The sequence below is a fragment of the Ascaphus truei genome, unplaced genomic scaffold (assembly GCF_040206685.1).
Source record: "Ascaphus truei isolate aAscTru1 unplaced genomic scaffold, aAscTru1.hap1 HAP1_SCAFFOLD_103, whole genome shotgun sequence".
NCBI classification, from domain to species: Eukaryota; Metazoa; Chordata; class Amphibia; order Anura; family Ascaphidae; genus Ascaphus; species Ascaphus truei.
In genome coordinates this window covers 75252-1195433 of record NW_027453894.1, presented here as the reverse complement: position 1 = coordinate 1195433, position 1120182 = coordinate 75252, and positions in this window count along the sequence as shown.

The following is a 1120182-nucleotide window of genomic DNA, read 5'->3' as shown; positions in this document are numbered from 1 at the left end:
CCATTTTAATAAAAAAATATCACAAAATTCTTCTAAGTCCCTCGCGAAGAGTGAAAGACGCGCACATTCATTTTCAGAGCTCCTAGACCTTCCTATAAGAAGTTAGCCAAAAAGTAGCTTCGAAAAACGCTTAGGTTAAGTTTCAGAGTTGCTTCTAATGTACCAAAGCTGGACTTAGACATAATTTCACTCTCACAACATTATGGCTGGTTGGAGACAGTCCGAACCACAAGTACCGGGTCCATGGTTCTGGCCGTATACTGGGGGGACGGGGATGACTCCCATTAACCCCTGACTATACCGGGGATACGCTTATCACAATGCCTTTCTGGTCTGTGCTGAAGCAGGGCATTCTGGCAGCCAAGTGGCTTGACCTTTATTAGTGAGCCTGGTTACCCCCTCTCGGAACCACAGACTTAGAAATCGCCAGCTCATATACAGTGCATAAAATATATTTATATATATACCCTTATACACCATTTTAATAAAAAATATCACAAAATTCTTCTAAGTCCCTCGGGAAGAGTAAAAGACGCGCACGTTCATTTTCAGAGCTCCTAGACCTTCCTATAAGAAGTTAGCTAAAAAGTAGCTTCGAAAAACGCTTAGGTTAAGTTTCAGAGTTGCTTCTTATGTACCAAAGCTGGACTTAGACATAATTTCACTCTCACAACATTATGGCTGGTTGGAGACAGTCCGAACCACAAGTACCGGGTCCATGGTTCTGGCCGTATACTGGGGGGACGGGGACGACTCCCATTAACCCCTGACTATACCGGGGATACGCTTATCACAATGACTTTCTGGTCTGTGCTGAAGCATAGCATTCTGGCAGGCAAGTGGCTTGACCTTTATTAGTGAGCCTGGTTACCCCCTCTCGGAACCACAGACTTAGAAATCGCCAGCTCATATACAGTGCATAAAATATATTTATATATATACCCTTATACACCATTTTAATAAAAAATATCACAAAATTCTTCTAAGTCCCTCGGGAAGAGTGAAAGACGCGCACGTTCATTTTCAGAGCTCCTAGACCTTCCTATAAGAAGTTAGCTAAAAAGTAGCTTCGAAAAACGCTTAGGTTAAGTTTCAGAGTTGCTTCTAATGTACCAAAGCTGGACTTAGACATAATTTCACTCTCACAACATTATGGCTGGTTGGAGACAGTCCGAACCACAAGTACCGGGTCCATGGTTCTGGCCGTATACTGGGGGGACGGGGATGACTCCCATTAACCCCTGACTATACCGGGGATACGCTTATCACAATGCCTTTCTGGTCTGTGCTGAAGCAGGGCATTCTGGCAGCCAAGTGGCTTGACCTTTATTAGTGAGCCTGGTTACCCCCTCTCGGAACCACAGACTTAGAAATCGCCAGCTCATATACAGTGCATAAAATATATTTATATATATACCCTTATACACCATTTTAATAAAAAATATCACAAAATTCTTCTAAGTCCCTCGGGAAGAGTAAAAGACGCGCACGTTCATTTTCAGAGCTCCTAGACCTTCCTATAAGAAGTTAGCTAAAAAGTAGCTTCGAAAAACGCTTAGGTTAAGTTTCAGAGTTGCTTCTTATGTACCAAAGCTGGACTTAGACATAATTTCACTCTCACAACATTATGGCTGGTTGGAGACAGTCCGAACCACAAGTACCGGGTCCATGGTTCTGGCCGTATACTGGGGGGACGGGGACGACTCCCATTAACCCCTGACTATACCGGGGATACGCTTATCACAATGACTTTCTGGTCTGTGCTGAAGCATAGCATTCTGGCAGGCAAGTGGCTTGACCTTTATTAGTGAGCCTGGTTACCCCCTCTCGGAACCACAGACTTAGAAATCGCCAGCTCATATACAGTGCATAAAATATATTTATATATATACCCTTATACACCATTTTAATAAAAAATATCACAAAATTCTTCTAAGTCCCTCGGGAAGAGTGAAAGACGCGCACGTTCATTTTCAGAGCTCCTAGACCTTCCTATAAGAAGTTAGCCAAAAAGTAGCTTCGAAAAACGCTTAGGTTAAGTTTCAGAGTTGCTTCTAATGTACCAAAGCTGGACTTAGACATAATTTCACTCTCACAACATTATGGCTGGTTGGAGACAGTCCGAACCACAAGTTCCGGGTCCATGATTCTGGCCGTATACTGGGGGGACGGGGATGACTCCCATGAACCCCTGACTATACCGGGGATACGCTTATCACAATGCCTTTCTGGTCTGTGCTGAAGCAGGGCATTCTGGCAGCCAAGTGGCTTGACCTTTATTAGTGAGCCTGGTTACCCCCTCTCGGAACCACAGACTTAGAAATCGCCAGCTCATATACAGTGCATAAAATATATTTATATATATACCCTTATACACCATTTTAATAAAAAATATCACAAAATTCTTCTAAGTCCCTCGCGAAGAGTGAAAGACGCGCACATTCATTTTCAGAGCTCCTAGACCTTCCTATAAGAAGTTAGCCAAAAAGTAGCTTCGAAAAACGCTTAGGTTAAGTTTCAGAGTTGCTTCTAATGTACCAAAGCTGGACTTAGACATAATTTCACTCTCACAACATTATGGCTGGTTGGAGACAGTCCGAACCACAAGTACCGGGTCCATGGTTCTGGCCGTATACTGGGGGGACGGGGATGACTCCCATTAACCCCTGACTATACCGGGGATACGCTTATCACAATGCCTTTCTGGTCTGTGCTGAAGCAGGGCATTCTGGCAGCCAAGTGGCTTGACCTTTATTAGTGAGCCTGGTTACCCCCTCTCGGAACCACAGACTTAGAAATCGCCAGCTCATATACAGTGCATAAAATATATTTATATATATACCCTTATACACCATTTTAATAAAAAATATCACAAAATTCTTCTAAGTCCCTCGCGAAGAGTGAAAGACGCGCACATTCATTTTCAGAGCTCCTAGACCTTCCTATAAGAAGTTAGCCAAAAAGTAGCTTCGAAAAACGCTTAGGTTAAGTTTCAGAGTTGCTTCTAATGTACCAAAGCTGGACTTAGACATAATTTCACTCTCACAACATTATGGCTGGTTGGAGACAGTCCGAACCACAAGTACCGGGTCCATGGTTCTGGCCGTATACTGGGGGGACGGGGATGACTCCCATTAACCCCTGACTATACCGGGGATACGCTTATCACAATGCCTTTCTGGTCTGTGCTGAAGCAGGGCATTCTGGCAGCCAAGTGGCTTGACCTTTATTAGTGAGCCTGGTTACCCCCTCTCGGAACCACAGACTTAGAAATCGCCAGCTCATATACAGTGCATAAAATATATTTATATATATACCCTTATACACCATTTTAATAAAAAATATCACAAAATTCTTCTAAGTCCCTCGGGAAGAGTAAAAGACGCGCACGTTCATTTTCAGAGCTCCTAGACCTTCCTATAAGAAGTTAGCTAAAAAGTAGCTTCGAAAAACGCTTAGGTTAAGTTTCAGAGTTGCTTCTTATGTACCAAAGCTGGACTTAGACATAATTTCACTCTCACAACATTATGGCTGGTTGGAGACAGTCCGAACCACAAGTACCGGGTCCATGGTTCTGGCCGTATACTGGGGGGACGGGGACGACTCCCATTAACCCCTGACTATACCGGGGATACGCTTATCACAATGCCTTTCTGGTCTGTGCTGAAGCAGGGCATTCTGGCAGCCAAGTGGCTTGACCTTTATTAGTGAGCCTGGTTACCCCCTCTCGGAACCACAGACTTAGAAATCGCCAGCTCATATACAGTGCATAAAATATATTTATATATATACCCTTATACACCATTTTAATAAAAAATATCACAAAATTCTTCTAAGTCCCTCGGGAAGAGTGAAAGACGCGCACGTTCATTTTCAGAGCTCCTAGACCTTCCTATAAGAAGTTAGCCAAAAAGTAGCTTCGAAAAACGCTTAGGTTAAGTTTCAGAGTTGCTTCTAATGTACCAAAGCTGGACTTAGACATAATTTCACTCTCACAACATTATGGCTGGTTGGAGACAGTCCGAACCACAAGTTCCGGGTCCATGATTCTGGCCGTATACTGGGGGGACGGGGATGACTCCCATGAACCCCTGACTATACCGGGGATACGCTTATCACAATGCCTTTCTGGTCTGTGCTGAAGCAGGGCATTCTGGCAGGCAAGTGGCTTGACCTTTATTAGTGAGCCTGGTTACCCCCTCTCGGAACCACAGACTTAGAAATCGCCAGCTCATATACAGTGCATAAAATATATTTATATATATACCCTTATACACCATTTTAATAAAAAATATCACAAAATTCTTCTAAGTCCCTCGCGAAGAGTGAAAGACGCGCACATTCATTTTCAGAGCTCCTAGACCTTCCTATAAGAAGTTAGCCAAAAAGTAGCTTCGAAAAACGCTTAGGTTAAGTTTCAGAGTTGCTTCTAATGTACCAAAGCTGGACTTAGACATAATTTCACTCTCACAACATTATGGCTGGTTGGAGACAGTCCGAACCACAAGTACCGGGTCCATGGTTCTGGCCGTATACTGGGGGGACGGGGATGACTCCCATTAACCCCTGACTATACCGGGGATACGCTTATCACAATGCCTTTCTGGTCTGTGCTGAAGCAGGGCATTCTGGCAGCCAAGTGGCTTGACCTTTATTAGTGAGCCTGGTTACCCCCTCTCGGAACCACAGACTTAGAAATCGCCAGCTCATATACAGTGCATAAAATATATTTATATATATACCCTTATACACCATTTTAATAAAAAATATCACAAAATTCTTCTAAGTCCCTCGGGAAGAGTAAAAGACGCGCACGTTCATTTTCAGAGCTCCTAAACCTTCCTATAAGAAGTTAGCTAAAAAGTAGCTTCGAAAAACGCTTAGGTTAAGTTTCAGAGTTGCTTCTAATGTACCAAAGCTGGACTTAGACATAATTTCACTCTCACAACATTATGGCTGGTTGGAGACAGTCCGAACCACAAGTACCGGGTCCATGGTTCTGGCCGTATACTGGGGGGACGGGGACGACTCCCATTAACCCCTGACTATACCGGGGATACGCTTATCACAATGACTTTCTGGTCTGTGCTGAAGCATAGCATTCTGGCAGGCAAGTGGCTTGACCTTTATTAGTGAGCCTGGTTACCCCCTCTCGGAACCACAGACTTAGAAATCGCCAGCTCATATACAGTGCATAAAATATATTTATATATATACCCTTATACACCATTTTAATAAAAAATATCACAAAATTCTTCTAAGTCCCTCGGGAAGAGTGAAAGACGCGCACGTTCATTTTCAGAGCTCCTAGACCTTCCTATAAGAAGTTAGCTAAAAAGTAGCTTCGAAAAACGCTTAGGTTAAGTTTCAGAGTTGCTTCTAATGTACCAAAGCTGGACTTAGACATAATTTCACTCTCACAACATTATGGCTGGTTGGAGACAGTCCGAACCACAAGTACCGGGTCCATGGTTCTGGCCGTATACTGGGGGGACGGGGACGACTCCCATTAACCCCTGACTATACCGGGGATACGCTTATCACAATGCCTTTCTGGTCTGTGCTGAAGCAGGGCATTCTGGCAGCCAAGTGGCTTGACCTTTATTAGTGAGCCTGGTTACCCCCTCTCGGAACCACAGACTTAGAAATCGCCAGCTCATATACAGTGCATAAAATATATTTATATATATACCCTTATACACCATTTTAATAAAAAATATCACAAAATTCTTCTAAGTCCCTCGGGAAGAGTGAAAGACGCGCACGTTCATTTTCAGAGCTCCTAGACCTTCCTATAAGAAGTTAGCCAAAAAGTAGCTTCGAAAAACGCTTAGGTTAAGTTTCAGAGTTGCTTCTAATGTACCAAAGCTGGACTTAGACATAATTTCACTCTCACAACATTATGGCTGGTTGGAGACAGTCCGAACCACAAGTTCCGGGTCCATGATTCTGGCCGTATACTGGGGGGACGGGGATGACTCCCATGAACCCCTGACTATACCGGGGATACGCTTATCACAATGCCTTTCTGGTCTGTGCTGAAGCAGGGCATTCTGGCAGCCAAGTGGCTTGACCTTTATTAGTGAGCCTGGTTACCCCCTCTCGGAACCACAGACTTAGAAATCGCCAGCTCATATACAGTGCATAAAATATATTTATATATATACCCTTATACACCATTTTAATAAAAAATATCACAAAATTCTTCTAAGTCCCTCGCGAAGAGTGAAAGACGCGCACATTCATTTTCAGAGCTCCTAGACCTTCCTATAAGAAGTTAGCCAAAAAGTAGCTTCGAAAAACGCTTAGGTTAAGTTTCAGAGTTGCTTCTAATGTACCAAAGCTGGACTTAGACATAATTTCACTCTCACAACATTATGGCTGGTTGGAGACAGTCCGAACCACAAGTACCGGGTCCATGGTTCTGGCCGTATACTGGGGGGACGGGGATGACTCCCATTAACCCCTGACTATACCGGGGATACGCTTATCACAATGCCTTTCTGGTCTGTGCTGAAGCAGGGCATTCTGGCAGCCAAGTGGCTTGACCTTTATTAGTGAGCCTGGTTACCCCCTCTCGGAACCACAGACTTAGAAATCGCCAGCTCATATACAGTGCATAAAATATATTTATATATATACCCTTATACACCATTTTAATAAAAAATATCACAAAATTCTTCTAAGTCCCTCGGGAAGAGTAAAAGACGCGCACGTTCATTTTCAGAGCTCCTAAACCTTCCTATAAGAAGTTAGCTAAAAAGTAGCTTCGAAAAACGCTTAGGTTAAGTTTCAGAGTTGCTTCTAATGTACCAAAGCTGGACTTAGACATAATTTCACTCTCACAACATTATGGCTGGTTGGAGACAGTCCGAACCACAAGTACCGGGTCCATGGTTCTGGCCGTATACTGGGGGGACGGGGACGACTCCCATTAACCCCTGACTATACCGGGGATACGCTTATCACAATGACTTTCTGGTCTGTGCTGAAGCATAGCATTCTGGCAGGCAAGTGGCTTGACCTTTATTAGTGAGCCTGGTTACCCCCTCTCGGAACCACAGACTTAGAAATCGCCAGCTCATATACAGTGCATAAAATATATTTATATATATACCCTTATACACCATTTTAATAAAAAATATCACAAAATTCTTCTAAGTCCCTCGGGAAGAGTGAAAGACGCGCACGTTCATTTTCAGAGCTCCTAGACCTTCCTATAAGAAGTTAGCCAAAAAGTAGCTTCGAAAAACGCTTAGGTTAAGTTTCAGAGTTGCTTCTAATGTACCAAAGCTGGACTTAGACATAATTTCACTCTCACAACATTATGGCTGGTTGGAGACAGTCCGAACCACAAGTTCCGGGTCCATGATTCTGGCCGTATACTGGGGGGACGGGGATGACTCCCATGAACCCCTGACTATACCGGGGATACGCTTATCACAATGCCTTTCTGGTCTGTGCTGAAGCAGGGCATTCTGGCAGGCAAGTGGCTTGACCTTTATTAGTGAGCCTGGTTACCCCCTCTCGGAACCACAGACTTAGAAATCGCCAGCTCATATACAGTGCATAAAATATATTTATATATATACCCTTATACACCATTTTAATAAAAAATATCACAAAATTCTTCTAAGTCCCTCGCGAAGAGTGAAAGACGCGCACATTCATTTTCAGAGCTCCTAGACCTTCCTATAAGAAGTTAGCCAAAAAGTAGCTTCGAAAAACGCTTAGGTTAAGTTTCAGAGTTGCTTCTAATGTACCAAAGCTGGACTTAGACATAATTTCACTCTCACAACATTATGGCTGGTTGGAGACAGTCCGAACCACAAGTACCGGGTCCATGGTTCTGGCCGTATACTGGGGGGACGGGGATGACTCCCATTAACCCCTGACTATACCGGGGATACGCTTATCACAATGCCTTTCTGGTCTGTGCTGAAGCAGGGCATTCTGGCAGCCAAGTGGCTTGACCTTTATTAGTGAGCCTGGTTACCCCCTCTCGGAACCACAGACTTAGAAATCGCCAGCTCATATACAGTGCATAAAATATATTTATATATATACCCTTATACACCATTTTAATAAAAAATATCACAAAATTCTTCTAAGTCCCTCGGGAAGAGTAAAAGACGCGCACGTTCATTTTCAGAGCTCCTAAACCTTCCTATAAGAAGTTAGCTAAAAAGTAGCTTCGAAAAACGCTTAGGTTAAGTTTCAGAGTTGCTTCTAATGTACCAAAGCTGGACTTAGACATAATTTCACTCTCACAACATTATGGCTGGTTGGAGACAGTCCGAACCACAAGTACCGGGTCCATGGTTCTGGCCGTATACTGGGGGGACGGGGACGACTCCCATTAACCCCTGACTATACCGGGGATACGCTTATCACAATGACTTTCTGGTCTGTGCTGAAGCATAGCATTCTGGCAGGCAAGTGGCTTGACCTTTATTAGTGAGCCTGGTTACCCCCTCTCGGAACCACAGACTTAGAAATCGCCAGCTCATATACAGTGCATAAAATATATTTATATATATACCCTTATACACCATTTTAATAAAAAATATCACAAAATTCTTCTAAGTCCCTCGGGAAGAGTGAAAGACGCGCACGTTCATTTTCAGAGCTCCTAGACCTTCCTATAAGAAGTTAGCTAAAAAGTAGCTTCGAAAAACGCTTAGGTTAAGTTTCAGAGTTGCTTCTAATGTACCAAAGCTGGACTTAGACATAATTTCACTCTCACAACATTATGGCTGGTTGGAGACAGTCCGAACCACAAGTACCGGGTCCATGGTTCTGGCCGTATACTGGGGGGACGGGGACGACTCCCATTAACCCCTGACTATACCGGGGATACGCTTATCACAATGCCTTTCTGGTCTGTGCTGAAGCAGGGCATTCTGGCAGCCAAGTGGCTTGACCTTTATTAGTGAGCCTGGTTACCCCCTCTCGGAAACACAGACTTAGAAATCGCCAGCTCATATACAGTGCATAAAATATATTTATATATATACCCTTATACACCATTTTAATAAAAAATATCACAAAATTCTTCTAAGTCCCTCGGGAAGAGTAAAAGACGCGCACGTTCATTTTCAGAGCTCCTAAACCTTCCTATAAGAAGTTAGCTAAAAAGTAGCTTCGAAAAACGCTTAGGTTAAGTTTCAGAGTTGCTTCTAATGTACCAAAGCTGGACTTAGACATAATTTCACTCTCACAACATTATGGCTGGTTGGAGACAGTCCGAACCACAAGTACCGGGTCCATGGTTCTGGCCGTATACTGGGGGGACGGGGACGACTCCCATTAACCCCTGACTATACCGGGGATACGCTTATCACAATGACTTTCTGGTCTGTGCTGAAGCATAGCATTCTGGCAGGCAAGTGGCTTGACCTTTATTAGTGAGCCTGGTTACCCCCTCTCGGAACCACAGACTTAGAAATCGCCAGCTCATATACAGTGCATAAAATATATTTATATATATACCCTTATACACCATTTTAATAAAAAATATCACAAAATTCTTCTAAGTCCCTCGGGAAGAGTGAAAGACGCGCACGTTCATTTTCAGAGCTCCTAGACCTTCCTATAAGAAGTTAGCTAAAAAGTAGCTTCGAAAAACGCTTAGGTTAAGTTTCAGAGTTGCTTCTAATGTACCAAAGCTGGACTTAGACATAATTTCACTCTCACAACATTATGGCTGGTTGGAGACAGTCCGAACCACAAGTACCGGGTCCATGGTTCTGGCCGTATACTGGGGGGACGGGGACGACTCCCATTAACCCCTGACTATACCGGGGATACGCTTATCACAATGCCTTTCTGGTCTGTGCTGAAGCAGGGCATTCTGGCAGCCAAGTGGCTTGACCTTTATTAGTGAGCCTGGTTACCCCCTCTCGGAACCACAGACTTAGAAATCGCCAGCTCATATACAGTGCATAAAATATATTTATATATATACCCTTATACACCATTTTAATAAAAAATATCACAAAATTCTTCTAAGTCCCTCGGGAAGAGTGAAAGACGCGCACGTTCATTTTCAGAGCTCCTAGACCTTCCTATAAGAAGTTAGCTAAAAAGTAGCTTCGAAAAACGCTTAGGTTAAGTTTCAGAGTTGCTTCTAATGTACCAAAGCTGGACTTAGACATAATTTCACTCTCACAACATTATGGCTGGTTGGAGACAGTCCGAACCACAAGTACCGGGTCCATGGTTCTGGCCGTATACTGGGGGGACGGGGACGACTCCCATTAACCCCTGACTATACCGGGGATACGCTTATCACAATGCCTTTCTGGTCTGTGCTGAAGCAGGGCATTCTGGCAGCCAAGTGGCTTGACCTTTATTAGTGAGCCTGGTTACCCCCTCTCGGAACCACAGACTTAGAAATCGCCAGCTCATATACAGTGCATAAAATATATTTATATATATACCCTTATACACCATTTTAATAAAAAATATCACAAAATTCTTCTAAGTCCCTCGGGAAGAGTGAAAGACGCGCACGTTCATTTTCAGAGCTCCTAGACCTTCCTATAAGAAGTTAGCTAAAAAGTAGCTTCGAAAAACGCTTAGGTTAAGTTTCAGAGTTGCTTCTAATGTACCAAAGCTGGACTTAGACATAATTTCACTCTCACAACATTATGGCTGGTTGGAGACAGTCCGAACCACAAGTACCGGGTCCATGGTTCTGGCCGTATACTGGGGGGACGGGGACGACTCCCATTAACCCCTGACTATACCGGGGATACGCTTATCACAATGCCTTTCTGGTCTGTGCTGAAGCAGGGCATTCTGGCAGCCAAGTGGCTTGACCTTTATTAGTGAGCCTGGTTACCCCCTCTCGGAACCACAGACTTAGAAATCGCCAGCTCATATACAGTGCATAAAATATATTTATATATATACCCTTATACACCATTTTAATAAAAAATATCACAAAATTCTTCTAAGTCCCTCGGGAAGAGTGAAAGACGCGCACGTTCATTTTCAGAGCTCCTAGACCTTCCTATAAGAAGTTAGCTAAAAAGTAGCTTCGAAAAACGCTTAGGTTAAGTTTCAGAGTTGCTTCTAATGTACCAAAGCTGGACTTAAACATAATTTCACAGTGCACACTTTGTCTAATCCTCCCCGCTTCAGCCCAGAAATATTGAGCTTCAGATGTGTTGTTAACGTTGAGTAAAAAAGTTGCTCGCAGCTGTTCTAGGAACACATTCTGAAATCGCGTATATCTTTGCTTCTACCCATAGCAATGTATTGTGCTTTGCTTTACACACTATTCTACCGTCAAGAGGAGAGAATTCATCAAGTTTAATAAGCACAAACACTGTATAAGTTGAATTTCAGCATTTTTGTGTGACCGGGAAAACCACAGTCACAAGCCGAGCTGCAGTTCCATAGAAATTTCAGTTTTACCGCTGAACTAAAAATGGGTAGAAAGTACTATTTCTCCCTTCCTGTTAATGCCACAGACTTCCCCTTTACAGTGCACACTTTGTCTAATCCTCCCCGCTTCAGCCCAGAAATATTGAGCTTCAGATGTGTTGTTAACGTTGAGTAAAAAAGTTGCTCGCAGCTGTTCTAGGAACACATTCTGAAATCGCGTATATCTTTGCTTCTACACATAGCAATGTATTGTGCTTTGCTTTACACACTATTCTACCGTCAAGAGGAGAGAATTCATCAAGTTTAATAAGCACAAACACTGTATAAGTCGAATTTCAGCATTTTTGTGTGACCGGGAAAACCACAGTCACAAGCCGAGCTGCAGTTCCATAGAAATTTCAGTTTTACCGCTGAACTAGAAATGGGTAGAAAGTACTTTTTCTCCCTTCCTGTTAATGCCACAGACTTCCCCTTTACAGTGCACACTTTGTCTAATCCTCCCCGCTTCAGCCCAGAAATATTGAGCTTCAGATGTGTTGTTAACGTTGAGTAAAAAAGTTGCTCGCAGCTGTTCTAGGAACACATTCTGAAATCGCGTATATCTTTGCATCTACACATAGCAATGTATTGTGCTTTGCTTTACACACTATTCTACCGTCAAGAGGAGAGAATTCATCAAGTTTAATAAGCACAAACACTGTATAAGTCGAATTTCAGCATTTTTGTGTGACCGGGAAAACCACAGTCACAAGCCGAGCTGCAGTTCCATAGAAATTTCAGTTTTACCGCTGAACTAAAAATGGGTAGAAAGTACTTTTTCTCCCTTCCTGTTAATGCCACAGACTTCCCCTTTACAGTGCACACTTTGTCTAATCCTCCCCGCTTCAGCCCAGAAATATTGAGCTTCAGATGTGTTGTTAACGTTGAGTAAAAAAGTTGCTCGCAGCTGTTCTAGGATCACATTATGAAATCGCGTATATCTTTGCTTCTACACATAGCAATGTATTGTGCTTTGCTTTACACACTATTCTACCGTCAAGAGGAGAGAATTCATCAAGTTTAATAAGCACAAACACTGTATAAGTCGAATTTCAGCATTTTTGTGTGACCGGGAAAACCACAGTCACAAGCCGAGCTGCAGTTCCATAGAAATTTCAGTTTTACCGCTGAACTAAAAATGGGTAGAAAGTACTATTTCTCCCTTCCTGTTAATGCCACAGACTTCCCCTTTACAGTGCACACTTTGTCTAATCCTCCCCGCTTCAGCCCAGAAATATTGAGCTTCAAATGTGTTGTTAACGTTGAGTAAAAAAGTTGCTCGCAGCTGTTCTAGGAACACATTCTGAAATCGCGTATATCTTTGCTTCTACACATAGCAATGTATTGTGCTTTGCTTTACACACTATTCTACCGTCAAGAGGAGAGAATTCATCAAGTTTAATAAGCACAAACACTGTATAAGTCGAATTTCAGCATTTTTGTGTGACCGGGAAAACCACAGTCACAAGCCGAGCTGCAGTTCCATAGAAATTTCAGTTTTACCGCTGAACTAGAAATGGGTAGAAAGTACTTTTTCTCCCTTCCTGTTAATGCCACAGACTTCCCCTTTACAGTGCACACTTTGTCTAATCCTCCCCGCTTCAGCCCAGAAATATTAAGCTTCAGATGTGTTGTTAACGTTGAGTAAAAAAGTTGCTCGCAGCTGTTCTAGGAACACATTCTGAAATCGCGTATATCTTTGCTTCTACACATAGCAATGTATTGTGCTTTGCTTTACACACTATTCTACCGTCAAGAGGAGAGAATTCATCAAGTTTAATAAACACAAACACTGTATAAGTCGAATTTCAGCATTTTTGTGTGACCGGGAAAACCACAGTCACAAGCCGAGCTGCAGTTCCATAGAAATTTCAGTTTTACCGCTGAACTAGAAATGGGTAGAAAGTACTTTTTCTCCCTTCCTGTTAATGCCACAGACTTCCCATTTACAGTGCACACTTTGTCTAATCCTCCCCGCTTCAGCCCAGAAATATTGAGCTTCAGATATGTTGTTAACGTTAAGTAAAATGTTGCTCGCAGCTGTTCTAGGAACACATTCTGAAATCGCGTATATCTTTGCTTCTACACATAGCAATGTATTGTGCTTTGCTTTACATACTATTCTACCGTCAAGAGGAGAGAATTCATCAAGTTTAATAAGCACAAACACTGTATAAGTCGAATTTCAGCATTTTTGTGTGACCGGGAAAACCACAGTCACAAGCCGAGCTGCAGTTCCATAGAAATTTCAGTTTTACCGCTGAACTAGAAATGGGTAGAAAGTACTTTTTCTCCCTTCCTGTTAATGCCACAGACTTCCCCTTTACAGTGCACACTTTGTCTAATCCTCCCCGCTTCAGCCCAGAAATATTGAGCTTCAGATGTGTTGTTAACGTTGAGTAAAAAAGTTGCTCGCAGCTGTTCTAGGAACACATTCTGAAATCGCGTATATCTTTGCATCTACACATAGCAATGTATTGTGCTTTGCTTTACACACTATTCTACCGTCAAGAGGAGAGAATTCATCAAGTTTAATAAGCACAAACACTGTATAAGTCGAATTTCAGCATTTTTGTGTGACCGGGAAAACCACAGTCACAAGCCGAGCTGCAGTTCCATAGAAATTTCAGTTTTACCGCTGAACTAGAAATGGGTAGAAAGTACTTTTTCTCCCTTCCTGTTAATGCCACAGACTTCCCCTTTACAGTGCACACTTTGTCTAATCCTCCCCGCTTCAGCCCAGAAATATTGAGCTTCAGATGTGTTGTTAACGTTGAGTAAAAAAGTTGCTCGCAGCTGTTCTAGGAACACATTCTGAAATCGCGTATATCTTTGCATCTACACATAGCAATGTATTGTGCTTTGCTTTACACACTATTCTACCGTCAAGAGGAGAGAATTCATCAAGTTTAATAAGCACAAACACTGTATAAGTCGAATTTCAGCATTTTTGTGTGACCGGGAAAACCACAGTCACAAGCCGAGCTGCAGTTCCATAGAAATTTCAGTTTTACCGCTGAACTAAAAATGGGTAGAAAGTACTTTTTCTCCCTTCCTGTTAATGCCACAGACTTCCCCTTTACAGTGCACACTTTGTCTAATCCTCCCCGCTTCAGCCCAGAAATATTGAGCTTCAGATGTGTTGTTAACGTTGAGTAAAAAAGTTGCTCGCAGCTGTTCTAGGAACACATTCTGAAATCGCGTATATCTTTGCTTCTACACATAGCAATGTATTGTGCTTTGCTTTACACACTATTCTACCGTCAAGAGGAGAGAATTCATCAAGTTTAATAAGCACAAACACTGTATAAGTCGAATTTCAGCATTTTTGTGTGACCGGGAAAACCACAGTCACAAGCCGAGCTGCAGTTCCATAGAAATTTCAGTTTTACCGCTGAACTAGAAATGGGTAGAAAGTACTTTTTCTCCCTTCCTGTTAATGCCACAGACTTCCCCTTTACAGTGCACACTTTGTCTAATCCTCCCCGCTTCAGCCCAGAAATATTGAGCTTCAGATGTGTTGTTAACGTTAAGTAAAATGTTGCTCGCAGCTGTTCTAGGAACACATTCTGAAATCGCGTATATCTTTGCTTCTACACATAGCAATGTATTGTGCTTTGCTTTACACACTATTCTACCGTCAAGAGGAGAGAATTCATCAAGTTTAATAAGCACAAACACTGTATAAGTCGAATTTCAGCATTTTTGTGTGACCGGGAAAACCACAGTCACAAGCCGAGCTGCAGTTCCATAGAAATTTCAGTTTTACCGCTGAACTAAAAATGGGTGCTGAACTAAAAATGGGTAGAAAGTACTTTTTCTCCCTTCCTGTTAATGCCACAGACTTCCCCTTTACAGTGCACACTTTGTCTAATCCTCCCCGCTTCAGCCCAGAAATATTGAGCTTCAGATGTGTTGTTAACGTTGAGTAAAAAAGTTGCTCGCAGCTGTTCTAGGATCACATTATGAAATCGCGTATATCTTTGCTTCTACACATAGCAATGTATTGTGCTTTGCTTTACACACTATTCTACCGTCAAGAGGAGAGAATTCATCAAGTTTAATAAGCACAAACACTGTATAAGTCGAATTTCAGCATTTTTGTTTGACCGGGAAAACCACAGTCACAAGCCGAGCTGCAGTTCCATAGAAATTTCAGTTTTACCGCTGAACTAAATATGGGTAGAAAGTACTATTTCTCCCTTCCTGTTAATGCCACAGACTTCCCCTTTACAGTGCACACTTTGTCTAATCCTCCCCGCTTCAGCCCAGAAATATTAAGCTTCAGATGTGTTGTTAACGTTGAGTAAAAAAGTTGCTCGCAGCTGTTCTAGGAACACATTCTGAAATCGTGTATATCTTTGCTTCTACACATAGCAATGTATTGTGCTTTGCTTTACACACTATTCTACCGTCAAGAGGAGAGAATTCATCAAGTTTAATAAGCACAAACACTGTATAAGTCGAATTTCAGCATTTTTGTGTGACCAGGAAAACCACAGTCACAAGCCGAGCTGCAGTTCCATAGAAATTTCAGTTTTACCGCTGAACTAGAAAAAGGTAGAAAGTACTTTTTCTCCCTTCCTGTTAATGCCACAGACTTCCCCTTTACAGTGCACACTTTGTCTTATCCTCCCCGCTTCAGCCCAGAAATATTGAGCTTCAGATGTGTTGTTAACGTTGAGTAAAAAAGTTGCTCGCAGCTGTTCTAGGAACACATTCTGAAATCGCGTATATCTTTGCTTCTACACATAGCAATGTATTGTGCTTTGCTTTACACACTATTCTACCGTCAAGAGGAGAGAATTCATCAAGTTTAATAAGCACAAACACTGTATAAGTCGAATTTCAGCATTTTTGTGTGACCGGGAAAACCACAGTCACAAGCCGAGCTGCAGTTCCATAGAAATTTCAGTTTTACCGCTGAACTAAAAATGGGTAGAAAGTACTTTTTCTCCCTTCCTGTTAATGCCACAGACTTCCCCTTTACAGTGCACACTTTGTCTAATCCTCCCCGCTTCAGCCCAGAAATATTGAGCTTCAGATGTGTTGTTAACGTTGAGTAAAAAAGTTGCTCGCAGCTGTTCTAGGAACACATTCTGAAATCGCGTATATCTTTGCTTCTACACATAGCAATGTATTGTGCTTTGCTTTACACACTATTCTACCGTCAAGAGGAGAGAATTCATCAAGTTTAATAAGCACAAACACTGTATAAGTCGAATTTCAGCATTTTTGTGTGACCGGGAAAACCACAGTCACAAGCCGAGCTGCAGTTCCATAGAAATTTCAGTTTTACCGCTGAACTAAAAATGGGTAGAAAGTACTATTTCTCCCTTCCTGTTAATGCCACAGACTTCCCCTTTACAGTGCACACTTTGTCTAATCCTCCCCGCTTCAGCCCAGAAATATTGAGCTTCAGATGTGTTGTTAACGTTGAGTAAAAAAGTTGCTCGCAGCTGTTCTAGGAACACATTCTGAAATCGCGTATATCTTTGCTTCTACACATAGCAATGTATTGTGCTTTGCTTTACACACTATTCTACCGTCAAGAGGAGAGAATTCATCAAGTTTAATAAGCACAAACACTGTATAAGTCGAATTTCAGCATTTTTGTGTGACCGGGAAAACCACAGTCACAAGCCGAGCTGCAGTTCCATAGAAATTTCAGTTTTACCGCTGAACTAGAAATGGGTGCTGAACTAAAAATGGGTAGAAAGTACTTTTTCTCCCTTCCTGTTAATGCCACAGACTTCCCCTTTACAGTGCACACTTTGTCTAATCCTCCCCGCTTCAGCCCAGAAATATTGAGCTTCAGATGTGTTGTTAACGTTGAGTAAAAAAGTTGCTCGCAGCTGTTCTAGGATCACATTATGAAATCGCGTATATCTTTGCTTCTACACATAGCAATGTATTGTGCTTTGCTTTACACACTATTCTACCGTCAAGAGGAGAGAATTCATCAAGTTTAATAAGCACAAACACTGTATAAGTCGAATTTCAGCATTTTTGTGTGACCGGGAAAACCACAGTCACAAGCCGAGCTGCAGTTCCATAGAAATTTCAGTTTTACCGCTGAACTAAAAATGGGTAGAAAGTACTATTTCTCCCTTCCTGTTAATGCCACAGACTTCCCCTTTACAGTGCACACTTTGTCTAATCCTCCCCGCTTCAGCCCAGAAATATTAAGCTTCAGATGTGTTGTTAACGTTGAGTAAAAAAGTTGCTCGCAGCTGTTCTAGGAACACATTCTGAAATCGTGTATATCTTTGCTTCTACACATAGCAATGTATTGTGCTTTGCTTTACACACTATTCTACCGTCAAGAGGAGAGAATTCATCAAGTTTAATAAGCACAAACACTGTATAAGTCGAATTTCAGCATTTTTGTGTGACCGGGAAAACCACAGTCACAAGCCGAGCTGCAGTTCCATAGAAATTTCAGTTTTACCGCTGAACTAGAAATGGGTAGAAAGTACTTTTTCTCCCTTCCTGTTAATGCCACAGACTTCCCCTTTACAGTGCACACTTTGTCTAATCCTCCCCGCTTCAGCCCAGAAATATTGAGCTTCAGATGTGTTGTTAACGTTGAGTAAAAAAGTTGCTCGCAGCTGTTCTAGGAACACATTCTGAAATCGCGTATATCTTTGCATCTACACATAGCAATGTATTGTGCTTTGCTTTACACACTATTCTACCGTCAAGAGGAGAGAATTCATCAAGTTTAATAAGCACAAACACTGTATAAGTCGAATTTCAGCATTTTTGTGTGACCGGGAAAACCACAGTCACAAGCCGAGCTGCAGTTCCATAGAAATTTCAGTTTTACCGCTGAACTAAAAATGGGTAGAAAGTACTTTTTCTCCCTTCCTGTTAATGCCACAGACTTCCCCTTTACAGTGCACACTTTGTCTAATCCTCCCCGCTTCAGCCCAGAAATATTGAGCTTCAGATGTGTTGTTAACGTTGAGTAAAAAAGTTGCTCGCAGCTGTTCTAGGAACACATTCTGAAATCGCGTATATCTTTGCTTCTACACATAGCAATGTATTGTGCTTTGCTTTACACACTATTCTACCGTCAAGAGGAGAGAATTCATCAAGTTTAATAAGCACAAACACTGTATAAGTCGAATTTCAGCATTTTTGTGTGACCGGGAAAACCACAGTCACAAGCCGAGCTGCAGTTCCATAGAAATTTCAGTTTTACCGCTGAACTAAAAATGGGTAGAAAGTACTATTTCTCCCTTCCTGTTAATGCCACAGACTTCCCCTTTACAGTGCACACTTTGTCTAATCCTCCCCGCTTCAGCCCAGAAATATTGAGCTTCAGATGTGTTGTTAACGTTGAGTAAAAAAGTTGCTCGCAGCTGTTCTAGGAACACATTCTGAAATCGCGTATATCTTTGCTTCTACACATAGCAATGTATTGTGCTTTGCTTTACACACTATTCTACCGTCAAGAGGAGAGAATTCATCAAGTTTAATAAGCACAAACACTGTATAAGTCGAATTTCAGCATTTTTGTGTGACCGGGAAAACCACAGTCACAAGCCGAGCTGCAGTTCCATAGAAATTTCAGTTTTACCGCTGAACTAGAAATGGGTAGAAAGTACTTTTTCTCCCTTCCTGTTAATGCCACAGACTTCCCCTTTACAGTGCACACTTTGTCTAATCCTCCCCGCTTCAGCCCAGAAATATTGAGCTTCAGATGTGTTGTTAACGTTGAGTAAAAAAGTTGCTCGCAGCTGTTCTAGGAACACATTCTGAAATCGCGTATATCTTTGCTTCTACACATAGCAATGTATTGTGCTTTGCTTTACACACTATTCTACCGTCAAGAGGAGAGAATTCATCAAGTTTAATAAGCACAAACACTGTATAAGTCGAATTTCAGCATTTTTGTGTGACCGGGAAAACCACAGTCACAAGCCGAGCTGCAGTTCCATAGAAATTTCAGTTTTACCGCTGAACTAAAAATGGGTGCTGAACTAAAAATGGGTAGAAAGTACTTTTTCTCCCTTCCTGTTAATGCCACAGACTTCCCCTTTACAGTGCACACTTTGTCTAATCCTCCCCGCTTCAGCCCAGAAATATTGAGCTTCAGATGTGTTGTTAACGTTGAGTAAAAAAGTTGCTCGCAGCTGTTCTAGGATCACATTATGAAATCGCGTATATCTTTGCTTCTACACATAGCAATGTATTGTGCTTTGCTTTACACACTATTCTACCGTCAAGAGGAGAGAATTCATCAAGTTTAATAAGCACAAACACTGTATAAGTCGAATTTCAGCATTTTTGTGTGACCGGGAAAACCACAGTCACAAGCCGAGCTGCAGTTCCATAGAAATTTCAGTTTTACCGCTGAACTAAAAATGGGTAGAAAGTACTATTTCTCCCTTCCTGTTAATGCCACAGACTTCCCCTTTACAGTGCACACTTTGTCTAATCCTCCCCGCTTCAGCCCAGAAATATTAAGCTTCAGATGTGTTGTTAACGTTGAGTAAAAAAGTTGCTCGCAGCTGTTCTAGGAACACATTCTGAAATCGTGTATATCTTTGCTTCTACACATAGCAATGTATTGTGCTTTGCTTTACACACTATTCTACCGTCAAGAGGAGAGAATTCATCAAGTTTAATAAGCACAAACACTGTATAAGTCGAATTTCAGCATTTTTGTGTGACCAGGAAAACCACAGTCACAAGACGAGCTGCAGTTCCATAGAAATTTCAGTTTTACCGCTGAACTAGAAAAAGGTAGAAAGTACTTTTTCTCCCTTCCTGTTAATGCCACAGACTTCCCCTTTACAGTGCACACTTTGTCTAATCCTCCCCGCTTCAGCCCAGAAATATTGAGCTTCAGATGTGTTGTTAACGTTGAGTAAAAAAGTTGCTCGCAGCTGTTCTAGGAACACATTCTGAAATCGCGTATATCTTTGCTTCTACACATAGCAATGTATTGTGCTTTGCTTTACACACTATTCTACCGTCAAGAGGAGAGAATTCATCAAGTTTAATAAGCACAAACACTGTATAAGTCGAATTTCAGCATTTTTGTGTGACCGGGAAAACCACAGTCACAAGCCGAGCTGCAGTTCCATAGAAATTTCAGTTTTACCGCTGAACTAAAAATGGGTAGAAAGTACTTTTTCTCCCTTCCTGTTAATGCCACAGACTTCCCCTTTACAGTGCACACTTTGTCTAATCCTCCCCGCTTCAGCCCAGAAATATTGAGCTTCGATGTGTTGTTAACGTTGAGTAAAAAAGTTGCTCGCAGCTGTTCTAGGAACACATTCTGAAATCGCGTATATCTTTGCTTCTACACATAGCAATGTATTGTGCTTTGCTTTACACACTATTCTACCGTCAAGAGGAGAGAATTCATCAAGTTTAATAAGCACAAACACTGTATAAGTCGAATTTCAGCATTTTTGTGTGACCGGGAAAACCACAGTCACAAGCCGAGCTGCAGTTCCATAGAAATTTCAGTTTTACCGCTGAACTAAAAATGGGTAGAAAGTACTTTTTCTCCCTTCCTGTTAATGCCACAGACTTCCCCTTTACAGTGCACACTTTGTCTAATCCTCCCCGCTTCAGCCCAGAAATATTGAGCCTCAGATGTGTTCTTAACGTTGAGTAAAAAAGTTGCTCGCAGCTGTTCTAGGAACACATTCTGAAATCGCGTATATCTTTGCTTCTACACATAGCAATGTATTGTGCTTTGTTTTACACACTATTCTACCGTCAAGAGGAGAGAATTCATCAAGTTTAATAAGCACAAACACTGTATAAGTCGAATTTCAGCATTTTTGTGTGACCGGGAAAACCACAGTCACAAGCCGAGCTGCAGTTCCATAGAAATTTCAGTTTTACTGCTGAACTAAAAATGGGTAGAAAGTACTTTTTCTCCCTTCCTGTTAATGCCACAGACTTCCCCTTTACAGTGCACACTTTGTCTAATCCTCCCCGCTTCAGCCCAGAAATATTGAGCTTCAGATGTGTTGTTAACGTTGAGTAAAAAAGTTGCTCGCAGCTGTTCTAGGAACACATTCTGAAATCGTGTATATCTTTGCTTCTACACATAGCAATGTATTGTGCTTTGCTTTACACACTATTCTACCGTCAAGAGGAGAGAATTCATCAAGTTTAATAAGCACAAACACTGTATAAGTCGAATTTCAGCATTTTTGTGTGACCAGGAAAACCACAGTCACAAGCCGAGCTGCAGTTCCATAGAAATTTCAGTTTTACCGCTGAACTAGAAAAAGGTAGAAAGTACTTTTTCTCCCTTCCTGTTAATGCCACAGACTTCCCCTTTACAGTGCACACTTTGTCTAATCCTCCCCGCTTCAGCCCAGAAATATTGAGCTTCAGATGTGTTGTTAACGTTGAGTAAAAAAGTTGCTCGCAGCTGTTCTAGGAACACATTCTGAAATCGCGTATATCTTTGCTTCTACACATAGCAATGTATTGTGCTTTGCTTTACACACTATTCTACCGTCAAGAGGAGAGAATTCATCAAGTTTAATAAGCACAAACACTGTATAAGTCGAATTTCAGCATTTTTGTGTGACCGGGAAAACCACAGTCACAAGCCGAGCTGCAGTTCCATAGAAATTTCAGTTTTACCGCTGAACTAAAAATGGGTAGAAAGTACTTTTTCTCCCTTCCTGTTAATGCCACAGACTTCCCCTTTACAGTGCACACTTTGTCTAATCCTCCCCGCTTCAGCCCAGAAATATTGAGCTTCGATGTGTTGTTAACGTTGAGTAAAAAAGTTGCTCGCAGCTGTTCTAGGAACACATTCTGAAATCGCGTATATCTTTGCTTCTACACATAGCAATGTATTGTGCTTTGCTTTACACACTATTCTACCGTCAAGAGGAGAGAATTCATCAAGTTTAATAAGCACAAACACTGTATAAGTCGAATTTCAGCATTTTTGTGTGACCGGGAAAACCACAGTCACAAGCCGAGCTGCAGTTCCATAGAAATTTCAGTTTTACCGCTGAACTAGAAATGGGTAGAAAGTACTTTTTCTCCCTTCCTGTTAATGCCACAGACTTTCCCTTTACAGTGCACACTTTGTCTAATCCTCCCCGCTTCAGCCCAGAAATATTGAGCTTCAGATGTGTTGTTAACGTTGAGTAAAAAAGTTGCTCGCAGCTGTTCTAGGAACACATTCTGAAATCGCGTATATCTTTGCTTCTACACATAGCAATGTATTGTGCTTTGCTTTACACACTATTCTACCGTCAAGAGGAGAGAATTCATCAAGTTTAATAAGCACAAACACTGTATAAGTCGAATTTCAGCATTTTTGTGTGACCGGGAAAACCACAGTCACAAGCCGAGCTGCAGTTCCATAGAAATTTCAGTTTTACCGCTGAACTAAAAATGGGTAGAAAGTACTTTTTCTCCCTTCCTGTTAATGCCACAGACTTCCCCTTTACAGTGCACACTTTGTCTAATCCTCCCCGCTTCAGCCCAGAAATATTGAGCTTCAGATGTGTTGTTAACGTTGAGTAAAAAAGTTGCTCGCAGCTGTTCTAGGAACACATTCTGAAATCGCGTATATCTTTGCTTCTACACATAGCAATGTATTGTGCTTTGCTTTACACACTATTCTACCGTCAAGAGGAGAGAATTCATCAAGTTTAATAAGCACAAACACTGTATAAGTCGAATTTCAGCATTTTTGTGTGACCGGGAAAACCACAGTCACAAGCCGAGCTGCAGTTCCATAGAAATTTCAGTTTTACCGCTGAACTAAAAATGGGTAGAAAGTACTTTTTCTCCCTTCCTGTTAATGCCACAGACTTCCCCTTTACAGTGCACACTTTGTCTAATCCTCCCCGCTTCAGCCCAGAAATATTGAGCTTCAGATGTGTTGTTAACGTTGAGTAAAAAAGTTGCTCGCAGCTGTTCTAGGAACACATTCTGAAATCGCGTATATCTTTGCTTCTACACATAGCAATGTATTGTGCTTTGCTTTACACACTATTCTACCGTCAAGAGGAGAGAATTCATCAAGTTTAATAAGCACAAACACTGTATAAGTCGAATTTCAGCATTTTTGTGTGACCGGGAAAACCACAGTCACAAGCCGAGCTGCAGTTCCATAGAAATTTCAGTTTTACCGCTGAACTAAAAATGGGTAGAAAGTACTATTTCTCCCTTCCTGTTAATGCCACAGACTTCCCCTTTACAGTGCACACTTTGTCTAATCCTCCCCGCTTCAGCCCAGAAACATTGAGCTTCAGATGTGTTGTTAACGTTGAGTAAAAAAGTTGCTCGCAGCTGTTCTAGGAACACATTCTGAAATCGCGTATATCTTTGCTTCTACACATAGCAATGTATTGTGCTTTGCTTTACACACTATTCTACCATCAAGAGGAGAGAATTCATCAAGTTTAATAAGCACAAACACTGTATAAGTCGAATTTCAGCATTTTTGTGTGACCGGGAAAACCACAGTCACAAGCCGAGCTGCAGTTCCATAGAAATTTCAGTTTTACCGCTGAACTAGAAATGGGTAGAAAGTACTTTTTCTCCCTTCCTGTTAATGCCACAGACTTCCCCTTTACAGTGCACACTTTGTCTAATCCTCCCCGCTTCAGCCCAGAAATATTGAGCTTCAGATGTGTTGTTAACGTTGAGTAAAAAAGTTGCTCGCAGCTGTTCTAGGAACACATTCTGAAATCGCGTATATCTTTGCTTCTACACATAGCAATGTATTGTGCTTTGCTTTACACACTATTCTACCGTCAAGAGGAGAGAATTCATCAAGTTTAATAAACACAAACACTGTATAAGTCGAATTTCAGCATTTTTGTGTGACCGGGAAAACCACAGTCACAAGCCGAGCTGCAGTTCCATAGAAATTTCAGTTTTACCGCTGAACTAGAAATGGGTAGAAAGTACTTTTTCTCCCTTCCTGTTAATGCCACAGACTTCCCCTTTACAGTGCACACTTTGTCTAATCCTCCCCGCTTCAGCCCAGAAATATTGAGCTTCAGATGTGTTGTTAACGTTAAGTAAAATGTTGCTCGCAGCTGTTCTAGGAACACATTCTGAAATCGCGTATATCTTTGCTTCTACACATAGCAATGTATTGTGCTTTGCTTTACACACTATTCTACCGTCAAGAGGAAAGAATTCATCAAGTTTAATAAGCACAAACACTGTATAAGTCGAATTTCAGCATTTTTGTGTGACCGGGAAAACCACAGTCACAAGCCGAGCTGCAGTTCCATAGAAATTTCAGTTTTACCGCTGAACTAGAAATGGGTAGAAAGTACTTTTTCTCCCTTCCTGTTAATGCCACAGACTTCCCCTTTACAGTGCACACTTTGTCTAATCCTCCCCGCTTCAGCCCAGAAATATTGAGCTTCAGATGTGTTGTTAACGTTGAGTAAAAAAGTTGCTCGCAGCTGTTCTAGGATCACATTATGAAATCGCGTATATCTTTGCTTCTACACATAGCAATGTATTGTGCTTTGTTTTACACACTATTCTACCGTCAAGAGGAGAGAATTCATCAAGTTTAATAAGCACAAACACTGTATAAGTCGAATTTCAGCATTTTTGTGTGACCGGGAAAACCACAGTCACAAGCCGAGCTGCAGTTCCATAGAAATTTCAGTTTTACCGCTGAACTAAAAATGGGTAGAAAGTACTATTTCTCCCTTCCTGTTAATGCCACAGACTTCCCCTTTACAGTGCACACTTTGTCTAATCCTCCCCGCTTCAGCCCAGAAATATTAAGCTTCAGATGTGTTGTTAACGTTGAGTAAAAAAGTTGCTCGCAGCTGTTCTAGGAACACATTCTGAAATCGCGTATATCTTTGCTTCTACACATAGCAATGTATTGTGCTTTGCTTTACACACTATTCTACCGTCAAGAGGAGAGAATTCATCAAGTTTAATAAACACAAACACTGTATAAGTCGAATTTCAGCATTTTTGTGTGACCGGGAAAACCACAGTCACAAGCCGAGCTGCAGTTCCATAGAAATTTCAGTTTTACCGCTGAACTAGAAATGGGTAGAAAGTACTTTTTCTCCCTTCCTGTTAATGCCACAGACTTCCCCTTTACAGTGCACACTTTGTCTAATCCTCCCCGCTGCAGCCCAGAAATATTGAGCTTCAGATGTGTTGTTAACGTTGAGTAAAAAAGTTGCTCGCAGCTGTTCTAGGATCACATTATGAAATCGCGTATATCTTTGCTTCTACACATAGCAATGTATTGTGCTTTGTTTTACACACTATTCTACCGTCAAGAGGAGAGAATTCATCAAGTTTAATAAGCACAAACACTGTATAAGTCGAATTTCAGCATTTTTGTGTGACCGGGAAAACCACAGTCACAAGCCGAGCTGCAGTTCCATAGAAATTTCAGTTTTACCGCTGAACTAAAAATGGGTAGAAAGTACTATTTCTCCCTTCCTGTTAATGCCACAGACTTCCCCTTTACAGTGCACACTTTGTCTAATCCTCCCCGCTTCAGCCCAGAAATATTAAGCTTCAGATGTGTTGTTAACGTTGAGTAAAAAAGTTGCTCGCAGCTGTTCTAGGAACACATTCTGAAATCGTGTATATCTTTGCTTCTACACATAGCAATGTATTGTGCTTTGCTTTACACACTATTCTACCGTCAAGAGGAGAGAATTCATCAAGTTTAATAAGCACAAACACTGTATAAGTCGAATTTCAGCATTTTTGTGTGACCGGGAAAACCACAGTCACAAGCCGAGCTGCAGTTCCATAGAAATTTCAGTTTTACCGCTGAACTTAAAATGGTTAGAAAGTACTTTTTCTCCCTTCCTGTTAATGCCACAGACTTCCCCTTTACAGTGCACACTTTGTCTAATCCTCCCCGCTTCAGCCCAGAAATATTGAGCTTCAGATGTGTTGTTAACGTTGAGTAAAAAAGTTGCTCGCAGCTGTTCTAGGAACACATTCTGAAATCGCGTATATCTTTGCTTCTACACATAGCAATGTATTGTGCTTTGCTTTACACACTATTCTACCGTCAAGAGGAGAGAATTCATCAAGTTTAATAAGCACAAACACTGTATAAGTCGAATTTCAGCATTTTTGTGTGACCGGGAAAACCACAGTCACAAGCCGAGCTGCAGTTCCATAGAAATTTCAGTTTTACCGCTGAACTAGAAATGGGTAGAAAGTACTTTTTCTCCCTTCCTGTTAAAGCCACAGACTTCCCCTTTACAGTGCACACTTTGTCTAATCCTCCCCGCTTCAGCCCAGAAATATTGAGCTTCAGATGTGTTGTTAACGTTGAGTAAAAAAGTTGCTCGCAGCTGTTCTAGGAACACATTCTGAAATCGCGTATATCTTTGCTTCTACACATAGCAATGTATTGTGCTTTGCTTTACACACTATTCTACCGTCAAGAGGAGAGAATTCATCAAGTTTAATAAGCACAAACACTGTATAAGTCGAATTTCAGCATTTTTGTGTGACCGGGAAAACCACAGTCACAAGCCGAGCTGCAGTTCCATAGAAATTTCAGTTTTACCGCTGAACTAAAAATGGGTAGAAAGTACTTTTTCTCCCTTCCTGTTACTGCCACAGACTTCCCCTTTACAGTGCACACTTTGTCTAATCCTCCCCGCTTCAGCCCAGAAATATTGAGCTTCAGATGTGTTGTTAACGTTGAGTAAAAAAGTTGCTCGCAGCTGTTCTAGGAACACATTCTGAAATCGCGTATATCTTTGCTTCTACACATAGCAATGTCTTGTGCTTTGCTTTACACACTATTCTACCGTCAAGAGGAGAGAATTCATCAAGTTTAATAAGCACAAACACTGTATAAGTCGAATTTCAGCATTTTTGTGTGACCGGGAAAACCACAGTCACAAGCCGAGCTGCAGTTCCATAGAAATTTCAGTTTTACCGCTGAACTAAAAATGGGTAGAAAGTACTTTTTCTCCCTTCCTGTTAATGCCACAGACTTCCCCTTTACAGTGCACACTTTGTCTAATCCTCCCCGCTTCAGCCCAGAAATATTGAGCCTCAGATGTGTTCTTAACGTTGAGTAAAAAAGTTGCTCGCAGCTGTTCTAGGAACACATTCTGAAATCGCGTATATCTTTGCTTCTACACATAGCAATGTATTGTGCTTTGCTTTACACACTATTCTACCGTCAAGAGGAGAGAATTCATTAGTTTAATAAGCACAAACACTGTATAAGCCGAATTTCAGCATTTTTGTGTGACCGGGAAAACCACAGTCACAAGCCGAGCTGCAGTTCCATAGAAATTTCAGTTTTACTGCTGAACTAAAAATGGGTAGAAAGTACTTTTTCTCCCTTCCTGTTAATGCCACAGACTTCCCCTTTACAGTGCACACTTTGTCTAATCCTCCCCGCTTCAGCCCAGAAATATTGAGCTTCAGATGTGTTGTTAACGTTGAGTAAAAAAGTTGCTCGCAGCTGTTCTAGGAACACATTCTGAAATCGCGTATATCTTTGCTTCTACACATAGCAATGTATTGTGCTTTGCTTTACACACTATTCTACCGTCAAGAGGAGAGAATTCATCAAGTTTAATAAGCACAAACACTGTATAAGTCGAATTTCAGCATTTTTGTGTGACCGGGAAAACCACAGTCACAAGCCGAGCTGCAGTTCCATAGAAATTTCAGTTTTACCGCTGAACTAAAAATGGGTAGAAAGTACTTTTTCTCCCTTCCTGTTAATGCCACAGACTTCCCCTTTACAGTGCACACTTTGTCTAATCCTCCCCGCTTCAGCCCAGAAATATTGAGCTTCAGATGTGTTGTTAACGTTGAGTAAAAAAGTTGCTCGCAGCTGTTCTAGGAACACATTCTGAAATCGCGTATATCTTTGCTTCTACACATAGCAATGTATTGTGCTTTGCTTTACACACTATTCTACCGTCAAGAGGAGAGAATTCATTAGTTTAATAAGCACAAACACTGTATAAGCCGAATTTCAGCATTTTTGTGTGACCGGGAAAACCACAGTCACAAGCCGAGCTGCAGTTCCATAGAAATTTCAGTTTTACTGCTGAACTAAAAATGGGTAGAAAGTACTTTTTCTCCCTTCCTGTTAATGCCACAGACTTCCCCTTTACAGTGCACACTTTGTCTAATCCTCCCCGCTTCAGCCCAGAAATATTGAGCTTCAGATGTGTTGTTAACGTTGAGTAAAAAAGTTGCTCGCAGCTGTTCTAGGAACACATTCTGAAATCGCGTATATCTTTGCTTCTACACATAGCAATGTATTGTGCTTTGCTTTACACACTATTCTACCGTCAAGAGGAGAGAATTCATCAAGTTTAATAAGCACAAACACTGTATAAGTCGAATTTCAGCATTTTTGTGTGACCGGGAAAACCACAGTCACAAGCCGAGCTGCAGTTCCATAGAAATTTCAGTTTTACCGCTGAACTAAAAATGGGTAGAAAGTACTTTTTCTCCCTTCCTGTTAATGCCACAGACTTCCCCTTTACAGTGCACACTTTGTCTAATCCTCCCCGCTTCAGCCCAGAAATATTGAGCTTCAGATGTGTTGTTAACGTTGAGTAAAAAAGTTGCTCGCAGCTGTTCTAGGAACACATTCTGAAATCGCGTATATCTTTGCTTCTACACATAGCAATGTATTGTGCTTTGCTTTACACACTATTCTACCGTCAAGAGGAGAGAATTCATCAAGTTTAATAAGCACAAACACTGTATAAGCCGAATTTCAGCATTTTTGTGTGACCGGGAAAACCACAGTCACAAGCCGAGCAGAAGTTCCATAGAAATTTCAGTTTTACTGCTGAACTAAAAATGGGTAGAAAGTACTTTTTCTCCCTTCCTGTTAATGCCACAGACTTCCCCTTTACAGTGCACACTTTGTCTAATCCTCCCCGCTTCAGCCCAGAAATATTGAGCTTCAGATGTGTTGTTAACGTTGAGTAAAAAAGTTGCTCGCAGCTGTTCTAGGATCACATTATGAAATCGCGTATATCTTTGCTTCTACACATAGCAATGTATTGTGCTTTGCTTTACACACTATTCTACCGTCAAGAGGAGAGAATTCATCAAGTTTAATAAGCACAAACACTGTATAAGTCGAATTTCAGCATTTTTGTGTGACCGGGAAAACCACAGTCACAAGCCGAGCTGCAGTTCCATAGAAATTTCAGTTTTACCGCTGAACTAAAAATGGGTAGAAAGTACTTTTTCTCCCTTCCTGTTAATGCCACAGACTTCCCCTTTACAGTGCACACTTTGTCTAATACTCCCCGCTTCAGCCCAGAAATATTGAGCTTCAGATGTGTTGTTAACGTTGAGTAAAAAAGTTGCTCGCAGCTGTTTTGGGAACACATTGTGAAATCGCGTATATCTTTGCTTCTACACATAGGAATGTATTGTGCTTTGCTTTACACACTATTCTACAGTCAAGAGGAGAGAATTCATCAAGTTTAATAAGCACAAACACTGTATAAGTCGAATTTCAGCATTTTTGTGTGACCGGGAAAACCACAGTCACAAGACGAGATGCAGTTCCATAGAAACTTGCCATTTTACCTCTGAACCTAAAAATGGGTAGAAAGTACTTTTTCTCCCTTCCTGTTAATGCCACAGACTTCGCCTTTACAGGGCACACGTTTTCTATCTTCCCCGCTTCAGCCCATGAAATATTGAGCTTCAAATGTGTTGTTAACATTGTGTAAAAAAGTTGCTCACAGCTGTTTTGGGAACACATTGTGAAATCGCGTATATCTTTGCTTCTACACATAGGAATGTATTGTGCTTTGCTTTACACACTATTCTACAGTCAAGAGGAGAGAATTCATCAAGTTTAATAAGCACAAACACTGTATAAGTCGAATTTCAGCATTTTTGTGTGACCGGGAAAACCACAGTCACAAGACGAGATGCAGTTCCATAGAAACTTGCCATTTTACCTCTGAACCTAAAAATGGGTAGAAAGTACTTTTTCTCCCTTCCTGTTAATGCCACAGACTTCGCCTTTACAGGGCACACGTTTTCTATCTTCCCCGCTTCAGCCCATGAAATATTGAGCTTCAAATGTGTTGTTAACATTGTGTAAAAAAGTTGCTCACAGCTGTTCTAGGAACACATTGTGAAATCGCGTATATCTTTTCTTCTACACATAGGAATGTATTGTGCTTTGCTTAACACACTATTCTACAGTCAAGAGGAGAGAATTCATCAAGTTTAATAAGCACAAACACTGTATAAGTCGAATTTCAGCATTTTTGTGTGACCGGGAAAACCACAGTCACAAGCCGAGCTGCAGTTCCATAGAAATTTCAGTTTTACCGCTGAACTAAAAATGGGTAGAAAGTACTTTTTCTCCCTTCCTGTTAATGCCACAGACTTCCCCTTTACAGTGCACACTTTGTCTAATCCTCCCCGCTTCAGCCCAGAAATATTGAGCTTCAGATGTGTTGTTAACGTTGAGTAAAAAAGTTGCTCGCAGCTGTTCTAGGAACACATTCTGAAATCGCGTATATCTTTGCTTCTACACATAGCAATGTATTGTGCTTTGCTTTACACACTATTCTACCGTCAAGAGGAGAGAATTCATCAAGTTTAATAAGCACAAACACTGTATAAGTCGAATTTCAGCATTTTTGTGTGACCGGGAAAACCACAGTCACAAGCCGAGCTGCAGTTCCATAGAAATTTCAGTTTTACCGCTGAACTAAAAATGGGTAGAAAGTACTATTTCTCCCTTCCTGTTAATGCCACAGACTTCCCCTTTACAGTGCACACTTTGTCTAATCCTCCCCGCTTCAGCCCAGAATTATTGAGCTTCAGATGTGTTGTTAACGTTGAGTAAAAAAGTTGCTCGCAGCTGTTCTAGGAACACATTCTGAAATCGCGTATATCTTTGCTTCTACACATAGCAATGTATTGTGCTTTGCTTTACACACTATTCTACCGTCAAGAGGAGAGAATTCATCAAGTTTAATAAGCACAAACACTGTATAAGTCGAATTTCAGCATTTTTGTGTGACCGGGAAAACCACAGTCACAAGCCGAGCTGCAGTTCCATAGAAATTTCAGTTTTACCGCTGAACTTAAAATGGTTAGAAAGTACTTTTTCTCCCTTCCTGTTAATGCCACAGACTTCCCCTTTACAGTGCACACTTTGTCTAATCCTCCCCGCTTCAGCCCAGAAATATTGAGCTTCAGATGTGTTGTTAACGTTGAGTAAAAAAGTTGCTCGCAGCTGTTCTAGGAACACATTCTGAAATCGCGTATATCTTTGCTTCTACACATAGCAATGTATTGTGCTTTGCTTTACACACTATTCTACCGTCAAGAGGAGAGAATTCATCAAGTTTAATAAGCACAAACACTGTATAAGTCGAATTTCAGCATTTTTGTGTGACCGGGAAAACCACAGTCACAAGCCGAGCTGCAGTTCCATAGAAATTTCAGTTTTACCGCTGAACTAGAAATGGGTAGAAAGTACTTTTTCTCCCTTCCTGTTAAAGCCACAGACTTCCCCTTTACAGTGCACACTTTGTCTAATCCTCCCCGCTTCAGCCCAGAAATATTGAGCTTCAGATGTGTTGTTAACGTTGAGTAAAAAAGTTGCTCGCAGCTGTTCTAGGAACACATTCTGAAATCGCGTATATCTTTGCTTCTACACATAGCAATGTATTGTGCTTTGCTTTACACACTATTCTACCGTCAAGAGGAGAGAATTCATCAAGTTTAATAAGCACAAACACTGTATAAGTCGAATTTCAGCATTTTTGTGTGACCGGGAAAACCACAGTCACAAGCCGAGCTGCAGTTCCATAGAAATTTCAGTTTTACCGCTGAACTAAAAATGGGTAGAAAGTACTTTTTCTCCCTTCCTGTTACTGCCACAGACTTCCCCTTTACAGTGCACACTTTGTCTAATCCTCCCCGCTTCAGCCCAGAAATATTGAGCTTCAGATGTGTTGTTAACGTTGAGTAAATAGTTGCTCGCAGCTGTTCTAGGAACACATTCTGAAATCGCGTATATCTTTGCTTCTACACATAGCAATGTCTTGTGCTTTGCTTTACACACTATTCTACCGTCAAGAGGAGAGAATTCATCAAGTTTAATAAGCACAAACACTGTATAAGTCGAATTTCAGCATTTTTGTGTGACCGGGAAAACCACAGTCACAAGCCGAGCTGCAGTTCCATAGAAATTTCAGTTTTACCGCTGAACTAAAAATGGGTAGAAAGTACTTTTTCTCCCTTCCTGTTAATGCCACAGACTTCCCCTTTACAGTGCACACTTTGTCTAATCCTCCCCGCTTCAGCCCAGAAATATTGAGCCTCAGATGTGTTCTTAACGTTGAGTAAAAAAGTTGCTCGCAGCTGTTCTAGGAACACATTCTGAAATCGCGTATATCTTTGCTTCTACACATAGCAATGTATTGTGCTTTGCTTTACACACTATTCTACCGTCAAGAGGAGAGAATTCATTAGTTTAATAAGCACAAACACTGTATAAGCCGAATTTCAGCATTTTTGTGTGACCGGGAAAACCACAGTCACAAGACGAGATGCAGTTCCATAGAAACTTGCCATTTTACCTCTGAACCTAAAAATGGGTAGAAAGTACTTTTTCTCCCTTCCTGTTAATGCCACAGACTTCCCCTTTACAGTGCACACTTTGTCTAATCCTCCCCGCTTCAGCCCAGAAATATTGAGCTTCAGATGTGTTGTTAACGTTGAGTAAAAAAGTTGCTCGCAGCTGTTCTAGGAACACATTCTGAAATCGCGTATATCTTTGCTTCTACACATAGCAATGTATTGTGCTTTGCTTTACACACTATTCTACCGTCAAGAGGAGAGAATTCATCAAGTTTAATAAGCACAAACACTGTATAAGTCGAATTTCAGCATTTTTGTGTGACCGGGAAAACCACAGTCACAAGACGAGATGCAGTTCCATAGAAACTTGCCATTTTACCTCTGAACCTAAAAATGGGTAGAAAGTACTTTTTCTCCCTTCCTGTTAATGCCACAGACTTCGCCTTTACAGGGCACACGTTTTCTATCTTCCCCGCTTCAGCCCATGAAATATTGAGCTTCAAATGTGTTGTTAACATTGTGTAAAAAAGTTGCTCACAGCTGTTTTGGGAACACATTGTGAAATCGCGTATATCTTTGCTTCTACACATAGGAATGTATTGTGCTTTGCTTTACACACTATTCTACAGTCAAGAGGAGAGAATTCATCAAGTTTAATAAGCACAAACACTGTATAAGTCGAATTTCAGCATTTTTGTGTGACCGGGAAAACCACAGTCACAAGACGAGATGCAGTTCCATAGAAACTTGCCATTTTACCTCTGAACCTAAAAATGGGTAGAAAGTACTTTTTCTCCCTTCCTGTTAATGCCACAGACTTCGCCTTTACAGGGCACACGTTTTCTATCTTCCCCGCTTCAGCCCATGAAATATTGAGCTTCAAATGTGTTGTTAACATTGTGTAAAAAAGTTGCTCACAGCTGTTCTAGGAACACATTGTGAAATCGCGTATATCTTTTCTTCTACACATAGGAATGTATTGTGCTTTGCTTAACACACTATTCTACAGTCAAGAGGAGAGAATTCATCAAGTTTAATAAGCACAAACACTGTATAAGTCGAATTTCAGCATTTTTGTGTGACCGGGAAAACCACAGTCACAAGCCGAGCTGCAGTTCCATAGAAATTTCAGTTTTACCGCTGAACTAAAAATGGGTAGAAAGTACTTTTTCTCCCTTCCTGTTAATGCCACAGACTTCCCCTTTACAGTGCACACTTTGTCTAATCCTCCCCGCTTCAGCCCAGAAATATTGAGCTTCAGATGTGTTGTTAACGTTGAGTAAAAAAGTTGCTCGCAGCTGTTCTAGGAACACATTCTGAAATCGCGTATATCTTTGCTTCTACACATAGCAATGTATTGTGCTTTGCTTTACACACTATTCTACCGTCAAGAGGAGAGAATTCATCAAGTTTAATAAGCACAAACACTGTATAAGTCGAATTTCAGCATTTTTGTGTGACCGGGAAAACCACAGTCACAAGCCGAGCTGCAGTTCCATAGAAATTTCAGTTTTACCGCTGAACTAAAAATGGGTAGAAAGTACTATTTCTCCCTTCCTGTTAATGCCACAGACTTCCCCTTTACAGTGCACACTTTGTCTAATCCTCCCCGCTTCAGCCCAGAATTATTGAGCTTCAGATGTGTTGTTAACGTTGAGTAAAAAAGTTGCTCGCAGCTGTTCTAGGAACACATTCTGAAATCGCGTATATCTTTGCTTCTACACATAGCAATGTATTGTGCTTTGCTTTACACACTATTCTACCGTCAAGAGGAGAGAATTCATCAAGTTTAATAAGCACAAACACTGTATAAGTCGAATTTCAGCATTTTTGTGTGACCGGGAAAACCACAGTCACAAGCCGAGCTGCAGTTCCATAGAAATTTCAGTTTTACCGCTGAACTTAAAATGGTTAGAAAGTACTTTTTCTCCCTTCCTGTTAATGCCACAGACTTCCCCTTTACAGTGCACACTTTGTCTAATCCTCCCCGCTTCAGCCCAGAAATATTGAGCTTCAGATGTGTTGTTAACGTTGAGTAAAAAAGTTGCTCGCAGCTGTTCTAGGAACACATTCTGAAATCGCGTATATCTTTGCTTCTACACATAGCAATGTATTGTGCTTTGCTTTACACACTATTCTACCGTCAAGAGGAGAGAATTCATCAAGTTTAATAAGCACAAACACTGTATAAGTCGAATTTCAGCATTTTTGTGTGACCGGGAAAACCACAGTCACAAGCCGAGCTGCAGTTCCATAGAAATTTCAGTTTTACCGCTGAACTAGAAATGGGTAGAAAGTACTTTTTCTCCCTTCCTGTTAAAGCCACAGACTTCCCCTTTACAGTGCACACTTTGTCTAATCCTCCCCGCTTCAGCCCAGAAATATTGAGCTTCAGATGTGTTGTTAACGTTGAGTAAAAAAGTTGCTCGCAGCTGTTCTAGGAACACATTCTGAAATCGCGTATATCTTTGCTTCTACACATAGCAATGTATTGTGCTTTGCTTTACACACTATTCTACCGTCAAGAGGAGAGAATTCATCAAGTTTAATAAGCACAAACACTGTATAAGTCGAATTTCAGCATTTTTGTGTGACCGGGAAAACCACAGTCACAAGCCGAGCTGCAGTTCCATAGAAATTTCAGTTTTACCGCTGAACTAAAAATGGGTAGAAAGTACTTTTTCTCCCTTCCTGTTACTGCCACAGACTTCCCCTTTACAGTGCACACTTTGTCTAATCCTCCCCGCTTCAGCCCAGAAATATTGAGCTTCAGATGTGTTGTTAACGTTGAGTAAATAGTTGCTCGCAGCTGTTCTAGGAACACATTCTGAAATCGCGTATATCTTTGCTTCTACACATAGCAATGTCTTGTGCTTTGCTTTACACACTATTCTACCGTCAAGAGGAGAGAATTCATCAAGTTTAATAAGCACAAACACTGTATAAGTCGAATTTCAGCATTTTTGTGTGACCGGGAAAACCACAGTCACAAGCCGAGCTGCAGTTCCATAGAAATTTCAGTTTTACCGCTGAACTAAAAATGGGTAGAAAGTACTTTTTCTCCCTTCCTGTTAATGCCACAGACTTCCCCTTTACAGTGCACACTTTGTCTAATCCTCCCCGCTTCAGCCCAGAAATATTGAGCCTCAGATGTGTTCTTAACGTTGAGTAAAAAAGTTGCTCGCAGCTGTTCTAGGAACACATTCTGAAATCGCGTATATCTTTGCTTCTACACATAGCAATGTATTGTGCTTTGCTTTACACACTATTCTACCGTCAAGAGGAGAGAATTCATTAGTTTAATAAGCACAAACACTGTATAAGCCGAATTTCAGCATTTTTGTGTGACCGGGAAAACCACAGTCACAAGACGAGATGCAGTTCCATAGAAACTTGCCATTTTACCTCTGAACCTAAAAATGGGTAGAAAGTACTTTTTCTCCCTTCCTGTTAATGCCACAGACTTCCCCTTTACAGTGCACACTTTGTCTAATCCTCCCCGCTTCAGCCCAGAAATATTGAGCTTCAGATGTGTTGTTAACGTTGAGTAAAAAAGTTGCTCGCAGCTGTTCTAGGAACACATTCTGAAATCGCGTATATCTTTGCTTCTACACATAGCAATGTATTGTGCTTTGCTTTACACACTATTCTACCGTCAAGAGGAGAGAATTCATCAAGTTTAATAAGCACAAACACTGTATAAGTCGAATTTCAGCATTTTTGTGTGACCGGGAAAACCACAGTCACAAGCCGAGCTGCAGTTCCATAGAAATTTCAGTTTTACCGCTGAACTAAAAATGGGTAGAAAGTACTTTTTCTCCCTTCCTGTTAATGCCACAGACTTCCCCTTTACAGTGCACACTTTGTCTAATCCTCCCCGCTTCAGCCCAGAAATATTGAGCTTCAGATGTGTTGTTAACGTTGAGTAAAAAAGTTGCTCGCAGCTGTTCTAGGAACACATTCTGAAATCGCGTATATCTTTGCTTCTACACATAGCAATGTATTGTGCTTTGCTTTACACACTATTCTACCGTCAAGAGGAGAGAATTCATCAAGTTTAATAAGCACAAACACTGTATAAGCCGAATTTCAGCATTTTTGTGTGACCGGGAAAACCACAGTCACAAGCCGAGCAGAAGTTCCATAGAAATTTCAGTTTTACTGCTGAACTAAAAATGGGTAGAAAGTACTTTTTCTCCCTTCCTGTTAATGCCACAGACTTCCCCTTTACAGTGCACACTTTGTCTAATCCTCCCCGCTTCAGCCCAGAAATATTGAGCTTCAGATGTGTTGTTAACGTTGAGTAAAAAAGTTGCTCGCAGCTGTTCTAGGATCACATTATGAAATCGCGTATATCTTTGCTTCTACACATAGCAATGTATTGTGCTTTGCTTTACACACTATTCTACCGTCAAGAGGAGAGAATTCATCAAGTTTAATAAGCACAAACACTGTATAAGTCGAATTTCAGCATTTTTGTGTGACCGGGAAAACCACAGTCACAAGCCGAGCTGCAGTTCCATAGAAATTTCAGTTTTACCGCTGAACTAAAAATGGGTAGAAAGTACTTTTTCTCCCTTCCTGTTAATGCCACAGACTTCCCCTTTACAGTGCACACTTTGTCTAATACTCCCCGCTTCAGCCCAGAAATATTGAGCTTCAGATGTGTTGTTAACGTTGAGTAAAAAAGTTGCTCGCAGCTGTTTTGGGAACACATTGTGAAATCGCGTATATCTTTGCTTCTACACATAGGAATGTATTGTGCTTTGCTTTACACACTATTCTACAGTCAAGAGGAGAGAATTCATCAAGTTTAATAAGCACAAACACTGTATAAGTCGAATTTCAGCATTTTTGTGTGACCGGGAAAACCACAGTCACAAGACGAGATGCAGTTCCATAGAAACTTGCCATTTTACCTCTGAACCTAAAAATGGGTAGAAAGTACTTTTTCTCCCTTCCTGTTAATGCCACAGACTTCGCCTTTACAGGGCACACGTTTTCTATCTTCCCCGCTTCAGCCCATGAAATATTGAGCTTCAAATGTGTTGTTAACATTGTGTAAAAAAGTTGCTCACAGCTGTTTTGGGAACACATTGTGAAATCGCGTATATCTTTGCTTCTACACATAGGAATGTATTGTGCTTTGCTTTACACACTATTCTACAGTCAAGAGGAGAGAATTCATCAAGTTTAATAAGCACAAACACTGTATAAGTCGAATTTCAGCATTTTTGTGTGACCGGGAAAACCACAGTCACAAGACGAGATGCAGTTCCATAGAAACTTGCCATTTTACCTCTGAACCTAAAAATGGGTAGAAAGTACTTTTTCTCCCTTCCTGTTAATGCCACAGACTTCGCCTTTACAGGGCACACGTTTTCTATCTTCCCCGCTTCAGCCCATGAAATATTGAGCTTCAAATGTGTTGTTAACATTGTGTAAAAAAGTTGCTCACAGCTGTTCTAGGAACACATTGTGAAATCGCGTATATCTTTTCTTCTACACATAGGAATGTATTGTGCTTTGCTTAACACACTATTCTACAGTCAAGAGGAGAGAATTCATCAAGTTTAATAAGCACAAACACTGTATAAGTCGAATTTCAGCATTTTTGTGTGACCGGGAAAACCACAGTCACAAGCCGAGCTGCAGTTCCATAGAAATTTCAGTTTTACCGCTGAACTAAAAATGGGTAGAAAGTACTTTTTCTCCCTTCCTGTTAATGCCACAGACTTCCCCTTTACAGTGCACACTTTGTCTAATCCTCCCCGCTTCAGCCCAGAAATATTGAGCTTCAGATGTGTTGTTAACGTTGAGTAAAAAAGTTGCTCGCAGCTGTTCTAGGAACACATTCTGAAATCGCGTATATCTTTGCTTCTACACATAGCAATGTATTGTGCTTTGCTTTACACACTATTCTACCGTCAAGAGGAGAGAATTCATCAAGTTTAATAAGCACAAACACTGTATAAGTCGAATTTCAGCATTTTTGTGTGACCGGGAAAACCACAGTCACAAGCCGAGCTGCAGTTCCATAGAAATTTCAGTTTTACCGCTGAACTAAAAATGGGTAGAAAGTACTATTTCTCCCTTCCTGTTAATGCCACAGACTTCCCCTTTACAGTGCACACTTTGTCTAATCCTCCCCGCTTCAGCCCAGAATTATTGAGCTTCAGATGTGTTGTTAACGTTGAGTAAAAAAGTTGCTCGCAGCTGTTCTAGGAACACATTCTGAAATCGCGTATATCTTTGCTTCTACACATAGCAATGTATTGTGCTTTGCTTTACACACTATTCTACCGTCAAGAGGAGAGAATTCATCAAGTTTAATAAGCACAAACACTGTATAAGTCGAATTTCAGCATTTTTGTGTGACCGGGAAAACCACAGTCACAAGCCGAGCTGCAGTTCCATAGAAATTTCAGTTTTACCGCTGAACTTAAAATGGTTAGAAAGTACTTTTTCTCCCTTCCTGTTAATGCCACAGACTTCCCCTTTACAGTGCACACTTTGTCTAATCCTCCCCGCTTCAGCCCAGAAATATTGAGCTTCAGATGTGTTGTTAACGTTGAGTAAAAAAGTTGCTCGCAGCTGTTCTAGGAACACATTCTGAAATCGCGTATATCTTTGCTTCTACACATAGCAATGTATTGTGCTTTGCTTTACACACTATTCTACCGTCAAGAGGAGAGAATTCATCAAGTTTAATAAGCACAAACACTGTATAAGTCGAATTTCAGCATTTTTGTGTGACCGGGAAAACCACAGTCACAAGCCGAGCTGCAGTTCCATAGAAATTTCAGTTTTACCGCTGAACTAGAAATGGGTAGAAAGTACTTTTTCTCCCTTCCTGTTAAAGCCACAGACTTCCCCTTTACAGTGCACACTTTGTCTAATCCTCCCCGCTTCAGCCCAGAAATATTGAGCTTCAGATGTGTTGTTAACGTTGAGTAAAAAAGTTGCTCGCAGCTGTTCTAGGAACACATTCTGAAATCGCGTATATCTTTGCTTCTACACATAGCAATGTATTGTGCTTTGCTTTACACACTATTCTACCGTCAAGAGGAGAGAATTCATCAAGTTTAATAAGCACAAACACTGTATAAGTCGAATTTCAGCATTTTTGTGTGACCGGGAAAACCACAGTCACAAGCCGAGCTGCAGTTCCATAGAAATTTCAGTTTTACCGCTGAACTAAAAATGGGTAGAAAGTACTTTTTCTCCCTTCCTGTTACTGCCACAGACTTCCCCTTTACAGTGCACACTTTGTCTAATCCTCCCCGCTTCAGCCCAGAAATATTGAGCTTCAGATGTGTTGTTAACGTTGAGTAAATAGTTGCTCGCAGCTGTTCTAGGAACACATTCTGAAATCGCGTATATCTTTGCTTCTACACATAGCAATGTCTTGTGCTTTGCTTTACACACTATTCTACCGTCAAGAGGAGAGAATTCATCAAGTTTAATAAGCACAAACACTGTATAAGTCGAATTTCAGCATTTTTGTGTGACCGGGAAAACCACAGTCACAAGCCGAGCTGCAGTTCCATAGAAATTTCAGTTTTACCGCTGAACTAAAAATGGTAGAAAGTACTTTTTCTCCCTTCCTGTTAATGCCACAGACTTCCCCTTTACAGTGCACACTTTGTCTAATCCTCCCCGCTTCAGCCCAGAAATATTGAGCCTCAGATGTGTTCTTAACGTTGAGTAAAAAAGTTGCTCGCAGCTGTTCTAGGAACACATTCTGAAATCGCGTATATCTTTGCTTCTACACATAGCAATGTATTGTGCTTTGCTTTACACACTATTCTACCGTCAAGAGGAGAGAATTCATTAGTTTAATAAGCACAAACACTGTATAAGCCGAATTTCAGCATTTTTGTGTGACCGGGAAAACCACAGTCACAAGACGAGATGCAGTTCCATAGAAACTTGCCATTTTACCTCTGAACCTAAAAATGGGTAGAAAGTACTTTTTCTCCCTTCCTGTTAATGCCACAGACTTCCCCTTTACAGTGCACACTTTGTCTAATCCTCCCCGCTTCAGCCCAGAAATATTGAGCTTCAGATGTGTTGTTAACGTTGAGTAAAAAAGTTGCTCGCAGCTGTTCTAGGAACACATTCTGAAATCGCGTATATCTTTGCTTCTACACATAGCAATGTATTGTGCTTTGCTTTACACACTATTCTACCGTCAAGAGGAGAGAATTCATCAAGTTTAATAAGCACAAACACTGTATAAGTCGAATTTCAGCATTTTTGTGTGACCGGGAAAACCACAGTCACAAGCCGAGCTGCAGTTCCATAGAAATTTCAGTTTTACCGCTGAACTAAAAATGGGTAGAAAGTACTTTTTCTCCCTTCCTGTTAATGCCACAGACTTCCCCTTTACAGTGCACACTTTGTCTAATCCTCCCCGCTTCAGCCCAGAAATATTGAGCTTCAGATGTGTTGTTAACGTTGAGTAAAAATGTTGCTCGCAGCTGTTCTAGGAACACATTCTGAAATCGCGTATATCTTTGCTTCTACACATAGCAATGTATTGTGCTTTGCTTTACACACTATTCTACCGTCAAGAGGAGAGAATTCATCAAGTTTAATAAGCACAAACACTGTATAAGCCGAATTTCAGCATTTTTGTGTGACCGGGAAAACCACAGTCACAAGCCGAGCAGAAGTTCCATAGAAATTTCAGTTTTACTGCTGAACTAAAAATGGGTAGAAAGTACTTTTTCTCCCTTCCTGTTAATGCCACAGACTTCCCCTTTACAGTGCACACTTTGTCTAATCCTCCCCGCTTCAGCCCAGAAATATTGAGCTTCAGATGTGTTGTTAACGTTGAGAAAAAAAGTTGCTCGCAGCTGTTCTAGGATCACATTATGAAATCGCGTATATCTTTGCTTCTACACATAGCAATGTATTGTGCTTTGCTTTACACACTATTCTACCGTCAAGAGGAGAGAATTCATCAAGTTTAATAAGCACAAACACTGTATAAGTCGAATTTCAGCATTTTTGTGTGACCGGGAAAACCACAGTCACAAGCCGAGCTGCAGTTCCATAGAAATTTCAGTTTTACCGCTGAACTAAAAATGGGTAGAAAGTACTTTTTCTCCCTTCCTGTTAATGCCACAGACTTCCCCTTTACAGTGCACACTTTGTCTAATACTCCCCGCTTCAGCCCAGAAATATTGAGCTTCAGATGTGTTGTTAACGTTGAGTAAAAAAGTTGCTCGCAGCTGTTCTAGGATCACATTATGAAATCGCGTATATCTTTGCTTCTACACATAGCAATGTATTGTGCTTTGCTTTACACACTATTCTACCGTCAAGAGGAGAGAATTCATCAAGTTTAATAAGCACAAACACTGTATAAGTCGAATTTCAGCATTTTTGTTTGACCGGGAAAACCACAGTCACAAGCCGAGCTGCAGTTCCATAGAAATTTCAGTTTTACCGCTGAACTAAATATGGGTAGAAAGTACTATTTCTCCCTTCCTGTTAATGCCACAGACTTCCCCTTTACAGTGCACACTTTGTCTAATCCTCCCCGCTTCAGCCCAGAAATATTAAGCTTCAGATGTGTTGTTAACGTTGAGTAAAAAAGTTGCTCGCAGCTGTTCTAGGAACACATTCTGAAATCGTGTATATCTTTGCTTCTACACATAGCAATGTATTGTGCTTTGCTTTACACACTATTCTACCGTCAAGAGGAGAGAATTCATCAAGTTTAATAAGCACAAACACTGTATAAGTCGAATTTCAGCATTTTTGTGTGACCAGGAAAACCACAGTCACAAGCCGAGCTGCAGTTCCATAGAAATTTCAGTTTTACCGCTGAACTAGAAAAAGGTAGAAAGTACTTTTTCTCCCTTCCTGTTAATGCCACAGACTTCCCCTTTACAGTGCACACTTTGTCTTATCCTCCCCGCTTCAGCCCAGAAATATTGAGCTTCAGATGTGTTGTTAACGTTGAGTAAAAAAGTTGCTCGCAGCTGTTCTAGGAACACATTCTGAAATCGCGTATATCTTTGCTTCTACACATAGCAATGTATTGTGCTTTGCTTTACACACTATTCTACCGTCAAGAGGAGAGAATTCATCAAGTTTAATAAGCACAAACACTGTATAAGTCGAATTTCAGCATTTTTGTGTGACCGGGAAAACCACAGTCACAAGCCGAGCTGCAGTTCCATAGAAATTTCAGTTTTACCGCTGAACTAAAAATGGGTAGAAAGTACTTTTTCTCCCTTCCTGTTAATGCCACAGACTTCCCCTTTACAGTGCACACTTTGTCTAATCCTCCCCGCTTCAGCCCAGAAATATTGAGCTTCAGATGTGTTGTTAACGTTGAGTAAAAAAGTTGCTCGCAGCTGTTCTAGGAACACATTCTGAAATCGCGTATATCTTTGCTTCTACACATAGCAATGTATTGTGCTTTGCTTTACACACTATTCTACCGTCAAGAGGAGAGAATTCATCAAGTTTAATAAGCACAAACACTGTATAAGTCGAATTTCAGCATTTTTGTGTGACCGGGAAAACCACAGTCACAAGCCGAGCTGCAGTTCCATAGAAATTTCAGTTTTACCGCTGAACTAAAAATGGGTAGAAAGTACTATTTCTCCCTTCCTGTTAATGCCACAGACTTCCCCTTTACAGTGCACACTTTGTCTAATCCTCCCCGCTTCAGCCCAGAAATATTGAGCTTCAGATGTGTTGTTAACGTTGAGTAAAAAAGTTGCTCGCAGCTGTTCTAGGAACACATTCTGAAATCGCGTATATCTTTGCTTCTACACATAGCAATGTATTGTGCTTTGCTTTACACACTATTCTACCGTCAAGAGGAGAGAATTCATCAAGTTTAATAAGCACAAACACTGTATAAGTCGAATTTCAGCATTTTTGTGTGACCGGGAAAACCACAGTCACAAGCCGAGCTGCAGTTCCATAGAAATTTCAGTTTTACCGCTGAACTAGAAATGGGTAGAAAGTACTTTTTCTCCCTTCCTGTTAATGCCACAGACTTCCCCTTTACAGTGCACACTTTGTCTAATCCTCCCCGCTTCAGCCCAGAAATATTGAGCTTCAGATGTGTTGTTAACGTTGAGTAAAAAAGTTGCTCGCAGCTGTTCTAGGAACACATTCTGAAATCGCGTATATCTTTGCTTCTACACATAGCAATGTATTGTGCTTTGCTTTACACACTATTCTACCGTCAAGAGGAGAGAATTCATCAAGTTTAATAAGCACAAACACTGTATAAGTCGAATTTCAGCATTTTTGTGTGACCGGGAAAACCACAGTCACAAGCCGAGCTGCAGTTCCATAGAAATTTCAGTTTTACCGCTGAACTAAAAATGGGTGCTGAACTAAAAATGGGTAGAAAGTACTTTTTCTCCCTTCCTGTTAATGCCACAGACTTCCCCTTTACAGTGCACACTTTGTCTAATCCTCCCCGCTTCAGCCCAGAAATATTGAGCTTCAGATGTGTTGTTAACGTTGAGTAAAAAAGTTGCTCGCAGCTGTTCTAGGATCACATTATGAAATCGCGTATATCTTTGCTTCTACACATAGCAATGTATTGTGCTTTGCTTTACACACTATTCTACCGTCAAGAGGAGAGAATTCATCAAGTTTAATAAGCACAAACACTGTATAAGTCGAATTTCAGCATTTTTGTGTGACCGGGAAAACCACAGTCACAAGCCGAGCTGCAGTTCCATAGAAATTTCAGTTTTACCGCTGAACTAAAAATGGGTAGAAAGTACTATTTCTCCCTTCCTGTTAATGCCACAGACTTCCCCTTTACAGTGCACACTTTGTCTAATCCTCCCCGCTTCAGCCCAGAAATATTAAGCTTCAGATGTGTTGTTAACGTTGAGTAAAAAAGTTGCTCGCAGCTGTTCTAGGAACACATTCTGAAATCGTGTATATCTTTGCTTCTACACATAGCAATGTATTGTGCTTTGCTTTACACACTATTCTACCGTCAAGAGGAGAGAATTCATCAAGTTTAATAAGCACAAACACTGTATAAGTCGAATTTCAGCATTTTTGTGTGACCGGGAAAACCACAGTCACAAGCCGAGCTGCAGTTCCATAGAAATTTCAGTTTTACCGCTGAACTAAAAATGGGTAGAAAGTACTTTTTCTCCCTTCCTGTTAATGCCACAGACTTCCCCTTTACAGTGCACACTTTGTCTAATCCTCCCCGCTTCAGCCCAGAAATATTGAGCTTCAGATGTGTTGTTAACGTTGAGTAAAAAAGTTGCTCGCAGCTGTTCTAGGAACACATTCTGAAATCGCGTATATCTTTGCTTCTACACATAGCAATGTATTGTGCTTTGCTTTACACACTATTCTACCGTCAAGAGGAGAGAATTCATCAAGTTTAATAAGCACAAACACTGTATAAGTCGAATTTCAGCATTTTTGTGTGACCGGGAAAACCACAGTCACAAGCCGAGCTGCAGTTCCATAGAAATTTCAGTTTTACCGCTGAACTAAAAATGGGTAGAAAGTACTATTTCTCCCTTCCTGTTAATGCCACAGACTTCCCCTTTACAGTGCACACTTTGTCTAATCCTCCCCGCTTCAGCCCAGAAATATTGAGCTTCAGATGTGTTGTTAACGTTGAGTAAAAAAGTTGCTCGCAGCTGTTCTAGGAACACATTCTGAAATCGCGTATATCTTTGCTTCTACACATAGCAATGTATTGTGCTTTGCTTTACACACTATTCTACCGTCAAGAGGAGAGAATTCATCAAGTTTAATAAGCACAAACACTGTATAAGTCGAATTTCAGCATTTTTGTGTGACCGGGAAAACCACAGTCACAAGCCGAGCTGCAGTTCCATAGAAATTTCAGTTTTACCGCTGAACTAGAAATGGGTAGAAAGTACTTTTTCTCCCTTCCTGTTAATGCCACAGACTTCCCCTTTACAGTGCACACTTTGTCTAATCCTCCCCGCTTCAGCCCAGAAATATTGAGCTTCAGATGTGTTGTTAACGTTGAGTAAAAAAGTTGCTCGCAGCTGTTCTAGGAACACATTCTGAAATCGCGTATATCTTTGCTTCAACACATAGCAATGTATTGTGCTTTGCTTTACACACTATTCTACCGTCAAGAGGAGAGAATTCATCAAGTTTAATAAGCACAAACACTGTATAAGTCGAATTTCAGCATTTTTGTGTGACCGGGAAAACCACAGTCACAAGCCGAGCTGCAGTTCCATAGAAATTTCAGTTTTACCGCTGAACTAAAAATGGGTGCTGAACTAAAAATGGGTAGAAAGTACTTTTTCTCCCTTCCTGTTAATGCCACAGACTTCCCCTTTACAGTGCACACTTTGTCTAATCCTCCCCGCTTCAGCCCAGAAATATTGAGCTTCAGATGTGTTGTTAACGTTGAGTAAAAAAGTTGCTCGCAGCTGTTCTAGGATCACATTATGAAATCGCGTATATCTTTGCTTCTACACATAGCAATGTATTGTGCTTTGCTTTACACACTATTCTACCGTCAAGAGGAGAGAATTCATCAAGTTTAATAAGCACAAACACTGTATAAGTCGAATTTCAGCATTTTTGTGTGACCGGGAAAACCACAGTCACAAGCCGAGCTGCAGTTCCATAGAAATTTCAGTTTTACCGCTGAACTAAAAATGGGTAGAAAGTACTATTTCTCCCTTCCTGTTAATGCCACAGACTTCCCCTTTACAGTGCACACTTTGTCTAATCCTCCCCGCTTCAGCCCAGAAATATTAAGCTTCAGATGTGTTGTTAACGTTGAGTAAAAAAGTTGCTCGCAGCTGTTCTAGGAACACATTCTGAAATCGTGTATATCTTTGCTTCTACACATAGCAATGTATTGTGCTTTGCTTTACACACTATTCTACCGTCAAGAGGAGAGAATTCATCAAGTTTAATAAGCACAAACACTGTATAAGTCGAATTTCAGCATTTTTGTGTGACCAGGAAAACCACAGTCACAAGACGAGCTGCAGTTCCATAGAAATTTCAGTTTTACCGCTGAACTAGAAAAAGGTAGAAAGTACTTTTTCTCCCTTCCTGTTAATGCCACAGACTTCCCCTTTACAGTGCACACTTTGTCTAATCCTCCCCGCTTCAGCCCAGAAATATTGAGCTTCAGATGTGTTGTTAACGTTGAGTAAAAAAGTTGCTCGCAGCTGTTCTAGGAACACATTCTGAAATCGCGTATATCTTTGCTTCTACACATAGCAATGTATTGTGCTTTGCTTTACACACTATTCTACCGTCAAGAGGAGAGAATTCATCAAGTTTAATAAGCACAAACACTGTATAAGTCGAATTTCAGCATTTTTGTGTGACCGGGAAAACCACAGTCACAAGCCGAGCTGCAGTTCCATAGAAATTTCAGTTTTACCGCTGAACTAAAAATGGGTAGAAAGTACTTTTTCTCCCTTCCTGTTAATGCCACAGACTTCCCCTTTACAGTGCACACTTTGTCTAATCCTCCCCGCTTCAGCCCAGAAATATTGAGCTTCGATGTGTTGTTAACGTTGAGTAAAAAAGTTGCTCGCAGCTGTTCTAGGAACACATTCTGAAATCGCGTATATCTTTGCTTCTACACATAGCAATGTATTGTGCTTTGCTTTACACACTATTCTACCGTCAAGAGGAGAGAATTCATCAAGTTTAATAAGCACAAACACTGTATAAGTCGAATTTCAGCATTTTTGTGTGACCGGGAAAACCACAGTCACAAGCCGAGCTGCAGTTCCATAGAAATTTCAGTTTTACCGCTGAACTAAAAATGGGTAGAAAGTACTTTTTCTCCCTTCCTGTTAATGCCACAGACTTCCCCTTTACAGTGCACACTTTGTCTAATCCTCCCCGCTTCAGCCCAGAAATATTGAGCCTCAGATGTGTTCTTAACGTTGAGTAAAAAAGTTGCTCGCAGCTGTTCTAGGAACACATTCTGAAATCGCGTATATCTTTGCTTCTACACATAGCAATGTATTGTGCTTTGTTTTACACACTATTCTACCGTCAAGAGGAGAGAATTCATCAAGTTTAATAAGCACAAACACTGTATAAGTCGAATTTCAGCATTTTTGTGTGACCGGGAAAACCACAGTCACAAGCCGAGCTGCAGTTCCATAGAAATTTCAGTTTTACTGCTGAACTAAAAATGGGTAGAAAGTACTTTTTCTCCCTTCCTGTTAATGCCACAGACTTCCCCTTTACAGTGCACACTTTGTCTAATCCTCCCCGCTTCAGCCCAGAAATATTGAGCTTCAGATGTGTTGTTAACGTTGAGTAAAAAAGTTGCTCGCAGCTGTTCTAGGAACACATTCTGAAATCGTGTATATCTTTGCTTCTACACATAGCAATGTATTGTGCTTTGCTTTACACACTATTCTACCGTCAAGAGGAGAGAATTCATCAAGTTTAATAAGCACAAACACTGTATAAGTCGAATTTCAGCATTTTTGTGTGACCAGGAAAACCACAGTCACAAGCCGAGCTGCAGTTCCATAGAAATTTCAGTTTTACCGCTGAACTAGAAAAAGGTAGAAAGTACTTTTTCTCCCTTCCTGTTAATGCCACAGACTTCCCCTTTACAGTGCACACTTTGTCTAATCCTCCCCGCTTCAGCCCAGAAATATTGAGCTTCAGATGTGTTGTTAACGTTGAGTAAAAAAGTTGCTCGCAGCTGTTCTAGGAACACATTCTGAAATCGCGTATATCTTTGCTTCTACACATAGCAATGTATTGTGCTTTGCTTTACACACTATTCTACCGTCAAGAGGAGAGAATTCATCAAGTTTAATAAGCACAAACACTGTATAAGTCGAATTTCAGCATTTTTGTGTGACCGGGAAAACCACAGTCACAAGCCGAGCTGCAGTTCCATAGAAATTTCAGTTTTACCGCTGAACTAAAAATGGGTAGAAAGTACTTTTTCTCCCTTCCTGTTAATGCCACAGACTTCCCCTTTACAGTGCACACTTTGTCTAATCCTCCCCGCTTCAGCCCAGAAATATTGAGCTTCGATGTGTTGTTAACGTTGAGTAAAAAAGTTGCTCGCAGCTGTTCTAGGAACACATTCTGAAATCGCGTATATCTTTGCTTCTACACATAGCAATGTATTGTGCTTTGCTTTACACACTATTCTACCGTCAAGAGGAGAGAATTCATCAAGTTTAATAAGCACAAACACTGTATAAGTCGAATTTCAGCATTTTTGTGTGACCGGGAAAACCACAGTCACAAGCCGAGCTGCAGTTCCATAGAAATTTCAGTTTTACCGCTGAACTAGAAATGGGTAGAAAGTACTTTTTCTCCCTTCCTGTTAATGCCACAGACTTTCCCTTTACAGTGCACACTTTGTCTAATCCTCCCCGCTTCAGCCCAGAAATATTGAGCTTCAGATGTGTTGTTAACGTTGAGTAAAAAAGTTGCTCGCAGCTGTTCTAGGAACACATTCTGAAATCGCGTATATCTTTGCTTCTACACATAGCAATGTATTGTGCTTTGCTTTACACACTATTCTACCGTCAAGAGGAGAGAATTCATCAAGTTTAATAAGCACAAACACTGTATAAGTCGAATTTCAGCATTTTTGTGTGACCGGGAAAACCACAGTCACAAGCCGAGCTGCAGTTCCATAGAAATTTCAGTTTTACCGCTGAACTAAAAATGGGTAGAAAGTACTTTTTCTCCCTTCCTGTTAATGCCACAGACTTCCCCTTTACAGTGCACACTTTGTCTAATCCTCCCCGCTTCAGCCCAGAAATATTGAGCTTCAGATGTGTTGTTAACGTTGAGTAAAAAAGTTGCTCGCAGCTGTTCTAGGAACACATTCTGAAATCGCGTATATCTTTGCTTCTACACATAGCAATGTATTGTGCTTTGCTTTACACACTATTCTACCGTCAAGAGGAGAGAATTCATCAAGTTTAATAAGCACAAACACTGTATAAGTCGAATTTCAGCATTTTTGTGTGACCGGGAAAACCACAGTCACAAGCCGAGCTGCAGTTCCATAGAAATTTCAGTTTTACCGCTGAACTAAAAATGGGTAGAAAGTACTTTTTCTCCCTTCCTGTTAATGCCACAGACTTCCCCTTTACAGTGCACACTTTGTCTTGTCCTCCCCGCTTCAGCCCAGAAATATTGAGCTTCAGATGTGTTGTTAACGTTGAGTAAAAAAGTTGCTCGCAGCTGTTCTAGGAACACATTCTGAAATCGCGTATATCTTTGCTTCTACACATAGCAATGTATTGTGCTTTGCTTTACACACTATTCTACCGTCAAGAGGAGAGAATTCATCAAGTTTAATAAGCACAAACACTGTATAAGTCGAATTTCAGCATTTTTGTGTGACCGGGAAAACCACAGTCACAAGCCGAGCTGCAGTTCCATAGAAATTTCAGTTTTACCGCTGAACTAAAAATGGGTAGAAAGTACTATTTCTCCCTTCCTGTTAATGCCACAGACTTCCCCTTTACAGTGCACACTTTGTCTAATCCTCCCCGCTTCAGCCCAGAAATATTGAGCTTCAGATGTGTTGTTAACGTTGAGTAAAAAAGTTGCTCGCAGCTGTTCTAGGAACACATTCTGAAATCGCGTATATCTTTGCTTCTACACATAGCAATGTATTGTGCTTTGCTTTACACACTATTCTACCGTCAAGAGGAGAGAATTCATCAAGTTTAATAAGCACAAACACTGTATAAGTCGAATTTCAGCATTTTTGTGTGACCGGGAAAACCACAGTCACAAGCCGAGCTGCAGTTCCATAGAAATTTCAGTTTTACCGCTGAACTAGAAATGGGTAGAAAGTACTTTTTCTCCCTTCCTGTTAATGCCACAGACTTCCCCTTTACAGTGCACACTTTGTCTAATCCTCCCCGCTTCAGCCCAGAAATATTGAGCTTCAGATGTGTTGTTAACGTTGAGTAAAAAAGTTGCTCGCAGCTGTTCTAGGAACACATTCTGAAATCGCGTATATCTTTGCTTCTACACATAGCAATGTATTGTGCTTTGCTTTACACACTATTCTACCGTCAAGAGGAGAGAATTCATCAAGTTTAATAAACACAAACACTGTATAAGTCGAATTTCAGCATTTTTGTGTGACCGGGAAAACCACAGTCACAAGCCGAGCTGCAGTTCCATAGAAATTTCAGTTTTACCGCTGAACTAGAAATGGGTAGAAAGTACTTTTTCTCCCTTCCTGTTAATGCCACAGACTTCCCCTTTACAGTGCACACTTTGTCTAATCCTCCCCGCTTCAGCCCAGAAATATTGAGCTTCAGATGTGTTGTTAACGTTAAGTAAAATGTTGCTCGCAGCTGTTCTTGGAACACATTCTGAAATCGCGTATATCTTTGCTTCTACACATAGCAATGTATTGTGCTTTGCTTTACACACTATTCTACCGTCAAGAGGAGAGAATTCATCAAGTTTAATAAGCACAAACACTGTATAAGTCGAATTTCAGCATTTTTGTGTGACCGGGAAAACCACAGTCACAAGCCGAGCTGCAGTTCCATAGAAATTTCAGTTTTACCGCTGAACTAGAAATGGGTAGAAAGTACTTTTTCTCCCTTCCTGTTAATGCCACAGACTTCCCCTTTACAGTGCACACTTTGTCTAATCCTCCCCGCTTCAGCCCAGAAATATTGAGCTTCAGATGTGTTGTTAACGTTGAGTAAAAAAGTTGCTCGCAGCTGTTCTAGGATCACATTATGAAATCGCGTATATCTTTGCTTCTACACATAGCAATGTATTGTGCTTTGCTTTACACACTATTCTACCGTCAAGAGGAGAGAATTCATCAAGTTTAATAAGCACAAACACTGTATAAGTCGAATTTCAGCATTTTTGTGTGACCGGGAAAACCACAGTCACAAGCCGAGCTGCAGTTCCATAGAAATTTCAGTTTTACCGCTGAACTTAAAATGGTTAGAAAGTACTTTTTCTCCCTTCCTGTTAATGCCACAGACTTCCCCTTTACAGTGCACACTTTGTCTAATCCTCCCCGCTTCAGCCCAGAAATATTGAGCTTCAGATGTGTTGTTAACGTTGAGTAAAAAAGTTGCTCGCAGCTGTTCTAGGAACACATTCTGAAATCGCGTATATCTTTGCTTCTACACATAGCAATGTATTGTGCTTTGCTTTACACACTATTCTACCGTCAAGAGGAGAGAATTCATCAAGTTTAATAAGCACAAACACTGTATAAGTCGAATTTCAGCATTTTTGTGTGACCGGGAAAACCACAGTCACAAGCCGAGCTGCAGTTCCATAGAAATTTCAGTTTTACCGCTGAACTAGAAATGGGTAGAAAGTACTTTTTCTCCCTTCCTGTTAAAGCCACAGACTTCCCCTTTACAGTGCACACTTTGTCTAATCCTCCCCGCTTCAGCCCAGAAATATTGAGCTTCAGATGTGTTGTTAACGTTGAGTAAAAAAGTTGCTCGCAGCTGTTCTAGGAACACATTCTGAAATCGCGTATATCTTTGCTTCTACACATAGCAATGTCTTGTGCTTTGCTTTACACACTATTCTACCGTCAAGAGGAGAGAATTCATCAAGTTTAATAAGCACAAACACTGTATAAGTCGAATTTCAGCATTTTTGTGTGACCGGGAAAACCACAGTCACAAGCCGAGCTGCAGTTCCATAGAAATTTCAGTTTTACCGCTGAACTAAAAATGGGTAGAAAGTACTTTTTCTCCCTTCCTGTTAATGCCACAGACTTCCCCTTTACAGTGCACACTTTGTCTAATCCTCCCCGCTTCAGCCCAGAAATATTGAGCTTCAGATGTGTTGTTAACGTTGAGTAAAAAAGTTGCTCGCAGCTGTTCTAGGAACACATTCTGAAATCGCGTATATCTTTGCTTCTACACATAGCAATGTATTGTGCTTTGCTTTACACACTATTCTACCGTCAAGAGGAGAGAATTCATCAAGTTTAATAAGCACAAACACTGTATAAGTCGAATTTCAGCATTTTTGTGTGACCGGGAAAACCACAGTCACAAGCCGAGCTGCAGTTCCATAGAAATTTCAGTTTTACCGCTGAACTAAAAATGGGTAGAAAGTACTTTTTCTCCCTTCCTGTTAATGCCACAGACTTCCCCTTTACAGTGCACACTTTGTCTAATCCTCCCCGCTTCAGCCCAGAAATATTGAGCTTCAGATGTGTTGTTAACGTTGAGTAAAAAAGTTGCTCGCAGCTGTTCTAGGAACACATTCTGAAATCGCGTATATCTTTGCTTCTACACATAGCAATGTATTGTGCTTTGCTTTACACACTATTCTACCGTCAAGAGGAGAGAATTCATCAAGTTTAATAAGCACAAACACTGTATAAGCCGAATTTCAGCATTTTTGTGTGACCGGGAAAACCACAGTCACAAGCCGAGCAGAAGTTCCATAGAAATTTCAGTTTTACTGCTGAACTAAAAATGGGTAGAAAGTACTTTTTCTCCCTTCCTGTTAATGCCACAGACTTCCCCTTTACAGTGCACACTTTGTCTAATCCTCCCCGCTTCAGCCCAGAAATATTGAGCTTCAGATGTGTTGTTAACGTTGAGTAAAAAAGTTGCTCGCAGCTGTTCTAGGATCACATTATGAAATCGCGTATATCTTTGCTTCTACACATAGCAATGTATTGTGCTTTGCTTTACACACTATTCTACCGTCAAGAGGAGAGAATTCATCAAGTTTAATAAGCACAAACACTGTATAAGTCGAATTTCAGCATTTTTGTGTGACCGGGAAAACCACAGTCACAAGCCGAGCTGCAGTTCCATAGAAATTTCAGTTTTACCGCTGAACTAAAAATGGGTAGAAAGTACTTTTTCTCCCTTCCTGTTAATGCCACAGACTTCCCCTTTACAGTGCACACTTTGTCTAATACTCCCCGCTTCAGCCCAGAAATATTGAGCTTCAGATGTGTTGTTAACGTTGAGTAAAAAAGTTGCTCGTAGCTGTTTTGGGAACACATTGTGAAATCGCGTATATCTTTGCTTCTACACATAGGAATGTATTGTGCTTTGCTTTACACACTATTCTACAGTCAAGAGGAGAGAATTCATCAAGTTTAATAAGCACAAACACTGTATAAGTCGAATTTCAGCATTTTTGTGTGACCGGGAAAACCACAGTCACAAGACGAGATGCAGTTCCATAGAAACTTGCCATTTTACCTCTGAACCTAAAAATGGGTAGAAAGTACTTTTTCTCCCTTCCTGTTAATGCCACAGACTTCGCCTTTACAGGGCACACGTTTTCTATCTTCCCCGCTTCAGCCCATGAAATATTGAGCTTCAAATGTGTTGTTAACATTGTGTAAAAAAGTTGCTCACAGCTGTTTTGGGAACACATTGTGAAATCGCGTATATCTTTGCTTCTACACATAGGAATGTATTGTGCTTTGCTTTACACACTATTCTACAGTCAAGAGGAGAGAATTCATCAAGTTTAATAAGCACAAACACTGTATAAGTCGAATTTCAGCATTTTTGTGTGACCGGGAAAACCACAGTCACAAGACGAGATGCAGTTCCATAGAAACTTGCCATTTTACCTCTGAACCTAAAAATGGGTAGAAAGTACTTTTTCTCCCTTCCTGTTAATGCCACAGACTTCGCCTTTACAGGGCACACGTTTTCTATCTTCCCCGCTTCAGCCCATGAAATATTGAGCTTCAAATGTGTTGTTAACATTGTGTAAAAAAGTTGCTCACAGCTGTTCTAGGAACACATTGTGAAATCGCGTATATCTTTTCTTCTACACATAGGAATGTATTGTGCTTTGCTTAACACACTATTCTACAGTCAAGAGGAGAGAATTCATCAAGTTTAATAAGCACAAACACTGTATAAGTCGAATTTCAGCATTTTTGTGTGACCGGGAAAACCACAGTCACAAGCCGAGCTGCAGTTCCATAGAAATTTCAGTTTTACCGCTGAACTAAAAATGGGTAGAAAGTACTTTTTCTCCCTTCCTGTTAATGCCACAGACTTCCCCTTTACAGTGCACACTTTGTCTAATACTCCCCGCTTCAGCCCAGAAATATTGAGCTTCAGATGTGTTGTTAACGTTGAGTAAAAAAGTTGCTCGTAGCTGTTTTGGGAACACATTGTGAAATCGCGTATATCTTTGCTTCTACACATAGGAATGTATTGTGCTTTGCTTTACACACTATTCTACAGTCAAGAGGAGAGAATTCATCAAGTTTAATAAGCACAAACACTGTATAAGTCGAATTTCAGCATTTTTGTGTGACCGGGAAAACCACAGTCACAAGACGAGATGCAGTTCCATAGAAACTTGCCATTTTACCTCTGAACCTAAAAATGGGTAGAAAGTACTTTTTCTCCCTTCCTGTTAATGCCACAGACTTCGCCTTTACAGGGCACACGTTTTCTATCTTCCCCGCTTCAGCCCATGAAATATTGAGCTTCAAATGTGTTGTTAACATTGTGTAAAAAAGTTGCTCACAGCTGTTTTGGGAACACATTGTGAAATCGCGTATATCTTTGCTTCTACACATAGGAATGTATTGTGCTTTGCTTTACACACTATTCTACAGTCAAGAGGAGAGAATTCATCAAGTTTAATAAGCACAAACACTGTATAAGTCGAATTTCAGCATTTTTGTGTGACCGGGAAAACCACAGTCACAAGACGAGATGCAGTTCCATAGAAACTTGCCATTTTACCTCTGAACCTAAAAATGGGTAGAAAGTACTTTTTCTCCCTTCCTGTTAATGCCACAGACTTCGCCTTTACAGGGCACACGTTTTCTATCTTCCCCGCTTCAGCCCATGAAATATTGAGCTTCAAATGTGTTGTTAACATTGTGTAAAAAAGTTGCTCACAGCTGTTCTAGGAACACATTGTGAAATCGCGTATATCTTTTCTTCTACACATAGGAATGTATTGTGCTTTGCTTAACACACTATTCTACAGTCAAGAGGAGAGAATTCATCAAGTTTAATAAGCACAAACACTGTATAAGTCGAATTTCAGCATTTTTGTGTGACCGGGAAAACCACAGTCACAAGCCGAGCTGCAGTTCCATAGAAATTTCAGTTTTACCGCTGAACTAAAAATGGGTAGAAAGTACTTTTTCTCCCTTCCTGTTAATGCCACAGACTTCCCCTTTACAGTGCACACTTTGTCTAATCCTCCCCGCTTCAGCCCAGAAATATTGAGCTTCAGATGTGTTGTTAACGTTGAGTAAAAAAGTTGCTCGCAGCTGTTCTAGGAACACATTCTGAAATCGCGTATATCTTTGCTTCTACACATAGCAATGTATTGTGCTTTGCTTTACACACTATTCTACCGTCAAGAGGAGAGAATTCATCAAGTTTAATAAGCACAAACACTGTATAAGTCGAATTTCAGCATTTTTGTGTGACCGGGAAAACCACAGTCACAAGCCGAGCTGCAGTTCCATAGAAATTTCAGTTTTACCGCTGAACTAAAAATGGGTAGAAAGTACTATTTCTCCCTTCCTGTTAATGCCACAGACTTCCCCTTTACAGTGCACACTTTGTCTAATCCTCCCCGCTTCAGCCCAGAATTATTGAGCTTCAGATGTGTTGTTAACGTTGAGTAAAAAAGTTGCTCGCAGCTGTTCTAGGAACACATTCTGAAATCGCGTATATCTTTGCTTCTACACATAGCAATGTATTGTGCTTTGCTTTACACACTATTCTACCGTCAAGAGGAGAGAATTCATCAAGTTTAATAAGCACAAACACTGTATAAGTCGAATTTCAGCATTTTTGTGTGACCGGGAAAACCACAGTCACAAGCCGAGCTGCAGTTCCATAGAAATTTCAGTTTTACCGCTGAACTTAAAATGGTTAGAAAGTACTTTTTCTCCCTTCCTGTTAATGCCACAGACTTCCCCTTTACAGTGCACACTTTGTCTAATCCTCCCCGCTTCAGCCCAGAAATATTGAGCTTCAGATGTGTTGTTAACGTTGAGTAAAAAAGTTGCTCGCAGCTGTTCTAGGAACACATTCTGAAATCGCGTATATCTTTGCTTCTACACATAGCAATGTATTGTGCTTTGCTTTACACACTATTCTACCGTCAAGAGGAGAGAATTCATCAAGTTTAATAAGCACAAACACTGTATAAGTCGAATTTCAGCATTTTTGTGTGACCGGGAAAACCACAGTCACAAGCCGAGCTGCAGTTCCATAGAAATTTCAGTTTTACCGCTGAACTAGAAATGGGTAGAAAGTACTTTTTCTCCCTTCCTGTTAAAGCCACAGACTTCCCCTTTACAGTGCACACTTTGTCTAATCCTCCCCGCTTCAGCCCAGAAATATTGAGCTTCAGATGTGTTGTTAACGTTGAGTAAAAAAGTTGCTCGCAGCTGTTCTAGGAACACATTCTGAAATCGCGTATATCTTTGCTTCTACACATAGCAATGTATTGTGCTTTGCTTTACACACTATTCTACCGTCAAGAGGAGAGAATTCATCAAGTTTAATAAGCACAAACACTGTATAAGTCGAATTTCAGCATTTTTGTGTGACCGGGAAAACCACAGTCACAAGCCGAGCTGCAGTTCCATAGAAATTTCAGTTTTACCGCTGAACTAAAAATGGGTAGAAAGTACTTTTTCTCCCTTCCTGTTACTGCCACAGACTTCCCCTTTACAGTGCACACTTTGTCTAATCCTCCCCGCTTCAGCCCAGAAATATTGAGCTTCAGATGTGTTGTTAACGTTGAGTAAAAAAGTTGCTCGCAGCTGTTCTAGGAACACATTCTGAAATCGCGTATATCTTTGCTTCTACACATAGCAATGTCTTGTGCTTTGCTTTACACACTATTCTACCGTCAAGAGGAGAGAATTCATCAAGTTTAATAAGCACAAACACTGTATAAGTCGAATTTCAGCATTTTTGTGTGACCGGGAAAACCACAGTCACAAGCCGAGCTGCAGTTCCATAGAAATTTCAGTTTTACCGCTGAACTAAAAATGGGTAGAAAGTACTTTTTCTCCCTTCCTGTTAATGCCACATACTTCCCCTTTACAGTGCACACTTTGTCTAATCCTCCCCGCTTCAGCCCAGAAATATTGAGCCTCAGATGTGTTCTTAACGTTGAGTAAAAAAGTTGCTCGCAGCTGTTCTAGGAACACATTCTGAAATCGCGTATATCTTTGCTTCTACACATAGCAATGTATTGTGCTTTGCTTTACACACTATTCTACCGTCAAGAGGAGAGAATTCATTAGTTTAATAAGCACAAACACTGTATAAGCCGAATTTCAGCATTTTTGTGTGACCGGGAAAACCACAGTCACAAGACGAGATGCAGTTCCATAGAAACTTGCCATTTTACCTCTGAACCTAAAAATGGGTAGAAAGTACTTTTTCTCCCTTCCTGTTAATGCCACAGACTTCCCCTTTACAGTGCACACTTTGTCTAATCCTCCCCGCTTCAGCCCAGAAATATTGAGCTTCAGATGTGTTGTTAACGTTGAGTAAAAAAGTTGCTCGCAGCTGTTCTAGGAACACATTCTGAAATCGCGTATATCTTTGCTTCTACACATAGCAATGTATTGTGCTTTGCTTTACACATTATTCTACCGTCAAGAGGAGAGAATTCATCAAGTTTAATAAGCACAAACACTGTATAAGTCGAATTTCAGCATTTTTGTGTGACCGGGAAAACCACAGTCACAAGCCGAGCTGCAGTTCCATAGAAATTTCAGTTTTACCGCTGAACTAAAAATGGGTAGAAAGTACTTTTTCTCCCTTCCTGTTAATGCCACAGACTTCCCCTTTACAGTGCACACTTTGTCTAATCCTCCCCGCTTCAGCCCAGAAATATTGAGCTTCAGATGTGTTGTTAACGTTGAGTAAAAAAGTTGCTCGCAGCTGTTCTAGGAACACATTCTGAAATCGCGTATATCTTTGCTTCTACACATAGCAATGTATTGTGCTTTGCTTTACACACTATTCTACCGTCAAGAGGAGAGAATTCATCAAGTTTAATAAGCACAAACACTGTATAAGCCGAATTTCAGCATTTTTGTGTGACCGGGAAAACCACAGTCACAAGCCGAGCAGAAGTTCCATAGAAATTTCAGTTTTACTGCTGAACTAAAAATGGGTAGAAAGTACTTTTTCTCCCTTCCTGTTAATGCCACAGACTTCCCCTTTACAGTGCACACTTTGTCTAATCCTCCCCGCTTCAGCCCAGAAATATTGAGCTTCAGATGTGTTGTTAACGTTGAGTAAAAATGTTGCTCGCAGCTGTTCTAGGATCACATTATGAAATCGCGTATATCTTTGCTTCTACACATAGCAATGTATTGTGCTTTGCTTTACACACTATTCTACCGTCAAGAGGAGAGAATTCATCAAGTTTAATAAGCACAAACACTGTATAAGTCGAATTTCAGCATTTTTGTGTGACCGGGAAAACCACAGTCACAAGCCGAGCTGCAGTTCCATAGAAATTTCAGTTTTACCGCTGAACTAAAAATGGGTAGAAAGTACTTTTTCTCCCTTCCTGTTAATGCCACAGACTTCCCCTTTACAGTGCACACTTTGTCTAATACTCCCCGCTTCAGCCCAGAAATATTGAGCTTCAGATGTGTTGTTAACGTTGAGTAAAAAAGTTGCTCGCAGCTGTTTTGGGAACACATTGTGAAATCGCGTATATCTTTGCTTCTACACATAGGAATGTATTGTGCTTTGCTTTACACACTATTCTACAGTCAAGAGGAGAGAATTCATCAAGTTTAATAAGCACAAACACTGTATAAGTCGAATTTCAGCATTTTTGTGTGACCGGGAAAACCACAGTCACAAGACGAGATGCAGTTCCATAGAAACTTGCCATTTTACCTCTGAACCTAAAAATGGGTAGAAAGTACTTTTTCTCCCTTCCTGTTAATGCCACAGACTTCCCCTTTACAGTGCACACTTTGTCTAATACTCCCCGCTTCAGCCCAGAAATATTGAGCTTCAGATGTGTTGTTAACGTTGAGTAAAAAAGTTGCTCGCAGCTGTTTTGGGAACACATTGTGAAATCGCGTATATCTTTGCTTCTACACATAGGAATGTATTGTGCTTTGCTTTACACACTATTCTACAGTCAAGAGGAGAGAATTCATCAAGTTTAATAAGCACAAACACTGTATAAGTCGAATTTCAGCATTTTTGTGTGACCGGGAAAACCACAGTCACAAGACGAGATGCAGTTCCATAGAAACTTGCCATTTTACCTCTGAACCTAAAAATGGGTAGAAAGTACTTTTTCTCCCTTCCTGTTAATGCCACAGACTTCGCCTTTACAGGGCACACGTTTTCTATCTTCCCCGCTTCAGCCCATGAAATATTGAGCTTCAAATGTGTTGTTAACATTGTGTAAAAAAGTTGCTCACAGCTGTTTTGGGAACACATTGTGAAATCGCGTATATCTTTGCTTCTACACATAGGAATGTATTGTGCTTTGCTTTACACACTATTCTACAGTCAAGAGGAGAGAATTCATCAAGTTTAATAAGCACAAACACTGTATAAGTCGAATTTCAGCATTTTTGTGTGACCGGGAAAACCACAGTCACAAGACGAGATGCAGTTCCATAGAAACTTGCCATTTTACCTCTGAACCTAAAAATGGGTAGAAAGTACTTTTTCTCCCTTCCTGTTAATGCCACAGACTTCGCCTTTACAGGGCACACGTTTTCTATCTTCCCCGCTTCAGCCCATGAAATATTGAGCTTCAAATGTGTTGTTAACATTGTGTAAAAAAGTTGCTCACAGCTGTTCTAGGAACACATTGTGAAATCGCGTATATCTTTTCTTCTACACATAGGAATGTATTGTGCTTTGCTTAACACACTATTCTACAGTCAAGAGGAGAGAATTCATCAAGTTTAATAAGCACAAACACTGTATAAGTCGAATTTCAGCATTTTTGTGTGACCGGGAAAACCACAGTCACAAGCCGAGCTGCAGTTCCATAGAAATTTCAGTTTTACCGCTGAACTAAAAATGGGTAGAAAGTACTTTTTCTCCCTTCCTGTTAATGCCACAGACTTCCCCTTTACAGTGCACACTTTGTCTAATCCTCCCCGCTTCAGCCCAGAAATATTGAGCTTCAGATGTGTTGTTAACGTTGAGTAAAAAAGTTGCTCGCAGCTGTTCTAGGAACACATTCTGAAATCGCGTATATCTTTGCTTCTACACATAGCAATGTATTGTGCTTTGCTTTACACACTATTCTACCGTCAAGAGGAGAGAATTCATCAAGTTTAATAAGCACAAACACTGTATAAGTCGAATTTCAGCATTTTTGTGTGACCGGGAAAACCACAGTCACAAGCCGAGCTGCAGTTCCATAGAAATTTCAGTTTTACCGCTGAACTAAAAATGGGTAGAAAGTACTATTTCTCCCTTCCTGTTAATGCCACAGACTTCCCCTTTACAGTGCACACTTTGTCTAATCCTCCCCGCTTCAGCCCAGAATTATTGAGCTTCAGATGTGTTGTTAACGTTGAGTAAAAAAGTTGCTCGCAGCTGTTCTAGGAACACATTCTGAAATCGCGTATATCTTTGCTTCTACACATAGCAATGTATTGTGCTTTGCTTTACACACTATTCTACCGTCAAGAGGAGAGAATTCATCACGTTTAATAAGCACAAACACTGTATAAGTCGAATTTCAGCATTTTTGTGTGACCGGGAAAACCACAGTCACAAGCCGAGCTGCAGTTCCATAGAAATTTCAGTTTTACCGCTGAACTAGAAATGGGTAGAAAGTACTTTTTCTCCCTTCCTGTTAATGCCACAGACTTCCCCTTTACAGTGCACACTTTGTCTAATCCTCCCCGCTTCAGCCCAGAAATATTGAGCTTCAGATGTGTTGTTAACGTTGAGTAAAAAAGTTGCTCGCAGCTGTTCTAGGAACACATTCTGAAATCGCGTATATCTTTGCTTCTACACATAGCAATGTATTGTGCTTTGCTTTACACACTATTCTACCGTCAAGAGGAGAGAATTCATCAAGTTTAATAAACACAAACACTGTATAAGTCGAATTTCAGCATTTTTGTGTGACCGGGAAAACCACAGTCACAAGCCGAGCTGCAGTTCCATAGAAATTTCAGTTTTACCGCTGAACTAGAAATGGGTAGAAAGTACTTTTTCTCCCTTCCTGTTAATGCCACAGACTTCCCCTTTACAGTGCACACTTTGTCTAATCCTCCCCGCTTCAGCCCAGAAATATTGAGCTTCAGATGTGTTGTTAACGTTAAGTAAAATGTTGCTCGCAGCTGTTCTAGGAACACATTCTGAAATCGCGTATATCTTTGCTTCTACACATAGCAATGTATTGTGCTTTGCTTTACACACTATTCTACCGTCAAGAGGAGAGAATTCATCAAGTTTAATAAGCACAAACACTGTATAAGTCGAATTTCAGCATTTTTGTGTGACCGGGAAAACCACAGTCACAAGCCGAGCTGCAGTTCCATAGAAATTTCAGTTTTACCGCTGAACTAAAAATGGGTAGAAAGTACTATTTCTCCCTTCCTGTTAATGCCACAGACTTCCCCTTTACAGTGCACACTTTGTCTAATCCTCCCCGCTTCAGCCCAGAAATATTGAGCTTCAGATGTGTTGTTAACGTTGAGTAAAAAAGTTGCTCGCAGCTGTTCTAGGAACACATTCTGAAATCGCGTATATCTTTGCTTCTACACATAGCAATGTATTGTGCTTTGCTTTACACACTATTCTACCGTCAAGAGGAGAGAATTCATCAAGTTTAATAAGCACAAACACTGTATAAGTCGAATTTCAGCATTTTTGTGTGACCGGGAAAACCACAGTCACAAGCCGAGCTGCAGTTCCATAGAAATTTCAGTTTTACCGCTGAACTAGAAATGGGTAGAAATTACTTTTTCTCCCTTCCTGTTAATGCCACAGACTTCCCCTTTACAGTGCACACTTTGTCTAATCCTCCCCGCTTCAGCCCAGAAATATTGAGCTTCAGATGTGTTGTTAACGTTGAGTAAAAAAGTTGCTCGCAGCTGTTCTAGGATCACATTATGAAATCGCGTATATCTTTGCTTCTACACATAGCAATGTATTGTGCTTTGTTTTACACACTATTCTACCGTCAAGAGGAGAGAATTCATCAAGTTTAATAAGCACAAACACTGTATAAGTCGAATTTCAGCATTTTTGTGTGACCGGGAAAACCACAGTCACAAGCCGAGCTGCAGTTCCATAGAAATTTCAGTTTTACCGCTGAACTAAAAATGGGTAGAAAGTACTATTTCTCCCTTCCTGTTAATGCCACAGACTTCCCCTTTACAGTGCACACTTTGTCTAATCCTCCCCGCTTCAGCCCAGAAATATTAAGCTTCAGATGTGTTGTTAACGTTGAGTAAAAAAGTTGCTCGCAGCTGTTCTAGGAACACATTCTGAAATCGTGTATATCTTTGCTTCTACACATAGCAATGTATTGTGCTTTGCTTTACACACTATTCTACCGTCAAGAGGAGAGAATTCATCAAGTTTAATAAGCACAAACAATGTATAAGTCGAATTTCAGCATTTTTGTGTGACCAGGAAAACCACAGTCACAAGCCGAGCTGCAGTTCCATAGAAATTTCAGTTTTACCGCTGAACTAGAAAAAGGTAGAAAGTACTTTTTCTCCCTTCCTGTTAATGCCACAGACTTCCCCTTTACAGTGCACACTTTGTCTAATCCTCCCCGCTTCAGCCCAGAAATATTGAGCTTCAGATGTGTTGTTAACGTTGAGTAAAAAAGTTGCTCGCAGCTGTTCTAGGAACACATTCTGAAATCGCGTATATCTTTGCTTCTACACATAGCAATGTATTGTGCTTTGCTTTACACACTATTCTACCGTCAAGAGGAGAGAATTCATCAAGTTTAATAAGCACAAACACTGTATAAGTCGAATTTCAGCATTTTTGTGTGACCGGGAAAACCACAGTCACAAGCCGAGCTGCAGTTCCATAGAAATTTCAGTTTTACCGCTGAACTTAAAATGGTTAGAAAGTACTTTTTCTCCCTTCCTGTTAATGCCACAGACTTCCCCTTTACAGTGCACACTTTGTCTAATCCTCCCCGCTTCAGCCCAGAAATATTGAGCTTCAGATGTGTTGTTAACGTTGAGTAAAAAAGTTGCTCGCAGCTGTTCTAGGAACACATTCTGAAATCGCGTATATCTTTGCTTCTACACATAGCAATGTATTGTGCTTTGCTTTACACACTATTCTACCGTCAAGAGGAGAGAATTCATCAAGTTTAATAAGCACAAACACTGTATAAGTCGAATTTCAGCATTTTTGTGTGACCGGGAAAACCACAGTCACAAGCCGAGCTGCAGTTCCATAGAAATTTCAGTTTTACCGCTGAACTAGAAATGGGTAGAAAGTACTTTTTCTCCCTTCCTGTTAAAGCCACAGACTTCCCCTTTACAGTGCACACTTTGTCTAATCCTCCCCGCTTCAGCCCAGAAATATTGAGCTTCAGATGTGTTGTTAACGTTGAGTAAAAAAGTTGCTCGCAGCTGTTCTAGGAACACATTCTGAAATCGCGTATATCTTTGCTTCTACACATAGCAATGTATTGTGCTTTGCTTTACACACTATTCTACCGTCAAGAGGAGAGAATTCATCAAGTTTAATAAGCACAAACACTGTATAAGTCGAATTTCAGCATTTTTGTGTGACCGGGAAAACCACAGTCACAAGCCGAGCTGCAGTTCCATAGAAATTTCAGTTTTACCGCTGAACTAAAAATGGGTAGAAAGTACTTTTTCTCCCTTCCTGTTACTGCCACAGACTTCCCCTTTACAGTGCACACTTTGTCTAATCCTCCCCGCTTCAGCCCAGAAATATTGAGCTTCAGATGTGTTGTTAACGTTGAGTAAAAAAGTTGCTCGCAGCTGTTCTAGGAACACATTCTGAAATCGCGTATATCTTTGCTTCTACACATAGCAATGTCTTGTGCTTTGCTTTACACACTATTCTACCGTCAAGAGGAGAGAATTCATCAAGTTTAATAAGCACAAACACTGTATAAGTCGAATTTCAGCATTTTTGTGTGACCGGGAAAACCACAGTCACAAGCCGAGCTGCAGTTCCATAGAAATTTCAGTTTTACCGCTGAACTAAAAATGGGTAGAAAGTACTTTTTCTCCCTTCCTGTTAATGCCACAGACTTCCCCTTTACAGTGCACACTTTGTCTAATCCTCCCCGCTTCAGCCCAGAAATATTGAGCCTCAGATGTGTTCTTAACGTTGAGTAAAAAAGTTGCTCGCAGCTGTTCTAGGAACACATTCTGAAATCGCGTATATCTTTGCTTCTACACATAGCAATGTATTGTGCTTTGCTTTACACACTATTCTACCGTCAAGAGGAGAGAATTCATTAGTTTAATAAGCACAAACACTGTATAAGCCGAATTTCAGCATTTTTGTGTGACCGGGAAAACCACAGTCACAAGCCGAGCTGCAGTTCCATAGAAATTTCAGTTTTACTGCTGAACTAAAAATGGGTAGAAAGTACTTTTTCTCCCTTCCTGTTAATGCCACAGACTTCCCCTTTACAGTGCACACTTTGTCTAATCCTCCCCGCTTCAGCCCAGAAATATTGAGCTTCAGATGTGTTGTTAACGTTGAGTAAAAAAGTTGCTCGCAGCTGTTCTAGGAACACATTCTGAAATCGCGTATATCTTTGCTTCTACACATAGCAATGTATTGTGCTTTGCTTTACACACTATTCTACCGTCAAGAGGAGAGAATTCATCAAGTTTAATAAGCACAAACACTGTATAAGTCGAATTTCAGCATTTTTGTGTGACCGGGAAAACCACAGTCACAAGCCGAGCTGCAGTTCCATAGAAATTTCAGTTTTACCGCTGAACTAAAAATGGGTAGAAAGTACTTTTTCTCCCTTCCTGTTAATGCCACAGACTTCCCCTTTACAGTGCACACTTTGTCTAATCCTCCCCGCTTCAGCCCAGAAATATTGAGCTTCAGATGTGTTGTTAACGTTGAGTAAAAAAGTTGCTCGCAGCTGTTCTAGGAACACATTCTGAAATCGCGTATATCTTTGCTTCTACACATAGCAATGTATTGTGCTTTGCTTTACACACTATTCTACCGTCAAGAGGAGAGAATTCATCAAGTTTAATAAGCACAAACACTGTATAAGCCGAATTTCAGCATTTTTGTGTGACCGGGAAAACCACAGTCACAAGCCGAGCAGAAGTTCCATAGAAATTTCAGTTTTACTGCTGAACTAAAAATGGGTAGAAAGTACTTTTTCTCCCTTCCTGTTAATGCCACAGACTTCCCCTTTACAGTGCACACTTTGTCTAATCCTCCCCGCTTCAGCCCAGAAATATTGAGCTTCAGATGTGTTGTTAACGTTGAGTAAAAAAGTTGCTCGCAGCTGTTCTAGGAACACATTCTGAAATCGCGTATATCTTTGCTTCTACACATAGCAATGTATTGTGCTTTGCTTTACACACTATTCTACCGTCAAGAGGAGAGAATTCATCAAGTTTAATAAGCACAAACACTGTATAAGTCGAATTTCAGCATTTTTGTGTGACCGGGAAAACCACAGTCACAAGCCGAGCTGCAGTTCCATAGAAATTTCAGTTTTACCGCTGAACTAAAAATGGTTAGAAAGTACTTTTTCTCCCTTCCTGTTAATGCCACAGACTTCCCCTTTACAGTGCACACTTTGTCTAATCCTCCCCGCTTCAGCCCAGAAATATTGAGCTTCAGATGTGTTGTTAACGTTGAGTAAAAAAGTTGCTCGCAGCTGTTCTAGGAACACATTCTGAAATCGCGTATATCTTTGCTTCTACACATAGCAATGTATTGTGCTTTGCTTTACACACTATTCTACCGTCAAGAGGAGAGAATTCATCAAGTTTAATAAGCACAAACACTGTATAAGTCGAATTTCAGCATTTTTGTGTGACCGGGAAAACCACAGTCACAAGCCGAGCTGCAGTTCCATAGAAATTTCAGTTTTACCGCTGAACTAAAAATGGGTAGAAAGTACTTTTTCTCCCTTCCTGTTAATGCCACAGACTTCCCCTTTACAGTGCACACTTTGTCTAATCCTCCCCGCTTCAGCCCAGAAATATTGAGCTTCAGATGTGTTGTTAACGTTGAGTAAAAAAGTTGCTCGCAGCTGTTCTAGGATCACATTATGAAATCGCGTATATCTTTGCTTCTACACATAGCAATGTATTGTGCTTTGCTTTACACACTATTCTACCGTCAAGAGGAGAGAATTCATCAAGTTTAATAAGCACAAACACTGTATAAGTCGAATTTCAGCATTTTTGTGTGACCGGGAAAACCACAGTCACAAGCCGAGCTGCAGTTCCATAGAAATTTCAGTTTTACCGCTGAACTAAAAATGGGTAGAAAGTACTTTTTCTCCCTTCCTGTTAATGCCACAGACTTCCCCTTTACAGTGCACACTTTGTCTAATACTCCCCGCTTCAGCCCAGAAATATTGAGCTTCAGATGTGTTGTTAACGTTGAGTAAAAAAGTTGCTCGCAGCTGTTTTGGGAACACATTGTGAAATCGCGTATATCTTTGCTTCTACACATAGGAATGTATTGTGCTTTGCTTTACACACTATTCTACAGTCAAGAGGAGAGAATTCATCAAGTTTAATAAGCACAAACACTGTATAAGTCGAATTTCAGCATTTTTGTGTGACCGGGAAAACCACAGTCACAAGACGAGATGCAGTTCCATAGAAACTTGCCATTTTACCTCTGAACCTAAAAATGGGTAGAAAGTACTTTTTCTCCCTTCCTGTTAATGCCACAGACTTCGCCTTTACAGGGCACACGTTTTCTATCTTCCCCGCTTCAGCCCATGAAATATTGAGCTTCAAATGTGTTGTTAACATTGTGTAAAAAAGTTGCTCACAGCTGTTTTGGGAACACATTGTGAAATCGCGTATATCTTTGCTTCTACACATAGGAATGTATTGTGCTTTGCTTTACACACTATTCTACAGTCAAGAGGAGAGAATTCATCAAGTTTAATAAGCACAAACACTGTATAAGTCGAATTTCAGCATTTTTGTGTGACCGGGAAAACCACAGTCACAAGACGAGATGCAGTTCCATAGAAACTTGCCATTTTACCGCTGAACCTAAAAATGGGTAGAAAGTACTTTTTCTCCCTTCCTGTTAATGCCACAGACTTCGCCTTTACAGGGCACACGTTTTCTATCTTCCCCGCTTCAGCCCATGAAATATTGAGCTTCAAATGTGTTGTTAACGTTGTATAAAAAAGTTGCTCACAGCTGTTCTAGGAACACATTGTGAAATCGCGTATATCTTTTCTTCTACACATAGGAATGTATTGTGCTTTGCTTTACACACTATTCTACAGTCAAGAGGAGAGAATTTATCAAGTTTAATAAGCAAAAACTCTGTATACTGTAAGTCGAATTTCAGCATTTTTGTGTGACCGGGAAAACCACAGTCACAAGCCGAGATTCAGTTCCATAGGAACTTGCCATTTTACCGCTGAACCTAAAAATGGGTAGAAAGTACTTTTTCTCCCTTCCTGTTAATGCCACAGACTTCGCCTTTACAGGGCACACGTTTTCTATCTTCCCCGCTTCAGCCCATGAAATATTGAGCTTCAAATGTGTTGTTAACTTTGTGTAAAAAAGTTGCTCACAGCTGTTCTAGGAACACATTGTGAAATCGCGTATATCTTTTCTTCTACACATAGGAATGTATTGTGCTTTGCTTTACACACTATTCTACAGTCAAGAGGAGAGAATTCATCAAGTTTAATAAGCAAAAACACTGTATAAGTCGAATTTCAGCATTTTTGTGTGACCGGGAAAACCACAGTCACAAGCCGAGATGCAGTTCCATAGAAACTTGCCATTTTACCGCTGAACCTAAAAATGGGTAGAAAGTACTTTTTCTCCCTTCCTGTTAATGCCACAGACTTCGCCTTTACAGGGCACACGTTTTCTATCTTCTCCGCTTCAGCCCATGAAATATTGAGCTTCAAATGTGTTGTTAACGTTGTATAAAAAAGTTGCTCACAGCTGTTCTAGGAACACATTGTGAAATCGCGTATATCTTTTCTTCTACACATAGGAATGTATTGTGCTTTGCTTTACACACTATTCTACAGTCAAGAGGAGAGAATTCATCAAGTTTAATAAGCAAAAACTCTGTATAAGTCGAATTTCAGCATTTTTGTGTGACCGGGAAAACCACAGTCACAAGCCGAGATGCAGTTCCATAGGAACTTGCCATTTTACCGCTGAACCTAAAAATGGGTAGAAAGTACTTTTTCTCCCTTCCTGTTAATGCCACAGACTTCGCCTTTACAGGGCACACGTTTTCTATCTTCCCCGCTTCAGCCCATGAAATATTGAGCTTCAAATGTGTTGTTAACATTGTGTAAAAAAGTTGCTCACAGCTGTTCTTGGAACACATTGTGAAATCGCGTATATCTTTGCTTCTACACATAGAAATGTATTGTGCTTTGCTTAACACACTATTCTACAGTCAAGAGGAGAGAATTCATCAAGTTTAATAAGCAAAAACACTGTATAATCGAATTTCAGCATTTTTGTGTGACCGGGAAAACCACAGTCACAAGCCGAGATGCAGTTCCATAGAAACTTGCCGTTTTACCGCTGAACCTAAAAATGGGTAGAAAGTACTTTTTCTCCCTTCTTGTTAATGCCACAGACTTCGCCTTTACAGGGCACACGTTTTCTATCTTCCCCGCTTCAGCCCATGAAATATTGAGCTTCAAATGTGTTGTTAACGTGGTGTAAAAAAGTTGCTCACAGCTGTTCTAGGAACACATTGTGAAATCGCGTATATCTTTGCTTCTACACATAGCAATGTATTGTGCTTTGCTTTACACACTATTCTACAGTCAAGAGGAGAGAATTCATCAAGTTTAATAAGCACAAACACTGTATAAGTCGAATTTCAGCATTTTTGTGTGACCGGGAAAACCACAGTCACAAGCCGAGATGCAGTTCCATAGAAACTTGCCATTTTACCGCTGAACCTAAAAATGGGTAGAAAGTACTTTTTCTCCCTTCCTGTTAATGCCACAGACTTCGCCTTTACAGGGCACACGTTTTCTATCTTCCCCGCTTCAGCCCATGAAATATTGAGCTTCAAATGTGTTGTTAACATTGTGTAAAAAAGTTGCTCACAGCTGTTCTTGGAACACATTGTGAAATCGAGTATATCTTTGCTTCTACACATAGAAATGTATTGTGCTTTGCTTAACACACTATTCTACAGTCAAGAGGAGAGAATTCATCAAGTTTAATAAGCAAAAACACTGTATAAGTCGAATTTCAGCATTTTTGTGTGACCGGGAAAACCACAGTCACAAGACGAGATGCAGTTCCATAGAAACTTGCCGTTTTACCGCTGAACCTAAAAATGGGTAGAAAGTACTTTTTCTCCCTTCCTGTTAATGCCACAGACTTCGCCTTTACAGGGCACACGTTTTCTATCTTCCCCGCTTCAGCCCATGAAATATTGAGCTTCAAATGTGTTGTTAACTTTGTGTAAAAAAGTTGCTCACAGCTGTTCTAGGAACACATTGTGAAATCGCGTATATCTTTTCTTCTACACATAGGAATGTATTGTGCTTTGCTTTACACACTATTCTACAGTCAAGAGGAGAGAATTCATCAAGTTTAATAAGCACAAACACTGTATAAGTCGAATTTCAGCATTTTTGTGTGACCGGGAAAACCACAGTCACAAGACGAGATGCAGTTCCATAGAAACTTGCCATTTTACCGCTGAACCTAAAAATGGGTAGAAAGTACTTTTTCTCCCTTCCTGTTAATGCCACAGACTTCGCCTTTACAGGGCGCACGTTTTCTATCTTCCCCGCTTCAGCCCATGAAATATTGAGCTTCAAATGTGTTGTTAACATTGTGTAAAAAAGTTGCTCACAGCTGTTTTGGGAACACATTGTGAAATCGCGTATATCTTTGCTTCTACACATAGGAATGTATTGTGCTTTGCTTTACACACTATTCTACAGTCAAGAGGAGAGAATTCATCAAGTTTAATAAGCACAAACACTGTATAAGTCGAATTTCAGCATTTTTGTGTGACCGGGAAAACCACAGTCACAAGCCGAGATGCAGTTCCATAGAAACTTGCCATTTTACCGCTGAACCTAAAAATGGGTAGAAAGTACTTTTTCTCCCTTCCTGTTAATGCCACAGACTTCGCCTTTACAGGGCACACGTTTTCTATCTTCCCCGCTTCAGCCCATGAAATATTGAGCTTCAAATGTGTTGTTAACTTTGTGTAAAAAAGTTGCTCACAGCTGTTCTAGGAACACATTGTGAAATCGCGTATATCTTTTCTTCTACACATAGGAATGTATTGTGCTTTGCTTTACACACTATTCTACAGTCAAGAGGAGAGAATTCATCAAGTTTAATAAGCAAAAACACTGTATAAGTCGAATTTCAGCATTTTTGTGTGACTGGGAAAACCACAGTCACAAGCCGAGATGCAGTTCCATAGAAACTTGCCATTTTACCGCTGAACCTAAAAATGGGTAGAAAGTACTTTTTCTCCCTTCCTGTTAATGCCACAGACTTCGCCTTTACAGGGCACACGTTTTCTATCTTCCCCGCTTCAGCCCATGAAATATTGAGCTTCAAATGTGTTGTTAACGTTGTGTAAAAAAGTTGCTCACAGCTGTTCTAGGAACACATTGTGAAATCGCGTATATCTTTTCTTCTACACATAGGAATGTATTGTGCTTTGCTTTACACACTATTCTACAGTCAAGAGGAGAGAATTCATCAAGTTTAATAAGCAAAAACTCTGTATAAGTCGAATTTCAGCATTTTTGTGTGACCGGGAAAACCACAGTCACAAGCCGAGATTCAGTTCCATAGGAACTTGCCATTTTACCGCTGAACCTAAAAATGGGTAGAAAGTACTTTTTCTCCCTTCCTGTTAATGCCACAGACTTCGCCTTTACAGGGCACACGTTTTCTATCTTCCCCGCTTCAGCCCATGAAATATTGAGCTTCAAATGTGTTGTTAACATTGTGTAAAAAAGTTGCTCACAGCTGTTTTGGGAACACATTGTGAAATCGCGTATATCTTTGCTTCTACACATAGGAATGTATTGTGCTTTGCTTTACACACTATTCTACAGTCAAGAGGAGAGAATTCATCAAGTTTAATAAGCACAAACACTGTATAAGTCGAATTTCAGCATTTTTGTGTGACCGGGAAAACCACAGTCACAAGACGAGATGCAGTTCCATAGAAACTTGCCATTTTACCGCTGAACCTAAAAATGGGTAGAAAGTACTTTTTCTCCCTTCCTGTTAATGCCACAGACTTCGCCTTTACAGGGCACACGTTTTCTATCTTCCCCGCTTCAGCCCATGAAATATTGAGCTTCAAATGTGTTGTTAACATTGTGTAAAAAAGTTGCTCACAGCTGTTCTAGGAACACATTGTGAAATCGCGTATATCTTTTCTTCTACACATAGGAATGTATTGTGCTTTGCTTAACACACTATTCTACAGTCAAGAGGAGAGAATTCATCAAGTTTAATAAGCAAAAACACTGTATAAGTCGAATTTCAGCATTTTTGTGTGACCGGGAAAACCACAGTCACAAGACGAGATGCAGTTCCATAGAAACTTGCCATTTTACCGCTGAACCTAAAAATGGGTAGAAAGTACTTTTTCTCCCTTCCTGTTAATGCCACAGACTTCGCCTTTACAGGGCACACGTTTTCTATCTTCCCCGCTTCAGCCCATGAAATATTGAGCTTCAAATGTGTTGTTAACTTTGTGTAAAAAAGTTGCTCACAGCTGTTCTAGGAACACATTGTGAAATCGCGTATATCTTTTCTTCTACACATAGGAATGTATTGTGCTTTGCTTTACACACTATTCTACAGTCAAGAGGAGAGAATTCATCAAGTTTAATAAGCAAAAACACTGTATAAGTCGAATTTCAGCATTTTTGTGTGACCGGGAAAACCACAGTCTCAAGCCGAGATGCAGTTCCATAGAAACTTGCCATTTTACCGCTGAACCTAAAAATGGGTAGAAAGTACTTTTTCTCCCTTCCTGTTAATGCCACAGACTTCGCCTTTACAGGGCACACGTTTTCTATCTTCCCCGCTTCAGCCCATGAAATATTGAGCTTCAAATGTGTTGTTAACGTTGTATAAAAAAGTTGCTCACAGCTGTTCTAGGAACACATTGTGAAATCGCGTATATCTTTTCTTCTACACATAGGAATGTATTGTGCTTTGCTTTACACACTATTCTACAGTCAAGAGGAGAGAATTCATGAAGTTTAATAAGCAAAAACACTGTATAAGTCGAATTTCAGCATTTTTGTGTGACCGGGAAAACCACAGTCACAAGCCGAGATGCAGTTCCATAGAAACTTGCCATTTTACCGCTGAACCTAAAAATGGGTAGAAAGTACTTTTTCTCCCTTCCTGTTAATGCCACAGACTTCGCCTTTACAGGGCACACGTTTTCTATCTTCCCCGCTTCAGCCCATGAAATATTGAGCTTCAAATGTGTTGTTAACGTTGTATAAAAAAGTTGCTCACAGCTGTTCTAGGAACACATTGTGAAATCGCGTATATCTTTTCTTCTACACATAGGAATGTATTGTGCTTTGCTTTACACACTATTCTACAGTCAAGAGGAGAGAATTCATCAAGTTTAATAAGCACAAACACTGTATAAGAAGAATTTCAGCATTTTTGTGTGACCGGGAAAACCACAGTCACAAGACGAGATGCAGTTCCATAGAAACTTGCCATTTTACCGCTGAACCTAAAAATGGGTAGAAAGTACTTTTTCTCCCTTCCTGTTAATGCCACAGACTTCGCCTTTACAGGGCGCACGTTTTCTATCTTCCCCGCTTCAGCCCATGAAATATTGAGCTTCAAATGTGTTGTTAACATTGTGTAAAAAAGTTGCTCACAGCTGTTTTGGGAACACATTGTGAAATCGCGTATATCTTTGCTTCTACACATAGGAATGTATTGTGCTTTGCTTTACACACTATTCTACAGTCAAGAGGAGAGAATTCATCAAGTTTAATAAGCACAAACACTGTATAAGTCGAATTTCAGCATTTTTGTGTGACCGGGAAAACCACAGTCACAAGCCGAGATGCAGTTCCATAGAAACTTGCCATTTTACCGCTGAACCTAAAAATGGGTAGAAAGTACTTTTTCTCCCTTCCTGTTAATGCCACAGACTTCGCCTTTACAGGGCACACGTTTTCTATCTTCCCAGCTTCAGCCCATGAAATATTGAGCTTCAAATGTGTTGTTAACTTTGTGTAAAAAAGTTGCTCACAGCTGTTCTAGGAACACATTGTGAAATCGCGTATATCTTTTCTTCTACACATAGGAATGTATTGTGCTTTGCTTTACACACTATTCTACAGTCAAGAGGAGAGAATTCATCAAGTTTAATAAGCAAAAACACTGTATAAGTCGAATTTCAGCATTTTTGTGTGACTGGGAAAACCACAGTCACAAGCCGAGATGCAGTTCCATAGAAACTTGCCATTTTACCGCTGAACCTAAAAATGGGTAGAAAGTACTTTTTCTCCCTTCCTGTTAATGCCACAGACTTCGCCTTTACAGGGCACACGTTTTCTATCTTCCCCGCTTCAGCCCATGAAATATTGAGCTTCAAATGTGTTGTTAACGTTGTGTAAAAAAGTTGCTCACAGCTGTTCTAGGAACACATTGTGAAATCGCGTATATCTTTTCTTCTACACATAGGAATGTATTGTGCTTTGCTTTACACACTATTCTACAGTCAAGAGGAGAGAATTCATCAAGTTTAATAAGCAAAAACTCTGTATAAGTCGAATTTCAGCATTTTTGTGTGACCGGGAAAACCACAGTCACAAGCCGAGATGCAGTTCCATAGAAACTTGCCATTTTACCGCTGAACCTAAAAATGGGTAGAAAGTACTTTTTCTCCCTTCCTGTTAATGCCACAGACTTCGCCTTTACAGGGCACACGTTTTCTATCTTCCCCGCTTCAGCCCATGAAATATTGAGCTTCAAATGTGTTGTTAACATTGTGTAAAAAAGTTGCTCACAGCTGTTTTGGGAACACATTGTGAAATCGCGTATATCTTTGCTTCTACACATAGGAATGTATTGTGCTTTGCTTTACACACTATTCTACAGTCAAGAGGAGAGAATTCATCAAGTTTAATAAGCACAAACACTGTATAAGTCGAATTTCAGCATTTTTGTGTGACCGGGAAAACCACAGTCACAAGACGAGATGCAGTTCCATAGAAACTTGCCATTTTACCGCTGAACCTAAAAATGGGTAGAAAGTACTTTTTCTCCCTTCCTGTTAATGCCACAGACTTCGCCTTTACAGGGCACACGTTTTCTATCTTCCCCGCTTCAGCCCATGAAATATTGAGCTTCAAATGTGTTGTTAACATTGTGTAAAAAAGTTGCTCACAGCTGTTCTAGGAACACATTGTGAAATCGCGTATATCTTTTCTTCTACACATAGGAATGTATTGTGCTTTGCTTAACACACTATTCTACAGTCAAGAGGAGAGAATTCATCAAGTTTAATAAGCAAAAACACTGTATAAGTCGAATTTCAGCATTTTTGTGTGACCGGGAAAACCACAGTCACAAGACGAGATGCAGTTCCATAGAAACTTGCCATTTTACCGCTGAACCTAAAAATGGGTAGAAAGTACTTTTTCTCCCTTCCTGTTAATGCCACAGACTTCGCCTTTACAGGGCACACGTTTTCTATCTTCCCCGCTTCAGCCCATGAAATATTGAGCTTCAAATGTGTTGTTAACTTTGTGTAAAAAAGTTGCTCACAGCTGTTCTAGGAACACATTGTGAAATCGCGTATATCTTTTCTTCTACACATAGGAATGTATTGTGCTTTGCTTTACACACTATTCTACAGTCAAGAGGAGAGAATTCATCAAGTTTAATAAGCAAAAACTCTGTATAAGTCGAATTTCAGCATTTTTGTGTGACCGGGAAAACCACAGTCACAAGCCGAGATTCAGTTCCATAGGAACTTGCCATTTTACCGCTGAACCTAAAAATGGGTAGAAAGTACTTTTTCTCCCTTCCTGTTAATGCCACAGACTTCGCCTTTACAGGGCACACGTTTTCTATCTTCCCCGCTTCAGCCCATGAAATATTGAGCTTCAAATGTGTTGTTAACATTGTGTAAAAAAGTTGCTCACAGCTGTTCTAGGAACACATTGTGAAATCGCGTATATCTTTGCTTCTACACATAGGAATGTATTGTGCTTTGCTTTACACACTATTCTACAGTCAAGAGGAGAGAATTCATCAAGTTTAATAAGCAAAAACACTGTATAAGTCGAATTTCAGCATTTTTGTGTGACCGGGAAAACCACAGTCACAAGCCGAGATGCAGTTCCATAGAAACTTGCCATTTTACCGCTGAACCTAAAAATGGGTAGAAAGTACTTTTTCTCCCTTCCTGTTAATGCCACAGACTTCGCCTTTACAGGGCACACGTTTTCTATCTTCCCCGCTTCAGCCCATGAAATATTGAGCTTCAAATGTGTTGTTAACGTTGTGTAAAAAAGTTGCTCACAGCTGTTCTAGGAACACATTGTGAAATCGCGTAAATCTTTGCTTCTACACATAGTATTGTGCTTTGCTTTACACACTATTCTACAGTCAAGAGGAGAGAATTCATCAAGTTTAATAAGCAAAAACACTGTATAAGTCGAATTTCAGCATTTTTGTGTGACCGGGAAAACCACAGTCACAAGCCGAGATGCAGTTCCATAGAAACTTGCCATTTTACCGCTGAACCTAAAAATGGGTAGAAAGTACTTTTTCTCCCTTCCTGTTAATGCCACAGACTTCGCCTTTACAGGGCACACGTTTTCTATCTTCCCCGCTTCAGCCCATGAAATATTGAGCTTCAAATGTGTTGTTAACATTGTGTAAAAAAGTTGCTCACAGCTGTTTTGGGAACACATTGTGAAATCGCGTATATCTTTGCTTCTACACATAGGAATGTATTGTGCTTTGCTTTACACACTATTCTACAGTCAAGAGGAGAGAATTCATCAAGTTTAATAAGCACAAACACTGTATAAGTCGAATTTCAGCATTTTTGTGTGACCGGGAAAACCACAGTCACAAGACGAGATGCAGTTCCATAGAAACTTGCCATTTTACCGCTGAACCTAAAAATGGGTAGAAAGTACTTTTTCTCCCTTCCTGTTAATGCCACAGACTTCGCCTTTACAGGGCACACGTTTTCTATCTTCCCCGCTTCAGCCCATGAAATATTGAGCTTCAAATGTGTTGTTAACATTGTGTAAAAAAGTTGCTCACAGCTGTTCTAGGAACACATTGTGAAATCGCGTATATCTTTTCTTCTACACATAGGAATGTATTGTGCTTTGCTTAACACACTATTCTACAGTCAAGAGGAGAGAATTCATCAAGTTTAATAAGCAAAAACACTGTATAAGTCGAATTTCAGCATTTTTGTGTGACCGGGAAAACCACAGTCTCAAGCCGAGATGCAGTTCCATAGAAACTTGCCATTTTACCGCTGAACCTAAAAATGGGTAGAAAGTACTTTTTCTCCCTTCCTGTTAATGCCACAGACTTCGCCTTTACAGGGCACACGTTTTCTATCTTCCCCGCTTCAGCCCATGAAATATTGAGCTTCAAATGTGTTGTTAACGTTGTATAAAAAAGTTGCTCACAGCTGTTCTAGGAACACATTGTGAAATCGCGTATATCTTTTCTTCTACACATAGGAATGTATTGTGCTTTGCTTTACACACTATTCTACAGTCAAGAGGAGAGAATTCATCAAGTTTAATAAGCAAAAACACTGTATAAGTCGAATTTCAGCATTTTTGTGTGACCGGGAAAACCACAGTCACAAGCCGAGATGCAGTTCCATAGAAACTTGCCATTTTACCGCTGAACCTAAAAATGGGTAGAAAGTACTTTTTCTCCCTTCCTGTTAATGCCACAGACTTCGCCTTTACAGGGCACACGTTTTCTATCTTCCCCGCTTCAGCCCATGAAATATTGAGCTTCAAATGTGTTGTTAACGTTGTATAAAAAAGTTGCTCACAGCTGTTCTAGGAACACATTGTGAAATCGCGTATATCTTTTCTTCTACACATAGGAATGTATTGTGCTTTGCTTTACACACTATTCTACAGTCAAGAGGAGAGAATTCATCAAGTTTAATAAGCAAAAACTCTGTATAAGTCGAATTTCAGCATTTTTGTGTGACCGGGAAAACCACAGTCTCAAGCCGAGATGCAGTTCCATAGAAACTTGCCATTTTACCGCTGAACCTAAAAATGGGTAGAAAGTACTTTTTCTCCCTTCCTGTTAATGCCACAGACTTCGCCTTTACAGGGCACACGTTTTCTATCTTCCCCGCTTCAGCCCATGAAATATTGAGCTTCAAATGTGTTGTTAACATTGTGTAAAAAAGTTGCTCACAGCTGTTCTAGGAACACATTGTGAAATCGCGTATATCTTTTCTTCTACACATAGGAATGTATTGTGCTTTGCTTAACACACTATTCTACAGTCAAGAGGAGAGAATTCATCAAGTTTAATAAGCAAAAACACTGTATAAGTCGAATTTCAGCATTTTTGTGTGACCGGGAAAACCACAGTCACAAGACGAGATGCAGTTCCATAGAAACTTGCCATTTTACCGCTGAACCTAAAAATGGGTAGAAAGTACTTTTTCTCCCTTCCTGTTAATGCCACAGACTTCGCCTTTACAGGGCACACGTTTTCTATCTTCCCCGCTTCAGCCCATGAAATATTGAGCTTCAAATGTGTTGTTAACTTTGTGTAAAAAAGTTGCTCACAGCTGTTCTAGGAACACATTGTGAAATCGCGTATATCTTTTCTTCTACACATAGGAATGTATTGTGCTTTGCTTTACACACTATTCTACAGTCAAGAGGAGAGAATTCATCAAGTTTAATAAGCAAAAACACTGTATAAGTCGAATTTCAGCATTTTTGTGTGACCGGGAAAACCACAGTCTCAAGCCGAGATGCAGTTCCATAGAAACTTGCCATTTTACCGCTGAACCTAAAAATGGGTAGAAAGTACTTTTTCTCCCTTCCTGTTAATGCCACAGACTTCGCCTTTACAGGGCACACGTTTTCTATCTTCCCCGCTTCAGCCCATGAAATATTGAGCTTCAAATGTGTTGTTAACGTTGTATAAAAAAGTTGCTCACAGCTGTTCTAGGAACACATTGTGAAATCGCGTATATCTTTTCTTCTACACATAGGAATGTATTGTGCTTTGCTTTACACACTATTCTACAGTCAAGAGGAGAGAATTCATGAAGTTTAATAAGCAAAAACACTGTATAAGTCGAATTTCAGCATTTTTGTGTGACCGGGAAAACCACAGTCACAAGCCGAGATGCAGTTCCATAGAAACTTGCCATTTTACCGCTGAACCTAAAAATGGGTAGAAAGTACTTTTTCTCCCTTCCTGTTAATGCCACAGACTTCGCCTTTACAGGGCACACGTTTTCTATCTTCCCCGCTTCAGCCCATGAAATATTGAGCTTCAAATGTGTTGTTAACGTTGTATAAAAAAGTTGCTCACAGCTGTTCTAGGAACACATTGTGAAATCGCGTATATCTTTTCTTCTACACATAGGAATGTATTGTGCTTTGCTTTACACACTATTCTACAGTCAAGAGGAGAGAATTCATCAAGTTTAATAAGCAAAAACTCTGTATAAGTCGAATTTCAGCATTTTTGTGTGACCGGGAAAACCACAGTCTCAAGCCGAGATGCAGTTCCATAGAAACTTGCCATTTTACCGCTGAACCTAAAAATGGGTAGAAAGTACTTTTTCTCCCTTCCTGTTAATGCCACAGACTTCGCCTTTACAGGGCACACGTTTTCTATCTTCCCCGCTTCAGCCCATGAAATATTGAGCTTCAAATGTGTTGTTAACTTTGTGTAAAAAAGTTGCTCACAGCTGTTCTAGGAACACATTGTGAAATCGCGTATATCTTTTCTTCTACACATAGGAATGTATTGTGCTTTGCTTTACACACTATTCTACAGTCAAGAGGAGAGAATTCATCAAGTTTAATAAGCAAAAACACTGTATAAGTCGAATTTCAGCATTTTTGTGTGACCGGGAAAACCACAGTCACAAGCCGAGATGCAGTTCCATAGAAACTTGCCATTTTACCGCTGAACCTAAAAATGGGTAGAAAGTACTTTTTCTCCCTTCCTGTTAATGCCACAGACTTCGCCTTTACAGGGCACACGTTTTCTATCTTCCCCGCTTCAGCCCATGAAATATTGAGCTTCAAATGTGTTGTTAACGTTGTATAAAAAAGTTGCTCACAGCTGTTCTAGGAACACATTGTGAAATCGCGTATATCTTTTCTTCTACACATAGGAATGTATTGTGCTTTGCTTTACACACTATTCTACAGTCAAGAGGAGAGAATTCATCAAGTTTAATAAGCAAAAACTCTGTATAAGTCGAATTTCAGCATTTTTGTGTGACCGGGAAAACCACAGTCACATGCCGAGATTCAGTTCCATAGGAACTTGCCATTTTACCGCTGAACCTAAAAATGGGTAGAAAGTACTTTTTCTCCCTTCCTGTTAATGCCACAGACTTCGCCTTTACAGGGCACACGTTTTCTATCTTCCCCGCTTCAGCCCATGAAATATTGAGCTTCAAATGTGTTGTTAACATTGTGTAAAAAAGTTGCTCACAGCTGTTCTTGGAACACATTGTGAAATCGCGTATATCTTTGCTTCTACACATAGAAATGTATTGTGCTTTGCTTTACACACTATTCTACAGTCAAGAGGATAGAATTCATCAAGTTTAATAAGCAAAAACACTGTATAAGTCGAATTTCAGCATTTTTGTGTGACCGGGAAAACCACAGTCACAAGCCGAGATGCAGTTCCATAGAAACTTGCCGTTTTACCGCTGAACCTAAAAATGGGTAGAAAGTACTTTTTCTCCCTTCCTGTTAATGCCACAGACTTCGCCTTTACAGGGCACACGTTTTCTATCTTCCCCGCTTCAGCCCATGAAATATTGAGCTTCAAATCTGTTGTTAACGTGGTGTAAAAAAGTTGCTCACAGCTGTTCTTGGAACACATTGTGAAATCGCGTATATCTTTGCTTCTACACATAGAAATGTATTGTGCTTTGCTTAACACACTATTCTACAGTCAAGAGGAGAGAATTCATCAAGTTTAATAAGCAAAAACACTGTATAAGTCGAATTTCAGCATTTTTGTGTGACCGGGAAAACCACAGTCACAAGACGAGATGCAGTTCCATAGAAACTTGCCGTTTTACCGCTGAACCGAAAAATGGGTAGAAAGTACTTTTTCTCCCTTCCTGTTAATGCCACAGACTTCGCCTTTACAGGGCACACGTTTTCTATCTTCCCCGCTTCAGCCCATGAAATATTGAGCTTCAAATGTGTTGTTAACTTTGTGTAAAAAAGTTGCTCACAGCTGTTCTAGGAACACATTGTGAAATCGCGTAAATCTTTGCTTCTACACATAGTATTGTGCTTTGCTTTACACACTATTCTACAGTCAAGAGGAGAGAATTCATCAAGTTTAATAAGCAAAAACACTGTATAAGTCGAATTTCAGCATTTTTGTGTGACCGGGAAAACCACAGTCACAAGCCGAGATGCAGTTCCATAGAAACTTGCCATTTTACCGCTGAACCTAAAAATGGGTAGAAAGTACTTTTTCTCCCTTCCTGTTAATGCCACAGACTTCGCCTTTACAGGGCACACGTTTTCTATCTTCCCCGCTTCAGCCCATGAAATATTGAGCTTCAAATGTGTTGTTAACGTTGTATAAAAAAGTTGCTCACAGCTGTTCTAGGAACACATTGTGAAATCGCGTATATCTTTTCTTCTACACATAGGAATGTATTGTGCTTTGCTTTACACACTATTCTACAGTCAAGAGGAGAGAATTCATCAAGTTTAATAAGCAAAAACTCTGTATAAGTCGAATTTCAGCATTTTTGTGTGACCGGGAAAACCACAGTCACATGCCGAGATTCAGTTCCATAGGAACTTGCCATTTTACCGCTGAACCTAAAAATGGGTAGAAAGTACTTTTTCTCCCTTCCTGTTAATGCCACAGACTTCGCCTTTACAGGGCACACGTTTTCTATCTTCCCCGCTTCAGCCCATGAAATATTGAGCTTCAAATGTGTTGTTAACATTGTGTAAAAAAGTTGCTCACAGCTGTTCTTGGAACACATTGTGAAATCGCGTATATCTTTGCTTCTACACATAGAAATGTATTGTGCTTTGCTTTACACACTATTCTACAGTCAAGAGGATAGAATTCATCAAGTTTAATAAGCAAAAACACTGTATAAGTCGAATTTCAGCATTTTTGTGTGACCGGGAAAACCACAGTCACAAGCCGAGATGCAGTTCCATAGAAACTTGCCGTTTTACCGCTGAACCTAAAAATGGGTAGAAAGTACTTTTTCTCCCTTCCTGTTAATGCCACAGACTTCGCCTTTACAGGGCACACGTTTTCTATCTTCCCCGCTTCAGCCCATGAAATATTGAGCTTCAAATCTGTTGTTAACGTGGTGTAAAAAAGTTGCTCACAGCTGTTCTTGGAACACATTGTGAAATCGCGTATATCTTTGCTTCTACACATAGAAATGTATTGTGCTTTGCTTAACACACTATTCTACAGTCAAGAGGAGAGAATTCATCAAGTTTAATAAGCAAAAACACTGTATAAGTCGAATTTCAGCATTTTTGTGTGACCGGGAAAACCACAGTCACAAGACGAGATGCAGTTCCATAGAAACTTGCCGTTTTACCGCTGAACCGAAAAATGGGTAGAAAGTACTTTTTCTCCCTTCCTGTTAATGCCACAGACTTCGCCTTTACAGGGCACACGTTTTCTATCTTCCCCGCTTCAGCCCATGAAATATTGAGCTTCAAATGTGTTGTTAACTTTGTGTAAAAAAGTTGCTCACAGCTGTTCTAGGAACACATTGTGAAATCGCGTAAATCTTTGCTTCTACACATAGTATTGTGCTTTGCTTTACACACTATTCTACAGTCAAGAGGAGAGAATTCATCAAGTTTAATAAGCAAAAACACTGTATAAGTCGAATTTCAGCATTTTTGTGTGACCGGGAAAACCACAGTCACAAGCCGAGATGCAGTTCCATAGAAACTTGCCATTTTACCGCTGAACCTAAAAATGGGTAGAAAGTACTTTTTCTCCCTTCCTGTTAATGCCACAGACTTCGCCTTTACAGGGCGCACGTTTTCTATCTTCCCCGCTTCAGCCCATGAAATATTGAGCTTCAAATGTGTTGTTAACATTGTGTAAAAAAGTTGCTCACAGCTGTTTTGGGAACACATTGTGAAATCGCGTATATCTTTGCTTCTACACATAGGAATGTATTGTGCTTTGCTTTACACACTATTCTACAGTCAAGAGGAGAGAATTCATCAAGTTTAATAAGCACAAACACTGTATAAGTCGAATTTCAGCATTTTTGTGTGACCGGGAAAACCACAGTCACAAGACGAGATGCAGTTCCATAGAAACTTGCCATTTTACCGCTGAACCTAAAAATGGGTAGAAAGTACTTTTTCTCCCTTCCTGTTAATGCCACAGACTTTGCCTTTACAGGGCACACGTTTTCTATCTTCCCCGCTTCAGCCCATGAAATATTGAGCTTCAAATGTGTTGTTAATATTGTGTAAAAAAGTTGCTCACAGCTGTTCTAGGAACACATTGTGAAATCGCGTATATCTTTTCTTCTACACATAGGAATGTATTGTGCTTTGCTTTACACACTATTCTACAGTCAAGAGGAGAGAATTCATCAAGTTTAATAAGCAAAAACACTGTATAAGTCGAATTTCAGCATTTTTGTGTGACCGGGATAACCACAGTCACAAGACGAGATGCAGTTCCATAGAAACTTGCCATTTTACCGCTGAACCTAAAAATGGGTAGAAAGTACTTTTTCTCCCTTCCTGTTAATGCCACAGACTTCGCCTTTACAGGGCACACGTTTTCTATCTTCCCCGCTTCAGCCCATGAAATATTGAGCTTCAAATGTGTTGTTAACTTTGTGTAAAAAAGTTGCTCACAGCTGTTCTAGGAACACATTGTGAAATCGCGTATATCTTTTCTTCTACACATAGGAATGTATTGTGCTTTGCTTAACACACTATTCTACAGTCAAGAGGAGAGAATTCATCAAGTTTAATAAGCAAAAACACTGTATAAGTCGAATTTCAGCATTTTTGTGTGACCGAAAAAACCACAGTCACAAGCCGAGATGCAGTTCCATAGAAACTTGCCGTTTTACCGCTGAACCTAAAAATGGGTAGAAAGTACTTTTTCTCCCTTCCTGTTAATGCCACAGACTTCGCCTTTACAGGGCACACGTTTTCTATCTTCCCCGCTTCAGCCAATGAAAAATTGAGCTTCAAATGTGTTGTTAACATTGTGTAAAAAAGTTGCTCACAGCTGTTCTAGGAACACATTGTGAAATCGCGTATATCTTTGCTTCTACACATAGGAATGTATTGTGCTTTGCTTTACACACTATTCTACAGTCAAGAGGAGAGAATTCATCAAGTTTAATAAGCAAAAACACTGTATAAGTCGAATTTCAGCATTTTTGTGTGACCGGGAAAACCACAGTCACAAGCCGAGATGCAGTTCCATAGAAACTTGCCATTTTACCGCTGAACCTAAAAATGGGTAGAAAGTACTTTTTCTCCCTTCCTGTTAATGCCACAGACTTGGCCTTTACAGGGCACACGTTTTCTATCTTCCCCGCTTCAGCCCATGAAATATTGAGCTTCAAATGTGTTGTTAACGTTGTGTAAAAAAGTTGCTCACAGCTGTTCTAGGAACACATTGTGAAATCGCGTATATCTTTTCTTCTACACATAGGAATGTATTGTGCTTTGCTTTACACACTATTCTACAGTCAAGAGGAGAGAATTCATCAAGTTTAATAAGCAAAAACTCTGTATAAGTCGAATTTCAGCATTTTTGTGTGACCGAAAAAACCACAGTCACAAGCCGAGATGCAGTTCCATAGAAACTTGCCGTTTTACCGCTGAACCTAAAAATGGGTAGAAAGTACTTTTTCTCCCTTCCTGTTAATGCCACAGACTTGGCCTTTACAGGGCACACGTTTTCTATCTTCCCCGCTTCAGCCCATGAAATATTGAGCTTCAAATGTGTTGTTAACATTGTGTAAAAAAGTTGCTCACAGCTGTTCTAGGAACACATTGTGAAATCGCGTATATCTTTTCTTCTACACATAGGAATGTATTGTGCTTTGCTTAACACACTATTCTACAGTCAAGAGGAGAGAATTCATCAAGTTTAATAAGCAAAAACACTGTATAAGTCGAATTTCAGCATTTTTGTGTGACCGGGAAAACCACAGTCACAAGACGAGATGCAGTTCCATAGAAACTTGCCATTTTACCGCTGAACCTAAAAATGGGTAGAAAGTACTTTTTCTCCCTTCCTGTTAATGCCACAGACTTCGCCTTTACAGGGCACACGTTTTCTATCTTCCCCGCTTCAGCCCATGAAATATTGAGCTTCAAATGTGTTGTTAACTTTGTGTAAAAAAGTTGCTCACAGCTGTTCTAGGAACACATTGTGAAATCGCGTATATCTTTTCTTCTACACATAGGAATGTATTGTGCTTTGCTTTACACACTATTCTACAGTCAAGAGGAGAGAATTCATCAAGTTTAATAAGCAAATACACTGTATAAGTCGAATTTCAGCATTTATGTGTGACCAGGAAAACCACAGTCACAAGCCGAGATGCAGTTCCATAGAAACTTGCCATTTTACCGCTGAACCTAAAAATGGGTAGAAAGTACTTTTTCTCCCTTCCTGTTAATGCCACAGACTACACCTTTACAGGGCACACGTTTTCTATCTTCCCCGCTTCAGCCCATGAAATATTGAGCTTCAAATGTGTTGTTAACGTGGTGTAAAAAAGTTGCTCACAGCTGTTCTAGGAACACATTGTGAAATCGCGTATATCTTTGCTTCTACACATAGCAATGTATTGTGCTTTGCTTTACACACTATTCTACAATCAAGAGGAGAGAATTCATCAAGTTTAATAAGCAAAAACACTGTATAAGTCGATTTTCAGCATTATTGTGTGACCGGGAAAACCACAGTCACAAGACGAGATGCAGTTCCATAGAAACTTGCCATTTTACCGCTGAACCTAAAAATGGGTAGAAAGTACTTTTTCTCCCTTCCTGTTAATGCCACAGACTTCGCCTTTACAGGGCACACGTTTTCTATCTTCCCCGCTTCAGCCCATGAAATATTGAGCTTCAAATGTGTTGTTAACGTGGTGTAAAAAAGTTGCTCACAGCTGTTCTAGGAACACATTGTGAAATCGCGTATATCTTTGCTTCTACACATAGCAATGTATTGTGCTTTGCTTTACACACTATTCTACAATCAAGAGGAGAGAATTCATCAAGTTTAATAAGCAAAAACACTGTATAAGTCGATTTTCAGCATAATTGTGTGACCGGGAAAACCACAGTCACAAGCCGAGATGCAGTTCCATAGAAACTTGCCGTTTTACCGCTGAACCTAAAAATGGGTAGAAAGTACTTTTTCTCCCTTCCTGTTAATGCCACAGACTTGGCCTTTACAGGGCACACGTTTTCTATCTTCCCCGCTTCAGCCCATGAAATATTGAGCTTCAAATGTGTTGTTAACATTGTGTAAAAAAGTTGCTCACAGCTGTTCTAGGAACACATTGTGAAATCGCGTATATCTTTTCTTCTACACATAGGAATGTATTGTGCTTTGCTTAACACACTATTCTACAGTCAAGAGGAGAGAATTCATCAAGTTTAATAAGCAAAAACACTGTATAAGTCGAATTTCAGCATTTTTGTGTGACCGGGAAAACCACAGTCACAAGACGAGATGCAGTTCCATAGAAACTTGCCATTTTACCGCTGAACCTAAAAATGGGTAGAAAGTACTTTTTCTCCCTTCCTGTTAATGCCACAGACTTCGCCTTTACAGGGCACACGTTTTCTATCTTCCCCGCTTCAGCCCATGAAATATTGAGCTTCAAATGTGTTGTTAACATTGTGTAAAAAAGTTGCTCACAGCTGTTCTAGGAACACATTGTGAAATCGCGTATATCTTTTCTTCTACACATAGGAATGTATTGTGCTTTGCTTAACACACTATTCTACAGTCAAGAGGAGAGAATTCATCAAGTTTAATAAGCAAAAACACTGTATAAGTCGAATTTCAGCATTTTTGTGTGACCGGGAAAACCACAGTCACAAGACGAGATGCAGTTCCATAGAAACTTGCCATTTTACCGCTGAACCTAAAAATGGGTAGAAAGTACTTTTTCTCCCTTCCTGTTAATGCCACAGACTTCGCCTTTACAGGGCACACGTTTTCTATCTTCCCCGCTTCAGCCCATGAAATATTGAGCTTCAAATGTGTTGTTAACTTTGTGTAAAAAAGTTGCTCACAGCTGTTCTAGGAACACAGCGTGAAATCGCGTATATCTTTTCTTCTACACATAGGAATGTATTGTGCTTTGCTTTACACACTATTCTACAGTCAAGAGGAGAGAATTCATCAAGTTTAATAAGCAAATACACTGTATAAGTCGAATTTCAGCATTTTTGTGTGACCGGGAAAACCACAGTCACAAGACGAGATGCAGTTCCATAGAAACTTGCCATTTTACCGCTGAACCTAAAAATGGGTAGAAAGTACTTTTTCTCCCTTCCTGTTAATGCCACAGACTTCGCCTTTACAGGGCACACGTTTTCTATCTTCCCCGCTTCAGCCCATGAAATATTGAGCTTCAAATGTGTTGTTAACTTTGTGTAAAAAAGTTGCTCACAGCTGTTCTAGGAACACAGCGTGAAATCGCGTATATCTTTTCTTCTACACATAGGAATGTATTGTGCTTTGCTTTACACACTATTCTACAGTCAAGAGGAGAGAATTCATCAAGTTTAATAAGCAAATACACTGTATAAGTCGAATTACAGCATTTTGGTGTGACTGGGAAAACCACAGTCACAAGCCGAGATGCAGTTCCATAGAAACTTGCCATTTTACCGCTGAACCTAAAAATGGGTAGAAAGTACTTTTTCTCCCTTCCTGTTAATGCCACAGACTTCGCCTTTACAGGGCACACGTTTTCTATCTTCCCCGCTTCAGCCCATGAAATATTGAGCTTCAAATGTGTTGTTAACGTTGTGTAAAAAAGTTGCTCACAGCTGTTCTAGGAACACATTGTGAAATCGCGTAAATCTTTGCTTCTACACATAGTATTGTGCTTTGCTTTACACACTATTCTACAGTCAAGAGGAGAGAATTCATCAAGTTTAATAAGCAAAAACACTGTATAAGTCGAATTTCAGCATTTTTGTGTGACTGGGAAAACCACAGTCACAAGCCGAGATGCAGTTCCATAGAAACTTGCCATTTTACCGCTGAACCTAAAAATGGGTAGAAAGTACTTTTTCTCCCTTCCTGTTAATGCCACAGACTTCGCCTTTACAGGGCACACGTTTTCTATCTTCCCCGCTTCAGCCCATGAAATATTGAGCTTCAAATGTGTTGTTAACTTTGTGTAAAAAAGTTGCTCACAGCTGTTCTAGGAACACATTGTGAAATCGCGTATATCTTTTCTTCTACACATAGGAATGTATTGTGCTTTGCTTAACACACTATTCTACAGTCAAGAGGAGAGAATTCATCAAGTTTAATAAGCAAAAACACTGTATAAGTCGAATTTCAGCATTTTTGTGTGACCGAAAAAACCACAGTCACAAGCCGAGATGCAGTTCCATAGAAACTTGCCGTTTTACCGCTGAACCTAAAAATGGGTAGAAAGTACTTTTTCTCCCTTCCTGTTAATGCCACAGACTTCGCCTTTACAGGGCACACGTTTTCTATCTTCCCCGCTTCAGCCCATGAAAAATTGAGCTTCAAATGTGTTGTTAACATTGTGTAAAAAAGTTGCTCACAGCTGTTCTAGGAACACATTGTGAAATCGCGTATATCTTTGCTTCTACACATAGGAATGTATTGTGCTTTGCTTTACACACTATTCTACAGTCAAGAGGAGAGAATTCATCAAGTTTAATAAGCAAAAACACTGTATAAGTCGAATTTCAGCATTTTTGTGTGACCGGGAAAACCACAGTCACAAGCCGAGATGCAGTTCCATAGAAACTTGCCATTTTACCGCTGAACCTAAAAATGGGTAGAAAGTACTTTTTCTCCCTTCCTGTTAATGCCACAGACTTGGCCTTTACAGGGCACACGTTTTCTATCTTCCCCGCTTCAGCCCATGAAATATTGAGCTTCAAATGTGTTGTTAACGTTGTGTAAAAAAGTTGCTCACAGCTGTTCTAGGAACACATTGTGAAATCGCGTATATCTTTTCTTCTACACATAGGAATGTATTGTGCTTTGCTTTACACACTATTCTACAGTCAAGAGGAGAGAATTCATCAAGTTTAATAAGCAAAAACTCTGTATAAGTCGAATTTCAGCATTTTTGTGTGACCGAAAAAACCACAGTCACAAGCCGAGATGCAGTTCCATAGAAACTTGCCGTTTTACCGCTGAACCTAAAAATGGGTAGAAAGTACTTTTTCTCCCTTCCTGTTAATGCCACAGACTTGGCCTTTACAGGGCACACGTTTTCTATCTTCCCCGCTTCAGCCCATGAAATATTGAGCTTCAAATGTGTTGTTAACATTGTGTAAAAAAGTTGCTCACAGCTGTTCTAGGAACACATTGTGAAATCGCGTATATCTTTTCTTCTACACATAGGAATGTATTGTGCTTTGCTTAACACACTATTCTACAGTCAAGAGGAGAGAATTCATCAAGTTTAATAAGCAAAAACACTGTATAAGTCGAATTTCAGCATTTTTGTGTGACCGGGAAAACCACAGTCACAAGACGAGATGCAGTTCCATAGAAACTTGCCATTTTACCGCTGAACCTAAAAATGGGTAGAAAGTACTTTTTCTCCCTTCCTGTTAATGCCACAGACTTCGCCTTTACAGGGCACACGTTTTCTATCTTCCCCGCTTCAGCCCATGAAATATTGAGCTTCAAATGTGTTGTTAACTTTGTGTAAAAAAGTTGCTCACAGCTGTTCTAGGAACACATTGTGAAATCGCGTATATCTTTTCTTCTACACATACTGTAGGAATGTATTGTGCTTTGCTTTACACACTATTCTACAGTCAAGAGGAGAGAATTCATCAAGTTTAATAAGCAAATACACTGTATAAGTCGAATTTCAGCATTTATGTGTGACCAGGAAAACCACAGTCACAAGCCGAGATGCAGTTCCATAGAAACTTGCCATTTTACCGCTGAACCTAAAAATGGGTAGAAAGTACTTTTTCTCCCTTCCTGTTAATGCCACAGACTTCACCTTTACAGGGCACACGTTTTCTATCTTCCCCGCTTCAGCCCATGAAATATTGAGCTTCAAATGTGTTGTTAACGTGGTGTAAAAAAGTTGCTCACAGCTGTTCTAGGAACACATTGTGAAATCGCGTATATCTTTGCTTCTACACATAGCAATGTATTGTGCTTTGCTTTACACACTATTCTACAATCAAGAGGAGAGAATTCATCAAGTTTAATAAGCAAAAACACTGTATAAGTCGATTTTCAGCATTATTGTGTGACCGGGAAAACCACAGTCACAAGACGAGATGCAGTTCCATAGAAACTTGCCATTTTACCGCTGAACCTAAAAATGGGTAGAAAGTACTTTTTCTCCCTTCCTGTTAATGCCACAGACTTCGCCTTTACAGGGCACACGTTTTCTATCTTCCCCGCTTCAGCCCATGAAATATTGAGCTTCAAATGTGTTGTTAACGTGGTGTAAAAAAGTTGCTCACAGCTGTTCTAGGAACACATTGTGAAATCGCGTATATCTTTGCTTCTACACATAGCAATGTATTGTGCTTTGCTTTACACACTATTCTACAATCAAGAGGAGAGAATTCATCAAGTTTAATAAGCAAAAACACTGTATAAGTCGATTTTCAGCATAATTGTGTGACCGGGAAAACCACAGTCACAAGCCGAGATGCAGTTCCATAGAAACTTGCCATTTTACCGCTGAACCTAAAAATGGGTAGAAAGTACTTTTTCTCCCTTCCTGTTAATGCCACAGACTTGGCCTTTACAGGACACACGTTTTCTATCTTCCCCGCTTCAGCCCATGAAATATTGAGCTTCAAATGTGTTGTTAACATTGTGTAAAAAAGTTGCTCACAGCTGTTCTAGGAACACATTGTGAAATCGCGTATATCTTTTCTTCTACACATAGGAATGTATTGTGCTTTGCTTAACACACTATTCTACAGTCAAGAGGAGAGAATTCATCAAGTTTAATAAGCAAAAACACTGTATAAGTCGAATTTCAGCATTTTTGTGTGACCGGGAAAACCACAGTCACAAGACGAGATGCAGTTCCATAGAAACTTGCCATTTTACCGCTGAACCTAAAAATGGGTAGAAAGTACTTTTTCTCCCTTCCTGTTAATGCCACAGACTTCGCCTTTACAGGGCACACGTTTTCTATCTTCCCCGCTTCAGCCCATGAAATATTGAGCTTCAAATGTGTTGTTAACTTTGTGTAAAAAAGTTGCTCACAGCTGTTCTAGGAACACAGCGTGAAATCGCGTATATCTTTTCTTCTACACATAGGAATGTATTGTGCTTTGCTTTACACACTATTCTACAGTCAAGAGGAGAGAATTCATCAAGTTTAATAAGCAAATACACTGTATAAGTCGAATTTCAGCATTTTTGTGTGACCGGGAAAACCACAGTCACAAGACGAGATGCAGTTCCATAGAAACTTGCCATTTTACCGCTGAACCTAAAAATGGGTAGAAAGTACTTTTTCTCCCTTCCTGTTAATGCCACAGACTTCGCCTTTACAGGGCACACGTTTTCTATCTTCCCCGCTTCAGCCCATGAAATATTGAGCTTCAAATGTGTTGTTAACTTTGTGTAAAAAAGTTGCTCACAGCTGTTCTAGGAACACAGCGTGAAATCGCGTATATCTTTTCTTCTACACATAGGAATGTATTGTGCTTTGCTTTACACACTATTCTACAGTCAAGAGGAGAGAATTCATCAAGTTTAATAAGCAAATACACTGTATAAGTCGAATTACAGCATTTTGGTGTGACTGGGAAAACCACAGTCACAAGCCGAGATGCAGTTCCATAGAAACTTGCCATTTTACCGCTGAACCTTAAAATGGGTGGAAAGTACTTTTTCTCCCTTCCTGTTAATGCCACAGACTTCGCCTTTACAGGGCACACGTTTTCTATCTTCCCCGCTTCAGCCCATGAAATATTGAGCTTCAAATGTGTTGTTAACATTGTGTAAAAAAGTTGCTCACAGCTGTTCTAGGAACACATTGTGAAATCGCATATATCTTTTCTTCTACACATAGCAATGTATTGTGCTTTGCTTTACACACTATTCTTCAGTCAAGAGGAGAGAATTCATCAAGTTTAATAAGCAAAAACACTGTATAAGTCGATTTTCAGCATTATTGTGTGACCGGGAAAACCACAGTCACAAGCCGAGATGCAGTTTCATAGAAACTTGCCATTTTACCGCTGAACCTAAAAATGGGTAGAAAGTACTTTTTCTCCCTTCCTGTTAATGCCACAGACTTCGCCTTTACAGGGCACACGTTTTCTATCTTCCCCGCTTCAGCCCATGAAATATTGAGCTTCAAATGTGTTGTTAACGTGGTGTAAAAAAGTTGCTCACAGCTGTTCTAGGAACACATTGTGAAATCGCGTATATCTTTGCTTCTACACATAGCAATGTATTGTGCTTTGCTTTACACACTATTCTACAATCAAGAGGAGAGAATTCATCAAGTTTAATAAGCAAAAACACTGTATAAGTCGATTTTCAGCATTATTGTGTGACCGGGAAAACCACAGTCACAAGCCGAGATGCAGTTCCATAGAAACTTGCCATTTTACCGCTGAAACTAAAAATGGGTAGAAAGTACTTTTTCTCCCTTCCTGTTAATGCCACAGACTTGGCCTTTACAGGACACACGTTTTCTATCTTCCCCGCTTCAGCCCATGAAATATTGAGCTTCAAATGTGTTGTTAACATTGTGTAAAAAAGTTGCTCACAGCTGTTCTAGGAACACAGCGTGAAATCGCGTATATCTTTTCTTCTACACATAGGAATGTATTGTGCTTTGCTTTACACACTATTCTACAGTCAAGAGGAGAGAATTCATCAAGTTTAATAAGCAAAAACACTGTATATGTCGAATTTCAGCATTTTTGTGTGCCTGGGATAACCACAGTCACAAGACGAGATGCAGTTCCATAGAAACTTGCCATTTTACCGCTGAACCTAAAAATGGGTAGAAAGTACTTTTTCTCCCTTCCTGTTAATGCCACAGACTTGGCCTTTACAGGACACACGTTTTCTATCTTCCCCGCTTCAGCCCATGAAATATTGAGCTTCAAATGTGTTGTTAACATTGTGTAAAAAAGTTGCTCACAGCTGTTCTAGGAACACAGCGTGAAATCGCGTATATCTTTTCTTCTACACATAGGAATGTATTGTGCTTTGCTTTACACACTATTCTACAGTCAAGAGGAGAGAATTCATCAAGTTTAATAAGCAAATACACTGTATAAGTCGAATTTCAGCATTTTTGTGTGACCGGGAAAACCACAGTCACAAGACGAGATGCAGTTCCATAGAAACTTGCCATTTTACCGCTGAACCTAAAAATGGGTAGAAAGTACTTTTTCTCCCTTCCTGTTAATGCCACAGACTTCGCCTTTACAGGGCACACGTTTTCTATCTTCCCCGCTTCAGCCCATGAAATATTGAGCTTCAAATGTGTTGTTAACTTTGTGTAAAAAAGTTGCTCACAGCTGTTCTAGGAACACAGCGTGAAATCGCGTATATCTTTTCTTCTACACATAGGAATGTATTGTGCTTTGCTTTACACACTATTCTACAGTCAAGAGGAGAGAATTCATCAAGTTTAATAAGCAAATACACTGTATAAGTCGAATTACAGCATTTTGGTGTGACTTGGAAAACCACAGTCACAAGCCGAAATGCAGTTCCATAGAAACTTGCCATTTTACCGCTGAACCTAAAAATGGGTAGAAAGTACTTTTTCTCCCTTCCTGTTAATGCCACAGACTTGGCCTTTACAGGGCACACGTTTTCTATCTTCCCCGCTTCAGCCCATGAAATATTGAGCTTCAAATGTGTTGTTAACGTGGTGTAAAAAAGTTGCTCACAGCTGTTCTAGGAACACATTGTGAAATCGCGTATATCTTTGCTTCTACACATAGCAATGTATTGTGCTTTGCTTTACACACTATTCTACAATCAAGAGGAGAGAATTCATCAAGTTTAATAAGCAAAAACACTGTATAAGTCGATTTTCAGCATTATTGTGTGACCGGGAAAACCACAGTCACAAGCCGAGATGCAGTTCCATAGAAACTTGCCATTTTACCGCTGAAACTAAAAATGGGTAGAAAGTACTTTTTCTCCCTTCCTGTTAATGCCACAGACTTGGCCTTTACAGGACACACGTTTTCTATCTTCCCCGCTTCAGCCCATGAAATATTGAGCTTCAAATGTGTTGTTAACATTGTGTAAAAAAGTTGCTCACAGCTGTTCTAGGAACACATTGTGAAATCGCGTATATCTTTTCTTCTACACATAGGAATGTATTGTGCTTTGCTTTACACACTATTCTACAGTCAAGAGGAGAGAATTCATCAAGTTTAATAAGCAAAAACACTGTATATGTCGAATTTCAGCATTTTTGTGTGCCTGGGATAACCACAGTCACAAGACGAGATGCAGTTCCATAGAAACTTGCCATTTTACCGCTGAACCTAAAAATGGGTAGAAAGTACTTTTTCTCCCTTCCTGTTAATGCCACAGACTTGGCCTTTACAGGACACACGTTTTCTATCTTCCCCGCTTCAGCCCATGAAATATTGAGCTTCAAATGTGTTGTTAACATTGTGTAAAAAAGTTGCTCACAGCTGTTCTAGGAACACATTGTGAAATCGCGTATATCTTTTCTTCTACACATAGGAATGCATTGTGCTTTGCTTTACACACTATTCTACAGTCAAGAGGAGAGAATTCATCAAGTTTAATAAGCAAAAACACTGTATAAGTCGAATTTCAGCATTTTTGTGTGACCGGGATAACCACAGTCACAAGACGAGATGCAGTTCCATAGAAACTTGCCATTTTACCGCTGAACCTAAAAATGGGTAGAAAGTACTTTTTCTCCCTTCCTGTTAATGCCACAGACTTCGCCTTTACAGGGCACACGTTTTCTATCTTCCCCGCTTCAGCCCATGAAATATTGAGCTTCAAATGTGTTGTTAACTTTGTGTAAAAAAGTTGCTCACAGCTGTTCTAGGAACACATTGTGAAATCGCGTATATCTTTTCTTCTACACATAGGAATGTATTGTGCTTTGCTTAACACACTATTCTACAGTCAAGAGGAGAGAATTCATCAAGTTTAATAAGCAAAAACACTGTATAAGTCGAATTTCAGCATTTTTGTGTGACCGAAAAAACCACAGTCACAAGCCGAGATGCAGTTCCATAGAAACTTGCCGTTTTACCGCTGAACCTAAAAATGGGTAGAAAGTACTTTTTCTCCCTTCCTGTTAATGCCACAGACTTCGCCTTTACAGGGCACACGTTTTCTATCTTCCCCGCTTCAGCCCATGAAAAATTGAGCTTCAAATGTGTTGTTAACATTGTGTAAAAAAGTTGCTCACAGCTGTTCTAGGAACACATTGTGAAATCGCGTATATCTTTGCTTCTACACATAGGAATGTATTGTGCTTTGCTTTACACACTATTCTACAGTCAAGAGGAGAGAATTCATCAAGTTTAATAAGCAAAAACACTGTATAAGTCGAATTTCAGCATTTTTGTGTGACCGGGAAAACCACAGTCACAAGCCGAGATGCAGTTCCATAGAAACTTGCCATTTTACCGCTGAACCTAAAAATGGGTAGAAAGTACTTTTTCTCCCTTCCTGTTAATGCCACAGACTTGGCCTTTACAGGGCACACGTTTTCTATCTTCCCCGCTTCAGCCCATGAAATATTGAGCTTCAAATGTGTTGTTAACGTTGTGTAAAAAAGTTGCTCACAGCTGTTCTAGGAACACATTGTGAAATCGCGTATATCTTTTCTTCTACACATAGGAATGTATTGTGCTTTGCTTTACACACTATTCTACAGTCAAGAGGAGAGAATTCATCAAGTTTAATAAGCAAAAACTCTGTATAAGTCGAATTTCAGCATTTTTGTGTGACCGAAAAAACCACAGTCACAAGCCGAGATGCAGTTCCATAGAAACTTGCCGTTTTACCGCTGAACCTAAAAATGGGTAGAAAGTACTTTTTCTCCCTTCCTGTTAATGCCACAGACTTGGCCTTTACAGGGCACACGTTTTCTATCTTCCCCGCTTCAGCCCATGAAATATTGAGCTTCAAATGTGTTGTTAACATTGTGTAAAAAAGTTGCTCACAGCTGTTCTAGGAACACATTGTGAAATCGCGTATATCTTTTCTTCTACACATAGGAATGTATTGTGCTTTGCTTAACACACTATTCTACAGTCAAGAGGAGAGAATTCATCAAGTTTAATAAGCAAAAACACTGTATAAGTCGAATTTCAGCATTTTTGTGTGACCGGGAAAACCACAGTCACAAGACGAGATGCAGTTCCATAGAAACTTGCCATTTTACCGCTGAACCTAAAAATGGGTAGAAAGTACTTTTTCTCCCTTCCTGTTAATGCCACAGACTTCGCCTTTACAGGGCACACGTTTTCTATCTTCCCCGCTTCAGCCCATGAAATATTGAGCTTCAAATGTGTTGTTAACTTTGTGTAAAAAAGTTGCTCACAGCTGTTCTAGGAACACATTGTGAAATCGCGTATATCTTTTCTTCTACACATACTGTAGGAATGTATTGTGCTTTGCTTTACACACTATTCTACAGTCAAGAGGAGAGAATTCATCAAGTTTAATAAGCAAATACACTGTATAAGTCGAATTTCAGCATTTATGTGTGACCAGGAAAACCACAGTCACAAGCCGAGATGCAGTTCCATAGAAACTTGCCATTTTACCGCTGAACCTAAAAATGGGTAGAAAGTACTTTTTCTCCCTTCCTGTTAATGCCACAGACTTCACCTTTACAGGGCACACGTTTTCTATCTTCCCCGCTTCAGCCCATGAAATATTGAGCTTCAAATGTGTTGTTAACGTGGTGTAAAAAAGTTGCTCACAGCTGTTCTAGGAACACATTGTGAAATCGCGTATATCTTTGCTTCTACACATAGCAATGTATTGTGCTTTGCTTTACACACTATTCTACAATCAAGAGGAGAGAATTCATCAAGTTTAATAAGCAAAAACACTGTATAAGTCGATTTTCAGCATTATTGTGTGACCGGGAAAACCACAGTCACAAGACGAGATGCAGTTCCATAGAAACTTGCCATTTTACCGCTGAACCTAAAAATGGGTAGAAAGTACTTTTTCTCCCTTCCTGTTAATGCCACAGACTTCGCCTTTACAGGGCACACGTTTTCTATCTTCCCCGCTTCAGCCCATGAAATATTGAGCTTCAAATGTGTTGTTAACGTGGTGTAAAAAAGTTGCTCACAGCTGTTCTAGGAACACATTGTGAAATCGCGTATATCTTTGCTTCTACACATAGCAATGTATTGTGCTTTGCTTTACACACTATTCTACAATCAAGAGGAGAGAATTCATCAAGTTTAATAAGCAAAAACACTGTATAAGTCGATTTTCAGCATAATTGTGTGACCGGGAAAACCACAGTCACAAGCCGAGATGCAGTTCCATAGAAACTTGCCATTTTACCGCTGAACCTAAAAATGGGTAGAAAGTACTTTTTCTCCCTTCCTGTTAATTCCACAGACTTGGCCTTTACAGGACACACGTTTTCTATCTTCCCCGCTTCAGCCCATGAAATATTGAGCTTCAAATGTGTTGTTAACATTGTGTAAAAAAGTTGCTCACAGCTGTTCTAGGAACACATTGTGAAATCGCGTATATCTTTTCTTCTACACATAGGAATGTATTGTGCTTTGCTTAACACACTATTCTACAGTCAAGAGGAGAGAATTCATCAAGTTTAATAAGCAAAAACACTGTATAAGTCGAATTTCAGCATTTTTGTGTGACCGGGAAAACCACAGTCACAAGACGAGATGCAGTTCCATAGAAACTTGCCATTTTACCGCTGAACCTAAAAATGGGTAGAAAGTACTTTTTCTCCCTTCCTGTTAATGCCACAGACTTCGCCTTTACAGGGCACACGTTTTCTATCTTCCCCGCTTCAGCCCATGAAATATTGAGCTTCAAATGTGTTGTTAACTTTGTGTAAAAAAGTTGCTCACAGCTGTTCTAGGAACACAGCGTGAAATCGCGTATATCTTTTCTTCTACACATAGGAATGTATTGTGCTTTGCTTTACACACTATTCTACAGTCAAGAGGAGAGAATTCATCAAGTTTAATAAGCAAATACACTGTATAAGTCGAATTTCAGCATTTTTGTGTGACCGGGAAAACCACAGTCACAAGACGAGATGCAGTTCCATAGAAACTTGCCATTTTACCGCTGAACCTAAAAATGGGTAGAAAGTACTTTTTCTCCCTTCCTGTTAATGCCACAGACTTCGCCTTTACAGGGCACACGTTTTCTATCTTCCCCGCTTCAGCCCATGAAATATTGAGCTTCAAATGTGTTGTTAACTTTGTGTAAAAAAGTTGCTCACAGCTGTTCTAGGAACACAGCGTGAAATCGCGTATATCTTTTCTTCTACACATAGGAATGTATTGTGCTTTGCTTTACACACTATTCTACAGTCAAGAGGAGAGAATTCATCAAGTTTAATAAGCAAATACACTGTATAAGTCGAATTACAGCATTTTGGTGTGACTGGGAAAACCACAGTCACAAGCCGAGATGCAGTTCCATAGAAACTTGCCATTTTACCGCTGAACCTTAAAATGGGTGGAAAGTACTTTTTCTCCCTTCCTGTTAATGCCACAGACTTCGCCTTTACAGGGCACACGTTTTCTATCTTCCCCGCTTCAGCCCATGAAATATTGAGCTTCAAATGTGTTGTTAACATTGTGTAAAAAAGTTGCTCACAGCTGTTCTAGGAACACATTGTGAAATCGCATATATCTTTTCTTCTACACATAGCAATGTATTGTGCTTTGCTTTACACACTATTCTTCAGTCAAGAGGAGAGAATTCATCAAGTTTAATAAGCAAAAACACTGTATAAGTCGATTTTCAGCATTATTGTGTGACCGGGAAAACCACAGTCACAAGCCGAGATGCAGTTTCATAGAAACTTGCCATTTTACCGCTGAACCTAAAAATGGGTAGAAAGTACTTTTTCTCCCTTCCTGTTAATGCCACAGACTTCGCCTTTACAGGGCACACGTTTTCTATCTTCCCCGCTTCAGCCCATGAAATATTGAGCTTCAAATGTGTTGTTAACGTGGTGTAAAAAAGTTGCTCACAGCTGTTCTAGGAACACATTGTGAAATCGCGTATATCTTTGCTTCTACACATAGCAATGTATTGTGCTTTGCTTTACACACTATTCTACAATCAAGAGGAGAGAATTCATCAAGTTTAATAAGCAAAAACACTGTATAAGTCGATTTTCAGCATTATTGTGTGACCGGGAAAACCACAGTCACAAGCCGAGATGCAGTTCCATAGAAACTTGCCATTTTACCGCTGAAACTAAAAATGGGTAGAAAGTACTTTTTCTCCCTTCCTGTTAATGCCACAGACTTGGCCTTTACAGGACACACGTTTTCTATCTTCCCCGCTTCAGCCCATGAAATATTGAGCTTCAAATGTGTTGTTAACATTGTGTAAAAAAGTTGCTCACAGCTGTTCTAGGAACACAGCGTGAAATCGCGTATATCTTTTCTTCTACACATAGGAATGTATTGTGCTTTGCTTTACACACTATTCTACAGTCAAGAGGAGAGAATTCATCAAGTTTAATAAGCAAAAACACTGTATATGTCGAATTTCAGCATTTTTGTGTGCCTGGGATAACCACAGTCACAAGACGAGATGCAGTTCCATAGAAACTTGCCATTTTACCGCTGAACCTAAAAATGGGTAGAAAGTACTTTTTCTCCCTTCCTGTTAATGCCACAGACTTGGCCTTTACAGGACACACGTTTTCTATCTTCCCCGCTTCAGCCCATGAAATATTGAGCTTCAAATGTGTTGTTAACATTGTGTAAAAAAGTTGCTCACAGCTGTTCTAGGAACACAGCGTGAAATCGCGTATATCTTTTCTTCTACACATAGGAATGTATTGTGCTTTGCTTTACACACTATTCTACAGTCAAGAGGAGAGAATTCATCAAGTTTAATAAGCAAATACACTGTATAAGTCGAATTTCAGCATTTTTGTGTGACCGGGAAAACCACAGTCACAAGACGAGATGCAGTTCCATATAAACTTGCCATTTTACCGCTGAACCTAAAAATGGGTAGAAAGTACTTTTTCTCCCTTCCTGTTAATGCCACAGACTTCGCCTTTACAGGGCACACGTTTTCTATCTTCCCCGCTTCAGCCCATGAAATATTGAGCTTCAAATGTGTTGTTAACTTTGTGTAAAAAAGTTGCTCACAGCTGTTCTAGGAACACAGCGTGAAATCGCGTATATCTTTTCTTCTACACATAGGAATGTATTGTGCTTTGCTTTACACACTATTCTACAGTCAAGAGGAGAGAATTCATCAAGTTTAATAAGCAAATACACTGTATAAGTCGAATTACAGCATTTTGGTGTGACTTGGAAAACCACAGTCACAAGCCGAAATGCAGTTCCATAGAAACTTGCCATTTTACCGCTGAACCTAAAAATGGGTAGAAAGTACTTTTTCTCCCTTCCTGTTAATGCCACAGACTTCGCCTTTACAGGGCACACGTTTTCTATCTTCCCCGCTTCAGCCCATGAAATATTGAGCTTCAAATGTGTTGTTAACGTGGTGTAAAAAAGTTGCTCACAGCTGTTCTAGGAACACATTGTGAAATCGCGTATATCTTTGCTTCTACACATAGCAATGTATTGTGCTTTGCTTTACACACTATTCTACAATCAAGAGGAGAGAATTCATCAAGTTTAATAAGCAAAAACACTGTATAAGTCGATTTTCAGCATTATTGTGTGACCGGGAAAACCACAGTCACAAGCCGAGATGCAGTTCCATAGAAACTTGCCATTTTACCGCTGAAACTAAAAATGGGTAGAAAGTACTTTTTCTCCCTTCCTGTTAATGCCACAGACTTGGCCTTTACAGGACACACGTTTTCTATCTTCCCCGCTTCAGCCCATGAAATATTGAGCTTCAAATGTGTTGTTAACATTGTGTAAAAAAGTTGCTCACAGCTGTTCTAGGAACACATTGTGAAATCGCGTATATCTTTTCTTCTACACATAGGAATGTATTGTGCTTTGCTTTACACACTATTCTACAGTCAAGAGGAGAGAATTCATCAAGTTTAATAAGCAAAAACACTGTATATGTCGAATTTCAGCATTTTTGTGTGCCTGGGATAACCACAGTCACAAGACGAGATGCAGTTCCATAGAAACTTGCCATTTTACCGCTGAACCTAAAAATGGGTAGAAAGTACTTTTTCTCCCTTCCTGTTAATGCCACAGACTTGGCCTTTACAGGACACACGTTTTCTATCTTCCCCGCTTCAGCCCATGAAATATTGAGCTTCAAATGTGTTGTTAACATTGTGTAAAAAAGTTGCTCACAGCTGTTCTAGGAACACATTGTGAAATCGCGTATATCTTTTCTTCTACACATAGGAATGCATTGTGCTTTGCTTTACACACTATTCTACAGTCAAGAGGAGAGAATTCATCAAGTTTAATAAGCAAAAACACTGTATAAGTCGAATTTCAGCATTTTTGTGTGACCGGGATAACCACAGTCACAAGACGAGATGCAGTTCCATAGAAACTTGCCATTTTACCGCTGAACCTAAAAATGGGTAGAAAGTACTTTTTCTCCCTTCCTGTTAATGCCACAGACTTCGCCTTTACAGGGCACACGTTTTCTATCTTCCCCGCTTCAGCCTATGAAATATTGAGCTTCAAATGTGTTGTTAACTTTGTGTAAAAAAGTTGCTCACAGCTGTTCTAGGAACACATTGTGAAATCGCGTATATCTTTTCTTCTACACATAGGAATGTATTGTGCTTTGCTTTACACACTATTCTACAGTCAAGAGGAGAGAATTCATCAAGTTTAATAAGCAAATACACTGTATAAGTCGAATTTCAGCATTTTTGTGTGACCGGGAAAACCACAGTCACAAGACGAGATGCAGTTCCATAGAAACTTGCCATTTTACCGCTGAACCTAAAAATGGGTAGAAAGTACTTTTTCTCCCTTCCTGTTAATGCCACAGACTTCGCCTTTACAGGGCACACGTTTTCTATCTTCCCCGCTTCAGCCCATGAAATATTGAGCTTCAAATGTGTTGTTAACATTGTGTAAAAAAGTTGCTCACAGCTGTTCTAGGAACACATTGTGAAATCGCGTATATCTTTTCTTCTACACATAGCAATGTATTGTGCTTTGCTTAACACACTATTCTACAGTCAAGAGGAGAGAATTCATCAAGTTTAATAAGCAAAAACACTGTATAAGTCGAATTTCAGCATTTTTGTGTGACCGGGAAAACCACAGTCACAAGACGAGATTCAGTTCCATAGGAACTTGCCATTTTACCGCGGAACCTAAAAATGGGTAGAAAGTACTTTTTCTCCCTCCCTGTTAATGCCACAGACTTCGCCTTTACAGGGCACACGTTTTCGATCTTCCCCGCTTCAGCCCATGAAATATTGAGCTTCAAATGTGTTGTTAACATTGTGTAAAAAAGTTGCTCACAGCTGTTCTAGGAACACATTGTGAAATCGCGTATATCTTTGCTTCTACACATAGGAATGTAATGTGCTTTGCTTTACACACTATTCTACAGTCAAGAGGAGAGAATTCATCAAGTTTAATAAGCAAAAACACTGTATAAGTCGAATTTCAGCATTTTTGTGTGACCGGGAAAACCACAGTCACAAGCCGAGATGCAGTTCCATAGAAACTTGCCATTTTACCGCTGAACCTAAAAATGGGTAGAAAGTACTTTTTCTCCCTTCCTGTTAATGCCACAGACTTGGCCTTTACAGGGCACACGTTTTCTATCTTCCCCGCTTCAGCCCATGAAATATTGAGCTTCAAATGTGTTGTTAACGTGGTGTAAAAAAGTTGCTCACAGCTGTTCTAGGAACACATTGTGAAATCGCGTATATCTTTGCTTCTACACATAGGAATGTATTGTGCTTTGCTTTACACACTATTCTACAGTCAAGAGGAGAGAATTCATCAAGTTTAATAAGCAAAAACACTGTATAAGTCGAATTTCAGCATTTTTGTGTGACCGGGAAAACCACAGTCACAAGCCGAGATGCAGTTCCATAGAAACTTGCCATTTTACCTCTGAACCTAAAAATGGGTAGAAAGTACTTTTTCTCCCTTCCTGTTAATGCCACAGACTTCGCCTTTACAGGGCACACGTTTTCTATCTTCCCCGCTTCAGCCCATGAAATATTGAGCTTCAAATCTGTTGTTAACGTGGTGTAAAAAAGTTGCTCACAGCTGTTCTAGGAACACATTGTGAAATCGCGTATATCTTTGCTTCTACACATAGCAATGTATTGTGCTTTGCTTTACACACTATTCTACAGTCAAGAGGAGAGAATTCATCAAGTTTAATAAGCAAAAACACTGTATAAGTCGATTTTCAGCATTATTGTGTGACCGGGAAAACCACAGTCACAAGCCGAGATGCAGTTCCATAGAAACTTGCCATTTTACCGCTGAACCTAAAAATGGGTAGAAAGTACTTTTTCTCCCTTCCTGTTAATGCCACAGACTTCGCCTTTACAGGGCACACGTTTTCTATCTTCCCCGCTTCAGCCCATGAAATATTGAGCTTCAAATGTGTTGTTAACATTGTGTAAAAAAGTTGCTCACAGCTGTTCTAGGAACACATTGTGAAATCGCGTATATCTTTTCTTCTACACATAGGAATGTATTGTGCTTTGCTTTACACACTATTCTACAGTCAAGAGGAGAGAATTCATCAAGTTTAATAAGCAAAAACACTGTATAAGTCGAATTTCAGCATTTTTGTGTGACCGGGAAAACCACAGTCACAAGACGAGATGCAGTTCCATAGAAACTTGCCATTTTATCGCTGAACCTAAAAATGGGTAGAAAGTACTTTTTCTCCCTTCCTGTTAATGCCACAGACTTCGCCTTTACAGGGCACACGTTTTCTATCTTCCCCGTTTCAGCCCATGAAATATTGAGCTTCAAATGTGTTGTTAACATTGTGTAAAAAAGTTGCTCACAGCTGTTCTAGGAACACATTGTGAAATCGCGTATATCTTTTCTTCTACACATAGGAATGTATTGTGCTTTGCTTAACACACTATTCTACAGTCAAGAGGAGAGAATTCATCAAGTTTAATAAGCAAAAACACTGTATAAGTCGAATTTCAGCATTTTTGTGTGACCGGGAAAACCACAGTCACAAGCCGAGATTCAGTTCCATAGGAACTTGCCATTTTACCGCGGAACCTAAAAATGGGTAGAAAGTACTTTTTCTCCCTTCCTGTTAATGCCACAGACTTCGCCTTTACAGGGCACACGTTTTCTATCTTCCCCGCTTCAGCCCATGAAATATTGAGCTTCAAATGTGTTGTTAACATTGTGTAAAAAAGTTGCTCACAGCTGTTCTAGGAACACATTGTGAAATCGCGTATATCTTTTCTTCTACACATAGGAATGTATTGTGCTTTGCTTTACACACTATTCTACAGTCAAGAGGAGAGAATTCATCAAGTTTAATAAGCAAAAACACTGTATAAGTCGAATTTCAGCATTTTTGTGTGACCGGGAAAACCACAGTCACAAGCCGAGATGCAGTTCCATAGAAACTTGCCATTTTACCGCTGTACCTAAAAATGGGTTGAAAGTACTTTTTCTCCCTTCCTGTTAATGCCACAGACTTCGCCTTTACAGGGCACACGTTTTCTATCTTCCCCGCTTCAGCCCATGAAATATTGAGCTTCAAATGTGTTGTTAACGTGGTGTAAAAAAGTTGCTCACAGCTGTTCTAGGAACACATTGTGAAATCGCGTATATCTTTTCTTCTACACATAGGAATGTATTGTGCTTTGCTTTACACACTATTCTACAGTCAAGAGGAGAGAATTCATCAAGTTTAATAAGCAAATACACTGTATAAGTCGAATTTCAGCATTTTTGTGTGACCGGGAAAACCACAGTCACAAGACGAGATGCAGTTCCATAGAAACTTGCCATTTTACCGCTGAACCTAAAAATGGGTAGAAAGTACTTTTTCTCCCTTCCTGTTAATGCCACAGACTTCGCCTTTACAGGGCACACGTTTTCTATCTTCCCCGCTTCAGCCCATGAAATATTGAGCTTCAAATGTGTTGTTAACATTGTGTAAAAAAGTTGCTCACAGCTGTTCTAGGAACACATTGTGAAATCGCGTATATCTTTTCTTCTACACATAGCAATGTATTGTGCTTTGCTTTACACACTATTCTTCAGTCAAGAGGAGAGAATTCATCAAGTTTAATAAGCAAAAACACTGTAGAAGTCGATTTTCAGCATTATTGTGTGACCGGGAAAACCACAGTCACAAGCCGAGATGCAGTTTCATAGAAACTTGCCATTTTACCGCTGAACCTAAAAATGGGTAGAAAGTACTTTTTCTCCCTTCCTGTTAATGCCACAGACTTCGCCTTTACAGGGCACACGTTTTCTATCTTCCCCGCTTCAGCCCATGAAATATTGAGCTTCAAATCTGTTGTTAACGTGGTGTAAAAAAGTTGCTCACAGCTGTTCTAGGAACACATTGTGAAATCGCGTATATCTTTGCTTCTACACATAGCAATGTATTGTGCTTTGCTTTACACACTATTCTACAATCAAGAGGAGAGAATTCATCAAGTTTAATAAGCAAAAACACTGTATAAGTCGATTTTCAGCATTATTGTGTGACCGGGAAAACCACAGTCACAAGCCGAGATGCAGTTCCATAGAAACTTGCCATTTTACCGCTGAACCTAAAAATGGGTAGAAAGTACTTTTTCTCCCTTCCTGTTAATGCCACAGACTTGGCCTTTACAGGACACACGTTTTCTATCTTCCCCGCTTCAGCCCATGAAATATTGAGCTTTAAATGTGTTGTTAACATTGTGTAAAAAAGTTGCTCACAGCTGTTCTAGGAACACATTGTGAAATCGCGTATATCTTTTCTTCTACACATAGGAATGTATTGTGCTTTGCTTTACACACTATTCTACAGTCAAGAGGAGAGAATTCATCAAGTTTAATAAGCAAAAACACTGTATAAGTCGAATTTCAGCATTTTTGTGTGACCGGGAAAACCACAGTCACAAGACGAGATGCAGTTCCATAGAAACTTGCCATTTTACCGCTGAACCTAAAAATGGGTAGAAAGTACTTTTTCTCCCTTCCTGTTAATGCCACAGACTTCGCCTTTACAGGGCACACGTTTTCTATCTTCCCCGCTTCAGCCCATGAAATATTGAGCTTCAAATGTGTTGTTAACTTTGTGTAAAAAAGTTGCTCACAGCTGTTCTAGGAACACATTGTGAAATCGCGTATATCTTTTCTTCTACACATAGGAATGTATTGTGCTTTGCTTTACACACTATTCTACAGTCAAGAGGAGAGAATTCATCAAGTTTAATAAGCAAAAACACTGTATAAGTCGAATTTCAGCATTTTTGTGTGACCGGGAAAACCACAGTCACAAGCCGAGATGCAGTTCCATAGAAACTTGCCATTTTACCTCTGAACCTAAAAATGGGTAGAAAGTACTTTTTCTCCCTTCCTGTTAATGCCACAGACTTCGCCTTTACAGGGCACACGTTTTCTATCTTCCCCGCTTCAGCCCATGAAATATTGAGCTTCAAATCTGTTGTTAACGTGGTGTAAAAAAGTTGCTCACAGCTGTTCTAGGAACACATTGTGAAATCGCGTATATCTTTGCTTCTACACATAGCAATGTATTGTGCTTTGCTTTACACACTATTCTACAGTGAAGAGGAGAGAATTCATCAAGTTTAATAAGCAAAAACACTGTATAAGTCGAATTTCAGCATTTTTGTGTGACCGGGAAAACCACAGTCACAAGCCGAGATGCAGTTCCATAGAAACTTGCCATTTTAACGCTGAACCTAAAAATGGGTAGAAAGTACTTTTTCTCCCTTCCTGTTAATGCCACAGACTTCGCCTTTACAGGGCACACGTTTTCTATCTTTCCCGCTTCAGCCCATGAAATATTGAGCTTCAAATGTGTTGTTAACATTGTGTAAAAAAGTTGCTCACAGCTGTTCAAGGAACACATTGTGAAATCGCGTATATCTTTGCTTCTACACATAGCAATGTATTGTGCTTTGCTTTACACACTATTCTACAGTCAAGAGGAGAGAATTCATCAAGTTTAATAAGCAAAAACACTGTATAAGTCGATTTTCAGCATTATTGTGTGACCGGGAAAACCACAGTCACAAGCCGAGATGCAGTTCCATAGAAACTTGCCATTTTACCGCTGAACCTAAAAATGGGTAGAAAGTACTTTTTCTCCCTTCCTGTTAATGCCACAGACTTCGCCTTTACAGGGCACACGTTTTCTATCTTCCCCGCTTCAGCCCATGAAATATTGAGCTTCAAATGTGTTGTTAACATTGTGTAAAAAAGTTGCTCACAGCTGTTCTAGGAACACATTGTGAAATCGCGTATATCTTTTCTTCTACACATAGGAATGTATTGTGCTTTGCTTAACACACTATTCTACAGTCAAGAGGAGAGAATTCATCAAGTTTAATAAGCAAAAACACTGTATAAGTCGAATTTCAGCATTTTTGTGTGACCGGGAAAACCACAGTCACAAGCCGAGATTCAGTTCCATAGGAACTTGCCATTTTACCGCGGAACCTAAAAATGGGTAGAAAGTACTTTTTCTCCCTTCCTGTTAATGCCACAGACTTCGCCTTTACAGGGCACACGTTTTCTATCTTCCCCGCTTCAGCCCATGAAATATTGAGCTTCAAATCTGTTGTTAACGTGGTGTAAAAAAGTTGCTCACAGCTGTTCTAGGAACACATTGTGAAATCGCGTATATCTTTGCTTCTACACATAGCAATGTATTGTGCTTTGCTTTACACACTATTCTACAGTGAAGAGGAGAGAATTCATCAAGTTTAATAAGCAAAAACACTGTATAAGTCGAATTTCAGCATTTTTGTGTGACCGGGAAAACCACAGTCACAAGCCGAGATGCAGTTCCATAGAAACTTGCCATTTTACCGCTGAACCTAAAAATGGGTAGAAAGTACTTTTTCTCCCTTCCTGTTAATGCCACAGACTTCGCCTTTACAGGGCACACGTTTTCTATCTTTCCCGCTTCAGCCCATGAAATATTGAGCTTCAAATGTGTTGTTAACATTGTGTAAAAAAGTTGCTCACAGCTGTTCAAGGAACACATTGTGAAATCGCGTATATCTTTGCTTCTACACATAGCAATGTATTGTGCTTTGCTTTACACACTATTCTACAGTCAAGAGGAGAGAATTCATCAAGTTTAATAAGCAAAAACACTGTATAAGTCGATTTTCAGCATTATTGTGTGACCGGGAAAACCACAGTCACAAGCCGAGATGCAGTTCCATAGAAACTTGCCATTTTACCGCTGAACCTAAAAATGGGTAGAAAGTACTTTTTCTCCCTTCCTGTTAATGCCACAGACTTCGCCTTTACAGGGCACACGTTTTCTATCTTCCCCGCTTCAGCCCATGAAATATTGAGCTTCAAATGTGTTGTTAACATTGTGTAAAAAAGTTGCTCACAGCTGTTCTAGGAACACATTGTGAAATCGCGTATATCTTTGCTTCTACACATAGGAATGTATTGTGCTTTGCTTTACACACTATTCTACAGTCAAGAGGAGAGAATTCATCAAGTTTAATAAGCAAAAACACTGTATAAGTCGAATTTCAGCATTTTTGTGTGACCGGGAAAACCACAGTCACAAGACGAGATGCAGTTCCATAGAAACTTGCCATTTTATCGCTGAACCTAAAAATGGGTAGAAAGTACTTTTTCTCCCTTCCTGTTAATGCCACAGACTTCGCCTTTACAGGGCACACGTTTTCTATCTTCCCCGTTTCAGCCCATGAAATATTGAGCTTCAAATGTGTTGTTAACATTGTGTAAAAAAGTTGCTCACAGCTGTTCTAGGAACACATTGTGAAATCGCGTATATCTTTTCTTCTACACATAGGAATGTATTGTGCTTTGCTTAACACACTATTCTACAGTCAAGAGGAGAGAATTCATCAAGTTTAATAAGCAAAAACACTGTATAAGTCGAATTTCAGCATTTTTGTGTGACCGGGAAAACCACAGTCACAAGCCGAGATTCAGTTCCATAGGAACTTGCCATTTTACCGCGGAACCTAAAAATGGGTAGAAAGTACTTTTTCTCCCTTCCTGTTAATGCCACAGACTTCGCCTTTACAGGGCACACGTTTTCTATCTTCCCCGCTTCAGCCCATGAAATATTGAGCTTCAAATGTGTTGTTAACATTGTGTAAAAAAGTTGCTCACAGCTGTTCTAGGAACACATTGTGAAATCGCGTATATCTTTTCTTCTACACATAGGAATGTATTGTGCTTTGCTTTACACACTATTCTACAGTCAAGAGGAGAGAATTCATCAAGTTTAATAAGCAAAAACACTGTATAAGTCGAATTTCAGCATTTTTGTGTGACCGGGAAAACCACAGTCACAAGACGAGATGCAGTTCCATAGAAACTTGCCATTTTACCGCTGAACCTAAAAATGGGTAGAAAGTACTTTTTCTCCCTTCCTGTTAATGCCACAGACTTCGCCTTTACAGGGCACACGTTTTCTATCTTCCCCGCTTCAGCCCATGAAATATTGAGCTTCAAATGTGTTGTTAACATTGTGTAAAAAAGTTGCTCACAGCTGTTCTAGGAACACATTGTGAAATCGCGTATATCTTTTCTTCTACACATAGCAATGTATTGTGCTTTGCTTTACACACTATTCTTCAGTCAAGAGGAGAGAATTCATCAAGTTTAATAAGCAAAAACACTGTAGAAGTCGATTTTCAGCATTATTGTGTGACCGGGAAAACCACAGTCACAAGCCGAGATGCAGTTTCATAGAAACTTGCCATTTTACCGCTGAACCTAAAAATGGGTAGAAAGTACTTTTTCTCCCTTCCTGTTAATGCCACAGACTTCGCCTTTACAGGGCACACGTTTTCTATCTTCCCCGCTTCAGCCCATGAAATATTGAGCTTCAAATCTGTTGTTAACGTGGTGTAAAAAAGTTGCTCACAGCTGTTCTAGGAACACATTGTGAAATCGCGTATATCTTTGCTTCTACACATAGCAATGTATTGTGCTTTGCTTTACACACTATTCTACAATCAAGAGGAGAGAATTCATCAAGTTTAATAAGCAAAAACACTGTATAAGTCGATTTTCAGCATTATTGTGTGACCGGGAAAACCACAGTCACAAGCCGAGATGCAGTTCCATAGAAACTTGCCATTTTACCGCTGAACCTAAAAATGGGTAGAAAGTACTTTTTCTCCCTTCCTGTTAATGCCACAGACTTCGCCTTTACAGGGCACACGTTTTCTATCTTCCCCGCTTCAGCCCATGAAATATTGAGCTTCAAATGTGTTGTTAACGTGGTGTAAAAAAGTTGCTCACAGCTGTTCTAGGAACACATTGTGAAATCGCGTATATCTTTTCTTCTACACATAGGAATGTATTGTGCTTTGCTTTACACACTATTCTACAGTCAAGAGGAGAGAATTCATCAAGTTTAATAAGCAAATACACTGTATAAGTCGAATTTCAGCATTTTTGTGTGACCGGGAAAACCACAGTCACAAGACGAGATGCAGTTCCATAGAAACTTGCCATTTTACCGCTGAACCTAAAAATGGGTAGAAAGTACTTTTTCTCCCTTCCTGTTAATGCCACAGACTTCGCCTTTACAGGGCACACGTTTTCTATCTTCCCCGCTTCAGCCCATGAAATATTGAGCTTCAAATCTGTTGTTAACGTGGTGTAAAAAAGTTGCTCACAGCTGTTCTAGGAACACATTGTGAAATCGCGTATATCTTTGCTTCTACACATAGCAATGTATTGTGCTTTGCTTTACACACTATTCTACAATCAAGAGGAGAGAATTCATCAAGTTTAATAAGCAAAAACACTGTATAAGTCGATTTTCAGCATTATTGTGTGACCGGGAAAACCACAGTCACAAGCCGAGATGCAGTTCCATAGAAACTTGCCATTTTACCGCTGAACCTAAAAATGGGTAGAAAGTACTTTTTCTCCCTTCCTGTTAATGCCACAGACTTCGCCTTTACAGGGCACACGTTTTCTATCTTCCCCGCTTCAGCCCATGAAATATTGAGCTTCAAATCTGTTGTTAACGTGGTGTAAAAAAGTTGCTCACAGCTGTTCTAGGAACACATTGTGAAATCGCGTATATCTTTGCTTCTACACATAGCAATGTATTGTGCTTTGCTTTACACACTATTCTACAATCAAGAGGAGAGAATTCATCAAGTTTAATAAGCAAAAACACTGTATAAGTCGATTTTCAGCATTATTGTGTGACCGGGAAAACCACAGTCACAAGCCGAGATGCAGTTCCATAGAAACTTGCCATTTTACCGCTGAACCTAAAAATGGGTAGAAAGTACTTTTTCTCCCTTCCTGTTAATGCCACAGACTTCACCTTTACAGGGCACACGTTTTCTATCTTCCCCGCTTCAGCCCATGAAATATTGAGCTTCAAATGTGTTGTTAACATTGTGTAAAAAAGTTGCTCACAGCTGTACTAGGAACACATTGTGAAATCGCGTATATCTTTTCTTCTACACATAGGAATGTATTGTGTTTTGCTTTACACACTATTCTACAGTCAAGAGGAGAGAATTCATCAAGTTTAATAAGCAAAAACACTGTATAAGTCGAATTTCAGCATTTTTGTGTGACCGGGAAAACCACAGTCACAAGACGAGATGCAGTTCCATAGAAACTTGCCATTTTATCGCTGAACCTAAAAATGGGTAGAAAGTACTTTTTCTCCCTTCCTGTTAATGCCACAGACTTCGCCTTTACAGGGCACACGTTTTCTATCTTCCCTGTTTCAGCCCATGAAATATTGAGCTTCAAATGTGTTGTTAACATTGTGTAAAAAAGTTGCTCACAGCTGTTCTAGGAACACATTGTGAAATCGCGTATATCTTTTCTTCTACACATAGGAATGTATTGTGCTTTGCTTAACACACTATTCTACAGTCAAGAGGAGAGAATTCATCAAGTTTAATAAGCAAAAACACTGTATAAGTCGAATTTCAGCATTTTTGTGTGACCGGGAAAACCACAGTCACAAGCCGAGATTCAGTTCCATAGGAACTTGCCATTTTACCGCGGAACCTATAAATGGGTAGAAAGTACTTTTTCTCCCTTCCTGTTAATGCCACAGACTTCGCCTTTACAGGGCACACGTTTTCTATCTTCCCCGCTTCAGCCCATGAAATATTGAGCTTCAAATGTGTTGTTAACATTGTGTAAAAAAGTTGCTCACAGCTGTTCTAGGAACACATTGTGAAATCGCGTATATCTTTTCTTCTACACATAGGAATGTATTGTGCTTTGCTTTACACACTATTCTACAGTCAAGAGGAGAGAATTCATCAAGTTTAATAAGCAAAAACACTGTATAAGTCGAATTTCAGCATTTTTGTGTGACCGGGAAAACCACAGTCACAAGCCGAGATGCAGTTCCATAGAAACTTGCCATTTTACCGCTGAACCTAAAAATGGGTAGAAAGTACTTTTTCTCCCTTCCTGTTAATGCCACAGACTTCGCCTTTACAGGGCACACGTTTTCTATCTTCCCCGCTTCAGCCCATGAAATATTGAGCTTCAAATGTGTTGTTAACGTGGTGTAAAAAAGTTGCTCACAGCTGTTCTAGGAACACATTGTGAAATCGCGTATATCTTTTCTTCTACACATAGGAATGTATTGTGCTTTGCTTTACACACTATTCTTCAGTCAAGAGGAGAGAATTCATCAAGTTTAATAAGCAAATACACTGTATAAGTCGAATTTCAGCATTTTTGTGTGACCGGGAAAACCACAGTCACAAGACGAGATGCAGTTCCATAGAAACTTGCCATTTTACCGCTGAACCTAAAAATGGGTAGAAAGTACTTTTTCTCCCTTCCTGTTAATGCCACAGACTTCGCCTTTACAGGGCACACGTTTTCTATCTTCCCCGCTTCAGCCCATGAAATATTGAGCTTCAAATGTGTTGTTAACATTGTGTAAAAAAGTTGCTCACAGCTGTTCTAGGAACACATTGTGAAATCGCGTATATCTTTTCTTCTACACATAGCAATGTATTGTGCTTTGCTTTACACACTATTCTTCAGTCAAGAGGAGAGAATTCATCAAGTTTAATAAGCAAAAACACTGTATAAGTCGATTTTCAGCATTATTGTGTGACCGGGAAAACCACAGTCACAAGCCGAGATGCAGTTTCATAGAAACTTGCCATTTTACCGCTGAACCTAAAAATGGGTAGAAAGTACTTTTTCTCCCTTCCTGTTAATGCCACAGACTTCGCCTTTACAGGGCACACGTTTCTATCTTCCCCGCTTCAGCCCATGAAATATTGAGCTTCAAATCTGTTGTTAACGTGGTGTAAAAAAGTTGCTCACAGCTGTTCTAGGAACACATTGTGAAATCGCGTATATCTTTGCTTCTACACATAGCAATGTATTGTGCTTTGCTTTACACACTATTCTACAATCAAGAGGAGAGAATTCATCAAGTTTAATAAGCAAAAACACTGTATAAGTCGATTTTCAGCATTATTGTGTGACCGGGAAAACCACAGTCACAAGCCGAGATGCAGTTCCATAGAAACTTGCCATTTTACCGCTGAACCTAAAAATGGGTAGAAAGTACTTTTTCTCCCTTCCTGTTAATGCCACAGACTTCGCCTTTACAGGGCACACGTTTTCTATCTTCCCCGCTTCAGCCCATGAAATATTGAGCTTCAAATGTGTTGTTAACGTGGTGTAAAAAAGTTGCTCACAGCTGTTCTAGGAACACATTGTGAAATCGCGTATATCTTTGCTTCTACACATAGGAATGTATTGTGCTTTGCTTTACACACTATTCTACAGTCAAGAGGAGAGAATTCATCAAGTTTAATAAGCAAAAACACTGTATAAGTCGAATTTCAGCATTTTTGTGTGACCGGGAAAACCACAGTCACAAGACGAGATGCAGTTCCATAGAAACTTGCCATTTTATCGCTGAACCTAAAAATGGGTAGAAAGTACTTTTTCTCCCTTCCTGTTAATGCCACAGACTTCGCCTTTACAGGGCACACGTTTTCTATCTTCCCTGTTTCAGCCCATGAAATATTGAGCTTCAAATGTGTTGTTAACATTGTGTAAAAAAGTTGCTCACAGCTGTTCTAGGAACACATTGTGAAATCGCGTATATCTTTTCTTCTACACATAGGAATGTATTGTGCTTTGCTTAACACACTATTCTACAGTCAAGAGGAGAGAATTCATCAAGTTTAATAAGCAAAAACACTGTATAAGTCGAATTTCAGCATTTTTGTGTGACCGGGAAAACCACAGTCACAAGCCGAGATTCAGTTCCATAGGAACTTGCCATTTTACCGCGGAACCTATAAATGGGTAGAAAGTACTTTTTCTCCCTTCCTGTTAATGCCACAGACTTCGCCTTTACAGGGCACACGTTTTCTATCTTCCCCGCTTCAGCCCATGAAATATTGAGCTTCAAATGTGTTGTTAACATTGTGTAAAAAAGTTGCTCACAGCTGTTCTAGGAACACATTGTGAAATCGCGTATATCTTTTCTTCTACACATAGGAATGTATTGTGCTTTGCTTTACACACTATTCTACAGTCAAGAGGAGAGAATTCATCAAGTTTAATAAGCAAAAACACTGTATAAGTCGAATTTCAGCATTTTTGTGTGACCGGGAAAACCACAGTCACAAGCCGAGATGCAGTTCCATAGAAACTTGCCATTTTACCGCTAAACCTAAAAATGGGTAGAAAGTACTTTTTCTCCCTTCCTGTTAATGCCACAGACTTCGCCTTTACAGGGCACACGTTTTCTATCTTCCCCGCTTCAGCCCATGAAATATTGAGCTTCAAATGTGTTGTTAACGTGGTGTAAAAAAGTTGCTCACAGCTGTTCTAGGAACACATTGTGAAATCGCGTATATCTTTTCTTCTACACATAGGAATGTATTGTGCTTTGCTTTACACACTATTCTTCAGTCAAGAGGAGAGAATTCATCAAGTTTAATAAGCAAATACACTGTATAAGTCGAATTTCAGCATTTTTGTGTGACCGGGAAAACCACAGTCACAAGACGAGATGCAGTTCCATAGAAACTTGCCATTTTACCGCTGAACCTAAAAATGGGTATAAAGTACTTTTTCTCCCTTCCTGTTAATGCCACAGACTTCGCCTTTACAGGGCACACGTTTTCTATCTTCCCCGCTTCAGCCCATGAAATATTGAGCTTCAAATGTGTTGTTAACATTGTGTAAAAAAGTTGCTCACAGCTGTTCTAGGAACACATTGTGAAATCGCGTATATCTTTTCTTCTACACATAGCAATGTATTGTGCTTTGCTTTACACACTATTCTTCAGTCAAGAGGAGAGAATTCATCAAGTTTAATAAGCAAAAACACTGTATAAGTCGATTTTCAGCATTATTGTGTGACCGGGAAAACCACAGTCACAAGCCGAGATGCAGTTTCATAGAAACTTGCCATTTTACCGCTGAACCTAAAAATGGGTAGAAAGTACTTTTTCTCCCTTCCTGTTAATGCCACAGACTTCGCCTTTACAGGGCACACTTTTCTATCTTCCCCGCTTCAGCCCATGAAATATTGAGCTTCAAATCTGTTGTTAACGTGGTGTAAAAAAGTTGCTCACAGCTGTTCTAGGAACACATTGTGAAATCGCGTATATCTTTGCTTCTACACATAGCAATGTATTGTGCTTTGCTTTACACACTATTCTACAATCAAGAGGAGAGAATTCATCAAGTTTAATAAGCAAAAACACTGTATAAGTCGATTTTCAGCATTATTGTGTGACCGGGAAAACCACAGTCACAAGCCGAGATGCAGTTCCATAGAAACTTGCCATTTTACCGCTGAACCTAAAAATGGGTAGAAAGTACTTTTTCTCCCTTCCTGTTAATGCCACAGACTTCGCCTTTACAGGGCACACGTTTTCTATCTTCCCCGCTTAAGCCCATGAAATATTGAGCTTCAAATGTGTTGTTAACGTGGTGTAAAAAAGTTGCTCACAGCTGTTCTAGGAACACATTGTGAAATCGCGTATATCTTTGCTTCTACACATAGGAATGTATTGTGCTTTGCTTTACACACTATTCTACAGTCAAGAGGAGAGAATTCATCAAGTTTAATAAGCAAAAACACTGTATAAGTCGAATTTCAGCATTTTTGTGTGACCGGGAAAACCACAGTCACAAGCCGAGATGCAGTTCCATAGAAACTTGCCATTTTACCGCTGAACCTAAAAATGGGTAGAAAGTACTTTTTCTCCCTTCCTGTTAATGCCACAGACTTCGCCTTTACAGGGCACACGTTTTCTATCTTCCCCGCTTCAGCCCATGAAATATTGAGCTTCAAATGTGTTGTTAACGTGGTGTAAAAAAGTTGCTCACAGCTGTTCTAGGAACACATTGTGAAATCGCGTATATCTTTGCTTTTACACATACTGTAGGAATGTATTGTGCTTTGCTTTACACACTATTCTACAGTCAAGAGGAGAGAATTCATCAAGTTTAATTAGCAAAAACACTGTATAAGTCGAATTTCAGCATTTTTGTGTGACCGGGAAAACCACAGTCACAAGCCGAGATGCAGTTCCATAGAAACTTGCCATTTTACCGCTGAACCTAAAAATGGGTAGAAAGTACTTTTTCTCCCTTCCTGTTAATGCCACAGACTTGGCCTTTACAGGGCACACGTTTTCTATCTTCCCCGCTTCAGCCCATGAAATATTGAGCTTCAAATGTGTTGTTAACATTGTGTAAAAAAGTTGCTCACAGCTGTTCTAGGAACACATTGTGAAATCGCGTATATCTTTGCTTCTACACATAGGAATGTATTGTGCTTTGCTTTACACACTATTCTACAGTCAAGAGGAGAGAATTCATCAAGTTTAATAAGCAAAAACACTGTATAAGTCGAATTTCAGCATTTTTGTGTGACCGGGAAAACCACAGTCACAAGACGAGATGCAGTTCCATAGAAACTTGCCATTTTACCGCTGAACCTAAAAATGGGTAGAAAGTACTTTTTCTCCCTTCCTGTTAATGCCACAGACTTGGCCTTTACAGGGCACACGTTTTCTATCGTCCCCGCTTCAGCCCATGAAATATTGAGCTTCAAATGTGTTGTTAACATTGTGTAAAAAAGTTGCTCACTGCTGTTCTAGGAACACATTGTGAAATCGCGTATATCTTTTCTTCTACACATAGGAATGTATTGTGCTTTGCTTAACACACTATTCTACAGTCAAGAGGAGAGAATTCATCAAGTTTAATAAGCAAAAACACTGTATAAGTCGAATTTCAGCATTTTTGTGTGACCGGGAAAACCACAGTCACAAGCCGAGATGCAGTTCCATAGAAACTTGCCATTTTACCGCTGAACCTAAAAAAGGGAAAAAGTACTTTTTCTCCCTTCCTGTTAATGCCACAGACTTCGCCTTTACAGGGCACACGTTTTCTATCTTCCCCGCTTCAGCCCATGAAATATTGAGCTTCAAATGTGTTGTTAACTTTGTTTTAAAAAGTTGCTGAAAATGAACGTGCGCGTCTTTCACTCTTCCCGAGGGACTTAGAAGAATTTTGTGATATTTTTTATTAAAATGGTGTATAAGGGTATATATATAAATATATTTTATGCACTGTATATGAGCTGGCGATTTCTAAGTCTGTGGTTCCGAGAGGGGGTAACCAGGCTCACTAATAAAGGTCAAGCCACTTGCCTGCCAGAATGCCCTGCTTCAGCACAGACCAGAAAGGCATTGTGATAAGCGTATCCCCGGTATAGTCAGGGGTTAATGGGAGTCGTCCCCGTCCCCCCAGTATACGGCCAGAACCATGGACCCGTTACTTGTGGTTCGGACTGTCTCCAACCAGCCATAATGTTGTGAGTGAAATTATGTCTAGGTCCAGCTTTGGTACATTAGAAGCAACTCTGAAACTTAACCTAAGCGTTTTTCGAAGCTACTTTTTGGCTAACTTCTTATAGGAAGGTCTAGGAGCTCTGAAAATGAACGTACGCGTCTTTCACTCTTCCCGAGGGACTTAGAAGAATTTTGTGATATTTTTTATTAAAATGGTGTATAAGGGTATATATATAAATATATTTTATGCACTGTATATGAGCTGGCGATTTCTAAGTCTGTGGTTCCGAGAGGGGGTAACCAGGCTCACTAATAAAGGTCAAACCACTTGGCTGCCAGAATGCCCTGCTTCAGCACAGACCAGAAAGGCATTGTGATAAGCGTATCCCCGGTATAGTCAGGGGTTAATGGGAGTCGTCCCCGTCCCCCCAGTATACGGCCAGAACCATGGACCCGGTACTTGTGGTTCGGACCCTCTCCAACCAGCCATACTGTTGTGAGAGTGAAATTATGTCTAAGTCCAGCTTTGGTACATTAGAAGCAACTCTGAAACTTAACCTAAGCGTTTTTCGAAGCTACTTTTTGGCTAACTTCTTATAGGAAGGTCTAGGAGCTCTGAAAATGAACGTAAGCGTCTTTCACTCTTCCCGAGGGACTTAGAAGAATTTTGTGATATTTTTTATTAAAATGGTGTATAAGGGTATATATATAAATATATTTTATGCACTGTATATGAGCTGGCGATTTCTAAGTCTGTGGTTCCGAGAGGGGGTAACCAGGCTCACTAATAAAGGTCAAGCCACTTGGCTGCCAGAATGCCCTGCTTCAGCACAGACCAGAAAGGCATTGGATAAACGTTTCCCCGGTATAGTCAGGGGTTAATGGGAGTCGTCCCCGTCCCCCCAGTATACGGCCAGAACCATGGACCCGGTACTTGTGGTTCGGACTGTCTCCAACCAGCCATAATGTTGTGAGAGTGAAATTATGTCTAAGTCCAGCTTTGGTACATTAGAAGCAACTCTGAAACTTAACCTAAGCGTTTTTCGAAGCTACTTTTTGGCTAACTTCTTATAGGAAGGTCTAGGAGCTCTGAAAATGAACGTGCGCGTCTTTCACTCTTTCCGAGGGACTTAGAAGAATTTTGTGATATTTTTTATTAAAATGGTGTATAAGGGTATATATATAAATATATTTTATGCACTGTATATGAGCTGGCGATTTCTAAGTCTGTGGTTCCGAGAGGGGGTAACCAGGCTCACTAATAAAGGTCAAGCCACTTGGCTGCCAGAATGCCCTGCTTCAGCACAGACCAGAAAGGCATTGTGATAAGCGTATCCCCGGTATAGTCAGGGGTTAATGGGAGTCGTCCCCGTCCCCCCAGTATACGGCCAGAACCATGGACCCGGTACTTGTGGTTCGGACCCTCTCCAACCAGCCATACTGTTGTGAGAGTGAAATTATGTCTAAGTCCAGCTTTGGTACATTAGAAGCAACTCTGAAACTTAACCTAAGCGTTTTTCGAAGCTACTTTTTGGCTAACTTCTTATAGGAAGGTCTAGGAGCTCTGAAAATGAACGTAAGCGTCTTTCACTCTTCCCGAGGGACTTAGAAGAATTTTGTGATATTTTTTATTAAAATGGTGTATAAGGGTATATATATAAATATATTTTATGCACTGTATATGAGCTGGCGATTTCTAAGTCTGTGGTTCCGAGAGGGGGTAACCAGGCTCACTAATAAAGGTCAAGCCACTTGCCTGCCAGAATGCCCTGCTTCAGCACAGACCAGAAAGGCATTGTGATAAGCGTATCCCCGGTATAGTCAGGGGTTAATGGGAGTCGTCCCCGTCCCCCCAGTATACGGCCAGAACCATGGACCCGTTACTTGTGGTTCGGACTGTCTCCAACCAGCCATAATGTTGTGAGTGAAATTATGTCTAGGTCCAGCTTTGGTACATTAGAAGCAACTCTGAAACTTAACCTAAGCGTTTTTCGAAGCTACTTTTTGGCTAACTTCTTATAGGAAGGTCTAGGAGCTCTGAAAATGAACGTACGCGTCTTTCACTCTTCCCGAGGGACTTAGAAGAATTTTGTGATATTTTTTATTAAAATGGTGTATAAGGGTATATATATAAATATATTTTATGCACTGTATATGAGCTGGCGATTTCTAAGTCTGTGGTTCCGAGAGGGGGTAACCAGGCTCACTAATAAAGGTCAAACCACTTGGCTGCCAGAATGCCCTGCTTCAGCACAGACCAGAAAGGCATTGTGATAAGCGTATCCCCGGTATAGTCAGGGGTTAATGGGAGTCGTCCCCGTCCCCCCAGTATACGGCCAGAACCATGGACCCGGTACTTGTGGTTCGGACCCTCTCCAACCAGCCATACTGTTGTGAGAGTGAAATTATGTCTAAGTCCAGCTTTGGTACATTAGAAGCAACTCTGAAACTTAACCTAAGCGTTTTTCGAAGCTACTTTTTGGCTAACTTCTTATAGGAAGGTCTAGGAGCTCTGAAAATGAACGTAAGCGTCTTTCACTCTTCCCGAGGGACTTAGAAGAATTTTGTGATATTTTTTATTAAAATGGTGTATAAGGGTATATATATAAATATATTTTATGCACTGTATATGAGCTGGCGATTTCTAAGTCTGTGGTTCCGAGAGGGGGTAACCAGGCTCACTAATAAAGGTCAAGCCACTTGGCTGCCAGAATGCCCTGCTTCAGCACAGACCAGAAAGGCATTGGATAAACGTTTCCCCGGTATAGTCAGGGGTTAATGGGAGTCGTCCCCGTCCCCCCAGTATACGGCCAGAACCATGGACCCGGTACTTGTGGTTCGGACTGTCTCCAACCAGCCATAATGTTGTGAGAGTGAAATTATGTCTAAGTCCAGCTTTGGTACATTAGAAGCAACTCTGAAACTTAACCTAAGCGTTTTTCGAAGCTACTTTTTGGCTAACTTCTTATAGGAAGGTCTAGGAGCTCTGAAAATGAACGTGCGCGTCTTTCACTCTTTCCGAGGGACTTAGAAGAATTTTGTGATATTTTTTATTAAAATGGTGTATAAGGGTATATATATAAATATATTTTATGCACTGTATATGAGCTGGCGATTTCTAAGTCTGTGGTTCCGAGAGGGGGTAACCAGGCTCACTAATAAAGGTCAAGCCACTTGGCTGCCAGAATGCCCTGCTTCAGCACAGACCAGAAAGGCATTGTGATAAGCGTATCCCCGGTATAGTCAGGGGTTAATGGGAGTCGTCCCCGTCCCCCCAGTATACGGCCAGAACCATGGACCCGGTACTTGTGGTTCGGACCCTCTCCAACCAGCCATACTGTTGTGAGAGTGAAATTATGTCTAAGTCCAGCTTTGGTACATTAGAAGCAACTCTGAAACTTAACCTAAGCGTTTTTCGAAGCTACTTTTTGGCTAACTTCTTATAGGAAGGTCTAGGAGCTCTGAAAATGAACGTAAGCGTCTTTCACTCTTCCCGAGGGACTTAGAAGAATTTTGTGATATTTTTTATTAAAATGGTGTATAAGGGTATATATATAAATATATTTTATGCACTGTATATGAGCTGGCGATTTCTAAGTCTGTGGTTCCGAGAGGGGGTAACCAGGCTCACTAATAAAGGTCAAGCCACTTGCCTGCCAGAATGCCCTGCTTCAGCACAGACCAGAAAGGCATTGTGATAAGCGTATCCCCGGTATAGTCAGGGGTTAATGGGAGTCGTCCCCGTCCCCCCAGTATACGGCCAGAACCATGGACCCGTTACTTGTGGTTCGGACTGTCTCCAACCAGCCATAATGTTGTGAGTGAAATTATGTCTAGGTCCAGCTTTGGTACATTAGATGCAACTCTGAAACTTAACCTAAGCGTTTTTCGAAGCTACTTTTTGGCTAACTTCTTATAGGAAGGTCTAGGAGCTCTGAAAATGAACGTACGCGTCTTTCACTCTTCCCGAGGGACTTAGAAGAATTTTGTGATATTTTTTATTAAAATGGTGTATAAGGGTATATATATAAATATATTTTATGCACTGTATATGAGCTGGCGATTTCTAAGTCTGTGGTTCCGAGAGGGGGTAACCAGGCTCACTAATAAAGGTCAAGCCACTTGGCTGCCAGAATGCCCTGCTTCAGCACAGACCAGAAAGGCATTGTGATAAGCGTATCCCCGGTATAGTCAGGGGTTAATGGGAGTCGTCCCCGTCCCCCCAGTATACGGCCAGAACCATGGACCCGGTACTTGTGGTTCGGACCCTCTCCAACCAGCCATACTGTTGTGAGAGTGAAATTATGTCTAAGTCCAGCTTTGGTACATTAGAAGCAACTCTGAAACTTAACCTAAGCGTTTTTCGAAGCTACTTTTTGGCTAACTTCTTATAGGAAGGTCTAGGAGCTCTGAAAATGAACGTAAGCGTCTTTCACTCTTCCCGAGGGACTTAGAAGAATTTTGTGATATTTTTTATTAAAATGGTGTATAAGGGTATATATATAAATATATTTTATGCACTGTATATGAGCTGGCGATTTCTAAGTCTGTGGTTCCGAGAGGGGGTAACCAGGCTCACTAATAAAGGTCAAGCCACTTGGCTGCCAGAATGCCCTGCTTCAGCACAGACCAGAAAGGCATTGGATAAACGTTTCCCCGGTATAGTCAGGGGTTAATGGGAGTCGTCCCCGTCCCCCCAGTATACGGCCAGAACCATGGACCCGGTACTTGTGGTTCGGACTGTCTCCAACCAGCCATAATGTTGTGAGAGTGAAATTATGTCTAAGTCCAGCTTTGGTACATTAGAAGCAACTCTGAAACTTAACCTAAGCGTTTTTCGAAGCTACTTTTTGGCTAACTTCTTATAGGAAGGTCTAGGAGCTCTGAAAATGAACGTGCGCGTCTTTCACTCTTTCCGAGGGACTTAGAAGAATTTTGTGATATTTTTTATTAAAATGGTGTATAAGGGTATATATATAAATATATTTTATGCACTGTATATGAGCTGGCGATTTCTAAGTCTGTGGTTCCGAGAGGGGGTAACCAGGCTCACTAATAAAGGTCAAGCCACTTGGCTGCCAGAATGCCCTGCTTCAGCACAGACCAGAAAGGCATTGTGATAAGCGTATCCCCGGTATAGTCAGGGGTTAATGGGAGTCGTCCCCGTCCCCCCAGTATACGGCCAGAACCATGGACCCGGTACTTGTGGTTCGGACCCTCTCCAACCAGCCATAATGTTGTGAGAGTGAAATTATGTCTAAGTCCAGCTTTGGTACATTAGAAGCAACTCTGAAACTTAACCTAAGCGTTTTTCGAAGCTACTTTTTGGCTAACTTCTTATAGGAAGGTCTAGGAGCTCTGAAAATGAACGTACGCGTCTTTCACTCTTCCCGAGGGACTTAGAAGAATTTTGTGATATTTTTTATTAAAATGGTGTATAAGGGTATATATATAAATATATTTTATGCACTGTATATGAGCTGGCGATTTCTAAGTCTGTGGTTCCGAGAGGGGGTAACCAGGCTCACTAATAAAGGTCAAGCCACTTGGCTGCCAGAATGCCCTGCTTCAGCACAGACCAGAAAGGCATTGTGATAAACGTATCCCCGGTATAGTCAGGGGTTAATGGGAGTCGTCCCCGTCCCCCCAGTATACGGCCAGAACCATGGACCCGGTACTTGTGGTTCGGACTGTCTCCAACCAGCCATAATGTTGTGAGAGTGAAATTATGTCTAAGTCCAGCTTTGGTACATTAGAAGCAACTCTGAAACTTAACCTAAGCGTTTTTCGAAGCAACTTTTTGGCTAACTTCTTATAGGAAGGTCTAGGAGCTCTGAAAATGAACGTGCGCGTCTTTCACTCTTCCCGAGGGACTTAGAAGAATTTTGTGATATTTTTTATTAAAATGGTGTATAAGGGTATATATATAAATATATTTTATGCACTGTATATGAGCTGGCGATTTCTAAGTCTGTGGTTCCGAGAGGGGGTAACCAGGCTCACTAATAAAGGTCAAGCCACTTGCCTGCCAGAATGCCCTGCTTCAGCACAGACCAGAAAGGCATTGTGATAAGCGTATCCCCGGTATAGTCAGGGGTTAATGGGAGTCGTCCCCGTCCCCCCAGTATACGGCCAGAACCATGGACCCGTTACTTGTGGTTCGGACTGTCTCCAACCAGCCATAATGTTGTGAGTGAAATTATGTCTAGGTCCAGCTTTGGTACATTAGATGCAACTCTGAAACTTAACCTAAGCGTTTTTCGAAGCTACTTTTTGGCTAACTTCTTATAGGAAGGTCTAGGAGCTCTGAAAATGAACGTACGCGTCTTTCACTCTTCCCGAGGGACTTAGAAGAATTTTGTGATATTTTTTATTAAAATGGTGTATAAGGGTATATATATAAATATATTTTATGCACTGTATATGAGCTGGCGATTTCTAAGTCTGTGGTTCCGAGAGGGGGTAACCAGGCTCACTAATAAAGGTCAAGCCACTTGGCTGCCAGAATGCCCTGCTTCAGCACAGACCAGAAAGGCATTGTGATAAGCGTATCCCCGGTATAGTCAGGGGTTAATGGGAGTCGTCCCCGTCCCCCCAGTATACGGCCAGAACCATGGACCCGGTACTTGTGGTTCGGACCCTCTCCAACCAGCCATACTGTTGTGAGAGTGAAATTATGTCTAAGTCCAGCTTTGGTACATTAGAAGCAACTCTGAAACTTAACCTAAGCGTTTTTCGAAGCTACTTTTTGGCTAACTTCTTATAGGAAGGTCTAGGAGCTCTGAAAATGAACGTAAGCGTCTTTCACTCTTCCCGAGGGACTTAGAAGAATTTTGTGATATTTTTTATTAAAATGGTGTATAAGGGTATATATATAAATATATTTTATGCACTGTATATGAGCTGGCGATTTCTAAGTCTGTGGTTCCGAGAGGGGGTAACCAGGCTCACTAATAAAGGTCAAGCCACTTGGCTGCCAGAATGCCCTGCTTCAGCACAGACCAGAAAGGCATTGGATAAACGTTTCCCCGGTATAGTCAGGGGTTAATGGGAGTCGTCCCCGTCCCCCCAGTATACGGCCAGAACCATGGACCCGGTACTTGTGGTTCGGACTGTCTCCAACCAGCCATAATGTTGTGAGAGTGAAATTATGTCTAAGTCCAGCTTTAGTACATTAGAAGCAACTCTGAAACTTAACCTAAGCGTTTTTCGAAGCTACTTTTTGGCTAACTTCTTATAGGAAGGTCTAGGAGCTCTGAAAATGAACGTGCGCGTCTTTCACTCTTTCCGAGGGACTTAGAAGAATTTTGTGATATTTTTTATTAAAATGGTGTATAAGGGTATATATATAAATATATTTTATGCACTGTATATGAGCTGGCGATTTCTAAGTCTGTGGTTCCGAGAGGGGGTAACCAGGCTCACTAATAAAGGTCAAGCCACTTGGCTGCCAGAATGCCCTGCTTCAGCACAGACCAGAAAGGCATTGTGATAAGCGTATCCCCGGTATAGTCAGGGGTTAATGGGAGTCGTCCCCGTCCCCCCAGTATACGGCCAGAACCATGGACCCGGTACTTGTGGTTCGGACCCTCTCCAACCAGCCATAATGTTGTGAGAGTGAAATTATGTCTAAGTCCAGCTTTGGTACATTAGAAGCAACTCTGAAACTTAACCTAAGCGTTTTTCGAAGCTACTTTTTGGCTAACTTCTTATAGGAAGGTCTAGGAGCTCTGAAAATGAACGTACGCGTCTTTCACTCTTCCCGAGGGACTTAGAAGAATTTTGTGATATTTTTTATTAAAATGGTGTATAAGGGTATATATATAAATATATTTTATGCACTGTATATGAGCTGGCGATTTCTAAGTCTGTGGTTCCGAGAGGGGGTAACCAGGCTCACTAATAAAGGTCAAGCCACTTGGCTGCCAGAATGCCCTGCTTCAGCACAGACCAGAAAGGCATTGTGATAAACGTATCCCCGGTATAGTCAGGGGTTAATGGGAGTCGTCCCCGTCCCCCCAGTATACGGCCAGAACCATGGACCCGGTACTTGTGGTTCGGACTGTCTCCAACCAGCCATAATGTTGTGAGAGTGAAATTATGTCTAAGTCCAGCTTTGGTACATTAGAAGCAACTCTGAAACTTAACCTAAGCGTTTTTCGAAGCAACTTTTTGGCTAACTTCTTATAGGAAGGTCTAGGAGCTCTGAAAATGAACGTGCGCGTCTTTCACTCTTCCCGAGGGACTTAGAAGAATTTTGTGATATTTTTTATTAAAATGGTGTATAAGGGTATATATATAAATATATTTTATGCACTATATATGAGCTGGCGATTTCTAAGTCTGTGGTTCCGAGAGGGGGTAACCAGGCTCACTAATAAAGGTCAAGCCACTTGGCTGCCAGAATGCCCTGCTTCAGCACAGACCAGAAAGGCATTGTGATAAGCGTATCCCCGGTATAGTCAGGGGTTAATGGGAGTCGTCCCCGTCCCCCCAGTATACGGCCAGAACCATGGACCCGGTACTTTTGGTTCGGACTGTCTCCAACCAGCCATAATGTTGTGAGAGTGAAATTATGTCTAAGTCCAGCTTTGGTACATTAGAAGCAACTCTGAAACTTAACCTAAGCGTATTTCGAAGCTACTTTTTAGCTAACTTCTTATAGGAAGGTCTAGGAGCTCTGAAAATGAACGTGCGCGTCTTTCACTCTTCCCGAGGGACTTAGAAGAATTTTGTGATATTTTTTATTAAAATGGTGTATAAGGGTATATATATAAATATATTTTATGCACTGTATATGAGCTGGCGATTTCTAAGTCTGTGGTTCCGAGAGGGGGTAACCAGGCTCACTAATAAAGGTCAAGCCACTTGGCTGCCAGAATGCCCTGCTTCAGCACAGACCAGAAAGGCATTGTGATAAGCGTATCCCCGGTATAGTCAGGGGTTAATGGGAGTCGTCCCCGTCCCCCCAGTATACGGCCAGAACCATGGACCCGTTACTTGTGGTTCGGACTGTCTCCAACCAGCCATAATGTTGTGAGTGAAATTATGTCTAGGTCCAGCTTTGGTACATTAGAAGCAACTCTGAAACTTAACCTAAGCGTTTTTCGAAGCTACTTTTTGGCTAACTTCTTATAGGAAGGTCTAGGAGCTCTGAAAATGAACGTACGCGTCTTTCACTCTTCCCGAGGGACTTAGAAGAATTTTGTGATATTTTTTATTAAAATGGTGTATAAGGGTATATATATAAATATATTTTATGCACTGTATATGAGCTGGCGATTTCTAAGTCTGTGGTTCCGAGAGGGGGTAACCAGGCTCACTAATAAAGGTCAAGCCACTTGGCTGCCAGAATGCCCTGCTTCAGCACAGACCAGAAAGGCATTGTGATAAGCGTATCCCCGGTATAGTCAGGGGTTAATGGGAGTCGTCCCCGTCCCCCCAGTATACGGCCAGAACCATGGACCCGTTACTTGTGGTTCGGACTGTCTCCAACCAGCCATAATGTTGTGAGTGAAATTATGTCTAGGTCCAGCTTTGGTACATTAGAAGCAACTCTGAAACTTAACCTAAGCGTTTTTCGAAGCTACTTTTTGGCTAACTTCTTATAGGAAGGTCTAGGAGCTCTGAAAATGAACGTACGCGTCTTTCACTCTTCCCGAGGGACTTAGAAGAATTTTGTGATATTTTTTATTAAAATGGTGTATAAGGGTATATATATAAATATATTTTATGCACTGTATATGAGCTGGCGATTTCTAAGTCTGTGGTTCCGAGAGGGGGTAACCAGGCTCACTAATAAAGGTCAAGCCACTTGGCTGCCAGAATGCCCTGCTTCAGCACAGACCAGAAAGGCATTGGATAAACGTTTCCCCGGTATAGTCAGGGGTTAATGGGAGTCGTCCCCGTCCCCCCAGTATACGGCCAGAACCATGGACCCGGTACTTGTGGTTCGGACTGTCTCCAACCAGCCATAATGTTGTGAGTGAAATTATGTCTAGGTCCAGCTTTGGTACATTAGAAGCAACTCTGAAACTTAACCTAAGCGTTTTTCGAAGCTACTTTTTGGCTAACTTCTTATAGGAAGGTCTAGGAGCTCTGAAAATGAACGTACGCGTCTTTCACTCTTCCCGAGGGACTTAGAAGAATTTTGTGATATTTTTTATTAAAATGGTGTATAAGGGTATATATATAAATATATTTTATGCACTGTATATGAGCTGGCGATTTCTAAGTCTGTGGTTCCGAGAGGGGGTAACCAGGCTCACTAATAAAGGTCAAGCCACTTGGCTGCCAGAATGCCCTGCTTCAGCACAGACCAGAAAGGCATTGGATAAACGTTTCCCCGGTATAGTCAGGGGTTAATGGGAGTCGTCCCCGTCCCCCCAGTATACGGCCAGAACCATGGACCCGGTACTTGTGGTTCGGACTGTCTCCAACCAGCCATAATGTTGTGAGAGTGAAATTATGTCTAAGTCCAGCTTTGGTACATTAGAAGCAACTCTGAAACTTAACCTAAGCGTTTTTCGAAGCTACTTTTTGGCTAACTTCTTATAGGAAGGTCTAGGAGCTCTGAAAATGAACGTAAGCGTCTTTCACTCTTCCCGAGGGACTTAGAAGAATTTTGTGATATTTTTTATTAAAATGGTGTATAAGGGTATATATATAAATATATTTTATGCACTGTATATGAGCTGGCGATTTCTAAGTCTGTGGTTCCGAGAGGGGGTAACCAGGCTCACTAATAAAGGTCAAGCCACTTGGCTGCCAGAATGCCCTGCTTCAGCACAGACCAGAAAGGCATTGTGATAAGCGTATCCCCGGTATAGTCAGGGGTTAATGGGAGTCGTCCCCGTCCCCCCAGTATACGGCCAGAACCATGGACCCGTTACTTGTGGTTCGGACTGTCTCCAACCAGCCATAATGTTGTGAGTGAAATTATGTCTAGGTCCAGCTTTGGTACATTAGAAGCAACTCTGAAACTTAACCTAAGCGTTTTTCGAAGCTACTTTTTGGCTAACTTCTTATAGGAAGGTCTAGGAGCTCTGAAAATGAACGTACGCGTCTTTCACTCTTCCCGAGGGACTTAGAAGAATTTTGTGATATTTTTTATTAAAATGGTGTATAAGGGTATATATATAAATATATTTTATGCACTGTATATGAGCTGGCGATTTCTAAGTCTGTGGTTCCGAGAGGGGGTAACCCGGCTCACTAATAAAGGTCAAGCCACTTGGCTGCCAGAATGCCCTGCTTCAGCACAGACCAGAAAGGCATTGTGATAAGCGTATCCCCGGTATAGTCAGGGGTTAATGGGAGTCGTCCCCGTCCCCCCAGTATACGGCCAGAACCATGGACCCGTTACTTGTGGTTCGGACTGTCTCCAACCAGCCATAATGTTGTGAGTGAAATTATGTCTAGGTCCAGCTTTGGTACATTAGAAGCAACTCTGAAACTTAACCTAAGCGTTTTTCGAAGCTACTTTTTGGCTAACTTCTTATAGGAAGGTCTAGGAGCTCTGAAAATGAACGTACGCGTCTTTCACTCTTCCCGAGGGACTTAGAAGAATTTTGTGATATTTTTTATTAAAATGGTGTATAAGGGTATATATATAAATATATTTTATGCACTGTATATGAGCTGGCGATTTCTAAGTCTGTGGTTCCGAGAGGGGGTAACCAGGCTCACTAATAAAGGTCAAGCCACTTGGCTGCCAGAATGCCCTGCTTCAGCACAGACCAGAAAGGCATTGGATAAACGTTTCCCCGGTATAGTCAGGGGTTAATGGGAGTCGTCCCCGTCCCCCCAGTATACGGCCAGAACCATGGACCCGGTACTTGTGGTTCGGACTGTCTCCAACCAGCCATAATGTTGTGAGTGAAATTATGTCTAGGTCCAGCTTTGGTACATTAGAAGCAACTCTGAAACTTAACCTAAGCGTTTTTCGAAGCTACTTTTTGGCTAACTTCTTATAGGAAGGTCTAGGAGCTCTGAAAATGAACGTACGCGTCTTTCACTCTTCCCGAGGGACTTAGAAGAATTTTGTGATATTTTTTATTAAAATGGTGTATAAGGGTATATATATAAATATATTTTATGCACTGTATATGAGCTGGCGATTTCTAAGTCTGTGGTTCCGAGAGGGGGTAACCAGGCTCACTAATAAAGGTCAAGCCACTTGGCTGCCAGAATGCCCTGCTTCAGCACAGACCAGAAAGGCATTGTGATAAACGTATCCCCGGTATAGTCAGGGGTTAATGGGAGTCGTCCCCGTCCCCCCAGTATACGGCCAGAACCATGGACCCGGTACTTGTGGTTCGGACTGTCTCCAACCAGCCATAATGTTGTGAGAGTGAAATTATGTCTAAGTCCAGCTTTGGTACATTAGAAGCAACTCTGAAACTTAACCTAAGCGTTTTTCGAAGCTACTTTTTGGCTAACTTCTTATAGGAAGGTCTAGGAGCTCTGAAAATGAACGTAAGCGTCTTTCACTCTTCCCGAGGGACTTAGAAGAATTTTGTGATATTTTTTATTAAAATGGTGTATAAGGGTATATATATAAATATATTTTATGCACTGTATATGAGCTGGCGATTTCTAAGTCTGTGGTTCCGAGAGGGGGTAACCAGGCTCACTAATAAAGGTCAAGCCACTTGGCTGCCAGAATGCCCTGCTTCAGCACAGACCAGAAAGGCATTGGATAAACGTTTCCCCGGTATAGTCAGGGGTTAATGGGAGTCGTCCCCGTCCCCCCAGTATACGGCCAGAACCATGGACCCGGTACTTGTGGTTCGGACTGTCTCCAACCAGCCATAATGTTGTGAGAGTGAAATTATGTCTAAGTCCAGCTTTGGTACATTAGAAGCAACTCTGAAACTTAACCTAAGCGTTTTTCGAAGCTACTTTTTGGCTAACTTCTTATAGGAAGGTCTAGGAGCTCTGAAAATGAACGTGCGCGTCTTTCATTCTTTCCGAGGGACTTAGAAGAATTTTGTGATATTTTTTATTAAAATGGTGTATAAGGGTATATATATAAATATATTTTATGCACTGTATATGAGCTGGCGATTTCTAAGTCTGTGGTTCCGAGAGGGGGTAACCAGGCTCACTAATAAAGGTCAAGCCACTTGGCTGCCAGAATGCCCTGCTTCAGCACAGACCAGAAAGGCATTGTGATAAGCGTATCCCCGGTATAGTCAGGGGTTAATGGGAGTCGTCCCCGTCCCCCCAGTATACGGCCAGAACCATGGACCCGGTACTTGTGGTTCGGACCCTCTCCAACCAGCCATAATGTTGTGAGAGTGAAATTATGTCTAAGTCCAGCTTTGGTACATTAGAAGCAACTCTGAAACTTAACCTAAGCGTTTTTCGAAGCTACTTTTTGGCTAACTTCTTATAGGAAGGTCTAGGAGCTCTGAAAATGAACGTACGCGTCTTTCACTCTTCCCGAGGGACTTAGAAGAATTTTGTGATATTTTTTATTAAAATGGTGTATAAGGGTATATATATAAATATATTTTATGCACTGTATATGAGCTGGCGATTTCTAAGTCTGTGGTTCCGAGAGGGGGTAACCAGGCTCACTAATAAAGGTCAAGCCACTTGGCTGCCAGAATGCCCTGCTTCAGCACAGACCAGAAAGGCATTGTGATAAACGTATCCCCGGTATAGTCAGGGGTTAATGGGAGTCGTCCCCGTCCCCCCAGTATACGGCCAGAACCATGGACCCGGTACTTGTGGTTCGGACTGTCTCCAACCAGCCATAATGTTGTGAGAGTGAAATTATGTCTAAGTCCAGCTTTGGTACATTAGAAGCAACTCTGAAACTTAACCTAAGCGTTTTTCGAAGCAACTTTTTGGCTAACTTCTTATAGGAAGGTCTAGGAGCTCTGAAAATGAACGTGCGCGTCTTTCACTCTTCCCGAGGGACTTAGAAGAATTTTGTGATATTTTTTATTAAAATGGTGTATAAGGGTATATATATAAATATATTTTATGCACTATATATGAGCTGGCGATTTCTAAGTCTGTGGTTCCGAGAGGGGGTAACCAGGCTCACTAATAAAGGTCAAGCCACTTGGCTGCCAGAATGCCCTGCTTCAGCACAGACCAGAAAGGCATTGTGATAAGCGTATCCCCGGTATAGTCAGGGGTTAATGGGAGTCGTCCCCGTCCCCCCAGTATACGGCCAGAACCATGGACCCGGTACTTGTGGTTCGGACCCTCTCCAACCAGCCATAATGTTGTGAGAGTGAAATTATGTCTAAGTCCAGCTTTGGTACATTAGAAGCAACTCTGAAACTTAACCTAAGCGTTTTTCGAAGCTACTTTTTGGCTAACTTCTTATAGGAAGGTCTAGGAGCTCTGAAAATGAATGTGCGCGTCTTTCACTCTTCCCGAGGGACTTAGAAGAATTTTGTGATATTTTTTATTAAAATGGTGTATAAGGGTATATATATAAATATATTTTATGCACTGTATATGAGCTGGCGATTTCTAAGTCTGTGGTTCCGAGAGGGGGTAACCAGGCTCACTAATAAAGGTCAAGCCACTTGCCTGCCAGAATGCCCTGCTTCAGCACAGACCAGAAAGGCATTGTGATAAGCGTATCCCCGGTATAGTCAGGGGTTAATGGGAGTCGTCCCCGTCCCCCCAGTATACGGCCAGAACCATGGACCCGTTACTTGTGGTTCGGACTGTCTCCAACCAGCCATAATGTTGTGAGTGAAATTATGTCTAGGTCCAGCTTTGGTACATTAGATGCAACTCTGAAACTTAACCTAAGCGTTTTTCGAAGCTACTTTTTGGCTAACTTCTTATAGGAAGGTCTAGGAGCTCTGAAAATGAACGTACGCGTCTTTCACTCTTCCCGAGGGACTTAGAAGAATTTTGTGATATTTTTTATTAAAATGGTGTATAAGGGTATATATATAAATATATTTTATGCACTGTATATGAGCTGGCGATTTCTAAGTCTGTGGTTCCGAGAGGGGGTAACCAGGATCACTAATAAAGGTCAAGCCACTTGGCTGCCAGAATGCCCTGCTTCAGCACAGACCAGAAAGGCATTGTGATAAGCGTATCCCCGGTATAGTCAGGGGTTAATGGGAGTCGTCCCCGTCCCCCCAGTATACGGCCAGAACCATGGACCCGGTACTTGTGGTTCGGACCCTCTCCAACCAGCCATACTGTTGTGAGAGTGAAATTATGTCTAAGTCCAGCTTTGGTACATTAGAAGCAACTCTGAAACTTAACCTAAGCGTTTTTCGAAGCTACTTTTTGGCTAACTTCTTATAGGAAGGTCTAGGAGCTCTGAAAATGAACGTAAGCGTCTTTCACTCTTCCCGAGGGACTTAGAAGAATTTTGTGATATTTTTTATTAAAATGGTGTATAAGGGTATATATATAAATATATTTTATGCACTGTATATGAGCTGGCGATTTCTAAGTCTGTGGTTCCGAGAGGGGGTAACCAGGCTCACTAATAAAGGTCAAGCCACTTGGCTGCCAGAATGCCCTGCTTCAGCACAGACCAGAAAGGCATTGGATAAACGTTTCCCCGGTATAGTCAGGGGTTAATGGGAGTCGTCCCCGTCCCCCCAGTATACGGCCAGAACCATGGACCCGGTACTTGTGGTTCGGACTGTCTCCAACCAGCCATAATGTTGTGAGAGTGAAATTATGTCTAAGTCCAGCTTTGGTACATTAGAAGCAACTCTGAAACTTAACCTAAGCGTTTTTCGAAGCTACTTTTTGGCTAACTTCTTATAGGAAGGTCTAGGAGCTCTGAAAATGAACGTGCGCGTCTTTCACTCTTTCCGAGGGACTTAGAAGAATTTTGTGATATTTTTTATTAAAATGGTGTATAAGGGTATATATATAAATATATTTTATGCACTGTATATGAGCTGGCGATTTCTAAGTCTGTGGTTCCGAGAGGGGGTAACCAGGCTCACTAATAAAGGTCAAGCCACTTGGCTGCCAGAATGCCCTGCTTCAGCACAGACCAGAAAGGCATTGTGATAAGCGTATCCCCGGTATAGTCAGGGGTTAATGGGAGTCGTCCCCGTCCCCCCAGTATACGGCCAGAACCATGGACCCGGTACTTGTGGTTCGGACCCTCTCCAACCAGCCATAATGTTGTGAGAGTGAAATTATGTCTAAGTCCAGCTTTGGTACATTAGAAGCAACTCTGAAACTTAACCTAAGCGTTTTTCGAAGCTACTTTTTGGCTAACTTCTTATAGGAAGGTCTAGGAGCTCTGAAAATGAACGTACGCGTCTTTCACTCTTCCCGAGGGACTTAGAAGAATTTTGTGATATTTTTTATTAAAATGGTGTATAAGGGTATATATATAAATATATTTTATGCACTGTATATGAGCTGGCGATTTCTAAGTCTGTGGTTCCGAGAGGGGGTAACCAGGCTCACTAATAAAGGTCAAGCCACTTGGCTGCCAGAATGCCCTGCTTCAGCACAGACCAGAAAGGCATTGTGATAAACGTATCCCCGGTATAGTCAGGGGTTAATGGGAGTCGTCCCCGTCCCCCCAGTATACGGCCAGAACCATGGACCCGGTACTTGTGGTTCGGACTGTCTCCAACCAGCCATAATGTTGTGAGAGTGAAATTATGTCTAAGTCCAGCTTTGGTACATTAGAAGCAACTCTGAAACTTAACCTAAGCGTTTTTCGAAGCAACTTTTTGGCTAACTTCTTATAGGAAGGTCTAGGAGCTCTGAAAATGAACGTGCGCGTCTTTCACTCTTCCCGAGGGACTTAGAAGAATTTTGTGATATTTTTTATTAAAATGGTGTATAAGGGTATATATATAAATATATTTTATGCACTATATATGAGCTGGCGATTTCTAAGTCTGTGGTTCCGAGAGGGGGTAACCAGGCTCACTAATAAAGGTCAAGCCACTTGGCTGCCAGAATGCCCTGCTTCAGCACAGACCAGAAAGGCATTGTGATAAGCGTATCCCCGGTATAGTCAGGGGTTAATGGGAGTCGTCCCCGTCCCCCCAGTATACGGCCAGAACCATGGACCCGGTACTTTTGGTTCGGACTGTCTCCAACCAGCCATAATGTTGTGAGAGTGAAATTATGTCTAAGTCCAGCTTTGGTACATTAGAAGCAACTCTGAAACTTAACCTAAGCGTATTTCGAAGCTACTTTTTAGCTAACTTCTTATAGGAAGGTCTAGGAGCTCTGAAAATGAACGTGCGCGTCTTTCACTCTTCCCGAGGGACTTAGAAGAATTTTGTGATATTTTTTATTAAAATGGTGTATAAGGGTATATATATAAATATATTTTATGCACTGTATATGAGCTGGCGATTTCTAAGTCTGTGGTTCCGAGAGGGGGTAACCAGGCTCACTAATAAAGGTCAAGCGACTTGGCTGCCAGAATGCCCTGCTTCAGCACAGACCAGAAAGGCATTGTGATAAGCGTATCCCCGGTATAGTCAGGGGTTAATGGGAGTCGTCCCCGTCCCCCCAGTATACGGCCAGAACCATGGACCCGTTACTTGTGGTTCGGACTGTCTCCAACCAGCCATAATGTTGTGAGTGAAATTATGTCTAGGTCCAGCTTTGGTACATTAGAAGCAACTCTGAAACTTAACCTAAGCGTTTTTCGAAGCTACTTTTTGGCTAACTTCTTATAGGAAGGTCTAGGAGCTCTGAAAATGAACGTACGCGTCTTTCACTCTTCCCGAGGGACTTAGAAGAATTTTGTGATATTTTTTATTAAAATGGTGTATAAGGGTATATATATAAATATATTTTATGCACTGTATATGAGCTGGCGATTTCTAAGTCTGTGGTTCCGAGAGGGGGTAACCAGGCTCACTAATAAAGGTCAAGCCACTTGGCTGCCAGAATGCCCTGCTTCAGCACAGACCAGAAAGGCATTGTGATAAGCGTATCCCCGGTATAGTCAGGGGTTAATGGGAGTCGTCCCCGTCCCCCCAGTATACGGCCAGAACCATGGACCCGTTACTTGTGGTTCGGACTGTCTCCAACCAGCCATAATGTTGTGAGTGAAATTATGTCTAGGTCCAGCTTTGGTACATTAGAAGCAACTCTGAAACTTAACCTAAGCGTTTTTCGAAGCTACTTTTTGGCTAACTTCTTATAGGAAGGTCTAGGAGCTCTGAAAATGAACGTACGCGTCTTTCACTCTTCCCGAGGGACTTAGAAGAATTTTGTGATATTTTTTATTAAAATGGTGTATAAGGGTATATATATAAATATATTTTATGCACTGTATATGAGCTGGCGATTTCTAAGTCTGTGGTTCCGAGAGGGGGTAACCAGGCTCACTAATAAAGGTCAAGCCACTTGGCTGCCAGAATGCCCTGCTTCAGCACAGACCAGAAAGGCATTGGATAAACGTTTCCCCGGTATAGTCAGGGGTTAATGGGAGTCGTCCCCGTCCCCCCAGTATACGGCCAGAACCATGGACCCGGTACTTGTGGTTCGGACTGTCTCCAACCAGCCATAATGTTGTGAGAGTGAAATTATGTCTAAGTCCAGCTTTGGTACATTAGAAGCAACTCTGAAACTTAACCTAAGCGTTTTTCGAAGCTACTTTTTGGCTAACTTCTTATAGGAAGGTCTAGGAGCTCTGAAAATGAACGTAAGCGTCTTTCACTCTTCCCGAGGGACTTAGAAGAATTTTGTGATATTTTTTATTAAAATGGTGTATAAGGGTATATATATAAATATATTTTATGCACTGTATATGAGCTGGCGATTTCTAAGTCTGTGGTTCCGAGAGGGGGTAACCAGGCTCACTAATAAAGGTCAAGCCACTTGGCTGCCAGAATGCCCTGCTTCAGCACAGACCAGAAAGGCATTGGATAAACGTTTCCCCGGTATAGTCAGGGGTTAATGGGAGTCGTCCCCGTCCCCCCAGTATACGGCCAGAACCATGGACCCGGTACTTGTGGTTCGGACTGTCTCCAACCAGCCATAATGTTGTGAGAGTGAAATTATGTCTAAGTCCAGCTTTGGTACATTAGAAGCAACTCTGAAACTTAACCTAAGCGTTTTTCGAAGCTACTTTTTGGCTAACTTCTTATAGGAAGGTCTAGGAGCTCTGAAAATGAACGTGCGCGTCTTTCATTCTTTCCGAGGGACTTAGAAGAATTTTGTGATATTTTTTATTAAAATGGTGTATAAGGGTATATATATAAATATATTTTATGCACTGTATATGAGCTGGCGATTTCTAAGTCTGTGGTTCCGAGAGGGGGTAACCAGGCTCACTAATAAAGGTCAAGCCACTTGGCTGCCAGAATGCCCTGCTTCAGCACAGACCAGAAAGGCATTGTGATAAGCGTATCCCCGGTATAGTCAGGGGTTAATGGGAGTCGTCCCCGTCCCCCCAGTATACGGCCAGAACCATGGACCCGGTACTTGTGGTTCGGACCCTCTCCAACCAGCCATAATGTTGTGAGAGTGAAATTATGTCTAAGTCCAGCTTTGGTACATTAGAAGCAACTCTGAAACTTAACCTAAGCGTTTTTCGAAGCTACTTTTTGGCTAACTTCTTATAGGAAGGTCTAGGAGCTCTGAAAATGAACGTACGCGTCTTTCACTCTTCCCGAGGGACTTAGAAGAATTTTGTGATATTTTTTATTAAAATGGTGTATAAGGGTATATATATAAATATATTTTATGCACTGTATATGAGCTGGCGATTTCTAAGTCTGTGGTTCCGAGAGGGGGTAACCAGGCTCACTAATAAAGGTCAAGCCACTTGGCTGCCAGAATGCCCTGCTTCAGCACAGACCAGAAAGGCATTGTGATAAACGTATCCCCGGTATAGTCAGGGGTTAATGGGAGTCGTCCCCGTCCCCCCAGTATACGGCCAGAACCATGGACCCGGTACTTGTGGTTCGGACTGTCTCCAACCAGCCATAATGTTGTGAGAGTGAAATTATGTCTAAGTCCAGCTTTGGTACATTAGAAGCAACTCTGAAACTTAACCTAAGCGTTTTTCGAAGCAACTTTTTGGCTAACTTCTTATAGGAAGGTCTAGGAGCTCTGAAAATGAACGTGCGCGTCTTTCACTCTTCCCGAGGGACTTAGAAGAATTTTGTGATATTTTTTATTAAAATGGTGTATAAGGGTATATATATAAATATATTTTATGCACTATATATGAGCTGGCGATTTCTAAGTCTGTGGTTCCGAGAGGGGGTAACCAGGCTCACTAATAAAGGTCAAGCCACTTGGCTGCCAGAATGCCCTGCTTCAGCACAGACCAGAAAGGCATTGTGATAAGCGTATCCCCGGTATAGTCAGGGGTTAATGGGAGTCGTCCCCGTCCCCCCAGTATACGGCCAGAACCATGGACCCGGTACTTGTGGTTCGGACCCTCTCCAACCAGCCATACTGTTGTGAGAGTGAAATTATGTCTAAGTCCAGCTTTGGTACATTAGAAGCAACTCTGAAACTTAACCTAAGCGTTTTTCGAAGCTACTTTTTGGCTAACTTCTTATAGGAAGGTCTAGGAGCTCTGAAAATGAACGTAAGCGTCTTTCACTCTTCCCGAGGGACTTAGAAGAATTTTGTGATATTTTTTATTAAAATGGTGTATAAGGGTATATATATAAATATATTTTATGCACTGTATATGAGCTGGCGATTTCTAAGTCTGTGGTTCCGAGAGGGGGTAACCAGGCTCACTAATAAAGGTCAAGCCACTTGGCTGCCAGAATGCCCTGCTTCAGCACAGACCAGAAAGGCATTGGATAAACGTTTCCCCGGTATAGTCAGGGGTTAATGGGAGTCGTCCCCGTCCCCCCAGTATACGGCCAGAACCATGGACCCGGTACTTGTGGTTCGGACTGTCTCCAACCAGCCATAATGTTGTGAGAGTGAAATTATGTCTAAGTCCAGCTTTGGTACATTAGAAGCAACTCTGAAACTTAACCTAAGCGTTTTTCGAAGCTACTTTTTGGCTAACTTCTTATTGGAAGGTCTAGGAGCTCTGAAAATGAACGTGCGCGTCTTTCACTCTTTCCGAGGGACTTAGAAGAATTTTGTGATATTTTTTATTAAAATGGTGTATAAGGGTATATATATAAATATATTTTATGCACTGTATATGAGCTGGCGATTTCTAAGTCTGTGGTTCCGAGAGGGGTTAACCAGGCTCACTAATAAAGGTCAAGCCACTTGGCTGCCAGAATGCCCTGCTTCAGCACAGACCAGAAAGGCATTGTGATAAGCGTATCCCCGGTATAGTCAGGGGTTAATGGGAGTCGTCCCCGTCCCCCCAGTATACGGCCAGAACCATGGACCCGGTACTTGTGGTTCGGACTGTCTCCAACCAGCCATAATGTTGTGAGAGTGAAATTATGTCTAAGTCCAGCTTTGGTACATTAGAAGCAACTCTGAAACTTAACCTAAGCGTTTTTCGAAGCAACTTTTTGGCTAACTTCTTATAGGAAGGTCTAGGAGCTCTGAAAATGAACGTGCGCGTCTTTCACTCTTCCCGAGGGACTTAGAAGAATTTTGTGATATTTTTTATTAAAATGGTGTATAAGGGTATATATATAAATATATTTTATGCACTATATATGAGCTGGCGATTTCTAAGTCTGTGGTTCCGAGAGGGGGTAACCAGGCTCACTAATAAAGGTCAAGCCACTTGGCTGCCAGAATGCCCTGCTTCAGCACAGACCAGAAAGGCATTGTGATAAGCGTATCCCCGGTATAGTCAGGGGTTAATGGGAGTCGTCCCCGTCCCCCCAGTATACGGCCAGAACCATGGACCCGGTACTTTTGGTTCGGACTGTCTCCAACCAGCCATAATGTTGTGAGAGTGAAATTATGTCTAAGTCCAGCTTTGGTACATTAGAAGCAACTCTGAAACTTAACCTAAGCGTATTTCGAAGCTACTTTTTAGCTAACTTCTTATAGGAAGGTCTAGGAGCTCTGAAAATGAACGTGCGCGTCTTTCACTCTTCCCGAGGGACTTAGAAGAATTTTGTGATATTTTTTATTAAAATGGTGTATAAGGGTATATATATAAATATATTTTATGCACTGTATATGAGCTGGCGATTTCTAAGTCTGTGGTTCCGAGAGGGGGTAACCAGGCTCACTAATAAAGGTCAAGCCACTTGGCTGCCAGAATGCCCTGCTTCAGCACAGACCAGAAAGGCATTGTGATAAGCATATCCCCAGTATAGTCAGGAGTTAATGGGAGTCGTCCCCGTCCCCCCAGTATACGGCCAGAACCATGGACCCGGTACTTGTGGTTCGGACTGTCTCCAACCAGCCATAATGTTGTGAGAGTGAAATTATGTCTAAGTCCAGCTTTGGTACATTAGAAGCAACTCTGAAACTTAACCTAAGCGTTTTTCGAAGCTACTTTTTAGCTAACTTCTTATAGGAAGGGATAAGGATGGTATTATTACATAGCACTGACAGTGACGGCGGCGTTGTACATACAGGGATAAGGATAGTATTACATAGCACTGACAGTGACGGCGGGGCTGTACATACAGGGATAAGAATAGTATTATTGCACAGCACTGACAGTGACGGCGGCGCTGCACATACAGGGTTAAGGATAGCATTATTACATAGCACTGACAGTGACGGCGGCGCTGTACATACAGGGATAAGGATAGGATATATAAGACAGTACTGACAGTGACGGCGGCACTTATCCCTGTATGTACAGCGCCGCCGTCACTGTCAGTGCTATGTAATAATACTATCCTTATCCCTGTATGTACAGCGCCGCCATCAATGTCAGTGAGTAGAAAGTACTTTTCTCCACCCCTGTTATTGCCACAGACTTGCCCTTTACAGGGCGCCGCCGTCACTGTCAGTGCTATGTAATACAATCCTTATCCCTGTATCTACAGCGCCGCCGTCACATTCACTGCTATGTAATAATACTATCCTTATCCCTGTATGGACAGTGCCGCCGTCACTGTCACTGCTTTGCAATAATACTATCCTTATCTCTGTATGTACAGCGCCGCCGTCACTGTCAGTGCTATGTAATAATACTATTCTTATCCCTGTATGTACAACGCCGCCATTACTGTCAGTGCTATGTAATTGTACATACAGGGATAAGGATAGTATTACATAGCAATGACAGTGACAGCGCACTGTACATACAGGGATAAGGATATTATTATTACATAGCACTGACAGTGACGGCGGCGCTGTACATACAGGGATAAGGATAGTATTATTACATAGCACTGACAGTGACGGCGGCGCTGTACATACAGGGATAAGGATAGTATTATTACATAGCACTGACAGTGACGTGGCGCTGTACATACAGGGATAAGGATAGTATTATTACATAGCACTGACAGTGATGGTGGAACTGTACATAACGGGATAAGGATAGTATTATTACATAGCACTGACAGTGACGGCGGCGCTGTACACACAGGGATAAGGATAGAATTACATAGCACTGACAGTGACGTGGCGCTGTACATACAGGGATAAGGATAGTATTACATAGCACTGACAGTGACGGCGACGCTGTACATACAGGGATAAGGATAGTATTACACAGCACTGACAGTGACGGCGGCGCTGTACATACAGGGATAAGGATAGTATTACATAGCACTGACAGTGACGGCGGCGCTGTACATACAGGGATAAGGATATTATTATTACATAGCACTGACAGTGACGATGGCGCTGTACATACAGGGATAAGGATAGTATTATTACATAGCAGTGACAGTGACGGTGGCGCTGTACATACAGGGATAAGGATAGTATTACATAGAACTGACAGTGACGGCGGCGCTGTACATACAGGGATAAGGATAGTATTACATAGCACTGACAGTGAGGGCGGTGCTGTACATACAGGGATAAGGATAGTAATACACAGCACTGACAGTGACGGCGGCGCTGTACATACAGGGATAAGGATAGTATTACATAGCACTGACAGTGACGGCGGCGCTGTACACAAACGGATAAGGATATTATTATTGCATAGCACTGACGGGCATTTACACTGCGCATCTCATTACAGGGGCATTTACACTGCGCATCTGATTACAGGGCATTTACACTGCGCTTCTCATTACGGGGCATTTACACTGCGCATCTCATTACAGGGGTATTTACACTGTGCATCTCATTACAGGGCATTTACACTGCGCATCTCATTACAGGGCATTTACACTGCGCATCTCATTACGCAGCATTTACACTGCGCATCTCATTAAAGGGGCATTTACACTGCGCATCTCATTACGGGGCATTTACACTGCGCTTCTCATTACAGGGGCATTTACACTGCGCATGTCATTACAGGGGCATTTACACTGCGCATGTCATTACAGGGGCATTTACAATGCGCATCTCATTACAGGGGCATTTACACTGTGCATCTCATTACGGGGCATTTACACTGCGCATCTCATTACAGGGCATTTACACTGCGCATCTCATTACAGGGCATTTACACTGTGCATCTCATTAAGGGGCATTTACACTGGGCATCCCATTACGGGGCATTTACACTGCGCATCTCATTACAGTGGCATTTACATTGCGCATCTCATTACAGGGGCCTTTACACGGCGCATCTCATTACAGGGGCCTTTACACGGCGCATCTTATTACATAGGCCGTTACACGGCGCATCTCATTACAGGGGCCTTTACACTGCGCATCTCATTACAGGGGCCTTTACACTGCGCATCTAATTACAAGGGCCTTTACACTGCGCATCTCATTACAGGGGCATTTACACTGTGCATCTCATTACGGGGCATTTACACTGCGCATCTCATTACAGGGCATTTACACTGCGCATCTCATTACGGGGCATTTACACTGCGCATCTCATTACAGGGGCATTTACACTGCGCATCTCATTACGGGGCATTTACACTGCGCTTCTCATTACAGGGGCATTTACACTGCGCATCTCATTACAGGGGCATTTACACTGCGCATGTCATTACAGGGGCATTTACAATGCGCATCTCATTACAGGGGCATTTACAATGTGCATCTCACTACGGGGCATTTACACTGCGCATCTCATTACAGGGCATTTACACTGTGCATCTCATTAAGGGGCATTTACACTGGGCATCCCATTACGGGGCATTTACACTGCGCATCTCATTACAGTGGCATTTACATTGCGCATCTCATTACAGGGGCCTTTACACGGCGCATCTCATTACAGGGGCCTTTACACGGCGCATCTCATTACATAGGCCGTTACACGGCGCATCTCATTACAGGGGCCTTTACACTGCGCATCTCATTACAGGGGCCTTTACACTGCGCATCTAATTACAAGGGCCTTTACACTGCGCATCTCATTACAGGGGCATTTACACTGCGCATCTCATTACAGGGGCATCTACACTGCGCATCTCATTACAGGGGCAATTACACGGCGCATCTCATTACAGGGGCATTTACACGGCGCAACTCATTACAAGGGCCTTTACACGGCGCATATCATTACAGGGGCCTTTACACTGCGCATCTCATTACAGGGGCCTTTACACTGCGCATCTCATTACAGGGGCCTTTACACTGCGCATCTCATTACAGGGGCCTTTACACTGCGCATCTCATTACAGGGGCATTTACACTGCGCATCTCATTACAGGGGCATTTACACTTGGCATCTCATTACTGGGGCATTTACACTGGGCATCTCATTACAGGGGGCATTTACACTGCACATCTCATTAAGGGGCATTTACACTGCGCATCTCATTACGGGGCCTCTACACTGCGCATCTCATTACAGGGGCATTTACACTGCGCATCTCATTAAAGGGGCATTTACACTGCGCATCTCATTACAGGGGCATATACACTGCGCATCTCATTATGGGGCCTTTACACTGCGCATCTCATTACAGGGGCCTTTACACTGCGCATCTCATTACTGGGCATTTACACTGCGCATCTCATTACAGGGGCATTTACACTGCGCATCTCATTACAGGGGCATTTACACTGCGCATCTCATTACAGGGACATTTACACTGCGCATCTCATTAAAGGGGCCTTTACACTGCGCATCTCATTACGGGGCTTTTGCACTGCGCATCTCATTACAGGGGCCTTTACACTGCGCATCTCATTACGGGGCATTTACACTGCGCATCTCATTACAGGGGCATTTACACTGCGCATCTCATTACAGGGGCATTTACACTGGGCATCTCATTACAGGGGCATTTACACTGCGCATCTCATTACAGGGGCATTTACATGGCGCATCTCATTACAGGGGCCTTTCCACTGCGCATCTCATTACAGGGGCCTTTACACTGCGCATCTCATTACAGGGGCCTCTACACTGCGCATCTCATTACGGGGCCTCTACACTGCGCATCTCATTACAGGGGCATTTACACTGCGCATCTCATTAAATGGGCATTTACACTGCGCATCTCATTACAGGGGCATATACACTGCGCATCTCATTACAGGGGCATTTACACTGCACATCTCATTACAGGGGCATTTACACTGCGCATCTCATTACAGGGGCATTTACACTGCGCATCTCATTACAGGGGCATTTAGACTGCGCATCTCATTACGGGGCATTTACACTGTGCATCTCATTAAGGGGCATTTACACTGGGCATCTCATTACGGTGCATTTACACTGCGCATCTCATTACAGGGGCATTTATACTGCGCATCTCATTACAGGGGCCTTTACACGGCGCATCTCATTACAGGGGCCTTTACACGGCGCATCTCATTACAGGGGCCTTTACACGGCACATCTCATTACAGGGGCCTTTACATGGCGCATCTCATTACAGGGGCCTTTACACGGCGTATCTCATTACAGGGGCCTTTACACTACGCATCTCATTACAAGGGCCTTTACACTGCGCATCTCATTACAGGGGCATTTACACGGCGCATCTCATTACAGGGGCATTTACAGGGCGCATCTCATTACAGGGGCCTTTACACGGCGCATCTCATTACAGGGGCCTTTACACTGCGCATCTCATTACAGGGGCCTTTACTGTAAGTGCTATGTAATACTATCCTTATCCCTGTGTGTACAGCGCCGCCGTCACTGTCAGTGCTATGTAATAATACTATCCTTATCCCTGTATGTACAGCGCCCAATGTATGTACAGTGCCGCCGTCACTGTCAGTGCTATGTAATAATATTATCCTTATCCCTGTATGTACAGCGCTGCCGTCACTGTCAGTGCTATGTAATAATACTATCCTTATCTCTGTATGTACAGTGACGCCGTCACTGTCAGTGCTATGTAATAATACTATCCTTATCCCTGTATGTACAGCGCCGCCGTCACTGTCACTGCTATGTAATAATACTATCCTTATCCCTGTATGTACAGCGCCGCCGTCACTGTCACTGCTATGTAATAATACTATCCTTATCCCTGTATGTACAGCGCCGCCGTTACATAGCACTGACAGTGACGGCGGCGCTGTACATACATCTCTCTGCGCTCTTTTTCTCTCTCTGCGCTCTTTCTCTCTCTCTGCGCTCTTTCTTTCTCTCTCTCTGTGCTCTCTCTCTCTCTCTCTGCGCTCTCTCTCTCTGGGCTCTCTCTCTGTCTGCGCTCTCTCTCTCTCTCTCTGCGCTCTTTCTTTCTCTCTCTGCGCTCTTTCTCTCTCTCTGCGCTCTTTCTTCCTCTCTCTCTCTGCACTCTTTCTTTCTCTCTCTGCGCTCTTTCTCTCTCTGTGCGCTCTTTCTTTCTCTCTCTGCGCTCTTTCTTTCTCTCTCTCTGCGCTCTTTCTTTCTCTCTCTGCGCTCTTTCTCTCTCTCTGCTCTCTTTCTTTCTCTCTCTGCGTTCTTTCTTTCTCTCTCTCTCTGCACTCTTTCTTCCTCTCTCTCTGCGCTCTTTCTTTCTCTGCGCTTTTTCTCTCTCTCTGCGCTCTTTCTTTCTTTCTCTCTGTGCGCTCTTTCTTTCTCTCTCTCTCTGCGCTCTTTCTTTCTCTGCGCTCTTTCTCTCTCTCTGCGCTCTTTCTTTCTCTCTCTCTGCGCTCTCTCTCTCTCTCTCTGCGCTCTCTCTCTCTGGGCTCTCTCTCTGTCTGCGCTCTCTCTCTCTCTCTGCGCTCTTTTTTTCTCTTTCTCTCTGCGCTCTTTCTCTCTCTCTCTCTGCGCTCTTTCTCTCTCTCTCTGCGTTCTTTCATCCTCTCTCTGCGCTCTCTCTCTCTCTCTGCGCTCTTTCTTTCTTTCTCTCTCTGCGCTCTTTCTCTCTCTCTCTGCGCTCTTTCTCTCTCTCTGCGCTCTTTCTCTCTCTCTATGCGCTCTTTCTTTCTCTCTCTCTGCGCTCTTTCTCTCTGCGCTCTTTCTTTCTCTCTCTGCGCTCTTTCTCTCTCTCTGCGCTCTTTCTTTCTCTCTCTCTGCACTCTCTCTCTCTGCGCTCTCTCTGCACTCTTTCTCTCTCTCTGCGCTCTTTCTTTCTCTCTCTCTGCGCTCTTTCTCTCTCTCTCTGCGCTCTTTCTCTCTCTCTGCGCTCTTTCTTTCTCTCTCTGCGTTCTTTCTTTCTCTCTCTCTTTGCACTCTTTCTTCCTCTCTCTCTCTGCGCTCTTTCTTTCTCTGCGCTTTATCTCTCTCTCTGCGCTCTTTCTTTCTTTCTCTCTGCGCTCTTTCTTTCTCTCTGCGCTCTTACTTTCTCTCTGCGCTCTTTCTTTCTCTCTGCGCTCTTTCTCTCTCTCTCTCTGCGCTCTTTTTCTCTCTCTCTCTGCGCTCTTTCTTTCTCAATCTGCGCTCTTTCTTTCTCTCTCTCTCTGCGCTCTTTGTCTCTCTCTGCGCTCTTTCTTTCTCTCTCTGCGCTCTCTCTCTCTCTCTCTCTGCGCTCTTTCTTTCTCTATCTCTGCGCTCATTCTTTCTCTATCTCTGCGCTCTTTCTCTCTCTCTGTGCTCTTTCTCTCTCTCTGCGCTCTTTCTTTCTCTCTCTCTCTGCACTCTTTCTTTCTCTCTCTGCGCTCTTTCTCTCTCTCTGCGCTCTTTCTTTCTCTCTCTGCGCTCTTTCTTTCTCTCTCTCTGCGCTCTTTCTCTCTCTCTCTGCGCTCTCTCTCTCTCTCTGCACTCTTTCTTCCTCTCTCTCTCTGCGCTCTTTCTTTCTCTGTGCTTTTTCTCTCTCTCTGCGCTCTTTCTTTCTTTCTCTCTGTGCGCTCTTTCTTTCTCTCTCTCTCTGCGCTCTTTCTTTCTCTGCGCTCTTTCTCTCTCTCTGCGCTCTTTCTTTCTCTCTCTCTGCGCTCTCTCTCTCTCTCTCTGCGCTCTCTCTCTCTGGGCTCTCTCTCTGTCTGCGCTCTCTCTCTCTCTCTGCGCTCTTTTTTTCTCTTTCTCTCTGCGCTCTTTCTCTCTCTCTCTGCGCTCTTTCTCTCTCTCTCTGCGTTCTTTCATCCTCTCTCTCTGCGCTCTCTCTCTCTCTGCGCTCTTTCTTTCTTTCTCTCTCTGCGCTCTTTCTCTCTCTCTCTGCGCTCTTTCTCTCTCTCTGCGCTCTTTCTCTCTCTCTATGCGCTATTTCTTTCTCTCTCTCTGCGCTCTTTCTCTCTGCGCTCTTTCTTTCTCTCTCTGCGCTCTTTCTCTCTCTCTGCGCTCTTTCTTTCTCTCTCTCTCTGCACTCTCTCTCTCTCTGCGCTCTCTCTGCACTCTTTCTCTCTCTCTGCGCTCTTTCTTTCTCTCTCTCTGCACTCTTTCTTTCTCTCTCTGCGCTCTTTCTCTCTCTCTGCGCTCTTTCTTTCTCTCTCTGCGCTCTTTCTTTCTCTCTCTCTGCGCTCTTTCTCTCTCTCTCTGCGCTCTTTCTCTCTCTCTGCGCTCTTTCTTTCTCTCTCTGCGTTCTTTCTTTCTCTCTCTCTTTGCACTCTTTCTTCCTCTCTCTCTCTGCGCTCTTTCTTTCTCTGCGCTTTTTCTCTCTCTCTGCGCTCTTTCTTTCTTTCTCTCTGCGCTCTTTCTTTCTTTCTCTCTGCGCTCTTTCTTTCTCTCTGCGCTCTTACTTTCTCTCTGCGCTCTTTCTTTCTCTCTGCGCTCTTTCTCTCTCTCTCTCTGCGCTCTTTTTCTCTATCTCTATGCACTCTTTCTTTCTCAATCTGCGCTCTTTCTTTCTCTCTCTCTCTGCGCTCTTTGTCTCTCTCTGCACTCTTTCTTTCTCTCTCTGCGCTCTCTCTCTCTCTCTCTCTCTGCGCTCTTTCTTTCTCTATCTCTGCGCTCATTCTTTCTCTATCTCTGCGCTCTTTCTCTCTCTCTGTGCTCTTTCTCTCTCTCTGCGCTCTTTCTCTCTCTCTCTCTCTGCGCTCTTTCTTTCTCTCTCACACACAAGGCACAGCTATCTCTCACTCCCTGTCACACACGAGGCACAGCTATCTCTCACTCCCTGTCACACACGAGCTACAGCTATCTCTCACTCTCTGTCATACATGAGGCACAGTTATCTCTCACTCCCTGTCACACACGAGGCACAGCTATCTCTCACTCCCTGTCACACATGAGGCACAGTTATCTCTCCCTCCCTGTCACACACGAGGCACAGTGATCTGTGCTGATTATTGAGTGACAGCTGCTCCGCCTGCAACAAAACTCTCTAATTAAACAGAAGCATCTGGCTCAGCGGAGAGATCCTCGGCCCCTCACTCATTGCCCCGGGGGGCGGCCCGGGGTACGTCAGGCACTGCCACCTGCCAATATGTAACACCAGCATCTAATATAGAGCAGGGCCGAGTATCATTCCTGCAGGGATTCCTCTTCTCGAGACTTAACCCCTTTTGGGGTTACATTTGACATGACTGTGTCATGACTGTTGACTGTGACATGGAGAGATAGCTGTGCATCGTGTGTGTGATAGTGAGAGATTACTGTTCATCGTGTGTGTGTGACAGTGAGAGATAGTTGTGCATCGTGTGTGTGTGACAGGGAGAGATAGCTGTGCATCGTGTGTGTGACATGGAGAGATTACTGTTCATCGTGTGTGTGTGTGACAGTGAAAGATAGTTGTGCATCGTGTGTGTGTGACAGGGAGAGATAGCTGTGCATCGTGTGTGTGACATGGAGAGATAGCTTTGCATCGTGTGTGTGTGTCAGGGAGTGAGAGATAGCTGTGCATCGTGTGTGTGTATGACAGGGAGAGATAGCTGTGCATCGTGTGTGTGTCAGGGAGTGAGAGATAGCTGTGCATCGTGTGTGTGTGTCAGGGAGTGAGAGATAGCTGTGCATCGTGTGTGACAGTGATAGATAGCTGTGCATCGTGTGTGTGTGACAGTGAGAGATAGCTGTGCATCGTGTGTGTGTGACAGTGAGAGTTAGCTATGCATCGTGTGCGTGTGACAGGGAGAGATAGCATTGCTTCGTGTGTGTGTGTGTGACAGGGAGAGATAGCTGTGCATCGTGTGTGTGTGACAGTGAGAGATAGCGGTGCATCATGTGTGTGTGACAGTGAGAGATAGCTGTGCATCGTGTGTGTGTGTGACAGTGATAGATAGCTGTGCATCGTGTGTGTGTGACAGGGATAGATAGCTGTGCATTGTGTGTGTGTGTGTGACAGGGAGAGATAGCTGTGCATCGTGTGTGTGTCAGGGAGTGAGAGATAGCTGTGCATCATGTGTGTGTGACAGGGAGAGATAGCTGTGCATTGTGTGTGACATTGAGAGATAGCTGTGCATCAGGTGTGTGTGTGTGACAGGGAGAGATAGCTGTTCATCGTGTGTGTGTGTGTCAAGGAGTGAGAGATAGTTGTGAATCTTGTGTGTGTCAGGGAGTGAGAGATAGCTGTGCATCGTGTGAGTGTTTCAGGGAGTGATAGATAGCTGTGCATCGTGTGAGTGTGACAGTGAGAGTTAGCTGTGCATCGTGTGTCTGTGACAGGGAGAGATAGATGTGCATCGTGTGTGTGACAGGGAGAGATAGCTGTGCATTGTGTGTGTGTGACAGGGAGAGATAGCTGTGCATCGTGTGTGTGAGACAGGGAGAGATAGCTGTGCATCGTGTGTGTGTGACAGAGAGAGATAGCTGTGCATCGTGTGTGTGTCAGGGAGTGAGAGATAGCTGTGCATCGTGTGTGTGTGTGACAGGGAGAGATAGCTGTGCATTGTGTGTGTGTGAAAGGGAGAGATAGCTGTGCATCGTGTGTGTGTCAGGGAGTGAGAGATAGTTGTGCATCGTGTGTGTGAGACAGTGAGAGATAGCTGTGCATTGTGTGTGTGTGACAGTGAGAGATAGCTGTGCATCGTGTGTGTGTGACAGGGAGAGATAGCTGTGCATCGTGTGTGTGTCAGGGAGTGAGAGATAGCTGTGCATCATGTGTGTGTGACAGGGAAAGATAGCTGTGTATTGTGTGTGTGTGTGACAGTGAGAGATATCTGTGCATCGTGTGTGTGTGACAGGGAGAGATAGCTGTTCATCGTGTGTGTGTGTGTGTGTGTGTGTGTGTGTGTCATTGAGTGAGAGATAGTTGTGCATCGTGTGTGTGTCAGGGAGTGAGAGAAAGCTGTGCATCGTGTGTGTGTTTCAGGGAGTGAGAGATAGCTGTGCATCATGTGTGTGTGTGACAGGGAGAGATAGTTGTTCATCGTGTGTGCATCTCTCACTGTCACACATACGATGCACAGCTATCTCTCCTTGTCACACACACACGATGCACAGCTATCTCACACTGTCACACACACACACACACACACACACACACACACACACACACACACACACACACACACACACACACACACACACACACACACACACGGCACAGCTATCTCTTCCTGTCACACACACACACACACACACACACACACACACACGATGCACAGCTAACTCTCACTGTCACACACACACGAGGCACAGCTATCTATCACTCCCTGTCACACACACACAATGCACAGCTATCTCTCACTCCCTGACACACACACACAAACAATGCACAGCTATCTCTCACTCTCACACACACGATGCACAGCTATCTCTCACTCCCTGACACACGCACACAATGCACAGCTATCTCTCACTCCTTGAAACACACACGATGCACAGCTATCTCTCACTGTCACACACACACGATGCACAGCTATGTCTCACTGTCACACTCACACACATGATGCACAGCTATGTCTCACTGTCACACACACACGATGCACAGCTATCTCTCCCTGTCACACACACGATGCACAGATATCTCTCACTCCCTGAAACACACACAATGCACAGCTATCTCTCCCTGTCACACATACACAATGCACAGCTATCTCTCCCTGTCACACACACACAATGCACAGCTATCTCTCCCTGTCACACATACACAATGCACAGCTATCTCTCCATGTCACACACACACACATGATGCACAGCTATCTCACACTGTCTCACACACACGATGCACAACTATCTCTCACTCCCTGACACACACACGATGCACAGCTATCATTCCCTGTCACACACACAAGATGCACAGCTATCTCTCACTCCCTGACACACACACGATGCACAGCTACCTCTCTCTGTCACACACACATGATGCACAGCTATCTCTCCCTGTATCACACACACGATTCACAGCTATCTCTCCCTGTCACACACACACGATGCACAGCTACCTCTCACTGTCACACACGATGAACAGTAATCTCTCACTATCACACACACGATGCACAGCTATCTTTCCCTGTCACACACACACACACACGATGCACAGCTATCTCTCACTCCCTGACACACACACGATGCACAGCTTTCTCTCCCTGTCACACACACACAATGCACAGCTATCTCTCCCTGTCACACACACACGATGCACACCTATCTCTCACTCCCTGACACACACAAACGATGCACAGCTATCTCTCACTGTCACACACACATGATGCACAGCTATCTCTCCCTGTCACACACACACACGATGCACAGCTATCTCTCCCTGTCACACACACACGATGCACAGCTATCTCTCCCTGTCACACACACACGATGCACAGCTATCTCTCCCTGTCATACACACACGATGCGCAGCTATCTCTCCCTGTCACACACACGATGCACAGCTATCTCTCACTGTCACACACACACACACGATGCACAGCTATCTTTCACTGTCACACACACGATGCACAGCTATCTCTCCCTGTCACACACATACAATGCACAGCTATCTCTCACTGTCTCACACACACACACGATGCACAGCTTTCTCTCACTGTCACACACACAAACGATGCACAGCTATCTCACACTGTCACACACACACGATGCACAGCTATCTCACACTGTCACACACACACGATGCACAGCTCTCACTCCGCCACACACACACGATGCACAGCTATCTCTCCCTGTCATACACACACGATGCACAGCTATCTCTCCCTGTCACACACACACGCTTCACAGCTATCTCTCACTGTCACACACACGATGCACAGTTATCTCTCACTCCGTCACACATGGGGCACAGCTATCTCTCACTCCCTGTCACACACGATGCACAGTCATCTCTCACTCCCTGTCACACACGAGGCACAGCTATCTCTCACTCCCTGTCACACATGAGGCACAGTTATCTCTCCCTCCCTGTCACACACGAGGCACAGTGATCTGTGCTGATTATTGAGTGACAGCTGCTCCGCCTGCAACAAAACTCTCTAATTAAACAGAAGCATCTGGCTCAGCGGAGAGATCCTCGGCCCCTCACCCATTGCCCCGGGGGGCGGCTCGGGGTACGTCAGGCACTGCCACCTGCCAATATGTAACACCAGCATCTAATATAGAGCAGGGCCGAGTATCATTCCTGCAGGGATTCCTCTTCTCGAGACTTAACCCCTTTTGTGATATACTGTAGAGGCCATGGTCCCATTGCGAACTTTAATGCGGGGTATGCCTGTGTTACTCAGGCCTGTTATCTTAGTCCCATTGCGTACGTTAATGCAGGGTATGCCTGTAGTTACTCAGGCCTGTTAGCTTAGTCCCATCGCGTACGTTAATGCGGGGTATGCCTGTAGTTACTCAGGCCTGTTAGCTTAGTCCCATTGCGTACGTTAATGCGGGGTATGCCTTTAGTTACTCAGGCCTGTTAGCTTTGTCCCATTGCGTACATTAATGCGGGGTATGCCTGTGTTACTCAGGCCTGTTAGCTTAGTCCCATTGTGTACGTTACTGCGGGGTATGCCTGTAGTTACTCAGGCCTGTTAGCTTAGTCCCATTGCGTACGTTAATGCGGGTGTGCCTGTTGTTACTCAGGCCTGAGAGAGAAAGAAGTAACCCCTGCCTCACCCCATAGTAACCCCTGCCTCACCCCATAGTAACCCCAGCCTCACCCCATAGTAACTCCTGCCGCACCCCATAGTAACCCCTGCCTCACCCCATAGTAACCCCTGCCTCACCCCATAGTAACCCCTGCCTCACCCCATAGTAACCCCTGCCTCACCCCATATTAACCCCTGCCTCACCCCATATTAACCCCTGCCTCACCACATACTAACCCCTGCCTCACCCCATATTAACCCCTGCCTCACCCCATAGTAACCCCAGCCTCACCCCATAGTAACCCCTGCCTCACCCCATAGTAACCCCTGCCTCACACCTATAGTAACCCCTGCCGCACCCCATAGTAACCCCTGCCACACCCCATAGTAACCCCTGTCTCACCCCATAGTAACCCCTGCCTCACCCTATAGTAACTCCTGCCTCACACCATATTAACCCCTGCCTCACCCCATAGTAAGTGGCTTGACCTTTATTAGTGAGCCTGGTTACCCCCTCTCGGAACCACAGACTTAGAAATCGCCAGCTCATATACAGTGCATAAAATATATTTATATATATACCCTTATACACCATTTTAATAAAAAATATCACAAAATTCTTCTAAGTCTCTCGGGAAGAGTGAAAGACGCGCACGTTCATTTTCAGAGCTCCTAGACCTTCCTATAAGAAGTTAGCTAAAAAGTAGCTTCGAAAAACGCTAAGGTTAAGTTTCAGAGTTGCTTCTAATGTACCAAAGCTGGACTTAGACATAATTTCACTCTCACAACATTATGGCTGGTTGGAGACAGTCCGAACCACAAGTACCGGGTCCATGGTTCTGGCCGTATACTGGGGGGACGGGGACGACTCCCATTAACCCCTGACTATACCGGGGATACGCTTATCACAATGCCTTTCTGGTCTGTGCTGAAGCAGGGCATTCTGGCAGCCAAGTGGCTTGACCTTTATTAGTGAGCCTGGTATGTAATAATACTATCCTTATCCCTGTATGTACAGCGCCGCCATCACTGTCAGTGAGTAGAAAGTACTTTTCTCCACCCCTGTTATTGCCACAGACTTGCCCTTTACAGGGCGCCGCCGTCACTGTCAGTGCTATGTAGTACTATCCTTATCACTGTATCTACAGCGCCGCCGTCACTGTCACTGCTATGTAATAATACTATCCTTATCCCTGTATGTACAGTGCCGCCGTCACTGTCACTGCTATGCAATAATACTATCCTTATCTCTGTATGTACAGCGCCGCCGTCACTGTCAGTGCTATGTAATAATACTATACTTATCCCTGTATGTACAGCGCCACCATCACTGTCAGTGCTATGTAATAATACTATCCTTATCCCTGTATGTACAGCGCCGCGGTCACTGTCAGTGCTATGTAATAATACTATTCTTATCCCTGTATGTACAGCGCCGCCGTCACTGTCAGTGCTATGTAATACTATCCTTATCCCTGTATGTACAGCGCCGCCGTCACTGTCAGTTCTATGTAATACTATCCTTATCCCTGTATGTACAGCGCCGCCGTCACTGTCACTGCTATGTAATAACACTATCCTTAACCCTGTATGTACAGCGCCGCCGTCACTGTCAGTGCTATGTAATAATAATATCCTTATCCCTGTATGTACAGCGCCGCCGTCACTGTCAGTGCTAAGTAATACTATCCTTATCCCTGTATGTACAGCGCCGCCGTCACTGTCAGTGCTGTGTAATACTATCCTTATACCTGTATGTACAGCGTCGCCGTCACTGTCAGTGCTATGTAATACTATCCTTATCCCTGTATGTACAGCACCGCGTCACTGTCAGTGCTATGTAAAACTATCCTTATCCCTGTGTGTACAGCGCCGCCGTCACTGTCACTGCTATGTAATGATACTTTCCTTATCCCTGTATGTACAGCGCCGCCGTCACTGTCAGTGCTAGGCAATAATAATATCCTTATCCCTGTATGTACAGCGCCGCCGTCACTGTCAGTGCTATGTAATACTATCCTTATCCCTGTATGTACAGCGCCGCGTCACTGTCAGTGCTATGTAATACTATCCTTATCCCTGTGTGTACAGCGCCACCGTCACTGTCAGTGCTATGTAATAATACTATCCTTATCCCTGTATGTACAGCGCCACCGTCACTGTCAGTGCTATGTAATAATACTATCCTTATTCCTGTATGTATAGCGCCCCCTGTATGTACAGCGCCGCCGTCACTGTCAGTTCTATGTAATACTATCCTTATCCCTGTATGTACAGCGCCACGTCACTGTCAGTGCTATGTGATAATACTATCCTTATCCTTGTATGTACAGCGCCGCCGTCACTGTCAGTGCTATGTAATACAATCCTTAACCCTGTATGTACAGCGCCGCCGTCACTGTCAGTGCTGTGTAATACTATCCTTATCCCTGTATTTACAGCACCGCCGTCACTGTCAGTGCTATGTAATACTATCCTTATCCCTGTATGTACAGCGCCGCGTCACTGTCAGTGCTATGTAATACTATCCTTATCCCTGTGTGTACAGCGCCGCCGTCACTGTCAGTGCTATGTAAGAATACTATCCTTATCCCTGTATGTACAGTGCCACCGTCACTGTCAGTGCTATGTAATAATACTATCCTTATCCCTGTATGTACAGCGCCACCGTCACTGTCAGTGCTATGTAATAATACTATCCTTATTCCTGTATGTACAGCGCCCCCTGTATGTACAGCGCCTCCGTCACTGTCAGTGCTATGTAATAATATTATCCTTATCCCTGTATGTACAGCGCCTCCGTCACTGTCAGTGCTATGTAATAATACTATCCTTATCCCTGTATGTACAGCGCTGCGGTCACTGTCAGTGCTATGTAATAATACTATTCTTATCCCTGTATGTACAGCGCCGCCGTCACTGTCAGTGCTATGTAATACTATCCTTATCCCTGTATGTACAGCGCCGCCGTCACTGTCAGTTCTATGTAATACTATCCTTATCCCTGTATGTACAGCGCCGCCGTCACTGTTACTGCTATGTAATAACACTATCCTTAACCCTGTATGTACAGCGCCGCCGTCACTGTCAGTGCTATGTAATAATAATATCCTTATCCCTGTATGTACAGCGCCGCCGTCACTGTCAGTGCTAAGTAATACTATCCTTATCCCTGTATGTACAGCGCCGCCGTCACTGTCAGTGCTGTGTAATACTATCCTTATCCCTGTATGTACAGCGTCGCCGTCACTGTCAGTGCTATGTAATACTATCCTTATCCCTGTATGTACAGCACCGCGTCACTGTCAGTGCTATGTAAAACTATCCTTATCCCTGTGTGTACAGCGCCGCCGTCACTGTCACTGCTATGTAATGATACTTTCCTTATCCCTGTATGTACAGCGCCGCCGTCACTGTCAGTGCTAGGCAATAATAATATCCTTATCCCTGTATGTACAGCGCCGCCGTCACTGTCAGTGCTATGTAATACTATCCTTATCCCTGTATGTACAGCGCCGCGTCACTGTCAGTGCTATGTAATACTATCCTTATCCCTGTGTGTACAGCGCCACCGTCACTGTCAGTGCTATGTAATAATACTATCCTTATCCCTGTATGTACAGCGCCACCGTCACTGTCAGTGCTATGTAATAATACTATCCTTATTCCTGTATGTATAGCGCCCCCTGTATGTACAGCGCCGCCGTCACTGTCAGTTCTATGTAATACTATCCTTATCCCTGTATGTACAGCGCCACGTCACTGTCAGTGCTATGTGATAATACTATCCTTATCCTTGTATGTACAGCGCCGCCGTCACTGTCAGTGCTATGTAATACAATCCTTAACCCTGTATGTACAGCGCCGCCGTCACTGTCAGTGCTGTGTAATACTATCCTTATCCCTGTATTTACAGCACCGCCGTCACTGTCAGTGCTATGTAATACTATCCTTATCCCTGTATGTACAGCGCCGCGTCACTGTCAGTGCTATGTAATACTATCCTTATCCCTGTGTGTACAGCGCCGCCGTCACTGTCAGTGCTATGTAATAATACTATCCTTATCCCTGTATGTACAGTGCCACCGTCACTGTCAGTGCTATGTAATAATACTATCCTTATCCCTGTATGTACAGCGCCACCGTCACTGTCAGTGCTATGTAATAATACTATCCTTATTCCTGTATGTACAGCGCCCCCTGTATGTACAGCGCCTCCGTCACTGTCAGTGCTATGTAATAATATTATCCTTATCCCTGTATGTACAGCGCCTCCGTCACTGTCAGTGCTATGTAATAATACTATCCTTATCCCTGTATGTACAGCGCTGCGGTCACTGTCAGTGCTATGTAATAATACTATTCTTATCCCTGTATGTACAGCGCCGCCGTCACTGTCAGTGCTATGTAATACTATCCTTATCCCTGTATGTACAGCGCCGCCGTCACTGTCAGTTCTATGTAATACTATCCTTATCCCTGTATGTACAGCGCCGCCGTCACTGTCACTGCTATGTAATTACACTATCCTTAACCCTGTATGTACAGCGCCGCCATCACTGTCAGTGCTATGTAATAATAATATCCTTATCCCTGTATGTACAGCGCCGCCGTCACTGTCAGTGCTAAGTAATACTATCCTTATCCCTGTATGTACAGCGTCGCCGTCACTGTCAGTGCTATGTAATACTATCCTTATCCCTGTATGTACAGCACCGCGTCACTGTCAGTGCTATGTAAAACTATCCTTATCCCTGTGTGTACAGCGCCTCCGTCACTGTCACTGCTATGTAATGATACTTTCCTTATCCCTGTATGTACAGCGCCGCCGTCACTGTCAGTGCTATGCAATAATAATATCCTTATCCCTGTATGTACAGCGCCGCCGTCACTGTCAGTGCTATGTAATACTATCCTTATCCCTGTATGTACAGCGCCGCGTCACTGTCAGTGCTATGTAATACTATCCTTATCCCTGTGTGTACAGCGCCGCCGTCACTGTCAGTGCTATCTAATAATACTATCCTTATCCCTGTATGTACAGTGCCACCGTCACTGTAAGTGCTATGTAATAATACTATCCTTATCCCTGTATGTACAGCGCCACCGTCACTGTCAGTGCTATGTAATAATACTATCCTTATTCCTGTATGTACAGCGCCCCCTGTATGTACAGCGCCGCCGTCACTGTCAGTTCTATGTAATACTATCCTTATCCCTGTATGTACAGCGCCGCCGTCACTGTCACTGCTATGTAATAATACTATCCTTATCCTTGTATGTACAGCGCCGCCGTCACTGTCAGTGCTATGCGAATAATAATATCCTTATCCCTGTATGTACAGCGCCGCCGTCACTGTCAGTGCTATGTAATACTATCCTTATCCCTGTATGTACAGCGCCGCCGTCACTGTCAGTGCTGTGTAATACTATCCTTATCCCTGTATTTACAGCACCGCCGTCACTGTCAGTGCTATGTAATACTATCCTTATCCCTGTGTGTACAGCGCCGCCGTCACTGTCAGTGCTATGTAATAATACTATCCTTATCCCTGTATGTACAGTGCCACCGTCACTGTCAGTGCTATGTAATAATACTATCCTTATCCCTGTATGTACAGCGCCACCGTCACTGTCAGTGCTATGTAATAATACTATCCTTATTCCTGTATGTACAGCGCCCCGTGTATGTACAGCGCCTCCGTCACTGTCAGTGCTATGTAATAATATTATCCTTATCCCTGTATGTACAGCGCTGCCGTCACTGACAGTGCTATGTAATACTATCCCTATCCCTGTATGTACAGCGCCGCCGTCACTGTTACTGCTATGTAATAATACTATCCTTATCCCTGTATGTACAGCGCCGCCGTCACTGTCAGTGCTATGTAATAATAATATCCTTATATCTGTATGTACAGCGCCGCCGTCACTGTCAGTGCTATGTAATACTATCCTTATCCCTGTATGTACAATTACATAGCACTGACAGTAACGGCGGTGTTGAACATACAGGGATAAGAATAGTATTATTACATTGCACTGACAGTGACCGCGGCGCTGTACATACAGGGATAAGGATAGTATTTTAACATAGCACTGACAGTGACGGTGGCGCTGTACATACAGGGATAAGTATAGTATTATTACATAGCACTGACAGTGACGGCGGCGCTGTACATACAGAGATAAGGATAGTATTATTGCATAGCAGTGACAGTGACGGTGGCACTGTACATACAGGGATAAGGATAGTATTATTACATAGCAGTGACAGTGACGGCGGCACTGTAGATACAGGGATAAGGATAGTATTACATAGCACTGACAGTGATGGCGGCGACCTGTAAAGAGCAAATCTGTGGCAATAACAGGGGTGGAGAAAAGTACTTTCAACCCACTGACAGTGATGGCGGCGCTGTACATACAGGGATAAGGATAGTATTATTACATAGCACTGACAGTGACGGCGGCGCTGTACATACAGGGATAAGGATAGTATTATTACATAGCAGTGACAGCGCCGCCGTCACTGTCAGTGCTATATAATAATACTATCTTTCCCTGTATGTACAGCGCCGCCGTCACTGTCAGTGCTATGTAATAATACTATCCTTATCCCTGTATGTACAGCGCCGCCGTCACTGTCAATGCTATGTAATAATACTATCCTTATCCCTGTATGTACAGCGCCGCCGTCACTGTCAGTGCTATGTAATAATACTATCCTTATCCCTGTATGTACAGCGCCGCCGTCACTGTCAGTGCTACGTAATAATACTATCCTTATCGCTGTATGTACAGCGCCGCCGTCACTGTAAGTGCTATGTAATAATACTATCCTTATCCCTGTGTGTACAGCGCCGCCGTCACTGTCAGTGCTATGTAATAATACTATCCTTATCCCTGTATGTACAGTACCCCCGTCACTGTCAGTTCTATGTATTACTATCCTTATCCCTGTATGTACAGCGCCGCCGTCACAGTCACTGCTATGTAATAATACTATCCTTATCCCTGTATGTACAGCGCCGCCGTCACTGTCAGTGCTATGCAATAATAATATCCTTATCCCTTTGTGTACAGCGCCGCCGTCACTGTCAGTGCTATGTAATACTATCCTTATCCCTGTATGTACAGCGCCGCCGTCACTGTCAGTGCTGTGTAATACTATCCTTATCCTTGTATGTACAGCACTGCCGTCACTGTCAGTGCTATGTAATACTATCCTTATCCCTGTATGTACAGCGCCGCCGTCACTGTCAGTGCTATGTAATACTATCCTTATCCCTGTGTGTACAGCGCCGCCGTCACTGTCAGTGCTATGTAATAATACTATCCTTATCCCTGTATGTACAGTTCCACCATCACTGTCAGTGCTATGTAATAATACTATCCTTATCCCTGTATGTACAGCGCCACCGTCACTGTCAGTGCTATGTAATAATACTATCCTTATTCCTGTATGTACAGCGCCGCCGTCACTGTCAGTGCTATGTAATAATACAATCCTTATCCCTGTATGTACAGCGCCGCCGTCAATGTCAGTGCTATGTAATAATACTATCCTTATCCCTGTATGTACAGCTCCGCCGTCACTGTCAGTGCTATGTAATACTATCCTTATCCCTGTATGTACAGCACCGCCGTCACTGTCAGTTCTATGTAATACTATCCCTATCCCTGTACGTACAATTACATAGCACTGACAGTAATGGCGGCGTTGTACATACAGGGATAAGAATAGTATTATTACATAGCACTGACAGTGACCGTGGCGCTGTACATACAGGGATAAGGATAGTATTATTACATAGCACTGACAGTGACGGTGGCGCTGTACATACAGGGATAAGTATAGTATTATTACATAGCACTGACAGTGACGGCGGCGCTGTACATACAGAGATAAGGATAGTATTATTGCATAGCAGTGACAGTGACGGCGGCACTGTACATACAGGTATAAGGATAGTATTATTACATAGCAGTGAATTTGACGGCGGCGCTGTAGATACAGGGATAAGGATAGTATTACATAGCACTGACAGTGACGGCGGCGCCCTGTAAAGGGCAAGTCTGTGGCAATAACAGGGGTGGAGAAAAGTACTTTATACTCACTGACAGTGATGGTGGCGCTGTACATACAGGGATAAGGATAGTATTATTACATAGCACTGACAGTGACGGCGGTGCTATACATACAGGGATAAGTGCCGCCGTCACTGTCAGTACTGTCTTATATATCCTATCCTTATCCCTGTATGTACAGCGCCGCTGTCACTGTCAGTGCTATGTAATAATGCTATCCTTAACCCTGTATGTGCAGCGCCGCCGTCACTGTCAGTGCTGTGCAATAATACTATTCTTATCCCCGTATGTACAGCCCCGCCGTCACTGTCAGTGCTATGTAATACTATCCTTATCCCTGTGTGTACAGCGCCGCCGTCACTGTCAGTGCTATGTTATAATACTATCCTTATCCCTGTATGTACAGTGCCACCGTCACTGTCAGTGCTATGTAATAATACTATCCTTATCCCTGTATGTACAGCGCCACCGTCACTGTCAGTGCTATGTAATAATACTATCCTTATTCCTGTATGTACAGCGCCCCCTGTATGTACAGCGCCTCCGTCACTGTCAGTGCTATGTAATAATATTATCCTTATCCCTGTATGTACAGCGCTGCCGTCACTGACAGTGCTATGTAATACTATCCTTATCCCTGTATGTACAGCGCCGAAGTCACTGTTACTGCTATGTAATAATACTATCCTTATCCCTGTATGTACAGCGCCGCCGTCACTGTCAGTGCTATGTAATAATAATATCCTTATATCTGTATGTACAGCGCCGCCGTCACTGTCAGTGCTATGTAATACTATCCTTATCCCTGTACGTACAATTACATAGCACTGACAGTAACGGCGGTGTTGAACATACAGGGATAAGAATAGTATTATTACATTGCACTGACAGTGACCGCGGCGCTGTACATACAGGGATAAGGATAGTATTTTAACATAGCACTGACAGTGACGGCGGCGCTGTACATACAGAGATAAGGATAGTATTATTGCATAGCAGTGACAGTGACGGCAGCACTGTACATACAGGGATAAGGATAGTATTATTACATAGCAGTGACAGTGATGGCGGCGCTGTAGATACAGGGATAAGGATAGTATTACATAGCACTGACAGTGATGGCGGCGACCTGTAAAGAGCAAATCTGTGGCAATAACAGGGGTGGAGAAAAGTACTTTCTACCCACTGACAGTGATGGCGGCGCTGTACATACAGGGATAAGGATAGTATTATTACATTGCAGTGACAGCGCCGCCGTCACTGTCAGTGCTATGTAATAATACTATCTTTCCCTGTATGTACAGCGCCGCCGTCACTGTCAGTGCTATGTAATAATACTATCCTTATCCCTGTATGTACAGCGCCGCCGTCACTGTCAGTGCTATGTAATAATACTATCCTTATCCCTATATGTACAGCGCCGCCGTCACTGTCAGTGCTATGTAATAATACTATCCTTATCCCTGTATGTACAGCGCCGCCATCACTGTCAGTGCTATGTAATAATACTATTCTTATCCCTGTATGTACAGCGCCGCCGTCACTGTCAGTGCTATGCAATAATACTATTCTTATCCCTGTATGTACAACGCCGCCATCACTGTCAGTGCTATGTAATAATACTATCCTTATCCCTGTATGTACAGCGCCGCCGTCACTGTCAGTGCTATGTAATAATACTATCCTTATCGCTGTATGTACAGCGCCGCCGTCACTGTAAGTGCTATGTAATAATACTATCCTTATCCCTGTGTGTACAGCGCCGCCGTCACTGTCAGTGCTATGTAATAATACTATCCTTATCCCTGTATGTACAGTACCCCCGTCACTGTCAGTTCTATGTATTACTATCCTTATCCCTGTATGTACAGAGCCGCCGTCACAGTCACTGCTATGTAATAATACTATCCTTATCCCTGTATGTACAGCGCCGCCGTCACTGTCAGTGCTATGCAATAATAATATCCTTATCCCTTTGTGTACAGCGCCGCCGTCACTGTCAGTGCTATGTAATAATACTATCCTTATCCCTGTATGTACAGTACCCCCGTCACTGTCAGTTCTATGTATTACTATCCTTATCCCTGTATGTACAGCGCCGCCGTCACAGTCACTGCTATGTAATAATACTATCCTTATCCCTGTATGTACAGCGCCGCCGTCACTGTCAGTGCTATGCAATAATAATATCCTTATCCCTTTGTGTACAGCGCCGCCGTCACTGTCAGTGCTATGTAATACTATCCTTATCCCTGTATGTACAGCGCCGCCGTCACTGTCAGTGCTGTGTAATACTATCCTTATCCTTGTATGTACAGCACCGCCGTCACTGTCAGTGCTATGTAATACTATCCTTATCCCTGTATGTACAGCGCCGCCGTCACTGTCAGTGCTATGTAATACTATCCTTATCCCTGTGTGTACAGCGCCGCCGTCACTGTCAGTGCTATGTAATAATACTATCCTTATCCCTGTATGTACAGTTCCACCATCACTGTCAGTGCTATGTAATAATACTATCCTTATCCCTGTATGTACAGCGCCACCGTCACTGTCAGTGCTATGTAATAATACTATCCTTATTCCTGTATGTACAGCGCCGCCGTCACTGTCAGTGCTATGTAATAATACAATCCTTATCCCTGTATGTACAGCGCCGCCGTCACTGTCAGTGCTATGTAATAATACTATCCTTATCCCTGTATTTACAGCACCGCCGTCACTGTCAGTGCTATGTAATACTATCCTTATCCCTGTATGTACAGCACCGCCGTCACTGTCAGTTCTATGTAATAATGCTATCCTTAACCCTGTATGTGCAGCGCCGCCGTCACTGTCAGTGCTGTGCAATAATACTATTCTTATCCCCGTATGTACAGCCCCGCCGTCACTGTCAGTGCTATGTAATACTATCCTTATCCCTGTATGTACAGCGCCGCCGTCACTGTCAGTGCTATGTAATAATACTATTCTTATCCCTGTATGTACAGCGCCGCCGTCACTGTCAGTGCTATGTAAAAATACTATCCTTATCCCTGTATGAACAGCGCTGCCGTCACTGTCAGTGCTATGTAATAATACTATCCTTATCCCTGTATGTACAGCGCCACCATCACTGTCAGTGCTATGTAATAATACTATCCTTATCCCTGTATGTAGAGCGCCGCCGTCACTGTCAGTGCTATGTAATAATACTATCCTTATCCCTGTATGTACAGCGCCGCCGTCACTGTCAGTGCTATGTTACGGCGGCGCTGTACATACAGGGATAAGGATAGTATTATTACATAGCAGTTACAGTGACGGCAGCGCTGTACATACAGGGATAAGGATAGTATTACATAGCACTGACAGTGACGACGGCGCTGTACATACAGGGATAAGGATATTATTATTACATAGCAGTGACGGCGGCGCTGTACATACAGGGATAAGGATAGTATTATTACATAGCAGTGACAGTGACGGCGGCGCTGTACATACAGGGATAAGGATAGTATCACATAGAACTGACAGTGACGGCGGCGCTGTACATACAGGAATAAGGATAGTATTACATAGCACTGACAGTGAGGGCGGTGCTGTACATACAGGGATAAGGATAGTATTACACAGCACTGACAGTGACGGCGGCGCTGTACACAAAGGGATAAGGATATTATTATTGCATAGCACTGACGGGCATTTACACTGCGCATCTCATTACAGGGGCATTTACACTGCGCATCTCATTACGGGGCATTTACACTACGCATCTCATTACAGGGCATTTACACTGCGCATCTCATTACGGGGCATTTGCACTGCGCATCTCATTACAGGGGCATTTACACTGCGCATCTCATGATGGGGCATTTACACTGCGCATCTCATGATGGGGCATTTACACTGCGCATCTCATTACGGGGTATTTACACTGCGCATCTCATTACAGGGGCATTTACACTGCGCATCTCATGATGGGGCATTTACACTGCGCATCTCATGATGGGGCATTTACACTGGGCATCCCATTACGGGGTATTTACACTGCGCATCTCGTTACAGGGGCATTTACATTGCGCATCTCATTACAGGGGCCTTTACACGGCGCATCTCATTACAGGGGCCTTTACACGGCGCATCTCATTACAGGGGCCTTTACATGGTGCATCTCATTACAGGGGCCTTTACACTGCGCATCTCATTACAGGGGCCTTTACACTGCGCATCTCATTACAAGGGCCTTTACACTGCGCATCTCATTACAGGGGCATTTACACTGCGCATCTCATTACAGGGGCATCTACACTGCGTATCTCATTACAGGGGCTATTACACGGCGCATCTCATTACAGGGGCATTTACACGGCGCATCTCATTACAGGGGCCTTTACACGGCGCATCTCATTACAGGGGCCTTTACACTGCGCATCTCATTACAGGGGCCTTTACACTGCGCATCTCATTACAGGGGCCTTTACACTGCGCATCTCATTACAGGGGCCTTTACACTGCGCATCTCATTACAGGGGCATTTACACTGCGCATCTCATTACAGGGGCATTTACACTGGGCATCTCATTACAGGGGCATTTACACTGGGCATCTCATTACAGGGGGCATTTACACTGCACATCTCATTAAGGGGCAATTACACCATGCTCATCTCATTACGGGGCATTTACACTGCGCATCTCATTACGGGGCATTTACACTGCGCATCTCATTACAGGGGCATTTACACTGCGCATCTCATTACAGGGGCATTTACACTGCGCATCTCATTACAGGGGCCTTTACACTGCGCATCTCATTATGGGGCCTTTACACTGCGTATCTCATTACAGGGGCCTTTACACTGCGCATCTCATTACTGGGCATTTACACTGCGCATCTCATTACAGGGGCATTTACACTGCGCATCTCATTACAGGGGCATTTACACTGCGCATCTCATTACAGGGACATTTACACTGCGCATCTCATTACAGGGGCATTTACACTGCGCATCTCATTAAAGGGGCCTTTACACTGTGCATCTCATTAAAGGGGCCTTTACACTGCGCTTCACATTACAGGGGCCTTTACACTGCGCATCTCATTACGAGGCATTTACACTGCGTATCTCATTACAGGGGCATTTACACTGCGCATCTCATTACAGGGGCATTTACACTGCGCATCTCATTACAGGGGCATTTACACTGCGCATCTCATTACAGGGGCATTTACACTGCGCATCTCATTACAGGGGCATTTACACTGCGCATCTCATTACAGGGGCCTTTACACTGCGCATCTCATTACAGGGGCCTTTACATGGCGCATCTCATTACAGGGGCCAATTTCAGCATTTTTGTGTGACCGGGAAAACCACAGTCACAAGCCGAGATGCAGTTCCATAGAAACTTGCTGTTTTACCGCTGAACCTAAAAATGGGTAGAAAGTACTTTTTCTCCCTTCCTGTTAATGCCACAGACTTCGCCTTTACAGGGCACACGTTTTCTATCTTCCCCGCTTCAGCCCATGAAATATTGAGCTTCAAATGTGTTGTTAACATTGTGTAAAAAAGTTGCACACAGCTGTTCTAGGAACACATTGTGAAATCGCGTATATCTTTGCTTCTACACATAGGAATGTATTGTGCTTTGCTTTACACACTATTCTACAGTCAAGAGGAGAGAATTCATCAAGTTTAATAAGCAAAAACACTGTATAAGTCGAATTTCAGCATTTTTGTGTGACCGGGAAAACCACAGTCACAAGCCGAGATGCAGTTCCATAGAAACTTGCCATTTTACCGCTGAACCTAAAAATGGGTAGAAAGTACTTTTTCTCCCTTCCTGTTAATGCCACAGACTTCGCCTTTACAGGGCACACGTTTTCTATCTTCCCCGCTTCAGCCCATGAAATATTGAGCTTCAAATGTGTTGTTAACGTGGTGTAAAAAAGTTGCTCACAGCTGTTCTAGGAACACATTGTGAAATCGCGTATATCTTTGCTTCTACACATAGCAATGTATTGTGCTTTGCTTTACACACTATTCTACAGTCAAGAGGAGAGAATTCATCAAGTTTAATAAGCAAAAACACTGTATAAGTCGAATTTCAGCATTTTTGTGTGACCGGGAAAACCACAGTCACAAGCCGAGATGCAGTTCCATAGAAACTTGCCATTTTACCGCTGAACCTAAAAATGGGTAGAAAGTACTTTTTCTCCCTTCCTGTTAATGCCACAGACTTCGCCTTTACAGGGCACACGTTTTCTATCTTCCCCGCTTCAGCCCATGAAATATTGAGCTTCAAATGTGTTGTTAACATTGTGTAAAAAAGTTGCTCACAGCTGTTCTAGGAACACATTGTGAAATCGCGTATATCTTTGCTTCTACACATAGGAATGTATTGTGCTTTGCTTTACACACTATTCTACAGTCAAGAGGAGAGAATTCATCAAGTTTAATAAGCAAAAACACTGTATAAGTCGAATTTCAGCATTTTTGTGTGACCGGGAAAACCACAGTCACAAGCCGAGATGCAGTTCCATAGAAACTTGCCATTTTACCGCTGAACCTAAAAATGGGTAGAAAGTACTTTTTCTCCCTTCCTGTTAATGCCACAGACTTCGCCTTTACAGGGCACACGTTTTCTATCTTCCCCGCTTCAGCCCATGAAATATTGAGCTTCAAATCTGTTGTTAACGTGGTGTAAAAAAGATGCTCACAGCTGTTCTAGGAACACATTGTGAAATCGCGTATATCTTTGCTTCTACACATAGCAATGTATTGTGCTTTGCTTTACACACTATACTACAGTCAAGAGGAGAGAATTCATCAAGTTTAATAAGCAAATACATTGTATAAGTCGAATTTCAGCATTTTTGTGTGACCGGGAAAACCACAGTCACAAGCCGAGATGCAGTTCCATAGAAACTTGCCATTTTACCGCTGAACCTAAAAATGGGTAGAAAGTACTTTTTCTCCCTTCCTGTTAATGCCACAACTTCGCCTTTACAGGGCACACGTTTTCTATCTTCCCCGCTTCAGCCCATGAAATATTGAGCTTCAAATGTGTTGTTAACATTGTGTAAAAAAGTTGCTCACAGCTGTTCTAGGAACACATTGTGAAATCGCGTATATCTTTGCTTCTACACGTAGCAATGTATTGTGCTTTGCTTTACACACTATTCTACAGTCAAGAGGAGAGAATTCATCAAGTTTAATAAGCAAAAACACTGTATAAGTCGAATTTCAGCATTTTTGTGTGACCGGGAAAACCACAGTCACAAGCCGAGATGCAGTTCCATAGAAACTTGCCATTTTACCGCTGAACCTAAAAATGGGTAGAAAGTACTTTTTCTCCCTTCCTGTTAATGCCACAGACTTCGCCTTTACAGGGCACACGTTTTCTATCTTCCCCGCTTCAGCCCATGAAATATTGAGCTTCAAATGTGTTGTTAACATTGTGTAAAAAAGTTGCTCACAGCTGTTCTAGGAACACATTGTGAAATCGCGTATATCTTTTCTTCTACACATAGGAATGTATTGTGCTTTGCTTAACACACTATTCTACAGTCAAGAGGAGAGAATTCATCAAGTTTAATAAGCAAAAACACTGTATAAGTCGAATTTCAGCATTTTTGTGTGACCGGGAAAACCACAGTCACAAGCCGAGATTCAGTTCCATAGGAACTTGCCATTTTACCGCGGAACCTAAAAATGGGTAGAAAGTACTTTTTCTCCCTTCCTGTTAATGCCACAGACTTCGCCTTTACAGGGCACACGTTTTCTATCTTCCCCGCTTCAGCCCATGAAATATTGAGCTTCAAATGTGTTGTTAACATTGTGTAAAAAAGTTGCTCACAGCTGTTCTAGGAACACATTGTGAAATCGCGTATATCTTTTCTTCTACACATAGGAATGTATTGTGCTTTGCTTTACACACTATTCTACAGTCAAGAGGAGAGAGTTCATCAAGTTTAATAAGCAAATACATTGTATAAGTCGAATTTCAGCATTTTTGTGTGACCGGGAAAACCACAGTCACAAGCCGAGATGCAGTTCCATAGAAACTTGCCATTTTACCGCTGAACCTAAAAATGGGTAGAAAGTACTTTTTCTCCCTTCCTGTTAATGCCACAGACTTCGCCTTTACAGGGCACACGTTTTCTATCTTCCCCGCTTCAGCCCATGAAATATTGAGCTTCAAATGTGTTGTTAACGTGGTGTAAAAAAGTTGCTCACAGCTGTTCTAGGAACACATTGTGAAATCGCGTATATCTTTTCTTCTACAAATAGGAATGTATTGTGCTTTGCTTAACACACTATTCTACAGTCAAGAGGAGAGAATTCATCAAGTTTAATAAGCAAAAACACTGTATAAGTCGAATTTCAGCATTTTTGTGTGACCGGGAAAACCACAGTCACAAGCCGAGATTCAGTTCCATAGGAACTTGCCATTTTACCGCGGAACCTAAAAATGGGTAGAAAGTACTTTTTCTCCCTTCCTGTTAATGCCACAGACTTCGCCTTTACAGGGCACACGTTTTCTATCTTCCCCGCTTCAGCCCATGAAATATTGAGCTTCAAATGTGTTGTTAACATTGTGTAAAAAAGTTGCTCACAGCTGTTCTAGGAACACATTGTGAAATCGCGTATATCTTTTCTTCTACACATAGGAATGTATTGTGCTTTGCTTTACACACTATTCTACAGTCAAGAGGAGAGAATTCATCAAGTTTAATTAGCAAAAACACTGTATAAGTCGAATTTCAGCATTTTTGTGTGACCGGGAAAACCACAGTCACAAGCCGAGATGCAGTTCCATAGAAACTTGCCATTTTACCGCTGAACCTAAAAATGGGTAGAAAGTACTTTTTCTCCCTTCCTGTTAATGCCACAGACTTCGCCTTTACAGGGCACACGTTTTCTATCTTCCCCGCTTCAGCCCATGAAATATTAAGCTTCAAATGTGTTGTTAACATTGTGTAAAAAAGTTGCTCACAGCTGTTCTAGGAACACATTGTGAAATCGCGTATATCTTTGCTTCTACACATAGCAATGTATTGTGCTTTGCTTTACACACTATTCTACAGTCAAGAGGAGAGAATTCATCAAGTTTAATAAGCAAAAACACTGTATAAGTCGAATTTCAGCATTTTTGTGTGACCGGGAAAACCACAGTCACAAGCCGAGATGCAGTTCCATAGAAACTTGCCATTTTACCGCTGAACCTAAAAATGGGTAGAAAGTACTTTTTCTCCCTTCCTGTTAATGCCACAGACTTCGCCTTTACAGGGCACACGTTTTCTATCTTCCCCGCTTCAGCCCATGAAATATTGAGCTTCAAATGTGTTGTTAACGTGGTGTAAAAAAGTTGCTCACAACTGTTCTAGGAACACATTGTGAAATCGCGTATATCTTTGCTTCTACACATAGCAATGTATTGTGCTTTGCTTTACACACTATTCTACAGTCAAGAGGAGAGAATTCATCAAGTTTAATAAGCAAAAACACTGTATAAGTCGAATTTCAGCATTTTTGTGTGACCGGGAAAACCACAGTCACAAGCCGAGATGCAGTTCCATAGAAACTTGCCATTTTACCGCTGAACCTAAAAATGGGTAGAAAGTACTTTTTCTCCCTTCCTGTTAATGCCACAGACTTCGCCTTTACAGGGCACACGTTTTCTATCTTCCCCGCTTCAGCCCATGAAATATTGAGCTTCAAATGTGTTGTTAACGTGGTGTAAAAAAGTTGCTCACAGCTGTTCTAGGAACACATTGTGAAATCGCGTATATCTTTGCTTCTACACATAGCAATGTATTGTGCTTTGCTTTACACACTATTCTACAGTCAAGAGGAGAGAATTCATCAAGTTTAATAAGCAAAAACACTGTATAAGTCGAATTTCAGCATTTTTGTGTGACCGGGAAAACCACAGTCACAAGCCGAGATGCAGTTCCATAGAAACTTGCCATTTTACCGCTGAACCTAAAAATGGGTAGAAAGTACTTTTTCTCCCTTCCTGTTAATGCCACAGACTTCGCCTTTACAGGGCACACGTTTTCTATCTTCCCCGCTTCAGCCCATGAAATATTGAGCTTCAAATGTGTTGTTAACGTTGTGTAAAAAAGTTGCTCACAGCTGTTCTAGGAACACATTGTGAAATCGCGTATATCTTTTCTTCTACACATAGGAATGTATTGTGCTTTGCTTTACACACTATTCTACAGTCAAGAGGAGAGAATTCATCAAATTTAATAAGCAAAAACACTGTATAAGTCGAATTTCAGCATTTTTGTGTGACCGGGAAAACCACAGTCACAAGCCGAGATGCAGTTCCATAGAAACTTGCCATTTTACCGCTGAACCTAAAAATGGGTAGAAAGTACTTTTTCTCCCTTCCTGTTAATGCCACAGACTTCGCCTTTACAGGGCACACGTTTTCAATCTTCCCCGCTTCAGCCCATGAAATATTGAGATTCAAATCTGTTGTTAACGTGGTGTAAAAAAGTTGCTCACAGCTGTTCTAGGAACACATTGTGAAATCGCGTATATCTTTGCTTCTACACATAGCAATGTATTGTGCTTTGCTTTACACACTATTCTACAATCAAGAGGAGAGAATTCATCAAGTTTAATAAGCAAAAACTCTGTATAAGTCGAATTTCAGCATTTTTGTGTGACCGGGAAAACCACAGTCACAAGACGAGATGCAGTTCCATAGAAACTTGCCGTTTTACCGCTGAACCTAAAAATGGGTAGAAAGTACTTTTTCTCCCTTCCTGTTAATGCCACAGACTTCGCCTTTACAGGGCACACGTTTTCTATCTTCCCCGCTTCAGCCCATGAAATATTGAGCTTCAAATGTGTTGTTAACATTGTGTAAAAAAGTTGCTCACAGCTGTTCTAGGAACACATTGTGAAATCGCGTATATCTTTGCTTCTACACATAGGAATGTACTGTATTGTGCTTTGCTTTACACACTATTCTACAGTCAAGAGGAGAGAATTCATCAAGTTTAATAAGCAAAAACACTGTATAAGTCGAATTTCAGCATTTTTGTGACCGGGAAAACCACAGTCACAAGCCGAGATGCAGTTCCATAGAAACTTGCCGTTTTACCGCTGAACCTAAAAATGGGTAGAAAGTACTTTTTCTCCCTTCCTGTTAATGCCACAGACTTCGCCTTTACAGGGCACACGTTTTCTATCTTCCCCGCTTCAGCCCATGAAATATTGAGCTTCAAATGTGTTGTTAACATTGTGTAAAAAAGTTGCTCACAGCTGTTCTAGGAACACATTGTGAAATCGCGTATATCTTTGCTTCTACACATAGGAATGTACTCTATTGTGCTTTGCTTTACACACTATTCTACAGTCAAGAGGAGAGAATTCATCAAGTTTAATAAGCAAAAACACTGTATAAGTCGAATTTCAGCATTTTTGTGTGACCGGGAAAACCACAGTCACAAGCCGAGATGCAGTTCCATAGAAACTTGCCATTTTACCGCTGAACCTAAAAATGGGTAGAAAGTACTTTTTCTCCCTTCCTGTTAATGCCACAGACTTCGCCTTTACAGGGCACACGTTTTCTATCTTCCCCGCTTCAGCCCATGAAATATTGAGCTTCAAATCTGTTGTTAACGTGGTGTAAAAAAGTTGCTCACAGCTGTTCTAGGAACACATTGTGAAATCGCGTATATCTTTGCTTCTACACATAGCAATGTATTGTGCTTTGCTTTACACACTATTCTACAGTCAAGAGGAGAGAATTCATCAAGTTTAATAAGCAAAAACACTGTATAAGTCAATTTTCAGCATTATTGTGTGACCGGGAAAACCACAGTCACAAGCCGAGATGCAGTTCCATAGAAACTTGCCATTTTACCGCTGAACCTAAAAATGGGTAGAAAGTACTTTTTCTCCCTTCCTGTTAATGCCACAGACTTCGCCTTTACAGGGCATACGTTTTCTATCTTCCCCGCTTCAGCCCATGAAATATTGAGCTTCAAATGTGTTGTTAACATTGTGTAAAAAAGTTGCTCACAGCTGTTCTAGGAACACATTGTGAAATCGCGTATATCTTTGCTTCTACACATAGGAATGTATTGTGCTTTGCTTTACACACTATTCTACAGTCAAGAGGAGAGAATTCAACAAGTTTAATAAGCACAAACACTGTATAAGTCGAATTTCAGCATTTTTGTGTGACCGGGAAAACCACAGTCACAAGCCGAGATGCAGTTCCATAGAAACTTGCCATTTTACCGCTGAACCTAAAAATGGGTAGAAAGTACTTTTTCTCCCTTCCTGTTAATGCCACAGACTTCGCCTTTACAGGGCACACGTTTTCTATCTTCCCCGCTTCAGCCCATGAAATATTGAGCTTCAAATGTGTTGTTAACGTTGTGTAAAAAAGTTGCTCATAGCTGTTCTAGGAACACATTGTGAAATCGCGTATATCTTTGCTTCTACACATAGCAATGTATTGTGCTTTGCTTTACACACTATTCTACAGTCAAGAGGAGAGAATTCATCAAGTTAATAAGCAAAAACACTGTATAAGTCGAATTTCAGCATTTTTGTGTGACCGGGAAAACCACAGTCACAAGCCGAGATGCAGTTCCATAGAAACTTGCCATTTTACCGCTGAACCTAAAAATGGGTAGAAAGTACTTTTTCTCCCTTCCTGTTAATGCCACAGACTTCGCCTTTACAGGGCACACGTTTTCTATCTTCCCCGCTTCAGCCCATGAAATATTGAGCTTCAAATGTGTTGTTAACGTTGTGTAAAAAAGTTGCTCACAGCTGTTCTAGGAACACATTGTGAAATCGCGTACTGTTTATCTTTTCTTCTACACATAGGAATGTATTGTGCTTTGCTTTACACACTATTCTACAGTCAAGAGGAGAGAATTCATCAAGTTTAATAAGCAAAAACTCTGTATAAGTCGAATTTCAGCATTTTTGTGTGACCGGGAAAACCACAGTCACAAGCCGAGATGCAGTTCCATAGAAACTTGCCGTTTTACCGCTGAACCTAAAAATGGGTAGAAAGTACTTTTTCTCCCTTCCTGTTAATGCCACAGACTTCGCCTTTACAGGGCACACGTTTTCTATCTTCCCCGCTTCAGCCCATGAAATATTGAGCTTCAAATGTGTTGTTAACATTGTGTAAAAAAGTTGCTCACAGCTGTTCTAGGAACACATTGTGAAATCGCGTATATCTTTGCTTCTACACATAGGAATGTACTGTATTGTGCTTTGCTTTACACACTATTCTACAGTCAAGAGGAGAGAATTCATCAAGTTTAATAAGCAAAAACACTGTATAAGTCGAATTTCAGCATTTTTGTGTGACCGGGAAAACCACAGTCACAAGTCGAGATGCAGTTCCATAGAAACTTGCCATTTTACCGCTGAACCTAAAAATGGGTAGAAAGTACTTTTTCTCCCTTCCTGTTAATGCCACAGACTTCGCCTTTACAGGGCACACGTTTTCAATCTTCCCCGCTTCAGCCCATGAAATATTGAGATTCAAATCTGTTGTTAACGTGGTGTAAAAAAGTTGCTCACAGCTGTTCTAGGAACACATTGTGAAATCGCGTATATCTTTGCTTCTACACATAGCAATGTATTGTGCTTTGCTTTACACACTATTCTACAGTCAAGAGGAGAGAATTCATCAAGTTTAATAAGCAAAAACACTGTACTGTATAAGTCGAATTTCAGCATTTTTGTGTGACCGGGAAAACCACAGTCACAAGCCGAGATGCAGTTCCATAGAAACTTGCCATTTTACCGCTGAACCTAAAAATGGGTAGAAAGTACTTTTTCTCCCTTCCTGTTAATGCCACAGACTTCGCCTTTACAGGGCACACGTTTTCAATCTTCCCCGCTTCAGCCCATGAAATATTGAGATTCAAATCTGTTGTTAACGTGGTGTAAAAAAGTTGCTCACAGCTGTTCTAGGAACACATTGTGAAATCGCGTATATCTTTGCTTCTACACATAGCAATGTATTGTGCTTTGCTTTACACACTATTCTACAGTCAAGAGGAGAGAATTCATCAAGTTTAATAAGCAAAAACACTGTATAAGTCGAATTTCAGCATTTTTGTGTGACCGGGAAAACCACAGTCACAAGCCGAGATGCAGTTCCATAGAAACTTGCCATTTTACCGCTGAACCTAAAAATGGGTAGAAAGTACTTTTTCTCCCTTCCTGTTAATGCCACAGACTTGGCCTTTACAGGGCACACGTTTTCTATCTTCCCCGCTTCAGCCCATGAAATATTGAGCTTCAAATGTGTTGTTAACATTGTGTAAAAAAGTTGCTCACAGCTGTTCTAGGAACACATTGTGAAATCGCGTATATCTTTTCTTCTACACATAGGAATATATTGTGCTTTGCTTAACACACTATTCTACAGTCAAGAGGAGAGAATTCATCAAGTTTAATAAGCAAAAACACTGTATAAGTCGAATTTCAGCATTTTTGTGTGACCGGGAAAACCACAGTCACAAGCCGAGATGCAGTTCCATAGAAACTTGCCATTTTACCGCTGAACCTAAAAATGGGAAAAAGTACTTTTTCTCCCTTCCTGTTAATGCCACAGACTTCGCCTTTACAGGGCACACGTTTTCTATCTTCCCCGCTTCAGCCCATGAAATATTGAGCTTCAAATGTGTTGTTAACTTTGTGTAAAAAAGTTGCTGAAAATGAACGTGCGCGTCTTTCACTCTTCCCGAGGGACTTAGAAGAATTTTGTGATATTTTTTATTAAAATGGTGTATAAGGGTATATATATAAATATATTTTATGCACTGTATATGAGCTGGCGATTTCTAAGTCTGTGGTTCCGAGAGGGGGTAACCAGGCTCACTAGTAAAGGTCAAGCCACTTGGCTGCCAGAATGCCCTCCTTCAGCACAGACCAGAAAGGCATTGTGATAAGCGTATCCCCGGTATAGTCAGGGGTTAATGGGAGTCGTCCCCGTCCCCCCAGTATACGGCCAGAACCATGGACCCGGTACTTGTGGTTCGGACCGTCTCCAACCAGCCATAATGTTGTGAGAGTGAAATTATGTCTAAGTCCAGCTTTGGTACATTAGAAGCAACTCTGAAACTTAACCTAAGCGTTTTTCGAAGCTACTTTTTGGCTAACTTCTTATAGGAAGGTCTAGGAGCTCTGAAAATGAATGTGCGCGTCTTTCACTCTTCCCGAGGGACTTAGAAGAATTTTGTGATATTTTTTATTAAAATGGTGTATAAGGGTATATATATAAATATATTTTATGCACTGTATATGAGCTGGCGATTTCTAAGTCTGTGGTTCCGAGAGGGGGTAACCAGGCTCACTAATAAAGTTCAAGACACTTGCCTGCCAGAATGCCCTGCTTCAGCACAGACCAGAAAGGCATTGTGATAAGCGTATCCCCGGTATAGTCAGGGGTTAATGGGAGTCGTCCCCGTCCCCCCCGTATACGGCCAGAACCATGGACCCGGTACTTGTGGTTCGGACCCTCTCCAACCAGCCATAATGTTGTGAGAGTGAAATTATGTCTAAGTCCAGCTTTGGTACATTAGAAGCAACTCTGAAACTTAACCTAAGCGTTTTTCGAAGCTACTTTTTGGCTAACTTCTTATAGGAAGGTCTAGGAGCTCTGAAAATGAACGTACGCGTCTTTCACTCTTCCCGAGGGACTTAGAAGAATTTTGTGATATTTTTTATTAAAATGGTGTATAAGGGTATATATATAAATATATTTTATGCACTGTATATGAGCTGGCGATTTCTAAGTCTGTGGTTCCGAGAGGGGGTAACCAGGCTCACTAATAAAGGTCAAGCCACTTGGCTGCCAGAATGCCCTGCTTCAGCACAGACCAGAAAGGCATTGTGATAAGCGTATCCCCGGTATAGTCAGGGGTTAATGGGAGTCGTCCCCGTCCCCCCAGTATACGGCCAGAACCATGGACCCGGTACTTGTGGTTCGGACTGTCTCCAACCAGCCATAATGTTGTGAGAGTGAAATTATGTCTAAGTCCAGCTTTGGTACATTAGAAGCAACTCTGAAACTTAACCTTAGCGTTTTTCGAAGCTACTTTTTAGCTAACTTCTTATAGGAAGGTCTAGGAGCTCTGAAAATGAACGTGCGCGTCTTTCACTCTTCCCGAGAGACTTAGAAGAATTTTGTGATATTTTTTATTAAAATGGTGTATAAGGGTATATATATAAATATATTTTATGCACTGTATATGAGCTGGCGATTTCTAAGTCTGTGGTTCCGAGAGGGGGTAACCAGGCTCACTAATAAAGGTCAAGCCACTTGCCTGCCAGAATGCCCTGCTTCAGCACAGACCAGAAAGGCATTGTGATAAGCATATCCCCGGTATAGTCAGGGGTTAATGGGAGTCGTCCCCGTCCCCCCAGTATACGGCCAGAACCATGGACCCGGTACTTGTGGTTCGGACTGTCTCCAACCAGCCATAATGTTGTGAGAGTGAAATTATGTCTAAGTCCAGCTTTGGTACATTAGAAGCAACTCTGAAACTTAACCTAAGCGTTTTTCGAAGCTACTTTTTGGCTAACTTCTTATAGGAAGGTCTAGGAGCTCTGAAAATGAACGTGCGCGTCTTTCACTCTTTCCGAGGGACTTAGAAGAATTTTGTGATATTTTTTATTAAAATGGTGTATAAGGGTATATATATAAATATATTTTATGCACTGTATATGAGCTGGCGATTTCTAAGTCTGTGGTTCCGAGAGGGGGTAACCAGGCTCACTAATAAAGGTCAAGCCACTTGGCTGCCAGAATGCCCTGCTTCAGCACAGACCAGAAAGGCATTGTGATAAGCGTATCCCCGGTATAGTCAGGGGTTAATGGGAGTCGTCCCCGTCCCCCCCGTATACGGCCAGAACCATGGACCCGGTACTTGTGGTTCGGACCCTCTCCAACCAGCCATAATGTTGTGAGAGTGAAATTATGTCTAAGTCCAGCTTTGGTACATTAGAAGCAACTCTGAAACTTAACCTAAGCGTTTTTCGAAGCTACTTTTTGGCTAACTTCTTATAGGAAGGTCTAGGAGCTCTGAAAATGAACGTGCGCGTCTTTCACTCTTTCCGAGGGACTTAGAAGAATTTTGTGATATTTTTTATTAAAATGGTGTATAAGGGTATATATATAAATATATTTTATGCACTGTATATGAGCTGGCGATTTCTAAGTCTGTGGTTCCGAGAGGGGGTAACCAGGCTCACTAATAAAGGTCAAGCCACTTGGCTGCCAGAATGCCCTGCTTCAGCACAGACCAGAAAGGCATTGTGATAAGCGTATCCCCGGTATAGTCAGGGGTTAATGGGAGTCGTCCCCGTCCCCCCCGTATACGGCCAGAACCATGGACCCGGTACTTGTGGTTCGGACCCTCTCCAACCAGCCATAATGTTGTGAGAGTGAAATTATGTCTAAGTCCAACTTTGGTACATTAGAAGCAACTCTGAAACTTAACCTAAGTGTTTTTCGAAGCTACTTTTTGGCTAACTTCTTATAGGAAGGTCTAGGAGCTCTGAAAATGAACGTACGCGTCTTTCACTCTTCCCGAGGAACTTAGAAGAATTTTGTGATATTTTTTATTAAAATGGTGTATAAGGGTATATATATATAAATATATTTTATGCACTGTATATGAGCTGGCGATTTCTAAGTCTGTGGTTCCGAGAGGGGGTAACCAGGCTCACTAATAAAGGTCAAGCCACTTGGCTGCCAGAATGCCCTGCTTCAGCACAGACCAGAAAGGCATTGTGATAAACGTATCCCCGGTATAGTCAGGGGTTAATGGGAGTCGTCCCCGTCCCCCCAGTATACGGCCAGAACCATGGACCCGGTACTTGTGGTTCGGACGGTCTCCAACCAGCCATAATGTTGTGAGAGTGAAATTATGTCTAAGTCCAGCTTTGGTACATTAGAAGCAACTCTGAAACTTAACCTAAGCGTTTTTCGAAGCAACTTTTTGGCTAACTTCTTATAGGAAGGTCTAGGAGCTCTGAAAATGAACGTGCGCGTCTTTCACTCTTCCCGAGGGACTTAGAAGAATTTTGTGATATTTTTTATTAAAATGGTGTATAAGGGTATATATATAAATATATTTTATGCACTGTATATGAGCTGGCGATTTCTAAGTCTGTGGTTCCGAGAGGGGGTAACCAGGCTCACTAATAAAGGTCAAGCCACTTGCCTGCCAGAATGCCCTGCTTCAGCACAGACCAGAAAGGCATTGTGATAAGCGTATCCCCGGTATAGTCAGGGGTTAATGGGAGTCGTCCCCGTCCCCCCAGTATACGGCCAGAACCATGGACCCGTTACTTGTGGTTCGGACTGTCTCCAACCAGCCATAATGTTGTGAGTGAAATTATGTCTAGGTCCAGCTTTGGTACATTAGAAGCAACTCTGAAACTTAACCTAAGCGTTTTTCGAAGCTACTTTTTGGCTAACTTCTTATAGGAAGGTCTAGGAGCTCTGAAAATGAACGTACGCGTCTTTCACTCTTCCCGAGGGACTTAGAAGAATTTTGTGATATTTTTTATTAAAATGGTGTATAAGGGTATATATATAAATATATTTTATGCACTGTATATGAGCTGGCGATTTCTAAGTCTGTGGTTCCGAGAGGGGGTAACCAGGCTCACTAATAAAGGTCAAGCCACTTGGCTGCCAGAATGCCCTGCTTCAGCACAGACCAGAAAGGCATTGTGATAAGCGTATCCCCGGTATAGTCAGGGGTTAATGGGAGTCGTCCCCGTCCCCCCAGTATACGGCCAGAACCATGGACCCGGTACTTGTGGTTCGGACCCTCTCCAACCAGCCATAATGTTGTGAGAGTGAAATTATGTCTAAGTCCAGCTTTGGTACATTAGAAGCAACTCTGAAACTTTATCTCTGTATGTACAGCGCCGCCGTCACTGTCAGTGCTATGTAATAATACTATTCTTATCCCTGTATGTACAACGCCGCCATTACTGTCAGTGCTATGTAATTGTACATACAGGGATAAGGATAGTATTACATAGCAATGACAGTGACAGCGCACTGTACATACAGGGATAAGGATATTATTATTACATAGCACTGACAGTGACGGCGGCGCTGTACATACAGGGATAAGGATAGTATTATTACATAGCACTGACAGTGACGGCGGCGCTGTACATACAGGGATAAGGATAGTATTATTACATAGCACTGACAGTGACGTGGCGCTGTACATACAGGGATAAGGATAGTATAATTACATAGCACTGACAGTGATGGTGGAACTGTACATAACGGGATAAGGATAGTATTACATAGCACTGACAGTGACGGCGACGCTGTACATACAGGGATAAGGATAGTATTACATAGCACTGACAGTGACGGCGGCGCTGTACATACAGGGATAAGGATATTATTATTACATAGCACTGACAGTGACGATGGCGCTGTACATACAGGGATAAGGATAGTATTATTACATAGCAGTGACAGTGACGGTGGCGCTGTACATACAGGGATAAGTATAGTATTACATAGAACTGACAGTGACGGCGGCGCTGTACATACAGGGATAAGGATAGTATTACATAGCACTGACAGTGAGGGCGGTGCTGTACATACAGGGATAAGGATAGTAATACATAGCACTGACAGTGACGGCGACGCTGTACATACAGGGATAAGGATAGTATTACACAGCACTGACAGTGACGGCGGCGCTGTACATACAGGGATAAGGATAGTATTACATAGCACTGACAGTGACGGCGGCGCTGTACATACAGGGATAAGGATATTATTATTACATAGCACTGACAGTGACGATGGCGCTGTACATACAGGGATAAGGATAGTATTATTACATAGCAGTGACAGTGACGGTGGCGCTGTACATACAGGGATAAGGATAGTATTACATAGCACTGACAGTGACGGCGGCGCTGTACACAAAGGGATAAGGATATTATTATTGCATAGCACTGACGGGCATTTACACTGCGCATCTCATTACAGGGGCATTTACACTGCGCATCTCATTACAGGGCATTTACACTGCGCATCTCATTACGGGGCATTTACACTGCGCATCTCATTACAGGGGCATTTACACTGTGCATCTCATTACGGGGCATTTACATTGCGCATCTCATTACAGGGCATTCACACTGCGCATCTCATTACGCAGCATTTACACTGCGCATCTCATTAAAGGGGCATTTACACTGCGCATCTCATTACGGGGCATTTACACTGCGCTTCTCATTACAGGGGCATTTACACTGCGCATCTCATTACAGGGGCATTTACACTGCGCATGTCATTACAGGGGCATTTACAATGCGCATCTCATTACAGGGGCATTTACACTGTGCATCTCATTACGGGGCATTTACACTGCGCATCTCATTACAGGGCATTTACACTGTGCATCTCATTAAGGGGCATTTACACTGGGCATCCCATTACGGGGCATTTACACTGCGCATCTCATTACAGTGGCATTTACATTGCGCATCTCATTACAGGGGCCTTTACACGGCGCATCTCATTACAGGGGCCTTTACACTGCGCATCTAATTACAAGGGCCTTTACACTGCGCATCTCATTACAGGGGCATTTACACTGTGCATCTCATTACGGGGCATTTACACTGCGCATCTCATTACAGGGCATTTACACTGCGCATCTCATTACGGGGCATTTACACTGCGCATCTCATTAAAGGGGCATTTACACTGCGCATCTCATTACGGGGCATTTACACTGCGCTTCTCATTACAGGGGCATTTACACTGCGCATCTCATTACAGGGGCATTTACACTGCGCATGTCATTACAGGGGCATTTACAATGCGCATCTCATTACAGGGGCATTTACAATGTGCATCTCATTACGGGGCATTTACACTGCGCATCTCATTACAGGGCATTTACACTGTGCATCTCATTAAGGGGCATTTACACTGGGCATCCCATTACGGGGCATTTACACTGCGCATCTCATTACAGTGGCATTTACATTGCGCATCTCATTACAGGGGCCTTTACACGGCGCATCTCATTACAGGGGCCTTTACACGGCGCATCTCATTACATAGGCCGTTACACGGCGCATCTCATTACAGGGGCCTTTACACTGCGCATCTCATTACAGGGGCCTTTACACTGCGCATCTAATTACAAGGGCCTTTACACTGCGCATCTCATTACAGGGGCATTTACACTGCGCATCTCATTACAGGGGCATCTACACTGCGCATCTCATTACAGGGGCAATTACACGGCGCATCTCATTACAGGGGCATTTACACGGCGCAACTCATTACAAGGGCCTTTACACGGCGCATATCATTACAGGGGCCTTTACACTGCGCATCTCATTACAGGGGCCTTTACACTGCGCTTCTCATTACAGGGGCCTTTACACTGCGCATCTCATTACAGGGGCCTTTACACTGCGCATCTCATTACAGGGGCATTTACACTGCGCATCTCATTACAGGGGCATTTACACTTGGCATCTCATTACAGGGGCATTTACACTGGGCATCTCATTACAGGGGGCATTTACACTGCACATCTCATTAAGGGGCATTTACACTGCGCATCTCATTAAGGGGCATTTACACTGCGCATCTCATTACGGGGCATTTACACTGCGCATCTCATTACAGGGGCATTTACACTGCGCATCTCATTACAGGGGCCTTTACACTGCGCATCTCATTATGGGGCCTTTACACTGCGCATCTCATTACAGGGGCCTTTACACTGCGCATCTCATTACTGGGCATTTACACTGCGCATCTCATTACAGGGGCATTTACACTGCGCATCTCATTACAGGGGCATTTACACTGCGCATCTCATTACAGGGACATTTACACTGCGCATCTCATTACAGGGGCATTTACACTGCGCATCTCATTAAAGGGGCCTTTACACTGCGCATCTCATTAAAGGGGCCTTTACACTGCGCATCTCATTACGGGGCTTTTGCACTGCGCATCTCATTACAGGGGCCTTTACACTGCGCATCTCATTACGGGGCATTTACACTGCGCATCTCATTACAGGGGCATTTACACTGCGCATCTCATTACAGGGGCATTTACACTGGGCATCTCATTACAGGGGCATTTACACTGCGCATCTCATTACAGGGGCATTTACATGGCGCATCTCATTACAGGGGCCTTTCCACTGCGCATCTCATTACAGGGGCCTTTACACTGCGCATCTCATTACAGGGGCCTCTACACTGCGCATCTCATTACGGGGCCTCTACACTGCGCATCTCATTACAGGGGCATTTACACTGCGCATCTCATTAAAGGGGCATTTACACTGCGCATCTCATTACAGGGGCATATACACTGCGCATCTCATTACAGGGGCATTTACACTGCACATCTCATTACAGGGGCATTTACACTGCGCATCTCATTACAGGGGCATTTACACTGCGCATCTCATTACAGGGGCATTTAGACTGCGGATCTCATTACGGGGCATTTACACTGTGCATCTCATTAAGGGGCATTTACACTGGGCATCTCATTACGGTGCATTTACACTGCGCATCTCATTACAGGGGCATTTATACTGCGCATCTCATTACAGGGGCCTTTACACGGCGCATCTCATTACAGGGGCCTTTACACGGCGCATCTCATTACAGGGGCCTTTACATGGCACATCTCATTACAGGGGCCTTTACATGGCGCATCTCATTACAGGGGCCTTTACACGGCGCATCTCATTACAGGGGCCTTTACACTGCGCATCTCATTACAAGGGCCTTTACACTGCGCATCTCATTACAGGGGCATTTACACTGCACATCTCATTACAGGGGCATTTACACTGCGCATCTCATTACAGGGGCATTTACACGGCGCATCTCATTACAGGGGCATTTACAGGGCGCATCTCATTACAGGGGCCTTTACACGGCGCATCTCATTACAGGGGCCTTTACACTGCGCATCTCATTACAGGGGCCTTTACACTGCGCATCTCATTACAGGGGCCTTCGTCACTGTCAGTGCTATGTAATAATAATATCCTTATCCCTGTATGTACAGCGCCGCCGTCACTGTCAGTGCTATGTAATACTATGTAATACTATGTAATACTATCCTTATCCCTGTGTGTACAGCGCCGCCGTCACTGTCAGTGCTATGTAATAATACTATCCTTATCCCTGTATGTACAGCGCCCCCTGTATGTACAGCGCCGCCGTCACTGTCAGTGCTATGTAATAATATTATCCTTATCCCTGTATGTACAGCGCTGCCGTCACTGTCAGTGCTATGTAATAATACTATCCTTATCTCTGTATGTACAGTGACGCCGTCACTGTCAGTGCTATGTAATAATACTATCCTTATCCCTGTATGTACAGCGCCGCCGTCACTGTCACTGCTATGTAATAATACTATCCTTATCCCTGTATGTACAGCGCCGCCGTCACTGTCACTGCTATGTAATAATACTATCCTTATCCCTGTATGTACAGCGCCGCCGTTACATAGCACTGACAGTGACGGCGGCGCTGTACATACATCTCTCTGCGCTCTTTTTCTCTCTCTGCGCTCTTTCTTTCTCTCTCTCTGTGCTCTCTCTCTCTCTCTGCGCTCTCTCTCTCTGGGCTCTCTCTCTGTCTGCGCTCTCTCTCTCTCTCTCTGCGCTCTTTCTTTCTCTCTCTGCGCTCTTTCTCTCTCTCTGCGCTCTTTCTTTCTCTCTCTCTCTGCACTCTTTCTTTCTCTCTCTGCGCTCTTTCTCTCTCTCTGCGCTCTTTCTTTCTCTCTCTGCGCTCTTTCTTTCTCTCTCTCTGCGCTCTTTCTTTCTTTCTCTGCGCTTTTTCTCTCTCTCTGCGCTCTTTCTTTCTTTCTCTCTGTGCGCTCTTTCTTTCTCTCTCTCTCTGCGCTCTTTCTTTCTCTGCGCTCTTTCTCTCTCTCTGCGCTCTTTCTTTCTCTCTCTCTGCGCTCTCTCTCTCTCTCTCTGCGCTCTCTCTCTCTGGGCTCTCTCTCTGTCTGCGCTCTCTCTCTCTCTCTGCGCTCTTTTTTTCTCTTTCTCTCTGCGCTCTTTCTCTCTCTCTCTCTGCGCTCTTTCTCTCTCTCTCTGCGTTCTTTCATCCTCTCTCTGCGCTCTCTCTCTCTCTCTCTGCGCTCTTTCTTTCTTTCTCTCTCTGCGCTCTTTCTCTCTCTCTCTGCGCTCTTTCTCTCTCTCTGCGCTCTTTCTCTCTCTCTATGCGCTCTTTCTTTCTGTCTCTCTGCACTCTTTCTCTCTGCGCTCTTTCTTTCTCTCTCTGCGCTCTTTCTCTCTCTCTGCGCTCTTTCTTTCTCTCTCTCTCTGCACTCTCTCTCTCTGCGCTCTCTCTGCACTCTTTCTCTCTCTCTGCGCTCTTTCTTTCTCTCTCTCTGCGCTCTTTCTCTCTCTCTCTGCGCTCTTTCTCTCTCTCAGCGCTCTTTCTTTCTCTCTCTGCGTTCTTTCTTTCTCTCTCTCTTTGCACTCTTTCTTCCCCTCTCTCTCTGCGCTCTTTCTTTCTCTGCGCTTTTTCTCTCTCTCTGCGCTCTTTCTTTCTTTCTCTCTGCGCTCTTTCTTTCTCTCTGCGCTCTTTCTCTCTCTCTCTCTGCGCTCTTTTTCTCTCTCTCTCTGCGCTCTTTCTTTCTCAATCTGCGCTCTTTCTTTCTCTCTCTCTCTGCGCTCTTTGTCTCTCTCTGCGCTCTTTCTTTCTCTCTCTGCGCTCTCTCTCTCTCTCTCTGCGCTCTTTCTTTCTCTATCTCTGCGCTCATTCTTTCTCTATCTCTGCGCTCTTTCTCTCTCTCTGTGCTCTTTCTCTCTCTCTGCGCTCTTTCTTTCTCTCTCTCTCTGCACTCTTTCTTTCTCTCTCTGCGCTCTTTCTCTCTCTCTGCGCTCTTTCTTTCTCTCTCTGCGCTCTTTCTTTCTCTCTCTCTGCGCTCTTTCTCTCTCTCTCTGCGCTCTCTCTCTCTCTCTGCACTCTTTCTTCCTCTCTCTCTCTGCGCTCTTTCTTTCTCTGTGCTTTTTCTCTCTCTCTGCGCTCTTTCTTTCTTTCTCTCTGTGCGCTCTTTCTTTCTCTCTCTCTCTGCGCTCTTTCTTTCTCTGCGCTCTTTCTCTCTCTCTGCGCTCTTTCTTTCTCTCTCTCTGCGCTCTCTCTCTCTCTCTCTGCGCTCTCTCTCTCTGGGTTCTCTCTCTGTCTGCGATCTCTCTCTCTCTCTGCGCTCTTTTTTTCTCTTTCTCTCTGCGCTCTTTCTCTCTCTCTCTCTGCGCTCTTTCTCTCTCTCTCTGCGTTCTTTCATCCTCTCTCTCTGCGCTCTCTCTCTCTGCGCTCTTTCTTTCTTTCTCTCTCTGCGCTCTTTCTCTCTCTCTCTGCGCTCTTTCTCTCTCTCTGCGCTCTTTCTCTCTCTCTATGCGCTCTTTCTTTCTCTCTCTCTGCGCTCTTTCTCTCTGCGCTCTTTCTTTCTCTCTCTGCGCTCTTTCTCTCTCTCTGCGCTCTTTCTTTCTCTCTCTCTCTGCACTCTCTCTCTCTGCGCTCTCTCTGCACTCTTTCTCTCTCTCTGCGCTCTTTCTTTCTCTCTCTCTGCACTCTTTCTTTCTTTCTCTGCGCTTTTTCTCTCTCTCTGCGCTCTTTCTTTCTTTCTCTCTGCGCTCTTTCTTTCTCTCTGCGCTCTTACTTTCTCTCTGCGCTCTTTCTTTCTCTCTGCGCTCTTTCTCTCTCTCTCTCTGCGCTCTCTCTCTCTCTCTCTGCGCTCTTTCTTTCTCTATCTCTGCGCTCATTCTTTCTCTATCTCTGCGCTCTTTCTCTCTCTCTGTGCTCTTTCTCTCTCTCTGCGCTCTTTCTCTCTCTCTCTCTCTGCGCTCTTTCTTTCTCTCTCACACACAAGGCACAGCTATCTCTCACTCCCTGTCACACACGAGGCACAGCTATCTCTCACTCCCTGTCACACACGAGCTACAGCTATCTCTCACTCTCTGTCATACATGAGGCACAGTTATCTCTCACTCCCTGTCACACACGAGGCACAGCTATCTCTCACTCCCTGTCACACATGAGGCACAGTTATCTCTCCCTCCCTGTCACACACGAGGCACAGTGATCTGTGCTGATTATTGAGTGACAGCTGCTCCGCCTGCAACAAAACTCTCTAATTAAACAGAAGCATCTGGCTCAGCGGAGAGATCCTCGGAACCTCACTCATTGCCCCGGGGGGCGGCCCGGGGTACGTCAGGCACTGCCACCTGCCAATATGTAACACCAGCATCTAATATAGAGCAGGGCCGAGTATCATTCCTGCAGGGATTCCTCTTCTCGAGACTTAACCCCTTTTGGGGTTACATTTGACATGACTGTGTCATGACTGTTGACTGTGACATGGAGAGATAGCTGTGCATCGTGTGTGTGATAGTGAGAGATTACTGTTCATCGTGTGTGTGTGACAGTGAGAGATAGTTGTGCATCGTGTGTGTGTGACAGGGAGAGATAGCTGTGCATCGTGTGTGTGACATGGAGAGATTACTGTTCATCGTGTGTGTGTGTGACAGTGAAAGATAGTTGTGCATCGTGTGTGTGTGACAGGGAGAGATAGCTGTGCATCGTGTGTGTGACATGGAGAGATAGCTTTGCATCGTGTGTGTGTGTCAGGGAGTGAGAGATAGCTGTGCATCGTGTGTGTGTATGACAGGGAGAGATAGCTGTGCATCGTGTGTGTGTCAGGGAGTGAGAGATAGCTGTGCATCGTGTGTGTGTGTCAGGGAGTGAGAGATAGCTGTGCATCGTGTGTGACAGTGATAGATAGCTGTGCATCGTGTGTGTGTGACAGTGAGAGATAGCTGTGCATCGTGTGTGTGTGACAGTGAGAGTTAGCTATGCATCGTGTGCGTGTGACAGGGAGAGATAGCATTGCTTCGTGTGTGTGTGTGTGTGACAGGGAGAGATAGCTGTGCATCGTGTGTGTGTGACAGTGAGAGATAGCTGTGCATCGTGTGTGTGTGACAGGGATAGATAGCTGTGCATCGTGTGTGTGTGACAGGGATAGATAGCTGTGCATTGTGTGTGTGTGTGACAGGGAGAGATAGCTGTGCATCGTGTGTGTGTCAGGGAGTGAGAGATAGCTGTGCATCATGTGTGTGTGACAGGGAGAGATAGCTGTGCATTGTGTGTGACATTGAGAGATAGCTGTGCATCGGGTGTGTGTGTGTGACAGGGAGAGATAGCTGTTCATCGTGTGTGTGTGTGTCAAGGAGTGAGAGATAGTTGTGAATCTTGTGTGTGTCAGGGAGTGAGAGATAGCTGTGCATCGTGTGAGTGTTTCAGGGAGTGATAGATAGCTGTGCATCGTGTGAGTGTGACAGTGAGAGTTAGCTGTGCATCGTGTGTCTGTGACAGGGAGAGATAGATGTGCATCGTGTGTGTGACAGGGAGAGATAGCTGTGCATTGTGTGTGTGTGACAGGGAGAGATAGCTGTGCATCGTGTGTGTGAGACAGGGAGAGATAGCTGTGCATCGTGTGTGTGTGACAGAGAGAGATAGCTGTGCATCGTGTGTGTGTCAGGGAGTGAGAGATAGCTGTGCATCGTGTGTGTGTGTGACAGGGAGAGATAGCTGTGCATTGTGTGTGTGTGAAAGGGAGAGATAGCTGTGCATCGTGTGTGTGTCAGGGAGTGAGAGATAGTTGTGCATCGTGTGTGTGAGACAGTGAGAGATAGCTGTGCATTGTGTGTGTGTGACAGTGAGAGATAGCTGTGCATCGTGTGTGTGTGACAGGGAGAGATAGCTGTGCATCGTGTGTGTGTCAGGGAGTGAGAGATAGCTGTGCATCATGTGTGTGTGACAGGGAAAGATAGCTGTGCATTGTGTGTGTGTGTGACAGTGAGAGATATCTGTGCATCGTGTGTGTGTGACAGGGAGAGATAGCTGTTCATCGTGTGTGTGTGTGTGTGTCATTGAGTGAGAGATAGTTGTGCATCGTGTGTGTGTCAGGGAGTGAGAGAAAGCTGTGCATCGTGTGTGTGTTTCAGAGAGTGAGAGATAGCTGTGCATCATGTGTGTGTGTGACAGGGAGAGATAGTTGTACATCGTGTGTGCATCTCTCACTGTCACACATACGATGCACAGCTATCTCTCCTTGTCACACACACACGATGCACAGCTATCTCACACTGTCACACACACACACACACACACACACACACACACACACACACACACACACACACACACACACACACACACACACACACACACACACACACACACACACACACACACACACACACACACACACACACAGCTATCTCTTCCTGTCACACACACACACACACACACACACACACACGATGCACAGCTAACTCTCACTGTCACACACACACGAGGCACAGCTATCTATCACTCCCTGTCACACACACACAATGCACAGCTATCTCTCACTCCCTGACACACACACTCAAACAATGCACAGCTATCTCTCACTCTCACACACACGATGCACAGCTATCTCTCACTCCCTGACACACGCACACAATGCACAGCTATCTCTCACTCCTTGAAATACACACGATGCACAGCTATCTCTCACTGTCACACACACACGATGCACAGCTATGTCTCACTGTCACACACACACACATGATGCACAGCTATGTCTCACTGTCACACACACACGATGCACAGCTATCTCTCCCTGTCACACACACGATGCACAGATATCTCTCACTCCCTGAAACACACACAATGCACAGCTATCTCTCCCTGTCACACATACACAATGCACAGCTATCTCTCCCTGTCACACACACACAATGCACAGCTATCTCTCCCTGTCACACATACACAATGCACAGCTATCTCTCCATGTCACACACACACATGATGCACAGCTATCTCACACTGTCTCACACACACGATGCACAACTATCTCTCACTCCCTGACACACACATGATGCACAGCTATCATTCCCTGTCACACACACAAGATGCACAGCTATCTCTCACTCCCTGACACACACACGATGCACAGCTATCTCTCCCTGTCACACACACACGATGCACAGCTACCTCTCACTGTCACACACGATGAACAGTAATCTCTCACTATCACACACACGATGCACAGCTATCTTTCCCTGTCACACACACACACGATGCACAGCTATCTCTCACTCCCTGACACACACACGATGCACAGCTATCTCTCCCTGTCACACACACACAATGCACAGCTATCTCTCCCTGTCACACACACACGATGCACACCTATCTCTCACTCCCTGACACACACAAACGATGCACAGCTATCTCTCACTGTCACACACACATGATGCACAGCTATCTCTCCCTGTCACACACACACACGATGCACAGCTATCTCTCCCTGTCACACACACACGATGCACAGCTATCTCTCCCTGTCACACACACACGATGCACAGCTATCTCTCCCTGTCACACATACACGATACACAGCTATCTCTCCCTGTCATACACACACGATGCGCAGCTATCTCTCCCTGTCACACACACGATGCACAGCTATCTCTCACTGTCACACACACACACACGATGCACAGCTATCTTTCACTGTCACACACACGATGCACAGCTATCTCTCCCTGTCACACACATACAATGCACAGCTATCTCTCACTGTCTCACACACACACACGATGCACAGCTTTCTCTCACTGTCACACACACAAACGATGCACAGCTATCTCACACTGTCACACACACACGATGCACAGCTATCTCACACTGTCACACACACACGATGCACAGCTCTCACTCCGCCACACACACACGATGCACAGCTATCTCTCCCTGTCATACACACACGATGCACAGCTATCTCTCCCTGTCACACACACACGCTGCACAGCTATCTCTCACTGTCACACACACGATGCACAGTTATCTCTCACTCCGTCACACATGGGGCACAGCTATCTCTCACTCCCTGTCACACACAAGGCACAGCTATATCTCACTCCCTGTCACACACACGAGGCACAGCTATCTCTCACTCCCTGTCACACACGATGCACAGTCATCTCTCACTCCCTGTCACACACGAGGCACAGCTATCTCTCACTCCCTGTCACACATGAGGCACAGTTATCTCTCCCTCCCTGTCACACACGAGGCACAGTGATCTGTGCTGATTATTGAGTGACAGCTGCTCCGCCTGCAACAAAACTCTCTAATTAAACAGAAGCATCTGGCTCAGCGGAGAGATCCTCGGCCCCTCACCCATTGCCCCGGGGGGCGGCCCGGGGTACGTCAGGCACTGCCACCTGCCAATATGTAACACCAGCATCTAATATAGAGCAGGGCCGAGTATCATTCCTGCAGGGATTCCTCTTCTCGAGACTTAACCCCTTTTGTGATATACTGTAGAGGCCATGGTCCCATTGCGAACTTTAATGCGGGGTATGCCTGTGTTACTCAGGCCTGTTATCTTAGTCCCATTGCGTACGTTAATGCAGGGTATGCCTGTAGTTACTCAGGCCTGTTAGCTTAGTCCCATCGCGTACGTTAATGCGGGGTATGCCTGTAGTTACTCAGGCCTGTTAGCTTAGTCCCATTGCGTACGTTAATGCGGGGTATGCCTTTAGTTACTCAGGCCTGTTAGCTTTGTCCCATTGCGTACATTAATGCGGGGTATGCCTGTGTTACTCAGGCCTGTTAGCTTAGTCCCATTGTGTACGTTAATGCGGGGTATGCCTGTGTTACTCAGGCCTGTTAGCCTAGTCCCATTGCGTACGTTACTGCGGGGTATGCCTGTAGTTACTCAGGCCTGTTAGCTTAGTCCCATTGCGTACGTTAATGCGGGTGTGCCTGTAGTTACTCAGGCCTGAGAGAGAAAGAAGTAACCCCTGCCTCACCCCATAGTAACCCCTGCCTCACCCCATAGTAACCCCAGCCTCACCCCATAGTAACTCCTGCCGCACCCCATAGTAACCCCTGCCTCACCCCATAGTAACCCCTGCCTCACCCCATAGTAACCCCTGCCTCACCCCATAGTAACCCCTGCCTCACCCCATATTAACCCCTGCCTCACCCCATATTAACCCCTGCCTCACCACATACTAACCCCTGCCTCACCCCATATTAACCCCTGCCTCACCCCATAGTAACCCCAGCCTCACCCCATAGTAACCCCTGCCTCACCCCATAGTAACCCCTGCCTCACACCTATAGTAACCCCTGCCGCACCCCATAGTAACCCCTGCCACACCCCATAGTAACCCCTGTCTCACCCCATAGTAACCCCTGCCTCACCCTATAGTAACTCCTGCCTCACACCATATTAACCCCTGCCTCACCCCATAGTAAGTGGCTTGACCTTTATTAGTGAGCCTGGTTACCCCCTCTCGGAACCACAGACTTAGAAATCGCCAGCTCATATACAGTGCATAAAATATATTTATATATATACCCTTATACACCATTTAATAAAAAATATCACAAAATTCTTCTAAGTCTCTCGGGAAGAGTGAAAGACGCGCACATTCATTTTCAGAGCTCCTAGACCTTCCTATAAGAAGTTAGCTAAAAAGTAGCTTCGAAAAACGCTAAGGTTAAGTTTCAGAGTTGCTTCTAATGTACCAAAGCTGGACTTAGACATAATTTCACTCTCACAACATTATGGCTGGTTGGAGACAGTCCGAACCACAAGTACCGGGTCCATGGTTCTGGCCATATACTGGGGGGACGGGGACGACTCCCATTAACCCCTGACTATACCGGGGATACGCTTATCACAATGCCTTTCTGGTCTGTGCTGAAGCAGGGCATTCTGGCAGCCAAGTGGCTTGACCTTTATTAGTGAGCCTGGTATGTAATAATACTATCCTTATCCCTGTATGTACAGCGCCGCCATCACTGTCAATGAGTAGAAAGTACTTTTCTCCACCCCTGTTATTGCCACAGACTTGCCCTTTACAGGGCGCCGCCGTCACTGTCAGTGCTATGTAGTACTATCCTTATCACTGTATCTACAGCGCCGCCGTCACTGTCAATGCTATGTAATAATACTATCCTTATCCCTGTATGTACAGTGCCGCCGTCACTGTCACTGCTATGCAATAATACTATCCTTATCTCTGTATGTACAGCGCCGCCGTCACTGTCAGTGCTATGTAATAATACTATACTTATCCCTGTATGTACAGTGCCACCGTCACTGTCAGTGCTATGTAATAATACTATCCTTATCCCTGTATGTACAGCGCCGCGGTCACTGTCAGTGCTATGTAATTATACTATTCTTATCCCTGTATGTACAGCGCCGCCGTCACTGTCAGTGCTATGTAATACTATCCTTATCCCTGTATGTACAGCGCCGCCGTCACTGTCAGTTCTATGTAATACTATCCTTATCCCTGTATGTACAGCGCCGCCGTCACTGTCACTGCTATGTAATAACACTATCCTTAACCCTGTATGTACAGCGCCGCCGTCACTGTCAGTGCTATGTAATAATAATATCCTTATCCCTGTATGTACAGCGCCGCCGTCACTGTCAGTGCTAAGTAATACTATCCTTATCCCTGTATGTACAGCGCCGCCGTCACTGTCAGTGCTGTGTAATACTATCCTTATCCCTGTATGTACAGCGTCGCCGTCACTGTCAGTGCTATGTAATACTATCCTTATCCCTGTATGTACAGCACCGCGTCACTGTCAGTGCTATGTAAAACTATCCTTATCCCTGTGTGTACAGCGCCGCCGTCACTGTCACTGCTATGTAATGATACTTTCCTTATCCCTGTATGTACAGCGCCGCCGTCACTGTCAGTGCTAGGCAATAATAATATCCTTATCCCTGTATGTACAGCGCCGCCGTCACTGTCAGTGCTATGTAATACTATCCTTATCCCTGTATGTACAGCGCCGCGTCACTGTCAGTGCTATGTAATACTATCCTTATCCCTGTGTGTACAGCGCCACCGTCACTGTCAGTGCTATGTAATAATACTATCCTTATCCCTGTATGTACAGCGCCACCGTCACTGTCAGTGCTATGTAATAATACTATCCTTATTCCTGTATGTATAGCGCCCCCTGTATGTACAGCGCCGCCGTCACTGTCAGTTCTATGTAATACTATCCTTATCCCTGTATGTAAAGCGCCACGTCACTGTCAGTGCTATGTGATAATACTATCCTTATCCTTGTATGTACAGCGCCGCCGTCACTGTCAGTGCTATGTAATAATAATATCCTTATCCCTGTATGTACAGCGCCGCCGTCACTGTCAGTGCTAAGTAATACTATCCTTATCCCTGTATGTACAGCGCCGCCGTCACTGTCAGTGCTGTGTAATACTATCCTTATCCCTGTATGTACAGCGTCGCCGTCACTGTCAGTGCTATGTAATACTATCCTTATCCCTGTATGTACAGCACCGCGTCACTGTCAGTGCTATGTAAAACTATCCTTATCCCTGTGTGTACAGCGCCGCCGTCACTGTCACTGCTATGTAATGATACTTTCCTTATCCCTGTATGTACAGCGCCGCCGTCACTGTCAGTGCTAGGCAATAATAATATCCTTATCTATGTATGTACAGCGCCGCCGTCACTGTCAGTGCTATGTAATACTATCCTTATCCCTGTATGTACAGCGCCGCGTCACTGTCAGTGCTATGTAATACTATCCTTATACCTGTGTGTACAGCGCCACCGTCACTGTCAGTGCTATGTAATAATACTATCCTTATCCCTGTATGTACAGCGCCACCGTCACTGTCAGTGCTATGTAATAATACTATCCTTATTCCTGTATGTATAGCGCCCCCTGTATGTACAGCGCCGCTGTCACTGTCAGTTCTATGTAATACTATCCTTATCCCTGTATGTACAGCGCCACGTCACTGTCAGTGCTATGTGATAATACTATCCTTATCCTTGTATGTACAGCGCCGCCGTCACTGTCAGTGCTATGCGAATAATAATATCCTTGTCCCTGTATGTACAGCGCCGCCGTCACTGTCAGTGCTATGTAATACTATCCTTAACCCTGTATGTACAGCGCCGCCGTCACTGTCAGTGCTGTGTAATACTATCCTTATCCCTGTATTTACAGCACCGCCGTCACTGTCAGTGCTATGTAATACTATCCTTATCCCTGTATGTACAGCGCCGCGTCACTGTCAGTGCTATGTAATACTATCCTTATCCCTGTGTGTACAGCGCCGCCGTCACTGTCAGTGCTATGTAATAATACTATCCTTATCCCTGTATGTACAGTGCCACCGTCACTGTCAGTGCTATGTAATAATACTATCCTTATCCCTGTATGTACAGCGCCACCGTCACTGTCAGTGCTATGTAATAATACTATCCTTATTCCTGTATGTACAGCGCCCCCTGTATGTACAGCGCCTCCGTCACTGTCAGTGCTATGTAATAATATTATCCTTATCCCTGTATGTACAGCGCCTCCGTCACTGTCAGTGCTATGTAATAATACTATCCTTATCCCTGTATGTACAGCGCTGCGGTCACTGTCAGTGCTATGTAATAATACTATTCTTATCCCTGTATGTACAGCGCCGCCGTCACTGTCAGTGCTATGTAATACTATCCTTATCCCTGTATGTACAGCGCCTCCGTCACTGTCAGTTCTATGTAATACTATCCTTATCCCTGTATGTACAGCGCCGCCGTCACTGTCACTGCTATGTAATTACACTATCCTTAACCCTGTATGTACAGCGCCGCCATCACTGTCAGTGCTATGTAATAATAATATCCTTATCCCTGTATGTACAGCGCCGCCGTCACTGTCAGTGCTAAGTAATACTATCCTTATCCCTGTATGTACAGCGCCGCCGTCACTGTCAGTGCTGTGTAATACTATCCTTATCCCTGTATGTACAGCGTCGCCGTCACTGTCAGTGCTATGTAATACTATCCTTATCCCTGTATGTACAGCACCGCGTCACTGTCAGTGCTATGTAAAACTATCCTTATCCCTGTGTGTACAGCGCCTCCGTCACTGTCACTGCTATGTAATGATACTTTCCTTATCCCTGTATGTACAGCGCCGCCGTCACTGTCAGTGCTATGCAATAATAATATCCTTATCCCTGTATGTACAGCGCCGCCGTCACTGTCAGTGCTATGTAATACTATCCTTATCCCTGTATGTACAGCGCCGCGTCACTGTCAGTGCTATGTAATACTATCCTTATCCCTGTGTGTACAGCGCCGCCGTCACTGTCAGTGCTATGTAATAATACTATCCTTATCCCTGTATGTACAGTGCCACCGTCACTGTAAGTGCTATGTAATAATACTATCCTTATCCCTGTATGTACAGCGCCACCGTCACTGTCAGTGCTATGTAATAATACTATCCTTATTCCTGTATGTACAGCGCCCCCTGTATGTACAGCGCTGCCGTCACTGTCAGTTCTATGTAATACTATCCTTATCCCTGTATGTACAGCGCCGCCGTCACTGTCACTGCTATGTAATAATACTATCCTTATCCTTGTATGTACAGCGCCGCCGTCACTGTCAGTGCTATGCGAATAATAATATCCTTATCCCTGTATGTACAGCGCCGCCTTCACTGTCAGTGCTATGTAATACTATCCTTATCCCTGTATGTACAGCGCCGCCGTCACTGTCAGTGCTGTGTAATACTATCCTTATCCCTGTATTTACAGCACCGCCGTCACTGTCAGTGCTATGTAATACTATCCTTATCCCTGTATGTACAGCGCCGCGTCACTGTCAGTGCTATGTAATACTATCCTTATCCCTGTGTGTACAGCGCCGCCGTCACTGTCAGTGCTATGTAATAATACTATCCTTATCCCTGTATGTACAGTGCCACCGTCACTGTCAGTGCTATGTAATAATACTATCCTTATCCCTGTATGTACAGCGCCACCGTCACTGTCAGTGCTATGTAATAATACTATCCTTATTCCTGTATGTACAGCGCCCCCTGTATGTACAGCGCCTCCGTCACTGTCAGTGCTATGTAATAATATTATCCTTATCCCTGTATGTACAGCGCTGCCGTCACTGACAGTGCTATGTAATACTATCCCTATCCCTGTATGTACAGCGCCGCCGTCACTGTTACTGCTATGTAATAATACTATCCTTATCCCTGTATGTACAGCGCCGCCGTCACTGTCAGTGCTATGTAATAATAATATCCTTATATCTGTATGTACAGCGCCGCCGTCACTGTCAGTGCTATGTAATACTATCCTTATCCCTGTATGTACAATTACATAGCACTGACAGTAACGGCGGTGTTGAACATACAGGGATAAGAATAGTATTATTACATTGCACTGACAGTGACCGCGGCGCTGTACATACAGGGATAAGGATAGTATTTTAACATAGCACTGACAGTGACGGTGGCGCTGTACATACAGGGATAAGTATAGTATTATTACATAGCACTGACAGTGACGGCGGCGCTGTACATACAGAGATAAGGATAGTATTATTGCATAGCAGTGACAGTGACGGTGGCACTGTACATACAGGGATAAGGATAGTATTATTACATAGCAGTGACAGTGACGGCGGCACTGTAGATACAGGGATAAGGATAGTATTACATAGCACTGACAGTGATGGCGGCGACCTGTAAAGAGCAAATCTGTGGCAATAACAGGGGTGGAGAAAAGTACTTTCAACCCACTGACAGTGATGGCGGCGCTGTACATACAGGGATAAGGATAGTATTATTACATAGCACTGACAGTGACGGCGGCGCTGTACATACAGGGATAAGGATAGTATTATTACATAGCAGTGACAGCGCCGCCGTCACTGTCAGTGCTATGTAATAATACTATCTTTCCCTGTATGTACAGCGCCGCCGTCACTGTCAGTGCTATGTAATAATACTATCCTTATCCCTGTATGTACAGCGCCGCCGTCACTGTCAGTGCTATGTAATAATACTATCCTTATCCCTGTATGTACAGCGCCGCCGTCACTGTCAGTGCTATGTAATAATACTATCCTTATCCCTGTATGTACAGCGCCGCCGTCACTGTCAGTGCTATGTAATAATACTATCCTTATCGCTGTATGTACAGCGCCGCCGTCACTGTAAGTGCTATGTAATAATACTATCCTTATCCCTGTGTGTACAGCGCCGCCGTCACTGTCAGTGCTATGTAATAAAACTATCTTTATCCCTGTATGTACAGTACCCCCGTCACTGTCAGTTCTATGTATTACTATCCTTATCCCTGTATGTACAGCGCCGCCGTCACAGTCACTGCTATGTAATAATACTATCCTTATCCCTGTATGTACAGCGCCGCCGTCACTGTCAGTGCTATGCAATAATAATATCCTTATCCCTTTGTGTACAGCGCCGCCGTCACTGTCAGTGCTATGTAATACTATCCTTATCCCTGTATGTACAGCGCCGCCGTCACTGTCAGTGCTGTGTAATACTATCCTTATCCTTGTATGTACAGCACTGCCGTCACTGTCAGTGCTATGTAATACTATCCTTATCCCTGTATGTACAGCGCCGCCGTCACTGTCAGTGCTATGTAATACTATCCTTATCCCTGTGTGTACAGCGCCGCCGTCACTGTCAGTGCTATGTAATAATACTATCCTTATCCCTGTATGTACAGTTCCACCATCACTGTCAGTGCTATGTAATAATACTATCCTTATCCCTGTATGTACAGCGCCACCGTCACTGTCAGTGCTATGTAATAATACTATCCTTATTCCTGTATGTACAGCGCCGCCGTCACTGTCAGTGCTATGTAATAATACAATCCTTATCCCTGTATGTACAGCGCCGCCGTCACTGTCAGTGCTATGTAATAATACTATCCTTATCCCTGTATGTACAGCGCCGCCGTCACTGTCAGTGCTATGTAATACTATCCTTTTCCCTGTATGTACAGCACCGCCGTCACTGTCAGTTCTATGTAATACTATCCCTATCCCTGTACGTACAATTACATAGCACTGACAGTAATGGCGGCGTTGTACATACAGGGATAAGAATAGTATTATTACATAGCACTGACAGTGACCGTGGCGCTGTACATACAGGGATAAGGATAGTATTATTACATAGCACTGACAGTGACGGTGGCGCTGTACATACAGGGATAAGTATAGTATTATTACATAGCATTGACAGTGACGGCGGCGCTGTACATACAGGTATAAGGATAGTATTATTACATAGCAGTGAATTTGACGGCGGCGCTGTAGATACAGGGATAAGGATAGTATTACATAGCACTGACAGTGACGGCGGCGCCCTGTAAAGGGCAAGTCTGTGGCAATAACAGGGGTGGAGAAAAGTACTTTATACTCACTGACAGTGATGGTGGCGCTGTACATACAGGGATAAGGATAGTATTATTACATAGCACTGACAGTGACGGCGGTGCTGTACATACAGGGATAAGTGCCGCCGTCACTGTCAGTACTGTCTTATATATCCTATCCTTATCCCTGTATGTACAGCGCCGCTGTCACTGTCAGTGCTATGTAATAATGCTATCCTTAACCCTGTATGTGCAGCGCCGCCGTCACTGTCAGTGCTGTGCAATAATACTATTCTTATCCCCGTATGTACAGCCCCGCCGTCACTGTCAGTGCTATGTAATACTATCCTTATCCCTGTGTGTACAGCGCCGCCGTCACTGTCAGTGCTATGTTATAATACTATCCTTATCCCTGTATGTACAGTGCCACCGTCACTGTCAGTGCTATGTAATAATACTATCCTTATCCCTGTATGTACAGCGCCACCGTCACTGTCAGTGCTATGTAATAATACTATCCTTATTCCTGTATGTACAGCGCCCCCTGTATGTACAGCGCCTCCGTCACTGTCAGTGCTATGTAATAATATTATCCTTATCCCTGTATGTACAGCGCTGCCGTCACTGACAGTGCTATGTAATACTATCCTTATCCCTGTATGTACAGCGCCGAAGTCACTGTTACTGCTATGTAATAATACTATTCTTATCCCTGTATGTACAGCGCCGCCGTCACTGTCAGTGCTATGTAATAATAATATCCTTATATCTGTATGTACAGCGCCGCCGTCACTGTCAGTGCTATGTAATACTATCCTTATCCCTGTACGTACAATTACATAGCACTGACAGTAACGGCGGTGTTGAACATACAGGGATAAGAATAGTATTATTACATTGCACTGACAGTGACCGCGGCGCTGTACATACAGGGATAAGGATAGTATTTTAACATAGCACTGACAGTGACGGCGGCGCTGTACATACAGAGATAAGGATAGTATTATTGCATAGCAGTGACAGTGACGGCGGCACTGTACATACAGGGATAAGGATAGTATTATTACATAGCAGTGACAGTGATGGCGGCGCTGTAGATACAGGGATAAGGATAGTATTACATAGCACTGACAGTGATGGTTGCGACCTGTAAAGAGCAAATTTGTGGCAATAACAGGGGTGGAGAAAAGTACTTTCTACCCACTGACAGTGATGGCGGCGCTGTACATACAGGGATAAGGATAGTATTATTACATTGCAGTGACAGCGCCGCCGTCACTGTCAGTGCTATGTAATAATACTATCTTTCCCTGTATGTACAGCGCCGCCGTCACTGTCAGTGCTATGTAATAATACTATCCTTATCCCTGTATGTACAGCGCCGCCGTCACTGTCAGTGCTATGTAATAATACTATCCTTATTCCTGTATGTACAGCGCCGCCGTCACTGTCAGTGCTATGTAATAATACTATCCTTATCCCTGTATGTACAGCGCCGCCATCACTGTCAGTGCTATGTAATAATACTATTCTTATCCCTGTATGTACAGCGCCGCTGTCACTGTCAGTGCTATGCAATAATACTATTCTTATCCCTGTATGTACAACGCCGCCGTCACTGTCAGTGCTATGTAATAATACTATCCTTATCCCTGTATGTACAGCGCCGCCGTCACTGTCAGTGCTATGTAATAATACTATCCTTATCGCTGTATGTACAGCGCCGCCGTCACTGTAAGTGCTATGTAATAATACTATCCTTATCCCTGTGTGTACAGCGCCGCCGTCACTGTCAGTGCTATGTAATAATACTATCCTTATCCCTGTATGTACAGTACCCCCGTCACTGTCAGTTCTATGTATTACTATCCTTATCCCTGTATGTACAGAGCCGCCGTCACAGTCACTGCTATGTAATAATACTATCCTTATCCCTGTATGTACAGCGCCGCCGTCACTGTCAGTGCTATGCAATAATAATATCCTTATCCCTTTGTGTACAGCGCCGCCGTCACTGTCAGTGCTATGTAATAATACTATCCTTATCCCTGTATGTACAGTACCCCCGTCACTGTCAGTTCTATGTATTACTATCCTTAACCCTGTATGTACAGCGCCGCCGTCACAGTCACTGCTATGTAATAATACTATCCTTATCCCTGTATGTACAGCGCCGCCGTCACTGTCAGTGCTATGCAATAATAATATCCTTATCCCTTTGTGTACAGCGCCGCCGTCACTGTCAGTGCTATGTAATACTATCCTTATCCCTGTATGTACAGCGCCGCCGTCACTGTCAGTGCTGTGTAATACAATCCTTATCCTTGTATGTACAGCACCGCCGTCACTGTCAGTGCTATGTAATACTATCCTTATCCCTGTATGTACAGCGCCGCCGTCACTGTCAGTGCTATGTAATACTATCCTTATCCCTGTGTGTACAGCGCCGCCGTCACTGTCAGTGCTATGTAATAATACTATCCTTATCCCTGTATGTACAATTCCACCATCACTGTCAGTGCTATGTAATAATACTATCCTTATCCCTGTATGTACAGCGCCACCGTCACTGTCAGTGCTATGTAATAATACTATCCTTATTCCTGTATGTACAGCGCCGCCGTCACTGTCAGTGCTATGTAATAATACAATCCTTATCCCTGTATGTACAGCGCCGCCGTCACTGTCAGTGCTATGTAATAATACTATCCTTATCCCTGTATTTACAGCACCGCCGTCACTGTCAGTGCTATGTAATACTATCCTTATCCCTGTATGTACAGCACCGCCGTCACTGTCAGTTCTATGTAATAATGCTATCCTTAACCCTGTATGTGCAGCGCCGCCGTCACTGTCAGTGCTGTGCAATAATACTATTCTTATCCCCGTATGTACAGCCCCGCCGTCACTGTCAGTGCTATGTAATACTATCCTTATCCCTGTATGTACAGCGCCGCCGTCACTGTCAGTGCTATGTAATAATACTATTCTTATCCCTGTATGTACAGCGCCGCCGTCACTGTCAGTGCTATGTAATAATACAATCCTTATCCCTGTATGTACAGCGCTGCCGTCACTGTCAGTGCTATGTAATAATACTATCCTTATCCCTGTATGTACAGCGCCACCATCACTGTCAGTGCTATGTAATAATACTATCCTTATCCCTGTATGTAGAGCGCCGCCGTCACTGTCAGTGCTATGTAATAATACTATCCTTATCCCTGTATGTACAGCGCCGCCGTCACTGTCAGTGCTATGTAACGGCGGCGCTGTACATACAGGGATAAGGATAGTATTATTACATAGCAGTTACAGTGACGGCAGCGCTGTACATACAGGGATAAGGATAGTATTACATAGCACTGACAGTGACGACGGCGCTGTACATACAGGGATATGGATATTATTATTACATAGCAGTGACGGCGGCGCTGTACATACAGGGATAAGGATAGTATTATTACATAGCAGTGACAGTGACGGCGGCGCTGTACATACAGGGATAAGGATAGTATCACATAGAACTGACAGTGACGGCGGCGCTGTACATACAGGAATAAGGATAGTATTACATAGCACTGACAGTGAGGGCGGTGCTGTACATACAGGGATAAGGATAGTATTACACAGCACTGACAGTGACGTCGGCGCTGTACACAAAGGGATAAGGATATTATTATTGCATAGCACTGACGGGCATTTACACTGCGCATCTCATTACAGGGGCATTTACACTGCGCATCTCATTACGGGGCATTTACACTACGCATCTCATTACAGGGCATTTACACTGCGCATCTCATTACGGGGCATTTGCACTGCGCATCTCATTACAGGGGCATTTACACTGCGCATCTCATGATGGGGCATTTACACTGCGCATCTCATGATGGGGCATTTACACTGCGCATCTCATTTCAGGGCATTTACACTGTGCATCTCATTAAGGGGCATTTACACTGGGCATCCCATTACCGGGTATTTACACTGCGCATCTCGTTACAGGGGCATTTACATTGCGCATCTCATTACAGGGGTCTTTACACGGCGCATCTCATTACAGGGGCCTTTACACGGCGCATCTCATTACAGGGGCCTTTACATGGTGCATCTCATTACAGGGGCCTTTACACTGCGCATCTCATTACAGGGGCCTTTACACTGCGCATCTCATTACAAGGGCCTTTACACTGCTCATCTCATTACAGGGGCATTTACACTGCGCATCTCATTACAGGGGCATCTACACTGCGCATCTCATTACAGGGGCAATTACACGGCGCATCTCATTACAGGGGCATTTACACGGCGCATCTCATTACAGGGGCCTTTACACGGCGCATCTCATTACAGGGGCCTTTACACTGCGCATCTCATTACAGGGGCCTTTACACTGCGCATCTCATTACAGGGGCCTTTACACTGCGCATCTCATTACAGGGGCCTTTACACTGCGCATCTCATTACAGGGGCATTTACACTGCGCATCTCATTACAGGGGCATTTACACTGGGCATCTCATTACAGGGGCATTTACACTGGGCATCTCATTACAGGGGGCATTTACACTGCACATCTCATTAAGGGGCAATTACACCATGCTCATCTCATTACGGGGCATTTACACTGCGCATCTCATTACGGGGCATTTACACTGCGCATCTCATTACAGGGGCATTTACACTGCGCATCTCATTACAGGGGCATTTACACTGCGCATCTCATTACAGGGGCCTTTACACTGCGCATCTCATTATGGGGCCTTTACACTGCGCATCTCATTACAGGGGCCTTTACACTGCGCATCTCATTACTGGGCATTTACACTGCGCATCTCATTACAGGGGCATTTACACTGCGCATCTCATTACAGGGGCATTTACACTGCGCATCTCATTACAGGGACATTTACACTGCGCATCTCATTACAGGGGCATTTACACTGCACATCTCATTAAAGGGGCCTTTACACTGTGCATCTCATTAAAGGGGCCTTTACACTGCGCATCACATTACAGGGGCCTTTACACTGCGCATCTCATTACGGGGCATTTACACTGCGTATCTCATTACAGGGGCATTTACACTGCGCAACTCATTACAGGGGCATTTACACTGCGCATCTCATTACAGGGGCATTTACACTGCGCATCTCATTACAGGGGCATTTACACTGCGCATCTCATTACAGGGGCATTTACACTGCGCATCTCATTACAGGGGCATTTACACTGCGCATCTCATTACAGGGGCATTTACACTGCGCATCTCATTACAGGGGCCTTTACACTGCGCATCTCATTACAGGGGCCTTTACACTGCGCATCTCATTACAGGGGCCTTTACACTGCGCATCTCATTACAGGGGCCTTTACATGGCGCATCTCATTACAGGGGCCTTTACACGGCGCATCTCATTACAGGGGCCTTTACACGGCGCATCTCATTACAGGGGCCTTTACACTGCGCATCTCATTACAGGAGCCTTTACACTGCGCATCTCATTACAAGGGCCTTTACACTGCGCATCTCATTACTGGGCATTTACACTGCGCATCTCATTACAGGGGCATTTACACTGCGCATCTCATTACAGGGGCCTTTACACTGCGCATCTCATTACAGGGGCCTTTACACTGCGCATCTCATTACTGGGCATTTACACTGCGCATCTCATTACAGGGGCATTTACACTGCGCATCTCATTACAGGGGCATTTACACTGCGCATCTCATTACAGGGACATTTACACTGCGCATCTCATTACAGGGGCATTTACACTGCGCATCTCATTAAAGGGGCCTTTACACTGTGCATCTCATTAAAGGGGCCTTTACACTGCGCATCTCATTACAGGGGCCTTTACACTGCGCATCTCATTACGGGGCATTTACACTGCGTATCTCATTACAGGGACATTTACACTGCGCAACTCATTACAGGGGCATTTACACTGGGCATCTCATTACAGGGGCATTTACACTGCGCATCTCATTACAGGGGCATTTACACTGCGCATCTCATTACAGGGGCATTTACACTGCGCATCTCATTACAGGGGCATTTACACTGCACATCTCATTAAGGGGCATTTACACTGCACATCTCATTAAGGGGCATTTACACTGCGCATCTCATTACAGGGGCATTTACACTGCGCATCTCATTACAGGGGCATTTACACTGCGCATCTCATTACAGGGGCATTTACACTGCGCATCTCATTACAGGGGCATTTCCACTGCGCATCTCATTACAGGGGCCTTTACACTGCGCATCTCATTACAGGGGCCTTTACACGGCGCATCTCATTACAGGGGCCTTTACACTGCGCATCTCATTACAGGGGCCTTTACACTGCGCATCTCATTACAGGGGCCTTTACACGGCGCATCTCATTACAGGGGCCTTTACACTGCGCATCTCATTACAGGAGCCTTTACACTGCGCATCTCATTACAAGGGCCTTTACACTGCGCATCTCATTACTGGGCATTTACACTGCGCATCTCAATACAGGGGCATTTACACTGCGCATCTCATTACAGGGGCATTTACACTGCGCATTTCATTACAGGGACATTTACACTGCGCATCTCATTACAGGGGCATTTACACTGCGCATCTCATTAAAGGGGCCTTTACACTGCGCATCTCATTAAAGGGGCCTTTACACTGCGCATCTCATTACAGGGGCCTTTACACTGCGCATCTCATTACGGGAAATTTACACTGCGCATCTCATTACAGGGGCATTTACACTGCGCATCTCATTACAGGGGCATTTACACTGGGCATCTCATTACAGGGGCATTTACACTGCGCATCTAATTACAGGGGCATTTACACTGCGCATCTCATTACAGGGGCATTTACACTGCGCATCTCATTACTGGGCATTTACACTGCGCATCTCATTACAGGGGCATTTACACTGCGCATCTCATTACAGGGGAATTTACACTGCGCATCTCATTACAGGGGCCTTTACACTGCGCATCTCATTACAGGGGCCTTTACACGGCGCATCTCATTACAGGGGCCTTTACACGGCGCATCTTATTACAGGGGCCTTTACACTGCGCATCTCATTACAGGGGCCTTTACACTGCGCATCTCATTACAAGGGCCTTTACACTGCGCATCTCATTACAGGGGCATTTACACTGCGCATCTCATTACAGGGGCATCTACACTGCGCATCTCATTACAGGGGCAATTACACGGCGCATCTCATTACAGGGGCATTTACACGGCGCATCTCATTACAGGGGCCTTTACACGGTGCATCTCATTACAGGGGCCTTTACACTGCGCATCTCATTACAGGGGCCTATACACTGCGCATCTCATTACAGGGGCCTTTACACTGCGCATCTCATTACAGGGGCCTTTACACTGTGCATCTCATTACAGGGGCATTTACACTGCGCATCTCATTACAGGGGCATTTACACTGGGCATCTCATTACAGGGGCATTTACACTGGGCATCTCATTACAGGGGGCATTTACACTGCGCATCTCATTACAGGGGCATTTACACTGCGCATCTCATTACAGGGGCATTTACACTGCGCATCTCATTACAGGGGCCTTTACACTGCGCATCTCATTATGGGGCCTTTACACTGCGCATCTCATTACAGGGGCCTTTACACTGCACATCTCATTACTGGGCATTTACACTGCGCATCTCATTACAGGGGCATTTACACTGCGCATCTCATTACAGGGGCATTTCCACTGCGCATCTCATTACAGGGACATTTACAGTGCTCATCTCATTACAGGGGCATTTACACTGCGCATCTCATTACAGGGGCATTTACACTGCGCATCTCATTACAGGGGCCTTTACACTGCGCATCTCATTACAGGGGCCTTTACACTGCGCATCTCATTAAAGGGGCCTTTACACTGTGCATCTCATTAAAGGGGCCTTTACACTGCGCATCTCATTACAGGGGCCTTTACACTGCGCATCTCATTACGGGGCATTTACACTGCGTATCTAATTACAGAGGCATTTACACTGCGCAACTCATTACAGGGGCATTTACACTGGGCATCTCATTACAGGGGCATTTACACTGCGCATCTCATTACAGGGGCATTTACACTGCGCATCTCATTACAGGGGCATTTACACTGCGCATCTCATTACAGGGGCATTTACACTGCGCATCTCATTACAGGGGCATTTACACTGCACATCTCATTACAGGGGCATTTCCACTGCGCATCTCATTACAGGGGCCTTTACACTGCGCATCTCATTACAGGGGCCTTTACACGGCGCATCTCATTACAGGGGCCTTTACACGGCGCATCTCATTACAGGGGCCTTTACACTGCGCATCTCATTACAGGAGCCTTTACACTGCGCATCTCATTACAAGGGCCTTTACACTGCGCATCTCATTACTGGGCATTTACACTGCGCATCTCAATACAGGGGCATTTACACTGCGCATATCATTACAGGGGCATTTACACTGCGCATTTCATTACAGGGACATTTACACTGCGCATCTCATTACAGGGGCATTTACACTGCGCATCTCATTAAAGGGGCCTTTACACTGCGCATCTCATTACAGGGGCCTTTACACTGCGCATCTCATTACGGGAAATTTACACTGCGAATCTCATTACAGGGGCATTTACACTGCGCATCTCATTACAGGGGCATTTACACTGGGCATCTCATTACAGGGGCATTTACACTGCGCATCTAATTACAGGGGCATTTACACTGCGCATCTCATTACAGGGGCATTTACACTGCGCATCTCATTACAGGGGCATTTACACTGCGCATCTCATTACAGGGGCATTTACACTGCGCATCTCATTACAGGGGAATTTACACTGCGCATCTCATTACAGGGGCCTTTACACTGCGCATCTCATTACAGGGGCCTTTACACGGCGCATCTCATTACAGGGGCCTTTACACGGCGCATCTTATTACAGGGGCCTTTACACTGCGCATCTCATTACAGGGGCCTTTACACTGCGCATCTCATTACAAGGGCCTTTACACTGCGCATCTCATTACAGGGGCATTTACACTGCGCATCTCATTACAGGGGCATCTACACTGCGCATCTCATTACAGGGGCAATTACACGGCGCATCTCATTACAGGGGCATTTACACGGCGCATCTCATTACAGGGGCCTTTACACGGTGCATCTCATTACTGGGGCCTTTACACTGCGCATCTCATTACAGGGGCCTTTACACTGCGCACCTCATTACAGGGGCCTTTACACTGCGCATCTCATTACAGGGGCCTTTACACTGTGCATCTCATTACAGGGGCATTTACACTGCGCATCTCATTACAGGGGCCTTTACACTGCGCATCTCATTACTGGGCATTTACACTGCGCATCTCATTACAGGGGCATTTACACTGCGCATCTCATTACAGGGGCATTTACACTGCGCATCTCATTACAGGGACATTTACACTGCGCATCTCATTACAGGGGCATTTACACTGCGCATCTCATTAAAGGGGCCTTTACACTGTGCATCTCATTAAAGGGGCCTTTACACTGCGCATCTCATTACAGGGGCCTTTACACTGCGCATCTCATTACGGGGCATTTACACTGCGTATCTCATTACAGGGACATTTACACTGCGCAACTCATTACAGGGGCATTTACACTGGGCATCTCATTACAGGGGCATTTACACTGCGCATCTCATTACAGGGGCATTTACACTGCGCATCTCATTACAGGGGCATTTACACTGCGCATCTCATTACAGGGGCCTTTACACGGCGCATCTCATTACAGGGGCCTTTACACGGCGCATCTCATTACAGGGGCCTTTACACTGCGCATCTCATTACAGGAGCCTTTACACTGCGCATCTCATTACAAGGGCCTTTACACTGCGCATCTCATTACTGGGCATTTACACTGCGCATCTCATTACAGGGGCATTTACACTGCGCATCTCATTACAGGGGCATTTACACTGCACATCTCATTAAGGGGCATTTACACTGCACATCTCATTAAGGGGCATTTACACTGCGCATCTCATTACAGGGGCATTTACACTGCGCATCTCATTACAGGGGCATTTACACTGCGCATCTCATTACAAGGGCATTTACACTGCGCATCTCATTACAGGGGCATTTCCACTGCGCATCTCATTACAGGGGCCTTTACACTGCGCATCTCATTACAGGGGCCTTTACACGGCGCATCTCATTACAGGGGCCTTTACACTGCGCATCTCATTACAGGGGCCTTTACACTGCGCATCTCATTACAGGGGCCTTTACACGGCGCATCTCATTACAGGGGCCTTTACACTGCGCATCTCATTACAGGAGCCTTTACACTGCGCATCTCATTACAAGGGCCTTTACACTGCGCATCTCATTACTGGGCATTTACACTGCGCATCTCAATACAGGGGCATTTACACTGCGCATCTCATTACAGGGGCATTTACACTGCGCATTTCATTACAGGGACATTTACACTGCGCATCTCATTACAGGGGCATTTACACTGCGCATCTCATTAAAGGGGCCTTTACACTGCGCATCTCATTAAAGGGGCCTTTACACTGCGCATCTCATTACAGGGGCCTTTACACTGCGCATCTCATTACGGGAAATTTACACTGCGCATCTCATTACAGGGGCATTTACACTGCGCATCTCATTACAGGGGCATTTACACTGGGCATCTCATTACAGGGGCATTTACACTGCGCATCTAATTACAGGGGCATTTACACTGCGCATCTCATTACAGGGGCATTTACACTGCGCATCTCATTACTGGGCATTTACACTGCGCATCTCATTACAGGGGCATTTACACTGCGCATCTCATTACAGGGGAATTTACACTGCGCATCTCATTACAGGGGCCTTTACACTGCGCATCTCATTACAGGGGCCTTTACACGGCGCATCTCATTACAGGGGCCTTTACACGGCGCATCTTATTACAGGGGCCTTTACACTGCGCATCTCATTACAGGGGCCTTTACACTGCGCATCTCATTACAAGGGCCTTTACACTGCGCATCTCATTACAGGGGCATTTACACTGCGCATCTCATTACAGGGGCATCTACACTGCGCATCTCATTACAGGGGCAATTACACGGCGCATCTCATTACAGGGGCATTTACACGGCGCATCTCATTACAGGGGCCTTTACACGGTGCATCTCATTACAGGGGCCTTTACACTGCGCATCTCATTACAGGGGCCTATACACTGCGCATCTCATTACAGGGGCCTTTACACTGCGCATCTCATTACAGGGGCCTTTACACTGTGCATCTCATTACAGGGGCATTTACACTGCGCATCTCATTACAGGGGCATTTACACTGGGCATCTCATTACAGGGGCATTTACACTGGGCATCTCATTACAGGGGGCATTTACACTGCGCATCTCATTACAGGGGCATTTACACTGCGCATCTCATTACAGGGGCATTTACACTGCGCATCTCATTACAGGGGCCTTTACACTGCGCATCTCATTATGGGGCCTTTACACTGCGCATCTCATTACAGGGGCCTTTACACTGCACATCTCATTACTGGGCATTTACACTGCGCATCTCATTACAGCGGCATTTACACTGCGCATCTCATTACAGGGGCATTTACACTGCGCATCTCATTACAGGGACATTTACAGTGCTCATCTCATTACAGGGGCATTTACACTGCGCATCTCATTACAGGGGCATTTACACTGCGCATCTCATTACAGGGGCCTTTACACTGCGCATCTCATTACAGGGGCCTTTACACTGCGCATCTCATTAAAGGGGCCTTTACACTGTGCATCTCATTAAAGGGGCCTTTACACTGCGCATCTCATTACAGGGGCCTTTACACTGCGCATCTCATTACGGGGCATTTACACTGCGTATCTAATTACAGAGGCATTTACACTGCGCAACTCATTACAGGGGCATTTACACTGGGCATCTCATTACAGGGGCATTTACACTGCGCATCTCATTACAGGGGCATTTACACTGCGCATCTCATTACAGGGGCATTTACACTGCGCATCTCATTACAGGGGCATTTACACTGCGCATCTCATTACAGGGGCATTTACACTGCGCATCTCATTACAGGGGCATTTCCACTGCGCATCTCATTACAGGGGCCTTTACACTGCGCATCTCATTACAGGGGCCTTTACACGGCGCATCTCATTACAGGGGCCTTTACACGGCGCATCTCATTACAGGGGCCTTTACACTGCGCATCTCATTACAGGAGCCTTTACACTGCGCATCTCATTACAAGGGCCTTTACACTGCGCATCTCATTACTGGGCATTTACACTGCGCATCTCAATACAGGGGCATTTACACTGCGCATATCATTACAGGGGCATTTACACTGCGCATTTCATTACAGGGACATTTACACTGCGCATCTCATTACAGGGGCATTTACACTGCGCATCTCATTAAAGGGGCCTTTACACTGCGCATCTCATTACAGGGGCCTTTACACTGCGCATCTCATTACGGGAAATTTACACTGCGAATCTCATTACAGGGGCATTTACACTGCGCATCTCATTACAGGGGCATTTACACTGGGCATCTCATTACAGGGGCATTTACACTGCGCATCTAATTACAGGGGCATTTACACTACGCATCTCATTACAGGGGCATTTACACTGCGCATCTCATTACAGGGGCATTTACACTGCGCATCTCATTACAGGGGCATTTACACTGCGCATCTCATTACAGGGGAATTTACACTGCGCATCTCATTACAGGGGCCTTTACACTGCGCATCTCATTACAGGGGCCTTTACACGGCGCATCTCATTACAGGGGCCTTTACACGGCGCATCTTATTACAGGGGCCTTTACACTGCGCATCTCATTACAGGGGCCTTTACACTGCGCATCTCATTACAAGGGCCTTTACACTGCGCATCTCATTACAGGGGCATTTACACTGCGCATCTCATTACAGGGGCATCTACACTGCGCATCTCATTACAGGGGCAATTACACGGCGCATCTCATTACAGGGGCATTTACACGGCGCATCTCATTACAGGGGCCTTTACACGGTGCATCTCATTACTGGGGCCTTTACACTGCGCATCTCATTACAGGGGCCTTTACACTGCGCACCTCATTACAGGGGCCTTTACACTGCGCATCTCATTACAGGGGCCTTTACACTGTGCATCTCATTACAGGGGCATTTACACTGCGCATCTCATTACAGGGGCATTTACACTGGGCATCTCATTACAGGGGCATTTACACTGGGCATCTCATTACAGGGGGCATTTACACTGCGCATCTCATTACAGGGGCATTAACACTGCGCATCTCATTACAGGGGCATTTACACTGCGCATCTCATTACAGGGGCCTTTACACTGCGCATCTCATTATGGGGCCTTTACACTGCGCATCTCATTACAGGGGCCTTTACACTGCACATCTCATTACTGGGCATTTACACTGCGCATCTCATTACAGGGGCATTTACACTGCGCATCTCATTACAGGGACATTTACAGTGCTCATCTCATTACAGGGGCATTTACACTGCGCATCTCATTAAAGGGGCCTTTACACTGCGCATCTCATTAAAGGGGCCTTTACACTGCGCATCTCATTACAGGGGCCTTTACACTGCGCATCTCATTACGGGGAATTTACACTGCGCATCTCATTACAGGGGCATTTACACTGCGCATCTCATTACAGGGGCATTTACACTGGGCATCTCATTACAGGGGCATTTACACTGCGCATCTCATTACAGGGGCCTTTACACGGTGCATCTCATTACAGGGGCATTTACACTGCGCATCTCATTACAGGGGCATTTACACTGCGCATCTCATTACAGGGGCATTTACACTGCGCATCTCATTACAGGGGCATTTACACTGCGCATCTCATTACAGGGGCCTTTACACTGCGCATCTCATTACAGGGGCCTTTACACTGCGCATCTCATTACAGGGGCCTTTACACTGTGCATCTCATTACAGTGGCATTTACACTGCGCATCTCATTACAGGGGCCTTTACATGGCGCATCTCATTACAGGGGCCTTTACACTGCGCATCTCATTACGGGGCATTTACACTGCGCATCTCATTACAGGGCATTTACAGTGCGCATCTCATTACGGGGCATTTGCACTGCGCATCTCATTACAGGGGCATTTACACTGCGCATCTCATGATGGGGCATTTACACTGCGCATCTCATGATGGGGCATTTACACTGTGCATCTCATTACAGGGGCCTTTACACTGCGCATCTCATTACAGGAGCCTTTACACTGCGCATCTCATTTCAGGGCATTTACACTGTGCATCTCATTAAGGGGCATTTACACTGGGCATCCCATTACGGGGCATTTACACTGCGCATCTCATTACAGGGGCATTTACATTGCGCATCTCATTACAGGGGCCTTTACACGGCGCATCTCATTACAGGGGCCTTTACACGGCGCATCTTATTACAGGGGCCTTTACACTGCGCATCTCATTACAGGGGCCTTTACACTGCGCATCTCATTACAAGGGCCTTTACACTGCGCATCTCATTACAGGGGCATTTACACTGCGCATCTCATTACAGGGGCATCTACACTGCGCATCTCATTACAGGGGCAATTACACGGCGCATCTCATTACAGGGGCATTTACACGGCGCATCTCATTACAGGGGCCTTTACACGGTGCATCTCATTACAGGGGCCTTTACACTGCGCATCTCATTACAGGGGCCTATACACTGCGCATCTCATTACAGGGGCCTTTACACTGCGCATCTCATTACAGGGGCCTTTACACTGTGCATCTCATTACAGGGGCATTTACACTGCGCATCTCATTACAGGGGCATTTACACTGGGCATCTCATTACAGGGGCATTTACACTGGGCATCTCATTACAGGGGGCATTTACACTGCGCATCTCATTACAGGGGCATTTACACTGCGCATCTCATTACAGGGGCATTTACACTGCGCATCTCATTACAGGGGCCTTTACACTGCGCATCTCATTATGGGGCCTTTACACTGCGCATCTCATTACAGGGGCCTTTACACTGCACATCTCATTACTGGGCATTTACACTGCGCATCTCATTACAGCGGCATTTACACTGCGCATCTCATTACAGGGGCATTTACACTGCGCATCTCATTACAGGGACATTTACAGTGCTCATCTCATTACAGGGGCATTTACACTGCGCATCTCATTACAGGGGCATTTACACTGCGCATCTCATTACAGGGGCCTTTACACTGCGCATCTCATTACAGGGGCCTTTACACTGCGCATCTCATTAAAGGGGCCTTTACACTGTGCATCTCATTAAAGGGGCCTTTACACTGCGCATCTCATTACAGGGGCCTTTACACTGCGCATCTCATTACGGGGCATTTACACTGCGTATCTAATTACAGAGGCATTTACACTGCGCAACTCATTACAGGGGCATTTACACTGGGCATCTCATTACAGGGGCATTTACACTGCGCATCTCATTACAGGGGCATTTACACTGCGCATCTCATTACAGGGGCATTTACACTGCGCATCTCATTACAGGGGCATTTACACTGCGCATCTCATTACAGGGGCATTTACACTGCGCATCTCATTACAGGGGCATTTCCACTGCGCATCTCATTACAGGGGCCTTTACACTGCGCATCTCATTACAGGGGCCTTTACACGGCGCATCTCATTACAGGGGCCTTTACACTGCGCATCTCATTACAGGAGCCTTTACACTGCGCATCTCATTACAAGGGCCTTTACACTGCGCATCTCATTACTGGGCATTTACACTGCGCATCTCAATACAGGGGCATTTACACTGCGCATATCATTACAGGGGCATTTACACTGCGCATTTCATTACAGGGACATTTACACTGCGCATCTCATTACAGGGGCATTTACACTGCGCATCTCATTAAAGGGGCCTTTACACTGCGCATCTCATTACAGGGGCCTTTACACTGCGCATCTCATTACGGGAAATTTACACTGCGAATCTCATTACAGGGGCATTTACACTGCGCATCTCATTACAGGGGCATTTACACTGGGCATCTCATTACAGGGGCATTTACACTGCGCATCTAATTACAGGGGCATTTACACTACGCATCTCATTACAGGGGCATTTACACTGCGCATCTCATTACAGGGGCATTTACACTGCGCATCTCATTACAGGGGCATTTACACTGCGCATCTCATTACAGGGGAATTTACACTGCGCATCTCATTACAGGGGCCTTTACACTGCGCATCTCATTACAGGGGCCTTTACACGGCGCATCTCATTACAGGGGCCTTTACACGGCGCATCTTATTACAGGGGCCTTTACACTGCGCATCTCATTACAGGGGCCTTTACACTGCGCATCTCATTACAAGGGCCTTTACACTGCGCATCTCATTACAGGGGCATTTACACTGCGCATCTCATTACAGGGGCATCTACACTGCGCATCTCATTACAGGGGCAATTACACGGCGCATCTCATTACAGGGGCATTTACACGGCGCATCTCATTACAGGGGCCTTTACACGGTGCATCTCATTACTGTGGCCTTTACACTGCGCATCTCATTACAGGGGCCTTTACACTGCGCACCTCATTACAGGGGCCTTTACACTGCGCATCTCATTACAGGGGCCTTTACACTGTGCATCTCATTACAGGGGCATTTACACTGCGCATCTCATTACAGGGGCATTTACACTGGGCATCTCATTACAGGGGCATTTACACTGGGCATCTCATTACAGGGGGCATTTACACTGCGCATCTCATTACAGGGGCATTAACACTGCGCATCTCATTACAGGGGCATTTACACTGCGCATCTCATTACAGGGGCCTTTACACTGCGCATCTCATTATGGGGCCTTTACACTGCGCATCTCATTACAGGGGCCTTTACACTGCACATCTCATTACTGGGCATTTACACTGCGCATCTCATTACAGGGGCATTTACACTGCGCATCTCATTACAGGGACATTTACAGTGCTCATCTCATTACAGGGGCATTTACACTGCGCATCTCATTAAAGGGGCCTTTACACTGCGCATCTCATTAAAGGGGCCTTTACACTGCGCATCTCATTACAGGGGCCTTTACACTGCGCATCTCATTACGGGGAATTTACACTGCGCATCTCATTACAGGGGCATTTACACTGCGCATCTCATTACAGGGGCATTTACACTGGGCATCTCATTACAGGGGCATTTACACTGCGCATCTCATTACAGGGGCCTTTACACGGTGCATCTCATTACAGGGGCATTTACACTGCGCATCTCATTACAGGGGCATTTACACTGCGCATCTCATTACAGGGGCATTTACACTGCGCATCTCATTACAGGGGCATTTACACTGCGCATCTCATTACAGGGGCCTTTACACTGCGCATCTCATTACAGGGGCCTTTACACTGCGCATCTCATTACAGGGGCCTTTACACTGTGCATCTCATTACAGTGGCATTTACACTGCGCATCTCATTACAGGGGCCTTTACATGGCGCATCTCATTACAGGGGCCTTTACACTGCGCATCTCATTACGGGGCATTTACACTGCGCATCTCATTACAGGGCATTTACAGTGCGCATCTCATTACGGGGCATTTGCACTGCGCATCTCATTACAGGGGCATTTACACTGCGCATCTCATGATGGGGCATTTACACTGCGCATCTCATGATGGGGCATTTACACTGTGCATCTCATTACAGGGGCCTTTACACTGCGCATCTCATTACAGGAGCCTTTACACTGCGCATCTCATTTCAGGGCATTTACACTGTGCATCTCATTAAGGGGCATTTACACTGGGCATCCCATTACGGGGCATTTACACTGCGCATCTCATTACAGGGGCATTTACATTGCGCATCTCATTACAGGGGCCTTTACACGGCGCATCTCATTACAGGGGCCTTTACACTGCGCATCTCATTACAGGGGCCTTTACACTGCGCATCTCATTACGGGGCATTTACACTGCGCATCTCATTACAGGGCATTTACACTGCGCATCTCATTACGGGGGCATTTGCACTGCGCATCTCATTACAGGGGCATTTACACTGCGCATCTCATGATGGGGCACTTACACTGCGCATCTCATGATGGGGCATTTACACTGTGCATCTCATTAAGGGGCATTTACACTGGGCATCCCATTACGGGGCATTTACACTGCACATCTCATTACAGGGGCCTTTACACGGCGCATCTCATTACAGGGGCCTTTACATGGCGCATCTCATTACAGGGGCCTTTACACTGCGCATCTCATTACAGGGGCCTTTACACTGCGCATCTCATTACAAGGGCCTTTACACTGCGCATCTCATTACAGGGGCATTTACACTGCGCATCTCATTACAGGGGCATCTACACTGCGCATCTCATTACAGGGGCATTTACACGGCGCATCTCATTACAGGGGCATATACACGGCGCATCTCATTACAGGGGCCTTTACACTGCGCATCTCATTACAGGGGCCCTTACACTGTGCATCTCATTACAGGGGCCTTTACACTGCGCATCTCATTACAGGGGCCTTTACACTGCGCATCTCATTACAGGGGCCTTTACACTGCGCATCTCATTACAGGGGCTTTTACACGGCGCATCTCATTACAGGGGCCTTTACACGGCGCATCTCATTACAGGGGCCTTTACACTGCGCATCTCATTACAGGGGCCTTTACACTGCGCATCTCATTACAAGGGCCTTTACACTGCGCATCTCATTACAGGGGCATTTACACTGCGCATCTCATTACAGGGGCATCTACACTGCGCATCTCATTACAGGGGCATTTACACGGCGCATCTCATTACAGGGGCATATACACGGCGCATCTCATTACAGGGGCCTTTACACTGCGCATCTCATTACAGGGGCCCTTACACTGCGCATCTAATTACAGGGGCCTTTACACTGCGCATCTCATTACAGGGGCCTTTACACTGCGCATCTCATTACAGGGGCCTTTACACTGCGCATCTCATTACAGGGGCATTTACACTGCGCATCTCATTACAGGGGCATTTTCACTGGGCATCTCATTACAGGGGCATTTACACTGGGCATCTCATTACAGGGGCATTTACACTGGGCATCTCATTACAGGGGGCATTTACACTGCACATCTCATTAAGGGGCATTTACACTGCGCATCTCATTAAGGGGCATTTACACTGCGCATCTCATTACGGGGCATTTATCCCTGTCACACACACACACACGATGCAAAGCTATCTCTCCCTGTCACACGCACACGATGCATAGCTAACTCTCACTGCCACACACACACACGATGCACAGCTATCTCTCACTGTCACACACACACGATGCACAGCTATCTATCACTGTCACACACGATGCACAGCTATCTCTCACTCCCTGACACACACACACGATGCACAGCTATCTCTCCCTGTCACACACACGATGCACAGCTATCTCTTACTCCCTGACACACACACGATGCACAGCTATCTCTCCCTGTCATACACACACACGATGCACAGATATCTCTCACTCCCTGACACACACACACGATGCAAAGCTATCTCTCCATGTCACACACACGATGCACAGCTATCTCTCCCTGTCACACACACACGATGCACAACTATCTTTCACTGTCACACACACACACGATGAACAGTAATCTCTCACTATCACACACACGATGCACAGCTATCTCTCTCTGTCACACACACACAATGAACAGCTATCTCTCCCTGTCACACACACACGATGCACAGCTATCTCTCACTCACTGACACACACACACGATGCAAAGCTATCTCTCCATGTCACACACACGATGCACAGCTATCTCTCCATGTCACACACACGATGCACAACTATCTCTCACTGTCACACACACACGATGAACAGTAATCTCTCACTATCACACACACGATGCACAGCTATCTCTCCATGTCACAGTCAACAGTCATGACACAGTCATGTCACATGTAACCCCAAAAGGGGTTAAGTCTCGAGAAGAGGAATCCCTGCAGGAATAATACTCGGCCCTGCTCTATATTAGATGCTGGTGTTACATATTGGCAGGTGGCAGTGCCTGACGTACCCCGGGCCGCCCCCCGGGGCAATGAGTGAGGGGCCGAGGATCTCTCCGCTGAGCCAGATGCTTCTGTTTAATTAGAGAGTTTTGTTGCAGGCGGAGCAGCTGTCACTCAATAATCAGCACAGATCACTGTGCCTCGTGTGTGACAGGGAGGGAGAGATAACTGTGCCTCATGTGTGACAGGGAGTGAGAGATAGCTGTGCCTCGTGTGTGACAGGGAGTGAGAGATAACTGTGCCTCATGTATGACAGAGAGTGAGAGATAGCTGTGCCTCGTGTGTGACAGGGAGTGAGAGATAGCTGTGCCTCGTGTGTGACAGGGAGTGAGAGATAGCTGTGCCTTGTGTGTGAGAGAGAAAGAAAGAGCGCAGAGAGAGAGAGAGAGAAAGAGCGCAGAGAGAGAGAAAGAGCACAGAGAGAGAGAAAGAGCGCAGAGATAGAGAAAGAATGAGCGCAGAGATAGAGAAAGAAAGAGCGCAGAGAGAGAGAGAGAGCGCAGAGAGAGAAAGAAAGAGCGCAGAGAGAGACAAAGAGCGCAGAGAGAGAGAGAAAGAAAGAGCGCAGATTAAGAAAGAAAGAGTGCATAGAGAGAGAGAAAAAGAGCGCAGAGAGAGAGAGAGAGAAAGAGCGCAGAGAGAAAGAAAGAGCGCAGAGAGAAAGTAAGAGCGCAGAGAGAAAGAAAGAGCGCAGAGAGAAAGAAAGAAAGAGCGCAGAGAGAGAGAAAAAGCGCAGAGAAAGAAAGAGCGCAGAGAGAGAGAGGAAGAAAGAGTGCAGAGAGAGAGAGAAAGAAAGAATGCAGAGAGAGAAAGAAAGAGCGCAGAGAGAGAGAAAGAGCGCAGAGAGAGAGAGAAAGAGCGCAGAGAGAGAGAAAGAAAGAGCACAGAGAGAAAAAGAAAGAGCGCAGAGAGAGAGAAAGAGCGCAGAGAGAGAAAGAAAGAGTGCAGAGAGAGAGAAAGAAAGAGCGCAGAGAGAGAGAAAGAGTGCAGAGAGAGCGCAGAGAGAGAGAGTGCAGAGAGAGAGAGAAGGAAAGAGCGCAGAGAGAGAGAAAGAGCGCAGAGAGAGAAAGAAAGAGCGCAGAGAGAAAGAGCGCAGAGAGAGAGAAAGAAAGAGCGCAGAGAGAGAGAAAGAGCGCAGAGAGAGAGAGAAAGAGCGCAGAGAGAGAGAGAAAGAGCGCAGAGAGAGAAAGAAAGAAAGAGCGCAGAGAGAGAGAGAGAGCGCAGAGAGAGAGAGAAAGAGCGCAGAGAGAGAAAGAAAGAAAGAGCGCAGAGAGAGAGAGAGAAAGAGCACAGAGAGAAAGAGAAAAAAAGAGCGCAGAGAGAGAGAGAGCGCAGACAGAGAGAGAGCCCAGAGAGAGAGAGCGCAGAGAGAGAGAGAGAGAGCGCAGAGAGAGAGAAAGAAAGAGCGCAGAGAGAGAGAAAGAGCGCAGAGAAAGAAAGAGCGCAGAGAGAGTGAGAAAGAAAGAGCGCAGAGAGAGAAAGAAAGAAAGAGCGCAGAGAGAGAGAAAAAGCGCAGAGAAAGAAAGAGCGCAGAGAGAGAGAGGAAGAAAGAACGCAGAGAGAGAAAGAAAGAGTGCAGAGAGAGAGAAAGAGCGCAGAGAGAGAGATAAAGAGCGCAGAGAGAGAGCAAGAAAGAGCGCAGAGAGAGAAAGGAAGAGCGCAGAGAGAGAGAAAGAGCACAGAGAGAGAAAGAAAGAGTGCAGAGAGAGAGAGAAAGAAAGAGCGCAGAGAGAGAGAGATAGAAAGAGCGCAGAGAGAGAAAGAAAGAAAGAGCGCAGAAAGAGAGAGAGAGCGCAGAGAGAGAGGATGAAAGAACACACAGAGAGAGAGAGAAAGAGCGTAGAGAGAGAGAGAAAGAGCGCAGAGAGAAAGAGAAAGAAAGAGCGCAGAGAGAGAGAGAGAGAGCGCAGACAGAGAGAGAGCCCAGAGAGAGAGAGCGCAGAGAGAGAGAGAGAGCGCAGAGAGAGAGAAAGAAAGAGCGCAGAGAGAGAGAAAGAGCGCAGAGAAAGAAAGAGCGCAGAGAGAGAGAGGAAGAAAGAGCACAGAGAGAGAGAGAAAGAAAGAGCGCAGAGAGAGAAAGAAAGAGCACAGAGAGAGAAAGAAAGAGCGCAGAGAGAGAGAAAGAGCGCAGAGAGAGAGAGAAAGAAAGAGCGCAGAGAGAGAGAGGAAGAAAGAACGCAGAGAGAGAAAGAAAGAGTGCAGAGAGAGAGAAAGAGCGCAGAGAGAGAGATAAAGTGCGCAGAGAGAGAGCAAGAAAGAGCGCAGAGAGAGAAAGGAAGAGCGCAGAGAGAGAGAAAGAGCACAGAGAGAGAAAGAAAGAGTGCAGAGAGAAAGAGAAAGAAAGAGCGCAGAGAGAAAGAAAGAGCGCAGAGAGAGAAAGAAAGAGCGCAGAGAGAAAGAGCGCAGAGAGAGAGAAAGAAAGAGCGCAGAGAGAGATAGAAAGAGCGCAGAGAGAGAGAGAAAGAGCACAGAGAGAGAGAGAAAGAGTGCAGAGAGAGAGAAAGAAAGAGCGCAGAGAGAGAGAGAAAGAAAGAGCGCAGAGAGAGAAAGAAAGAAAGAGCGCAGAAAGAGAGAGAGAGCGCAGAGAGAGAGGATGAAAGAACACACAGAGAGAGAGAGAAAGAGCGTAGAGAGAGAGAGAAAGAGCGCAGAGAGAAAGAGAAAGAAAGAGCGCAGAGAGAGAGAGAGAGAGCGCAGACAGAGAGAGAGCCCAGAGAGAGAGAGCGCAGAGAGAGAGAGAGAGCGCAGAGAGAGAGAAAGAAAGAGCGCAGAGAGAGAGAAAGAGCGCAGAGAAAGAAAGAGCGCAGAGAGAGAGAGGAAGAAAGAGCGCAGAGAGAGAGAAAGAAAGAGCGCAGAGAGAGAAAGAAAGAGCACAGAGAGAGAAAGAAAGAGCGCAGAGAGAGAGAAAGAGCGCAGAGAGAGAAAAAGAGCGCAGAGAGATGTATGTACAGCGCCGCCGTCACTGTCAGTGCTATGTAACGGCGGCGCTGTACATACAGGGATAAGGATAGTATTATTACATAGCAGTGACAGTGACGGCGGCGCTGTACATACAGGGATAAGGATAGTATTATTACATAGCAGTGACAGTGACGGCGGCGCTGTACATACAGGGATAAGGATAGTATTATTACATAGCACTGACAGTGACGGCGTCACTGTACATACAGAGATAAGGATAGTATTATTACATAGCACTGACAGTGACGGCAGTGCTGTACATACAGGGATAAGGATAATATTATTACATAGCACTGACAGTGACGGCGGCGCTGTACATACAGGGGGCGCTGTACATACAGGGATAAGGATAGTATTATTACATAGCACTGACAGTGACGGCGGCGCTGTACACACAGGGATAAGGATAGTATTACATAGCACTTACAGTAAAGGCCCCTGTAATGAGATGCGCAGTGTAAAGGCCCCTGTAATGAGATGCGCCGTGTAAATGCCCCTGTAATGAGATGCGCCGTGTAAATGCCCCTGTAATGAGATGCGCAGTATAAATGCCCCTGTAATGAGATGTGCAGTGTAAATGCCCCTGTAATGAGATGTGCAGTGTAAAGGCCCTTGTAATGAGATGCACAGTGTAAAGGCCCCTGTAATGAGATGCGCCGTGTAAATGCCACTGTAATGAGATGTGCCGTGTAAAGGCCCCTGTAATGAGATGCGCCGTGTAAAGGCCCCTGTAATGAGATGTGCCGTGTAAAGGCCCCTGTAATGAGATGCGCCGTGTAAAGGCCCCTGTAATGAGATGCGCAGTATAAATGCCCCTGTAATGAGATGCGCAGTGAAAATGCACCGTAATGAGATGCACAGTGTAAATGCCCCTGTAATGAGATGCGCAGTGTAAATGCCCCTGTAATGAGATGCGCAGTGTAAATGCCCCTGTAATGAGATGTGCAGTGTAAATGCCCCTGTAATGAGATGCGCAGTGTATATGCCCCTGTAATGAGATGCGCAGTGTAAATGCCCCTTTAATGAGATGCGCAGTGTAAATGCCCCTGTAATGAGATGCGCAGTGTAGAGGCCCCGTAATGAGATGCGCAGTGTAGAGGCCCCTGTAATGAGATGCGCAGTGTAAAGGCCCCTGTAATGAGATGCGCAGTGGAAAGGCCCCGTAATGAGATGCGCAGTGTAAAGGCCCCTGTAATGAGATGCGCAGTGTAAAGGCCCCTGTAATGAGATGCGCAGTGTAAAGGCCCCTGTAATGATATGCGCCGTGTAAAGGCCTTTGTAATGAGATGCGCCGTGTAAATGCCCCTGTAATGAGATGCGCCGTGTAATTGCCCCTGTAATGAGATGCGCAGTGTAAATGCCCCTGTAATGAGATGCGCAGTGTAAAGGCTCTTGTAATGAGATGCGCAGTGTAAAGGCCCCTGTAATGAGATGCGCAGTGTAAAGGCCCCTGTAATGAGATGCGCCGTGTAAAGGCCTATGTAATGAGATGTGCCGTGTAAAGGCCCCTGTAATGAGATGCGCCATGTAAAGGCCCCTGTAATGAGATGCGCAATGTAAATGCCCCTGTAATGAGATGCGCAGTGTAAATGCCCCGTAATGGGATGCCCAGTGTAAATGCCCCTTAATGAGATGCACAGTGTAAATGCCCTGTAATGAGATGCGCAGTGTAAATGCCCCGTAATGAGATGCACAGTGTAAATGCCCCTGTAATGAGATGCGCATTGTAAATGCCCCTGTAATGACATGTGCAGTGTAAATGCCCCTGTAATGAGATGCGCAGTGTAAATGCCCCTGTAATGAGATGCGCAGTGTAAATGCCCCTGTAATGAGAAGCGCAGTGTAAATGCCCCGTAATGAGATGCGCAGTGTAAATGCCCCGTCATGAGATGCGCAGTGTAAATGCCCCGTAATGAGATGCGCAGTGTAAATGCCCTGTAATGAGATGCACAGTGTAAATGCCCCTGTATTGAGATGCACAGTGTAAATGCCCCGTAATGAGATGCGCAGTGTGAATGCCCTGTAATGAGATGCGCAGTGTAAATGCCCCGTAAAGAGATGCGCAGTGTAAATGCCCCTCTAATGAGATGCGCAGTGTAAATGCCCGTCAGTGCTATGCAATAATAATATCCTTATCCCTTTGTGTACAGCGCCGCCGTCACTGTCAGTGCTATGTAATACTATCCTTATCCCTGTATGTACAGCGCCGCCCTCACTGTCAGTGCTATGTAATACAATCCTTATCCCTGTATGTACAGCGCCGCCGTCACTGTCAGTGCTATGTAATACTATCCTTATCCCTGTATGTACAGCGCCGCCGTCACTGTCACTGCTATGTAATAATACTATCCTTATCCCTGTATGTACAGCGCCGTCGTCACTTTCAGTGCTATGTAATAATAATATACTTATCCCTGTATGTACAGCGCCGCCGTCACTGTCAGTGCTATGTAATACTATCCTTATCCCTGTATGTACAGCGCCGCCGTCACTGTCAGTGCTGTGTAATACTATCCTTATCCCTGTATGTACAGCGTCGCCATCACTGTCAGTGCTATGTAATACTATCCTTATCCCTGTATGTACAGCGCCACGTCACTGTCAGTGCTATGTAATACTATACTTATCCCTGTGTGTACAGCGCCGCCGTCACTGTCAGTGCTATGTAATAATACTATCCTTATCCTGTTATGTACAGTTCCACCATCACTGTCAGTGCTATGTAATAATACTATCCTCATCCCTGTATGTACAGCGCCACGTCACTGTCAGTGCTATGTAATAATACTATCCTTATCCCTGTATGTACAGCGCCGCCATCACTGTCAGTGAGTAGAAAGTACTTTTCTCCACCCCTGTTATTGCCACAGTCTTGCCCTTTACAGAGCGCCGCCGTCACTGTCAGTGCTATGTAATACTATCCTTATCCCTGTATCTACAGCGCCGCCGTCACATTCACTGCTATGTAATAATACTATCCTTATCCCTGTATGGACAGTGCCGCCGTCACTGTCACTGCTTTGCAATAATACTATCCTTATCTCTGTATGTACAGCGCCGCCGTCACTGTCAGTGCTATGTAATAATACTATACTTATCCCTGTATGCACAGCGCCACCGTCACTGTCAGTGCTATGTAATAATACTATCCTTATCCCTGTATGTACAGCGCCACGGTCATTGTCAGTGCTATGTAATAATACTATTCTTATCCCTGTATGTACAACGCCGCCATTACTGTCAGTGCTATGTAATTGTACATACAGGGATAAGGATAGTATTACATAGCAATGACAGTGACAGCGCACTGTACATACAGGGATAAGGATATTATTATTACATAGCACTGACAGTGACGGCGGCGCTGTACATACAGGGATAAGGATAGTATTATTACATAGCACTGACAGTGACGGCGGCTGTACATACAGGGATAAGGATAGTATTACATAGCAATGACAGTGACGGTGGCGCTGTACATACAGGGATAAGGATATTATTATTACATAGCCCTGAAAGTGACGACGGCGCTGTACATACAGGGATAAGGATAGTATTATTACATAGCAGTGACAGTGACGGCGGCGCTGTACATACAGGGATAAGGATAGTATTACATAGAACTGACAGTGACGGCGGCGCTGTACATACAGGGATAAGGATTGTATTACATAGCACTGACAGTGAGGGCGGCGCTGTACATACAGGGATAAGGATAGTATTACATAGCACTGACAGTGACGGCGGCGCTGTACACAAAGGGATAAGGATATTATTATTGCATAGCACTGACGGGCATTTACACTGCGCATCTCATTACAGGGGCATTTACACTGCGCATCTCATTACGGGGCATTTACACTGCGCATCTCATTACAGGGCATTCACACTGCGCATCTCATTACGGGGCATTTACACTGTGTATCTCATTACAGGGGCATTTACACTGTGCATCTCATTACGGGGCATTTACACTGCGCATCTCATTACAGGGCATTTACACTGCGCATCTCATTACGGGGCATTTACACTGCGCATCTCATGACGGGGCATTTACACTGCGCATCTCATTACGGGGCATTTACACTGCGCTTCTCATTACAGGGGCATTTACACTGCGCATCTCATTACAGGGGCATTTACACTGCGCATCTCATTACAGGGGCATTTACACTGCACATGTCATTACAGGGGCATTTACAATGCGCATCTCATTACAGGGGCATTTACACTGTGCATCTCATTACGGGGCATTTACACTGCGCATCTCATTACAGGGCATTTACACTGTGCATCTCATTAAGGGGCATTTACACTGGGCATCCCATTACGGGGCATTTACACTGCGCATCTCATTACAGGGGCATTTACATTGCGCATCTCATTACAGGGGCCTTTACATGGCGCATCTCATTACAGGGGCCTTTACACGGCGCATCTCATTACATAGGCCTTTACACGGCGCATCTCATTACAGGGGCCTTTACACTGCGCATCTCATTACTGGGGCCTTTACACTGCGCATCTCATTACAAGAGCCTTTACACTGCGCATCTCATTACAGGGGCATTTACACTGCGCATCTCATTACAGGGGCATCTACACTGCGCATCTCATTACAGGGGCAATTACACGGCGCATCTCATTACAGGGGCATTTACACGGCGCATCTCATTACAAAGGCCTTTACACGGCGCATATCATTACAGGGGCCTTTACACTGCACATCTCATTACAGGGGCCTTTACACTGCGCATCTCATTACAGGGGCCTTTACACTGCGCATCTCATTACAGGGGCCTTTACACTGCGCATCTCATTACAGGGGCATTTACACTGCGCATCTCATTACAGGGGCATTTACACTGGGCATCTCATTACAGGGGCATTTACACTGGGCATCTCATTACAGGGGGCATTTACACTGCACATCTCATTAAGGGGCATTTACACTGCGCATCTCATTAAGGGGCATTTACACTGCGCATCTAAGAGCGCAGAGAGAGAGAAAGAGTGCAGAGAGAGCGCAGAGAGAGAGAGTGCAGAGAGAGAGAGAAGGAAAGAGCGCAGAGAGAGAGAAAGAGCGCAGAGAGAGAAAGAAAGAGCGCAGAGAGAAAGAGCGCAGAGAGAGAGAAAGAAAGAGCGCAGAGAGAGAGAGAAAGAGCGCTGAGAGAGAGAGAAAGAGCGCAGAGAGAGAGAGAAAGAGCGCAGAGAGAGAAAGAAAGAAAGAGCGCAGAGAGAGAGAGAGAGCGCAGAGAGAGAGAGAAAGAGCGCAGAGAGAGAAAGAAAGAAAGAGCGCAGAGAGAGAGAGAGAAAGAGCGCAGAGAGAAAGAGAAAAAAAGAGCGCAGAGAGAGAGAGAGCGCAGACAGAGAGAGAGCCCAGAGAGAGAGAGCGCAGAGAGAGAGAGAGAGAGCGCAGAGAGAGAGAAAGAAAGAGCGCAGAGAGAGAGAAAGAGCGCAGAGAAAGAAAGAGCGCAGAGAGAGTGAGAAAGAAAGTGCGCAGAGAGAGAAAGAAAGAAAGAGCGCAGAGAGAGAGAAAAAGCGCAGAGAAAGAAAGAGCGCAGAGAGAGAGAGGAAGAAAGAACGCAGAGAGAGAAAGAAAGAGTGCAGAGAGAGAGAAAGAGCACAGAGAGAGAGATAAAGAGCGCAGAGAGAGAGCAAGAAAGAGCGCAGAGAGAGAAAGGAAGAGCGCAGAGAGAGAGAAAGAGCGCAGAGAGAGAAAGAAAGAGTGCAGAGAGAGAGAGAAAGAAAGAGCGCAGAGAGAGAGAAAGAGCGCAGAGAGAGAAAGAAAGAGCGCAGAGAGAAAGAGCGCAGAGAGAGAGAAAGAAAGAGCGCAGAGAGAGATAGATAGAGCGCAGAGAGAGAGAGAAAGAGCACAGAGAGAGAGAGAAAGAGTGCAGAGAGAGAGAAAGAAAGAGCGCAGAGAGAGAGAGAAAGAAAGAGCGCAGAGAGAGAGAAAAAGAAAGAGCGCAGAAAGAGAGAGAGAGAGCGCAGAGAGAGAGGATGAAAGAACACACAGAGAGAGAGAGAAAGAGTGTAGAGAGAGAGAGAAAGAGCGCAGAGAGAGAAAGAAAGAAAGAGCGCAGAGAGAGAGAGAGAGAGCGCAGACAGAGAGAGAGCCCAGAGAGAGAGAGCGCAGAGAGAGAGAGAGAGCGCAGAGAGAGAGAAAGAAAGAGCGCAGAGAGAGAGAAAGAGCGCAGAGAAAGAAAGAGCGCAGAGAGAGAGAGGAAGAAAGAGCGCAGAGAGAGAGAGAAAGAAAGAGTGCAGAGAGAGAAAGAAAGAGCACAGAGAGAGAAAGAAAGAGCGCAGAGAGAGAGAAAGAGCGCAGAGAGAGAAAAAGAGCGCAGAGAGTTGTATGTACAGCGCCGCCGTCACTGTCAGTGCTATGTAACGGCGGCGCTGTACATACAGGGATAAGGATAGTATTATTACATAGCAGTGACAGTGACGGCGGCGCTGTACATACAAGGATAAGGATAGTATTATTACATAGCAGTGACAGTGACGGCGGCGCTGTACATCCAGGGATAAGGATAGTATTATTACATAGCACTGACAGTGACGGCGTCACTGTACATTCAGAGATAAGGATAGTATTATTACATAGCACTGACAGTGACGGCAGTGCTGTACATACAGGGATAAGGATAATATTATTACATAGCACTGACAGTGACGGCGGCGCTGTACATACAGGGGGCGCTGTACATACAGGGATAAGGATAGTATTATTACATAGCACTGACTGTGACGGCGGCGCTGTACACACAGGGATAAGGATAGTATTACATAGCACTTACAGTAAAGGCCCCTGTAATGAGATGCGCAGTGTAAAGGCCCCTGTAATGAGATGCGCCGTGTAAAGGCCCCTGTAATGAGATGCGCCGTGTAAATGCCCCTGTAATGAGATGCGCCGTGTAAATGCCCCTGTAATGAGATGCGCAGTGTAAATGCCCCTGTAATGAGATGTGCAGTGTAAATGCCCCTGTAATGAGATGCGCAGTGTAAAGGCCCTTGTAATGAGATGCACAGTGTAAAGGCCCCTGTAATGAGATGCGCCGTGTAAATGCCACTGTAATGAGATGTGCCGTGTAAAGGCCCCTGTAATGAGATGCGCCGTGTAAAGGCCCCTGTAATGAGATGTGCCGTGTAAAGGCCCCTGTAATGAGATGCGCCGTGTAAAGGCCCCTGTAATGAGATGCGCAGTATAAATGCCCCTGTAATGAGATGCGCAGTGTAAATGCACCGTAATGAGATGCCCAGTGTAAATGCCCCTTAATGAGATGCACAGTGTAAATGCCCCTGTAATGAGATGCGCAGTGTAAATGCCCCTGTAATGAGATGCGCAGTGTAAATGCCCCTGTAATGAGATGTGCAGTGTAAATGCCCCTGTAATGAGATGCGCAGTGTATATGCCCCTGTAATGAGATGCGCAGTGTAAATGCCCCTTTAATGAGATGCGCAGTGTTGAGGCCCCGTAATGAGATGCGCAGTGTAGAGGCCCCTGTAATGAGATGCGCAGTGTAAAGGCCCCTGTAATGAGATGCGCAGTGGAAAGGCCCCGTAATGAGATGCGCAGTGTAAAGGCCCCTGTAATGAGATGCGCCATGTAAATGCCCCTGTAATGAGATGCGCAGTGTAAATGCCCCTGTAATGAGATGCCAAGTGTAAATGCCCCTGTAATAAGATGCGCAGTGTAAATGCCCCTGTAATGAGATGCGCAGTGTAAATGCCCCGTAATGAGATGCGCAGTGTAAAGGCCCCTGTAATGAGATGCGCAGTGTAAAAGACCCATAATGAGATGCGCAGTGTAAAGGCCCCTTTAATGAGATGCGCAGTGTAAAAGCCCCATAATGAGATGCGCAGTGTAAAGGCCCCTTTAATGAGATGCGCAGTGTAAATGCCCCTGTAATGAGATGCGCAGTGTAAATGTCCCTGTAATGAGATGCGCAGTGTAAATGCCCCTGTAATGAGATGCGCAGTGTAAATGCCCCTGTAACGAGATGCGCAGTGTAAATGCCCAGTAACGAGATGCGCAGTGTAAAGGCCCCTGTAATGAGATGCGCAGTGTAAAAGCCCCGTAATGAGATGCGCAGTGTAAATGTCCCTGTAATGAGATGTGCAGTGTAAACGCCCCTGTAATGAGATGCGCAGTGTAAAGGCCCTTGTAATGAGATGCGCAGTGTAAAGGCCCCTGTAATGAGATGCGCCGTGTAAAGGCCCCTGTAATGAGATGCGCCGTGTAAAGGCCCCTGTAATGAGATGCGCAGTATAAATGCCCCTGTAATGAGATGCGCAGTGTAAATGCACCGTAATGAGATGCCCAGTGTAAATGCCCCTTAATGAGATGCACAGTGTAAATGCCCCGTAATGAGATGCGCAGTCTAAATGCCCCTGTAATGAGATGCGCAGTGTAAATGCCCCTGTAATGAGATGTGCAGTGTAAATGCCCCTGTAATGAGATGTGCAGTGTAAATGCCCCTGTAATGAGATGCGCAGTGTATATGCCCCTGTAATGAGATGCGCAGTGTAAATGCCCCTTTAATGAGATGCGCAGTGTAAATGCCCCTGTAATGAGATGCGCAGTGTAGAGGCCCCGTAATGAGATGCGCAGTGTAGAGGCCCCTGTAATGAGATGCGCAGTGTAAAGGCCCCTGTAATGAGATGCGCAGTGGAAAGGCGCCTGTAATGAGATGTGCCATGTAAATGCCCCTGTAATGAGATGCGCAGTGTAAATGCCCCTGTAATGAGATGCCCAGTGTAAATGCCCCTGTAATGAGATGCGCAGTGTAAATGCCCCTGTAATGAGATGCGCAGTGTAAATGCCCGTAATGAGATGCGCAGTGTAAAGGCCCCTGTAATGAGATGCGCAGTGCAAAAGCCCCGTAATGAGATGCGCAGTGTAAAGGCCCCTTTAATGAGATGCGCAGTGTAAAAGCCCCGTAATGAGATGCGCAGTGTAAAGGCCCCTTTAATGAGATGCGCAGTGTAAATGCCCCTGTAATGAGATGCGCAGTGTAAATGTCCCTGTAATGAGATGCGCAGTGTAAATGCCCCTGTAATGAGATGCGCAGTGTAAATGCCCCTGTAATGAGATGCGCAGTGTAAATGCCCAGTAATGAGATGCGCAGTGTAAATGCCCCTGTAATGAGATGCGCAGTGTAAATGCCCCGTAATGAGATGCGCAGTGTAAATGCCCCTTAATGAGATGCGCAGTGTAAATGCCCCTTAATGACATGTGCAGTGTAAATGCCCCCTGTAATGAGATGCCCAGTGTAAATGCCCCTGTAATGAGATGCACAGTGTAAATGCCCCTGTAATGAGATGCGCAGTGTAAAGGCCCTTGTAATTAGATGCGCAGTGTAAAGGCCCCTGTAATGAGATGCGCAGTGTAAAGGCCCCTGTAATGAGATGCGCAATGTAAATGCCACTGTAATGAGATGCGCAGTGTAAATGCCCCGTAATGGGATGCCCAGTGTAAATGCCCCTTAATGAGATGCACAGTGTAAATGCCCTGTAATGAGATGCGCAGTGTAAATGCCCCGTAATGAGATGCACAGTGTAAATGCCCCTGTAATGAGATGCGCATTGTAAATGCCCCTGTAATGACATGCGCAGTGTAAATGCCCCTGTAATGAGATGCGCAGTGTAAATGCCCCTGTAATGAGAAGCGCAGTGTAAATGCCCCGTAATGAGATGCGCAGTGTAAAGGCCCCGTAATGAGATGCGCAGTGTAAAGGCCCCTGTAATGAGATGCGCAGTGTAAAGGCCCCTTTAATGAGATGCACAGTGTAAAGGCCCCTTTAATGAGATGCGCAGTGTAAAGGCCCCTGTAATGAGATGCGCAGTGTAAAGGCCCCTGTAATGAGATGCGCAGTGTAAATGCCCCTGTAATGAGATGCGCAGTGTAAATGCCCCTGTAATGAGATGCGCAGTGTAAATGCCCCTGTAATGAGATGCGCAGTGTAAATGCCCCGTAATGAGATGCGCAGTGTAAATGCCCCTTAATGAGATGTGCAGTGTAAATGCCCCTGTAATGAGATGCGCAGTGTAAATGCCCCTGTAATGAGATGCGCAGTGTAAATGCCCAGTAATGAGATGCGCAGTGTAAAATACTATCCTTATCCCTGTATGTACAATTACATAGCACTGACAGTAATGGCGGCGTTGTACATACAGGGATAAGAATAGTATTATTACATAGCACTGACAATGACCGTGGCGCTGTACATACAGGGATAAGGATAGTATTATTACATAGCACTGACAGTGACGGTGGCGCTGTGCATACAGGGATAAGTATAGTATTATTACATAGCACTGACAGTGACGGCGGTGCTGTACATACAGAGATAAGGATAGTATTATTGCAAAGCAGTGACAGTGACGGCGGCACTGTCCATACAGGGATAAGGATAGTATTATTACATAGCAGTGAATGTGACGGCGGCGCTGTAGATACAGGGATAAGGATAGTATTACATAGCACTGACAGTGACGGCGGCGCCCTGTAAAGGGCAAGTCTGTGGCAATAACAGGGGTGGAGAAAAGTACTTTCTACTCACTGACAGTGATGGCGGCGCTGTACATACAGGGATAAGGATAGTATTATTACATAGCACTGACAGTGACGTGGCGCTGTACATACAGGGATGAGGATAGTATTATTACATAGCACTGACAGTGATGGTGGAACTGTACATAACGGGATAAGGATAGTATTATTACATAGCACTGACAGTGACGGCGGCGCTGTACACACAGGGATAAGGATAGTATTACATAGCACTGACAGTGACGTGGCGCTGTACATACAGGGATAAGGATAGTATTACATAGCACTGACAGTGATGGCGACGCTGTACATACAGGGATAAGGATAGTATTACACAGCACTGACAGTGACGGCGGCGCTGTACATACAGGGATAAGGATAGTATTACATAGCACTGACAGTGACGGCGGCGCTGTACATACAGGGATAAGTATATTATTATTACATAGCACTGAAAGTGACGACGGCGCTGTACATACAGGGATAAGGATAGTATTATTACATAGCAGTGACAGTGACGGCGGCGCTGTACATACAGGGATAAGGATAGTATTACATAGAACTGACAGTGACGGCGGCGCTGTACATACAGGGATAAGGATTGTATTACATAGCACTGACAGTGAGGGCGGCGCTGTACATACAGGGATAAGGATAGTATTACATAGCACTGACAGTGACGGCGGCGTTGTACACAAAGGGATAAGGATATTATTATTGCATAGCACTGACGGGCATTTACACTGCGCATCTCATTACAGGGGCATTTACACTGCGCATCTCTTTACGGGGCATTTACACTGCGCATCTCATTACAGGGCATTCACACTGCGCATCTCATTACGGGGCATTTACACTGTGCATCTCAATACAGGGGCATTTACACTGTGCATCTCATTACGGGGCATTTACACTGCGCATCTCATTACAGGGCATTTACACTGCGCATCTCATTACGGGGCATTTACACTGCGCATCTCATGACGGGGCATTTACACTGCGCATCTCATTACGGGGCATTTACACTGCGCTTCTCATTACAGGGGCATTTACACTGCGCATCTCATTACAGGGGCATTTACACTGCGCATCTCATTACAGGGGCATTTACACTGCACATGTCATTACAGGGGCATTTACAATGCGCATCTCATTACAGGGGCATTTACACTGTGCATCTCATTACGGGGCATTTACACTGCGCATCTCATTACAGGGCATTTACACTGTGCATCTCATTAAGGGGCATTTACACTGGGCATCCCATTACGGGGCATTTACACTGCGCATCTCATTACAGGGGCATTTACATTGCGCATCTCATTACAGGGGCCTTTACATGGCGCATCTCATTACAGGGGCCTTTACACGGCGCATCTCATTACATAGGCCTTTACACGGCGCATCTCATTACAGGGGCCTTTACACTGCGCATCTCATTACAGGGGCCTTTACACTGCGCATCTCATTACAAGAGCCTTTACACTGCGCATCTCATTACAGGGGCATTTACACTGCGCATCTCATTACAGGGGCAATTACACGGCGCATCTCATTACAGGGGCATTTACACGGCGCATCTCATTACAAAGGCCTTTACACGGCGCATATCATTACAGGGGCCTTTACACTGCGCATCTCATTACAGGGGCCTTTACACTGCGCATCTCATTACAGGGGCCTTTACACTGCGCATCTCATTACAGGGGCCTTTACACTGCGCATCTCATTACAGGGGCATTTACACTGCGCATCTCATTACAGGGGCATTTACACTGGGCATCTCATTACAGGGGCATTTACACTGGGCATCTCATTACAGGGGGCATTTACACTGCACATCTCATTAAGGGGCATTTACACTGCGCATCTCATTAAGGGGCATTTACACTGCGCATCTCATTACGGGGCATTTACACTGGGCATCTCATTACAGGGGCCTTTACACTGCGCATCTCATTATGGGGCCTTTACACTGCGCATCTCATTACAGGGGCCTTTACACTGCGCATCTCATTACTGGGCATTTACACTGCGCATCTCATTACAGGGGCATTTACACTGCGCATCTCATTACAGGGGCATTTACACTGCGCATCTCATTACAGGGACATTTACACTGCGCATCTCATTACAGGGGCATTTACACTGCGCATCTCATTAAAGGGGCCTTTACACTGCGCATCTCATTACAGGGCTTTTACACTGCGCATCTCATTAAAGGGGCCTTTACACTGCGCATCTCATTACGGGTCTTTTACACTGCGCATCTCATTACAGGGGCCTTTACACTGCGCATCTCATTATGGGGCATTTACACTGCGCATCTCATTACAGGGGCATTTACACTGCGCATCTTATTACAGGGGCATTTACACTGGGCATCTCATTACAGGGGCATTTACACTGCGCATCTCATTACAGGGGCATTTACATGGCACATCTCATTACAGGGGCCTTTACACTGCGCATCTCATTACGGGCCTTTCCACTGCGCATCTCATTACAGGGGCCTTTACACTGCGCATCTCATTACAGGGGCCTCTACACTGCGCATCTCATTACGGGGCCTCTACACTGCGCATCTCATTACAGGGGCATTTACACTGCGCATCTCATTAAAGGGGCATTTACACTGCGCATCTCATTACAGGGGCATATACACTGCGCATCTCATTACAGGGGCATTTATACTGCACATCTCATTACAGGGGCATTTACACTGCGCATCTCATTACAGGGGCATTTACACTGCGCATCTCATTACAGGGGCATTTACACTGTGCATCTCATTAAGGGGCATTTACACTGGGCATCTCATTACGGTGCATTTTCACTGCGCATCTCATTACAGGGGCATTTATACTGCGCATCTCATTACAGGGGCCTTTACACGGCGCATCTCATTACAGGGGCCTTTACACGGCACATCTCATTACAGGGGCCTTTACACGGCGCATCTCATTACAGGGGCCTTTACACGGCACATCTCATTACAGTGGCATTTACACGGCGCATCTCATTACAGGGGCCTTTACACTGTGCATCTCATTACAAGGGCCTTTACACTGCGCATCTCATTACAGGGGCATTTACACTGCACATCTCATTACAGGGGCATTTACACTGCGCATCTCATTACAGGGGCATTTACACGGCGCATCTCATTACAGGGGCATTTACACGGCGCATCTCATTACAGGGGCCTTTACACGGCGCATCTCATTACAGGGGCCTTTACACTGCGCATCTCATTACAGGGGCCTTTACTGTAAGTGCTATGTAATACTATCCTTATCCCTGTGTGTACAGCGCCGCCGTCACTGTCAGTGCTATGTAATAATACTATCCTTATCCCTGTATGTACAGCGCCCCCTGTATGTACAGCGCCGCCGTCACTGTCAGTGCTATGTAATAATATTATCCTTATCCCTGTATGTACAGCACTGCCGTCACTGTCAGTGCTATGTAATAATACTATCCTTATCTCTGTATGTACAGTGACGCCGTCACTGTCAGTGCTATGTAATAATACTATCCTTATCCCTGTATGTACAGCGCCGCCGTCACTGTCACTGCTATGTAATAATACTATCCTTATCCCTGTATGTACAGCGCCGCCGTCACTGTCACTGCTATGTAATAATACTATCCTTATCCCTGTATGTACAGCGCCGCCGTTACATAGCACTGACAGTGACGGCGGCGCTGTACATACATCTCTCTGCGCTCTTTTTCTCTCTCTGCGCTCTTTCTCTCTCTCTGCGCTCTTTCTTTCTCTCTCTGTGCTCTTTCTTTCTCTCTCTGCGCTCTTTCTTTCTCTCTCTCTCTGCGCTCTTTCTTCCTCTCTCTCTCTGCGCTCTTTCTTTCTCTGAGCTCTTTCTCTCTCTCTGCGCTCTTTCTTTCTCTCTCTCTGCGCTCTCTCTCTCTCTCTGTGCTCTCTCTCTCTGGGCTCTCTCTCTGTCTGCGCTCTCTCTCTCTCTCTCTGCGCTCTTTCTTTCTCTTTCTCTCTGCGCTCTTTCTCTCTCTCTCTACGCTCTTTCTCTCTCTCTCTGTGTGTTCTTTCATCCTCTCTCTCTGCGCTCTCTCTCTCTTTCTGCGCTCTTTCTTTCTTTCTCTCTCTGCGCTCTTTCTTTCTCTCTCTCTCTGCGCTCTTTCTTTCTCTCTCTCTGCACTCTTTCTCTCTCTCTCTGTGCTCTTTCTCTCTCTCTCTGCGCTCTTTCTATCTCTCTCTGCGCTCTTTCTTTCTCTCTCTCTGCGCTCTTTCTCTCTGCGCTCTTTCTTTCTCTCTCTGCGCTCTTTCTTTCTCTCTGCGCTCTTTCTTTCTCTCTCTCTCTGCACTCTTTCTTTCTCTCTCTGTGCTCTTTCTCTCTCTCTGCGCTCTTCCTTTCTCTCTCTGCGCTCTTTCTTGCTCTCTCTCTGCGCTCTTTATCTCTCTCTCTGCGCTCTTTCTCTCTCTCTGCACTCTTTCTTTCTCTCTCTGCGTTCTTTCTTCCTCTCTCTCTCTGCGCTCTTTCTTTCTCTGCGCTTTTTCTCTCTCTCTGCGCTCTTTCTTTCTTTCTCTCTCTGCGCTCTTTCTTTCTCACTCTCTCTGCGCTCTTTCTTTCTCTGCGCTCTTTCTCTCTCTCTGCGCTCTTTCTTTCTCTCTCTCTGCGCTCTCTCTCTCTCTCTCTGCGCTCTCTCTCTCTGGGCTCTCTCTCTGTCTGCGCTCTCTCTCTCTCTGCGCTCTTTTTTTCTCTTTCTCTCTGCGCTCTTTCTCTCTCTCTCTCTGCGCTCTATCTTTCTTTCTCTCTCTGCGCTCTTTCTCTCTCTCTCTGCGCTCTCTCTCTCTCTCTGCGCTCTTTCTTTCTTTCTCTCTCTGCGCTCTTTCTCTCTCTCTCTGCGCTCTTTCTCTCTCTCTCTGCGCTCTTTCTCTCTCTCTCTGCGCTCTTTCTTTCTCTCTCTCTGCGCTCTTTCTCTCTGTGCTCTTTCTTTCTCTCTCTGCGCTCTTTCTCTCTCTCTGCGCTCTTTCCTTCTCTCTCTCTCTGCACTCTCTCTCTCTGCGCTCTCTCTGCACTCTTTCTCTCTCTCTGCGCTCTTTCTTTCTCTCTCTCTGCACTCTTTCTTTCTCTCTCTGCGCTCTTTCTCTCTCTCTGCGCTCTTTCTTTTTCTCTCTGCGCTCTTTCTTTCTCTCTCTCTGCGCTCTTTCTCTCTCTCTCTGCGCTCTTTCTCTCTCTCTGCGCTCTTTCTTTCTCTCTCTGTATTCTTTCTTTCTCTCTCTCTCTGCACTCTTTCTTCCTCTCTCTCTCTGCGCTCTTTCTTTCTCTGCACTTTTTCTCTCTCTCTGCGCTCTTTCTTTCTTTCTCTCTGCGCTCTTTCTTTCTCTCTGCGCTCTTACTTTCTCTCTGCGCTCTTTCTTTCTCTCTGCGCTCTTTCTCTCTCTCTCTCTGCGCTCTTTTTCTCTCTCTCTATGCACTCTTTCTTTCTCAATCTGCGCTCTTTCTTTCTCTCTCTCTCTGCGCTCTTTGTCTCTCTCTGCGCTCTTTCTTTCTCTCTCTGCGCTCTCTCTCTCTCTCTGCGCTCTTTCTTTCTCTATCTCTGCGCTCATTCTTTCTCTATCTCTGCGCTCTTTCTCTCTCTCTGTGCTCTTTCTCTCTCTCTGCGCTCTTTCTCTCTCTCTCTCTCTGCGCTCTTTCTTTCTCTCTCACACACAAGGCACAGCTATCTCTCACTCCCTGTCACAAACGAGGCACAGCTATCTCTCACTCCCTGTCACACACGAGGCACAGCTATCTCTCACTCTCTGTCATACATGAGGCACAGTTATCTCTCCCTCCCTGTCACACACGAGGCACAGTGATCTGTGCTGATTATTGAGTGACAGCTGCTCCGCCTGCAACAAAACTCTCTAATTAAACAGAAGCATCTGGCTCCGCGGAGAGATCCTCGGCCCCTCACTCATTGCCCCGGGGGGCGGCCCGGGGTATGTCAGGCACTGCCACCTGCCAATATGTAACACCAGCATCTAATATAGAGCAGGGCCGAGTATTATTCCTGCAGGGATTCCTCTTCTCGAGACTTAACCCCTTTTGGGGTTACATGTGACATGACTGTGTCATGACTGTTGACTGTGACATGGAGAGATAGCTGTGCATCGTGTGTGTGATAGTGAGAGATTACTGTTCATCGTGTGTGTGTGACAGTGAGAGATAGTTGTGCATCGTGTGTGTGACATGGAGAGATAGCTTTGCATCGTGTGTGTGTGACAGTGAGAGATAGCTGTGCATCGTGTGTGTGTGTGTCAGTGAGTGAGAGATAGCTGTGCATCGTGTGTGTGTGACAGGGAGAGATAGCTGTTCATTGTGTGTGTGTGACAGAGAGAGATAGCTGTGCATCGTGTGTGTGATAGTGAGAGATTACTGTTCATCGTGTGTGTGTGTGACAGTGAAAGATAGTTGTGCATCGTGTGTGTGTGACAGGGAGAGATAGCTGTGCATCGTGTGTGTGACATGGAGAGATAGCTTTGCATCGTGTGTGTGTGTCAGGGAGTGAGAGATATCTGTGCATCGTGTGTGTGTATGACAGGGAGAGATAGCTGTGCATCGTGTGTGTGTCAGGGAGTAAGAGATAGCTGTGCATCGTGTGTGTGACAGGGAGAGATAGCTGTGCATCGTGTGTGTGTGTCAGGGAGTGAGAGATAGCTGTGCATCGTGTGTGACAGTGATAGATAGCTGTGCATCGTGTGTGTGTGACAGTGAGAGATAGCTGTGCATCGTGTGTGTGTGTGGCAGTGAGAGTTAGCTATGCATCGTGTGCGTGTGACAGGGAGAGATAGCTTTGCATCGTGTGTGTGTGTGTGACAGGGATAAATGCCCCGTAATGAGATGCGCAGTGTAAATGCCCCTTAATGAGATGCGCAGTGTAAATGCCCCTTAATGAGATGTGCAGTGTAAATGCCCCCTGTAATGAGATGCCCAGTGTAAATGCCCCTGTAATGAGATGCCCAGTGTAAATGCCCCTGTAATGAGATGCCCAGTGTAAATGCCCCTGTAATGAGATGCGCAGTGTAAATGCCCCTGTAATGAGATGCGCAGTGTAAAGGCCCCTGTAATGAGATGCGCAGTGTAAAGGCCCCTGTAATGAGATGCGCAGTGTAAATGCCCCTGTAATGAGATGCGCAGTGTAAAGGCCCCTGTAATGAGATGCGCAGTGTAAAGGCCCCTGTAATGAGATGCGCAGTGTAAAGGCCCCTGTAATGAGATGCGCAGTGTAAGGGCCCCTGTAATGAGATGCGCAGTGTAAAGGCCCCTATAATGAGATGCGCCGTGTATATGCCCCTGTAATGAGATGCGCCGTGTAAATGCCCCTGTAATGAGATGCGCAGTGTAGATGCCCCTGTAATGAGATGCGCAGTGTAAATGCCCCTGTAATGAGATGCGCAGTGTAAAGGCCCTTGTAATGAGATGCGCAGTGTAAAGGCCCCTGTAATGAGATGCGCAGTGTAAACGCCCCTGTAATGAGATGCGCCGTGTAAAGGCCCCTGTAATGAGATGCGCCGTGTAAAGGCCCCTGTAATGAGATGCGCAGTGTAAAGGCCCCTGTAATGAGATGCGCAGTGTAAAGGCCCCTGTAATGAGATGCGCAGTGTAAAGGCCCCTGTAATGAGATGCGCAGTGTAAGGGCCCCTGTAATGAGATGCGCAGTGTAAAGGCCCCTGTAATGAGATGCGCCGTGTATATGCCCCTGTAATGAGATGCGCCGTGTAAATGCCCCTGTAATGAGATGCGCAGTGTAGATGCCCCTGTAATGAGATGCGCAGTGTAAATGCCCCTGTATTGAGATGCGCAGTGTAAAGGCCCTTGTAATGAGATGCGCAGTGTAAAGGCCCCTGTAATGAGATGCGCAGTGTAAAGGCCCCTGTAATGAGATGCGCCGTGTAAAGGCCCCTGTAATGAGATGCGCCGTGTAAAGGCCCCTGTAATGAGATGCGCAATGTAAATGCCCCTGTAATGAGATGTGCAGTGTAAATGCCCCGTAATGGGATGCCCAGTGTAAATGCCCCTTAATGAGATGCACAGTGTAAATGCCCTGAAATGAGATGCGCAGTGTAAATGCCCCATCATGAGATGCGCAGTGTAAGTGCCCCATCATGAGATGCGCAGTGTAAATGCCCCTGTAATGAGATGCGCAGTACAAATGCCCCGTAATGAGATGCGCAGTGTAAATGCCCTGTAATGAGATGCGCAGTGTAAATGCCCCGTAATGATATGCGCAGTGTAAAGGCCCCTGTAATGAGATGCGCAGTGTAAAGGCCCCTGTAATGAGATGCGCCGTGTAAAGGCCCCTGTAATGAGATGCGCAGTGTAAATGCCCCGTAATGGGATGCCCAGTGTAAATGCCCCTTAATGAGATGCACAGTGTAAATGCCCTGAAATGAGATGCGCAGTGTAAATGCCCCGAAATGAGATGCGCAGTGTAAATGCCCCATCATGAGATGCGCAGTGTAAATGCCCCATCATGAGATGCGCAGTGTAAATGCCCCTGTAATGAGATGCGCAGTGCAAATGCCCCGTAATGAGATGCGCACTGTAAATGCCCTGTAATGAGATGCGCAGTGTAAATGCCCCGTAATGAGATGCGCAGTGTAAAGGCCCCTGTAATGAGATGCGCCATGTAAAGGCCCCTGTAATGAGATGCGCAGTGTAAATGCCACTGTAATGAGATGCACAGTGTAAAGGCCCCTGTAATGAGATGCGCAGTGTAAAGGCCCCTGTAATGAGATGCGCAGTGTAAATGCCCCTGTAATGAGATGCGCAGTGTAAATGCCCCTGTAATGAGATGCGCAGTGTAAATGCCCCTGTAATGAGATGCGCAGTGTAAATGCCCCTGTAATGAGATGCGCAGTGTAAATGCCCCTGTAATGAGATGCGCAGTGTAAATGCCCCTGTAATGAGATGCACCGTGTAAAGGCCCCTGTAATGAGATGCGCAGTGTAAATGCCCCTGTAATGAGATGCCCAGTGTAAATGCCCCTGTAATGAGATGCGCAGTGTAAATGCCCCTGTAATGAGATGCGCAGTGTAAATTCCCCGTAATGAGATGCGCAGTGTAAAGGCCCCTGTAATGAGATGCGCAGTGTAAAGGCCCCTTTAATGAGATGCGCAGTGTAAAGGCCCCTTTAATGAGATGCGCAGTGTAAATGCCCCTGTAATGAGATGAGCACTGTAAATGTCCCTGTAATGAGATGCGCAGTGTAAAGGCCCCTGTAATGAGATGCGCAGTGTAAATGCCCCTGTAATGAGATGCGCAGTGTAAATGCCCAGTAATGAGATGTGCAGTGTAAAGGCCCCTGTAATGAGATGCGCAGTGTAAAGGCCCCATAATGAGATGCGCAGTGTAAAGGCCCCTGTAATGAGATGCGCAGTGTAAATGCCCCTGTAATGAGATGCGCAGTGTAAATGCCCCTTTAATGAGATGCGCAGTGTAAATGCCCCCTGTAATGAGATGCCCAGTGTAAATGCCCCTGTAATGAGATGCCCAGTGTAAATGCCCCTGTAATGAGATGCGCAGTGTAAATGCCCCTGTAATGAGATGCACAGTGTAAAGGCCCCTGTAATGAGATGCGCAGTGTAAAGGCCCCTGTAATGAGATGCGCAGTGTAAAGGCCCCTGTAATTAGATGCGCAGTGTAAAGGCCCCTGTAATGAGATGCACCGTGTAAAGGCCCCTGTAATGAGATGCGCCGTGTAAATGCCCCTGTAATGAGATGCGCCGTGTAATTGCCCCTGTAATGAGATGCGCAGTGTAGATGCCCCTGTAATGAGATGCGCAGTGTAAATGCCCCTGTAATGAGATGCGCAGTGTAAAGGCCCTTGTAATGAGATGCGCAGTGTAAAGGCCCCTGTAATGAGATGCGCAGTGTAAAGGCCCCTGTAATAAGATGCGCCGTGTAAAGGCCCCTGTAATGAGATGCGCCGTGTAAAGGCCCCTGTAATGAGATGCGCAGTGTAAAGGCCCCTGTAATGAGATGCGCAGTGTAAATTCCCCTGTAATGAGATGCGCAGTGTAAATGCCCCTGTAATGAGATGCGCAGTGTAAATGCCCCTGTAATGAGATGCGCAGTGTAAATGCCCCTGTAATGAGATGCGCAGTGTAAATGCCCCTGTAATGAGATGCGCAGTGTAAATGCCCCTGTAATGAGATGCCCAGTGTAAATGCCCCTGTAATGAGATGCGCAGTGTAAATGCCCCTGTAATGAGATTCGCAGTGTAAATTTCCCGTAATGAGATGCGCAGTGTAAAGGCCCCTGTAATGAGATGCGCAGTGTAAAGGCCCCTTTAATGAGATGCGCAGTGTAAAGGCCCCTTTAATGAGATGCGCAGTGTAAATGCCCCTGTAATGAGATGCGCAGTGTAAATGTCCCTGTAATGAAATGCGCAGTGTAAATGCCCCTGTAATGATATGCGCAGTGTAAATGCCCCTGTATTGAGATGCGCAGTGTAAATGCCCAGTAATGAGATGCGCAGTGTAAAGGCCCTTGTAATGAGATGCGCAGTGTAAAGGCTCCTGTAATGAGATGCGCAGTGTAAAGGCCCCTGTAATGAGATGCGCCGTGTAAAGGCCCCTGTAATGAGATGCGCCGTGTAAAGGCCCCTGTAATGAGATGCGCAGTGTAAAGGCCCCTGTAATGAGATGCGCAGTGGAAATGCCCCTGTAATGAGATGCGCAGTGTAAATGCCCCTGTAATGAGATGCGCAGTGTAAATGCCCCTGTAATGAGATGCGCAGTGTAAATGCCCCTGTAATGAGATGCGCAGTGTAAATGCCCCTGTAATGAGATGCGCAGTGTAAATGCCCCTGTAATGAGATGCCCAGTGTAAATGCCCCTGTAATGAGTTGCGCAGTGTAAATGCCTCTGTAATTAGATACGCAGTGTAAATGCCCCGTAATGAGATGCGCAGTGTAAAGGCCCCTGTAATGAGATGCGCAGTGTAAAGGCCCCTTTAATGAGATGCACAGTGTAAAGGCCCCTTTAATGAGATGCCCAGTGTAAATGCCCCTGTAATGAGTTGCGCAGTGTAAATGCCTCTGTAATTAGATACGCAGTGTAAATGCCCCGTAATGAGATGCGCAGTGTAAAGGCCCCTGTAATGAGATGCGCAGTGTAAAGGCCCCTTTAATGAGATGCACAGTGTAAAGGCCCCTTTAATGAGATGCGCAGTGTAAAGGACCCTGTAATGAGATGCGCAGTGTAAATGCCCCTGTAATGAGATGCGCAGTGTAAATGCCCCTGTAATGAGATGCGCAGTGTAAATGCCCCTGTAATGAGATGCGCAGTGTAAATGCCCCTGTAATGAGATGCGCAGTGTAAATGCCCCTGTAATGAGATGCCCAGTGTAAATGCCCCTGTAATGAGTTGCGCAGTGTAAATGCCTCTGTAATTAGATACGCAGTGTAAATGCCCCGTAATGAGATGCGCAGTGTAAAGGCCCCTGTAATGAGATGCGCAGTGTAAAGGCCCCTTTAATGAGATGCACAGTGTAAAGGCCCCTTTAATGAGATGCGCAGTGTAAAGGCCCCTGTAATGAGATGCGCAGTGTAAATGCCCCTGTAATGAGATGCGCAGTGTAAATGCCCCTGTAATGAGATGAGCACTGTAAATGTCCCTGTAATGAGATGCGCAATGTAAATGCCCCTGTAATGAGATGCGCAGTGTAAATGCCCCTGTAATGAGATGCGCAGTGTAAATGCCCAGTAATGAGATGTGCAGTGTAAAGGCCCCTGTAATGAGATGCGCAGTGTAAATGCCCCTGTAATGAGATGCCCAGTGTAAATGCCCCTGTAATGAGATGCGCAGTGTAAATGCCCCTGTAATGAGATTCGCAGTGTAAATTTCCCGTAATGAGATGCGCAGTGTAAAGGCCCCTGTAATGAGATGCGCAGTGTAAAGGCCCCTTTAATGAGATGCGCAGTGTAAAGGCCCCTTTAATGAGATGCGCAGTGTAAATGCCCCTGTAATGAGATGCGCAGTGTAAATGTCCCTGTAATGAAATGCGCAGTGTAAATGCCCCTGTAATGATATGCGCAGTGTAAATGCCCCTGTATTGAGATGCGCAGTGTAAATGCCCAGTAATGAGATGCGCAGTGTAAAGGCCCTTGTAATGAGATGCGCAGTGTAAAGGCTCCTGTAATGAGATGCGCAGTGTAAAGGCCCCTGTAATGAGATGCGCCGTGTAAAGGCCCCTGTAATGAGATGCGCCGTGTAAAGGCCCCTGTAATGAGATGCGCAGTGTAAAGGCCCCTGTAATGAGATGCGCAGTGGAAATGCCCCTGTAATGAGATGCGCAGTGTAAATGCCCCTGTAATGAGATGCGCAGTGTAAATGCCCCTGTAATGAGATGCGCAGTGTAAATGCCCCTGTAATGAGATGCGCAGTGTAAATGCCCCTGTAATGAGATGCGCAGTGTAAATGCCCCTGTAATGAGATGCCCAGTGTAAATGCCCCTGTAATGAGTTGCGCAGTGTAAATGCCTCTGTAATTAGATACGCAGTGTAAATGCCCCGTAATGAGATGCGCAGTGTAAAGGCCCCTGTAATGAGATGCGCAGTGTAAAGGCCCCTTTAATGAGATGCACAGTGTAAAGGCCCCTTTAATGAGATGCCCAGTGTAAATGCCCCTGTAATGAGTTGCGCAGTGTAAATGCCTCTGTAATTAGATACGCAGTGTAAATGCCCCGTAATGAGATGCGCAGTGTAAAGGCCCCTGTAATGAGATGCGCAGTGTAAAGGCCCCTTTAATGAGATGCACAGTGTAAAGGCCCCTTTAATGAGATGCGCAGTGTAAAGGACCCTGTAATGAGATGCGCAGTGTAAATGCCCCTGTAATGAGATGCGCAGTGTAAATGCCCCTGTAATGAGATGCGCAGTGTAAATGCCCCTGTAATGAGATGCGCAGTGTAAATGCCCCTGTAATGAGATGCGCAGTGTAAATGCCCCTGTAATGAGATGCCCAGTGTAAATGCCCCTGTAATGAGTTGCGCAGTGTAAATGCCTCTGTAATTAGATACGCAGTGTAAATGCCCCGTAATGAGATGCGCAGTGTAAAGGCCCCTGTAATGAGATGCGCAGTGTAAAGGCCCCTTTAATGAGATGCACAGTGTAAAGGCCCCTTTAATGAGATGCGCAGTGTAAAGGCCCCTGTAATGAGATGCGCAGTGTAAATGCCCCTGTAATGAGATGCGCAGTGTAAATGCCCCTGTAATGAGATGAGCACTGTAAATGTCCCTGTAATGAGATGCGCAATGTAAATGCCCCTGTAATGAGATGCGCAGTGTAAATGCCCCTGTAATGAGATGCGCAGTGTAAATGCCCAGTAATGAGATGTGCAGTGTAAAGGCCCCTGTAATGAGATGCGCAGTGTAAAGGCCCCATAATGAGATGCGCAGTGTAAAGGCCCCTGTAATGAGATGCGCAGTGTAAATGCCCCTGTAATGAGATGCGCAGTGTAAATGCCCCTGTAATGAGATGCGCAGTGTAAATGCCCCCTGTAATGAGATGCCCAGTGTAAATGCCCCTGTAATGAGATGCCCAGTGTAAATGCCCCTGTAATGAGATGCGCAGTGTAAATGCCCCTGTAATGAGATGCACAGTGTAAAGGCCCCTGTAATGAGATGCGCAGTGTAAAGGCCCCTGTAATGAGATGCGCAGTGTAAAGGCCCCTGTAATGAGATGCGCAGTGTAAAGGCCCCTATAATGAGATGCACCGTGTAAAGGCCCCTGTAATGAGATGCGCCGTGTAAATGCCCCTGTAATGAGATGCGCCGTGTAATTGCCCCTGTAATGAGATGCGCAGTGTAGATGCCCCTGTAATGAGATGCCCAGTGTAAATGCCCCTGTAATGAGATGCGCAGTGTAAAGGCCCTTGTAATGAGATGCGCAGTGTAAAGGCCCCTGTAATGAGATGCGCAGTGTAAAGGCCCCTGTAATAAGATGCGCCGTGTAAAGGCCCCTGTAATGAGATGCGCCGTGTAAAGGCCCCTGTAATGAGATGCGCAGTGTAAAGGCCCCTGTAATGAGATGCGCAGTGTAAATTCCCCTGTAATGAGATGCGCAGTGTAAATGCCCCTGTAATGAGATGCGCAGTGTAAATGCCCCTGTAATGAGATGCGCAGTGTAAATGCCCCTGTAATGAGATGCGCAGTGTAAATGCCCCTGTAATTAGATGCGCAGTGTAAATGCCCCTGTAATGAGATGCCCAGTGTAAATGCCCCTGTAATGAGATGCGCAGTGTAAATGCCCCTGTAATGAGATGCGCAGTGTAAATTTCCCGTAATGAGATGCGCAGTGTAAAGGCCCCTGTAATGAGATGCGCAGTGTAAAGGCCCCTTTAATGAGATGCGCAGTGTAAAGGCCCCTTTAATGAGATGCGCAGTGTAAATGCCCCTGTAATGAGATGCGCAGTGTAAATGTCCCTGTAATGAAATGCGCAGTGTAAATGCCCCTGTAATGAGATGCGCAGTGTAAATGCCCCTGTATTGAGATGCGCAGTGTAAATGCCCAATAATGAGATGCGCAGTGTAAAGGCCCTTGTAATGAGATGCGCAGTGTAAAGGCTCCTGTAATGAGATGCGCAGTGTAAAGGCCCCTGTAATGAGATGCGCCGTGTAAAGGCCCCTGTAATGAGATGCGCCGTGTAAAGGCCCCTGTAATGAGATGCGCAGTGTAAAGGCCCCTGTAATGAGATGCGCAGTGGAAATGCCCCTGTAATGAGATGCGCAGTGTAAATGCCCCTGTAATGAGATGCGCAGTGTAAATGCCCCTGTAATGAGATGCGCAGTGTAAATGCCCCTGTAATGAGATGCGCAGTGTAAATGCCCCTGTAATGAGATGCGCAGTGTAAATGCCCCTGTAATGAGATGCCCAGTGTAAATGCCCCTGTAATGAGTTGCGCAGTGTAAATGCCCCTGTAATAAGATACGCAGTGTAAATGCCCCGTAATGAGATGCGCAGTGTAAAGGCCCCTGTAATGAGATGCGCAGTGTAAAGGCCCCTTTAATGAGATGCACAGTGTAAAGGCCCCTTTAATAAGATGCGCAGTGTAAAGGCCCCTGTAATGAGATGCGCAGTGTAAAGGCCCCTGTAATGAGATGCGCAGTGTAAATGCCCCTGTAATGAGATGCGCAGTGTAAATGCCCCTGTAATGAGATGCGCAGTGTAAATGCCCCTGTAATGAGATGCGCAGTGTAAATGCCCCGTAATGAGATGCGCAGTGTAAATGCCCCTTAATGAGATGTGCAGTGTAAATGCCCCTTAATGAGATGTGCAGTGTAAATGCCCCTGTAATGAGATGCGCAGTGTAAATGCCCCTGTAATGAGATGCGCAGTGTAAATGCCCAGTAATGAGATGCGCAGTGTAAAGGCCCTTGTAATGAGATGCGCAGTGTAAAGGCTCCTGTAATGAGATGCGCAGTGTAAAGGCCCCTGTAATGAGATGCGCCGTGTAAAGGCCCCTGTAATGAGATGCGCCGTGTAAAGGCCCCTGTAATGAGATGCGCAGTGTAAATGCCCCTGTAATGAGATGCGCAGTGTAAATGCCCCTGTAATGAGATGCGCAGTGTAAATGCCCCTGTAATGAGATGCCCAGTGTAAATGCCCCTGTAATGAGTTGCGCAGTGTAAATGTCCCTGTAATGAGATACGCAGTGTAAATGCCCCGTAATGAGATGCGCAGTGTAAAGGCCCCTGTAATGAGATGCGCAGTGTAAAGGCCCCTTTAATGAGATGCACAGTGTAAAGGCCCCTTTAATGAGATGCGCAGTGTAAATGCCCCTGTAATGAGATGCGCAGTGTAAATGTCCCTGTAATGAGATGCGCAGTGTAAATGCCCCTGTAATGAGATGCGCAGTGTAAATGCCCCTGTAATGAGATGCGCAGTGTAAATGCCCAGTAATGAGATGCGCAGTGTAAAGGCCCCTGTAATGAGATGCGCAGTGTAAAGGCCCCTGTAATGAGATGCGCAGTGTAAATGCCCCTGTAATGAGATGCGCAGTGTAAATGCCCAGTAATGAGATGCGCAGTGTAAAGGCCCTTGTAATGAGATGCGCAGTGTAAAGGCTCCTGTAATGAGATGCGCAGTGTAAAGGCCCCTGTAATGAGATGCGCCGTGTAAAGGCCCCTGTAATGAGATGCGCCGTGTAAAGGCCCCTGTAATGAGATGCGCCATGTAAAGGCCCCTGTAATGAGATGCGCAGTGTAAAGGCCCCTGTAATGAGATGCGCAGTGTAAATGCCCCTGTAATGAGATGCGCAGTGTAAATGCCCCTGTAATGAGATGCGCAGTGTAAATGCCCCTGTAATGAGATGCGCAGTGTAGAGGCCCCGTAATGAGTACATTGCTATGTGTAGAAGCAAAGATATACGCGATTTCACAATGTGTTCCTAGAACAGCTGTGAGCAACTTTTTTACACAACGTTAACAACACATTTGAAGCTCAATATTTCATGGGCTGAAGCGGGGAAGATAGAAAACGTGTGCCCTGTAAAGGCGAAGTCTGTGGCATTAACAGGAAGGGAGAAAAAGTACTTTCTACCCATTTTTAGGTTCAGCGGTAAAACGGCAAGTTTTTATGGAACTGCATCTCGGCTTGTGACTGTGGTTTTCCCGGTCACACAAAAATGCTGAAATTCGACTTATACAGTGTTTTTGCTTATTAAACTTGATGAATTCTCTCCTCTTGACTGTAGAATAGTGTGTAAAGCAAAGCACAATACATTTCTATGTGTAGAAGCAAAGATATACGCGATTTCACAATGTGTTCCAAGAACAGCTGTGAGCAACTTTTTTACACAATGTTAACAACACATTTGAAGCTCAATATTTCATGGGCTGAAGCGGGGAAGATAGAAAACGTGTGCCCTGTAAAGGCGAAGTCTGTGGCATTAACAGGAAGGGAGAAAAAGTACTTTCTACCCATTTTTAGGTTCAGCGGTAAAATGGCAAGTTTCTATGGAACTGCATCTCGTCTTGTGACTGTGGTTTTCCCGGTCACACAAAAATGCTGAAATTCGACTTATACAGTGTTTTTGCTTATTAAACTTGATGAATTCTCTCCTCTTGACTGTAGAATAGTGTGTAAAGCAAAGCACAATACATTGCTATGTGTAGAAGCAAAGATATATGCGATTTCACAATGTGTTCCTAGAACAGCTGTGAGCAACTTTTTTACACCACGTTAACAACAGATTTGAAGCTCAATATTTCATGAGCTGAAGCGGGGAAGATAGAAAACGTGTGCCCTGTAAAGGCGAAGTCTGTGGCATTAACAGGAAGGGAGAAAAAGTACTTTCTACCCATTTTTAGGTTCAGCGGTAAAACGGCAAGTTTCTATGGAACTGCATCCCGGCTTGTGACTGTGGTTTTCCCGGTCACACAAAAATGCTGAAATTCGACTTATACAGTGTTTTTGCTTATTAAACTTGATGAATTCTCACCTCTTGACTGTAGAATAGTGTGTAAAGCAAAGCACAATACATTCCTATGTGTAGAAGCAAAGATATACGCGATTTCACAATGTGTTCCCAAAACAGCTGTGAGCAACTTTTTTACACAATGTTAACAACACATTTGAAGCTCAATATTTCATGGGCTGAAGCGGCGAAGATAGAAAACGTGTGCCCTGTAAAGGCGAAGTCTGTGGCATTAACAGGAAGGGAGAAAAAGTACTTTCTACCCATTTTTAGGTTCAGCGGTAAAATGGCAAGTTTCTATGGAACTGCATCTCGGCTTGTGACTGTGGTTTTCCCGGTCACACAAAAATGCTGAAATTCGACTTATACAGTGTTTTTGCTTATTAAACTTGATGAATTCTCTCCTCTTGACTGTAGAATAGTGTGTAAAGCAAAGCACAATACATTCCTATGTGTAGAAGCAAAGATATACGCGATTTTACAATGTGTTCCCAAAACAGCTGTGAGCAACTTTTTTACACAATGTTAACAACACATTTGAAGCTCAATTTTTCATGGGCTGAAGCGGGGAAGATAGAAAACGTGTGCCCTGTAAAGGCGAAGTCTGTGGCATTAACAGGAAGGGAGAAAAAGTACTTTCTACCCATTTTTAGTTTCAGCGGTAAAATGGCAAGTTTCTATGGAACTGCATCTCGGCTTGTGACTGTGGTTTTCCCGGTCACACAAAAATGCTGAAATTCGACTTATACAGTGTTTTTGCTTATTAAACTTGATGAATTCTCTCCTCTTGACTGTAGAATAGTGTGTAAAGCAAAGCACAATACATTGCTATGTGTAGAAGCAAAGATTTACGCGATTTCACAATGTGTTCCTAGAACATATGTGAGCAACTTTTTTACACAATGTTAACAACACATTTGAAGCTCAATATTTCATGGGCTGAAGCGGGGAAGATAGAAAACGTGTGCCCTGTAAAGGCGAAGTCTGTGGCATTAACAGGAAGGGAGAAAAAGTACTTTCTACCCATTTTTAGGTTCAGCGGTAAAACGGCAAGTTTCTATGGAACTGCATATCGTCTTGTGACTGTGGTTTTCCCGGTCACACAAAAATGCTGAAATTCGACTTATACAGAGTTTTTGCTTATTAAACTTGATGAATTCTCTCCTCTTGACTGTAGAATAGTGTGTAAAGCAAAGCACAATACATTCCTATGTGTAGAAGAAAAGATATACGCGATTTCACAATGTGTTCCTAGAACAGCTGTGAGCAACTTTTTTACACAACGTTAACAACAGATTTGAAGCTCAATATTTCATGAGCTGAAGCGGGGAAGATAGAAAACGTGTGCCCTGTAAAGGCGAAGTCTGTGGCATTAACAGGAAGGGAGAAAAAGTACTTTCTACCCATTTTTAGGTTCAGCGGTAAAATGGCAAGTTTCTATGGAACTGCATCTCGGCTTGTGACTGTGGTTTTCCCGGTCACACAAAAATGCTGAAATTCGACTTATACAGTGTTTTTGCTTATTAAACTTGATGAATTCTCTCCTCTTGACTGTAGAATAGTGTGTAAAGCAAAGCACAATACATTCCTATGTGTAGAAGCAAAGATATACGCGATTTCACAATGTGTTCCTAGAACAGCTGTGAGCAACTTTTTTACACAATGTTAACAACACATTTGAAGCTCAATATTTCATGGGCTGAAGCGGGGAAGATAGAAAACGTGTGCCCTGTAAAGGCGAAGTCTGTGGCATTAACAGGAAGGGAGAAAAAGTACTTTCTACCCATTTTTAGGTTCAGCGGTAAAACGGCAAGTTTCTATGGAACTGCATCTCGCCTTGTGACTGTGGTTTTCCCGGTCACACAAAAATGCTGAAATTCGACTTATACAGAGTTTTTGCTTATTAAACTTGATGAATTCTCTCCTCTTGACTGTAGAATAGTGTGTAAAGCAAAGCACAATACATTCCTATGTGTAGAAGAAAAGATATACGCGATTTCACAATGTGTTCCTAGAACAGCTGTGAGCAACTTTTTTACACAACGTTAACAACACATTTGAAGCTCAATATTTCATGGGCTGAAGCGGGGAAGATAGAAAACGTGTGCCCTGTAAAGGCCAAGTCTGTGGCATTAACAGGAAGGGAGAAAAAGTACTTTCTACCCATTTTTAGGTTCAGCGGTAAAATGGCAAGTTTCTATGGAACTGCATCTCGGCTTGTGACTGTGGTTTTCCCGGTCACACAAAAATGCTGAAATTCGACTTATACAGAGTTTTTGCTTATTAAACTTGATGAATTCTCTCCTCTTGACTGTAGAATAGTGTGTAAAGCAAAGCACAATACATTGCTATGTGTAGAAGCAAAGATTTACGCGATTTCACAATGTGTTCCTAGAACATCTGTGAGCAACTTTTTTACACAATGTTAACAACACATTTGAAGCTCAATATTTCATGGGCTGAAGCGGGGAAGATAGAAAACGTGTGCCCTGTAAAGGCGAAGTCTGTGGCATTAACAGGAAGGGAGAAAAAGTACTTTCTACCCATTTTTAGGTTCAGCGGTAAAACGGCAAGTTTCTATGGAACTGCATATCGTCTTGTGACTGTGGTTTTCCCGGTCACACAAAAATGCTGAAATTCGACTTATACAGAGTTTTTGCTTATTAAACTTGATGAATTCTCTCCTCTTGACTGTAGAATAGTGTGTAAAGCAAAGCACAATACATTCCTATGTGTAGAAGAAAAGATATACGCGATTTCACAATGTGTTCCTAGAACAGCTGTGAGCAACTTTTTTACACAACGTTAACAACAGATTTGAAGCTCAATATTTCATGAGCTGAAGCGGGGAAGATAGAAAACGTGTGCCCTGTAAAGGCGAAGTCTGTGGCATTAACAGGAAGGGAGAAAAAGTACTTTCTACCCATTTTTAGGTTCAGCGGTAAAATGGCAAGTTTCTATGGAACTGCATCTCGGCTTGTGACTGTGGTTTTCCCGGTCACACAAAAATGCTGAAATTCGACTTATACAGTGTTTTTGCTTATTAAACTTGATGAATTCTCTCCTCTTGACTGTAGAATAGTGTGTAAAGCAAAGCACAATACATTCCTATGTGTAGAAGCAAAGATATACGCGATTTCACAATGTGTTCCTAGAACAGCTGTGAGCAACTTTTTTACACAATGTTAACAACACATTTGAAGCTCAATATTTCATGGGCTGAAGCGGGGAAGATAGAAAACGTGTGCCCTGTAAAGGCGAAGTCTGTGGCATTAACAGGAAGGGAGAAAAAGTACTTTCTACCCATTTTTAGGTTCAGCGGTAAAACGGCAAGTTTCTATGGAACTGCATATCGTCTTGTGACTGTGGTTTTCCCGGTCACACAAAAATGCTGAAATTCGACTTATACAGAGTTTTTGCTTATTAAACTTGATGAATTCTCTCCTCTTGACTGTAGAATAGTGTGTAAAGCAAAGCACAATACATTCCTATGTGTAGAAGAAAAGATATACGCGATTTCACAATGTGTTCCTAGAACAGCTGTGAGCAACTTTTTTACACAACGTTAACAACAGATTTGAAGCTCAATATTTCATGAGCTGAAGCGGGGAAGATAGAAAACGTGTGCCCTGTAAAGGCGAAGTCTGTGGCATTAACAGGAAGGGAGAAAAAGTACTTTCTACCCATTTTTAGGTTCAGCGGTAAAATGGCAAGTTTCTATGGAACTGCATCTCGGCTTGTGACTGTGGTTTTCCCGGTCACACAAAAATGCTGAAATTCGACTTATACAGTGTTTTTGCTTATTAAACTTGATGAATTCTCTCCTCTTGACTGTAGAATAGTGTGTAAAGCAAAGCACAATACATTCCTATGTGTAGAAGCAAAGATATACGCGATTTCACAATGTGTTCCTAGAACAGCTGTGAGCAACTTTTTTACACAATGTTAACAACACATTTGAAGCTCAATATTTCATGGGCTGAAGCGGGGAAGATAGAAAACGTGTGCCCTGTAAAGGCGAAGTCTGTGGCATTAACAGGAAGGGAGAAAAAGTACTTTCTACCCATTTTTAGGTTCAGCGGTAAAACGGCAAGTTTCTATGGAACTGCATCTCGCCTTGTGACTGGTTTTCCCGGTCACACAAAAATGCTGAAATTCGACTTATACAGAGTTTTTGCTTATTAAACTTGATGAATTCTCTCCTCTTGACTGTAGAATAGTGTGTAAAGCAAAGCACAATACATTCCTATGTGTAGAAGAAAAGATATACGCGATTTCACAATGTGTTCCTAGAACAGCTGTGAGCAACTTTTTTACACAACGTTAACAACACATTTGAAGCTCAATATTTCATGGGCTGAAGCGGGGAAGATAGAAAACGTGTGCCCTGTAAAGGCCAAGTCTGTGGCATTAACAGGAAGGGAGAAAAAGTACTTTCTACCCATTTTTAGGTTCAGCGGTAAAATGGCAAGTTTCTATGGAACTGCATCTCGGCTTGTGACTGTGGTTTTCCCGGTCACACAAAAATGCTGAAATTCGACTTATACAGAGTTTTTGCTTATTAAACTTGATGAATTCTCTCCTCTTGACTGTAGAATAGTGTGTAAAGCAAAGCACAATACATTGCTATGTGTAGAAGCAAAGATTTACGCGATTTCACAATGTGTTCCTAGAACATCTGTGAGCAACTTTTTTACACAATGTTAACAACACATTTGAAGCTCAATATTTCATGGGCTGAAGCGGGGAAGATAGAAAACGTGTGCCCTGTAAAGGCGAAGTCTGTGGCATTAACAGGAAGGGAGAAAAAGTACTTTCTACCCATTTTTAGGTTCAGCGGTAAAACGGCAAGTTTCTATGGAACTGCATATCGTCTTGTGACTGTGGTTTTCCCGGTCACACAAAAATGCTGAAATTCGACTTATACAGAGTTTTTGCTTATTAAACTTGATGAATTCTCTCCTCTTGACTGTAGAATAGTGTGTAAAGCAAAGCACAATACATTCCTATGTGTAGAAGAAAAGATATACGCGATTTCACAATGTGTTCCAAGAACAGCTGTGAGCAACTTTTTTACACAACGTTAACAACAGATTTGAAGCTCAATATTTCATGAGCTGAAGCGGGGAAGATAGAAAACGTGTGCCCTGTAAAGGCGAAGTCTGTGGCATTAACAGGAAGGGAGAAAAAGTACTTTCTACCCATTTTTAGGTTCAGCGGTAAAATGGCAAGTTTCTATGGAACTGCATCTCGGCTTGTGACTGTGGTTTTCCCGGTCACACAAAAATGCTGAAATTCGACTTATACAGTGTTTTTGCTTATTAAACTTGATGAATTCTCTCCTCTTGACTGTAGAATAGTGTGTAAAGCAAAGCACAATACATTCCTATGTGTAGAAGAAAAGATATACGCGATTTCACAATGTGTTCCTAGAACAGCTGTGAGCAACTTTTTTACACAATGTTAACAACACATTTGAAGCTCAATATTTCATGGGCTGAAGCGGGGAAGATAGAAAACGTGTGCCCTGTAAAGGCGAAGTCTGTGGCATTAACAGGAAGGGAGAAAAAGTACTTTCTACCCATTTTTAGGTTCAGCGGTAAAATGGCAAGTTTCTATGGAACTGCATCTCGGCTTGTGACTGTGGTTTTCCCGGTCACACAAAAATGCTGAAATTCGACTTATACAGTGTTTGTGCTTATTAAACTTGATGAATTCTCTCCTCTTGACTGTAGAATAGTGTGTAAAGCAAAGCACAATACATTGCTATGTGTAGAAGCAAAGATATACGCGATTTCACAATGTGTTCCCAAAACAGCTGTGAGCAACTTTTTTACACAATGTTAACAACACATTTGAAGCTCAATATTTCATGGGCTGAAGCGGGGAAGATAGAAAACGTGTGCCCTGTAAAGGCGAAGTCTGTGGCATTAACAGGAAGGGAGAAAAAGTACTTTCTACCCATTTTTAGGTTCAGCGGTAAAATGGCAAGTTTCTATGGAACTGCATCTCGGCTTGTGACTGTGGTTTTCCCGGTCACACAAAAATGCTGAAATTCGACTTATACAGTGTATTTGCTTATTAAACTTGATGAATTCTCTCCTCTTGACTGTAGAATAGTGTGTAAAGCAAAGCACAATACATTGCTATGTGTAGAAGCAAAGATATACGCGATTTCACAATGTGTTCCTAGAACAGCTGTGAGCAACTTTTTTACACAACGTTAACAACACATTTGAAGCTCAATATTTCATGGGCTGAAGCGGGGAAGATAGAAAACGTGTGCCCTGTAAAGGCGAAGTCTGTGGCATTAACAGGAAGGGAGAAAAAGTACTTTCTACCCATTTTTAGTTTCAGCGGTAAAATGGCAAGTTTCTATGGAACTGCATCTCGGCTTGTGACTGTGGTTTTCCCGGTCACACAAAAATGCTGAAATTCGACTTATACAGTGTTTTTGCTTATTAAACTTGATGAATTCTCTCCTCTTGACTGTAGAATAGTGTGTAAAGCAAAGCACAATACATTGCTATGTGTAGAAGCAAAGATTTACGCGATTTCACAATGTGTTCCTAGAACATCTGTGAGCAACTTTTTTACACAATGTTAACAACACATTTGAAGCTCAATATTTCATGGGCTGAAGCGGGGAAGATAGAAAACGTGTGCCCTGTAAAGGCGAAGTCTGTGGCATTAACAGGAAGGGAGAAAAAGTACTTTCTACCCATTTTTAGGTTCAGCGGTAAAATGGCAAGTTTCTATGGAACTGCATCTCGGCTTGTGACTGTGGTTTTCCCGGTCACACAAAAATGCTGAAATTCGACTTATACAGTGTTTGTGCTTATTAAACTTGATGAATTCTCTCCTCTTGACTGTAGAATAGTGTGTAAAGCAAAGCACAATACATTCCTATGTGTAGAAGCAAAGATATACGCGATTTCACAATGTGTTCCCAAAACAGCTGTGAGCAACTTTTTTACACAATGTTAACAACACATTTGAAGCTCAATATTTCATGGGCTGAAGCGGGGAAGATAGAAAACGTGTGCCCTGTAAAGGCGAAGTCTGTGGCATTAACAGGAAGGGAGAAAAAGTACTTTCTACCCATTTTTAGGTTCAGCGGTAAAATGGCAAGTTTCTATGGAACTGCATCTCGGCTTGTGACTGTGGTTTTCCCGGTCACACAAAAATGCTGAAATTCGACTTATACAGTGTATTTGCTTATTAAACTTGATGAATTCTCTCCTCTTGACTGTAGAATAGTGTGTAAAGCAAAGCACAATACATTGCTATGTGTAGAAGCAAAGATTTACGCGATTTCACAATGTGTTCCTAGAACAGCTGTGAGCAACTTTTTTACACAACGTTAACAACACATTTGAAGCTCAATATTTCATGGGCTGAAGCGGGGAAGATAGAAAACGTGTGCCCTGTAAAGGCGAAGTCTGTGGCATTAACAGGAAGGGAGAAAAAGTACTTTCTACCCATTTTTAGTTTCAGCGGTAAAATGGCAAGTTTCTATGGAACTGCATCTCGGCTTGTGACTGTGGTTTTCCCGGTCACACAAAAATGCTGAAATTCGACTTATACAGTGTTTTTGCTTATTAAACTTGATGAATTCTCTCCTCTTGACTGTAGAATAGTGTGTAAAGCAAAGCACAATACATTGCTATGTGTAGAAGCAAAGATTTACGCGATTTCACAATGTGTTCCTAGAACATCTGTGAGCAACTTTTTTACACAATGTTAACAACACATTTGAAGCTCAATATTTCATGGGCTGAAGCGGGGAAGATAGAAAACGTGTGCCCTGTAAAGGCGAAGTCTGTGGCATTAACAGGAAGGGAGAAAAAGTACTTTCTACCCATTTTTAGGTTCAGCGGTAAAATGGCAAGTTTCTATGGAACTGCATCTCGGCTTGTGACTGTGGTTTTCCCGGTCACACAAAAATGCTGAAATTCGACTTATACAGTGTTTTTGCTTATTAAACTTGATGAATTCTCTCCTCTTGACTGTAGAATAGTGTGTAAAGCAAAGCACAATACATTCCTATGTGTAGAAGCAAAGATATACGCGATTTCACAATGTGTTCCTAGAACAGCTGTGAGCAACTTTTTTACACAATGTTAACAACACATTTGAAGCTCAATATTTCATGGGCTGAAGCGGGGAAGATAGAAAACGTGTGCCCTGTAAAGGCGAAGTCTGTGGCATTAACAGGAAGGGAGAAAAAGTACTTTCTACCCATTTTTAGGTTCAGCGGTAAAATGGCAAGTTTCTATGGAACTGCATCTCGGCTTGTGACTGTGGTTTTCCCGGTCACACAAAAATGCTGAAATTCGACTTATACAGTGTTTGTGCTTATTAAACTTGATGAATTCTCTCCTCTTGACTGTAGAATAGTGTGTAAAGCAAAGCACAATACATTCCTATGTGTAGAAGCAAAGATATACGCGATTTCACAATGTGTTCCCAAAACAGCTGTGAGCAACTTTTTTACACAATGTTAACAACACATTTGAAGCTCAATATTTCATGGGCTGAAGCGGGGAAGATAGAAAACGTGTGCCCTGTAAAGGCGAAGTCTGTGGCATTAACAGGAAGGGAGAAAAAGTACTTTCTACCCATTTTTAGGTTCAGCGGTAAAATGGCAAGTTTCTATGGAACTGCATCTCGGCTTGTGACTGTGGTTTTCCCGGTCACACAAAAATGCTGAAATTCGACTTATACAGTGTATTTGCTTATTAAACTTGATGAATTCTCTCCTCTTGACTGTAGAATAGTGTGTAAAGCAAAGCACAATACATTCCTATGTGTAGAAGCAAAGATATACGCGATTTCACAATGTGTTCCTAGAACAGCTGTGAGCAACTTTTTTACACAATGTTAACAACACATTTGAAGCTCAATATTTCATGGGCTGAAGCGGGGAAGATAGAAAACGTGTGCCCTGTAAAGGCGAAGTCTGTGGCATTAACAGGAAGGGAGAAAAAGTACTTTCTACCCATTTTTAGGTTCAGCGGTAAAATGGCAAGTTTCTATGGAACTGCATCTCGGCTTGTGACTGTGGTTTTCCCGGTCACACAAAAATGCTGAAATTCGACTTATACAGTGTTTGTGCTTATTAAACTTGATGAATTCTCTCCTCTTGACTGTAGAATAGTGTGTAAAGCAAAGCACAATACATTCCTATGTGTAGAAGCAAAGATATACGCGATTTCACAATGTGTTCCCAAAACAGCTGTGAGCAACTTTTTTACACAATGTTAACAACACATTTGAAGCTCAATATTTCATGGGCTGAAGCGGGGAAGATAGAAAACGTGTGCCCTGTAAAGGCGAAGTCTGTGGCATTAACAGGAAGGGAGAAAAAGTACTTTCTACCCATTTTTAGGTTCAGCGGTAAAATGGCAAGTTTCTATGGAACTGCATCTCGGCTTGTGACTGTGGTTTTCCCGGTCACACAAAAATGCTGAAATTCGACTTATACAGTGTATTTGCTTATTAAACTTGATGAATTCTCTCCTCTTGACTGTAGAATAGTGTGTAAAGCAAAGCACAATACATTGCTATGTGTAGAAGCAAAGATTTACGCGATTTCACAATGTGTTCATAGAACATCTGTGAGCAACTTTTTTACACAATGTTAACAACACATTTGAAGCTCAATATTTCATGGGCTGAAGCTGGGAAGATAGAAAACGTGTGCCCTGTAAAGGCGAAGTCTGTGGCATTAACAGGAAGGGAGAAAAAGTACTTTCTACCCATTTTTAGGTTCAGCGGTAAAACGGCAAGTTTCTATGGAACTGCATATCGTCTTGTGACTGTGGTTTTCCCGGTCACACAAAAATGCTGAAATTCGACTTATACAGAGTTTTTGCTTATTAAACTTGATGAATTCTCTCCTCTTGACTGTAGAATAGTGTGTAAAGCAAAGCACAATACATTCCTATGTGTAGAAGAAAAGATATACGCGATTTCACAATGTGTTCCTAGAACAGCTGTGAGCAACTTTTTTACACAACGTTAACAACACATTTGAAGCTCAATATTTCATGGGCTGAAGCGGGGAAGATAGAAAACGTGTGCCCTGTAAAGGCGAAGTCTGTGGCATTAACAGGAAGGGAGAAAAAGTACTTTCTACCCATTTTTAGGTTCAGCGGTAAAATGGCAAGTTTCTATGGAACTGCATCTCGGCTTGTGACTGTGGTTTTCCCGGTCACACAAAAATGCTGAAATTCGACTTATACAGTGTTTTTGCTTATTAAACTTGATGAATTCTCTCCTCTTGACTGTAGAATAGTGTGTAAAGCAAAGCACAATACATTGCTATGTGTAGAAGCAAAGATTTACGCGATTTCACAATGTGTTCCTAGAACATCTGTGAGCAACTTTTTTACACAATGTTAACAACACATTTGAAGCTCAATATTTCATGGGCTGAAGCGGGGAAGATAGAAAACGTGTGCCCTGTAAAGGCGAAGTCTGTGGCATTAACAGGAAGGGAGAAAAAGTACTTTCTACCCATTTTTAGGTTCAGCGGTAAAATGGCAAGTTTCTATGGAACTGCATCTCGGCTTGTGACTGTGGTTTTCCCGGTCACACAAAAATGCTGAAATTCGACTTATACAGTGTTTTTGCTTATTAAACTTGATGAATTCTCTCCTCTTGACTGTAGAATAGTGTGTAAAGCAAAGCACAATACATTCCTATGTGTAGAAGCAAAGATATACGCGATTTCACAATGTGTTCCTAGAACAGCTGTGAGCAACTTTTTTACACAATGTTAACAACACATTTGAAGCTCAATATTTCATGGGCTGAAGCGGGGAAGATAGAAAACGTGTGCCCTGTAAAGGCGAAGTCTGTGGCATTAACAGGAAGGGAGAAAAAGTACTTTCTACCCATTTTTAGGTTCAGCGGTAAAATGGCAAGTTTCTATGGAACTGCATCTCGGCTTGTGACTGTGGTTTTCCCGGTCACACAAAAATGCTGAAATTCGACTTATACAGTGTATTTTCTTATTAAACTTGATGAATTCTCTCCTCTTGACTGTAGAATAGTGTGTAAAGCAAAGCACAATACATTGCTATGTGTAGAAGCAAAGATTTACGCGATTTCACAATGTGTTCATAGAACATCTGTGAGCAACTTTTTTACACAATGTTAACAACACATTTGAAGCTCAATATTTCATGGGCTGAAGCGGGGAAGATAGAAAACGTGTGCCCTGTAAAGGCGAAGTCTGTGGCATTAACAGGAAGGGAGAAAAAGTACTTTCTACCCATTTTTAGGTTCAGCGGTAAAACGGCAAGTTTCTATGGAACTGCATATCGTCTTGTGACTGTGGTTTTCCCGGTCACACAAAAATGCTGAAATTCGACTTATACAGAGTTTTTGCTTATTAAACTTGATGAATTCTCTCCTCTTGACTGTAGAATAGTGTGTAAAGCAAAGCACAATACATTCCTATGTGTAGAAGAAAAGATATACGCGATTTCACAATGTGTTCCTAGAACAGCTGTGAGCAACTTTTTTACACAACGTTAACAACACATTTGAAGCTCAATATTTCATGGGCTGAAGCGGGGAAGATAGAAAACGTGTGCCCTGTAAAGGCGAAGTCTGTGGCATTAACAGGAAGGGAGAAAAAGTACTTTCTACCCATTTTTAGGTTCAGCGGTAAAATGGCAAGTTTCTATGGAACTGCATCTCGGCTTGTGACTGTGGTTTTCCCGGTCACACAAAAATGCTGAAATTCGACTTATACAGTGTTTTTGCTTATTAAACTTGATGAATTCTCTCCTCTTGACTGTAGAATAGTGTGTAAAGCAAAGCACAATACATTCCTATGTGTAGAAGCAAAGATATACGCGATTTCACAATGTGTTCCTAGAACAGCTGTGAGCAACTTTTTTACACAATGTTAACAACACATTTGAAGCTCAATATTTCATGGGCTGAAGCGGGGAAGATAGAAAACGTGTGCCCTGTAAAGGCGAAGTCTGTGGCATTAACAGGAAGGGAGAAAAAGTACTTTCTACCCATTTTTAGGTTCAGCGGTAAAACGGCAAGTTTCTATGGAACTGCATCTCGGCTTGTGACTGTGGTTTTCCCAGTCACACAAAAATGCTGAAATTCGACTTATACAGTGTTTTTGCTTATTAAACTTGATGAATTCTCACCTCTTGACTGTAGAAGAGTGTGTAAAGCAAAGCACAATACATTGCTATGTGTAGAAGCAAAGATTTACGCGATTTCACAATGTGTTCCTAGAACAGCTGTGAGCAACTTTTTTACACAACGTTAACAACACATTTGAAGCTCAATATTTCATGGGCTGAAGCGGGGAAGATAGAAAACGTGTGCCCTGTAAAGGCGAATTCTGTGGCATTAACAGGAAGGGAGAAAAAGTACTTTCTACCCATTTTTAGGTTCAGCGGTAAAATGGCAAGTCTCTATGGAACTGCATCTCGGCTTGTGACTGTGGTTTTCCCGGTCACACAAAAATGCTGAAATTCGACTTATACAGTGTTTGTGCTTATTAAACTTGATGAATTCTCTCCTCTTGACTGTAGAAGAGTGTGTAAAGCAAAGCACAATACATTCCTATGTGTAGAAGCAAAGATTTACGCGATTTCACAATGTGTTCCTAGAACATCTGTGAGCAACTTTTTTACACAATGTTAACAACACATTTGAAGCTCAATATTTCATGGGCTGAAGCGGGGAAGATAGAAAACGTGTGCCCTGTAAAGGCGAAGTCTGTGGCATTAACAGGAAGGGAGAAAAAGTACTTTCTACCCATTTTTAGGTTCAGCGGTAAAATGGCAAGTTTCTATGGAACTGCATCTCGGCTTGTGACTGTGGTTTTCCCGGTCACACAAAAATGCTGAAATTCGACTTATACAGTGTTTGTGCTTATTAAACTTGATGAATTCTCTCCTCTTGACTGTAGAATAGTGTGTAAAGCAAAGCACAATACATTCCTATGTGTAGAAGCAAAGATATACGCGATTTCACAATGTGTTCCCAAAACAGCTGTGAGCAACTTTTTTACACAATGTTAACAACACATTTGAAGCTCAATATTTCATGGGCTGAAGCGGGGAAGATAGAAAACGTGTGCCCTGTAAAGGCGAAGTCTGTGGCATTAACAGGAAGGGAGAAAAAGTACTTTCTACCCATTTTTAGGTTCAGCGGTAAAATGGCAAGTTTCTATGGAACTGCATCTCGGCTTGTGACTGTGGTTTTCCCGGTCACACAAAAATGCTGAAATTCGACTTATACAGTGTATTTGCTTATTAAACTTGATGAATTCTCTCCTCTTGACTGTAGAATAGTGTGTAAAGCAAAGCACAATACATTGCTATGTGTAGAAGCAAAGATTTACGCGATTTCACAATGTGTTCCTAGAACAGCTGTGAGCAACTTTTTTACACAACGTTAACAACACATTTGAAGCTCAATATTTCATGGGCTGAAGCGGGGAAGATAGAAAACGTGTGCCCTGTAAAGGCGAAGTCTGTGGCATTAACAGGAAGGGAGAAAAAGTACTTTCTACCCATTTTTAGTTTCAGCGGTAAAATGGCAAGTTTCTATGGAACTGCATCTCGGCTTGTGACTGTGGTTTTCCCGGTCACACAAAAATGCTGAAATTCGACTTATACAGTGTTTTTGCTTATTAAACTTGATGAATTCTCTCCTCTTGACTGTAGAATAGTGTGTAAAGCAAAGCACAATACATTGCTATGTGTAGAAGCAAAGATTTACGCGATTTCACAATGTGTTCCTAGAACATCTGTGAGCAACTTTTTTACACAATGTTAACAACACATTTGAAGCTCAATATTTCATGGGCTGAAGCGGGGAAGATAGAAAACGTGTGCCCTGTAAAGGCGAAGTCTGTGGCATTAACAGGAAGGGAGAAAAAGTACTTTCTACCCATTTTTAGGTTCAGCGGTAAAATGGCAAGTTTCTATGGAACTGCATCTCGGCTTGTGACTGTGGTTTTCCCGGTCACACAAAAATGCTGAAATTCGACTTATACAGTGTTTTTGCTTATTAAACTTGATGAATTCTCTCCTCTTGACTGTAGAATAGTGTGTAAAGCAAAGCACAATACATTCCTATGTGTAGAAGCAAAGATATACGCGATTTCACAATGTGTTCCTAGAACAGCTGTGAGCAACTTTTTTACACAATGTTAACAACACATTTGAAGCTCAATATTTCATGGGCTGAAGCGGGGAAGATAGAAAACGTGTGCCCTGTAAAGGCGAAGTCTGTGGCATTAACAGGAAGGGAGAAAAAGTACTTTCTACCCATTTTTAGGTTCAGCGGTAAAATGGCAAGTTTCTATGGAACTGCATCTCGGCTTGTGACTGTGGTTTTCCCGGTCACACAAAAATGCTGAAATTCGACTTATACAGTGTTTGTGCTTATTAAACTTGATGAATTCTCTCCTCTTGACTGTAGAATAGTGTGTAAAGCAAAGCACAATACATTCCTATGTGTAGAAGCAAAGATATACGCGATTTCACAATGTGTTCCCAAAACAGCTGTGAGCAACTTTTTTACACAATGTTAACAACACATTTGAAGCTCAATATTTCATGGGCTGAAGCGGGGAAGATAGAAAACGTGTGCCCTGTAAAGGCGAAGTCTGTGGCATTAACAGGAAGGGAGAAAAAGTACTTTCTACCCATTTTTAGGTTCAGCGGTAAAATGGCAAGTTTCTATGGAACTGCATCTCGGCTTGTGACTGTGGTTTTCCCGGTCACACAAAAATGCTGAAATTCGACTTATACAGTGTATTTGCTTATTAAACTTGATGAATTCTCTCCTCTTGACTGTAGAATAGTGTGTAAAGCAAAGCACAATACATTCCTATGTGTAGAAGCAAAGATATACGCGATTTCACAATGTGTTCCTAGAACAGCTGTGAGCAACTTTTTTACACAATGTTAACAACACATTTGAAGCTCAATATTTCATGGGCTGAAGCGGGGAAGATAGAAAACGTGTGCCCTGTAAAGGCGAAGTCTGTGGCATTAACAGGAAGGGAGAAAAAGTACTTTCTACCCATTTTTAGGTTCAGCGGTAAAATGGCAAGTTTCTATGGAACTGCATCTCGGCTTGTGACTGTGGTTTTCCCGGTCACACAAAAATGCTGAAATTCGACTTATACAGTGTTTGTGCTTATTAAACTTGATGAATTCTCTCCTCTTGACTGTAGAATAGTGTGTAAAGCAAAGCACAATACATTCCTATGTGTAGAAGCAAAGATATACGCGATTTCACAATGTGTTCCCAAAACAGCTGTGAGCAACTTTTTTACACAATGTTAACAACACATTTGAAGCTCAATATTTCATGGGCTGAAGCGGGGAAGATAGAAAACGTGTGCCCTGTAAAGGCGAAGTCTGTGGCATTAACAGGAAGGGAGAAAAAGTACTTTCTACCCATTTTTAGGTTCAGCGGTAAAATGGCAAGTTTCTATGGAACTGCATCTCGGCTTGTGACTGTGGTTTTCCCGGTCACACAAAAATGCTGAAATTCGACTTATACAGTGTATTTGCTTATTAAACTTGATGAATTCTCTCCTCTTGACTGTAGAATAGTGTGTAAAGCAAAGCACAATACATTGCTATGTGTAGAAGCAAAGATTTACGCGATTTCACAATGTGTTCATAGAACATCTGTGAGCAACTTTTTTACACAATGTTAACAACACATTTGAAGCTCAATATTTCATGGGCTGAAGCTGGGAAGATAGAAAACGTGTGCCCTGTAAAGGCGAAGTCTGTGGCATTAACAGGAAGGGAGAAAAAGTACTTTCTACCCATTTTTAGGTTCAGCGGTAAAACGGCAAGTTTCTATGGAACTGCATATCGTCTTGTGACTGTGGTTTTCCCGGTCACACAAAAATGCTGAAATTCGACTTATACAGAGTTTTTGCTTATTAAACTTGATGAATTCTCTCCTCTTGACTGTAGAATAGTGTGTAAAGCAAAGCACAATACATTCCTATGTGTAGAAGAAAAGATATACGCGATTTCACAATGTGTTCCTAGAACAGCTGTGAGCAACTTTTTTACACAACGTTAACAACACATTTGAAGCTCAATATTTCATGGGCTGAAGCGGGGAAGATAGAAAACGTGTGCCCTGTAAAGGCGAAGTCTGTGGCATTAACAGGAAGGGAGAAAAAGTACTTTCTACCCATTTTTAGGTTCAGCGGTAAAATGGCAAGTTTCTATGGAACTGCATCTCGGCTTGTGACTGTGGTTTTCCCGGTCACACAAAAATGCTGAAATTCGACTTATACAGTGTTTTTGCTTATTAAACTTGATGAATTCTCTCCTCTTGACTGTAGAATAGTGTGTAAAGCAAAGCACAATACATTGCTATGTGTAGAAGCAAAGATTTACGCGATTTCACAATGTGTTCCTAGAACATCTGTGAGCAACTTTTTTACACAATGTTAACAACACATTTGAAGCTCAATATTTCATGGGCTGAAGCGGGGAAGATAGAAAACGTGTGCCCTGTAAAGGCGAAGTCTGTGGCATTAACAGGAAGGGAGAAAAAGTACTTTCTACCCATTTTTAGGTTCAGCGGTAAAATGGCAAGTTTCTATGGAACTGCATCTCGGCTTGTGACTGTGGTTTTCCCGGTCACACAAAAATGCTGAAATTCGACTTATACAGTGTTTTTGCTTATTAAACTTGATGAATTCTCTCCTCTTGACTGTAGAATAGTGTGTAAAGCAAAGCACAATACATTCCTATGTGTAGAAGCAAAGATATACGCGATTTCACAATGTGTTCCTAGAACAGCTGTGAGCAACTTTTTTACACAATGTTAACAACACATTTGAAGCTCAATATTTCATGGGCTGAAGCGGGGAAGATAGAAAACGTGTGCCCTGTAAAGGCGAAGTCTGTGGCATTAACAGGAAGGGAGAAAAAGTACTTTCTACCCATTTTTAGGTTCAGCGGTAAAATGGCAAGTTTCTATGGAACTGCATCTCGGCTTGTGACTGTGGTTTTCCCGGTCACACAAAAATGCTGAAATTCGACTTATACAGTGTTTGTGCTTATTAAACTTGATGAATTCTCTCCTCTTGACTGTAGAATAGTGTGTAAAGCAAAGCACAATACATTCCTATGTGTAGAAGCAAAGATATACGCGATTTCACAATGTGTTCCCAAAACAGCTGTGAGCAACTTTTTTACACAATGTTAACAACACATTTGAAGCTCAATATTTCATGGGCTGAAGCGGGGAAGATAGAAAACGTGTGCCCTGTAAAGGCGAAGTCTGTGGCATTAACAGGAAGGGAGAAAAAGTACTTTCTACCCATTTTTAGGTTCAGCGGTAAAATGGCAAGTTTCTATGGAACTGCATCTCGGCTTGTGACTGTGGTTTTCCCGGTCACACAAAAATGCTGAAATTCGACTTATACAGTGTATTTTCTTATTAAACTTGATGAATTCTCTCCTCTTGACTGTAGAATAGTGTGTAAAGCAAAGCACAATACATTGCTATGTGTAGAAGCAAAGATTTACGCGATTTCACAATGTGTTCATAGAACATCTGTGAGCAACTTTTTTACACAATGTTAACAACACATTTGAAGCTCAATATTTCATGGGCTGAAGCGGGGAAGATAGAAAACGTGTGCCCTGTAAAGGCGAAGTCTGTGGCATTAACAGGAAGGGAGAAAAAGTACTTTCTACCCATTTTTAGGTTCAGCGGTAAAACGGCAAGTTTCTATGGAACTGCATATCGTCTTGTGACTGTGGTTTTCCCGGTCACACAAAAATGCTGAAATTCGACTTATACAGAGTTTTTGCTTATTAAACTTGATGAATTCTCTCCTCTTGACTGTAGAATAGTGTGTAAAGCAAAGCACAATACATTCCTATGTGTAGAAGAAAAGATATACGCGATTTCACAATGTGTTCCTAGAACAGCTGTGAGCAACTTTTTTACACAACGTTAACAACACATTTGAAGCTCAATATTTCATGGGCTGAAGCGGGGAAGATAGAAAACGTGTGCCCTGTAAAGGCGAAGTCTGTGGCATTAACAGGAAGGGAGAAAAAGTACTTTCTACCCATTTTTAGGTTCAGCGGTAAAATGGCAAGTTTCTATGGAACTGCATCTCGGCTTGTGACTGTGGTTTTCCCGGTCACACAAAAATGCTGAAATTCGACTTATACAGTGTTTTTGCTTATTAAACTTGATGAATTCTCTCCTCTTGACTGTAGAATAGTGTGTAAAGCAAAGCACAATACATTCCTATGTGTAGAAGCAAAGATATACGCGATTTCACAATGTGTTCCTAGAACAGCTGTGAGCAACTTTTTTACACAATGTTAACAACACATTTGAAGCTCAATATTTCATGGGCTGAAGCGGGGAAGATAGAAAACGTGTGCCCTGTAAAGGCGAAGTCTGTGGCATTAACAGGAAGGGAGAAAAAGTACTTTCTACCCATTTTTAGGTTCAGCGGTAAAACGGCAAGTTTCTATGGAACTGCATCTCGGCTTGTGACTGTGGTTTTCCCGGTCACACAAAAATGCTGAAATTCGACTTATACAGTGTTTTTGCTTATTAAACTTGATGAATTCTCACCTCTTGACTGTAGAAGAGTGTGTAAAGCAAAGCACAATACATTGCTATGTGTAGAAGCAAAGATTTACGCGATTTCACAATGTGTTCCTAGAACAGCTGTGAGCAACTTTTTTACACAACGTTAACAACACATTTGAAGCTCAATATTTCATGGGCTGAAGCGGGGAAGATAGAAAACGTGTGCCCTGTAAAGGCGAATTCTGTGGCATTAACAGGAAGGGAGAAAAAGTACTTTCTACCCATTTTTAGGTTCAGCGGTAAAATGGCAAGTCTCTATGGAACTGCATCTCGGCTTGTGACTGTGGTTTTCCCGGTCACACAAAAATGCTGAAATTCGACTTATACAGTGTTTGTGCTTATTAAACTTGATGAATTCTCTCCTCTTGACTGTAGAAGAGTGTGTAAAGCAAAGCACAATACATTCCTATGTGTAGAAGCAAAGATATACGCGATTTCACAATGTGTTCCTAAAACAGCTGTGAGCAACTTTTTTACACAATGTTAACAACACATTTGAAGCTCAATATTTCATGGGCTGAAGCGGGGAAGATAGAAAACGTGTGCCCTGTAAAGGCGAAGTCTGTGGCATTAACAGGAAGGGAGAAAAAGTACTTTCTACCCATTTTTAGGTTCAGCGGTAAAATGGCAAGTTTCTATGGAACTGCATCTCGGCTTGTGACTGTGGTTTTCCCGGTCACACAAAAATGCTGAAATTCGACTTATACAGTGTTTTTGCTTATTAAACTTGATGAATTCTCTCCTCTTGACTGTAGAATTGTGTGTAAAGCAAAGCACAATACATTGCTATGTGTAGAAGCAAAGATTTACGCGATTTCACAATGTGTTCCTAGGACAGCTGTGAGCAACTTTTTTACACAACGTTAACAACACATTTGAAGCTCAATATTTCATGGGCTGAAGCGGGGAAGATAGAAAACGTGTGCCCTGTAAAGGCGAAGTCTTTGGCATTAACAGGAAGGGAGAAAAAGTACTTTCTACCCATTTTTAGGTTCAGCGGTAAAATGGCAAGTTTCTATGGAACTGCATCTCGGCTTGTGACTGTGGTTTTCCCGGTCACACAAAAATGCTGAAATTCGACTTATACTGTGTTTTTGCTTATTAAACTTGATGAATTCTCACCTCTTGACTGTAGAATAGTGTGTAAAGCAAAGCACAATACATTCCTATGTGTAGAAGCAAAGATATACGCGATTTCACAATGTGTTCCCAAAACAGCTGTGAGCAACTTTTTTACACCACGTTAACAACAGATTTGAAGCTCAATATTTCATGGGCTGAAGCGGGGAAGATAGAAAACGTGTGCCCTGTAAAGGCGAAGTCTGTGGCATTAACAGGAAGGGAGAAAAAGTACTTTCTACCCATTTTTAGGTTCAGCGGTAAAATGGCAAGTTTCTATGGAACTGCATCTCGGCTTGTGACTGTGGTTTTCCCGGTGACACAAAAATGCTGAAATTCGACTTATACAGTGTTTTTGCTTATTAAACTTGATGAATTCTCTCCTCTTGACTGTAGAATAGTGTGTAAAGCAAAGCACAATACATTCCTATGTGTAGAAGCAAAGATATACGCGATTTCACAATGTGTTCCTAGAACAGCTGTGAGCAACTTTTTTACACAACGTTAACAACACATTTGAAGCTCAATATTTCATGGGCTGAAGCGGGGAAGATAGAAAACGTGTGCCCTGTAAAGGCGAAGTCTGTGGCATTAACAGGAAGGGAGAAAAAGTACTTTCTACCCATTTTTAGGTTCAGCGGTAAAATGGCAAGTTTCTATGGAACTGCATCTCGGCTTGTGACTGTGGTTTTCCCGGTCACACAAAAATGCTGAAATTCGACTTATACAGTGTTTTTGCTTATTAAACTTGATGAATTCTCACCTCTTGACTGTAGAATAGTGTGTAAAGCAAAGCACAATACATTCCTATGTGTAGAAGCAAAGATATACGCGATTTCACAATGTGTTCCCAAAACAGCTGTGAGCAACTTTTTTACACCACGTTAACAACAGATTTGAAGCTCAATATTTCATGGGCTGAAGCGGGGAAGATAGAAAACGTGTGCCCTGTAAAGGCGAAGTCTGTGGCATTAACAGGAAGGGAGAAAAAGTACTTTCTACCCATTTTTAGGTTCAGCGGTAAAATGGCAAGTTTCTATGGAACTGCATCTCGGCTTGTGACTGTGGTTTTCCCGGTCACACAAAAATGCTGAAATTCGACTTATACAGTGTTTTAAACTTGATGAATTCTCTCCTATTGACTGTAGAATAGTGTGTAAAGCAAAGCACAATACATTGCTATGTGTAGAAGCAAAGATATACGCGATTTCACAATGTGTTCCTAGAACAGCTGTGAGCAACTTTTTTACACAAAGTTAACAACACATTTGAAGCTCAATATTTCATGGGCTGAAGCGGGGAAGATAGAAAACGTGTGCCCTGTAAAGGCGAAGTCTGTGGCATTAACAGGAAGGGAGAAAAAGTACTTTCTACCCATTTTTAGGTTCAGCTGTAAAATGGCAAGTTTCTATGGAACTGCATCTCGGCTTGTGACTGTGGTTTTCCCGGTCACACAAAAATGCTGAAATTCGACTTATACTGTGTTTTTGCTTATTAAACTTGATGAATTCTCACCTCTTGACTGTAGAATAGTGTGTAAAGCAAAGCACAATACATTCCTATGTGTAGAAGCAAAGATATACGCGATTTCACAATGTGTTCCCAAAACAGCTGTGAGCAACTTTTTTACACCACGTTAACAACAGATTTGAAGCTCAATATTTCATGGGCTGAAGCGGGGAAGATAGAAAACGTGTGCCCTGTAAAGGCGAAGTCTGTGGCATTAACAGGAAGGGAGAAAAAGTACTTTCTACCCATTTTTAGGTTCAGCGGTAAAATGGCAAGTTTCTATGGAACTGCATCTCGGCTTGTGACTGTGGTTTTCCCGGTGACACAAAAATGCTGAAATTCGACTTATACAGTGTTTTTGCTTATTAAACTTGATGAATTCTCTCCTCTTGACTGTAGAATAGTGTGTAAAGCAAAGCACAATACATTCCTATGTGTAGAAGCAAAGATATACGCGATTTCACAATGTGTTCCCAAAACAGCTGTGAGCAACTTTTTTACACAATGTTAACAACACATTTGAAGCTCAATATTTCATGGGCTGAAGCGGGGAAGATAGAAAACGTGTGCCCTGTAAAGGCGAAGTCTGTGGCATTAACAGGAAGGGAGAAAAAGTACTTTCTACCCATTTTTAGGTTCAGCGGTAAAATGGCAAGTTTCTATGGAACTGCATCTCGGCTTGTGACTGTGGTTTTCCCGGTCACACAAAAATGCTGAAATTCGACTTATACAGTGTTTTTGCTTATTAAACTTGATGAATTCTCACCTCTTGACTGTAGAATAGTGTGTAAAGCAAAGCACAATACATTCCTATGTGTAGAAGCAAAGATATACGCGATTTCACAATGTGTTCCCAAAACAGCTGTGAGCAACTTTTTTACACCACGTTAACAACAGATTTGAAGCTCAATATTTCATGGGCTGAAGCGGGGAAGATAGAAAACGTGTGCCCTGTAAAGGCGAAGTCTGTGGCATTAACAGGAAGGGAGAAAAAGTACTTTCTACCCATTTTTAGGTTCAGCGGTAAAATGGCAAGTTTCTATGGAACTGCATCTCGTCTTGTGACTGTGGTTTTCCCGGTCACACAAAAATGCTGAAATTCGACTTATACAGTGTTTTAAACTTGATGAATTCTCTCCTATTGACTGTAGAATAGTGTGTAAAGCAAAGCACAATACATTGCTATGTGTAGAAGCAAAGATATACGCGATTTCACAATGTGTTCCTAGAACAGCTGTGAGCAACTTTTTTACACAACGTTAACAACACATTTGAAGCTCAATATTTCATGGGCTGAAGCGGGGAAGATAGAAAACGTGCGCCCTGTAAAGGCGAAGTCTGTGGCATTATTGGGAATGTTATAGTTATAATTATCTCATTATCTCATTACAGGGGGCATTTACACTGCACATCTCATTAAGGGGCATTTACACTGCGCATCTCATTAAGGGGCATTTACACTGCGCATCTCATTACGGGGCATTTATCCCTGTCACACACACACACACGATGCAAAGCTATCTCTCCCTGTCACACGCACACGATGCATAGCTAACTCTCACTGCCACACACACACACGATGCACAGCTATCTCTCACTGTCACACACACACGATGCACAGCTATCTATCACTGTCACACACGATGCACAGCTATCTCTCACTCCCTGACACACACACACGATGCACAGCTATCTCTCCCTGTCACACACACGATGCACAGCTATCTCTTACTCCCTGACACACACACGATGCACAGCTATCTCTCCCTGTCATACACACACACGATGCACAGATATCTCTCACTCCCTGACACACACACACGATGCAAAGCTATCTCTCCATGTCACACACACGATGCACAGCTATCTCTCCCTGTCACACACACACGATGCACAACTATCTTTCACTGTCACACACACACACGATGAACAGTAATCTCTCACTATCACACACACGATGCACAGCTATCTCTCTCTGTCACACACACACAATGAACAGCTATCTCTCCCTGTCACACACACACGATGCACAGCTATCTCTCACTCACTGACACACACACACACGATGCACAGCTATCTCTCACTATCACACACACACGATGCAAAGCTATCTCTCCATGTCACACACACGATGCACAACTATCTCTCACTGTCACACACACACGATGAACAGTAATCTCTCACTATCACACACACGATGCACAGCTATCTCTCCATGTCACAGTCAACAGTCATGACACAGTCATGTCACATGTAACCCCAAAAGGGGTTAAGTCTCGAGAAGAGGAATCCCTGCAGGAATAATACTCGGCCCTGCTCTATATTAGATGCTGGTGTTACATATTGGCAGGTGGCAGTGCCTGACGTACCCCGGGCCGCCCCCCGGGGCAATGAGTGAGGGGCCGAGGATCTCTCCGCTGAGCCAGATGCTTCTGTTTAATTAGAGAGTTTTGTTGCAGGCGGAGCAGCTGTCACTCAATAATCAGCACAGATCACTGTGCCTCGTGTGTGACAGGGAGGGAGAGATAACTGTGCCTCATGTGTGACAGGGAGTGAGAGATAGCTGTGCCTCGTGTGTGACAGGGAGTGAGAGATAACTGTGCCTCATGTATGACAGAGAGTGAGAGATAGCTGTGCCTCGTGTGTGACAGGGAGTGAGAGATAGCTGTGCCTCGTGTGTGACAGGGAGTGAGAGATAGCTGTGCCTTGTGTGTGAGAGAGAAAGAAAGAGCGCAGAGAGAGAGAGAGAGAAAGAGCGCAGAGAGAGAGAAAGAGCACAGAGAGAGAGAAAGAGCGCAGAGATAGAGAAAGAATGAGCGCAGAGATAGAGAAAGAAAGAGCGCAGAGAGAGAGAGAGAGCGCAGAGAGAGAAAGAAAGAGCGCAGAGAGAGACAAAGAGCGCAGAGAGAGAGAGAAAGAAAGAGCGCAGATTGAGAAAGAAAGAGTGCATAGAGAGAGAGAAAAAGAGCGCAGAGAGAGAGAGAGAGAAAGAGCGCAGAGAGAAAGAAAGAGCGCAGAGAGAAAGTAAGAGCGCAGAGAGAAAGAAAGAGCGCAGAGAGAAAGAAAGAAAGAGCGCAGAGAGAGAGAAAAAGCGCAGAGAAAGAAAGAGCGCAGAGAGAGAGAGGAAGAAAGAGTGCAGAGAGAGAGAGAAAGAAAGAATGCAGAGAGAGAAAGAAAGAGCGCAGAGAGAGAGAAAGAGCGCAGAGAGAGAGAGAAAGAGCGCAGAGAGAGAGAAAGAAAGAGCACAGAGAGAAAAAGAAAGAGCGCAGAGAGAGAGAAAGAGCGCAGAGAGAGAAAGAAAGAGTGCAGAGAGAGAGAAAGAAAGAGCGCAGAGAGAGAGAAAGAGTGCAGAGAGAGCGCAGAGAGAGAGAGTGCAGAGAGAGAGAGAAGGAAAGAGCGCAGAGAGAGAGAAAGAGCGCAGAGAGAGAAAGAAAGAGCGCAGAGAGAAAGAGCGCAGAGAGAGAGAAAGAAAGAGCGCAGAGAGAGAGAGAAAGAGCGCAGAGAGAGAGAGAAAGAGCGCAGAGAGAGAGAGAAAGAGCGCAGAGAGAGAAAGAAAGAAAGAGCGCAGAGAGAGAGAGAGAGCGCAGAGAGAGAGAGAAAGAGCGCAGAGAGAGAAAGAAAGAAAGAGCGCAGAGAGAGAGAGAGAAAGAGCACAGAGAGAAAGAGAAAAAAAGAGCGCAGAGAGAGAGAGAGCGCAGACAGAGAGAGAGCCCAGAGAGAGAGAGCGCAGAGAGAGAGAGAGCGCAGAGAGAGAGAAAGAAAGAGCGCAGAGAGAGAGAAAGAGCGCAGAGAAAGAAAGAGCGCAGAGAGAGTGAGAAAGAAAGAGCGCAGAGAGAGAAAGAAAGAAAGAGCGCAGAGAGAGAGAAAAAGCGCAGAGAAAGAAAGAGCGCAGAGAGAGAGAGGAAGAAAGAACGCAGAGAGAGAAAGAAAGAGTGCAGAGAGAGAGAAAGAGCGCAGAGAGAGAGATAAAGAGCGCAGAGAGAGAGCAAGAAAGAGCGCAGAGAGAGAAAGGAAGAGCGCAGAGAGAGAGAAAGAGCACAGAGAGAGAAAGAAAGAGTGCAGAGAGAGAGAGAAAGAAAGAGCGCAGAGAGAGAGAGAAAGAAAGAGCGCAGAGAGAGAAAGAAAGAAAGAGTGCAGAAAGAGAGAGAGAGCGCAGAGAGAGAGGATGAAAGAACACACAGAGAGAGAGAGAAAGAGCGTAGAGAGAGAGAGAAAGAGCGCAGAGAGAAAGAGAAAGAAAGAGCGCAGAGAGAGAGAGAGAGAGAGCGCAGACAGAGAGAGAGCCCAGAGAGAGAGAGCGCAGAGAGAGAGAGAGAGCGCAGAGAGAGAGAAAGAAAGAGCGCAGAGAGAGAGAAAGAGCGCAGAGAAAGAAAGAGCGCAGAGAGAGAGAGGAAGAAAGAGCACAGAGAGAGAGAGAAAGAAAGAGCGCAGAGAGAGAAAGAAAGAGCACAGAGAGAGAAAGAAAGAGCGCAGAGAGAGAGAAAGAGCGCAGAGAGAGAGAGAAAGAAAGAGCGCAGAAAGAGAGAGGAAGAAAGAACGCAGAGAGAGAAAGAAAGAGTGCAGAGAGAGAGAAAGAGCGCAGAGAGAGAGATAAAGTGCGCAGAGAGAGAGCAAGAAAGAGCGCAGAGAGAGAAAGGAAGAGCGCAGAGAGAGAGAAAGAGCACAGAGAGAGAAAGAAAGAGTGCAGAGAGAGAGAGAAAGAAAGAGCGCAGAGAGAAAGAAAGAGCGCAGAGAGAGAAAGAAAGAGCGCAGAGAGAAAGAGCGCAGAGAGAGAGAAAGAAAGAGCGCAGAGAGAGATAGAAAGAGCGCAGAGAGAGAGAGAAAGAGCACAGAGAGAGAGAGAAAGAGTGCAGAGAGAGAGAAAGAAAGAGCGCAGAGAGAGAGAGAAAGAAAGAGCGCAGAGAGAGAAAGAAAGAAAGAGCGCAGAAAGAGAGAGAGAGCGCAGAGAGAGAGGATGAAAGAACACACAGAGAGAGAGAGAAAGAGCGTAGAGAGAGAGAGAAAGAGCGCAGAGAGAAAGAGAAAGAAAGAGCGCAGAGAGAGAGAGAGAGAGCGCAGACAGAGAGAGAGCCCAGAGAGAGAGAGCGCAGAGAGAGAGAGAGAGCGCAGAGAGAGAGAAAGAAAGAGCGCAGAGAGAGAGAAAGAGCGCAGAGAAAGAAAGAGCGCAGAGAGAGAGAGGAAGAAAGAGCGCAGAGAGAGAGAAAGAAAGAGCGCAGAGAGAGAAAGAAAGAGCACAGAGAGAGAAAGAAAGAGCGCAGAGAGAGAGAAAGAGCGCAGAGAGAGAAAAAGAGCGCAGAGAGATGTATGTACAGCGCCGCCGTCACTGTCAGTGCTATGTAACGGCGGCGCTGTACATACAGGGATAAGGATAGTATTATTACATAGCAGTGACAGTGACGGCGGCGCTGTACATACAGGGATAAGGATAGTATTATTACATAGCAGTGACAGTGACGGCGGCGCTGTACATACAGGGATAAGGATAGTATTATTACATAGCACTGACAGTGACGGCGTCACTGTACATACAGAGATAAGGATAGTATTATTACATAGCACTGACAGTGACGGCAGTGCTGTACATACAGGGATAAGGATAATATTATTACATAGCACTGACAGTGACGGCGGCGCTGTACATACAGGGGGCGCTGTACATACAGGGATAAGGATAGTATTATTACATAGCACTGACAGTGACGGCGGCGCTGTACACACAGGGATAAGGATAGTATTACATAGCACTTACAGTAAAGGCCCCTGTAATGAGATGCGCAGTGTAAAGGCCCCTGTAATGAGATGCGCCGTGTAAATGCCCCTGTAATGAGATGCGCCGTGTAAATGCCCCTGTAATGAGATGCGCAGTATAAATGCCCCTGTAATGAGATGTGCAGTGTAAATGCCCCTGTAATGAGATGTGCAGTGTAAAGGCCCTTGTAATGAGATGCACAGTGTAAAGGCCCCTGTAATGAGATGCGCCGTGTAAATGCCACTGTAATGAGATGTGCCGTGTAAAGGCCCCTGTAATGAGATGCGCCGTGTAAAGGCCCCTGTAATGAGATGTGCCGTGTAAAGGCCCCTGTAATGAGATGCGCCGTGTAAAGGCCCCTGTAATGAGATGCGCAGTATAAATGCCCCTGTAATGAGATGCGCAGTGAAAATGCACCGTAATGAGATGCCCAGTGTAAATGCCCCTTAATGAGATGCACAGTGTAAATGCCCCTGTAATGAGATGCGCAGTGTAAATGCCCCTGTAATGAGATGCGCAGTGTAAATGCCCCTGTAATGAGATGTGCAGTGTAAATACCCCTGTAATGAGATGCGCAGTGTATATGCCCCTGTAATGAGATGCGCAGTGTAAATGCCCCTTTAATGAGATGCGCAGTGTAAATGCCCCTGTAATGAGATGCGCAGTGTAGAGGCCCCGTAATGAGATGCGCAGTGTAGAGGCCCCTGTAATGAGATGCGCAGTGTAAAGGCCCCTGTAATGAGATGCGCAGTGGAAAGGCCCCGTAATGAGATGCGCAGTGTAAAGGCCCCTGTAATGAGATGCGCAGTGTAAAGGCCCCTGTAATGAGATGCGCAGTGTAAAGGCCCCTGTAATGATATGCGCCGTGTAAAGGCCTTTGTAATGAGATGCGCCGTGTAAATGCCCCTGTAATGAGATGCGCCGTGTAATTGCCCCTGTAATGAGATGCGCAGTGTAAATGCCCCTGTAATGAGATGCGCAGTGTAAAGGCTCTTGTAATGAGATGCGCAGTGTAAAGGCCCCTGTAATGAGATGCGCAGTGTAAAGGCCCCTGTAATGAGATGCGCCGTGTAAAGGCCTATGTAATGAGATGTGCCGTGTAAAGGCCCCTGTAATGAGATGCGCCATGTAAAGGCCCCTGTAATGAGATGCGCAATGTAAATGCCCCTGTAATGAGATGCGCAGTGTAAATGCCCCGTAATGGGATGCCCAGTGTAAATGCCCCTTAATGAGATGCACAGTGTAAATGCCCTGTAATGAGATGCGCAGTGTAAATGCCTTGTAATGAGATGCACAGTGTAAATGCCCCTGTAATGAGATGCGCATTGTAAATGCCCCTGTAATGACATGTGCAGTGTAAATGCCCCTGTAATGAGATGCGCAGTGTAAATGCCCCTGTAATGAGATGCGCAGTGTAAATGCCCCTGTAATGAGAAGCGCAGTGTAAATGCCCCGTAATGAGATGCGCAGTGTAAATGCCCCGTCATGAGATGCGCAGTGTAAATGCCCCGTAATGAGATGCGCAGTGTAAATGCCCTGTAATGAGATGCACAGTGTAAATGCCCCTGTATTGAGATGCACAGTGTAAATGCCCCGTAATGAGATGCGCAGTGTGAATGCCCTGTAATGAGATGCGCAGTGTGAATGCCCTGTAATGAGATGCGCAGTGTAAATGCCCCGTAAAGAGATGCGCAGTGTAAATGCCCCTCTAATGAGATGCGCAGTGTAAATGCCCGTCAGTGCTATGCAATAATAATATCCTTATCCCTTTGTGTACAGCGCCGCCGTCACTGTCAGTGCTATGTAATACTATCCTTATCCCTGTATGTACAGCGCCGCCCTCACTGTCAGTGCTATGTAATACAATCCTTATCCCTGTATGTACAGCGCCGCCGTCACTGTCAGTGCTATGTAATACTATCCTTATCCCTGTATGTACAGCGCCGCCGTCACTGTCACTGCTATGTAATAATACTATCCTTATCCCTGTATGTACAGCGCCGTCGTCACTTTCAGTGCTATGTAATAATAATATACTTATCCCTGTATGTACAGCGCCGCCGTCACTGTCAGTGCTATGTAATACTATCCTTATCCCTGTATGTACAGCGCCGCCGTCACTGTCAGTGCTGTGTAATACTATCCTTATCCCTGTATGTACAGCGTCGCCATCACTGTCAGTGCTATGTAATACTATCCTTATCCCTGTATGTACAGCGCCACGTCACTGTCAGTGCTATGTAATACTATACTTATCCCTGTGTGTACAGCGCCGCCGTCACTGTCAGTGCTATGTAATAATACTATCCTTATCCTGTTATGTACAGTTCCACCATCACTGTCAGTGCTATGTAATAATACTATCCTCATCCCTGTATGTACAGCGCCACGTCACTGTCAGTGCTATGTAATAATACTATCCTTATCCCTGTATGTACAGCGCCGCCATCACTGTCAGTGAGTAGAAAGTACTTTTCTCCATCCCTGTTATTGCCACAGTCTTGCCCTTTACAGGGCGCCGCCGTCACTGTCAGTGCTATGTAATACTATCCTTATCCCTGTATCTACAGCGCCGCCGTCACATTCACTGCTATGTAATAATACTATCCTTATCCCTGTATGGACAGTGCCGCCGTCACTGTCACTGCTTTGCAATAATACTATCCTTATCTCTGTATGTACAGCGCCGCCGTCACTGTCAGTGCTATGTAATAATACTATACTTATCCCTGTATGCACAGCGCCACCGTCACTGTCAGTGCTATGTAATAATACTATCCTTATCCCTGTATGTACAGCGCCACGGTCATTGTCAGTGCTATGTAATAATACTATTCTTATCCCTGTATGTACAACGCCGCCATTACTGTCAGTGCTATGTAATTGTACATACAGGGATAAGGATAGTATTACATAGCAATGACAGTGACAGCGCACTGTACATACAGGGATAAGGATATTATTATTACATAGCACTGACAGTGACGGCGGCGCTGTACATACAGGGATAAGGATAGTATTATTACATAGCACTGACAGTGACGGCGGCTGTACATACAGGGATAAGGATAGTATTACATAGCAATGACAGTGACGGTGGCGCTGTACATACAGGGATAAGGATATTATTATTACATAGCCCTGAAAGTGACGACGGCGCTGTACATACAGGGATAAGGATAGTATTATTACATAGCAGTGACAGTGACGGCGGCGCTGTACATACAGGGATAAGGATAGTATTACATAGAACTGACAGTGACGGCGGCGCTGTACATACAGGGATAAGGATTGTATTACATAGCACTGACAGTGAGGGCGGCGCTGTACATACAGGGATAAGGATAGTATTACATAGCACTGACAGTGACGGCGGCGCTGTACACAAAGGGATAAGGATATTATTATTGCATAGCACTGACGGGCATTTACACTGCGCATCTCATTACAGGGGCATTTACACTGCGCATCTCATTACGGGGCATTTACACTGCGCATCTCATTACAGGGCATTCACACTGCGCATCTCATTACGGGGCATTTACACTGTGTATCTCATTACAGGGGCATTTACACTGTGCATCTCATTACGGGGCATTTACACTGCGCATCTCATTACAGGGCATTTACACTGCGCATCTCATTACGGGGCATTTACACTGCGCATCTCATGACGGGGCATTTACACTGCGCATCTCATTACGGGGCATTTACACTGCGCTTCTCATTACAGGGGCATTTACACTGCGCATCTCATTACAGGGGCATTTACACTGCGCATCTCATTACAGGGGCATTTACACTGCACATGTCATTACAGGGGCATTTACAATGCGCATCTCATTACAGGGGCATTTACACTGTGCATCTCATTACGGGGCATTTACACTGCGCATCTCATTACAGGGCATTTACACTGTGCATCTCATTAAGGGGCATTTACACTGGGCATCCCATTACGGGGCATTTACACTGCGCATCTCATTACAGGGGCATTTACATTGCGCATCTCATTACAGGGGCCTTTACATGGCGCATCTCATTACAGGGGCCTTTACACGGCGCATCTCATTACATAGGCCTTTACACGGCGCATCTCATTACAGGGGCCTTTACACTGCGCATCTCATTACTGGGGCCTTTACACTGCGCATCTCATTACAAGAGCCTTTACACTGCGCATCTCATTACAGGGGCATTTACACTGCGCATCTCATTACAGGGGCATCTACACTGCGCATCTCATTACAGGGGCAATTACACGGCGCATCTCATTACAGGGGCATTTACACGGCGCATCTCATTACAAAGGCCTTTACACGGCGCATATCATTACAGGGGCCTTTAGACTGCACATCTCATTACAGGGGCCTTTACACTGCGCATCTCATTACAGGGGCCTTTACACTGCGCATCTCATTACAGGGGCCTTTACACTGCGCATCTCATTACAGGGGCATTTACACTGCGCATCTCATTACAGGGGCATTTACACTGGGCATCTCATTACAGGGGCATTTACACTGGGCATCTCATTACAGGGGGCATTTACACTGCACATCTCATTAAGGGGCATTTACACTGCGCATCTCATTAAGGGGCATTTACACTGCGCATCTAAGAGCGCAGAGAGAGAGAAAGAGTGCAGAGAGAGCGCAGAGAGAGAGAGTGCAGAGAGAGAGAGAAGGAAAGAGCGCAGAGAGAGAGAAAGAGCGCAGAGAGAGAAAGAAAGAGCGCAGAGAGAAAGAGCGCAGAGAGAGAGAAAGAAAGAGCGCAGAGAGAGAGAGAAAGAGCGCTGAGAGAGAGAGAAAGAGCGCAGAGAGAGAGAGAAAGAGCGCAGAGAGAGAAAGAAAGAAAGAGCGCAGAGAGAGAGAGAGAGCGCAGAGAGAGAGAGAAAGAGCGCAGAGAGAGAAAGAAAGAAAGAGCGCAGAGAGAGAGAGAGAGCGCAGAGAGAGAGAGAAAGAGCGCAGAGAGAGAAAGAAAGAAAGAGCGCAGAGAGAGAGAGAGAAAGAGCGCAGAGAGAAAGAGAAAAAAAGAGCGCAGAGAGAGAGAGAGCGCAGACAGAGAGAGAGCCCAGAGAGAGAGAGCGCAGAGAGAGAGAGAGAGAGCGCAGAGAGAGAGAAAGAAAGAGCGCAGAGAGAGAGAAAAAGCGCAGAGAAAGAAAGAGCGCAGAGAGAGAGAGGAAGAAAGAACGCAGAGAGAGAAAGAAAGAGTGCAGAGAGAGAGAAAGAGCACAGAGAGAGAGATAAAGAGCGCAGAGAGAGAGCAAGAAAGAGCGCAGAGAGAGAAAGGAAGAGCGCAGAGAGAGAGAAAGAGCGCAGAGAGAGAAAGAAAGAGTGCAGAGAGAGAGAGAAAGAAAGAGCGCAGAGAGAGAGAAAGAGCGCAGAGAGAGAAAGAAAGAGCGCAGAGAGAAAGAGCGCAGAGAGAGAGAAAGAAAGAGCGCAGAGAGAGATAGATAGAGCGCAGAGAGAGAGAGAAAGAGCACAGAGAGAGAGAGAAAGAGTGCAGAGAGAGAGAAAGAAAGAGCGCAGAGAGAGAGAGAAAGAAAGAGCGCAGAGAGAGAAAAAAAGAAAGAGCGCAGAAAGAGAGAGAGAGCGCAGAGAGAGAGGATGAAAGAACACACAGAGAGAGAGAGAAAGAGCGTAGAGAGAGAGAGAAAGAGCGCAGAGAGAGAAAGAAAGAAAGAGCGCAGAGAGAGAGAGAGAGAGCGCAGACAGAGAGAGAGCCCAGAGAGAGAGAGCGCAGAGAGAGAGAGAGAGCGCAGAGAGAGAGAAAGAAAGAGCGCAGAGAGAGAGAAAGAGCGCAGAGAAAGAAAGAGCGCAGAGAGAGAGAGGAAGAAAGAGCGCAGAGAGAGAGAGAAAGAAAGAGTGCAGAGAGAGAAAGAAAGAGCACAGAGAGAGAAAGAAAGAGCGCAGAGAGAGAGAAAGAGCGCAGAGAGAGAAAAAGAGCGCAGAGAGTTGTATGTACAGCGCCGCCGTCACTGTCAGTGCTATGTAACGGCGGCGCTGTACATACAGGGATAAGGATAGTATTATTACATAGCAGTGACAGTGACGGCGGCGCTGTACATACAAGGATAAGGATAGTATTATTACATAGCAGTGACAGTGACGGCGGCGCTGTACATCCAGGGATAAGGATAGTATTATTACATAGCACTGACAGTGACGGCGTCACTGTACATTCAGAGATAAGGATAGTATTATTACATAGCACTGACAGTGACGGCAGTGCTGTACATACAGGGATAAGGATAATATTATTACATAGCACTGACAGTGACGGCGGCGCTGTACATACAGGGGGCGCTGTACATACAGGGATAAGGATAGTATTATTACATAGCACTGACTGTGACGGCGGCGCTGTACACACAGGGATAAGGATAGTATTACATAGCACTTACAGTAAAGGCCCCTGTAATGAGATGCGCAGTGTAAAGGCCCCTGTAATGAGATGCGCCGTGTAAAGGCCCCTGTAATGAGATGCGCCGTGTAAATGCCCCTGTAATGAGATGCGCCGTGTAAATGCCCCTGTAATGAGATGCGCAGTGTAAATGCCCCTGTAATGAGATGTGCAGTGTAAATGCCCCTGTAATGAGATGCGCAGTGTAAAGGCCCTTGTAATGAGATGCACAGTGTAAAGGCCCCTGTAATGAGATGCGCCGTGTAAATGCCACTGTAATGAGATGTGCCGTGTAAAGGCCCCTGTAATGAGATGCGCCGTGTAAAGGCCCCTGTAATGAGATGTGCCGTGTAAAGGCCCCTGTAATGAGATGCGCCGTGTAAAGGCCCCTGTAATGAGATGCGCAGTATAAATGCCCCTGTAATGAGATGCGCAGTGTAAATGCACCGTAATGAGATGCCCAGTGTAAATGCCCCTTAATGAGATGCACAGTGTAAATGCCCCTGTAATGAGATGCGCAGTGTAAATGCCCCTGTAATGAGATGCGCAGTGTAAATGCCCCTGTAATGAGATGTGCAGTGTAAATGCCCCTGTAATGAGATGCGCAGTGTATATGCCCCTGTAATGAGATGCGCAGTGTAAATGCCCCTTTAATGAGATGCGCAGTGTTGAGGCCCCGTAATGAGATGCGCAGTGTAGAGGCCCCTGTAATGAGATGCGCAGTGTAAAGGCCCCTGTAATGAGATGCGCAGTGGAAAGGCCCCGTAATGAGATGCGCAGTGTAAAGGCCCCTGTAATGAGATGCGCCATGTAAATGCCCCTGTAATGAGATGCGCAGTGTAAATGCCCCTGTAATGAGATGCCAAGTGTAAATGCCCCTGTAATAAGATGCGCAGTGTAAATGCCCCTGTAATGAGATGCGCAGTGTAAATGCCCCGTAATGAGATGCGCAGTGTAAAGGCCCCTGTAATGAGATGCGCAGTGTAAAAGACCCATAATGAGATGCGCAGTGTAAAGGCCCCTTTAATGAGATGCGCAGTGTAAAAGCCCCATAATGAGATGCGCAGTGTAAAGGCCCCTTTAATGAGATGCGCAGTGTAAATGCCCCTGTAATGAGATGCGCAGTGTAAATGTCCCTGTAATGAGATGCGCAGTGTAAATGCCCCTGTAATGAGATGCGCAGTGTAAATGCCCCTGTAACGAGATGCGCAGTGTAAATGCCCAGTAACGAGATGCGCAGTGTAAAGGCCCCTGTAATGAGATGCGCAGTGTAAAAGCCCCGTAATGAGATGCGCAGTGTAAAGGCCCCTTTAATGAGATGCGCAGTGTAAATGCCCCTGTAATGAGATGCGCAGTGTAAATGTCCCTGTAATGAGATGTGCAGTGTAAACGCCCCTGTAATGAGATGCGCAGTGTAAAGGCCTTTGTAATGAGATGCGCAGTGTAAAGGCCCCTGTAATGAGATGCGCCGTGTAAAGGCCCCTGTAATGAGATGCGCCGTGTAAAGGCCCCTGTAATGAGATGCGCAGTATAAATGCCCCTGTAATGAGATGCGCAGTGTAAATGCACCGTAATGAGATGCCCAGTGTAAATGCCCCTTAATGAGATGCACAGTGTAAATGCCCCGTAATGAGATGCGCAGTCTAAATGCCCCTGTAATGAGATGCGCAGTGTAAATGCCCCTGTAATGAGATGTGCAGTGTAAATGCCCCTGTAATGAGATGTGCAGTGTAAATGCCCCTGTAATGAGATGCGCAGTGTATATGCCCCTGTAATGAGATGCGCAGTGTAAATGCCCCTTTAATGAGATGCGCAGTGTAAATGCCCCTGTAATGAGATGCGCAGTGTAGAGGCCCCGTAATGAGATGCGCAGTGTAGAGGCCCCTGTAATGAGATGCGCAGTGTAAAGGCCCCTGTAATGAGATGCGCAGTGGAAAGGCGCCTGTAATGAGATGTGCCATGTAAATGCCCCTGTAATGAGATGCGCAGTGTAAATGCCCCTGTAATGAGATGCCCAGTGTAAATGCCCCTGTAATGAGATGCGCAGTGTAAATGCCCCTGTAATGAGATGCGCAGTGTAAATGCCCCGTAATGAGATGCGCAGTGTAAAGGCCCCTGTAATGAGATGCGCAGTGCAAAAGCCCCGTAATGAGATGCGCAGTGTAAAGGCCCCTTTAATGAGATGCGCAGTGTAAAAGCCCCGTAATGAGATGCGCAGTGTAAAGGCCCCTTTAATGAGATGCGCAGTGTAAATGCCCCTGTAATGAGATGCGCAGTGTAAATGTCCCTGTAATGAGATGCGCAGTGTAAATGCCCCTGTAATGAGATGCGCAGTGTAAATGCCCCTGTAATGAGATGCGCAGTGTAAATGCCCAGTAATGAGATGCGCAGTGTAAATGCCCCTGTAATGAGATGCGCAGTGTAAATGCCCCGTAATGAGATGCGCAGTGTAAATGCCCCTTAATGAGATGCGCAGTGTAAATGCCCCTTAATGACATGTGCAGTGTAAATGCCCCCTGTAATGAGATGCCCAGTGTAAATGCCCCTGTAATGAGATGCACAGTGTAAATGCCCCTGTAATGAGATGCGCAGTGTAAAGGCCCTTGTAATTAGATGCGCAGTGTAAAGGCCCCTGTAATGAGATGCGCAGTGTAAAGGCCCCTGTAATGAGATGCGCCGTGTAACGGCCTATATAATGAGATGCGCCGTGTAAAGGCCCCTGTAATGAGATGCGCCGTGTAAAGGCCCCTGTAATGAGATGCGCAATGTAAATGCCACTGTAATGAGATGCGCAGTGTAAATGCCCCGTAATGGGATGCCCAGTGTAAATGCCCCTTAATGAGATGCACAGTGTAAATGCCCTGTAATGAGATGCGCAGTGTAAATGCCCCGTAATGAGATGCACAGTGTAAATGCCCCTGTAATGAGATGCGCATTGTAAATGCCCCTGTAATGACATGCGCAGTGTAAATGCCCCTGTAATGAGATGCGCAGTGTAAATGCCCCTGTAATGAGAAGCGCAGTGTAAATGCCCCGTAATGAGATGCGCAGTGTAAAGGCCCCGTAATGAGATGCGCAGTGTAAAGGCCCCTGTAATGAGATGCGCAGTGTAAAGGCCCCTTTAATGAGATGCACAGTGTAAAGGCCCCTTTAATGAGATGCGCAGTGTAAAGGCCCCTGTAATGAGATGCGCAGTGTAAAGGCCCCTGTAATGAGATGCGCAGTGTAAATGCCCCTGTAATGAGATGCGCAGTGTAAATGCCCCTGTAATGAGATGCGCAGTGTAAATGCCCCTGTAATGAGATGCGCAGTGTAAATGCCCCGTAATGAGATGCGCAGTGTAAATGCCCCTTAATGAGATGTGCAGTGTAAATGCCCCTGTAATGAGATGCGCAGTGTAAATGCCCCTGTAATGAGATGCGCAGTGTAAATGCCCAGTAATGAGATGCGCAGTGTAAAATACTATCCTTATCCCTGTATGTACAATTACATAGCACTGACAGTAATGGCGGCGTTGTACATACAGGGATAAGAATAGTATTATTACATAGCACTGACAATGACCGTGGCGCTGTACATACAGGGATAAGGATAGTATTATTACATAGCACTGACAGTGACGGTGGCGCTGTGCATACAGGGATAAGTATAGTATTATTACATAGCACTGACAGTGACGGCGGTGCTGTACATACAGAGATAAGGATAGTATTATTGCAAAGCAGTGACAGTGACGGCGGCACTGTCCATACAGGGATAAGGATAGTATTATTACATAGCAGTGAATGTGACGGCGGCGCTGTAGATACAGGGATAAGGATAGTATTACATAGCACAGACAGTGACGGCGGCGCCCTGTAAAGGGCAAGTCTGTGGCAATAACAGGGGTGGAGAAAAGTACTTTCTACTCACTGACAGTGATGGCGGCGCTGTACATACAGGGATAAGGATAGTATTATTACATAGCACTGACAGTGACGTGGCGCTGTACATACAGGGATGAGGATAGTATTATTACATAGCACTGACAGTGATGGTGGAACTGTACATAACGGGATAAGGATAGTATTATTACATAGCACTGACAGTGACGGCGGCGCTGTACACACAGGGATAAGGATAGTATTACATAGCACTGACAGTGACGTGGCGCTGTACATACAGGGATAAGGATAGTATTACATAGCACTGACAGTGATGGCGACGCTGTACATACAGGGATAAGGATAGTATTACACAGCACTGACAGTGACGGCGGCGCTGTACATACAGGGATAAGGATAGTATTACATAGCACTGACAGTGACGGCGGCGCTGTACATACAGGGATAAGTATATTATTATTACATAGCACTGAAAGTGACGACGGCGCTGTACATACAGGGATAAGGATAGTATTATTACATAGCAGTGACAGTGACGGCGGCGCTGTACATACAGGGATAAGGATAGTATTACATAGAACTGACAGTGACGGTGGCGCTGTACATACAGGGATAAGGATTGTATTACATAGCACTGACAGTGAGGGCGGCGCTGTACATACAGGGATAAGGATAGTATTACATAGCACTGACAGTGACGGCGGCGTTGTACACAAAGGGATAAGGATATTATTATTGCATAGCACTGACGGGCATTTACACTGCGCATCTCATTACAGGGGCATTTACACTGCGCATCTCTTTACGGGGCATTTACACTGCGCATCTCATTACAGGGCATTCACACTGCGCATCTCATTACGGGGCATTTACACTGTGCATCTCAATACAGGGGCATTTACACTGTGCATCTCATTACGGGGCATTTACACTGCGCATCTCATTACAGGGCATTTACACTGCGCATCTCATTACGGGGCATTTACACTGCGCATCTCATGACGGGGCATTTACACTGCGCATCTCATTACGGGGCATTTACACTGCGCTTCTCATTACAGGGGCATTTACACTGCGCATCTCATTACAGGGGCATTTACACTGCGCATCTCATTACAGGGGCATTTACACTGCACATGTCATTACAGGGGCATTTACAATGCGCATCTCATTACAGGGGCATTTACACTGTGCATCTCATTACGGGGCATTTACACTGCGCATCTCATTACAGGGCATTTACACTGTGCATCTCATTAAGGGGCATTTACACTGGGCATCCCATTACGGGGCATTTACACTGCGCATCTCATTACAGGGGCATTTACATTGCGCATCTCATTACAGGGGCCTTTACATGGCGCATCTCATTACAGGGGCCTTTACACGGCGCATCTCATTACATAGGCCTTTACACGGCGCATCTCATTACAGGGGCCTTTACACTGCGCATCTCATTACAGTGGCCTTTACACTGCGCATCTCATTACAAGAGCCTTTACACTGCGCATCTCATTACAGGGGCATTTACACTGCGCATCTCATTACAGGGGCAATTACACGGCGCATCTCATTACAGGGGCATTTACACGGCGCATCTCATTACAAAGGCCTTTACACGGCGCATATCATTACAGGGGCCTTTACACTGCGCATCTCATTACAGGGGCCTTTACACTGCGCATCTCATTACAGGGGCCTTTACACTGCGCATCTCATTACAGGGGCCTTTACACTGCGCATCTCATTACAGGGGCATTTACACTGCGCATCTCATTACAGGGGCATTTACACTGGGCATCTCATTACAGGGGCATTTACACTGGGCATCTCATTACAGGGGGCATTTACACTGCACATCTCATTAAGGGGCATTTACACTGCGCATCTCATTAAGGGGCATTTACACTGCGCATCTCATTACGGGGCATTTACACTGGGCATCTCATTACAGGGGCCTTTACACTGCGCATCTCATTATGGGGCCTTTACACTGCGCATCTCATTACAGGGGCCTTTACACTGCGCATCTCATTACTGGGCATTTACACTGCGCATCTCATTACAGGGGCATTTACACTGCGCATCTCATTACAGGGGCATTTACACTGCGCATCTCATTACAGGGACATTTACACTGCGCATCTCATTACAGGGGCATTTACACTGCGCATCTCATTAAAGGGGCCTTTACACTGCGCATCTCATTACAGGGCTTTTACACTGCGCATCTCATTAAAGGGGCCTTTACACTGCGCATCTCATTACGGGTCTTTTACACTGCGCATCTCATTACAGGGGCCTTTACACTGCGCATCTCATTATGGGGCATTTACACTGCGCATCTCATTACAGGGGCATTTACACTGCGCATCTTATTACAGGGGCATTTACACTGGGCATCTCATTACAGGGGCATTTACACTGCGCATCTCATTACAGGGGCATTTACATGGCACATCTCATTACAGGGGCCTTTACACTGCGCATCTCATTACGGGGCCTTTCCACTGCGCATCTCATTACAGGGGCCTTTACACTGCGCATCTCTTTACAGGGGCCTCTACACTGCGCATCTCATTACGGGGCCTCTACACTGCGCATCTCATTACAGGGGCATTTACACTGCGCATCTCATTAAAGGGGCATTTACACTGCGCATCTCATTACAGGGGCATATACACTGCGCATCTCATTACAGGGGCATTTACACTGCACATCTCATTACAGGGGCATTTACACTGCGCATCTCATTACAGGGGCATTTACACTGCGCATCTCATTACAGGGGCATTTACACTGTGCATCTCATTAAGGGGCATTTACACTGGGCATCTCATTACGGTGCATTTTCACTGCGCATCTCATTACAGGGGCATTTATACTGCGCATCTCATTACAGGGGCCTTTACACGGCGCATCTCATTACAGGGGCCTTTACACGGCACATCTCATTACAGGGGCCTTTACACGGCGCATCTCATTACAGGGGCCTTTACACGGCACATCTCATTACAGTGGCATTTACACGGCGCATCTCATTACAGGGGCCTTTACACTGTGCATCTCATTACAAGGGCCTTTACACTGCGCATCTCATTACAGGGGCATTTACACTGCACATCTCATTACAGGGGCATTTACACTGCGCATCTCATTACAGGGGCATTTACACGGCGCATCTCATTACAGGGGCATTTACACGGCGCATCTCATTACAGGGGCCTTTACACGGCGCATCTCATTACAGGGGCCTTTACACTGCGCATCTCATTACAGGGGCCTTTACTGTAAGTGCTATGTAATACTATCCTTATCCCTGTGTGTACAGCGCCGCCGTCACTGTCAGTGCTATGTAATAATACTATCCTTATCCCTGTATGTACAGCGCCCCCTGTATGTACAGCGCCGCCGTCACTGTCAGTGCTATGTAATAATATTATCCTTATCCCTGTATGTACAGCACTGCCGTCACTGTCAGTGCTATGTAATAATACTATCCTTATCTCTGTATGTACAGTGACGCCGTCACTGTCAGTGCTATGTAATAATACTATCCTTATCCCTGTATGTACAGCGCCGCCGTCACTGTCACTGCTATGTAATAATACTATCCTTATCCCTGTATGTACAGCGCCGCCGTCACTGTCACTGCTATGTAATAATACTATCCTTATCCCTGTATGTACAGCGCCGCCGTTACATAGCACTGACAGTGACGGCGGCGCTGTACATACATCTCTCTGCGCTCTTTTTCTCTCTCTGCGCTCTTTCTCTCTCTCTGCGCTCTTTCTTTCTCTCTCTGTGCTCTTTCTTTCTCTCTCTGCGCTCTTTCTTTCTCTCTCTCTCTGCGCTCTTTCTTCCTCTCTCTCTCTGCGCTCTTTCTTTCTCTGCGCTCTTTCTCTCTCTCTGCGCTCTTTCTTTCTCTCTCTCTGTGCTCTCTCTCTCTCTCTGCGCTCTCTCTCTCTGGGCTCTCTCTCTGTCTGCGCTCTCTCTCTCTCTCTCTGCGCTCTTTCTTTCTCTTTCTCTCTGCGCTCTTTCTCTCTCTCTCTACGCTCTTTCTCTCTCTCTCTGTGTGTTCTTTCATCCTCTCTCTCTGCGCTCTCTCTCTCTTTCTGCGCTCTTTCTTTCTTTCTCTCTCTGCGCTCTTTCTTTCTCTCTCTCTCTGCGCTCTTTCTTTCTCTCTCTCTGCACTCTTTCTCTCTCTCTCTGTGCTCTTTCTCTCTCTCTCTGCGCTCTTTCTATCTCTCTCTGCGCTCTTTCTTTCTCTCTCTCTGCGCTCTTTCTCTCTGCGCTCTTTCTTTCTCTCTCTGCGCTCTTTCTTTCTCTCTGCGCTCTTTCTTTCTCTCTCTCTCTGCACTCTTTCTTTCTCTCTCTGTGCTCTTTCTCTCTCTCTGCGCTCTTCCTTTCTCTCTCTGCGCTCTTTCTTGCTCTCTCTCTGCGCTCTTTATCTCTCTCTCTGCGCTCTTTCTCTCTCTCTGCACTCTTTCTTTCTCTCTCTGCGTTCTTTCTTCCTCTCTCTCTCTGCGCTCTTTCTTTCTCTGCGCTTTTTCTCTCTCTCTGCGCTCTTTCTTTCTTTCTCTCTCTGCGCTCTTTCTTTCTCACTCTCTCTGCGCTCTTTCTTTCTCTGCGCTCTTTCTCTCTCTCTGCGCTCTTTCTTTCTCTCTCTCTGTGCTCTCTCTCTCTCTCTCTGCGCTCTCTCTCTCTGGGCTCTCTCTCTGTCTGCGCTCTCTCTCTCTCTGCGCTCTTTTTTTCTCTTTCTCTCTGCGCTCTTTCTCTCTCTCTCTCTGCGCTCTATCTTTCTTTCTCTCTCTGCGCTCTTTCTCTCTCTCTCTGCGCTCTCTCTCTCTCTCTGCGCTCTTTCTTTCTTTCTCTCTCTGCGCTCTTTCTCTCTCTCTCTGCGCTCTTTCTCTCTCTCTCTGCGCTCTTTCTCTCTCTCTCTGCGCTCTTTCTTTCTCTCTCTCTGCGCTCTTTCTCTCTGTGCTCTTTCTTTCTCTCTCTGCGCTCTTTCTCTCTCTCTGCGCTCTCTCTGCACTCTTTCTCTCTCTCTGCGCTCTTTCTTTCTCTCTCTCTGCACTCTTTCTTTCTCTCTCTGCGCTCTTTCTCTCTCTCTGCGCTCTTTCTTTTTCTCTCTGCGCTCTTTCTTTCTCTCTCTCTGCGCTCTTTCTCTCTCTCTCTGCGCTCTTTCTCTCTCTCTGCGCTCTTTCTTTCTCTCTCTGCATTCTTTCTTTCTCTCTCTCTCTGCACTCTTTCTTCCTCTCTCTCTCTGCGCTCTTTCTTTCTCTGCACTTTTTCTCTCTCTCTGCGCTCTTTCTTTCTTTCTCTCTGCGCTCTTTCTTTCTCTCTGCGCTCTTACTTTCTCTCTGCGCTCTTTCTTTCTCTCTGCGCTCTTTCTCTCTCTCTCTCTGCGCTCTTTTTCTCTCTCTCTATGCACTCTTTCTTTCTCAATCTGCGCTCTTTCTTTCTCTCTCTCTCTGCGCTCTTTGTCTCTCTCTGCGCTCTTTCTTTCTCTCTCTGCGCTCTCTCTCTCTCTCTGCGCTCTTTCTTTCTCTATCTCTGCGCTCATTCTTTCTCTATCTCTGCGCTCTTTCTCTCTCTCTGTGCTCTTTCTCTCTCTCTGCGCTCTTTCTCTCTCTCTCTCTCTGCGCTCTTTCTTTCTCTCTCACACACAAGGCACAGCTATCTCTCACTCCCTGTCACAAACGAGGCACAGCTATCTCTCACTCCCTGTCACACACGAGGCACAGCTATCTCTCACTCTCTGTCATACATGAGGCACAGTTATCTCTCACTCCCTGTCACACACGAGGCACAGCTATCTCTCACTCCCTGTCACACATGAGGCACAATTATCTCTCCCTCCCTGTCACACATGAGGCACAGTGATCTGTGCTGATTATTGAGTGACAGCTGCTCCGCCTGCAACAAAACTCTCTAATTAAACAGAAGCATCTGGCTCCGCGGAGAGATCCTCGGCCCCTCACTCATTGCCCCGGGGGGCGGCCCGGGGTATGTCAGGCACTGCCACCTGCCAATATGTAACACCAGCATCTAATATAGAGCAGGGCCGAGTATTATTCCTGCAGGGATTCCTCTTCTCGAGACTTAACCCCTTTTGGGGTTACATGTGACATGACTGTGTCATGACTGTTGACTGTGACATGGAGAGATAGCTGTGCATCGTGTGTGTGATAGTGAGAGATTACTGTTCATCGTGTGTGTGTGACAGTGAGAGATAGTTGTGCATCGTGTGTGTGACATGGAGAGATAGCTTTGCATCGTGTGTGTGTGACAGTGAGAGATAGCTGTGCATCGTGTGTGTGTGTGTCAGTGAGTGAGAGATAGCTGTGCATCGTGTGTGTGTGACAGGGAGAGATAGCTGTTCATTGTGTGTGTGTGACAGAGAGAGATAGCTGTGCATCGTGTGTGTGATAGTGAGAGATTACTGTTCATCGTGTGTGTGTGTGACAGTGAAAGATAGTTGTGCATCGTGTGTGTGTGACAGGGAGAGATAGCTGTGCATCGTGTGTGTGACATGGAGAGATAGCTTTGCATCGTGTGTGTGTGTCAGGGAGTGAGAGATATCTGTGCATCGTGTGTGTGTATGACAGGGAGAGATAGCTGTGCATCGTGTGTGTGTCAGGGAGTAAGAGATAGCTGTGCATCGTGTGTGTGACAGGGAGAGATAGCTGTGCATCGTGTGTGTGTGTCAGGGAGTGAGAGATAGCTGTGCATCGTGTGTGACAGTGATAGATAGCTGTGCATCGTGTGTGTGTGACAGTGAGAGATAGCTGTGCATCGTGTGTGTGTGTGGCAGTGAGAGTTAGCTATGCATCGTGTGCGTGTGACAGGGAGAGATAGCTTTGCATCGTGTGTGTGTGTGTGACAGGGATAAATGCCCCGTAATGAGATGCGCAGTGTAAATGCCCCTTAATGAGATGCGCAGTGTAAATGCCCCTTAATGAGATGTGCAGTGTAAATGCCCCCTGTAATGAGATGCCCAGTGTAAATGCCCCTGTAATGAGATGCCCAGTGTAAATGCCCCTGTAATGAGATGCCCAGTGTAAATGCCCCTTAATGAGATGCGCAGTGTAAATGCCCCTTAATGAGATGTGCAGTGTAAATGCCCCCTGTAATGAGATGCCCAGTGTAAATGCCCCTGTAATGAGATGCCCAGTGTAAATGCCCCTGTAATGAGATGCCCAGTGTAAATGCCCCTGTAATGAGATGCGCAGTGTAAATGCCCCTGTAATGAGATGCGCAGTGTAAAGGCCCCTGTAATGAGATGCGCAGTGTAAAGGCCCCTGTAATGAGATGCGCAGTGTAAATGCCCCTGTAATGAGATGCGCAGTGTAAAGGCCCCTGTAATGAGATGCGCAGTGTAAAGGCCCCTGTAATGAGATGCGCAGTGTAAAGGCCCCTGTAATGAGATGCGCAGTGTAAGGGCCCCTGTAATGAGATGCGCAGTGTAAAGGCCCCTATAATGAGATGCGCCGTGTATATGCCCCTGTAATGAGATGCGCCGTGTAAATGCCCCTGTAATGAGATGCGCAGTGTAGATGCCCCTGTAATGAGATGCGCAGTGTAAATGCCCCTGTAATGAGATGCGCAGTGTAAAGGCCCTTGTAATGAGATGCGCAGTGTAAAGGCCCCTGTAATGAGATGCGCAGTGTAAACGCCCCTGTAATGAGATGCGCCGTGTAAAGGCCCCTGTAATGAGATGCGCCGTGTAAAGGCCCCTGTAATGAGATGCGCAGTGTAAAGGCCCCTGTAATGAGATGCGCAGTGTAAAGGCCCCTGTAATGAGATGCGCAGTGTAAAGGCCCCTGTAATGAGATGCGCAGTGTAAGGGCCCCTGTAATGAGATGCGCAGTGTAAAGGCCCCTGTAATGAGATGCGCCGTGTATATGCCCCTGTAATGAGATGCGCCGTGTAAATGCCCCTGTAATGAGATGCGCAGTGTAGATGCCCCTGTAATGAGATGCGCAGTGTAAATGCCCCTGTAATGAGATGCGCAGTGTAAAGGCCCTTGTAATGAGATGCGCAGTGTAAAGGCCCCTGTAATGAGATGCGCAGTGTAAAGGCCCCTGTAATGAGATGCGCCGTGTAAAGGCCCCTGTAATGAGATGCGCCGTGTAAAGGCCCCTGTAATGAGATGCGCAATGTAAATGCCCCTGTAATGAGATGTGCAGTGTAAATGCCCCGTAATGGGATGCCCAGTGTAAATGCCCCTTAATGAGATGCACAGTGTAAATGCCCTGAAATGAGATGCGCAGTGTAAATGCCCCATCATGAGATGCGCAGTGTAAGTGCCCCATCATGAGATGCGCAGTGTAAATGCCCCTGTAATGAGATGCGCAGTACAAATGCCCCGTAATGAGATGCGCAGTGTAAATGCCCTGTAATGAGATGCGCAGTGTAAATGCCCCGTAATGAGATGCGCAGTGTAAAGGCCCCTGTAATGAGATGCGCAGTGTAAAGGCCCCTGTAATGAGATGCGCCGTGTAAAGGCCCCTGTAATGAGATGCGCAATGTAAATGCCCCTGTAATGAGATGCGCAGTGTAAATGCCCCGTAATGGGATGCCCAGTGTAAATGCCCCTTAATGAGATGCACAGTGTAAATGCCCTGAAATGAGATGCGCAGTGTAAATGCCCCGAAATGAGATGCGCAGTGTAAATGCCCCATCATGAGATGCGCAGTGTAAATGCCCCATCATGAGATGCGCAGTGTAAATGCCCCTGTAATGAGATGCGCAGTGCAAATGCCCCGTAATGAGATGCGCACTGTAAATGCCCTGTAATGAGATGCGCAGTGTAAATGCCCCGTAATGAGATGCGCAGTGTAAAGGCCCCTGTAATGAGATGCGCCATGTAAAGGCCCCTGTAATGAGATGCGCAGTGTAAATGCCACTGTAATGAGATGCACAGTGTAAAGGCCCCTGTAATGAGATGCGCAGTGTAAAGGCCCCTGTAATGAGATGCGCAGTGTAAATGCCCCTGTAATGAGATGCGCAGTGTAAATGCCCCTGTAATGAGATGCGCAGTGTAAATGCCCCTGTAATGAGATGCGCAGTGTAAATGCCCCTGTAATGAGATGCGCAGTGTAAATGCCCCTGTAATGAGATGCGCAGTGTAAATGCCCCTGTAATGAGATGCACCGTGTAAATGCCCCTGTAATGAGATGCGCAGTGTAAATGCCCCTGTAATGAGATGCCCAGTGTAAATGCCCCTGTAATGAGATTCGCAGTGTAAATTTCCCGTAATGAGATGCGCAGTGTAAAGGCCCCTGTAATGAGATGCGCAGTGTAAAGGCCCCTTTAATGAGATGCGCAGTGTAAAGGCCCCTTTAATGAGATGCGCAGTGTAAATGCCCCTGTAATGAGATGCGCAGTGTAAATGTCCCTGTAATGAAATGCGCAGTGTAAATGCCCCTGTAATGATATGCGCAGTGTAAATGCCCCTGTATTGAGATGCGCAGTGTAAATGCCCAGTAATGAGATGCGCAGTGTAAAGGCCCTTGTAATGAGATGCGCAGTGTAAAGGCTCCTGTAATGAGATGCGCAGTGTAAAGGCCCCTGTAATGAGATGCGCCGTGTAAAGGCCCCTGTAATGAGATGCGCCGTGTAAAGGCCCCTGTAATGAGATGCGCAGTGTAAAGGCCCCTGTAATGAGATGCGCAGTGGAAATGCCCCTGTAATGAGATGCGCAGTGTAAATGCCCCTGTAATGAGATGCGCAGTGTAAATGCCCCTGTAATGAGATGCGCAGTGTAAATGCCCCTGTAATGAGATGCGCAGTGTAAATGCCCCTGTAATGAGATGCGCAGTGTAAATGCCCCTGTAATGAGATGCCCAGTGTAAATGCCCCTGTAATGAGTTGCGCAGTGTAAATGCCTCTGTAATTAGATACGCAGTGTAAATGCCCCGTAATGAGATGCGCAGTGTAAAGGCCCCTGTAATGAGATGCGCAGTGTAAAGGCCCCTTTAATGAGATGCACAGTGTAAAGGCCCCTTTAATGAGATGCCCAGTGTAAATGCCCCTGTAATGAGTTGCGCAGTGTAAATGCCTCTGTAATTAGATACGCAGTGTAAATGCCCCGTAATGAGATGCGCAGTGTAAAGGCCCCTGTAATGAGATGCGCAGTGTAAAGGCCCCTTTAATGAGATGCACAGTGTAAAGGCCCCTTTAATGAGATGCGCAGTGTAAAGGACCCTGTAATGAGATGCGCAGTGTAAATGCCCCTGTAATGAGATGCGCAGTGTAAATGCCCCTGTAATGAGATGCGCAGTGTAAATGCCCCTGTAATGAGATGCGCAGTGTAAATGCCCCTGTAATGAGATGCGCAGTGTAAATGCCCCTGTAATGAGATGCCCAGTGTAAATGCCCCTGTAATGAGTTGCGCAGTGTAAATGCCTCTGTAATTAGATACGCAGTGTAAATGCCCCGTAATGAGATGCGCAGTGTAAAGGCCCCTGTAATGAGATGCGCAGTGTAAAGGCCCCTTTAATGAGATGCACAGTGTAAAGGCCCCTTTAATGAGATGCGCAGTGTAAAGGCCCCTGTAATGAGATGCGCAGTGTAAATGCCCCTGTAATGAGATGCGCAGTGTAAATGCCCCTGTAATGAGATGAGCACTGTAAATGTCCCTGTAATGAGATGCGCAATGTAAATGCCCCTGTAATGAGATGCGCAGTGTAAATGCCCCTGTAATGAGATGCGCAGTGTAAATGCCCAGTAATGAGATGTGCAGTGTAAAGGCCCCTGTAATGAGATGCGCAGTGTAAAGGCCCCATAATGAGATGCGCTGTGTAAAGGCCCCTGTAATGAGATGCGCAGTGTAAATGCCCCTGTAATGAGATGCGCAGTGTAAATGCCCCTGTAATGAGATGCGCAGTGTAAATGCCCCCTGTAATGAGATGCCCAGTGTAAATGCCCCTGTAATGAGATGCCCAGTGTAAATGCCCCTGTAATGAGATGCGCAGTGTAAATGCCCCTGTAATGAGATGCACAGTGTAAAGGCCCCTGTAATGAGATGCGCAGTGTAAAGGCCCCTGTAATGAGATGCGCAGTGTAAAGGCCCCTGTAATGAGATGCGCAGTGTAAAGGCCCCTATAATGAGATGCACCGTGTAAAGGCCCCTGTAATGAGATGCGCCGTGTAAATGCCCCTGTAATGAGATGCGCCGTGTAATTGCCCCTGTAATGAGATGCGCAGTGTAGATGCCCCTGTAATGAGATGCCCAGTGTAAATGCCCCTGTAATGAGATGCGCAGTGTAAAGGCCCTTGTAATGAGATGCGCAGTGTAAAGGCCCCTGTAATGAGATGCGCAGTGTAAAGGCCCCTGTAATAAGATGCGCCGTGTAAAGGCCCCTGTAATGAGATGCGCCGTGTAAAGGCCCCTGTAATGAGATGCGCAGTGTAAAGGCCCCTGTAATGAGATGCGCAGTGTAAATTCCCCTGTAATGAGATGCGCAGTGTAAATGCCCCTGTAATGAGATGCGCAGTGTAAATGCCCCTGTAATGAGATGCGCAGTGTAAATGCCCCTGTAATGAGATGCGCAGTGTAAATGCCCCTGTAATTAGATGCGCAGTGTAAATGCCCCTGTAATGAGATGCCCAGTGTAAATGCCCCTGTAATGAGATGCGCAGTGTAAATGCCCCTGTAATGAGATGCGCAGTGTAAATTTCCCGTAATGAGATGCGCAGTGTAAAGGCCCCTGTAATGAGATGCGCAGTGTAAAGGCCCCTTTAATGAGATGCGCAGTGTAAAGGCCCCTTTAATGAGATGCGCAGTGTAAATGCCCCTGTAATGAGATGCGCAGTGTAAATGTCCCTGTAATGAAATGCGCAGTGTAAATGCCCCTGTAATGAGATGCGCAGTGTAAATGCCCCTGTATTGAGATGCGCAGTGTAAATGCCCAATAATGAGATGCGCAGTGTAAAGGCCCTTGTAATGAGATGCGCAGTGTAAAGGCTCCTGTAATGAGATGCGCAGTGTAAAGGCCCCTGTAATGAGATGCGCCGTGTAAAGGCCCCTGTAATGAGATGCGCCGTGTAAAGGCCCCTGTAATGAGATGCGCAGTGTAAAGGCCCCTGTAATGAGATGCGCAGTGGAAATGCCCCTGTAATGAGATGCGCAGTGTAAATGCCCCTGTAATGAGATGCGCAGTGTAAATGCCCCTGTAATGAGATGCGCAGTGTAAATGCCCCTGTAATGAGATGCGCAGTGTAAATGCCCCTGTAATGAGATGCGCAGTGTAAATGCCCCTGTAATGAGATGCCCAGTGTAAATGCCCCTGTAATGAGTTGCGCAGTGTAAATGCCCCTGTAATAAGATACGCAGTGTAAATGCCCCGTAATGAGATGCGCAGTGTAAAGGCCCCTGTAATGAGATGCGCAGTGTAAAGGCCCCTTTAATGAGATGCACAGTGTAAAGGCCCCTTTAATGAGATGCGCAGTGTAAAGGCCCCTGTAATGAGATGCGCAGTGTAAAGGCCCCTGTAATGAGATGCGCAGTGTAAATGCCCCTGTAATGAGATGCGCAGTGTAAATGCCCCTGTAATGAGATGCGCAGTGTAAATGCCCCTGTAATGAGATGCGCAGTGTAAATGCCCCGTAATGAGATGCGCAGTGTAAATGCCCCTTAATGAGATGTGCAGTGTAAATGCCCCTTAATGAGATGTGCAGTGTAAATGCCCCTGTAATGAGATGCGCAGTGTAAATGCCCCTGTAATGAGATGCGCAGTGTAAATGCCCAGTAATGAGATGCGCAGTGTAAAGGCCCTTGTAATGAGATGCGCAGTGTAAAGGCTCCTGTAATGAGATGCGCAGTGTAAAGGCCCCTGTAATGAGATGCGCCGTGTAAAGGCCCCTGTAATGAGATGCGCCGTGTAAAGGCCCCTGTAATGAGATGCGCAGTGTAAATGCCCCTGTAATGAGATGCGCAGTGTAAATGCCCCTGTAATGAGATGCGCAGTGTAAATGCCCCTGTAATGAGATGCCCAGTGTAAATGCCCCTGTAATGAGTTGCGCAGTGTAAATGTCCCTGTAATGAGATACGCAGTGTAAATGCCCCGTAATGAGATGCGCAGTGTAAAGGCCCCTGTAATGAGATACGCAGTGTAAAGGCCCCTTTAATGAGAAGCACAGTGTAAAGGCCCCTTTAATGAGATGCGCAGTGTAAATGCCCCTGTAATGAGATGCGCAGTGTAAATGTCCCTGTAATGAGATGCGCAGTGTAAATGCCCCTGTAATGAGATGCGCAGTGTAAATGCCCCTGTAATGAGATGCGCAGTGTAAATGCCCAGTAATGAGATGCGCAGTGTAAAGGCCCCTGTAATGAGATGCGCAGTGTAAAGGCCCCTGTAATGAGATGCGCAGTGTAAATGCCCCTGTAATGAGATGCGCAGTGTAAATGCCCAGTAATGAGATGCGCAGTGTAAAGGCCCTTGTAATGAGATGCGCAGTGTAAAGGCTCCTGTAATGAGATGCGCAGTGTAAAGGCCCCTGTAATGAGATGCGCCGTGTAAAGGCCCCTGTAATGAGATGCGCCGTGTAAAGGCCCCTGTAATGAGATGCGCCATGTAAAGGCCCCTGTAATGAGATGCGCAGTGTAAAGGCCCCTGTAATGAGATGCGCAGTGTAAATGCCCCTGTAATGAGATGCGCAGTGTAAATGCCCCTGTAATGAGATGCGCAGTGTAAATGCCCCTGTAATGAGATGCGCAGTGTAAATGCCCCTGTAATGAGATGCGCAGTGTAAATGCCCCTGTAATGAGATGCGCAGTGTAGAGGCCCCGTAATGAGTACATTGCTATGTGTAGAAGCAAAGATATACGCGATTTCACAATTTGTTCCTAGAACAGCTGTGAGCAACTTTTTTACACAACGTTAACAACACATTTGAAGCTCAATATTTCATGGGCTGAAGCGGGGAAGATAGAAAACGTTTGCCCTGTAAAGGCGAAGTCTGTGGCATTAACAGGAAGGGAGAAAAAGTACTTTCTACCCATTTTTAGGTTCAGCGGTAAAACGGCAAGTTTTTATGGAACTGCATCTCGGCTTGTGACTGTGGTTTTCCCGGTCACACAAAAATGCTGAAATTCGACTTATACAGTGTTTTTGCTTATTAAACTTGATGAATTCTCTCCTCTTGACTGTAGAATAGTGTGTAAAGCAAAGCACAATACATTTCTATGTGTAGAAGCAAAGATATACGCGATTTCACAATGTGTTCCAAGAACAGCTGTGAGCAACTTTTTTACACAATGTTAACAACACATTTGAAGTTCAATATTTCATGGGCTGAAGCGGGGAAGATAGAAAACGTGTGCCCTGTAAAGGCGAAGTCTGTGGCATTAACAGGAAGGGAGAAAAAGTACTTTCTACCCATTTTTAGGTTCAGCGGTAAAATGGCAAGTTTCTATGGAACAGCATCTCGGCTTGTGACTGTGGTTTTCCCGGTCACACAAAAATGCTGAAATTCGACTTATACAGTGTTTTTGCTTATTAAACTTGATGAATTCTCTCCTCTTGACTGTAGAATAGTGTGTAAAGCAAAGCACAATACATTGCTATGTGTAGAAGCAAAGATATACGCGATTTCACAATGTGTTCCTAGAACAGCTGTGAGCAACTTTTTTACACCACGTTAACAACAGATTTGAAGCTCAATATTTCATGCGCTGAAGCGGGGAAGATAGAAAACGTGTGCCCTGTAAAGGCGAAGTCTGTGGCATTAACAGGAAGGGAGAAAAAGTACTTTCTACCCATTTTTAGGTTCAGCGGTAAAACGGCAAGTTTCTATGGAACTGCATCTCGGCTTGTGACTGTGGTTTTCCCGGTCACACAAAAATGCTGAAATTCGACTTATACAGTGTTTTTGCTTATTAAACTTGATGAATTCTCTCCTCTTGACTGTAGAATAGTGTGTAAAGCAAAGCACAATACATTTCTATGTGTAGAAGCAAAGATATACGCGATTTCACAATGTGTTCCAAGAACAGCTGTGAGCAACTTTTTTACACAATGTTAACAACACATTTGAAGCTCAATATTTCATGGGCTGAAGCGGGGAAGATAGAAAACGTGTGCCCTGTAAAGGCGAAGTCTGTGGCATTAACAGGAAGGGAGAAAAAGTACTTTCTACCCATTTTTAGGTTCAGCGGTAAAATGGCAAGTTTCTATGGAACTGCATCTCGTCTTGTGACTGTGGTTTTCCCGGTCACACAAAAATGCTGAAATTCGACTTATACAGTGTTTTTGCTTATTAAACTTGATGAATTCTCTCCTCTTGACTGTAGAATAGTGTGTAAAGCAAAGCACAATACATTGCTATGTGTAGAAGCAAAGATATATGCGATTTCACAATGTGTTCCTAGAACAGCTGTGAGCAACTTTTTTACACCACGTTAACAACAGATTTGAAGCTCAATATTTCATGGGCTGAAGCGGGGAAGATAGAAAACGTGTGCCCTGTAAAGGCGAAGTCTGTGGCATTAACAGGAAGGGAGAAAAAGTACTTTCTACCCATTTTTAGGTTCAGCGGTAAAACGGCAAGTTTCTATGGAACTGCATCCCGGCTTGTGACTGTGGTTTTCCCGGTCACACAAAAATGCTGAAATTCGACTTATACAGTGTTTTTGCTTATTAAACTTGATGAATTCTCTCCTCTTGACTGTAGAATAGTGTGTAAAGCAAAGCACAATACATTTCTATGTGTAGAAGCAAAGATATACGCGATTTCACAATGTGTTCCAAGAACAGCTGTGAGCAACTTTTTTACACAACGTTAACAACACATTTGAAGCTCAATATTTCATGGGCTGAAGCGGGGAAGATAGAAAACGTGTGCCCTGTAAAGGCGAAGTCTGTGGCATTAACAGGAAGGGAGAAAAAGTACTTTCTACCCATTTTTAGGTTCAGCGGTAAAATGGCAAGTTTCTATGGAACTGCATCTCGGCTTGTGACTGTGGTTTTCCCGGTCACACAAAAATGCTGAAATTCGACTTATACAGTGTTTTTGCTTATTAAACTTGATGAATTCTCTCCTCTTGACTGTAGAATAGTGTGTAAAGCAAAGCACAATACATTCCTATGTGTAGAAGCAAAGATATACGCGATTTCACAATGTGTTCCTAGAACAGCTGTGAGCAACTTTTTTACACAATGTTAACAACACATTTGAAGCTCAATATTTCATGGGCTGAAGCGGGGAAGATAGAAAACGTGTGCCCTGTAAAGGCGAAGTCTGTGGCATTAACAGGAAGGGAGAAAAAGTACTTTCTACCCATTTTTAGGTTCAGCGGTAAAATGGCAAGTTCCTATGGAACTGAATCTCGTCTTGTGACTGTGGTTTTCCCGGTCACACAAAAATGCTGAAATTCGACTTATACAGTGTTTTTGCTTATTAAACTTGATGAATTCTCTCCTCTTGACTGTAGAATAGTGTGTAAAGCAAAGCACAATACATTCCTATGTGTAGAAGCAAAGATATACGCGATTTTACAATGTGTTCCCAAAACAGCTGTGAGCAACTTTTTTACACAATGTTAACAACACATTTGAAGCTCAATTTTTCATGGGCTGAAGCGGGGAAGATAGAAAACGTGTGCCCTGTAAAGGCGAAGTCTGTGGCATTAACAGGAAGGGAGAAAAAGTACTTTCTACCCATTTTTAGTTTCAGCGGTAAAATGGCAAGTTTCTATGGAACTGCATCTCGGCTTGTGACTGTGGTTTTCCCGGTCACACAAAAATGCTGAAATTCGACTTATACAGTGTTTTTGCTTATTAAACTTGATGAATTCTCTCCTCTTGACTGTAGAATAGTGTGTAAAGCAAAGCACAATACATTCCTATGTGTAGAAGCAAAGATATACGCGATTTCACAATGTGTTCCTAGAACAGCTGTGAGCAACTTTTTTACACAATGTTAACAACACATTTGAAGCTCAATATTTCATGGGCTGAAGCGGGGAAGATAGAAAACGTGTGCCCTGTAAAGGCGAAGTCTGTGGCATTAACAGGAAGGGAGAAAAAGTACTTTCTACCCATTTTTAGGTTCAGCGGTAAAACGGCAAGTTTCTATGGAACTGCATCTCGCCTTGTGACTGTGGTTTTCCCGGTCACACAAAAATGCTGAAATTCGACTTATACAGAGTTTTTGCTTATTAAACTTGATGAATTCTCTCCTCTTGACTGTAGAATAGTGTGTAAAGCAAAGCACAATACATTCCTATGTGTAGAAGAAAAGATATACACGATTTCACAATGTGTTCCTAGAACAGATGTGAGCAACTTTTTTACACAACGTTAACAACACATTTGAAGCTCAATATTTCATGGGCTGAAGCGGGGAAGATAGAAAACGTGTGCCCTGTAAAGGCGAAGTCTGTGGCATTAACAGGAAGGGAGAAAAAGTACTTTCTACCCATTTTTAGGTTCAGCGGTAAAATGGCAAGTTTCTATGGAACTGCATCTCGGCTTGTGACTGTGGTTTTCCCGGTCACACAAAAATGCTGAAATTCGACTTATACAGTGTTTTTGCTTATTAAACTTGATGAATTCTCTCCTCTTGACTGTAGAATAGTGTGTAAAGCAAAGCACAATACATTCCTATGTGTAGAAGCAAAGATATACGCGATTTCACAATGTGTTCCTAGAACAGCTGTGAGCAACTTTTTTACACAATGTTAACAACACATTTGAAGCTCAATATTTCATGGGCTGAAGCGGGGAAGATAGAAAACGTGTGCCCTGTAAAGGCGAAGTCTGTGGCTTTAACAGGAAGGGAGAAAAAGTACTTTCTACCCATTTTTAGGTTCAGCGGTAAAATGGCAAGTTCCTATGGAACTGAATCTCGGCTTGTGACTGTGGTTTTCCCGGTCACACAAAAATGCTGAAATTCGACTTATACAGAGTTTTTGCTTATTAAACTTGATGAATTCTCTCCTCTTGACTGTAGAATAGTGTGTAAAGCAAAGCACAATACATTCCTATGTGTAGAAGAAAAGATATACGCGATTTCACAATGTGTTCCTAGAACAGCTGTGAGCAACTTTTTTACACAACGTTAACAACACATTTGAAGCTCAATATTTCATGGGCTGAAGCGGGGAAGATAGAAAACGTGTGCCCTGTAAAGGCGAAGTCTGTGGCATTAACAGGAAGGGAGAAAAAGTACTTTCTACCCATTTTTAGGTTCAGCGGTAAAATGGCAAGTTTCTATGGAACTGCATCTCGGCTTGTGACTGTGGTTTTCCCGGTCACACAAAAATGCTGAAATTCGACTTATACAGTGTTTTTGCTTATTAAACTTGATGAATTCTCTCCTCTTGACTGTAGAATAGTGTGTAAAGCAAAGCACAATACATTCCTATGTGTAGAAGAAAAGATATACGCGATTTCACAATGTGTTCCTAGAACAGCTGTGAGCAACTTTTTTACACAAAGTTAACAACACATTTGAAGCTCAATATTTCATGGGCTGAAGCGGGGAAGATAGAAAACGTGTGCCCTGTAAAGGCGAAGTCTGTGGCATTAACAGGAAGGGAGAAAAAGTACTTTCTACCCATTTTTAGGTTCAGCGGTAAAATGGCAAGTTTCTATGGAACTGCATCTCGTCTTGTGACTGTGGTTTTCCCGGTCACACAAAAATGCTGAAATTCGACTTATACAGTGTTTTTGCTTATTAAACTTGATGAATTCTCTCCTCTTGACTGTAGAATAGTGTGTAAAGCAAAGCACAATACATTCCTATGTGTAGAAGAAAAGATATACGCGATTTCACAATGTGTTCCTAGAACAGCTGTGAGCAACTTTTTTACACAATGTTAACAACACATTTGAAGCTCAATATTTCATGGGCTGAAGCGGGGAAGATAGAAAACGTGTGCCCTGTAAAGGCGAAGTCTGTGGCATTAACAGGAAGGGAGAAAAAGCACTTTCTACCCATTTTTAGGTTCAGCGGTAAAATGGCAAGTTTCTATGGAACTGCATCTCGGCTTGTGACTGTGGTTTTCCCGGTCACACAAAAATGCTGAAATTCGACTTATACAGTGTTTGTGCTTATTAAACTTGATGAATTCTCTCCTCTTGACTGTAGAATAGTGTGTAAAGCAAAGCACAATACATTCCTATGTGTAGAAGCAAAGATATACGCGATTTCACAATGTGTTCCCAAACAGCTGTGAGCAACTTTTTTACACAATGTTAACAACACATTTGAAGCTCAATATTTCATGGGCTGAAGCGGGGAAGATAGAAAACGTGTGCCCTGTAAAGGCGAAGTCTGTGGCATTAACAGGAAGGGAGAAAAAGTACTTTCTACCCATTTTTAGGTTCAGCGGTAAAATGGCAAGTTTCTATGGAACTGCATCTCGGCTTGTGACTGTGGTTTTCCCGGTCACACAAAAATGCTGAAATTCGACTTATACAGTGTATTTGCTTATTAAACTTGATGAATTCTCTCCTCTTGACTGTAGAATAGTGTGTAAAGCAAAGCACAATACATTGCTATGTGTAGAAGCAAAGATATACGCGATTTCACAATGTGTTCCTAGAACAGCTGTGAGCAACTTTTTTACACAACGTTAACAACACATTTGAAGCTCAATATTTCATGGGCTGAAGCGGGGAAGATAGAAAACGTGTGCCCTGTAAAGGCGAAGTCTGTGGCATTAACAGGAAGGGAGAAAAAGTACTTTCTACCCATTTTTAGTTTCAGCGGTAAAATGGCAAGTTTCTATGGAACTGCATCTCGGCTTGTGACTGTGGTTTTCCCGGTCACACAAAAATGCTGAAATTCGACTTATACAGTGTTTTTGCTTATTAAACTTGATGAATTCTCTCCTCTTGACTGTAGAATAGTGTGTAAAGCAAAGCACAATACATTGCTATGTGTAGAAGCAAAGATTTACGCGATTTCACAATGTGTTCCTAGAACATCTGTGAGCAACTTTTTTACACAATGTTAACAACACATTTGAAGCTCAATATTTCATGGGCTGAAGCTGGGAAGATAGAAAACGTGTGCCCTGTAAAGGCGAAGTCTGTGGCATTAACAGGAAGGGAGAAAAAGTACTTTCTACCCATTTTTAGGTTCAGCGGTAAAACGGCAAGTTTCTATGGAACTGCATATCGTCTTGTGACTGTGGTTTTCCCGGTCACACAAAAATGCTGAAATTCGACTTATACAGAGTTTTTGCTTATTAAACTTGATGAATTCTCTCCTCTTGACTGTAGAATAGTGTGTAAAGCAAAGCACAATACATTCCTATGTGTAGAAGAAAAGATATACGCGATTTCACAATGTGTTCCTAGAACAGCTGTGAGCAACTTTTTTACACAACGTTAACAACACATTTGAAGCTCAATATTTCATGGGCTGAAGCGGGGAAGATAGAAAACGTGTGCCCTGTAAAGGCGAAGTCTGTGGCATTAACAGGAAGGGAGAAAAAGTACTTTCTACCCATTTTTAGGTTCAGCGGTAAAATGGCAAGTTTCTATGGAACTGCATCTCGGCTTGTGACTGTGGTTTTCCCGGTCACACAAAAATGCTGAAATTCGACTTATACAGTGTTTTTGCTTATTAAACTTGATGAATTCTCTCCTCTTGACTGTAGAATAGTGTGTAAAGCAAAGCACAATACATTCCTATGTGTAGAAGCAAAGATATACGCGATTTCACAATGTGTTCCTAGAACAGCTGTGAGCAACTTTTTTACACAATGTTAACAACACATTTGAAGCTCAATATTTCATGGGCTGAAGCGGGGAAGATAGAAAACGTGTGCCCTGTAAAGGCGAAGTCTGTGGCATTAACAGGAAGGGAGAAAAAGTACTTTCTACCCATTTTTAGGTTCAGCGGTAAAACGGCAAGTTTCTATGGAACTGCATCTCGCCTTGTGACTGTGGTTTTCCCGGTCACACAAAAATGCTGAAATTCGACTTATACAGAGTTTTTGCTTATTAAACTTGATGAATTCTCTCCTCTTGACTGTAGAATAGTGTGTAAAGCAAAGCACAATACATTCCTATGTGTAGAAGAAAAGATATACGCGATTTCACAATGTGTTCCTAGAACAGCTGTGAGCAACTTTTTTACACAACGTTAACAACACATTTGAAGCTCAATATTTCATGGGCTGAAGCGGGGAAGATAGAAAACGTGTGCCCTGTAAAGGCGAAGTCTGTGGCATTAACAGGAAGGGAGAAAAAGTACTTTCTACCCATTTTTAGGTTCAGCGGTAAAATGGCAAGTTTCTATGGAACTGCATCTCGGCTTGTGACTGTGGTTTTCCCGGTCACACAAAAATGCTGAAATTCGACTTATACAGTGTTTTTGCTTATTAAACTTGATGAATTCTCTCCTCTTGACTGTAGAATAGTGTGTAAAGCAAAGCACAATACATTCCTATGTGTAGAAGCAAAGATATACGCGATTTCACAATGTGTTCCTAGAACAGCTGTGAGCAACTTTTTTACACAATGTTAACAACACATTTGAAGCTCAATATTTCATGGGCTGAAGCGGGGAAGATAGAAAACGTGTGCCCTGTAAAGGCGAAGTCTGTGGCATTAACAGGAAGGGAGAAAAAGTACTTTCTACCCATTTTTAGGTTCAGCGGTAAAATGGCAAGTTCCTATGGAACTGAATCTCGGCTTGTGACTGTGGTTTTCCCGGTCACACAAAAATGCTGAAATTCGACTTATACAGAGTTTTTGCTTATTAAACTTGATGAATTCTCTCCTCTTGACTGTAGAATAGTGTGTAAAGCAAAGCACAATACATTCCTATGTGTAGAAGAAAAGATATACGCGATTTCACAATGTGTTCCTAGAACAGCTGTGAGCAACTTTTTTACACAAAGTTAACAACACATTTGAAGCTCAATATTTCATGGGCTGAAGCGGGGAAGATAGAAAACGTGTGCCCTGTAAAGGCGAAGTCTGTGGCATAAACAGGAAGGGAGAAAAAGTACTTTCTACCCATTTTTAGGTTCAGCGGTAAAATGGCAAGTTCCTATGGAACTGCATCTCGGCTTGTGACTGTGGTTTTCCCGGTCACACAAAAATGCTGAAATTCGACTTATACAGTGTTTGTGCTTATTAAACTTGATGAATTCTCTCCTCTTGACTGTAGAAGAGTGTGTAAAGCAAAGCACAATACATTCCTATGTGTAGAAGCAAAGATATACGCGATTTCACAATGTGTTCCTAGAACAGCTGTGAGCAACTTTTTTACACAATGTTAACAACACATTTGAAGCTCAATATTTCATGGGCTGAAGCGGGGAAGATAGAAAACGTGTGCCCTGTAAAGGCGAAGTCTGTGGCATAAACAGGAAGGGAGAAAAAGTACTTTCTACCCATTTTTAGGTTCAGCGGTAAAATGGCAAGTTTCTATGGAACTGCATCTCGGCTTGTGACTGTGGTTTTCCCGGTCACACAAAAATGCTGAAATTCGACTTATACAGTGTTTTTGCTTATTAAACTTGATGAATTCTCTCCTCTTGACTGTAGAATAGTGTGTAAAGCAAAGCACAATACATTCCTATGTGTAGAAGCAAAGATATACGCGATTTCACAATGTGTTCCTAGAACAGCTGTGAGCAACTTTTTTACACAATGTTAACAACACATTTGAAGCTCAATATTTCATGGGCTGAAGCGGGGAAGATAGAAAACGTGTGCCCTGTAAAGGCGAAGTCTGTGGCATTAACAGGAAGGGAGAAAAAGTACTTTCTACCCATTTTTAGGTTCAGCGGTAAAACGGCAAGTTTCTATGGAACTGCATCTCGGCTTGTGACTGTGGTTTTCCCGGTCACACAAAAATGCTGAAATTCGACTTATACAGTGTTTTTGCTTATTAAACTTGATGAATTCTCACCTCTTGACTGTAGAATAGTGTATAAAGCAAAGCACAATACATTGCTATGTGTAGAAGCAAAGATTTACGCGATTTCACAATGTGTTCCTAGAACAGCTGTGAGCAACTTTTTTACACAACGTTAACAACACATTTGAAGCTCAATATTTCATGGGCTGAAGCGGGGAAGATAGAAAACGTGTGCCCTGTAAAGGCGAATTCTGTGGCATTAACAGGAAGGGAGAAAAAGTACTTTCTACCCATTTTTAGGTTCAGCGGTAAAATGGCAAGTCTCTATGGAACTGCATCTCGGCTTGTGACTGTGGTTTTCCCGGTCACACAAAAATGCTGAAATTCGACTTATACAGTGTTTGTGCTTATTAAACTTGATGAATTCTCTCCTCTTGACTGTAGAAGAGTGTGTAAAGCAAAGCACAATACATTCCTATGTGTAGAAGCAAAGATATACGCGATTTCACAATGTGTTCCTAGAACAGCTGTGAGCAACTTTTTTACACAATGTTAACAACACATTTGAAGCTCAATATTTCATGGGCTGAAGCGGGGAAGATAGAAAACGTGTGCCCTGTAAAGGCGAAGTCTGTGGCATTAACAGGAAGGGAGAAAAAGTACTTTCTACCCATTTTTAGGTTCAGCGGTAAAATGGCAAGTTTCTATGGAACTGCATCTCGGCTTGTGACTGTGGTTTTCCCGGTCACACAAAAATGCTGAAATTCGACTTATACAGTGTTTTTGCTTATTAAACTTGATGAATTCTCACCTCTTGACTGTAGAATAGTGTGTAAAGCAAAGCACAATACATTCCTATGTGTAGAAGCAAAGATATACGCGATTTCACAATGTGTTCCTAAAACAGCTGTGAGCAACTTTTTTACACAATGTTAACAACACATTTGAAGCTCAATATTTCATGGGCTGAAGCGGGGAAGATAGAAAACGTGTGCCCTGTAAAGGCGAAGTCTGTGGCATTAACAGGAAGGGAGAAAAAGTACTTTCTACCCATTTTTAGGTTCAGCGGTAAAATGGCAAGTTTCTATGGAACTGCATCTCGGCTTGTGACTGTGGTTTTCCCGGTCACACAAAAATGCTGAAATTCGACTTATACAGTGTTTTTGCTTATTAAACTTGATGAATTCTCTCCTCTTGACTGTAGAATAGTGTGTAAAGCAAAGCACAATACATTGCTATGTGTAGAAGCAAAGATTTACGCGATTTCACAATGTGTTCCTAGGACAGCTGTGAGCAACTTTTTTACACAACGTTAACTACACATTTGAAGCTCAATATTTCATGGGCTGAAGCGGGGAAGATAGAAAACGTGTGCCCTGTAAAGGCGAAGTCTGTGGCATTAACAGGAAGGGAGAAAAAGTACTTTCTACCCATTTTTAGGTTCAGCGGTAAAATGGCAAGTTTCTATGGAACTGCATCTCGGCTTGTGACTGTGGTTTTCCCGGTCACACAAAAATGCTGAAATTCGACTTATACAGTGTTTTTGCTTATTAAACTTGATGAATTCTCACCTCTTGACTGTAGAATAGTGTGTAAAGCAAAGCACAATACATTCCTATGTGTAGAAGCAAAGATATACGCGATTTCACAATGTGTTCCCAAAACAGCTGTGAGCAACTTTTTTACACAATGTTAACAACACATTTGAAGCTCAATATTTCATGGGCTGAAGCGGGGAAGATAGAAAACGTGTGCCCTGTAAAGGCGAAGTCTGTGGCATTAACAGGAAGGGAGAAAAAGTACTTTCTACCCATTTTTAGGTTCAGCGGTAAAATGGCAAGTTTCTATGGAACTGCATCTCGGCTTGTGACTGTGGTTTTCCCGGTCACACAAAAATGCTGAAATTCGACTTATACAGTGTTTTTGCTTATTAAACTTGACGAATTCTCTCCTCTTGACTGTAGAATAGTGTGTAAAGCAAAGCACAATACATTCCTATGTGTAGAAGCAAAGATATACGCGATTTCACAATGTGTTCCCAAAACAGCTGTGAGCAACTTTTTTACACAAAGTTAACAACACATTTGAAGCTCAATATTTCATGGGCTGAAGCGGGGAAGATAGAAAACGTGTGCCCTGTAAAGGCGAAGTCTGTGGCATTAACAGGAAGGGAGAAAAAGTACTTTCTACCCATTTTTAAGTTCAGCGGTAAAATGGCAAGTTTCTATGGAACTGCATCTCGGCTTGTGACTGTGGTTTTCCCGGTCACACAAAAATGCTGAAATTCGACTTATACTGTGTTTTTGCTTATTAAACTTGATGAATTCTCACCTCTTGACTGTAGAATAGTGTGTAAAGCAAAGCACAATACATTCCTATGTGTAGAAGCAAAGATATACGCGATTTCACAATGTGTTCCCAAAACAGCTGTGAGCAACTTTTTTACACCACGTTAACAACAGATTTGAAGCTCAATATTTCATGGGCTGAAGCGGGGAAGATAGAAAACGTGTGCCCTGTAAAGGCGAAGTCTGTGGCATTAACAGGAAGGGAGAAAAAGTACTTTCTACCCATTTTTAGGTTCAGCGGTAAAATGGCAAGTTTCTATGGAACTGCATCTCGGCTTGTGACTGTGGTTTTCCCGGTGACACAAAAATGCTGAAATTCGACTTATACAGTGTTTTTGCTTATTAAACTTGATGAATTCTCTCCTCTTGACTGTAGAATAGTGTGTAAAGCAAAGCACAATACATTCCTATGTGTAGAAGCAAAGATATACGCGATTTCACAATGTGTTCCCAAAACAGCTGTGAGCAACTTTTTTACACAATGTTAACAACACATTTGAAGCTCAATATTTCATGGGCTGAAGCGGGGAAGATAGAAAACGTGTGCCCTGTAAAGGCGAAGTCTGTGGCATTAACAGGAAGGGAGAAAAAGTACTTTCTACCCATTTTTAGGTTCAGCGGTAAAATGGCAAGTTTCTATGGAACTGCATCTCGGCTTGTGACTGTGGTTTTCCCGGTCACACAAAAATGCTGAAATTCGACTTATACAGTGTTTTTGCTTATTAAACTTGATGAATTCTCACCTCTTGACTGTAGAATAGTGTGTAAAGCAAAGCACAATACATTCCTATGTGTAGAAGCAAAGATATACGCGATTTCACAATGTGTTCCCAAAACAGCTGTGAGCAACTTTTTTACACCACGTTAACAACAGATTTGAAGCTCAATATTTCATGGGCTGAAGCGGGGAAGATAGAAAACGTGTGCCCTGTAAAGGCGAAGTCTGTGGCATTAACAGGAAGGGAGAAAAAGTACTTTCTACCCATTTTTAGGTTCAGCGGTAAAATGGCAAGTTTCTATGGAACTGCATCTCGGCTTGTGACTGTGGTTTTCCCGGTCACACAAAAATGCTGAAATTCGACTTATACAGTGTTTTTGCTTATTAAACTTGATGAATTCTCTCCTATTGACTGTAGAATAGTGTGTAAAGCAAAGCACAATACATTGCTATGTGTAGAAGCAAAGATATACGCGATTTCACAATGTGTTCCTAGAACAGCTGTGAGCAACTTTTTTACACAACGTTAACAACACATTTGAAGCTCAATATTTCATGGGCTGAAGCGGGGAAGATAGAAAACGTGTGCCCTGTAAAGGCGAAGTCTGTGGCATTAACAGGAAGGGAGAAAAAGTACTTTCTACCCATTTTTAGGTTCAGCGGTAAAATGGCAAGTTTCTATGGAACTGCATCTCGGCTTGTGACTGTGGTTTTCCCGGTCACACAAAAATGCTGAAATTCGACTTATACAGTGTTTTTGCTTATTAAACTTGATGAATTCTCTCCTATTGACTGTAGAATAGTGTGTAAAGCAAAGCACAATACATTGCTATGTGTAGAAGCAAAGATATACGCGATTTCACAATGTGTTCCTAGAACAGCTGTGAGCAACTTTTTTACACAACGTTAACAACACATTTGAAGCTCAATATTTCATGGGCTGAAGCGGGGAAGATAGAAAACGTGTGCCCTGTAAAGGCGAAGTCTGTGGCATTAACAGGAAGGGAGAAAAAGTACTTTCTACCCATTTTTAGGTTCAGCGGTAAAATGGCAAGTTTCTATGGAACTGCATCTCGGCTTGTGACTGTGGTTTTCCCGGTCACACAAAAATGCTGAAATTCGACTTATACAGTGTTTTTGCTTATTAAACTTGATGAATTCTCTCCTATTGACTGTAGAATAGTGTGTAAAGCAAAGCACAATACATTGCTATGTGTAGAAGCAAAGATATACGCGATTTCACAATGTGTTCCTAGAACAGCTGTGAGCAACTTTTTTACACAACGTTAACAACACATTTGAAGCTCAATATTTCATGGGCTGAAGCGGGGAAGATAGAAAACGTGTGCCCTGTAAAGGCGAAGTCTGTGGCATTAACAGGAAGGGAGAAAAAGTACTTTCTACCCATTTTTAGGTTCAGCGGTAAAATGGCAAGTTTCTATGGAACTGCATCTCGGCTTGTGACTGTGGTTTTCCCGGTCACACAAAAATGCTGAAATTCGACTTATACAGTGTTTTTGCTTATTAAACTTGACGAATTCTCTCCTCTTGACTGTAGAATAGTGTGTAAAGCAAAGCACAATACATTCCTATGTGTAGAAGCAAAGATATACGCGATTTCACAATGTGTTCCCAAAACAGCTGTGAGCAACTTTTTTACACAATGTTAACAACACATTTGAAGCTCAATATTTCATGGGCTGAAGCGGGGAAGATAGAAAACGTGTGCCCTGTAAAGGCGAAGTCTGTGGCATTAACAGGAAGGGAGAAAAAGTACTTTCTACCCATTTTTAGGTTCAGCGGTAAAATGGCAAGTTTCTATGGAACTGCATCTCGGCTTGTGACTGTGGTTTTCCCGGTCACACAAAAATGCTGAAATTCGACTTATACAGTGTTTTTGCTTATTAAACTTGATGAATTCTCACCTCTTGACTGTAGAATAGTGTGTAAAGCAAAGCACAATACATTCCTATGTGTAGAAGCAAAGATATACGCGATTTCACAATGTGTTCCCAAAACAGCTGTGAGCAACTTTTTTACACCACGTTAACAACAGATTTGAAGCTCAATATTTCATGGGCTGAAGCGGGGAAGATAGAAAACGTGTGCCCTGTAAAGGCGAAGTCTGTGGCATTAACAGGAAGGGAGAAAAAGTACTTTCTACCCATTTTTAGGTTCAGCGGTAAAATGGCAAGTTTCTATGGAACTGCATCTCGGCTTGTGACTGTGGTTTTCCCGGTCACACAAAAATGCTGAAATTCGACTTATACAGTGTTTTTGCTTATTAAACTTGATGAATTCTCACCTCTTGACTGTAGAATAGTGTGTAAAGCAAAGCACAATACATTCCTATGTGTAGAAGCAAAGATATACGCGATTTCACAATGTGTTCCTAGAACAGCTGTGAGCAACTTTTTTACACAACGTTAACAACACATTTGAAGCTCAATATTTCATGGGCTGAAGCGGGGAAGATAGAAAACGTGTGCCCTGTAAAGGCGAAGTCTGTGGCATTAACAGGAAGGGAGAAAAAGTACTTTCTACCCATTTTTAGGTTCAGCGGTAAAATGGCAAGTTTCTATGGAACTGCATCTCGGCTTGTGACTGTGGTTTTCCCGGTCACACAAAAATGCTGAAATTCGACTTATACAGTGTTTTTGCTTATTAAACTTGATGAATTCTCTCCTATTGACTGTAGAATAGTGTGTAAAGCAAAGCACAATACATTGCTATGTGTAGAAGCAAAGATATACGCGATTTCACAATGTGTTCCTAGAACAGCTGTGAGCAACTTTTTTACACAACGTTAACAACACATTTGAAGCTCAATATTTCATGGGCTGAAGCGGGGAAGATAGAAAACGTGTGCCCTGTAAAGGCGAAATCTGTGGCATTAACAGGAAGGGAGAAAAAGTACTTTCTACCCATTTTTAGGTTCAGCGGTAAAATGGCAAGTTTCTATGGAACTGCATCTCGGCTTGTGACTGTGGTTTTCCCGGTCACACAAAAATGCTGAAATTCGACTTATACAGTGTTTTTGCTTATTAAACTTGATGAATTCTCACCTCTTGACTGTAGAATAGTGTGTAAAGCAAAGCACAATACATTCCTATGTGTAGAAGCAAAGATATACGCGATTTCACAATGTGTTCCCAAAACAGCTGTGAGCAACTTTTTTACACCACGTTAACAACAGATTTGAAGCTCAATATTTCATGGGCTGAAGCGGGGAAGATAGAAAACGTGTGCCCTGTAAAGGCGAAGTCTGTGGCATTAACAGGAAGGGAGAAAAAGTACTTTCTACCCATTTTTAGGTTCAGCGGTAAAATGGCAAGTTTCTATGGAACTGCATCTCGGCTTGTGACTGTGGTTTTCCCGGTCACACAAAAATGCTGAAATTCGACTTATACAGTGTTTTTGCTTATTAAACTTGATGAATTCTCACCTCTTGACTGTAGAATAGTGTGTAAAGCAAAGCACAATACATTCCTATGTGTAGAAGCAAAGATATACGCGATTTCACAATGTGTTCCTAGAACAGCTGTGAGCAACTTTTTTACACAACGTTAACAACACATTTGAAGCTCAATATTTCATGGGCTGAAGCGGGGAAGATAGAAAACGTGTGCCCTGTAAAGGCGAAGTCTGTGGCATTAACAGGAAGGGAGAAAAAGTACTTTCTACCCATTTTTAGGTTCAGCGGTAAAATGGCAAGTTGCTATGGAACTGCATCTCGGCTTGTGACTGTGGTTTTCCCGGTCACACAAAAATGCTGAAATTCGACTTATACAGTGTTTTTGCTTATTAAACTTGATGAATTCTCTCCTATTGACTGTAGAATAGTGTGTAAAGCAAAGCACAATACATTGCTATGTGTAGAAGCAAAGATATACGCGATTTCACAATGTGTTCCTAGAACAGCTGTGAGCAACTTTTTTACACAACGTTAACAACACATTTGAAGCTCAATATTTCATGGGCTGAAGCGGGGAAGATAGAAAACGTGTGCCCTGTAAAGGCGAAATCTGTGGCATTAACAGGAAGGGAGAAAAAGTACTTTCTACCCATTTTTAGGTTCAGCGGTAAAATGGCAAGTTTCTATGGAACTGCATCTCGGCTTGTGACTGTGGTTTTCCCGGTCACACAAAAATGCTGAAATTCGACTTATACAGTGTTTTTGCTTATTAAACTTGACGAATTCTCTCCTCTTGACTGTAGAATAGTGTGTAAAGCAAAGCACAATACATTCCTATGTGTAGAAGCAAAGATATACGCGATTTCACAATGTGTTCCTAGAACAGCTGTGAGCAACTTTTTTACACAATGTTAACAACACATTTGAAGCTCAATATTTCATGGGCTGAAGCGGGGAAGATAGAAAACGTGTGCCCTGTAAAGGCGAAGTCTGTGGCATTAACAGGAAGGGAGAAAAAGTACTTTCTACCCATTTTTAGGTTCAGCGGTAAAATGGCAAGTTCCTATGGAACTGCATCTCGGCTTGTGACTGTGGTTTTCCCGGTCACACAAAAATGCTGAAATTCGACTTATACAGAGTTTTTGCTTATTAAACTTGATGAATTCTCTCCTCTTGACTGTAGAATAGTGTGTAAAGCAAAGCACAATACATTCCTATGTGTAGAAGCAAAGATATACGCGATTTCACAATGTGTTCCCAAAACAGCTGTGAGCAACTTTTTTACACAATGTTAACAACACATTTGAAGCTCAATATTTCATGGGCTGAAGCGGGGAAGATAGAAAACGTGTGCCCTGTAAAGGCGAAGTCTGTGGCATTAACAGGAAGGGAGAAAAAGTACTTTCTACCCATTTTTAGGTTCAGCGGTAAAATGGCAAGTTTCTATGGAACTGCATCTCGGCTTGTGACTGTGGTTTTCCCGGTCACACAAAAATGCTGAAATTCGACTTATACAGTGTTTTTGCTTATTAAACTTGATGAATTCTCCCCTCTTGACTGTAGAATAGTGTGTAAAGCAAAGCACAATACATTGCTATGTGTAGAAGCAAAGATATACGCGATTTCACAATGTGTTCCTAGAACAGCTGTGAGCAACTTATTTACACCACGTTAACAACACATTTGAAGCTCAATATTTCATGGGCTGAAGCGGGGAAGATAGAAAACGTGTGCCCTGTAAAGGCGAAGTCTGTGGCATTAACAGGAAGGGAGAAAAAGTACTTTCTACCCATTTTTAGGTTCAGCGGTAAAATGGCAAGTTTCTATGGAACTGCATCTCGGCTTGTGACTGTGGTTTTCCCGGTCACACAAAAATGCTGAAATTCGACTTATACAGTGTTTTTGCTTATTAAACTTGATGAATTCTCTCCTCTTGACTGTAGAATAGTGTGTAAAGCAAAGCACAATACATTGCTATGTGTAGAAGCAAACATATACGCGATTTCACAATGTGTTCCTAGAACAGCTGTGAGCAACTTTTTTACACAATGTTAACAACACATTTGAAGCTCAATATTTCATGGGCTGAAGCGGGGAAGATAGAAAACGTGTGCCCTGTAAAGGCGAAGTCTGTGGCATTAACAGGAAGGGAGAAAAAGTACTTTCTACCCATTTCTAGGTTCAGCGGTAAAATGGCAAGTTTCTATGGAACTGCATCTCGGCTTGTGACTGTGGTTTTCCCGGTCACACAATAAAGCTGAAAATCGACTTATACAGTGTTTTTGCTTATTAAACTTGATGAATTCTCTCCTCTTGACTGTAGAATAGTGTGTAAAGCAAAGTACAATACATTGCTATGTGTAGAAGCAAAGATATACGCGATTTCACAATGTGTTCCTAGAACAGCTGTGAGCAACTTTTTTCCACAATGTTAACAACACATTTGAAGCTCAATATTTCATGGGCTGAAGCGGGGAAGATAGAAAACGTGTGCCCTGTAAAGGCGAAGTCTGTGGCATTAACAGGAAGGGAGAAAAAGTACTTTCTACCCATTTTTAGGTTCAGCGGTAAAATGGCAAGTTTCTATGGAACTGCATCTCGGATTGTGACTGTGGTTTTCCCGGTCACACAAAAATGCTGAAATTCGACTTATACAGTGTTTTTGCTTATTAAACTTGATGAATTATCTCCTCTTGACTGTAGAATAGTGTGTAAAGCAAATACGGCCAGAACCATGGACCCGGTACTTGTGGTTCGGACTCTCTCCAACCAGCCATACTGTTGTGAGAGTGAAATTATGTCTAAGTCCAGCTTTGGTACATTAGAAGCAACTCTGAAACTTAACCTAAGCGTTTTTCGAAGCTACTTTTTGGCTAACTTCTTATAGGAAGGTCTAGGAGCTCTGAAAATGAACGTGCGCGTCTTTCACTCTTCCCGAGGGACTTAGAAGAATTTTGTGATATTTTTTATTAAAATGGTGTATAAGGGTATATATATAAATATATTTTATGCACTGTATATGAGCTGGCGATTTCTAAGTCTGTGGTTCCGAGAGGGGGTAACCAGGCTCACTAATAAAGGTCAAGCCACTTGGCTGCCAGAATGCCCTGCTTCAGCACAGACCAGAAAGGCATTGTGATAAGCGTATCCCCGGTATAGTCAGGGGTTATGGGAGTCGTCCCCGTCCCCCCAGTATACGGCCAGAACCATGGACCCGGTACTTGTGGTTCGGACTGTCTCCAACCAGACATAATGTTGTGAGAGTGAAATTATGTCTAAGTCCAGCTTTGGTACATTAGAAGCAACTCTGAAACTTAACCTAAACGTTTTTCGAAGCTACTTTTTGGCTAACTTCTTATAGGAAGGTCTAGGAGCTCTGAAAATGAACGTGCGCGTCTTTCACTCTTCCCGAGGGACTTAGAAGAATTTTGTGATATTTTTTTATTAAAATGGTGTATAAGGGTATATATATAAATATATTTTAGACATAATTTCACTCTCACAACATTATGGCTGGTTGGAGACAGTCCGAACCACAAGTACCGGGTCCATGGTTCTGGCCGTATACTGGGGGGACGGGGACGACTCCCATTAACCCCTGACTATACCGGGGATACGCTTATCACAATGCCTTTCTGGTCTGTGCTGAAGCAGGGCATTCTGGCAGCCAAGTGGCTTGACCTTTATTAGTGAGCCTGGTTACCCCCTCTCGGAACCACAGACTTAGAAATTGCCAGCTCATATACAGTGCATAAAATATATTTATATATATACCCTTATACACCATTTTAATAAAAAATATCACAAATTTCTTCTAAGTCCCTAGGGAAGAGTGAAAGACGCGCACGTTCATTTTCAGAGCTCCTAGACCTTCCTATAAGAAGTTAGCCAAAAAGTAGCTTCGAAAAACGCTTAGGTTAAGTTTCAGAGTTGCTTCTAATGTACCAAAGCTGGACTTACTGTAGACATAATTTCACTCTCACAACATTATGGCTGGTTGGAGACAGTCCGAACCACAAGTACCGGGTCCATGGTTCTGGCCGTATACTGGGGGGACGGGGACGACTCCCATTAACCCCTGACTATACCGGGGATACGCTTATCACAATGCCTTTCTGGTCTGTGCTGAAGCAGGGCATTCTGGCAGCCAAGTGGCTTGACCTTTATTAGTGAGCCTGGTTACCCCCTCTCGGAACCACAGACTTAGAAATCGCCAGCTCATATACAGTGCATAAAATATATTTATATATATACCCTTATACACCATTTAATAAAAAATATCACAAAATTCTTCTAAGTCCCTCGGGAAGAGTGAAAGACGCGCACGTTCATTTTCAGAGCTCCTAGACCTTCCTATAAGAAGTTAGCCAAAAAGTAGCTTCGAAAAACGCTTAGGTTAAGTTTCAGAGTTGCTTCTAATGTACCAAAGCTGGACTTAGACATCATTTCACTCTCACAACATTATGGCTGGTTGGAGAGAGTCCGAACCACAAGTACCGGGTCCATGGTTCTGGCCGTATACTGGGGGGACGGGGACGACTCCCATTAACCCCTGACTATACCGGGGATACGCTTATCACAATGCCTTTCTGGTCTGTGCTGAAGCACGGCATTCTGGCAGCCAAGTGGCTTGACCTTTATTAGTGAGCCTGGTTACCCCCTCTCGGAACCACAGACTTAGAAATCGCCAGCTCATATACAGTGCATAAAATATATTTATATATATACCCTTATACACCATTTAATAAAAAATATCACAAAATTCTTCTAAGTCCCTCGGGAAGAGTGAAAGACGCGCACGTTCATTTTAAGAGCTCCTAGACCTTCCTATAAGAAGTTAGCCAAAAAGTAGCTTCGAAAAACGCTTAGGTTAAGTTTCAGAGTTGCTTCTATACTGGGGGGACGGGGACGACTCCCATTAACCCCTGACTATACCGGGGATACGCTTATCACAATGCCTTTCTGGTCTGTGCTGAAGCAGGGCATTCTGGCAGCCAAGTGGCTTGACCTTTATTAGTGAGCCTGGTTACCCCCTCTCGGAACCACAGACTTAGAAATCGCCAGCTCATATACAGTGCATAAAATATATTTATATATATACCCTTTTACACCATTTTAATAAAAAATATCACAAATTTCTTCTAAGTCCCTCGGGAAGAGTGAAAGACGCGCACGTTCATTTTCAGAGTTCCTAGAACTTCCTATAAGAAGTTAGCCAAAAAGTAGCTTCGAAAAACGCTTAGGTTAAGTTTCAGAGTTGCTTCTAATGTACCAAAGCAGGACTTAGACATAATTTCACTCTCACAACATTATGGCTGGTTGGAGAGAGTCCGAACCACAAGTACCGGGTCCATGGTTCTGGCCGTATACTGGGGGGACGGGGACGACTCCCATTAACCCATGACTATACCGGGGATACGCATATCACAATGCCTTTCTGGTCTGTGCTGAAGCAGGGCATTCTGGCAGCCAAGTGGCTTGACCTTTATTAGTGAGCCTGGTTACCCCCTCTCGGAACCACAGACTTAGAAATCGCCAGCTCATATACAGTGCATAAAATATATTTATATATATACCCTTATACACCATTTAATGAAAAATATCACAAAATTCTTCTAAGTCCCTCGGGAAGAGTGAAAGACGCGCACGTTCATTTTCAGAGCTCCTAGACCTTCCTATAAGAAGTTAGCCAAAAAGTAGCTTCGAAAAACGCTTAGGTTAAGTTTCAGAGTTGCTTCTAATGTACCAAAGCTGGACTTAGACATAATTTCACTCTCACAACATTATGGCTGGTTGGAGACAGTCCGAACCACAAGTACCGGGTCCATGGTTCTGGCCGTATACTGGGGGGGCGGGGACGACTCCCATTAACCCCTGACTATACCGGGGATACGCTTATCACAATGCCTTTCTGGTCTGTGCTGAAGCACGGCATTCTGGCAGCCAAGTGGCTTGACCTTTATTAGTGAGCCTGGTTACCCCCTCTCGGAACCACAGACTTAGAAATCGCCAGCTCATATACAGTGCATAAAATATATTTATATATATACCCTTATACACCATTTAATGAAAAATATCACAAAATTCTTCTAAGTCCCTCGGGAAGAGTGAAAGACGCGCACGTTCATTTTCAGAGCTCCTAGACCTTCCTATAAGAAGTTAGCCAAAAAGTAGCTTCGAAAAACGCTTAGGTTAAGTTTCAGAGTTGCTTCTAATGTACCAAAGCTGGACTTAGACATAATTTCACTCTCACAACATTATGGCTGGTTGGAGAGAGTCCGAACCACAAGTACCGGGTCCATGGTTCTGGCCGTATACTGGGGGGACGGGGACGACTCCCATTAACCCCTGACTATACCGGGGATACGCTTATCACAATGCCTTTCTGGTCTGTGCTGAAGCACGGCATTCTGGCAGCCAAGTGGCTTGACCTTTATTAGTGAGCCTGGTTACCCCCTCTCGGAACCACAGACTTAGAAATCGCCAGCTCATATACAGTGCATAAAATATATTTATATATATACCCTTATACACCATTTAATAAAAAATATCACAAAATTCTTCTAAGTCCCTCGGGAAGAGTGAAAGACGCGCACGTTCATTTTCAGAACTCCTAGACCTTCCTATAAGAAGTTAGCCAAAAAGTAGCTTCGAAAAACGCTTAGGTTAAGTTTCAGAGTTGCTTCTAATGTACAAAAGCTGGACTTAGACATAATTTCACTCTCACAACATTATGGCTGGTTGGAGAGAGTCCGAACCACAAGTACCGGGTCCATGGTTCTGGCCGTATACTGGGGGGACGGGGACGACTCCCATTAACCCCTGACTATACCGGGGATACGCTTATCACAATGCCTTTCTGGTCTGTGCTGAAGCAGGGCATTCTGGCAGCCAAGTGGCTTGACCTTTATTAGTGAGCCTGGTTACCCCCTCTCGGAACCACAGACTTAGAAATCGCCAGCTCATATACAGTGCATAAAATATATTTATATATATACCCTTATACACCATTTAATAAAAAATATCACAAAATTCTTCTAAGTCCCTCGGGAAGAGTGAAAGACGTGCACGTTCATTTTCAGAGCTCCTAGACCTTCCTATAAGAAGTTTGCCAAAAAGTAGCTTCGAAAAACGCTTAGGTTAAGTTTCAGAGTTGCTTCTAATGTACCAAAGCTGGACTTAGACATAATTTCACTCTCACAACATTATGGCTGGTTGGAGACAGTCCGAACCACAAGTACCGGGTCCATGGTTCTGGCCGTATACTGGGGGGACGGGGACGACTCCCATTAACCCCTGACTATACCGGGGATACGCTTATCACAATGCCTTTCTGGTCTGTGCTGAAGCACGGCATTCTGGCAGCCAAGTGGCTTGACCTTTATTAGTGAGCCTGGTTACCCCCTCTCGGAACCACAGACTTAGAAATCGCCAGCTCATATACAGTGCATAAAATATATTTATATATATACCCTTATACACCATTTAATAAAAAATATCACAAAATTCTTCTAAGTCCCTCGGGAAGAGTGAAAGACGCGCACGTTCATTTTCAGAGCTCCTAGACCTTCCTATAAGAAGTTAGCCAAAAAGTAGCTTCGAAAAACGCTTAGGTTAAGTTTCAGAGTTGCTTCTAATGTACCAAAGCTGGACTTAGACATAATTTCACTCTCACAACATTATGGCTGGTTGGAGAGAGTCCGAACCACAAGTACCGGGTCCATGGTTCTGGCCGTATACTGGGGGGACGGGGACGACTCCCATTAACCCCTGACTATACCGGGGATACGCTTATCACAATGCCTTTCTGGTCTGTGCTGAAGCAGGGCATTCTGGCAGCCAAGTGGCTTGACCTTTATTAGTGAGCCTGGTTACCCCCTCTCGGAACCACAGACTTAGAAATCGCCAGCTCATATACAGTGCATAAAATATATTTATATATATACCCTTATACACCATTTAATAAAAAATATCACAAAATTCTTCTAAGTCCCTCGGGAAGAGTGAAAGACGCGCACGTTCATTTTCAGAGCTCCTAGACCTTCCTATAAGAAGTTAGCCAAAAAGTAGCTTCGAAAAACGCTTAGGTTAAGTTTCAGAGTTGCTTCTAATGTACCAAAGCTGGACTTAGACATAATTTCACTCTCACAACATTATGGCTGGTTGGAGAGAGTCCGAACCACAAGTACAGGGTCCATGGTTCTGGCCGTATACTGGGGGGACGGGGACGACTCCCATTAACCCCTGACTATACCGGGGATACGCTTATCACAATGCCTTTCTGGTCTGTGCTGAAGCACGGCATTCTGGCAGCCAAGTGGCTTGACCTTTATTAGTGAGCCTGGTTACCCCCTCTCGGAACCACAGACTTAGAAATCGCCAGCTCATATACAGTGCATAAAATATATTTATATATATACCCTTATACACCATTTAATAAAAAATATCACAAAATTCTTCTAAGTCCCTCGGGAAGAGTGAAAGACGTGCACGTTCATTTTCAGAGCTCCTAGACCTTCCTATAAGAAGTTAACCAAAAAGTAGCTTCGAAAAACGCTTAGGTTAAGTTTCAGAGTTGCTTCTAATGTACCAAAGCTGGACTTAGACATAATTTCACTCTCACAACATTATGGCTGGTTGGAGACAGTCCGAACCACAAGTACCGGGTCCATGGTTCTGGCCGTATACTGGGGGGACGGGGACGACTCCCATTAACCCCTGACTATACCGGGGATACGCTTATCACAATGCCTTTCTGGTCTGTGCTGAAGCACGGCATTCTGGCAGCCAAGTGGCTTGACCTTTATTAGTGAGCCTGGTTACCCCCTCTCGGAACCACAGACTTAGAAATCGCCAGCTCATATACAGTGCATAAAATATATTTATATATATACCCTTATACACCATTTAATAAAAAATATCACAAAATTCTTCTAAGTCCCTCGGGAAGAGTGAAAGACGCGCACGTTCATTTTCAGAGCTCCTAGACCTTCCTATAAGAAGTTAGCCAAAAAGTAGCTTCGAAAAACGCTTAGGTTAAGTTTCAGAGTTGCTTCTAATGTACCAAAGCTGGACTTAGACATAATTTCACTCTCACAACATTATGGCTGGTTGGAGACAGTCCGAACCACAAGTACCGGGTCCATGGTTCTGGCCGTATACTGGGGGGACGGGGACGACTCCCATTAACCCCTGACTATACCGGGGATACGCTTATCACAATGCCTTTCTGGTCTGTGCTGAAGCACGGCATTCTGGCAGCCAAGTGGCTTGACCTTTATTAGTGAGCCTGGTTACCCCCTCTCGGAACCACAGACTTAGAAATCGCCAGCTCATATACAGTGCATAAAATATATTTATATATATACCCTTATACACCATTTAATAAAAAATATCACAAAATTCTTCTAAGTCCCTCGGGAAGAATGAAAGACGCGCACGTTCATTTTCAGAGCTCCTAGACCTTCCTATAAGAAGTTAGCCAAAAAGTAGCTTCGAAAAACGCTTAGGTTAAGTTTCAGAGTTGCTTCTAATGTACCAAAGCTGGACTTAGACATAATTTCACTCTCACAACATTATGGCTGGTTGGAGAGAGTCCGAACCACAAGTACCGGGTCCATGGTTCTGGCCGTATACTGGGGGGACGGGGACGACTCCCATTAACCCCTGACTATACCGGGGATACGCTTATCACAATGCCTTTCTGGTCTGTGCTGAAGCAGGGCATTCTGGCAGCCAAGTGGCTTGACCTTTATTAGTGAGCCTGGTTACCCCCTCTCGGAACCACAGACTTAGAAATCGCCAGCTCATATACAGTGCATAAAATATATTTATATATATACCCTTATACACCATTTTAATAAAAAAATATCACAAAATTCTTCTAAGTCCCTCGGGAAGAGTGAAAGACGCGCATGTTCATTTTCAGAGCTCCTAGACCTTCCTATAAGAAGTTAGCCAAAAAGTAGCTTCGAAAAACGCTTAGGTTAAGTTTCAGAGTTGCTTCTAATGTATCAAAGCTGGACTTAGACATAATTTCACTCTCACAACATTATGGCTGGTTGGAGAGAGTCCGAACCACAAGTACCGGGTCCATGGTTCTGGCCGTATACTGGGGGGACGGGGACGACTCCCATTAACCCCTGACTATACCGGGGATACGCTTATCACAATGCCTTTCTGGTCTGTGCTGAAGCAGGGCATTCTGGCAGCCAAGTGGCTTGACCTTTATTAGTGAGCCTGGTTACCCCCTCTCGGAACCACAGACTTAGAAATCGCCAGCTCATATACAGTGCATAAAATATATTTATATATATACCCTTATACACCATTTAATAAAAAATATCACAAAATTCTTCTAAGTCCCTCGGGAAGAGTGAAAGACGCGAACGTTCATTTTCAGAGCTCCTAGACCTTCCTATAAGAAGTTAGCCAAAAAGTAGCTTCGAAAAACGCTTAGGTTAAGTTTCAGAGTTGCTTCTAATGTACCAAAGCTGGACTTAGACATAATTTCACTCTCACAACATTATGGCTGGTTGGAGACAGTCCGAACCACAAGTACCGGGTCCATGGTTCTGGCCGTATACTGGGGGGACGGGGACGACTCCCATTAACCCCTGACTATACCGGGGATACGCTTATCACAATGCCTTTCTGGTCTGTGCTGAAGCAGGGCATTCTGGCAGCCAAGTGGCTTGACCTTTATTAGTGAGCCTGGTTACCCCCTCTCGGAACCACAGACTTAGAAATCGCCAGCTCATATACAGTGCATAAAATATATTTATATATATACCCTTATACACCATTTAATAAAAAATATCACAAAATTCTTCTAAGTCCCTCGGGAAGAGTGAAAGACGCGCACGTTCATTTTCAGAGCTCCTAGACCTTCCTATAAGAAGTTAGCCAAAAAGTAGCTTCGAAAAACGCTTAGGTTAAGTTTCAGAGTTGCTTCTAATGTACCAAAGCTGGACTTAGACATAATTTCACTCTCACAACATTATGGCTGGTTGGAGAGAGTCCGAACCACAAGTACAGGGTCCATGGTTCTGGCCGTATACTGGGGGGACGGGGACGACTCCCATTAACCCCTGACTATACCGGGGATACGCTTATCACAATGCCTTTCTGGTCTGTGCTGAAGCACGGCATTCTGGCAGCCAAGTGGCTTGACCTTTATTAGTGAGCCTGGTTACCCCCTCTCGGAACCACAGACTTAGAAATCGCCAGCTCATATACAGTGCATAAAATATATTTATATATATACCCTTATACACCATTTAATAAAAAATATCACAAAATTCTTCTAAGTCCCTCGGGAAGAGTGAAAGACGCGCACGTTAATTTTCAGAGCTCCTAGACCTTCCTATAAGAAGTTAGCCAAAAAGTAGCTTCGAAAAACGCTTAGGTTAAGTTTCAGAGTTGCTTCTAATGTACCAAAGCTGGACTTAGACATAATTTCACTCTCACAACATTATGGCTGGTTGGAGAGAGTCCGAACCACAAGTACCGGGTCCATGGTTCTGGCCGTATACTGGGGGGACGGGGACGACTCCCATTAACCCCTGACTATACCGGGGATACGCTTATCACAATGCCTTTCTGGTCTGTGCTGAAGCAGGGCATTCTGGCAGCCAAGTGGCTTGACCTTTATTAGTGAGCCTGGTTACCCCCTCTCGGAACCACAGACTTAGAAATCGCCAGCTCATATACAGTGCATAAAATATATTTATATATATACCCTTATACACCATTTAATGAAAAATATCACAAAATTCTTCTAAGTCCCTCGGGAAGAGTGAAAGACGCGCACGTTCATTTTCAGAGCTCCTAGACCTTCCTATAAGAAGTTAGCCAAAAAGTAGCTTCGAAAAACGCTTAGGTTAAGTTTCAGAGTTGCTTCTAATGTACAAAAGCTGGACTTAGACATAATTTCACTCTCACAACATTATGGCTGGTTGGAGAGAGTCCGAACCACAAGTACCGGGTCCATGGTTCTGGCCGTATACTGGGGGGACGGGGACGACTCCCATTAACCCCTGACTATACCGGGGATACGCTTATCACAATGCCTTTCTGGTCTGTGCTGAAGCAGGGCATTCTGGCAGCCAAGTGGCTTGACCTTTATTAGTGAGCCTGGTTACCCCCTCTCGGAACCACAGACTTAGAAATCGCCAGCTCATATACAGTGCATAAAATATATTTATATATATACCCTTATACACCATTTAATAAAAAATATCACAAAATTCTTCTAAGTCCCTCGGGAAGAGTGAAAGACGTGCACGTTCATTTTCAGAGCTCCTAGACCTTCCTATAAGAAGTTAGCCAAAAAGTAGCTTCGAAAAACGCTTAGGTTAAGTTTCAGAGTTGCTTCTAATGTACCAAAGCTGGACTTAGACATAATTTCACTCTCACAACATTATGGCTGGTTGGAGAGAGTCCGAACCACAAGTACCGGGTCCATGGTTCTGGCCGTATACTGGGGGGACGGGGACGACTCCCATTAACCCCTGACTATACCGGGGATACGCTTATCACAATGCCTTTCTGGTCTGTGCTGAAGCAGGGCATTCTGGCAGCCAAGTGGCTTGACCTTTATTAGTGAGCCTGGTTACCCCCTCTCGGAACCACAGACTTAGAAATCGCCAGCTCATATACAGTGCATAAAATATATTTATATATATACCCTTATACACCATTTTAATAAAAAATATCACAAAATTCTTCTAAGTCCCTCGGGAAGAGTGAAAGACGCGCACGTTCATTTTCAGAGCTCCTAGACCTTACTATAAGAAGTTAGCCAAAAAGTAGCTTCGAAAAACGCTTAGGTTAAGTTTCAGAGTTGCTTCTAATGTACCAAAGCTGGACTTAGACATAATTTCACTCTCACAACATTATGGCTGGTTGGAGAGAGTCCGAACCACAAGTACCGGGTCCATGGTTCTGGCCGTATACTGGGGGGACGGGGACGACTCCCATTAACCCCTGACTATACCGGGGATACGCTTATCACAATGCCTTTCTGGTCTGTGCTGAAGCAGGGCATTCTGGCAGCCAAGTGGCTTGACCTTTATTAGTGAGCCTGGTTACCCCCTCTCGGAACCACAGACTTAGAAATCGCCAGCTCATATACAGTGCATAAAATATATTTATATATATACCCTTATACACCATTTTAATAAAAAATATCACAAAATTCTTCTAAGTCCCTCGGGAAGAGTGAAAGACGCGCACGTTCATTTTCAGAGTTCCTAGACCTTCCTATAAGAAGTTAGCCAAAAAGTAGCTTCGAAAAACGCTTAGGTTAAGTTTCAGAGTTGCTTCTAATGTACCAAAGCTGGACTTAGACATAATTTCACTCTCACAACATTATGGCTGGTTGGAGAGAGTCCGAACCACAAGTACAGGGTCCATGGTTCTGGCCGTATACTGGGGGGACGGGGACGACTCCCATTAACCCCTGACTATACCGGGGATACGCTTATCACAATGCCTTTCTGGTCTGTGCTGAAGCAGGGCATTCTGGCAGCCAAGTGGCTTGACCTTTATTAGTGAGCCTGGTTACCCCCTCTCGGAACCACAGACTTAGAAATCGCCAGCTCATATACAGTGCATAAAATATATTTATATATATACCCTTATACACCATTTTAATAAAAAATATCACAAAATTCTTCTAAGTCCCTCGGGAAGAGTGAAAGACGCGCACGTTCATTTTCAGAGCTCCTAGACCTTCCTATAAGAAGTTAGCCAAAAAGTAGCTTCGAAAAACGCTTAGGTTAAGTTTCAGAGTTGCTTCTAATGTACCAAAGCTGGACTTAGACATAATTTCACTCTCACAACATTATGGCTGGTTGGAGAGAGTCCGAACCACAAGTACAGGGTCCATGGTTCTGGCCGTATACTGGGGGGACGGGGACGACTCCCATTAACCCCTGACTATACCGGGGATACGCTTATCACAATGCCTTTCTGGTCTGTGCTGAAGCAGGGCATTCTGGCAGCCAAGTGGCTTGACCTTTATTAGTGAGCCTGGTTACCCCCTCTCGGAACCACAGACTTAGAAATCGCCAGCTCATATACAGTGCATAAAATATATTTATATATATACCCTTATACACCATTTAATAAAAAATATCACAAAATTCTTCTAAGTCCCTCGAGAAGAGTGAAAGACGCGCACGTTCATTTTCAGAGCTCCTAGACCTTCCTATAAGAAGTTAGCCAAAAAGTAGCTTCGAAAAACGCTTAGGTTAAGTTTCAGAGTTGCTTCTAATGTACCAAAGCTGGACTTAGACATAATTTCACTCTCACAACATTATGGCTGGTTGGAGAGAGTCCGAACCACAAGTACAGGGTCCATGGTTCTGGCCGTATACTGGGGGGACGGGGACGACTCCCATTAACCCCTGACTATACCGGGGATACGCTTATCACAATGCCTTTCTGGTCTGTGCTGAAGCAGGGCATTCTGGCAGCCAAGTGGCTTGACCTTTATTAGTGAGCCTGGTTACCCCCTCTCGGAACCACAGACTTAGAAATCGCCAGCTCATATACAGTGCATAAAATATATTTATATATATACCCTTATACACCATTTAATAAAAAATATCACAAAATTCTTCTAAGTCCCTCGAGAAGAGTGAAAGACGCGCACGTTCATTTTCAGAGCTCCTAGACCTTCCTATAAGAAGTTAGCCAAAAGTAGCTTCGAAAAACGCTTAGGTTAAGTTTCAGAGTTGCTTCTAATGTACCAAAGCTGAACTTAGACATAATTTCACTCTCACAACATTATGGCTGGTTGGAGACAGTCCGAACCACAAGTACCGGGTCCATGGTTCTGGCCGTATACTGGGGGGACGGGGACGACTCCCATTAACCCCTGACTATACCGGGGATACGCTTATCACAATGCCTTTCTGGTCTGTGCTGAAGCAGGGCATTCTGGCAGCCAAGTGGCTTGACCTTTATTAGTGAGCCTGGTTACCCCCTCTCGGAACCACAGACTTAGAAATCGCCAGCTCATATACAGTGCATAAAATATATTTATATATATACCCTTATACACCATTTTAATAAAAAATATCACAAAATTCTTCTAAGTCCCTCGGGAAGAGTGAAAGACGCGCACGTTCATTTTCAGAGCTCCTAGACCTTCCTATAAGAAGTTAGCCAAAAAGTAGCTTCGAAAAACGCTTAGGTTAAGTTTCAGAGTTGCTTCTAATGTACCAAAGCTGGACTTAGACATAATTTCACTCTCACAACATTATGGCTGGTTGGAGAGAGTCCGAACCACAAGTACAGGGTCCATGGTTCTGGCCGTATACTGGGGGGACGGGGACGACTCCCATTAACCCCTGACTATACCGGGGATACGCTTATCACAATGCCTTTCTGGTCTGTGCTGAAGCAGGGCATTCTGGCAGCCAAGTGGCTTGACCTTTATTAGTGAGCCTGGTTACCCCCTCTCGGAACCACAGACTTAGAAATCGCCAGCTCATATACAGTGCATAAAATATATTTATATATATACCCTTATACACCATTTTAATAAAAAATATCACAAAATTCTTCTAAGTCCCTCGGGAAGAGTGAAAGACGCGCACGTTCATTTTCAGAGCTCCTAGACCTTCCTATAAGAAGTTAGCCAAAAAGTAGCTTCGAAAAACGCTTAGGTTAAGTTTCAGAGTTGCTTCTAATGTACCAAAGCTGGACTTAGACATAATTTCACTCTCACAACATTATGGCTGGTTGGAGAGAGTCCGAACCACAAGTACAGGGTCCATGGTTCTGGCCGTATACTGGGGGGACGGGGACGACTCCCATTAACCCCTGACTATACCGGGGATACGCTTATCACAATGCCTTTCTGGTCTGTGCTGAAGCAGGGCATTCTGGCAGCCAAGTGGCTTGACCTTTATTAGTGAGCCTGGTTACCCCCTCTCGGAACCACAGACTTAGAAATCGCCAGCTCATATACAGTGCATAAAATATATTTATATATATACCCTTATACACCATTTAATAAAAAATATCACAAAATTCTTCTAAGTCCCTCGAGAAGAGTGAAAGACGCGCACGTTCATTTTCAGAGCTCCTAGACCTTCCTATAAGAAGTTAGCCAAAAAGTAGCTTCGAAAAACGCTTAGGTTAAGTTTCAGAGTTGCTTCTAATGTACCAAAGCTGGACTTAGACATAATTTCACTCTCACAACATTATGGCTGGTTGGAGAGAGTCCGAACCACAAGTACAGGGTCCATGGTTCTGGCCGTATACTGGGGGGACGGGGACGACTCCCATTAACCCCTGACTATACCGGGGATACGCTTATCACAATGCCTTTCTGGTCTGTGCTGAAGCAGGGCATTCTGGCAGCCAAGTGGCTTGACCTTTATTAGTGAGCCTGGTTACCCCCTCTCGGAACCACAGACTTAGAAATCGCCAGCTCATATACAGTGCATAAAATATATTTATATATATACCCTTATACACCATTTAATAAAAAATATCACAAAATTCTTCTAAGTCCCTCGAGAAGAGTGAAAGACGCGCACGTTCATTTTCAGAGCTCCTAGACCTTCCTATAAGAAGTTAGCCAAAAAGTAGCTTCGAAAAACGCTTAGGTTAAGTTTCAGAGTTGCTTCTAATGTACCAAAGCTGGACTTAGACATAATTTCACTCTCACAACATTATGGCTGGTTGGAGACAGTCCGAACCACAAGTACCGGGTCCATGGTTCTGGCCGTATACTGGGGGGACGGGGACGACTCCCATTAACCCCTGACTATACCGGGGATACGCTTATCACAATGCCTTTCTGGTCTGTGCTGAAGCAGGGCATTCTGGCAGCCAAGTGGCTTGACCTTTATTAGTGAGCCTGGTTACCCCCTCTCGGAACCACAGACTTAGAAATCGCCAGCTCATATACAGTGCATAAAATATATTTATATATATACCCTTATACACCATTTTAATAAAAAATATCACAAAATTCTTCTAAGTCCCTCGGGAAGAGTGAAAGACGCGCACGTTCATTTTCAGAGCTCCTAGACCTTACTATAAGAAGTTAGCCAAAAAGTAGCTTCGAAAAACGCTTAGGTTAAGTTTCAGAGTTGCTTCTAATGTACCAAAGCTGGACTTAGACATAATTTCACTCTCACAACATTATGGCTGGTTGGAGAGAGTCCGAACCACAAGTACCGGGTCCATGGTTCTGGCCGTATACTGGGGGGACGGGGACGACTCCCATTAACCCCTGACTATACCGGGGATACGCTTATCACAATGCCTTTCTGGTCTGTGCTGAAGCAGGGCATTCTGGCAGCCAAGTGGCTTGACCTTTATTAGTGAGCCTGGTTACCCCCTCTCGGAACCACAGACTTAGAAATCGCCAGCTCATATACAGTGCATAAAATATATTTATATATATACCCTTATACACCATTTTAATAAAAAATATCACAAAATTCTTCTAAGTCCCTCGGGAAGAGTGAAAGACGCGCACGTTCATTTTCAGAGCTCCTAGACCTTCCTATAAGAAGTTAGCCAAAAAGTAGCTTCGAAAAACGCTTAGGTTAAGTTTCAGAGTTGCTTCTAATGTACCAAAGCTGGACTTAGACATAATTTCACTCTCACAACATTATGGCTGGTTGGAGAGAGTCCGAACCACAAGTACAGGGTCCATGGTTCTGGCCGTATACTGGGGGGACGGGGACGACTCCCATTAACCCCTGACTATACCGGGGATACGCTTATCACAATGCCTTTCTGGTCTGTGCTGAAGCAGGGCATTCTGGCAGCCAAGTGGCTTGACCTTTATTAGTGAGCCTGGTTACCCCCTCTCGGAACCACAGACTTAGAAATCGCCAGCTCATATACAGTGCATAAAATATATTTATATATATACCCTTATACACCATTTAATAAAAAATATCACAAAATTCTTCTAAGTCCCTCGAGAAGAGTGAAAGACGCGCACGTTCATTTTTTAAGAGCTCCTAGACCTTCCTATAAGAAGTTAGCCAAAAAGTAGCTTCGAAAAACGCTTAGGTTAAGTTTCAGAGTTGCTTCTAATGTACCAAAGCTGGACTTAGACATAATTTCACTCTCACAACATTATGGCTGGTTGGAGACAGTCCGAACCACAAGTACCGGGTCCATGGTTCTGGCCGTATACTGGGGGGACGGGGACGACTCCCATTAACCCCTGACTATACCGGGGATACGCTTATCACAATGCCTTTCTGGTCTGTGCTGAAGCAGGGCATTCTGGCAGCCAAGTGGCTTGACCTTTATTAGTGAGCCTGGTTACCCCCTCTCGGAACCACAGACTTAGAAATCGCCAGCTCATATACAGTGCATAAAATATATTTATATATATACCCTTATACACCATTTTAATAAAAAATATCACAAAATTCTTCTAAGTCCCTCGGGAAGAGTGAAAGACGCGCACGTTCATTTTCAGAGCTCCTAGACCTTCCTATAAGAAGTTAGCCAAAAAGTAGCTTCGAAAAACGCTTAGGTTAAGTTTCAGAGTTGCTTCTAATGTACCAAAGCTGGACTTAGACATAATTTCACTCTCACAACATTATGGCTGGTTGGAGAGAGTCCGAACCACAAGTACAGGGTCCATGGTTCTGGCCGTATACTGGGGGGACGGGGACGACTCCCATTAACCCCTGACTATACCGGGGATACGCTTATCACAATGCCTTTCTGGTCTGTGCTGAAGCAGGGCATTCTGGCAGCCAAGTGGCTTGACCTTTATTAGTGAGCCTGGTTACCCCCTCTCGGAACCACAGACTTAGAAATCGCCAGCTCATATACAGTGCATAAAATATATTTATATATATACCCTTATACACCATTTAATAAAAAATATCACAAAATTCTTCTAAGTCCCTCGAGAAGAGTGAAAGACGCGCACGTTCATTTTCAGAGCTCCTAGACCTTCCTATAAGAAGTTAGCCAAAAAGTAGCTTCGAAAAACGCTTAGGTTAAGTTTCAGAGTTGCTTCTAATGTACCAAAGCTGGACTTAGACATAATTTCACTCTCACAACATTATGGCTGGTTGGAGAGAGTCCGAACCACAAGTACAGGGTCCATGGTTCTGGCCGTATACTGGGGGGACGGGGACGACTCCCATTAACCCCTGACTATACCGGGGATACGCTTATCACAATGCCTTTCTGGTCTGTGCTGAAGCAGGGCATTCTGGCAGCCAAGTGGCTTGACCTTTATTAGTGAGCCTGGTTACCCCCTCTCGGAACCACAGACTTAGAAATCGCCAGCTCATATACAGTGCATAAAATATATTTATATATATACCCTTATACACCATTTAATAAAAAATATCACAAAATTCTTCTAAGTCCCTCGAGAAGAGTGAAAGACGCGCACGTTCATTTTCAGAGCTCCTAGACCTTCCTATAAGAAGTTAGCCAAAAAGTAGCTTCGAAAAACGCTTAGGTTAAGTTTCAGAGTTGCTTCTAATGTACCAAAGCTGGACTTAGACATAATTTCACTCTCACAACATTATGGCTGGTTGGAGACAGTCCGAACCACAAGTACCGGGTCCATGGTTCTGGCCGTATACTGGGGGGACGGGGACGACTCCCATTAACCCCTGACTATACCGGGGATACGCTTATCACAATGCCTTTCTGGTCTGTGCTGAAGCAGGGCATTCTGGCAGCCAAGTGGCTTGACCTTTATTAGTGAGCCTGGTTACCCCCTCTCGGAACCACAGACTTAGAAATCGCCAGCTCATATACAGTGCATAAAATATATTTATATATATACCCTTATACACCATTTAATAAAAAATATCACAAAATTCTTCTAAGTCCCTCGAGAAGAGTGAAAGACGCGCACGTTCATTTTCAGAGCTCCTAGACCTTCCTATAAGAAGTTAGCCAAAAAGTAGCTTCGAAAAACGCTTAGGTTAAGTTTCAGAGTTGCTTCTAATGTACCAAAGCTGAACTTAGACATAATTTCACTCTCACAACATTATGGCTGGTTGGAGACAGTCCGAACCACAAGTACCGGGTCCATGGTTCTGGCCGTATACTGGGGGGACGGGGACGACTCCCATTAACCCCTGACTATACCGGGGATACGCTTATCACAATGCCTTTCTGGTCTGTGCTGAAGCAGGGCATTCTGGCAGCCAAGTGGCTTGACCTTTATTAGTGAGCCTGGTTACCCCCTCTCGGAACCACAGACTTAGAAATCGCCAGCTCATATACAGTGCATAAAATATATTTATATATATACCCTTATACACCATTTTAATAAAAAATATCACAAAATTCTTCTAAGTCCCTCGGGAAGAGTGAAAGACGCGCACGTTCATTTTCAGAGCTCCTAGACCTTCCTATAAGAAGTTAGCCAAAAAGTAGCTTCGAAAAACGCTTAGGTTAAGTTTCAGAGTTGCTTCTAATGTACCAAAGCTGGACTTAGACATAATTTCACTCTCACAACATTATGGCTGGTTGGAGAGAGTCCGAACCACAAGTACAGGGTCCATGGTTCTGGCCGTATACTGGGGGGACGGGGACGACTCCCATTAACCCCTGACTATACCGGGGATACGCTTATCACAATGCCTTTCTGGTCTGTGCTGAAGCAGGGCATTCTGGCAGCCAAGTGGCTTGACCTTTATTAGTGAGCCTGGTTACCCCCTCTCGGAACCACAGACTTAGAAATCGCCAGCTCATATACAGTGCATAAAATATATTTATATATATACCCTTATACACCATTTTAATAAAAAATATCACAAAATTCTTCTAAGTCCCTCGGGAAGAGTGAAAGACGCGCACGTTCATTTTCAGAGCTCCTAGACCTTCCTATAAGAAGTTAGCCAAAAAGTAGCTTCGAAAAACGCTTAGGTTAAGTTTCAGAGTTGCTTCTAATGTACCAAAGCTGGACTTAGACATAATTTCACTCTCACAACATTATGGCTGGTTGGAGAGAGTCCGAACCACAAGTACAGGGTCCATGGTTCTGGCCGTATACTGGGGGGACGGGGACGACTCCCATTAACCCCTGACTATACCGGGGATACGCTTATCACAATGCCTTTCTGGTCTGTGCTGAAGCAGGGCATTCTGGCAGCCAAGTGGCTTGACCTTTATTAGTGAGCCTGGTTACCCCCTCTCGGAACCACAGACTTAGAAATCGCCAGCTCATATACAGTGCATAAAATATATTTATATATATACCCTTATACACCATTTAATAAAAAATATCACAAAATTCTTCTAAGTCCCTCGAGAAGAGTGAAAGACGCGCACGTTCATTTTCAGAGCTCCTAGACCTTCCTATAAGAAGTTAGCCAAAAAGTAGCTTCGAAAAACGCTTAGGTTAAGTTTCAGAGTTGCTTCTAATGTACCAAAGCTGGACTTAGACATAATTTCACTCTCACAACATTATGGCTGGTTGGAGAGAGTCCGAACCACAAGTACAGGGTCCATGGTTCTGGCCGTATACTGGGGGGACGGGGACGACTCCCATTAACCCCTGACTATACCGGGGATACGCTTATCACAATGCCTTTCTGGTCTGTGCTGAAGCAGGGCATTCTGGCAGCCAAGTGGCTTGACCTTTATTAGTGAGCCTGGTTACCCCCTCTCGGAACCACAGACTTAGAAATCGCCAGCTCATATACAGTGCATAAAATATATTTATATATATACCCTTATACACCATTTAATAAAAAATATCACAAAATTCTTCTAAGTCCCTCGAGAAGAGTGAAAGACGCGCACGTTCATTTTCAGAGCTCCTAGACCTTCCTATAAGAAGTTAGCCAAAAAGTAGCTTCGAAAAACGCTTAGGTTAAGTTTCAGAGTTGCTTCTAATGTACCAAAGCTGGACTTAGACATAATTTCACTCTCACAACATTATGGCTGGTTGGAGACAGTCCGAACCACAAGTACCGGGTCCATGGTTCTGGCCGTATACTGGGGGGACGGGGACGACTCCCATTAACCCCTGACTATACCGGGGATACGCTTATCACAATGCCTTTCTGGTCTGTGCTGAAGCAGGGCATTCTGGCAGCCAAGTGGCTTGACCTTTATTAGTGAGCCTGGTTACCCCCTCTCGGAACCACAGACTTAGAAATCGCCAGCTCATATACAGTGCATAAAATATATTTATATATATACCCTTATACACCATTTTAATAAAAAATATCACAAAATTCTTCTAAGTCCCTCGGGAAGAGTGAAAGACGCGCACGTTCATTTTCAGAGCTCCTAGACCTTACTATAAGAAGTTAGCCAAAAAGTAGCTTCGAAAAACGCTTAGGTTAAGTTTCAGAGTTGCTTCTAATGTACCAAAGCTGGACTTAGACATAATTTCACTCTCACAACATTATGGCTGGTTGGAGAGAGTCCGAACCACAAGTACCGGGTCCATGGTTCTGGCCGTATACTGGGGGGACGGGGACGACTCCCATTAACCCCTGACTATACCGGGGATACGCTTATCACAATGCCTTTCTGGTCTGTGCTGAAGCAGGGCATTCTGGCAGCCAAGTGGCTTGACCTTTATTAGTGAGCCTGGTTACCCCCTCTCGGAACCACAGACTTAGAAATCGCCAGCTCATATACAGTGCATAAAATATATTTATATATATACCCTTATACACCATTTTAATAAAAAATATCACAAAATTCTTCTAAGTCCCTCGGGAAGAGTGAAAGACGCGCACGTTCATTTTCAGAGCTCCTAGACCTTCCTATAAGAAGTTAGCCAAAAAGTAGCTTCGAAAAACGCTTAGGTTAAGTTTCAGAGTTGCTTCTAATGTACCAAAGCTGGACTTAGACATAATTTCACTCTCACAACATTATGGCTGGTTGGAGAGAGTCCGAACCACAAGTACAGGGTCCATGGTTCTGGCCGTATACTGGGGGGACGGGGACGACTCCCATTAACCCCTGACTATACCGGGGATACGCTTATCACAATGCCTTTCTGGTCTGTGCTGAAGCAGGGCATTCTGGCAGCCAAGTGGCTTGACCTTTATTAGTGAGCCTGGTTACCCCCTCTCGGAACCACAGACTTAGAAATCGCCAGCTCATATACAGTGCATAAAATATATTTATATATATACCCTTATACACCATTTAATAAAAAATATCACAAAATTCTTCTAAGTCCCTCGAGAAGAGTGAAAGACGCGCACGTTCATTTTTTAAGAGCTCCTAGACCTTCCTATAAGAAGTTAGCCAAAAAGTAGCTTCGAAAAACGCTTAGGTTAAGTTTCAGAGTTGCTTCTAATGTACCAAAGCTGGACTTAGACATAATTTCACTCTCACAACATTATGGCTGGTTGGAGACAGTCCGAACCACAAGTACCGGGTCCATGGTTCTGGCCGTATACTGGGGGGACGGGGACGACTCCCATTAACCCCTGACTATACCGGGGATACGCTTATCACAATGCCTTTCTGGTCTGTGCTGAAGCAGGGCATTCTGGCAGCCAAGTGGCTTGACCTTTATTAGTGAGCCTGGTTACCCCCTCTCGGAACCACAGACTTAGAAATCGCCAGCTCATATACAGTGCATAAAATATATTTATATATATACCCTTATACACCATTTTAATAAAAAATATCACAAAATTCTTCTAAGTCCCTCGGGAAGAGTGAAAGACGCGCACGTTCATTTTCAGAGCTCCTAGACCTTACTATAAGAAGTTAGCCAAAAAGTAGCTTCGAAAAACGCTTAGGTTAAGTTTCAGAGTTGCTTCTAATGTACCAAAGCTGGACTTAGACATAATTTCACTCTCACAACATTATGGCTGGTTGGAGAGAGTCCGAACCACAAGTACCGGGTCCATGGTTCTGGCCGTATACTGGGGGGACGGGGACGACTCCCATTAACCCCTGACTATACCGGGGATACGCTTATCACAATGCCTTTCTGGTCTGTGCTGAAGCAGGGCATTCTGGCAGCCAAGTGGCTTGACCTTTATTAGTGAGCCTGGTTACCCCCTCTCGGAACCACAGACTTAGAAATCGCCAGCTCATATACAGTGCATAAAATATATTTATATATATACCCTTATACACCATTTTAATAAAAAATATCACAAAATTCTTCTAAGTCCCTCGGGAAGAGTGAAAGACGCGCACGTTCATTTTCAGAGCTCCTAGACCTTCCTATAAGAAGTTAGCCAAAAAGTAGCTTCGAAAAACGCTTAGGTTAAGTTTCAGAGTTGCTTCTAATGTACCAAAGCTGGACTTAGACATAATTTCACTCTCACAACATTATGGCTGGTTGGAGAGAGTCCGAACCACAAGTACAGGGTCCATGGTTCTGGCCGTATACTGGGGGGACGGGGACGACTCCCATTAACCCCTGACTATACCGGGGATACGCTTATCACAATGCCTTTCTGGTCTGTGCTGAAGCAGGGCATTCTGGCAGCCAAGTGGCTTGACCTTTATTAGTGAGCCTGGTTACCCCCTCTCGGAACCACAGACTTAGAAATCGCCAGCTCATATACAGTGCATAAAATATATTTATATATATACCCTTATACACCATTTAATAAAAAATATCACAAAATTCTTCTAAGTCCCTCGAGAAGAGTGAAAGACGCGCACGTTCATTTTTTAAGAGCTCCTAGACCTTCCTATAAGAAGTTAGCCAAAAAGTAGCTTCGAAAAACGCTTAGGTTAAGTTTCAGAGTTGCTTCTAATGTACCAAAGCTGGACTTAGACATAATTTCACTCTCACAACATTATGGCTGGTTGGAGACAGTCCGAACCACAAGTACCGGGTCCATGGTTCTGGCCGTATACTGGGGGGACGGGGACGACTCCCATTAACCCCTGACTATACCGGGGATACGCTTATCACAATGCCTTTCTGGTCTGTGCTGAAGCAGGGCATTCTGGCAGCCAAGTGGCTTGACCTTTATTAGTGAGCCTGGTTACCCCCTCTCGGAACCACAGACTTAGAAATCGCCAGCTCATATACAGTGCATAAAATATATTTATATATATACCCTTATACACCATTTTAATAAAAAATATCACAAAATTCTTCTAAGTCCCTCGGGAAGAGTGAAAGACGCGCACGTTCATTTTCAGAGCTCCTAGACCTTACTATAAGAAGTTAGCCAAAAAGTAGCTTCGAAAAACGCTTAGGTTAAGTTTCAGAGTTGCTTCTAATGTACCAAAGCTGGACTTAGACATAATTTCACTCTCACAACATTATGGCTGGTTGGAGAGAGTCCGAACCACAAGTACCGGGTCCATGGTTCTGGCCGTATACTGGGGGGACGGGGACGACTCCCATTAACCCCTGACTATACCGGGGATACGCTTATCACAATGCCTTTCTGGTCTGTGCTGAAGCAGGGCATTCTGGCAGCCAAGTGGCTTGACCTTTATTAGTGAGCCTGGTTACCCCCTCTCGGAACCACAGACTTAGAAATCGCCAGCTCATATACAGTGCATAAAATATATTTATATATATACCCTTATACACCATTTTAATAAAAAATATCACAAAATTCTTCTAAGTCCCTCGGGAAGAGTGAAAGACGCGCACGTTCATTTTCAGAGCTCCTAGACCTTCCTATAAGAAGTTAGCCAAAAAGTAGCTTCGAAAAACGCTTAGGTTAAGTTTCAGAGTTGCTTCTAATGTACCAAAGCTGGACTTAGACATAATTTCACTCTCACAACATTATGGCTGGTTGGAGAGAGTCCGAACCACAAGTACAGGGTCCATGGTTCTGGCCGTATACTGGGGGGACGGGGACGACTCCCATTAACCCCTGACTATACCGGGGATACGCTTATCACAATGCCTTTCTGGTCTGTGCTGAAGCAGGGCATTCTGGCAGCCAAGTGGCTTGACCTTTATTAGTGAGCCTGGTTACCCCCTCTCGGAACCACAGACTTAGAAATCGCCAGCTCATATACAGTGCATAAAATATATTTATATATATACCCTTATACACCATTTTAATAAAAAATATCACAAAATTCTTCTAAGTCCCTCGGGAAGAGTGAAAGACGCGCACGTTCATTTTCAGAGCTCCTAGACCTTCCTATAAGAAGTTAGCCAAAAAGTAGCTTCGAAAAACGCTTAGGTTAAGTTTCAGAGTTGCTTCTAATGTACCAAAGCTGGACTTAGACATAATTTCACTCTCACAACATTATGGCTGGTTGGAGAGAGTCCGAACCACAAGTACAGGGTCCATGGTTCTGGCCGTATACTGGGGGGACGGGGACGACTCCCATTAACCCCTGACTATACCGGGGATACGCTTATCACAATGCCTTTCTGGTCTGTGCTGAAGCAGGGCATTCTGGCAGCCAAGTGGCTTGACCTTTATTAGTGAGCCTGGTACCCCCTCTCGGAACCACAGACTTAGAAATCGCCAGCTCATATACAGTGCATAAAATATATTTATATATATACCCTTATACACCATTTAATAAAAAATATCACAAAATTCTTCTAAGTCCCTCGAGAAGAGTGAAAGACGCGCACGCTCATTTTCAGAGCTCCTAGACCTTCCTATAAGAAGTTAGCCAAAAAGTAGCTTCGAAAAACGCTTAGGTTAAGTTTCAGAGTTGCTTCTAATGTACCAAAGCTGGACTTAGACATAATTTCACTCTCACAACATTATGGCTGGTTGGAGAGAGTCCGAACCACAAGTACAGGGTCCATGGTTCTGGCCGTATACTGGGGGGACGGGGACGACTCCCATTAACCCCTGACTATACCGGGGATACGCTTATCACAATGCCTTTCTGGTCTGTGCTGAAGCAGGGCATTCTGGCAGCCAAGTGGCTTGACCTTTATTAGTGAGCCTGGTTACCCCCTCTCGGAACCACAGACTTAGAAATCGCCAGCTCATATACAGTGCATAAAATATATTTATATATATACCCTTATACACCATTTAATAAAAAATATCACAAAATTCTTCTAAGTCCCTCGAGAAGAGTGAAAGACGCGCACGTTCATTTTCAGAGCTCCTAGACCTTCCTATAAGAAGTTAGCCAAAAAGTAGCTTCGAAAAACGCTTAGGTTAAGTTTCAGAGTTGCTTCTAATGTACCAAAGCTGGACTTAGACATAATTTCACTCTCACAACATTATGGCTGGTTGGAGACAGTCCGAACCACAAGTACCGGGTCCATGGTTCTGGCCGTATACTGGGGGGACGGGGACGACTCCCATTAACCCCTGACTATACCGGGGATACGCTTATCACAATGCCTTTCTGGTCTGTGCTGAAGCAGGGCATTCTGGCAGCCAAGTGGCTTGACCTTTATTAGTGAGCCTGGTTACCCCCTCTCGGAACCACAGACTTAGAAATCGCCAGCTCATATACAGTGCATAAAATATATTTATATATATACCCTTATACACCATTTTAATAAAAAATATCACAAAATTCTTCTAAGTCCCTCGGGAAGAGTGAAAGACGCGCACGTTCATTTTCAGAGCTCCTAGACCTTCCTATAAGAAGTTAGCCAAAAAGTAGCTTCGAAAAACGCTTAGGTTAAGTTTCAGAGTTGCTTCTAATGTACCAAAGCTGGACTTAGACATAATTTCACTCTCACAACATTATGGCTGGTTGGAGAGAGTCCGAACCACAAGTACAGGGTCCATGGTTCTGGCCGTATACTGGGGGGACGGGGACGACTCCCATTAACCCCTGACTATACCGGGGATACGCTTATCACAATGCCTTTCTGGTCTGTGCTGAAGCAGGGCATTCTGGCAGCCAAGTGGCTTGACCTTTATTAGTGAGCCTGGTTACCCCCTCTCGGAACCACAGACTTAGAAATCGCCAGCTCATATACAGTGCATAAAATATATTTATATATATACCCTTATACACCATTTAATAAAAAATATCACAAAATTCTTCTAAGTCCCTCGAGAAGAGTGAAAGACGCGCACGTTCATTTTTTAAGAGCTCCTAGACCTTCCTATAAGAAGTTAGCCAAAAAGTAGCTTCGAAAAACGCTTAGGTTAAGTTTCAGAGTTGCTTCTAATGTACCAAAGCTGGACTTAGACATAATTTCACTCTCACAACATTATGGCTGGTTGGAGACAGTCCGAACCACAAGTACCGGGTCCATGGTTCTGGCCGTATACTGGGGGGACGGGGACGACTCCCATTAACCCCTGACTATACCGGGGATACGCTTATCACAATGCCTTTCTGGTCTGTGCTGAAGCAGGGCATTCTGGCAGCCAAGTGGCTTGACCTTTATTAGTGAGCCTGGTTACCCCCTCTCGGAACCACAGACTTAGAAATCGCCAGCTCATATACAGTGCATAAAATATATTTATATATATACCCTTATACACCATTTTAATAAAAAATATCACAAAATTCTTCTAAGTCCCTCGGGAAGAGTGAAAGACGCGCACGTTCATTTTCAGAGCTCCTAGACCTTACTATAAGAAGTTAGCCAAAAAGTAGCTTCGAAAAACGCTTAGGTTAAGTTTCAGAGTTGCTTCTAATGTACCAAAGCTGGACTTAGACATAATTTCACTCTCACAACATTATGGCTGGTTGGAGAGAGTCCGAACCACAAGTACCGGGTCCATGGTTCTGGCCGTATACTGGGGGGACGGGGACGACTCCCATTAACCCCTGACTATACCGGGGATACGCTTATCACAATGCCTTTCTGGTCTGTGCTGAAGCAGGGCATTCTGGCAGCCAAGTGGCTTGACCTTTATTAGTGAGCCTGGTTACCCCCTCTCGGAACCACAGACTTAGAAATCGCCAGCTCATATACAGTGCATAAAATATATTTATATATATACCCTTATACACCATTTTAATAAAAAATATCACAAAATTCTTCTAAGTCCCTCGGGAAGAGTGAAAGACGCGCACGTTCATTTTCAGAGCTCCTAGACCTTCCTATAAGAAGTTAGCCAAAAAGTAGCTTCGAAAAACGCTTAGGTTAAGTTTCAGAGTTGCTTCTAATGTACCAAAGCTGGACTTAGACATAATTTCACTCTCACAACATTATGGCTGGTTGGAGAGAGTCCGAACCACAAGTACAGGGTCCATGGTTCTGGCCGTATACTGGGGGGACGGGGACGACTCCCATTAACCCCTGACTATACCGGGGATACGCTTATCACAATGCCTTTCTGGTCTGTGCTGAAGCAGGGCATTCTGGCAGCCAAGTGGCTTGACCTTTATTAGTGAGCCTGGTTACCCCCTCTCGGAACCACAGACTTAGAAATCGCCAGCTCATATACAGTGCATAAAATATATTTATATATATACCCTTATACACCATTTTAATAAAAAATATCACAAAATTCTTCTAAGTCCCTCGGGAAGAGTGAAAGACGCGCACGTTCATTTTCAGAGCTCCTAGACCTTCCTATAAGAAGTTAGCCAAAAAGTAGCTTCGAAAAACGCTTAGGTTAAGTTTCAGAGTTGCTTCTAATGTACCAAAGCTGGACTTAGACATAATTTCACTCTCACAACATTATGGCTGGTTGGAGAGAGTCCGAACCACAAGTACAGGGTCCATGGTTCTGGCCGTATACTGGGGGGACGGGGACGACTCCCATTAACCCCTGACTATACCGGGGATACGCTTATCACAATGCCTTTCTGGTCTGTGCTGAAGCAGGGCATTCTGGCAGCCAAGTGGCTTGACCTTTATTAGTGAGCCTGGTACCCCCTCTCGGAACCACAGACTTAGAAATCGCCAGCTCATATACAGTGCATAAAATATATTTATATATATACCCTTATACACCATTTAATAAAAAATATCACAAAATTCTTCTAAGTCCCTCGAGAAGAGTGAAAGACGCGCACGTTCATTTTCAGAGCTCCTAGACCTTCCTATAAGAAGTTAGCCAAAAAGTAGCTTCGAAAAACGCTTAGGTTAAGTTTCAGAGTTGCTTCTAATGTACCAAAGCTGGACTTAGACATAATTTCACTCTCACAACATTATGGCTGGTTGGAGAGAGTCCGAACCACAAGTACAGGGTCCATGGTTCTGGCCGTATACTGGGGGGACGGGGACGACTCCCATTAACCCCTGACTATACCGGGGATACGCTTATCACAATGCCTTTCTGGTCTGTGCTGAAGCAGGGCATTCTGGCAGCCAAGTGGCTTGACCTTTATTAGTGAGCCTGGTTACCCCCTCTCGGAACCACAGACTTAGAAATCGCCAGCTCATATACAGTGCATAAAATATATTTATATATATACCCTTATACACCATTTAATAAAAAATATCACAAAATTCTTCTAAGTCCCTCGAGAAGAGTGAAAGACGCGCACGTTCATTTTCAGAGCTCCTAGACCTTCCTATAAGAAGTTAGCCAAAAAGTAGCTTCGAAAAACGCTTAGGTTAAGTTTCAGAGTTGCTTCTAATGTACCAAAGCTGGACTTAGACATAATTTCACTCTCACAACATTATGGCTGGTTGGAGACAGTCCGAACCACAAGTACCGGGTCCATGGTTCTGGCCGTATACTGGGGGGACGGGGACGACTCCCATTAACCCCTGACTATACCGGGGATACGCTTATCACAATGCCTTTCTGGTCTGTGCTGAAGCAGGGCATTCTGGCAGCCAAGTGGCTTGACCTTTATTAGTGAGCCTGGTTACCCCCTCTCGGAACCACAGACTTAGAAATCGCCAGCTCATATACAGTGCATAAAATATATTTATATATATACCCTTATACACCATTTTAATAAAAAATATCACAAAATTCTTCTAAGTCCTTCGGAAAGAGTGAAAGACGCGCACGTTCATTTTCAGAGCTCCTAGACCTTCCTATAAGAAGTTAGCCAAAAAGTAGCTTCGAAAAACGCTTAGGTTAAGTTTCAGAGTTGCTTCTAATGTACCAAAGCTGGACTTAGACATAATTTCACTCTCACAACATTATGGCTGGTTGGAGAGAGTCCGAACCACAAGTACCGGGTCCATGGTTCTGGCCGTATACTGGGGGGACGGGGACGACTCCCATTAACCCCTGACTATACCGGGGATACGCTTATCACAATGCCTTTCTGGTCTGTGCTGAAGCAGGGCATTCTGGCAGCCAAGTGGCTTGACCTTTATTAGTGAGCCTGGTTACCCCCTCTCGGAACCACAGACTTAGAAATCGCCAGCTCATATACAGTGCATAAAATATATTTATATATATACCCTTATACACCATTTTAATAAAAAATATCACAAAATTCTTCTAAGTCCCTCGGGAAGAGTGAAAGACGCGCACGTTCATTTTCAGAGCTCCTAGACCTTACTATAAGAAGTTAGCCAAAAAGTAGCTTCGAAAAACGCTTAGGTTAAGTTTCAGAGTTGCTTCTAATGTACCAAAGCTGGACTTAGACATAATTTCACTCTCACAACATTATGGCTGGTTGGAGAGAGTCCGAACCACAAGTACCGGGTCCATGGTTCTGGCCGTATACTGGGGGGACGGGGACGACTCCCATTAACCCCTGACTATACCGGGGATACGCTTATCACAATGCCTTTCTGGTCTGTGCTGAAGCAGGGCATTCTGGCAGCCAAGTGGCTTGACCTTTATTAGTGAGCCTGGTTACCCCCTCTCGGAACCACAGACTTAGAAATCGCCAGCTCATATACAGTGCATAAAATATATTTATATATATACCCTTATACACCATTTTAATAAAAAATATCACAAAATTCTTCTAAGTCCCTCGGGAAGAGTGAAAGACGCGCACGTTCATTTTCAGAGCTCCTAGACCTTCCTATAAGAAGTTAGCCAAAAAGTAGCTTCGAAAAACGCTTAGGTTAAGTTTCAGAGTTGCTTCTAATGTACCAAAGCTGGACTTAGACATAATTTCACTCTCACAACATTATGGCTGGTTGGAGAGAGTCCGAACCACAAGTACAGGGTCCATGGTTCTGGCCGTATACTGGGGGGACGGGGACGACTCCCATTAACCCCTGACTATACCGGGGATACGCTTATCACAATGCCTTTCTGGTCTGTGCTGAAGCAGGGCATTCTGGCAGCCAAGTGGCTTGACCTTTATTAGTGAGCCTGGTTACCCCCTCTCGGAACCACAGACTTAGAAATCGCCAGCTCATATACAGTGCATAAAATATATTTATATATATACCCTTATACACCATTTTAATAAAAAATATCACAAAATTCTTCTAAGTCCCTCGGGAAGAGTGAAAGACGCGCACGTTCATTTTCAGAGCTCCTAGACCTTCCTATAAGAAGTTAGCCAAAAAGTAGCTTCGAAAAACGCTTAGGTTAAGTTTCAGAGTTGCTTCTAATGTACCAAAGCTGGACTTAGACATAATTTCACTCTCACAACATTATGGCTGGTTGGAGAGAGTCCGAACCACAAGTACAGGGTCCATGGTTCTGGCCGTATACTGGGGGGACGGGGACGACTCCCATTAACCCCTGACTATACCGGGGATACGCTTATCACAATGCCTTTCTGGTCTGTGCTGAAGCAGGGCATTCTGGCAGCCAAGTGGCTTGACCTTTATTAGTGAGCCTGGTACCCCCTCTCGGAACCACAGACTTAGAAATCGCCAGCTCATATACAGTGCATAAAATATATTTATATATATACCCTTATACACCATTTAATAAAAAATATCACAAAATTCTTCTAAGTCCCTCGAGAAGAGTGAAAGACGCGCACGTTCATTTTCAGAGCTCCTAGACCTTCCTATAAGAAGTTAGCCAAAAAGTAGCTTCGAAAAACGCTTAGGTTAAGTTTCAGAGTTGCTTCTAATGTACCAAAGCTGGACTTAGACATAATTTCACTCTCACAACATTATGGCTGGTTGGAGAGAGTCCGAACCACAAGTACAGGGTCCATGGTTCTGGCCGTATACTGGGGGGACGGGGACGACTCCCATTAACCCCTGACTATACCGGGGATACGCTTATCACAATGCCTTTCTGGTCTGTGCTGAAGCAGGGCATTCTGGCAGCCAAGTGGCTTGACCTTTATTAGTGAGCCTGGTTACCCCCTCTCGGAACCACAGACTTAGAAATCGCCAGCTCATATACAGTGCATAAAATATATTTATATATATACCCTTATACACCATTTAATAAAAAATATCACAAAATTCTTCTAAGTCCCTCGAGAAGAGTGAAAGACGCGCACGTTCATTTTCAGAGCTCCTAGACCTTCCTATAAGAAGTTAGCCAAAAAGTAGCTTCGAAAAACGCTTAGGTTAAGTTTCAGAGTTGCTTCTAATGTACCAAAGCTGGACTTAGACATAATTTCACTCTCACAACATTATGGCTGGTTGGAGACAGTCCGAACCACAAGTACCGGGTCCATGGTTCTGGCCGTATACTGGGGGGACGGGGACGACTCCCATTAACCCCTGACTATACCGGGGATACGCTTATCACAATGCCTTTCTGGTCTGTGCTGAAGCAGGGCATTCTGGCAGCCAAGTGGCTTGACCTTTATTAGTGAGCCTGGTTACCCCCTCTCGGAACCACAGACTTAGAAATCGCCAGCTCATATACAGTGCATAAAATATATTTATATATATACCCTTATACACCATTTTAATAAAAAATATCACAAAATTCTTCTAAGTCCTTCGGAAAGAGTGAAAGACGCGCACGTTCATTTTCAGAGCTCCTAGACCTTCCTATAAGAAGTTAGCCAAAAAGTAGCTTCGAAAAACGCTTAGGTTAAGTTTCAGAGTTGCTTCTAATGTACCAAAGCTGGACTTAGACATAATTTCACTCTCACAACATTATGGCTGGTTGGAGAGAGTCCGAACCACAAGTACCGGGTCCATGGTTCTGGCCGTATACTGGGGGGACGGGGACGACTCCCATTAACCCCTGACTATACCGGGGATACGCTTATCACAATGCCTTTCTGGTCTGTGCTGAAGCAGGGCATTCTGGCAGCCAAGTGGCTTGACCTTTATTAGTGAGCCTGGTTACCCCCTCTCGGAACCACAGACTTAGAAATCGCCAGCTCATATACAGTGCATAAAATATATTTATATATATACCCTTATACACCATTTTAATAAAAAATATCACAAAATTCTTCTAAGTCCCTCGGGAAGAGTGAAAGACGCGCACGTTCATTTTCAGAGCTCCTAGACCTTCCTATAAGAAGTTAGCCAAAAAGTAGCTTCGAAAAACGCTTAGGTTAAGTTTCAGAGTTGCTTCTAATGTACCAAAGCTGGACTTAGACATAATTTCACTCTCACAACATTATGGCTGGTTGGAGAGAGTCCGAACCACAAGTACAGGGTCCATGGTTCTGGCCGTATACTGGGGGGACGGGGACGACTCCCATTAACCCCTGACTATACCGGGGATACGCTTATCACAATGCCTTTCTGGTCTGTGCTGAAGCAGGGCATTCTGGCAGCCAAGTGGCTTGACCTTTATTAGTGAGCCTGGTTACCCCCTCTCGGAACCACAGACTTAGAAATCGCCAGCTCATATACAGTGCATAAAATATATTTATATATATACCCTTATACACCATTTTAATAAAAAATATCACAAAATTCTTCTAAGTCCCTCGGGAAGAGTGAAAGACGCGCACGTTCATTTTCAGAGCTCCTAGACCTTCCTATAAGAAGTTAGCCAAAAAGTAGCTTCGAAAAACGCTTAGGTTAAGTTTCAGAGTTGCTTCTAATGTACCAAAGCTGGACTTAGACATAATTTCACTCTCACAACATTATGGCTGGTTGGAGAGAGTCCGAACCACAAGTACAGGGTCCATGGTTCTGGCCGTATACTGGGGGGACGGGGACGACTCCCATTAACCCCTGACTATACCGGGGATACGCTTATCACAATGCCTTTCTGGTCTGTGCTGAAGCAGGGCATTCTGGCAGCCAAGTGGCTTGACCTTTATTAGTGAGCCTGGTTACCCCCTCTCGGAACCACAGACTTAGAAATCGCCAGCTCATATACAGTGCATAAAATATATTTATATATATACCCTTATACACCATTTAATAAAAAATATCACAAAATTCTTCTAAGTCCCTCGAGAAGAGTGAAAGACGCGCACGTTCATTTTCAGAGCTCCTAGACCTTCCTATAAGAAGTTAGCCAAAAAGTAGCTTCGAAAAACGCTTAGGTTAAGTTTCAGAGTTGCTTCTAATGTACCAAAGCTGGACTTAGACATAATTTCACTCTCACAACATTATGGCTGGTTGGAGAGGGTCCGAACCACAAGTACCGGGTCCATGGTTCTGGCCGTATACTGGGGGGACGGGGACGACTCCCATTAACCCCTGACTATACCGGGGATACGCTTATCACAATGCCTTTCTGGTCTGTGCTGAAGCAGGGCATTCTGGCAGCCAAGTGGCTTGACCTTTATTAGTGAGCCTGGTTACCCCCTCTCGGAACCACAGACTTAGAAATCGCCAGCTCATATACAGTGCATAAAATATATTTATATATATACCCTTATACACCATTTTAATAAAAAATATCACAAAATTCTTCTAAGTCCCTCGAGAAGAGTGAAAGACGCGCACGTTCATTTTCAGAGCTCCTAGACCTTCCTATAAGAAGTTAGCCAAAAAGTAGCTTCGAAAAACGCTTAGGTTAAGTTTCAGAGTTGCTTCTAATGTACCAAAGCTGGACTTAGACATAATTTCACTCTCACAACATTATGGCTGGTTGGAGAGAGTCCGAACCACAAGTACAGGGTCCATGGTTCTGGCCGTATACTGGGGGGACGGGGACGACTCCCATTAACCCCTGACTATACCGGGGATACGCTTATCACAATGCCTTTCTGGTCTGTGCTGAAGCAGGGCATTCTGGCAGCCAAGTGGCTTGACCTTTATTAGTGAGCCTGGTTACCCCCTCTCGGAACCACAGACTTAGAAATCGCCAGCTCATATACAGTGCATAAAATATATTTATATATATACCCTTATACACCATTTAATAAAAAATATCACAAAATTCTTCTAAGTCCCTCGAGAAGAGTGAAAGACGCGCACGTTCATTTTCAGAGCTCCTAGACCTTCCTATAAGAAGTTAGCCAAAAAGTAGCTTCGAAAAACGCTTAGGTTAAGTTTCAGAGTTGCTTCTAATGTACCAAAGCTGGACTTAGACATAATTTCACTCTCACAACATTATGGCTGGTTGGAGACAGTCCGAACCACAAGTACCGGGTCCATGGTTCTGGCCGTATACTGGGGGGACGGGGACGACTCCCATTAACCCCTGACTATACCGGGGATACGCTTATCACAATGCCTTTCTGGTCTGTGCTGAAGCAGGGCATTCTGGCAGCCAAGTGGCTTGACCTTTATTAGTGAGCCTGGTTACCCCCTCTCGGAACCACAGACTTAGAAATCGCCAGCTCATATACAGTGCATAAAATATATTTATATATATACCCTTATACACCATTTTAATAAAAAATATCACAAAATTCTTCTAAGTCCTTCGGAAAGAGTGAAAGACGCGCACGTTCATTTTCAGAGCTCCTAGACCTTCCTATAAGAAGTTAGCCAAAAAGTAGCTTCGAAAAACGCTTAGGTTAAGTTTCAGAGTTGCTTCTAATGTACCAAAGCTGGACTTAGACATAATTTCACTCTCACAACATTATGGCTGGTTGGAGAGAGTCCGAACCACAAGTACCGGGTCCATGGTTCTGGCCGTATACTGGGGGGACGGGGACGACTCCCATTAACCCCTGACTATACCGGGGATACGCTTATCACAATGCCTTTCTGGTCTGTGCTGAAGCAGGGCATTCTGGCAGCCAAGTGGCTTGACCTTTATTAGTGAGCCTGGTTACCCCCTCTCGGAACCACAGACTTAGAAATCGCCAGCTCATATACAGTGCATAAAATATATTTATATATATACCCTTATACACCATTTTAATAAAAAATATCACAAAATTCTTCTAAGTCCCTCGGGAAGAGTGAAAGACGCGCACGTTCATTTTCAGAGCTCCTAGACCTTCCTATAAGAAGTTAGCCAAAAAGTAGCTTCGAAAAACGCTTAGGTTAAGTTTCAGAGTTGCTTCTAATGTACCAAAGCTGGACTTAGACATAATTTCACTCTCACAACATTATGGCTGGTTGGAGAGAGTCCGAACCACAAGTACAGGGTCCATGGTTCTGGCCGTATACTGGGGGGACGGGGACGACTCCCATTAACCCCTGACTATACCGGGGATACGCTTATCACAATGCCTTTCTGGTCTGTGCTGAAGCAGGGCATTCTGGCAGCCAAGTGGCTTGACCTTTATTAGTGAGCCTGGTTACCCCCTCTCGGAACCACAGACTTAGAAATCGCCAGCTCATATACAGTGCATAAAATATATTTATATATATACCCTTATACACCATTTTAATAAAAAATATCACAAAATTCTTCTAAGTCCCTCGGGAAGAGTGAAAGACGCGCACGTTCATTTTCAGAGCTCCTAGACCTTCCTATAAGAAGTTAGCCAAAAAGTAGCTTCGAAAAACGCTTAGGTTAAGTTTCAGAGTTGCTTCTAATGTACCAAAGCTGGACTTAGACATAATTTCACTCTCACAACATTATGGCTGGTTGGAGAGAGTCCGAACCACAAGTACAGGGTCCATGGTTCTGGCCGTATACTGGGGGGACGGGGACGACTCCCATTAACCCCTGACTATACCGGGGATACGCTTATCACAATGCCTTTCTGGTCTGTGCTGAAGCAGGGCATTCTGGCAGCCAAGTGGCTTGACCTTTATTAGTGAGCCTGGTTACCCCCTCTCGGAACCACAGACTTAGAAATCGCCAGCTCATATACAGTGCATAAAATATATTTATATATATACCCTTATACACCATTTAATAAAAAATATCACAAAATTCTTCTAAGTCCCTCGAGAAGAGTGAAAGACGCGCACGTTCATTTTCAGAGCTCCTAGACCTTCCTATAAGAAGTTAGCCAAAAAGTAGCTTCGAAAAACGCTTAGGTTAAGTTTCAGAGTTGCTTCTAATGTACCAAAGCTGGACTTAGACATAATTTCACTCTCACAACATTATGGCTGGTTGGAGAGGGTCCGAACCACAAGTACCGGGTCCATGGTTCTGGCCGTATACTGGGGGGACGGGGACGACTCCCATTAACCCCTGACTATACCGGGGATACGCTTATCACAATGCCTTTCTGGTCTGTGCTGAAGCAGGGCATTCTGGCAGCCAAGTGGCTTGACCTTTATTAGTGAGCCTGGTTACCCCCTCTCGGAACCACAGACTTAGAAATCGCCAGCTCATATACAGTGCATAAAATATATTTATATATATACCCTTATACACCATTTTAATAAAAAATATCACAAAATTCTTCTAAGTCCCTCGGGAAGAGTGAAAGACGCGCACGTTCATTTTCAGAGCTCCTAGACCTTCCTATAAGAAGTTAGCCAAAAAGTAGCTTCGAAAAACGCTTAGGTTAAGTTTCAGAGTTGCTTCTAATGTACCAAAGCTGGACTTAGACATAATTTCACTCTCACAACATTATGGCTGGTTGGAGAGAGTCCGAACCACAAGTACCGGGTCCATGGTTCTGGCCGTATACTGGGGGGACGGGGACGACTCCCATTAACCCCTGACTATACCGGGGATACGCTTATCACAATGCCTTTCTGGTCTGTGCTGAAGCAGGGCATTCTGGCAGCCAAGTGGCTTGACCTTTATTAGTGAGCCTGGTTACCCCCTCTCGGAACCACAGACTTAGAAATCGCCAGCTCATATACAGTGCATAAAATATATTTATATATATACCCTTATACACCATTTTAATAAAAAATATCACAAAATTCTTCTAAGTCCCTCGGGAAGAGTGAAAGACGCGCACGTTCATTTTCAGAGCTCCTAGACCTTCCTATAAGAAGTTAGCCAAAAAGTAGCTTCGAAAAACGCTTAGGTTAAGTTTCAGAGTTGCTTCTAATGTACCAAAGCTGGACTTAGACATAATTTCACTCTCACAACATTATGGCTGGTTGGAGAGAGTCCGAACCACAAGTACAGGGTCCATGGTTCTGGCCGTATACTGGGGGGACGGGGACGACTCCCATTAACCCCTGACTATACCGGGGATACGCTTATCACAATGCCTTTCTGGTCTGTGCTGAAGCAGGGCATTCTGGCAGCATAGTGGCTTGACCTTTATTAGTGAGCCTGGTTACCCCCTCTCGGAACCACAGACTTAGAAATCGCCAGCTCATATACAGTGCATAAAATATATTTATATATATACCCTTATACACCATTTTAATAAAAAATATCACAAAATTCTTCTAAGTCCCTCGGGAAGAGTGAAAGACGCGCACGTTCATTTTCAGAGCTCCTAGACCTTCCTATAAGAAGTTAGCCAAAAAGTAGCTTCGAAAAACGATTAGGTTAAGTTTCAGAGTTGCTTCTAATGTACCAAAGCTGGACTTAGACATAATTTCACTCTCACAACATTATGGCTGGTTGGAGAGAGTCCGAACCACAAGTACAGGGTCCATGGTTCTGGCCGTATACTGGGGGGACGGGGACGACTCCCATTAACCCCTGACTATACCGGGGATACGCTTATCACAATGCCTTTCTGGTCTGTGCTGAAGCAGGGCATTCTGGCAGCCAAGTGGCTTGACCTTTATTAGTGAGCCTGGTTACCCCCTCTCGGAACCACAGACTTAGAAATCGCCAGCTCATATACAGTGCATAAAATATATTTATATATATACCCTTATACACCATTTAATAAAAAATATCACAAAATTCTTCTAAGTCCCTCGAGAAGAGTGAAAGACGCGCACGTTCATTTTCAGAGCTCCTAGACCTTCCTATAAGAAGTTAGCCAAAAAGTAGCTTCGAAAAACGCTTAGGTTAAGTTTCAGAGTTGCTTCTAATGTACCAAAGCTGGACTTAGACATAATTTCACTCTCACAACATTATGGCTGGTTGGAGACAGTCCGAACCACAAGTACCGGGTCCATGGTTCTGGCCGTATACTGGGGGGACGGGGACGACTCCCATTAACCCCTGACTATACCGGGGATACGCTTATCACAATGCCTTTCTGGTCTGTGCTGAAGCATGGCATTCTGGCAGCCAAGTGGCTTGACCTTTATTAGTGAGCCTGGTTACCCCCTCTCGGAACCACAGACTTAGAAATCGCCAGCTCATATACAGTGCATAAAATATATTTATATATATACCCTTATACACCATTTTAATAAAAAATATCACAAAATTCTTCTAAGTCCCTCGGGAAGAGTGAAAGACGCGCACGTTCATTTTCAGAGCTCCTAGACCTTCCTATAAGAAGTTAGCCAAAAAGTAGTTTTGAAAATCGCTTAGGTTAAGTTTCAGAGTTGCTTCTAATGTACCAAAGCTGGACTTAGACATAATTTCACTCTCACACCATTATGGCTGGTTGGAGATAGTCCGAACCACAAGTACCGGGTCCATGGTTCTGGCCGTATACTGGGGGGACGGGGACGACTCCCATTAACCCCTGACTATACCGGGGATACGCTTATCACAATGCCTTTCTGGTCTGTGCTGAAGCAGGGCATTCTGGCAGCCAAGTGGCTTGACCTTTATTAGTGAGCCTGGTTACCCCCTCTCGGAACCACAGACTTAGAAATCGCCAGCTCATATACAGTGCATAAAATATATTTATATATATACCCTTATACACCATTTTAATAAAAAATATCACAAAATTCTTCTAAGTCCCTCGGGAAGAGTGAAAGACGCGCACATTCATTTTCAGAGCTCCTAGACCTTCCTATAAGAAGTTAGCCAAAAAGTAGCTTCGAAAAACGCTTAGGTTAAGTTTCAGAGTTGCTTCTAATGTACCAAAGCTGGACTTAGACATAATTTCACTCTCACAACATTATGGCTGGTTGGAGACAGTCCGAACCACAAGTACCGGGTCCATGGTTCTGGCCGTATACTGGGGGGACGGGGACGACTCCCATTAACCCCTGACTATACCGGGGATACGCTTATCACAATGCCTTTCTGGTCTGTGCTGAAGCAGGGCATTCTAGCAGCCAAGTGGCTTGACCTTTATTAGTGAGCCTGGTTACCCCCTCTCGGAACCACAGACTTAGAAATCGCCAGCTCATATACAGTGCATAAAATATATTTATATATATACCCTTATACACCATTTTAATAAAAAATATCACAAAATTCTTCTAAGTCCCTCGGGAAGAGTGAAAGACGCGCACGTTCATTTTCAGAGCTCCTAGACCTTCCTATAAGAAGTTAGCCAAAAAGTAGCTTCGAAAAACGCTTAGGTTAAGTTTCAGAGTTGCTTCTAATGTACCAAAGCTGGACTTAGACATAATTTCACTCTCACAACATTATGGCTGGTTGGAGACAGTCCGAACCACAAGTACCGGGTCCATGGTTCTGGCCGTATACTGGGGGGACGGGGACGACTCCCATTAACCCCTGACTATACCGGGGATACGCTTATCACAATGCCTTTCTGGTCTGTGCTGAAGCAGGGCATTCTGGCAGCCAAGTGGCTTGACCTTTATTAGTGAGCCTGGTTACCCCCTCTCGGAACCACAGACTTAGAAATCGCCAGCTCATATACAGTGCATAAAATATATTTATATATATACCCTTATACACCATTTTAATAAAAAATATCACAAAATTCTTCTAAGTCCCTCGGGAAGAGTGAAAGACGCGCACGTTCATTTTCAGAGCTCCTAGACCTTCCTATAAGAAGTTAGCCAAAAAGTAGCTTCGAAAAACGCTTAGGTTAAGTTTCAGAGTTGCTTCTAATGTACCAAAGCTGGACTTAGACATAATTTCACTCTCACAACATTATGGCTGGTTGGAGAGAGTCCGAACCACAAGTACCGGGTCCATGGTTCTGGCCGTATACTGGGGGGACGGGGACGACTCCCATTAACCCCTGACTATACCGGGGATACGCTTATCACAATGCCTTTCTGGTCTGTGCTGAAGCAGGGAATTCTGGCAGCCAAGTGGCTTGACCTTTATTAGTGAGCCTGGTTACCCCCTCTCGGAACCACAGACTTAGAAATCGCCAGCTCATATACAGTGCATAAAATATATTTATATATATACCCTTATACACCATTTAATAAAAAATATCACAAAATTCTTCTAAGTCCCTCGGGAAGAGTGAAAGACGCGCACGTTCATTTTCAGAGCTCCTAGACCTTCCTATAAGAAGTTAGCCAAAAAGTAGCTTCGAAAAACGCTTAGGTTAAGTTTCAGAGTTGCTTCTAATGTACCAAAGCTGGACTTAGACATAATTTCACTCTCACAACATTATGGCTGGTTGGAGACAGTCCGAACCACAAGTACCGGGTCCATGGTTCTGGCCGTATACTGGGGGGACGGGGACGACTCCCATTAACCCCTGACTATACCGGGGATACGCTTATCACAATGCCTTTCTGGTCTGTGCTGAAGCAGGGCATTCTGGCAGCCAAGTGGCTTGACCTTTATTAGTGAGCCTGGTTACCCCCTCTCGGAACCACAGACTTAGAAATCGCCAGCTCATATACAGTGCATAAAATATATTTATATATATATACCCTTATACACCATTTTAATAAAAAATATCACAAAATTCTTCTAAGTCCCTCAGGAAGAGTGAAAGACGCGCACGTTCATTTTCAGAGCTCCTAGACCTTCCTATAAGAAGTTAGCCAAAAAGTAGCTTCGAAAAACGCTTAGGTTAAGTTTCAGAGTTGCTTCTAATGTACCAAAGCTGGACTTAGACATAATTTCACTCTCACAACATTATGGCTGGTTGGAGAGAGTCCGAACCACAAGTACAGGGTCCATGGTTCTGGCCGTATACTGGGGGGACGGGGACGACTCCCATTAACCCCTGACTATACCGGGGATACGCTTATCACAATGCCTTTCTGGTCTGTGCTGAAGCAGGGCATTCTGGCAGCCAAGTGGCTTGACCTTTATTAGTGAGCCTGGTTACCCCCTCTCGGAACCACAGACTTAGAAATCGCCAGCTCATATACAGTGCATAAAATATATTTATATATATACCCTTATACACCATTTTAATAAAAAATATCACAAACTTCTTCTAAGTCCCTCGGGAAGAGTGAAAGACGCGCACGTTCATTTTCAGAGCTCCTAGACCTTCCTATAAGAAGTTAGCCAAAAAGTAGCTTCGAAAAACGCTTAGGTTAAGTTTCAGAGTTGCTTCTAATGTACCAAAGCTGGACTTAGACATAATTTCACTCTCACAACATTATGGCTGGTTGGAGAGAGTCCGAACCACAAGTACAGGGTCCATGGTTCTGGCCGTATACTGGGGGGACGGGGACGACTCCCATTAACCCCTGACTATACCGGGGATACGCTTATCACAATGCCTTTCTGGTCTGTGCTGAAGCAGGGCATTCTGGCAGCCAAGTGGCTTGACCTTTATTAGTGAGCCTGGTTACCCCCTCTCGGAACCACAGACTTAGAAATCGCCAGCTCATATACAGTGCATAAAATATATTTATATATATACCCTTATACACCATTTAATAAAAAATATCACAAAATTCTTCTAAGTCCCTCGGGAAGAGTGAAAGACGCGCACGTTCATTTTCAGAGCTCCTAGAGCTTCCTATAAGAAGTTAGCCAAAAAGTAGCTTCGAAAAACGCTTAGGTTAAGTTTCAGAGTTGCTTCTAATGTACCAAAGCTGGACTTAGACATAATTTCACTCTCACAACATTATGGCTGGTTGGAGACAGTCCGAACCACAAGTACCGGGTCCATGGTTCTGGCCGTATACTGGGGGGACGGGGACGACTCCAATTAACCCCTGACTATACCGGGGATACGCTTATCACAATGCCTTTCTGGTCTGTGCTGAAGCAGGGCATTCTGGCAGCCAAGTGGCTTGACCTTTATTAGTGAGCCTGGTTACCCCCTCTCGGAACCACAGACTTAGAAATCGCCAGCTCATATACAGTGCATAAAATATATTTATATATATACCCTTATACACCATTTTAATAAAAAATATCACAAAATTCTTCTAAGTCCCTCGGGAAGAGTGAAAGACGCGCACGTTCATTTTCAGAGCTCATAGACCTTCCTATAAGAAGTTAGCCAAAAAGTAGTTTTGAAAATCGCTTAGGTTAAGTTCCGAGAGGGGGTAACCAGGCTCACTAATAAAGGTCAAGCCACTTGGCTGCCAGAATGCCCTGCTTCAGCACAGACCAGAAAGGCATTGTGATAAGCGTATCCCCGGTATAGTCAGGGGTTAATGGGAGTCGTCCCCGTCCCCCCAGTATACGGCCAGAACCATGGACCCGGTACTTGTGGTTCGGACTCTCTCCAACCAGCCATAATGTTGTGAGAGTGAAATTATGTCTAAGTCCAGCTATGGTACATTAGAAGCAACTCTGAAACTTAACCTAAGCGTTTTTCGAAGCTACTTTTTGGCTAACTTCTTATAGGAAGGTCTAGGAGCTCTGAAAATGAACGTGCGCGTCTTTCACTCTTCCCGAGGGACTTAGAAGAATTTTGTGATATTTTTTATTAAATGGTGTATAAGGGTATATATATAAATATATTTTATGCACTGTATATGAGCTGGCGATTTCTAAGTCTGTGGTTCCGAGAGGGGGTAACCAGGCTCACTAATAAAGGTCAAGCCACTTGGCTGCCAGAATGCCGTGCTTCAGCACAGACCAGAAAGGCATTGTGATAAGCGTATCCCCGGTATAGTCAGGGGTTAATGGGAGTCGTCCCCGCCCCCCCAGTATACGGCCAGAACCATGGACCCGGTACTTGTGGTTCGGACTCTCTCCAACCAGCCATAATGTTGTGAGAGTGAAATTATGTCTAAGTCCAGCTTTGGTACATTAAAAGCAACTCTGAAACTTAACCTAAGCGTTTTTCGAAGCTACTTTTTGGCTAACTTCTTATAGGAAGGTCTAGGAGCTCTGAAAATGAACGTGCGCGTCTTTCAGTCTTCCCGAGGGACTTAGAAGAATTTTGTGATATTTTTTATTAAATGGTGTATAAGGGTACTGTATATATATAAATATATTTTATGCACTGTATATGAGCTGGCGATTTCTAAGTCTGTGGTTCCGAGAGGGGGTAACCAGGCTCACTAATAAAGGTCAAGCCACTTGGCTGCCAGAATGCCCTGCTTCAGCACAGACCAGAAAGGCATTGTGATAAGCGTATCCCCGGTATAGTCAGGGGTTAATGGGAGTCGTCCCCGTCCCCCCAGTATACGGCCAGAACCATGGACCCTGTACTTGTGGTTCGGACTCTCTCCAACCAGCCATAATGTTGTGAGAGTGAAATTATGTCTAAGTCCAGCTTTGGTACATTAGAAGCAACTCTGAAACTTAACCTAAGCGTTTTTCGAAGCTACTTTTTGGCTAACTTCTTATAGGAAGGTCTAGGAGCTCTGAAAATGAATGTGCGCGTCTTTCACTCTTCCCGAGGGACTTAGAAGAATTTTGTGATATTTTTTATTAAATGGTGTATAAGGGTATATATATAAATATATTTTATGCACTGTATATGAGCTGGCGATTTCTAAGTCTGTGGTTCCGAGAGGGGGTAACCAGGCTCACTAATAAAGGTCAAGCCACTTGGCTGCCAGAATGCCGTGCTTCAGCACAGACCAGAAAGGCATTGTGATAAGCGTATCCCCGGTATAGTCAGGGGTTAATGGGAGTCGTCCCCGTCCCCCCAGTACACGGCCAGAACCATGGACCCGGTACTTGTGGTTCGGACTGTCTCCAACCAGCCATAATGTTGTGAGAGTGAAATTATGTCTAAGTCCAGCTTTGGTACATTAGAAGCAACTCTGAAACTTAACCTAAGCGTTTTTCGAAGCTACTTTTTGGCTAACTTCTTATAGGAAGGTCTAAAAGCTCTGAAAATGAACGTGCGCGTCTTTCACTCTTCCCGAGGGACTAAGAAGAATTTTGTGATATTTTTTATTAAAATGGTGTATAAGGGTATATATATAAATATATTTTATGCACTGTATATGAGCTGGCGATTTCTAAGTCTGTGGTTCCGAGAGGGGGTAACCAGGCTCACTAATAAAGGTCAAGCCACTTGGCTGCCAGAATGCCCTGCTTCAGCACAGACCAGAAAGGCATTGTGATAAGCGTATCCCCGGTATAGTCAGGGGATAATGGGAGTCGTCCCCGTCCCCCCAGTATACGGCCAGAACCATGGACCCGGTACTTGTGGTTCGGACCCTCTCCAACCAGCCATAATGTTGTGAGAGTGAAATTATGTCTAAGTCCAGCTTTGGTACATTAGAAGCAACTCTGAAACTTAACCTAAGCGTTTTTCGAAGCTACTTTTTGGCTAACTTCTTATAGGAAGGTCTAGGAGCTCTAAAAATGAACGTGCGCGTCTTTCACTCTTCCCGAGGGACTTAGAAGAATTTTGTGATATTTTTTATAAAAATGGTGTATAAGGGTATATATATATAAATATATTTTATGCACTGTATATGAGCTGGCGATTTCTAAGTCTGTGGTTCCGAGAGGGGGTAATCAGGCTCACTAGTAAAGGTCAAGCCACTTGGCTGCCAGAATTCCCTCCTTCAGCACAGACCAGAAAGGCATTGTGATAAGCGTATCCCCGGTATAGTCAGGGGTTAATGGGAGTCGTCCCCGTCCCCCCAGTATACGGCCAGAACCATGGACCCGGTACTTGTGGTTTGGACTGTCTCCAACCAGCCATAATGTTGTGAGAGTGAAATTATGTCTAAGTCCAGCTTTGGTACATTAGAAGCAACTCTGAAACTTAACCTAAGCGTTTTTCGAAGCTACTTTTTGGCTAACTTCTTATAGGAAGGTCTAGGAGCTCTGAAAATGAACGTGCGCGTCTTTCACTCTTCCCGAGGGACTTAGAAGAATTTTGTGATATTTTTTATTAAAATGGTGTATAAGGGTATATATATAAATATATTTTATGCACTGTATATGAGCTGGCGATTTCTAAGTCTGTGGTTCCGAGAGGGGGTAACCAGGCTCACTAATAAAGGTCAAGCCACTTGGCTGCCAGAATGCCCTGCTTCAGCACAGACCAGAAAGGCATTGTGATAAGCGTATCCCCGGTATAGTCAGGGGTTAATGGGAGTCGTCCCCGTCCCCCCAGTATACGGCCAGAACCATGGACCCGGTACTTGTGGTTCGGACCCTCTCCAACCAGCCATAATGTTGTGAGAGTGAAATTATGTCTAAGTCCAGCTTTGGTACATTAGAAGCAACACTGAAACTTAACCTAAGCGTTTTTCGAAGCTACTTTTTGGCTAACTTCTTATAGGAAGGTCTAGGAGCTCTAAAAATGAACGTGCGCGTCTTACACTCTTCCCGAGGGACTTAGAAGAATTTTGTGATATTTTTTATAAAAATGGTGTATAAGGGTATATATATATAAATATATTTTATGCACTGTATATGAGCTGGCGATTTCTAAGTCTGTGGTTCCGAGAGGGGGTAACCAGGCTCACTAGTAAAGGTCAAGCCACTTGGCTGCCAGAATTCCCTCCTTCAGCACAGACCAGAAAGGCATTGTGATAAGCGTATCCCCGGTATAGTCAGGGGTTAATGGGAGTCGTCCCCGTCCCCCCAGTATACGGCCAGAACCATGGACCCGGTACTTGTGGTTCGGACTGTCTCCAACCAGCCATAATGTTGTGAGAGTGAAATTATGTCTAAGTCCAGCTTTGGTACATTAGAAGCAACTCTGAAACTTAACCTAAGCGTTTTTCGAAGCTACTTTTTGGCTAACTTCTTATAGGAAGGTCTAGGAGCTCTGAAAATGAACGTGCGCGTCTTTCACTCTTCCCGAGGGACTTAGAAGAATTTTGTGATATTTTTTATTAAAATGGTGTATAAGGGTATATATATAAATATATTTTATGCACTGTATATGAGCTGGCGATTTCTAAGTCTGTGGTTCCGAGAGGGGGTAACCAGGCTCACTAATAAAGGTCAAGCCACTTGGCTGCCAGAATGCCCTGCTTCAGCACAGACCAGAAAGGCATTGTGATATGCGTATCCCCGGTATAGTCAGGGGTTAATGGGAGTCGTCCCCGTCCCCCCAGTATACGGCCAGAACCATGGACCCGGTACTTGTGGTTCGGACTGTCTCCAACCAGCCATAATGTTGTGAGAGTGAAATTATGTCTAAGTCCAGCTTTGGTACATTAGAAGCAACTCTGAAACTTAACCTAAGCGTTTTTCGAAGCTACTTTTTGGCTAACTTCTTATAGGAAGGTCTAGGAGCTCTGAAAATGAACGTGCGCGTCTTTCACTCTTCCCGAGGGACTAAGAAGAATTTTGTGATATTTTTTATTAAAATGGTGTATAAGGGTATATATATAAATATATTTTATGCACTGTATATGAGCTGGCGATTTCTAAGTCTGTGGTTCCGAGAGGGGGTAACCAGGCTCACTAATAAAGGTCAAGCCACTTGCCTGCCAGAATGCCCTGCTTCAGCACAGACCAGAAAGGCATTGTGATAAGCGTATCCCCGGTATAGTCAGGGGTTAATGGGAGTCGTCCCCGTCCCTCCAGTATACGGCCAGAACCATGGACCCGGTACTTGTGGTTCGGACTGTCTCCAACCAGCCATAATGTTGTGAGAGTGAAATTATGTCTAAGTCCAGCTTTGGTACATTAGAAGCAACTCTGAAACTTAACCTAAGCGTTTTTCGAAGCTACTTTTTGGCTAACTTCTTATAGGAAGGTCTAGGAGCTCTGAAAATGAACGTGCGCGTCTTTCACTCTTCCCAAGGGACTTAGAAGAATTTTGTGATATTTTTTATTAAAATGGTGTATAAGGGTATATATATAAATATATTTTATGCACTGTATATGAGCTGGCGATTTCTAAGTCTGTGGTTCCGAGAGGGGGTAACCAGGCTCACTAATAAAGGTCAAGCCACTTGGCTGCCAGAATGCCCTGCTTCAGCACAGACCAGAAAGGCATTGTGATAAGCGTATCCCCGGTATAGTCAGGGGTTAATGGGAGTCGTCCCCGTCCCCCCAGTATACGGCCAGAACCATGGACCCGGTACTTGTGGTTCGGACTGTCTCCAACCAGCCATAATGTTGTGAGAGTGAAATTATGTCTAAGTCCAGCTTTGGTACATTAGAAGCAACTCTGAAACTTAACCTAAGCGTTTTTCGAAGCTACTTTTTGGCTAACTTCTTATAGGAAGGTCTAGGAGCTCTGAAAATGAACGTGCGCGTCTTTCACTCTTCCCGAGGGACTAAGAAGAATTTTGTGATATTTTTTATTAAAATGGTGTATAAGGGTATATATATAAATATATTTTATGCACTGTATATGAGCTGGCGATTTCTAAGTCTGTGGTTCCGAGAGGGGGTAACCAGGCTCACTAATAAAGGTCAAGCCACTTGGCTGCCAGAATGCCCTGCTTCAGCACAGACCAGAAAGGCATTGTGATAAGCGTATCCCCGGTATAGTCAGGGGTTAATGGGAGTCGTCCCCGTCCCCCCAGTATACGGCCAGAACCATGGACCCGGTACTTGTGGTTCGGACCCTCTCCAACCAGCCATAATGTTGTGAGAGTGAAATTATGTCTAAGTCCAGCTTTGGTACATTAGAAGCAACTCTGAAACTTAACCTAAGCGTTTTTCGAAGCTACTTTTTGGCTAACTTCTTATAGGAAGGTCTAGGAGCTCTAAAAATGAACGTGCGCGTCTTTCACTCTTCCCGAGGGACTTAGAAGAATTTTGTGATATTTTTTATAAAAATGGTGTATAAGGGTATATATATATAAATATATTTTATGCACTGTATATGAGCTGGCGATTTCTAAGTCTGTGGTTCCGAGAGGGGGTAACCAGGCTCACTAGTAAAGGTCAAGCCACTTGGCTGCCAGAATTCCCTCCTTCAGCACAGACCAGAAAGGCATTGTGATAAGCGTATACCCGGTATAGTCAGGGGTTAATGGGAGTCGTCCCCGTCCCCCCAGTATACGGCCAGAACCATGGACCCGGTACTTGTGGTTCGGACTGTCTCCAACCAGCCATAATGTTGTGAGAGTGAAATTATGTCTAAGTCCAGCTTTGGTACATTAGAAGCAACTCTGAAACTTAACCTAAGCGTTTTTCGAAGCTACTTTTTGGCTAACTTCTTATAGGAAGGTCTAGGAGCTCTGAAAATGAACGTGCGCGTCTTTCACTCTTCCCGAGGGACTAAGAAGAATTTTGTGATATTTTTTATTAAAATGGTGTATAAGGGTATATATATAAATATATTTTATGCACTGTATATGAGCTGGCGATTTCTAAGTCTGTGGTTCCGAGAGGGGGTAACCAGGCTCACTAATAAAGGTCAAGCCACTTGGCTGCCAGAATGCCCTGCTTCAGCACAGACCAGAAAGGCATTGTGATAAGCGTATCCCCGGTATAGTCAGGGGTTAATGGGAGTCGTCCCCGTCCCCCCAGTATACGGCCAGAACCATGGACCCGGTACTTGTGGTTCGGACCCTCTCCAACCAGCCATAATGTTGTGAGAGTGAAATTATGTCTAAGTCCAGCTTTGGTACATTAGAAGCAACTCTGAAACTTAACCTAAGCGTTTTTCGAAGCTACTTTTTGGCTAACTTCTTATAGGAAGGTCTAGGAGCTCTGAAAATGAACGTGCGCGTCTTTCACTCTTCCCAAGGGACTTAGAAGAATTTTGTGATATTTTTTATTAAAATGGTGTATAAGGGTATATATATAAATATATTTTATGCACTGTATATGAGCTGGCGATTTCTAAGTCTGTGGTTCCGAGAGGGGGTAACCAGGCTCACTAATAAAGATCAAGCCACTTGGCTGCCAGAATGCCCTGCTTCAGCACAGACCAGAAAGGCATTGTGATAAGCGTATCCCCGGTATAGTCAGGGGTTAATGGGAGTCGTCCCCGTCCCCCCAGTATACGGCCAGAACCATGGACCCGGTACTTGTGGTTCGGACCCTCTCCAACCAGCCATAATGTTGTGAGAGTGAAATTATGTCTAAGTCCAGCTTTGGTACATTAGAAGCAACTCTGAAACTTAACCTAAGCGTTTTTCGAAGCTACTTTTTGGCTTACTTCTTATAGGAAGGTCTAGGAGCTCTAAAAATGAACGTGCGCGTCTTTCACTCTTCCCGAGGGACTTAGAAGAATTTTGTGATATTTTTTATAAAAATGGTGTATAAGGGTATATATATATAAATATATTTTATGCACTGTATATGAGCTGGCGATTTCTAAGTCTGTGGTTCCGAGAGGGGGTAACCAGGCTCACTAGTAAAGGTCAAGCCACTTGGCTGCCAGAATTCCCTCCTTCAGCACAGACCAGAAAGGCATTGTGATAAGCGTATACCCGGTATAGTCAGGGGTTAATGGGAGTCGTCCCCGTCCCCCCAGTATACGGCCAGAACCATGGACCCGGTACTTGTGGTTCGGACTGTCTCCAACCAGCCATAATGTTGTGAGAGTGAAATTATGTCTAAGTCCAGCTTTGGTACATTAGAAGCAACTCTGAAACTTAACCTAAGCGTTTTTCGAAGCTACTTTTTGGCTAACTTCTTATAGGAAGGTCTAGGAGCTCTGAAAATGAACGTGCGCGTCTTTCACTCTTCCCGAGGGACTAAGAAGAATTTTGTGATATTTTTTATTAAAATGGTGTATAAGGGTATATATATAAATATATTTTATGCACTGTATATGAGCTGGCGATTTCTAAGTCTGTGGTTCCGAGAGGGGGTAACCAGGCTCACTAATAAAGGTCAAGCCACTTGGCTGCCAGAATGCCCTGCTTCAGCACAGACCAGAAAGGCATTGTGATAAGCGTATCCCCGGTATAGTCAGGGGTTAATGGGAGTCGTCCCCGTCCCTCCAGTATACGGCCAGAACCATGGACCCGGTACTTGTGGTTCGGACTGTCTCCAACCAGCCATAATGTTGTGAGAGTGAAATTATATCTAAGTCCAGCTTTGGTACATTAGAAGCAACTCTGAAACTTAACCTAAGCGTTTTTCGAAGCTACTTTTTGGCTAACTTCTTATAGGAAGGTCTAGGAGCTCTGAAAATGAACGTGCGCGTCTTTCACTCTTCCCGAGGGACTTAGAAGAATTGTGTGATATTTTTTATTAAAATGGTGTATAAGGGTATATATATAAATATATTTTATGCACTGTATATGAGCTGGCGATTTCTAAGTCTGTGGTTCCGAGAGGGGGTAACCAGGCTCACTAATAAAGGTCAAGCCACTTGCCTGCCAGAATGCCCTGCTTCAGCACAGACCAGAAAGGCATTGTGATAAGCGTATCCCCGGTATAGTCAGGGGTTAATGGGAGTCGTCCCCGTCCCTCCAGTATACGGCCAGAACCATGGACCCGGTACTTGTGGTTCGGACTGTCTCCAACCAGCCATAATGTTGTGAGAGTGAAATTATATCTAAGTCCAGCTTTGGTACATTAGAAGCAACTCTGAAACTTAACCTAAGCGTTTTTCGAAGCTACTTTTTGGCTAACTTCTTATAGGAAGGTCTAGGAGCTCTGAAAATGAACGTGCGCGTCTTTCACTCTTCCCAAGGGACTTAGAAGAATTTTGTGATATTTTTTATTAAAATGGTGTATAAGGGTATATTTATAAATATATTTTATGCACTGTATATGAGCTGGCGATTTCTAAGTCTGTGGTTCCGAGAGGGGGTAACCAGGCTCACTAATAAAGGTCAAGCCACTTGGCTGCCAGAATGCCCTGCTTCAGCACAGACCAGAAAGGCATTGTGATAAGCGTATCCCCGGTATAGTCAGGGGTTAATGGGAGTCGTCCCCGTCCCCCCAGTATACGGCCAGAACCATGGACCCGGTACTTGTGGTTCGGACTGTCTCCAACCAGCCATAATGTTGTGAGAGTGAAATTATATCTAAGTCCAGCTTTGGTACATTAGAAGCAACTCTGAAACTTAACCTAAGCGTTTTTCGAAGCTACTTTTTGGCTAACTTCTTATAGGAAGGTCTAGGAGCTCTGAAAATGAACGTGCGCGTCTTTCACTCTTCCCGAGGGACTTAGAAGAATTTTGTGATATTTTTTATTAAAATGGTGTATAAGGGTATATATATAAATATATTTTATGCACTGTATATGAGCTGGCGATTTCTAAGTCTGTGGTTCCGAGAGGGGGTAACCAGGCTCACTAATAAAGGTCAAGCCACTTGCCTGCCAGAATGCCCTGCTTCAGCACAGACCAGAAAGGCATTGTGATAAGCGTATCCCCGGTATAGTCAGGGGTTAATGGGAGTCGTCCCCGTCCCCCCAGTATACGGCCAGAACCATGGACCCGGTACTTGTGGTTCGGACTGTCTCCAACCAGCCATAATGTTGTGAGAGTGAAATTATGTCTAAGTCCAGCTTTGGTACATTAGAAGCAACTCTGAAACTTAACCTAAGCGTTTTTCGAAGCTACTTTTTGGCTAACTTCTTATAGGAAGGTCTAGGAGCTCTGAAAATGAACGTGCGCATCTTTCACTCTTCCCGAGGGACTAAGAAGAATTTTGTGATATTTTTTATTAAAATGGTGTATAAGGGTATATATATAAATATATTTTATGCACTGTATATGAGCTGGCGATTTCTAAGTCTGTGGTTCCGAGAGGGGGTAACCAGGCTCACTAATAAAGGTCAAGCCACTTGCCTGCCAGAATGCCCTGCTTCAGCACAGACCAGAAAGGCATTGTGATAAGCGTATCCCCGGTATAGTCAGGGGTTAATGGGAGTCGTCCCCGTCCCTCCAGTATACGGCCAGAACCATGGACCCGGTACTTGTGGTTCGGACTGTCTCCAACCAGCCATAATGTTGTGAGAGTGAAATTATATCTAAGTCCAGCTTTGGTACATTAGAAGCAACTCTGAAACTTAACCTAAGCGTTTTTCGAAGCTACTTTTTGGCTAACTTCTTATAGGAAGGTCTAGGAGCTCTGAAAATGAACGTGCGCGTCTTTCACTCTTCCCAAGGGACTTAGAAGAATTTTGTGATATTTTTTATTAAAATGGTGTATAAGGGTATATATATAAATATATTTTATGCACTGTATATGAGCTGGCGATTTCTAAGTCTGTGGTTCCGAGAGGGGGTAACCAGGCTCACTAATAAAGGTCAAGCCACTTGGCTGCCAGAATGCCCTGCTTCAGCACAGACCAGAAAGGCATTGTGATAAGCGTATCCCCGGTATAGTCAGGGGTTAATGGGAGTCGTCCCCGTCCCCCCAGTATACGGCCAGAACCATGGACCCGGTACTTGTGGTTCGGACCCTCTCCAACCAGCCATAATGTTGTGAGAGTGAAATTATGTCTAAGTCCAGCTTTGGTACATTAGAAGCAACTCTGAAACTTAACCTAAACGTTTTTCGAAGCTACTTTTTGGCTAACTTCTTATAGGAAGGTCTAGGAGCTCTAAAAATGAACGTGCGCGTCTTTCACTCTTCCCGAGGGACTTAGAAGAATTTTGTGATATTTTTTATAAAAATGGTGTATAAGGGTATATATATAAATATATTTTATGCACTGTATATGAGCTGGCGATTTCTAAGTCTGTGGTTCCGAGAGGGGGTAACCAGGCTCACTAATAAAGGTCAAGCCACTTGCCTGCCAGAATGCCCTGCTTCAGCACAGACCAGAAAGGCATTGTGATAAGCGTATCCCCGGTATAGTCAGGGGTTAATGGGAGTCGTCCCCGTCCCTCCAGTATACGGCCAGAACCATGGACCCGGTACTTGTGGTTCGGACTGTCTCCAACCAGCCATAATGTTGTGAGAGTGAAATTATATCTAAGTCCAGCTTTGGTACATTAGAAGCAACTCTGAAACTTAACCTAAGCGTTTTTCGAAGCTACTTTTTGGCTAACTTCTTATAGGAAGGTCTAGGAGCTCTGAAAATGAACGTGCGCGTCTTTCACTCTTCCCAAGGGACTTAGAAGAATTTTGTGATATTTTTTATTAAAATGGTGTATAAGGGTATATATATAAATATATTTTATGCACTGTATATGAGCTGGCGATTTCTAAGTCTGTGGTTCCGAGAGGGGGTAACCAGGCTCACTAATAAAGGTCAAGCCACTTGCCTGCCAGAATGCCCTGCTTCAGCACAGACCAGAAAGGCATTGTGATAAGCGTATCCCCGGTATAGTCAGGGGTTAATGGGAGTCGTCCCCGTCCCCCCAGTATACGGCCAGAACCATGGACCCGGTACTTGTGGTTCGGACTGTCTCCAACCAGCCATAATGTTGTGAGAGTGAAATTATATCTAAGTCCAGCTTTGGTACATTAGAAGCAACTCTGAAACTTAACCTAAGCGTTTTTCGAAGCTACTTTTTGGCTAACTTCTTATAGGAAGGTCTAGGAGCTCTGAAAATGAACGTGCGCGTCTTTCACTCTTCCCGAGGGACTTAGAAGAATTTTGTGATATTTTTTATTAAAATGGTGTATAAGGGTATATATATAAATATATTTTATGCACTGTATATGAGCTGGCGATTTCTAAGTCTGTGGTTCCGAGAGGGGGTAACCAGGCTCACTAATAAAGGTCAAGCCACTTGGCTGCCAGAATGCCCTGCTTCAGCACAGACCAGAAAGGCATTGTGATAAGCGTATCCCCGGTATAGTCAGGGGTTAATGGGAGTCGTCCCCGTCCCTCCAGTATACGGCCAGAACCATGGACCCGGTACTTGTGGTTCGGACTGTCTCCAACCAGCCATAATGTTGTGAGAGTGAAATTATATCTAAGTCCAGCTTTGGTACATTAGAAGCAACTCTGAAACTTAACCTAAGCGTTTTTCGAAGCTACTTTTTGGCTAACTTCTTATAGGAAGGTCTAGGAGCTCTGAAAATGAACGTGCGCGTCTTTCACTCTTCCCAAGGGACTTAGAAGAATTTTGTGATATTTTTTATTAAAATGGTGTATAAGGGTATATATATAAATATATTTTATGCACTGTATATGAGCTGGCGATTTCTAAGTCTGTGGTTCCGAGAGGGGGTAACCAGGCTCACTAATAAAGGTCAAGCCACTTGGCTGCCAGAATGCCCTGCTTCAGCACAGACCAGAAAGGCATTGTGATAAGCGTATCCCCGGTATAGTCAGGGGTTAATGGGAGTCGTCCCCGTCCCTCCAGTATACGGCCAGAACCATGGACCCGGTACTTGTGGTTCGGACTGTCTCCAACCAGCCATAATGTTGTGAGAGTGAAATTATATCTAAGTCCAGCTTTGGTACATTAGAAGCAACTCTGAAACTTAACCTAAGCGTTTTTCGAAGCTACTTTTTGGCTAACTTCTTATAGGAAGGTCTAGGAGCTCTGAAAATGAACGTGCGCGTCTTTCACTCTTCCCAAGGGACTTAGAAGAATTTTGTGATATTTTTTATTAAAATGGTGTATAAGGGTATATATATAAATATATTTTATGCACTGTATATGAGCTGGCGATTTCTAAGTCTGTGGTTCCGAGAGGGGGTAACCAGGCTCACTAATAAAGGTCAAGCCACTTGGCTGCCAGAATGCCCTGCTTCAGCACAGACCAGAAAGGCATTGTGATAAGCGTATCCCCGGTATAGTCAGGGGTTAATGGGAGTCGTCCCCGTCCCCCCAGTATACGGCCAGAACCATGGACCCGGTACTTGTGGTTCGGACCCTCTCCAACCAGCCATAATGTTGTGAGAGTGAAATTATGTCTAAGTCCAGCTTTGGTACATTAGAAGCAACTCTGAAACTTAACCTAAACGTTTTTCGAAGCTACTTTTTGGCTAACTTCTTATAGGAAGGTCTAGGAGCTCTAAAAATGAACGTGCGCGTCTTTCACTCTTCCCGAGGGACTTAGAAGAATTTTGTGATATTTTTTATAAAAATGGTGTATAAGGGTATATATATAAATATATTTTATGCACTGTATATGAGCTGGCGATTTCTAAGTCTGTGGTTCCGAGAGGGGGTAACCAGGCTCACTAATAAAGATCAAGCCACTTGGCTGCCAGAATGCCCTGCTTCAGCACAGACCAGAAAGGCATTGTGATAAGCGTATCCCCGGTATAGTCAGGGGTTAATGGGAGTCGTCCCCGTCCCCCCAGTATACGGCCAGAACCATGGACCCGGTACTTGTGGTTCGGACCCTCTCCAACCAGCCATAATGTTGTGAGAGTGAAATTATGTCTAAGTCCAGTTTTGGTACATTAGAAGCAACTCTGAAACTTAACCTAAGCGTTTTTCGAAGCTACTTTTTGGCTAACTTCTTATAGGAAGGTCTAGGAGCTCTAAAAATGAACGTGCGCGTCTTACAATCTTCCCGAGGGACTTAGAAGAATTTTGTGATATTTTTTATAAAAATGGTGTATAAGGGTATATATATATAAATATATTTTATGCACTGTATATGAGCTGGCGATTTCTAAGTCTGTGGTTCCGAGAGGGGGTAACCAGGCTCACTAGTAAAGGTCAAGCCACTTGGCTGCCAGAATTCCCTCCTTCAGCACAGACCAGAAAGGCATTGTGATAAGCGTATCCCCGGTATAGTCAGGGGTTAATGGGAGTTGTCCCCGTCCCCCCAGTATACGGCCAGAACCATGGACCCGGTACTTGTGGTTCGGACTGTCTCCAACCAGCCATAATGTTGTGAGAGTGAAATTATGTCTAAGTCCAGCTTTGGTACATTAGAAGCAACTCTGAAACTTAACCTAAGCGTTTTTCGAAGCTACTTTTTGGCTAACTTCTTATAGGAAGGTCTAGGAGCTCTGAAAATGAACGTGCGCGTCTTTCACTCTTCCCGAGGGACTTAGAAGAATTTTGTGATATTTTTTATTAAAATGGTGTATAAGGGTATATATATAAATATATTTTATGCACTGTATATGAGCTGGCGATTTCTAAGTCTGTGGTTCCGAGAGGGGGTAACCAGGCTCACTAATAAAGGTCAAGCCACTTGGCTGCCAGAATGCCCTGCTTCAGCACAGACCAGAAAGGCATTGTGATAAGCGTATCCCCGGTATAGTCAGGGGTTAATGGGAGTCGTCCCCGTCCCCCCAGTATACGGCCAGAACCATGGACCCGGTACTTGTGGTTCGGACCCTCTCCAACCAGCCATAATGTTGTGAGAGTGAAATTATGTCTAAGTCCAGCTTTGGTACATTAGAAGCAACTCTGAAACTTAACCTAAACGTTTTTCGAAGCTACTTTTTGGCTAACTTCTTATAGGAAGGTCTAGGAGCTCTAAAAATGAACGTGCGCGTCTTTCACTCTTCCCGAGGGACTTAGAAGAATTTTGTGATATTTTTTATAAAAATGGTGTATAAGGGTATATATATAAATATATTTTATGCACTGTATATGAGCTGGCGATTTCTAAGTCTGTGGTTCCGAGAGGGGGTAACCAGGCTCACTAATAAAGATCAAGCCACTTGGCTGCCAGAATGCCCTGCTTCAGCACAGACCAGAAAGGCATTGTGATAAGCGTATCCCCGGTATAGTCAGGGGTTAATGGGAGTCGTCCCCGTCCCCCCAGTATACGGCCAGAACCATGGACCCGGTACTTGTGGTTCGGACCCTCTCCAACCAGCCATAATGTTGTGAGAGTGAAATTATGTCTAAGTCCAGCTTTGGTACATTAGAAGCAACTCTGAAACTTAACCTAAGCGTTTTTCGAAGCTACTTTTTGGCTAACTTCTTATAGGAAGGTCTAGGAGCTCTAAAAATGAACGTGCGCGTCTTACACTCTTCCCGAGGGACTTAGAAGAATTTTGTGATATTTTTTATAAAAATGGTGTATAAGGGTATATATATATAAATATATTTTATGCACTGTATATGAGCTGGCGATTTCTAAGTCTGTGGTTCCGAGAGGGGGTAACCAGGCTCACTAGTAAAGGTCAAGCCACTTGGCTGCCAGAATTCCCTCCTTCAGCACAGACCAGAAAGGCATTGTGATAAGCGTATCCCCGGTATAGTCAGGGGTTAATGGGAGTCGTCCCCGTCCCCCCAGTATACGGCCAGAACCATGGACCCGGTACTTGTGGTTCGGACTGTCTCCAACCAGCCATAATGTTGTGAGAGTGAAATTATGTCTAAGTCCAGCTTTGGTACATTAGAAGCAACTCTGAAACTTAACCTAAGCGTTTTTCGAAGCTACTTTTTGGCTAACTTCTTATAGGAAGGTCTAGGAGCTCTGAAAATGAACGTGCGCGTCTTTCACTCTTCCCGAGGGACTTAGAAGAATTTTGTGATATTTTTTATTAAAATGGTGTATAAGGGTATATATATAAATATATTTTATGCACTGTATATGAGCTTGCGATTTCTAAGTCTGTGGTTCCGAGAGGGGGTAACCAGGCTCACTAATAAAGGTCAAGCCACTTGCCTGCCAGAATGCCCTGCTTCAGCACAGACCAGAAAGGCATTGTGATAAGCGTATCCCCGGTATAGTCAGGGGTTAATGGGAGTCGTCCCCGTCCCCCCAGTATACGGCCAGAACCATGGACCCGGTACTTGTGGTTCGGACTGTCTCCAACCAGCCATAATGTTGTGAGAGTGAAATTATGTCTAAGTCCAGCTTTGGTACATTAGAAGCAACTCTGAAACTTAACCTAAGCGTTTTTCGAAGCTACTTTTTGGCTAACTTCTTATAGGAAGGTCTAGGAGCTCTGAAAATGAACGTGCGCGTCTTTCACTCTTCCCGAGGGACAAAGAAGAATTTTGTGATATTTTTTATTAAAATGGTGTATAAGGGTATATATATAAATATATTTTATGCACTGTATATGAGCTGGCGATTTCTAAGTCTGTGGTTCCGAGAGGGGGTAACCAGGCTCACTAATAAAGGTCAAGCCACTTGCCTGCCAGAATGCCCTGCTTCAGCACAGACCAGAAAGGCATTGTGATAAGCGTATCCCCGGTATAGTCAGGGGTTAATGGGAGTCGTCCCCGTCCCTCCAGTATACGGCCAGAACCATGGACCCGGTACTTGTGGTTCGGACTGTCTCCAACCAGCCATAATGTTGTGAGAGTGAAATTATATCTAAGTCCAGCTTTGGTACATTAGAAGCAACTCTGAAACTTAACCTAAGCGTTTTTCGAAGCTACTTTTTGGCTAACTTCTTATAGGAAGGTCTAGGAGCTCTGAAAATGAACGTGCGCGTCTTTCACTCTTCCCAAGGGACTTAGAAGAATTTTGTGATATTTTTTATTAAAATGGTGTATAAGGGTATATATATAAATATATTTTATGCACTGTATATGAGCTGGCGATTTCTAAGTCTGTGGTTCCGAGAGGGGGTAACCAGGCTCACTAATAAAGGTCAAGCCACTTGGCTGCCAGAATGCCCTGCTTCAGCACAGACCAGAAAGGCATTGTGATAAGCGTATCCCCGGTATAGTCAGGGGTTAATGGGAGTCGTCCCCGTCCCCCCAGTATACGGCCAGAACCATGGACCCGGTACTTGTGGTTCGGACTGTCTCCAACCAGCCATAATGTTGTGAGAGTGAAATTATATCTAAGTCCAGCTTTGGTACATTAGAAGCAACTCTGAAACTTAACCTAAGCGTTTTTCGAAGCTACTTTTTGGCTAACTTCTTATAGGAAGGTCTAGGAGCTCTGAAAATGAACGTGCGCGTCTTTCACTCTTCCCGAGGGACTTAGAAGAATTTTGTGATATTTTTTATTAAAATGGTGTATAAGGGTATATATATAAATATATTTTATGCACTGTATATGAGCTGGCGATTTCTAAGTCTGTGGTTCCGAGAGGGGGTAACCAGGCTCACTAATAAAGGTCAAGCCACTTGCCTGCCAGAATGCCCTGCTTCAGCACAGACCAGAAAGGCATTGTGATAAGCGTATCCCCGGTATAGTCAGGGGTTAATGGGAGTCGTCCCCGTCCCCCCAGTATACGGCCAGAACCATGGACCCGGTACTTGTGGTTCGGACTGTCTCCAACCAGCCATAATGTTGTGAGAGTGAAATTATGTCTAAGTCCAGCTTTGGTACATTAGAAGCAACTCTGAAACTTAACCTAAGCGTTTTTCGAAGCTACTTTTTGGCTAACTTCTTATAGGAAGGTCTAGGAGCTCTGAAAATGAACGTGCGCGTCTTTCACTCTTCCCGAGGGACTAAGAAGAATTTTGTGATATTTTTTATTAAAATGGTGTATAAGGGTATATATATAAATATATTTTATGCACTGTATATGAGCTGGCGATTTCTAAGTCTGTGGTTCCGAGAGGGGGTAACCAGGCTCACTAATAAAGGTCAAGCCACTTGGCTGCCAGAATGCCCTGCTTCAGCACAGACCAGAAAGGCATTGTGATAAGCGTATCCCCGGTATAGTCAGGGGTTAATGGGAGTCGTCCCGTCCCCCCAGTATACGGCCAGAACCATGGACCCGGTACTTGTGGTTCGGACTGTCTCCAACCAGCCATAATGTTGTGAGAGTGAAATTATATCTAAGTCCAGCTTTGGTACATTAGAAGCAACTCTGAAACTTAACCTAAGCGTTTTTCGAAGCTACTTTTTGGCTAACTTCTTATAGGAAGGTCTAGGAGCTCTAAAAATGAACGTGCGCGTCTTACACTCTTCCCGAGGGACTTAGAAGAATTTTGTGATATTTTTTATAAAAATGGTGTATAAGGGTATATATATATAAATATATTTTATGCACTGTATATGAGCTGGCGATTTCTAAGTCTGTGGTTCCGAGAGGGGGTAACCAGGCTCACTAGTAAAGGTCAAGCCACTTGGCTGCCAGAATTCCCTCCTTCAGCACAGACCAGAAAGGCATTGTGATAAGCGTATCCCCGGTATAGTCAGGGGTTAATGGGAGTCGTCCCCGTCCCCCCAGTATACGGCCAGAACCATGGACCCGGTACTTGTGGTTCGGACTGTCTCCAACCAGCCATAATGTTGTGAGAGTGAAATTATGTCTAAGTCCAGCTTTGGTACATTAGAAGCAACTCTGAAACTTAACCTAAGCGTTTTTCGAAGCTACTTTTTGGCTAACTTCTTATAGGAAGGTCTAGGAGCTCTGAAAATGAACGTGCGCGTCTTTCACTCTTCCCGAGGGACTTAGAAGAATTTTGTGATATTTTTTATTAAAATGGTGTATAAGGGTATATATATAAATATATTTTATGCACTGTATATGAGCTTGCGATTTCTAAGTCTGTGGTTCCGAGAGGGGGTAACCAGGCTCACTAATAAAGGTCAAGCCACTTGGCTGCCAGAATGCCCTGCTTCAGCACAGACCAGAAAGGCATTGTGATAAGCGTATCCCCGGTATAGTCAGGGGTTAATGGGAGTCGTCCCCGTCCCCCCAGTATACGGCCAGAACCATGGACCCGGTACTTGTGGTTCGGACTGTCTCCAACCAGCCATAATGTTGTGAGAGTGAAATTATGTCTAAGTCCAGCTTTGGTACATTAGAAGCAACTCTGAAACTTAACCTAAGCGTTTTTCGAAGCTACTTTTTGGCTAACTTCTTATAGGAAGGTCTAGGAGCTCTGAAAATGAACGTGCGCGTCTTTCACTCTTCCCGAGGGACAAAGAAGAATTTTGTGATATTTTTTATTAAAATGGTGTATAAGGGTATATATATAAATATATTTTATGCACTGTATATGAGCTGGCGATTTCTAAGTCTGTGGTTCCGAGAGGGGGTAACCAGGCTCACTAATAAAGGTCAAGCCACTTGGCTGCCAGAATGCCCTGCTTCAGCACAGACCAGAAAGGCATTGTGATAAGCGTATCCCCGGTATAGTCAGGGGTTAATGGGAGTCGTCCCCGTCCCCCCAGTATACGGCCAGAACCATGGACCCGGTACTTGTGGTTCGGACTGTCTCCAACCAGCCATAATGTTGTGAGAGTGAAATTATGTCTAAGTCCAGCTTTGGTACATTAGAAGCAACTCTGAAACTTAACCTAAGCGTTTTTCGAAGCTACTTTTTGGCTAACTTCTTATAGGAAGGTCTAGGAGCTCTGAAAATGAACGTGCGCGTCTTTCACTCTTCCCGAGGGACAAAGAAGAATTTTGTGATATTTTTTATTAAAATGGTGTATAAGGGTATATATATAAATATATTTTATGCACTGTATATGAGCTGGCGATTTCTAAGTCTGTGGTTCCGAGAGGGGGTAACCAGGCTCACTAATAAAGGTCAAGCCACTTGGCTGCCAGAATGCCCTGCTTCAGCACAGACCAGAAAGGCATTGTGATAAGCGTATCCCCGGTATAGTCAGGGGTTAATGGGAGTCGTCCCCGTCCCCCCAGTATACGGCCAGAACCATGGACCCGGTACTTGTGGTTCGGACTGTCTCCAACCAGCCATAATGTTGTGAGAGTGAAATTATATCTAAGTCCAGCTTTGGTACATTAGAAGCAACTCTGAAACTTAACCTAAGCGTTTTTCGAAGCTACTTTTTGGCTAACTTCTTATAGGAAGGTCTAGGAGCTCTGAAAATGAACGTGCGCGTCTTTCACTCTTCCCGAGGGACTTAGAAGAATTTTGTGATATTTTTTATTAAAATGGTGTATAAGGGTATATATATAAATATATTTTATGCACTGTATATGAGCTGGCGATTTCTAAGTCTGTGGTTCCGAGAGGGGGTAACCAGGCTCACTAATAAAGGTCAAGCCACTTGCCTGCCAGAATGCCCTGCTTCAGCACAGACCAGAAAGGCATTGTGATAAGCGTATCCCCGGTATAGTCAGGGGTTAATGGGAGTCGTCCCCGTCCCCCCAGTATACGGCCAGAACCATGGACCCGGTACTTGTGGTTCGGACTGTCTCCAACCAGCCATAATGTTGTGAGAGTGAAATTATGTCTAAGTCCAGCTTTGGTACATTAGAAGCAACTCTGAAACTTAACCTAAGCGTTTTTCGAAGCTACTTTTTGGCTAACTTCTTATAGGAAGGTCTAGGAGCTCTGAAAATGAACGTGCGCGTCTTTCACTCTTCCCGAGGGACTAAGAAGAATTTTGTGATATTTTTTATTAAAATGGTGTATAAGGGTATATATATAAATATATTTTATGCACTGTATATGAGCTGGCGATTTCTAAGTCTGTGGTTCCGAGAGGGGGTAACCAGGCTCACTAATAAAGGTCAAGCCACTTGCCTGCCAGAATGCCCTGCTTCAGCACAGACCAGAAAGGCATTGTGATAAGCGTATCCCCGGTATAGTCAGGGGTTAATGGGAGTCGTCCCCGTCCCTCCAGTATACGGCCAGAACCATGGACCCGGTACTTGTGGTTCGGACTGTCTCCAACCAGCCATAATGTTGTGAGAGTGAAATTATATCTAAGTCCAGCTTTGGTACATTAGAAGCAACTCTGAAACTTAACCTAAGCGTTTTTCGAAGCTACTTTTTGGCTAACTTCTTATAGGAAGGTCTAGGAGCTCTGAAAATGAACGTGCGCGTCTTTCACTCTTCCCAAGGGACTTAGAAGAATTTTGTGATATTTTTTATTAAAATGGTGTATAAGGGTATATATATAAATATATTTTATGCACTGTATATGAGCTGGCGATTTCTAAGTCTGTGGTTCCGAGAGGGGGTAACCAGGCTCACTAATAAAGGTCAAGCCACTTGGCTGCCAGAATGCCCTGCTTCAGCACAGACCAGAAAGGCATTGTGATAAGCGTATCCCCGGTATAGTCAGGGGTTAATGGGAGTCGTCCCCGTCCCCCCAGTATACGGCCAGAACCATGGACCCGGTACTTGTGGTTCGGACTGTCTCCAACCAGCCATAATGTTGTGAGAGTGAAATTATATCTAAGTCCAGCTTTGGTACATTAGAAGCAACTCTGAAACTTAACCTAAGCGTTTTTCGAAGCTACTTTTTGGCTAACTTCTTATAGGAAGGTCTAGGAGCTCTGAAAATGAACGTGCGCGTCTTTCACTCTTCCCGAGGGACTTAGAAGAATTTTGTGATATTTTTTATTAAAATGGTGTATAAGGGTATATATATAAATATATTTTATGCACTGTATATGAGCTGGCGATTTCTAAGTCTGTGGTTCCGAGAGGGGGTAACCAGGCTCACTAATAAAGGTCAAGCCACTTGCCTGCCAGAATGCCCTGCTTCAGCACAGACCAGAAAGGCATTGTGATAAGCGTATCCCCGGTATAGTCAGGGGTTAATGGGAGTCGTCCCCGTCCCTCCAGTATACGGCCAGAACCATGAACCCGGTACTTGTGGTTCGGACTGTCTCCAACCAGCCATAATGTTGTGAGAGTGAAATTATATCTAAGTCCAGCTTTGGTACATTAGAAGCAACTCTGAAACTTAACCTAAGCGTTTTTCGAAGCTACTTTTTGGCTAACTTCTTATAGGAAGGTCTAGGAGCTCTGAAAATGAACGTGCGCGTCTTTCACTCTTCCCAAGGGACTTAGAAGAATTTTGTGATATTTTTTATTAAAATGGTGTATAAGGGTATATATATAAATATATTTTATGCACTGTATATGAGCTGGCGATTTCTAAGTCTGTGGTTCCGAGAGGGGGTAACCAGGCTCACTAATAAAGGTCAAGCCACTTGGCTGCCAGAATGCCCTGCTTCAGCACAGACCAGAAAGGCATTGTGATAAGCGTATCCCCGGTATAGTCAGGGGTTAATGGGAGTCGTCCCCGTCCCCCCAGTATACGGCCAGAACCATGGACCCGGTACTTGTGGTTCGGACCCTCTCCAACCAGCCATAATGTTGTGAGAGTGAAATTATGTCTAAGTCCAGCTTTGGTACATTAGAAGCAACTCTGAAACTTAACCTAAACGTTTTTCGAAGCTACTTTTTGGCTAACTTCTTATAGGAAGGTCTAGGAGCTCTAAAAATGAACGTGCGCGTCTTTCACTCTTCCCGAGGGACTTAGAAGAATTTTGTGATATTTTTTATAAAAATGGTGTATAAGGGTATATATATAAATATATTTTATGCACTGTATATGAGCTGGCGATTTCTAAGTCTGTGGTTCCGAGAGGGGGTAACCAGGCTCACTAATAAAGGTCAAGCCACTTGCCTGCCAGAATGCCCTGCTTCAGCACAGACCAGAAAGGCATTGTGATAAGCGTATCCCCGGTATAGTCAGGGGTTAATGGGAGTCGTCCCCGTCCCTCCAGTATACGGCCAGAACCATGGACCCGGTACTTGTGGTTCGGACTGTCTCCAACCAGCCATAATGTTGTGAGAGTGAAATTATATCTAAGTCCAGCTTTGGTACATTAGAAGCAACTCTGAAACTTAACCTAAGCGTTTTTCGAAGCTACTTTTTGGCTAACTTCTTATAGGAAGGTCTAGGAGCTCTGAAAATGAACGTGCGCGTCTTTCACTCTTCCCAAGGGACTTAGAAGAATTTTGTGATATTTTTTATTAAAATGGTGTATAAGGGTATATATATAAATATATTTTATGCACTGTATATGAGCTGGCGATTTCTAAGTCTGTGGTTCCGAGAGGGGGTAACCAGGCTCACTAATAAAGGTCAAGCCACTTGGCTGCCAGAATGCCCTGCTTCAGCACAGACCAGAAAGGCATTGTGATAAGCGTATCCCCGGTATAGTCAGGGGTTAATGGGAGTCGTCCCCGTCCCCCCAGTATACGGCCAGAACCATGGACCCGGTACTTGTGGTTCGGACTGTCTCCAACCAGCCATAATGTTGTGAGAGTGAAATTATATCTAAGTCCAGCTTTGGTACATTAGAAGCAACTCTGAAACTTAACCTAAGCGTTTTTCGAAGCTACTTTTTGGCTAACTTCTTATAGGAAGGTCTAGGAGCTCTGAAAATGAACGTGCGCGTCTTTCACTCTTCCCGAGGGACTTAGAAGAATTTTGTGATATTTTTTATTAAAATGGTGTATAAGGGTATATATATAAATATATTTTATGCACTGTATATGAGCTGGCGATTTCTAAGTCTGTGGTTCCGAGAGGGGGTAACCAGGCTCACTAATAAAGGTCAAGCCACTTGCCTGCCAGAATGCCCTGCTTCAGCACAGACCAGAAAGGCATTGTGATAAGCGTATCCCCGGTATAGTCAGGGGTTAATGGGAGTCGTCCCCGTCCCCCCAGTATACGGCCAGAACCATGGACCCGGTACTTGTGGTTCGGACTGTCTCCAACCAGCCATAATGTTGTGAGAGTGAAATTATGTCTAAGTCCAGCTTTGGTACATTAGAAGCAACTCTGAAACTTAACCTAAGCGTTTTTCGAAGCTACTTTTTGGCTAACTTCTTATAGGAAGGTCTAGGAGCTCTGAAAATGAACGTGCGCGTCTTTCACTCTTCCCGAGGGACTAAGAAGAATTTTGTGATATTTTTTATTAAAATGGTGTATAAGGGTATATATATAAATATATTTTATGCACTGTATATGAGCTGGCGATTTCTAAGTCTGTGGTTCCGAGAGGGGGTAACCAGGCTCACTAATAAAGGTCAAGCCACTTGCCTGCCAGAATGCCCTGCTTCAGCACAGACCAGAAAGGCATTGTGATAAGCGTATCCCCGGTATAGTCAGGGGTTAATGGGAGTCGTCCCCGTCCCTCCAGTATACGGCCAGAACCATGGACCCGGTACTTGTGGTTCGGACTGTCTCCAACCAGCCATAATGTTGTGAGAGTGAAATTATATCTAAGTCCAGCTTTGGTACATTAGAAGCAACTCTGAAACTTAACCTAAGCGTTTTTCGAAGCTACTTTTTGGCTAACTTCTTATAGGAAGGTCTAGGAGCTCTGAAAATGAACGTGCGCGTCTTTCACTCTTCCCAAGGGACTTAGAAGAATTTTGTGATATTTTTTATTAAAATGGTGTATAAGGGTATATATATAAATATATTTTATGCACTGTATATGAGCTGGCGATTTCTAAGTCTGTGGTTCCGAGAGGGGGTAACCAGGCTCACTAATAAAGGTCAAGCCACTTGGCTGCCAGAATGCCCTGCTTCAGCACAGACCAGAAAGGCATTGTGATAAGCGTATCCCCGGTATAGTCAGGGGTTAATGGGAGTCGTCCCCGTCCCCCCAGTATACGGCCAGAACCATGGACCCGGTACTTGTGGTTCGGACTGTCTCCAACCAGCCATAATGTTGTGAGAGTGAAATTATATCTAAGTCCAGCTTTGGTACATTAGAAGCAACTCTGAAACTTAACCTAAGCGTTTTTCGAAGCTACTTTTTGGCTAACTTCTTATAGGAAGGTCTAGGAGCTCTGAAAATGAACGTGCGCGTCTTTCACTCTTCCCGAGGGACTTAGAAGAATTTTGTGATATTTTTTATTAAAATGGTGTATAAGGGTATATATATAAATATATTTTATGCACTGTATATGAGCTGGCGATTTCTAAGTCTGTGGTTCCGAGAGGGGGTAACCAGGCTCACTAATAAAGGTCAAGCCACTTGCCTGCCAGAATGCCCTGCTTCAGCACAGACCAGAAAGGCATTGTGATAAGCGTATCCCCGGTATAGTCAGGGGTTAATGGGAGTCGTCCCCGTCCCTCCAGTATACGGCCAGAACCATGAACCCGGTACTTGTGGTTCGGACTGTCTCCAACCAGCCATAATGTTGTGAGAGTGAAATTATATCTAAGTCCAGCTTTGGTACATTAGAAGCAACTCTGAAACTTAACCTAAGCGTTTTTCGAAGCTACTTTTTGGCTAACTTCTTATAGGAAGGTCTAGGAGCTCTGAAAATGAACGTGCGCGTCTTTCACTCTTCCCAAGGGACTTAGAAGAATTTTGTGATATTTTTTATTAAAATGGTGTATAAGGGTATATATATAAATATATTTTATGCACTGTATATGAGCTGGCGATTTCTAAGTCTGTGGTTCCGAGAGGGGGTAACCAGGCTCACTAATAAAGGTCAAGCCACTTGGCTGCCAGAATGCCCTGCTTCAGCACAGACCAGAAAGGCATTGTGATAAGCGTATCCCCGGTATAGTCAGGGGTTAATGGGAGTCGTCCCCGTCCCCCCAGTATACGGCCAGAACCATGGACCCGGTACTTGTGGTTCGGACCCTCTCCAACCAGCCATAATGTTGTGAGAGTGAAATTATGTCTAAGTCCAGCTTTGGTACATTAGAAGCAACTCTGAAACTTAACCTAAACGTTTTTCGAAGCTACTTTTTGGCTAACTTCTTATAGGAAGGTCTAGGAGCTCTAAAAATGAACGTGCGCGTCTTTCACTCTTCCCGAGGGACTTAGAAGAATTTTGTGATATTTTTTATAAAAATGGTGTATAAGGGTATATATATAAATATATTTTATGCACTGTATATGAGCTGGCGATTTCTAAGTCTGTGGTTCCGAGAGGGGGTAACCAGGCTCACTAATAAAGGTCAAGCCACTTGCCTGCCAGAATGCCCTGCTTCAGCACAGACCAGAAAGGCATTGTGATAAGCGTATCCCCGGTATAGTCAGGGGTTAATGGGAGTCGTCCCCGTCCCTCCAGTATACGGCCAGAACCATGGACCCGGTACTTGTGGTTCGGACTGTCTCCAACCAGCCATAATGTTGTGAGAGTGAAATTATATCTAAGTCCAGCTTTGGTACATTAGAAGCAACTCTGAAACTTAACCTAAGCGTTTTTCGAAGCTACTTTTTGGCTAACTTCTTATAGGAAGGTCTAGGAGCTCTGAAAATGAACGTGCGCGTCTTTCACTCTTCCCAAGGGACTTAGAAGAATTTTGTGATATTTTTTATTAAAATGGTGTATAAGGGTATATATATAAATATATTTTATGCACTGTATATGAGCTGGCGATTTCTAAGTCTGTGGTTCCGAGAGGGGGTAACCAGGCTCACTAATAAAGGTCAAGCCACTTGGCTGCCAGAATGCCCTGCTTCAGCACAGACCAGAAAGGCATTGTGATAAGCGTATCCCCGGTATAGTCAGGGGTTAATGGGAGTCGTCCCCGTCCCCCCAGTATACGGCCAGAACCATGGACCCGGTACTTGTGGTTCGGACTGTCTCCAACCAGCCATAATGTTGTGAGAGTGAAATTATATCTAAGTCCAGCTTTGGTACATTAGAAGCAACTCTGAAACTTAACCTAAGCGTTTTTCGAAGCTACTTTTTGGCTAACTTCTTATAGGAAGGTCTAGGAGCTCTGAAAATGAACGTGCGCGTCTTTCACTCTTCCCGAGGGACTTAGAAGAATTTTGTGATATTTTTTATTAAAATGGTGTATAAGGGTATATATATAAATATATTTTATGCACTGTATATGAGCTGGCGATTTCTAAGTCTGTGGTTCCGAGAGGGGGTAACCAGGCTCACTAATAAAGGTCAAGCCACTTGGCTGCCAGAATGCCCTGCTTCAGCACAGACCAGAAAGGCATTGTGATAAGCGTATCCCCGGTATAGTCAGGGGTTAATGGGAGTCGTCCCCGTCCCCCCAGTATACGGCCAGAACCATGGACCCGGTACTTGTGGTTCGGACTGTCTCCAACCAGCCATAATGTTGTGAGAGTGAAATTATGTCTAAGTCCAGCTTTGGTACATTAGAAGCAACTCTGAAACTTAACCTAAGCGTTTTTCGAAGCTACTTTTTGGCTAACTTCTTATAGGAAGGTCTAGGAGCTCTGAAAATGAACGTGCGCGTCTTTCACTCTTCCCGAGGGACTAAGAAGAATATTGTGATATTTTTTATTAAAATGGTGTATAAGGGTATATATATAAATATATTTTATGCACTGTATATGAGCTGGCGATTTCTAAGTCTGTGGTTCCGAGAGGGGGTAACCAGGCTCACTAATAAAGGTCAAGCCACTTGCCTGCCAGAATGCCCTGCTTCAGCACAGACCAGAAAGGCATTGTGATAAGCGTATCCCCGGTATAGTCAGGGGTTAATGGGAGTCGTCCCCGTCCCTCCAGTATACGGCCAGAACCATGGACCCGGTACTTGTGGTTCGGACTGTCTCCAACCAGCCATAATGTTGTGAGAGTGAAATTATATCTAAGTCCAGCTTTGGTACATTAGAAGCAACTCTGAAACTTAACCTAAGCGTTTTTCGAAGCTACTTTTTGGCTAACTTCTTATAGGAAGGTCTAGGAGCTCTGAAAATGAACGTGCGCGTCTTTCACTCTTCCCAAGGGACTTAGAAGAATTTTGTGATATTTTTTATTAAAATGGTGTATAAGGGTATATATATAAATATATTTTATGCACTGTATATGAGCTGGCGATTTCTAAGTCTGTGGTTCCGAGAGGGGGTAACCAGGCTCACTAATAAAGATCAAGCCACTTGGCTGCCAGAATGCCCTGCTTCAGCACAGACCAGAAAGGCATTGTGATAAGCGTATCCCCGGTATAGTCAGGGGTTAATGGGAGTCGTCCCCGTCCCCCCAGTATACGGCCAGAACCATGGACCCGGTACTTGTGGTTCGGACCCTCTCCAACCAGCCATAATGTTGTGAGAGTGAAATTATGTCTAAGTCCAGTTTTGGTACATTAGAAGCAACTCTGAAACTTAACCTAAGCGTTTTTCGAAGCTACTTTTTGGCTAACTTCTTATAGGAAGGTCTAGGAGCTCTAAAAATGAACGTGCGCGTCTTACACTCTTCCCGAGGGACTTAGAAGAATTTTGTGATATTTTTTATTAAAATGGTGTATAAGGGTATATATATAAATATATTTTATGCACTGTATATGAGCTGGCGATTTCTAAGTCTGTGGTTCCGAGAGGGGGTAACCAGGCTCACTAATAAAGGTCAAGCCACTTGGCTGCCAGAATGCCCTGCTTCAGCACAGACCAGAAAGGCATTGTGATAAGCGTATCCCCGGTATAGTCAGGGGTTAATGGGAGTCGTCCCCGTCCCCCCAGTATACGGCCAGAACCATGGACCCGGTACTTGTGGTTCGGACCCTCTCCAACCAGCCATAATGTTGTGAGAGTGAAATTATATCTAAGTCCAGCTTTGGTACATTAGAAGCAACTCTGAAACTTAACCTAAGCGTTTTTCGAAGCTACTTTTTGGCTAACTTCTTATAGGAAGGTCTAGGAGCTCTGAAAATGAACGTGCGCGTCTTTCACTCTTCCCGAGGGACTTAGAAGAATTTTGTGATATTTTTCATTAAATGGTGTATAAGGGTATATATATAAATATATTTTATGCACTGTATATGAGCTGGCGATTTCTAAGTCTGTGGTTCCGAGAGGGGGTAACCAGGCTCACTAATAAAGGTCAAGCCACTTGGCTGCCAGAATGCCCTGCTTCAGCACAGACCAGAAAGGCATTGTGATAAGCGTATCCCCGGTATAGTCAGGGGTTAATGGGAGTCGTCCCCGTCCCCCCAGTATACGGCCAGAACCATGGACCCGGTACTTGTGGTTCGGACTGTCTCCAACCAGCCATAATGTTGTGAGAGTGAAATTATGTCTAAGTCCAGCTTTGGTACATTAGAAGCAACTCTGAAACTTAACCTAAGCGTTTTTCGAAGCTACTTTTTGGCTAACTTCTTATAGGAAGGTCTAGGAGCTCTGAAAATGAACGTGCGCGTCTTTCACTCTTCCCGAGGGACTAAGAAGAATTTTGTGATATTTTTTATTAAAATGGTGTATAAGGGTATATATATAAATATATTTTATGCACTGTATATGAGCTGGCGATTTCTAAGTCTGTGGTTCCGAGAGGGGGTAACCAGGCTCACTAATAAAGGTCAAGCCACTTGGCTGCCAGAATGCCCTGCTTCAGCACAGACCAGAAAGGCATTGTGATAAGCGTATCCCCGGTATAGTCAGGGGTTAATGGGAGTCGTCCCCGTCCCTCCAGTATACGGCCAGAACCATGGACCCGGTACTTGTGGTTCGGACTGTCTCCAACCAGCCATAATGTTGTGAGAGTGAAATTATATCTAAGTCCAGCTTTGGTACATTAGAAGCAACTCTGAAACTTAACCTAAGCGTTTTTCGAAGCTACTTTTTGGCTAACTTCTTATAGGAAGGTCTAGGAGCTCTGAAAATGAACGTGCGCGTCTTTCACTCTTCCCAAGGGACTTAGAAGAATTTTGTGATATTTTTTATTAAAATGGTGTATAAGGGTATATATATAAATATATTTTATGCACTGTATATGAGCTGGCGATTTCTAAGTCTGTGGTTCCGAGAGGGGGTAACCAGGCTCACTAATAAAGGTCAAGCCACTTGGCTGCCAGAATGCCCTGCTTCAGCACAGACCAGAAAGGCATTGTGATAAGCGTATCCCCGGTATAGTCAGGGGTTAATGGGAGTCGTCCCCGTCCCCCCAGTATACGGCCAGAACCATGGACCCGGTACTTGTGGTTCGGACCCTCTCCAACCAGCCATAATGTTGTGAGAGTGAAATTATGTCTAAGTCCAGCTTTGGTACATTAGAAGCAACTCTGAAACTTAACCTAAGCGTTTTTCGAAGCTACTTTTTGGCTAACTTCTTATAGGAAGGTCTAGGAGCTCTAAAAATGAACGTGCGCGTCTTTCACTCTTCCCGAGGGACTTAGAAGAATTTTGTGATATTTTTTATAAAAATGGTGTATAAGGGTATATATATAAATATATTTTATGCACTGTATATGAGCTGGCGATTTCTAAGTCTGTGGTTCCGAGAGGGGGTAACCAGGCTCACTAATAAAGATCAAGCCACTTGGCTGCCAGAATGCCCTGCTTCAGCACAGACCAGAAAGGCATTGTGATAAGCGTATCCCCGGTATAGTCAGGGGTTAATGGGAGTCGTCCCCGTCCCCCCAGTATACGGCCAGAACCATGGACCCGGTACTTGTGGTTCGGACCCTCTCCAACCAGCCATAATGTTGTGAGAGTGAAATTATGTCTAAGTCCAGTTTTGGTACATTAGAAGCAACTCTGAAACTTAACCTAAGCGTTTTTCGAAGCTACTTTTTGGCTAACTTCTTATAGGAAGGTCTAGGAGCTCTAAAAATGAACGTGCGCGTCTTACACTCTTCCCGAGGGACTTAGAAGAATTTTGTGATATTTTTTATTAAAATGGTGTATAAGGGTATATATATAAATATATTTTATGCACTGTATATGAGCTGGCGATTTCTAAGTCTGTGGTTCCGAGAGGGGGTAACCAGGCTCACTAATAAAGATCAAGCCACTTGGCTGCCAGAATGCCCTGCTTCAGCACAGACCAGAAAGGCATTGTGATAAGCGTATCCCCGGTATAGTCAGGGGTTAATGGGAGTCGTCCCCGTCCCCCCAGTATACGGCCAGAACCATGGACCCGGTACTTGTGGTTCGGACCCTCTCCAACCAGCCATAATGTTGTGAGAGTGAAATTATGTCTAAGTCCAGTTTTGGTACATTAGAAGCAACTCTGAAACTTAACCTAAGCGTTTTTCGAAGCTACTTTTTGGCTAACTTCTTATAGGAAGGTCTAGGAGCTCTAAAAATGAACGTGCGCGTCTTACACTCTTCCCGAGGGACTTAGAAGAATTTTGTGATATTTTTTATTAAAATGGTGTATAAGGGTATATATATAAATATATTTTATGCACTGTATATGAGCTGGCGATTTCTAAGTCTGTGGTTCCGAGAGGGGGTAACCAGGCTCACTAATAAAGGTCAAGCCACTTGGCTGCCAGAATGCCCTGCTTCAGCACAGACCAGAAAGGCATTGTGATAAGCGTATCCCCGGTATAGTCAGGGGTTAATGGGAGTCGTCCCCGTCCCCCCAGTATACGGCCAGAACCATGGACCCGGTACTTGTGGTTCGGACCCTCTCCAACCAGCCATAATGTTGTGAGAGTGAAATTATATCTAAGTCCAGCTTTGGTACATTAGAAGCAACTCTGAAACTTAACCTAAGCGTTTTTCGAAGCTACTTTTTGGCTAACTTCTTATAGGAAGGTCTAGGAGCTCTGAAAATGAACGTGCGCGTCTTTCACTCTTCCCGAGGGACTTAGAAGAATTTTGTGATATTTTTTATTAAAATGGTGTATAAGGGTATATATATAAATATATTTTATGCACTGTATATGAGCTGGCGATTTCTAAGTCTGTGGTTCCGAGAGGGGGTAACCAGGCTCACTAATAAAGGTCAAGCCACTTGGCTGCCAGAATGCCCTGCTTCAGCACAGACCAGAAAGGCATTGTGATAAGCGTATCCCCGGTATAGTCAGGGGTTAATGGGAGTCGTCCCCGTCCCCCCAGTATACGGCCAGAACCATGGACCCGGTACTTGTGGTTCGGACTGTCTCCAACCAGCCATAATGTTGTGAGAGTGAAATTATGTCTAAGTCCAGCTTTGGTACATTAGAAGCAACTCTGAAACTTAACCTAAGCGTTTTTCGAAGCTACTTTTTGGCTAACTTCTTATAGGAAGGTCTAGGAGCTCTGAAAATGAACGTGCGCGTCTTTCACTCTTCCCGAGGGACTAAGAAGAATTTTGTGATATTTTTTATTAAAATGGTGTATAAGGGTATATATATAAATATATTTTATGCACTGTATATGAGCTGGCGATTTCTAAGTCTGTGGTTCCGAGAGGGGGTAACCAGGCTCACTAATAAAGGTCAAGCCACTTGCCTGCCAGAATGCCCTGCTTCAGCACAGACCAGAAAGGCATTGTGATAAGCGTATCCCCGGTATAGTCAGGGGTTAATGGGAGTCGTCCCCGTCCCTCCAGTATACGGCCAGAACCATGGACCCGGTACTTGTGGTTCGGACTGTCTCCAACCAGCCATAATGTTGTGAGAGTGAAATTATATCTAAGTCCAGCTTTGGTACATTAGAAGCAACTCTGAAACTTAACCTAAGCGTTTTTCGAAGCTACTTTTTGGCTAACTTCTTATAGGAAGGTCTAGGAGCTCTGAAAATGAACGTGCGCGTCTTTCACTCTTCCCAAGGGACTTAGAAGAATTTTGTGATATTTTTTATTAAAATGGTGTATAAGGGTATATATATAAATATATTTTATGCACTGTATATGAGCTGGAGATTTCTAAGTCTGTGGTTCCGAGAGGGGGTAACCAGGCTCACTAATAAAGGTCAAGCCACTTGGCTGCCAGAATGCCCTGCTTCAGCACAGACCAGAAAGGCATTGTGATAAGCGTATCCCCGGTATAGTCAGGGGTTAATGGGAGTCGTCCCCGTCCCCCCAGTATACGGCCAGAACCATGGACCCGGTACTTGTGGTTCGGACCCTCTCCAACCAGCCATAATGTTGTGAGAGTGAAATTATGTCTAAGTCCAGCTTTGGTACATTAGAAGCAACTCTGAAACTTAACCTAAACGTTTTTCGAAGCTACTTTTTGGCTAACTTCTTATAGGAAGGTCTAGGAGCTCTAAAAATGAACGTGCGCGTCTTTCACTCTTCCCGAGGGACTTAGAAGAATTTTGTGATATTTTTTATAAAAATGGTGTATAAGGGTATATATATAAATATATTTTATGCACTGTATATGAGCTGGCGATTTCTAAGTCTGTGGTTCCGAGAGGGGGTAACCAGGCTCACTAATAAAGATCAAGCCACTTGGCTGCCAGAATGCCCTGCTTCAGCACAGACCAGAAAGGCATTGTGATAAGCGTATCCCCGGTATAGTCAGGGGTTAATGGGAGTCGTCCCCGTCCCCCCAGTATACGGCCAGAACCATGGACCCGGTACTTGTGGTTCGGACCCTCTCCAACCAGCCATAATGTTGTGAGAGTGAAATTATGTCTAAGTCCAGTTTTGGTACATTAGAAGCAACTCTGAAACTTAACCTAAGCGTTTTTCGAAGCTACTTTTTGGCTAACTTCTTATAGGAAGGTCTAGGAGCTCTAAAAATGAACGTGCGCGTCTTACACTCTTCCCGAGGGACTTAGAAGAATTTTGTGATATTTTTTATTAAAATGGTGTATAAGGGTATATATATAAATATATTTTATGCACTGTATATGAGCTGGCGATTTCTAAGTCTGTGGTTCCGAGAGGGGGTAACCAGGCTCACTAATAAAGGTCAAGCCACTTGGCTGCCAGAATGCCCTGCTTCAGCACAGACCAGAAAGGCATTGTGATAAGCGTATCCCCGGTATAGTCAGGGGTTAATGGGAGTCGTCCCCGTCCCCCCAGTATACGGCCAGAACCATGGACCCGGTACTTGTGGTTCGGACCCTCTCCAACCAGCCATAATGTTGTGAGAGTGAAATTATGTCTAAGTCCAGCTTTGGTACATTAGAAGCAACTCTGAAACTTAACCTAAACGTTTTTCGAAGCTACTTTTTGGCTAACTTCTTATAGGAAGGTCTAGGAGCTCTAAAAATGAACGTGCGCGTCTTTCACTCTTCCCGAGGGACTTAGAAGAATTTTGTGATATTTTTTATTAAAATGGTGTATAAGGGTATATATATAAATATATTTTATGCACTGTATATGAGCTGGCGATTTCTAAGTCTGTGGTTCCGAGAGGGGGTAACCAGGCTCACTAATAAAGATCAAGCCACTTGGCTGCCAGAATGCCCTGCTTCAGCACAGACCAGAAAGGCATTGTGATAAGCGTATCCCCGGTATAGTCAGGGGTTAATGGGAGTCGTCCCCGTCCCCCCAGTATACGGCCAGAACCATGGACCCGGTACTTGTGGTTCGGACCCTCTCCAACCAGCCATAATGTTGTGAGAGTGAAATTATGTCTAAGTCCAGCTTTGGTACATGAGAAGCAACTCTGAAACTTAACCTAAGCGTTTTTCGAAGCTACTTTTTGGCTAACTTCTTATAGGAAGGTCTAGGAGCTCTAAAAATGAACGTGCGCGTCTTACACTCTTCCCGAGGGACTTAGAAGAATTTTGTGATATTTTTTATAAAAATGGTGTATAAGGGTATATATATATAAATATATTTTATGCACTGTATATGAGCTGGCGATTTCTAAGTCTGTGGTTCCGAGAGGGGGTAACCAGGCTCACTAGTAAAGGTCAAGCCACTTGGCTGCCAGAATTCCCTCCTTCAGCACAGACCAGAAAGGCATTGTGATAAGCGTATCCCCGGTATAGTCAGGGGTTAATGGGAGTCGTCCCCGTCCCCCCAGTATACGGCCAGAACCATGGACCCGGTACTTGTGGTTCGGACTGTCTCCAACCAGCCATAATGTTGTGAGAGTGAAATTATGTCTAAGTCCAGCTTTGGTACATTAGAAGCAACTCTGAAACTTAACCTAAGCGTTTTTCGAAGCTACTTTTTGGCTAACTTCTTATAGGAAGGTCTAGGAGCTCTGAAAATGAACGTGCGCGTCTTTCACTCTTCCCGAGGGACTTAGAAGAATTTTGTGATATTTTTTATTAAAATGGTGTATAAGGGTATATATATAAATATATTTTATGCACTGTATATGAGCTTGCGATTTCTAAGTCTGTGGTTCCGAGAGGGGGTAACCAGGCTCACTAATAAAGGTCAAGCCACTTGGCTGCCAGAATGCCCTGCTTCAGCACAGACCAGAAAGGCATTGTGATAAGCGTATCCCCGGTATAGTCAGGGGTTAATGGGAGTCGTCCCCGTCCCCCCAGTATACGGCCAGAACCATGGACCCGGTACTTGTGGTTCGGACTGTCTCCAACCAGCCATAATGTTGTGAGAGTGAAATTATGTCTAAGTCCAGCTTTGGTACATTAGAAGCAACTCTGAAACTTAACCTAAGCGTTTTTCGAAGCTACTTTTTGGCTAACTTCTTATAGGAAGGTCTAGGAGCTCTGAAAATGAACGTGCGCGTCTTTCACTCTTCCCGAGGGACAAAGAAGAATTTTGTGATATTTTTTATTAAAATGGTGTATAAGGGTATATATATAAATATATTTTATGCACTGTATATGAGCTGGCGATTTCTAAGTCTGTGGTTCCGAGAGGGGGTAACCAGGCTCACTAATAAAGGTCAAGCCACTTGCCTGCCAGAATGCCCTGCTTCAGCACAGACCAGAAAGGCATTGTGATAAGCGTATCCCCGGTATAGTCAGGGGTTAATGGGAGTCGTCCCCGTCCCTCCAGTATACGGCCAGAACCATGGACCCGGTACTTGTGGTTCGGACTGTCTCCAACCAGCCATAATGTTGTGAGAGTGAAATTATATCTAAGTCCAGCTTTGGTACATTAGAAGCAACTCTGAAACTTAACCTAAGCGTTTTTCGAAGCTACTTTTTGGCTAACTTCTTATAGGAAGGTCTAGGAGCTCTGAAAATGAACGTGCGCGTCTTTCACTCTTCCCGAGGGACTTAGAAGAATTTTGTGATATTTTTTATTAAAATGGTGTATAAGGGTATATATATAAATATATTTTATGCACTGTATATGAGCTGGCGATTTCTAAGTCTGTGGTTCCGAGAGGGGGTAACCAGGCTCACTAATAAAGGTCAAGCCACTTGGCTGCCAGAATGCCCTGCTTCAGCACAGACCAGAAAGGCATTGTGATAAGCGTATCCCCGGTATAGTCAGGGGTTAATGGGAGTCGTCCCCGTCCCCCCAGTATACGGCCAGAACCATGGACCCGGTACTTGTGGTTCGGACTGTCTCCAACCAGCCATAATGTTGTGAGAGTGAAATTATGTCTAAGTCCAGCTTTGGTACATTAGAAGCAACTCTGAAACTTAACCTAAGCGTTTTTCGAAGCTACTTTTTGGCTAACTTCTTATAGGAAGGTCTAGGAGCTCTGAAAATGAACGTGCGCGTCTTTCACTCTTCCCGAGGGACTTAGAAGAATTTTGTGATATTTTTTATTAAAATGGTGTATAAGGGTATATATATAAATATATTTTATGCACTGTATATGAGCTGGCGATTTCTAAGTCTGTGGTTCCGAGAGGGGGTAACCAGGCTCACTAATAAAGGTCAAGCCACTTGGCTGCCAGAATGCCCTGCTTCAGCACAGACCAGAAAGGCATTGTGATAAGCGTATCCCCGGTATAGTCAGGGGTTAATGGGAGTCGTCCCCGTCCCCCCAGTATACGGCCAGAACCATGGACCCGGTACTTGTGGTTCGGACCCTCTCCAACCAGCCATAATGTTGTGAGAGTGAAATTATGTCTAAGTCCAGCTTTGGTACATGAGAAGCAACTCTGAAACTTAACCTAAGCGATTTTCGAAGCTACTTTTTGGCTAACTTCTTATAGGAAGGTCTAGGAGCTCTAAAAATGAACGTGCGCGTCTTACACTCTTCCCGAGGGACTTAGAAGAATTTTGTGATATTTTTTATAAAAATGGTGTATAAGGGTATATATATATAAATATATTTTATGCACTGTATATGAGCTGGCGATTTCTAAGTCTGTGGTTCCGAGAGGGGGTAACCAGGCTCACTAGTAAAGGTCAAGACACTTGGCTGCCAGAATTCCCTCCTTCAGCACAGACCAGAAAGGCATTGTGATAAGCGTATCCCCGGTATAGTCAGGGGTTAATGGGAGTCGTCCCCGTCCCCCCAGTATACGGCCAGAACCATGGACCCGGTACTTGTGGTTCGGACTGTCTCCAACCAGCCATAATGTTGTGAGAGTGAAATTATGTCTAAGTCCAGCTTTGGTACATTAGAAGCAACTCTGAAACTTAACCTAAGCGTTTTTCGAAGCTACTTTTTGGCTAACTTCTTATAGGAAGGTCTAGGAGCTCTGAAAATGAACGTGCGCGTCTTTCACTCTTCCCGAGGGACTTAGAAGAATTTTGTGATATTTTTTATTAAAATGGTGTATAAGGGTATATATATAAATATATTTTATGCACTGTATATGAGCTTGCGATTTCTAAGTCTGTGGTTCCGAGAGGGGGTAACCAGGCTCACTAATAAAGGTCAAGCCACTTGGCTGCCAGAATGCCCTGCTTCAGCACAGACCAGAAAGGCATTGTGATAAGCGTATCCCCGGTATAGTCAGGGGTTAATGGGAGTCGTCCCCGTCCCCCCAGTATACGGCCAGAACCATGGACCCGGTACTTGTGGTTCGGACTGTCTCCAACCAGCCATAATGTTGTGAGAGTGAAATTATGTCTAAGTCCAGCTTTGGTACATTAGAAGCAACTCTGAAACTTAACCTAAGCGTTTTTCGAAGCTACTTTTTGGCTAACTTCTTATAGGAAGGTCTAGGAGCTCTGAAAATGAACGTGCGCGTCTTTCACTCTTCCCGAGGGACAAAGAAGAATTTTGTGATATTTTTTATTAAAATGGTGTATAAGGGTATATATATAAATATATTTTATGCACTGTATATGAGCTGGCGATTTCTAAGTCTTTGGTTCCGAGAGGGGGTAACCAGGCTCACTAATAAAGGTCAAGCCACTTGCCTGCCAGAATGCCCTGCTTCAGCACAGACCAGAAAGGCATTGTGATAAGCGTATCCCCGGTATAGTCAGGGGTTAATGGGAGTCGTCCCCGTCCCTCCAGTATACGGCCAGAACCATGGACCCGGTACTTGTGGTTCGGACTGTCTCCAACCAGCCATAATGTTGTGAGAGTGAAATTATATCTAAGTCCAGCTTTGGTACATTAGAAGCAACTCTGAAACTTAACCTAAGCGTTTTTCGAAGCTACTTTTTGGCTAACTTCTTATAGGAAGGTCTAGGAGCTCTGAAAATGAACGTGCGCGTCTTTCACTCTTCCCGAGGGACTTAGAAGAATTTTGTGATATTTTTTATTAAAATGGTGTATAAGGGTATATATATAAATATATTTTATGCACTGTATATGAGCTGGCGATTTCTAAGTCTGTGGTTCCGAGAGGGGGTAACCAGGCTCACTAATAAAGGTCAAGCCACTTGGCTGCCAGAATGCCCTGCTTCAGCACAGACCAGAAAGGCATTGTGATAAGCGTATCCCCGGTATAGTCAGGGGTTAATGGGAGTCGTCCCCGTCCCCCCAGTATACGGCCAGAACCATGGACCCGGTACTTGTGGTTCGGACTGTCTCCAACCAGCCATAATGTTGTGAGAGTGAAATTATATCTAAGTCCAGCTTTGGTACATTAGAAGCAACTCTGAAACTTAACCTAAGCGTTTTTCGAAGCTACTTTTTGGCTAACTTCTTATAGGAAGGTCTAGGAGCTCTGAAAATGAACCATTATTACATAGCACTGACAGTGACGTGGCGCTGTACATACAGGGATAAGGATAGTATTATTACATAGCACTGACAGTGATGGTGGAACTGTACATAACGGGATAAGGATAGTATTATTACATAGCACTGACTGTGACGGTGGCGCTGTACACACAGGGATAAGGATAGTATTACATAGCACTGACAGTGACGTGGCGCTGTACATACAGGGATAAGGATAGTATTACATAGCACTGACAGTGACGGCGACGCTGTACATACAGGGATAAGGATAGTATTACACAGCACTGACAGTGACGGCGGCGCTGTACATACAGGGATAAGGATAGTATTACATAGCACTGACAGTTACGGCGGCGCTGTACATACAGGGATAAGGATATTATTATTACATAGCACTGACAGTGACGACGGCGCTGTACATACAGGGATAAGGATAGTATTATTACATAGCAGTGACAGTGACGGTGGCGCTGTACATACAGGGATAAGGATAGTATTACATAGAACTGACAGTGAGGGCGGTGCTGTACATACAGGGATAAGGATAGAATACACAGCACTGACAGTGACGCTGTACACAAAGGGATAAGGATATTATTATTGCATAGCACTGACGGGCATTTACACTGCGCATCTCATTACAGGGGCATTTACACTGCGCATCTCATTACGGAGCATTTACACTGCGCATCTCATTACAGGGCATTTACACTGCGCATCTCATTACGGGGCATTTACACTGCGCATCTCATTACAGGGGCATTTACACTGTGCATCTCATTACGGGGCATTTACACTGCGCATCTCATTACAGGGCATTTACACTGCGCATCTCATTACGGGGCATTTACACTGCGCATCTCATTAAAGGGGCATTTACACTGCGCATCTCATTACGGGGCATTTACACTGCGCTTCTCATTACAGGGGCATTTACACTGCGCATCTCATTACAGGGGCATTTACACTGCGCATGTCATTACAGGGGCATTTACAATGCGCATCTCATTACAGGGGCATTTACACTGTGCATCTCATTACGGGGCATTTACACTGCGCATCTCATTACAGGGCATTTACACTGTGCATCTCATTAAGGGGCATTTACACTGGGCATCCCATTACGGGGCATTTACACTGCGCATCTCATTACAGTGGCATTTACATTGCGCATCTCATTACAGGGGCCTTTACACGGCGCATCTAATTACAGGGGCCTTTACACGGCGCATCTCATTATATAGGCCGTTACACGGCGCATCTCATTACAGGGGCCTTTACACTGCGCATCTCATTACTGGGGCCTTTACACTGCGCATCTAATTACAAGGGCCTTTACACTGCGCATCTCATTACAGGGGCATTTACACTGTGCATCTCATTACGGGGCATTTACACTGCGCATCTCATTACAGGGCATTTACACTGCGCATCTCATTACGGGGCATTTACACTGCGCATCTCATTACAGTGGCATTTACATTGCGCATCTCAATACAGGGGCCTTTACACGGCGCATCTCATTACAGGGGCCTTTACACGGCGCATCTCATTACATAGGCCGTTACACGGCGCATCTCATTACAGGGGCCTTTACACTGCACATCTCATTACAGGGGCATCTACACTGCGCATCTCATTACAGGGGCAATTACACGGCGCATCTCATTACAGGGGCATTTACACGGCGCAACTCATTACAAGGGCCTTTACACGGCGCATCTCATTATATAGGCCGTTACACGGCGCATCTCATTACAGGGGCCTTTACACTGCGCATCTCATTACAGGGGCCTTTACACTGCGCATCTAATTACAAGGGCCTTTACACTGCGCATCTCATTACAGGGGCATTTACACTGTGCATCTCATTACGGGGCATTTACACTGCGCATCTCATTACAGGGCATTTACACTGCGCATCTCATTACGGGGCATTTACACTGCGCATCTCATTACAGTGGCATTTACATTGCGCATCTCAATACAGGGGCCTTTACACGGCGCATCTCATTACAGGGGCCTTTACACTGCGCATCTAATTACAAGGGCCTTTACACTGCGCATCTCATTACAGGGGCATTTACACTGCGCATCTCATTACAGGGGCATCTACACTGCGCATCTCATTACAGGGGCAATTACACGGCGCATCTCATTACAGGGGCATTTACACGGCGCAACTCATTACAAGGGCCTTTACACGGCGCATATCATTACAGGGGCCTTTACACTGCACATCTCATTACAGGTGCCTTTACACTGCGCATCTCATTACAGGGGCCTTTACACTGCGCATCTCATTACAGGGGCCTTTACACTGCGCATCTCATTACAGGGGCCTTTACACTGCGCATCTCATTACAGGGGCATTTACACTGCGCATCTCATTACAGGGGCATTTACACTGGGCATCTCATTACAGGGGCATTTACACTGGGCATCTCATTACAGGGGGCATTTACACTGCACATCTCATTAAGGGGCATTTACACTGCGCATCTCATTAAGGGGCATTTACAATGCGCATCTCATTACGGGGCATTTACACTGCGCATCTCATTACAGGGGCATTTACACTGCGCATCTCATTACTGGGCATTTACACTGCGCATCTCATTACAGGGGCATTTACACTGCGCATCTCATTACAGGGGCATTTACACTGCGCATCTCATTACAGGGACATTTACACTGCGCATCTCATTACAGGGGCATTTACACTGCGCATCTCATTAAAGGGGCCTTTACACTGCGCATCTCATTACGGGGCTTTTACACTGCGCATCTCATTAAAGGGGCCTTTACACTGCGCATCTCATTACGGGGCTTTTGCACTGCGCATCTCATTACAGGGGCCTTTACACTGCGCATCTCATTACGGGGCATTTACACTGCGCATCTCATTACAGGGGCATTTACACTGCGCATCTCATTACAGGGGCATTTACACTGGGCATCTCATTACAGGGGCATTTACACTGCGCATCTCATTACAGGGGCATTTACATGGCGCATCTCATTACAGGCGCCTTTCCACTGCGCATCTCATTACAGGGGCCTTTACACTGCGCATCTCATTACAGGGGCCTCTACACTGCGCATCTCATTACAGGGGCATTTACACTGCGCATCTCATTAAAGGGGCATTTACACTGCGCATCTCATTACAGGGGCATATACACTGCGCATCTCATTACAGGGGCCTTTACACTGCGCATCTCATTACGGGGCCTCTACACTGCGCATCTCATTACAGGGGCATTTACACTGCGCATCTCATTAAAGGGGCATTTACACTGCGCATCTCATTACAGGGGCATATACACTGCGCATCTCATTACAGGGGCATTTACACTGCACATCTCATTACAGGGGCATTTACACTGCACATCTCATTACAGGGGCATTTACACTGCGCATCTCATTACAGGGGCATTTAGACTGCGCATCTCATTACGGGGCATTTACACTGTGCATCTCATTAAGGGGCATTTACACTGGGCATCTCATTACGGTGCATTTACACTGCGCATCTCATTACAGGGGCATTTATACTGCGCATCTCATTACAGGGGCCTTTACACGGCGCATCTCATTACAGGGGCCTTTACACGGCGCATCTCATTACAGGGGCCTTTACACTGCGCATCTCATTACAAGGGCCTTTACACTGCGCATCTCATTACAGGGGCATTTACACTGCACATCTCATTACAGGGACATTTACACTGCGCATCTCATTACAGGGGCATTTACACTGCGCATCTCATTAAAGGGGCCTTTACACTGCGCATCTCATTACGGGGCTTTTACACTGCGCATCTCATTACAGGGGCCTTTACACTGCGCATCTCGTTACTGGGCATTTACACTGCGCATCTCATTACAGGGGCATTTACACTGCGCATCTCATTACAGGGGCATTTACACTGCGCATCTCATTACAGGGACATTTACACTGCGCATCTCATTAAAGGGGCCTTTACACTGCGCATCTCATTATGGGTCTTTTACACTGCGCATCTCATTACAGGGGCCTTTACACTGCGCATCTCATTACGGGGCATTTACACTGCTCATCTCATTACAGGGGCATTTACCCTGCGCATCTTATTACAGGGGCATTTACACTTGGCATCTCATTACAGGGGCATTTACACTGCGCATCTCATTACAGGGGCATTTACATGGCGCATCTCATTACAGGGGCCTTTACACTGCGCATCTCATTACGGGGCCTTTCCACTGCGCATCTCATTACAGGGGCCTTTACACTGCGCATCTCATTACAGGGGCCTCTACACTGCGCATCTCATTACGGGGCCTCAACACTGCGCATCTCATTACAGGGCATTTACACTGCGCATCTCATTAAAGGGGCATTTACACTGCGCATCTCATTACAGGGGCATTTACACTGCGCATCTCATTACAGGGGCATTTACACTGCGCATCTCATTACAAGGGCCTTTACACTGCGCATCTCATTACAGGGGCATTTACACTGCACATCTCATTACAGGGACATTTACACTGCGCATCTCATTACAGGGGCATTTACACTGCGCATCTCATTAAAGGGGCCTTTACACTGCGCATCTCATTACGGGGCTTTTACACTGCGCATCTCATTACAGGGGCCTTTACACTGCGCATCTCGTTACTGGGCATTTACACTGCGCATCTCATTACAGGGGCATTTACACTGCGCATCTCATTACAGGGGCATTTACACTGCGCATCTCATTACAGGGACATTTACACTGCGCATCTCATTACAGGGGCATTTACACTGCGCATCTCATTAAAGGGGCCTTTACACTGCGCATCTCATTACGGGGCTTTTACACTGCGCATCTCATTAAAGGGGCCTTTACACTGCGCATCTCATTATGGGTCTTTTACACTGCGCATCTCATTACAGGGGCCTTTACACTGCGCATCTCATAACGGGGCATTTACACTGCGCATCTCATTACAGGGGCATTTACACTGCGCATCTTATTACAGGGGCATTTACACTTGGCATCTCATTACAGGGGCATTTACACTGCGCATCTCATTACAGGGGCATTTACACTGGGCATCTCATTACAGGGGGCATTTACACTGCACATCTCATTAAGGGGCAATTACACCATGCTCATCTCATTACGGGGCATTTACACTGCGCATCTCATTACGGGGCATTTACACTGCGCATCTCATTACAGGGGCCTTTACTGTAAGTGCTATGTAATACTATCCTTATCCCTGTGTGTACAGCGCCGCCGTCACTGTCAGTGCTATGTAATAATACTATCCTTATCCCTGTATGTACAGCGCCGCCGTCACTGTCAGTGCTATGTAATACTATCCTTATCCCTGTATGTACAGTGCCGCCGTCATTGTCAGTGCTGTGTAATACTATCCTTATCCCTGTATGTACAGCACCGCCGTCACTGTCAGTGCTATGTAATACTATCCTTATCCCTGTATGTACAGCGCCGCCGTCACTGTCAGTTCTATGTAATACTATCCTTATCCCTGTATGTACAGCGCCGCCGTCACTGTCAGTGCTATGTAATAATACTATCCTTATCCCTGTATGTACAGCGCCGCCGTCACAGTCAGTGCTATGTAATAATACTATCCTTATCCCTGTTTGTACAGCGCCCCCTGTATGTACAGCGCCGCCGTCACTGTCAGTGCTATGTAATAATATTATCCTTATCCCTGTATGTACAGCACTGCCGTCACTGTCAGTGCTATGTAATAATACTATCCTTATCTCTGTATGTACAGTGACGCCGTCACTGTCAGTGCTATGTAATAATACTATCCTTATCCCTGGATGTACAGCGCCGCCGTCACTGTCACTGCTATGTAATAATACTATCCTTATCCTTGTATGTACAGCGCCGCCGTCACTGTCACTGCTATGTAATAATACTATCCTTATCCCTGTATGTACAGCGCCGCCGTTACATAGCACTGACAGTGACGGCGCCGCTGTACATACAACTCTCTGCGCTCTTTTTCTCTCTCTGCGCTCTTTCTCTCTCTCTGCGCTTTTTCTTTCTCTCTCTGTGCTCTTTCTTTCTCTCTCTGCACTCTTTCTTTCTCTCTCTCTCTGCGCTCTTTCTTCCTCTCTCTCTCTGCGCTCTTTCTTTCTCTGCGCTCTTTCTCTCTCTCTGCGCTCTTTCTTTCTCTCTCTCTGCGCTCTCTCTCTCTCTCTGCGCTCTCTCTCTCTGGGCTCTCTCTCTGTCTGCGCTCTCTCTCTCTCTCTCTGCGCTCTTTCTTTCTCTTTCTCTCTGCGCTCTTTCTCTCTCTCTCTACGCTCTTTCTCTCTCTCTCTGTGTGTTCTTTCATCCTCTCTCTCAGCGCTCTCTCTCTCTTTCTGCGCTCTTTCTTTCTTTCTCTCTCTGCGCTCTTTCTTAATCTCTCTCTCTGCGCTCTTTCTTTCTCTCTCTCTGCACTCTTTCTCTCTCTCTCTGTGCTCTTTCTCTCTCTCTCTGCGCTCTTTCTATCTCTCTCTGCGCTCTTTCTTTCTCTCTCTCTGCGCTCTTTCTCTCTGCGCTCTTTCTTTCTCTCTCTGCGCTCTTTCTCTCTCTCTGCGCTCTTTCTTTCTCTCTCTCTCTGCACTCTTTCTTTCTCTCTCTGCGCTCTTTCTCTCTCTCTGCGCTCTTCCTTTCTCTCTCTGCGCTCTTTCTTGCTCTCTCTCTGCGCTCTTTATCTCTCTCTCTGCGCTCTTTCTCTCTCTCTGCACTCTTTCTTTCTCTCTCTGCGTTCTTTCTTCCTCTCTCTCTCTGCGCTCTTTCTTTCTCTGCGCTTTTTCTCTCTCTCTGCGCTCTTTCTTTCTTTCTCTCTCTGCGCTCTTTCTTTCTCACTCTCTCTGCGCTCTTTCTTTCTCTGCGCTCTTTCTCTCTCTCTGCGCTCTTTCTTTCTCTCTCTCTGCGCTCTCTCTCTCTCTCTCTGCGCTCTTTCTCTCTGGGCTCTTTCTCTGTCTGCGCTCTCTCTCTCTCTGCGCTCTTTTTTTCTCTTTCTCTCTGCGCTCTTTCTCTCTCTCTCTCTGCGCTCTTTCTTTCTTTCTCTCTCTGCGCTCTTTCTCTCTCTCTCTGCGCTCTCTCTCTCTCTCTGCGCTCTTTCTTTCTTTCTCTCTCTGCGCTCTTTCTCTCTCTCTCTGCGCTCTTTCTCTCTCTCTCAGCGCTCTTTCTCTCTCTCTCTGCGCTCTTTCTTTCTCTCTCTCTGCGCTCTTTCTCTCTGCGCTCTTTCTTTCTCTCTCTGCGCTCTTTCTCTCTCTCTGCGCTCTTTCCTTCTCTCTCTCTCTGCACTCTCTCTCTCTGCGCTCTCTCTGCACTCTTTCTCTCTCTCTGCGCTCTTAGATGCGCAGTGTAAATGCCCCTTAATGAGATGCGCAGTGTAAATGCCCCTTAATGAGATGTGCAGTGTAAATGCCCCCTGTAATGAGATGCCCAGTGTAAATGCCCCTGTAATGAGATGCCCAGTGTAAATGCCCCTGTAATGAGATGCGCAGTGTAAATGCCCCTGTAATGAGATGCGCAGTGTAAAGGCCCCTGTAATGAGATGCGCAGTGTAAAGGCCCCTGTAATGAGATGCGCAGTTTAAAGGCCCCTGTAATGAGATGTGCAGTGTAAAGGCCCCTGTAATGATATGCGCCGTGTAAAGGCCTTTGTAATGAGATGCGCCGTGTAAATGCCCCTGTAATGAGATGCGCCGTGTAATTGCCCCTGTAATGAGATGCGCAGTGTAGATGCCCCTGTAATGAGATGCGCAGTGTAAATGCCCCTGTAATGAGATGCGCAGTGTAAAGGCTCTTGTAATGAGATGCGCAGTGTAAAGGCCCCAGTAATGAGATGCGCAGTGTAAAGGCCCCTGTAATGAGATGCGCCGTGTAAAGGCCTATGTAATGAGATGCGCCGTGTAAAGGCCCCTGTAATGAGATGCGCCATGTAAAGGCCCCTGTAATGAGATGCGCAATGTAAATGCCCCTGTAATGAGATGCGCAGTGTAAATGCCCCGTAATGGGATGCCCAGTGTAAATGCCCCTTAATGAGATGCACAGTGTAAATGCCCCTGTAATGAGATGCGCATTGTAAATGCCCCTGTAATGACATGTGCAGTGTAAATGCCCCTGTAATGAGATGCGCAGTGTAAATGCCCCTGTAATGAGATGCGCAGTGTAAATGCCCCGTAATGAGATGCACAGTGTAAATGCCCCTGTAATGAGATGCACAGTGTAAATGCCCCGTAATGAGATGCGCAGTGTGAATGCCCTGTAATGAGATGCGCAGTGTAAATGCCCCGTAATGAGATGCGCAGTGTAAATGCCCCTGTAATGAGATGCGCAGTGTAAATGCCCGTCAGTGCTATGCAATAATAATATCCTTATCCCTTTGTGTACAGCGCCGCCGTCACTGTCAGTGCTATGTAATACTATCCTTATCCCTGTATGTACAGCGCCGCCCTCACTGTCAGTGCTATGTAATACAATCCTTATCCCTGTATGTACAGCGCCGCCGTCACTGTCAGTTCTATGTAATACTATCCTTATCCCTGTATGTACAGCGCCGCCGTCACTGTCACTGCTATGTAATAATACTATCCTTATCCCTGTATGTACAGCGCCGTCGTCACTTTCAGGGCTATGTAATAATAATATCCTTATCCCTGTATGTACAGCGCCGCCGTCACTGTCATTGCTATGTAATACTATCCTTATCCCTGTATGTACAGCCGCCGTCACTGTCAGTGCTATGTAATAATACTATCCTTATCCCTGTATGTACAGCGCCGCCGTCACTGTCAGTGCTATGTAATAATAATATCCTTATCCCTGTATGTACAGTGCGCTGTCACTGTCATTGCTATGTAATACTATCCTTATCCCTGTATGTACAATTACATAGCACTGACAGTAATGGCGGCGTTGTACATACAGGGATAAGAATAGTATTATTACATAGCACTGACAATGATCGTGGCGCTGTACATACAGGGATAAGGATAGTATTATTACATAGCACTGACAGTGACGGTGGCGCTGTGCATACAGGGATAAGTATAGTATTATTACATAGCACTGACAGTGACGGCGGCGCTGTACATACAGAGATAAGGATAGTATTATTGCAAAGCAGTGACAGTGACGGCGGCACTGTCCATACAGGGATAAGGATAGTATTATTACATAGCAGTGAATGTGACGGCGGCGCTGTAGATACAGGGATAAGGATAGTATTACATAGCACTGACAGTGACGGCGGCGCCCTGTAAAGGGCAAGTCTGTGGCAATAACAGGGGTGGAGAAAAGTACTTTCTACTCACTGACAGTGATGGCGGCGCTGTACATACAGGGATAAGGATAGTATTATTACATAGCACTGACAGTGACGTGGCGCTGTACATACAGGGATGAGGATAGTATTATTACATAGCACTGACAGTGATGGTGGAACTGTACATAACGGGATAAGGATAGTATTATTACATAGCACTGACAGTGACGGCGGCGCTGTACACACAGGGATAAGGATAGTATTACATAGCACTGACAGTGACGTGGCGCTGTACATACGGGGATAAGGATAGTATTACATAGCACTGACAGTGATGGCGACGCTGTACATACAGGGATAAGGATAGTATTACACAGCACTGACAGTGACGGCGGCGCTGTACATACAGGGATAAGGATAGTATTACATAGCACTGACAGTGACGGCGGCGCTGTACATACAGGGATAAGTATATTATTATTACATAGCACTGAAAGTGACGACGGCGCTGTACATACAGGGATAAGGATAGTATTATTACATAGCAGTGACAGTGACGGCGGCGCTGTACATACAGGGATAAGGATAGTATTACATAGAACTGACAGTGACGGCGGCGCTGTACATACAGGGATAAGGATTGTATTACATAGCACTGACAGTGAGGGCGGCGCTGTACATACAGGGATAAGGATAGTATTACATAGCACTGACAGTGACGGCGGCGCTGTACACAAAGGGATAAGGATATTATTATTGCATAGCACTGACGGGCATTTACACTGCGCATCTCATTACAGGGGCATTTAAACTGCGCATCTCTTTACGGGGCATTTACACTGCGCATCTCATTACAGGGCATTCACACTGCGCATCTCATTACGGGGCATTTACACTGTGCATCTCAAAACAGGGGCATTTACACTGTGCATCTCATTACGGGGCATTTACACTGCGCATCTCATTACAGGGCATTTACACTGCGCATCTCATTACGGGGCATTTACACTGCGCATCTCATGACGGGGCATTTACACTGCGCATCTCATTACGGGGCATTTACACTGCGCTTCTCATTACAGGGGCATTTACACTGCGCATCTCATTACAGGGGCATTTACACTGCGCATCTCATTACAGGGGCATTTACACTGCACATGTCATTACAGGGGCATTTACAATGCGCATCTCATTACAGGGGCATTTACACTGTGCATCTCATTACGGGGCATTTACACTGCGCATCTCATTACAGGGCATTTACACTGTGCATCTCATTAAGGGGCATTTACACTGGGCATCCCATTACGGGGCATTTACACTGCGCATCTCATTACAGGGGCATTTACATTGCGCATCTCATTACAGGGGCCTTTACATGGCGCATCTCATTACAGGGGCCTTTACACGGCGCATCTCATTACATAGGCCTTTACACGGCGCATCTCATTACAGGGGCCTTTTCACTGCGCATCTCATTACAGGGGCCTTTACACTGCGCATCTCATTACAAGAGCCTTTACACTGCGCATCTCATTACAGGGGCATTTACACTGCGCATCTCATTACAGGGGCAATTACACGGCGCATATCATTACAGGGGCCTTTACACTGCGCATCTCATTACAGGGGCCTTTACACTGCGCATCTCATTACAGGGGCCTTTACACTGCGCATCTCATTTCAGGGGCCTTTACACTGCGCATCTCATTACAGGGGCATTTACACTGCGCATCTCATTACAGGGGCATTTACACTGGGCATCTCATTACAGGGGCATTTACACTGGGCATCTCATTACAGGGGGCATTTACACTGCACATCTCATTAAGGGGCATTTACACTGCGCATCTCATTAAGGGGCATTTACACTGCGCATCTCATTACGGGGCATTTACACTGGGCATCTCATTACAGGGGCCTTTACACTGCGCATCTCATTATGGGGCCTTTACACTGCGCATCTCATTACAGGGGCCTTTACACTGCGCATCTCATTACTGGGCATTTACACTGCGCATCTCATTACAGGGGCATTTACACTGCGCATCTCATTACAGGGGCATTTACACTGCGCATCTCATTAAAGGGGCCTTTACACTGCGCATCTCATTACGGGGCTTTTACACTGCGCATCTCATTAAAGGGGCCTTTACACTGCGCATCTCATTACGGGTCTTTTACACTGCGCATCTCATTACAGGGGCCTTTACACTGCGCATCTCATTATGGAGCATTTACACTGCGCATCTCATTACAGGGGCATTTACACTGCGCATCTTATTACAGGGGCATTTACACTGGGCATCTCATTACAGGGGCATTTACACTGCGCATCTCATTACAGGGGCATTTACATGGCGCATCTCATTACAGGGGCCTTTACACTGCGCATCTCATTACGGGGCCTTTCCACTGCGCATCTCATTACAGGGGCCTTTACACTGCGCATCTCATTACAGGGGCCTCTACACTGCGCATCTCATTACGGGGCCTCTACACTGCGCATCTCATTACAGGGGCATTTACACTGCGCATCTCATTAAAGGGGCATTTACACTGCGCATCTCATTACAGGGGCATATACACTGCGCATCTCATTACAGGGGCATTTACACTGCACATCTCATTACAGGGGCATTTACACTGCGCATCTCATTACAGGGGCATTTACACTGCGCATCTCATTACAGGGGCATTTACACTGTGCATCTCATTAAGGGGCATTTACACTGGGCATCTCATTACGGTGCATTTACACTGCGCATCTCATTACAGGGGCGTTTATACTGCGCATCTCATTACAGGGGCCTTTACACGGCGCATCTCATTACAGGGGCCTTTACACGGCACATCTCATTACAGGGGCCTTTACACGGCGCATCTCATTACAGGGGCCTTTACACGGCACATCTCATTACAGTGGCATTTACACGGCGCATCTCATTACAGGGGCCTTTACACTGTGCATCTCATTACAAGGGCCTTTACACTGCGCATCTCATTACAGGGGCATTTACACTGCACATCTCATTACAGGGGCATTTACACTGCACATCTCATTACAGGGGCATTTACACGGCGCATCTCATTACAGGGGCATTTACACGGCGCATCTCATTACAGGGGCCTTTACACGGCGCATCTCATTACAGGGGCCTTTACACTGCGCATCTCATTACAGGGGCCTTTACTGTAAGTGCTATGTAATGCTATCCTTATCCCTGTGTGTACAGCGCCGCCGTCACTGTCAGTGCTATGTAATAATACTATCCTTATCCCTGTATGTACAGCGCCCCCTGTATGTACAGCGCCGCCGTCACTGTCAGTGCTATGTAATAATATTATCCTTATCCCTGTATGTACAGCACTGCCGTCACTGTCAGTGCTATGTAATAATACTATCCTTATCTCTGTACTGCACCGACACACTTTATTCGAGCAAATACCCAGTATGTACCTGGCAGATACCTGGAATGCGCCGCTCCTCACCTCTGACAAGCCCCGTTGCGTTTGCCTTCCCAGCCTGGGTTCATGCCTGGCTGATGGGCGGCTGATCTGTTAAATGATAATGATTAGGATTTAATAGGCTGCAATGCTTCGTGTGTCTACCAGATGGCATAAATTCATGAATTGTAATGCAGTATATATATATATACTGTGCAGTATTGCAGCCAGCGGGAATAAAATGCTTCAATCCCTGCCTGAAAATACCTCAATGCACTCGGGCAGAAAACAGTCACAAACCTCAATACACCCGGGTATACCCGAATTCGTGGGACTAGCCGAGCTCGAATAAAGTGTGTCGCCAGTGTATGTACAGTGACGCCGTCACTGTCAGTGCTATGTAATAATACTATCCTTATCCCTGTATATACAGCGCCGCCGTCACTGTCACTGCTATGTAATAATACTATCCTTATCCCTGTATGTACAGCGCCGCCGTCACTGTCACTGCTATGTAATAATACTATCCTTATCCCTGTATGTACAGCGCCGCCGTTACATAGCACTGACAGTGACGGCGGCGCTGTACATACATCTCTCTGCCCTCTTTTTCTCTCTCTGCGCTCTTTCTCTCTCTCTGCGCTCTTTCTTTCTCTCTCTGTGCTCTTTCTTTCTCTCTCTGCGCTCTTTCTTTCTCTCTCTCTCTGCGCTCTTTCTTCCTCTCTCTCTCTGCGCTCTTTCTTTCTCTGCGCTCTTTCTCTCTCTCTGCGCTCTTTCTTTCTCTCTCTCTGCGCTCTCTCTCTCTCTCTGCGCTCTCTCTCTCTGGGCTCTCTCTCTGTCTGCGCTCTCTCTCTCTCTCTGCGCTCTTTCTTTCTCTTTCTCTCTGCGCTCTTTCTCTCTCTCTCTACGCTCTTTCTCTCTCTCTCTGTGTGTTCTTTCATCCTCTCTCTCTGCGCTCTCTCTCTCTTTCTGCGCTCTTTCTTTCTTTCTCTCTCTGCGCTCTTTCTTTCTCTCTCTCTCTGCGCTCTTTCTTTCTCTCTCTCTGCACTCTTTCTCTCTCTCTCTGTGCTCTTTCTCTCTCTCTCTGCGCTCTTTCTATCTCTCTCTGCGCTCTTTCTTTCTCTCTCTCTGCGCTCTTTCTCTCTGCGCTCTTTCTTTCTCTCTCTGCGCTCTTTCTTTCTCTCTGCGCTCTTTCTTTCTCTCTCTCTCTGCACTCTTTCTTTCTCTCTCTGTGCTCTTTCTCTCTCTCTGCGCTCTTCCTTTCTCTCTCTGCGCTCTTTCTTGCTCTCTCTCTGCGCTCTTTATCTCTCTCTCTGCGCTCTTTCTCTCTCTCTGCACTCTTTCTTTCTCTCTCTGCGTTCTTTCTTCCTCTCTCTCTCTGCGCTCTTTCTTTCTCTGCGCTTTTTCTCTCTCTCTGCGCTCTTTCTTTCTTTCTCTCTCTGCGCTCTTTCTTTCTCACTCTTTCTGCGCTCTTTCTTTCTCTGCGCTCTTTCTCTCTCTCTGCGCTCTTTCTTTCTCTCTCTCTGCGCTCTCTCTCTCTCTCTCTGCGCTCTCTCTCTCTGGGCTCTCTCCTGTCTGCGCTCTCTCTCTCTCTGCGCTCTTTTTTTCTCTTTCTCTCTGCGCTCTTTCTCTCTCTCTCTCTGCGCTCTTTCTTTCTTTCTTTCTCTCTCTGCACTCTTTCTCTCTCTCTCTGCGCTCTCTCTCTCTCTCTGCGCTCTTTCTTTCTTTCTGTCTCTGCGCTCTTTCTCTCTCTCTCTGCGCTCTTTCTCTCTCTCTCTGCGCTCTTTCTCTCTCTCTCTGCGCTCTTTCTTTCTCTCTCTCTGCGCTCTTTCTCTCTGCGCTCTTTCTTTCTCTCTCTGCGCTCTTTCTCTCTCTCTGCGCTCTTTCCTTCTCTCTCTCTCTGCACTCTCTCTCTCTCTGCGCTCTCTCTGCACTCTTTCTCTCTCTCTGCGCTCTTTCTTTCTCTCTCTCTGCACTCTTTCTTTCTCTCTCTGCGCTCTTTCTCTCTCTCTGCGCTCTTTCTTTTTCTCTCTGCGCTCTTTCTTTCTCTCTCTCTGCGCTCTTTCTCTCTCTCTCTGCGCTCTTTCTCTCTCTCTGCGCTCTTTCTTTCTCTCTCTGCATTCTTTCTTTCTCTCTCTCTCTGCACTCTTTCTTCCTCTCTCTCTCTGCGCTCTTTCTTTCTCTGCGCTTTTTCTCTCTCTCTGCGCTCTTTCTTTCTTTCTCTCTGCGCTCTTTCTTTCTCTCTGCGCTCTTACTTTCTCTCTGCGCTCTTTCTTTCTCTCTGCGCTCTTTCTCTCTCTCTCTCTGCGCTCTTTTTCTCTCTCTCTATGCACTCTTTCTTTCTCAATCTGCGCTCTTTCTTTCTCTCTCTCTCTGCGCTCTTTGTCTCTCTCTGCGCTCTTTCTTTCTCTCTCTGCGCTCTCTCTCTCTGCGCTCTTTCTTTCTCTATCTCTGCGCTCATTCTTTCTCTATCTCTGCGCTCTTTCTCTCTCTCTGTGCTCTTTCTCTCTCTCTGCGCTCTTTCTCTCTCTCTCTGCGCTCTTTCTTTCTCTCTCACACACAAGGCACAGCTATCTCTCACTCCCTGTCACACACGAGGCACAGCTATCTCTCACTCCCTGTCACACACGAGGCACAGCTATCTCTCACTCTCTGTCATACATGAGGCACAGTTATCTCTCACTCCCTGTCACACACGAGGCACAGCTATCTCTCACTCCCTGTCACACATGAGGCACAGTTATCTCTCCCTCCCTGTCACACACGAGGCACAGTGATCTGTGCTGATTATTGAGTGACAGCTGCTCCGCCTGCAACAAAACTCTCTAATTAAACAGAAGCATCTGGCTCAGCGGAGAGATCCTCGGCCCCTCACTCATTGCCCCGGGGGGCGGCCCGGGGTACGTCAGGCACTGCCACCTGCCAATATGTAACACCAGCATCTAATATAGAGCAGGGCCGAGTATTATTCCTGCAGGGATTCCTCTTCTCGAGACTTAACCCCTTTTGGGGTTACATGTGACATGACTGTGTCATGACTGTTGACTGTGACATGGAGAGATAGCTGTGCATCGTGTGTGTGATAGTGAGAGATTACTGTTCATCGTGTGTGTGTGACAGTGAGAGATAGTTGTGCATCGTGTGTGTGACATGGAGAGATAGCTTTGCATCGTGTGTGTGTGATAGTGAGAGATAGCTGTGCATCGTGTGTGTGTGTGTCAGTGAGTGAGAGATAGCTGTGCATCGTGTGTGTGTGACAGGGAGAGATAGCTGTTCATTGTGTGTGTGTGACAGAGAGAGATAGCTGTGCATCGTGTGTGTGATAGTGAGAGATTACTGTTCATCGTGTGTGTGTGTGACAGTGAAAGATAGTTGTGCATCGTGTGTGTGTGACAGGGAGAGATAGCTGTGCATCGTGTGTGTGACATGGAGAGATAGCTTTGCATCGTGTGTGTGTGTCAGGGAGTGAGAGATATCTGTGCATCGTGTGTGTGTATGACAGGGAGAGATAGCTGTGCATCGTGTGTGTGTCAGGGAGTAAGAGATAGCTGTGCATCGTGTGTGTGACAGGGAGAGATAGCTGTGCATCGTGTGTGTGTGTCAGGGAGTGAGAGATAGCTGTGCATCGTGTGTGACAGTGATAGATAGCTGTGCATCGTGTGTGTGTGACAGTGAGAGATAGCTGTGCATCGTGTGTGTGTGTGGCAGTGAGAGTTAGCTATGCATCGTGTGCGTGTGACAGGGAGAGATAGCTTTGCATCGTGTGTGTGTGACAGGGATAAATGCCCCGTAATGAGATGCGCAGTGTAAATGCCCCTTAATGAGATGCGCAGTGTAAATGCCCCTGTAATGAGATGCGCAGTGTAAAGGCCCTTGTAATGAGATGCGCAGTGTAAAGGCCCCTGTAATGAGATGCGCAGTGTAAAGGCCCCTGTAATGAGATGCGCAGTGTAAAGGCCCCTGTAATGAGATGCGCCGTGTAAATGCCCCTGTAATGAGATGCGCCGTGTAAAGGCCCCTGTAATGAGATGCGCAGTGTAAAGGCCCCTGTAATGAGATGCGCAGTGTAAAGGCCCCTGTAATGAGATGCGCAGTGTAAAGGCCCCTGTAATGAGATGCGCAGTGTAAGGGCCCCTGTAATGAGATGCGCAGTGTAAAGGCCCCTGTAATGAGATGCGCCGTGTATATGCCCCTGTAATGAGATGCGCCGTGTAAATGCCCCTGTAATGAGATGCGCAGTGTAGATGCCCCTGTAATGAGATGCGCAGTGTAAATGCCCCTGTAATGAGATGCGCAGTGTAAAGGCCCTTGTAATGAGATGCGCAGTGTAAAGGCCCCTGTAATGAGATGCGCAGTGTAAAGGCCCCTGTAATGAGATGCGCCGTGTAAAGGCCCCTGTAATGAGATGCGCCGTGTAAAGGCCCCTGTAATGAGATGCGCAATGTAAATGCCCCTGTAATGAGATGTGCAGTGTAAATGCCCCGTAATGGGATGCCCAGTGTAAATGCCCCTTTATGAGATGCACAGTGTAAATGCCCTGAAATGAGATGCGCAGTGTAAATGCCCCATCATGAGATGCGCAGTGTAAGTGCCCCATCATGAGATGCGCAGTGTAAATGCCCCTGTAATGAGATGCGCAGTGCAAATGCCCCGTAATGAGATGCGCAGTGTAAATGCCCTGTAATGAGATGCGCAGTGTAAATGCCCCGTAATGAGATGCGCAGTGTAAAGGCCCCTGTAATGAGATGCGCAGTGTAAAGGCCCCTGTAATGAGATGCGCCGTGTAAAGGCCCCTGTAATGAGATGCGCAATGTAAATGCCCCTGTAATGAGATGCGCAGTGTAAATGCCCCGTAATGGGATGCCCAGTGTAAATGCCCCTTAATGAGATGCACAGTGTAAATGCCCTGAAATGAGATGCGCAGTGTAAATGCCCCGAAATGAGATGCGCAGTGTAAATGCCCCATCATGAGATGCGCAGTGTAAATGCCCCATCATGAGATGCGCAGTGTAAATGCCCCTGTAATGAGATGCGCAGTGCAAATGCCCCGTAATGAGATGCGCACTGTAAATGCCCTGTAATCAGATGCGCAGTGTAAATGCCCCGTAATGAGATGCGCAGTGTAAAGGCCCCTGTTATGAGATGCGCCATGTAAAGGCCCCTGTAATGAGATGCACAGTGTAAAGGCCCCTGTAATGAGATGCGCAGTGTAAAGGCCCCTGTAATGAGATGCGCAGTGTAAAGGCCCCTGTAATGAGATGCGCAGTGTAAAGGCCCCTGTAATGAGATGCGCAGTGTAAATGCCCCTGTAATGAGATGCGCAGTGTAAATGCCCCTGTAATGAGATGCGCAGTGTAAATGCCCCTGTAATGAGATGCGCAGTGTAAATGCCCCTGTAATGAGATGCGCAGTGTAAATGCCCCTGTAATGAGATGCGCAGTGTAAATGCCCCTGTAATGAGATGCACCGTGTAAAGGCCCCTGTAATGAGATGCGCAGTGTAAATGCCCCTGTAATGAGATGCCCAGTGTAAATGCCCCTGTAATGAGATGCGCAGTGTAAATGCCCCTGTAATGAGATGCGCAGTGTAAATTCCCCGTAATGAGATGCGCAGTGTAAAGGCCCCTGTAATGAGATGCGCAGTGTAAAGGCCCCTTTAATGAGATGCGCAGTGTAAAGGCCCCTTTAATGAGATGCGCAGTGTAAATGCCCCTGTAATGAGATGAGCACTGTAAATGTCCCTGTAATGAGATGCGCAGTGTAAATGCCCCTGTAATGAGATGCGCAGTGTAAATGCCCCTGTAATGAGATGCGCAGTGTAAATGCCCAGTAATGAGATGTGCAGTGTAAAGGCCCCTGTAATGAGATGCGCAGTGTAAAGGCCCCATAATGAGATGCGCAGTGTAAAGGCCCCTGTAATGAGAAGCGCAGTGTAAATGCCTCTGTAATGAGATGCGCAGTGTAAATGCCCCTGTAATGAGATGCGCAGTGTAAATGGCCCCTGTAATGAGATGCGCAGTGTAAATGCCCCTGTAATGAGATGCCCAGTGTAAATGCCCCTGTAATGAGATGCGCAGTGTAAATGCCCCTGTAATGAGATGCACAGTGTAAAGGCCCCTGTAATGAAATGCGCAGTGTAAAGGCCCCTGTAATGAGATGCGCAGTGTAAAGGCCCCTGTAATGAGATGCGCAGTGTAAAGGCCCCTGTAATGAGATGCACCGTGTAAAGGCCCCTGTAATGAGATGCGCCGTGTAAATGCCCCTGTAATGAGATGCGCCGTGTAATTGCCCCTGTAATGAGATGCGCAGTGTAGATGCCCCTGTAATGAGATGCGCAGTGTAAATGCCCCTGTAATGAGATGCGCAGTGTAAAGGCCCTTGTAATGAGATGCGCAGTGTAAAGGCCCCTGTAATGAGATGCGCAGTGTAAAGGCCCCTGTAATAAGATGCGCCGTGTAAAGGCCCCTGTAATGAGATGCGCCGTGTAAAGGCCCCTGTAATGAGATGCGCAGTGTAAAGGCCCCTGTAATGAGAAGCGCAGTGTAAATTCCCCTGTAATGAGATGCGCAGTGTAAATGCCCCTGTAATGAGATGCGCAGTGTAAATGCCCCTGTAATGAGATGCGCAGTGTAAATGCCCCTGTAATGAGATGCGCAGTGTAAATGCCCCTGTAATTAGATGCGCAGTGTAAATGCCCCTGTAATGAGATGCCCAGTGTAAATGCCCCTGTAATGAGATGCGCAGTGTAAATGCCCCTGTAATGAGATGCGCAGTGTAAATGCCCCTGTAATGAGATTCGCAGTGTAAATTTCCCGTAATGAGATGCGCAGTGTAAAGGCCCCTGTAATGAGATGCGCAGTGTAAAGGCCCCTTTAATGAGATGCGCAGTGTAAAGGCCCCTTTAAAGAGATGCGCAGTGTAAATGCCCCTGTAATGAGATGCGCAGTGTAAATGTCCCTGTAATGAAATGCGCAGTGTAAATGCCCCTGTAATGATATGCGCAGTGTAAATGCCCCTGTATTGAGATGCGCAGTGTAAATGCCCAGTAATGAGAAGCGCAGTGTAAAGGCCCTTGTAATGAGATGCGCAGTGTAAAGGCTCCTGTAATGAGATGCGCAGTGTAAAGGCCCCTGTAATGAGATGCGCCGTGTAAAGGCCCCTGTAATGAGATGCGCCGTGTAAAGGCCCCTGTAATGAGATGCGCAGTGTAAAGGCCCCTGTAATGAGATGCGCAGTGGAAATGCCCCTGTAATGAGATGCGCAGTGTAAATGCCCCTGTAATGAGATGCGCAGTGTAAATGCCCCTGTAATGAGATGCGCAGTGTAAATGCCCCTGTAATGAGATGCGCAGTGTAAATGCCCCTGTAATGAGATGCGCAGTGTAAATGCCCCTGTAATGAGATGCCCAGTGTAAATGCCCCTGTAATGAGTTGCGCAGTGTAAATGCCTCTGTAATTAGATACGCAGTGTAAATGCCCCGTAATGAGATGCGCAGTGTAAAGGCCCCTGTAATGAGATGCGCAGTGTAAAGGCCCCTTTAATGAGATGCACAGTGTAAAGGCCCCTTTAATGAGATGCGCAGTGTAAAGGCCCCTGTAATGAGATGCGCAGTGTAAAGGCCCCTGTAATGAGATGCGCAGTGTAAATGCCCCTGTAATGAGATGCGCAGTGTAAATGCCCCTGTAATGAGATGCGCAGTGTAAATGCCCAGTAATGAGATGTGCAGTGTAAAGGCCCCTGTAATGAGATGCGCAGTGTAAAGGCCCCATAATGAGATGCGCAGTGTAAAGGCCCCTGTAATGAGAAGCGCAGTGTAAATGCCTCTGTAATGAGATGCGCAGTGTAAATGCTCCTGTAATGAGATGCGCAGTGTAAATGGCCCCTGTAATGAGATGCGCAGTGTAAATGCCCCTGTAATGAGATGCCCAGTGTAAATGCCCCTGTAATGAGATGCGCAGTGTAAATGCCCCTGTAATGAGATGCACAGTGTAAAGGCCCCTGTAATGAAATGCGCAGTGTAAAGGCCCCTGTAATGAGATGCGCAGTGTAAAGGCCCCTGTAATGAGATGCGCAGTGTAAAGGCCCCTGTAATGAGATGCACCGTGTAAAGGCCCCTGTAATGAGATGCGCCGTGTAAATGCCCCTGTAATGAGATGCGCCGTGTAATTGCCCCTGTAATGAGATGCGCAGTGTAGATGCCCCTGTAATGAGATGCGCAGTGTAAATGCCCCTGTAATGAGATGCGCAGTGTAAAGGCCCTTGTAATGAGATGCGCAGTGTAAAGGCCCCTGTAATGAGATGCGCAGTGTAAAGGCCCCTGTAATAAGATGCGCCGTGTAAAGGCCCCTGTAATGAGATGCGCCGTGTAAAGGCCCCTGTAATGAGATGCGCAGTGTAAAGGCCCCTGTAATGAGAAGCGCAGTGTAAATTCCCCTGTAATGAGATGCGCAGTGTAAATGCCCCTGTAATGAGATGCGCAGTGTAAATGCCCCTGTAATGAGATGCGCAGTGTAAATGCCCCTGTAATGAGATGCGCAGTGTAAATGCCCCTGTAATTAGATGCGCAGTGTAAATGCCCCTGTAATGAGATGCCCAGTGTAAATGCCCCTGTAATGAGATGCGCAGTGTAAATGCCCCTGTAATGAGATTCGCAGTGTAAATTTCCCGTAATGAGATGCGCAGTGTAAAGGCCCCTGTAATGAGATGCGCAGTGTAAAGGCCCCTTTAATGAGATGCGCAGTGTAAAGGCCCCTTTAAAGAGATGCGCAGTGTAAATGCCCCTGTAATGAGATGCGCAGTGTAAATGTCCCTGTAATGAAATGCGCAGTGTAAATGCCCCTGTAATGATATGCGCAGTGTAAATGCCCCTGTATTGAGATGCGCAGTGTAAATGCCCAGTAATGAGAAGCGCAGTGTAAAGGCCCTTGTAATGAGATGCGCAGTGTAAAGGCTCCTGTAATGAGATGCGCAGTGTAAAGGCCCCTGTAATGAGATGCGCCGTGTAAAGGCCCCTGTAATGAGATGCGCCGTGTAAAGGCCCCTGTAATGAGATGCGCAGTGTAAAGGCCCCTGTAATGAGATGCGCAGTGGAAATGCCCCTGTAATGAGATGCGCAGTGTAAATGCCCCTGTAATGAGATGCGCAGTGTAAATGCCCCTGTAATGAGATGCGCAGTGTAAATGCCCCTGTAATGAGATGCGCAGTGTAAATGCCCCTGTAATGAGATGCGCAGTGTAAATGCCCCTGTAATGAGATGCCCAGTGTAAATGCCCCTGTAATGAGTTGCGCAGTGTAAATGCCTCTGTAATTAGATACGCAGTGTAAATGCCCCGTAATGAGATGCGCAGTGTAAAGGCCCCTGTAATGAGATGCGCAGTGTAAAGGCCCCTTTAATGAGATGCACAGTGTAAAGGCCCCTTTAATGAGATGCGCAGTGTAAAGGCCCCTGTAATGAGATGCGCAGTGTAAAGGCCCCTGTAATGAGATGCGCAGTGTAAATGCCCCTGTAATGAGATGCGCAGTGTAAATGCCCCTGTAATGAGATGAGCACTGTAAATGTCCCTGTAATGAGATGCGCAGTGTAAATGCCCCTGTAATGAGATGCGCAGTGTAAATGCCCCTGTAATGAGATGCGCAGTGTAAATGCCCAGTAATGAGATGTGCAGTGTAAAGGCCCCTGTAATGAGATGCGCAGTGTAAAGGCCCCATAATGAGATGCGCAGTGTAAAGGCCCCTGTATTGAGATGCGCAGTGTAAATGCCCAGTAATGAGATGCGCAGTGTAAAGGCCCTTGTAATGAGATGCGCAGTGTAAAGGCTCCTGTAATGAGATGCGCAGTGTAAAGGCCCCTGTAATGAGATGCGCCGTGTAAATGCCCCTGTAATGAGATGCGCCGTGTAAAGGCCCCTGTAATGAGATGCGCAGTGTAAAGGCCCCTGTAATGAGATGCGCAGTGGAAATGCCCCTGTAATGAGATGCGCAGTGTAAATGCCCCTGTAATGAGATGCGCAGTGTAAATGCCCCTGTAATGAGATGCGCAGTGTAAATGCCCCTGTAATGAGATGCGCAGTGTAAATGCCCCTGTAATGAGATGCGCAGTGTAAATGCCCCTGTAATGAGATGCCCAGTGTAAATGCCCCTGTAATGAGTTGCGCAGTGTAAATGCCCCTGTAATAAGATACGCAGTGTAAATGCCCCGTAATGAGATGCGCAGTGTAAAGGCCCCTGTAATGAGATGCGCAGTGTAAAGGCCCCTTTAATGAGATGCGCAGTGTAAAGGCCCCTGTAATGAGATGCGCAGTGTAAAGGCCCCTGTAATGAGATGCGCAGTGTAAATGCCCCTGTAATGAGATGCGCAGTGTAAATGCCCCTGTAATGAGATGCGCAGTGTAAATGCCCCTGTAATGAGATGCGCAGTGTAAATGCCCCGTAATGAGATGCGCAGTGTAAATGCCCCTTTATTAGATGTGCAGTGTAAATGCCTCTGTAATGAGATGCGCAGTGTAAATGCCCCTGTAATGAGATGCGCAGTGTAAATGCCCAGTAATGAGATGCGCAGTGTAAATGCCCAGTAATGAGATGCGCAGTGTAAAGGCCCTTGTAATGAGATGCGCAGTGTAAAGGCTCCTGTAATGAGATGCGCAGTGTAAAGGCCCCTGTAATGAGATGCGCCGTGTAAAGGCCCCTGTAATGAGATGCGCCGTGTAAAGGCCCCTGTAATGAGATGCGCAGTGTAAATGCCCCTGTAATGAGATGCGCAGTGTAAATGCCCCTGTAATGAGATGCGCAGTGTAAATGCCCCTGTAATGAGATGCCCAGTGTAAATGCCCCTGTAATGAGTTGCGCAGTGTAAATGTCCCTGTAATGAGATACGCAGTGTAAATGCCCCGTAATGAGATGCGCAGTGTAAAGGCCCCTGTAATGAGATGCGCAGTGTAAAGGACCCTTTAATGAGATGCACAGTGTAAAGGCCCCTTTAATGAGATGCGCAGTGTAAATGCCCCTGTAATGAGATGCGCAGTGTAAATGTCCCTGTAATGAGATACGCAGTGTAAATGCCCCTGTAATGAGATGCGCAGTGTAAATGCCCAGTAATGAGATGCGCAGTGTAAAGGCCCCTGTAATGAGATGCGCAGTGTAAAGGCCCCTGTAATGAGATGCGCAGTGTAAATGCCCCTGTAATGAGATGCGCAGTGTAAATGCCCAGTAATGAGATGCGCAGTGTAAAGGCCCTTGTAATGAGATGCGCAGTGTAAAGGCTCCTGTAATGAGATGCGCAGTGTAAAGGCCCCTGTAATGAGATGCGCCGTGTAAAGGCCCCTGTAATGAGATGCGCCGTGTAAAGGCCCCTGTAATGAGATGCGCCATGTAAAGGCCCCTGTAATGAGATGCGCAGTGTAAAGGCCCCTGTAATGACATGCGCAGTGTAAATGCCCCTGTAATGAGATGCGCAGTGTAAATGCCCCTGTAAGGAGATGCGCAGTGTAAATGCCCCTGTAATGAGATGCGCAGTGTAAATGCCCCTGTAATGAGATGCGCAGTGTAAATGCCCCTGTAATGAGATGCGCAGTGTAAATGCCCCTGTAATGAGATGCGCAGTGTAAATGCCCCTGTAATGAGATGCACAGTGTAAATGCCCCTGTAATGAGTTGCGCAGTGTAAATGCCCCTGTAATGAGATACGCAGTGTAAATGCCCCGTAATGAGATGCGCAGTGTAAAGGCCCCTGTAATGTGATGCGCAGTGTAAAGGCCCCTTTAATGAGATGCACAGTGTAAAGGCCCCTTTAATGAGATGCGCAGTGTAAATGCCCCTGTAATGAGATGCGCAGTGTAAATGTCCCTGTAATGAGATGCGCAGTGTAAATGCCCCTGTAATGAGATGCGCAGTGTAAATGCCCCTGTAATGAGATGCGCAGTGTAAATGCCCAGTAATGAGATGCGCAGTGTAAAGGCCCCTGTAATGAGATGCGCAGTGTAAAGGCCCCATAATGAGATGCGCAGTGTAAAGGCCCCTGTAATGAGATGCGCAGTGTAAATGCCCCTGTAATGAGATGCGCAGTGTAAATGCCCCTGTAATGAGATGCGCAGTGTAAATGCCCCGTAATGAGATGCGCAGTGTAAATGCCCAGTAATGAGATGAGCATGGTGTAATTGCCCCTTAATGAGATGTGCAGTGTAAATGCCCCCTGTAATGAGATGCCCAGTGTAAATGCCCCTGTAATGAGATGCCCAGTGTAAATGCCCCTGTAATGAGATGCGCAGTGTAAATGCCCCTGTAATGAGATGCGCAGTGTAAAGGCCCCTGTAATGAGATGCGCAGTGTAAAGGCCCCTGTAATGAGATGCGCAGTGTAAAGGCCCCTGTAATGAGATGCGCAGTGTAAAGGCCCCTGTAATGAGATGCGCCGTGTAAAGGCCCCTGTAATGAGATGCGCCGTGTAAATGCCCCTGTAATGAGATGCGCCGTGTAATTGCCCCTGTAATGAGATGCGCAGTGTAGATGCCCCTGTAATGAGATGCGCAGTGTAAATGCCCCTGTAATGAGATGCGCAGTGTAAAGGCCCTTGTAATGAGATGCGCAGTGTAAAGGCCCCTGTAATGAGATGCGCAGTGTAAAGGCCCCTGTAATGAGATGCACCATGTAAAGGCCCCTGTAATGAGATGCGCCGTGTAAAGGCCCCTGTAATGAGATGCGCCGTGTAAAGGCCCCTGTAATGAGATGCGCAATGTAAATGCCCCTGTAACGAGATGCGCAGTGTAAATACCCCGTAATGGGATGCCCAGTGTAAATGCCCCTGTAATGAGATGCACAGTGTAAATGCCCTGAAATGAGATGCGCAGTGTAAATGCCCCATCATGAGATGCGCAGTGTAAATGCCCCATCATGAGATGCGCAGTGTAAATGCCCCTGTAATGAGATGCGCAGTGCAAATGCCCCGTAATGAGATGCGCAGTGTAAATGCCCTGTAATGAGATGCGTAGTGTAAATGCCCCGTAATGAGATGCGCAGTGTAAATGCCCCTGTAATGAGATGCGCAGTGTAAATGCCCGTCAGTGCTATGCAATAATAATATCCTTATCCCTTTGTGTACAGCGCCGCCGTCACTGTCAGTGCTGTGTAATAATATCCTTATCCCTGTATGTACAGCACCGCCCTCACTGTCAGTGCTATGTAATACTATCCTTATTCCTGTATGTACAGCGCCGCCGTCACTGTCAGTTCTATGTGATACTATCCTTATCCCTGTATGTACAGCGCCGCCGTCACTGTCACTGCTATGTAATAATACTATCCTTATCCCTGTATGTACAGCGCCGCCGTCACTGCTATGTAATAATAATATCCTTATCCCTGTATGTACAGCGCCGTCGTCACTGTCAGTGCTATGTAATACTATCCTTATCCCTGTATGTACAGCGCTGCCGTCACTGTAACTGCTATGTAATAATACTATCCTTATCCCTGTATGTACAGCGCCGCCGTTACATAGCACTGACAGTGACGGCGGCGCTGTACATACAGGGATAAGGATAGTATTATTACATAGCACTGACAGTGACGGCGGCGCTCTACATACAGGGATAAGGATAGTATTATTACATAGCACTGACAGTGATGGTGGCGCTGTACATACAGGGATAAGGATAGTATTATTACATAGCACTGACAGTGACGGCGGCGCTGTACATACAGGGATAAGGATAGTATTATTACATAGCACTGACAGTGACGGCGGCGCTGTACATACAGGGATAAGAATAGTATTATTACATAGCACTGACAGTGACGGCGGCGCTGTACATACAGGGATAAGGATAGTATTACATAGCACTGACAGTGACGGCGGGGCTGTACATACGGGGATAAGAATAGTATTATTGCACAGCACTGACAGTGACGGCGGCGCTGCACATACAGGGTTAAGGATAGCATTATTACATAGAACTGACAGTGACGGCGGTGCTGTACATACAGGGATAAGGATAGTATTACATAGCACTGACAGTGACGGCGGTGCTGTAAATACAGGGATAAGGATAGTATTATTACATAGCACTGACAGTGACGGCGGCGCTGTACATACAGGGATAAGGATTGTATTATTACATAGCACTGACAGTGACGGCGGCGCTGTACATACAGGAATAAGGATAGTATTATTACATAGCACTGACAGTGACGGTGGCGCTGTACATACAGGGATAAGGATAGTATTATTACATAGCACTGACAGTGATGGTGGAACTGTACATACAGGGATAAGGATAGTATTATTACATAGCACTGACAGTGACGGCGGCGCTGTACACACAGGGATAAGGATAGTATTACATAGCACTGACAGTGACGGCGGTGCTGTACATACAAGGATAAGGATAGTATTACACAGCACTGACAGTGACAGCGGCGCTGTACATACAGGGATAAGGATAGTATTACATAGCACTGACAGTGACGGCGGCGCTGTACACAAAGGGATAAGGATATTATTATTGCATAGCACTGACAGTGACGGCGGCGCTGTACATACAGGGATAAGGATAGTATTATTACATAGCAGTGACTGTGACGGCGGCGCTGTATATACAGGGATAAGGATAGTAATACATAGAACTGACAGTGACGGGGGTACTGTACATACAGGGATAAGGATAGTATTATTACATAGCACTGACAGTGACGGCGGCGCTGTACACAAAGGGATAAGGATATTATTATTGCATAGCACTGACAGTGACGGCGGCGCTGTACATACAGGGATAAGGATAGTATTATTACATAGCAGTGACTGTGACGGCGGCTCTGTACATACAGGGATAAGGATAGTAATACATAGAACTGACAGTGACGGGGGTACTGTACATACAGGGATAAGGATAGTATTATTACATAGCACTGACAGTGACGGCGGCGCTGTACACACAGGGATAAGGATAGTATTATTACATAGCACTTACAGTGACGGCGGCGCTGTACATACAGCGATAAGGATAGTATTATTACATAGCACTGACAGTGACGGCGGCGCTGTACATACAGGGATAAGGATAGTATTATTACATAGCACTGACAGTGACGGCGGCGTTGTACATACAGGGATAAGAATAGTATTATTGCATAGCACTGACAGTGACGGCGGCGCTGTACATACAGGGATAAGAATAGTATTATTACATAGCACTGACAGTGATGGCGGCGCTGTACATACAGGGATAAGGATAGTATTATTACATAGCACTGACAGTGACGGCGGCGCTGTACATACAGGGATAAGGATAGTATTATTACATAGCACTGACAGTGACGGCGGCGCTGTACATACAGGGATAAGGATAGTATTATTACATAGCACTGACAGTGACGGCGGCGCTGTACATACAGGGAAAGATAGTATTATTACATAGCACTGACAGTGACGGCGGCGCTGTCACTGCAATGTAATAATACTATCCTTATCCCTGTATGTACAGCGCCGCCATCACTGTCAGTGGGTAGAAAGTACTTTTCTCCACCCCTGTTATTGCCACAGATTTGCTCTTTACAGGTCGCCGCCATCACTGTCAGTGCTATGTAATACTATCCTTATCCCTGTATCTACAGCGCCGCCATCACTGTCACTGCTATGTAATAATACTATCCTTATCCCTGTATGTACAGTGCCGCCGTCACTGTCACTGCTATGCAATAATACTATCCTTATCTCTGTATGTACAGCGCCGCCGTCACTGTCAGTGCTATGTTAAAATACTATCCTTATCCCTGTATGTACAGCGCCGCGGTCACTGTCAGTGCAATGTAATAATACTATTCTTATCCCTGTATGTTCAACACCGCCGTTACTGTCAGTGCTATGTAATTGTACGTACAGGGATAAGGATAGTATTACATAGCACTGACAGTGACGGCGGCGCTGTACATACAGATATAAGGATATTATTATTACATAGCACTGACAGTGACGGCGGCGCTGTACATACAGGGATAAGGATAGTATTATTACATAGCAGTAACAGTGACTTCGGCGCTGTACATACAGGGATAAGGATAGTATTACATAGCACTGTCAGTGACGGAGGCGCTGTACATACAGGGGGCGCTGTACATACAGGAATAAGGATAGTATTATTACATAGCACTGACAGTGACGGTGGCGCTGTACATACAGGGATAAGGATAGTATTATTACATAGCACTGACAGTGACGGTGGCACTGTACATACAGGGATAAGGATAGTATTATAATATAGCACTGACAGTGACGGCGGCGCTGTACACACAGGGATAAGGATAGTATTACATAGCACTGACAGTGACGGCGGGGCTGTACATACGGGGATAAGAATAGTATTATTGCACAGCACTGACAGTGACGGCGGCGCTGCACATACAGGGTTAAGGATAGCATTATTACATAGCACTGACAGTGACAGCGGCGCTGTACATACAGGGATAAGGATAGGATATATAAGACAGTACTGACAGTGACGGCGGCACTTATCCCTGTATGTACAGCACCGCCGTCACTGTCAGTGCTATGTAATAATACTATCCTTATCCCTGTATGTACAGCGCCACCATCACTGTCAGTGAGTATAAAGTACTTTTCTCCACCCCTGTTATTGCCACAGACTTGCCCTTTACAGGGCGCCGCCGTCACTGTCAGTGCTATGTAATACTATCCTTATCCCTGTATCTACAGCGCCGCCGTCAAATTCACTGCTATGTAATAATACTATCCTTATACCTGTATGTACAGTGCCGCCGTCACTGTCACTGCTATGCAATAATACTATCCTTATCTCTGTATGTACAGCGCCGCCGTCACTGTCAGTGCTATGTAATAATACTATACTTATCCCTGTATGTACAGCGCCACCGTCACTGTCAGTGCTATGTAATAATACTATCCTTATCCCTGTATGTACAGCGCCACGGTCACTGTCAGTGCTATGTAATAATACTATTCTTATCCCTGTATGTACAACGCCGCCATTACTGTCAGTGCTATGTAATTGTACGTACAGGGATAGGGATAGTATTACATAGAACTGACAGTGACGGCGGTGCTGTACATACAGGGATAAGGATAGTATTACATAGCACTGACAGTGACGGCGGCGCTGTACATACAGGGATAAGGATAGTATTATTACATAGCACTGACAGTGACGGCGGCGCTGTACATACAGGGATAAGGATTGTATTATTACATAGCACTGACAGTGACGGCGGCGCTGTACATACAGGAATAAGGATAGTATTATTACATAGCACTGACAGTGACGGTGGCGCTGTACATACAGGGATAAGGATAGTATTATTACATAGCACTGACAGTGATGGTGGAACTGTACATACAGGGATAAGGATAGTATTATTACATAGCACTGACAGTGACGGCGGCGCTGTACACACAGGGATAAGGATAGTATTACATAGCACTGACAGTGACGGCGGCGCTGTACATACAGGGATAAGGATAGTATTACATAGCACTGACAGTGACGGCAGTGCTGTACATACAAGGATAAGGATAGTATTACACAGCACTGACAGTGACGGCGGCGCTGTACATACAGGGATAAGGATAGTATTACATAGCACTGACAGTGACGGCGGCGCTGTACACAAAGGGATAAGGATATTATTATTGCATAGCACTGACAGTGACGGCGGCGCTGTACATACAGGGATAAGGATAGTATTATTACATAGCAGTGACTGTGACGGCGGCGCTGTACATACAGGGATAAGGATAGTAATACATAGAACTGACAGTGACGGGGGTACTGTACATACAGGGATAAGGATAGTATTATTACATAGCACTGACAGTGACAGCGGCGCTGTACACACAGGGATAAGGATAGTATTATTACATAGCACTTACAGTGACGGCGGCGCTGTACATACAGCGATAAGGATAGTATTATTACATAGCACTGACAGTGACGGCGGCGCTGTACATACAGGGATAAGGATAGTATTATTACATAGCACTGACAGTGACGGCGGCGCTGTACATACAGGGATAAGGATAGTATTATTACATAGCACTGACAGTGACGGCGGCGCTGTACATACAGGGATAAGGATAGTATTATTACATAGCACTGACAGTGACGGCGGCGCTGTACATACAGGGAAAGATAGTATTATTACATAGCACTGACAGTGACGGCGGCGCTGTCACTGCTATGTAATAATACTATCCTTATCCCTGTATGTACAGCGCCGCCGTCACTGTCAGTGCTATGTAATAATACTATCCTTATCCCTGTATGTACAGCGCCGCCATCACTGTCAGTGGGTTGAAAGTACTTTTCTCCACCCCTGTTATTGCCACAGATTTGCTCTTTACAGGTCGCCGCCATCACTGTCAGTGCTATGTAATACTATCCTTATCCCTGTATCTACAGTGCCGCCGTCACTGTCACTGCTATGTAATAATACTATCCTTATCCCTGTATGTACAGTGCCACCGTCACTGTCACTGCTATGCAATAATACTATCCTAATCTCTGTATGTACAGCGCCGCCGTCACTGTCAGTGCTATGTAATAATACTATACTTATCCCTGTATGTACAGCGCCACCGTCACTGTCAGTGCTATGTTAAAATACTATCCTTATCCCTGTATGTACAGCGCCGCGGTCACTGTCAGTGCAATGTAATAATACTATTCTTATCCCTGTATGTTCAACACCGCCGTTACTGTCAGTGCTATGTAATTGTACATACAGGGATAAGGATAGTATTACATAGCACTGACAGTGACGGCGGCGCTGTACATACAGATATAAGGATATTATTATTACATAGCACTGACAGTGACGGCGGCGCTGTACATACAGGGATAAGGATAGTATTATTACATAGCAGTAACAGTGACGGCGGCGCTGTACATACAGGGATAGGGATAGTATTACATAGCACTGTCAGTGACGGCAGCGCTGTACATACAGGGATAAGGATAATATTATTACATAGCACTGACAGTGACGGAGGCGCTGTACATACAGGGGGCGCTGTACATACAGGAATAAGGATAGTATTATTACATAGCACTGACAGTGACGGTGGCGCTGTACATACAGGGATAAGGATAGTATTATTACATAGCACTGACAGTGACGGTGGCACTGTACATACAGGGATAAGGATAGTATTATTACATAGCACTGACAGTGACGGCGGCGCTGTACACACAGGGATAAGGATAGTATTACATAGCACTGACAGTGACGCGGCGCTGTACATACAGGGATAAGGATAGTATTACATAGCACTGACAGTGACGGCGGTGCTGTAAATACAGGGATAAGGATAGTATTACACAGCACTGACAGTGACGGCGGCGCTGTACATACAGGGATAAGGATAGTATTACATAGCACTGACAGTGACGGCGGCGCTGTACATACAGGGATAAGGATATTATTATTCGCATAGCACTGACAGTGACGGCGGCGCTGTACATACAAGGATAAGGATAGTATTATTACATAGCAGTGACAGTGACGGCGGCGCTGTACATACAGGGATAAGGATAGTATTACATAGAACTGACAGTGACGGCGGCGCTGTACATACAGGGGGCGCTGTACATACAGGAATAAGGATAGTATTATTACATAGCACTGACAGTGACGGTGGCGCTGTACATACAGGGATAAGGATAGTATTATTACATAGCACTTACAGTGACGGTGGCACTGTACATACAGGGATAAGGATAGTATTATTACATAGCACTGACAGTGACGGTGGCGCTGTACACACAGGGATAAGGATAGTATTACATAGCACTGACAGTGACGCGGCGCTGTACATACAGGGATAAGGATAGTATTACATAGCACTGACAGTGACGGCGGCGCTGTACATACAGGGATAAGGATATTATTATTGCATAGCACTGACAGTGACGGCGGCGCTGTACATACAGGGATAAGGAAAGTATCATTACATAGCAGTGACAGTGACGGAGGCGCTGTACACACAGGGATAAGGATAGTTTTACATAGCACTGATAGTGACGCGGTGCTGTACATACAGGGATAAGGATAGTATTACATAGCACTGACAGTGACGGCGACGCTGTACATACAGGGATAAGGATAGTATTACACAGCACTGACAGTGACGGCGGCGCTGTACATACAGGGATAAGGATAGTATTACTTAGCACTGACAGTGACGGCGGCGCTGTACATACAGGGATAAGGATATTATTATTACATAGCACTGACAGTGATGGCGGCGCTGTACATACAGGGTTAAGGATAGTGTAATTACATAGCAGTGACAGTAACGGCGGCGCTGTACATACAGGGATAAGGATAGTATTACATAGAACTGACAGTGACGGCGGCGCTGTACATACAGGGATAAGGATAGTATTACATAGCACTGACAGTGACGGCGGCGCTGTACATACAGGGATAAGAATAGTATTATTACATAGCACTGACAGTGACCGCAGCGCTGTACATACAGGGATAAGGATAGTATTATTACATAGCACTGACAGTGACGGAGGCGCTGTACATACAGGGATAAGGATAATATTATTACATAGCACTGACAGTGACGGAGGCGCTGTACATACAGGGGGCGCTGTACATACAGGAATAAGGATAGTATTATTACATAGCACTGACAGTGACGGTGGCGCTGTACATACAGGGATAAGGATAGTATTATTACATAGCACTGACAGTGACGGTGGCACTGTACATACAGGGATAAGGATAGTATTATTACATAGCACTGACAGTGACGGCGGCGCTGTACACACAGGGATAAGGACAGTATTACATAGCACTGACAGTGACGCCGCGCTGTACATACAGGGATAAGGATAGTATTACATAGCACTGACAGTGACGGCGGTGCTGTAAATACAGGGATAAGGATAGTATTACACAGCACTGACAGTGACGGCGGCGCTGTACAAACAGGGTTAAGGATAGTATTACATAGCACTGACAGTGACGGCGGCGCTGTACATACAGGGACAAGGATATTATTATTCGCATAGCACTGACAGTGACGGCGGCGCTGTACATACAAGGATAAGGATAGTATTATCACATAGCACTGACAGTGACGTGGCGCTGTACATACAGGGATAAGGATAGTATTACATAGAACTGACAGTGACGGCGGCGCTGTACATACAGGGGGCGCTATACATACAGGAATAAGGATAGTATTATTACATAGCACTGACAGTGACGGTGGCGCTGTACATACAGGGATAAGGATAGTATTATTACATAGCACTGACAGTGACGGTGGCGCTGTACACACAGGGATAAGGATAGTATTACATAGCACTGACAGTGACGCGGCGCTGTACATACAGGGATAAGGATAGTATTACATAGCACTGACAGTGACGGCGGCGCTGTACATACAGGGATAAGGATATTATTATTGCCTAGCACTGACAGTGACGGCGGCGCTGTACATACAGGGATAAGGAAAGTATCATTACATAGCAGTGACAGTGACGGCGGCGCTGTACACACAGGGATAAAGATAGTTTTACATAGCACTGACAGTGACGCGGTGCTGTACATACAGGGATAAGGATAGTATTACATAGCACTGACAGTGACGGCGACGCTGTACATACAGGGATAAGGATAGTATTACACAGCACTGACAGTGACGGCGGCGCTGTACATACAGGGATAAGGATAGTATTACTTAGCACTGACAGTGACGGCGGCGCTGTACATACAGGGATAAGGATATTATTATTACATAGCACTGACAGTGACGGCGGCGCTGTACATACAGGGTTAAGGATAGTGTTATTACATAGCAGTGACAGTGACGGCGGCGCTGTACATACAGGGATAAGGATAGTATTACATAGAACTGACAGTGACGGCGGCGCTGTACATACAGGGATAAGGATAGTATTACATAGCACTGACAGTGACGGCGGCGCTGTACATACAGGGATAAGAATAGTATTATTACATAGCACTGACAGTGACCGCGGCGCTGTACATACAGGGATAAGGATAGTATTATTACATAGCACTGACAGTGACGGTGGCGCTGTACATACAGGGATAAGTATAGTATTATTACATAGCACTGACAGTGACGGCGGCGCTGTACATACAGAGATAAGGATAGTATTATTGCATAGCAGTGACAGTGACAGCGGCACTGTACATACAGGGATAAGGATAGTATTATTACATAGCAGTGACAGTGACGGCGGCGCTGTAGATACAGTGATAAGGATAGTACTACATAGCACTGACAGTGACGGCGGCGCCCTGTAAAGGGCAAGTCTGTGGCAATAACAGGGGTGGAGAAAAGTACTTTCTACTCACTGACAGTGATGGCGGCGCTGTACATACAGGGATAAGTATAGTATTATTACATACCAGGCTCACTAATAAAGGTCAAGCCACTTGGCTGCCAGAATGCCCTGCTTCAGCACAGACCAGAAAGGCATTGTGATAAGCGTATCCCCGGTATAGTCAGGGGTTAATGGGAGTCGTCCCCGTCACCCCAGTATACGGCCAGAACCATGGACCCGGTACTTGTGGTTCGGACTGTCTCCAACCAGCCATAATGTTGTGAGAGTGAAATTATGTCTAAGTCCAGCTTTGGTACATTAGAAGCAACTCTGAAACTTAACCTAAGCGTTTTTCGAAGCTACTTTTTAGCTAACTTCTTATAGGAAGATCTAGGAGCTCTGAAAATAAACGTGCGCGTCTTTCACTCTTCCCGAGAGACTTAGAAGAATTTTGTGATATTTTTTATTAAAATGGTGTATAAGGGTATATATATAAATATATTTTATGCACTGTATATGAGCTGGCGATTTCTAAGTCTGTGGTTCCGAGAGGGGGTAACCAGGCTCACTAATAAAGGTCAAGCCACTTACTATGGGGTGAGGCAGGGGTTAATATGGTGTGAGGCAGGAGTTACTATAGGGTGAGGCAGGGGTTACTATGGGGTGAGACAGGGGTTACTATGGGGTGTGGCAGGGGTTACTATGGGGTGCGGCAGGGGTTACTATAGGTGTGAGGCAGGGGTTACTATGGGGTGAGGCAGGGGTTACTATGGGGTGAGGCTGGGGTTACTATGGGGTGAGGCAGGGGTTAATATGGGGTGAGGCAGGGGTTAGTATGTGGTGAGGCAGGGGTTAATATGGGGTGAGGCAGGGGTTAATATGGGGTGAGGCAGGGGTTACTATGGGGTGAGGCAGGGGTTACTATGGGGTGAGGCAGGGGTTACTATGGGGTGAGGCAGGGGTTACTATGGGGTGCGGCAGGAGTTACTATGGGGTGAGGCTGGGGTTACTATGGGGTGAGGCAGGGGTTACTATGGGGTGAGGCAGGGGTTACTTCTTTCTCTCTCAGGCCTGAGTAACTACAGGCACACCCGCATTAACGTACGCAATGGGACTAAGCTAACAGGCCTGAGTAACTACAGGCATACCCCGCAGTAACGTACGCAATGGGACTAGGCTAACAGGCCTGAGTAACACAGGCATACCCCGCATTAACGTACACAATGGGACTAAGCTAACAGGCCTGAGTAACACAGGCATACCCCGCATTAATGTACGCAATGGGACAAAGCTAACAGGCCTGAGTAACTAAAGGCATACCCCGCATTAACGTACGCAATGGGACTAAGCTAACAGGCCTGAGTAACTACAGGCATACCCCGCATTAAAGTTCGCAATGGGACCATGGCCTCTACAGTATATCACAAAAGGGGTTAAGTCTCGAGAAGAGGAATCCCTGCAGGAATGATACTCGGCCCTGCTCTATATTAGATGCTGGTGTTACATATTGGCAGGTGGCAGTGCCTGACGTACCCCGGGCCGCCCCCCGGGGCAATGGGTGAGGGGCCGAGGATCTCTCCGCTGAGCCAGATGCTTCTGTTTAATTAGAGAGTTTTGTTGCAGGCGGAGCAGCTGTCACTCAATAATCAGCACAGATCACTGTGCCTCATGTGTGACAGGGAGGGAGAGATAACTGTGCCTCATGTGTGACAGGGAGTGAGAGATAGCTGTGCCTCGTGTGTGACAGGGAGTGAGAGATGACTGTGCATCGTGTGTGACAGGGAGTGAGAGATAGCTGTGCCTCGTGTGTGTGACAGGGAGTGAGATATAGCTGTGCCTTGTGTGTGACAGGGAGTGAGAGATAGCTGTGCCCCATGTGTGACGGAGTGAGAGATAACTGTGCATCGTGTGTGTGACAGTGAGAGATAGCTGTGCAGCGTGTGTGTGTGACAGGGAGAGATAGCTGTGCATCGTGTGTGTATGACAGGGAGAGATAGCTGTGCATCATGTGTGTGTGACAGGGAGAGATAGCTGTGCATCGTGTGTGTGTGGCGGAGTGAGAGCTGTGCATCGTGTGTGTGTGACAGTGTGAGATAGCTGTGCATCGTGTGTGTGTGACAGTGTGAGATAGCTGTGCATCGTTTGTGTGTGTGACAGTGAGAGAAAGCTGTGCATCGTGTATGTGTGTGAGACAGTGAGAGATAGCTGTGCATTGTATGTGTGTGACAGGGAGAGATAGCTGTGCATCGTGTGTGTGACAGTGAAAGATAGCTGTGCATCGTGTGTGTGTGTGTGACAGTGAGAGATAGCTGTGCATCGTGTGTGTGACAGGGAGAGATAGCTGCGCATCGTGTGTGTATGACAGGGAGAGATAGCTGTGTATCGTGTATGTGTGACAGGGAGAGATAGCTGTGCATCGTGTGTGTGTGACAGGGAGAGATAGCTGTGCATCGTGTGTGTGTGACAGGGAGAGATAGCTGTGCATCGTGTGTGTGTGTGACAGGGAGAGATAGCTGTGCATCATGTGTGTGTGACAGTGAGAGATAGCTGTGCATCGTTTGTGTGTGTCAGGGAGTGAGAGATAGGTGTGCATCGTGTGTGTGTGACAGGGAGAGATAGCTGTGCATTGTGTGTGTGTGACAGGGAGAGATAGCTGTGCATCGTGTGTGTGTCAGGGAGTGAGAGATAGCTGTGCATCGTGTGTGTGTGTGTGTGACAGGGAAAGATAGCTGTGCATCGTGTGTGTGATAGTGAGAGATTACTGTTCATCGTGTGTGACAGTGAGAGGTAGCTGTGCATCGTGTGTGTGTGACAGGGAGAGATAGCTGTGAATCGTGTGTGTGATACAGGGAGAGATAGCTGTGCATCATGTGTGTGTGACAGAGAGAGGTAGCTGTGCATCGTGTGTGTGTCAGGGAGTGAGAGATAGCTGTGCATCTTGTGTGTGTGACAGGGAATGATAGCTGTGCATCGTGTGTGTGTCAGGGAGTGAGAGATAGTTGTGCATCGTGTGTGTGAGACAGTGTGAGATAGCTGTGCATCATGTGTGTGTGTGACATGGAGAGATAGCTGTGCATTGTGTATGTGTGACAGGGAGAGATAGCTGTGCATTGTGTGTGTGTGACAGGGAGAGATAGCTGTGCATTGTGTATGTGTGACAGGGAGAGATAGCTGTGCATTGTGTGTGTTTCAGGGAGTGAGAGATATCTGTGCATCGTGTGTGTGACAGGGAGAGATAGCTGTGCATCGTGTGTGTGTGACAGTGAGACATAGCTGTGCATCATGTGTGTGTGTGTGACAGTGAGACATAGCTGTGCATCGTGTGTGTGTGACAGTGAGAGATAGCTGTGCATCGTGTGTGTTTCAAGGAGTGAGAGATAGCTGTGCATTGTGTGCGTGTGTCAGGGAGTGAGAGATAGCTGTGCATCGTGTGTGTGAGAGTGAGAGATAGCTGTGCATTGTTTGTGTGTGTGTGTCAGGGAGTGAGAGATAGCTGTGCATTGTGTGTGTGTGACAGGGAGTGATAGATAGCTGTGCCTCGTGTGTGTGTGACAGTGAGAGTTAGCTGTGCATCGTGTGTGTGTGTGTGTGTGTGTGTGTGTGTGACAGGAAGAGATAGCTGTGCCGTGTGTGTGTGTGTGTGTGTGTGTGTGTGTGTGTGTGTGTGTGTGTGTGTGTGTGTGTGTGTGTGTGTGTGACAGTGTGAGATAGCTGTGCATCGTGTGTGTGTGACAAGGAGAGATAGCTGTGCATCGTATGTGTGACAGTGAGAGATGCACACACGATGTACAACTATCTCTCCCTGTCACACACACACATGATGCACAGCTATCTCTCACTCCCTGAAACACACACACGATGCACAGCTTTCTCTCACTCCCTGACACACACACGATGCACAACTATCTCTCACTCAATGACACATACACACACACACGATGAACAGCTATATCTCCCTGTCACACACACACGATGCACCGATATCTCTCACTGTCACACACACACACAATGCACAGCTATCTTTCCCTGTCACACACACATGATGCACAGCTATCTCTCACTCCCTGACACACACATGATGCACAGCTATCTCTCCCTGTCACACACACACGATGCACAGCTATCTCTCACTGTCACACACACACAATGCACAGCTATCTCTCACTGTCTCACACACACGATGCACAACTATCTCTCACTCCCTGACACACACACGATGCACAGCTATCTCTCCCTTTCACACACACACAATGCACAGCTATCTCTCCCTGTCACACACACACACGATGCACAGCTATCTCTCACTCCCTGACACACACACGATGCACAGCTATCTCTCTCTGTCACACACACACGATGCACAGCTATCTCTCCCTGTCTCACACACACGATGCACAGCTATCTCTCCCTGTCACACACACACAATGCACAGCTATCTCTCCCTGTCACACACACGATGCACATCTATCTCTCCCTGTCACAGACACACGATGCACAGCTAACTCTCACTGTCACACTCACACGATGCACAGCTATCTATCACTCCCTGAAACACTCACACGATGCACAGCTATCTCTCACTCCCTGACACACACAAGATTCACAACTATCTCTCACTCCTTGACACACACACACACGATGAACAGCTATCTCTCCCTGTCACACACACACACCCGATGCACAGCTATCTCTCAATGTCACACACAATGCACAGCTATCTCTCCCTGTCACACACACATGATGCACAGCTATCTCTCACTCCCTGACACACACACGATGCACAGCTATCTCTCCCTGTCACACACACAATGCACAGCTATCTATCCCTGTCACACACACACGATGCACAGCTATCTATCACTGTCACACACACACACGATGCACAGCTATCTCTCACTGTCACACACACATGATGCACCGCTATCTCTCACTGTCACACACACACGATGCACAGCTATCTCTCCCTGTCACACACACACACACGAAGCAATGCTATCTCTCCCTGTCACACGCACACGATGCATAGCTAACTCTCACTGTCACACACACACGATGCACAGCTATCTCTCACTGTCACACACACACGATGCACAGCTATCTATCACTGTCACACACGATGCACAGCTATCTCTCACTCCCTGACACACACACACGATGCACAGCTATCTCTCACTCCCTGACACACACACGATGCACAGCTATCTCTCCCTGTCATACACACACACGATGCACAGCTATCTCTCACTCCCTGACACACACACACGATGCAAAGCTATCTCTCCATGTTACACACACGATGCACAGCTATCTCTCCCTGTCACACACACACGATGCACAACTATCTTTCACTGTCACACACACACACGATGAACAGTAATCTCTCCATGTCACACACACGATGCACAGCTATCTCTCCCTGTCACACACACACGATGCACAACTATCTCTCACTGTCACACACACACGATGAACAGTAATCTCTCACTATCACACACACGATGCACAGCTATCTCTCCATGTCACAGTCAACAGTCATGACACAGTCATGTCAAATGTAACCCCAAAAGGGGTTAAGTCTCGAGAAGAGGAATCCCTGCAGGAATGATACTCGGCCCTGCTCTATATTAGATGCTGGTGTTACATATTGGCAGGTGGCAGTGCCTGACGTACCCCGGGCCGCCCCCCGGGGCAATGGGTGAGGGGAGAAAGAAAGAGTGCAGAGAGAGAGAAAGAAAGAGCGCAGAGAGAGAGAAAGAGTGCAGAGAGAGCGCAGAGAGAGAGAGTGCAGAGAGAGTGAGAAAGAAAGAGCGCAGAGAGAGAGAAAGAGCGCAGAGAGAGAAAGAAAGAGCGCAGAGAGAAAGAGCGCAGAGAGAGAGAAAGAAATAGCGCATAGAGAGAGAGAAAGAGCGCAGAGAGAGAGAAAGAGCGCAGAGAGAGAGAGAGAGAGCGCAGAGAGAGAGGATGAAAGAACGCAGAGAGAGAGAGAAAGAGCGCAGAGAGAGAGAGAGAAAGAGCGCAGAGAGAAAGAGAAAAAAAGAGCGCAGAGAGAGAGAGAGAGCGCAGACAGAGAGAGAGCCCAGAGAGAGAGAGCGCAGAGAGAGAGAGAGAGAGCGCAGAGAGAGAGAAAGAAAGAGCGCAGAGAGAGAGAAAGAGCGCAGAGAAAGAAAGAGCGCAGAGAGAGAGAGAAAGAAAGAGCGCACAGAGAGAAAGAAAGAAAGAGCGCAGAGAGAGAGAAAAAGCACAGAGAAAGAAAGAGCGCAGAGAGAGAGAGGAAGAAAGAGTGCAGAGAGAGAGAGAGAGCGCAGAGAGAGAGAGAAAGAGCGCAGAGAGAGAGAAAGAAAGAGCGCAGAGAGAGAAAGAAAGAGCGCAGAGAGAGAGAAAGAGCGCAGAGAGAGAAAGAAAGAGTGCAGAGAGAGAGAGAAAGAAAGAGCGCAGAGAGAGAGAAAGAGCACAGAGAGAGAGAAAGAATGAGCGCAGAGATAGAGAAAGAAAGAGCGCAGAGAGAGAGAGAGAGAGCGCAGAGAGAGAAAGAAAGAGCGCAGAGAGAGACAAAGAGCGCAGAGAGAGAGAGAAAGAAAGAGCGCAGATTGAGAAAGAAAGAGCGCAGAGAGAGAGAGAAAAAGAGCGCAGAGAGAGAGAGAGAAAGAGCGCAGAGAGAAAGAAAGAGCGCAGAGAGAAAGTAAGAGCGCAGAGAGAAAGAAAGAGCGCAGAGAGAAAGAAAGAAAGAGCGCAGAGAGAGAGAAAAAGCGCAGAGAAAGAAAGAGCGCAGAGAGAGAGAGGAAGAAAGAGTGCAAAGAGAGAGAGAAAGAAAGAACGCAGAGAGAGAAAGAAAGAGCGCAGAGAGAGAGAAAGAGCGCAGAGAGAGAGAGAAAGAGCACAGAGAGAGAGAAAGAAAGAGCGCAGAGAGAGAGAAAGAGTGCAGAGAGAGTGCAGAGAGAGAGAGTGCAGAGAGAGAGAGAAAGAAAGAGCGCAGAGAGAGAGAAAGAGCGCAGAGAGAGAAAGAAAGAGCGCAGAGAGAAAGAGCGCAGAGAGAGAGAAAGAAAGAGCGCATAGAGAGAGAGAAAGAGCGCAGAGAGAGAGAAAGAGCGCAGAGAGAGAGAGAAAGAGCGCAGAGAGAGAAAGAAAGAAAGAGCGCAGAGAGAGAGAGCGCAGAGAGAGGATGAAAGAACGCAGAGAGAGAGAGAAAGAGCGCAGAGAGAGAGAGAGAAAGAGCGCAGAGAGAAAGAGAAAAAAAGAGCGCAGAGAGAGAGAGAGAGCGCAGACAGAGAGAGAGCCCAGAGAGAGAGAGAGCAGAGAGAGAGAGAGAGAGCGCAGAGAGAGAGAAAGAAAGAGCGCAGAGAGAGAGAAAGAGCGCAGAGAAAGAAAGAGCGCAGAGAGAGAGAGAAAGAAAGAGCGCACAGAGAGAAAGAAAGAAAGAGCGCAGAGAGAGAGAAAAAGCGCAGAGAAAGAAAGAGCGCAGAGAGAGAGAGGAAGAAAGAGTGCAGAGAGAGAGAGAAAGAAAGAACGCAGAGAGAGAAAGAAAGAGAGCAGAGAGAGAGAAAGAGCGCAGAGAGAGAAAGAAAGAGCGCAGAGAGAGAGAAAGAAAGAGCGCAGAGAGAGAAAGAAAGAGCGCAGAGAGAGAGAAAGAGCGCAGAGAGAGAAAGAAAGAGTGCAGAGAGAGAGAGAAAGAAAGAGCGCAGAGAGAGAGAAAGAGCGCAGAGAGAGAAAGAAAGAGCGCAGAGAGAGAGAGAGAGAGCGCAGACAGAGAGAGAGCCCAGAGAGAGAGAGCGCAGAGAGAGAGAGAGAGCACAGAGAGAGAGAAAGAAAGAGCGCAGAGAGAGAGAAAGAGCGCAGAGAGAGAGAAAAAGAGCGCAGAGAGATGTATGTACAGCGCCGCCGTCACTGTCAGTGCTATGTAACGGCGGCGCTGTACATACAGGGATAAGGATAGTATTATTACATAGCAGTGACAGTGACGGCGGCGCTGTACATACAGGGATAAGGATAGTATTATTACATAGCAGTGACAGTGACGGCGTCACTGTACATACAGAGATAAGGATAGTATTATTACATAGCACTGACAGTGACGGCAGCGCTGTACATACAGGGATAAGGATAATATTATTACATAGCACTGACAGTGACGGCGGCGCTGTACATACAGGGGGCGCTGTACATACAGGGATAAGGATAGTATTATTACATAGCACTGACAGTGACGGCGGCGCTGTACACACAGGGATAAGGATAGTATTACATAGCACTTACAGTAAAGGCCCCTGTAATGAGATGCGCAGTGTAAAGGCCCCTGTAATGAGATGCGCCGTGTAAAGGCCCCTGTAATGAGATGCGCCCTGTAAATGCCCCTGTAATGAGATGCGCCGTGTAAATGCCCCTGTAATGAGATGCGCAGTGTAAATGCCCCTGTAATGAGATGTGCAGTGTAAATGCCCCTGTAATGAGATGCGCAGTGTAAAGGCCCTTGTAATGAGATGCGCAGTGTAAAGGCCCCTGTAATGAGATGCGCCGTGTAAAGGCCCCTGTAATGAGATGCGCCATGTAAAGGCCCCTGTAATGAGATGTGCCGTGTAAAGGCCCCTGTAATGAGATGCGCCGTGTAAAGGCCCCTGTAATGAGATGCGCCGTGTAAAGGCCCCTGTAATGAGATGCGCAGTATAAATGCCCCTGTAATGAGATGCGCAGTGTAAATGCACCGTAATGAGATGCCCAGTGTAAATGCCCCTTAATGAGATGCACAGTGTAAATGCCCCGTAATGAGATGCGCAGTCTAAATGCCCCTGTAATGAGATGCGCAGTGTAAATGCCCCTGTAATGAGATGCGCAGTGTAAATGCCCCTGTAATGAGATGTGCAGTGTAAATGCCCCTGTAATGAGATGCGCAGTGTATATGCCCCTGTAATGAGATGCGCAGTGTAAATGCCCCTTTAATGAGATGCGCAGTGTAAATGCCCCTGTAATGAGATGCGCAGTGTAGAGGCCCCGTAATGAGATGCGCAGTGTAGAGGCCCCTGTAATGAGATGCGCAGTGTAAAGGCCCCTGTAATGAGATGCGCAGTGGAAAGGCCCCTGTAATGAGATGCGCCATGTAAATGCCCCTGTAATGAGATGCGCAGTGTAAATGCCCCTGTAATGAGATGCCCAGTGTAAATGCCCCTGTAATGAGATGCGCAGTGTAAATGCCCCTGTAATGAGATGCGCAGTGTAAATGCCCCGTAATGAGATGCGCAGTGTAAAGGCCCCTGTAATGAGATGCGCAGTGCAAAAGCCCCGTAATGAGATGCGCAGTGTAAAGGCCCCTTTAATGAGATGCGCAGTGTAAAAGCCCCGTAATGAGATGCGCAGTGTAAAGGCCCCTTTAATGAGATGCGCAGTGTAAATGCCCCTGTAATGAGATGCGCAGTGTAAATGTCCCTGTAATGAGATGCGCAGTGTAAATGCCCCTGTAATGAGATGCGCAGTGTAAATGCCCCTGTAATGAGATGCGCAGTGTAAATGCCCAGTAATGAGATGCGCAGTGTAAAGGCCCCTGTAATGAGATGCGCAGTGTAAAGGCCCCTGTAATGAAATGCGCAGTGTAAATGCCCCTGTAATGAGATGCGCAGTGTAAATGCCCCGTAATGAGATGCGCAGTGTAAATGCCCCTTAATGAGATGCGCAGTGTAAATGCCCCTTAATGAGATGTGCAGTGTAAATGCCCCCTGTAATGAGATGCCCAGTGTAAATGCCCCTGTAATGAGATGCCAAGTGTAAATGCCCCTGTAATGAGATGCGCAGTGTAAATGCCCCTGTAATGAGATGCGCAGTGTAAAGGCCCCTGTAATGAGATGCGCAGTGTAAAGGCCCCTGTAATGAGATGCGCAGTGTAAAGGCCCCTGTAATGAGATGCGCAGTGTAAAGGCCCCTGTAATGATATGCGCCGTGTAAAGGCCCTTGTAATGAGTTGCGCCGTGTAAATGCCCCTGTAATGAGATGCGCCGTGTAATTGCCCCTGTAATGAGATGCGCAGTGTAGATGCCCCTGTAATGAGATGCGCAGTGTAAATGCCCCTGTAATGAGATGCGCAGTGTAAAGGCCCTTGTAATTAGATGCGCAGTGTAAAGGCCCCTGTAATGAGATGCGCAGTGTAAAGGCCCCTGTAATGAGATGCGCCGTGTAACGGCCTATGTAATGAGATGCGCCGTGTAAAGGCCCCTGTAATGAGATGCGCCGTGTAAAGGCCCCTGTAATGAGATGCGCAATGTAAATGCCACTGTAATGAGATGCGCAGTGTAAATGCCCCGTAATGGGATGCCCAGTGTAAATGCCCCTTAATGAGATGCACAGTGTAAATGCCCTGTAATGAGATGCGCAGTGTAAATGCCCCGTAATGAGATGCACATTGTAAATGCCCCTGTAATGAGATGCACATTGTAAATGCCCCTGTAATGACATGCGCAGTGTAAATGCCCCTGTAATGAGATGCGCAGTGTAAATGCCCCTGTAATGAGAAGCGCAGTGTAAATGCCCCGTAATGAGATGCGCAGTGTAAATGCCCCTTTAATGAGATGCGCAGTGTAAATGCCCCGTAATGAGATGCGCAGTGTAAATGCCCTGTAATGAGATGCGCAGTGTAAATGCCCCGTAATGAGATGCACAGTGTAAATGCCCCTGTAATGAGATGCGCAGTGTAAAGGCCCTTGTAATTAGATGCGCAGTGTAAAGGCCCCTGTAATGAGATGCGCAGTGTAAAGGCCCCTGTAATGAGATGCGCCGTGTAACGGCCTATGTAATGAGATGCGCCGTGTAAAGGCCCCTGTAATGAGATGCGCCGTGTAAAGGCCCCTGTAATGAGATGCGCAATGTAAATGCCACTGTAATGAGATGCGCAGTGTAAATGCCCCGTAATGGGATGCCCAGTGTAAATGCCCCTTAATGAGATGCACAGTGTAAATGCCCTGTAATGAGATGCGCAGTGTAAATGCCCCGTAATGAGATGCACAGTGTAAATGCCCCTGTAATGAGATGCGCATTGTAAATGCCCCTGTAATGACATGCGCAGTGTAAATGCCCCTGTAATGAGATGCGCAGTGTAAATGCCCCTGTAATGAGAAGCGCAGTGTAAATGCCCCGTAATGAGATGCGCAGTGTAAATGCCCCTTTAATGAGATGCGCAGTGAAAATGCTGCGTAATGAGATGCGCAGTGTAAATGCCCTGTAATGAGATGCGCAGTGTAAATGCCCCGTAATGAGATGCACAGTGTAAATGCCCCTGTAATGAGATGCGCAGTGTAAATGCCCCGTAATGAGATGCGCAGTGTAAATGCCCTGTAATGAGATGCGCAGTGTAAATGCCCCTGTAATGAGATGCGCAGTGTAAATGCCCGTCAGTGCTATGCAATAATAATATCCTTATCCCTTTGTGTACAGCGCCGCCGTCACTGTCAGTGCTATGTAATACTATCCTTATCCCTGTATGTACAGCGCCGCCGTCACTGTCAGTGCTGTGTATTACTATCCTTATCCCTGTATGTACAGCACCGCCCTCACTGTCAGTGCTATGTAATACTATCCTTATCCCTGTATGTACAGCGCCGCCGTCACTGTCAGTTCTATGTAATACTATCCTTATCCCTGTATGTACAGCGCCACCGTCACTGTCACTGCTATGTAATAATACTATCCTTATCCCTGTATGTACAGCGCCATCGTCACTGTCAGTGCTATGTAATAATAATATCCTTATCCCTGTATGTACAGCGCCGCCGTCACTGTCAGTGCTATGTAATACTATCCTTATCCCTGTATGTACAGCGCCGCCGTCACTGTCAGTGCTGTGTAATACTATCCTTATCCCTGTATGTACAGCGTCGCCGTCACTGTCAGTGCTATGTAATACTATCCTTATCCCTGTATGTACAGCGCCACGTCACTGTCAGTGCTATGTAATACTATCCTTATCCCTGTGTGTACAGCGCCGCCGTCACTGTCAGTGCTATGTAATAATACTATCCTTATCCCGTTATGTACAGTTCCACCATCACTGTCAGTGCTATGTAATAATACTATCCTTATCCCTGTATGTACAGCGCCACGTCACTGTCAGTGCTATGTAATAATACTATCCTTATCCCTGTATGTACAGCGCCGCCGTCACTGTCAGTGCTATGTAATAATACTATCCTTATCCCTGTATGTACAGCGCCGCCGTCACTGTCAGTGCTATGTAATAATAATATCCTTATCCCTGTATGTACAGTGCGCTGTCACTGTCATTGCTATGTAATACTATCCTTATCCCTGTATGTACAATTACATAGCACTGACAGTAATGGCGGCGTTGTACATACAGGGATAAGAATAGTATTATTACATAGCACTGACAGTGACGGCGGCGCTGTACATACAGAGATAAGGATAGTATTATTGCAAAGCAGTGACAGTGACGGCGGCACTGTCCATACAGGGATAAGGATAGTATTATTACATAGCAGTGAATGTGACGGCGGCGCTGTAGATACAGGGATAAGGATTGTATTACATAGCACTGACAGTGACGGCGGCGCCCTGTAAAGGGCAAGTCTGTGGCAATAACAGGGGTGGAGAAAAGTACTTTCTACTCACTGACAGTGATGGCGGCGCTGTACATACAGGGATAAGGATAGTATTATTACATAGCACTGACAGTGACGGCGGCGCTGTACATACAGGGATAAGTGCCGCCGTCACTGTCAGTACTGTCTTATATATCCTATCCTTATCCCTGTATGTACAGCGCCGCCGTCACTGTCAGTGCTATGTAATAATGCTATCCTTAACCCTGTATGTGCAGCGCCGCCGTCACTGTCAGTGCTGTGCAATAATACTATTCTTATCCCTGTATGTACAGCCCCGCCGTCACTGTCAGTGCTATGTAATACTATCCTTATCCCTGTATGTACAACGCCGCCGTCACTGTCAGTGCTATGTAATAATACCATCCTTATCCCTTCCTATAAGAAGTTAGCTAAAAAGTAGCTTCGAAAAACGCTTAGGTTAAGTTTCAGAGTTGCTTCTAATGTACCAAAGCTGGACTTAGACATAATTTCACTCTCACAACATTATGGCTGGTTGGAGACAGTCCGAACCACAAGTACCGGGTCCATGGTTCTGGCCGTATACTGGGGGGACGGGGACGACTCCCATTAACTCCTGACTATACCGGGGATACGCTTATCACAATGCCTTTCTGGTCTGTGCTGAAGCAGGGCATTCTGGCAGCCAAGTGGCTTGACCTTTATTAGTGAGCCTGGTTACCCCCTCTCGGAACCACAGACTTAGAAATCGCCAGCTCATATACAGTGCATAAAATATATTTATATATATACCCTTATACACCATTTTAATAAAAAATATCACAAAATTCTTCTAAGTCCCTCGGGAAGAGTGAAAGACGCGCACGTTCATTTTCAGAGCTCCTAGACCTTCCTATAAGAAGTTAGCTAAAAAGTAGCTTCGAAATACGCTTAGGTTAAGTTTCAGAGTTGCTTCTAATGTACCAAAGCTGGACTTAGACATAATTTCACTCTCACAACATTATGGCTGGTTGGAGAGGGTCCGAACCACAAGTACCGGGTCCATGGTTCTGGCCGTATACTGGGGGGACGGGGACGACTCCCATTAACCCCTGACTATACCGGGGATACGCTTATCACAATGCCTTTCTGGTCTGTGCTGAAGCAGGGCATTCTGGCAGCCAAGTGGCTTGACCTTTATTAGTGAGCCTGGTTACCCCCTCTCGGAACCACAGACTTAGAAATCGCCAGCTCATATACAGTGCATAAAATATATTTATATATATACCCTTATACACCATTTTAATAAAAAATATCACAAAATTCTTCTAAGTCCCTCGGGAAGAGTGAAAGACGCGTACGTTCATTTTCAGAGCTCCTAGACCTTCCTATAAGAAGTTAGCCAAAAAGTAGCTTCGAAAAACGCTTAGGTTAAGTTTCAGAGTTGCTTCTAATGTACCAAAGCTGGACTTAGACATAATTTCACTCTCACAACATTATGGCTGGTTGGAGAGGGTCCGAACCACAAGTACCGGGTCCATGGTTCTGGCCGTATACTGGGGGGACGGGGACGACTCCCATTAACCCCTGACTATACCGGGGATACGCTTATCACAATGCCTTTCTGGTCTGTGCTGAAGCAGGGCATTCTGGCAGCCAAGTGGCTTGACCTTTATTAGTGAGCCTGGTTACCCCCTCTCGGAACCACAGACTTAGAAATCGCCAGCTCATATACAGTGCATAAAATATATTTATATATATACCCTTATACACCATTTTAATAAAAAATATCACAAAATTCTTCTAAGTCCTTCGGAAAGAGTGAAAGACGCGCACGTTCATTTTCAGAGCTCCTAGACCTTCCTATAAGAAGTTAGCCAAAAAGTAGCTTCGAAAAACGCTTAGGTTAAGTTTCAGAGTTGCTTCTAATGTACCAAAGCTGGACTTAGACATAATTTCACTCTCACAACATTATGGCTGGTTGGAGACAGTCCGAACCACAAGTACCGGGTCCATGGTTCTGGCCGTATACTGGGGGGACGGGGACGACTCCCATTAACCCCTGACTATACCGGGGATACGTTTATCCAATGCCTTTCTGGTCTGTGCTGAAGCAGGGCATTCTGGCAGCCAAGTGGCTTGACCTTTATTAGTGAGCCTGGTTACCCCCTCTCGGAACCACAGACTTAGAAATCGCCAGCTCATATACAGTGCATAAAATATATTTATATATATACCCTTATACACCATTTTAATAAAAAATATCACAAAATTCTTCTAAGTCCCTCGGGAAGAGTGAAAGACGCGTACGTTCATTTTCAGAGCTCCTAGACCTTCCTATAAGAAGTTAGCCAAAAAGTAGCTTCGAAAAACGCTTAGGTTAAGTTTCAGAGTTGCTTCTAATGTACCAAAGCTGGACTTAGACATAATTTCACTCTCACAACATTATGGCTGGTTGGAGAGGGTCCGAACCACAAGTACCGGGTCCATGGTTCTGGCCGTATACTGGGGGGATGGGGACGACTCCCATTAACCCCTGACTATACCGGGGATACGTTTATCCAATGCCTTTCTGGTCTGTGCTGAAGCAGGGCATTCTGGCAGCCAAGTGGCTTGACCTTTATTAGTGAGCCTGGTTACCCCCTCTCGGAACCACAGACTTAGAAATCGCCAGCTCATATACAGTGCATAAAATATATTTATATATATACCCTTATACACCATTTTAATAAAAAATATCACAAAATTCTTCTAAGTCCCTCGGGAAGAGTGAAAGACGCGTACGTTCATTTTCAGAGCTCCTAGACCTTCCTATAAGAAGTTAGCCAAAAAGTAGCTTCGAAAAACGCTTAGGTTAAGTTTCAGAGTTGCTTCTAATGTACCAAAGCTGGACTTAGACATAATTTCACTCTCACAACATTATGGCTGGTTGGAGAGGGTCCGAACCACAAGTACCGGGTCCATGGTTCTGGCCGTATACTGGGGGGACGGGGACGACTCCCATTAACCCCTGACTATACCGGGGATACGCTTATCACAATGCCTTTCTGGTCTGTGCTGAAGCAGGGCATTCTGGCAGCCAAGTGGCTTGACCTTTATTAGTGAGCCTGGTTACCCCCTCTCGGAACCACAGACTTAGAAATCGCCAGCTCATATACAGTGCATAAAATATATTTATATATATACCCTTATACACCATTTTAATAAAAAATATCACAAAATTCTTCTAAGTCCTTCGGAAAGAGTGAAAGACGCGCACGTTCATTTTCAGAGCTCCTAGACCTTCCTATAAGAAGTTAGCCAAAAAGTAGCTTCGAAAAACGCTTAGGTTAAGTTTCAGAGTTGCTTCTAATGTACCAAAGCTGGACTTAGACATAATTTCACTCTCACAACATTATGGCTGGTTGGAGACAGTCCGAACCACAAGTACCGGGTCCATGGTTCTGGCCGTATACTGGGGGGACGGGGACGACTCCCATTAACCCCTGACTATACCGGGGATACGTTTATCCAATGCCTTTCTGGTCTGTGCTGAAGCAGGGCATTCTGGCAGCCAAGTGGCTTGACCTTTATTAGTGAGCCTGGTTACCCCCTCTCGGAACCACAGACTTAGAAATCGCCAGCTCATATACAGTGCATAAAATATATTTATATATATACCCTTATACACCATTTTAATAAAAAATATCACAAAATTCTTCTAAGTCCCTCGGGAAGAGTGAAAGACGCGTACGTTCATTTTCAGAGCTCCTAGACCTTCCTATAAGAAGTTAGCCAAAAAGTAGCTTCGAAAAACGCTTAGGTTAAGTTTCAGAGTTGCTTCTAATGTACCAAAGCTGGACTTAGACATAATTTCACTCTCACAACATTATGGCTGGTTGGAGAGGGTCCGAACCACAAGTACCGGGTCCATGGTTCTGGCCGTATACTGGGGGGATGGGGACGACTCCCATTAACCCCTGACTATACCGGGGATACGTTTATCCAATGCCTTTCTGGTCTGTGCTGAAGCAGGGCATTCTGGCAGCCAAGTGGCTTGACCTTTATTAGTGAGCCTGGTTACCCCCTCTCGGAACCACAGACTTAGAAATCGCCAGCTCATATACAGTGCATAAAATATATTTATATATATACCCTTATACACCATTTTAATAAAAAATATCACAAAATTCTTCTAAGTCCCTCGGGAAGAGTGAAAGACGCGTACGTTCATTTTCAGAGCTCCTAGACCTTCCTATAAGAAGTTAGCCAAAAAGTAGCTTCGAAAAACGCTTAGGTTAAGTTTCAGAGTTGCTTCTAATGTACCAAAGCTGGACTTAGACATAATTTCACTCTCACAACATTATGGCTGGTTGGAGAGGGTCCGAACCACAAGTACCGGGTCCATGGTTCTGGCCGTATACTGGGGGGACGGGGACGACTCCCATTAACCCCTGACTATACCGGGGATACGCTTATCACAATGCCTTTCTGGTCTGTGCTGAAGCAGGGCATTCTGGCAGCCAAGTGGCTTGACCTTTATTAGTGAGCCTGGTTACCCCCTCTCGGAACCACAGACTTAGAAATCGCCAGCTCATATACAGTGCATAAAATATATTTATATATATACCCTTATACACCATTTTAATAAAAAATATCACAAAATTCTTCTAAGTCCTTCGGAAAGAGTGAAAGACGCGCACGTTCATTTTCAGAGCTCCTAGACCTTCCTATAAGAAGTTAGCCAAAAAGTAGCTTCGAAAAACGCTTAGGTTAAGTTTCAGAGTTGCTTCTAATGTACCAAAGCTGGACTTAGACATAATTTCACTCTCACAACATTATGGCTGGTTGGAGACAGTCCGAACCACAAGTACCGGGTCCATGGTTCTGGCCGTATACTGGGGGGATGGGGACGACTCCCATTAACCCCTGACTATACCGGGGATACGTTTATCCAATGCCTTTCTGGTCTGTGCTGAAGCAGGGCATTCTGGCAGCCAAGTGGCTTGACCTTTATTAGTGAGCCTGGTTACCCCCTCTCGGAACCACAGACTTAGAAATCGCCAGCTCATATACAGTGCATAAAATATATTTATATATATACCCTTATACACCATTTTAATAAAAAATATCACAAAATTCTTCTAAGTCCCTCCGGAAGAGTGAAAGACGCGTACGTTCATTTTCAGAGCTCCTAGACCTTCCTATAAGAAGTTAGCCAAAAAGTAGCTTCGAAAAACGCTTAGGTTAAGTTTCAGAGTTGCTTCTAATGTACCAAAGCTGGACTTAGACATAATTTCACTCTCACAACATTATGGCTGGTTGGAGACAGTCCGAACCACAAGTACCGGGTCCATGGTTCTGGCCGTATACTGGGGGGACGGGGACGACTCCCATTAACCCCTGACTATACCGGGGATACGTTTATCCAATGCCTTTCTGGTCTGTGCTGAAGCAGGGCATTCTGGCAGCCAAGTGGCTTGACCTTTATTAGTGAGCCTGGTTACCCCCTCTCGGAACCACAGACTTAGAAATCGCCAGCTCATATACAGTGCATAAAATATATTTATATATATACCCTTATACACCATTTTAATAAAAAATATCACAAAATTCTTCTAAGTCCCTCGGGAAGAGTGAAAGACGCGTACGTTCATTTTCAGAGCTCCTAGACCTTCCTATAAGAAGTTAGCCAAAAAGTAGCTTCGAAAAACGCTTAGGTTAAGTTTCAGAGTTGCTTCTAATGTACCAAAGCTGGACTTAGACATAATTTCACTCTCACAACATTATGGCTGGTTGGAGACAGCCCGAACCACAAGTACCGGGTCCATGGTTCTGGCCGTATACTGGGGGGATGGGGACGACTCCCATTAACCCCTGACTATACCGGGGATACGTTTATCCAATGCCTTTCTGGTCTGTGCTGAAGCAGGGCATTCTGGCAGCCAAGTGGCTTGACCTTTATTAGTGAGCCTGGTTACCCCCTCTCGGAACCACAGACTTAGAAATCGCCAGCTCATATACAGTGCATAAAATATATTTATATATATATACCCTTATACACCATTTTAATAAAAAATATCACAAAATTCTTCTAAGTCCCTCGGGAAGAGTGAAAGACGCGTACGTTCATTTTCAGAGCTCCTAGACCTTCCTATAAGAAGTTAGCCAAAAAGTAGCTTCGAAAAACGCTTAGGTTAAGTTTCAGAGTTGCTTCTAATGTACCAAAGCTGGACTTAGACATAATTTCACTCTCACAACATTATGGCTGGTTGGAGAGGGTCCGAACCACAAGTACCGGGTCCATGGTTCTGGCCGTATACTGGGGGGACGGGGACGACTCCCATTAACCCCTGACTATACCGGGGATACGCTTATCACAATGCCTTTCTGGTCTGTGCTGAAGCAGGGCATTCTGGCAGCCAAGTGGCTTGACCTTTATTAGTGAGCCTGGTTACCCCCTCTCGGAACCACAGACTTAGAAATCGCCAGCTCATATACAGTGCATAAAATATATTTATATATATACCCTTATACACCATTTTAATAAAAAATATCACAAAATTCTTCTAAGTCCTTCGGAAAGAGTGAAAGACGCGCACGTTCATTTTCAGAGCTCCTAGACCTTCCTATAAGAAGTTAGCCAAAAAGTAGCTTCGAAAAACGCTTAGGTTAAGTTTCAGAGTTGCTTCTAATGTACCAAAGCTGGACTTAGACATAATTTCACTCTCACAACATTATGGCTGGTTGGAGACAGTCCGAACCACAAGTACCGGGTCCATGGTTCTGGCCGTATACTGGGGGGATGGGGACGACTCCCATTAACCCCTGACTATACCGGGGATACGTTTATCCAATGCCTTTCTGGTCTGTGCTGAAGCAGGGCATTCTGGCAGCCAAGTGGCTTGACCTTTATTAGTGAGCCTGGTTACCCCCTCTCGGAACCACAGACTTAGAAATCGCCAGCTCATATACAGTGCATAAAATATATTTATATATATACCCTTATACACCATTTTAATAAAAAATATCACAAAATTCTTCTAAGTCCCTCCGGAAGAGTGAAAGACGCGTACGTTCATTTTCAGAGCTCCTAGACCTTCCTATAAGAAGTTAGCCAAAAAGTAGCTTCGAAAAACGCTTAGGTTAAGTTTCAGAGTTGCTTCTAATGTACCAAAGCTGGACTTAGACATAATTTCACTCTCACAACATTATGGCTGGTTGGAGAGGGTCCGAACCACAAGTACCGGGTCCATGGTTCTGGCCGTATACTGGGGGGACGGGGACGACTCCCATTAACCCCTGACTATACCGGGGATACGCTTATCACAATGCCTTTCTGGTCTGTGCTGAAGCAGGGCATTCTGGCAGCCAAGTGGCTTGACCTTTATTAGTGAGCCTGGTTACCCCCTCTCGGAACCACAGACTTAGAAATCGCCAGCTCATATACAGTGCATAAAATATATTTATATATATACCCTTATACACCATTTTAATAAAAAATATCACAAAATTCTTCTAAGTCCCTCGGGAAGAGTGAAAGACGCGTACGTTCATTTTCAGAGCTCCTAGACCTTCCTATAAGAAGTTAGCCAAAGAGTAGCTTCGAAAAACGCTTAGGTTAAGTTTCAGAGTTGCTTCTAATGTACCAAAGCTGGACTTAGACATAATTTCACTCTCACAACATTATGGCTGGTTGGAGAGGGTCCGAACCACAAGTACCAGGTCCATGGTTCTGGCCGTATACTGGGGGGACGGGGACGACTCCCATTAACCCCTGACTATACCGGGGATACGCTTATCACAATGCCTTTCTGGTCTGTGCTGAAGCAGGGCATTCTGGCAGCCAAGTGGCTTGACCTTTATTAGTGAGCCTGGTTACCCCCTCTCGGAACCACAGACTTAGAAATCGCCAGCTCATATATAGTGCATAAAATATATTTATATATATACCCTTATACACCATTTTAATAAAAAATATCACAAAATTCTTCTAAGTCCCTCGGGAAGAGTGAAAGACGCGCACGTTCATTTTCAGAGCTCCTAGACCTTCCTATAAGAAGTTAGCCAAAAAGTTGCTTCGAAAAACGCTTAGGTTAAGTTTCAGAGTTGCTTCTAATGTACCAAAGCTGGACTTAGACATAATTTCACTCTCACAACATTATGGCTGGATGGAGACAGTCCGAACCACAAGTACCGGGTCCATGGTTCTGGCCGTATACTGGGGGGACGGGGACGACTCCCATTAACCCCTGACTATACCGGGGATACGTTTATCACAATGCCTTTCTGGTCTGTGCTGAAGCAGGGCATTCTGGCAGCCAAGTGGCTTGACCTTTATTAGTGAGCCTGGTTACCCCCTCTCGGAACCACAGACTTAGAAATCGCCAGCTCATATACAGTGCATAAAATATATTTATATATATACCCTTATACACCATTTTAATAAAAAATATCACAAAATTCTTCTAAGTCCCTCGGGAAGAGTGAAAGACGCGTACGTTCATTTTCAGAGCTCCTAGACCTTCCTACTGTATAAGAAGTTAGCCAAAAAGTAGCTTCGAAAAACGCTTAGGTTAAGTTTCAGAGTTGCTTCTAATGTACCAAAGCTGGACTTAGACATAATTTCACTCTCACAACATTATGGCTGGTTGGAGAGGGTCCGAACCACAAGTACCGGGTCCATGGTTCTGGCCGTATACTGGGGGGACGGGGACGACTCCCATTAACCCCTGACTATACCGGGGATACGCTTATCACAATGCCTTTCTGGTCTGTGCTGAAGCAGGGCATTCTGGCAGCCAAGTGGCTTGACCTTTATTAGTGAGCCTGGTTACCCCCTCTCGGAACCACAGACTTAGAAATCGCCAGCTCATATACAGTGCATAAAATATATTTATATATATACCCTTATACACCATTTTAATAAAAAATATCACAAAATTCTTCTAAGTCCTTCGGAAAGAGTGAAAGACGCGCACGTTCATTTTCAGAGCTCCTAGACCTTCCTATAAGAAGTTAGCCAAAAAGTAGCTTCGAAAAACGCTTAGGTTAAGTTTCAGAGTTGCTTCTAATGTACCAAAGCTGGACTTAGACATAATTTCACTCTCACAACATTATGGCTGGTTGGAGACAGTCCGAACCACAAGTACCGGGTCCATGGTTCTGGCCGTATACTGGGGGGACGGGGACGACTCCCATTAACCCCTGACTATACCGGGGATACGTTTATCACAATGCCTTTCTGGTCTGTGCTGAAGCAGGGCATTCTGGCAGCCAAGTGGCTTGACCTTTATTAGTGAGCCTGGTTACCCCCTCTCGGAACCACAGACTTAGAAATCGCCAGCTCATATACAGTGCATAAAATATATTTATATATATACCCTTATACACCATTTTAATAAAAAATATCACAAAATTCTTCTAAGTCCCTCGGGAAGAGTGAAAGACGCGTACGTTCATTTTCAGAGCTCCTAGACCTTCCTATAAGAAGTTAGCCAAAAAGTAGCTTCGAAAAACGCTTAGGTTAAGTTTCAGAGTTGCTTCTAATGTACCAAAGCTGGACTTAGACATAATTTCACTCTCACAACATTATGGCTGGTTGGAGAGGGTCCGAACCACAAGTACCGGGTCCATGGTTCTGGCCGTATACTGGGGGGACGGGGACGACTCCCATTAACCCCTGACTATACCGGGGATACGCTTATCACAATGCCTTTCTGGTCTGTGCTGAAGCAGGGCATTCTGGCAGCCAAGTGGCTTGACCTTTATTAGTGAGCCTGGTTACCCCCTCTCGGAACCACAGACTTAGAAATCGCCAGCTCATATACAGTGCATAAAATATATTTATATATATACCCTTATACACCATTTTAATAAAAAATATCACAAAATTCTTCTAAGTCCCTCGGGAAGAGTGAAAGACGCGTACGTTCATTTTCAGAGCTTCTAGACCTTCCTATAAGAAGTTAGCCAAAAAGTAGCTTCGAAAAACGCTTAGGTTAAGTTTCAGAGTTGCTTCTAATGTACCAAAGCTGGACTTAGACATAATTTCACTCTCACAACATTATGGCTGGTTGGAGAGGGTCCGAACCACAAGTACCGGGTCCATGGTTCTGGCCGTATACTGGGGGGACGGGGACGACTCCCATTAACCCCTGACTATACCGGGGATACGCTTATCACAATGCCTTTCTGGTCTGTGCTGAAGCAGGGCATTCTGGCAGCCAAGTGGCTTGACCTTTATTAGTGAGCCTGGTTACCCCCTCTCGGAACCACAGACTTAGAAATCGCCAGCTCATATACAGTGCATAAAATATATTTATATATATACCCTTATACACCATTTTAATAAAAAATATCACAAAATTCTTCTAAGTCCTTCGGAAAGAGTGAAAGACGCGCACGTTCATTTTCAGAGCTCCTAGACCTTCCTATAAGAAGTTAGCCAAAAAGTAGCTTCGAAAAACGCTTAGGTTAAGTTTCAGAGTTGCTTCTAATGTACCAAAGCTGGACTTAGACATAATTTCACTCTCACAACATTATGGCTGGTTGGAGACAGTCCGAACCACAAGTACCGGGTCCATGGTTCTGGCCGTATACTGGGGGGACGGGGACGACTCCCATTAACCCCTGACTATACCGGGGATACGTTTATCCAATGCCTTTCTGGTCTGTGCTGAAGCAGGGCATTCTGGCAGCCAAGTGGCTTGACCTTTATTAGTGAGCCTGGTTACCCCCTCTCGGAACCACAGACTTAGAAATCGCCAGCTCATATACAGTGCATAAAATATATTTATATATATACCCTTATACACCATTTTAATAAAAAATATCACAAAATTCTTCTAAGTCCCTCGGGAAGAGTGAAAGACGCGTACGTTCATTTTCAGAGCTCCTAGACCTTCCAATAAGAAGTTAGCCAAAAAGTAGCTTCGAAAAACGCTTAGGTTAAGTTTCAGAGTTGCTTCTAATGTACCAAAGCTGGACTTAGACATAATTTCACTCTCACAACATTATGGCTGGTTGGAGAGGGTCCGAACCACAAGTACCGGGTCCATGGTTCTGGCCGTATACTGGGGGGACGGGGACGACTCCCATTAACCCCTGACTATACCGGGGATACGCTTATCACAATGCCTTTCTGGTCTGTGCTGAAGCAGGGCATTCTGGCAGCCAAGTGGCTTGACCTTTATTAGTGAGCCTGGTTACCCCCTCTCGGAACCACAGACTTAGAAATCGCCAGCTCATATACAGTGCATAAAATATATTTATATATATACCCTTATACACCATTTTAATAAAAAATATCACAAAATTCTTCTAAGTCCCTCGGGAAGAGTGAAAGACGCGTACGTTCATTTTCAGAGCTCCTAGACCTTCCTATAAGAAGTTAGCCAAAAAGTAGCTTCGAAAAACGCTTAGGTTAAGTTTCAGAGTTGCTTCTAATGTACTAAAGCTGGACCTAGACATAATTTCACTCACAACATTATGGCTGGTTGGAGACAGTCCGAACCACAAGTAACGGGTCCATGGTTCTGGCCGTATACTGGGGGGACGGGGACGACTCCCATTAACCCCTGACTATACCGGGGATACGCTTATCACAATGCCTTTCTGGTCTGTGCTGAAGCAGGGCATTCTGGCAGGCAAGTGGCTTGACCTTTATTAGTGAGCCTGGTTACCCCCTCTCGGAACCACAGACTTAGAAATCGCCAGCTCATATACAGTGCATAAAATATATTTATATATATACCCTTATACACCATTTTAATAAAAAAATATCACAAAATTCTTCTAAGTCCCTCGGGAAGAGTGAAAGACGCGCACATTCATTTTCAGAGCTCCTAGACCTTCCTATAAGAAGTTAGCCAAAAAGTAGCTTCGAAAAACGCTTAGGTTAAGTTTCAGAGTTGCTTCTAATGTACCAAAGCTGGACTTAGACATAATTTCACTCTCACAACATTATGGCTGGTTGGAGAGGGTCCGAACCACAAGTACCGGGTCCATGGTTCTGGCCGTATACTGGGGGGACGGGGACGACTCCCATTAACCCCTGACTATACCGGGGATACGCTTATCACAATGCCTTTCTGGTCTGTGCTGAAGCAGGGCATTCTGGCAGCCAAGTGGCTTGACCTTTATTAGTGAGCCTGGTTACCCCCTCTCGGAACCACAGACTTAGAAATCGCCAGCTCATATACAGTGCATAAAATATATTTATATATATACCCTTATACACCATTTTAATAAAAAATATCACAAAATTCTTCTAAGTCCTTCGGAAAGAGTGAAAGACGCGCACGTTCATTTTCAGAGCTCCTAGACCGTCCTATAAGAAGTTAGCCAAAAAGTAGCTTCGAAAAACGCTTAGGTTAAGTTTCAGAGTTGCTTCTAATGTACCAAAGCTGGACTTAGACATAATTTCACTCTCACAACATTATGGCTGGTTGGAGACAGTCCGAACCACAAGTACCGGGTCCATGGTTCTGGCCGTATACTGGGGGGACGGGGACGACTCCCATTAACCCCTGACTATACCGGGGATACGTTTATCCAATGCCTTTCTGGTCTGTGCTGAAGCAGGGCATTCTGGCAGCCAAGTGGCTTGACCTTTATTAGTGAGCCTGGTTACCCCCTCTCGGAACCACAGACTTAGAAATCGCCAGCTCATATACAGTGCATAAAATATATTTATATATATACCCTTATACACCATTTTAATAAAAAATATCACAAAATTCTTCTAAGTCCCTCGGGAAGAGTGAAAGACGCGTACGTTCATTTTCAGAGCTCCTAGACCTTCCAATAAGAAGTTAGCCAAAAAGTAGCTTCGAAAAACGCTTAGGTTAAGTTTCAGAGTTGCTTCTAATGTACCAAAGCTGGACTTAGACATAATTTCACTCTCACAACATTATGGCTGGTTGGAGAGGGTCCGAACCACAAGTACCGGGTCCATGGTTCTGGCCGTATACTGGGGGGACGGGGACGACTCCCATTAACCCCTGACTATACCGGGGATACGCTTATCACAATGCCTTTCTGGTCTGTGCTGAAGCAGGGCATTCTGGCAGCCAAGTGGCTTGACCTTTATTAGTGAGCCTGGTTACCCCCTCTCGGAACCACAGACTTAGAAATCGCCAGCTCATATACAGTGCATAAAATATATTTATATATATACCCTTATACACCATTTTAATAAAAAATATCACAAAATTCTTCTAAGTCCCTCGGGAAGAGTGAAAGACGCGTACGTTCATTTTCAGAGCTCCTAGACCTTCCTATAAGAAGTTAGCCAAAAAGTAGCTTCGAAAAACGCTTAGGTTAAGTTTCAGAGTTGCTTCTAATGTACTAAAGCTGGACCTAGACATAATTTCACTCACAACATTATGGCTGGTTGGAGACAGTCCGAACCACAAGTAACGGGTCCATGGTTCTGGCCGTATACTGGGGGGACGGGGACGACTCCCATTAACCCCTGACTATACCGGGGATACGCTTATCACAATGCCTTTCTGGTCTGTGCTGAAGCAGGGCATTCTGGCAGGCAAGTGGCTTGACCTTTATTAGTGAGCCTGGTTACCCCCTCTCGGAACCACAGACTTAGAAATCGCCAGCTCATATACAGTGCATAAAATATATTTATATATATACCCTTATACACCATTTTAATAAAAAAATATCACAAAATTCTTCTAAGTCCCTCGGGAAGAGTGAAAGACGCGCACATTCATTTTCAGAGCTCCTAGACCTTCCTATAAGAAGTTAGCCAAAAAGTAGCTTCGAAAAACGCTTAGGTTAAGTTTCAGAGTTGCTTCTAATGTACCAAAGCTGGACTTAGACATAATTTCACTCTCACAACATTATGGCTGGTTGGAGAGGGTCCGAACCACAAGTACCGGGTCCATGGTTCTGGCCGTATACTGGGGGGACGGGGACGACTCCCATTAACCCCTGACTATACCGGGGATACGCTTATCACAATGCCTTTCTGGTCTGTGCTGAAGCAGGGCATTCTGGCAGCCAAGTGGCTTGACCTTTATTAGTGAGCCTGGTTACCCCCTCTCGGAACCACAGACTTAGAAATCGCCAGCTCATATACAGTGCATAAAATATATTTATATATATACCCTTATACACCATTTTAATAAAAAATATCACAAAATTCTTCTAAGTCCTTCGGAAAGAGTGAAAGACGCGCACGTTCATTTTCAGAGCTCCTAGACCGTCCTATAAGAAGTTAGCCAAAAAGTAGCTTCGAAAAACGCTTAGGTTAAGTTTCAGAGTTGCTTCTAATGTACCAAAGCTGGACTTAGACATAATTTCACTCTCACAACATTATGGCTGGTTGGAGACAGTCCGAACCACAAGTACCGGGTCCATGGTTCTGGCCGTATACTGGGGGGACGGGGACGACTCCCATTAACCCCTGACTATACCGGGGATACGTTTATCCAATGCCTTTCTGGTCTGTGCTGAAGCAGGGCATTCTGGCAGCCAAGTGGCTTGACCTTTATTAGTGAGCCTGGTTACCCCCTCTCGGAACCACAGACTTAGAAATCGCCAGCTCATATACAGTGCATAAAATATATTTATATATATACCCTTATACACCATTTTAATAAAAAATATCACAAAATTCTTCTAAGTCCCACGGGAAGAGTGAAAGACGCGTACGTTCATTTTCAGAGCTCCTAGACCTTCCTATAAGAAGTTAGCCAAAAAGTAGCTTCGAAAAACGCTTAGGTTAAGTTTCAGAGTTGCTTCTAATGTACCAAAGCTGGACTTAGACATAATTTCACTCTCACAACATTATGGCTGGTTGGAGAGGGTCCGAACCACAAGTACCGGGTCCATGGTTCTGGCCGTATACTGGGGGGACGGGGACGACTCCCATTAACCCCTGACTACCGGGGATACGCTTATCACAATGCCTTTCTGGTCTGTGCTGAAGCAGGGCATTCTGGCAGCCAAGTGGCTTGACCTTTATTAGTGAGCCTGGTTACCCCCTCTCGGAACCACAGACTTAGAAATCGCCAGCTCATATACAGTGCATAAAATATATTTATATATATACCCTTATACACCATTTTAATAAAAAATATCACAAAATTCTTCTAAGTCCCTCGGGAAGAGTGAAAGACGCGTACGTTCATTTTCAGAGCTCCTAGACCTTCCTATAAGAAGTTAGCCAAAAAGTAGCTTCGAAAAACGCTTAGGTTAAGTTTCAGAGTTGCTTCTATTGTACTAAAGCTGGACCTAGACATAATTTCACTCACAACATTATGGCTGGTTGGAGACAGTCCGAACCACAAGTAACGGGTCCATGGTTCTGGCCGTATACTGGGGGGACGGGGACGACTCCCATTAACCCCTGACTATACCGGGGATACGCTTATCACAATGCCTTTCTGGTCTGTGCTGAAGCAGGGCATTCTGGCAGGCAAGTGGCTTGACCTTTATTAGTGAGCCTGGTTACCCCCTCTCGGAACCACAGACTTAGAAATCGCCAGCTCATATACAGTGCATAAAATATATTTATATATATACCCTTATACACCATTTTAATAAAAAATATCACAAAATTCTTCTAAGTCCCTCGGGAAGAGTGAAAGACGCGCACATTCATTTTCAGAGCTCCTAGACCTTCCTATAAGAAGTTAGCCAAAAAGTAGCTTCGAAAAACGCTTAGGTTAAGTTTCAGAGTTGCTTCTAATGTACCAAAGCTGGACTTAGACATAATTTCACTCTCACAACATTATGGCTGGTTGGAGACGGTCCGAACCACAAGTAACGGGTCCATGGTTCTGGCCGTATACTGGGGGGACGGGGACGACTCCCATTAACCCCTGACTATACCGGGGATACGTTTATCCAATGCCTTTCTGGTCTGTGCTGAAGCAGGGCATTCTGGCAGCCAAGTGGCTTGACCTTTATTAGTGAGCCTGGTTACCCCCTCTCGGAACCACAGACTTAGAAATCGCCAGCTCATATACAGTGCATAAAATATATTTATATATATACCCTTATACACCATTTTAATAAAAAATATCACAAAATTCTTCTAAGTCCCACGGGAAGAGTGAAAGACGCGTACGTTCATTTTCAGAGCTCCTAGACCTTCCTATAAGAAGTTAGCCAAAAAGTAGCTTCGAAAAACGCTTAGGTTAAGTTTCAGAGTTGCTTCTAATGTACCAAAGCTGGACTTAGACATAATTTCACTCTCACAACATTATGGCTGGTTGGAGAGGGTCCGAACCACAAGTACCGGGTCCATGGTTCTGGCCGTATACTGGGGGGACGGGGACGACTCCCATTAACCCCTGACTACCGGGGATACGCTTATCACAATGCCTTTCTGGTCTGTGCTGAAGCAGGGCATTCTGGCAGCCAAGTGGCTTGACCTTTATTAGTGAGCCTGGTTACCCCCTCTCGGAACCACAGACTTAGAAATCGCCAGCTCATATACAGTGCATAAAATATATTTATATATATACCCTTATACACCATTTTAATAAAAAATATCACAAAATTCTTCTAAGTCCCTCGGGAAGAGTGAAAGACGCGTACGTTCATTTTCAGAGCTCCTAGACCTTCCTATAAGAAGTTAGCCAAAAAGTAGCTTCGAAAAACGCTTAGGTTAAGTTTCAGAGTTGCTTCTATTGTACTAAAGCTGGACCTAGACATAATTTCACTCACAACATTATGGCTGGTTGGAGACAGTCCGAACCACAAGTAACGGGTCCATGGTTCTGGCCGTATACTGGGGGGACGGGGACGACTCCCATTAACCCCTGACTATACCGGGGATACGCTTATCACAATGCCTTTCTGGTCTGTGCTGAAGCAGGGCATTCTGGCAGGCAAGTGGCTTGACCTTTATTAGTGAGCCTGGTTACCCCCTCTCGGAACCACAGACTTAGAAATCGCCAGCTCATATACAGTGCATAAAATATATTTATATATATACCCTTATACACCATTTTAATAAAAAATATCACAAAATTCTTCTAAGTCCCTCGGGAAGAGTGAAAGACGCGCACATTCATTTTCAGAGCTCCTAGACCTTCCTATAAGAAGTTAGCCAAAAAGTAGCTTCGAAAAACGCTTAGGTTAAGTTTCAGAGTTGCTTCTAATGTACCAAAGCTGGACTTAGACATAATTTCACTCTCACAACATTATGGCTGGTTGGAGACGGTCCGAACCACAAGTAACGGGTCCATGGTTCTGGCCGTATACTGGGGGGACGGGGACGACTCCCATTAACCCCTGACTATACCGGGGATACGCTTATCACAATGCCTTTCTGGTCTGTGCTGAAGGAGGGCATTCTGGCAGCCAAGTGGCTTGACCTTTACTAGTGAGCCTGGTTACCCCCTCTCGGAACCACAGACTTAGAAATCGCCAGCTCATATACAGTGCATAAAATATATTTATATATATACCCTTATACACCATTTTAATAAAAAATATCACAAAATTCTTCTAAGTCCCTCGGGAAGAGTGAAAGACGCGCACGTTCATTTTCAGAGCTCCTAGACCTTCCTATAAGAAGTTAGCCAAAAAGTAGCTTCGAAAAACGCTTAGGTTAAGTTTCAGAGTTGCTTCTAATGTACCAAAGCTGGACTTAGACATAATTTCACTCTCACAACATTATGGCTGGTTGGAGACAGTCCGAACCACAAGTACCGGGTCCATGGTTCTGGCCGTATACTGGGGGGACGGGGACGACTCCCATTAACCCCTGACTATACCGGGGATACGTTTATCCAATGCCTTTCTGGTCTGTGCTGAAGCAGGGCATTCTGGCAGCCAAGTGGCTTGACCTTTATTAGTGAGCCTGGTTACCCCCTCTCGGAACCACAGACTTAGAAATCGCCAGCTCATATACAGTGCATAAAATATATTTATATATATACCCTTATACACCATTTTAATAAAAAATATCACAAAATTCTTCTAAGTCCCTCGGGAAGAGTGAAAGACGCGTACGTTCATTTTCAGAGCTCCTAGACCTTCCTATAAGAAGTTAGCCAAAAAGTAGCTTCGAAAAACGCTTAGGTTAAGTTTCAGAGTTGCTTCTAATGTACTAAAGCTGGACCTAGACATAATTTCACTCACAACATTATGGCTGGTTGGAGACAGTCCGAACCACAAGTAACGGGTCCATGGTTCTGGCCGTATACTGGGGGGACGGGGACGACTCCCATTAACCCCTGACTATACCGGGGATACGCTTATCACAATGCCTTTCTGGTCTGTGCTGAAGCAGGGCATTCTGGCAGGCAAGTGGCTTGACCTTTATTAGTGAGCCTGGTTACCCCCTCTCGGAACCACAGACTTAGAAATCGCCAGCTCATATACAGTGCATAAAATATATTTATATATATACCCTTATACACCATTTTAATAAAAAATATCACAAAATTCTTCTAAGTCCCTCGGGAAGAGTGAAAGACGCGCACATTCATTTTCAGAGCTCCTAGACCTTCCTATAAGAAGTTAGCCAAAAAGTAGCTTCGAAAAACGCTTAGGTTAAGTTTCAGAGTTGCTTCTAATGTACCAAAGCTGGACTTAGACATAATTTCACTCTCACAACATTATGGCTGGTTGGAGACGGTCCGAACCACAAGTACCGGGTCCATGGTTCTGGCCGTATACTGGGGGGACGGGGACGACTCCCATTAACCCCTGACTATACCGGGGATACGCTTATCACAATGCCTTTCTGGTCTGTGCTGAAGCAGGGCATTCTGGCAGCCAAGTGGCTTGACCTTTATTAGTGAGCCTGGTTACCCCCTCTCGGAACCACAGACTTAGAAATCGCCAGCTCATATACAGTGCATAAAATATATTTATATATATACCCTTATACACCATTTTAATAAAAAATATCACAAAATTCTTCTAAGTCCCTCGGGAAGAGTGAAAGACGCGTACGTTCATTTTCAGAGCTCCTAGACCTTCCTATAAGAAGTTAGCCAAAAAGTAGCTTCGAAAAACGCTTAGGTTAAGTTTCAGAGTTGCTTCTAATGTACCAAAGCTGGACTTAGACATAATTTCACTCTCACAACATTATGGCTGGTTGGAGAGGGTCCGAACCACAAGTACCGGGTCCATGGTTCTGGCCGTATACTGGGGGGACGGGGACGACTCCCATTAACCCCTGACTATACCGGGGATACGCTTATCACAATGCCTTTCTGGTCTGTGCTGAAGCAGGGCATTCTGGCAGCCAAGTGGCTTGACCTTTATTAGTGAGCCTGGTTACCCCCTCTCTTAACCACAGACTTAGAAATCGCCAGCTCATATACAGTGCATAAAATATATTTATATATATACCCTTATACACCATTTTAATAAAAAATATCACAAAATTCTTCTAAGTCCCTCGGGAAGAGTGAAAGACGCGTACGTTCATTTTCAGAGCTCCTAGACCTTCCTATAAGAAGTTAGCCAAAAAGTAGCTTCGAAAAACGCTTAGGTTAAGTTTCAGAGTTGCTTCTATTGTACTAAAGCTGGACCTAGACATAATTTCACTCACAACATTATGGCTGGTTGGAGACAGTCCGAACCACAAGTAACGGGTCCATGGTTCTGGCCGTATACTGGGGGGACGGGGACGACTCCCATTAACCCCTGACTATACCGGGGATACGCTTATCACAATGCCTTTCTGGTCTGTGCTGAAGCAGGGCATTCTGGCAGGCAAGTGGCTTGACCTTTATTAGTGAGCCTGGTTACCCCCTCTCGGAACCACAGACTTAGAAATCGCCAGCTCATATACAGTGCATAAAATATATTTATATATACCCTTATACACCATTTTAATAAAAAATATCACAAAATTCTTCTAAGTCCCTCGGGAAGAGTGAAAGACGCGCACATTCATTTTCAGAGCTCCTAGACCTTCCTATAAGAAGTTAGCCAAAAAGTAGCTTCGAAAAACGCTTAGGTTAAGTTTCAGAGTTGCTTCTAATGTACCAAAGCTGGACTTAGACATAATTTCACTCTCACAACATTATGGCTGGTTGGAGACGGTCCGAACCACAAGTACCGGGTCCATGGTTCTGGCCGTATACTGGGGGGACGGGGACGACTCCCATTAACCCCTGACTATACCGGGGATACGCTTATCACAATGCCTTTCTGGTCTGTGCTGAAGGAGGGCATTCTGGCAGCCAAGTGGCTTGACCTTTACTAGTGAGCCTGGTTACCCCCTCTCGGAACCACAGACTTAGAAATCGCCAGCTCATATACAGTGCATAAAATATATTTATATATATACCCTTATACACCATTTTAATAAAAAATATCACAAAATTCTTCTAAGTCCCTCGGGAAGAGTGAAAGACGCGCACGTTCATTTTCAGCAACTTTTTTACACAAAGTTAACAACACATTTGAAGCTCAATATTTCATGGGCTGAAGCGGGGAAGATAGAAAACGTGTGCCCTGTAAAGGCGAAGTCTGTGGCATTAACAGGAAGGGAGAAAAAGTACTTTTTCCCATTTTTAGGTTCAGCGGTAAAATGGCAAGTTTCTATGGAACTGCATCTCGGCTTGTGACTGTGGTTTTCCCGGTCACACAAAAATGCTGAAATTCGACTTATACAGTGTTTGTGCTTATTAAACTTGATGAATTCTCTCCTCTTGACTGTAGAATAGTGTGTAAAGCAAAGCACAATACATTCCTATGTGTAGAAGCAAAGATATACGCGATTTCACAATGTGTTCCTAGAACAGCTGTGAGCAACTTTTTTACACAATGTTAACAACACATTTGAAGCTCAATATTTCATGGGCTGAAGCGGGGAAGATAGAAAACGTGTGCCCTGTAAAGGCGAAGTCTGTGGCATTAACAGGAAGGGAGAAAAAGTACTTTCTACCCATTTTTAGGTTCAGCGGTAAAATGGCAAGTTTCTATGGAACTGCATCTCGGCTTGTGACTGTGGTTTTCCCGGTCACACAATAATGCTGAAAATTGACTTATACAGTGTTTTTGCTTATTAAACTTGATGAATTCTCTCCTCTTGACTGTAGAATAGTGTGTAAAGCAAAGCACAATACATTGCTATGTGTAGAAGCAAAGATATACGCGATTTCACAATGTGTTCCTAGAACAGCTGTGAGCAACTTTTTTACACCACGTTAACAACAGATTTGAAGCTCAATATTTCATGGGCTGAAGCGGGGAAGATAGAAAACGTGTGCCCTGTAAAGGCGAAGTCTGTGGCATTAACAGGAAGGGAGAAAAAGTACTTTCTACCCATTTTTAGGTTCAGCGGTAAAATGGCAAGTTTCTATGGAACTGCATCTCGGCTTGTGACTGTGGTTTTCCCGGTCACACAAAAATGCTGAAATTCGACTTATACAGTGTTTTTGCTTATTAAACTTGATGAATTCTCTCCTCTTGACTGTAGAATAGTGTGTAAAGGAAAGCACAATACATTCCTATGTGTAGAAGCAAAGATCTACGCGATTTCACAATGTGTTCCTAGAACAGCTGTGAGCAACTTTTTTACACAATGTTAACAACACATTTGAAGCTCAATATTTCATGGGCTGAAGCGAGGAAGATAGAAAACGTGTACCCTGTAAAGGCGAAGTGTGTGGCATTAACAGGAAGGGAGAAAAAGTACTTTCTACCCATTTTTAGGTTCAGCGGTAAAACGGCAAGTTTCTATGGAACTGCATCTCGGCTTGTGACTGTGGTTTTCCCGGTCACACAAAAATGCTGAAATTCGACTTATACAGAGTTTTTGCTTATTAAACTTGATGAATTCTCTCCTCTTGACTGTAGAATAGTGTGTAAAGCAAAGCACAATACATTCCTATGTGTAGAAGAAAAGATATACGCGATTTCACAATGTGTTCCTTGAACAGCTGTAAGCAACTTTTTTACACAACGTTAACAACACATTTGAAGCTCAATATTTCATGGGCTGGAGCGGGGAAGATAGAAAACGTGTGCCCTGTAAAGGCGAAGTCTGTGGCATTAACAGGAAGGGAGAAAAAGTACTTTCTACCCATTTTTAGGTTCAGCGGTAAAATGGCAAGTTTCTATGGAACTGCATCTCGGCTTCTGACTGTGGTTTTCCCGGTCACACAAAAATGCTGAAATTCGACTTATACAGTGTTTTTGCTTATTAAACTTGATGAATTCTCTCCTCTTGACTGTAGAATAGTGTGTAAAGCAAAGCACAATACATTGCTATGTGTAGAAGCAAAGATATACGCGATTTCACAATGTGTTCCTAGAACAGCTGTGAGCAACTTTTTTACACCACGTTAACAACAGATTTGAAGCTCAATATTTCATGGGCTGAAGCGGGGAAGATAGAAAACGTGTGCCCTGTAAAGGCGAAGTCTGTGGCATTAACAGGAAGGGAGAAAAAGTACTTTCTACCCATTTTTAGGTTCAGCGGTAAAATGGCAAGTTTCTATGGAACTGCATCTCGGCTTGTGACTGTGGTTTTCCCGGTCACACAAAAATGCTGAAATTCGACTTATACAGTGTTTTTGCTTATTAAACTTGATGAATTCTCTCCTCTTGACTGTAGAATAGTGTGTAAAGCAAAGCACAATACATTCCTATGTGTAGAAGCAAAGATATACGCGATTTCACAATGTGTTCCTAGAACAGCTGTGAGCAACTTTTTTACACAATGTTAACAACACATTTGAAGCTCAATATTTCATGGGCTGAAGCGAGGAAGATAGAAAACGTGTACCCTGTAAAGGCGAAGTCTGTGGAATTAACAGGAAGGGAGAAAAAGTACTTTCTACCCATTTTTAGGTTCAGCGGTAAAACGGCAAGTTTCTATGGAACTGCATCTCGGCTTGTGACTGTGGTTTTCCCGGTCACACAAAAATGCTGAAATTCGACTTATACAGAGTTTTTGCTTATTAAACTTGATGAATTCTCTCCTCTTGACTGTAGAATAGTGTGTAAAGCAAAGCACAATACATTCCTATGTGTAGAAGAAAAGATATACGCGATTTCACAATGTGTTCCTTGAACAGCTGTAAGCAACTTTTTTACACAACGTTAACAACACATTTGAAGCTCAATATTTCATGGGCTGGAGCGGGGAAGATAGAAAACGTGTGCCCTGTAAAGGCGAAGTCTGTGGCATTAACAGGAAGGGAGAAAAAGTACTTTCTACCCATTTTAAGGTTCAGCGGTAAAATGGCAAGTTTCTATGGAACTGCATCTCGGCTTGTGACTGTGGTTTTCCCGGTCACACAAAAATGCTGAAATTCGACTTATACAGTGTTTTTGCTTATTAAACTTGATGAATTCTCTCCTCTTGACTGTAGAATAGTGTGTAAAGCAAAGCACAATACATTGCTATGTGTAGAAGCAAAGATATACGCGATTTCACAATGTGTTCCTAGAACAGCTGTGAGCAACTTTTTTACACCACGTTAACAGCAGATTTGAAGCTCAATATTTCATGGGCTGAAGCGGGGAAGATAGAAAACGTGTGCCCTGTAAAGGCGAAGTCTGTGGCATTAACAGGAAGGGAGAAAAAGTACTTTCTACCCATTTTTAGGTTCAGCGGTAAAATGGCAAGTTTCTATGGAACTGCATCTCGGCTTGTGACTGTGGTTTTCCCGGTCACACAAAAATGCTGAAATTCGACTTATACAGTGTTTGTGCTTATTAAACTTGATGAATTCTCTCCTCTTGACTGTAGAATAGTGTGTAAAGCAAAGCACAATACATTCCTATGTGTAGAAGCAAAGATATACGCGATTTCACAATGTGTTCCTAGAACAGCTGTGAGCAACTTTTTTACACAATGTTAACAACACATTTGAAGCTCAATATTTCATGGGCTGAAGCGGGGAAGATAGAAAACGTGTGCCCTGTAAAGGCGAAGTCTGTGGCATTAACAGGAAGGGAGAAAAAGTACTTTCTACCCATTTTTATGTTCCGCGGTAAAATGGCAAGTTCCTATGGAACTGAATCTCGTCTTGTGACTGTGGTTTTCCCGGTCACACAAAAATGCTGAAATTCGACTTATACAGTGTTTGTGCTTATTAAAACTTGATGAATTCTCTCCTCTTGACTGTAGAATAGTGTGTTAAGCAAAGCACAATACATTCCTATGTGTAGAAGAAAAGATATACGCGATTTCACAATGTGTTCCTAGAACAGCTGTGAGCAACTTTTTTACACAATGTTAACAACACATTTGAAGCTCAATATTTCATGTTCTGAAGCGGGGAAGATAGAAAACGTGTGCCCTGTAAAGGCGAAGTCTGTGGCATTAACAGGAAGGGAGAAAAAGTACTTTCTACCCATTTTTAGGTTCAGCGGTAAAATGGCAAGTTTCTATGGAACTGCATCTCGGCTTGTGACTGTGGTTTTCCCGGTCACACAATAATGCTGAAAATCGACTTATACAGTGTTTTTGCTTATTAAACTTGATGAATTCTCTCCTCTTGACTGTAGAATAGTGTGTAAAGCAAAGCACAATACATTGCTATGTGTAGAAGCAAAGATATACGCGATTTCACAATGTGTTCCTAGAACAGCTGTGAGCAACTTTTTTACACAATGTTAACAACACATTTGAAGCTCAATATTTCATGGGCTGAAGCGGGGAAGATAGAAAACGTGTGCCCTGTAAAGGCGAAGTCTGTGGCATTAACAGGAAGGGAGAAAAAGTACTTTCTACCCATTTTTAGGTTCAGCGGTAAAATGGCAAGTTTCTATGGATCTGCATCTCGTCTTGTGACTGTGGTTTTCCCGGTCACACAAAAATGCTGAAATTCGACTTATACAGTGTATTTGCTTATTAAACTTGATGAATTCTCTCCTCTTGACTGTAGAATAGTGTGTAAAGCAAAGCACAATACATTCCTATGTGTAGAAGAAAAGATATACGCGATTTCACAATGTGTTCCTAGAACAGCTGTGAGCAACTTTTTTACACAAAGTTAACAACACATTTGAAGCTCAATATTTCATGGGCTGAAGCGGGGAAGATAGAAAACGTGTGCCCTGTAAAGGCGAAGTCTGTGGCATTAACAGGAAGGGAGAAAAAGTACTTTCTACCCATTTTTAGGTTCAGCGGTAAAATGGCAAGTTTCTATGGAACTGCATCTCGGCTTGTGACTGTGGTTTTCCCGGTCACACAAAAATGCTGAAATTCGACTTATACAGTGTTTTTGCTTATTAAACTTGATGAATTCTCTCCTCTTGACTGTAGAATAGTGTGTAAAGCAAAGCACAATACATTCCTATGTGTAGAAGCAAAGATATACGCGATTTCACAATGTGTTCCTAGAACAGCTGTGAGCAACTTTTTTACACAATGTTAACAACACATTTGAAGCTCAATATTTCATGGGCTGAAGCGGGGAAGATAGAAAACGTGTGCCCTGTAAAGGCGAAGTCTGTGGCATTAACAGGAAGGGAGAAAAAGTACTTTCTACCCATTTTTAGGTTCCGCGGTAAAATGGCAAGTTCCTATGGAACTGAATCTCGTCTTGTGACTGTGGTTTTCCCGGTCACACAAAAATGCTGAAATTCGACTTATACAGTGTTTTTGCTTATTAAACTTGATGTATTCTCTCCTCTTGACTGTAGAATAGTGTGTTAAGCAAAGCACAATACATTCCTATGTGTAGAAGAAAAGATATACGCGATTTCACAAAGTGTTCCTAGAACAGCTGTGAGCAACTTTTTTACACAATGTTAACAACACATTTGAAGCTCAATATTTCATGTTCTGAAGCGGGGAAGATAGAAAACGTGTGCCCTGTAAAGGCGAAGTCTGTGGCATTAACAGGAAGGGAGAAAAAGTACTTTCTACCCATTTTTAGGTTCAGAGGTAAAATGGCAAGTTTCTATGGAACTGCATCTCGTCTTGTGACTGTGGTTTTCCCGGTCACACAAAAATGCTGAAATTCGACTTATACAGTGTTTTTGCTTATTAAAATTGATGAATTCTCTCCTCTTGACTGTAGAATAGTGTGTAAAGCAAAGCACAATACATTGCTATGTGTAGAAGCAAAGATATACGCGATTTCACAATGTGTTCCTAGAACAGCTGTGAGCAACTTTTTTACACAATGTTAACAACACATTTGAAGCTCAATATGTCATGGGCTGAAGCGGGGAAGATAGAAAACGTGTGCCCTGTAAAGGCGAAGTCTGTGGCATTAACAGGAAGGGAGAAAAAGTACTTTCTACCCATTTTTAGGTTCAGCGGTAAAATGGCAAGTTTCTATGGAACTGCATCTCGGCTTGTGACTGTGGTTTTCCCGGTCACACAAAAATGCTGAAATTCGACTTATACAGAGTTTTTGCTTATTAAACTTGATGAATTCTCTCCTCTTGACTGTAGAATAGTGTGTAAAGCAAAGCACAATACATTCCTATGTGTAGAAGAAAAGATATACGCGATTTCACAATGTGTTCCTTGAACAGCTGTGAGCAACTTTTTTACACAATGTTAACAACACATTAGAAGCTCAATATTTCATGGGCTGAAGCGGGGAAGATAGAAAACGTGTGCCCTGTAAAGGCGAAGTCTGTGGCATTAACAGGAAGGGAGAAAAAGTACTTTCTACCCATTTTTAGGTTCAGCGGTAAAATGGCAAGTTTCTATGGAACTGCATCTCGTCTTGTGACTGTGGTTTTCCCGGTCACACAAAAATGCTGAAATTCGACTTATACAGTGTATTTGCTTATTAAACTTGATGAATTCTCTCCTCTTGACTGTAGAATAGTGTGTAAAGCAAAGCACAATACATTCCTATGTGTAGAAGAAAAGATATACGCGATTTCACAATGTGTTCCTAGAACAGCTGTGAGCAACTTTTTTACACAAAGTTAACAACACATTTGAAGCTCAATATTTCATGGGCTGAAGCGGGGAAGATAGAAAACGTGTGCCCTGTAAAGGCGAAGTCTGTGGCATTAACAGGAAGGGAGAAAAAGTACTTTCTACCCATTTTTAGGTTCAGCGGTAAAATGGCAAGTTTCTATGGAACTGCATCTCGGCTTGTGACTGTGGTTTTCCCGGTCACACAAAAATGCTGAAATTCGACTTATACAGTGTTTTTGCTTATTAAACTTGATGAATTCTCTCCTCTTGACTGTAGAATAGTGTGTAAAGCAAAGCACAATACATTCCTATGTGTAGAAGCAAAGATATACGCGATTTCACAATGTGTTCCTAGAACAGCTGTGAGCAACTTTTTTACACAATGTTAACAACACATTTGAAGCTCAATATTTCATGGACTGAAGCGGGGAAGATAGAAAACGTGTGCCCTGTAAAGGCGAAGTCTGTGGCATTAACAGGAAGGGAGAAAAAGTACTTTCTACCCATTTTTAGGTTCAGCGGTAAAATGGCAAGTTTCTATGGAACTGCATCTCGGCTTGTGACTGTGGTTTTCCCGGTCACACAAAAATGCTGAAATTCGACTTATACAGTGTTTTTGCTTATTAAACTTGATGAATTCTCTCCTCTTGACTGTAGAATAGTGTGTAAAGCAAAGCACAATACATTGCTATGTGTAGAAGCAAAGATATACGCGATTTCACAATGTGTTCCTAGAACAGCTGTGAGCAACTTTTTTACACCACGTTAACTACACATTTGAAGCTCAATATTTCATGGGCTGAAGCGGGGAAGATAGAAAACGTGTGCCCTGTAAAGGCGAAGTCTGTGGCATTAACAGGAAGGGAGAAAAAGTACTTTCTACCCATTTTTAGGTTCAGCGGTAAAATGGCAAGTTTCTATGGAACTGCATCTCGTCTTGTGACTGTGGTTTTCCCGGTCACACAAAAATGCTGAAATTCGACTTATACAGTGTTTTTGCTTATTAAACTTGATGAATTCTCTCCTCTTGACTGTAGAATAGTGTGTTAAGCAAAGCACAATACATTCCTATGTGTAGAAGAAAAGATATACGCGATTTCACAATGTGTTCCTAGAACAGCTGTGAGCAACTTTTTTACACAATGTTAACAACACATTTGAAGCTCAATATTTCATGGGCTGAAGCGGGGAAGATAGAAAACGTGTGCCCTGTAAAGGCCAAGTCTGTGGCATTAACAGAAAGGGAGAAAAAGTACTTTCTACCCATTTTTAGGTTCAGCGGTAAAATGGCAAGTTTCTATGGAACTGCATCTCGGCTTGTGACTGTGGTTTTCCCGGTCACACAAAAATGCTGAAATTCGACTTATACAGTGTTTGTGCTTATTAAACTTGATGAATTCTCTCCTCTTGATTGTAGAATAGTGTGTAAAGCAAAGCACAATACATTCCTATGTGTAGAAGCAAAGATATACGCGATTTCACAATGTGTTCCTAGAACAGCTGTGAGCAACTTTTTTACACAATGTTAACAACACATTTGAAGCTCAATATTTCATGGGCTGAAGCGGGGAAGATAGAAAACGTGTGCCCTGTAAAGGCGAAGTCTGTGGCATTAACAGGAAGGGAGAAAAAGTACTTTCTACCCATTTTTAGGTTCCGCGGTAAAATGGCAAGTTCCTATGGAACTGAATCTCGTCTTGTGACTGTGGTTTTCCCGGTCACACAAAAATGCTGAAATTCGACTTATACAGTGTTTTTGCTTATTAAACTTGATGAATTCTCTCCTCTTGACTGTAGAATAGTGTGTTAAGCAAAGCACAATACATTCCTATGTGTAGAAGAAAAGATATACGCGATTTCACAATGTGTTCCTAGAACAGCTGTGAGCAACTTTTTTACACAATGTTAACAACACATTTGAAGCTCAATATTTCATGTTCTGAAGCGGGGAAGATAGAAAACGTGTGCCCTGTAAAGGCGAAGTCTGTGGCATTAACAGGAAGGGAGAAAAAGTACTTTCTACCCATTTTTAGGTTCAGAGGTAAAATGGCAAGTTTCTATGGAACTGCATCTCGTCTTGTGACTGTGGTTTTCCCGGTCACACAAAAATGCTGAAATTCGACTTATACAGTGTATTTGCTTATTAAACTTGATGAATTCTCTCCTCTTGACTGTAGAATAGTGTGTTAAGCAAAGCACAATACATTCCTATGTGTAGAAGAAAAGATATACGCGATTTCACAATGTGTTCCTAGAACAGCTGTGAGCAACTTTTTTACACAATGTTAACAACACATTTGAAGCTCAATATTTCATGGGCTGAAGCGGGGAAGATAGAAAACGTGTGCCCTGTAAAGGCCAAGTCTGTGGCATTAACAGGAAGGGAGAAAAAGTACTTTCTACCCATTTTTAGGTTCAGCGGTAAAATGGCAAGTTTCTATGGAACTGCATCTCGGCTTGTGACTGTGGTTTTCCCGGTCACACAAAAATGCTGAAATTCGACTTATACAGTGTTTGTGCTTATTAAACTTGATGAATTCTCTCCTCTTGACTGTAGAATAGTGTGTAAAGCAAAGCACAATACATTCCTATGTGTAGAAGCAAAGATATACGCGATTTCACAATGTGTTCCTAGAACAGCTGTGAGCAACTTTTTTACACAATGTTAACAACACATTTGAAGCTCAATATTTCATGGGCTGAAGCGGGGAAGATAGAAAACGTGTGCCCTGTAAAGGCGAAGTCTGTGGCATTAACAGGAAGGGAGAAAAAGTACTTTCTACCCATTTTTAGGTTCAGCGGTAAAATGGCAAGTTTCTATGGAACTGCATCTCGGCTTGTGACTGTGGTTTTCCCGGTCACACAAAAATGCTGAAATTCGACTTATACAGTGTATTTGCTTATTAAACTTGATGAATTCTCTCCTCTTGACTGTAGAATAGTGTGTAAAGCAAAGCACAATACATTCCTATGTGTAGAAGAAAAGATATACGCGATTTCACAATGTGTTCCTAGAACAGCTGTGAGCAACTTTTTTACACAAAGTTAACAACACATTTGAAGCTCAATATTTCATGGGCTGAAGCGGGGAAGATAGAAAACGTGTGCCCTGTAAAAGCGAAGTCTGTGGCATTAACAGGAAGGGAGAAAAAGTACTTTCTACCCATTTTTAGGTTCAGCGGTAAAATGGCAAGTTTCTATGGAACTGCATCTCGGCTTGTGACTGTGGTTTTCCCGGTCACACAAAAATGCTGAAATTCGACTTATACAGTGTTTTTGCTTATTAAACTTGATGAATTCTCTCCTCTTGACTGTAGAATAGTGTGTAAAGCAAAGCACAATACATTCCTATGTGTAGAAGCAAAGATATACGCGATTTCACAATGTGTTCCTAGAACAGCTGTGAGCAACTTTTTTACACAATGTTAACAACACATTTGAAGCTCAATATTTCATGGACTGAAGCGGGGAAGATAGAAAACGTGTGCCCTGTAAAGGCGAAGTCTGTGGCATTAACAGGAAGGGAGAAAAAGTACTTTCTACCCATTTTTAGGTTCAGCGGTAAAATGGCAAGTTTCTATGGAACTGCATCTCGGCTTGTGACTGTGGTTTTCCCGGTCACACAAAAATGCTGAAATTCGACTTATACAGTGTTTTTGCTTATTAAACTTGATGAATTCTCTCCTCTTGACTGTAGAATAGTGTGTAAAGCAAAGCACAATACATTGCTATGTGTAGAAGCAAAGATATACGCGATTTCACAATGTGTTCCTAGAACAGCTGTGAGCAACTTTTTTACACCACGTTAACTACACATTTGAAGCTCAATATTTCATGGGCTGAAGCGGGGAAGATAGAAAACGTGTGCCCTGTAAAGGCGAAGTCTGTGGCATTAACAGGAAGGGAGAAAAAGTACTTTCTACCCATTTTTAGGTTCAGCGGTAAAATGGCAAGTTTCTATGGAACTGCATCTCGTCTTGTGACTGTGGTTTTCCCGGTCACACAAAAATGCTGAAATTCGACTTATACAGTGTTTTTGCTTATTAAACTTGATGAATTCTCTCCTCTTGACTGTAGAATAGTGTGTTAAGCAAAGCACAATACATTCCTATGTGTAGAAGAAAAGATATACGCGATTTCACAATGTGTTCCTAGAACAGCTGTGAGCAACTTTTTTACACAATGTTAACAACACATTTGAAGCTCAATATTTCATGGGCTGAAGCGGGGAAGATAGAAAACGTGTGCCCTGTAAAGGCCAAGTCTGTGGCATTAACAGAAAGGGAGAAAAAGTACTTTCTACCCATTTTTAGGTTCAGCGGTAAAATGGCAAGTTTCTATGGAACTGCATCTCGGCTTGTGACTGTGGTTTTCCCGGTCACACAAAAATGCTGAAATTCGACTTATACAGTGTTTGTGCTTATTAAACTTGATGAATTCTCTCCTCTTGATTGTAGAATAGTGTGTAAAGCAAAGCACAATACATTCCTATGTGTAGAAGCAAAGATATACGCGATTTCACAATGTGTTCCTAGAACAGCTGTGAGCAACTTTTTTACACAATGTTAACAACACATTTGAAGCTCAATATTTCATGGGCTGAAGCGGGGAAGATAGAAAACGTGTGCCCTGTAAAGGCGAAGTCTGTGGCATTAACAGGAAGGGAGAAAAAGTACTTTCTACCCATTTTTAGGTTCCGCGGTAAAATGGCAAGTTCCTATGGAACTGAATCTCGTCTTGTGACTGTGGTTTTCCCGGTCACACAAAAATGCTGAAATTCGACTTATACAGTGTTTTTGCTTATTAAACTTGATGAATTCTCTCCTCTTGACTGTAGAATAGTGTGTTAAGCAAAGCACAATACATTCCTATGTGTAGAAGAAAAGATATACGCGATTTCACAATGTGTTCCTAGAACAGCTGTGAGCAACTTTTTTACACAATGTTAACAACACATTTGAAGCTCAATATTTCATGTTCTGAAGCGGGGAAGATAGAAAACGTGTGCCCTGTAAAGGCGAAGTCTGTGGCATTAACAGGAAGGGAGAAAAAGTACTTTCTACCCATTTTTAGGTTCAGAGGTAAAATGGCAAGTTTCTATGGAACTGCATCTCGTCTTGTGACTGTGGTTTTCCCGGTCACACAAAAATGCTGAAATTCGACTTATACAGTGTATTTGCTTATTAAACTTGATGAATTCTCTCCTCTTGACTGTAGAATAGTGTGTTAAGCAAAGCACAATACATTCCTATGTGTAGAAGAAAAGATATACGCGATTTCACAATGTGTTCCTAGAACAGCTGTGAGCAACTTTTTTACACAATGTTAACAACACATTTGAAGCTCAATATTTCATGGGCTGAAGCGGGGAAGATAGAAAACGTGTGCCCTGTAAAGGCCAAGTCTGTGGCATTAACAGGAAGGGAGAAAAAGTACTTTCTACCCATTTTTAGGTTCAGCGGTAAAATGGCAAGTTTCTATGGAACTGCATCTCGGCTTGTGACTGTGGTTTTCCCGGTCACACAAAAATGCTGAAATTCGACTTATACAGTGTTTGTGCTTATTAAACTTGATGAATTCTCTCCTCTTGACTGTAGAATAGTGTGTAAAGCAAAGCACAATACATTCCTATGTGTAGAAGCAAAGATATACGCGATTTCACAATGTGTTCCTAGAACAGCTGTGAGCAACTTTTTTACACAATGTTAACAACACATTTGAAGCTCAATATTTCATGGGCTGAAGCGGGGAAGATAGAAAACGTGTGCCCTGTAAAGGCGAAGTCTGTGGCATTAACAGGAAGGGAGAAAAAGTACTTTCTACCCATTTTTAGGTTCAGAGGTAAAATGGCAAGTTTCTATGGAACTGCATCTCGTCTTGTGACTGTGGTTTTCCCGGTCACACAAAAATGCTGAAATTCGACTTATACAGTGTTTTTGCTTATTAAAATTGATGAATTCTCTCCTCTTGACTGTAGAATAGTGTGTAAAGCAAATCACAATACATTGCTATGTGTAGAAGCAAAGATATACGCGATTTCACAATGTGTTCCTAGAACAACTGTGAGCAACTTTTTTACACCACGTTAACAACAGATTTGAAGCTCAATATTTCATGGGCTGAAGCGGGGAAGATAGAAAACGTGTGCCCTGTAAAGGCCAAGTCTGTGGCATTAACAGGAAGGGAGAAAAAGTACTTTCTACCCATTTTTAGGTTCAGCGGTAAAATGGCAAGTTTCTATGGAACTGCATCTCGGCTTGTGACTGTGGTTTTCCCGGTCACACAAAAATGCTGAAATTCGACTTATACAGTGTTTGTGCTTATTAAACTTGATGAATTCTCTCCTCTTGACTGTAGAATAGTGTGTAAAGCAAAGCACAATACATTCCTATGTGTAGAAGCAAAGATATACGCGATTTCACAATGTGTTCCTAGAACAGCTGTGAGCAACTTTTTTACACAATGTTAACAACACATTTGAAGCTCAATATTTCATGGGCTGAAGCGGGGAAGATAGAAAACGTGTGCCCTGTAAAGGCGAAGTCTGTGGCATTAACAGGAAGGGAGAAAAAGTACTTTCTACCCATTTTTAGGTTCAGAGGTAAAATGGCAAGTTTCTATGGAACTGCATCTCGTCTTGTGACTGTGGTTTTCCCGGTCACACAAAAATGCTGAAATTCGACTTATACAGTGTTTTTGCTTATTAAAATTGATGAATTCTCTCCTCTTGACTGTAGAATAGTGTGTAAAGCAAATCACAATACATTGCTATGTGTAGAAGCAAAGATATACGCGATTTCACAATGTGTTCCTAGAACAACTGTGAGCAACTTTTTTACACCACGTTAACAACAGATTTGAAGCTCAATATTTCATGGGCTGAAGCGGGGAAGATAGAAAACGTGTGCCCTGTAAAGGCGAAGTCTGTGGCATAAACAGGAAGGGAGAAAAAGTACTTTCTACCCATTTTTAGGTTCAGCGGTAAAATGGCAAGTTTCTATGGAACTGCATCTCGGCTTGTGACTGTGGTTTTCCCGGTCACACAAAAATGCTGAAATTCGACTTATACAGTGTATTTGCTTATTAAACTTGATGAATTCTCTCCTCTTGACTGTAGAATAGTGTGTAAAGCAAAGCACAATACATTCCTATGTGTAGAAGCAAAGATATACGCGATTTCACAATGTGTTCCTAGAACAGCTGTGAGCAACTTTTTTACACAATGTTAACAACACATTTGAAGCTCAATATTTCATGGGCTGAAGCGGGGAAGATAGAAAACGTGTGCCCTGTAAAGGCGAAGTCTGTGGCATTAACAGGAAGGGAGAAAAAGTACTTTCTACCCATTTTTAGGTTCAGCGGTAAAACGGCAAGTTTCTATGGAACTGCATCTCGGCTTGTGACTGTGGTTTTCCCGGTCACACAAAAATGCTGAAATTCGACTTATACAGAGTTTTTGCTTATTAAACTTGATGAATTCTCTCCTCTTGACTGTAGAATAGTGTGTAAAGCAAAGCACAATACATTCCTATGTGTAGAAGAAAAGATATACGCGATTTCACAATGTGTTCCTAGAACAGCTGTGAGCAACTTTTTTACACAATGTTAACAACACATTTGAAGCTCAATATTTCATGTTCTGAAGCGGGGAAGATAGAAAACGTGTGCCCTGTAAAGGCGAAGTCTGTGGCATTAACAGGAAGGGAGAAAAAGTACTTTCTACCCATTTTTAGGTTCAGAGGTAAAATGGCAAGTTTCTATGGAACTGCATCTCGTCTTGTGACTGTGGTTTTCCCGGTCACACAAAAATGCTGAAATTCGACTTATACAGTGTTTGTGCTTATTAAACTTGATGAATTCTCTCCTCTTGACTGTAGAATAGTGTGTAAAGCAAAGCACAATACATTCCTATGTGTAGAAGCAAAGATATACGCGATTTCACAATGTGTTCCTAGAACAGCTGTGAGCAACTTTTTTACACAATGTTAACAACACATTTGAAGCTCAATATTTCATGGGCTGAAGCGGGGAAGATAGAAAACGTGTGCCCTGTATAGGCGAAGTCTGTGGCATTAACAGGAAGGGAGAAAAAGTACTTTCTACCCATTTTTAGGTTCCGCGGTAAAATGGCAAGTTCCTATGGAACTGAATCTATTCTTGTGACTGTGGTTTTCCCGGTCACACAAAAATGCTGAAATTCGACTTATACAGTGTTTTTGCTTATTAAAATTGATGAATTCTCTCCTCTTGACTGTAGAATAGTGTGTAAAGCAAAGCACAATACATTCCTATGTGTAGAAGAAAAGATATACGCGATTTCACAATGTGTTCCTAGAACAGCTGTGAGCAACTTTTTTACACAATGTTAACAACACATTTGAAGCTCAATATTTCATGGGCTGTAGCGGGGAAGATAGAAAACGTGTGCCCTGTAAAGGCGAAGTCTGTGGCATTAACAGGAAGGGAGAAAAAGTACTTTCTACCCATTTTTAGGTTCAGCGGTAAAATGGCAAGTTTCTATGGAACTGCATCTCGGCTTGTGACTGTGGTTTTCCCGGTCACACAATAATGCTGAAAATCGACTTATACAGTGTTTTTGCTTATTAAACTTGATGAATTCTCTCCTCTTGACTGTAGAATAGTGTGTAAAGCAAAGCACAATACATTGCTATGTGTAGAAGCAAAGATATACGCGATTTCACAATGTGTTCCTAGAACAGCTGTGAGCAACTTTTTTACACAATGTTAACAACACATTTGAAGCTCAATATTTCATGGGCTGAAGCGGGGAAGATAGAAAACGTGTGCCCTGTAAAGGCGAAGTCTGTGGCATTAACAGGAAGGGAGAAAAAGTACTTTCTACCCATTTTTAGGTTCAGCGGTAAAATGGCAAGTTTCTATGGATCTGCATCTCGGCTTGTGACTGTGGTTTTCCCGGTCACACAAAAATGCTGAAATTCGACTTATACAGTGTATTTGCTTATTAAACTTGATGAATTCTCTCCTCTTGACTGTAGAATAGTGTGTAAAGCAAAGCACAATACATTCCTATGTGTAGAAGAAAAGATATACGCGATTTCACAATGTGTTCCTAGAACAGCTGTGAGCAACTTTTTTACACAAAGTTAACAACACATTTGAAGCTCAATATTTCATGGGCTGAAGCGGGAAAGATAGAAAACGTGTGCCCTGTAAAGGCGAAGTCTGTGGCATTAACAGGAAGGGAGAAAAAGTACTTTCTACCCATTTTTAGGTTCAGCGGTAAAATGGCAAGTTTCTATGGAACTGCATCTCGTCTTGTGACTGTGGTTTTCCCGGTCACACAAAAATGCTGAAATTTGACTTATACAGTGTTTTTGCTTATTAAACTTGATGAATTCTCTCCTCTTGACTGTAGAATAGTGTGTTAAGCAAAGCACAATACATTGCTATGTGTAGAAGCAAAGATATACGCGATTTCACAATGTGTTCCTAGAACAGCTGTGAGCAACTTTTTTACACAATGTTAACAACACATTTGAAGCTCAATATTTCATGGGCTGAAGCGGGGAAGATAGAAAACGTGTGCCCTGTAAAGGCGAAGTCTGTGGCATTAACAGGAAGGGAGAAAAAGTACTTTCTACCCATTTTTAGGTTCCGCGGTAAAATGGCAAGTTCCTATGGAACTGAATCTCGTCTTGTGACTGTGGTTTTCCCGGTCACACAAAAATGCTGAAATTCGACTTATACAGTGTTTGTGCTTATTAAACTTGATGAATTCTCTCCTCTTGACTGTAGAATAGTGTGTAAAGCAAAGCACAATACATTCCTATGTGTAGAAGAAAAGATATACGCGATTTCACAATGTGTTCCTAGAACAGCTGTGAGCAACTTTTTTACACAACGTTAACAACACATTTGAAGCTCAATATTTCATGGGCTGAAGCGGGGAAGATAGAAAACGTGTGCCCTGTAAAGGCGAAGTCTGTGGCATTAACAGGAAGGGAGAAAAAGTACTTTCTACCCATTTTTAGGTTCAGCGGTAAAATGGCAAGTTTCTATGGAACTGCATCTCGGCTTGTGACTGTGGTTTTCCCGGTCACACAAAAATGCTGAAATTCGACTTATACAGTGTTTTTGCTTATTAAACTTGATGAATTCTCTCCTCTTGACTGTAGAATAGTGTGTAAAGCAAAGCACAATACATTTCTATGTGTAGAAGCAAAGATATACGCGATTTCACAATGTGTTCCAAGAACAGCTGTGAGCAACTTTTTTACACAACGTTAACAACACATTTGAAGCTCAATATTTCATGGGCTGAAGCGGGGAAGATAGAAAACGTGTGCCCTGTAAAGGCGAAGTCTGTGGCATTAACAGGAAGGGAGAAAAAGTACTTTCTACCCATTTTTAGGTTCAGCGGTAAAATGGCAAGTTTCTATGGAACTGCATCTCGGCTTGTGACTGTGGTTTTCCCGGTCACACAAAAATGCTGAAATTCGACTTATACAGTGTTTTTGCTTATTAAACTTGATGAATTCTCTCCTCTTGACTGTAGAATAGTGTGTAAAGCAAAGCACAATACATTTCTATGTGTAGAAGCAAAGATATACGCGATTTCACAATGTGTTCCAAGAACAGCTGTGAGCAACTTTTTTACACAACGTTAACAACACATTTGAAGCTCAATATTTCATGGGCTGAAGCGGGGAAGATAGAAAACGTGTGCCCTGTAAAGGCAAAGTCTGTGGCATTAACAGGAAGGGAGAAAAAGCACTTTCTACCCATTTTTAGGTTCAGCGGTAAAATGGCAAGTTTCTATGGAACTGCATCTCGGCTTGTGACTGTGGTTTTCCCGGTCACACAAAAATGCTGAAATTCGACTTATACAGTGTTTTTGCTTATTAAACTTGATGAATTCTCTCCTCTTGACTGTAGAATAGTGTGTAAAGCAAAGCACAATACATTTCTATGTGTAGAAGCAAAGATATACGCGATTTCACAATGTGTTCCAAGAACAGCTGTGAGCAACTTTTTTACACAACGTTAACAACACATTTGAAGCTCAATATTTCATGGGCTGAAGCGGGGAAGATAGAAAACGTGTGCCCTGTAAAGGCGAAGTTTGTGGCATTAACAGGAAGGGAGAAAAAGTACTTTCTACCCATTTTTAGGTTCAGCGGTAAAATGGCAAGTTTCTATGGAACTGCATCTCGGCTTGTGACTGTGGTTTTCCCGGTCACACAAAAATGCTGAAATTCGACTTATACAGTGTTTTTGCTTATTAAACTTGATGAATTCTCTCCTCTTGACTGTAGAATAGTGTGTAAAGCAAAGCACAATACATTTCTATGTGTAGAAGCAAAGATATACGCGATTTCACAATGTGTTCCAAGAACAGCTGTGAGCAACTTTTTTACACAACGTTAACAACACATTTGAAGCTCAATATTTCATGGGCTGAAGCGGGGAAGATAGAAAACGTGTGCCCTGTAAAGGCGAAGTCTGTGGCATTAACAGGAAGGGAGAAAAAGTACTTTCTACCCATTTTTAGGTTCAGCGGTAAAATGGCAAGTTTCTATGGAACTGCATCTCGGCTTGTGACTGTGGTTTTCCCGGTCACACAAAAATGCTGAAATTCGACTTATACAGTGTTTTTGCTTATTAAACTTGATGAATTCTCTCCTCTTGACTGTAGAATAGTGTGTAAAGCAAAGCACAATACATTCCTATGTGTAGAAGAAAAGATATACGCGATTTCACAATGTGTTCCTAGAACAGCTGTGAGCAACTTTTTTACACAACGTTAACAACAAATTTGAAGTTCAATATTTCATGGGCTGAAGCGGGGAAGATAGAAAACGTGTGCCCTGTAAAGGCGAAGTCTGTGGCATTAACAGGAAGGGAGAAAAAGTACTTTCTACCCATTTTTAGGTTCAGCGGTAAAACGGCAAGTTTCTATGGAACTGCATCTCGGCTTGTGACTGTGGTTTTCCCGGTCACACAAAAATGCTGAAATTCGACTTATACAGTGTTTTTGCTTATTAAACTTGATGAATTCTCTCCTCTTGACTGTAGAATAGTGTGTAAAGCAAAGCACAATACATTTCTATGTGTAGAAGCAAAGATATACGCGATTTCACAATGTGTTCCAAGAACAGCTGTGAGCAACTTTTTTACACAACGTTAACAACACATTTGAAGCTCAATATTTCATGGGCTGAAGCGGGGAAGATAGAAAACGTGTGCCCTGTAAAGGCGAAGTCTGTGGCATTAACAGGAAGGGAGAAAAAGTACTTTCTACCCATTTTTAGGTTCAGCGGTAAAATGGCAAGTTCCTATGGAACTGAATCTCGGCTTGTGACTGTGGTTTTCCCGGTCACACAAAAATGCTGAAATTCGACTTATACAGAGTTTTTGCTTATTAAACTTGATGAATTCTCTCCTCTTGACTGTAGAATAGTGTGTAAAGCAAAGCACAATACATTCCTATGTGTAGAAGAAAAGATATACGCGATTTCACAATGTGTTCCTAGAACAGCTGTGAGCAACTTTTTTACACAACGTTAACAACAAATTTGAAGCTCAATATTTCATGGGCTGAAGCGGGGAAGATAGAAAACGTGTGCCCTGTAAAGGCGAAGTCTGTGGCATTAACAGGAAGGGAGAAAAAGTACTTTCTACCCATTTTTAGGTTCAGCGGTAAAACGGCAAGTTTCTATGGAACTGCATCTCGGCTTGTGACTGTGGTTTTCCCGGTCACACAAAAATGCTGAAATTCGACTTATACAGTGTTTTTGCTTATTAAACTTGATGAATTCTCTCCTCTTGACTGTAGAATAGTGTGTAAAGCAAAGCACAATACATTTCTATGTGTAGAAGCAAAGATATACGCGATTTCACAATGTGTTCCAAGAACAGCTGTGAGCAACTTTTTTACACAACGTTAACAACACATTTGAAGCTCAATATTTCATGGGCTGAAGCGGGGAAGATAGAAAACGTGTGCCCTGTAAAGGCGAAGTCTGTGGCATTAACAGGAAGGGAGAAAAAGTACTTTCTACCCATTTTGAGGTTCAGCGGTAAAATGGCAAGTTCCTATGGAACTGAATCTCGGCTTGTGACTGTGGTTTTCCCGGTCACACAAAAATGCTGAAATTCGACTTATACAGAGTTTTTGCTTATTAAACTTGATGAATTCTCTCCTCTTGACTGTAGAATAGTGTGTAAAGCAAAGCACAATACATTCCTATGTGTAGAAGAAAAGATATACGCGATTTCACAATGTGTTCCTAGAACAGCTGTGAGCAACTTTTTTACACCACGTTAACAACACATTTGAAGCTCAATATTTCATGGGCTGAAGCGGGGAAGATAGAAAACGTGTGCCCTGTAAAGGCGAAGTCTGTGGCATTAACAGGAAGGGAGAAAAAGTACTTTCTACCCATTTTTAGGTTCAGCGGTAAAACGGCAAGTTTCTATGGAACTGCATCTCGGCTTGTGACTGTGGTTTTCCCGGTCACACAAAAATGCTGAAATTCGACTTATACAGTGTTTTTGCTTATTAAACTTGATGAATTCTCTCCTCTTGACTGTAGAATAGTGTGTAAAGCAAAGCACAATACATTCCTATGTGTAGAAGAAAAGATATACGCGATTTCACAATGTGTTCCTAGAACAGCTGTGAGCAACTTTTTTACACAACGTTAACAACACATTTGAAGCTCAATATTTCATGGGCTGAAGCGGGGAAGATAGAAAACGTGTGCCCTGTAAAGGCGAAGTCTGTGGCATTAACAGGAAGGGAGAAAAAGTACTTTCTACCCATTTTTAGGTTCAGCGGTAAAACGGCAAGTTTCTATGGAACTGCATCTCGGCTTGTGACTGTGGTTTTCCCGGTCACACAAAAATGCTGAAATTCGACTTATACAGTGTTTTTGCTTATTAAACTTGATGAATTCTCTCCTCTTGACTGTAGAATAGTGTGTAAAGCAAAGCACAATACATTTCTATGTGTAGAAGCAAAGATATACGCGATTTCACAATGTGTTCCAAGAACAGCTGTGAGCAACTTTTTTACACAACGTTAACAACACATTTGAAGCTCAATATTTCATGGGCTGAAGCGGGGAAGATAGAAAACGTGTGCCCTGTAAAGGCGAAGTCTGTGGCATTAACAGGAAGGGAGAAAAAGTACTTTCTACCCATTTTTAGGTTCAGCGGTAAAATGGCAAGTTTCTATGGAACTGCATCTCGGCTTGTGACTGTGGTTTTCCCGGTCACACAAAAATGCTGAAATTCGACTTATACAGTGTTTTTGCTTATTAAACTTGATGAATTCTCTCCTCTTGACTGTAGAATAGTGTGTAAAGCAAAGCACAATACATTCCTATGTGTAGAAGAAAAGATATACGCGATTTCACAATGTGTTCCTAGAACAGCTGTGAGCAACTTTTTTACACAACGTTAACAACAAATTTGAAGTTCAATATTTCATGGGCTGAAGCGGGGAAGATAGAAAACGTGTGCCCTGTAAAGGCGAAGTCTGTGGCATTAACAGGAAGGGAGAAAAAGTACTTTCTACCCATTTTTAGGTTCAGCGGTAAAACGGCAAGTTTCTATGGAACTGCATCTCGGCTTGTGACTGTGGTTTTCCCGGTCACACAAAAATGCTGAAATTCAACTTATACAGTGTTTTTGCTTATTAAACTTGATGAATTCTCTCCTCTTGACTGTAGAATAGTGTGTAAAGCAAAGCACAATACATTTCTATGTGTAGAAGCAAAGATATACGCGATTTCACAATGTGTTCCAAGAACAGCTGTGAGCAACTTTTTTACACAACGTTAACAACACATTTGAAGCTCAATATTTCATGGGCTGAAGCGGGGAAGATAGAAAACGTGTGCCCTGTAAAGGCGAAGTCTGTGGCATTAACAGGAAGGGAGAAAAAGTACTTTCTACCCATTTTTAGGTTCAGCGGTAAAATGGCAAGTTCCTATGGAACTGAATCTCGGCTTGTGACTGTGGTTTTCCCGGTCACACAAAAATGCTGAAATTCGACTTATACAGAGTTTTTGCTTATTAAACTTGATGAATTCTCTCCTCTTGACTGTAGAATAGTGTGTAAAGCAAAGCACAATACATTCCTATGTGTAGAAGAAAAGATATACGCGATTTCACAATGTGTACCTAGAACAGCTGTGAGCAACTTTTTTACACAACGTTAACAACACATTTGAAGCTCAATATTTCATGGGCTGAAGCGGGGAAGATAGAAAACGTGTGCCCTGTAAAGGCGAAGTCTGTGGCATTAACAGGAAGGGAGAAAAAGTACTTTCTACCCATTTTTAGGTTCAGCGGTAAAACGGCAAGTTTCTATGGAACTGCATCTCGGCTTGTGACTGTGGTTTTCCCGGTCACACAAAAATGCTGAAATTCGACTTATACAGTGTTTTTGCTTATTAAACTTGATGAATTCTCTCCTCTTGACTGTAGAATAGTGTGTAAAGCAAAGCACAATACATTCCTATGTGTAGAAGAAAAGATATACGCGATTTCACAATGTGTTCCTAGAACAGCTGTGAGCAACTTTTTTACACAACGTTAACAACAAATTTGAAGCTCAATATTTCATGGGCTGAAGCGGGGAAGATAGAAAACGTGTGCCCTGTAAAGGCGAAGTCTGTGGCATTAACAGGAAGGGAGAAAAAGTACTTTCTACCCATTTTTAGGTTCAGCGGTAAAACGGCAAGTTTCTATGGAACTGCATCTCGTCTTGTGACTGTGGTTTTCCCGGTCACACAAAAATGCTGAAATTCGACTTATACAGTGTTTTTGCTTATTAAACTTGATGAATTCTCTCCTCTTGACTGTAGAATAGTGTGTAAAGCAAAGCACAATACATTCCTATGTGTAGAAGAAAAGATATACGCGATTTCACAATGTGTTCCTAGAACAGCTGTGAGCAACTTTTTTACACCACGTTAACAACACATTTGAAGCTCAATATTTCATGGGCTGAAGCGGGGAAGATAGAAAACGTGTGCCCTGTAAAGGCGAAGTCTGTGGCATTAACAGGAAGGGAGAAAAAGTACTTTCTACCCATTTTTAGGTTCAGCGGTAAAACGGCAAGTTTCTATGGAACTGCATCTCGGCTTGTGACTGTGGTTTTCCCGGTCACACAAAAATGCTGAAATTCGACTTATACAGTGTTTTTGCTTATTAAACTTGATGAATTCTCTCCTCTTGACTGTAGAATAGTGTGTAAAGCAAAGCACAATACATTCCTATGTGTAGAAGAAAAGATATACGCGATTTCACAATGTGTTCCTAGAACAGCTGTGAGCAACTTTTTTACACAACGTTAACAACACATTTGAAGCTCAATATTTCATGGGCTGAAGCGGGGAAGATAGAAAACGTGTGCCCTGTAAAGGCGAAGTCTGTGGCATTAACAGGAAGGGAGAAAAAGTACTTTCTACCCATTTTTAGGTTCAGCGGTAAAACGGCAAGTTTCTATGGAACTGCATCTCGGCTTGTGACTGTGGTTTTCCCGGTCACACAAAAATGCTGAAATTCGACTTATACAGTGTTTTTGCTTATTAAACTTGATGAATTCTCTCCTCTTGACTGTAGAATAGTGTGTAAAGCAAAGCACAATACATTTCTATGTGTAGAAGCAAAGATATACGCGATTTCACAATGTGTTCCAAGAACAGCTGTGAGCAACTTTTTTACACAACGTTAACAACACATTTGAAGCTCAATATTTCATGGGCTGAAGCGGGGAAGATAGAAAACGTGTGCCCTGTAAAGGCGAAGTCTGTGGCATAAACAGGAAGGGAGAAAAAGTACTTTCTACCCATTTTTAGGTTCAGCGGTAAAATGGCAAGTTCCTATGGAACTGAATCTCGGCTTGTGACTGTGGTTTTCCCGGTCACACAAAAATGCTGAAATTCGACTTATACAGAGTTTTTGCTTATTAAACTTGATGAATTCTCTCCTCTTGACTGTAGAATAGTGTGTAAAGCAAAGCACAATACATTCCTATGTGTAGAAGCAAAGATATACGCGATTTCACAATGTGTTCCTAGAACAGCTGTGAGCAACTTTTTTACACCACGTTAACAACAGATTTGAAGCTCAATATTTCATGGGCTGAAGCGGGGAAGATAGAAAACGTGTGCCCTGTAAAGGCGAAGTCTGTGGCATTAACAGGAAGGGAGAAAAAGTACTTTCTACCCATTTTTAGGTTCAGCGGTAAAATGGCAAGTTCCTATGGAACTGAATCTCGGCTTGTGACTGTGGTTTTCCCGGTCACACAAAAATGCTGAAATTCGACTTATACAGAGTTTTTGCTTATTAAACTTGATGAATTCTCTCCTCTTGACTGTAGAATAGTGTGTAAAGCAAAGCACAATACATTCCTATGTGTAGAAGAAAAGATATACGCGATTTCACAATGTGTTCCTAGAACAGCTGTGAGCAACTTTTTTACACAACGTTAACAACACATTTGAAGCTCAATATTTCATGGGCTGAAGCGGGGAAGATAGAAAACGTGTGCCCTGTAAAGGCGAAGTCTGTGGCATTAACAGGAAGGGAGAAAAAGTACTTTCTACCCATTTTTAGGTTCAGCGGTAAAATGGCAAGTTTCTATGGAACTGCATCTCGGCTTGTGACTGTGGTTTTCCCGGTCACACAAAAATGCTGAAATTCGACTTATACAGTGTTTTTGCTTATTAAACTTGATGAATTCTCTCCTCTTGACTGTAGAATAGTGTGTAAAGCAAAGCACAATACATTTCTATGTGTAGAAGCAAAGATATACGCGATTTCACAATGTGTTCCAAGAACAGCTGTGAGCAACTTTTTTACACAACGTTAACAACACATTTGAAGCTCAATATTTCATGGGCTGAAGCGGGGAAGATAGAAAACGTGTGCCCTGTAAAGGCGAAGTCTGTGGCATTAACAGGAAGGGAGAAAAAGTACTTTCTACCCATTTTTAGGTTCAGCGGTAAAATGGCAAGTTTCTATGGAACTGCATCTCGGCTTGTGACTGTGGTTTTCCCGGTCACACAAAAATGCTGAAATTCGACTTATACAGTGTTTTTGCTTATTAAACTTGATGAATTCTCTCCTCTTGACTGTAGAATAGTGTGTAAAGCAAAGCACAATACATTCCTATGTGTAGAAGAAAAGATATACGCGATTTCACAATGTGTTCCTAGAACAGCTGTGAGCAACTTTTTTACACAACGTTAACAACAAATTTGAAGCTCAATATTTCATGGGCTGAAGCGGGGAAGATAGAAAACGTGTGCCCTGTAAAGGCGAAGTCTGTGGCATTAACAGGAAGGGAGAAAAAGTACTTTCTACCCATTTTTAGGTTCAGCGGTAAAATGGCAAGTTTCTATGGAACTGCATCTCGGCTTGTGACTGTGGTTTTCCCGGTCACACAAAAATGCTGAAATTCTACTTATACAGTGTTTTTGCTTATTAAACTTGATGAATTCTCTCCTTTTGACTGTAGAATAGTGTGTAAAGCAAAGCACAATACATTCCTATGTGTAGAAGAAAAGATATACGCGATTTCACAATGTGTTCCTAGAACAGCTGTGAGCAACTTTTTTACACAACGTTAACAACACATTTGAAGCTCAATATTTCATGGGCTGAAGCGGGGAAGATAGAAAACGTGTGCCCTGTAAAGGCGAAGTCTGTGGCATTAACAGGAAGGGAGAAAAAGTACTTTCTACCCATTTTTAGGTTCAGCGGTAAAATGGCAAGTTTCTATGGAACTGCATCTCGGCTTGTGACTGTGGTTTTCCCGGTCACACAAAAATGCTGAAATTCGACTTATACAGTGTTTTTGCTTATTAAACTTGATGAATTCTCTCCTCTTGACTGTAGAATAGTGTGTAAAGCAAAGCACAATACATTTCTATGTGTAGAAGCAAAGATATACGCGATTTCACAATGTGTTCCAAGAACAGCTGTGAGCAACTTTTTTACACAACGTTAACAACACATTTGAAGCTCAATATTTCATGGGCTGAAGCGGGGAAGATAGAAAACGTGTGCCCTGTAAAGGCGAAGTCTGTGGCATTAACAGGAAGGGAGAAAAAGTACTTTCTACCCATTTTTAGGTTCAGCGGTAAAATGGCAAGTTTCTATGGAACTGCATCTCGGCTTGTGACTGTGGTTTTCCCGGTCACACAAAAATGCTGAAATTCGACTTATACAGTGTTTTTGCTTATTAAACTTGATGAATTCTCTCCTCTTGACTGTAGAATAGTGTGTAAAGCAAAGCACAATACATTCCTATGTGTAGAAGAAAAGATATACGCGATTTCACAATGTGTTCCTAGAACAGCTGTGAGCAACTTTTTTACACAACGTTAACAACAAATTTGAAGCTCAATATTTCATGGGCTGAAGCGGGGAAGATAGAAAACGTGTGCCCTGTAAAGGCGAAGTCTGTGGCATTAACAGGAAGGGAGAAAAAGTACTTTCTACCCATTTTTAGGTTCAGCGGTAAAATGGCAAGTTTCTATGGAACTGCATCTCGGCTTGTGACTGTGGTTTTCCCGGTCACACAAAAATGCTGAAATTCGACTTATACAGTGTTTTTGCTTATTAAACTTGATGAATTCTCTCCTTTTGACTGTAGAATAGTGTGTAAAGCAAAGCACAATACATTCCTATGTGTAGAAGCAAAGATATACGCGATTTCACAATGTGTTCCTAGAACAGCTGTGAGCAACTTTTTTACACAATGTTAACAACACATTTGAAGCTCAATATTTCATGGGCTGAAGCGGGGAAGATAGAAAACGTGTGCCCTGTAAAGGCGAAGTCTGTGGCATAAACAGGAAGGGAGAAAAAGTACTTTCTACCCATTTTTAGGTTCAGCGGTAAAATGGCAAGTTCCTATGGAACTGAATCTCGTCTTGTGACTGTGGTTTTCCCGGTCACACAAAAATGCTGAAATTCGACTTATACAGAGTTTTTGCTTATTAAACTTGATGAATTCTCTCCTCTTGACTGTAGAATAGTGTGTAAAGCAAAGCACAATACATTCCTATCTGTAGAAGCAAAGATATACGCGATTTCACAATGTGTTCCTAGAACAGCTGTGAGCAACTTTTTTACACCACGTTAACAACAGATTTGAAGCTCAATATTTCATGGGCTGAAGCGGGGAAGATAGAAAACGTGTGCCCTGTAAAGGCGAAGTCTGTGGCATTAACAGGAAGGGAGAAAAAGTACTTTCTACCCATTTTTAGGTTCAGCGGTAAAATGGCAAGTTCCTATGGAACTGAATCTCGGCTTGTGACTGTGGTTTTCCCGGTCACACAAAAATGCTGAAATTCGACTTATACAGAGTTTTTGCTTATTAAACTTGATGAATTCTCTCCTCTTGACTGTAGAATAGTGTGTAAAGCAAAGCACAATACATTTCTATGTGTAGAAGCAAAGATATACGCGATTTCACAATGTGTTCCAAGAACAGCTGTGAGCAACTTTTTTACACAACGTTAACAACACATTTGAAGCTCAATATTTCATGGGCTGAAGCGGGGAAGATAGAAAACGTGTGCCCTGTAAAGGCGAAGTCTGTGGCATTAACAGGAAGGGAGAAAAAGTACTTTCTACCCATTTTTAGGTTCAGCGGTAAAATGGCAAGTTTCTATGGAACTGCATCTCGGCTTGTGACTGTGGTTTTCCCGGTCACACAAAAATGCTGAAATTCGACTTATACAGTGTTTTTGCTTATTAAACTTGATGAATTCTCTCCTCTTGACTGTAGAATAGTGTGTAAAGCAAAGCACAATACATTCCTATGTGTAGAAGAAAAGATATACGCGATTTCACAATGTGTTCCTAGAACAGCTGTGAGCAACTTTTTTACACAACGTTAACAACAAATTTGAAGCTCAATATTTCATGGGCTGAAGCGGGGAAGATAGAAAACGCGTGCCCTGTAAAGGCGAAGTCTGTGGCATTAACAGGAAGGGAGAAAAAGTACTTTCTACCCATTTTTAGGTTCAGCGGTAAAATGGCAAGTTTCTATGGAACTGCATCTCGGCTTTTGACTGTGGTTTTCCCGGTCACACAAAAATGCTGAAATTCGACTTATACAGTGTTTTTGCTTATTAAACTTGATGAATTCTCTCCTCTTGACTGTAGAATAGTGTGTAAAGCAAAGCACAATACATTCCTATGTGTAGAAGCAAAGATATACGCGATTTCACAATGTGTTCCTAGAACAGCTGTGAGCAACTTTTTTACACAATGTTAACAACACATTTGAAGCTCAATATTTCATGGGCTGAAGCGGGGAAGATAGAAAACGTGTGCCCTGTAAAGGCGAAGTCTGTGGCATAAACAGGAAGGGAGAAAAAGTACTTTCTACCCATTTTTAGGTTCAGCGGTAAAATGGCAAGTTCCTATGGAACTGAATCTCGGCTTGTGACTGTGGTTTTCCCGGTCACACAAAAATGCTGAAATTCGACTTATACAGAGTTTTTGCTTATTAAACTTGATGAATTCTCTCCTCTTGACTGTAGAATAGTGTGTAAAGCAAAGCACAATACATTCCTATGTGTAGAAGCAAAGATATACGCGATTTCACAATGTGTTCCTAGAACAGCTGTGAGCAACTTTTTTACACCACGTTAACAACAGATTTGAAGCTCAATATTTCATGGGCTGAAGCGGCTAAGATAGAAAACGTGTGCCCTGTAAAGGCGAAGTCTGTGGCATTAACAGGAAGGGAGAAAAAGTACTTTCTACCCATTTTTAGGTTCAGCGGTAAAATGGCAAGTTCCTATGGAACTGAATCTCGGCTTGTGACTGTGGTTTTCCCGGTCACACAAAAATGCTGAAATTCGACTTATACAGTGTTTTTGCTTATTAAACTTGATGAATTCTCTCCTTTTGACTGTAGAATAGTGTGTAAAGCAAAGCACAATACATTCCTATGTGTAGAAGCAAAGATATACGCGATTTCACAATGTGTTCCTAGAACAGCTGTGAGCAACTTTTTTACACAATGTTAACAACACATTTGAAGCTCAATATTTCATGGGCTGAAGCGGGGAAGATAGAAAACGTGTGCCCTGTAAAGGCGAAGTCTGTGGCATAAACAGGAAGGGAGAAAAAGTACTTTCTACCCATTTTTAGGTTCAGCGGTAAAATGGCAAGTTCCTATGGAACTGAATCTCGTCTTGTGACTGTGGTTTTCCCGGTCACACAAAAATGCTGAAATTCGACTTATACAGAGTTTTTGCTTATTAAACTTGATGAATTCTCTCCTCTTGACTGTAGAATAGTGTGTAAAGCAAAGCACAATACATTCCTATCTGTAGAAGCAAAGATATACGCGATTTCACAATGTGTTCCTAGAACAGCTGTGAGCAACTTTTTTACACCACGTTAACAACAGATTTGAAGCTCAATATTTCATGGGCTGAAGCGGGGAAGATAGAAAACGTGTGCCCTGTAAAGGCGAAGTCTGTGGCATTAACAGGAAGGGAGAAAAAGTACTTTCTACCCATTTTTAGGTTCAGCGGTAAAATGGCAAGTTCCTATGGAACTGAATCTCGGCTTGTGACTGTGGTTTTCCCGGTCACACAAAAATGCTGAAATTCGACTTATACAGAGTTTTTGCTTATTAAACTTGATGAATTCTCTCCTCTTGACTGTAGAATAGTGTGTAAAGCAAAGCACAATACATTTCTATGTGTAGAAGCAAAGATATACGCGATTTCACAATGTGTTCCAAGAACAGCTGTGAGCAACTTTTTTACACAACGTTAACAACACATTTGAAGCTCAATATTTCATGGGCTGAAGCGGGGAAGATAGAAAACGTGTGCCCTGTAAAGGCGAAGTCTGTGGCATTAACAGGAAGGGAGAAAAAGTACTTTCTACCCATTTTTAGGTTCAGCGGTAAAATGGCAAGTTTCTATGGAACTGCATCTCGGCTTGTGACTGTGGTTTTCCCGGTCACACAAAAATGCTGAAATTCGACTTATACAGTGTTTTTGCTTATTAAACTTGATGAATTCTCTCCTCTTGACTGTAGAATAGTGTGTAAAGCAAAGCACAATACATTCCTATGTGTAGAAGAAAAGATATACGCGATTTCACAATGTGTTCCTAGAACAGCTGTGAGCAACTTTTTTACACAACGTTAACAACAAATTTGAAGCTCAATATTTCATGGGCTGAAGCGGGGAAGATAGAAAACGCGTGCCCTGTAAAGGCGAAGTCTGTGGCATTAACAGGAAGGGAGAAAAAGTACTTTCTACCCATTTTTAGGTTCAGCGGTAAAATGGCAAGTTTCTATGGAACTGCATCTCGGCTTTTGACTGTGGTTTTCCCGGTCACACAAAAATGCTGAAATTCGACTTATACAGTGTTTTTGCTTATTAAACTTGATGAATTCTCTCCTCTTGACTGTAGAATAGTGTGTAAAGCAAAGCACAATACATTCCTATGTGTAGAAGCAAAGATATACGCGATTTCACAATGTGTTCCTAGAACAGCTGTGAGCAACTTTTTTACACAATGTTAACAACACATTTGAAGCTCAATATTTCATGGGCTGAAGCGGGGAAGATAGAAAACGTGTGCCCTGTAAAGGCGAAGTCTGTGGCATAAACAGGAAGGGAGAAAAAGTACTTTCTACCCATTTTTAGGTTCAGCGGTAAAATGGCAAGTTCCTATGGAACTGAATCTCGGCTTGTGACTGTGGTTTTCCCGGTCACACAAAAATGCTGAAATTCGACTTATACAGAGTTTTTGCTTATTAAACTTGATGAATTCTCTCCTCTTGACTGTAGAATAGTGTGTAAAGCAAAGCACAATACATTCCTATGTGTAGAAGCAAAGATATACGCGATTTCACAATGTGTTCCTAGAACAGCTGTGAGCAACTTTTTTACACCACGTTAACAACAGATTTGAAGCTCAATATTTCATGGGCTGAAGCGGCTAAGATAGAAAACGTGTGCCCTGTAAAGGCGAAGTCTGTGGCATTAACAGGAAGGGAGAAAAAGTACTTTCTACCCATTTTTAGGTTCAGCGGTAAAATGGCAAGTTCCTATGGAACTGAATCTCGGCTTGTGACTGTGGTTTTCCCGGTCACACAAAAATGCTGAAATTCGACTTATACAGAGTTTTTGCTTATTAAACTTGATGAATTCTCTCCTCTTGACTGTAGAATAGTGTGTAAAGCAAAGCACAATACATTCCTATGTGTAGAAGAAAAGATATACGCGATTTCACAATGTGTTCCTAGAACAGCTGTGAGCAACTTTTTTACACAACGTTAACAACACATTTGAAGCTCAATATTTCATGGGCTGAAGCGGGGAAGATAGAAAACGTGTGCCCTGTAAAGGCGAAGTCTGTGGCATTAACAGGAAGGGAGAAAAAGTACTTTCTACCCATTTTTAGGTTCAGCGGTAAAATGGCAAGTTTCTATGGAACTGCATCTCGGCTTGTGACTGTGGTTTTCCCGGTCACACAAAAATGCTGAAATTCGACTTATACAGTGTTTTTGCTTATTAAACTTGATGAATTCTCTCCTCTTGACTGTAGAATAGTGTGTAAAGCAAAGCACAATACATTTCTATGTGTAGAAGCAAAGATATACGCGATTTCACAATGTGTTCCAAGAACAGCTGTGAGCAACTTTTTTACACAACGTTAACAACACATTTGAAGCTCAATATTTCATGGGCTGAAGCGGGGAAGATAGAAAACGTGTGCCCTGTAAAGGCGAAGTCTGTGGCATTAACAGGAAGGGAGAAAAAGTACTTTCTACCCATTTTTAGGTTCAGCGGTAAAACGGCAAGTTTCTATGGAACTGCATCTCGGCTTGTGACTGTGGTTTTCCCGGTCACACAAAAATGCTGAAATTCGACTTATACAGTGTTTTTGCTTATTAAACTTGATGAATTCTCTCCTCTTGACTGTAGAATAGTGTGTAAAGCAAAGCACAATACATTTCTATGTGTAGAAGCAAAGATATACGCGATTTCACAATGTGTTCCAAGAACAGCTGTGAGCAACTTATTTACACAACGTTAACAACACATTTGAAGCTCAATATTTCATGGGCTGAAGCGGGGAAGATAGAAAACGTGTGCCCTGTAAAGGCGAAGTCTGTGTTATTAACAGGAAGGGAGAAAAAGTACTTTCTACCCATTTTTAGGTTCAGCGGTAAAATGGCAAGTTCCTATGGAACTGAATCTCGGCTTGTGACTGTGGTTTTCCCGGTCACACAAAAATGCTGAAATTCGACTTATACAGAGTTTTTGCTTATTAAACTTGATGAATTCTCTCCTCTTGACTGTAGAATAGTGTGTAAAGCAAAGCACAATACATTCCTATGTGTAGAAGCAAAGATATACGCGATTTCACAATGTGTTCCTAGAACAGCTGTGAGCAACTTTTTTACACCACGTTAACAACAGATTTGAAGCTCAATATTTCATGGGCTGAAGCGGGGAAGATAGAAAACGTGTGCCCTGTAAAGGCGAAGTCTGTGGCATTAACAGGAAGGGAGAAAAAGTACTTTCTACCCATTTTTAGGTTCAGCGGTAAAACGGCAAGTTTCTATGGAACTGCATCTCGGCTTGTGACTGTGGTTTTCCCGGTCACACAAAAATGCTGAAATTCGACTTATACAGTGTTTTTGCTTATTAAACTTGATGAATTCTCTCCTCTTGACTGTAGAATAGTGTGTAAAGCAAAGCACAATACATTTCTATGTGTAGAAGCAAAGATATACGCGATTTCACAATGTGTTCCTAGAACAGCTGTGAGCAACTTTTTTACACAATGTTAACAACACATTTGAAGCTCAATATTTCATGGGCTGAAGCGGGGAAGATAGAAAACGTGTGCCCTGTAAAGGCGAAGTCTGTGGCATTAACAGGAAGGGAGAAAAAGTACTTTCTACCCATTTTTAGGTTCAGCGGTAAAACGGCAAGTTTCTATGGAACTGCATCTCGGCTTGTGACTGTGGTTTTCCCGGTCACACAAAAATGCTGAAATTCGACTTATACAGTGTTTTTGCTTATTAAACTTGATGAATTCTCTACTCTTGACTGTAGAATAGTGTGTAAAGCAAAGCACAATACATTCCTATGTGTAGAAGAAAAGATATACGCGATTTCACAATGTGTTCCTAGAACAGCTGTGAGCAACTTTTTTACACAACGTTAACAACACATTTGAAGCTCAATATTTCATGGGCTGAAGCGGGGAAGATAGAAAACGTGTGCCCTGTAAAGGCGAAGTCTGTGGCATTAACAGGAAGGGAGAAAAAGTACTTTCTACCCATTTTTAGGTTCAGCGGTAAAACGGCAAGTTTCTATGGAACTGCATCTCGGCTTGTGACTGTGGTTTTCCCGGTCACACAAAAATGCTGAAATTCGACTTATACAGAGTTTTTGCTTATTAAACTTGATGAATTCTCTCCTCTTGACTGTAGAATAGTGTGTAAAGCAAAGCACAATACATTCCTATGTGTAGAAGAAAAGATATACGCGATTTCACAATGTGTTCCTAGAACAGCTGTGAGCAACTTTTTTACACAACGTTAACAACACATTTGAAGCTCAATATTTCATGGGCTGAAGCGGGGAAGATAGAAAACGTGTGCCCTGTAAAGGCGAAGTCTGTGGCATTAACAGGAAGGGAGAAAAAGTACTTTCTACCCATTTTTAGGTTCAGCGGTAAAACGGCAAGTTTCTATGGAACTGCATCTCGGCTTGTGACTGTGGTTTTCCCGGTCACACAAAAATGCTGAAATTCGACTTATACAGTGTTTTTGCTTATTAAACTTGATGAATTCTCTCCTCTTGACTGTAGAATAGTGTGTAAAGCAAAGCACAATACATTTCTATGTGTAGAAGCAAAGATATACGCGATTTCACAATGTGTTCCAAGAACAGCTGTGAGCAACTTTTTTACACAACGTTAACAACACATTTGAAGCTCAATATTTCATGGGCTGAAGCGGGGAAGATAGAAAACGTGTGCCCTGTAAAGGCGAAGTCTGTGGCATTAACAGGAAGGGAGAAAAAGTACTTTCTACCCATTTTTAGGTTCAGCGGTAAAATGGCAAGTTCCTATGGAACTGAATCTCGGCTTGTGACTGTGGTTTTTTCCCGGTCACACAAAAATGCTGAAATTCGACTTATACAGAGTTTTTGCTTATTAAACTTGATGAATTCTCTCATCTTGACTGTAGAATAGTGTGTAAAGCAAAGCACAATACATTCCTACAGTATGTGTAGAAGAAAAGATATACGCGATTTCACAATGTGTTCCTAGAACAGCTGTGAGCAACTTTTTTACACAACGTTAACAACACATTTGAAGCTCAATATTTCATGGGCTGAAGCGGGGAAGATAGAAAACGTGTGCCCTGTAAAGGCGAAGTCTGTGGCATTAACAGGAAGGGAGAAAAAGTACTTTCTACCCATTTTTAGGTTCAGCGGTAAAACGGCAAGTTTCTATGGAACTGCATCTCGGCTTGTGACTGTGGTTTTCCCGGTCACACAAAAATGCTGAAATTCGACTTATACAGTGTTTTTGCTTATTAAACTTGATGAATTCTCTCCTCTTGACTGTAGAATAGTGTGTAAAGCAAAGCACAATACATTCCTATGTGTAGAAGCAAAGATATACGCGATTTCACAATGTGTTCCTAGAACAGCTGTGAGCAACTTTTTTACACAACGTTAACAACACATTTGAAGCTCAATATTTCATGGGCTGAAGCGGGGAAGATAGAAAACGTGTGCCCTGTAAAGGCGAAGTCTGTGGCATAAACAGGAAGGGAGAAAAAGTACTTTCTACCCATTTTTAGGTTCAGCGGTAAAGTGGCAAGTTCCTATGGAACTGAATCTCGGCTTGTGACTGTGGTTTTCCCGGTCACACAAAAATGCTGAAATTCGACTTATACAGAGTTTTTGCTTATTAAACTTGATGAATTCTCTCCTCTTGACTGTAGAATAGTGTGTAAAGCAAAGCACAATACATTGCTATGTGTAGAAGCAAAGATTTACACGATTTCACAATGTGTTCCTAGAACAGCTGTGAGCAACTTTTTTACACAACGTTAACAACACATTTGAAGCTCAATATTTCATGGGCTGAAGCGGGGAAGATAGAAAACGTGTGCCCTGTAAAGGCGAAGTCTGTGGCATTAACAGGAAGGGAGAAAAAGTACTTTCTACCCATTTTTAGGTTCAGCGGTAAAATGGCAAGTTCCTATGGAACTGAATCTCGGCTTGTGACTGTGGTTTTTTCCCGGTCACACAAAAATGCTGAAATTCGACTTATACAGAGTTTTTGCTTATTAAACTTGATGAATTCTCTCCTCTTGACTGTAGAATAGTGTGTAAAGCAAAGCACAATACATTCCTACAGTATGTGTAGAAGAAAAGATATACGCGATTTCACAATGTGTTCCTAGAACAGCTGTGAGCAACTTTTTTACACAACGTTAACAACACATTTGAAGCTCAATATTTCATGGGCTGAAGCGGGGAAGATAGAAAACGTGTGCCCTGTAAAGGCGAAGTCTGTGGCATTAACAGGAAGGGAGAAAAAGTACTTTCTACCCATTTTTAGGTTCAGCGGTAAAACGGCAAGTTTCTATGGAACTGCATCTCGGCTTGTGACTGTGGTTTTCCCGGTCACACAAAAATGCTGAAATTCGACTTATACAGTGTTTTTGCTTATTAAACTTGATGAATTCTCTCCTCTTGACTGTAGAATAGTGTGTAAAGCAAAGCACAATACATTCCTATGTGTAGAAGCAAAGATATACGCGATTTCACAATGTGTTCCTAGAACAGCTGTGAGCAACTTTTTTACACAACGTTAACAACACATTTGAAGCTCAATATTTCATGGGCTGAAGCGGGGAAGATAGAAAACGTGTGCCCTGTAAAGGCGAAGTCTGTGGCATAAACAGGAAGGGAGAAAAAGTACTTTCTACCCATTTTTAGGTTCAGCGGTAAAGTGGCAAGTTCCTATGGAACTGAATCTCGGCTTGTGACTGTGGTTTTCCCGGTCACACAAAAATGCTGAAATTCGACTTATACAGAGTTTTTGCTTATTAAACTTGATGAATTCTCTCCTCTTGACTGTAGAATAGTGTGTAAAGCAAAGCACAATACATTGCTATGTGTAGAAGCAAAGATTTACACGATTTCACAATGTGTTCCTAGAACAGCTGTGAGCAACTTTTTTACACAACGTTAACAACACATTTGAAGCTCAATATTTCATGGGCTGAAACGGGGAAGATAGAAAACGTGTGCCCTGTAAAGGCGAAGTCTGTGGCATTAACAGGAAGGGAGAAAAAGTACTTTCTACCCATTTTTAGGTTCAGCGGTAAAATGGCAAGTTTCTATGGAACTGCATCTCGGCTTGTGACTGTGGTTTTCCCGGTCACACAAAAATGCTGAAATTCGACTTATACAGTGTTTTTGCTTATTAAACTTGATGAATTCTCTCCTCTTGACTGTAGAATAGAGTGTAAAGCAAAGCACAATACATTCCTATGTGTAGAAGAAAAGATATACGCGATTTCACAATGTGTTCCTAGAACAGCTGTGAGCAACTTTTTTACACAATGTTAACAACACATTTGAAGCTCAATATTTCATGGGCTGAAGCGGGGAAGATAGAAAACGTGTGCCCTGTAAAGGCGAAGTCTGTGGCATTAACAGGAAGGGAGAAAAAGTACTTTCTACCCATTTTTAGGTTCAGCGGTAAAATGGCAAGTTCCTATGGAACTGAATCTCGGCTTGTGACTGTGGTTTTCCCGGTCACACAAAAATGCTGAAATTCGACTTATACAGAGTTTTTGCTTATTAAACTTGATGAATTCTCTCCTCTTGACTGTAGAATAGTGTGTAAAGCAAAGCACAATACATTCCTATGTGTAGAAGAAAAGATATACGCGATTTCACAATGTGTTCCTAGAACAGCTGTGAGCAACTTTTTTACACAACGTTAACAACACATTTGAAGCTCAATATTTCATGGGCTGAAGCGGGGAAGATAGAAAACGTGTGCCCTGTAAAGGCGAAGTCTGTGGCATTAACAGGAAGGGAGAAAAAGTACTTTCTACCCATTTTTAGGTTCAGCGGTAAAATGGCAAGTTTCTATGGAACTGCATCTCGGCTTGTGACTGTGGTTTTCCCGGTCACACAAAAATGCTGAAATTCGACTTATACAGTGTTTTTGCTTATTAAAATGGATGAATTCTCTCCTCTTGACTGTAGAATAGTGTGTAAAGCAAAGCACAATACATTCCTATGTGTAGAAGAAAAGATATACGCGATTTCACAATGTGTTCCTAGAACAGCTGTGAGCAACTTTTTTACACAAAGTTAACAACACATTTGAAGCTCAATATTTCATGGGCTGAAGCGGGGAAGATAGAAAACGTGTGCCCTGTAAAGGCGAAGTCTGTGGCATTAACAGGAAGGGAGAAAAAGTACTTTCTACCCATTTTTAGGTTCAGCGGTAAAATGGCAAGTTCCTATGGAACTGAATCTCGGCTTGTGACTGTGGTTTTCCCGGTCACACAAAAATGCTGAAATTCGACTTATACAGTGTTTTTGCTTATTAAACTTGATGAATTCTCTCCTCTTGACTGTAGAATAGTGTGTAAAGCAAAGCACAATACATTTCTATGTGTAGAAGCAAAGATATACGCGATTTCACAATGTGTTCCAAGAACAGCTGTGAGCAACTTTTTTACACAACGTTAACAACACATTTGAAGCTCAATATTTCATGGGCTGAAGCGGGGAAGATAGAAAACGTGTGCCCTGTAAAGGCGAAGTCTGTGGCATTAACAGGAAGGGAGAAAAAGTACTTTCTACCCATTTTTAGGTTCAGCGGTAAAATGGCAAGTTCCTATGGAACTGAATCTCGGCTTGTGACTGTGGTTTTCCCGGTCACACAAAAATGCTGAAATTCGACTTATACAGAGTTTTTGCTTATTAAACTTGATGAATTCTCTCCTATTGACTGTAGAATAGTGTGTAAAGCAAAGCACAATACATTCCTATGTGTAGAAGAAAAGATATACGCGATTTCACAATGTGTTCCTAGAACAGCTGTGAGCAACTTTTTTACACAACGTTAACAACACATTTGAAGCTCAATATTTCATGGGCTGAAGCGGGGAAGATAGAAAACGTGTGCCCTGTAAAGGCGAAGTCTGTGGCATTAACAGGAAGGGAGAAAAAGTACTTTCTACCCATTTTTAGGTTCAGCGGTAAAACGGCAAGTTTCTATGGAACTGCATCTCGGCTTGTGACTGTGGTTTTCCCGGTCACACAAAAATGCTGAAATTCGACTTATACAGTGTTTTTGCTTATTAAACTTGATGAATTCTCTCCTCTTGACTGTAGAATAGTGTGTAAAGCAAAGCACAATACATTGCTATGTGTAGAAGCAAAGATTTACACGATTTCACAATGTGTTCCTAGAACAGCTGTGAGCAACTTTTTTACACAACGTTAACAACACATTTGAAGCTCAATATTTCATGGGCTGAAGCGGGGAAGATAGAAAACGTGTGCCCTGTAAAGGCGAAGTCTGTGGCATTAACAGGAAGGGAGAAAAGGTACTTTCTACCCATTTTTAGGTTCAGCGGTAAAATGGCAAGTTTCTATGGAACTGCATCTCGGCTTGTGACTGTGGTTTTCCCGGTCACACAAAAATGCTGAAATTCGACTTATACAGTGTTTTTGCTTATTAAACTTGATGAATTCTCTCCTCTTGACTGTAGAATAGAGTGTAAAGCAAAGCACAATACATTCCTATGTGTAGAAGAAAAGATATACGCGATTTCACAATGTGTTCCTAGAACAGCTGTGAGCAACTTTTTTACACAATGTTAACAACACATTTGAAGCTCAATATTTCATGGGCTGAAGCGGGGAAGATAGAAAACGTGTGCCCTGTAAAGGCGAAGTCTGTGGCATTAACAGGAAGGGAGAAAAGGTACTTTCTACCCATTTTTAGGTTCAGCGGTAAAATGGCAAGTTTCTATGGAACTGCATCTCGGCTTGTGACTGTGGTTTTCCCGGTCACACAAAAATGCTGAAATTCGACTTATACAGTGTATTTGCTTATTAAACTTGATGAATTCTCTCCTCTTGACTGTAGAATAGTGTGTAAAGCAAAGCACAATACATTGCTATGTGTAGAAGCAAAGATATACGCGATTTCACAATGTGTTCCTAGAACAGCTGTGAGCAACTTTTTTACACCACGTTAACAACACATTTGAAGCTCAATATTTCATGGGCTGAAGCGGGGAAGATAGAAAACGTGTGCCCTGTAAAGGCGAAGTCTGTGGCATTAACAGGAAGGGAGAAAAAGTACATTCTACCCATTTTTAGGTTCAGCGGTAAAATGGCAAGTTTCTATGGAACTGCATCTCGGCTTGTGACTGTGGTTTTCCCGGTCACACAAAAATGCTGAAATTCGACTTATACAGTGTTTTTTCTTATTAAACTTGATGACTTCTCTCCTCTTGACTGTAGAATAGTGTGTAAAGCAAAGCACAATAAATTCCTATGTGTAGAAGCAAAGATTTACGCGATTTCACAATGTGTTCCTAGAACAGCTGTGAGCAACTTTTTTTCACAACCGTTAACAACACATTTGAAGCTCAATATTTCATGGGCTGAAGCGGGGAAGATAGAAAACGTGTGCCCTGTAAAGGCGAAGTCTGTGGCATTAACAGGAAGGGAGAAAAAGTACTTTCTACCCATTTTTAGGTTCAGCGGTAAAATGGCAAGTTTCTATGGAACTGCATCTCGGCTTGTGACTGTGGTTTTCCCGGTCACACAAAAATGCTGAAATTCGACTTATACAGTGTTTTTGCTTATTAAAATGGATGAATTCTCTCCTCTTGACTGTAGAATAGTGTGTAAAGCAAAGCACAATACATTCCTATGTGTAGAAGAAAAGATATACGCGATTTCACAATGTGTTCCTAGAACAGCTGTGAGCAACTTTTTTACACAAAGTTAACAACACATTTGAAGCTCAATATTTCATGGGCTGAAGCGGGGAAGATAGAAAACGTGTGCCCTGTAAAGGCGAAGTCTGTGGCATTAACAGGAAGGGAGAAAAAGTACTTTCTACCCATTTTTAGGTTCAGCGGTAAAATGGCAAGTTCCTATGGAACTGAATCTCGGCTTGTGACTGTGGTTTTCCCGGTCACACAAAAATGCTGAAATTCGACTTATACAGTGTTTTTGCTTATTAAACTTGATGAATTCTCTCCTCTTGACTGTAGAATAGTGTGTAAAGCAAAGCACAATACATTTCTATGTGTAGAAGCAAAGATATACGCGATTTCACAATGTGTTCCAAGAACAGCTGTGAGCAACTTTTTTACACAACGTTAACAACACATTTGAAGCTCAATATTTCATGGGCTGAAGCGGGGAAGATAGAAAACGTGTGCCCTGTAAAGGCGAAGTCTGTGGCATTAACAGGAAGGGAGAAAAAGTACTTTCTACCCATTTTTAGGTTCAGCGGTAAAATGGCAAGTTCCTATGGAACTGAATCTCGGCTTGTGACTGTGGTTTTCCCGGTCACACAAAAATGCTGAAATTCGACTTATACAGAGTTTTTGCTTATTAAACTTGATGAATTCTCTCCTATTGACTGTAGAATAGTGTGTAAAGCAAAGCACAATACATTCCTATGTGTAGAAGAAAAGATATACGCGATTTCACAATGTGTTCCTAGAACAGCTGTGAGCAACTTTTTTACACAACGTTAACAACACATTTGAAGCTCAATATTTCATGGGCTGAAGCGGGGAAGATAGAAAACGTGTGCCCTGTAAAGGCGAAGTCTGTGGCATTAACAGGAAGGGAGAAAAAGTACTTTCTACCCATTTTTAGGTTCAGCGGTAAAACGGCAAGTTTCTATGGAACTGCATCTCGGCTTGTGACTGTGGTTTTCCCGGTCACACAAAAATGCTGAAATTCGACTTATACAGTGTTTTTGCTTATTAAACTTGATGAATTCTCTCCTCTTGACTGTAGAATAGTGTGTAAAGCAAAGCACAATACATTGCTATGTGTAGAAGCAAAGATTTACACGATTTCACAATGTGTTCCTAGAACAGCTGTGAGCAACTTTTTTACACAACGTTAACAACACATTTGAAGCTCAATATTTCATGGGCTGAAGCGGGGAAGATAGAAAACGTGTGCCCTGTAAAGGCGAAGTCTGTGGCATTAACAGGAAGGGAGAAAAGGTACTTTCTACCCATTTTTAGGTTCAGCGGTAAAATGGCAAGTTTCTATGGAACTGCATCTCGGCTTGTGACTGTGGTTTTCCCGGTCACACAAAAATGCTGAAATTCGACTTATACAGTGTTTTTGCTTATTAAACTTGATGAATTCTCTCCTCTTGACTGTAGAATAGAGTGTAAAGCAAAGCACAATACATTCCTATGTGTAGAAGAAAAGATATACGCGATTTCACAATGTGTTCCTAGAACAGCTGTGAGCAACTTTTTTACACAATGTTAACAACACATTTGAAGCTCAATATTTCATGGGCTGAAGCGGGGAAGATAGAAAACGTGTGCCCTGTAAAGGCGAAGTCTGTGGCATTAACAGGAAGGGAGAAAAGGTACTTTCTACCCATTTTTAGGTTCAGCGGTAAAATGGCAAGTTTCTATGGAACTGCATCTCGGCTTGTGACTGTGGTTTTCCCGGTCACACAAAAATGCTGAAATTCGACTTATACAGTGTATTTGCTTATTAAACTTGATGAATTCTCTCCTCTTGACTGTAGAATAGTGTGTAAAGCAAAGCACAATACATTGCTATGTGTAGAAGCAAAGATATACGCGATTTCACAATGTGTTCCTAGAACAGCTGTGAGCAACTTTTTTACACCACGTTAACAACACATTTGAAGCTCAATATTTCATGGGCTGAAGCGGGGAAGATAGAAAACGTGTGCCCTGTAAAGGCGAAGTCTGTGGCATTAACAGGAAGGGAGAAAAAGTACTTTCTACCCATTTTTAGGTTCAGCGGTAAAATGGCAAGTTTCTATGGAACTGCATCTCGGCTTGTGACTGTGGTTTTCCCGGTCACACAAAAATGCTGAAATTCGACTTATACAGTGTTTTTGCTTATTAAACTTGATGACTTCTCTCCTCTTGACTGTAGAATAGTGTGTAAAGCAAAGCACAATAAATTCCTATGTGTAGAAGCAAAGATTTACGCGATTTCACAATGTGTTCCTAGAACAGCTGTGAGCAACTTTTTTTCACAACCGTTAACAACACATTTGAAGCTCAATATTTCATGGGCTGAAGCGGGGAAGATAGAAAACGTGTGCCCTGTAAAGGCGAAGTCTGTGGCATTAACAGGAAGGGAGAAAAAGTACTTTCTACCCATTTTTAGGTTCAGCGGTAAAATGGCAAGTTCCTATGGAACTGAATCTCGGCTTGTGACTGTGGTTTTCCCGGTCACACAAAAATGCTGAAATTCGACTTATACAGTGTTTTTGCTTATTAAACTTGATGAATTCTCTCCTCTTGACTGTAGAATAGTGTGTAAAGCAAAGCACAATACATTTCTATGTGTAGAAGCAAAGATATACGCGATTTCACAATGTGTTCCAAGAACAGCTGTGAGCAACTTTTTTACACAACGTTAACAACACATTTGAAGCTCAATATTTCATGGGCTGAAGCGGGGAAGATAGAAAACGTGTGCCCTGTAAAGGCGAAGTCTGTGGCATAAACAGGAAGGGAGAAAAAGTACTTTCTACCCATTTTTAGGTTCAGCGGTAAAATGGCAAGTTCCTATGGAACTGAATCTCGGCTTGTGACTGTGGTTTTCCCGGTCACACAAAAATGCTGAAATTCGACTTATACAGTGTTTTTGCTTATTAAACTTGATGAATTCTCTCCTCTTGACTGTAGAATAGTGTGTAAAGCAAAGCACAATACATTGCTATGTGTAGAAGCAAAGATTTACACGATTTCACAATGTGTTCCTAGAACAGCTGTGAGCAACTTTTTTACACAACGTTAACAACACATTTGAAGCTCAATATTTCATGGGCTGAAGCGGGGAAGATAGAAAACGTGTGCCCTGTAAAGGCGAAGTCTGTGGCATTAACAGGAAGGGAGAAAAAGTACTTTTAACCCATTTTTAGGTTCAGCGGTAAAATGGCAAGTTTCTATGGAACTGCATCTCGGCTTGTGACTGTGGTTTTCCCGGTCACACAAAAATGCTGAAATTCGACTTATACAGTGTTTTTGCTTATTAAACTTGATGAATTCTCTCCTCTTGACTGTAGAATAGAGTGTAAAGCAAAGCACAATACATTCCTATGTGTAGAAGAAAAGATATACGCGATTTCACAATGTGTTCCTAGAACAGCTGTGAGCAACTTTTTTACACAATGTTAACAACACATTTGAAGCTCAATATTTCATGGGCTGAAGCGGGGAAGATAGAAAACGTGTGCCCTGTAAAGGCGAAGTCTGTGGCATTAACAGGAAGGGAGAAAAGGTACTTTCTACCCATTTTTAGGTTCAGCGGTAAAATGGCAAGTTTCTATGGAACTGCATCTCGGCTTGTGACTGTGGTTTTCCCGGTCACACAAAAATGCTGAAATTCGACTTATACAGTGTATTTGCTTATTAAACTTGATGAATTCTCTCCTCTTGACTGTAGAATAGTGTGTAAAGCAAAGCACAATACATTGCTATGTGTAGAAGCAAAGATATACGCGATTTCACAATGTGTTCCTAGAACAGCTGTGAGCAACTTTTTTACACCACGTTAACAACACATTTGAAGCTCAATATTTCATGGGCTGAAGCGGGGAAGATAGAAAACGTGTGCCCTGTAAAGGCGAAGTCTGTGGCATTAACAGGAAGGGAGAAAAAGTACTTTCTACCCATTTTTAGGTTCAGCGGTAAAATGGCAAGTTTCTATGGAACTGCATCTCGTCTTGTGACTGTGGTTTTCCCGGTCACACAAAAATGCTGAAATTCGACTTATACAGTGTTTTTGCTTATTAAACTTGATGAATTCTCTCCTCTTGACTGTAGAATAGTGTGTTAAGCAAAGCACAATACATTCCTATGTGTAGAAGAAAAGATATACGCGATTTCACAATGTGTTCCTAGAACAGCTGTGAGCAACTTTTTTACACAATGTTAACAACATATTTGAAGCTCAATATTTCATGGGCTGAAGCGGGGAAGATAGAAAACGTGTGCCCTGTAAAGGCGAAGTCTGTGGCATTAACAGGAAGGGAGAAAAAGTACTTTCTACCCATTTTTAGGTTCAGCGGTAAAATGGCAAGTTTCTATGGAACTGCATCTCGGCTTGTGACTGTGGTTTTCCCGGTCACACAAAAATGCTGAAATTCGACTTATACAGTGTATTTGCTTATTAAACTTGATGAATTCTCTCCTCTTGACTGTAGAATAGTGTGTAAAGCAAAGCACAATACATTGCTATGTGTAGAAGCAAAGATATACGCGATTTCACAATGTGTTCCTAGAACAGCTGTGAGCAACTTTTTTACACCACGTTAACAACACATTTGAAGCTCAATATTTCATGGGCTGAAGCGGGGAAGATAGAAAACGTGTGCCCTGTAAAGGCGAAGTCTGTGGCATTAACAGGAAGGGAGAAAAAGTACTTTCTACCCATTTTTAGGTTCAGCGGTAAAATGGCAAGTTTCTATGGAACTGCATCTCGGCTTGTGACTGTGGTTTTCCCGGTCACACAAAAATGCTGAAATTCGACTTATACAGTGTTTTTGCTTATTAAACTTGATGAATTCTCTCCTCTTGACTGTAGAATAGTGTGTAAAGCAAAGCACAATAAATTCCTATGTGTAGAAGCAAAGATTTACGCGATTTCACAATGTGTTCCTAGAACAGCTGTGAGCAACTTTTTTTCACAACGTTAACAACACATTTGAAGCTCAATATTTCATGGGCTGAAGCGGGGAAGATAGAAAACGTGTGCCCTGTAAAGGCGAAGTCTGTGGCATTAACAGGAAGGGAGAAAAAGTACTTTCTACCCATTTTTAGGTTCAGCGGTAAAATGGCAAGTTTCTATGGAACTGCATCTCGGCTTGTGACTGTGATTTTCCCGGTCACACAAAAATGCTGAAATTCGACTTATACAGTGTTTTTGCTTATTAAACTTGACGAATTCTCTCCTCTTGACTGTAGAATAGTGTGTAAAGCAAAGCACAATACATTGCTATGTGTAGAAGCAAAGATATACGCGATTTCACAATGTGTTCCTAGAACAGCTGTGAGCAACTTTTTTACACAACGTTAACAACACATTTGAAGCTCAATATTTCATGGGCTGAAGCGGGGAAGATAGAAAACGTGTGCCCTGTAAAGGCGAAGTCTGTGGCATAAACAGGAAGGGAGAAAAAGTACTTTCTACCCATTTTTAGGTTCAGCGGTAAAATGGCAAGTTTCTATGGAACTGCATCTCGGCTTGTGACTGTGGTTTTCCCGGTCACACAAAAATGCTGAAATTCGACTTATACAGTGTTTTTGCTTATTAAACTTGATGAATTCTCTCCTCTTGACTGTAGAATAGTGTGTAAAGCAAAGCACAATACATTCCTATGTGTAGAAGCAAAGATATACGCGATTTCACAATGTGTTCCTAGAACAGCTGTGAGCAACTTTTTTACACAACGTTAACAACACATTTGAAGCTCAATATTTCATGGGCTGAAGCGGGGAAGATAGAAAACGTGTGCCCTGTAAAGGCGAAGTCTGTGGCATTAACAGGAAGGGAGAAAAAGTACTTTCTACCCATTTTTAGGTTCAGCGGTAAAATGGCAAGTTTCTATGGAACTGCATCTCGGCTTGTGACTGTGGTTTTCCCGGTCACACAAAAATGCTGAAATTCGACTTATACAGTGTTTTTGCTTATTAAACTTGATGAATTCTCTCCTCTTGACTGAAGAATAGAGTGTAAAGCAAAGCACAATACATTCCTATGTGTAGAAGAAAAGATATACGCGATTTCACAATGTGTTCCTAGAACAGCTGTGAGCAACTTTTTTACACAATGTTAACAACACATTTGAAGCTCAATATTTCATGGGCTGAAGCGGGGAAGATAGAAAACGTGTGCCCTGTAAAGGCGAAGTCTGTGGCATTAACAGGAAGGGAGAAAAGGTACTTTCTACCCATTTTTAGGTTCAGCGGTAAAATGGCAAGTTTCTATGGAACTGCATCTCGGCTTGTGACTGTGGTTTTCCCGGTCACACAAAAATGCTGAAATTCGACTTATACAGTGTATTTGCTTATTAAACTTGATGAATTCTCTCCTCTTGACTGTAGAATAGTGTGTAAAGCAAAGCACAATACATTGCTATGTGTAGAAGCAAAGATATACGCGATTTCACAATGTGTTCCTAGAACAGCTGTGAGCAACTTTTTTACACCACGTTAACAACACATTTGAAGCTCAATATTTCATGGGCTGAAGCGGGGAAGATAGAAAACGTGTGCCCTGTAAAGGCGAAGTCTGTGGCATTAACAGGAAGGGAGAAAAAGTACTTTCTACCCATTTTTAGGTTCAGCGGTAAAATGGCAAGTTTCTATGGAACTGCATCTCGGCTTGTGACTGTGGTTTTCCCGGTCACACAAAAATGCTGAAATTCGACTTATACAGTGTTTTTGCTTATTAAACTTGATGAATTCTCTCCTCTTGACTGTAGAATAGTGTGTAAAGCAAAGCACAATAAATTCCTATGTGTAGAAGCAAAGATTTACGCGATTTCACAATGTGTTCCTAGAACAGCTGTGAGCAACTTTTTTACACAACGTTAACAACACATTTGAAGCTCAATATTTCATGGGCTGAAGCGGGGAAGATAGAAAACGTGTGCCCTGTAAAGGCGAAGTCTGTGGCATTAACAGGAAGGGAGAAAAAGTACTTTCTACCCATTTTTAGGTTCAGCGGTAAAACGGCAAGTTTCTATGGAACTGCATCTCGGCTTGTGACTGTGGTTTTCCCGGTCACACAAAAATGCTGAAATTCGACTTATACAGTGTTTTTGCTTATTAAACTTGATGAATTCTCTCCTCTTGACTGTAGAATAGTGTGTAAAGCAAAGCACAATACATTGCTATGTGTAGAAGCAAAGATTTACACGATTTCACAATGTGTTCCTAGAACAGCTGTGAGCAACTTTTTTACACAACGTTAACAACACATTTGAAGCTCAATATTTCATGGGCTGAAGCGGGGAAGATAGAAAACGTGTGCCCTGTAAAGGCGAAGTCTGTGGCATTAACAGGAAGGGAGAAAAAGTACTTTCTACCCATTTTTAGGTTCAGCGGTAAAATGGCAAGTTTCTATGGAACTGCATCTCGGCTTGTGACTGTGGTTTTCCCGGTCACACAAAAATGCTGAAATTCGACTTATACAGTGTTTTTGCTTATTAAACTTGATGAATTCTCTCCTCTTGACTGTAGAATAGTGTGTAAAGCAAAGCACAATACATTGCTATGTGTAGAAGCAAAGATATACGCGATTTCACAATGTGTTCCTAGAACAGCTGTGAGCAACTTTTTTACACCACGTTAACAACACATTTGAAGCTCAATATTTCATGGGCTGAAGCGGGGAAGATAGAAAACGTGTGCCCTGTAAAGGCGAAGTCTGTGGCATTAACAGGAAGGGAGAAAAAGTACTTTCTACCCATTTTTAGGTTCAGCGGTAAAATGGCAAGTTTCTATGGAACTGCATCTCGTCTTGTGACTGTGGTTTTCCCGGTCACACAAAAATGCTGAAATTCGACTTATACAGTGTTTTTGCTTATTAAACTTGATGAATTCTCTCCTCTTGACTGTAGAATAGTGTGTAAAGCAAAGCACAATACATTCCTATGTGTAGAAGCAAAGATATACGCGATTTCACAATGTGTTCCTAGAACAGCTGTGAGCAACTTTTTTACACAATGTTAACAACACATTTGAAGCTCAATATTTCATGGGCTGAAGCGGGGAAGATAGAAAACGTGTGCCCTGTAAAGGCGAAGTCTGTGGCATTAACAGGAAGGGAGAAAAAGTACTTTCTACCCATTTTTAGGTTCAGCGGTAAAATGGCAAGTTTCTATGGAACTGCATCTCGGCTTGTGACTGTGGTTTTCCCGGTCACACAAAAATGCTGAAATTCGACTTATACAGTGTTTTTGCTTATTAAACTTGATGAATTCTCTCCTCTTGACTGTAGAATAGTGTGTAAAGCAAAGCACAATACATTGCTATGTGTAGAAGCAAAGATATACGCGATTTCACAATGTGTTCCTAGAACAGCTGTGAGCAACTTTTTTACACCACGTTAACAACACATTTGAAGCTCAATATTTCATGGGCTGAAGCGGGGAAGATAGAAAACGTGTGCCCTGTAAAGGCGAAGTCTGTGGCATTAACAGGAAGGGAGAAAAAGTACTTTCTACCCATTTTTAGGTTCAGCGGTAAAATGGCAAGTTTCTATGGAACTGCATCTCGTCTTGTGACTGTGGTTTTCCCGGTCACACAAAAATGCTGAAATTCGACTTATACAGTGTTTTTGCTTATTAAACTTGATGAATTCTCTCCTCTTGACTGTAGAATAGTGTGTAAAGCAAAGCACAATACATTCCTATGTGTAGAAGCAAAGATATACGCGATTTCACAATGTGTTCCTAGAACAGCTGTGAGCAACTTTTTTACACAATGTTAACAACACATTTGAAGCTCAATATTTCATGGGCTGAAGCGGGGAAGATAGAAAACGTGTGCCCTGTAAAGGCGAAGTCTGTGGCATTAACAGGAAGGGAGAAAAAGTACTTTCTACCCATTTTTAGGTTCAGCGGTAAAATGGCAAGTTTCTATGGAACTGCATCTCGGCTTGTGACTGTGGTTTTCCCGGTCACACAAAAATGCTGAAATTCGACTTAAACAGTGTTTTTGCTTATTAAACTTGATGAATTCTCTCCTCTTGACTGTAGAATAGTGTGTAAAGCAAAGCACAATACATTCCTATGTGTAGAAGAAAAGATATACGCGATTTCACAATGTGTTCCTAGAACAGCTGTGAGCAACTTTTTTACACAACGTTAACAACACATTTGAAGCTCAATATTTCATGGGCTGAAGCGGGGAAGATAGAAAACGTGTGCCCTGTAAAGGCGAAGTCTGTGGCATTAACAGGAAGGGAGAAAAAGTACTTTCTACCCATTTTTAGGTTCAGCGGTAAAATGGCAAGTTTCTATGGAACTGCATCTCGGCTTGTGACTGTGGTTTTCCCGGTCACACAAAAATGCTGAAATTCGACTTATACAGTGTTTTTGCTTATTAAACTTGATGAATTCTCTCCTCTTGACTGTAGAATAGTGTGTAAAGCAAAGCACAATACATTCCTATGTGTAGAAGAAAAGATATACGCGATTTCACAATGTGTTCCTAGAACAGCTGTGAGCAACTTTTTTACACAAAGTTAACAACAAATTTGAAGCTCAATATTTCATGGGCTGAAGCGGGGAAGATAGAAAACGTGTGCCCTGTAAAGGCGAAGTCTGTGGCATTAACAGGAAGGGAGAAAAAGTACTTTCTACCCATTTTTAGGTTCAGCGGTAAAATGGCAAGTTTCTATGGAACTGCATCTCGTCTTGTGACTGTGGTATTCCCGGTCACACAAAAATGCTGAAATTCGACTTATACAGTGTTTTTGCTTATTAAACTTGATGAATTCTCTCCTCTTGACTGTAGAATAGTGTGTAAAGCAAAGCACAATACATTCCTATGTGTAGAAGCAAAGATATACGCGATTTCACAATGTGTTCCCAAAACAGCTGTGAGCAACTTTTTTACACAATGTTAACAACACATTTGAAGCTCAATATTTCATGGGCTGAAGCGGGGAAGATAGAAAACGTGTGCCCTGTAAAGGCGAAGTCTGTGGCATTAACAGGAAGGGAGAAAAAGTACTTTCTACCCATTTCTAGGTTCAGCGGTAAAATGGCAAGTTTCTATGGAACTGCATCTCGGCTTGTGACTGTGGTTTTCCCGGTCACACAAAAATGCTGAAAATCGACTTATACAGTGTTTTTGCTTATTAAACTTGATGAATTCTCTCCTCTTGACTGTAGAATGGTGTATAAAGCAAAGCACAATACATTGCTATGTGTAGAAGCAAACATATACGCGATTTCACAATGTGTTCCTAGAACAGCTGTGAGCAACTTTTTTACACAATGTTAACAACACATTTGAAGCTCAATATTTCATGGGCTGAAGCGGGGAAGATAGAAAACGTGTGTCCTGTAAAGGCGAAGTCTGTGGCATTAACAGGAAGGGAGAAAAAGTACTTTCTACCCATTTTTAGGTTCAGCGGTAAAATGGCAAGTCTCTATGGAACTGCATCTCGGCTTGTGACTGTGGTTTTCCCGGTCACACAAAAATGCTGAAATTCGACTTATACAGTGTTTGTGTTTATTAAACTTGATGAATTCTCTCCTCTTGACTGTAGAAGAGTGTGTAAAGCAAAGCACAATACATTCCTATGTGTAGAAGCAAAGATATACGCGATTTCACAATGTGTTCCTAGAACAGCTGTGAGCAACTTTTTTACACCACGTTAACAACAGATTTGAAGCTCAATATTTCATGGGCTGAAGCGGGGAAGATAGAAAACGTGTGCCCTGTAAAGGCGAAGTCTGTGGCATTAACAGGAAGGGAGAAAAAGTACTTTCTACCCATTTTTAGGTTCAGCGGTAAAACGGCAAGTTTCTATGGAACTGCATCTCGGCTTGTGACTGTGGTTTTCCCGGTCACACAAAAATGCTGAAATTCGACTTATACAGTGTTTTTGCTTATTAAACTTGATTAATTCTCTCCTCTTGACTGTAGAATAGTGTGTAAAGCAAAGCACAATACATTCCTATGTGTAGAAGAAAAGATATACGCGATTTCACAATGTGTTCCTAGAACAGCTGTGAGCAACTTTTTTACACAATGTTAACAACACATTTGAAGCTCAATATTTCATGGGCTGAAGCGGGGAAGATAGAAAACGTGTGCCCTGTAAAGGCGAAGTCTGTGGCATTAACAGGAAGGGAGAAAAAGTACTTTCTACCCATTTTTAGGTTCAGCGGTAAAATGGCAAGTTTCTATGGAACTGCATCTCGGCTTGTGACTGTGGTTTTCCCGGTCACGCAAAAATGCTGAAATTCAACTTATACAGTGTTTGTGCTTATTAAACTTGATGAATTCTCTCCTCTTGACTGTAGAATAGTGTGTAAAGCAAAGCACAATACATTGCTATGTGTAGAAGCAAAGATTTACGCGATTTCACAATGTGTTCCTAGAACAGCTGTGAGCAACTTTTTTACACAACGTTAACAACACATTTGAAGCTCAATATTTCATGGGCTGAAGCGGGGAAGATAGAAAACGTGTGCCCTGCAAAGGCGAAGTCTGTGGCATTAACAGGAAGGGAGAAAAAGTACTTTCTACCCATTTTTAGGTTCAGCGGTAAAATGGCAAGTTTCTATGGAACTGCATCTCGGCTTGTGACTGTGGTTTTCCCGGTCACACAAAAATGCTGAAATTCGACTTATACAGTGTTTTTGCTTATTAAACTTGACGAATTCTCTCCTCTTAACTGTAGAATAGTGTGTAAAGCAAAGCACAATACATTGCTATGTGTAGAAGCAAAGATATACGCGATTTCACAATGTGTTCCTAGAACAGCTGTGAGCAACTTTTTTACACAACGTTAACAACACATTTGAAGCTCAATATTTCATGGGCTGAAGCGGGGAAGATAGAAAACGTGTGCCCTGTAAAGGCGAAGTCTGTGGCATTAACAGGAAGGGAGAAAAAGTACTTTCTACCCATTTTTAGGTTCAGCGGTAAAATGGCAAGTTTCTATGGAACTGCATCTCGTCTTGTGACTGTGGTTTTCCCTGTCACACAAAAATGCTGAAATTCGACTTATACAGTGTTTTTGCTTCTTAAACTTGATGAATTCTCACCTCTTGACTGTAGAATAGTGTGTAAAGCAAAGCAAAATACATTCCTATGTGTAGAAGCAAAGATATACGCGATTTCACAATGTGTTCCCAAAACAGCTGTGAGCAACTTTTTTACACAATGTTAACAACACATTTGAAGCTCAATATTTCATGGGCTGAAGCGGGGAAGATAGAAAACGTGTACCCTGTAAAGGCGAAGTCTGTGGCATTAACAGGAAGGGAGAAAAAGTACTTTCTACCCATTTTTAGGTTCAGCGGTAAAATGGCAAGTTTCTATGGAACTGCATCTCGACTTGTGACTGTGGTTTTCCCGGTCACACAAAAATGCTGAAATTCGACTTATACAGTGTTTTTGCTTATTAAACTTGATGAATTCTCTCCTCTTGACTGTAGAATAGTGTGTAAAGCAAAGCACAATACATTGCTATGTGTAGAAGCAAAGATTTACGCATTTTCACAATGTGTTCCTAGAACAGCTGTGAGCAACTTTTTTACACAACGTTAACAACACATTTGAAGCTCAATATTTCATGGGCTGAAGCGGGGAAGATAGAAAACGTGTGCCCTGTAAAGGCGAAGTCTGTGGCATTAACAGGAAGGGAGAAAAAGTACTTTCTACCCATTTTTAGGTTCAGCGGTAAAATGGCAAGTTTCTGTGGAACTGCATCTCGGCTTGTGACTGTGGTTTTCCCGGTCACACAAAAATGCTGAAATTCGACTTATACAGTGTTTTTGCTTATTAAACTTGACGAATTCTCTCCTCTTAACTGTAGAATAGTGTGTAAAGCAAAGCACAATACATTGCTATGTGTAGAAGCAAAGATATACGCGATTTCACAATGTGTTCCTAGAACAGCTGTGAGCAACTTTTTTACACAACGTTAACAACACATTTGAAGCTCAATATTTCATGGGCTGAAGCGGGGAAGATAGAAAACGTGTGCCCTGTAAAGGCGAAGTCTTCTATGGAACTGCATCTCGGCTTGTGACTGTGGTTTTCCCGGTCACACAAAAATGCTGAAATTCGACTTATACAGTGTTTTTGCTTATTAAACTTGATGAATTCTCTCCTCTTGACTGTAGAATAGCGTGTAAAGCAAAGCACAATACATTCCTATGTGTAGAAGAAAAGATATACGCGATTTCACAATGTGTTCCTAGAACAGCTGTGAGCAACTTTTTTACACAAAGTTAACAACACATTTGAAGCTCAATATTTCATGGGCTGAAGCGGGGAAGATAGAAAACGTGTGCCCTGTAAAGGCGTAGTCTGTGGCATTAACAGGAAGGGAGAAAAAGTACTTTCTACCCATTTTTAGGTTCAGCGGTAAAATGGCAAGTTTCTATGGAACTGCATCTCGGCTTGTGACTGTGGTTTTCCCGGTCACACAAAAATGCTGAAATTCGACTTATACAGTGTTTTTGCTTATTAAACTTGATGAATTCTCACCTCTTGACTGTAGAATAGTGTGTAAAGCAAAGCACAATACATTCCTATGTGTAGAAGCAAAGATATACGCGATTTCACAATGTGTTCCCAAAACAGCTATGAGCAACTTTTTTACACAATGTTAACAACACATTTGAAGCTCAATATTTCATGGGCTGAAGCGGGGAAGATAGAAAACGTGTGCCCTGTAAAGGCGAAGTCTGTGGCATTAACAGGAAAGGAGAAAAAGTACTTTCTACCCATTTTTAGGTTCAGCGGTAAAATGGCAAGTTTCTATGGAACTGCATCTCGGCTTGTGACTGTGGTTTTCCCGGTCACGCAAAAATGCTGAAATTCAACTTATACAGTGTTTGTGCTTATTAAACTTGATGAATTCTCTCCTCTTGACTGTAGAATAGTGTGTAAAGCAAAGCACAATACATTGCTATGTGTAGAAGCAAAGATTTACGCGATTTCACAATGTGTTCCTAGAACAGCTGTGAGCAACTTTTTTAAACAACGTTAACAACACATTTGAAGCTCAATATTTCATGGGCTGAAGCGGGGAAGATAGAAAACGTGTGCCCTGTAAAGGCGAAGTCTGTGGCATTAACAGGAAGGGAGAAAAAGTACTTTCTACCCATTTTTAGGTTCAGCGGTAAAATGGCAAGTTTCTATGGAACTGCATCTCGGCTTGTGACTGTGGTTTTCCCGGTCACACAAAAATGCTGAAATTCGACTTATACAGTGTTTTTGCTTATTAAACTTGACGAATTCTCTCCTCTTAACTGTAGAATAGTGTGTAAAGCAAAGCACAATACATTGCTATGTGTAGAAGCAAAGATATACGCTATTTCACAATGTGTTCCTAGAACAGCTGTGAGCAACTTTTTTACACAACGTTAACAACACATTTGAAGCTCAATATTTCATGGGCTGAAGCGGGGAAGATAGAAAACGTGTGCCCTGTAAAGGCGAAGTCTGTGGCATTAACAGGAAGGGAGAAAAAGTACTTTCTACCCATTTTTAGGTTCAGCGGTAAAATGGCAAGTTTCTATGGAACTGCATCTCGTCTTGTGACTGTGGTTTTCCCTGTCACACAAAAATGCTGAAATTCGACTTATACAGTGTTTTTGCTTCTTAAACTTGATGAATTCTCACCTTTTGACTGTAGAATAGTGTGTAAAGCAAAGCAAAATACATTCCTATGTGTAGAAGCAAAGATATACGCGATTTCACAATGTGTTCCCAAAACAGCTGTGAGCAACTTTTTTACACAATGTTAACAACACATTTGAAGCTCAATATTTCATGGGCTGAAGCGGGGAAGATAGAAAACGTGTACCCTGTAAAGGCGAAGTCTGTGGCATTAACAGGAAGGGAGAAAAAGTACTTTCTACCCATTTTTAGGTTCAGCGGTAAAATGGCAAGTTTCTATGGAACTGCATCTCGGCTTGTGACTGTGGTTTTCCCGGTCACACAAAAATGCTGAAATTCGACTTATACAGTGTTTTTGCTTATTAAACTTGATGAATTCTCTCCTCTTGACTGTAGAATAGTATGTAAAGCAAAGCACAATACATTGCTATGTGTAGAAGCAAAGATTTACGCATTTTCACAATGTGTTCCTAGAACAGCTGTGAGCAACTTTTTTACACAACGTTAACAACACATTTGAAGCTCAATATTTCATGGGCTGAAGCGGGGAAGATAGAAAACGTGTGCCCTGTAAAGGCGAAGTCTGTGGCATTAACAGGAAGGGAGAAAAAGTACTTTCTACCCATTTTTAGGTTCAGCGGTAAAATGGCAAGTTTCTGTGGAACTGCATCTCGGCTTGTGACTGTGGTTTTCCCGGTCACACAAAAATGCTGAAATTCGACTTATACAGTGTTTTTGCTTATTAAACTTGACGAATTCTCTCCTCTTAACTGTAGAATAGTGTGTAAAGCAAAGCACAATACATTGCTATGTGTAGAAGCAAAGATATACGCGATTTCACAATGTGTTCCTAGAACAGCTGTGAGCAACTTTTTTACACAACGTTAACAACACATTTGAAGCTCAATATTTCATGGGCTGAAGCGGGGAAGATAGAAAACGTGTGCCCTGTAAAGGCGAAGTCTTCTATGGAACTGCATCTCGGCTTGTGACTGTGGTTTTCCCGGTCACACAAAAATGCTGAAATTCGACTTATACAGTGTTTTTGCTTATTAAACTTGATGAATTCTCACCTTTTGACTGTAGAATAGTGTGTAAAGCAAAGCAAAATACATTCCTATGTGTAGAAGCAAAGATATACGCGATTTCACAATGTGTTCCCAAAACAGCTGTGAGCAACTTTTTTACACAATGTTAACAACACATTTGAAGCTCAATATTTCATGGGCTGAAGCGGGGAAGATAGAAAACGTGTACCCTGTAAAGGCGAAGTCTGTGGCATTAACAGGAAGGGAGAAAAAGTACTTTCTACCCATTTTTAGGTTCAGCGGTAAAATGGCAAGTTTCTATGGAACTGCATCTCGGCTTGTGACTGTGGTTTTCCCGGTCACACAAAAATGCTGAAATTCGACTTATACAGTGTTTTTGCTTATTAAACTTGATGAATTCTCTCCTCTTGACTGTAGAATAGTGTGTAAAGCAAAGCACAATACATTGCTATGTGTAGAAGCAAAGATTTACGCATTTTCACAATGTGTTCCTAGAACAGCTGTGAGCAACTTTTTTACACAACGTTAACAACACATTTGAAGCTCATTATTTCATGGGCTGAAGCGGGGAAGATAGAAAACGTGTGCCCTGTAAAGGCGAAGTCTGTGGCATTAACAGGAAGGGAGAAAAAGTACTTTCTACCCATTTTTAGGTTCAGCGGTAAAATGGCAAGTTTCTGTGGAACTGCATCTCGGCTTGTGACTGTGGTTTTCCCGGTCACACAAAAATGCTGAAATTCGACTTATACAGTGTTTTTGCTTATTAAACTTGACGAATTCTCTCCTCTTAACTGTAGAATAGTGTGTAAAGCAAAGCACAATACATTGCTATGTGTAGAAGCAAAGATATACGCGATTTCACAATGTGTTCCTAGAACAGCTGTGAGCAACTTTTTTACACAACGTTAACAACACATTTGAAGCTCAATATTTCATGGGCTGAAGCGGGGAAGATAGAAAACGTGTGCCCTGTAAAGGCGAAGTCTTCTATGGAACTGCATCTCGGCTTGTGACTGTGGTTTTCCCGGTCACACAAAAATGCTGAAATTCGACTTATACAGTGTTTTTGCTTATTAAACTTGATGAATTCTCTCCTCTTGACTGTAGAATAGTATGTAAAGCAAAGCACAATACATTGCTATGTGTAGAAGCAAAGATTTACGCATTTTCACAATGTGTTCCTAGAACAGCTGTGAGCAACTTTTTTACACAACGTTAACAACACATTTGAAGCTCAATATTTCATGGGCTGAAGCGGGGAAGATAGAAAACGTGTGCCCTGTAAAGGCGAAGTCTGTGGCATTAACAGGAAGGGAGAAAAAGTACTTTCTACCCATTTTTAGGTTCAGCGGTAAAATGGCAAGTTTCTGTGGAACTGCATCTCGGCTTGTGACTGTGGTTTTCCCGGTCACACAAAAATGCTGAAATTCGACTTATACAGTGTTTTTGCTTATTAAACTTGACGAATTCTCTCCTCTTAACTGTAGAATAGTGTGTAAAGCAAAGCACAATACATTGCTATGTGTAGAAGCAAAGATATACGCGATTTCACAATGTGTTCCTAGAACAGCTGTGAGCAACTTTTTTACACAACGTTAACAACACATTTGAAGCTCAATATTTCATGGGCTGAAGCGGGGAAGATAGAAAACGTGTGCCCTGTAAAGGCGAAGTCTTCTATGGAACTGCATCTCGGCTTGTGACTGTGGTTTTCCCGGTCACACAAAAATGCTGAAATTCGACTTATACAGTGTTTTTGCTTATTAAACTTGATGAATTCTCACCTTTTGACTGTAGAATAGTGTGTAAAGCAAAGCAAAATACATTCCTATGTGTAGAAGCAAAGATATACGCGATTTCACAATGTGTTCCCAAAACAGCTGTGAGCAACTTTTTTACACAATGTTAACAACACATTTGAAGCTCAATATTTCATGGGCTGAAGCGGGGAAGATAGAAAACGTGTACCCTGTAAAGGCGAAGTCTGTGGCATTAACAGGAAGGGAGAAAAAGTACTTTCTACCCATTTTTAGGTTCAGCGGTAAAATGGCAAGTTTCTATGGAACTGCATCTCGGCTTGTGACTGTGGTTTTCCCGGTCACACAAAAATGCTGAAATTCGACTTATACAGTGTTTTTGCTTATTAAACTTGATGAATTCTCTCCTCTTGACTGTAGAATAGTGTGTAAAGCAAAGCACAATACATTGCTATGTGTAGAAGCAAAGATTTACGCATTTTCACAATGTGTTCCTAGAACAGCTGTGAGCAACTTTTTTACACAACGTTAACAACACATTTGAAGCTCATTATTTCATGGGCTGAAGCGGGGAAGATAGAAAACGTGTGCCCTGTAAAGGCGAAGTCTGTGGCATTAACAGGAAGGGAGAAAAAGTACTTTCTACCCATTTTTAGGTTCAGCGGTAAAATGGCAAGTTTCTGTGGAACTGCATCTCGGCTTGTGACTGTGGTTTTCCCGGTCACACAAAAATGCTGAAATTCGACTTATACAGTGTTTTTGCTTATTAAACTTGACGAATTCTCTCCTCTTAACTGTAGAATAGTGTGTAAAGCAAAGCACAATACATTGCTATGTGTAGAAGCAAAGATATACGCGATTTCACAATGTGTTCCTAGAACAGCTGTGAGCAACTTTTTTACACAACGTTAACAACACATTTGAAGCTCAATATTTCATGGGCTGAAGCGGGGAAGATAGAAAACGTGTGCCCTGTAAAGGCGAAGTCTTCTATGGAACTGCATCTCGGCTTGTGACTGTGGTTTTCCCGGTCACACAAAAATGCTGAAATTCGACTTATACAGTGTTTTTGCTTATTAAACTTGATGAATTCTCTCCTCTTGACTGTAGAATAGCGTGTAAAGCAAAGCACAATACATTCCTATGTGTAGAAGAAAAGATATACGCGATTTCACAATGTGTTCCTAGAACAGCTGTGAGCAACTTTTTTACACAAAGTTAACAACACATTTGAAGCTCAATATTTCATGGGCTGAAGCGGGGAAGATAGAAAACGTGTGCCCTGTAAAGGCGTAGTCTGTGGCATTAACAGGAAGGGAGAAAAAGTACTTTCTACCCATTTTTAGGTTCAGCGGTAAAATGGCAAGTTTCTATGGAACTGCATCTCGGCTTGTGACTGTGGTTTTCCCGGTCACACAAAAATGCTGAAATTCGACTTATACAGTGTTTTTGCTTATTAAACTTGATGAATTCTCTCCTCTTGACTGTAGAATAGTGTGTAAAGCAAAGCACAATACATTGCTATGTGTAGAAGCAAAGATTTACGCATTTTCACAATGTGTTCCTAGAACAGCTGTGAGCAACTTTTTTACACAACGTTAACAACACATTTGAAGCTCATTATTTCATGGGCTGAAGCGGGGAAGATAGAAAACGTGTGCCCTGTAAAGGCGAAGTCTGTGGCATTAACAGGAAGGGAGAAAAAGTACTTTCTACCCATTTTTAGGTTCAGCGGTAAAATGGCAAGTTTCTGTGGAACTGCATCTCGGCTTGTGACTGTGGTTTTCCCGGTCACACAAAAATGCTGAAATTCGACTTATACAGTGTTTTTGCTTATTAAACTTGACGAATTCTCTCCTCTTAACTGTAGAATAGTGTGTAAAGCAAAGCACAATACATTGCTATGTGTAGAAGCAAAGATATACGCGATTTCACAATGTGTTCCTAGAACAGCTGTGAGCAACTTTTTTACACAACGTTAACAACACATTTGAAGCTCAATATTTCATGGGCTGAAGCGGGGAAGATAGAAAACGTGTGCCCTGTAAAGGCGAAGTCTTCTATGGAACTGCATCTCGGCTTGTGACTGTGGTTTTCCCGGTCACACAAAAATGCTGAAATTCGACTTATACAGTGTTTTTGCTTATTAAACTTGATGAATTCTCTCCTCTTGACTGTAGAATAGCGTGTAAAGCAAAGCACAATACATTCCTATGTGTAGAAGAAAAGATATACGCGATTTCACAATGTGTTCCTAGAACAGCTGTGAGCAACTTTTTTACACAAAGTTAACAACACATTTGAAGCTCAATATTTCATGGGCTGAAGCGGGGAAGATAGAAAACGTGTGCCCTGTAAAGGCGTAGTCTGTGGCATTAACAGGAAGGGAGAAAAAGTACTTTCTACCCATTTTTAGGTTCAGCGGTAAAATGGCAAGTTTCTATGGAACTGCATCTCGGCTTGTGACTGTGGTTTTCCCGGTCACACAAAAATGCTGAAATTCGACTTATACAGTGTTTTTGCTTATTAAACTTGATGAATTCTCTCCTCTTGACTGTAGAATAGTGTGTAAAGCAAAGCACAATACATTCCTATGTGTAGAAGCAAAGATATACGCGATTTCACAATGTGTTCCCAAAACAGCTATGAGCAACTTTTTTACACAATGTTAACAACACATTTGAAGCTCAATATTTCATGGGCTGAAGCGGGGAAGATAGAAAACGTGTGCCCTGTAAAGGCGAAGTCTGTGGCATTAACAGGAAAGGAGAAAAAGTACTTTCTACCCATTTTTAGGTTCAGCGGTAAAATGGCAAGTTTCTATGGAACTGCATCTCGGCTTGTGACTGTGGTTTTCCCGGTCACGCAAAAATGCTGAAATTCAACTTATACAGTGTTTGTGCTTATTAAACTTGATGAATTCTCTCCTCTTGACTGTAGAATAGTGTGTAAAGCAAAGCACAATACATTGCTATGTGTAGAAGCAAAGATTTACGCGATTTCACAATGTGTTCCTAGAACAGCTGTGAGCAACTTTTTTAAACAACGTTAACAACACATTTGAAGCTCAATATTTCATGGGCTGAAGCGGGGAAGATAGAAAACGTGTGCCCTGTAAAGGCGAAGTCTGTGGCATTAACAGGAAGGGAGAAAAAGTACTTTCTACCCATTTTTAGGTTCAGCGGTAAAATGGCAAGTTTCTATGGAACTGCATCTCGGCTTGTGACTGTGGTTTTCCCGGTCACACAAAAATGCTGAAATTCGACTTATACAGTGTTTTTGCTTATTAAACTTGACGAATTCTCTCCTCTTAACTGTAGAATAGTGTGTAAAGCAAAGCACAATACATTGCTATGTGTAGAAGCAAAGATATACGCTATTTCACAATGTGTTCCTAGAACAGCTGTGAGCAACTTTTTTACACAACGTTAACAACACATTTGAAGCTCAATATTTCATGGGCTGAAGCGGGGAAGATAGAAAACGTGTGCCCTGTAAAGGCGAAGTCTGTGGCATTAACAGGAAGGGAGAAAAAGTACTTTCTACCCATTTTTAGGTTCAGCGGTAAAATGGCAAGTTTCTATGGAACTGCATCTCGTCTTGTGACTGTGGTTTTCCCGGTCACACAAAAATGCTGAAATTCGACTTATACAGTGTTTTTGCTTCTTAAACTTGATGAATTCTCACCTCTTGACTGTAGAATAGTGTGTAAAGCAAAGCACAATACATTCCTATGTGTAGAAGCAAAGATATACGCGATTTCACAATGTGTTCCCAAAACAGCTGTGAGCAACTTTTTTACACAATGTTAACAACACATTTGAAGCTCAATATTTCATGGGCTGAAGCGGGGAAGATAGAAAACGTGTACCCTGTAAAGGCGAAGTCTGTGGCATTAACAGGAAGGGAGAAAAAGTACTTTCTACCCATTTTTAGGTTCAGCGGTAAAATGGCAAGTTTCTATGGAACTGCATCTCGGCTTGTGACTGTGGTTTTCCCGGTCACACAAAAATGCTGAAATTCGACTTATACAGTGTTTTTGCTTATTAAACTTGACGAATTCTCTCCTCTTAACTGTAGAATAGTGTGTAAAGCAAAGCACAATACATTGCTATGTGTAGAAGCAAAGATATACGCGATTTCACAATGTGTTCCTAGAACAGCTGTGAGCAACTTTTTTACACAACGTTAACAACACATTTGAAGCTCAATATTTCATGGGCTGAAGCGGGGAAGATAGAAAACGTGTGCCCTGTAAAGGCGAAGTCTGTGGCATTAACAGGAAGGGAGAAAAAGTACTTTCTACCCATTTTTAGGTTCAGCGGTAAAATGGCAAGTTTCTATGGAACTGCATCTCGTCTTGTGACTGTGGTTTTCCCGGTCACACAAAAATGCTGAAATTCGACTTATACAGTGTTTTTGCTTCTTAAACTTGATGAATTCTCACCTCTTGACTGAAGAATAGTGTGTAAAGCAAAGCACAATACATTCCTATGTGTAGAAGCAAAGATATACGCGATTTCACAATGTGTTCCCAAAACAGCTGTGAGCAACTTTTTTACACAATGTTAACAACACATTTGAAGCTCAATATTTCATGGGCTGAAGCGGGGAAGATAGAAAACGTGTGCCCTGTAAAGGCGAAGTCTGTGGCATTAACAGGAAGGGAGAAAAAGTACTTTCTACCCATTTTTAGGTTCAGCGGTAAAATGGCAAGTTTCTATGGAACTGCATCTCGGCTTGTGACTGTGGTTTTCCCGGTCACACAAAAATGCTGAAATTCGACTTATACAGTGTTTTTGCTTATTAAACTTGACGAATTCTCTCCTCTTAACTGTAGAATAGTGTGTAAAGCAAAGCACAATACATTGCTATGTGTAGAAGCAAAGATATTCGCGATTTCACAATGTGTTCCTAGAACAGCTGTGAGCAACTTTTTTACACCACGTTAACAACAGATTTGAAGCTCAATATTTCATGGGCTGAAGCGGGGAAGATAGAAAACGTGTGCCCTGTAAAGGCGAAGTCTGTGGCATTAACAGGAAGGGAGAAAAAGTACTTTCTACCCATTTTTAGGTTCAGCGGTAAAACGGCAAGTTTCTATGGAACTGCATCTCGGCTTGTGACTGTGGTTTTCCCGGTCACACTAAAATGCTGAAATTCGACTTATACAGTGTTTTTGCTTATTAAACTTGATGAATTCTCTCCTCTTGACTGTAGAATAGTGTGTAAAGCAAAGCACAATACATTCCTATGTGTAGAAGAAAAGATATACGCGATTTCACAATGTGTTCCTAGAACAGCTGTGAGCAACTTTTTTACACAATGTTAACAACACATTTGAAGCTCAATATTTCATGGGCTGAAGCGGGGAAGATAGAAAACGTGTGCCCTGTAAAGGCGAAGTCTGTGGCATTAACAGGAAGGGAGAAAAAGTACTTTCTACCCATTTTTAGGTTCCGCGGTAAAATGACAAGTTCCTATGAAACTGAATCTCGGCTTGTGACTGTGGTTTTCCCGGTCACACAAAAATGCTGAAATTCGACTTATACAGAGTTTTTGCTTATTAAACTTGATGAATTCTCTCCTCTTGATTGTAGAATAGTGTGTAAAGCAAAGCACAATACATTCCTATGTGTAGAAGAAAAGATATACGCGATTTCACAATGTGTTCCTAGAACAGCTGTGAGCAACTTTTTTACACAACGTTAACAACACATTTGAAGCTCAATATTTCATGGGCTGAAGCGGGGAAGATAGAAAACGTGTGCCCTGTAAAGGCGAAGTCTGTGGCATTAACAGGAAGGGAGAAAAAGTACTTTCTACCCATTTTTAGGTTCAGCGGTAAAATGGCAAGTTTCTATGGAACTGCATCTCGGCTTGTGACTGTGGTTTTCCCGGTCACACAAAAATGCTGAAATTCGACTTATACAGTGTTTTTGCTTATTAAACTTGATGAATTCTCTCCTCTTGACTGTAGAATAGCGTGTAAAGCAAAGCACAATACATTCCTATGTGTAGAAGAAAAGATATACGCGATTTCACAATGTGTTCCTAGAACAGCTGTGAGCAACTTTTTTACACAAAGTTAACAACACATTTGAAGCTCAATATTTCATGGGCTGAAGCGGGGAAGATAGAAAACGTGTGCCCTGTAAAGGCGAAGTCTGTGGCATTAACAGGAAGGGAGAAAAAGTACTTTCTACCCATTTTTAGGTTCAGCGGTAAAATGGCAAGTTTCTATGGAACTGCATCTCGTCTTGTGACTGTGGTTTTCCCGGTCACACAAAAATGCTGAAATTCGACTTATACAGTGTTTTTGCTTATTAAACTTGATGAATTCTCTCCTCTTGACTGTAGAATAGTGTGTTAAGCAAAGCACAATACATTCCTATGTGTAGAAGAAAAGATATACGCGATTTCACAATTTGTTCCTAGAACAGCTGTGAGCAACTTTTTTACACAACGTTAACAACACATTTGAAGCTCAATATTTCATGGGCTGAAGCGGGGAAGATAGAAAACGTGTGCCCTGTAAAGGCGAAGTCTGTGGCATTAACAGGAAGGGAGAAAAAGTACTTTCTACCCATTTTTAGGTTCAGCGGTAAAATGGCAAGTTTCTGTGGAACTGCATCTCGGCTTGTGACTGTGGTTTTCCCGGTCACACAAAAATGCTGAAATTCGACTTATACAGGGTTTTTGCTTCTTAAACTTGATGAATTCTCACCTCTTGACTGTAGAATAGTGTGTAAAGCAAAGCACAATACATTCCTATGTGTAGAAGCAAAGATATACGCGATTTCACAATGTGTTCCCAAAACAGCTGTGAGCAACTTTTTTACACAATGTTAACAACACATTTGAAGCTCAATATTTCATGGGCTGAAGCGGGGAAGATAGAAAACGTGTGCCCTGTAAAGGCGAAGTCTGTGGCATTAACAGGAAGGGAGAAAAAGTACTTTCTACCCATTTTTAGGTTCAGCGGTAAAATGGCAAGTTTCTATGGAACTGCATCTCGGCTTGTGACTGTGGTTTTCCCGGTCACACAAAAATGCTGAAATTCGACTTATACAGTGTTTTTGCTTATTAAACTTGACGAATTCTCTCCTCTTAACTGTAGAATAGTGTGTAAAGCAAAGCACAATACATTGCTATGTGTAGAAGCAAAGATATTCGCGATTTCACAATGTGTTCCTAGAACAGCTGTGAGCAACTTTTTTACACAACGTTAACAACACATTTGAAGCTCAATATTTCATGGGCTGAAGCGGGGAAGATAGAAAACGTGTGCCCTGTAAAGGCGAAGTCTGTGGCATTAACAGGAAGGGAGAAAAAGTACTTTCTACCCATTTTTAGGTTCCGCGGTAAAATGGCAAGTCTCTATGGAACTGCATCTCGGCTTGTGACTGTGGTTTTCCCGGTCACACAAAAATGCTGAAATTCGACTTATACAGTGTTTTTGCTTATTAAACTTGACGAATTCTCTCCTCTTAACTGTAGAATAGTGTGTAAAGCAAAGCACAATACATTGCTATGTGTAGAAGCAAAGATATACGCGATTTCACAATGTGTTCCTAGAACAGCTGTGAGCAACTTTTTTACACAACGTTAACAACACATTTGAAGCTCAATATTTCATGGGCTGAAGCGGGGAAGATAGAAAACGTGTGCCCTGTAAAGGCGAAGTCTGTGGCATTAACAGGAAGGGAGAAAAAGTACTTTCTACCCATTTTTAGGTTCAGCGGTAAAATGGCAAGTTTCTATGGAACTGCATCTCGTCTTGTGACTGTGGTTTTACCGGTCACACAAAAATGCTGAAATTCGACTTATACAGTGTTTTTGCTTATTAAACTTGACGAATTCTCTCCTCTTAACTGTAGAATAGTGTGTAAAGCAAAGCACAATACATTCCTATGTGTAGAAGAAAAGATATACGCGATTTCACAATGTGTTCCTAGAACAGCTGTGAGCAACTTTTTTACACAAAGTTAACAACACATTTGAAGCTCAATATTTCATGGGCTGAAGCGGGGAAGATAGAAAACGTGTGCCCTGTAAAGGCGAAGTCTGTGGCATTAACAGGAAGGGAGAAAAAGTACTTTCTACCCATTTTTAGGTTCAGCGGTAAAATGGCAAGTTTCTATGGAACTGCATCTCGTCTTGTGACTGTGGTTTTCCCGGTCACACAAAAATGCTGAAATTCGACTTATACAGTGTTTTTGCTTATTAAACTTGATGAATTCTCTCCTCTTGACTGTAGAATAGTGTGTTAAGCAAAGCACAATACATTCCTATGTGTAGAAGAAAAGATATACGCGATTTCACAATTTGTTCCTAGAACAGCTGTGAGCAACTTTTTTACACAACGTTAACAACACATTTGAAGCTCAATATTTCATGGGCTGAAGCGGGGAAGATAGAAAACGTGTGCCCTGTAAAGGCGAAGTCTGTGGCATTAACAGGAAGGGAGAAAAAGTACTTTCTACCCATTTTTAGGTTCAGCGGTAAAATGGCAAGTTTCTGTGGAACTGCATCTCGGCTTGTGACTGTGGTTTTCCCGGTCACACAAAAATGCTGAAATTCGACTTATACAGTGTTTTTGCTTATTAAACTTGACGAATTCTCTCCTCTTAACTGTAGAATAGTGTGTAAAGCAAAGCACAATACATTGCTATGTGTAGAAGCAAAGATATACGCGATTTCACAATGTGTTCCTAGAACAGCTGTGAGCAACTTTTTTACACAACGTTAACAACACATTTGAAGCTCAATATTTCATGGGCTGAAGCGGGGAAGATAGAAAACGTGTGCCCTGTAAAGGCGAAGTCTGTGGCATTAACAGGAAGGGAGAAAAAGTACTTTCTACCCATTTTTAGGTTCAGCGGTAAAATGGCAAGTTTCTATGGAACTGCATCTCGTCTTGTGACTGTGGTTTTCCCGGTCACACAAAAATGCTGAAATTCGACTTATACAGGGTTTTTGCTTCTTAAACTTGATGAATTCTCACCTCTTGACTGTAGAATAGTGTGTAAAGCAAAGCACAATACAATTCCTATGTGTAGAAGCAAAGATATACGCGATTTCACAATGTGTTCCCAAAACAGCTGTGAGCAACTTTTTTACACAATGTTAACAACACATTTGAAGCTCAATATTTCATGGGCTGAAGCGGGGAAGATAGAAAACGTGTGCCCTGTAAAGGCGAAGTCTGTGGCATTAACAGGAAGGGAGAAAAAGTACTTTCTACCCATTTTTAGGTTCAGCGGTAAAATGGCAAGTTTCTATGGAACTGCATCTCGGCTTGTGACTGTGGTTTTCCCGGTCACACAAAAATGCTGAAATTCGACTTATACAGTGTTTTTGCTTATTAAACTTGACGAATTCTCTCCTCTTAACTGTAGAATAGTGTGTAAAGCAAAGCACAATACATTGCTATGTGTAGAAGCAAAGATATTCGCGATTTCACAATGTGTTCCTAGAACAGCTGTGAGCAACTTTTTTACACAACGTTAACAACACATTTGAAGCTCAATATTTCATGGGCTGAAGCGGGGAAGATAGAAAACGTGTGCCCTGTAAAGGCGAAGTCTGTGGCATTAACAGGAAGGGAGAAAAAGTACTTTCTACCCATTTTTAGGTTCAGCGGTAAAATGGCAAGTTTCTATGGAACTGCATCTCGGCTTGTGACTGTGGTTTTCCCGGTCACACAAAAATGCTGAAATTCGACTTATACAGTGTTTTTGCTTATTAAACTTGACGAATTCTCTCCTCTTAACTGTAGAATAGTGTGTAAAGCAAAGCACAATACATTGCTATGTGTAGAAGCAAAGATATTCGCGATTTCACAATGTGTTCCTAGAACAGCTGTGAGCAACTTTTTTACACAACGTTAACAACACATTTGAAGCTCAATATTTCATGGGCTGAAGCGGGGAAGATAGAAAACGTGTGCCCTGTAAAGGCGAAGTCTGTGGCATTAACAGGAAGGGAGAAAAAGTACTTTCTACCCATTTTTAGGTTCCGCGGTAAAATGGCAAGTCTCTATGGAACTGCATCTCGGCTTGTGATTGTGGTTTTCCCGGTCACACAAAAATGCTGAAATTCGACTTATACAGTGTTTGTGCTTATTAAACTTGATGAATTCTCTCCTCTTGACTGTAGAATAGTGTGTAAAGCAAAGCACAATACATTCCTATGTGTAGAAGCAAAGATATACGCGATTTCACTATGTGTTCCTAGAACAGCTGTGAGCAACTTTTTTACACAATGTTAACAACACATTTGAAGCTCAATATTTCATGGGCTGAAGCGGGGAAGATAGAAAACGTGTGCCCTGTAAAGGCGAAGTCAGTGGCATTAACAGGAAGGGAGAAAAAGTACTTTCTACCCATTTTTAGGTTCCGCGGTAAAATGGCAAGTTCCTATGGAACTGCATCTCGGCTTGTGACTGTGGTTTTCCCGGTCACACAAAAATGCTGAAATTCGACTTATACAGTGTTTTTGCTTATTAAACTTGATGAATTCTCACCTCTTGACTGTAGAATAGTGTGTAAAGCAAAGTACAATACATTCCTATGTGTAGAAGCAAAGATATACGCGATTTCACAATGTGTTCCCAAAACAGCTGTGAGCAACTTTTTTACACAATGTTAACAACACATTTGAAGCTCAATATTTCATGGGCTGAAGCGGGGAAGATAGAAAACGTGTGCCCTGTAAAGGCGAAGTCTGTGGCATTAACAGGAAGGGAGAAAAAGTACTTTCTACCCATTTTTAGGTTCAGCGGTAAAATGGCAAGTTTCTATGGAACTGCATCTCGGCTTGTGACTGTGGTTTTCCCGGTCACACAAAAATGCTGAAATTCGACTTATACAGTGTTTTTGCTTATTAAACTTGCCAGTATACGGCCAGAACCATGGACCCGGTACTTGTGGTTCGGACTGTCTCCAACCAGCCATAATGTTGTGAGAGTGAAATTATGTCTAAGTCCAGCTTTGGTACATTAGAAGCAACTCTGAAACTTAACCTAAGCGTTTTTCGAAGCTACTTTGTGGCTAACTTCTTATAGGAAGGTCTAGGAGCTCTGAAAATGAAGGTGCGCGTCTTTCACTCTTCCCGAGGGACTTAGAAGAATTTTGTGATATTTTTTATTAAAATGGTGTATAAGGGTATATATATAAATATATTTTATGCACTGTATATGAGCTGGCGATTTCTAAGTCTGTGGTTCCGAGAGGGGGTAACCAGGCTCACTAATAAAGGTCAAGCCACTTGGCTGCCAGAATGCCCTGCTTCAGCACAGCCCAGAAAGGCATTGTGATAAGCGTATCCCCGGTATAGTCAGGGGTTAATGGGAGTCGTCCCCGTCCCCCCAGTATACGGCCAGAACCATGGACCCGGTACTTGTGGTTCGGACTGTCTCCAACCAGCCATAATGTTGTGAGAGTGAAATTATGTCTAAGTCCAGCTTTGGTACATTAGAAGCAACTCTGAAACTTAACCTAAGCGTTTTTCGAAGCTACTTTTTGGCTAACTTCTTATAGCAAAGTCTAGGAGCTCTGAAAATGAACGTGCGCGTCTTTCACTCTTCCCGAGGGACTTAGAAGAATTTTGTGATATTTTTTATAAAAATGGTGTATAAGGGTATATATATAAAAATATTTTATGCACTGTATATGAGCTGGCGATTTCTAAGTCTGTGGTTCCGAGAGGGGGTAACCAGGCTCACTAATAAAGGTCAAGCCACTTGGCTGCCAGAATGCCCTGCTTCAGCACAGACCAGAAAGGCATTGTGATAAGCGTATCCCCGGTATAGTCAGGGGTTAATGGGAGTCGTCCCCGTCCCCCCAGTATACGGCCAGAACCATGGACCCGGTACTTGTGGTTCGGACTGTCTCCAACCAGCCATAATGTTGTGAGAGTGAAATTATGTCTAAGTCCAGCTTTGGTACATTAGAAGCAACTCTGAAACTTAACCTAAGCGTTTTTCGAAGCTACTTTTTGGCTAACTTCTTATAGGAAGGTCTAGGAGCTCTGAAAATGAACGTGCGCGTCTTTCACTCTTCCCGAGGGACTTAGAAGAATTTTGTGATATTTTTTTATTAAAATGGTGTATAAGGGTATATATATAAATATATTTTATGCACTGTATATGAGCTGGCGATTTCTAAGTCTGTGGTTCCGAGAGGGGGTAACCAGGCTCACTAATAAAGGTCAAGCCACTTGGCTGCCAGAATGCCCTGCTTCAGCACAGACCAGAAAGGCATTGTGATAAGCGTATCCCCGGTATAGTCAGGGGTTAATGGGAGTCGTCCCCGTCCCCCCAGTATACGGCCAGAACCATGGACCCGGTACTTGTGGTTCGGACTGTCTCCAACCAGCCATAATGTTGTGAGAGTGAAATTATGTCTAAGTCCAGCTTTGGTACATTAGAAGCAACTCTGAAACTTAACCTAAGCGTTTTTCGAAGCTACTTTTTGGCTAACTTCTTATAGGAAGGTCTAGGATCTCTGAAAATGAACGTGCGCGTCTTTCACTCTTCCCGAGGGACTTAGAAGAATTTTGTGATATTTTTTTATTAAAATGGTGTATAAGGGTATATATATAAATATATTTTATGCACTGTATATGAGCTGGCGATTTCTAAGTCTGTGGTTCCGAGAGGGGGTAACCAGGCTCACTAATAAAGGTCAAGCCACTTGGCTGCCAGAATGCCCTGCTTCAGCACAGACCAGAAAGGCATTGTGATAAGCATATCCCCGGTATAGTCAGGGGTTAATGGGAGTCGTCCCCGTCCCCCCAGTATACGGCCAGAACCATGGACCCGGTACTTGTGGTTCGGACTGTCTCCAACCAGCCATAATGTTGTGAGAGTGAAATTATGTCTAAGTCCAGCTTTGGTACATTAGAAGCAACTCTGAAACTTAACCTAAGCGTTTTTCGAAGCTACTTTTTGGCTAACTTCTTATAGGAAGGTCTAGGAGCTCTGAAAATGAACGTGCGCGTCTTTCACTCTTCCCGAGGGACTTAGAAGAATTTTGTGATATTTTTTATTAAAATGGTGTATAAGGGTATATATATAAATATATTTTATGCACTGTATATGAGCTGGCGATTTCTAAGTCTGTGGTTCCGAGAGGGGGTAACCAGGCTCACTAATAAAGGTCTAGCCACTTGGCTGCCAGAATGCCCTGCTTCAGCACAGACCAGAAAGGCATTGTGATAAGCGTATCCCCGGTATAGTCAGGGGTTAATGGGAGTCGTCCCCGTCCCCCCAGTATACGGCCAGAACCATGGACCCGGTACTTGTGGTTCGGACTGTCTCCAACCAGCCATAATGTTGTGAGAGTGAAATTATGTCTAAGTCCAGCTTTGGTACATTAGAAGCAACTCTGAAACTTAACCTAAGCGTTTTTCGAAGCTACTTTTTGGCTAACTTCTTATAGGAAGGTCTAGGAGCTCTGAAAATGAACGTGCGCGTCTTTCACTCTTCCCGAGGGACTTAGAAGAATTTTGTGATATTTTTTATAAAAATGGTGTATAAGGGTATATATATAAAAATATTTTATGCACTGTATATGAGCTGGCGATTTCTAAGTCTGTGGTTCCGAGAGGGGGTAACCAGGCTCACTAATAAAGGTCAAGCCACTTGGCTGCCAGAATGCCCTGCTTAAGCACAGACCAGAAAGGCATTGTGATAAGCGTATCCCCGATATAGTCAGGGGTTAATGGGAGTCGTCCCCGTCCCCCCAGTATACGGCCAGAACCATGGACCCGGTACTTGTGGTTCGGACTGTCTCCAACCAGCCATAATGTTGTGAGAGTGAAATTATGTCTAAGTCCAGCTTTGGTACATTAGAAGCAACTCTGAAACTTAACCTAAGCGTTTTTCGAAGCTACTTTTTGGCTAACTTCTTATAGGAAGGTCTAGGAGCTCTGAAAATGAACGTGCGCGTCTTTCACTCTTCCCGAGGGACTTAGAAGATTTTTGTGATATTTTTTATTAAAATGGTGTATAAGGGTATATATATATATATATATATATATATATATATATATATATATATATATATATATATATATATATTTTATGCACTGTATATGAGCTGGCGATTTCTAAGTCTGTGGTTCCGAGAGGGGGTAACCAGGCTCACTAATAAAGGTCAAGCCACTTGGCTGCCAGAATGCCCTGCTTAAGCACAGACCAGAAAGGCATTGTGATAAGCGTATCCCCGATATAGTCAGGGGTTAATGGGAGTCGTCCCCGTCCCCCCAGTATACGGCCAGAACCATGGACCCGGTACTTGTGGTTCGGACTGTCTCCAACCAGCCATAATGTTGTGAGAGTGAAATTATGTCTAAGTCCAGCTTTGGTACATTAGTAGCAACTCTGAAACTTAACCTAAGCGTTTTTCGAAGCTACTTTTTGGCTAACTTCTTATAGGAAGGTCTAGGAGCTCTGAAAATGAAGGTGCGCGTCTTTCACTCTTCCCGAGGGACTTAGAAGAATTTTGTGATATTTTTTATTAAAATGGTGTATAAGGGTATATATATAAATATATTTTATGCACTGTATATGAGCTGGCGATTTCTAAGTCTGTGGTTCCGAGAGGGGGTAACCAGGCTCACTAATAAAGGTCAAGCCACTTGGCTGCCAGAATGCCCTGCTTCAGCACAGACCAGAAAGGCATTGTGATAAGCGTATCCCCGGTATAGTCAGGGGTTAATGGGAGTCGTCCCCGTCCCCCCAGTATACGGCCAGAACCATGGACCCGGTACTTGTGGTTCGGACTGTCTCCAACCAGCCATAATGTTGTGAGAGTGAAATTATGTCTAAGTCCAGCTTTGGTACATTAGAAGCAACTCTGAAACTTAACCTAAGCGTTTTTCGAAGCTACTTTTTGGCTAACTTCTTATAGGAAGGTCTAGGAGCTCTGAAAATGAACGTGCGCGTCTTTCACTCTTCCCGAGGGACTTAGAAGAATTTTGTGATATTTTTTATTAAAATGGTGTATAAGGGTATATATATAAATATATTTTATGCACTGTATATGAGCTGGCGATTTCTAAGTCTGTGGTTCCGAGAGGGGGTAACCAGGCTCACTAATAAAGGTCAAGCCACTTGGCTGCCAGAATGCCCTGCTTCAGCACAGACCAGAAAGGCATTGTGATAAGCGTATCCCCGGTATAGTCAGGGGTTAATGGGAGTCGTCCCCGTCCCCCCAGTATACGGCCAGAACCATGGACCCGGTACTTGTGGTTCGGACTGTCTCCAACCAGCCATAATGTTGTGAGAGTGAAATTATGTCTAAGTCCAGCTTTGGTACATTAGAAGCAACTCTGAAACTTAACCTAAGCGTTTTTCGAAGCTACTTTTTGGCTAACTTCTTATAGGAAGGTCTAGGAGCTCTGAAAATGAACGTGCGCGTCTTTCACTCTTCCCGAGGGACTTAGAAGAATTTTGTGATATTTTTTATTAAAATGGTGTATAAGGGTATATATATAAATATATTTTATGCACTGTATATGAGCTGGCGATTTCTAAGTCTGTGGTTCCGAGAGGGGGTAACCAGGCTCACTAATAAAGGTCAAGCCACTTGGCTGCCAGAATGCCCTGCTTCAGCACAGACCAGAAAGGCATTGTGATAAGCGTATCCCCGGTATAGTCAGGGGTTAATGGGAGTCGTCCCCGTCCCCCCAGTATACGGCCAGAACCATGGACCCGGTACTTGTGGTTCGGACTGTCTCCAACCAGCCATAATGTTGTGAGAGTGAAATTATGTCTAAGTCCAGCTTTGGTACATTAGAAGCAACTCTGAAACTTAACCTAAGCGTTTTTCGAAGCTACTTTTTGGCTAACTTCTTATAGGAAGGTCTAGGAGCTCTGAAAATGAACGTGCGCGTCTTTCACTCTTCCCGAGGGACTTAGAAGAATTTTGTGATATTTTTTATTAAAATGGTGTATAAGGGTATATATATAAATATATTTTATGCACTGTATATGAGCTGGCGATTTCTAAGTCTGTGGTTCCGAGAGGGGGTAACCAGGCTCACTAATAAAGGTCAAGCCACTTGGCTGCCAGAATGCCCTGCTTCAGCACAGACCAGAAAGGCATTGTGATAAGCGTATCCCCGGTATAGTCAGGGGTTAATGGGAGTCGTCCCCGTCCCCCCAGTATACGGCCAGAACCATGGACCCGGTACTTGTGGTTCGGACTGTCTCCAACCAGCCATAATGTTGTGAGAGTGAAATTATGTCTAAGTCCAGCTTTGGTACATTAGAAGCAACTCTGAAACTTAACCTAAGCGTTTTTCGAAACTACTTTTTGGCTAACTTCTTATAGGAAGGTCTAGGAGCTCTGAAAATGAACGTGCGAGTCTTTCACTCTTCCCGAGGGACTTAGAAGAATTTTGTGATATTTTTTATTAAAATGGTGTATAAGGGTATATATATACTGTAAATATATTTTATGCACTGTATATGAGCTGGCGATTTCTAAGTCTGTGGTTCCGAGAGGGGGTAACCAGGCTCACTAATAAAGGTCAAGCCACTTGGCTGCCAGAATGCCCTGCTTCAGCACAGACCAGAAAGGCATTGTGATAAGCGTATCCCCGGTATAGTCAGGGGTTAATGGGAGTCGTCCCCGTCCCCCCAGTATACGGCCAGAACCATGGACCCGGTACTTGTGGTTCGGACTGTCTCCAACCAGCCATAATGTTGTGAGAGTGAAATTATGTCTAAGTCCAGCTTTGGTACATTAGAAGCAACTCTGAAACTTAACCTAAGCGTTTTTCGAAGCTACTTTTTGGCTAACTTCTTATAGGAAGGTCTAGGAGCTCTGAAAATGAACGTGCGCGTCTTTCACTCTTCCCGAGGGACTTAGAAGAATTTTGTGATATTTTTTATTAAAATGGTGTATAAGGGTATATATATATATATATATATATATATATACAGTATATATATATATATATATTTTATGCACTGTATATGAGCTGGCGATTTCTAAGTCTGTGGTTCCGAGAGGGGGTAACCAGGCTCACTAATAAAGGTCAAGCCACTTGGCTGCCAGAATGCCCTGCTTCAGCACAGACCAGAAAGGCATTGTGATAAGCGTATCCCCGGTATAGTCAGGGGTTAATGGGAGTCGTCCCCGTCCCCCCAGTATACGGCCAGAACCATGGACCCGGTACTTGTGGTTCGGACTGTCTCCAACCAGCCATAATGTTGTGAGAGTGAAATTATGTCTAAGTCCAGCTTTGGTACATTAGAAGCAACTCTGAAACTTAACCTAAGCGTTTTTCGAAACTACTTTTTGGCTAACTTCTTATAGGAAGGTCTAGGAGCTCTGAAAATGAACGTGCGAGTCTTTCACTCTTCCCGAGGGACTTAGAAGAATTTTGTGATATTTTTTATTAAAATGGTGTATAAGGGTATATATATACTGTAAATATATTTTATGCACTGTATATGAGCTGGCGATTTCTAAGTCTGTGGTTCCGAGAGGGGGTAACCAGGCTCACTAATAAAGGTCAAGCCACTTGGCTGCCAGAATGCCCTGCTTCAGCACAGACCAGAAAGGCATTGTGATAAGCGTATCCCCGGTATAGTCAGGGGTTAATGGGAGTCGTCCCCGTCCCCCCAGTATACGGCCAGAACCATGGACCCGGTACTTGTGGTTCGGACTGTCTCCAACCAGCCATAATGTTGTGAGAGTGAAATTATGTCTAAGTCCAGCTTTGGTACATTAGAAGCAACTCTGAAACTTAACCTAAGCGTTTTTCGAAGCTACTTTTTGGCTAACTTCTTATAGGAAGGTCTAGGAGCTCTGAAAATGAACGTGCGCGTCTTTCACTCTTCCCGAGGGACTTAGAAGAATTTTGTGATATTTTTTATTAAAATGGTGTATAAGGGTATATATATATATATATATATATATATATACAGTATATATATATATATATATTTTATGCACTGTATATGAGCTGGCGATTTCTAAGTCTGTGGTTCCGAGAGGGGGTAACCAGGCTCACTAATAAAGGTCAAGCCACTTGGCTGCCAGAATGCCCTGCTTCAGCACAGACCAGAAAGGCATTGTGATAAGCGTATCCCCGGTATAGTCAGGGGTTAATGGGAGTCGTCCCCGTCCCCCCAGTATACGGCCAGAACCATGGACCCGGTACTTGTGGTTCGGACTGTCTCCAACCAGCCATAATGTTGTGAGAGTGAAATTATGTCTAAGTCCAGCTTTGGTACATTAGAAGCAACTCTGAAACTTAACCTAAGCGTTTTTCGAAACTACTTTTTGGCTAACTTCTTATAGGAAGGTCTAGGAGCTCTGAAAATGAACGTGCGAGTCTTTCACTCTTCCCGAGGGACTTAGAAGAATTTTGTGATATTTTTTATTAAAATGGTGTATAAGGGTATATATATACTGTAAATATATTTTATGCACTGTATATGAGCTGGCGATTTCTAAGTCTGTGGTTCCGAGAGGGGGTAACCAGGCTCACTAATAAAGGTCAAGCCACTTGGCTGCCAGAATGCCCTGCTTCAGCACAGACCAGAAAGGCATTGTGATAAGCGTATCCCCGGTATAGTCAGGGGTTAATGGGAGTCGTCCCCGTCCCCCCAGTATACGGCCAGAACCATGGACCCGGTACTTGTGGTTCGGACTGTCTCCAACCAGCCATAATGTTGTGAGAGTGAAATTATGTCTAAGTCCAGCTTTGGTACATTAGAAGCAACTCTGAAACTTAACCTAAGCGTTTTTCGAAGCTACTTTTTGGCTAACTTCTTATAGGAAGGTCTAGGAGCTCTGAAAATGAACGTGCGCGTCTTTCACTCTTCCCGAGGGACTTAGAAGAATTTTGTGATATTTTTTATTAAAATGGTGTATAAGGGTATATATATATATATATATATATATATACAGTATATATATATATATATATTTTATGCACTGTATATGAGCTGGCGATTTCTAAGTCTGTGGTTCCGAGAGGGGGTAACCAGGCTCACTAATAAAGGTCAAGCCACTTGGCTGCCAGAATGCCCTGCTTCAGCACAGACCAGAAAGGCATTGTGATAAGCGTATCCCCGGTATAGTCAGGGGTTAATGGGAGTCGTCCCCGTCCCCCCAGTATACGGCCAGAACCATGGACCCGGTACTTGTGGTTCGGACTGTCTCCAACCAGCCATAATGTTGTGAGAGTGAAATTATGTCTAAGTCCAGCTTTGGTACATTAGAAGCAACTCTGAAACTTAACCTAAGCGTTTTTCGAAACTACTTTTTGGCTAACTTCTTATAGGAAGGTCTAGGAGCTCTGAAAATGAACGTGCGAGTCTTTCACTCTTCCCGAGGGACTTAGAAGAATTTTGTGATATTTTTTATTAAAATGGTGTATAAGGGTATATATATACTGTAAATATATTTTATGCACTGTATATGAGCTGGCGATTTCTAAGTCTGTGGTTCCGAGAGGGGGTAACCAGGCTCACTAATAAAGGTCAAGCCACTTGGCTGCCAGAATGCCCTGCTTCAGCACAGACCAGAAAGGCATTGTGATAAGCGTATCCCCGGTATAGTCAGGGGTTAATGGGAGTCGTCCCCGTCCCCCCAGTATACGGCCAGAACCATGGACCCGGTACTTGTGGTTCGGACTGTCTCCAACCAGCCATAATGTTGTGAGAGTGAAATTATGTCTAAGTCCAGCTTTGGTACATTAGAAGCAACTCTGAAACTTAACCTAAGCGTTTTTCGAAGCTACTTTTTGGCTAACTTCTTATAGGAAGGTCTAGGAGCTCTGAAAATGAACGTGCGCGTCTTTCACTCTTCCCGAGGGACTTAGAAGAATTTTGTGATATTTTTTATTAAAATGGTGTATAAGGGTATATATATATATATATATATATATATATATATATACAGTATATATATATATATATATTTTATGCACTGTATATGAGCTGGCGATTTCTAAGTCTGTGGTTCCGAGAGGGGGTAACCAGGCTCACTAATAAAGGTCAAGCCACTTGGCTGCCAGAATGCCCTGCTTCAGCACAGACCAGAAAGGCATTGTGATAAGCGTATCCCCGGTATAGTCAGGGGTTAATGGGAGTCGTCCCCGTCCCCCCAGTATACGGCCAGAACCATGGACCCGGTACTTGTGGTTCGGACTGTCTCCAACCAGCCATAATGTTGTGAGAGTGAAATTATGTCTAAGTCCAGCTTTGGTACATTAGAAGCAACTCTGAAACTTAACCTAAGCGTTTTTCGAAGCTACTTTTTGGCTAACTTCTTATAGGAAGGTCTAGGAGCTCTGAAAATGAAGGTGCGCGTCTTTCACTCTTCCCGAGGGACTTAGAAGAATTTTGTGATATTTTTTATTAAAATGGTGTATAAGGGTATATATATAAATATATTTTATGCACTGTATATGAGCTGGCGATTTCTAAGTCTGTGGTTCCGAGAGGGGGTAACCAGGCTCACTAATAAAGGTCAAGCCACTTGGCTGCCAGAATGCCCTGCTTCAGCACAGACCAGAAAGGCATTGTGATAAGCGTATCCCCGGTATAGTCAGGGGTTAATGGGAGTCGTCCCCGTCCCCCCAGTATACGGCCAGAACCATGGACCCGGTACTTGTGGTTCGGACTGTCTCCAACCAGCCATAATGTTGTGAGAGTGAAATTATGTCTAAGTCCAGCTTTGGTACATTAGAAGCAACTCTGAAACTTAACCTAAGCGTTTTTCGAAGCTACTTTTTGGCTAACTTCTTATAGGAAGGTCTAGGAGCTCTGAAAATGAACGTGCGCGTCTTTCACTCTTCCCGAGGGACTTAGAAGAATTTTGTGATATTTTTTATTAAAATGGTGTATAAGGGTATATATATATATATATATATATATACAGTATATATATATATATATATTTTATGCACTGTATATGAGCTGGCGATTTCTAAGTCTGTGGTTCCGAGAGGGGGTAACCAGGCTCACTAATAAAGGTCAAGCCACTTGGCTGCCAGAATGCCCTGCTTAAGCACAGACCAGAAAGGCATTGTGATAAGCGTATCCCCGATATAGTCAGGGGTTAATGGGAGTCGTCCCCGTCCCCCCAGTATACGGCCAGAACCATGGACACGGTACTTGTGGTTCGGACTGTCTCCAACCAGCCATAATGTTGTGAGAGTGAAATTATGTCTAAGTCCAGCTTTGGTACATTAGAAGCAACTCTGAAACTTAACCTAAGCGTTTTTCGAAGCTACTTTTTGGCTAACTTCTTATAGGAAGGTCTAGGAGCTCTGAAAATGAAGGTGCGCGTCTTTCACTCTTCCCGAGGGACTTAGAAGAATTTTGTGATATTTTTTATTAAAATGGTGTATAAGGGTATATATATAAATATATTTTATGCACTGTATATGAGCTGGCGATTTCAAAGTCTGTGGTTCCGAGAGGGGGTAACCAGGCACACTAATAAAGGTCAAGCCACTTGGCTGCCAGAATGCCCTGCTTCAGCACAGACCAGAAAGGCATTGTGATAAGCGTATCCCCGGTATAGTCAGGGGTTAATGGGAGTCGTCCCCGTCCCCCCAGTATACGGCCAGAACCATGGACCCGGTACTTGTGGTTCGGACTGTCTCCAACCAGCCATAATGTTGTGAGAGTGAAATTATGTCTAAGTCCAGCTTTGGTACATTAGAAGCAACTCTGAAACTTAACCTAAGCGTTTTTCGAAGCTACTTTTTGGCTAACTTCTTATAGGAAGGTCTAGGAGCTCTGAAAATGAACGTGCGCGTCTTTCACTCTTCCCGAGGGACTTAGAAGAATTTTGTGATATTTTTTATAAAAATGGTGTATAAGGGTATATATATAAAAATATTTTATGCACTGTATATGAGCTGGCGATTTCTAAGTCTGTGGTTCCGAGAGGGGGTAACCAGGCTCACTAATAAAGGTCAAGCCACTTGGCTGCCAGAATGCCCTGCTTCAGCACAGACCAGAAAGGCATTGTGATAAGCGTATCCCCGGTATAGTCAGGGGTTAATGGGAGTCGTCCCCGTCCCCCCAGTATACGGCCAGAACCATGGACCCGGTACTTGTGGTTCGGACTGTCTCCAACCAGCCATAATGTTGTGAGAGTGAAATTATGTCTAAGTCCAGCTTTGGTACATTAGAAGCAACTCTGAAACTTAACCTAAGCGTTTTTCGAAACTACTTTTTGGCTAACTTCTTATAGGAAGGTCTAGGAGCTCTGAAAATGAACGTGCGAGTCTTTCACTCTTCCCGAGGGACTTAGAAGAATTTTGTGATATTTTTTATTAAAATGGTGTATAAGGGTATATATATACTGTAAATATATTTTATGCACTGTATATGAGCTGGCGATTTCTAAGTCTGTGGTTCCGAGAGGGGGTAACCAGGCTCACTAATAAAGGTCAAGCCACTTGGCTGCCAGAATGCCCTGCTTCAGCACAGACCAGAAAGGCATTGTGATAAGCGTATCCCCGGTATAGTCAGGGGTTAATGGGAGTCGTCCCCGTCCCCCCAGTATACGGCCAGAACCATGGACCCGGTACTTGTGGTTCGGACTGTCTCCAACCAGCCATAATGTTGTGAGAGTGAAATTATGTCTAAGTCCAGCTTTGGTACATTAGAAGCAACTCTGAAACTTAACCTAAGCGTTTTTCGAAGCTACTTTTTGGCTAACTTCTTATAGGAAGGTCTAGGAGCTCTGAAAATGAACGTGCGCGTCTTTCACTCTTCCCGAGGGACTTAGAAGAATTTTGTGATATTTTTTATAAAAATGGTGTATAAGGGTATATATATAAAAATATTTTATGCACTGTATATGAGCTGGCGATTTCTAAGTCTGTGGTTCCGAGAGGGGGTAACCAGGCTCACTAATAAAGGTCAAGCCACTTGGCTGCCAGAATGCCCTGCTTCAGCACAGACCAGAAAGGCATTGTGATAAGCGTATCCCCGGTATAGTCAGGGGTTAATGGGAGTCGTCCCCGTCCCCCCAGTATACGGCCAGAACCATGGACCCGGTACTTGTGGTTCGGACTGTCTCCAACCAGCCATAATGTTGTGAGAGTGAAATTATGTCTAAGTCCAGCTTTGGTACATTAGAAGCAACTCTGAAACTTAACCTAAGCGTTTTTCGAAACTACTTTTTGGCTAACTTCTTATAGGAAGGTCTAGGAGCTCTGAAAATGAACGTGCGAGTCTTTCACTCTTCCCGAGGGACTTAGAAGAATTTTGTGATATTTTTTATTAAAATGGTGTATAAGGGTATATACTGTATATACTGTAAATATATTTTATGCACTGTATATGAGCTGGCGATTTCTAAGTCTGTGGTTCCGAGAGGGGGTAACCAGGCTCACTAATAAAGGTCAAGCCACTTGGCTGCCAGAATGCCCTGCTTCAGCACAGACCAGAAAGGCATTGTGATAAGCGTATCCCCGGTATAGTCAGGGGTTAATGGGAGTCGTCCCCGTCCCCCCAGTATACGGCCAGAACCATGGACCCGGTACTTGTGGTTCGGACTGTCTCCAACCAGCCATAATGTTGTGAGAGTGAAATTATGTCTAAGTCCAGCTTTGGTACATTAGAAGCAACTCTGAAACTTAACCTAAGCGTTTTTCGAAGCTACTTTTTGGCTAACTTCTTATAGGAAGGTCTAGGAGCTCTGAAAATGAACGTGCGCGTCTTTCACTCTTCCCGAGGGACTTAGAAGAATTTTGTGATATTTTTTATTAAAATGGTGTATAAGGGTATATATATAAATATATTTTATGCACTGTATATGAGCTGGCGATTTCTAAGTCTGTGGTTCCGAGAGGGGGTAACCAGGCTCACTAATAAAGGTCAAGCCACTTGGCTGCCAGAAAGCCCTGCTTCAGCACAGACCAGAAAGGCATTGTGATAAGCGTATCCCCGGTATAGTCAGGGGTTAATGGGAGTCGTCCCCGTCCCCCCAGTATACGGCCAGAACCATGGACCCGGTACTTGTGGTTCGGACTGTCTCCAACCAGCCATAATGTTGTGAGAGTGAAATTATGTCTAAGTCCAGCTTTGGTACATTAGAAGCAACTCTGAAACTTAACCTAAGCGTTTTTCGAAGCTACTTTTTGGCTAACTTCTTATAGGAAGGTCTAGGAGCTCTGAAAATGAACGTGCGCGTCTTTCACTCTTCCCGAGGGACTTAGAAGAATTTTGTGATATTTTTTATTAAAATGGTGTATAAGGGTATATATATATATATATATATATATATATATATATATATATATATATATATATATATATATATATTTTATGCACTGTATATGAGCTGGCGATTTCTAAGTCTGTGGTTCCGAGAGGGGGTAACCAGGCTCACTAATAAAGGTCAAGCCACTTGGCTGCCAGAATGCCCTGCTTAAGCACAGACCAGAAAGGCATTGTGATAAGCGTATCCCCGATATAGTCAGGGGTTAATGGGAGTCGTCCCCGTCCCCCCAGTATACGGCCAGAACCATGGACACGGTACTTGTGGTTCGGACTGTCTCCAACCAGCCATAATGTTGTGAGAGTGAAATTATGTCTAAGTCCAGCTTTGGTACATTAGAAGCAACTCTGAAACTTAACCTAAGCGTTTTTCGAAGCTACGTTTTGGCTAACTTCTTATAGGAAGGTCTAGGAGCTCTGAAAATGAAGGTGCGCGTCTTTCACTCTTCCCGAGGGACTTAGAAGAATTTTGTGATATTTTTTATTAAAATGGTGTATAAGGGTATATATATAAATATATTTTATGCACTGTATATGAGCTGGCGATTTCTAAGTCTGTGGTTCCGAGAGGGGGTAACCAGGCACACTAATAAAGGTCAAGCCACTTGGCTGCCAGAATGCCCTGCTTCAGCACAGACCAGAAAGGCATTGTGATAAGCGTATCCCCGGTATAGTCAGGGGTTAATGGGAGTCGTCCCCGTCCCCCCAGTATACGGCCAGAACCATGGACCCGGTACTTGTGGTTCGGACTGTCTCCAACCAGCCATAATGTTGTGAGAGTGAAATTATGTCTAAGTCCAGCTTTGGTACATTAGAAGCAACTCTGAAACTTAACCTAAGCGTTTTTCGAAACTACTTTTTGGCTAACTTCTTATAGGAAGGTCTAGGAGCTCTGAAAATGAACGTGCGAGTCTTTCACTCTTCCCGAGGGACTTAGAAGAATTTTGTGATATTTTTTATTAAAATGGTGTATAAGGGTATATATATACTGTAAATATATTTTATGCACTGTATATGAGCTGGCGATTTCTAAGTCTGTGGTTCCGAGAGGGGGTAACCAGGCTCACTAATAAAGGTCAAGCCACTTGGCTGCCAGAATGCCCTGCTTCAGCACAGACCAGAAAGGCATTGTGATAAGCGTATCCCCGGTATAGTCAGGGGTTAATGGGAGTCGTCCCCGTCCCCCCAGTATACGGCCAGAACCATGGACCCGGTACTTGTGGTTCGGACTGTCTCCAACCAGCCATAATGTTGTGAGAGTGAAATTATGTCTAAGTCCAGCTTTGGTACATTAGAAGCAACTCTGAAACTTAACCTAAGCGTTTTTCGAAGCTACTTTTTGGCTAACTTCTTATAGGAAGGTCTAGGAGCTCTGAAAATGAACGTGCGAGTCTTTCACTCTTCCCGAGGGACTTAGAAGAATTTTGTGATATTTTTTATTAAAATGGTGTATAAGGGTATATATATACTGTAAATATATTTTATGCACTGTATATGAGCTGGCGATTTCTAAGTCTGTGGTTCCGAGAGGGGGTAACCAGGCTCACTAATAAAGGTCAAGCCACTTGGCTGCCAGAAAGCCCTGCTTCAGCACAGACCAGAAAGGCATTGTGATAAGCGTATCCCCGGTATAGTCAGGGGTTAATGGGAGTCGTCCCCGTCCCCCCAGTATACGGCCAGAACCATGGACCCGGTACTTGTGGTTCGGACTGTCTCCAACCAGCCATAATGTTGTGAGAGTGAAATTATGTCTAAGTCCAGCTTTGGTACATTAGAAGCAACTCTGAAACTTAACCTAAGCGTTTTTCGAAGCTACTTTTTGGCTAACTTCTTATAGGAAGGTCTAGGAGCTCTGAAAATGAACGTGCGCGTCTTTCACTCTTCCCGAGGGACTTAGAAGAATTTTGTGATATTTTTTATTAAAATGGTGTATAAGGGTATATATATATATATATATATATATATATATATATATATATATATATATATATTTTATGCACTGTATATGAGCTGGCGATTTCTAAGTCTGTGGTTCCGAGAGGGGGTAACCAGGCTCACTAATAAAGGTCAAGCCACTTGGCTGCCAGAATGCCCTGCTTAAGCACAGACCAGAAAGGCATTGTGATAAGCGTATCCCCGATATAGTCAGGGGTTAATGGGAGTCGTCCCCGTCCCCCCAGTATACGGCCAGAACCATGGACACGGTACTTGTGGTTCGGACTGTCTCCAACCAGCCATAATGTTGTGAGAGTGAAATTATGTCTAAGTCCAGCTTTGGTACATTAGAAGCAACTCTGAAACTTAACCTAAGAATTTTTCGAAGCTACGTTTTGGCTAACTTCTTATAGGAAGGTCTAGGAGCTCTGAAAATGAAGGTGCGCGTCTTTCACTCTTCCCGAGGGACTTAGAAGAATTTTGTGATATTTTTTATTAAAATGGTGTATAAGGGTATATATATAAATATATTTTATGCACTGTATATGAGCTGGCGATTTCTAAGTCTGTGGTTCCGAGAGGGGGTAACCAGGCACACTAATAAAGGTCAAGCCACTTGGCTGCCAGAATGCCCTGCTTCAGCACAGACCAGAAAGGCATTGTGATAAGCGTATCCCCGGTATAGTCAGGGGTTAATGGGAGTCGTCCCCGTCCCCCCAGTATACGGCCAGAACCATGGACCCGGTACTTGTGGTTCGGACTGTCTCCAACCAGCCATAATGTTGTGAGAGTGAAATTATGTCTAAGTCCAGCTTTGGTACATTAGAAGCAACTCTGAAACTTAACCTAAGCGTTTTTCGAAGCTACTTTTTGGCTAACTTCTTATAGGAAGGTCTAGGAGCTCTGAAAATGAACGTGCGCGTCTTTCACTCTTCCCGAGGGACTTAGAAGAATTTTGTGATATTTTTTATAAAAATGGTGTATAAGGGTATATATATAAAAATATTTTATGCACTGTATATGAGCTGGCGATTTCTAAGTCTGTGGTTCCGAGAGGGGGTAACCAGGCTCACTAATAAAGGTCAAGCCACTTGGCTGCCAGAATGCCCTGCTTCAGCACAGACCAGAAAGGCATTGTGATAAGCGTATCCCCGGTATAGTCAGGGGTTAATGGGAGTCGTCCCCGTCCCCCCAGTATACGGCCAGAACCATGGACCCGGTACTTGTGGTTCGGACTGTCTCCAACCAGCCATAATGTTGTGAGAGTGAAATTATGTCTAAGTCCAGCTTTGGTACATTAGAAGCAACTCTGAAACTTAACCTAAGCGTTTTTCGAAACTACTTTTTGGCTAACTTCTTATAGGAAGGTCTAGGAGCTCTGAAAATGAACGTGCGAGTCTTTCACTCTTCCCGAGGGACTTAGAAGAATTTTGTGATATTTTTTATTAAAATGGTGTATAAGGGTATATATATACTGTAAATATATTTTATGCACTGTATATGAGCTGGCGATTTCTAAGTCTGTGGTTCCGAGAGGGGGTAACCAGGCTCACTAATAAAGGTCAAGCCACTTGGCTGCCAGAATGCCCTGCTTAAGCACAGACCAGAAAGGCATTGTGATAAGCGTATCCCCGATATAGTCAGGGGTTAATGGGAGTCGTCCCCGTCCCCCCAGTATACGGCCAGAACCATGGACCCGGTACTTGTGGTTCGGACTGTCTCCAACCAGCCATAATGTTGTGAGAGTGAAATTATGTCTAAGTCCAGCTTTGGTACATTAGAAGCAACTCTGAAACTTAACCTAAGCGTTTTTCGAAGCTACTTTTTGGCTAATTTCTTATAGGAAGGTCTAGGAGCTCTGAAAATGAAGGTGCGCGTCTTTCACTCTTCCCGAGGGACTTAGAAGAATTTTGTGATATTTTTTATTAAAATGGTGTATAAGGGTATATATATAAATATATTTTATGCACTGTATATGAGCTGGCGATTTCTAAGTCTGTGGTTCCGAGAGGGGGTAACCAGGCTCACTAATAAAGGTCAAGCCACTTGGCTGCCAGAATGCCCTGCTTCAGCACAGACCAGAAAGGCATTGTGATAAGCGTATCCCCGGTATAGTCAGGGGTTAATGGGAGTCGTCCCCGTCCCCCCAGTATACGGCCAGAACCATGGACCCGGTACTTGTGGTTCGGACTGTCTCCAACCAGCCATAATGTTGTGAGAGTGAAATTATGTCTAAGTCCAGCTTTGGTACATTAGAAGCAACTCTGAAACTTAACCTAAGCGTTTTTCGAAGCTACTTTTTGGCTAACTTCTTATAGGAAGGTCTAGGAGCTCTGAAAATGAACGTGCGCGTCTTTCACTCTTCCCGAGGGACTTAGAAGAATTTTGTGATATTTTTTATAAAAATGGTGTATAAGGGTATATATATAAAAATATTTTATGCACTGTATATGAGCTGGCGATTTCTAAGTCTGTGGTTCCGAGAGGGGGTAACCAGGCTCACTAATAAAGGTCAAGCCACTTGGCTGCCAGAATGCCCTGCTTCAGCACAGACCAGAAAGGCATTGTGATAAGCGTATCCCCGGTATAGTCAGGGGTTAATGGGAGTCGTCCCCGTCCCCCCAGTATACGGCCAGAACCATGGACCCGGTACTTGTGGTTCGGACTGTCTCCAACCAGCCATAATGTTGTGAGAGTGAAATTATGTCTAAGTCCAGCTTTGGTACATTAGAAGCAACTCTGAAACTTAACCTAAGCGTTTTTCGAAGCTACTTTTTGGCTAACTTCTTATAGGAAGGTCTAGGAGCTCTGAAAATGAACGTGCGCGTCTTTCACTCTTCCCGAGGGACTTAGAAGAATTTTGTGATATTTTTTTATTAAAATGGTGTATAAGGGTATATATATAAATATATTTTATGCACTGTATATGAGCTGGCGATTTCTAAGTCTGTGGTTCCGAGAGGGGGTAACCAGGCTCACTAATAAAGGTCAAGCCACTTGGCTGCCAGAATGCCCTGCTTCAGCACAGACCAGAAAGGCATTGTGATAAGCGTATCCCCGGTATAGTCAGGGGTTAATGGGAGTCGTCCCCGTCCCCCCAGTATACGGCCAGGACCATGGACCCGGTACTTGTGGTTCGGACTGTCTCCAACCAGCCATAATGTTGTGAGAGTGAAATTATGTCTAAGTCCAGCTTTGGTACATTAGAAGCAACTCTGAAACTTAACCTAAGCGTTTTTCGAAGCTACTTTTTGGCTAACTTCTTATAGGAAGGTCTAGGAGCTCTGAAAATGAAGGTGCGCGTCTTTCACTCTTCCCGAGGGACTTAGAAGAATTTTGTGATATTTTTTATAAAAATGGTGTATAAGGGTATATATATAAAAATATTTTATGCACTGTATATGAGCTGGCGATTTCTAAGTCTGTGGTTCCGAGAGGGGGTAACCAGGCTCACTAATAAAGGTCAAGCCACTTGGCTGCCAGAATGCCCTGCTTCAGCACAGACCAGAAAGGCATTGTGATAAGCGTATCCCCGGTATAGTCAGGGGTTAATGGGAGTCGTCCCCGTCCCCCCAGTATACGGCCAGAACCATGGACCCGGTACTTGTGGTTCGGACTGTCTCCAACCAGCCATAATGTTGTGAGAGTGAAATTATGTCTAAGTCCAGCTTTGGTACATTAGAAGCAACTCTGAAACTTAACCTAAGCGTTTTTCGAAACTACTTTTTGGCTAACTTCTTATAGGAAGGTCTAGGAGCTCTGAAAATGAACGTGCGAGTCTTTCACTCTTCCCGAGGGACTTAGAAGAATTTTGTGATATTTTTTATTAAAATGGTGTATAAGGGTATATATATACTGTAAATTTATTTTATGCACTGTATATGAGCTGGCGATTTCTAAGTCTGTGGTTCCGAGAGGGGGTAACCAGGCTCACTAATAAAGGTCAAGCCACTTGGCTGCCAGAATGCCCTGCTTAAGCACAGACCAGAAAGGCATTGTGATAAGCGTATCCCCGATATAGTCAGGGGTTAATGGGAGTCGTCCCCGTCCCCCCAGTATACGGCCAGAACCATGGACCCGGTACTTGTGGTTCGGACTGTCTCCAACCAGCCATAATGTTGTGAGAGTGAAATTATGTCTAAGTCCAGCTTTGGTACATTAGAAGCAACTCTGAAACTTAACCTAAGCGTTTTTCGAAGCTACTTTTTGGCTAACTTCTTATAGGAAGGTCTAGGAGCTCTGAAAATGAAGGTGCGCGTCTTTCACTCTTCCCGAGGGACTTAGAAGAATTTTGTGATATTTTTTATTAAAATGGTGTATAAGGTATATATATAAATATATTTTATGCACTGTATATGAGCTGGCGATTTCTAAGTCTGTGGTTCCGAGAGGGGGTAACCAGGCTCACTAATAAAGGTCAAGCCACTTGGCTGCCAGAATGCCCTGCTTCAGCACAGACCAGAAAGGCATTGTGATAAGCGTATCCCCGGTATAGTCAGGGGTTAATGGGAGTCGTCCCCGTCCCCCCAGTATACGGCCAGAACCATGGACCCGGTACTTGTGGTTCGGACTGTCTCCAACCAGCCATAATGTTGTGAGAGTGAAATTATGTCTAAGTCCAGCTTTGGTACATTAGAAGCAACTCTGAAACTTAACCTAAGCGTTTTTCGAAGCTACTTTTTGGCTAACTTCTTATAGGAAGGTCTAGGAGCTCTGAAAATGAACGTGCGCGTCTTTCACTCTTCCCGAGGGACTTAGAAGAATTTTGTGATATTTTTTATAAAAATGGTGTATAAGGGTATATATATAAAAATATTTTATGCACTGTATATGAGCTGGCGATTTCTAAGTCTGTGGTTCCGAGAGGGGGTAACCAGGCTCACTAATAAAGGTCAAGCCACTTGGCTGCCAGAATGCCCTGCTTCAGCACAGACCAGAAAGGCATTGTGATAAGCGTATCCCCGGTATAGTCAGGGGTTAATGGGAGTCGTCCCCGTCCCCCCAGTATACGGCCAGAACCATGGACCCGGTACTTGTGGTTCGGACTGTCTCCAACCAGCCATAATGTTGTGAGAGTGAAATTATGTCTAAGTCCAGCTTTGGTACATTAGAAGCAACTCTGAAACTTAACCTAAGCGTTTTTCGAAGCTACTTTTTGGCTAACTTCTTATAGGAAGGTCTAGGAGCTCTGAAAATGAACGTGCGCGTCTTTCACTCTTCCCGAGGGACTTAGAAGAATTTTGTGATATTTTTTTATTAAAATGGTGTATAAGGGTATATATATAAATATATTTTATGCACTGTATATGAGCTGGCGATTTCTAAGTCTGTGGTTCCGAGAGGGGGTAACCAGGCTCACTAATAAAGGTCAAGCCACTTGGCTGCCAGAATGCCCTGCTTCAGCACAGACCAGAAAGGCATTGTGATAAGCGTATCCCCGGTATAGTCAGGGGTTAATGGGAGTCGTCCCCGTCCCCCCAGTATACGGCCAGAACCATGGACCCGGTACTTGTGGTTCGGACTGTCTCCAACCAGCCATAATGTTGTGAGAGTGAAATTATGTCTAAGTCCAGCTTTGGTACATTAGAAGCAACTCTGAAACTTAACCTAAGCGTTTTTCGAAGCTACTTTTTGGCTAACTTCTTATAGGAAGGTCTAGGAGCTCTGAAAATGAAGGTGCGCGTCTTTCACTCTTCCGAGGGACTTAGAAGAATTTTGTGATATTTTTTATTAAAATGGTGTATAAGGGTATATATATAAATATATTTTATGCACTGTATATGAGCTGGCGATTTCTAAGTCTGTGGTTCCGAGAGGGGGTAACCAGGCTCACTAATAAAGGTCAAGCCACTTGGCTGCCAGAATGCCCTGCTTCAGCACAGACCAGAAAGGCATTGTGATAAGCGTATCCCCGGTATAGTCAGGGGTTAATGGGAGTCGTCCCCGTCCCCCCAGTATACGGCCAGAACCATGGACCCGGTACTTGTGGTTCGGACTGTCTCCAACCAGCCATAATGTTGTGAGAGTGAAATTATGTCTAAGTCCAGCTTTGGTACATTAGAAGCAACTCTGAAACTTAACCTAAGCGTTTTTCGAAGCTACTTTTTGGCTAACTTCTTATAGGAAGGTCTAGGAGCTCTGAAAATGAACGTGCGCGTCTTTCACTCTTCCCGAGGGACTTAGAAGAATTTTGTGATATTTTTTATTAAAATGGTGTATAAGGGTATATATATATATATATATATATATATATATATATATATATATATATATATATATATATATTTTATGCACTGTATATGAGCTGGCGATTTCTAAGTCTGTGGTTCCGAGAGGGGGTAACCAGGCTCACTAATAAAGGTCAAGCCACTTGGCTGCCAGAATGCCCTGCTTAAGCACAGACCAGAAAGGCATTGTGATAAGCGTATCCCCGATATAGTCAGGGGTTAATGGGAGTCGTCCCCGTCCCCCCAGTATACGGCCAGAACCATGGACCCGGTACTTGTGGTTCGGACTGTCTCCAACCAGCCATAATGTTGTGAGAGTGAAATTATGTCTAAGTCCAGCTTTGGTACATTAGAAGCAACTCTGAAACTTAACCTAAGCGTTTTTCGAAGCTACTTTTTGGCTAACTTCTTATAGGAAGGTCTAGGAGCTCTGAAAATGAAGGTGCGCATCTTTCACTCTTCCCGAGGGACTTAGAAGAATTTTGTGATATTTTTTATTAAAATGGTGTATAAGGGTATATATATAAATATATTTTATGCACTGTATATGAGCTGGCGATTTCTAAGTCTGTGGTTCCGAGAGGGGGTAACCAGGCTCACTAATAAAGGTCAAGCCACTTGGCTGCCAGAATGCCCTGCTTAAGCACAGACCAGAAAGGCATTGTGATAAGCGTATCCCCGATATAGTCAGGGGTTAATGGGAGTCGTCCCCGTCCCCCCAGTATACGGCCAGAACCATGGACCCGGTACTTGTGGTTCGGACTGTCTCCAACCAGCAATAATGTTGTGAGAGTGAAATTATGTCTAAGTCCAGCTTTGGTACATTAGAAGCAACTCTGAAACTTAACCTAAGCGTTTTTCGAAGCTACTTTTTGGCTAACTTCTTATAGGAAGGTCTAGGAGCTCTGAAAATGAACGTGCGCGTCTTTCACTCTTCCCGAGGGACTTAGAAGAATTTTGTGATATTTTTTATAAAAATGGTGTATAAGGGTATATATATAAAAATATTTTATGCACTGTATATGAGCTGGCGATTTCTAAGTCTGTGGTTCCGAGAGGGGGTAACCAGGCTCACTAATAAAGGTCAAGCCACTTGGCTGCCAGAATGCCCTGCTTCAGCACAGACCAGAAAGGCATTGTGATAAGCGTATCCCCGGTATAGTCAGGGGTTAATGGGAGTCGTCCCCGTCCCCCCAGTATACGGCCAGAACCATGGACCCGGTACTTGTGGTTCGGACTGTCTCCAACCAGCCATAATGTTGTGAGAGTGAAATTATGTCTAAGTCCAGCTTTGGTACATTAGAAGCAACTCTGAAACTTAACCTAAGCGTTTTTCGAAGCTACTTTTTGGCTAACTTCTTATAGGAAGGTCTAGGAGCTCTGAAAATGAACGTGCGCGTCTTTCACTCTTCCCGAGGGACTTAGAAGAATTTTGTGATATTTTTTTATTAAAATGGTGTATAAGGGTATATATATAAATATATTTTATGCACTGTATATGAGCTTGCGATTTCTAAGTCTGTGGTTCCGAGAGGGGGTAACCAGGCTCACTAATAAAGGTCAAGCCACTTGGCTGCCAGAATGCCCTGCTTCAGCACAGACCAGAAAGGCATTGTGATAAGCGTATCCCCGGTATAGTCAGGGGTTAATGGGAGTCGTCCCCGTCCCCCCAGTATACGGCCAGAACCATGGACCCGGTACTTGTGGTTCGGACTGTCTCCAACCAGCCATAATGTTGTGAGAGTGAAATTATGTCTAAGTCCAGCTTTGGTACATTAGAAGCAACTCTGAAACTTAACCTAAGCGTTTTTCGAAACTACTTTTTGGCTAACTTCTTATAGGAAGGTCTAGGAGCTCTGAAAATGAACGTGCGCGTCTTTCACTCTTCCCGAGGGACTTAGAAGAATTTTGTGATATTTTTTTATTAAAATGGTGTATAAGGGTATATATATAAATATATTTTATGCACTGTATATGAGCTGGCGATTTCTAAGTCTGTGGTTCCGAGAGGGGGTAACCAGGCTCACTAATAAAGGTCAAGCCACTTGGCTGCCAGAATGCCCTGCTTCAGCACAGACCAGAAAGGCATTGTGATAAGCGTATCCCCGGTATAGTCAGGGGTTAATGGGAGTCGTCCCCATCCCCCCAGTATACGGCCAGAACCATGGACCCGGTACTTGTGGTTCGGACTGTCTCCAACCAGCCATAATGTTGTGAGAGTGAAATTATGTCTAAGTCCAGCTTTGGTACATTAGAAGCAACTCTGAAACTTAACCTAAGCGTTTTTCGAAGCTACTTTTTGGCTAACTTCTTATAGGAAGGTCTAGGAGCGCTGAAAATGTACGTGCGCGTCTTTCACTCTTCCCGAGGGACTTAGAAGAATTTTGTGATATTTTTTTATTAAAATGGTGTATAAGGGTATATATATAAATATATTTTATGCACTGTATATGAGCTGGCGATTTCTAAGTCTGTGGTTCCGAGAGGGGGTAACCAGGCTCACTAATAAAGGTCAAGCCACTTGGCTGCCAGAATGCCCTGCTTCAGCACAGACCAGAAAGGCATTGTGATAAGCGTATCCCCGGTATAGTCAGGGGTTAATGGGAGTCGTCCCCGTCCCCCCAGTATACGGCCAGAACCATGGACCCGGTACTTGTGGTTCGTACTGTCTCCAACCAGCCATAATGTTGTGAGAGTGAAATTATGTCTAAGTCCAGCTTTGGTACATTAGAAGCAACTCTGAAACTTAACCTAAGCGTTTTTCGAAGCTACTTTTTGGCTAACTTCTTATAGGAAGGTCTAGGAGCTCTGAAAATGAAGGTGCGCGTCTTTCACTCTTCCCGAGGGACTTAGAAGAATTTTGTGATATTTTTTATTAAAATGGTGTATAAGGGTATATATATAAATATATTTTATGCACTGTATATGAGCTGGCGATTTCTAAGTCTGTGGTTCCGAGAGGGGGTAACCAGGCTCACTAATAAAGGTCAAGCCACTTGGCTGCCAGAATGCCCTGCTTCAGCACAGACCAGAAAGGCATTGTGATAAGCGTATCCCCGGTATAGTCAGGGGTTAATGGGAGTCGTCCCCGTCCCCCCAGTATACGGCCAGAACCATGGACCCGGTACTTGTGGTTCGGACTGTCTCCAACCAGCCATAATGTTGTGAGAGTGAAATTATGTCTAAGTCCAGCTTTGGTACATTAGAAGCAACTCTGAAACTTAACCTAAGCGTTTTTCGAAGCTACTTTTTGGCTAACTTCTTATAGGAAGGTCTAGGAGCTCTGAAAATGAACGTGCGCGTCTTTCACTCTTCCCGAGGGACTTAGAAGAATTTTGTGATATTTTTTATAAAAATGGTGTATAAGGGTATATATATAAAAATATTTTATGCACTGTATATGAGCTGGCGATTTCTAAGTCTGTGGTTCCGAGAGGGGGTAACCAGGCTCACTAATAAAGGTCAAGCCACTTGGCTGCCAGAATGCCCTGCTTCAGCACAGACCAGAAAGGCATTGTGATAAGCGTATCCCCGGTATAGTCAGGGGTTAATGGGAGTCGTCCCCGTCCCCCCAGTTTACGGCCAGAACCATGGACCCGGTACTTGTGGTTCGGACTGTCTCCAACCAGCCATAATGTTGTGAGAGTGAAATTATGTCTAAGTCCAGCTTTGGTACATTAGAAGCAACTCTGAAACTTAACCTAAGCGTTTTTCGAAGCTACTTTTTGGCTAACTTCTTATAGGAAGGTCTAGGAGCTCTGAAAATGAAGGTGCGCGTCTTTCACTCTTCCCGAGGGACTTAGAAGAATTTTGTGATATTTTTTATTAAAATGGTGTATAAGGGTATATATATAAATATATTTTACGCACTGTATATGAGCTGGCGATTTCTAAGTCTGTGGTTCCGAGAGGGGGTAACCAGGCTCACTAATAAAGGTCAAGCCACTTGGCTGCCAGAATGCCCTGCTTCAGCACAGACCAGAAAGGCATTGTGATAAGCGTATCCCCGGTATAGTCAGGGGTTAATGGGAGTCGTCCCCGTCCCCCCAGTATACGGCCAGAACCATGGACCCGGTACTTGTGGTTCGGACTGTCTCCAACCAGCCATAATGTTGTGAGAGTGAAATTATGTCTAAGTCCAGCTTTGGTACATTAGAAGCAACTCTGAAACTTAACCTAAGCGTTTTTCGAAGCTACTTTTTGGCTAACTTCTTATAGGAAGGTCTAGGAGCTCTGAAAATGAACGTGCGCGTTTTCACTCTTCCCGAGGGACTTAGAAGAATTTTGTGATATTTTTTATTAAAATGGTGTATAAGGGTATATATATATATATATATATATATATATATATATATTTTATGCACTGTATATGAGCTGGCGATTTCTAAGTCTGTGGTTCCGAGAGGGGGTAACCAGGCTCACTAATAAAGGTCAAGCCACTTGGCTGCCAGAATGCCCTGCTTAAGCACAGACCAGAAAGGCATTGTGATAAGCGTATCCCCGATATAGTCAGGGGTTAATGGGAGTCGTCCCCGTCCCCCCAGTATACGGCCAGAACCATGGACCCGGTACTTGTGGTTCGGACTGTCTCCAACCAGCCATAATGTTGTGAGAGTGAAATTATGTCTAAGTCCAGCTTTGGTACATTAGAAGCAACTCTGAAACTTAACCTAAGCGTTTTTCGAAGCTACTTTTTGGCTAACTTCTTATAGGAAGGTCTAGGAGCTCTGAAAATGAACGTGCGCGTCTTTCACTCTTCCCGAGGGACTTAGAAGAATTTTGTGATATTTTTTATAAAAATGGTGTATAAGGGTATATATATAAAAATATTTTATGCACTGTATATGAGCTGGCGATTTCTAAGTCTGTGGTTCCGAGAGGGGGTAACCAGGCTCACTAATAAAGGTCAAGCCACTTGGCTGCCAGAATGCCCTGCTTCAGCACAGACCAGAAAGGCATTGTGATAAGCGTATCCCCGGTATAGTCAGGGGTTAATGGGAGTCGTCCCCGTCCCCCCAGTATACGGCCAGAACCATGGACCCGGTACTTGTGGTTCGGACTGTCTCCAACCAGCCATAATGTTGTGAGAGTGAAATTATGTCTAAGTCCAGCTTTGGTACATTAGAAGCAACTCTGAAACTTAACCTAAGCGTTTTTCGAAGCTACTTTTTGGCTAACTTCTTATAGGAAGGTCTAGGAGCTCTGAAAATGAACGTGCGCGTCTTTCACTCTTCCCGAGGGACTTAGAAGAATTTTGTGATATTTTTTTATTAAAATGGTGTATAAGGGTATATATATAAATATATTTTATGCACTGTATATGAGCTGGCGATTTCTAAGTCTGTGGTTCCGAGAGGGGGTAACCAGGCTCACTAATAAAGGTCAAGCCACTTGGCTGCCAGAATGCCCTGCTTCAGCACAGACCAGAAAGGCATTGTGATAAGCGTATCCCCGGTATAGTCAGGGGTTAATGGGAGTCGTCCCCGTCCCCCCAGTATACGGCCAGAACCATGGACCCGGTACTTGTGGTTCGGACTGTCTCCAACCAGCCATAATGTTGTGAGAGTGAAATTATGTCTAAGTCCAGCTTTGGTACATTAGAAGCAACTCTGAAACTTAACCTAAGCGTTTTTCGAAACTACTTTTTGGCTAACTTCTTATAGGAAGGTCTAGGAGCTCTGAAAATGAACGTGCGCGTCTTTCACTCTTCCCGAGGGACTTAGAAGAATTTTGTGATATTTTTTTATTAAAATGGTGTATAAGGGTATATATATAAATATATTTTATGCACTGTATATGAGCTGGCGATTTCTAAGTCTGTGGTTCCGAGAGGGGGTAACCAGGCTCACTAATAAAGGTCAAGCCACTTGGCTGCCAGAATGCCCTGCTTCAGCACAGACCAGAAAGGCATTGTGATAAGCGTATCCCCGGTATAGTCAGGGGTTAATGGGAGTCGTCCCCGTCCCCCCAGTATACGGCCAGAACCATGGACCCGGTACTTGTGGTTCGGACTGTCTCCAACCAGCCATAATGTTGTGAGAGTGAAATTATGTCTAAGTCCAGCTTTGGTACATTAGAAGCAACTCTGAAACTTAACCTAAGCGTTTTTCGAAACTACTTTTTGGCTAACTTCTTATAGGAAGGTCTAGGAGCTCTGAAAATGAACGTGCGAGTCTTTCACTCTTCCCGAGGGACTTAGAAGAATTTTGTGATATTTTTTATTAAAATGGTGTATAAGGGTATATATATACTGTAAATATATTTTATGCACTGTATATGAGCTGGCGATTTCTAAGTCTGTGGTTCCGAGAGGGGGTAACCAGGCTCACTAATAAAGGTCAAGCCACTTGGCTGCCAGAATGCCCTGCTTCAGCACAGACCAGAAAGGCATTGTGATAAGCGTATCCCCGGTATAGTCAGGGTTTAATGGGAGTCGTCCCCGTCCCCCCAGTATACGGCCAGAACCATGGACCCGGTACTTGTGGTTCGGACTGTCTCCAACCAGCCATAATGTTGTGAGAGTGAAATTATGTCTAAGTCCAGCTTTGGTACATTAGAAGCAACTCTGAAACTTAACCTAAGCGTTTTTCGAAGCTACTTTTTGGCTAACTTCTTATAGGAAGGTCTAGGAGCTCTGAAAATGAAGGTGCGCGTCTTTCACTCTTCCCGAGGGACTTAGAAGAATTTTGTGATATTTTTTATTAAAATGGTGTATAAGGGTATATATATAAATATATTTTATGCACTGTATATGAGCTGGCGATTTCTAAGTCTGTGGTTCCGAGAGGGGGTAACCAGGCTCACTAATAAAGGTCAAGCCACTTGGCTGCCAGAATGCCCTGCTTCAGCACAGACCAGAAAGGCATTGTGATAAGCGTATCCCCGGTATAGTCAGGGGTTAATGGGAGTCGTCCCCGTCCCCCCAGTATACGGCCAGAACCATGGACCCGGTACTTGTGGTTCGGACTGTCTCCAACCAGCCATAATGTTGTGAGAGTGAAATTATGTCTAAGTCCAGCTTTGGTACATTAGAAGCAACTCTGAAACTTAACCTAAGCGTTTTTCGAAGCTACTTTTTGGCTAACTTCTTATAGGAAGGTCTAGGAGCTCTGAAAATGAACGTGCGCGTCTTTCACTCTTCCCGAGGGACTTAGAAGAATTTTGTGATATTTTTTATAAAAATGGTGTATAAGGGTATATATATAAAAATATTTTATGCACTGTATATGAGCTGGCGATTTCTAAGTCTGTGGTTCCGAGAGGGGGTAACCAGGCTCACTAATAAAGGTCAAGCCACTTGGCTGCCAGAATGCCCTGCTTCAGCACAGACCAGAAAGGCATTGTGATAAGCGTATCCCCGGTATAGTCAGGGGTTAATGGGAGTCGTCCCCGTCCCCCCAGTATACGGCCAGAACCATGGACCCGGTACTTGTGGTTCGGACTGTCTCCAACCAGCCATAATGTTGTGAGAGTGAAATTATGTCTAAGTCCAGCTTTGGTACATTAGAAGCAACTCTGAAACTTAACCTAAGCGTTTTTCGAAGCTACTTTTTGGCTAACTTCTTATAGGAAGGTCTAGGAGTTCTGAAAATGAACGTGCGCGTCTTTCACTCTTCCCGAGGGACTTAGAAGAATTTTGTGATATTTTTTATAAAAATGGTGTATAAGGGTATATATATAAAAATATTTTATGCACTGTATATGAGCTGGCGATTTCTAAGTCTGTGGTTCCGAGAGGGGGTAACCAGGCTCACTAATAAAGGTCAAGCCACTTGGCTGCCAGAATGCCCTGCTTCAGCACAGACCAGAAAGGCATTGTGATAAGCGTATCCCCGGTATAGTCAGGGGTTAATGGGAGTCGTCCCCGTCCCCCCAGTATACGGCCAGAACCATGGACCCGGTACTTGTGGTTCGGACTGTCTCCAACCAGCCATAATGTTGTGAGAGTGAAATTATGTCTAAGTCCAGCTTTGGTACATTAGAAGCAACTCTGAAACTTAACCTAAGCGTTTTTCGAAGCTACTTTTTGGCTAACTTCTTATAGGAAGGTCTAGGAGCTCTGAAAATGAACGTGCGCGTCTTTCACTCTTCCCGAGGGACTTAGAAGAATTTTGTGATATTTTTTTATTAAAATGGTGTATAAGGGTATATATATAAATATATTTTATGCACTGTATATGAGCTGGCGATTTCTAAGTCTGTGGTTCCGAGAGGGGGTAACCAGGCTCACTAATAAAGGTCAAGCCACTTGGCTGCCAGAATGCCCTGCTTCAGCACAGACCAGAAAGGCATTGTGATAAGCGTATCCCCGGTATAGTCAGGGGTTAATGGGAGTCGTCCCCGTCCCCCCAGTATACGGCCAGAACCATGGACCCGGTACTTGTGGTTCGGACTGTCTCCAACCAGCCATAATGTTGTGAGAGTGAAATTATGTCTAAGTCCAGCTTTGGTACATTAGAAGCAACTCTGAAACTTAACCTAAGCGTTTTTCGAAGCTACTTTTTGGCTAACTTCTTATAGGAAGGTCTAGGAGCTCTGAAAATGAACGTGCGCGTCTTTCACTCTTCCCGAGGGACTTAGAAGAATTTTGTGATATTTTTTATTAAAATGGTGTATAAGGGTATATATATAAATATATTTTATGCACTGTATATGAGCTGGCGATTTCTAAGTCTGTGGTTCCGAGAGGGGGTAACCAGGCTCACTAATAAAGGTCAAGCCACTTGGCTGCCAGAATGCCCTGCTTCAGCACAGACCAGAAAGGCATTGTGATAAGCGTATCCCCGGTATAGTCAGGGGTTAATGGGAGTCGTCCCCGTCCCCCCAGTATACGGCCAGAACCATGGACCCGGTACTTGTGGTTCGTACTGTCTCCAACCAGCCATAATGTTGTGAGAGTGAAATTATGTCTAAGTCCAGCTTTGGTACATTAGAAGCAACTCTGAAACTTAACCTAAGCGTTTTTCGAAGCTACTTTTTGGCTAACTTCTTATAGGAAGGTCTAGGAGCTCTGAAAATGAAGGTGCGCGTCTTTCACTCTTCCCGAGGGACTTAGAAGAATTTTGTGATATTTTTTATTAAAATGGTGTATAAGGGTATATATATAAATATATTTTATGCACTGTATATGAGCTGGCGATTTCTAAGTCTGTGGTTCCGAGAGGGGGTAACCAGGCTCACTAATAAAGGTCAAGCCACTTGGCTGCCAGAATGCCCTGCTTCAGCACAGACCAGAAAGGCATTGTGATAAGCGTATCCCCGGTATAGTCAGGGGTTAATGGGAGTCGTCCCCGTCCCCCCAGTATACGGCCAGAACCATGGACCCGGTACTTGTGGTTCGGACTGTCTCCAACCAGCCATAATGTTGTGAGAGTGAAATTATGTCTAAGTCCAGCTTTGGTACATTAGAAGCAACTCTGAAACTTAACCTAAGCGTTTTTCGAAGCTACTTTTTGGCTAACTTCTTATAGGAAGGTCTAGGAGCTCTGAAAATGAACGTGCGCGTCTTTCACTCTTCCCGAGGGACTTAGAAGAATTTTGTGATATTTTTTATTAAAATGGTGTATAAGGGTATATATATATATATATATATATATATATATATATATATATATATATATATATATATATATATATATATATATATATATATATATTTTATGCACTGTATATGAGCTGGCGATTTCTAAGTCTGTGGTTCCGAGAGGGGGTAACCAGGCTCACTAATAAAGGTCAAGCCACTTGGCTGCCAGAATGCCCTGCTTAAGCACAGACCAGAAAGGCATTGTGATAAGCGTATCCCCGATATAGTCAGGGGTTAATGGGAGTCGTCCCCGTCCCCCCAGTATACGGCCAGAACCATGGACCCGGTACTTGTGGTTCGGACTGTCTCCAACCAGCCATAATGTTGTGAGAGTGAAATTATGTCTAAGTCCAGCTTTGGTACATTAGAAGCAACTCTGAAACTTAACCTAAGCGTTTTTCGAAGCTACTTTTTGGCTAACTTCTTATAGGAAGGTCTAGGAGCTCTGAAAATGAAGGTGCGCATCTTTCACTCTTCCCGAGGGACTTAGAAGAATTTTGTGATATTTTTTATTAAAATGGTGTATAAGGGTATATATATAAATATATTTTATGCACTGTATATGAGCTGGCGATTTCTAAGTCTGTGGTTCCGAGAGGGGGTAACCAGGCTCACTAATAAAGGTCAAGCCACTTGGCTGCCAGAATGCCCTGCTTCAGCACAGACCAGAAAGGCATTGTGATAAGCGTATCCCCGGTATAGTCAGGGGTTAATGGGAGTCGTCCCCGTCCCCCCAGTATACGGCCAGAACCATGGACCCGGTACTTGTGGTTCGGACTGTCTCCAACCAGCCATAATGTTGTGAGAGTGAAATTATGTCTAAGTCCAGCTTTGGTACATTAGAAGCAACTCTGAAACTTAACCTAAGCGTTTTTCGAAGCTACTTTTTGGCTAACTTCTTATAGGAAGGTCTAGGAGCTCTGAAAATGAACGTGCGCGTCTTTCACTCTTCCCGAGGGACTTAGAAGAATTTTGTGATATTTTTTATTAAAATGGTGTATAAGGGTATATATATAAATATATTTTATGCACTGTATATGAGCTGGCGATTTCTAAGTCTGTGGTTCCGAGAGGGGGTAACCAGGCTCACTAATAAAGGTCAAGCCACTTGGCTGCCAGAATGCCCTGCTTCAGCACAGACCAGAAAGGCATTGTGATAAGCGTATCCCCGGTATAGTCAGGGGTTAATGGGAGTCGTCCCCGTCCCCCCAGTATACGGCCAGAACCATGGACCCGGTACTTGTGGTTCGGACTGTCTCCAACCAGCCATAATGTTGTGAGAGTGAAATTATGTCTAAGTCCAGCTTTGGTACATTAGAAGCAACTCTGAAACTTAACCTAAGCGTTTTTCGAAGCTACTTTTTGGCTAACTTCTTATAGGAAGGTCTAGGAGCTCTGAAAATGTACGTGCGCGTCTTTCACTCTTCCCGAGGGACTTAGAAGAATTTTGTGATATTTTTTTATTAAAATGGTGTATAAGGGTATAAATATAAATATATTTTATGCACTGTATATGAGCTGGCGATTTCTAAGTCTGTGGTTCCGAGAGGGGGTAACCAGGCTCACTAATAAAGGTCAAGCCACTTGGCTGCCAGAATGCCCTGCTTCAGCACAGACCAGAAAGGCATTGTGATAAGCGTATCCCCGGTATAGTCAGGGGTTAATGGGAGTCGTCCCCGTCCCCCCAGTATACGGCCAGAACCATGGACCCGGTACTTGTGGTTCGGACTGTCTCCAACCAGCCATAATGTTGTGAGAGTGAAATTATGTCTAAGTCCAGCTTTGGTACATTAGAAGCAACTCTGAAACTTAACCTAAGCGTTTTTCGAAGCTACTTTTTGGCTAACTTCTTATAGGAAGGTCTAGGAGCTCTGAAAATGAACGTGCGCGTCTTTCACTCTTCCCGAGGGACTTAGAAGAATTTTGTGATATTTTTTATTAAAATGGTGTATAAGGGTATATATATAAATATATTTTATGCACTGTATATGAGCTGGCGATTTCTAAGTCTGTGGTTCCGAGAGGGGGTAACCAGGCTCACTAATAAAGGTCAAGCCACTTGGCTGCCAGAATGCCCTGCTTCAGCACAGACCAGAAAGGCATTGTGATAAGCGTATCCCCGGTATAGTCAGGGGTTAATGGGAGTCGTCCCCGTCCCCCCAGTATACGGCCAGAACCATGGACCCGGTACTTGTGGTTCGGACTGTCTCCAACCAGCCATAATGTTGTGAGAGTGAAATTATGTCTAAGTCCAGCTTTGGTACATTAGAAGCAACTCTGAAACTTAACCTAAGCGTTTTTCGAAGCTACTTTTTGGCTAACTTCTTATAGGAAGGTCTAGGAGCTCTGAAAATGAACGTGCGCGTCTTTCACTCTTCCCGAGGGACTTAGAAGAATTTTGTGATATTTTTTATTAAAATGGTGTATAAGGGTATATATATATATATATATATATATATATATATATATATATATATATATATATATATATATATATATTTTATGCACTGTATATGAGCTGGCGATTTCTAAGTCTGTGGTTCCGAGAGGGGGTAACCAGGCTCACTAATAAAGGTCAAGCCACTTGGCTGCCAGAATGCCCTGCTTAAGCACAGACCAGAAAGGCATTGTGATAAGCGTATCCCCGATATAGTCAGGGGTTAATGGGAGTCGTCCCCGTCCCCCCAGTATACGGCCAGAACCATGGACCCGGTACTTGTGGTTCGGACTGTCTCCAACCAGCCATAATGTTGTGAGAGTGAAATTATGTCTAAGTCCAGCTTTGGTACATTAGAAGCAACTCTGAAACTTAACCTAAGCGTTTTTCGAAGCTACTTTTTGGCTAACTTCTTATAGGAAGGTCTAGGAGCTCTGAAAATGAAGGTGCGCGTCTTTCACTCTTCCCGAGGGACTTAGAAGAATTTTGTGATATTTTTTATTAAAATGGTGTATAAGGGTATATATATAAATATATTTTATGCACTGTATATGAGCTGGCGATTTCTAAGTCTGTGGTTCCGAGAGGGGGTAACCAGGCTCACTAATAAAGGTCAAGCCACTTGGCTGCCAGAATGCCCTGCTTCAGCACAGACCAGAAAGGCATTGTGATAAGCGTATCCCCGGTATAGTCAGGGGTTAATGGGAGTCGTCCCCGTCCCCCCAGTATACGGCCAGAACCATGGACCCGGTACTTGTGGTTCGGACTGTCTCCAACCAGCCATAATGTTGTGAGAGTGAAATTATGTCTAAGTCCAGCTTTGGTACATTAGAAGCAACTCTGAAACTTAACCTAAGCGTTTTTCGAAGCTACTTTTTGGCTAACTTCTTATAGGAAGGTCTAGGAGCTCTGAAAATGAACGTGCGCGTCTTTCACTCTTCCCGAGGGACTTAGAAGAATTTTGTGATATTTTTTATTAAAATGGTGTATAAGGGTATATATATATATATATATATATATATATATATATATATATATTTTATGCACTGTATATGAGCTGGCGATTTCTAAGTCTGTGGTTCCGAGAGGGGGTAACCAGGCTCACTAATAAAGGTCAAGCCACTTGGCTGCCAGAATGCCCTGCTTAAGCACAGACCAGAAAGGCATTGTGATAAGCGTATCCCCGATATAGTCAGGGGTTAATGGGAGTCGTCCCCGTCCCCCCAGTATACGGCCAGAACCATGGACCCGGTACTTGTGGTTCGGACTGTCTCCAACCAGCCATAATGTTGTGAGAGTGAAATTATGTCTAAGTCCAGCTTTGGTACATTAGAAGCAACTCTGAAACTTAACCTAAGCGTTTTTCGAAACTACTTTTTGGCTAACTTCTTATAGGAAGGTCTAGGAGCTCTGAAAATGAACGTGCGAGTCTTTCACTCTTCCCGAGGGACTTAGAAGAATTTTGTGATATTTTTTATTAAAATGGTGTATAAGGGTATATATATATATATATATATATATATATATATATATATATATATATATATATATTTTATGCACTGTATATGAGCTGGCGATTTCTAAGTCTGTGGTTCCGAGAGGGGGTAACCAGGCTCACTAATAAAGGTCAAGCCACTTGGCTGCCAGAATGCCCTGCTTAAGCACAGACCAGAAAGGCATTGTGATAAGCGTATCCCCGACATAGTCAGGGGTTAATGGGAGTCGTCCCCGTCCCCCCAGTATACGGCCAGAACCATGGACCCGGTACTTGTGGTTCGGACTGTCTCCAACCAGCCATAATGTTGTGAGAGTGAAATTATGTCTAAGTCCAGCTTTGGTACATTAGAAGCAACTCTGAAACTTAACCTAAGCGTTTTTCGAAGCTACTTTTTGGCTAACTTCTTATAGGAAGGTCTAGGAGCTCTGAAAATGAAGGTGCGCATCTTTCACTCTTCCCGAGGGACTTAGAAGAATTTTGTGATATTTTTTATTAAAATGGTGTATAAGGGTATATATATAAATATATTTTATGCACTGTATATGAGCTGGCGATTTCTAAGTCTGTGGTTCCGAGAGGGGGTAACCAGGCTCACTAATAAAGGTCAAGCCACTTGGCTGCCAGAATGCCCTGCTTCAGCACAGACCAGAAAGGCATTGTGATAAGCGTATCCCCGGTATAGTCAGGGGTTAATGGGAGTCGTCCCCGTCCCCCCAGTATACGGCCAGAACCATGGACCCGGTACTTGTGGTTCGGACTGTCTCCAACCAGCCATAATGTTGTGAGAGTGAAATTATGTCTAAGTCCAGCTTTGGTACATTAGAAGCAACTCTGAAACTTAACCTAAGCGTTTTTCGAAGCTACTTTTTGGCTAACTTCTTATAGGAAGGTCTAGGAGCTCTGAAAATGAAGGTGCGCGTCTTTCACTCTTCCCGAGGGACTTAGAAGAATTTTGTGATATTTTTTATTAAAATGGTGTATAAGGGTATATATATAAATATATTTTATGCACTGTATATGAGCTGGCGATTTCTAAGTCTGTGGTTCCGAGAGGGGGTAACCAGGCTCACTAATAAAGGTCAAGCCACTTGGCTGCCAGAATGCCCTGCTTCAGCACAGACCAGAAAGGCATTGTGATAAGCGTATCCCCGGTATAGTCAGGGGTTAATGGGAGTCGTCCCCGTCCCCCCAGTATACGGCCAGAACCATGGACCCGGTACTTGTGGTTCGGACTGTCTCCAACCAGCCATAATGTTGTGAGAGTGAAATTATGTCTAAGTCCAGCTTTGGTACATTAGAAGCAACTCTGAAACTTAACCTAAGCGTTTTTCGAAGCTACTTTTTGGCTAACTTCTTATAGGAAGGTCTAGGAGCTCTGAAAATGAACGTGCGCGTCTTTCACTCTTCCCGAGGGACTTAGAAGAATTTTGTGATATTTTTTATTAAAATGGTGTATAAGGGTATATATATATATATATATATATATATATATATTTATATTTTATGCACTGTATATGAGCTGGCGATTTCTAAGTCTGTGGTTCCGAGAGGGGGTAACCAGGCTCACTAATAAAGGTCAAGCCACTTGGCTGCCAGAATGCCCTGCTTAAGCACAGACCAGAAAGGCATTGTGATAAGCGTATCCCCGATATAGTCAGGGGTTAATGGGAGTCGTCCCCGTCCCCCCAGTATACGGCCAGAACCATGGACCCGGTACTTGTGGTTCGGACTGTCTCCAACCAGCCATAATGTTGTGAGAGTGAAATTATGTCTAAGTCCAGCTTTGGTACATTAGAAGCAACTCTGAAACTTAACCTAAGCGTTTTTCGAAGCTACTTTTTGGCTAACTTCTTATAGGAAGGTCTAGGAGCTCTGAAAATGAAGGTGCGCGTCTTTCACTCTTCCCGAGGGACTTAGAAGAATTTTGTGATATTTTTTATTAAAATGGTGTATAAGGGTATATATATAAATATATTTTATGCACTGTATATGAGCTGGCGATTTCTAAGTCTGTGGTTCCGAGAGGGGGTAACCAGGCTCACTAATAAAGGTCAAGCCACTTGGCTGCCAGAATGCCCTGCTTCAGCACAGACCAGAAAGGCATTGTGATAAGCGTATCCCCGGTATAGTCAGGGGTTAATGGGAGTCGTCCCCGTCCCCCCAGTATACGGCCAGAACCATGGACCCGGTACTTGTGGTTCGGACTGTCTCCAACCAGCCATAATGTTGTGAGAGTGAAATTATGTCTAAGTCCAGCTTTGGTACATTAGAAGCAACTCTGAAACTTAACCTAAGCGTTTTTCGAAGCTACTTTTTGGCTAACTTCTTATAGGAAGGTCTAGGAGCTCTGAAAATGAACGTGCGCGTCTTTCACTCTTCCCGAGGGACTTAGAAGAATTTTGTGATATTTTTTATTAAAATGGTGTATAAGGGTATATATATATATATATATATATATATATATATATATATATATATATATATATATTTTATGCACTGTATATGAGCTGGCGATTTCTAAGTCTGTGGTTCCGAGAGGGGGTAACCAGGCTCACTAATAAAGGTCAAGCCACTTGGCTGCCAGAATGCCCTGCTTAAGCACAGACCAGAAAGGCATTGTGATAAGCGTATCCCCGATATAGTCAGGGGTTAATGGGAGTCGTCCCCGTCCCCCCAGTATACGGCCAGAACCATGGACCCGGTACTTGTGGTTCGGACTGTCTCCAACCAGCCATAATGTTGTGAGAGTGAAATTATGTCTAAGTCCAGCTTTGGTACATTAGAAGCAACTCTGAAACTTAACCTAAGCGTTTTTCGAAACTACTTTTTGGCTAACTTCTTATAGGAAGGTCTAGGAGCTCTGAAAATGAACGTGCGAGTCTTTCACTCTTCCCGAGGGACTTAGAAGAATTTTGTGATATTTTTTATTAAAATGGTGTATAAGGGTATATATATATATATATATATATATATATATATATATATATATATATATATATATTTTATGCACTGTATATGAGCTGGCGATTTCTAAGTCTGTGGTTCCGAGAGGGGGTAACCAGGCTCACTAATAAAGGTCAAGCCACTTGGCTGCCAGAATGCCCTGCTTAAGCACAGACCAGAAAGGCATTGTGATAAGCGTATCCCCGACATAGTCAGGGGTTAATGGGAGTCGTCCCCGTCCCCCCAGTATACGGCCAGAACCATGGACCCGGTACTTGTGGTTCGGACTGTCTCCAACCAGCCATAATGTTGTGAGAGTGAAATTATGTCTAAGTCCAGCTTTGGTACATTAGAAGCAACTCTGAAACTTAACCTAAGCGTTTTTCGAAGCTACTTTTTGGCTAACTTCTTATAGGAAGGTCTAGGAGCTCTGAAAATGAAGGTGCGCATCTTTCACTCTTCCCGAGGGACTTAGAAGAATTTTGTGATATTTTTTATTAAAATGGTGTATAAGGGTATATATATAAATATATTTTATGCACTGTATATGAGCTGGCGATTTCTAAGTCTGTGGTTCCGAGAGGGGGTAACCAGGCTCACTAATAAAGGTCAAGCCACTTGGCTGCCAGAATGCCCTGCTTCAGCACAGACCAGAAAGGCATTGTGATAAGCGTATCCCCGGTATAGTCAGGGGTTAATGGGAGTCGTCCCCGTCCCCCCAGTATACGGCCAGAACCATGGACCCGGTACTTGTGGTTCGGACTGTCTCCAACCAGCCATAATGTTGTGAGAGTGAAATTATGTCTAAGTCCAGCTTTGGTACATTAGAAGCAACTCTGAAACTTAACCTAAGCGTTTTTCGAAGCTACTTTTTGGCTAACTTCTTATAGGAAGGTCTAGGAGCTCTGAAAATGAAGGTGCGCGTCTTTCACTCTTCCCGAGGGACTTAGAAGAATTTTGTGATATTTTTTATTAAAATGGTGTATAAGGGTATATATATAAATATATTTTATGCACTGTATATGAGCTGGCGATTTCTAAGTCTGTGGTTCCGAGAGGGGGTAACCAGGCTCACTAATAAAGGTCAAGCCACTTGGCTGCCAGAATGCCCTGCTTCAGCACAGACCAGAAAGGCATTGTGATAAGCGTATCCCCGGTATAGTCAGGGGTTAATGGGAGTCGTCCCCGTCCCCCCAGTATACGGCCAGAACCATGGACCCGGTACTTGTGGTTCGGACTGTCTCCAACCAGCCATAATGTTGTGAGAGTGAAATTATGTCTAAGTCCAGCTTTGGTACATTAGAAGCAACTCTGAAACTTAACCTAAGCGTTTTTCGAAGCTACTTTTTGGCTAACTTCTTATAGGAAGGTCTAGGAGCTCTGAAAATGAACGTGCGCGTCTTTCACTCTTCCCGAGGGACTTAGAAGAATTTTGTGATATTTTTTATTAAAATGGTGTATAAGGGTATATATATATATATATATATATATATATATATATATATATATTTTATGCACTGTATATGAGCTGGCGATTTCTAAGTCTGTGGTTCCGAGAGGGGGTAACCAGGCTCACTAATAAAGGTCAAGCCACTTGGCTGCCAGAATGCCCTGCTTAAGCACAGACCAGAAAGGCATTGTGATAAGCGTATCCCCGATATAGTCAGGGGTTAATGGGAGTCGTCCCCGTCCCCCCAGTATACGGCCAGAACCATGGACCCGGTACTTGTGGTTCGGACTGTCTCCAACCAGCCATAATGTTGTGAGAGTGAAATTATGTCTAAGTCCAGCTTTGGTACATTAGAAGCAACTCTGAAACTTAACCTAAGCGTTTTTCGAAACTACTTTTTGGCTAACTTCTTATAGGAAGGTCTAGGAGCTCTGAAAATGAACGTGCGAGTCTTTCACTCTTCCCGAGGGACTTAGAAGAATTTTGTGATATTTTTTATTAAAATGGTGTATAAGGGTATATATATATATATATATATATATATATATATATATATATATATATATATATATATATTTTATGCACTGTATATGAGCTGGCGATTTCTAAGTCTGTGGTTCCGAGAGGGGGTAACCAGGCTCACTAATAAAGGTCAAGCCACTTGGCTGCCAGAATGCCCTGCTTAAGCACAGACCAGAAAGGCATTGTGATAAGCGTATCCCCGATATAGTCAGGGGTTAATGGGAGTCGTCCCCGTCCCCCCAGTATACGGCCAGAACCATGGACCCGGTACTTGTGGTTCGGACTGTCTCCAACCAGCCATAATGTTGTGAGGGTGAAATTATGTCTAAGTCCAGCTTTGGTACATTAGAAGCAACTCTGAAACTTAACCTAAGCGTTTTTCGAAGCTACTTTTTGGCTAACTTCTTATAGGAAGGTCTAGGAGCTCTGAAAATGAAGGTGCGCATCTTTCACTCTTCCCGAGGGACTTAGAAGAATTTTGTGATATTTTTTATTAAAATGGTGTATAAGGGTATATATATAAATATATTTTATGCACTGTATATGAGCTGGCGATTTCTAAGTCTGTGGTTCCGAGAGGGGGTAACCAGGCTCACTAATAAAGGTCAAGCCACTTGGCTGCCAGAATGCCCTGCTTCAGCACAGACCAGAAAGGCATTGTGATAAGCGTATCCCCGGTATAGTCAGGGGTTAATGGGAGTCGTCCCCGTCCCCCCAGTATACGGCCAGAACCATGGACCCGGTACTTGTGGTTCGGACTGTCTCCAACCAGCCATAATGTTGTGAGAGTGAAATTATGTCTAAGTCCAGCTTTGGTACATTAGAAGCAACTCTGAAACTTAACCTAAGCGTTTTTCGAAGCTACTTTTTGGCTAACTTCTTATAGGAAGGTCTAGGAGCTCTGAAAATGAAGGTGCGCGTCTTTCACTCTTCCCGAGGGACTTAGAAGAATTTTGTGATATTTTTTATTAAAATGGTGTATAAGGGTATATATATATATATATATATATATATATATATATATATATATATATATATATATATATATATATATATATATATATATTTTATGCACTGTATATGAGCTGGCGATTTCTAAGTCTGTGGTTCCGAGAGGGGGTAACCAGGCTCACTAATAAAGGTCAAGCCACTTGGCTGCCAGAATGCCCTGCTTAAGCACAGACCAGAAAGGCATTGTGATAAGCGTATCCCCGATATAGTCAGGGGTTAATGGGAGTCGTCCCCGTCCCCCCAGTATACGGCCAGAACCATGGACCCGGTACTTGTGGTTCGGACTGTCTCCAACCAGCCATAATGTTGTGAGAGTGAAATTATGTCTAAGTCCAGCTTTGGTACATTAGAAGCAACTCTGAAACTTAACCTAAGCGTTTTTCGAAACTACTTTTTGGCTAACTTCTTATAGGAAGGTCTAGGAGCTCTGAAAATGAACGTGCGAGTCTTTCACTCTTCCCGAGGGACTTAGAAGAATTTTGTGATATTTTTTATTAAAATGGTGTATAAGGGTATATATATATATATATATATATATATATATATATATATATATATATATATATATATATATATATTTTATGCACTGTATATGAGCTGGCGATTTCTAAGTCTGTGGTTCCGAGAGGGGGTAACCAGGCTCACTAATAAAGGTCAAGCCACTTGGCTGCCAGAATGCCCTGCTTAAGCACAGACCAGAAAGGCATTGTGATAAGCGTATCCCCGATATAGTCAGGGGTTAATGGGAGTCGTCCCCGTCCCCCCAGTATACGGCCAGAACCATGGACCCGGTACTTGTGGTTCGGACTGTCTCCAACCAGCCATAATGTTGTGAGGGTGAAATTATGTCTAAGTCCAGCTTTGGTACATTAGAAGCAACTCTGAAACTTAACCTAAGCGTTTTTCGAAGCTACTTTTTGGCTAACTTCTTATAGGAAGGTCTAGGAGCTCTGAAAATGAAGGTGCGCATCTTTCACTCTTCCCGAGGGACTTAGAAGAATTTTGTGATATTTTTTATTAAAATGGTGTATAAGGGTATATATATAAATATATTTTATGCACTGTATATGAGCTGGCGATTTCTAAGTCTGTGGTTCCGAGAGGGGGTAACCAGGCTCACTAATAAAGGTCAAGCCACTTGGCTGCCAGAATGCCCTGCTTCAGCACAGACCAGAAAGGCATTGTGATAAGCGTATCCCCGGTATAGTCAGGGGTTAATGGGAGTCGTCCCCGTCCCCCCAGTATACGGCCAGAACCATGGACCCGGTACTTGTGGTTCGGACTGTCTCCAACCAGCCATAATGTTGTGAGAGTGAAATTATGTCTAAGTCCAGCTTTGGTACATTAGAAGCAACTCTGAAACTTAACCTAAGCGTTTTTCGAAGCTACTTTTTGGCTAACTTCTTATAGGAAGGTCTAGGAGCTCTGAAAATGAAGGTGCGCGTCTTTCACTCTTCCCGAGGGACTTAGAAGAATTTTGTGATATTTTTTATTAAAATGGTGTATAAGGGTATATATATAAATATATTTTATGCACTGTATATGAGCTGGCGATTTCTAAGTCTGTGGTTCCGAGAGGGGGTAACCAGGCTCACTAATAAAGGTCAAGCCACTTGGCTGCCAGAATGCCCTGCTTCAGCACAGACCAGAAAGGCATTGTGATAAGCGTATCCCCGGTATAGTCAGGGGTTAATGGGAGTCGTCCCCGTCCCCCCAGTATACGGCCAGAACCATGGACCCGGTACTTGTGGTTCGGACTGTCTCCAACCAGCCATAATGTTGTGAGAGTGAAATTATGTCTAAGTCCAGCTTTGGTACATTAGAAGCAACTCTGAAACTTAACCTAAGCGTTTTTCGAAGCTACTTTTTGGCTAACTTCTTATAGGAAGGTCTAGGAGCTCTGAAAATGAACGTGCGCGTCTTTCACTCTTCCCGAGGGACTTAGAAGAATTTTGTGATATTTTTTATTAAAATGGTGTATAAGGGTATATATATAAATATATTTTATGCACTGTATATGAGCTGGCGATTTCTAAGTCTGTGGTTCCGAGAGGGGGTAACCAGGCTCACTAATAAAGGTCAAGCCACTTGGCTGCCAGAATGCCCTGCTTCAGCACAGACCAGAAAGGCATTGTGATAAGCGTATCCCCGGTATAGTCAGGGGTTAATGGGAGTCGTCCCCGTCCCCCCAGTATACGGCCAGAACCATGGACCCGGTACTTGTGGTTCGGACTGTCTCCAACCAGCCATAATGTTGTGAGAGTGAAATTATGTCTAAGTCCAGCTTTGGTACATTAGAAGCAACTCTGAAACTTAACCTAAGCGTTTTTCGAAGCTACTTTTTGGCTAACTTCTTATAGGAAGGTCTAGGAGCTCTGAAAATGAACGTGCGCGTCTTTCACTCTTCCCGAGGGACTTAGAAGAATTTTGTGATATTTTTTATTAAAATGGTGTATAAGGGTATATATATATATATATATATATATATATATATATATATATATATATATATATATTTTATGCACTGTATATGAGCTGGCGATTTCTAAGTCTGTGGTTCCGAGAGGGGGTAACCAGGCTCACTAATAAAGGTCAAGCCACTTGGCTGCCAGAATGCCCTGCTTAAGCACAGACCAGTAAGGCATTGTGATAAGCGTATCCCCGATATAGTCAGGGGTTAATGGGAGTCGTCCCCGTCCCCCCAGTATACGGCCAGAACCATGGACCCGGTACTTGTGGTTCGGACTGTCTCCAACCAGCCATAATGTTGTGAGAGTGAAATTATGTCTAAGTCCAGCTTTGGTACATTAGAAGCAACTCTGAAACTTAACCTAAGCGTTTTTCGAAACTACTTTTTGGCTAACTTCTTATAGGAAGGTCTAGGAGCTCTGAAAATGAACGTGCGAGTCTTTCACTCTTCCCGAGGGACTTAGAAGAATTTTGTGATATTTTTTATAAAAATGGTGTATACTGTAAGGGTATATATATAAAAATATTTTATGCACTGTATATGAGCTGGCGATTTCTAAGTCTGTGGTTCCGAGAGGGGGTAACCAGGCTCACTAATAAAGGTCAAGCCACTTGGCTGCCAGAATGCCCTGCTTCAGCACAGACCAGAAAGGCATTGTGATAAGCGTATCCCCGGTATAGTCAGGGGTTAATGGGAGTCGTCCCCGTCCCCCCAGTATACGGCCAGAACCATGGACCCGGTACTTGTGGTTCGGACTGTCTCCAACCAGCCATAATGTTGTGAGAGTGAAATTATGTCTAAGTCCAGCTTTGGTACATTAGAAGCAACTCTGAAACTTAACCTAAGCGTTTTTCGAAGCTACTTTTTGGCTAACTTCTTATAGGAAGGTCTAGGAGCTCTGAAAATGAACGTGCGCGTCTTTCACTCTTCCCGAGGGACTTAGAAGAATTTTGTGATATTTTTTATAAAAATGGTGTATAAGGGTATACTGTATATATAAAAATATTTTATGCACTGTATATGAGCTGGCGATTTCTAAGTCTGTGGTTCCGAGAGGGGGTAACCAGGCTCACTAATAAAGGTCAAGCCACTTGGCTGCCAGAATGCCCTGCTTCAGCACAGACCAGAAAGGCATTGTGATAAGCGTATCCCCGGTATAGTCAGGGGTTAATGGGAGTCGTCCCCGTCCCCCCAGTATACGGCCAGAACCATGGACCCGGTACTTGTGGTTCGGACTGTCTCCAACCAGCCATAATGTTGTGAGAGTGAAATTATGTCTAAGTCCAGCTTTGGTACATTAGAAGCAACTCTGAAACTTAACCTAAGCGTTTTTCGAAGCTACTTTTTGGCTAACTTCTTATAGGAAGGTCTAGGAGCTCTGAAAATGAAGGTGCGCGTCTTTCACTCTTCCCGAGGGACTTAGAAGAATTTTGTGATATTTTTTATTAAAATGGTGTATAAGGGTATATATATAAATATATTTTATGCACTGTATATGAGCTGGCGATTTCTAAGTCTGTGGTTCCGAGAGGGGGTAACCAGGCTCACTAATAAAGGTCAAGCCACTTGGCTGCCAGAATGCCCTGCTTCAGCACAGACCAGAAAGGCATTGTGATAAGCGTATCCCCGGTATAGTCAGGGGTTAATGGGAGTCGTCCCCGTCCCCCCAGTATACGGCCAGAACCATGGACCCGGTACTTGTGGTTCGGACTGTCTCCAACCAGCCATAATGTTGTGAGAGTGAAATTATGTCTAAGTCCAGCTTTGGTACATTAGAAGCAACTCTGAAACTTAACCTAAGCGTTTTTCGAAACTACTTTTTGGCTAACTTCTTATAGGAAGGTCTAGGAGCTCTGAAAATGAACGTGCGAGTCTTTCACTCTTCCCGAGGGACTTAGAAGAATTTTGTGATATTTTTTATTAAAATGGTGTATAAGGGTATATATATACTGTAAATATATTTTATGCACTGTATATGAGCTGGCGATTTCTAAGTCTGTGGTTCCGAGAGGGGGTAACCAGGCTCACTAATAAAGGTCAAGCCACTTGGCTGCCAGAATGCCCTGCTTCAGCACAGACCAGAAAGGCATTGTGATAAGCGTATCCCCGGTATAGTCAGGGGTTAATGGGAGTCGTCCCCGTCCCCCCAGTATACGGCCAGAACCATGGACCCGGTACTTGTGGTTCGGACTGTCTCCAACCAGCCATAATGTTGTGAGAGTGAAATTATGTCTAAGTCCAGCTTTGGTACATTAGAAGCAACTCTGAAACTTAACCTAAGCGTTTTTCGAAGCTACTTTTTGGCTAACTTCTTATAGGAAGGTCTAGGAGCTCTGAAAATGAACGTGCGCGTCTTTCACTCTTCCCGAGGGACTTAGAAGAATTTTGTGATATTTTTTATTAAAATGGTGTATAAGGGTATATATATATATATATATATATATATATATATATATATATTTTATGCACTGTATATGAGCTGGCGATTTCTAAGTCTGTGGTTCCGAGAGGGGGTAACCAGGCTCACTAATAAAGGTCAAGCCACTTGGCTGCCAGAATGCCCTGCTTAAGCACAGACCAGAAAGGCATTGTGATAAGCGTATCCCCGATATAGTCAGGGGTTAATGGGAGTCGTCCCCGTCCCCCCAGTATACGGCCAGAACCATGGACCCGGTACTTGTGGTTCGGACTGTCTCCAACCAGCCATAATGTTGTGAGAGTGAAATTATGTCTAAGTCCAGCTTTGGTACATTAGAAGCAACTCTGATACTTAACCTAAGCGTTTTTCGAAGCTACTTTTTGGCTAACTTCTTATAGGAAGGTCTAGGAGCTCTGAAAATGAAGGTGCGCATCTTTCACTCTTCCCGAGGGACTTAGAAGAATTTTGTGATATTTTTTATTAAAATGGTGTATAAGGGTATATATATAAATATATTTTATGCACTGTATATGAGCTGGCGATTTCTAAGTCTGTAGTTCCGAGAGGGGGTAACCAGGCTCACTAATAAAGGTCAAGCCACTTGGCTGCCAGAATGCCCTGCTTCAGCACAGACCAGAAAGGCATTGTGATAAGCGTATCCCCGGTATAGTCAGGGGTTAATGGGAGTCGTCCCCGTCCCCCCAGTATACGGCCAGAACCATGGACCCGGTACTTGTGGTTCGGACTGTCTCCAACCAGCCATAATGTTGTGAGAGTGAAATTATGTCTAAGTCCAGCTTTGGTACATTAGAAGCAACTCTGAAACTTAACCTAAGCGTTTTTCGAAGCTACTTTTTGGCTAACTTCTTATAGGAAGGTCTAGGAGCTCTGAAAATGAACGTGCGCGTCTTTCACTCTTCCCGAGGGACTTAGAAGAATTTTGTGATATTTTTTATTAAAATGGTGTATAAGGGTATATATATATATATATATATATATATATATATATATATATATATATATATATATTTTATGCACTGTATATGAGCTGGCGATTTCTAAGTCTGTGGTTCCGAGAGGGGGTAACCAGGCTCACTAATAAAGGTCAAGCCACTTGGCTGCCAGAATGCCCTGCTTCAGCACAGACCAGAAAGGCATTGTGATAAGCGTATCCCCGGTATAGTCAGGGGTTAATGGGAGTCGTCCCCGTCCCCCCAGTATACGGCCAGAACCATGGACCCGGTACTTGTGGTTCGGACTGTCTCCAACCAGCCATAATGTTGTGAGAGTGAAATTATGTCTAAGTCCAGCTTTGGTACATTAGAAGCAACTCTGAAACTTAACCTAAGCGTTTTTCGAAGCTACTTTTTGGCTAACTTCTTATAGGAAGGTCTAGGAGCTCTGAAAATGAACGTGCGCGTCTTTCACTCTTCCCGAGGGACTTAGAAGAATTTTGTGATATTTTTTATTAAAATGGTGTATAAGGGTATATATATAAAAATATTTTATGCACTGTATATGAGCTGGCGATTTCTAAGTCTGTGGTTCCGAGAGGGGGTAACCAGGCTCACTAATAAAGGTCAAGCCACTTGGCTGCCAGAATGCCCTGCTTCAGCACAGACCAGAAAGGCATTGTGATAAGCGTATCCCCGGTATAGTCAGGGGTTAATGGGAGTCGTCCCCGTCCCCCCAGTATACGGCCAGAACCATGGACCCGGTACTTGTGGTTCGGACTGTCTCCAACCAGCCATAATGTTGTGAGAGTGAAATTATGTCTAAGTCCAGCTTTGGTACATTAGAAGCAACTCTGAAACTTAACCTAAGCGTTTTTCGAAGCTACTTTTTGGCTAACTTCTTATAGGAAGGTCTAGGAGCTCTGAAAATGAACGTGCGCGTCTTTCACTCTTCCCGAGGGACTTAGAAGAATTTTGTGATATTTTTTTATTAAAATGGTGTATAAGGGTATATATATAAATATATTTTATGCACTGTATATGAGCTGGCGATTTCTAAGTCTGTGGTTCCGAGAGGGGGTAACCAGGCTCACTAATAAAGGTCAAGCCACTTGGCTGCCAGAATGCCCTGCTTCAGCACAGACCAGAAAGGCATTGTGATAAGCGTATCCCCGGTATAGTCAGGGGTTAATGGGAGTCGTCCCCGTCCCCCCAGTATACGGCCAGAACCATGGACCCGGTACTTGTGGTTCGGACTGTCTCCAACCAGCCATAATGTTGTGAGAGTGAAATTATGTCTAAGTCCAGCTTTGGTACATTAGAAGCAACTCTGAAACTTAACCTAAGCGTTTTTCGAAACTACTTTTTGGCTAACTTCTTATAGGAAGGTCTAGGAGCTCTGAAAATGAACGTGCGCGTCTTTCACTCTTCCCGAGGGACTTAGAAGAATTTTGTGATATTTTTTTATTAAAATGGTGTATAAGGGTATATATATAAATATATTTTATGCACTGTATATGAGCTGGCGATTTCTAAGTCTGTGGTTCCGAGAGGGGGTAACCAGGCTCACTAATAAAGGTCAAGCCACTTGGCTGCCAGAATGCCCTGCTTCAGCACAGACCAGAAAGGCATTGTGATAAGCGTATCCCCGGTATAGTCAGGGGTTAATGGGAGTCGTCCCCGTCCCCCCAGTATACGGCCAGAACCATGGACCCGGTACTTGTGGTTCGGACTGTCTCCAACCAGCCATAATGTTGTGAGAGTGAAATTATGTCTAAGTCCAGCTTTGGTACATTAGAAGCAACTCTGAAACTTAACCTAAGCGTTTTTCGAAACTACTTTTTGGCTAACTTCTTATAGGAAGGTCTAGGAGCTCTGAAAATGAACGTGCGAGTCTTTCACTCTTCCCGAGGGACTTAGAAGAATTTTGTGATATTTTTTATTAAAATGGTGTATAAGGGTATTTATATACTGTAAATATATTTTATGCACTGTATATGAGCTGGCGATTTCTAAGTCTGTGGTTCCGAGAGGGGGTAACCAGGCTCACTAATAAAGGTCAAGCCACTTGGCTGCCAGAATGCCCTGCTTCAGCACAGACCAGAAAGGCATTGTGATAAGCGTATCCCCGGTATAGTCAGGGGTTAATGGGAGTCGTCCCCGTCCCCCCAGTATACGGCCAGAACCATGGACCCGGTACTTGTGGTTCGGACTGTCTCCAACCAGCCATAATGTTGTGAGAGTGAAATTATGTCTAAGTCCAGCTTTGGTACATTAGAAGCAACTCTGAAACTTAACCTAAGCGTTTTTCGAAACTACTTTTTGGCTAACTTCTTATAGGAAGGTCTAGGAGCTCTGAAAATGAAGGTGCGCGTCTTTCACTCTTCCCGAGGGACTTAGAAGAATTTTGTGATATTTTTTATTAAAATGGTGTATAAGGGTATATATATAAATATATTTTATGCACTGTATATGAGCTGGCGATTTCTAAGTCTGTGGTTCCGAGAGGGGGTAACCAGGCTCACTAATAAAGGTCAAGCCACTTGGCTGCCAGAATGCCCTGCTTCAGCACAGACCAGAAAGGCATTGTGATAAGCGTATCCCCGGTATAGTCAGGGGTTAATGGGAGTCGTCCCCGTCCCCCCAGTATACGGCCAGAACCATGGACCCGGTACTTGTGGTTCGGACTGTCTCCAACCAGCCATAATGTTGTGAGAGTGAAATTATGTCTAAGTCCAGCTTTGGTACATTAGAAGCAACTCTGAAACTTAACCTAAGCGTTTTTCGAAGCTACTTTTTGGCTAACTTCTTATAGGAAGGTCTAGGAGCTCTGAAAATGAACGTGCGCGTCTTTCACTCTTCCCGAGGGACTTAGAAGAATTTTGTGATATTTTTTATAAAAATGGTGTATAAGGGTATATATATAAAAATGTTTTATGCACTGTATATGAGCTGGCGATTTCTAAGTCTGTGGTTCCGAGAGGGGGTAACCAGGCTCACTAATAAAGGTCAAGCCACTTGGCTGCCAGAATGCCCTGCTTCAGCACAGACCAGAAAGGCATTGTGATAAGCGTATCCCCGGTATAGTCAGGGGTTAATGGGAGTCGTCCCCGTCCCCCCAGTATACGGCCAGAACCATGGACCCGGTACTTGTGGTTCGGACTGTCTCCAACCAGCCATAATGTTGTGAGAGTGAAATTATGTCTAAGTCCAGCTTTGGTACATTAGAAGCAACTCTGAAACTTAACCTAAGCGTTTTTCGAAGCTACTTTTTGGCTAACTTCTTATAGGAAGGTCTAGGAGCTCTGAAAATGAACGTGCGCGTCTTTCACTCTTCCCGAGGGACTTAGAAGAATTTTGTGATATTTTTTATAAAAATGGTGTATAAGGGTATATATATAAAAATATTTTATGCACTGTATATGAGCTGGCGATTTCTAAGTCTGTGGTTCCGAGAGGGGGTAACCAGGCTCACTAATAAAGGTCAAGCCACTTGGCTGCCAGAATGCCCTGCTTCAGCACAGACCAGAAAGGCATTGTGATAAGCGTATCCCCGGTATAGTCAGGGGTTAATGGGAGTCGTCCCCGTCCCCCCAGTATACGGCCAGAACCATGGACCCGGTACTTGTGGTTCGGACTGTCTCCAACCAGCCATAATGTTGTGAGAGTGAAATTATGTCTAAGTCCAGCTTTGGTACATTAGAAGCAACTCTGAAACTTAACCTAAGCGTTTTTCGAAGCTACTTTTTGGCTAACTTCTTATAGGAAGGTCTAGGAGCTCTGAAAATGAACGTGCGCGTCTTTCACTCTTCCCGAGGGACTTAGAAGAATTTTGTGATATTTTTTTATTAAAATGGTGTATAAGGGTATATATATAAATATATTTTATGCACTGTATATGAGCTGGCGATTTCTAAGTCTGTGGTTCCGAGAGGGGGTAACCAGGCTCACTAATAAAGGTCAAGCCACTTGGCTGCCAGAATGCCCTGCTTCAGCACAGACCAGAAAGGCATTGTGATAAGCGTATCCCCGGTATAGTCAGGGGTTAATGGGAGTCGTCCCCGTCCCCCCAGTATACGGCCAGAACCATGGACCCGGTACTTGTGGTTCGGACTGTCTCCAACCAGCCATAATGTTGTGAGAGTGAAATTATGTCTAAGTCCAGCTTTGGTACATTAGAAGCAACTCTGAAACTTAACCTAAGCGTTTTTCGAAGCTACTTTTTGGCTAACTTCTTATAGGAAGGTCTAGGAGCTCTGAAAATGAAGGTGCGCGTCTTTCACTCTTCCCGAGGGACTTAGAAGAATTTTGTGATATTTTTTATTAAAATGGTGTATAAGGGTATATATATAAATATATTTTATGCACTGTATATGAGCTGGCGATTTCTAAGTCTGTGGTTCCGAGAGGGGGTAACCAGGCTCACTAATAAAGGTCAAGCCACTTGGCTGCCAGAATGCCCTGCTTCAGCACAGACCAGAAAGGCATTGTGATAAGCGTATCCCCGGTATAGTCAGGGGTTAATGGGAGTCGTCCCCGTCCCCCCAGTATACGGCCAGAACCATGGACCCGGTACTTGTGGTTCGGACTGTCTCCAACCAGCCATAATGTTGTGAGAGTGAAATTATGTCTAAGTCCAGCTTTGGTACATTAGAAGCAACTCTGAAACTTAACCTAAGCGTTTTTCGAAGCTACTTTTTGGCTAACTTCTTATAGGAAGGTCTAGGAGCTCTGAAAATGAACGTGCGCGTCTTTCACTCTTCCCGAGGGACTTAGAAGAATTTTGTGATATTTTTTATAAAAATGGTGTATAAGGGTATATATATAAAAATATTTTATGCACTGTATATGAGCTGGCGATTTCTAAGTCTGTGGTTCCGAGAGGGGGTAACCAGGCTCACTAATAAAGGTCAAGCCACTTGGCTGCCAGAATGCCCTGCTTCAGCACAGACCAGAAAGGCATTGTGATAAGCGTATCCCCGGTATAGTCAGGGGTTAATGGGAGTCGTCCCCGTCCCCCCAGTATACGGCCAGAACCATGGACCCGGTACTTGTGGTTCGGACTGTCTCCAACCAGCCATAATGTTGTGAGAGTGAAATTATGTCTAAGTCCAGCTTTGGTACATTAGAAGCAACTCTGAAACTTAACCTAAGCGTTTTTCGAAGCTACTTTTTGGCTAACTTCTTATAGGAAGGTCTAGGAGCTCTGAAAATGAACGTGCGCGTCTTTCACTCTTCCCGAGGGACTTAGAAGAATTTTGTGATATTTTTTTATTAAAATGGTGTATAAGGGTATATATATAAATATATTTTATGCACTGTATATGAGCTGGCGATTTCTAAGTCTGTGGTTCCGAGAGGGGGTAACCAGGCTCACTAATAAAGGTCAAGCCACTTGGCTGCCAGAATGCCCTGCTTCAGCACAGACCAGAAAGGCATTGTGATAAGCGTATCCCCGGTATAGTCAGGGGTTAATGGGAGTCGTCCCCGTCCCCCCAGTATACGGCCAGAACCATGGACCCGGTACTTGTGGTTCGGACTGTCTCCAACCAGCCATAATGTTGTGAGAGTGAAATTATGTCTAAGTCCAGCTTTGGTACATTAGAAGCAACTCTGAAACTTAACCTAAGCGTTTTTCGAAGCTACTTTTTGGCTAACTTCTTATAGGAAGGTCTAGGAGCTCTGAAAATGAAGGTGCGCGTCTTTCACTCTTCCCGAGGGACTTAGAAGAATTTTGTGATATTTTTTATTAAAATGGTGTATAAGGGTATATATATAAATATATTTTATGCACTGTATATGAGCTGGCGATTTCTAAGTCTGTGGTTCCGAGAGGGGGTAACCAGGCTCACTAATAAAGGTCAAGCCACTTGGCTGCCAGAATGCCCTGCTTCAGCACAGACCAGAAAGGCATTGTGATAAGCGTATCCCCGGTATAGTCAGGGGTTAATGGGAGTCGTCCCCGTCCCCCCAGTATACGGCCAGAACCATGGACCCGGTACTTGTGGTTCGGACTGTCTCCAACCAGCCATAATGTTGTGAGAGTGAAATTATGTCTAAGTCCAGCTTTGGTACATTAGAAGCAACTCTGAAACTTAACCTAAGCGTTTTTCGAAGCTACTTTTTGGCTAACTTCTTATAGGAAGGTCTAGGAGCTCTGAAAATGTACGTGCGCGTCTTTCACTCTTCCCGAGGGACTTAGAAGAATTTTGTGATATTTTTTATTAAAATGGTGTATAAGGGTATATATATATATATATATATATATATATATATATATATATATATATATTTTATGCACTGTATATGAGCTGGCGATTTCTAAGTCTGTGGTTCCGAGAGGGGGTAACCAGGCTCACTAATAAAGGTCAAGCCACTTGGCTGCCAGAATGCCCTGCTTAAGCACAGACCAGAAAGGCATTGTGATAAGCGTATCCCCGATATAGTCAGGGGTTAATGGGAGTCGTCCCCGTCCCCCCAGTATACGGCCAGAACCATGGACCCGGTACTTGTGGTTCGGACTGTCTCCAACCAGCCATAATGTTGTGAGAGTGAAATTATGTCTAAGTCCAGCTTTGGTACATTAGAAGCAACTCTGAAACTTAACCTAAGCGTTTTTCGAAGCTACTTTTTGGCTAACTTCTTATAGGAAGGTCTAGGAGCTCTGAAAATGAAGGTGCGCATCTTTCACTCTTCCCGAGGGACTTAGAAGAATTTTGTGATATTTTTTATTAAAATGGTGTATAAGGGTATATATATAAATATATTTTATGCACTGTATATGAGCTGGCGATTTCTAAGTCTGTGGTTCCGAGAGGGGGTAACCAGGCTCACTAATAAAGGTCAAGCCACTTGGCTGCCAGAATGCCCTGCTTCAGCACAGACCAGAAAGGCATTGTGATAAGCGTATCCCCGGTATAGTCAGGGGTTAATGGGAGTCGTCCCCGTCCCCCCAGTATACGGCCAGAACCATGGACCCGGTACTTGTGGTTCGGACTGTCTCCAACCAGCCATAATGTTGTGAGAGTGAAATTATGTCTAAGTCCAGCTTTGGTACATTAGAAGCAACTCTGAAACTTAACCTAAGCGTTTTTCGAAGCTACTTTTTGGCTAACTTCTTATAGGAAGGTCTAGGAGCTCTGAAAATGAACGTGCGCGTCTTTCACTCTTCCCGAGGGACTTAGAAGAATTTTGTGATATTTTTTATTAAAATGGTGTATAAGGGTATATATATATATATATATATATATATATATATATATATATATATATATATATATATATATATATATATATATATATATATATATATATTTTATGCACTGTATATGAGCTGGCGTTTTCTAAGTCTGTGGTTCCGAGAGGGGGTAACCAGGCTCACTAATAAAGGTCAAGCCACTTGGCTGCCAGAATGCCCTGCTTAAGCACAGACCAGAAAGGCATTGTGATAAGCGTATCCCCGATATAGTCAGGGGTTAATGGGAGTCGTCCCCGTCCCCCCAGTATACGGCCAGAACCATGGACACGGTACTTGTGGTTCGGACTGTCTCCAACCAGCCATAATGTTGTGAGAGTGAAATTATGTCTAAGTCCAGCTTTGGTACATTAGAAGCAACTCTGAAACTTAACCTAAGCGTTTTTCGAAGCTACTTTTTGGCTAACTTCTTATAGGAAGGTCTAGGAGCTCTGAAAATGAACGTGCGCGTCTTTCACTCTTCCCGAGGGACTTAGAAGAATTTTGTGATATTTTTTATAAAAATGGTGTATAAGGGTATATATATAAAAATATTTTATGCACTGTATATGAGCTGGCGATTTCTAAGTCTGTGGTTCCGAGAGGGGGTAACCAGGCTCACTAATAAAGGTCAAGCCACTTGGCTGCCAGAATGCCCTGCTTCAGCACAGACCAGAAAGGCATTGTGATAAGCGTATCCCCGGTATAGTCAGGGGTTAATGGGAGTCGTCCCCGTCCCCCCAGTATACGGCCAGAACCATGGACCCGGTACTTGTGGTTCGGACTGTCTCCAACCAGCCATAATGTTGTGAGAGTGAAATTATGTCTAAGTCCAGCTTTGGTACATTAGAAGCAACTCTGAAACTTAACCTAAGCGTTTTTCGAAGCTACTTTTTGGCTAACTTCTTATAGGAAGGTCTAGGAGCTCTGAAAATGAACGTGCGCGTCTTTCACTCTTCCCGAGGGACTTAGAAGAATTTTGTGATATTTTTTTATTAAAATGGTGTATAAGGGTATATATATAAATATATTTTATGCACTGTATATGAGCTGGCGATTTCTAAGTCTGTGGTTCCGAGAGGGGGTAACCAGGCTCACTAATAAAGGTCAAGCCACTTGGCTGCCAGAATGCCCTGCTTCAGCACAGACCAGAAAGGCATTGTGATAAGCGTATCCCCGGTATAGTCAGGGGTTAATGGGAGTCGTCCCCGTCCCCCCAGTATACGGCCAGAACCATGGACCCGGTACTTGTGGTTCGGACTGTCTCCAACCAGCCATAATGTTGTGAGAGTGAAATTATGTCTAAGTCCAGCTTTGGTACATTAGAAGCAACTCTGAAACTTAACCTAAGCGTTTTTCGAAGCTACTTTTTGGCTAACTTCTTATAGGAAGGTCTAGGAGCTCTGAAAATGAACGTGCGCGTCTTTCACTCTTCCCGAGGGACTTAGAAGAATTTTGTGATATTTTTTATTAAAATGGTGTATAAGGGTATATATATAAATATATTTTATGCACTGTATATGAGCTGGCGATTTCTAAGTCTGTGGTTCCGAGAGGGGGTAACCAGGCTCACTAATAAAGGTCAAGCCACTTGGCTGCCAGAATGCCCTGCTTCAGCACAGACCAGAAAGGCATTGTGATAAGCGTATCCCCGGTATAGTCAGGGGTTAATGGGAGTCGTCCCCGTCCCCCCAGTATACGGCCAGAACCATGGACCCGGTACTTGTGGTTCGGACTGTCTCCAACCAGCCATAATGTTGTGAGAGTGAAATTATGTCTAAGTCCAGCTTTGGTACATTAGAAGCAACTCTGAAACTTAACCTAAGCGTTTTTCGAAGCTACTTTTTGGCTAACTTCTTATAGGAAGGTCTAGGAGCTCTGAAAATGAACGTGCGCGTCTTTCACTCTTCCCGAGGGACTTAGAAGAATTTTGTGATATTTTTTTATTAAAATGGTGTATAAGGGTATATATATAAATATATTTTATGCACTGTATATGAGCTGGCGATTTCTAAGTCTGTGGTTCCGAGAGGGGGTAACCAGGCTCACTAATAAAGGTCAAGCCACTTGGCTGCCAGAATGCCCTGCTTAAGCACAGACCAGAAAGGCATTGTGATAAGCGTATCCCCGATATAGTCAGGGGTTAATGGGAGTCGTCCCCGTCCCCCCAGTATACGGCCAGAACCATGGACCCGGTACTTGTGGTTCGGACTGTCTCCAACCAGCCATAATGTTGTGAGAGTGAAATTATGTCTAAGTCCAGCTTTGGTACATTAGAAGCAACTCTGAAACTTAACCTAAGCGTTTTTCGAAGCTACTTTTTGGCTAACTTCTTATAGGAAGGTCTAGGAGCTCTGAAAATGAAGGTGCGCATCTTTCACTCTTCCCGAGGGACTTAGAAGAATTTTGTGATATTTTTTATTAAAATGGTGTATAAGGGTATATATATAAATATATTTTATGCACTGTATATGAGCTGGCGATTTCTAAGTCTGTGGTTCCGAGAGGGGGTAACCAGGCTCACTAATAAAGGTCAAGCCACTTGGCTGCCAGAATGCCCTGCTTCAGCACAGACCAGAAAGGCATTGTGATAAGCGTATCCCCGGTATAGTCAGGGGTTAATGGGAGTCGTCCCCGTCCCCCCAGTATACGGCCAGAACCATGGACCCGGTACTTGTGGTTCGGACTGTCTCCAACCAGCCATAATGTTGTGAGAGTGAAATTATGTCTAAGTCCAGCTTTGGTACATTAGAAGCAACTCTGAAACTTAACCTAAGCGTTTTTCGAAGCTACTTTTTGGCTAACTTCTTATAGGAAGGTCTAGGAGCTCTGAAAATGAACGTGCGCGTCTTTCACTCTTCCCGAGGGACTTAGAAGAATTTTGTGATATTTTTTATTAAAATGGTGTATAAGGGTATATATATAAATATATTTTATGCACTGTATATGAGCTGGCGATTTCTAAGTCTGTGGTTCCGAGAGGGGGTAACCAGGCTCACTAATAAAGGTCAAGCCACTTGGCTGCCAGAATGCCCTGCTTCAGCACAGACCAGAAAGGCATTGTGATAAGCGTATCCCCGGTATAGTCAGGGGTTAATGGGAGTCGTCCCCGTCCCCCCAGTATACGGCCAGAACCATGGACCCGGTACTTGTGGTTCGGACTGTCTCCAACCAGCCATAATGTTGTGAGAGTGAAATTATGTCTAAGTCCAGCTTTGGTACATTAGAAGCAACTCTGAAACTTAACCTAAGCGTTTTTCGAAACTACTTTTTGGCTAACTTCTTATAGGAAGGTCTAGGAGCTCTGAAAATGAACGTGCGAGTCTATCACTCTTCCCGAGGGACTTAGAAGAATTTTGTGATATTTTTTATTAAAATGGTGTATAAGGGTATATATATACTGTAAATATATTTTATGCACTGTATATGAGCTGGCGATTTCTAAGTCTGTGGTTCCGAGAGGGGGTAACCAGGCTCACTAATAAAGGTCAAGCCACTTGGCTGCCAGAATGCCCTGCTTAAGCACAGACCAGAAAGGCATTGTGATAAGCGTATCCCCGAAATAGTCAGGGGTTAATGGGAGTCGTCCCCGTCCCCCCAGTATACGGCCAGAACCATGGACCCGGTACTTGTGGTTCGGACTGTCTCCAACCAGCCATAATGTTGTGAGAGTGAAATTATGTCTAAGTCCAGCTTTGGTACATTAGAAGCAACTCTGAAACTTAACCTAAGCGTTTTTCGAAGCTACTTTTTGGCTAACTTCTTATAGGAAGGTCTAGGAGCTCTGAAAATGAACGTGCGCGTCTTTCACTCTTCCCGAGGGACTTAGAAGAATTTTGTGATATTTTTTATTAAAATGGTGTATAAGGGTATATATATAAATATATTTTATGCACTGTATATGAGCTGGCGATTTCTAAGTCTGTGGTTCCGAGAGGGGGTAACCAGGCTCACTAATAAAGGTCAAGCCACTTGGCTGCCAGAATGCCCTGCTTCAGCACAGACCAGAAAGGCATTGTGATAAGCGTATCCCCGGTATAGTCAGGGGTTAATGGGAGTCGTCCCCGTCCCCCCAGTATACGGCCAGAACCATGGACCCGGTACTTGTGGTTCGGACTGTCTCCAACCAGCCATAATGTTGTGAGAGTGAAATTATGTCTAAGTCCAGCTTTGGTACATTAGAAGCAACTCTGAAACTTAACCTAAGCGTTTTTCGAAGCTACTTTTTGGCTAACTTCTTATAGGAAGGTCTAGGAGCTCTGAAAATGAACGTGCGCGTCTTTCACTCTTCCCGAGGGACTTAGAAGAATTTTGTGATATTTTTTATTAAAATGGTGTATAAGGGTATATATATATATATATATATATATATATATATATATATATATATATATATATATATATATTTTATGCACTGTATATGAGCTGGCGATTTCTAAGTCTGTGGTTCCGAGAGGGGGTAACCAGGCTCACTAATAAAGGTCAAGCCACTTGGCTGCCAGAATGCCCTGCTTAAGCACAGACCAGAAAGGCATTGTGATAAGCGTATCCCCGATATAGTCAGGGGTTAATGGGAGTCGTCCCCGTCCCCCCAGTATACGGCCAGAACCATGGACCCGGTACTTGTGGTTCGGACTGTCTCCAACCAGCCATAATGTTGTGAGAGTGAAATTATGTCTAAGTCCAGCTTTGGTACATTAGAAGCAACTCTGAAACTTAACCTAAGCGTTTTTCGAAACTACTTTTTGGCTAACTTCTTATAGGAAGGTCTAGGAGCTCTGAAAATGAAGGTGCGCGTCTTTCACTCTTCCCGAGGGACTTAGAAGAATTTTGTGATATTTTTTATAAAAATGGTGTATAAGGTATATATATAAAAATATTTTATGCACTGTATATGAGCTGGCGATTTCTAAGTCTGTGGTTCCGAGAGGGGGTAACCAGGCTCACTAATAAAGGTCAAGCCACTTGGCTGCCAGAATGCCCTGCTTCAGCACAGACCAGAAAGGCATTGTGATAAGCGTATCCCCGGTATAGTCAGGGGTTAATGGGAGTCGTCCCCGTCCCCCCAGTATACGGCCAGAACCATGGACCCGGTACTTGTGGTTCGGACTGTCTCCAACCAGCCATAATGTTGTGAGAGTGAAATTATGTCTAAGTCCAGCTTTGGTACATTAGAAGCAACTCTGAAACTTAACCTTAGCGTTTTTCGAAACTACTTTTTGGCTAACTTCTTATAGGAAGGTCTAGGAGCTCTGAAAATGAAGGTGCGAGTCTATCACTCTTCCCGAGGGACTTAGAAGAATTTTGTGATATTTTTTATTAAAATGGTGTATAAGGGTATATATATACTGTAAATATATTTTATGCACTGTATATGAGCTGGCGATTTCTAAGTCTGTGGTTCCGAGAGGGGGTAACCAGGCTCACTAATATAGGTCAAGCCACTTGGCTGCCAGAATGCCCTGCTTAAGCACAGACCAGAAAGGCATTGTGATAAGCGTATCCCCGATATAGTCAGGGGTTAATGGGAGTCGTCCCCGTCCCCCCAGTATACGGCCAGAACCATGGACCCGGTACTTGTGGTTCGGACTGTCTCCAACCAGCCATAATGTTGTGAGAGTGAAATTATGTCTAAGTCCAGCTTTGGTACATTAGAAGCAACTCTGAAACTTAACCTAAGCGTTTTTCGAAGCTACTTTTTGGCTAACTTCTTATAGGAAGGTCTAGGAGCTCTGAAAATGAAGGTGCGCGTCTTTCACTCTTCCCGAGGGACTTAGAAGAATTTTGTGATATTTTTTATTAAAATGGTGTATAAGGGTATATATATAAATATATTTTATGCACTGTATATGAGCTGGCGATTTCTAAGTCTGTGGTTCCGAGAGGGGGTAACCAGGCTCACTAATAAAGGTCAAGCCACTTGGCTGCCAGAATGCCCTGCTTCAGCACAGACCAGAAAGGCATTGTGATAAGCGTATCCCCGGTATAGTCAGGGGTTAATGGGAGTCGTCCCCGTCCCCCCAGTATACGGCCAGAACCATGGACCCGGTACTTGTGGTTCGGACTGTCTCCAACCAGCCATAATGTTGTGAGAGTGAAATTATGTCTAAGTCCAGCTTTGGTACATTAGAAGCAACTCTGAAACTTAACCTAAGCGTTTTTCGAAGCTACTTTTTGGCTAACTTCTTATAGGAAGGTCTAGGAGCTCTGAAAATGAACGTGCGCGTCTTTCACTCTTCCCGACGGACTTAGAAGAATTTTGTGATATTTTTTATTAAAATGGTGTATAAGGGTATATATATATATATATATATATATATATATATATATATATATTTTATGCACTGTATATGAGCTGGCGATTTCTAAGTCTGTGGTTCCGAGAGGGGGTAACCAGGCTCATTAATAAAGGTCAAGCCACTTGGCTACCAGAATGCCCTGCTTAAGCACAGACCAGAAAGGCATTGTGATAAGCGTATCCCCGATATAGTCAGGGGTTAATGGGAGTCGTCCCCGTCCCCCCAGTATACGGCCAGAACCATGGACCCGGTACTTGTGGTTCGGACTGTCTCCAACCAGCCATAATGTTGTGAGAGTGAAATTATGTCTAAGTCCAGCTTTGGTACATTAGAAGCAACTCTGAAACTTAACCTAAGCGTTTTTCGAAGCTACTTTTTGGCTAACTTCTTATAGGAAGGTCTAGGAGCTCTAAAAATGAAGGTGCGCGTCTTTCACTCTTCCCGAGGGACTTAGAAGAATTTTGTGATATTTTTTATTAAAATGGTGTATAAGGGTATATATATAAATATATTTTATGCACTGTATATGAGCTGGCGATTTCTAAGTCTGTGGTTCCGAGAGGGGGTAACCAGGCTCACTAATAAAGGTCAAGCCACTTGGCTGCCAGAATGCCCTGCTTCAGCACAGACCAGAAAGGCATTGTGATAACCGTATCCCCGGTATAGTCAGGGGTTAATGGGAGTCGTCCCCGTCCCCCCAGTATACGGCCAGAACCATGGACCCGGTACTTGTGGTTCGGACTGTCTCCAACCAGCCATAATGTTGTGAGAGTGAAATTATGTCTAAGTCCAGCTTTGGTACATTAGAAGCAACTCTGAAACTTAACCTAAGCGTTTTTCGAAGCTACTTTTTGGCTAACTTCTTATAGGAAGGTCTAGGAGCTCTGAAAATGAACGTGCGCGTCTTTCACTCTTCCCGAGGGACTTAGAAGAATTTTGTGATATTGTTTATTAAAATGGTGTATAAGGATATATATATATATAAAAATATTTTTTATGCACTGTATATGAGCTGGCGATTTCTAAGTCTGTGGTTCCGAGAGGGGGTAACCAGGCTCACTAATAAAGGTCAAGCCACTTGGCTGCCAGAATGCCCTGCTTAAGCACAGACCAGAAAGGCATTGTGATAAGCGTATCCCCGATATAGTCAGGGGTTAATGGGAGTCGTCCCCGTCCCCCCAGTATACGGCCAGAACCATGGACCCGGTACTTGTGGTTCGGACTGTCTCCAACCAGCCATAATGTTGTGAGAGTGAAATTATGTCTAAGTCCAGCTTTGGTACATTAGAAGCAACTCTGAAACTTAACCTAAGCGTTTTTCGAAGCTACTTTTTGGCTAACTTCTTATAGGAAGGTCTAGGAGCTCTGAAAATGAAGGTGCGCGTCTTTCACTCTTCCCGAGGGACTTAGAAGAATTTTGTGATATTTTTTATTAAAATGGTGTATAAGGGTATATATATAAATATATTTTATGCACTGTATATGAGCTGGCGATTTCTAAGTCTGTGGTTCCGAGAGGGGGTAACCAGGCTCACTAATAAAGGTCAAGCCACTTGGCTGCCAGAATGCCCTGCTTCAGCACAGACCAGAAAGGCATTGTGATAAGCGTATCCCCGGTATAGTCAGGGGTTAATGGGAGTCGTCCCCGTCCCCCCAGTATACGGCCAGAACCATGGACCCGGTACTTGTGGTTCGGACTGTCTCCAACCAGCCATAATGTTGTGAGAGTGAAATTATGTCTAAGTCCAGCTTTGGTACATTAGAAGCAACTCTGAAACTTAACCGAAGCGTTTTTCGAAGCTACTTTTTGGCTAACTTCTTATAGGAAGGTCTAGGAGCTCTGAAAATGAACGTGCGCGTCTTTCACTCTTCCCGAGGGACTTAGAAGAATTTTGTGATATTTTTTATTAAAATGGTGTATAAGGGTATATATATATATATTTTATGCACTGTATATGAGCTGGCGATTTCTAAGTCTGTGGTTCCGAGAGGGGGTAACCAGGCTCACTAATAAAGGTCAAGCCACTTGGCTGCCAGAATGCCCTGCTTAAGCACAGACCAGAAAGGCATTGTGATAAGCGTATCCCCGATATAGTCAGGGGTTAATGGGAGTCGTCCCCGTCCCCCCAGTATACGGCCAGAACCATGGACCCGGTACTTGTGGTTCGGACTGTCTCCAACCAGCCATAATGTTGTGAGAGTGAAATTATGTCTAAGTCCAGCTTTGGTACATTAGAAGCAACTCTGAAACTTTACCTAAGCGTTTTTCGAAGCTACTTTTTGGCTAACTTCTTATAGGAAGGTCTAGGAGCTCTGAAAATGAACGTGCGCGTCTTTCACTCTTCCCGAGGGACTTAGAAGAATTTTGTGATATTGTTTATTAAAATGGTGTATAAGGATATATATATATATATATATATATTTTATGCACTGTATATGAGCTGGCGATTTCTAAGTCTGTGGTTCCGAGAGGGGGTAACCAGGCTCACTAATAAAGGTCAAGCCACTTGGCTGCCAGAATGCCCTGCTTAAGCACAGACCAGAAAGGCATTGTGATAAGCGTATCCCCGATATAGTCAGGGGTTAATGGGAGTCGTCCCCGTCCCCCCAGTATACGGCCAGAACCATGGACCCGGTACTTGTGATTCGGACTGTCTCCAACCAGCCATAATGTTGTGAGAGTGAAATTATGTCTAAGTCCAGCTTTGGTACATTAGAAGCAACTCTGAAACTTAACCTAAGCGTTTTTCGAAGCTACTTTTTGGCTAACTTCTTATAGGAAGGTCTAGGAGCTCTGAAAATGAACGTGCGCGTCTTTCACTCTTCCCGAGGGACTTAGAAGAAATTTGTGATATTTTTTAATAAAATGGTGTATAAGGGTATATATATAAATATATTTTATGCACTGTATATGAGCTGGCAATTTCTAAGTCTGTGGTTCCGAGAGGGGGTAACCAGGCTCACTAATAAAGGTCAAGCCACTTGGCTGCCAGAATGCCCTGCTTCAGCACAGACCAGAAAGGCATTGTGATAAGCGTATCCCCGGTATAGTCAGGGGTTAATGGGAGTCGTCCCCGTCCCCCCAGTATACGGCCAGAACCATGGACCCGGTACTTGTGGTTCGGACTGTCTCCAACCAGCCATAATGTTGTGAGAGTGAAATTATGTCTAAGTCCAGCTTTGGTACATTAGAAGCAACTCTGAAACTTAACCTAAGCGTTTTTCGAAGCTACTTTTTGGCTAACTTCTTATAGGAAGGTCTAGGAGCTCTGAAAATGAACGTGCGCGTCTTTCACTCTTCCCGAGGGACTTAGAAGAATTTTGTGATATTTTTTATAAAAATGGTGTATAAGGGTATATATATAAAAATATTTTATGCACTGTATATGAGCTGGCGATTTCTAAGTCTGTGGTTCCGAGAGGGGGTAACCAGGCTCACTAATAAAGGTCAAGCCACTTGGCTGCCAGAATGCCCTGCATCAGCACAGACCAGAAAGGCATTGTGATAAGCGTATCCCCGGTATAGTCAGGGGTTAATGGGAGTCGTCCCCGTCCCCCCAGTATACGGCCAGAACCATGGACCCGGTACTTGTGGTTCGGACTCTCTCCAACCAGCCATAATGTTGTGAGAGTGAAATTATGTCTAAGTCCAGCTTTGGTACATTAGAAGCAACTCTGAAACTTAACCTAAGCGTTTTTCGAAGCTACTTTTTGGCTAACTTCTTATAGGAAGGTCTAGGAGCTCTGAAAATGAACGTGCGCGTCTTTCACTCTTCCCGAGGGACTTAGAAGAATTTTGTGATATTTTTTATTAAAATGGTGTATAAGGGTATATATATAAATATATTTTATGCACTGTATATGAGCTGGCGATTTCTAAGTCTGTGGTTCCGAGAGGGGGTAACCAGGCTCACTAATAAAGGTCAAGCCACTTGGCTGCCAGAATGCCGTGCTTCAGCACAGACCAGAAAGGCACTGTGATAAGCGTATCCCCGGTATAGTCAGGGGTTAATGGGAGTCGTCCCCGTCCCCCCAGTATACGGCCAGAACCATGGACCCGGTACTTGTGGTTCGGATTGTCTCCAACCAGCCATAATGTTGTGAGAGTGAAATTATGTCTAAGTCCAGCTTTGGTACATTAGAAGCAACTCTGAAACTTAACCTAAGCGTTTTTCGAAGCTACTTTTTGGCTAACTTCTTATAGGAAGGTCTAGGAGCTCTGAAAATGAAGGTGCGCGTCTTTCACTCTTCCCGAGGGACTTAGAAGAATTTTGTGATATTTTTTATTAAAATGGTGTATAAGGGTATATATATAAATATATTTTATACACTGTATTTGAGCTGGCAATTTCTAAGTCTGTGGTTCCGAGAGGGGGTAACCAGGCTCACTAATAAAGGTCAAGCCACTTTTCTGCCAGAATGCCCTGCTTCAGCACAGACCAGAAAGGCATTGTGATAAGCGTATCCCCGGTATAGTCAGGGGTTAATGGGAGTCGTCCCCGTCCCCCCAGTATACGGCCAGAACCATGGACCCGGTACTTGTGGTTCGGACTGTCTCCAACCAGCCATAATGTTGTGAGAGTGAAATTATGTCTAAGTCCAGCTTTGGTACATTAGAAGCAACTCTGAAACTTAACCTAAGCGTTTTTCGAAGCTACTTTTTGGCTAACTTCTTATAGGAAGGTCTAGGAGCTCTGAAAATGAACGTGCGCGTCTTTCACTCTTCCCGAGGGACTTAGAAGAATTTTGTGATATTTTTTATTAAAATGGTGTATAAGGGTATATATATAAATATATTTTATGCACTGTATATGAGCTGGCGATTTCTAAGTCTGTGGTTCCGAGAGGGGGTAACCAGGCTCACTAATAAAGGTCAAGCCACTTGGCTGCCAGAATGCCCTGCTTCAGCACAGACCAGAAAGGCATTGTGATAAGCGTATCCCCGGTATAGTCAGGGGTTAATGGGAGTCGTCCCCGTCCCCCCAGTATACGGCCAGAACCATGGACCCGGTACAACGTTAACAACACATTTGAAGCTCAATATTTCATGGACTGAAGCGGGGAAGATAGAAAACGTGTGCCCTGTAAAGGCGAAGTCTGTGGCATTAACAGGCAGGGAGAAAAAGTACTTTCTACCCATTTTTAGGTTCAGCGGTAAAATGGCAAGTTTCTATGGAACTGCATCTCGTCTTGTGACTGTGGTTTTCCCGGTCACACAAAAATGCTGAAATTCGACTTATACAGTGTTTTTGCTTATTAAACTTGATGAATTCTCTCCTCTTGACTGTAGAATAGTGTGTAAAGCAAAGCACAATACATTGCTATGTGTAGAAGCAAAGATATACGCGATTTCACAATGTGTTCCTAGAACAGCTGTGAGCAACTTTTTTACACAATGTTAACAACACATTTGAAGCTCAATATTTCATGGGCTGAAGCGGGGAAGATAGAAAACGTGTGCCCTGTAAAGGGGAAGTCTGTGGCATTAACAGGAAGGGAGAAAAAGTACTTTCTACCCATTTTTAGGTTCAGCGGTAAAATGGCAAGTTTCTATGGAACTGCATCTCGGCTTGTGACTGTGGTTTTCCCGATCACACAAAAATGCTGAAATTCGACTTATACAGTGTTTTTGCTTATTAAACTTGATGAATTCTCTCCTCTTGACTGTAGAATAGTGTGTAAAGCAAATACGGCCAGAACCATGGACCCGGTACTTGTGGTTCGGACTCTCTCCAACCAGCCATAATGTTGTGAGAGTGAAATTATGTCTAAGTCCAGCTTTGGTACATTAGAAGCAACTCTGAAACTTAACCTAAGCGTTTTTCGAAGCTACTTTTTGGCTAACTTCTTATAGGAAGGTCTAGGAGCTCTGAAAATGAACGTGCGCGTCTTTCACTCTTCCCGAGGGACTTAGAAGAATTTTGTGATATTTTTTATTAAAATGGTGTATAAGGGTATATATATAAATATATTTTATGCACTGTATATGAGCTGGCGATTTCTAAGTCTGTGGTTCCGAGAGGGGGTAACCAGGCTCACTAATAAAGGTCAAGCCACTTGGCTGCCAGAATGCCCTGCTTCAGCACAGACCAGAAAGGCATTGTGATAAGCGTATCCCCGGTATAGTCAGGGGTTAATGGGAGTCGTCCCCGTCCCCCCAGTATACGGCCAGAACCATGGACCCGGTACTTGTGGTTCGGACTGTCTCCAACCAGCCATAATGTTGTGAGAGTGAAATTATGTCTAAGTCCAGCTTTGGTACATTAGAAGCAACTCTGAAACTTAACCGAAGCGTTTTTCGAAGCTACTTTTTGGCTAACTTCTTATAGGAAGGTGTAGGAGCTCTGAAAATGAACGTGCGCGTCTTTCACTCTTCCCGAGGGACTTAGAAGAATTTTGTGATATTTTTTATTAAAATGGTGTATAAGGGTATATATATAAATATATTTTATGCACTGTATATGAGCTGGCGATTTCTAAGTCTGTGGTTCCAGAGGGGGTAACCAGGCTCACTAATAAAGGTCAAGCCACTTGCCTGCCAGAATGCCCTGCTTCAGCACAGACCAGAAAGGCATTGTGATAAGCGTATCCCCGGTATAGTCAGGGGTTAATGGGAGTCGTCCCCGTCCCCCCAGTATACGGCCAGAACCATGGACCCGGTACTTGTGGTTCGGACTGTCTCCAACCAGCCATAATGTTGTGAGAGTGAAATTATGTCTAAGTCCAGCTTTGGTACATTAGAAGCAACTCTGAAACTTAACCTAAGCGTTTTTCGAAGCTACTTTTTGGCTAACTTCTTATAGGAAGGTCTAGGAGCTCTGAAAATGAACGTGCGCGTCTTTCACTCTTCCCGAGGGACTTAGAAGAATTTTGTGATATTTTTTATTAAAATGGTGTATAAGGGTATATATATAAATATATTTTATGCACTGTATATGAGCTGGCGATTTCTAAGTCTGTGGTTCCGAGAGGGGGTAACCAGGCTCACTAATAAAGGTCAAGCCACTTGGCTGCCAGAATGCCCTGCTTCAGCACAGACCAGAAAGGCATTGTGATAAGCGTATCCCCGGTATAGTCAGGGGTTAATGGGAGTCGTCCCCGTCCCCCCAGTATACGGCCAGAACCATGGACCCGGTACAACGTTAACAACACATTTGAAGCTCAATATTTCATGGACTGAAGCGGGGAAGATAGAAAACGTGTGCCCTGTAAAGGCGAAGTCTGTGGCATTAACAGGCAGGGAGAAAAAGTACTTTCTACCCATTTTTAGGTTCAGCGGTAAAATGGCAAGTTTCTATGGAACTGCATCTCGGCTTGTGACTGTGGTTTTCCCGGTCACACAAAAATGCTGAAATTCGACTTATACAGTGTTTTTGCTTATTAAACTTGATGAATTCTCTCCTCTTGACTGTAGAATAGTGTGTAAAGCAAATACGGCCAGAACCATGGACCCGGTACTTGTGGTTCGGACTCTCTCCAACCAGCGATAATGTTGTGAGAGTGAAATTATGTCTAAGTCCAGCTTTGGTACATTAGAAGCAACTCTGAAACTTAACCTAAGCGTTTTTCGAAGCTACTTTTTGGCTAACTTCTTATAGGAAGGTCTAGGAGCTCTGAAAATGAACGTGCGCGTCTTTCACTCTTCCCGAGGGACTTAGAAGAATTTTGTGATATTTTTTATTAAAATGGTGTATAAGGGTATATATATAAATATATTTTATGCACTGTATATGAGCTGGCGATTTCTAAGTCTGTGGTTCCGAGAGGGGGTAACCAGGCTCACTAATAAAGGTCAAGCCAATTGGCTGCCAGAATGCCCTGCTTCAGCACAGACCAGAAAGGCATTGTGATAAGCGTATCCCCGGTATAGTCAGGGGTTAATGGGAGTCGTCCCCGTCCCCCCAGTATACGGCCAGAACCATGGACCCGGTACTTGTGGTTCGGACTGTCTCCAACCAGCCATAATGTTGTGAGAGTGAAATTATGTCTAAGTCCAGCTTTGGTACATTAGAAGCAACTCTGAAACTTAACCTAAGCGTTTTTCGAAGCTACTTTTTGGCTAACTTCTTATAGGAAGGTCTAGGAGCTCTGAAAATGAACGTGCGCGTCTTTCACTCTTCCCGAGGGACTTAGAAGAATTTTGTGATATTTTTTTATTAAAATGGTGTATAAGGGTATATATAAATATATTTTATGCACTGTATATGAGCTGGCGATTTCTAAGTCTGTGGTTCCGAGAGGGGGTAACCAGGCTCACTAATAAAGGTCAAGCCACTTGGCTGCCAGAATGCCCTGCTTCAGCACAGACCAGAATTGCATTGTGATAAGCGTATCCCCGGTATAGTCAGGGGTTAATGGGAGTCGTCCCCGTCCCCCCAGTATACGGCCAGAACCATGGACCCGGTACAACGTTAACAACACATTTGAAGCTCAATATTTCATGGACTGAAGCGGGGAAGATAGAAAACGTGTGCCCTGTAAAGGCGAAGTCTGTGGCATTAACAGCTACTTTTTGGCTAACTTCTTATAGGAAGGTGTAGGAGCTCTGAAAATGAACGTGCGCGTCTTTCACTCTTCCCGAGGGACTTAGAAGAATTTTGTGATATTTTTTATTAAAATGGTGTATAAGGGTATATATATAAATATATTTTATGCACTGTATATGAGCTGGCGATTTCTAAGTCTGTGGTTCCAGAGGGGGTAACCAGGCTCACTAATAAAGGTCAAGCCACTTGCCTGCCAGAATGCCCTGCTTCAGCACAGACCAGAAAGGCATTGTGATAAGCGTATCCCCGGTATAGTCAGGGGTTAATGGGAGTCGTCCCCGTCCCCCCAGTATACGGCCAGAACCATGGACCCGGTACTTGTGGTTCGGACTGTCTCCAACCAGCCATAATGTTGTGAGAGTGAAATTATGTCTAAGTCCAGCTTTGGTACATTAGAAGCAACTCTGAAACTTAACCTAAGCGTTTTTCGAAGCTACTTTTTAGCTAACTTCTTATAGGAAGGTCTAGGAGCTCTGAAAATGAACGTACGCGTCTTTCTCTCTTCCCGAGGGACTTAGAAGAATTTTGTGATATTTTTTATTAAAATGGTGTATAAGGGTATATATATAAATATATTTTATGCACTGTATATGAGCTGGCGATTTCTAAGTCTGTGGTTCCGAGAGGGGGTAACCAGGCTCACTAATAAAGGTCAAGCCACTTGGCTGCCAGAATGCCCTGCTTCAGCACAGACCAGAAAGGCATTGTGATAAGCGTATCCCCGGTATAGTCAGGGGTTAATGGGAGTCGTCCCAGTCCCCCCAGTATACGGCCAGAACCATGGACCCGGTACTTGTGGTTCGGACTGTCTCCAACCAGCCATAATGTTGTGAGAGTGAAATTATGTCTAAGTCCAGCTTTGGTACATTAGAAGCAACTCTGAAACTTAACCTAAGCGTTTTTCGAAGCTACTTTTTAGCTAACTTCTTATAGGAAGGTCTAGGAGCTCTGAAAATGAACGTACGCGTCTTTCACTCTTCCCGAGGGACTTAGAAGAATTTTGTGATATTTTTTATTAAAATGGTGTATAAGGGTATATATATAAATATATTTTATGCACTGTATATGAGCTGGTGATTTCTAAGTCTGTGGTTCCGAGAGGGGGTAACCAGGCTCACTAATAAAGGTCAAGCCACTTGCCTGCCAGAATGCCCTGCTTCAGCACAGACCAGAAAGGCATTGTGATAAGCGTATCCCCGGTATAGTCAGGGGTTAATGGGAGTCGTCCCCGTCCCCCCAGTATACGGCCAGAACCATGGACCCGGTACTTGTGGTTCGGACTGTCTCCAACCAGCCATAATGTTGTGAGAGTGAAACCCGCCCCCAGGGGTTGCAATAATGGGCGGGTCCCACAGGGGAATATCATGCCCCTTAATTAAGGCCGCGCCTTTCTCAGTCCTGGTGGGCGCGGTCTGCGTTTTCGCGCCAGTTTCCTCCTCCGAGCTGTAGTCTTTTCCCGCGGCTAGTTCCCGCCTTCTCCTTGCAGCAGCTTTGCGTGCAAAGTATCCTTCTTTTTGGTAATTCACTCCCGCGGCCGGAACTACTTTTTGTAGTGGCGCCGTCTGGATATCAGTCCCTGGGCCCCGTGGGTGCATCCCCACAGGCCATAGTTGAAAATGACTCCCCCTGGTAGAAATCAGGGGAGGGTCCCATAGACTTAGCGGTTGACTCAGCACAGGGGCTGAATTAGTCACTGTCCATCCCGGCGCAGCTATAGCTTTCGCGCCATGCCCCCCATCAGGGCGGGGCTCTGCTGTTCGCGCCATTCCCGGCCAGCTCTTTGCAAGTCCTGCGTCAGCCATTTTCTCTGCGACTGGCCCATGCGGTTTCCCTAGCAAGCGGGAACCGCCATTTTGGTTGACTTTTAAGCCCAAAAAGTCCATTTGTTTGCTCTCCTCACGGGGTTCTCCCCCAATTATTACAATGTCCTCACACTCTTCAAGGGTGGCCCCTCGCTGTCCCAGACAGGATAAAAACGGGGCAGCCACGGCCTTCGCTCCGCTCCAGAGCAGATTCGTTAATGACAATTCGGCGACAGTCTGCTCTTCAGTGGGTTGCACGCCACGGGTGCCCTCCCCATCAGCCTCTGTCCGCCATTTCATGTTCTCCGCACCACGCGGATCCTCCACTCTCTCGTAACAGTTATCGTACATGGGGCTCCACTCTGCGGGGCAGCCACCACACCGGTACAATAAAGATTAGCTTCAGATGCACCACCACATGTGTACCTTATCTAGGTGTGACCCAGTGTTGCACTACCTCAGGCTAGGCTCACTCTCTCAGTGTCTGCTGTGACTCCTTCCTCCCAGTCTGTGCTCCCTACGGTGAGTGTCTGGAATGGGCTAGGTACTCTGGCTCTGCCATGCAGTACTTTGGGCGTCTACCTGTCTTGGTCAGCCTAGCGCAGACCCTCTCCAGGATTCCTGACCATGTTAACAGGCATCCTACCAACTAGCACTGCCTCAAGGTGACTCGGTCAGCTATAGCCCGGCTCCAGACCCCTCACTCCCTTCAGGCCCCTAGGTTGTCCCTGCGAACTGACAATATCCCGTCAGCCCCCTGACTACCCCTAGGTCCGTCCCTACGCAGCACAAAGTGGCAGCAGACACTCTCCCTGTTTCCCAGTGTGCCTAGCTAGAGCCTGTCCTGATGACAGATCTGATCTCAGCAGTGCCTCCAAATGTAACGGTATTTCTGGCCCGGCCTGACCCACCCAATCTCACATTGGCCCCTGTGGTCTAACCGGTCCCCATTACAGTGTGGCTCTTTCTTTATCTCTCTGCGCTCTTTCTTTCTCTGTCTGCGCTCTTTCTTCCTCTCTCTCTCTCTGCGCTCTTTTTTTCTCTACGCTCTTTCTCTCTCTCTGCGCTCTTTTTTTCTCTCTCTCTGCGCTCTCTCTCTTTCTCTCTGCGCTCTCTCTCTCTGCGCTCTCTCTGTCTGCGCTCTCTCTCTCTGCGCTCTCTCTTTCTCTCTCTCTCTGCGCTCTTTCTCTCTCTATGTGCTCTTTCTTTCTCTCTGCGCTCTTTCTTTCTCTCTCTCTGCGCTCTTTCTTCCTCTCTCTCTCTGCGCTCTTTCTCTCTCTCTGCGCTATTTCTTTCTCACTCTGCGCTATTTCTTTCTATCTCTGCGCTCTTTCTTTCTCTCTCTCTCTGCGCTCTTTCTTTCTCTCTCTCTCTGCGCTCTTTCTCTCTCACTCTCTGCGCTCTTTCTTTCTCTCTCTGCGCTCTTTCTTTCTCTCTCTGCGCTCTTTCTTTCTCTCTGCGCTCTTTTTTCTCTCTCTCTGCGCACTTTTTTCTCTCTCTCTAAGCTCTTTCTCTCTCTCTCTGCGCTCTTTCTCTCTCTCTCTGCGCTCTTTCTTTCTCTCTGCGCTCTTTCTTTCTCTCTGCGCTCTTTCTCTCTCTGCGCTCTTCTTTCTCTCTGCGCTCTTTCTCTCTCTGCGCTCTTTCTCTCTCTGCGCTCTTTCTCTCTCTGCGCTCTTTCTCTCTCTGTGCTCTTTCTCTCTCTGCGCTCTTTCTCTCTCTGCGCTCTTTCTTTCTCTTTCTCTCTCTGCGCTCTTTCTCTCTCTTTGCGCTCTTTCTCTCTCTCTCTGTGCTCTTTCTCTCTCTCTCTGCGCTCTTTCTTTCTCTTTCTCTCTCTGCGCTCTTTCTCTCTCTCTGCGCTCTTTCTTTCTTTCTCTCTGCGCTGTTTCTTTCTTTCTGCGCTCTTTTTTTCTCTCTTTGCGCTCTTTCTCTCTCTCTCTCTGCGCTCTTTCTTTCTCTCTGCGCTCTTTCTCTCTCTGCGCACTTTCTCTCTCTGCGCACTTTCTCTCTCTGCGCTCTTTCTTTCTCTTTCTCTCTCTCTGCGCTCTCTCTCTCTCTCTCTCTCTCTCGGCGCTCTTTCTCTCTCTCTCTCTCTGTGCTCTTTCTTTCTCTTTCTCTCTCTGCGCTCTCTCTCTCTCTGCGCTCTTTCTTTCTCTCTGCGCTCTTTCTTTCTTTCTCTCTGCGCTCTTTTTTTCTCTCTTTGCGCTCTTTTTTTCTCTCTTTGCGCTCTTTCTTTCTCTCCCTGCGCTCTTTCTTTCTCTCTCTGCGCTCTATCTTTCTCTCTCTCTCTGCGCTCTTTCTTTCTCTGCGCTCTTTATTTCTCTCTCTGCGCTCTTTATTTCTCTCTCTGCGCTCTCTCTCTGCGCTCTTTCTTTCTCTCTCTCTGCGCTCTTTCTTTCTCTCTCTGCGCTCTTTCTCTCTCTGCGCTCTTTCTTTCTCTCTCTCTGCGCTCTTTCTCTCTCTCTGTGCTCTTTCTCTCTCTCTGCGCTCTTTCTTTCTCTCTCTGTGCTCTTTCTTTCTCTTTCTCTCTCTCTGCGCTCTTTCTCTCTCTCTCTGCGCTCTTTCTCTCTCTCTCTGCTCTCTTTCTTTCTCTCTCTGCGCTCTTTTTTTCTCTCTCTCTGCGCTCTTTCTTTCTCTGCGCTCTTTCTTTCTCTCTCTGCGCTCTTTATTTCTCTCTCTGCGCTCTTTCTCTCTCTCTCTGCGCTCTTTCTCTCTCTCTCTGCGCTCTTTCTTTCTCTCTCTCTGCGCTCTTTCTCTCTCTATGTGCTCTTTTTTTCTCTCTGCGCTCTTTCTTTCTCTCTCTCTGCGCTCTTTCTTCCTCTCTCTCTCTGCGCTATTTCTTTCTCTCTGCGCTATTTCTTTCTCTCTGCGCTCTTTCTCTCTCTCTGCGCTCTTTCTCTCTCTCTGCGCTCTTTCTCTCTCTCTCTGCGCTCTTTCTTTCTCTCTGCGCTCTTTCTCTCTCTGCGCTCTCTCTCTCTCTGCGCTCTCTCTCTCTCTGCGCTCTTTCTCTCTCTGCGCTCTTTCTCTCTCTGCGCTCTTTCTTTCTCTTTCTTTCTCTGCGCTCTTTCTCTCTCTCTGCGCTCTTTCTCTCTCTCTCTGCGCTCTTTCTCTCTCTCTCTTTGCGCTCTTTCTTTCTCTTTCTCTCTCTGCGCTCTTTCTCTCTCTCTGCGCTCTTTCTTTCTTTCTCTCTGCGCTCTTTCTTTCTTTCTGCGCTCTTTCTTTCTCTCTCTGCGCTCTCTCTTTCTCTCTCTGCGCTCTTTCTTTCTCTTTCTTTCTCTGCGCTCTTTCTCTCTCTGCGCTCTCTCTCTCTCTGCGCTCTTTCTTTCTCTTTCTTTCTCTGCGCTCTTTCTCTCTCTCTCTGCGCTCTTTCTCTCTCTCTCTCTGCGCTCTTTCTTTCTCTTTCTCTCTCTCTGCGCTCTTTCTCTCTCTCGGCGCTCTTTCTCTCTCTCTCTCTCTCTCTGCGCTCTTTCTTTCTCTTTCTCTCTCTGCGCTCTCTCTCTCTGCGCTCTTTCTTTCTCTCTGCGCTCTTTCTTTCTTTCTCTCTGCGCTCTTTTTTTCTCTCTTTGCGCTCTTTTTTTCTCTCTTTGCGCTCTTCTTTCTCTCTCTGCGCTCTTTATTTCTCTCTCTGCGCTCTTTATTTCTCTCTCTGCGCTCTTTATTTCTCTCTCTGCGCTCTTTATTTCTCTCTCTGCGCTCTTTCTCTCTCTCTGCGCTCTTTCTCTTTCTCTGCGCTCTTTCTCTCTCTCTGCGCTCTTTCTCTCTGCGCTCTTTCTCTCTCTCTGCGCTCTTTCTCTCTCTCTGCGCTCTTTCTCTCTCTGCGCTCTTTCTCTCTCTGTGCTCTTTCTCTCTCTGCGCTCTTTCTCTCTCTGCGCTCTTTCTTTCTCTTTCTCTCTCTGCGCTCTTTCTCTCTCTTTGCGCTCTTTCTCTCTCTCTCTGTGCTCTTTCTCTCTCTCTCTGCGCTCTTTCTTTCTCTTTCTCTCTCTGCGCTCTTTCTCTCTCTCTGCGCTCTTTCTTTCTTTCTCTCTGCGCTGTTTCTTTCTTTCTGCGCTCTTTTTTTCTCTCTTTGCGCTCTTTCTCTCTCTCTCTCTGCGCTCTTTCTTTCTCTCTGCGCTCTTTCTCTCTCTGCGCACTTTCTCTCTCTGCGCACTTTCTCTCTCTGCGCTCTTTCTTTCTCTTTCTCTCTCTCTGCGCTCTCTCTCTCTCTCTCTCTCGGCGCTCTTTCTCTCTCTCTCTCTCTGTGCTCTTTCTTTCTCTTTCTCTCTCTGCGCTCTCTCTCTCTCTCTCTGCGCTCTTTCTTTCTCTCTGCGCTCTTTCTTTCTTTCTCTCTGCGCTCTTTTTTTCTCTCTTTGCGCTCTTTTTTTCTCTCTTTGCGCTCTTTCTTTCTCTCCCTGCGCTCTTTCTTTCTCTCTCTGCGCTCTATCTTTCTCTCTCTCTCTGCGCTCTTTCTTTCTCTGCGCTCTTTATTTCTCTCTCTGCGCTCTTTATTTCTCTCTCTGCGCTCTCTCTCTGCGCTCTTTCTTTCTCTCTCTCTGCGCTCTTTCTTTCTCTCTCTGCGCTCTTTCTCTCTCTGCGCTCTTTCTTTCTCTCTCTCTGCGCTCTTTCTCTCTCTCTGTGCTCTTTCTCTCTTTCTGCGCTCTTTCTTTCTCTCTCTGTGCTCTTTCTTTCTCTTTCTCTCTCTCTGCGCTCTTTCTCTCTCTCTCTGCGCTCTTTCTCTCTCTCTCTGCTCTCTTTCTTTCTCTCTCTGCGCTCTTTTTTTCTCTCTCTCTGCGCTCTTTCTTTCTCTGCGCTCTTTCTTTCTCTCTCTGCGCTCTTTATTTCTCTCTCTGCGCTCTTTCTCTCTCTCTCTGCGCTCTTTCTCTCTCTCTCTGCGCTCTTTCTCTCTCTCTCTGCGCTCTTTCTTTCTCTCTCTCTGCGCTCTTTCTCTCTCTATGTGCTCTTTTTTTCTCTCTGCGCTCTTTCTTTCTCTCTCTCTGCGCTCTTTCTTCCTCTCTCTCTCTGCGCTATTTCTTTCTCTCTGCGCTATTTCTTTCTCTCTGCGCTCTTTCTCTCTCTCTGCGCTCTTTCTCTCTCTCTGCGCTCTTTCTCTCTCTCTCTGCGCTCTTTCTTTCTCTCTGCGCTCTTTCTCTCTCTGTGCTCTCTCTCTCTCTGCGCTCTCTCTCTCTCTGCGCTCTTTCTCTCTCTGCGCTCTTTCTCTCTCTGCGCTCTTTCTTTCTCTTTCTTTCTCTGCGCTCTTTCTCTCTCTCTGCGCTCTTTCTCTCTCTCTCTGCGCTCTTTCTCTCTCTCTCTTTGCGCTCTTTCTTTCTCTTTCTCTCTCTGCGCTCTTTCTCTCTCTCTGCGCTCTTTCTTTCTTTCTCTCTGCGCTCTTTCTTTCTTTCTGCGCTCTTTCTCTCTCTCTCTGCGCTCTTTCTCTCTCTCTCTGCGCTCTTTCTCTCTCTCTCTGCGCTCTTTCTTTCTCTCTCTCTGCGCTCTTTCTCTCTCTATGTGCTCTTTTTTTCTCTCTGCGCTCTTTCTTTCTCTCTCTCTGCGCTCTTTCTTCCTCTCTCTCTCTGCGCTATTTCTTTCTCTCTGCGCTATTTCTTTCTCTCTGCGCTCTTTCTCTCTCTCTGCGCTCTTTCTCTCTCTCTGCGCTCTTTCTCTCTCTCTCTGCGCTCTTTCTTTCTCTCTGCGCTCTTTCTCTCTCTGCGCTCTCTCTCTCTCTGCGCTCTCTCTCTCTCTGCGCTCTTTCTCTCTCTGCGCTCTTTCTCTCTCTGCGCTCTTTCTTTCTCTTTCTTTCTCTGCGCTCTTTCTCTCTCTGCGCTCTCTCTCTCTCTGCGCTCTTTCTTTCTCTTTCTTTCTCTGCGCTCTTTCTCTCTCTCTCTGCGCTCTTTCTCTCTCTCTCTCTGCGCTCTTTCTTTCTCTTTCTCTCTCTCTGCGCTCTTTCTCTCTCTCGGCGCTCTTTCTCTCTCTCTCTCTCTCTCTGTGCTCTTTCTTTCTCTTTCTCTCTCTGCGCTCTCTCTCTCTGCGCTCTTTCTTTCTCTCTGCGCTCTTTCTTTCTTTCTCTCTGCGCTCTTTTTTTCTCTCTTTGCGCTCTTTTTTTCTCTCTTTGCGCTCTTCTTTCTCTCTCTGCGCTCTTTATTTCTCTCTCTGCGCTCTTTATTTCTCTCTCTGCGCTCTTTATTTCTCTCTCTGCGCTCTTTATTTCTCTCTCTGCGCTCTTTCTCTCTCTCTGCGCTCTTTCTCTTTCTCTGCGCTCTTTCTCTCTCTCTGCGCTCTTTCTCTCTGCGCTCTTTCTCTCTCTCTGCGCTCTTTCTCTCTCTCTGCGCTCTTTCTCTCTCTCTCTGCGCTCTTTCTCTCTCTCTCTGCGCTCTTTCTCTCTCTCTCTGCACTCTTTCTCTCTCTGCGCTCTCTCTCTCTGCGCTCTTTCTCTCTCTGCGCTCTTTCTCTCTCTGCGCTCTTTCTCTCTCTGCGCTCTTTCTCTCTCTGCGCTCTTTCTTTCTCTTTCTTTCTCTGCGCTCTCTCTCTGCGCTCTTTCTCTCTCTCTCTGCGCTCTTTCTCTCTCTCTCTCTGTGCTCTTTCTTTCTCTTTCTCTCTCTGCGCTCTTTCTCTCTCTCTGCGCTCTTTCTTTCTTTCTCTCTGCGCTTTTTCTTTCTTTCTGCGCTCTTTTTTTCTTTCTTTGCGCTCTTTCTTTCTCTCTCTGCGCTCTCTCTCTCTCTCTCTGCGCTCTTTCTTTCTCTCTGCGCTCTTTCTCTCTCTGCGCACTTTCTCTCTCTGCGCTCTTTCTTTCTCTTTCTCTCACTCTGCGCTCTTTCTCTCTCTCGGCGCTCTTTCTCTCTCTCTCTGCGCTCTTTCTTTCTCTTTCTCTCTCTGCGCTCTCTCTCTCTGCGCTCTTTCTTTCTCTCTGCGCTCTTTCTTTCTTTCTCTCTGTGCTCTTTTTTTCTCTCTTTGCGCTCTTTTTTTCTCTCTTTGCGCTCTTTCTTTCTCTCTCTGCGCTCTTTCTTTCTCTCTCTCTGCGCTCTTTTTTTCTCTGCGCTCTTTATTTCTCTCTCTGCGCTCTTTATTTCTCTCTCTGCGCTCTTTCTCTCTCTCTCTGCGCTCTTTCTCTCTCTCTCTGCGCTCTCTCTCTGCGCTCTTTCTTTCTCTCTGCGCTCTTTCTCTCTCTCTCTGCGCTCTTTCTCTCTCTCTGCGCTCTTTCTCTCGCTCTCTGCGCTCTTTCTCTCTCTCTGCGCTCTTTCTCTCTCTCTGCGCTATCTCTCTCTCTCTCTGCGCTCATTCTCTCTCTCTCTGCGCTCTTTCTTTCTCTCTGCGCTCTTTCTCTCTCTGCGCTCTTTCTCTCTGCGCTCTTTCTCTCTCTGCGCTCTTTCTCTCTCTGCGCTCTTTCTTTCTCTTTCTTTATCTGCGCTCTTTCTCTCTCTCTGCGCTCTTTCTCTCTCTCTCTGCGCTCTTTCTCTCTCTCTCTCTGCGCTCTTTCTTTCTCTTTCTCTCTCTGCGCTCTTTCTCTCTCTCTGCGCTCTTTCTTTCTTTCTCTCTGCGCTCTTTCTTTCTTTCTGCGCTCTTTCTTTCTCTCTCTGCGCTCTTTCTTTCTCTTTCTTTCTCTGCGCTCTTTCTCTCTCTGCGCTCTCTCTCTCTCTGCGCTCTTTCTCTCTCTGCGCTCTTTCATTCTCTTTCTTTCTCTGCGCTCTTTCTCTCTCTCTGCGCTCTTTCTCTCTCTCTCTCTCTGCGCTCTTTCTTTCTCTCTCTCTGCGCTCTTTCTCTCTCTCGGCGCTCTTTCTCTCTCTCTCTCTCTCTGCGCTCTTTCTTTCTCTTTCTCTCTCTGCGCTCTCTATCTGCGCTCTTTCTTTCTCTCTGCGCTCTTCCTTTCTTTCTCTCTGCGCTCTTTTTTTCTCTCTTTGCGCTCTTTTTTTCTCTCTTTGCGCTCTTTCTTTCTCTCTCTGCGCTCTTTCTTTCTCTCTCTGCGCTCTTTCTTTCTCTGCGCTCTTTATTTCTCTGCGCTCTTTATTTCTCTCTCTGCGCTCTTTATTTCTCTCTCTGCGCTCTTTATTTCTCTCTCTGCGCTCTTTATTTCTCTCTCTGCGCTCTTTCTCTCTCTCTGCGCTCTTTCTCTTTCTCTGCGCTCTTTCTCTCTCTCTGCGCTCTTTCTCTCTCTCTGCGCTCTTTCTCTCTCTCTGCGCTCTTTCTCTCTCTCTGCGTTCTTTCTCTCTCTCTCTGCGCTCTTTCTGTCTCTCTCTGCGCTCTCTCTCTGCGCTCTTTCTTTCTCTCTGCGCTCTTTCTCTCTCTCTGCGCTCTTTCTCTCTCTCTGCGCTCTTTCTCTCGCTCTCTGCGCTCTTTCTCTCTCTCTGCGCTCTTTCTCTCTCTCTGCGCTCTCTCTCTCTCTCTCTCTGCGCTCATTCTCTCTCTCTCTGCGCTCTTTCTTTCTCTCTGCGCTCTTTCTCTCTCTGCGCTCTCTCTCTCTGCGCTCTTTCTCTCTCTGCGCTCTTTCTCTCTCTGCGCTCTTTCTTTCTCTTTCTTTATCTGCGCTCTTTCTCTCTCTCTGCGCTCTTTCTCTCTCTCTCTGCTCTCTTTCTCTCTCTCTCTCTGCGCTCTTTCTTTCTCTTTCTCTCTCTGCGCTCTTTCTCTCTCTCTGCGCTCTTTCTTTCTTTCTCTCTGCGCTCTTTCTTTCTCTCTCTGCGCTCTTTCTTTCTCTTTCTTTTTCTGCACTCTTTCTCTCTCTGCACTCTCTCTCTCTCTGCGCTCTTTCTCTCTCTGCGCTCTTTCTTTCTCTTTCTTTCTCTGCGCTCTTTCTCTCTCTCTGCGCTCTTTCTCTCTCTCTCTCTCTGCGCTCTTTCTTTCTCTTTCTCTCTCTCTGCGCTCTTTCTCTCTCTCGGCGCTCTTTCTCTCTCTCTCTCTCTGCGCTCTTTCTTTCTCTTTCTCTCTCTGCGCTCTCTATCTGCGCTCTTTCTTTCTCTCTGCGCTCTTTCTTTCTTTCTCTCTGCGCTCTTTTTTTCTCTCTTTGCGCTCTTTTTTTCTCTCTTTGCGCTCTTTCTTTCTCTCTCTGCGCTCTTTCTTTCTCTCTCTGCGCTCTTTCTTTCTCTGCGCTCTTTATTTCTCTGCGCTCTTTATTTCTCTCTCTGCGCTCTTTATTTCTCTCTCTGCGCTCTTTATTTCTCTCTCTGCGCTCTTTATTTCTCTCTCTGCGCTCTTTCTCTCTCTCTGCGCTCTTTCTCTTTCTCTGCGCTCTTTCTCTCTCTCTGCGCTCTTTCTCTCTCTCTGCGCTCTTTCTCTCTCTCTGCGCTCTTTCTCTCTCTCTGCGCTCTTGCTCTCTCTCTGCGTTCTTTCTCTCTCTCTCTGCGCTCTTTCTTTCTCTCTCTCTGCGCTCTTTCTTTCTCTCTCTCTGCGCTCTTTCTTTCTTTCTGCGCTCTTTCTTTCTCTCTCTGCGCTCTCTCTTTCTCTCTCTGCGCTCTTTCTTTCTCTTTCTTTCTCTGCGCTCTTTCTCTCTCTGCGCTCTCTCTCTCTCTGCGCTCTTTCTCTCTCTGCGCTCTTTCTTTCTCTTTCTTTCTCTGCGCTCTTTCTCTCTCTCTGCGCTCTTTCTTTCTCTTTCTCTCTCTCTGCGCTCTTTCTCTCTCTCGGCGCTCTTTCTCTCTCTCTCTCTCTGCGCTCTTTCTTTCTCTTTCTCTCTCTGCGCTCTCTATCTGCGCTCTTTCTTTCTCTCTGCGCTCTTTCTTTCTTTCTCTTTGCGCTCTTTTTTTCTCTCTTTGCGCTCTTTTTTTCTCTCTTTGCGCTCTTTTTTCTCTCTCTGCGCTCTTTCTTTCTCTCTCTCTGCGCTCTTTCTTTCTCTGCACTCTTTATTTCTCTCTGCGCTCTTTATTTCTCTCTCTGCGCTCTTTATTTCTCTCTCTGCGCTCTTTATTTCTCTCTCTGCGCTCTTTATTTCTCTCTCTGCGCTCTTTCTCTCTCTCTGCGCTCTTTCTCTTTCTCTGCGCTCTCTCTCTCTCTGCGCTCTTTCTCTCTCTCTGCGTTCTTTCTCTCTCTCTCTGCGCTCTTTCTCTCTCTCTGCGCTCTTTCTTTCTCTCTCTCTCTCTGCGCTCTTTCTTCCTCTCTCTGCGCTCTTTCTTTCTCTGCGCTTTTTCTTTCTCTCTCTCTCTCTGCGCTCTTTCTCTCTCTCTGCGCACTTTCTTTCTCTCTGCGCTCTTTCTCTCTCTCTGAGTTCTTTCTCTCTCTCTCTGCGCTCTTTCTCTCTCTCTGCGCTCTTTCTTTCTCTCTCTCTCTGCGCTCTTTCTTCCTCTCTCTGCGCTCTTTCTTTCTCTGCGCTTTTTCTTTCTCTCTCTCTCTCTGCGCTCTTTCTTTCTCTCTGCGCTCTTTCTCTCTCTGCGCACTTTCTCTCTCTGCGCTCTTTCTTTCTCTTTCTCTCTCTCTGCGCTCTCTCTCTCTCTCTCGGCGCTCTTTCTCTCTCTCTCTCTGCGCTCTTTCTTTCTCTTTCTCTCTGCGCGCTCTCTCTCTCTCTGCGCTCTTTCTTTCTCTCTGCGCTCTTTCTTTCTTTCTCTCTGCGCTCTTTTTTTCTCTCTTTGCGCTCTTTCTTTCTCTCTCTGCTCTCTTTCTTTCTCTCTCTGCTCTCTTTCTTTCTCTCTCTGCGCTCTTTCTTTCTCTCTCTCTGCGCTCTTTCTTTCTCTGCGCTCTTTCTTTCTCTCTCTGTGCTCTTTATTTCTCTCTCTGCGCTCTTTCTCTCTCTCTCTGCGCTCTTTCTCTCTCTCTGCGCTCTTTCTTTCTCTCTCTCTGCGCTCTTTCTCTCTCTATGTGCTCTTTCTTTCTCTCTGCGCTCTTTCTTTCTCTCTCTCTGCGCTCTTTCTTCCTCTCTCTCTCTGCGCTCTTTCTCTCTCTGCGCTCTTTCTTTCTCTCTCTCTCTGCGCTCTTTCTCTCTCTCTCTCTCTCTGCGCTCTTTCTTTCTCTCTCTCTCTGCGCTCTTTCTTTCTCTCTGTGCTCTTTCTCTCTCACTCTCTGCGCTCTTTCTTTCTCTCTCTGCGCTCTTTCTTTCTCTCTCTGCGCACTTTCTCTCTCTGCGCTCTTTCTTTCTCTTTCTCTCACTCTGCGCTCTTTCTCTCTCTCGGCGCTCTTTCTCTCTCTCTCTGCGCTCTTTCTTTCTCTTTCTCTCTCTGCGCTCTCTCTCTCTGCGCTCTTTCTTTCTCTCTGCGCTCTTTCTTTCTTTCTCTCTGTGCTCTTTTTTTCTCTCTTTGCGCTCTTTTTTTCTCTCTTTGCGCTCTTTCTTTCTCTCTCTGCGCTCTTTCTTTCTCTCTCTCTGCGCTCTTTCTTTCTCTGCGCTCTTTATTTCTCTCTCTGCGCTCTTTATTTCTCTCTCTGCGCTCTTTCTCTCTCTCTCTGCGCTCTTTCTCTCTCTCTCTGCGCTCTCTCTCTGCGCTCTTTCTTTCTCTCTGCGCTCTTTCTCTCTCTCTCTGCGCTCTTTCTCTCTCTCTGCGCTCTTTCTCTCTCTCTGCGCTCTTTCTCTCTCTCTGCGCTATCTCTCTCTCTCTCTGCGCTCATTCTCTCTCTCTCTGCGCTCTTTCTTTCTCTCTGCGCTCTTTCTCTCTCTGCGCTCTTTCTCTCTGCGCTCTTTCTCTCTCTGCGCTCTTTCTCTCTCTGCGCTCTTTCTTTCTCTTTCTTTATCTGCGCTCTTTCTCTCTCTCTGCGCTCTTTCTCTCTCTCTCTGCGCTCTTTCTCTCTCTCTCTCTGCGCTCTTTCTTTCTCTTTCTCTCTCTGCGCTCTTTCTCTCTCTCTGCGCTCTTTCTTTCTCTCTCTCTGCTCTCTTTCTCTCTCTCTGTGCTCTTTCTCTCTCTCTGCGCTCTTTCTCTCTCTCTGCTCTCTTTCTTTCTCTCTCTGCGCTCTTTCTTTCTCTCTCTGCGCTCTTTCTTTCTCTCTCTCTGCGCTCTTTCTTTCTCTGCGCTCTTTCTTTCTCTCTCTGCGCTCTTTATTTCTCTCTCTGCGCTCTTTCTCTCTCTCTCTGCGCTCTTTCTCTCTCTCTGCGCTCTTTCTTTCTCTCTCTCTGCGCTCTTTCTCTCTCTATGTGCTCTTTCTTTCTCTCTGCGCTCTTTCTTTCTCTCTCTCTGCGCTCTTTCTTCCTCTCTCTCTCTGCGCTCTTTCTCTCTCTGCGCTCTTTCTTTCTCTCTCTCTCTGCGCTCTTTCTTTCTCTCTCTCTCTGCGCTCTTTCTTTCTCTCTCTCTCTGCGCTCTTTCTTTCTCTCTGTGCTCTTTCTCTCTCACTCTCTGCGCTCTTTCTTTCTCTCTCTGCGCTCTTTCTTTCTCTCTCTGCGCTCTTTCTTTCTCTCTCTGCGCTCTTTCTTTCTCTCTCTGCGCTCTTTCTTTCTCTCTCTGCGCTCTTTCTTTCTCTCTCTGCGCTCTTTCTCTCTCTCTGCGCTCTTTCTTTCTCTCTCTGCGCTCTTTCTTTCTCTCTCTGCTCTCTTTCTTTCTCTCTCTGTGCTCTTTCTTTCTCTCTCTCTGTGCTCTTTCTTTCTCTCTGCGCTCTTTCTTTCTCTCTCTCTGCGCTCTTTCTTCCTCTCTCTCTCTGCGCTCTTTCTCTCTCTGCGCTCTTTCTCTCTCTGCGCTCTTTCTCTCTCTCTGCGCTCTTTCTTTCTCTATCTCTCTGCGCTCTTTCTTTCTCTCTGTGCTCTTTCTCTCTCACTTTCTGCGCTCTTTCTTTCTCTCTCTGAGCTCTTTCTTTCTCTCTCTGCGCTCTTTCTTTCTCTCTCTGCGCTCTTTCTTTCTCTCTCTGCGCTCTTTCTTTCTCTCTCTGAGCTCTTTCTTTCTCTCTCTCTGCGCTCTTTCTCTCTCTCTGCGCTCTTTCTCTCTCTCTGCGCTCTTTCTCTCTCTCTGCGCTCTTTCTCTCTCTTTGCTCTCTTTCTCTCTCACTGCGCTCTTCCTCTCTCTCTGCGCTCTTTCTCTCTCTGCGCTCTCTCTCTGCGCTCTCTCTCTGCGCTCTTTCTCTCTCTGCGCTCTTTCTCTCTCTGCACTCTTTCTTTCTCTTTCTTTCTCTGCGCTCTTTCTCTCTCTCTGCGCTCTTTCTCTCTCTCTCTGTGCTCTTTCTCTCTCTCTCTCTGCGCTCTTACTTTCTCTTTCTCTCTCTGCGCTCTTTCTCTCTCTCTGCGCTCTTTCTTTCTCTCTCTGCGCTCTTTCTTTCTTTCTATCTCTGCGCTCTTTCTCTCTCTGCGCTCTTTCTCTCTCTGCGCTCTTTCTTTCTCTTTCTTTCTCTGCGCTCTTTCTCTCTCTGCGCTCTCTCTCTCCCTGCGCTCTTTCTCTCTCTGCGCTCTTTCTCTCTCTGCGCTCTTTCTTTCTCTTTCTTTCTCTGCGCTCTTTCTCTCTCTCTGCGCTCTTTCTCTCTCTCTCTCTGCGCTCTTTCTTTCTCTTTCTCTCTCTCTGCGCTCTTTCTCTCTCTCGGCGCTCTTTCTCTCTCTCTCTCTGCGCTCTTTCTTTCTCTTTCTCTCTCTGCGCTCTCTCTCTGCGCTCTTTCTTTCTCTCTGCGCTCTTTCTTTCTTTCTCTCTGCGCTCTTTTTTTCTCTCTTTGCGCTCTTTTTTTCTCTCTTTGCGCTCTTTCTTTCTCTCTCTGCGCTCTTTCTTTCTCTCTCTCTGCGCTCTTTCTTTCTCTGCGCTATTTATTTCTCTCTCTGCCCTCTTTATTTCTCTCTCTGCGCTCTTTATTTCTCTCTCTGCGCTCTTTCTCTCTCTCTATGCGCTCTCTCTCTGCGCTCTTTCTTTCTCTCTCTCTGCGCTCTTTCTTTCTCTCTCTGCGCTCTTTCTTTCTCTCTCTCTGTGCTCTTTCTCTCTCTCTGTGCTCTTTCTCTCTCTCTGCGCTCTTTCTCTCTCTCTGCGCTCTTTCTCTCTCTCTGCGCTCTTTCTTTCTCTCTCTGCGCTCTTTCTTTCTCTCTCTGCGCTCTTTCTTTCTCTTTCTCTCTCTCTGCGCTCTTTCTCTCTCTCTCTGCGCTCTTTCTCTCTCTCTCTCTGCGCTATTTCTTTCTCTTTCTCTCTCTGCGCTCTTTCTTTCTCTTTCTCTCTCTGCGCTCTCTCTCTCTGCGCTCTATTTTTCTCTCTGCGCTCTTTCTTTCTCTCTGCGCTCTTTTTTTCTCTCTTTGCGCTCTTTCTTTCTCTCTCTGCTCTCTTTCTTTCTCTCTCTGTGCTCTTTCTTTCTCTCTCTCTGCGCTCTTTCTCTCTCTCTGCGCTCTTTCTTTCTCTCTCTCTGCGCTCTTTCTTCCTCTCTCTCTCTCTGCGCTCTTTCTCTCTCTGCGCTCTTTCTTTCTCTCTCTCTCTGCGCTCTTTCTTTCTCTCTCTCTCTGCGCTCTTTCTTTCTCTCTGTGCTCTTTCTCTCACTCTCTGCGCACTTTCTTTCTCTCTCTGCGCTCTTTCTTTCTCTCTCTGCGCTCTTTCTTTCTCTCTCTGCGCTCTTTCTTTCTCTCTCTGCGCTCTTTCTTTCTCTCTCTCTGCGCTCTTTCTCTCTCTCTGCGCTCTTTCTCTCTCTCTGCGCTCTTTCTCTCTCTCTGCGCTCTTTCTCTCTCTTTGCGCTCTTTCTCTCTCTCTGCGCTTTTTCTCTCTCTCTGCGCTCTTTCTCTCTCTGCGCTCTCTCTCTGCGCTCTCTCTCTGCGCTCTTTCTCTCTCTGCGCTCTTTCTCTCTCTGCGCTCTTTCTCTCTCTGCGCTCTTTCTCTCTCTGCGCTCTTTCTCTCTCTGCACTCTTTCTTTCTCTTTCTTTCTCTGTTCTCTTTCTCTCTCTCTGCGCTCTTTCTCTCTCTCTCTCTGCGCTCTTTCTCTCTCTCTCTCTGCGCTCTTACTTTCTCTTTCTCTCTCTGCGCTCTTTCTCTCTCTCTGCGCTCTTTCTTTCTTTCTCTCTGCGCTCTTTCTTTCTTTCTGCGCTCTTTTTTTCTCTCTTTGCGCTCTTTCTTTCTCTCTCTGCGCTCTCTCTTTCTCTCTCTGCGCTCTTTCTTTCTCTTTCTTTCTCTGCGCTCTTTCTCTCTCTGCGCTCTCTCTCTCCCTGCGCTCTTTCTCTCCCTGCGCTCTTTCTCTCTCTGCGCTCTTTCTTTCTCTTTCTTTCTCTGCGTTCTTTCTCTCTCTCTGCGCTCTTTCTCTCTCTCTCTCTGCGCTCTTTCTTTCTCTTTCTCTCTCTCTGCGCTCTTTCTTTCTCTCTCTCTCTGCGCTCTTTCTTTCTCTCTGTGCTCTTTCTCTCTCACTCTCTGCGCTCTTTCTTTCTTTCTCTCTGCGCTGTTTCTTTCTTTCTGCGCTCTTTTTTTCTCTCTTTGCGCTCTTTCTCTCTCTCTCTCTCTGCGCTCTTTCTTTCTCTCTGCACTCTTTCTCTCTCTGCGCACTTTCTCTCTCTGCGCACTTTCTCTCTCTGCGCTCTTTCTTTCTCTCTCTCTGCGCTCTCTCTCTCTCTCTCGGCGCTCTTTCTCTCTCTCTCTCTCTGTGCTCTTTCTTTCTCTTTCTCTCTCTCTGCGCTCTTTCTCTCTCTCTGTGCTCTTTCTTTCTCTTTCTCTCTGCGCTCTCTCTCTGCGCTCTTTCTTTCTCTCTGCGCTCTTTCTTTCTTTCTCTCTGCGCTCTTTTTTTCTCTCTTTGCGCTCTTTCTTTCTCTCTCTGCTCTCTTTCTTTCTCTCTCTGCGCTCTTTCTTTCTCTCTCTCTGCGCTCTTTCTTTCTCTGCGCTCTTTCTTTCTCTCTCTGCGCTCTTTATTTCTCTCTCTGCGCTCTTTCTCTCTCTCTCTGCGCTCTTTCTCTCTCTCTGCGCTCTTTCTTTCTCTCTCTCTGCGCTCTTTCTCTCTCTATGTGCTCTTTCTTTCTCTCTGCGCTCTTTCTTTCTCTCTCTCTGCGCTCTTTCTTCCTCTCTCTCTCTGCGCTCTTTCTCTCTCTGCGCTCTTTCTTTCTCTCTCTCTCTGCGCTCTTTCTTTCTCTATCTCTCTGCGCTCTTTCTTTCTCTCTGTGCTCTTTCTCTCTCACTCTCTGCGCTCTTTCTTTCTCTCTCTGCGCTCTTTCTTTCTCTCTCTGCGCTCTTTCTTTCTCTCTCTGCGCTCTTTCTTTCTCTCTCTGCGCTCTTTCTTTCTCTCTCTGCGCTCTTTCTTTCTCTCTCTGCGCTCTTTCTTTCTCTCTCTCTGCGCTCTTTCTCTCTCTCTGCGCTCTTTCTCTCTCTCTGCGCTCTTTCTCTCTCTCTGTGCTCTTTCTCTCTCTTTGCTCTCTTTCTCTCTCTCTGCGCTCTTTCTCTCTCTCTGCGCTCTTTCTCTCTCTGCGCTCTTTCTCTCTCTGCGCTCTTTCTCTCTCTGCACTCTTTCTTTCTCTTTCTTTCTCTGCGCTCTTTCTCTCTCTCTGCGCTCTTTCTCTCTCTCTGCGCTCTTTCTCTCTCTCTCTGCGCTCTTACTTTCTCTTTCTCTCTCTGCGCTCTTTCTCTCTCTCTGCGCTCTTTCTTTCTCTCTCTGAGCTCTTTCTTTCTTTCTATCTCTGCGCTCTTTCTCTCTCTGCGCTCTCTCTTTCTCTCTCTGCGCTCTTTCTTTCTCTTTCTTTCTCTGCACTCTTTCTCTCTCTGCGCTCTCTCTCTCCCTGCACTCTTTCTCTCTCTGCGCTCTTTCTCTCTCTGCGCTCTTTCTTTCTCTTTCTTTCTCTGCGCTCTTTCTCTCTCTCTGCGCTCTTTCTCTCTCTCTCTCTGCGCTCTTTCTTTCTCTTTCTCTCTCTCTGCGCTCTTTCTCTCTCTCGGCGCTCTTTCTCTCTCTCTCTCTGCGCTCTTTCTTTCTCTTTCTCTCTCTGTGCTCTCTCTCTCTGCGCTCTTTCTTTCTCTCTGCGCTCTTTCTTTCTTTCTCTCTGCGCTCTTTTTTTCTCTCTTTGCGCTCTTTCTTTCTCTCTCTGCGCTCTTTCTTTCTCTCTCTCTGCACTCTTTCTTTCTCTGCGCTCTTTATTTCTCTCTCTGCCCTCTTTATTTCTCTCTCTGCGCTCTTTATTTCTCTCTGCGCTCTTTCTCTCTCTATGCGCTCTCTCTCTGCGCTCTTTCTTTCTCTCTCTCTGCGCTCTTTCTTTCTCTCTCTGCGCTCTTTCTCTCTCTGCGCTCTTTCTTTCTCTCTCTCTGTGCTCTTTCTCTCTCTCTGTGCTCTTTCTCTCTCTCTGCGCTCTTTCTCTCTCTCTGCGCTCTTTCTCTCTCTCTGCGCTCTTTCTCTCTCTCTGCGCTCTTTCTCTCTCTCTGCGCTCTTTCTTTCTCTCTCTGCGCTCTTTCTTTCTCTCTCTGCGCTCTTTCTTTCTCTTTCTCTCTCTCTGCGCTCTTTCTCTCTCTCTCTGCGCTCTTTCTCTCTCTCTCTCTGCGCTCTTTCTTTCTCTTTCTCTCTCTGCGCTCTTTCTTTCTCTTTCTCTCTCTGCGCTCTCTCTCTCTGCGCTCTTTCTTTCTCTCTGCGCTCTTTCTTTCTTTCTCTCTGCGCTCTTTTTTTCTCTCTTTGCGCTCTTTCTTTCTCTCTCTGCTCTCTTTCTTTCTCTCTCTGTGCGCTTTCTTTCTCTCTCTCTGCGCTCTTTCTCTCTCTCTGCGCTCTTTCTTTCTCTCTCTCTCTGCGCTCTTTCTTTCTCTCTCTCTCTGCGCTCTTTCTTTCTTTCTCTCTGCGCTGTTTCTTTCTTTCTGCGCTCTTTTTTTCTCTCTTTGCGCTCTTTCTCTCTCTCTCTCTGCGCTCTTTCTTTCTCTCTGCGCTCTTTCTCTCTCTGCGCACTTTCTCTCTCTGCGCACTTTCTCTCTCTGCGCTCTTTCTTTCTCTTTCTCTCTCTCTCTGCGCTCTCTCTCTCTCGGCGCTCTTTCTCTCTCTCTCTCTCTCTCTCTGTGCTCTTTCTTTCTCTTTCTCTCTCTGCGCTCTCTCTCTCTCTGCGCTCTTTCTTTCTCTCTGCGCTCTTTCTTTCTTTCTCTCTGCGCTCTTTTTTTCTCTCTTTGCGCTCTTTTTTTCTCTCTTTGCGCTCTTTCTTTCTCTCTCTGCGCTCTTTCTTTCTCTCTCTGCGCTCTTTCTTTCTCTCTCTCTCTGCGCTCTTTCTTTCTCTGCGCTCTTTATTTCTCTCTCTGCGCTCTTTTTTTCTCTCTCTGCGCTCTCTCTCTGCGCTCTTTCTTTCTCTCTCTCTGCGCTCTTTCTTTCTCTCTCTGCGCTCTTTCTCTCTCTGCGCTCTTTCTTTCTCTCTCTCTGCGCTCTTTCTCTCTCTCTGTGCTCTTTCTCTCTCTCTGCGCTCTTTCTTTCTCTCTCTGTGCTCTTTCTTTCTCATTCTCTCTCTCTGCGCTCTTTATCTCTCTCTCTGCGCTCTTTCTATCTCTCTCTCTGCGCTCTTTCTTTCTCTTTCTCTCTCTGCGCTCTCTCTCTCTCTGCGCTCTTTCTTTCTCTCTGCGCTCTTTCTTTCTTTCTCTCTGAACTCTTTCTTCTCTCTCTGCTCTCTTTCTTTCTCTCTCTGCTCTCTTTCTTTCTCTCTCTGCTCTCTTTCTTTCTCTCTCTGCGCTCTTTCTTTCTCTCTCTGCGCTCTTTCTTTCTCTCTCTGCGCTCTTTCTCTCTCTGAGCTCTTTATTTCTCTCTCTGCGCTCTTTATTTCTCTCTCTGCGCTCTTTCTCTCTCTCTCTGCGCTCTTTCTCTCTCTCTCTGCGCTCTTTCTTTCTCTCTCTCTCTGCGCTCTTTCTCTCTCTATGTGCTCTTTCTTTCTCTCTGCGCTCTTTCTTTCTCTCTCTCTGCGCTCATTCTTCCTCTCTCTCTCTCTGCACTCTTTCTCTCTCTCTGCGCTATTTCTTTCTCTCTCTGCGCTCTTTCTTTCTCTCTCTCTCTGCGCTCTTTCTTTCTCTCTCTCTGCGCTCGTTCTTTCTCTCTCTCTCTGCGCTCTTTCTTTCTCTCTGTGCTCTTTCTCTCTCACTCTCTGCGCTCTTTCTTTCTCTCTCTGTGCTCTTTCTTTCTCTCTCTGCGCTCTTTCTTTCTCTCTCTGCGCTCTTTCTTTCTCTCTCTCTGCGCTCTTTCTCTCTCTCTGCGCTCTTTCTCTCTCTCTGCGCTCTTTCTCTCTCTCTGCGCTCTTTCTCTCTCTCTGCGCTCTTTCTCTCTCTCTGCGCTCTTTCTCTCTCTCTGCGCTCTTTCTCTCTCTCTGCGCTCTTTCTCTCTCTCTCTCTGCGCTCTTTCTTTCTCTCTGCGCTCTTTCTCTCTCTGCGCTCTCTCTCTGCGCTCTTTCTCTCTCTGCGCTCTTTCTCTCTCTGCGCTCTTTCTCTCTCTGCGCTCTTTCTTTCTCTTTCTTTCTCTGCGCTCTTTCTCTCTCTCTGCGCTCTTTCTCTCTCTCTCTGCGCTCTTTCTCTCTCTCTCTCTGCGCTCTTTCTTTCTCTTTCTCTCTCTGCGCTCTTTCTCTCTCTCTGCGCTCTTTCTTTCTTTCTCTCTGCGCTCTTTCTTTCTTTCTGCGCTCTTTTTTTCTCTCTTTGCGCTCTTTCTTTCTCTCTCTGCGCTCTTTCTTTCTCTCTCTGTCTGCGCTCTTTCTTTCTCTGCGCTCTTTATTTCTTTCTCTGCGCTCTTTATTTCTCTCTCTGCGCTCTTTATTTCTCTCTCTGCGCTCTTTATTTCTCTCTCTGTGCTCATTATTTCTCTCTCTGCGCTCTTTATTTCTCTCCCTGCGCTCTTTATTTCTCTCTCTGCGCTCTTTATTTCTCTCTCTGCGCTCTTTATTTCTCTCTCTGCGCTCTTTATTTCTCTCTCTGCGCTCTTTATTTCTCTCTCTGCGCTCTTTATTTCTCTCTCTGCGCTCTTTATTTCTCTCTCTGCGCTCTTTCTTTCTTTCTCTCTGCGCTCTTTCTTTCTTTCTCTCTGCGCTGTTTCTTTCTTTCTGCGCTCTTTTTTTCTCTCTTTGCGCTCTTTCTCTCTCTCTCTCTGCGCTCTTTCTTTCTCTCTGCGCTCTTTCTCTCTCTGCGCACTTTCTCTCTCTGCGCACTTTCTCTCTCTGCGCTCTTTCTTTCTCTTTCTCTCTCTCTCTGCGCTCTCTCTCTCTCGGCGCTCTTTCTCTCTCTCTCTCTCTCTCTCTCTCTCTCTGTGCTCTTTCTTTCTCTTTCTCTCTCTGCGCTCTCTCTCTCTCTGCGCTCTTTCTTTCTCTCTGCGCTCTTTCTTTCTTTCTCTCTGCGCTCTTTTTTTCTCTCTTTGCGCTCTTTTTTTCTCTCTTTGCGCTCTTTCTTTCTCTCTCTGCGCTCTTTCTTTCTCTCTCTGCGCTCTTTCTTTCTCTCTCTCTCTGCGCTCTTTCTTTCTCTGCGCTCTTTCTTTCTCTCTCTGCGCTCTTTCTCTCTCTCTGTGCTCTTTCTCTCACTCTGCGCTCTTTCTTTCTCTCTCTGTGCTCTTTCTTTCTCATTCTGTCTCTCTGCGCTCTTTATCTCTCTCTCTGCGCTCTTTCTCTCTCTCTCTCTGCGCTCTTTCTTTCTCTTTCTCTCTCTGCGCTCTCTCTCTCTCTGCGCTCTTTCTTTCTCTCTGCGCTCTTTCTTTCTTTCTCTCTGCGCTCTTTCTTCTCTCTCTGCTCTCTTTCTTTCTCTCTCTGCTCTCTTTCTTTCTCTCTCTGCTCTATTTCTTTCTCTCTCTGCGCTCTTTCTCTCTCTCTCTGCGCTCTTTCTCTCTCTCTCTGCGCTCTTTCTTTCTCTCTCTCTGCGCTCTTTCTCTCTCTATGTGCTCTTTCTTTCTCTCTGCGCTCTTTCTTTCTCTCTCTCTGCGCTCATTCTTCCTCTCTCTCTCTCTGCACTCTTTCTCTCTCTCTGCGCTATTTCTTTCTCTCTCTGCGCTCTTTCTTTCTCTCTCTCTCTGCGCTCTTTCTTTCTCTCTCTCTGCGCTCGTTCTTTCTCTCTCTCTCTGCGCTCTTTCTTTCTCTCTGTGCTCTTTCTCTCTCACTCTCTGCGCTCTTCCTTTCTCTCTCTGCGCTCTTTCTTTCTCTCTCTGCGCTCTTTCTTTCTCTCTCTGCGCTCTTTCTTTCTCTCTCTCTGCGCTCTTTCTCTCTCTCTGCGCTCTTTCTCTCTCTCTGCGCTCTTTCTCTCTCTCTGCGCTATTTCTCTCTCTCTGCGCTCTTTCTCTCTCTCTGCGCTCTTTCTCTCTCTCTGCGCTCTTTCTCTCTCTCTCTGCGCTCTTTCTCTCTCTCTCTCTGCGCTCTTTCTTTCTCTCTGCGCTCTTTCTCTCTCTGCGCTCTCTCTCTGCGCTCTTTCTCTCTCTGCGCTCTTTCTCTCTCTGCGCTCTTTCTCTCTCTGCGCTCTTTCTTTCTCTTTCTTTCTCTGCGCTCTTTCTCTCTCTCTGCGCTCTTTCTCTCTCTCTCTGCGCTCTTTCTCTCTCTCTCTCTGCGCTCTTTCTTTCTCTTTCTCTCTCTGCGCTCTTTCTCTCTCTCTGCGCTCTTTCTTTCTTTCTCTCTGCGCTCTTTCTTTCTTTCTGCGCTCTTTTTTTCTCTCTTTGTGCTCTTTCTTTCTCTCTCTGCGCTCTCTCTTTCTCTCTCTGCGCTCTTTCTTTCTCTTTCTTTCTCTGCGCTCTTTCTCTCTCTGCGCTCTCTCTCTCTCTGCGCTCTTTCTCTCTCTGCGCTCTTTCTCTCTCTGCGCTCTTTCTTTCTCTTTCTTTCTCTGCGCTCTTTCTCTCTCTCTGCGCTCTTTCTCTCTCTCTGCGCTCTTTCTTTCTCTTTCTCTCTCTCTGCGCTCTTTCTCTCTCTCGGCGCTCTTTCTCTCTCTCTCTCTCTGCGCTCTTTCTTTCTCTTTCTCTCTCTGCGCTCTCTCTCTGCGCTCTTTCTTTCTCTCTGCGCTCTTTTTTTCTCTCTTTGCGCTCTTTTTTTCTCTCTTTGCGCTCTTTCTTTCTCTCTCTGCGCTCTTTCTTTCTCTCTCTCTGCGCTCTTTCTTTCTCTGCGCTCATTATTTCTCTCTCTGCGCTCTTTATTTCTCTCCCTGCGCTCTTTATTTCTCTCTCTGCGCTCTTTATTTCTCTCTCTGCGCTCTTTATTTCTCTCTCTGCGCTCTTTATTTCTCTCTCTGCGCTCTTTATTTCTCTCTCTGCGCTCTTTATTTCTCTCTCTGCGCTCTTTCTTTCTCTTTCTCTCTCTCTGCGCTCTTTCTCTCTCTCGGCGCTCTTTCTCTCTCTCTCTCTCTCTGCGCTCTTTCTTTCTCTTTCTCTCTCTGCGCTCTCTCTCTCTGCGCTCTTTATTTCTCTCTCTGCGCTCTTTATTTCTCTCTCTGCGCTCTTTCTCTCTCTCTCTCTCTGCGCTCTCTCTCTGCGCTCTTTCTTTCTCTCTCTCGGCGCTCTTTCTTTCTCTCTCTGCGCTCTTTCTCTCTCTGCGCTCTTTCTTTCTCTCTCTCTGTACTCTTTCTCTCTCTCTGTGCTCTTTCTCTCTCTCTGCGCTCTTTCTCTCTCTCTGCGCTCTTTCTCTCTCTCTGCGCTCTTTCTCTCTCTCTGCGCTCTTTCTTTCTCTCTCTGCGCTCTTTCTTTCTCTCTCTGTGCTCTTTCTTTCTCTTTCTCTCTCTCTGCGCTCTTTCTCTCTCTCTCTGCGCTCTTTCTTTCTCTTTCTCTCTCTGCGCTCTCTCTCTCTGCGCTCTTTTTTTCTCTCTCTCTGCGCTCTTTCTCTCTCTCTGCGCTCTTTCTCTCTCTCTGCGCTTTTTCTCTCTCTGCGCTCTTTCTTTCTCTCTCTGCGTTTTTTCTTTCTCTCTCTCTGCGCTCTTTTTTTCTCTCTCTCTGCGCTCTTTCTATCTCTCTGCGCTCTTTCTCTCTCTGCGCTCTTTCTCTCTCTGCGCTCTTTCTTTCTCTCTCTCTGTGCTCTTTCTCTCTCTCTGTGCTCTTTCTCTCTCTCTGCGCTCTTTCTCTCTCTCTGCGCTCTTTCTTTCTCTCTCTGCACTCTTTCTTTCTCTCTCTGCGCTCTTTCTTTCTCTTTCTCTCTCTCTGCGCTCTTTCTTTCTCTCTCTGCGCTCTTTCTTTCTCTCTCTGCGCTCTTTCTTTCTCTCTCTCTGCGCTCTTTCTCTCTCTCTGCGCTCTTTCTCTCTCTCTGCGCTCTTTCTCTCTCTCTGCGCTATTTCTCTCTCTCTGCGCTCTTTCTCTCTCTCTGCGCTCTTTCTCTCTCTCTGCGCTCTTTCTCTCTCTCTCTGCGCTCTTTCTCTCTCTCTCTCTGCGCTCTTTCTTTCTCTCTGCGCTCTTTCTCTCTCTGCGCTCTCTCTCTGCGCTCTTTCTCTCTCTGCGCTCTTTCTCTCTCTGCGCTCTTTCTCTCTCTGCGCTCTTTCTTTCTCTTTCTTTCTCTGCGCTCTTTCTCTCTCTCTGCGCTCTTTCTCTCTCTCTCTGCGCTCTTTCTCTCTCTCTCTCTGCGCTCTTTCTTTCTCTTTCTCTCTCTGCGCTCTTTCTCTCTCTCTGCGCTCTTTCTTTCTTTCTCTCTGCGCTCTTTCTTTCTTTCTGCGCTCTTTTTTTCTCTCTTTGTGCTCTTTCTTTCTCTCTCTGCGCTCTCTCTTTCTCTCTCTGCGCTCTTTCTTTCTCTTTCTTTCTCTGCGCTCTTTCTCTCTCTGCGCTCTCTCTCTCTCTGCGCTCTTTCTCTCTCTGCGCTCTTTCTCTCTCTGCGCTCTTTCTTTCTCTTTCTTTCTCTGCGCTCTTTCTCTCTCTCTGCGCTCTTTCTCTCTCTCTGCGCTCTTTCTTTCTCTTTCTCTCTCTCTGCGCTCTTTCTCTCTCTCGGCGCTCTTTCTCTCTCTCTCTCTCTGCGCTCTTTCTTTCTCTTTCTCTCTCTGCGCTCTCTCTCTGCGCTCTTTCTTTCTCTCTGCGCTCTTTTTTTCTCTCTTTGCGCTCTTTTTTTCTCTCTTTGCGCTCTTTCTTTCTCTCTCTGCGCTCTTTCTTTCTCTCTCTCTGCGCTCTTTCTTTCTCTGCGCTCATTATTTCTCTCTCTGCGCTCTTTATTTCTCTCCCTGCGCTCTTTATTTCTCTCTCTGCGCTCTTTATTTCTCTCTCTGCGCTCTTTATTTCTCTCTCTGCGCTCTTTATTTCTCTCTCTGCGCTCTTTATTTCTCTCTCTGCGCTCTTTATTTCTCTCTCTGCGCTCTTTCTTTCTCTTTCTCTCTCTCTGCGCTCTTTCTCTCTCTCGGCGCTCTTTCTCTCTCTCTCTCTCTCTGCGCTCTTTCTTTCTCTTTCTCTCTCTGCGCTCTCTCTCTCTGCGCTCTTTATTTCTCTCTCTGCGCTCTTTATTTCTCTCTCTGCGCTCTTTCTCTCTCTCTCTCTCTGCGCTCTCTCTCTGCGCTCTTTCTTTCTCTCTCTCGGCGCTCTTTCTTTCTCTCTCTGCGCTCTTTCTCTCTCTGCGCTCTTTCTTTCTCTCTCTCTGTACTCTTTCTCTCTCTCTGTGCTCTTTCTCTCTCTCTGCGCTCTTTCTCTCTCTCTGCGCTCTTTCTCTCTCTCTGCGCTCTTTCTCTCTCTCTGCGCTCTTTCTTTCTCTCTCTGCGCTCTTTCTTTCTCTCTCTGTGCTCTTTCTTTCTCTTTCTCTCTCTCTGCGCTCTTTCTCTCTCTCTCTGCGCTCTTTCTTTCTCTTTCTCTCTCTGCGCTCTCTCTCTCTGCGCTCTTTTTTTCTCTCTCTCTGCGCTCTTTCTCTCTCTCTGCGCTCTTTCTCTCTCTCTGCGCTTTTTCTCTCTCTGCGCTCTTTCTTTCTCTCTCTGCGTTTTTTCTTTCTCTCTCTCTGCGCTCTTTTTTTCTCTCTCTCTGCGCTCTTTCTATCTCTCTGCGCTCTTTCTCTCTCTGCGCTCTTTCTCTCTCTGCGCTCTTTCTTTCTCTCTCTCTGTGCTCTTTCTCTCTCTCTGTGCTCTTTCTCTCTCTCTGCGCTCTTTCTCTCTCTCTGCGCTCTTTCTTTCTCTCTCTGCACTCTTTCTTTCTCTCTCTGCGCTCTTTCTTTCTCTTTCTCTCTCTCTGCGCTCTTTCTCTCTCTCTCTGCGCTCTTTCTCTCTGCGCTCTTTCTTTCTCTTTCTCTCTCTGCGCTCTTTCTTTCTCTTTCTCTCTCTGCGCTCTCTCTCTCTCTGCGCTCTTTCTTTCTCTCTGCACTCTTTCTTTCTCTCTGCACTCTTTCTTTCTCTCTTTGCACTCTTTCTTTCTCTCTTTGCGCTCTTTCTTTCTCTGCGCTCTTTCTTTCTCTCTCTGCGCTCTTTATTTCTCTCTCTGTGCTTTTTCTCTCTCTCTGCGCTCTTTCTCTCTCTATGTGCTCTTTCTTTCTCTCTGCGCTCTTTCTTTCTCTCTCTCTGCGCTCTTTCTTCCTCTCTCTCTCTGCGCTCTTTCTCTCTCTCTGCGCTCTTTCTCTCTCTCTGCGCTATTTCTTTCTCTCTATGTCCTCTTTCTTTCTCTCTGCGCTCTTTCTTTCTCTCTCTCTGCGCTCTTTCTTCCTCTCTCTCTCTGCGCTCTTTCTCTCTCTCTGCGCTCTTTCTCTCTCTCTGCGCTATTTCTTTCTCTCTCTGCGCTCTTTCTCTCTCTCGGCGCTCTTTCTCTCTCTCTCTCTCTGCGCACTTTCTTTCTCTTTCTCTCTGTGCGCTCTTTCTTTCTCTCTGCGCTCTTTCTTTCTTTCTCTCTGCGCTCTTTTTTTTCTTTCTTTGCGCTCTTTTTTTCTCTCTTTGCGCTCTTTCTTTCTCTCTCTGCGCTCTTTCTTTCTCTCTCTCTGCGCTCTTTCTTTCTCTGCGCTCTTTATTTCTCTCTCTGCGCTCTTTATTTCTCTCTCTGCGCTCTTTATTTCTCTCTCTGCGCTCTTTATTTCTCTCTCTGCGCTCTTTATTTCTCTCTCTGCGCTCTTTATTTCTCTCTCTGCGCTCTTTCTCTCTCTCTCTGCGCTCTCTCTCTGCGCTCTTTCTTTCTCTCTCTCTGCGCTCTTTCTTTCTCTCTCTGCGCTCTTTCTCTCTCTGCGCTCTTTCTTTCTATCTCTCTGTGCTCTTTCTCTCTCTCTGCGCTCTTTCTCTCTCTCTCTGCGCTCTCTCTCTGCGCTCTTTCTTTCTCTCTCTCTGTGCTCTTTCTTTCTCTCTCTGCACTCTTTCTCTCTCTGCTCTTTTTCTTTCTCTCTCTCTGTGCTCTTTCTCTCTGTCTGTGCTCTTTCTCTCTCTCTGCGCTCTTTCTCTCTCTCTGAGCTCTTTCTCTCTCTCGGCGCTCTTTCTCTCTCTCTGCGCTCTTTCTTTCTCTTTCTCTCTCTGCGCTCTCTCTCTCTCTGCGCTCTTTCTTTCTCTCTGCGCTCTTTCTTACTTTCTCTCTGCGCTCTTTTTTTCTCTCTTTGCGCTCTTTTTTTCTCTCTTTGCGCTCTTTCTTTCTCTCTCTGCGCTCTTTTTTTCTCTCTGCGCTCTTTCTTTCTCTGCGCTCTTTATTTCTCTCTCTGCGCTCTTTATTTCTCTCTCTGCGCTCTTTATTTCTCTCTCTGCGCTCTTTCTCTCTCTCTATGCGCTCTCTCTCTGCGCTCTTTCTTTCTCTCTCTCTGCGCTCTTTCTTTCTCTCTCTGCACTCTTTCTCTCTCTGCGCTCTTTCTTTCTCTCTCTCTGTGCTCTTTCTCTCTCTCTGCGCTCTTTCTCTCTCTCTGCGCTCTTTCTCTCTCTCTGCACTCTTTCTCTCTCTATGCGCTCTTTCTCTCTCTCTGCGCTCTTTCTTTCTCTCTCTGCGCTCTTTCTTTCTCTCTCTGCGCTCTTTCTTTCTCTTTCTCTCTCTCTGCGCTCTTTCTCTCTCTCTCTGCGCTCTTTCTCTCTCTCTGCGCTCTTTCTCTCTCTATCTCTGCGCTCTTTCTTTCTCTTTCTCTCTCTGCGCTCTCTCTCTCTGCGCTCTATCTTTCTCTCTGCGCTCTTTCTTTCTTTCTCTCTGCGCTCTTTTTTTCTCTCTTTGCACTCTTTCTTTCTCTCTCTGCTCTCTTTCTTTCTTTCTCTGTGCTCTTTCTTTCTCTCTCTCTGCGCTCTTTCTCTCTCTCTGGACTCTTTCTTTCTCTCTCTCTGCGCTCTTTCTTCCTCTCTCTCTCTCTGTGCTCTTTCTCTCTCTGCGCTCTTTCTTTCTCTCTCTCTCTGCGCTCTTTCTTTCTCTCTCTCTCTGCGCTCTTTCTTTCTCTCTGTGCTCTTTCTGTCTCACTCTCTGCGCTCTTTCTTTCTCTCTCTGCGCTCTTTCTTTCTCTCTCTGCGCTCTTTCTTTCTCTCTCTGCGCTCTTTCTTTCTCTCTCTGCGCTCTTTCTCTCTCTCTGCGCTCTTTCTTTCTCTCTGCGCACTTTATTTCTCTCTCTCTGCGCTCTTTCTCTCTCTCTGCGCTCTTTCTCTCTCTCTGCGCTCTTTCTTTCTCTCTCTGCGCTCTTTCTTTCTCTCTCTGCGCTCTTTCTTTCTCTTTCTCTCTCTCTGCGCTCTTTCTCTCTCTCTCTGCGCTCGTTCTCTCTCTCTCTCTGCGCTCTTTCTTTCTCTTTCTCTCTCTGCGCTCTTTCTTTCTCTTTCTCTCTCTGCGCTCTCTCTCTCTGCGCTCTATCTTTCTCTCTGCGCTCTTTCTTTCTTTCTCTCTGCGCTCTTTTTCTCTCTCTTTGCGCTCTTTCTTTCTCTCTCTGCTCTCTTTCTTTCTCTCTCTGTGCTCTTTCTTTCTCTCTCTCTGCGCTCTTTCTCTCTCTCTGCACTCTTTCTTTCTCTCTCTCTGCGCTCTTTCTTCCTCTCTCTCTCTCTGCGCTCTTTCTCTCTCTGCGCTCTTTCTTTCTCTCTCTCTCTGCGCTCTTTCTTTCTCTCTCTCTCTGCGCTCTTTCTTTCTCTCTGTGCTCTTTCTCTCTCACTCTCTGCGCTCTTTCTTTCTCTCTCTGCGCTCTTTCTTTCTCTCTCTGCGCTCTTTCTTTCTCTCTCTGCGCTCTTTCTCTCTCTCTGCGCTCTTTCTCTCTCTCTGCGCTTTTTCTCTCTCTCTGCGCTCTTTCTCTCTCTCTCTGCGCTCTTTCTCTCTCTCTGCGCTCTTTCTCTCTCTGCGCTCTCTCTCTGCGCTCTCTCTCTGCGCTCTCTCTCTGCGCTCTTTCTCTCTCTGCGCTCTTTCTCTCTCTGCGCTCTTTCTCTCTCTGCGCTCTTTCTTTCTCTTTCTTTCTCTGCGCTCTCTCTCTGCGCTCTTTCTCTCTCTCTGTGCGCTCTTTCTCTCTCTCTCTGCGCTCTTTTTCTCTCTCTTTGCGCTCTTTCTTTCTCTCTCTGCGCTCTATCTTTCTCTCTCTGCGCTCTTTCTTTCTCTCTGCGCTCTTTCTCTCTCTGCGCTCTTTCTCTCTCTCTCTCTCTGCGCTCTTACTTTCTCTTTCTCTCTCTGCGCTCTTTCTCTCTCTCTGCGCTCTTTCTTTCTTTCTCTCTGCGCTCTTTCTTTTTTCTGCGCTCTTTTTTTCTCTCTTTGCGCTCTTTCTTTCTCTCTCTGCGCTCTCTCTTTCTCTCTCTGCGCTCTTTCTTTCTCTTTCTTTCTCTGCGCTCTTTCTCTCTCTGCGCTCTCTCTCTCCCTGCGCTCTTTCTCTCTCTGCGCTCTTTCTCTCTCTGCGCTCTTTCTTTCTCTTTCTTTCTCTGCGCTCTTTCTCTCTCTGCGCTCTTTCTCTCTCTCTCTCTGCGCTCTTTCTTTCTCTTTCTCTCTCTCTGCGCTCTTTCTCTCTCTCGGCGCTCTTTCTCTCTCTCTGTCTCTGCGCTCTTTCTTTCTCTTTCTCTCTCTGCGCTCTCTCTCTCTGCGCTCTTTCTTTCTCTCTGCGCTCTTTCTTTCTTTCTCTCTGCGCTCTTTTTTTCTCTCTTTGCGCTCTTTTTTTCTCTCTTTGCGCTCTTTCTTTCTCTCTCTGCGCTCTTTCTTTCTCTCTCTCTGCGCTCTTTCTTTCTCTGCACTCTTTATTTCTCTCTCTGCGCTCTTTATTTCTCTCTCTGCGCTCTTTATTTCTCTCTCTCTGCGCTCTTTATTTCTCTCTCTGCGCTCTTTTTTTCTCTCTACGCTCTTTCTCTCTCTCTCTGCGCTCTTTCTCTCTCTCTGCGCTCTTTCTCTCTCTGCGCTCTCTCTCTGCGCTCTCTCTCTGCGCTCTTTCTCTCTCTGCGCTCTTTCTCTCTCTGCGCTCTTTCTCTCTCTGCGCTCTTTCTCTCTCTGCACTCTTTCTCTCTCTGCACTCTTTCTTTCTCTTTCTTTCTCTGCGCTCTTTCTCTCTCTCTGCGCTCTTTCTCTCTCTCTCACTGCGCTCTTACTTTGTCTTTCTCTCTCTGCACTCTTTCTATCTCTCTGCGCTCTTTCTTTCTTTCTCTCTGCGCTCTTTCTCTCTCTCTGCGCTCTCTCTTTCTCTCTCTGCGCTCTTTCTTTCTCTTTCTTTCTCTGCGCTCTTTCTCTCTCTGCGCTCTCTCTCTCCCTGCGCTCTTTCTCTCTCTGCGCTCTTTCTCTCTCTGCGCTCTTTCTATCTCTTTCTTTCTCTGCGCTCTTTCTCTCTCTCTGCGCTCTTTCTCTCTCTCTCTCTGCGCTCTTTTTTTCTCTTTCTCTCTCTCTGTGCTCTTTCTCTCTCACTCTCTGCGCTCTTTCTTTCTCTCTCTGCGCTCTTTCTTTCTCTCTCTGCGCTCTTTCTTTCTCTCTCTGCGCTCTTTCTTTCTCTCTCTGCGCTCTTTCTCTCTCTCTGCGCTCTTTCTCTCTCTCTGCGCTCTTTCTCTCTCTCTGCGCTCTTTCTCTCTCTCTGCGCTCTTTCTTTCTCTCTCTGCGCTCTTTCTTTCTCTCTCTGCGCTCTTTCTTTCTCTTTCTCTCTCTCTGCGCTCTTTCTCTCTCTCTCTGCGCTCGTTCTCTCTCTCTCTCTGCGCTCTTTCTTTCTCTTTCTCTCTCTGCGCTCTTTCTTTCTCTTTCTCTCTCTGCGCTCTCTCTCTCTGCTCTCTATCTTTCTCTCTGCGCTCTTTCTTTCTTTCTCTCTGCGCTCTTTTTCTCTCTCTTTGCGCTCTTTCTTTCTCTCTCTGCTCTCTTTCTTTCTCTCTCTGTGCTCTTTCTTTCTCTCTCTCTGTGCTCTTTCTCTCTCTCTGCACTCTTTCTTTCTCTCTCTCTGCGCTCTTTCTTCCTCTCTCTCTCTCTGCGCTCTTTCTCTCTCTGTGCTCTTTCTTTCTCTCTCTCTCTGCGCTCTTTCTTTCTCTCTCTCTCTGCGCTCTTTCTTTCTCTCTGTGCTCTTTCTCTCTCACTCTCTGCGCTCTTTCTTTCTCTCTCTGCGCTATTTCTTTCTCTCTCTGCGCTCTTTCTTTCTCTCTCTGCGCTCTTTCTTTCTCTCTCTGCGCTCTTTCTCTCTCTCTGCGCTCTTTCTCTCTCTCTGCGCTTTTTCTCTCTCTCTGCGCTCTTTCTCTCTCTCTCTGCGCTCTTTCTCTCTCTCTGCGCTCTTTCTCTCTCTGCGCTCTTTCTCTCTCTGCGCTCTTTCTCTCTCTGCGCTCTTTCTCTCTCTGCGCTCTTTCTTTCTCTTTCTTTCTCTGCGCTCTCTCTCTGCGCTCTTTCTCTCTCTCTCTGCGCTCTTTCTCTCTCTCTCTCTGCGCTCTTTTTTTCTCTCTTTGCGCTCTTTCTTTCTCTCTCTGCGCTCTATCTTTCTCTCTCTGCGCTCTTTCTTTCTCTCTGCGCTCTTTCTCTCTCTGCGCTCTTTCTCTCTCTCTCTCTCTCTCTGCGCTCTTACTTTCTCTTTCTCTCTCTGCGCTCTTTCTCTCTCTCTGCGCTCTTTCTTTCTTTCTCTCTGCACTCTTTCTTTTTTCTGCGCTCTTTTTTTCTCTCTTTGCGCTCTTTCTTTCTCTCTCTGCGCTCTCCCTTTCTCTCTCTGCGCTCTTTCTTTCTCTTTCTTTCTCTGCGCTCTTTCTCTCTCTGCGCTCTCTCTCTCCCTGCGCTCTTTCTCTCTCTGCGCTCTTTCTCTCTCTGCGCTCTTTCTTTCTCTTTCTTTCTCTGCGCTCTTTCTCTCTCTCTGCGCTCTTTCTCTCTCTCTCTCTGCGCTCTTTCTTTCTCTTTCTCTCTCTCTGCGCTCTTTCTCTCTCTCGGCGCTCTTTCTCTCTCTCTGTCTCTGCGCTCTTTCTTTCTCTTTCTCTCTCTGCGCTCTCTCTCTCTGCGCTCTTTCTTTCTCTCTGCGCTCTTTCTTTCTTTCTCTCTGCGCTCTTTTTTTCTCTCTTTGCGCTCTTTTTTTCTCTCTTTGCGCTCTTTCTTTCTCTCTCTGCGCTCTTTCTTTCTCTCTCTCTGCGCTCTTTCTTTCTCTGCACTCTTTATTTCTCTCTCTGCGCTCTTTATTTCTCTCTCTGCGCTCTTTATTTCTCTCTCTGCGCTCTTTATTTCTCTCTCTGCGCTCTTTTTTCCTCTCTACGCTCTTTCTCTCTCTCTCTGCGCTCTTTCTCTCTCTCTGCGCTCTTTCTCTCTCTGCGCTCTCTCTCTGCGCTCTCTCTCTGCGCTCTTTCTCTCTCTGCGCTCTTTCTCTCTCTGCGCTCTTTCTCTCTCTGCGCTCTTTCTCTCTCTGCACTCTTTCTCTCTCTGCACTCTTTCTTTCTCTTTCTTTCTCTGCGCTCTTTCTCTCTCTCTGCGCTCTTTCTCTCTCTCTCACTGCGCTCTTACTTTGTCTTTCTCTCTCTGCACTCTTTCTCTCTCTCTGCGCTCTTTCTTTCTTTCTCTCTGCGCTCTTTCTCTCTCTCTGCGCTCTCTCTTTCTCTCTCTGCGCTCTTTCTTTCTCTTTCTTTCTCTGCGCTCTTTCTCTCTCTGCGCTCTCTCTCTCCCTGCGCTCTTTCTCTCTCTGCGCTCTTTCTCTCTCTGCGCTCTTTCTTTCTCTTTCTTTCTCTGCGCTCTTTCTCTCTCTCTGCGCTCTTTCTCTCTCTCTCTCTGCGCTCTTTTTTTCTCTTTCTCTCTCTCTGCGCTCTTTCTCTCTCTCGGCGCTCTTTCTCTCTCTCTCTCTCTCTTCGCTCTTTCTTTCTCTCTCTCTGCGCTCTTTCTTTCTCTCTCTCTGCGCTCTTTCTTTCTTTCTCTCTCGCTCTTTCTTTCTTTCTGCGCTCTTTTTTTCTCTCTTTGCGCTCTTTCTTTCTCTCTCTGCGCTCTCTCTTTCTCTCTCTGCGCTCTTTCTTTCTCTTTCTTTCTCTGCGCTCTTTCTCTCTCTGCGCTCTCTTTCTCCCTGCGCTCTTTCTCTCTCTGCGCTCTTTCTCTCTCTGCGCTCTTTCTTTCTCTTTCTTTCTCTGCGCTCTTTCTCTCTCTCTGCGCTCTTTCTCTCTCTCTCTCTGCGCTCTTTCTTTCTCTTTCTCTCTCTCTGCGCTCTTTCTCTCTCTCGGCGCTCTTTCTCTCTCTCTCTCTCTGCGCTCTTTCTTTCTCTTTCTCTCTCTGCGCTCTCTCTCTCTGCGCTCTTTCTTTCTCTCTGCGCTCTTTCTTTCTTTCTCTCTGCGCTCTTTTTTTCTCTCTTTGCGCTCTTTTTTTCTCTCTTTGCGCTCTTTCTTTCTCTCTCTGCGCTCTTTCTTTCTCTCTCTCTGCGCTCTTTCTTTCTCTGCACTCTTTATTTCTCTCTCTGCGCTCTTTATTTCTCTCTCTGCGCTCTTTATTTCTCTCTCTGCGCTCTTTCTCTCTCTCTATGCGCTCTCTCTCTGCGCTCTTTCTTTCTCTCTCTCTGCGCTCTTTCTTTCTCTCTCTGCGCTCTTTCTCTCTCTCTGCGCTCTCTCTGCACTCTTTCTCTCTCTCTGCGCTCTTTCTCTCTCTGTGCTCTTTCTTTCTCTGTCTGCGCTCTTTCTTCCTCTCTCTCTCTGCGCTCTTTCTCTCTCTCTGCGCTCTTTCTCTCTCTGCGCTCTCTCTCTGCGCTCTCTCTCTGCGCTCTTTCTCTCTCTGCGCTCTTTCTCTCTCTGCGCTCTTTCTCTCTCTGCGCTCTTTCTCTCTCTGCACTCTTTCTCTCTCTGCACTCTTTCTTTCTCTTTCTTTCTCTGCGCTCTTTCTCTCTCTCTGCGCTCTTTCTCTCTCTCTCACTGCGCTCTTACTTTGTCTTTCTCTCTCTGCACTCTTTCTCTCTCTCTGCGCTCTTTCTTTCTTTCTCTCTGCGCTCTTTCTCTCTCTCTGCGCTCTCTCTTTCTCTCTCTGCGCTCTTTCTTTCTCTTTCTTTCTCTGCGCTCTTTCTCTCTCTGCGCTCTCTCTCTCCCTGCGCTCTTTCTCTCTCTGCGCTCTTTCTCTCTCTGCGCTCTTTCTATCTCTTTCTTTCTCTGCGCTCTTTCTCTCTCTCTGCGCTCTTTCTCTCTCTCTCTCTGCGCTCTTTTTTTCTCTTTCTCTCTCTCTGCGCTCTTTCTCTCTCTCGGCGCTCTTTCTCTCTCTCTCTCTCTGCGCTCTTTCTTTCTCTCTCTCTGCGCTCTATCTTTCTCTCTGCGCTCTTTCTTTCTTTCTCTCTGCGCTCTTTTTTTCTCTCTTTGCACTCTTTCTTTCTCTCTCTGCTCTCTTTCTTTCTTTCTCTGTGCTCTATCTTTCTCTCTCTCTGCGCTCTTTCTCTCTCTCTGCACTCTTTCTTTCTCTCTCTCTGCGCTCTTTCTTCCTCTCTCTCTCTCTGTGCTCTTTCTCTCTCTGCGCTCTTTCTTTCTCTCTCTCTCTGCGCTCTTTCTTTCTCTCTCTCTCTGCGCTCTTTCTTTCTCTCTGTGCTCTTTCTCTCTCACTCTCTGCGCTCTTTCTTTCTCTATCTGCGCTCTTTCTTTCTCTCTCTGCGCTCTTTCTTTCTCTCTCTGCGCTCTTTCTTTCTCTCTCTGCGCTCTTTCTCTCTCTCTGCGCTCTTTCTTTCTCTCTGCGCACTTTCTTTCTCTCTCTCTGCGCTCTTTCTCTCTCTCTGCGCTCTTTCTCTCTCTCTGCGCTCTTTCTCTCTCTCTGCGCTCTTTCTTTCTCTCTCTGCACTCTTTCTTTCTCTCTCTGCGCTCTTTCTTTCTCTTTCTCTCTCTCTGCGCTCTTTCTCTCTCTCTCTGCGCTCGTTCTCTCTCTCTCTCTGCGCTCTTTCTTTCTCTTTCTCTCTCTGCGCTCTCTCTCTCTGCGCTCTATCTTTCTCTCTGCGCTCTTTCTTTCTTTCTCTCTGCGCTCTTTTTCTCTCTCTTTGCGCTCTTTCTTTCTCTCTCTGCTCTCTTTCTTTCTCTCTCTGTGCTCTTTCTTTCTCTCTCTCTGTGCTCTTTCTCTCTCTCTGCACTCTTTCTTTCTCTCTCTCTGCGCTCTTTCTTCCTCTCTCTCTCTCTGCGCTCTTTCTCTCTCTTCGCTCTTTCTTTCTCTCTGCGCACTTTCTTTCTCTCTCTCTCTCTGCGCTCTTTCTTTCTCTCTCTCTCTGCGCTCTTTCTTTCTCTCTGTGCTCTTTCTCTCTCACTCTCTGCGCTCTTTCTTTCTCTCTCTACGCTCTTTCTTTCTCTCTCTGCGCTCTTTCTTTCTCTCTCTGCGCTCTTTCTTTCTCTCTCTGCGCTCTTTCTCTCTCTCTGCGCTCTTTCTCTCTCTCTGCGCTTTTTCTCTCTCTCTGCGCTCTTTCTCTCTCTCTCTGCGCTCTTTCTCTCTCTCTGCGCTCTTTCTCTCTCTGCGCTCTCTCTCTGCGCTCTCTCTCTGCGCTCTCTCTCTGCGCTCTTTCTCTCTCTGCGCTCTTTCTCTCTCTGCGCTCTTTCTCTCTCTGCGCTCTTTCTTTCTCTTTCTTTCTCTGCGCTCTCTCTCTGCGCTCTTTCTCTCTCTCTCTGCGCTCTTTCTCTCTCTCTCTCTGCGCTCTTTTTTTCTCTCTTTGCGCTCTTTCTTTCTCTCTCTGCGCTCTTTCTTTCTCTCTGCGCTCTTTCTCTCTCTGCGCTCTTTCTCTCTCTCTCTCTCTCTCTGCGCTCTTACTTTCTCTTTCTCTCTCTGCGCTCTTTCTCTCTCTCTGCGCTCTTTCTTTCTTTCTCTCTGCGCTCTTTCTTTTTTCTGCGCTCTTTTTTTCTCTCTTTGCGCTCTTTCTTTCTCTCTCTGCGCTCTCTCTTTCTCTCTCTGCGCTCTTTCTTTCTCTTTCTTTCTCTGCGCTCTTTCTCTCTCTGCGCTCTCTCTCTCCCTGCGCTCTTTCTCTCTCTGCGCTCTTTCTCTCTCTGCGCTCTTTCTTTCTCTTTCTTTCTCTGCGCTCTTTCTCTCTCTCTGCGCTCTTTCTCTCTCTCTCTCTGCGCTCTTTCTTTCTCTTTCTCTCTCTCTGCGCTCTTTCTGTCTCTCGGCGCTCTTTCTCTCTCTCTGTCTCTGCGCTCTTTCTTTCTCTTTCTCTCTCTGCGCTCTCTCTCTCTGCGCTCTTTCTTTCTCTCTGCGCTCTTTCTTTCTTTCTCTCTGCGCTCTTTTTTTCTCTCTTTGCGCTCTTTTTTTCTCTCTTTGCGCTCTTTCTTTCTCTCTCTTCGCTCTTTCTTTCTCTCTCTCTGCGCTCTTTCTTTCTCTGCACTCTTTATTTCTCTCTCTGCGCTCTTTATTTCTCTCTCTGCGCTCTTTATTTCTCTCTCTGCGCTCTTTATTTCTCTCTCTGCGCTCTTTTTTTCTCTCTACGCTCTTTCTCTCTCTCTCTGCGCTCTTTCTCTCTCTCTGCGCTCTTTCTCTCTCTGCGCTCTCTCTCTGCGCTCTCTCTCTGCGCTCTTTCTCTCTCTGCGCTCTTTCTCTCTCTGCGCTCTTTCTCTCTCTGCGCTCTTTCTCTCTCTGCACTCTTTCTCTCTCTGCACTCTTTCTTTCTCTTTCTTTCTCTGCGCTCTTTCTCTCTCTCTGCGCTCTTTCTCTCTCTCTCACTGCGCTCTTACTTTGTCTTTCTCTCTCTGCACTCTTTCTCTCTCTCTGCGCTCTTTCTTTCTTTCTCTCTGCGCTCTTTCTCTCTCTCTGCGCTCTCTCTTTCTCTCTCTGCGCTCTTTCTTTCTCTTTCTTTCTCTGCGCTCTTTCTCTCTCTGCGCTCTCTCTCTCCCTGCGCTCTTTCTCTCTCTGCGCTCTTTCTCTCTCTGCGCTCTTTCTTTCTCTTTCTTTCTCTGCGCTCTTTCTCTCTCTCTGCGCTCTTTCTCTCTCTCTCTCTGCGCTCTTTTTTTCTCTTTCTCTCTCTCTGCGCTCTTTCTCTCTCTCGGCGCTCTTTCTCTCTCTCTCTCTCTCTGCGCTCTTTCTTTCTCTCTCTCTGCGCTCTTTCTTTCTCTCTCTCTGCGCTCTTTCTTTCTTTCTCTCTCGCTCTTTCTTTCTTTATGCGCTCTTTTTTTCTCTCTTTGCGCTCTTTCTTTCTCTCTCTGCGCTCTCTCTTTCTCTCTCTGCGCTCTTTCTTTCTCTTTCTTTCTCTGCGCTCTTTCTCTCTCTGCGCTCTCTTTCTCCCTGCGCTCTTTCTCTCTCTGCGCTCTTTCTCTCTCTGCGCTCTTTCTTTCTCTTTCTCTCTCTCTGCGCTCTTTCTCTCTCTCGGCGCTCTTTCTCTCTCTCTGTCTCTGCGCTCTTTCTTTCTCTTTCTCTCTCTGCGCTCTCTCTCTCTGCGCTCTTTCTTTCTCTCTGCGCTCTTTCTTTCTTTCTCTCTGCGCTCTTTTTTTCTCTCTTTGCGCTCTTTTTTTCTCTCTTTGCGCTCTTTCTTTCTCTCTCTGCGCTCTTTCTTTCTCTCTCTCTGCGCTCTTTCTTTCTCTGCACTCTTTATTTCTCTCTCTGCGCTCTTTATTTCTCTCTCTGCGCTCTTTATTTCTCTCTCTGCGCTCTTTATTTCTCTCTCTGCGCTCTTTTTTCCTCTCTACGCTCTTTCTCTCTCTCTCTGCGCTCTTTCTCTCTCTGCGCTCTTTCTCTCTCTGCGCTCTCTCTCTGCGCTCTCTCTCTGCGCTCTTTCTCTCTCTGCGCTCTTTCTCTCTCTGCGCTCTTTCTCTCTCTGCGCTCTTTCTCTCTCTGCACTCTTTCTCTCTCTGCACTCTTTCTTTCTCTTTCTTTCTCTGCGCTCTTTCTCTCTCTCTGCGCTCTTTCTCTCTCTCTCACTGCGCTCTTACTTTGTCTTTCTCTCTCTGCACTCTTTCTCTCTCTCTGCGCTCTTTCTTTCTTTCTCTCTGCGCTCTTTCTCTCTCTCTGCGCTCTCTCTTTCTCTCTCTGCGCTCTTTCTTTCTCTTTCTTTCTCTGCGCTCTTTCTCTCTCTGCGCTCTCTCTCTCCCTGCGCTCTTTCTCTCTCTGCGCTCTTTCTCTCTCTGCGCTCTTTCTTTCTCTTTCTTTCTCTGCGCTCTTTCTCTCTCTCTGCGCTCTTTCTCTCTCTCTCTCTGCGCTCTTTTTTTCTCTTTCTCTCTCTCTGCGCTCTTTCTCTCTCTCGGCGCTCTTTCTCTCTCTGCGCTCTCTCTCTGCGCTCTCTCTCTGCGCTCTTTCTCTCTCTGCGCTCTTTCTCTCTCTGCGCTCTTTCTCTCTCTGCGCTCTTTCTCTCTCTGCACTCTTTCTCTCTCTGCACTCTTTCTTTCTCTTTCTTTCTCTGCGCTCTTTCTCTCTCTCTGCGCTCTTTCTCTCTCTCTCACTGCGCTCTTACTTTGTCTTTCTCTCTCTGCACTCTTTCTCTCTCTCTGCGCTCGTTCTTTCTTTCTCTCTGCGCTCTTTCTCTCTCTCTGCGCTCTCTCTTTCTCTCTCTGCGCTCTTTCTTTCTCTTTCTTTCTCTGCGCTCTTTCTCTCTCTGCGCTCTCTCTCTCCCTGCGCTCTTTCTCTCTCTGCGCTCTTTCTCTCTCTGCGCTCTTTCTTTCTCTTTCTTTCTCTGCGCTCTTTCTCTCTCTCTGCGCTCTTTCTCTCTCTCTCTCTGCGCTCTTTTTTTCTCTTTCTCTCTCTCTGCGCTCTTTCTCTCTCTCGGCGCTCTTTCTCTCTCTCTCTCTCTCTGCGCTCTTTCTTTCTCTCTCTCTGCGCTCTTTCTTAATCTCTCTCTGCGCTCTTTCTTTCTTTCTCTCTCGCTCTTTCTTTCTTTCTGCGCTCTTTTTTTCTCTCTTTGCGCTCTTTCTTTCTCTCTCTGCGCTCTCACTTTCTCTCTCTGCGCTCTTTCTTTCTCTTTCTTTCTCTGCGCTCTTTCTCTCTCTGCGCTCTCTTTCTCCCTGCGCTCTTTCTCTCTCTGCGCTCTTTCTCTCCCTGCGCTCTTTCTCTCTCTGCGCTCTTTCTCTCTCTGCGCTCTTTCTTTCTCTTTCTTTCTCTGCGCTCTTTCTCTCTCTGCGCTCTCTTTCTCCCTGCGCTCTTTCTCTCTCTGCGCTCTTTCTCTCTCTGCGCTCTTTCTTTCTCTTTCTTTCTCTGCGCTCTTTCTCTCTCTCTGCGCTCTTTCTCTCTCTCTCTCTGCGCTCTTTCTTTCTCTTTCTCTCTCTCTGCGCTCTTTCTCTCTCTCGGCGCTCTTTCTCTCTCTCTCTCTCTGCGCTCTTTCTTTCTCTTTCTCTCTCTGCGCTCTCTCTCTCTGCGCTCTTTCTTTCTCTCTGCGCTCTTTCTTTCTTTCTCTCTGCGCTCTTTTTTTCTCTCTTTGCGCTCTTTTTTTCTCTCTTTGCGCTCTTTCTTTCTCTCTCTGCGCTCTCACTTTCTCTCTCTGCGCTCTTTCTTTCTCTTTCTTTCTCTGCGCTCTTTCTCTCTCTGCGCTCTCTTTCTCCCTGCGCTCTTTCTCTCTCTGCGCTCTTTCTCTCTCTGCGCTCTTTCTTTCTCTTTCTTTCTCTGCGCTCTTTCTCTCTCTCTGCGCTCTTTCTCTCTCTCTCTCTGCGCTCTTTCTTTCTCTTTCTCTCTCTCTGCGCTCTTTCTCTCTCTCGGCGCTCTTTCTCTCTCTCTCTCTCTGCGCTCTTTCTTTCTCTTTCTCTCTCTGCGCTCTCTCTCTCTGCGCTCTTTCTTTCTCTCTGCGCTCTTTCTTTCTTTCTCTCTGCGCTCTTTTTTTCTCTCTTTGCGCTCTTTTTTTCTCTCTTTGCGCTCTTTCTTTCTCTCTCTGCGCTCTTTCTTTCTCTCTCTCTGCGCTCTTTCTTTCTCTGCACTCTTTATTTCTCTCTCTGCGCTCTTTATTTCTCTCTCTGCGCTCTTTATTTCTCTCTCTGCGCTCTTTATTTCTCTCTCTGCGCTCTTTCTCTCTCTCTATGCGCTCTCTCTCTGCGCTCTTTCTTTCTCTCTCTCTGCGCTCTTTCTTTCTCTCTCTGCGCTCTTTCTCTCTCTCTCTGCGCTCTCTCTGCACTCTTTCTCTCTCTCTGCGCTCTTTCTCTCTCTGTGCTCTTTCTTTCTCTGTCTGCGCTCTTTCTTCCTCTCTCTCTCTGCGCTCTTTCTCTCTCTCTGCGCTCTTTCTCTCTCTGCGCTCTCTCTCTGCGCTCTCTCTCTGCGCTCTTTCTCTCTCTGCGCTCTTTCTCTCTCTGCGCTCTTTCTCTCTCTGCGCTCTTTCTCTCTCTGCACTCTTTCTCTCTCTGCACTCTTTCTTTCTCTTTCTTTCTCTGCGCTCTTTCTCTCTCTCTGCGCTCTTTCTCTCTCTCTCACTGCGCTCTTACTTTGTCTTTCTCTCTCTGCACTCTTTCTCTCTCTCTGCGCTCTTTCTTTCTTTCTCTCTGCGCTCTTTCTCTCTCTCTGCGCTCTCTCTTTCTCTCTCTGCGCTCTTTCTTTCTCTTTCTTTCTCTGCGCTCTTTCTCTCTCTGCGCTCTCTCTCTCCCTGCGCTCTTTCTCTCTCTGCGCTCTTTCTCTCTCTGCGCTCTTTCTATCTCTTTCTTTCTCTGCGCTCTTTCTCTCTCTCTGCGCTCTTTCTCTCTCTCTCTCTGCGCTCTTTTTTTCTCTTTCTCTCTCTCTGCGCTCTTTCTCTCTCTCGGCGCTCTTTCTCTCTCTCTCTCTCTCTGCGCTCTTTCTTTCTCTCTCTCTGCGCTCTATCTTTCTCTCTGCGCTCTTTCTTTCTTTCTCTCTGCGCTCTTTTTTTCTCTCTTTGCACTCTTTCTTTCTCTTTCTGCTCTCTTTCTTTCTTTCTCTGTGCTCTTTCTTTCTCTCTCTCTGCGCTCTTTCTCTCTCTCTGCACTCTTTCTTTCTCTCTCTCTGCGCTCTTTCTTCCTCTCTCTCTCTCTGTGCTCTTTCTCTCTCTGCGCTCTTTCTTTCTCTCTCTCTCTGCGCTCTTTCTTTCTCTCTCTCTCTGCGCTCTTTCTTTCTCTCTGTGCTCTTTCTCTCTCACTCTCTGCGCTCTTTCTTTCTCTATCTGCGCTCTTTCTTTCTCTCTCTGCGCTCTTTCTTTCTCTCTCTGCGCTCTTTCTTTCTCTCTCTGCGCTCTTTCTCTCTCTCTGCGCTCTTTCTTTCTCTCTGCGCACTTTCTTTCTCTCTCTCTGCGCTCTTTCTCTCTCTCTGCGCTCTTTCTCTCTCTCTGCGCTCTTTCTCTCTCTCTGCGCTCTTTCTTTCTCTCTCTGCACTCTTTCTTTCTCTCTCTGCGCTCTTTCTTTCTCTTTCTCTCTCTCTGCGCTCTTTCTCTCTCTCTCTGCGCTCGTTCTCTCTCTCTCTCTGCGCTCTTTCTTTCTCTTTCTCTCTCTGCGCTCTTTCTTTCTCTTTCTCTCTCTGCGCTCTCTCTCTCTGCGCTCTATCTTTCTCTCTGCGCTCTTTCTTTCTTTCTCTCTGCGCTCTTTTTCTCTCTCTTTGCGCTCTTTCTTTCTCTCTCTGCTCTCTTTCTTTCTCTCTCTGTGCTCTTTCTTTCTCTCTCTCTGTGCTCTTTCTCTCTCTCTGCACTCTTTCTTTCTCTCTCTCTGCGCTCTTTCTTCCTCTCTCTCTCTCTGCGCTCTTTCTCTCTCTTCGCTCTTTCTTTCTCTCTGCGCACTTTCTTTCTCTCTCTCTCTGCGCTCTTTCTTTCTCTCTCTCTCTGCGCTCTTTCTTTCTCTCTGTGCTCTTTCTCTCTCACTCTCTGCGCTCTTTCTTTCTCTCTCTGCGCTCTTTCTTTCTCTCTCTGCGCTCTTTCTTTCTCTCTCTGCGCTCTTTCTTTCTCTCTCTGCGCTCTTTCTCTCTGTCTGCGCTCTTTCTCTCTCTCTGCGCTTTTTCTCTCTCTCTGCGCTCTTTCTCTCTCTCTCTGCGCTCTTTCTCTCTCTCTGCGCTCTTTCTCTCTCTGCGCTCTCTCTCTGCGCTCTCTCTCTGCGCTCTCTCTCTGCGCTCTTTCTCTCTCTGCGCTCTTTCTCTCTCTGCGCTCTTTCTCTCTCTGCGCTCTTTCTTTCTCTTTCTTTCTCTGCGCTCTCTCTCTGCGCTCTTTCTCTCTCTCTCTGCGCTCTTTCTCTCTCTCTCTCTGCGCTCTTTTTTTCTCTCTTTGCGCTCTTTCTTTCTCTCTCTGCGCTCTTTCTTTCTCTCTGCGCTCTTTCTCTCTCTGCGCTCTTTCTCTCTCTCTCTCTCTCTCTGCGCTCTTACTTTCTCTTTCTCTCTCTGCGCTCTTTCTCTCTCTCTGCGCTCTTTCTTTCTTTCTCTCTGCGCTCTTTCTTTTTTCTGCGCTCTTTTTTTCTCTCTTTGCGCTCTTTCTTTCTCTCTCTGCGCTCTCTCTTTCTCTCTCTGCGCTCTTTCTTTCTCTTTCTTTCTCTGCGCTCTTTCTCTCTCTGCGCTCTCTCTCTCCCTGCGCTCTTTCTCTCTCTGCGCTCTTTCTCTCTCTGCGCTCTTTCTTTCTCTTTCTTTCTCTGCGCTCTTTCTCTCTCTCTGCGCTCTTTCTCTCTCTCTCTCTGCGCTCTTTCTTTCTCTTTCTCTCTCTCTGCGCTCTTTCTCTCTCTCGGCGCTCTTTCTCTCTCTCTGTCTCTGCGCTCTTTCTTTCTCTTTCTCTCTCTGCGCTCTCTCTCTCTGCGCTCTTTCTTTCTCTCTGCGCTCTTTCTTTCTTTCTCTCTGCGCTCTTTTTTTCTCTCTTTGCGCTCTTTTTTTCTCTCTTTGCGCTCTTTCTTTCTCTCTCTGCGCTCTTTCTTTCTCTCTCTCTGCGCTCTTTCTTTCTCTGCACTCTTTATTTCTCTCTCTGCGCTCTTTATTTCTCTCTCTGCGCTCTTTATTTCTCTCTCTGCGCTCTTTATTTCTCTCTCTGCGCTCTTTTTTTCTCTCTACGCTCTTTCTCTCTCTCTGCGCTCTTTCTCTCTCTCTGCGCTCTTTCTCTCTCTGCGCTCTCTCTCTGCGCTCTCTCTCTGCGCTCTTTCTCTCTCTGCGCTCTTTCTCTCTCTGCGCTCTTTCTCTCTCTGCGCTCTTTCTCTCTCTGCACTCTTTCTCTCTCTGCACTCTTTCTTTCTCTTTCTTTCTCTGCGCTCTTTCTCTCTCTCTGCGCTCTTTCTCTCTCTCTCACTGCGCTCTTACTTTGTCTTTCTCTCTCTGCACTCTTTCTCTCTCTCTGCGCTCTTTCTTTCTTTCTCTCTGCGCTCTTTCTCTCTCTCTGCGCTCTCTCTTTCTCTCTCTGCGCTCTTTCTTTCTCTTTCTTTCTCTGCGCTCTTTCTCTCTCTGCGCTCTCTCTCTCCCTGCGCTCTTTCTCTCTCTGCGCTCTTTCTCTCTCTGCGCTCTTTCTTTCTCTTTCTTTCTCTGCGCTCTTTCTCTCTCTCTGCGCTCTTTCTCTCTCTCTCTCTGCGCTCTTTTTTTCTCTTTCTCTCTCTCTGCGCTCTTTCTCTCTCTCGGCGCTCTTTCTCTCTCTCTCTCTCTCTGCGCTCTTTCTTTCTCTCTCTCTGCGCTCTTTCTTTCTCTCTCTGCGCTCTTTCTTTCTTTCTCTCTCGCTCTTTCTTTCTTTCTGCGCTCTTTTTTTCTCTCTTTGCGCTCTTTCTTTCTCTCTCTGCGCTCTCTCTTTCTCTCTCTGCGCTCTTTCTTCCTCTCTCTCTCTCTGCGCTCTTTCTCTCTCTTCGCTCTTTCTTTCTCTCTGCGCACTTTCTTTCTCTCTCTCTCTGCGCTCTTTCTTTCTCTCTCTCTCTGCGCTCTTTCTTTCTCTCTGTGCTCTTTCTCTCTCACTCTCTGCGCTCTTTCTTTCTCTCTCTGCGCTCTTTCTTTCTCTCTCTGCGCTCTTTCTTTCTCTCTCTGCGCTCTTTCTTTCTCTCTCTGCGCTCTTTCTCTCTGTCTGCGCTCTTTCTCTCTCTCTGCGCTTTTTCTCTCTCTCTGCGCTCTTTCTCTCTCTCTCTGCGCTCTTTCTCTCTCTCTGCGCTCTTTCTCTCTCTGCGCTCTCTCTCTGCGCTCTCTCTCTGCGCTCTCTCTCTGCGCTCTTTCTCTCTCTGCGCTCTTTCTCTCTCTGCGCTCTTTCTCTCTCTGCGCTCTTTCTTTCTCTTTCTTTCTCTGCGCTCTCTCTCTGCGCTCTTTCTCTCTCTCTCTGCGCTCTTTCTCTCTCTCTCTCTGCGCTCTTTTTTTCTCTCTTTGCGCTCTTTCTTTCTCTCTCTGCGCTCTTTCTTTCTCTCTGCGCTCTTTCTCTCTCTGCGCTCTTTCTCTCTCTCTCTCTCTCTCTGCGCTCTTACTTTCTCTTTCTCTCTCTGCGCTCTTTCTCTCTCTCTGCGCTCTTTCTTTCTTTCTCTCTGCGCTCTTTCTTTTTTCTGCGCTCTTTTTTTCTCTCTTTGCGCTCTTTCTTTCTCTCTCTGCGCTCTCTCTTTCTCTCTCTGCGCTCTTTCTTTCTCTTTCTTTCTCTGCGCTCTTTCTCTCTCTGCGCTCTCTCTCTCCCTGCGCTCTTTCTCTCTCTGCGCTCTTTCTCTCTCTGCGCTCTTTCTTTCTCTTTCTTTCTCTGCGCTCTTTCTCTCTCTCTGCGCTCTTTCTCTCTCTCTCTCTGCGCTCTTTCTTTCTCTTTCTCTCTCTCTGCGCTCTTTCTCTCTCTCGGCGCTCTTTCTCTCTCTCTGTCTCTGCGCTCTTTCTTTCTCTTTCTCTCTCTGCGCTCTCTCTCTCTGCGCTCTTTCTTTCTCTCTGCGCTCTTTCTTTCTTTCTCTCTGCGCTCTTTTTTTCTCTCTTTGCGCTCTTTTTTTCTCTCTTTGCGCTCTTTCTTTCTCTCTCTGCGCTCTTTCTTTCTCTCTCTCTGCGCTCTTTCTTTCTCTGCACTCTTTATTTCTCTCTCTGCGCTCTTTATTTCTCTCTCTGCGCTCTTTTTTTCTCTCTACGCTCTTTCTCTCTCTCTGCGCTCTTTCTCTCTCTCTGCGCTCTTTCTCTCTCTGCGCTCTCTCTCTGCGCTCTCTCTCTGCGCTCTTTCTCTCTCTGCGCTCTTTCTCTCTCTGCGCTCTTTCTCTCTCTGCGCTCTTTCTCTCTCTGCACTCTTTCTCTCTCTGCACTCTTTCTTTCTCTTTCTTTCTCTGCGCTCTTTCTCTCTCTCTGCGCTCTTTCTCTCTCTCTCACTGCGCTCTTACTTTGTCTTTCTCTCTCTGCACTCTTTCTCTCTCTCTGCGCTCTTTCTTTCTTTCTCTCTGCGCTCTTTCTCTCTCTCTGCGCTCTCTCTTTCTCTCTCTGCGCTCTTTCTTTCTCTTTCTTTCTCTGCGCTCTTTCTCTCTCTGCGCTCTCTCTCTCCCTGCGCTCTTTCTCTCTCTGCGCTCTTTCTCTCTCTGCGCTCTTTCTTTCTCTTTCTTTCTCTGCGCTCTTTCTCTCTCTCTGCGCTCTTTCTCTCTCTCTCTCTGCGCTCTTTTTTTCTCTTTCTCTCTCTCTGCGCTCTTTCTCTCTCTCGGCGCTCTTTCTCTCTCTCTCTCTCTCTGCGCTCTTTCTTTCTCTCTCTCTGCGCTCTTTCTTTCTCTCTCTGCGCTCTTTCTTTCTTTCTCTCTCGCTCTTTCTTTCTTTCTGCGCTCTTTTTTTCTCTCTTTGCGCTCTTTCTTTCTCTCTCTGCGCTCTCTCTTTCTCTCTCTGCGCTCTTTCTTTCTCTTTCTTTCTCTGCGCTCTTTCTCTCTCTGCGCTCTCTTTCTCCCTGCGCTCTTTCTCTCTCTGCGCTCTTTCTCTCTCTGCGCTCTTTCTTTCTCTTTCTTTCTCTGCGCTCTTTCTCTCTCTCTGCGCTCTTTCTCTCTCTCTCTCTGCGCTCTTTCTTTCTCTTTCTCTCTCTCTGCGCTCTTTCTCTCTCTCGGCGCTCTTTCTCTCTCTCTCTCTCTGCGCTCTTTCTTTCTCTTTCTCTCTCTGCGCTCTCTCTCTCTGCGCTCTTTCTTTCTCTCTGCGCTCTTTCTTTCTTTCTCTCTGCGCTCTTTTTTTCTCTCTTTGCGCTCTTTTTTTCTCTCTTTGCGCTCTTTCTTTCTCTCTCTGCGCTCTTTCCTTCTCTCTCTCTGCGCTCTTTCTTTCTCTGCACTCTTTATTTCTCTCTCTGCGCTCTTTATTTCTCTCTCTGCGCTCTTTATTTCTCTCTCTGCGCTCTTTATTTCTCTCTCTGCGCTCTTTCTCTCTCTCTATGCGCTCTCTCTCTGCGCTCTTTCTTTCTCTCTCTCTGCGCTCTTTCTTTCTCTCTCTGCGCTCTTTCTCTCTCTGCGCTCTTTCTTTCTCTCTCTCTGTGCTCTTTCTCTCTCTCTGTGCTCTTTCTCTCTCTCTGCGCTTTTTCTCTCTCTCTGCGCTCTTTCTCTCTCTCTGCGCTCTTTCTTTCTCTCTCTGCGCTCTTTCTCTCTCTCTGCGCTCTTTCTCTCTCTCTCTCTGCGCTCTTTCTTTCTCTTTCTCTCTCTGCGCTCTTTCTTTCTCTTTCTCTCTCTGCGCTCTCTCTCTCTGCGCTCTATCTTTCTCTCTGCGCTCTTTCTTTCTTTCTCTCTGCGCTCTTTTTTTCTCTCTTTGCGCTCTTTCTTTCTCTCTCTGCTCTCTTTCTTTCTCTCTCTGTGCTCTTTCTTTCTCTCTCTCTGCGCTCTTTCTCTCTCTCTGCACTCTTTCTTTCTCTCTCTCTCTGCGCTCTTTCTTTCTCTCTCTCTCTGCGCTCTTTCTTCCTCTCTCTGCGCTCTTTCTTTCTCTGCGCTTTTTCTTTCTCTCTCTCTCTCTGCGCTGTTTCTTTCTTTCTGCGCTCTTTTTTTCTCTCTTTGCGCTCTTTCTCTCTCTCTCTCTGCGCTCTTTCTTTCTCTCTGCGCTCTTTCTCTCTCTGCGCACTTTCTCTCTCTGCGCACTTTCTCTCTCTGCGCACTTTCTCTCTCTGCGCTCTTTCTTTCTCTTTCTCTCTCTCTGCGCTCTCTCTCTCTCGGCGCTCTTTCTCTCTCTCTCTCTCTCTGTGCTCTTTCTTTCTCTTTCTCTCTCTGCGCTCTCTCTCTCTCTCTGCGCTCTTTCTTTCTCTCTGCGCTCTTTCTTTCTCTCTGCGCTCTTTCTTTCTTTCTCTCTGCGCTCTTTTTTTCTCTCTTTGCGCTCTTTTTTTCTCTCTTTGCGCTCTTTCTTTCTCTCTCTGCGCTCTTTCTCTCTCTCTGCGCTCTTTCTCTCTCTCTGCGCTCTTTCTCTCTCTCTGCGCTCTTTCTCTCTCTCTGCGCTCTTTCTCTCTCTGCGCTCTCTCTCTGCGCTCTCTCTCTGCGCTCTTTCTCTCTCTGCGCTCTTTCTCTCTCTGCGCTCTTTCTCTCTCTGCACTCTTTCTTTCTCTTTCTTTCTCTGCGCTCTTTCTCTCTCTCTGCGCTCTTTCTCTCTCTCTGCGCTCTTTCTCTCTCTCTGCGCTCTTTCTCTCTCTGCGCTCTCTCTCTGCGCTCTCTCTCTGCGCTCTTTCTCTCTCTGCGCTCTTTCTCTCTCTGCACTCTTTCTTTCTCTTTCTTTCTCTGCGCTCTTTCTCTCTCTCTGCGCTCTTTCTCTCTCTCTGCGCTCTTTCTCTCTCTCTGCGCTCTTTCTCTCTCTGCGCTCTCTCTCTGCGCTCTCTCTCTGCGCTCTTTCTCTCTCTGCGCTCTTTCTCTCTCTGCGCTCTTTCTCTCTCTGCACTCTTTCTTTCTCTTTCTTTCTCTGCGCTCTTACTCTCTCTCTGCGCTCTTTCTCTCTCTGCGCTCTTTCTCTCTCTCTCTCTGCGCTCTTACTTTCTCTTTCTCTCTCTGCGCTCTTTCTCTCTCTCTGCGCTCTTTCTTTCTTTCTCTCTGCGCTCTTTCTTTCTTTCTGCGCTCTTTTTTTCTCTCTTTGCGCTCTTTCTTTCTCTCTCTGCGCTCTCTCTTTCTCTCTCTGCGCTCTTTCTTTCTCTTTCTTTCTCTGCGCTCTTTCTCTCTCTGCGCTCTCTCTCTCCCTGCACTCTTTCTCTCTCTGCGCTCTTTCTCTCTCTGCGCTCTTTCTTTCTCTTTCTTTCTCTGCGCTCTTTCTCTCTCTCTGCGCTCTTTCTTTCTCTTTCTCTCTCTCTGCGCTCTTTCTCTCTCTCGGCGCTCTTTCTCTCTCTCTCTCTCTCTGCGCTCTTTCTTTCTCTCTCTCTGCGCTCTTTCTTTCTCTCTCTCTGCGCTCTTTCTTTCTCTCTCTCTGCGCTCTTTCTTTCTTTCTCTCTGCGCTCTTTCTTTCTTTCTGCGCTCTTTTTTTCTCTCTTTGTGCTCTTTCTTTCTCTCTCTGCGCTCTCTCTTTCTCTCTCTGCGCTCTTTCTTTCTCTTTCTTTCTCTGCGCTCTTTCTCTCTCTGCGCTCTCTCTCTCCCTGCGCTCTTTCTCTCTCTGCGCTCTTTCTCTCTCTGCGCTCTTTCTTTCTCTTTATTTCTCTGCGCTCTTTCTCTCTCTGCGCTCTTTCTCTCTCTCTCTCTGCGCTCTTTCTTTCTCTTTCTCTCTCTCTGCGCTCTTTCTTTCTCTTTCTCTCTCTCTGCGCTCTTTCTCTCTCTCGGCGCTCTTTCTCTCTCTCTCTCTCTGCGCTCTTTCTTTCTCTTTCTCTCTCTGCGCTCTCTCTCTCTGCGCTCTTTCTTTCTCTCTGCGCTCTTTCTTTCTTTCTCTCTGCGCTCTTTCTTTCTCTCTCTGCGCTCTTTCTTTCTCTCTCTCTGCGCTCTTTCTTTCTCTGCACTCTTTATTTCTTTCTCTGCACTCTTTATTTCTCTCTCTGCGCTCTTTATTTCTCTCTCTGCGCTCTTTATTTCTCTCTCTGCGCTCTTTCTCTCTCTCTCTGCGCTCTTTCTCTCTCTCTGCGCTCTTTCTCTCTCTCTGCGCTCTTTCTCTCTCTGCGCTCTTTCTCTCTCTGCGCTCTCTCTCTGCGCTCTCTCTCTGCGCTCTTTCTCTCTCTGCGCTCTTTCTCTCTCTGCACTCTTTCTCTCTCTGCACTCTTTCTCTCTCTGCACTCTTTCTTTCTCTTTCTTTCTCTGTGCTCTTTCTCTCTCTCTGCGCTCTTTCTCTCTCTCTCTGCGCTCTTTCTCTCTCTCTCTCTGCGCTCTTACTTTCTCTTTCTCTCTCTGCGCTCTTTCTCTCTCTCTGCGCTCTTTCTTTCTTTCTCTCTGCGCTCTTTCTTTCTTTCTGCGCTCTTTTTTTCTCTCTTTGCGCTCTTTCTTTCTCTCTCTGCGCTCTCTCTTTCTCTCCCTACGCTCTTTCTCTCTCTGCGCTCTTTCTCTCTCTGCGCTCTTTCTTTCTCTTTCATTCTCTGCGCTCTTTCTCTCTCTCTGCGCTCTTTCTCTCTCTCTCTCTGCGCTCTTTCTTTCTCTTTCTCTCTCTCTGCGCTCTTTCTCTCTCTCGGCGCTCTTTCTCTCTCTCTCTCTGCGCTCTTTCTTTCTCTCTCTCTGCGCTCTTTCTTTCTTTCTCTCTCGCTCTTTCTTTCTTTCTGCGCTCTTTTTTTCTCTCTTTGCGCTCTTTCTTTCTCTCTCTGCGCTCTCTCTTTCTCTCTCTGCGCTCTTTCATTCTCTTTCTTTCTCTGCGCTCTTTCTCTCTCTGCGCTCTCTCTCTCCCTGCGCTCTTTCTCTCTCTGCGCTCTTTCTCTCTCTGCGCTCTTTCTTTCTCTTTCTTTCTCTGCGCTCTTTCTCTCTCTCTGCGCTCTTTCTTTCTCTTTCTCTCTCTCTGCGCTCTTTCTCTCTCTCTCTCTGCGCTCTTTCTTTCTCTCTCTCTGCGCTCTTTCTTTCTTTCTCTCTCGCTCTTTCTTTCTGCGCTCTTTTTTTCTCTCTTTGCGCTCTTTCTTTCTCTCTCTGCGCTCTCTCTTTCTCTCTCTGCGCTCTTTCTTTCTCTTTCTTTCTCTGCGCTCTTTCTCTCTCTGCGCTCTCTCTCTCCCTGCGCTCTTTCTCTCTCTGTGCTCTTTCTCTCTCTGCGCTCTTTCTTTCTCTTTCTTTCTCTGCGCTCTTTCTCTCTCTCTGCGCTCTTTCTCTCTCTCTCTCTGCGCTCTTTCTTTCTCTTTCTCTCTCTCTGCGCTCTTTCTCTCTCTCGGCGCTCTTTCTCTCTCTCTCTCTCTGCGCTCTTTCTCTCTCTCTCTCTGCGCTCTTTCTTTCTCTTTCTCTCTCTCTGCGCTCTTTCTTTCTCTTTCTCTCTCTCTGCGCTCTTTCTCTCTCTCGGCGCTCTTTCTCTCTCTCTCTCTCTGCGCTCTTTCTTTCTCTTTCTCTCTCTGCGCTCTCTCTCTCTGCGCTCTTTCTTTCTCTCTGCGCTCTTTCTTTCTTTCTCTCTGCGCTCTTTCTTTCTCTCTCTGCGCTCTTTCTTTCTCTCTCTCTGCGCTCTTTCTTTCTCTTTCTTTCTCTGCGCTCTTTCTCTCTCTCTGCGCTCTTTCTCTCTCTCTCTCTGCGCTCTTTCTTTCTCTTTCTCTCTCTCTGCGCTCTTTCTCTCTCTCGGCGCTCTTTCTCTCTCTCTCTCTCTGCGCTCTTTCTCTCTCTCTCTCTGCGCTCTTTCTTTCTCTTTCTCTCTCTCTGCGCTCTTTCTTTCTCTTTCTCTCTCTCTGCGCTCTTTCTCTCTCTCGGCGCTCTTTCTCTCTCTCTCTCTCTGCGCTCTTTCTTTCTCTTTCTCTCTCTGCGCTCTCTCTCTCTGCGCTCTTTCTTTCTCTCTGCGCTCTTTCTTTCTTTCTCTCTGCGCTCTTTCTTTCTCTCTCTGCGCTCTTTCTTTCTCTCTCTCTGTGCTCTTTCTCTCTCTCTGTGCTCTTTCTCTCTCTCTGCGCTTTTTCTCTCTCTCTGCGCTCTTTCTCTCTCTCTGCGCTCTTTCTTTCTCTCTCTGCGCTCTTTCTCTCTCTCTGCGCTCTTTCTCTCTCTCTCTCTGCGCTCTTTCTTTCTCTTTCTCTCTCTGCGCTCTTTCTTTCTCTTTCTCTCTCTGCGCTCTCTCTCTCTGCGCTCTATCTTTCTCTCTGCGCTCTTTCTTTCTTTCTCTCTGCGCTCTTTTTTTCTCTCTTTGCGCTCTTTCTTTCTCTCTCTGCTCTCTTTCTTTCTCTCTCTGTGCTCTTTCTTTCTCTCTCTCTGCGCTCTTTCTCTCTCTCTGCACTCTTTCTTTCTCTCTCTCTCTGCGCTCTTTCTTTCTCTCTCTCTCTGCGCTCTTTCTTCCTCTCTCTGCGCTCTTTCTTTCTCTGCGCTTTTTCTTTCTCTCTCTCTCTCTGCGCTGTTTCTTTCTTTCTGCGCTCTTTTTTTCTCTCTTTGCGCTCTTTCTCTCTCTCTCTCTGCGCTCTTTCTTTCTCTCTGCGCTCTTTCTCTCTCTGCGCACTTTCTCTCTCTGCGCACTTTCTCTCTCTGCGCACTTTCTCTCTCTGCGCTCTTTCTTTCTCTTTCTCTCTCTCTGCGCTCTCTCTCTCTCGGCGCTCTTTCTCTCTCTCTCTCTCTCTGTGCTCTTTCTTTCTCTTTCTCTCTCTGCGCTCTCTCTCTCTCTCTGCGCTCTTTCTTTCTCTCTGCGCTCTTTCTTTCTCTCTGCGCTCTTTCTTTCTTTCTCTCTGCGCTCTTTTTTTCTCTCTTTGCGCTCTTTTTTTCTCTCTTTGCGCTCTTTCTTTCTCTCTCTGCGCTCTTTCTCTCTCTCTGCGCTCTTTCTCTCTCTCTGCGCTCTTTCTCTCTCTCTGCGCTCTTTCTCTCTCTCTGCGCTCTTTCTCTCTCTGCGCTCTCTCTCTGCGCTCTCTCTCTGCGCTCTTTCTCTCTCTGCGCTCTTTCTCTCTCTGCGCTCTTTCTCTCTCTGCACTCTTTCTTTCTCTTTCTTTCTCTGCGCTCTTTCTCTCTCTCTGCGCTCTTTCTCTCTCTCTGCGCTCTTTCTCTCTCTCTGCGCTCTTTCTCTCTCTGCGCTCTCTCTCTGCGCTCTCTCTCTGCGCTCTTTCTCTCTCTGCGCTCTTTCTCTCTCTGCACTCTTTCTTTCTCTTTCTTTCTCTGCGCTCTTTCTCTCTCTCTGCGCTCTTTCTCTCTCTCTGCGCTCTTTCTCTCTCTCTGCGCTCTTTCTCTCTCTGCGCTCTCTCTCTGCGCTCTCTCTCTGCGCTCTTTCTCTCTCTGCGCTCTTTCTCTCTCTGCGCTCTTTCTCTCTCTGCACTCTTTCTTTCTCTCTCTCTGCGCTCTTACTTTCTCTTTCTCTCTCTGCGCTCTTTCTCTCTCTCTGCGCTCTTTCTTTCTTTCTCTCTGCGCTCTTTCTTTCTTTCTGCGCTCTTTTTTTCTCTCTTTGCGCTCTTTCTTTCTCTCTCTGCGCTCTCTCTTTCTCTCTCTGCGCTCTTTCTTTCTCTTTCTTTCTCTGCGCTCTTTCTCTCTCTGCGCTCTCTCTCTCCCTGCACTCTTTCTCTCTCTGCGCTCTTTCTCTCTCTGCGCTCTTTCTTTCTCTTTCTTTCTCTGCGCTCTTTCTCTCTCTCTGCGCTCTTTCTTTCTCTTTCTCTCTCTCTGCGCTCTTTCTCTCTCTCGGCGCTCTTTCTCTCTCTCTCTCTCTCTGCGCTCTTTCTTTCTCTCTCTCTGCGCTCTTTCTTTCTCTCTCTCTGCGCTCTTTCTTTCTCTCTCTCTGCGCTCTTTCTTTCTTTCTCTCTGCGCTCTTTCTTTCTTTCTGCGCTCTTTTTTTCTCTCTTTGTGCTCTTTCTTTCTCTCTCTGCGCTCTCTCTTTCTCTCTCTGCGCTCTTTCTTTCTCTTTCTTTCTCTGCGCTCTTTCTCTCTCTGCGCTCTCTCTCTCCCTGCGCTCTTTCTCTCTCTGCGCTCTTTCTCTCTCTGCGCTCTTTCTTTCTCTTTATTTCTCTGCGCTCTTTCTCTCTCTGCGCTCTTTCTCTCTCTCTCTCTGCGCTCTTTCTTTCTCTTTCTCTCTCTCTGCGCTCTTTCTTTCTCTTTCTCTCTCTCTGCGCTCTTTCTCTCTCTCGGCGCTCTTTCTCTCTCTCTCTCTCTGCGCTCTTTCTTTCTCTTTCTCTCTCTGCGCTCTCTCTCTCTGCGCTCTTTCTTTCTCTCTGCGCTCTTTCTTTCTTTCTCTCTGCGCTCTTTCTTTCTCTCTCTGCGCTCTTTCTTTCTCTCTCTCTGCGCTCTTTCTTTCTCTGCACTCTTTATTTCTTTCTCTGCACTCTTTATTTCTCTCTCTGCGCTCTTTATTTCTCTCTCTGCGCTCTTTATTTCTCTCTCTGCGCTCTTTCTCTCTCTCTCTGCGCTCTTTCTCTCTCTCTGCGCTCTTTCTCTCTCTCTGCGCTCTTTCTCTCTCTGCGCTCTTTCTCTCTCTGCGCTCTCTCTCTGCGCTCTCTCTCTGCGCTCTTTCTCTCTCTGCGCTCTTTCTCTCTCTGCACTCTTTCTCTCTCTGCACTCTTTCTCTCTCTGCACTCTTTCTTTCTCTTTCTTTCTCTGTGCTCTTTCTCTCTCTCTGCGCTCTTTCTCTCTCTCTCTGCGCTCTTTCTCTCTCTCTCTCTGCGCTCTTACTTTCTCTTTCTCTCTCTGCGCTCTTTCTCTCTCTCTGCGCTCTTTCTTTCTTTCTCTCTGCGCTCTTTCTTTCTTTCTGCGCTCTTTTTTTCTCTCTTTGCGCTCTTTCTTTCTCTCTCTGCGCTCTCTCTTTCTCTCCCTACGCTCTTTCTCTCTCTGCGCTCTTTCTCTCTCTGCGCTCTTTCTTTCTCTTTCATTCTCTGCGCTCTTTCTCTCTCTCTGCGCTCTTTCTCTCTCTCTCTCTGCGCTCTTTCTTTCTCTTTCTCTCTCTCTGCGCTCTTTCTCTCTCTCGGCGCTCTTTCTCTCTCTCTCTCTGCGCTCTTTCTTTCTCTCTCTCTGCGCTCTTTCTTTCTTTCTCTCTCGCTCTTTCTTTCTTTCTGCGCTCTTTTTTTCTCTCTTTGCGCTCTTTCTTTCTCTCTCTGCGCTCTCTCTTTCTCTCTCTGCGCTCTTTCATTCTCTTTCTTTCTCTGCGCTCTTTCTCTCTCTGCGCTCTCTCTCTCCCTGCGCTCTTTCTCTCTCTGCGCTCTTTCTCTCTCTGCGCTCTTTCTTTCTCTTTCTTTCTCTGCGCTCTTTCTCTCTCTCTGCGCTCTTTCTTTCTCTTTCTCTCTCTCTGCGCTCTTTCTCTCTCTCTCTCTGCGCTCTTTCTTTCTCTCTCTCTGCGCTCTTTCTTTCTTTCTCTCTCGCTCTTTCTTTCTGCGCTCTTTTTTTCTCTCTTTGCGCTCTTTCTTTCTCTCTCTGCGCTCTCTCTTTCTCTCTCTGCGCTCTTTCTTTCTCTTTCTTTCTCTGCGCTCTTTCTCTCTCTGCGCTCTCTCTCTCCCTGCGCTCTTTCTCTCTCTGTGCTCTTTCTCTCTCTGCGCTCTTTCTTTCTCTTTCTTTCTCTGCGCTCTTTCTCTCTCTCTGCGCTCTTTCTCTCTCTCTCTCTGCGCTCTTTCTTTCTCTTTCTCTCTCTCTGCGCTCTTTCTCTCTCTCGGCGCTCTTTCTCTCTCTCTCTCTCTGCGCTCTTTCTCTCTCTCTCTCTGCGCTCTTTCTTTCTCTTTCTCTCTCTCTGCGCTCTTTCTTTCTCTTTCTCTCTCTCTGCGCTCTTTCTCTCTCTCGGCGCTCTTTCTCTCTCTCTCTCTCTGCGCTCTTTCTTTCTCTTTCTCTCTCTGCGCTCTCTCTCTCTGCGCTCTTTCTTTCTCTCTGCGCTCTTTCTTTCTTTCTCTCTGCGCTCTTTCTTTCTCTCTCTGCGCTCTTTCTTTCTCTCTCTCTGCGCTCTTTCTTTCTCTTTCTTTCTCTGCGCTCTTTCTCTCTCTCTGCGCTCTTTCTCTCTCTCTCTCTGCGCTCTTTCTTTCTCTTTCTCTCTCTCTGCGCTCTTTCTCTCTCTCGGCGCTCTTTCTCTCTCTCTCTCTCTGCGCTCTTTCTCTCTCTCTCTCTGCGCTCTTTCTTTCTCTTTCTCTCTCTCTGCGCTCTTTCTTTCTCTTTCTCTCTCTCTGCGCTCTTTCTCTCTCTCGGCGCTCTTTCTCTCTCTCTCTCTCTGCGCTCTTTCTTTCTCTTTCTCTCTCTGCGCTCTCTCTCTCTGCGCTCTTTCTTTCTCTCTGCGCTCTTTCTTTCTTTCTCTCTGCGCTCTTTCTTTCTCTCTCTGCGCTCTTTCTTTCTCTCTCTCTGTGCTCTTTCTCTCTCTCTGTGCTCTTTCTCTCTCTCTGCGCTTTTTCTCTCTCTCTGCGCTCTTTCTCTCTCTCTGCGCTCTTTCTTTCTCTCTCTGCGCTCTTTCTCTCTCTCTGCGCTCTTTCTCTCTCTCTCTCTGCGCTCTTTCTTTCTCTTTCTCTCTCTGCGCTCTTTCTTTCTCTTTCTCTCTCTGCGCTCTCTCTCTCTGCGCTCTATCTTTCTCTCTGCGCTCTTTCTTTCTTTCTCTCTGCGCTCTTTTTTTCTCTCTTTGCGCTCTTTCTTTCTCTCTCTGCTCTCTTTCTTTCTCTCTCTGTGCTCTTTCTTTCTCTCTCTCTGCGCTCTTTCTCTCTCTCTGCACTCTTTCTTTCTCTCTCTCTCTGCGCTCTTTCTTTCTCTCTCTCTCTGCGCTCTTTCTTCCTCTCTCTGCGCTCTTTCTTTCTCTGCGCTTTTTCTTTCTCTCTCTCTCTCTGCGCTGTTTCTTTCTTTCTGCGCTCTTTTTTTCTCTCTTTGCGCTCTTTCTCTCTCTCTCTCTGCGCTCTTTCTTTCTCTCTGCGCTCTTTCTCTCTCTGCGCACTTTCTCTCTCTGCGCACTTTCTCTCTCTGCGCACTTTCTCTCTCTGCGCTCTTTCTTTCTCTTTCTCTCTCTCTGCGCTCTCTCTCTCTCGGCGCTCTTTCTCTCTCTCTCTCTCTCTGTGCTCTTTCTTTCTCTTTCTCTCTCTGCGCTCTCTCTCTCTCTCTGCGCTCTTTCTTTCTCTCTGCGCTCTTTCTTTCTCTCTGCGCTCTTTCTTTCTTTCTCTCTGCGCTCTTTTTTTCTCTCTTTGCGCTCTTTTTTTCTCTCTTTGCGCTCTTTCTTTCTCTCTCTGCGCTCTTTCTCTCTCTCTGCGCTCTTTCTCTCTCTCTGCGCTCTTTCTCTCTCTCTGCGCTCTTTCTCTCTCTCTGCGCTCTTTCTCTCTCTGCGCTCTCTCTCTGCGCTCTCTCTCTGCGCTCTTTCTCTCTCTGCGCTCTTTCTCTCTCTGCGCTCTTTCTCTCTCTGCACTCTTTCTTTCTCTTTCTTTCTCTGCGCTCTTTCTCTCTCTCTGCGCTCTTTCTCTCTCTCTGCGCTCTTTCTCTCTCTCTGCGCTCTTTCTCTCTCTGCGCTCTCTCTCTGCGCTCTCTCTCTGCGCTCTTTCTCTCTCTGCGCTCTTTCTCTCTCTGCACTCTTTCTTTCTCTTTCTTTCTCTGCGCTCTTTCTCTCTCTCTGCGCTCTTTCTCTCTCTCTGCGCTCTTTCTCTCTCTCTGCGCTCTTTCTCTCTCTGCGCTCTCTCTCTGCGCTCTCTCTCTGCGCTCTTTCTCTCTCTGCGCTCTTTCTCTCTCTGCGCTCTTTCTCTCTCTGCACTCTTTCTTTCTCTCTCTCTGCGCTCTTACTTTCTCTTTCTCTCTCTGCGCTCTTTCTCTCTCTCTGCGCTCTTTCTTTCTTTCTCTCTGCGCTCTTTCTTTCTTTCTGCGCTCTTTTTTTCTCTCTTTGCGCTCTTTCTTTCTCTCTCTGCGCTCTCTCTTTCTCTCTCTGCGCTCTTTCTTTCTCTTTCTTTCTCTGCGCTCTTTCTCTCTCTGCGCTCTCTCTCTCCCTGCACTCTTTCTCTCTCTGCGCTCTTTCTCTCTCTGCGCTCTTTCTTTCTCTTTCTTTCTCTGCGCTCTTTCTCTCTCTCTGCGCTCTTTCTTTCTCTTTCTCTCTCTCTGCGCTCTTTCTCTCTCTCGGCGCTCTTTCTCTCTCTCTCTCTCTCTGCGCTCTTTCTTTCTCTCTCTCTGCGCTCTTTCTTTCTCTCTCTCTGCGCTCTTTCTTTCTCTCTCTCTGCGCTCTTTCTTTCTTTCTCTCTGCGCTCTTTCTTTCTTTCTGCGCTCTTTTTTTCTCTCTTTGTGCTCTTTCTTTCTCTCTCTGCGCTCTCTCTTTCTCTCTCTGCGCTCTTTCTTTCTCTTTCTTTCTCTGCGCTCTTTCTCTCTCTGCGCTCTCTCTCTCCCTGCGCTCTTTCTCTCTCTGCGCTCTTTCTCTCTCTGCGCTCTTTCTTTCTCTTTATTTCTCTGCGCTCTTTCTCTCTCTGCGCTCTTTCTCTCTCTCTCTCTGCGCTCTTTCTTTCTCTTTCTCTCTCTCTGCGCTCTTTCTTTCTCTTTCTCTCTCTCTGCGCTCTTTCTCTCTCTCGGCGCTCTTTCTCTCTCTCTCTCTCTGCGCTCTTTCTTTCTCTTTCTCTCTCTGCGCTCTCTCTCTCTGCGCTCTTTCTTTCTCTCTGCGCTCTTTCTTTCTTTCTCTCTGCGCTCTTTCTTTCTCTCTCTGCGCTCTTTCTTTCTCTCTCTCTGCGCTCTTTCTTTCTCTGCACTCTTTATTTCTTTCTCTGCACTCTTTATTTCTCTCTCTGCGCTCTTTATTTCTCTCTCTGCGCTCTTTATTTCTCTCTCTGCGCTCTTTCTCTCTCTCTCTGCGCTCTTTCTCTCTCTCTGCGCTCTTTCTCTCTCTCTGCGCTCTTTCTCTCTCTGCGCTCTTTCTCTCTCTGCGCTCTCTCTCTGCGCTCTCTCTCTGCGCTCTTTCTCTCTCTGCGCTCTTTCTCTCTCTGCACTCTTTCTCTCTCTGCACTCTTTCTCTCTCTGCACTCTTTCTTTCTCTTTCTTTCTCTGTGCTCTTTCTCTCTCTCTGCGCTCTTTCTCTCTCTCTCTGCGCTCTTTCTCTCTCTCTCTCTGCGCTCTTACTTTCTCTTTCTCTCTCTGCGCTCTTTCTCTCTCTCTGCGCTCTTTCTTTCTTTCTCTCTGCGCTCTTTCTTTCTTTCTGCGCTCTTTTTTTCTCTCTTTGCGCTCTTTCTTTCTCTCTCTGCGCTCTCTCTTTCTCTCCCTACGCTCTTTCTCTCTCTGCGCTCTTTCTCTCTCTGCGCTCTTTCTTTCTCTTTCATTCTCTGCGCTCTTTCTCTCTCTCTGCGCTCTTTCTCTCTCTCTCTCTGCGCTCTTTCTTTCTCTTTCTCTCTCTCTGCGCTCTTTCTCTCTCTCGGCGCTCTTTCTCTCTCTCTCTCTGCGCTCTTTCTTTCTCTCTCTCTGCGCTCTTTCTTTCTTTCTCTCTCGCTCTTTCTTTCTTTCTGCGCTCTTTTTTTCTCTCTTTGCGCTCTTTCTTTCTCTCTCTGCGCTCTCTCTTTCTCTCTCTGCGCTCTTTCATTCTCTTTCTTTCTCTGCGCTCTTTCTCTCTCTGCGCTCTCTCTCTCCCTGCGCTCTTTCTCTCTCTGCGCTCTTTCTCTCTCTGCGCTCTTTCTTTCTCTTTCTTTCTCTGCGCTCTTTCTCTCTCTCTGCGCTCTTTCTTTCTCTTTCTCTCTCTCTGCGCTCTTTCTCTCTCTCTCTCTGCGCTCTTTCTTTCTCTCTCTCTGCGCTCTTTCTTTCTTTCTCTCTCGCTCTTTCTTTCTGCGCTCTTTTTTTCTCTCTTTGCGCTCTTTCTTTCTCTCTCTGCGCTCTCTCTTTCTCTCTCTGCGCTCTTTCTTTCTCTTTCTTTCTCTGCGCTCTTTCTCTCTCTGCGCTCTCTCTCTCCCTGCGCTCTTTCTCTCTCTGTGCTCTTTCTCTCTCTGCGCTCTTTCTTTCTCTTTCTTTCTCTGCGCTCTTTCTCTCTCTCTGCGCTCTTTCTCTCTCTCTCTCTGCGCTCTTTCTTTCTCTTTCTCTCTCTCTGCGCTCTTTCTCTCTCTCGGCGCTCTTTCTCTCTCTCTCTCTCTGCGCTCTTTCTCTCTCTCTCTCTGCGCTCTTTCTTTCTCTTTCTCTCTCTCTGCGCTCTTTCTTTCTCTTTCTCTCTCTCTGCGCTCTTTCTCTCTCTCGGCGCTCTTTCTCTCTCTCTCTCTCTGCGCTCTTTCTTTCTCTTTCTCTCTCTGCGCTCTCTCTCTCTGCGCTCTTTCTTTCTCTCTGCGCTCTTTCTTTCTTTCTCTCTGCGCTCTTTCTTTCTCTCTCTGCGCTCTTTCTTTCTCTCTCTCTGCGCTCTTTCTTTCTCTGCACTCTTTATTTCTTTCTCTGCACTCTTTATTTCTCTCTCTGCGCTCTTTATTTCTCTCTCTGCGCTCTTTATTTCTCTCTCTGCGCTCTTTCTCTCTCTCTCTGCGCTCTTTCTCTCTCTCTGCGCTCTTTCTCTCTCTCTGCGCTCTTTCTCTCTCTGCGCTCTTTCTCTCTCTGCGCTCTCTCTCTGCGCTCTCTCTCTGCGCTCTTTCTCTCTCTGCGCTCTTTCTCTCTCTGCACTCTTTCTCTCTCTGCACTCTTTCTCTCTCTGCACTCTTTCTTTCTCTTTCTTTCTCTGCGCTCTTTCTCTCTCTCTGTGCTCTTTCTCTCTCTCTCTGCGCTCTTTCTCTCTCTCTCTCTGCGCTCTTACTTTCTCTTTCTCTCTCTGCGCTCTTTCTCTCTCTCTGCGCTCTTTCTTTCTTTCTCTCTGCGCTCTTTCTTTCTTTTTGCGCTCTTTTTTTCTCTCTTTGCGCTCTTTCTTTCTCTCTCTGCGCTCTCTCTTTCTCTCCCTACGCTCTTTCTCTCTCTGCGCTCTTTCTCTCTCTGCGCTCTTTCTTTCTCTTTCATTCTCTGCGCTCTTTCTCTCTCTCTGCGCTCTTTCTCTCTCTCTCTCTGCGCTCTTTCTTTCTCTTTCTCTCTCTCTGCGCTCTTTCTCTCTCTCGGCGCTCTTTCTCTCTCTCTCTCTGCGCTCTTTCTTTCTCTCTCTCTGCGCTCTTTCTTTCTTTCTCTCTCGCTCTTTCTTTCTTTCTGCGCTCTTTTTTTCTCTCTTTGCGCTCTTTCTTTCTCTCTCTGCGCTCTCTCTTTCTCTCTCTGCGCTCTTTCATTCTCTTTCTTTCTCTGCGCTCTTTCTCTCTCTGCGCTCTCTCTCTCCCTGCGCTCTTTCTCTCTCTGCGCTCTTTCTCTCTCTGCGCTCTTTCTTTCTCTTTCTTTCTCTGCGCTCTTTCTCTCTCTCTGCGCTCTTTCTTTCTCTTTCTCTCTCTCTGCGCTCTTTCTCTCTCTCTCTCTGCGCTCTTTCTTTCTCTCTCTCTGCGCTCTTTCTTTCTTTCTCTCTCGCTCTTTCTTTCTGCGCTCTTTTTTTCTCTCTTTGCGCTCTTTCTTTCTCTCTCTACGCTCTCTCTTTCTCTCTCTGCGCTCTTTCTTTCTCTTTCTTTCTCTGCGCTCTTTCTCTCTCTGCGCTCTCTCTCTCCCTGCGCTCTTTCTCTCTCTGCGCTCTTTCTCTCTCTGCGCTCTTTCTTTCTCTTTCTTTCTCTGCGCTCTTTCTCTCTCTCTGCGCTCTTTCTCTCTCTCTCTCTGCGCTCTTTCTTTCTCTTTCTCTCTCTCTGCGCTCTTTCTCTCTCTCGGCGCTCTTTCTCTCTCTCTCTCTCTGCGCTCTTTCTTTCTCTTTCTCTCTCTGCTCTCTCTCTCTGCGCTCTTTCTCTCTCTCTGCGCTCTTTCTTTCTCTTTCTCTCTCTCTGCGCTCTTTCTCTCTCTCGGCGCTCTTTCTCTCTCTCTCTGCGCTCTTTCTTTCTCTTTCTCTCTCTGCGCTCTCTCTCTGCGCTCTTTCTCTCTCTGCGCTCTTTCTTTCTCTTTCTTTCTCTGCGCTCTTTCTCTCTGCGCTCTTTCTCTCTCTCTCTGCGCTCTTTCTCTCTCTCTCTCTGCGCTCTTTCTTTCTCTTTCTCTCTCTGCGCTCTTTCTCTCTCTCTGCGCTCTTTCTTTCTTTCTCTCTGCGCTCTTTCTTTCTTTCTGCGCTCTTTTTTCTCTCTTTGCGCTCTTTCTTTCTCTCTCTTTCTCTCTCTGCGCTCTTTCTTTCTCTTTCTTTCTCTGCGCTCTTTCTCTCTCTGCGCTCTCTCTCGCTCTCTGCGCTCTTTCTCTCTCTGCGCTCTTTCTCTCTCTGCGCTCTTTTTTTCTCTTTCTTTCTCTGCGCTCTCTCTCTCTCTGCGCTCTTTCTCTCTCTCTGCGCTCTTTCTTTCTCTTTCTCTCTCTCTGCGCTCTTTCTCTCTCTCGGCGCTCTTTCTCTCTCTCTCTGCGCTCTTTCTTTCTCTTTCTCTCTCTGCGCTCTCTCTCTGCGCTCTTTCTTTCTCTCTGCGCTCTTTCTTTCTTTCTCTCTGCGCTCTTTTTTTCTCTCTTTGCGCTCTTTTTTTCTCTCTTTGCGCTCTTTCTTTCTCTCTCTGCGCTCTTTCTTTCTCTCTCTCTGCGCTCTTTCTTTCTCTGCGCTCTTTATTTCTTTCTCTGCGCTCTTTATTTCTCTCTCTGCGCTCTTTATTTCTCTCTCTGCGCTCTTTATTTCTCTCTCTGCGCTCTTTATTTCTCTCTCTGCGCTCTTTATTTCTCTCTCTGCGCTCTTTATTTCTCTCTCTGCGCTCTTTATTTCTCTCTCTGCGCTCTTTCTCTCTCTGCGCTCTTTCTCTCTCTGCGCTCTTTCTTTCTCTTTCTTTCTCTGCGCTCTTTCTCTCTCTCTGCGCTCTTTCTCTCTCTCTCTGCGCTCTTTCTTTCTCTTTCTCTCTCTCGGCGCTCTTTCTCTCTCTCTCTCTGCGCTCTTTCTTTCTCTCTCTCTGCGCTCTTTCTTTCTTTCTCTCTCGCTCTTTCTTTCTTTCTGCGCTCTTTTTTTCTCTCTTTGCGCTCTTTCTTTCTCTCTCTGCGCTCTCTCTTTCTCTCTCTGCGCTCTTTCATTCTCTTTCTTTCTCTGCGCTCTTTCTCTCTCTGCGCTCTCTCTCTCCCTGCGCTCTTTCTCTCTCTGCGCTCTTTCTCTCTCTGCGCTCTTTCTTTCTCTTTCTTTCTCTGCGCTCTTTCTCTCTCTCTGCGCTCTTTCTTTCTCTTTCTCTCTCTCTGCGCTCTTTCTCTCTCTCTCTCTGCGCTCTTTCTTTCTCTCTCTCTGCGCTCTTTCTTTCTTTCTCTCTCGCTCTTTCTTTCTGCGCTCTTTTTTTCTCTCTTTGCGCTCTTTCTTTCTCTCTCTGCGCTCTCTCTTTCTCTCTCTGCGCTCTTTCTTTCTCTTTCTTTCTCTGCGCTCTTTCTCTCTCTGCGCTCTCTCTCTCCCTGCGCTCTTTCTCTCTCTGCGCTCTTTCTCTCTCTGCGCTCTTTCTTTCTCTTTCTTTCTCTGCGCTCTTTCTCTCTCTCTGCGCTCTTTCTCTCTCTCTCTCTGCGCTCTTTCTTTCTCTTTCTCTCTCTCTGCGCTCTTTCTCTCTCTCGGCGCTCTTTCTCTCTCTCTCTCTCTGCGCTCTTTCTTTCTCTTTCTCTCTCTGCTCTCTCTCTCTGCGCTCTTTCTCTCTCTCGGCGCTCTTTCACTCTCTCTCTCTCTCTGCGCTCTTTCTTTCTCTTTCTCTCTCTGCGCTCTCTCTCTCTGCGCTCTATCTTTCTCTCTGCGCTCTTTCTTTCTTTCTCTCTGCGCTCTTTTTTTCTCTCTTTGCACTCTTTCTTTCTCTCTCTGCTCTCTTTCTTTCTTTCTCTGTGCTCTTTCTTTCTCTCTCTCTGCGCTCTTTCTCTCTCTCTGCACTCTTTCTTTCTCTCTCTCTGCGCTCTTTCTTCCTCTCTCTCTCTCTGTGCTCTTTCTCTCTCTGCGCTCTTTCTTTCTCTCTCTCTCTGCGCTCTTTCTTTCTCTCTCTCTCTGCGCTCTTTCTTCCTCTCTCTCTCTCTGTGCTCTTTCTCTCTCTGCGCTCTTTCTTTCTCTCTCTCTCTGCGCTCTTTCTCTCTCTCTGCGCTCTTTCTCTCTCTCTGCGCTCTTTCTCTCTCTCTGCGCTCTTTCTCTCTCTGCGCTCTCTCTCTGCGCTCTCTCTCTGCGCTCTTTCTCTCTCTGCGCTCTTTCTCTCTCTGCGCTCTTTCTCTCTCTGCACTCTTTCTTTCTCTTTCTTTCTCTGCGCTCTTTCTCTCTCTCTGCGCTCTTTCTTTCTCTCTGCGCTCTTTCTCTCTCTCTGCGCTCTTTCTCTCTCTGCGCTCTCTCTCTGCGCTCTCTCTCTGCGCTCTTTCTCTCTCTGCGCTCTTTCTCTCTCTGCGCTCTTTCTCTCTCTGCACTCTTTCTTTCTCTTTCTTTCTCTGCGCTCTTTCTCTCTCTCTACGCTCTTTCTCTCTCTGCACTCTTTCTCTCTCTCTCTGCGCTCTTTCTTTCTCTCTGCGCTCTTTCTTTCTCTCTCTGCGCTCTTTCTCTCTCTCTGCGCTCTTTCTTTCTTTCTCTCTGCGCTCTTTCTTTCTTTCTGCGCTCTTTTTTTCTCTCTTTGCGCTCTTTCTTTCTCTCTCTGCGCTCTCTCTTTCTCTCTCTGCGCTCTTTCTTTCTCTTTCTTTCTCTGCGCTCTTTCTCTCTCTGCGCTCTCTCTCTCCCTGCACTCTTTCTCTCTCTGCGCTCTTTCTCTCTCTGCGCTCTTTCTTTCTCTTTCTTTCTCTGCGCTCTTTCTCTCTCTCTGCGCTCTTTCTCTCTCTCTCTCTGCGCTCTTTCTTTCTCTTTCTCTCTCTCTGCGCTCTTTCTCTCTCTCAGCGCTCTTTCTCTCTCTCTCTCTCTCTGCGCTCTTTCTTTCTCTCTGCGCTCTTTCTTTCTCTCTCTCTGCGCTCTTTCTTTCTCTCTCTCTGCGCTCTTTCTTTCTCTCTCTCTGCGCTCTTTCTTTCTTTCTCTCTGCGCTCTTTCTTTCTTTCTGCGCTCTTTTTTTCTCTCTTTGCGCTCTTTCTTTCTCTCTCTGCGCTCTCTCTTTCTCTCTCTGCGCTCTTTCTTTCTCTTTCTTTCTCTGCGCTCTTTCTCTCTCTGCGCTCTCTCTCTCCCTGCGCTCTTTCTCTCTCTGCGCTCTTTCTCTCTCTGCGCTCTTTCTTTCTCTTTCTTTCTCTGCGCTCTTTCTCTCTCTGCGCTCTTTCTCTCTCTCTCTCTGCGCTCTTTCTTTCTCTTTCTCTCTCTCTGCGCTCTTTCTTTCTCTTTCTCTCTCTCTGCGCTCTTTCTCTCTCTCGGCGCTCTTTCTCTCTCTCTCTCTCTGCGCTCTTTCTTTCTCTTTCTCTCTCTGCGCTCTCTCTCTCTGCGCTCTTTCTTTCTCTCTGCGCTCTTTCTTTCTTTCTCTCTGCGCTCTTTTTTTCTCTCTTTGCGCTCTTTTTTTCTCTCTTTGCGCTCTTTCTTTCTCTCTCTGCACTCTTTATTTCTCTCTCTGCGCTCTTTATTTCTCTCTCTGCGCTCTTTATTTCTCTCTCTGCGCTCTTTATTTCTCTCTCTGCGCTCTTTATTTCTCTCTCTGCGCTCTTTCTCTCTCTCTCTGCGCTCTTTCTCTCTCTCTCTGCGCTCTTTCTCTCTCTCTGCGCTCTTTCTCTCTCTGCGCTCTCTCTCTGCGCTCTCTCTCTGCGCTCTTTCTCTCTCTGCGCTCTTTCTCTCTCTGCGCTCTTTCTCTCTCTGCACTCTTTCTCTCTCTGCACTCTTTCTCTCTCTGCACTCTTTCTTTCTCTTTCTTTCTCTGCGCTCTTTCTCTCTCTCTGCGCTCTTTCTCTCTCTCTCTGCGCTCTTTCTCTCTCTCTCTCTGCGCTCTTACTTTCTCTTTCTCTCTCTGCGCTCTTTCTCTCTCTCTGCGCTCTTTCTTTCTTTCTCTCTGCGCTCTTTCTTTCTTTCTGCGCTCTTTTTTTCTCTCTTTGCGCTCTTTCTTTCTCTCTCTGCGCTCTCTCTTTCTCTCCCTGCGCTCTTTCTCTCTCTGCGCTCTTTCTCTCTCTGCGCTCTTTCTTTCTCTTTCTTTCTCTGCGCTCTTTCTCTCTCTCTGCGCTCTTTCTCTCTCTCTCTCTGCGCTCTTTCTTTCTCTTTCTCTCTCTCTGCGCTCTTTCTCTCTCTCGGCGCTCTTTCTCTCTCTCTCTCTCTGCGCTCTTTCTTTCTCTCTCTCTGCGCTCTTTCTTTCTCTCTCTCTGCGCTCTTTCTTTCTCTCTCTCTGCGCTCTTTCTTTCTTTCTCTCTCGCTCTTTCTTTCTTTCTGCGCTCTTTTTTTCTCTCTTTGCTCTCTTTCTTTCTCTCTCTGCGCTCTCTCTTTCTCTCTCTGCGCTCTTTCTTTCTCTTTCTTTCTCTGCGCTCTTTCTCTCTCTCTGCGCTCTTTCTCTCTCTCTGCGCTCTTTCTCTCTCTCTCTCTGCGCTCTTTCTTTCTCTTTCTCTCTCTCTGCGCTCTTTCTCTCTCTCGGCGCTCTTTCTCTCTCTCTCTCTCTGCGCTCTTTCTTTCTCTCTCTCTGCGCTCTTTCTTTCTCTCTCTCTGCGCTCTTTCTTTCTCTCTCTCTGCGCTCTTTCTTTCTTTCTCTCTTGCTCTTTCTTTCTTTCTGCGCTCTTTTTTTCTCTCTTTGCGCTCTTTCTTTCTCTCTCTGCGCTCTCTCTTTCTCTCTCTGCGCTCTTTCTTTCTCTTTCTTTCTCTGCGCTCTTTCTCTCTCTGCGCTCTCTCTCTCCCTGCGCTCTTTCTCTCTCTGCGCTCTTTCTCTCTCTGCGCTCTTTCTTTCTCTTTCTTTCTCTGCGCTCTTTCTCTCTCTCTGCGCTCTTTCTCTCTCTCTCTCTGCGCTCTTTCTTTCTCTTTCTCTCTCTCTGCGCTCTTTCTCTCTCTCGGCGCTCTTTCTCTCTCTCTCTCTCTGCGCTCTTTCTTTCTCTTTCTCTCTCTGCGCTCTCTCTCTCTGCGCTCTTTCTTTCTCTCTGCGCTCTTTCTTTCTTTCTCTCTTTGCGCTCTTTCTTTCTCTCTCTGCGCTCTCTCTTTCTCTCTCTGCGCTCTTTCTTTCTCTTTCTTTCTCTGCGCTCTTTCTCTCTCTGCGCTCTCTCTCTCCCTGCGCTCTTTCTCTCTCTGCGCTCTTTCTCTCTCTGCGCTCTTTCTTTCTCTTTCTTTCTCTGCGCTCTTTCTCTCTCTCTGCGCTCTTTCTCTCTCTCTCTCTGCGCTCTTTCTTTCTCTTTCTCTCTCTCTGCGCTCTTTCTCTCTCTCGGCGCTCTTTCTCTCTCTCTCTCTCTGCGCTCTTTCTTTCTCTTTCTCTCTCTGCGCTCTCTCTCTCTGCGCTCTTTCTTTCTCTCTGCGCTCTTTCTTTCTTTCTCTCTGCGCTCTTTTTTTCTCTCTTTGCGCTCTTTTTTTCTCTCTTTGCGCTCTTTCTTTCTCTCTCTGCGCTCTTTCTTTCTCTCTCTCTGCGCTCTTTCTTTCTCTGCACTCTTTATTTCTCTCTCTGCGCTCTTTATTTCTCTCTCTGCGCTCTTTATTTCTCTCTCTGCGCTCTTTATTTCTCTCTCTGCGCTCTTTATTTCTCTCTCTGCGCTCTTTCTCTCTCTCTATGCGCTCTCTCTCTGCGCTCTTTCTTTCTCTCTCTCTGCGCTCTTTCTTTCTCTCTCTGCGCTCTTTCTCTCTCTGCGCTCTTTCTTTCTCTCTCTCTGTGCTCTTTCTCTCTCTCTGTGCTCTTTCTCTCTCTCTGTGCTCTTTCTCTCTCTTTGCACTCTTTCTCTCTCTCTGCGCTCTTTCTCTCTCTCTGCGCTCTTTCTTTCTCTCTCTGCGCTCTTTCTTTCTCTCTCTGCGCTCTTTCTTTCTCTTTCTCTCTCTGCGCTCTTTCTCTCTCTGCGCTCTTTCTCTCTCTCTCTGCGCTCTTTCTCTCTCTCTGCGCTCTTTCTTTCTCTTTCTCTCTCTGCGCTCTTTCTTTCTCTTTCTCTCTCTGCGCTCTCTCTCTCTGCGCTCTATCTTTCTCTCTGCGCTCTTTCTTTCTTTCTCTCTGCGCTCTTTTTTTCTCTCTTTGCGCTCTTTCTTTTTCTCTCTGCTCTCTTTCTTTCTCTCTCTGTGCTCTTTCTTTCTCTCTCTCTGCGCTCTTTCTCTCTCTCTGCACTCTTTCTTTCTCTCTCTCTCTGCGCTCTTTCTTTCTCTCTCTCTCTGCGCTCTTTCTTCCTCTCTCTGCGCTCTTTCTTTCTCTGCGCTTTTTCTTTCTCTCTCTCTCTCTCTGCGCTCTTTCTCTCTCTCTGCGCTCTTTCTTTCTTTCTCTCTGCGCTCTTTCTTTCTCTCTGCGCTGTTTCTTTCTTTCTGCGCTCTTTTTTTCTCTCTTTGCGCTCTTTCTCTCTCTCTCTCTGCGCTCTTTCTTTCTCTCTGCGCTCTTTCTCTCTCTGCGCACTTTCTCTCTCTGCGCACTTTCTCTCTCTGCGCTCTTTCTTTCTCTTTCTCTCTCTCTGCGCTCTCTCTCTCTCGGCGCTCTTTCTCTCTCTCTCTCTCTCTGTGCTCTTTCTTTCTCTTTCTCTCTCTGCGCTCTCTCTCTCTCTCTGCGCTCTTTCTTTTTCTCTGCGCTCTTTCTTTGTCTCTGCGCTCTTTCTTTCTTTCTCTCTGCGCTCTTTTTTTCTCTCTTTGCGCTCTTTTTTTCTCTCTTTGCGCTCTTTCTTTCTCTCTCTGCGCTCTTTCTTTCTCTCTCTGCGCTCTTTCTTTCTCTCTCTCTCTGCGCTCTTTCTTTCTCTGCGCTCTTTATTTCTCTCTCTGCGCTCTTTTTTTCTCTCTGCACTCTCTCTCTGCGCTCTTTCTTTCTCTCTCTCTGCGCTCTTTCTTTCTCTCTCTGCGCTCTTTCTCTCTCTGCGCTCTTTCTTTCTCTCTCTCTGCGCTCTTTCTCTCTCTCTGTGCTCTTTCTCTCTCTCTGCGCTCTTTCTTTCTCTCTCTGCGCTCTTTCTCTCTCTGCGCTCTTTCTTTCTCTCTCTCTGCGCTCTTTCTCTCTCTCTGTGCTCTTTCTCTCTCTCTGCGCTCTTTCTTTCTCTTTCTCTCTCTCTGCGCTCTTTCTCTCTCTCTCTGCGCTCTTTCTCTCTCTCTCTGCGCTCTTTCTTTCTCTTTCTCTCTCTGCGCTCTCTCTCTCTCTCTGCGCTCTTTCTTTCTCTCTGCGCTCTTTCTTTCTTTCTCTCTGCGCTCCTTTTTTCTCTCTTTGCGCTCTTTCTTTCTCTCTCTGCTCTCTTTCTTTCTCTCTCTGCTCTCTTTCTTTCTCTCTCTGCGCTCTTTCTTTCTCTCTCTCTGCGCTCTTTCTTTCTCTGCGCTCTTTCTTTCTCTGCGCTCTTTCTTTCTCTCTCTGCGCTCTTTATTTCTCTCTCTGCGCTCTTTCTCTCTCTCTCTGCGCTCTTTCTCTCTCTCTCTGCGCTCTTTCTCTCTCTCTCTCTGCGCTCTTTCTCTCTCTCTCTGCGCTCTTTCTCTCTCTCTCTCTGCGCTCTTTCTCTCTCTATGTGCTCTTTCTTTCTCTCTGCGCTCTTTCTTTCTCTCTCTCTGCGCTCTTTCTTCCTCTCTCTCTGCGCTCTTTCTCTCTCTCTGCGCTATTTCTTTCTCTCTCTGCGCTCTTTCTTTCTCTCTCTGCGCTCTTTCTTTCTCTCTCTCTCTGCGCTCTTTCTTTTTCTCTGTGCTCTTTCTTTCTCTCTCTGCGCTCTTTCTCTCTCTCTGCGCTCTTTCTTTCTCTCTGCGCACTTTCTTTCTCTCTCTCTGCTCTCTTTCTCTCTCTCTGCGCTCTTTCTCTCTCTCTGCGCTCTTTCTCTCTCTCTGCGCTCTTTCTTTCTCTCTCTGCGCTCTTTCTTTCTCTCTCTGCGCTCTTTCTTTCTCTTTCTCTCTCTCTGCGCTCTTTCTCTCTCTCTCTGCGCTCTTTCTCTCTCTCTCTCTGCACTCTTTCTTTCTCTTTCTCTCTCTGCGCTCTTTCTTTCTCTTTCTCTCTCTGCGCTCTCTCTCTCTGCGCTCTATCTTTCTCTCTGCGCTCTTTCTTTCTTTCTCTCTGCGCTCTTTTTTTCTCTCTTTGCGCTCTTTCTTTTTCTCTCTGCTCTCTTTCTTTCTCTCTCTGTGCTCTTTCTTTCTCTCTCTCTGCGCTCTTTCTCTCTCTCTGCACTCTTTCTTTCTCTCTCTCTCTGCGCTCTTTCTTTCTCTCTCTCTCTGCGCTCTTTCTTCCTCTCTCTGCGCTCTTTCTTTCTCTGCGCTTTTTCTTTCTCTCTCTCTCTCTCTGCGCTCTTTCTCTCTCTCTGCGCTCTTTCTTTCTTTCTCTCTGCGCTCTTTCTTTCTCTCTGCGCTGTTTCTTTCTTTCTGCGCTCTTTTTTTCTCTCTTTGCGCTCTTTCTCTCTCTCTCTCTGCGCTCTTTCTTTCTCTCTGTGCTCTTTCTCTCTCTGCGCACTTTCTCTCTCTGCGCACTTTCTCTCTCTGCGCTCTTTCTTTCTCTTTCTCTCTCTCTGCGCTCTCTCTCTCTCGGCGCTCTTTCTCTCTCTCTCTCTCTCTGTGCTCTTTCTTTCTCTTTCTCTCTCTGCGCTCTCTCTCTCTCTCTGCGCTCTTTCTTTTTCTCTGCGCTCTTTCTTTGTCTCTGCGCTCTTTCTTTCTTTCTCTCTGCGCTCTTTTTTTCTCTCTTTGCGCTCTTTTTTTCTCTCTTTGCGCTCTTTCTTTCTCTCTCTGCGCTCTTTCTTTCTCTCTCTGCGCTCTTTCTTTCTCTCTCTCTCTGCGCTCTTTCTTTCTCTGCGCTCTTTATTTCTCTCTCTGCGCTCTTTTTTTCTCTCTGCACTCTCTCTCTGCGCTCTTTCTTTCTCTCTCTCTGCGCTCTTTCTTTCTCTCTCTGCGCTCTTTCTCTCTCTGCGCTCTTTCTTTCTCTCTCTCTGCGCTCTTTCTCTCTCTCTGTGCTCTTTCTCTCTCTCTGCGCTCTTTCTTTCTCTCTCTGCGCTCTTTCTCTCTCTGCGCTCTTTCTTTCTCTCTCTCTGCGCTCTTTCTCTCTCTCTGTGCTCTTTCTCTCTCTCTGCGCTCTTTCTTTCTCTTTCTCTCTCTCTGCGCTCTTTCTCTCTCTCTCTGCGCTCTTTCTCTCTCTCTCTCTGCGCTCTTTCTTTCTCTTTCTCTCTCTGCGCTCTCTCTCTCTCTCTGCGCTCTTTCTTTCTCTCTGCGCTCTTTCTTTCTTTCTCTCTGCGCTCCTTTTTTTCTCTCTTTGCGCTCTTTCTTTCTCTCTCTGCTCTCTTTCTTTCTCTCTCTGCTCTCTTTCTTTCTCTCTCTGCGCTCTTTCTTTCTCTCTCTCTGCGCTCTTTCTTTCTCTCTCTGCGCTCTTTCTCTCTCTGCGCTCTTTCTTTCTCTCTCTCTGCGCTCTTTCTCTCTCTCTGTGCTCTTTCTCTCTCTCTGCGCTCTTTCTTTCTCTTTCTCTCTCTCTGCGCTCTTTCTCTCTCTCTCTGCGCTCTTTCTCTCTCTCTCTCTGCGCTCTTTCTTTCTCTTTCTCTCTCTGCGCTCTCTCTCTCTCTCTGCGCTCTTTCTTTCTCTCTGCGCTCTTTCTTTCTTTCTCTCTGCGCTCCTTTTTTCTCTCTTTGCGCTCTTTCTTTCTCTCTCTGCTCTCTTTCTTTCTCTCTCTGCTCTCTTTCTTTCTCTCTCTGCGCTCTTTCTTTCTCTCTCTGCGCTCTTTCTTTCTCTGCGCTCTTTCTTTCTCTGCGCTCTTTCTTTCTCTCTCTGCGCTCTTTATTTCTCTCTCTGCGCTCTTTCTCTCTCTCTCTGCGCTCTTTCTCTCTCTCTCTGCGCTCTTTCTCTCTCTCTCTCTGCGCTCTTTCTCTCTCTCTCTGCGCTCTTTCTCTCTCTCTCTCTGCGCTCTTTCTCTCTCTATGTGCTCTTTCTTTCTCTCTGCGCTCTTTCTTTCTCTCTCTCTGCGCTCTTTCTTCCTCTCTCTCTGCGCTCTTTCTCTCTCTCTGCGCTATTTCTTTCTCTCTCTGCGCTCTTTCTTTCTCTCTCTGCGCTCTTTCTTTCTCTCTCTCTCTGCGCTCTTTCTTTTTCTCTGTGCTCTTTCTTTCTCTCTCTGCGCTCTTTCTCTCTCTCTGCGCTCTTTCTTTCTCTCTGCGCACTTTCTTTCTCTCTCTCTGCTCTCTTTCTCTCTCTCTGCGCTCTTTCTCTCTCTCTGCGCTCTTTCTCTCTCTCTGCGCTCTTTCTTTCTCTCTCTGCGCTCTTTCTTTCTCTCTCTGCGCTCTTTCTTTCTCTTTCTCTCTCTCTGCGCTCTTTCTCTCTCTCTCTGCGCTCTTTCTCTCTCTCTCTCTGCACTCTTTCTTTCTCTTTCTCTCTCTGCGCTCTTTCTTTCTCTTTCTCTCTCTGCGCTCTCTCTCTCTGCGCTCTATCTTTCTCTCTGCGCTCTTTCTTTCTTTCTCTCTGCGCTCTTTTTTTCTCTCTTTGCGCTCTTTCTTTCTCTCTCTGCTCTCTTTCTTTCTCTCTCTGTGCTCTTTCTTTCTCTCTCTCTGCGCTCTTTCTCTCTCTCTGCACTCTTTCTTTCTCTCTCTCTGCGCTCTTTCTTCCTCTCTCTCTCTCTGCGCTCTTTCTCTCTCTGCGCTCTTTCTTTCTCTCTCTCTCTGCGCTCTTTCTTTCTCTCTCTCTCTGCGCTCTTTCTTTCTCTCTGTGCTCTTTCTCTCTCACTCTCTGCGCTCTTTCTTTCTCTCTCTGCGCTCTTTCTTTCTCTCTCTGCGCTCTTTCTTTCTCTCTCTGCGCTCTTTCTTTCTCTCTGTGCGCTCTTTCTCTCTCTCTGCGCTCTTTCTCTCTCTCTGCGCTCTTTCTCTCTCTGCGCTCTTTCTCTCTCTGCGCTCTCTCTCTGCGCTCTTTCTCTCTCTGCGCTCTTTCTCTCTCTGCGCTCTTTCTCTCTCTGCGCTCTTTCTCTCTCTGCACTCTTTCTTTCTCTTTCTTTCTCTGCGCTCTTTCTCTCTCTCTGCGCTCTTTCTCTCTCTGCTCTCTTTCTCTCTCTCTCTCTCTCTGCGCTCTTACATTCTCTTTCTCTCTCTGCGCTCTTTCTCTCTCTCTGCGCTCTTTCTTTCTTTCTCTCTGCGCTCTTTCTTTCTTTCTGCGCTCTTTTTTTCTCTCTTTGCGCTCTTTCTTTCTCTCTCTGCGCTCTCTCTTTCTCTCTCTGCGCTCTTACTTTCTCTTTCTTTCTCTGTGCTCTTTCTCTCTCTGCGCTCTCTCTCTCCCTGCGCTCTTTCTCTCTCTGCGCTCTTTCTCTCTCTGCGCTCTTTCTTTCTCTTTCTTTCTCTGCGCTCTTTCTCTCTCTCTGCGCTCTTTCTCTCTCTCTCTCTGCGCTCTTTCTTTCTCTTTCTCTCTCTCTGCGCTCTTTCTCTCTCTCGGCGCTCTTTCTCTCTCTCTCTCTCTGCGCTCTTTCTTTCTCTTTCTCTCTCTGCGCTCTCTCTCTCTACGCTCTTTCTTTCTCTCTGCGCTCTTTCTTTCTTTCTCTCTGCGCTCTTTTTTTCTCTCTTTGCGCTCTTTTTTTCTCTCTTTGCGCTCTTTCTTTCTCTCTCTGCGCTCTTTCTTTCTCTCTCTCTGCGCTCTTTCTTTCTCTGCACTCTTTATTTCTCTCTCTGCGCTCTTTATTTCTCTCTCTGCGCTCTTTATATCTCTCTCTGCGCTCTTTATTTCTCTCTCTGCGCTCTTTATTTCTCTTTCTGCGCTCTTTATTTCTCTCTCTGCGCTCTTTCTCTCTCTCTCTACGCTCTTTCTCTCTCTCTCTGCGCTCTTTCTCTCTCTCTGCGCTCTTTCTCTCTCTGCGCTCTCTCTCTGCGCTCTTTCTCTCTCTGCGCTCTTTCTCTCTCTGCGCTCTTTCTCTCTCTGAGCTCTTTCTCTCTCTGCACTCTTTCTCTCTCTGCACTCTTTCTCTCTCTGCACTCTTTCTTTCTCTTTCTTTCTCTGCGCTCTTTCTCTCTCTCTGCGCTCTTTCTCTCTCTCTCACTGCGCTCTTACTTTGTCTTTCTCTCTCTGCGCTCTTTCTCTCTCTCTGCGCTCTTTCTTTCTTTCTCTCTGCGCTCTTTCTTTCTTTCTGCGCTCTTTTTTCTCTCTTTGCGCTTTTTCTTTCTCTCTCTGCGCTCTCTCTTTCTCTCTCTGCGCTCTTTCTTTCTCTTTCTTTCTCTGCGCTCTTTCTCTCTCTGCGCTCTCTCTCTCCCTGCGCTCTTTCTCTCTCTGCGCTCTTTCTCTCTCTGCGCTCTTTCTTTCTCTTTCTTTCTCTGCGCTCTTTCTCTCCCTCTGCGCTCTTTCTCTCTCTCTCTCTGCGCTCTTTCTTTCTCTTTCTCTCTCTCTGCGCTCTTTCTCTCTCTCGGCGCTCTTTCTCTCTCTCTCTCTCTCTCTGCGCTCTTTCTTTCTCTCTCTCTGCGCTCTTTCTTTCTCTCTCTCTGCGCTCTTTCTTTCTTTCTCTCTCGCTCTTTCTTTCTTTCTGCGCTCTTTTTTTCTATCTTTGCGCTCTTTCTTTCTCTCTCTGCGCTCTCTCTTTCTCTCTCTGCGCTCTTTCTTTCTCTTTCTTTCTCTGCGCTCTTTCTCTCTCTGCGCTCTCTCTCTCCCTGCGCTCTTTCTCTCTCTGCGCTCTTTCTCTCTCTGCGCTCTTTCTTTCTCTTTCTTTCTCTGCGCTCTTTCTCTCTCTCTGCGCTCTTTCTCTCTCTCTTTCTGCGCTCTTTCTTTCTCTTTCTCTCTCTCTGCGCTCTTTCTCTCTCTCGGCGCTCTTTCTCTCTCTCTCTCTCTCTGCGCTCTTTCTTTCTCTTTCTCTCTCTGTGCTCTCTCTCTCTGCGCTCTTTCTTTCTCTCTGCGCTCTTTCTTTCTTTCTCTCTGCGCTCTTTTTTTCTCTCTTTGCGCTCTTTTTTTCTCTCTTTGCGCTCTTTCTTTCTCTCTCTGCGCTCTTTCTTTCTCTCTGCGCTCTTTCTTTCTCTCTCTGCGCTCTTTCTCTCTCTCTGCGCTCTTTCTTTCTCTCTGCGCTCTTTCTTTCTCTCTCTCTGCGCTCTTTCTCTCTCTCGGCGCTCTTTCTCTCTCTCTCTCTCTGCGCTCTTTCTCTCTCTCTCTCTGCGCTCTTTCTTTCTCTTTCTCTCTCTCTGCGCTCTTTCTTTCTCTCTGCGCTCTTTCTTTCTCTCTCTCTGTGCTCTTTCTCTCTCTCGGCGCTCTTTCTCTCTCTCTCTCTCTGCGCTCTTTCTCTCTCTCTCTCTGCGCTCTTTCTCTCTCTGCACTCTTTCTTTCTCTTTCTTTCTCTGCGCTCTTTCTCTCTCTCTGCGCTCTTTCTCTCTCTGCTCTCTTTCTCTCTCTCTCTCTCTCTGCGCTCTTACATTCTCTTTCTCTCTCTGCGCTCTTTCTCTCTCTCTGCGCTCTTTCTTTCTTTCTCTCTGCGCTCTTTCTTTCTTTCTGCGCTCTTTTTTTCTCTCTTTGCGCTCTTTCTTTCTCTCTCTGCGCTCTCTCTTTCTCTCTCTGCGCTCTTACTTTCTCTTTCTTTCTCTGTGCTCTTTCTCTCTCTGCGCTCTCTCTCTCCCTGCGCTCTTTCTCTCTCTGCGCTCTTTCTCTCTCTGCGCTCTTTCTTTCTCTTTCTTTCTCTGCGCTCTTTCTCTCTCTCTGCGCTCTTTCTCTCTCTCTCTCTGCGCTCTTTCTTTCTCTTTCTCTCTCTCTGCGCTCTTTCTCTCTCTCGGCGCTCTTTCTCTCTCTCTCTCTCTGCGCTCTTTCTTTCTCTTTCTCTCTCTGCGCTCTCTCTCTCTGCGCTCTTTCTTTCTCTCTGCGCTCTTTCTTTCTTTCTCTCTGCGCTCTTTTTTTCTCTCTTTGCGCTCTTTTTTTCTCTCTTTGCGCTCTTTCTTTCTCTCTCTGCGCTCTTTCTTTCTCTCTCTCTGCGCTCTTTCTTTCTCTGCACTCTTTATTTCTCTCTCTGCGCTCTTTATTTCTCTCTCTGCGCTCTTTATATCTCTCTCTGCGCTCTTTATTTCTCTCTCTGCGCTCTTTATTTCTCTCTCTGCGCTCTTTATTTCTCTCTCTGCGCTCTTTCTCTCTCTCTCTACGCTCTTTCTCTCTCTCTCTGCGCTCTTTCTCTCTCTCTGCGCTCTTTCTCTCTCTGCGCTCTCTCTCTGCGCTCTTCCTCTCTCTGCGCTCTTTCTCTCTCTGCGCTCTTTCTCTCTCTGAGCTCTTTCTCTCTCTGCACTCTTTCTCTCTCTGCACTCTTTCTCTCTCTGCACTCTTTCTTTCTCTTTCTTTCTCTGCGCTCTTTCTCTCTCTCTGCGCTCTTTCTCTCTCTCTCACTGCGCTCTTACTTTGTCTTTCTCTCTCTGCGCTCTTTCTCTCTCTCTGCGCTCTTTCTTTCTTTCTCTCTGCGCTCTTTCTTTCTTTCTGCGCTCTTTTTTCTCTCTTTGCGCTTTTTCTTTCTCTCTCTGCGCTCTCTCTTTCTCTCTCTGCGCTCTTTCTTTCTCTTTCTTTCTCTGCGCTCTTTCTCTCTCTGCGCTCTCTCTCTCCCTGCGCTCTTTCTCTCTCTGCGCTCTTTCTCTCTCTGCGCTCTTTCTTTCTCTTTCTTTCTCTGCGCTCTTTCTCTCCCTCTGCGCTCTTTCTCTCTCTCTCTCTGCGCTCTTTCTTTCTCTTTCTCTCTCTCTGCGCTCTTTCTCTCTCTCGGCGCTCTTTCTCTCTCTCTCTCTCTCTCTGCGCTCTTTCTTTCTCTCTCTCTGCGCTCTTTCTTTCTCTCTCTCTGCGCTCTTTCTTTCTTTCTCTCTCGCTCTTTCTTTCTTTCTGCGCTCTTTTTTTCTCTCTTTGCGCTCTTTCTTTCTCTCTCTGCGCTCTCTCTTTCTCTCTCTGCGCTCTTTCTTTCTCTTTCTTTCTCTGCGCTCTTTCTCTCTCTGCGCTCTCTCTCTCCCTGCGCTCTTTCTCTCTCTGCGCTCTTTCTCTCTCTGCGCTCTTTCTTTCTCTTTCTTTCTCTGCGCTCTTTCTCTCTCTCTGCGCTCTTTCTCTCTCTCTTTCTGCGCTCTTTCTTTCTCTTTCTCTCTCTCTGCGCTCTTTCTCTCTCTCGGCGCTCTTTCTCTCTCTCTCTCTCTGCGCTCTTTCTTTCTCTTTCTCTCTCTGTGCTCTCTCTCTCTGCGCTCTTTCTTTCTCTCTGCGCTCTTTCTTTCTTTCTCTCTGCGCTCTTTTTTTCTCTCTTTGCGCTCTTTTTTTCTCTCTTTGCGCTCTTTCTTTCTCTCTCTGCGCTCTTTTTTTCTCTCTGCGCTCTTTCTTTCTCTCTCTGCGCTCTTTCTCTCTCTCTGCGCTCTTTCTTTCTCTCTGCGCTCTTTCTTTCTCTCTCTCTGCGCTCTTTCTCTCTCTCGGCGCTCTTTCTCTCTCTCTCTCTCTGCGCTCTTTCTCTCTCTCTCTCTGCGCTCTTTCTTTCTCTTTCTCTCTCTCTGCGCTCTTTCTTTCTCTTTCTCTCTCTCTGCGCTCTTTCTCTCTCTCGGCGCTCTTTCTCTCTCTCTCTCTCTGCGCTCTTTCTTTCTCTTTCTCTCTCTGCGCTCTCTCTCTCTGCGCTCTTTCTTTCTCTCTGCGCTCTTTCTTTCTTTCTCTCTGCGCTCTTTCTTTCTCTCTCTGCGCTCTTTCTTTCTCTCTCTCTGCGCTCTTTCTTTCTCTGCACTCTTTATTTCTTTCTCTGCACTCTTTATTTCTCTCTCTGCGCTCTTTATTTCTCTCTCTGCGCTCTTTATTTCTCTCTCTGCGCTCTTTCTCTCTCTCTCTGCGCTCTTTCTCTCTCTCTGCGCTCTTTCTCTCTCTCTGCGCTCTTTCTCTCTCTGCGCTCTTTCTCTCTCTGCGCTCTCTCTCTGCGCTCTCTCTCTGCGCTCTTTCTCTCTCTGCGCTCTTTCTCTCTCTGCACTCTTTCTCTCTCTGCACTCTTTCTCTCTCTGCACTCTTTCTTTCTCTTTCTTTCTCTGCGCTCTTTCTCTCTCTCTGCGCTCTTTCTCTCTCTCTCTGCGCTCTTTCTCTCTCTCTCTCTGCGCTCTTACTTTCTCTTTCTCTCTCTGCGCTCTTTCTCTCTCTCTGCGCTCTTTCTTTCTTTCTCTCTGCGCTCTTTCTTTCTTTCTGCGCTCTTTTTTTCTCTCTTTGCGCTCTTTCTTTCTCTCTCTGCGCTCTCTCTTTCTCTCCCTACGCTCTTTCTCTCTCTGCGCTCTTTCTCTCTCTGCGCTCTTTCTTTCTCTTTCATTCTCTGCGCTCTTTCTCTCTCTCTGCGCTCTTTCTCTCTCTCTCTCTGCGCTCTTTCTTTCTCTTTCTCTCTCTCTGCGCTCTTTCTCTCTCTCGGCGCTCTTTCTCTCTCTCTCTCTGCGCTCTTTCTTTCTCTCTCTCTGCGCTCTTTCTTTCTTTCTCTCTCGCTCTTTCTTTCTTTCTGCGCTCTTTTTTTCTCTCTTTGCGCTCTTTCTTTCTCTCTCTGCGCTCTCTCTTTCTCTCTCTGCGCTCTTTCATTCTCTTTCTTTCTCTGCGCTCTTTCTCTCTCTGCGCTCTCTCTCTCCCTGCGCTCTTTCTCTCTCTGCGCTCTTTCTCTCTCTGCGCTCTTTCTTTCTCTTTCTTTCTCTGCGCTCTTTCTCTCTCTCTGCGCTCTTTCTTTCTCTTTCTCTCTCTCTGCGCTCTTTCTCTCTCTCTCTCTGCGCTCTTTCTTTCTCTCTCTCTGCGCTCTTTCTTTCTTTCTCTCTCGCTCTTTCTTTCTGCGCTCTTTTTTTCTCTCTTTGCGCTCTTTCTTTCTCTCTCTGCGCTCTCTCTTTCTCTCTCTGCGCTCTTTCTTTCTCTTTCTTTCTCTGCGCTCTTTCTCTCTCTGCGCTCTCTCTCTCCCTGCGCTCTTTCTCTCTCTGCGCTCTTTCTCTCTCTGCGCTCTTTCTTTCTCTTTCTTTCTCTGCGCTCTTTCTCTCTCTCTGCGCTCTTTCTCTCTCTCTCTCTGCGCTCTTTCTTTCTCTTTCTCTCTCTCTGCGCTCTTTCTCTCTCTCGGCGCTCTTTCTCTCTCTCTCTCTCTGCGCTCTTTCTTTCTCTTTCTCTCTCTGCTCTCTCTCTCTGCGCTCTTTCTCTCTCTCGGCGCTCTTTCACTCTCTCTCTCTCTGCGCTCTTTCTTTCTCTTTCTCTCTCTGCGCTCTCTCTCTCTGCGCTCTATCTTTCTCTCTGCGCTCTTTCTTTCTTTCTCTCTGCGCTCTTTTTTTCTCTCTTTGCACTCTTTCTTTCTCTCTCTGCTCTCTTTCTTTCTTTCTCTGTGCTCTTTCTTTCTCTCTCTCTGCGCTCTTTCTCTCTCTCTGCACTCTTTCTTTCTCTCTCTCTGCGCTCTTTCTTCCTCTCTCTCTCTCTGTGCTCTTTCTCTCTCTGCGCTCTTTCTTTCTCTCTCTCTCTGCGCTCTTTCTTTCTCTCTCTCTCTGCGCTCTTTCTTCCTCTCTCTCTCTCTGTGCTCTTTCTCTCTCTGCGCTCTTTCTTTCTCTCTCTCTCTGCGCTCTTTCTCTCTCTCTGCGCTCTTTCTCTCTCTCTGCGCTCTTTCTCTCTCTCTGCGCTCTTTCTCTCTCTGCGCTCTCTCTCTGCGCTCTCTCTCTGCGCTCTTTCTCTCTCTGCGCTCTTTCTCTCTCTGCGCTCTTTCTCTCTCTGCACTCTTTCTTTCTCTTTCTTTCTCTGCGCTCTTTCTCTCTCTCTGCGCTCTTTCTTTCTCTCTGCGCTCTTTCTCTCTCTCTGCGCTCTTTCTCTCTCTGCGCTCTCTCTCTGCGCTCTCTCTCTGCGCTCTTTCTCTCTCTGCGCTCTTTCTCTCTCTGCGCTCTTTCTCTCTCTGCACTCTTTCTTTCTCTTTCTTTCTCTGCGCTCTTTCTCTCTCTCTACGCTCTTTCTCTCTCTGCACTCTTTCTCTCTCTCTCTGCGCTCTTTCTTTCTCTCTGCGCTCTTTCTTTCTCTCTCTGCGCTCTTTCTCTCTCTCTGCGCTCTTTCTTTCTTTCTCTCTGCGCTCTTTCTTTCTTTCTGCGCTCTTTTTTTCTCTCTTTGCGCTCTTTCTTTCTCTCTCTGCGCTCTCTCTTTCTCTCTCTGCGCTCTTTCTTTCTCTTTCTTTCTCTGCGCTCTTTCTCTCTCTGCGCTCTCTCTCTCCCTGCACTCTTTCTCTCTCTGCGCTCTTTCTCTCTCTGCGCTCTTTCTTTCTCTTTCTTTCTCTGCGCTCTTTCTCTCTCTCTGCGCTCTTTCTCTCTCTCTCTCTGCGCTCTTTCTTTCTCTTTCTCTCTCTCTGCGCTCTTTCTCTCTCTCAGCGCTCTTTCTCTCTCTCTCTCTCTCTGCGCTCTTTCTTTCTCTCTGCGCTCTTTCTTTCTCTCTCTCTGCGCTCTTTCTTTCTCTCTCTCTGCGCTCTTTCTTTCTCTCTCTCTGCGCTCTTTCTTTCTTTCTTTCTGCGCTCTTTTTTTCTCTCTTTGCGCTCTTTTTTCTCTCTCTGCGCTCTCTCTTTCTCTCTCTGCGCTCTTTCTTTCTCTTTCTTTCTCTGCGCTCTTTCTCTCTCTGCGCTCTCTCTCTCCCTGCGCTCTTTCTCTCTCTGCGCTCTTTCTCTCTCTGCGCTCTTTCTTTCTCTTTATTTCTCTGCGCTCTTTCTCTCTCTGCGCTCTTTCTCTCTCTCTCTCTGCGCTCTTTCTTTCTCTTTCTCTCTCTCTGAGCTCTTTCTTTCTCTTTCTCTCTCTCTGCGCTCTTTCTCTCTCTCGGCGCTCTTTCTCTCTCTCTCTCTCTGCGCTCTTTCTTTCTCTTTCTCTCTCTGCGCTCTCTCTCTCTGCGCTCTTTCTTTCTCTCTGCGCTCTTTCTTTCTTTCTCTCTGCGCTCTTTTTTTCTCTCTTTGCGCTCTTTTTTTCTCTCTTTGCGCTCTTTCTTTCTCTCTCTGCACTCTTTATTTCTCTCTCTGCGCTCTTTATTTCTCTCTCTGCGCTCTTTATTTCTCTCTCTGCGCTCTTTATTTCTCTCTCTGCGCTCTTTATTTCTCTCTCTGCGCTCTTTCTCTCTCTCTCTGCGCTCTTTCTCTCTCTCTCTGCGCTCTTTCTCTCTCTCTGCGCTCTTTCTCTCTCTGCGCTCTCTCTCTGCGCTCTCTCTCTGCGCTCTTTCTCTCTCTGCGCTCTTTCTCTCTCTGCGCTCTTTCTCTCTCTGCACTCTTTCTCTCTCTGCACTCTTTCTCTCTCTGCACTCTTTCTTTCTCATTCTTTCTCTGCGCTCTTTCTCTCTCTCTGCGCTCTTTCTCTCTCTCTCTGCGCTCTTTCTCTCTCTCTCTCTGCGCTCTTACTTTCTCTTTCTCTCTCTGCGCTCTTTCTCTCTCTCTGCGCTCTTTCTTTCTTTCTCTCTGCGCTCTTTCTTTCTTTCTGCGCTCTTTTTTTCTCTCTTTGCGCTCTTTCTTTCTCTGTCTGCGCTCTCTCTTTCTCTCCCTGCGCTCTTTCTCTCTCTGCGCTCTTTCTCTCTCTGCGCTCTTTCTTTCTCTTTCTTTCTCTGCGCTCTTTCTCTCTCTCTGCGCTCTTTCTCTCTCTCTCTCTGCGCTCTTTCTTTCTCTTTCTCTCTCTCTGCGCTCTTTCTCTCTCTCGGCGCTCTTTCTCTCTCTCTCTCTCTGCGCTCTTTCTTTCTCTCTCTCTGCGCTCTTTCTTTCTCTCTCTCTGCGCTCTTTCTTTCTCTCTCTCTGCGCTCTTTCTTTCTTTCTCTCTCGCTCTTTCTTTCTTTCTGCGCTCTTTTTTTCTCTCTTTGCTCTCTTTCTTTCTCTCTCTGCGCTCTCTCTTTCTCTCTCTGCGCTCTTTCTTTCTCTTTCTTTCTCTGCGCTCTTTCTCTCTCTCTGCGCTCTTTCTCTCTCTCTGCGCTCTTTCTCTCTCTCTCTCTGCGCTCTTTCTTTCTCTTTCTCTCTCTCTGCGCTCTTTCTCTCTCTCGGCGCTCTTTCTCTCTCTCTCTCTCTGCGCTCTTTCTTTCTCTCTCTCTGCGCTCTTTCTTTCTCTCTCTCTGCGCTCTTTCTTTCTCTCTCTCTGCGCTCTTTCTTTCTTTCTCTCTTGCTCTTTCTTTCTTTCTGCGCTCTTTTTTTCTCTCTTTGCGCTCTTTCTTTCTCTCTCTGCGCTCTCTCTTTCTCTCTCTGCGCTCTTTCTTTCTCTTTCTTTCTCTGCGCTCTTTCTCTCTCTGCGCTCTCTCTCTCCCTGCGCTCTTTCTCTCTCTGCGCTCTTTCTCTCTCTGCGCTCTTTCTTTCTCTTTCTTTCTCTGCGCTCTTTCTCTCTCTCTGCGCTCTTTCTCTCTCTCTCTCTGCGCTCTTTATTTCTCTTTCTCTCTCTCTGCGCTCTTTCTCTCTCTCGGCGCTCTTTCTCTCTCTCTCTCTCTGCGCTCTTTCTTTCTCTTTCTCTCTCTGCGCTCTCTCTCTCTGCGCTCTTTCTTTCTCTCTGCGCTCTTTCTTTCTTTCTCTCTGCGCTCTTTTTTTCTCTCTTTGCGCTCTTTTTTTCTCTCTTTGCGCTCTTTCTTTCTCTCTCTGCGCTCTTTCTTTCTCTCTCTCTGCGCTCTTTCTTTCTCTGCACTCTTTATTTCTCTCTCTGCGCTCTTTATTTCTCTCTCTGCGCTCTTTATTTCTCTCTCTGCGCTCTTTATTTCTCTCTCTGCGCTCTTTATTTCTCTCTCTGCGCTCTTTCTCTCTCTCTATGCGCTCTCTCTCTGCGCTCTTTCTTTCTCTCTCTCTGCGCACTTTCTTTCTCTCTCTGCGCTCTTTCTCTCTCTGCGCTCTTTCTTTCTCTCTCTCTGTGCTCTTTCTCTCTCTCTGTGCTCTTTCTCTCTCTCTGTGCTCTTTCTCTCTCTCTGCACTCTTTCTCTCTCTCTGCGCTCTTTCTCTCTCTCTGCGCTCTTTCTTTCTCTCTCTGCGCTCTTTCTTTCTCTCTCTGCGCTCTTTCTTTCTCTTTCTCTCTCTGCGCTCTTTCTCTCTCTGCGCTCTTTCTCTCTCTCTCTGCGCTCTTTCTCTCTCTCTGCGCTCTTTCTTTCTCTTTCTCTCTCTGCGCTCTTTCTTTCTCTTTCTCTCTCTGCGCTCTCTCTCTCTGCGCTCTATCTTTCTCTCTGCGCTCTTTCTTTCTTTCTCTCTGCGCTCTTTTTTTCTCTCTTTGCGCTCTTTCTTTTTCTCTCTGCTCTCTTTCTTTCTCTCTCTGTGCTCTTTCTTTCTCTCTCTCTGCGCTCTTTCTCTCTCTCTGCACTCTTTCTTTCTCTCTCTCTCTGCGCTCTTTCTTTCTCTCTCTCTCTGCGCTCTTTCTTCCTCTCTCTGCGCTCTTTCTTTCTCTGCGCTTTTTCTTTCTCTCTCTCTCTCTCTGCGCTCTTTCTCTCTCTCTGCGCTCTTTCTTTCTTTCTCTCTGCGCTCTTTCTTTCTCTCTGCGCTGTTTCTTTCTTTCTGCGCTCCTTTTTTCTCTCTTTGCGCTCTTTCTCTCTCTCTCTCTGCGCTCTTTCTTTCTCTCTGCGCTCTTTCTCTCTCTGCGCACTTTCTCTCTCTGCGCACTTTCTCTCTCTGCGCTCTTTCTTTCTCTTTCTCTCTCTCTGCGCTCTCTCTCTCTCGGCGCTCTTTCTCTCTCTCTCTCTCTCTGTGCTCTTTCTTTCTCTTTCTCTCTCTGCGCTCTCTCTCTCTCTCTGCGCTCTTTCTTTTTCTCTGCGCTCTTTCTTTGTCTCTGCGCTCTTTCTTTCTTTCTCTCTGCGCTCTTTTTTTCTCTCTTTGCGCTCTTTTTTTCTCTCTTTGCGCTCTTTCTTTCTCTCTCTGCGCTCTTTCTTTCTCTCTCTGCGCTCTTTCTTTCTCTCTCTCTCTGCGCTCTTTCTTTCTCTGCGCTCTTTATTTCTCTCTCTGCGCTCTTTTTTTCTCTCTGCGCTCTCTCTCTGCGCTCTTTCTTTCTCTCTCTCTGCGCTCTTTCTTTCTCTCTCTGCGCTCTTTCTCTCTCTGCGCTCTTTCTTTCTCTCTCTCTGCGCTCTTTCTCTCTCTCTGTGCTCTTTCTCTCTCTCTGCGCTCTTTCTTTCTCTTTCTCTCTCTGCGCTCTTTCTCTCTCTCTCTGCGCTCTTTCTCTCTCTCTCTCTGCGCTCTTTCTTTCTCTTTCTCTCTCTGCGCTCTCTCTCTCTCTCTGCGCTCTTTCTTTCTCTCTGCGCTCTTTCTTTCTTTCTCTCTGCGCTCCTTTTTTCTCTCTTTGCGCTCTTTCTTTCTCTCTCTGCTCTCTTTCTTTCTCTCTCTGCTCTCTTTCTTTCTCTCTCTGCGCTCTTTCTTTCTCTCTCTGCGCTCTTTCTTTCTCTGCGCTCTTTCTTTCTCTGCGCTCTTTCTTTCTCTCTCTGCGCTCTTTATTTCTCTCTCTGCGCTCTTTCTCTCTCTCTCTGCGCTCTTTCTCTCTCTCTCTGCGCTCTTTCTCTCTCTCTCTCTGCGCTCTTTCTCTCTCTCTCTGCGCTCTTTCTCTCTCTCTCTCTGCGCTCTTTCTCTCTCTATGTGCTCTTTCTTTCTCTCTGCGCTCTTTCTTTCTCTCTCTCTGCGCTCTTTCTTCCTCTCTCTCTGCGCTCTTTCTCTCTCTCTGCGCTATTTCTTTCTCTCTCTGCGCTCTTTCTTTCTCTCTCTGCGCTCTTTCTTTCTCTCTCTCTCTGCGCTCTTTCTTTTTCTCTGTGCTCTTTCTTTCTCTCTCTGCGCTCTTTCTCTCTCTCTGCGCTCTTTCTTTCTCTCTGCGCACTTTCTTTCTCTCTCTCTGCTCTCTTTCTCTCTCTCTGCGCTCTTTCTCTCTCTCTGCGCTCTTTCTCTCTCTCTGCGCTCTTTCTTTCTCTCTCTGCGCTCTTTCTTTCTCTCTCTGCGCTCTTTCTTTCTCTTTCTCTCTCTCTGCGCTCTTTCTCTCTCTCTCTGCGCTCTTTCTCTCTCTCTCTCTGCGCTCTTTCTTTCTCTTTCTCTCTCTGCGCTCTTTCTTTCTCTTTCTCTCTCTGCGCTCTCTCTCTCTGCGCTCTATCTTTCTCTCTGCGCTCTTTCTTTCTTTCTCTCTGCGCTCTTTTTTTCTCTCTTTGCGCTCTTTCTTTCTCTCTCTGCTCTCTTTCTTTCTCTCTCTGTGCTCTTTCTTTCTCTCTCTCTGCGCTCTTTCTCTCTCTCTGCACTCTTTCTTTCTCTCTCTCTGCGCTCTTTCTTCCTCTCTCTCTCTCTGCGCTCTTTCTCTCTCTGCGCTCTTTCTTTCTCTCTCTCTCTGCGCTCTTTCTTTCTCTCTCTCTCTGCGCTCTTTCTTTCTCTCTGTGCTCTTTCTCTCTCACTCTCTGCGCTCTTTCTTTCTCTCTCTGCGCTCTTTCTTTCTCTCTCTGCGCTCTTTCTTTCTCTCTCTGCGCTCTTTCTTTCTCTCTGTGCGCTCTTTCTCTCTCTCTGCGCTCTTTCTCTCTCTCTGCGCTCTTTCTCTCTCTGCGCTCTTTCTCTCTCTGCGCTCTCTCTCTGCGCTCTCTCTCTGCGCTCTTTCTCTCTCTGCGCTCTTTCTCTCTCTGCGCTCTTTCTCTCTCTGCACTCTTTCTTTCTCTTTCTTTCTCTGCGCTCTTTCTCTCTCTCTGCGCTCTTTCTCTCTCTGCTCTCTTTCTCTCTCTCTCTCTCTCTGCGCTCTTACATTCTCTTTCTCTCTCTGCGCTCTTTCTCTCTCTCTGCGCTCTTTCTTTCTTTCTCTCTGCGCTCTTTCTTTCTTTCTGCGCTCTTTTTTTCTCTCTTTGCGCTCTTTCTTTCTCTCTCTGCGCTCTCTCTTTCTCTCTCTGCGCTCTTACTTTCTCTTTCTTTCTCTGTGCTCTTTCTCTCTCTGCGCTCTCTCTCTCCCTGCGCTCTTTCTCTCTCTGCGCTCTTTCTCTCTCTGCGCTCTTTCTTTCTCTTTCTTTCTCTGCGCTCTTTCTCTCTCTCTGCGCTCTTTCTCTCTCTCTCTCTGCGCTCTTTCTTTCTCTTTCTCTCTCTCTGCGCTCTTTCTCTCTCTCGGCGCTCTTTCTCTCTCTCTCTCTCTGCGCTCTTTCTTTCTCTTTCTCTCTCTGCGCTCTCTCTCTCTGCGCTCTTTCTTTCTCTCTGCGCTCTTTCTTTCTTTCTCTCTGCGCTCTTTTTTTCTCTCTTTGCGCTCTTTTTTTCTCTCTTTGCGCTCTTTCTTTCTCTCTCTGCGCTCTTTCTTTCTCTCTCTCTGCGCTCTTTCTTTCTCTGCACTCTTTATTTCTCTCTCTGAGCTCTTTATTTCTCTCTCTGCGCTCTTTATATCTCTCTCTGCGCTCTTTATTTCTCTCTCTGCGCTCTTTATTTCTCTCTCTGCGCTCTTTATTTCTCTCTCTGCGCTCTTTCTCTCTCTCTCTACGCTCTTTCTCTCTCTCTCTGCGCTCTTTCTCTCTCTCTGCGCTCTTTCTCTCTCTGCGCTCTCTCTCTGCGCTCTTTCTCTCTCTGCGCTCTTTCTCTCTCTGCGCTCTTTCTCTCTCTGAGCTCTTTCTCTCTCTGCACTCTTTCTCTCTCTGCACTCTTTCTCTCTCTGCACTCTTTCTTTCTCTTTCTTTCTCTGCGCTCTTTCTCTCTCTCTGCGCTCTTTCTCTCTCTCTCACTGCGCTCTTACTTTGTCTTTCTCTCTCTGCGCTCTTTCTCTCTCTCTGCGCTCTTTCTTTCTTTCTCTCTGCGCTCTTTCTTTCTTTCTGCGCTCTTTTTTTCTCTCTTTGCGCTTTTTCTTTCTCTCTCTGCGCTCTCTCTTTCTCTCTCTGCGCTCTTTCTTTCTCTTTCTTTCTCTGCGCTCTTTCTCTCTCTGCGCTCTCTCTCTCCCTGCGCTCTTTCTCTCTCTGCGCTCTTTCTCTCTCTGCGCTCTTTCTTTCTCTTTCTTTCTCTGCGCTCTTTCTCTCCCTCTGCGCTCTTTCTCTCTCTCTCTCTGCGCTCTTTCTTTCTCTTTCTCTCTCTCTGCGCTCTTTCTCTCTCTCGGCGCTCTTTCTCTCTCTCTCTCTCTCTCTGCGCTCTTTCTTTCTCTCTCTCTGCGCTCTTTCTTTCTCTCTCTCTGCGCTCTTTCTTTCTTTCTCTCTCGCTCTTTCTTTCTTTCTGCGCTCTTTTTTTCTCTCTTTGCGCTCTTTCTTTCTCTCTCTGCGCTCTTTCTTTCTCTCTCTGCGCTCTTTCTTTCTCTTTCTTTCTCTGCGCTCTTTCTCTCTCTGCGCTCTCTCTCTCCCTGCGCTCTTTCTCTCTCTGCGCTCTTTCTCTCTCTGCGCTCTTTCTTTCTCTTTCTTTCTCTGCGCTCTTTCTCTCTCTCTGCGCTCTTTCTCTCTCTCTTTCTGCGCTCTTTCTTTCTCTTTCTCTCTCTCTGCGCTCTTTCTCTCTCTCGGCGCTCTTTCTCTCTCTCTCTCTCTGCGCTCTTTCTTTCTCTTTCTCTCTCTGTGCTCTCTCTCTCTGCGCTCTTTCTTTCTCTCTGCGCTCTTTCTTTCTTTCTCTCTGCGCTCTTTTTTTCTCTCTTTGCGCTCTTTTTTTCTCTCTTTGCGCTCTTTCTTTCTCTCTCTGCGCTCTTTCTTTCTCTCTCTCTGCGCTCTTTCTTTCTCTGCACTCTTTATTTCTCTCTCTGCGCTCTTTATTTCTCTCTCTGCGCTCTTTATTTCTCTCTCTGCGCTCTTTATTTCTCTCTCTGCGCTCTTTCTCTCTCTCTATGCGCTCTCTCTCTGCGCTCTTTCTTTCTCTCTCTCTCTGCGCTCTTTCTTTCTCTCTCTGCGCTCTTTCTCTCTCTGCGCTCTTTCTTTCTCTCTCTCTGCGCTCTTTCTCTCTCTCTGTGCTCTTTCTCTCTCTCTGCGCTCTTTCTTTCTCTTTCTCTCTCTCTGCGCTCTTTCTCTCTCTCTCTGCGCTCTTTCTCTCTCTCTCTCTCTGCGCTATTTCTTTCTCTTTCTCTCTCTGCGCTCTCTCTCTCTCTCTGCGCTCTTTCTTTCTCTCTGCGCTCTTTCTTTCTTTCTCTCTGCGCTCCTTTTTTCTCTCTTTGCGCTCTTTCTTTCTCTCTCTGCTCTCTTTCTTTCTCTCTCTGCGCTCTTTCTTTCTCTGCGCTCTTTCTTTCTCTCTCTGCGCTCTTTCTTTCTCTCTCTCTGCGCTCTTTCTCTCTCTATGTGCTCTTTCTTTCTCTCTGCGCTCTTTCTTTCTCTCTCTCTGCGCTCTTTCTTCCTCTCTCTCTCTCTGCGCTCTTTCTCTCTCTCTGCGCTATTTCTTTCTCTCTCTGCGCTCTTTCTTTCTCTCTCTCTCTGCGCTCTTTCTTTCTCTCTCTCTCTGCGCTCTTTCTTTCTCTCTGTGCTCTTTCTCTCTCACTCTCTGCGCTCTTTCTTTCTCTCTCTGCGCTCTTTCTTTCTCTCTCTGCGCTCTTTCTTTCTCTCTCTGCGCTCTTTCTTTCTCTCTCTCTGCGCTCTTTCTCTCTCTCTGCGCTCTTTCTCTCTCTCTGCGCTCTTTCTCTCTCTCTGCGCTCTTTCTCTCTCTCTCTGCGCTCTTTCTTTCTCTCTGCGCTCTTTCTCTCTCTGCGCTCTCTCTCTGCGCTCTTTCTCTCTCTGCGCTCTTTCTCTCTCTGCGCTCTTTCTCTCTCTGCGCTCTTTCTCTCTCTGCGCTCTTTCTTTCTCTTTCTTTCTCTGCGCTCTTTCTCTCTGCGCTCTTTCTCTCTCTCTCTGCGCTCTTTCTCTCTCTCTCTCTGCGCTCTTTCTTTCTCTTTCTCTCTCTGCGCTCTTTCTCTCTCTCTGCGCTCTTTCTTTCTTTCTCTCTGCGCTCTTTCTTTCTTTCTGCGCTCTTTTTTCTCTCTTTGCGCTCTTTCTTTCTCTCTCTTTCTCTCTCTGCGCTCTTTCTTTCTCTTTCTTTCTCTGCGCTCTTTCTCTCTCTGCGCTCTCTCTCTCTCTCTGCGCTCTTTCTCTCTCTGCGCTCTTTCTCTCTCTGCGCTCTTTTTTTCTCTATCTTTCTCTGCGCTCTCTCTCTCTCTGCGCTCTTTCTCTCTCTCTGCGCTCTTTCTTTCTCTTTCTCTCTCTCTGCGCTCTTTCTCTCTCTCGGCGCTCTTTCTCTCTCTCTCTGCGCTCTTTCTTTCTCTTTCTCTCTCTGCGCTCTCTCTCTGCGCTCTTTCTTTCTCTCTGCGCTCTTTCTTTCTTTCTCTCTGCGCTCTTTTTTTCTCTCTTTGCGCTCTTTTTTTCTCTCTTTGCGCTCTTTCTTTCTCTCTCTGCGCACTTTCTTTCTCTCTCTCTGCGCTCTTTCTTTCTCTGCGCTCTTTATTTCTTTCTCTGCGCTCTTTATTTCTCTCTCTGCGCTCTTTATTTCTCTCTCTGCGCTCTTTATTTCTCTCTCTGCGCTCTTTATTTCTCTCTCTGCGCTCTTTATTTCTCTCTCTGCGCTCTTTCTCTCTCTGCGCTCTTTCTCTCTCTGCGCTCTTTCTTTCTCTTTCTTTCTCTGCGCTCTTTCTCTCTCTCTGCGCTCTTTCTCTCTCTCTCTCTGCGCTCTTTCTTTCTCTTTCTCTCTCTCTGCGCTCTTTCTCTCTCTTGGCGCTCTTTCTCTCTCTCTCTCTCTGCGCTCTTTCTTTCTCTTTCTCTCTCTGCGCTCTCTCTCTCTGCGCTCTTTATTTCTCTCTCTGCGCTCTTTATTTCTCTCTCTGCGCTCTTTCTTTCTCTCTCTCTGCGCTCTTTCTTTCTCTCTCTGCGCTCTTTCTCTCTCTGCGCTCTTTCTTTCTCTCTCTCTGTGCTCTTTCTCTCTCTCTGTGCTCTTTCTCTCTCTCTGCGCTCTTTCTCTCTCTCTGCGCTCGTTCTTTCTCTCTCTGCGCTCTTTCTTTCTCTCTCTGTGCTCTTTCTTTCTCTTTCTCTCTCTCTGCGCTCTTTCTCTCTCTCTCTGCGCTCTTTCTTTCTCTTTCTCTCTCTGCGCTCTCTCTCTCTGCGCTCTTTCTTTCTCTCTGCGCTCTTTCTTTCTTTCTCTCTGCGCTCTTTTTTTCACTCTTTGCGCTCTTTTTTTCTCTCTTTGCGCTCTTTCTTTCTCTCTCTGCTCTCTTTCTTTCTCTCTCTCTGCGCTCTTTCTTTCTCTGCGCTCTTTCTTTCTCTGCGCTCTTTCTTTCTCTCTCTGCGCTCTTTCTCTCTCTCTGCGCTCTTTCTCTCTCTCTCTGCGCTCTTTCTTTCTCTTTCTCTCTCTCTGCGCTCTTTCTCTCTCTCGGCGCTCTTTCTCTTTCTCTCTCTCGGCGCTCTTTCTCTCTCTCTCTCTCTGCGCTCTTTCTTTCTCTTTCTCTCTCTGCGCTCTCTCTCTGCGCTCTTTATTTCTCTCTCTGCACTCTTTATTTCTCTCTCTGCGCTCTATTTCTCTCTCTGCGCTCTTTCTTTCTCTCTCTCTGCGCTCTTTCTTTCACTCTCTGCGCTCTTTCTTTCTCTCTCTCTGTGCTCTTTCTCTCTCTCTGTGCTCTTTCTCTCTCTCTGCACTCTTTCTCTCTCTCTGCGCTCTTTATCTCTCTCTGCGCTCTTTCTTTCTCTCTCTGCGCTCTTTCTTTCTCTCTCTGCGCTCTTTCTTTCTCTTTCTCTCTCTCTGCGCTCTTTCTCTCTCTCTGTGCTCTTTCTTTCTCTTTCTCTCTCTGCGCTCTCTCTCTCTGCGCTCTTTCTTTCTCTCTGCGCTCTTTCTTTCTTTCTCTCTGCGCTCTTTTTTTCTCTCTTTGCGCTCTTTTTTTCTCTCTTTGCGCTCTTTTTTTCTCTCTCTGCTCTCTTTCTTTCTCTCTCTGCGCTCTTTCTTTCTCTCTCTCTGCGCTCTTTCTTTCTCTCTCTCTGCGCTCTTTCTTTCTCTGCGCTCTTTCTTTCTCTGCGCTCTTTATTTCTCTCTCTGCGCTTTTTCTCTCTCTCTGCGCTCTTTCTTTCTCTCTCTCTGTGCTCTTTCTTTCTCTTTCTTTCTCTCTGCGCTCTTTCTTTCTCTCTCTCGGCGCTCTTTCTCTCTTTCTCTCTCTGCGCTCTCTCTCTCTGCGCTCTTTCTTTCTCTCTGCGCTCTTTCTTTCTTTCTCTCTGCGCTCTTTTTTTCACTCTTTGCGCTCTTTTTTTCTCTCTTTGCGCTCTTTCTTTCTCTCTCTGCTCTCTTTCTTTCTCTCTCTGCGCTCTTTCTTTCTCTCTCTCTGCGCTCTTTCTTTCTCTGCGCTCTTTCTTTCTCTGCGCTCTTTATTTCTCTCTCTGCGCTTTTTCTCTCTCTCTGCGCTCTTTCTTTCTCTCTCTCTGTGCTCTTTCTTTCTCTTTCTTTCTCTCTGCGCTCTTTCTCTTTCTCTCTCTCGGCGCTCTTTCTCTCTCTCTCTCTCTGCGCTCTTTCTTTCTCTTTCTCTCTCTGCGCTCTCTCTCTGCGCTCTTTATTTCTCTCTCTGCACTCTTTATTTCTCTCTCTGCGCTCTATTTCTCTCTCTGCGCTCTTTCTTTCTCTCTCTCTGCGCTCTTTCTTTCACTCTCTGCGCTCTTTCTTTCTCTCTCTCTGTGCTCTTTCTCTCTCTCTGTGCTCTTTCTCTCTCTCTGCACTCTTTCTCTCTCTCTGCGCTCTTTATCTCTCTCTGCGCTCTTTCTTTCTCTCTCTGCGCTCTTTCTTTCTCTCTCTGCGCTCTTTCTTTCTCTTTCTCTCTCTCTGCGCTCTTTCTCTCTCTCTGCGCTCTTTCTTTCTCTTTCTCTCTCTGCGCTCTCTCTCTCTGCGCTCTTTCTTTCTCTCTGCGCTCTTTCTTTCTTTCTCTCTGCGCTCTTTTTTTCTCTCTTTGCGCTCTTTTTTTCTCTCTTTGCGCTCTTTCTTTCTCTCTCTGCTCTCTTTCTTTCTCTCTCTGCGCTCTTTCTTTCTCTCTCTCTGCGCTCTTTCTTTCTCTCTCTGCGCTCTTTCTTTCTCTCTCTGCGCTCTTTCTTTCTCTTTCTCTCTCTCTGCGCTCTTTCTCTCTCTCTGCGCTCTTTCTTTCTCTTTCTCTCTCTGCGCTCTCTCTCTCTGCGCTCTTTCTTTCTCTCTGCGCTCTTTCTTTCTTTCTCTCTGCGCTCTTTTTTTCACTCTTTGCGCTCTTTTTTTCTCTCTTTGCGCTCTTTCTTTCTCTCTCTGCTCTCTTTCTTTCTCTCTCTGCGCTCTTTCTTTCTCTCTCTCTGCGCTCTTTCTTTCTCTGCGCTCTTTCTTTCTCTGCGCTCTTTCTTTCTCTCTCTGCGCTCTTTCTCTTTCTCTCTCTCGGCGCTCTTTCTCTCTCTCGGCGCTCTTTCTCTTTCTCTCTCTCGGCGCTCTTTCTCTCTCTCTCTCTCTGCGCTCTTTCTTTCTCTTTCTCTCTCTGCGCTCTCTCTCTGCGCTCTTTATTTCTCTCTCTGCACTCTTTATTTCTCTCTCTGCGCTCTATTTCTCTCTCTGCGCTCTTTCTTTCTCTCTCTCTGCGCTCTTTCTTTCACTCTCTGCGCTCTTTCTTTCTCTCTCTCTGTGCTCTTTCTCTCTCTCTGTGCTCTTTCTCTCTCTCTGCACTCTTTCTCTCTCTCTGCGCTCTTTATCTCTCTCTGCGCTCTTTCTTTCTCTCTCTGCGCTCTTTCTTTCTCTCTCTGCGCTCTTTCTTTCTCTTTCTCTCTCTCTGCGCTCTTTCTCTCTCTCTGCGCTCTTTCTTTCTCTTTCTCTCTCTGCGCTCTCTCTCTCTGCGCTCTTTCTTTCTCTCTGCGCTCTTTCTTTCTTTCTCTCTGCGCTCTTTTTTTCTCTCTTTGCGCTCTTTTTTTCTCTCTTTGCGCTCTTTCTTTCTCTCTCTGCTCTCTTTCTTTCTTTCTCTGCGCTCTTTCTTTCTCTCTCTCTGCGCTCTTTCTTTCTCTCTCTCTGCGCTCTTTCTTTCTCTGCGCTCTTTCTTTCTCTGCGCTCTTTATTTCTCTCTCTGCGCTTTTTCTCTCTCTCTGCGCTCTTTCTTTCTCTCTCTCTGTGCTCTTTCTTTCTCTTTCTTTCTCTCTGCGCTCTTTCTTTCTCTCTCTCTGCGCTCTTTCTTCCTCTCTCTATCTGCGCTCTTTCTCTCTCTCTGTGCTCTTTCTCTCTCTCTGCGCTATTTCTTTCTCTCTCTGCGCTCTTTCTTTCTCTCTCTCTCTGCGCTCTTTCTTTCTCTCTCTCTCTGCGCTCTTTCTTTCTCTCTCTCTGCGCTCTTTCTTTCTCTGCGCTCTTTATTTCTTTCTCTGCGCTCTTTATTTCTTTCTCTGCGCTCTTTATTTCTCTCTCTGCGCTCTTTATTTCTCTCTCTGCGCTCTTTATTTCTCTCTCTGCGCTCTTTATTTCTCTCTCTGCGCTCTTTATTTCTCTCTCTGCGCTCTTTATTTCTCTCTCTGCGCTCTTTATTTCTCTCTCTGCGCTCTTTATTTCTCTCTCTGCGCTCTTTATTTCTCTCTCTGCGCTCTTTATTTCTCTCTCTGCGCTCTTTATTTCTCTCTCTGCGCTCTTTATTTCTCTCTCTGCGCTCTTTATTTCTCTCTCTGCGCTCTTTATTTCTCTCTCTGCGCTCTTTCTTTCACTCTCTGCGCTCTTTCTTTCTCTCTCTCTGTGCTCTTTCTCTCTCTCTGTGCTCTTTCTCTCTCTCTGCACTCTTTCTCTCTCTCTGCGCTCTTTATCTCTCTCTGCGCTCTTTCTTTCTCTCTCTGCGCTCTTTCTTTCTCTCTCTGCGCTCTTTCTTTCTCTTTCTCTCTCTCTGCGCTCTTTCTCTCTCTCTGCGCTCTTTCTTTCTCTTTCTCTCTCTGCGCTCTCTCTCTCTGCGCTCTTTCTTTCTCTCTGCGCTCTTTCTTTCTTTCTCTCTGCGCTCTTTTTTTCTCTCTTTGCGCTCTTTTTTTCTCTCTTTGCGCTCTTTCTTTCTCTCTCTGCTCTCTTTCTTTCTTTCTCTGCGCTCTTTCTTTCTCTCTCTCTGCGCTCTTTCTTTCTCTCTCTCTGCGCTCTTTCTTTCTCTGCGCTCTTTCTTTCTCTGCGCTCTTTATTTCTCTCTCTGCGCTTTTTCTCTCTCTCTGCGCTCTTTCTTTCTCTCTCTCTGTGCTCTTTCTTTCTCTTTCTTTCTCTCTGCGCTCTTTCTTTCTCTCTCTCTGCGCTCTTTCTTCCTCTCTCTATCTGCGCTCTTTCTCTCTCTCTGTGCTCTTTCTCTCTCTCTGCGCTATTTCTTTCTCTCTCTGCGCTCTTTCTTTCTCTCTCTCTCTGCGCTCTTTCTTTCTCTCTCTCTCTGCGCTCTTTCTTTCTCTCTCTCTGCGCTCTTTCTTTCTCTGCGCTCTTTATTTCTTTCTCTGCGCTCTTTATTTCTTTCTCTGCGCTCTTTATTTCTCTCTCTGCGCTCTTTATTTCTCTCTCTGCGCTCTTTATTTCTCTCTCTGCGCTCTTTATTTCTCTCTCTGCGCTCTTTATTTCTCTCTCTGCGCTCTTTATTTCTCTCTCTGCGCTCTTTATTTCTCTCTCTGCGCTCTTTATTTCTCTCTCTGCGCTCTTTATTTCTCTCTCTGCGCTCTTTATTTCTCTCTCTGCGCTCTTTCTCTCTCTGCGCTCTTTCTCTCTCTGCGCTCTTTCTTTCTCTTTCTTTCTCTGCGCTCTTTCTCTCTCTCTGCGCTCTTTCTCTCTCTCTCTCTCTGCGCTCTTTCTTTCTCTTTCTCTCTCTCTGCGCTCTTTCTCTCTCTTGGCGCTCTTTCTCTCTCTCTCTCTCTGCGCTCTTTCTTTCTCTTTCTCTCTCTGCGCTCTCTCTCTCTGCGCTCTTTATTTCTCTCTCTGCGCTCTTTATTTCTCTCTCTGCGCTCTTTCTCTCTCTCTCTCTGCGCTCTCTCTCTGCGCTCTTTCTTTCTCTCTCTCTGCGCTCTTTATTTCTCTCTCTGCGCTCTTTCTCTCTCTGCGCTCTTTCTTTCTCTCTCTCTGTGCTCTTTCTCTCTCTCTGTGCTCTTTCTCTCTCTCTGCGCTCTTTCTCTCTCTCTGCCCTCTTTCTCTCTCTCTGCGCTCTTTCTTTCTCTCTCTGCGCTCTTTCTTTCTCTCTCTGTGCTCTTTCTTTCTCTTTCTCTCTCTCTGCGCTCTTTCTCTCTCTCTCTGCGCTCTTTCTTTCTCTTTCTCTCTCTGCGCTCTCTCTCTCTGCGCTCTTTCTTTCTCTCTGCGCTCTTTCTTTCTTTCTCTCTGCGCTCTTTTTTTCTTTCTGCGCTCTTTTTTTCTCTCTTTGCGCTCTTTCTTTCTCTCTCTGCGCTCTCTCTTTCTCTCTCTGCGCTCTTTCTTTCTCTTTCTTTCTCTGCGCTCTTTCTCTCTCTGCGCTCTCTCTCTCCCTGCGCTCTTTCTCTCTCTGCGCTCTTTCTCTCTCTGCGCTCTTTCTTTCTCTTTCTTTCTCTGCGCTCTTTCTCTCTCTCTGCGCTCTTTCTCTCTCTCTCTCTGCGCTCTTTCTTTCTCTTTCTCTCTCTCTGCGCTCTTTCTCTCTCTCGGCGCTCTTTCTCTCTCTCTCTCTCTGCGCTCTTTCTTTCTCTTTCTCTCTCTGTGCTCTCTCTCTCTGCGCTCTTTCTTTCTCTCTGCGCTCTTTCTTTCTTTCTCTCTTTGCGCTCTTTTTTTCTCTCTTTGCGCTCTTTCTTTCTCTCTCTGCGCTCTTTCTTTCTCTCTCTCTGCGCTCTTTCTTTCTCTGCACTCTTTATTTCTCTCTCTGCGCTCTTTATTTCTCTCTCTGCGCTCTTTATTTCTCTCTCTGCGCTCTTTATTTCTCTCTCTGCGCTCTTTATTTCTCTCTCTGCGCTCTTTCTCTCTCTCTATGCGCTCTCTCTCTGCGCTCTTTCTTTCTCTCTCTCTCTGCGCTCTTTCTTTCTCTCTCTGCGCTCTTTCTCTCTCTGCGCTCTTTCTTTCTCTCTCTCTGCGCTCTTTCTCTCTCTCTGTGCTCTTTCTCTCTCTGCGCTCTTTCTCTCTCTGCGCTCTTTCTCTCTCTGCGCTCTTTCTTTCTCTTTCTTTCTCTGCGCTCTTTCTCTCTCTCTCTCTGCGCTCTTTCTTTCTCTTTCTCTCTCTGCGCTCTTTCTCTCTCTCTGCGCTCTTTCTTTCTTTCTCTCTGCGCTCTTTCTTTCTTTCTGCGCTCTTTTTTCTCTCTTTGCGCTCTTTCTTTCTCTCTCTTTCTCTCTCTGCGCTCTTTCTTTCTCTTTCTTTCTCTGCGCTCTTTCTCTCTCTGCGCTCTCTCTCTCTCTCTGCGCTCTTTCTCTCTCTGCGCTCTTTCTCTCTCTGCGCTCTTTTTTTCTCTTTCTTTCTCTGCGCTCTCTCTCTCTCTGCGCTCTTTCTCTCTCTCTGCGCTCTTTCTTTCTCTTTCTCTCTCTCTGCGCTCTTTCTCTCTCTCGGCGCTCTTTCTCTCTCTCTCTGCGCTCTTTCTTTCTCTTTCTCTCTCTGCGCTCTCTCTCTGCGCTCTTTCTCTCTCTGCGCTCTTTCTTTCTCTTTCTTTCTCTGCGCTCTTTCTCTCTACGCTCTTTCTCTCTCTCTCTGCGCTCTTTCTCTCTCTCTCTCTGCGCTCTTTCTTTCTCTTTCTCTCTCTGCGCTCTTTCTCTCTCTCTGCGCTCTTTCTTTCTTTCTCTCTGCGCTCTTTCTTTCTTTCTGCGCTCTTTTTTCTCTCTTTGCGCTCTTTCTTTCTCTCTCTTTCTCTCTCTGCGCTCTTTCTTTCTCTTTCTTTCTCTGCGCTCTTTCTCTCTCTGCGCTCTCTCTCGCTCTCTGCGCTCTTTCTCTCTCTGCGCTCTTTCTCTCTCTGCGCTCTTTTTTTCTCTTTCTTTCTCTGCGCTCTCTCTCTCTCTGCGCTCTTTCTCTCTCTCTGCGCTCTTTCTTTCTCTTTCTCTCTCTCTGCGCTCTTTCTCTCTCTCGGCGCTCTTTCTCTCTCTCTCTGCGCTCTTTCTTTCTCTTTCTCTCTCTGCGCTCTCTCTCTGCGCTCTTTCTTTCTCTCTGCGCTCTTTCTTTCTTTCTCTCTGCGCTCTTTTTTTCTCTCTTTGCGCTCTTTTTTTCTCTCTTTGCGCTCTTTCTTTCTCTCTCTGCGCTCTTTCTTTCTCTCTCTCTGCGCTCTTTCTTTCTCTGCGCTCTTTATTTCTTTCTCTGCGCTCTTTATTTCTCTCTCTGCGCTCTTTATTTCTCTCTCTGCGCTCTTTATTTCTCTCTCTGCGCTCTTTATTTCTCTCTCTGCGCTCTTTATTTCTCTCTCTGCGCTCTTTATTTCTCTCTCTGCGCTCTTTATTTCTCTCTCTGCGCTCTTTCTCTCTCTGCGCTCTTTCTCTCTCTGCGCTCTTTCTTTCTCTTTCTTTCTCTGCGCTCTTTCTCTCTCTCTGCGCTCTTTCTCTCTCTCTCTCTGCGCTCTTTCTTTCTCTTTCTCTCTCTCTGCGCTCTTTCTCTCTCTTGGCGCTCTTTCTCTCTCTCTCTCTCTGCGCTCTTTCTTTCTCTTTCTCTCTCTGCGCTCTCTCTCTCTGTGCTCTTTCTCTCTCTCTGCGCTCTTTCTCTCTCTCTGCGCTCGTTCTTTCTCTCTCTGCGCTCTTTCTTTCTCTCTCTGTGCTCTTTCTTTCTCTTTCTCTCTCTCTGCGCTCTTTCTCTCTCTCTCTGCGCTCTTTCTTTCTCTTTCTCTCTCTGCGCTCTCTCTCTCTGCGCTCTTTCTTTCTCTCTGCGCTCTTTCTTTCTTTCTCTCTGCGCTCTTTTTTTCACTCTTTGCGCTCTTTTTTTCTCTCTTTGCGCTCTTTCTTTCTCTCTCTGCTCTCTTTCTTTCTCTCTCTGCGCTCTTTCTTTCTCTCTCTCTGCGCTCTTTCTTTCTCTGCGCTCTTTCTTTCTCTGCGCTCTTTCTTTCTCTCTCTGCGCTCTTTCTCTCTCTCTGCGCTCTTTCTCTCTCTCTCTGCGCTCTTTCTTTCTCTTTCTCTCTCTCTGCGCTCTTTCTCTCTCTCGGCGCTCTTTCTCTTTCTCTCTCTCGGCGCTCTTTCTCTCTCTCTCTCTCTGCGCTCTTTCTTTCTCTTTCTCTCTCTGCGCTCTCTCTCTGCGCTCTTTATTTCTCTCTCTGCACTCTTTATTTCTCTCTCTGCGCTCTATTTCTCTCTCTGCGCTCTTTCTTTCTCTCTCTCTGCGCTCTTTCTTTCACTCTCTGCGCTCTTTCTTTCTCTCTCTCTGTGCTCTTTCTCTCTCTCTGTGCTCTTTCTCTCTCTCTGCGCTCTTTCTCTCTCTCTGCGCTCTTTATCTCTCTCTGCGCTCTTTCTTTCTCTCTCTGCGCTCTTTCTTTCTCTCTCTGCGCTCTTTCTTTCTCTTTCTCTCTCTCTGCGCTCTTTCTCTCTCTCTGCGCTCTTTCTTTCTCTTTCTCTCTCTGCGCTCTCTCTCTCTGCGCTCTTTCTTTCTCTCTGCGCTCTTTCTTTCTTTCTCTCTGCGCTCTTTTTTTCTCTCTTTGCGCTCTTTTTTTCTCTCTTTGCGCTCTTTCTTTCTCTCTCTGCTCTCTTTCTTTCTCTCTCTGCGCTCTTTCTTTCTCTCTCTCTGCGCTCTTTCTTTCTCTCTCTCTGCGCTCTTTCTTTCTCTGCGCTCTTTATTTCTCTCTCTGCGCTTTTTCTCTCTCTCTGCGCTCTTTCTTTCTCTCTCTCTGTGCTCTTTCTTTCTCTTTCTTTCTCTCTGCGCTCTTTCTTTCTCTCTCTCTGCGCTCTTTCTCTCTCTCTGCGCTATTTCTTTCTCTCTCTGCGCTCTTTCTTTCTCTCTCTCTCTGCGCTCTTTCTTTCTCTCTCTCTCTGCGCTCTTTCTTTCTCTCTCTCTGTGCTCTTTCTTTCTCTGCGCTCTTTATTTCTTTCTCTGCGCTCTTTATTTCTTTCTCTGCGCTCTTTATTTCTCTCTCTGCGCTCTTTATTTCTCTCTCTGCGCTCTTTATTTCTCTCTCTGCGCTCTTTATTTCTCTCTCTGCGCTCTTTATTTCTCTCTCTGCGCTCTTTATTTCTCTCTCTGCGCTCTTTATTTCTCTCTCTGCGCTCTTTATTTCTCTCTCTGAGCTCTTTATTTCTCTCTCTGCGCTCTTTCTCTCTCTGCGCTCTTTCTCTCTCTGCGCTCTTTCTTTCTCTTTCTTTCTCTGCGCTCTTTCTCTCTCTCTGCGCTCTTTCTCTCTCTCTCTCTCTGCGCTCTTTCTTTCTCTTTCTCTCTCTCTGCGCTCTTTCTCTCTCTTGGCGCTCTTTCTCTCTCTCTCTCTCTGCGCTCTTTCTTTCTCTTTCTCTCTCTGCGCTCTCTCTCTCTGCGCTCTTTATTTCTCTCTCTGCGCTCTTTATTTCTCTCTCTGCGCTCTTTCTCTCTCTCTCTGCGCTCTCTCTCTGCGCTCTTTCTTTCTCTCTCTCTGCGCTCTTTCTTTCTCTCTCTGCGCTCTTTCTCTCTCTGCGCTCTTTCTTTCTCTCTCTCTGTGCTCTTTCTTTCTCTCTGTGCTCTTTCTCTCTCTCTGCGCTCTTTCTCTCTCTCTGCCCTCTTTCTCTCTCTCTGCGCTCTTTCTTTCTCTCTCTGCGCTCTTTCTTTCTCTCTCTGTGCTCTTTCTTTCTCTTTCTCTCTCTCTGCGCTCTTTCTCTCTCTCTCTGCGCTCTTTCTTTCTCTTTCTCTCTCTGCGCTCTCTCTCTCTGCGCTCTTTCTTTCTCTCTGCGCTCTTTCTTTCTTTCTCTCTGCGCTCTTTTTTTCTTTCTGCGCTCTTTTTTTCTCTCTTTGCGCTCTTTCTTTCTCTCTCTGCGCTCTCTCTTTCTCTCTCTGCGCTCTTTCTTTCTCTTTCTTTCTCTGCGCTCTTTCTCTCTCTGTGCTCTTTCTTTCTCTTTCTCTCTCTCTGCGCTCTTTCTCTCTCTCTCTGCGCTCTTTCTTTCTCTTTCTCTCTCTGCGCTCTCTCTCTCTGCGCTCTTTCTTTCTCTCTGCGCTCTTTCTTTCTTTCTCTCTGCGCTCTTTTTTTCTTTCTGCGCTCTTTTTTTCTCTCTTTGCGCTCTTTCTTTCTCTCTCTGCGCTCTCTCTTTCTCTCTCTGCGCTCTTTCTTTCTCTCTCTCTCTCTGCGCTCTTTCTTTCTCTTTCTCTCTCTCTGCGCTCTTTCTCTCTCTCGGCGCTCTTTCTCTCTCTCTCTCTCTGCGCTCTTTCTTTCTCTTTCTCTCTCTGTGCTCTCTCTCTCTGCGCTCTTTCTTTCTCTCTGCGCTCTTTCTTTCTTTCTCTCTGCGCTCTTTTTTTCTCTCTTTGCGCTCTTTTTTTCTCTCTTTGCGCTCTTTCTTTCTCTCTCTGCGCTCTTTCTTTCTCTCTCTCTGCGCTCTTTCTTTCTCTGCACTCTTTATTTCTCTCTCTGCGCTCTTTATTTCTCTCTCTGCGCTCTTTATTTCTCTCTCTGCGCTCTTTATTTCTCTCTCTGCGCTCTTTCTCTCTCTCTATGCGCTCTCTCTCTGCGCTCTTTCTTTCTCTCTCTCTCTGCGCTCTTTCTTTCTCTCTCTGCGCTCTTTCTCTCTCTGCGCTCTTTCTTTCTCTCTCTCTGCGCTCTTTCTCTCTCTCTGTGCTCTTTCTCTCTCTCTGCGCTCTTTCTTTCTCTTTCTCTCTCTCTGCGCTCTTTCTCTCTCTCTCTGCGCTCTTTCTCTCTCTCTCTCTGCGCTCTTTCTTTCTCTTTCTCTCTCTGCGCTCTCTCTCTCTCTCTGCGCTCTTTCTTTCTCTCTGCGCTCTTTCTTTCTCTTTCTCTCTCTCTGCGCTCTTTCTCTCTCTCTCTGCGCTCTTTCTCTCTCTCTCTCTGCGCTCTTTCTTTCTCTTTCTCTCTCTGCGCTCTCTCTCTCTCTCTGCGCTCTTTCTTTCTCTCTGCGCTCTTTCTTTCTTTCTCTCTGCGCTCCTTTTTTCTCTCTTTGCGCTCTTTCTTTCTCTCTCTGCTCTCTTTCTTTCTCTCTCTGCGCTCTTTCTTTCTCTGCGCTCTTTCTTTCTCTCTCTGCGCTCTTTCTTTCTCTCTCTCTGCGCTCTTTCTCTCTCTATGTGCTCTTTCTTTCTCTCTGCGCTCTTTCTTTCTCTCTCTCTGCGCTCTTTCTTCCTCTCTCTCTCTCTGCGCTCTTTCTCTCTCTCTGCGCTATTTCTTTCTCTCTCTGCGCTCTTTCTTTCTCTCTCTCTCTGCGCTCTTTCTTTCTCTCTCTCTCTGCGCTCTTTCTTTCTCTCTGTGCTCTTTCTCTCTCACTCTCTGCGCTCTTTCTTTCTCTCTCTGCGCTCTTTCTTTCTCTCTCTGCGCTCTTTCTTTCTCTCTCTGCGCTCTTTCTTTCTCTCTCTCTGCGCTCTTTCTCTCTCTCTGCGCTCTTTCTCTCTCTCTGCGCTCTTTCTCTCTCTCTCTGCGCACTTTCTTTCTCTCTGCGCTCTTTCTCTCTCTGCGCTCTCTCTCTGCGCTCTTTCTCTCTCTGCGCTCTTTCTCTCTCTGCGCTCTTTCTCTCTCTGCGCTCTTTCTCTCTCTGCGCTCTTTCTCTCTCTGCGCTCTTTCTTTCTCTTTCTTTCTCTGCGCTCTTTCTCTCTGCGCTCTTTCTCTCTCTCTGCGCTCTTTCTCTCTCTCTCTCTGCGCTCTTTCTTTCTCTTTCTCTCTCTGCGCTCTTTCTCTCTCTCTGCGCTCTTTCTTTCTTTCTCTCTGCGCTCTTTCTTTCTTTCTGCGCTCTTTTTTCTCTCTTTGCGCTCTTTCTTTCTCTCTCTTTCTCTCTCTGCGCTCTTTCTTTCTCTTTCTTTCTCTGCGCTCTTTCTCTCTCTGCGCTCTCTCTCTCTCTCTGCGCTCTTTCTCTCTCTGCGCTCTTTCTCTCTCTGCGCTCTTTCTTTCTCTTTCTTTCTCTGCGCTCTCTCTCTCTCTGCGCTCTTTCTCTCTCTCTGCGCTCTTTCTTTCTCTTTCTCTCTCTCTGCGCTCTTTCTCTCTCTCGGCGCTCTTTCTCTCTCTCTCTGCGCTCTTTCTTTCTCTTTCTCTCTCTGCGCTCTCTCTCTGCGCTCTTTCTTTCTCTCTGCACTCTTTCTTTCTTTCTCTCTGCGCTCTTTTTTTCTCTCTTTGCGCTCTTTTTTTCTCTCTTTGCGCTCTTTCTTTCTCTCTCTGCGCTCTTTCTTTCTCTCTCTCTGCGCTCTTTCTTTCTCTGCGCTCTTTATTTCTTTCTCTGCGCTCTTTATTTCTCTCTCTGCGCTCTTTATTTCTCTCTCTGCGCTCTTTATTTCTCTCTCTGCGCTCTTTATTTCTCTCTCTGCGCTCTTTCTCTCTCTGCGCTCTTTCTCTCTCTGCGCTCTTTCTTTCTCTTTCTGCGCTCTTTCTCTCTCTCTGCGCTCTTTCTCTCTCTCTCTCTGCGCTCTTTCTTTCTCTTTCTCTCTCTCTGCGCTCTTTCTCTCTCTTGGCGCTCTTTCTCTCTATCTCTCTCTGCGCTCTTTCTTTCTCTTTCTCTCTCTGCGCTCTCTCTCTCTGCGCTCTTTATTTCTCTCTCTGCGCTCTTTATTTCTCTCTCTGCGCTCTTTCTCTCTCTCTCTCTGCGCTCTCTATCTGCGCTCTTTCTTTCTCTCTCTCTGCGCTCTTTCTTTCTCTCTCTGCGCTCTTTCTCTCTCTGCGCTCTTTCTTTCTCTCTCTCTGTGCTCTTTCTCTCTCTCTGTGCTCTTTCTCTCTCTCTGCGCTCTTTCTCTCTCTCTGCGCTCGTTCTTTCTCTCTCTGCGCTCTTTCTTTCTCTCTCTGTGCTCTTTCTTTCTCTTTCTCTCTCTCTGCGCTCTTTCTCTCTCTCTCTGCGCTCTTTCTTTCTCTTTCTCTCTCTGCGCTCTCTCTCTCTGCGCTCTTTCTCTCTCTCTGCGCTCTTTCTCTCTCTCTGCGCTCGTTCTTTCTCTCTCTGCGCTCTTTCTTTCTCTCTCTGTGCTCTTTCTTTCTCTTTCTCTCTCTCTGCGCTCTTTCTCTCTCTCTCTGCGCTCTTTCTTTCTCTTTCTCTCTCTGCGCTCTCTCTCTCTGCGCTCTTTCTTTCTCTCTGCGCTCTTTCTTTCTTTCTCTCTGCGCTCTTTTTTTCACTCTTTGCGCTCTTTTTTTCTCTCTTTGCGCTCTTTCTTTCTCTCTCTGCTCTCTTTCTTTCTCTCTCTGCGCTCTTTCTTTCTCTCTCTCTGCGCTCTTTCTTTCTCTGCGCTCTTTCTTTCTCTGCGCTCTTTCTTTCTCTCTCTGCGCTCTTTCTTTCTCTCTGCGCTCTTTCTTTCTTTCTCTCTGCGCTCTTTTTTTCTTTCTGCGCTCTTTTTTTCTCTCTTTGCGCTCTTTCTTTCTCTCTCTGCGCTCTCTCTTTCTCTCTCTGCGCTCTTTCTTTCTCTCTCTCTCTCTGCGCTCTTTCTTTCTCTTTCTCTCTCTCTGCGCTCTTTCTCTCTCTCGGCGCTCTTTCTCTCTCTCTCTCTCTGCGCTCTTTCTTTCTCTTTCTCTCTCTGTGCTCTCTCTCTCTGCGCTCTTTCTTTCTCTCTGCGCTCTTTCTTTCTTTCTCTCTGCGCTCTTTTTTTCTCTCTTTGCGCTCTTTTTTTCTCTCTTTGCGCTCTTTCTTTCTCTCTCTGCGCTCTTTCTTTCTCTCTCTCTGCGCTCTTTCTTTCTCTGCACTCTTTATTTCTCTCTCTGCGCTCTTTATTTCTCTCTCTGCGCTCTTTATTTCTCTCTCTGCGCTCTTTATTTCTCTCTCTGCGCTCTTTCTCTCTCTCTATGCGCTCTCTCTCTGCGCTCTTTCTTTCTCTCTCTCTCTGCGCTCTTTCTTTCTCTCTCTGCGCTCTTTCTCTCTCTGCGCTCTTTCTTTCTCTCTCTCTGCGCTCTTTCTCTCTCTCTGTGCTCTTTCTCTCTCTCTGCGCTCTTTCTTTCTCTTTCTCTCTCTCTGCGCTCTTTCTCTCTCTCTCTGCGCTCTTTCTCTCTCTCTCTCTGCGCTCTTTCTTTCTCTTTCTCTCTCTGCGCTCTCTCTCTCTCTCTGCGCTCTTTCTTTCTCTCTGCGCTCTTTCTTTCTTTCTCTCTGCGCTCCTTTTTTCTCTCTTTGCGCTCTTTCTTTCTCTCTCTGCTCTCTTTCTTTCTCTCTCTGCGCTCTTTCTTTCTCTGCGCTCTTTCTTTCTCTCTCTGCGCTCTTTCTTTCTCTCTCTCTGCGCTCTTTCTCTCTCTATGTGCTCTTTCTTTCTCTCTGCGCTCTTTCTTTCTCTCTCTCTGCGCTCTTTCTTCCTCTCTCTCTCTCTGCGCTCTTTCTCTCTCTCTGCGCTATTTCTTTCTCTCTCTGCGCTCTTTCTTTCTCTCTCTCTCTGCGCTCTTTCTTTCTCTCTCTCTCTGCGCTCTTTCTTTCTCTCTGTGCTCTTTCTCTCTCACTCTCTGCGCTCTTTCTTTCTCTCTCTGCGCTCTTTCTCTCTCTCTGCGCTCTTTCTCTCTCTCTGCGCTCTTTCTCTCTCTCTCTGCGCACTTTCTTTCTCTCTGCGCTCTTTCTCTCTCTGCGCTCTCTCTCTGCGCTCTTTCTCTCTCTGCGCTCTTTCTCTCTCTGCGCTCTTTCTCTCTCTGCGCTCTTTCTCTCTCTGCGCTCTTTCTCTCTCTGCGCTCTTTCTTTCTCTTTCTTTCTCTGCGCTCTTTCTCTCTGCGCTCTTTCTCTCTCTCTGCGCTCTTTCTCTCTCTCTCTCTGCGCTCTTTCTTTCTCTTTCTCTCTCTGCGCTCTTTCTCTCTCTCTGCGCTCTTTCTTTCTTTCTCTCTGCGCTCTTTCTTTCTTTCTGCGCTCTTTTTTCTCTCTTTGCGCTCTTTCTTTCTCTCTCTTTCTCTCTCTGCGCTCTTTCTTTCTCTTTCTTTCTCTGCGCTCTTTCTCTCTCTGCGCTCTCTCTCTCTCTCTGCGCTCTTTCTCTCTCTGCGCTCTTTCTCTCTCTGCGCTCTTTCTTTCTCTTTCTTTCTCTGCGCTCTCTCTCTCTCTGCGCTCTTTCTCTCTCTCTGCGCTCTTTCTTTCTCTTTCTCTCTCTCTGCGCTCTTTCTCTCTCTCGGCGCTCTTTCTCTCTCTCTCTGCGCTCTTTCTTTCTCTTTCTCTCTCTGCGCTCTCTCTCTGCGCTCTTTCTTTCTCTCTGCGCTCTTTCTTTCTTTCTCTCTGCGCTCTTTTTTTCTCTCTTTGCGCTCTTTTTTTCTCTCTTTGCGCTCTTTCTTTCTCTCTCTGCGCTCTTTCTTTCTCTCTCTCTGCGCTCTTTCTTTCTCTGCGCTCTTTATTTCTTTCTCTGCGCTCTTTATTTCTCTCTCTGCGCTCTTTATTTCTCTCTCTGCGCTCTTTATTTCTCTCTCTGCGCTCTTTATTTCTCTCTCTGCGCTCTTTCTCTCTCTGCGCTCTTTCTCTCTCTGCGCTCTTTCTTTCTCTTTCTGCGCTCTTTCTCTCTCTCTGCGCTCTTTCTCTCTCTCTCTCTGCGCTCTTTCTTTCTCTTTCTCTCTCTCTGCGCTCTTTCTCTCTCTTGGCGCTCTTTCTCTCTATCTCTCTCTGCGCTCTTTCTTTCTCTTTCTCTCTCTGCGCTCTCTCTCTCTGCGCTCTTTATTTCTCTCTCTGCGCTCTTTATTTCTCTCTCTGCGCTCTTTCTCTCTCTCTCTCTGCGCTCTCTATCTGCGCTCTTTCTTTCTCTCTCTCTGCGCTCTTTCTTTCTCTCTCTGCGCTCTTTCTCTCTCTGCGCTCTTTCTTTCTCTCTCTCTGTGCTCTTTCTCTCTCTCTGTGCTCTTTCTCTCTCTCTGCGCTCTTTCTCTCTCTCTGCGCTCGTTCTTTCTCTCTCTGCGCTCTTTCTTTCTCTCTCTGTGCTCTTTCTTTCTCTTTCTCTCTCTCTGCGCTCTTTCTCTCTCTCTCTGCGCTCTTTCTTTCTCTTTCTCTCTCTGCGCTCTCTCTCTCTGCGCTCTTTCTCTCTCTCTGCGCTCTTTCTCTCTCTCTGCGCTCGTTCTTTCTCTCTCTGCGCTCTTTCTTTCTCTCTCTGTGCTCTTTCTTTCTCTTTCTCTCTCTCTGCGCTCTTTCTCTCTCTCTCTGCGCTCTTTCTTTCTCTTTCTCTCTCTGCGCTCTCTCTCTCTGCGCTCTTTCTTTCTCTCTGCGCTCTTTCTTTCTTTCTCTCTGCGCTCTTTTTTTCACTCTTTGCGCTCTTTTTTTCTCTCTTTGCGCTCTTTCTTTCTCACTCTGCTCTCTTTCTTTCTCTCTCTGCGCTCTTTCTTTCTCTCTCTCTGCGCTCTTTCTTTCTCTGCGCTCTTTCTTTCTCTGCGCTCTTTCTTTCTCTCTCTGCGCTCTTTCTCTCTCTCTGCGCTCTTTCTCTCTCTCTCTGCGCTCTTTCTTTCTCTTTCTTTCTCTCTGCGCTCTTTCTCTCTCTCGGCGCTCTTTCTCTTTCTCTCTCTCGGCGCTCTTTCTCTCTCTCTCTCTCTGCGCTCTTTCTTTCTCTTTCTCTCTCTGCGCTCTCTCTCTGCGCTCTTTATTTCTCTCTCTGCGCTCTTTATTTCTCTCTCTGCGCTCTATTTCTCTCTCTGCGCTCTTTCTTTCTCTCTCTCTGTGCTCTTTCTCTCTCTCTGTGCTCTTTCTCTCTCTCTGCGCTCTTTCTCTCTCTCTGCGCTCTTTCTCTCTCTCTGCGCTCTTTCTTTCTCTCTCTGCGCTCTTTCTTTCTCTGCGCTCTTTATTTCTCTCTCTGCGCTTTTTATTTCTCTCTCTGCGCTCTTTATTTCTCTCTCTGCGCTCTTTATTTCTCTCTCTGCGCTCTTTATTTCTCTCTTTGCGCTCTTTATTTCTCTCTCTGCGCTCTTTATTTCTCTCTCTGCGCTCTTTATTTCTCTCTCTGCGCTCTTTATTTCTCTCTCTGCGCTCTTTCTCTCTCTGCGCTCTTTCTCTCTCTGCGCTCTTTCTTTCTCTTTCTTTCTCTGCGCTCTTTCTCTCTCTCTGCGCTCTTTCTCTCTCTCTCTCTCTGCGCTCTTTCTTTCTCTTTCTCTCTCTCTGCGCTCTTTCTCTCTCTTGGCGCTCTTTCTCTCTCTCTCTCTCTGCGCTCTTTCTTTCTCTTTCTCTCTCTGCGCTCTCTCTCTCTGCGCTCTTTATTTCTCTCTCTGCGCTCTTTATTTCTCTCTCTGCGCTCTTTCTCTCTCTCTCTGCGCTCTCTCTCTGCACTCTTTCTTTCTCTCTCTCTGCGCTCTTTCTTTCTCTCTCTGCGCTCTTTCTCTCTCTGCGCTCTTTCTTTCTCTCTCTCTGTGCTCTTTCTCTCTCTCTGTGCTCTTTCTCTCTCTCTGCGCTCTTTCTCTCTCTCTGCCCTCTTTCTCTCTCTCTGTGCTCTTTCTTTCTCTCTCTGCGCTCTTTCTTTCTCTCTCTGTGCTCTTTCTTTCTCTTTCTCTCTCTCTGCGCTCTTTCTCTCTCTCTCTGCGCTCTTTCTTTCTCTTTCTCTCTCTGCGCTCTCTCTGCCTGCGCTCTTTCTTTCTCTCTGCGCTCTTTCTTTCTTTCTCTCTGCGCTCTTTTTTTCTCTCTTTGCGCTCTTTTTTTCTCTCTTTGCGCTCTTTCTTTCTCTCTCTGCTCTCTTTCTTTCTCTCTCTGCTCTCTTTCTTTCTCTCTCTCTGCGCTCTTTCTTTCTCTGCGCTCTTTCTTTCTCTGCGCTCTTTCTTTCTCTCTCTGCGCTCTTTCTCTCTCTCTCTCTGCGCTTTTTCTTTCTCTTTCTCTCTCTCTGCTCTCTTTCTCTCTCTCGGCGCTCTTTCTCTTTCTCTCTCTCGGCGCTCTTTCTCTCTCTCTCTCTCTGCGCTCTTTCTTTCTCTTTCTCTCTCTGCGCTCTCTCTCTGCGCTCTTTATTTCTCTCTCCGCTCTTTATTTCTCTCTCTGCGCTCTATTTCTCTCTCTGCGCTCTTTCTCTCTCTCTCTGCGCTCTCTCTCTGCGCTCTTTCTTTCTCTCTCTCTGCGCTCTTTCTTTCACTCTCTGCGCTCTTTCTCTCTCTGCGCTCTTTCTTTCTCTCTCTCTGTGCTCTTTCTCTCTCTCTGCGCTCTTTCTCTCTCTCTCTGCGCTCTTTCTCTCTCTCTGCGCTCTTTCTTTCTCTCTCTGAGCTCTTTCTTTCTCTCTCTGTGCTCTTTCTTTCTCTTTCTCTCTCTCTGCGCTCTTTCTCTCTCTCTCTGCGCTCTTTCTTTCTCTTTCTCTCTCTGCGCTCTCTCTCTCTGTGCTCTTTCTTTCTCTTTCTCTCTCTCTGCGCTCTTTCTCTCTCTCTCTGCGCTCTTTCTTTCTCTCTGCGCTCTTTCTTTCTCTCTCTCTGCGCTCTTTCTTTCTCTCTCTCTGCGCTCTTTCTTTCTCTCTGCACACTTTCTTTCTCTCTGCTCTCTTTCTCTCTCTCTGCTCTCTTTCTTTCTCTCTGCGCTCTTTCTTTCTCTCTGCGCTCTCTCTCTCTGCGCTCTCTCTCTCTCTGCGCTCTCTCTCTCTCTCTGCACTCTCTCTCTCTCTGCGCTCTCTCTCTCTCTGCGCTCTCTCTCTGCGCTCTCTCTCTCTGCGCTCTCTCTCTCTCTGCGCTCTCTCTCTGCGCTCTCTCTCTCTCTGCGCTCTTTCTTTCTCTCTCTCTGCGCTCTCTCTCTCTCTCTGCGCTCTTTCTTTCTCTCTCTCTCTGCGCTCTTTCTTCCTCTCTCTGCGCTCTTTCTTTCTCTCTGCGCTCTTTCTTTCTTTCTTTCTTTCTGCGCTCTTTTTTTCTCTCTTTGCGCTCTTTTTTTCTCTCTTTGCGCTCTTTCTTTCTCTCTCTGCTCTCTTTCTTTCTCTCTCTGCGCTCTTTATTTCTCTCTCTGCGCTCTTTCTCTCTCTCTCTGCGCTCTCTCTCTGCGCTCTTTCTTTCTCTCTCTCTGCGCTCTTTCTTTCACTCTCTGCGCTCTTTCTCTCTCTGCGCTCTTTCTTTCTCTCTCTCTGTGCTCTTTCTCTCTCTCTGTGCTCTTTCTCTCTCTCTGCGCTCTTTCTCTCTCTCTGCGCTCTTTCTCTCTCTCTGCGCTCTTTCTTTCACTCTCTGCGCTCTTTCTCTCTCTGCGCTCTTTCTTTCTCTCTCTCTGTGCTCTTTCTCTCTCTCTGCGCTCTTTCTCTCTCTCTGCGCTCTTTCTCTCTCTCTGCGCTCTTTCTTTCTCTCTCTGAGCTCTTTCTTTCTCTCTCTGTGCTCTTTCTTTCTCTTTCTCTCTCTCTGCGCTCTTTCTCTCTCTCTCTGCGCTCTTTCTTTCTCTTTCTCTCTCCGCGCTCTCTCTCTCTGTGCTCTTTCATTCTCTTTCTCTCTCTCTGCGCTCTTTCTCTCTCTCTGCGCTCTTTCTTTCTCTTTCTCTCTCTGCGCTCTCTCTCTCTGCGCTCTTTCTTTCTCTCTGCGCTCTTTCTTTCTTTCTTTCTGCGCTCTTTTTTTCTCTCTTTGCGCTCTTTTTTTCTCTCTTTGCGCTCTTTCTTTCTCTCTCTGCTCTCTTTCTTTCTCTCTCTGCGCTCTTTATTTCTCTCTCTGCGCTTTTTCTCTCTCTCTGCGCTCTTTCTTTCTCTCTCTCTGTGCTCTTTCTTTCTCTTTCTTTCTCTCTGCGCTCTTTCTTTCTCTCTCTCTGCGCTCTTTCTTCCTCTCTCTCTCTGCGCTCTTTCTCTCTCTCTGCGCTCTTTCTCTCTCTCTGCGCTATTTCTTTCTCTCTCTGCGCTCTTTCTTTCTCTCTCTCTCTGCGCTCTTTCTTTCTCTCTCTCTCTGCGCTCTTTCTTTCTCTCTCTCTCTGCGCTCTTTCTTTCTCTCTGCGCTCTTTCTCTCTCACTCTCTGCGCTCTTTCTTTCTCTCTCTGCGCTCTTTCTTTCTCTCTCTGCGCTCTTTCTTTCTCTCTCTGCGCTCTTTCTTTCTCTCTCTGCGCTCTTTCTTTCTCTCTCTTTGCGCTCTTTTTTTCTCTCTCTCTGCGCTCTTTCTCTCTCTCTGCGCTCTTTCTCTCTCTGCGCTCTTTCTCTCTCTCTGCGCTCTTTCTCTCTCTCTGCGCTCTTTCTCTCTCTGCGCTCTTTCTTTCTCTCTCTGCGCTTTTTCTTTCTCTTTCTCTGCGCTCTTTTTTTCTCTCTCTCTGCGCTCTTTCTCTCTCTCTGTGCTCTTTCTCTCTCTGCGCTCTTTCTCTCTCTCTGCGCTCTTTCTTTCTCTCTCTGCGCTCTTTCTTTCTCTCTCTGCGCTCTTTCTTTCTCTTTCTCTCTCTCTGCGCTCTTTCTCTCTCTCTCTGCGCTCTTTCTCTCTCTCTCTGCGCTCTTTCTTTCTCTTTCTCTTTCTGCGCTCTTTCTCTCTCTCTCTCTGCGCTCTTTCTTTCTCTCTCTGCGCTCTTTCTTTCTCTCTCTGCGCTCTTTCTTTCTCTCTCTGCGCTCTTTCTTTCTCTCTCTGCGCTCTTTCTTTCTCTCTCTTTGCGCTCTTTTTTTCTCTCTCTCTGCGCTCTTTCTCTCTCTGCGCTCTTTCTCTCTCTGCGCTCTTTCTCTCTCTCTGCGCTCTTTCTCTCTCTCTGCGCTCTTTCTCTCTCTGCGCTCTTTCTTTCTCTCTCTGCGCTTTTTCTTTCTCTTTCTCTGCGCTCTTTTTTTCTCTCTCTCTGCGCTCTTTCTCTCTCTCTGCGCTCTTTCTCTCTCTCTGCGCTCTTTCTCTCTCTGCGCTCTTTCTATCTCTCTCTCTGTGCTCTTTCTCTCTCTCTGTGCTCTTTCTCTCTCTGCGCTCTTTCTCTCTCTCTGCGCTCTTTCTTTCTCTCTCTGCGCTCTTTCTTTCTCTCTCTGCGCTCTTTCTTTCTCTTTCTCTCTCTCTGCGCTCTTTCTCTCTCTCTCTGCGCTCTTTCTCTCTCTCTCTCTGCGCTCTTTCTTTCTCTCTCTCTTTCTGCGCTCTCTGTCTCTCTGCGCTCTCTCTCTCTGCGCTCTCTCTGCGCTCTCTCTCTGCGCTCTTTCTTTCTCTCTCTCTGCACTCTTTCTCTCTCTCTGCGCTCTTTCTTTCTCTCTCTCTGCGCTCTTTCTTCCTCTCTCTGCGCTCTTTCTTTCTCTGCGCTTTTTCTTTCTCTCTCTTTGCGCTCTTTCTTTCTTTCTCTCTGCGCTCTTTCTTTCTCTCTGCACTCTTACTTTCTCTCTCTCTGCGCTCTTTCTTTCTCTCCCTCTGCGCTCTTTCTCTATCTCTCTCTGCGCTCTTTCTTTCTCTTTCTCTCTCTGCGCTCTTTCTTTCTCTTTCTCTCTCTGCGCTCTCTCTCTTTGCGCTCTTTTTTTCTCTCTTTGCGCTCTTTCTTTCTCTCTCTGCTCTCTTTCTTTCTCTCTCTGCGCTCTTTATTTCTCTCTCTGCGCTCTTTCTCTCTCTCTCTGCGCTCTCTCTCTGCGCTCTTTCTTTCTCTCTCTCTGCGCTCTTTCTTTCACTCTCTGCACTCTTTCTCTCTCTGCGCTCTTTCTTTCTCTCTCTCTGTGCTCTTTCTCTCTCTCTGTGCTCTTTCTCTCTCTCTGCGCTCTTTCTCTCTCTCTGCGCTCTTTCTCTCTCTCTGCGCTCTTTCTTTCACTCTCTGCGCTCTTTCTCTCTCTGCGCTCTTTCTTTCTCTCTCTCTGTGCTCTTTCTCTCTCTCTGCGCTCTTTCTCTCTCTCTGCGCTCTTTCTCTCTCTCTGCGCTCTTTCTTTCTCTCTCTGAGCTCTTTCTTTCTCTCTCTGTGCTCTTTCTTTCTCTTTCTCTCTCTCTGCGCTCTTTCTCTCTCTCTCTGCGCTCTTTCTTTCTCTTTCTCTCTCTGCGCTCTCTCTCTCTGTGCTCTTTCATTCTCTTTCTCTCTCTCTGCGCTCTTTCTCTCTCTCTGCGCTCTTTCTTTCTCTTTCTCTCTCTGCGTTCTCTCTCTCTGCGCTCTTTCTTTCTCTCTGCGCTCTTTCTTTCTTTCTTTCTGCGCTCTTTTTTTCTCTCTTTGCGCTCTTTTTTTCTCTCTTTGCGCTCTTTCTTTCTCTCTCTGCTCTCTTTCTTTCTCTCTCTGCGCTCTTTATTTCTCTCTCTGCGCTTTTTCTCTCTCTCTGCGCTCTTTCTTTCTCTCTCTCTGTGCTCTTTCTTTCTCTTTCTTTCTCTCTGCGCTCTTTCTTTCTCTCTCTCTGCGCTCTTTCTTCCTCTCTCTCTCTGCGCTCTTTCTCTCTCTCTGCTCTCTTTCTCTCTCTCTGCGCTATTTCTTTCTCTCTCTGCGCTCTTTCTTTCTCTCTCTCTCTGCGCTCTTTCTTTCTCTCTCTCTCTGCGCTCTTTCTTTCTCTCTCTCTCTGCGCTCTTTCTTTCTCTCTGCGCTCTTTCTCTCTCACTCTCTGCGCTCTTTCTTTCTCTCTCTGCGCTCTTTCTTTCTCTCTCTGCGCTCTTTCTTTCTCTCTCTGCGCTCTTTCTTTCTCTCTCTGCGCTCTTTCTTTCTCTCTCTTTGCGCTCTTTTTTTCTCTCTCTCTGCGCTCTTTCTCTCTCTCTGCGCTCTTTCTCTCTCTGCGCTCTTTCTCTCTCTCTGCGCTCTTTCTCTCTCTCTGCGCTCTTTCTCTCTCTGCGCTCTTTCTTTCTCTCTCTGCGCTTTTTCTTTCTCTTTCTCTGCGCTCTTTTTTTCTCTCTCTCTGCGCTCTTTCTCTCTCTCTGCGCTCTTTCTCTCTCTCTGCGCTCTTTCTCTCTCTGCGCTCTTTCTTTCTCTCTCTCTGTGCTCTTTCTCTCTCTCTGTGCTCTTTCTCTCTCTGCGCTCTTTCTCTCTCTCTGCGCTCTTTCTTTCTCTCTCTGCGCTCTTTCTTTCTCTCTCTGCGCTCTTTCTTTCTCTTTCTCTCTCTCTGCGCTCTTTCTCTCTCTCTCTGCGCTCTTTCTCTCTCTCTCTCTGCGCTCTTTCTTTCTCTTTCTCTTTCTGCGCTCTTTCTTTCTCTTTCTCTCTCTGCGCTCTCTCTCTGCGCTCTTTCTTTCTCTCTGCGCTCTTTCTTTCTCTCTGCGCTCTTTTTTTCTCTCTTTGCGCTCTTTCTTTCTCTCTTTGCGCTCTTTCTTTCTCTGCGCTCTTTCTTTCTCTCTCTGCGCTCTTTATTTCTCTCTCTGCACTTTTTCTCTCTCTCTGCGCTTTTTCTCTCTCTATGTGCTCTTTCTTTCTCTCTGCGCTCTTTCTTTCTCTCTCTCTGCACTCTTTCTTCCTCTCTCTCTCTGCGCTCTTTCTCTCTCTCTGCGCTCTTTCTCTCTCTCTGCGCTATTTCTTTCTCTCTCTGCGCTCTTTCTCTCTCTCGGCGCTCTTTCTCTCTCTCTCTCTCTGCGCACTTTCTTTCTCTTTCTCTCTCTGCGCTCTTTCTTTCTCTCTGCGCTCTTTCTTTCTTTCTCTCTGCGCTCTTTTTTTCTCTCTTTGCGCTCTTTTTTTCTCTCTTTGCGCTCTTTCTTTCTCTCTCTGCGCTCTTTCTTTCTCTCTCTCTGAGCTCTTTCTTTCTCTGCGCTCTTTATTTCTCTCTCTGCGCTCTTTATTTCTCTCTCTGCGCTCTTTATTTCTCTCTCTGCGCTCTTTATTTCTCTCTCTGCGCTCTTTATTTCTCTCTCTGCGCTCTTTATTTCTCTCTCTGCGCTCTTTATTTCTCTCTCTGCGCTCTTTCTCTCTCTCTCTGCGCTCTCTCTCTGCGCTCTTTCTTTCTCTCTCTCTGCGCTCTTTCTTTCTCTCTCTGCGCTCTTTCTCTCTCTGCGCTCTTTCTTTCTCTCTCTCTGTGCTCTTTCTCTCTCTCTGCGCTCTTTCTCTCTCTGCGCTCTCTCTCTGCGCTCTTTCTTTCTCTCTGCGCTCTTTCTTTCTCTCTCTGCGCTCTTTCTCTCTCTCTGCGCTCTTTCTTTCTCTCTGCGCTCTTTCTTTCTCTTTCTCTCTCTCTGTTCTCTTTCTCTCTCTCTGCGATCTTTCTCTCTCTCTGCGCTCTTTCTCTCTCTCTGCGCTCTTTCTTTCTCTCTCTGCGCTCTTTCTTTCTCTTTCTCTCTCTCTGCGCTCTTTCTCTCTCTCTCTGCGCTCTTTCTCTCTCTCTCTCTGCGCTCTTTCTTTCTCTTTCTCTCTCTGCGCTCTTTCTTTCTCTTTCTCTCTCTGCGCTCTCTCTCTCTGCGCTCTTTCTTTCTCTCTGTGCTCTTTCTTTCTCTCTACGCTCTTTCTTTCTCTCTTTGCGCTCTTTCTTTCTCTGCGCTCTTTCTTTCTCTCTCTGCGCTCTTTATTTCTCTCTCTGCGCTTTTTCTCTCTCTCTGCGCTCTTTCTCTCTCTATGTGCTCTTTCTTTCTCTCTGCGCTCTTTCTTTCTCTCTCTCTGCGCTCTTTCTTTCTCTCTCTCTGCGCTCTTTCTTCCTCTCTCTCTCTGCGCTCTTTCTCTCTCTCTGCGCTCTTTCTCTCTCTCTGCGCTATTTCTTTCTCTCTCTGCGCTCTTTCTCTCTCTCGGCGCTCTTTCTCTCTCTCTCTCTCTGCGCACTTTCTTTCTCTTTCTCTCTCTGCGCTCTTTCTTTCTCTCTGCGCTCTTTCTTTCTTTCTCTCTGCGCTCTTTATTTCTCTCTCTGCGCTCTTTATTTCTCTCTCTGCACTCTTTATTTCTCTCTCTGCGCTCTTTATTTCTCTCTCTGCGCTCTTTCTCTCTCTCTCTGCGCTCTCTCTCTGCGCTCTTTCTTTCTCTCTCTCTGCGCTCTTTCTTTCTCTCTCTGCGCTCTTTCTCTCTCTGCGCTCTTTCTTTCTCTCTCTCTGTGCTCTTTCTCTCTCTCTTCGCTCTTTCTCTCTCTCTCTGCGCTCTTTCTTTCTCTCTGCGCTCTTTCTTTCTCTCTCTGCGCTCTTTCTCTCTCTCTGCGCTCTTTCTTTCTCTCTCTCTGCGCTCTTTCTCTCTCTCTGTGCTCTTTCTCTCTCTCTGCGCTCTTTCTCTCTCTCTGCGCTCTTTCTCTCTCTCTGCGCTCTTTCTCTCTCTCTGCGCTCTTTCTTTCTCTCTCTGCGCTCTTTCTTTCTCTTTCTCTCTCTCTGCGCTCTTTCTCTCTCTCTCTGCGCTCTTTCTCTCTCTCTCTCTGCGCTCTTTCTTTCTCTTTCTCTCTCTGCGCTCTTTCTTTCTCTTTCTCTCTCTGCGCTCTCTCTCTCTGCGCTCTTTCTTTCTCTCTGCGCTCTTTCTTTCTTTCTCTCTGCGCTCTTTTTATCTCTCTTTGCGCTCTTTTTTTCTCTCTTTGCGCTCTTTCTTTCTCTCTTTGCGCTCTTTCTTTCTCTCTCTGCTCTCTTTCTTTCTCTCTCTGCGCTCTTTCTTTCTCTCTCTCTCTGCGCTCTTTCTTTCTCTGCGCTCTTTCTTTCTCTCTCAGCGCTCTTTCTTTCTCTCTCTGTGCTCTTTCTTTCTCTGCGCTCTTTCTCTCTCTGCGCTCTCTCTCTCTGCGCTCTTTCTTTCTCTGTCTGCGCTCTTTCTTCCTCTCTCTCTCTCTGCGCTCTTTTTTTCTCTACGCTCTTTCTCTCTCTCTGCGCTCTTTCTTTCTTTCTCTCTCTCTGCGCTCTCTCTCTCTGCGCTCTCTCTCTGTCTGCGCTCTCTCTCTGTCTGCGCTCTCTCTCTGTGCTCTCTTTTTCTCTCTGCGCACTTTCTCTCTCTCTCTGCGCTCTTTCTCTCTCTATGTGCTCTTTCTTTCTCTCTGTGCTCTTTCTTTCTCTCTCTCTGCGCTCTTTCTTCCTCTCTCTGCGCTCTTTCTTTCTCTCTCTGCGCTCTTTCTTTCTCTCTCTCTCTGCGCTCTTTCTTTCTCTTTCTCTCTCTCTGCGCTCTTTCTCTCTCTCTCTGCGCTCTTTCTCTCTCTCTCTCTGCGCTCTTTCTTTCTCTTTCTCTCTCTGCGCTCTTTCTTTCTCTTTCTCTCTCTGCGCTCTCTCTCTCTGCGCTCTTTCTTTCTCTCTGTGCTCTTTCTTTCTCTCTGCGCTCTTTCTTTCTCTCTTTGCGCTCTTTCTTTCTCTGCGCTCTTTCTTTCTCTCTCTGCGCTCTTTATTTCTCTCTCTGCGCTTTTTCTCTCTCTCTGCGCTCTTTCTCTCTCTATGTGCTCTTTCTTTCTCTCTGCGCTCTTTCTTTCTCTCTCTCTGCGCTCTTTCTTTCTCTCTCTCTGCGCTCTTTCTTCCTCTCTCTCTCTGCGCTCTTTCTCTCTCTCTGCGCTCTTTCTCTCTCTCTGCGCTATTTCTTTCTCTCTCTGCGCTCTTTCTCTCTCTCGGCGCTCTTTCTTTCTTTCTCTCTGCGCTCTTTTTTTCTCTCTTTGCGCTCTTTCTTTCTCTCTCTGCGCTCTTTCTTTCTCTCTCTCTGCACTCTTTCTTTCTCTGCGCTCTTTATTTCTCTCTCTGCGCTCTTTATTTCTCTCTCTGCGCTCTTTATTTCTCTCTCTGCGCTCTTTATTTCTCTCTCTGCGCTCTTTATTTCTCTCTCTGCGCTCTTTCTCTCTCTCTCTGCGCTCTCTCTCTGCGCTCTTTCTTTCTCTCTCTCTGCGCTCTTTCTTTCTCTCTCTGCGCTCTTTCTCTCTCTGCGCTCTTTCTTTCTCTCTCTCTGTGCTCTTTCTCTCTCTCTGCACTCTTTCTCTCTCTCTCTGCGCTCTTTCTTTCTCTCTGCGCTCTTTCTTTCTCTCTCTGCGCTCTTTCTCTCTCTCTGCGCTCTTTCTTTCTCTCTCTCTGCGCTCTTTCTCTCTCTCTGTGCTCTTTCTCTCTCTCTGCGCTCTTTCTCTCTCTCTGCGCTCTTTCTCTCTCTCTGCGCTCTTTCTCTCTCTCTGCGCTCTTTCTTTCTCTCTCTGCGCTCTTTCTTTCTCTTTCTCTCTCTCTGCGCTCTTTCTCTCTCTCTCTGCGCTCTTTCTCTCTCTCTCTCTGCGCTCTTTCTTTCTCTTTCTCTCTCTGCGCTCTTTCTTTCTCTTTCTCTCTCTGCGCTCTCTCTCTCTGCGCTCTTTCTTTCTCTCTGCGCTCTTTCTTTCTTTCTCTCTGCGCTCTTTTTATCTCTCTTTGCGCTCTTTTTTTCTCTCTTTGCGCTCTTTCTTTCTCTCTTTGCGTTCTTTCTTTCTCTCTCTGCTCTCTTTCTTTCTCTCTCTGCGCTCTTTCTTTCTCTCTCTCTCTGCGCTCTTTCTTTCTCTGCGCTCTTTTTTTCTCTCTCTGCGCTCTTTCTTTCTCTCTCTGTGCTCTTTCTTTCTCTGCGCTCTTTCTCTCTCTGCGCTCTCTCTCTCTGCGCTCTTTCTTTCTCTGTCTGCGCTCTTTCTTCCTCTCTCTCTCTCTGCACTCTTTTTTTCTCTACGCTCTTTCTCTCTCTCTGCGCTCTTTCTTTCTTTCTCTCTCTCTGCGCTCTCTCTCTTTCTCTCTGCGCTCTCTCTCTCTGCGCTCTCTCTCTCTGCGCTCTCTCTCTGTCTGCGCTCTCTCTCTGTCTGCGCTCTCTCTCTGTGCTCTCTTTTTCTCTCTGCGCTCTTTCTCTCTCTCTCTGCGCTCTTTCTCTCTCTATGTGCTCTTTCTTTCTCTCTGTGCTCTTTCTTTCTCTCTCTCTGCGCTCTTTCTTCCTCTCTCTGCGCTCTTTCTTTCTCTCTGCGCTCTTTCTTTCTCTCTCTCTCTGCGCTCTTTCTTTCTCTTTCTCTCTCTCTGCGCTCTTTCTCTCTCTCTCTGCGCTCTTTCTCTCTCTCTCTCTGCGCTCTTTCTTTCTCTTTCTCTCTCTGCGCTCTTTCTTTCTCTTTCTCTCTCTGCGCTCTCTCTCTCTGCGCTCTTTCTTTCTCTCTGTGCTCTTTCTTTCTCTCTGCGCTCTTTCTTTCTCTCTTTGCGCTCTTTCTTTCTCTGCGCTCTTTCTTTCTCTCTCTGCGCTCTTTCTTTCTCTCTCTCTGCGCTCTTTCTTTCTCTCTCTCTGCGCTCTTTCTTCCTCTCTCTCTCTGCGCTCTTTCTCTCTCTCTGCGCTCTTTCTCTCTCTCTGCGCTATTTCTTTCTCTCTCTGCGCTCTTTCTCTCTCTCGGCGCTCTTTCTTTCTTTCTCTCTGCGCTCTTTTTTTCTCTCTTTGCGCTCTTTTTTTCTCTCTTTGCGCTCTTTCTTTCTCTCTCTGCGCTCTTTCTTTCTCTCTCTCTGCGCTCTTTCTTTCTCTGCGCTCTTTATTTCTCTCTCTGCGCTCTTTATTTCTCTCTCTGCGCTCTTTATTTCTCTCTCTGCGCTCTTTATTTCTCTCTCTGCGCTCTTTATTTCTCTCTCTGCGCTCTTTCTCTCTCTCTCTGCGCTCTCTCTCTGCGCTCTTTCTTTCTCTCTCTCTGCGCTCTTTCTTTCTCTCTCTGCGCTCTTTCTCTCTCTGCGCTCTTTCTTTCTCTCTCTCTGTGCTCTTTCTCTCTCTCTGCACTCTTTCTCTCTCTCTCTGCGCTCTTTCTTTCTCTCTGCGCTCTTTCTTTCTCTCTCTGCGCTCTTTCTCTCTCTCTGCGCTCTTTCTTTCTCTCTCTCTGCGCTCTTTCTCTCTCTCTGTGCTCTTTCTCTCTCTCTGCGCTCTTTCTCTCTCTCTGCGCTCTTTCTCTCTCTCTGCGCTCTTTCTCTCTCTCTGCGCTCTTTCTTTCTCTCTCTGCGCTCTTTCTTTCTCTTTCTCTCTCTCTGCGCTCTTTCTCTCTCTCTCTGCGCTCTTTCTCTCTCTCTCTCTGCGCTCTTTCTTTCTCTTTCTCTCTCTGCGCTCTTTCTTTCTCTTTCTCTCTCTGCGCTCTCTCTCTCTGCGCTCTTTCTTTCTCTCTGCGCTCTTTCTTTCTTTCTCTCTGCGCTCTTTTTATCTCTCTTTGCGCTCTTTTTTTCTCTCTTTGCGCTCTTTCTTTCTCTCTTTGCGCTCTTTCTTTCTCTCTCTGCTCTCTTTCTTTCTCTCTCTGCGCTCTTTCTTTCTCTCTCTCTCTGCGCTCTTTCTTTCTCTGCGCTCTTTTTTTCTCTCTCTGCGCTCTTTCTTTCTCTCTCTGTGCTCTTTCTTTCTCTGCGCTCTTTCTCTCTCTGCGCTCTCTCTCTGCGCTCTTTCTTTCTCTGTCTGCGCTCTTTCTTCCTCTCTCTCTCTCTGCACTCTTTTTTTCTCTACGCTCTTTCTCTCTCTCTGCGCTCTTTCTTTCTTTCTCTCTCTCTGCGCTCTCTCTCTTTCTCTCTGCGCTCTCTCTCTCTGCGCTCTCTCTCTCTGCGCTCTCTCTCTGTCTGCGCTCTCTCTCTGTCTGCGCTCTCTCTCTGTGCTCTCTTTTTCTCTCTGCGCTCTTTCTCTCTCTCTCTGCGCTCTTTCTCTCTCTATGTGCTCTTTCTTTCTCTCTGTGCTCTTTCTTTCTCTCTCTCTGCGCTCTTTCTTCCTCTCTCTGCGCTCTTTCTTTCTCTCTCTGCGCTCTTTCTTTCTCTCTCTCTCTGCGCTCTTTCTTTCTCTTTCTCTCTCTCTGCGCTCTTTCTCTCTCTCTCTGCGCTCTTTCTCTCTCTCTCTCTGCGCTCTTTCTTTCTCTTTCTCTCTCTGCGCTCTTTCTTTCTCTTTCTCTCTCTGCGCTCTCTCTCTCTGCGCTCTTTCTTTCTCTCTGTGCTCTTTCTTTCTCTCTGCGCTCTTTCTTTCTCTCTTTGCGCTCTTTCTTTCTCTGCGCTCTTTCTTTCTCTCTCTGCGCTCTTTATTTCTCTCTCTGCGCTTTTACTCTCTCTCTGCGCTCTTTCTCTCTCTATGTGCTCTTTCTTTCTCTCTGCGCTCTTTCTTTCTCTCTCTCTGCGCTCTTTCTTTCTCTCTCTCTGCGCTCTTTCTTCCTCTCTCTCTCTGCGCTCTTTCTCTCTCTCTGCGCTCTTTCTCTCTCTCTGCGCTATTTCTTTCTCTCTCTGCGCTCTTTCTCTCTCTCGGCGCTCTTTCTTTCTTTCTCTCTGCGCTCTTTTTTTCTCTCTTTGCGCTCTTTTTTTCTCTCTTTGCGCTCTTTCTTTCTCTCTCTGCGCTCTTTCTTTCTCTCTCTCTGCGCTCTTTCTTTCTCTGCGCTCTTTATTTCTCTCTCTGCGCTCTTTATTTCTCTCTCTGCGCTCTTTATTTCTCTCTCTGCGCTCTTTATTTCTCTCTCTGCGCTCTTTATTTCTCTCTCTGCGCTCTTTCTCTCTCTCTCTGCGCTCTCTCTCTGCGCTCTTTCTTTCTCTCTCTCTGCGCTCTTTCTTTCTCTCTCTGCGCTCTTTCTCTCTCTGCGCTCTTTCTTTCTCTCTCTCTGTGCTCTTTCTCTCTCTCTGCGCTCTTTCTCTCTCTCTCTGCGCTCTTTCTTTCTCTCTGCGCTCTTTCTTTCTCTCTCTGCGCTCTTTCTCTCTCTCTGCGCTCTTTCTTTCTCTCTCTCTGCGCTCTTTCTCTCTCTCTGTGCTCTTTCTCTCTCTCTGCGCTCTTTCTCTCTCTCTGCGCTCTTTCTCTCTCTCTGCGCTCTTTCTCTCTCTCTGCGCTCTTTCTTTCTCTCTCTGCGCTCTTTCTTTCTCTTTCTCTCTCTCTGCGCTCTTTCTCTCTCTCTCTGCGCTCTTTCTCTCTCTCTCTCTGCGCTCTTTCTTTCTCTTTCTCTCTCTGCGCTCTTTCTTTCTCTTTCTCTCTCTGCGCTCTCTCTCTCTGCGCTCTTTCTTTCTCTCTGCGCTCTTTCTTTCTTTCTCTCTGCGCTCTTTCTTTCTCTGCGCTCTTTCTTTCTCTGCGCTCTTTCTTTCTCTCTCTGCGCTCTTTCTCTCTCTCTCTCTGTGCTTTTTCTTTCTCTTTCTCTCTCTCTGCTCTCTTTCTCTCTCTCGGCGCTCTTTCTCTTTCTCTCTCTCGGCGCTCTTTCTCTCTCTCTCTCTGCGCTCTTTCTTTCTCTTTCTCTCTCTGCGCTCTTTATTTCTCTCTCTCCGCTCTTTATTTCTCTCTCTGCGCTCTATTTCTCTCTCTGCGCTCTTTCTCTCTCTCTCTGCGCTCTCTCTCTGCGCTCTTTCTTTCTCTCTCTCTGCGCTCTTTCTTTCACTCTCTGCGCTCTTTCTCTCTCTGCGCTCTTTCTTTCTCTCTCTCTGTGCTCTTTCTCTCTCTCTGCGCTCTTTCTCTCTCTCTGCGCTCTTTCTCTCTCTCTGCGCTCTTTCTTTCTCTCTCTGAGCTCTTTCTTTCTCTCTCTGTGCTCTTTCTTTCTCTTTCTCTCTCTCTGCGCTCTTTCTCTCTCTCTCTGCGCTCTTTCTTTCTCTTTCTCTCTCTGCGCTCTCTCTCTCTGTGCTCTTTCTTTCTCTTTCTCTCTCTCTGCGCTCTTTCTCTCTCTCTCTGCGCTCTTTCTTTCTCTTTCTCTCTCTGCGCTCTCTCTCTCTGCGCTCTTTCTTTCTCTCTGCGCTCTTTCTTTCTTTCTTTCTGCGCTCTTTTTTTCTCTCTTTGCGCTCTTTTTTTCTCTCTTTGCGCTCTTTCTTTCTCTCTCTGCTCTCTTTCTTTCTCTCTCTGCGCTCTTTATTTCTCTCTCTGCGCTCTTTCTCTCTCTCTCTGCGCTCTCTCTCTGTGCTCTTTCTTTCTCTCTCTCTGCGCTCTTTCTTTCACTCTCTGCGCTCTTTCTCTCTCTGCGCTCTTTCTTTCTCTCTCTCTGTGCTCTTTCTCTCTCTCTGTGCTCTTTCTCTCTCTCTGCGCTCTTTCTCTCTCTCTGCGCTCTTTCTCTCTCTCTGCGCTCTTTCTTTCTCTCTCTGAGCTCTTTCTTTCTCTCTCTGTGCTCTTTCTTTCTCTTTCTCTCTCTCTGCGCTCTTTCTCTCTCTCTCTGCGCTCTTTCTTTCTCTTTCTCTCTCTGCGCTCTCTCTCTCTGTGCTCTTTCATTCTCTTTCTCTCTCTCTGCGCTCTTTCTCTCTCTCTGCGCTCTTTCTTTCTCTTTCTCTCTCTGCGCTCTCTCTCTCTGCGCTCTTTCTTTCTCTCTGCGCTCTTTCTTTCTTTCTTTCTGCGCTCTTTTTTTCTCTCTTTGCGCTCTTTTTTTCTCTCTTTGCGCTCTTTCTTTCTCTCTCTGCTCTCTTTCTTTCTCTCTCTGCGCTCTTTATTTCTCTCTCTGCGCTTTTTCTCTCTCTCTGCGCTCTTTCTTTCTCTCTCTCTGTGCTCTTTCTTTCTCTTTCTTTCTCTCTGCGCTCTTTCTTTCTCTCTCTCTGCGCTCTTTCTTCCTCTCTCTCTCTGCGCTCTTTCTCTCTCTCTGCGCTCTTTCTCTCTCTCTGCGCTATTTCTTTCTCTCTCTGCGCTCTTTCTTTCTCTCTCTCTCTGCGCTCTTTCTTTCTCTCTCTCTATGCGCTCTTTCTTTCTCTCTCTCTCTGCGCTCTTTCTTTCTCTCTGCGCTCTTTCTCTCTCACTCTCTGCGCTCTTTCTTTCTCTCTCTGCGCTCTTTCTTTCTCTCTCTGCGCTCTTTCTTTCTCTCTCTGCGCTCTTTCTTTCTCTCTCTTTGCGCTCTTTTTTTCTCTCTCTCTGCGCTCTTTCTCTCTCTCTGCGCTCTTTCTCTCTCTGCGCTCTTTCTCTCTCTCTGCGCTCTTTCTCTCTCTCTGCGCTCTTTCTCTCTCTGCGCTCTTTCTTTCTCTCTCTGCGCTTTTTCTTTCTCTTTCTCTGCGCTCTTTTTTTCTCTCTCTCTGCGCTCTTTCTCTCTCTCTGCGCTCTTTCTCTCTCTCTGCGCTCTTTCTCTCTCTGCGCTCTTTCTTTCTCTCTCTCTGTGCTCTTTCTCTCTCTCTGTGCTCTTTCTCTCTCTGCGCTCTTTCTCTCTCTCTGCGCTCTTTCTTTCTCTCTCTGCGCTCTTTCTTTCTCTCTCTGCGCTCTTTCTTTCTCTTTCTCTCTCTCTGCGCTCTTTCTCTCTCTCTCTGCGCTCTTTCTCTCTCTCTCTCTGCGCTCTTTCTTTCTCTTTCTCTTTCTGCGCTCTTTCTTTCTCTTTCTCTCTCTGCGCTCTCTCTCTCTGCGCTCTTTCTTTCTCTCTGCGCTCTTTCTTTCTCTCTGCGCTCTTTTTTTCTCTCTTTGCGCTCTTTCTTTCTCTCTTTGCGCTCTTTCTTTCTCTGCGCTCTTTCTTTCTCTCTCTGCGCTCTTTATTTCTCTCTCTGCACTTTTTCTCTCTCTCTGCGCTTTTTCTCTCTCTATGTGCTCTTTCTTTCTCTCTGCGCTCTTTCTTTCTCTCTCTCTGCACTCTTTCTTCCTCTCTCTCTCTGCGCTCTTTCTCTCTCTCTGCGCTCTTTCTCTCTCTCTGCGCTATTTCTTTCTCTCTCTGCGCTCTTTCTCTCTCTCGGCGCTCTTTCTCTCTCTCTCTCTCTGCGCACTTTCTTTCTCTTTCTCTCTCTGCGCTCTTTCTTTCTCTCTGCGCTCTTTCTTTCTTTCTCTCTGCGCTCTTTTTTTCTCTCTTTGCGCTCTTTTTTTCTCTCTTTGCGCTCTTTCTTTCTCTCTCTGCGCTCTTTCTTTCTCTCTCTCTGAGCTCTTTCTTTCTCTGCGCTCTTTATTTCTCTCTCTGCGCTCTTTATTTCTCTCTCTGCGCTCTTTATTTCTCTCTCTGCGCTCTTTATTTCTCTCTCTGCGCTCTTTATTTCTCTCTCTGCGCTCTTTATTTCTCTCTCTGCGCTCTTTATTTCTCTCTCTGCGCTCTTTCTCTCTCTCTCTGCGCTCTCTCTCTGCGCTCTTTCTTTCTCTCTCTCTGCGCTCTTTCTTTCTCTCTCTGCGCTCTTTCTCTCTCTGCGCTCTTTCTTTCTCTCTCTCTGTGCTCTTTCTCTCTCTCTGCGCTCTTTCTCTCTCTGCGCTCTCTCTCTGCGCTCTTTCTTTCTCTCTGCGCTCTTTCTTTCTCTCTCTGCGCTCTTTCTCTCTCTCTGCGCTCTTTCTTTCTCTCTGCGCTCTTTCTTTCTCTCTCTCTGCGCTCTTTCTCTCTCTCTGTGCTCTTTCTCTCTCTCTGCGATCTTTCTCTCTCTCTGCGCTCTTTCTCTCTCTCTGCGCTCTTTCTTTCTCTCTCTGCGCTCTTTATTTCTCTTTCTCTCTCTCTGCGCTCTTTCTCTCTCTCTCTGCGCTCTTTCTCTCTCTCTCTCTGCGCTCTTTCTTTCTCTTTCTCTCTCTGCGCTCTTTCTTTCTCTTTCTCTCTCTGCGCTCTCTCTCTCTGCGCTCTTTCTTTCTCTCTGTGCTCTTTCTTTCTCTCTGCGCTCTTTCTTTCTCTCTTTGCGCTCTTTCTTTCTCTGCGCTCTTTCTTTCTCTCTCTGCGCTCTTTATTTCTCTCTCTGCGCTTTTTCTCTCTCTCTGCGCTCTTTCTCTCTCTATGTGCTCTTTCTTTCTCTCTGCGCTCTTTCTTTCTCTCTCTCTGCGCTCTTTCTTTCTCTCTCTCTGCGCTCTTTCTTCCTCTCTCTCTCTGCGCTCTTTCTCTCTCTCTGCGCTCTTTCTTCCTCTCTCTCTCTGCGCTCTTTCTATCTCTCTGCGCTCTTTCTCTCTCTCTGCGCTATTTCTTTCTCTCTCTGCGCTCTTTCTCTCTCTCGGCGCTCTTTCTCTCTCTCTCTCTCTGCGCACTTTCTTTCTCTTTCTCTCTCTGCGCTCTTTCTTTCTCTCTGCGCTCTTTCTTTCTTTCTCTCTGCGCTCTTTTTTTCTCTCTTTGCGCTCTTTTTTTCTCTCTTTGCGCTCTTTCTTTCTCTCTCTGCGCTCTTTCTTTCTCTCTCTCTGCGCTCTTTCTTTCTCTGCGCTCTTTATTTCTCTCTCTGCGCTCTTTATTTCTCTCTCTGCGCTCTTTATTTCTCTCTCTGCGCTCTTTATTTCTCTCTCTGCGCTCTTTCTCTCTCTCTCTGCGCTCTCTCTCTGCGCTCTTTCTTTCTCTCTCTCTGCGCTCTTTCTTTCTCTCTCTGCGCTCTTTCTCTCTCTGCGCTCTTTCTTTCTCTCTCTCTGTGCTCTTTCTCTCTCTCTGCGCTCTTTCTCTCTCTCTCTGCGCTCTTTCTTTCTCTCTGCGCTCTTTCTTTCTCTCTCTGCGCTCTTTCTCTCTCTGCGCTCTTTCTTTCTCTCTCTCTGCGCTCTTTCTCTCTCTCTGTGCTCTTTCTCTCTCTCTGCGCTCTTTCTCTCTCTCTGCGCTCTTTCTCTCTCTCTGCGCTCTTTCTCTCTCTCTGCGCTCTTTCTTTCTCTCTCTGCGCTCTTTCTTTCTCTTTCTCTCTCTCTGCGCTCTTTCTCTCTCTCTCTGCGCTCTTTCTCTCTCTCTCTCTGCGCTCTTTCTTTCTCTTTCTCTCTCTGCGCTCTTTCTTTCTCTTTCTCTCTCTGCGCTCTCTCTCTCTGCGCTCTTTCTTTCTCTCTGCGCTCTTTCTTTCTTTCTCTCTGCGCTCTTTTTATCTCTCTTTGCGCTCTTTTTTTCTCTCTTTGCGCTCTTTCTTTCTCTCTTTGCGCTCTTTCTTTCTCTCTCTGCTCTCTTTCTTTCTCTCTCTGCGCTCTTTCTTTCTCTCTCTCTCTGCGCTCTTTCTTTCTCTGCGCTCTTTCTTTCTCTCTCAGCGCTCTTTCTTTCTCTCTCTGTGCTCTTTCTTTCTCTGCGCTCTTTCTCTCTCTGCGCTCTCTCTCTCTGCGCTCTTTCTTTCTCTGTCTGCGCTCTTTCTTCCTCTCTCTCTCTCTGCGCTCTTTTTTTCTCTACGCTCTTTCTCTCTCTCTGCGCTCTTTCTTTCTTTCTCTCTCTCTGCGCTCTCTCTCTTTCTCTCTGCGCTCTCTCTCTGCGCTCTCTCTCTCTGCGCTCTCTCTCTGTCTGCGCTCTCTCTCTGTCTGCGCTCTCTCTCTGTGCTCTCTTTTTCTCTCTGCGCTCTTTCTCTCTCTCTCTGCGCTCTTTCTCTCTCTATGTGCTCTTTCTTTCTCTCTGTGCTCTTTCTTTCTCTCTCTCTGCGCTCTTTCTTCCTCTCTCTGCGCTCTTTCTTTCTCTCTCTGCGCTCTTTCTTTCTCTCTCTCTCTGCGCTCTTTCTTTCTCTTTCTCTCTCTCTGCGCTCTTTCTCTCTCTCTCTGCGCTCTTTCTCTCTCTCTCTCTCTGCGCTCTTTCTTTCTCTTTCTCTCTCTGCGCTCTTTCTTTCTCTTTCTCTCTCTGCGCTCTCTCTCTCTGCGCTCTTTCTTTCTCTCTGTGCTCTTTCTTTCTCTCTGCGCTCTTTCTTTCTCTCTTTGCGCTCTTTCTTTCTCTGCGCTCTTTCTTTCTCTCTCTGCGCTCTTTATTTCTCTCTCTGCGCTTTTTCTCTCTCTCTGCGCTCTTTCTCTCTCTATGTGCTCTTTCTTACTCTCTGCGCTCTTTCTTTCTCTCTCTCTGCGCTCTTTCTTTCTCTCTCTCTGCGCTCTTTCTTCCTCTCTCTCTCTGCGCTCTTTCTCTCTCTCTGCGCTCTTTCTCTCTCTCTGCGCTATTTCTTTCTCTCTCTGCGCTCTTTCTCTCTCTCGGCGCTCTTTCTTTCTTTCTCTCTGCGCTCTTTTTTTCTCTCTTTGCGCTCTTTTTTTCTCTCTTTGCGCTCTTTCTTTCTCTCTCTGCGCTCTTTCTTTCTCTCTCTCTGCGCTCTTTCTTTCTCTGCGCTCTTTATTTCTCTCTCTGCGCTCTTTATTTCTCTCTCTGCGCTCTTTATTTCTCTCTCTGCGCTCTTTATTTCTCTCTCTGCGCTCTTTATTTCTCTCTCTGCGCTCTTTCTCTCTCTCTCTGCGCTCTCTCTCTGCGCTCTTTCTTTCTCTCTCTCTGCGCTCTTTCTTTCTCTCTCTGCGCTCTTTCTCTCTCTGCGCTCTTTCTTTCTCTCTCTCTGTGCTCTTTCTCTCTCTCTGTACTCTTTCTCTCTCTCTCTGCGCTCTTTCTTTCTCTCTGCGCTCTTTCTTTCTCTCTCTGCGCTCTTTCTCTCTCTCTGCGCTCTTTCTTTCTCTCTCTCTGCGCTCTTTCTCTCTCTCTGTGCTCTTTCTCTCTCTCTGCGCTCTTTCTCTCTCTCTGCGCTCTTTCTCTCTCTCTGCGCTCTTTCTTTCTCTCTCTGCGCTCTTTCTTTCTCTTTCTCTCTCTCTGCGCTCTTTCTCTCTCTCTCTGCGCTCTTTCTCTCTCTCTCTCTGCGCTCTTTCTTTCTCTTTCTCTCTCTGCGCTCTTTCTTTCTCTTTCTCTCTCTGCGCTCTCTCTCTCTGCGCTCTTTCTTTCTCTCTGCGCTCTTTCTTTCTTTCTCTCTGCGCTCTTTTTATCTCTCTTTGCGCTCTTTTTTTCTCTCTTTGCGCTCTTTCTTTCTCTCTTTGCGCTCTTTCTTTCTCTCTCTGCTCTCTTTCTTTCTCTCTCTGCGCTCTTTCTTTCTCTCTCTCTCTGCGCTCTTTCTTTCTCTGCGCTCTTTTTTTCTCTCTCTGCGCTCTTTCTTTCTCTCTCTGTGCTCTTTCTTTCTCTGCGCTCTTTCTCTCTCTGCGCTCTCTCTCTGCGCTCTTTCTTTCTCTGTCTGCGCTCTTTCTTCCTCTCTCTCTCTCTGCACTCTTTTTTTCTCTACGCTCTTTCTCTCTCTCTGCGCTCTTTCTTTCTCTCTCTCTGCGCTCTCTCTCTTTCTCTCTGCGCTCTCTCTCTCTGCGCTCTCTCTCTCTGCGCTCTCTCTCTGTCTGCGCTCTCTCTCTGTCTGCGCTCTCTCTCTGTGCTCTCTTTTTCTCTCTGCGCTCTTTCTCTCTCTCTCTGCGCTCTTTCTCTCTCTATGTGCTCTTTCTTTCTCTCTGTGCTCTTTCTTTCTCTCTCTCTGCGCTCTTTCTTCCTCTCTCTGCGCTCTTTCTTTCTCTCTCTGCGCTCTTTCTTTCTCTCTCTCTCTGCGCTCTTTCTTTCTCTTTCTCTCTCTCTGCGCTCTTTCTCTCTCTCTCTGCGCTCTTTCTCTCTCTCTCTCTGCGCTCTTTCTTTCTCTTTCTCTCTCTGCGCTCTTTCTTTCTCTTTCTCTCTCTGCGCTCTCTCTCTCTGCGCTCTTTCTTTCTCTCTGTGCTCTTTCTTTCTCTCTGCGCTCTTTCTTTCTCTCTTTGCGCTCTTTCTTTCTCTGCGCTCTTTCTTTCTCTCTCTGCGCTCTTTATTTCTCTCTCTGCGCTTTTTCTCTCTCTCTGCGCTCTTTCTCTCTCTATGTGCTCTTTCTTTCTCTCTGCGCTCTTTCTTTCTCTCTCTCTGCGCTCTTTCTTTCTCTCTCTCTGCGCTCTTTCTTCCTCTCTCTCTCTGCGCTCTTTCTCTCTCTCTGCGCTCTTTCTCTCTCTCTGCGCTATTTCTTTCTCTCTCTGCGCTCTTTCTCTCTCTCGGCGCTCTTTCTTTCTTTCTCTCTGCGCTCTTTTTTTCTCTCTTTGCGCTCTTTTTTTCTCTCTTTGCGCTCTTTCTTTCTCTCTCTGCGCTCTTTCTTTCTCTCTCTCTGCGCTCTTTCTTTCTCTGCGCTCTTTATTTCTCTCTCTGCGCTCTTTATTTCTCTCTCTGCGCTCTTTATTTCTCTCTCTGCGCTCTTTATTTCTCTCTCTGCGCTCTTTATTTCTCTCTCTGCGCTCTTTCTCTCTCTCTCTGCGCTCTCTCTCTGCGCTCTTTCTTTCTCTCTCTCTGCGCTCTTTCTTTCTCTCTCTGCGCTCTTTCTCTCTCTGCGCTCTTTCTTTCTCTCTCTCTGTGCTCTTTCTCTCTCTCTGCGCTCTTTCTCTCTCTCTCTGCGCTCTTTCTTTCTCTCTGCGCTCTTTCTTTCTCTCTCTGCGCTCTTTCTCTCTCTCTGCGCTCTTTCTTTCTCTCTCTCTGCGCTCTTTCTCTCTCTCTGTGCTCTTTCTCTCTCTCTGCGCTCTTTCTCTCTCTCTGCGCTCTTTCTCTCTCTCTGCGCTCTTTCTCTCTCTCTGCGCTCTTTCTTTCTCTCTCTGCGCTCTTTCTTTCTCTTTCTCTCTCTCTGCGCTCTTTCTCTCTCTCTCTGCGCTCTTTCTCTCTCTCTCTCTGCGCTCTTTCTTTCTCTTTCTCTCTCTGCGCTCTTTCTTTCTCTTTCTCTCTCTGCGCTCTCTCTCTCTGCGCTCTTTCTTTCTCTCTGCGCTCTTTCTTTCTTTCTCTCTGCGCTCTTTTTATCTCTCTTTGCGCTCTTTTTTTCTCTCTTTGCGCTCTTTCTTTCTCTCTTTGCGCTCTTTCTTTCTCTCTCTGCTCTCTTTCTTTCTCTCTCTGCGCTCTTTCTTTCTCTCTCTCTCTGCGCTCTTTCTTTCTCTGCGCTCTTTCTTTCTCTCTCTGCGCTCTTTCTTTCTCTCTCTGTGCTCTTTCTTTCTCTGCGCTCTTTCTCTCTCTGCGCTCTCTCTCTCTGCGCTCTTTCTTTCTCTGTCTGCGCTCTTTCTTCCTCTCTCTTTCTCTGCGCTCTTTTTTTCTCTACGCTCTTTCTCTCTCTCTGCGCTCTTTCTTTCTTTCTCTCTCTCTGCGCTCTCTCTCTTTCTCTCTGCGCTCTCTCTCTCTGCGCTCTCTCTCTCTGCGCTCTCTCTCTGTCTGCGCTCTCTCTCTGTCTGCGCTCTCTCTCTGTGCTCTCTTTTTCTCTCTGCGCTCTTTCTCTCTCTCTCTGCGCTCTTTCTCTCTCTATGTGCTCTTTCTTTCTCTCTGTGCTCTTTCTTTCTCTCTCTCTGCGCTCTTTCTTCCTCTCTCTGCGCTCTTTCTTTCTCTCTCTGCGCTCTTTCTTTCTCTCTCTCTCTGCGCTCTTTCTTTCTCTTTCTCTCTCTCTGCGCTCTTTCTCTCTCTCTCTGCGCTCTTTCTCTCTCTCTCTCTGCGCTCTTTCTTTCTCTTTCTCTCTCTGCGCTCTTTCTTTCTCTTTCTCTCTCTGCGCTCTCTCTCTCTGCGCTCTTTCTTTCTCTCTGTGCTCTTTCTTTCTCTCTGCGCTCTTTCTTTCTCTCTTTGCGCTCTTTCTTTCTCTGCGCTCTTTCTTTCTCTCTCTGCGCTCTTTATTTCTCTCTCTGCGCTTTTTCTCTCTCTCTGCGCTCTTTCTCTCTCTATGTGCTCTTTCTTTCTCTCTGCGCTCTTTCTTTCTCTCTCTCTGCGCTCTTTCTTTCTCTCTCTCTGCGCTCTTTCTTCCTCTCTCTCTCTGCGCTCTTTCTCTCTCTCTGCGCTCTTTCTCTCTCTCTGCGCTATTTCTTTCTCTCTCTGCGCTCTTTCTCTCTCTCGGCGCTCTTTCTTTCTTTCTCTCTGCGCTCTTTTTTTCTCTCTTTGCGCTCTTTTTTTCTCTCTTTGCGCTCTTTCTTTCTCTCTCTGCGCTCTTTCTTTCTCTCTCTCTGCGCTCTTTCTTTCTCTGCGCTCTTTATTTCTCTCTCTGCGCTCTTTATTTCTCTCTCTGCGCTCTTTATTTCTCTCTCTGCGCTCTTTATTTCTCTCTCTGCGCTCTTTATTTCTCTCTCTGCGCTCTTTCTCTCTCTCTCTGCGCTCTCTCTCTGCGCTCTTTCTTTCTCTCTCTCTGCGCTCTTTCTTTCTCTCTCTGCGCTCTTTCTCTCTCTGCGCTCTTTCTTTCTCTCTCTCTGTGCTCTTTCTCTCTCTCTGCGCTCTTTCTCTCTCTCTCTGCGCTCTTTCTTTCTCTCTGCGCTCTTTCTTTCTCTCTCTGCGCTCTTTCTCTCTCTCTGCGCTCTTTCTTTCTCTCTCTCTGTGCTCTTTCTCTCTCTCTGTGCTCTTTCTCTCTCTCTGCGCTCTTTCTCTCTCTCTGCGCTCTTTCTCTCTCTCTGCGCTCTTTCTCTCTCTCTGCGCTCTTTCTTTCTCTCTCTGCGCTCTTTCTTTCTCTTTCTCTCTCTCTGCGCTCTTTCTCTCTCTCTCTGCGCTCTTTCTCTCTCTCTCTGCGCTCTTTCTTTCTCTTTCTCTCTCTGCGCTCTTTCTTTCTCTTTCTCTCTCTGCGCTCTCTCTCTCTGCGCTCTTTCTTTCTCTCTCTGCGCTCTTTCTCTCTCTCTGCGCTCTTTCTTTCTCTCTCTCTGTGCTCTTTCTCTCTCTCTGTGCTCTTTCTCTCTCTCTGCGCTCTTTCTCTCTCTCTGCGCTCTTTCTCTCTCTCTGCGCTCTTTCTCTCTCTCTGCGCTCTTTCTTTCTCTCTCTGCGCACTTTCTTTCTCTTTCTCTCTCTGCGCTCTTTCTTTCTCTCTGCGCTCTTTCTTTCTTTCTCTCTGCGCTCTTTTTTTCTCTCTTTGCGCTCTTTTTTTCTCTCTTTGCGCTCTTTCTTTCTCTCTCTGCGCTCTTTCTTTCTCTCTCTCTGCGCTCTTTCTTTCTCTGCGCTCTTTATTTCTCTCTCTGCGCTCTTTATTTCTCTCTCTGCGCTCTTTATTTCTCTCTCTGCGCTCTTTATTTCTCTCTCTGCGCTCTTTCTCTCTCTCTCTGCGCTCTCTCTCTGCGCTCTTTCTTTCTCTCTCTCTGCGCTCTTTCTTTCTCTCTCTGCGCTCTTTCTCTCTCTGCGCTCTTTCTTTCTCTCTCTCTGTGCTCTTTCTCTCTCTCTGCGCTCTTTCTCTCTCTCTCTGCGCTCTTTCTTTCTCTCTGCGCTCTTTCTTTCTCTCTCTGCGCTCTTTCTCTCTCTGCGCTCTTTCTTTCTCTCTCTCTGCGCTCTTTCTCTCTCTCTGTGCTCTTTCTCTCTCTCTGCGCTCTTTCTCTCTCTCTGCGCTCTTTCTCTCTCTCTGCGCTCTTTCTCTCTCTCTGCGCTCTTTCTTTCTCTCTCTGCGCTCTTTCTTTCTCTTTCTCTCTCTCTGCGCTCTTTCTCTCTCTCTCTGCGCTCTTTCTCTCTCTCTCTCTGCGCTCTTTCTTTCTCTTTCTCTCTCTGCGCTCTTTCTTTCTCTTTCTCTCTCTGCGCTCTCTCTCTCTGCGCTCTTTCTTTCTCTCTGCGCTCTTTCTTTCTTTCTCTCTGCGCTCTTTTTATCTCTCTTTGCGCTCTTTTTTTCTCTCTTTGCGCTCTTTCTTTCTCTCTTTGCGCTCTTTCTTTCTCTCTCTGCTCTCTTTCTTTCTCTCTCTGCGCTCTTTCTTTCTCTCTCTCTCTGCGCTCTTTCTTTCTCTGCGCTCTTTCTTTCTCTCTCAGCGCTCTTTCTTTCTCTCTCTGTGCTCTTTCTTTCTCTGCGCTCTTTCTCTCTCTGCGCTCTCTCTCTCTGCGCTCTTTCTTTCTCTGTCTGCGCTCTTTCTTCCTCTCTCTCTCTCTGCGCTCTTTTTTTCTCTACGCTCTTTCTCTCTCTCTGCGCTCTTTCTTTCTTTCTCTCTCTCTGCGCTCTCTCTCTTTCTCTCTGCGCTCTCTCTCTGCGCTCTCTCTCTCTGCGCTCTCTCTCTGTCTGCGCTCTCTCTCTGTCTGCGCTCTCTCTCTGTGCTCTCTTTTTCTCTCTGCGCTCTTTCTCTCTCTCTCTGCGCTCTTTCTCTCTCTATGTGCTCTTTCTTTCTCTCTGTGCTCTTTCTTTCTCTCTCTCTGCGCTCTTTCTTCCTCTCTCTGCGCTCTTTCTTTCTCTCTCTGCGCTCTTTCTTTCTCTCTCTCTCTGCGCTCTTTCTTTCTCTTTCTCTCTCTCTGCGCTCTTTCTCTCTCTCTCTGCGCTCTTTCTCTCTCTCTCTCTCTGCGCTCTTTCTTTCTCTTTCTCTCTCTGCGCTCTTTCTTTCTCTTTCTCTCTCTGCGCTCTCTCTCTCTGCGCTCTTTCTTTCTCTCTGTGCTCTTTCTTTCTCTCTGCGCTCTTTCTTTCTCTCTTTGCGCTCTTTCTTTCTCTGCGCTCTTTCTTTCTCTCTCTGCGCTCTTTATTTCTCTCTCTGCGCTTTTTCTCTCTCTCTGCGCTCTTTCTCTCTCTATGTGCTCTTTCTTACTCTCTGCGCTCTTTCTTTCTCTCTCTCTGCGCTCTTTCTTTCTCTCTCTCTGCGCTCTTTCTTCCTCTCTCTCTCTGCGCTCTTTCTCTCTCTCTGCGCTCTTTCTCTCTCTCTGCGCTATTTCTTTCTCTCTCTGCGCTCTTTCTCTCTCTCGGCGCTCTTTCTTTCTTTCTCTCTGCGCTCTTTTTTTCTCTCTTTGCGCTCTTTTTTTCTCTCTTTGCGCTCTTTCTTTCTCTCTCTGCGCTCTTTCTTTCTCTCTCTCTGCGCTCTTTCTTTCTCTGCGCTCTTTATTTCTCTCTCTGCGCTCTTTATTTCTCTCTCTGCGCTCTTTATTTCTCTCTCTGCGCTCTTTATTTCTCTCTCTGCGCTCTTTATTTCTCTCTCTGCGCTCTTTCTCTCTCTCTCTGCGCTCTCTCTCTGCGCTCTTTCTTTCTCTCTCTCTGCGCTCTTTCTTTCTCTCTCTGCGCTCTTTCTCTCTCTGCGCTCTTTCTTTCTCTCTCTCTGTGCTCTTTCTCTCTCTCTGCACTCTTTCTCTCTCTCTCTGCGCTCTTTCTTTCTCTCTGCGCTCTTTCTTTCTCTCTCTGCGCTCTTTCTCTCTCTCTGCGCTCTTTCTTTCTCTCTCTCTGCGCTCTTTCTCTCTCTCTGTGCTCTTTCTCTCTCTCTGCGCTCTTTCTCTCTCTCTGCGCTCTTTCTCTCTCTCTGCGCTCTTTCTTTCTCTCTCTGCGCTCTTTCTTTCTCTTTCTCTCTCTCTGCGCTCTTTCTCTCTCTCTCTGCGCTCTTTCTCTCTCTCTCTCTGCGCTCTTTCTTTCTCTTTCTCTCTCTGCGCTCTTTCTTTCTCTTTCTCTCTCTGCGCTCTCTCTCTCTGCGCTCTTTCTTTCTCTCTGCGCTCTTTCTTTCTTTCTCTCTGCGCTCTTTTTATCTCTCTTTGCGCTCTTTTTTTCTCTCTTTGCGCTCTTTCTTTCTCTCTTTGCGCTCTTTCTTTCTCTCTCTGCTCTCTTTCTTTCTCTCTCTGCGCTCTTTCTTTCTCTCTCTCTCTGCGCTCTTTCTTTCTCTGCGCTCTTTTTTTCTCTCTCTGCGCTCTTTCTTTCTCTCTCTGTGCTCTTTCTTTCTCTGCGCTCTTTCTCTCTCTGCGCTCTCTCTCTGCGCTCTTTCTTTCTCTGTCTGCGCTCTTTCTTCCTCTCTCTCTCTCTGCACTCTTTTTTTCTCTACGCTCTTTCTCTCTCTCTGCGCTCTTTCTTTCTCTCTCTCTGCGCTCTCTCTCTTTCTCTCTGCGCTCTCTCTCTCTGCGCTCTCTCTCTCTGCGCTCTCTCTCTGTCTGCGCTCTCTCTCTGTCTGCGCTCTCTCTCTGTGCTCTCTTTTTCTCTCTGCGCTCTTTCTCTCTCTCTCTGCGCTCTTTCTCTCTCTATGTGCTCTTTCTTTCTCTCTGTGCTCTTTCTTTCTCTCTCTCTGCGCTCTTTCTTCCTCTCTCTGCGCTCTTTCTTTCTCTCTCTGCGCTCTTTCTTTCTCTCTCTCTCTGCGCTCTTTCTTTCTCTTTCTCTCTCTCTGCGCTCTTTCTCTCTCTCTCTGCGCTCTTTCTCTCTCTCTCTCTGCGCTCTTTCTTTCTCTTTCTCTCTCTGCGCTCTTTCTTTCTCTTTCTCTCTCTGCGCTCTCTCTCTCTGCGCTCTTTCTTTCTCTCTGTGCTCTTTCTTTCTCTCTGCGCTCTTTCTTTCTCTCTTTGCGCTCTTTCTTTCTCTGCGCTCTTTCTTTCTCTCTCTGCGCTCTTTATTTCTCTCTCTGCGCTTTTTCTCTCTCTCTGCGCTCTTTCTCTCTCTATGTGCTCTTTCTTTCTCTCTGCGCTCTTTCTTTCTCTCTCTCTGCGCTCTTTCTTTCTCTCTCTCTGCGCTCTTTCTTCCTCTCTCTCTCTGCGCTCTTTCTCTCTCTCTGCGCTCTTTCTCTCTCTCTGCGCTATTTCTTTCTCTCTCTGCGCTCTTTCTCTCTCTCGGCGCTCTTTCTTTCTTTCTCTCTGCGCTCTTTTTTTCTCTCTTTGCGCTCTTTTTTTCTCTCTTTGCGCTCTTTCTTTCTCTCTCTGCGCTCTTTCTTTCTCTCTCTCTGCGCTCTTTCTTTCTCTGCGCTCTTTATTTCTCTCTCTGCGCTCTTTATTTCTCTCTCTGCGCTCTTTATTTCTCTCTCTGCGCTCTTTATTTCTCTCTCTGCGCTCTTTATTTCTCTCTCTGCGCTCTTTCTCTCTCTCTCTGCGCTCTCTCTCTGCGCTCTTTCTTTCTCTCTCTCTGCGCTCTTTCTTTCTCTCTCTGCGCTCTTTCTCTCTCTGCGCTCTTTCTTTCTCTCTCTCTGTGCTCTTTCTCTCTCTCTGCGCTCTTTCTCTCTCTCTCTGCGCTCTTTCTTTCTCTCTGCGCTCTTTCTTTCTCTCTCTGCGCTCTTTCTCTCTCTCTGCGCTCTTTCTTTCTCTCTCTCTGCGCTCTTTCTCTCTCTCTGTGCTCTTTCTCTCTCTCTGCGCTCTTTCTCTCTCTCTGCGCTCTTTCTCTCTCTCTGCGCTCTTTCTCTCTCTCTGCGCTCTTTCTTTCTCTCTCTGCGCTCTTTCTTTCTCTTTCTCTCTCTCTGCGCTCTTTCTCTCTCTCTCTGCGCTCTTTCTCTCTCTCTCTCTGCGCTCTTTCTTTCTCTTTCTCTCTCTGCGCTCTTTCTTTCTCTTTCTCTCTCTGCGCTCTCTCTCTCTGCGCTCTTTCTTTCTCTCTGCGCTCTTTCTTTCTTTCTCTCTGCGCTCTTTTTATCTCTCTTTGCGCTCTTTTTTTCTCTCTTTGCGCTCTTTCTTTCTCTCTTTGCGCTCTTTCTTTCTCTCTCTGCTCTCTTTCTTTCTCTCTCTGCGCTCTTTCTTTCTCTCTCTCTCTGCGCTCTTTCTTTCTCTGCGCTCTTTCTTTCTCTCTCTGCGCTCTTTCTTTCTCTCTCTGTGCTCTTTCTTTCTCTGCGCTCTTTCTCTCTCTGCGCTCTCTCTCTCTGCGCTCTTTCTTTCTCTGTCTGCGCTCTTTCTTCCTCTCTCTTTCTCTGCGCTCTTTTTTTCTCTACGCTCTTTCTCTCTCTCTGCGCTCTTTCTTTCTTTCTCTCTCTCTGCGCTCTCTCTCTTTCTCTCTGCGCTCTCTCTCTCTGCGCTCTCTCTCTCTGCGCTCTCTCTCTGTCTGCGCTCTCTCTCTGTCTGCGCTCTCTCTCTGTGCTCTCTTTTTCTCTCTGCGCTCTTTCTCTCTCTCTCTGCGCTCTTTCTCTCTCTATGTGCTCTTTCTTTCTCTCTGTGCTCTTTCTTTCTCTCTCTCTGCGCTCTTTCTTCCTCTCTCTGCGCTCTTTCTTTCTCTCTCTGCGCTCTTTCTTTCTCTCTCTCTCTGCGCTCTTTCTTTCTCTTTCTCTCTCTCTGCGCTCTTTCTCTCTCTCTCTGCGCTCTTTCTCTCTCTCTCTCTGCGCTCTTTCTTTCTCTTTCTCTCTCTGCGCTCTTTCTTTCTCTTTCTCTCTCTGCGCTCTCTCTCTCTGCGCTCTTTCTTTCTCTCTGTGCTCTTTCTTTCTCTCTGCGCTCTTTCTTTCTCTCTTTGCGCTCTTTCTTTCTCTGCGCTCTTTCTTTCTCTCTCTGCGCTCTTTATTTCTCTCTCTGCGCTTTTTCTCTCTCTCTGCGCTCTTTCTCTCTCTATGTGCTCTTTCTTTCTCTCTGCGCTCTTTCTTTCTCTCTCTCTGCGCTCTTTCTTTCTCTCTCTCTGCGCTCTTTCTTCCTCTCTCTCTCTGCGCTCTTTCTCTCTCTCTGCGCTCTTTCTCTCTCTCTGCGCTATTTCTTTCTCTCTCTGCGCTCTTTCTCTCTCTCGGCGCTCTTTCTTTCTTTCTCTCTGCGCTCTTTTTTTCTCTCTTTGCGCTCTTTTTTTCTCTCTTTGCGCTCTTTCTTTCTCTCTCTGCGCTCTTTCTTTCTCTCTCTCTGCGCTCTTTCTTTCTCTGCGCTCTTTATTTCTCTCTCTGCGCTCTTTATTTCTCTCTCTGCGCTCTTTATTTCTCTCTCTGCGCTCTTTATTTCTCTCTCTGCGCTCTTTATTTCTCTCTCTGCGCTCTTTCTCTCTCTCTCTGCGCTCTCTCTCTGCGCTCTTTCTTTCTCTCTCTCTGCGCTCTTTCTTTCTCTCTCTGCGCTCTTTCTCTCTCTGCGCTCTTTCTTTCTCTCTCTCTGTGCTCTTTCTCTCTCTCTGCGCTCTTTCTCTCTCTCTCTGCGCTCTTTCTTTCTCTCTGCGCTCTTTCTTTCTCTCTCTGCGCTCTTTCTCTCTCTCTGCGCTCTTTCTTTCTCTCTCTCTGTGCTCTTTCTCTCTCTCTGTGCTCTTTCTCTCTCTCTGCGCTCTTTCTCTCTCTCTGCGCTCTTTCTCTCTCTCTGCGCTCTTTCTCTCTCTCTGCGCTCTTTCTTTCTCTCTCTGCGCTCTTTCTTTCTCTTTCTCTCTCTCTGCGCTCTTTCTCTCTCTCTCTGCGCTCTTTCTCTCTCTCTCTGCGCTCTTTCTTTCTCTTTCTCTCTCTGCGCTCTTTCTTTCTCTTTCTCTCTCTGCGCTCTCTCTCTCTGCGCTCTTTCTTTCTCTCTGCGCTCTTTCTTTCTTTCTCTCTGCGCTCTTTTTATCTCTCTTTGCGCTCTTTTTTTCTCTCTTTGCGCTCTTTCTTTCTCTCTTTGCGCTCTTTCTTTCTCTCTCTGCTCTCTTTCTTTCTCTCTCTGCGCTCTTTCTTTCTCTCTCTCTCTGCGCTCTTTCTTTCTCTGCGCTCTTTCTTTCTCTCTCTGCGCTCTTTCTTTCTCTCTCTGTGCTCTTTCTTTCTCTGCGCTCTTTCTCTCTCTGCGCTCTCTCTCTCTGCGCTCTTTCTTTCTCTGTCTGCGCTCTTTCTTCCTCTCTCTCTCTCTGCGCTCTTTTTTTCTCTACGCTCTTTCTCTCTCTCTGCGCTCTTTCTTTCTTTCTCTCTCTCTGCGCTCTCTCTCTTTCTCTCTGCGCTCTCTCTCTCTGCGCTCTCTCTCTCTGCGCTCTCTCTGTCTGCGCTCTCTCTCTGTCTGCGCTCTCTCTCTGTGCTCTCTTTTTCTCTCTGCGCTCTTTCTCTCTCTCTCTGCGCTCTTTCTCTCTATGTGCTCTTTCTTTCTCTCTGTGCTCTTTCTTTCTCTCTCTCTGCGCTCTTTCTTCCTCTCTCTGCGCTCTTTCTTTTTCTCTCTGCGCTCTTTCTTTCTCTCTCTCTCTGCGCTCTTTCTTTCTCTCTCTCTCTGCGCTCTTTCTTTCTCTCTCTCTCTGCGCTCTTTCTTTCTCTCTGCGCTCTTTCTCTCTCACTCTCTGCGCTCTTTCTTTCTCTCTCTGCGCTTTTTCTTTCTCTCTCTCTGCGCTCTTTTTTCTCTCTCTCTGCGCTCTTTCTCTCTCTCTGCGCTCTTTCTCTCTCTCTGCGCTCTTTCTCTCTCTCTGTGCTCTTTCTCTCTCTCTCTCTGCGCTCTTTCTTTCTCTCTGCGCTCTTTCTCTTTCTGCGCTCTTTCTCTCTCTGCGCTCTTTCTTTCTCTTTCTCTCTCTGCGCTCTTTCTCTTTCTCTGCGCTCTTTCTCTCTCTCTCTGCGCTCTTTCTCTCTCTCTCTCTGCGCTCTTTCTTCCTCTCTCTCTGCGCTCTCTCTCTCTCTCTGCGCTCTTTCTTTCTCTCTCTGCGCTCTTTCTTTCTCTCTCTCTCTGCGCTCTTTCTTTCTTTCTCTCCGCGCTCTTTCTCTCTCTCTCTGCGCTCTTTCTCTCTCTGCGCTCTTTCTTTCTCTCTCTCTGCGCTCTTTCTTTCTCTCTGCGCTCTTTCTTTCTCTCTGCGCACTTTCTTTCTCTCTGCTCTCTTTCTCTCTCTCTGCACTCTTTCTCTCTCTCTGCGCTCTCTCTCTCTCTGCGCAATCTCTCTCTCTGCGCTCTCTCACTCTCTGCGCTCTCTCTCTTTCTGCGCTCTCTCTCTCTCTGCACTCTCTCTCTCTGCGCTCTCTCTCTCTCTGCGCTCTCTCTCTCTCTGCGCTCTCTCTCTCTCTCTGCGCTCTCTCTCTCTCTGCGCTCTCTCTCTCTCTGCGCTCTCTCTCACTCTCTGCGCTCTTTCTTTCTCTCTCTGCGCTCTCTTTCTCTCTCTCTGCGCTCTTTCTCTCTCTCTGCGCTCTTTCTTTCTCTCTCTCTCTCTGCGCTCTTTCTTCCTCTCTCTGCGCTCTTTCTTTCTCTGCGCTTTTTCTTTCTCTCTCTCTCTGCGCTCTTTCTTTCTCTCTCTCTGCGCTCTTTCTCTCTCTCTGCGCTCTTTCTCTCTCTCTGCGCTCTTTCTTTCTCTTTCTCTCTCTCTCTGCGCTCTTTCTCTCTCTCTCTCTCTGCGCTCTTTCTTTCTCTTTCTCTCTCTGCGCTCTTTCTCTCTGTGCTCTTTCTTTCTCTCTGCGCACTTTCTTTCTCTCTCTCTGCGCTCTTTCTCTCTCTCTGCGCTCTTTCTTTCTCTCTGCGCTCTTTCTTTCTCTCTGCGCTCTTTCTTTCTCTCTGCGCTCTCTCTCTCTGCGCTCTTTCTTTCTCTCTCTGCGCTCTTTCTCTCTCTCTCTGTGCGCTCTTTCTCTCTCTCTTTGCGCTCTTTCTTTCTCTTTCTCTCTCTGTGCTCTTTCTTTCTCTTTCTCTCTCTGCGCTCTTTCTCTCTGCGCTCTTTCTTTCTTTCTGCGCACTTTCTTTCTCTCTCTCTGTGCTCTTTCTCTCTCTCTGCGCTCTTTCTTTCTCTCTGCGCTCTCTCTCTGCGCTCTTTCTTTCTCTCTCTGCGCTCTTTCTTTCTCTCTCTCTGCGCTCTTTCTCTCTCTCTCTGCGCTCTTTCTTTCTCTTTCTCTCTCTGCGCTCTCTCTCTCTGCGCTCTTTCTTTCTCTCTGCGCTCTTTTTTTCTCTCTTCGCGCTGTTTTTTTCTCTCTTTGCGCTCTTTCTTTCTCTCTCTGCGCTCTTTCTTTCTCTCTCTCTGCGCTCTTTCTTTCTCTGCGCTCTTTCTTTCTCTCTCTGCGCTCTTTATTTCTCTCTCTGCGCTCTCTCTCTCTCTGCGCTCTCTCTCTGCGCTCTTTCTTTCTCTCTCTCTGCGCTCTTTCTTTCTCTCTCTGCGCTCTTTCTTTCTCTCTCTGCGTTCTTTCTCTCTCTCTGCGCTCTTTCTCTCTCTCTGTGTTCTTTCTCTCTCTGCGCTCTTTCTCTCTCTGCGCTCTTTCTCTCTCTGCGCTCTTTCTCTCTCTGCGCTCTTTCTTTCTCTCTCTCTGCACTCTTTCTTTCTTTCTCTCTGCGCTCTTTCTTTCTCTCTGCACTCTTACTTTCTCTCTCTCTGCGCTCTTTCTCTCTCTCTGCGCTCTTTCTTTCTCTTTCTCTCTCTCTGCGCTCTTTCTCTCTCTCTCTCTGCGCTCTTTCTCTCTCTCTCTCTGCGCTCTTTCTTTCTCTTTCTCTCTCTGCGCTCTTTCTCTCTGCGCTCTTTCTTTCTCTCTGCGCACTTTCTTTCTCTCTCTCTGCGCTCTTTCTTTCGCTCTGCGCTCTCTCTCTCTGCGCTCTTTCTTTCTCTCTCTGCGCTCTTTCTTTCTCTCTTTCTGCACTCTTTCTCTCTCTCTCTGCGCTCTTTCTCTCTCTCTCTCTGCGCTCTTTCTCTCTCTCTCTCTGCGCTCTTTCTTTCTCTCTCTCTCTGCGCTCTTTCTTTCTCTCTGCGCTCTTTCTCTCTCACTCTCTGCGCTCTTTCTTTCTCTCTCTCTGCGCTCTTTCTTTCTCTCTCTGCGCTCTTTCTTTCTCTCTCTGCGCTCTTTCTTTCTCTCTCTCTGCGCTCTTTCTCTCTCTCTGCGCTCTTTCTCTCTCTCTGCGCTCTTTCTTTCTCTCTCTGCGCTCTTTCTTTCTCTCTCTCTGCGCTCTTTCTCTCTCTCTTTCTGCGCTCTTTCTTTCTCTTTCTCTCTCTGCGCTCTTTCTTTCTCTTTCTCTCTCTGCGCTCTCTCTCTCTCTGCGCTCTTTCTTTCTCGCTGCACTCTTTCTTTCTCTCTGCGCTCTTTTTTTCTCTCTTTGCACTCTTTTTTTCTCTCTTTGCGCTCTTTCTTTCTCTCTCTGCGCTCTTTCTTTCTCTCTCTCTGCGCTCTTTCTTTCTCTGCGCTCTTTCTTTCTCTCTCTGCGCTCTTTATTTCTCTCTCTGCGCTCTTTCTATCTCTCTCTGCGCTCTTTCTTTCTCTCTCTGCGCTCTTTCTTTCTCTCTCTGCGCTCTTTCTCTCTCTCTGTGCTCTTTCTCTCTCTGTGCTCTTTCTCTCTCTGCGCTCTTTCTCTCTCTGCGCTCTTTCTCTCTCTCTGCGCTCTTTCTCTCTCTCTGCGCTCTTTCTCTCTCTCTGCGCTCTTTCTCTCTCTCTGCGCTCTTTCTCTCTCTCTGCGCTCTTTCTTTCTCTGTCTGCGCTCTTTCTTTCTCTGTCTGCGCTCTTTCTTCCTCTCTCTCTGCGCTCTTTTTTTCTCTACGCTCTTTCTCTCTCTCTGCGCTCTTTCTTTCAATCTCTCTGCGCTCTTTCTTTCTCTCTCTCTGCGCTCTCTCTCTCTTTCTCTCTGCGCTCACTCTCTCTGCGCTCTCTCTCTGTCTGCGCTCTCTCTCTGCGCTCTTTCTCTCTCTATGTGCTCTTTCTTTCTCTCTGCGCTCTTTCTTTCTCTCTCTCTGCGCTCTTTCTTCCTCTCTCTCTGCGCTCTTTCTTTCTCTCTCTCTCTGCGCTCTTTCTTTCTCTCTCTGTCTGCGCTCTTTCTTTCTCTCTGCGCTCTTATTCTCTCACTCTCTGCGCTCTTTCTTTCTCTCTCTGCGCTCTTTCTTTCTCTCTCTGCGCTCTTTCTTTCTCTCTCTCTGCGCTCTTTGTCTCTCTCTGCGCTTTTTCTTTCTCTCTCTGCACTCTTTTTTTCTCTCTCTCTGCGCTCTATCTCTCTCTCTGCGCTCTTTCTCTCTCTCTGCGCTCTTTCTCTCTCTCTCTGCGCTCTTTCTTTCTCTCTGCGCTCTTCTCTCTCTGCGCTCTTTCTTTCTCACTGCGCTCTTTCTCTCTCTGCGCTCTTTCTCTCTCTGCGCTCTTTCTCTCTCTGCGCTCTTTCTCTCTCTGCGCTCTTTCTCTCTCTGCGCTCTTTCTCTCTCTGCGCTCTTTCTTTCTCTTTCTCTCTCTGCGCTCTCTCTCTCTCTGCGCTCTTTCTCTCTCTCTCTCTGCGCTCTCTCTCTCTCTGCGCTCTTTCTTTCTCTTTCTCTCTCTGCGCTCTTTCTCTCTCTCTGCGCACTTTCTTTCTCTCTCTCTGCGCTCTTTCTCTCTCTCTGCGCTCTTTCTTTCTCTCTGCGCTCTTTCTTTCTCTCTGCGCTCTTTCTTTCTCTCTGCGCTCTCTCTCTCTGCGCTCTTTCTCTCTCTCTCTGCGCTCTTTCTTTCTCTTTCTCTCTCTGCGCTCTCTCTCTCTGCGCTCTTTCTTTCTCTCTGCGCTCTTTCTTTCTTTCTCTCTGCGCTCTTTTTTTCTCTCTTTGCGCTCTTTTTCTCTCTCTCTGCGCTCTTTCTTTCTCTCTCTCTGCACTCTTTCTTTCTCTGCGCTCTTTATTTCTCTCTCTGCGCTTTTTATTTCTCTCTCTGCGCTCTTTATTTCTCTCTCTGCGCTCTTTATTTCTCTCTCTGCGCTCTTTATTTCTCTCTCTGCGCTCTTTATTTCTCTCTCTGCACTCTTTTTTTCTCTCTCTCTGCGCTCTTTCTTTCTCTCTCTCTGCGCTCTTTCTCTCTCTCTCTGCGCTCTTTCTTTCTCTCTGCGCTCTTCTCTCTCTGCGCTCTTTCTTTCTCTCTGCGCTCTTTCTCTCTCTGCGCTCTTTCTTTCTCTGCGCTCTTTCTCTCTCTGCGCTCTTTCTTTCTCTTTCTCTCTCTGCGCTCTCTCTCTCTCTGCGCTCTTTCTCTCTCTCTCTCTCCGCTCTCTCTCTCTGCGCTCTTTCTTTCTCTTTCTCTCTCTGCGCTCTCTCTCTCTGCACTCTTTCTTTCTCTCTGCGCTCTTTCTTTCTTTCTCTCTGCGCTCTTTTTTTCTCTCTTTGCGCTCTTTTTCTCTCTCTCTGCGCTCTTTCTTTCTCTCTCTGTGCTCTTTATTTCTCTCTCTGCGCTCTCTCTTTCTCTCTCTCTGCGCTCTTTCTTTCTCTCTCTGCGCTCTTTCTTTCTCTCTCTGCGCTCTTTCTCTCTCTCTGTGCTCTTTCTCTCTCTGTGCTCTTTCTCTCTCTGCGCTCTTTCTTTCTCTGCGCTCTTTCTTTCTCTCTCTGCGCTCTTTCTTTCTCTCTCTGCTCTCTTTCTTTCTCTCTCTGCGCTCTTTCTCTCTCTCTGTGCTCTTTCTCTCTCTGTGCTCTTTCTCTCTCTGCGCTCTTTCTCTCTCTGCGCTCTTTCTCTCTCTCTGCGCTCTTTCTCTCTCTCTGCGCTCTTTCTCTCTCTCTGCGCTCTTTCTCTCTCTCTGCGCTCTTTCTCTCTCTCTGCGCTCTTTCTTTCTCTGTCTGCGCTCTTTCTGTCTCTGTCTGCGCTCTTTCTTCCTCTCTCTCTGCGCTCTTTTTTTCTCTACGCTCTTTCTCTCTCTCTGCGCTCTTTCTTTCAATCTCTCTGCGCTCTTTCTTTCTCTCTCTCTGCGCTCTCTCTCTCTTTCTCTCTGCGCTCACTCTCTCTGCGCTCTCTCTCTGTCTGCGCTCTCTCTCTGCGCTCTTTCTCTCTCTATGTGCTCTTTCTTTCTCTCTGCGCTCTTTCTTTCTCTCTCTCTGCGCTCTTTCTTCCTCTCTCTCTGCGCTCTTTCTTTCTCTCTCTCTCTGCGCTCTTTCTTTCTCTCTCTGTCTGCGCTCTTTCTTTCTCTCTGCGCTCTTATTCTCTCACTCTCTGTGCTCTTTCTTTCAATCTCTCTGCGCTCTTTCTTTCTCTCTCTCTGCGCTCTCTCTCTCTTTCTCTCTGCGCTCACTCTCTCTGCGCTCTCTCTCTGTCTGCGCTCTCTCTCTGCGCTCTTTCTCTCTCTCTGCGCTCTTTCTTTCTCTCTCTGCGCTCTTTCTTTCTCTCTCTCTCTGCGCTCTTTGTCTCTCTCTGCGCTTTTTCTTTCTCTCTCTGCACTCTTTTTTTCTCTCTCTCTGCGCTCTATCTCTCTCTCTGCGCTCTTTCTCTCTCTCTGCGCTCTTTCTCTCTCTCTCTGCGCTCTTTCTTTCTCTCTGCGCTCTTCTCTCTCTGCGCTCTTTCTTTCTCACTGCGCTCTTTCTCTCTCTGCGCTCTTTCTCTCTCTGCGCTCTTTCTCTCTCTGCGCTCTTTCTCTCTCTGCGCTCTTTCTCTCTCTGCGCTCTTTCTCTCTCTGCGCTCTTTCTTTCTCTTTCTCTCTCTGCGCTCTCTCTCTCTCTGCGCTCTTTCTCTCTCTCTCTCTGCGCTCTCTCTCTCTCTGCGCTCTTTCTTTCTCTTTCTCTCTCTGCGCTCTTTCTCTCTCTCTGCGCACTTTCTTTCTCTCTCTCTGCGCTCTTTCTCTCTCTCTGCGCTCTTTCTTTCTCTCTGCGCTCTTTCTTTCTCTCTGCGCTCTTTCTTTCTCTCTGCGCTCTCTCTCTCTGCGCTCTTTCTCTCTCTCTCTGTGCGCTCTTTCTCTCTCTCTTTGCGCTCTTTCTTTCTCTTTCTCTCTCTGTGCTCTTTCTTTCTCTTTCTCTCTCTGCGCTCTTTCTCTCTGCGCTCTTTCTTTCTCTCTGCGCACTTTCTTTCTCTCTCTCTGCGCTCTTTCTCTCTCTCTGCGCTCTTTCTTTCTCTCTGCGCTCTCTCTCTGCGCTCTTTCTTTCTCTCTCTGCGCTCTTTCTCTCTCTCTCTCTGCGCTCTTTCTCTCTCTCTGCGCTCTTTCTTTCTCTTTCTCTCTCTGCGCTCTTTCTCTCTGCGCTCTTTCTTTCTCTCTGCGCACTTTCTTTCTCTCTCTCTGCGCTCTTTCTTTCTCTCTGTGCTCTCTCTCTCTGCGCTCTTTCTTTCTCTCTCTGCGCTCTTTCTTTCTCTCTTTCTGCGCTCTTTCTCTCTCTCTCTCTGCGCTCTTTCTCTCTCTCTCTCTGCGCTCTTTCTCTCTCTCTCTGCGCTCTTTCTTTCTCTTTCTCTCTCTGCGCTCTTTCTTTCTCTTTCTCTCTCTGCGCTCTTTCTTTCTCTTTCTCTCTCTGCGCTCATTCTCTCTGCGCTCTTTCTTTCTCTCTGCGCACTTTCTTTCTCTCTCTCTGCGCTCTTTCTTTCTCTCTCTGCGCTCTTTCTTTCTCTCTCTCTGCGCTCTTTCTTTCTCTCTCTGCGCTCTTTCTTTCTCTCTCTCTGCGCTCTTTCTCTCTCTCTTTCTGCGCTCTTTCTTTCTCTTTCTCTCTCTGCGCTCTTTCTTTCTCTTTCTCTCTCTGCGCTCTCTCTCTTTCTGCACTCTTTCTTTCTCGCTGCACTCTTTCTTTCTCTCTGCGCTCTTTTTTTCTCTCTTTGCACTCTTTTTTTCTCTCTTTGCGCTCTTTCTTTCTCTCTCTGCGCTCTTTCTTTCTCTCTCTCTGCGCTCTTTCTTTCTCTGCGCTCTTTCTTTCTCTCTCTGCGCTCTTTATTTCTCTCTCTGCGCTCTCTCTCTGCGCTCTTTCTTTCTCTCTCTCTGCGCTCTTTCTCTCTCTCTGCGCTCTTTCTTTCTCTCTCTGCGCTCTTTCTTTCTCTCTCTGCGCTCTTTCTCTCTCTCTGTGCTCTTTCTCTCTCTGTGCTCTTTCTCTCTCTGCGCTCTTTCTCTCTCTGCGCTCTTTCTCTCTCTCTGCGCTCTTTCTCTCTCTCTGCGCTCTTTCTCTCTCTCTGCGCTCTTTCTCTCTCTCTGCGCTCTTTCTCTCTCTCTGCGCTCTTTCTTTCTCTGTCTGCGCTCTTTCTTTCTCTGTCTGCGCTCTTTCTTCCTCTCTCTCTCTCTGCGCTCTTTTTTTCTCTACGCTCTTTCTCTCTCTCTGCGCTCTTTCTTTCTCTCTCTCTGCGCTCTTTCTTTCTCTCTCTCTGCGCTCTCTCTCTCTTTCTCTCTGCGCTCACTCTCTCTGCGCTCTCTCTCTGTCTGCGCTCTCTCTCTGCGCTCTTTCACTCTCTCTCTGCGCTCTTTCTCTCTCTATGTGCTCTTTCTTTCTCTCTGCGCTCTTTCTTTCTCTCTCTCTGCGCTCTTTCTTCCTCTCTCTCTGCGCTCTTTCTTTCTCTCTCTGCGCTCTTTCTTTCTCTCTCTCTCTCTGCGCTCTTTCTTTCTCTCTGCGCTCTTATTCTCTCACTCTCTGCGCTCTTTCTTTCTCTCTCTGCGCTCTTTCTTTCTCTCTCTGCGCTCTTTCTTTCTCTCTCTCTGCGCTCTTTGTCTCTCTCTGCGCTTTTTCTTTCTCTCTCTGCACTCTTTTTTTCTCTCTCTCTGCGCTCTTTCTTTCTCTCTCTCTGCGCTCTTTCTCTCTCTCTCTGCGCTCTTTCTTTCTCTCTGCGCTCTTCTCTCTCTGCGCTCTTTCTTTCTCTCTGCGCTCTTTCTCTCTCTGCGCTCTTTCTTTCTCTGCGCTCTTTCTCTCTCTGCGCTCTTTCTTTCTCTTTCTCTCTCTGCGCTCTCACTCTCTCTGCGCTCTCTCTCTGTCTGCGCTCTCTCTCTGCGCTCTTTCACTCTCTCTCTGCGCTCTTTCTCTCTCTATGTGCTCTTTCTTTCTCTCTGCGCTCTTTCTTTCTCTCTCTCTGCGCTCTTTCTTCCTCTCTCTCTGCGCTCTTTCTTTCTCTCTCTGCGCTCTTTCTTTCTCTCTCTCTCTCTGCGCTCTTTCTTTCTCTCTGCGCTCTTATTCTCTCACTCTCTGCGCTCTTTCTTTCTCTCTCTGCGCTCTTTCTTTCTCTCTCTGCGCTCTTTCTTTCTCTCTCTCTGCGCTCTTTGTCTCTCTCTGCGCTTTTTCTTTCTCTCTCTGCACTCTTTTTTTCTCTCTCTCTGCGCTCTTTCTTTCTCTCTCTCTGCGCTCTTTCTCTCTCTCTCTGCGCTCTTTCTTTCTCTCTGCGCTCTTCTCTCTCTGCGCTCTTTCTTTCTCTCTGCGCTCTTTCTCTCTCTGCGCTCTTTCTTTCTCTGCGCTCTTTCTCTCTCTGCGCTCTTTCTTTCTCTTTCTCTCTCTGCGCTCTCTCTCTCTCTGCGCTCTTTCTCTCTCTCTCTCTGCGCTCTCTCTCTCTGCGCTCTTTCTTTCTCTTTCTCTCTCTGCGCTCTTTCTCTCTCTCTGCGCTCTTTCTTTCTTTCTCTCTGCGCTCTTTCTTTCTTTCTGCGCTCTTTTTTTCTCTCTTTGCGCTCTTTCTTTCTCTCTCTGCGCTCTTTCTCTCTCTCTCTCTCTGCGCTCTTTCTTTCTCTCTGCGCTCTTTCTCTCTCTGCGCACTTTCTCTCTCTGCGCTCTTTCTTTCTCGTTCTCTCTCTCTGCGCTCTTTCTCTCTCTCTCTCGGCGCTCTTTCTCTCTCTCTCTCTCTGCGCTCTTTCTTTCTCTTTCTCTCTCTGCGCTCTCTCTCTCTGCACTCTTTCTTTCTCTCTGCGCTCTTTCTTTCTTTCTCTCTGCGCTCTTTTTTTCTCTCTTTGCGCTCTTTTTCTCTCTCTCTGCGCTCTTTCTTTCTCTCTCTCTGCTCTCTTTCTTTCTCTGCGCTCTTTATTTCTCTCTCTGCGCTTTTTATTTCTCTCTCTGCGCTCTTTATTTCTCTCTCTGCGCTCTTTATTTCTCTCTCTGCGCTCTTTATTTCTCTCTCTGCGCTCTTTATTTCTCTCTCTGCGCTCTTTCTTTCTCTCTCTCTGTGCTCTTTCTCTCTCTCTGTGCTCTTTCTCTCTCTCTGCGCTCTTTCTCTCTCTCTGTGCTCTTTCTCTCTCTCTGTGCTCTTTCTCTCTCTCTGCGCTCTTTCTCTCTCTCTGCGCTCTTTCTCTCTCTCTGCGCTCTTTCTCTCTCTCTGCGCTCTTTCTCTCTCTGCGCTCTTTCTTCCTCTCTCTCTCTGTGCTCTTTCTTTCTCTCTCTCTCTCTGCGCTCTTTATTTCTCTCTCTGCGCTCTTTATTTCTCTCTCTGCGCTCTTTATTTCTCTCTCTGCGCTCTTTATTTCTCTCTCTGCGCTCTATATTTCTCTCTCTCTGTGCTCTTTCTCTCTCTCTGCGCTCTTTCTCTCTCTCTGCGCTATTTCTCTCTCTCTGCGCTCTTTCTCTCTCTCTGTGCTCTTTCTCTCTCTCTGTGCTCTTTCTCTCTCTCTGTGCTCTTTCTCTCTCTCTGCGCTCTTTCTCTCTCTCTGCGCTCTTTCTCTCTCTCTGCGCTCTTTCTTTCTCTCTCTGCGCTCTTTCTTTCTCTCTCTGCGCTCTTTCTTTCTCTTTCTCTCTCTCTGCGCTCTTTCTTTCTTTCTCTCTTTGCGCTCTTTCTTTCTCTCTCTGCGCTCTTTCTCTCTCTCTCTCTCTGCGCTCTTTCTTTCTCTCTGCGCTCTTTCTCTCTCTGCGCACTTTCTCTCTCTGCGCTCTTTCTTTCTCTTTCTCTCTCTCTGCGCTCTTTCTCTCTCTCTCTCTCTGCGCTCTTTCTCTCTCTCTCTGCGCTCTTTCTTTCTCTTTCTCTCTCTGCGCTCTCTCTCTCTGCGCTCTTTCTTTCTCTCTGCGCTCTTTCTTTCTTTCTCTCTGCGCTCTTTTTTTCTCTCTTTGCGCTCTTTTTTTCTCTCTCTGCGCTCTTTCTTTTTCTCTCTCTGCACTCTTTCTTTCTCTGCGCTCTTTATTTCTCTCTCTGCGCTTTTTATTTCTCTCTCTGCGCTCTTTATTTCTCTCTCTGCGCTCTTTATTTCTCTCTCTGCGCTCTTTATTTCTCTCTCTGCGCTCTTTATTTCTCTCTCTGCACTTTTTTTTTCTCTCTCTCTGCGCTCTTTCTTTCTCTCTCTCTGCGCTCTTTCTCTCTCTCTCTGCGCTCTTTCTTTCTCTCTGCGCTCTTCTCTCTCTGCGCTCTTTCTTTCTCTCTGCGCTCTTTCTCTCTCTGCGCTCTTTCTTTCTCTGCGCTCTTTCTCTCTCTGCGCTCTTTCTTTCTCTTTCTCTCTCTGCGCTCTCTCTCTCTCTGCGCTCTTTCTCTCTCTCTCTCTGCGCTCTCTCTCTCTGCGCTCTTTCTTTCTCTTTCTCTCTCTGCGCTCTTTCTCTCTCTCTGCGCTCTTTCTTTCTTTCTCTCTGCGCTCTTTCTTTCTTTCTGCGCTCTTTTTTTCTCTCTTTGCGCTCTTTCTTTCTCTCTCTGCGCTCTTTCTCTCTCTCTCTCTCTGCGCTCTTTCTTTCTCTCTGCGCTCTTTCTCTCTCTGCGCACTTTCTCTCTCTGCGCTCTTTCTTTCTCGTTCTCTCTCTCTGCGCTCTTTCTCTCTCTCTCTCGGCGCTCTTTCTCTCTCTCTCTCTCTGCGCTCTTTCTTTCTCTTTCTCTCTCTGCGCTCTCTCTCTCTGCACTCTTTCTTTCTCTCTGCGCTCTTTCTTTCTTTCTCTCTGCGCTCTTTTTTTCTCTCTTTGCGCTCTTTTTCTCTCTCTCTGCGCTCTTTCTTTCTCTCTTTGCGCTCTTTCTTTCTCTCTCTGCTCTCTTTCTTTCTCTCTCTGCGCTCTTTCTTTCTCTCTCTCTCTGCGCTCTTTCTTTCTCTGCGCTCTTTCTTTCTCTCTCAGCGCTCTTTCTTTCTCTCTCTGTGCTCTTTCTTTCTCTGCGCTCTTTCTCTCTCTGCGCTCTCTCTCTCTGCGCTCTTTCTTTCTCTGTCTGCGCTCTTTCTTCCTCTCTCTCTCTCTGCGCTCTTTTTTTCTCTACGCTCTTTCTCTCTCTCTGCGCTCTTTCTTTCTTTCTCTCTCTCTGCGCTCTCTCTCTTTCTCTCTGCGCTCTTTCTTTCTCTCTCTGCGCTCTTTCTCTCTCTCTGTGCTCTTTCTCTCTCTGTGCTCTTTCTCTCTCTGCGCTCTTTCTCTCTCTGCGCTCTTTCTCTCTCTCTGCGCTCTTTCTCTCTCTCTGCGCTCTTTCTCTCTCTCTGCGCTCTTTCTCTCTCTCTGCGCTCTTTCTCTCTCTCTGCGCTCTTTCTCTCTCTCTGCGCTCTTTCTTTCTCTGTCTGCGCTCTTTCTTTCTCTGTCTGCGCTCTTTCTTCCTCTCTCTCTCTCTGCGCTCTTTTTTTCTCTACGCTCTTTCTCTCTCTCTGCGCTCTTTCTTTCTCTCTCTCTGCGCTCTTTCTTTCTCTCTCTCTGCGCTCTCTCTCTCTTTCTCTCTGCTCTCACTCTCTCTGCGCTCTCTCTCTGTCTGCGCTCTCTCTCTGCGCTCTTTCTCTCTCTCTCTGCGCTCTTTCTCTCTCTATGTGCTCTTTCTTTCTCTCTGCGCTCTTTCTTTCTCTCTCTCTGCGCTCTTTCTTCCTCTCTCTCTGCGCTCTTTCTTTCTCTCTCTGCGCTCTTTCTTTCTCTCTCTCTGTGCTCTTTCTCTCTCTCTGTGCTCTTTCTCTCTCTCTGTGCTCTTTCTCTCTCTCTGCGCTCTTTCTCTCTCTCTGCGCTCTTTCTCTCTCTCTGCGCTCTTTCTTTCTCTCTCTGCGCTCTTTCTTTCTCTCTCTGCGCTCTTTCTTTCTCTTTCTCTCTCTCTGCGCTCTTTCTTTCTTTCTCTCTTTGCGCTCTTTCTTTCTCTCTCTGCGCTCTTTCTCTCTCTCTCTCTCTGCGCTCTTTCTTTCTCTCTGCGCTCTTTCTCTCTCTGCGCACTTTCTCTCTCTGCGCTCTTTCTTTCTCTTTCTCTCTCTCTGCGCTCTTTCTCTCTCTCTCTCTCTGCGCTCTTTCTCTCTCTCTCTGCGCTCTTTCTTTCTCTTTCTCTCTCTGCGCTCTCTCTCTCTGCGCTCTTTCTTTCTCTCTGCGCTCTTTCTTTCTTTCTCTCTGCGCTCTTTTTTTCTCTCTTTGCGCTCTTTTTCTCTCTCTCTGCGCTCTTTCTTTCTCTCTCTCTGCACTCTTTCTTTCTCTGCGCTCTTTATTTCTCTCTCTGCGCTTTTTATTTCTCTCTCTGCGCTCTTTATTTCTCTCTCTGCGCTCTTTATTTCTCTCTCTGCGCTCTTTATTTCTCTCTCTGCGCTCTTTATTTCTCTCTCTGCACTCTTTTTTTCTCTCTCTCTGCGCTCTTTCTTTCTCTCTCTCTGCGCTCTTTCTCTCTCTCTCTGCGCTCTTTCTTTCTCTCTGCGCTCTTCTCTCTCTGCGCTCTTTCTTTCTCTCTGCGCTCTTTCTCTCTCTGCGCTCTTTCTTTCTCTGCGCTCTTTCTCTCTCAGCGCTCTTTCTTTCTCTTTCTCTCTCTGCGCTCTCTCTCTCTCTGCGCTCTTTCTCTCTCTCTCTCTGCGCTCTCTCTCTCTGCGCTCTTTCTTTCTCTTTCTCTCTCTGCGCTCTCTCTCTCTGCACTCTTTCTTTCTCTCTGCGCTCTTTCTTTCTTTCTCTCTGCGCTCTTTTTTTCTCTCTTTGCGCTCTTTTTCTCTCTCTCTGCGCTCTTTCTTTCTCTCTCTGCGCTCTTTATTTCTCTCTCTGCGCTCTCTCTTTCTCTCTCTCTGCGCTCTTTCTTTCTCTCTCTGCGCTCTTTTTCTCTCTCTGTGCTCTTTCTCTCTCTGTGCTCTTTCTCTCTCTGCGCTCTTTCTTTCTCTGCGCTCTTTCTTTCTCTCTCTGCGCTCTTTATTTCTCTCTCTGCGCTCTTTCTATCTCTCTCTGCGCTCTTTCTCTCTCTCTCTCTCTGCGCTCTTTCTCTCTCTCTCTGCGCTCTTTCTTTCTCTTTCTCTCTCTGCGCTCTCTCTCTCTGCGCTCTTTCTTTCTCTCTGCGCTCTTTCTTTCTTTCTCTCTGCGCTCTTTTTTTCTCTCTTTGCGCTCTTTTTCTCTCTCTCTGCGCTCTTTCTTTCTCTCTCTCTGCACTCTTTCTTTCTCTGCGCTCTTTATTTCTCTCTCTGCGCTTTTTATTTCTCTCTCTGCGCTCTTTATTTCTCTCTCTGCGCTCTTTATTTCTCTCTCTGCGCTCTTTATTTCTCTCTCTGCGCTCTTTATTTCTCTCTCTGCACTCTTTTTTTCTCTCTCTCTGCGCTCTTTCTTTCTCTCTCTCTGCGCTCTTTCTCTCTCTCTCTGCGCTCTTTCTTTCTCTCTGCGCTCTTCTCTCTCTGCGCTCTTTCTTTCTCTCTGCGCTCTTTCTCTCTCTGCGCTCTTTCTTTCTCTGCGCTCTTTCTCTCTCAGCGCTCTTTCTTTCTCTTTCTCTCTCTGCGCTCTCTCTCTCTCTGCGCTCTTTCTCTCTCTCTCTCTGCGCTCTCTCTCTCTGCGCTCTTTCTTTCTCTTTCTCTCTCTGCGCTCTCTCTCTCTGCACTCTTTCTTTCTCTCTGCGCTCTTTCTTTCTTTCTCTCTGCGCTCTTTTTTTCTCTCTTTGCGCTCTTTTTCTCTCTCTCTGCGCTCTTTCTTTCTCTCTCTGCGCTCTTTATTTCTCTCTCTGCGCTCTCTCTTTCTCTCTCTCTGCGCTCTTTCTTTCTCTCTCTGCGCTCTTTTTCTCTCTCTGTGCTCTTTCTCTCTCTGTGCTCTTTCTCTCTCTGCGCTCTTTCTTTCTCTGCGCTCTTTCTTTCTCTCTCTGCGCTCTTTATTTCTCTCTCTGCGCTCTTTCTATCTCTCTCTGCGCTCTTTCTTTCTCTCTCTGCGCTCTTTCTTTCTCTCTCTGCGCTCTTTCTCTCTCTCTGTGCTCTTTCTCTCTCTGTGCTCTTTCTCTCTCTGCGCTCTTTCTCTCTCTGCGCTCTTTCTCTCTCTCTGCGCTCTTTCTCTCTCTCTGCGCTCTTTCTCTCTCTCTGCGCTCTTTCTCTCTCTCTGCGCTCTTTCTCTCTCTCTGCGCTCTTTCTCTCTCTCTGCGCTCTTTCTCTCTCTCTGCGCTCTTTCTTTCTCTGTCTGCGCTCTTTCTTTCTCTGTCTGCGCTCTTTTTTCCTCTCTCTCTGCGCTCTTTTTTTCTCTACGCTCTTTCTCTCTCTCTGCGCTCTTTCTTTCAATCTCTCTGCGCTCTTTCTTTCTCTCTCTCTGCGCTCTCTCTCTCTTTCTCTCTGCGCTCACTCTCTCTGCGCTCTCTCTCTGTCTGCGCTCTCTCTCTGCGCTCTTTCTCTCTCTATGTGCTCTTTCTTTCTCTCTGCGCTCTTTCTTTCTCTCTCTCTGCGCTCTTTCTTCCTCTCTCTCTGCGCTCTTTCTTTCTCTCTCTCTCTGCGCTCTTTCTTTCTTTCTCTGTCTGCGCTCTTTCTTTCTCTCTGCGCTCTTATTCTCTCACTCTCTGCGCTCTTTCTTTCTCTCTCTGCGCTCTTTCTTTCTCTCTCTGCGCTCTTTCTTTCTCTCTCTCTGCGCTCTTTGTCTCTCTCTGCGCTTTTTCTTTCTCTCTCTGCACTCTTTTTTTCTCTCTCTCTGCGCTCTATCTCTCTCTCTGCGCTCTTTCTCTCTCTCTGCGCTCTTTCTCTCTCTCTCTGCGCTCTTTCTTTCTCTCTGCGCTCTTCTCTCTCTGCGCTCTTTCTTTCTCACTGCGCTCTTTCTCTCTCTGCGCTCTTTCTCTCTCTGCGCTCTTTCTCTCTCTGCGCTCTTTCTCTCTCTGCGCTCTTTCTCTCTCTGCGCTCTTTCTCTCTCTGCGCTCTTTCTTTCTCTTTCTCTCTCTGCGCTCTCTCTCTCTCTGCGCTCTTTCTCTCTCTCTCTCTGCGCTCTCTCTCTCTCTGCGCTCTTTCTTTCTCTTTCTCTCTCTGCGCTCTTTCTCTCTCTCTGCGCACTTTCTTTCTCTCTCTCTGCGCTCTTTCTCTCTCTCTGCGCTCTTTCTTTCTCTCTGCGCTCTTTCTTTCTCTCTGCGCTCTTTCTTTCTCTCTGCGCTCTCTCTCTCTGCGCTCTTTCTCTCTCTCTCTGTGCGCTCTTTCTCTCTCTCTTTGCGCTCTTTCTTTCTCTTTCTCTCTCTGTGCTCTTTCTTTCTCTTTCTCTCTCTGCGCTCTTTCTCTCTGCGCTCTTTCTTTCTCTCTGCGCACTTTCTTTCTCTCTCTCTGCGCTCTTTCTCTCTCTCTGCGCTCTTTCTTTCTCTCTGCGCTCTCTCTCTGCGCTCTTTCTTTCTCTCTCTGCGCTCTTTCTCTCTCTCTCTCTGCGCTCTTTCTCTCTCTCTGCGCTCTTTCTTTCTCTTTCTCTCTCTGCGCTCTTTCTCTCTGCGCTCTTTCTTTCTCTCTGCGCACTTTCTTTCTCTCTCTCTGCGCTCTTTCTTTCTCTCTGCGCTCTCTCTCTCTGCGCTCTTTCTTTCTCTCTCTGCGCTCTTTCTTTCTCTCTTTCTGCGCTCTTTCTCTCTCTCTCTCTGCGCTCTTTCTCTCTCTCTCTCTGCGCTCTTTCTCTCTCTCTCTGCGCTCTTTCTTTCTCTTTCTCTCTCTGCGCTCTTTCTTTCTCTTTCTCTCTCTGCGCTCTTTCTTTCTCTTTCTCTCTCTGCGCTCATTCTCTCTGCGCTCTTTCTTTCTCTCTGCGCACTTTCTTTCTCTCTCTCTGCGCTCTTTCTTTCTCTCTCTGCGCTCTTTCTTTCTCTCTCTCTGCGCTCTTTCTTTCTCTCTCTGCGCTCTTTCTTTCTCTCTCTCTGCGCTCTTTCTCTCTCTCTTTCTGCGCTCTTTCTTTCTCTTTCTCTCTCTGCGCTCTTTCTTTCTCTTTCTCTCTCTGTGCTCTCTCTCTCTCTGCACTCTTTCTTTCTCGCTGCACTCTTTCTTTCTCTCTGCGCTCTTTTTTTCTCTCTTTGCACTCTTTTTTTCTCTCTTTGCGCTCTTTCTTTCTCTCTCTGCGCTCTTTCTTTCTCTCTCTCTGCGCTCTTTCTTTCTCTGCGCTCTTTCTTTCTCTTTCTGCGCTCTTTATTTCTCTCTCTGCGCTCTCTCTCTGCGCTCTTTCTTTCTCTCTCTCTGCGCTCTTTCTCTCTCTCTGCGCTCTTTCTTTCTCTCTCTGCGCTCTTTCTTTCTCTCTCTGCGCTCTTTCTCTCTCTCTGTGCTCTTTCTCTCTCTGTGCTCTTTCTCTCTCTGCGCTCTTTCTCTCTCTGCGCTCTTTCTCTCTCTCTGCGCTCTTTCTCTCTCTCTGCGCTCTTTCTCTCTCTCTGCGCTCTTTCTCTCTCTCTGCGCTCTTTCTTTCTCTGTCTGCGCTCTTTCTTTCTCTGTCTGCGCTCTTTCTTCCTCTCTCTCTCTCTGCGCTCTTTTTTTCTCTACGCTCTTTCTCTCTCTCTGCGCTCTTTCTTTCTCTCTCTCTGCGCTCTTTCTTTCTCTCTCTCTGCGCTCTTTCTTTCTCTCTCTGTCTGCGCTCTCTCTCTGCGCTCTTTCACTCTCTCTCTGCGCTCTTTCTCTCTCTATGTGGTCTTTCTTTCTCTCTGCGCTCTTTCTTTCTCTCTCTCTGCGCTCTTTCTTCCTCTCTCTCTGCGCTCTTTCTTTCTCTCTCTGCGCTCTTTCTTTCTCTCTCTCTCTCTGCGCTCTTTCTTTCTCTCTGCGCTCTTATTCTCTCACTCTCTGCGCTCTTTCTTTCTCTCTCTGCGCTCTTTCTTTCTCTCTCTGCGCTCTTTCTTTCTCTCTCTCTGCGCTCTTTGTCTCTCTCTGCGCTTTTTCTTTCTCTCTCTGCACTCTTTTTTTCTCTCTCTCTGCGCTCTTTCTTTCTCTCTCTCTGCGCTCTTTCTCTCTCTCTCTGCGCTCTTTCTTTCTCTCTGCGCTCTTCTCTCTCTGCGCTCTTTCTTTCTCTCTGCGCTCTTTCTCTCTCTGCGCTCTTTCTTTCTCTGCGCTCTTTCTCTCTCTGCGCTCTTTCTTTCTCTTTCTCTCTCTGCGCTCTCTCTCTCTCTGCGCTCTTTCTCTCTCTCTCTCTGCGCTCTCTCTCTCTGCGCTCTTTCTTTCTCTTTCTCTCTCTGCGCTCTTTCTCTCTCTCTGCGCTCTTTCTTTCTTTCTCTCTGCGCTCTTTCTTTCTTTCTGCGCTCTTTTTTTCTCTCTTTGCGCTCTTTCTTTCTCTCTCTGCGCTCTTTCTCTCTCTCTCTCTCTGCGCTCTTTCTTTCTCTCTGCGCTCTTTCTCTCTCTGCGCACTTTCTCTCTCTGCGCTCTTTCTTTCTCGTTCTCTCTCTCTGCGCTCTTTCTCTCTCTCTCTCGGCGCTCTTTCTCTCTCTCTCTCTCTGCGCTCTTTCTTTCTCTTTCTCTCTCTGCGCTCTCTCTCTCTGCGCTCTTTCTTTCTCTCTGCGCTCTTTCTTTCTTTCTCTCTGCGCTCTTTTTTTCTCTCTTTGCGCTCTTTTTCTCTCTCTCTGCGCTCTTTCTTTCTCTCTCTCTGCTCTCTTTCTTTCTCTGCGCTCTTTATTTCTCTCTCTGCGCTTTTTATTTCTCTCTCTGCGCTCTTTATTTCTCTCTCTGCGCTCTTTATTTCTCTCTCTGCGCTCTTTATTTCTCTCTCTGCGCTCTTTATTTCTCTCTCTGCGCTCTTTCTTTCTCTCTCTCTGTGCTCTTTCTCTCTCTCTGTGCTCTTTCTCTCTCTCTGCGCTCTTTCTCTCTCTCTGTGCTCTTTCTCTCTCTCTGTGCTCTTTCTCTCTCTCTGCGCTCTTTCTCTCTCTCTGCGCTCTTTCTCTCTCTCTGCGCTCTTTCTCTCTCTCTGCGCTCTTTCTCTCTCTGCGCTCTTTCTTCCTCTCTCTCTCTGTGCTCTTTCTTTCTCTCTCTCTCTCTGCGCTCTTTATTTCTCTCTCTGCGCTCTTTATTTCTCTCTCTGCGCTCTTTATTTCTCTCTCTGCGCTCTTTATTTCTCTCTCTGCGCTCTATATTTCTCTCTCTCTGTGATCTTTCTCTCTCTCTGCGCTCTTTCTCTCTCTCTGCGCTATTTCTCTCTCTCTGCGCTCTTTCTCTCTCTCTGTGCTCTTTCTCTCTCTCTGCGCTATTTCTCTCTCTCTGCGCTCTTTCTCTCTCTCTGTGCTCTTTCTCTCTCTCTGTGCTCTTTCTCTCTCTCTGTGCTCTTTCTCTCTCTCTGCGCTCTTTCTCTCTCTCTGCGCTCTTTCTCTCTCTCTGCGCTCTTTCTTTCTCTCTCTGCGCTCTTTCTTTCTCTCTCTGCGCTCTTTCTTTCTCTTTCTCTCTCTCTGCGCTCTTTCTTTCTTTCTCTCTTTGCGCTCTTTCTTTCTCTCTCTGCGCTCTTTCTCTCTCTCTCTCTCTGCGCTCTTTCTCTCTCTCTGCGCTCTTTCTTTCTCTTTCTCTCTCTGCGCTCTCTCTCTCTGCGCTCTTTCTTTCTCTCTGCGCTCTTTCTTTCTTTCTCTCTGCGCTCTTTTTTTCTCTCTTTGCGCTCTTTTTTTCTCTCTCTGCGCTCTTTCTTTTTCTCTCTCTGCACTCTTTCTTTCTCTGCGCTCTTTATTTCTCTCTCTGCGCTTTTTATTTCTCTCTCTGCGCTCTTTATTTCTCTCTCTGCGCTCTTTATTTCTCTCTCTGCGCTCTTTATTTCTCTCTCTGCGCTCTTTATTTCTCTCTCTGCACTCTTTTTTTCTCTCTCTCTGCGCTCTTTCTTTCTCTCTCTCTGCGCTCTTTCTCTCTCTCTCTGCGCTCTTTCTTTCTCTCTGCGCTCTTCTCTCTCTGCGCTCTTTCTTTCTCTCTGCGCTCTTTCTCTCTCTGCGCTCTTTCTTTCTCTGCGCTCTTTCTCTCTCTGCGCTCTTTCTTTCTCTTTCTCTCTCTGCGCTCTCTCTCTCTCTGCGCTCTTTCTCTCTCTCTCTGCGCTCTCTCTCTCTGCGCTCTTTCTTTCTCTTTCTCTCTCTGCGCTCTTTCTCTCTCTCTGCGCTCTTTCTTTCTTTCTCTCTGCGCTCTTTCTTTCTTTCTGCGCTCTTTTTTTCTCTCTTTGCGCTCTTTCTTTCTCTCTCTGCGCTCTTTCTCTCTCTCTCTGCGCTCTTTCTTTCTCTCTGCGCTCTTTCTCTCTCTGCGCACTTTCTCTCTCTGCGCTCTTTCTTTCTCGTTCTCTCTCTCTGCGCTCTTTCTCTCTCTCTCTCGGCGCTCTTTCTCTCTCTCTCTCTCTGCGCTCTTTCTTTCTCTTTCTCTCTCTGCGCTCTCTCTCTCTGCACTCTTTCTTTCTCTCTGCGCTCTTTCTTTCTTTCTCTCTGCGCTCTTTTTTTCTCTCTTTGCGCTCTTTTTCTCTCTCTCTGCGCTCTTTCTTTCTCTCTCTGCGCTCTTTATTTCTCTCTCTGCGCTCTCTCTTTCTCTCTCTCTGCGCTCTTTCTTTCTCTCTCTGCGCTCTTTCTTTCTCTCTCTGCGCTCTTTCTCTCTCTCTGTGCTCTTTCTCTCTCTGTGCTCTTTCTCTCTCTGCGCTCTTTCTCTCTCTGCGCTCTTTCTCTCTCTCTGCGCTCTTTCTCTCTCTCTGCGCTCTTTCTCTCTCTCTGCGCTCTTTCTCTCTCTCTGCGCTCTTTCTTTCTCTGTCTGCGCTCTTTCTTTCTCTGTCTGCGCTCTTTCTTCCTCTCTCTCTCTCTGCGCTCTTTTTTTCTCTACGCTCTTTCTCTCTCTCTGCGCTCTTTCTTTCTCTCTCTCTGCGCTCTTTCTTTCTCTCTCTCTGCGCTCTCTCTCTCTTTCTCTCTGCGCTCACTCTCTCTGCGCTCTCTCTCTGTCTGCGCTCTCTCTCTGCGCTCTTTCTCTCTCTCTCTGCGCTCTTTCTCTCTCTATGTGCTCTTTCTTTCTCTCTGCGCTCTTTCTTTCTCTCTCTCTGCGCTCTTTCTTCCTCTCTCTCTGCGCTCTTTCTTTCTCTCTCTGCGCTCTTTCTTTCTCTCTCTCTCTCTGCGCTCTTTCTTTCTCTCTGCGCTCTTATTCTCTCACTCTCTGCGCTCTTTCTTTCTCTCTCTGCGCTCTTTCTTTCTCTCTCTGCGCTCTTTCTTTCTCTCTCTCTGCGCTCTTTGTCTCTCTCTGCGCTTTTTCTTTCTCTCTCTGCACTCTTTTTTTCTCTCTCTCTGCGCTCTTTCTTTCTCTCTCTCTGCGCTCTTTCTCTCTCTCTCTGCGCTCTTTCTTTCTCTCTGCGCTCTTCTCTCTCTGCGCTCTTTCTTTCTCTCTGCGCTCTTTCTCTCTCTGCGCTCTTTCTTTCTCTGCGCTCTTTCTCTCTCTGCGCTCTTTCTTTCTCTTTCTCTCTCTGCGCTCTCTCTCTCTCTGCGCTCTTTCTCTCTCTCTCTCTGCGCTCTCTCTCTCTGCGCTCTTTCTTTCTCTTTCTCTCTCTGCGCTCTTTCTCTCTCTCTGCGCTCTTTCTTTCTTTCTCTCTGCGCTCTTTCTTTCTTTCTGCGCTCTTTTTTTCTCTCTTTGCGCTCTTTCTTTCTCTCTCTGCGCTCTTTCTCTCTCTCTCTCTCTGCGCTCTTTCTTTCTCTCTGCGCTCTTTCTCTCTCTGCGCACTTTCTCTCTCTGCGCTCTTTCTTTCTCGTTCTCTCTCTCTGCGCTCTTTCTCTCTCTCTCTCGGCGCTCTTTCTCTCTCTCTCTCTCTGCGCTCTTTCTTTCTCTTTCTCTCTCTGCGCTCTCTCTCTCTGCGCTCTTTCTTTCTCTCTGCGCTCTTTCTTTCTTTCTCTCTGCGCTCTTTTTTTCTCTCTTTGCGCTCTTTTTCTCTCTCTCTGCGCTCTTTCTTTCTCTCTCTCTGCTCTCTTTCTTTCTCTGCGCTCTTTATTTCTCTCTCTGCGCTTTTTATTTCTCTCTCTGCGCTCTTTATTTCTCTCTCTGCGCTCTTTATTTCTCTCTCTGCGCTCTTTATTTCTCTCTCTGCGCTCTTTATTTCTCTCTCTGCGCTCTTTCTTTCTCTCTCTCTGTGCTCTTTCTCTCTCTCTGTGCTCTTTCTCTCTCTCTGCGCTCTTTCTCTCTCTCTGTGCTCTTTCTCTCTCTCTGTGCTCTTTCTCTCTCTCTGCGCTCTTTCTCTCTCTCTGCGCTCTTTCTCTCTCTCTGCGCTCTTTCTCTCTCTCTGTGCTCTTTCTCTCTCTCTGTGCTCTTTCTCTCTCTCTGCGCTCTTTCTCTCTCTCTGCGCTCTTTCTCTCTCTCTGCGCTCTTTCTCTCTCTCTGTGCTCTTTCTCTCTCTCTGTGCTCTTTCTCTCTCTCTGCGCTCTTTCTCTCTCTCTGCGCTCTTTCTCTCTCTCTGCGCTCTTTCTCTCTCTCTGCGCTCTTTCTCTCTCTGCGCTCTTTCTTCCTCTCTCTCTCTGTGCGCTCTTTCTCTCTCTCTTTGCGCTCTTTCTTTCTCTTTCTCTCTCTGTGCTCTTTCTTTCTCTTTCTCTCTCTGCGCTCTTTCTCTCTGCGCTCTTTCTTTCTCTCTGCGCACTTTCTTTCTCTCTCTCTGCGCTCTTTCTCTCTCTCTGCGCTCTTTCTTTCTCTCTGCGCTCTCTCTCTGCGCTCTTTCTTTCTTTCTCTGCGCTCTTTCTCTCTCTCTCTCTGCGCTCTTTCTCTCTCTCTGCGCTCTTTCTTTCTCTTTCTCTCTCTGCGCTCTTTCTCTCTGCGCTCTTTCTTTCTCTCTGCGCACTTTCTTTCTCTCTCTCTGCGCTCTTTCTTTCTCTCTGCGCTCTCTCTCTATGTGCTCTTTCTTTCTCTCTGCGCTCTTTCTTTCTCTCTCTCTGCGCTCTTTCTCTCTCTCTCTGCGCTCTTTCTTTCTCTCTCTGCGCTCTTTCTTTCTCTCTCTCTCTCTGCGCTCTTTCTTTCTCTCTGCGCTCTTATTCTCTCACTCTCTGCGCTCTTTCTTTCTCTCTCTGCGCTCTTTCTTTCTCTCTCTGCGCTCTTTCTTTCTCTCTCTCTGCGCTCTTTGTCTCTCTCTGCGCTTTTTCTTTCTCTCTCTGCACTCTTTTTTTCTCTCTCTCTGCGCTCTTTCTTTCTCTCTCTCTGCGCTCTTTCTCTCTCTCTCTGCGCTCTTTCTTTCTCTCTGCGCTCTTCTCTCTCTGCGCTCTTTCTTTCTCTCTGCGCTCTTTCTCTCTCTGCGCTCTTTCTTTCTCTGCGCTCTTTCTCTCTCTGCGCTCTTTCTTTCTCTTTCTCTCTCTGCGCTCTCTCTCTCTCTGCGCTCTTTCTCTCTCTCTCTCTGCGCTCTCTCTCTCTGCGCTCTTTCTTTCTCTTTCTCTCTCTGCGCTCTTTCTCTCTCTCTGCGCTCTTTCTTTCTTTCTCTCTGCGCTCTTTCTTTCTTTCTGCGCTCTTTTTTTCTCTCTTTGCGCTCTTTCTTTCTCTCTCTGCGCTCTTTCTCTCTCTCTCTCTCTGCGCTCTTTCTTTCTCTCTGCGCTCTTTCTCTCTCTGCGCACTTTCTCTCTCTGCGCTCTTTCTTTCTCGTTCTCTCTCTCTGCGCTCTTTCTCTCTCTCTCTCGGCGCTCTTTCTCTCTCTCTCTCTCTGCGCTCTTTCTTTCTCTTTCTCTCTCTGCGCTCTCTCTCTCTGCGCTCTTTCTTTCTCTCTGCGCTCTTTCTTTCTTTCTCTCTGCGCTCTTTTTTTCTCTCTTTGCGCTCTTTTTCTCTCTCTCTGCGCTCTTTCTTTCTCTCTCTCTGCTCTCTTTCTTTCTCTGCGCTCTTTATTTCTCTCTCTGCGCTTTTTATTTCTCTCTCTGCGCTCTTTATTTCTCTCTCTGCGCTCTTTATTTCTCTCTCTGCGCTCTTTATTTCTCTCTCTGCGCTCTTTATTTCTCTCTCTGCGCTCTTTCTTTCTCTCTCTCTGTGCTCTTTCTCTCTCTCTGTGCTCTTTCTCTCTCTCTGCGCTCTTTCTCTCTCTCTGTGCTCTTTCTCTCTCTCTGTGCTCTTTCTCTCTCTCTGCGCTCTTTCTCTCTCTCTGCGCTCTTTCTCTCTCTCTGCGCTCTTTCTCTCTCTCTGTGCTCTTTCTCTCTCTCTGTGCTCTTTCTCTCTCTCTGCGCTCTTTCTCTCTCTCTGCGCTCTTTCTCTCTCTCTGCGCTCTTTCTCTCTCTCTGTGCTCTTTCTCTCTCTCTGTGCTCTTTCTCTCTCTCTGCGCTCTTTCTCTCTCTCTGCGCTCTTTCTCTCTCTCTGCGCTCTTTCTCTCTCTCTGCGCTCTTTCTCTCTCTGCGCTCTTTCTTCCTCTCTCTCTCTGTGTGCTCTTTCTCTCTCTCTTTGCGCTCTTTCTTTCTCTTTCTCTCTCTGTGCTCTTTCTTTCTCTTTCTCTCTCTGCGCTCTTTCTCTCTGCGCTCTTTCTTTCTCTCTGCGCACTTTCTTTCTCTCTCTCTGCGCTCTTTCTCTCTCTCTGCGCTCTTTCTTTCTCTCTGCGCTCTCTCTCTGCGCTCTTTCTTTCTTTCTCTGCGCTCTTTCTCTCTCTCTCTCTGCGCTCTTTCTCTCTCTCTGCGCTCTTTCTTTCTCTTTCTCTCTCTGCGCTCTTTCTCTCTGCGCTCTTTCTTTCTCTCTGCGCACTTTCTTTCTCTCTCTCTGCGCTCTTTCTTTCTCTCTGCGCTCTCTCTCTCTGCGCTCTTTCTTTCTCTCTCTGCGCTCTTTCTTTCTCTCTTTCTGCGCTCTTTCTCTCTCTCTCTCTGCGCTCTTTCTCTCTCTCTCTCTGCGCTCTTTCTCTCTCTCTCTGCGCTCTTTCTTTCTCTTTCTCTCTCTGCGCTCTTTCTTTCTCTTTCTCTCTCTGCGCTCTTTCTTTCTCTTTCTCTCTCTGCGCTCATTCTCTCTGCGCTCTTTCTTTCTCTCTGCGCACTTTCTTTCTCTCTCTCTGCGCTCTTTCTTTCTCTCTCTGCGCTCTTTCTTTCTCTCTCTCTGCGCTCTTTCTTTCTCTCTCTGCGCTCTTTCTTTCTCTCTCTCTGCGCTCTTTCTCTCTCTCTTTCTGCGCTCTTTCTTTCTCTTTCTCTCTCTGCGCTCTTTCTTTCTCTTTCTCTCTCTGCGCTCTCTCTCTCTCTGCACTCTTTCTTTCTCGCTGCACTCTTTCTTTCTCTCTGCGCTCTTTTTTTCTCTCTTTGCACTCTTTTTTTCTCTCTTTGCGCTCTTTCTTTCTCTCTCTGCGCTCTTTCTTTCTCTCTCTCTGCGCTCTTTCTTTCTCTGCGCTCTTTCTTTCTCTCTCTGCGCTCTTTATTTCTCTCTCTGCGCTCTCTCTCTGCGCTCTTTCTTTCTCTCTCTCTGCGCTCTTTCTCTCTCTCTGCGCTCTTTCTTTCTCTCTCTGCGCTCTTTCTTTCTCTCTCTGCGCTCTTTCTCTCTCTCTGTGCTCTTTCTCTCTCTGTGCTCTTTCTCTCTCTGCGCTCTTTCTCTCTCTGCGCTCTTTCTCTCTCTCTGCGCTCTTTCTCTCTCTCTGCGCTCTTTCTCTCTCTCTGCGCTCTTTCTCTCTCTCTGCGCTCTTTCTTTCTCTGTCTGCGCTCTTTCTTTCTCTGTCTGCGCTCTTTCTTCCTCTCTCTCTCTCTGCGCTCTTTTTTTCTCTACGCTCTTTCTCTCTCTCTGCGCTCTTTCTTTCTCTCTCTCTGCGCTCTTTCTTTCTCTCTCTCTGCGCTCTCTCTCTCTTTCTCTCTGCGCTCACTCTCTCTGCGCTCTCTCTCTGTCTGCGCTCTCTCTCTGCGCTCTTTCACTCTCTCTCTGCGCTCTTTCTCTCTCTATGTGCTCTTTCTTTCTCTCTGCGCTCTTTCTTTCTCTCTCTCTGCGCTCTTTCTTCCTCTCTCTCTGCGCTCTTTCTTTCTCTCTCTGCGCTCTTTCTTTCTCTCTCTCTCTCTGCGCTCTTTCTTTCTCTCTGCGCTCTTATTCTCTCACTCTCTGCGCTCTTTCTTTCTCTCTCTGCGCTCTTTCTTTCTCTCTCTGCGCTCTTTCTTTCTCTCTCTCTGCGCTCTTTGTCTCTCTCTGCGCTTTTTCTTTCTCTCTCTGCACTCTTTTTTTCTCTCTCTCTGCGCTCTTTCTTTCTCTCTCTCTGCGCTCTTTCTCTCTCTCTCTGCGCTCTTTCTTTCTCTCTGCGCTCTTCTCTCTCTGCGCTCTTTCTTTCTCTCTGCGCTCTTTCTCTCTCTGCGCTCTTTCTTTCTCTGCGCTCTTTCTCTCTCTGCGCTCTTTCTTTCTCTTTCTCTCTCTGCGCTCTCTCTCTCTCTGCGCTCTTTCTCTCTCTCTCTCTGCGCTCTCTCTCTCTGCGCTCTTTCTTTCTCTTTCTCTCTCTGCGCTCTTTCTCTCTCTCTGCGCTCTTTCTTTCTTTCTCTCTGCGCTCTTTCTTTCTTTCTGCGCTCTTTTTTTCTCTCTTTGCGCTCTTTCTTTCTCTCTCTGCGCTCTTTCTCTCTCTCTCTCTCTGCGCTCTTTCTTTCTCTCTGCGCTCTTTCTCTCTCTGCGCACTTTCTCTCTCTGCGCTCTTTCTTTCTCGTTCTCTCTCTCTGCGCTCTTTCTCTCTCTCTCTCGGCGCTCTTTCTCTCTCTCTCTCTCTGCGCTCTTTCTTTCTCTTTCTCTCTCTGCGCTCTCTCTCTCTGCGCTCTTTCTTTCTCTCTGCGCTCTTTCTTTCTTTCTCTCTGCGCTCTTTTTTTCTCTCTTTGCGCTCTTTTTCTCTCTCTCTGCGCTCTTTCTTTCTCTCTCTCTGCTCTCTTTCTTTCTCTGCGCTCTTTATTTCTCTCTCTGCGCTCTTTCTTTCTCTCTCTCTGTGCTCTTTCTCTCTCTCTGCGCTCTTTCTTTCTCTTTCTCTCTCTGCGCTCTCTCTCTCTGCGCTCTTTCTTTCTCTCTGCGCTCTTTCTTTCTTTCTCTCTGCGCTCTTTTTTTCTCTCTCTGCGCTCTTTATTTCTCTCTCTGCGCTCTTTATTTCTCTCTCTGCGCTCTTTATTTCTCTCTCTGCGCTCTTTATTTCTCTCTCTGCGCTCTTTCTTTCTCTCTCTCTGTGCTCTTTCTCTCTCTCTGTGCTCTTTCTCTCTCTCTGCGCTCTTTCTCTCTCTCTGTGCTCTTTCTCTCTCTCTGTGCTCTTTCTCTCTCTCTGCGCTCTTTCTCTCTCTCTGCGCTCTTTCTCTCTCTCTGCGCTCTTTCTCTCTCTCTGCGCTCTTTCTCTCTCTGCGCTCTTTCTTCCTCTCTCTCTCTGTGCTCTTTCTTTCTCTCTCTCTCTCTGCGCTCTTTATTTCTCTCTCTGCGCTCTTTATTTCTCTCTCTGCGCTCTTTATTTCTCTCTCTGCGCTCTTTATTTCTCTCTCTGCGCTCTATATTTCTCTCTCTCTGTGATCTTTCTCTCTCTCTGCGCTCTTTCTCTCTCTCTGCGCTATTTCTCTCTCTCTGCGCTCTTTCTCTCTCTCTGTGCTCTTTCTCTCTCTCTGCGCTATTTCTCTCTCTCTGCGCTCTTTCTCTCTCTCTGTGCTCTTTCTCTCTCTCTGTGCTCTTTCTCTCTCTCTGTGCTCTTTCTCTCTCTCTGCGCTCTTTCTCTCTCTCTGCGCTCTTTCTCTCTCTCTGCGCTCTTTCTTTCTCTCTCTGCGCTCTTTCTTTCTCTCTCTGCGCTCTTTCTTTCTCTTTCTCTCTCTCTGCGCTCTTTCTTTCTTTCTCTCTTTGCGCTCTTTCTTTCTCTCTCTGCGCTCTTTCTCTCTCTCTCTCTCTGCGCTCTTTCTCTCTCTCTCTGCGCTCTTTCTTTCTCTTTCTCTCTCTGCGCTCTCTCTCTCTGCGCTCTTTCTTTCTCTCTGCGCTCTTTCTTTCTTTCTCTCTGCGCTCTTTTTTTCTCTCTTTGCGCTCTTTTTTTCTCTCTCTGCGCTCTTTCTTTTTCTCTCTCTGCACTCTTTCTTTCTCTGCGCTCTTTATTTCTCTCTCTGCGCTTTTTATTTCTCTCTCTGCGCTCTTTATTTCTCTCTCTGCGCTCTTTATTTCTCTCTCTGCGCTCTTTATTTCTCTCTCTGCGCTCTTTATTTCTCTCTCTGCACTCTTTTTTTCTCTCTCTCTGCGCTCTTTCTTTCTCTCTCTCTGCGCTCTTTCTCTCTCTCTCTGCGCTCTTTCTTTCTCTCTGCGCTCTTCTCTCTCTGCGCTCTTTCTTTCTCTCTGCGCTCTTTCTCTCTCTGCGCTCTTTCTTTCTCTGCGCTCTTTCTCTCTCTGCGCTCTTTCTTTCTCTTTCTCTCTCTGCGCTCTCTCTCTCTCTGCGCTCTTTCTCTCTCTCTCTCTGCGCTCTCTCTCTCTGCGCTCTTTCTTTCTCTTTCTCTCTCTGCGCTCTTTCTCTCTCTCTGCGCTCTTTCTTTCTTTCTCTCTGCGCTCTTTCTTTCTTTCTGCGCTCTTTTTTTCTCTCTTTGCGCTCTTTCTTTCTCTCTCTGCGCTCTTTCTCTCTCTCTCTGCGCTCTTTCTTTCTCTCTGCGCTCTTTCTCTCTCTGCGCACTTTCTCTCTCTGCGCTCTTTCTTTCTCGTTCTCTCTCTCTGCGCTCTTTCTCTCTCTCTCTCGGCGCTCTTTCTCTCTCTCTCTCTCTGCGCTCTTTCTTTCTCTTTCTCTCTCTGCGCTCTCTCTCTCTGCACTCTTTCTTTCTCTCTGCGCTCTTTCTTTCTTTCTCTCTGCGCTCTTTTTTTCTCTCTTTGCGCTCTTTTTCTCTCTCTCTGCGCTCTTTCTTTCTCTCTCTGCGCTCTTTATTTCTCTCTCTGCGCTCTCTCTTTCTCTCTCTCTGCGCTCTTTCTTTCTCTCTCTGCGCTCTTTCTTTCTCTCTCTGCGCTCTTTCTCTCTCTCTGTGCTCTTTCTCTCTCTGTGCTCTTTCTCTCTCTGCGCTCTTTCTCTCTCTGCGCTCTTTCTCTCTCTCTGCGCTCTTTCTCTCTCTCTGCGCTCTTTCTCTCTCTCTGCGCTCTTTCTCTCTCTCTGCGCTCTTTCTTTCTCTGTCTGCGCTCTTTCTTTCTCTGTCTGCGCTCTTTCTTCCTCTCTCTCTCTCTGCGCTCTTTTTTTCTCTACGCTCTTTCTCTCTCTCTGCGCTCTTTCTTTCTCTCTCTCTGCGCTCTTTCTTTCTCTCTCTCTGCGCTCTCTCTCTCTTTCTCTCTGCGCTCACTCTCTCTGCGCTCTCTCTCTGTCTGCGCTCTCTCTCTGCGCTCTTTCTCTCTCTCTCTGCGCTCTTTCTCTCTCTATGTGCTCTTTCTTTCTCTCTGCGCTCTTTCTTTCTCTCTCTCTGCGCTCTTTCTTCCTCTCTCTCTGCGCTCTTTCTTTCTCTCTCTGCGCTCTTTCTTTCTCTCTCTCTGTGCTCTTTCTCTCTCTCTGTGCTCTTTCTCTCTCTCTGTGCTCTTTCTCTCTCTCTGCGCTCTTTCTCTCTCTCTGCGCTCTTTCTCTCTCTCTGCGCTCTTTCTTTCTCTCTCTGCGCTCTTTCTTTCTCTCTCTGCGCTCTTTCTTTCTCTTTCTCTCTCTCTGCGCTCTTTCTTTCTTTCTCTCTTTGCGCTCTTTCTTTCTCTCTCTGCGCTCTTTCTCTCTCTCTCTCTCTGCGCTCTTTCTTTCTCTCTGCGCTCTTTCTCTCTCTGCGCACTTTCTCTCTCTGCGCTCTTTCTTTCTCTTTCTCTCTCTCTGCGCTCTTTCTCTCTCTCTCTCTCTGCGCTCTTTCTCTCTCTCTCTGCGCTCTTTCTTTCTCTTTCTCTCTCTGCGCTCTCTCTCTCTGCGCTCTTTCTTTCTCTCTGCGCTCTTTCTTTCTTTCTCTCTGCGCTCTTTTTTTCTCTCTTTGCGCTCTTTTTCTCTCTCTCTGCGCTCTTTCTTTCTCTCTCTCTGCACTCTTTCTTTCTCTGCGCTCTTTATTTCTCTCTCTGCGCTTTTTATTTCTCTCTCTGCGCTCTTTATTTCTCTCTCTGCGCTCTTTATTTCTCTCTCTGCGCTCTTTATTTCTCTCTCTGCGATCTTTATTTCTCTCTCTGCACTCTTTTTTTCTCTCTCTCTGCGCTCTTTCTTTCTCTCTCTCTGCGCTCTTTCTCTCTCTCTCTGCGCTCTTTCTTTCTCTCTGCGCTCTTCTCTCTCTGCGCTCTTTCTTTCTCTCTGCGCTCTTTCTCTCTCTGCGCTCTTTCTTTCTCTGCGCTCTTTCTCTCTCTGCGCTCTTTCTTTCTCTTTCTCTCTCTGCGCTCTCTCTCTCTCTGCGCTCTTTCTCTCTCTCTCTCTGCGCTCTCTCTCTCTGCGCTCTTTCTTTCTCTTTCTCTCTCTGCGCTCTTTCTCTCTCTCTGCGCTCTTTCTTTCTTTCTCTCTGCGCTCTTTCTTTCTTTCTGCGCTCTTTTTTTCTCTCTTTGCGCTCTTTCTTTCTCTCTCTGCGCTCTTTCTCTCTCTCTCTCTCTGCGCTCTTTCTTTCTCTCTGCGCTCTTTCTCTCTCTGCGCACTTTCTCTCTCTGCGCTCTTTCTTTCTCGTTCTCTCTCTCTGCGCTCTTTCTCTCTCTCTCTCGGCGCTCTTTCTCTCTCTCTCTCTCTGCGCTCTTTCTTTCTCTTTCTCTCTCTGCGCTCTCTCTCTCTGCGCTCTTTCTTTCTCTCTGCGCTCTTTCTTTCTTTCTCTCTGTGCTCTTTTTTTCTCTCTTTGCGCTCTTTTTCTCTCTCTCTGCGCTCTTTCTTTCTCTCTCTCTGCTCTCTTTCTTTCTCTGCGCTCTTTATTTCTCTCTCTGCGCTTTTTATTTCTCTCTCTGCGCTCTTTATTTCTCTCTCTGCGCTCTTTATTTCTCTCTCTGCGCTCTTTATTTCTCTCTCTGCGCTCTTTATTTCTCTCTCTGCGCTCTTTCTTTCTCTCTCTCTGTGCTCTTTCTCTCTCTCTGTGCTCTTTCTCTCTCTCTGCGCTCTTTCTCTCTCTCTGTGCTCTTTCTCTCTCTCTGTGCTCTTTCTCTCTCTCTGCGCTCTTTCTCTCTCTCTGCGCTCTTTCTCTCTCTCTGCGCTCTTTCTCTCTCTCTGCGCTCTTTCTCTCTCTGCGCTCTTTCTTCCTCTCTCTCTCTGTGCTCTTTCTTTCTCTCTCTCTCTCTGCGCTCTTTATTTCTCTCTCTGCGCTCTTTATTTCTCTCTCTGCGCTCTTTATTTCTCTCTCTGCGCTCTTTATTTCTCTCTCTGCGCTCTATATTTCTCTCTCTCTGTGATCTTTCTCTCTCTCTGCGCTCTTTCTCTCTCTCTGCGCTATTTCTCTCTCTCTGCGCTCTTTCTCTCTCTCTGTGCTCTTTCTCTCTCTCTGCGCTATTTCTCTCTCTCTGCGCTCTTTCTCTCTCTCTGTGCTCTTTCTCTCTCTCTGTGCTCTTTCTCTCTCTCTGTGCTCTTTCTCTCTCTCTGCGCTCTTTCTCTCTCTCTGCGCTCTTTCTCTCTCTCTGCGCTCTTTCTTTCTCTCTCTGCGCTCTTTCTTTCTCTCTCTGCGCTCTTTCTTTCTCTTTCTCTCTCTCTGCGCTCTTTCTTTCTTTCTCTCTTTGCGCTCTTTCTTTCTCTCTCTGCGCTCTTTCTCTCTCTCTCTCTCTGCGCTCTTTCTCTCTCTCTCTGCGCTCTTTCTTTCTCTTTCTCTCTCTGCGCTCTCTCTCTCTGCGCTCTTTCTTTCTCTCTGCGCTCTTTCTTTCTTTCTCTCTGCGCTCTTTTTTTCTCTCTTTGCGCTCTTTTTTTCTCTCTCTGCGCTCTTTCTTTTTCTCTCTCTGCACTCTTTCTTTCTCTGCGCTCTTTATTTCTCTCTCTGCGCTTTTTATTTCTCTCTCTGCGCTCTTTATTTCTCTCTCTGCGCTCTTTATTTCTCTCTCTGCGCTCTTTATTTCTCTCTCTGCGCTCTTTATTTCTCTCTCTGCACTCTTTTTTTCTCTCTCTCTGCGCTCTTTCTTTCTCTCTCTCTGCGCTCTTTCTCTCTCTCTCTGCGCTCTTTCTTTCTCTCTGCGCTCTTCTCTCTCTGCGCTCTTTCTTTCTCTCTGCGCTCTTTCTCTCTCTGCGCTCTTTCTTTCTCTGCGCTCTTTCTCTCTCTGCGCTCTTTCTTTCTCTTTCTCTCTCTGCGCTCTCTCTCTCTCTGCGCTCTTTCTCTCTCTCTCTCTGCGCTCTCTCTCTCTGCGCTCTTTCTTTCTCTTTCTCTCTCTGCGCTCTTTCTCTCTCTCTGCGCTCTTTCTTTCTTTCTCTCTGCGCTCTTTCTTTCTTTCTGCGCTCTTTTTTCTCTCTTTGCGCTCTTTCTTTCTCTCTCTGCGCTCTTTCTCTCTCTCTCTGCGCTCTTTCTTTCTCTCTGCGCTCTTTCTCTCTCTGCGCACTTTCTCTCTCTGCGCTCTTTCTTTCTCGTTCTCTCTCTCTGCGCTCTTTCTCTCTCTCTCTCGGCGCTCTTTCTCTCTCTCTCTCTCTGCGCTCTTTCTTTCTCTTTCTCTCTCTGCGCTCTCTCTCTCTGCACTCTTTCTTTCTCTCTGCGCTCTTTCTTTCTTTCTCTCTGCGCTCTTTTTTTCTCTCTTTGCGCTCTTTTTCTCTCTCTCTGCGCTCTTTCTTTCTCTCTCTGCGCTCTTTATTTCTCTCTCTGCGCTCTCTCTTTCTCTCTCTCTGCGCTCTTTCTTTCTCTCTCTGCGCTCTTTCTTTCTCTCTCTGCGCTCTTTCTCTCTCTCTGTGCTCTTTCTCTCTCTGTGCTCTTTCTCTCTCTGCGCTCTTTCTCTCTCTGCGCTCTTTCTCTCTCTCTGCGCTCTTTCTCTCTCTCTGCGCTCTTTCTCTCTCTCTGCGCTCTTTCTCTCTCTCTGCGCTCTTTCTTTCTCTGTCTGCGCTCTTTCTTTCTCTGTCTGCGCTCTTTCTTCCTCTCTCTCTCTCTGCGCTCTTTTTTTCTCTACGCTCTTTCTCTCTCTCTGCGCTCTTTCTTTCTCTCTCTCTGCGCTCTTTCTTTCTCTCTCTCTGCGCTCTCTCTCTCTTTCTCTCTGCGCTCACTCTCTCTGCGCTCTCTCTCTGTCTGCGCTCTCTCTCTGCGCTCTTTCTCTCTCTCTCTGCGCTCTTTCTCTCTCTATGTGCTCTTTCTTTCTCTCTGCGCTCTTTCTTTCTCTCTCTCTGCGCTCTTTCTTCCTCTCTCTCTGCGCTCTTTCTTTCTCTCTCTGCGCTCTTTCTTTCTCTCTCTCTGTGCTCTTTCTCTCTCTCTGTGCTCTTTCTCTCTCTCTGTGCTCTTTCTCTCTCTCTGCGCTCTTTCTCTCTCTCTGCGCTCTTTCTCTCTCTCTGCGCTCTTTCTTTCTCTCTCTGCGCTCTTTCTTTCTCTCTCTGCGCTCTTTCTTTCTCTTTCTCTCTCTCTGCGCTCTTTCTTTCTTTCTCTCTTTGCGCTCTTTCTTTCTCTCTCTGCGCTCTTTCTCTCTCTCTCTCTCTGCGCTCTTTCTTTCTCTCTGCGCTCTTTCTCTCTCTGCGCACTTTCTCTCTCTGCGCTCTTTCTTTCTCTTTCTCTCTCTCTGCGCTCTTTCTTTCTCTCTCTGCGCTCTTTATTTCTCTCTCTGCGCTCTCTCTTTCTCTCTCTCTGCGCTCTTTCTTTCTCTCTCTGCGCTCTTTCTTTCTCTCTCTGCGCTCTTTCTCTCTCTCTGTGCTCTTTCTCTCTCTGTGCTCTTTCTCTCTCTGCGCTCTTTCTCTCTCTGCGCTCTTTCTCTCTCTCTGCGCTCTTTCTCTCTCTCTGCGCTCTTTCTCTCTCTCTGCGCTCTTTCTCTCTCTCTGCGCTCTTTCTTTCTCTGTCTGCGCTCTTTCTTTCTCTGTCTGCGCTCTTTCTTCCTCTCTCTCTCTCTGCGCTCTTTTTTTCTCTACGCTCTTTCTCTCTCTCTGCGCTCTTTCTTTCTCTCTCTCTGCGCTCTTTCTTTCTCTCTCTCTGCGCTCTCTCTCTCTTTCTCTCTGCGCTCACTCTCTCTGCGCTCTCTCTCTGTCTGCGCTCTCTCTCTGCGCTCTTTCTCTCTCTCTCTGCGCTCTTTCTCTCTCTATGTGCTCTTTCTTTCTCTCTGCGCTCTTTCTTTCTCTCTCTCTGCGCTCTTTCTTCCTCTCTCTCTGCGCTCTTTCTTTCTCTCTCTGCGCTCTTTCTTTCTCTCTCTCTGTGCTCTTTCTCTCTCTCTGTGCTCTTTCTCTCTCTCTGTGCTCTTTCTCTCTCTCTGCGCTCTTTCTCTCTCTCTGCGCTCTTTCTCTCTCTCTGCGCTCTTTCTTTCTCTCTCTGCGCTCTTTCTTTCTCTCTCTGCGCTCTTTCTTTCTCTTTCTCTCTCTCTGCGCTCTTTCTTTCTTTCTCTCTTTGCGCTCTTTCTTTCTCTCTCTGCGCTCTTTCTCTCTCTCTCTCTCTGCGCTCTTTCTTTCTCTCTGCGCTCTTTCTCTCTCTGCGCACTTTCTCTCTCTGCGCTCTTTCTTTCTCTTTCTCTCTCTCTGCGCTCTTTCTCTCTCTCTCTCTCTGCGCTCTTTCTCTCTCTCTCTGCGCTCTTTCTTTCTCTTTCTCTCTCTGCGCTCTCTCTCTCTGCGCTCTTTCTTTCTCTCTGCGCTCTTTCTTTCTTTCTCTCTGCGCTCTTTTTTTCTCTCTTTGCGCTCTTTTTCTCTCTCTCTGCGCTCTTTCTTTCTCTCTCTCTGCACTCTTTCTTTCTCTGCGCTCTTTATTTCTCTCTCTGCGCTTTTTATTTCTCTCTCTGCGCTCTTTATTTCTCTCTCTGCGCTCTTTATTTCTCTCTCTGCGCTCTTTATTTCTCTCTCTGCGCTCTTTATTTCTCTCTCTGCACTCTTTTTTTCTCTCTCTCTGCGCTCTTTCTTTCTCTCTCTCTGCGCTCTTTCTCTCTCTCTCTGCGCTCTTTCTTTCTCTCTGCGCTCTTCTCTCTCTGCGCTCTTTCTTTCTCTCTGCGCTCTTTCTCTCTCTGCGCTCTTTCTTTCTCTGCGCTCTTTCTCTCTCTGCGCTCTTTCTTTCTCTTTCTCTCTCTGCGCTCTCTCTCTCTCTGCGCTCTTTCTCTCTCTCTCTCTGCGCTCTCTCTCTCTGCGCTCTTTCTTTCTCTTTCTCTCTCTGCGCTCTTTCTCTCTCTCTGCGCTCTTTCTTTCTTTCTCTCTGCGCTCTTTCTTTCTTTCTGCGCTCTTTTTTTCTCTCTTTGCGCTCTTTCTTTCTCTCTCTGCGCTCTTTCTCTCTCTCTCTCTCTGCGCTCTTTCTTTCTCTCTGCGCTCTTTCTCTCTCTGCGCACTTTCTCTCTCTGCGCTCTTTCTTTCTCGTTCTCTCTCTCTGCGCTCTTTCTCTCTCTCTCTCGGCGCTCTTTCTCTCTCTCTCTCTCTGCGCTCTTTCTTTCTCTTTCTCTCTCTGCGCTCTCTCTCTCTCTGCGCTCTTTCTCTCTCTCTCTCTGCGCTCTCTCTCTCTGCGCTCTTTCTTTCTCTTTCTCTCTCTGCGCTCTTTCTCTCTCTCTGCGCTCTTTCTTTCTTTCTCTCTGCGCTCTTTCTTTCTTTCTGCGCTCTTTTTTTCTCTCTTTGCGCTCTTTCTTTCTCTCTCTGCGCTCTTTCTCTCTCTCTCTCTCTGCGCTCTTTCTTTCTCTCTGCGCTCTTTCTCTCTCTGCGCACTTTCTCTCTCTGCGCTCTTTCTTTCTCGTTCTCTCTCTCTGCGCTCTTTCTCTCTCTCTCTCGGCGCTCTTTCTCTCTCTCTCTCTCTGCGCTCTTTCTTTCTCTTTCTCTCTCTGCGCTCTCTCTCTCTGCACTCTTTCTTTCTCTCTGCGCTCTTTCTTTCTTTCTCTCTGCGCTCTTTTTTTCTCTCTTTGCGCTCTTTTTCTCTCTCTCTGCGCTCTTTCTTTCTCTCTCTGCGCTCTTTATTTCTCTCTCTGCGCTCTCTCTTTCTCTCTCTCTGCGCTCTTTCTTTCTCTCTCTGCGCTCTTTCTTTCTCTCTCTGCGCTCTTTCTCTCTCTCTGTGCTCTTTCTCTCTCTGTGCTCTTTCTCTCTCTGCGCTCTTTCTCTCTCTGCGCTCTTTCTCTCTATCTGCGCTCTTTCTCTCTCTCTGCGCTCTTTCTCTCTCTCTGCGCTCTTTCTCTCTCTCTGCGCTCTTTCTTTCTCTGTCTGCGCTCTTTCTTTCTCTGTCTGCGCTCTTTCTTCCTCTCTCTCTCTCTGCGCTCTTTTTTTCTCTACGCTCTTTCTCTCTCTCTGCGCTCTTTCTTTCTCTCTCTCTGCGCTCTTTCTTTCTCTCTCTCTGCGCTCTCTCTCTCTTTCTCTCTGCGCTCACTCTCTCTGCGCTCTCTCTCTGTCTGCGCTCTCTCTCTGCGCTCTTTCTCTCTCTCTCTGCGCTCTTTCTCTCTCTATGTGCTCTTTCTTTCTCTCTGTGCTCTTTCTTTCTCTCTCTCTGCGCTCTTTCTTCCTCTCTCTCTGCGCTCTTTCTTTCTCTCTCTGCGCTCTTTCTTTCTCTCTCTCTGTGCTCTTTCTCTCTCTCTGTGCTCTTTCTCTCTCTCTGTGCTCTTTCTCTCTCTCTGCGCTCTTTCTCTCTCTCTGCGCTCTTTCTCTCTCTCTGCGCTCTTTCTTTCTCTCTCTGCGCTCTTTCTTTCTCTCTCTGCGCTCTTTCTTTCTCTTTCTCTCTCTCTGCGCTCTTTCTTTCTTTCTCTCTTTGCGCTCTTTCTTTCTCTCTCTGCGCTCTTTCTCTCTCTCTCTCTCTGCGCTCTTTCTTTCTCTCTGCGCTCTTTCTCTCTCTGCGCACTTTCTCTCTCTGCGTACTTTCTTTCTCTTTCTCTCTCTCTGCGCTCTTTCTCTCTCTCTCTCTCTGCGCTCTTTCTCTCTCTCTCTGCGCTCTTTCTTTCTCTTTCTCTCTCTGCGCTCTCTCTCTCTGCGCTCTTTCTTTCTCTCTGCGCTCTTTCTTTCTTTCTCTCTGCGCTCTTTTTTTCTCTCTTTGCGCTCTTTTTCTCTCTCTCTGCGCTCTTTCTTTCTCTCTCTCTGCACTCTTTCTTTCTCTGCGCTCTTTATTTCTCTCTCTGCGCTTTTTATTTCTCTCTCTGCGCTCTTTATTTCTCTCTCTGCGCTCTTTATTTCTCTCTCTGCGCTCTTTATTTCTCTCTCTGCGCTCTTTATTTCTCTCTCTGCACTCTTTTTTTCTCTCTCTCTGCGCTCTTTCTTTCTCTCTCTCTGCGCTCTTTCTCTCTCTCTCTGCGCTCTTTCTTTCTCTCTGCGCTCTTTCTTTCTCTCTGCGCTCTTTCTCTCTCTGCGCTCTTTCTTTCTCTGCGCTCTTTCTCTCTCTGCGCTCTTTCTTTCTCTTTCTCTCTCTGCGCTCTCTCTCTCTCTGCGCTCTTTCTCTCTCTCTCTCTGCGCTCTCTCTCTCTGCGCTCTTTCTTTCTCTTTCTCTCTCTGCGCTCTTTCTCTCTCTCTGCGCTCTTTCTTTCTTTCTCTCTGCGCTCTTTCTTTCTTTCTGCGCTCTTTTTTTCTCTCTTTGCGCTCTTTCTTTCTCTCTCTGCGCTCTTTCTCTCTCTCTCTCTCTGCGCTCTTTCTTTCTCTCTGCGCTCTTTCTTTCTCTCTGCGCTCTTTCTCTCTCTGCGCACTTTCTCTCTCTGCGCTCTTTCTTTCTCGTTCTCTCTCTCTGCGCTCTTTCTCTCTCTCTCTCGGCGCTCTTTCTCTCTCTCTCTCTCTGCGCTCTTTCTTTCTCTTTCTCTCTCTGCGCTCTCTCTCTCTGCACTCTTTCTTTCTCTCTGCGCTCTTTCTTTCTTTCTCTCTGCGCTCTTTTTTTCTCTCTTTGCGCTCTTTTTCTCTCTCTCTGCGCTCTTTCTTTCTCTCTCTGCGCTCTTTATTTCTCTCTCTGCGCTCTCTCTTTCTCTCTCTCTGCGCTCTTTCTTTCTCTCTCTGCGCTCTTTCTTTCTCTCTCTGCGCTCTTTCTCTCTCTCTGTGCTCTTTCTCTCTCTGTGCTCTTTCTCTCTCTGCGCTCTTTCTCTCTCTGCGCTCTTTCTCTCTCTCTGCGCTCTTTCTCTCTCTCTGCGCTCTTTCTCTCTCTCTGCGCTCTTTCTCTCTCTCTGCGCTCTTTCTTTCTCTGTCTGCGCTCTTTCTTTCTCTGTCTGCGCTCTTTCTTCCTCTCTCTCTCTCTGCGCTCTTTTTTTCTCTACGCTCTTTCTCTCTCTCTGCGCTCTTTCTTTCTCTCTCTCTGCGCTCTTTCTTTCTCTCTCTCTGCGCTCTCTCTCTCTTTCTCTCTGCGCTCACTCTCTCTGCGCTCTCTCTCTGTCTGCGCTCTCTCTCTGCGCTCTTTCTCTCTCTCTCTGCGCTCTTTCTCTCTCTATGTGCTCTTTCTTTCTCTCTGCGCTCTTTCTTTCTCTCTCTCTGCGCTCTTTCTTCCTCTCTCTCTGCGCTCTTTCTTTCTCTCTCTGCGCTCTTTCTTTCTCTCTCTCTCTCTCTCTGCGCTCTTTCTTTCTCTCTGCGCTCTTATTCTCTCACTCTCTGCGCTCTTTCTTTCTCTCTCTGCGCTCTTTCTTTCTCTCTCTGCGCTCTTTCTTTCTCTGTCTCTGCGCTCTTTGTCTCTCTCTGCGCTTTTTCTTTCTCTCTCTGCACTCTTTTTTTCTCTCTCTCTGCGCTCTTTCTTTCTCTCTCTCTGCGCTCTCTCTCTCTCTCTGCGCTCTTTCTTTCTCTCTGCGCTCTTCTCTCTCTGCGCTCTTTCTTTCTCTCTGCGCTCTTTCTCTCTCTGCACTCTTTCTTTCTCTGCGCTCTTTCTCTCTCTGCGCTCTTTCTTTCTCTTTCTCTCTCTGCGCTCTCTCTCTCTCTGCGCTCTCTCTCTCTCTCTGCGCTCTTTCTTTCTCTCTGCGCTCTTCTCTCTCTGCGCTCTTTCTTTCTCTCTGCGCTCTTTCTCTCTCTGCACTCTTTCTTTCTCTCTGCGCTCTTTCTCTCTCTGCACTCTTTCTTTCTCTGCGCTCTTTCTCTCTCTGCGCTCTTTCTTTCTCTTTCTCTCTCTGCGCTCTTTCTCTCTCTCTGCGCTCTTTCTTTCTTTCTCTCTGCGCTCTTTCTTTCTTTCTGCGCTCTTTTTTTCTCTCTTTGCGCTCTTTCTTTCTCTCTCTGCGCTCTTTCTCTCTCTCTCTCTCTGCGCTCTTTCTTTCTCTCTGCGCTCTTTCTCTCTCTGCGCACTTTCTCTCTCTGCGCTCTTTCTTTCTCGTTCTCTCTCTCTGCGCTCTTTCTCTCTCTCTCTCGGCGCTCTTTCTCTCTCTCTCTCTGCGCTCTTTCTTTCTCTTTCTCTCTCTGCGCTCTCTCTCTCTGCGCTCTTTCTTTCTCTCTGCGCTCTTTCTTTCTTTCTCTCTGCGCTCTTTTTTTCTCTCTTTGCGCTCTTTTTCTCTCTCTCTGCGCTCTTTCTTTCTCTCTCTCTGCACTCTTTCTTTCTCTGCGCTCTTTATTTCTCTCTCTGCGCTTTTTATTTCTCTCTCTGCGCTCTTTATTTCTCTCTCTGCGCTCTTTATTTCTCTCTCTGCGCTCTTTATTTCTCTCTCTGCGCTCTTTATTTCTCTCTCTGCGCTCTTTCTTTCTCTCTCTCTGTGCTCTTTCTCTCTCTCTGTGCTCTTTCTCTCTCTCTGCGCTCTTTCTCTCTCTCTGTGCTCTTTCTCTCTCTCTGTGCTCTTTCTCTCTCTCTGCGCTCTTTCTCTCTCTCTGCGCTCTTTCTCTCTCTCTGCGCTCTTTCTCTCTCTCTGCGCTCTTTCTCTCTCTGCGCTCTTTCTTCCTCTCTCTCTCTGTGCTCTTTCTTTCTCTCTCTCTCTGCGCTCTTTATTTCTCTCTCTGCGCTCTTTATTTCTCTCTCTGCGCTCTTTATTTCTCTCTCTGCGCTCTTTATTTCTCTCTCTGCGCTCTATATTTCTCTCTCTCTGTGCTCTTTCTCTCTCTCTGCGCTCTTTCTCTCTCTCTGCGCTCTTTCTCTCTCTCTGCGCTCTTTCTCTCTCTCTGCGCTCTTTCTTTCTCTCTCTCTGTGCTCTTTCTCTCTCTCTGTGCTCTTTCTCTCTCTCTGCGCTCTTTCTCTCTCTCTGCGCTCTTTCTCTATCTCTGCGCTCTTTCTTTCTCTCTCTGCGCTCTTTCTTTCTCTTTCTCTCTCTCTGCGCTCTCTTTCTTTCTCTCTTTGCGCTCTTTCTTTCTCTCTCTGCGCTCTTTCTCTCTCTCTCTCTCTCTGCGCTCTTTCTTTCTCTCTGCGCTCTTTCTCTCTCTGCGCACTTTCTCTCTCTGCGCTCTTTCTTTCTCTTTCTCTCTCTCTGCGCTCTTTCTCTCTCTCTCTCTCTCTCTGCGCTCTTTCTCTCTCTCTCTGCGCTCTTTCTTTCTCTTTCTCTCTCTGCGCTCTCTCTCTCTGCGCTCTTTCTTTCTCTCTGCGCTCTTTCTTTCTTTCTCTCTGCGCTCTTTTTTTCTCTCTTTGCGCTCTTTTTCTCTCTCTCTGCGCTCTTTCTTTCTCTCTCTCTGCACTCTTTCTTTCTCTGCGCTCTTTATTTCTCTCTCTGCGCTTTTTATTTCTCTCTCTGCGCTCTTTATTTCTCTCTCTGCGCTCTTTATTTCTCTCTCTGCGCTCTTTATTTCTCTCTCTGCGCTCTTTATTTCTCTCTCTGCGCTCTTTCTTTCTCTCTCTCTGTGCTCTTTCTCTCTCTCTGTGCTCTTTCTCTCTCTCTGCGCTCTTTCTCTCTCTCTGTGCTCTTTCTCTCTCTCTGTGCTCTTTCTCTCTCTCTGCGCTCTTTCTCTCTCTCTGCGCTCTTTCTCTCTCTCTGCGCTCTTTCTCTCTCTCTGCGCTCTTTCTCTCTCTGCGCTCTTTCTTCCTCTCTCTCTCTGTGCTCTTTCTTTCTCTCTCTCTCTGCGCTCTTTATTTCTCTCTCTGCGCTCTTTATTTCTCTCTCTGCGCTCTTTATTTCTCTCTCTGCGCTCTTTATTTCTCTCTCTGCGCTCTTTCTTTCTCGTTCTCTCTCTCTGCGCTCTTTCTCTCTCTCTCTCGGCGCTCTTTCTCTCTCTCTCTCTCTGCGCTCTTTCTTTCTCTTTCTCTCTCTGCGCTCTCTCTCTCTCTGCGCTCTTTCTCTCTCTCTCTCTGCGCTCTCTCTCTCTGCGCTCTTTCTTTCTCTTTCTCTCTCTGCGCTCTTTCTCTCTCTCTGCGCTCTTTCTTTCTTTCTCTCTGCGCTCTTTCTTTCTTTCTGCGCTCTTTTTTTCTCTCTTTGCGCTCTTTCTTTCTCTCTCTGCGCTCTTTCTCTCTCTCTCTCTCTGCGCTCTTTCTTTCTCTCTGCGCTCTTTCTCTCTCTGCGCACTTTCTCTCTCTGCGCTCTTTCTTTCTCGTTCTCTCTCTCTGCGCTCTTTCTCTCTCTCTCTCGGCGCTCTTTCTCTCTCTCTCTCTCTGCGCTCTTTCTTTCTCTTTCTCTCTCTGCGCTCTCTCTCTCTGCACTCTTTCTTTCTCTCTGCGCTCTTTCTTTCTTTCTCTCTGCGCTCTTTTTTTCTCTCTTTGCGCTCTTTTTCTCTCTCTCTGCGCTCTTTCTTTCTCTCTCTGCGCTCTTTATTTCTCTCTCTGCGCTCTCTCTTTCTCTCTCTCTGCGCTCTTTCTTTCTCTCTCTGCGCTCTTTCTTTCTCTCTCTGCGCTCTTTCTCTCTCTCTGTGCTCTTTCTCTCTCTGTGCTCTTTCTCTCTCTGCGCTCTTTCTCTCTCTGCGCTCTTTCTCTCTATCTGCGCTCTTTCTCTCTCTCTGCGCTCTTTCTCTCTCTCTGCGCTCTTTCTCTCTCTCTGCGCTCTTTCTTTCTCTGTCTGCGCTCTTTCTTTCTCTGTCTGCGCTCTTTCTTCCTCTCTCTCTCTCTGCGCTCTTTTTTTCTCTACGCTCTTTCTCTCTCTCTGCGCTCTTTCTTTCTCTCTCTCTGCGCTCTTTCTTTCTCTCTCTCTGCGCTCTCTCTCTCTTTCTCTCTGCGCTCACTCTCTCTGCGCTCTCTCTCTGTCTGCGCTCTCTCTCTGCGCTCTTTCTCTCTCTCTCTGCGCTCTTTCTCTCTCTATGTGCTCTTTCTTTCTCTCTGTGCTCTTTCTTTCTCTCTCTCTGCGCTCTTTCTTCCTCTCTCTCTGCGCTCTTTCTTTCTCTCTCTGCGCTCTTTCTTTCTCTCTCTCTGTGCTCTTTCTCTCTCTCTGTGCTCTTTCTCTCTCTCTGTGCTCTTTCTCTCTCTCTGCGCTCTTTCTCTCTCTCTGCGCTCTTTCTCTCTCTCTGCGCTCTTTCTTTCTCTCTCTGCGCTCTTTCTTTCTCTCTCTGCGCTCTTTCTTTCTCTTTCTCTCTCTCTGCGCTCTTTCTTTCTTTCTCTCTTTGCGCTCTTTCTTTCTCTCTCTGCGCTCTTTCTCTCTCTCTCTCTCTGCGCTCTTTCTTTCTCTCTGCGCTCTTTCTCTCTCTGCGCACTTTCTCTCTCTGCGTACTTTCTTTCTCTTTCTCTCTCTCTGCGCTCTTTCTCTCTCTCTCTCTCTGCGCTCTTTCTCTCTCTCTCTGCGCTCTTTCTTTCTCTTTCTCTCTCTGCGCTCTCTCTCTCTGCGCTCTTTCTTTCTCTCTGCGCTCTTTCTTTCTTTCTCTCTGCGCTCTTTTTTTCTCTCTTTGCGCTCTTTTTCTCTCTCTCTGCGCTCTTTCTTTCTCTCTCTCTGCACTCTTTCTTTCTCTGCGCTCTTTATTTCTCTCTCTGCGCTTTTTATTTCTCTCTCTGCGCTCTTTATTTCTCTCTCTGCGCTCTTTATTTCTCTCTCTGCGCTCTTTATTTCTCTCTCTGCGCTCTTTATTTCTCTCTCTGCACTCTTTTTTTCTCTCTCTCTGCGCTCTTTCTTTCTCTCTCTCTGCGCTCTTTCTCTCTCTCTCTGCGCTCTTTCTTTCTCTCTGCGCTCTTTCTTTCTCTCTGCGCTCTTTCTCTCTCTGCGCTCTTTCTTTCTCTGCGCTCTTTCTCTCTCTGCGCTCTTTCTTTCTCTTTCTCTCTCTGCGCTCTCTCTCTCTCTGCGCTCTTTCTCTCTCTCTCTCTGCGCTCTCTCTCTCTGCGCTCTTTCTTTCTCTTTCTCTCTCTGCGCTCTTTCTCTCTCTCTGCGCTCTTTCTTTCTTTCTCTCTGCGCTCTTTCTTTCTTTCTGCGCTCTTTTTTTCTCTCTTTGCGCTCTTTCTTTCTCTCTCTGCGCTCTTTCTCTCTCTCTCTCTCTGCGCTCTTTCTTTCTCTCTGCGCTCTTTCTTTCTCTCTGCGCTCTTTCTCTCTCTGCGCACTTTCTCTCTCTGCGCTCTTTCTTTCTCGTTCTCTCTCTCTGCGCTCTTTCTCTCTCTCTCTCGGCGCTCTTTCTCTCTCTCTCTCTCTGCGCTCTTTCTTTCTCTTTCTCTCTCTGCGCTCTCTCTCTCTGCACTCTTTCTTTCTCTCTGCGCTCTTTCTTTCTTTCTCTCTGCGCTCTTTTTTTCTCTCTTTGCGCTCTTTTTCTCTCTCTCTGCGCTCTTTCTTTCTCTCTCTGCGCTCTTTATTTCTCTCTCTGCGCTCTCTCTTTCTCTCTCTCTGCGCTCTTTCTTTCTCTCTCTGCGCTCTTTCTTTCTCTCTCTGCGCTCTTTCTCTCTCTCTGTGCTCTTTCTCTCTCTGTGCTCTTTCTCTCTCTGCGCTCTTTCTCTCTCTGCGCTCTTTCTCTCTCTCTGCGCTCTTTCTCTCTCTCTGCGCTCTTTCTCTCTCTCTGCGCTCTTTCTCTCTCTCTGCGCTCTTTCTTTCTCTGTCTGCGCTCTTTCTTTCTCTGTCTGCGCTCTTTCTTCCTCTCTCTCTCTCTGCGCTCTTTTTTTCTCTACGCTCTTTCTCTCTCTCTGCGCTCTTTCTTTCTCTCTCTCTGCGCTCTTTCTTTCTCTCTCTCTGCGCTCTCTCTCTCTTTCTCTCTGCGCTCACTCTCTCTGCGCTCTCTCTCTGTCTGCGCTCTCTCTCTGCGCTCTTTCTCTCTCTCTCTGCGCTCTTTCTCTCTCTATGTGCTCTTTCTTTCTCTCTGCGCTCTTTCTTTCTCTCTCTCTGCGCTCTTTCTTCCTCTCTCTCTGCGCTCTTTCTTTCTCTCTCTGCGCTCTTTCTTTCTCTCTCTCTCTCTCTCTGCGCTCTTTCTTTCTCTCTGCGCTCTTATTCTCTCACTCTCTGCGCTCTTTCTTTCTCTCTCTGCGCTCTTTCTTTCTCTCTCTGCGCTCTTTCTTTCTCTGTCTCTGCGCTCTTTGTCTCTCTCTGCGCTTTTTCTTTCTCTCTCTGCACTCTTTTTTTCTCTCTCTCTGCGCTCTTTCTTTCTCTCTCTCTGCGCTCTCTCTCTCTCTCTGCGCTCTTTCTTTCTCTCTGCGCTCTTCTCTCTCTGCGCTCTTTCTTTCTCTCTGCGCTCTTTCTCTCTCTGCACTCTTTCTTTCTCTGCGCTCTTTCTCTCTCTGCGCTCTTTCTTTCTCTTTCTCTCTCTGCGCTCTCTCTCTCTCTGCGCTCTCTCTCTCTCTCTGCGCTCTTTCTTTCTCTCTGCGCTCTTCTCTCTCTGCGCTCTTTCTTTCTCTCTGCGCTCTTTCTCTCTCTGCACTCTTTCTTTCTCTCTGCGCTCTTTCTCTCTCTGCACTCTTTCTTTCTCTGCGCTCTTTCTCTCTCTGCGCTCTTTCTTTCTCTTTCTCTCTCTGCGCTCTTTCTCTCTCTCTGCGCTCTTTCTTTCTTTCTCTCTGCGCTCTTTCTTTCTTTCTGCGCTCTTTTTTTCTCTCTTTGCGCTCTTTCTTTCTCTCTCTGCGCTCTTTCTCTCTCTCTCTCTCTGCGCTCTTTCTTTCTCTCTGCGCTCTTTCTCTCTCTGCGCACTTTCTCTCTCTGCGCTCTTTCTTTCTCGTTCTCTCTCTCTGCGCTCTTTCTCTCTCTCTCTCGGCGCTCTTTCTCTCTCTCTCTCTGCGCTCTTTCTTTCTCTTTCTCTCTCTGCGCTCTCTCTCTCTGCGCTCTTTCTTTCTCTCTGCGCTCTTTCTTTCTTTCTCTCTGCGCTCTTTTTTTCTCTCTTTGCGCTCTTTTTCTCTCTCTCTGCGCTCTTTCTTTCTCTCTCTCTGCACTCTTTCTTTCTCTGCGCTCTTTATTTCTCTCTCTGCGCTTTTTATTTCTCTCTCTGCGCTCTTTATTTCTCTCTCTGCGCTCTTTATTTCTCTCTCTGCGCTCTTTATTTCTCTCTCTGCGCTCTTTATTTCTCTCTCTGCGCTCTTTCTTTCTCTCTCTCTGTGCTCTTTCTCTCTCTCTGTGCTCTTTCTCTCTCTCTGCGCTCTTTCTCTCTCTCTGTGCTCTTTCTCTCTCTCTGTGCTCTTTCTCTCTCTCTGCGCTCTTTCTCTCTCTCTGCGCTCTTTCTCTCTCTCTGCGCTCTTTCTCTCTCTCTGCGCTCTTTCTCTCTCTGCGCTCTTTCTTCCTCTCTCTCTCTGTGCTCTTTCTTTCTCTCTCTCTCTGCGCTCTTTATTTCTCTCTCTGCGCTCTTTATTTCTCTCTCTGCGCTCTTTATTTCTCTCTCTGCGCTCTTTATTTCTCTCTCTGCGCTCTATATTTCTCTCTCTCTGTGCTCTTTCTCTCTCTCTGCGCTCTTTCTCTCTCTCTGCGCTCTTTCTCTCTCTCTGCGCTCTTTCTCTCTCTCTGCGCTCTTTCTTTCTCTCTCTCTGTGCTCTTTCTCTCTCTCTGTGCTCTTTCTCTCTCTCTGCGCTCTTTCTCTCTCTCTGCGCTCTTTCTCTATCTCTGCGCTCTTTCTTTCTCTCTCTGCGCTCTTTCTTTCTCTTTCTCTCTCTCTGCGCTCTCTTTCTTTCTCTCTTTGCGCTCTTTCTTTCTCTCTCTGCGCTCTTTCTCTCTCTCTCTCTCTCTGCGCTCTTTCTTTCTCTCTGCGCTCTTTCTCTCTCTGCGCACTTTCTCTCTCTGCGCTCTTTCTTTCTCTTTCTCTCTCTCTGCGCTCTTTCTCTCTCTCTCTCTCTCTCTGCGCTCTTTCTCTCTCTCTCTGCGCTCTTTCTTTCTCTTTCTCTCTCTGCGCTCTCTCTCTCTGCGCTCTTTCTTTCTCTCTGCGCTCTTTCTTTCTTTCTCTCTGCGCTCTTTTTTTCTCTCTTTGCGCTCTTTTTCTCTCTCTCTGCGCTCTTTCTTTCTCTCTCTCTGCACTCTTTCTTTCTCTGCGCTCTTTATTTCTCTCTCTGCGCTTTTTATTTCTCTCTCTGCGCTCTTTATTTCTCTCTCTGCGCTCTTTATTTCTCTCTCTGCGCTCTTTATTTCTCTCTCTGCGCTCTTTATTTCTCTCTCTGCGCTCTTTCTTTCTCTCTCTCTGTGCTCTTTCTCTCTCTCTGTGCTCTTTCTCTCTCTCTGCGCTCTTTCTCTCTCTCTGTGCTCTTTCTCTCTCTCTGTGCTCTTTCTCTCTCTCTGCGCTCTTTCTCTCTCTCTGCGCTCTTTCTCTCTCTCTGCGCTCTTTCTCTCTCTCTGCGCTCTTTCTCTCTCTGCGCTCTTTCTTCCTCTCTCTCTCTGTGCTCTTTCTTTCTCTCTCTCTCTGCGCTCTTTATTTCTCTCTCTGCGCTCTTTATTTCTCTCTCTGCGCTCTTTATTTCTCTCTCTGCGCTCTTTATTTCTCTCTCTGCGCTCTTTATTTCTCTCTCTGCGCTCTATATTTCTCTCTCTCTGTGCTCTTTCTCTCTCTCTGTGCTCTTTCTCTCTCTCTGCGCTCTTTCTCTCTCTCTGCGCTCTTTCTCTCTCTCTGCGCTCTTTCTCTCTCTCTGCGCTCTTTCTTTCTCTCTCTCTGTGCTCTTTCTCTCTCTCTGTGCTCTTTCTCTCTCTCTGTGCTCTTTCTCTCTCTCTGCGCTCTTTCTCTCTCTCTCTGCGCTCTTTCTCTCTCTCTGCGCTCTTTCTTTCTCTCTCTGCGCTCTTTCTTTCTCTCTCTGCGCTCTTTCTTTCTCTTTCTCTCTCTCTGCGCTCTTTCTTTCTTTCTCTCTTTGCGCTCTTTCTTTCTCTCTCTGCGCTCTTTCTCTCTCTCTCTGCGCTCTTTCTTTCTCTCTGCGCTCTTTCTCTCTCTGCGCACTTTCTCTCTCTGCGCTCTTTCTTTCTCTTTCTCTCTCTCTGCGCTCTTTCTCTCTCTCTCTCTCTGCGCTCTTTCTCTCTCTCTCTGCGCTCTTTCTTTCTCTTTCTCTCTCTGCGCTATCTCTCTCTGCGCTCTTTCTTTCTCTCTGCGCTCTTTCTTTCTTTCTCTCTGCGCTCTTTTTTTCTCTCTTTGCGCTCTTTTTCTCTCTCTCTGCGCTCTTTCTTTATCTCTCTCTGCGCTCTTTCTTTCTCTGTGCTCTTTATTTCTCTCTCTGCGCTCTTTATTTCTCTCTCTGCGCTCTTTATTTCTCTCTCTGCGCTCTTTATTTCTCTCTCTGCGCTCTTTATTTCTCTCTCTGCGCTCTTTATTTCTCTCTCTGCGCTCTTTATTTCTCTCTCTGCGCTCTTTATTTCTCTCTGCGCTCTTTATTTCTCTCTCTGCGCTCTTTATTTCTCTCTCTGCGCTCTTTATTTCTCTCTCTGTGCTCTTTCTCTCTCTCTGTGCTCTTTCTCTCTCTCTGTGCTCTTTCTCTCTCTCTGTGCTCTTTCTCTCTCTCTGTGCTCTTTCTCTCTCTCTGTGCTCTTTCTCTCTCTCTGTGCTCTTTCTCTCTCTCTGTGCTCTTTCTCTCTCTCTGTGCTCTTTCTCTCTCTCTATGCTCTTTCTCTCTCTCTGTGCTCTTTCTCTCTCTCTGTGCTCTTTCTCTCTCTCTGTGCTCTTTCTCTCTCTCTGCGCTCTTTCTCTCTCTCTGCGCTCTTTCTCTCTCTCTGCGCTCTTTCTCTCTCTCTGCGCTCTTTCTCTCTCTCTGCGCTCTTTCTTCCTCTCTCTCTCTGCGCTCTTTCTTTCTCTCTCTCTCTGCGCTCTTTCTTTCTCTCTCTCTCTGCGCTCTTTATTTCTCTCTCTGCGCTCTTTATTTCTCTCTCTGCGCTCTTTATTTCTCTCTCTGCGCTCTTTATTTCTCTCTCTGCGCTCTTTCTTTCTCTCTCTCTGTGCTCTTTCTCTCTCTCTGCGCTCTTTCTCTCTCTCTGCGCTCTTTCTCTCTCTCTGCGCTCTTTCTCTCTCTCTGCGCTCTTTCTCTCTTTCTGCGCTCTTTCTTTCTCTCTCTGCGCTTTTTCTTTCTCTCTCTGCGCTCTTTCTTTCTCTTTCTCTCTCTCTGCGCTCTTTCTCTCTCTCTCTCTGCGCTCTTTCTTTCTCTTTCTCTCTCTGCGCTCTTTCTTTCTCTTTCTCTCTCTGCGCTCTCTTTCTCTGCGCTCTTTCTTTCTCTCTGCGCTTTTTCTTTCTCTCTCTGCGCTCTTTCTTTCTCTTTCTCTCTCTCTGCGCTCTTTCTCTCTCTCTCTCTGCGCTCTTTCTTTCTCTTTCTCTCTTTGCGTTCTTTTTTTCTCTCTTTGCGCTCTTTCTTTCTCTCTCTGCTCTCTTTCTTTCTCTCTCTGCGCTCTTTCTTTCTCTCTATCTGCGCTCTTTCTTTCTCTGCGCTCTTTCTTTCTCTCTCTGCGCTCTTTATTTCTCTCTCTGCGCTTATTCTCTCTCTCTGCGCCCTCTCTCTCTCTCTCTGCGCTCTTTCTTTCTCTTTCTCTCTCTGCGCTCTTTCTCTCTCTCTGCGCTCTTTCTTTCTTTCTCTCTGCGCTCTTTCTTTCTTTCTGCGCTCTTTTTTTCTCTCTTTGCGCTCTTTCTTTCTCTCTCTGCGCTCTTTCTCTCTCTCTCTCTCTGCGCTCTTTCTTTCTCTCGGCGCTCTTTCTCTCTCTGCGCACTTTCTCTCTGTGCGCTCTTTCTTTCTCTTTCTCTCTCTCTGCGCTCTTTCTCTCTCTCTCTCGGCGCTCTTTCTCTCTCTCTCTCTCTCTCTGCACTCTTTCTTTCTCTTTCTCTCTCTGCGCTCTCTCTCTCTGCGCTCTTTCTTTCTTTCTCTCTGCGCTCTTTCTTTCTCTCTGCGCTCTTTTTTTCTCTCTTTGCGCTCTTTTTCTCTCTCTCTGCGCTCTTTCTTTCTCTCTCTCTGCGCTCTTTATTTCTCTCTCTGCGCTCTTTATTTCTCTCTCTGCGCTCTTTATTTCTCTCTCTGCGCTCTTTTTCTCTCTCTCTGCGCTCTTTCTTTATCTCTCTCTGCGCTCTTTCTTTCTCTGCGCTCTTTATTTCTCTCTCTGCGCTTTTTATTTCTCTCTCTGCGCTCTTTATTTCTCTCTCTGCGCTCTTTATTTCTCTCTCTGCGCTCTTTATTTCTCTCTCTGCGCTCTTTATTTCTCTCTCTGCGCTCTTTATTTCTCTCTCTGCGCTCTTTATTTCTCTCTGTGCTCTTTCTCTCTCTCTGTGCTCTTTCTCTCTCTCTATGCTCTTTCTCTCTCTCTGTGCTCTTTCTCTCTCTCTGTGCTCTTTCTCTCTCTCTGTGCTCTTTCTCTCTCTCTGTGCTCTTTCTCTCTCTCTGCGCTCTTTCTCTCTCTCTGCGCTCTTTCTCTCTCTCTGCGCTCTTTCTCTCTCTCTGCGCTCTTTCTTCCTCTCTCACTCTGCGCTCTTTCTTTCTCTCTCTCTCTGCGCTCTTTCTTTCTCTCTCTCTCTGCGCTCTTTATTTCTCTCTCTGCGCTCTTTATTTCTCTCTCTGCGCTCTTTATTTCTCTCTCTGCGCTCTTTATTTCTCTCTCTGCGCTTTTTCTTTCTCTCTCTGCGCTCTTTCTTTCTCTTTCTCTCTCTCTGCGCTCTTTCTCTCTCTCTCTGCGCTCTTTCTCTCTCTCTCTCTGCGCTCTTTCTTTCTCTTTCTCTCTCTGCGCTCTTTCTTTCTCTTTCTCTCTCTGCGCTCTCTTTCTCTGCGCTCTTTCTTTCTCTCTGCGCTCTTTCTTTCTCTCTCTCTCTGCGCTCTTTCTTTCTCTCTCTCTCTGCGCTCTTTTTTTCTCTCTTTGAACTCTTTCTTTCTCTCTCTGCTCTCTTTCTTTCTCTCTCTCTGCGCTCTTTCTTTCTCTGCGCTCTTTCTCTCTCTCTCTCTGCGCTCTTTCTTTCTCTGCGCTCTTTCTTTCTCTCTCTGCGCTCTTTCTTTCTCTCTCTGCGCTCTTTATTTCTCTCTGCGCTTTTTCTCTCTCTCTGCGCTCTTTCTCTCTCTATGTGCTCTTTCTTTCTCTCTGCGCTCTTTCTTTCTCTCTCTCTGCGCTCTTTCTTCCTCTCTCTCTCTGCGCTCTTTCTCTCTCTCTGCGCTATTTCTTTCTCTCTCTGCGCTCTTTCTTTCTCTCTCTCTCTGCGCTCTTTCTTTCTCTCTCTCTCTGCGCTCTTTCTTTCTCTCTGCGCTCTTTCTCTCTCACTCTCTGCGCTCTTTCTCTCTCTCTGCGCTCTTTCTTTCTCTCTCTCTGCGCTTTTTCTTTCTCTCTCTGCGCTCTTTTTTTCTCTCTCTCTCTGCGCTCTTTCTCTCTCTCTGCGCTCTTTCTCTCTCTCTGCGCTCTTTCTCTCTCTCTGCGCTCTTTCTCTCTCTCTGCGCTCTTTCTCTCTCTCTGTGCTCTTTCTCTCTCTCTCTGCGCTCTTTCTCTCTCTCTCTGCGTTCTTTCTCTCTCTCTCTGCACTCTTTCTCTCTCTGCGCTCTCTCTCTCTCTGCGCTCTTTCTCTCTCTGCGCTCTTTCTCTCTCTGCGCTCTTTCTCTCTCTCTCTGCGCTCTTTCTCTCTCTCTCTCTGCGCTCTTTCTTTCTCTCTCTCTGCGCTCTTTCTTTCTTTCTGCGCTCTTTTTTTCTCTCTTTGCGCTCTTTCTTTCTCTCTCTGCGCTCTCTCTCTCTCTTTCTCTGCGCTCTTTCTCTCTGCGCTCTTTCTCTCTCTGCGCTCTTTCTTTCTCTTTCTCTCTCTCGGCGCTCTTTCTCTCTCTCTCTCTCTGCGCTCTTTCTTTCTCTTTCTCTCTCTGCGCTCTCTCTCTCTGCGCTCTTTCTTTCTCTCTGCGCTCTTTCTTTCTTTCTCTCTGCGCTCTTTTTTTCTCTCTTTGCGCTCTTTTTTTCTCTCTTTGCGCTCTTTCTTTCTCTCTCTGCGCTCTTTCTTTCTCTCTCTCTGCGCTCTTTCTTTCTCTGCGCTCTTTATTTCTCTCTCTGCGCTCTTTATTTCTCTCTCTGCGCTCTTTATTTCTCTCTCTGCGCTCTTTATTTCTCTCTCTGCGCTCTTTATTTCTCTCTCTGCGCTCTTTCTCTCTCTCTGCGCTCTCTCTCTGCGCTCTTTCTTTCTCTCTGCGCTCTTTCTTTCTCTCTCTGCGCTCTTGCTCTCTCTCTGCGCTCTTTCTTTCTCTCTCTCTGCGCTCTTTCTCTCTCTCTGTGCTCTTTCTCTCTCTCTGCGCTCTTTCTCTCTCTCTGCGCTCTTTCTCTCTCTCTGCGCTCTTTCTCTCTCTCTGCGCTCTTTCTTTCTCTCTCTGCGCTCTTCTTTCTCTTTCTCTCTCTCTGCGCTCTTTCTCTCTCTCTCTGCGCTCTTTCTCTCTCTCTCTCTGCGCTCTTTCTATCTCTTTCTCTCTCTGCGCTCTTTCTTTCTCTTTCTCTCTCTGCGCTCTCTCTCTCTGCGCTCTTTCTTTCTCTCTGCGCTCTTTCTTTCTTTCTCTCTGCGCTCTTTTTTTCTCTCTTTGCGTTCTTTTTTTCTCTCTTTGCGCTCTTTCTTTCTCTCTCTGCTCTCTTTCTTTCTCTCTCTGCGCTCTTTCTTTCTCTCTATCTGCGCTCTTTCTTTCTCTCTGCTCTTTCTTTCTCTCTCTGCGCTCTTTATTTCTCTCTCTGCGCTTATTCTCTCTCTCTGCGCCCTCTCTCTCTCTCTCTGCGCTCTTTCTTTCTCTTTCTCTCTCTGCGCTCTTTCTCTCTCTCTGCGCTCTTTCTTTCTTTCTCTCTGCGCTCTTTCTTTCTTTCCGCGCTCTTTATTTCTCTCTTTGCGCTCTTTCTTTCTCTCTCTGCGCTCTTTCTCTCTCTCTCTCTCTCTGCGCTCTTTCTTTCTCTCTGCGCTCTTTCTCTCTCTGCGCACTTTCTCTCTGTGCGCTCTTTCTTTCTCTTTCTCTCTCTCTGCGCTCTTTCTCTCTCTCTCTCGGCGCTCTTTCTCTCTCTCTCTCTCTGCACTCTTTCTTTCTCTTTCTCTCTCTGCGCTCTCTCTCTCTGCGCTCTTTCTTTCTTTCTCTCTGCGCTCTTTTTTTCTCTCTTTGCGTTCTTTTTTTCTCTCTTTGCGCTCTTTCTTTCTCTCTCTGCTCTCTTTCTTTCTCTCTCTGCGCTCTTTCTTTCTCTCTATCTGCGCTCTTTCTCTCTCTCTGCGCTCTTTCTTTCTCTCTCTGCGCTCTTTATTTCTCTCTCTGCGCTTATTCTCTCTCTCTGCGCCCTCTCTCTCTCTCTCTGCGCTCTTTCTTTCTCTTTCTCTCTCTGCGCTCTTTCTCTCTCTCTGCGCTCTTTCTTTCTTTCTCTCTGCGCTCTTTCTTTCTTTCTGCGCTCTTTTTTTCTCTCTTTGCGCTCTTTCTTTCTCTCTCTGCGCTCTTTCTCTCTCTCTCTCTCTGCGCTCTTTCTTTCTCTCGGCGCTCTTTCTCTCTCTGCGCACTTTCTCTCTGTGCGCTCTTTCTTTCTCTTTCTCTCTTTCTGCGCTCTTTCTCTCTCTCTCTCGGCGCTCTTTCTCTCTCTCTCTCTCTGCGCTCTTTCTTTCTCTTTCTCTCTCTGCGCTCTCTCTCTCTGCGCTCTTTCTTTCTTTCTCTCTGCGCTCTTTCTTTCTCTCTGCGCTCTTTTTTTCTCTCTTTGCGCTCTTTTTCTCTCTCTCTGCGCTCTTTCTTTCTCTCTCTCTGCGCTCTTTATTTCTCTCTCTGCGCTCTTTATTTCTCTCTCTGCGCTCTTTATTTCTCTCTCTGCGCTCTTTCTTTCTCTCTGCGCTCTTTCTTTCTTTCTCTCTGCGCTCTTTTTTTCTCTCTTTGCGCTCTTTTTCTCTCTCTCTGCGCTCTTTCTTTCTCTCTCTCTGCACTCTTTCTTTCTCTGCGCTCTTTATTTCTCTCTCTGCGCTTTTTATTTCTCTCTCTGCGCTCTTTATTTCTCTCTCTGCGCTCTTTATTTCTCTCTCTGCGCTCTTTATTTCTCTCTCTGCGCTCTTTATTTCTCTCTCTGCGCTCTTTCTTTCTCTCTCTCTGTGCTCTTTCTCTCTCTCTGTGCTCTTTCTCTCTCTCTGCGCTCTTTCTCTCTCTCTGTGCTCTTTCTCTCTCTCTGTGCTCTTTCTCTCTCTCTGCGCTCTTTCTCTCTCTCTGCGCTCTTTCTCTCTCTCTGCGCTCTTTCTCTCTCTCTGCGCTCTTTCTCTCTCTGCGCTCTTTCTTCCTCTCTCTCTCTGTGCTCTTTCTTTCTCTCTCTCTCTGCGCTCTTTATTTCTCTCTCTGCGCTCTTTATTTCTCTCTCTGCGCTCTTTATTTCTCTCTCTGCGCTCTTTATTTCTCTCTCTGCGCTCTTTATTTCTCTCTCTGCGCTCTATATTTCTCTCTCTCTGTGCTCTTTCTCTCTCTCTGCGCTCTTTCTCTCTCTCTGCGCTCTTTCTCTCTCTCTGCGCTCTTTCTCTCTCTCTGCGCTCTTTCTTTCTCTCTCTCTGTGCTCTTTCTCTCTCTGTGTGCTCTTTCTCTCTCTCTGTGCTCTTTCTCTCTCTCTGCGCTCTTTCTCTCTCTCTGCGCTCTTTCTCTCTCTCTGCGCTCTTTCTTTCTCTCTCTGCGCTCTTTCTTTCTCTCTCTGCGCTCTTTCTTTCTCTTTCTCTCTCTCTGCGCTCTTTCTTTCTTTCTCTCTTTGCGCTCTTTCTTTCTCTCTCTGCGCTCTTTCTCTCTCTCTCTCTCTGCGCTCTTTCTTTCTCTCTGCGCTCTTTCTCTCTCTGCGCACTTTCTCTCTCTGCGCTCTTTCTCTCTCTCTCTCTCTGCGCTCTTTCTCTCTCTCTGCGCTCTTTCTCTCTCTCTCTCTCTGCGCTCTTTCTCTCTCTCTCTGCGCTCTTTCTTTCTCTTTCTCTCTCTGCGCTATCTCTCTCTGCGCTCTTTCTTTCTCTCTGCGCTCTTTCTTTCTTTCTCTCTGCGCTCTTTTTTTCTCTCTTTGCGCTCTTTTTCTCTCTCTCTGCGCTCTTTCTTTATCTCTCTCTGCGCTCTTTCTTTCTCTGCGCTCTTTATTTCTCTCTCTGCGCTCTTTATTTCTCTCTCTGCGCTCTTTATTTCTCTCTCTGCGCTCTTTATTTCTCTCTCTGCGCTCTTTATTTCTCTCTCTGCGCTCTTTATTTCTCTCTCTGCGCTCTTTATTTCTCTCTCTGCGCTCTTTATTTCTCTCTGCGCTCTTTATTTCTCTCTCTGCGCTCTTTATTTCTCTCTCTGCGCTCTTTATTTCTCTCTCTGTGCTCTTTCTCTCTCTCTGTGCTCTTTCTCTCTCTCTGTGCTCTTTCTCTCTCTCTGTGCTCTTTCTCTCTCTCTGTGCTCTTTCTCTCTCTCTGTGCTCTTTCTCTCTCTCTGTGCTCTTTCTCTCTCTCTGTGCTCTTTCTCTCTCTCTGTGCTCTTTCTCTCTCTCTATGCTCTTTCTCTCTCTCTGTGCTCTTTCTCTCTCTCTGTGCTCTTTCTCTCTCTCTGTGCTCTTTCTCTCTCTCTGCGCTCTTTCTCTCTCTCTGCGCTCTTTCTCTCTCTCTGCGCTCTTTCTCTCTCTCTGCGCTCTTTCTCTCTCTCTGCGCTCTTTCTTCCTCTCTCGCTCTGCGCTCTTTCTTTCTCTCTCTCTCTGCGCTCTTTCTTTCTCTCTCTCTCTGCGCTCTTTATTTCTCTCTCTGCGCTCTTTATTTCTCTCTCTGCGCTCTTTATTTCTCTCTCTGTGCTCTTTATTTCTCTCTCTGCGCTCTTTCTTTCTCTCTCTCTGTGCTCTTTCTCTCTCTCTGCGCTCTTTCTCTCTCTCTGCGCTCTTTCTCTCTCTCTGCGCTCTTTCTCTCTCTCTGCGCTCTTTCTCTCTTTCTGCGCTCTTTCTTTCTCTCTCTGCGCTTTTTCTTTCTCTCTCTGCGCTCTTTCTTTCTCTTTCTCTCTCTCTGCGCTCTTTCTCTCTCTCTCTCTGCGCTCTTTCTTTCTCTTTCTCTCTCTGCGCTCTTTCTTTCTCTTTCTCTCTCTGCGCTCTCTTTCTCTGCGCTCTTTCTTTCTCTCTGCGCTTTTTCTTTCTCTCTCTGCGCTCTTTCTTTCTCTTTCTCTCTCTCTGCGCTCTTTCTCTCTCTCTCTCTGCGCTCTTTCTTTCTCTTTCTCTCTTTGCGTTCTTTTTTTCTCTCTTTGCGCTCTTTCTTTCTCTCTCTGCTCTCTTTCTTTCTCTCTCTGCGCTCTTTCTTTCTCTCTATCTGCGCTCTTTCTTTCTCTGCGCTCTTTCTTTCTCTCTCTGCGCTCGTTATTTCTCTCTCTGCGCTTATTCTCTCTCTCTGCGCCCTCTCTCTCTCTCTCTGCGCTCTTTCTTTCTCTTTCTCTCTCTGCGCTCTTTCTCTCTCTCTGCGCTCTTTCTTTCTTTCTCTCTGCGCTCTTTCTTTCTTTCTGCGCTCTTTTTTTCTCTCTTTGCGCTCTTTCTTTCTCTCTCTGCGCTCTTTCTCTCTCTCTCTCTCTGCGCTCTTTCTTTCTCTCGGCGCTCTTTCTCTCTCTGCGCACTTTCTCTCTGTGCGCTCTTTCTTTCTCTTTCTCTCTCTCTGCGCTCTTTCTCGCTCTCTCTCGGCGCTCTTTCTCTCTCTCTCTCTCTCTGCGCTCTTTCTTTCTCTTTCTCTCTCTGCGCTCTCTCTCTCTGCGCTCTTTCTTTCTTTCTCTCTGCGCTCTTTCTTTCTCTCTGCGCTCTTTTTTTCTCTCTTTGCGCTCTTTTTCTCTCTCTCTGCGCTCTTTCTTTCTCTCTCTCTGCGCTCTTTATTTCTCTCTCTGCGCTCTTTATTTCTCTCTCTGCGCTCTTTATTTCTCTCTCTGCGCTCTTTATTTCTCTCTCTGCGCTCTTTTTCTCTCTCTCTGCGCTCTTTCTTTATCTCTCTCTGCGCTCTTTCTTTCTCTGCGCTCTTTATTTCTCTCTCTGCGCTTTTTATTTCTCTCTCTGCGCTCTTTATTTCTCTCTCTGCGCTCTTTATTTCTCTCTCTGCGCTCTTTATTTCTCTCTCTGCGCTCTTTATTTCTCTCTCTGCGCTCTTTATTTCTCTCTCTGCGCTCTTTATTTCTCTCTGTGCTCTTTCTCTCTCTCTGTGCTCTTTCTCTCTCTCTATGCTCTTTCTCTCTCTCTGTGCTCTTTCTCTCTCTCTGTGCTCTTTCTCTCTCTCTGTGCTCTTTCTCTCTCTCTGTGCTCTTTCTCTCTCTCTGCGCTCTTTCTCTCTCTCTGCGCTCTTTCTCTCTCTCTGCGCTCTTTCTCTCTCTCTGCGCTCTTTCTTCCTCTCTCTCTCTGCGCTCTTTCTTTCTCTCTCTCTCTGCGCTCTTTCTTTCTCTCTCTCTCTGCGCTCTTTATTTCTCTCTCTGCGCTCTTTATTTCTCTCTCTGCGCTCTTTATTTCTCTCTCTGCGCTCTTTATTTCTCTCTCTGCGCTTTTTCTTTCTCTCTCTGCGCTCTTTCTTTCTCTTTCTCTCTCTGCGCTCTTTCTCTCTCTCTCTGCGCTCATTCTCTCTCTCTCTCTGCGCTCTTTCTTTCTCTTTCTCTCTCTGCGCTCTTTCTTTCTCTTTCTCTCTCTGCGCTCTCTTTCTCTGCGCTCTTTCTTTCTCTCTGCGCTCTTTCTTTCTCTCTCTCTCTGCGCTCTTTCTTTCTCTCTCTCTCTGCGCTCTTTTTTTCTCTCTTTGCGCTCTTTCTTTCTCTCTCTGCTCTCTTTCTTTCTCTCTCTCTGCGCTCTTTCTTTCTCTGCGCTCTTTCTTTCTCTCTCTCTGCGCTCTTTCTTTCTCTGCGCTCTTTCTTTCTCTCTCTGCGCTCTTTCTTTCTCTCTCTGCGCTCTTTATTTCTCTCTGCGCTTTTTCTCTCTCTCTGCGCTCTTTCTCTCTCTATGTGCTCTTTCTTTCTCTCTGCGCTCTTTCTTTCTCTCTCTCTGCGCTCTTTCTTCCTCTCTCTCTCTGCGCTCTTTCTCTCTCTCTGCGCAATTTCTTTCTCTCTCTGCGCTCTTTCTTTCTCTCTCTCTCTGCGCTCTTTCTTTCTCTCTCTCTCTGCGCTCTTTCTTTCTCTCTGCGCTCTTTCTCTCTCACTCTCTGCGCTCTTTCTCTCTCTCTGCGCTCTTTCTTTCTCTCTCTCTGCGCTTTTTCTTTCTCTCTCTGCGCTCTTTTTTTCTCTCTCTCTCTGCGCTCTTTCTCTCTCTCTGCGCTCTTTCTCTCTCTCTGCGCTCTTTCTCTCTCTCTGCGCTCTTTCTCTCTCTCTGCGCTCTTTCTCTCTCTCTGCGCTCTTTCTCTCTCTCTGCGCTCTTTCTCTCTCTCTCTGCGCTCTTTCTCTCTCTCTCTGCGTTCTTTCTCTCTCTCTCTGCACTCTTTCTCTCTCTGCGCTCTCTCTCTCTCTGCGCTCTTTCTCTCTCTGCACTCTTTCTCTCTCTGCGCTCTTTCTCTCTCTCTCTGCACTCTTTCTCTCTCTCTCTCTGCGCTCTTTCTTTCTCTCTCTCTGCGCTCTTTCTTTCTTTCTCTCTGCGCTCTTTCTTTCTTTCTGCGCTCTTTTTTTCTCTCTTTGCGCTCTTTCTTTCTCTCTCTGCGCTCTCTCTCTCTCTTTCTCTGCGCTCTTTCTCTCTGCGCTCTTTCTCTCTCTGCGCTCTTTCTTTCTCTTTCTCTCTCTCGGCGCTCTTTCTCTCTCTCTCTCTCTGCGCTCTTTCTTTCTCTTTCTCTCTCTGCGCTCTCTCTCTCTGCACTCTTTCTTTCTCTCTGCGCTCTTTCTTTCTTTCTCTCTGCGCTCTTTATTTCTCTCTCTGCGCTCTTTATTTCTCTCTCTGCGCTCTTTATTTCTCTCTCTGCGCTCTTTATTTCTCTCTCTGCGCTCTTTATTTCTCTCTCTGCGCTCTTTATTTCTCTCTCTGCGCTCTTTCTCTCTCTCTGCGCTCTCTCTCTGCGCTCTTTCTTTCTCTCTGCGCTCTTTCTTTCTCTCTCTGCGCTCTTGCTCTCTCTCTGCGCTCTTTCTTTCTCTCTCTCTGCGCTCTTTCTCTCTCTCTGTGCTCTTTCTCTCTCTCTGCGCTCTTTCTCTCTCTCTGCGCTCTTTCTCTCTCTCTGCGCTCTTTCTCTCTCTCTGCGCTCTTTCTTTCTCTCTCTGCGCTCTTCTTTCTCTTTCTCTCTCTCTGCGCTCTTTCTCTCTCTCTCTGCGCTCTTTCTCTCTCTCTCTCTGCGCTCTTTCTATCTCTTTCTCTCTCTGCGCTCTTTCTTTCTCTTTCTCTCTCTGCGCTCTCTCTCTCTGCGCTCTTTCTTTCTCTCTGCGCTCTTTCTTTCTTTCTCTCTGCGCTCTTTTTTTCTCTCTTTGCGTTCTTTTTTTCTCTCTTTGCGCTCTTTCTTTCTCTCTCTGCTCTCTTTCTTTCTCTCTCTGCGCTCTTTCTTTCTCTCTATCTGCGCTCTTTCTTTCTCTGTGCTCTTTCTTTCTCTCTCTGCGCTCTTTATTTCTCTCTCTGCGCTTATTCTCTCTCTCTGCGCCCTCTCTCTCTCTCTCTGCGCTCTTTCTTTCTCTTTCTCTCTCTGCGCTCTTTCTCTCTCTCTGCGCTCTTTCTTTCTTTCTCTCTGCGCTCTTTCTTTCTTTCTGCGCTCTTTATTTCTCTCTTTGCGCTCTTTCTTTCTCTCTCTGCGCTCTTTCTCTCTCTCTCTCTCTCTGCGCTCTTTCTTTCTCTCTGCGCTCTTTCTCTCTCTGCGCACTTTCTCTCTGTGCGCTCTTTCTTTCTCTTTCTCTCTCTCTGCGCTCTTTCTCTCTCTCTCTCGGCGCTCTTTCTCTCTCTCTCTCTCTGCGCTCTTTCTTTCTCTTTCTCTCTCTGCGCTCTCTCTCTCTGCGCTCTTTCTTTCTTTCTCTCTGCGCTCTTTTTTTCTCTCTTTGCGTTCTTTTTTTCTCTCTTTGCGCTCTTTCTTTCTCTCTCTGCTCTCTTTCTTTCTCTCTCTGCGCTCTTTCTTTCTCTCTATCTGCGCTCTTTCTTTCTCTGCGCTCTTTCTTTCTCTCTCTGCGCTCTTTATTTCTCTCTCTGCGCTTATTCTCTCTCTCTGCGCCCTCTCTCTCTCTCTGCGCTCTTTCTTTCTCTTTCTCTCTCTGCGCTCTTTCTCTCTCTCTGCGCTCTTTCTTTCTTTCTCTCTGCGCTCTTTCTTTCTTTCTGCGCTCTTTTTTTCTCTCTTTGCGCTCTTTCTTTCTCTCTCTGCGCTCTTTCTCTCTCTCTCTCTCTGCGCTCTTTCTTTCTCTCGGCGCTCTTTCTCTCTCTGTGCACTTTGTCTCTGTGCGCTCTTTCTTTCTCTTTCTCTCTTTCTGCGCTCTTTCTCTCTCTCTCTCGGCGCTCTTTCTCTCTCTCTCTCTCTGCGCTCTTTCTTTCTCTTTCTCTCTCTGCGCTCTCTCTCTCAGCGCTCTTTCTTTCTTTCTCTCTGCGCTCTTTCTTTCTCTCTGCGCTCTTTTTTTCTCTCTTTGCGCTCTTTTTCTCTCTCTCTGCGCTCTTTCTTTCTCTCTCTCTGCGCTCTTTATTTCTCTCTCTGCGCTCTTTATTTCTTTCTCTGCGCTCTTTATTTCTCTCTCTGCGCTCTTTATTTCTCTCTCTGCGCTCTTTTTCTCTCTCTCTGCGCTCTTTCTTTATCTCTCTCTGCGCTCTTTCTTTCTCTGCGCTCTTTATTTCTCTCTCTGCGCTTTTTATTTCTCTCTCTGCGCTCTTTATTTCTCTCTCTGCGCTCTTTATTTCTCTCTCTGCGCTCTTTATTTCTCTCTCTGCGCTCTTTATTTCTCTCTCTGCGCTCTTTATTTCTCTCTCTGCGCTCTTTATTTCTCTCTCTGCGCTCTTTATTTCTCTCTGTGCTCTTTATTTCTCTCTCTGCGCTCTTTATTTCTCTCTCTGCGCTCTTTATTTCTCTCTCTGTGCTCTTTCTCTCTCTGTGCTCTTTCTCTCTCTGTGCTCTTTCTCTCTCTCTCTGCTCTTTCTCTCTCTCTGTGCTCTTTCTCTCTCTCTGTGCTCTTTCTCTCTCTCTGTGCTCTTTCTCTCTCTCTGTGCTCTTTCTCTCTCTCTGTGCTCTTTCTCTCTCTCTATGCTCTTTCTCTCTCTCTGTGCTCTTTCTCTCTCTCTGTGCTCTTTCTCTCTCTCTGTGCTCTTTCTCTCTCTCTGTGCTCTTTCTCTCTCTCTGCGCTCTTTCTCTCTCTCTGCGCTCTTTCTCTCTCTCTGCGCTCTTTCTCTCTCTCTGCGCTCTTTCTTCCTCTCTCTCTCTGCGCTCTTTCTTTCTCTCTCTCTCTGCGCTCTTTCTTTCTCTCTCTCTCTGCGCTCTTTATTTCTCTCTCTGCGCTCTTTATTTCTCTCTCTGCGCTCTTTATTTCTCTCTCTGCGCTTTTTCTTTCTCTCTCTGCGCTCTTTCTTTCTCTTTCTCTCTCTCTGCGCTCTTTCTCTCTCTCTCTGCGCTCTTTCTCTCTCTCTCTCTGCACTCTTTCTTTCTCTTTCTCTCTCTGTGCTCTTTCTTTCTCTTTCTCTCTCTGCGCTCTCTTTCTCTGCGCTCTTTCTTTCTCTCTGCGCTCTTTCTTTCTTTCTCTCTGCGCTCTTTTTTTCTCTCTTTGCGCTCTTTCTTTCTCTCTCTGCTCTCTTTCTTTCTCTCTCTGCGCTCTTTCTTTCTCTCTCTCTGCGCTCTTTCTTTCTCTGCGCTCTTTCTTTCTCTCTCTGCGCTCTTTCTTTCTCTCTCTGCGCTCTTTATTTCTCTCTGCGCTTTTTCTCTCTCTCTGCGCTCTTTCTCTCTCTATGTGCTCTTTCTTTCTCTCTGCGCTCTTTCTTTCTCTCTCTCTGCGCTCTTTCTTCCTCTCTCTCTCTGCGCTCTTTCTCTCTCTCTGCGCTATTTCTTTCTCTCTCTGCGCTCTTTCTCTCTCTGCACTCTTTCTCTCTCTGCGCTCTTTCTCTCTCTCTCTGCACTCTTTCTCTCTCTCTCTCTGCGCTCTTTCTTTCTCTCTCTCTGCGCTCTTTCTTTCTTTCTGCGCTCTTTTTTTCTCTCTTTGCGCTCTTTCTTTCTCTCTCTGCGCTCTCTCTCTCTCTTTCTCTGCGCTCTTTCTCTCTGCGCTCTTTCTCTCTCTGCGCTCTTTCTTTCTCTTTCTCTCTCTCGGCGCTCTTTCTCTCTCTCTCTCTCTGCGCTCTTTCTTTCTCTTTCTCTCTCTGCGCTCTCTCTCTCTGCACTCTTTCTTTCTCTCTGCGCTCTTTCTTTCTTTCTCTCTGCGCTCTTTTTTTCTCTCTTTGCGCTCTTTTTTTCTCTCTTTGCGCTCTTTCTTTCTCTCTCTGCGCTCTTTCTTTCTCTCTCTCTGCGCTCTTTCTTTCTCTGCGCTCTTTATTTCTCTCTCTGCGCTCTTTATTTCTCTCTCTGCGCTCTTTATTTCTCTCTCTGCGCTCTTTATTTCTCTCTCTGCGCTCTTTATTTCTCTCTCTGCGCTCTTTATTTCTCTCTCTGCGCTCTTTATTTCTCTCTCTGCGCTCTTTCTCTCTCTCTGCGCTCTCTCTCTGCGCTCTTTCTTTCTCTCTGCGCTCTTTCTTTCTCTCTCTGCGCTCTTGCTCTCTCTCTGCGCTCTTTCTTTCTCTCTCTCTGCGCTCTTTCTCTCTCTCTGTGCTCTTTCTCTCTCTCTGCGCTCTTTCTCTCTCTCTGCGCTCTTTCTCTCTCTCTGCGCTCTTTCTCTCTCTCTGCGCTCTTTCTTTCTCTCTCTGCGCTCTTCTTTCTCTTTCTCTCTCTCTGCGCTCTTTCTCTCTCTCTCTGCGCTCTTTCTCTCTCTCTCTCTGCGCTCTTTCTATCTCTTTCTCTCTCTGCGCTCTTTCTTTCTCTTTCTCTCTCTGCGCTCTCTCTCTCTGCGCTCTTTCTTTCTCTCTGCGCTCTTTCTTTCTTTCTCTCTGCGCTCTTTTTTTCTCTCTTTGCGTTCTTTTTTTCTCTCTTTGCGCTCTTTCTTTCTCTCTCTGCTCTCTTTCTTTCTCTCTCTGCGCTCTTTCTTTCTCTCTATCTGCGCTCTTTCTTTCTCTGTGCTCTTTCTTTCTCTCTCTGCGCTCTTTATTTCTCTCTCTGCGCTTATTCTCTCTCTCTGCGCCCTCTCTCTCTCTCTCTGCGCTCTTTCTTTCTCTTTCTCTCTCTGCGCTCTTTCTCTCTCTCTGCGCTCTTTCTTTCTTTCTCTCTGCGCTCTTTCTTTCTTTCTGCGCTCTTTATTTCTCTCTTTGCGCTCTTTCTTTCTCTCTCTGCGCTCTTTCTCTCTCTCTCTCTCTCTGCGCTCTTTCTTTCTCTCTGCGCTCTTTCTCTCTCTGCGCACTTTCTCTCTGTGCGCTCTTTCTTTCTCTTTCTCTCTCTCTGCGCTCTTTCTCTCTCTCTCTCGGCGCTCTTTCTCTCTCTCTCTCTCTGCGCTCTTTCTTTCTCTTTCTCTCTCTGCGCTCTCTCTCTCTGCGCTCTTTCTTTCTTTCTCTCTGCGCTCTTTTTTTCTCTCTTTGCGTTCTTTTTTTCTCTCTTTGCGCTCTTTCTTTCTCTCTCTGCTCTCTTTCTTTCTCTCTCTGCGCTCTTTCTTTCTCTCTATCTGCGCTCTTTCTTTCTCTGCGCTCTTTCTTTCTCTCTCTGCGCTCTTTATTTCTCTCTCTGCGCTTATTCTCTCTCTCTGCGCCCTCTCTCTCTCTCTCTGCGCTCTTTCTTTCTCTGCGCTCTTTATTTCTCTCTCTGCGCTTTTTATTTCTCTCTCTGCGCTCTTTATTTCTCTCTCTGCGCTCTTTATTTCTCTCTCTGCGCTCTTTATTTCTCTCTCTGCGCTCTTTATTTCTCTCTCTGCGCTCTTTATTTCTCTCTCTGCGCTCTTTATTTCTCTCTGTGCTCTTTCTCTCTCTCTGTGCTCTTTCTCTCTCTCTATGCTCTTTCTCTCTCTCTGTGCTCTTTCTCTCTCTCTGTGCTCTTTCTCTCTCTCTGTGCTCTTTCTCTCTCTCTGTGCTCTTTCTCTCTCTCTGCGCTCTTTCTCTCTCTCTGCGCTCTTTCTCTCTCTCTGCGCTCTTTCTCTCTCTCTGCGCTCTTTCTTCCTCTCTCACTCTGCGCTCTTTCTTTCTCTCTCTCTCTGCGCTCTTTCTTTCTCTCTCTCTCTGCGCTCTTTATTTCTCTCTCTGCGCTCTTTATTTCTCTCTCTGCGCTCTTTATTTCTCTCTCTGCGCTCTTTATTTCTCTCTCTGCGCTTTTTCTTTCTCTCTCTGCGCTCTTTCTTTCTCTTTCTCTCTCTCTGCGCTCTTTCTCTCTCTCTCTGCGCTCTTTCTCTCTCTCTCTCTGCGCTCTTTCTTTCTCTTTCTCTCTCTGCGCTCTTTCTTTCTCTTTCTCTCTCTGCGCTCTCTTTCTCTGCGCTCTTTCTTTCTCTCTGCGCTCTTTCTTTCTCTCTCTCTCTGCGCTCTTTCTTTCTCTCACTCTGCGCTCTTTTTTTCTCTCTTTGAACTCTTTCTTTCTCTCTCTGCTCTCTTTCTTTCTCTCTCTCTGCGCTCTTTCTTTCTCTGCGCTCTTTCTTTCTCTCTCTCTGCGCTCTTTCTTTCTCTGCGCTCTTTCTTTCTCTCTCTGCGCTCTTTCTTTCTCTCTCTGCGCTCTTTATTTCTCTCTGCGCTTTTTCTCTCTCTCTGCGCTCTTTCTCTCTCTATGTGCTCTTTCTTTCTCTCTGCGCTCTTTCTTTCTCTCTCTCTGCGCTCTTTCTTCCTCTCTCTCTCTGCGCTCTTTCTCTCTCTCTGCGCTATTTCTTTCTCTCTCTGCGCTCTTTCTTTCTCTCTCTCTCTGCGCTCTTTCTTTCTCTCTCTCTCTGCGCTCTTTCTTTCTCTCTGCGCTCTTTCTCTCTCACTCTCTGCGCTCTTTCTCTCTCTCTGCGCTCTTTCTTTCTCTCTCTCTGCGCTTTTTCTTTCTCTCTCTGCGCTCTTTTTTTCTCTCTCTCTCTGCGCTCTTTCTCTCTCTCTGCGCTCTTTCTCTCTCTCTGCGCTCTTTCTCTCTCTCTGCGCTCTTTCTCTCTCTCTGCGCTCTTTCTCTCTCTCTGCGCTCTTTCTCTCTCTCTCTGCGCTCTTTCTCTCTCTCTCTGCGTTCTTTCTCTCTCTCTCTGCACTCTTTCTCTCTCTGCGCTCTCTCTCTCTCTGCACTCTTTCTCTCTCTGCGCTCTCTCTCTCTCTGCGCTCTTTCTCTCTCTCTCTGCGTTCTTTCTCTCTCTCTCTGCACTCTTTCTCTCTCTGCGCTCTCTCTCTCTCTGCGCTCTTTCTCTCTCTGCGCTCTTTCTCTCTCTGCGCTCTTTCTCTCTCTCTCTGCGCTCTTTCTCTCTCTCTCTCTGCGCTCTTTCTTTCTCTCTCTCTGCGCTCTTTCTTTCTTTCTGCGCTCTTTTTTTCTCTCTTTGCGCTCTTTCTTTCTCTCTCTGCGCTCTCTCTCTCTCTTTCTCTGCGCTCTTTCTCTCTGCGCTCTTTCTCTCTCTGCGCTCTTTCTTTCTCTTTCTCTCTCTCGGCGCTCTTTCTCTCTCTCTCTCTCTGCGCTCTTTCTTTCTCTTTCTCTCTCTGCGCTCTCTCTCTCTGCGCTCTTTCTTTCTCTCTGCGCTCTTTCTTTCTTTCTCTCTGCGCTCTTTTTTTCTCTCTTTGCGCTCTTTTTTTCTCTCTTTGCGCTCTTTCTTTCTCTCTCTGCGCTCTTTCTTTCTCTCTCTCTGCGCTCTTTCTTTCTCTGCGCTCTATATTTCTCTCTCTGCGCTCTTTATTTCTCTCTCTGCGCTCTTTATTTCTCTCTCTGCGCTCTTTATTTCTCTCTCTGCGCTCTTTATTTCTCTCTCTGCGCTCTTTCTCTCTCTCTGCGCTCTCTCTCTGCGCTCTTTCTTTCTCTCTGCGCTCTTTCTTTCTCTCTCTGCGCTCTTGCTCTCTCTCTGCGCTCTTTCTTTCTCTCTCTCTGCGCTCTTTCTCTCTCTCTGTGCTCTTTCTCTCTCTCTGCGCTCTTTCTCTCTCTCTGCGCTCTTTCTCTCTCTCTGCGCTCTTTCTCTCTCTCTGCGCTCTTTCTTTCTCTCTCTGCGCTCTTCTTTCTCTTTCTCTCTCTCTGCGCTCTTTCTCTCTCTCTCTGCGCTCTTTCTCTCTCTCTCTCTGCGCTCTTTCTATCTCTTTCTCTCTCTGCGCTCTTTCTTTCTCTTTCTCTCTCTGCGCTCTCTCTCTCTGCGCTCTTTCTTTCTCTCTGCGCTCTTTCTTTCTTTCTCTCTGCGCTCTTTTTTTCTCTCTTTGCGTTCTTTTTTTCTCTCTTTGCGCTCTTTCTTTCTCTCTCTGCTCTCTTTCTTTCTCTCTCTGCGCTCTTTCTTTCTCTCTATCTGCGCTCTTTCTTTCTCTCTGCTCTTTCTTTCTCTCTCTGCGCTCTTTATTTCTCTCTCTGCGCTTATTCTCTCTCTCTGCGCCCTCTCTCTCTCTCTCTGCGCTCTTTCTTTTTCTTTCTCTCTCTGCGCTCTTTCTCTCTCTCTGCGCTCTTTCTTTCTTTCTCTCTGCGCTCTTTCTTTCTTTCCGCGCTCTTTATTTCTCTCTTTGCGCTCTTTCTTTCTCTCTCTGCGCTCTTTCTCTCTCTCTCTCTCTCTGCGCTCTTTCTTTCTCTCTGCGCTCTTTCTCTCTCTGCGCACTTTCTCTCTGTGCGCTCTTTCTTTCTCTTTCTCTCTCTCTGCGCTCTTTCTCTCTCTCTCTCGGCGCTCTTTCTCTCTCTCTCTCTCTGCACTCTTTCTTTCTCTTTCTCTCTCTGCGCTCTCTCTCTCTGCGCTCTTTCTTTCTTTCTCTCTGCGCTCTTTTTTTCTCTCTTTGCGTTCTTTTTTTCTCTCTTTGCGCTCTTTCTTTCTCTCTCTGCTCTCTTTCTTTCTCTCTCTGCGCTCTTTCTTTCTCTCTATCTGCGCTCTTTCTCTCTCTCTGCGCTCTTTCTTTCTCTCTCTGCGCTCTTTATTTCTCTCTCTGCGCTTATTCTCTCTCTCTGCGCCCTCTCTCTCTCTCTCTGCGCTCTTTCTTTCTCTTTCTCTCTCTGCGCTCTTTCTCTCTCTCTGCGCTCTTTCTTTCTTTCTCTCTGCGCTCTTTCTTTCTTTCTGCGCTCTTTTTTTCTCTCTTTGCGCTCTTTCTTTCTCTCTCTGCGCTCTTTCTCTCTCTCTCTCTCTGCGCTCTTTCTTTCTCTCGGCGCTCTTTCTCTCTCTGCGCACTTTCTCTCTGTGCGCTCTTTCTTTCTCTTTCTCTCTTTCTGCGCTCTTTCTCTCTCTCTCTCGGCGCTCTTTCTCTCTCTCTCTCTCTGCGCTCTTTCTTTCTCTTTCTCTCTCTGCGCTCTCTCTCTCTGCGCTCTTTCTTTCTTTCTCTCTGCGCTCTTTCTTTCTCTCTGCGCTCTTTTTTTCTCTCTTTGCGCTCTTTTTCTCTCTCTCTGCGCTCTTTCTTTCTCTCTCTCTGCGCTCTTTATTTCTCTCTCTGCGCTCTTTATTTCTCTCTCTGCGCTCTTTATTTCTCTCTCTGCGCTCTTTCTTTCTCTCTGCGCTCTTTCTTTCTTTCTCTCTGCGCTCTTTTTTTCTCTCTTTGCGCTCTTTTTCTCTCTCTCTGCGCTCTTTCTTTCTCTCTCTCTGCACTCTTTCTTTCTCTGCGCTCTTTATTTCTCTCTCTGCGCTTTTTATTTCTCTCTCTGCGCTCTTTATTTCTCTCTCTGCGCTCTTTATTTCTCTCTCTGCGCTCTTTATTTCTCTCTCTGCGCTCTTTATTTCTCTCTCTGCGCTCTTTCTTTCTCTCTCTCTGTGCTCTTTCTCTCTCTCTGTGCTCTTTCTCTCTCTCTGCGCTCTTTCTCTCTCTCTGTGCTCTTTCTCTCTCTCTGTGCTCTTTCTCTCTCTCTGCGCTCTTTCTCTCTCTCTGCGCTCTTTCTCTCTCTCTGCGCTCTTTCTCTCTCTCTGCGCTCTTTCTCTCTCTGCGCTCTTTCTTCCTCTCTCGCTCTGTGCTCTTTCTTTCTCTCTCTCTCTGCGCTCTTTATTTCTCTCTCTGCGCTCTTTATTTCTCTCTCTGCGCTCTTTATTTCTCTCTCTGCGCTCTTTATTTCTCTCTCTGCGCTCTTTATTTCTCTCTCTGCGCTCTATATTTCTCTCTCTCTGTGCTCTTTCTCTCTCTCTGCGCTCTTTCTCTCTCTCTGCGCTCTTTCTCTCTCTCTGCGCTCTTTCTCTCTCTCTGCGCTCTTTCTTTCTCTCTCTCTGTGCTCTTTCTCTCTCTCTGTGCTCTTTCTCTCTCTCTGTGCTCTTTCTCTCTCTCTGCGCTCTTTCTCACTCTCTGCGCTCTTTCTCTCTCTCTGCGCTCTTTCTTTCTCTCTCTGCGCTCTTTCTTTCTCTCTCTGCGCTCTTTCTTTCTCTTTCTCTCTCTCTGCGCTCTTTCTTTCTTTCTCTCTTTGCGCTCTTTCTTTCTCTCTCTGCGCTCTTTCTCTCTCTCTCTCTCTGCGCTCTTTCTTTCTCTCTGCGCTCTTTCTCTCTCTGCGCACTTTCTCTCTCTGCGCTCTTTCTTTCTCTTTCTCTCTCTCTGCGCTCTTTCTCTCTCTCTCTCTCTGCGCTCTTTCTCTCTCTCTCTGCGCTCTTTCTTTCTCTTTCTCTCTCTGCGCTATCTCTCTCTGCGCTCTTTCTTTCTCTCTGCGCTCTTTCTTTCTTTCTCTCTGCGCTCTTTTTTTCTCTCTTTGCGCTCTTTTTCTCTCTCTCTGCGCTCTTTCTTTATCTCTCTCTGCGCTCTTTCTTTCTCTGCGCTCTTTATTTCTCTCTCTGCGCTCTTTATTTCTCTCTCTGCGCTCTTTATTTCTCTCTCTGCGCTCTTTATTTCTCTCTCTGCGCTCTTTATTTCTCTCTCTGCGCTCTTTATTTCTCTCTCTGCGCTCTTTATTTCTCTCTCTGCGCTCTTTATTTCTCTCTGCGCTCTTTATTTCTCTCTCTGCGCTCTTTATTTCTCTCTCTGCGCTCTTTATTTCTCTCTCTGTGCTCTTTCTCTCTCTCTGTGCTCTTTCTCTCTCTCTGTGCTCTTTCTCTCTCTCTGTGCTCTTTCTCTCTCTCTGTGCTCTTTCTCTCTCTCTGTGCTCTTTCTCTCTCTCTGTGCTCTTTCTCTCTCTCTGTGCTCTTTCTCTCTCTCTGTGCTCTTTCTCTCTCTCTATGCTCTTTCTCTCTCTCTGTGCTCTTTCTCTCTCTCTGTGCTCTTTCTCTCTCTCTGTGCTCTTTCTCTCTCTCTGCGCTCTTTCTCTCTCTCTGCGCTCTTTCTCTCTCTCTGCGCTCTTTCTCTCTCTCTGCGCTCTTTCTCTCTCTCTGCGCTCTTTCTTCCTCTCTCGCTCTGCGCTCTTTCTTTCTCTCTCTCTCTGCGCTCTTTCTTTCTCTCTCTCTCTGCGCTCTTTATTTCTCTCTCTGCGCTCTTTATTTCTCTCTCTGCGCTCTTTATTTCTCTCTCTGCGCTCTTTATTTCTCTCTCTGCGCTCTTTCTTTCTCTCTCTCTGTGCTCTTTCTCTCTCTCTGCGCTCTTTCTCTCTCTCTGCGCTCTTTCTCTCTCTCTGCGCTCTTTCTCTCTCTCTGCGCTCTTTCTCTCTTTCTGCGCTCTTTCTTTCTCTCTCTGCGCTTTTTCTTTCTCTCTCTGCGCTCTTTCTTTCTCTTTCTCTCTCTCTGCGCTCTTTCTCTCTCTCTCTCTGCGCTCTTTCTTTCTCTTTCTCTCTCTGCGCTCTTTCTTTCTCTTTCTCTCTCTGCGCTCTCTTTCTCTGCGCTCTTTCTTTCTCTCTGCGCTTTTTCTTTCTCTCTCTGCGCTCTTTCTTTCTCTTTCTCTCTCTCTGCGCTCTTTCTCTCTCTCTCTCTGCGCTCTTTCTTTCTCTTTCTCTCTTTGCGTTCTTTTTTTCTCTCTTTGCGCTCTTTCTTTCTCTCTCTGCTCTCTTTCTTTCTCTCTCTGCGCTCTTTCTTTCTCTCTATCTGCGCTCTTTCTTTCTCTGCGCTCTTTCTTTCTCTCTCTGCGCTCTTTATTTCTCTCTCTGCGCTTATTCTCTCTCTCTGCGCCCTCTCTCTCTCTCTCTGCGCTCTTTCTTTCTCTTTCTCTCTCTGCGCTCTTTCTCTCTCTCTGCGCTCTTTCTTTCTTTCTCTCTGCGCTCTTTCTTTCTTTCTGCGCTCTTTTTTTCTCTCTTTGCGCTCTTTCTTTCTCTCTCTGCGCTCTTTCTCTCTCTCTCTCTCTGCGCTCTTTCTTTCTCTCGGCGCTCTTTCTCTCTCTGCGCACTTTCTCTCTGTGCGCTCTTTCTTTCTCTTTCTCTCTCTCTGCGCTCTTTCTCTCTCTCTCTCGGCGCTCTTTCTCTCTCTCTCTCTCTCTCTGCGCTCTTTCTTTCTCTTTCTCTCTCTGCGCTCTCTCTCTCTGCGCTCTTTCTTTCTTTCTCTCTGCGCTCTTTCTTTCTCTCTGCGCTCTTTTTTTCTCTCTTTGCGCTCTTTTTCTCTCTCTCTGCGCTCTTTCTTTCTCTCTCTCTGCGCTCTTTATTTCTCTCTCTGCGCTCTTTATTTCTCTCTCTGCGCTCTTTATTTCTCTCTCTGCGCTCTTTATTTCTCTCTCTGCGCTCTTTTTCTCTCTCTCTGCGCTCTTTCTTTATCTCTCTCTGCGCTCTTTCTTTCTCTGCGCTCTTTATTTCTCTCTCTGCGCTTTTTATTTCTCTCTCTGCGCTCTTTATTTCTCTCTCTGCGCTCTTTATTTCTCTCTCTGCGCTCTTTATTTCTCTCTCTGCGCTCTTTATTTCTCTCTCTGCGCTCTTTATTTCTCTCTCTGCGCTCTTTATTTCTCTCTGTGCTCTTTCTCTCTCTCTGTGCTCTTTCTCTCTCTCTATGCTCTTTCTCTCTCTCTGTGCTCTTTCTCTCTCTCTGTGCTCTTTCTCTCTCTCTGTGCTCTTTCTCTCTCTCTGTGCTCTTTCTCTCTCTCTGCGCTCTTTCTCTCTCTCTGCGCTCTTTCTCTCTCTCTGCGCTCTTTCTCTCTCTCTGCGCTCTTTCTTCCTCTCTCTCTCTGCGCTCTTTCTTTCTCTCTCTCTCTGCGCTCTTTCTTTCTCTCTCTCTCTGCGCTCTTTATTTCTCTCTCTGCGCTCTTTATTTCTCTCTCTGCGCTCTTTATTTCTCTCTCTGCGCTCTTTATTTCTCTCTCTGCGCTTTTTCTTTCTCTCTCTGCGCTCTTTCTTTCTCTTTCTCTCTCTGCGCTCTTTCTCTCTCTCTCTGCGCTCATTCTCTCTCTCTCTCTGCGCTCTTTCTTTCTCTTTCTCTCTCTGCGCTCTTTCTTTCTCTTTCTCTCTCTGCGCTCTCTTTCTCTGCGCTCTTTCTTTCTCTCTGCGCTCTTTCTTTCTCTCTCTCTCTGCGCTCTTTCTTTCTCTCTCTCTCTGCGCTCTTTTTTTCTCTCTTTGCGCTCTTTCTTTCTCTCTCTGCTCTCTTTCTTTCTCTCTCTCTGCGCTCTTTCTTTCTCTGCGCTCTTTCTTTCTCTCTCTCTGCGCTCTTTCTTTCTCTGCGCTCTTTCTTTCTCTCTCTGCGCTCTTTCTTTCTCTCTCTGCGCTCTTTATTTCTCTCTGCGCTTTTTCTCTCTCTCTGCGCTCTTTCTCTCTCTATGTGCTCTTTCTTTCTCTCTGCGCTCTTTCTTTCTCTCTCTCTGCGCTCTTTCTTCCTCTCTCTCTCTGCGCTCTTTCTCTCTCTCTGCGCTATTTCTTTCTCTCTCTGCGCTCTTTCTTTCTCTCTCTCTCTGCGCTCTTTCTTTCTCTCTCTCTCTGCGCTCTTTCTTTCTCTCTGCGCTCTTTCTCTCTCACTCTCTGTGCTCTTTCTCTCTCTCTGCGCTCTTTCTTTCTCTCTCTCTGCGCTTTTTCTTTCTCTCTCTGCGCTCTTTTTTTCTCTCTCTCTCTGCGCTCTTTCTCTCTCTCTGCGCTCTTTCTCTCTCTCTGCGCTCTTTCTCTCTCTCTGCGCTCTTTCTCTCTCTCTGCGCTCTTTCTCTCTCTCTGCGCTCTTTCTCTCTCTCTCTGCGCTCTTTCTCTCTCTCTCTGCGTTCTTTCTCTCTCTCTCTGCACTCTTTCTCTCTCTGCGCTCTCTCTCTCTCTGCGCTCTTTCTCTCTCTGCACTCTTTCTCTCTCTGCGCTCTTTCTCTCTCTCTCTGCACTCTTTCTCTCTCTCTCTCTGCGCTCTTTCTTTCTCTCTCTCTGCGCTCTTTCTTTCTTTCTGCGCTCTTTTTTTCTCTCTTTGCGCTCTTTCTTTCTCTCTCTGCGCTCTCTCTCTCTCTTTCTCTGCGCTCTTTCTCTCTGCGCTCTTTCTCTCTCTGCGCTCTTTCTTTCTCTTTCTCTCTCTCGGCGCTCTTTCTCTCTCTCTCTCTCTGCGCTCTTTCTTTCTCTTTCTCTCTCTGCGCTCTCTCTCTCTGCACTCTTTCTTTCTCTCTGCGCTCTTTCTTTCTTTCTCTCTGCGCTCTTTTTTTCTCTCTTTGCGCTCTTTTTTTCTCTCTTTGCGCTCTTTCTTTCTCTCTCTGCGCTCTTTCTTTCTCTCTCTCTGCGCTCTTTCTTTCTCTGCGCTCTTTATTTCTCTCTCTGCGCTCTTTATTTCTCTCTCTGCGCTCTTTATTTCTCTCTCTGCGCTCTTTATTTCTCTCTCTGCGCTCTTTATTTCTCTCTCTGCGCTCTTTATTTCTCTCTCTGCGCTCTTTATTTCTCTCTCTGCGCTCTTTCTCTCTCTCTGCGCTCTCTCTCTGCGCTCTTTCTTTCTCTCTGCGCTCTTTCTTTCTCTCTCTGCGCTCTTGCTCTCTCTCTGCGCTCTTTCTTTCTCTCTCTCTGCGCTCTTTCTCTCTCTCTGTGCTCTTTCTCTCTCTCTGCGCTCTTTCTCTCTCTCTGCGCTCTTTCTCTCTCTCTGCGCTCTTTCTCTCTCTCTGCGCTCTTTCTTTCTCTCTCTGCGCTCTTCTTTCTCTTTCTCTCTCTCTGCGCTCTTTCTCTCTCTCTCTGCGCTCTTTCTCTCTCTCTCTCTGCGCTCTTTCTATCTCTTTCTCTCTCTGCGCTCTTTCTTTCTCTTTCTCTCTCTGCGCTCTCTCTCTCTGCGCTCTTTCTTTCTCTCTGCGCTCTTTCTTTCTTTCTCTCTGCGCTCTTTTTTTCTCTCTTTGCGTTCTTTTTTTCTCTCTTTGCGCTCTTTCTTTCTCTCTCTGCTCTCTTTCTTTCTCTCTCTGCGCTCTTTCTTTCTCTCTATCTGCGCTCTTTCTTTCTCTGTGCTCTTTCTTTCTCTCTCTGCGCTCTTTATTTCTCTCTCTGCGCTTATTCTCTCTCTCTGCGCCCTCTCTCTCTCTCTCTGCGCTCTTTCTTTCTCTTTCTCTCTCTGCGCTCTTTCTCTCTCTCTGCGCTCTTTCTTTCTTTCTCTCTGCGCTCTTTCTTTCTTTCTGCGCTCTTTATTTCTCTCTTTGCGCTCTTTCTTTCTCTCTCTGCGCTCTTTCTCTCTCTCTCTCTCTCTGCGCTCTTTCTTTCTCTCTGCGCTCTTTCTCTCTCTGCGCACTTTCTCTCTGTGCGCTCTTTCTTTCTCTTTCTCTCTCTCTGCGCTCTTTCTCTCTCTCTCTCGGCGCTCTTTCTCTCTCTCTCTCTCTGCGCTCTTTCTTTCTCTTTCTCTCTCTGCGCTCTCTCTCTCTGCGCTCTTTCTTTCTTTCTCTCTGCGCTCTTTTTTTCTCTCTTTGCGTTCTTTTTTTCTCTCTTTGCGCTCTTTCTTTCTCTCTCTGCTCTCTTTCTTTCTCTCTCTGCGCTCTTTCTTTCTCTCTATCTGCGCTCTTTCTTTCTCTGCGCTCTTTCTTTCTCTCTCTGCGCTCTTTATTTCTCTCTCTGCGCTTATTCTCTCTCTCTGCGCCCTCTCTCTCTCTCTCTGCGCTCTTTCTTTCTCTTTCTCTCTCTGCGCTCTTTCTCTCTCTCTGCGCTCTTTCTCTCTCTCTGCGCTCTTTCTTTCTTTCTCTCTGCGCTCTTTCTTTCTTTCTGCGCTCTTTTTTTCTCTCTTTGCGCTCTTTCTTTCTCTCTCTGCGCTCTTTCTCTCTCTCTCTCTCTGCGCTCTTTCTTTCTCTCGGCGCTCTTTCTCTCTCTGTGCACTTTCTCTCTGTGCGCTCTTTCTTTCTCTTTCTCTCTTTCTGCGCTCTTTCTCTCTCTCTCTCGGCGCTCTTTCTCTCTCTCTCTCTCTGCGCTCTTTCTTTCTCTTTCTCTCTCTGCGCTCTCTCTCTCAGCGCTCTTTCTTTCTTTCTCTCTGCGCTCTTTCTTTCTCTCTGCGCTCTTTTTTTCTCTCTTTGCGCTCTTTTTCTCTCTCTCTGCGCTCTTTCTTTCTCTCTCTCTGCGCTCTTTATTTCTCTCTCTGCGCTCTTTATTTCTTTCTCTGCGCTCTTTATTTCTCTCTCTGCGCTCTTTATTTCTCTCTCTGCGCTCTTTTTCTCTCTCTCTGCGCTCTTTCTTTATCTCTCTCTGCGCTCTTTCTTTCTCTGCGCTCTTTATTTCTCTCTCTGCGCTTTTTATTTCTCTCTCTGCGCTCTTTATTTCTCTCTCTGCGCTCTTTATTTCTCTCTCTGCGCTCTTTATTTCTCTCTCTGCGCTCTTTATTTCTCTCTCTGCGCTCTTTATTTCTCTCTCTGCGCTCTTTATTTCTCTCTCTGCGCTCTTTATTTCTCTCTGTGCTCTTTATTTCTCTCTCTGCGCTCTTTATTTCTCTCTCTGCGCTCTTTATTTCTCTCTCTGTGCTCTTTCTCTCTCTGTGCTCTTTCTCTCTCTGTGCTCTTTCTCTCTCTCTGTGCTCTTTCTCTCTCTCTGTGCTCTTTCTCTCTCTCTGTGCTCTTTCTCTCTCTCTGTGCTCTTTCTCTCTCTCTGTGCTCTTTCTCTCTCTCTGTGCTCTTTCTCTCTCTCTATGCTCTTTCTCTCTCTCTGTGCTCTTTCTCTCTCTCTGTGCTCTTTCTCTCTCTCTGTGCTCTTTCTCTCTCTCTGTGCTCTTTCTCTCTCTCTGCGCTCTTTCTCTCTCTCTGCGCTCTTTCTCTCTCTCTGCGCTCTTTCTCTCTCTCTGCGCTCTTTCTTCCTCTCTCTCTCTGCGCTCTTTCTTTCTCTCTCTCTCTGCGCTCTTTCTTTCTCTCTCTCTCTGCGCTCTTTATTTCTCTCTCTGCGCTCTTTATTTCTCTCTCTGCGCTCTTTATTTCTCTCTCTGCGCTTTTTCTTTCTCTCTCTGCGCTCTTTCTTTCTCTTTCTCTCTCTCTGCGCTCTTTCTCTCTCTCTCTGCGCTCTTTCTCTCTCTCTCTCTGCGCTCTTTCTTTCTCTTTCTCTCTCTGTGCTCTTTCTTTCTCTTTCTCTCTCTGCGCTCTCTTTCTCTGCGCTCTTTCTTTCTCTCTGCGCTCTTTCTTTCTTTCTCTCTGCGCTCTTTTTTTCTCTCTTTGCGCTCTTTCTTTCTCTCTCTGCTCTCTTTCTTTCTCTCTCTGCGCTCTTTCTTTCTCTCTCTCTGCGCTCTTTCTTTCTCTGCGCTCTTTCTTTCTCTCTCTGCGCTCTTTCTTTCTCTCTCTGCGCTCTTTATTTCTCTCTGCGCTTTTTCTCTCTCTCTGCGCTCTTTCTCTCTCTATGTGCTCTTTCTTTCTCTCTGCGCTCTTTCTTTCTCTCTCTCTGCGCTCTTTCTTCCTCTCTCTCTCTGCGCTCTTTCTCTCTCTCTGCGCTATTTCTTTCTCTCTCTGCGCTCTTTCTTTCTCTCTCTCTCTGCGCTCTTTCTTTCTCTCTCTCTCTGCGCTCTTTCTTTCTCTCTGCGCTCTTTCTCTCTCACTCTCTGCGCTCTTTCTCTCTCTCTGCGCTCTTTCTTTCTCTCTCTCTGCGCTTTTTCTTTCTCTCTCTGCGCTCTTTTTTTCTCTCTCTCTCTGCGCTCTTTCTCTCTCTCTGCGCTCTTTCTCTCTCTCTGCGCTCTTTCTCTCTCTCTGCGCTCTTTCTCTCTCTGTGCTCTTTCTCTCTCTCTCTGCGTTCTTTCTCTCTCTCTCTGCACTCTTTCTCTCTCTGCGCTCTCTCTTTCTCTGCGCTCTTTCTCTCTCTGCGCTCTTTCTCTCTCTGCGCTCTTTCTCTCTCTCTGCGCTCTTTCTCTCTCTCTCTCTGCGCTCTTTCTTTCTCTCTCTCTGCGCTCTTTCTTTCTTTCTGCGCTCTTTTTTTCTCTCTTTGCGCTCTTTCTTTCTCTCTCTGCGCTCTCTCTCTCTCTTTCTCTGCGCTCTTTCTTTCTCTTTCTCTCTCTCGGCGCTCTTTCTCTCTCTCTCTCTCTGCGCTCTTTCTTTCTCTTTCTCTCTCTGCGCTCTCTCTCTCTGCGCTCTTTCTTTCTCTCTGCGCTCTTTCTTTCTTTCTCTCTGCGCTCTTTTTTTCTCTCTTTGCGCTCTTTCTTTCTCTCTCTGCGCTCTTTCTTTCTCTCTCTCTGCGCTCTTTCTTTCTCTGCGCTCTTTATTTCTCTCTCTGCGCTCTTTATTTCTCTCTCTGCGCTCTTTATTTCTCTCTCTGCGCTCTTTATTTCTCTCTCTGCGCTCTTTATTTCTCTCTCTGCGCTCTTTATTTCTCTCTCTGCGCTCTTTCTCTCTCTCTGCGCTCTCTCTCTGCGCTCTTTCTTTCTCTCTGCGCTCTTTCTTTCTCTCTCTGCGCTCTTGCTCTCTCTCTGCGCTCTTTCTTTCTCTCTCTCTGCGCTCTTTCTCTCTCTCTGTGCTCTTTCTCTCTCTCTGCGCTCTTTCTCTCTCTCTGCGCTCTTTCTCTCTCTCTGCGCTCTTTCTCTCTCTCTGCGCTCTTTCTTTCTCTCTCTGCGCTCTTCTTTCTCTTTCTCTCTCTCTGCGCTCTTTCTCTCTCTCTCTGCGCTCTTTCTCTCTCTCTCTCTGCGCTCTTTCTATCTCTTTCTCTCTCTGCGCTCTTTCTTTCTCTTTCTCTCTCTGCGCTCTCTCTCTCTGCGCTCTTTCTTTCTCTCTGCGCTCTTTCTTTCTTTCTCTCTGCGCTCTTTCTTTCTCTCTCTGCTCTCTTTCTTTCTCTCTCTGCTCTCTTTCTTTCTCTCTCTGCGCTCTTTCTTTCTCTCTATCTGCGCTCTTTCTTTCTCTGCGCTCTTTCTTTCTCTCTCTGCGCTCTTTATTTCTCTCTCTGCGCTTATTCTCTCTCTCTGCGCCCTCTCTCTCTCTCTCTGCGCTCTTTCTTTCTCTTTCTCTCTCTGCGCTCTTTCTCTCTCTCTGCGCTCTTTCTTTCTTTCTCTCTGCGCTCTTTCTTTCTTTCTGCGCTCTTTTTTTCTCTCTTTGCGCTCTTTCTTTCTCTCTCTGCGCTCTTTCTCTCTCTCTCTCTCTGCGCTCTTTCTTTCTCTCTGCGCTCTTTCTCTCTCTGCGCACTTTCTCTCTGTGCGCTCTTTCTTTCTCTTTCTCTCTCTCTGCGCTCTTTCTCTCTCTCTCTCGGCGCTCTTTCTCTCTCTCTCTCTCTGCGCTCTTTCTTTCTCTTTCTCTCTCTGCGCTCTCTCTCTCTGCGCTCTTTCTTTCTCTCTCTGCGCTCTTTATTTCTCTCTCTGCGCTTATTCTCTCTCTCTGCGCCCTCTCTCTCTCTCTCTGCGCTCTTTCTTTCTCTTTCTCTCTCTGCGCTCTTTCTCTCTCTCTGCGCTCTTTCTTTCTTTCTCTCTGCGCTCTTTCTTTCTTTCTGCGCTCTTTTTTTCTCTCTTTGCGCTCTTTCTTTCTCTCTATGCGCTCTTTCTCTCTCTCTCTCTCTGCGCTCTTTCTTTCTCTCTGTGCTCTTTCTCTCTCTGCGCACTTTCTCTCTGTGCGCTCTTTCTTTCTCTTTCTCTCTCTCTGCGCTCTTTCTCTCTCTCTCTCGGCGCTCTTTCTCTCTCTCTCTCTCTGCGCTCTTTCTTTCTCTTTCTCTCTCTGCGCTCTCTCTCTCTGCGCTCTTTCTTTCTTTCTCTCTGCGCTCTTTCTTTCTTTCTCTCTGCGCTCTTTTTTTCTCTCTTTGCGCTCTTTTTCTCTCTCTCTGCGCTCTTTCTTTCTCTCTCTCTGCGCTCTTTATTTCTCTCTCTGCGCTCTTTATTTCTCTCTCTGCGCTCTTTATTTCTCTCTCTGCGCTCTTTATTTCTCTCTCTGCGCTCTTTATTTCTCTCTCTGCACTCTCTCTCTCTCTCTGCGCTCTCTCTCTGCACTCTTTCTTTCTCTCTCTGCGCTCTTTCTTTCTCTCTCTCTGTGCTCTTTCTTTCTCTCTCTCTGTTCTCTTTCTCTCTCTCTGTGCTCTTTCTCTCTCTCTGCTCTTTCTCTCTCTGCGCTCTTTCTCTCTCTCTGCGCTCTTTCTCTCTCTCTGCGCTCTTTCTTCCTCTCTCTCTCTGCGCTCTTTATTTCTCTCTCTGCGCTCTTTCTTTCTCTCTCTCTCTGCGCTCTTTCTTTCTCTCTGCGCTCTTTCTTTCTCACTCTCTGCGCTCTTTCTCTCTCTCTCTGCGCTCTTTCTTTCTCTCTCTGCGCTTTTTCTTTCTCTCTCTCTGCGCTCTTTTTTTCTCTCTCTCTGCGCTCTTTTTTTCTCTCTCTCTGAGCTCTCTCTCTCTCTCTGCGCTCTTTCTCTCTCTCTGCGCTCTTTCTTTCTCTCTCTCTGTGCTCTTTCTCTCTCTCTGTGCTCTTTCTCTCTCTCTGCGCTCTTTCTCTCTCTCTGCGCTCTTTCTCTCTCTCTGCGCTCTTTCTTTCTCTCTCTGCGCTCTTTCTTTCTCTTTCTCTCTCTCTGCGCTCTCTTTCTTTCTCTCTTTGCGCTCTTTCTTTCTCTCTCTGCGCTCTTTCTCTCTCTCTCTCTCTGCGCTCTTTCTTTCTCTCTGCGCTCTTTCTCTCTCTGCGCACTTTCTCTCTCTGCGCTCTTTCTTTCTCTTTCTCTCTCTCTGCGCTCTTTCTCTCTCTCTCTCTCTGCGCTCTTTCTCTCTCTCTCTGCGCTATTTCTTTCTCTTTCTCTCTCTCTGCGCTCTTTCTCTCTCTCTCTCTCTGCGCTCTTTCTTTCTCTCTCTCTGCACTCTTTCTTTCTCTGCGCTCTTTATTTCTCTCTCTGCGCTTTTTATTTCTCTCTCTGCGCTCTTTATTTCTCTCTCTGCGCTCTTTATTTCTCTCTCTGCGCTCTTTATTTCTCTCTCTGCGCTCTTTATTTCTCTCTCTGCGCTCTTTCTTTCTCTCTCTCTGTGCTCTTTCTCTCTCTCTGTGCTCTTTCTCTCTCTCTGCGCTCTTTCTCTCTCTCTGTGCTCTTTCTCTCTCTCTGTGCTCTTTCTCTCTCTCTGCGCTCTTTCTCTCTCTCTGCGCTCTTTCTCTCTCTCTGCGCTCTTTCTCTCTCTCTGCGCTCTTTCTCTCTCTGCGCTCTTTCTTCCTCTCTCTCTCTGTGCTCTTTCTTTCTCTCTCTCTCTGCGCTCTTTATTTCTCTCTCTGCGCTCTTTATTTCTCTCTCTGCGCTCTTTATTTCTCTCTCTGCGCTCTTTATTTCTCTCTCTGCGCTCTATATTTCTCTCTCTCTGTGCTCTTTCTCTCTCTCTGCGCTCTTTCTCTCTCTCTGCGCTCTTTCTCTCTCTCTGCGCTCTTTCTCTCTCTCTGCGCTCTTTCTTTCTCTCTCTCTGTGCTCTTTCTCTCTCTCTGTGCTCTTTCTCTCTCTCTGTGCTCTTTCTCTCTCTCTGCGCTCTTTCTCTCTCTCTGCGCTCTTTCTCTCTCTCTGCGCTCTTTCTTTCTCTCTCTGCGCTCTTTCTTTCTATCTCTGCACTCTTTCTTTCTCTTTCTCTCTCTCTGCGCTCTTTCTTTCTTTCTCTCTTTGCGCTCTTTCTTTCTCTCTCTGCGCTCTTTCTCTCTCTCTCTCTCTGCGCTCTTTCTTTCTCTCTGCGCTCTTTCTCTCTCTGCGCACTTTCTCTCTCTGCGCTCTTTCTTTCTCTTTCTCTCTCTCTGCGCTCTTTCTCTCTCTCTCTCTCTGCGCTCTTTCTCTCTCTCTCTGCGCTCTTTCTTTCTCTTTCTCTCTCTGCGCTATCTCTCTCTGCGCTCTTTCTTTCTCTCTGCGCTCTTTCTTTCTTTCTCTCTGCGCTCTTTTTTTCTCTCTTTGCGCTCTTTTTCTCTCTCTCTGCGCTCTTTCTTTATCTCTCTCTGCGCTCTTTCTTTCTCTGCGCTCTTTATTTCTCTCTCTGCGCTCTTTATTTCTCTCTCTGCGCTCTTTATTTCTCTCTCTGCGCTCTTTATTTCTCTCTCTGCGCTCTTTATTTCTCTCTCTGCGCTCTTTATTTCTCTCTCTGCGCTCTTTATTTCTCTCTCTGCGCTCTTTATTTCTCTCTGCGCTCTTTATTTCTCTCTCTGCGCTCTTTATTTCTCTCTCTGCGCTCTTTATTTCTCTCTCTGTGCTCTTTCTCTCTCTCTGTGCTCTTTCTCTCTCTCTGTGCTCTTTCTCTCTCTCTGTGCTCTTTCTCTCTCTCTGTGCTCTTTCTCTCTCTCTGTGCTCTTTCTCTCTCTCTGTGCTCTTTCTCTCTCTCTGTGCTCTTTCTCTCTCTCTGTGCTCTTTCTCTCTCTCTGTGCTCTTTCTCTCTCTCTGTGCTCTTTCTCTCTCTCTGCGCTCTTTCTCTCTCTCTGCGCTCTTTCTCTCTCTCTGCGCTCTTTCTCTCTCTCTGCGCTCATTCTTCCTCTCTCTCTCTGCGCTCTTTCTTTCTCTCTCTCTCTGCGCTCTTTCTTTCTCTCTCTCTCTACGCTCTTTATTTCTCTCTCTGCGCTCTTTATTTCTCTCTCTGCGCTCTTTATTTCTCTCTCTGCGCTCTTTATTTCTCTCTCTGCGCTCTTTATTTCTCTCTCTGCGCTCTTTATTTCTCTCTCTGCGCTCTTTCTCTCTCTCTGCGCTCTCTCTCTGCGCTCTTTCTTTCTCTCTGCGCTCTTTCTTTCTCTCTCTGCGCTCTTGCTCTCTCTCTGCGCTCTTTCTTTCTCTCTCTCTGCGCTCTTTCTCTCTCTCTGCGCTCTTTCTCTCTCTCTGCGCTCTTTCTCTCTCTCTGCGCTCTTTCTCTCTCTCTGCGCTCTTTCTCTCTCTCTGCGCTCTTTCTTTCTCTCTCTGCGCTCTTCTTTCTCTTTCTCTCTCTCTGCTCTCTTTCTCTCTCTCTCTGCGCTCTTTCTCTCTCTCTCTCTCTGCGCTCTTTCTATCTCTTTCTCTCTCTGCGCTCTTTCTTTCTCTTTCTCTCTCTGCGCTCTCTCTCTCTGCGCTCTTTCTTTCTCTCTGCGCTCTTTCTTTCTTTCTCTCTGCGCTCTTTTTTTCTCTCTTTGCGTTCTTTTTTTCTCTCTTTGCGCTCTTTCTTTCTCTCTCTGCTCTCTTTCTTTCTCTCTCTGCGCTCTTTCTTTCTCTCTATCTGCGCTCTTTCTTTCTCTGCGCTCTTTCTTTCTCTCTCTGCGCTCTTTATTTCTCTCTCTGCGCTTATTCTCTCTCTCTGCGCCCTCTCTCTCTCTCTCTGCGCTCTTTCTTTCTCTTTCTCTCTCTGCGCTCTTTCTCTCTCTCTGCGCTCTTTCTTTCTTTCTCTCTGCGCTCTTTCTTTCTTTCTGCGCTCTTTTTTTCTCTCTTTGCGCTCTTTCTTTCTCTCTATGCGCTCTTTCTCTCTCTCTCTCTCTGCGCTCTTTCTTTCTCTCTGCGCTCTTTCTCTCTCTGCGCACTTTCTCTCTGTGCGCTCTTTCTTTCTCTTTCTCTCTCTCTGCGCTCTTTCTCTCTCTCTCTCGGCGCTCTTTCTCTCTCTCTCTCTCTCTCTGCGCTCTTTCTTTCTCTTTCTCTCTCTGCGCTCTCTCTCTCTGCGCTCTTTCTTTCTTTCTCTCTGCGCTCTTTCTTTCTTTCTCTCTGCGCTCTTTTTTTCTCTCTTTGCGCTCTTTTTCTCTCTCTCTGCGCTCTTTCTTTCTATCTCTCTGCGCTCTTTATTTCTCTCTCTGCGCTCTTTATTTCTCTCTCTGCGCTCTTTATTTCTCTCTCTGCGCTCTTTATTTCTCTCTCTGCGCTCTTTATTTCTCTCTCTGCACTCTCTCTCTCTCTCTGCGCTCTCTCTCTGCACTCTTTCTTTCTCTCTCGGCGCTCTTTCTTTCTCTCTCTCTGTGCTCTTTCTTTCTCTCTCTCTGTTCTCTTTCTCTCTCTCTGTGCTCTTTCTCTCTCTCTGCTCTTTCTCTCTCTGCGCTCTTTCTCTCTCTCTGCGCTCTTTCTCTCTCTCTGCGCTCTTTCTTCCTCTCTCTCTCTGCGCTCTTTCTTTCTCTCTCTGCGCTCTTTCTTTCTCTCTCTCTCTGCGCTCTTTCTTTCTCTCTGCGCTCTTTCTTTCTCACTCTCTGCGCTCTTTCTCTCTCTCTCTGCGCTCTTTCTTTCTCTCTCTGCGCTTTTTCTTTCTCTCTCTCTGCGCTCTTTTTTTCTCTCTCTCTGCGCTCTTTTTTTCTCTCTCTCTGAGCTCTCTCTCTCTCTCTGCGCTCTTTCTCTCTCTCTGCGCTCTTTCTTTCTCTCTCTCTGTGCTCTTTCTCTCTCTCTGTGCTCTTTCTCTCTCTCTGCGCTCTTTCTCTCTCTCTGCGCTCTTTCTCTCTCTCTGCGCTCTTTCTTTCTCTCTCTGCGCTCTTTCTTTCTCTTTCTCTCTCTCTGCGCTCTCTTTCTTTCTCTCTTTGCGCTCTTTCTTTCTCTCTCTGCGCTCTTTCTCTCTCTCTCTCTCTGCGCTCTTTCTTTCTCTCTGCGCTCTTTCTCTCTCTGCGCACTTTCTCTCTCTGCGCTCTTTCTTTCTCTTTCTCTCTCTCTGCGCTCTTTCTCTCTCTCTCTGCGCTCTTTCTCTCTCTCTCTGCGCTCTTTCTTTCTCTTTCTCTCTCTGCGCTCTCTCTCTCTGCGCTCTTTCTTTCTCTCTGCGCTCTTTCTTTCTTTCTCTCTGCGCTCTTTTTTTCTCTCTTTGCGCTCTTTTTCTCTCTCTCTGCGCTCTTTCTTTCTCTCTCTCTGCACTCTTTCTTTCTCTGCGCTCTTTATTTCTCTCTCTGCGCTTTTTATTTCTCTCTCTGCGCTCATTATTTCTCTCTCTGCGCTCTTTATTTCTCTCTCTGCGCTCTTTATTTCTCTCTCTGCGCTCTTTATTTCTCTCTCTGCGCTCTTTCTTTCTCTCTCTCTGTGCTCTTTCTCTCTCTCTGTGCTCTTTCTCTCTCTCTGCGCTCTTTCTCTCTCTCTGTGCTCTTTCTCTCTCTCTGCGCTCTTTCTTCCTCTCTCTCTCTGTGCTCTTTCTTTCTCTCTCTCTCTGCGCTCTTTATTTCTCTCTCTGCGCTCTTTATTTCTCTCTCTGCGCTCTTTATTTCTCTCTCTGCGCTCTTTATTTCTCTCTCTCTGTGCTCTTTCTCTCTCTCTGTGCTCTTTCTCTCTCTCTGTGCTCTTTCTCTCTCTCTGCGCTCTTTCTCTCTCTCTGCGCTCTTTCTCTCTCTCTGCGCTCTTTCTTTCTCTCTCTGCGCTCTTTCTTTCTATCTCTGCGCTCTTTCTTTCTCTTTCTCTCTCTCTGCGCTCTTTCTTTCTTTCTCTCTTTGCGCTCTTTCTTTCTCTCTCTGCGCTCTTTCTCTCTCTCTCTCTCTGCGCTCTTTCTTTCTCTCTGCGCTCTTTCTCTCTCTGCGCACTTTCTCTCTCTGCGCTCTTTCTTTCTCTTTCTCTCTCTCTGCGCTCTTTCTCTCTCTCTCTCTCTGCGCTCTTTCTCTCTCTCTCTGCGCTCTTTCTTTCTCTTTCTCTCTCTGCGCTATCTCTCTCTGCGCTCTTTCTTTCTCTCTGCGCTCTTTCTTTCTTTCTCTCTGCGCTCTTTTTTTCTCTCTTTGCGCTCTTTTTCTCTCTCTCTGCGCTCTTTCTTTATCTCTCTCTGCGCTCTTTCTTTCTCTGCGCTCTTTATTTCTCTCTCTGCGCTCTTTATTTCTCTCTCTGCGCTCTTTATTTCTCTCTCTGCGCTCTTTATTTCTCTCTCTGCGCTCTTTATTTCTCTCTCTGCGCTCTTTATTTCTCTCTCTGCGCTCTTTATTTCTCTCTCTGCGCTCTTTATTTCTCTCTGCGCTCTTTATTTCTCTCTCTGCGCTCTTTATTTCTCTCTCTGCGCTCTTTATTTCTCTCTCTGTGCTCTTTCTCTCTCTCTGTGCTCTTTCTCTTTCTCTGTGCTCTTTCTCTCTCTCTGTGCTCTTTCTCTCTCTCTGTGCTCTTTCTCTCTCTCTGTGCTCTTTCTCTCTCTCTGTGCTCTTTCTCTCTCTCTATGCTCTTTCTCTCTCTCTGTGCTCTTTCTCTCTCTCTGTGCTCTTTCTCTCTCTCTGTGCTCTTTCTCTCTCTCTGTGCTCTTTCTCTCTCTCTGTGCTCTTTCTCTCTCTCTGCGCTCTTTCTCTCTCTCTGCGCTCTTTCTCTCTCTCTGCGCTCTTTCTCTCTCTCTGCGCTCATTCTTCCTCTCTCTCTCTGCGCTCTTTCTTTCTCTCTCTCTCTGCGCTCTTTCTTTCTCTCTCTCTCTGCGCTCTTTATTTCTCTCTCTGCGCTCTTTATTTCTCTCTCTGCGCTCTTTATTTCTCTCTCTGCGCTCTTTATTTCTCTCTCTGCGCTCTTTCTTTCTCTCTCTCTGTGCTCTTTCTCTCTCTCTGCGCTCTTTCTCTCTCTCTGCGCTCTTTCTCTCTCTCTGCGCTCTTTCTCTCTCTCTGCGCTCTTTCTCTCTTTCTGCGCTCTTTCTTTCTCTCTCTGCGCTTTTTCTTTCTCTCTCTGCGCTCTTTCTTTCTCTTTCTCTCTCTCTGCGCTCTTTCTCTCTCTCTCTCTGCGCTCTTTCTTTCTCTTTCTCTCTCTGCGCTCTTTCTTTCTCTTTCTCTCTCTGCGCTCTCTTTCTCTGCGCTCTTTCTTTCTCTCTGCGCTCTTTCTTTCTTTCTGTCTGCGCTCTTTTTTTCTCTCTTTGCGCTCTTTCTTTCTCTCTCTGCTCTCTTTCTTTCTCTCTCTGCGCTCTTTCTTTCTCTCTCTCTGCGCTCTTTCTTTCTCTGCGCTCTTTCTTTCTCTCTCTGCGCTCTTTCTTTCTCTCTCTGCGCTCTTTATTTCTCTCTCTGCGCTTTTTCTCTCTCTCTGCGCTCTTTCTCTCTCTATGTGCTCTTTCTTTCTCTCTGCGCTCTTTCTTTCTCTCTCTCTGCGCTCTTTCTTCCTCTCTCTCTCTGCGCTCTTTCTCTCTCTCTGCGCTATTTCTTTCTCTCTCTGCGCTCTTTCTTTCTCTCTCTCTCTGCGCTCTTTCTTTCTCTCTCTCTCTGCGCTCTTTCTTTCTCTCTGCGCTCTTTCTCTCTCACTCTCTGCGCTCTTTCTCTCTCTCTGCGCTCTTTCTTTCTCTCTCTCTGCGCTTTTTCTTTCTCTCTCTGCGCTCTTTTTTTCTCTCTCTCTCTGCGCTCTTTCTCTCTCTCTGCGCTCTTTCTCTCTCTCTGCGCTCTTTCTCTCTCTCTGCGCTCTTTCTCTCTCTCTGCGCTCTTTCTCTCTCTCTGCGCTCTTTCTCTCTCTCTGCGCTCTTTCTCTCTCTCTCTGCGTTCTTTCTCTCTCTCTCTGCGTTCTTTCTCTCTCTCTCTGCACTCTTTCTCTCTCTGCGCTCTCTCTCTCTCTGCGCTCTTTCTCTCTCTGCGCTCTTTCTCTCTCTGCGCTCTTTCTCTCTCTCTCTGCGCTCTTTCTCTCTCTCTCTCTGCGCTCTTTTTTTCTCTCTTTGCACTCTTTCTTTCTCTCTCTGCGCTCTCTCTCTCTCTCTTTCTCTGCGCTCTTTCTCTCTGCGCTCTTTCTCTCTCTGCGCACTTTCTTTCTCTTTCTCTCTCTCGGCGCTCTTTCTCTCTCTCTCTCTCTGCGCTCTTTCTTTCTCTTTCTCTCTCTGCGCTCTCTCTCTCTGCGCTCTTTCTTTCTCTCTGCGCTCTTTCTTTCTTTCTCTCTGCGTTCTTTTTTTCTCTCTTTGCGCTCTTTTTTTCTCTCTTTGCGCTCTTTCTTTCTCTCTCTGCGCTCTTTCTTTCTCTCTCTCTGCGCTCTTTCTTTCTCTGCGCTCTTTATTTCTCTCTCTGCGCTCTTTATTTCTCTCTCTGCGCTCTTTATTTCTCTCTCTGCGCTCTTTATTTCTCTCTCTGCGCTCTTTCTCTCTCTCTGCGCTCTCTCTCTGCGCTCTTTCTTTCTCTCTGCGCTCTTTCTTTCTCTCTCTGCGCTCTTGCTCTCTCTCTGCGCTCTTTCTTTCTCTCTCTCTGCGCTCTTTCTCTCTCTCTGTGCTCTTTCTCTCTCTCTGTGCTCTTTCTCTCTCTCTGTGCTCTTTCTCTCTCTCTGTGCTCTTTCTCTCTCTCTGCGCTCTTTCTCTCTCTCTGCGCTCTTTCTCTCTCTCTGCGCTCTTTCTCTCTCTCTGCGCTCATTCTTCCTCTCTCTCTCTGCGCTCTTTCTTTCTCTCTCTCTCTGCGCTCTTTCTTTCTCTCTCTCTCTGCGCTCTTTATTTCTCTCTCTGCGCTCTTTATTTCTCTCTCTGCGCTCTTTATTTCTCTCTCTGCGCTCTTTATTTCTCTCTCTGCGCTCTTTCTTTCTCTCTCTCTGTGCTCTTTCTCTCTCTCTGCGCTCTTTCTCTCTCTCTGCGCTCTTTCTCTCTCTCTGCGCTCTTTCTCTCTCTCTGCGCTCTTTCTCTCTTTCTGCGCTCTTTCTTTCTCTCTCTGCGCTTTTTCTTTCTCTCTCTGCGCTCTTTCTTTCTCTTTCTCTCTCTCTGCGCTCTTTCTCTCTCTCTCTCTGCGCTCTTTCTTTCTCTTTCTCTCTCTGCGCTCTTTCTTTCTCTTTCTCTCTCTGCGCTCTCTTTCTCTGCGCTCTTTCTTTCTCTCTGCGCTCTTTCTTTCTTTCTGTCTGCGCTCTTTTTTTCTCTCTTTGCGCTCTTTCTTTCTCTCTCTGCTCTCTTTCTTTCTCTCTCTGCGCTCTTTCTTTCTCTCTCTCTGCGCTCTTTCTTTCTCTGCGCTCTTTCTTTCTCTCTCTGCGCTCTTTCTTTCTCTCTCTGCGCTCTTTATTTCTCTCTCTGCGCTTTTTCTCTCTCTCTGCGCTCTTTCTCTCTCTTTGTGCTCTTTCTTTCTCTCTGCGCTCTTTCTTTCTCTCTCTCTGCGCTCTTTCTTCCTCTCTCTCTCTGCGCTCTTTCTCTCTCTCTGCGCTATTTCTTTCTCTCTCTGCGCTCTTTCTTTCTCTCTCTCTCTGCGCTCTTTCTTTCTCTCTCTCTCTGCGCTCTTTCTTTCTCTCTGCGCTCTTTCTCTCTCACTCTCTGCGCTCTTTCTCTCTCTCTGCGCTCTTTCTTTCTCTCTCTCTGCGCTTTTTCTTTCTCTCTCTGCGCTCTTTTTTTCTCTCTCTCTCTGCGCTCTTTCTCTCTCTCTGCGCTCTTTCTCTCTCTCTGCGCTCTTTCTCTCTCTCTGCGCTCTTTCTCTCTCTCTGCGCTCTTTCTCTCTCTCTGCGCTCTTTCTCTCTCTCTCTGCGTTCTTTCTCTCTCTCTCTGCGTTCTTTCTCTCTCTCTCTGCACTCTTTCTCTCTCTGCGCTCTCTCTCTCTCTGCGCTCTTTCTCTCTCTGCGCTCTTTCTCTCTCTGCGCTCTTTCTCTCTCTCTCTCTGCGCTCTTTCTCTCTCTCTCTCTGCGCTCTTTTTTTCTCTCTTTGCACTCTTTCTTTCTCTCTCTGCGCTCTCTCTCTCTCTCTTTCTCTGCGCTCTTTCTCTCTGCGCTCTTTCTCTCTCTGCGCACTTTCTTTCTCTTTCTCTCTCTCGGCGCTCTTTCTCTCTCTCTCTCTCTGCGCTCTTTCTTTCTCTTTCTCTCTCTGCGCTCTCTCTCTCTGCGCTCTTTCTTTCTCTCTGCGCTCTTTCTTTCTTTCTCACTGCGTTCTTTTTTTCTCTCTTTGCGCTCTTTTTTTCTCTCTTTGCGCTCTTTCTTTCTCTCTCTGCGCTCTTTCTTTCTCTCTCTCTGCGCTCTTTCTTTCTCTGCGCTCTTTATTTCTCTCTCTGCGCTCTTTATTTCTCTCTCTGCGCTCTTTATTTCTCTCTCTGCGCTCTTTATTTCTCTCTCTGCGCTCTTTCTCTCTCTCTGCGCTCTCTCTCTGCGCTCTTTCTTTCTCTCTGCGCTCTTTCTTTCTCTCTCTGCGCTCTTGCTCTCTCTCTGCGCTCTTTCTTTCTCTCTCTCTGCGCTCTTTCTCTCTCTCTGTGCTCTTTCTCTCTCTCTGCGCTCTTTCTCTCTCTCTGCGCTCTTTCTCTCTCTCTGCGCTCTTTCTCTCTCTCTGCGCTCTTTCTTTCTCTCTCTGCGCTCTTCTTTCTCTTTCTCTCTCTCTGCGCTCTTTCTCTCTCTCTCTGCGCTCTTTCTCTCTCTCTCTCTGCGCTCTTTCTTTCTCTTTCTCTCTCTGCGCTCTTTCTTTCTCTTTCTCTCTCTGAGCTCTCTCTCTCTGCGCTCTTTCTTTCTCTCTGCGCTCTTTCTTTCTTTCTCTCTGCGCTCTTTTTTTCTCTCTTTGCGTTCTTTTTTTCTCTCTTTGCGCTCTTTCTTTCTCTCTCTGCTCTCTTTCTTTCTCTCTCTGCGCTCTTTCTTTCTCTCTATCTGCGCTCTTTCTTTCTCTGCGCTCTTTCTTTCTCTCTCTGCGCTCTTTATTTCTCTCTCTGCGCTTATTCTCTCTCTCTGCGCCCTCTCTCTCTCTCTCTGCGCTCTTTCTTTCTCTTTCTCTCTCTGCGCTCTTTCTCTCTCTCTGCGCTCTTTCTTTCTTTCTCTCTGCGCTCTTTCTTTCTTTCTGCGCTCTTTTTTTCTCTCTTTGCGCTCTTTCTTTCTCTCTCTGCGCTCTTTCTCTCTCTCTCTCTCTGCGCTCTTTCTTTCTCTCGGCGCTCTTTCTCTCTCTGCGCACTTTCTCTCTGTGCGCTCTTTCTTTCTTTCTGCGCTCTTTTTTTCTCTCTTTGCGCTCTTTCTTTCTCTCTCTGCGCTCTTTCTCTCTCTCTCTCTGCGCTCTTTCTTTCTCTCGGCGCTCTTTCTCTCTCTGCGCACTTTCTCTCTGTGCGCTCTTTCTTTCTCTTTCTCTCTCTCTGCGCTCTTTCTCTCTCTCTCTCAGCGCTCTTTCTCTCTCTCTCTCTCTGCGCTCTTTCTTTCTCTTTCTCTCTCTGCGCTCTTTCTTTCTTTCTCTCTGCGCTCTTTCTTTCTCTCTGCGCTCTTTTTTTCTCTCTTTGCGCTCTTTTTCTCTCTCTCTGCGCTCTTTCTTTCTCTCTCTCTGCGCTCTTTATTTCTCTCTCTGCGCTCTTTATTTCTCTCTCTGCGCTCTTTATTTCTCTCTCTGCGCTCTTTATTTCTCTCTCTGCGCTCTTTTTCTCTCTCTCTGCGCTCTTTCTTTATCTCTCTCTCTGCGCTCTTTCTTTATCTCTCTCTGCGCTCTTTCTTTCTCTGCGCTCTTTATTTCTCTCTCTGCGCTTTTTATTTCTCTCTCTGCGCTCTTTATTTCTCTCTCTGCGCTCTTTATTTCTCTCTCTGCGCTCTTTATTTCTCTCTCTGCGCTCTTTATTTCTCTCTGTGCTCTTTATTTCTCTCTCTGCGCTCTTTCTCTCTCTCTCTGCGCTCTTTCTCTCTCTCTCTCTGCGCTCTTTCTTTCTCTTTCTCTCTCTGCGCTCTTTCTTTCTCTTTCTCTCTCTGCGCTCTCTCTCTCTGCGCTCTTTCTTTCTCTCTGCGCTCTTTCTTTCTCTCTCTGCGCTCTTGCTCTCTCTCTGCGCTCTTTCTTTCTCTCTCTCTGCGCTCTTTCTCTCTCTCTGTGCTCTTTCTCTCTCTCTGCGCTCTTTCTCTCTCTCTGCGCTCTTTCTCTCTCTCTGCGCTCTTTCTCTCTCTCTGCGCTCTTTCTTTCTCTCTCTGCGCTCTTCTTTCTCTTTCTCTCTCTCTGCGCTCTTTCTCTCTCTCTCTGCGCTCTTTCTCTCTCTCTCTCTGCGCTCTTTCTTTCTCTTTCTCTCTCTGCGCTCTTTCTTTCTCTTTCTCTCTCTGAGCTCTCTCTCTCTGCGCTCTTTCTTTCTCTCTGCGCTCTTTCTTTCTTTCTCTCTGCGCTCTTTTTTTCTCTCTTTGCGTTCTTTTTTTCTCTCTTTGCGCTCTTTCTTTCTCTCTCTGCTCTCTTTCTTTCTCTCTCTGCGCTCTTTCTTTCTCTCTATCTGCGCTCTTTCTTTCTCTGCGCTCTTTCTTTCTCTCTCTGCGCTCTTTATTTCTCTCTCTGCGCTTATTCTCTCTCTCTGCGCCCTCTCTCTCTCTCTCTGCGCTCTTTCTTTCTCTTTCTCTCTCTGCGCTCTTTCTCTCTCTCTGCGCTCTTTCTTTCTTTCTCTCTGCGCTCTTTCTTTCTTTCTGCGCTCTTTTTTTCTCTCTTTGCGCTCTTTCTTTCTCTCTCTGCGCTCTTTCTCTCTCTCTCTCTCTGCGCTCTTTCTTTCTCTCGGCGCTCTTTCTCTCTCTGCGCACTTTCTCTCTGTGCGCTCTTTCTTTCTTTCTGCGCTCTTTTTTTCTCTCTTTGCGCTCTTTCTTTCTCTCTCTGCGCTCTTTCTCTCTCTCTCTCTGCGCTCTTTCTTTCTCTCGGCGCTCTTTCTCTCTCTGCGCACTTTCTCTCTGTGCGCTCTTTCTTTCTCTTTCTCTCTCTCTGCGCTCTTTCTCTCTCTCTCTCAGCGCTCTTTCTCTCTCTCTCTCTCTGCGCTCTTTCTTTCTCTTTCTCTCTCTGCGCTCTTTCTTTCTTTCTCTCTGCGCTCTTTCTTTCTCTCTGCGCTCTTTTTTTCTCTCTTTGCGCTCTTTTTCTCTCTCTCTGCGCTCTTTCTTTCTCTCTCTCTGCGCTCTTTATTTCTCTCTCTGCGCTCTTTATTTCTCTCTCTGCGCTCTTTATTTCTCTCTCTGCGCTCTTTATTTCTCTCTCTGCGCTCTTTTTCTCTCTCTCTGCGCTCTTTCTTTATCTCTCTCTCTGCGCTCTTTCTTTATCTCTCTCTGCGCTCTTTCTTTCTCTGCGCTCTTTATTTCTCTCTCTGCGCTTTTTATTTCTCTCTCTGCGCTCTTTATTTCTCTCTCTGCGCTCTTTATTTCTCACTCTGCGCTCTTTATTTCTCTCTCTGCGCTCTTTATTTCTCTCTGTGCTCTTTATTTCTCTCTCTGCGCTCTTTCTCTCTCTCTCTGCGCTCTTTCTCTCTCTCTCTCTGCGCTCTTTCTTTCTCTTTCTCTCTCTGCGCTCTTTCTTTCTCTTTCTCTCTCTGCGCTCTCTCTCTCTGCGCTCTTTCTTTCTCTCTGCGCTCTTTCTTTCTTTCTCTCTGCGCTCTTTTTTTCTCTCTTTGCGTTCTTTTTTTTTCTCTTTGCGCTCTTTCTTTCTCTCTCTGCTCTCTTTCTTTCTCTCTCTGCGCTCTTTCTTTCTCTCTATCTGCGCTCTTTCTTTCTCTGCGTTCTTTCTTTCTCTCTCTGCGCTCTTTATTTCTCTCTCTGCGCTTATTCTCTCTCTCTGCGCCCTCTCTCTCTCTCTCTGCGCTCTTTCTTTCTCTTTCTCTCTCTGCGCTCTTTCTCTCTCTCTGCGCTCTTTCTTTCTTTCTCTCTGCGCTCTTTCTTTCTTTCTGCGCTCTTTTTTTCTCTCTTTGCGCTCTTTCTTTCTCTCTCTGCGCTCTTTCTCTCTCTCTCTCTCTGCGCTCTTTCTTTCTCTCGGCGCTCTTTCTCTCTCTGCGCACTTTCTCTCTGTGCGCTCTTTCTTTCTCTTTCTCTCTCTCTGCGCTCTTTCTCTCTCTCTCTCGGCGCTCTTTCTCTCTCTCTCTCTCTGCGCTCTTTCTTTCTCTTTCTCTCTCTGCGCTCTCTCTCTCTGCGCTCTTTCTTTCTTTCTCTCTGCGCTCTTTCTTTCTCTCTGCGCTCTTTTTTTCTCTCTTTGCGCTCTTTTTCTCTCTCTCTGCGCTCTTTCTTTCTCTCTCTCTGCGCTCTTTATTTCTCTCTCTGCGCTCTTTATTTCTCTCTCTGCACTCTTTATTTCTCTCTCTGCGCTCTTTTTCTCTCTCTCTGCGCTCTTTCTTTATCTCTCTCTGCGCTCTTTCTTTCTCTGCGCTCTTTATTTCTCTCTCTGCGCTTTTTATTTCTCTCTCTGCGCTCTTTATTTCTCTCTCTGCGCTCTTTATTTCTCTCTCTGCGCTCTTTATTTCTCTCTCTGCGCTCTTTATTTCTCTCTCTGCGCTCTTTATTTCTCTCTCTGCGCTCTTTATTTCTCTCTGTGCTCTTTCTCTCTCTCTGTGCTCTTTCTCTCTCTCTATGCTCTTTCTCTCTCTCTGTGCTCTTTCTCTCTCTCTGTGCTCTTTCTCTCTCTCTGTGCTCTTTCTCTCTCTCTGTGCTCTTTCTCTCTCTCTGCGCTCTTTCTCTCTCTCTGCGCTCTTTCTCTCTCTCTGCGCTCTTTCTCTCTCTCTGCGCTCTTTCTTCCTCTCTCTCTCTGCGCTCTTTCTTTCTCTCTCTCTCTGCGCTCTTTCTTTCTCTCTCTCTCTGCGCTCTTTATTTCTCTCTCTGCGCTCTTTATTTCTCTCTCTGCGCTCTTTATTTCTCTCTCTGCGCTCTTTATTTCTCTCTCTGCGCTTTTTCTTTCTCTCTCTGCGCTCTTTCTTTCTCTTTCTCTCTCTCTGCGCTCTTTCTCTCTCTCTCTGCGCTCTTTCTCTCTCTCTCTCTGCGCTCTTTCTTTCTCTTTCTCTCTCTGCGCTCTTTTTTTCTCTTTCTCTCTCTGCGCTCTCTTTCTCTGCGCTCTTTCTTTCTCTGCGCTCTTTCTTTCTCTCTCTCTCTGCGCTCTTTCTTTCTCTCTCTCTCTGCGCTTTTTTTTCTCTCTTTGCGCTCTTTCTTTCTCTCTCTGCTCTCTTTCTTTCTCTCTCTGCGCTCTTTCTTTCTCTCTCTCTGCGCTCTTTCTTTCTCTGCGCTCTTTATTTCTCTCTCTGCGCTCTTTCTTTCTCTCTCTGCGCTCTTTATTTCTCTCTGTGCTTTTTCTCTCTCTCTGCGCTCTTTCTCTCTCTATGTGCTCTTTCTTTCTCTCTGCGCTCTTTCTCTCTCTCTGCGCTCTTTCTCTCTCTCTGTGCTCTTTCTCTCTCTCTGCGCTCTTTCTCTCTCTCTGCGCTCTTTCTCTCTCTCTGCGCTCTTTCTCTCTCTCTGCGCTCTTTCTCTCTCTCTGCGCTCTTTCTCTCTCTCTGCGCTCTTTCTCTCTCTCTGCGCTCTTTCTCTCTCTCTCTGCGTTCTTTCTCTCTCTCTCTGCGTTCTTTCTCTCTCTCTCTGCACTCTTTCTCTCTCTGCGCTCTCTCTCTCTCTGCGCTCTTTCTCTCTCTGCGCTCTTTCTCTCTCTGCGCTCTTTCTCTCTCTCTCTGCGCTCTTTCTCTCTCTCTCTCTGCGCTCTTTTTTTCTCTCTTTGCACTCTTTCTTTCTCTCTCTGCGCTCTCTCTCTCTCTCTTTCTCTGCGCTCTTTCTCTCTGCGCTCTTTCTCTCTCTGCGCACTTTCTTTCTCTTTCTCTCTCTCGGCGCTCTTTCTCTCTCTCTCTCTCTGCGCTCTTTCTTTCTCTTTCTCTCTCTGCGCTCTCTCTCTCTGCGCTCTTTCTTTCTCTCTGCGCTCTTTCTTTCTTTCTCTCTGCGTTCTTTTTTTCTCTCTTTGCGCTCTTTTTTTCTCTCTTTGCGCTCTTTCTTTCTCTCTCTGCGCTCTTTCTTTCTCTCTCTCTGCGCTCTTTCTTTCTCTGCGCTCTTTATTTCTCTCTCTGCGCTCTTTATTTCTCTCTCTGCGCTCTTTATTTCTCTCTCTGCGCTCTTTATTTCTCTCTCTGCGCTCTTTCTCTCTCTCTGCGCTCTCTCTCTGCGCTCTTTCTTTCTCTCTGCGCTCTTTCTTTCTCTCTCTGCGCTCTTGCTCTCTCTCTGCGCTCTTTCTTTCTCTCTCTCTGCGCTCTTTCTCTCTCTCTGTGCTCTTTCTCTCTCTCTGTGCTCTTTCTCTCTCTCTGTGCTCTTTCTCTCTCTCTGTGCTCTTTCTCTCTCTCTGCGCTCTTTCTCTCTCTCTGCGCTCTTTCTCTCTCTCTGCGCTCTTTCTCTCTCTCTGCGCTCATTCTTCCTCTCTCTCTCTGCGCTCTTTCTTTCTCTCTCTCTCTGCGCTCTTTCTTTCTCTCTCTCTCTGCGCTCTTTATTTCTCTCTCTGCGCTCTTTATTTCTCTCTCTGCGCTCTTTATTTCTCTCTCTGCGCTCTTTATTTCTCTCTCTGCGCTCTTTCTTTCTCTCTCTCTGTGCTCTTTCTCTCTCTCTGCGCTCTTTCTCTCTCTCTGCGCTCTTTCTCTCTCTCTGCGCTCTTTCTCTCTCTCTGCGCTCTTTCTCTCTTTCTGCGCTCTTTCTTTCTCTCTCTGCGCTTTTTCTTTCTCTCTCTGCGCTCTTTCTTTCTCTTTCTCTCTCTCTGCGCTCTTTCTCTCTCTCTCTCTCTGCGCTCTCTTTCTCTGCGCTCTTTCTTTCTCTCTGCGCTCTTTCTTTCTTTCTGTCTGCGCTCTTTTTTTCTCTCTTTGCGCTCTTTCTTTCTCTCTCTGCTCTCTTTCTTTCTCTCTCTGCGCTCTTTCTTTCTCTCTCTCTGCGCTCTTTCTTTCTCTGCGCTCTTTCTTTCTCTCTCTGCGCTCTTTCTTTCTCTCTCTGCGCTCTTTCTTTCTCTCTCTGCGCTCTTTATTTCTCTCTCTGCGCTTTTTCTCTCTCTCTGCGCTCTTTCTCTCTCTTTGTGCTCTTTCTTTCTCTCTGCGCTCTTTCTTTCTCTCTCTCTGCGCTCTTTCTTCCTCTCTCTCTCTGCGCTCTTTCTCTCTCTCTGCGCTATTTCTTTCTCTCTCTGCGCTCTTTCTTTCTCTCTCTCTCTGCGCTCTTTCTTTCTCTCTCTCTCTGCGCTCTTTCTTTCTCTCTGCGCTCTTTCTCTCTCACTCTCTGCGCTCTTTCTCTCTCTCTGCGCTCTTTCTTTCTCTCTCTCTGCGCTTTTTCTTTCTCTCTCTGCGCTCTTTTTTTCTCTCTCTCTCTGCGCTCTTTCTCTCTCTCTGCGCTCTTTCTCTCTCTCTGCGCTCTTTCTCTCTCTCTGCGCTCTTTCTCTCTCTCTGCGCTCTTTCTCTCTCTCTGCGCTCTTTCTCTCTCTCTCTGCGTTCTTTCTCTCTCTCTCTGCGTTCTTTCTCTCTCTCTCTGCACTCTTTCTCTCTCTGCGCTCTCTCTCTCTCTGCGCTCTTTCTCTCTCTGCGCTCTTTCTCTCTCTGCGCTCTTTCTCTCTCTCTCTCTGCGCTCTTTCTCTCTCTCTCTCTGCGCTCTTTTTTTCTCTCTTTGCACTCTTTCTTTCTCTCTCTGCGCTCTCTCTCTCTCTCTTTCTCTGCGCTCTTTCTCTCTGCGCTCTTTCTCTCTCTGCGCACTTTCTTTCTCTTTCTCTCTCTCGGCGCTCTTTCTCTCTCTCTCTCTCTGCGCTCTTTCTTTCTCTTTCTCTCTCTGCGCTCTCTCTCTCTGCGCTCTTTCTTTCTCTCTGCGCTCTTTCTTTCTTTCTCACTGCGTTCTTTTTTTCTCTCTTTGCGCTCTTTTTTTCTCTCTTTGCGCTCTTTCTTTCTCTCTCTGCGCTCTTTCTTTCTCTCTCTCTGCGCTCTTTCTTTCTCTGCGCTCTTTATTTCTCTCTCTGCGCTCTTTATTTCTCTCTCTGCGCTCTTTATTTCTCTCTCTGCGCTCTTTATTTCTCTCTCTGCGCTCTTTCTCTCTCTCTGCGCTCTCTCTCTGCGCTCTTTCTTTCTCTCTGCGCTCTTTCTTTCTCTCTCTGCGCTCTTGCTCTCTCTCTGCGCTCTTTCTTTCTCTCTCTCTGCGCTCTTTCTCTCTCTCTGTGCTCTTTCTCTCTCTCTGCGCTCTTTCTCTCTCTCTGCGCTCTTTCTCTCTCTCTGCGCTCTTTCTCTCTCTCTGCGCTCTTTCTTTCTCTCTCTGCGCTCTTCTTTCTCTTTCTCTCTCTCTGCGCTCTTTCTCTCTCTCTCTGCGCTCTTTCTCTCTCTCTCTCTGCGCTCTTTCTTTCTCTTTCTCTCTCTGCGCTCTTTCTTTCTCTTTCTCTCTCTGAGCTCTCTCTCTCTGCGCTCTTTCTTTCTCTCTGCGCTCTTTCTTTCTTTCTCTCTGCGCTCTTTTTTTCTCTCTTTGCGTTCTTTTTTTCTCTCTTTGCGCTCTTTCTTTCTCTCTCTGCTCTCTTTCTTTCTCTCTCTGCGCTCTTTCTTTCTCTCTATCTGCGCTCTTTCTTTCTCTGCGCTCTTTCTTTCTCTGCGCTCTTTCTTTCTCTCTCTGCGCTCTTTATTTCTCTCTCTGCGCTTATTCTCTCTCTCTGCGCCCTCTCTCTCTCTCTCTGCGCTCTTTCTTTCTCTTTCTCTCTCTGCGCTCTTTCTCTCTCTCTGCGCTCTTTCTTTCTTTCTCTCTGCGCTCTTTCTTTCTTTCTGCGCTCTTTTTTTCTCTCTTTGCGCTCTTTCTTTCTCTCTCTGCGCTCTTTCTCTCTCTCTCTCTCTGCGCTCTTTCTTTCTCTCGGCGCTCTTTCTCTCTCTGCGCACTTTCTCTCTGTGCGCTCTTTCTTTCTTTCTGCGCTCTTTTTTTCTCTCTTTGCGCTCTTTCTTTCTCTCTCTGCGCTCTTTCTCTCTCTCTCTCTGCGCTCTTTCTTTCTCTCGGCGCTCTTTCTCTCTCTGCGCACTTTCTCTCTGTGCGCTCTTTCTTTCTCTTTCTCTCTCTCTGCGCTCTTTCTCTCTCTCTCTCAGCGCTCTTTCTCTCTCTCTCTCTCTGCGCTCTTTCTTTCTCTTTCTCTCTCTGCGCTCTCTCTCTCTGCGCTCTTTCTTTCTTTCTCTCTGCGCTCTTTCTTTCTCTCTGCGCTCTTTTTTTCTCTCTTTGCGCTCTTTTTCTCTCTCTCTGCGCTCTTTCTTTCTCTCTCTCTGCGCTCTTTATTTCTCTCTCTGCGCTCTTTATTTCTCTCTCTGCGCTCTTTATTTCTCTCTCTGCGCTCTTTATTTCTCTCTCTGCGCTCTTTTTCTCTCTCTCTGCGCTCTTTCTTTATCTCTCTCTCTGCGCTCTTTCTTTATCTCTCTCTGCGCTCTTTCTTTCTCTGCGCTCTTTATTTCTCTCTCTGCGCTTTTTATTTCTCTCTCTGCGCTCTTTATTTCTCTCTCTGCGCTCTTTATTTCTCTCTCTGCGCTCTTTATTTCTCTCTCTGCGCTCTTTATTTCTCTCTGTGCTCTTTATTTCTCTCTCTGCGCTCTTTCTCTCTCTCTCTGCGCTCTTTCTCTCTCTCTCTCTGCGCTCTTTCTTTCTCTTTCTCTCTCTGCGCTCTTTCTTTCTCTTTCTCTCTCTGCGCTCTCTCTCTCTGCGCTCTTTCTTTCTCTCTGCGCTCTTTCTTTCTTTCTCTCTGCGCTCTTTTTTTCTCTCTTTGCGTTCTTTTTTTTTCTCTTTGCGCTCTTTCTTTCTCTCTCTGCTCTCTTTCTTTCTCTCTCTGCGCTCTTTCTTTCTCTCTATCTGCGCTCTTTCTTTCTCTGCGTTCTTTCTTTCTCTCTCTGCGCTCTTTATTTCTCTCTCTGCGCTTATTCTCTCTCTCTGCGCCCTCTCTCTCTCTCTCTGCGCTCTTTCTTTCTCTTTCTCTCTCTGCGCTCTTTCTCTCTCTCTGCGCTCTTTCTTTCTTTCTCTCTGCGCTCTTTCTTTCTTTCTGCGCTCTTTTTTTCTCTCTTTGCGCTCTTTCTTTCTCTCTCTGCGCTCTTTCTCTCTCTCTCTCTCTGCGCTCTTTCTTTCTCTCGGCGCTCTTTCTCTCTCTGCGCACTTTCTCTCTGTGCGCTCTTTCTTTCTCTTTCTCTCTCTCTGCGCTCTTTCTCTCTCTCTCTCGGCGCTCTTTCTCTCTCTCTCTCTCTGCGCTCTTTCTTTCTCTTTCTCTCTCTGCGCTCTCTCTCTCTGCGCTCTTTCTTTCTTTCTCTCTGCGCTCTTTCTTTCTCTCTGCGCTCTTTTTTTCTCTCTTTGCGCTCTTTTTCTCTCTCTCTGCGCTCTTTCTTTCTCTCTCTCTGCGCTCTTTATTTCTCTCTCTGCGCTCTTTATTTCTCTCTCTGCACTCTTTATTTCTCTCTCTGCGCTCTTTTTCTCTCTCTCTGCGCTCTTTCTTTATCTCTCTCTGCGCTCTTTCTTTCTCTGCGCTCTTTATTTCTCTCTCTGCGCTTTTTATTTCTCTCTCTGCGCTCTTTATTTCTCTCTCTGCGCTCTTTATTTCTCTCTCTGCGCTCTTTATTTCTCTCTCTGCGCTCTTTATTTCTCTCTCTGCGCTCTTTATTTCTCTCTCTGCGCTCTTTATTTCTCTCTGTGCTCTTTCTCTCTCTCTGTGCTCTTTCTCTCTCTCTATGCTCTTTCTCTCTCTCTGTGCTCTTTCTCTCTCTCTGTGCTCTTTCTCTCTCTCTGTGCTCTTTCTCTCTCTCTGTGCTCTTTCTCTCTCTCTGCGCTCTTTCTCTCTCTCTGCGCTCTTTCTCTCTCTCTGCGCTCTTTCTCTCTCTCTGCGCTCTTTCTTCCTCTCTCTCTCTGCGCTCTTTCTTTCTCTCTCTCTCTGCGCTCTTTCTTTCTCTCTCTCTCTGCGCTCTTTATTTCTCTCTCTGCGCTCTTTATTTCTCTCTCTGCGCTCTTTATTTCTCTCTCTGCGCTCTTTATTTCTCTCTCTGCGCTTTTTCTTTCTCTCTCTGCGCTCTTTCTTTCTCTTTCTCTCTCTCTGCGCTCTTTCTCTCTCTCTCTGCGCTCTTTCTCTCTCTCTCTCTGCGCTCTTTCTTTCTCTTTCTCTCTCTGCGCTCTTTTTTTCTCTTTCTCTCTCTGCGCTCTCTTTCTCTGCGCTCTTTCTTTCTCTGCGCTCTTTCTTTCTCTCTCTCTCTGCGCTCTTTCTTTCTCTCTCTCTCTGCGCTTTTTTTTCTCTCTTTGCGCTCTTTCTTTCTCTCTCTGCTCTCTTTCTTTCTCTCTCTGCGCTCTTTCTTTCTCTCTCTCTGCGCTCTTTCTTTCTCTGCGCTCTTTATTTCTCTCTCTGCGCTCTTTCTTTCTCTCTCTGCGCTCTTTATTTCTCTCTGTGCTTTTTCTCTCTCTCTGCGCTCTTTCTCTCTCTATGTGCTCTTTCTTTCTCTCTGCGCTCTTTCTTTCTCTCTCTCTGCGCTCTTTCTTCCTCTCTCTCTCTGCGCTCTTTCTCTCTCTCTGCGCTATTTCTTTCTCTCTCTGCGCTCTTTCTTTCTCTCTCTCTCTGCGCTCTTTCTTTCTCTCTCTCTCTGCGCTCTTTCTTTCTCTCTGCGCTCTTTCTCTCTCACTCTCTGCGCTCTTTCTCTCTCTCTGCGCTCTTTCTTTCTCTCTCTCTGCGCTTTTTCTTTCTCTCTCTGCGCTCTTTTTTTCTCTCTCTCTCTGCGCTCTTTCTCTCTCTCTGCGCTCTTTCTCTCTCTCTGCGCTCTTTCTCTCTCTCTGCGCTCTTTCTCTCTCTCTGCGCTCTTTCTCTCTCTCTGCGCTCTTTCTCTCTCTCTCTGCGCTCTTTCTCTCTCTCTCTGCGTTCTTTCTCTCTCTCTCTGCACTCTTTCTCTCTCTGCGCTCTCTCTCTCTCTGCGCTCTTTCTCTCTCTGCGCTCTTTCTCTCTCTGCGCTCTTTCTCTCTCTCTCTGCGCTCTTTCTCTCTCTCTCTCTGCGCTCTTTCTTTCTCTCTCTCTGCGCTCTTTCTTTCTTTCTGCGCTCTTTTTTTCTCTCTTTGCGCTCTTTCTTTCTCTCTCTGCGCTCTCTCTCTCTCTTTCTCTGCGCTCTTTTTCTCTGCGCTCTTTCTCTCTCTGCGCTCTTTCTTTCTCTTTCTCTCTCTCGGCGCTCTTTCTCTCTCTCTCTCTCTGCGCTCTTTCTTTCTCTTTCTCTCTCTGCGCTCTCTCTCTCTGCGCTCTTTCTTTCTCTCTGCGCTCTTTCTTTCTTTCTCTCTGCGCTCTTTTTTTCTCTCTTTGCGCTCTTTTTTTCTCTCTTTGCGCTCTTTCTTTCTCTCTCTGCGCTCTTTCTTTCTCTCTCTCTGCGCTCTTTCTTTCTCTGCGCTCTTTATTTCTCTCTCTGCGCTCTTTATTTCTCTCTCTGCGCTCTTTATTTCTCTCTCTGCGCTCTTTATTTCTCTCTCTGCGCTCTTTATTTCTCTCTCTGCGCTCTTTCTCTCTCTCTGCGCTCTCTCTCTGCGCTCTTTCTTTCTCTCTGCGCTCTTTCTTTCTCTCTCTGCGCTCTTGCTCTCTCTCTGCGCTCTTTCTTTCTCTCTCTCTGCGCTCTTTCTCTCTCTCTGTGCTCTTTCTCTCTCTCTGCGCTCTTTCTCTCTCTCTGCGCTCTTTCTCTCTCTCTGCGCTCTTTCTCTCTCTCTGCGCTCTTTCTTTCTCTCTCTGCGCTCTTCTTTCTCTTTCTCTCTCTCTGCGCTCTTTCTCTCTCTCTCTGCGCTCTTTCTCTCTCTCTCTGCGCTCTTTCTATCTCTTTCTCTCTCTGCGCTCTTTCTTTCTCTTTCTCTCTCTGCGCTCTCTCTCTCTGCGCTCTTTCTTTCTCTCTGCGCTCTTTCTTTCTTTCTCTCTGCGCTCTTTTTTTCTCTCTTTGCGTTCTTTTTTTCTCTCTTTGCGCTCTTTCTTTCTCTCTCTGCTCTCTTTCTTTCTCTCTCTGCGCTCTTTCTTTCTCTCTATCTGCGCTCTTTCTTTCTCTGCGCTCTTTCTTTCTCTCTCTGCGCTCTTTATTTCTCTCTCTGCGCTTATTCTCTCTCTCTGCGCCCTCTCTCTCTCTCTCTGCGCTCTTTCTTTCTCTTTCTCTCTCTGCGCTCTTTCTCTCTCTCTGCGCTCTTTCTTTCTTTCTCTCTGCGCTCTTTCTTTCTTTCTGCGCTCTTTTTTTCTCTCTTTGCGCTCTTTCTTTCTCTCTCTGCGCTCTTTCTCTCTCTCTCTCTCTCTGCGCTCTTTCTTTCTCTCTGCGCTCTTTCTCTCTCTGCGCACTTTCTCTCTGTGCGCTCTTTCTTTCTCTTTCTCTCTCTCTGCGCTCTTTCTCTCTCTCTCTCGGCGCTCTTTCTCTCTCTCTCTCTCTGCGCTCTTTCTTTCTCTTTCTCTCTGCGCTCTCTCTCTCTGCGCTCTTTCTTTCTTTCTCTCTGCGCTCTTTTTTTCTCTCTTTGCGTTCTTTTTTTCTCTCTTTGCGCTCTTTCTTTCTCTCTCTGCTCTCTTTCTTTCTCTCTCTGCGCTCTTTCTTTCTCTCTATCTGCGCTCTTTCTTTCTCTGCGCTCTTTCTTTCTCTCTCTGCGCTCTTTATTTCTCTCTCTGCGCTTATTCTCTCTCTCTGCGCCCTCTCTCTCTCTCTCTGCGCTCTTTCTTTCTCTTTCTCTCTCTGCGCTCTTTCTCTCTCTCTGCGCTCTTTCTTTCTTTCTCTCTGCGCTCTTTCTTTCTTTCTGCGCTCTTTTTTTCTCTCTTTGCGCTCTTTCTTTCTCTCTCTGCGCTCTTTCTCTCTCTCTCTCTCTGCGCTCTTTCTTTCTCTCGGCGCTCTTTCTCTCTCTGCGCACTTTCTCTCTGTGCGCTCTTTCTTTCTCTTTCTCTCTCTCTGCGCTCTTTCTCTCTCTCTCTCGGCGCTCTTTCTCTCTCTCTCTCTCTGCGCTCTTTCTTTCTCTTTCTCTCTCTGCGCTCTCTCTCTCTGCGCTCTTTCTTTCTTTCTCTCTGCGCTCTTTCTTTCTCTCTGCGCTCTTTTTTTCTCTCTTTGCGCTCTTTTTCTCTCTCTCTGCGCTCTTTCTTTCTCTCTCTCTGCGCTCTTTATTTCTCTCTCTGCGCTCTTTATTTCTCTCTCTGCGCTCTTTATTTCTCTCTCTGCGCTCTTTATTTCTCTCTCTGCGCTCTTTTTCTCTCTCTCTGCGCTCTTTCTTTATCTCTCTCTGCGCTCTTTCTTTCTCTGCGCTCTTTATTTCTCTCTCTGTGCTTTTTATTTCTCTCTCTGCGCTCTTTATTTCTCTCTCTGCGCTCTTTATTTCTCTCTCTGCGCTCTTTTTTTCTCTCTCTGCGCTCTTTATTTCTCTCTCTGCGCTCTTTATTTCTCTCTCTGCGCTCTTTATTTCTCTCTCTGCGCTCTTTATTTCTCTCTGTGCGCTCTTTATTTCTCTCTCTGTGCTCTTTCTCTCTCTGTGCTCTTTCTCTCTCTCTGTGCTCTTTCTCTCTCTCTGTGCTCTTTCTCTCTCTCTGTGCTCTTTCTCTCTCTCTGTGCTCTTTCTCTCTCTCCATGCTCTTTCTCTCTCTCTGTGCTCTTTCTCTCTCTCTGTGCTCTTTCTCTCTCTCTGTGCTCTTTCTCTCTCTCTGTGCTCTTTCTCTCTCTCTGTGCTCTTTCTCTCTCTCTGCGCTCTTTCTCTCTCTCTGCGCTCTTTCTCTCTCTCTGCGCTCTTTCTTCCTCTCTCTCTCTGCGCTCTTTCTTTCTCTCTCTCTCTGCGCTCTTTCTTTCTCTCTCTCTCTGCGCTCTTTATTTCTCTCTCTCTCTGCGCTCTTTATTTCTCTCTCTGCACTCTTTATTTCTCTCTCTGCGCTCTTTATTTCTCTCTCTGCGCTCTTTATTTCTCTCTGTGCGCTCTTTATTTCTCTCTCTGCGCTCTTTATTTCTCTCTCTGTGCTCTTTCTCTCTCTGTGCTCTTTCTCTCTCTCTGTGCTCTTTCTCTCTCTCCGTGCTCTTTCTCTCTCTCTGTGCTCTTTCTCTCTCTCTGTGCTCTTTCTCTCTCTCTATGCTCTTTCTCTCTCTCTGTGCTCTTTCTCTCTCTCTGTGCTCTTTCTCTCTCTCTGTGCTCTTTCTCTCTCTCTGCGCTCTTTCTCTCTCTCTGCGCTCTTTCTCTCTCTCTGCGCTCTTTCTCTCTCTCTGCGCTCTTTCTTTCTCTCTCTGCGCTCTTCTTTCTCTTTCTCTCTCTCTGCGCTCTTTCTCTCTCTCTCTGCGCTCTTTCTCTCTCTCTCTGCGCTCTTTCTATCTCTTTCTCTCTCTGCGCTCTTTCTTTCTCTTTCTCTCTCTGCGCTCTCTCTCTCTGCGCTCTTTCTTTCTCTCTGCGCTCTTTCTTTCTTTCTCTCTGCGCTCTTTTTTTCTCTCTTTGCGTTCTTTTTTTCTCTCTTTGCGCTCTTTCTTTCTCTCTCTGCTCTCTTTCTTTCTCTCTCTGCGCTCTTTCTTTCTCTCTATCTGCGCTCTTTCTTTCTCTGCGCTCTTTCTTTCTCTCTCTGCGCTCTTTATTTCTCTCTCTGCGCTTATTCTCTCTCTCTGCGCCCTCTCTCTCTCTCTCTGCGCTCTTTCTTTCTCTTTCTCTCTCTGCGCTCTTTCTCTCTCTCTGCGCTCTTTCTTTCTTTCTTTCTGCGCTCTTTTTTTCTCTCTTTGCGCTCTTTCTTTCTCTCTCTGCGCTCTTTCTCTCTCTCTCTCTCTCTGCGCTCTTTCTTTCTCTCTGCGCTCTTTCTCTCTCTGCGCACTTTCTCTCTGTGCGCTCTTTCTTTCTCTTTCTCTCTCTCTGCGCTCTTTCTCTCTCTCTCTCGGCGCTCTTTCTCTCTCTCTCTCTCTGCGCTCTTTCTTTCTCTTTCTCTCTCTGCGCTCTCTCTCTCTGCGCTCTTTCTTTCTTTCTCTCTGCGCTCTTTTTTTCTCTCTTTGCGTTCTTTTTTTCTCTCTTTGCGCTCTTTCTTTCTCTCTCTGCTCTCTTTCTTTCTCTCTCTGCGCTCTTTCTTTCTCTCTATCTGCGCTCTTTCTTTCTCTGCGCTCTTTCTTTCTCTCTCTGCGCTCTTTATTTCTCTCTCTGCGCTTATTCTCTCTCTCTGCGCCCTCTCTCTCTCTCTCTGCGCTCTTTCTTTCTCTTTCTCTCTCTGCGCTCTTTCTCTCTCTCTGCGCTCTTTCTTTCTTTCTCTCTGCGCTCTTTCTTTCTTTCTGCGCTCTTTTTTTCTCTCTTTGCGCTCTTTCTTTCTCTCTCTGCGCTCTTTCTCTCTCTCTCTCTCTGCGCTCTTTCTTTCTCTCGGCGCTCTTTCTCTCTCTGCGCACTTTCTCTCTGTGCGCTCTTTCTTTCTCTTTCTCTCTCTCTGCGCTCTTTCTCTCTCTCTCTCGGCGCTCTTTCTCTCTCTCTCTCTCTGCGCTCTTTCTTTCTCTTTCTCTCTCTGCGCTCTCTCTCTCTGCGCTCTTTCTTTCTTTCTCTCTGCGCTCTTTCTTTCTCTCTGCGCTCTTTTTTTCTCTCTTTGCGCTCTTTTTCTCTCTCTCTGCGCTCTTTCTTTCTCTCTCTCTGCGCTCTTTATTTCTCTCTCTGCGCTCTTTATTTCTCTCTCTGCGCTCTTTATTTCTCTCTCTGCGCTCTTTATTTCTCTCTCTGCGCTCTTTTTCTCTCTCTCTGCGCTCTTTCTTTATCTCTCTCTGCGCTCTTTCTTTCTCTGCGCTCTTTATTTCTCTCTCTGCGCTTTTTATTTCTCTCTCTGCGCTCTTTATTTCTCTCTCTGCGCTCTTTATTTCTCTCTCTGCGCTCTTTTTTTCTCTCTCTGCGCTCTTTATTTCTCTCTCTGCGCTCTTTATTTCTCTTTCTGCGCTCTTTATTTCTCTCTCTGCGCTCTTTATTTCTCTCTGTGCGCTCTTTATTTCTCTCTCTGTGCTCTTTCTCTCTCTGTGCTCTTTCTCTCTCTGTGCTCTTTCTCTCTCTCTGTGCTCTTTCTCTCTCTCTGTGCTCTTTCTCTCTCTCTGTGCTCTTTCTCTCTCTCTGTGCTCTTTCTCTCTCTCCGTGCTCTTTCTCTCTCTCTGTGCTCTTTCTCTCTCTCTGTGCTCTTTCTCTCTCTCTATGCTCTTTCTCTCTCTCTGTGCTCTTTCTCTCTCTCTGTGCTCTTTCTCTCTCTCTGTGCTCTTTCTCTCTCTCTGTGCTCTTCTTTCTCTTTCTCTCTCTCTGCGCTCTTTCTCTCTCTCTCTGCGCTCTTTCTCTCTCTCTCTCTGCGCTCTTTCTATCTCTTTCTCTCTCTGCGCTCTTTCTTTCTCTTTCTCTCTCTGCGCTCTCTCTCTCTGCGCTCTTTCTTTCTCTCTGCGCTCTTTCTTTCTTTCTCTCTGCGCTCTTTTTTTCTCTCTTTGCGTTCTTTTTTTCTCTCTTTGCGCTCTTTCTTTCTCTCTCTGCTCTCTTTCTTTCTCTCTCTGCGCTCTTTCTTTCTCTCTATCTGCGCTCTTTCTTTCTCTGCGCTCTTTCTTTCTCTCTCTGCGCTCTTTATTTCTCTCTCTGCGCTTATTCTCTCTCTCTGCGCCCTCTCTCTCTCTCTCTGCGCTCTTTCTTTCTCTTTCTCTCTCTGCGCTCTTTCTCTCTCTCTGCGCTCTTTCTTTCTTTCTCTCTGCGCTCTTTCTTTCTTTCTGCGCTCTTTTTTTCTCTCTTTGCGCTCTTTCTTTCTCTCTCTGCGCTCTTTCTCTCTCTCTCTCTCTCTCTGCGCTCTTTCTTTCTCTCTGCGCTCTTTCTCTCTCTGCGCACTTTCTCTCTGTGCGCTCTTTCTTTCTCTTTCTCTCTCTCTGCGCTCTTTCTCTCTCTCTCTCGGCGCTCTTTCTCTCTCTCTCTCTCTGCGCTCTTTCTTTCTCTTTCTCTCTCTGCGCTCTCTCTCTCTGCGCTCTTTCTTTCTTTCTCTCTGCGCTCTTTCTTTCTCTCTGCGCTCTTTTTTTCTCTCTTTGCGCTCTTTTTCTCTCTCTCTGCGCTCTTTCTTTCTCTCTCTCTGCGCTCTTTATTTCTCTCTCTGCGCTCTTTATTTCTCTCTCTGCGCTCTTTATTTCTCTCTCTGCGCTCTTTATTTCTCTCTCTGCGCTCTTTTTCTCTCTCTCTGCGCTCTTTCTTTATCTCTCTCTGCGCTCTTTCTTTCTCTGCGCTCTTTATTTCTCTCTCTGCGCTTTTTATTTCTCTCTCTGCGCTCTTTATTTCTCTCTGTGCGCTCTTTATTTCTCTCTCTGCGCTCTTTATTTCTCTCTCTGTGCTCTTTCTCTCTCTGTGCTCTTTCTCTCTCTCTGTGCTCTTTCTCTCTCTCCGTGCTCTTTCTCTCTCTCTGTGCTCTTTCTCTCTCTCTCTCTGCGCTCTTTCTTTCTCTTTCTCTCTCTGTGCTCTTTCTTTCTCTTTCTCTCTCTGCGCTCTCTTTCTCTGCGCTCTTTCTCTCTCTCTCTGCGCTCTTTCTCTCTCTCTCTGCGCTCTTTCTTTCTCTTTCTCTCTCTGTGCTCTTTCTTTCTCTTTCTCTCTCTGCGCTCTCTTTCTCTGCGCTCTTTCTTTCTCTCTGCGCTCTTTCTTTCTTTCTCTCTGCGCTCTTTTTTTCTCTCTTTGCGCTCTTTCTTTCTCTCTCTGCTCTCTTTCTTTCTCTCTCTGCGCTCTTTCTTTCTCTCTCTCTGCGCTCTTTCTTTCTCTGCGCTCTTTCTTTCTCTCTCTGCGCTCTTTCTTTCTCTCTCTGCGCTCTTTATTTCTCTCTGCGCTTTTTCTCTCTCTCTGCGCTCTTTCTCTCTCTATGTGCTCTTTCTTTCTCTCTGCGCTCTTTCTTTCTCTCTCTCTGCGCTCTTTCTTCCTCTCTCTCTCTGCGCTCTTTCTCTCTCTCTGCGCTATTTCTTTCTCTCTCTGCGCTCTTTCTTTCTCTCTCTCTCTGCGCTCTTTCTTTCTCTCTCTCTCTGCGCTCTTTCTTTCTCTCTGCGCTCTTTCTCTCTCACTCTCTGCGCTCTTTCTCTCTCTCTGCGCTCTTTCTTTCTCTCTCTCTGCGCTTTTTCTTTCTCTCTCTGCGCTCTTTTTTTCTCTCTCTCTCTGCGCTCTTTCTCTCTCTCTGCGCTCTTTCTCTCTCTCTGCGCTCTTTCTCTCTCTCTGCGCTCTTTCTCTCTCTCTCTGCGCTCTTTCTCTCTCTCTCTGCGTTCTTTCTCTCTCTCTCTGCACTCTTTCTCTCTCTGCGCTCTCTCTTTCTCTGCGCTCTTTCTCTCTCTGCGCTCTTTCTCTCTCTGCGCTCTTTCTCTCTCTCTCTGCGCTCTTTCTCTCTCTCTCTCTCTCTCTCTCTGCGCTCTTTCTTTCTCTCTCTCTGCGCTCTTTCTTTCTTTCTGCGCTCTTTTTTTCTCTCTTTGCGCTCTTTCTTTCTCTCTCTGCGCTCTCTCTCTCTCTTTCTCTGCGCTCTTTCTCGCTGCGCTCTTTCTCTCTCTGCGCTCTTTCTTTCTCTTTCTCTCTCTCGGCGCTCTTTCTCTCTCTCTCTCTCTGCGCTCTTTCTTTCTCTTTCTCTCTCTGCGCTCTCTCTCTGCGCTCTTTCTTTCTCTCTGCGCTCTTTCTTTCTTTCTCTCTGCGCTCTTTTTTTCTCTCTTTGCGCTCTTTCTTTCTCTCTCTGCGCTCTTTCTTTCTCTCTCTCTGCGCTCTTTCTTTCTCTGCGCTCTTTATTTCTCTCTCTGCGCTCTTTATTTCTCTCTCTGCGCTCTTTATTTCTCTCTCTGCGCTCTTTATTTCTCTCTCTGCGCTCTTTATTTCTCTCTCTGCGCTCTTTATTTCTCTCTCTGCGCTCTTTCTCTCTCTCTGCGCTCTCTCTCTGCGCTCTTTCTTTCTCTCTGCGCTCTTTCTTTCTCTCTCTGCGCTCTTGCTCTCTCTCTGCGCTCTTTCTTTCTCTCTCTCTGCGCTCTTTCTCTCTCTCTGTGCTCTTTCTCTCTCTCTGCGCTCTTTCTCTCTCTCTGCGCTCTTTCTCTCTCTCTGCGCTCTTTCTCTCTCTCTGCGCTCTTTCTTTCTCTCTCTGCGCTCTTCTTTCTCTTTCTCTCTCTCTGCGCTCTTTCTCTCTCTCTCTGCGCTCTTTCTCTCTCTCTCTCTGCGCTCTTTCTATCTCTTTCTCTCTCTGCGCTCTTTCATTCTCTTTCTCTCTCTGCGCTCTCTCTCTCTGCGCTCTTTCTTTCTCTCTGCGCTCTTTCTTTCTTTCTCTCTGCGCTCTTTTTTTCTCTCTTTGCGTTCTTTTTTTCTCTCTTTGCGCTCTTTCTTTCTCTCTCTGCTCTCTTTCTTTCTCTCTCTGCGCTCTTTCTTTCTCTCTATCTGCGCTCTTTCTTTCTCTGCGCTCTTTATTTCTCTCTCTGCGCTTATTCTCTCTCTCTGCGCCCTCTCTCTCTCTCTCTGCGCTCTTTCTTTCTCTTTCTCTCTCTGCGCTCTTTCTCTCTCTCTGCGCTCTTTCTTTCTTTCTCTCTGCGCTCTTTCTTTCTTTCTGCGCTCTTTTTTTCTCTCTTTGCGCTCTTTCTTTCTCTCTATGCGCTCTTTCTCTCTCTCTCTCTCTGCGCTCTTTCTTTCTCTCTGCGCTCTTTCTCTCTCTGCGCACTTTCTCTCTGTGCGCTCTTTCTTTCTCTTTCTCTCTCTCTGCGCTCTTTCTCTCTCTCTCTCGGCGCTCTTTCTCTCTCTCTCTCTCTGCGCTCTTTCTTTCTCTTTCTCTCTCTGCGCTCTCTCTCTCTGCGCTCTTTCTTTCTTTCTCTCTGCGCTCTTTCTTTCTTTCTCTCTGCGCTCTTTTTTTCTCTCTTTGCGCTCTTTTTCTCTCTCTCTGCGCTCTTTCTTTCTCTCTCTCTGCGCTCTTTATTTCTCTCTCTGCGCTCTTTATTTCTCTCTCTGCGCTCTTTATTTCTCTCTCTGCGCTCTTTATTTCTCTCTCTGCGCTCTTTATTTCTCTCTCTGCGCTCTTTATTTCTCTCTCTGCACTCTCTCTCTGCACTCTTTCTTTCTCTCTCTGCGCTCTTTCTTTCTCTCTCTCTGTGCTCTTTCTTTCTCTCTCTCTGTTCTCTTTCTCTCTCTCTGTGCTCTTTCTCTCTCTCTGCTCTTTCTCTCTCTGCGCTCTTTCTCTCTCTCTGCGCTCTTTCTCTCTCTCTGCGCTCTTTCTTCCTCTCTCTCTCTGCGCTCTTTCTCTCTCTCTGTGCTCTTTCTCTCTCTCTGCGCTCTTTCTCTCTCTCTGCGCTCTTTCTCTCTCTCTGCGCTCTTTCTCTCTCTCTGCGCTCTTTCTTTCTCTCTCTGCGCTCTTCTTTCTCTTTCTCTCTCTCTGCGCTCTTTCTCTCTCTCTCTGCGCTCTTTCTCTCTCTCTCTCTGCGCTCTTTCTATCTCTTTCTCTCTCTGCGCTCTTTCATTCTCTTTCTCTCTCTGCGCTCTCTCTCTCTGCGCTCTTTCTTTCTCTCTGCGCTCTTTCTTTCTTTCTCTCTGCGCTCTTTTTTTCTCTCTTTGCGTTCTTTTTTTCTCTCTTTGCGCTCTTTCTTTCTCTCTCTGCTCTCTTTCTTTCTCTCTCTGCGCTCTTTCTTTCTCTCTATCTGCGCTCTTTCTTTCTCTGCGCTCTTTCTTTCTCTCTCTGCGCTCTTTATTTCTCTCTCTGCGCTTATTCTCTCTCTCTGCGCCCTCTCTCTCTCTCTCTGCGCTCTTTCTTTCTCTTTCTCTCTCTGCGCTCTTTCTCTCTCTCTGCGCTCTTTCTTTCTTTCTCTCTGCGCTCTTTCTTTCTTTCTGCGCTCTTTTTTTCTCTCTTTGCGCTCTTTCTTTCTCTCTATGCGCTCTTTCTCTCTCTCTCTCTCTGCGCTCTTTCTTTCTCTCTGCGCTCTTTCTCTCTCTGCGCACTTTCTCTCTGTGCGCTCTTTCTTTCTCTTTCTCTCTCTCTGCGCTCTTTCTCTCTCTCTCTCGGCGCTCTTTCTCTCTCTCTCTCTCTGCGCTCTTTCTTTCTCTTTCTCTCTCTGCGCTCTCTCTCTCTGCGCTCTTTCTTTCTTTCTCTCTGCGCTCTTTCTTTCTTTCTCTCTGCGCTCTTTTTTTCTCTCTTTGCGCTCTTTTTCTCTCTCTCTGCGCTCTTTCTTTCTCTCTCTCTGCGCTCTTTATTTCTCTCTCTGCGCTCTTTATTTCTCTCTCTGCGCTCTTTATTTCTCTCTCTGCGCTCTTTATTTCTCTCTCTGCGCTCTTTATTTCTCTCTCTGCGCTCTTTATTTCTCTCTCTGCACTCTCTCTCTGCACTCTTTCTTTCTCTCTCTGCGCTCTTTCTTTCTCTCTCTCTGTGCTCTTTCTTTCTCTCTCTGTGTTCTCTTTCTCTCTCTCTGTGCTCTTTCTCTCTCTCTGCTCTTTCTCTCTCTGCGCTCTTTCTCTCTCTCTGCGCTCTTTCTCTCTCTCTGCGCTCTTTCTTCCTCTCTCTCTCTGCGCTCTTTCTCTCTCTCTGTGCTCTTTCTCTCTCTCTGCGCTCTTTCTCTCTCTCTGCGCTCTTTCTCTCTCTCTGCGCTCTTTCTCTCTCTCTGCGCTCTTTCTTTCTCTCTCTGCGCTCTTCTTTCTCTTTCTCTCTCTCTGCGCTCTTTCTCTCTCTCTCTGCGCTCTTTCTCTCTCTCTCTCTGCGCTCTTTCTATCTCTTTCTCTCTCTGCGCTCTTTCATTCTCTTTCTCTCTCTGCGCTCTCTCTCTCTGCGCTCTTTCTTTCTCTCTGCGCTCTTTCTTTCTTTCTCTCTGCGCTCTTTTTTTCTCTCTTTGCGTTCTTTTTTTCTCTCTTTGCGCTCTTTCTTTCTCTCTCTGCTCTCTTTCTTTCTCTCTCTGCGCTCTTTCTTTCTCTCTATCTGCGCTCTTTCTTTCTCTGCGCTCTTTATTTCTCTCTCTGCGCTTATTCTCTCTCTCTGCGCCCTCTCTCTCTCTCTCTGCGCTCTTTCTTTCTCTTTCTCTCTCTGCGCTCTTTCTCTCTCTCTGCGCTCTTTCTTTCTTTCTCTCTGCGCTCTTTCTTTCTTTCTGCGCTCTTTTTTTCTCTCTTTGCGCTCTTTCTTTCTCTCTATGCGCTCTTTCTCTCTCTCTCTCTCTGCGCTCTTTCTTTCTCTCTGCGCTCTTTCTCTCTCTGCGCACTTTCTCTCTGTGCGCTCTTTCTTTCTCTTTCTCTCTCTCTGCGCTCTTTCTCTCTCTCTCTCGGCGCTCTTTCTCTCTCTCTCTCTCTGCGCTCTTTCTTTCTCTTTCTCTCTCTGCGCTCTCTCTCTCTGCGCTCTTTCTTTCTTTCTCTCTGCGCTCTTTCTTTCTTTCTCTCTGCGCTCTTTTTTTCTCTCTTTGCGCTCTTTTTCTCTCTCTCTGCGCTCTTTCTTTCTCTCTCTCTGCGCTCTTTATTTCTCTCTCTGCGCTCTTTATTTCTCTCTCTGCGCTCTTTATTTCTCTCTCTGCGCTCTTTATTTCTCTCTCTGCGCTCTTTATTTCTCTCTCTGCGCTCTTTATTTCTCTCTCTGCACTCTCTCTCTGCACTCTTTCTTTCTCTCTCTGCGCTCTTTCTTTCTCTCTCTCTGTGCTCTTTCTTTCTCTCTCTGTGTTCTCTTTCTCTCTCTCTGTGCTCTTTCTCTCTCTCTGCTCTTTCTCTCTCTGCGCTCTTTCTCTCTCTCTGCGCTCTTTCTCTCTCTCTGCGCTCTTTCTTCCTCTCTCTCTCTGCGCTCTTTCTCTCTCTCTGTGCTCTTTCTCTCTCTCTGCGCTCTTTCTCTCTCTCTGCGCTCTTTCTCTCTCTCTGCGCTCTTTCTCTCTCTCTGCGCTCTTTCTTTCTCTCTCTGCGCTCTTCTTTCTCTTTCTCTCTCTCTGCGCTCTTTCTCTCTCTCTCTGCGCTCTTTCTCTCTCTCTCTCTGCGCTCTTTCTATCTCTTTCTCTCTCTGCGCTCTTTCATTCTCTTTCTCTCTCTGCGCTCTCTCTCTCTGCGCTCTTTCTTTCTCTCTGCGCTCTTTCTTTCTTTCTCTCTGCGCTCTTTTTTTCTCTCTTTGCGTTCTTTTTTTCTCTCTTTGCGCTCTTTCTTTCTCTCTCTGCTCTCTTTCTTTCTCTCTCTGCGCTCTTTCTTTCTCTCTATCTGCGCTCTTTCTTTCTCTGCGCTCTTTCTTTCTCTCTCTGCGCTCTTTATTTCTCTCTCTGCGCTTATTCTCTCTCTCTGCGCCCTCTCTCTCTCTCTCTGCGCTCTTTCTTTCTCTTTCTCTCTCTGCGCTCTTTCTCTCTCTCTGCGCTCTTTCTTTCTTTCTCTCTGCGCTCTTTCTTTCTTTCTGCGCTCTTTTTTTCTCTCTTTGCGCTCTTTCTTTCTCTCTATGCGCTCTTTCTCTCTCTCTCTCTCTGCGCTCTTTCTTTCTCTCTGCGCTCTTTCTCTCTCTGCGCACTTTCTCTCTGTGCGCTCTTTCTTTCTCTTTCTCTCTCTCTGCGCTCTTTCTCTCTCTCTCTCGGCGCTCTTTCTCTCTCTCTCTCTCTGCGCTCTTTCTTTCTCTTTCTCTCTCTGCGCTCTCTCTCTCTGCGCTCTTTCTTTCTTTCTCTCTGCGCTCTTTCTTTCTTTCTCTCTGCGCTCTTTTTTTCTCTCTTTGCGCTCTTTTTCTCTCTCTCTGCGCTCTTTCTTTCTCTCTCTCTGCGCTCTTTATTTCTCTCTCTGCGCTCTTTATTTCTCTCTCTGCGCTCTTTATTTCTCTCTCTGCGCTCTTTATTTCTCTCTCTGCGCTCTTTATTTCTCTCTCTGCGCTCTTTATTTCTCTCTCTGCACTCTCTCTCTCTCTGCGCTCTCTCTCTGCACTCTTTCTTTCTCTCTCTGCGCTCTTTCTTTCTCTCTCTCTGTGCTCTTTCTTTCTCTCTCTCTGTTCTCTTTCTCTCTCTCTGTGCTCTTTCTCTCTCTCTGCTCTTTCTCTCTCTGCGCTCTTTCTCTCTCTCTGCGCTCTTTCTCTCTCTCTGCGCTCTTTCTTCCTCTCTCTCTCTGCGCTCTTTCTTTCTCTCTCTGCGCTCTTTCTTTCTCTCTCTCTCTGCGCTCTTTCTCTCTCTCTGCGCTCTTTCTCTCTCTCTGCGCTCTTTCTTCCTCTCTCTCTCTGCGCTCTTTCTTTCTCTCTCTCTCTGCGCTCTTTCTTTCTCTCTCTCTCTGCGCTCTTTATTTCTCTCTCTGCGCTCTTTATTTCTCTCTCTGCGCTCTTTATTTCTCTCTCTGCGCTTTTTCTTTCTCTCTCTGCGCTCTTTCTTTCTCTTTCTCTCTCTCTGTGCTCTTTCTCTCTCTCTCTGCGCTCTTTCTCTCTCTCTCTCTGCGCTCTTTCTTTCTCTTTCTCTCTCTGTGCTCTTTCTTTCTCTTTCTCTCTCTGCGCTCTCTTTCTTTCTCTTTCTCTCTCTGTGCTCTTTCTTTCTTTCTCTCTGCGCTCTTTTTTTCTTTCTCTGCGCTCTTTCTTTCTCTCTCTGCTCTCTTTCTTTCTCTCTCTGCGCTCTTTCTTTCTCTCTCTCTGCGCTCTTTCTTTCTCTGCGCTCTTTCTTTCTCTCTCTGCGCTCTTTCTTTCTCTCTCTGCGCTCTTTATTTCTCTCTGCGCTTTTTCTCTCTCTCTGCGCTCTTTCTCTCTCTATGTGCTCTTTCTTTCTCTCTGCGCTCTTTCTTTCTCTCTCTCTGCGCTCTTTCTTCCTCTCTCTCTCTGCGCTCTTTCTCTCTCTCTGCGCTATTTCTTTCTCTCTCTGCGCTCTTTCTTTCTCTCTCTCTCTGCGCTCTTTCTTTCTCTCTCTCTCTGCGCTCTTTCTTTCTCTCTGCGCTCTTTCTCTCTCACTCTCTGGGCTCTTTCTCTCTCTCTGCGCTCTTTCTTTCTCTCTCTCTGCGCTTTTTCTTTCTCTCTCTGCGCTCTTTTTTTCTCTCTCTCTCTGCGCTCTTTCTCTCTCTCTGCGCTCTTTCTCTCTCTCTGCGCTCTTTCTCTCTCTCTGCGCTCTTTCTCTCTCTCTCTGCGCTCTTTCTCTCTCTCTCTGCGTTCTTTCTCTCTCTCTCTGCACTCTTTCTCTCTCTGCGCTCTCTCTTTCTCTGAGCTCTTTCTCTCTCTGCGCTCTTTCTCTCTCTGCGCTCTTTCTCTCTCTCTCTGCGCTCTTTCTCTCTCTCTCTCTCTGCGCTCTTTCTTTCTCTCTCTCTGCGCTCTTTCTTTCTTTCTGCGCTCTTTTTTTCTCTCTTTGCGCTCTTTCTTTCTCTCTCTGCGCTCTCTCTCTCTCTTTCTCTGCGCTCTTTCTCTCTGCGCTCTTTCTCTCTCTGCGCTCTTTCTTTCTCTTTCTCTCTCTCGGCGCTCTTTCTCTCTCTCTCTCTCTGCGCTCTTTCTTTCTCTTTCTCTCTCTGCGCTCTCTCTCTCTGCGCTCTTTCTTTCTCTCTGCGCTCTTTCTTTCTTTTTCTCTGCGCTCTTTTTTTCTCTCTTTGCGCTCTTTCTTTCTCTCTCTGCGCTCTTTCTTTCTCTCTCTCTGCGCTCTTTCTTTCTCTGCGCTCTTTATTTCTCTCCCTGCGCTCTTTATTTCTCTCTCTGCGCTCTTTATTTCTCTCTCTGCGCTCTTTATTTCTCTCTCTGCGCTCTTTATTTCTCTCTCTGCGCTCTTTCTCTCTCTCTGCGCTCTCTCTCTGCGCTCTTTCTTTCTCTCTGCGCTCTTTCTTTCTCTCTCTGCGCTCTTGCTCTCTCTCTGCGCTCTTTCTTTCTCTCTCTCTGCGCTCTTTCTCTCTCTCTGTGCTCTTTCTCTCTCTCTGCGCTCTTTCTCTCTCTCTGCGCTCTTTCTCTCTCTCTGCGCTCTTTCTCTCTCTCTGCGCTCTTCTTTCTCTTTCTCTCTCTCTGCGCTCTTTCTCTCTCTCTCTGCGCTCTTTCTCTCTCTCTCTCTGCGCTCTTTCTATCTCTTTCTCTCTCTGCGCTCTTTCATTCTCTTTCTCTCTCTGCGCTCTCTCTCTCTGCGCTCTTTCTTTCTCTCTGCGCTCTTTCTTTCTTTCTCTCTGCGCTCTTTTTTTCTCTCTTTGCGTTCTTTTTTTCTCTCTTTGCGCTCTTTCTTTCTCTCTCTGCTCTCTTTCTTTCTCTCTCTGCGCTCTTTCTTTCTCTCTATCTGCGCTCTTTCTTTCTCTGCGCTCTTTCTTTCTCTCTCTGCGCTCTTTATTTCTCTCTCTGCGCTTATTCTCTCTCTCTGCGCCCTCTCTCTCTCTCTCTGCGCTCTTTCTTTCTCTTTCTCTCTCTGCGCTCTTTCTCTCTCTCTGCGCTCTTTCTTTCTTTCTCTCTGCGCTCTTTCTTTCTTTCTGCGCTCTTTTTTTCTCTCTTTGCGCTCTTTCTTTCTCTCTATGCGCTCTTTCTCTCTCTCTCTCTCTGCGCTCTTTCTTTCTCTCTGCGCTCTTTCTCTCTCTGCGCACTTTCTCTCTGTGCGCTCTTTCTTTCTCTTTCTCTCTCTCTGCGCTCTTTCTCTCTCTCTCTCGGCGCTCTTTCTCTCTCTCTCTCTCTGCGCTCTTTCTTTCTCTTTCTCTCTCTGCGCTCTCTCTCTCTGCGCTCTTTCTTTCTTTCTCTCTGCGCTCTTTCTTTCTTTCTCTCTGCGCTCTTTTTTTCTCTCTTTGCGCTCTTTTTCTCTCTCTCTGCGCTCTTTCTTTCTCTCTCTCTGCGCTCTTTATTTCTCTCTCTGCGCTCTTTATTTCTCTCTCTGCGCTCTTTATTTCTCTCTCTGCGCTCTTTATTTCTCTCTCTGCGCTCTTTATTTCTCTCTCTGCGCTCTTTATTTCTCTCTCTGCACTCTCTCTCTCTCTCTGCGCTCTCTCTCTGCACTCTTTCTTTCTTTCTCTGCGCTCTTTCTTTCTCTCTCTCTGTGCTCTTTCTTTCTCTCTCTCTGTTCTCTTTCTCTCTCTCTGTGCTCTTTCTCTCTCTCTGCTCTTTCTCTCTCTGCGCTCTTTCTCTCTCTCTGCGCTCTTTCTCTCTCTCTGCGCTCTTTCTTCCTCTCTCTCTCTGCGCTCTTTCTTTCTCTCTCTGCGCTCTTTCTTTCTCTCTCTCTCTGCGCTCTTTCTTTCTCTCTGCGCTCTTTCTTTCTCACTCTCTGCGCTCTTTCTCTCTCTCTCTGCGCTCTTTCTTTCTCTTTCTGCGCTTTTTCTTTCTCTCTCTCTGCGCTCTTTTTTTCTCTCTCTCTGCGCTCTTTTTTTCTCTCTCTCTGAGCTCTCTCTCTCTCTCTGCGCTCTTTCTTTCTCTCTGCGCTCTTTCTCTCTCTGCGCTCTTTCTCTCTCTCTGCGCTCTTTCTTTCTCTCTCTCTCTGCACTCTTTCTTTCTCTCTCTCTGCGCTCTCTCTCTCTCTCGCTGCGCTCTTTCTCTCTCTCTCTGCGCTCTTTCTTTCTCTCTCTGCGCTCTTTCTTTCTCTCTCTCTACGCTCTTTCTTTCTCTCTGCGCACTTTCTTTCTCTCTGCTCTCTTTCTCTCTCTCTGCGCTCTTTCTTTCTCTCTGCGCTCATTCTCTCTCTCTGCGCTCTCTCTCTCTCTGCACACTCTCTCTTTCTGCGCTCTCTCTCTCTCTGCGCTCTCTCTCTCTCTGCACTCTATCTCTTTCTGCGCTCTCTCTCTCTCTCTGCGCTCTCTCTCTCCGCTCTCTCTCTGCGCTCTTTCTTTCTCTCTCTCTGCGCTCTTTCTCTCTCTCTGCGATCTTTCTTTCTCTCTATCTCTGCGCTCTTTCTTCCTCTCTCTGCGCTCTTTCTTTCTCTGCGCTTTTTCTTTCTCTCTCTCTCTCTGCGCTCTTTCTTTCTTTCTCTCTGCGCTCTTTCTTTCTCTCTGCACTCTTACTTTCTCTCTCTCTGCGCTCTTTCTTTCTCTCCCTCTGCGCTCTTTCTCTCTCTCTCTCTGCGCTCTTTCTCTCTCTCTGCGCTCTTTCTTTCTCTTTCTCTCTCTCTGCGCTCTTTCTCTCTCTCTCTCTGCGCTCTTTCTCTCTCTCTCTCTGCGCTCTTTCTTTCTCTTTCTCTCTCTGCGCTCTCTCTCTGCGCTCTTTCTTTCTCTCTGCGCACTTTCTTTCTCTCTCTCTGCGCTCTTTCTTTCTCTCTGCGCTCTTTCTCTCTCTCTGCGCTCTTTCTCTCTCTCTCTCTGCGCTCTTTCTCTCTCTCTCTCTGCGCTCTTTCTTTCTTTCTCTCTGCGCTCTTTCTCTCTTTGCGCTCTTTCTCTCTCTGCGCTCTTTCTTTCTCTTTCTCTCTCTGCGCTCTTTCTCTTTCTCTGCGCTCTTTCTCTCTCTCTCTGCGTTCTTTCTCTCTCTCTCTGTGCTCTTTCTTCCTCTCTCTCTGCGCTCTCTCTCTCTCTCTCTGCGCTCTTTCTTTCTCTCTCTGCGCTTTTTCTTTCTCTCTCTCTCTGCACTCTTTCTTTCTTTCTCTCTGCGCTCTTTCTCTCTCTCTCTGCGCTCTTTCTTTCTCTCTCTCTGCGCTCTTTCTTTCTCTCTGCGCTCTTTCTTTCTCTCTGCGCACTTTCTTTCTCTCTGCTCTCTTTCTCTCTCTCTGCGCTCTTTCTTTCTCTCTCTGCGCTCTTTCTTTCTCTTTCTCTCTCTGCGCTCTTTCTTTCTCTTTCTCTCTCTGCGCTCTCTCTCTCTGCGCTCTTTCTTTCTCTCTGCGCTCTTTCTTTCTTTCTCTCTGCGCTCTTTTTTTCTCTCTTTGCGCTCTTTCTTTCTCTCTCTGCGCTCTTTCTTTCTCTCTCTCTGCGCTCTTTCTTTCTCTGCGCTCTTTCTTTCTCTCTCTCTGCGCTCTTTCTTTCTCTGCGCTCTTTCTTTCTCTCTGCGCTCTTTCTCTCTCTGCGCTCTTTCTCTCTGCGCTCTTTCTTTCTCTCTGCGCACTTTCTTTCTCTCTCTCTGCACTCTTTCTCTCTCTCTGCGCTCTTTCTTTCTCTCTGCGCTCTCTCTCTCTGCGCTCTTTCTTTCTCTCTCTGCGCTCTTTCTTTCTCTCTCTCTGCGCTCTTTCTTTCTCTGCGCTCTTTCTTTCTCTCTCTCTGCGCTCTTTCTTTCTCTGCGCTCTTTCTTTCTCTCTGCGCTCTTTCTCTCTCTGCGCTCTTTCTCTCTCTCTGCGCTCTTTCTCTCTCTCTGCGCTCTTTCTTTCTCTCTCTGCGCTCTTTCTTTCTCTCTCTCTCTGCGCTCTTTCTTTCTCTCTCTCTGCGCTCTCTCTCTCTCTCGCTGCGCTCTTTCTCTCTCTCTCTGCGCTCTTTCTTTCTCTCTCTGCGCTCTTTCTTTCTCTCTCTCTGCGCTCTTTCTTTCTCTCTGCGCTCTTTTTTTCTCTCTTTGCGCTCTTTTTCTCTCTCTCTGCGCTCTTTCTTTCTCTCTCTCTGCGCTCTTTAATTCTCTCTCTGCGCTCTTTATTTCTCTCTCTGCGCTCTTTATTTCTCTCTCTGCGCTCTTTATTTCTCTCTCTGCGCTCTTTTTCTCTCTCTCTGCGCTCTTTCTTTATCTCTCTCTGCGCTCTTTCTTTCTCTGCGCTCTTTATTTCTCTCTCTGCGCTTTTTATTTCTCTCTCTGCGCTCTTTATTTCTCTCTCTGCGCTCTTTATCTCTCTCTGCGCTCTTTATTTCTCTCTGCGCTCTTTATTTCTCTCTCTGCGCTCTTTATTTCTCTCTCTGCGCTCTCTCTCTCTGCGCTCTTTCTTTCTCTCTCTGTGCTCTTTCTTTCTTTCTCTCTGCGCTCTTTCTTTCTCTCTGCGCTCTTTTTTTCTCTCATTGCGCTCTTTTTCTCTCTCTCTGCGCTCTTTCTTTCTCTCTCTCTGCGCTCTTTATTTCTCTCTCTGTGCTCTTTATTTCTCTCTCTGCGCTCTTTATTTCTCTCTCTGCGCTCTTTATTTCTCTCTCTGCGCTCTTTTTCTCTCTCTCTGCGCTCTTTCTTTATCTCTCTCTGCGCTCTTTCTTTCTCTGCGCTCTTTATTTCTCTCTCTGCGCTTTTTATTTCTCTCTCTACGCTCTTTATTTCTCTCTCTGCGCTCTTTATTTCTCTCTCTGCGCTCTTTATTTCTCTCTGCGCTCTTTATTTCTCTCTCTGCGCTCTTTATTTCTCTCTCTGCGCTCTTTATTTCTCTCTCTGTGCTCTTTCTCTCTCTCTGTGCTCTTTCTCTCTCTCTGTGCTCTTTCTCTCTCTCTGTGCTCTTTCTCTCTCTCTGTGCTCTTTCTCTCTCTCTGTGCTCTTTCTCTCTCTCTGTGCTCTTTCTCTCTCTCTATGCTCTTTCTCTCTCTCTGTGCTCTTTCTCTCTCTCTGTGCTCTTTCTCTCTCTCTGTGCTCTTTCTCTCTCTCTGTGCTCTTTCTCTCTCTCTGTGCTCTTTCTCTCTCTCTGCGCTCTTTCTCTCTCTCTGCGCTCTTTCTCTCTCTCTGCGCTCTTTCTCTCTCTCTGCGCTCTTTCTTCCTCTCTCTCTCTGCGCTCTTTCTTTCTCTCTCTCTCTGCGCTCTTTCTTTCTCTCTCTCTCTGCGCTCTTTATTTCTCTCTCTGCGCTCTTTATTTCTCTCTCTGCGCTCTTTATTTCTCTCTCTGCGCTCTTTATTTCTCTCTCTGCGCTCTTTATTTCTCTCTCTGCGCTCTTTCTTTCTCTCTCTCTGTGCTCTTTCTCTCTCTCTGCGCTCTTTCTCTCTCTCTGCGCTCTTTCTCTCTCTCTGCGCTCTTTCTCTCTCTCTGCGCTCTTTCTCTCTCTCTGCGCTCTTTCTCTCTTTCTGCGCTCTTTCTTTCTCTCTCTGCGCTTTTTCTTTCTCTCTCTGCGCTCTTTCTTTCTCTTTCTCTCTCTCTGCGCTCTTTCTCTCTCTCTCTGCGCTCTTTCTCTCTCTCTCTCTGCGCTCTTTCTTTCTCTTTCTCTCGCTGCGCTCTTTCTTTCTCTTTCTCTCTCTGCGCTCTCTTTCTCTGCGCTCTTTCTTTCTCTCTGCGCTCTTTCTTTCTTTCTCTCTGCGCTCTTTTTCTCTCTCTTTGCGCTCTTTCTTTCTCTCTCTGCTCTCTTTCTTTCTCTCTCTGCGCTCTTTCTTTCTCTCTCTCTGCGCTCTTTCTTTCTCTGCGCTCTTTCTTTCTCTCTCTGCGCTCTTTCTTTCTCTCTCTCTGCGCTCTTTCTTTCTCTGCGCTTTTTCTCTCTCTCTGCGCTCTTTCTCTCTCTATGTGCTCTTTCTTTCTCTCTGCGCTCTTTCTTTCTCTCTCTCTGCGCTCTTTCTTCCTCTCTCTCTCTGCGCTCTTTCTCTCTCTCTGCGCTATTTCTTTCTCTCTCTGCGCTCTTTCTTTCTCTCTCTCTCTGCGCTCTTTCTTTCTCTCTCTCTCTGCGCTCTTTCTTTCTCTCTCTCTCTGCGCTCTTTCTTTCTCTCTGCGCTCTTTCTCTCTCACTCTCTGCGCTCTTTCTCTCTCTCTGCGCTCTTTCTTTCTCTCTCTCTGCGCTTTTTCTTTCTCTCTCTGCGCTCTTTTTTTCTCTCTCTCTCTGCGCTCTTTCTCTCTCTCTGCGCTCTTTCTCTCTCTCTGCGCTCTTTCTTTCTCTCTGCGCTCTTTCTCTCTCTCTGCGCTCTTTCTCTCTCTCTGCGCTCTTTCTCTCTCTCTGCGCTCTTTCTCTCTCTCTCTGCGTTCTTTCTCTCTCTCTCTGCGTTCTTTCTCTCTCTCTCTGCACTCTTTCTCTCTCTGCGCTCTCTCTCTCTCTCTCTCTCTGCGCTCTTTCTCTCTCTGCGCTCTTTCTCTCTCTGCGCTCTTTCTCTCTCTCTCTGCGCTCTTTCTCTCTCTCTCTGCGCTCTTTCTTTCTCTCTCTCTGCGCTCTTTCTTTCTTTCTGCGCTCTTTTTTCTCTCTTTGCGCTCTTTCTTTCTCTCTCTGCGCTCTCTCTCTCTCTCTTTCTCTGCGCTCTTTCTCTCTGCGCTCTTTCTCTCTCTGCGCTCTTTCTTTCTCTTTCTCTCTCTCGGCGCTCTTTCTCTCTCTCTCTCTCTGCGCTCTTTCTTTCTCTTTCTCTCTCTGCGCTCTCTCTCTCTGCGCTCTTTCTTTCTCTCTGCGCTCTTTCTTTCTTTCTCTCTGCGCTCTTTTTTTCTCTCTTTGCGCTCTTTTTTTCTCTCTTTGCGCTCTTTCTTTCTCTCTCTGCGCTCTTTCTTTCTCTCTCTCTGCGCTTTTTCTTTCTCTGCGCTCTTTATTTCTCTCTCTGCGCTCTTTATTTCTCTCTCTGCGCTCTTTATTTCTCTCTCTGCGCTCTTTATTTCTCTCTCTGCGCTCTTTATTTCTCTCTCTGCGCTCTTTCTCTCTCTCTGCGCTCTCTCTCTGCGCTCTTTCTTTCTCTCTGCGCTCTTTCTTTCTCTCTCTGCGCTCTTGCTCTCTCTCTGCGCTCTTTCTTTCTCTCTCTCTGCGCTCTTTCTCTCTCTCTGTGCTCTTTCTCTCTCTCTGCGCTCTTTCTCTCTCTCTGCGCTCTTTCTCTCTCTCTGTGCTCTTTCTCTCTCTCTGCGCTCTTTCTTTCTCTCTCTGCGCTCTTCTTTCTCTTTCTCTCTCTCTGCGCTCTTTCTCTCTCTCTCTGCGCTCTTTCTCTCTCTCTCTCTGCGCTCTTTCTTTCTCTTTCTCTCTCTGCGCTCTTTCTTTCTCTTTCTCTCTCTGCGCTCTCTCTCTCTGCGCTCTTTCTTTCTCTCTGCGCTCTTTCTTTCTTTCTCTCTGCGCTCTTTTTTTCTCTCTTTGCGTTCTTTTTTTCTCTCTTTGCGCTCTTTCTTTCTCTCTCTGCTCTCTTTCTTTCTCTCTCTGCGCTCTTTCTTTCTCTCTATCTGCGCTCTTTCTTTCTCTGCGCTCTTTCTTTCTCTCTCTGCGCTCTTTCTTTCTCTCTCTGCGCTTATTCTCTCTCTCTGCGCCCTCTCTCTCTCTCTCTGCGCTCTTTCTTTCTCTTTCTCTCTCTGCGCTCTTTCTCTCTCTCTGCGCTCTTTCTTTCTTTCTCTCTGCGCTCTTTCTTTCTTTCTGCGCTCTTTTTTTCTCTCTTTGCGCTCTTTCTTTCTCTCTCTGCGCTCTTTCTCTCTCTCTCTCTCTGCGCTCTTTCTTTCTCTCGGCGCTCTTTCTCTCTCTGCGCACTTTCTCTCTGTGCGCTCTTTCTTTCTCTTTCTCTCTCTCTGCGCTCTTTCTCTCTCTCTCTCGGCGCTCTTTCTCTCTCTCTCTCTCTGCGCTCTTTCTTTCTCTTTCTCTCTCTGCGCTCTCTCTCTCTGCGCTCTTTCTTTCTCTCTGCGCTCTTTCTTTCTCTCTGCGCTCTTTTTTTCTCTCTTTGCGCTCTTTTTCTCTCTCTCTGCGCTCTTTCTTTCTCTCTCTCTGCGCTCTTTATTTCTCTCTCTGCGCTCTTTATTTCTCTCTCTGCGCTCTTTTTCTCTCTCTCTGCGCTCTTTCTTTATCTCTCTCTGCGCTCTTTCTTTCTCTGCGCTCTTTATTTCTCTCTCTGCGCTTTTTATTTCTCTCTCTGCGCTCTTTATTTCTCTCTCTGCGCTCTTTATTTCTCTCTCTGCGCTCTTTATTTCTCTCTCTGCGCTCTTTATTTCTCTCTCTGCGCTCTTTATTTCTCTCTCTGCGCTCTTTATTTCTCTCTGTGCTCTTTATTTCTCTCTCTGCGCTCTTTCTCTCTCTCTCTGCGCTCTTTCTTTCTTTCTCTCTGCGCTCTTTCTTTCTTTCTGCGCTCTTTATTTCTCTCTCTGTGCTCTTTCTCTCTCTCTGTGCTCTTTCTCTCTCTCTGTGCTCTTTCTCTCTCTCTGTGCTCTTTCTCTCTCTCTGTGCTCTTTCTCTCTCTCTGTGCTCTTTCTCTCTCTCTGTGCTCTTTCTCTCTCTCTGTGCTCTTTCTCTCTCTCTGTGCTCTTTCTCTCTCTCTGCGCTCTTTCTCTCTCTCTGCGCTCTTTCTCTCTCTCTGCGCTCTTTCTCTCTCTCTGCGCTCTTTCTTCCTCTCTCTCTCTGCGCTCTTTCTTTCTCTCTCTCTCTGCGCTCTTTCTTTCTCTCTCTCTCTGCGCTCTTTATTTCTCTCTCTGCGCTCTTTATTTCTCTCTCTGCGCTCTTTATTTCTCTCTCTGCGCTTTTTCTTTCTCTCTCTGCGCTCTTTCTTTCTCTTTCTCTCTCTCTGCGCTCTTTCTCTCTCTCTCTGCGCTCTTTCTCTCTCTCTCTCTGCGCTCTTTCTTTCTCTTTCTCTCTCTGCGCTCTTTCTTTCTCTTTCTCTCTCTGCGCTCTCTTTCTCTGCGCTCTTTCTTTCTCTCTGCGCTCTTTCTTTCTTTCTCTCTGCGCTCTTTTTTTCTCTCTTTGCGCTCTTTCTTTCTCTCTCTGCTCTCTTTCTTTCTCTCTCTGCGCTCTTTCTTTCTCTCTCTCTGCGCTCTTTCTTTCTCTGCGCTCTTTCTTTCTCTCTCTGCGCTCTTTCTTTCTCTCTCTGCGCTCTTTATTTCTCTCTGCGCTTTTTCTCTCTCTCTGCGCTCTTTCTCTCTCTATGTGCTCTTTCTTTCTCTCTGCGCTCTTTCTTTCTCTCTCTCTGCGCTCTTTCTTCCTCTCTCTCTCTGCGCTCTTTCTCGCTCTGCGCTCTTTCTTTCTCTCTCTCTCTGCGCTCTTTCTTTCTCTCTCTCTCTGCGCTCTTTCTTTCTCTCTGCGCTCTTTCTCTCTCACTCTCTGCGCTCTTTCTCTCTCTCTGCGCTCTTTCTTTCTCTCTCTCTGCGCTTTTTCTTTCTCTCTCTGCGCTCTTTTTTTCTCTCTCTCTCTGCGCTCTTTCTCTCTCTCTGCGCTCTTTCTCTCTCTCTGCGCTCTTTCTCTCTCTCTGCACTCTTTCTCTCTCTCTGCGCTCTTTCTCTCTCTCTGCGCTCTTTCTCTCTCTCTGCGCTCTTTCTCTCTCTCTCTGCGCTCTTTCTCTCTCTCTCTGCGCTCTTTCTCTCTCTCTCTGCGTTCTTTCTCTCTCTCTCTGCACTCTTTCTCTCTCTGCGCTCTCTCTCTCTCTGCGCTCTTTCTCTCTCTGCGCTCTTTCTCTCTCTGCGCTCTTTCTCTCTCTCTCTGCGCTCTTTCTCTCTCTCTCTCTGCGCTCTTTCTTTCTCTCTCTCTGCGCTCTTTCTTTCTTTCTGCGCTCTTTTTTTCTCTCTTTGCGCTCTTTCTTTCTCTCTCTGCGCTCTCTCTCTCTCTTTCTCTGCGCTCTTTCTCTCTGCGCTCTTTCTCTCTCTGCGCTCTTTCTTTCTCTTTCTCTCTCTCGGCGCTATTTCTCTCTCTCTCTCTCTGCGCTCTTTCTCTCTCTGCGCTCTTTCTTTCTCTTTCTCTCTCTGCGCTCTCTCTCTCTGCGCTCTTTCTTTCTCTCTGCGCTCTTTTTTTCTCTCTTTGCGCTCTTTTTTTCTCTCTTTGCGCTCTTTCTTTCTCTCTCTGCGCTCTTTCTTTCTCTCTCTCTGCGCTCTTTCTTTCTCTGCGCTCTTTATTTCTCTCTCTGCGCTCTTTTTTTCTCTCTTTGCGTTCTTTTTCTCTCTCTTTGCGCTCTTTCTTTCTCTCTCTGCTCTCTTTCTTTCTCTCTCTGCGCTCTTTCTTTCTCTCTATCTGCGCTCTTTCTTTCTCTGCGCTCTTTCTTTCTCTCTCTGCGCTCTTTATTTCTCTCTCTGCGCTTATTCTCTCTCTCTGCGCCCTCTCTCTCTCTCTCTGCGCTCTTTCTTTCTCTTTCTCTCTCTGCGCTCTTTCTCTCTCTCTGCGCTCTTTCTTTCTTTCTCTCTGCGCTCTTTCTTTCTTTCTGCGCTCTTTTTTTCTCTCTTTGCGCTCTTTCTTTCTCTCTCTGCGCTCTTTCTCTCTCTCTCTCTCTGCGCTCTTTCTTTCTCTCTGCGCTCTTTCTCTCTCTGCGCACTTTCTCTCTGTGCGCTCTTTCTTTCTCTTTCTCTCTCTCTGCGCTCTTTCTCTCTCTCTCTCGGCGCTCTTTCTCTCTCTCTCTCTCTGCGCTCTTTCTTTCTCTTTCTCTCTCTGCGCTCTCTCTCTCTGCGCTCTTTCTTTCTTTCTCTCTGCGCTCTTTTTTTCTCTCTTTGCGTTCTTTTTTTCTCTCTTTGCGCTCTTTCTTTCTCTCTCTGCTCTCTTTCTTTCTCTCTCTGCGCTCTTTCTTTCTCTCTATGTGCGCTCTTTCTTTCTCTGCGCTCTTTCTTTCTCTCTCTGCGCTCTTTATTTCTCTCTCTGCGCTTATTCTCTCTCTCTGCGCCCTCTCTCTCTCTGCGCTCTTTCTTTCTCTTTCTCTCTCTGCGCTCTTTCTCTCTCTCTGCGCTCTTTCTTTCTTTCTCTCTGCGCTCTTTCTTTCTTTCTGTGCTCTTTTTTTCTCTCTTTGCGCTCTTTCTTTCTCTCTCTGCGCTCTTTCTCTCTCTCTCTCTCTGCGCTCTTTCTTTCTCTCGGCGCTCTTTCTCTCTCTGCGCACTTTCTCTCTGTGCGCTCTTTCTTTCTCTTTCTCTCTCTCTGCGCTCTTTCTCTCTCTCTCTCGGCGCTCTTTCTCTCTCTCTCTCTCTGCGCTCTTTCTTTCTCTTTCTCTCTCTGCGCTCTCTCTCTCTGCGCTCTTTCTTTCTTTCTCTCTGCGCTCTTTCTTTCTCTCTGCGCTCTTTTTTTCTCTCTTTGCGCTCTTTTTCTCTCTCTCTGCGCTCTTTCTTTCTCTCTCTCTGCGCTCTTTATTTCTCTCTCTGCGCTCTTTATTTCTCTCTCTGCGCTCTTTATTTCTCTCTCTGCGCTCTTTATTTCTCTCTCTGCGCTCTTTTTCTCTCTCTCTGCGCTCTTTCTTTATCTCTCTCTGCGCTCTTTCTTTCTCTGCGCTCTTTATTTCTCTCTCTGCGCTTTTTATTTCTCTCTCTGCGCTCTTTATTTCTCTCTCTGCGCTCTTTATTTCTCTCTCAGCGCTCTTTATTTCTCTCTCTGCGCTCTTTATTTCTCTCTCTGCGCTCTTTATTTCTCTCTGTGCTCTTTATTTCTCTCTCTGCGCTCTCTCTCTCTGCGCTCTTTCTTTCTCTCTCTGTGCTCTTTCTTTCTTTCTCTCTGCGCTCTTTCTTTCTCTCTGCGCTCTTTTTTTCTCTCTTTGCGCTCTTTTTCTCTCTCTCTGCGCTCTTTCTTTCTCTCTCTCTGCGCTCTTTATTTCTCTCTCTGTGCTCTTTATTTCTCTCTCTGCGCTCTTTATTTCTCTCTCTGCGCTCTTTATTTCTCTCTCTGCGCTCTTTTTCTCTCTCTCTGCGCTCTTTCTTTATCTCTCTCTGCGCTCTTTCTTTCTCTGCGCTCTTTATTTCTCTCTCTGCGCTTTTTATTTCTCTCTCTACGCTCTTTATTTCTCTCTCTGCGCTCTTTATTTCTCTCTCTGCGCTCTTTATTTCTCTCTGCGCTCTTTATTTCTCTCTCTGCGCTCTTTATTTCTCTCTCTGCGCTCTTTATTTCTCTCTCTGTGCTCTTTCTCTCTCTCTGTGCTCTTTCTCTCTCTCTGTGCTCTTTCTCTCTCTCTGTGCTCTTTCTCTCTCTCTGTGCTCTTTCTCTCTCTCTGTGCTCTTTCTCTCTCTCTATGCTCTTTCTCTCTCTCTGTGCTCTTTCTCTCTCTCTGTGCTCTTTCTCTCTCTCTGTGCTCTTTCTCTCTCTCTGTGCTCTTTCTCTCTCTCTGTGCTCTTTCTCTCTCTCTGCGCTCTTTCTCTCTCTCTGCGCTCTTTCTCTCTCTCTGCGCTCTTTCTCTCTCTCTGCGCTCTTTCTTCCTCTCTCTCTCTGCGCTCTTTCTTTCTCTCTCTCTCTGCGCTCTTTCTTTCTCTCTCTCTCTGCGCTCTTTATTTCTCTCTCTGCGCTCTTTATTTCTCTCTCTGCGCTCTTTATTTCTCTCTCTGCGCTCTTTATTTCTCTCTCTGCGCTCTTTATTTCTCTCTCTGCGCTCTTTCTTTCTCTCTCTCTGTGCTCTTTCTCTCTCTCTGCGCTCTTTCTCTCTCTCTGCGCTCTTTCTCTCTCTCTGCGCTCTTTCTCTCTCTCTGCGCTCTTTCTCTCTCTCTGCGCTCTTTCTCTCTTTCTGCGCTCTTTCTTTCTCTCTCTGCGCTTTTTCTTTCTCTCTCTGCGCTCTTTCTTTCTCTTTCTCTCTCTCTGCGCTCTTTCTCTCTCTCTCTGCGCTCTTTCTCTCTCTCTCTCTGCGCTCTTTCTTTCTCTTTCTCTCGCTGCGCTCTTTCTTTCTCTTTCTCTCTCTGCGCTCTCTTTCTCTGCGCTCTTTCTTTCTCTCTGCGCTCTTTCTTTCTTTCTCTCTGCGCTCTTTTTCTCTCTCTTTGCGCTCTTTCTTTCTCTCTCTGCTCTCTTTCTTTCTCTCTCTGCGCTCTTTCTTTCTCTCTCTCTGCGCTCTTTCTTTCTCTGCGCTTTTTCTCTCTCTCTGCGCTCTTTCTCTCTCTATGTGCTCTTTCTTTCTCTCTGCGCTCTTTCTTTCTCTCTCTCTGCGCTCTTTCTTCCTCTCTCTCTCTGCGCTCTTTCTCTCTCTCTGCGCTATTTCTTTCTCTCTCTGTGCTCTTTCTTTCTCTCTCTCTCTGCGCTCTTTCTTTCTCTCTCTCTCTGCGCTCTTTCTTTCTCTCTGCGCTCTTTCTCTCTCACTCTCTGCGCTCTTTCTCTCTCTCTGCGCTCTTTCTTTCTCTCTCTCTGCGCTTTTTCTTTCTCTCTCTGCGCTCTTTTTTTCTCTCTCTCTCTGCGCTCTTTCTCTCTCTCTGCGCTCTTTCTCTCTCTCTGCGCTCTTTCTTTCTCTCTGCGCTCTTTCTCTCTCTCTGCGCTCTTTCTCTCTCTCTGCGCTCTTTCTCTCTCTCTGAACTCTTTCTCTCTCTGCGCTCTCTCTCTCTCTCTCTCTCTCTGCGCTCTTTCTCTCTCTGCGCTCTTTCTCTCTCTGCGCTCTTTCTCTCTCTCTCTGCGCTCTTTCTCTCTCTCTCTGCGCTCTTTCTTTCTCTCTCTCTGCGCTCTTTCTTTCTTTCTGCGCTCTTTTTTCTCTCTTTGCGCTCTTTCTTTCTCTCTCTGCGCTCTCTCTCTCTCTCTTTCTCTGCGCTCTTTCTCTCTGCGCTCTTTCTCTCTCTGCGCTCTTTCTTTCTCTTTCTCTCTCTCGGCGCTCTTTCTCTCTCTCTCTCTCTGCGCTCTTTCTTTCTCTTTCTCTCTCTGCGCTCTCTCTCTCTGCGCTCTTTCTTTCTCTCTGCGCTCTTTCTTTCTTTCTCTCTGCGCTCTTTTTTTCTCTCTTTGCGCTCTTTTTTTCTCTCTTTGCGCTCTTTCTTTCTCTCTCTGCGCTCTTTCTTTCTCTCTCTCTGCGCTCTTTCTTTCTCTGCGCTCTTTATTTCTCTCTCTGCGCTCTTTATTTCTCTCTCTGCGCTCTTTATTTCTCTCTCTGCGCTCTTTATTTCTCTCTCTGCGCTCTTTATTTCTCTCTCTGTGCTCTTTCTCTCTCTCTGCGCTCTCTCTCTGCGCTCTTTCTTTCTCTCTGCGCTCTTTCTTTCTCTCTCTGCGCTCTTGCTCTCTCTCTGCGCTCTTTCTTTCTCTCTCTCTGCGCTCTTTCTCTCTCTCTGTGCTCTTTCTCTCTCTCTGCGCTCTTTCTCTCTCTCTGCACTCTTTCTCTCTCTCTGTGCTCTTTCTCTCTCTCTGCGCTCTTTCTTTCTCTCTCTGCGCTCTTCTTTCTCTTTCTCTCTCTCTGCGCTCTTTCTCTCTCTCTCTGCGCTCTTTCTCTCTCTCTCTCTGCGCTCTTTCTTTCTCTTTCTCTCTCTGCGCTCTTTCTTTCTCTTTCTCTCTCTGCGCTCTCTCTCTCTGCGCTCTTTCTTTCTCTCTGCGCTCTTTCTTTCTTTCTCTCTGCGCTCTTTTTTTCTCTCTTTGCGTTCTTTTTTTCTCTCTTTGCGCTCTTTCTTTCTCTCTCTGCTCTCTTTCTTTCTCTCTCTGCGCTCTTTCTTTCTCTCTATCTGCGCTCTTTCTTTCTCTGCGCTCTTTCTTTCTCTCTCTGCGCTCTTTATTTCTCTCTCTGCGCTTATTCTCTCTCTCTGCGCCCTCTCTCTCTCTCTCTGCGCTCTTTCTTTCTCTTTCTCTCTCTGCGCTCTTTCTCTCTCTCTGCGCTCTTTCTTTCTTTCTCTCTGCGCTCTTTCTTTCTTTCTGCGCTCTTTTTTTCTCTCTTTGCGCTCTTTCTTTCTCTCTCTGCGCTCTTTCTCTCTCTCTCTCTGCGCTCTTTCTCTCTCTCTGCGCTCTTTCTTTCTCTCGGCGCTCTTTCTCTCTCTGCGCACTTTCTCTCTGTGCGCTCTTTCTTTCTCTTTCTCTCTCTCTGCGCTCTTTCTCTCTCTCTCTCGGCGCTCTTTCTCTCTCTCTCTCTCTGCGCTCTTTCTTTCTCTTTCTCTCTCTGCGCTCTCTCTCTCTGCGCTCTTTCTTTCTCTCTGCGCTCTTTCTTTCTCTCTGCGCTCTTTTTTTCTCTCTTTGCGCTCTTTTTCTCTCTCTCTGCGCTCTTTCTTTCTCTCTCTCTGCGCTCTTTATTTCTCTCTCTGCGCTCTTTATTTCTCTCTCTGCGCTCTTTTTCTCTCTCTCTGCGCTCTTTCTTTATCTCTCTCTGCGCTCTTTCTTTCTCTGCGCTCTTTATTTCTCTCTGCGCTTTTTATTTCTCTCTCTGCGCTCTTTATTTCTCTCTCTGCGCTCTTTATTTCTCTCTCTGCGCTCTTTATTTCTCTCTCTGCGCTCTTTATTTCTCTCTCTGCGCTCTTTATTTCTCTCTCTGCGCTCTTTATTTCTCTCTGTGCTCTTTATTTCTCTCTCTGCGCTCTTTCTCTCTCTCTCTGCGCTCTTTCTTTCTTTCTCTCTGCGCTCTTTCTTTCTTTCTGCGCTCTTTTTTTCTCTCTTTGCGCTCTTTCTTTCTCTCTCTGCGCTCTTTCTCTCTCTCTCTCTGTGCTCTTTCTTTCTCTCGGCGCTCTTTCTCTCTCTGCGCACTTTCTCTCTGTGCGCTCTTTCTTTCTCTTTCTCTCTCTCTGCGCTCTTTCTCTCTCTCTCTCGGCGCTCTTTCTCTCTCTCTCTCTCTGCGCTCTTTCTTTCTCTTTTTCTCTCTGCGCTCTCTCTCTCTGCGCTCTTTCTTTCTTTCTCTCTGCGCTCTTTCTTTCTCTCTGCGCTCTTTTTTTCTCTCTTTGCGCTCTTTTTCTCTCTCTCTGCGCTCTTTCTTTCTCTCTCTCTGCGCTCTTTATTTCTCTCTCTGCGCTCTTTATTTCTCTCTCTGCGCTCTTTATTTCTCTCTCTGCGCTCTTTTTCTCTCTCTCTACGCTCTTTCTTTATCTCTCTCTGCGCTCTTTCTTTCTCTGCGCTCTTTATTTCTCTCTCTGCGCTTTTTATTTCTCTCTCTGCGCTCTTTATTTCTCTCTCTGCGCTCTTTATTTCTCTCTCTGCGCTCTTTATTTCTCTCTCTGCGCTCTTTATTTCTCTCTCTGCGCTCTTTATTTCTCTCTCTGCGCTCTTTATTTCTCTCTGTGCTCTTTATTTCTCTCTCTGCGCTCTTTATTTCTCTCTCTGCGCTCTTTATTTCTCTCTCTGTGCTCTTTCTCTCTCTCTGTGCTCTTTCTCTCTCTCTGTGCTCTTTCTCTCTCTCTGTGCTCTTTCTCTCTCTCTGTGCTCTTTCTCTCTCTCTGCGCTCTTTCTTTCTTTCTCTCTGCGCTCTTTTTTTCTCTCTTTGCGTTCTTTTTTTCTCTCTTTGCGCTCTTTCTTTCTCTCTCTGCTCTCTTTCTTTCTCTCTCTGCGCTCTTTCTTTCTCTCTATGTGCGCTCTTTCTTTCTCTGCGCTCTTTCTTTCTCTCTCTGCGCTCTTTATTTCTCTCTCTGCGCTTATTCTCTCTCTCTGCGCCCTCTCTCTCTCTGCGCTCTTTCTTTCTCTTTCTCTCTCTGCGCTCTTTCTCTCTCTCTGCGCTCTTTCTTTCTTTCTCTCTGCGCTCTTTCTTTCTTTCTGCGCTCTTTTTTTCTCTCTTTGCGCTCTTTCTTTCTCTCTCTGCGCTCTTTCTCTCTCTCTCTCTCTGCGCTCTTTCTTTCTCTCGGCGCTCTTTCTCTCTCTGCGCACTTTCTCTCTGTGCGCTCTTTCTTTCTCTTTCTCTCTCTCTGCGCTCTTTCTCTCTCTCTCTCGGCGCTCTTTCTCTCTCTCTCTCTCTGCGCTCTTTCTTTCTCTTTCTCTCTCTGCGCTCTCTCTCTCTGCGCTCTTTCTTTCTTTCTCTCTGCGCTCTTTCTTTCTCTCTGCGCTCTTTTTTTCTCTCTTTGCGCTCTTTTTCTCTCTCTCTGCGCTCTTTCTTTCTCTCTCTCTGCGCTCTTTATTTCTCTCTCTGCGCTCTTTATTTCTCTCTCTGCGCTCTTTATTTCTCTCTCTGCGCTCTTTATTTCTCTCTCTGCGCTCTTTTTCTCTCTCTCTGCGCTCTTTCTTTATCTCTCTCTGCGCTCTTTCTTTCTCTGCGCTCTTTATTTCTCTCTCTGCGCTTTTTATTTCTCTCTCTGCGCTCTTTATTTCTCTCTCTGCGCTCTTTATTTCTCTCTCTGCGCTCTTTATTTCTCTCTCTGCGCTCTTTATTTCTCTCTCTGCGCTCTTTATTTCTCTCTGTGCTCTTTATTTCTCTCTCTGCGCTCTCTCTCTCTGCGCTCTTTCTTTCTCTCTCTGTGCTCTTTCTTTCTTTCTCTCTGCGCTCTTTCTTTCTCTCTGCGCTCTTTTTTTCTCTCTTTGCGCTCTTTTTCTCTCTCTCTGCGCTCTTTCTTTCTCTCTCTCTGCGCTCTTTATTTCTCTCTCTGTGCTCTTTATTTCTCTCTCTGCGCTCTTTATTTCTCTCTCTGCGCTCTTTATTTCTCTCTCTGCGCTCTTTTTCTCTCTCTCTGCGCTCTTTCTTTATCTCTCTCTGCGCTCTTTCTTTCTCTGCGCTCTTTCTTTCTCTCTCTGCGCTTTTTATTTCTCTCTCTACGCTCTTTATTTCTCTCTCTGCGCTCTTTATTTCTCTCTCTGCGCTCTTTATTTCTCTCTGCGCTCTTTATTTCTCTCTCTGCGCTCTTTATTTCTCTCTCTGCGCTCTTTATTTCTCTCTCTGTGCTCTTTCTCTCTCTCTGTGCTCTTTCTCTCTCTCTGTGCTCTTTCTCTCTCTCTGTGCTCTTTCTCTCTCTCTGTGCTCTTTCTCTCTCTCTGTGCTCTTTCTCTCTCTCTGTGCTCTTTCTCTCTCTCTATGCTCTTTCTCTCTCTCTGTGCTCTTTCTCTCTCTCTGTGCTCTTTCTCTCTCTCTGTGCTCTTTCTCTCTCTCTGTGCTCTTTCTCTCTCTCTGTGCTCTTTCTCTCTCTCTGCGCTCTTTCTCTCTCTCTGCGCTCTTTCTCTCTCTCTGCGCTCTTTCTCTCTCTCTGCGCTCTTTCTTCCTCTCTCTCTCTGCGCTCTTTCTTTCTCTCTCTCTCTGCGCTCTTTCTTTCTCTCTCTCTCTGCGCTCTTTATTTCTCTCTCTGCGCTCTTTATTTCTCTCTCTGCGCTCTTTATTTCTCTCTCTGCGCTCTTTATTTCTCTCTCTGCGCTCTTTATTTCTCTCTCTGCGCTCTTTCTTTCTCTCTCTCTGTGCTCTTTCTCTCTCTCTGCGCTCTTTCTCTCTCTCTGCGCTCTTTCTCTCTCTCTGCGCTCTTTCTCTCTCTCTGCGCTCTTTCTCTCTCTCTGCGCTCTTTCTCTCTTTCTGCGCTCTTTCTTTCTCTCTCTGCGCTTTTTCTTTCTCTCTCTGCGCTCTTTCTTTCTCTTTCTCTCTCTCTGCGCTCTTTCTCTCTCTCTCTGCGCTCTTTCTCTCTCTCTCTCTGCGCTCTTTCTTTCTCTTTCTCTCGCTGCGCTCTTTCTTTCTCTTTCTCTCTCTGCGCTCTCTTTCTCTGCGCTCTTTCTTTCTCTCTGCGCTCTTTCTTTCTCTCTGCGCTCTTTTTCTCTCTCTTTGCGCTCTTTCTTTCTCTCTCTGCTCTCTTTCTTTCTCTCTCTGCGCTCTTTCTTTCTCTCTCTCTGCGCTCTTTCTTTCTCTGCGCTCTTTCTTTCTCTCTCTGCGCTCTTTCTTTCTCTCTCTCTGCGCTCTTTCTTTCTCTGCGCTTTTTCTCTCTCTCTGCGCTCTTTCTCTCTCTATGTGCTCTTTCTTTCTCTCTGCGCTCTTTCTTTCTCTCTCTCTGCGCTCTTTCTTCCTCTCTCTCTCTGCGCTCTTTCTCTCTCTCTGCGCTATTTCTTTCTCTCTCTGCGCTCTTTCTTTCTCTCTCTCTCTGCGCTCTTTCTTTCTCTCTCTCTCTGCGCTCTTTCTTTCTCTCTGCGCTCTTTCTCTCTCACTCTCTGCGCTCTTTCTCTCTCTCTGCGCTCTTTCTTTCTCTCTCTCTGCGCTTTTTCTTTCTCTCTCTGCGCTCTTTTTTTCTCTCTCTCTCTGCGCTCTTTCTCTCTCTCTGCGCTCTTTCTCTCTCTCTGCGCTCTTTCTTTCTCTCTGCGCTCTTTCTCTCTCTCTGCGCTCTTTCTCTCTCTCTGCGCTCTTTCTCTCTCTCTGAACTCTTTCTCTCTCTGCGCTCTCTCTCTCTCTCTCTCTCTGCGCTCTTTCTCTCTCTGCGCTCTTTCTCTCTCTGCGCTCTTTCTCTCTCTCTGCGCTCTTTCTCTCTCTCTCTGCGCTCTTTCTTTCTCTCTCTCTGCGCTCTTTCTTTCTTTCTGCGCTCTTTTTTCTCTCTTTGCGCTCTTTCTTTCTCTCTCTGCGCTCTCTCTCTCTCTCTTTCTCTGCGCTCTTTCTCTCTGCGCTCTTTCTCTCTCTGCGCTCTTTCTTTCTCTTTCTCTCTCTCGGCGCTCTTTCTCTCTCTCTCTCTCTGCGCTCTTTCTTTCTCTTTCTCTCTCTGCGCTCTCTCTCTCTGCGCTCTTTCTTTCTCTCTGCGCTCTTTCTTTCTTTCTCTCTGCGCTCTTTTTTTCTCTCTTTGCGCTCTTTTTTTCTCTCTTTGCGCTCTTTCTTTCTCTCTCTGCGCTCTTTCTTTCTCTCTCTCTGCGCTCTTTCTTTCTCTGCGCTCTTTATTTCTCTCTCTGCGCTCTTTATTTCTCTCTCTGCGCTCTTTATTTCTCTCTCTGCGCTCTTTATTTCTCTCTCTGCGCTCTTTATTTCTCTCTCTGTGCTCTTTCTCTCTCTCTGCGCTCTCTCTCTGCGCTCTTTCTTTCTCTCTGCGCTCTTTCTTTCTCTCTCTGCGCTCTTGCTCTCTCTCTGCGCTCTTTCTTTCTCTCTCTCTGCGCTCTTTCTCTCTCTCTGTGCTCTTTCTCTCTCTCTGCGCTCTTTCTCTCTCTCTGCACTCTTTCTCTCTCTCTGTGCTCTTTCTCTCTCTCTGCGCTCTTTCTTTCTCTCTCTGCGCTCTTCTTTCTCTTTCTCTCTCTCTGCGCTCTTTCTCTCTCTCTCTGCGCTCTTTCTCTCTCTCTCTCTGCGCTCTTTCTTTCTCTTTCTCTCTCTGCGCTCTTTCTTTCTCTTTCTCTCTCTGCGCTCTCTCTCTCTGCGCTCTTTCTTTCTCTCTGCGCTCTTTCTTTCTTTCTCTCTGCGCTCTTTTTTTCTCTCTTTGCGTTCTTTTTTTCTCTCTTTGCGCTCTTTCTTTCTCTCTCTGCTCTCTTTCTTTCTCTCTCTGCGCTCTTTCTTTCTCTCTATCTGCGCTCTTTCTTTCTCTGCGCTCTTTCTTTCTCTCTCTGCGCTCTTTATTTCTCTCTCTGCGCTTATTCTCTCTCTCTGCGCCCTCTCTCTCTCTCTCTGCGCTCTTTCTTTCTCTTTCTCTCTCTGCGCTCTTTCTCTCTCTCTGCGCTCTTTCTTTCTTTCTCTCTGCGCTCTTTCTTTCTTTCTGCGCTCTTTTTTTCTCTCTTTGCGCTCTTTCTTTCTCTCTCTGCGCTCTTTCTCTCTCTCTCTCTCTGCGCTCTTTCTTTCTCTCGGCGCTCTTTCTCTCTCTGCGCACTTTCTCTCTGTGCGCTCTTTCTTTCTCTTTCTCTCTCTCTGCGCTCTTTCTCTCTCTCTCTCGGCGCTCTTTCTCTCTCTCTCTCTCTGCGCTCTTTCTTTCTCTTTCTCTCTCTGCGCTCTCTCTCTCTGCGCTCTTTCTTTCTCTCTGCGCTCTTTCTTTCTCTCTGCGCTCTTTTTTTCTCTCTTTGCGCTCTTTTTCTCTCTCTCTGCGCTCTTTCTTTCTCTCTCTCTGCGCTCTTTATTTCTCTCTCTGCGCTCTTTATTTCTCTCTCTGCGCTCTTTTTCTCTCTCTCTGCGCTCTTTCTTTATCTCTCTCTGCGCTCTTTCTTTCTCTGCGCTCTTTATTTCTCTCTCTGCGCTTTTTATTTCTCTCTCTGCGCTCTTTATTTCTCTCTCTGCGCTCTTTATTTCTCTCTCTGCGCTCTTTATTTCTCTCTCTGCGCTCTTTATTTCTCTCTCTGCGCTCTTTATTTCTCTCTCTGCGCTCTTTATTTCTCTCTGTGCTCTTTATTTCTCTCTCTGCGCTCTTTCTTTCTTTCTCTCTGCGCTCTTTCTTTCTTTCTGCGCTCTTTTTTTCTCTCTTTGCGCTCTTTCTTTCTCTCTCTGCGCTCTTTCTCTCTCTCTCTCTCTGCGCTCTTTCTTTCTCTCGGCGCTCTTTCTCTCTCTGCGCACTTTCTCTCTGTGCGCTCTTTCTTTCTCTTTCTCTCTCTCTGCGCTCTTTCTCTCTCTCTCTCGGCGCTCTTTCTCTCTCTCTCTCTCTGCGCTCTTTCTTTCTCTTTTTCTCTCTGCGCTCTCTCTCTCTGCGCTCTTTCTTTCTTTCTCTCTGCGCTCTTTCTTTCTCTCTGCGCTCTTTTTTTCTCTCTTTGCGCTCTTTTTCTCTCTCTCTGCGCTCTTTCTTTCTCTCTCTCTGCGCTCTTTATTTCTCTCTCTGCGCTCTTTATTTCTCTCTCTGCGCTCTTTATTTCTCTCTCTGCGCTCTTTTTCTCTCTCTCTACGCTCTTTCTTTATCTCTCTCTGCGCTCTTTCTTTCTCTGCGCTCTTTATTTCTCTCTCTGCGCTTTTTATTTCTCTCTCTGCGCTCTTTATTTCTCTCTCTGCGCTCTTTATTTCTCTCTCTGCGCTCTTTATTTCTCTCTCTGCGCTCTTTATTTCTCTCTCTGCGCTCTTTATTTCTCTCTCTGCGCTCTTTATTTCTCTCTGTGCTCTTTATTTCTCTCTCTGCGCTCTTTATTTCTCTCTCTGCGCTCTTTATTTCTCTCTCTGTGCTCTTTCTCTCTCTCTGTGCTCTTTCTCTCTCTCTGTGCTCTTTCTCTCTCTCTGTGCTCTTTCTCTCTCTCTGTGCTCTTTCTCTCTCTCTGTGCTCTTTCTCTCTCTCTGTGCTCTTTCTCTCTCTCTGTGCTCTTTCTCTCTCTCTGCGCTCTTTCTCTCTCTCTGCGCTCTTTCTCTCTCTCTGCGCTCTTTCTCTCTCTCTGCGCTCTTTCTTCCTCTCTCTCTCTGCGCTCTTTCTTTCTCTCTCTCTCTGCGCTCTTTCTTTCTCTCTCTCTCTGCGCTCTTTATTTCTCTCTCTGCGCTCTTTATTTCTCTCTCTGCGCTCTTTATTTCTCTCTCTGCGCTTTTTCTTTCTCTCTCTGCGCTCTTTCTTTCTCTTTCTCTCTCTCTGCGCTCTTTCTCTCTCTCTCTGCGCTCTTTCTCTCTCTCTCTCTGCGCTCTTTCTTTCTCTTTCTCTCTCTGCGCTCTTTCTTTCTCTTTCTCTCTCTGCGCTCTCTTTCTCTGCGCTCTTTCTTTCTCTCTGCGCTCTTTCTTTCTTTCTCTCTGCGCTCTTTTTTTCTCTCTTTGCGCTCTTTCTTTCTCTCTCTGCTCTCTTTCTTTCTCTCTCTGCGCTCTTTCTTTCTCTCTCTCTGCGCTCTTTCTTTCTCTGCGCTCTTTCTTTCTCTCTCTGCGCTCTTTCTTTCTCTCTCTGCGCTCTTTATTTCTCTCTGCGCTTTTTCTCTCTCTCTGCGCTCTTTCTCTCTCTATGTGCTCTTTCTTTCTCTCTGCGCTCTTTCTTTCTCTCTCTCTGCGCTCTTTCTTCCTCTCTCTCTCTGCGCTCTTTCTCTCTCTGCGCTATTTCTTTCTCTCTCTGCGCTCTTTCTTTCTTTCTCTCTGCGCTCTTTCTTTCTTTCTGCGCTCTTTTTTTCTCTCTTTGCGCTCTTTCTTTCTCTCTCTGCGCTCTTTCTCTCTCTCTCTCTCTGCGCTCTTTCTTTCTCTCGGCGCTCTTTCTCTCTCTGCGCACTTTCTCTCTGTGCGCTCTTTCTTTCTCTTTCTCTCTCTCTGCGCTCTTTCTCTCTCTCTCTCGGCGCTCTTTCTCTCTCTCTCTCTCTGCGCTCTTTCTTTCTCTTTCTCTCTCTGCGCGCTCTCTCTCTGCGCTCTTTCTTTCTTTCTCTCTGCGCTCTTTCTTTCTCACTGCGCTCTTTTTTTCTCTCTTTGCGCTCTTTTTCTCTCTCTCTGCGCTCATTCTTTCTCTCTCTCTGCGCTCTTTATTTCTCTCTCTGCGCTCTTTATTTCTCTCTCTGCGCTCTTTATTTCTCTCTCTGCGCTCTTTTTCTCTCTCTCTGCGCTCTTTCTTTATCTCTCTCTGCGCTCTTTCTTTCTCTGCGCTCTTTATTTCTCTCTCTGCGCTTTTTATTTCTCTCTCTGCGCTCTTTATTTCTCTCTCTGCGCTCTTTATTTCTCTCTCTGCGCTCTTTATTTCTCTCTCTGCGCTCTTTATTTCTCTCTCTGCGCTCTTTATTTCTCTCTCTGCGCTCTTTATTTCTCTCTGTGCTCTTTATTTCTCTCTCTGCGCTCTTTATTTCTCTCTCTGCGCTCTTTATTTCTCTCTCTGTGCTCTTTCTCTCTCTCTGTGCTCTTTCTCTCTCTCTGTGCTCTTTCTCTCTCTCTGTGCTCTTTCTCTCTCTCTGTGCTCTTTCTCTCTCTCTGTGCTCTTTCTCTCTCTCTGTGCTCTTTCTCTCTCTCTGTGCTCTTTCTCTCTCTCTGTGCTCTTTCTCTCTCTCTGCGCTCTTTCTCTCTCTCTGCGCTCTTTCTCTCTCTCTGCGCTCTTTCTCTCTCTCTGCGCTCTTTCTTCCTCTCTCTCTCTGCGCTCTTTCTTTCTCTCTCTCTCTGCGCTCTTTCTTTCTCTCTCTCTCTGCGCTCTTTATTTCTCTCTCTGCGCTCTTTATTTCTCTCTCTGCGCTCTTTATTTCTCTCTCTGCGCTTTTTCTTTCTCTCTCTGCGCTCTTTCTTTCTCTTTCTCTCTCTCTGCGCTCTTTCTCTCTCTCTCTGCGCTCTTTCTCTCTCTCTCTCTGCGCTCTTTCTTTCTCTTTCTCTCTCTGCGCTCTTTCTTTCTCTTTCTCTCTCTGCGCTCTCTTTCTCTGCGCTCTTTCTTTCTCTCTGCGCTCTTTCTTTCTTTCTCTCTGCGCTCTTTTTTTCTCTCTTTGCGCTCTTTCTTTCTCTCTCTGCTCTCTTTCTTTCTCTCTCTGCGCTCTTTCTTTCTCTCTCTCTGCGCTCTTTCTTTCTCTGCGCTCTTTCTTTCTCTCTCTGCGCTCTTTCTTTCTCTCTCTGCGCTCTTTATTTCTCTCTGCGCTTTTTCTCTCTCTCTGCGCTCTTTCTCTCTCTATGTGCTCTTTCTTTCTCTCTGCGCTCTTTCTTTCTCTCTCTCTGAGCTCTTTCTTCCTCTCTCTCTCTGCGCTCTTTCTCTCTCTGCGCTATTTCTTTCTCTCTCTGCGCTCTTTCTTTCTCTCTCTCTCTGCGCTCTTTCTTTCTCTCTCTCTCTGCGCTCTTTCTTTCTCTCTGCGCTCTTTCTCTCTCACTCTCTGCGCTCTTTCTCTCTCTCTGCGCTCTTTCTTTCTCTCTCTCTGCGCTTTTTCTTTCTCTCTCTGCGCTCTTTTTTTCTCTCTCTCTCTGCGCTCTTTCTCTCTCTCTGCGCTCTTTCTCTCTCTCTGCGCTCTTTCTCTCTCTCTGCGCTCTTTCTCTCTCTCTGCGCTCTTTCTCTCTCTCTCTGCGCTCTTTCTCTCTCTCTCTGCGCTCTTTCTCTCTCTCTCTGCGTTCTTTCTCTCTCTCTCTGCGTTCTTTCTCTCTCTCTCTGCACTCTTTCTCTCTCTGCGCTCTCTCTCTCTCTGCGCTCTTTCTCTCTCTGCGCTCTTTCTCTCTCTGCGCTCTTTCTCTCTCTCTCTGCGCTCTTTCTCTCTCTCTCTCTGCTCTCTTTCTTTCTCTCTCTCTGCGCTCTTTCTTTCTTTCTGCGCTCTTTTTTTCTCTCTTTGCGCTCTTTCTTTCTCTCTCTGCGCTCTCTCTCTCTCTTTCTCTGCGCTCTTTCTCTCTGCGCTCTTTCTCTCTCTGCGCTCTTTCTTTCTCTTTCTCTCTCTCGGCGCTATTTCTCTCTCTCTCTCTCTGCGCTCTTTCTTTCTCTTTCTCTCTCTGCGCTCTCTCTCTCTGCGCTCTTTCTTTCTCTCTGCGCTCTTTCTTTCTTTCTCTCTGCGCTCTTTTTTTCTCTCTTTGCGCTCTTTTTTTCTCTCTTTGCGCTCTTTCTTTCTCTCTCTGCGCTCTTTCTTTCTCTCTCTCTGCGCTCTTTCTTTCTCTGCGCTCTTTATTTCTCTCTCTGCGCTCTTTTTTTCTCTCTTTGCGTTCTTTTTTTCTCTCTTTGCGCTCTTTCTTTCTCTCTCTGCTCTCTTTCTTTCTCTCTCTGCGCTCTTTCTTTCTCTCTATCTGCGCTCTTTCTTTCTCTGCGCTCTTTCTTTCTCTCTCTGCGCTCTTTATTTCTCTCTCTGCGCTTATTCTCTCTCTCTGCGCCCTCTCTCTCTCTCTGCGCTCTTTCTTTCTCTTTCTCTCTCTGCGCTCTTTCTCTCTCTCTGCGCTCTTTCTTTCTTTCTCTCTGCGCTCTTTCTTTCTTTCTGCGCTCTTTTTTTCTCTCTTTGCGCTCTTTCTTTCTCTCTCTGCGCTCTTTCTCTCTCTCTCTCTCTGCGCTCTTTCTTTCTCTCTGCGCTCTTTCTCTCTCTGCGCACTTTCTCTCTGTGCGCTCTTTCTTTCTCTTTCTCTCTCTCTGCGCTCTTTCTCTCTCTCTCTCGGCGCTCTTTCTCTCTCTCTCTCTCTGCGCTCTTTCTTTCTCTTTCTCTCTCTGCGCTCTCTCTCTCTGCGCTCTTTCTTTCTTTCTCTCTGCGCTCTTTTTTTCTCTCTTTGCGTTCTTTTTTTCTCTCTTTGCGCTCTTTCTTTCTCTCTCTGCTCTCTTTCTTTCTCTCTCTGCGCTCTTTCTTTCTCTCTATGTGCGCTCTTTCTTTCTCTGCGCTCTTTCTTTCTCTCTCTGCGCTCTTTATTTCTCTCTCTGCGCTTATTCTCTCTCTCTGCGCCCTCTCTCTCTCTGCGCTCTTTCTTTCTCTTTCTCTCTCTGCGCTCTTTCTCTCTCTCTGCGCTCTTTCTTTCTTTCTCTCTGCGCTCTTTCTTTCTTTCTGCGCTCTTTTTTTCTCTCTTTGCGCTCTTTCTTTCTCTCTCTGCGCTCTTTCTCTCTCTCTCTCTCTGCGCTCTTTCTTTCTCTCGGCGCTCTTTCTCTCTCTGCGCACTTTCTCTCTGTGCGCTCTTTCTTTCTCTTTCTCTCTCTCTGCGCTCTTTCTCTCTCTCTCTCGGCGCTCTTTCTCTCTCTCTCTCTCTGCGCTCTTTCTTTCTCTTTCTCTCTCTGCGCTCTCTCTCTCTGCGCTCTTTCTTTCTTTCTCTCTGCGCTCTTTCTTTCTCTCTGCGCTCTTTTTTTCTCTCTTTGCGCTCTTTTTCTCTCTCTCTGCGCTCTTTCTTTCTCTCTCTCTGAGCTCTTTATTTCTCTCTCTGCGCTCTTTATTTCTCTCTCTGCGCTCTTTATTTCTCTCTCTGCGCTCTTTATTTCTCTCTCTGCGCTCTTTTTCTCTCTCTCTGCGCTCTTTCTTTATCTCTCTCTGCGCTCTTTCTTTCTCTGCGCTCTTTATTTCTCTCTCTGCGCTTTTTATTTCTCTCTCTGCGCTCTTTATTTCTCTCTCTGCGCTCTTTATTTCTCTCTCTGCGCTCTTTATTTCTCTCTCTGCGCTCTTTATTTCTCTCTCTGCGCTCTTTATTTCTCTCTCTGCGCTCTTTATTTCTCTCTGTGCTCTTTATTTCTCTCTCTGCGCTCTTTATTTCTCTCTCTGCGCTCTTTATTTCTCTCTCTGTGCTCTTTCTCTCTCTGTGCTCTTTCTCTCTCTCTGTGCTCTTTCTCTCTCTCTCTGTGCTCTTTCTCTCTCTCTGTGCTCTTTCTCTCTCTCTGTGCTCTTTCTCTCTCTCTGTGCTCTTTCTCTCTCTCTGTGCTCTTTCTCTCTCTCTATGCTCTTTCACCCTCTCTGTGCTCTTTCTCTCTCTCTGTGCTCTTTCTCTCTCTCTGTGCTCTTTCTCTCTCTCTGTGCTCTTTCTCTCTCTCTGCGCTCTTTCTCTCTCTCTGCGCTCTTTCTCTCTCTCTGCGCTCTTTCTCTCTCTCTGCGCTCTTTCTTCCTCTCTCTCTCTGCGCTCTTTCTTTCTCTCTCTCTCTGCGCTCTTTCTTTCTCTCTCTCTCTGCGCTCTTTATTTCTCTCTCTGCGCTCTTTATTTCTCTCTCTGCGCTCTTTATTTCTCTCGCTGCGCTTTTTCTTTCTCTCTCTGCGCTCTTTCTTTCTCTTTCTCTCTCTCTGCGCTCTTTCTCTCTCTCTCTCTGCGCTCTTTCTCTCTCTCTCTCTGCGCTCTTTCTTTCTCTTTCTCTCTCTGCGCTCTTTCTTTCTCTTTCTCTCTCTGCGCTCTCTTTCTCTGCGCTCTTTCTTTCTCTCTGCGCTCTTTCTTTCTTTCTCTCTGCGCTCTTTTTTTCTCTCTTTGCGCTCTTTCTTTCTCTCTCTGCTCTCTTTCTTTCTCTCTCTGCGCTCTTTCTTTCTCTCTCTCTGCGCTCTTTCTTTCTCTGCGCTCTTTCTTTCTCTCTCTGCGCTCTTTCTTTCTCTCTCTGCGCTCTTTATTTCTCTCTGCGCTTTTTCTCTCTCTCTGCGCTCTTTCTCTCTCTATGTGCTCTTTCTTTCTCTCTGCGCTCTTTCTTTCTCTCTCTCTGCGCTCTTTCTTCCTCTCTCTCTCTGCGCTCTTTCTCTCTCTCTGCGCTATTTCTTTCTCTCTCTGCGCTCTTTCTTTCTCTCTCTCTCTGCGCTCTTTCTTTCTCTCTCTCTCTGCGCTCTTTCTTTCTCTCTGCGCTCTTTCTCTCTCACTCTCTCCGCTCTTTCTCTCTCTCTGCGCTCTTTCTTTCTCTCTCTCTGTGCTTTTTCTTTCTCTCTCTGCGCTCTTTTTTTCTCTCTCTCTCTCTCTGCGCTCTTTCTCTCTCTCTGCGCTCTTTCTCTCTCTCTGCGCTCTTTCTCTCTCTCTGCGCTCTTTCTCTCTCTCTGCCCTCTTTCTCTCTCTCTCTGCGCTCTTTCTCTCTCTCTCTGCGTTCTTTCTCTCTCTCTCTGCACTCTTTCTCTCTCTGCGCTCTCTCTCTCTCTGCGCTCTTTCTCTCTCTGCGCTCTTTCTCTCTCTGCGCTCTTTCTCTCTCTCTCTGCGCTCTTTCTCTCTCTCTCTCTGCGCTCTTTCTTTCTCTCTCTCTGCGCTCTTTCTTTCTTTCTGCGCTCTTTTTCTCTCTCTTTGCGCTCTTTCTTTCTCTCTCTGCGCTCTCTCTCTCTCTTTCTCTGCGCTCTTTCTCTCTGCGCTCTTTCTCTCTCTGCGCTCTTTCTTTCTCTTTCTCTCTCTCGGCGCTCTTTCTCTCTCTCTCTCTCTGCGCTCTTTCTTTCTCTTTCTCTCTCTGCGCTCTCTCTCTCTGTGCTCTTTCTTTCTCTCTGCGCTCTTTCTTTCTTTCTGCGCTCTTTTTTTCTCTCTTTGCGCTCTTTTTTTCTCTCTTTGCGCTCTTTCTTTCTCTCTCTGCGCTCTTTCTTTCTCTCTCTCTGCGCTCTTTCTTTCTCTGCGCTCTTTATTTCTCTCTCTGCGCTCTTTATTTCTCTCTCTGCGCTCTTTATTTCTCTCTCTGCGCTCTTTATTTCTCTCTCTGCGCTCTTTATTTCTCTCTCTGCGCTCTTTCTCTCTCTCTGCGCTCTCTCTCTGCGCTCTTTCTTTCTCTCTGCGCTCTTTCTTTCTCTCTCTGCGCTCTTGCTCTCTCTCTGCGCTCTTTCTTTCTCTCTCTCTGCGCTCTTTCTCTCTCTCTGTGCTCTTTCTCTCTCTCTGCGCTCTTTCTCTCTCTCTGCGCTCTTTCTCTCTCTCTGCGCTCTTTCTCTCTCTCTGCGCTCTTTCTTTCTCTCTCTGCGCTCTTCTTTCTCTTTCTCTCTCTCTGCGCTCTTTCTCTCTCTCTCTGCGCTCTTTCTCTCTCTCTCTCTGCGCTCTTTCTATCTCTTTCTCTCTCTGCGCTCTTTCTTTCTCTTTCTCTCTCTGCGCTCTCTCTCTCTGCGCTCTTTCTTTCTCTCTGCGCTCTTTCTTTCTTTCTCTCTGCGCTCTTTTTTTCTCTCTTTGCGTTCTTTTTTTCTCTCTTTGCGCTCTTTCTTTCTCTCTCTGCTCTCTTTCTTTCTCTCTCTGCGCTCTTTCTTTCTCTCTATCTGCGCTCTTTCTTTCTCTGCGCTCTTTCTTTCTCTCTCTGCGCTCTTTATTTCTCTCTCTGCGCTTATTCTCTCTCTCTGCGCCCTCTCTCTCTCTCTCTGCGCTCTTTCTTTCTCTTTCTCTCTCTGCGCTCTTTCTCTCTCTCTGCGCTCTTTCTTTCTTTCTCTCTGCGCTCTTTCTTTCTTTCTGCGCTCTTTTTTTCTCTCTTTGCGCTCTTTCTTTCTCTCTCTGCGCTCTTTCTCTCTCTCTCTCTCTGCGCTCTTTCTTTCTCTCTGCGCTCTTTCTCTCTCTGCGCACTTTCTCTCTGTGCGCTCTTTCTTTCTCTTTCTCTCTCTCTGCGCTCATTCTCTCTCTCTCTCGGCGCTCTTTCTCTCTCTCTCTCTCTGCGCTCTTTCTTTCTCTTTCTCTCTCTGCGCTCTCTCTCTCTGCGCTCTTTCTTTCTTTCTCTCTGCGCTCTTTCTTTCTTTCTCTCTGCGCTCTTTTTTTCTCTCTTTGCGCTCTTTTTCTCTCTCTCTGCGCTCTTTCTCTCTCTCTGCGCTCTTTCTTTCTCTCTCTGCGCTCTTCTTTCTCTTTCTCTCTCTCTGCGCTCTTTCTCTCTCTCTCTGCGCTCTTTCTCTCTCTCTCTCTGCGCTCTTTCTATCTCTTTCTCTCTCTGCGCTCTTTCTTTCTCTTTCTCTCTCTGCGCTCTCTCTCTCTGCGCTCTTTCTTTCTCTCTGCGCTCTTTCTTTCTTTCTCTCTGCGCTCTTTTTTTCTCTCTTTGCGTTCTTTTTTTCTCTCTTTGCGCTCTTTCTTTCTCTCTCTGCTCTCTTTCTTTCTCTCTCTGCGCTCTTTCTTTCTCTCTATCTGCGCTCTTTCTTTCTCTGCGCTCTTTCTTTCTCTCTCTGCGCTCTTTATTTCTCTCTCTGCGCTTATTCTCTCTCTCTGCGCCCTCTCTCTCTCTCTGCGCTCTTTCTTTCTCTTTCTCTCTCTGCGCTCTTTCTCTCTCTCTGCGCTCTTTCTTTCTTTCTCTCTGCGCTCTTTCTTTCTTTCTGCGCTCTTTTTTTCTCTCTTTGCGCTCTTTCTTTCTCTCTCTGCGCTCTTTCTCTCTCTCTCTGCGCTCTTTCTTTCTCTCTGCGCTCTTTCTCTCTCTGCGCACTTTCTCTCTGTGCGCTCTTTCTTTCTCTTTCTCTCTCTCTGCGCTCATTCTCTCTCTCTCTCGGCGTTCTTTCTCTCTCTCTCTCTCTGCGCTCTTTCTTTCTCTTTCTCTCTCTGCGCTCTCTCTCTCTGCGCTCTTTCTTTCTTTCTCTCTGCGCTCTTTCTTTCTTTCTCTCTGCGCTCTTTTTTTCTCTCTTTGCGCTCTTTTTCTCTCTCTCTGCGCTCTTTCTTTCTCTCTCTCTGCGCTCTTTATTTCTCTCTGCGCTCTTTATTTCTCTCTCTGCGCTCTTTATTTCTCTCTCTGCGCTCTTTATTTCTCTCTCTGCGCTCTTTATTTCTCTCTCTGCGCTCTTTATTTCTCTCTCTGCACTCTCTCTCTCTCTCTGCGCTCTCTCTCTGCACTCTTTCTTTCTCTCTCTGCGCTCTTTCTTTCTCTCTCTCTGTGCTCTTTCTTTCTCTCTCTCTGTTCTCTTTCTCTCTCTCTGTGCTCTTTCTCTCTCTCTGCTCTTTCTCTCTCTGCGCTCTTTCTCTCTCTCTGCGCTCTTTCTCTCTCTCTGCGCTCTTTCTTCCTCTCTCTCTCTGCGGTCTTTCTTTCTCTCTCTGCGCTCTTTCTTTCTCTCTCTCTCTGCGCTCTTTCTTTCTCTCTGCGCTCTTTCTTTCTCACTCTCTCCGCTCTTTCTCTCTCTCTCTGCGCTCTTTCTTTCTCTCTCTGCGCTTTTTCTTTCTCTCTCTCTGCGCTCTTTTTTTCTCTCTCTCTGCGCTCTTTTTTTCTCTCTCTCTGAGCTCTCTCTCTCTCTCTGCGCTCTTTCTTTCTCTCTGCGCTCTTTCTCTCTCTGCGCTCTTTCTCTCTCTCTGCGCTCTTTCTCTCTCTCTGCGCTCTTTCTTTCTCTCTCTGCGCTCTTTCTTTCTCTTTCTCTCTGCGCTCTTTCTTTCTCTCTCTCTGCACTCTCTCTCTCTCTCGCTGCGCTCTTTCTCTCTCTCTCTGCGCTCTTTCTTTCTCTCTCTGCGCTGTTTCTTTCTCTCTCTCTGCGCTCTTTCTTTCTCTCTGCGCACTTTCTTTCTCTCTGCTCTCTTTCTCTCTCTCTGCGCTCTTTCTTTCTCTCTGCGCTCATTCTCTCTCTCTGCGCTCTCTCTCTCTCTGCACACTCTCTCTTTCTGTGCTCTCTCTCTCTCTGCGCTCTCTCTCTCTCTGCACTCTCTCTCTTTCTGCGCTCTCTCTCTCTCTCTGCGCTCTCTCTCTCCGCTCTCTCTCTGCGCTCTTTCTTTCTCTCTCTCTGCGCTCTTTCTCTCTCTCTGCGATCTTTCTTTCTCTCTATCTCTGCGCTCTTTTTTCCTCTCTCTGCGCTCTTTCTTTCTCTGTGCTTTTTCTTTCTCTCTCTCTCTCTGCGCTCTTTCTTTCTTTCTCTCTGCGCTCTTTCTTTCTCTCTGCACTCTTACTTTCTCTCTCTCTGCGCTCTTTCTTTCTCTCCCTCTGCGCTCTTTCTCTCTCTCTCTCTGCGCTCTTTCTCTCTCTCTGCGCTCTTTCTTTCTCTTTCTCTCTCTCTGTGCTCTTTCTCTCTCTCTCTCTGCGCTCTTTCTCTCTCTCTCTCTGCGCTCTTTCTTTCTCTTTCTCTCTCTGCGCTCTCTCTCTGCGCTCTTTCTTTCTCTCTGCGCACTTTCTTTCTCTCTCTCTGCGCTCTTTCTTTCTCTCTGCGCTCTTTCTCTCTCTCTGCGCTCTTTCTCTCTCTCTCTCTGCGCTCTTTCTCTCTCTCTCTCTGCGCTCTTTCTTTCTCTCTGCGCTCTTTCTCTCTTTGCGCTCTTTCTCTCTCTGCGCTCTTTCTTTCTCTTTCTCTCTCTGCGCTCTCTCTTTCTCTGCGCTCTTTCTCTCTCTCTCTGCGTTCTTTCTCTCTCTCTCTGCGCTCTTTCTTCCTCTCTCTCTGCGCTCTCTCTCTCTCTCTGCGCTCTTTCTTTCTCTCTGCGCTCTTTCTTTCTCTCTCTCTCTGCACTCTTTCTTTCTTTCTCTCTGCGCTCTTTCTCTCTCTCTCTGCGCTCTTTCTTTCTCTCTCTCTGCGCTCTTTCTTTCTCTCTGCGCTCTTTCTTTCTCTCTGCGCACTTTCTTTCTCTCTGCTCTCTTTCTCTCTCTCTGCGCTCTTTCTTTCTCTCTCTGCGCTCTTTCTTTCTCTTTCTCTCTCTGCGCTCTTTCTCTCTCTCTCTGCGCTCTTTCTCTATCTCTCTCTGCTCTCTTACTTTCTCTTTCTCTCTCTGCGCTCTTTCTTTCTCTTTCTCTCTCTGCGCTCTCTCTCTCTGCGCTCTTTCTTTCTCTCTGCGCTCTTTCTTTCTTTCTCTCTGCGCTCTTTTTTTCTCTCTTTGCGCTCTTTCTTTCTCTCTCTGCGCTCTTTCTTTCTCTCTCTCTGCGCTCTTTCTTTCTCTGCGCTCTTTCTTTCTCTCTCTCTGCGCTCTTTCTTTCTCTGCGCTCTTTCTTTCTCTCTGCGCTCTTTCTCTCTCTGCGCTCTTTCTCTCTGCGCTCTTTCTTTCTCTCTGCGCACTTTCTTTCTCTCTCTCTGCACTCTTTCTCTCTCTCTGCGCTCTTTCTTTCTCTCTGCGCTCTCTCTCTCTGCGCTCTTTCTTTCTCTCTCTGCGCTCTTTCTTTCTCTCTCTCTGCGCTCTTTCTTTCTCTGCGCTCTTTCTTTCTCTCTCTCTGCGCTCTTTCTTTCTCTGCGCTCTTTCTTTCTCTCTGCGCTCTTTCTTTCTCTGCGCTCTTTCTCTCTCTCTGCGCTCTTTCTCTCTCTCTGCGCTCTCTCTCTCTCTCGCTGCGCTCTTTCTCTCTCTCTCTGCGCTCTTTCTTTCTCTCTCTGCGCTCTTTCTTTCTCTCTCTCTGCGCTCTTTCTTTCTCTCTGCGCACTTTCTTTCTCTCTGCTCTCTTTCTCTCTCTCTGCGCTCTTTCTTTCTCTCTGCGCTCATTCTCTCTCTCTGCGCTCTCTCTCTCTCTGCACACTCTCTCTTTCTGCGCTCTCTCTCTCTCTCTGCGCTCTCTCTCTCTCTGCACTCTCTCTCTTTCTGCGCTCTCTCTCTCTCTCTGCGCTCTCTCTCTCCGCTCTCTCTCTGCGCTCTTTCTTTCTCTCTCTCTGCGCTCTTTCTCTCTCTCTGCGATCTTTCTTTCTCTCTTTCTCTGCGCTCTTTCTTCCTCTCTCTGCGCTCTTTCTTTCTCTGCGCTTTTTCTTTCTCTCTCTCTCTCTGCGCTCTTTCTTTCTTTCTCTCTGCGCTCTTTCTTTCTCTCTGCACTCTTACTTACTCTCTCTCTGCGCTCTTTCTTTCTCTCCCTCTGCGCTCTTTCTCTCTCTCTCTCTGTGCTCTTTCTCTCTCTCTGCGCTCTTTCTTTCTCTTTCTCTCTCTCTGCGCTCTTTCTCTCTCTCTCTCTGCGCTCTTTCTCTCTCTCTCTCTGCGCTCTTTCTTTCTCTTTCTCTCTCTGCGCTCTCTCTCTGCGCTCTTTCTTTCTCTCTGCGCACTTTCTTTCTCTCTCTCTGCGCTCTTTCTTTCTCTCTGCGCTCTTTCTCTCTCTCTGCGCTCTTTCTCTCTCTCTCTCTGCGCTCTTTCTCTCTCTCTCTCTGCGCTCTTTCTTTCTCTCTGCGCTCTTTCTCTCTTTGCGCTCTTTCTCTCTCTGCGCTCTTTCTTTCTCTTTCTCTCTCTGCGCTCTTTCTCTTTCTCTGCGCTCTTTCTCTCTCTCTCTGCGCTCTTTCTCTCTCTCTCTGCGCTCTTTCTTCCTCTCTCTCTGCGCTCTCTCTCTCTCTCTGCGCTCTTTCTTTCTCTCTCTGCGCTCTTTCTTTCTCTCTCTGCGCTCTTTCTTTCTCTCTCTGCGCTCTTTCTTTCTCTCTCTGCGCTCTTTCTTTCTCTCTCTCTGCGCTCTTTCTCTCTCTGCGCTCTTTCTCTCTCTGCGCTCTTTCTCTCTCTGCGCTCTTTCTCTCTCTGCGCTCTTTCTCTCTCTTTCTCTCTCTGCGCTCTCTCTCTCTCTCTGCGCTCTTTCTCTCTCTCTCTGCGCCCTCTCTCTCTCTCTCTGCGCTCTTTCTTTCTCTTTCTCTCTCTGCGCTCTTTCTCTCTCTCTGCGCTCTTTCTTTCTTTCTTTCTGCGCTCTTTCTTTCTTTCTGAGCTCTTTTTTTCTCTCTTTGCGCTCTTTCTTTCTCTCTCTGCGCTCTTTCTCTCTCTCTCTCTCTGCGCTCTTTCTTTCTCTCTGCGCTCTTTCTCTCTCTGCGCACTTTCTCTCTCTGCGCTCTTTCTTTCTCATTCTCTCTCTCTGCGCTCTTTCTCTCTCTCTCTCGGCGCTCTTTCTCTCTCTCTCTCTCTCTGCGCTCTTTCTTTCTCTTTCTCTCTCTGCGCTCTCTCTCTCTGCGCTCTTTCTTTCTCTCTGCACTCTTTCTTTCTTTCTCTCTGCGCTCTTTTTTTCTCTCTTTGCGCTCTTTTTCTCTCTCTCTGCGCTCTTTATTTCTCTCTCTGCGCTCTTTATTTCTCTCTCTGCGCTCTTTCTTTCTCTCTCTCTGTGCTCTTTCTCTCTCTCTGTGCTCTTTCTCTCTCTCTGCTCTTTCTCTCTCTGCGCTCTTTCTCTCTCTCTGCGCTCTTTCTCTCTCTCTGCGCTCTTTCTTCCTCTCTCTCTCTGCGCTCTTTCTTTCTCTCTGCGCTCTTTCTTTCTCACTCTCTGCGCTCTTTCTCTCTCTCTCTGCGCTCTTTCTTTCTCTCTCTGCGCTTTTTCTTTCTCTCTGCGCTCTTTCTCTCTTTGCGCTCTTTCTCTCTCTGCGCTCTTTCTTTCTCTTTCTCTCTCTGCGCTCTTTCTCTTTCTCTGCGCTCTTTCTCTCTCTCTCTGCGCTCTTTCTCTCTCTCTCTGCGCTCTTTCTTCCTCTCTCTCTGCGCTCTCTCTCTCTCTCTGCGCTCTTTCTTTCTCTCTCTGCGCTCTTTCTTTCTCTCTCTGCGCTCTTTCTTTCTCTCTCTGCGCTCTTTCTTTCTCTCTCTGCGCTCTTTCTTTCTCTCTCTCTGCGCTCTTTCTCTCTCTGCGCTCTTTCTCTCTCTGCGCTCTTTCTCTCTCTGCGCTCTTTCTCTCTCTGCGCTCTTTCTCTCTCTTTCTCTCTCTGCGCTCTCTCTCTCTCTCTGCGCTCTTTCTCTCTCTCTCTGCGCCCTCTCTCTCTCTCTCTGCGCTCTTTCTTTCTCTATCTCTCTCTGCGCTCTTTCTCTCTCTCTGCGCTCTTTCTTTCTTTCTTTCTGCGCTCTTTCTTTCTTTCTGCGCTCTTTTTTTCTCTCTTTGCGCTCTTTCTTTCTCTCTCTGCGCTCTTTCTCTCTCTCTCTCTCTGCGCTCTTTCTTTCTCTCTGCGCTCTTTCTCTCTCTGCGCACTTTCTCTCTCTGCGCTCTTTCTTTCTCATTCTCTCTCTCTGCGCTCTTTCTCTCTCTCTCTCGGCGCTCTTTCTCTCTCTCTCTCTCTCTGCGCTCTTTCTTTCTCTTTCTCTCTCTGCGCTCTCTCTCTCTGCGCTCTTTCTTTCTCTCTGCACTCTTTCTTTCTTTCTCTCTGCGCTGTTTTTTTCTCTCTTTGCGCTCTTTTTCTCTCTCTCTGCGCTCTTTATTTCTCTCTCTGCGCTCTTTATTTCTCTCTCTGCGCTCTTTCTTTCTCTCTCTCTGTGCTCTTTCTCTCTCTCTGTGCTCTTTCTCTCTCTCTGCTCTTTCTCTCTCTGCGCTCTTTCTCTCTCTCTGCGCTCTTTCTCTCTCTCTGCGCTCTTTCTTCCTCTCTCTCTCTGCGCTCTTTCTTTCTCTCTGCGCTCTTTCTTTCTCACTCTCTGCGCTCTTTCTCTCTCTCTCTGCGCTCTTTCTTTCTCTCTCTGCGCTTTTTCTTTCTCTCTCTCTGCGCTCTTTTTTTCTCTCTCTCTGCGCTCTTTTTTTCTCTCTCTCTGAGCTCTCTCTCTCTCTCTGCGCTCTTTCTTTCTCTGCGCTCTTTCTCTCTCTGCGCTCTTTCTCTCTCTGCGCTCTTTCTCTCTCTGCGCTCTTTCTCTCTCTGCGCTCTTTCTCTCTCTGCGCTCTTTCTCTCTCTGCGCTCTTTCTCTCTCTGCGCTCTTTCTCTCTCTGCGCTCTTTCTCTCTCTGCGCTCTTTCTCTCTCTCTGCGCTCTTTCTCTCTCTCTGCGCTCTTTCTCTCTCTCTGCGCTCTTTCTTTCTCTCTCTGCGCTCTTTCTTTCTCTCTCTCTCTGCGCTCTTTCTTTCTCTCTCTCTGCGCTCTCTCTCTCTCTCTCGCTGCGCTCTTTCTCTCTCTCTCTGCGCTCTTTCTTTCTCTCTCTGCGCTCTTTCTTTCTCTCTCTCTGCGCTCTTTCTTTCTCTCTGCGCACTTTCTTTCTCTCTGCTCTCTTTCTCTCTCTCTGCGCTCTTTCTTTCTCTCTGCGCTCTTTCTCTCTCTCTGCGCTCTCTCTCTCTCTGCACTCTCTCTCTTTCTGCGCTCTCTGTCTCTCTGCGCTCTCTCTCTCTGCGCTCTCTCTCTGCGCTCTCTCTCTGCGCTCTTTCTTTCTCTCTCTCTGCACTCTTTCTCTCTCTCTGCGCTCTTTCTTTCTCTCTCTCTGCGCTCTTTCTTCCTCTCTCTGCGCTCTTTCTTTCTCTGCGCTTTTTCTTTCTCTCTCTCTCTGCGCTCTTTCTTTCTTTCTCTCTGCGCTCTTTCTTTCTCTCTGCACTCTTACTTTCTCTCTCTCTGCGCTCTTTCTTTCTCTCCCTCTGCGCTCTTTCTCTATCTCTCTCTGCGCTCTTTCTTTCTCTTTCTCTCTCTGCGCTCTTTCTTTCTCTTTCTCTCTCTGCGCTCTCTCTCTCTGCGCTCTTTCTTTCTCTCTTTGCGCTCTTTCTTTCTCTCTCTGCGCTCTTTCTTTCTCTCTCTCTGCGCTCTTTCTTTCTCTGCGCTCTTTCTTTCTCTCTCTCTGCGCTCTTTCTTTCTCTGCGCTCTTTCTTTCTCTCTCTGCGCTCTTTATTTCTCTCTCTGCGCTTTTTCTCTCTCTCTGCGCTCTTTCTTTCTCTCTCTCTGCGCTCTTTCTTTCTTTCTCTCTCTGTGCTCTTTCTTTCTCTCTCTGTGCTCTTTCTTTCTCTGCGCTCTTTCTCTCTCTGCGCTCTCTCTCTCTGCGCTCTTTCTTTCTCTGTCTGCGCTCTTTCTTCCTCTCTCTCTCTCTGCGCTCTTTCTTTCTTTCTCTCTCTCTGCGCTCTCTCTCTCTCTGCGCTCTCTCTCTCTCTCTGCGCTCTCTCTCTGTCTGCACTCTCTCTCTGTCTGCGCTCTCTCTCTGTGCTCTCTTTTTCTCTCTGCGCTCTTTCTCTCTCTCTCTGCGCTCTTTCTTTCTCTCTCTCTGCGCTCTTTCTTTCTCTCTGCGCTCTTTCTTTCTCTCTGCGCTCTTTCTTTCTCTCTGCGCACTTTCTTTCTCTCTGCGCTCTTTCTTTCTCTCTCTGCGCTCTTTCTTTCTCTTTCTCTCTCTCTGCGCTCTTTCTCTCTCTCTCTGCGCTCTTTCTCTATCTCTCTCTGCGCTCTTTCTTTCTCTTTCTCTCTCTGCGCTCTCTCTCTCTGCGCTCTTTCTTTCTCTCTTTGCGCTCTTTCTTTCTCTCTCTGCGCTCTTTCTTTCTCTGCGCTCTTTCTTTCTCTCTCTCTGCGCTCTTTCTTTCTCTGCGCTCTTTCTTTCTCTCTCTGCGCTCTTTCTTTCTCTCTCTGCGCTCTTTATTTCTCTCTCTGCGCTTTTTCTCTCTCTCTGCGCTCTTTCTTTCTCTCTCTCTGCGCTCTTTCTTTCTTTCTCTCTCTGCGCTCTTTCTTTCTCTCTCTGTGCTCTTTCTTTCTCTGCGCTCTCTCTCTCTGCGCTCTTTCTTTCTCTGTCTGCACTCTTTCTTCCTCTCTCTCTCTCTGCGCTCTTTTTTTCTCTACGCTCTTTCTCTCTCTCTGTGCTCTTTCTTTCTTTCTCTCTCTCTGCGCTCTCTCTCTCTCTCTCTCTCTGCGCTCTCTCTCTCTCTGCGCTCTCTCTCTGTCTGCGCTCTCTCTCTGTCTGCGCTCTCTCTCTGTGCTCTCTTTTTCTCTCTGCGCTCTTTCTCTCTCTCTGCGCTCTTTCTTTCTTTCTCTCTCTCTGCGCTCTCTCTCTCTCTGCGCTCTCTCTCTGTCTGCGCTCTCTCTCTGTCTGCGCTCTCTCTCTGTGCTCTCTTTTTCTCTCTGCGCTCTTTCTCTCTCTCTCTGCGCTCTTTCTCTCTCTATGTGCTCTTTCTTTCTCTCTGTGCTCTTTCTTTCTCTCTCTCTGCGCTCTTTCTTCCTCTCTCTCTCTGCGCTCTTTTTTTCTCTCTCTCTCTGCGCTCTTTTTTTCTCTCTCTCTCTGCGCTCTTTCTTTCTCTCTCTCTCTGCGCTCTTTCTTTCTCTCTGCGCTCTTTCTCTCTCACTCTCTGCGCTCTTTCTCTCTCACTCTCTGCGCTCTTTCTTTCTCTCTCTGCGCTCTTTCTTTCTCTCTCTGCGCTTTTTCTTTCTCTCTCTGCGCTCTTTGTCTCTCTCTGCGCTTTTTCTCTCTCTCTCTCTCTGCGCTCTTTTTTTCTCTCTCTCTGCGCTCTTTCTCTCTCTCTGCGCTCTTTCTCTCTCTCTGCGCTCTTTCTCTCTCTCTGCGCTCTTTCTCTCTCTCTGCGCTCTTTCTCTCTCTCTGCGCTCTTTCTCTCTCTCTGCGCTCTTTCTCTCTCTCTCTGCGCTCTTTCTCTCTCTGCGCTCTTTCTTTCTCTTTCTCTCTCTGCGCTCTTTCTCTTTCTCTGCGCTCTTTCTCTCTCTCTCTGCGCTCTCTCTCTCTCTCTGCGCTCTTTCTTTCTCTCTCTGCGCTCTTTCTTTCTCTCTCTCTCTGCACTCTTTCTTTCTTTCTCTCTGCGCTCTTTCTCTCTCTCTCTGCGCTCTTTCTTTCTCTCTCTGCGCTCTTTCTTTCTCTCTCTCTGCGCTCTTTCTTTCTCTCTGCGCTCTTTCTTTCTCTCTGCGCACTTTCTTTCTCTCTGCTCTCTTTCTCTCTCTCTGCGCTCTTTCTCTCTCTCTGCGCTATCTCTCTCTCTGCGCTCTCTCTCTCTCTGCGCTCTCTCTCTCTCTCTGCGCTCTCTCTCTCTGCGCTCTCTCTCTCTCTGCGCTCTCTCTCTCTCTGCGCTCTCTCACTCTCTGCGCTCTCTCTCTCTCTGCGCTCTCTCTCTCTCTGCGCTCTCTCTCTCTCTGCGCTCTCTCTCTCTCTGCGCTCTCTCTCTCTGCGCTCTCTCTCTCTCTGCGCTCTCTCTCTCTCTGCGCTCTCTCTCTCTCTGCGCGCTCTCTCTCTCTGCGCTCTCTCTCTCTGCGCTCTCTCTCTCTGCGCTCTCTCTCTCTCTGCGCTCTCTCTCTCTCTGCGCTCTCTCTCTCTCTCTGCGCTCTTTCTTTCTCTCTCTCTGCGCTCTTTCTCTCTCTCTGCGCTCTTTCTTTCTCTCTCTCTCTGCGCTCTTTCTTTCTTTCTCTCTGCACTCTTTCTTTCTCTCTGCACTCTTACTTTCTCTCTCTCTGCGCTCTTTCTTTCTCTCTCTCTGCGCTCTTTCTCTTTCTCTGCGCTCTTTCTCTCTCTCTGCGCTCTTTCTTTCTCTTTCTCTCTCTCTGCGCTCTTTCTCTCTCTCTCTCGGCGCTCTTTCTCTCTCTCTCTCTCTGCGCTCTTTCTTTCTCTTTCTCTCTCTGCGCTCTTTCTCTCTGTGCTCTTTCTTTCTCTCTGCGCACTTTCTTTCTCTCTCTCTGCGCTCTTTCTCTCTCTCTGCGCTCTTTCTCTCTGCGCTCTTTCTTTCTCTCTGCGCTCTTTCTTTCTCTCTGCGCTCTCTCTCTCTGCGCTCTTTCTTTCTCTCTCTGCGCTCTTTCTCTCTCTCTCTGTGCGCTCTTTCTCTCTCTCTGCGCTCTTTCTTTCTCTTTCTCTCTCTGCGCTCTTTCTTTCTCTTTCTCTCTCTGCGCTCTTTCTCTCTGCACTCTTTCTTTCTCTCTGCGCACTTTCTTTCTCTCTCTCTGCGCTCTTTCTCTCTCTCTGCGCTCTTTCTTTCTCTCTGCGCTCTCTCTCTGCGCTCTTTCTTTCTCTCTCTGCGCTCTTTCTCTCTCTCTCTCTGCGCTCTTTCTCTCTCTCTCTCTGCGCTCTTTCTTTCTCTTTCTCTCTCTGCGCTCTCTCTCTCTGCGCTCTTTCTTTCTCTCTGCGCTCTTTTTTTCTCTCTTTGCGCTCTTTTTTTCTCTCTTTGCGCTCTTTCTTTCTCTCTCTGCGCTCTTTCTTTCTCTATGCGCTCTTTCTTTCTCTGCGCTCTTTCTTTCTCTCTGCGCTCTTTATTTCTCTCTCTGCGCTCTCTCTCTCTCTCTGCGCTCTCTCTGCGCTCTTTCTTTCTCTCTGCGCTCTTTCTTTCTCTTTCTCTCTCTCTGCGCTCTTTCTCTTTCTCTCTCTGCGCTCTTTCTCTCTCTCTCTCTGCGCTCTTTCTTTCTCTTTCTCTCTCTGCGCTCTTTCTCTCTGCGCTCTTTCTTTCTCTCTGCGCTCTTTCTTTCTCTCTCTGCGCTCTTTCTTTCTCTCTTTCTGCGCTCTTTCTCTCTCTCGCTCTGCGCTCTTTCTCTCTCACTCTCTGCGCTCTTTCTTTCTCTCTCTGCGCTCTTTCTTTCTCTCTCTGCGCTTTTTCTTTCTCTCTCTGCGCTCTTTCTTTCTCTCTCTCCGCGCTCTTTGTCTCTCTCTGCGCTTTTTCTCTCTCTCTCTCTCTGCGCTCTTTTTTTCTCTCTCTCTGCGCTCTTTCTCTCTCTCTGCGCTCTTTCTCTCTCTCTGCGCTCTTTCTCTCTCTCTGCGCTCTTTCTCTCTCTTCTGCGCTCTTTCTCTCTCTCTGCGCTCTTTCTCTCTCTCTGCGCTCTTTCTCTCTCTCTGCGCTCTTTCTCTCTCTCTGCGCTCTTTCTCTCTCTCTCTGCGCTCTTTCTCTCTCTGCGCTCTTTCTTTCTCTTTCTCTCTCTGCGCTCTTTCTCTTTCTCTGCGCTCTTTCTCTCTCTCTCTGCGCTCTCTCTCTCTCTGCGCTCTTTCTTTCTCTCTCTGCGCTCTTTCTTTCTCTCTCTCTCTGCACTCTTTCTTTCTTTCTCTCTGCGCTCTTTCTCTCTCTCTCTGCGCTCTTTCTTTCTCTCTCTGCGCTCTTTCTTTCTCTCTCTCTGCGCTCTTTCTTTCTCTCTGCGCTCTTTCTTTCTCTCTGCGCACTTTCTTTCTCTCTGCTCTCTTTCTCTCTCTCTGCGCTCTTTCTCTCTCTCTGCGCTCTCTCTCTCTCTGCGCTCTCTCTCTCTCTGCGCTCTCTCTCTCTCTGCGCTCTCTCTCTCTGCGCTCTCTCTCTCTCTGCGCTCTCTCTCTCTCTGCGCTCTCTCACTCTCTGCGCTCTCTCTCTCTCTGCGCTCTCTCTCTCTCTGCGCTCTCTCTCTCTCTGCGCTCTCTCTCTCTCTGCGCTCTCTCTCTCTCTGCGCTCTCTCTCTCTGCGCTCTCTCTCTCTCTGCGCTCTCTCTCTCTCTGCGCTCTCTCTCTCTCTGCGCTCTCTCTCTCTCTGCGCTCTCTCTCTCTGCGCTCTCTCTCTCTCTGCGCTCTCTCTCTCTCTGCGCTCTCTCTCTCTCTCTGCGCTCTTTCTTTCTCTCTCTCTGCGCTCTTTCTCTCTCTCTGCGCTCTTTCTTTCTCTCTCTCTCTGCGCTCTTTCTTTCTTTCTCTCTGCACTCTTTTTTTCTCTCTGCACTCTTACTTTCTCTCTCTCTGCGCTCTTTCTTTCTCTCTCTCTGCGCTCTTTCTCTTTCTCTGCGCTCTTTCTCTCTCTCTGCGCTCTTTCTTTCTCTTTCTCTCTCTCTGCGCTCTTTCTCTCTCTCTCTCGGCGCTCTTTCTCTCTCTCTCTCTCTGCGCTCTTTCTTTCTCTTTCTCTCTCTGCGCTCTTTCTCTCTGTGCTCTTTCTTTCTCTCTGCGCACTTTCTTTCTCTCTCTCTGCGCTCTTTCTCTCTCTCTGCGCTCTTTCTCTCTGCGCTCTTTCTTTCTCTCTGCGCTCTTTCTTTCTCTCTGCGCTCTCTCTCTCTGCGCTCTTTCTTTCTCTCTCTGCGCTCTTTCTCTCTCTCTCTGTGCGCTCTTTCTCTCTCTCTGCGCTCTTTCTTTCTCTTTCTCTCTCTGCGCTCTTTCTTTCTCTTTCTCTCTCTGCGCTCTTTCTCTCTGCACTCTTTCTTTCTCTCTGCGCACTTTCTTTCTCTCTCTCTGCGCTCTTTCTCTCTCTCTGCGCTCTTTCTTTCTCTCTGCGCTCTCTCTCTGCGCTCTTTCTTTCTCTCTCTGCGCTCTTTCTCTCTCTCTCTGCGCTCTTTCTCTCTCTCTCTCTGCGCTCTTTCTTTCTCTTTCTCTCTCTGCGCTCTCTCTCTCTGCGCTCTTTCTTTCTCTCTGCGCTCTTTTTTTCTCTCTTTGCGCTCTTTTTTTCTCTCTTTGCGCTCTTTCTTTCTCTCTCTGCGCTCTTTCTTTCTCTATGCGCTCTTTCTTTCTCTGCGCTCTTTCTTTCTCTCTGCGCTCTTTATTTCTCTCTCTGCGCTCTCTCTCTCTCTCTGCGCTCTCTCTGCGCTCTTTCTTTCTCTCTGCGCTCTTTCTTTCTCTTTCTCTCTCTCTGCGCTCTTTCTCTTTCTCTCTCTGCGCTCTTTCTCTCTCTCTCTCTGCGCTCTTTCTTTCTCTTTCTCTCTCTGCGCTCTTTCTCTCTGCGCTCTTTCTTTCTCTCTGCGCTCTTTCTTTCTCTCTCTGCGCTCTTTCTTTCTCTCTTTCTGCGCTCTTTCTCTCTCTCGCTCTGCGCTCTTTCTCTCTCTCTCTCTGTGCTCTTTCTCTCTCTCTCTCTGTGCTCTTTCTTTCTCTTTCTCTCTCTGCGCTCTTTCTTTCTCTTTCTCTCTCTGCGCTCTTTCTCTCTGCGCTCTTTCTTTCTCTCTGCGCACTTTCTTTCTCTCTCTTTGCGCTCTTTCTCTCTCTCTGCGCTCTTTCTTTCTCTCTGCGCACTTTCTTTCTCTCTCTCTGCGCTCTTTCTTTCTCTCTGCGCTCTCTCTCTCTGCGCTCTTTCTTTCTCTCTCTGCGCTCTTTCTTTCTCTCTCTCTGCGCTCTTTCTCTCTCTCTTTCTGCGCTCTTTCTTTCTCTTTCTCTCTCTGCGCTCTCTCTCTCTGCGCTCTCTCTCTCTGCGCTCTTTCTTTCTCGCTGCACTCTTTCTTTCTCACTGTGCTCTTTTTTTTTCTCTTTGCACTCTTTTTTTCTCTCTTTGCGCTCTTTCTTTCTCTCTCTGCGCTCTTTATTTCTCTCTCTGCGCTCTCTCTCTCTCTCTGCGCTCTCTCTCTGCGCTCTTTCTTTCTCTCTCTGCGCTGTTTCTTTCTCTCGCTGTGCTCTTTCTCTTTCTCTGCGCTCTTTCTCTCTCTCTGCGCTCTTTCTCTCTCTCTGCGCTCTTTCTCTCTCTCTGTGCTCTTTCTCTCTCTGCGCTCTTTCTCTCTCTGCGCTCTTTCTCTCTCTCTGCGCTCTTTCTCTCTCTCTGCGTTCTTTCTCTCTCTCTGCATTCTTTCTCTCTCTCTGCGCTCTTTCTTTCTCTGTCTGCGCTCTTTCTTTCTCTGTCTGCGCTCTTTCTTCCTCTCTCTCTCTCTGCGCTCTTTTTTTCTCTACGCTCTTTCTCTCTCTCTGCGCTCTTTCTTTCTCTCTCTCTGCGCTCTCTCTCTCTGCGCTCTCTCTCTCTGCGCTCTCTCTCTGTCTGCGCTCTCTCTCTCTGCGCTCTTTCTCTCTCTCTCTGCGCTCTTTCTCTCTCTATGTGCTCTTTCTTTCTCTCTGCGCTCTTTCTTTCTCTCTCTCTGCGCTCTTTCTTTCTCTCTGCGCTCTTTCTTTCTCTCTCTCTCTGCGCTCTTTCTTTCTCTCTGCGCTCTTTCTCTCTCACTCTCTGCGCTCTTTCTTTCTCTCTCTGCGCTCTTTCTTTCTCTCTCTGCGCTCTTTATTTCTCTCTCTCTGCGCTCTTTGTCTCTCTCTGCGCTTTTTCTTTCTCTCTCTGCACTCTTTTTTTCTCTCTCTCTGTGCTCTTTCTCTCTCTCTGCGCTCTTTCTCTCTCTCTGCGCTCTTTCTTTCTCTCTGCGCTCTTCTCTCTCTGCGCTCTTTCTTTCTCTCTGCGCTCTTTCTTTCTCTCTGCGCTCTTTCTTTCTCTCTGCGCTCTTTCTCTCTCTGCACTCTTTCTCTCTCTGCGCTCTTTCTCTCTCTGCGCTCTTTCTCTCTCTGCGCTCTTTCTCTCTCTGCGCTCTTTCTCTCTCTGCGCTCCTTCTCTCTCTGCGCTCTTTCTCTCTCTGCGCTCTTTCTCTCTCTGCGCTCTTTCTTTCTCTTTCTCTCTCTGCGCTCTCTCTCTCTCTCTGTGCTCTTTCTCTCTCTCTCTGCACTCTCTCTCTCTCTCTCTGCGCTCTTTCTTTCTCTTTCTCTCTCTGCGCTCTTTCTCTCTCTCGGCGCTCTTTCTTTCTTTCTCTCTGCGCTCTTTCTTTCTTTCTGCGCTCTTTTTTTCTCTCTTTGCGCTCTTTCTTTCTCTCTCTGCGCTCTTTCTTTCTCTCTCTCTGCGCTCTTTCTTTCTCTGCGCTCTTTCTTTCTCTCTGCGCTCTTTATTTCTCTCTCTGCGCTCTCTCTCTCTCTCTGCGCTCTCTCTGTGCTCTTTATTTCTCTCTCTCTGCGCTCTTTCTTTCTCTCTGCGCTCTTTCTTTCTCTTTCTCTCTCTCTGCGCTCTTTCTCTCTCTCTCTCTGCGCTCTTTCTCTCTCTCTCTCTGCGCTCTTTCTTTCACTTTCTCTCTCTGCGCTCTTTCTCTCTGCGCTCTTTCTTTCTCTCTGCGCACTTTCTTTCTCTCTCTCTGCGCTCTTTCTCTCTCTCTGCGCTCTTTCTTTCTCTCTGCGCTCTTTCTTTCTCTCTCTGCGCTCTTTCTTTCTCTCTTTCTGCGCTCTTTCTCTCTCTCTCTCTGCGCTCTTTCTCTCTCTCTCTCTGCGCTCTTTCTCTCTCTCTCTCTGCGCTCTTTCTCTCTCTCTCTCTCTGCGCTCTTTCTTTCTCTTTCTCTCTCTGCGCTCTTTCTTTCTCTTTCTCTCTCTGCGCTCTTTCTCTCTGCGCTCTTTCTTTCTCTCTGCGCACTTTCTTTCTCTCTGCGCACTGTCTTTCTCTCTCTCTGCGCTCTTTCTTTCTCTCTGCGCTCTCTCTCTCTGCGCTCTTTCTTTCTCTCTCTGCGCTCTTTCTTTCTCTCTCTCTGCGCTCTTTCTCTCTCTCTTTCTGCGCTCTTTCTTTCTCTTTCTCTCTCTGCGCTCTCTCTCTCTGCGCTCTCTCTCTCTGCGCTCTTTCTTTCTCGCTGCACTCTTTCTTTCTCTCTGCGCTCTTTTTTTCTCTCTTTGCACTCTTTTTTTCTCTCTTTGCGCTCTTTCTTTCTCTCTCTGCGCTCTTTCTTTCTCTGCGCTCTTTCTTTCTCTCTCTGCGCTCTTTATTTCTCTCTCTGCGCTCTCTCTCTCTCTCTGCGCTCTCTCTCTGCGCTCTCTCTCTGCGCTCTTTCTTTCTCTCTCTGCGCTGTTTCTTTCTCTCTCTGCGCTCTTTCTCTCTCTCTGCGCTCTTTCTCTCTCTCTGCGCTCTTTCTCTCTCTGCGCTCTTTCTCTCTCTGCGCTCTTTCTCTCTCTCTGCGCTCTTTCTCTCTCTCTGCGCTCTCTTTCTCTCTCTCTGCGCTCTTTCTTTCTCTGTCTGCGCTCTTTCTTTCTCTGTCTGCGCTCTTTCTTTCTCTGTCTGCGCTCTTTCTTCCTCTCTCTCTCTCTGCGCTCTTTCTTTCTCTCTCTGCGCTCTTTCTTTCTCTCTCTGCGCTCTTTATTTCTCTCTCTCTGCGCTCTTTGTCTCTCTCTGCGCTTTTTCTTTCTCTCTCTGCACTCTTTTTTTCTCTCTCTCTGTGCTCTTTCTCTCTCTCTGCGCTCTTTCTCTCTCTCTGCGCTCTTTCTTTCTCTCTGCGCTCTTCTCTCTCTGCGCTCTTTCTTTCTCTCTGCGCTCTTTCTTTCTCTCTGCGCTCTTTCTTTCTCTCTGCGCTCTTTCACTCTCTGCACTCTTTCTCTCTCTGCGCTCTTTCTCTCTCTGCGCTCTTTCTCTCTCTGCGCTCCTTCTCTCTCTGCGCTCTTTCTCTTTCTGCGCTCTTTCTCTCTCTGCGCTCTTTCTTTCTCTTTCTCTCTCTGCGCTCTCTCTCTCTCTCTGCGCTCTTTCTCTCTCTCTCTGCACTCTCTCTCTCTCTCTCTGCGCTCTTTCTTTCTCTTTCTCTCTCTGCGCTCTTTCTCTCTCTCGGCGCTCTTTCTTTCTTTCTCTCTGCGCTCTTTCTTTCTTTCTGCGCTCTTTTTTTCTCTCTTTGCGCTCTTTCTTTCTCTCTCTGCGCTCTTTCTTTCTCTCTCTCTGCGCTCTTTCTTTCTCTGCGCTCTTTCTTTCTCTCTGCGCTCTTTATTTCTCTCTCTGCGCTCTCTCTCTCTCTCTGCGCTCTCTCTGCGCTCTTTATTTCTCTCTCTCTGCGCTCTTTCTTTCTCTCTGCGCTCTTTCTTTCTCTTTCTCTCTCTCTGCGCTCTTTCTCTCTCTCTCTCTGCGCTCTTTCTCTCTCTCTCTCTGCGCTCTTTCTTTCTCTTTCTCTCTCTGCGCTCTTTCTCTCTGCGCTCTTTCTTTCTCTCTGCGCACTTTCTTTCTCTCTCTCTGTGCTCTTTCTCTCTCTCTGCGCTCTTTCTTTCTCTCTGCGCTCTTTCTTTCTCTCTCTGCGCTCTTTCTTTCTCTCTTTCTGCGCTCTTTCTCTCTCTCTCTCTGCGCTCTTTCTCTCTCTCTCTCTGCGCTCTTTCTCTCTCTCTCTCTGCGCTCTTTCTTTCTCTTTCTCTCTCTGCGCTCTTTCTTTCTCTTTCTCTCTCTGCGCTCTTTCTCTCTGCGCTCTTTCTTACTCTCTGCGCACTTCCTTTCTCTCTCTTTGCGCTCTTTCTCTCTCTCTGCGCTCTTTCTTTCTCTCTGCGCACTTTCTTTCTCTCTCTCTGCGCTCTTTCTTTCTCTCTGCGCTCTCTCTCTCTGCGCTCTTTCTTTCTTTCTCTGCGCTCTTTCTTTCTCTCTCTCTGCGCTCTTTCTCTCTCTCTTTCTGCGCTCTTTCTTTCTCTTTCTCTCTCTGCGCTCTCTCTCTCTGCGCTCTCTCTCTCTGCGCTCTTTCTTTCTCGCTGCACTCTTTCTTTCTCTCTGCGCTCTTTTTTTCTCTCTTTGCACTCTTTTTTTCTCTCTTTGCGCTCTTTCTTTCTCTCTCTGCGCTCTTTCTTTCTCTGCGCTCTTTCTTTCTCTCTCTGCGCTCTTTATTTCTCTCTCTGCGCTCTCTCTCTCTCTCTGCGCTCTCTCTCTGCGCTCTCTCTCTGCGCTCTTTCTTTCTCTCTCTGCGCTGTTTCTTTCTCTCTCTGCGCTCTTTCTCTCTCTCTGCGCTCTTTCTTTCTCTCTCTCTGCGCTCTCTCTCTCTGCGCTCTCTCTCTCTGCGCTCTCTCTCTCTGCGCTCTCTCTCTGTCTGCGCTCTTTCTCTCTCTCTCTGCACTCTTTCTCTCTCTATGTGCTCTTTCTTTCTCTCTGCGCTCTTTCTTTCTCTCTCTCTGCGCTCTTTCTTTCTCTCTCTCTCTGCGCTCTTTCTTTCTCTCTCTCTCTGCGCTCTTTCTTTCTCTCTGCGCTCTTTCTCTCTCACTCTCTGCGCTCTTTCTTTCTCTCTCTGCGCTCTTTCTTTCTCTCTCTGCGCTCTTTATTTCTCTCTCTGCGCTCTTTATTTCTCTCTCTCTGTGCTCTTTCTTTCTCTCTCTCTGCGCTCTTTCTTTCTCTCTCTCTGCGCTCTTTCTTTCTCTCTCTCTCTGCGCTCTTTCTTTCTCTCTCTCTCTGCGCTCTTTCTTTCTCTCTGCGCTCTTTCTCTCTCACTCTCTGCGCTCTTTCTTTCTCTCTCTGCGCTCTTTATTTCTCTCTCTCTGCGCTCTTTGTCTCTCTCTGCGCTTTTTCTTTCTCTCTCTGCACTCTTTTTTTCTCTCTCTCTGTGCTCTTTCTCTCTCTCTGCGCTCTTTCTCTCTCTCTGCGCTCTTTCTTTCTCTCTGCGCTCTCCTCTCTCTGCGCTCTTTCTTTCTCTCTGCGCTCTTTCTTTCTCTCTGCGCTCTTTCTTTCTCTCTGCGCTCTTTCTTTCTCTCTGCGCTCTTTCTCTCTCTGCGCTCTTTCTCTCTCTGCGCTCTTTCTCTCTCTGCGCTCTTTCTCTCTCTGCGCTCTTTCTTTCTCTTTCTCTCTCTGCGCTCTCTCTCTCTCTCTCTGTGCTCTTTCTCTCTCTCTCTGCACTCTCTCTCTCTCTCTGCGCTCTTTCTTTCTCTTTCTCTCTCTGCGCTCTCTCTCTGCGCTCTTTCTTTCTCTCTCTGCGCTGTTTCTTTCTCTCTCTGCGCTCTTTCTCTCTCTCTGCGCTCTTTCTCTCTCTGCGCTCTTTCTCTCTCTGCGCTCTTTCTCTCTCTGCGCTCTTTCTCTCTCTCTGCGCTCTTTCTCTCTCTCTGCGCTCTTTCTCTCTCTCTGCGTTCTTTCTCTCTCTCTGCGCTCTTTCTTTCTCTGTCTGCGCTCTTTCTTTCTCTGTCTGCGCTCTTTCTTCCTCTCTCTCTCTGCGCTCTTTTTTTCTCTACGCTCTTTCTCTCTCTCTGCGCTCTTTCTTTCTCTCTCTCTGCGCTCTCTCTCTCTGCGCTCTCTCTCTCTGCGCTCTCTCTCTGTCTGCGCTCTTTCTTTCTCTCTGCGCTCTTTCTCTCTCTGCGCACTTTCTCTCTCTGCGCTCTTTCTTTCTCTTTCTCTCTCTCTGCGCTCTTTCTCTCTCTCTCTCGGCGCTCTTTCTCTCTCTCTCTCTCTGCGCTCTTTCTTTTTCTTTCTCTATCTCTCTCTGCGCTCTCTCTCTCTGCGCTCTTTCTTTCTCTCTGCGCTCTTTCTTTCTTTCTCTCTGCGCTCTTTTTTTCTCTCTTTGCGCTCTTTTTCTCTCTCTCTGCGCTCTTTCTTTCTCTCTCTCTGCGCTCATTCTTTCTCTGCGCTCTTTATTTCTCTCTCTGCGCTTTTTATTTCTCTCTCTACGCTCTTTATTTCTCTCTCTGCGCTCTTTATTTCTCTCTCTGCGCTTTTTATTTCTCTCTCTGCGCTCTTTATTTCTCTCTCTGCGCTCTTTCTTTCTCTCTCTCTGCGCTCTTTCTTTCTCTCTCTCTGTGCTCTTTCTCTCTCTCTGTGCTCTTTCTCTCTCTCTGTGCTCTTTCTCTCTCTCTGCGCTCTTTCTTTCTCTCTGCGCTCTTTCTCTCTCTCTGCGCTCTTTCTCCCTCTTTGCACTCTTTCTTTCTCTCTCTGCGCTCTTTCTTTCTCTCTCTCTCTGCGCTCTTTCTTTCTCTCTCTCTGTGCTCTCTCTCTCTCTCGCTGTGCTCTTTCTCTCTCTCTCTGCGCTCTTTCTTTCTCTCTCTGCGCTCTTTCTTTCTCTCTCTCTGCGCTCTTTCTTTCTCTCTCTCTGCGCTCTTTCTTTCTCTCTGCGCTCTTTCTTTCTCTCTGCGCACTTTCTTTCTCTCTGCTCTCTTTCTCTCTCTCTGCTCTCTTTCTCTCTCTCTGCTCTCTTTCTTTCTCTCTGCGCTCTTTCTTTCTCTCTGCGCTCTCTCTCTCTCTGCGCTCTCTATCTCTCTGCGCTCTCTCTCTCTCTGCGCTCTTTCTCTCTCTCTGCGCTATCTCTCTCTCTGCACTCTCTCTCTTTCTGCGCTCTCTCTCTCTCTGCGCTCTCTCTCTCTCTGCGCTCTCTCTCTCTGCGCTCTCTCTCTGCGCTCTCTCTCTGCGCTCTTTCTTTCTCTCTCTCTGCGCTCTTTCTCTCTCTCTGCGCTCTTTCTTTCTCTCTCTCTGCGCTCTTTCTTCCTCTCTCTGCGCTCTTTCTTTCTCTGCGCTTTTTCTTTCTCTCTCTCTCTCTGCGCTCTTTCTTTCTTTCTCTCTGCGCTCTTTCTTTCTCTCTGCACTCTTACTTTCTCTCTCTCTGCGCTCTTTCTTTCTCTCCCTCTGCGCTCTTTCTCTCTCTCTCTCTGCGCTCTTTCTCTCTCTCTGCGCTCTTTCTCTCTCTCTGCGCTCTTTCTTTCTCTTTCTCTCTCTCTGCGCTCTTTCTCTCTCTCTCTCTGCGCTCTTTCTCTCTCTCTCTCTGCGCTCTTTCTTTCTCTTTCTCTCTCTGCATTCTCTCTCTGCGCTCTTTCTTTCTCTCTGCGCACTTTCTTTCTCTCTCTCTGCGCTCTTTCTTTCTCTCTGCGCTCTTTCTCTCTCTCTGCGCTCTTTCTCTCTCTCTCTCTGCGCTCTTTCTTTCTCTCTGCGCTCTTTCTCTCTTTGCGCTCTTTCTCTCTCTGCGCTCTTTCTTTCTCTTTCTCTCTCTGCGCTCTTTCTCTTTCTCTGCGCTCTCTCTCTCTCTCTGCGCTCTTTCTCTCTCTCTCTGCGCTCTTTCTCCCTCTCTCTCTGCGCTCTCTCTCTCTCTCTCTGCGCTCTTTCTTTCTCTCTCTGCGCTCTTTCTTTCTCTCTCTCTCTGCGCTCTTTCTTTCTTTCTCTCTGCGCTCTTTCTCTCTCTCTCTGCGCTCTTTCTTTCTCTCTCTCTGCGCTCTTTCTTTCTCTCTGCGCTCTTTCTTTCTCTCTGCGCACTTTCTTTCTCTCTGCTCTCTTTCTCTCTCTCTGCGCTCTTTCTTTCTCTCTCTGCGCTCTTTCTTTCTCTTTCTCTCTCTCTGCGCTCTTTCTCTCTCTCTCTGCGCTCTTTCTCTATCTCTCTCTGCGCTCTTTCTTTCTCTTTCTCTCTCTGCGCTCTTTCTTTCTCTTTCTCTCTCTGCGCTCTCTCTCTCTGCGCTCTTTCTTTCTCTCTTTGCGCTCTTTCTTTCTCTCTCTGCGCTCTTTCTTTCTCTCTCTCTGCGCTCTTTCTTTCTCTGCGCTCTTTCTTTCTCTCTCTCTGCGCTCTTTCTTTCTCTGCGCTCTTTCTTTCTCTCTCTGCGCTCTTTCTTTCTCTCTCTGCGCTCTTTATTTCTCTCTCTGCGCTTTTTCTCTCTCTCTGCGCTCTTTCTTTCTCTCTCTCTGCGCTCTTTCTTTCTTTCTCTCTCTGTGCTCTTTCTTTCTCTGCGCTCTCTCTCTGCGCTCTTTCTTTCTCTGTCTGCGCTCTTTCTTCCTCTCTCTCTCTCTGCGCTCTTTTTTTCTCTACGCTCTTTCTCTCTCTCTGCGCTCTTTCTTTCTTTCTCTCTCTCTGCGCTCTCTCTCTCTCTCTGCGCTCTCTCTCTCTCTGCGCTCTCTCTCTGTCTGCGCTCTCTCTCTGTCTGCGCTCTCTCTCTGTGCTCTCTTTTTATCTCTGCGCTCTTTCTCTCTCTCTGCGCTCTTTCTCTCTCTCTGCGCTCTTTCTCTCTCTATGTGCTCTTTCTTTCTCTCTGTGCTCTTTCTTTCTCTCTCTCTGCGCTCTTTCTTCCTCTCTCTCTCTGCGCTCTTTCTTTCTCTCTCTGCGCTCTTTTTTTCTCTCTCTCTCTGCGCTCTTTCTTTCTCTCTCTCTCTGCGCTCTTTCTTTCTCTCTGCGCTCTTTCTCTCTCACTCTCTGCGCTCTTTCTTTCTCTCTCTGCGCTCTTTCTTTCTCTCTCTGCGCTTTTTCTTTCTCTCTCTGCGCTCTTTCTTTCTCTCTCTCCGCGCTCTTTGTCTCTCTCTGCGCTTTTTCTTTCTCTCTCTCTGCGCTCTTTTTTTCTCTACGCTCTTTCTCTCTCTCTGCGCTCTTTCTTTCTTTCTCTCTCTCTGCGCTCTCTCTCTGCGCTCTCTCTCTCTGCGCTCTCTCTCTGTCTGCGCTCTCTCTCTGTCTGCGCTCTCTCTCTGTGCTCTCTTTTTCTCTCTGCGCTCTTTCTCTCTCTCTCTGCGCTCTTTCTCTCTCTATGTGCTCTTTCTTTCTCTCTGTGCTCTTTCTTTCTCTCTGTGCTCTTTCTTTCTCTCTCTCTGCGCTCTTTCTTCCTCTCTCTCTCTGCGCTCTTTCTTTCTCTCTCTGCGCTCTTTTTTTCTCTCTCTCTCTGCGCTCTTTCTTTCTCTCTCTCTCTGCGCTCTTTCTTTCTCTCTGCGCTCTTTCTCTCTCACTCTCTGCGCTCTTTCTTTCTCTCTCTGCGCTCTTTCTTTCTCTCTCTGCGCTTTTTCTTTCTCTCTCTGCGCTCTTTCTTTCTCTCTCTCCGTGCTCTTTGTCTCTCTCTGCGCTTTTTCTCTCTCTCTCTCTGCGCTCTTTTTTTCTCTCTCTCTGCGCTCTTTCTCTCTCTCTGCGCTCTTTCTCTCTCTCTGCGCTCTTTCTCTCTCTTCTGCGCTCTTTCTCTCTCTCTGCGCTCTTTCTCTCTCTCTGCGCTCTTTCACTCTCTCTGCGCTCTTTCTCTCTCTCTGCGCTCTTTCTCTCTCTCTGCGCTCTTTTTTTCTCTCTCTCTCTGCGCTCTTTCTTTCTCTCTCTCTCTGCGCTCTTTCTTTCTCTCTGCGCTCTTTCTCTCTCACTCTCTGCGCTCTTTCTTTCTCTCTCTGCGCTCTTTCTTTCTCTCTCTGCGCTTTTTCTTTCTCTCTCTGCGCTCTTTCTTTCTCTCTCTCCGCGCTCTTTGTCTCTCTCTGCGCTTTTTCTCTCTCTCTCTCTGCGCTCTTTTTTTCTCTCTCTCTGCGCTCTTTCTCTCTCTCTGCGCTCTTTCTCTCTCTCTGCGCTCTTTCTCTCTCTTCTGCGCTCTTTCTCTCTCTCTGCGCTCTTTCTCTCTCTCTGCGCTCTTTCACTCTCTCTGCGCTCTTTCTCTCTCTCTGCGCTCTTTCTCTCTCTCTGCGCTCTTTCTCTCTCTCTCTCTCTGCGCTCTTTCTTTCTCTGCGCTCTTTCTTTCTCTTTCTCTCTCTGCGCTCTTTCTCTTTCTCTGCGCTCTTTCTCTCTCTCTCTGCGCTCTCTCTCTCTCTGCGCTCTCTCTCTCTCTCTCTGCGCTCTCTCTCTCTCTGCGCTCTCTCTCTCTCTGCGCTCTCTCTCTCTGCGCTCTCTCTCTCTCTGCGCTCTCTCTCTCTCTCTCTGCGCTCTTTCTTTCTCTCTCTCTGCGCTCTTTCTCTCTCTCTGCGCTCTTTCTTTCTCTCTCTCTCTGCGCTCTTTCTTCCTCTCTCTGCGCTCTTTCTTTCTCTGCGCTTTTTCTTTCTCTCTCTCTCTCTGCGCTCTTTCTTTCTTTCTCTCTGCACTCTTTCTTTCTCTCTGCACTCTTACTTTCTCTCTCTCTGCGCTCTTTCTTTCTCTCTCTCTGCGCTCTTTCTCTCTCTCTGCGCTCTTTCTCTCTCTCGGCGCTCTTTCTCTCTCTCTCTGCGCTCTTTCTTTCTCTTTCTCTCTCTGCGCTCTTTCTCTCTGTGCTCTTTCTTTCTCTCTGCGCACTTTCTTTCTCTCTCTCTGCGCTCTTTCTCTCTCTCTGCGCTCTTTCTCTCTGCGCTCTTTCTTTCTCCCTGCGCTCTTTCTTTCTTTCTGCGCTCTCTCTCTCTGCGCTCTTTCTTTCTCTCTCTGCGCTCTTTCTCTCTCTCTCTCTGTGCGCTCTTTCTCTCTCTCTGCGCTCTTTCTTTCTCTTTCTCTCTCTGCGCTCTTTCTTTCTCTTTCTCTCTCTGCGCTCTTTCTCTCTGCGCTCTTTCTTTCTCTCTGCGCACTTTCTTTCTCTCTCTCTGCGCTCTTTCTCTCTCTCTGCGCTTTTTCTTTCTCTCTGCGCTCTCTCTCTGCGCTCTTTCTTTCTCTCTCTGCGCTCTTTATCTCTCTCTCTGCGCTCTTTCTCTCTCTCTCTCTGCGCTCTTTCTTTCTCTTTCTCTCTCTGTGCTCTCTCTCTGCGCTCTTTCTTTCTCTCTGCGCTCTTTTTTTCTCTCTTTGCTCTCTTTTTTTCTCTCTTTGCGCTCTTTCTTTCTCTCTCTGCGCTCTTTCTTTCTCTATGCGCTCATTCTTTCTCTGCGCTCTTTCTTTCTCTCTGCGCTCTTTATTTCTCTCTCTGCACTCTCTCTCTCTGCGCTCTCTCTGCGCTCTTTCTTTCTCTCTCTCTGCGCTCTTTCTATCTCTCTGCGCTCTTTCTTTCTCTTTCTCTCTCTCTGCGCTCTTTCTCTTTCTCTCTCTGCGCTCTTTCTCTCTCTCTCTCTGCGCTCTTTCTTTCTCTTTCTCTCTCTGCGCTCTTTCTCTCTGCGCTCTTTCTTTCTCTCTGCGCACTTTCTTTCTCTCTCTCTGCGCTCTTTCTCTCTCTCTGCGCTCTTTCTTTCTCTCTGCGCTCTTTCTTTCTCTCTCTGCGCTCTTTCTTTCTCTCTTTCTGCGCTCTTTCTCTCTCTCTCTGCGCTCTTTCTCTCTCTCTCTCTGCGCTCTTTCTCTCTCTCTCTCTGCGCTCTTTCTTTCTCTTTCTCTCTCTGCGCTCTTTCTTTCTCTTTCTCTCTCTGCGCTCTTTCTCTCTGCGCTCTTTCTTTCTCTCTGCGCACTTTCTGTCTCTCTCTTTGCGCTCTTTCTCTCTCTCTGCTCTCTTTCTTTCTCTCTGCGCACTTTCTTTCTCTCTCTCTGCGCTCTTTCTTTCTCTCTGCGCTCTCTCTCTCTGCGCTCTTTCTTTCTCTCTCTGCGCTCTTTCTTTCTCTCTCTCTGCGCTCTTTCTCTCTCTCTTTCTGCGCTCTTTCTTTCTCTTTCTCTCTCTGCGCTCTCTCTCTGCGCTCTCTCTCTCTGCGCTCTTTCTTTCTCGCTGCACTCTTTCTTTCTCTCTGCGCTCTTTTTTTCTCTCTTTGCACTCTTTTTTTCTCTCTTTGCGCTCTTTCTTTCTCTCTCTGCGCTCTTTCTTTCTCTGCGCTCTTTCTTTCTCTCTCTGCGCTCTTTATTTCTCTCTCTGCGCTCTCTCTCTCTCTGCGCTCTCTCTCTGCGCTCTTTCTCTCTCTCTCTGCGCTGTTTCTTTCTCTCGCTGCGCTCTTTCTCTCTCTCTGCGCTCTTTCTCTCTCTCTGCGCTCTTTCTCTCTCTCTGTGCTCTTTCTCTCTCTGCGCTCTTTCTCTCTCTGCGCTCTTTCTCTCTCTGCGCTCTTTCTCTCTCTCTGCGCTCTTTCTCTCTCTCTGCGTTCTTTCTCTCTCTCTGCGTTCTTTCTCTCTCTCTGCGCTCTTTCTTTCTCTGTCTGCGCTCTTTCTTTCTCTGTCTGCGCTCTTTCTTCCTCTCTCTCTGCGCTCTTTTTTTCTCTACACTCTTTCTCTCTCTCTGCGCTCTTTCTTTCTCTCTCTCTGCGCTCTCTCTCTCTGCGCTCTCTCTCTCTGCGCTCTCTCTCTGTCTGCGCTCTCTCTCTCTGCGCTCTTTCTCTCTCTGCGCTCTTTCTCTCTCTATGTGCTCTTTCTTTCTCTCTGCGCTCTTTCTTTCTCTCTCTCTGCGCTCTTTCTTTCTCTCTCTCTGCGCTCTTTCTTTCTCTCTCTCTCTGCGCTCTTTCTTTCTCTCTGCGCTCTTTCTCTCTCACTCTCTGCGCTCTTTCTTTCTCTCTCTGCGCTCTTTCTTTCTCTCTCTGCGCTCTTTATTTCTCTCTCTCTGCGCTCTTTGTCTCTCTCTGCGCTTTTTCTTTCTCTCTCTGCACTCTTTTTTTCTCTCTCTCTGTGCTCTTTCTCTCTCTCTGCGCTCTTTCTCTCTCTCTGCGCTCTTTCTTTCTCTCTGCGCTCTTCTCTCTCTGCGCTCTTTCTTTCTCTCTGCGCTCTTTCTTTCTCTCTGCGCTCTTTCTTTCTCTCTGCGCTCTCTCTCTGCGCTCTTTCTCTCTCTGCGCTCTTTCTCTCTCTGCGCTCTTTCTCTCTCTGCGCTCCTTCTCTCTCTGCGCTCTTTCTTTCTCTGCGCTCTTTCTTTCTCTTTCTCTCTCTGCACTCTCTCTCTCTCTCTGCGCTCTTTCTCTCTCTCTCTGCACTCTCTCTCTCTCTCTCTCTGCGCTCTTTCTTTCTCTTTCTCTCTCTGCGCTCTTTCTCTCTCTCGGCGCTCTTTCTTTCTTTCTCTCTGCGCTCTTTCTTTCTTTCTGCGCTCTTTTTTTCTCTCTTTGCGCTCTTTCTTTCTCTCTCTGTGCTCTTTCTTTCTCTCTCTGCGCTCTTTCTTTCTCTGCGCTCTTTCTTTCTCTCTGCGCTCTTTATTTCTCTCTCTGCGCTCTCTCTCTCTCTCTGCGCTCTCTCTGCGCTCTTTCTTTCTCTCTCTCTGCGCTCTTTCTTTCTCTCTGCGCTCTTTCTTTCTCTTTCTCTCTCTCTGCGCTCTTTCTCTCTCTCTCTCTGCGCTCTTTCTCTCTCTCTCTCTGCGCTCTTTCTTTCTCTTTCTCTCTCTGCGCTCTTTCTCTCTGCGCTCTTTCTTTCTCTCTGCGCACTTTCTTTCTCTCTCGCTGCGCTCTTTCTCTCTCTCTGCGCTCTTTCTTTCTCTCTGCGCTCTTTCTTTCTCTCTCTGCGCTCTTTCTTTCTCTCTTTCTGCGCTCTTTCTCTCTCTCTCTCTCTGCGCTCTTTCTCTCTCTCTCTCTGCACTCTTTCTCTCTCTCTCTCTGCGCTCTTTCTTTCTCTCTCTGCGCTCTTTCTTTCTCTTTCTCTCTCTGCGCTCTTTCTCTCTGCGCTCTTTCTTTCTCTCTGCGCACTTTCTTTCTCTCTCTTTGCGCTCTTTCTCTCTCTCTGCGCTCTTTCTTTCTCTCTGCGCACTTTCTTTCTCTCTCTCTGCGCTCTTTCTTTCTCTCTGCGCTCTCTCTCTCTGCGCTCTTTCTTTCTCTCTCTGCGCTCTTTCTTTCTCTCTCTCTGCGCTCTTTCTCTCTCTCTTTCTGCGCTCTTTCTTTCTCTTTCTCTCTCTGCGCTCTCTCTCTCTGCGCTCTCTCTCACTGCGCTCTTTCTTTCTCGCTGCACTCTTTCTTTCTCTCTGCGCTCTTTTTTTCTCTCTTTGCACTCTTTTTTTCTCTCTTTGCGCTCTTTCTTTCTCTCTCTGCGCTCTTTCTTTCTCTGCGCTCTTTCTTTCTCTCTCTGCGCTCTTTCTTTCTCTCTCTGCGCTCTCTCTCTCTCTCTGCGCTCTCTCTCTCTCTCTGCGCTCTCTCTCTGCGCTCTCTCTCTGCACTCTTTCTTTCTCTCTCTGCGCTGTTTCTTTCTCTCTCTGCGCTCTTTCTCTCTCTCTGCGCTCTTTCTCTCTCTGCGCTCTTTCTCTCTCTGCGCTCTTTCTCTCTCTGCGCTCTTTCTCTCTCTGCGCTCTTTCTCTCTCTCTGCGCTCTTTCTCTCTCTCTGCGCTCTTTCTCTCTCTCTGCGTTCTTTCTCTCTCTCTGCGCTCTTTCTTTCTCTGTCTGCGCTCTTTCTTTCTCTGTCTGCGCTCTTTCTTCCTCTCTCTCTCTCTGCGCTCTTTTTTACTCTACGCTCTTTCTCTCTACGCTCTTTCTCTCTCTCTGCGCTCTTTCTTTCTCTCTCTCTCTGCGCTCTCTCTCTGTCTGCGCTCTCTCTCTGCGCTCTTTCTCTCTCTATGTGCTCTTTCTTTCTCTCTGCGCTCTTTCTTTCTCTCTCTCTGCGCTCTTTCTTTCTCTCTCTCTCTGCGCTCTTTCTTTCTCTCTCTCTCTGCGCTCTTTCTTTCTCTCTCTCTCTGCGCTCTTTCTTTCTCTCTGCGCTCTTTCTCTCTCACTCTCTGCGCTCTTTCTTTCTCTCTCTGCGCTCTTTCTTTCTCTCTCTGCGCTCTTTATTTCTCTCTCTCTGCGCTCTTTCTTTCTCTCTCTCTGCGCTCTTTCTTTCTCTCTCTCTCTGCGCTCTTTCTTTCTCTCTCTCTCTGCGCTCTTTCTTTCTCTCTGCGCTCTTTCTCTCTCACTCTCTGCGCTCTTTCTTTCTCTCTCTGCGCTCTTTCTTTCTCTCTCTGCGCTCTTTATTTCTCTCTCTCTGCGCTCTTTGTCTCTCTCTGCGCTTTTTCTTTCTCTCTCTGCACTCTTTTTTTCTATCTCTCTGTGCTCTTTCTCTCTCTCTGCGCTCTTTCTCTCTCTCTGCGCTCTTTCTTTCTCTCAGAGCTCTTCTCTCTCTGCGCTCTTTCTTTCTCTCTGCGCTCTTTCTTTCTCTCTGCGCTCTTTCTTTCTCTCTGCGCTCTTTCTCTCTCTGCGCTCTTTCTCTCTCTGCGCTCTTTCTCTCTCTGCGCTCTTTCTCTCTCTGCGCTCCTTCTCTCTGCGCTCTTTCTCTCTCTGCGCTCTTTCTCTCTCTGCGCTCTTTCTTTCTCTTTCTCTCTCTGCGCTCTCTCTCTCTCTCTGTGCTCTTTCTCTCTCTCTCTGCACTCTCTCTCTCTCTCTCTGCGCTCTTTCTTTCTCTTTCTCTCTCTGCGCTCTTTCTCTCTCTCGGCGCTCTTTCTTTCTTTCTCTCTGCGCTCTTTCTTTCTTTCTGCGCTCTTTTTTTCTCTCTTTGCGCTCTTTCTTTCTCTCTCTGCGCTCTTTCTCTCTCTCTCTCTCTCTGCGCTCGTTCTTTCTCTTTCTCTCTCTGCGCTCTTTCTTTCTCTCTGCGCTCTTCTCTCTCTGCGCTCTTTCTTTCTCTCTGCGCTCTTTCTTTCTCTCTGCGCTCTTTCTTTCTCTCTGCGCTCTCTCTCTGCGCTCTTTCTCTCTCTGCGCTCTTTCTCTCTCTGCGCTCTTTCTCTCTCTGCGCTCTTTCTCTCTCTGCGCTCCTTCTCTCTCTGCGCTCTTTCTCTCTCTGCGCTCTTTCTTTCTCTTTCTCTCTCTGCGCTCTCTCTCTCTCTCTGCGCTCTTTCTCTCTCTCTCTGCACTCTCTCTCTCTCTCTCTGCGCTCTTTCTTTCTCTTTCTCTCTCTGCGCTCTTTCTCTCTCTCGGCGCTCTTTCTTTCTTTCTCACTGCGCTCTTTCTTTCTTTCTGCGCTCTTTTTTTCTCTCTTTGCGCTCTTTCTTTCTCTCTCTGTGCTCTTTCTTTCTCTCTCTGCGCTCTTTCTTTCTCTGCGCTCTTTCTTTCTCTCTGCGCTCTTTATTTCTCTCTCTGCGCTCTCTCTCTCTCTCTGCGCTCTCTCTGCGCTCTTTCTTTCTCTCTCTCTGCGCTCTTTCTTTCTCTCTGCGCTCTTTCTTTCTCTTTCTCTCTCTCTGCGCTCTTTCTCTCTCTCTCTCTGCGCTCTTTCTCTCTCTCTCTGCGCTCTTTCTTTCTCTTTCTCTCTCTGCGCTCTTTCTCTCTGCGCTCTTTCTTTCTCTCTGCGCACTTTCTTTCTCTCTCTCTGCGCTCTTTCTCTCTCTCTGCGCTCTTTCTTTCTCTCTGCGCTCTTTCTTTCTCTCTCTGCGCTCTTTCTTTCTCTCTTTCTGCGCTCTTTCTCTCTCTCTCTCTCTGCGCTCTTTCTCTCTCTCTCTCTGCACTCTTTCTCTCTCTCTCTCTGCGCTCTTTCTTTCTCTTTCTCTCTCTGCGCTCTTTCTTTCTCTTTCTCTCTCTGCGCTCTTTCTCTCTGCGCTCTTTCTTTCTCTCTGCGCACTTTCTTTCTCTCTCTTTGCGCTCTTTCTCTCTCTCTGCGCTCTTTCTTTCTCTCTGCGCACTTTCTTTCTCTCTCTCTGCGCTCTTTCTTTCTCTCTGCGCTCTCTCTCTCTGCGCTCTTTCTTTCTCTCTCTGCGCTCTTTCTTTCTCTCTCTCTGCGCTCTTTCTCTCTCTCTTTCTGCGCTCTTTCTTTCTCTTTCTCTCTCTGCGCTCTCTCTCTCTGCGCTCTCTCTCACTGCGCTCTTTCTTTCTCGCTGCACTCTTTCTTTCTCTCTGCGCTCTTTTTTTCTCTCTTTGCACTCTTTTTTTCTCTCTTTGCGCTCTTTCTTTCTCTCTCTGCGCTCTTTCTTTCTCTGCGCTCTTTCTTTCTCTCTCTGCGCTCTTTCTTTCTCTCTCTGCGCTCTCTCTCTCTCTCTGCGCTCTCTCTCTCTCTCTGCGCTCTCTCTCTGCGCTCTCTCTCTGCACTCTTTCTTTCTCTCTCTGCGCTGTTTCTTTCTCTCTCTGCGCTCTTTCTCTCTCTCTGCGCTCTTTCTCTCTCTGCGCTCTTTCTCTCTCTGCGCTCTTTCTCTCTCTGCGCTCTTTCTCTCTCTGCGCTCTTTCTCTCTCTCTGCGCTCTTTCTCTCTCTCTGTGCTCTTTCTCTCTCTCTGCGTTCTTTCTCTCTCTCTGCGCTCTTTCTTTCTCTGTCTGCGCTCTTTCTTTCTCTGTCTGCGCTCTTTCTTCCTCTCTCTCTCTCTGCGCTCTTTTTTTCTCTACGCTCTTTCTCTCTCTCTGCGCTCTTTCTTTCTCTCTCTCTCTGCGCTCTCTCTCTGTCTGCGCTCTCTCTCTGCGCTCTTTCTCTCTCTATGTGCTCTTTCTTTCTCTCTGCGCTCTTTCTTTCTCTCTCTCTGCGCTCTTTCTTTCTCTCTCTCTCTGCGCTCTTTCTTTCTCTCTCTCTCTGCGCTCTTTCTTTCTCTCTCTCTCTGCGCTCTTTCTTTCTCTCTGCGCTCTTTCTCTCTCACTCTCTGCGCTCTTTCTTTCTCTCTCTGCGCTCTTTCTTTCTCTCTCTGCGCTCTTTATTTCTCTCTCTCTGCGCTCTTTCTTTCTCTCTGCGCTCTTTCTTTCTCTCTCTCTGCGCTCTTTCTTTCTCTCTCTCTGCGCTCTTTCTTTCTCTCTCTCTCTGCGCTCTTTCTTTCTCTCTCTCTCTGCGCTCTTTCTTTCTCTCTGCGCTCTTTCTCTCTCACTCTCTGCGCTCTTTCTTTCTCTCTCTGCGCTCTTTCTTTCTCTCTCTGCGCTCTTTATTTCTCTCTCTCTGCGCTCTTTGTCTCTCTCTGCGCTTTTTCTTTCTCTCTCTGCACTCTTTTTTTCTATCTCTCTGTGCTCTTTCTCTCTCTCTGCGCTCTTTCTCTCTCTCTGCGCTCTTTCTTTCTCTCAGAGCTCTTCTCTCTCTGCGCTCTTTCTTTCTCTCTGCGCTCTTTCTTTCTCTCTGCGCTCTTTCTTTCTCTCTGCGCTCTTTCTCTCTCTGCGCTCTTTCTCTCTCTGCGCTCTTTCTCTCTCTGCGCTCTTTCTCTCTCTGCGCTCCTTCTCTCTGCGCTCTTTCTCTCTCTGCGCTCTTTCTCTCTCTGCGCTCTTTCTTTCTCTTTCTCTCTCTGCGCTCTCTCTCTCTCTCTGTGCTCTTTCTCTCTCTCTCTGCACTCTCTCTCTCTCTCTCTGCGCTCTTTCTTTCTCTTTCTCTCTCTGCGCTCTTTCTCTCTCTCGGCGCTCTTTCTTTCTTTCTCTCTGCGCTCTTTCTTTCTTTCTGCGCTCTTTTTTTCTCTCTTTGCGCTCTTTCTTTCTCTCTCTGCGCTCTTTCTCTCTCTCTCTCTCTCTGCGCTCGTTCTTTCTCTCTGCGCTCTTTCTCTCTCTGCGCACTTTCTCTCTCTGCGCTCTTTCTTTCTCTTTCTCTCTCTCTGCGCTCTTTCTCTCTCTCTCTCGGCGCTATTTCTCTCTCTCTCTCTCTGCGCTCTTTCTTTTTCTTTCTCTATCTCTCTCTGCGCTCTCTCTCTCTGCGCTCTTTCTTTCTCTCTGCGCTCTTTCTTTCTCTCTGCGCTCTTTTTTTCTCTCTTTGCGCTCTTTTTCTCTCTCTCTGCGCTCTTTCTTTCTCTCTCTCTGCGCTCTTTCTTTCTCTGCGCTCTTTATTTCTCTCTCTGCGCTTTTTATTTCTCTCTCTGCGCTCTTTATTTCTCTCTCTGCGCTCTTTATTTCTCTCTCTGCGCTTTTAATTTCTCTCTCTGCGCTCTTTATTTCTCTCTCTGCGCTCTTTATTTCTCTCTCTGCGCTCTTTCTTTCTCTCTCTCTGCACTCTTTCTTTCTCTCTCTCTGTGCTCTTTCTCTCTCTCTGTGCTCTTTCTCGCTCTCTGTGCTCTTTCTCTCTCTCTCTGTGCTCTTTCTCTCTCTCTGCGCTCTTTCTCTCTCTCTGCGCTCTTTCTCTCTCTCTGCGCTCTTTCTCTCTCTCTGCGCTCTTTCTCTCTCTCTGCGCTCTTTCTTCCTCTCTCTCTCTGCGGTCTTTTTTTCTCTCTCTCTGCGCTCTTTTTTTCTCTCTCTCTGCGCTCTTTTTTTCTCTCTCTCTGCGCTCTCTCTCTCTGCGCTCTTTCTTTCTCTCTGTGCTCTTTCTCTCTCTGCGCTCTTTCTCTCTCTGCGCTCTTTCTCTCTCTCTGCGCTATTTCTCTCTCTCTGCGTTCTTTCTCTCTCTCTGCGCTCTTTCTCCCTCTTTGCACTCTTTCTTTCTCTCTCTGCGCTCTTTCTTTCTCTCTCTCTCTGCGCTCTTTCTTTCTCTCTCTCTCTGTGCTCTCTCTCTCTCTCGCTGCGCTCTTTCTCTCTCTCTCTGCGCTCTTTCTTTCTCTCTCTGCGCTCTTTCTTTCTCTCTCTCTGCGCTCTTTCTTTCTCTCTCTCTGCGCTCTTTCTTTCTCTCTGCGCTCTTTCTTTCTCTCTGCGCACTTTCTTTCTCTCTGCTCTCTTTCTCTCTCTCTGCTCTCTTTCTTTCTCTCTGCGCTCTTTCTTTCTCTCTGCGCTCTCTCTCTCTCTGCGCTCTCTCTCTCTCTGCGCTCTCTCTCTCTCTGCGCTCTCTCTCTCTGCGCTCTCTCTCTCTCTGCGCTCTCTCTCTCTCTGCGCTCTCTCTCTCTCTGCGCTCTCTCTCTCTCTCTCTGCGCTCTCTCTCTGCGCTCTCTCTCTCTGCGCTCTCTCTCTCTGCGCTCTCTCTCTCTGCGCTCTCTCTCTGCGCTCTCTCTCTGCGCTCTCTCTCTCTCTGCGCTCTTTCTTTCTCTCTCTCTGCGCTCTTTCTCTCTCTCTGCGCTCTTTCTTTCTCTCTCTCTCTGCGCTCTTTCTTCCTCTCTCTGCGCTCTTTCTTTCTCTGCGCTTTTTCTTTCTCTCTCTCTCTCTGCGCTCTTTCTTTCTTTCTCTCTGCGCTCTTTCTTTCTCTCTGCACTCATACTTTCTCTCTCTCTGCGCTCTTTCTTTCTCTCTCTCTGCGCTCTTTCTCTCTCTCTGCGCTCTTTCTCTCTCTCTGCGCTCTTTCTCTCTCTCTGCGCTCTTTCTTTCTCTTTCTCTCTCTCTGCGCTCTTTCTCTCTCTCTCTCTGCGCTCTCTCTCTCTCTCTGCGCTCTTTCTTTCTCTTTCTCTCTCTGCGCTCTCTCTCTGCGCTCTTTCTTTCTCTCTGCGCTCTTTCTCTCTCTCTGCGCTCTTTCTTTCTCTCTGCGCTCTCTCTCTCTGCGCTCTTTCTTTCTCTCTCTGTGCTCTTTCTTTCTCTCTCTCTGCGCTCTTTCTCTCTCTCTCTCTCTCTCTCTGCGCTCTTTCTTTCTCTTTCTCTCTATGCGCTCTTTCTTTCTCTTTCTCTCTCTGCGCTCTTTCTTTCTCTCTGCGCACTTTCTTTCTCTCTCTCTGCGCACTTTCTTTCTCTCTCTCTGCGCTCTTTCTTTCTCTCTCTCTGCGCTCTTTCTCTCTCTCTGCGCGCTTTCTTTCTCTTTCTCTCTCTGCGCTCTTTCTTTCTCTTTCTCTCTCTGCGCTCTTTCTCTCTGCTCTCTTTCTTTCTCTCTGCGCTCTTTCTTTCTCTCTGCGCTCTTTCTTTCTCTCTGCGCTCTTTTTTTCTCTCTTTGCGCTCTTTTTTTCTCTTTTTGCGCTCTTTCTTTCTCTCTCTGCGCTCTTTCTTTCTCTCTCTGCGCTCATTCTTTCTCTCTCTGCGCTCTCTCTCTCTGCGCTCTCTCTCTCTGCGCTCTCTCTCTCTGCGCTCTTTCTCTGCGCTCTTTCTTTCTCTCTCTCTGCGCTCTTTCTTTCTCTCTCTGCGCTCTTTCTTTCTCTCTCTGCGCTCTTTCTCTCTCTGCGCTCTTTCTTTCTCTCTCTCTGCGCTCTTTCTTTCTTTCTCTCTGCGCTCTTTTTTTCTCTCTGCACTCTTTCTTTCTCTCTCTCTGCGCTCTTTCTCTGCGCTCTTTCTTTCTCTTTCTCTGCGCTCTTTCTCTCTCTCTCTCTGCGCTCTTTCTCTCTCTCTCTGCGCTCTTTCTTTCTCTTTCTCTCTCTGCGCTCTTTCTCTCTGCGCTCTTTCTTTCTCTCTCTCTGCGCTCTTTCTCTCTCTCTGCGCTCTTTCTTTCTCTCTGCGCTGTCTCTCTCTGCGCTCTTTCTTTCTCTCTCTGCGCTCTTTCTTTCTCTCTCTCTGCGCTCTTTCTCTCTCTCTCTCTCTGCGCTCTCTCTCTCTCTCTCTGCGCTCTTTTTTTCTCTTTCTCTCTCTGCGCTCTTTCTTTCTCTTTCTCTCTCTGCGCTCTCTCTCTCTGTGCTCTTTCTTTCTCTCTGCGCTCTTTCTTTCTCTCTGCGCTCTTTTTTTCTCTCTTTGCGCTCTTTCTTTCTCTCTTTGCGCTCTTTCTTTCTCTCTCTGCGCTCTTTCTTTCTCTCTCTCTGTGCTCTTTCTTTCTCTGCGCTCTTTCTTTCTCTCTCTGCGCTCTTTATTTCTCTCTCTGCGCTCTCTCTCTCTCTTCGCTCTCTCTCTGCGCTCTTTCTTTCTCTCTCTCTGCGCTCTTTCTTTCTCTCTCTGCGCTCTTTCTCTCTCTCTCTGCGCTCTTTCTCTCTCTCTGCGCTCTTTCTCTCTCTCTGTGCTCTTTCTCTCTCTGCGCTCTTTCTCTCTCTGCGCTCTCTCTCTCTGCGCTCTTTCTTTCTCTCTCTCTGCGCTCTTTCTTTCTTTCTCTCTGCGCTCTTTCTTTCTCTCTGCACTCTTTCTTTCTCACTCTCTGCGATCTTTCTCTCTCTCTCTGCGCTCTCTCTTTCTCTCTCTGCGCTTTTTCTTTCTCTCTCTCTGCGCTCTTTTTTTCTCTCTCTCTGCGCTCTTTTTTTCTCTCTCTCTGCGCTCTCTCTCTCTCTGCGGTCTTTCTTTCTCTCTGCGCTCTTTCTCTCTCTGCGCTCTTTCTCTCTCTCTGCGCTCTTTCTCTCTCTCTGCTTCTTTCTCTCTCTCTGCGCTCTTTCTCTCTCTTTGCACTCTTTCTTTCTCTCTCTCTCTGCGCTCTTTCTTTCTCTCTCTCTGCGCTCTCTCTCTCTCTCGCTGCGCTCTTTCTCTCTCTCTCTGCGCTCTTTCTTTCTCTCTCTGCGCTCTTTCTTTCTCTCTCTCTGCGCTCTTTCTTTCTCTCTCTCTGCGCTCTTTCTTTCTCTCTCTCTGCGCTCTTTCTTTCTCTCTGCGCTCTTTCTTTCTCTCTGCGCTCTTTCTTTCTCTCTGCGCACTTTCTTTCTCTCTGCTCTCTTTCTCTCTCTCTGCGCTCTTTCTCTCTCTGCACTCTCTCTCTCTCTGCACTCTCTCTCTCTCTGCGCTCTCTCTCTCTCTGCTCTCTCTCTCTGCGCTCTCTCTCTCTGCGCTCTCTCTCTGCGCTCTTTCTTTCTCTCTCTGCGCTCTTTCTCTCTCTCTGCGCTCTTTCTTTCTCTCTCTCTCTGCGCTCTTTCTTCCTCTCTCTGCGCTCTTTCTTTCTCTGCGCTTTTTCTTTCTCTCTCTCTCTGCGCTCTTTCTTTCTTTTTCTCTGCGCTCTTTCTTTCTCTCTGCACTCTTACTTTCTCTCTCTCTGCGCTCTTTCTTTCTCTCTCTCTGTGCTCTTTCTCTCTCTCTGCGCTCTTTCTTTCTCTTTCTCTCTCTCTGCGCTCTTTCTCTCTCTCTCTCTGCGCTCTTTCTCTCTCTCTCTCTGCGCTCTTTCTTTCTCTTTCTCTCTCTGCGCTCTCTCTCTGCGCTCTTTCTTTCTCTCTGCGCACTTTCTTTCTCTCTCTCTGCGCTCTCTCTCTCTGCGCTCTCTCTCTCTGCGCTCTCTCTCTGTCTGCGCTCTCTCTCTCTGCGCTCTTTCTCTCTCTGCGCTCTTTCTTTCTCTCTCTCTGCGCTCTTTCTCTCTCTCTGCGCTCTTTCTTTCTCTCTCTCTCTGCGCTCTTTCTTCCTCTCTCTGCGCTCTTTCTTTCTCTGCGCTTTTTCTTTCTCTCTCTCTCTCTGCGCTCTTTCTTTCTTTCTCTCTGCGCTCTTTCTTTCTCTCTGCACTCATACTTTCTCTCTCTCTGCGCTCTTTCTTTCTCTCTCTCTGCGCTCTTTCTCTCTCTCTGCGCTCTTTCTCTCTCTCTGCGCTCTTTCTCTCTCTCTGCGCTCTTTCTTTCTCTTTCTCTCTCTCTGCGCTCTTTCTCTCTCTCTCTCTGCGCTCTCTCTCTCTCTCTGCGCTCTTTCTTTCTCTTTCTCTCTCTGCGCTCTCTCTCTGCGCTCTTTCTTTCTCTCTGCGCTCTTTCTCTCTCTCTGCGCTCTTTCTTTCTCTCTGCGCTCTCTCTCTCTGCGCTCTTTCTTTCTCTCTCTGTGCTCTTTCTTTCTCTCTCTCTGCGCTCTTTCTCTCTCTCTCTCTCTCTCTCTGCGCTCTTTCTTTCTCTTTCTCTCTATGCGCTCTTTCTTTCTCTTTCTCTCTCTGCGCTCTTTCTTTCTCTCTGCGCACTTTCTTTCTCTCTCTCTGCGCACTTTCTTTCTCTCTCTCTGCGCTCTTTCTTTCTCTCTCTCTGCGCTCTTTCTCTCTCTCTGCGCGCTTTCTTTCTCTTTCTCTCTCTGCGCTCTTTCTTTCTCTTTCTCTCTCTGCGCTCTTTCTCTCTGCTCTCTTTCTTTCTCTCTGCGCTCTTTCTTTCTCTCTGCGCTCTTTCTTTCTCTCTGCGCTCTTTTTTTCTCTCTTTGCGCTCTTTTTTTCTCTTTTTGCGCTCTTTCTTTCTCTCTCTGCGCTCTTTCTTTCTCTCTCTGCGCTCATTCTTTCTCTCTCTGCGCTCTCTCTCTCTGCGCTCTCTCTCTCTGCGCTCTCTCTCTCTGCGCTCTTTCTCTGCGCTCTTTCTTTCTCTCTCTCTGCGCTCTTTCTTTCTCTCTCTGCGCTCTTTCTTTCTCTCTCTGCGCTCTTTCTCTCTCTGCGCTCTTTCTTTCTCTCTCTCTGCGCTCTTTCTTTCTTTCTCTCTGCGCTCTTTTTTTCTCTCTGCACTCTTTCTTTCTCTCTCTCTGCGCTCTTTCTCTGCGCTCTTTCTTTCTCTTTCTCTGCGCTCTTTCTCTCTCTCTCTCTGCGCTCTTTCTCTCTCTCTCTGCGCTCTTTCTTTCTCTTTCTCTCTCTGCGCTCTTTCTCTCTGCGCTCTTTCTTTCTCTCTCTCTGCGCTCTTTCTCTCTCTCTGCGCTCTTTCTTTCTCTCTGCGCTGTCTCTCTCTGCGCTCTTTCTTTCTCTCTCTGCGCTCTTTCTTTCTCTCTCTCTGCGCTCTTTCTCTCTCTCTCTCTCTGCGCTCTCTCTCTCTCTCTCTGCGCTCTTTTTTTCTCTTTCTCTCTCTGCGCTCTTTCTTTCTCTTTCTCTCTCTGCGCTCTCTCTCTCTGTGCTCTTTCTTTCTCTCTGCGCTCTTTCTTTCTCTCTGCGCTCTTTTTTTCTCTCTTTGCGCTCTTTCTTTCTCTCTTTGCGCTCTTTCTTTCTCTCTCTGCGCTCTTTCTTTCTCTCTCTCTGTGCTCTTTCTTTCTCTGCGCTCTTTCTTTCTCTCTCTGCGCTCTTTATTTCTCTCTCTGCGCTCTCTCTCTCTCTTCGCTCTCTCTCTGCGCTCTTTCTTTCTCTCTCTCTGCGCTCTTTCTTTCTCTCTCTGCGCTCTTTCTCTCTCTCTCTGCGCTCTTTCTCTCTCTCTGCGCTCTTTCTCTCTCTCTGTGCTCTTTCTCTCTCTGCGCTCTTTCTCTCTCTGCGCTCTCTCTCTCTGCGCTCTTTCTTTCTCTCTCTCTGCGCTCTTTCTTTCTTTCTCTCTGCGCTCTTTCTTTCTCTCTGCACTCTTTCTTTCTCACTCTCTGCGATCTTTCTCTCTCTCTCTGCGCTCTCTCTTTCTCTCTCTGCGCTTTTTCTTTCTCTCTCTCTGCGCTCTTTTTTTCTCTCTCTCTGCGCTCTTTTTTTCTCTCTCTCTGCGCTCTCTCTCTCTCTGCGGTCTTTCTTTCTCTCTGCGCTCTTTCTCTCTCTGCGCTCTTTCTCTCTCTCTGCGCTCTTTCTCTCTCTCTGCTTCTTTCTCTCTCTCTGCGCTCTTTCTCTCTCTTTGCACTCTTTCTTTCTCTCTCTCTCTGCGCTCTTTCTTTCTCTCTCTCTGCGCTCTCTCTCTCTCTCGCTGCGCTCTTTCTCTCTCTCTCTGCGCTCTTTCTTTCTCTCTCTGCGCTCTTTCTTTCTCTCTCTCTGCGCTCTTTCTTTCTCTCTCTCTGCGCTCTTTCTTTCTCTCTCTCTGCGCTCTTTCTTTCTCTCTGCGCTCTTTCTTTCTCTCTGCGCTCTTTCTTTCTCTCTGCGCACTTTCTTTCTCTCTGCTCTCTTTCTCTCTCTCTGCGCTCTTTCTCTCTCTGCACTCTCTCTCTCTCTGCACTCTCTCTCTCTCTGCGCTCTCTCTCTCTCTGCTCTCTCTCTCTGCGCTCTCTCTCTCTGCGCTCTCTCTCTGCGCTCTTTCTTTCTCTCTCTGCGCTCTTTCTCTCTCTCTGCGCTCTTTCTTTCTCTCTCTCTCTGCGCTCTTTCTTCCTCTCTCTGCGCTCTTTCTTTCTCTGCGCTTTTTCTTTCTCTCTCTCTCTGCGCTCTTTCTTTCTTTTTCTCTGCGCTCTTTCTTTCTCTCTGCACTCTTACTTTCTCTCTCTCTGCGCTCTTTCTTTCTCTCTCTCTGTGCTCTTTCTCTCTCTCTGCGCTCTTTCTTTCTCTTTCTCTCTCTCTGCGCTCTTTCTCTCTCTCTCTCTGCGCTCTTTCTCTCTCTCTCTCTGCGCTCTTTCTTTCTCTTTCTCTCTCTGCGCTCTCTCTCTGCGCTCTTTCTTTCTCTCTGCGCACTTTCTTTCTCTCTCTCTGCGCTCTCTCTCTCTGCGCTCTCTCTCTCTGCGCTCTCTCTCTGTCTGCGCTCTCTCTCTCTGCGCTCTTTCTCTCTCTGCGCTCTTTCTCTCTCTATGTGCTCTTTCTTTCTCTCTGCGCTCTTTCTTTCTCTCTCTCTGCGCTCTTTCTTTCTCTCTCTCTGCGCTCTTTCTTTCTCTCTCTCTGCGCTCTCTCTCTCTGCGCTCTCTCTCTCTGCGCTCTCTCTCTGTCTGCGCTCTCTCTCTCTGCGCTCTTTCTCTCTCTGCGCTCTTTCTCTCTCTATGTGCTCTTTCTTTCTCTCTGCGCTCTTTCTTTCTCTCTCTCTGCGCTCTTTCTTTCTCTCTCTCTGCGCTCTTTCTTTCTCTCTCTCTCTGCGCTCTTTCTTTCTCTCTGCGCTCTTTCTCTCTCACTCTCTGCGCTCTTTCTTTCTCTCTCTGCGCTCTTTCTTTCTCTCTCTGCGCTCTTTATTTCTCTCTCTCTGCGCTCTTTGTCTCTCTCTGCGCTTTTTCTTTCTCTCTCTGCACTCTTTTTTTCTCTCTCTCTGTGCTCTTTCTCTCTCTCTGCGCTCTTTCTCTTTCTCTGCGCTCTTTCTCTCTCTCTCTGCGCTCTCTCTCTCTCTGCGCTCTCTCTCTCTCTCTCTGCGCTCTCTCTCTCTCTGCGCTCTCTCTCTCTCTGCGCTCTCTCTCTCTGCGCTCTCTCTCTCTCTGCGCTCTCTCTCTCTCTCTCTGCGCTCTTTCTTTCTCTCTCTCTGCGCTCTTTCTCTCTCTCTGCGCTCTTTCTTTCTCTCTCTCTCTGCGCTCTTTCTTCCTCTCTCTGCGCTCTTTCTTTCTCTGCGCTTTTTCTTTCTCTCTCTCTCTCTGCGCTCTTTCTTTCTTTCTCTCTGCACTCTTTCTTTCTCTCTGCACTCTTACTTTCTCTCTCTCTGCGCTCTTTCTTTCTCTCTCTCTGCGCTCTTTCTCTCTCTCTGCGCTCTTTCTCTCTCTCGGCGCTCTTTCTCTCTCTCTCTGCGCTCTTTCTTTCTCTTTCTCTCTCTGCGCTCTTTCTCTCTGTGCTCTTTCTTTCTCTCTGCGCACTTTCTTTCTCTCTCTCTGCGCTCTTTCTCTCTCTCTGCGCTCTTTCTCTCTGCGCTCTTTCTTTCTCCCTGCGCTCTTTCTTTCTTTCTGCGCTCTCTCTCTCTGCGCTCTTTCTTTCTCTCTCTGCGCTCTTTCTCTCTCTCTCTCTGTGCGCTCTTTCTCTCTCTCTGCGCTCTTTCTTTCTCTTTCTCTCTCTGCGCTCTTTCTCTCTGCGCTCTTTCTTTCTCTCTGCGCACTTTCTTTCTCTCTCTCTGCGCTCTTTCTCTCTCTCTGCGCTTTTTCTTTCTCTCTGCGCTCTCTCTCTGCGCTCTTTCTTTCTCTCTCTGCGCTCTTTATCTCTCTCTCTGCGCTCTTTCTCTCTCTCTCTCTGCGCTCTTTCTTTCTCTTTCTCTCTCTGTGCTCTCTCTCTGCGCTCTTTCTTTCTCTCTGCGCTCTTTTTTTCTCTCTTTGCTCTCTTTTTTTCTCTCTTTGCGCTCTTTCTTTCTCTCTCTGCGCTCTTTCTTTCTCTATGCGCTCATTCTTTCTCTGCGCTCTTTCTTTCTCTCTGCGCTCTTTATTTCTCTCTCTGCACTCTCTCTCTCTGCGCTCTCTCTGCGCTCTTTCTTTCTCTCTCTCTGCGCTCTTTCTATCTCTCTGCGCTCTTTCTTTCTCTTTCTCTCTCTCTGCGCTCTTTCTCTTTCTCTCTCTGCGCTCTTTCTCTCTCTCTCTCTGCGCTCTTTCTTTCTCTTTCTCTCTCTGCGCTCTTTCTCTCTGCGCTCTTTCTTTCTCTCTGCGCACTTTCTTTCTCTCTCTCTGCGCTCTTTCTCTCTCTCTGCGCTCTTTCTTTCTCTCTTTCTGCGCTCTTTCTCTCTCTCTCTGCGCTCTTTCTCTCTCTCTCTCTGCGCTCTTTCTCTCTCTCTCTCTGCGCTCTTTCTTTCTCTTTCTCTCTCTGCGCTCTTTCTTTCTCTTTCTCTCTCTGCGCTCTTTCTCTCTGCGCTCTTTCTTTCTCTCTGCGCTCTCTCTCTCTGCGCTCTTTCTTTCTCTCTCTGCGCTCTTTCTTTCTCTCTCTCTGCGCTCTTTCTCTCTCTCTTTCTGCGCTCTTTCTTTCTCTTTCTCTCTCTGCGCTCTCTCTCTGCGCTCTCTCTCTCTGCGCTCTTTCTTTCTCGCTGCACTCTTTCTTTCTCTCTGCGCTCTTTTTTTCTCTCTTTGCACTCTTTTTTTCTCTCTTTGCGCTCTTTCTTTCTCTCTCTGCGCTCTTTCTTTCTCTGCGCTCTTTCTTTCTCTCTCTGCGCTCTTTATTTCTCTCTCTGCGCTCTCTCTCTCTCTGCGCTCTCTCTCTCTCTCTCTGCGCTGTTTCTTTCTCTCGCTGCGCTCTTTCTCTCTCTCTGCGCTCTTTCTCTCTCTCTGCGCTCTTTCTCTCTCTCTGTGCTCTTTCTCTCTCTGCGCTCTTTCTCTCTCTGCGCTCTTTCTCTCTCTGCGCTCTTTCTCTCTCTCTGCGCTCTTTCTCTCTCTCTGCGTTCTTTCTCTCTCTCTGCGTTCTTTCTCTCTCTCTGCGCTCTTTCTTTCTCTGTCTGCGCTCTTTCTTTCTCTGTCTGCGCTCTTTCTTCCTCTCTCTGCGCTCTTTTTTTCTCTACACTCTTTCTCTCTCTCTGCGCTCTTTCTTTCTCTCTCTCTGCGCTCTCTCTCTCTGCGCTCTCTCTCTCTGCGCTCTCTCTCTGTCTGCGCTCTCTCTCTCTGCGCTCTTTCTCTCTCTGCGCTCTTTCTCTCTCTATGTGCTCTTTCTTTCTCTCTGCGCTCTTTCTTTCTCTCTCTCTGTGCTCTTTCTTTCTCTCTCTCTGCGCTCTTTCTTTCTCTCTCTCTCTGCGCTCTTTCTTTCTCTCTGCGCTCTTTCTCTCTCACTCTCTGCGCTCTTTCTTTCTCTCTCTGCGCTCTTTCTTTCTCTCTCTGCGCTCTTTATTTCTCTCTCTCTGCGCTCTTTGTCTCTCTCTGCGCTTTTTCTTTCTCTCTCTGCACTCTTTTTTTCTCTCTCTCTGTGCTCTTTCTCTCTCTCTGCGCTCTTTCTCTCTCTCTGCGCTCTTTCTTTCTCTCTGCGCTCTTCTCTCTCTGCGCTCTTTCTTTCTCTCTGCGCTCTTTCTTTCTCTCTGCGCTCTTTCTTTCTCTCTGCGCTCTCTCTCTGCGCTCTTTCTCTCTCTGCGCTCTTTCTCTCTCTGCGCTCTTTCTCTCTCTGCGCTCCTTCTCTCTCTGCGCTCTTTCTTTCTCTGCGCTCTTTCTTTCTCTTTCTCTCTCTGCGCTCTCTCTCTCTCTCTGCGCTCTTTCTCTCTCTCTCTGCACTCTCTCTCTCTCTCTCTCTGCGCTCTTTCTTTCTCTTTCTCTCTCTGCGCTCTTTCTCTCTCTCGGCGCTCTTTCTTTCTTTCTCTCTGCGCTCTTTCTTTCTTTCTGCGCTCTTTTTTTCTCTCTTTGCGCTCTTTCTTTCTCTCTCTGTGCTCTTTCTTTCTCTCTCTGCGCTCTTTCTTTCTCTGCGCTCTTTCTTTCTCTCTGCGCTCTTTATTTCTCTCTCTGCGCTCTCTCTCTCTCTCTGCGCTCTCTCTGCGCTCTTTCTTTCTCTCTCTCTGCGCTCTTTCTTTCTCTCTGCGCTCTTTCTTTCTCTTTCTCTCTCTCTGCGCTCTTTCTCTCTCTCTCTCTGCGCTCTTTCTCTCTCTCTCTCTGCGCTCTTTCTTTCTCTTTCTCTCTCTGCGCTCTTTCTCTCTGCGCTCTTTCTTTCTCTCTGCGCACTTTCTTTCTCTCTCTCTGCGCTCTTTCTTTCTCTCTTTCTGCGCTCTTTCTCTCTCTCTCTCTCTGCGCTCTTTCTCTCTCTCTCTCTGCACTCTTTCTCTCTCTCTCTCTGCGCTCTTTCTTTCTCTCTCTGCGCTCTTTCTTTCTCTTTCTCTCTCTGCGCTCTTTCTCTCTGCGCTCTTTCTTTCTCTCTGCGCACTTTCTTTCTCTCTCTTTGCGCTCTTTCTCTCTCTCTGCGCTCTTTCTTTCTCTCTGCGCACTTTCTTTCTCTCTCTCTGCGCTCTTTCTTTCTCTCTGCGCTCTCTCTCTCTGCTCTCTTTCTTTCTCTCTCTGCGCTCTTTCTTTCTCTCTCTCTGCGCTCTTTCTCTCTCTCTTTCTGCGCTCTTTCTTTCTCTTTCTCTCTCTGCGCTCTCTCTCTCTGCGCTCTCTCTCACTGCGCTCTTTCTTTCTCGCTGCACTCTTTCTTTCTCTCTGCGCTCTTTTTTTCTCTCTTTGCACTCTTTTTTTCTCTCTTTGCGCTCTTTCTTTCTCTCTCTGCGCTCTTTCTTTCTCTGCGCTCTTTCTTTCTCTCTCTGCGCTCTTTCTTTCTCTCTCTGCGCTCTCTCTCTCTCTCTGCGCTCTCTCTCTCTCTCTGCACTCTCTCTCTGCGCTCTCTCTCTGCACTCTTTCTTTCTCTCTCTGCGCTGTTTCTTTCTCTCTCTGCGCTCTTTCTCTCTCTCTGCGCTCTTTCTCTCTCTGCGCTCTTTCTCTCTCTGCGCTCTTTCTCTCTCTGCGCTCTTTCTCTCTCTGCGCTCTTTCTCTCTCTCTGCGCTCTTTCTCTCTCTCTGCGCTCTTTCTCTCTCTCTGCGTTCTTTCTCTCTCTCTGCGCTCTTTCTTTCTCTGTCTGCGCTCTTTCTTTCTCTGTCTGCGCTCTTTCTTCCTCTCTCTCTCTCTGCGCTCTTTTTTTCTCTACGCTCTTTCTCTCTCTCTGCGCTCTTTCTTTCTCTCTCTCTCTGCGCTCTCTCTCTGTCTGCGCTCTCTCTCTGCGCTCTTTCTCTCTCTATGTGCTCTTTCTTTCTCTCTGCGCTCTTTCTTTCTCTCTCTCTGCGCTCTTTCTTTCTCTCTCTCTCTGCGCTCTTTCTTTCTCTCTCTCTCTGCGCTCTTTCTTTCTCTCTCTCTCTGCGCTCTTTCTTTCTCTCTGCGCTCTTTCTCTCTCACTCTCTGCGCTCTTTCTTTCTCTCTCTGCGCTCTTTCTTTCTCTCTCTGCGCTCTTTATTTCTCTCTCTCTGCGCTCTTTCTTTCTCTCTCTCTGCGCTCTTTCTTTCTCTCTCTCTCTGCGCTCTTTCTTTCTCTCTCTCTCTGCGCTCTTTCTTTCTCTCTGCGCTCTTTCTCTCTCACTCTCTGCGCTCTTTCTTTCTCTCTCTGCGCTCTTTCTTTCTCTCTCTGCGCTCTTTATTTCTCTCTCTCTGCGCTCTTTGTCTCTCTCTGCGCTTTTTCTTTCTCTCTCTGCACTCTTTTTTTCTATCTCTCTGTGCTCTTTCTCTCTCTCTGCGCTCTTTCTCTCTCTCTGCGCTCTTTCTTTCTCTCAGAGCTCTTCTCTCTCTGCGCTCTTTCTTTCTCTCTGCGCTCTTTCTTTCTCTCTGCGCTCTTTCTTTCTCTCTGCGCTCTTTCTCTCTCTGCGCTCTTTCTCTCTCTGCGCTCTTTCTCTCTCTGCGCTCTTTCTCTCTCTGCGCTCCTTCTCTCTGCGCTCTTTCTCTCTCTGCGCTCTTTCTCTCTCTGCGCTCTTTCTTTCTCTTTCTCTCTCTGCGCTCTCTCTCTCTCTCTGTGCTCTTTCTCTCTCTCTCTGCACTCTCTCTCTCTCTCTCTGCGCTCTTTCTTTCTCTTTCTCTCTCTGCGCTCTTTCTCTCTCTCGGCGCTCTTTCTTTCTTTCTCTCTGCGCTCTTTCTTTCTTTCTGCGCTCTTTTTTTCTCTCTTTGCGCTCTTTCTTTCTCTCTCTGCGCTCTTTCTCTCTCTCTCTCTCTCTGCGCTCGTTCTTTCTCTTTCTCTCTCTGCGCTCTTTCTTTCTCTCTGCGCTCTTCTCTCTCTGCGCTCTTTCTTTCTCTCTGCGCTCTTTCTTTCTCTCTGCGCTCTTTCTTTCTCTCTGCGCTCTCTCTCTGCGCTCTTTCTCTCTCTGCGCTCTTTCTCTCTCTGCGCTCTTTCTCTCTCTGCGCTCTTTCTCTCTCTGCGCTCCTTCTCTCTCTGCGCTCTTTCTCTCTCTGCGCTCTTTCTTTCTCTTTCTCTCTCTGCGCTCTCTCTCTCTCTCTGCGCTCTTTCTCTCTCTCTCTGCACTCTCTCTCTCTCTCTCTGCGCTCTTTCTTTCTCTTTCTCTCTCTGCGCTCTTTCTCTCTCTCGGCGCTCTTTCTTTCTTTCTCACTGCGCTCTTTCTTTCTTTCTGCGCTCTTTTTTTCTCTCTTTGCGCTCTTTCTTTCTCTCTCTGTGCTCTTTCTTTCTCTCTCTGCGCTCTTTCTTTCTCTGCGCTCTTTCTTTCTCTCTGCGCTCTTTATTTCTCTCTCTGCGCTCTCTCTCTCTCTCTGCGCTCTCTCTGCGCTCTTTCTTTCTCTCTCTCTGCGCTCTTTCTTTCTCTCTGCGCTCTTTCTTTCTCTTTCTCTCTCTCTGCGCTCTTTCTCTCTCTCTCTCTGCGCTCTTTCTCTCTCTCTCTGCGCTCTTTCTTTCTCTTTCTCTCTCTGCGCTCTTTCTCTCTGCGCTCTTTCTTTCTCTCTGCGCACTTTCTTTCTCTCTCTCTGCGCTCTTTCTCTCTCTCTGCGCTCTTTCTTTCTCTCTGCGCTCTTTCTTTCTCTCTCTGCGCTCTTTCTTTCTCTCTTTCTGCGCTCTTTCTCTCTCTCTCTCTCTGCGCTCTTTCTCTCTCTCTCTCTGCACTCTTTCTCTCTCTCTCTCTGCGCTCTTTCTTTCTCTTTCTCTCTCTGCGCTCTTTCTTTCTCTTTCTCTCTCTGCGCTCTTTCTCTCTGCGCTCTTTCTTTCTCTCTGCGCACTTTCTTTCTCTCTCTTTGCGCTCTTTCTCTCTCTCTGCGCTCTTTCTTTCTCTCTGCGCACTTTCTTTCTCTCTCTCTGCGCTCTTTCTTTCTCTCTGCGCTCTCTCTCTCTGCGCTCTTTCTTTCTCTCTCTGCGCTCTTTCTTTCTCTCTCTCTGCGCTCTTTCTCTCTCTCTTTCTGCGCTCTTTCTTTCTCTTTCTCTCTCTGCGCTCTCTCTCTCTGCGCTCTCTCTCACTGCGCTCTTTCTTTCTCGCTGCACTCTTTCTTTCTCTCTGCGCTCTTTTTTTCTCTCTTTGCACTCTTTTTTTCTCTCTTTGCGCTCTTTCTTTCTCTCTCTGCGCTCTTTCTTTCTCTGCGCTCTTTCTTTCTCTCTCTGCGCTCTTTCTTTCTCTCTCTGCGCTCTCTCTCTCTCTCTGCGCTCTCTCTCTCTCTCTGCGCTCTCTCTCTGCGCTCTCTCTCTGCACTCTTTCTTTCTCTCTCTGCGCTGTTTCTTTCTCTCTCTGCGCTCTTTCTCTCTCTCTGCGCTCTTTCTCTCTCTGCGCTCTTTCTCTCTCTGCGCTCTTTCTCTCTCTGCGCTCTTTCTCTCTCTGCGCTCTTTCTCTCTCTCTGCGCTCTTTCTCTCTCTCTGCGCTCTTTCTCTCTCTCTGCGTTCTTTCTCTCTCTCTGCGCTCTTTCTTTCTCTGTCTGCGCTCTTTCTTTCTCTGTCTGCGCTCTTTCTTCCTCTCTCTCTCTCTGCGCTCTTTTTTTCTCTACGCTCTTTCTCTCTCTCTGCGCTCTTTCTTTCTCTCTCTCTCTGCGCTCTCTCTCTGTCTGCGCTCTCTCTCTGCGCTCTTTCTCTCTCTATGTGCTCTTTCTTTCTCTCTGCGCTCTTTCTTTCTCTCTCTCTGCGCTCTTTCTCTCTCTATGTGCTCTTTCTCTCTCTGCGCTCTTTCTCTCTCTCTGCGCTCTTTCTCTCTCTCTGCGCTCTTTCTCTCTCTCTGCGCTCTTTCTCTCTCTCTGCGTTCTTTCTCTCTCTCTGCGCTCTTTCTTTCTCTGTCTGCGCTCTTTCTTTCTCTGTCTGCGCTCTTTCTTCCTCTCTCTCTCTCTGCGCTCTTTTTTTCTCTACGCTCTTTCTCTCTCTCTGCGCTCTTTCTTTCTCTCTCTCTCTGCGCTCTCTCTCTGTCTGCGCTCTCTCTCTGCGCTCTTTCTCTCTCTATGTGCTCTTTCTTTCTCTCTGCGCTCTTTCTTTCTCTCTCTCTGCGCTCTTTCTTTCTCTCTCTCTCTGCGCTCTTTCTTTCTCTCTCTCTCTGCGCTCTTTCTTTCTCTCTCTCTCTGCGCTCTTTCTTTCTCTCTGCGCTCTTTCTCTCTCACTCTCTGCGCTCTTTCTTTCTCTCTCTGCGCTCTTTCTTTCTCTCTCTGCGCTCTTTATTTCTCTCTCTCTGCGCTCTTTCTTTCTCTCTGCGCTCTTTCTTTCTCTCTCTCTGCGCTCTTTCTTTCTCTCTCTCTCTGCGCTCTTTCTTTCTCTCTCTCTCTGCGCTCTTTCTTTCTCTCTGCGCTCTTTCTCTCTCACTCTCTGCGCTCTTTCTTTCTCTCTCTGCGCTCTTTCTTTCTCTCTCTGCGCTCTTTATTTCTCTCTCTCTGCGCTCTTTGTCTCTCTCTGCGCTTTTTCTTTCTCTCTCTGCACTCTTTTTTTCTATCTCTCTGTGCTCTTTCTCTCTCTCTGCGCTCTTTCTCTCTCTCTGCGCTCTTTCTCTCTCTCTCTGCGCTCTTTCTTTCTCTCTCTGCGCTTTTTCTTTCTCTCTCTCTGCGCTCTTTTTTTCTCTCTCTCTGCGCTCTTTTTTTCTCTCTGCGCTCTTTCTTTCTCTCTGCGCTCTTTCTTTCTCTCTGCGCTCTTTCTTTCTCTCTGCGCTCTTTCTTTCTCTCTGCGCTCTTTCTCTCTCTGCGCTCTTTCTCTCTCTGCGCTCTTTCTCTCTCTGCGCTCTTTCTCTCTCTGCGCTCCTTCTCTCTGCGCTCTTTCTCTCTCTGCGCTCTTTCTCTCTCTGCGCTCTTTCTTTCTCTTTCTCTCTCTGCGCTCTCTCTCTCTCTCTGTGCTCTTTCTCTCTCTCTCTGCACTCTCTCTCTCTCTCTCTGCGCTCTTTCTTTCTCTTTCTCTCTCTGCGCTCTTTCTCTCTCTCGGCGCTCTTTCTTTCTTTCTCTCTGCGCTCTTTCTTTCTTTCTGCGCTCTTTTTTTCTCTCTTTGCGCTCTTTCTTTCTCTCTCTGCGCTCTTTCTCTCTCTCTCTCTCTCTGCGCTCGTTCTTTCTCTCTGCGCTCTTTCTCTCTCTGCGCACTTTCTCTCTCTGCGCTCTTTCTTTCTCTTTCTCTCTCTCTGCGCTCTTTCTCTCTCTCTCTCGGCGCTATTTCTCTCTCTCTCTCTCTGCGCTCTTTCTTTTTCTTTCTCTATCTCTCTCTGCGCTCTCTCTCTCTGCGCTCTTTCTTTCTCTCTGCGCTCTTTCTTTCTCTCTGCGCTCTTTTTTTCTCTCTTTGCGCTCTTTTTCTCTCTCTCTGCGCTCTTTCTTTCTCTCTCTCTGCGCTCTTTCTTTCTCTGCGCTCTTTATTTCTCTCTCTGCGCTTTTTATTTCTCTCTCTGCGCTCTTTATTTCTCTCTCTGCGCTCTTTATTTCTCTCTCTGCGCTTTTAATTTCTCTCTCTGCGCTCTTTATTTCTCTCTCTGCGCTCTTTATTTCTCTCTCTGCGCTCTTTCTTTCTCTCTCTCTGCACTCTTTCTTTCTCTCTCTCTGTGCTCTTTCTCTCTCTCTGTGCTCTTTCTCGCTCTCTGTGCTCTTTCTCTCTCTCTCTGTGCTCTTTCTCTCTCTCTGCGCTCTTTCTCTCTCTCTGCGCTCTTTCTCTCTCTCTGCGCTCTTTCTCTCTCTCTGCGCTCTTTCTCTCTCTCTGCGCTCTTTCTCTCTCTCTGCGCTCTTTCTTCCTCTCTCTCTCTGCGGTCTTTCTTTCTCTCTCTGCGCTCTTTCTTTCTCTCTCTCTCTGCGCTCTTTCTTTCTCTCTGCACTCTTTCTTTCTCACTCTCTGCGCTCTTTCTCTCTCTCTCTGCGCTTTTTCTTTCTCTCTCTCTGCGCTCTTTTTTTCTCTCTCTCTGCGCTCTTTTTTTCTCTCTCTCTGCGCTCTTTTTTTCTCTCTCTCTGCGCTCTCTCTCTCTGCGCTCTTTCTTTCTCTCTGCGCTCTTTCTCTCTCTGCGCTCTTTCTCTCTCTGCGCTCTTTCTCTCTCTCTGCGCTATTTCTCTCTCTCTGCGTTCTTTCTCTCTCTCTGCGCTCTTTCTCCCTCTTTGCACTCTTTCTTTCTCTCTCTGCGCTCTTTCTTTCTCTCTCTCTCTGCGCTCTTTCTTTCTCTCTCTCTCTGTGCTCTCTCTCTCTCTCGCTGCGCTCTTTCTCTCTCTCTCTGCGCTCTTTCTTTCTCTCTCTGCGCTCTTTCTTTCTCTCTCTCTGCGCTCTTTCTTTCTCTCTCTCTGCGCTCTTTCTTTCTCTCTGCGCTCTTTCTTTCTCTCTGCGCACTTTCTTTCTCTCTGCTCTCTTTCTCTCTCTCTGCTCTCTTTCTTTCTCTCTGCGCTCTTTCTTTCTCTCTGCGCTCTCTCTCTCTCTGCGCTCTCTCTCTCTCTGCGCTCTCTCTCTCTCTGCGCTCTCTCTCTCTGCGCTCTCTCTCTCTCTGCGCTCTCTCTCTCTCTGCGCTCTCTCTCTCTCTGCGCTCTCTCTCTCTCTCTCTGCGCTCTCTCTCTGCGCTCTCTCTCTCTGCGCTCTCTCTCTCTGCGCTCTCTCTCTCTGCGCTCTCTCTCTGCGCTCTCTCTCTGCGCTCTCTCTCTCTCTGCGCTCTTTCTTTCTCTCTCTCTGCGCTCTTTCTCTCTCTCTGCGCTCTTTCTTTCTCTCTCTCTCTGCGCTCTTTCTTCCTCTCTCTGCGCTCTTTCTTTCTCTGCGCTTTTTCTTTCTCTCTCTCTCTCTGCGCTCTTTCTTTCTTTCTCTCTGCGCTCTTTCTTTCTCTCTGCACTCATACTTTCTCTCTCTCTGCGCTCTTTCTTTCTCTCTCTCTGCGCTCTTTCTCTCTCTCTGCGCTCTTTCTCTCTCTCTGCGCTCTTTCTCTCTCTCTGCGCTCTTTCTTTCTCTTTCTCTCTCTCTGCGCTCTTTCTCTCTCTCTCTCTGCGCTCTCTCTCTCTCTCTGCGCTCTTTCTTTCTCTTTCTCTCTCTGCGCTCTCTCTCTGCGCTCTTTCTTTCTCTCTGCGCTCTTTCTCTCTCTCTGCGCTCTTTCTTTCTCTCTGCGCTCTCTCTCTCTGCGCTCTTTCTTTCTCTCTCTGTGCTCTTTCTTTCTCTCTCTCTGCGCTCTTTCTCTCTCTCTCTCTCTCTCTCTGCGCTCTTTCTTTCTCTTTCTCTCTATGCGCTCTTTCTTTCTCTTTCTCTCTCTGCGCTCTTTCTTTCTCTCTGCGCACTTTCTTTCTCTCTCTCTGCGCACTTTCTTTCTCTCTCTCTGCGCTCTTTCTTTCTCTCTCTCTGCGCTCTTTCTCTCTCTCTGCGCGCTTTCTTTCTCTTTCTCTCTCTGCGCTCTTTCTTTCTCTTTCTCTCTCTGCGCTCTTTCTCTCTGCTCTCTTTCTTTCTCTCTGCGCTCTTTCTTTCTCTCTGCGCTCTTTCTTTCTCTCTGCGCTCTTTTTTTCTCTCTTTGCGCTCTTTTTTTCTCTTTTTGCGCTCTTTCTTTCTCTCTCTGCGCTCTTTCTTTCTCTCTCTGCGCTCATTCTTTCTCTCTCTGCGCTCTCTCTCTCTGCGCTCTCTCTCTCTGCGCTCTCTCTCTCTGCGCTCTTTCTCTGCGCTCTTTCTTTCTCTCTCTCTGCGCTCTTTCTTTCTCTCTCTGCGCTCTTTCTTTCTCTCTCTGCGCTCTTTCTCTCTCTGCGCTCTTTCTTTCTCTCTCTCTGCGCTCTTTCTTTCTTTCTCTCTGCGCTCTTTTTTTCTCTCTGCACTCTTTCTTTCTCTCTCTCTGCGCTCTTTCTCTGCGCTCTTTCTTTCTCTTTCTCTGCGCTCTTTCTCTCTCTCTCTCTGCGCTCTTTCTCTCTCTCTCTGCGCTCTTTCTTTCTCTTTCTCTCTCTGCGCTCTTTCTCTCTGCGCTCTTTCTTTCTCTCTCTCTGCGCTCTTTCTCTCTCTCTGCGCTCTTTCTTTCTCTCTGCGCTGTCTCTCTCTGCGCTCTTTCTTTCTCTCTCTGCGCTCTTTCTTTCTCTCTCTCTGCGCTCTTTCTCTCTCTCTCTCTCTGCGCTCTCTCTCTCTCTCTCTGCGCTCTTTTTTTCTCTTTCTCTCTCTGCGCTCTTTCTTTCTCTTTCTCTCTCTGCGCTCTCTCTCTCTGTGCTCTTTCTTTCTCTCTGCGCTCTTTCTTTCTCTCTGCGCTCTTTTTTTCTCTCTTTGCGCTCTTTCTTTCTCTCTTTGCGCTCTTTCTTTCTCTCTCTGCGCTCTTTCTTTCTCTCTCTCTGTGCTCTTTCTTTCTCTGCGCTCTTTCTTTCTCTCTCTGCGCTCTTTATTTCTCTCTCTGCGCTCTCTCTCTCTCTTCGCTCTCTCTCTGCGCTCTTTCTTTCTCTCTCTCTGCGCTCTTTCTTTCTCTCTCTGCGCTCTTTCTCTCTCTCTCTGCGCTCTTTCTCTCTCTCTGCGCTCTTTCTCTCTCTCTGTGCTCTTTCTCTCTCTGCGCTCTTTCTCTCTCTGCGCTCTCTCTATCTGCGCTCTTTCTTTCTCTCTCTCTGCGCTCTTTCTTTCTTTCTCTCTGCGCTCTTTCTTTCTCTCTGCACTCTTTCTTTCTCACTCTCTGCGATCTTTCTCTCTCTCTCTGCGCTCTCTCTTTCTCTCTCTGCGCTTTTTCTTTCTCTCTCTCTGCGCTCTTTTTTTCTCTCTCTCTGCGCTCTTTTTTTCTCTCTCTCTGCGCTCTCTCTCTCTCTGCGCTCTTTCTTTCTCTCTGCGCTCTTTCTCTCTCTGCGCTCTTTCTCTCTCTCTGCGCTCTTTCTCTCTCTCTGCTTCTTTCTCTCTCTCTGCGCTCTTTCTCTCTCTTTGCACTCTTTCTTTCTCTCTCTCTCTGCGCTCTTTCTTTCTCTCTCTCTGCGCTCTCTCTCTCTCTCGCTGCGCTCTTTCTCTCTCTCTCTGCGCTCTTTCTTTCTCTCTCTGCGCTCTTTCTTTCTCTCTCTCTGCGCTCTTTCTTTCTCTCTCTCTGCGCTCTTTCTTTCTCTCTCTCTGCGCTCTTTCTTTCTCTCTGCGCTCTTTCTTTCTCTCTGCGCTCTTTCTTTCTCTCTGCGCACTTTCTTTCTCTCTGCTCTCTTTCTCTCTCTCTGCGCTCTTTCTCTCTCTGCACTCTCTCTCTCTCTGCACTCTCTCTCTCTCTGCGCTCTCTCTCTCTCTGCTCTCTCTCTCTGCGCTCTCTCTCTCTGCGCTCTCTCTCTGCGCTCTTTCTTTCTCTCTCTGCGCTCTTTCTCTCTCTCTGCGCTCTTTCTTTCTCTCTCTCTCTGCGCTCTTTCTTCCTCTCTCTGCGCTCTTTCTTTCTCTGCGCTTTTTCTTTCTCTCTCTCTCTGCGCTCTTTCTTTCTTTTTCTCTGCGCTCTTTCTTTCTCTCTGCACTCTTACTTTCTCTCTCTCTGCGCTCTTTCTTTCTCTCTCTCTGTGCTCTTTCTCTCTCTCTGCGCTCTTTCTTTCTCTTTCTCTCTCTCTGCGCTCTTTCTCTCTCTCTCTCTGCGCTCTTTCTCTCTCTCTCTCTGCGCTCTTTCTTTCTCTTTCTCTCTCTGCGCTCTCTCTCTGCGCTCTTTCTTTCTCTCTGCGCACTTTCTTTCTCTCTCTCTGCGCTCTCTCTCTCTCTCTGCGCTCTTTCTTTCTCTCTGCGCTCTCTCTCTCTGCGCTCTTTCTTTCTCTCTCTGTGCTCTTTCTTTCTCTCTCTCTGCGCTCTTTCTCTCTCTCTCTCTCTCTCTCTCTCTGCGCTCTTTCTTTCTCTTTCTCTCTATGCGCTCTTTCTTTCTCATCTCTCTCTGCGCTCTTTCTCTCTGCGCTCTTTCTTTCTCTCTGCGCACTTTCTTTCTCTCTCTCTGCGCTCTTTCTTTCTCTCTGCGCACTTTCTTTCTCTCTCTCTGCGCTCTTTCTCTCTCTCTACGCTCTTTCTTTCTCTTTCTCTCTCTGCGCTCTTTCTTTCTCTTTCTCTCTCTGCGCTCTTTCTCTCTGCTCTCTTTCTTTCTCTCTGCGCTCTTTCTTTCTCTCTGCGCTCTTTTTTTCTCTCTTTGCGCTCTCTCTCTCTGCGCTCTCTCTCTGCGCTCTTTCTTTCTCTCTCTCTGCGCTCTTTCTTTCTCTCTCTGCGCTCTTTCTTTCTCTCTCTGCGCTCTTTCTTTCTCTCTCTGCGCTCTTTCTCTCTCTGCGCTCTTTCTCTCTCTGCGCTCTTTCTCTCTCTGCGCTCTTTCTTTCTCTCTCTCTGCGCTCTTTCTTTCTCTTTCTCTCTCTGCGCTCTTTCTCTCTGCGCTCTTTCTTTCTCTCTGCGCACTTTCTTTCTCTCTCTCTGCGCTCTTTCTCTCTCTCTGCGCTCTTTCTTTCTCTCTGCGCTCTCTCTCTCTGCGCTCTTTCTTTCTCTCTTTCTGCGCTCTTTCTTTCTCTCTCTCTGTGCTCTTTCTCTCTCTCTCTCTGTGCTCTTTCTCTCTCTCTCTCTCTGCGCTCTTTCTTTCTCTTTCTCTCTCTGCGCTCTTACTTTCTCTCTCTCTGCGCTCTTTCTTTCTCTCTCTCTGCGCTCTCTCTCTCTCTCTCTGCGCTCTTTCTTTCTCTCTCTCTGCGCTCTCTCTCTCTCTCGCTGCGCTCTTTCTCTCTCTCTCTGCGCTCTTTCTTTCTCTCTCTGCGCTCTTTCTTTCTCTCTGTCTGCACTCTTTCTTTCTCTCTCTCTGCGCTCTTTCTTTCTCTCTCTCTGCGCTCTTTCTTTCTCTCTCTCTGCGCTCTTTCTTTCTCTCTGCGCTCTTTCTTTCTCTCTGCGCACTTTCTTTCTCTCTGCTCTCTTTCTCTCTCTCTGCGCTCTTTCTCTCTCTCTGCACTCTCTCTCTCTGCACTCTCTCTCTCTCTGCACTCTCTCTCTCTCTGCACTCTCTCTCTCTCTGCACTCTCTCTCTCTCTGCGCTCTCTCTCTCTCTGCTCTCTCTCTCTGCGCTCTCTCTCTCTGCGCTCTCTCTCTGCGCTCTTTCTTTCTCTCTCTCTGCGCTCTTTCTCTCTCTCTGCGCTCTTTCTTTCTCTCTCTCTCTGCGCTCTTTCTTCCTCTCTCTGCGCTCTTTCTTTCTCTGCGCTTTTTCTTTCTCTCTCTCTCTCTGCGCTCTTTCTTTCTTTCTCTCTGCGCTCTTTCTTTCTCTCTGCACTCTTATTTTCTCTCTCTCTGCGCTCTTTCTTTCTCTCTCTCTGCGCTCTTTCTCTCTCTCTGCGCTCTTTCTTTCTCTTTCTCTCTCTCTGCGCTCTTTCTCTCTCTCTCTCTGCGCTCTTTCTCTCTCTCTCTCTGCGCTCTTTCTTTCTCTTTCTCTCTCTGCGCTCTCTCTCTGCGCTCTTTCTTTCTCTCTGCGCACTTTCTTTCTCTCTCTCTGCGCTCTTTCTCTCTCTCTGCGCTCTTTCTTTCTCTCTGCGCTCTCTCTCTCTGCGCTCTTTCTTTCTCTCTCTGTGCTCTTTCTTTCTCTCTCTCTGCGCTCTTTCTCTCTCTCTCTCTCTCTCTCTGCGCTCTTTCTTTCTCTTTCTCTCTATGCGCTCTTTCTTTTTCATCTCTCTCTGCGCTCTTTCTCTCTGCGCTCTTTCTTTCTCTCTGCTCACTTTCTTTCTCTCTCTCTGCGCTCTTTCTTTCTCTCTGCGCACTTTCTTTCTCTCTCTCTGCGCTCTTTCTCTCTCTCTGCGCTCTTTCTTTCTCTTTCTCTCTCTGCGCTCTTTCTTTCTCTTTCTCTCTCTGCGCTCTTTCTCTCTGCTCTCTTTCTTTCTCTCTGCGCTCTTTCTTTCTCTCTGCGCTCTTTCTTTCTCTCTGCGCTCTTTCTTTCTCTCTGCGCTCTTTTTTTCTCTCTTTGCGCTCTTTTTTTCTCTTTTTGCGCTCTTTCTTTCTCTCTCTGCGCTCTTTCTTTCTCTCTCTGCGCTCTTTCTTTCTCTCTCTGCGCTCTCTCTCTCTGCGCTCTCTCTCTGCGCTCTTTCTTTCTCTCTCTCTGCGCTCTTTCTTTCTCTCTCTGCGCTCTTTCTTTCTCTCTCTGCGCTCTTTCTTTCTCTCTCTGCGCTCTTTCTCTCTCTGCGCTCTTTCTCTCTCTGCGCTCTTTCTCTCTCTGCGCTCTTTCTTTCTCTCTCTCTGCGCTCTTTCTTTCTTTCTGCGCTCTTTTTTTCTCTCTGCACTCTTTCTTTCTCTCTCTCTGCGCTCTCTCTCTGCGCTCTTTCTTTCTCTTTCTCTGCGCTCTTTCTCTCTCTCTCTCTGCGCTCTCTCTCTCTCTCTCTGCGCTCTTTCTTTCTCTTTCTCTCTCTGCGCTCTTTCTCTCTGCGCTCTTTCTTTCTCTCTGCGCACTTTCTTTCTCTCTCTCTGCGCTCTTTCTCTCTCTCTGCGCTCTTTCTTTCTCTCTGCGCTCTCTCTCTCTGCGCTCTTTCTTTCTCTCTCTGCGCTCTTTCTTTCTCTCTCTCTGCGCTCTTTCTCTCTCTCTCTCTGCGCTCTCTCTCTCTCTCTGCGCTCTTTCTTTCTCTTTCTCTCTCTGCGCTCTTTCTTTCTCTTTCTCTCTCTGCGCTCTCTCTCTCTGTGCTCTTTCTTTCTCTCTGCGCTCTTTTTTTCTCTCTTTGCGCTCTTTTTTTCTCTCTTTGCGCTCTTTCTTTCTCTCTCTGCGCTCTTTCTTTCTCTCTCTCTGCGCTCTTTCTTTCTCTGCGCTCTTTCTTTCTCTCTCTGCGCTCTTTATTTCTCTCTCTGCGCTCTTTCTCTCTCTGCGCTCTCTCTCTGCGCTCTTTCTTTCTCTCTCTCTGCGCTCTTTCTTTCTCTCTGCGCTCTTTCTTTCTCTCTCTCTGCGCTCTTTCTTTCTTTCTGCGCTCTTTTTTTCTCTCTGCACTCTTTCTTTCTCTCTCTCTGCGCTCTCTCTCTGCGCTCTTTCTTTCTCTTTCTCTGCGCTCTTTCTCTCTCTCTCTCTGCGCTCTCTCTCTCTCTCTGCGCTCTTTCTTTCTCTTTCTCTCTCTGCGCTCTTTCTCTCTGCGCTCTTTCTTTCTCTCTGCGCACTTTCTTTCTCTCTCTCTGCGCTCTTTCTCTCTCTCTGCGCTCTTTCTTTCTCTCTGCGCTCTCTCTCTCTGCGCTCTTTCTTTCTCTCTCTGCGCTCTTTCTTTCTCTCTCTCTGCGCTCTTTCTTTCTCTCTCTGCGCTCTTTCTTTCTCTCTCTGCGCTCTTTCTCTCTCTCTGCGCTCTTTCTCTCTCTCTGCGCTCTTTCTCTCTCTCTGCGCTCTTTCTCTCTCTCTGCGCTCTTTCTCTCTCTGCGCTCTTTCTCTCTCTGCGCTCTCTCTCTCTGCGCTCTTTCTCTCTCTGCGCTCTTTCTTTCTCTCTCTCTCTGTGCTCTTTCTTTCTTTCTCTCTGCGCTCTTTCTTTCTCTCTGCACTCTTACTTTCTCTCTCTCTGCGCTCTTTCTCTCTCTCTGCGCTCTTTCTCTCTCTCTCTCTGCGCTCTTTCTTTCTCTTTCTCTCTCTGCGCTCTTTCTCTCTGCGCTCTTTCTTTCTCTCTGCGCACTTTCTTTCTCTCTCTCTGCGCTCTTTCTCTCTTTCTGCGCTCTTTCTTTCTCTCTTTCTGCGCTCTTTCTCTCTCTCTCTCTGTGCTCTTTCTCTCTCTCTCTCTGCGCTCTTTCTCTCTCTCTCTCTGCGCTCTTTCTTTCTCTTTCTCTCTCTGCGCTCTTTCTTTCTCTTTCTCTCTCTGCGCTCTTTCTTTCTCTTTCTCTCTCTGCGCTCTTTCTCTCTGCGCTCTTTCTTTCTCTCTGCGCACTTTCTTTCTCTCTCTCTGCGCTCTTTCTCTCTGCGCTCTTTCTTTCTCTCTGCGCTCTCTCTTTCTCTCTCTGCGCTCTTTCTTTCTCTCTCTCTGTGCTCTTTCTCTCTCTCTTTCTGTGCTATTTCTTTCTCTTTCTCTCTCTGCGATCTCTCTCTCTGCGCTCTTTCTTTCTCTCTGCACTCTTTCTTTCTCGCTGCACTCATTCTTTCTCTCTGCGCTCTTTTTTTCTCTCTTTGCACTCTTTTTTTCTCTCTTTGCGCTCTTTCTTTCTCTCTCTCTGCGCTCTTTCTTTCTCTCTCTGCGCTCTTTCTTTCTCTCTCTGCGCTCTTTCTTTCTCTCTCTGCGCTCTTTCTCTCTCTCTGCGCTCTTTCTCTCTCTCTGCGCTCTTTCTCTCTCTCTGTGCTCTTTCTCTTTCTCTGCGCTCTTTCTCTCTCTCTGCGCTCTTTCTCTCTCTGCGCTCTTTCTCTCTCTGCGCTCTTTTTCTCTCTGCGCTCTTTCTCTCTCTGCGCTCTTTCTCTCTCTCTGCGCTCTTTCTCTCTCTGCGCTCTCTCTCTCTCTGCGCTCTTTCTTTCTCTGTCTGCTCTCTTTCTTTCTCTGTCTGCGCTCTTTCTTCCTCTCTCTCTCTCTGCGCTCTTTTATTCTCTACGCTCTTTCTTTCTCTCTGCGCTCTTTCTTTCTCTCTCTCTGCGCTCTCTCTCTCTTTCTCTCTGCGCTCTCTCTCTGTCTGCGCTCTCTCTCTCTGCGCTCTTTCTTTCTCTGTCTGCTCTCTTTCTTTCTCTGTCTGCGCTCTTTCTTCCTCTCTCTCTCTCTGCGCTCTTTTATTCTCTACGCTCTTTCTTTCTCTCTGCGCTCTTTCTTTCTCTCTCTCTGCGCTCTCTCTCTCTTTCTCTCTGCGCTCTCTCTCTGTCTGCACTCTCTCTCTCTGCGCTCTTTCTCTCTCTCTCTGCGCTCTTTCTCTCTCTCTGTGCTCTTTCTTTCTCTTTCTCTGCGCACTTTCTCTCTCTCTCTCTCTGCGCTCTTTCTCTCTCTCTCTCTGCGCTCTTTCTCTCTCTCTCTGCGCTCTTTCTTTCTCTTTCTCTCTTTCTCTCTGCGCTCTTTCTTTCTCTCTGCGCACCTTCTTTCTCTCTCTCTGCGCTCTTTCTCTCTCTCTGCGCTCTTTCTCTCTCTCTGCGCTCTTTCTTTCTCTCTGTGCTCTCTCTCTCTGCGCTCTTTCTTTCTCTCTCTGCGCTCTTTCTTTCTCTCTCTCTGCGCTCTTTCTCTCTCTCTCTCTGCGCTCTCTCTCTATCTCTCTGCGCTCTTTCTTTCTCTTTCTCTCTCTGCGCTCTTTCTTTCTCTTTCTCTCTCTGCGCTCTTTCTCTCTGCGCTCTTTCTTTCTCTCTGCGCACTTTCTTTCTCTCTCTCTGCGCTCTTTCTCTCTCTCTGCGCTCTTTCTTTCTCTCTGCGCACTTTCTTTCTCTCTCTCTCTGCGCTCTTTCTTTCTCTCTGCGCTCTCTCTCTGCGCTCTTTCTTTCTCTCTCTGCGCTCTTTCTTTCTCTCTCTCTGCGCTCTTTCTCTCTCTCTTTCTGCGCTCTTTCTTTCTCTTTCTCTCTCTGCGCTCTCTCTCTCTGCGCTCTCTCTCTCTGCGCTCTTTCTTTCTCGCTGCACTCTTTCTTTCTCTCTGCGCTCTTTTTTTCTCTCTTTGCACTCTTTTTTTCTCTCTTTGCGCTCTTTCTTTCTCTCTCTGCGCTCTTTCTTTCTCTGCGCTCTTTCTTTCTCTCTCTGCACTCTTTATTTCTCTCTCTGCGCTCTCTCTCTCTCTCTGCGCTCTCTCTCTGCGCTCTTTCTTTCTCTCTCTGCGCTGTTTCTTTCTCTCGCTGCGCTCTTTCTCTCTCTCTGCGCTCTTTCTCTCTCTCTGTGCTCTTTCTCTCTCTGCGCTCTTTCTCTCTCTGCGCTCTTTCTCTCTCTGCGCTCTTTCTTTCTCTCTCTGCGCTCTTTCTTTCTCTCTCTCTGCGCTCTTTCTCTCTCTCTCTCTGCGCTCTCTCTCTCTCTCTCTGCGCTCTTTCTTTCTCTTTCTCTCTCTGCGCTCTTTCTTTCTCTTTCTCTCTCTGCGCTCTTTCTCTCTGCGCTCTTTCTTTCTCTCTGCGCACTTTCTTTCTCTCTCTCTGCGCTCTTTCTCTCTCTCTGCGCTCTTTCTTTCTCTCTGCGCACTTTCTTTCTCTCTCTCTGCGCTCTTTCTTTCTCTCTGCGCTCTCTCTCTCTGCGCTCTTTCTTTCTCTCTCTGCGCTCTTTCTTTCTCTCTCTCTGCGCTCTTTCTCTCTCTTTCTGCGCTCTTTCTTTCTCTTTCTCTCTCTGCGCTCTCTCTCTCTGCGCTCTCTCTCTCTGCGCTCTTTCTTTCTCGCTGCACTCTTTCTTTCTCTCTGCGCTCTTTTTTTCTCTCTTTGCACTCTTTTTTTCTCTCTTTGCGCTCTTTCTTTCTCTCTCTGCGCTCTTTCTTTCTCTGCGCTCTTTCTTTCTCTCTTTGCGCTCTTTATTTCTCTCTCTGCGCTCTCTCTCTCTCTCTGCGCTCTCTCTCTGCGCTCTTTCTTTCTCTCTCTCTGCGCTCTTTCTCTCTCTCTTTCTGCGCTCTTTCTTTCTCTTTCTCTCTCTGCGCTCTCTCTCTCTGCGCTCTCTCTCTCTCTGCGCTCTTTCTTTCTCGGTTCACTCTTTCTTTCTCTCTGCGCTCTTTTTTTCTCTCTTTGCACTCTTTTTTTCTCTCTTTGCGCTCTTTCTCTCTCTCTCTGCGCTCTTTCTTTCTCTTTCTCTCTCTGCGCTCTTTCTCTCTGCGTTCTTTCTTTCTCTCTGCGCACTCTCTTTCTCTCTCTCTGCGCTCTTTCTCTCTCTCTGCGCTCTTTCTCTCTCTCTGCGCTCTTTCTTTCTCTCTGCGCTCTCTCTCTCTGCGCTCTTTCTTTCTCTCTCTGCGCTCTTTCTTTCTCTCTCTCTGCGCTCTTTCTCTTTCTCTCTCTGCGCTCTCTCTCTCTGTGCTCTTTCTTTCTCTCTGCGCTCTTTCTTTCTCTCTGCGCTCTTTTTTTCTCTCTTTGCGCTCTTTCTTTCTCTCTTTGCGCTCTTTCTTTCTCTCTCTGCGCTCTTTCTTTCTCTCTCTCTGCGCTCTTTCTTTCTCTGCGCTCTTTCTTTCTCTCTCTGCGCTCTTTCTTTCTCTCTCTGCGCTCTCTCTCTCTCTGCGCTCTCTCTCTGCGCTCTTTCTTTCTCTCTCTCTGCGCTCTTTCTTTCTCTCTCTGCGCTCTTTCTTTCTCTCTCTGCGCTCTTTCTCTCTCTCTGCGCTCTTTCTCTCTCTCTGCGCTCTTTCTCTCTCTGCGCTCTTTCTCTCTCTGCGCTCTCTCTCTCTGCGCTCTTTCTTTCTCTCTCTCTGCGCACTTTCTTTCTCTCTGCGCTCTTTCTTTCTCTCTGCACTCTTTCTTTCTCACTCTCTGCGCTCTTTCTCTCTCTCTCTGCGCTCTCTCTTTCTCTCTCTGCGCTTTTTCTTTCTCTCTCTCTGCGCTCTTTTTTTCTCTCTCTCTGCGCTCTTTTTTTCTCTCTCTCTGCGCTCTCTCTCTCTCTCTGCGCTCTTTCTTTCTCTCTGCGCTCTTTCTCTCTCTGCGCTCTTTCTCTCTCTGCGCTCTTTCTCTCTCTCTGCGCTCTTTCTCTCTCTCTGCGTTCTTTCTCTCTCTCTGCGCTCTTTCTCTCTCTTTGCGCTCTTTCTTTCTCTCTCTCTCTGCGCTCTTTCTTTCTCTCTCTCTGCGCTCTCTCTCTCTCTCGCTGCGCTCTTTCTCTCTCTCTCTGCGCTCTTTCTTTCTCTCTCTGCGCTCTTTCTTTCTCTCTCTCTGCGCTCTTTCTTTCTCTCTCTCTGCGCTCTTTCTTTCTCTCTCTCTGCGCTCTTTCTTTCTCTCTCTCTGCGCTCTTTCTTTCTCTCTGCGCTCTTTCTTTCTCTCTGCGCTCTTTCTTTCTCTCTGCTCTCTTTCTCTCTCTCTGCGCTCTTTCTCTCTCTCTGCACTCTCTCTCTCTGCACTCTCTCTCTCTCTGCACTCTCTCTCTCTGCACTCTCTCTCTCTCTGCACTCTCTCTCTCTCTGCACTCTCTCTCTCTCTCTGCGCTCTCTCTCTCTCTGCTCTCTCTCTCTGCGCTCTCTCTCTCTGCGCTCTCTCTCTGCGCTCTTTCTTTCTCTCTCTCTGCGCTCTTTCTCTCTCTCTGCGCTCTTTCTTTCTCTCTCTCTCTGCGCTCTTTCTTCCTCTCTCTGCGCTCTTTCTTTCTCTGCGCTTTTTCTTTCTCTCTCTCTCTCTGCGCTCTTTCTTTCTTTCTCTCTGCGCTCTTTCTTTCTCTCTGCACTCTTATTTTCTCTCTCTCTGCGCTCTTTCTTTCTCTCTCTCTGCGCTCTTTCTCTCTCTCTGCGCTCTTTCTTTCTCTTTCTCTCTCTCTGCGCTCTTTCTCTCTCTCTCTCTGCGCTCTTTCTCTCTCTCTCTCTGCGCTCTTTCTTTCTCTTTCTCTCTCTGCGCTCTCTCTCTGCGCTCTTTCTTTCTCTCTGCGCACTTTCTTTCTCTCTCTCTGCGCTCTTTCTCTCTCTCTGCGCTCTTTCTTTCTCTCTGCGCTCTCTCTCTCTGCGCTCTTTCTTTCTCTGTGCTCTTTCTTTCTCTCTCTCTGCGCTCTTTCTCTCTCTCTCTCTCTCTCTCTGCGCTCTTTCTTTCTCTTTCTCTCTATGCGCTCTTTCTTTCTCATCTCTCTCTGCGCTCTTTCTCTCTGCGCTCTTTCTTTCTCTCTGCTCACTTTCTTTCTCTCTCTCTGCGCTCTTTCTTTCTCTCTGCGCACTTTCTTTCTCTCTCTCTGCGCTCTTTCTCTCTCTCTGCGCTCTTTCTTTCTCTTTCTCTCTCTGCGCTCTTTCTTTCTCTTTCTCTCTCTGCGCTCTTTCTCTCTGCTCTCTTTCTTTCTCTCTGCGCTCTTTCTTTCTCTCTGCGCTCTTTTTTTCTCTCTTTGCGCTCTTTTTTTCTCTTTTTGCGCTCTTTCTTTCTCTCTCTGCGCTCTTTCTTTCTCTCTCTGCGCTCTTTCTTTCTCTCTCTGCGCTCTCTCTCTCTGCGCTCTCTCTCTGCGCTCTTTCTCTCTCTCTCTCTGCGCTCTTTCTTTCTCTTTCTCTCTCTGCGCTCTCTCTCTGCGCTCTTTCTTTCTCTCTGCGCACTTTCTTTCTCTCTCTCTGCGCTCTTTCTCTCTCTCTGCGCTCTTTCTTTCTCTCTGCGCTCTCTCTCTCTGCGCTCTTTCTTTCTCTGTGCTCTTTCTTTCTCTCTCTCTGCGCTCTTTCTCTCTCTCTCTCTCTCTCTCTCTGCGCTCTTTCTTTCTCTTTCTCTCTATGCGCTCTTTCTTTCTCATCTCTCTCTGCGCTCTTTCTCTCTGCGCTCTTTCTTTCTCTCTGCTCACTTTCTTTCTCTCTCTCTGCGCTCTTTCTTTCTCTCTGCGCACTTTCTTTCTCTCTCTCTGCGCTCTTTCTCTCTCTCTGCGCTCTTTCTTTCTCTTTCTCTCTCTGCGCTCTTTCTTTCTCTTTCTCTCTCTGCGCTCTTTCTCTCTGCTCTCTTTCTTTCTCTCTGCGCTCTTTCTTTCTCTCTGCGCTCTTTTTTTCTCTCTTTGCGCTCTTTTTTTCTCTTTTTGCGCTCTTTCTTTCTCTCTCTGCGCTCTTTCTTTCTCTCTCTGCGCTCTTTCTTTCTCTCTCTGCGCTCTCTCTCTCTGCGCTCTCTCTCTGCGCTCTTTCTTTCTCTTTCTCTCTCTGCGCTCTTTCTTTCTCTTTCTCTCTCTGCGCTCTTTCTTTCTCTTTCTCTCTCTGGGCTCTTTCTCTCTGCGCTCTTTCTCTCTCTGCGCTCTTTCTTTCTCTTTCTCTCTCTGCGCTCTTTCTCTCTGCGCTCTTTCTTTCTCTCTGCGCACTTTCTTTCTCTCTCTCTGCGCTCTTTCTCTCTGCGCTCTTTCTTTCTCTCTGCGCTCTCTCTTTCTCTCTCTGCGCTCTTTCTTTCTCTCTCTCTGTGCTCTTTCTCTCTCTCTTTCTGTGCTCTTTCTTTCTCTTTCTCTCTCTGCGATCTCTCTCTCTGCGCTCTTTCTTTCTCTCTGCACTCTTTCTTTCTCGCTGCACTCATTCTTTCTCTCTGCGCTCTTTTTTTCTCTCTTTGCACTCTTTTTTTCTCTCTTTGCGCTCTTTCTTTCTCTCTCTCTGCGCTCTTTCTTTCTCTCTCTGCGCTCTTTCTTTCTCTCTCTCTGCGCTCTTTCTTTCTCTCTCTGCGCTCTTTCTTTCTCTCTCTGCGCTCTTTCTTTCTCTCTCTGCGCTCTTTTTCTCTCTGCGCTCTTTCTCTCTCTGCGCTCTTTCTCTCTCTCTGCGCTCTTTCTCTCTCTGCGCTCTCTCTCTCTCTGCGCTCTTTCTTTCTCTGTCTGCTCTCTTTCTTTCTCTGTCTGCGCTCTTTCTTCCTCTCTCTCTCTCTGCGCTCTTTTATTCTCTACGCTCTTTCTTTCTCTCTGCGCTCTTTCTTTCTCTCTCTCTGCGCTCTCTCTCTCTTTCTCTCTGCGCTCTCTCTCTGTCTGCGCTCTCTCTCTCTGCGCTCTTTCTTTCTCTGTCTGCTCTCTTTCTTTCTCTGTCTGCGCTCTTTCTTCCTCTCTCTCTCTCTGCGCTCTTTTATTCTCTACGCTCTTTCTTTCTCTCTGCGCTCTTTCTTTCTCTCTCTCTGCGCTCTCTCTCTCTTTCTCTCTGCGCTCTCTCTCTGTCTGCACTCTCTCTCTCTGCGCTCTTTCTCTCTCTCTCTGCGCTCTTTCTCTCTCTCTGTGCTCTTTCTTTCTCTTTCTCTGCGCACTTTCTCTCTCTCTCTCTCTGCGCTCTTTCTCTCTCTCTCTCTGCGCTCTTTCTCTCTCTCTCTGCGCTCTTTCTTTCTCTTTCTCTCTTTCTCTCTGCGCTCTTTCTTTCTCTCTGCGCACCTTCTTTCTCTCTCTCTGCGCTCTTTCTCTCTCTCTGCGCTCTTTCTCTCTCTCTGCGCTCTTTCTTTCTCTCTGTGCTCTCTCTCTCTGCGCTCTTTCTTTCTCTCTCTGCGCTCTTTCTTTCTCTCTCTCTGCGCTCTTTCTCTCTCTCTCTCTGCGCTCTCTCTCTATCTCTCTGCGCTCTTTCTTTCTCTTTCTCTCTCTGCGCTCTTTCTTTCTCTTTCTCTCTCTGCGCTCTTTCTCTCTGCGCTCTTTCTTTCTCTCTGCGCACTTTCTTTCTCTCTCTCTGCGCTCTTTCTCTCTCTCTGCGCTCTTTCTTTCTCTCTGCGCACTTTCTTTCTCTCTCTCTCTGCGCTCTTTCTTTCTCTCTGCGCTCTCTCTCTGCGCTCTTTCTTTCTCTCTCTGCGCTCTTTCTTTCTCTCTCTCTGCGCTCTTTCTCTCTCTCTTTCTGCGCTCTTTCTTTCTCTTTCTCTCTCTGCGCTCTCTCTCTCTGCGCTCTCTCTCTCTGCGCTCTTTCTTTCTCGCTGCACTCTTTCTTTCTCTCTGCGCTCTTTTTTTCTCTCTTTGCACTCTTTTTTTCTCTCTTTGCGCTCTTTCTTTCTCTCTCTGCGCTCTTTCTTTCTCTGCGCTCTTTCTTTCTCTCTCTGCACTCTTTATTTCTCTCTCTGCGCTCTCTCTCTCTCTCTGCGCTCTCTCTCTGCGCTCTTTCTTTCTCTCTCTGCGCTGTTTCTTTCTCTCGCTGCGCTCTTTCTCTCTCTCTGCGCTCTTTCTCTCTCTCTGTGCTCTTTCTCTCTCTGCGCTCTTTCTCTCTCTGCGCTCTTTCTCTCTCTGCGCTCTTTCTTTCTCTCTCTGCGCTCTTTCTTTCTCTCTCTCTGCGCTCTTTCTCTCTCTCTCTCTGCGCTCTCTCTCTCTCTCTCTGCGCTCTTTCTTTCTCTTTCTCTCTCTGCGCTCTTTCTTTCTCTTTCTCTCTCTGCGCTCTTTCTCTCTGCGCTCTTTCTTTCTCTCTGCGCACTTTCTTTCTCTCTCTCTGCGCTCTTTCTATCTCTCTGCGCTCTTTCTTTCTCTCTGCGCACTTTCTTTCTCTCTCTCTGCGCTCTTTCTTTCTCTCTGCGCTCTCTCTCTCTGCGCTCTTTCTTTCTCTCTCTGCGCTCTTTCTTTCTCTCTCTCTGCGCTCTTTCTCTCTCTTTCTGCGCTCTTTCTTTCTCTTTCTCTCTCTGCGCTCTCTCTCTCTGCGCTCTCTCTCTCTGCGCTCTTTCTTTCTCGCTGCACTCTTTCTTTCTCTCTGCGCTCTTTTTTTCTCTCTTTGCACTCTTTTTTTCTCTCTTTGCGCTCTTTCTTTCTCTCTCTGCGCTCTTTCTTTCTCTGCGCTCTTTCTTTCTCTCTTTGCGCTCTTTATTTCTCTCTCTGCGCTCTCTCTCTCTCTCTGCGCTCTCTCTCTGCGCTCTTTCTCTCTCTCTTTCTGCGCTCTTTCTTTCTCTTTCTCTCTCTGCGCTCTCTCTCTCTGCGCTCTCTCTCTCTCTGCGCTCTTTCTTTCTCGGTTCACTCTTTCTTTCTCTCTGCGCTCTTTTTTTCTCTCTTTGCACTCTTTTTTTCTCTCTTTGCGCTCTTTCTCTCTCTCTCTGCGCTCTTTCTTTCTCTTTCTCTCTCTGCGCTCTTTCTCTCTGCGTTCTTTCTTTCTCTCTGCGCACTCTCTTTCTCTCTCTCTGCGCTCTTTCTCTCTCTCTGCGCTCTTTCTCTCTCTCTGCGCTCTTTCTTTCTCTCTGCGCTCTCTCTCTCTGCGCTCTTTCTTTCTCTCTCTGCGCTCTTTCTTTCTCTCTCTCTGCGCTCTTTCTCTTTCTCTCTCTGCGCTCTCTCTCTCTGTGCTCTTTCTTTCTCTCTGCGCTCTTTCTTTCTCTCTGCGCTCTTTTTTTCTCTCTTTGCGCTCTTTCTTTCTCTCTTTGCGCTCTTTCTTTCTCTCTCTGCGCTCTTTCTTTCTCTCTCTCTGCGCTCTTTCTTTCTCTGCGCTCTTTCTTTCTCTCTCTGCGCTCTTTCTTTCTCTCTCTGCGCTCTCTCTCTCTCTGCGCTCTCTCTCTGCGCTCTTTCTTTCTCTCTCTCTGCGCTCTTTCTTTCTCTCTCTGCGCTCTTTCTTTCTCTCTCTGCGCTCTTTCTCTCTCTCTGCGCTCTTTCTCTCTCTCTGCGCTCTTTCTCTCTCTGCGCTCTTTCTCTCTCTGCGCTCTCTCTCTCTGCGCTCTTTCTTTCTCTCTCTCTGCGCACTTTCTTTCTCTCTGCGCTCTTTCTTTCTCTCTGCACTCTTTCTTTCTCACTCTCTGCGCTCTTTCTCTCTCTCTCTGCGCTCTCTCTTTCTCTCTCTGCGCTTTTTCTTTCTCTCTCTCTGCGCTCTTTTTTTCTCTCTCTCTGCGCTCTTTTTTTCTCTCTCTCTGCGCTCTCTCTCTCTCTCTGCGCTCTTTCTTTCTCTCTGCGCTCTTTCTCTCTCTGCGCTCTTTCTCTCTCTGCGCTCTTTCTCTCTCTCTGCGCTCTTTCTCTCTCTCTGCGTTCTTTCTCTCTCTCTGCGCTCTTTCTCTCTCTTTGCGCTCTTTCTTTCTCTCTCTCTCTGCGCTCTTTCTTTCTCTCTCTCTGCGCTCTCTCTCTCTCTCGCTGCGCTCTTTCTCTCTCTCTCTGCGCTCTTTCTTTCTCTCTCTGCGCTCTTTCTTTCTCTCTCTCTGCGCTCTTTCTTTCTCTCTCTCTGCGCTCTTTCTTTCTCTCTCTCTGCGCTCTTTCTTTCTCTCTCTCTGCGCTCTTTCTTTCTCTCTGCGCTCTTTCTTTCTCTCTGCGCTCTTTCTTTCTCTCTGCTCTCTTTCTCTCTCTCTGCGCTCTTTCTCTCTCTCTGCACTCTCTCTCTCTGCACTCTCTCTCTCTCTGCACTCTCTCTCTCTGCACTCTCTCTCTCTCTGCACTCTCTCTCTCTCTGCACTCTCTCTCTCTCTCTGCGCTCTCTCTCTCTCTGCTCTCTCTCTCTGCGCTCTCTCTCTCTGCGCTCTCTCTCTGCGCTCTTTCTTTCTCTCTCTCTGCGCTCTTTCTCTCTCTCTGCGCTCTTTCTTTCTCTCTCTCTCTGCGCTCTTTCTTCCTCTCTCTGCGCTCTTTCTTTCTCTGCGCTTTTTCTTTCTCTCTCTCTCTCTGCGCTCTTTCTTTCTTTCTCTCTGCGCTCTTTCTTTCTCTCTGCACTCTTATTTTCTCTCTCTCTGCGCTCTTTCTTTCTCTCTCTCTGCGCTCTTTCTCTCTCTCTGCGCTCTTTCTTTCTCTTTCTCTCTCTCTGCGCTCTTTCTCTCTCTCTCTCTGCGCTCTTTCTCTCTCTCTCTCTGCGCTCTTTCTTTCTCTTTCTCTCTCTGCGCTCTCTCTCTGCGCTCTTTCTTTCTCTCTGCGCACTTTCTTTCTCTCTCTCTGCGCTCTTTCTCTCTCTCTGCGCTCTTTCTTTCTCTCTGCGCTCTCTCTCTCTGCGCTCTTTCTTTCTCTGTGCTCTTTCTTTCTCTCTCTCTGCGCTCTTTCTCTCTCTCTCTCTCTCTCTCTGCGCTCTTTCTTTCTCTTTCTCTCTATGCGCTCTTTCTTTCTCATCTCTCTCTGCGCTCTTTCTCTCTGCGCTCTTTCTTTCTCTCTGCTCACTTTCTTTCTCTCTCTCTGCGCTCTTTCTTTCTCTCTGCGCACTTTCTTTCTCTCTCTCTGCGCTCTTTCTCTCTCTCTGCGCTCTTTCTTTCTCTTTCTCTCTCTGCGCTCTTTCTTTCTCTTTCTCTCTCTGCGCTCTTTCTCTCTGCTCTCTTTCTTTCTCTCTGCGCTCTTTCTTTCTCTCTGCGCTCTTTTTTTCTCTCTTTGCGCTCTTTTTTTCTCTTTTTGCGCTCTTTCTTTCTCTCTCTGCGCTCTTTCTTTCTCTCTCTGCGCTCTTTCTTTCTCTCTCTGCGCTCTCTCTCTCTGCGCTCTCTCTCTGCGCTCTTTCTCTCTCTCTCTCTGCGCTCTTTCTTTCTCTTTCTCTCTCTGCGCTCTCTCTCTGCGCTCTTTCTTTCTCTCTGCGCACTTTCTTTCTCTCTCTCTGCGCTCTTTCTCTCTCTCTGCGCTCTTTCTTTCTCTCTGCGCTCTCTCTCTCTGCGCTCTTTCTTTCTCTGTGCTCTTTCTTTCTCTCTCTCTGCGCTCTTTCTCTCTCTCTCTCTCTCTCTCTCTGCGCTCTTTCTTTCTCTTTCTCTCTATGCGCTCTTTCTTTCTCATCTCTCTCTGCGCTCTTTCTCTCTGCGCTCTTTCTTTCTCTCTGCTCACTTTCTTTCTCTCTCTCTGCGCTCTTTCTTTCTCTCTGCGCACTTTCTTTCTCTCTCTCTGCGCTCTTTCTCTCTCTCTGCGCTCTTTCTTTCTCTTTCTCTCTCTGCGCTCTTTCTTTCTCTTTCTCTCTCTGCGCTCTTTCTCTCTGCTCTCTTTCTTTCTCTCTGCGCTCTTTCTTTCTCTCTGCGCTCTTTTTTTCTCTCTTTGCGCTCTTTTTTTCTCTTTTTGCGCTCTTTCTTTCTCTCTCTGCGCTCTTTCTTTCTCTCTCTGCGCTCTTTCTTTCTCTCTCTGCGCTCTCTCTCTCTGCGCTCTCTCTCTGCGCTCTTTCTTTCTCTTTCTCTCTCTGCGCTCTTTCTTTCTCTTTCTCTCTCTGCGCTCTTTCTTTCTCTTTCTCTCTCTGGGCTCTTTCTCTCTGCGCTCTTTCTCTCTCTGCGCTCTTTCTTTCTCTTTCTCTCTCTGCGCTCTTTCTCTCTGCGCTCTTTCTTTCTCTCTGCGCACTTTCTTTCTCTCTCTCTGCGCTCTTTCTCTCTGCGCTCTTTCTTTCTCTCTGCGCTCTCTCTTTCTCTCTCTGCGCTCTTTCTTTCTCTCTCTCTGTGCTCTTTCTCTCTCTCTTTCTGTGCTCTTTCTTTCTCTTTCTCTCTCTGCGATCTCTCTCTCTGCGCTCTTTCTTTCTCTCTGCACTCTTTCTTTCTCGCTGCACTCATTCTTTCTCTCTGCGCTCTTTTTTTCTCTCTTTGCACTCTTTTTTTCTCTCTTTGCGCTCTTTCTTTCTCTCTCTCTGCGCTCTTTCTTTCTCTCTCTGCGCTCTTTCTTTCTCTCTCTCTGCGCTCTTTCTTTCTCTCTCTGCGCTCTTTCTTTCTCTCTCTGCGCTCTTTCTTTCTCTCTCTGCGCTCTTTCTCTCTCTGCGCTCTTTCTCTCTCTGCGCTCTTTTTCTCTCTGCGCTCTTTCTCTCTCTGTGCTCTTTCTCTCTCTCTGCGCTCTTTCTCTCTCTGCGCTCTCTCTCTCTCTCTGCGCTCTTTCCTTCTCTGTCTGCGCTCTTTCTTTCTCTGTCTGCGCTCTTTCTTTCTCTGTCTGCGCTCTTTCTTCCTCTCTCTCTCTCTGCGCTCTTTTATTCTCTACGCTCTTTCTTTCTCTCTGCGCTCTTTCTCTTTCTCTCTCTGCGCTCTCTCTCTCTGTGCTCTTTCTTTCTCTCTGCGCTCTTTTTTTCTCTCTTTGCGCTCTTTTTTTCTCTCTTTGCGCTCTTTCTTTCTCTCTCTGCGCTCTTTCTTTCTCTCTCTCTGTGCTCTTTCTTTCTCTGCGCTCTTTCTTTCTCTCTCTGCGCTCTTTATTTCTCTCTCTGCGCTCTTTCTCTCTCTGCGCTCTCTCTCTGCGCTCTTTCTTTCTCTCTCTCTGCGCTCTTTCTTTCTCTCTCTGCGCTCTTTCTCTCTCTCTGCGCTCTTTCTCTCTCTCTGCGCTCTTTCTCTCTCTCTGCGCTCTTTCTCTCTCTCTGCGCTCTTTCTCTCTCTGCGCTCTTTCTCTCTCTGCGCTCTCTCTCTCTGCGCTCTTTCTCTCTCTGCGCTCTTTCTTTCTCTCTCTCTCTGTGCTCTTTCTTTCTTTCTCTCTGCGCTCTTTCTTTCTCTCTGCACTCTTACTTTCTCTCTCTCTGCGCTCTTTCTTTCTCTTTCTCTCTCTCTGCGCTCTTTCTCTCTCTCTCTCTGCGCTCTTTCTTTCTCTTTCTCTCTCTGCGCTCTTTCTCTCTGCGCTCTTTCTTTCTCTCTGCGCACTTTCTTTCTCTCTCTCTGCGCTCTTTCTTTCTCTCTTTCTGCGCTCTTTCTCTCTCTCTCTCTGTGCTCTTTCTCTCTCTCTCTCTGCGCTCTTTCTCTCTCTCTCTCTGCGCTCTTTCTTTCTCTTTCTCTCTCTGCGCTCTTTCTTTCTCTTTCTCTCTCTGCGCTCTTTCTTTCTCTTTCTCTCTCTGCGCTCTTTCTCTCTGCGCTCTTTCTTTCTCTCTGCGCACTTTCTTTCTCTCTCTCTGCGCTCTTTCTCTCTGCGCTCTTTCTTCTCTCTGCGCTCTCTCTTTCTCTCTCTGCGCTCTTTCTTTCTCTCTCTCTGTGCTCTTTCTCTCTCTCTTTCTGTGCTCTTTCTTTCTCTTTCTCTCTCTGCGATCTCTCTCTCTGCGCTCTTTCTTTCTCTCTGCACTCTTTCTTTCTCGCTGCACTCATTCTTTCTCTCTGCGCTCTTTTTTTCTCTCTTTGCACTCTTTTTTTCTCTCTTTGCGCTCTTTCTTTCTCTCTCTCTGCGCTCTTTCTTTCTCTCTCTGCGCTCTTTCTTTCTCTCTCTGCGCTCTTTCTTTCTCTCTCTGCGCTCTTTCTCTCTCTCTGCGCTCTTTCTCTCTCTCTGCGCTCTTTCTCTCTCTCTGCGCTCTTTCTCTTTCTCTGCGCTCTTTCTTTCTCTCTGCGCTCTTTCTCTCTCTGCGCTCTTTCTCTCTCTGCGCTCTTTTTCTCTCTGCGCTCTTTCTCTCTCTGCGCTCTTTCTCTCTCTCTGCGCTCTTTCTCTCTCTGCGCTCTTTCTCTCTCTGCGCTCTTTCTTTCTCTGTCTGCTCTCTTTCTTTCTCTGTCTGCGCTCTTTCTTCCTCTCTCTCTCTCTGCGCTCTTTTATTCTCTACGCTCTTTCTTTCTCTCTGCGCTCTTTCTATCTCTCTCTCTGCGCTATCTCTCTCTTTCTCTCTGCGCTCTCTCTCTGTGCGCTCTTTCTCTCTCTCTCTGCGCTCTTTCTCTCTCTCTGTGCTCTTTCTTTCTCTTTCTCTGCGCTCTTTCTCTCTCTCTCTGCGCTCTTTCTCTCTCTCTCTCTGCGCTCTTTCTCTCTCTCTCTGCGCTCTTTCTTTCTCTTTCTCTCTTTCTCTCTGCGCTCTTTCTTTCTCTCTGCGCACTTTCTTTCTCTCTCTCTGCGCTCTTTCTCTCTCTCTGCGCTCTTTCTCTCTCTCTGCGCTCTTTCTTTCTCTGCGCTCTTTCTTTCTCTCTCTGCACTCTTTATTTCTCTCTCTGCGCTCTCTCTCTCTCTCTGCGCTCTCTCTCTGCGCTCTTTCTTTCTCTCTCTGCGCTGTTTCTTTCTCTCGCTGCGCTCTTTCTCTCTCTCTGCGCTCTTTCTCTCTCTCTGTGCTCTTTCTCTCTCTGCGCTCTTTCTCTCTCTGCGCTCTTTCTCTCTCTGCGCTCTTTCTTTCTCTCTCTGCGCTCTTTCTTTCTCTCTCTCTGCGCTCTTTCTCTCTCTCTCTCTGCGCTCTCTCTCTCTCTCTCTGCGCTCTTTCTTTCTCTTTCTCTCTCTGCGCTCTTTCTTTCTCTTTCTCTCTCTGCGCTCTTTCTCTCTGCGCTCTTTCTTTCTCTCTGCGCACTTTCTTTCTCTCTCTCTGCGCTCTTTCTCTCTCTCTGCGCTCTTTCTTTCTCTCTGCGCACTTTCTTTCTCTCTCTCTGCGCTCTTTCTTTCTCTCTGCGCTCTCTCTCTCTGCGCTCTTTCTTTCTCTCTCTGCGCTCTTTCTTTCTCTCTCTCTGCGCTCTTTCTCTCTCTTTCTGCGCTCTTTCTTTCTCTTTCTCTCTCTGCGCTCTCTCTCTCTGCGCTCTCTCTCTCTGCGCTCTTTCTTTCTCGCTGCACTCTTTCTTTCTCTCTGCGCTCTTTTTTTCTCTCTTTGCACTCTTTTTTTCTCTCTTTGCGCTCTTTCTTTCTCTCTCTGCGCTCTTTCTTTCTCTGCGCTCTTTCTTTCTCTCTTTGCGCTCTTTATTTCTCTCTCTGCGCTCTCTCTCTCTCTCTGCGCTCTCTCTCTGCGCTCTTTCTTTCTCTCTCTCTGCGCTCTTTCTCTCTCTCTTTCTGCGCTCTTTCTTTCTCTTTCTCTCTCTGCGCTCTCTCTCTCTGCGCTCTCTCTCTCTCTGCGCTCTTTCTTTCTCGGTTCACTCTTTCTTTCTCTCTGCGCTCTTTTTTTCTCTCTTTGCACTCTTTTTTTCTCTCTTTGCGCTCTTTCTCTCTCTCTCTGCGCTCTTTCTTTCTCTTTCTCTCTCTGCGCTCTTTCTCTCTGCGTTCTTTCTTTCTCTCTGCGCACTCTCTTTCTCTCTCTCTGCGCTCTTTCTCTCTCTCTGCGCTCTTTCTCTCTCTCTGCGCTCTTTCTTTCTCTCTGCGCTCTCTCTCTCTGCGCTCTTTCTTTCTCTCTCTGCGCTCTTTCTTTCTCTCTCTCTGCGCTCTTTCTCTTTCTCTCTCTGCGCTCTCTCTCTCTGTGCTCTTTCTTTCTCTCTGCGCTCTTTCTTTCTCTCTGCGCTCTTTCTCTCTCTCTCTGCGCTCTCTCTCTCTCTCTCTGCGCTCTTTCTTTCTCTTTCTCTCTCTGCGCTCTTTCCTTCTCTGTCTGCGCTCTTTCTTTCTCTGTCTGCGCTCTTTCTTTCTCTGTCTGCGCTCTTTCTTCCTCTCTCTCTCTCTGCGCTCTTTTATTCTCTACGCTCTTTCTTTCTCTCTGCGCTCTTTCTCTTTCTCTCTCTGCGCTCTCTCTCTCTGTGCTCTTTCTTTCTCTCTGCGCTCTTTTTTTCTCTCTTTGCGCTCTTTTTTTCTCTCTTTGCGCTCTTTCTTTCTCTCTCTGCGCTCTTTCTTTCTCTCTCTCTGTGCTCTTTCTTTCTCTGCGCTCTTTCTTTCTCTCTCTGCGCTCTTTATTTCTCTCTCTGCGCTCTTTCTCTCTCTGCGCTCTCTCTCTGCGCTCTTTCTTTCTCTCTCTCTGCGCTCTTTCTTTCTCTCTCTGCGCTCTTTCTCTCTCTCTGCGCTCTTTCTCTCTCTCTGCGCTCTTTCTCTCTCTCTGCGCTCTTTCTCTCTCTCTGCGCTCTTTCTCTCTCTGCGCTCTTTCTCTCTCTGCGCTCTCTCTCTCTGCGCTCTTTCTCTCTCTGCGCTCTTTCTTTCTCTCTCTCTCTGTGCTCTTTCTTTCTTTCTCTCTGCGCTCTTTCTTTCTCTCTGCACTCTTACTTTCTCTCTCTCTGCGCTCTTTCTTTCTCTTTCTCTCTCTCTGCGCTCTTTCTCTCTCTCTCTCTGCGCTCTTTCTTTCTCTTTCTCTCTCTGCGCTCTTTCTCTCTGCGCTCTTTCTTTCTCTCTGCGCACTTTCTTTCTCTCTCTCTGCGCTCTTTCTTTCTCTCTTTCTGCGCTCTTTCTCTCTCTCTCTCTGTGCTCTTTCTCTCTCTCTCTCTGCGCTCTTTCTCTCTCTCTCTCTGCGCTCTTTCTTTCTCTTTCTCTCTCTGCGCTCTTTCTTTCTCTTTCTCTCTCTGCGCTCTTTCTTTCTCTTTCTCTCTCTGCGCTCTTTCTCTCTGCGCTCTTTCTTTCTCTCTGCGCACTTTCTTTCTCTCTCTCTGCGCTCTTTCTCTCTGCGCTCTTTCTTCTCTCTGCGCTCTCTCTTTCTCTCTCTGCGCTCTTTCTTTCTCTCTCTCTGTGCTCTTTCTCTCTCTCTTTCTGTGCTCTTTCTTTCTCTTTCTCTCTCTGCGATCTCTCTCTCTGCGCTCTTTCTTTCTCTCTGCACTCTTTCTTTCTCGCTGCACTCATTCTTTCTCTCTGCGCTCTTTTTTTCTCTCTTTGCACTCTTTTTTTCTCTCTTTGCGCTCTTTCTTTCTCTCTCTCTGCGCTCTTTCTTTCTCTCTCTGCGCTCTTTCTTTCTCTCTCTGCGCTCTTTCTTTCTCTCTCTGCGCTCTTTCTCTCTCTCTGCGCTCTTTCTCTCTCTCTGCGCTCTTTCTCTCTCTCTGCGCTCTTTCTCTTTCTCTGCGCTCTTTCTTTCTCTCTGCGCTCTTTCTCTCTCTGCGCTCTTTCTCTCTCTGCGCTCTTTTTCTCTCTGCGCTCTTTCTCTCTCTGCGCTCTTTCTCTCTCTCTGCGCTCTTTCTCTCTCTGCGCTCTTTCTCTCTCTGCGCTCTTTCTTTCTCTGTCTGCTCTCTTTCTTTCTCTGTCTGCGCTCTTTCTTCCTCTCTCTCTCTCTGCGCTCTTTTATTCTCTACGCTCTTTCTTTCTCTCTGCGCTCTTTCTATCTCTCTCTCTGCGCTATCTCTCTCTTTCTCTCTGCGCTCTCTCTCTGTGCGCTCTTTCTCTCTCTCTCTGCGCTCTTTCTCTCTCTCTGTGCTCTTTCTTTCTCTTTCTCTGCGCTCTTTCTCTCTCTCTCTGCGCTCTTTCTCTCTCTCTCTCTGCGCTCTTTCTCTCTCTCTCTGCGCTCTTTCTTTCTCTTTCTCTCTTTCTCTCTGCGCTCTTTCTTTCTCTCTGCGCACTTTCTTTCTCTCTCTCTGCGCTCTTTCTCTCTCTCTGCGCTCTTTCTCTCTCTCTGCGCTCTTTCTTTCTCTGCGCTCTTTCTTTCTCTCTCTGCACTCTTTATTTCTCTCTCTGCGCTCTCTCTCTCTCTCTGCGCTCTCTCTCTGCGCTCTTTCTTTCTCTCTCTGCGCTGTTTCTTTCTCTCGCTGCGCTCTTTCTCTCTCTCTGCGCTCTTTCTCTCTCTCTGTGCTCTTTCTCTCTCTGCGCTCTTTCTCTCTCTGCGCTCTTTCTCTCTCTGCGCTCTTTCTTTCTCTCTCTGCGCTCTTTCTTTCTCTCTCTCTGCGCTCTTTCTCTCTCTCTCTCTGCGCTCTCTCTCTCTCTCTCTGCGCTCTTTCTTTCTCTTTCTCTCTCTGCGCTCTTTCTTTCTCTTTCTCTCTCTGCGCTCTTTCTCTCTGCGCTCTTTCTTTCTCTCTGCGCACTTTCTTTCTCTCTCTCTGCGCTCTTTCTCTCTCTCTGCGCTCTTTCTTTCTCTCTGCGCACTTTCTTTCTCTCTCTCTGCGCTCTTTCTTTCTCTCTGCGCTCTCTCTCTCTGCGCTCTTTCTTTCTCTCTCTGCGCTCTTTCTTTCTCTCTCTCTGCGCTCTTTCTCTCTCTTTCTGCGCTCTTTCTTTCTCTTTCTCTCTCTGCGCTCTCTCTCTCTGCGCTCTCTCTCTCTGCGCTCTTTCTTTCTCGCTGCACTCTTTCTTTCTCTCTGCGCTCTTTTTTTCTCTCTTTGCACTCTTTTTTTCTCTCTTTGCGCTCTTTCTTTCTCTCTCTGCGCTCTTTCTTTCTCTGCGCTCTTTCTTTCTCTCTTTGCGCTCTTTATTTCTCTCTCTGCGCTCTCTCTCTCTCTCTGCGCTCTCTCTCTGCGCTCTTTCTTTCTCTCTCTCTGCGCTCTTTCTCTCTCTCTTTCTGCGCTCTTTCTTTCTCTTTCTCTCTCTGCGCTCTCTCTCTCTGCGCTCTCTCTCTCTCTGCGCTCTTTCTTTCTCGGTTCACTCTTTCTTTCTCTCTGCGCTCTTTTTTTCTCTCTTTGCACTCTTTTTTTCTCTCTTTGCGCTCTTTCTCTCTCTCTCTGCGCTCTTTCTTTCTCTTTCTCTCTCTGCGCTCTTTCTCTCTGCGTTCTTTCTTTCTCTCTGCGCACTCTCTTTCTCTCTCTCTGCGCTCTTTCTCTCTCTCTGCGCTCTTTCTCTCTCTCTGCGCTCTTTCTTTCTCTCTGCGCTCTCTCTCTCTGCGCTCTTTCTTTCTCTCTCTGCGCTCTTTCTTTCTCTCTCTCTGCGCTCTTTCTCTTTCTCTCTCTGCGCTCTCTCTCTCTGTGCTCTTTCTTTCTCTCTGCGCTCTTTCTTTCTCTCTGCGCTCTTTTTTTCTCTCTTTGAGCTCTTTCTTTCTCTCTTTGCGCTCTTTCTTTCTCTCTCTGCGCTCTTTCTTTCTCTCTCTCTGCGCTCTTTCTTTCTCTGCGCTCTTTCTTTCTCTCTCTGCGCTCTTTCTTTCTCTCTCTGCGCTCTCTCTCTCTCTGCGCTCTCTCTCTGCGCTCTTTCTTTCTCTCTCTCTGCGCTCTTTCTTTCTCTCTCTGCGCTCTTTCTTTCTCTCTCTGCGCTCTTTCTCTCTCTCTGCGCTCTTTCTCTCTCTCTGCGCTCTTTCTCTCTCTGCGCTCTTTCTCTCTCTGCGCTCTCTCTCTCTGCGCTCTTTCTTTCTCTCTCTCTGCGCACTTTCTTTCTCTCTGCGCTCTTTCTTTCTCTCTGCACTCTTTCTTTCTCACTCTCTGCGCTCTTTCTCTCTCTCTCTGCGCTCTCTCTTTCTCTCTCTGCGCTTTTTCTTTCTCTCTCTCTGCGCTCTTTTTTTCTCTCTCTCTGCGCTCTTTTTTTCTCTCTCTCTGCGCTCTCTCTCTCTCTCTGCGCTCTTTCTTTCTCTCTGCGCTCTTTCTCTCTCTGCGCTCTTTCTCTCTCTGCGCTCTTTCTCTCTCTCTGCGCTCTTTCTCTCTCTCTGCGTTCTTTCTCTCTCTCTGCGCTCTTTCTCTCTCTTTGCGCTCTTTCTTTCTCTCTCTCTCTGCGCTCTTTCTTTCTCTCTCTCTGCGCTCTCTCTCTCTCTCGCTGCGCTCTTTCTCTCTCTCTCTGCGCTCTTTCTTTCTCTCTCTGCGCTCTTTCTTTCTCTCTCTCTGCGCTCTTTCTTTCTCTCTCTCTGCGCTCTTTCTTTCTCTCTCTCTGCGCTCTTTCTTTCTCTCTCTCTGCGCTCTTTCTTTCTCTCTGCGCTCTTTCTTTCTCTCTGCGCTCTTTCTTTCTCTCTGCTCTCTTTCTCTCTCTCTGCGCTCTTTCTCTCTCTCTGCACTCTCTCTCTCTGCACTCTCTCTCTCTCTGCACTCTCTCTCTCTCTGCACTCTCTCTCTCTCTCTGCGCTCTCTCTCTCTCTGCTCTCTCTCTCTGCGCTCTCTCTCTCTGCGCTCTCTCTCTGCGCTCTTTCTTTCTCTCTCTCTGCGCTCTTTCTCTCTCTCTGCGCTCTTTCTTTCTCTCTCTCTCTGCGCTCTTTCTTCCTCTCTCTGCGCTCTTTCTTTCTCTGCGCTTTTTCTTTCTCTCTCTCTCTCTGCGCTCTTTCTTTCTTTCTCTCTGCGCTCTTTCTTTCTCTCTGCACTCTTATTTTCTCTCTCTCTGCGCTCTTTCTTTCTCTCTCTCTGCGCTCTTTCTCTCTCTCTGCGCTCTTTCTTTCTCTTTCTCTCTCTCTGCGCTCTTTCTCTCTCTCTCTCTGCGCTCTTTCTCTCTCTCTCTCTGCGCTCTTTCTTTCTCTTTCTCTCTCTGCGCTCTCTCTCTGCGCTCTTTCTTTCTCTCTGCGCACTTTCTTTCTCTCTCTCTGCGCTCTTTCTCTCTCTCTGCGCTCTTTCTTTCTCTCTGCGCTCTCTCTCTCTGCGCTCTTTCTTTCTCTGTGCTCTTTCTTTCTCTCTCTCTGCGCTCTTTCTCTCTCTCTCTCTCTCTCTCTGCGCTCTTTCTTTCTCTTTCTCTCTATGCGCTCTTTCTTTCTCATCTCTCTCTGCGCTCTTTCTCTCTGCGCTCTTTCTTTCTCTCTGCTCACTTTCTTTCTCTCTCTCTGCGCTCTTTCTTTCTCTCTGCGCACTTTCTTTCTCTCTCTCTGCGCTCTTTCTCTCTCTCTGCGCTCTTTCTTTCTCTTTCTCTCTCTGCGCTCTTTCTTTCTCTTTCTCTCTCTGCGCTCTTTCTCTCTGCTCTCTTTCTTTCTCTCTGCGCTCTTTCTTTCTCTCTGCGCTCTTTTTTTCTCTCTTTGCGCTCTTTTTTTCTCTTTTTGCGCTCTTTCTTTCTCTCTCTGCGCTCTTTCTTTCTCTCTCTGCGCTCTTTCTTTCTCTCTCTGCGCTCTCTCTCTCTGCGCTCTCTCTCTGCGCTCTTTCTCTCTCTCTCTCTGCGCTCTTTCTTTCTCTTTCTCTCTCTGCGCTCTCTCTCTGCGCTCTTTCTTTCTCTCTGCGCACTTTCTTTCTCTCTCTCTGCGCTCTTTCTCTCTCTCTGCGCTCTTTCTTTCTCTCTGCGCTCTCTCTCTCTGCGCTCTTTCTTTCTCTGTGCTCTTTCTTTCTCTCTCTCTGCGCTCTTTCTCTCTCTCTCTCTCTCTCTCTCTGCGCTCTTTCTTTCTCTTTCTCTCTATGCGCTCTTTCTTTCTCATCTCTCTCTGCGCTCTTTCTCTCTGCGCTCTTTCTTTCTCTCTGCTCACTTTCTTTCTCTCTCTCTGCGCTCTTTCTTTCTCTCTGCGCACTTTCTTTCTCTCTCTCTGCGCTCTTTCTCTCTCTCTGCGCTCTTTCTTTCTCTTTCTCTCTCTGCGCTCTTTCTTTCTCTTTCTCTCTCTGCGCTCTTTCTCTCTGCTCTCTTTCTTTCTCTCTGCGCTCTTTCTTTCTCTCTGCGCTCTTTTTTTCTCTCTTTGCGCTCTTTTTTTCTCTTTTTGCGCTCTTTCTTTCTCTCTCTGCGCTCTTTCTTTCTCTCTCTGCGCTCTTTCTTTCTCTCTCTGCGCTCTCTCTCTCTGCGCTCTCTCTCTGCGCTCTTTCTTTCTCTTTCTCTCTCTGCGCTCTTTCTTTCTCTTTCTCTCTCTGCGCTCTTTCTTTCTCTTTCTCTCTCTGGGCTCTTTCTCTCTGCGCTCTTTCTCTCTCTGCGCTCTTTCTTTCTCTTTCTCTCTCTGCGCTCTTTCTCTCTGCGCTCTTTCTTTCTCTCTGCGCACTTTCTTTCTCTCTCTCTGCGCTCTTTCTCTCTGCGCTCTTTCTTTCTCTCTGCGCTCTCTCTTTCTCTCTCTGCGCTCTTTCTTTCTCTCTCTCTGTGCTCTTTCTCTCTCTCTTTCTGTGCTCTTTCTTTCTCTTTCTCTCTCTGCGATCTCTCTCTCTGCGCTCTTTCTTTCTCTCTGCACTCTTTCTTTCTCGCTGCACTCATTCTTTCTCTCTGCGCTCTTTTTTCTCTCTTTGCACTCTTTTTTTCTCTCTTTGCGCTCTTTCTTTCTCTCTCTCTGCGCTCTTTCTTTCTCTCTCTGCGCTCTTTCTTTCTCTCTCTCTGCGCTCTTTCTTTCTCTCTCTGCGCTCTTTCTTTCTCTCTCTGCGCTCTTTCTTTCTCTCTCTGCGCTCTTTCTCTCTCTGCGCTCTTTCTCTCTCTGCGCTCTTTTTCTCTCTGCGCTCTTTCTCTCTCTGCGCTCTTTCTCTCTCTGTGCTCTTTCTCTCTCTCTGCGCTCTTTCTCTCTCTGCGCTCTCTCTCTCTCTCTGCGCTCTTTCCTTCTCTGTCTGCGCTCTTTCTTTCTCTGTCTGCGCTCTTTCTTCCTCTCTCTCTCTCTGCGCTCTTTTATTCTCTACGCTCTTTCTTTCTCTCTGCGCTCTTTCTCTTTCTCTCTCTGCGCTCTCTCTCTCTGTGCTCTTTCTTTCTCTCTGCGCTCTTTTTTTCTCTCTTTGCGCTCTTTTTTTCTCTCTTTGCGCTCTTTCTTTCTCTCTCTGCGCTCTTTCTTTCTCTCTCTCTGTGCTCTTTCTTTCTCTGCGCTCTTTCTTTCTCTCTCTGCGCTCTTTATTTCTCTCTCTGCGCTCTTTCTCTCTCTGCGCTCTCTCTCTGCGCTCTTTCTTTCTCTCTCTCTGCGCTCTTTCTTTCTCTCTCTGCGCTCTTTCTCTCTCTCTGCGCTCTTTCTCTCTCTCTGCGCTCTTTCTCTCTCTCTGCGCTCTTTCTCTCTCTCTGCGCTCTTTCTCTCTCTGCGCTCTTTCTCTCTCTGCGCTCTCTCTCTCTGCGCTCTTTCTCTCTCTGCGCTCTTTCTTTCTCTCTCTCTCTGTGCTCTTTCTTTCTTTCTCTCTGCGCTCTTTCTTTCTCTCTGCACTCTTACTTTCTCTCTCTCTGCGCTCTTTCTTTCTCTTTCTCTCTCTCTGCGCTCTTTCTCTCTCTCTCTCTGCGCTCTTTCTTTCTCTTTCTCTCTCTGCGCTCTTTCTCTCTGCGCTCTTTCTTTCTCTCTGCGCACTTTCTTTCTCTCTCTCTGCGCTCTTTCTTTCTCTCTTTCTGCGCTCTTTCTCTCTCTCTCTCTGTGCTCTTTCTCTCTCTCTCTCTGCGCTCTTTCTCTCTCTCTCTCTGCGCTCTTTCTTTCTCTTTCTCTCTCTGCGCTCTTTCTTTCTCTTTCTCTCTCTGCGCTCTTTCTTTCTCTTTCTCTCTCTGCGCTCTTTCTCTCTGCGCTCTTTCTTTCTCTCTGCGCACTTTCTTTCTCTCTCTCTGCGCTCTTTCTTCTCTCTGCGCTCTCTCTTTCTCTCTCTGCGCTCTTTCTTTCTCTCTCTCTGTGCTCTTTCTCTCTCTCTTTCTGTGCTCTTTCTTTCTCTTTCTCTCTCTGCGATCTCTCTCTCTGCGCTCTTTCTTTCTCTCTGCACTCTTTCTTTCTCGCTGCACTCATTCTTTCTCTCTGCGCTCTTTTTTTCTCTCTTTGCACTCTTTTTTTCTCTCTTTGCGCTCTTTCTTTCTCTCTCTCTGCGCTCTTTCTTTCTCTCTCTGCGCTCTTTCTTTCTCTCTCTGCGCTCTTTCTTTCTCTCTCTGCGCTCTTTCTCTCTCTCTGCGCTCTTTCTCTCTCTCTGCGCTCTTTCTCTCTCTCTGCGCTCTTTCTCTTTCTCTGCGCTCTTTCTTTCTCTCTGCGCTCTTTCTCTCTCTGCGCTCTTTCTCTCTCTGCGCTCTTTTTCTCTCTGCGCTCTTTCTCTCTCTGCGCTCTTTCTCTCTCTCTGCGCTCTTTCTCTCTCTGCGCTCTCTCTCTCTCTGCGCTCTTTCTTTCTCTGTCTGCTCTCTTTCTTTCTCTGTCTGCGCTCTTTCTTCCTCTCTCTCTCTCTGCGCTCTTTTATTCTCTACGCTCTTTCTTTCTCTCTGCGCTCTTTCTATCTCTCTCTCTGCGCTATCTCTCTCTTTCTCTCTGCGCTCTCTCTCTGTGCGCTCTTTCTCTCTCTCTCTGCGCTCTTTCTCTCTCTCTGTGCTCTTTCTTTCTCTTTCTCTGCGCTCTTTCTCTCTCTCTCTGCGCTCTTTCTCTCTCTCTCTCTGCGCTCTTTCTCTCTCTCTCTGCGCTCTTTCTTTCTCTTTCTCTCTTTCTCTCTGCGCTCTTTCTTTCTCTCTGCGCACTTTTTTTCTCTCTCTCTGCGCTCTTTCTCTCTCTCTGCGCTCTTTCTCTCTCTCTGCGCTCTTTCTTTCTCTCTGTGCTCTCTCTCTCTGCGCTCTTTCTTTCTCTCTCTGCGCTCTTTCTTTCTCTCTCGCTGCGCTCTTTCTCTCTCTCTCTCTGCGCTCTCTCTCTCTCTCTCTGCGCTCTTTCTTTCTCTTTCTCTCTCTGCGCTCTTTCTTTCTCTTTCTCTCTCTGCGCTCTTTCTCTCTGCGCTCTTTCTTTCTCTCTGCGCACTTTCTTTCTCTCTCTCTGCGCTCTTTCTCTCTCTCTGCGCTCTTTCTTTCTCTCTGCGCACTTTCTTTCTCTCTCTCTCTGCGCTCTTTCTTTCTCTCTGCGCTCTCTCTCTCTGCGCTCTTTCTTTCTCTCTCTGCGCTCTTTCTTTCTCTCTCTCTGCGCTCTTTCTCTCTCTCTTTCTGCGCTCTTTCTTTCTCTTTCTCTCTCTGCGCTCTCTCTCTCTGCGCTCTCTCTCTGCGCTCTTTCTTTCTCGCTGCACTCTTTCTTTCTCTCTGCGCTCTTTTTTTCTCTCTTTGCACTCTTTTTTTCTCTCTTTGCGCTCTTTCTTTCTCTCTCTGCGCTCTTTCTTTCTCTGCGCTCTTTCTTTCTCTCTCTGCACTCTTTATTTCTCTCTCTGCGCTCTCTCTCTCTCTGCGCTCTCTCTCTGCGCTCTTTCTTTCTCTCTCTGCGCTGTTTCTTTCTCTCGCTGCGCTCTTTCTCTCTCTCTGCGCTCTTTCTCTCTCTCTGTGCTCTTTCTCTCTCTGCGCTCTTTCTCTCTCTGTGCTCTTTCTCTCTCTGCGCTCTTTCTTTCTCTCTCTGCGCTCTTTCTTTCTCTCTCTCTGCGCTCTTTCTCTCTCTCTCTCTGCGCTCTCTCTCTCTCTGCGCTCTATCTTTCTCTTTCTCTCTCTGCGCTCTTTCTTTCTCTTTCTCTCTCTGCGCTCTTTCTCTCTGCGCTCTTTCTTTCTCTCTGCGCACTTTCTTTCTCTCTCTCTGCGCTCTTTCTCTCTCTCTGCGCTCTTTCTTTCTCTCTGCGCACTTTCTTTCTCTCTCTCTCTGCGCTCTTTCTTTCTCTCTGCGCTCTCTCTCTCTGCGCTCTTTCTTTCTCTCTCTGCGCTCTTTCTTTCTCTCTCTCTGCGCTCTTTCTCTCTCTCTTTCTCTCTCTCTTTCTTTCTCTTTCTCTCTCTGCGCTCTCTCTCTCTGCGCTCTCTCTCTCTGCGCTCTTTCTTTCTCGCTGCACTCTTTCTTTCTCTCTGCGCTCTTTTTTTCTCTCTTTGCACTCTTTTTTTCTCTCTTTGCGCTCTTTCTTTCTCTCTCTGCGCTCTTTCTTTCTCTGCGCTCTTTCTTTCTCTCTTTGCGCTCTTTATTTCTCTCTCTGCGCTCTCTCTCTCTCTCTGCGCTCTCTCTCTGCGCTCTTTCTTTCTCTCTCTCTGCGCTCTTTCTCTCTCTCTTTCTGCGCTCTTTCTTTCTCTTTCTCTCTCTGCGCTCTCTCTCTCTGCGCTCTCTCTCTCTGCGCTCTTTCTTTCTCGCTGCACTCTTTCTTTCTCTCTGCGCTCTTTTTTTCTCTCTTTGCACTCTTTTTTTCTCTCTTTGCGCTCTTTCTCTCTCTCTCTGCGCTCTTTCTTTCTCTTTCTCTCTCTGCGCTCTTTCTCTCTGCGTTCTTTCTTTCTCTCTGCGCACTTTCTTTCTCTCTCTCTGCGCTCTTTCTCTCTCTCTGCGCTCTTTCTCTCTCTCTGCGCTCTTTCTTTCTCTCTGCGCTCTCTCTCTCTGCGCTCTTTCTTTCTCTCTCTGCGCTCTTTCTTTCTCTCTCTCTGCGCTCTTTCTCTCTCTCTCTGCGCTCTCTCTCTCTCTCTCTGCGCTCTTTCTTTCTCTTTCTCTCTCTGCGCTCTTTCTTTCTCTTTCTCTCTCTGCGCTCTTTCTCTCTGCGCTCTTTCTTTCTCTCTGCGCACTTTCTTTCTCTCTCTGCGCTCTTTCTTTCTCTCTCTGCGCTCTTTCTCTCTCTCTGCGCTCTTTCTCTCTCTCTGCGCTCTTTCTCTCTCTCTGCGCTCTTTCTCTTTCTCTGCGCTCTTTCTTTCTCTCTGCGCTCTTTCTCTCTCTGCGCTCTTTCTCTCTCTGCGCTCTTTTTCTCTCTGCGCTCTTTCTCTCTCTGCGCTCTTTCTCTCTCTCTGCGCTCTTTCTCTCTCTGCGCTCTCTCTCTCTCTGCGCTCTTTCTTTCTCTGTCTGCTCTCTTTCTTTCTCTGTCTGCGCTCTTTCTTCCTCTCTCTCTCTCTGCGCTCTTTTATTCTCTACGCTCTTTCTTTCTCTCTGCGCTCTTTCTATCTCTCTCTCTGCGCTATCTCTCTCTTTCTCTCTGCGCTCTCTCTCTGTGCGCTCTTTCTCTCTCTCTCTGCGCTCTTTCTCTCTCTCTGTGCTCTTTCTTTCTCTTTCTCTGCGCTCTTTCTCTCTCTCTCTGCGCTCTTTCTCTCTCTCTCTCTGCGCTCTTTCTCTCTCTCTCTGCGCTCTTTCTTTCTCTTTCTCTCTTTCTCTCTGCGCTCTTTCTTTCTCTCTGCGCACTTTTTTTCTCTCTCTCTGCGCTCTTTCTCTCTCTCTGCGCTCTTTCTCTCTCTCTGCGCTCTTTCTTTCTCTCTGTGCTCTCTCTCTCTGCGCTCTTTCTTTCTCTCTCTGCGCTCTTTCTTTCTCTCTCGCTGCGCTCTTTCTCTCTCTCTCTCTGCGCTCTCTCTCTCTCTCTCTGCGCTCTTTCTTTCTCTTTCTCTCTCTGCGCTCTTTCTTTCTCTTTCTCTCTCTGCGCTCTTTCTCTCTGCGCTCTTTCTTTCTCTCTGCGCACTTTCTTTCTCTCTCTCTGCGCTCTTTCTCTCTCTCTGCGCTCTTTCTTTCTCTCTGCGCACTTTCTTTCTCTCTCTCTCTGCGCTCTTTCTTTCTCTCTGCGCTCTCTCTCTCTGCGCTCTTTCTTTCTCTCTCTGCGCTCTTTCTTTCTCTCTCTCTGCGCTCTTTCTCTCTCTCTTTCTGCGCTCTTTCTTTCTCTTTCTCTCTCTGCGCTCTCTCTCTCTGCGCTCTCTCTCTGCGCTCTTTCTTTCTCGCTGCACTCTTTCTTTCTCTCTGCGCTCTTTTTTTCTCTCTTTGCACTCTTTTTTTCTCTCTTTGCGCTCTTTCTTTCTCTCTCTGCGCTCTTTCTTTCTCTGCGCTCTTTCTTTCTCTCTCTGCACTCTTTATTTCTCTCTCTGCGCTCTCTCTCTCTCTGCGCTCTCTCTCTGCGCTCTTTCTTTCTCTCTCTGCGCTGTTTCTTTCTCTCGCTGCGCTCTTTCTCTCTCTCTGCGCTCTTTCTCTCTCTCTGTGCTCTTTCTCTCTCTGCGCTCTTTCTCTCTCTGTGCTCTTTCTCTCTCTGCGCTCTTTCTTTCTCTCTCTGCGCTCTTTCTTTCTCTCTCTCTGCGCTCTTTCTCTCTCTCTCTCTGCGCTCTCTCTCTCTCTGCGCTCTATCTTTCTCTTTCTCTCTCTGCGCTCTTTCTTTCTCTTTCTCTCTCTGCGCTCTTTCTCTCTGCGCTCTTTCTTTCTCTCTGCGCACTTTCTTTCTCTCTCTCTGCGCTCTTTCTCTCTCTCTGCGCTCTTTCTTTCTCTCTGCGCACTTTCTTTCTCTCTCTCTCTGCGCTCTTTCTTTCTCTCTGCGCTCTCTCTCTCTGCGCTCTTTCTTTCTCTCTCTGCGCTCTTTCTTTCTCTCTCTCTGCGCTCTTTCTCTCTCTCTTTCTCTCTCTCTTTCTTTCTCTTTCTCTCTCTGCGCTCTCTCTCTCTGCGCTCTCTCTCTCTGCGCTCTTTCTTTCTCGCTGCACTCTTTCTTTCTCTCTGCGCTCTTTTTTTCTCTCTTTGCACTCTTTTTTTCTCTCTTTGCGCTCTTTCTTTCTCTCTCTGCGCTCTTTCTTTCTCTGCGCTCTTTCTTTCTCTCTTTGCGCTCTTTATTTCTCTCTCTGCGCTCTCTCTCTCTCTCTGCGCTCTCTCTCTGCGCTCTTTCTTTCTCTCTCTCTGCGCTCTTTCTCTCTCTCTTTCTGCGCTCTTTCTTTCTCTTTCTCTCTCTGCGCTCTCTCTCTCTGCGCTCTCTCTCTCTGCGCTCTTTCTTTCTCGCTGCACTCTTTCTTTCTCTCTGCGCTCTTTTTTTCTCTCTTTGCACTCTTTTTTTCTCTCTTTGCGCTCTTTCTCTCTCTCTCTGCGCTCTTTCTTTCTCTTTCTCTCTCTGCGCTCTTTCTCTCTGCGTTCTTTCTTTCTCTCTGCGCACTTTCTTTCTCTCTCTCTGCGCTCTTTCTCTCTCTCTGCGCTCTTTCTCTCTCTCTGCGCTCTTTCTTTCTCTCTGCGCTCTCTCTCTCTGCGCTCTTTCTTTCTCTCTCTGCGCTCTTTCTTTCTCTCTCTCTGCGCTCTTTCTCTCTCTCTCTGCGCTCTCTCTCTCTCTCTCTGCGCTCTTTCTTTCTCTTTCTCTCTCTGCGCTCTTTCTTTCTCTTTCTCTCTCTGCGCTCTTTCTCTCTGCGCTCTTTCTTTCTCTCTGCGCACTTTCTTTCTCTCTCTGTGCTCTTTCTCTCTCTCTGCGCTCTTTCTTTCTCTCTGCGCACTTTCTTTCTCTCTCTCTGCGCTCTTTCTTTCTCTCTGCGCTCTCTCTCTCTGCGCTCTTTCTTTCTCTCTCTGCGCTCTTTCTTTCTCTCTCTCTGCGCTCTTTCTCTCTCTCTTTCTGCGCTCTTTCTTTCTCTTTCTCTCTCTGCGCTCTCTCTCTCTGCGCTCTCTCTCTCTGCGCTCTCTCTCTCTGCGCTCTTTCTTTCTCGCTGCACTCTTTCTTTCCCTCTGCGCTCTTTTTTTCTCTCTTTGCACTCTTTTTATCTCTCTTTGCGCTCTTTCTTTCTCTCTCTGCGCTCTTTCTTTCTCTGCGCTCTTTCTTTCTCTCTCTGCGCTCTTTATTTCTCTCTCTGCGCTCTCTCTCTCTCTCTGCGCTCTCTCTCTGCGCTCTTTCTTTCTCTCTCTGCGCTGTTTCTTTCTCTCGCTGCGCTCTTTCTCTCTCTCTGCGCTCTTTCTCTCTCTCTGTGCTCTTTCTCTCTCTGCGCTCTTTCTCTCTCTGCGCTCTTTCTCTCTCTCTGCGCTCTTTCTCTCTCTCTGCGCTCTTTCTTTCTCTGTCTGCGCTCTTTCTTCCTCTCTCTCTGCGCTCTTTTTTTCTCTACGCTCTTTCTCTCTCTCTGCGCTCTTTCTTTCTCTCTCTCTGCGCTCTCTCTCTCTGCGCTCTCTCTCTGTCTGCGCTCTCTCTCTGTCTGCGCTCTCTCTCTGTCTGCGCTCTCTCTCTCTCTCTGCGCTCTTTCTCTCTCTATGTGCTCTTTCTTTCTCTCTGCGCTCTTTCTTTCTCTCTCTCTGCGCTCTTTCTTTCTCTCTCTCTCTGCGCTCTTTCTTTCTCTCTCTCTCTCTGCGCTCTTTCTTTCTCTCTGCGCTCTTTCTCTCTCACTCTCTGCGCTCTTTCTTTCTCTCTCTGCGCTCTTTCTTTCTCTCTCTGCGCTCTTTATTTCTCTCTCTCTGCGCTCTTTGTCTCTCTCTGCGCTTTTTCTTTCTCTCTCTGCACTCTTTTTTTCTCTCTCTCTGCGCTCTTTCTCTCTCTCTCTGCGCTCTTTCTCTCTCTCTGCGCTCTTTCTTTCTCTCTGCGCTCTTTCTTTCTCTCTGCGCTCTTTCTTTCTCTCTGCGCTCTTTCTTTCTCTCTGCGCTCTTTCTCTCTCTGCGCTCCTTCTCTCTCTGCGCTCCTTCTCTCTCTGCGCTCTTTCTCTCTCTGCGCTCTTTCTCTCTCTGCGCTCTTTCTTTCTCTTTCTCTCTCTGCGCTCTCTCTCTCTCTCTGCGCTCTTTCTCTCTCTCTGCACTCTCTCTCTCTCTCTCTGCGCTCTTTCTTTCTCTTTCTCTCTCTGCGCTCTTTCTCTCTCTCTGCGCTCTTTCTTTCTTTCTCTCTGCGCTCTTTCTTTCTTTCTGCGCTCTTTTTTTCTCTCTTTGCGCTCTTTCTTTCTCTCTCTGCGCTCTTTCTCTCTCTCTCTCTCTGCGCTCTTTCTTTCTCTCTGCTCTCTTTCTCTCTCTGCGCACTTTCTCTCTCTGCGCTCTTTCTTTCTCTTTCTCTCTCTCTGCGCTCTTTCTCTCTCGGCGCTCTTTCTCTCTCTCTCTCTCTGCGCTCTTTCTTTTTCTTTCTCTATCTCTCTCTGCACTCTCTCTCTCTGCGCTCTTTCTTTCTCTCTGAGCTCTTTCTTTCTTTCTCTCTGCGCTCTTTTTTTCTCTCTTTGCGCTCTTTTTCTCTCTCTCTGCGCTCTTTCTTTCTCTCTCTCTGCGCTCTTTCTTTCTCTGCGCTCTTTATTTCTCTCTCTGCGCTTTTTATTTCTCTCTCTGCGCTCTTTATTTCTCTCTCTGCGCTCTTTATTTCTCTCTCTGCGCTTTTTATTTCTCTCTCTGCGCTCTTTATTTCTCTCTCTGCGCTCTTTATTTCTCTCTCTGCGCTCTTTATTTCTCTCTCTGCGCTCTCTCTCTCTCTCTCTGCGCTCTCTTTCTGCGCTCTTTCTTTCTCTCTCTCTGCGCTCTTTCTTTCTCTCTCTTTGTGCTCTTTCTCTCTCTCTGCGCTCTTTCTCTCTCTCTGCGCTCTTTCTCTCTCTCTCTGCGCTCTTTCTTTCTCTCTCTGCGCTTTTTCTTTCTCTCTCTCTGCGCTCTTTTTTTCTCTCTCTCTGCGCTCTTTTTTTCTCTCTCTCTGCGCTCTTTTTTTCTCTCTCTGCGCTCTTTTTTTCTCTCTCTCTGCGCTCTCTCTCTCTCTGCGCTCTTTCTTTCTCTCTGCGCTCTTTCTCTCTCTACGCTCTTTCTCTCTCTCTGCGCTCTTTCTCTCTCTCTGCGCTCTTTCTCTCTCTCTGCGTTCTTTCTCTCTCTCTGCGCTCTTTCTCCCTCTTTGCACTCTTTCTTTCTCTCTCTGCGCTCTTTCTTTCTCTCTCTCTCTGCGCTCTTTCTTTCTCTCTCTCTGTGCTCTCTCTCTCTCTCGCTGCGCTCTTTCTCTCTCTCTCTGCGCTCTTTCTTTCTCTCTGCGCTCTTTCTTTCTCTCTCTCTGCGCTCTTTCTTTCTCTCTCTCTGCGCTCTTTCTTTCTCTCTGCACACTTTCTTTCTCTCTGCTCTCTTTCTCTCTCTCTGCTCTCTTTCTTTCTCTCTGCGCTCTTTCTTTCTCTCTGCGCTCTCTCTCTCTGCGCTCTCTCTCTCTCTGCGCTCTCTCTCTCTGCACTCTCTCTCTCTCTGCGCTCTCTCTCTCTCTCTGCGCTCTCTCTCTGCGCTCTCTCTCTCTGCGCTCTCTCTCTCTCTGCGCTCTCTCTCTGCGCTCTCTCTCTCTCTGCGCTCTTTCTTTCTCTCTCTCTGCGCTCTCTCTCTCTCTCTGCGCTCTTTCTTTCTCTCTCTCTCTGCGCTCTTTCTTCCTCTCTCTGCGCTCTTTCTTTCTCTGCGCTTTTTCTTTCTCTCTCTCTCTCTCTCTGCGCTCTTTCTTTCTTTCTCTCTGCGCTCTTTCTTTCTCTCTGCACTCTTACTTTCTCTCTCTCTGCGCTCTTTCTTTCTCTCTCTCTGCGCTCTTTCTCTCTCTCTGCGCTCTTTCTCTCTCTCTGCGCTCTTTCTTTCTCTTTCTCTCTCTCTGCGCTCTTTCTCTCTCTGCGCTCTTTCTCTCTCTCTCTGCGCTCTTTCTTTCTCTTTCTCTCTCTGCGCTCTCTCTCTGCGCTCTTTCTTTCTCTCTGCGCACTTTCTTTCTCTCTCTCTGCGTTCTTTCTCTCTCTCTGCGCTCTTTCTTTCTCTCTGCACTCTCTCTCTCTGCGCTCTTTCTTTCTCTCTCTGTGCTCTTTCTTTCTCTCTCTCTGCGCTCTTTCTCTCTCTCTCTCTCTCTGCGCTCTTTCTTTCTCTTTCTCTCTATGCGCTCTTTCTTTCTCTTTCTCTCTCTGCGCTCTTTCTCTCTGCGCTGTTTCTTTCTCTCTGCGCACTTTCTTTCTCTCTCTCTGCGCTCTTTCTTTCTCTCTCTCTGCGCTCTTTCTCTCTCTCTGCGCTCTTTCTTTCTCTTTCTCTCTCTGCGCTCTTTCTCTCTGCGCTCTTTCTTTCTCTCTGCGCACTTTCTTTCTCTCTCTCTGCGCTCTTTCTTTCTCTCTCTCTGCGCTCTTTCTCTCTCTCTGCGCTCTTTCTCTCTCTCTCTCTCTGCGCTCTTTCTTTCTCTTTCTCTCTATGCGCTCTTTCTTTCTCTTTCTCTCTCTGCGCTCTTTCTCTCTGCGCTCTTTCTTTCTCTCTGCGCACTTTCTTTCTCTCTCTCTGCGCTCTTTCTTTCTCTCTCTCTGCGCTCTTTCTCTCTCTCTGCGCTCTTTCTTTCTCTTTCTCTCTCTGCGCTCTTTCTTTCTCTTTCTCTCTCTGCGCTCTTTCTCTCTGCTCTCTTTCTTTCTCTCTGCGCTCTTTCTTTTTCTCTGCGCTCTTTCTTTCTCTCTGTGCTCTTTTTTTCTCTCTTTGCGCTCTTTTTTTCTCTTTTTGCGCTCTTTCTTTCTCTCTCTGCGCTCTTTATTTCTCTCTCTGCGCTCTTTCTCTTTCTCTGCGCTCTTTCTCTCTCTGCGCTCTTTCTCTCTCTGCGCTCTTTCTCTCTCTGCGCTCTTTCTTTCTCTCTCTCTGCGCTCTTTCTTTCTTTCTCTCTGCGCTCTTTTTTTCTCTCTGCACTCTTTCTTTCTCTCTCTCTGCGCTCTCTCTCTGCGCTCTTTCTTTCTCTTTCTCTGCGCTCTTTCTCTCTCTCTCTCTGCGCTCTTTCTCTCTCTCTCTGCGCTCTTTCTTTCTCTTTCTCTGCGCACTTTCTTTCTCTCTCTCTGCGCTCTTTCTCTCTCTCTGCGCTCTTTCTCTCTCTCTGCGCTCTCTCTCTCTGCGCTCTTTCTTTCTCTCTCTGCGCTCTTACTTTCTCTCTCTCTGCGCTCTTTCTTTCTCTCTCTGCGCTCTTACTTTCTCTCTCTCTGCGCTCTTTCTCTCTCTCTCTCTGCGCTCTTTCTCTCTCTCTCTGCGCTCTTTCTTTCTCTTTCTCTCTCTGCGCTCTTTCTTTCTCTTTCTCTCTCTGCGCTCTCTCTCTCTGTGCTCTTTCTTTCTCTCTGTGCTCTTTCTTTCTCTCTGCGCTCTTTTTTTCTCTCTTTGCGCTCTTTCTTTCTCTCTTTGCGCTCTTTCTTTCTCTCTCTGCGCTCTTTCTTTCTCTCTCTCTGCGCTCTTTCTTTCTCTCTCTCTGCGCTCTTTCTCTCTCTGCGCTCTTTCTTTCTCTCTCTGCGCTCTTTATTTCTCTCTCTGCGCTCTCTCTCTCTCTGCGCTCTCTCTCTGCGCTCTTTCTTTCTCTCTCTCTGCGCTCTTTCTTTCTCTCTCTGCGCTCTTTCTTTCTCTCTCTGCGCTCTTTCTCTCTCTCTGCGCTCTTTCTCTCTCTCTGTGCTCTTTCTCTCTCTGCGCTCTTTCTCTCTCTGCGCTCTCTCTCTCTGCGCTCTCTCTCTCTGCGTGCTTTCTTTCTCTCTCTCTGCGCTCTTTCTTTCTTTCTCTCTGCGCTCTTTCTTTCTCTCTGCACTCTTTCTTTCTCACTCTCTGCGTTCTTTCTCTCTCTCTCTGCGCTCTTTCTTTCTCTCTCTGCGCTTTTTCTTTCTCTCTCTCTGCGCTCTTTTTTTCTCTCTCTCTGCGCTCTTTTTTTCTCTCTCTCTGCGCTCTCTCTCTCTCTGCGCTCTTTCTTTCTCTCTGCGCTCTTTCTCTCTCTGCGCTCTTTCTCTCTCTGCGCTCTTTCTCTCTCTCTGCGCTCTTTCTCTCTCTCTGCATTCTTTCTCTCTCTCTGCGCTCTTTCTCTCTCTTTGCACTCTTTCTTTCTCTCTCTGCGCTATTTCTTTCTCTCTCTCTCTGCGCTCTTTCTTTCTCTCTCTCTGCGCTCTCTCTCTCGCTGCGCTCTTTCTCTCTCTCTCTGCGCTCTTTCTTTCTCTCTCTGCGCTCTTTCTTTCTCTCTCTCTGCGCTCTTTCTTTCTCTCTCTCTGCGCTCTTTCTTTCTCTCTGCGCTCTTTCTGTCTCTCTGCGCTCTTTCTTTCTCTCTGCGCTCTTTCTTTCTCTCTGCGCTCTTTCTTTCTCTCTGCGCACTTTCTTTCTCTCTGCTCTCTTTCTCTCTCTCTTTCTTTCTCTCTGCGCTCTTTCTTTCTCTCTGCGCTCTTTCTCTCTCTCTGCGCTCTTTCTCTCTCTCTGCGCTCTTTCTCTCTCTCTGCGCTCTTTATTTCTCTCTCTGCGCTCTCTCTCTCTCTGCGCTCTCTCTCTGCGCTCTTTCTTTCTCTCTCTCTGCGCTCTTTCTTTCTCTCTCTGCGCTCTTTCTTTCTCTCTCTGCGCTCTTTCTCTCTCTCTGCGCTCTTTCTCTCTCTCTGTGCTCTTTCTCTCTCTGCGCTCTTTCTCTCTCTGCGCTCTCTCTCTCTGCGCTCTCTCTCTCTGCGTGCTTTCTTTCTCTCTCTCTGCGCTCTTTCTTTCTTTCTCTCTGCGCTCTTTCTTTCTCTCTGCACTCTTTCTTTCTCACTCTCTGCGTTCTTTCTCTCTCTCTCTGCGCTCTTTCTTTCTCTCTCTGCGCTTTTTCTTTCTCTCTCTCTGCGCTCTTTTTTTCTCTCTCTCTGCGCTCTTTTTTTCTCTCTCTCTGCGCTCTCTCTCTCTCTGCGCTCTTTCTTTCTCTCTGCGCTCTTTCTCTCTCTGCGCTCTTTCTCTCTCTGCGCTCTTTCTCTCTCTCTGCGCTCTTTCTCTCTCTCTGCGTTCTTTCTCTCTCTCTGCGCTCTTTCTCTCTCTTTGCACTCTTTCTTTCTCTCTCTGCGCTATTTCTTTCTCTCTCTCTCTGCGCTCTTTCTTTCTCTCTCTCTGCGCTCTCTCTCTCGCTGCGCTCTTTCTCTCTCTCTCTGCGCTCTTTCTTTCTCTCTCTGCGCTCTTTCTTTCTCTCTCTCTGCGCTCTTTCTTTCTCTCTCTCTGCGCTCTTTCTTTCTCTCTGCGCTCTTTCTGTCTCTCTGCGCTCTTTCTTTCTCTCTGCGCTCTTTCTTTCTCTCTGCGCTCTTTCTTTCTCTCTGCGCACTTTCTTTCTCTCTGCTCTCTTTCTCTCTCTCTTTCTTTCTCTCTGCGCTCTTTCTTTCTCTCTGCGCTCTTTCTCTCTCTCTGCGCTCTTTCTCTCTCTCTGCGCTCTTTCTCTCTCTCTGCGCTCTCTCTCTCTCTCTGCACTCTCTCTCTCTCTGCACTCTCTCTCTCTCTGCACTCTCTCTCTCTGCGCTCTCTCTCTCTCTGCTCTCTCTCTCTGCGCTCTCTCTCTCTCTGCGCTCTTTCTTTCTCTCTCTCTCTGCGCTCTTTCTTCCTCTCTCTGCGCTCTTTCTTTCTCTGCGCTTTTTCTTTCTCTCTCTCTCTCTGCGCTCTTTCTTTCTTTCTCTCTCTGCGCTCTTTCTTTCTCTCTGCACTCTTACTTTCTCTCTCTCTGCGCTCTTTCTTTCTCTCTCTCTGCGCTCTTTCTCTCTCTCTGCGCTCTTTCTCTCTCTCTGCGTTCTTTCTCTCTCTGCGCTCTTTCTCTCTCTCTGCGCTCTTTCTCTCTCTCTGCGCTCTTTCTCTCTCTCTGCGCTCTTTCTCTCTCTGCGCTCTTTCTTTCTCTCTCTGCGCTCTTTCTTTCTCTCTCTCTGCGCTCTTTCTCTCTCTCTCTCTCTCTGCGCTCTTTCTTTCTCTTTCTCTCTATGCGCTCTTTCTTTCTCTTTCTCTCTCTGCGCTCTTTCTCTCTGCGTTCTTTCTTTCTCTCTGCGCACTTTCTTTCTCTCTCTCTGCGCTCTTTCTTTCTCTCTGCGCACTTTCTTTCTCTCTCTCTGCGCTCTCTCTCTCTCTGCGCTCTTTCTTTCTCTTTCTCTCTCTGCGCTCTTTCTTTCTCTTTCTCTCTCTGCGCTCTTTCTCTCTGCTCTCTTTCTTTCTCTCTGCGCTCTTTCTTTCTCTCTGCGCTCTTTCTTTCTCTCTGCGCTCTTTTTTTCTCTCTTTGCGCTCTTTTTTTCTCTTTTTGCGCTCTTTCTTTCTCTCTCTGCGCTCTTTCTTTCTCTCTCTGCGCTCTTTCTTTCTCTCTCTGCGCAATCTCTCTCTGCGCTCTCTCTCTGCGCTCTTTCTTTCTCTCTCTCTGCGCTCTTTCTTTCTCTCTCTGCGCTCTTTCTTTCTCTCTCTGCGCTCTTTCTTTCTCTCTCTGCACTCTTTCTCTCTCTGCGCTCTTTCTTTCTCTCTCTCTGCGCTCTTTCTTTCTTTCTCTCTGCGCTCTTTTTTTCTCTCTGCACTCTTTCTTTCTCTCTCTCTCTGCGCTCTCTCTCTGCGCTCTTTCTTTCTCTTTCTCTGCGCTCTTTCTCTCTCTCTCTCTCTGCGCTCTTTCTCTCTCTCTCTGCGCTCTTTCTTTCTCTTTCTCTCTCTGCGCTCTTTCTCTCTGCGCTCTTTCTTTCTCTCTGCACACTTTCTTTCTCTCTCTCTGCGCTCTTTCTCTCTCTCTGCGCTCTTTCTTTCTCTCTGCGCTCTCTCTCTGCGCTCTTTCTTTCTCTCTCTGCGCTCTTTCTTTCTCTCTCTCTGCGCTCTTTCTCTCTCTCTCTCTGCGCTCTCTCTCTCTCTCTCTGCGCTCTTTCTTTCTCTTTCTCTCTCTGCGATCTTTCTTTCTCTTTCTCTCTCTGCGCTCTCTCTCTCTATGCTCTTTCTTTCTCTCTGCGCTCTTTTTTTCTCTCTTTGCGCTCTTTTTTTCTCTCTTTGCGCTCTTTCTTTCTCTCTCTGCGCTCTTTCTTTCTCTCTCTCTGCGCTCTTTCTTTCTCTGCGCTCTTTCTTTCTCTCTCTGCGCTCTTTCTTTCTCTCTCTCTGCGCTCTTTCTCTCTCTCTCTCTGCGCTCTCTCTCTCTCTGCGCTCTTTCTTTCTCTTTCTCTCTCTGCGCTCTTTCTTTCTCTTTCTCTCTCTGCGCTCTTTCTCTCTGTGCTCTTTCTTTCTCTCTGCGCACTTTCTTTCTCTCTCTCTGCGCTCTTTCTCTCTCTCTGCGCTCTTTCTTTCTCTCTGCGCACTTTCTTTCTCTCTCTCTGCGCTCTTTCTTTCTCTCTGCGCTCTCTCTCTGCGCTCTTTCTTTCTCTCTCTGCGCTCTTTCTTTCTCTCTCTCTGCGCTCTTTCTCTCTCTCTTTCTCTCTCTCTTTCTTTCTCTTTCTCTCTCTGCGCTCTCTCTCTCTGCGCTCTCTCTCTCTGCGCTCTTTCTTTCTCGCTGCACTCTTTCTTTCTCTCTGCGCTCTTTTTTTCTCTCTTTGCACTCTTTTTTTCTCTCTTTGCGCTCTTTCTCTCTCTCTCTGCGCTCTTTCTTTCTCTTTCTCTCTCTGCGCTCTTTCTCTCTGCGTTCTTTCTTTCTCTCTGCGCACTTTCTTTCTCTCTCTCTGCGCTCTTTCTCTCTCTCTGCGCTCTTTCTCTCTCTCTGCGCTCTTTCTTTCTCTCTGCGCTCTCTCTCTCTGCGCTCTTTCTTTCTCTCTCTGCGCTCTTTCTTTCTCTCTCTCTGCGCTCTTTCTCTCTCTCTCTGCGCTCTCTCTCTCTCTCTCTGCGCTCTTTCTTTCTCTTTCTCTCTCTGCGCTCTTTCTTTCTCTTTCTCTCTCTGCGCTCTTTCTCTCTGCGCTCTTTCTTTCTCTCTGCGCACTTTCTTTCTCTCTCTGTGCTCTTTCTCTCTCTCTGCGCTTTTTCTTTCTCTCTGCGCACTTTCTTTCTCTCTCTCTGCGCTCTTTCTTTCTCTCTGCGCTCTCTCTCTCTGCGCTCTTTCTTTCTCTCTCTGCGCTCTTTCTTTCTCTCTCTCTGCGCTCTTTCTCTCTCTCTTTCTGCGCTCTTTCTTTCTCTTTCTCTCTCTGCGCTCTCTCTCTCTGCGCTCTCTCTCTCTGCGCTCTCTCTCTCTGCGCTCTTTCTTTCTCGCTGCACTCTTTCTTTCTCTCTGCGCTCTTTTTTTCTCTCTTTGCACTCTTTTTATCTCTCTTTGCGCTCTTTCTTTCTCTCTCTGCGCTCTTTCTTTCTCTGCGCTCTTTCTTTCTCTCTCTGCGCTCTTTATTTCTCTCTCTGCGCTCTCTCTCTCTCTCTGCGCTCTCTCTCTGCGCTCTTTCTTTCTCTCTCTGCGCTGTTTCTTTCTCTCGCTGCGCTCTTTCTCTCTCTCTGCGCTCTTTCTCTCTCTCTGTGCTCTTTCTCTCTCTGCGCTCTTTCTCTCTCTGCGCTCTTTCTCTCTCTCTGCGCTCTTTCTCTCTCTCTGCGCTCTTTCTCTCTCTCTGCGCTCTTTCTCTCTCTCTGCGCTCTTTCTTTCTCTGTCTGCGCTCTTTCTTCCTCTCTCTCTGCGCTCTTTTTTTCTCTACGCTCTTTCTCTCTCTCTGCGCTCTTTCTTTCTCTCTCTCTGCGCTCTCTCTCTCTGCGCTCTCTCTCTGTCTGCGCTCTCTCTCTGTCTGCGCTCTCTCTCTGTCTGCGCTCTCTCTCTGTCTGCGCTCTCTCTCTCTCTCTGCGCTCTTTCTCTCTCTATGTGCTCTTTCTTTCTCTCTGCGCTCTTTCTTTCTCTCTCTCTGCGCTCTTTCTTTCTCTCTCTCTCTGCGCTCTTTCTTTCTCTCTCTCTCTCTGCGCTCTTTCTTTCTCTCTGCGCTCTTTCTCTCTCACTCTCTGCGCTCTTTCTTTCTCTCTCTGCGCTCTTTCTTTCTCTCTCTGAGCTCTTTATTTCTCTCTCTCTGCGCTCTTTGTCTCTCTCTGCGCTTTTTCTTTCTCTCTCTGCACTCTTTTTTTCTCTCTCTCTGCGCTCTTTCTCTCTCTCTCTGCGCTCTTTCTCTCTCTCTGCGCTCTTTCTTTCTCTCTGCGCTCTTTCTTTCTCTCTGCGCTCTTTCTTTCTCTCTGCGCTCTTTCTTTCTCTCTGCGCTCTTTCTTTCTCTCTGCGCTCTTTCTCTCTCTGCGCTCCTTCTCTCTCTGCGCTCCTTCTCTCTCTGCGCTCTTTCTCTCTCTGCGCTCTTTCTCTCTCTGCGCTCTTTCTTTCTCTTTCTCTCTCTGCGCTCTCTCTCTCTCTCTGCGCTCTTTCTCTCTCTCTCTGCACTCTCTCTCTCTCTCTCTGCGCTCTTTCTTTCTCTTTCTCTCTCTGCGCTCTTTCTCTCTCTCTGCGCTCTTTCTTTCTTTCTCTCTGCGCTCTTTCTTTCTTTCTGCGCTCTTTTTTTCTCTCTTTGCGCTCTTTCTTTCTCTCTCTGCGCTCTTTCTCTCTCTCTCTCTCTGCGCTCTTTCTTTCTCTCTGCTCTCTTTCTCTCTCTGCGCACTTTCTCTCTCTGCGCTCTTTCTTTCTCTTTCTCTCTCTCTGCGCTCTTTCTCTCTCGGCGCTCTTTCTCTCTCTCTCTCTCTCTGCGCTCTTTCTTTTTCTTTCTCTATCTCTCTCTGCACTCTCTCTCTCTGCGCTCTTTCTTTCTCTCTGAGCTCTTTCTTTCTTTCTTTCTCTCTGCGCTCTTTTTTTCTCTCTTTGCGCTCTTTTTCTCTCTCTCTGCGCTCTTTCTTTCTCTCTCTCTGCGCTCTTTCTTTCTCTGCGCTCTTTCTTTCTCTCTCTGCGCTTTTTATTTCTCTCTCTGCGCTCTTTATTTCTCTCTCTGCGCTCTTTATTTCTCTCTCTGCGCTTTTTATTTCTCTCTCTGCGCTCTTTATTTCTCTCTCTGCGCTCTTTATTTCTCTCTCTGCGCTCTTTATTTCTCTCTCTGCGCTCTCTCTCTCTCTCTCTGCGCTCTCTTTCTGCGCTCTTTCTTTCTCTCTCTCTGCGCTCTTTCTTTCTCTCTCTTTGTGCTCTTTCTCTCTCTCTGCGCTCTTTCTCTCTCTCTGCGCTCTTTCTCTCTCTCTCTGCGCTCTTTCTTTCTCTCTCTGCGCTTTTTCTTTCTCTCTCTCTGCGCTCTTTTTTTCTCTCTCTCTGCGCTCTTTCTCTCTCTACGCTCTTTCTCTCTCTCTGCGCTCTTTCTCTCTCTCTGCGCTCTTTCTCTCTCTCTGCGTTCTTTCTCTCTCTCTGCGCTCTTTCTCCCTCTTTGCACTCTTTCTTTCTCTCTCTGCGCTCTTTCTTTCTCTCTCTCTCTGCGCTCTTTCTTTCTCTCTCTCTGTGCTCTCTCTCTCTCTCGCTGCGCTCTTTCTCTCTCTCTCTGCGCTCTTTCTTTCTCTCTGCGCTCTTTCTTTCTCTCTCTCTGCGCTCTTTCTTTCTCTCTCTCTGCGCTCTTTCTTTCTCTCTGCGCACTTTCTTTCTCTCTGCTCTCTTTCTCTCTCTCTGCTCTCTTTCTTTCTCTCTGCGCTCTTTCTTTCTCTCTGCGCTCTCTCTCTCTGCGCTCTCTCTCTCTCTGCGCTCTCTCTCTCTCTGCACTCTCTCTCTCTCTGCGCTCTCTCTCTCTCTGCGCTCTCTCTCTGCGCTCTCTCTCTCTGCGCTCTCTCTCTCTCTGCGCTCTCTCTCTGCGCTCTCTCTCTCTCTGCGCTCTTTCTTTCTCTCTCTCTGCGCTCTCTCTCTCTCTCTGCGCTCTTTCTTTCTCTCTCTCTCTGCGCTCTTTCTTCCTCTCTCTGCGCTCTTTCTTTCTCTGCGCTTTTTCTTTCTCTCTCTCTCTCTCTGCGCTCTTTCTTTCTTTCTCTCTGCGCTCTTTCTTTCTCTCTGCACTCTTACTTTCTCTCTCTCTGCGCTCTTTCTTTCTCTCTCTCTGCGCTCTTTCTCTCTCTCTGCGCTCTTTCTCTCTCTCTGCGCTCTTTCTTTCTCTTTCTCTCTCTCTGCGCTCTTTCTCTCTCTGCGCTCTTTCTCTCTCTCTCTGCGCTCTTTCTTTCTCTTTCTCTCTCTGCGCTCTCTCTCTGCGCTCTTTCTTTCTCTCTGCGCACTTTCTTTCTCTCTCTCTGCGTTCTTTCTCTCTCTCTGCGCTCTTTCTTTCTCTCTGCACTCTCTCTCTCTGCGCTCTTTCTTTCTCTCTCTGTGCTCTTTCTTTCTCTCTCTCTGCGCTCTTTCTCTCTCTCTCTCTCTCTGCGCTCTTTCTTTCTCTTTCTCTCTATGCGCTCTTTCTTTCTCTTTCTCTCTCTGCGCTCTTTCTCTCTGCGCTGTTTCTTTCTCTCTGCGCACTTTCTTTCTCTCTCTCTGCGCTCTTTCTTTCTCTCTCTCTGCGCTCTTTCTCTCTCTCTGCGCTCTTTCTTTCTCTTTCTCTCTCTGCGCTCTTTCTCTCTGCGCTCTTTCTTTCTCTCTGCGCACTTTCTTTCTCTCTCTCTGCGCTCTTTCTTTCTCTCTCTCTGCGCTCTTTCTCTCTCTCTGCGCTCTTTCTCTCTCTCTCTCTCTGCGCTCTTTCTTTCTCTTTCTCTCTATGCGCTCTTTCTTTCTCTTTCTCTCTCTGCGCTCTTTCTCTCTGCGCTCTTTCTTTCTCTCTGCGCACTTTCTTTCTCTCTCTCTGCGCTCTTTCTTTCTCTCTCTCTGCGCTCTTTCTCTCTCTCTGCGCTCTTTCTTTCTCTTTCTCTCTCTGCGCTCTTTCTTTCTCTTTCTCTCTCTGCGCTCTTTCTCTCTGCTCTCTTTCTTTCTCTCTGCGCTCTTTCTTTCTCTCTGCGCTCTTTCTTTCTCTCTGTGCTCTTTTTTTCTCTCTTTGCGCTCTTTTTTTCTCTTTTTGCGCTCTTTCTTTCTCTCTCTGCGCTCTTTATTTCTCTCTCTGCGCTCTTTCTCTTTCTCTGCGCTCTTTCTCTCTCTGCGCTCTTTCTCTCTCTGCGCTCTTTCTCTCTCTGCGCTCTTTCTTTCTCTCTCTCTGCGCTCTTTCTTTCTTTCTCTCTGCGCTCTTTTTTTCTCTCTGCACTCTTTCTTTCTCTCTCTCTGCGTTCTCTCTCTGCGCTCTTTCTTTCTCTTTCTCTGCGCTCTTTCTCTCTCTCTCTCTGCGCTCTTTCTCTCTCTCTCTGCGCTCTTTCTTTCTCTTTCTCTGCGCACTTTCTTTCTCTCTCTCTGCGCTCTTTCTCTCTCTCTGCGCTCTTTCTCTCTCTCTGCGCTCTCTCTCTCTGCGCTCTTTCTTTCTCTCTCTGCGCTCTTACTTTCTCTCTCTCTGCGCTCTTTCTTTCTCTCTCTGCGCTCTTACTTTCTCTCTCTCTGCGCTCTTTCTCTCTCTCTCTCTGCGCTCTTTCTCTCTCTCTCTGCGCTCTTTCTTTCTCTTTCTCTCTCTGCGCTCTTTCTTTCTCTTTCTCTCTCTGCGCTCTCTCTCTCTGTGCTCTTTCTTTCTCTCTGCGCTCTTTCTTTCTCTCTGCGCTCTTTTTTTCTCTCTTTGCGCTCTTTCTTTCTCTCTTTGCGCTCTTTCTTTCTCTCTCTGCGCTCTTTCTTTCTCTCTCTCTGCGCTCTTTCTTTCTCTCTCTCTGCGCTCTTTCTCTCTCTGCGCTCTTTCTTTCTCTCTCTGCGCTCTTTATTTCTCTCTCTGCGCTCTCTCTCTCTCTGCGCTCTCTCTCTGCGCTCTTTCTTTCTCTCTCTCTGCGCTCTTTCTTTCTCTCTCTGCGCTCTTTCTTTCTCTCTCTGCGCTCTTTCTCTCTCTCTGCGCTCTTTCTCTCTCTCTGTGCTCTTTCTCTCTCTGCGCTCTTTCTCTCTCTGCGCTCTCTCTCTCTGCGCTCTCTCTCTCTGCGTGCTTTCTTTCTCTCTCTCTGCGCTCTTTCTTTCTTTCTCTCTGCGCTCTTTCTTTCTCTCTGCACTCTTTCTTTCTCACTCTCTGCGCTCTTTCTCTCTCTCTCTGCGCTCTTTCTTTCTCTCTCTGCGCTTTTTCTTTCTCTCTCTCTGCGCTCTTTTTTTCTCTCTCTCTGCGCTCTTTTTTTCTCTCTCTCTGCGCTCTCTCTCTCTCTGCGCTCTTTCTTTCTCTCTGCGCTCTTTCTCTCTCTGCGCTCTTTCTCTCTCTGCGCTCTTTCTCTCTCTCTGCGCTCTTTCTCTCTCTCTGCGCTCTTTCTCTCTCTCTGCGTTCTTTCTCTCTCTCTGCGCTCTTTCTCTCTCTTTGCACTCTTTCTTTCTCTCTCTGCGCTATTTCTTTCTCTCTCTCTCTGCGCTCTTTCTTTCTCTCTCTCTGCGCTCTCTCTCTCGCTGCGCTCTTTCTCTCTCTCTCTGCGCTCTTTCTTTCTCTCTCTGCGCTCTTTCTTTCTCTCTCTCTGCGCTCTTTCTTTCTCTCTCTCTGCGCTCTTTCTTTCTCTCTGCGCTCTTTCTGTCTCTCTGCGCTCTTTCTTTCTCTCTGCGCTCTTTCTTTCTCTCTGCGCTCTTTCTTTCTCTCTGCGCACTTTCTTTCTCTCTGCTCTCTTTCTCTCTCTCTTTCTTTCTCTCTGCGCTCTTTCTTTCTCTCTGCGCTCTTTCTCTCTCTCTGCGCTCTTTCTCTCTCTCTGCGCTCTCTCTCTCTCTCTGCACTCTCTCTCTCTCTGCACTCTCTCTCTCTCTGCACTCTCTCTCTCTGCGCTCTCTCTCTCTCTGCTCTCTCTCTCTGCGCTCTCTCTCTGCGCTCTCTCTCTCTCTGCGCTCTTTCTTTCTCTCTCTCTCTGCGCTCTTTCTTCCTCTCTCTGCGCTCTTTCTTTCTCTGCGCTTTTTCTTTCTCTCTCTCTCTCTGCGCTCTTTCTTTCTTTCTCTCTCTGCGCTCTTTCTTTCTCTCTGCACTCTTACTTTCTCTCTCTCTGCGCTCTTTCTTTCTCTCTCTCTGCGCTCTTTCTCTCTCTCTGCGCTCTTTCTCTCTCTCTGCGTTCTTTCTCTCTCTGCGCTCTTTCTCTCTCTCTGCGCTCTTTCTCTCTCTCTGCGCTCTTTCTCTCTCTCTGCGCTCTTTCTCTCTCTGCGCTCTTTCTTTCTCTCTCTGCGCTCTTTCTTTCTCTCTCTCTGCGCTCTTTCTCTCTCTCTCTCTCTGCGCTCTTTCTTTCTCTTTCTCTCTATGCGCTCTTTCTTTCTCTTTCTCTCTCTGCGCTCTTTCTCTCTGCGTTCTTTCTTTCTCTCTGCGCACTTTCTTTCTCTCTCTCTGCGCTCTTTCTTTCTCTCTGCGCACTTTCTTTCTCTCTCTCTGCGCTCTCTCTCTCTCTGCGCTCTTTCTTTCTCTTTCTCTCTCTGCGCTCTTTCTTTCTCTTTCTCTCTCTGCGCTCTTTCTCTCTGCTCTCTTTCTTTCTCTCTGCGCTCTTTCTTTCTCTCTGCGCTCTTTCTTTCTCTCTGCGCTCTTTTTTTCTCTCTTTGCGCTCTTTTTTTCTCTTTTTGCGCTCTTTCTTTCTCTCTCTGCGCTCTTTCTTTCTCTCTCTGCGCTCTTTCTTTCTCTCTCTGCGCTCTCTCTCTCTGCGCTCTCTCTCTGCGCTCTTTCTTTCTCTCTCTCTGCGCTCTTTCTTTCTCTCTCTGCGCTCTTTCTTTCTCTCTCTGCGCTCTTTCTTTCTCTCTCTGCACTCTTTCTCTCTCTGCGCTCTTTCTTTCTCTCTCTCTGCGCTCTTTCTTTCTTTCTCTCTGCGCTCTTTTTTTCTCTCTGCACTCTTTCTTTCTCTCTCTCTCTGCGCTCTCTCTCTGCGCTCTTTCTTTCTCTTTCTCTGCGCTCTTTCTCTCTCTCTCTCTCTGCGCTCTTTCTCTTTCTCTCTGCGCTCTTTCTTTCTCTTTCTCTCTCTGCGCTCTTTCTCTCTGCGCTCTTTCTTTCTCTCTGCACACTTTCTTTCTCTCTCTCTGCGCTCTTTCTCTCTCTCTGTGCTCTTTCTTTCTCTCTGCGCTCTCTCTCTGCGCTCTTTCTTTCTCTCTCTGCGCTCTTTCTTTCTCTCTCTCTGCGCTCTTTCTCTCTCTCTCTCTGCGCTCTCTCTCTCTCTCTCTGCGCTCTTTCTTTCTCTTTCTCTCTCTGCGATCTTTCTTTCTCTTTCTCTCTCTGCGCTCTCTCTCTCTATGCTCTTTCTTTCTCTCTGCGCTCTTTTTTTCTCTCTTTGCGCTCTTTTTTTCTCTCTTTGCGCTCTTTCTTTCTCTCTCTGCGCTCTTTCTTTCTCTCTCTCTGCGCTCTTTCTTTCTCTGCGCTCTTTCTTTCTCTCTCTGCGCTCTTTATTTCTCTCTCTGCGCTCTCTCTCTCTCTCTGCGCTCTCTCTCTGCGCTCTTTCTTTCTCTCTCTCTGCGCTCTATCTTTCTCTCTCTGCGCTCTTTCTTTTTCTCTCTGCGCTCTTTCTCTCTCTCTGCGCTCTTTCTCTCTCTCTGCGCTCTTTCTCTCTCTGCGCTCTTTCTCTCTCTGCGCTCTTTCTCTATCTGCGCTCTTTCTTTCTCTCTCTCTGCGCTCTTTCTTTCTCTCTGCACTCTTACTTTCTCTCTCTCTGCGCTCTTTCTCTCTCTCTGCGCTCTTTCTTTCTCTTTCTCTCTCTCTGCGCTCTTTCTCTCTCTCTCTCTGCGCTCTTTCTTTCTCTTTCTCTCTCTGCGCTCTTTCTCTCTGCGCTCTTTCTTTCTCTCTGCGCACTTTCTTTCTCTCTCTCTGCGCTCTTTCTCTCTCTCTGCGCTCTTTCTTTCTCTCTGCGCTCTCTCTCTCTGCGCTCTTTCTTTCTCTCTTTCTGCGCTCTTTCTTTCTCTCTTTCTGCGCTCTTTCTCTCTCTCTGCGCTCTTTCTCTCTCTCTGCGCTCTTTCTCTCTCTCTCTCTGCGCTCTTTCTTTCTCTTTCTCTCTTTGCGCTCTTTCTTTCTCTTTCTCTCTCTGCGCTCTTTCTTTCTCTTTCTCTCTCTGTGCTCTTTCTTTCTCTTTCTCTCTCTGCGCTCTTTCTCTCTGCGCTCTTTCTTTCTCTCTGCGCACTTTCTTTCTCTCTCTCTGCGCTCTCTCTCTGCGCTCTTTCTTTCTCGCTGCGCTCTTTTTTTCTCTCTTTGCACTCTTTTTTTCTCTCTTTGCGCTCTTTCTTTCTCTCTCTTTGCGCTCTTTCTCTCTCTCTGCGCTCTTTCTCTCTCTGCGCTCTTTCTCTCTCTGCGCTCTTTCTCTCTCTGCGCTCTTTCTCTCTCTGCGCTCTTTCTCTCTCTCTGCGCTCTTTCTCTCTCTGCGCTCTTTCTCTCTCTCTGTGCTCTTTCTCTCTCTGCACTCTTTCTCTCTCTGCGCTCTCTCTCTCTGCGCTCTCTCTCTCTGCGTGCTTTCTTTCTCTCTCTCTGCGCTCTTTCTTTCTTTCTCTCTGCGCTCTTTCTTTCTCTCTGCACTCTTTCTTTCTCACTCTCTGCGCTCTTTCTCTCTCTCTCTGCGCTCTTTCTTTCTCTCTCTGCGCTTTTTCTTTCTCTCTCTCTGCGCTCTTTTTTTCTCTCTCTCTGCGCTCTTTTTTTCTCTCTCTCTGCGCTCTCTCTCTCTGCGCTCTTTCTTTCTCTCTGCGCTCTTTCTCTCTCTGCGCTCTTTCTCTCTCTCTGCGCTCTTTCTCTCTCTCTGCGCTCTTTCTCTCTCTCTGCGTTCTTTCTCTCTCTCTGCGCTCTTTCTCTCTCTTTGCACTCTTTCTTTCTCTCTCTGCGCTATTTCTTTCTCTCTCTCTCTGCGCTCTTTCTTTCTCTCTCTCTGTGCTCTCTCTCTCGCTGCGCTCTTTCTCTCTCTCTCTGCGCTCTTTCTTTCTCTCTCTGCGCTCTTTCTTTCTCTCTCTCTGCGCTCTTTCTTTCTCTCTCTCTGCGCTCTTTCTTTCTCTCTGCGCTCTCTCTCTCTGCGCTCTTTCTTTCTCTCTTTCTGCGCTCTTTCTTTCTCTCTTTCTGCGCTCTTTCTCTCTCTCTGCGCTCTTTCTCTCTCTCTCTCTGCGCTCTTTCTCTCTCTCTCTCTGCGCTCTTTCTTTCTCTTTCTCTCTTTGCGCTCTTTCTTTCTCTTTCTCTCTCTGCGCTCTTTCTTTCTCTTTCTCTCTCTGTGCTCTTTCTTTCTCTTTCTCTCTCTGCGCTCTTTCTCTCTGCGCTCTTTCTTTCTCTCTGCACTCTTTCTTTCTCGCTGCGCTCTTTTTTTCTCTCTTTGCACTCTTTTTTTCTCTCTTTGCGCTCTTTCTTTCTCTCTCTCTGCGCTCTTTCTCTCTCTCTGCGCTCTTTCTCTCTCTGCGCTCTTTCTCTCTCTGCGCTCTTTCTCTCTCTGCGCTCTTTCTCTCTCTGCGCTCTTTCTCTCTCTCTGCGCTCTTTCTTTCTCTCTGCGCTCTCTCTCTCTGCGCTCTTTCTTTCTCTCTTTCTGCGCTCTTTCTTTCTCTCTTTCTGCGCTCTTTCTCTCTCTCTGCGCTCTTTCTCTCTCTCTCTCTCTGCGCTCTTTCTCTCTCTCTCTCTGCGCTCTTTCTTTCTCTTTCTCTCTTTGCGCTCTTTCTTTCTCTTTCTCTCTCTGCGCTCTTTCTTTCTCTTTCTCTCTCTGTGCTCTTTCTTTCTCTTTCTCTCTCTGCGCTCTTTCTCTCTGCGCTCTTTCTTTCTCTCTGCGCACTTTCTTTCTCTCTCTCTGCGCTCTCTCTCTGCGCTCTTTCTTTCTCGCTGCGCTCTTTTTTTCTCTCTTTGCACTCTTTTTTTCTCTCTTTGCGCTCTTTCTTTCTCTCTCTCTGCGCTCTTTCTCTCTCTCTGCGCTCTTTCTCTCTCTGCGCTCTTTCTCTCTCTGCGCTCTTTCTCTCTCTGCGCTCTTTCTCTCTCTGCGCTCTTTCTCTCTCTCTGCGCTCTTTCTCTCTCTGCGCTCTTTCTCTCTCTCTGTGCTCTTTCTCTCTCTGCGCTCTTTCTCTCTCTGCGCTCTCTCTCTCTGCGCTCTCTCTCTCTGCGTGCTTTCTTTCTCTCTCTCTGCGCTCTTTCTTTCTTTCTCTCTGCGCTCTTTCTTTCTCTCTGCACTCTTTCTTTCTCACTCTCTGCGCTCTTTCTCTCTCTCTCTGCGCTCTTTCTTTCTCTCTCTGCGCTTTTTCTTTCTCTCTCTCTGCGCTCTTTTTTTCTCTCTCTCTGCGCTCTTTTTTTCTCTCTCTCTCTGCGCTCTCTCTCTCTGCGCTCTTTCTTTCTCTCTGCGCTCTTTCTCTCTCTGCGCTCTTTCTCTCTCTGCGCTCTTTCTCTCTCTCTGCGCTCTTTCTCTCTCTCTGCGCTCTTTCTCTCTCTCTGCGCTCTTTCTCTCTCTCTGCGTTCTTTCTCTCTCTCTGCGCTCTTTCTCTCTCTTTGCACTCTTTCTTTCTCTCTCTGCGCTATTTCTTTCTCTCTCTCTCTGCGCTCTTTCTTTCTCTCTCTCTGCGCTCTCTCTCTCGCTGCGCTCTTTCTCTCTCTCTCTGCGCTCTTTCTTTCTCTCTCTGCGCTCTTTCTTTCTCTCTCTCTGCGCTCTTTCTTTCTCTCTCTCTGCGCTCTTTCTTTCTCTCTGCGCTCTTTCTGTCTCTCTGCGCTCTTTCTTTCTCTCTGCGCTCTTTCTTTCTCTCTGCGCTCTTTCTTTCTCTCTGCGCACTTTCTTTCTCTCTGCTCTCTTTCTCTCTCTCTTTCTTTCTCTCTGCGCTCTTTCTTTCTCTCTGCGCTCTTTCTCTCTCTCTGCGCTCTTTCTCTCTCTCTGCGCTCTCTCTATCTCTCTGCACTCTCTCTCTCTCTCTGCACTCTCTCTCTCTCTGCACTCTCTCTCTCTGCGCTCTCTCTCTCTCTGCTCTCTCTCTCTGCGCTCTCTCTCTGCGCTCTCTCTCTCTCTGCGCTCTTTCTTTCTCTCTCTCTCTGCGCTCTTTCTTCCTCTCTCTGCGCTCTTTCTTTCTCTGCGCTCTTTCTTTCTCTCTGCACTCTTACTTTCTCTCTCTCTGCGCTCTTTCTTTCTCTCTCTCTGCGCTCTTTCTCTCTCTCTCTCTGCGCTCTTTCTCTCTCTCTGCGTTCTTTCTCTCTCTCTGCGCTCTTTCTCTCTCTCTGCGCTCTTTCTCTCTCTGCGCTCTTTCTCTCTCTCTGCGCTCTTTCTCTCTGCGCTCTTTCTTTCTCTCTCTGCTCTCTTTCTTTCTCTCTCTGTGCTCTTTCTTTCTCTCTCTCTGCGCTCTTTCTCTCTCTCTCTCTCTCTGCGCTCTTTCTTTCTCTTTCTCTCTATGCGCTCTTTCTTTCTCTTTCTCTCTCTGCGCTCTTTCTCTCTGCGTTCTTTCTTTCTCTCTGCGCACTTTCTTTCTCTCTCTCTGCGCTCTTTCTTTCTCTCTGCGCACTTTCTTTCTCTCTCTCTGCGCTCTCTCTCTCTCTGCGCTCTTTCTTTCTCTTTCTCTCTCTGCGCTCTTTCTTTCTCTTTCTCTCTCTGCGCTCTTTCTCTCTGCTCTCTTTCTTTCTCTCTGCGCTCTTTCTTTCTCTCTACGCTCTTTCTTTCTCTCTGCGCTCTTTTTTTCTCTCTTTGCGCTCTTTTTTTATCTTTTTGCGCTCTTTCTTTCTCTCTCTGCGCTCTTTCTTTCTCTCTCTGCGCTCTTTCTTTCTCTCTCTGCGCTCTCTCTCTCTGCGCTCTCTCTCTGCGCTCTTTCTTTCTCTCTCTCTGCGCTCTTTCTTTCTCTCTCTGCGCTCTTTCTTTCTCTCTCTGCGCTCTTTCTTTCTCTCTCTGCGCTCTTTCTCTCTCTGCGCTCTTTCTTTCTCTCTCTCTGCGCTCTTTCTTTCTTTCTCTCTGCGCTCTTTTTTTCTGTCTGCACTCTTTCTTTCTCTCTCTCTCTGCGCTCTCTCTCTGCGCTCTTTCTTTCTCTTTCTCTGCGCTCTTTCTCTCTCTCTCTCTCTGCGCTCTTTCTCTCTCTCTCTGTGCTCTTTCTTTCTCTTTCTCTCTCTGCGCTCTTTCTCTCTGCGCTCTTTCTTTCTCTCTGCACACTTTCTTTCTCTCTCTCTGCGCTCTTTCTCTCTCTCTGCGCTCTTTCTTTCTCTCTGCGCTCTCTCTCTGCGCTCTTTCTTTCTCTCTCTGCGCTCTTTCTTTCTCTCTCTCTGCGCTCTTTCTCTCTCTCTCTCTCTGCGCTCTCTCTCTCTCTCTCTGCGCTCTTTCTTTCTCTTTCTCTCTCTGCGATCTTTCTTTCTCTTTCTCTCTCTGCGCTCTCTCTCTCTATGCTCTTTCTTTCTCTCTGCGCTCTTTTTTTCTCTCTTTGCGCTCTTTTTTTCTCTCTTTGCGCTCTTTCTTTCTCTCTCTGCGCTCTTTCTTTCTCTCTCTCTGCGCTCTTTCTTTCTCTGCGCTCTTTCTTTCTCTCTCTGCGCTCTTTATTTCTCTCTCTGCGCTCTCTCTCTCTCTCTGCGCTCTCTCTCTGCGCTCTTTCTTTCTCTCTCTCTGCGCTCTATCTTTCTCTCTCTGCGCTCTTTCTTTTTCTCTCTGCGCTCTTTCTCTCTCTCTGCGCTCTTTCTCTCGCTCTGCGCTCTTTCTCTCTCTGCGCTCTTTCTCTCTCTGCGCTCTTTCTCTATCTGCGCTCTTTCTTTCTCTCTCTCTGCGCTCTTTCTTTCTCTCTGCACTCTTACTTTCTCTCTCTCTGCGCTCTTTCTCTCTCTCTGCGCTCTTTCTTTCTCTTTCTCTCTCTCTGCGCTCTTTCTCTCTCTCTCTCTGCGCTCTTTCTTTCTCTTTCTCTCTCTGCGCTCTTTCTCTCTGCGCTCTTTCTTTCTCTCTGCGCACTTTCTTTCTCTCTCTCTGCGCTCTTTCTCTCTCTCTGCGCTCTTTCTTTCTCTCTGCGCTCTCTCTCTCTGCGCTCTTTCTTTCTCTCTTTCTGCGCTCTTTCTTTCTCTCTTTCTGCGCTCTTTCTCTCTCTCTGCGCTCTTTCTCTCTCTCTCTCTGCGCTCTTTCTCTCTCTCTCTCTGCGCTCTTTCTTTCTCTTTCTCTCTTTGCGCTCTTTCTTTCTCTTTCTCTCTCTGCGCTCTTTCTTTCTCTTTCTCTCTCTGTGCTCTTTCTTTCTCTTTCTCTCTCTGCGCTCTTTCTCTCTGCGCTCTTTCTTTCTCTCTGCGCACTTTCTTTCTCTCTCTCTGCGCTCTCTCTCTGCGCTCTTTCTTTCTCGCTGCGCTCTTTTTTTCTCTCTTTGCACTCTTTTTTTCTCTCTTTGCGCTCTTTCTTTCTCTCTCTCTGCGCTCTTTCTCTCTCTCTGCGCTCTTTCTCTCTCTGCGCTCTTTCTCTCTCTGCGCTCTTTCTCTCTCTGCGCTCTTTCTCTCTCTGCGCTCTTTCTCTCTCTCTGCGCTCTTTCTCTCTCTGCGCTCTTTCTCTCTCTCTGTGCTCTTTCTCTCTCTGCGCTCTTTCTCTCTCTGCGCTCTCTCTCTCTCTGCGCTCTCTCTCTCTGCGTGCTTTCTTTCTCTCTCTCTGCGCTCTTTCTTTCTTTCTCTCTGCGCTCTTTCTTTCTCTCTGCACTCTTTCTTTCTCACTCTCTGCGCTCTTTCTCTCTCTCTCTGCGCTCTTTCTTTCTCTCTCTGCGCTTTTTCTTTCTCTCTCTCTGCGCTCTTTTTTTCTCTCTCTCTGCGCTCTTTTTTTCTCTCTCTCTCTGCGCTCTCTCTCTCTCTGCGCTCTTTCTTTCTCTCTGCGCTCTTTCTCTCTCTGCGCTCTTTCTCTCTCTGCGCTCTTTCTCTCTCTCTGCGCTCTTTCTCTCTCTCTGCGCTCTTTCTCTCTCTCTGCGTTCTTTCTCTCTCTCTGCGCTCTTTCTCTCTCTTTGCACTCTTTCTTTCTCTCTCTGCGCTATTTCTTTCTCTCTCTCTCTGCGCTCTTTCTTTCTCTCTCTCTGCGCTCTCTCTCTCGCTGCGCTCTTTCTCTCTCTCTCTGCGCTCTTTCTTTCTCTCTCTGCGCTCTTTCTTTCTCTCTCTCTGCGCTCTTTCTTTCTCTCTCTCTGCGCTCTTTCTTTCTCTCTGCGCTCTTTCTGTCTCTCTGCGCTCTTTCTTTCTCTCTGCGCTCTTTCTTTCTCTCTGCGCTCTTTCTTTCTCTCTGCGCACTTTCTTTCTCTCTGCTCTCTTTCTCTCTCTCTTTCTTTCTCTCTGCGCTCTTTCTTTCTCTCTGCGCTCTTTCTCTCTCTCTGCGCTCTTTCTCTCTCTCTGCGCTCTCTCTCTCTCTCTGCACTCTCTCTCTCTCTGCACTCTCTCTCTCTCTGCACTCTCTCTCTCTGCGCTCTCTCTCTCTCTGCTCTCTCTCTCTGCGCTCTCTCTCTGCGGTCTCTCTCTCTCTGCGCTCTTTCTTTCTCTCTCTCTCTGCGCTCTTTCTTCCTCTCTCTGCGCTCTTTCTTTCTCTGCGCTTTTTCTTTCTCTCTCTCTCTCTCTGCGCTCTTTCTTTCTTTCTCTCTGCGCTCTTTCTTTCTCTCTGCACTCTTACTTTCTCTCTCTCTGCGCTCTTTCTTTCTCTCTCTCTGCGCTCTTTCTCTCTCTCTGCGCTCTTTCTCTCTCTCTGCGTTCTTTCTCTCTCTCTGCGCTCTTTCTCTCTCTCTGCGCTCTTTCTCTCTCTCTGCGCTCTTTCTCTCTCTCTGCGCTCTTTCTCTCTCTGCGCTCTTTCTTTCTCTCTCTGCGCTCTTTCTTTCTCTCTCTGTGCTCTTTCTTTCTCTCTCTCTGCGCTCTTTCTCTCTCTCTCTCTCTCTGCGCTCTTTCTTTCTCTTTCTCTCTATGCGCTCTTTCTTTCTCTTTCTCTCTCTGCGCTCTTTCTCTCTGCGTTCTTTCTTTCTCTCTGCGCACGTTCTTTCTCTCTCTCTGCGCTCTTTCTTTCTCTCTGCGCACTTTCTTTCTCTCTCTCTGCGCTCTCTCTCTCTCTGCGCTCTTTCTTTCTCTTTCTCTCTCTGCGCTCTTTCTTTCTCTTTCTCTCTCTGCGCTCTTTCTCTCTGCTCTCTTTCTTTCTCTCTGCGCTCTTTCTTTCTCTCTGCGCTCTTTCTTTCTCTCTGCGCTCTTTTTTTCTCTCTTTGCGCTCTTTTTTTCTCTTTTTGCGCTCTTTCTTTCTCTCTCTGCGCTCTTTCTTTCTCTCTCTGCGCTCTTTCTTTCTCTCTCTGCGCTCTCTCTCTCTCTGCGCTCTCTCTCTGCGCTCTTTCTTTCTCTCTCTCTGCGCTCTTTCTTTCTCTCTCTGCGCTCTTTCTTTCTCTCTCTGCGCTCTTTCTTTCTCTCTCTGCGCTCTTTCTCTCTCTGCGCTTTTTCTTTCTCTCTCTCTGCGCTCTTTCTTTCTTTCTCTCTGCGCTCTTTTTTTCTCTCTGCACTCTTTCTTTCTCTCTCTCTCTGCGCTCTCTCTCTGCGCTCTTTCTTTCTCTTTCTCTGCGCTCTCTCTCTCTCTCTCTCTGCGCTCTTTCTCTCTCTCTCTGCGCTCTTTCTTTCTCTTTCTCTCTCTGCGCTCTTTCTCTCTGCGCTCTTTCTTTCTCTCTGCACACTTTCTTTCTCTCTCTCTGCGCTCTTTCTCTCTCTCTGCGCTCTTTCTTTCTCTCTGCGCTCTTTCTCTGCGCTCTTTCTTTCTCTCTCTGCGCTCTTTCTTTCTCTCTCTCTGCGCTCTTTCTCTCTCTCTCTCTGCGCTCTCTCTCTCTCTCTCTCTGCGCTCTTTCTTTCTCTTTCTCTCTCTGCGATCTTTCTTTCTCTTTCTCTCTCTGCGCTCTCTCTCTCTATGCTCTTTCTTTCTCTCTGCGCTCTTTTTTTCTCTCTTTGCGCTCTTTTTTTCTCTCTTTGCGCTCTTTCTTTCTCTCTCTGCGCTCTTTCTTTCTCTCTCTCTGCGCTCTTTCTTTCTCTGCGCTCTTTCTTTCTCTCTCTGCGCTCTTTATTTCTCTCTCTGCGCTCTCTCTCTCTCTCTGCGCTCTCTCTCTGCGCTCTTTCTTTCTCTCTCTCTGCGCTCTATCTTTCTCTCTCTGCGCTCTTTCTTTTTCTCTCTGCGCTCTTTCTCTCTCTCTGCGCTCTTTCTCTCTCTCTGCGCTCTTTCTCTCTCTGCGCTCTTTCTCTCTCTGCGCTCTTTCTCTATCTGCGCTCTTTCTTTCTCTCTCTCTGCGCTCTTTCTTTCTCTCTGCACTCTTACTTTCTCTCACTCTGCGCTCTTTCTCTCTCTCTGCGCTCTTTCTTTCTCTTTCTCTCTCTCTGCGCTCTTTCTCTCTCTCTCTCTGCGCTCTTTCTTTCTCTTTCTCTCTCTGCGCTCTTTCTCTCTGCGCTCTTTCTTTCTCTCTGCGCACTTTCTTTCTCTCTTTCTGCGCTCTTTCTCTCTCTCTGCGCTCTTTCTCTCTCTCTCTCTGCGCTCTTTCTCTCTCTCTCTCTCTGCGCTCTTTCTTTCTCTTTCTCTCTTTGCGCTCTTTCTTTCTCTTTCTCTCTCTGCGCTCTTTCTTTCTCTTTCTCTCTCTGTGCTCTTTCTTTCTCTTTCTCTCTCTGCGCTCTTTCTCTCTGCGCTCTTTCTTTCTCTCTGCGCACTTTCTTTCTCTCTCTCTGCGCTCTCTCTCTGCGCTCTTTCTTTCTCGCTGCGCTCTTTTTTTCTCTCTTTGCACTCTTTTTTTCTCTCTTTGCGCTCTTTCTTTCTCTCTCTCTGCGCTCTTTCTCTCTCTCTGTGCTCTTTCTCTCTCTGCGCTCTTTCTCTCTCTGCGCTCTTTCTCTCTCTGTGCTCTTTCTCTCTCTGCGCTCTTTCTCTCTCTCTGCGCTCTTTCTCTCTCTGAGCTCTCTCTCTGCGCTCTTTCTTTCTCTGTCTGCGCTCTTTCTTTCTCTGTCTGCGCTCTTTCTTCCTCTCTCTCTCTCTGCGCTCTTTTATTCTCTGCGCTCTTTCTTTCTCTCTGCGCTCTCTCTTTCTCTCTCTGCGCTCTCTCTCTCTCTCTCTGCGCTCTCTCTCTGCGCTCTCTCTCTGTCTGCGCTCTCTCTCTCTGCGCTCTTTCTCTCTCTCTCTGCGCTCTTTCTCTCTCTCTGTGCTCTTTCTTTCTCTTTCTCTGCGCTCTTTCTCTCTCTCTCTCTGCGCTCTTTCTCTCTCTCTGCGCTCTTTCTCTCTCTCTGCGCTCTTTCTCTCTCTCTCTGCGCTCTTTCTCTCTCTGCGCGCTCTCTTTCTCTCTCTGCGCTCTCTCTCTCTTTCTCTCTGCGCTCTCTCTCTCTGCACTCTCTCTCTGTCTGCGCTCTCTCTCTCTGCGCTCTTTCTTTCTGCGCTCTTTCTTTCTCTCTTTCTGCGCTCTTTCTCTCTCTCTCTGCGCTCTTTCTCTCTCTCTCTCTGCGCTCTTTCTTTCTCTCTCTGCGCTCTTTATTTCTCTCTCTGCGCTCTCTCTCTCTCTGCGCTCTCTCTCTGCGCTCTTTCTTTCTCTCTCTCTGCGCTCTTTCTTTCTCTTTCTCTCTCTGTGCTCTCTCTCTGTGCTCTTTCTTTCTCTCTGCGCTCTTTCTTTCTCTCTGCGCTCTTTTTTCTCTCTTTGCGCTCTTTTTTCTCTCTTTGCGCTCTTTTTTTCTCTCTTCGCGCTCTTTCTTTCTCTCTCTGCGCTCTTTCTTTCTCTCTCTGCGCTCTTTATTTCTCTCTCTGCGCTCTCTCTCTCTGCGCTCTCTCTCTGCGCTCTTTCTTTCTCTCTCTCTGCGCTCTTTCTTTCTCTCTCTGCGCTCTTTCTTTCTCTCTCTGCGCTCTTTCTCTCTCTCTGCGCTCTTTCTTTCTTTCTCTCTGCGCTCTTTCTCTCTCTCTGCGCTCTTTCTTTCTCTTTCTCTGCGCTCTTTCTCTCTCTCTCTCTCTGCGCTCTTTCTCTCTCTCTCTGCGCTCTTTCTTTCTCTTTCTCTCTCTGCGCTCTTTCTCTCTGCGCTCTTTCTTTCTCTCTGCGCACTTTCTTTCTCTCTCTCTGCACTCTTTCTCTCTCTCTGCGCTCTTTCTTTCTCTCTGCGCTCTCTCTCTCTGCGCTCTTTCTTTCTCTCTCTGCGCTCTTTCTTTCTCTCTCTCTGCGCTCTTTCTCTCTCTCTCTCTGCGCTCTCTCTCTCTCTCTCTCTGCGCTCTTTCTTTCTCTTTCTCTCTCTGCGCTCTTTCTTTCTCTTTCTCTCTCTGCGCTCTCTCTCTCTGTGCTCTTTCTTTCTCTCTGCGCTCTTTCTTTCTCTCTGCGCTCTTTTTTTCTCTCTTTGCGCTCTTTTTTTCTCTCTTTGCGCTCTTTCTTTCTCTCTCTGCGCTCTTTCTTTCTCACTCTCTGCGCTCTTTCTTTCTCTGCGCTCTTTCTTTCTCTCTCTGCGCTCTTTCTTTCTCTCTCTGCGCTCTTTCTTTCTCTCTCTCTGTGCTCTTTCTTTCTCTCTGCGCTCTTTCTTTCTCTCTGCGCTCCTTTTTTCTCTCTTTGCGCTCTTTCTTTCTCTCTTTGCGCTCTTTCTTTCTCTCTCTGCGCTCTTTCTTTCTCTCTCTGCGCTCTTTCTCTCTCTGCGCTCTTTCTCTCTCTGCGCTCTTTCTCTCTCTGCGCTCTTTCTCTCTCTCTGCGCTCTTTCTCTCTCTCTGCGCTCTTTCTTTCTTTCTCTCTGCGCTCTTTCTCTCTCTCTGCGCTCTTTCTTTCTCTTTCTCTGCGCTCTTTCTCTCTCTCTCTCTGCGCTCTTTCTCTCTCTCTCTGCGCTCTTTCTTTCTCTTTCTCTCTCTGCGCTCTTTCTCTCTGCGCTCTTTCTTTCTCTCTGCGCACTTTCTTTCTCTCTCTCTGCACTCTTTCTCTCTCTCTGCGCTCTTTCTTTCTCTCTGCGCTCTCTCTCTCTGCGCTCTTTCTTTCTCTCTCTGCGCTCTTTCTTTCTCTCTCTCTGCGCTCTTTCTCTCTCTCTCTCTGCGCTCTCTCTCTCTCTCTCTCTGCGCTCTTTCTTTCTCTTTCTCTCTCTGCGCTCTTTCTTTCTCTTTCTCTCTCTGCGCTCTCTCTCTCTGTGCTCTTTCTTTCTCTCTGCGCTCTTTCTTTCTCTCTGCGCTCTTTTTCTCTCTCTTTGCGCTCTTTTTTTCTCTCTTTGCGCTCTTTCTTTCTCTCTCTGCGCTCTTTCTTTCTCACTCTCTGCGCTCTTTCTTTCTCTGCGCTCTTTCTTTCTCTCTCTGCGCTCTTTCTTTCTCTCTCTGCGCTCTTTCTTTCTCTCTCTCTGTGCTCTTTCTTTCTCTCTGCGCTCTTTCTTTCTCTCTGTGCTCTTTTTTTCTCTCTTTGCGCTCTTTCTTTCTCTCTTTGCGCTCTTTCTTTCTCTCTCTGCGCTCTTTCTTTCTCTCTCTCTGCGCTCTTTCTTTCTCTGCGCTCTTTCTTTCTCTCTCTGCGCTCTTTATTTCTCTCTCTGCGCTCTCTCTCTCTCTGCGCTCTCTCTCTGCGCTCTTTCTTTCTCTCTCTCTGCGCTCTTTCTTTCTCTCTCTGCGCTCTTTCTTTCTCTCTCTGCGCTCTTTCTCTCTCTGCGCTCTCTCTCTCTCTGCACTCTCTCTCTCTGCACTCTCTCTCTCTCTGCACTCTCTCTCTCTCTGCGCTCTCTCTCTCTCTGCGCTCTCTCTCTCTGCGCTCTCTCTCTCTGCGCTCTCTCTCTGCGCTCTCTCTCTCTCTGCGCTCTTTCTTTCTCTCTCTCTCTGCGCTCTTTCTTTCTTTCTCTCTGCGCTCTTTCTTTCTCTCTGCACTCTTACTTTCTCTCTCTCTGCGCTCTTTCTTTCTCTCTCTCTGCGCTCTTTCTCTCTCTCTGCGCTCTTTCTCTCTCTCTGCGCTCTTTCTTTCTCTTTCTCTCTCTCTGCGCTCTTTCTCTCTCTCTCTCTGCGCTCTTTCTCTCTCTCTCTCTGCGCTCTTTCTTTCTCTCTCTCTCTCTGCGCTCTCTCTCTGCGCTCTTTCTTTCTCTCTGCGCACTTTCTTTCTCTCTCTCTGCGCTCTTTCTCTCTCTCTGCGCTCTTTCTTTCTCTCTGCGCTCTCTCTCTGCGCTCTTTCTTTCTCTCTCTGTGCTCTTTCTTTCTCTCTCTCTGCGCTCTTTCTCTCTCTGCGCTCTTTCTTTCTCTTTCTCTCTATGCGCTCTTTCTTTCTCTTTCTCTCTCTGCGCTCTTTCTCTCTGCGTTCTTTCTTTCTCTCTGCGCACTTTCTTTCTCTCTCTCTGCGCTCTTTCTTTCTCTCTGCGCACTTTCTTTCTCTCTCTCTGCGCTCTTTCTCTCTCTCTGCGCTCTTTCTTTCTCTTTCTCTCTCTGCGCTCTTTCTTTCTCTTTCTCTCTCTGCGCTCTTTCTCTCTGCTCTCTTTCTTTCTCTCTGCGCTCTTTCTTTCTCTCTGCGCTCTTTCTTTCTCTCTGCGCTCTTTCTTTCTCTCTGCGCTCTTTTTTTCTCTCTTTGCGCTCTTTTTTTCTCTTTTGCACTCTTTCTTTCTCTCTGCGCTCTTTCTTTCTCTCTCTGCGCTCTTTATTTCTCTCTCTGCGCTCTCTCTCTCTGCGCTCTCTCTCTGCGCTCTTTCTTTCTCTCTCTCTGCGCTCTTTCTTTCTCTCTCTGCGCTCTTTCTTTCTCTCTCTGCGCTCTTTCTTTCTCTCTCTGCGCTCTTTCTCTCTCTGCGCTCTTTCTCTCTCTGCGCTCTTTCTTTCTCTCTCTCTGCGCTCTTTCTTTCTTTCTCTCTGCGCTCTTTTTTTCTCTCTGCACTCTTTCTTTCTCTCTCTCTGCGCTCTCTCTCTGCGCTCTCTCTCTCTCTGCGCTCTTTCTTTCTCTCTCTCTCTGCGCTCTTTCTTTCTTTCTCTCTGCGCTCTTTCTTTCTCTCTGCACTCTTACTTTCTCTCTCTCTGCGCTCTTTCTTTCTCTCTCTCTGCGCTCTTTCTCTCTCTCTGCGCTCTTTCTCTCTCTCTGCGCTCTTTCTTTCTCTTTCTCTCTCTCTGCGCTCTTTCTCTCTCTCTCTCTGCGCTCTTTCTCTCTCTCTCTCTGCGCTCTTTCTTTCTCTCTCTCTCTCTGCGCTCTCTCTCTGCGCTCTTTCTTTCTCTCTGCGCACTTTCTTTCTCTCTCTCTGCGCTCTTTCTCTCATTCTGCGCTCTTTCTTTCTCTCTGCGCTCTCTCTCTCTCTGCGCTCTTTCTTTCTCTCTCTGTGCTCTTTCTTTCTCTCTCTCTGCGCTCTTTCTCTCTCTCTCTCTCTCTCTGCGCTCTTTCTTTCTCTTTCTCTCTATGCGCTCTTTCTTTCTCTTTCTCTCTCTGCGCTCTTTCTCTCTGCGTTCTTTCTTTCTCTCTGCGCACTTTCTTTCTCTCTGCGCTCTTTCTTTCTCTCTGCGCACTTTCTTTCTCTCTCTCTGCGCTCTTTCTCTCTCGCTGCGCTCTTTCTTTCTCTTTCTCTCTCTGCGCTCTTTCTTTCTCTTTCTCTCTCTGCGCTCTTTCTCTCTGCTCTCTTTCTTTCTCTCTGCGCTCTTTCTTTCTCTCTGCGCTCTTTCTTTCTCTCTGCGCTCTTTTTTTCTCTCTTTGCGCTCTTTTTTTCTCTTTTGCGCTCTTTATTCCTCTCTCTGCGCTCTTTCTTTCTCTCTCTGCGCTCTTTATTTCTCTCTCTGCGCTCTCTCTCTCTGCGCTCTCTCTCTGCGCTCTTTCTTTCTCTCTCTCTGCGCTCTTTCTTTCTCTCTCTGCGCTCTTTCTTTCTCTCTCTGCGCTCTTTCTTTCTCTCTCTGCGCTCTTTCTCTCTCTGCGCTCTTTCTTTCTCTCTCTCTGCGCTCTTTCTTTCTTTCTCTCTGCGCTCTTTTTTTCTCTCTGCACTCTTTCTTTCTCTCTCTCTGCGCTCTCTCTCTGCGCTCTTTCTTTCTCTTTCTCTGCGCTCTTTCTCTCTCTCTCTCTCTGCGCTCTTTCTCTCTCTCTCTGCGCTCTTTCTTTCTCTTTCTCTCTCTGCGCTCTTTCTCTCTGCGCTCTTTCTTTCTCTCTGCGCACTTTCTTTCTCTCTCTCTGCGCTCTTTCTCTCTCTCTGCGCTCTTTCTTTCTCTCTGCGCTCTTTCTCTCTGCGTTCTTTCTTTCTCTCTCTGCGCTCTTTCTTTCTCTCTCTCTGCGCTCTTTCTCGCTCTCTCTCTGCGCTCACTCTCTCTCTCTCTGCGCTCTTTCTTTCTCTTTCTCTCTCTGCGCTCTTTCTTTCTCTTTCTCTCCCTGCGCTCTCTCTCTCTATGCTCTTTCTTTCTCTCTGCGCTCTTTTTTTCTCTCTTTGCGCTCTTTTTTTCTCTCTTTGCGCTCTTTCTTTCTCTCTCTGCGCTCTTTCTTTCTCTCTCTCTGCGCTCTTTCTTTCTCTGCGCTCTTTCTTTCTCTCTCTGCGCTCTTTATTTCTCTCTCTGCGCTCTCTCTCTCTCTCTGCGCTCTCTCTCTGCGCTCTTTCTTTCTCTCTCTCTGCGCTCTATCTTTCTCTCTCTGCGCTCTTTCTTTCTCTCTCTGCGCTCTTTCTCTCTCTCTGCGCTCTTTCTCTCTCTCTGCGCTCTTTCTCTCTCTGCGCACTTTCTCTATCTGCGCTCTTTCTTTCTCTCTCTCTGCGCTCTTTCTTTCTCTCTGCACTCTTACTTTCTCTCTCTCTGCGCTCTTTCTCTCTCTCTGCGCTCTTTCTTTCTCTTTCTCTCTCTCTGCGCTCTTTCTCTCTCTCTCTCTGCGCTCTTTCTTTCTCTTTCTCTCTCTGCGCTCTTTCTCTCTGCGCTCTTTCTTTCTCTCTGCGCACTTTCTTTCTCTCTCTCTGCGCTCTTTCTCTCTCTCTGCGCTCTTTCTTTCTCTCTGCGCTCTCTCTCTCTGCGCTCTTTCTTTCTCTCTTTCTGCGCTCTTTCTTTCTCTCTTTCTGCGCTCTTTCTCTCTCTCTCTCTGCGCTCTTTCTCTCTCTCTCTCTGCGCTCTTTCTCTCTCTCTCTCTGCGCTCTTTCTTTCTCTTTCTCTCTCTGCGCTCTTTCTTTCTCTTTCTCTCTCTGCGCTCTTTCTTTCTCTTTCTCTCTCTGCGCTCTTTCTCTCTGCGCTCTTTCTTTCTCTCTGCGCACTTTCTTTCTCTCTCTCTGCGCTCTTTCTCTCTGCGCTCTTTCTTTCTCTCTGCGCTCTTTCTTTCTCTCTGCGCTCTCTCTTTCTCTCTCTGCGCTCTTTCTTTCTCTCTCTCTGTGCTCTTTCTCTCTCTCTTTCTGTGCTCTTTCTTTCTCTTTCTCTCTCTGCGATCTCTCTCTCTGCGCTCTTTCTTTCTCTCTTTGCACTCTTTTTTTCTCTCTTTGCGCTCTTTCTTTCTCTCTCTCTGCGCTCTTTCTCTCTCTCTGCGCTCTTTCTCTCTCTGCGCTCTTTCTCTCTCTGCGCTCTTTCTCTCTCTGCGCTCTTTCTCTCTCTGCGCTCTTTCTCTCTCTCTGCGCTCTTTCTCTCTCTGCGCTCTCTCTCTCTCTGCGCTCTTTCTTTCTCTGTCTGCGCTCTTTCTTTCTCTGTCTGCGCTCTTTCTTCCTCTCTATCTCTCTGCGCTCTTTTATTCTCTGCGCTCTTTCTTTCTCTCTGCGCTCTCTCTTTCTCTCTCTGCGCTCTTTCTTTCTCTCTCTCTGCGCTCTATCTCTCTCTCTCTCTGCGCTCTCTCTCTCTCTGCGCTCTTTCTTTCTCTTTCTCTCTCTGCGCTCTTTCTTTCTCTTTCTCTCCCTGCGCTCTCTCTCTCTATGCTCTTTCTTTCTCTCTGCGCTCTTTTTTTCTCTCTTTGCGCTCTTTTTTTCTCTCTTTGCGCTCTTTCTTTCTCTCTCTGCGCTCTTTCTTTCTCTCTCTCTGCGCTCTTTCTTTCTCTGCGCTCTTTCTTTCTCTCTCTGCGCTCTTTATTTCTCTCTCTGCGCTCTCTCTCTCTCTCTGCGCTCTCTCTCTGCGCTCTTTCTTTCTCTCTCTCTGCGCTCTATCTTTCTCTCTCTGCACTCTTTCTTTCTCTCTCTGCGCTCTTTCTCTCTCTCTGCGCTCTTTCTCTCTCTCTGCGCTCTTTCTCTCTCTGCGCTCTTTCTCTCTCTGCGCTCTTTCTCTATCTGCGCTCTTTCTTTCTCTCTCTCTGCGCTCTTTCTTTCTCTCTGCACTCTTACTTTCTCTCTCTCTGCGCTCTTTCTCTCTCTCTGCGCTCTTTCTTTCTCTTTCTCTCTCTCTGCGCTCTCTCTCTCTCTCTCTCTCTGCGCTCTTTCTTTTTCTCTCTCTGCGCTCTTTCTCTCTGCGCTCTTTCTTTCTCTCTGCGCACTTTCTTTCTCTCTCTCTGCGCTCTTTCTCTCTCTCTGCGCTCTTTCTTTCTCTCTGCGCTCTCTCTCTCTGCGCTCTTTCTTTCTCTCTTTCTGCGCTCTTTCTTTCTCTCTTTCTGCGCTCTTTCTCTCTCTCTCTCTGCGCTCTTTCTCTCTCTCTCTCTCTGCGCTCTTTCTCTCTCTCTCTCTGCGCTCTTTCTTTCTCTTTCTCTCTCTGCGCTCTTTCTCTCTGCGCTCTTTCTTTCTCTCTGCGCACTTTCTTTCTCTCTCTCTGCGCTCTTTCTCTCTGCGCTCTTTCTTTCTCTCTGCGCTCTCTCTTTCTCTCTCTGCGCTCTTTCTCTCTCTCTTTCTGTGCTCTTTCTTTCTCTTTCTCTCTCTGCGATCTCTCTCTCTGCGCTCTTTCTTTCTCTCTGCACTCTTTCTTTCTCGCTGCACTCTTTCTTTCTCGCTGCGCTCTTTTTTTCTCTCTTTGCACTCTTTTTTTCTCTCTTTGCGCTCTTTCTTTCTCTCTCTCTGCGCTCTTTCTCTCTCTCTGCGCTCTTTCTCTCTCTGCGCTCTTTCTCTCTCTGCGCTCTTTCTCTCTCTGCGCTCTTTCTCTCTCTCTGCGCTCTTTCTCTCTCTGCGCTCTTTCTCTCTCTGTGCTCTCTCTCTCTCTGCGCTCTTTCTTTCTCTGTCTGCGCTCTTTCTTTCTCTGTCTGCGCTCTTTCTTCCTCTCTCTCTCTCTGCGCTCTTTTATTCTCTGCGCTCTTTCTTTCTCTCTGCGCTCTCTCTTTCTCTCTCTGCGCTCTCTCTCTCTTTCTCTCTGCGCTCTCTCTCTCTGCGCTCTCTCTCTGTCTGCGCTCTCTCTCTCTGCGCTCTTTCTCTCTCTCTCTGCGCTCTTTCTCTCTCTCTGTGCTCTTTCTTTCTCTTTCTCTGCGCTCTTTCTCTCTCTCTCTCTGCGCTCTTTCTCTTCTCTCTGCGCTCTTTCTTTCTCTCTGCGCTCTCTCTTTCTCTCTCTGCGCTCTCTCTCTCTCTCTGCGCTCTCTCTCTGTCTGCGCTCTCTCTCTCTGCGCTCTTTCTTTCTCTCTTTCTGCGCTCTTTCTTTCTCTCTTTCTGCGCTCTTTCTCTCTCTCTCTGCGCTCTTTCTCTCTCTCTCTCTGCGCTCTTTCTCTCTCTCTCTCTGCGCTCTTTCTCTCTCTCTCTCTGCGCTCTTTCTTTCTCTTTCTCTCTCTGCGCTCTTTCTTTCTCTTTCTCTCTCTGCGCTCTTTCTTTCTCTTTCTCTCTCTGCGCTCTTTCTCTCTGCGCTCTTTCTTTCTCTCTGCGCACTTTCTTTCTCTCTCTCTGCGCTCTTTCTCTCTCTCTGCGCTCTTTCTTTCTCTCTGCGCTCTCTCTCTCTGCGCTCTCTCTTTCTCTCTCTGCGCTCTTTCTTTCTCTCTCTCTGCGCTCTTTCTCTCTCTCTTTCTGCGCTCTTTCTTTCTCTTTCTCTCTCTGCGCTCTCTCTCTCTGCGCTCTTTCTTTCTCGCTGCGCTCTTTTTTTCTCTCTTTGCACTCTTTTTTTCTCTCTTTGCGCTCTTTCTTTCTCTCTCTGCGCTCTTTCTTTCGCTCTCTCTGCGCTCTTTCTTTCTCTGCGCTCTTTCTTTCTCTCTCTGCGCTCTTTATTTCTCTCTCTGCGCTCTCTCTCTTTCTATGCACTCTCTCTCTGCGCTCTTTCTTTCTCTCTCTCTGCGCTCTTTCTTTCTCTCTGCGCTCTCTCTCTCTGCGCTCTTTCTTTCTCTCTCTCTGCGCTCTTTCTCTCTCTCTCTCTGCGCTCTTTCTCTCTCTCTCTCTGCGCTCTTTCTTTCTCTTTCTCTCTCTGCGCTCTTTCTTTCTCTTTCTCTCTCTGCGCTCTTTCTTTCTCTATCTCTCTCTGCGCTCTTTCTCTCTGCGCTCTTTCTTTCTCTCTGCGCTCTTTCTCTCTCTCTGCGCTCTTTCTTTCTCTCTGCGCTCTCTCTCTCTGCGCTCTTTCTTTCTCTCTCTGCGCTCTTTCTTTCTCTCTCTGCGCTCTTTCTTTCTCTCTCTGCGCTCTTTCTCTCTCTCTGCGCTCTTTCTCTCTCTCTGCGCTCTTTCTCTCTGCGCTCTTTCTTTCTCTCTGCGCTCTCTCTTTCTCTCTCTGCGCTCTTTCTTTCTCTCTCTCTGTGCTCTTTCTCTCTCTCTTTCTGTGCTCTCTCTTTCTCTTTCTCTCTCTGCGATCTCTCTCTCTGCGCTCTTTCTTTCTCTCTTTGCACTCTTTTTTTCTCTCTTTGCGCTCTTTCTTTCTCTCTCTCTGCGCTCTTTCTCTCTCTCTGCGCTCTTTCTCTCTCTGCGCTCTTTCTCTCTCAGCGCTCTTTCTCTCTCTGCGCTCTTTCTCTCTCTGCGCTCTTTCTCTCTCTCTGCGCTCTTTCTCTCTCTGCGCTCTCTCTCTCTCTGCGCTCTTTCTTTCTCTGTCTGCGCTCTTTCTTTCTCTGTCTGCGCTCTTTCTTCCTCTCTCTCTCTCTGCGCTCTTTTATTCTCTGCGCTCTTTCTTTCTCTCTGTGCTCTCTCTTTCTCTCTCTGCGCTCTTTCTTTCTCTCTCTCTGCGCTCTATCTCTCTCTCTCTCTGCGCTCTCTCTCTCTCTCTCTGCGCTCTTTCTTTCTCTTTCTCTCTCTGCGCTCTTTCTTTCTCTTTCTCTCCCTGCGCTCTCTCTCTCTATGCTCTTTCTTTCTCTCTGCGCTCTTTTTTTCTCTCTTTGCGCTCTTTTTTTCTCTCTTTGCGCTCTTTCTTTCTCTCTCTGCGCTCTTTCTTTCTCTCTCTCTGCGCTCTTTCTTTCTCTGCGCTCTTTCTTTCTCTCTCTGCGCTCTTTATTTCTCTCTCTGCGCTCTCTCTCTCTCTCTGCGCTCTCTCTCTGCGCTCTTTCTTTCTCTCTCTCTGCGCTCTATCTTTCTCTCTCTGCACTCTTTCTTTCTCTCTCTGCGCTCTTTCTCTCTCTCTGCGCTCTTTCTCTCTCTCTGCGCTCTTTCTCTCTCTGCGCTCTTTCTCTCTCTGCGCTCTTTCTCTATCTGCGCTCTTTCTTTCTCTCTCTCTGCGCTCTTTCTTTCTCTCTGCACTCTTACTTTCTCTCTCTCTGCGCTCTTTCTCTCTCTCTGCGCTCTTTCTTTCTCTTTCTCTCTCTCTGCGCTCTCTCTCTCTCTCTCTCTGCGCTCTTTCTTTTTCTCTCTCTGCGCTCTTTCTCTCTGCGCTCTTTCTTTCTCTCTGCGCACTTTCTTTCTCTCTCTCTGCGCTCTTTCTCTCTCTCTGCGCTCTTTCTTTCTCTCTGCGCTCTCTCTCTCTGCGCTCTTTCTTTCTCTCTTTCTGCGCTCTTTCTTTCTCTCTTTCTGCGCTCTTTCTCTCTCTCTCTCTGCGCTCTTTCTCTCTCTCTCTCTCTGCGCTCTTTCTCTCTCTCTCTCTGCGCTCTTTCTTTCTCTTTCTCTCTCTGCGCTCTTTCTCTCTGCGCTCTTTCTTTCTCTCTGCGCACTTTCTTTCTCTCTCTCTGCGCTCTTTCTCTCTGCGCTCTTTCTTTCTCTCTGCGTTCTCTCTTTCTCTCTCTGCGCTCTTTCTCTCTCTCTTTCTGTGCTCTTTCTTTCTCTTTCTCTCTCTGCGATCTCTCTCTCTGCGCTCTTTCTTTCTCTCTGCACTCTTTCTTTCTCGCTGCACTCTTTCTTTCTCGCTGCGCTCTTTTTCTCTCTCTTTGCACTCTTTTTTTCTCTCTTTGCGCTCTTTCTTTCTCTCTCTCTGCGCTCTTTCTCTCTCTCTGCGCTCTTTCTCTCTCTGCGCTCTTTCTCTCTCTGCGCTCTTTCTCTCTCTGCGCTCTTTCTCTCTCTCTGCGCTCTTTCTCTCTCTGCGCTCTTTCTCTCTCTGCGCTCTCTCTCTCTCTGCGCTCTTTCTTTCTCTGTCTGCGCTCTTTCTTTCTCTGTCTGCGCTCTTTCTTCCTCTCTCTCTCTCTGCGCTCTTTTATTCTCTGCGCTCTTTCTTTCTCTCTGCGCTCTCTCTTTCTCTCTCTGCGCTCTCTCTCTCTTTCTCTCTGCGCTCTCTCTCTCTGCGCTCTCTCTCTGTCTGCGCTCTCTCTCTCTGCGCTCTTTCTCTCTCTCTCTGCGCTCTTTCTCTCTCTCTGTGCTCTTTCTTTCTCTTTCTCTGCGCTCTTTCTCTCTCTCTCTCTGCGCTCTTTCTCTTCTCTCTGCGCTCTTTCTTTCTCTCTGCGCTCTCTCTTTCTCTCTCTGCGCTCTCTCTCTCTTTCTCTCTGCGCTCTCTCTCTCTGCGCTCTCTCTCTGTCTGCGCTCTCTCTCTCTGCGCTCTTTCTTTCTCTCTTTCTGCGCTCTTTCTTTCTCTCTTTCTGCGCTCTTTCTCTCTCTCTCTGCGCTCTTTCTCTCTCTCTCTCTGCGCTCTTTCTCTCTCTCTCTCTGCGCTCTTTCTCTCTCTCTCTCTGCGCTCTTTCTTTCTCTTTCTCTCTCTGCGCTCTTTCTTTCTCTTTCTCTCTCTGCGCTCTTTCTTTCTCTTTCTCTCTCTGCGCTCTTTCTCTCTGCGCTCTTTCTTTCTCTCTGCGCACTTTCTTTCTCTCTCTCTGCGCTCTTTCTCTCTCTCTGCGCTCTTTCTTTCTCTCTGCGCTCTCTCTCTCTGCGCTCTCTCTTTCTCTCTCTGCGCTCTTTCTTTCTCTCTCTCTGCGCTCTTTCTCTCTCTCTCTTTCTGCGCTCTTTCTTTCTCTATCTCTCTCTGCGCTCTCTCTCTCTGCGCTCTTTCTTTCTCGCTGCGCTCTTTTTTTCTCTCTTTGCACTCTTTTTTTCTCTCTTTGCGCTCTTTCTTTCTCTCTCTGCGCTCTTTCTTTCGCTCTCTCTGCGCTCTTTCTTTCTCTGCGCTCTTTCTTTCTCTCTCTGCGCTCTTTATTTCTCTCTCTGCGCTCTCTCTCTTTCTATGCACTCTCTCTCTGCGCTCTTTCTTTCTCTCTCTCTGCGCTCTTTCTTTCTCTCTGCGCTCTCTCTCTCTGCGCTCTTTCTTTCTCTCTCTCTGCGCTCTTTCTCTCTCTCTCTCTGCGCTCTTTCTCTCTCTCTCTCTGCGCTCTTTCTTTCTCTTTCTCTCTCTGCGCTCTTTCTTTCTCTTTCTCTCTCTGTGCTCTTTCTTTCTCTATCTCTCTCTGCGCTCTTTCTCTCTGCGCTCTTTCTTTCTCTCTGCGCTCTTTCTCTCTCTCTGCGCTCTTTCTTTCTCTCTGCGCTCTCTCTCTCTGCGCTCTTTCTTTCTCTCTCTGCGCTCTTTCTTTCTCTCTCTGCGCTCTTTCTTTCTCTCTCTGCGCTCTTTCTCTCTCTCTGCGCTCTTTCTCTCTCTCTGCGCTCTTTCTCTCTCTCTGCGCTCTTTCTCTCTCTGTGCTCTCTCTCTCTCTGCACTCTCTCTCTCTGCGCTCTCTCTCTCTCTGCTCTCTCTCTCTGCGCTCTCTCTCTGCGCTCTCTCTCTCTCTGCGCTCTTTCTTTCTCTCTCTCTCTGCGCTCTTTCTTCCTCTCTCTGCGCTCTTTCTTTCTCTGCGCTTTTTCTTTCTCTCTCTCTCTCTGCGCTCTTTCTTTCTCTCTCTCTGCGCTCTTTCTTTCTCTCTCTCTGCGCTCTTTCTCTCTCTCTGCGCTCTTTCTCTCTCTCTGCGTTCTTTCTCTCTCTCTGCGCTCTTTCTCTCTCTCTGCGCTCTTTCTCTCTCTCTGCGCTCTTTCTCTCTCTGCGCTCTTTCTTTCTCTCTCTGCGCTCTTTCTTTCTCTCTCTGTGCTCTTTCTTTCTCTCTCTCTGCGCTCTTTCTCTCTCTCTCTCTCTGCGCTCTTTCTTTCTCTTTCTCTCTATGCGCTCTTTCTTTCTCTTTCTCTCTCTGCGCTCTTTCTCTCTGCGTTCTTTCTTTCTCTCTGCGCACTTTCTTTCTCTCTCTCTGCGCTCTTTCTTTCTCTCTGCGCACTTTCTTTCTCTCTCTCTGCGCTCTCTCTCTCTCTGCGCTCTTTCTTTCTCTTTCTCTCTCTGCGCTCTTTCTTTCTCTTTCTCTCTCTGCGCTCTTTCTCTCTGCTCTCTTTCTTTCTCTCTGCGCTCTTTCTTTCTCTGCGCTCTTTCTTTCTCTCTGCGCTCTTTTTTTCTCTCTTTGCGCTCTTTTTTTCTCTTTTTGCGCTCTTTCTTTCTCTCTCTGCGCTCTTTCTTTCTCTCTCTGCGCTCTTTCTTTCTCTCTCTGCGCTCTCTCTCTCTGCGCTCTCTCTCTGCGCTCTTTCTTTCTCTCTCTCTGCGCTCTTTCTTTCTCTCTCTGCGCTCTTTCTTTCTCTCTCTGCGCTCTTTCTTTCTCTCTCTGCGCTCTTTCTCTCTCTGCGCTCTTTCTTTCTCTCTCTCTGCGCTCTTTCTTTCTTTCTCTCTGCGCTCTTTTTTTCTCTCTGCACTCTTTCTTTCTCTCTCTCTCTGCGCTCTCTCTCTGCGCTCTTTCTTTCTCTTTCTCTGCGCTCTTTCTCTCTCTCTCTCTCTGCGCTCTTTCTCTCTCTCTCTGCGCTCTTTCTTTCTCTTTCTCTCTCTGCGCTCTTTCTCTCTGCGCTCTTTCTTTCTCTCTGCACACTTTCTTTCTCTCTCTCTGCGCTCTTTCTCTCTCTCTGCGCTCTATCTTTCTCTCTGCGCTCTCTCTCTGCGCTCTTTCTTTCTCTCTCTGCGCTCTTTCTTTCTCTCTCTCTGCGCTCTTTCTCTCTCTCTCTCTGCGCTCTCTCTCTCTCTCTCTGCGCTCTTTCTTTCTCTTTCTCTCTCTGCGATCTTTCTTTCTCTTTCTCTCTCTGCGCTCTCTCTCTCTATGCTCTTTCTTTCTCTCTGCGCTCTTTTTTTCTCTCTTTGCGCTCTTTTTTTCTCTCTTTGCGCTCTTTCTTTCTCTCTCTGCGCTCTTTCTTTCTCTCTCTCTGCGCTCTTTCTTTCTCTGCGCTCTTTCTTTCTCTCTCTGCGCTCTTTATTTCTCTCTCTGCGCTCTCTCTCTCTCTCTGCGCTCTCTCTCTGCGCTCTTTCTTTCTCTCTCTCTGCGCTCTATCTTTCTCTCTCTGCGCTCTTTCTTTTTCTCTCTGCGCTCTTTCTCTCTCTCTGCGCTCTTTCTCTCTCTGCGCTCTTTCTCTCTCTGCGCTCTTTCTCTCTCTGCGCTCTTTCTCTATCTGCGCTCTTTCTTTCTCTCTCTCTGCGCTCTTTCTTTCTCTCTGCACTCTTACTTTCTCTCTCTCTGCGCTCTTTCTCTCTCTCTGCGCTCTTTCTTTCTCTTTCTCTCTCTCTGCGCTCTTTCTCTCTCTCTCTCTGCGCTCTTTCTTTCTCTTTCTCTCTCTGCGCTCTTTCTCTCTGCGCTCTTTCTTTCTCTCTGCGCACTTTCTTTCTCTCTCTCTGCGCTCTTTCTCTTTCTCTGCGCTCTTTCTTTCTCTCTTTCTGCGCTCTTTCTTTCTCTCTTTCTGCGCTCTTTCTCTCTCTCTGCGCTCTTTCTCTCTCTCTCTCTGCGCTCTTTCTCTCTCTCTCTCTCTGCGCTCTTTCTTTCTCTTTCTCTCTTTGCGCTCTTTCTTTCTCTTTCTCTCTCTGCGCTCTTTCTTTCTCTTTCTCTCTCTGTGCTCTTTCTTTCTCTTTCTCTCTCTGCGCTCTTTCTCTCTGCGCTCTTTCTTTCTCTCTGCGCACTTTCTTTCTCTCTCTCTGCGCTCTCTCTCTGCGCTCTTTCTTTCTCGCTGCGCTCTTTTTTTCTCTCTTTGCACTCTTTTTTTCTCTCTTTGCGCTCTTTCTTTCTCTCTCTCTGCGCTCTTTCTCTCTCTCTGCGCTCTTTCTCTCTCTGCGCTCTTTCTCTCTCTGCGCTCTTTCTCTCTCTGCGCTCTTTCTCTCTCTGCGCTCTTTCTCTCTCTGCGCTCTTTCTCTCTCTCTGCGCTCTTTCTCTCTCTGCGCTCTCTCTCTGCGCTCTTTCTTTCTCTGTCTGCGCTCTTTCTTTCTCTGTCTGCGCTCTTTCTTCCTCTCTCTCTCTCTGCGCTCTTTTATTCTCTGCGCTCTTTCTTTCTCTCTGCGCTCTCTCTTTCTCTCTCTGCGCTCTCTCTCTCTCTCTCTCTCTGCGCTCTCTCTCTGCGCTCTCTCTCTGTCTGCGCTCTCTCTCTCTGCGCTCTTTCTCTCTCTCTCTGCGCTCTTTCTCTCTCTCTGTGCTCTTTCTTTCTCTTTCTCTGCGCTCTTTCTCTCTCTCTCTCTGCGCTCTTTCTCTCTCTCTGCGCTCTTTCTCTCTCTCTGCGCTCTTTCTCTCTCTCTCTCTGCGCTCTTTCTCTCTCTGCGCGCTCTCTTTCTCTCTCTGCGCTCTCTCTCTCTTTCTCTCTGCGCTCTCTCTGCACTCTCTCTCTGTCTGCGCTCTCTCTCTCTGCGCTCTTTCTTTCTGCGCTCTTTCTTTCTCTCTTTCTGCGCTCTTTCTCTCTCTCTCTGCGCTCTTTCTCTCTCTCTCTCTGCGCTCTTTCTTTCTCTCTCTGCGCTCTTTATTTCTCTCTCTGCGCTCTCTCTCTCTCTGCGCTCTCTCTCTGCGCTCTTTCTTTCTCTCTCTCTGCGCTCTTTCTTTCTCTTTCTCTCTCTGTGCTCTCTCTCTGTGCTCTTTCTTTCTCTCTGCGCTCTTTCTTTCTCTCTGCGCTCTTTTTTCTCTCTTTGCGCTCTTTTTTCTCTCTTTGCGCTCTTTTTTTCTCTCTTCGCGCTCTTTCTTTCTCTCTCTGCGCTCTTTCTTTCTCTCTCTGCGCTCTTTATTTCTCTCTCTGCGCTCTCTCTCTCTGCGCTCTCTCTCTGCGCTCTTTCTTTCTCTCTCTCTGCGCTCTTTCTTTCTCTCTCTGCGCTCTTTCTTTCTCTCTCTGCGCTCTTTCTCTCTCTCTGCGCTCTTTCTTTCTTTCTCTCTGCGCTCTTTCTCTCTCTCTGCGCTCTTTCTTTCTCTTTCTCTGCGCTCTTTCTCTCTCTCTCTCTGCGCTCTTTCTCTCTCTCTCTGCGCTCTTTCTTTCTCTTTCTCTCTCTGCGCTCTTTCTCTCTGCGCTCTTTCTTTCTCTCTGCGCACTTTCTTTCTCTCTCTCTGCACTCTTTCTCTCTCTCTGCGCTCTTTCTTTCTCTCTGCGCTCTCTCTCTGCGCTCTTTCTTTCTCTCTCTGCGCTCTTTCTTTCTCTCTCTCTGCGCTCTTTCTCTCTCTCTCTCTGCGCTCTCTCTCTCTCTCTCTCTCTGCGCTCTTTCTTTCTCTTTCTCTCTCTGCGCTCTTTCTTTCTCTTTCTCTCTCTGCGCTCTCTCTCTCTGTGCTCTTTCTTTCTCTCTGCGCTCTTTCTTTCTCTCTGCGCTCTTTTTTTCTCTCTTTGCGCTCTTTTTTTCTCTCTTTGCGCTCTTTCTTTCTCTCTCTGCGCTCTTTCTTTCTCACTCTCTGCGCTCTTTCTTTCTCTGCGCTCTTTCTTTCTCTCTCTGCGCTCTTTCTTTCTCTCTCTGCGCTCTTTCTTTCTCTCTCTCTGTGCTCTTTCTTTCTCTCTGCGCTCTTTCTTTCTCTCTGCGCTCTTTTTTTCTCTCTTTGCGCTCTTTCTTTCTCTCTTTGCGCTCTTTCTTTCTCTCTCTGCGCTCTTTCTTTCTCTCTCTGCGCTCTTTCTCTCTCTGCGCTCTTTCTCTCTCTGCGCTCTTTCTCTCTCTGCGCTCTTTCTCTCTCTCTGCGCTCTTTCTTTCTCTCTGCGCTCTCTCTCTCTGCGCTCTTTCTCTCTCTCTGCGCTCTTTCTTTCTTTCTCTCTGCGCTCTTTCTCTCTCTCTGCGCTCTTTCTTTCTCTTTCTCTGCGCTCTTTCTCTCTCTCTCTCTCTGCGCTCTTTCTCTCTCTCTCTGCGCTCTTTCTTTCTCTTTCTCTCTCTGCGCTCTTTCTCTCTGCGCTCTTTCTTTCTCTCTGCGCACTTTCTTTCTCTCTCTCTGCGCTCTTTCTTTCTCTCTGCGCTCTCTCTCTCTGCGCTCTTTCTTTCTCTCTCTGCGCTCTTTCTTTCTCTCTCTCTGCGCTCTTTCTCTCTCTCTCTCTGCGCTCTCTCTCTCTCTCTCTCTGCGCTCTTTCTTTCTCTTTCTCTCTCTGCGCTCTTTCTTTCTCTTTCTCTCTCTGCGCTCTCTCTCTCTGTGCTCTTTCTTTCTCTCTGCGCTCTTTCTTTCTCTCTGCGCTCTTTTTTTCTCTCTTTGCGCTCTTTTTTTCTCTCTTTGCGCTCTTTCTTTCTCTCTCTGCGCTCTTTCTTTCTCACTCTCTGCGCTCTTTCTTTCTCTGCGCTCTTTCTTTCTCTCTCTGCGCTCTTTCTTTCTCTCTCTGCGCTCTTTCTTTCTCTCTCTCTGTGCTCTTTCTTTCTCTCTGCGCTCTTTCTTTCTCTCTGTGCTCTTTTTTTCTCTCTTTGCGCTCTTTCTTTCTCTCTTTGCGCACTTTCTTTCTCTCTCTGCGCTCTTTCTTTCTCTCTCTCTGCGCTCTTTCTTTCTCTGCGCTCTTTCTTTCTCTCTCTGCGCTCTTTATTTCTCTCTCTGCGCTCTCTCTCTCTCTGCGCTCTCTCTCTGCGCTCTTTCTTTCTCTCTCTCTGCGCTCTTTCTTTCTCTCTCTGCGCTCTTTCTTTCTCTCTCTGCGCTCTTTCTCTCTCTGCGCTCTCTCTCTCTCTGCACTCTCTCTCTCTGCACTCTCTCTCTCTGCACTCTCTCTCTCTGCGCTCTCTCTCTCTCTGCGCTCTCTCTCTCTGCGCTCTCTCTCTGCGCTCTCTCTCTCTCTGCGCTCTTTCTTTCTCTCTCTCTCTGCGCTCTTTCTTTCTTTCTCTCTGCGCTCTTTCTTTCTCTCTGCACTCTTACTTTCTCTCTCTCTGCGCTCTTTCTTTCTCTCTCTCTGCGCTCTTTCTCTCTCTCTGCGCTCTTTCTCTCTCTCTGCGCTCTTTCTTTCTCTTTCTCTCTCTCTGCGCTCTTTCTCTCTCTCTCTCTGCGCTCTTTCTCTCTCTCTCTCTGCGCTCTTTCTTTCTCTCTCTCTCTCTGCGCTCTCTCTGCGCTCTTTCTTTCTCTCTGCGCACTTTCTTTCTCTCTCTCTGCGCTCTTTCTCTCTCTCTGCGCTCTTTCTTTCTCTCTGCGCTCTCTCTCTGCGCTCTTTCTTTCTCTCTCTGTGCTCTTTCTTTCTCTCTCTCTGCGCTCTTTCTCTCTCTCTCTCTGCGCTCTTTCTTTCTCTTTCTCTCTATGCGCTCTTTCTTTCTCTTTCTCTCTCTGCGCTCTTTCTCTCTGCGTTCTTTCTTTCTCTCTGCGCACTTTCTTTCTCTCTCTCTGCGCTCTTTCTCTCTCTCTGCGCTCTTTCTTTCTCTTTCTCTCTCTGCGCTCTTTCTTTCTCTTTCTCTCTCTGCGCTCTTTCTCTCTGCTCTCTTTCTTTCTCTCTGCGCTCTTTCTTTCTCTCTGCGCTCTTTCTTTCTCTCTGCGCTCTTTCTTTCTCTCTGCGCTCTTTTTTTCTCTCTTTGCGCTCTTTTTTTCTCTTTTGCGCTCTTTCTTTCTCTCTGCGCTCTTTCTTTCTCTCTCTGCGCTCTTTATTTCTCTCTCTGCGCTCTCTCTCTCTGCGCTCTCTCTCTGCGCTCTTTCTTTCTCTCTCTCTGCGCTCTTTCTTTCTCTCTCTGCGCTCTTTCTTTCTCTCTCTGCGCTCTTTCTTTCTCTCTCTGCGCTCTTTCTCTCTCTGCGCTCTTTCTCTCTCTGCGCTCTTTCTTTCTCTCTCTCTGCGCTCTTTCTTTCTTTCTCTCTGCGCTCTTTTTTTCTCTCTGCACTCTTTCTTTCTCTCTCTCTGCGCTCTCTCTCTGCGCTCTCTCTCTCTCTGCGCTCTTTCTTTCTCTCTCTCTCTGCGCTCTTTCTTTCTTTCTCTCTGCGCTCTTTCTTTCTCTCTGCACTCTTACTTTCTCTCTCTCTGCGCTCTTTCTTTCTCTCTCTCTGCGCTCTTTCTCTCTCTCTGCGCTCTTTCTCTCTCTCTGCGCTCTTTCTTTCTCTTTCTCTCTCTCTGCGCTCTTTCTCTCTCTCTCTCTGCGCTCTTTCTCTCTCTCTCTCTGCGCTCTTTCTTTCTCTCTCTCTCTCTGCGCTCTCTCTCTGCGCTCTTTCTTTCTCTCTGCGCACTTTCTTTCTCTCTCTCTGCGCTCTTTCTCTCTCTCTGCGCTCTTTCTTTCTCTCTGCGCTCTCTCTCTCTGCGCTCTTTCTTTCTCTCTCTGTGCTCTTTCTTTCTCTCTCTCTGCGCTCTTTCTCTCTCTCTCTCTCTCTCTGCGCTCTTTCTTTCTCTTTCTCTCTATGCGCTCTTTCTTTCTCTTTCTCTCTCTGCGCTCTTTCTCTCTGCGTTCTTTCTTTCTCTCTGCGCACTTTCTTTCTCTCTGCGCTCTTTCTTTCTCTCTGCGCACTTTCTTTCTCTCTCTCTGCGCTCTTTCTCTCTCGCTGCGCTCTTTCTTTCTCTTTCTCTCTCTGCGCTCTTTCTTTCTCTTTCTCTCTCTGCGCTCTTTCTCTCTGCTCTCTTTCTTTCTCTCTGCGCTCTTTCTTTCTCTCTGCGCTCTTTCTTTCTCTCTGCGCTCTTTTTTTCTCTCTTTGCGCTCTTTTTTTCTCTTTTGCGCTCTTTATTCCTCTCTCTGCGCTCTTTCTTTCTCTCTCTGCGCTCTTTATTTCTCTCTCTGCGCTCTCTCTCTCTGCGCTCTCTCTCTGCGCTCTTTCTTTCTCTCTCTCTGCGCTCTTTCTTTCTCTCTCTGCGCTCTTTCTTTCTCTCTCTGCGCTCTTTCTTTCTCTCTCTGCGCTCTTTCTCTCTCTGCGCTCTTTCTCTCTCTGCGCTCTTTCTTTCTCTCTCTCTGCGCTCTTTCTTTCTTTCTCTCTGCGCTCTTTTTTTCTCTCTGCACTCTTTCTTTCTCTCTCTCTGCGCTCTCTCTCTGCGCTCTTTCTTTCTCTTTCTCTGCGCTCTTTCTCTCTCTCTCTCTCTGCGCTCTTTCTCTCTCTCTCTGCGCTCTTTCTTTCTCTTTCTCTCTCTGCGCTCTTTCTCTCTGCGCTCTTTCTTTCTCTCTGCGCACTTTCTTTCTCTCTCTCTGCGCTCTTTCTCTCTCTCTGCGCTCTTTCTTTCTCTCTGTGCTCTTTCTCTCTGCGTTCTTTCTTTCTCTCTCTGCGCTCTTTCTTTCTCTCTCTCTGCGCTCTTTCTCGCTCTCTCTCTGCGCTCTCTCTCTCTCTCTCTGCGCTCTTTCTTTCTCTTTCTCTCTCTGCGCTCTTTCTTTCTCTTTCTCTCCCTGCGCTCTCTCTCTCTATGCTCTTTCTTTCTCTCTGCGCTCTTTTTTTCTCTCTTTGCGCTCTTTTTTTCTCTCTTTGCGCTCTTTCTTTCTCTCTCTGCGCTCTTTCTTTCTCTCTCTCTGCGCTCTTTCTTTCTCTGCGCTCTTTCTTTCTCTCTCTGCGCTCTTTATTTCTCTCTCTGCGCTCTCTCTCTCTCTCTGCGCTCTCTCTCTGCGCTCTTTCTTTCTCTCTCTCTGCGCTCTATCTTTCTCTCTCTGCGCTCTTTCTTTCTCTCTCTGCGCTCTTTCTCTCTCTCTGCGCTCTTTCTCTCTCTCTGCGCTCTTTCTCTCTCTGCGCTCTTTCTCTATCTGCGCTCTTTCTTTCTCTCTCTCTGCGCTCTTTCTTTTTCTCTGCACTCTTACTTTCTCTCTCTCTGCGCTCTTTCTCTCTCTCTGCGCTCTTTCTTTCTCTTTCTCTCTCTCTGCGCTCTTTCTCTCTCTCTCTCTGCGCTCTTTCTTTCTCTTTCTCTCTCTGCGCTCTTTCTCTCTGCGCTCTTTCTTTCTCTCTGCGCACTTTCTTTCTCTCTCTCTGCGCTCTTTCTCTCTCTCTGCGCTCTTTCTTTCTCTCTGCGCTCTCTCTCTCTGCGCTCTTTCTTTCTCTCTTTCTGCGCTCTTTCTTTCTCTCTTTCTGCGCTCTTTCTCTCTCTCTGCGCTCTTTCTCTCTCTCTCTCTGCGCTCTTTCTCTCTCTCTCTCTGCGCTCTTTCTTTCTCTTTCTCTCTCTGCGCTCTTTCTTTCTCTTTCTCTCTCTGCGCTCTTTCTTTCTCTTTCTCTCTCTGCGCTCTTTCTCTCTGCGCTCTTTCTTTCTCTCTGCGCACTTTCTTTCTCTCTCTCTGCGCTCTTTCTCTCTGCGCTCTTTCTTTCTCTCTGCGCTCTCTCTTTCTCTCTCTGCGCTCTTTCATTCTCTCTCTCTGTGCTCTTTCTCTCTCTCTTTCTGTGCTCTTTCTTTCTCTTTCTCTCTCTGCGATCTCTCTCTCTGCGCTCTTTCTTTCTCTCTGCACTCTTTCTTTCTCGCTGCACTCTTTCTTTCTCGCTGCGCTCTTTTTTTCTCTCTTTGCACTCTTTTTTTCTCTCTTTGCGCTCTTTCTTTCTCTCTCTCTGCGCTCTTTCTCTCTCTCTGCGCTCTTTCTCTCTCTGCGCTCTTTCTCTCTCTGCGCTCTTTCTCTCTCTGCGCTCTTTCTCTCTCTGCGCTCTTTCTCTCTCTCTGCGCTCTTTCTCTCTCTGCGCTCTCTCTCTCTCTGCGCTCTTTCTTTCTCTGTCTGCGCTCTTTCTTTCTCTGTCTGCGCTCTTTCTTCCTCTCTCTCTCTCTGCGCTCTTTTATTCTCTGCGCTCTTTCTTTCTCTCTGCGCTCTCTCTTTCTCTCTCTGCGCTCTTTCTTTCTCTCTCTCTGCGCTCTATCTCTCTCTCTCTCTGCGCTCTCTCTCTCTCTCTCTGCGCTCTTTCTTTCTCTTTCTCTCTCTGCGCTCTTTCTTTCTCTTTCTCTCCCTGCGCTCTCTCTCTCTATGCTCTTTCTTTCTCTCTGCGCTCTTTTTTTCTCTCTTTGCGCTCTTTTTTTCTCTCTTTGCGCTCTTTCTTTCTCTCTCTGCGCTCTTTCTTTCTCTCTCTCTGCGCTCTTTCTTTCTCTGCGCTCTTTCTTTCTCTCTCTGCGCTCTTTCTTTCTCTCTCTGCGCTCTCTCTCTCTCTCTGCGCTCTCTCTCTGCGCTCTTTCTTTCTCTCTCTCTGCGCTCTATCTTTCTCTCTCTGCGCTCTTTCTCTCTCTCTGCGCTCTTTCTCTCTCTCTGCGCTCTTTCTCTCTCTGCGCTCTTTCTCTATCTGCGCTCTTTCTTTCTCTCTCTCTGCGCTCTTTCTTTCTCTCTGCACTCTTACTTTCTCTCTCTCTGCGCTCTTTCTCTCTCTCTGCGCTCTTTCTTTCTCTTTCTCTCTCTCTGCGCTCTCTCTCTCTCTCTCTCTGCGCTCTTTCTTTTTCTCTCTCTGCGCTCTTTCTCTCTGCGCTCTTTCTTTCTCTCTGCGCACTTTCTTTCTCTCTCTCTGCGCTCTTTCTCTCTCTCTGCGCTCTTTCTTTCTCTCTGCGCTCTCTCTCTCTGCGCTCTTTCTTTCTCTCTTTCTGCGCTCTTTCTTTCTCTCTTTCTGCGCTCTTTCTCTCTCTCTCTCTGCGCTCTTTCTCTCTCTCTCTCTGCGCTCTTTCTCTCTCTCTCTCTCTGCGCTCTTTCTCTCTCTCTCTCTGCGCTCTTTCTTTCTCTTTCTCTCTCTGCGCTCTTTCTCTCTGCGCTCTTTCTTTCTCTCTGCGCACTTTCTTTCTCTCTCTCTGCGCTCTTTCTCTCTGCGCTCTTTCTTTCTCTCTGCGCTCTCTCTTTCTCTCTCTGCGCTCTTTCTCTCTCTCTTTCTGTGCTCTTTCTTTCTCTTTCTCTTTCTGAGATCTCTCTCTCTGCGCTCTTTCTTTCTCTCTGCACTCTTTCTTTCTCGCTGCACTCTTTCTTTCTCGCTGCGCTCTTTTTTTCTCTCTTTGCACTCTTTTTTTCTCTCTTTGCGCTCTTTCTTTCTCTCTCTCTGCGCTCTTTCTCTCTCTCTGCGCTCTTTCTCTCTCTGCGCTCTTTCTCTCTCTGCGCTCTTTCTCTCTCTGCGCTCTTTCTCTCTCTCTGCGCTCTTTCTCTCTCTGCGCTCTTTCTCTCTCTGCGCTCTCTCTCTCTCTGCGCTCTTTCTTTCTCTGTCTGCGCTCTTTCTTTCTCTGTCTGCGCTCTTTCTTCCTCTCTCTCTCTCTGCGCTCTTTTATTCTCTGCGCTCTTTCTTTCTCTCTGCGCTCTCTCTTTCTCTCTCTGCGCTCTCTCTCTCTTTCTCTCTGCGCTCTCTCTCTCTGCGCTCTCTCTCTGTCTGCGCTCTCTCTCTCTGCGCTCTTTCTCTCTCTCTCTGCGCTCTTTCTCTCTCTCTGTGCTCTTTCTTTCTCTTTCTCTGCGCTCTTTCTCTCTCTCTCTCTGCGCTCTTTCTCTTCTCTCTGCGCTCTTTCTTTCTCTCTGCGCTCTCTCTTTCTCTCTCTGCGCTCTCTCTCTCTTTCTCTCTGCGCTCTCTCTCTCTGCGCTCTCTCTCTGTCTGCGCTCTCTCTCTCTGCGCTCTTTCTTTCTCTCTTTCTGCGCTCTTTCTTTCTCTCTTTCTGCGCTCTTTCTCTCTCTCTCTGCGCTCTTTCTCTCTCTCTCTCTGCGCTCTTTCTCTCTCTCTCTCTGCGCTCTTTCTCTCTCTCTCTCTCTGCGCTCTTTCTTTCTCTTTCTCTCTCTGCGCTCTTTCTTTCTCTTTCTCTCTCTGCGCTCTTTCTTTCTCTTTCTCTCTCTGCGCTCTTTCTCTCTGCGCTCTTTCTTTCTCTCTGCGCACTTTCTTTCTCTCTCTCTGCGCTCTTTCTCTCTCTCTGCGCTCTTTCTTTCTCTCTGCGCTCTCTCTCTCTGCGCTCTCTCTTTCTCTCTCTGCGCTCTTTCTTTCTCTCTCTCTGCGCTCTTTCTCTCTCTCTTTCTGCGCTCTTTCTTTCTCTTTCTCTCTCTGCGCTCTCTCTCTCTGCGCTCTTTCTTTCTCGCTGCGCTCTTTTTTTCTCTCTTTGCACTCTTTTTTTCTCTCTTTGCGCTCTTTCTTTCTCTCTCTGCGCTCTTTCTTTCGCTCTCTCTGCGCTCTTTCTTTCTCTGCGCTCTTTCTTTCTCTCTCTGCGCTCTTTATTTCTCTCTCTGCGCTCTCTCTCTTTCTATGCACTCTCTCTCTGCGCTCTTTCTTTCTCTCTCTCTGCGCTCTTTCTTTCTCTCTGCGCTCTCTCTCTCTGCGCTCTTTCTTTCTCTCTCTCTGCGCTCTTTCTCTCTCTCTCTCTGCGCTCTTTCTCTCTCTCTCTCTGCGCTCTTTCTTTCTCTTTCTCTCTCTGCGCTCTTTCTTTCTCTTTCTCTCTCTGCGCTCTTTCTTTCTCTATCTCTCTCTGCGCTCTTTCTCTCTGCGCTCTTTCTTTCTCTCTGCGCTCTTTCTCTCTCTCTGCGCTCTTTCTTTCTCTCTGCGCTCTCTCTCTCTGCGCTCTTTCTTTCTCTCTCTGCGCTCTTTCTTTCTCTCTCTGCGCTCTTTCTTTCTCTCTCTGTGCTCTTTCTCTCTCTCTGCGCTCTTTCTCTCTCTCTGCGCTCTTTCTCTCTCTCTGTGCTCTCTCTCTCTCTGCACTCTCTCTCTCTGCGCTCTCTCTCTCTCTGCTCTCTCTCTCTGCGCTCTCTCTCTGCGCTCTCTCTCTCTCTGCGCTCTTTCTTTCTCTCTCTCTCTGCGCTCTTTCTTCCTCTCTCTGCGCTCTTTCTTTCTCTGCGCTTTTTCTTTCTCTCTCTCTCTCTGCGCTCTTTCTTTCTCTCTCTCTGCGCTCTTTCTCTCTCTCTGCGCTCTTTCTCTCTCTCTGCGTTCTTTCTCTCTCTCTGCGCTCTTTCTCTCTCTCTGCGCTCTTTCTCTCTCTCTGCGCTCTTTCTCTCTCTGCGCTCTTTCTTTCTCTCTCTGCGCTCTTTCTTTCTCTCTCTGTGCTCTTTCTTTCTCTCTCTCTGCGCTCTTTCTCTCTCTCTCTCTCTGCGCTCTTTCTTTCTCTTTCTCTCTATGCGCTCTTTCTTTCTCTTTCTCTCTCTGCGCTCTTTCTCTCTGCGTTCTTTCTTTCTCTCTGCGCACTTTCTTTCTCTCTCTCTGCGCTCTTTCTTTCTCTCTGCGCACTTTCTTTCTCTCTCTCTGCGCTCTCTCTCTCTCTGCGCTCTTTCTTTCTCTTTCTCTCTCTGCGCTCTTTCTTTCTCTTTCTCTCTCTGCGCTCTTTCTCTCTGCTCTCTTTCTTTCTCTCTGCGCTCTTTCTTTCTCTGCGCTCTTTCTTTCTCTCTGCGCTCTTTTTTTCTCTCTTTGCGCTCTTTTTTTCTCTTTTTGCGCTCTTTCTTTCTCTCTCTGCGCTCTTTCTTTCTCTCTCTGCGCTCTTTCTTTCTCTCTCTGCGCTCTCTCTCTCTGCGCTCTCTCTCTGCGCTCTTTCTTTCTCTCTCTCTGCGCTCTTTCTTTCTCTCTCTGCGCTCTTTCTTTCTCTCTCTGCGCTCTTTCTTTCTCTCTCTGCGCTCTTTCTCTCTCTGCGCTCTTTCTTTCTCTCTCTCTGCGCTCTTTCTTTCTTTCTCTCTGCGCTCTTTTTTTCTCTCTGCACTCTTTCTTTCTCTCTCTCTCTGCGCTCTCTCTCTGCGCTCTTTCTTTCTCTTTCTCTGCGCTCTTTCTCTCTCTCTCTCTCTGCGCTCTTTCTCTCTCTCTCTGCGCTCTTTCTTTCTCTTTCTCTCTCTGCGCTCTTTCTCTCTGCGCTCTTTCTTTCTCTCTGCACACTTTCTTTCTCTCTCTCTGCGCTCTTTCTCTCTCTCTGCGCTCTTTCTTTCTCTCTGCGCTCTCTCTCTGCGCTCTTTCTTTCTCTCTCTGCGCTCTTTCTTTCTCTCTCTCTGCGCTCTTTCTCTCTCTCTCTCTGCGCTCTCTCTCTCTCTCTCTGCGCTCTTTCTTTCTCTTTCTCTCTCTGCGATCTTTCTTTCTCTTTCTCTCTCTGCGCTCTCTCTCTCTATGCTCTTTCTTTCTCTCTGCGCTCTTTTTTTCTCTCTTTGCGCTCTTTTTTTCTCTCTTTGCGCTCTTTCTTTCTCTCTCTGCGCTCTTTCTTTCTCTCTCTCTGCGCTCTTTCTTTCTCTGCGCTCTTTCTTTCTCTCTCTGCGCTCTTTATTTCTCTCTCTGCGCTCTCTCTCTCTCTCTGCGCTCTCTCTCTGCGCTCTTTCTTTCTCTCTCTCTGCGCTCTATCTTTCTCTCTCTGCGCTCTTTCTTTTTCTCTCTGCGCTCTTTCTCTCTCTCTGCGCTCTTTCTCTCTCTGCGCTCTTTCTCTCTCTGCGCTCTTTCTCTCTCTGCGCTCTTTCTCTATCTGCGCTCTTTCTCTATCTGCGCTCTTTCTTTCTCTCTCTCTGCGCTCTTTCTTTCTCTCTGCACTCTTACTTTCTCTCTCTCTGCGCTCTTTCTCTCTCTCTGCGCTCTTTCTTTCTCTTTCTCTCTCTCTGCGCTCTTTCTCTCTCTCTCTCTGCGCTCTTTCTTTCTCTTTCTCTCTCTGCGCTCTTTCTCTCTGCGCTCTTTCTTTCTCTCTGCGCACTTTCTTTCTCTCTCTCTGCGCTCTTTCTCTCTCTCTGCGCTCTTTCTTTCTCTCTGCGCTCTCTCTCTCTGCGCTCTTTCTTTCTCTCTTTCTGCGCTCTTTCTTTCTCTCTTTCTGCGCTCTTTCTCTCTCTCTGCGCTCCTTCTCTCTCTCTCTCTGCGCTCTTTCTCTCTCTCTCTCTGCGCTCTTTCTTTCTCTTTCTCTCTTTGCGCTCTTTCTTTCTCTTTCTCTCTCTGCGCTCTTTCTTTCTCTTTCTCTCTCTGTGCTCTTTCTTTCTCTTTCTCTCTCTGCGTTCTTTCTCTCTGCGCTCTTTCTTTCTCTCTGCGCACTTTCTTTCTCTCTCTCTGCGCTCTCTCTCTGCGCTCTTTCTTTCTCGCTGCGCTCTTTTTTTCTCTCTTTGCACTCTTTTTTTCTCTCTTTGCGCTCTTTCTTTCTCTCTCTCTGCGCTCTTTCTCTCTCTCTGCGCTCTTTCTCTCTCTGCGCTCTTTCTCTCTCTGCGCTCTTTCTCTCTCTGCGCTCTTTCTCTCTCTGCGCTCTTTCTCTCTCTCTGCGCTCTTTCTCTCTCTGCGCTCTCTCTCTGCGCTCTTTCTTCCTCTCTCTCTCTCTGCGCTCTTTTATTCTCTGCGCTCTTTCTTTCTCTCTGCGCTCTCTCTTTCTCTCTCTGCGCTCTCTCTCTCTCTCTCTGCGCTCTCTCTCTGCGCTCTCTCTCTGTCTGCGCTCTCTCTCTCTGCGCTCTTTCTCTCTCTCTCTGCGCTCTTTCTCTCTCTCTGTGCTCTTTCTTTCTCTTTCTCTGCGCTCTTTCTCTCTCTCTCTCTCTGCGCTCTTTCTCTCTCTCTGCGCTCTTTCTCTCTCTCTCTGCGCTCTTTCTCTCTCTGCGCGCTCTCTTTCTCTCTCTGCGCTCTCTCTCTATTTCTCTCTGCGCTCTCTCTCTCTGCACTCTCTCTCTGTCTGCGCTCTCTCTCTCTGCGCTCTTTCTTTCTGCGCTCTTTCTTTCTCTCTTTCTGCGCTCTTTCTCTCTCTCTCTGCGCTCTTTCTCTCTCTCTCTCTGCGCTCTTTCTTTCTCTCTCTGCGCTCTTTATTTCTCTCTCTGCGCTCTCTCTCTCTCTGCGCTCTCTCTCTGCGCTCTTTCTTTCTCTCTCTCTGCGCTCTTTCTTTCTCTTTCTCTCTCTGTGCTCTCTCTCTGTGCTCTTTCTTTCTCTCTGCGCTCTTTCTTTCTCTCTGCGCTCTTTTTTCTCTCTTTGCGCTCTTTTTTCTCTCTTTGCGCTCTTTTTTTCTCTCTTCGCGCTCTTTCTTTCTCTCTCTGCGCTCTTTCTTTCTCTCTCTGCGCTCTTTATTTCTCTCTCTGCGCTCTCTCTCTCTGCGCTCTCTCTCTGCGCTCTTTCTTTCTCTCTCTCTGCGCTCTTTCTTTCTCTCTCTGCGCTCTTTCTTTCTCTCTCTGCGCTCTTTCTCTCTCTGCGCTCTTTCTCTCTCTCTGCGCTCTTTCTTTCTTTCTCTCTGCGCTCTTTCTCTCTCTCTGCGCTCTTTCTTTCTCTTTCTCTGCGCTCTTTCTCTCTCTCTCTCTGCGCTCTTTCTCTCTCTCTCTGCGCTCTTTCTTTCTCTTTCTCTCTCTGCGCTCTTTCTCTCTGCGCTCTTTCTTTCTCTCTGCGCACTTTCTTTCTCTCTCTCTGCACTCTTTCTCTCTCTCTGCGCTCTTTCTTTCTCTCTGCGCTCTCTCTCTCTGCGCTCTTTCTTTCTCTCTCTGCGCTCTTTCTTTCTCTCTCTCTGCGCTCTTTCTCTCTCTCTCTCTGCGCTCTCTCTCTCTCTCTCTCTGCGCTCTTTCTTTCTCTTTCTCTCTCTGCGCTCTTTCTTTCTCTTTCTCTCTCTGCGCTCTCTCTCTCTGTGCTCTTTCTTTCTCTCTGCGCTCTTTCTTTCTCTCTGCGCTCTTTTTTTCTCTCTTTGCGCTCTTTTTTTCTCTCTTTGCGCTCTTTCTTTCTCTCTCTGCGCTCTTTCTTTCTCACTCTCTGCGCTCTTTCTTTCTCTGCGCTCTTTCTTTCTCTCTCTGCGCTCTTTCTTTCTCTCTCTGCGCTCTTTCTTTCTCTCTCTCTGTGCTCTTTCTTTCTCTCTGCGCTCTTTCTTTCTCTCTGCGCTCTTTTTTTCTCTCTTTGCGCTCTTTCTTTCTCTCTTTGCGCTCTTTCTTTCTCTCTCTGCGCTCTTTCTTTCTCTCTCTCTGCGCTCTTTCTTTCTCTGCGCTCTTTCTTTCTCTCTCTGCGCTCTTTCTTTCTCTCTCTGCGCTCTCTCTCTCTCTGCGCTCTCTCTCTCTGCGCTCTTTCTTTCTCTCTCTCTGCGCTCTTTCTTTCTCTCTCTGCGCTCTTTCTTTCTCTCTCTGCGCTCTTTCTCTCTCTGCGCTCTCTCTCTGCACTCTCTCTCTCTGCACTCTCTCTCTCTCTGCACTCTCTCTCTCTCTGCGCTCTCTCTCTCTCTGCGCTCTCTCTCTCTGCGCTCTCTCTCTCTGCGCTCTCTCTCTGCGCTCTCTCTCTCTCTGCGCTCTTTCTTTCTCTCTCTCTCTGCGCTCTTTCTTTCTTTCTCTCTGCGCTCTTTCTTTCTCTCTGCACTCTTACTTTCTCTCTCTCTGCGCTCTTTCTTTCTCTCTCTCTGCGCTCTTTCTCTCTCTCTGCGCTCTTTCTCTCTCTCTCTCTCTCTGCGCTCTCTCTCTGCGCTCTTTCTTTCTCTCTGCGCACTTTCTTTCTCTCTCTCTGCGCTCTTTCTCTCTCTCTGCGCTCTTTCTTTCTCTCTGCGCTCTCTCTCTCTGCGCTCTTTCTTTCTCTCTCTGTGCTCTTTCTTTCTCTCTCTCTGCGCTCTTTCTCTCTCTCTCTCTCTCTCTCTCTGCGCTCTTTCTTTCTCTTTCTCTCTATGCGCTCTTTCTTTCTCTTTCTCTCTCTGCGCTCTTTCTCTCTGCGTTCTTTCTTTCTCTCTGCGCACTTTCTTTCTCTCTCTCTGCGCTCTTTCTTTCTCTCTGCGCACTTTCTTTCTCTCTCTCTGCGCTCTTTCTCTCTCTCTGCGCTCTTTCTTTCTCTTTCTCTCTCTGCGCTCTTTCTTTCTCTTTCTCTCTCTGCGCTCTTTCTCTCTGCTCTCTTTCTTTCTCTCTGCGCTCTTTCTTTCTCTCTGCGCTCTTTCTTTCTCTCTGCGCTCTTTCTTTCTCTCTGCGCTCTTTTTTTCTCTCTTTGCGCTCTTTTTTTCTCTTTTGCGCTCTTTCTTTCTCTCTCTGCGCTCTTTCTTTCGTTCTCTGCGCTCTTTATTTCTCTCTCTGCGCTCTCTCTCTCTGCGCTCTCTCTCTGCGCTCTTTCTTTCTCTCTCTCTGCGCTCTTTCTTTCTCTCTCTGCGCTCTTTCTTTCTCTCTCTGCGCTCTTTCTTTCTCTCTCTGCGCTCTTTCTCTCTCTGCGCTCTTTCTCTCTCTGCGCTCTTTCTTTCTCTCTCTCTGCGCTCTTTCTTTCTTTCTCTCTGCGCTCTTTTTTTCTCTCTGCACTCTTTCTTTCTCTCTCTCTGCGCTCTCTCTCTGCGCTCTCTCTCTCTCTGCGCTCTTTCTTTCTCTCTCTCTCTGCGCTCTTTCTTTCTTTCTCTCTGCGCTCTTTCTTTCTCTCTGCACTCTTACTTTCTCTCTCTCTGCGCTCTTTCTTTCTCTCTCTCTGCGCTCTTTCTCTCTCTCTGCGCTCTTTCTCTCTCTCTGCGCTCTTTCTTTCTCTTTCTCTCTCTCTGCGCTCTTTCTCTCTCTCTCTCTGCGCTCTTTCTCTCTCTCTCTCTGCGCTCTTTCTTTCTCTCTCTCTCTCTGCGCTCTCTCTCTGCGCTCTTTCTTTCTCTCTGCGCACTTTCTTTCTCTCTCTCTGCGCTCTTTCTCTCTCTCTGCGCTCTTTCTTTCTCTCTGCGCTCTCTCTCTATGCGCTCTTTCTTTCTCTCTCTGCGCTCTTTCTTTCTCTTTCTCTCTATGCGCTCTTTCTTTCTCTTTCTCTCTCTGCGCTCTTTCTCTCTGCGTTCTTTCTTTCTCTCTGCGCACTTTCTTTCTCTCTGCGCTCTTTCTTTCTCTCTGCGCACTTTCTTTCTCTCTCTCTGCGCTCTTTCTCTCTCTCTGCGCTCTTTCTTTCTCTTTCTCTCTCTGCGCTCTTTCTTTCTCTTTCTCTCTCTGCGCTCTTTCTCTCTGCTCTCTTTCTTTCTCTCTGCGCTCTTTCTTTCTCTCTGCGCTCTTTCTTTCTCTCTGCGCTCTTTCTTTCTCTCTGCGCTCTTTTTTTCTCTCTTTGCGCTCTTTTTTTCTCTTTTGCGCTCTTTCTTTCTCTCTCTGCGCTCTTTCTTTCTCTCTCTGCGCTCTTTATTTCTCTCTCTGCGCTCTCTCTCTCTGCGCTCTCTCTCTGCGCTCTTTCTTTCTCTCTATCTGCGCTCTTTCTTTCTCTCTCTGCGCTCTTTCTTTCTCTCTCTGCGCTCTTTCTTTCTCTCTCCGCGCTCTTTCTCTCTCTGCGCTCTTTCTCTCTCTGCGCTCTTTCTTTCTCTCTCTCTGCGCTCTTTCTTTCTTTCTCTCTGCGCTCTTTTTTTCTCTCTGCACTCTTTCTTTCTCTCTCTCTGCGCTCTCTCTCTGCGCTCTTTCTTTCTCTTTCTCTGCGCTCTTTCTCTCTCTCTCTCTCTGCGCTCTTTCTCTCTCTCTCTGCGCTCTTTCTTTCTCTTTCTCTCTCTGCGCTCTTTCTCTCTGCGCTCTTTCTTTCTCTCTGCGCACTTTCTTTCTCTCTCTCTGCGCTCTTTCTCTCTCTCTGCGCTCTTTCTTTCTCTCTGCGCTCTCTCTCTCTGCGTTCTTTCTTTCTCTCTCTGCGCTCTTTCTTTCTCTCTCTCTGCACTCTTTCTCGCTCTCTCTCTGCGCTCTCTCTCTCTCTCTCTGCGCTCTTTCTTTCTCTTTCTCTCTCTGCGCTCTTTCTTTCTCTTTCTCTCCCTGCGCTCTCTCTCTCTATGCTCTTTCTTTCTCTCTGCGCTCTTTTTATCTCTCTTTGCGCTCTTTTTTTCTCTCTTTGCGCTCTTTCTTTCTCTCTCTGCGCTCTTTCTTTCTCTCTCTCTCTGCGCTCTTTCTTTCTCTGCGCTCTTTCTTTCTCTCTCTGCGCTCTTTATTTCTCTCTCTGCGCGCTCTCTCTCTGCGCTCTTTCTTTCTCTCTCTCTGCGCTCTATCTTTCTCTCTCTGCGCTCTTTCTTTCTCTCTCTGCGCTCTTTCTCTCTCTCTGCGCTCTTTCTCTCTCTCTGCGCTCTTTCTCTCTCTGCGCTCTTTCTCTATCTGCGCTCTTTCTTTCTCTCTCTCTGCGCTCTTTCTTTCTCTCTGCACTCTTACTTTCTCTCTCTCTGCGCTCTTTCTCTCTCTCTGCGCTCTTTCTTTCTCTTTCTCTCTCTCTGCGCTCTTTCTCTCTCTCTCTCTGCGCTCTTTCTTTCTCTTTCTCTCTCTGCGCTCTTTCTCTCTGCGCTCTTTCTTTCTCTCTGCGCACTTTCTTTCTCTCTCTCTGCGCTCTTTCTCTCTCTCTGCGCTCTTTCTTTCTCTCTGCGCTCTCTCTCTCTGCGCTCTTTCTTTCTCTCTTTCTGCGCTCTTTCTTTCTCTCTTTCTGCGCTCTTTCTCTCTCTCTCTCTGCGCTCTTTCTCTCTCTCTCTCTGCGCTCTTTCTCTCTCTCTCTCTGCGCTCTTTCTTTCTCTTTCTCTCTCTGCGCTCTTTCTTTCTCTTTCTCTCTCTGCGCTCTTTCTTTCTCTTTCTCTCTCTGCGCTCTTTCTCTCTGCGCTCTTTCTTTCTCTCTGTGCACTTTCTTTCTCTCTCTCTGCGCTCTTTCTTTCTCTCTCTCTGCGCTCTTTCTCGCTCTCTCTCTGCGCTCTCTCTCTCTCTCTCTGCGCTCTTTCTTTCTCTTTCTCTCTCTGCGCTCTTTCTTTCTCTTTCTCTCCCTGCGCTCTCTCTCTCTATGCTCTTTCTTTCTCTCTGCGCTCTTTTTTTCTCTCTTTGCGCTCTTTTTTTCTCTCTTTGCGCTCTTTCTTTCTCTCTCTGCGCTCTTTCTTTCTCTCTCTCTCTGCGCTCTTTCTTTCTCTGCGCTCTTTCTTTCTCTCTCTGCGCTCTTTATTTCTCTCTCTGCGCGCTCTCTCTCTGCGCTCTTTCTTTCTCTCTCTCTGCGCTCTATCTTTCTCTCTCTGCGCTCTTTCTTTCTCTCTCTGCGCTCTTTCTCTCTCTCTGCGCTCTTTCTCTCTCTCTGCGCTCTTTCTCTCTCTGCGCTCTTTCTCTATCTGCGCTCTTTCTTTCTCTCTCTCTGCGCTCTTTCTTTCTCTCTGCACTCTTACTTTCTCTCTCTCTGCGCTCTTTCTCTCTCTCTGCGCTCTTTCTTTCTCTTTCTCTCTCTCTGCGCTCTTTCTCTCTCTCTCTCTGCGCTCTTTCTTTCTCTTTCTCTCTCTGCGCTCTTTCTCTCTCTCTGCGCTCTTTCTCTCTCTCTCTGCGCTCTATCTTTCTCTCTCTGCGCTCTTTCTTTCTCTCTCTGCGCTCTTTCTCTCTCTCTGCGCTCTTTCTCTCTCTCTGCGCTCTTTCTCTCTCTGCGCTCTTTCTCTATCTGCGCTCTTTCTTTCTCTCTCTCTGCGCTCTTTCTTTCTCTCTGCACTCTTACTTTCTCTCTCTCTGCGCTCTTTCTCTCTCTCTGCGCTCTTTCTTTCTCTTTCTCTCTCTCTGTGCTCTTTCTTTCTCTTTCTCTGCGCTCTTTCTCTCTCTCTCTCTGCGCTCTTTCTCTCTCTCTGCGCTCTTTCTCTCTCTCTCTGCGCTCTTTCTCTCTCTGCGCGCTCTCTTTCTCTCTCTGCGCTCTCTCTCTATTTCTCTCTGCGCTCTCTCTCTCTGCACTCTCTCTCTGTCTGCGCTCTCTCTCTCTGCGCTCTTTCTTTCTGCGCTCTTTCTTTCTCTCTTTCTGCGCTCTTTCTCTCTCTCTCTGCGCTCTTTCTCTCTCTCTCTCTGCGCTCTTTCTTTCTCTCTCTGCGCTCTTTATTTCTCTCTCTGCGCTCTCTCTCTCTCTGCGCTCTCTCTCTGCGCTCTTTCTTTCTCTCTCTCTGCGCTCTTTCTTTCTCTTTCTCTCTCTGTGCTCTCTCTCTGTGCTCTTTCTTTCTCTCTGCGCTCTTTCTTTCTCTCTGCGCTCTTTTTTCTCTCTTTGCGCTCTTTTTTCTCTCTTTGCGCTCTTTTTTTCTCTCTTCGCGCTCTTTCTTTCTCTCTCTGCGCTCTTTCTTTCTCTCTCTGCGCTCTTTATTTCTCTCTCTGCGCTCTCTCTCTCTGCGCTCTCTCTCTGCGCTCTTTCTTTCTCTCTCTCTGCGCTCTTTCTTTCTCTCTCTGCGCTCTTTCTTTCTCTCTCTGCGCTCTTTCTCTCTCTGCGCTCTTTCTCTCTCTCTGCGCTCTTTCTTTCTTTCTCTCTGCGCTCTTTCTCTCTCTCTGCGCTCTTTCTTTCTCTTTCTCTGCGCTCTTTCTCTCTCTCTCTCTGCGCTCTTTCTCTCTCTCTCTGCGCTCTTTCTTTCTCTTTCTCTCTCTGCGCTCTTTCTCTCTGCGCTCTTTCTTTCTCTCTGCGCACTTTCTTTCTCTCTCTCTGCACTCTTTCTCTCTCTCTGCGCTCTTTCTTTCTCTCTGCGCTCTCTCTCTCTGCGCTCTTTCTTTCTCTCTCTGCGCTCTTTCTTTCTCTCTCTCTGCGCTCTTTCTCTCTCTCTCTCTGCGCTCGCTCTCTCTCTCTCTCTGCGCTCTTTCTTTCTCTTTCTCTCTCTGCGCTCTTTCTTTCTCTTTCTCTCTCTGCGCTCTCTCTCTCTGTGCTCTTTCTTTCTCTCTGCGCTCTTTCTTTCTCTCTGCGCTCTTTTTTTCTCTCTTTGCGCTCTTTTTTTCTCTCTTTGCGCTCTTTCTTTCTCTCTCTGCGCTCTTTCTTTCTCACTCTCTGCGCTCTTTCTTTCTCTGCGCTCTTTCTTTCTCTCTCTGCGCTCTTTCTTTCTCTCTCTGCGCTCTTTCTTTCTCTCTCTCTGTGCTCTTTCTTTCTCTCTGCGCTCTTTCTTTCTCTCTGCGCTCTTTTTTTCTCTCTTTGCGCTCTTTCTTTCTCTCTTTGCGCTCTTTCTTTCTCTCTCTGCGCTCTTTCTTTCTCTCTCTCTGCGCTCTTTCTTTCTCTGCGCTCTTTCTTTCTCTCTCTGCGCTCTTTCTTTCTCTCTCTGCGCTCTCTCTCTCTCTGCGCTCTCTCTCTCTGCGCTCTTTCTTTCTCTCTCTCTGCGCTCTTTCTTTCTCTCTCTGCGCTCTTTCTTTCTCTCTCTGCGCTCTTTCTCTCTCTGCGCTCTCTCTCTCTCTGCACTCTCTCTCTCTGCACTCTCTCTCTCTCTGCACTCTCTCTCTCTCTGCGCTCTCTCTCTCTCTGCGCTCTCTCTCTCTGCGCTCTCTCTCTCTGCGCTCTCTCTCTGCGCTCTCTCTCTCTCTGCGCTCTTTCTTTCTCTCTCTCTCTGCGCTCTTTCTTTCTTTCTCTCTGCGCTCTTTCTTTCTCTCTGCACTCTTACTTTCTCTCTCTCTGCGCTCTTTCTTTCTCTCTCTCTGCGCTCTTTCTCTCTCTCTGCGCTCTTTCTCTCTCTCTGCGCTCTTTCTTTCTCTTTCTCTCTCTGCGCTCTTTCTCTCTCTCTCTCTGCGCTCTTTCTCTCTCTCTCTCTGCGCTCTTTCTTTCTCTCTCTCTCTCTGCGCTCTCTCTCTGCGCTCTTTCTTTCTCTCTGCGCACTTTCTTTCTCTCTCTCTGCGCTCTTTCTCTCTCTCTGCGCTCTTTCTTTCTCTCTGCGCTCTCTCTCTCTGCGCTCTTTCTTTCTCTCTCTGTGCTCTTTCTTTCTCTCTCTCTGCGCTCTTTCTCTCTCTCTCTCTCTCTCTCTCTGCGCTCTTTCTTTCTCTTTCTCTCTATGCGCTCTTTCTTTCTCTTTCTCTCTCTGCGCTCTTTCTCTCTGCGTTCTTTCTTTCTCTCTGCGCACTTTCTTTCTCTCTCTCTGCGCTCTTTCTTTCTCTCTGCGCACTTTCTTTCTCTCTCTCTGCGCTCTTTCTCTCTCTCTGCGCTCTTTCTTTCTCTTTCTCTCTCTGCGCTCTTTCTTTCTCTTTCTCTCTCTGCGCTCTTTCTCTCTGCTCTCTTTCTTTCTCTCTGCGCTCTTTCTTTCTCTCTGCGCTCTTTCTTTCTCTCTGCGCTCTTTCTTTCTCTCTGCGCTCTTTTTTTCTCTCTTTGCGCTCTTTTTTTCTCTTTTGCGCTCTTTCTTTCTCTCTCTGCGCTCTTTCTTTCGTTCTCTGCGCTCTTTATTTCTCTCTCTGCGCTCTCTCTCTCTGCGCTCTCTCTCTGCGCTCTTTCTTTCTCTCTCTCTGCGCTCTTTCTTTCTCTCTCTGCGCTCTTTCTTTCTCTCTCTGCGCTCTTTCTTTCTCTCTCTGCGCTCTTTCTCTCTCTGCGCTCTTTCTCTCTCTGCGCTCTTTCTTTCTCTCTCTCTGCGCTCTTTCTTTCTTTCTCTCTGCGCTCTTTTTTTCTCTCTGCACTCTTTCTTTCTCTCTCTCTGCGCTCTCTCTCTGCGCTCTCTCTCTCTCTGCGCTCTTTCTTTCTCTCTCTCTCTGCGCTCTTTCTTTCTTTCTCTCTGCGCTCTTTCTTTCTCTCTGCACTCTTACTTTCTCTCTCTCTGCGCTCTTTCTTTCTCTCTCTCTGCGCTCTTTCTCTCTCTCTGCGCTCTTTCTCTCTCTCTGCGCTCTTTCTTTCTCTTTCTCTCTCTCTGCGCTCTTTCTCTCTCTCTCTCTGCGCTCTTTCTCTCTCTCTCTCTGCGCTCTTTCTTTCTCTCTCTCTCTCTGCGCACTCTCTCTGCGCTCTTTCTTTCTCTCTGCGCACTTTCTTTCTCTCTCTCTGCGCTCTTTCTCTCTCTCTGCGCTCTTTCTTTCTCTCTGCGCTCTCTCTCTATGCGCTCTTTCTTTCTCTCTCTGTGCTCTTTCTTTCTCTCTCTCTGCGCTCTTTCTCTCTCTCTCTCTCTCTCTGCGCTCTTTCTTTCTCTTTCTCTCTATGCGCTCTTTCTTTCTCTTTCTCTCTCTGCGCTCTTTCTCTCTGCGTTCTTTCTTTCTCTCTGCGCACTTTCTTTCTCTCTGCGCTCTTTCTTTCTCTCTGCGCACTTTCTTTCTCTCTCTCTGCGCTCTTTCTCTCTCTCTGCGCTCTTTCTTTCTCTTTCTCTCTCTGCGCTCTTTCTTTCTCTTTCTCTCTCTGCGCTCTTTCTCTCTGCTCTCTTTCTTTCTCTCTGCGCTCTTTCTTTCTCTCTGCGCTCTTTCTTTCTCTCTGCGCTCTTTCTTTCTCTCTGCGCTCTTTTTTTCTCTCTTTGCGCTCTTTTTTTCTCTTTTGCGCTCTTTCTTTCTCTCTCTGCGCTCTTTCTTTCTCTCTCTGCGCTCTTTATTTCTCTCTCTGCGCTCTCTCTCTCTGCGCTCTCTCTCTGCGCTCTTTCTTTCTCTCTATCTGCGCTCTTTCTTTCTCTCTCTGCGCTCTTTCTTTCTCTCTCTGCGCTCTTTCTTTCTCTCTCTGCGCTCTTTCTTTCTCTCTCCGCGCTCTTTCTCTCTCTGCGCTCTTTCTCTCTCTGCGCTCTTTCTTTCTCTCTCTCTGCGCTCTTTCTTTCTTTCTCTCTGCGCTCTTTTTTTCTCTCTGCACTCTTTCTTTCTCTCTCTCTGCGCTCTCTCTCTGCGCTCTTTCTTTCTCTTTCTCTGCGCTCTTTCTCTCTCTCTCTCTCTGCGCTCTTTCTCTCTCTCTCTGCGCTCTTTCTTTCTCTTTCTCTCTCTGCGCTCTTTCTCTCTGCGCTCTTTCTTTCTCTCTGCGCACTTTCTTTCTCTCTCTCTGCGCTCTTTCTCTCTCTCTGCGCTCTTTCTTTCTCTCTGCGCTCTCTCTCTCTGCGTTCTTTCTTTCTCTCTCTGCGCTCTTTCTTTCTCTCTCTCTGCACTCTTTCTCGCTCTCTCTCTGCGCTCTCTCTCTCTCTCTCTGCGCTCTTTCTTTCTCTTTCTCTCTCTGCGCTCTTTCTTTCTCTTTCTCTCCCTGCGCTCTCTCTCTCTATGCTCTTTCTTTCTCTCTGCGCTCTTTTTATCTCTCTTTGCGCTCTTTTTTTCTCTCTTTGCGCTCTTTCTTTCTCTCTCTGCGCTCTTTCTTTCTCTCTCTCTCTGCGCTCTTTCTTTCTCTGCGCTCTTTCTTTCTCTCTCTGCGCTCTTTATTTCTCTCTCTGCGCGCTCTCTCTCTGCGCTCTTTCTTTCTCTCTCTCTGCGCTCTATCTTTCTCTCTCTGCGCTCTTTCTTTCTCTCTCTGCGCTCTTTCTCTCTCTCTGCGCTCTTTCTCTCTCTCTGCGCTCTTTCTCTCTCTGCGCTCTTTCTCTCTCTGCGCTCTTTCTTTCTCTCTCTCTGCGCTCTTTCTTTCTCTCTGCACTCTTACTTTCTCTCTCTCTGCGCTCTTTCTCTCTCTCTGCGCTCTTTCTTTCTCTTTCTCTCTCTCTGCGCTCTTTCTCTCTCTCTCTCTGCGCTCTTTCTTTCTCTTTCTCTCTCTGCGCTCTTTCTCTCTGCGCTCTTTCTTTCTCTCTGCGCACTTTCTTTCTCTCTCTCTGCGCTCTTTCTCTCTCTCTGCGCTCTTTCTTTCTCTCTGCGCTCTCTCTCTCTGCGCTCTTTCTTTCTCTCTTTCTGCGCTCTTTCTTTCTCTCTTTCTGCGCTCTTTCTCTCTCTCTCTCTGCGCTCTTTCTCTCTCTCTCTCTGCGCTCTTTCTCTCTCTCTCTCTGCGCTCTTTCTTTCTCTTTCTCTCTCTGCGCTCTTTCTTTCTCTTTCTCTCTCTGCGCTCTTTCTTTCTCTTTCTCTCTCTGCGCTCTTTCTCTCTGCGCTCTTTCTTTCTCTCTGTGCACTTTCTTTCTCTCTCTCTGCGCTCTTTCTTTCTCTCTCTCTGCGCTCTTTCTCGCTCTCTCTCTGCGCTCTCTCTCTCTCTCTCTGCGCTCTTTCTTTCTCTTTCTCTCTCTGCGCTCTTTCTTTCTCTTTCTCTCCCTGCGCTCGCTCTCTCTATGCTCTTTCTTTCTCTCTGCGCTCTTTTTTTCTCTCTTTGCGCTCTTTTTTTCTCTCTTTGCGCTCTTTCTTTCTCTCTCTGCGCTCTTTCTTTCTCTCTCTCTCTGCGCTCTTTCTTTCTCTGCGCTCTTTCTTTCTCTCTCTGCGCTCTTTATTTCTCTCTCTGCGCGCTCTCTCTCTGCGCTCTTTCTTTCTCTCTCTCTGCGCTCTATCTTTCTCTCTCTGCGCTCTTTCTTTCTCTCTCTGCGCTCTTTCTCTCTCTCTGCGCTCTTTCTCTCTCTCTGCGCTCTTTCTCTCTCTGCGCTCTTTCTCTATCTGCGCTCTTTCTTTCTCTCTCTCTGCGCTCTTTCTTTCTCTCTGCACTCTTACTTTCTCTCTCTCTGCGCTCTTTCTCTCTCTCTGCGCTCTTTCTTTCTCTTTCTCTCTCTCTGCGCTCTTTCTCTCTCTCTCTCTGCGCTCTTTCTTTCTCTTTCTCTCTCTGCGCTCTTTCTCTCTCTCTGCGCTCTTTCTCTCTCTCTCTGCGCTCTATCTTTCTCTCTCTGCGCTCTTTCTTTCTCTCTCTGCGCTCTTTCTCTCTCTCTGCGCTCTTTCTCTCTCTCTGCGCTCTTTCTCTCTCTGCGCTCTTTCTCTATCTGCGCTCTTTCTTTCTCTCTCTCTGCGCTCTTTCTTTCTCTCTGCACTCTTACTTTCTCTCTCTCTGCGCTCTTTCTCTCTCTCTGCGCTCTTTCTTTCTCTTTCTCTCTCTCTGTGCTCTTTCTTTCTCTTTCTCTGCGCTCTTTCTCTCTCTCTCTCTGCGCTCTTTCTCTCTCTCTGCGCTCTTTCTCTCTCTCTCTGCGCTCTTTCTCTCTCTGCGCGCTCTCTTTCTCTCTCTGCGCTCTCTCTCTATTTCTCTCTGCGCTCTCTCTCTCTGCACTCTCTCTCTGTCTGCGCTCTCTCTCTCTGCGCTCTTTCTTTCTGCGCTCTTTCTTTCTCTCTTTCTGCGCTCTTTCTCTCTCTCTCTGCGCTCTTTCTCTCTCTCTCTCTGCGCTCTTTCTTTCTCTCTCTGCGCTCTTTATTTCTCTCTCTGCGCTCTCTCTCTCTCTGCGCTCTCTCTCTGCGCTCTTTCTTTCTCTCTCTCTGCGCTCTTTCTTTCTCTTTCTCTCTCTGTGCTCTCTCTCTGTGCTCTTTCTTTCTCTCTGCGCTCTTTCTTTCTCTCTGCGCTCTTTTTTCTCTCTTTGCGCTCTTTTTTCTCTCTTTGCGCTCTTTTTTTCTCTCTTCGCGCTCTTTCTTTCTCTCTCTGCGCTCTTTCTTTCTCTCTCTGCACTCTTTATTTCTCTCTCTGCGCTCTCTCTCTCTGCGCTCTCTCTCTGCGCTCTTTCTCTCTCTCTCTGCGCTCTTTCTCTCTCTGCGCGCTCTCTTTCTCTCTCTGCGCTCTCTCTCTATTTCTCTCTGCGCTCTCTCTCTCTGCACTCTCTCTCTGTCTGCGCTCTCTCTCTCTGCGCTCTTTCTTTCTGCGCTCTTTCTTTCTCTCTTTCTGCGCTCTTTCTCTCTCTCTCTGCGCTCTTTCTCTCTCTCTCTCTGCGCTCTTTCTTTCTCTCTCTGCGCTCTTTATTTCTCTCTCTGCGCTCTCTCTCTCTCTGCGCTCTCTCTCTGCGCTCTTTCTTTCTCTCTCTCTGCGCTCTTTCTTTCTCTTTCTCTCTCTGTGCTCTCTCTCTGTGCTCTTTCTTTCTCTCTGCGCTCTTTCTTTCTCTCTGCGCTCTTTTTTCTCTCTTTGCGCTCTTTTTTCTCTCTTTGCGCTCTTTTTTTCTCTCTTCGCGCTCTTTCTTTCTCTCTCTGCGCTCTTTCTTTCTCTCTCTGCACTCTTTATTTCTCTCTCTGCGCTCTCTCTCTCTGCGCTCTCTCTCTGCGCTCTTTCTTTCTCTCTCTCTGCGCTCTTTCTTTCTCTCTCTGCGCTCTTTCTTTCTCTCTCTGCGCTCTTTCTCTCTCTGCGCTCTTTCTCTCTCTCTGCGCTCTTTCTTTCTTTCTCTCTGCGCTCTTTCTCTCTCTCTGCGCTCTTTCTTTCTCTTTCTCTGCGCTCTTTCTCTCTCTCTCTCTGCGCTCTTTCTCTCTCTCTCTGCGCTCTTTCTTTCTCTTTCTCTCTCTGCGCTCTTTCTCTCTGCACTCTTTCTTTCTCTCTGCGCACTTTCTTTCTCTCTCTCTGCACTCTTTCTCTCTCTCTGCGCTCTTTCTTTCTCTCTGCGCTCTCTCTCTCTGCGCTCTTTCTTTCTCTCTCTGCGCTCTTTCTTTCTCTCTCTCTGCGCTCTTTCTCTCTCTCTCTCTGCGCTCTCTCTCTCTCTCTCTCTGCGCTCTTTCTTTCTCTTTCTCTCTCTGCGCTCTTTCTTTCTCTTTCTCTCTCTGCGCTCTCTCTCTCTGTGCTCTTTCTTTCTCTCTGCGCTCTTTCTTTCTCTCTGCGCTCTTTTTTTCTCTCTTTGCGCTCTTTTTTTCTCTCTTTGCGCTCTTTCTTTCTCTCTCTGCGCTCTTTCTTTCTCACTCTCTGCGCTCTTTCTTTCTCTGCGCTCTTTCTTTCTCTCTCTGCGCTCTTTCTTTCTCTCTGCGCTCTTTCTTTCTCTCTGCGCTCTTTTTTTCTCTCTTTGCGCTCTTTCTTTCTCTCTTTGCGCTCTTTCTTTCTCTCTCTGCGCTCTTTCTTTCTCTCTCTCTGCGCTCTTTCTTTCTCTGCGCTCTTTCTTTCTCTCTCTGCGCTCTTTCTTTCTCTCTCTGCGCTCTCTCTCTCTCTGCGCTCTCTCTCTCTGCGCTCTTTCTTTCTCTCTCTCTGCGCTCTTTCTTTCTCTCTCTGCGCTCTTTCTTTCTCTCTCTGCGCTCTTTCTCTCTCTGCGCTCTCTCTCTCTCTGCACTCTCTCTCTCTGCACTCTCTCTCTCTCTGCACTCTCTCTCTCTCTGCGCTCTCTCTCTCTCTGCGCTCTCTCTCTCTGCGCTCTCTCTCTCTGCGCTCTCTCTCTGCGCTCTCTCTCTCTCTGCGCTCTTTCTTTCTCTCTCTCTCTGCGCTCTTTCTTTCTTTCTCTCTGCGCTCTTTCTTTCTCTCTGCACTCTTACTTTCTCTCTCTCTGCGCTCTTTCTTTCTCTCTCTCTGCGCTCTTTCTCTCTCTCTGCGCTCTTTCTCTCTCTCTGCGCTCTTTCTTTCTCTTTCTCTCTCTGCGCTCTTTCTCTCTCTCTCTCTGCGCTCTTTCTCTCTCTCTCTCTGCGCTCTTTCTTTCTCTCTCTCTCTCTGCGCTCTCTCTCTGCGCTCTTTCTTTCTCTCTGCGCACTTTCTTTCTCTCTCTCTGCGCTCTTTCTCTCTCTCTGCGCTCTTTCTTTCTCTCTGCGCTCTCTCTCTCTGCGCTCTTTCTTTCTCTCTCTGTGCTCTTTCTTTCTCTCTCTCTGCGCTCTTTCTCTCTCTCTCTCTCTCTCTCTCTGCGCTCTTTCTTTCTCTTTCTCTCTATGCGCTCTTTCTTTCTCTTTCTCTCTCTGCGCTCTTTCTCTCTGCGTTCTTACTTTCTCTCTGCGCACTTTCTTTCTCTCTCTCTGCGCTCTTTCTTTCTCTCTGCGCACTTTCTTTCTCTCTCTCTGCGCTCTTTCTCTCTCTCTGCGCTCTTTCTTTCTCTTTCTCTCTCTGCGCTCTTTCTTTCTCTTTCTCTCTCTGCGCTCTTTCTCTCTGCTCTCTTTCTTTCTCTCTGCGCTCTTTCTTTCTCTCTGCGCTCTTTCTTTCTCTCTGCGCTCTTTCTTTCTCTCTGCGCTCTTTTTTTCTCTCTTTGCGCTCTTTTTTTCTCTTTTGCGCTCTTTCTTTCTCTCTCTGCGCTCTTTCTTTCGTTCTCTGCGCTCTTTATTTCTCTCTCTGCGCTCTCTCTCTCTGCGCTCTCTCTCTGCGCTCTTTCTTTCTCTCTCTCTGCGCTCTTTCTTTCTCTCTCTGCGCTCTTTCTTTCTCTCTCTGCGCTCTTTCTTTCTCTCTCTGCGCTCTTTCTCTCTCTGCGCTCTTTCTCTCTCTGCGCTCTTTCTTTCTCTCTCTCTGCGCTCTTTCTTTCTTTCTCTCTGCGCTCTTTTTTTCTCTCTGCACTCTTTCTTTCTCTCTCTCTGCGCTCTCTCTCTGCGCTCTCTCTCTCTCTGCGCTCTTTCTTTCTCTCTCTCTCTGCGCTCTTTCTTTCTTTCTCTCTGCGCTCTTTCTTTCTCTCTGCACTCTTACTTTCTCTCTCTCTGCGCTCTTTCTTTCTCTCTCTCTGCGCTCTTTCTCTCTCTCTGCGCTCTTTCTCTCTCTCTGCGCTCTTTCTTTCTCTTTCTCTCTCTCTGCGCTCTTTCTCTCTCTCTCTCTGCGCTCTTTCTCTCTCTCTCTCTGCGCTCTTTCTTTCTCTCTCTCTCTCTGCGCTCTCTCTCTGCGCTCTTTCTTTCTCTCTGCGCACTTTCTTTCTCTCTCTGTGCTCTTTCTTTCTCTCTCTCTGCGCTCTTTCTCTCTCTCTCTCTCTCTCTGCGCTCTTTCTTTCTCTTTCTCTCTATGCGCTCTTTCTTTCTCTTTCTCTCTCTGCGCTCTTTCTCTCTGCGTTCTTTCTTTCTCTCTGCGCACTTTCTTTCTCTCTGCGCTCTTTCTTTCTCTCTGCGCACTTTCTTTCTCTCTCTCTGCGCTCTTTCTCTCTCTCTGCGCTCTTTCTTTCTCTTTCTCTCTCTGCGCTCTTTCTTTCTCTTTCTCTCTCTGCGCTCTTTCTCTCTGCTCTCTTTCTTTCTCTCTGCGCTCTTTCTTTCTCTCTGCGCTCTTTCTTTCTCTCTGCGCTCTTTCTTTCTCTCTGCGCTCTTTTTTTCTCTCTTTGCGCTCTTTTTTTCTCTTTTGCGCTCTTTCTTTCTCTCTCTGCGCTCTTTCTTTCTCTCTCTGCGCTCTTTATTTCTCTCTCTGCGCTCTCTCTCTCTGCGCTCTCTCTCTGCGCTCTTTCTTTCTCTCTATCTGCGCTCTTTCTTTCTCTCTCTGCGCTCTTTCTTTCTCTCTCTGCGCTCTTTCTTTCTCTCTCCGCGCTCTTTCTCTCTCTGCGCTCTTTCTTTCTCTCTCTCTGCGCTCTTTCTTTCTTTCTCTCTGCGCTCTTTTTTTCTCTCTGCACTCTTTCTTTCTCTCTCTCTGCGCTCTCTCTCTGCGCTCTTTCTTTCTCTTTCTCTGCGCTCTTTCTCTCTCTCTCTCTCTGCGCTCTTTCTCTCTCTCTCTGCGCTCTTTCTTTCTCTTTCTCTCTCTGCGCTCTTTCTCTCTGCGCTCTTTCTTTCTCTCTGCGCACTTTCTTTCTCTCTCTCTGCGCTCTTTCTCTCTCTCTGCGCTCTTTCTTTCTCTCTGCGCTCTCTCTCTCTGCGTTCTTTCTTTCTCTCTCTGCGCTCTTTCTTTCTCTCTCTCTGCACTCTTTCTCGCTCTCTCTCTGCGCTCTCTCTCTCTCTCTCTGCGCTCTTTCTTTCTCTTTCTCTCTCTGCGCTCTTTCTTTCTCTTTCTCTCCCTGCGCTCTCTCTCTCTATGCTCTTTCTTTCTCTCTGCGCTCTTTTTATCTCTCTTTGCGCTCTTTTTTTCTCTCTTTGCGCTCTTTCTTTCTCTCTCTGCGCTCTTTCTTTCTCTCTCTCTCTGCGCTCTTTCTTTCTCTGCGCTCTTTCTTTCTCTCTCTGCGCTCTTTATTTCTCTCTCTGCGCGCTCTCTCTCTGCGCTCTTTCTTTCTCTCTCTCTGCGCTCTATCTTTCTCTCTCTGCGCTCTTTCTTTCTCTCTCTGCGCTCTTTCTCTCTCTCTGCGCTCTTTCTCTCTCTCTGCGCTCTTTCTCTCTCTGCGCTCTTTCTCTATCTGCGCTCTTTCTTTCTCTCTCTCTGCGCTCTTTCTTTCTCTCTGCACTCTTACTTTCTCTCTCTCTGCGCTCTTTCTCTCTCTCTGCGCTCTTTCTTTCTCTTTCTCTCTCTCTGCGCTCTTTCTCTCTCTCTCTCTGCGCTCTTTCTTTCTCTTTCTCTCTCTGCGCTCTTTCTCTCTGCGCTCTTTCTTTCTCTCTGCGCACTTTCTTTCTCTCTCTCTGCGCTCTTTCTCTCTCTCTGCGCTCTTTCTTTCTCTCTGCGCTCTCTCTCTCTGCGCTCTTTCTTTCTCTCTTTCTGCGCTCTTTCTTTCTCTCTTTCTGCGCTCTTTCTCTCTCTCTCTCTGCGCTCTTTCTCTCTCTCTCTCTGCGCTCTTTCTCTCTCTCTCTCTGCGCTCTTTCTTTCTCTTTCTCTCTCTGCGCTCTTTCTTTCTCTTTCTCTCTCTGCGCTCTTTCTTTCTCTTTCTCTCTCTGCGCTCTTTCTCTCTGCGCTCTTTCTTTCTCTCTGTGCACTTTCTTTCTCTCTCTCTGCGCTCTTTCTTTCTCTCTCTCTGCGCTCTTTCTCGCTCTCTCTCTGCGCTCTCTCTCTCTCTCTCTGCGCTCTTTCTTTCTCTTTCTCTCTCTGCGCTCTTTCTTTCTCTTTCTCTCCCTGCGCTCGCTCTCTCTATGCTCTTTCTTTCTCTCTGCGCTCTTTTTTTCTCTCTTTGCGCTCTTTTTTTCTCTCTTTGCGCTCTTTCTTTCTCTCTCTGCGCTCTTTCTTTCTCTCTCTCTCTGCGCTCTTTCTTTCTCTGCGCTCTTTCTTTCTCTCTCTGCGCTCTTTATTTCTCTCTCTGCGCGCTCTCTCTCTGCGCTCTTTCTTTCTCTCTCTCTGCGCTCTATCTTTCTCTCTCTGCGCTCTTTCTTTCTCTCTCTGCGCTCTTTCTCTCTCTCTGCGCTCTTTCTCTCTCTCTGCGCTCTTTCTCTCTCTGCGCTCTTTCTCTATCTGCGCTCTTTCTTTCTCTCTCTCTGCGCTCTTTCTTTCTCTCTGCACTCTTACTTTCTCTCTCTCTGCGCTCTTTCTCTCTCTCTGCGCTCTTTCTTTCTCTTTCTCTCTCTCTGCGCTCTTTCTCTCTCTCTCTCTGCGCTCTTTCTTTCTCTTTCTCTCTCTGCGCTCTTTCTCTCTGCGCTCTTTCTTTCTCTCTGCGCACTTTCTTTCTCTCTCTCTGCGCTCTTTCTCTCTCTCTGCGCTCTTTCTTTCTCTCTGCGCTCTCTCTCTCTGCGCTCTTTCTTTCTCTCTTTCTGCGCTCTTTCTTTCTCTCTTTCTGCGCTCTTTCTCTCTCTCTCTCTGCGCTCTTTCTCTCTCTCTCTCTGCGCTCTTTCTCTCTCTCTCTCTGCGCTCTTTCTTTCTCTTTCTCTCTCTGCGCTCTTTCTTTCTCTTTCTCTCTCTGCGCTCTTTCTCTCTGCGCTCTTTCTTTCTCTCTGTGCACTTTCTTTCTCTCTCTCTGCGCTCTTTCTCTCTGCGCTCTTTCTTTCTCTCTGCGCTCTCTCTTTCTCTCTCTGCGCTCTTTCTTTCTCTCTCTCTGTGCTCTTTCTCTCTCTCTTTCTGTGCTCTTTCTTTCTCTTTCTCTCTCTGCGATCTCTCTCTCTGCGCTCTTTCTTTCTCTCTGCACTCTTTCTTTCTCGCTGCACTCTTTCTTTCTCGCTGCGCACTTTTTTTCTCTCTTTGCACTCTTTTTTTCTCTCTTTGCGCTCTTTCTTTCTCTCTCTCTGCGCTCTTTCTCTCTCTCTGCGCTCTTTCTCTCTCTGCGCTCTTTCTCTCTCTGCGCTCTTTCTCTCTCTGCGCTCTTTCTCTCTCTGCGCTCTTTCTCTCTCTCTGCGCTCTTTCTCTCTCTGCGCTCTCTCTCTCTCTGCGCTCTTTCTTTCTCTGTCTGCGCTCTTTCTTTCTCTGTCTGCGCTCTTTCTTCCTCTCTCTCTCTCTGCGCTCTTTTATTCTCTGCGCTCTTTCTTTCTCTCTGCGCTCTCTCTTTCTCTCTCTGCGCTCTTTCTTTCTCTCTCTCTGCGCTCTATCTCTCTCTCTCTCTGCGCTCTCTCTCTCTCTCTCTGCGCTCTTTCTTTCTCTTTCTCTCTCTGCGCTCTTTCTTTCTCTTTCTCTCCCTGCGCTCTCTCTCTCTATGCTCTTTCTTTCTCACTGCGCTCTTTTTTTCTCTCTTTGCGCTCTTTTTTTCTCTCTTTGCGCTCTTTCTTTCTCTCTCTGCGCTCTTTCTTTCTCTCTCTCTGCGCTCTTTCTTTCTCTGCGCTCTTTCTTTCTCTCTCTGCGCTCTTTATTTCTCTCTCTGCGCTCTCTCTCTCTCTCTGCGCTCTCTCTCTGCGCTCTTTCTTTCTCTCTCTCTGCGCTCTATCTTTCTCTCTCTACACTCTTTCTTTCTCTCTCTGCGCTCTTTCTCTCTCTCTGCGCTCTTTCTCTCTCTGCGCTCTTTCTCTCTCTGCGCTCTTTCTCTATCTGCGCTCTTTCTTTCTCTCTCTCTGCGCTCTTTCTTTCTCTCTGCACTCTTACTTTCTCTCTCTCTGCGCTCTTTCTCTCTCTCTGCGCTCTTTCTTTCTCTTTCTCTCTCTCTGCGCTCTCTCTCTCTCTCTCTCTGCGCTCTTTCTTTTTCTCTCTCTGCGCTCTTTCTCTCTGCGCTCTTTCTTTCTCTCTGCGCACTTTCTTTCTCTCTCTCTGCGCTCTTTCTCTCTCTCTGCGCTCTTTCTTTCTCTCTGCGCTCTCTCTCTCTGCGCTCTTTCTTTCTCTCTTTCTGCGCTCTTTCTTTCTCTCTTTCTGCGCTCTTTCTCTCTCTCTCTCTCTGCGCTCTTTCTCTCTCTCTCTCTCTGCGCTCTTTCTCTCTCTCTCTCTGCGCTCTTTCTTTCTCTTTCTCTCTCTGCGCTCTTTCTTTCTCTCTGCGCACTTTCTTTCTCTCTCTCTGCGCTCTTTCTCTCTGCGCTCTTTCTTTCTCTCTGCGCTCTCTCTTTCTCTCTCTGCGCTCTTTCTCTCTCTCTTTCTGTGCTCTTTCTTTCTCTTTCTCTCTCTGCGATCTCTCTCTCTGCGCTCTTTCTTTCTCTCTGCACTCTTTCTTTCTCGCTGCACTCTTTCTTTCTCGCTGCGCTCTTTTTTTCTCTCTTTGCACTCTTTTTTTCTCTCTTTGCGCTCTTTCTTTCTCTCTCTCTGCGCTCTTTCTCTCTCTCTGCGCTCTTTCTCTCTGCGCTCTTTCTCTCTCTGCGCTCTTTCTCTCTCTGCGCTCTTTCTCTCTCTCTGCGCTCTTTCTCTCTCTGCGCTCTTTCTCTCTCTGCGCTCTTTCTTTCTCTGTCTGCGCTCTTTCTTTCTCTGTCTGCGCTCTTTCTTCCTCTCTCTCTCTCTGCGCTCTTTTATTCTCTGCGCTCTTTCTTTCTCTCTGCGCTCTCTCTTTCTCTCTCTGCGCTCTCTCTCTCTTTCTCTCTGCGCTCTCTCTCTCTGCGCTCTCTCTCTGTCTGCGCTCTCTCTCTCTGCGCTCTTTCTCTCTCTCTCTGCGCTCTTTCTCTCTCTCTGTGCTCTTTCTTTCTCTTTCTCTGCGCTCTTTCTCTCTCTCTCTCTGCGCTCTTTCTCTTCTCTCTGCGCTCTTTCTTTCTCTCTGCGCTCTCTCTTTCTCTCTCTGTGCTCTCTCTCTCTTTCTCTCTGCGCTCTCTCTCTCTGCGCTCTCTCTCTGTCTGCGCTCTCTCTCTCTGCGCTCTTTCTTTCTCTCTTTCTGCGCTCTTTCTTTCTCTCTTTCTGCGCTCTTTCTCTCTCTCTCTGCGCTCTTTCTCTCTCTCTCTCTGCGCTCTTTCTCTCTCTCTCTCTGCGCTCTTTCTCTCTCTCTCTCTGCGCTCTTTCTTTCTCTTTCTCTCTCTGCGCTCTTTCTTTCTCTTTCTCTCTCTGCGCTCTTTCTTTCTCTTTCTCTCTCTGCGCTCTTTCTCTCTGCGCTCTTTCTTTCTCTCTGCACACTTTCTTTCTCTCTCTCTGCGCTCTTTCTCTCTCTCTGCGCTCTTTCTTTCTCTCTGCGCTCTCTCTCTCTGCGCTCTCTCTTTCTCTCTCTGCGCTCTTTCTTTCTCTCTCTCTGCGCTCTTTCTCTCTCTCTTTCTGCGCTCTTTCTTTCTCTTTCTCTCTCTGCGCTCTCTCTCTCTGCGCTCTTTCTTTCTCGCTGCGCTCTTTTTTTCTCTCTTTGCACTCTTTTTTTCTCTCTCTGCGCTCTTTCTTTCGCTCTCTCTGCGCTCTTTCTTTCTCTGCGCTCTTTCTTTCTCTCTCTGCGCTCTTTATTTCTCTCTCTGCGCTCTCTCTCTTTCTATGCACTCTCTCTCTGCGCTCTTTCTTTCTCTCTCTCTGCGCTCTTTCTTTCTCTCTGCGCTCTCTCTCTCTGCGCTCTTTCTTTCTCTCTCTCTGCGCTCTTTCTCTCTCTCTCTCTGCGCTCTTTCTCTCTCTCTCTCTGCGCTCTTTCTTTCTCTTTCTCTCTCTGCGCTCTTTCTTTCTCTTTCTCTCTCTGCGCTCTTTCTTTCTCTATCTCTCTCTGCGCTCTTTCTCTCTGCGCTCTTTCTTTCTCTCTGCGCTCTTTCTCTCTCTCTGCGCTCTTTCTTTCTCTCTGCGCTCTCTCTCTCTGCGCTCTTTCTTTCTCTCTCTGCGCTCTTTCTTTCTCTCTCTGCGCTCTTTCTTTCTCTCTCTGCGCTCTTTCTCTCTCTCTGCGCTCTTTCTCTCTCTCTGTGCTCTTTCTCTCTCTGCGCTCTTTCTCTCTCTCTGCGCTCTTTCTCTCTCTCTGCGCTCTTTCTCTCTCTCTGCGCTCTTTCTCTCTCTCTGCGCTCTTTCTCTCTCTCTGCGCTCTCTCTCTCTCTGCGCTCTCTCTCTCTCTGCGCTCTTTCTTTCTCTGTCTGCGCTCTTTCTTTCTCTGTTTGCGCTCTTTCTTTCTCTGTCTGCGCTCTTTCTTCCTCTCTCTCTCTCTGCGCTCTTTCTCTCTCTCTGCGCTCTTTCTCTCTCTCTGCGCTCTTTCTTTCTCTCTGCGCTCTCTCTCTCTGCGCTCTCTCTTTCTCTCTCTGCGCTCTTTCTTTCTCTCTCTCTGCGCTCTTTCTCTCTCTCTTTCTGCGCTCTTTCTTTCTCTTTCTCTCTCTGCGCTCTCTCTCTCTGCGCTCTTTCTTTCTCGCTGCGCTCCTTTTTTCTCTCTTTGCACTCTTTTTTTCTCTCTTTGCGCTCTTTCTTTCTCTCTCTGCGCTCTTTCTTTCGCTCTCTCTGCGCTCTTTCTTTCTCTGCGCTCTTTCTTTCTCTCTCTGCGCTCTTTATTTCTCTCTCTGCGCTCTCTCTCTTTCTATGCACTCTCTCTCTGCGCTCTTTCTTTCTCTCTCTCTGCGCTCTTTCTTTCTCTCTGCGCTCTCTCTCTCTGCGCTCTTTCTTTCTCTCTCTCTGCGCTCTTTCTCTCTCTCTCTCTGCGCTCTTTCTCTCTCTCTCTCTGCGCTCTTTCTTTCTCTTTCTCTCTCTGCGCTCTTTCTTTCTCTTTCTCTCTCTGCGCTCTTTCTTTCTCTATCTCTCTCTGCGCTCTTTCTCTCTGCGCTCTTTCTTTCTCTCTGCGCTCTTTCTCTCTCTCTGCGCTCTTTCTTTCTCTCTGCGCTCTCTCTCTCTGCGCTCTTTCTTTCTCTCTCTGCGCTCTTTCTTTCTCTCTCTGCGCTCTTTCTCTCTCTCTGCGCTCTTTCTCTCTCTCTGTGCTCTTTCTCTCTCTGCGCTCTTTCTCTCTCTCTGCGCTCTTTCTCTCTCTCTGCGCTCTTTCTCTCTCTCTGCGCTCTTTCTCTCTCTCTGCGCTCTCTCTCTCTCTGCGCTCTCTCTCTCTCTGCGCTCTTTCTTTCTCTGTCTGCGCTCTTTCTTTCTCTGTCTGCGCTCTTTCTTTCTCTGTCTGCGCTCTTTCTTCCTCTCTCTCTCTCTGCGCTCTTTTATTCTCTACGCTCTATCTCTCTCTCTGCGCTCTTTCTTTCTCTCTCTCTGCGCTCTCTCTCTCTTTCTCTCTGCGCTCTCTCTCTGCGCTCTCTCTCTGTCTGCGCTCTCTCTCTCTGTGCTCTTTCTCTCTCTCTCTGCGCTATTTCTCTCTCTATGTGCTCTTTCTTTCTCTCTGCGCTCTTTCTTTCTCTCTCTCTGCGCTCTTTCTTCCTCTCTCTCTCTGCGCTCTTTCTTTCTCTCTCTCTCTGCGCTCTTTCTTTCTCTCTCTCTGCACTCTCTCTGCGCTCTTTCTTTCTCTCTGCGCTTTTTCTTTCTTTCTCTCTGCGCTCTTTTTTTCTCTCTTTGCGCTCTTTTTCTCTCTCTCTGCGCTCTTTCTTTCTCTCTCTGCGCTCTTTCTTTCTCTCTCTCTCTGCGCTCTTTCTTTCTCTCTGCGCTCTTTCTTTCTCACTCTCTGCGCTCTTTCTTTCTCTCTGCGCTCTTTCTTTCTCACTCTCTGCGCTCTTTCTTTCTCTCTGCGCTCTTTCTTTCTCACTCTCTGCGCTCTTTCTTTCTCTCTGCGCTCTTTCTTTCTCACTCTCTGCGCTCTTTCTTTCTCACTCTCTGCGCTCTTTCTCTCTCTCTCTCTGCGCTCTTTCTTTCTCTGCGCTTTTTCTTTCTCTCTCTCTGCGCTCTTTTTTTCTCTCTCTCTGCGCTCTTTTTTTCTCTCTCTCTGCGCTCTTTTTTTCTCTCTCTCTGCGCTCTCTCTCTCTCTCTGCGCTCTTTCTCTCTCTGCGCTCTTTCTCTCTCTGCGCTCTTTCTCTCTCTGCGCTCTTTCTCTCTCTCTGCGTTCTTTCTCTCTCTCTGCGTTCTTTCTCTCTCTCTGCGCACTTTCTTTCTCTCTGCTCTCGTTCTTTCTCTCTGCTCTCTTTCTCTCTCTCTGCGCTCTTTCTCTTTGCGCTCTTTCTCTCTCTCTGCGCTCTTTCTCTCTCTCTGCGCTCTTTCTCTCTCTCTGCGCTCTCTCTCTGCACTCTCTCTCTCTCTGCGCTCTCTCTCTCTCTGCGCTCTCTCTCTCTGCGCTCTCTCTTTCTCTCTCTCTGCGCTCTTTCTCTCTCTCTCTGCGCTCTTTCTTTCTCTCTCTCTCTGCGCTCTTTCTTCCTCTCTCTGCGCTCTTTCTTTCTCTGCGCTTTTTCTTTCTCTCTCTCTGCGCTCTTTCTTTCTCTCTGCACTCTTACTTTCTCTCTCTCTGCGCTCTTTCTTTCTCTCTCTCTGCGCTCTTTCTTTCTCTCTCTCTGCGCTCTTTCTCTCTCTCTCTCTGCGCTCTTTCTCTCTCTCTGCGCTCTTTCTCTCTCTCTCTCTGTGCTCTTTCTTTCTCTTTCTCTCTCTCTGCGCTCTTTCTTTCTCTCTCTGTGCTCTTTCTTTCTCTCTCTTTGCGCTCTTTTTCTCTCTCTCTCTACGCTCTTTCTTTCTCTCTGCGCACTTTCTTTCTCTCTCTCTGCGCTCTTTCTCTCTCTCTGCGCTCTCTCTCTGCGCTCTATCTTTCTCTCTCTGCGCTCTTTCTTTCTCTCTCTGCGCTCTTTCTCTCTCTCTCTCTGCGCTCTTTCTCTCTCTCTCTCTGCGCTCTTTCTTTCTCTTTCTCTCTCTGCGCTCTTTCTTTCTCTTTCTCTCTCTGCGCTCTTTCTTTCTCTTTCTCTCTCTGCGCTCTTTCTCTCTGCTCTCTTTCTTTCTCTCTGCGCTCTTTCTTTCTCTCTGCGCTCTTTTTTTCTCTCTTTGCGCTCTTTTTTTCTCTCTTTGCGCTCTTTTTTTCTCTCTTTGCGCTCTTTCTTTCTCTCTCTGCGCTCTTTCTTTCTCTCTCTCTGCGCTCTTTCTTTCTCTGCGCTCTTTCTTTCTCTCTCTGCGCTCTTTATTTCTCTCTCTGCGCTCTCTCTCTCTGCGCTCTCTCTCTGCGCTCTTTCTTTCTCTCTCTCTGCGCTCTTTCTTTCTCTTTCTCTCTCTGTGCTCTCTCTCTCTGTGCTCTTTCTTTCTCTCTGCGCTCTTTCTTTCTCTCTGCGCTCTTTTTTCTCTCTTTGCGCTCTTTTTTTCTCTCTTCGCGCTCTTTCTTTCTCTCTCTGCGCTCTTTCTTTCTCTCTCTGCGCTCTTTATTTCTCTCTCTGCGCTCTCTCTCTCTGCGCTCTCTGCGCTCTTTCTTTCTCTCTCTCTGCGCTCTTTCTTTCTCTCTCTGCGCTCTTTCTTTCTCTGCGCTCTTTCTCTCTCTGCGCTCTTTCTTTCTCTCTCTCTGCGCTCTTTCTTTCTTTCTCTCTGCGCTCTTTCTCTCTCTCTGCGCTCTTTCTTTCTCTTTCTCTGCCTTCTTTCTCTCTCTCTCTCTGCGCTCTTTCTCTCTCTCTCTGCGCTCTTTCTTTCTCTTTCTCTCTCTGCGCTCTTTCTCTCTGCGCTCTTTCTTTCTCTCTGCGCACTTTCTTTCTCTCTCTCTGCACTCTTTCTCTCTCTCTGCGCTCTTTCTTTCTCTCTGCGCTCTCTCTCTCTGCGCTCTTTCTTTCTCTCTCTGCGCTCTTTCTTTCTCTCTCTCTGCGCTCTTTCTCTCTCTCTCTCTGCTCTCTTTCTCTCTCTCTGCGCTCTTTCTCTCTCTCTCTCTGTGCTCTTTCTTTCTCTTTCTCTCTCTCTGCGCTCTTTCTTTCTCTCTCTGTGCTCTTTCTTTCTCTCTCTTTGCGCTCTTTCTCTCTCTCTCTCTACGCTCTTTCTTTCTCTCTGCGCACTTTCTTTCTCTCTCTCTGCGCTCTTTCTCTCTCTCTCTGCGCTCTTTCTTTCTCTTTCTCTCTCTGCGCTCTCTCTCTCTGCGCTCTTTCTTTCTCTCTGCGCTCTTTCTTTCTTTCTCTCTGCGCTCTTTTTATCTCTCTTTGCGCTCTTTTTTTCTCTCTTTGCGCTCTTTCTTTCTCTCTTTGCGCTCTTTCTTTCTCTCTCTGCGCTCTTTCTCTCTCTCTCTCTGCGCTCTTTCTCTCTCTCTCTCTCTGCGCTCTTTCTTTCTCTTTCTCTCTCTGCGCTCTTTCTTTCTCTTTCTCTCTCTGCGCTCTTTCTTTCTCTTTCTCTCTCTGCGCTCTTTCTCTCTGCTCTCTTTCTTTCTCTCTGCGCTCTTTCTTTCTCTCTGCGATCTTTTTTTCTCTCTTTGCGCTCTTTTTTTCTCTCTTTGCGCTCTTTTTTTCTCTCTTTGCGCTCTTTCTTTCTCTCTCTGCGCTCTTTCTTTCTCTCTCTCTGCGCTCTTTCTTTCTCTGCGCTCTTTCTTTCTCTCTCTGCGCTCTTTATTTCTCTCTCTGCGCGCTCTCTCTCTGCGCTCTTTCTTTCTCTCTCTCTGCGCTCTATCTTTCTCTCTCTGCGCTCTTTCTTTCTCTCTCTGCGCTCTTTCTCTCTCTCTGCGCTCTTTCTCTCTCTCTGCGCTCTTTCTCTCTCTGCGCTCTTTCTCTATCTGCGCTCTTTCTTTCTCTCTCTCTGCGCTCTTTCTTTCTCTCTGCACTCTTACTTTCTCTCTCTCTGCGCTCTTTCTCTCTCTCTGCGCTCTTTCTTTCTCTTTCTCTCTCTCTGCGCTCTTTCTCTCTCTCTCTCTGCGCTCTTTCTTTCTCTTTCTCTCTCTGCGCTCTTTCTCTCTGCGCTCTTTCTTTCTCTCTGCGCACTTTCTTTCTCTCTCTCTGCGCTCTTTCTCTCTCTCTGCGCTCTTTCTTTCTCTCTGCGCTCTCTCTCTCTGCGCTCTTTCTTTCTCTCTTTCTGCGCTCTTTCTTTCTCTCTTTCTGCGCTCTTTCTCTCTCTCTCTCTGCGCTCTTTCTCTCTCTCTCTCTGCGCTCTTTCTCTCTCTCTCTCTGCGCTCTTTCTTTCTCTTTCTCTCTCTGCGCTCTTTCTTTCTCTTTCTCTCTCTGCGCTCTTTCTTTCTCTTTCTCTCTCTGCGCTCTTTCTCTCTGCGCTCTTTCTTTCTCTCTGTGCACTTTCTTTCTCTCTCTCTGCGCTCTTTCTTTCTCTCTCTCTGCGCTCTTTCTCGCTCTCTCTCTGCGCTCTCTCTCTCTCTCTCTGCGCTCTTTCTTTCTCTTTCTCTCTCTGCGCTCTTTCTTTCTCTTTCTCTCCCTGCGCTCGCTCTCTCTATGCTCTTTCTTTCTCTCTGCGCTCTTTTTTTCTCTCTTTGCGCTCTTTTTTTCTCTCTTTGCGCTCTTTCTTTCTCTCTCTGCGCTCTTTCTTTCTCTCTCTCTCTGCGCTCTTTCTTTCTCTGCGCTCTTTCTTTCTCTCTCTGCGCTCTTTATTTCTCTCTCTGCGCGCTCTCTCTCTGCGCTCTTTCTTTCTCTCTCTCTGCGCTCTATCTTTCTCTCTCTGCGCTCTTTCTTTCTCTCTCTGCGCTCTTTCTCTCTCTCTGCGCTCTTTCTCTCTCTCTGCGCTCTTTCTCTCTCTGCGCTCTTTCTCTATCTGCGCTCTTTCTTTCTCTCTCTCTGCGCTCTTTCTTTCTCTCTGCACTCTTACTTTCTCTCTCTCTGCGCTCTTTCTCTCTCTCTGCGCTCTTTCTTTCTCTTTCTCTCTCTCTGCGCTCTTTCTCTCTCTCTCTCTGCGCTCTTTCTTTCTCTTTCTCTCTCTGCGCTCTTTCTCTCTGCGCTCTTTCTTTCTCTCTGCGCACTTTCTTTCTCTCTCTCTGCGCTCTTTCTCTCTCTCTGCGCTCTTTCTTTCTCTCTGCGCTCTCTCTCTCTGCGCTCTTTCTTTCTCTCTTTCTGCGCTCTTTCTTTCTCTCTTTCTGCGCTCTTTCTCTCTCTCTCTCTGCGCTCTTTCTCTCTCTCTCTCTGCGCTCTTTCTCTCTCTCTCTCTGCGCTCTTTCTTTCTCTTTCTCTCTCTGCGCTCTTTCTTTCTCTTTCTCTCTCTGCGCTCTTTCTCTCTGCGCTCTTTCTTTCTCTCTGTGCACTTTCTTTCTCTCTCTCTGCGCTCTTTCTCTCTGCGCTCTTTCTTTCTCTCTGCGCTCTCTCTTTCTCTCTCTGCGCTCTTTCTTTCTCTCTCTCTGTGCTCTTTCTCTCTCTCTTTCTGTGCTCTTTCTTTCTCTTTCTCTCTCTGCGATCTCTCTCTCTGCGCTCTTTCTTTCTCTCTGCACTCTTTCTTTCTCGCTGCACTCTTTCTTTCTCGCTGCGCACTTTTTTTCTCTCTTTGCACTCTTTTTTTCTCTCTTTGCGCTCTTTCTTTCTCTCTCTCTGCGCTCTTTCTCTCTCTCTGCGCTCTTTCTCTCTCTGCGCTCTTTCTCTCTCTGCGCTCTTTCTCTCTCTGCGCTCTTTCTCTCTCTGCGCTCTTTCTCTCTCTCTGCGCTCTTTCTCTCTCTGCGCTCTCTCTCTCTCTGCGCTCTTTCTTTCTCTGTCTGCGCTCTTTCTTTCTCTGTCTGCGCTCTTTCTTCCTCTCTCTCTCTCTGCGCTCTTTTATTCTCTGCGCTCTTTCTTTCTCTCTGCGCTCTCTCTTTCTCTCTCTGCGCTCTTTCTTTCTCTCTCTCTGCGCTCTATCTCTCTCTCTCTCTGCGCTCTCTCTCTCTCTCTCTGCGCTCTTTCTTTCTCTTTCTCTCTCTGCGCTCTTTCTTTCTCTTTCTCTCCCTGCGCTCTCTCTCTCTATGCTCTTTCTTTCTCACTGCGCTCTTTTTTTCTCTCTTTGCGCTCTTTTTTTCTCTCTTTGCGCTCTTTCTTTCTCTCTCTGCGCTCTTTCTTTCTCTCTCTCTGCGCTCTTTCTTTCTCTGCGCTCTTTCTTTCTCTCTCTGCGCTCTTTATTTCTCTCTCTGCGCTCTCTCTCTCTCTCTGCGCTCTCTCTCTGCGCTCTTTCTTTCTCTCTCTCTGCGCTCTATCTTTCTCTCTCTACACTCTTTCTTTCTCTCTCTGCGCTCTTTCTCTCTCTCTGCGCTCTTTCTCTCTCTGCGCTCTTTCTCTCTCTGCGCTCTTTCTCTATCTGCGCTCTTTCTTTCTCTCTCTCTGCGCTCTTTCTTTCTCTCTGCACTCTTACTTTCTCTCTCTCTGCGCTCTTTCTCTCTCTCTGCGCTCTTTCTTTCTCTTTCTCTCTCTCTGCGCTCTCTCTCTCTCTCTCTCTGCGCTCTTTCTTTTTCTCTCTCTGCGCTCTTTCTCTCTGCGCTCTTTCTTTCTCTCTGCGCACTTTCTTTCTCTCTCTCTGCGCTCTTTCTCTCTCTCTGCGCTCTTTCTTTCTCTCTGCGCTCTCTCTCTCTGCGCTCTTTCTTTCTCTCTTTCTGCGCTCTTTCTTTCTCTCTTTCTGCGCTCTTTCTCTCTCTCTCTCTCTGCGCTCTTTCTCTCTCTCTCTCTCTGCGCTCTTTCTCTCTCTCTCTCTGCGCTCTTTCTTTCTCTTTCTCTCTCTGCGCTCTTTCTTTCTCTCTGCGCACTTTCTTTCTCTCTCTCTGCGCTCTTTCTCTCTGCGCTCTTTCTTTCTCTCTGCGCTCTCTCTTTCTCTCTCTGCGCTCTTTCTCTCTCTCTTTCTGTGCTCTTTCTTTCTCTTTCTCTCTCTGCGATCTCTCTCTCTGCGCTCTTTCTTTCTCTCTGCACTCTTTCTTTCTCGCTGCACTCTTTCTTTCTCGCTGCGCTCTTTTTTTCTCTCTTTGCACTCTTTTTTTCTCTCTTTGCGCTCTTTCTTTCTCTCTCTCTGCGCTCTTTCTCTCTCTCTGCGCTCTTTCTCTCTGCGCTCTTTCTCTCTCTGCGCTCTTTCTCTCTCTGCGCTCTTTCTCTCTCTCTGCGCTCTTTCTCTCTCTGCGCTCTTTCTCTCTCTGCGCTCTTTCTTTCTCTGTCTGCGCTCTTTCTTTCTCTGTCTGCGCTCTTTCTTCCTCTCTCTCTCTCTGCGCTCTTTTATTCTCTGCGCTCTTTCTTTCTCTCTGCGCTCTCTCTTTCTCTCTCTGCGCTCTCTCTCTCTTTCTCTCTGCGCTCTCTCTCTCTGCGCTCTCTCTCTGTCTGCGCTCTCTCTCTCTGCGCTCTTTCTCTCTCTCTCTGCGCTCTTTCTCTCTCTCTGTGCTCTTTCTTTCTCTTTCTCTGCGCTCTTTCTCTCTCTCTCTCTGCGCTCTTTCTCTTCTCTCTGCGCTCTTTCTTTCTCTCTGCGCTCTCTCTTTCTCTCTCTGCGCTCTCTCTCTCTTTCTCTCTGCGCTCTCTCTCTCTGCGCTCTCTCTCTGTCTGCGCTCTCTCTCTCTGCGCTCTTTCTTTCTCTCTTTCTGCGCTCTTTCTTTCTCTCTTTCTGCGCTCTTTCTCTCTCTCTCTGCGCTCTTTCTCTCTCTCTCTCTGCGCTCTTTCTCTCTCTCTCTCTGCGCTCTTTCTCTCTCTCTCTCTGCGCTCTTTCTTTCTCTTTCTCTCTCTGCGCTCTTTCTTTCTCTTTCTCTCTCTGCGCTCTTTCTTTCTCTTTCTCTCTCTGCGCTCTTTCTCTCTGCGCTCTTTCTTTCTCTCTGCACACTTTCTTTCTCTCTCTCTGCGCTCTTTCTCTCTCTCTGCGCTCTTTCTTTCTCTCTGCGCTCTCTCTCTCTGCGCTCTCTCTTTCTCTCTCTGCGCTCTTTCTTTCTCTCTCTCTGCGCTCTTTCTCTCTCTCTTTCTGCGCTCTTTCTTTCTCTTTCTCTCTCTGCGCTCTCTCTCTCTGCGCTCTTTCTTTCTCGCTGCGCTCTTTTTTTCTCTCTTTGCACTCTTTATTTCTCTCTCTGCGCTCTTTCTTTCGCTCTCTCTGCGCTCTTTCTTTCTCTGCGCTCTTTCTTTCTCTCTCTGCGCTCTTTATTTCTCTCTCTGCGCTCTCTCTCTTTCTATGCACTCTCTCTCTGCGCTCTTTCTTTCTCTCTCTCTGCGCTCTTTCTTTCTCTCTGCGCTCTCTCTCTCTGCGCTCTTTCTTTCTCTCTCTCTGCGCTCTTTCTCTCTCTCTCTCTGCGCTCTTTCTCTCTCTCTCTCTGCGCTCTTTCTTTCTCTTTCTCTCTCTGCGCTCTTTCTTTCTCTTTCTCTCTCTGCGCTCTTTCTTTCTCTATCTCTCTCTGCGCTCTTTCTCTCTGCGCTCTTTCTTTCTCTCTGCGCTCTTTCTCTCTCTCTGCGCTCTTTCTTTCTCTCTGCGCTCTCTCTCTCTGCGCTCTTTCTTTCTCTCTCTGCGCTCTTTCTTTCTCTCTCTGCGCTCTTTCTTTCTCTCTCTGCGCTCTTTCTCTCTCTCTGCGCTCTTTCTCTCTCTCTGTGCTCTTTCTCTCTCTGCGCTCTTTCTCTCTCTCTGCGCTCTTTCTCTCTCTCTGCGCTCTTTCTCTCTCTCTGCGCTCTTTCTCTCTCTCTGCGCTCTTTCTCTCTCTCTGCGCTCTCTCTCTCTCTGCGCTCTCTCTCTCTCTGCGCTCTTTCTTTCTCTGTCTGCGCTCTTTCTTTCTCTGTTTGCGCTCTTTCTTTCTCTGTCTGCGCTCTTTCTTCCTCTCTCTCTCTCTGCGCTCTTTCTCTCTCTCTGCGCTCTTTCTCTCTCTCTGCGCTCTTTCTTTCTCTCTGCGCTCTCTCTCTCTGCGCTCTCTCTTTCTCTCTCTGCGCTCTTTCTTTCTCTCTCTCTGCGCTCTTTCTCTCTCTCTTTCTGCGCTCTTTCTTTCTCTTTCTCTCTCTGCGCTCTCTCTCTCTGCGCTCTTTCTTTCTCGCTGCGCTCCTTTTTTCTCTCTTTGCACTCTTTTTTTCTCTCTTTGCGCTCTTTCTTTCTCTCTCTGCGCTCTTTCTTTCGCTCTCTCTGCGCTCTTTCTTTCTCTGCGCTCTTTCTTTCTCTCTCTGCGCTCTTTATTTCTCTCTCTGCGCTCTCTCTCTTTCTATGCACTCTCTCTCTGCGCTCTTTCTTTCTCTCTCTCTGCGCTCTTTCTTTCTCTCTGCGCTCTCTCTCTCTGCGCTCTTTCTTTCTCTCTCTCTGCGCTCTTTCTCTCTCTCTCTCTGCGCTCTTTCTCTCTCTCTCTCTGCGCTCTTTCTTTCTCTTTCTCTCTCTGCGCTCTTTCTTTCTCTTTCTCTCTCTGCGCTCTTTCTTTCTCTATCTCTCTCTGCGCTCTTTCTCTCTGCGCTCTTTCTTTCTCTCTGCGCTCTTTCTCTCTCTCTGCGCTCTTTCTTTCTCTCTGCGCTCTCTCTCTCTGCGCTCTTTCTTTCTCTCTCTGCGCTCTTTCTTTCTCTCTCTGCGCTCTTTCTCTCTCTCTGCGCTCTTTCTCTCTCTCTGTGCTCTTTCTCTCTCTGCGCTCTTTCTCTCTCTCTGCGCTCTTTCTCTCTCTCTGCGCTCTTTCTCTCTCTCTGCGCTCTTTCTCTCTCTCTGCGCTCTCTCTCTCTCTGCGCTCTCTCTCTCTCTGCGCTCTTTCTTTCTCTGTCTGCGCTCTTTCTTTCTCTGTCTGCGCTCTTTCTTTCTCTGTCTGCGCTCTTTCTTCCTCTCTCTCTCTCTGCGCTCTTTTATTCTCTACGCTCTATCTCTCTCTCTGCGCTCTTTCTTTCTCTCTCTCTGCGCTCTCTCTCTCTTTCTCTCTGCGCTCTCTCTCTGCGCTCTCTCTCTGTCTGCGCTCTCTCTCTCTGTGCTCTTTCTCTCTCTCTCTGCGCTATTTCTCTCTCTATGTGCTCTTTCTTTCTCTCTGCGCTCTTTCTTTCTCTCTCTCTGCGCTCTTTCTTCCTCTCTCTCTCTGCGCTCTTTCTTTCTCTCTCTCTCTGCGCTCTTTCTTTCTCTCTCTCTGCACTCTCTCTGCGCTCTTTCTTTCTCTCTGCGCTTTTTCTTTCTTTCTCTCTGCGCTCTTTTTTTCTCTCTTTGCGCTCTTTTTCTCTCTCTCTGCGCTCTTTCTTTCTCTCTCTGCGCTCTTTCTTTCTCTCTCTCTCTGCGCTCTTTCTTTCTCTCTGCGCTCTTTCTTTCTCACTCTCTGCGCTCTTTCTTTCTCTCTGCGCTCTTTCTTTCTCACTCTCTGCGCTCTTTCTTTCTCTCTGCGCTCTTTCTTTCTCACTCTCTGCGCTCTTTCTTTCTCTCTGCGCTCTTTCTTTCTCACTCTCTGCGCTCTTTCTTTCTCACTCTCTGCGCTCTTTCTCTCTCTCTCTCTGCGCTCTTTCTTTCTCTGCGCTTTTTCTTTCTCTCTCTCTGCGCTCTTTTTTTCTCTCTCTCTGCGCTCTTTTTTTCTCTCTCTCTGCGCTCTTTTTTTCTCTCTCTCTGCGCTCTCTCTCTCTCTCTGCGCTCTTTCTCTCTCTGCGCTCTTTCTCTCTCTGCGCTCTTTCTCTCTCTGCGCTCTTTCTCTCTCTCTGCGTTCTTTCTCTCTCTCTGCGTTCTTTCTCTCTCTCTGCGCACTTTCTTTCTCTCTGCTCTCGTTCTTTCTCTCTGCTCTCTTTCTCTCTCTCTGCGCTCTTTCTCTTTGCGCTCTTTCTCTCTCTCTGCGCTCTTTCTCTCTCTCTGCGCTCTTTCTCTCTCTCTGCGCTCTCTCTCTGCACTCTCTCTCTCTCTGCGCTCTCTCTCTCTCTGCGCTCTCTCTCTCTGCGCTCTCTCTTTCTCTCTCTCTGCGCTCTTTCTCTCTCTCTCTGCGCTCTTTCTTTCTCTCTCTCTCTGCGCTCTTTCTTCCTCTCTCTGCGCTCTTTCTTTCTCTGCGCTTTTTCTTTCTCTCTCTCTGCGCTCTTTCTTTCTCTCTGCACTCTTACTTTCTCTCTCTCTGCGCTCTTTCTTTCTCTCTCTCTGCGCTCTTTCTTTCTCTCTCTCTGCGCTCTTTCTCTCTCTCTCTCTGCGCTCTTTCTCTCTCTCTGCGCTCTTTCTCTCTCTCTCTCTGTGCTCTTTCTTTCTCTTTCTCTCTCTCTGCGCTCTTTCTTTCTCTCTCTGTGCTCTTTCTTTCTCTCTCTTTGCGCTCTTTTTCTCTCTCTCTCTACGCTCTTTCTTTCTCTCTGCGCACTTTCTTTCTCTCTCTCTGCGCTCTTTCTCTCTCTCTGCGCTCTCTCTCTGCGCTCTATCTTTCTCTCTCTGCGCTCTTTCTTTCTCTCTCTGCGCTCTTTCTCTCTCTCTCTCTGCGCTCTTTCTCTCTCTCTCTCTGCGCTCTTTCTTTCTCTTTCTCTCTCTGCGCTCTTTCTTTCTCTTTCTCTCTCTGCGCTCTTTCTTTCTCTTTCTCTCTCTGCGCTCTTTCTCTCTGCTCTCTTTCTTTCTCTCTGCGCTCTTTCTTTCTCTCTGCGCTCTTTTTTTCTCTCTTTGCGCTCTTTTTTTCTCTCTTTGCGCTCTTTTTTTCTCTCTTTGCGCTCTTTCTTTCTCTCTCTGCGCTCTTTCTTTCTCTCTCTCTGCGCTCTTTCTTTCTCTGCGCTCTTTCTTTCTCTCTCTGCGCTCTTTATTTCTCTCTCTGCGCTCTCTCTCTCTGCGCTCTCTCTCTGCGCTCTTTCTTTCTCTCTCTCTGCGCTCTTTCTTTCTCTTTCTCTCTCTGTGCTCTCTCTCTCTGTGCTCTTTCTTTCTCTCTGCGCTCTTTCTTTCTCTCTGCGCTCTTTTTTCTCTCTTTGCGCTCTTTTTTTCTCTCTTCGCGCTCTTTCTTTCTCTCTCTGCGCTCTTTCTTTCTCTCTCTGCGCTCTTTATTTCTCTCTCTGCGCTCTCTCTCTCTGCGCTCTCTGCGCTCTTTCTTTCTCTCTCTCTGCGCTCTTTCTTTCTCTCTCTGCGCTCTTTCTTTCTCTGCGCTCTTTCTCTCTCTGCGCTCTTTCTTTCTCTCTCTCTGCGCTCTTTCTTTCTTTCTCTCTGCGCTCTTTCTCTCTCTCTGCGCTCTTTCTTTCTCTTTCTCTGCCTTCTTTCTCTCTCTCTCTCTGCGCTCTTTCTCTCTCTCTCTGCGCTCTTTCTTTCTCTTTCTCTCTCTGCGCTCTTTCTCTCTGCGCTCTTTCTTTCTCTCTGCGCACTTTCTTTCTCTCTCTCTGCACTCTTTCTCTCTCTCTGCGCTCTTTCTTTCTCTCTGCGCTCTCTCTCTCTGCGCTCTTTCTTTCTCTCTCTGCGCTCTTTCTTTCTCTCTCTCTGCGCTCTTTCTCTCTCTCTCTCTGCTCTCTTTCTCTCTCTCTGCGCTCTTTCTCTCTCTCTCTCTGTGCTCTTTCTTTCTCTTTCTCTCTCTCTGCGCTCTTTCTTTCTCTCTCTGTGCTCTTTCTTTCTCTCTCTTTGCGCTCTTTCTCTCTCTCTCTCTACGCTCTTTCTTTCTCTCTGCGCACTTTCTTTCTCTCTCTCTGCGCTCTTTCTCTCTCTCTCTGCGCTCTTTCTTTCTCTTTCTCTCTCTGCGCTCTCTCTCTCTGCGCTCTTTCTTTCTCTCTGCGCTCTTTCTTTCTTTCTCTCTGCGCTCTTTTTATCTCTCTTTGCGCTCTTTTTTTCTCTCTTTGCGCTCTTTCTTTCTCTCTTTGCGCTCTTTCTTTCTCTCTCTGCGCTCTTTCTCTCTCTCTCTCTGCGCTCTTTCTCTCTCTCTCTCTCTGCGCTCTTTCTTTCTCTTTCTCTCTCTGCGCTCTTTCTTTCTCTTTCTCTCTCTGCGCTCTTTCTTTCTCTTTCTCTCTCTGCGCTCTTTCTCTCTGCTCTCTTTCTTTCTCTCTGCGCTCTTTCTTTCTCTCTGCGATCTTTTTTTCTCTCTTTGCGCTCTTTTTTTCTCTCTTTGCGCTCTTTTTTTCTCTCTTTGCGCTCTTTCTTTCTCTCTCTGCGCTCTTTCTTTCTCTCTCTCTGCGCTCTTTCTTTCTCTGCGCTCTTTCTTTCTCTCTCTGCGCTCTTTATTTCTCTCTCTGCGCTCTCTCTCTCTGCGCTCTCTCTCTGCGCTCTTTCTTTCTCTCTCTCTGCGCTCTTTCTTTCTCTTTCTCTCTCTGTGCTCTCTCTCTCTGTGCTCTTTCTTTCTCTCTGCGCTCTTTCTTTCTCTCTGCGCTCTTTTTTCTCTCTTTGCGCTCTTTTTTTCTCTCTTCGCGCTCTTTCTTTCTCTCTCTCTGCGCTCTTTCTTTCTCTCTCTGCGCTCTTTCTTTCTCTCTCTGCGCTCTTTCTCTCTCTGCGCTCTTTCTTTCTCTCTCTCTGCGCTCTTTCTTTCTTTCTCTCTGCGCTCTTTCTCTCTCTCTGCGCTCTTTCTTTCTCTTTCTCTGCGCTCTTTCTCTCTCTCTCTCTGCGCTCTCTCTCTCTCTCTGCGCTCTTTCTTTCTCTTTCTCTCTCTGCGCTCTTTCTCTCTGCGCTCTTTCTTTCTCTCTGCGCACTTTCTTTCTCTCTCTCTGCACTCTTTCTCTCTCTCTGCGCTCTTTCTTTCTCTCTGCGCTCTTTCTTTCTCTCTCTGCGCTCTTTCTTTCTCTCTCTGCGCTCTTTCTTTCTCTCTCTCTGCGCTCTTTCTCGCTCTCTCTCTGCGCTCTCTCTCTCTCTGCGCTCTTTCTTTCTCTTTCTCTCTCTGCGCTCTCTCTCTCTGTGCTCTTTCTTTCTCTCTGCGCTCTTTCTTTCTCTCTGCGCTCTTTTTTTCTCTCTTTGCGCTCTTTTTTTCTCTCTTTGCGCTCTTTCTTTCTCTCTCTGCGCTCTTTCTTTCTCTCTCTCTGCGCTCTTTCTTTCTCTGCGCTCTTTCTTTCTCTCTCTGCGCTCTTTATTTCTCTCTCTGCGCTCTCTCTCTCTCTCTGCGCTCTCTCTCTGTGCTCTTTCTTTCTCTCTCTCTGCGCTCTTTCTTTCTCTCTCTGCGCTCTTTCTCTCTCTCTGCGCTCTTTCTCTCTCTCTGTGCTCTCTCTCTCTCTGCGCTCTTTCTCTCTCTGCGCTCTTTCTCTCTCTGCGCTCTTTCTCTCTCTGCGCTCTTTCTTTCTCTCTGCGCTCTTTCTTTCTCTCTGCACTCTTACTTTCTCTCTCTCTGCGCTCTTTCTCTCTCTCTGCGCTCTTTCTTTCTCTTTCTCTCTCTGCACTCTTTCTCTCTCTCTCTCTGCGCTCTTTCTCTCTCTCTCTCTGCGCTCTTTCTTTCTCTTTCTCTCTCTGCGCTCTTTCTCTCTGCGCACTTTCTTTCTCTCTCTCTGCGCTCTTTCTCTCTCTCTGCGCTCTCTCTCTCTGCGCTCTTTCTTTCTCTCTTTCTGCGCTCTTTCTTTCTCTCTTTCTGCGCTCTTTCTCTCTCTCTCTCTCTGCGCTCTTTCTCTCTCTCTCTCTGCGCTCTTTCTTTCTCTTTCTCTCTCTGCGCTCTTTCTTTCTCTTTCTCTCTCTGCGCTCTTTCTTTCTCTTTCTCTCTCTGCGCTCTTTCTCTCTGCGCTCTTTCTTTCTCTCTGCGCACTTTCTTTCTCTCTCTCTGCGCTCTTTCTCTCTCTCTGCGCTCTTTCTTTCTCTCTGCGCTCTCTCTCTGCGCTCTTTCTTTCTCTCTCTGCGCTCTTTCTTTCTCTCTCTCTGCGCTCTTTCTCTCTCTCTTTCTGCGCTCTTTCTTTCTCTTTCTCTCTCTGCGCTCTCTCTCTCTGCGCTCTTTCTTTCTCGCTGCACTCTTTCTTTCTCTCTGCGCTCTTTTTTTCTCTCTGTGCACTCTTTCTTTCTCTCTCTGCGCTCTTTCTTTCTCTCTCTGCGCTCTTTCTTTCTCTCTCTCTGCGCTCTTTCTTTCTCTGCGCTCTTTCTTTCTCTCTCTGCGCTCTTTCTTTCTCTCTCTGCGCTCTCTCTCTCTCTCTGCGCTCTCTCTCTCTCTCTGCGCTCTCTCTCTCTCTCTGCGCTCTCTCTCTCTCTCTGCGCTCTCTCTCTCTGCGCTCTTTCTTTCTCTCTCTCTGCGCTCTTTCTTTCTCTCTCTGCGCTCTTTCTTTCTCTCTCTGCGCTCTTTCTTTCTCTCTCTGCGCTCTTTCTTTCTCTCTCTGCGCTCTTTCTTTCTCTCTCTGCGCTCTTTCTTTCTCTCTCTGCGCTCTCTCTCTCTCTCTGCGCTCTTTCTCTCTCTCTGCGCTCTTTCTCTCTCTGCGCTCTTTCTCTCTCTCTGTGCTCTTTCTCTCTCTCTGCGCTCTTTCTTTCTCTGTCTGCGCTCTTTCTTTCTCTGTCTGCGCTCTTTCTTTCTCTGTCTGCGCTCTTTCTTCCTCTCTCTCTCTCTCTGCGCTCTTTTATTCTCTACGCTCTTTCTCTCTCTCTGCGCTCTTTCTTTCTCTCTCTCTGCGCTCTCTCTCTCTTTCTCTCTGCGCTCTCTCTCTGCGCTCTTTCTTTCTCTCTCTCTCTGCGCTCTTTCTTTCTCTCTGCGCTCTTTTTTTCTCTCTCTCTGCGCTCTTTTTTTCTCTCTCTCTGCGCTCTCTCTCTCTCTCTCTCTGCGCTCTTTCTTTCTCTCTGCGCTCTTTCTTTCTCTCTGCGCTCTTTCTTTCTCTCTGCGCTCTTTCTTTCTCTCTGCGCTCTTTCTCTCTCTGCGCTCTTTCTCTCTCTGCGCTCTTTCTCTCTCTGCGCTCTTTCTCTCTCTGCGCTCTTTCTCTCTCTGCGCTCTTTCTCTCTCTGCGCTCTTTCTCTCTCTGCGTTCTTTCTCTCTCTGCGTTCTTTCTCTCTCTCTGCGCTCTTTCTCTCTCTTTGCACTCTTTCTTTCTCTCTGCGCTCTTTCTTTCTCTCTCTCTCTGCGCTCTTTCTCTCTCTCTCTGCGCTCTCTCTCTCTCTCGCTGCGCTCTCTCTCTCTCTCGCTGCGCTCTTTCTCTCTCTCTCTGTGCTCTTTCTTTCTCTCTCTGCGCTCTTTCTTTCTCTCTCTCTGCGCTCTTTCTTTCTCTCTCTCTGCGCTCTTTCTTTCTCTCTGCGCTCTTTCTTTCTCTCTGCGCACTTTCTTTCTCTCTGCTCTCTTTCTCTCTCTCTGCGCTCTTTCTTTCTCTCTGCGCTCTCTCTCTGCGCTCTCTCTCTGCGCTCTCTCTCTGCGCTCTCTCTCTGCGCTCTCTCTCTGCGCTCTCTCTCTGCGCTCTCTCTCTCTGCGCTCTCTCTCTCTCTGCGCTCTCTCTCTCTCTGCGCTCTCTCTCTCTGCGCTCTCTCTCTCTCTGCGCTCTCTCTCTCTCTGCGCTCTCTCTCTCTCTGCGCTCTCTCTCTCTGCGCTCTCTCTCTCTGCGCTCTCTCTCTCTCTGCACTCTCTCTCTCTCTCTGCGCTCTCTCTCTCTCTGCGCTCTCTCTCTCTCTGCGCTCTCTCTCTCTCTGCGCTCTTTCTTTCTCTCTCTCTGCGCTCTTTCTCTCTCTCTGCGCTCTTTCTTTCTCTCTCTCTCTGCGCTCTTTCTTCCTCTCTCTGCGCTCTTTCTTTCTCTGCGCTTTTTCTTTCTCTCTCTCTGCGCTCTTTCTTTCTCTCTGCGCTCTCTCTCTCTGCGCTCTTTCTTTCTCTCTCTGCGCTCTTTCTTTCTCTCTCTGCGCTCTTTCTTTCTCTCTCTGCGCTCTTTCTCTCTCTCTGCGCTCTTTCTCTCTCTCTGTGCTCTTTCTCTCTCTGCGCTCTTTCTCTCTCTCTGCGCTCTTTCTCTCTCTCTGCGCTCTTTCTCTCTCTCTGCGCTCTTTCTCTCTCTCTGCGCTCTCTCTCTCTCTGCGCTCTCTCTCTCTCTGCGCTCTTTCTTTCTCTGTCTGCGCTCTTTCTTTCTCTGTTTGCGCTCTTTCTTTCTCTGTCTGCGCTCTTTCTTCCTCTCTCTCTCTCTGCGCTCTTTCTCTCTCTGCGCTCTTTCTCTCTCTCTGCGCTCTTTCTTTCTCTCTGCGCTCTCTCTCTCTGCGCTCTCTCTTTCTCTCTCTGCGCTCTTTCTTTCTCTCTCTCTGCGCTCTTTCTCTCTCTCTTTCTGCGCTCTTTCTTTCTCTTTCTCTCTCTGCGCTCTCTCTCTCTGCGCTCTTTCTTTCTCGCTGCGCTCTTTTTTTCTCTCTTTGCACTCTTTTTTTCTCTCTTTGCGCTCTTTCTTTCTCTCTCTGCGCTCTTTCTTTCGCTCTCTCTGCGCTCTTTCTTTCTCTGCGCTCTTTCTTTCTCTCTCTGCGCTCTTTATTTCTCTCTCTGCGCTCTCTCTCTTTCTATGCACTCTCTCTCTGCGCTCTTTCTTTCTCTCTCTCTGCGCTCTTTCTTTCTCTCTGCGCTCTCTCTCTCTGCGCTCTTTCTTTCTCTCTCTCTGCGCTCTTTCTCTCTCTCTCTCTGCGCTCTTTCTCTCTCTCTCTCTGCGCTCTTTCTTTCTCTTTCTCTCTCTGCGCTCTTTCTTTCTCTTTCTCTCTCTGCGCTCTTTCTTTCTCTATCTGCGCTCTTTCTCTCTGCGCTCTTTCTTTCTCTCTGCGCTCTTTCTCTCTCTCTGCGCTCTTTCTTTCTCTCTGCGCTCTCTCTCTCTGCGCTCTTTCTTTCTCTCTCTGCGCTCTTTCTTTCTCTCTCTGCGCTCTTTCTTTCTCTCTCTGCGCTCTTTCTCTCTCTCTGCGCTCTTTCTCTCTCTCTGCGCTCTTTCTCTCTCTCTGTGCTCTTTCTCTCTCTGCGCTCTTTCTCTCTCTCTGCGCTCTTTCTCTCTCTCTGCGCTCTTTCTCTCTCTCTGCGCTCTTTCTCTCTCTCTGCGCTCTCTCTCTCTCTGCGCTCTCTCTCTGCGCTCTTTCTTTCTCTGTCTGCGCTCTTTCTTTCTCTGTCTGCGCTCTTTCTTTCTCTGTCTGCGCTCTTTCTTCCTCTCTCTCTCTCTGCGCTCTTTTATTCTCTACACTCTATCTCTCTCTCTGCGCTCTTTCTTTCTCTCTCTCTGCGCTCTCTCTCTCTTTCTCTCTGCGCTCTCTCTCTGCGCTCTCTCTCTGTCTGCGCTCTCTCTCTCTGTGCTCTTTCTCTCTCTCTCTGCGCTATTTCTCTCTCTATGTGCTCTTTCTTTCTCTCTGCGCTCTTTCTTTCTCTCTCTCTGCGCTCTTTCTTCCTCTCTCTCTCTGCGCTCTTTCTTTCTCTCTCTCTCTGCGCTCTTTCTTTCTCTCTCTCTGCACTCTCTCTGCGCTCTTTCTTTCTCTCTGCGCTTTTTCTTTCTTTCTCTCTGCGCTCTTTTTTTCTCTCTTTGCGCTCTTTTTCTCTCTCTCTGCGCTCTTTCTTTCTCTCTCTGCGCTCTTTCTTTCTCTCTCTCTCTGCGCTCTTTCTTTCTCTCTGCGCTCTTTCTTTCTCACTCTCTGTGCTCTTTCTTTCTCTCTGCGCTCTTTCTTTCTCACTCTCTGCGCTCTTTCTTTCTCTCTGCGCTCTTTCTTTCTCACTCTCTGCGCTCTTTCTTTCTCTCTGCGCTCTTTCTTTCTCACTCTCTGCGCTCTTTCTTTCTCACTCTCTGCGCTCTCTCTCTCTCTCTCTGCGCTCTTTCTTTCTCTGCGCTTTTTCTTTCTCTCTCTCTGCGCTCTTTTTTTCTCTCTCTCTGCGCTCTTTTTTTCTCTCTCTCTGCGCTCTTTTTTTCTCTCTCTCTGCGCTCTCTCTCTCTCTCTGCGCTCTTTCTCTCTCTGCGCTCTTTCTCTCTCTGCGCTCTTTCTCTCTCTGCGCTCTTTCTCTCTCTCTGCGTTCTTTCTCTCTCTCTGCGTTCTTTCTCTCTCTCTGCGCACTTTCTTTCTCTCTGCTCTCGTTCTTTCTCTCTGCTCTCTTTCTCTCTCTCTGCACTCTTTCTCTCTGCGCTCTTTCTCTCTCTCTGCGCTCTTTCTCTCTCTCTGCGCTCTTTCTCTCTCTCTGCGCTCTTTCTCTCTCTCTGCGCTCTCTCTCTGCACTCTCTCTCTCTCTGCGCTCTCTCTCTCTCTGCGCTCTCTCTCTCTGCGCTCTCTCTTTCTCTCTCTCTGCGCTCTTTCTCTCTCTCTCTGCGCTCTTTCTTTCTCTCTCTCTCTGCGCTCTTTCTTCCTCTCTCTGCGCTCTTTCTTTCTCTGCGCTTTTTCTTTCTCTCTCTCTGCGCTCTTTCTTTCTCTCTGCACTCTTACTTTCTCTCTCTCTGCGCTCTTTCTTTCTCTCTCTCTGCGCTCTTTCTTTCTCTCTCTCTGCGCTCTTTCTCTCTCTCTCTCTGCGCTCTTTCTCTCTCTCTGCGCTCTTTCTCTCTCTCTCTCTGTGCTCTTTCTTTCTCTTTCTCTCTCTCTGCGCTCTTTCTTTCTCTCTCTGTGCTCTTTCTTTCTCTCTCTTTGCGCTCTTTTTCTCTCTCTCTCTACGCTCTTTCTTTCTCTCTGCGCACTTTCTTTCTCTCTCTCTGCGCTCTTTCTCTCTCTCTGCGCTCTCTCTCTGCGCTCTATCTTTCTCTCTCTGCGCTCTTTCTTTCTCTCTCTGCGCTCTTTCTCTCTCTCTCTCTGCGCTCTTTCTCTCTCTCTCTCTGCGCTCTTTCTTTCTCTTTCTCTCTCTGCGCTCTTTCTTTCTCTTTCTCTCTCTGCGCTCTTTCTTTCTCTTTCTCTCTCTGCGCTCTTTCTCTCTGCTCTCTTTCTTTCTCTCTGCGCTCTTTCTTTCTCTCTGCGCTCTTTTTTTCTCTCTTTGCGCTCTTTTTTTCTCTCTTTGCGCTCTTTTTTTCTCTCTTTGCGCTCTTTCTTTCTCTATCTGCGCTCTTTCTTTCTCTCTCTCTGCGCTCTTTCTTTCTCTGCGCTCTTTCTTTCTCTCTCTGCGCTCTTTATTTCTCTCTCTGCGCTCTCTCTCTCTGCGCTCTCTCTCTGCGCTCTTTCTTTCTCTCTCTCTGCGCTCTTTCTTTCTCTTTCTCTCTCTGTGCTCTCTCTCTCTGTGCTCTTTCTTTCTCTCTGCGCTCTTTCTTTCTCTCTGCGCTCTTTTTTCTCTCTTTGCGCTCTTTTTTTCTCTCTTCGCGCTCTTTCTTTCTCTCTCTGCGCTCTTTCTTTCTCTCTCTGCGCTCTTTATTTCTCTCTCTGCGCTCTCTCTCTCTGCGCTCTCTGCGCTCTTTCTTTCTCTCTCTCTGCGCTCTTTCTTTCTCTCTCTGCGCTCTTTCTTTCTCTCTCTGCGCTCTTTCTCTCTCTGCGCTCTTTCTTTCTCTCTCTCTGCGCTCTTTCTTTCTTTCTCTCTGCGCTCTTTCTCTCTCTCTGCGCTCTTTCTTTCTCTTTCTCTGCCTTCTTTCTCTCTCTCTCTCTGCGCTCTTTCTCTCTCTCTCTGCGCTCTTTCTTTCTCTTTCTCTCTCTGCGCTCTTTCTCTCTGCGCTCTTTCTTTCTCTCTGCGCACTTTCTTTCTCTCTCTCTGCACTCTTTCTCTCTCTCTGCGCTCTTTCTTTCTCTCTGCGCTCTCTCTCTCTGCGCTCTTTCTTTCTCTCTCTGCGCTCTTTCTTTCTCTCTCTCTGCGCTCTTTCTCTCTCTCTCTCTGCGCTCTTTCTCTCTCTCTGCGCTCTTTCTCTCTCTCTCTCTGTGCTCTTTCTTTCTCTTTCTCTCTCTCTGCGCTCTTTCTTTCTCTCTCTGTGCTCTTTCTTTCTCTCTCTTTGCGCTCTTTCTCTCTCTCTCTCTACGCTCTTTCTTTCTCTCTGCGCACTTTCTTTCTCTCTCTCTGCGCTCTTTCTCTCTCTCTCTCTGCGCTCTTTCTTTCTCTTTCTCTCTCTGCGCTCTCTCTCTCTGCGCTCTTTCTTTCTCTCTGCGCTCTTTCTTTCTTTCTCTCTGCGCTCTTTTTATCTCTCTTTGCGCTCTTTTTTTCTCTCTTTGCGCTCTTTCTTTCTCTCTTTGCGCTCTTTCTTTCTCTCTCTGCGCTCTTTCTCTCTCTCTCTCTGCGCTCTTTCTCTCTCTCTCTCTCTGCGCTCTTTCTTTCTCTTTCTCTCTCTGCGCTCTTTCTTTCTCTTTCTCTCTCTGCGCTCTTTCTTTCTCTTTCTCTCTCTGCGCTCTTTCTCTCTGCTCTCTTTCTTTCTCTCTGCGCTCTTTCTTTCTCTCTGCGATCTTTTTTTCTCTCTTTGCGCTCTTTTTTTCTCTCTTTGCGCTCTTTTTTTCTCTCTTTGCGCTCTTTCTTTCTCTCTCTGCGCTCTTTCTTTCTCTCTCTCTGCGCTCTTTCTTTCTCTGCGCTCTTTCTTTCTCTCTCTGCGCTCTTTATTTCTCTCTCTGCGCTCTCTCTCTCTGCGCTCTCTCTCTGCGCTCTTTCTTTCTCTCTCTCTGCGCTCTTTCTTTCTCTTTCTCTCTCTGTGCTCTCTCTCTCTGTGCTCTTTCTTTCTCTCTGCGCTCTTTCTTTCTCTCTGCGCTCTTTTTTCTCTCTTTGCGCTCTTTTTTTCTCTCTTCGCGCTCTTTCTTTCTCTCTCTGCGCTCTTTCTTTCTCTCTCTGCGCTCTTTCTTTCTCTCTCTGCGCTCTCTCTCTCTGCGCTCTCTGCGCTCTTTCTTTCTCTCTCTCTGCGCTCTTTCTTTCTCTCTCTGCGCTCTTTCTTTCTCTCTCTGCGCTCTTTCTCTCTCTGCGCTCTTTCTTTCTCTCTCTCTGCGCTCTTTCTTTCTTTCTCTCTGCGCTCTTTCTCTCTCTCTGCGCTCTTTCTTTCTCTTTCTCTGCGCTCTTTCTCTCTCTCTCTCTGCGCTCTCTCTCTCTCTCTGCGCTCTTTCTTTCTCTTTCTCTCTCTGCGCTCTTTCTCTCTGCGCTCTTTCTTTCTCTCTGCGCACTTTCTTTCTCTCTCTCTGCACTCTTTCTCTCTCTCTGCGCTCTTTCTTTCTCTCTGCGCTCTCTCTCTCTGCGCTCTTTCTTTCTCTCTCTGCGCTCTTTCTTTCTCTCTCTCTGCGCTCTTTCTCTCTCTCTCTCTCTCTCTCTCTGCGCTCTTTCTTTCTCTTTCTCTCTCTGCGCTCTTTCTTTCTCTTTCTCTCTCTGCGCTCTCTCTCTCTGTGCTCTTTCTTTCTCTCTGCGCTCTTTCTTTCTCTCTGCGCTCTTTTTTTCTCTCTTTGCGCTCTTTTTTTCTCTCTTTGCGCTCTTTCTTTCTCTCTCTGCGCTCTTTCTTTCTCTCTCTCTGCGCTCTTTCTCTCTCTGCGCTCTCTCTCTCTCTCTGCGCTCTCTCTCTGCGCTCTTTCTTTCTCTCTGCGCTCTTTCTTTCTCTCTGCGCTCTTTCTTTCTCTCTGCGCTCTTTCTTTCTCTCTGCGCTCTTTCTCTCTCTGCGCTCTTTCTCTCTCTGTGCTCTTTCTCTCTCTGCGCTCTTTCTCTCTCTGCGCTCTTTCTCTCTCTGCGCTCTTTCTCTCTCTGCGCTCTTTCTCTCTCTGCGCTCTTTCTCTCTCTGCGCTCTTTCTCTCTCTGCGCTCTTTCTCTCTCTGCGTTCTTTCTCTCTCTGCGTTCTTTCTCTCTCTCTGCGCTCTTTCTCTCTCTTTGCACTCTTTCTTTCTCTCTCTGCGCTCTTTCTTTCTCTCTCTCTCTGCGCTCTTTCTTTCTCTCTCTCTGCGCTCTCTCTCTCTCTCGCTGCGCTCTCTCTCTCTCTCGCTGCGCTCTCTCTCTCTCTCGCTGCGCTCTTTCTCTCTCTCTCTGTGCTCTTTCTTTCTCTCTCTGCGCTCTTTCATTCTCTCTCTCTGCGCTCTTTCTTTCTCTCTCTCTGCGCTCTTTCTTTCTCTCTCTCTGCGCTCTTTCTTTCTCTCTGCGCTCTTTCTTTCTCTCTGCGCACTTTCTTTCTCTCTGCTCTCTTTCTCTCTCTCTGCGCTCTTTCTTTCTCTCTGCGCTCTTTCTCTCTCTCTGCGCTCTCTCTCTGCGCTCTCTCTCTGCGCTCTCTCTCTGCGCTCTCTCTCTGCGCTCTCTCTCTCTCTGCGCGCTCTCTCTCTCTCTGCGCTCTCTCTCTCTCTCTGCACTCTCTCTCTCTCTGCGCTCTCTCTCTCTGCGCTCTCTCTCTCTCTGCGCTCTCTCTCTCTCTGCGCTCTCTCTCTCTCTGCGCTCTCTCTCTCTCTGCGCTCTCTCTCTCTCTGCGCTCTCTCTCTCTCTGCGCTCTCTCTCTCTCTGCGCTCTCTCTCTCTCTGCGCTCTCTCTCTCTGCGCTCTTTCTCTCTCTCTGCGCTCTTTCTTTCTCTCTCTCTCTGCGCTCTTTCTTCCTCTCTCTGCGCTCTTTCTTTCTCTGCGCTTTTTCTTTCTCTCTCTCTGCGCTCTTTCTTTCTCTCTGCACTCTTACTTTCTCTCTCTCTGCGCTCTTTCTTTCTCTCTCTCTGCGCTCTTTCTTTCTCTCTCTTTGCGCTCTTTCTCTCTCTCTGCGCTCTTTCTCTCTCTCTGCGCTCTTTCTCTCTCTCTGCGCTCTTTCTCTCTCTTTCTCTCTCTCTGCGCTCTTTCTCTCTCTCTCTCTGCGCTCTTTCTCTCTCTCTCTGCGCTCTTTCTTTCTCTTTCTCTCTCTGCGCTCTCTCTCTGTGCTCTTTCTTTCTCTCTGCGCACTTTCTTTCTCTCTCTCTGCGCTCTTTCTCTCTCTCTGCGCTCTTTCTTTCTCTCTGCGCTCTCTCTCTCTGCGCTCTTTCTTTCTCTCTCTGTGCTCTTTCTTTCTCTCTCTCTGCGCTCTTTCTCTCTCTCTCTCTCTCTCTCTCTCTCTGCGCTCTTTCTTTCTCTTTCTCTCTATGCGCTCTTTCTTTCTCTTTCTCTCTCTGCGCTCTTTCTCTCTGCGCTCTTTCTTTCTCTCTGCGCACTTTCTTTCTCTCTCTCTGCGCTCTTTCTTTCTCTCTGCGCACTTTCTTTCTTTCTCTCTGCGCACTTTCTTTCTCTCTCTCTGCGCTCTTTCTCTCTCTCTGCGCTCTTTCTTTCTCTCTGCGCTCTCTCTCTGCGCTCTTTCTTTCTCTCTCTGCGCTCTTTCTTTCTCTCTCTGCGCTCTTTCTCTCTCTCTCTCTCTGCGCTCTTTCTCTCTCTCTCTCTCTGCGCTCTTTCTTTCTCTTTCTCTCTCTGCGCTCTTTCTTTCTCTTTCTCTCTCTGCGCTCTTTCTCTCTGCTCTCTTTCTTTCTCTCTGCGCTCTTTCTTTCTCTCTGCGCTCTTTCTTTCTCTTTGCGCTCTTTTTTTCTCTCTCTGCGCTCTTTCTTTCTCTCTCTGCGCTCTTTCTTTCTCTCTCTGCGCTCTTTCTTTCTCTCTCTCTGCGCTCTCTCTCTCTGTGCTCTTTCTTTCTCTCTGCGCTCTTTCTTTCTCTCTGCGCTCTTTTTTCTCTCTTTGCGCTCTTTTTTTCTCTCTTTGCGCTCTTTCTTTCTCTCTCTGCGCTCTTTCTTTCTCTCTCTCTGCGCTCTTTCTTTCTCTGCGCTCTTTCTTTCTCTCTCTGCGCTCTTTCTTTCTCTCTCTGCGCTCTTTCTTTCTCTCTCTGCGCTCTCTCTCTCTCTGCGCTCTCTCTCTGCGCTCTTTCTTTCTCTCTCTGCGCTCTTTCTCTCTCTCTGCGCTTTTTCTCTCTCTCTGTGCTCTTTCTCTCTCTCTGTGCTCTTTCTCTCTCTGCGCTCTTTCTCTCTCTGCGCTCTTTCTCTCTCTGCGCTCTTTCTCTCTCTGCGCTCTTTCTCTCTCTGCGCTCTTTCTCTCTCTGCGCTCTTTCTTTCTCTCTCTCTGCGCTCTTTCTTTCTTTCTCTCTGCGCTCTTTCTTTCTCTCTGCACTCTTACTTTCTCTCTCTCTAAACGCTCTTTCTCTCTCTCTGCGCTCTTTCTCTCTCTCTGCGCTCTTTCTTTCTCTTTCTCTCTCTCTGCGCTCTTTCTCTCTCTCTCTGCGCTCTTTCTCTCTCTCTCTCTCTGCGCTCTTTCTTTCTCTTTCTCTCTCTGCGCTCTTTCTCTCTCTCTGTGCTCTTTCTTTCTCTCTGCGCTCTTTCTTTCTCTCTTTCTGCGCTCTTTCTTTCTCTCTCTCTGCGCTCTTTCTCTCTCTCTCTCTGCGCTCTTTCTCTCTCTCTGCGCTCTTTCTTTCTCTTTCTCTCTCTGCGCTCTTTCTTTCTCTTTCTCTCTCTGCGCTCTATCTTTCTCTTTCTCTCTCTGCGCTCTTTCTTTCTCTTTCTCTCTCTGCGCTCTTTCTCTCTGCGCTCTTTCTTTCTCTCTGCGCACTTTCTTTCTCTCTCTCTGCGCTCTTTCTCTCTCTGCGCTCTTTCTTTCTCTCTGCGCTCTCTCTCTCTGCGCTCTTTCTTTCTCTCTCTGCGCTCTTTCTTTCTCTCTCTCTGCGCTCTTTTTTTCTCTCTTTGCGCTCTTTCTTTCTCTCTCTCTGCGCTCTTTCTTTCTCTGCGCTCTTTCTTTCTCTCTCTGCGCTCTTTCTTTCTCTCTCTGCGCTCTTTCTTTCTCTCTCTCTGCGCTCTTTCTTTCTCTCTCTCTGCGCTCTTTCTCTCTCTCTGCGCTCTTTCTCTCTCTCTGCGCTCTTTCTCTCTCTCTGCGCTCTTTCTCTCTCTCTGCGCTCTTTCTCTCTCTCTGCGCTCTTTCTCTCTCTCTGCGCTCTTTCTCTCTCTCTGCGCTCTTTCTCTCTCTGCGCTCTCCCTCTCTCTGCGCTCTTTCTCTCTCTGCGCTCTTTCTCTCTCTCTGCGCTCTTTCTCTCTCTCTGCGCTCTTTCTCTCTCTCTGCGCTCTTTCTCTCTCTCTGCGCTCTTTCTTTCTCTTTCTCTGCGCTCTTTCTCTCTCTCTCTCTGCGCTCTTTCTCTCTCTCTCTGCGCTCTTTCTTTCTCTTTCTCTCTCTGCGCTCTTTCTCTCTGCGCTCTTTCTTTCTCTCTGCGCACTTTCTTTCTCTCTCTCTGCACTCTTTCTCTCTCTCTGCGCTCTTTCTTTCTCTCTGCGCTCTCTCTCTCTGCGCTCTTTCTCTCTCTCTGCGCTCTTTCTTTCTCTCTCTCTGCGCTCTTTCTCTCTCTCTCTCTGCGCTCTCTCTCTCTCTCTCTCTGCGCTCTTTCTTTCTCTTTCTCTCTCTGCGCTCTTTCTTTCTCTTTCTCTCTCTGCGCTCTCTCTCTCTGTGCTCTTTCTTTCTCTCTGCGCTCTTTCTTTCTCTCTGCGCTCTTTTTTTCTCTCTTTGCGCTCTTTTTTTCTCTCTTTGCGCTCTTTCTTTCTCTCTCTCTGCGCTCTTTCTTTCTCTGCGCTCTTTCTTTCTCTCTCTGCGCTCTTTATTTCTCTCTCTGCGCTCTCTCTCTCTCTCTGCGCTCTCTCTCTGCGCTCTTTCTTTCTCTCTCTCTGCGCTCTTTCTTTCTCTCTCTGCGCTCTTTCTTTCTCTCTCTGCGCTCTTTCTCTCTCTCTGCGCTCTTTCTCTCTCTCTGTGCTCTTTCTCTCTCTGCGCTCTTTCTCTCTCTGCGCTCTTTCTCTCTCTGCGCTCTTTCTTTCTCTCTGCGCTCTTTCTTTCTCTCTGCACTCTTACTTTCTCTCTCTCTGCGCTCTTTCTCTCTCTCTGCGCTCTTTCTTTCTCTTTCTCTCTCTCTGCACTCTTTCTCTCTCTCTCTCTGCGCTCTTTCTCTCTCTCTCTCTGCGCTCTTTCTCTCTCTTTCTCTCTCTGCGCTCTTTCTCTCTGCGCACTTTCTTTCTCTCTCTCTGCGCTCTTTCTCTCTCTCTGCGCTCTTTCTTTCTCTCTCTCTGCGCTCTTTCTCTCTCTCTCTCTGCGCTCTCTCTCTCTCTGCGCTCTTTCTTTCTCTTTCTCTCTCTGCGCTCTCTCTCTCTGTGCTCTTTCTTTCTCTCTGCGCTCTTTCTTTCTCTCTGCGCTCTTTTTTTCTCTCTTTGCGCTCTTTTTTTCTCTCTTTGCGCTCTTTCTTTCTCTCTCTGCGCTCTTTCTTTCTCTCTCTCTGCGCTCTTTCTTTCTCTGCGCTCTTTCTTTCTCTCTCTGCGCTCTTTATTTCTCTCTCTGCGCTCTCTCTCTCTCTCTGCGCTCTCTCTCTGTGCTCTTTCTTTCTCTCTCTCTGCGCTCTTTCTTTCTCTCTCTGCGCTCTTTCTCTCTCTCTGCGCTCTTTCTCTCTCTCTGTGCTCTCTCTCTCTCTGCGCTCTCTCTCTCTCTGCGCTCTTTCTCTCTCTGCGCTCTTTCTCTCTCTGCGCTCTTTCTCTCTCTGCGCTCTTTCTTTCTCTCTGCGCTCTTTCTTTCTCTCTGCACTCTTACTTTCTCTCTCTCTGCGCTCTTTCTCTCTCTCTGCGCTCTTTCTTTCTCTTTCTCTCTCTCTGCACTCTTTCTCTCTCTCTCTCTGCGCTCTTTCTCTCTCTCTCTCTGCGCTCTTTCTTTCTCTTTCTCTCTCTGCGCTCTTTCTCTCTGCGCACTTTCTTTCTCTCTCTCTGCGCTCTTTCTCTCTCTCTGCGCTCTTTCTTTCTCTCTGCGCTCTCTCTCTCTGCGCTCTTTCTTTCTCTCTTTCTGCGCTCTTTCTTTCTCTCTTTCTGCGCTCTTTCTCTCTCTCTCTCTCTGCGCTCTTTCTCTCTCTCTCTCTGCGCTCTTTCTTTCTCTTTCTCTCTCTGCGCTCTTTCTTTCTCTTTCTCTCTCTGCGCTCTTTCTTTCTCTTTCTCTCTCTGCGCTCTTTCTCTCTGCGCTCTTTCTTTCTCTCTGCGCACTTTCTTTCTCTCTCTCTGCGCTCTTTCTCTCTCTCTGCGCTCTTTCTTTCTCTCTGCGCTCTCTCTCTGCGCTCTTTCTTTCTCTCTCTGCGCTCTTTCTTTCTCTCTCTCTGCGCTCTTTCTCTCTCTCTTTCTGCGCTCTTTCTTTCTCTTTCTCTCTCTGCGCTCTCTCTCTCTGCGCTCTTTCTTTCTCGCTGCACTCTTTCTTTCTCTCTGCGCTCTTTTTTTCTCTCTTTGCACTCTTTTTTTCTCTCTTTGCGCTCTTTCTTTCTCTCTCTGCGCTCTTTCTTTCTCTCTCTCTGCGCTCTTTCTTTCTCTGCGCTCTTTCTTTCTCTCTCTGCGCTCTTTCTTTCTCTCTCTGCGCTCTCTCTCTCTCTCTGCGCTCTCTCTCTCTCTCTGCGCTCTCTCTCTCTCTCTGTGCTCTCTCTCTCTGCGCTCTTTCTTTCTCTCTCTCTGCGCTCTTTCTTTCTCTCTCTGCGCTCTTTCTTTCTCTCTCTGCGCTCTTTCTTTCTCTCTCTGCGCTCTTTCTTTCTCTCTCTGCGCTCTTTCTTTCTCTCTCTGCGCTCTTTCTTTCTCTCTCTGCGCTCTCTCTCTCTCTCTGCGCTCTTTCTCTCTCTCTGCGCTCTTTCTCTCTCTGCGCTCTTTCTCTCTCTCTGTGCTCTTTCTCTCTCTCTGCGCTCTTTCTTTCTCTGTCTGCGCTCTTTCTTTCTCTGTCTGCGCTCTTTCTTTCTCTGTCTGCGCTCTTTCTTTCTCTGTCTGCGCTCTTTCTTCCTCTCTCTCTCTCTCTGCGCTCTTTTATTCTCTACGCTCTTTCTCTCTCTCTGCGCTCTTTCTTTCTCTCTCTCTGCGCTCTCTCTCTCTTTCTCTCTGCGCTCTCTCTCTGCGCTCTTTCTTTCTCTCTCTCTCTGCGCTCTTTCTTTCTCTCTGCGCTCTTTTTTTCTCTCTCTCTGCGCTCTTTTTTTCTCTCTCTCTGCGCTCTCTCTCTCTCTCTGCGCTCTTTCTTTCTCTCTGCGCTCTTTCTTTCTCTCTGCGCTCTTTCTTTCTCTCTGCGCTCTTTCTTTCTCTCTGCGCTCTTTCTTTCTCTCTGCGCTCTTTCTTTCTCTCTGCGCTCTTTTTCTCTCTGCGCTCTTTCTCTCTCTGCGCTCTTTCTCTCTCTGCGCTCTTTCTCTCTCTGCGCTCTTTCTCTCTCTGCGCTCTTTCTCTCTCTGTGCTCTTTCTCTCTCTGCGTTCTTTCTCTCTCTCTGCGCTCTTTCTCTCTCTTTGCACTCTTTCTTTCTCTCTCTGCGCTCTTTCTTTCTCTCTCTCTCTGCGCTCTTTCTCTCTCTCTCTGCGCTCTCTCTCTCTCTCGCTGCGCTCTCTCTCTCTCTCGCTGCGCTCTTTCTCTCTCTCTCTGTGCTCTTTCTTTCTCTCTCTGCGCTCTTTCTTTCTCTCTCTCTGCGCTCTTTCTTTCTCTCTCTCTGCGCTCTTTCTTTCTCTCTGCGCTCTTTCTTTCTCTGCGCACTTTCTTTCTCTCTGCTCTCTTTCTCTCTCTCTGCGCTCTTTCTTTCTCTCTGCGCTCTCTCTCTGCGCTCTCTCTCTGCGCTCTCTCTCTGCGCTCTCTCTCTGCGCTCTCTCTCTCTCTGCGCTCTCTCTCTCTCTGCGCTCTCTCTCTCTCTGCGCTCTCTCTCTCTCTGCGCTCTCTCTCTCTCTGCGCTCTCTCTCTCTCTGCGCTCTCTCTCTCTCTGCGCTCTCTCTCTCTGCGCTCTCTCTCTCTCTGCGCTCTCTCTCTCTCTGCACTCTCTCTCTCTCTCTGCGCTCTCTCTCTCTCTGCGCTCTCTCTCTCTCTGCGCTCTCTCTCTCTCTGCGCTCTTTCTTTCTCTCTCTCTGCGCTCTTTCTCTCTCTCTGCGCTCTTTCTTTCTCTCTCTCTCTGCGCTCTTTCTTCCTCTCTCTGCGCTCTTTCTTTCTCTGCGCTTTTTCTTTCTCTCTCTCTGCGCTCTTTCTTTCTCTCTGCACTCTTACTTTCTCTCTCTCTGCGCTCTTTCTTTCTCTCTCTCTGCGCTCTTTCTTTCTCTCTCTCTGCGCTCTTTCTCTCTCTCTGCGCTCTTTCTCTCTCTCTGCGCTCTTTCTTTCTCTTTCTCTCTCTCTGCGCTCTTTCTCTCTCTCTCTCTGCGCTCTTTCTCTCTCTCTGCGCTCTTTCTTTCTCTTTCTCTCTCTGCGCTCTCTCTCTGCGCTCTTTCTTTCTCTCTGCGCTCTCTCTCTCTGCGCTCTTTCTTTCTCTCTCTGTGCTCTTTCTTTCTCTCTCTCTGCGCTCTTTCTCTCTCTCTCTCTCTCTCTCTCTGCGCTCTTTCTTTCTCTTTCTCTCTATGCGCTCTTTCTTTCTCTTTCTCTCTCTGCGCTCTTTCTCTCTGCGCTCTTTCTTTCTCTCTGCGCACTTTCTTTCTCTCTCTCTGCGCTCTTTCTTTCTCTCTGCGCACTTTCTTTCTTTCTCTCTGCGCACTTTCTTTCTCTCTCTCTGCGCTCTTTCTCTCTCTCTGCGCTCTTTCTTTCTCTCTGCGCTCTCTCTCTGCGCTCTTTCTTTCTCTCTCTGCGCTCTTTCTTTCTCTCTCTGCGCTCTTTCTCTCTCTCTCTGCGCTCTCTCTCTCTCTCTCTCTGCGCTCTTTCTTTCTCTTTCTCTCTCTGCGCTCTTTCTTTCTCTTTCTCTCTCTGCGCTCTTTCTCTCTGCTCTCTTTCTTTCTCTCTGCGCTCTTTCTTTCTCTCTGCGCTCTTTCTTTCTCTCTGCGCTCTTTCTTTCTCTTTGCGCTCTTTTTTTCTCTCTTTGCGCTCTTTTTTTCTCTCTCTGCGCTCTTTCTTTCTCTCTCTGCGCTCTTTCTTTCTCTCTCTCTGCGCTCTCTCTCTCTGTGCTCTTTCTTTCTCTCTGCGCTCTTTCTTTCTCTCTGCGCTCTTTTTTCTCTCTTTGCGCTCTTTTTTTCTCTCTTTGCGCTCTTTCTTTCTCTCTCTGCGCTCTTTCTTTCTCTCTCTGCGCTCTTTCTTTCTCTCTCTCTGCGCTCTTTCTTTCTCTGCGCTCTTTCTTTCTCTCTCTGCGCTCTTTCTTTCTCTCTCTGCGCTCTTTCTTTCTCTCTCTGCGCTCTTTATTTCTCTCTCTGCGCTCTCTCTCTGCGCTCTTTCTCTCTCTCTGCGCTCTTTCTCTCTCTCTGCGCTCTTTCTCTCTCTCTGCGCTCTTTCTCTCTCTGCGCTCTTTCTCTCTCTGCGCTCTTTCTTTCTCTCTCTCTGCGCTCTTTCTTTCTTTCTCTCTGCGCTCTTTCTTTCTCTCTGCACTCTTACTTTCTCTCTCTCTGCGCTCTTTCTCTCTCTCTGCGCTCTTTCTTTCTCTTTCTCTCTCTCTGCGCTCTTTCTCTCTCTCTCTGCGCTCTTTCTCTCTCTCTCTCTGCGCTCTTTCTTTCTCTTTCTCTCTCTGCGCTCTTTCTCTCTCTCTGTGCTCTATCTTTCTCTCTGCGCTCTTTCTTTCTCTCTTTCTGCGCTCTTTCTTTCTCTCTCTCTGCGCTCTTTCTCTCTCTCTCTCTGCGCTCTTTCTCTCTCTCTCTCTCTGCGCTCTTTCTTTCTCTTTCTCTCTCTGCGCTCTTTCTTTCTCTTTCTCTCTCTGCGCTCTTTCTTTCTCTTTCTCTCTCTGCGCTCTTTCTCTCTGCGCTCTTTCTTTCTCTCTGCGCACTTTCTTTCTCTCTCTCTGCGCTCTTTCTCTCTCTGCGCTCTTTCTTTCTCTCTGCGCTCTCTCTCTCTGCGCTCTTTCTTTCTCTCTCTACGCTCTTTCTTTCTCTCTCTCTGCGCTCTTTTTTTCTCTCTTTGCACTCTTTTTCTCTCTTTGCGCTCTTTTTCTCTCTTTGCGCTCTTTCTTTCTCTCTCTGCGCTCTTTCTTTCTCTCTCTCTGCGCTCTTTCTTTCTCTGCGCTCTTTCTTTCTCTCTCTGCGCTCTTTCTTTCTCTCTCTGCGCTCTTTCTTTCTCTCTCTGCGCTCTTTCTTTCTCTCTCTCTGCGCTCTTTCTTTCTCTCTCTCTGCGCTCTTTCTCTCTCTCTGCGCTCTTTCTCTCTCTCTGCGCTCTTTCTCTCTCTCTGCGCTCTTTCTCTCTCTCTGCGCTCTTTCTCTCTCTCTGCGCTTTTTCTCTCTCTGCGCTCTCTCTCTCTCTGCGCTCTCTCTCTCTCTGCGCTCTTTCTCTCTCTGCGCTCTTTCTCTCTCTCTGCGCTCTTTCTCTCTCTCTGCGCTCTTTCTTTCTCTTTCTCTGCGCTCTTTCTCTCTCTCTCTCTGCGCTCTTTCTCTCTCTCTCTCTGCGCTCTTTCTTTCTCTTTCTCTCTCTGCGCTCTTTCTCTCTGCGCTCTTTCTTTCTCTCTGCGCACTTTCTTTCTCTCTCTCTGCACTCTTTCTCTCTCTCTGCGCTCTTTCTTTCTCTCTGCGCTCTCTCTCTCTGCGCTCTTTCTTTCTCTCTCTGCGCTCTTTCTTTCTCTCTCTCTGCGCTCTTTCTCTCTCTCTCTCTGCGCTCTCTCTCTCTCTCTCTCTGCGCTCTTTCTTTCTCTTTCTCTCTCTGCGCTCTTTCTTTCTCTTTCTCTCTCTGCGCTCTCTCTCTCTGTGCTCTTTCTTTCTCTCTGCGCTCTTTCTTTCTCTCTGCGCTCTTTTTTTCTCTCTTTGCGCTTTTTTCTCTCTTTGCGCTCTTTCTTTCTCTCTCTGCGCTCTTTCTTTCTCTCTCTCTGCGCTCTTTCTCTCTCTGCGCTCTTTATTTCTCTCTCTGCGCTCTCTCTCTCTCTCTCTGCGCTCTCTCTCTGCGCTCTTTCTTTCTCTCTCTCTGCGCTCTTTCTTTCTCTCTCTGCGCTCTTTCTCTCTCTCTGCGCTCTTTCTCTCTCTCTGCGCTCTTTCTCTCTCTGCGCTCTTTCTCTCTCTGCGCTCTTTCTCTCTCTGCGCTCTTTCTCTCTCTGCGCTCTTTCTTTCTCTCTGCGCTCTTTCTTTCTCTCTGCACTCTTACTTTCTCTCTCTCTGCGCTCTTTCTCTCTCTCTGCGCTCTTTCTTTCTCTTTCTCTCTCTCTGCACTCTTTCTCTCTCTGCGCTCTTTCTCTCTCTCTCTCTGCGCTCTTTCTCTCTCTTTCTCTCTCTGCGCTCTTTCTCTCTCTTTCTCTCTCTGCGCTCTTTCTCTCTGCGCACTTTCTTTCTCTCTCTCTGCGCTCTTTCTCTCTCTGCGCTCTTTTTTTCTCTCTCTCTGCGCTCTTTTTTTCTCTCTCTCTGCGCTCTTTTTCTCTCTCTCTCTGCGCTCTCTCTCTCTCTCTCTGCGCTCTTTCTTTCTCTCTGCGCTCTTTCTTTCTCTCTGCGCTCTTTCTTTCTCTCTGCGCTCTTTCTCTCTCTGCGCTCTTTCTCTCTCTCTTCGCTCTTTCTCTCTCTGCGCTCTTTCTCTCTCTGCGCTCTTTCTCTCTCTGCGCTCTTTCTCTCTCTGCGCTCTTTCTCTCTCTGCGCTCTTTCTCTCTCTGCGTTCTTTCTCTCTCTGCGTTCTTTCTCTCTCTCTGCGCTCTTTCTCTCTCTTTGCACTCTTTCTTTCTCTCTCTGCGCTCTTTCTTTCTCTCTCTCTCTGCGCTCTTTCTTTCTCTCTCTCTGCGCTCTCTCTCTCTCTCGCTGCGCTCTCTCTCTCTCTCGCTGCGCTCTTTCTCTCTCTCTCTGTGCTCTTTCTTTCTCTCTCTGCGCTCTTTCATTCTCTCTCTCTGCGCTCTTTCTTTCTCTCTCTCTGCGCTCTTTCTTTCTCTCTCTCTGCGCTCTTTCTTTCTCTCTGCGCTCTTTCTTTCTCTCTGCGCACTTTCTTTCTCTCTGCTCTCTTTCTCTCTCTCTGCGCTCTTTCTTTCTCTCTGCGCTCTTTCTCTCTCTCTGCGCTCTCTCTCTGCGCTCTCTCTCTGCGCTCTCTCTCTGCGCTCTCTCTCTGCGCTCTCTCTCTGCGCTCTCTCTCTCTCTGCGCTCTCTCTCTCTCTCTGCACTCTCTCTCTCTCTCTGCACTCTCTCTCTCTCTCTGCACTCTCTCTCTCTCTGCGCTCTCTCTCTCTGCGCTCTCTCTCTCTCTGCGCTCTCTCTCTCTCTGCGCTCTCTCTCTCTGCGCTCTCTCTCTCTCTGCGCTCTCTCTCTCTCTGCGCTCTCTCTCTCTCTGCGCTCTCTCTCTCTCTGCGCTCTCTCTCTCTCTGCGCTCTCTCTCTCTCTCTGCGCTCTTTCTCTCTCTCTGCGCTCTTTCTTTCTCTCTCTCTCTGCGCTCTTTCTTCCTCTCTCTGCGCTCTTTCTTTCTCTGCGCTTTTTCTTTCTCTCTCTCTGCGCTCTTTCTTTCTCTCTGCACTCTTACTTTCTCTCTCTCTGCGCTCTTTCTTTCTCTCTCTCTGCGCTCTTTCTTTCTCTCTCTCTGCGCTCTTTCTCTCTCTCTGCGCTCTTTCTCTCTCTCTGCGCTCTTTCTCTCTCTCTGCGCTCTTTCTCTCTCTTTCTCTCTCTCTGCGCTCTTTCTCTCTCTCTCTCTGCGCTCTTTCTCTCTCTCTCTGCGCTCTTTCTTTCTCTTTCTCTCTCTGCGCTCTCTCTCTGTGCTCTTTCTTTCTCTCTGCGCACTTTCTTTCTCTCTCTCTGCGCTCTTTCTCTCTCTCTGCGCTCTTTCTTTCTCTCTGCGCTCTCTCTCTCTGCGCTCTTTCTTTCTCTCTCTGTGCTCTTTCTTTCTCTCTCTCTGCGCTCTTTCTCTCTCTCTCTCTCTCTCTCTCTCTGCGCTCTTTCTTTCTCTTTCTCTCTATGCGCTCTTTCTTTCTCTTTCTCTCTCTGCGCTCTTTCTCTCTGCGCTCTTTCTTTCTCTCTGCGCACTTTCTTTCTCTCTCTCTGCGCTCTTTCTTTCTCTCTGCGCACTTTCTTTCTTTCTCTCTGCGCACTTTCTTTCTCTCTCTCTGCGCTCTTTCTCTCTCTCTGCGCTCTTTCTTTCTCTCTGCGCTCTCTCTCTGCGCTCTTTCTTTCTCTCTCTGCGCTCTTTCTTTCTCTCTCTGCGCTCTTTCTCTCTCTCTCTCTGCGCTCTTTCTCTCTCTCTCTCTCTGCGCTCTTTCTTTCTCTTTCTCTCTCTGCGCTCTTTCTTTCTCTTTCTCTCTCTGCGCTCTTTCTCTCTGCTCTCTTTCTTTCTCTCTGCGCTCTTTCTTTCTCTCTGCGCTCTTTCTTTCTCTTTGCGCTCTTTTTTTCTCTCTCTGCGCTCTTTCTTTCTCTCTCTGCGCTCTTTCTTTCTCTCTCTGCGCTCTTTCTTTCTCTCTCTCTGCGCTCTCTCTCTCTGTGCTCTTTCTTTCTCTCTGCGCTCTTTTTTCTCTCTGCGCTCTTTTTTCTCTCTTTGCGCTCTTTTTTTCTCTCTTTGCGCTCTTTCTTTCTCTCTCTGCGCTCTTTCTTTCTCTCTCTCTGCGCTCTTTCTTTCTCTGCGCTCTTTCTTTCTCTCTCTGCGCTCTTTCTTTCTCTCTCTGCGCTCTTTATTTCTCTATCTGCGCTCTCTCTCTCTGCGCTCTCTCTCTGCGCTCTTTCTTTCTCTCTCTGCGCTCTTTCTCTCTCTCTGCGCTTTTTCTCTCTCTCTGTGCTCTTTCTCTCTCTCTGTGCTCTTTCTCTCTCTCTGTGCTCTTTCTCTCTCTGCGCTCTTTCTCTCTCTGCGCTCTTTCTCTCTCTGCGCTCTTTCTCTCTCTGCGCTCTTTCTCTCTCTGCGCTCTTTCTCTCTCTGCGCTCTTTCTCTCTCTGCGCTCTTTCTCTCTCTGCGCTCTTTCTTTCTCTCTCTCTGCGCTCTTTCTTTCTTTCTCTCTGCGCTCTTTCTTTCTCTCTGCACTCTTACTTTCTCTCTCTCTCTGCGCTCTTTCTCTCTCTCTGCGCTCTTTCTTTCTCTTTCTCTCTCTCTGCGCTCTTTCTCTCTCTCTCTGCGCTCTTTCTCTCTCTCTCTCTCTGCGCTCTTTCTTTCTCTTTCTCTCTCTGCGCTCTTTCTCTCTCTCTGTGCTCTTTCTTTCTCTCTGCGCTCTTTCTTTCTCTCTTTCTGCGCTCTTTCTTTCTCTCTCTCTGCGCTCTTTCTCTCTCTCTCTCTGCACTCTTTCTCTCTCTCTGCGCTCTTTCTTTCTCTTTCTCTCTCTGCGCTCTTTCTTTCTCTTTCTCTCTCTGCGCTCTTTCTTTCTCTTTCTCTCTCTGCGCTCTTTCTTTCTCTTTCTCTCTCTGCGCTCTTTCTCTCTGCGCTCTTTCTTTCTCTCTGCGCACTTTCTTTCTCTCTCTCTGCGCTCTTTCTCTCTCTGCGCTCTTTCTTTCTCTCTGCGCTCTCTCTCTCTGCGCTCTTTCTTTCTCTCTCTGCGCTCTTTCTTTCTCTCTCTGCGCTCTTTCTTTCTCTCTCTCTGCGCTCTTTTTTTCTCTCTTTGCACTCTTTTTTTCTCTCTTTGCGCTCTTTCTTTCTCTCTCTCTGCGCTCTTTCTTTCTCTGCGCTCTTTCTTTCTCTCTCTGCGCTCTTTCTTTCTCTCTCTGCGCTCTTTCTTTCTCTCTCTCTGCGCACTTTCTTTCTCTCTCTCTGCGCTCTTTCTCTCTCTCTGCGCTCTTTCTCTCTCTCTGCGCTCTTTCTCTCTCTCTGCGCTCTTTCTCTCTCTCTGCGCTCTTTCTCTCTCTCTGCGCTCTTTCTCTCTCTGCGCTCTCTCTCTCTCTGCGCTCTCCCTCTCTCTGCGCTCTTTCTCTCTCTGCGCTCTTTCTCTCTCTCTGCGCTCTTTCTCTCTCTCTGCGCTCTTTCTCTCTCTCTGCGCTCTTTCTCTCTCTCTGCGCTCTTTCTCTCTCTCTGCGCTCTTTCTTTCTCTTTCTCTGCGCTCTTTCTCTCTCTCTCTCTGCGCTCTTTCTCTCTCTCTCTGCGCTCTTTCTTTCTCTTTCTCACTCTGCGCTCTTTCTCTCTGCGCTCTTTCTTTCTCTCTGCGCACTTTCTTTCTCTCTCTCTGCACTCTTTCTCTCTCTCTGCGCTCTTTCTTTCTCTCTGCGCTCTCTCTCTCTGCGCTCTTTCTTTCTCTCTCTGCGCTCTTTCTTTCTCTCTCTCTGCGCTCTTTCTCTCTCTCTCTCTGCGCTCTCTCTCTCTCTCTCTGCGCTCTTTCTTTCTCTTTCTCTCTCTGCGCTCTTTCTTTCTCTTTCTCTCTCTGCGCTCTCTCTCTCTGTGCTCTTTCTTTCTCTCTGCGCTCTTTCTTTCTCTCTGCGCTCTTTTTTTCTCTCTTTGCGCTCTTTTTTTCTCTCTTTGCGCTCTTTCTTTCTCTCTCTGCGCTCTTTCTTTCTCTCTCTCTGCGCTCTTTCTTTCTCTGCGCTCTTTCTTTCTCTCTCTGCGCTCTTTATTTCTCTCTCTGCGCTCTCTCTCTCTCTCTGCGCTCTCTCTCTGCGCTCTTTCTTTCTCTCTCTCTGCGCTCTTTCTTTCTCTCTCTGCGCTCTTTCTTTCTCTCTCTGCGCTCTTTCTCTCTCTCTGCGCTCTTTCTCTCTCTCTGTGCTCTTTCTCTCTCTGCGCTCTTTCTCTCTCTGCGCTCTTTCTCTCTCTGCGCTCTTTCTTTCTCTCTGCGCTCTTTCTTTCTCTCTGCACTCTTACTTTCTCTCTCTCTGCGCTCTTTCTCTCTCTCTGCGCTCTTTCTTTCTCTTTCTCTCTCTCTGCACTCTTTCTCTCTCTCTCTCTGCGCTCTTTCTCTCTCTCTCTCTGCGCTCTTTCTCTCTCTTTCTCTCTCTGCGCTCTTTCTCTCTGCGCACTTTCTTTCTCTCTCTCTGCGCTCTTTCTCTCTCTCTGCGCTCTTTCTTTCTCTCTGCGCTCTCTCTCTCTGCGCTCTTTCTTTCTCTCTTTCTGCGCTCTTTCTTTCTCTCTTTCTGCGCTCTTTCTCTCTCTCTCTCTGCGCTCTTTCTCTCTCTCTCTCTGCGCTCTTTCTTTCTCTTTCTCTCTCTGCGCTCTTTCTTTCTCTTTCTCTCTCTGCGCTCTTTCTTTCTCTTTCTCTCTCTGCGCTCTTTCTCTCTGCGCACTTTCTTTCTCTCTCTCTGCGCTCTTTCTCTCTCTCTGCGCTCTTTCTTTCTCTCTGCGCTCTCTCTCTGCGCTCTTTCTTTCTCTCTCTGCGCTCTTTCTTTCTCTCTCTCTGCGCTCTTTCTCTCTCTCTTTCTGCGCTCTTTCTTTCTCTTTCTCTCTCTGCGCTCTCTCTCTCTGCGCTCTCTCTCTGCGCTCTTTCTTTCTCGCTGCACTCTTTCTTTCTCTCTGCGCTCTTTTTTTCTCTCTTTGCACTCTTTTTTTCTCTCTTTGCGCTCTTTCTTTCTCTCTCTGCGCTCTTTCTTTCTCTCTCTCTGCGCTCTTTCTTTCTCTGCGCTCTTTCTTTCTCTCTCTGCGCTCTTTCTTTCTCTTTCTGTGCTCTCTCTCTCTCTGCGCTCTCTCTCTCTCTCTGCGCTCTCTCTCTCTCTCTGCGCTCTCTCTCTGCGCTCTTTCTTTCTCTCTCTCTGCGCTCTTTCTTTCTCTCTCTCTGCGCTCTTTCTTTCTCTCTCTGCGCTCTTTCTTTCTCTCTCTGCGCTCTTTCTTTCTCTCTCTGCTCTCTATCTTTCTCTCTCTGCGCTCTCTCTCTCTCTCTGCGCTCTTTCTCTCTCTCTGCGCTCTCTCTCTCTCTGCGCTCTTTCTCTCTCTGCGCTCTTTCTCTCTCTGCGCTCTTTCTCTCTCTGCGCTCTTTCTCTCTCTCTGCGCTCTTTCTCTCTCTCTGCGCTCTCTCTCTCTGCGCTCTTTCTTTCTCTGTCTGCGCTCTTTCTTTCTCTGTCTGCGCTCTTTCTTCCTCTCTCTCTCTCTCTGCGCTCTTTTATTCTCTACGCTCTTTCTCTCTCTCTGCGCTCTTTCTTTCTCTCTCTCTGCGCTCTCTCTCTCTTTCTCTCTGCGCTCTCTCTCTGCGCTCTTTCTTTCTCTCTCTCTCTGCGCTCTTTCTTTCTCTCTGCGCTCTTTTTTTCTCTCTCTCTGCGCTCTTTTTTTCTCTCTCTCTGCGCTCTTTTTTTCTCTCTCTCTGCCCTCTCTCTCTCTCTCTCTGCGCTCTTTCTTTCTCTCTGCGCTCTTTCTTTCTCTCTGCGCTCTTTCTTTCTCTCTGCGCTCTTTCTTTCTCTCTGCGCTCTTTCTTTCTCTCTGCGCTCTTTCTTTCTCTCTGCGCTCTTTCTCTCTCTGCGCTCTTTCTCTCTCTGCGCTCTTTCTCTCTGCGCTCTTTCTCTCTCTGCGCTCTTTCTCTCTCTACGCTCTTTCTCTCTCTGCGCTCTTTCTCTCTCTGCGCTCTTTCTCTCTCTGCGCTCTTTCTCTCTCTGCGTTCTTTCTCTCTCTGCGTTCTTTCTCTCTCTGCGTTCTTTCTCTCTCTCTGCGCTCTTTCTCTCTCTTTGCACTCTTTCTTTCTCTCTCTGCGCTCTTTCTTTCTCTCTCTCTCTGCGCTCTTTCTTTCTCTCTCTCTGCGCTCTCTCTCTCTCTCGCTGCGCTCTTTCTCTCTCTCTCTGCGCTCTTTCTTTCTCTCTCTGCGCTCTTTCATTCTCTCTCTTTGCGCTCTTTCATTCTCTCTCTCTGCGCTCTTTCTTTCTCTCTCTCTGCGCTCTTTCTTTCTCTCTCTCTGCGCTCTTTCTTTCTCTCTGCGCTCTTTCTTTCTCTCTGCGCACTATCTTTCTCTCTGCTCTCTTTCTCTCTCTCTGCGCTCTTTCTTTCTCTCTGCGCTCTTTCTCTCTCTCTGCGCTCTCTCTCTCTGCGCTCTCTCTCTCTGCGCTCTCTCTCTCTCTGCGCTCTCTCTCTCTGCGCTCTCTCTCTCTCTGTGCTCTCTCTCTCTCTGCGCTCTCTCTCTCTCTGCGCTCTCTCTCTCTCTGCGCTCTCTCTCTCTGCGCTCTCTCTCTGCGCTCTCTCTCTCTCTGCGCTCTTTCTTTCTCTCTCTCTGCGCTCTTTCTCTCTCTCTGCGCTCTTTCTTTCTCTCTCTCTCTGCGCTCTTTCTTCCTCTCTCTGCGCTCTTTCTTTCTCTGCGCTTTTTCTTTCTCTCTCTCAGCGCTCTTTCTTTCTCTCTGCACTCTTACTTTCTCTCTCTCTGCGCTCTTTCTTTCTCTCTCTCTGCGCTCTTTCTCTCTCTCTGCGCTCTTTCTCTCTCTCTGCGCTCTTTCTTTCTCTTTCTCTCTCTCTGCACTCTTTCTCTCTCTCTCTCTGCGCTCTTTCTCTCTCTCTGCGCTCTTTCTTTCTCTTTCTCTCTCTGCGCTCTCTCTCTGCGCTCTTTCTTTCTCTCTGCGCACTTTCTTTCTCTCTCTCTGCGCTCTTTCTCTCTCTCTGCGCTCTTTCTTTCTCTCTGCGCTCTCTCTCTCTGCGCTCTTTCTTTCTCTCTCTGTGCTCTTTCTTTCTCTCTCTCTGCGCTCTTTCTCTCTCTCTCTCTGCGCTCTTTCTTTCTCTTTCTCTCTATGCGCTCTTTCTTTCTCTTTCTCTCTCTGCGCTCTTTCTCTCTGCGCTCTTTCTTTCTCTCTGCGCACTTTCTTTCTCTCTCTCTGTGCTCTTTCTTTCTCTCTGCGCACTTTCTTTCTCTCTCTCTGCGCTCTTTCTCTCTCTCTGCGCTCTTTCTTTCTCTCTGCGCTCTCTCTCTCTGCGCTCTTTCTTTCTCTCTCTGTGCTCTTTCTTTCTCTCTCTCTGCGCTCTTTCTCTCTCTCTCTCTCTGCGCTTTTTCTTTCTCTTTCTCTCTATGCGCTCTTTCTTTCTCTTTCTCTCTCTGCGCTCTTTCTCTCTGCGCTCTTTCTTTCTCTCTGCGCACTTTCTTTCTCTCTCTCTGTGCTCTTTCTTTCTCTCTGCGCACTTTCTTTCTTTCTCTCTGCGCACTTTCTTTCTCTCTCTCTGCGCACTTTCTCTCTCTCTGCGCTCTTTCTTTCTCTCTGCGCTCTCTCTCTGCGCTCTTTCTTTCTCTCTCTGCGCTCTTTCTTTCTCTCTCTGCGCTCTTTCTCTCTCTCTCTCTGCGCTCTTTCTCTCTCTCTCTCTCTCTGCGCTCTTTCTCTCTCTCTCTCTCTCTGCGCTCTTTCTTTCTCTTTCTCTCTCTGCGCTCTTTCTTTCTCTTTCTCTCTCTGCGCTCTTTCTCTCTGCTCTCTTTCTTTCTCTCTGCGCTCTTTCTTTCTCTCTGCGCTCTTTCTTTCTCTTTGCGCTCTTTTTTCTCTCTCTGCGCTCTTTCTTTCTCTCTCTGCGCTCTTTCTTTCTCTCTCTGCGCTCTTTCTTTCTCTCTGCGCTCTCTCTCTCTGTGCTCTTTCTTTCTCTCTGCGCTCTTTCTTTCTCTCTGCGCTCTTTTTTCTCTCTTTGCGCTCTTTTTTCTCTCTTTGCGCTCTTTCTTTCTCTCTCTGCGCTCTTTCTTTCTCTCTCTCTGCGCTCTTTCTTTCTCTGCGCTCTTTCTTTCTCTCTCTGCGCTCTTTCTTTCTCTCTCTGCGCTCTTTATTTCTCTCTCTGCGCTCTCTCTCTCTGCGCTCTCTCTCTGCGCTCTTTCTTTCTCTCTCTGCGCTCTTTCTCTCTCTCTGCGCTTTTTCTCTCTCTCTGTGCTCTTTCTCTCTCTGCGCTCTTTCTCTCTCTGCGCTCTTTCTCTCTCTGCGCTCTTTCTCTCTCTGCGCTCTTTCTCTCTCTGCGCTCTTTCTTTCTCTCTCTCTGCGCTCTTTCTTTCTTTCTCTCTGCGCTCTTTCTTTCTCTCTGCACTCTTACTTTCTCTCTCTCTGCGCTCTTTCTCTCTCTCTGCGCTCTTTCTTTCTCTTTCTCTCTCTCTGCGCTCTTTCTCTCTCTCTCTGCGCTCTTTCTCTCTCTCTCTCTGCGCTCTTTCTTTCTCTTTCTCTCTCTGCGCTCTTTCTTTCTCTCTGCGCTCTTTCTTTCTCTCTTTCTGCGCTCTTTCTTTCTCTCTCTCTGCGCTCTTTCTCTCTCTCTCTCTGCGCTCTTTCTCTCTCTCTCTCTGCGCTCTTTCTCTCTCTCTGCGCTCTTTCTTTCTCTTTCTCTCTCTGCGCTCTTTCTTTCTCTTTCTCTCTCTGCGCTCTTTCTTTCTCTTTCTCTCTCTGCGCTCTTTCTTTCTCTTTCTCTCTCTGCGCTCTTTCTCTCTGCGCACTTTCTTTCTCTCTCTCTGCGCTCTTTCTCTCTCTGCGCTCTTTCTTTCTCTCTGCGCTCTCTCTCTCTGCGCTCTTTCTTTCTCTCTCTGCGCTCTTTCTTTCTCTCTCTCTGCGCTCTTTTTTTCTCTCTTTGCACTTTTTTTTCTCTCTTTGCGCTCTTTCTTTCTCTCTCTGCGCTCTTTCTTTCTCTCTCTCTGCGCTCTTTCTTTCTCTGCGCTCTTTCTTTCTCTCTCTGCGCTCTTTCTTTCTCTCTCTGCGCTCTTTCTTTCTCTCTCTCTGCGCTCTTTCTTTCTCTCTCTCTGCGCTCTTTCTCTCTCTCTGCGCTCTTTCTCTCTCTCTGCGCTCTTTCTCTCTCTCTGCGCTCTTTCTCTCTCTCTGCGCTCTTTCTCTCTCTCTGCGCTCTCTCTCTCTCTGCGCTCTCCCTCTCTCTGCGCTCTTTCTCTCTCTCTGCGCTCTTTCTCTCTCTCTGCGCTCTTTCTCTCTCTCTGCGCTCTTTCTTTCTCTTTCTCTGCGCTCTTTCTCTCTCTCTCTCTGCGCTCTTTCTCTCTCTCTCTGCGCTCTTTCTTTCTCTTTCTCTCTCTGCGCTCTTTCTCTCTGCGCTCTTTCTTTCTCTCTGCGCACTTTCTTTCTCTCTCTCTGCACTCTTTCTCTCTCTCTGCGCTCTTTCTTTCTCTCTGCGCTCTCTCTCTCTGCGCTCTTTCTTTCTCTCTCTGCGCTCTTTCTTTCTCTCTCTCTGCGCTCTTTCTCTCTCTCTCTCTGCGCTCTCTCTCTCTCTCTGCGCTCTTTCTTTCTCTTTCTCTCTCTGCGCTCTTTCTTTCTCTTTCTCTCTCTGCGCTCTCTCTCTCTGTGCTCTTTCTTTCTCTCTGCGCTCTTTCTTTCTCTCTGCGCTCTTTTTTTCTCTCTTTGCGCTCTTTTTTTCGCTCTTTGCGCTCTTTCTTTCTTTCTCTGCGCTCTTTCTTTCTCTCTCTCTGCGCTCTTTCTTTCTCTGCGCTCTTTCTTTCTCTCTCTGTGCTCTTTATTTCTCTCTCTGCGCTCTCTCTCTCTCTCTGCGCTCTCTCTCTGCGCTCTTTCTTTCTCTCTCTCTGCGCTCTTTCTTTCTCTCTCTGCGCTCTTTCTTTCTCTCTCTGCGCTCTTTCTCTCTCTCTGCGCTCTTTCTCTCTCTGTGTGCTCTTTCTCTCTCTGCGCTCTTTCTCTCTCTGCGCTCTTTCTCTCTCTGCGCTCTTTCTTTCTCTCTGCGCTCTTTCTTTCTCTCTGCGCTCTTTCTTTCTCTCTGCACTCTTACTTTCTCTCTCTCTGCGCTCTTTCTCTCTCTCTGCGCTCTTTCTTTCTCTTTCTCTCTCTCTGCACTCTTTCTCTCTCTCTCTCTGTGCTCTTTCTCTCTCTCTCTCTGCGCTCTTTCTCTCTCTTTCTCTCTCTGCGCTCTTTCTCTCTGCGCACTTTCTTTCTCTCTCTCTGCGCTCTTTCTCTCTCTCTGCGCTCTTTCTTTCTCTCTGCGCTCTCTCTCTCTGCGCACTTTCTTTCTCTCTTTCTGCGCTCTTTCTTTCTCTCTTTCTGCGCTCTTTCTCTCTCTCTCTCTGCGCTCTTTCTCTCTCTCTCTCTGCGCTCTTTCTCTCTCTCTCTCTGCGCTCTTTCTTTCTCTTTCTCTCTCTGCGCTCTTTCTTTCTCTTTCTCTCTCTGCGCTCTTTCTTTCTCTTTCTCTCTCTGCGCTCTTTCTTTCTCTTTCTCTCTCTGCGCTCTTTCTCTCTGCGCACTTTCTTTCTCTCTCTCTGCGCTCTTTCTCTCTCTCTGCGCTCTTTCTTTCTCTCTGCGCTCTCTCTCTGCGCTCTTTCTTTCTCTCTCTGCGCTCTTTCTTTCTCTCTCTCTGCGCTCTTTCTCTCTCTCTTTCTGTGCTCTTTCTCTCTCTCTCTCTGCGCTCTTTCTTTCTCTTTCTCTCTCTGCGCTCTTTCTTTCTCTTTCTCTCTCTGCGCTCTTTCTCTCTGCTCTCTTTCTTTCTCTCTGCGCTCTTTCTTTCTCTCTGCGCACTTTCTTTCTCTCTCTCTGCGCTCTTTCTTTCTCTCTGCGCACTTTCTTTCTTTCTCTCTGCGCACTTTCTTTCTCTCTCTCTGCGCTCTTTCTCTCTCTCTGCGCTCTTTCTTTCTCTCTGCGCTCTCTCTCTGCGCTCTTTCTTTCTCTCTCTGCGCTCTTTCTTTCTCTCTCTGCGCTCTTTCTCTCTCTCTGCGCTCTTTCTCTCTCTCTCTCTCTGCGCTCTTTCTTTCTCTTTCTCTCTCTGCGCTCTTTCTTTCTCTTTCTCTCTCTGCGCTCTTTCTCTCTGCTCTCTTTCTTTCTTTCTGCGCTCTTTCTTTCTCTCTGCGCTCTTTCTTTCTCTTTGCGCTCTTTTTTTCTCTCTCTGCGCTCTTTCTTTCTCTCTCTGCGCTCTTTCTTTCTCTCTCTGCGCTCTTTCTTTCTCTCTGCGCTCTCTCTCTCTGCGCTCTTTCTTTCTCTCTTTCTGCGCTCTTTCTTTCTCTCTTTCTGCGCTCTTTCTCTCTCTCTCTCTGCGCTCTTTCTCTCTCTCTCTCTGCGCTCTTTCTCTCTCTCTCTCTGCGCTCTTTCTTTCTCTTTCTCTCTCTGCGCTCTTTCTTTCTCTTTCTCTCTCTGCGCTCTTTCTTTCTCTTTCTCTCTCTGCGCTCTTTCTCTCTGCGCACTTTCTTTCTCTCTCTCTGCGCTCTTTCTCTCTCTCTGCGCTCTTTCTTTCTCTCTGCGCTCTCTCTCTGCGCTCTTTCTTTCTCTCTCTGCGCTCTTTCTTTCTCTCTCTCTGCGCTCTTTCTCTCTCTCTTTCTGCGCTCTTTCTCTCTCTCTCTCTCTGCGCTCTTTCTTTCTCTTTCTCTCTCTGCGCTCTTTCTTTCTCTTTCTCTCTCTGCGCTCTTTCTCTCTGCTCTCTTTCTTTCTCTCTGCGCTCTTTCTTTCTCTCTGCGCACTTTCTTTCTCTCTCTCTGCGCTCTTTCTTTCTCTCTGCGCACTTTCTTTCTTTCTCTCTGCGCACTTTCTTTCTCTCTCTCTGCGCTCTTTCTCTCTCTCTGCGCTCTTTCTTTCTCTCTGCGCTCTCTCTCTGCGCTCTTTCTTTCTCTCTCTGCGCTCTTTCTTTCTCTCTCTGCGCTCTTTCTCTCTCTCTGCGCTCTTTCTCTCTCTCTCTCTCTGCGCTCTTTCTTTCTCTTTCTCTCTCTGCGCTCTTTCTTTCTCTTTCTCTCTCTGCGCTCTTTCTCTCTGCTCTCTTTCTTTCTCTCTGCGCTCTTTCTTTCTCTCTGCGCTCTTTCTTTCTCTTTGCGCTCTTTTTTTCTCTCTCTGCGCTCTTTCTTTCTCTCTCTGCGCTCTTTCTTTCTCTCTCTGCGCTCTTTCTTTCTCTCTGCGCTCTCTCTCTCTCTGTGCTCTTTCTTTCTCTCTGCGCTCTTTCTTTCTCTCTGCGCTCTTTTTTCTCTCTTTGCGCTCTTTTTTCTCTCTTTGCGCTCTTTCTTTCTCTCTCTGCGCTCTTTCTTTCTCTCTCTCTGCGCTCTTTCTTTCTCTGCGCTCTTTCTTTCTCTCTCTGCGCTCTTTCTTTCTCTCTCTGCGCTCTTTATTTCTCTCTCTGCGCTCTCTCTCTCTGCGCTCTCTCTCTGCGCTCTTTCTTTCTCTCTCTGCGCTCTTTCTCTCTCTCTGCGCTTTTTCTCTCTCTCTGTGCTCTTTCTCTCTCTGCGCTCTTTCTCTCTCTGCGCTCTTTCTCTCTCTGCGCTCTTTCTCTCTCTGCGCTCTTTCTTTCTCTCTCTCTGCGCTCTTTCTTTCTTTCTCTCTGCGCTCTTTCTTTCTCTCTGCACTCTTACTTTCTCTCTCTCTGCGCTCTTTCTCTCTCTCTGCGCTCTTTCTTTCTCTTTCTCTCTCTCTGCGCTCTTTCTCTCTCTCTCTGCGCTCTTTCTCTCTCTCTCTCTGCGCTCTTTCTTTCTCTTTCTCTCTCTGCGCTCTTTCTCTCTCTCTGTGCTCTTTCTTTCTCTCTGCGCTCTTTCTTTCTCTCTTTCTGCGCTCTTTCTTTCTCTCTCTCTGCGCTCTTTCTCTCTCTCTCTCTGCGCTCTTTCTCTCTCTCTGCGCTCTTTCTTTCTCTTTCTCTCTCTGCGCTCTTTCTTTCTCTTTCTCTCTCTGCGCTCTTTCTTTCTCTTTCTCTCTCTGCGCTCTTTCTTTCTCTTTCTCTCTCTGCGCTCTTTCTCTCTGCGCACTTTCTTTCTCTCTCTCTGCGCTCTTTCTCTCTCTGCGCTCTTTCTTTCTCTCTGCGCTCTCTCTCTCTGCGCTCTTTCTTTCTCTCTCTGCGCTCTTTCTTTCTCTCTCTCTGCGCTCTTTTTTTCTCTCTTTGCACTTTTTTTTCTCTCTTTGCGCTCTTTCTTTCTCTCTCTGCGCTCTTTCTTTCTCTCTCTCTGCGCTCTTTCTTTCTCTGCGCTCTTTCTTTCTCTCTCTGCGCTCTTTCTTTCTCTCTCTGCGCTCTTTCTTTCTCTCTCTCTGCGCTCTTTCTTTCTCTCTCTCTGCGCTCTTTCTCTCTCTCTGCGCTCTTTCTCTCTCTCTGCGCTCTTTCTCTCTCTCTGCGCTCTTTCTCTCTCTCTGCGCTCTCTCTCTCTCTGCGCTCTCCCTCTCTCTGCGCTCTTTCTCTCTCTCTGCGCTCTTTCTCTCTCTCTGTGCTCTTTCTTTCTCTCTGCGCTCTTTCTTTCTCTCTTTCTGCGCTCTTTCTTTCTCTCTCTCTGCGCTCTTTCTCTCTCTCTCTCTGCGCTCTTTCTCTCTCTCTGCGCTCTTTCTTTCTCTTTCTCTCTCTGCGCTCTTTCTTTCTCTTTCTCTCTCTGCGCTCTTTCTTTCTCTTTCTCTCTCTGCGCTCTTTCTTTCTCTTTCTCTCTCTGCGCTCTTTCTCTCTGCGCTCTTTCTTTCTCTTTCTCTCTCTGCGCTCTTTCTCTCTGCTCTCTTTCTTTCTCTCTGCGCTCTTTCTTTCTCTCTGCGCACTTTCTTTCTCTCTCTCTGCGCTCTTTCTTTCTCTCTGCGCACTTTCTTTCTTTCTCTCTGCGCACTTTCTTTCTCTCTCTCTGCGCTCTTTCTCTCTCTCTGCGCTCTTTCTTTCTCTCTGCGCTCTCTCTCTGCGCTCTTTCTCTCTCTCTGCGCTCTTTCTCTCTCTCTCTCTCTGCGCTCTTTCTTTCTCTTTCTCTCTCTGCGCTCTTTCTTTCTCTTTCTCTCTCTGCGCTCTTTCTCTCTGCTCTCTTTCTTTCTCTCTGCGCTCTTTCTTTCTCTCTGCGCTCTTTCTTTCTCTTTGCGCTCTTTTTTTCTCTCTCTGCGCTCTTTCTTTCTCTCTCTGCGCTCTTTCTTTCTCTCTCTGCGCTCTTTCTTTCTCTCTGCGCTCTCTCTCTCTCTGTGCTCTTTCTTTCTCTCTGCGCTCTTTCTTTCTCTCTGCGCTCTTTTTTCTCTCTTTGCGCTCTTTTTTCTCTCTTTGCGCTCTTTCTTTCTCTCTCTGCGCTCTTTCTTTCTCTCTCTCTGCGCTCTTTCTTTCTCTGCGCTCTTTCTTTCTCTCTCTGCGCTCTTTCTTTCTCTCTCTGCGCTCTTTATTTCTCTCTCTGCGCTCTCTCTCTCTGCGCTCTCTCTCTGCGCTCTTTCTTTCTCTCTCTGCGCTCTTTCTCTCTCTCTGCGCTTTTTCTCTCTCTCTGTGCTCTTTCTCTCTCTGCGCTCTTTCTCTCTCTGCGCTCTTTCTCTCTCTGCGCTCTTTCTCTCTCTGCGCTCTTTCTTTCTCTCTCTCTGCGCTCTTTCTTTCTTTCTCTCTGCGCTCTTTCTTTCTCTCTGCACTCTTACTTTCTCTCTCTCTGCGCTCTTTCTCTCTCTCTGCGCTCTTTCTTTCTCTTTCTCTCTCTCTGCGCTCTTTCTCTCTCTCTCTGCGCTCTTTCTCTCTCTCTCTCTGCGCTCTTTCTTTCTCTTTCTCTCTCTGCGCTCTTTCTCTCTCTCTGTGCTCTTTCTTTCTCTCTGCGCTCTTTCTTTCTCTCTTTCTGCGCTCTTTCTTTCTCTCTCTCTGCGCTCTTTCTCTCTCTCTCTCTGCGCTCTTTCTCTCTCTCTGCGCTCTTTCTTTCTCTTTCTCTCTCTGCGCTCTTTCTTTCTCTTTCTCTCTCTGCGCTCTTTCTTTCTCTTTCTCTCTCTGCGCTCTTTCTTTCTCTTTCTCTCTCTGCGCTCTTTCTCTCTGCGCACTTTCTTTCTCTCTCTCTGCGCTCTTTCTCTCTCTGCGCTCTTTCTTTCTCTCTGCGCTCTCTCTCTCTGCGCTCTTTCTTTCTCTCTCTGCGCTCTTTCTTTCTCTCTCTCTGCGCTCTTTTTTTCTCTCTTTGCACTTTTTTTTCTCTCTTTGCGCTCTTTCTTTCTCTCTCTGCGCTCTTTCTTTCTCTCTCTCTGCGCTCTTTCTTTCTCTGCGCTCTTTCTTTCTCTCTCTGCGCTCTTTCTTTCTCTCTCTGCGCTCTTTCTTTCTCTCTCTCTGCGCTCTTTCTTTCTCTCTCTCTGCGCTCTTTCTCTCTCTCTGCGCTCTTTCTCTCTCTCTGCGCTCTTTCTCTCTCTCTGCGCTCTTTCTCTCTCTCTGCGCTCTCTCTCTCTCTGCGCTCTCCCTCTCTCTGCGCTCTTTCTCTCTCTCTGCGCTCTTTCTCTCTCTCTGTGCTCTTTCTTTCTCTCTGCGCTCTTTCTTTCTCTCTTTCTGCGCTCTTTCTTTCTCTCTCTCTGCGCTCTTTCTCTCTCTCTCTCTGCGCTCTTTCTCTCTCTCTGCGCTCTTTCTTTCTCTTTCTCTCTCTGCGCTCTTTCTTTCTCTTTCTCTCTCTGCGCTCTTTCTTTCTCTTTCTCTCTCTGCGCTCTTTCTTTCTCTTTCTCTCTCTGCGCTCTTTCTCTCTGCGCACTTTCTTTCTCTCTCTCTGCGCTCTTTCTCTCTCTGCGCTCTTTCTTTCTCTCTGCGCTCTCTCTCTCTGCGCTCTTTCTTTCTCTCTCTGCGCTCTTTCTTTCTCTCTCTCTGCGCTCTTTTTTTCTCTCTTTGCACTTTTTTTTCTCTCTTTGCGCTCTTTCTTTCTCTCTCTGCGCTCTTTCTTTCTCTCTCTCTGCGCTCTTTCTTTCTCTGCGCTCTTTCTTTCTCTCTCTGCGCTCTTTCTTTCTCTCTCTGCGCTCTTTCTTTCTCTCTCTCTGCGCTCTTTCTTTCTCTCTCTCTGCGCTCTTTCTCTCTCTCTGCGCTCTTTCTCTCTCTCTGCGCTCTTTCTCTCTCTCTGCGCTCTTTCTCTCTCTCTGCGCTCTCTCTCTCTCTGCGCTCTCCCTCTCTCTGCGCTCTTTCTCTCTCTCTGCGCTCTTTCTCTCTCTCTGCGCTCTTTCTCTCTCTCTGCGCTCTTTCTTTCTCTTTCTCTGCGCTCTTTCTCTCTCTCTCTCTGCGCTCTTTCTCTCTCTCTCTGCGCTCTTTCTTTCTCTTTCTCTCTCTGCGCTCTTTCTCTCTGCGCTCTTTCTTTCTCTCTGCGCACTTTCTTTCTCTCTCTCTGCACTCTTTCTCTCTCTCTGCGCTCTTTCTTTCTCTCTGCGCTCTCTCTCTCTGCGCTCTTTCTTTCTCTCTCTGCGCTCTTTCTTTCTCTCTCTCTGCGCTCTTTCTCTCTCTCTCTCTGCGCTCTCTCTCTCTCTCTCTGCGCTCTTTCTTTCTCTTTCTCTCTCTGCGCTCTTTCTTTCTCTTTCTCCCTCTGCGCTCTCTCTCTCTGTGCTCTTTCTTTCTCTCTGCGCTCTTTCTTTCTCTCTGCGCTCTTTTTTTCTCTCTTTGCGCTCTTTTTTTCTCTCTTTGCGCTCTTTCTTTCTTTCTCTGCGCTCTTTCTTTCTCTCTCTCTGCGCTCTTTCTTTCTCTGCGCTCTTTCTTTCTCTCTCTGCGCTCTTTATTTCTCTCTCTGCGCTCTCTCTCTCTCTCTGCGCTCTCTCTCTGCGCTCTTTCTTTCTCTCTCTCTGCGCTCTTTCTTTCTCTCTCTGCGCTCTTTCTTTCTCTCTCTGCGCTCTTTCTCTCTCTCTGCGCTCTTTCTCTCTCTCTGCGCTCTTTCTCTCTCTCTGTGCTCTTTCTCTCTCTGCGCTCTTTCTCTCTCTGCGCTCTTTCTCTCTCTGCGCTCTTTCTTTCTCTCTGCGCTCTTTCTTTCTCTCTGCGCTCTTTCTTTCTCTCTGCACTCTTACTTTCTCTCTCTCTGCGCTCTTTCTCTCTCTCTGCGCTCTTTCTTTCTCTTTCTCTCTCTCTGCACTCTTTCTCTCTCTCTCTCTGTGCTCTTTCTCTCTCTCTCTCTGCGCTCTTTCTCTCTCTGCGCTCTTTCTCTCTGCGCACTTTCTTTCTCTCTCTCTGCGCTCTTTCTCTCTCTCTGCGCTCTTTCTTTCTCTCTGCGCTCTCTCTCTCTGCGCTCTTTCTTTCTCTCTTTCTGCGCTCTTTCTTTCTCTCTTTCTGCGCTCTTTCTCTCTCTCTCTCTGCGCTCTTTCTCTCTCTCTCTCTCTGCGCTCTTTCTTTCTCTTTCTCTCTCTGCGCTCTTTCTTTCTCTTTCTCTCTCTGCGCTCTTTCTTTCTCTTTCTCTCTCTGCGCTCTTTCTCTCTGCGCACTTTCTTTCTCTCTCTCTGCGCTCTTTCTCTCTCTCTGCGCTCTTTCTTTCTCTCTGCGCTCTCTCTCTGCGCTCTTTCTTTCTCTCTCTGCGCTCTTTCTTTCTCTCTCTCTGCGCTCTTTCTCTCTCTCTTTCTGCGCTCTTTCTTTCTCTTTCTCTCTCTGCGCTCTCTCTCTCTGCGCTCTCTCTCTCTGCGCTCTTTCTTTCTCTCTCTCTGCGCTCTTTCTTTCTCTCTCTGCGCTCTTTCTTTCTCTCTCTGCGCTCTTTCTCTCTCTCTGCGCTCTTTCTCTCTCTCTGCGCTCTTTCTCTCTCTCTGTGCTCTTTCTCTCTCTGCGCTCTTTCTCTCTCTGCGCTCTTTCTCTCTCTGCGCTCTTTCTTTCTCTCTGCGCTCTTTCTTTCTCTCTGCGCTCTTTCTTTCTCTCTGCACTCTTACTTTCTCTCTCTCTGCGCTCTTTCTCTCTCTCTGCGCTCTTTCTTTCTCTTTCTCTCTCTCTGCACTCTTTCTCTCTCTCTCTCTGTGCTCTTTCTCTCTCTCTCTCTGCGCTCTTTCTCTCTCTGCGCTCTTTCTCTCTGCGCACTTTCTTTCTCTCTCTCTGCGCTCTTTCTCTCTCTCTGCGCTCTTTCTTTCTCTCTGCGCTCTCTCTCTCTGCGCTCTTTCTTTCTCTCTTTCTGCGCTCTTTCTTTCTCTCTTTCTGCGCTCTTTCTCTCTCTCTCTCTGCGCTCTTTCTCTCTCTCTCTCTGCGCTCTTTCTTTCTCTTTCTCTCTCTGCGCTCTTTCTTTCTCTTTCTCTCTCTGCGCTCTTTCTTTCTCTTTCTCTCTCTGCGCTCTTTCTCTCTGCGCACTTTCTTTCTCTCTCTCTGCGCTCTTTCTCTCTCTCTGCGCTCTTTCTTTCTCTCTGCGCTCTCTCTCTGCGCTCTTTCTTTCTCTCTCTGCGCTCTTTCTTTCTCTCTCTCTGCGCTCTTTCTCTCTCTCTTTCTGCGCTCTTTCTTTCTCTTTCTCTCTCTGCGCTCTCTCTCTCTGCGCTCTCTCTCTCTGCGCTCTTTCTTTCTCGCTGCACTCTTTCTTTCTCTCTGCGCTCTTTTTTTCTCTCTTTGCACTCTTTTTTTCTCTCTTTGCGCTCTTTCTTTCTCTCTCTGCGCTCTTTCTTTCTCTCTCTCTGCGCTCTTTCTTTCTCTGCGCTCTTTCTTTCTCTCTCTGCGCTCTTTCTTTCTCTCTCTGCGCTCTCTCTCTCTCTCTGCGCTCTCTCTCTCTCTCTGCGCTCTCTCTCTCTCTCTGCGCTCTCTCTCTGCGCTCTTTCTTTCTCTCTCTCTGCGCTCTTTCTTTCTCTCTCTCTGCGCTCTTTCTTTCTCTCTCTGCGCTCTTTCTTTCTCTCTCTGCGCTCTATCTTTCTCTCTCTGCGCTCTCTCTCTCTCTCTGCGCTCTTTCTCTCTCTCTGCGCTCTCTCTCTCTGCGCTCTTTCTCTCTCTGCGCTCTTTCTCTCTCTGCGCTCTTTCTCTCTCTGCGCTCTTTCTCTCTCTGCGCTCTTTCTCTCTCTCTGCGCTCTTTCTCTCTCTCTGCGCTCTTTCTCTCTCTCTGCGCTCTCTCTCTCTCTGCGCTCTTTCTTTCTCTGTCTGCGCTCTTTCTTTCTCTGTCTGCGCTCTTTCTTCCTCTCTCTCTCTCTCTGCGCTCTTTTATTCTCTACGCTCTTTCTCTCTCTCTGCGCTCTTTCTTTCTCTCTCTCTGCGCTCTCTCTCTCTTTCTCTCTGCGCTCTCTCTCTGCGCTCTTTCTTTCTCTCTCTCTCTGCGCTCTTTCTTTCTCTCTGCGCTCTTTTTTTCTCTCTCTCTGCGCTCTTTTTTTCTCTCTCTCTGCGCTCTCTCTCTCTCTCTCTGCGCTCTCTCTCTCTCTCTCTGCGCTCTTTCTTTCTCTCTGCGCTCTTTCTTTCTCTCTGCGCTCTTTCTTTCTCTCTGCGCTCTTTCTTTCTCTCTGCGCTCTTTCTTTCTCTCTGCGCTCTTTCTTTCTCTCTGCGCTCTTTCTTTCTCTCTCTGCGCTCTTTCTCTCTGCGCTCTTTCTCTCTGCGCTCTTTCTCTCTCTGCGCTCTTTCTCTCTCTGCGCTCTTTCTCTCTCTGCGCTCTTTCTCTCTCTGCGCTCTTTCTCTCTCTGCGCTCTTTCTCTCTCTGCGCTCTTTCTCTCTCTGCGCTCTTTCTCTCTCTGCGTTCTTTCTCTCTCTGCGTTCTTTCTCTCTCTCTGCGCTCTTTCTCTCTCTTTGCACTCTTTCTTTCTCTCTCTGCGCTCTTTCTTTCTCTCTCTCTCTGCGCTCTTTCTTTCTCTCTCTCTGCGCTCTCTCTCTCTCTCGCTGCGCTCTCTCTCTCTCTCGCTGCGCTATTTCTCTCTCTCTCTGCGCTCTTTCTTTCTCTCTCTGCGCTCTTTCATTCTCTCTCTTTGCGCTCTTTCATTCTCTCTCTCTGCGCTCTTTCTTTCTCTCTCTCTGCGCTCTTTCTTTCTCTCTCTCTGCGCTCTTTCTTTCTCTCTGCGCTCTTTCTTTCTCTCTGCGCACTTTCTTTCTCTCTGCTCTCTTTCTCTCTCTCTGCGCTCTTTCTTTCTCTCTGCGCTCTCTCTCTGCGCTCTTTCTTTCTCTCTCTCTCTGCGCTCTTTCTTTCTCTCTGCGCTCTTTTTTTCTCTCTCTCTGCGCTCTTTTTTTCTCTCTCTCTGCGCTCTCTCTCTCTGCGCTCTTTCTTTCTCTCTGCGCTCTTTCTTTCTCTCTGCGCTCTTTCTTTCTCTCTGCGCTCTTTCTTTCTCTCTGCGCTCTTTCTTTCTCTCTGCGCTCTTTCTTTCTCTCTGCGCTCTTTCTTTCTCTCTGCGCTCTTTCTTTCTCTCTCTGCGCTCTTTCTCTCTCTGCGCTCTTTCTCTCTGCGCTCTTTCTCTCTCTGCGCTCTTTCTCTCTCTGCGCTCTTTCTCTCTCTGCGCTCTTTCTCTCTCTGCGCTCTTTCTCTCTCTGCGCTCTTTCTCTCTCTGCGCTCTTTCTCTCTCTGCGCTCTTTCTCTCTCTGCGCTCTTTCTCTCTCTGCGCTCTTTCTCTCTCTGCGTTCTTTCTCTCTCTGCGTTCTTTCTCTCTCTCTGCGCTCTTTCTCTCTCTTTGCACTCTTTCTTTCTCTCTCTGCGCTCTTTCTTTCTCTCTCTCTCTGCGCTCTTTCTTTCTCTCTCTCTGCGCTCTCTCTCTCTCTCGCTGCGCTCTCTCTCTCTCTCGCTGCGCTATTTCTCTCTCTCTCTGCGCTCTTTCTTTCTCTCTCTGCGCTCTTTCATTCTCTCTCTTTGCGCTCTTTCATTCTCTCTCTCTGCGCTCTTTCTTTCTCTCTCTCTGCGCTCTTTCTTTCTCTCTCTCTGCGCTCTTTCTTTCTCTCTGCGCTCTTTCTTTCTCTCTGCGCACTTTCTTTCTCTCTGCTCTCTTTCTCTCTCTCTGCGCTCTTTCTTTCTCTCTGCGCTCTTTCTCTCTCTCTGCGCTCTCTCTCTCTGCGCTCTCTCTCTCTGCGCTCTCTCTCTCTGCGCTCTCTCTCTCTCTGCGCTCTCTCTCTCTCTGCGCTCTCTCTCTCTCTGCGCTCTCTCTCTCTGCGCTCTCTCTCTCTCTGCGCTCTCTCTCTCTCTGCGCTCTCTCTCTCTCTGCGCTCTCTCTCTCTCTGCGCTCTCTCTCTCTCTGTGCTCTCTCTCTCTCTGCGCTCTCTCTCTCTCTGCGCTCTCTCTCTCTGCGCTCTCTCTCTGCGCTCTCTCTCTCTCTGCGCTCTTTCTTTCTCTCTCTCTGCGCTCTTTCTCTCTCTCTGCGCTCTTTCTTTCTCTCTCTCTCTGCGCTCTTTCTTCCTCTCTCTGCGCTCTTTCTTTCTCTGCGCTTTTTTTTTCTCTCTCTCAGCGCTCTTTCTTTCTCTCTGCACTCTTACTTTCTCTCTCTCTGCGCTCTTTCTTTCTCTCTCTCTGCGCTCTTTCTCTCTCTCTGCGCTCTTTCTCTCTCTCTGCGCTCTTTCTTTCTCTTTCTCTCTCTCTGCGCTCTTTCTCTCTCTCTCTCTGCGCTCTTTCTCTCTCTCTCTCTGCGCTCTTTCTTTCTCTTTCTCTCTCTGCGCTCTCTCTCTGCGCTCTTTCTTTCTCTCTGCGCACTTTCTTTCTCTCTCTCTGCGCTCTTTCTCTCTCTCTGCGCTCTTTCTTTCTCTCTGCGCTCTCTCTCTCTGCGCTCTTTCTTTCTCTCTCTGTGCTCTTTCTTTCTCTCTCTCTGCGCTCTTTCTCTCTCTCTCTCTCTCTCTCTCTCTCTCTGCGCTCTTTCTTTCTCTTTCTCTCTATGCGCTCTTTCTTTCTCTTTCTCTCTCTGCGCTCTTTCTCTCTGCGCTCTTTCTTTCTCTCTGCGCACTTTCTTTCTCTCTCTCTGTGCTCTTTCTTTCTCTCTGCGCACTTTCTTTCTCTCTCTCTGCGCTCTTTCTTTCTCTCTCTGTGCTCTTTCTTTCTCTCTCTCTGCGCTCTTTCTCTCTCTCTCTCTCTCTCTCTCTCTGCGCTCTTTCTTTCTCTTTCTCTCTATGCGCTCTTTCTTTCTCTTTCTCTCTCTGCGCTCTTTCTCTCTGCGCTCTTTCTTTCTCTCTGCGCACTTTCTTTCTCTCTCTCTGCGCTCTTTCTTTCTCTCTGCGCACTTTCTTTCTCTCTCTCTGCGCTCTTTCTCTCTCTCTGCGCTCTTTCTTTCTCTCTGCGCTCTCTCTCTGCGCTCTTTCTTTCTCTCTCTGCGCTCTTTCTTTCTCTCTCTGCGCTCTATCTCTCTCTCTCTCTGCGCTCTTTCTCTCTCTCTCTCTCTGCGCTCTTTCTTTCTCTTTCTCTCTCTGCGCTCTTTCTTTCTCTTTCTCTCTCTGCGCTCTTTCTCTCTGCTCTCTTTCTTTCTCTCTGCGCACTTTCTTTCTTTCTCTCTGCGCTCTTTCTTTCTCTTTGCGCTCTTTTTTTCTCTCTCTGCGCTCTTTCTTTCTCTCTCTGCGCTCTTTCTTTCTCTCTCTGCGCTCTTTCTTTCTCTCTCTCTGCGCTCTCTCTCTCTGTGCTCTTTCTTTCTCTCTGCGCTCTTTCTTTCTCTCTGCGCTCTTTTTTCTCTCTTTGCGCTCTTTTTTCTCTCTTTGCGCTCTTTCTTTCTCTCTCTGCGCTCTTTCTTTCTCTCTCTCTGCGCTCTTTCTTTCTCTGCGCTCTTTCTTTCTCTCTCTGCGCTCTTTCTTTCTCTCTCTGCGCTCTTTATTTCTCTCTCTGCGCTCTCTCTCTCTCTGCGCTCTCTCTCTGCGCTCTTTCTTTCTCTCTCTGCGCTCTTTCTCTCTCTCTGCGCTTTTTCTCTCTCTCTGTGCTCTTTCTCTCTCTGCGCTCTTTCTCTCTCTGCGCTCTTTCTCTCTCTGCGCTCTTTCTCTCTCTGCGCTCTTTCTCTCTCTGCGCTCTTTCTCTCTCTGCGCTCTTTCTCTCTCTGCGCTCTTTCTTTCTCTCTCTCTGCGCTCTTTCTTTCTTTCTCTCTGCGCTCTTTCTTTCTCTCTGCACTCTTACTTTCTCTCTCTCTGCGCTCTCTCTCTCTCTCTGCGCTCTTTCTTTCTCTTTCTCTCTCTCTGCGCTCTTTCTCTCTCTCTCTGCGCTCTTTCTCTCTCTCTCTCTGCGCTCTTTCTTTCTCTTTCTCTCTCTGCGCTCTTTCTCTCTCTCTGTGCTCTTTCTTTCTCTCTGCGCTCTTTCTTTCTCTCTTTCTGCGCTCTTTCTTTCTCTCTCTGCGCTCTTTCTCTCTCTCTGCGCTCTTTCTCTCTCTCTGCGCTCTTTCTTTCTCTTTCTCTCTCTGCGCTCTTTCTTTCTCTTTCTCTCTCTGCGCTCTTTCTTTCTCTTTCTCTCTCTGCGCTCTTTCTTTCTCTTTCTCTCTCTGCGCTCTTTCTCTCTGCGCACTTTCTTTCTCTCTCTCTGCGCTCTTTCTCTCTCTGCGCTCTTTCTTTCTCTCTGCGCTCTCTCTCTCTGCGCTCTTTCTTTCTCTCTCTGCGCTCTTTCTTTCTCTCTCTCTGCGCTCTTTTTTTCTCTCTTTGCACTCTTTTTTTCTCTCTTTGCGCTCTTTCTTTCTCTCTCTGCGCTCTTTCTTTCTCTCTCTCTGCGCTCTTTCTTTCTCTGCGCTCTTTCTTTCTCTCTCTGCGCTCTTTCTTTCTCTCTCTCTGCACTCTTTCTTTCTCTCTCTCTGCGCTCTTTCTCTCTCTCTGCGCTCTTTCTCTCTCTCTGCGCTCTTTCTCTCTCTCTGCGCTCTTTCTCTCTCTCTGCGCTCTTTCTCTCTCTGCGCTCTCCCTCTCTCTGCGCTCTCTCTCTCTCTGCGCTCTTTCTCTCTCTCTGCGCTCTTTCTCTCTCTCTGCGCTCTTTCTCTCTCTCTGCGCTCTTTCTTTCTCTTTCTCTGCGCTCTTTCTCTCTCTCTCTCTGCGCTCTTTCTCTCTCTCTCTGCGCTCTTTCTTTCTCTTTCTCTCTCTGCGCTCTTTCTCTCTGCGCTCTTTCTTTCTCTCTGCGCTCTTTCTTTCTCTCTGCGCTCTCTCTCTCTGCGCTCTTTCTTTCTCTCTCTGCGCTCTTTCTTTCTCTCTCTCTGCGCTCTTTCTCTCTCTCTCTCTGCGCTCTCTCTCTCTCTCTCTCTGCGCTCTTTCTTTCTCTTTCTCTCTCTGCGCTCTTTCTTTCTCTTTCTCTCTCTGCGCTCTCTCTCTCTGTGCTCTTTCTTTCTCTCTGCGCTCTTTCTTTCTCTCTGCGCTCTTTTTTTCTCTCTTTGCGCTCTTTTTTTCTCTCTTTGCGCTCTTTCTTTCTTTCTCTGCGCTCTTTCTTTCTCTCTCTCTGCGCTCTTTCTTTCTCTGCGCTCTTTCTTTCTCTCTCTGCGCTCTTTCTTTCTCTCTCTGCGCTCTTTCTTTCTCTCTCTGCGCTCTTTATTTCTCTCTCTGCGCTCTCTCTCTCTCTCTGCGCTCTCTCTCTGCGCTCTTTCTTTCTCTCTCTCTGCGCTCTTTCTTTCTCTCTCTGCGCTCTTTCTTTCTCTCTCTGCGCTCTTTCTCTCTCTCTGCGCTCTTTCTCTCTCTCTGTGCTCTTTCTCTCTCTGCGCTCTTTCTCTCTCTGCGCTCTTTCTCTCTCTGCGCTCTTTCTCTCTCTGCGCTCTTTCTTTCTCTCTGCGCTCTTTCTTTCTCTCTGCACTCTTACTTTCTCTCTCTCTGCGCTCTTTCTCTCTCTCTGCGCTCTTTCTTTCTCTTTCTCTCTCTCTGCACTCTTTCTCTCTCTCTCTCTGTGCTCTTTCTCTCTCTCTCTCTGCGCTCTTTCTCTCTCTTTCTCTCTCTGCGCTCTTTCTCTCTGCGCACTTTCTTTCTCTCTCTCTGCGCTCTTTCTCTCTCTCTGCGCTCTTTCTTTCTCTCTGCGCTCTCTCTCTCTGCGCTCTTTCTTTCTCTCTTTCTGCGCTCTTTCTTTCTCTCTTTCTGCGCTCTTTCTCTCTCTCTCTCTGCGCTCTTTCTCTCTCTCTCTCTGCGCTCTTTCTTTCTCTTTCTCTCTCTGCGCTCTTTCTTTCTCTTTCTCTCTCTGCGCTCTTTCTTTCTCTTTCTCTCTCTGCGCTCTTTCTCTCTGCGCACTTTCTTTCTCTCTCTCTGCGCTCTTTCTCTCTCTCTGCGCTCTTTCTTTCTCTCTGCGCTCTCTCTCTGCGCTCTTTCTTTCTCTCTCTGCGCTCTTTCTTTCTCTCTCTCTGCGCTCTTTCTCTCTCTCTCTCTGCGCTCTTTCTCTCTCTCTTTCTGCGCTCTTTCTTTCTCTTTCTCTCTCTGCGCTCTCTCTCTCTGCGCTCTTTCTTTCTCGCTGCACTCTTTCTTTCTCTCTGCGCTCTTTTTTTCTCTCTTTGCACTCTTTTTTTCTCTCTTTGCACTCTTTCTTTCTCTCTCTGCGCTCTTTCTTTCTCTCTCTCTGCGCTCTTTCTTTCTCTGCGCTCTTTCTTTCTCTCTCTGCGCTCTTTCTTTCTCTCTCTGCGCTCTCTCTCTCTCTGCGCTCTCTCTCTCTCTCTGCGCTCTCTCTCTCTCTCTGCGCTCTCTCTCTGCGCTCTTTCTTTCTCTCTCTCTGCGCTCTTTCTTTCTCTCTCTCTGCGCTCTTTCTTTCTCTCTCTGCGCTCTTTCTTTCTCTCTCTGCGCTCTTTCTTTCTCTCTCTGCGCTCTTTCTTTCTCTCTCTGCGCTCTCTCTCTCTCTCTCTGCGCTCTTTCTCTCTCTCTGCGCTCTTTCTCTCTCTGCGCTCTTTCTCTCTCTGCGCTCTTTCTCTCTCTGCGCTCTTTCTCTCTCTGCGCTCTTTCTCTCTCTGCGCTCTTTCTCTCTCTCTGCGCTCTTTCTCTCTCTCTGCGCTCTCTCTCTCTCTGCGCTCTTTCTCTCTCTCTGCGCTCTCTCTCTCTCTGCGCTCTTTCTTTCTCTGTCTGCGCTCTTTCTTTCTCTGTCTGCGCTCTTTCTTCCTCTCTCTCTCTCTCTGCGCTCTTTTATTCTCTACGCTCTTTCTCTCTCTCTGCGCTCTTTCTTTCTCTCTCTCTGCGCTCTCTCTCTCTTTCTCTCTGCGCTCTCTCTCTGCGCTCTTTCTTTCTCTCTCTCTCTGCGCTCTTTCTTTCTCTCTGCGCTCTTTCTCTCTCTCTCTCTGCGCTCTTTTTTTCTCTCTCTCTGCGCTCTCTCTCTCTCTCTCTGCGCTCTTTCTTTCTCTCTGCGCTCTTTCTTTCTCTCTGCGCTCTTTCTTTCTCTCTGCGCTCTTTCTTTCTCTCTGCGCTCTTTCTTTCTCTCTCTGCGCTCTTTCTTTCTCTCTCTGCGCTCTTTCTCTCTCTGCGCTCTTTCTCTCTCTGCGCTCTTTCTCTCTCTGCGCTCTTTCTCTCTCTGCGCTCTTTCTCTCTCTGCGTTCTTTCTCTCTCTGCGTTCTTTCTCTCTCTGCGTTCTTTCTCTCTCTCTGCGCTCTTTCTCTCTCTTTGCACTCTTTCTTTATCTCTCTGCGCTCTTTCTTTCTCTCTCTCTCTGCGCTCTTTCTTTCTCTCTCTCTGCGCTCTCTCTCTCTCTCGCTGTGCTCTTTCTCTCTCTCTCTGCGCTCTTTCTTTCTCTCTCTGCGCTCTTTCATTCTCTCTCTTTGCGCTCTTTCATTCTCTCTCTCTGCGCTCTTTCTTTCTCTCTCTCTGCGCTCTTTCTTTCTCTCTCTCTGCGCTCTTTCTTTCTCTCTGCGCTCTTTCTTTCTCTCTGCGCTCTTTCTCTCTCTCTGCGCTCTCTCTCTCTGCGCTCTCTCTCTCTGCGCTCTCTCTCTCTCTGCGCTCTCTCTCTCTCTGCGCTCTCTCTCTCTCTGCGCTCTCTCTCTCTCTGCGCTCTCTCTCTCTCTGCGCTCTCTCTCTCTCTGTGCTCTCTCTCTCTCTGCGCTCTCTCTCTCTCTGCGCTCTCTCTCTCTCTGCGCTCTCTCTCTGTGCTCTCTCTCTCTCTGCGCTCTTTCTTTCTCTCTCTCTGCGCTCTTTCTCTCTCTCTGCGCTCTTTCTTTCTCTCTCTCTCTGCGCTCTTTCTTCCTCTCTCTGCGCTCTTTCTTTCTCTGCGCTTTTTCTTTCTCTCTCTCAGCGCTCTTTCTTTCTCTCTGCACTCTTACTTTCTCTCTCTCTGCGCTCTTTCTTTCTCTCTCTCTGCGCTCTTTCTCTCTCTCTGCGCTCTTTCTCTCTCTCTGCGCTCTTTCTTTCTCTTTCTCTCTCTCTGCGCTCTTTCTCTCTCTCTGCGCTCTTTCTCTCTCTCTCTCTGCGCTCTTTCTTTCTCTTTCTCTCTCTGCGCTCTCTCTCTGCGCTCTTTCTTTCTCTCTGCGCTCTCTCTCTCTGCGCTCTTTCTTTCTCTCTCTGTGCTCTTTCTTTCTCTCTCTCTGCGCTCTTTCTCTCTCTCTCTCTCTCTCTCTGCGCTCTTTCTTTCTCTCTCTCTGCGCTCTTTCTCTCTCTCTGCGCTCTTTCTTTCTCTCTCTCTCTGCGCTCTTTCTTCCTCTCTCTGCGCTCTTTCTTTCTCTGCGCTTTTTCTTTCTCTCTCTCAGCGCTCTTTCTTTCTCTCTGCACTCTTACTTTCTCTCTCTCTGCGCTCTTTCTTTCTCTCTCTCTGCGCTCTTTCTTTCTCTCTCTCTGCGCTCTTTCTCTCTCTCTGCGCTCTTTCTCTCTCTCTGCGCTCTTTCTTTCTCTTTCTCTCTCTCTGCGCTCTTTCTCTCTCTCTGCGCTCTTTCTCTCTCTCTCTCTGCGCTCTTTCTTTCTCTTTCTCTCTCTGCGCTATCTCTCTGCGCTCTTTCTTTCTCTCTGCGCTCTCTCTCTCTGCGCTCTTTCTTTCTCTCTCTGTGCTCTTTCTTTCTCTCTCTCTGCGCTCTTTCTCTCTCTCTCTCTCTCTCTCTCTGCGCTCTTTCTTTCTCTTTCTCTCTATGCGCTCTTTCTTTCTCTTTCTCTCTCTGCGCTCTTTCTCTCTGCGCTCTTTCTTTCTCTCTCTCTGCGCTCTTTCTTTCTCTCTGCGCACTTTCTTTCTTTCTCTCTGCGCTTTTTTTTTCTCTCTCTCTGCGCTCTCTCTCTCTCTCTGCGCTCTTTCTTTCTCTCTGCGCTCTTTCTTTCTCTCTGCGCTCTTTCTTTCTCTCTGCGCTCTTTCTCTCTCTGCGCTCTTTCTCTCTCTGCGCTCTTTCTCTCTCTGCGCTCTTTCTCTCTCTGCGCTCTTTCTCTCTCTGCGCTCTTTCTCTCTCTGCGTTCTTTCTCTCTCTGCGTTCTTTCTCTCTCTCTGCGCTCTTTCTCTCTCTTTCTTTCTCTCTCTGCGCTCTTTCTTTCTCTCTCTCTCTGCGCTCTTTCTTTCTCTCTCTCTGCGCTCTCTCTCTCTCTCGCTGCGCTCTCTCTCTCTCTCTCGCTGCGCTCTTTCTCTCTCTCTCTGCGCTCTTTCTTTCAATCTCTGCGCTTTTTCATTCTCTCTCTTTGCGCTCTTTCATTCTCTCTCTCTGCGCTCTTTCTTTCTCTCTCTCTGCGCTCTTTCTTTCTCTCTCTCTGCGCTCTTTCTTTCTCTCTGCGCTCTTTCTTTCTCTCTGCGCACTTTCTTTCTCTCTGCTCTCTTTCTCTCTCTCTGCGCTCTTTCTTTCTCTCTGCGCTCTTTCTCTCTCTCTGCGCTCTCTCTCTCTGCGCTCTCTCTCTCTGCGCTCTCTCTCTGCGCTCTCTCTCTCTGCGCACTTTCTTTCTCTCTGCTCTCTTTCTCTCTCTCTGTGCTCTTTCTTTCTCTCTCTCTGCGCTCTTTCTCTCTCTCTCTCTCTCTCTCTCTCTCTGCGCTCTTTCTTTCTCTTTCTCTCTATGCGCTCTTTCTTTCTCTTTCTCTCTCTGCGCTCTTTCTCTCTGCGCTCTTTCTTTCTCTCTGCGCACTTTCTTTCTCTCTCTCTGCGCTCTTTCTTTCTCTCTGCGCACTTTCTTTCTCTCTCTCTGCGCTCTTTCTCTCTCTCTGCGCTCTCTCTCTCTCTCTGCGCTCTCTCTCTCTGCGCTCTTTCTTTCTGCGCTCTTTCTTTCTCTCTTTCTGCGCTCTTTCTCTCTCTCTCTGCGCTCTTTCTCTTTCTCTCTCTGCGCTCTATCTCTCTCTCTCTCTGCGCTCTTTCTCTCTCTCTCTCTCTGCGCTCTTTCTTTCTCTTTCTCTCTCTGCGCTCTTTCTTTCTCTTTCTCTCTCTGCGCTCTTTCTCTCTGCTCTCTTTCTTTCTCTCTGCGCTCTTTCTTTCTCTCTGCGCTCTTTCTTTCTCTTTGCGCTCTTTTTTTCTCTCTCTGCGCTCTTTCTTTCTCTCTCTGCGCTCTTTCTTTCTCTCTCTGCGCTCTTTCTTTCTCTCTCTCTGCGCTCTCTCTCTCTGTGCTCTTTCTTTCTCTCTGCGCTCTTTCTTTCTCTCTGCGCTCTTTTTTCTCTCTGCGCTCTTTTTTCTCTCTTTGCGCTCTTTCTTTCTCTCTCTGCGCTCTTTCTTTCTCTCTCTCTGCGCTCTTTCTTTCTCTGCGCTCTTTCTTTCTCTCTCTGCGCTCTTTCTTTCTCTCTCTGCGCTCTTTCTTTCTCTCTCTGCGCTCTTTATTTCTCTCTCTGCGCTCTCTCTCTCTCTGCGCTCTCTCTCTGCGCTCTTTCTTTCTCTCTCTGCGCTCTTTCTCTCTCTCTGCACTTTTTCTCTCTCTCTGTGCTCTTTCTCTCTCTGCGCTCTTTCTCTCTCTGCGCTCTTTCTCTCTCTGCGCTCTTTCTCTCTCTGCGCTCTTTCTCTCTCTGCGCTCTTTCTCTCTCTGCGCTCTTTCTCTCTCTGCGCTCTTTCTCTCTCTGCGCTCTTTCTCTCTCTGCGCTCTTTCTTTCTCTGCGCTCTTTCTTTCTCTCTCTCTGCGCTCTTTCTTTCTTTCTCTCTGCGCTCTTTCTTTCTCTCTGCACTCTTACTTTCTCTCTCTCTGCGCTCTCTCTCTCTCTGCGCTCTTTCTTTCTCTTTCTCTCTCTCTGCGCTCTTTCTCTCTCTCTCTGCGCTCTTTCTCTCTCTCTCTCTGCGCTCTTTCTTTCTCTTTCTCTCTCTGCGCTCTTTCTCTCTCTCTGTGCTCTTTCTTTCTCTCTGCGCTCTTTCTTTCTCTCTTTCTGCGCTCTTTCTTTCTCTCTCTGCGCTCTTTCTCTCTCTCTGCGCTCTTTCTCTCTCTCTGCGCTCTTTCTTTCTCTTTCTCTCTCTGCGCTCTTTCTTTCTCTTTCTCTCTCTGCGCTCTTTCTTTCTCTTTCTCTCTCTGCGCTCTTTCTTTCTCTTTCTCTCTCTGCGCTCTTTCTCTCTGCGCACTTTCTTTCTCTCTCTCTGCGCTCTTTCTCTCTCTGCGCTCTTTCTTTCTCTCTGCGCTCTCTCTCTCTGCGCTCTTTCTTTCTCTCTCTGCGCTCTTTCTTTCTCTCTCTCTGCGCTCTTTTTTTCTCTCTTTGCACTCTTTTTTTCTCTCTTTGCGCTCTTTCTTTCTCTCTCTGCGCTCTTTCTTTCTCTCTCTCTGCGCTCTTTCTTTCTCTGCGCTCTTTCTTTCTCTCTCTGCGCTCTTTCTTTCTCTCTCTCTGCACTCTTTCTTTCTCTCTCTCTGCGCTCTTTCTCTCTCTCTGCGCTCTTTCTCTCTCTCTGCGCTCTTTCTCTCTCTCTGCGCTCTTTCTCTCTCTCTGCGCTCTTTCTCTCTCTCTGCGCTCTTTCTCTCTCTGCGCTCTCCCTCTCTCTGCGCTCTCTCTCTCTCTGCGCTCTTTCTCTCTCTCTGCGCTCTTTCTCTCTCTCTGCGCTCTTTCTCTCTCTCTGCGCTCTTTCTTTCTCTTTCTCTGCGCTCTTTCTCTCTCTCTCTCTGCGCTCTTTCTCTCTCTCTCTGCGCTCTTTCTTTCTCTTTCTCTCTCTGCGCTCTTTCTCTCTGCGCTCTTTCTTTCTCTCTGCGCTCTTTCTTTCTCTCTGCGCTCTCTCTCTCTGCGCTCTTTCTTTCTCTCTCTGCGCTCTTTCTTTCTCTCTCTCTGCGCTCTTTCTCTCTCTCTCTCTGCGCTCTCTCTCTCTCTCTCTCTGCGCTCTTTCTTTCTCTTTCTCTCTCTGCGCTCTTTCTTTCTCTTTCTCTCTCTGCGCTCTCTCTCTCTGTGCTCTTTCTTTCTCTCTGCGCTCTTTCTTTCTCTCTGCGCTCTTTTTTTCTCTCTTTGCGCTCTTTTTTTCTCTCTTTGCGCTCTTTCTTTCTTTCTCTGCGCTCTTTCTTTCTCTCTCTCTGCGCTCTTTCTTTCTCTGCGCTCTTTCTTTCTCTCTCTGCGCTCTTTCTTTCTCTCTCTGCGCTCTTTATTTCTCTCTCTGCGCTCTCTCTCTCTCTCTGCGCTCTCTCTCTGCGCTCTTTCTTTCTCTCTCTCTGCGCTCTTTCTTTCTCTCTCTGCGCTCTTTCTTTCTCTCTCTGCGCTCTTTCTCTCTCTCTGCGCTCTTTCTCTCTCTCTGTGCTCTTTCTCTCTCTGCGCTCTTTCTCTCTCTGCGCTCTTTCTCTCTCTGCGCTCTTTCTTTCTCTCTGCGCTCTTTCTTTCTCTCTGCACTCTTACTTTCTCTCTCTCTGCGCTCTTTCTCTCTCTCTGCGCTCTTTCTTTCTCTTTCTCTCTCTCTGCACTCTTTCTCTCTCTCTCTCTGTGCTCTTTCTCTCTCTCTCTCTGCGCTCTTTCTCTCTCTTTCTCTCTCTGCGCTCTTTCTCTCTGCGCACTTTCTTTCTCTCTCTCTGCGCTCTTTCTCTCTCTCTGCGCTCTTTCTTTCTCTCTGCGCTCTCTCTCTCTGCGCTCTTTCTTTCTCTCTTTCTGCGCTCTTTCTTTCTCTCTTTCTGCGCTCTTTCTCTCTCTCTCTCTGCGCTCTTTCTCTCTCTCTCTCTGCGCTCTTTCTTTCTCTTTCTCTCTCTGCGCTCTTTCTTTCTCTTTCTCTCTCTGCGCTCTTTCTTTCTCTTTCTCTCTCTGCGCTCTTTCTCTCTGCGCACTTTCTTTCTCTCTCTCTGTGCTCTTTCTCTCTCTCTGCGCTCTTTCTTTCTCTCTGCGCTCTCTCTCTGCGCTCTTTCTTTCTCTCTCTGCGCTCTTTCTTTCTCTCTCTCTGCGCTCTTTCTCTCTCTCTTTCTGCGCTCTTTCTTTCTCTTTCTCTCTCTGCGCTCTCTCTCTCTGCGCTCTTTCTTTCTCGCTGCACTCTTTCTTTCTCTCTGCGCTCTTTTTTTCTCTCTTTGCACTCTTTTTTTCTCTCTTTGCACTCTTTCTTTCTCTCTCTGCGCTCTTTCTTTCTCTCTCTCTGCGCTCTTTCTTTCTCTGCGCTCTTTCTTTCTCTCTCTGCGCTCTTTCTTTCTCTCTCTGCGCTCTCTCTCTCTCTGCGCTCTCTCTCTCTCTCTGCGCTCTCTCTCTCTCTCTGCGCTCTCTCTCTGCGCTCTTTCTTTCTCTCTCTCTGCGCTCTTTCTTTCTCTCTCTCTGCGCTCTTTCTTTCTCTCTCTGCGCTCTTTCTTTCTCTCTCTGCGCTCTTTCTTTCTCTCTCTGCGCTCTCTCTCTCTCTCTCTGCGCTCTTTCTCTCTCTCTGCGCTCTTTCTCTCTCTGCGCTCTTTCTCTCTCTGCGCTCTTTCTCTCTCTGCGCTCTTTCTCTCTCTGCGCTCTTTCTCTCTCTCTGCGCTCTTTCTCTCTCTCTGCGCTCTCTCTCTCTCTGCGCTCTTTCTCTCTCTCTGCGCTCTCTCTCTCTCTGCACTCTTTCTTTCTCTGTCTGCGCTCTTTCTTTCTCTGTCTGCGCTCTTTCTTCCTCTCTCTCTCTCTCTGTGCTCTTTTATTCTCTACGCTCTTTCTCTCTCTCTGCGCTCTTTCTTTCTCTCTCTCTGCGCTCTCTCTCTCTTTCTCTCTGCGCTCTCTCTCTGCGCTCTTTCTTTCTCTCTCTCTCTGCGCTCTTTCTTTCTCTCTGCGCTCTTTCTCTCTCTCTCTCTGCGCTCTTTTTTTCTCTCTCTCTGCGCTCTCTCTCTCTCTCTCTGCGCTCTTTCTTTCTCTCTGCGCTCTTTCTTTCTCTCTGCGCTCTTTCTTTCTCTCTGCGCTCTTTCTTTCTCTCTGCGCTCTTTCTTTCTCTCTCTGCGCTCTTTCTCTCTCTGCGCTCTTTCTCTCTCTGCGCTCTTTCTCTCTCTGCGCTCTTTCTCTCTCTGCGCTCTTTCTCTCTCTGCGCTCTTTCTCTCTCTGCGCTCTTTCTCTCTCTGCGTTCTTTCTCTCTCTGCGTTCTTTCTCTCTCTGCGTTCTTTCTCTCTCTCTGCGCTCTTTCTCTCTCTTTGCACTCTTTCTTTATCTCTCTGCGCTCTTTCTTTCTCTCTCTCTCTGCGCTCTTTCTTTCTCTCTCTCTGCGCTCTCTCTCTCTCTCGCTGTGCTCTTTCTCTCTCTCTCTGCGCTCTTTCTTTCTCTCTCTGCGCTCTTTCATTCTCTCTCTTTGCGCTCTTTCATTCTCTCTCTCTGCGCTCTTTCTTTCTCTCTCTCTGCGCTCTTTCTTTCTCTCTCTCTGCGCTCTTTCTTTCTCTCTGCGCTCTTTCTTTCTCTCTGCGCACTTTCTTTCTCTCTGCTCTCTTTCTCTCTCTCTGCGCTCTTTCTTTCTCTCTGCGCTCTTTCTCTCTCTCTGCGCTCTCTCTCTCTGCGCTCTCTCTCTCTGCGCTCTCTCTCTCTGCGCTCTCTCTCTCTCTGCGCTCTCTCTCTCTCTGCGCTCTCTCTCTCTCTGCGCTCTCTCTCTCTCTGCGCTCTCTCTCTCTCTGCGCTCTCTCTCTCTCTGTGCTCTCTCTCTCTCTGCGCTCTCTCTCTCTCTGCGCTCTCTCTCTCTCTGCGCTCTCTCTCTGCGCTCTCTCTCTCTCTGCGCTCTTTCTTTCTCTCTCTCTGCGCTCTTTCTCTCTCTCTGCGCTCTTTCTTTCTCTCTCTCTCTGCGCTCTTTCTTCCTCTCTCTGCGCTCTTTCTTTCTCTGCGCTTTTTCTTTCTCTCTCTCAGCGCTCTTTCTTTCTCTCTGCACTCTTACTTTCTCTCTCTCTGCGCTCTTTCTTTCTCTCTCTCTGCGCTCTTTCTCTCTCTCTGCGCTCTTTCTCTCTCTCTGCGCTCTTTCTTTCTCTTTCTCTCTCTCTGCGCTCTTTCTCTCTCTCTGCGCTCTTTCTCTCTCTCTCTCTGCGCTCTTTCTTTCTCTTTCTCTCTCTGCGCTCTCTCTCTGCGCTCTTTCTTTCTCTCTGCGCACTTTCTTTCTCTCTCTCTGCGCTCTTTCTCTCTCTCTGCGCTCTTTCTTTCTCTCTGCGCACTTTCTTTCTCTCTCTCTGCGCTCTTTCTCTCTCTCTGCGCTCTTTCTTTCTCTCTGCGCTCTCTCTCTCTGCGCTCTTTCTTTCTCTCTCTGTGCTCTTTCTTTCTCTCTCTCTGCGCTCTTTCTCTCTCTCTCTCTCTCTCTCTCTGCGCTCTTTCTTTCTCTTTCTCTCTATGCGCTCTTTCTTTCTCTTTCTCTCTCTGCGCTCTTTCTCTCTGCGCTCTTTCTTTCTCTCTCTCTGCGCTCTTTCTTTCTCTCTGCGCACTTTCTTTCTTTCTCTCTGCGCTTTTTTTTTCTCTCTCTCTGCGCTCTCTCTCTCTGCGCTCTTTCTTTCTCTCTGCGCTCTTTCTTTCTCTCTGCGCTCTTTCTTTCTCTCTGCGCTCTTTCTTTCTCTCTGCGCTCTTTCTCTCTCTGCGCTCTTTCTCTCTCTGCGCTCTTTCTCTCTCTGCGCTCTTTCTCTCTCTGCGTTCTTTCTCTCTCTGCGTTCTTTCTCTCTCTCTGCGCTCTTTCTCTCTCTTTGCACTCTTTCTTTCTCTCTCTGCGCTCTTTCTTTCTCTCTCTCTCTGCGCTCTTTCTTTCTCTCTCTCTGCGCTCTCTCTCTCTCTCGCTGCGCTCTCTCTCTCTCTCTCGCTGCGCTCTTTCTCTCTCTCTCTGCGCTCTTTCTTTCAATCTCTGCGCTTTTTCATTCTCTCTCTTTGCGCTCTTTCATTCTCTCTCTCTGCGCTCTTTCTTTCTCTCTCTCTGCGCTCTTTCTTTCTCTCTCTCTGCGCTCTTTCTTTCTCTCTGCGCTCTTTCTTTCTCTCTGCGCACTTTCTTTCTCTCTGCTCTCTTTCTCTCTCTCTGCGCTCTTTCTTTCTCTCTGCGCTCTTTCTCTCTCTCTGCGCTCTCTCTCTCTGCGCTCTCTCTCTCTGCGCTCTCTCTCTCTGCGCTCTCTCTCTCTGCGCTCTCTCTCTCTGCGCTCTCTCTCTCTGCGCTCTCTCTCTCTCTGCGCTCTCTCTCTGCGCTCTCTCTCTCTCTGTGCTCTCTCTCTCTCTGCGCTCTCTCTCTCTCTGCGCTCTCTCTCTCTGCGCTCTCTCTCTCTCTGCGCTCTTTCTTTCTCTCTCTCTGCGCTCTTTCTCTCTCTCTGCGCTCTTTCTTTCTCTCTGCGCTCTCTCTCTGCGCTCTTTCTTTCTCTCTCTGCGCTCTTTCTTTCTCTCTCTGCGCTCTTTCTCTCTCTCTCTCTGCGCTCTTTCTCTCTCTCTCTCTCTGCGCTCTTTCTTTCTCTTTCTCTCTCTGCGCTCTTTCTTTCTCTTTCTCTCTCTGCGCTCTCTCTGCTCTCTTTCTTTCTCTCTGCGCTCTTTCTTTCTCTTTGCGCTCTTTCTTTCTCTCTGCGCTCTTTCTTTCTCTCTGCGCTCTTTCTTTCTCTTTGCGCTCTTTTTTTCTCTCTTTGCGCTCTTTTTTTCTCTCTCTGCGCTCTTTCTTTCTCTATCTGCGCTCTTTCTTTCTCTCTCTCTGCGCTCTTTCTTTCTCTGCGCTCTTTCTTTCTCTCTCTGCGCTCTTTATTTCTCTCTCTGCGCTCTCTCTCTCTGCGCTCTCTCTCTGCGCTCTTTCTTTCTCTCTCTCTGCGCTCTTTCTTTCTCTTTCTCTCTCTGCGCTCTCTCTCTCTCTGCGCTCTCTCTCTCTCTGCGCTCTCTCTCTCTCTGCGCTCTTTCTCTCTCTCTGTGCTCTTTCTCTCTCTCTGTTCTCTTTCTCTCTCTGCGCTCTTTCTCTCTCTGCGCTCTTTCTTTCTCTCTCTCTGCGCTCTTTCTTTCTTTCTCTCTGCGCTCTTTCTTTCTCTCTGCACTCTTACTTTCTCTCTCTCTGCGCTCTTTCTCTCTCTCTGCGCTCTTTCTCTCTCTCTGTGCTCTTTCTTTCTCTCTGCGCTCTTTCTTTCTCTCTTTCTGCGCTCTTTCTTTCTCTCTCTCTGCGCTCTCTCTCTCTCTCTCTGCGCTCTTTCATTCTCTCTCTCTGCGCTCTTTCTTTCTCTTTCTCTCTCTGCGCTCTTTCTTTCTCTTTCTCTCTCTGCGCTCTTTCTTTCTCTTTCTCTCTCTGCGCTCTTTCTTTCTCTTTCTCTCTCTGCGCTCTTTCTCTCTGCGCTCTTTCTTTCTCTCTGCGCACTTTCTTTCTCTCTCTCTGCGCTCTCTCTCTCTGCGCTCTTTCTTTCTCTCTGCGCTCTCTCTCTCTGCGCTCTTTCTTTCTCTCTCTGCGCTCTTTCTTTCTCTCTCTCTGCGCTCTTTCTTTCTCTGCGCTCTTTCTTTCTCTCTCTGCGCTCTTTCTTTCTCTCTCTGCGCTCTTTCTTTCTCTCTCTCTGCGCTCTTTCTTTCTCTCTCTCTGCGCTCTTTCTTTCTCTCTCTCTGCGCTCTTTCTTTCTCTCTCTCTGCGCTCTTTCTTTCTCTCTCTCTGCGCTCTTTCTTTCTCTCTCTGCGCTCTTTCTCTCTCTCTGCGCTCTTTCTATCTCTCTGCGCTCTTTCTCTCTCTCTGCGCTCTTTCTCTCTCTCTGCGCTCTTTCTCTCTCTCTGCGCTCTTTCTCTCTCTCTGCGCTCTCTCTCTCTGCGCTCTCTCTCTCTCTGCGCTCTTTCTCTCGCTATGCGCTCTTTCTCTCTCTCTGCGCTCTTTCTCTCTCTCTGCGCTCTTTCTCTCTCTCTGCGCTCTTTCTCTCTCTCTGCGCTCTTTCTTTCTCTGTCTGCGCTCTTTCTTTCTCTGTCTGCGCTCTTTCTTCCTCTCTCTCTGCGCTCTTTTATTCTCTACGCTCTTTCTCTCTCTCTGCGCTCTTTCTTTCTCTCTCTCTGTGCTCTCTCTCTCTTTCTCTCTGCGCTCTCTCTCTCTGCGCTCTCTCTCTGTCTGCGCTCTTTCTCTCTCTCTCTGCGCTCTTTCTCTCTCTATGTGCTCTTTCTTTCTCTCTGCGCTCTTTCTTTCTCTCTCTGCGCTCTTTCTTTCTCTCTCTCTCTCTGCGCTCTTTCTTTCTATCTCTCTCTGCGCTCTTTCTTTCTTTCTATCTCTCTCTGCGCTCTTTCTTTCTTTCTGCGCTCTTTCTCTCTCACTCTATGTGCTCTTTCTTTCTCTCTCTGCGCTCTTTCTTTCTCTCTCTCTGCGCTCTTTGTCTCTCTCTGCGCTTTTTCTTTCTCTCTCTGCACTCTTTTTTTCTCTCTCTCTGCTCTCTTTCTCTCTCTCTGCGCTCTTTCTCTCTCTCTCTGCGCTCTTTCTTTCTCTCTGCGCTCTTCTCTCTCTGCGCTCTTTCTTTCTCTCTGCGCTCTTTCTCTCTCTGCGCTCTTTCTCTCTCTGCGCTCTTTCTCTCTCTGCGCTCTTTCTCTCTCTGCGCTCTTTCTCTCTCTGCGCTCTTTCTTTCTCTTTCTCTCTCTGCGCTCTCTCTCTCTCTCTGCGCTCTTTCTCTCTCTCTCTGCGCTCTCTCTTTCTCTCTGCGCTCTCTCTTTCTCTCTGCGCTCTTTCTTTCTCTGCGCTCTTTCTCTCTCTGCGCTCTTTCTCTCTCTGCGCTCTTTCTCTCTCTGCGCTCTTTCTCTCTCTGCGCTCTTTCTCTCTCTGCGCTCTTTCTCTCTCTGCGCTCTTTCTCTCTCTGCGCTCTCTCTCTCTCTGCGCTCTCTCTCTCTCTGCGCTCTCTCTCTCTGCGCTCTTTCTTTCTCTTTCTCTCTCTGCGCTCTATCTCTCTCTCTCTGCGCTCTCTCTCTCTCTGCGCTCTTTCTTTCTTTCTCTCTGCGCTCTTTCTTTCTTTCTGCGCTCTTTTTTTCTCTCTTTGCGCTCTTTCTTTCTCTCTCTGCGCTCTTTCTCTCTCTCTCTGCGCTCTTTCTTTCTCTCTGCGCTCTTTCTCTCTCTGCGCACTTTCTCTCTCTGCGCACTTTCTCTCTCTGCGCACTTTCTTTCTCTTTCTCTCTCTCTGCGCTCTTTCTCTCTCTCTCTCGGCGCTCTTTCTCTCTCTCTCTCTCTCTGCGCTCTTTCTTTCTCTTTCTCTCTCTGCGCTCTCTCTCTCTGCGCTCTTTCTTTCTCTCTGCGCTCTTTCTTTCTTTCTCTCTGCGTTCTTTTTTTCTCTCTTTGCGCTCTTTTTCTCTCTCTCTGCGCTCTTTCTTTCTCTCTCTCTGCGATCTTTATTTCTTTCTCTGCGCTCTTTATTTCTCTCTCTGCGCTCTTTATTTCTCTCTCTTCGCTCTTTCTCTCTCTCTGTGCTCTTTCTCTCTCTCTGTGCTCTTTCTCTCTCTGCGCTCTTTCTTTCTCTCTGCGCTCTCTCTCTGCGCTCTTTCTTTCTCTCTCTGCGCTCTTTCTTTCTCTCTCTGCGCTCTTTCTCTCTCTCTCTCTGCGCTCTCTCTCTCTCTCTGCGCTCTTTCTTTCTCTTTCTCTCTCTGCGCTCTTTCTTTCTCTTTCTCTCTCTGCGCTCTCTCTGCTCTCTTTCTTTCTCTCTGCGCTCTTTCTTTCTCTTTGCGCTCTTTCTTTCTCTCTGCGCTCTTTCTTTCTCTCTGCGCTCTTTCTTTCTCTTTGCGCTCTTTTTTTCTCTCTCTGCGCTCTTTTTTTCTCTCTCTGCGCTCTTTCTTTCTCTATCTGCGCTCTTTCTTTCTCTCTCTCTGCGCTCTTTCTTTCTCTGCGCTCTTTCTTTCTCTCTCTGCGTTCTTTATTTCTCTCTCTGCGCTCTCTCTCTCTGCGCTCTCTCTCTGCGCTCTTTCTTTCTCTCTCTCTGCGCTCTTTCTTTCTCTTTCTCTCTCTGCGCTCTCTCTCTCTGTGCTCTTTCTTTCTCTCTGCGCTCTTTTTTCTCTCTTTGCGCTCTTTTTTTCTCTCTTTGCGCTCTTTCTTTCTCTCTCTGCGCTCTTTCTTTCTCTCTCTCTGCGCTCTTTCTTTCTCTGCGCTCTTTCTTTCTCTCTCTGCGCTCTTTCTTTCTCTCTCTGCGCTCTTTATTTCTCTCTCTGCGCTCTCTCTCTCTCTGCGCTCTCTCTCTCTCTGCGCTCTCTCTCTCTCTGCGCTCTTTCTTTCTCTCTCTGCGCTCTTTCTCTCTCTCTGTGCTCTTTCTCTCTCTCTGTTCTCTTTCTCTCTCTGCGCTCTTTCTCTCTCTGCGCTCTTTCTTTCTCTCTCTCTGCGCTCTTTCTTTCTTTCTCTCTGCGCTCTTTCTTTCTCTCTGCACTCTTACTTTCTCTCTCTCTGCGCTCTTTCTCTCTCTCTGCGCTCTTTCTCTCTCTCTGTGCTCTTTCTTTCTCTCTGCGCTCTTTCTTTCTCTCTTTCTGCGCTCTTTCTTTCTCTCTCTCTGCGCTCTCTCTCTCTCTCTGCGCTCTTTCATTCTCTCTCTCTGCGCTCTTTCTTTCTCTTTCTCTCTCTGCGCTCTTTCTTTCTCTTTCTCTCTCTGCGCTCTTTCTTTCTCTTTCTCTCTCTGCGCTCTTTCTTTCTCTTTCTCTCTCTGCGCTCTTTCTCTCTGCGCTCTTTCTTTCTCTCTGCGCACTTTCTTTCTCTCTCTCTGCGCTCTCTCTCTCTGCGCTCTTTCTTTCTCTCTGCGCTCTCTCTCTCTGCGCTCTTTCTTTCTCTCTCTGTGCTCTTTCTTTCTCTCTCTCTGCGCTCTTTTTTTCTCTCTTTGCACTCTTTTTTTCTCTCTTTGCGCTCTTTCTTTCTCTCTCTGCGCTCTTTCTTTCTCTCTCTCTGCGCTCTTTCTTTCTCTGCGCTCTTTCTTTCTCTCTCGGCGCTCTTTCTTTCTCTCTCTGCGCTCTTTCTTTCTCTCTCTCTGCGCTCTTTCTTTCTCTCTCTCTGCGCTCTTTCTTTCTCTCTCTCTGCGCTCTTTCTTTCTCTCTCTCTGCGCTCTTTCTTTCTCTCTCTGCGCTCTTTCTCTCTCTCTCTCTGCGCTCTTTCTTTCTCTTTCTCTCTCTGCGCTCTTTCTCTCTGCGCTCTTTCTCTCTCTGCGCACTTTCTTTCTCTCTCTGCGTTCTTTCTCTCTCTCTGCGCTCTTTCTTTCTCTCTGCGCTCTCTCTCTCTGCGCTCTTTCTTTCTCTCTCTGCGCTCTTTCTTTCTCTCTCTCTCTCTGCGCTCTTTCTCTCTCTCTCTCTCTGCGCACTCTCTCTCTCTGCGCTCTTTCTTTCTCTTTCTCTCTCTGCGCTCTTTCTTTCTCTTTCTCTCTCTGCGCTCATTCTTTCTCTTTCTCTCTCTGCGCTCTCTCTCTCTCTGTGCTCTTTCTTTCTCTCTGCGCTCTTTCTTTCTCTCTGCGCTCTTTTTTTCTCTCTTTGCGCTCTTTTTTTCTCTCTTTGCGCTCTTTCTTTCTCTCTTTGCGCTCTTTCTTTCTCTCTCTGTGCTCTTTTTTTCTCTCTTTGCGCTCTTTCTTTCTCTCTCTGCGCTCTTTCTTTCTCTCTCTCTGCGCTCTTTCTTTCTCTGCGCTCTTTATTTCTCTCTCTGCGCTCTTTATTTCTCTCTCTGCGCTCTCTCTCTCTCTGCGCTCTTTCTTTCTCTCTCTCTCTGCGCTCTTTCTTTCTCTCTCTGCGCTCTTTCTCTCTCTCTCTCTCTCTGCGCTCTTTCTTTCTCTGCGCTCTTTCTTTCTCTCTCTGCGCTCTTTATTTCTCTCTCTGCGCTCTCTCTCTCTCTCTGCGCTCTTTCTTTCTCTCTCTCTGCGCTCTTTCTCTCTCTTTCTCTCTCTGCGCTCTCTTTCTCTCTGTGCTCTTTCTTTCTCTCTGCGCTCTTTCTTTCTCTCTGCGCTCTTTTTTTCTCTCTTTGCGCTCTTTTTTTCTCTCTTTGCGCTCTTTCTTTCTCTCTTTGCGCTCTTTCTTTCTCTCTCTGCGCTCTTTTTTTCTCTCTTTGCGCTCTTTCTTTCTCTCTCTGCGCTCTTTCTTTCTCTCTCTCTGCGCTCTTTATTTCTCTCTCTGCGCTCTCTCTCTCTGCGCTCTTTCTTTCTCTCTCTCTGCGCTCTTTCTTTCTCTCTCTGCGCTCTTTCTCTCTCTCTCTCTCTGCGCTCTTTCTTTCTCTGCGCTCTTTCTTTCTCTCTCTGCGCTCTTTCTTTCTCTCTCTGCGCTCTCTCTCTCTCTGCGCTCTTTCTTTCTCTCTCTCTGCGCTCTTTCTCTCTCTGCGCTCTTTCTCTCTCTGCGCTCTTTCTCTCTCTGCGCTCTTTCTCTCTTTGCGCTCTTTCTTTCTCTCTCTGCGCTCTTTCTTTCTCTCTCTCTGCGCTCTTTATTTCTCTCTCTGCGCTCTCTCTCTCTGCGCTCTTTCTTTCTCTCTCTCTGCGCTCTTTCTTTCTCTCTCTGCGCTCTTTCTCTCTCTCTCTCTCTGCGCTCTTTCTTTCTCTGCGCTCTTTCTTTCTCTCTCTGCGCTCTTTCTTTCTCTCTCTGCGCTCTCTCTCTCTCTGCGCTCTTTCTTTCTCTCTCTCTGCGCTCTTTCTCTCTCTGCGCTCTTTCTCTCTCTGCGCTCTTTCTCTCTCTGCGCTCTTTCTCTCTCTGCGCTCTTTCTCTCTCTGCGCTCTCTTTCATTGTCTGCTCTCTTTCTTCCTCTCTCTCTGCGCTCTTTTTTTCTCTACGCTCTTTCTCTCTCTCTGCGCTCTTTCTCTCTCTGCGCTCTCTCTCTTTCTTCTGCGCTCTATCTCTCTGCGCTCTCTCTCTGCGCTCTCTCTTTCTCTCTGCGCTCTTTCTCTCTCTCTCTGCGCTCTCTCTTTCTCTCTGCGCTCTTTCTCTCTCTCTCTGCGCTCTATCTCTCTCTCTCTCTGCGCTCTTTCTCTCTCTGCGCTCTTTCTCTCTCTGCGCTCTTTCTCTCTCTGCGCTCTTTCTTTCTCTTTCTCTCTCTGCGCTCTTTCTCTCTCTGTGCGCTCTTTCTCTCTCTATCTGCGCTCTTTCTCTCTCTCTCTCTGCGCTCTTTCTTTCTCTTTCTCTCTTTGCGCTCTCTCTCTCTCTGCGCTCTTTCTTTCTCTCTGCGCTTTTTCTCTCTCTGCGCACTTTCTTTCTCTCTGCGCTCTTTCTCTCTCGGCGCTCTTTCTCTCTCTCTCTCTCTGCGCTCTTTCTTTCTCTTTCTCTTTCTCTCTCTGCGCTCTCTCTCTCTCTGCGCTCTCTTTCTCTCTGCGCTCTCTTTCTCTCTGCGCTCTCTTTCTTTCTTTCTCTCTGCGCTCTCTTTCTCTCTGCGCTCTTTCTTTCTTTCTTTCTTTCTCTCTGCGCTCTTTTTTTCTCTCTTTGCGCTCTTTTTTGTCTCTTTGCGCTCTTTCTTTCTCTCTCTGCGCTCTTTCTTTCTCTCTCTGCACTCTTTCTTTCTCTGCGCTCTTTATTTCTATCTCTGCGCTCTTTATTTCTCTCTCTGCGCTCTTTATTTCTCTCTCTGCGCTCTTTCTTTCTCTCTGCGCTCTTTCTTTCTCTCTCTGCGCTCTTTCTCTCTCTCTCTGCGCTCTCTCTCTGCGCTCTTTCTTTCTCTCTCTCTGCGCTCTTTCTTTCTCTCTCTCTGCGCTCTTTCT